At 32.6% G+C, this 1125272-nt stretch overlaps 1 protein-coding gene and 1 non-coding gene across 2 annotated transcripts; one reads left to right on the forward strand and one right to left on the reverse strand.

The window, feature by feature from the left end:
* Nucleotides 1-46164: 46164 nt before the first annotated feature.
* On the reverse strand, nucleotides 46165-46237 carry TRNAT-CGU (transfer RNA threonine (anticodon CGU)). The gene has a single exon. It is a non-coding gene; the product is annotated as a tRNA-Thr (tRNA).
* A 289647-nt stretch (nucleotides 46238-335884) lies between these two features.
* LOC118181469 (acetylcholine receptor subunit alpha-like) lies at nucleotides 335885-973043 on the forward strand. The gene is made up of 7 exons (XM_085807084.1): nucleotides 335885-336251; nucleotides 722590-722729; nucleotides 895713-895757; nucleotides 895837-895946; nucleotides 919265-919445; nucleotides 931287-932171; nucleotides 971073-973043. Exons 1-7 carry the CDS (start codon nucleotides 336182-336184, stop codon nucleotides 971262-971264), a joined length of 1623 nt encoding a protein of 540 aa, XP_085663210.1. The 5' UTR covers nucleotides 335885-336181; the 3' UTR covers nucleotides 971265-973043.
* The last annotated feature ends 152229 nt before the right edge of the window (nucleotides 973044-1125272 follow it).

Genomic DNA, 1125272 nt, shown 5'->3' on the forward strand with positions numbered 1-1125272 from the left:
TATTGAAAAGCTACTTAAAATAAATTAAGATAAAACTTTTTAAAGGTATTTCTATTTTAATAAAAGTAAACTATGCTTTATATGCATTTTCCTCTTACATTTGGCGAGTTAAGATAATTTTTAACCTCAATTTATCTCAATCTAACATTTGGCTAAATTTCTAGACTGAACAACGAATTGCCGTCCCGGCATTTGCTACAGTTTCAGAATATTAAACGAAGAAACTAAAACCTATTATGCCTTCAGTTTGAAGTATAAAACTAAAATTAACAAATGCAAATTGAATTCGCTTTTTAAGGGAATAGCATACATTACTGAGTCAAATTATTTACATTTCAACCTAGTACCCAGTACCTGGTATGTATCCTAGGACTTGTTATGGTAGTTGTAACGAACTAATGCTGAACATTCAACAATAAAAGAGAAGGTCACTAACTTAAACAAATACTGCTTACAAAGGATATCGATAGAGGAGTGTATTTAAAGACAGCTGAAGATGCTAGTTCTTCCTTTTAAAATACACTCATGTCCATAAATTAAGGATAATTCGGAATCACGCGGAAATCGAACCACCAAGAAAACACATCATTGAACGACACCGTTACGGTGGTGCAGGAGTGCTCGTTTGGGGTGGAATTATTCTGGGTTCCAGAACTGACCTGCATGTTCAAATTGGAACCATGACAAGCCAAATCTACCTGGACGTCATTCTGGAACAACATGTACGTTTGTTTCGGGGCGCCATGGGCGCACAAATTGTGTTTATGGATGACAACGCCCGTCCTCACCATGCAAACATCGTCAGCGAATGCCTTCAGTCACCGTATGGACTGGCCAGCCTTCTCACCGGATTTGAATCCAGTAGAGCACGAGTGGGACATGCTTGGCCGACGAGTTGCAGCCCGTCAACCTCCTCCTACATGTCTACGGAAAATCTCTTTCAATGCTTGCAATCTCTGTTCACATACTTTGCAAAAAGGGCACTTAAGTCTCAATAGAATAGTTTCCTAGCATTACGAAACATTCTTAGCGTCACTGAAAATTTTCTGCTGACAAAGGATTTGTCGAAAAATATTTTCTGACAAAGGTATAATATTGTGAAAGCATATCCAGAAGTTATAAAAACTGTAAAATTACATTCGTCAAACAAAAACATTTAAAATTGCCTTATGGAAAGAAATATTATTTGGAATTTTACCTCGCTCTCATTCCACATTTTGAAAATCCTTAGGAAGCTAGCAGTAAGCAAATGATAGCTTCTTTTAAAAAAAAACTATTGGTGTACAGATTTGTAAATTTTTTGTCATTTTAAAACTTAATTAGAAGCATATTTAGATTCAAGACCTTCTGTAACTCTTTCCAATGATCTCAATGATGTGAATACTTTTACGTCTGACCATTTCATTAAAAGAGTTACTCTGAATTCAACACCTGATTATGAAAGGAGAAACTTCAAAAATTTCTATTATCGAACGATAACAATTAAAGTCAATATTGTTTTCAAGATTTTGGGAAACATAGGCCTTAAAGTTATCTCTTGAAGTTACAACAAAGGTATAAAAGCTAAAATGAACTAAAAGTTGATGATTTAGTGCTAACAAAAAAAGAGTACCTGCACCCTTAAAATGGAAACTTGGCAAAATTATTGCGTTTTATCCAAGTGCCTTTGGGAATGTTCGAGAGGTAAAGCTAAAACGAAACTTCTCTCGCTACGTATAGCGCGTGGAATCGAACAGTAGTATTCTCATATTTTATCGCTTTATTAAAACCACTAGAACCGTAGCTTTTTTAAAAATTTAATTTCTACATTTACATGAATAATGCAATTCCAAATTTCATATATATTGTTTAGCATATGAATCATTCTACACAAAATTATTTGTGGCATCACTACGTGAAGAAACGGGTTGGCAGTTAGAAACCGCCGTGAGAGCCATGTGGAAATAAAAAATAAAATGGCAAAAACATTTTCTCCAACCGTAGTATGTTGAGTGCACGATAAACAATAGCTGAATGTCTAGTTAATGTGAGTATGCCAACCTCTGACTACCGCCTAAGGCCGAATTATTGATTCTAAAGATTTGCGAAAATAAAAGATTTCTTGTTTTTTCAAAATAGAGGTGTGTATAGTATTCGCACCGAAGTGATAATTGCATGTAAAATTATCGACGTAGTTCCAGTTAATGAATGTGCTGATATTCTGTTTCGAGGAGGAAGATTCAATGCATCTGAAGGAAAATTACGGAAATTTCCTGCTAAAATGACATTACTTTGTATTATTTGTTGTTTAGAGGTTACATTTATTTTATTAGAAATAATTTAATGTAGGTAGAAATTGAAAGGGAGGCAAAAATGTCTTAGAAGCTTTCAGAAGCTCGTCGGGCTACTAATAAATGAGAGCTACTGTGAGTTGATATTTGTTTCCTGTCAGTCATTTCCTCTACAGTTGCTACATTAATTTAATGTAGTGTGTGTTCATGATGCTAACATTTAACTATGACATCTTAACCCTTTTTCGCATAATGTTCCATATCCAAACAAGAGAAGTATTCCTTTCCATGTGATGTGAACTTTTATGATCATTTATGCTTGTTTATTCATGAAATGAATTTTTCTGATATTCTCTGTTCTCTTTTATTGATTCTAAAGATTTGCGAAAATAAAAGATTTCTTGTTTTTTCAAAATAGAGGTGACTCTCTCATCAAATATAATGGAACCGAACAACTCTCATCAAATATAATGGAATATACATGTAATCATGTATTTATAAAAACCCATGCACAGAGAAATTAAATTAAAATGTAATCTAATTTTTATTATGAGTAAAAAAGAATCTAGTATAGTATGTGTATAAATAGGTACAGGTAAATGTATGCGGAACACCAGCGATGTGGCGGTAAAAGTATGGTGGACACCAGCCTTCCCATACTAACCATTTAAAAAATTCAAGTTTTATTAGAATTTACAAAGAAATGTTGAGAAAATGGGCAGCTGAAGCTTTCCAAATGATCTAGAGTTTAACTATTATGGTACTTATTATCCATTCCCACCAAACGCCCTGCATCCAGTATTTACTAAAACTAATGGTTTAGGACATAGCATAGCTGAAATATATGCTATTTAAGCTTTTATGTTTCAACCAATAAAAAAAGCTGCGAAAACACAATGGACCAATTTAGTAGCTTGTGGAAAGAATATTTTATATGCCCAAGTTTGTGAGAAGTGATTTTAAAAGATTAAAAGGGTCAAAGTTTGTGTTAATAAAACAAATCGGTTTAGGAAGACTAGAAACAGGTGAATATTTAAAGACAAAGAACACGAAAGTTGTCTGCCTAAGGAAGGGATGCCCACCGAAGAACAGTTCTAAAGGAAACTGGTTCATATTTTCGTTACATAGAAGGATGTGCGTGCCAACTCTATGCAAACACCAGGATCTGCAACCAAGTCGGATTGTTAATTAGCGGTTGATTAGCGGTCTTATTGATTCAGACCTTACTTACCGAAAGAACTCGAGAGCTATGAGAGACTCAATAAAAATCCATCTTAAACGCTGAACAGCTTGCAAATTTAATATATAACGGTTTCTTTACTGTTGATTAATATAAATTAAAACGCATTGTAAAATTTAATGCAAGCATCCGATGATTTTATTTGAATTCTTTGAAAATATAATCAGATTTATTGCCTGAATAAAATTTACAGTCAAATTTACAGTCTTAATGTGGACAGATTTCAAAGGATAACAAACTGCATAAATTTGGATTCAAATATATTAAAGACACGTAATGAAATTTACAATGGTTTCTACTTCTAAAAATATTGCTTTTACGTTTTCATCTTTTTAATCTGAATGCAGAAATAAATTATTTCCTTTTCGAATATAAAGTATTTTATTAAACATTGAAAGGAAGAAATAAAAACTGCACAGCTCCAGGCGCATAAGAACAAATTCAATGTTTTCGTGCATAATGTTATTTTTAATTTTCTTTACCATTATTAATTAATGCATTGCATTTATGCAGTAAGAACCTGCATGAATGAAATAAAATATTTTTATAACGCAGATTTTTAAAGTTCCCTGAACAAGAAAACAAATGCATGAAACGCGAATATTAAAAAAAGAAAATGCTAGTTTATTCCCTTGATAAATTTTTATGAATACTAATTTTACTAAGAAGAAATTCATTCCTCTTTTAGTTTATTCTGTATGCTAGAAGCTTGCATAGCCTTAAAAATTTAAATAATGATTTTTGTTTGCATGTTATTTCATACTGTTAATATATATATTTAGATATTAATCTATATAGCAACGATTCTCAACTTTTGGGGCGTGATAACACTAAAGGGAGGGAAGCATATTGAAAAAGAAAATATTATTAAAGAAATTGATTCATTTACTGTAAGGAAAGCAAAATATATTCCGATTTAATAAAAAATAAAATACGCATTTCTTCTATACAGATAGTCGGCTTAGACAATTAATGCCTTACATCAATATTTATTTTTATTCTCAGGATTGTTTATCTTCAGAAGTGGTTGCTTTGAGAGGCGATATTATATGCATTCATTTATTAATATTCTCAGAAATACTAGATAGGAGGTGGTCGTCACAAATGTATTCATTTATGTTGTATCGGCAAAGTTTTAAATTTTACAGAAAAATAATTTTTCATTGTTTAACTATCGCCCCATTAATTAATTTTTGAGCTATAGAAAAATAATGAAATAAATACTATTTGTAACGGAATAATGAAGAAAGTTCTTCAGAATTATATTCTTTCGAGGCATTGCACAGTCTATCCGAGCAACTTGCTATTTCGTAAGATAACCATCGCAATCTTCCGCCAAAACGCTGAAATTATGTTTTGAAATAAAATTAAATTGGTTCCGCCATATGAGTTAAGGATTAGTTGTTCTGCAGATATTCTGTAATATGTAATATAAGTTCAGTTTTCGTCTTGATTTACATCGTAAGCAATCTGAATGGGAACCAAATTATGTGTTGTTATGAATTTATGTGTATGTTTCAATTATGTGTTTTGAAATATTTCATTTTCCCTGCTATCCAAGTTTTTTTTAACAAATGAGAAATACTAATTCAGAAGTCAAACAACAAAAATCAGCGTTAATTTACAAAATTTTCACAGGACTAGTTTCGATGGTTTTACCGAACCATCATCTTCAGCTGCAAAACCGCAAATGAACAAGATAGGAAATAATGTTTAGATAAGATAAGAAAGCCTGGACAAGAATAAGCAAGTGGCGCCATCTGTTGGCGAAACCAGAACTAAAACATAATTTCTCTAAAAGCCGAAGGCAAATTTGGATTGGAATTAGGATCGTTAACTAGAACAGAAAGATTTTTATGAATGTGAAATGCCTCTAGAAAATCCAGTTCTCCAATGGAAGATGTTTTTTGAATAATTTTGGCAGCAGAAAAATTGAAAGTGTGATTTTCGGACCAACAATGTTGAGCAACAGAAGACTTCTGTGTTTCCTTTTTTCTAACATATGCCTCATGTTCTTTGACGCGAAATTTTAAGGCTCTCTTAGTTTGGCCAATGTAAATTAAACCGCACTGGCAAGGAATCCTATAAATACCCCAGGAATTCATATCCGGAATGGGGTCCTTGAGTATAGAAGTTGGAATTTTATTGATGGGAGAGTAAACAACCCGAAAGTTAAATTTCTGCAAAATATGTGCAACTTTATAGCTAATTGATGGAAAGAAGGGAATGACAACAGAAATTTTATAATCTCCTAAAATAAGAGTGTGGCTTTTAGTGTGTTGAAATGAGAATTTTTTAACTGCTTGATTAATAATGTTGGGTGAAAAGCCCCTGTCAATAGCTATTGCTTTTAAATAATTTAGTTTTTCATCAAGGGCTAGTTTGGAGGAGCAAACTTGAAGAGCACGGAAAACGTAGGAATAAAATGAAGCTAACTTTTGTTTAGTCGGATGACATGATTTAAAGTGTGGTGGAAGGCAAACCGATGAAGGTTTACGGTAAACTGTAGTACTGAAGTTGGATGTGTTACGTGTGACCAGAATGTCGAGAAACGGAAGAGAATTGCAAGTCTCAAGTTCAAAAGTGAACTGAATAGCAGGATCAATAGAATTCATTGTTGAAAGAACTCTATTTAAATCATCTTTATTACCTTCAAACAGGGTAAAAGTATCGTCTACGTAGCGGAACCATGCCGGGAAGTTTAAAGTTTCAAACAATTTTGATTCATAATAATGCATGTAGATATCAGCCAGGATGGGACTGAGGGGGCTTCCCATGGCTAATCCCTCAGTTTGCTTGTAATATTTATTTTGGAAAACAAAATGTGTTTGTTTCAAACAGAGTTGAGTGAGAGAAATTAGCTCATCAACACACTAAAAGCCACACTCTTATTTTAGGAGATTATAAAATTTCTGTTGTCATTCCCTTCTTTCCATCAATTAGCTATAAAGTTGCACATATTTTGCAGAAATTTAACTTTCGGGTTGTTTACTCTCCCATCAATAAAATTCCAACTTCTATACTCAAGGACCCCATTCCGGATATGAATTCCTGGGGTATTTATAGGATTCCTTGCCAGTGCGGTTTAATTTACATTGGCCAAACTAAGAGAGCCTTAAAATTTCGCGTCAAAGAACATGAGGCATATGTTAGAAAAAAGGAAACACAGAAGTCTTCTGTTGCTCAACATTGTTGGTCCGAAAATCACACTTTCAATTTTTCTGCTGCCAAAATTATTCAAAAAACATCTTCCATTGGAGAACTGGATTTTCTAGAGGCATTTCACATTCATAAAAATCTTTCTGTTCTAGTTAACGATCCTAATTCCAATCCAAATTTGCCTTCGGCTTTTAGAGAAATTATGTTTTAGTTCTGGTTTCGCCAACAGATGGCGTCACTTGCTTATTCTTGTCCAGGCTTTCTTATCTTATCTAAACATTATTTCCTATCTTGTTCATTTGCGGTTTTGCAGCTGAAGATGATGGTTCGGTAAAACCATCGAAACTAGTCCTGTGAAAATTTTGTAAATTAACGCTGATTTTTGTTGTTTCACTTCTGAATTAGTATTTATTCGGCGTGTTATTGTGTCTTAAATGAGAAATAGTGTCTCAGATTTCTTTTTGATTTAAACTGCTGTACTGATTTTATTTATGTTTAATTTTATTGAATGTACAACTGTTCACATTTGTTTTTTTAAAATTTATGTGCAAAATACATTTAAATTAGAACTGATTTCACATTTTATTCACATATATTATTATTTATTTTCTCTCAAAATACATGTTGCAAAAATGTATTGTTCTTAAAATTCAGAACATTTTAAAAAATAATTTGTCCAGAAGGTGATGGAAAGGAACTTGCATTAACTTTTAACCGATCATGTGAACTTCTGGTGTTTGTGAGCCTGTTCCTTTTAAAACATCTAAAAAGAGAACCATTACACAGATTTTTTACAGCTGACTATAAATTGAACTTAAGCATTTATTCTTTACTTTTGATACTGTAACATATGCAAATTTTCAAGCACTGCAACAAAAGACGATGTAAAATATACTAAACGTAAGCATCGTGTTAACATTGCTAAATAAAAAACAGCACAATACTGTTTGAAACAGTTGTTATAATTTCAAAATATTTTAGAAGCAGATACAGCAATAAATTCTTTCTAAGGTAAAAATATAAGAATGCTTAAAAATATTAGCTGCTGCATGTTCTTAAATCTCTGTTTCACATACAGTTATTGCATTTAAGTTCAGAATACTGCGGGCACGTTGGCTTCCTACACAGGAAGTTTTTCATCCTGTCACACAAAAAGCTCGTTTTATATATTTGAAGGTGCTAAATCATCATCAATTGATACCAGCTCTCTGGTTTATTTAAAATCAAAGTTAGTATGATGATATGCAGTTCATGAGATTATCAATGGTTCTGTAGCTGCTATTATATATTATCCTGGACGAGCCTGAACTTTAATGATAGGTATGTTTATTTGACGCTTTGGTATGATCGCAACCACCTTGGCGCAATTTTGCGATGTTTTGAAGAAGAAACCGATTTTAAATCGAAGAAAGTTATTTACTTCATGTCATACATGCTATTAGGTACATATTTTAATTTTAGTTCGATATATGTCCCGAAAAACAATTTATAAAACTACTTACGAATGGCATTTGCATTTAGTCTGATGACTTAGTTGCAGTAAAAAAAGTATTTCTATTTCAAATACTTAAAATGCATATTGGAGGACAAGAAAATATTCATTTCTTTGGGCTAGGTTAACTGATAAGAATTAGGATATGTTTGGTTTGAAATTACCAGAAAATTTATAAATGAAACCCTCTAAGACAGCGCAGAAAAAATAAAAGGTTAATTTCTTGGATACATAAAATGCACATAGCACTGTAAAACATGATATTTCATATTTTAACAACAAGTCTGATTTTTAATAGTTTCCTTTGTATGTATTAAGTATCATTAACAAAAAGTTTCATTTAGTAACAAATTTTATTTTTCCGATATTTTATATTTTAAATCATGAATTATAAATTCATAAACTTCTCATCTCATCATTCATATATTTCTCTTTTTGTGTTTGGAGAGAGAAAAAGGGCTATAATGTTTTAATTAATCCAATAAACATAGCAGTAGCCTAATGCTTAATCAGTCGGTACTATGTGATTGCCAATGACTAAATAATGTTAAAATACAGTGCTCAAAAAGAAATTTGCTTATCTTTATGTTATTGTTCTTAAATAAAGTTTTTATTTTAACACAAGCTTAAATTTGAACTATTTTTTGAATCATCACTCAGGTTGATATTTTAATAAATTAGCATACAAATTTTCATAGAAAAGTATTTCTCTGAGTATATTATAGAGAGCTCATTTAAGCTTGTTATGTATATAAGTTGTAATGTAGCATGCATGAATTAGAGTTAAACATTTAGCAAAACCTACTCATTACCTTATAGTACAAGACAAGTTTGAACTTAAAGAGATTGTGACATTAGAGAACATAACTATCATCGATTCTCAGATTAATAATTTGTAGAGTTGCGCGCCTCCAACTTGCACGCAACCAAGAGGTGACTGTTGAAACTGGAAAATAGACAGAGTCTTGCTAAGGGTTTAAGTCCCTTTTTATTCAACTTAAGAAGTTACAATTGCGTGCTCTTGACGCTCACACACTACGCCGACACGGCGGTAAAATAAAAATAAGATCCTGAAAAGAAATAATAACAAGACTCTAACTACGAGGCTCTCTAAAAGTAACTAACCTCACCGCGTTTTACAATACCGCTGCTAATTCAGCAAACTTTGAATATCACGTTGAACAATTAACAATTCTCCGAGGCAAGCACACAGGCCGAAACGCGGGGTTCTTCAATTTCTGGCTAACTACCTCCGCGCTCGTGAAGTACGAACAGCACGCTTCGAATTCGTTTCCTTTCTATTTAACTCAGAATACTTCCGCTGATAATTTGAATCCTTGCGCGTTCTACTAAAATTTACATACTCTGGCATTGGCAGTTCCAGGGGAAAGTAAGGCTTGACAGGAAAGATAGTTTAAACTTAAAATAAATGTTAGTTAAAATAAATATAAACCCTACATTTGCCGCTGCCAGAATTTGGAAAACTTGGAAGCAGGTCCTACAAACGACCTGTTGTAAGTTTCTATAATTCTGAACTAACTCTCAAGAGCCTCGTACAAAACACAAAACACAAACACAAACAAAAACAAAAACACAAAAAACACAAAAAAAAAAACACAAAAAACACACACAAAAAAAAAAAAAATCTTATATAACAAAATTTATACTAAATTTCTGTCAATACTTATATAAATCTCTCTTCTTACAGCAACTTTTCCTGGACTTCATCAATCAATCTTGTTCTTTTCCTTCCAGCATCTGAAAGGAATAAGTATCAGTATCTTTCTAAATACATTATAATTTACACTTTCTTGACACTGAATAAATTTTTGTTTTTAAACGATTCGTTTTCCTTAGTTATTGCTTAATTCACATTCATTCAATTTTTCAAGCATTAATTTAACTTTACCCTGGCTCTCCACCATGTGTGGTGTCAAACGGGAATATTCGTGTTTTAGTCTTACAACACTTCCCCTAACCACCATGATTTGTTAGAATTCAACGACCAAATAGATACACCTTACTCGACATTCTACAACTCAATGAGCTACTTTAACATTCTTAAAAATTCAAGTGTAGGTGGAGAACCCTACAAAACACATTCATTCTAACTTCCCCCTCATTCATCTTTAAACATGCAGGCTTTCGCTCTAAAGCATGACTTTATCTACAGTTTAATACTTAAATTTTGAATTCATTCCTTTTGAGCATTTTACTTTTAGCATTTAAAATTTTATGCTTCTAAACTACATTCTACTTTTACATAACATTCAAGTATTTACGTATATTTACAAAATTTTAATACATATGATTTTTACAATTTACCATAAAATGAATAAGAGAAAATAAATTTTTACTTTACTCATTCTTCGCCAAGCTGGCGGCACTGAAACTAAAATTCTTATTAATACAAGAATACGAAGTTATTTTTATCTTCGGCCAAATTTTGGCTTTAACATAACAGAATTAGTCTTTCGACCAACAGAAAATGCTCGTTCTTAGATTTGTACTTAAAGAAAATAATACTTTTGCCTTAGCAAATAAAGTAAAACAAAACTAAGTCTCTACCGAGACATATTGACTTTCGTGAAAACATAGAACTTCGTACTTATGCATAACATTTCGGAACAAAAGAAAAAAAATTTTATAGAAGATTTTAACTTATCTTTGAGTTTTCGATGATTGAAACTCCGTCATTCTTTTCTGGCAAAATTGTTCCCACGTTATAGGTTTCATGGATGTCAATCTTCTCCTTACTGACCTCCGAGTGTCGTCCATATTAGTTTATCTTTTGCGTCCTCTGCATGCTGGCCTCTTGGCGGAGTAATCGTCGGGTTGTTGTCGTTTTCGTTTTTCCATTGGACGGCTGGTCTTGACGTCCTCCGGTCTGGAGTCCTTCTTGAATTTCTTCTGTTGTTCCTGGTATTTTCGTTCCTCCTGCTGTCTTTTCAGTTTCCGGAACGGCGGCCTTGCTTGCACCTGACTCTCTGGCCTTGGGAGCGTTCTCCTTGATGTGTAAGTTCTACTGCGATACGTTGTAGGTGGTGTTTTCCTCTTTACCAAGGTTTCTTTACGCGGTGCTTTTGCATTCTTGTTTTTCTTAAATGCTGGAGTTTGAAATTTTTCATTTTTTCTTTTTGGTACCGTCGTCTGGGTTGTAGAAGGGCTAGGTCTCTCTTCAGTTCTCTGCTTCTTGGGTGGTGGAACAGTTGTTGTTATTTCTGGACCTTCTACTTCGTTTAGGCTTGAGTCCTGCAAGAAACTTTTAAGGATTTCAAAATCATTTGGATTATAGTATTTTTTCACCTGGTCGGGACTTGCTTTACAGATCTCCCCTCTCTCGTTCTTAAGGTACAATACGACTCTTTTGATTTCCTGAATTACATAGGGGCCTTCAAATTTTGGAGCTAACTTTGCAGTAAAATTGTCTGGGGCACTTGATAAAGAAAATTTCCGCTTCAATACTTTATCCCCAACTTTAAAATCTGCTTCACGGCGTTTTCTATCGTAATACACTTTTTGCTTATTTCATGCCGTATCCGAGCTTTTAAGTGCCTGATCAATAAGTTTTTGCACATCTTTCTGTTTAAACTCTTGCTCTCTTTGTTGCACAAAGAATAATTTATCTAAAGGCGTAATTAACTTTCGGCCTAAAAATAATTCTGCTGGGGTTTTTCCCGTAGTATCGTGATTTGCCGTTCTTAAAGCGTAAGCTAATTCATTTATGTAGTCATCCCAGCGCTTGTGATGTGTGCTAACGTAACTGCGAATTATTTTTACGATGTTTTTATTCACTCTTTCTGCTATGTTTGCCTGTACGGAACCATTTTGATATGGCATATGCCAAGTCCAGTGCATATGTTTTCAAATATTTGACTAATGAATTGTTTTCCGTTATCGCTAATGACTTTTATCGTGGCACCGTATTTTAAAATGTATCTGTGTAAGAATGCATCTGCGACTGCTTTGGCTGACGCGCGTTTAAATGGAACAATTTCTGTCCATTTTGAAAAAATGATCTACTATTACTAAAAGAAAACGATTTTTATTTAACTCGCTCTGGGGGAAGGGACCAAGAAGATCTATGCCTAAAATTTCATTCGGAAATGTAGCGCGAATGCTATTTAAGTACCCGGCCGGGCTGTAATTAATATCATTTATTAACTGACATTGATTGCAGGACCTGACATACGCAGTTACTATTTTGTATAATTGCGGGAAATATACCGCCTCGCGTACCCTTTTTAAAGTCTTTCTGACCCCTAAATGACCCGATGTTTTCGCGTCGTGTAATTCCTTCAAAATGCTTAATCGAAGCGAGGCTGGGGTGACTGGTTTGTACTCGAGATTTTCGTTTGTTGTTTTCGTATAAAATAATAAATTATCTATTATTTCATAGTTTTCTGCTCTATTTCTTATCGCATCGATATCTGTGTGCTCAAAGCTTTCGGGGTCTTTCAAATATGCGTAGATATTTCCAAATTCAGGATCAGCTTTCAGTTCAGTGATAATCGTATCTCTAGAATCTAAAATTTTTGATGTCAACACAGCGCATTTAAGTTCATTTCCTTCATCATCCAGTTTTATACGAGAAAGTGCGTCAGCTACATTGTTTTCCTTACCCGGTTTATATTTTATTCTGAGATTATATTCTTGGAGTTTTTAAGCCCATCTTATTAACCTGGGCGTTAGGTTTTTCCCCGAGTAAAGTCTACCAACAGCCGCATGATCCGAAAAGACTGTTACTGGCGCTTTGCCGAAATAAACTCGAAATTTGTGTACAGCCATTAATACGGCTAATGTTTCTCTCTCTGTAGCTGTATAATTCCTTTGTGTCTGATTCAACGTTTTACTAAAAAATGCCAGAGGATGGCTATTTTGCATAAGAACCGCACCCACCGCATAGTCCGACGCATCTGCTGCAATTTCCAGGTTTTCGTCCCCCTCCGGGAATTTCAAGACAGGGGCATTGATGAGCGCTTCTTTTAATCTTTCAAATGCTGTATTTGCTTCCGCTGTCCACGTAAATTTACTTCTCTTTCTTTTAATTACTAAGAGTGGTTCAACAATATTAGCGAAATCTTTTATGAAAGACCGATAGTAAGAACATAACCCAAGGAAAGAAGAAAGTTTCTTGGCGGTGTTGGCCGGTGGAAAATTCTTGATTGCTTTTATTTTTCAATCTTGCGTTTCTATACCCTTTTGCGAAATTTTATAACCGAGATATTTAAGTTCTTTAGTTGCGAACTTGCATTTTGAGGAGTTAATTGTAAGACCGGCCTCTTTTAATAATTTAAAAACTTCTTCTAGATCTTTAATGTGTTGTTCCAACGTACTACTCGTTATAATTATATCATCTAGATAGATTAAAGTCGATTTTCCTAGGGCAGTCTTTAGAACAATGTCCATAGCTCTCTGGAATGTTGATGGGGCCCCACACAACCCAAAGGGCATGCGTAAAAATGCACGTAAGTCCCCGATTTTGTTATAAACGCGGTTTTACGTATGTCTTCGGGTCTCATAGCTATTTGATAGTAGCCAGACGTTAAGTCCAAAGTAGACATGTATCTTGTAAATTTGATCTTTCTAATAATTTCCTCTATAACCGGCAAAGGGTAAACTGGGAATTTAGTAATACTATTAAGTTTTCTGTAATCGATAGCAAACCTCCAAGCCCTTTTATCCGAAGGAGGAAACTCGTTCTTTTTCCTACATAGTACGACTGGACTCGCGTGCTCACTATTTATGGGCGTTATTATTTTATTCTTTAACATCTCCTGAATATGTTCTTCGATGATTACGTCTTTTTGTTTGTCATAACGATATGGTTTAGTCCTACAAGGTTTTTCGGCATTTAATTGTATCTGATGCGTAACTATTTGGCAACTACCAGGCTTTTCTGAAAACAAGTTAGAAAAATTACTCACCACTTGCTGGATGGCTTGACTTTCATGGTCATTCAGATGGCTAAGGTCAACTTGCGGTTTCTCCACAGGTTCCACCACCCTCTGGTCCATCTCCAGCACGACGGAACTGTCTTGAAAATTCAATTTGGCCCTCGCGGCCCTTAAAAACTCCATACTTAAAATAAGAGGATTTTGCAGATTCTTCACTACAAAAATCAATACTTTGAGGCTTTCCTCTTTTACCCGTATGTTTAATGATAATTTCACGATGCAGTGACAGGTTTTTCCTTGCGCCGCTATAATTTCGGTATTTTTGGTTTTAAATAATCGTACCCTATAAAAATTCTTTTTGAAAAATGTTTCGCTCATAAAATTTCCTCCTGCTCCTGTATCGATGAGGGCTTCTACTGGTACATCGCCAACCAGGACTTGTATAATTGGTAGATGTGAGTTTTTTACGACGATGTATTTAAATGTCTTTTTGAGGGTTTTTCTAAAACTTCCGGGATCTGGACCCTTCCTTTCACAGGCCCCTCTACTCGTTTAAAGCTTTCCTTTCAATTTGTGCCTTCTGGGTACGCGGATGTTTGTTTTCGAATTTTCTTCTTGGGCCTTGACCTTCAAGGTTCGATGAGTTAGCTTGATAGCTCTTTCCCCCATAAGAGCGGTTAGCATTTCTGGTTTGCTCATTTGAAGATTTCCTTCGGGTACTTTGAGAATACGATGCCCCTCTAGCTTTTTCCGCTATTCTGCGATTTTGAAACTTCACCGTCAATTCGAAGAGCTCCTGCAATGTGCTTGGGTTTCTAATTTCGAAGTAGTCTTGAACAGCAGGTAACAATCTTGGTAAGATTATTTCAATAATCTCCGCGTCGTGTTTCTTCCCATACAGCATATCCGTCAGCTTAATTTTTCGCAAAATAAAGTCCGTCAACTCTTCTATATCCTGTTGATAGAAACTATATAGTTCGGCTTCCAGCCTTGCTCGATCTTTCACTGTGGAGAAGGCCTTTACTAACGATTTTTTGAAATTTTCAAATGTATATGTCTGGCTTCCAAGTTCCCGTAATAAAAATTTGCCTATATTCTTCCACCATAGCGCGGCCTGTCCTTTTAGTGCAGATGTGGCAATGGCAACTTTTTGTCTTTCAGGCACAGGGTAGAGCTGAAAGTGATTTTCTAGGCCTTCTAGAAATATCGCCACCGAATTTTTTACGTCGAAATTGACGTTTGGCTTGATTGACGCTCTCAAAGTCTGTACCAGGTATCCAAATCCTTCCAATTGGCTTGCCATTTCTTGGTGTTGTCCCGCGGCTTCCATCCGATTTTCGGCCATTTTAGTTCGATAAGAGTTCGAGCGCCAATGTAGAGTTGCGCGCCTCCAACTTGCACGCAAACAAGAGGTGACTGTTGAAACTGGAAAATAGACAGAGTCTTGCTAAGGGTTTAAGTCCCTCTTTATTCAACTTAAGAAGTTACAATTGCGTGCTCTTGACGCTCACAAACTACGCCGACCCGGCGGTAAAATAAAAATAAGAACCTGAAAAGAAATAATAACAAGACTCTAACTACGAGGCTCTCTAAAAGTAACTAACCTCACCGCGTTTTACAATACCGCTGCTAATTCAGCAAACTTTGAATATCACGTTGAACAATTAACAATTCTCCGAGGCAAGCACACAGGCCGAAACGCGGGGTTCTTCAATTTCTGGCAAACTACCTCCGCGCTCGTGCAGTACGAATAGCACGCTTCGAAATCGTTTCCTTTCTATTTAACTCAGAATACTTCCGCTGATAATTTGAATCCTTGCGCGTTCTACTAAAGTTTACATACTCTGGCATTGGCAGTTCCAGCGGAAAGTAAGGCTTGACAGGAAAGATAGTTTAAACTTAAAATAAATGTTAGTTAAAATAAATATAAACCCTACAAATTTAAGTACAAAAATGCTGGGCACTTTCAAAAGTGGGCGTGTTAGGAAAATGGTTGTCTTCATAAAAAATATGCATGTTTTACAAATGTTATTTTTTTAAGATGAGAATGGTAAATGGATTTTCAGGTGTTCATATGAAGGAATTCTGACTAATTATAAAATTTGATGCTTTGAAAAACTAAACTTAATAACATGTAATTATCAATTTATTATGTATATTATTTATTATAATTTTGTTATTGCGTGGTAGTTACTTATTTCTAATGCACTATTATAAATATATGTGGTATAAAATTAAGATACTGTTATAAAATTAAGAAGTTCATGCAGTGTTATACTGTTATATTTTAGTCCATACAGTGTTAAACATCAATCTCTATAGACAATGGTCGTTGCTATATTTATTATAATATTGTTCATAATAGTGGCTGGAGTACTGAAACCATCTTGCTTTGTAAACAAAACTCAAATCGTTACCTTTGCACACCACACTACCAGTTATTAAACTACTGAAATATTGATTATGGTAGACATCTTCATCTACTTCTGTTACAACATGTAAACTGCTTAAGTGGCAAATTTCTACAGAAGTATATTGCTTATCATGAGCAGATTTCATTTTCTGTATGTGACTGCCGATTACCAATGTTACCAGATGCAATTACATTTTTTATTTGTTACTAACTCATAATCTCAATGAGACAACGAATTTGTTTTTGCTCCTGCAGGACAACTTTGTATTACAAAATAAATTCATTCTAATTTCTTTTTGGATATGCTTACACATTAGATTTTTGCGATTTTTATAAGTTTGTCTCTCTTTTTATTTTAGCAGCTTTGTATGCTGATTCTCTGCCCAGGTTGCCTACAAGTCGTTGAGTGATAAAATCCGCAAGTTTTCAATTTGAATTCAGTTCCTGATGTAAGAGTATCAACATAAAATTTTCATGATTTTTTTTCATGTATAATGTGATAATGTGAAAGTGGGCCAGTGTCTCTTAAAAAAGGCATCCCCCCATGCTTATTTTACTGTTGTTTAAATTTAATTATGAATTATAATCACATATACTAATTGCAAGTGTTTTTTTATTTTAGGTGCTGCGAAAAATAGCACTTATACAATTACCATTCAAGAGTTTATACATGTGGTCAATTTTTACATGCTTAAAAATAAATTACTTTATTATAAAGAAGTTTAAAAGAAAATGTCATAAACTGAAGTAATAAAACCTATTTCGAATTCTTAAAGTGTGTATTTTTTTCTATTTGATCATAAGGTAGCGCCTTAAATTTGAAAATGTATTTATATTTTACGCAAAATAAATAGGTTTAGAAAAAACGCGTCATATTAATTCTTGCTGGAGGTTAAGCATAAGTATTTTTATAATAGATTTAGTTAAACTGCATTTTGTAAAATATTTTTGAAGTTCAATTCACAAGGGTAATTAGCTAAATAATTGCTTTACTTCACAAAAAATAATTTTACCAAGTAAGTTAACAATATTAATATGCTAAAAGTAGAAGAATGCTTAAATTTCTTTTGGAAATACAAAATTTTTAGACGTTTAAAAAAAACTGGTATACATAATATTTCGTCAAACTATATGAAAAATTAAAAAACGTTATAAATAAAATGATTCATAAATAAAGTGTAAATATTTACATTGTACATGTCTTTACATTTTTTTATACGTAATCAAAGAAACGTAGCAGTAATACTCCCACTCAGAGGCTCATATATTTATTTTTCTTTCTCTTTTGAGGCCAAATGAATAGTGAACTAAATTTTGTCGTAGGTACTGAGAGCTGAATAGAGCTCATCTCAAACAAAAATCAATTAATACATTTATGGAAAATTTCAAGCAGCATATATTAAAAGGAAAGAATAAATAGAATACACTTAAAAGTAGAACAGTTGGTAGAATTGATTTTAGAATAAAATGCTTAATGAGATCATGGTAAAGATATAGTAGAATTTTATTCAGAGTCTTCCTGTATTGCATAAAACTCATATTTAAAATTTTATGACATTGATATTGATGACTTACAATTATTGTTTCAATTTGCTTTTAAATGAATGGCATTTTATAATAAAATTCTGGCTAAGATAACCTCTAACAGGCGCAAGATTTTACAAATTTGCGAAATCAAATTTTAATTTGGTGCTGATTTCTACTGGTAAAATTGAGTCAAATGAAATTAAATTAATAGCAATAATTAAATTAATATTAAGAGAACCAGTACAAATTATTTTCATACCGCTATATGTTTTGTCCAAAAAGACTACTAACCCATATTGGACCACTGTTCTACATATAGGACGGCCTAATTAAATTTCATTAAGTGGAAAGGGCAGGTAAACAAATATATAAACTTTGGCACATCTCCCTTGAAATAGACGTAAATTTCATATGCAGGCTAAAACAATGGCCTGTCCTAGTTAATTGCATTAAAAATTGTAGGGTTTATCTTACTTCATTTAACCTATTAATACAATTTCTGTTTTCTTTCCCAAACTCCTCAACATCCCCTCACATTTCCTCGCCAGGTTGTAAATTTAAAGTTAAGTGAAGTGAGTATTTAAACGGGTGAATCTTGGAGTTAGACAGCGCACGTTTCGTTTCTGACATTGCTATTACACTGAGTGTCTGTTACATCTTTTGGCCATTTGAATAATTCTCACTCCTGTTAGGTTGTCCAGTCAGCCTAGTTAGCCGGAACTTAAAAGTGCTAATCCAGCACTAGTCTTTTTAGACTCTAACTGATTTGTATAAAAACGTTTAAGTTCCACCGCAAGTTGTCGTTGTTATTGTAAAGGAGAAGTACGTGCCTTTCTGTTCACACTTGAAATTAATACAGGGTTATTTTCACCTTTCTTCTGTGCTAGTATTATTGCACGCCTGTAAGAGAAGTTGACAGGTTTATTAGCAGGATCTAGATTAGTTTATGTGGCCAAAGAAGGTTAGAGCCTATAAAATGACTTAACCCTTTAAAATGGTTATTTTTCATTAATTTTTGAGCCGTTATTTAGGATTAAAATCTATATTTTTTCAAAACAGATGCATATATTTCTGCTAGTAGATCTATAGTACTCTTTATAGAAATAAAAATATCCACGAAAAAGTTTATCTTTTTAAGGTATGTTGCTTGCATTTTATATGTGTTCTGTAAACAGGACAACCGCTCGATCCCCCAAATGTTTTCGCTCGTCACTTCCCACATTCTTTCAAACCAATTTTGAAAATTAGATGTTCATACAATGACATTAGAGTGACATATGGAAGGATTCAAGAAATGATTATTCTGGAAATTTCTTTGGGTATCTTTTGTATTACATTGCAAAAGTAAAATGTCACAGAATCTCCTAAATAGGTTTTTCTGCGTAAAAGAATGTTTATCTATGTGGTGTTTCCTTGGCAAGTAATAACAGGTGTTACTTTTGTATAAAATAGATAAACATTCTAAGCAGAAATTAGCCTGGAAAGTTTCTTTTTGGCCTTGGGTCCTAATGTTTCCCATGTGGGCATTCAAAGCTGTGACGTCAGATGAAACCATTCCATAGAAATGAATTTGGGCTTGTACTTTTGGGAGAAAAGATCCCATTATTTTTTCTAAAGTAGATCAGTTACTTCCCTGTTTATTACTTGAATAAAAATTTTAATTCTCTTTGAAAGATCAGTATTTTTAAAATAGAAAGAACATTTCTAACAGCTCTAGAGGCTCAGAGTATGTGAATTCTCTTTCTCAAGAAAACATTGATGAGCCTGAAATGGTTATTTTTCCTTTGAACCTGATTAAGTTGGTGATGAAGAATAGATAGATGATACTGTCACAAACTGCAACATATCTGTACTTTGTGGCTAATCTGAAATAGAAGATACCGTAGGAACTATAGAAATTTTATCAACAAACTGTGAAGAACCTAATTTTGATCTAAAGGCCTCTAAGTGGAAAAAATGTGAACTCCAATTCCTGCTTTCACCAAGCTGTATTTCTTTTCAAGACCATCAAAATATTCTAAATGTTTACCTAGAAAAACTCCAGGTAAACATTTTCACATGATGACTGAAGATATGATATCACATATAGTTGTAGAGACTAACCGGTATGCAAAACAAGGAAATATTCATTCTTTTAGTGTCACTGAAAGTGGATTCAAGTAATTCCTAGGTGTCTTGTTTTACATTGGATATCATATTTTACCACCGGCGAAATTGACCCCGACATTGGTTTCGTGTGTCAGGCTATGTCTAGGAATCGATAGAGTTATCACTGACTACCAATAAGTATTTGGACACCTATGCAAATGACGATATCTGCGGTCCCAAGGTACGCCACGGACTCTGCCGGTATATATCGTCTAGGAAACAGCATCGGCTTTAGTCGCATGCAAGATGCCTCGTAGTTCGGAGCTCTCTGATTTCGAAAAAGGTATAATTATCGGGTATCACAAATGTGGCCGATCCTTAAAGGACATATCTAGCAATCTGAAGTACCCAATATCGACAGTGGCCTATGTGATTAAGAAGTGGAAGGTGAGCGGTGATTGTCGGAATGTGCCCCTAGTCGGCAAACCAACGAAACTAGGGGATAGAGACCGACAAGTGCTGTTTAGAGAAATTCGGAAGAACCGCACTCAACCGATAGCCCTCATCCGCGAGGAGTTTCAACAGGTATCCGGGAGTATTGTTTCAATGAATACCATCCGTAAAGAAGCACATCTGCTTGGTTTTCATGGTCGTGCTGCTGCCCATAAGCCTTTGATCCCAAAGTCCAACCGTGCTGCTCAGTTAATGTGGTGCAAAGCACATCGAAATTAGACCATAGATCAGTGGAAACGGGTTCTTTGGAGTGACGAATCAAGGTTTACCCTTTACCTTTCGGATGGCAGGGTCTGGGTCTGGCGTCTACCTGGAGAGCGTCTCCTGCCCGAATGCATTGTGCCAACAGTCAAGTTCGGCGGACGTGGAATTATGGTCTGGGGGTGTTTCTCCTGGTATGGGCTGGGACTCTTGGTCCCCATTCATGGTAAGCTCAATTCCGATGCCTACTGAACTATTTTGGATGACAATGTGCTTCCTACGTTGTGGCAGTTTTACGGGTTGGACCCCTGTTACTTTCAGGACGACAATGCCAGTTGTCATGTTTCGACGTTAACCAAGGCTTGGTATGGTGCCAATGGAGTTCATCGAATGGACTGGTCTGCCCAGAGTCCAGACCTGAACCCTATCGAGAACCTCTGGGACGAGTTGCATCGCTGAATTCAGGGGTGCACTACCCGTGCAAAATCGGTGAAGGAACTTCTATGTCTTCTCCAAGCCGAGTGGAAGATAATACCACTAGCTGTCATACAAAAACTTGTGAAAAGTATACCCCGGAGGGTCCACGCTGTAATTACCTCTCGTGGAGGCTCTAGCAACTATTGATTTTGAATAAAGTTAGTTTTTCTTTTCTATCACAGGTGTCCAAATACTTATTGGTAGTCAGTGTATCAAACGTTATGTTCATTTGCTGACAACTCTAAAATTGTTAAAAATGACCGATACTACAAATTCCACTGTTAGAAAAATTGAATATTGCTTTGAAACATTTTGGAGTGTTTTCAGAAAAGCTAACATTCGATGAAAGAATGATGCCCTATTTTGGTAGGCATAGTTGTAAGATATTCATGAAGAATAATTCTACGATTATACTATTTATTATATCGAAATTGGAATCCATACTGGATACAATCTTACGATTGATATCCCTTCAATATCCCTGTCAAGGTACTCAAGAAAAATGCAAGAAACCTCTTTCTCAACGCGTTACAGAAAGTTTGCTTTCGATAGCGGAAAACCCTAACTTTCATAGGATCTACATGAAACATTTTTTCATATCTCATGGGTTACTTGTTCGTTTAAAATAAAAAGAATTTTGTGCAAATGAAACTGTACGAGATAATCGAATGGCAAAATGTCTACTCGTGCTTCCTGATGCACTGTTTGATGAAGCAAACCAAATAGCTGTAGTAAGATGGTATGATAGTCGCGTAGTCTCTTTGCTGACAAATTTCGAAGAAACAAAAGGTAAAACAAAGTGAACACGTAGTGGAAATAACTGCGTAGACATTTATTTTACTTCTATCGAAGAAAAAACGTGGTACTGGCCCATTTCCTTCAACCGCTTTGAAACAAATCTTATCGCAGCGTGGAAAATTTCCAAACTATTTTATCCTGAGGAAGCGCAAGGCATTTTAACATTTCGAAGATCTATTACCATAAGTTAATTAGGCGAGGCAGTGCCTAGGAACAACATTAGGTAACGCAGTTCACTGAAAAGTTATAGAGCTTCTCCCTCCGGCCGCGAAAACATATTGATAAAAAATCCCGAAAAACGCCAGAGACCATGCCTGTTAAAAACATGCAAGAGAAAACCTACAACCATTAACAAATTATAAAAAAATGGAATTTGTATTGGCTGTTTTCACAAATTTCGTTGTTGATTGCCTCTTGAGTAAGTAAGCAAAATTTTTGTAAAATTTAATAGTGTATTGGACCGTTGTGCTATTAATAGCACAGACTGTAGCTTAATAAAATCCAAACAATATTTGAAAATTTTCGTTTTACATGTGTTACTACCTCATATTATTGAGATCTCTAAAGTGTTACATTTTTCCGGCGGAAAAGTTTGAGAGTGGTCCAATATGGGTAAGTCTCGAAATGCGTGCCTCACTCTAAATTCGTTGTTGACTTTTCTTCCCCGTCTGTTGCCATTTTGCAAAACCTAAGGTAATTAACTTTCAAATTTAAACTACTGGTGATTAACTGGCTAAGCTATTTAAAAGCAATACATGCTGTTATTAAGAAAATTAATTTTTTACATTTTAATCTGATTGATTTGAACAAAATCGCATATAATTCACGATATATCTAACTAAAAGCATAAAATATTTCTGTATGATTACGTGATATATTTCTTCACTTTTCAAATATACAGCAGATAAAATAACTTTTCCATGTTAGTATTCTGTAGAAAGCTTTCCTATTTCCCTTGGGCCATCGCCAATGATAATCCCCACCGATAAACCTTATTAAACTTTGAGCTTCTTTGGACCATTGTTAAAGCTTGAAACTTTTCAGATTTTGTATGTGCTAGAAGAGTAAGTACCAAATAACGACGGACTTTTTAAAAGAGTTCTTGAGCTAATAATACAGAGGTTTATTAGAAACGTCAACAACATAATTTTTACAACAACATATTGAATATATAAATTAGACTGCAGTATTTTCATATAAAAAATTAGTTATATATATTTATTTATTCAATGGCTTAAAGTTACTTTAGTTTTTATAATAAAAATAGGTTTAAGAATTTTCCGATGAAGTCTCATTGAAAGACTACGAATTCTTTACGTGAATTGGAGAAAGATGATTCATCAAAAGTGTAAATATTATTAATTGGTTAATTTTATTATTTAATGTTTCATCCAAATGAACTGGAATGGGAAAATGATTTTGTAAAACAATTGAATTATTAATAAATTACAGAATTTAATTTCGGCTTACTGGATGCTTAAAGATAATCAAAAGATTTTTAGCATTTTAAAAATAAAAGCAAAATTTTCTGTAATATTTTGTAGTGATGATTAATTTTAAGTCACTTGCTCTCTTCTGAATTTATTTACAAATTATTAAATTAATTGCAACTCAGATTAAAACCAGAAGTTATATAAATCTTCTTAACCTTTATTAGTGTCTCGTAGCAGCCACGGGAATTGAATGGAATTAATAAAATAGAAAATTAAAAACCTGTTATAAAACTGTCCCTGATTTTCATTGCAAATGTTCCACGAGATTTCAGAGAAAACATATAAGGTGATGTATGATATACTTTAAAGAAAACTTTTATATGATATACTTTTATATGAGGATATAACATGAGGTGTTGAGTAGTAGGATGATAGTTTGATAAAATTGAAAATGAAAATTCAAGACCTGATTTGTATAGGTGTAAGGTACAAAAGGGCAATATGAAAATGTTGGAGTGCATAAAAACACTGATTAATTTTTAAAATTTTATTACAGAAATTAATTACTTTAAAATTTAAAAATTTAAAACGAATTTTAAATAAAATTAAAAATAAAAATTGAACCAAATTAATTTACTTCTTTAATTAATTAAATTTATTACGTATTGAATTCCTTTTCCTAAATTTGGGAATATTGCATTTAAAATATTTCACAAGTTAGACTTATAGCCTCAAATTATGTTATATTGTTTATATTCAATTTGGAAACTTTTTATTTATCAAAAATTTATATCTAAAGACTCATACTTAATTTCCTTTTAGGTAAATTACCTCCTAAAAAGCATTGTTTCGTTCCTTAAATGCCCACCAGCGGCCGAGCAATAAAGTCGCTGAACACTGGTAGTTCGGTCCGAGGTTCGAGTCTAGGGAACGGGCTTGCTGCATGGGCGCTTTCGTGGTTTTCCCCATGTGTAACGTGTATACGAGCCAGTATCCCTTAGAAAGTCTTCCACGAAGGCATCCCTCCCCTTAGGCAGATAGCCCTAGTGTGCTTTGCCATAGTTAAATAAACCAAACCGTTCCTTAAATTTTGATTTTAAAATTTAATTAGTTTTGATTTTCAATAGTTATTTAACAGTTTTGCCATTTTTTAGGTGAAACATTTAGTGAAAAATATTAATATTAATATTAATTTGCCATATTATGTTTCTAGTTTTTAATTTTGAGAATTCTAATTTTTCACTGCTTAATTTTTATGCAGTATAATTTCTTTTGGGACACGCTGGAGGAGATCACATCTTGGTGGTTAATGATTTTTTTTTTAAATTTTAAATTGAATTTTAATAGTATTCTTTATCATTATTAAGAAATTGGCCTTGCATTTTTATGTTAAATTACTTTAAATGTGTTTATATTTTGCACTTATTTTTGAATAGTTTACGAATTTATTTTAGTAATCATCCAGATATAATTCGAAGATATAATTAATATAATTAATAAGCGCGGTTCTGTTGAAAATCTTTTGGCTTCTGCTTAGAAAAGACTAAAGAATTTTCAACTATTTGTTATATTACTATAGCTTTTGTTACCATTTCAGTTCCTTCAACTGGTTTTGCTTTTGTTTCAGTTTTGATTTGTGCTTTTCCTATTAGCAAATTACCTTTCATTTTTAATTTAATTATTATTTCTTGATTATTTAATCAATTTCTCAGCATATTGATGTATTGTAAGAGGTAAATATCTTGATTTTGAAATTTCTGAACTCTTGTTTAGAAATAAATCTGTGAAATAGTTTATGAATAAAGTGAAACAAATTTACCTGTATGATGACTGAAGAATACAGCAATTTTCGAAGTAGCGTGATTAATTTACGATAGCAAACGTTTTCAAAGATGTAACGAATATATCAAATAAAGAGTGACAAATGTTTTAACTTTTCTGTAAATCTCTATGCATTTTTAATTGTTTCATTCCGTTTTATCTGAAACTTCTATGAGCTTTGTATATCTGTTAAATTTCTGTGAGAGTAAAAAAACAGTTTTATCAGCGTTTCGAGTTTCGTAAGAATTTGAAAACCCGGCTCTACTTACTGGTATTCAGCATTCGTATGCTTTTAGCTATTAGAAGATTCTAGAGTTTCCCGAATTATCTCATTAAAAAACTGATTTTTTATTTGAGAATTTTTGAAATATTTCTTATAATGTATAATATCTTAAACTTCGTATAGTTCAAATTCATGATGTATATTGCGTGTGAGCTGCAGGCGGTGTTACGTTTACGGAAATGAAGCATCACTCGCTAATATATATATGGGTAACTACAAATTCAAATATATTAAAAGTGTAATAGAGAAATTAATTTTTAAACTAAAGTATCTCTGATCAGAATATACAAACGTTTACATGCACAAATGAAGGAGTAAAATTCTGCACTTAATTCAGTCCAATTTGAGACGTGTGTTGCCACTATGGGTAGCATATTTTAAACTAATGCTTCGATATACGCCTGTCATAATAAGCACAGAAAATGTAAAGAGAAAAATTATATTTATTTAAAGTTCTCTCTGTTATGTTTGTTAGCACGAAACAAACACTTAAAGACAGATAAATGGAAATCATTTGAAAGAATGTACACATAACAATTCCAAAATTAGATTTTGAATACATTACCAGCAAAATATTTATACTCTTAAGATTTAGGATTTAAAACGTAATAAAATTTAGAGACAATACTGTTATTTTTCATAAGAAACAATAAATTCATCAATAGATAATGATCATGTGGATACTTTCTTTAAGACTTCGAGATTGTTGCCACCCAGCCAGTTTTCTTTATTGGTGTATATGGAATATCAGTAATATTCATGATTAAAATAGTGAAAGTGGGAGTTATCGAAATAAATATAAGAATACGAAATAAATATGTTATCATGCATAGTGTTCAAACTAGTTTTATGAAAACAAACAGAGAATGTCAAATAAAGAAATTTTACCTTTACTCGTAAAAGAATTAACATTTTACTGAAAATAGAACCGTCTCTATATTTCTACTTTTAGGCAATTTGCTGAAAAATATCGAGACTCTCTTTTCGGATTTTCTGAAATACGTATAGAATAAAATACCATGAGGGAAGACGCTCACTTAGAATTTGTTTAGTTTTGAGATATAAACGGTAACACTGGCGAAAAATATTCTATATGTATAAAATATTCAACATATTTTTAAACATGTATTTTCCACCAACAAATGATTTTCCCTGCGCCAGAAGAATAACTTTTGAGGAATGCAGGTCCAGAGACCATGAATTTAGTAAGGAAATTGAGAGCGAGTCAACAATTTCACATCTGAGTGAAATTCCATAAACCTACTTCTGATAATACACAGATGTTCAAATGGAGCGATTTTTACCCTCCGAGTTATAAACATAAAAATTTCAAAGTTTGCGCGCATATGTATTAAATTCAGAAGTTTATTTATGGTTTGAAATGGAGCAGCCGTTCTGTAAGATAACTCCGAGTTATATTTGAGAAATTTACAAGTGCATTTTTAAAAATAATTTCAAATTTTGAATATTTTGTTCCATCACAAAAGCCATACCGCAGAATTTCATATACATACACGATGATTAAATACATATTGCCCGATGATTATTTAATAGTATCAGTTGTAAGGTTCATATATATTAATTAACCAATTATTTTATATTTTGGATCTTTACTGTAATTTCTCACCTCAGTTTTCCCACAAGAATGCAAATTAGTTCGAGAGTATTTATAGTGAGGTTTTAGATTGCAAGACAGAACGTGCTCTACCTCTCGAGGCCTCGTTGCCAGCTAAGATAAAATTTGTAGTCTCCGAACTTGTACTATAATTGCTGATATTGAATCTCCACGCCAGTTAGATAAGAGAGGAGCTAGCTTTGCGTTAAATTGATTTGTATAGCTTTAAATTCAATTTTACATTTGACTGACTGTTATTCTAAGTTATATAGCCACAAGTGCTTGCTGATTTGTAAGCTCCAGGTGTACTTTATGTTCTTCTTAATTTTATATAAAACTCTCTTTTATACCCTTTTCAAGTTTCAGGTTTTATTTTAGATTTAATCAACTAACGTCTACCAAGAGTTTGGACACTATTTGAATAATTGTTTCACATATCAAGATTTATACAGTTAAATATTTGTAAACCGGTAGTTATTTAAAGTATTTAAAAATTGACAAAATTTTGCAAAATTTGCTTAATTTTAATGATTAAAGCATATAATAAATAAAAGTTTATTGATAATTTTAAATTACCAGTTACATTTGAAATAAAGCTAAAAACAACTAAAAGTAAAGCACATTCCAAGTTCTCTTCCTCGTAATCCACAGGACTTTTAGTCTTTCGGGAAACAAAACTCACTAAAAATGATACTTTTCCTGAGCAGTTTATAAGCTTAAATCTTCCCAAAACACAAACAAGAGTATCTGAAATGCTGCCCATTTAATTTACCATTTGTGTGCTATTTTGTTTTGGGTTTATTTAGTAAATTTGAGTTTTGCAATAGATTTTGATTTTCCTGAGAGAGGAATTAAATATTTTATGTGCGCATAACTTAGTAGGGATTGCAATATGAATATATATATAAATAGTATAAATTTTTTCAAAAGAATAAATTGAATTTAAATACAAATTTAATTAATTCTTTGCGCCATTGCGGGAAGGAATGAAATTTAAATTTTAACAAACATGTAAATACGTAAAAAGCAAATTTAAAGTTAAAATAATTAAAAAATGTCCAAACATAATAAAAGATTTAATTTTCGAACTAATCTACAATATCATTTAAATTCAGATAGCATAAGTAAATCAACTGCAAAAACAAACAATGAAAATAAATTCACCAATTTAGCGAATTAAAATTAATCTAAAAAAATTTTTAAAAATGCATAAGTGAATGACTGTTGAGCAGGCAGGAGGCTTATCAAGGGGAAGTTGCCTCCAAACCTAACTCTTCAATCACTCAATTCGTGTTTCGTCATTCATGCAGTCAAGGGTAAAAGTCAAAACCAAAAGTAAATACATAGTGAAGAATGTCCAAAACGAAATACCAATAAAGTGGTACACTGAGAAATTAGCAATTAAAAATTAAAGGTCTAAAAGGAAAATACCAATAATGAAGTATTTTGAGAAATAAGCAATGTAAAGTTTAGTAATAAATGAAACTTTTTAAAAAAATTATATTTTCAAAAAAATTAATTTAGAAACCAATGCATTTTAGTTTGTTAAAATATAAATAGAATTAAAACGCTCGTATCTTATTATTTAAGAATACTCACATAATACAGTGCTTCAACGTGAATTATGTGAAATATGGAATTTGTTGCGATATTGTTTTTTGAAGAATAGTGTATGCAATGTCCTTCTGCTTTCTCAACTCTTCAGTAATATTTTTTCTCTCTTCCATTTAAAAAATTATTAGACGTATAGCTTCTGAAGTTTAACAAGCCCGTTTCCCTTCCTCTCTTGATGCTACTGAACTCTAATCTAACTAACAAATTTGCTATAACATAAAATAAAGCATCTATTAAAATTCTATTTATTTTAAATTCATTACAACGGAAGATTGAAATGAAAAAAATTCAGATAATTTTCAGATGAAGAACAACTCATAGCATTCGCCTCTGGCAACAATGGCAGATGCTGTACGGTCAGACATTGAACCAAATAAACTTTGGATGGTAACTGCGGGTACTGCTGTTCGTGTGGCTTCAATTCTATTCCAAAATTAATAAAGGATTGTGGATGACTATACATTTTCCTTTAATAATATATCTAAAGAAAGGACAGGTTAAGGCAGGAACAGAGCACCCTGTTTATTGAGGAAACTTGAGACTGTGCAACGACTGCCCTAAGTTCGCACTATCCTATTGAAATGTGGGGTCATAGAAGCTCTGAAAATACGGGTGCAGCCATGGGCATTATAACTCAGCAATATAACAATGATTAGTTAAAACATCAGATATGCGGACTAGAGCAGAACGGAATACGTACCCATTGGCACCCGACAAAGGATGCAAACATGCAACAACTCTTTTCCCTCCGTGCCACCATGCACGGATACGGCAATAACCATTCTGTAAACGAAATACGTGATCCCTAGAAAAGGTGACAAGATGGCGTTATTCCATTGACTCATCCATGTGCATCGTTAAACTTACTAATGTAGGTTCTAAATCCTGTGCTGTACCGAAACAGGAAGCCGCTTTTTTGACGATCCGGCGGGTGGCAAACATTGTTGCACCCTTCGTGCGGATACTTGGTGCTGTGTAAAAGACCATATTTTCTGAACCATGGTACATGCAATATAGATGTACGATAGTCAAAACATCTGGTCTTCTGGGTCATTGGTGTATGGGGCTTTTTAGAACCTGCATGTTGTTTTGTGCTGTCCTTCTGGACCCAGCGAGTGGATTTCGACCAGTAGAGTAGCAACAGCAATGGTACGGTAATTCGCCGGTTTCGTAGGCTACTACTTCTCCGGCTATCGAATTCTTTGATGTGCTGTTATGAGTTCTTTCTTCTTACAAGAAACATAGCAGACTTACATGTAACTAATTTTCAAAGACAAAAACTTCAAAGAAACATTATTTCCGAAATAAAATCGGAATTTTCGCTGCACTTTTTTATACTTCATCTTGTTATCATTGCTCTTTTCTGTAATTCTTTCATCGCGCGAAATGCTCAGTGGGTAATAAATCAATAAGTAATGAACACATGCTCAATGAATACTAAAATTTGCAAAAGCATTTCATTCGATACCTATGCAATATGTTCCTAATCACAGCGCTGATTTATTTCAATATTTTATTCATCAAATACCAGAGTTCAATAAAAATGCATTTTACAAACTTTCTTCTTCATTCAGATATATATTTATTTAGAAAAGGCTTGTCATAAGCTTGATACTTCAGAGGCTTTAGTTTTTTGCTTTGCACAGTATTTTACTCATTATTTGCATGTTTCCAAATTTGGTGAAATGAAGGCAAATGTTAATCAATATAATTTGTATCTATATTTCTACAATTAAATTTAAATTTGTAGCTCCTTTCCTCCTCTTCAGCTTAGCTTTATGTTTCAATTAACGAGTGTTAGTAAAATGTAATAGATCATATGACAAATAAGCACGTAACTTTTCTAAAAAAATGTTTTTCATATTGCAATAAAGTTTAATATCAAAATTAATCACACTTAACCCCTTTAACTGGAAGAATTCACTTTAAGTAAGTGACATTAAGCTGAAAATACTTCAACATACTGATAACATTAATTCACCTTCACTACTACAAAGTTTTACATGATACCTGTGTTTCCAAACAAAGATGTTTATATTGAAAGGCAACATCCGTATAAATTAACGGTACATAAAGGAATCCTCAAGGCTAAAAATTTTTTGAGGGAGGAAGAATATAGCCATTTACAAATGGTAACGTTTATATATAATTTTTTATAATACTTTTGATTTGACGGTTAACCTAATATAATATGTCTTACTTAAACGTACTTATATCATAAAGTTTTATTTTAATTTTGACCGGCTAGTTACGGGCGTAGTGCAGTTAGGTGATTTGATAGAGCATTTTTGAGCGATTTTCGTTCTCTCTCAGAAATGAAAATTAACTTATCGTTAAATAAGTGAAAATAATTAGACACATTGCAGTTGCTCGATTGATTATATTATATTATTTGTACTAAGATTTATCGGCTTAACAGTAAGTTAAGATACCTTCAGTAACCATCCAGAGACTAATATTTAAATACTTAAATTTTAGATAACCTGCTGAAGGAATGCTCTTAGATGAATTAGTATGACTTTAAAACAGGAAAATTAACGCTTAAATAAAATTTTTGAGCGATGTTTTGGAAGCGTTAGTGTATTCAATCACCATATAGCATACACTTCTATCATTACTCTTAATTTAATGCAAGTCCTTTTTAAGAATTATGTTTGAATTAAATAAATAATAATGATCTTTCCTAAATGGTAAAAAATAAATTCATCGCAGGGAGCTCTTAAGCGAAAGCTTTGTTATCATATGACAAACAACAACAATAACAACAACAACAACAACAACAACAACAACAACAATAATAATAATAATAATAATAATAATAATAATAATAATAATAATAATAATAATAATAATAATAAAAACAATAATAATAATAATAATAATAATAATGACTCGGTTTTCTATGCCGGTATCATTTTAATTATGCTTTATACACAGATCGTAATGCAGCTTCTGTGTGCAACAACAATATTAACGACAATAAAAACAATAATAATAATAATAATAATAATAGTAATAATAGTAATAATAGTAATAATAGTAATAATAGTAATAATAGTAATAATAGTAGTAATAATAGTAATAATAGTAATAATAGTAGTAATAGTAGTAATAATAGTAGTAATAATAGTAATGATAGTAATGATGATGATGATGATGATGATGATGATGATGATGCTGATGATGCTGCTGCTGCTGATGATGATGATGATGATGATGATGATGATGATGCTGCTGCTGCTGCTGCTGCTGATGATGATGATGATGATGATGATGATGACGACGATGACGATGATGACGATGATGATGATGATGATGATGATGATGATGATGATGATGATGATGACTCGTTTTCTATGCCGGTGTCATTTTAATTATGCTTTATACACAGATCGTAATGCAGCTTCTGTGTGCAATAATTTCTTCATTTTCGAGGGCTGTATTACATAAATCAGATGAATGCTCATAACTGATAAAGTTCATAAAAAATTAACAATAAAAATATCATTGCTAAATCCTTGTACGCAAGATTTTCAGAATACCCTTTCATAGGATTCAATGCTTTTTATTGATGACAATAAAACAGAAATGCACTTTTAACCTCGTATTAATTTTGTATTCATTATTTTGTCATCAATTTGCTTAATTTCGTTTAAAAAATCTCCTTTCGTGTTAGGGGTACAGATGGCAAATGTGTAACCGCAAAATTGTATACTATTCACGTTCTTGATGGTTTTATGCAAATCGCTGATTAAATTTCATTTTTCAATGACGCCTTTATATAATTATGGAAAGTACAGCCTTAACATCCCTGTGAACATCATTTATAAATGCAATATATAGAGTTCGAATTATCTATTTTCTAGTACTTTCTAACGCTAAAATATGAAAAATCTTATATTTTTTATCCTTTCATGCTAGGAAATGTACACTTTAATTTTTTAATACGCTTATTTTCTTGAAATTTCATTTTATTTTTATGCAATTTTAAAGATAAATGCAATGCAAATGTTACTAAAATACTTATTTCGAAATAAATTATCCCACGTAATGCCGGCTCGATAAACACTGGTGATAGTTTAGTGAGAATGTTTCGCAGTCTCGGTAAAGTAATCTAATTATCAGGCTGTAACGAAAGTTTCCGTAAAAAATAAACATTAATTAACAAGCGGAAAATTTGTTGCAAAACACTGTACCTAATCATTCAGATCGTCACCGATGGGGATAGTAACCAGTTTTCCTGCCTTGTTGGCGCTCTAAAGTTTCTTCATGTCTTCTTACTGGTAAAGTCAAACAATTTTCAAGTTTCTTTCAGGATATAACAAATGAATATTTATGGGTTCCGTAGGATATTTTCGGAAAATAAATTTCTTGACGTCAAAAGAAAATCTATTGACTACCCCTTGATTATCTAATTTTCATCCATTAGTTACCTAAATATTCCATGATTTATCATCTTTTAACTCAATGAAAATTCACTACAATTGTTTTATTTCAAACGTTTTGTTTTTATTTTATTCAAAATATTCATTTCTACGCTGTTAAGAGTTAAAATGCAGTATTAGTTATACTCATTTCTCCGTTTATAGTGTTGTGAGTAAGTGTGTGTGCTTGAGCAGTTTGCTATATCGAATACCATTAATTGCGCTGCAAATGTGCTATTAATAACTGCGTGTTTTAGATAAAAAATTAGTATCTTTAAAATGCATTTATATTACTTGTGTGTTTGCCATGAAGTTCTAGCAAAAAAAACTAAATGTAATATAGGGATGAATGATGAAACGAAAAACTATGCAAAATTAATGATTTGCTTTATATGAAAATCTTAATCGTTCAAACTTCCAAGCTGTTTGTTCTGTGGCCACCGAATTTCACGGGAAGTCGAACTGCCTATGGTATAACTATTATGTGTTCGATTCATTTGAAAGAAAGAATACGAAAATGTGTTTGTCTATTAGGAAAGTAGATTTCTAGGAGTCGAAAAAATTATATTTATGCAAAAGATTTTCTACAAACAAACTTTCAGAAAAAAATATTCTGTAACCCTCTCCTTTTTACTCTTTCCTTTCCTAGAAGTTAGTATATTGCTTAAAATTTTGGAAGCCTAATTAGTGGCGCACCTTCGTTCGAAATTTGGTAACAACGAAATGATATGGAATTAATTGGAGGGGGATAAGGAATTAAATGTGTATTATCTAACTGCCCACTTTTAATAATTGTTTTTTGAGAATTTCCTCTCTTTTCTGTTTTTACGCTCAGAGGGTAAAATTTCTATATTGGGAGATTTAATAACAATTGTAGTTGTATCATATTCACTTTAACGATGAATTTGGTTCTGTTTTTATGTTAGGTTTCTGGAGGGTGTATCAACATAACACTTTAAAAACAAAGGATAACTTGAAGTGTGATTGCATTAAGCGCTAATATTGATTTAAGTTTGGTTTGGTTTATTTAATTATGGCAAAGCACACTAGGGCTATCTGCCTAAGAGAAGGGATGCCTTCGTGGAGGACTTTCTAAGGGAAACTGGCTCGTATACACGTTACACATGGAGAAAACCACGAAAACGCCCATGCAGCCAGCCCGTACGCGGGATTCGAACCTCGGAGCGAACTACCAGTGTTCAACGACGTTACCGCTCGGGCACTGGTGGGCTAATATTGATTTAAGAAACAGAAAAAATAGTGAAAAAATTGGTGAAAAAAGTGATGGATGAGGAAAGAAAAAACCCAGAGTTAAAAAAGAATGAAATAATATTAGTGTGGATGACTATCTTAATAATTTGTTTTCGTTTTGATGGCCCACAGCGGCCGAGCGGTAAAATCGCTGAACACTGGTAGTTCGGTCTGAGGTTCGAATCCCGCGAACGGGCTGGCTGCATGGGCGTTTTCGTGCTTTTCCCCATGTGTAACGTGTATACGAGCCAGTTTCCCTTAGAAAGTCCTCCACGAAGGCATCCCTCCTCTTAGGCAAATAGCCTAAGAGAGGCTTTGCCATAATCACACACACACACATTTTCATGTTGATGTTATAAAACCTGAGCTGAGTGATTTCATGGAGTACAAGATTTTGAGAGAGATGTTGGGAAGATGGAAGTGAAAGAAAAAACTAAAACTGTCCAACTCGACTACTTGTTGCAAATGGCTTGGCTGAAAACATTATCCGACTATCTTTTAAGACTATTAAACCTTCGTTTCTGATGGCTAGATTTTGTCATCTGGAAGTAAAGAAGAAATTGCGTTGCATCGAACATCTCCATTTTAATTTCCTGCCTAAGCAGTTCTATGCTGACGACTCTTCTTGAAGATGGGCTCAGAAAAATGGGAACCCGACGCTACGTGTGGTATATTATCTGAACAATACTTATGAACTTCTAAACCTTGGAGTGAGCTGCTGTGATCATATCTCCACAACTTGAAAACGACTTCCTTTCATCTGGTATTTTCATTTTAATTTCGATTCCTGTGGTTTTTCATTGGGAACTCTTGCTAACAGTTCGAAAAAAAAGAACCTTCTGCTTTGTATGGATGTCTCCTGCTGCCGGTCAGGACTATTAAACATAAAGAACTAAAGAATTTTAACAAAGGTAATTCCGAAACTTCGCCGAAAATATTGAAGACAGCAGCGTAAGTACACGTTAATTCCTCCTAGTTTGTAGGACACGGTGTTAAGCTAGACATTTTGATGCTGAAACTTGTAGGACAAGGTGTTAAGCCAGACATTTTGATGCTGAAACTTTTTATGTTAATATAAATATAATTGTATGCATTATCTGCAAACAGAAGCCATAAACTAAAGGAACTACTAAAGTTATCATTTGAATAATATGAGTTCTTGGGTCTCTAGCTGACTCCTCCAATAAAAGGAACTTCACAGTCGGTTTAATCATTAGTTTGATAGGGGGTTAGTATTCATTGCGTATCTACCTAAGCAGCAACTCAAAAATTAAAACTTGTGTACTTTGTATCAGATCATTATTCTTTTTCCAGCCTCGCAAGATAAAGCAGCTGTTAGTAAAATATTGATACAAGTTTTGAAGAGATTTTATTATCGTGTTATAAGGTTTAAAAGGTAAATAGGTTGTATGAGTAAACGTACATAAAATGAATAATACCATAAAAATTACAGATTTAAGTAACCTGTAATTTTCATGTAATTGATTTTCTGACCTTTCTTTATCCGTATTCCTCAAACAAAAGGAAAATTAGATTCAGATAAACTATACGTATAAGTCTTATTTTTGTAACTTGCACTCAGAAGGTACAACAGTGTTTAACCAGCGATTCTTGCTGTTATGCCCCGAACTTGCGTTGCAGATTTAATGAGTGAATCGCTGTTTCTCTTAAGAGTTTGTTCTAAGCCGATGAGAGAATGAAGAATGAAATAGTGTTCGAGATTCATCGCACTTAAAAGTTTTGTTCATATTCTTTAACCTTTGGCTTAACTAATCTTTAACTCTAGGAGTTAAAGATTAGTTAGTGATTATATTTACATGCGGCTCGCTTTAAATTATGAATTTAGTTTCATATCTTGAAGCAGAGGTGACCAACTTTCATTTTGAATATTTTAAGAGTGGTTACGCACGTTTCAGCTCAGGGAATTAGTAGCAACAGAGATAATTTGCTCAAACCAAATAAGACTGAGTTAATTAATTAGATGTTTCTTTAAGCCAAAGGTTAAAGAATATGAACAAAACTTTTAAGTGCGATGAATCTCGAACACTATTTCATTCTTTACACAAGGTTATTCAGAAGTTCACTAATTCAGATTTTAAAAAAGATAAACATATTTCCAAGTACTGTAGCTTGAAGTGCATGAGAATAATCTCAATGAAGGAGGCTCTTTGTGTAATAACATCACGTGAAAGCTTGTGGAAATCGGCGTGAAATAAAATCCCTTGTTTTAAGCAAAATTAAAGAATTCCACTATTTATGGAATTTCAAATATGATAATCTCTTAAGTTTTATTTTATAAAACACACACGTATTCAGGGAACAGATATTCAACATAGCTTAAGCTAGTAAATGCACTTTTTCTTCTGATCACGTAAAGATCGGATTAGCAAACGGTAGTTTTCTGGTTCTGTTCCCAACGATGGTTTCGTCTTTTTAATGGCAAATGATATTTTCATAAACTTTTGACCCCACTACCACTAGTCTCTGCTTCATCTGTTCCTAGTATGCATACTTTAAACAAATAAAATAAAGATACAACTGTGTTGAAATCAAAATTTTTTTTAAAAAAAGTAGTATAATGCTTTTGCATAATGCAATATACTGTTTATGTTTGCATTAACTATATTCGAATAACATAACCCAAGTGAATTGGCTGACTGCATGTTTGGTTTTCGTGTTCCCCCCGACTTTGAATACGAGCCAGTTTCCGTCAGAAATTCCTCCACAAAACCATCCCTTTCCTTAGGTAGATATCCTACATACACAACTTTTCCATATTTCATATAACCTAACATAGCTTTTCTTTCTTTATTTCTGAAGTGATATAATTGACGTGACAATATGATGCAGATTATAAAATTTGAATTCTTCAAGGAAATTTGGTATTTTTAAGTATGTTTTATCGAAGGGCTAAAATATTTTGAAAAATACTACAGCTATTGATTTCACTAACATTATTCAATTTTAAGGCAATAATCAGTAACTATAATGCTTTTCATAATATTAATTATTTTTCAATAAAACTGATCTGCTTCCATTGCATAAGAAATTTTATTGTTAAAGTGCTCTTTAAAAAATCCTTCAAATGCTTTTTCTACATTGAACCAACTTGAGAAACTTTAACCTCTTCTCCTGTTCCTTAAAAAATACTGAGTATATATTTTAACCTGGAATTGAAGTAATTCCAAACGTAACGCGAAAACTTTATTCCTAATCGCGAAACTTTGGTATTCTCTTTATAATGCCAATGTAAAAGGTTTTGTTTTCTTACTGTGTGGCCATGTTTCAGATTAGTCCAGCAGTTCTTGGAAGTTTTTAGTAAATCGAGAAAGAATTCTTGGTTCTATCTAAAGAGCACTTTTCCTTTTTGACTGATTTTTATAAACAAAAGTTTCCAGATGCATTATACTCGATCCAAATGAAATGTTTTATGCACCATTAAGATCTCATATCGAATACCATCATTCTTCAGCAGAATGATAGGCGAGAGAAATCGTAAGATTTATATTTTTCCTTGATATTGGTATATAGTATTTGATGATCGCTTTTTCTCAGAATAAGGCGTTATTTCCGAGATATCCATTTTGAATTCAAATGTACAAGATAATCTGTCATACAAAACCGTTTTGCAAAGATAAGACCGCTTCGCTCTAAGAATTACTTTTCCCAGAAAATTCTATGTCTTCTATATTAAAAGATGTGTCTGATTTTTCTGCTGCTGCATTGGTTATTCGTATCAAATATTCTTCAATACAATAAACATGTTCATGCTCATTTATATCGAATTTCAAAGTTCGATAGCAAAAGGTTTGGATTGTTTGACTACCGCAATGCACTCAACTATCTGCCTAAGCGATGAATTCGTAGAGGTCTTTCTAAACTGGCTCGCATGCAAGTTACACATTGGGAAAGCCCGAAAATGCCCACGTAGCTAACCCGTTCGTCGAGATTAAAACTTCAACCGAACTACCAGTGTTCAGTGACTTTACCGCTCGGGCGCTGTTGGACTCAATATGAAAAGTTAGATAACACAATGTTCTTATATACACAGTTTGCCATTTTTAAGAATGATGTGAACATCGCTTCAAAGACAAATCAGTGTGATTTAAAAATGCAGAATATTTAATAAAAAAGTTATGTTTTTAAAGTAACATCTCATAGTTGACAATTAACCATATAAATCAAACATAGATAATTTTAATAAATTTTCTGACATTTGGATCAGCCTATATATTAAAACGCAATTCCGTAATTTCAGAAAGTAAAGGTAATCGAAATCAGGGAATACTACAATATATAGAAATAAAATTAGATAACCCATTATTTTACACATTTTTATACTAATTACAATAAAGCAAATGGTCCAGTGCTTAGAAAGTCCTCCACGAAGGCATCCCTCCCTTTAGGAGGCAGATATCCCACGAGGCTTTGTCATAATCACATAAACCAAAACAAATCAAATGGTTCATTGTTCAGTGATAAAAATATTTTCTACATTGCCGTTATTGAATTTAGACCAAAGTGTATAAGAAAATTTTATACATTCTTAAATGCTTAAATTCTAAAACCCATAATACTTCAATTTTTCTTAAATGAAGACTCTAAATACAGATAATTTTAATTGTTAAATGATTAAAACCACAAATTTTATAAAGGTGAATCTGCAGTAAATGTAAAGTTTTCAAAATTAAGGTTTTGGGATCTTGGCTTAACATTTTATGCGTTTGGAAACGAAACTGTAATTAGATATAGAGGTTTTCAAAGAAACGTTCTTGAAGGCTTGAGTGACTGCAGTAAAACCCAAATACTGTGCAGAACTTACATATAAAATTTTATTAGATGAAGCCTAATTTTTATTAAATGAGCAGTCGATGAATTCTATAAATACTTTCAACACATTTATCAAAACAAATATTCAAAGCAAAAAGAACATTTTTATGATTATAAAAATTGTCTTTTTACAATAAAAACATTCTTGTGCTTAATAGCAAGGTTTACAGGTATCCCAGTACCTTTTATGTAACATTTCAATAGGTTCCTTTAGAAGGCTCATAGTTTGTGATTAAAACTATTATTTTTTTTAATTTGATAAAAGTGTACGAATAAGTAAGTGTTTTAAGAATACTCACCTGTTTTTAATGCTCACGGTTTAGGATATTGGAGTAGTTGTTACATAAAATGTATATAAACGCATAATGTGGTTCCATAGCCTTGCATATAGCAAAGAGGAAAAATATTCTTCAAGCTTAAAAGTCTTTGCGTATGAGTATAGGGGTCACGAAACAATGCATTTAATAACTTAACAACAATATAAAAAGTTGCGAAACATTGATAGGGCCGTCTTAATCTATCTTTTTCGTGACCTCGTATTTGACATTAGAAACACTATCTATCTATGACAAAAACCCAAGAGATTTAGAAGACCCTCGTAAACCCAAGAGATTTAGAAGCAATATACTCACTTCTTTTTAATTTAAACATTAATTTTATATTTCAGTAAGCTAACTGATAAACATTTATGTATACTTAATGTGCAACATTCCAAATGATTAATTTTACAAACATTTGTCGCATCATTTTAATTAATAAAACTAAACCAGAGACTCTGTACCTTGTACGAAGTTCAGTTTATCAACAAGATAAAAGCAATAATAAAAAAATGACTTTGGCTGCAGTTTTGACTTTAATTTTTAATATTATATCTCATTTCATCTTGATTTTAGTTCTTTTTTTAACTACGGCAGACTAAAAAGATTGGTTATATCATTTCGTTTTGTTCAAAGTGCTTTCATAAGTGGCAAGTTCATAAACAAATGCAAAAAACTTCCATTTCAAGCTTCGATGTGGAGAATAATGTTCTTAGTGCCTGTTAAATTTTAATATGTGGTCCGCCATTAGGCAATAACTGGAATGGGAAGGATGACCTTTGGTGGACTTTTTAAAGGAAACATGCTCCTATCTACGTTACATATAGATAAACCGCGAAAACGCCCATATAGCCATCCGTTCTTTGAGACTCGAACCTCGAACAAGCTACCAATGCTCAGGGTCTTTTAACGCTCGGCCGCTTTTTAATACAGACTGGCTGTCAAAATTGCAAAACCGTCATGGATAGATAGAAAACTAAGGTCTTAGGAAAATAACTCCTCACTAACCAATTTCGTTAAATTAAAGTTTAAATACATTTAAAAGCTTTTTTATCTTAAAAAATATACTGGCACATTTGATAAACCTATAGCAACAGAAATGTATGTTTTCAAAAGTCATTTTCAAAGTTGCAATGTATAACAAAATCTCAAAATAAAACTGGCTTTAAAGCTAATAAGGGTAGGGTAACTCTATTCTGTTCTATGAATAAATCTTGAAAATATTAAATTATCCAGCTGCTAATATCGATAAAAATAAAAGCCCGCTTGTTTATGCAAATGAACGGAAATCACTAATGTCAACTTTGTTAAACTTAGTCAAAGCTCAGTGTCAGTATTGTCAAAGCTTCTGTAAATTATTGTCAGAGTTTTAACGCATAGATGACGGGAAATTATTTCTTAATTAAATAGCTTCGTAACTCGTATTCCTGAAGTATTCTAAACAGAAAAATATGAAGGACAGATTGCTGTTAAATTTAGAACTATTTCTAAGGACATACACCTACCGAGGCATATGTTCTCAAAGATAGCAAAATCAAGATCTTTTATCTTCCAAAAAGTATACTAGTTTCGCTCGGCGTTTGTATCAAATGATAGTAATAACACTATTATTATTATTAATAACAATAATAATAATAGAGAAAATTAATTAGCTTTTCAAGTTACTACAAAAAACAGCTTCTTACAATAATTCTTAAACTTATATGCAACACAGTTTATCCTTACAAATAATGTTGAAAGAAATGGTGTACATTTTGGTTTGTGTGTGGTAATAATGTTTCCATAGAAACTCCGAGCTTCTGAAAAAGACTAGTATTTATAAAATTATAAAAGTATATTAAGAATCGATCAACAAAATAAAGTCAGGGCAATTTATTGAGAAATGTATCACAGTAAGAAATAAGATTTATACGAAAGCTTATACACGTGTCAGATTTGAAGGAAAGCCGCGTCGCTAAAAATTGGGATAAAGGGACTTTTTTATAACTTTGAGAGAAAGAGTAACCTTTGAAAAATCAATCAAAGTATCCTTAACTTTATCAAATCCATGAATGAAGAATAAAGAGATGGTAGTTTGCACCTTAACCATCAATCGTCATATTTGTGGATGCATTGATAAGACTGCCTGAAATTCGAAAAGTGAGTACCTAGTAAATACCAGAAACTGTGAAACTTACCTTTACCTGAAGCCACAATAGCAGAAATTTTAACAATTTTCAAGAAACCTTTCATTTTATGATTAAGACATTATAAAAACATTTTCTTGTGATCTATTGAAGAGAAAATTCATATATTCTCAACAAATAAAAGCAATTAAGAAACGAGAACAAGGGAAGAGAAGAATTATTGAGGAATTACATGGAATATAGTTAAGAAAAGGATCACTGAGAGATTTCTGAAAGTAATTCATGATGCAATAAAATTACATCATAAATTATTTTCATATTAATAATAAAAACAAAACATATTTTCGCTGGTATATAAAAGTATATCTGCACATATTTCTACGTATATTAAGAATAAATGTAAACTGAATATTGATATATATTGAAACCTATAATTAGTTCTTGAAAATATTTTAAACTAGGATGTAAAAATATGTGAGAAAATCTCAGTAATGTATTAAATAAGTGGAAACACTCCTTTTAAATCAATCTGCTGTTTTAAAAAAATGCTTGGTATAAAAGGGTTCAATTTATATTTCATAAATTTGCTGTAATATTTTGCAGTAAAATATTTTCTTCTGGAGAAATGTCAATTTAGTTTTTAGTTCGGCATATCTATATTTTGCAAAAGGCTTAAGTAGGTACTTTCAAAATATGATTGTAATGTTTCTCAATAGTAAAAGAAAAATTCTTTGGGAGGAAAGTAATAACACCAATATGCCTTTACATTATGCATAATATTTCAAAAACATAATCTTAGAAGCTTTAAAATAAGAGCTAAGTAGTACATTTAACTTGCAATAAGGTTTTGCGAGTGGAAAACGTGCCTTATGGTGGGGGAAAGCATTCTAAGTTAGTACCCGTGCACACAGTATGCCTAATAATCTGGGGTAAAGGAGTTTTCTCACTTATTACGGATAATCTGTGATTGATTTGTTTAAAGTTTTACTTGTACATTGAGTATATTTATGACTATATTTGAAGTGTCTTCTCTGTTATTTCCTGCTTCAGAAACATATTATGTCAGTTTTTCTTTTCTCGAGGAATTTCAGAGGAAAAAGTTTAAACTTCTTCTCCTGAAATTGCTCAAAGAGCTTTTGTACGAGTTCTATTATTAAAATTCTACCTTTTATAAACAACAAACTTTTTTGTAAACAATAAACGAGTTTATTGATGCTAAATCCAAAGAATTAAGATGTACCGACCGATGTCAAGAACGAGTTTTCTTTTTCCTTATTTGAATTTTTTATTTTTTTACATTTATCAAAGTTGGTAACCAAGTTTCGAAATCATCTGCATCCTGTACGCAGGCAATGGAAATTTGAAATAATATTCCCTCGGTTTATTATATTCTAAAAGTTAAAATTTAACGTATAATCATCTCCGATGAAAATTTTAATTTGACTCACTTATCTCACGGCTTGAAAATCTGAACTCTAAATGTCTATTCATATCGTTATGACCGTTTCTTACAAAATTAAACTGATAGAAAGAGAATATTTATGTGAATTGAATACTAGCAACCGTGCTTAATGAGCTGATTCTGTGCGTTAAACAATTAAAAAATTAGTAATTATCCACTGACAATATTTAATTTTATGCTCCAAAATTATCAAGCACATATACAAACCTTTTTTCTTCCGCTTTAAAAGGATATGCTTACAATGTCATTGAATTCTTGTCGCGATATAGATTTGGAAAATGAGAAAGGTATATGTGGAAGTTATGGAGATGCGATAAGAAGAAACTTGCACAAACGACAGATTTAAATTTTCCTTTTTATTTTAGTTTGCATTTATACCCACAAAACATGGCACACTAATTGTACCTGTTCATGAAATTTTACAGATTTGTTATAGAGTTGCGGTTTGAAGTCAGCAGTGTTATGGCGCCTTTCTAAGAAGACACTACAGACAAATTAAATTATCGTAAAATCTAATGTAACTATTACAATCATTGCGTTGTGATTTATTAGGAACCGCTGCAACCTCATGTTTATAACTGGTGATGATCATGAGTAGTGATTAAATAAAACATACAATAGTTATTCTAAGAAAAGCATAACATTTATTTATCAAGACAGTACTTTAAATCATCAAAAAAATGTTTAAAAAACTTCTATATAAAAAACATTTCTACCCGGGAGAAATCAAGAAAAACATGGGATATATATATATAATTTAATATAATTTATTTCATCCTAGTCACTATTGAGCTTAATATTTTCACCGTAATCTATTACACTTTCTTAATCAAATAATCAAATATCTTCATAAAGGGTGTTTTGTAAAAGGTTTTGTAGAACCAAATATTTATCCAAAATACTGCACATAAAAATTAAACAAAGAAAACATTAACATGGTTTCTAGAAGAACCATCTACACTCAATTTATACAAGAGGTATTTGCTTTATTTACAACTATGGCACTAATTTATTTCTTCAGTAAATATTTCTTTACAGCTGGTACGAGAAGGTATTCTCAAATCTAGGAGCATTAACTATTAAGTAACTCTAACAAGATATTTTTCTTTCCTTGAGTTATAGTTAACTTGAAACTTCCCTAACACTTCTTTAGTTATAATTAAAATTTCCTTAGCACCATTTCAATTGCAGTACCAGTAAGGTAATCACTTAACAGGATGGACTCAACTAAAAAAAAAAAAAAAAAAAAAAAAAAAAAAAAAAAAAAAACCCTCTTAATTCTCTTAGCTTAGTGAAGAATAAATGTTCATTTTTAACATTTTAGATGCTTAACTAAGCCGAAAATGCCAATCGAAAGAAAAAAATCAACTTATCTTAAGAAAAATGCAGATATACAGAAGCCCTCTGCATCCTAAGACGAGTCGCCGACCTCAGAGCACCCAGAATGGAAGAAACAGATCAGACGGTGCGGAATAAAGATCTTTTCTCTCCTAATTCCTCTTTCGCTGACATAGATAGAAATAGAAGGCTCAAACATCCAGAAGAACAGCATCAAGCTCACGGTCGCAGGAGTGTGAAAATAATCGTCGGATGGAGTTGATTCTACGATCTTGAAGTTCATTCGTCTCAGGGTTAGATGGAAAAATGAAGGTGAAACGTCCAGAGGAAAAGCAACAAGTTCGCTGTACCAGGAAGATGGATGGACTTGATTCTATTGATTCTACGATCTTGAAGTTCATCCGTTTCAGGTGTAGATGGAAAAATGAAGGTGAAACATCCAGAAGAAGAGTAACAAATTCGCTATAGCAGGAATATGGATGGAGTTAATTCTATTGATTCTACGATCTTCAAATTCATCCGTCTCAGGGTTAGATGGAAAACGGAAGGTAAAAATCTCTCTTCTGTGGAGCGCAGACTCCTATGCATTATGCCTTTACAAGTATATATAGATGAAACATTCCTGACTACGTTTAACGGGCAAACTAGCCCTGGTAATGTCGTAAAGTCTCATTTCAGTTTCTCATGGACGAAGCTAAACGGACAGCATTTTTCTTAGTCCTGATACCAAAGTGAAATCAATCGAACAGCAGCATCAAGAAAGAAGAGGCAAAATCCCAACTTGCAACACCTTTTAGATATGACGAGTCTGCCACATTGTCTAACAAACGCTAGAAATTGGGGAAAATCCAGTTTCTACTACTACCGCCTCACGCTATTTAAAATTTCTCCTTTTTCCCAGGCGTTGAGCTAAACACAAATTTAAACATCGCCCGAGGTGAAACTATCCCCGAGGTGAAACATCAGCGAAGGCCGAGCTAGCAACCACAAACTACCCCCACCAGAAATTCCCTAACTGCGTATGCAAGAGAAGTAGAAATCTTGTTAAGAACAGCATTTTACTATTTCCTCTCGCGTTACTTTCCACACAGTGCAAAATGGAAATTTTGGTTAAATAATTTATTGTATCTTAAAATCTGTTAAGGCTAGATTCTTGAACGTTATCTTAAATTAAAGAGCTAATTTTTCTGCTTCTAGTGGTATAAATTAAGAATGGGTAAACTTAAATTAAGTAATATAAAATCAAGATTATTACGTAGAAAATGCACCTGCTTCCATTGTGTGTTTCAGCACGCTTACAAGTAACGAGTGAAAAGAACGTAATTGAGGTACAAAACCTCAATTAAAAATTAAACAAACTTAGTACATATATTAAAAAATACACGTTGTGTAGCATAAATTTGGAACATTAATAAATTAATTTTTAATAAGTCATAATTTAAATAATTAAGTGAATTTGCTACACAACAGCAGCACAATAGCGTTCAACAAGCAAAAGAAATAATGTGAGATGTTGTCAATATATTGTAGAGACATTAGGTTAGTTTCAAAGCAGGAAAGATTAAAAATGAGCAATGCCTTCGCCGGGACTCGAACCACGGGCCTCTCGAATACGCGTCGAGCGTGCTGACCACTACACCACGAAGACATGCTAAGAAGGCGAGAGAAATACATTATAACATAATCTTAGTTCAGGATGGCTTAGTTTTCATTTCAGTATTATTTGAAGCAGGCAGAAAATGAATGAAATGGATGAAGTGGAAAAACATGGCAAAGAATGAATGAAGGCAACGAATGAATTTTAAACGATTGTAAAACTGTAAAAAATACTAATCAAATGCAAAAATGTATTTTAAGAGCATGATAAGAATTATCCTTTGAATGAGTTGCCTAATACTTGCGCCAAAGCCGCAAGTAATAAAATAACATTCATTTTCTAGCAATTTTTTAATATATTATCTCCCTTGTTAGAATGTTATATTACAATTCTATTGAAATGGATTTACTCTTTAGCATATTTAAAATGGAATTATTAAAATAGAATAATTGCAGGCGAAAGTGCAACCAAAAAACTAAGTAATTATCGCCAGTATCCGGAAATTAGTTTATTTTGAAAGGTAGAAAACTAATTTCATATAAATTAACTGGTTAATTATTATAAAGTAAATTAACCGGTATATATATATATATATTATTATACATATCATGATAGTTGATAATGGTAGTACACTTTAGCTTAAAAAATATCACTTTTTCCTCCTCTTATAAAAATTATTTAAGGTAAAATATAAGTTTTTGTGTGCTTTCCCTAATATATTGAAATAATAATCAACTTGACCTGTGTCATTGTTCTGTGGATAGCCATATAGTAATCTGGAATTGAAACATTATCTGTTTTGAAATTTTACAGGCTTCTTTGTTAGATAATTTTAAGACAACACTTGATATTTCTCCAAATGCTAATATTTTGTGAATGATGGACGAATTGGAAAATCGTGATTTTTGAAAAATTATAACTTTTTAAAGTTTATGACACAAGTATATTGATTAATGCACTTGACAGCTTGCGTATCAGACCCATATCACACAAATACATGAATGGATAAATTTGCATAAAATTATTTTGATTTACGCATACTTGCATAATACTTTAGTAACCATTTAAATTCTTATTGCTACGTGTTTTGAATTTAAAATTTTATCTCTTCTTTTTTACTCTTCAAATGCGTAATTTGCAATCATTTTTCACTTGCATAATTTCCAGTCTAAATCGCAAGTACTTTAAAAATTCACGAGTATATAGCTATGTGTAAAACTTTCTCTTTTATCTGGTAAATGTTCTTTTTCTTGCTCTTCCTCCTTAGGGAATCTTTCATTTTAAGTTATGCAACTGACCTCTTAAAGTGGTATGCTATTCGTTAACTTAACATTGTAATAATCACTGGAAAAACTGTATTTATCCAGAAATATAAAACTAGTAACGATATAGATGAATTACGCATCCTGTGATCGGTTTGTACTATATTTATTTCAAGGAAAATATCATATTTAAGCAATAAACTTTTAAGTACGAAAATATTGTACGTAAACTATAGTAAAGCTTTCGAATTTTGAGTAAATTAACACTGTTTTCGGAGAGAAAATACGAATTTTTTTCCTTAATTTCTCTGAATATTATGGCTGTAATGTTATAGCCACGGCGTTTTATCTAGTATGGTTTTATGTTATCATTCTTATTCGATTATTTCTTTTAGAACAAAGACATTCGTACTAACTACATCACTATTAAATTCCTTCTATACTGGTTTATATTTGGAATATTTCATGCACGGTAAGTTGTACATTTTGATAAGCTATATCTGTTGTTTATCATTCAGTTTATTTACAATTCATAACCTTATATCAGTTAGCATTAGTGAGCTTTGGAAAGCACTTTATTTACTTCGAGAAAGAAAAATATCGCTAGCAATATTCCATTATTATAACTGCGGTCTAATTCCCTCAGCATTTTGAAATTCGATGTTCATTCCATATCAATTATATTAAAATAAATAGACCAGGATATAAAGGAAATCCCAAGATTAATGATACCAGTCCCTACCGTAAATATTTCCCGATCTTTATCGTAAACAGCTCTGGAGCATTTATACGTTCTCTGAGCATTTTCTCCGAACCTCTACAATTAGTTAGCCATCTCAGAAGAAATGGGTCGCGTTTAGCCTTGCATACTACTCTCTCGTGGATACCTGAATTCCAGAGAAGAACATTTAATTCCGTGGAAAGATTTCCCAACTAATAACGATGTTTACATTATTTTTTTTTGAATTTACATTGAAGACAATTTGATGTCACAAAAAATAAGTATTCCTTATATGTGAAGTAAATATTATTTATTATCCATAGGTATGGATTTAATGATTTAATTCGCATGTACGCACACATGTATACGCATTATATTAAAATCACTGAAGACAGACGCTGCGAACTATCTCCATAGTAAGAAAAACTCCTTCCTCCTTATTTAATAGCCCACCAGCGGCTGAGCGGTAAAGTCGCTGAACACTGGTAGTTCGGTCCAAGGTTCAAATGCCGTGAAAGAGCTGACTGTACATGCGTTTTTTGTGGTTTTCTCCATGTGTAATGTGTATACGAGACAATTTACCTTATAAAGTTCTCCACCGAAGGCATCAGACCTCTTAGGCAGACAGTTCTTAGAGGCTTTGTCATAATCACATAAAACCAAAACTAAATCTTGTTTGATAAATGTTGGGCGTTGCAAATGAAATGGCTGACTTCATCGATCGCAATCGACTTAATGCCCACCCCTGATATAAACAAATTATCTGCAACTAGTGCATTCTTTAATGCATTGCCTTATTTAATTATGACAAATGTCTGAACAACGTTCGTTATCTGTTGCCCATTCAACTAAAACAAAAATTAGCGTATTTCCTCGGGTATTTTTTCCTCTCTCTGTCTATTTTTTATATTTTTATCGTTCAAAAATTAAGAAGGTAAAACTTGTGAGAATAATTAAATTTCCGAAGGACGCGGCTACAGTAAGAACATAAGAAACGAAATATAGTCATGGATAAACTATAAGTAACAATCACAATATTATTTATTTAAACGAAACCAGCATTCCGTTAGGAAAACATAATAGTACTATTATTGCAGTACCTAATCTCTTTATATAAAAAGAAGAGTCTGTCTGTGTATGTGTGTGTGTCTTTCGTTCGTTAAGCTAATAGACTCAGGGCTACGAAATTTGCATCTAGACAAGCGCCAGTGCACCTCGAAGCGGGTTTTTTTCAGAATTAGAATGAGATTGTTTTTACTTTATGTTTTTTGATGAAATCGCATAAAATCGATAATTCTCTCTCATTATATCAATAACAATGGCACGCAGCCATTGTTGCTGATATCAGCACTGTTGCCACTCGGAAAAATGAGAGCGATAATTCTGTGCAGTTTTTAAATTTAATGTTTCTCTTGGGTAGTGGACGTTTGTCGAGAAAAGGCAACGGGAAGTTGGTTAATTTATTTATTAGGATAGTTAAATTTGTATTAAGGGATATTGCTTATTTCACTGTAATTTTCTTTATATGTAATACATTTTTATTGAAATTTGTGGGTTTCCCTTTCTTTTCTTTTCTTTTTTTTTTCTTTTTTTTTTTTTTTTGATAAAGTTGTTCTGCGGAGTAAAATTCTGTGCAGTTTCTAAATTTAATGTTTGATGTCACCTTTAGGCAATTTTCTGGTACATTTAAACCAGAGGAACGCTGCCTGCGTAGCGGCTAGTAAGAAATATTCCTTTCTATGTATTTCTCTGTAACTTGTATCTCGTCACTTTTTATTGTTCTTTGTGCAACTCCTTCCTTTGTAAATAGTTTGAGAAAGCGAATGTGCGGCTGACTTATCGAAATGGCAGAGTGAAACATCAGTTCGTATTTTTTAAGTTCTCAATAGTTGGTTCTTGTACTTGACTGGCATAAAGTTTGTCATTTAGAAGGGAAAGGCTCGGCGTGATCTATGGAGATAACTTGCGAGGATTTGTCGTCGTAAATGAGACAAGAACTCTCACTACGTGAATGAATCCACATTTTTTAAAATTCAGGGGAGGTTCTTCTCTGAACGCGTTGAGGAAGTGAAATGTAGAGGAATATTTTTAAAATTTTCAGAATCTAGAGCTAAAAAAGGTATAAAGTATTATTTCACATAAACAGTTATTTTATGATTTTTATCTTTATTGCCACTTCTCCCTTCCGTTTCCTAAACAGAATGAAAACTTAATTTCTGAGTATTTAAGCTCAGATTGTTCGGGTTGCAAGTCAGAGCGTATCCTTGCCTCTCGAGGACATGGTACTAAATTTCTCTAGTTCAAATAAGATTGTAAATCTTCGGCTTCGCATTATAGTTGCGGTGGTTTAAATTATTACCCCGGTGAAAATTTTTGATCCAATCTCGTGTTAAATCATGCCTTTGCTTACAAGTCTTAGTTTTAAATTTGAATTTGACTGGTATATTAAATTTCATCGAAACAATTGTTGGCACCTTATGTGAGCACGAGAACGGCGTATTCGGAAACTAAGTACCGTTTTGAAAAAAAAAATAGTAAAACAATTTTTTCGAATCCAATTTTATTTTTACATGAAAATACATGTCTTAAACTATTTTTCAACATAGTTTCCGCCAATGATCAAACACTTGTCATAGCGGGTGACCAGTTTTTGTATACCATCGTCAAAGAAACTTCCCGCCAGTTTCGATAACCACGACTCCACACTTTTCGGTGAATGAGTGTGTCTCCACTCCATCGATTGTTGTTTCGATTCTGGTGTGAAATGACACACCCCAGTTTCATCACCTGTCACAATTTAGTTTAAAAAGTTTTCTCCCTCATCACTGTACCGCGTGAGAAATGTCAGGGCACTACCAAGTCGCTTTGTTTTGTGAACATCAGTGAGCATTTTTGGAACCCATCGGAAACACAGTTTGCGATAATTCGAGCGGTCAGACACAATTTCGAACAAAACAGTACGTGAAATTTGTGGAAATGCCTCTGAAAGAGTTGTCATTGTGAAGCATCTGTTCTCGTGAATTGCTTCATCAACTTTCCTTACCAAATCATCGGTGACAACAGAAGGCCGACCACTCCGAGCCTCGGCGTGGACATTTGTTCGACCTGCATTAAACATTCTTACCCACTTTCTCACCATTTCATCACTTATCGCGTATTCACCGTAAACCTGTGTCACTTGACGATAAATTTCGGCCGGTTTAACATTCCTCGCGTTCAAAAATTTAATCACGGCACGAATCTCACAGTCAGCGGGAGAACTAATTGTCTTAAACATTTTGAATGTGCACAGCAAACTGAAAACACAACATAGAGCAACCAAAATAGCGACAATTGAAAGTCAGTGAACAAGAAAGACTAGTGCGCATGCGCGGGACGCCTACCACGGCGCGGCGACGGCGCTAGAATGAAACGGTACTTAGTTTCCGAATACGCTACGTATGTTCAAGTTCTGATTCAATAAGAGGTCTGTTTAAGCGTTTTACAGTTCTTTTCCGATAGAGCGATAATTCGCTTAACATCTTTTAGGAGTTTGGTGCTAGTTTATTTTATCAGAGGAAACCAAACTCTAGACTGCTTTTTTTCAGCTCGATAATGCTTTTTTTCAGCAAATAAAAGATAATTTCTTTAAATTAAACCGACTTGGCATGTTAACTCAATAAAACTTTAAGTGCTTTGTTTTATACTCTAAGAAACAAATTCATAAGAATGAACCTTATAATATTCACTATCATTAAGACACAATAACACGCCGAACAAATACTAATTCAGACGTCAAACAACAACAATCAGCGTTCTATTTTCAAATTGACGTCTGGATTAGTATTCACTATCATTATAAATGAACCTGTCGTAATATATTTTAACTAAACATTTACAAAAATTTTGCCTTACATGTAGGAGTATAAATGTCTTCTAAAATGCCCTTTTTGACCTTTTACTTACTTTTAAGTTTCAAAATCTGTGTTATTGAAAGTTTGCAAACCAGAAATTTCTTTTCTTAAACTGTAACTTTTTATTATAATAAAAAGAAAAAATAAATATTAGTTCTAAAATAAACTATCATCAATATCATTCTTATATGCAAATATCGAAAGAATAGATTCATAACTACAATGTAACAGGATGCATTTTATTTATTTGCTCAGTAGTTGAGATAATCGATTACGGAATAGAAAATCTTAGTTGTAGTTTCTTGAAAAAAAGAACAGTATATACCTTACCATTTATATTTTTGACAGGAATTTTCATAATATCCTGAAGTATAAATTTTTATATCAATATGAATGAATTCATTTCGCTGGATCTATAGAAGAAAATCAAGTACAGTAACACCGAAAAAACTGATGCATATAAGAATCGTATGAGATAATATCAATGGCAGAAGCTGTTTTGCGGATATGTCAATAAAAGTCAAAACTGCCTTTCTCAAGCAAGCAAGTGCGAGTAAAATGTTTCTGCGAAATTCTTGCCTGAAGCATGATGGGAAATAATGCTGAGACTGACATTCTTCATTTTCTTCCTTACTACTCCTTCATTTTTTCTATAAATCTAAACTTTGGGTATTAACGACTAAATTCTGAGATTAAGGATTGTATAATCAAATCACTTAAAATATATTTTAAGCGTAAGTTTAAGGAATGTCTGACAAAAGAAATCTTTACATTTAACAAAAATAAGATTAATAAAAACATAGAAGTATTTAATGTACTGTGCGCAAGAAGTATTTACAGGACTGAACCTAATAACAATGCATTTTCTAAATACACACAATTTCATAATCTGCTAGAAAGAAACGTAAATATCAAGCAAAACGAACCTAAAGCAAACCAATCAAGAATAATTATTCTCTACTTTGCTAGAATTATGAAATTTTAGCAAAGTTGCAATCAGGCAAGGAAAAGGGTCAGTCGAGTGTTTAATATTAAGAATAAAAAAACAGTCATGTTATAAGGTATTTCTCCCTCCTTCTTAGCATGCCTTCGTAATTTAGTGGTCAGCACGCTCGGCGCGTATTCGAGAAGTCCGTGGTTCGATTTCCGGTGAGCGCATTGCTTTGTTTTCCCATCTTCTGCTTTTAAATAAAACCTAATGTCTCTACAGTGGCGCCCGAACTAAAAGGTGGTGAATGATGACACTTCAAGACCAGGATTTGGCGTTTGAGTCCTATAATCCCCAGTCGCCCTTTAAAAGGCGGAGTATATAAGGCATTTCTCCCGCCTTCTTAGCATGCTCTCATAGTGCAGTGGTCAGCAAACTCGGCGCGTATGCGAGAGGCCCGTGGTTCGAATCCCGGATAAGGCTTTCTCATTTTTCATCTCTCCTGCATCCAAAATACCTCGTTAGTTATGTTACGTTAGGTACTCATTAGGTTTCTACAATGTGAAGTAAGAAACTCTACACAACGCACATTTATTTAATCCTTGAAAAATGAATTGGGAATTTTGAGCGTGTCTGAAAATATTGACTAAAATAGATAAAGAAGAAAATTAAATTAAATCTCTCAAAATAGCGTCATTTTTTTAAATAATTGGGCTTTTCATTAAATTTTGCGATAATAAATGAGCGTCTGGTATTTCTTAGATATGTTTAGTTTTCTCCCAGAAACCAGAAATTTTAGAAATCGAAATGAAGTTAAGTGTCATTGCATGAACACGATATTGTTGCTATTTAATCAATAACTCCAGATGACATGGAAGAAATTAATAATTTAATTTAAATAAAAATGACACCTGAGCAAATTAAATGGTTAAAAATGTTTCGAGAAGAAGACGAATTTAAAGCGAATACTGCTTAGTGGAAGAAAAATATCGTGAACTGGCAAAAATTCTCAGTATATTCTAAAAGGCAATTCAACCGATTCTCTTTGGACCAGTTTCTAAAAGTGATACTATTGAAAACTGTAAAAACTGACTTAAACACTGTCTTGGCTTTGTTCTCGAAGTCGTATTTATACAGTGTTGCACGGCCTTTTTTCTCCTTTTCTACCGATAATGGGGCAGCCATTGACTGGGTTCACTTAGCTTTTCGGCAAAAAGCCGCATTATCCCGCTTGTGCTATATCCTCCCTTTAGCTTATGCCATATCTACCAGGCCAGTCCTTGGGATGCAAACAAAATATATGCATCTGAAGAAGGAAAAACGTTTTAGCCAGTTAATTATAAGAGGTCTAACAGGGAAAGAAGATAGGCAGTAAGTTCAGACAGCTCAATTCTGTGCATTACATTATTTGCATGTAAGGAAAGAAAAACATATTTATTTATTATTTTTTAATATTTATTATATGTATGTAAGGAAAGAAAAAAGTATTTATCTATATATATTATTGAAAAAATATTTATTTATTATATTTATTTATCATAAATATTTATATATTTATGATAATAATATAATAATATAGTAATATATATTTATGATAATAGCATAAATATTTATATATTTATGATACATTATGATAAGGATATAAATTATATAAACTATTATACAGGCAAATATGGTAGCAGAATTCTCAGTGATAAAATGTGGACATAATAATATTTGTATAAACATTCCCATAAGAATACAATCAAAAGCAAGGTAAAAAATTAAGGCAAGACAGTTACTATTATAAAGACACAAAATAGCAAATTTTAGCAGAATTCAGAGTGAGAAAATGTCCACATGGCAATATTTGCATAAACATTTCCATATAAAAACAGTTCAAAGCAAGGCATAAATTTACCTACCAATCAGTATATTTCTAAAACATAACAGTGTATTAGTATAAAAGTTATAAGATAATTATATTTAGGGAGACAAATCATAAAACAAAACATTACAACAGAGCAACAAGTATAAATACATTCCTGAATAACTGCAGAAAACATATAATTATGTTCAGTAAGTAACACAGGGATATAAAATACAAGGTCTCCATATAAAAAGAGGAAAATACATAATAAAATACAAATGTTTATATTTTAGGTTCTTTTCTTGGGGATGAAGGGGAGAGAAAAAAGGCAGCAAATGTTTCCAGGCGGTCAGCTATTCTCTTAGCAATGGGAGAACAGTGTCATAAGCGATTGAATTGATATATATTTTGGCCCATGATTGTCGAGGATTCAATGCACAGACCCTTCAAATGATAGTTTTTGGTATACGTGCGATCGACCAAATAGTGATCAGTACTGCAGTAAATGTTGAAGTCATTATTTTTGATGCCAAAATGACGCAAGTAGGAAATACTATATGAGCTACGCCCTGTTAAATATTGAACAAACTGCGGACAGTCGCTAATTAAGTTTTGATCCACATTAGGAAACATGTTGTACAGTTTTTTGCCAGTAACAGCCATGTTCCAATAGTTATGCGAATAGTTGTTTACATAATTCATCCAAGAGTGTGGCTTTGAAATACTAGACAGGAAGGAATATATTTGAGTGTACACATGAATGAATGGTTATCTCCGCTTTTATCAATTTTGTCAGCTGTTTCATTACTCAAGATCCAAGTGTGAGCCGGTACCAATTTAAGTTTAGCTTCAGATTTCCAGGAAGCAACATCAGCTGTTTTTCAATTGCGCTAACTAATGAGTATATGCTGCATCCTCTCCGAATAGACTGCAAATTTAACATAAAACCTGCGAAAATCTTCTTGTGTTTGCCATTACTAAACGTTAATTCCAGGGCTGCTTTAGCTGAAAAGCTAATCGTAGATATTCGAAAATGCTTCTTCTAGGATCTGCCGGAAAGCCGCAAATTATTGAGAAATTTCAAAATTGTCAAATACATATTTAGTAAACATACGTCCACAGCCTATTAGCCATATTACGCGATATAGTTGAGCTATTTTGTCAAATCTCATGATGTTGAACTCAGAATTTCGATTTCCAGTTCGGTATAAAAAACAAACAATTATATAAGAAACATGGGGCCATAAATTCAATTACTCCCAAAATATGTGTTAAAGTTATCACCCTGAAAAAAAAGCCAATAAATAAATAAATGTCTAAAGGGATAGAAAACGTTACACGAACACACAAAAGCAACTATGCAAGCAAATTAACTTAAATATTTATAGAACTTTACATAGAAATTCACAACATCGCTCCTTATTTAATGATGTCCTGGTCAGTGCAGTACAACAACACAGAAGAACTAACAGTCATTGACGTAATAAAGTTCCACGTCTATCGTAATGCACTAATTTAGGTTTAAAAAATGCCATTGGATATGCACCACTACATCGTTTAACCTTTTAATCACACGGAAAGCTTTTCCCGAAGTATCTGCTGCAAGGGGGAAATCCCTCGAAGACGCTAAAGGTTCTACAACTAGGCTATTAATTTTCTTATTTGAATTCTCTCACTGTAAGCTTGGCATTATACTTAATTTTTATCATCTCAGTTACTGTGTTGGTTTTTCTTCTGGCAACCAATGTACTTCTTTTAAAAGTGCCTGTGGATCTTCTAGGTACTGCTTAAGGGGATGTCCGGCGGTAGCCTAAGAGCAGGCCACACGGCAGACGAAAATCATGGTCAGAAATCAATTGGGATACCAGCGCTCTCATGAATGGCAATTCTAGATGAGATAAAGAAATAATGATCCCAGTCCTGCTGGCTCTCAGATAGGAATAGAAAATTCTAGTGAAATGTTGTTCGATTATATCTCTCCGCCAAGCCATTTAAAAAAGTCGTTTGAGTCTTCTCCATACCGAGAATCTCACATAACCCTTTAAACATGATTGACGTGAAGTTTGTTCCTTGGTCAGATTGAATAAACAGAGACACCCTAAACCGGGAAACCAGTTTTCTACCAGATCTTTGACGACGGTTGAAGCTTCTTAGTTAGGTATGGCGAACGTCTCTATTTAATTACTTAAAGTATTCCATAATAAACTAGTTGTACTTGTTTCCGGTAATTGTACGAGGTATATGACCGAAAATATCAAGTGCGATCCTTTCTTTAGAAGTTCTTCGATAAAATCCCATAAATCCCGATTTGGGCTTCTGTCGTAAGATTGGAACATTGAGCCAGAAAGCATGGTTCTTATGGATATATGTATCTTGGTATTTGGCCGGAAATGAAAAGTTCTGTTGACTTGTTCCTTTTACAGATAGATAAATCGGGTGTGCTACCTGAACATCGTGCCACTGCTTCAGAAATTCAACACGTTCAGCAGTTTCATGTACCTTAAAGATATAAAAAAAGAAGTTAATTAATAATAGGGTTTCAGGGTTTCAGTCTTTTTTTCTTTTGTTAAATGTTACTAAGATTCAATCAGAGTCATTATTCTGGGATTTCAAATATAAGCGAAAGATAGACCATTAAAAAATGTAACATTATTTTATTTTTCAAAGGAATTTCTCTTAACCTCTCTAAGCATATATATTATAACACTTAAAACAGAAATGTTGAACATTAAGCAGCAATCATATTAAAATTCTGCATTAACCTGTTGCATTCTTTGTGAATATGAAAAATAAGTTAATTGCTTTTCTGACTGTAACTGCAGATATAAAAGAAACGAAATCATGGTAGAAATATAATACACATATTAACTTTGAGAACTAATTTCCAGAACGAATTTAAAGTTTACATTAACTTTTCCTGATACATTCAACTTTTCTGTCAATGAAAATTTTGAAAATTTGCGTTTCTGTAATCTTATTTCATTAATGTAGTGGTGGGCAACTGAGGGCATGTGGCCTGCAGGTTTGTGTTTTGCAATCTGCTGAAAAGCTATAAAACGATTACTTCGGTTGTAGAATATAAGCTTTTTGATGAACGAATGGTTTTGTGCTTCACATACTGTATACAGTTAGGGATATATACAGCGTGCACATTAGCAGCATAAAGTAGGTAGACTTACAAGCTAAAAGTTGTTTTATGCTTCGAATGAGCTCGCATAGTGTTCAAATTAATTCGTATCACATTTTAAGAAAATGGGCGTTTTGCTATTAAAAATATATTCAAGATAGCATTTAAAATTTCTGATATCTAATTTTGTACTTCTAATTATACATATTGATGTTAATTTACCTTTGAACTATTTATAAAAGCTAACTTGAAGTACATACTGTCTAACCTTTTGCCTTCAAATAATCTACGTGTATTATTTCGTGAAGTGTTCCTTAATATTAGCTAAAGAAAACGGTATGTAGCCCGTTATCCCGTTATGTAGCCGTTGTTTGTTATCCAGCAGACAGAAAGGTAGTAGCTGCTAATGCAACTTTGTTCACGATTTAAAAGTTCTTCGGTGGTAAAGAAAACCCCTCTTTTTATCTGTTTATTTCAGGCATTTACTGCTTAACATCCCATAGATGCGATACATTGAATTAAAAAAAAAATGAAACGTGATGTGCGTTAAAGAACACAATAATTACAAGATAACTGCAGCAAGTAAACAGTTACAGAAAAATCTCATATGTATTTGACAACTGCTAAATCTCTACCCGATAAGAGATAAGAATCTATTAACTCTTTCGCATCGAAATCGCCCGTAGCGCCCGTTCATTCAGGCAACGGCAAACCGCCCGAACGCCTCGTTTATTTTCTACCTAGTTCTCTCCCCTCCACGTTAGTGTATGGCTCATTGGTTTCGCGAGTTGTTAAAAGACATGTCAATCATTCTTTTGAAGCAAATAAAGGAGAAATACGGAAAGCTATTGACGTTCGCAGGTGCAATCCGGCCCTAAGGTGAAACTGCGCACAATGGATGAATGGATGAAACCGCAAAAGGGGGAAAGGAAAACTATTCCAAGACAAATTCGTAAACACGGGCGTTTTCGATGTTTGTTGGAAACAGATTTGGTCGTCTCTCGATGCGAAAGAGTTAAAAGATCCTGCATTTGATGACAAATTGTTTTTACAAGACATAGTTGAGTTCATTTCTTTCATATAAAGGAAATAGTCTTTAAAATAGTTAAATATTTGATATAATTAAAGATTTCCTATTTTTCCTATTACGCATCACAATAAGTTCAGTGATTGACAACATAAATAATCCATATTTGTCACAACTGAATACACATTTTTAAGACTACTGCTCAGAATGCAAACATTTTAAAGCATATTTTGAGGAAAAGTCATATATATTATTAGATTTTAAGTTTTCGGAAATAAAGTAAAAAAAAAAAATACTATATTGTTGTTTTACTATTTAAACTAACAGATGTATGTATTATTATAAATTGAGATAAAATATTTTATGTGAACATTTTTGTATTTTATGTGAACATATGGTGTCAGAAACTTGAAGCAAAATATTAATATATGTTGGTTACCAACTGAAAGAGCAGAACAGATTTCCTTTTATGGCTGATTGAAAACAAAACAGCCATCAACAGATTGTCTCTGTGCATTCATTAAAATGCTTTCATTTGCTCCAAGAAAGCTTGGAAATCAATTCGTAAAGAAGTCACGCTTCTTCTCAAAGTGAACACTTTTTCTTCTCTTTTCGCGCGTTTCATAATTAAGTGAAAACTTTGACTTGTCACAAACTGTGTGAACTCACTAGGTGAAAAACAAAACCGTTTCAGACATCACATTCATAACCACTACAAGATCTATTTATATTGTTAACTCTGAAGCTTGTATTATAAAGTTCTTTCCTATGACACTTTAAATGGAACTAGTGCCAAGCTGGCCGAAGAGCTAATAAAAACTAATTGAGAAAATAATTTTGAAACAACTTACAGAGTTATACACTCAGCAACCAAAGCAAGAAAATATGCAAAACTGGAATGTAAATCCAAAACAAAAGTATTTTTTTGAATCTGATTTCAGTTTTGGTTATCTGTGATACTGTGGACTAATGCTAAATTGGATAACTATTATGGCTGAAATGAAAGTACTACAGAGGCTGTTCACACATTTTTTAGACGAGGTATATTGTATTCACAAAACTAAATTACACAAAATTCTTGTGTTTTAAATGCTCATTTGACATCTCTTATTCTGAACTATCTTTCGACGCTGCAATTTCCAGGATAATAATGCCTTTTGAAGTGACAGAAGAGGTATTCTATCCCATTCCTCCCGAACAGCTTTCCAGAGTCCTGTTAGGGTTTGGGGACAACGTTTGGATAATGCAGTTTTTAAAAGTCCGAAAGCACAAAAATCCATAGGTGACACATCGGGAGATTTAGTAGGGATATGAGTGAAGGGTATGGACTTGATACCAGTTTTTGTTCCATTTCTTTTCGGAAATTTACAGTGGATTTTGATGTGTGACTGCTAGCTTTGTCCTGATGGAGTCTCACAGATTGATGGCACTGTGGGTAAAGCGATGGTATTTCATTCAGAAAAATTGATGATAAAATATGTTCCTGATAGTATTTGGAGTTAATCTTGACATTTTTTTGCACTCTCTTTATTTTTAACTTGCCATTATAAGAAATACCAGCAACAATCATGAATCCCTTAGAAAAACTTTCTTTTGATTCTTTGAACCATGTACTTAAATTTGTTTCTCCCCTTTTATGATAATAAATGGCTCTTTTTTGTTACAATCATTTAAATACACCCATGCTTCATCTATTGTGACAATTGTTTTCCATTTTTCTTTGGATAAGTGTTTCTCATATAGAATTCTGCAGCATGTCCTGCGTTGAGCGATATGGTTTGGAAGAAGACGATGCCCATTGCGTTTTTTCGCATTCTTAAGATTTAAATCAACGTTTATCATTTTGCTTTACAGTGGACACCGAGCATTTTAATGTTTTTGCAACTGTCCTTTGACTAGGGGGATTTTCTTTTAACATTAAACAACGTACCTTTGCAATAGTCGAAGATGTCCGTTTATTTCTTGGATACTTGTTTGGAATTTTTGTCCCACTTGAGGGTCCAATTTGACGTATTTTTTTTTCCTTTCTTGTTGATGATATTACCTATCGACGCTTTAGATATCACAAAACCATGACTCTCACATAGTTTTTGGATAACGGAGTATGCATATTTCTCTTCGGAAAGAACGTAAATGTGGCCTTCGAACCACTGCTTCGTTAAATTCGCCATTTTGAATAAAAACAAAACTTTCAAGCCAATTTTGACTTTTAAAAACATAGTACAATTTCAATTACTTCTTTTGCAGCAAACGATTTTTTATTTCCGCTTATTAAAATCGTCTAAAAAATGTGCGAACAGCCTCTGTACATTCACTTGAAATTAAAATCTTTTCCTGGTTATAATGCATATATATATAAAACTGAAGGGTTGTTTTGGTGAATAATATATTACAGAAAAGTAAAGAAGTTATGTTTTAATACACATAATTTTGAAGAATTCTTTTTTCAATGTATCACAAAGGATGGAGAAGAAAGGAAGAAAAGTACAATGCTGTAATTGCATTGCTAAGAAATCTCCCATTGAAGATAAAATTTAAAACAGTAAACTAAATTAAATCAAATTAAATCATTTCGTAAAGGCCAAATAATTTCGTATACATTGCATTATTTTCAACTTCCTGAAAAATGTCTTTTAAAAATTTTTAAGCAAGAGTTTCGTTCTCTATTGCCATTATTCAAAGATTCCTTATTAAGGTATCAACTGATACATTACTTTCTGCTCGCTGTTCAGTTTGTATGCATGTTATTTAAATAATATCTACACGTAATACATGATAGATTATGTGCTAAAATTTTGTGTGCATGCTTTAGTTGCAGTAATATAAGATTTATGAATTACTAACTGAAAAAAACTAACTAATTCATTTTCCGAAAATGTATAACTTTTCTTAACGGCAGATATAAAGTCTTTATTAGGTCAGTTATATATGATTTTAGTAGATGTTTTTGTATAAATAATGAGCAATAAAGAATTACTTAAATAATGAAAGTAAAGAATACATTCAGAAAAAAATTAAATCAATATATGGTAATTTCTGATAAAAAGTAAGTATATATATATAGCGAAAAATAAGTATGTATAGTAACTCATCTGAGGTGACCACTTCTGAAAGTAAACAGTATTTCCGAGAGTATAAATTAACATCAAAATTTAACGTCGCCTCATTTAATTAACCACCTCCACACAAAAACCATATTAGTTGTAACAATTGGTGGCTATACAAGAGGAGGCTCGCTGCCTTAACAAAATTAGCTTAAATATGCATATGAAATCACTACATCAATACGTAAAACTTAAAAATTGCCGTAATCCAAGCAAAGAAAGAAATATTACATTACAACTGATTTATAATGATAATGTTATGGAGCCCGTATAATGGAACTTTAATCGTAGTTCAGTATAAACGCTAACTTTTCTCAGTAAGTTGTTTAATATTTAGCATTATTTTTACACTTAATAGCAAATATGAATTATATATATAAAGAGGTGAGATTTTCATCCCGGATAAATTACAGCGAAATTGTATTGTTTGTATTATAAAGAAAAATATTTTAATACATTGAAAATCTGTTGTCTGTATTGTACAATTGTACAATGTATTACAATATTATTTCTTCACGATAAACTACTAATTCCGGGATGATAATATCACCATTAAAATTGAGTCATCTTAAATGTGTTAGCGCTAGATTTTAGCTCTGAAAATTTAGTCTGGCATAACTTTTACTTTTAGTATTTTATATTTAGTTTTAGTATCTAGTGTTATATATATATATATATAATTTATTTACTAAAGAAATATTGATTATATTATCTAAGATTAAATTTTGTAGAATTATCTAAAAAGAGTGACTCCATATTTAGTAAGTTTAATTCCAAAAATTGTTTTAAAGTAACTTGAATGTAAATTGTTAAAAATGTTTAACGGGGACTTGAATTAAATCATAAATAACAAAACTTCACTTGTAAAATGAAATGAAATTAAAAGCAAGTAATCATTGTCATTGATCGGAAATTAGTTTACTTTTCAAGGGGAACAAACCAACTCCCGTTCAATGAACAATAATTAAGAAATAAATACGAAGGTGTTTCGTCCTTTACTCAAGTAATAAGGCGATGCCAACCTGGCAATTTAAGTTAGGCCAAATATTTCCATGAATTGAAGGGATCAAGAACCAATGCAGAGCACTAAAGAACTCATTCTGATTAAGCATTTTCGCTAATTCAATTTTGAGTGAAAAGCAATTTATGCAGTAAAATCGATAAATTACTTGAGTAATTGCCCCCCGACACCCTCGTGTTTCTGTATTTTAAGGTATCCGACTACGTTCGGAGCATCTTTTTTGAAAAATCATTTAAAAGAGCATTTTTTTTAATATTTTGAAACATCCTCAATAAAAACCACATAAAAATTTGTTTTTAAATGTTTCCACTCAAAATTTTTCCAAAAAAATTTAAATTTTGGTTTAAAATTTTTAAAAAATTACAGTTTTTTCAAAAAACCCTCATATTTAAAATTTTGATTTTATTGATTAGTTTGCTTTGTTTATACATTACTCTGACACTTGCTGAGGGCCTGAATTAAGAGTGTTGCTGTATTCATGTTATCAAGGAAATATTACAAATTGAAACAGTGATATAGAAATTTTCAACACATTTTTATGTTTGTTTAAGAGTTAAAAGTGGATAAATTTACTAAAAATCATTGTATTCAAAAATGCCTAATTCCGGCTCTCAAGTATATTATGAAAAATAGTTATGCAAAATTTTATATGAACTGATCAACAACTGTTTCAGTTATCACTTTCTAAATGCTGAAATATGTGCAAAAACGTAGTTTCTCAGAAATGCATTTAAAGTATAAATTTACTTACGCAAAGCATATTTCTTTATTTTACACACTTAAAACCCCCCACATTTATATGTTACACCTTCTACTCTTTCAATTTTAGAAGAATTTGACTTTCTTATACCTCTCAGTTTTTTCCTGGCATGTTTTGCTATTGGTAATGAATGTCGTTTAGAGACGACAATGCGTTCATTATCAAGAGTTTTGAATCCCTCAATAGTAAAAGGGCCAGGAGTAATATTTAATGCTCGTAACATAATCATGATTCCTTGAAATCCTTCATTAAAATGCACAACAGCAATATATGCACCTAGAGTAAATGTCAGGAGCTCGACGAAAACATCTTTCGGCACAATTTGCCATAGACATCCATTGAAACATTCATTTGCATTTTGAGTTTTCCCATGAAGGCATTTTTTCAGAAGCTTTTGGTCACAAAGTTCAAAATACAAAGGCTTTATAGAGTTAATAATATTTTGTGGAAGGCCATTAGACTTTTCAGTATATTTTTTGTCTTCAGCTACAGAACGTTGATATTTGCACCAGCTACGGGTGCCCTTCGGACACTGTCCATGCATTGTTTTATTTGCTCCCGAACAACTGTGATAAAAGGCTGCTACAACCGCAGTCTGCATTGCAAGCAAACTATTTGAATTGCTACGGATAGCAATTCCATAGTAGTTTTGCAATTTATTTATAAATTTGTCGGTCAGTTTTCCTTTACCCCCTACCCCTTTATGATTAGCTTTGAATTTACGCAGACGTGTCCCAACTCTTTTTTGTATATGCCCGATACATTCATATTTTGTAACACTGTCTTTCCCATATACATCCTTGACAGCCGAATATCTTTGAGAATCACCATCACCATAAAATTCTGTATACTTCAACTGCCTCAACTGGCTCGAGCGTTCAAATATCCTATATGCACCGACTGCCTCCATACTCGATGATGAACCAGAGTGGTTTGAAGAACACATATGGTCTTCAGTTTTGTGCATTTTAAGTAATAGATTACAAATCCTACAGCTTTTAGACATTACTTCGACATCTAAAACTTTACCTGTATCAATTGATAAAACAGCGACACAGCCATTCAAAGAAGAATGTCCTCGACGTTGCCAAGTGCCATCGCAAGAGATACCACAAACTGTTTCCGAATCATCATTTTCTTTCAATCTCTTGATTTCTGATGCAGCTTCATTCATCGAATCTTGAGCAACACCTGAGGCAATATGCAAAAGTTTTTTTTCACAATTTCTATAACCTGCCTTTGACAAGCAGGGCATATTCAATGTTGCACATAGTTTTTTGCTAGCTGAATATCCTTTTCCTATTAGCCTCATAGCAAACACAAACTTAATATTTGTGTTATTCATTTTATTTTGTTTTTTACTTGTTGCAAATGAATTACAAAAACTGCAGTATTTACATTTGATAGAGATATTTGAAGCCAAACCGAAAGTGGAATCTTTCACTAGCTCTAAACATGTGGATAAGCATAATGGGCAACACAATGTTTTAAATACATCTGTAAGTATTTCGATGTCAATTATACGGTTTCCAAAGAAATTCGATTTATTAATCATATTTTCATCTTTAATTTCCTTTATAGATTTAATTTTCATTTCCCTCGCTGTATTTATATTTTCAATAACAGTATTTGATACAGCAGTACGATGTCCATGGAATTTTCACTTCCGAGTTACACGTTTATTTTTGGCGTTACCCATGTTAAAATTAAAACAAAAATACAGAAAATAAAATAAAAGATTAAATTAATAACTTACATAAATTTTAATAAATACAACACTATAGAATCATAAATAGAACTTAAATACAAAACGATAGAATCATAAATAGAACTCAATACGAATCAACGAACTGCAAGCAAATCGAATACATACGCTAGAAATAGTAAACAACATTTGATGTTGCCAAACAGTATTTCGGAAATTATAAAAGGTTAAAGTGAGGCCAAACATAAAAATACGAGCATTATGCAAATATTACTTAATTTCGCTTAAATATAAAGAAAACACGCGTAAATTATCCAAATGACAACAACTTCCGGTTGTTTTGACAGCTACCGTTTTGCACTTAAACGGCTATAGTACGATTTCTATTTATCGTAGAATTAAAATGAAGACGGTTTTAGAAAGCCAAGATTTCAAATATTTTAATAAAAGAATAAAATAAAATTTTATATTTTCACCAAAATTCGTCATTTCAACGTAGTCGGATACCTTAATTCAAAACTATTTGTGAAAAATTAAACATTGGAAATTGGCATTATGAAATAGAACTCAAAATAATTGAAATAAATATTAGAAAATTACGAAAGATAAGAAATATAATGCAATCTTTGCAAAAACAAACAAAAAAAAATTAATTTAAAATATATATAATAAGAAAAGGGAATGTATATTAAGATATAAAAAGCCAGAAAAAGCATTAATTAACAAACGTTCTTTCCAGTGGGAAGTTCCCACTAGAAAGAATAAAGGGTAATTAACCCTTCTTAAGTTTCCGTTCTTGGACTTAAGCGATTATTCGCTTAGCAGCTCACTAGGTTCCTCTACAGTGTAGAGTCTATACGTAGTTTAACAGAATAAAAGTTAAGGTCTATATAACTGTACTATTTGACTATCGTTCTACATCAGAAATGGATCTTAACTTTTCTGAAAAGATAAGCCCTCTCGGCGGTAAAGGCAATTGCATTCTTTTTTTCTTTTGCAATATGTTGCAATATTTTAAACGGAGATGTACTGTGCGAAATCCAATGACATCAAAAAAATTGAACTCTAATATACATGCAAATACCATTCCTAATCATTATAACTGAGCCTTCAGGACGAACGACTGCCACTTCAAATCGTATTCGGCTACTACCATTCTCCACACAACCCGAAATTCATACAACCACAGCCTTCAACGTAAGAAGAGTACAACATGTGCTGAAAAAACATAGCTACCTAATAACTTTGAAGAAAAATCTCTGAAATGTATAAAACACCATGAATATCACGAAAGAACTTCAAATGTATTATAGATCAATAACCAGTAATCACTAAGTTGACAGCTTTTCACAGATTGACTCTGATATAGGAGAACAAGTTGGAAGCAACCCACCAATCATGTCCATCTCCATAGCAGCAATAGTGTATATCGAACCCAACTAACAACGAACAGAGTCTGAATCTCCTCCTAAAATTTCTGACCAGTAATATCCATATCATTACAGGCAGACAATCTTCCATGTTTACGATTAAAAACCAACATCCCAACTCTCCACTAGCAGCACAGATTCAAGATATCATAAATAATATGCCTTTAAATTAGGCGGAGCGACGGTTATTGCAGCTCAAAGCAAACTGCGTACGTGTATCGGTAAGATACTATTGCATGTACAAGTAAACGACAAGACACTCAAAGTAATTTTCTTTGTAGTTCGGAATCTTCAAGCCGCCGTAATTTTAGTATTAGACATTTTAAAAGCGGCAGGGGTTCATCATAATTTTTGTGATTCTGTCTTACAACTGCAGATGAATAAAGTGAAAAGGAAGAATCCAGCCACCGAAACAGGTTTACCATTTGGGGCCGGAAGAGAAACAGAAAATAAAAGCATTGGTAAGTAAATTTTCAAATCTTTCTGATTATAATCGATTTATACGCACATCGTTACCTATGAGATTGGTACAGAACTGCGGCTCCAGTAAGAGCGAAACCTATGCCTAAGAACCTATGAAAAAATTAAAGAAAAGATAAATGAGGATCATATTGCTGAAATGTTAAAAAATAAAATTATAACGTCAGTTTCCAGGCTTTATGCTAGCTCGATCGTGGTGTGTATAAAGAAAAGTGATCTGACACTCCCTAATCACAAAGATGGAGATTTGCTGTTCATTATAGATAAATGAAAAGTATAACCAAGTATCTTGTTTTTCCCTTGCCCATGGTTGAAGGAATCATCCGAAAAATTAAATCTACAAAATTCACAGCCTGTAAAGGGTGATTTATAAAAAAATAAAAAAAAAATTTTAAAGTCCGCTTACTTCCGGTACTGATATAGAAGAATTTAGTCTTCTTACACGTAAATGCCTTAGTTATAATCTTTAATTTAATATCATAATATATTACATTGCGAATGTTCGAAACATACTGTGAAAATTACAAGACCAGAAAATATTGCTGCTTCTTAAAATCTATTTAATGAACTTTCCTACTCGTAATTATCCCGAAATAAGTCGCCTGAACGTCGCGACGAAAAATATCGACTCGAATTTTGTTGAGCGTAAACTGATGGCCTGAAGCTTCCTTCTTACTTCAAAATAATTTTTCATCTTTGCATTTGTTGCATACCAAAAGCTCCTACTGGAACCCGTATTTAAAGTTACTTTATTAAATTAAAGAACTAAGCGAAAAATTTTGATTTCATTGATTTCATTTTAGCGTTCAGTAGAAACAAATGAATTTTGCTTTCTCAGGTCTCTCAGATGGTCATTACAAGCAGTGACAAAAAGTTACTGCTTACAGATGCAAGTGATTATCAGACGGACATATCTTTTTTTCATTTCTTTGACCTATAAAATTATTATCTCGAGTCATTGGGATAATTTAAATACCGATTTTCACATGGATCTCTAGAACTTAAATCTAAAAAAAATAATTAGCCTTCAAGTAATACTCATTTTTGGTTATTTTCTACGTATGACTTTATGTTTTTAATTCCAAAGTTTAATAAGGGAGGAATTAAGTGCAGACTATACAAATGCTGATTATTAGCGTTTAGTACTAGTAGTTTTTTTCTGTAAATATTTTTGATTTATTCACGAAATTATTCTAATTTAAAAAGAGTTCTTGATGGAAAAGATATAAGGAACTGAGTATGTAAAACTTGTTAATATATTAATTTCTTACGCATTTTGAGTTTTACAGTTTAAATTAAAATTTTCAGATCATATAGCAGATTTTGAATAGATGTACTTTCCATTCAAAAATGTTTCCAAAATCGGAAATTTATCATTGCGCCGAGCGTACAGAGAAGACTGATTCTATGCATTCTAATATCTTTGTGCCCCACCCATACCAGAATAAATTTATCCATCTGAATCGACCAAGTTATATATCTACTACTTATATATCTACTACTTATATATCTATACTTACAAGTTATATATCTACTACTAGACACTGTTCTTAATATACCTCCAAAGAAAACTGTTCGGAAAGTTTTAGTCCGAGTGACTTGGAGGCCAGAGCATGTCGGTCCATCGTCCGAGTTACCATGGCCATCATCATTCGAGTCAACGATCTGGAAGAGGGAGGTTGAATTAATTATATACATTTTAGTCCAATGTAGCTATGCATAGTTTTGCTGCAAAAATATATTGAGGAAATATTTTTTTCAACTATGGAAACAAGCACTCGACAACTCGTCGAAGTACATGAGTCCTGCATCCGTGGATTCTGCAAAAAAAAAAAGGCCAAAATACCCTGTTTATGCATAAAAAAAAGTTTATTTGCGCAGAATCTCGTTCACAGTCCAGTGCGGTTTGCCGATTTTCAGTGCCCCCAAATTTCAAATTATGATTTTCCTCTTTCTCACATATACGGAATGGAGCTTCGGCAAGGAACACGAGTCTGCAAAAACTGTATTCAGACAGGCTTGCAGATCCAAGAAGAATCTCCTTTTTGTTCTGCATATTGCCTGTATTCTGTTAAACTGGAACTGAAGATGGTGCTGTAATAGATACTACGCTGTTGTTGCAGCACTTCTACCGTATGCCAATATGTTAGCTCATAAGTTAATCTCAAGAATGTTTTCCGTAACTGATGAATAAATGTTATGTGCGTTTATCTTTGCATAAGCAACCCATACCTTCTAACTGCTCCCTCAAATTTGTGGTTTTGGAACGCTGGTGTTCTTTAGCAAATATAGTCCGAAAGTATCTTTGAATAACAGTTACCAGTGAAACAATTTCGCATGCGAATACGCAATAATAATATTTTTCACTGATACCACCATTTTTAATATCGGCAACTTCAATGAGCATTTCATAAATAGGGAAAATTTCTGTGTTGCCAGGTAAAACGTGAAGAACTGACCTTTTATATTATGCCTGTATCCTTGAAATAAACTATATAAGTATATTTTCTTTATTCAGTTTATTCTTTCTTTATTATACTTATTCACAAGTACATTTTTCTTTTACAATTCATTTTGAATTATCCTGTATGTAATTTATAATTCGCATCTGTAGAATAATAAAATGAAATAAAAATTCCTTTTTCCAGTCATTATTCGAAAAAATTTAAAATAGTAAAATTTAGTCTACTTTCACATGTGATAGCAATGAAAAATTTTAGTTTATAATTTAAAATATATTTTGAAATATTGCATCTGGAACTCCAGTAATAATAGCATCAGTTGCAGAATAAATAGTTGCAATGAACAAATGTGTATACCTTTCCGCTTATACTGAAGCGCACCGAATGTTTTTTTACCAGAGTAATAATATATTTTTTTAATTTCTTTATTTTCATCTTTTATATAGCAGATTTTACAATGTGTTTCTATACGCAAAGTCTCCAGCGTCAATTTGCCTTACAGATAACTAGGGCGTTTCGTACCACCTCATCCAGTGCATTAAATGTCATGGCGGAACTGATCCCTCTTCATCTACGTACTCTGCAGGAAGCAGCAATACAATCCGTCAAGGTTTTGAAAAAAACCTTTCATCCTATTTGATGAACTTTTCACACCATTGCACTATGAACAACCCTCACAACATTTGGATGTGCATCCAGTCCTTCAAGGAACAGAACTTCGGATTTTCCTTAAAGACGTAACACTGCCACCTATCCCAAGCATTCAATATTACACTGATGGATCTAAAATAGATCAACAGACAGGCTGTGCCCTTGTAGCCTTTCATAATGGTCAGTCAATTTATCAGTGGCTGGGTCCTCTCCATGGAAATAATAGTGTATTTCAAGCGGAGGCCCTAGCCATCCTCAAAGCAGTTCAACACTGTAAAACAAGTGGTGCTACGGAGGCAATAATTATCACTGATAGTCTTTCGTCGCTTCAAGCGATTCAAAACCCCAGACATTCTTCTTCGCTTATCTCGGACATCCAAAGTGAACTTCGTAATCAAGTGGGAAATAACAACACGTTAGCCTGGACTAGGGGCCATGCTGGGCATCACGGTAATACTAGCCAAATCAGCTGCCGAAAATACCGATGCCGAAGCTGAAGAAGTGATTCTTAAGTGGCCAACATCTCATTTAAAACGAGCTCTTCTTTTAAAAGTTATATCCCAATGGCAACTAGAATGGGATACTGATGAAACCCGTCGACGAACGTACAATCATATTACGTATGTGGATCAATGTCGTCAGATAACAAATCATCAACTAGTAAGATATATCTCGGGCCATGGTCCATTTCCAAGCTACTTTTACAAGCATGGATTGCAAATAGTGAATATTGTGTCTGCGGAACTCTAGGCATACCTGAACATTATATTACTACATGCCCGTTAACAGAGGAATTTCACATTCCTTTCCCTGTGAATAATCAGCTAGCATTTAGTAAATTTTTAATTAAGCAGAAGTACCTTATCAGAAAACTCTAAAAAATTATGGACATTCTCCACAGTTATGGATCTGATCTATGTCAGGTTGCCTAATGTTAACGGTTTTGTCTTGTTTTCATAATACAACTGTATTCTTGTACACTCCAGTTGCATTCTTGTTTGTTTACATAGTGTTTTCATAATACAATTGTATTTTTGTAAACTCCACTTCATGTCTATTTACATATTATAACTATATTTTTTAATATTCCCAGTATTGTTACAAATATTATTACAAATTGTATTGTATTTTAAATGCACTATAAGATATTGCACAATAAGTATTATACTCGCAATCTCAAACTATAGATATGGTATTAATATCTTAGTGAATTACAAGCTACATATTAAGTATTCTAATCTGGTTATATATCAAAAGTATTGTATCGAGCATTGTAATAACTATTGTATCGAACTATTAGCATTGTATTATATTTCATTATAATTACAATATACAATATTTGCACCCTAAGTACTGCATTATATTTTAACTAGTCTATTAACTTAATTTACTTATTATTTTAATTCTTGCATTAATTATTGTATTGAGTTGGTAGTTATGTAGTATTATGTTGAGTTATAAGCTCTACCCTAAGAATACGTGATGCAACATATTGAAATTATGAACATCGTATCGCTATGTATGCTTTAGTCTGGAACTGTAAATTAAATTCTTTGCAATACAGGAACTGGATTATTAGCATAACGTTATAAGTAGTCTTGATTCAACTTGGCATTAACTATTTTATTGAATTACATGCAGAATTTTAGACTTTAGATTTTGGATTTAGTTTATTGATCTTATATTGAATTATCTGTCGTGTATTACATATTGCACAGAATTATTAATATTGTTATATAGAAAATTTTTATGTTGTTGTTCTAATACCTTTAAACTTTGACTGATGGTGCCGGACAAAAATAACAAAAAATCAAGAAAACACATATCAAATAATTCAAAACATTCAAAATCTATTTCATAATAATCAAATATCATTTCGACATTCTTAAAAATATTCGTATAGTAAATCTATCAATCAATTGTATATCATATCTATCAATCAATCAATCGTATAGTGGTATAGTACAATTTACTTTTAGGTTTGCGTTGTGAGTAACCGATGTAAAAAGGAAATATCAATAACTCCAAATTCAATTAAACTCCATGTTTCTTAAAAGCCTCCCGGCTCAAACAAATGGAGGGACATGACAGACCACAGTAAATTATACGCAGCATAAATACACAAATGCAATTAAATTTTAAACACACATTTATTAAATTCTTGACTATTTTATATAATTAAATAATGGATAACTGATCAATATCCTACCACATATTTTCTAAGTCAAAATAACACATAATACTACACCAAATTACAGCTTACATTAATTAAGATTAACATTGTTTTTTTTTTTTTTTTTTTTTCAAATACATTAGGTGTAACAAAATTTAATCCTCCAAATAACAGGTTCTTATTAATTAGAAAGTTACGTTTTTCTAGCTCACAAAATTCAGTAGGTGAAACAAATTTTAATCCTCCTAAAACTGGCATTCACTTGAAATTATAAATAACTTCTCAATTTTTTTAACTGTAATATTTAATTTATATAAGTAATAACAATATACTGGTAGATAAATCACTATTAACTGTTCTGCATTCGGGAAAACTAAGAAAGAGAGAGAGAGAGAATATATACTTAAAACAAATTTCACTCACAGATGGAAAACAGTTTTTCCTGATTAGCCGGATCCTTAGTGTCCAATCCACATGGAAATGAGCCAAGCCCATTTTTCTTTACTGTTCATTAGGTGGGAACCAATAGTCCAATTTAGAAGGATCCTTTATCAATTCAATAACAGGTAGCTGAATATACACCAGTTTAAGCACAATCACGTGCATCATCGAAGCGTCGAGGCAACATTTATGCTGAATGTTTCGGAAAAAGGCTCTTGGAGATTAACCGGCGATTCAGGTGAAGAGAGAGAATCTGTGCTAAATTTTCTTGGTAGATTTTTTTTCTATGCATCTCAAGCAGCTCTCAGTAAAAAGCTCTTTGTAGCTCGCACACAGTTCTCCATACATCACGCAGGAATATGTTCCTTGCATCTCGCACAAAACTTTTAAATATCCCGCAGAAAAGAAAACGGTACCCAGTCCCTCTTGCACAGGAAGCCCGCAGCAGAGCAAAGCGCCCCACGATCTTTCTTTCTCTTTCACATCGCGGCTGCTCAAAAATTCACTCAAATCAAAATCCGCTACAACCATCACATCACCGCAGCCCACTTGTACAAGTCGCTCACCCCGCAAGGGGGGAGCCCCGCAAAACTTTCTGCTTCTCCTTTTCCTTTTCTCTCAGAAATCTGAATCAGAATGAACTCTAGCCTGGTGCAAGCACCCAGGAAAACTCGGTTTCTCCGCCTCTGTGAGTTCATAGGGTTTCAAAAAAAATCATAAAATTAAATCTTACCAATCCCGGAATTTTAAGTTATCTAAATTGAGAAAATGACACACCCATGACGAATCAAACACCAGAAAATCTGACAATGAAATCCGAAAAACATCTGCACATATAACGTGAGAAAGAAATACCCCCCCCCCAACTAACAAGCGAAACTAGCTTTTACGAGTAATCCAATTACCAGCCACCCCCACTGTCTTGAAGTAATAAAACTGCAAACTTTAACAAAGCGATTTCCGTTTCCCGCGCAAAGAAAGTTTCCAACCTAAAACTCTGTCAAAAATTCGCTGCCCCTTAGAACTATTCGCCTGTGAACGAGAAAAACACGTGTTTTCAACCCCCGCGAAAAAGGGGAAAAATGCAGCTGGACAGTGACCTCTAACCTCCAAAGAAGCCTACGCGTGAGAAACGGAAATACAACCGCGCCCTTTTAACTGTAACACATATTCTGCCAAACTTACGGGAGCTTTGCCGTAAAGTTTAACAATATTAAATATTATACATTAATTTAAAATAAGCTCAATACAAATTCATTAAACACAGTAAAATATTATAATAACTAAGAATACATTATATGCACAGTAAAATAATACGAACTAATTATATACAACAAAAAAAAAAATACATAAGAATTTTCCATAACAATTCCCCCACGGTACGGAAAAAGAAAAATTTTAAAATTTTTCTACACACGACTTAATAATTACATAAAGATTATGTACAATAGCAGAATATTATTACACACCTGGAAGTAGTCACGGAGAACAGTGATAAGTACGCACAACTATTAAAAATTTACCTACACTTAAACCAACGAAAAAGAAAATTCAACTAAAACATTTAAATACAATTCAATTTGTAACTACAAAGACAGCAAGAGTGAAGTGTCACTGAAACCTTTAATTACTAACTTGGTAACACAATGCTCATAACCAGAAACAACCAAACCACTAGTGAGTAAATAAATACAAGCTTTTAGTATCCTAATCAACAACAGAAGCAAACAACAAGAACCAGAAAAGTTTATCAGAAATAACCTCTAAACTGAAAGGAAGTACAAACACGCAGAGAGAAGCTCCAGAAACGGAATTCAGTAACTTGACCAAAATTTAAGCCAAAAAGGTCTAGCGCATAACTAGAAACAAAACGTAAAAAAATTTGAAAACTTAACTTGAAACAGGAGATGAAAGTTCGGACCAGCCGAAAAAATCCCTAATCGCAAACAACTATGGAGTCACGAACTAAAACCGAAACTAAGAAAACTCTGAACATGCGCATACCACCACCAGAGTGAAAACCAGCTAAATAAACCGGAACTTTAAAAAAAAAAAAATTCTTCAAAGCGCCAAAGAAAATTCAAGACACATGTAAGGAATCAAAATCAATAATAAATCAATTACCGAAGAAAAAAAATTCTAGACAAAAATTTGTCACCAGGACTACGTCAAGACCGAACCGAAGCAAGTTAAAGAACACATATAAAAATCTCAAAATAACAAAAAGGTGTTCAAAATACCCTTAACATTTAAACCGTATGAAACATAAAATTTGTCTACAAAAGCTGTTTAGGGAATGTGCACTGATTTGAGAAAATGCAGTATTGAGCAACATCTATACAAAAACGCCCAAAGTAAACAAACAAAATGAAACATACAAAACCCCAATTTAGAAAACGAGACAGCAGTCTGTTTAGGACAAAAGTGCATGCTCTGCAATTGTGAGATGCAGACTTTAGCATAAACACAAAAAAATCTACCAAATAGACTACCAAAAATACTTGCAAGGAATAAATATGAATATCTCAAACAAGGAGGAAGTGTTTTAAAACTCAAAATCTCCAAAATAAACACTCAAACTCAACTCAAAATCAATAACTCCACAAATGCGTACACTAAGCTCCAAGTAAAAATCCACACTGAAACCTGGCAGTGTCTCTACCCAAGTATAAAAGCAACAAGAAGTCTTGGGAGTTTAAAACAATGGCAATAAACTGAAAATGCATAGCATAATACTAATGAAAAAAAAAAACTCATAATATCAAATTCACACTAAAACTGCTCCAGCAACATGAAGTCTCCCGTATAAGTATTCATTCTCATTTCACACCAATGATCCAAACCAGCACAAAACTCAAATACCGAATTAGAATTAAAACCATAAGTTTGCAACAAATTCAATCAAGAACAGAAATCTAGTGATAAAAATTAAAAAATAATAAAAATCAAATAGATTACTCATTATCAATTTAGTTAACAGTTAAAACCAATCTACACAGCTCACTATTAATTTCCTCACCAGACTAGCATTTAAACAACCTGAACACCTACACAATGAGTATAGAAGAGTAATTATCCTAATTTCATAAATTTCACAACGCAACAATTGAACCTTTTCACACAAAATTCTCACAAAACAATTTCTCCCAAAATTCTCATAACTCACAATTCTAAAATTGTCTTAAAACACTACACTTCTACTGTTTAACCATTTCTCACCAACAGTAATCACTAATCATCAAACTACAAAACTCAGAAATTAGGTGGAATCTCAATTACTACTTGTACAACTCATTAAGCCAAACCACAACCACAGAATAATTGAACACACAAAAAGCTAAACAACTTCACTCAAGCTGATAATCTAAACATTTCCCTAAAATCTAAAAACAAATTTCAGTCAAATTTCTAAACAGACTATCACTGGTCCCTCGCAACTTTACAAAACTAACGCGCATTAAAGTTAAGAAAGCAACTCAATTACTCAAAATAAAATCCACATTTCTAATCCAAGTCTGTTGTACAAATTCCCTAATCCATTAACACAATTTACGCACTTAAAAAACTTCACTGTTAAATTAAAACAAACAATTGTTCTGACATTAAAATGATTCATTAAAAATTAGAAATCTACAAAGCAATTATTCAAAAATGCAATAAGTAAAATTAAATCATTAACACAAATGTATTCTCACCAAAACTTTAAACTAAATAATAATGGATCAAACATCTAGGTGAGCGCAAAAAAATTGCATCATTTATGATCAAAATGTAATATTCATACACATAAAAATAAAATAGAAACAAATATAAAATAATACTCAAATAATATGCACAAAATTATTCCAGTGGTCTGCCAGTCGCGAGGTCACGGCACCATTGTTATATAGAAAATTTTTATGTTGTTGTTTTATATACCTTTAAACTTTAAACTTTGCTGCAAGGTGCCGGACAAAATTAACAACAACAACAAAAAAAAAAAAAAAAAAAAAAAAAAAAAAAATCAAAAAATCAAAAAATCACATATCAAATAATCAAATAATTCAAAACATTCAAAATCTATTTCATAACATTCATATATCATTTCGACATTCTTATAAATATTCGTATAGTAAATCTAACAATCAATCAAATCAATCAATCGTATATCATATCTATCAATCAATCGTATAGTGGTATAGTACAATTTAACTTTTAGGTTTGCGTTGTGAGTAACCTATGTAAAAAGGAAATATCAATAACTCCAAATTCAATTAAACTCCATGTTTCTTAAAAGCCTCCCGGCTCAAACAAATGGAGGGATATGACAGACCACAGTAAATTATACGCAGCATAAATACACAAATGCAATTAAATTTTAAACACACATTTATTAAATTCTTGACTATTTTATATAATTAAATAATGGAAAACTGATCAGTATCCTACCACATATTTTCTAAGTCAAAATAACACATAATACTACACCAAATTACAGCTTACATTAATTAAGATTAACATTGTTTTTTTTTTTTTTTTTTTTTTTTTCAAATACATTTGGTGTAACAAAATTTAATCCTCCAAATAACAGGTTCTTATTAATTAGAAAGTTACGTTTTTCTAGCTCACAAAATTCAGTAGGTGAAACAAATTTTAATCCTCCTAAAACTGGCATTCACTTGAGATTATAAATAACTTCTCAATTTTTTTTAACTGTAATATTTAATTTATATAAGTAATAACAATATACTGGTAGATAAATCACTATTAACTGTTCTGCGTTCGGGAAAACTAAGAAAGAGAGAGAGAGAGAATATATACTTAAAACAAATTTCACTCACAGATGGAAAACAGTTTTTCCTGATTAGCCGGATCCTTAGTGTCCAATCCACATGGAAATGAAATTGTTATGGAAAATTCTTATGTATTTTTTTTGTTGTATATAATTAGTTCGTATTATTTTACTGTGCATAATGTATTCTTAGTTATTATAATATTTTACTGTGTTTAATGAATTTGTATTGAGCTTATTTTAAATTAATGTATAATATTTAATATTGTTAAACTTTAGGGCAAAGCTCCCTTAAGTTTGGCAGAATATGTGTTACAGTTAAAAGGGCGCGGTTGTATTTCCGTTTCTCACGCGTAGGCTTCTTTGGAGGTTAGAGGTCACTGTCCAGCTGCATTTTTCCCCTTTTTCGCGGGGGTTGAAAACACGTGTTTTTCTCGTTCACAGGCGAATAGTTCTAAGGGGCAGCGAATTTTTGACAGAGTTTTAGGTTGGAAACTTTCTTTGCGCGGGAAACGGAAATCGCTTTGTTAAAATTTGCAGTTTTATTACTTCAAGACAGTGGGGGTGGCTGGTAATTGGATTACTCGTAAAAGCTAGTTTCGCTTGTTAGTTGGGGGGGGTATTTCTTTCTCACGTTATATGTGCAGATGTTTTTCGGATTTCATTGTCAGATTTTCTGGTGTTTGATTTGTCATGGGTGTGTCATTTTCTCAATTTAGGTAACTTAAAATTCCGGGATCGGTAAGATTTAATTTTATGATTTTTTTTGAAAGCCTATGAACTTACAGAGGCGGAGAAACCGAGTTTTCCTGGGTGCTTGCACCAGGCTAGAGCTCATTCTGATTCAGATTTCTGAGAGAAAAGGAAAAGGAGAAGCAGAAAGTTTTGCGGGTCTCCCCCCTTGCGGGGTGAGCGACTTGTACAAGTGGGCTGCGGTGATGTGATGGTTGTAGCGGATTTTGATTTGAGTGAATTTTTGAGCAGCCGCGATGTGAAAGAGAAAGAAAGATCGTGGGGCGCTTTGCTCTGCTGCGGGCTTCCTGTGCAAGAGGGACTGGGTACCGTTTTCTTTTCTGCGGGATATTTAAAAGTTTTGTGCGAGATGCAAGGAACATATTCCTGCGTGATGTATGGAGAACTGTGTGCGAGCTACAAAGAGCTTTTTACTGAGAGCTGCTTGAGATGCATAGAAAAAAAATCTACCAAGAAAATTTAGCACAGATTCTCTCTCTTCACCTGAATCGCCGGTTAATCTCCAAGAGCCTTTTTCCGAAACATTCAGCATAAATGTTGCCTCGACGCTTCGATGATGCACGTGATTGTGCTTAAACTGGTGTATATTCAGCTACCTGTTATTGAATTGAAAAAGGATCCTTCTAAATTGGACTATTGGTTCCCACCTAATGAACAGTAAAGAAAAATGGGCTTGGCTCATTTCCATGTGGATTGGACACTAAGGATCCGGCTAATCAGGAAAAACTGTTTTCCATCTGTGAGTGAAATTTGTTTTAAGTATATATTCTCTCTCTCTTTCTTAGTTTTCCCGAATGCAGAACAGTTAATAGTGATTTATCTACCAGTATATTGTTATTACTTATATAAATTAAATATTACAGTTAAAAAAATTGAGAAGTTATTTATAATTTCAAGTGAATGCCAGTTTTAGGAGGATTAAAATTTGTTTCACCTACTGAATTTTGTGAGCTAGAAAAACGTAACTTTCTAATTAATAAGAACCTGTTATTTGGAGGATTAAATTTTGTTACACCTAATGTATTTGGAAAAAAAAAAAAAAAAAAAAAAAAAAAAAAAAAAAACAATGTTAATCTTAATTAATGTAAGCTGTAATTTGGTGTAGTATTATGTGTTATTTTGACTTAGAAAATATGTGGTAGGATATTGATCAGTTATCCATTATTTATTTATATAAAATAGTCAAGAATTTAATAAATGTGTGTTTAAAATTTAATTGCATTTGTGTATTTATGCTGCGTATAATTTACTGTGGTCTGTCATATCCCTCCATTTGTTTGAGCCGGGAGGCTTTTAAGAAACATGGAGTTTAATTGAATTTGGAGTTATTGATTTTCCCTTTACATAGGTTACTCACAACGCAAACCTAAAAGTAAATTGTACTATGCCACTATACGATTGATTGATTGATAGATATGATATACAATTGATTGATAGATTTACTATACGAATATTTTTAAGAATGTCGAAATTATATTTGATTATTATGAAATAGATTTTGAATGTTTTGAATTATTTGATATGTGTTTATTTTTATTTTTTTTGTTATTTTTGTCCGGCACCATCAGTCAAAGTTTAAAGGTATTAAAACAACAACATAAAAATTTTCTATATAACAATATTGAATTGATCATAAGTAATGTTATACATCATATTGGTATAACTATATTGTTGCATTGCATTGCATATTGCACAGAATTATTAATATTGAATTGATCATAGGTATTTTTATACATTGCATTGGTATATTTATACTGTTGCAAAATATGTTTTTTTTATCCTCAGTGTTGTGCTGAAGTGTTGCTCTTGTGTATTGTATACAAAGTATTGCATTTAATTCGCTTTAGTTATTAAGAACATTGCCTTATAGGCATCATACTATTAAGAATATATAAAATGCACTTCTCTTTATACCCTGAGATACGTACTGAATTAAATATTGTATTAAATATTTTACTGAACTAGCAATTGTGTTAAAATACTGTATGAAAGTTAAAGTAGTATTTTGGTCTCATTTTGCATTAAATATTCCATTAAATTATAAATAGTATCATAGACGTAGCTTATCGATTTTATACTGTATCATATGTCTTGTATTGCATATTGCATAGAATTTTTACCAATTACTTGACAATATGTATTTTTCTATATTGCATTTGTCTATATACTGTCGCATACTCTATTTATTTACTCTTAGTATTGTATTGTACCTATTGTTTTGTGTCTTGTATACTAAGTATTGTATTGATATTAAAAGCATTGCCCTGTAAGCATGTTAATTTAAATATTGTATCACATATCTTACGTATTTGCAGTATATCATATTATATCTATAACAGTATTGTATAATATATATAATAAATTGTGAGCTTCGTATGGATATGTATCATCTTATATGAAATTGCAATGTTGTGAGCATCGTATACATAATAAAATTGCACTATAAGTCCCCTGCAATACAGGAAATGTATAGTTGATATCGTAATATAAATAATGTATCATTAATTTTGCATTAACTTTTGTAATTGAATGATATAGCATCCATTATCTTACGTATTAGTTGTAAATCATATTGTACTGTATACTGTATTATATAATATATACATTAAATTGTGAGCATAGTATCATCTTGTATAAAATTGAATTATAAGTTCCCTGCAGTACAGTACTGTGTAATATATACTAAATTGTGAGCATCGTATAGATATGCGTCATCTTGTATAAAATTGCACTAATATAGGAAATATACAGTTGGTATAGTAATATAAATAGTGTTTTATTAACTTTGCATTAACTATTGTATTGAACAATATGGCTTATTGATCTTATATTGAATTATCTATCTTGTCTTGCATCTCGTACAGAATCATTAGTATCGTTTGTTTTACCTTGTATTCAGTGGCGTAAATAAGGGTATGCAAGGAATGCCATCGCATAGGGGCCCGAAGGCTTAGGGGGCCCTTAAATGTCCTGCTGAACTACATTTACATGTTTAAACTTAAAAGACGGATTCCATTACATATATAAAGCTTTAATTAATTTTCCCTTGATGAGTTCGGAATTAGAATTTCAATAAAAGAAGATTAATTATTATTTTTATATGTTTTATCTTGTATTTTTTTTTTTCCTTTTGCTTTTCATTTTTATTTTTAGAATTTGTACTACTATAAATTCTTATTTTAATTTTGATACGTTTTGATTTTGTGTTAAACACCTTTTACACGATTGTTAACATAGTTGAGGAATAGCCTTGATTTGACTCCAATTTACTTTTAACTTTAGAATCTTTAAGTATATGTAGATAATAGAATTCTTTTTTTTTTTTTTTTTTTTTTTTTTTTTTTAACTTCTTAAGGGCCCCCTACCTATATGGTGCAGTAACGCAATTCTCTGAATGACGCAGATAGGAGGCCCTTGGAAGCACCTGAAATAGATAAATTCAAGTGTTTGCAAAAGTTAAAATTCCAGCATTCGTCTATGAAATAATAACTTCATGACCTACCCCAGTTTAGGGACAGCAGTCAGTGAGAAGAAAATAGGAAAAGTTTCTTTGTATTCCTTAGTCTCAAACCTGAAAGTTACTAAAGGCGACCCCCTAAAGGAAAGGTTTCTCCTTTTGCAATCCCAAATCAAAAAGCGGTGGAAGTGGAAATTAATTGTAATTATTTATTATAAAGTACTTATTTTATATATTAATTTTTTTCTGTATAATTCGCATTATGATCGAATAATCAGTAGACATATTTTCTAAGTATAAATCAAAGAAGTAACTAGGCAGGATTCTGGTACTTTGGAATGAACTTTGCAAGTTAAGAGAAATCGTGGTATATTATCTGTAGTTCGTAATTTTCATAATATGTCATTCCGGTAGCGTTTAATTTTGTTCATATATTGAATCTCTTACTAGCTTTTCCATTAAACGCAAATCAAAAATCAGTCCTAATATTCAATTTGAAATTGAATTTATTAATGGGAATGATTCTTAGAATTTAATACAACATGTATTTCGTTGTTTCGCTATCAACGGCGTATAGCTTTTTAAATTGTTGCCACCAAATAACCTCACCCTGTATTATTTTTAAAGATATTAAATAAGGATGAATTTGCATGTTTGAATGTATAGTTCTCATAATGTAAAAAACGATGGTACATGCAACCTGTGCAGTCGCACAAAGGGGCAAGGTAAGGGAAAGAAACATTTTGGATTTAGAAGCACGACTGACATTACAAAATGGCAAAGTTAAAGGCGGATCGATTTTTTTCCTCTGTTTTTTACATTAATAAGCTGAAGAGGAGAATCATTCGTAAGTATCAATTGATAACTCCAGAATACATACTTTTCTTTCTTAAGGACACAAAATCATTAAAATAAGTTGAGCAGTTGAGGCATGAAAGGACTTTGCCCCACCCCCATGTCGAAATGCCGTTCTAAGGAAACGCTAAGAATTTATGACACCACATTTGGAAAGGAGAGATTTCCCTTTGGCTTTAATTTAGTTTCTTCCTAATTAGTAAAAATAAAATTGTATCAAACAAGTTTTGCGTACTTCGTAGAGAAATGCGCAAAATAACATTTATGAAAATAGGATCTTGAATGAATTCAAGGTCCGAAATAAAGGGGGGAAGTTTTACGACATTCTACGAACACACAGATGCTCAAACATTAAGAGGCAAAATATTTCAGTTAATTTCCGGTGTAAATTTAATGAAATATTATTCATTAAATTTATCGAAATTCATTACTTTTTCACTCATGAGGGTAGGAAATGGGAATGGATAAATATTTTTACTTGAAATAATGAGTAAATAAATATTTATCCAATTTTTCATATCAAAATTTTCAAAATATTCGCACATCGCAGATAAAATGCAGGTTAGGAATTATTAAAATTCCTAATCGAGAATTAAATCTGAAAGCACAGAACTCGTTTGAGGATTTACTTGACTTTCTTTAGAAAAGAGAAGAGCTGTAGTGTTTCGTAACCTGTAAATTACGCATCTACCAAAAACTCACACTTATCTGTAAAAGATAATTCTGAAGACATTAAATTTGTTTATAAAGTAATATATTAATCTCTCTTCGTTTGAAAAAAAATATAATAAATTAAAGTTTTTTAACAACATGAAACATTTAAGCGTATAATTGAGTAATGCGCAATAATTTGTACGTTATTTAAAGGAATTGGATTGAATTATTATATAATAATAAAGCATTCGAGGACTATTTGCCTAAGGGGAAGAACGCCTTCATGGAGTACTTTCTAATCGTTATTTGAAATAAAATTTTACAATTTACTTTACTTTTGCTTTTAATTTACTGTCCACAGCATTCAGTATGTGAAATCATCAATAATAAGATAATAATGAAAATAAAAATGGCATCACACAACTAAAAGTATATACTTCTTCGTAAATTTCGATAAATTAATTACTGAAAATATTAAACAGATCAATGGCAGCGTTACCCTAATAGTTTTAAGTTGCATTTCAACATCTGAAAGAACGCGAATTACATTGCTATTTTCCCTACACAAACGAATGGAATATTTCAGAAAAGAATGCTCCCTCGTTATTGTAATATTTCAATAATTTTTGCAAATTAAAAAAATTAATTAACACGTTTTAATAGTAAATGATGCGATTTTCACTCATAAAATCCCTTTGTACATTATTCTCTTTCATTTCGGCATCACTGCATAACTTTTCTAAGACATAAATAGCTTCCGTTAATATATGTTCCAATACATTATATTTATTTTTTATATTTTTGTCATTAATAAATTAATGATTAAGATAAAAAAAATTGACTGCTTAATTTATAAGCAATGTAAAGACTGGAAATCTGAGGTCATTAATTTCTGAGACATAAATAGCTTTCTAAGATGCAAATAAAACATAACAATAATCATAAATATTAATGCTTCTAAAATATATCCGCTTTTCCTAACTGATTTTTCCTTTTTAATCCACCTGGAGTATAACAAGCCTATTTTCATAAATGATATTTTGCGCATTTCTCTACGAAATACGCAAAACTTGTTTCATACAATTTTATTTTTACTAATTAGGAAGAAACTTTCTACTTGTTTCCTAAACAAATATTTATGTGTACTACTTTTAGAATCCACGCGACAGAGTGTGAGTACGCATCTTCAAATATACGTTAGTATCAATAAGCTTAACTCTAAATTATTAAACATTCCTGGGACCTTGAAACTTGGAAGGGAATCGTCATATTTTGCTACAGTGGGTATATAAATTTAGATTCCATTTCGTATTACACAGTCATTTTCAAAGCTCTTTGGATACATATCAATAAATTTTTTTTCTTCTTGTTTATGATTTCATCGTAAACTTGTGAAGAATTTCCTAAAAATATTCGAATATCCATAACTTTTACTGTTAAATATTTAATAACTATACATTAACTGAAATGCATTTACAGTACAGAGGAAATGTAGAAAGATATTGTACAGAGATATTTAATAGTATATAGATATATATAGAGAGAGATATTTAATAGTACAGAGGAAATGTAGAAAGATATTGCAGGTGATGTATTATGTATCACTTGAATATGACAATAATAATAGTACAATTTGACTGAAGGGAAAAAGGAAAAAACAGATGTTTCAGCGTCGTAAAAGGGAAATGGACAATGGACATCTTTACAGTAGAGTCTTGGATGAAAGTTTTACTGTGACGCAACTTGGGGAGACACTGGAAATTTATAGTGGAGGCGGGGTCGCTTCGTTAAACAGCTGCACTGAAGTGTGAAACGCTACCCCTCAAGTATACTTGTAAATTGGCTGATGACTCAAAACAGTAAACTGAACTTTAACTTGCTCTTATTCTAATGCCATTTCTCTAGTCTATGGCGAGAGCAAACAGAAGTTTTTCTTTAAAATTAAATTTCAAAGTGATCTCAGATATAATTCTCATTTTAAAGGTAAGTTATTGATTTGTAATATCTAAATTAATCATAAACTAAATTCTTATAATTTAAAACTTGATAAAAATTCAATTCAGCTAAACTTTAATCCATTTATCTGAAAAATCCAAAATTATCACCATTAACAATGCAAATGTCTACTAATATTAATAACATATTATCATGAAATATTTTTATGATAAATATGAAATATAAATATAATCTTATGTTTCCATACATTAAGAAACATCATAACAGGCCAAAATTAAAAACAAAATTTTTTAAACACGTCCTGCGTTAGAGTGCAGGATCGATCAAGCAATCAATCGGCTCGACAATCGAAAATCAGTCAACTTGAATGGAGTTCATCAATATCTAAAAATTATTTCTGTTAATATGCAAGGTATGAGAAACAAGTTTGAAGACATTATGAAAGAAGGTGAGTTTATTGCAAATAAATGGGGCGTAGAAACTAAATTTGAAAAATAAAAGAGAAATAAAGGACCTAAAACATTATTAACAAATACGGAATTATTAATAATGTTCCAAAAATACAGAAAACATATAAAGAAGACTTGCACTGGAAGTACAACTTTTATTAGTTATAAATACTTTCAGAACAGAAATCCACAATTTGAAATCCTTTAAGGATTTAGCTAAATTAGCAATGGTAAAATATTATGGCATGACAAGCAGTTATTCGGGAGTGTGTAATTCACTTATATTGTATTTATCATTACCTGTAATCACAGCCTCTAGAGAGAAATCATTTTCACTACTGAAACTAATAAAAACATATTTAAGAAACATATATAAGAAACAGCATGACACAAGATCGGTTGTAAAATCTTTCACTATTGAGCGTTGAAGCTGAGATGGCTGAGAAAACGGACGTCCAAGTATTGATAAATAATTTTTCGGAAATGAAGGTTAGGAGACGCAAATTTTAAAAGAAGGATTTTTTTCTTTATGATGAATTTTGGCCACCAATGTTATCATTACACTTATTGAGGGAGGAAAAAATTAGAGAAGAAGAGCAGTACGGACTGAGGAAAATTAAAAGGAAACAGTAAAAAACTTTAGCATTTTTTATAAAACCCATGTATTCAAGTAGTTTAGTGTACAAAAAGGTTTTTTGAAAAGACAGAAAAAAACTTTACCATACATATTTTCTACAAACATTGTATGTTCAAATAGTTTTCTTTATGAAGTTTATGATAAATGTGTTTTATATTTAACAAATGTATCATTTACATTATAAAAGTTCTTATTTATTACTTGTATATTATTGCATAAATCATTTTCGTAAGCTGAGTAAATCACAGAGTACTATACATTAATGTAATAGCTTTCCTGTACGTTTATCAATTATCTTGTCTGTCAATTTATAATATAACTAATTATTTTTAAGTTTGCTAACTTAAGCGAAAAAACTTAGATAAGCGCATATTTTATATAAAATTTTAAAACATTAGTATGTAAAACTTCTTGGATTTTATATAAAAATCTCCGCAAATCTAGGCTTTCTTAATGCTATACGTTGACATGTTCCTTTTTTATATAGATTTATTCATTTATTATCAGTATGCATCTCAGTGAAAGGAGAGAAAAATCTGTCTCTCGCACTCACACAAAAAGTCTTAAGTAACTGAATTAAAATCATCTGGCGTCAAATACCCAGACTAAAGCAAATTGGTCACAGTTGGTCAAGGGAAATTATTTTCCTTTTTATTCTTTCTTCATGTTACGTACCTTTCAACTGGTTTTCTAAGAACGTGCTTTTATTTTTTAACAATTAATCCAGATGTGATAAAAATCATCATGAAAACATTGGCTTTTGGAATCCTTGATTTTTTTTAAACTTTTCGCGGGTTTTTTATTTTATTTTATTTTATTTATTTTTAAGCACATTAAATTTATTGGGAAAGGGGCCCAGGAAAATTTTTTGCATAGGGGCCCAAGAGTTCTAGTTACGCCACTGCTTGTATTGGTATATATCTGTATATGTATGTATATGTGTGTGTGTGTGTGTGTGTATGTGTGTATATATATATGTATATATATATATATATATGTATATATATATGTATATATATATATTTATATATAGTTGTATAATGTATCCTTTTTACCTTGTATTGGTATTTATATAGTTGCATAATGTATTTATGTACTGTATCCTTGCTTTGTACACTAACTATTGTATTGAACCTACCATCAGTATTAAGATCATTACATCACCGACATCATACTATCAGCATTATTATCAGCCTAGTATATAGCAGCAATAGCAGTTTTGTAATATTTGACATTGTATCAGTATGTAGTACTGTTTGTAAATATTTTAGTAGTAGTTTTGTAGTATTGTAGTTATTGTAGTATGTAGCAGTAGTAGTTTTGTAGTGGTGTTTACTCCTTTGGTTTTCTATTGTTATCGCTATCTGTATGTGTTTTGTTTTAATTATGTCTATGTGATTATAGTATTTATTCAAAATTGGCACTTGCATCTTTGTAATCTTATGCTTTGTCAAAACTACAAATGTACCCTTTATTTATCTATCTATTTTATTTTTTGAGCTCTTGTCTGGCCATGTATTTGTTGAACTTTGACTCAATAAATACTAGGCCCGGGCGGTTGGTGTGAACATGCTTCTGGGGGCTTCTTTGGTCTTTTGGACTGCCACCTGGATGGCCTGGTCGCTGGGTTTCGGTGTATGGTGCGAGGCGCCTGTGTGGCCCATCTGGCTCAAGATAGAGGTGGACGTGTTGCATATGCCAATTAACCATTACGGTAAAGGGATGGTGCACACGTCCCCCGTCAACTATCAACTATATCTGTGGTAAACCAAGAAACTTATGTGTTTCAGGGTAGACTAACAGATCTTATCGTATTATATTATTCGTTATTAGACATTATCACAACTAATCATTACCCTTGAGTTTAGAACCATTACTTAGAATAAATCATTAATGTAAAATAAATGTAAATAATTTAAATCTGACTTTATGTAAATGCAAGCCTTTAGGAAGACGGAATTTATATTAGTGTGCCGGTTTTGATGAAACTTTTAACGTATTTATTTCGTAGCGTTAATTAGTAAAACCTGTTATTAAAGTGTGTGGTGTAGGTTGTGCGGTTTAACATTATTTTAACTGTAAACTCCAAGAACCATAGGCCCACCAGCGGCCGAGCGGTAAAGTCGCTGAACACTGGTAGTTCGGTCCGAGGTTCGAATCTCGCGAACGGGCTGGCTGCATGGGTGTTTTCGTGGTTTTCCCCATGTGTAACGTGTATACGAGCCAGTTTTCCTTAGAAAGTCCTCCACGAAGGCATCCCTTCCCTTAGGCAGATAGCCCTAGAGTGCTTTGCCATAATTAAATACACCACGCCACACCACCAAGAACCATAATATGCTCCTCTTTATTAACTAATTTGCATCCTAGTGGGATTCGGTGAAAACAAAAGAGGTAGTATAGGCAAAACAAATAAGGCAACTATTTTAATTAACATAAAAACCCTATAAAAATATCAAAAGTGGTAACATAATTCGTCTACAGTGCAACGTTTATATAATTTTTATTGAAACGAAAACATAATTGCACAATTTAGCAATTCATGTTGTGCTCTAAAATGCAGGAGCCAAAATACAGTTCCGCTAATCCTCTCGTTTAGTTCTAAAGATAAAATATATTGCTACCTTTAGGGAAAATGGGTAATTTATTATGGAAAATCAAAAAATAACAGAAATGGAAGAAATAAGTTAAAGTTTTTGTAAAGGAAATTAATTCATATTTAGGTTGTTCATACACATAGCGTGAAACTTTTGAAGTGCATTCCCCTCAAAAATTCACAGGAGTTTTATTTTATTAATAAATGGTATGAGCTGGCATAGCAGGTACTGCATATTTCTGAAATTTGAATTCATCAATGGGAGCGATAATCAAGAATATTAGCACGTAGAGACATTAGGTTATTTCGAAGCAGTAGACATAAAAAATGTATAATGCCATCGCCGGGACTCGAGCCTCAGTCTTCTCGAATCCGCACTGAGCGTGCTGTCCATTACACGACAAAGACATGCTAAAAAGGCGGAAGAAATACCTTATGTACTCCCCTTTTAAACAGCTACTGCTGATCAGAGGACTCAATCGCCAAATCCTGGTGGTGGAGAATCATCACCCACCACCTTTTTTAGTTCGGGTGCCACTGTAGAGACATTAGGTGTTTTTTGAAAGCAGGAGAGTTGAAAAGTGAGCAGCGCCTTCACCGGGACTCGAACCACAGGCCTCTCGAATACGCGCCGAACGTGCTGACCACTACACCACGAAGGCATGCTAAAAAGACGTGAGAAATACCTTATAAGCATAGAAGCTTACTATTATTAGCATTATTATGAATAATACATGAGCCCGAATTTAGATTTATCTAGAACTGTACAAGGGTGTATGAGCAGTCTCTTTCATTCGGAAACGAGTTATTTCATGAAGACTTGATGCCCTTAGAAAACAAAAACGCTTTTTTTACCAAGAACCTGTGGTTTGTTGCAGGCTTCAATAATATAAATCGTGCATCGAAGGAAACCAGACTTATAATAACTGATACATGGCATCAAGCTAAAAAGCGGCCCAATCAGGCGAGATCTGGACCCTGGGGAGAATGTGAGGGATAAAATATGCCTTAGGGAACAGTAAGAGTTTACACAGAACCTTTTTAGTTTTTCCGCTAGCACTTTTAGTCTCTAGGGGTTTGAGTAACCTGATTTAGTTTTTTATATTTTTTCATATTTTACTCTTGCTGACTTAAGTCACAGTCCACCAAGTTTCTCTTCGCATCGTAAAACTCTCCAGAAATAAAACTTCATTCTAAGAAGGACCGCTACTATTTCCAAATGAAGCTTTTAAAGTTACTTTTGTTTCGCTCCTGAAAAAGTATACTTCTATTAAAAAATAAAAGAATTCGTTTGTTTGTAAGAATATTAGAAAACAACTGTTGGAAAGGTCAACAACTTCATTCGAGTGAATCGGAATGGCAACGCATTTTATTTTGCTTGTTTAAAACGAGAATCTCGAACAGTACTATTTTATTCGTATGAAAGAACAAAATTTCATCACATAACATTTAAAGAACTTATAATAATTTAATACAGCCTGCAATGCTACTTTAAAATTCTTTTCATTATTTATGTTTTTTCCATTCATTCCGGTCAGCTTGAAAACATTTTTATAGCTTATATTTTATGTTGTACAATGAAACTGTAATAGACAATAAATCTCAAGTAAATGATTGAGAAGATTAAACTTAAACGTCTTAAACAGGATGAACGTCATCGTAGTTCGGATCCGTAAGTCATTAAAGTTTAAGACTAAAGTCGTTCATTACGACAAGCTAGCTCCTTACTATTTGCATTGTACGTAGTCCCCATAGTGTATAGCATGTAAATAGTATACTAAGAATATGATTCTAGTTTGTATAAAGTTGTAAATGCATGCATTTATTTATTGAATTAGTGATTTTTTTAATTGTGAAATATCTGATTAGGAATTGTGCTGCCCGGGACTTCTAGTCCATGGGAAAGGGGCAATGTTACGAATTTTGTATATATGTAAATAAAATAAGGGAAATCATATGTAAATTATCAACATGAAAGGCCTCAAAGCCTCGCCGGAAAAATAGTCTTACAGGGGTAAGTCCATTTTGCATTCAGACTGACGAGATAGCAGTAAACTGGAAATTGACTAATTTTTGTCGCCTAATTTGGCGAGAAATTGCTGGAAGTCTCCAAGCCTGGCTACCATTTGGAGACTTCAGGCCCGATCTTTTTTGTAACCGTATCTGATCAGATTCTTATGTAACTGTAACTGTATCCGGCCATATCTAACTGTAACTGCTTATATCTTCCTGCAATTTCGAGAAAACTGGAAATTTCAGGAGGGGATAAAATGTATAAGACTGGAGAGAGCAACAATTTTCAATTTAGTCTACGGCTGAGTACAGTGCTGAGCTCACAATATTGAGAGAATCACTGTGAGGATTTTCGTGTTGCCTTGCGTTCAACGTTCTTAGTAATCTGAAATGGTAATTTCTGATTGTAAATTTAATCAAGCGCTCATTGGTTGTATGTTCATTCAATCCGTAGCGCACTAGTATTCCAGTAACAATACATTTATCTCAAAAAGTGATTTTATTAAGGTATCTGAATAATTTCGAAGATACGTTTTTAAAAATTATATGAAATTAACTTTCGTTTTCAAGGATTACATTGTTTTATGCTTAACAGTTTGCAATGAAGAGGACGAAAAGTTTATTTTTTGATTTTTTGAGAAATGCTTACACTAAAAAATATTCAAAAATAACAAAACGTTTAATTCTTCTGCAAAACATGATAACTTATATTTAATCAAACTATTTTTATTCTACCAGTTATGTTACGGTGCTTGGAAACTGTTTTAGGGAGTGAACTACTTTCACTAACACAGTTCAGTCACTTAAGAAACAGTACGTGTTAAATCTGTAATAACAAGCCAAAACATTTTCATACATTACAGGATTTTGTAACGTGTGTCAGAAAATAACACATCTCTAATCTCTAAATGATACAGTTGCCTTGTCAACTGTTATTCGGGTATCATTAGTTAGATTTTGTCAGCTGAAGTGCTCCACAAAAACGAATACTGCGACTTAGATGTTTTCAGTCGATAGTTTATCTGTTCCTCTGAAGTAAATTCCTGAGTAGTAAATTCTGTGCAATTTGTTGAAACTTTCTGTGAAAGAGATGAGGCAAGAATTGATAGATCTTTCAAAATATTAAAAGTTTCGATAAAGTAATACTACTGTTTACATGTACCCATAAAATATTTTTGGTATAATCACAAGGGACACATCTTCATTTATTAAGCTTTTGTTTAGTCAAAGGATTTTAAAAAATGACTTTTCATGTATGTTCTCTTTTTTATTTATAATTAACTGTAAAATTTAGATTTATTTGTCAGTAAATGTATTTATATAAATTAACATTTCATTAAGAAATATTCGTATATTTAATAGTGATATTTTATTTAAAGATTACTAGCTCAAAACTAGGTTTCCTTCATATATTATACCACATTAAACATGTGGCGATGGTTTATGCTCTCAGACTGTACACTTCTCAGAAGGAAAGTCGAGAACTTTAGCGAAACATAAAATTAACTTTATTTAAAATTTGAAAATAAAATACGAAACTAAGTATATGATGATCGGCCGATGCCAGAAGTCGACCACGGACAAACCGGAACAGTGAAGTACACGTGCAAGAGAATCTTTTCCAGTTCCAGCTGCCACTGTCGCTGCGTCTATCTTGCTAAATATGCAAGCTGTATGTATACCGACTATCGTAACATAGGTGCTTCAAGGAGCAATGCAAGTACAGAAATGCTTGAGTGGGCCCAAAAGACAGGATGAAAGTTGGATGGGGCGTGACTCCTTTGTCCCGTGAGGGATGTGAAAAACACATTTTGCAGAATTATACAGTACATAAAACATAAAATACATATTTCCCCCAGAAAATAGAACACTATTTACATAATGTTTACGAGTATATGTCATGCTAAAATAGCAGAAAGGAGAATCTCTTCGGCGAAAAGTTCAGTTTTTATGCTGGCAACTATAGCGAGTATGAACCGCTATAGCCCAGCGAAAATGCATGCAAATGTTACAATACAAATATTCTTCTCGGAATGCAAATACTCAGCCACAAAGTCTTCTTGTTTATTTTATCTACTTAAAAAATCCACTATTCGATTACTATGGCGTTGTCGTGGTTTTTAATTTCGAAGATTTAACAGCTTTATTTGAATCAATTAGAAGTAGTATTTATAATAATTAGTTATGGATTTTAAATCTCCACTTGATATCTAATGCGTCTTAAGGCTTTATTTAATTTATATATTTATTAGGAAATTTATACTGGTTTCGTTTCCTAACTTTAGAATATTGTTTCATATTGAACATGTTGTTTCAATTAACTAAATAAATATTTTACTATAATAACTACCTAGTTATTTAAAGTAAATCCTATAGGGTTCAACTTAATTATATATATAACTAACGCATTCTTAACGCATACCATTAATTAACTCATTCTTCATAGAACATATTTTCTTCAATCATTATCAAATATGGATATTCTGGTTTCATCACCTCTCAGACAATCGATTCTGCTATTGTTTCAGATAAAAATGATTTTTAGCTTCAAGTCTGGAATTTAATCCAAATTTCTGAAGCCAGAATTCGAACAGCCATTGTACTTGCGTTTAAACTAGATTTCACGTAAATCATTTTAATTTCCTCAGATAATGTCCTTCTATCCTTCAAATTTATATTTGTAATTCTTCTATTACAGCATGCTAAAAATACTTTTTTTGCACTTCTTTCTAGGTGACTACTCAATTCTTTTTCTTTTACGGTTGTCATTCTAAATAAGTTACTCCCTCTACCTGCAGAAATTACACTTAAAAATTGCTGATCGATTTCTTTATAATCAAGCAACCAAATAAGTAGTTTCATTATGAGTTCTGATAGCTAAAGATGTGAGCTTACTCTTTCTCTCTTATTAGTGAATGCATTTGGTGGCACTGCTGCATGTCACTGGCTGTCAGTTTCAAGTTTAAGAAATCACTTATATTTACATAACAGAGCAGCAGTAATTTCCTGTCTTTAATTAGTTACAATGTTTTAAGCAATGATGATAGTTCGACACGGACAGGAAAGGACAAGAATAAGCATATGAGATACATGGACTCCACCATATGGTGACACAGGTACTGTCTCGTAATGTAACTGATCCGGTGAAGAATCATACAGAAGTTCCTACCAGAAAGCATTTTCATTCAATTATTATCGTTTAGAATGGTATATACTGTAGAGGCGTGTAGAATGTTTCGAATCAGGAAATTGAAGAAATCCGCAGTGCTCTAGTCGGGATTTGAACTCGAAGCTCTCGAATGCGCATCGAGTAAGCTTCCAATAACACCACTAAGGCATACGTGAACGAGAAAGTACCTTATCAGCGGTTCTCAACCTTTTGACTAACGCGTAGCATCTAAACAAAAACTGAAAACCTTTAATATCACCGCTACAAAGTACTACAACCACCACCACTCTTAAAGCTCAGATCGCATAAATTTACGAGTGCTAGAAAAAAAAAAACTCAATCAGTATGTTGGGGGTTTTAATTTTTAAATATATTAGTTAAAAATATTTTGCTTCTTTGTGTACCACCTATTTTTCTCTTGCGTACCACCGGTTGAGGACCCCTGCCTTATACAATCCCCATTTTAAAGAGCGACTGGGGATTAAGGAAGAAAATCACCACATCCTAGTAATGATGAATTATCGTTCATCAACCCTTAGAGTCGTGTAGAATTTTTTCGAATCAGAATATTGAAGAAATCTGCAATGCCCTCGTCGGGATTCGAACTCCGGATCTCCAGAATACGTGTTACATATGCTTCCAATTACACCCCGAAGACATGCAGAAAGAATGGAGAAAATATCTTGCACTATATTAAAGTAAAGACTCTTTAGGTATAATTATTCCTTTCAAATATCCTTGTTCCGAAAGGTATGTGATATTTTTGTTCATTTTGGGGTAATAGTTTGGGTTATTTATGATATATCTTTGCAGCTCGAGTTTTTTTGTAGTTGGTCTAACGCTATGGTGTGCTAGTGTTAGTGGGAATGATAATTAGTGTTTTGTTGTTCCCATTTCACCGCAAACATAATCGTTTCAGGAAGATATATCGTAGTTATAGGTGAAGAAGAGGCAGTATCCAAATATGAATTAATTTAAACGGCTGTTATTGAGACATCTCCCTCCGTTTATTACATTAATTAATTTATGTGTTCTTCAACCTTCGGAGTTCCATTCGTTCTTTAAGATTTAATTTATATGATTTAGCGCTTCTAATTTTTAGATATGACTTTTTCCATTTTAAGTTCATTACTTTGGAATCAGACGTAGTAGCTCCATCTTTAACAAGGTAGGTCAGCGTCTTTTTTACGCCATTTTCTGCGTGTGTTTTGACTTAAACAAACGAAATTTTAATTTGGCTGTTTTCTTGGAGATGAAATATTTTTAGTGCTTCTGGAGAACTTTGCTTGAAATTCACTATTACATTTTGCAACGAAACAGAATCTGAGGGATTTTGGATTTACTGCGTTTATTACTATATGTAATTTATATTACCGTTTTAATCGCTAAAATTTGGGGTTTAAAATCTGCATTTTTTTGTGCAAGGGTGTTTTTTTCGGTGTATGTTTTATTTTTCATTCTATGTAAAATACAAGTTGATCTCATGTTTTCATCTATTTTTATATATGCTATTTGTTATGTACGTATTGATATGTGAAGACATAAAAATGCATTTTGATGCTTGGAGAATTTGAAGAGTGCCAAGAATGCGGAGAAGTTGGAAATTCAATGTTATTCAGATGTATATTGTTTTATATAAGCAAGCTGGATTGCATGGCTGTTATGTTTGGTTTTAAAAACTTCTAGATATAATGGAGGTATTTCACAGAGAGCACACAATTCTGTGCTAGAAATGATTCTGAAAAATCTTATTATATTGAGAAAAAGGTCGTTGAGTGGCACGAAGATTCTGCTTCTTCCTTTTTGTCTTACAGCTAACTCAGAAAGCAGCTCAGTAATTAACAAATTTCTCTGTCACGATGTTGAGGAGTTGCTCCTGAATGTAATAGTTTAAGTTGCAATCATATCCTCTTATAAGAGGATTAATATAATAATATATTATTATCATGAAGATAGCTAAACTGCATAGCATGTTGTACAAATTGAGTGTCCAGTGATATATATAATATCTTTGGGTTCATGTAAAGTTATTTGAAACTTTATCGGCAATAAAACTTTAAAACTGCTCGAAAACACCATTCGGGAAGTGTTTCTCAGAGCGTTTAAATAGTTTTAGCTTACAGATATATATTGCAGCTGCAGCAGTCCCACTTACATGACCAACGTCTACGTCAAGGAACTGCAGAACGTTTAGAACATTTAATTAAAACAGAAATTCTGTGCCATTTATTCCTTTTGTAAGAAAATAATATACCGCTTTCCTCGAAGTTGTAAGATTCAATTACTAGGTATTATTAAATAACCAAGTATTACGATGGTGATCTCTAACTTCTTTTTCCCATTTTCCTTAACAGTTTGGAAACTAGATTTGAGTGTATAAAAGCAAAGGGATTTTGAGTCTTTACAAAGAGAATTTCTGGTAGTCCTTAGATTCTGCAGCTCTTTCTTAATATAATTATCTCACTTTTGTATTCTTTCACAACCGATTGTTTTAACCTTACGAACTGATAAAGTTACTTGAGACAGCTTATAGCTTAGTTTATTGCCTGTGTAGTCTTGGACTTCTTTTACCAACATTTAAATTTTAATGTAAGTTATTGTTTAAATTACATCACCAGAAGTAGAAGTTTATTTGTAGCACAAGTCTTGCCTTTGTTAAAAGTTAAGTTTCATAAAAAGGTTGCCTAAACCTTTGCAAATCACTGTCTTGCTATTTTCAGATGTAACCGAAAGTAGCGATAATTCGCTAGTTGACTAGTAGGGTTGTAGGAATCATTGCGAGAGAAAACGTCATTATAATTGCATTCACATTAAATAAAAATGAGAATGTGATGTTATTTGTGCTGATGAGGCAAATTAGATTTTTTGAGATCAAACAGAGTGGACTTAGGTCCAACTTCCTCTCTTTCTAACACGCGTGAAGATAACAAGGATTTATAACACGCAGTCAGCTATAAGGATTATTAATATTTTGCTGTTTGCTGTATTCAAAACATTGTTTGCTGACTTATGTTCAAAAGTAATTTTTTTCACTTTTATGCAACTAATGTTTTCTGCTAAAGGCTTAAAAAGTGAACATATAAAACAATAACATTTTTCATTAAAACTAGAATGACTACTAAGGATGCATTTAAAATAGTGTACGCATCAAACTAAGGAGTTAAATACTAGTTTATCTATCTCTTGGCAATGAGACAGGACCGTCTTTCTTGAAGAGTGGGGAAAAAATGGATGAACATAGAACCGGTCAATCTTCAAAATTTCGAATGGATGATAAATATGAGAAAAAGATAGTCCCTAAATGTTTTAAAGTTAAGAGATCCATTTAATTTCAGCAAAAAAATCTGTCCAGGAAATTATTAAGAGATCGAAAGAAACATTTGTTCTTTTATTGCGCCAAGTTCATCAGCTGTATAACAGAGGTAAATTTGAATTGTTTCGCGTCAACATTTGATGGAAATTTCGGACAGTAATCCCGATTTTCTTAAGTAAATTGATACTAGGCAAGAAACCTGTAATTTGATTATGACTCAGATACATAATGACAAACTTCTGAAAGGATTGCAGAAAATTCTTTTCCAGCCTCGGAAACTTTGGTTTCTAAAGTCTCGGCTTGAAGGCTGTGTTTCTGAGGTTTAGTTATTGCTATTCAACAGAAATATGTATCTGAAAATCTGATAATAAAGTCTCTATTATTCAAAGAAGTCTAAACAGACTTAAAAAATTGAAACGTTCTGAATTTTTTTTAAAAATTATATAATTTCGTTCTTTCATCTTTATTCTATGTAAAAATAGTTTTAGTAGAAAATGCTCGATCCAGTAACTGGTTTTTGTTGCATAATAAAACTTTTTCGCGCAATACAGCAATATAAGCAATTTAGTGAAGAAAAATAGCAGCTGTTCTTAATAACCCCTCTTATTCGCCAGATCTGTGGTCACTTTCTATTATATAAAGCTTTTTTTTACAGAACATGTATTTGAAAGCATTTAAGAAGTGTACAAAAGCATAAAGAGGGAATTAAAGAATATGTCGAAAGTTGGAGTTTATAAAGGTATCTAGAAGCTCTGTTAATCTAGAAAGAGATGTATAACATAAGAAAGAATGCATGTAATTTGCTAAAACGATTAAATGATTATTAAATAAATCTCTCAATTTTATGATTTTAGTTCTAAACCATTTGCATAGCACTGTGTATGTTTCAAGAAATAATTTTTTCCAAATTATTAGAAAATAAACAGAACATAATTTTTATTTTACTATTGAAATAATTAATAATTCATTACGATTGAAACTTATTTCAATAATATTACGTTCCTTATAAGTAAGTTTTTTTTTTTTTTTTAAATAAATTTCCTGTATCTTCATTACATGTTTGGGAGCTGTACTAATTTTCTAAATGCTGGTTTTTAATTTACAAATTTTTTGTGAAAGATTCGTATTTTTTAATTCTCTTAGTTGAACACTTGGAATATGAAAATTTTAAATACATTTTTTGAATGACATTTGGCAGACTTATGATTATTAGATTCGAATTATATGAGTTAGTTACGAGTAAAACGTCTGCAATGTGTGCAAGATCTATCAAACAATGTAGCTTGTAGCTGCGACAGACTGTCATTGAAGGCGTTTAGCATTAAAGATAGATGACCAGCATCAATCATCCTGACCGCGAACAGACGGAAGATCTCTTCCTAGCACACAGTATTTCACCAATTCAACAATGGCTATCGAAAAGGATTTCCTTAGATCGAAAAACTTTCTGTCAGAAAAAAGTCTTATCATTCTGCGCAAAGGAGATATTTTGCAGATCTCAGTACTCTAAAACAGCTTCAGTTTCGTGCTTTATTACTTTTGCTGAAACTTCTGAACCAGAACGAGGAGAAAAGTGAAAACTTTGTATAGTTCCTATACTATGAAAAAGTTATTTCGTAGCATAAAAGAAGTCCTTTTTTACAATATTTCATATTGATTTAAGGGTTATATTTATACTTCGGTCATTCTGATGCCGCTGGAAAGGAAACGTTTCATTACCTATTGAATTTAGTGTATATGGAAGAGTTTGGCAATGTACAGGGCTCACTAGCTTAAAAAAATAAAAAGAGAAAGGTTTCGATGGATTGGCGAGCAAAATCTTTCAGGTGTTGATTAAGAGAATTATTTTTATCTCCGACCGCTCGACATTGGTTAGAAATAAAGTCGACTTAAGTGCATGCAAATCTCCACGTTATATGTCATACAAACCAGAAAGAAAATCAGTAATAAAAACAGATTAATGATCAGACCGTTACTTTTCATATATCGAGAAAGCATTTAAACCTTAAGGAAGCATAACATTTATGAAAACTATTCAAACATATACGTAATTTTTTTTTATTATGCGGGGGGCATTATCGCTATTATTAGCAAATGAATAATTCATTGTTTTGAAAATATTTCAGAGAAAGTAAATCCTACTTCGAAATAACATTTGCAATCAGATGAGTTTAATGTATTTGTGTGGAAATGTAATTTCCTTAAATTTTTGCGGCTTCATTTTCATGATTTGATGCCGTCCAGTAACTTTACATACGAAAGCCGAAAACAAATAAACAAATAAAATAAAAATATAAAATAAAATAAAAAGGCCGATATCGTCCTTATAATATTAATCCTCTTGAAATAAATAAATTGTGAATAATTTTAACAAGGATATTTTATATCATAATTTCTGTTGAAACAATAAAGGTACGATGCAAATGTTAGCTCACAGGAAATATTTTTATGATTCCCATAAACGTAGTCTCTATAACTAACATTTGGAAAGCAGACGCACGAAACATTTTACATTATTTACAGAAGCTTGCAGACAGAAGCATTAGAATATTAATCTCAGACCTGTATTTCTTTTTACAGATCTTCTCTGTTGTGATAAGGTCGCATAAAGGTTCTTTGTCTAGGATGAGTGATTTCAGAGTGCAATAATTTTCATCAGTTGTGAAATAGCATGGCTTTGTTAATGATTCCGGTTGCAGCCTCGAGGGTCACTCCAGACGACAAAGAGGTAAAAGAAGTCTTTTCATCAGGGTCAGGAGATGGACCCTTTGTAATGTATGAGTGAAAGAATCATTCTCCCTTGGGAGTTCAGCGCGAGTAAACACAGGGAGATATATAAGGTGGTTCCTGAGAAGAAAGAAAGGCCTAACCGGACTGGTGGTTTTTTCCTCGACATTGCCAAGGCTTTTGATCGAGTTTGGCTGGATGGCCTCACTTACAAATTAAACACCCTGGGCTTCCCGGCTACATCATAAACATTATTAATTCCTACCTAACAGGTAGACACTTTGTTGTTCATGTCTCTGGCACAAATTCCACAAGCCATGTGATCATGGCTGGCGTCCCGCAAGGATCTTTGCTCGGACCTACACTTTTTAATATTTACGTGAACGACATACCATTAGTTATGTGTGCACACAACACAGCATTAGCTATGTGTGCAGACGACACAGCGGTCCTCGCACAAAGTGCATTTCCAGTTCCAGTTATACAACGACTACAAAATTACATACACACGCTAGAGACTTGGCTCTCCAGGTGGAAGATCCTCGTGAACGTGGAAAAAACAACAGCTATTATGTTTGCGAAAAATACTAACTTCAAGAAAATCTTGAAGTTCTATGGCACTGATATTCCCTGGGCCAAGCAAGTCCCTTATCTTGGGGTGATCCTCAATAAGTCACTTACGTGGTCCCCGCACATTACAGCTATTATCCAGAAGTTTCGAGTTCGTAAAGCCAAACTATTCCATTTAATTGCTCGAAACAGTATATTATCTATTGACAACAAGTTAATCATTTACAAGTCCATTCTATGTCCACTTTTGTGTTATGCAAGTCCAATTTGGGCATATACCAAGAAAACTCATAGAAAAGATTGCAAGTCTGCCAGAATACTGTCCTACGACAAATTGTAAATGTTGAATGGTATGTACGAAATAATAGAATATATGAAGGGTTAGGCATTGAGTTACTGCGCACTCATTATTATAACTTAGCCAAAAAATTTCATGAAAGTCAGCAAAATATTGTATTAAAATCTGTGATTACGACTATAACAGTTTGAAAAATATGAATAGGCTTATGGCCCAACTAAATGTATGTACTATCATGTAATATGCAACTATAATAATTTGACATATGCATTTATTTATGTATTTATTTTCATTCCTCTTATCTGCTACACTTCAAATTTTTTGTCTGCATTCTCACTTTTGTGTATGTTATAGATATATGAATATAACTATTTCAAGTCCATGTCTTAATATTTGATGCTGTGTACTTGATAATTCTTAATGGATTCAATTTGCCTATGTTTGCACTACCTCATTCTTGTCACAGTCATCAGTTTCTCGACTTTTCTGCTCTCACTAATTTAGACAACAACTCCATTGATACGTTAACAATATTCTTATCTGACTTTATCAAAATTATTAAAAAAAAAGAAAAAAAACTATTCTATTTATCTTTCGAAATGATTAAACTGTTCTACAAGGGGTAGAGCCTTGGCTCAGGCGCCCTGGTGTCTCAAACACCATTCTACAGAGAGAGAAAGAAAAGCTGGAAGAAACGGATTGTGATTCTACGATTTAGTGGTTTATTGTGATTCTACGATTTAGTGGTGTGTGTTTCTGCAATTTGTGATATTTAGTCATGGAGGGAAATGAATTTATCTCACTTATTTTTAATCCGTTGGAAAGTTCCGTGCAAAACTTAGTTATCAGTCTTACGGAGGATGTTATCGCTTACGGAAATGCAGTTCTTGATGAAAATTGGACCGACCTAATTAATAAAGAGGATTACGGATTAAATGATTTCACAAATGCAATGCATTTGTGCGAAGCGATTACTAAGGATATTAATTCGAAAGGACATTTGTGTGCTATGAACCTTCAGCTGATACAAGATGAGGATACCAGGACTATCATAGAATCGAGCTTCCAGAAAACAAAGACTATTGCAGAATGCCTCCTGAATGTTCTAAAAGGTAAGTGCGAATGTTATGGTAATTTGAATCCGAATGCTAATAATATTTCTGTTAAGGATGTTGTTTAGCAAAGATTTGATCAAAATGCTGAAGCTACTAATGATAATGTGTTAATGTTAACTCTGAAAATGCTAATATTATCAGGGTCAATGTTCCTTCTAACCTTCTTCGGGAACATACAAGGACCTGACTCGGAACAGAGAGCTTACTAAAGCTATGTTCACTAATTGTGGTAAGTAGACAGGATACAGACGAAGGGTATACAAAACCCTTTATTTTTCTCTATATACAATAACTTCCGTACTTCGGAATACACTGACCCGCCACTTGGGGTCTAACGTAAAAGTATAAAAATAAAACTAAACTCTAATTTAACTTTAGAATAATACACGTGGAAGATTGGCCTTATAATAACAGGAAGCGTATGTAGTACAGAGACTGTGAACACTACAATACGTTTAAATTTATCAAGAGGATTAAAACCTCTGGCCTGGAAGGCAAACAGCAACTGCGTAACTTCTAAGGTAAGCGGCCTGCTTCGAACTCACTGCTTCCTCTCTCTCGCTTGGCAAAAAGCCAAAACTTAAATACTTGGCGTTCGCCAGACAACTTTGCATAAAAACCTTAACGCTTATAATTCTGGCCGGAAGTAGAAAATAAGAAGTGATAGTAAAGATTTAAAATAAAATAAACGTTAGTAAAACTTAAGATCCTTACATACTTCCCGCCAGAGTTAATTAGTTTGAAACTGAGGTCTAAAACGACCTTGTTGAAAACTTTTAGCTCTAGAATCTAACGCGAGGCCAATCTTTTACAAACACACTTCGCTAGAAACTAGAAATTTAAAAGAAAGAAATTTGTTACAATAGCAGCTCCCAGGATATACAACAATCTTTTTTCATCTGTACTGCATCTAAACAGGAGCTTTTATTCAATTCTGGTTCCTTCCAGAGATCTGGAAGGAAAACTGGTTTAATGAAATGTTACACAATGAAATGGCAAGTAACATATACAATTATACTTCTCTTAACATTCTTATTTCATTCATGACTATTTTAATTATCTCTCCCCGTGCTCTCTGACATGTGTTGTAAAAGAACACCAAATACGAATGTGTTTCTGTCTACGTGTGCCACACTTCCTCCTACAATCAAAACACTAACGTGTTAAAATTCAACATAACGAGACCTCTTAACACACCCTAATTTCAACTCTAAACCCTGAGGTACTATTCTAAAAGTGGCTAACTCTAAAGTGTAGCGTCAGAGAGCCTAACTACATCATTCAACCTTTAACACATATTCGCCATGATTTAGTCTTTACAGTCACACGAATAACAAATTTTTAACATTACTTTCACTTTTACCATATCACGGTATTTCTTAACATTTAAAATAACAGAACATATCAACATGCCGTTAATTTTACACATTTGAAAACATACATTAGTAGTACATTGTTAACTTCTATTCTTTTCAAAGCAAGTGCCAATTCTTTCTACATTGAAATAATACATTTCAAAAAGTCTTTCAGACTAAAACTTCTTTCTTGCTAGAATGTTTTAAATAAAATTTATACAATAACTTTTTACAATATTTAAGTCTTTACACAACGCTATTATACCATCAACTTTAGTTTTACGCGCGAGTAATTGAAAAACATAATACCAAAATCGGTAACAACTCATTTCTCGCCCTTTTGGCGATAAAGGTAGACCTCGCATGAGGTAAAACTTCTTGAAATCTGCCACTTGCAGTAAGAATGAAAGATTAACTTAAGTTTGCAAAGTAACATAAAATTTTACTTATCTTTGTAATATTCGGACATCCTTTTCTGGGCCCAGTCTTTAAAGGTACTGCAGATAGTAGTTTGATTTATCCTCCTTCTTGTACGGGCTCGCCCTTCAGTGCTTACCTCTGGAAGCTTCCTTTTTTCACCAGTTCGGCCACTCTTGAATACCTTCTTTTTCTCCTCTTCCTGTGGTCTTGGCCGTTTGATGGCAGCTGGTCTTGGCGGAACCGGGAAACTTCTGTCGTGTTCCTGCTTGGACCTCGTTGCTGGCCGTTCAAATTTTCCTTGTAACTTTTCCTCCGCCGCTAATGGCCCTTCCGCAGTTCGGCGACTTTTGCTGCGGAGAGTTCTGTCGAATGAGTAGATCTTCCGTTTTAAAGCCGGGTTATAGTTGCCGTCATTTCTCCTGGTTCTCTTCACATACGTCGTCCTTCTCCCTTCTTCATTCTGGGGGTGTTCGTGAACTCTCTTTTCTGGACGGTGGAACGGCTTCTTTTTCTTGTTACCTTCAATTTTTCCGCGGGGAAATTTTCTTTTCACTTGCTCCTGCCTCTTAATGGCTTGCCCTTGTACTTGTCGTTTTTCCACCTCTGGAGCTTTTGCCTGCGGTGTCTGCCGTGCCGGATCCTGCAAAAGATCTGAAAAGATTTGCATTTTATTACGATCGAAGTAGGGCTTGATTTGATCAATGTTTGCGGAACAGGTTTCACCATTTCTGGCTTTTAACACTACTACAGTGTGCGTTATTTTTTCTATAACATATGGTCCTTCAAATCGTGGAAAAAATTTGGCAGTTTTATCTTCTGGCGCTGAAGAAAGTGAATGCTTAATTTTTAAAACTTCATCCCCTACTTTATAAGTTACTCCCCGTCGTTTCAAATCATAATAGAGCTTATGTTTTCTTTGTGCTACTTCCGTATTCTTTTTTGCTTCTTTTATTAGTTTTTCTATATCACCCATTTTAAATTCTGGGGCTCTTTGTTGCACATAAAATAATTTATCTAACGGTGTTATAATCTTTCTGCCTAGAAATAACTCAGCAGGAGTTTTGCCCGTTGTATCATGTTTTGCGGTCCTAAGGGCGAAAGCAAATTCATTGACATAGTTATCCCAGCTTTTATGAAAATTTTTAACATAACTGCGGATAATTTTCACTATATTTCTATTGACCCGTTCCGCTATATTTGATTGCGGCCGATACGGGACCATTTTTAAATGACGTATGCCCAGTTTTTGGCACATGTCTTCAAATATATTACTTACAAATTGAGGACCATTATCCGATATAACTTTTAAGGGCGCCCCGTATTTTAAAATATATTTATCTAAAATAGAATCAGTAACTAATTTCGCGGAGGCTCGTTTTAAGGGAACAATTTCGGACCATTTACTAAAATGATCAACCATAACAAGGAGATAGCGACTTTTATTTAACTGACTTTTTGGGAAAGGGCCCAATAAATCGATGCCAATTATTTCATTTGGAAATTCGGATTTAATACTATTTAGAAACCCGGCCATGGTTATTCTTCTTCGTTGGGCGCCACTATCAGGGTCAATGCTCCTTCTAACCTTCTTCGGGAACATACAAGGACCTGACTCGGAACAGAGAACTAAAGCTATGTTCACTAATTGTGGTAAGTAGACAGGATACAGACGAAGGGTATACAAAACCCTTTATTTTTCTCTATATACAATAACTTCCGTACTTCGGAATACACTGACCCGCCACTTGGGGTCTAACGTAAAAGTATAAAAATAAAACTAATCTCTAATTTAACTTTAGAATAATACACGTGGAAGATTGGCCTTATAATAACAGGAAGCGTATGTAGTACAGAGCCTGTGAACACTACAATACGTTTAAATTTATCAAGAGGATTAAAACCTCTGGCCTGGAAGGCAAACAGCAACTGCGTAACTTCTAAGGTAAGCGGCCTGCTTCGAACTCACTGCTTCCTCTCTCTCGCTTGGCAAAAAGCCACAACTTAAATACTTGGCGTTCGCCAGACAACTTTGCATAAAAACCTTAACGCTTATAATTCTGGCCGGAAGTAGAAAATAAGAAGTGATAGTAAAGATTTAAAATAAAATAAACGTTAGTAAAACTTAAGATCCTTACAATATGACTGATGTTGTTAATGATGAGATTAAACCAAAGGCTAAAATATCATCTAAAAAGGTAATTAAAAGATCAATCAATGATGCAAGGGATAGGGATGGCTTTATTTTGCCTAGAAATGCCTCACGCCCAATGAAAAGTGTTAAAAGTAATATTGATATCCCTCTGACTAACAAATTTGAGAAATTGTCATGCAATAATGTTAATAATAATGATTCTGATGATGTCCAAATATTAGATGATTCCATGAATACCTGAACTGGACTTAGTAATGATACTAATGTTGTTCAACCCCCAAAGGTGGGATCAAAAATGGTAAAACCTGAGGTCAAATATAGTGGCTTTCTTAAAATATTAAAAACAGAAACTAAGCGTGACTTCGTAGGCAAAGTTAATGGTGATTTTTAAAGATTTTCCCTACCACAGCAGATGACCACAGAGAAATTATCAGATGTCTGGATTCTAAAAAAAGTGACCATTATGTCATTATGACCATTATTCAACCTTGATGCCGTAATGCATGGTATTCAAAATTAGTAATTAATGATTCCGAATTAAATAAAAAAGCACTTTGTATTAAATTTGTTATTGATTCATACAAATACATTAGAGTAAAATTTAAAGTAAAAAATTATTACATAGCCATAAATTTTAAATACAATTCTATAGAATTCAAGGGCAGAAAGATATATAAGTTCGCCTCCTTCAACAGTAAAATTTTAGCAAATACGGGAGAAACAAATACCAAAATACCATATTTATATGGAAATCAGTATGCGGAGGGCAAATTGGACGTAACGACAGTTTGTCGAAGAAATTAGTAGTCAAATGGAAAAGGTAACAAAACAAAATTTGATAAGCTACACAGAACTGGATTGATATTAGAATCTTTAGCTAAGAAGATAAATATGCAATATGTATGTTTGCAAATATGTAAAGCCCAAAGTTTCTTCATCTACAGAGGCCCTGTGGTAGATTTTATAGAGTTTATGTCAAGATTCTGTTATTTTGAATTGTCTGACATAATTCATAGTGCACTGAGCAGGTATGCTATAAATTCACCAAGATTTAAAATTAGAAATTGATCTTAAACGCCAATAATAATATTGAGAATCAATGCCGAATTTCATTAATATATTTTAAATGACTTAAGAATTAAACTTGTGGAGAATTCGGAAAATTTTATAAGTGACAAATGGGTAAAATAGAATAATTGTTCTAATAGCAGAACCTCTTTTTATGATGGCAAGAGAAAAATAATTTAAAGGCTATTTATGAATCACCGTGAAGAAACTCCTTTATCAATTTGGAGTCATTGTAAAACAACTTAGTTGCTGTAAAGAAAGGAGTCTGAAGAATAAAGCTTGATAGCGCAATATGAGTAAACATAAGCATATTATATTCAGCAGTGTGTGGTATGATTTCTCATAGGTATGCAATCAAATATATATATATAAAAAAAAATTACGGCATAGAATAGGACTGAAATCAAAATCGCTGCAGAGAATTAGAATAATAAAGAAAGGATGGACCTTAATTGATTCAGTATGGCTGGCTGGATCAGCCGATTTTATAGCAGATAAATTATTGTTAAGTTTCTTCATGGACGGTATAGAGCTCAGAAATTTTATCAATCTAGTGAATCGAGAAAGAAAAACTATTTCCAAATTTCATTTATGTTTATTAGTTTTCATGCCATTTGCTGCCAAAACATTTGAGCAAATCATACGTAGAGGCTTTTTTCTTCATATTCTTCACTACTGGTAAACTCAAAGTTTAATTATTCTTGAATTTAATAATTATTTTCTTAATTTTGTTTTCGGAACCGCGCCCATCTCTGCACTTATTGATGGTACACTATCGTCTATTGCTGGCTTACGTCCACATAAAAATTTATACATGATTCTGTACTAATCTACTGCCGTGAATATTTAATAAAATGAATTCCATCTAACCACTGCACCGTTCCCCTCCGAAGAATACTAGTCGATTTGAAAATTGCCGTCAGGCGTTAGCTACGTGACACAGTTATCTGGGTTAAACGGGAACCTTGATCGTTACCGCCGAGAGACACTCGTCACTTCGTGTTCCCCAAGCAGCCTCGAGAATGCGGCGAAAATGAAAAGAGGTGATTGATAACTTTATTCGTCACGATCTCTCCACAGGTAGGTTATATCAAGATCTCGCAGAGCAAAGTTCATTAATAAAGACGGAAACAGGCATGAACTACCGTTCCTTTTCAGCTGGGATTGCAATGGATCTACTTCTCAATTAAAAGCGTGCATTTAGGGGATTATCTTCGTTCATTTTCAGATAAGAGACTAGCGAGCACAAAAAAAATTTCTCCTGGATAGGCAGACGATTAGGGGTTTTCTAAATAAGGTGTTGACAGCTAGTGAAAGGATGCTAGTGCCAATTTCATATACAAAAATTTTATCTTTGGAGTATAAGGAAATAAGTATATTTTAGGTTTCGTAGGACAGTGAAGTGGTTAACACAGAAATTACAACATACACATTCACGATAGATTCGATATCAGTAAAAGTATTGACTCAACTGGAACTGGCTGGAATTGAGCTAAGCGCAGCATTTGTACAGCTTTGCTGTCGCGCACATGTTCCAAAATGTTTGAGACAATTCAGAACTTTTCGAGAAACCGCGAGAATGCCCGATATAGTGGTAGCAATACTGGACGATATAGTGGACGATGTAGAGCAATAGAGAGGCTTCGATACTGATTTTTGCAATGCTTCAGATCGGTGTTGTCAAATATTATTAAATTTATTTATGCTTCGTAATTTATAGGTTTGCAGTTAAGATCTTAGTATAACTTTTACGTCAAAATATTCAAATTACATTATTATTATGTGAGAAGGGACAGGATGGAAACTATGATTGAAAATTGACTCGCAATTACTATCTAAATTTTTGTGAAACGTTGATGCGTTTGAAATTATTCTTCATTACTAACAATTCAAATGAAATCAGAACAGAGTGAATAGCGATAGCTTGGTTCTAGAGTTCAGGACAGATTATTAGTACATGCGTAGAAATTCAACATTGTTACTATCAAAAGACGTTGGGTCATTCCAAAGATTTTAAAAATTATATTAAAGATTGTAATCAAATTTTTAAAAAATAAAGAAAAAGACTGAAAACTATGAATAAGCAAGTGTATCTATAAAATGACCTTAGACAACACTATTTATTTTTGCTTAATTCCATCAATATATATCATAAATGAATGTCTAATGTACTATATCTCAATAAACATTAAATTACATGGAATTTATTTTTCAGATATATTCAAATATATTCCAAGATGAAACATTTTATTGCATGCGAAAATGTACTTGAATAATGCATTGGTATTCCCATAAGAAAGAGTCAGCCAGGTTTTGTATACAAAGTAAAATTTAAAGTATAGTTTAAATTCCGGTACACAGTTGGGTTTTGTAATTTAGTTTATTACTGCGAAATTTTCAACCAAATTTAGCAGTAGCCATTTGAATGCCCAAAATTGCTTATGCTGTACGTTTGTACGCATCCTTTCAATGTTTGAAACAATGTACATACGTTAAATGCAAGATGAAAATTTCTAAAAACGTTAGTATTTTGCAACATATTAAAATGCATGTGGAAATGTAAATCAGTTATTTCCATACATTTAACTCTTTTTCCAGAAGTGTACAAATATACGTAAGTGAACAAATGAGTTCCAATTATGACATAGTTAGAGATTTCCTGCGTCAGGAATGAAATGGAAAACTGAAATTTCAGGTGTAAGTTGTCTGTCCCTTCACAGGAGGTAGCGGTGGACGCGTATTAAGTGCCTCCATAACAAAATTACGAACGCTTCCAGCCTTTGCAGTGGCGAAATCCTAAAAGTGGCTACTGCCCGCCGTGAAAGAAAAAGATTACATATATTTACATAGGAATATGTTCAAAATGTTAACCGGGCATATTGAGGCTTTCAAATACCGATGTTAATGTTTTCAGTATTTTTTCCTTGCACCTTATATGACGTCATACGTTTCTTACTAATTTATCTCAAAAACTATGGGCCAGGTACAGTTCTTTGGTCATTTTTATGTATTCCAGGCAAGGAGTCGAACTATGCAAAGCTTGGACAGTTTTGATGGAACACCCTATATATTTGTACTTTTTTATGCATTACGAGTAGAACTCTGTATTTTCTTTTAGACATTCCAAAGAGAGATTTAAGATAATTAAAAATTAAGTGTCATTGAATAAATGTTTTAATAAAGGATCTCAACCGCGTATTATCATACTTGTACAAGTTACTCATAAATAACCTTGCTCCTATAAAAGTTTAATGATTTCTTGAAAATATAATCATTCAGCATATATTGCAGAGCTCTAAGAGTCGTTCTGTAAATTCAGATTGCAATAATTCTGTATTCTTACTCTTCTTAAACTATCTGTGTAACTTATAACTTCTGACTGAGAATACTGTCACAATAACTTAGTCTAAGCTTTGATCGTTTTAATTAAATTTAGAATGTATTAGACAATAGATATTGAGTCTATCACTGACGTTGCGTCACTCAATCAGTCCAAATGCGAGGTCTAATTTAGGAGTTGAAACCTTTAGCTTAATCACCGAAGGGAGACACTGAACACGATTTCGATTAGCATTTCCAGCATCACTAATATCCACGTTGAGGTTAATAGATTAAGATGTTCCCGAAATGGGAAATACCTGGCATATGTTTGTCTATGGCATTAATAAATGCATCGTACGAAGAGTAAGTAGATAATTAGGAGTTTTACATACGGTAAGCTTAAATTTCAGTATCTTCCAACAATTTTTCAGGATCACAAATCACCTTCAATATTAATTTTATTTCTTTCAAATATTGCTATAATTTGTCACAGCAAATTTCTGTAATATCTTCAGAAGTTCTAATGTGCAGAGTTTGGGTTCAGTCATGCGCTAGAAAAAATCACCATAACCTTAGGTTTTATAGTCCTAAATTTTAAAAAAGGATGCAAAACTGAACCATGAAATTTCCAAGTTAAAATTTTTAGAAAGTAATAGTAGTGTTTACAAGCTGTTTAGGGACGAATGAAATGGAAGAAAGTGAATTGATTGAATAATATATTTATTTAACCTTATTAAAATGAATTATTTAAACAAATAGCAAATGTAAAAGCATAATAATCGATATTAAGTTGCTGAATGATGTTGTAAGTTTTACATAGCTAATAGTTTTTGCATTAGTTACAATGGTATATATGGATAGAGAGAGAGAGATCTTTGGTTTGCTGATAGACTTATATGTAATAAAATTGAAAGGAAAAGAACATAAATAGCGCGCAGAGGTTAAATACGATTAGCATACGGCAAGAACAAAGAATAGATATACTCAAACGGAGATGTTGGTATTAGAGTACATTCAAATTAACATCAAACTAGAACAAATATTATATCTTTTAGTATCAGTGGTTTAACGTACAGGGAATAAGATTTTTTTGCTTCTCACTAAAGAAGGAAATAAATCATGAGGTGTGAAATGGCACACAATTAGGGTAGAGAAAACATTTTTATAAAATTTATCTGGCGTTTTTAAAATTTAAGAAACATTAAAAAAATTTATCTATTTTTATAAAATTTTATTTTTATATAATTTATTTTATAAAATTTATTATTTTTTATAAAATTGTTCTGGCGTTCATCCACTATTTTGTCCTTAAAGCACAACATTTGGATAGTAAGACGTCTGTTTGGAAAAAAAAAATGTGTTAAAAAATAAGAGGGGAAGCTCCAAAACTAGGGTACCGCTCGTTTTACCTATAGTAAATCAACTCCTCTTGCTAGGTTTTAGGATTTTCAGTATTTAATAATAATTCATTCTTATTTAAAGTCAATTAGTTTCCCATAACTTTTCTTTTTAGCTTAATTCAGAAAATTAATTCATAAAGTTTTTATTAAAGACCTATTATTATTCGAGAACAAATGATTTCATAAATATTTTTAGCCGAAAAAGAAAAGAATTTATAAAAATTTCATAAAAAGATGTGTCTTATCGAAAACCGAGAGTAGTTTCATACCTGAAGGTCTTTCTTCTCCGATAACGAAAATAGCTTTGAATGTGATAGCCTTTGCTCTTAAACTAACAGCAAAACGGATTCGGCGAAACGGAAATCAATTCGAAGAACTTGATTCGCAAAGCTTAAATTGCGTTCCTGGCTAATTAATCTTAATATTCTACCCTTACTTAAAAAAGTGAATATCCTTCACTTCGTCCTATGACTGAAATCGCAAAGTTTTATACACGTAGATCAAGATAAATTTTAAACACGAGTAGACATAAATCATTGTATTTTCCTAATGAGCAAATGGTAATGATTTATCTCCTCTGTTCCTTAAAATTCACCATTATATTGCATTAAAATTCAATTTTATCTTGCATAATTTTGAAATACAGCAGACAAAGCGTATATTTAACTCATATTCTTACGTTTCTTAATTACCGAAAGGATAAATATATACACAAACACACATTCACGCACATATACATAAACTTAAAGCATCTAAATAAATTAGTAAATTAGAATAAAATCAAGGCAGTTCCTCTATAATATAATAATTGCAACTGTGTATAAGAGGTTTAACACAATATCAAAACTAATCCAATTAAAGAGAGAATTCACAGTAGAACAATCTCGAAAAATACAATTGCGAAAGAGAAAATACACAAAATTATACAAATAAAAATTAATCTTCATTTAATGGAACTCCAATTTAGAACTAGTCAGAGGAAAATGAATTAAAGCTTCAAAAAAGTCGATTAATATGTTTCGAAAATATGTTTTGTTCTCCTGGTCCATCAAAAACCGTAAAAAAAAAAATTCCTCAAATTTTTATTCAAGACTTTAAATTCATATAAAACCGAAAACTCGAATCTCAAATGTACCAGAATTTCCTCTGCATATTTTCGAAACACTTGGAGAAAAAGAATAAAACGTTGCGTAGTGCCAAAACGACAGTTAGAACACTAAAGAACTTTACATTATGTACATTGAAATTCAGAAGAAAAAAAATTGGTCTAAAATAAATATATGCTAATCCGAAATTCAAAATCAAGTATTCAAAATCAAGTAAAGGGCAAAACTAATGGTCATTTAAACAAACCAAAAAATTGGTAGGTTCGCGATTATGCTAAACTAAACTTTCAATATCAAGAAAAGAAAAAACTGTTCTTAGAGATTTCTAGAAATAAAATATATGTACATATATAAAAAGAAAAATATTTATATATATATATTTATACATATAGTGATAATATTTGTATTTGATACTGTAATATGTTTGTAATTTTGATTTGATGTAATGTATTTGCAATTTTTGATACTGTAATATATATATATATATCCCCTTTGTAAAAATGCTTTTGTGTTTATCTATATATACATATCTATCACATTACCAAAAAATGGTTTTCAAATTTCTTTAATTCCTCCAACCTTTGGTTGATTTATTTAAGTATTTTTTTGTAATTTAATAATTTATTTTTAAATTTAATTTCTTTTGGATCTTCTTGAATTTGGTTCTAAATTTCTTACTTTTTGTCTACATATACATACACACACATAAGGTTTTTTTTTTTAAAGTAGACTTTATCTCCGTAAACATTCATCCTTCACTTGTAATAAATAATTAAAAAGATTTAAAATATTTTCAAATTTGAAATAGAGCAGATACAAACATGCATTCACATGAATTGTTTACGTTTCTTAATTACTTTTATTTTCTGAAAATGTTTCTTTCATTTTATAGATGTTATATAGAGAGGTACTACAATCGTGTGCAAAATTAAGAGAATTTGCACATTATGTTGAATTCATGAAAAGCTAATGAGCATATTTTAATAAAATTTGATATAAATATATATTTATAACAGGGAAAGACATGTACCATTTTAAAGTCATTTTGTTTGCGCATGATTATCAAAAACTCATAGTGCAGGGATGTCCGAAACCAACGTTCTGATATTAAACTCAAAATGAATATAAAAATGAAGCAAATTCCCCTTTAACAGGCAGACAGGTAGTGCAGTATGACGGCATATTGAACGCGTGGCAGTTGACGAGTGTCTGTGACGGTCATTCCCATTTCTGCAACATCTTGATATTCCGGGATACGTAATGGCAAACCACACATTGAGTTGATCAATGTTAACGAATTTCGCTTAGTGCGCATGCTCAGTGGTGTAACGTTGGCGTGACAGGAAATACTGGCAACTAAGGGGGGCAACCCTACACAAGCCTGTTAGTCATTTTGGTTTTACTGTTTTACAATTGCAGTACTACGGAAATTTGTGTGTGCTTATTGAATATGCTTCTGTTTCATTTCGTTCTGTTTTATTTTGTTCATAAACATTTAATTTAACATCAGTTATTTGACTTTAATTCAGTAATTTAAACTGGATTTATTTCTTAATTTTTGACAGTATATATGAAATGAACGTATAGTAAATGCTCAATTGCTTTTATTCCTCAGAAGTATAATCAATAAGCATTCAGCTAATATATCTTGTAATATTTCCTGTTTTGTAATCCTTCTTAAACGAAAATGTGCGTAGTTTGCAATCGATAATTATAATCAAAGTAATGAAGCAACTTACAACCTAACACATTTTAAAACCCCGAAATATTTACGCGTAGATAACACAATATCAACCATATACCTTGTTTATCGTCTTTTAAAATTGCGCCAAAGTTGTACTTGCGACAAATTCTATTCTGGGCATGCGCAGTTAGCGAAATTCGTTTAACATTGATCAACTCAATGTGCGGTTTGCCATTACGCTTCCGGGGAATGTTTCTCAGAGGGGTATGACGAGGCAAAATTGCCTTCTCAAGAGATTCCCAGGTATGCCGTGCAGGGTTGAAGTCAGACGATCTGGCTGGACAATCTATGCGGCGTATATCTTCACTTCCCAGGCAGTTATTGACCAGCTGGGCTCTATGTGGACGAGTGTAGTCGTACATTAACATGAATCTAGGAACAACTGAATTACTGAAAAGTCGAACATAAGACCTTAAGTTCTCTTCTCTGTACTTCATAGCATTTAAGCTATGAAGTACAGAGTATTCTGTATATATAGTAGCACCTTTGTCAAAACATGCAGAGGCATGCGGCTGTCTAAGGCAATACTTGCAAAAACCACAGAACATCTACCATTGTGATGATACTTTTCCTTACGAAGGAGGGATGCTATCGTGAACCAGGCTCACCTCAGATACAAGTACGCCGAGAATTAGTGTTCAGACTGAATCTCGACTGATTTGTAAAATGCACGGTGCTCCACTGAAGTCTGGTCCAAGGTGCATGTTGTCTGCACCATGTTAAACGCTCTATGTTGTGGGCTGCAGTGAGCGAAACGCAATCAGATGGCATTCTGGCACACACCTCTATCTTATGTAGCCTTTTAGCAACTGTAGACTGTGAAACTCAGGCTCCAGTGGCTGTATACAGCTCATGTAAGAGCTTTAAAACTGTAGCAGTCTTGTGTTCCCGCGCTGAAAGTGCAAGATATCGATACTTATTCGTTGTTGCGGATCTTGGTGGACTTTGTCCAGGTCCTCTCGATGAGGATATTGAGTTCTAAGCCAATTTCTACAAATTGCAGATGAGAGTGGGCGTTACTTTGAGCTATGTAGCCACTTGTGCTTGTAATTGGCCTGCCTCTAATATACCGACAATTAAGAACCTCGTTCTGTCATACATACGTTCGCGGCTACTCATTTTACCTGATACCTTATAAAATTTAACCAACTTTTGCGATAAACACGTGAAGTAAAGAAATATGAGCACAAGTCGCCGAAAACACCTCATGAGCTTATATGCTTTCAACAGTCATAGCTGTGCAGATACGCTCGTGTACGCTTAGTATTTGACTCTAAATATTTGCATAATTTTTCGGTGTGTAATTAGTATATTTTGTTCAATGCGTTTCGTAAATATAGACATAATCTGCATTTTTTTTAAATTCTGCACTAGAGTTTATATAGACATATATCTGTTGCAAATATAAAAAAAAAATTCAATCCAGTACATAATATTCAAACTGAAGCATGCTAATATAAAAATAAGAAATAAAATTGTTTGAAGTTATAAACCACTGTTAATTAATGCACTAGTGCAGAAATGAGATATGTAGTGCAATAAATGCTTGAGAATTGCAAAAACATGCAAACATTAGTACAAATAATAAAAGTAAAATATATAGTGAAGTTACAAATAATTTACATCTCTCAGCAAATCGTTGTCAGGAGCTTGGTGTGTCGAGAAGAAGCAACCTTAAACTACAATAAAGTTTCAAAACAATTTATGTCATTATCAAACCAGGTCTTACCCGCTGTATTAAGACGAGCGTTTTTCATTGAAATACAACACATATCGAGCAAACTAATTCTGAAGCCAAAAACAAACAGCATATAAAATGCTAAACATAGTACAATGTATCTAAAGTATTAACAAGCTATTCTAAATAAGCAAACAACTGTCGTGAAATCAGTCTTGAAATACTTACACACACAAATATATATATATCTATATAGATATAGATATAGATATAGATATAGGGTGCTTAAAAATGCTCTAGATATTATTTACTTAAACATTGAAAATGAATTGTGCGAAATGGTTTAGAAATGCTCAAAAAAACTTTGAAATTTTATGAGGAATCTTTTGATCCTGTGAGGGAAAGAGCTGTGTAAATGTAAAATGTAGTTATACACACAAAACGTATATATACTTATACACATACACACATATGCACATGTAAATATCCAAATATATACATATATAACTTGAAGAGCAAATATTTCCGTGAGCAAAATATTCATATTGCTTTATTAAATCAAAATGAAAAAGAAATGTACCATTAAGTGGAAATTTCACGGTGATGTTCGAGAACGAATGCAGTAATTTAGTCCTTTTTCAGAGTTAATCACAGAATAAATTCCTTATTTTTTGCCTTATTTAGGAAGCAAAGGCATAAAAAATATTTCTTTGTTAGATAATACTTTGTATTGGTAAACAAATTCTGCATTAAATTGATAAGAGGACTCAAAGCATTATTAATAACGCATAAATCTGTAAATTTTGTAGGTGTATGTAAGGAACAGTTTTATTTCTTATATTTGCTCTTATGGCGTTTTGAACAATTTCTTACCTGTATATTTTGCTGTACGGGGACAAAAAAGTGTTAAATTTTATAGTTACATGATATTTTCGTGTTAAAGCTTGAAATACAGGAATAAAATTCGCAGACCCATTTTGAGAAATTCTGTAATTGGAATCATATATTTAACATAGCCGGGACAGGAGTGAGGTAAGTCAGACACTTCCTTCAGATGAACAACTAGAAGGCTCACCAAATTGCCTATGTAACGTTAAAAACTCATTTTAAGAAAGAAGACTTAAATATCCCATGAAGTACATTTTCAAAATATAATTAAAATAATAAAACGTTTCTGGCGGTATCTTTGATAATTGGAAGCATTACGTTCTTGATATTATTTTTGTCCTCAGTGATATACACTATCTGATCCCCATTAATCACCCTTCATAGGCACCTTTTCGATGAGGATGGCATCTGTCGAGTTACGTTTGACACAACTTAATATCAATTTAATAAGCAGCAATATTATTTAAATATGAATTAACTGATTTAATATATTACAATTTTAGCAATTGAGATTTTTTAATGAGAGTTACAAGTAATTATAAGTATAATCATACTTATTATTATAATTAACTCAGCTGAACTATCAGAAGCATTAATGACAATAATTTATTCTTAGAAGCCCTGCGATTTCATAGTAGGGTATGTACAGTTTTCAAACTTTGCCTTTAGAACTAACGTTTGACATTTGTTAATATTAATGGTATGGAGTTTTTTCAAGTATAATAATGGAGTTTGCCGAGGAAACGCCTTGTTGACGGCAATATTTCTATTACAGTGTCTCCCATTAATCTGAGTTGTAACTTTAACTGCAGTTTACACTGTAAGAAATTCCATTTTAGATTAAAATAGTTTATATTCGCCATATTACATCAAGTTTCCTTAAGTCTACGAACTGAACCTGAAAGACGAGGCTTTTGCTTCAGCAGATCTAACTCACAAACAACCATTGGAATATCATCAATTACGTAAACCCAGATGGTGTGGAAAGAAATTACCATATTATTATATGGTACTATATTATTATATCAGTATCTTGCTCCATTTTGTTTTGTATTAAGATATCTGTTCTACTTTTCACTACAAATGTTGCCTCTAATTGCGATGTAGAGTTAGAATTTTTTCCCTGTTATGCTTCGTTAGAACTGTATATTTTCTTACATTCACTGTTGCTGACGGCATAGCCACAATTTTTGCTAGATCATTAAGCGAATGATTATCTTAGTTTAACTTTCTGTCATCACCGCTTTGCAAAGAGGTAATGCAAGACATAACTTATATTTACTAGAGCTTTCTTGAATTTTTATGATAAAAGAAATAAAAAAAGAATAATAGTTTGAATTTTATTTCAAAGGAGTTTCTAGTATTAGAGATAACAAAGTACTGATACTGAAAACCTCCATCCTAAAATAATTTTTTCCCTAATCTTGTTGTCCTTGCTGTTAGTTCATTGTTATAACTGTTCTGAAAACGAAACTATAGTAAAAATTCAAATTATAGTTTTTCTTTATTAACGTTTTTATCAAAACAGAAATTTAAAAATCACTCTTCAAAAGGGTCAGTAATATCCACTAATAACTAATTAATTTAGGAAATGATTGTACTCAAAAACCTTTTTCCCTCCTGTGATTGAGTGGATAAGGCCACTGAACACTGACAGTTTAAACCCGGTTCCAGTTCGGGCGAGTGCATGGGTGAATGACAATTTTCCTGAATTGTGCTCGTTTAGCATAAACACAAACTAAGTTTTCCTCAGAACATCCTCCACGAAGACATCCTTCCATTACGTAATACTATTCGTATACTTTGAAACAGCACATTACACTAACAAACATGGCAGAGCGATTATATTTTTATTTACAGAAAATGAGTAAAACTATACTTGAGATAGTATATGAAATTACAGCTTTAAGTGGAATATATCAACAGAATTTGAAGGAAACTGAAAAAAGAAAGGCTGGGCTATCAATAGTCAAGTCATAAAAAATCAAATTTTCAAAGAAATATATTTTGATATTAGAAATAAAAGAAATTGTAGTTATTTTAATCTCAGAATATAGACTTGAAAAATTAAGTGCGATAATCTCGAGTTTTAAAATTCTAACTGGTTGAAATTTAATGGGGTTTAGGTATTTTAAAAGAAGCAATTTATAATTTAACATTAAAATATGTAAACGTTGAACATGCTCCTAAATTTCACCAAAAACATCTGGTTTTAAAAACTACGTTGTTACAGTAATTCTGATCACAAAAGTAAATTAAATACTTTAAGGATGGTTCAGATATACAGAGTAATTCAAATGTATACGAATCCCAAAATCAAGTTAATAATATATTTAAATTTGTCAGTTATTACTGTAAGGGTGAAATAATAAGCTTCAAAAAACATTAAAATATGCAAAAATCTTCATAGTCTAAAAACAAATTCCCAAAGCAGCTATTTTTTCTACAGAATATTAATTACTAAGTAAAAGCATCGTTGCCGATTTTTTACTTAGTAATTAGAAGAAAATTAAATTATAAAAAACTTATAAATTAATGCAATATACACTGTTTTGCAAAAAAAAATCGAAGCACCAAGAAGGACTTTTGTGATCGTGATGAAATCTGGTATGCAAAAACATCTTGATAAAAAACATGCAAATGATCAAAGTTTTAAGGCAAATGAGCGGGAATTGCGATCATCGCGCACATTTCTAGTGCGCAATTCGCAAGGTATAAAATCGGTAAAAGAGGCGAAATATTTATCTTTTTTTTGTTGCTGCCATTGTAATTCCGTAAAGAAGGAACTAAAGATGACATTACGACGATATCTAAGACCTTATAGACAACTAAACGACTTCGAAAGTTGTCGCATTGTTGGATTGCGTGATGCTGGGTGGTCATAACGAGCAATAGGCCGCCACCTGTAGCGTACAGACACTGCTGTGCAAAGATGTTGACAGCAATGGTTGCTACAAGGAAATTGCCGACGAAATGAAGATCTATAAGGCCAAAGATCTATAAGTCCAAAGATCTATAAGGCCAAAGATCACAAATGCGATGGCAAGATAAGTCGACAAGGGTACCGTTTAGGCGTTTCGCCATCCCGAACCGCATAAACGGTATCCTTGTCGACTATTCAACGCCCTACAGCCACGTCTATACCTGCCGTGGTCCCGTCCACCATCTGACGGCGCTTGTCTGAGGCGGGGTTACGCTCACAGAGGCCTTTAAGACGTTTGCCTTTGACACCACAACATAGGCGGAGTAGTCTGGAGTGGTTTCATGGTTCATCATCATGGCTGCCATCAAGACTGGCATCTATAGTGTTTAGCGATGAATCCCACTTCACTCTTGAAGCATAGGACCACCGTTTTCGTGTATGGAGAGGATGGGGCCAGCGGTCCCAATCAGCCTTTGTTTCACAAAGGCGTACAGCCATAACCTCTGGTGTGATGATGTGGGACGCTATTTCGTATGACAGCAGGTCATCTTTAGTCATCCACCGTACATCTTTAATAACTCTCAAATACCATCCTGCGGCCGGTTGCATTACCTTCCATACCACGTCATCCTGGGGCCCTTTTCCAACAAGATAATGACAGGCTACATACTGCTCGCATATCTCTGGACTGTCTACGTGCGGTTGATACTCTTCCTTGGCCGGCAAGGTCACCAGATCTTTCAACAATCTAGCATGTCTGGGACATAATAGGTCGCCAGATTCGGTCACCACAAAATATCGCAGATCTGGAGCGACAATTGAAGAATGCCTGGCAGAATGTGTCGCAGGAACCTCTACCTATGGAACCTCTACCACTCCTTGCCTCGACGAATTCAAGCATGCATTGCCGCCAGGAGCACTTCGACCAGCTACTAATTTGAACACTTAATGGGTGATTGTGAGCCGTGAATAGGTACTATGACCTTCATTTTTTCATTACTTTATTATCTGTGTATGAGCTATACACATATTCAGTTTCATGAAAAACAACCACTTCCTTCATGGTGCTTCGATTTTTTTTTGCAAAAGAGTGCATTTTACAGTGTTTCAATATTATTGGTATTTATGAAAAGAGGAAATTTTAGACTGCAATTGTATATTAAATCGCACGGCCGTGCGATTTAATATTTCATACGAAAAATGCCATCATCGTGTTAATTCCTCGTAAGCATTCACTATTATCAGAAATAAGGATGAGCCGAACAGTATTATATATTTTACTACGCTGTGGTAACTTTGTATAGAACGATAGCAATTGCATGAAAAGATGCGTAGTGTTAGTCGCTTGCACTGTAAATGAAATTGATTGTTTTTTTCTTATTATTTTATTAATATACTTTTCTATTACTGTTTTGCTTAGGCTTTACGTTCATAATTTCCTTGCTCCTACTCTATTTCTTCTGTGATTTAGGTGATTTACGTCACATCAAAATTTCCTTAAACTGGGTATCAGCCAACCATCGGTTGATGTGTTGCATTAGAGCAAACATTTCAGTGAAGTTGCCTCTCATTAAGGACTTGGGCGTTATTTGGCTCTCTGCCAATATTTACGAATTCCGAATTGCAACCTGCCGTAGCGTAGTCATCCAAGGCACCCCGTTTTAATTTGACTTTGACAGCACAGTTCGCCCACGGCAAATACTACTCTAGAGAATTTCCGCGAATAAATGACATAAACGAGCTAACGATCGAAGTAGGTTACTTCCTATCGCCGTGCAAATTAAAACTGTTTGCCTATTTTTCGTAAAATTTATGATTTTCTAAATTTAGATTTAAAGTTCTGAATATTATAGTTTTCTTCGCTATGAGTAATTATTACCAAGAAATTCTGGAACAACGGTATATCAGAGAAAGTTGGATGAAATATTTGTATGAAAAACTGTTATAAGATGTAAACTATATAACAAAATCTCCAATAATGCCTTCAAATTGTATATAAAGAGTAATTGCCCGAATACAGAAATATTACCCAAAGACCCAGTAAAATATCATATGATACGAAAGCAAGAGCGTTACTGCATTTACTTTTCTTTTTTTTTTTATTTAAAAATTTTATTCTTTTCTTTCGGTAGCTCTATTTCTTTGCATCCTTATAAATTAAACATATAATTGTGGGGAATACAAAACTTAATCTATCGTCTAGGAATGATTGTTTACTCGCATGCATCGTTCGTCATTTATGGTCCAGAATGAAGCCTTATATAAAATAGCGTTATTTATATCTGCTTTCATTATTTCCCGAACTACCATTTTACTCCATTATTCATTTGTAAATCACGTTGCCTCGCAGCATTTCCTCAATAGATCATTTGGGGGCCAAAAGAAAATTAGAGTGAAGTACGTATTTATTATATGCGTTACATTTTGTTTGGACAATAAATCTGGCAATAGTAACACAATTAAGCTTCTCCCGTGGTACTCAGCTCTGCGTCTATTAACGTTTTTCCGAATGTTATTTCTGTTAGAAAGCTGCAATAAATTTACATTCGATGCTTTCATTAGGGTGTTTCTGTTCGTTTTTAGAGGTTTAAGGGTTATTTTTTATTTTGTATCTGTAAAGAGTATGGACAGCTAACGAGAAGAGGATAAAAATTAACAAGGAATCGTGCTAAAGTTTCAAAAGAATCGCAGAGATTTTAAAAAAAAATGTAGCATTTTTCTGTATGCAAAGATAAAACTAAACGGGGATGAAGGAACATTTTAACTCGAACTATCAGGCAAAATTCAGCCAAGAAGAAAAGATACTGTATGATTTTCTGAAGCGTAGCTTTGAATGCAGGTGTTCGAGTTAAACGCAATGTTAATTTTACTGCATGTTACTTATTTAAAATGCATAATAGCTTCCTCGCTAAATAATATTCCCTCATTCTTTCCTACCTCTTTGGCCTGGAAAACTGTTTTCAGAACGTTTGAGACGTGACATAAGATCTTCTACTGCTTTATAAAACTGACAAATGTAAGAGTAATACACGTATTTCTTAACAATTTAAAATTATTTTGTGTTGATCTACTTGATACAAAATAAAACATGCAGTTATGTTTTAACATACCCAATTGATAAACATAAAAATGTTTAGAATTATTATACTTACTATATATTTTTTCATCAAGATGATTTAGTTGTTTCATCCAAATCAGTTGCATTCTATACTGGTTGAATATACTGTTTACTGTTTGTTGCTTTGCGAAATACGCTATCTTGATTCATGGTCGAATGTTAAATTTGTGTACTAGAGTTAATCAAAATTGTATCCAAGATGAGATAGCACAGCACAGTCAGAAAACGGATAAACATAGTTTTATGAAATCATGAGTTTAACGTTTAGTAAATCAGCCGAAATATTATGTTCCAATAAACATGGGAACAGTTTTTTTGCTTTCCCTAATTGTGAACCGTAAAGGGAAATTTCTAAACTCATATATTTCAAGCGTTAGAATAAGACTATAAAATAATTAAAAGGTAGATAATAAGAACACTTAAGAACACATTATTGTTAGCTTGTTATCAGCTGTACAATGTACATTTAATACATGACAGAAATTTAATGAAATACTAATAAACTTCCATGCAGTCATAACCAATGAAATCTATAATTTAGCTAAGTGTTTATTTAATAATATTAACTCGTAATGCATATGTTAATAATTTACATTAAACGTAGAAATTTCCGTAGAATTTTTTTTCCGCAATGTGTCACTTTCTTTAATTCAAAATTTTGCTTCAGTTGGTGTTCACGACATTTCTATACAAGTAAGATTTTAAATGCTAAAATTATGTGATTCATATTCTCATCAATTTTTTATTAAAGAAGCATTATCTAATAATCATGCCCAAAATGAATTAAATTAGAAATATTATTTTTCATTTATGGAAATGTTGTTACGAATTCGCTATGAGCCATTATTGAAGCCTGCCTGTGACTTTTAGGAAACGAATTCTCTGAAATTCTGAGAATAAAATCTTTTTTTGAATATATATATATATATATATATATGTGTGTGTGTGTGTGTGTGTGTGTGTGTATGGTCAATGCGTGCCACTGCAGCATGCGCAGAAATGGTTATCATTTAATCTGGTAACATTAGACGTAGATTCTTAAACCAATATCTTATTTTTTAGGTATATACAAATGTATACATTTCTTTCTTCAATTCGTGTATGACCCCTTAATAGCATCAACTTTAAACAATCAACTTATAACGTATGTAAAATTTTCTGAAATATGATTACAGAAACTGGAAAAACGTAAAAAAATAATTTCATAATTTTTGCCAAAATATGAATATTTGTGTCATTTGAAATATATTTGTATGTGAAAGTGTATGGCTACGATCACTTGTCGTGAAACTAAAGGCCGGTTAAAGATTCTAGCGCATACGATGCATGTCTAAAGACTATAACACAATATGGGACGCAACAGTGACCGCCTATTTAGTGCCTCCACATAAAAATCGCTTTTGGCCTAAGATTGGCCAATGCTAAAAAGGCATGTGCCGCCATTGTATTTAAAAAACAGAATATATGATTGATAGGAAGACGAAAATGCAATGTTTGCTGGCTCTCTGCTTACTTTATTCGAAATTGTTTTTTATTTGATAAATTAGATTTCTTGGCGAATTTCACGTCCATCAGTATACTTCTACTTTAAGGGGACGGTGGACTTTAAAATAGCTAAGTATCAACCAAAATATTGAATTTGATTTTTTACACTTGTAATATTCCATATACGTAACTACTTCGTATGCCAAAAAAAAAAAAAAAAAAAAAAAAAAAAGAATTCAAATATTATAATTTTTAAAGAAGTTACAAGCATTTAAAATGTGTAAACAATGTAAACTTTGCCCTTTAAATTTTGGAGAAAATGTAAATAAAATGTATTTCAAAAGTTATAATTTATCTATTTGTCCAAAAGAAGTGCTTATTTCTAAAAAAAGGCTAGAAATGTCAGGATTGGCAACTATTAATGAATTTAACTTTGGTTATGTAAATGCTATACGCGTAGAGCATGGGGAAATTCGTTTTTCCTATTCGTTGCAAGAAAGCGAGATCAACGTCACTTGAACCAAAGCAAAAAGAGAAGTTTACTTGCTTGAAAAAAAAAAAAAAAAAAAAAAAAAAACAGAAATAGTAAAAAATATTGTAAAGCATTAAAAGATAATGTAAATGGGACAAATGAAGATAAAATATATGGTGCGGGTGAATTTTAAAAGTTTCATTGGATATAATGCATAAATTGTTTCTTCCTATAACTTTGAATCACATACTAATTTGAGATATGTTTATATTTGTCATATTTAATATTATGAGATTAAAAATAGTTAAATGATACGAAAATGTTATCTAGTGTTTACAAATTCATATTTAAAGTTTTCTGTTTCTCATGACCATGTATTAAAGGTAAGTTTGAAGAAAAACTTTAAATTCGGTTTTCACGGAACAAATTTTTTGGCAGTTCCTATGTCTTGAAAATGTTCCATGCGACTCATTTTTAGTTCAAAATGAATGATATTTGGAAGAAACAAACTTGTTATATGTTACAGTAGAACTGTATATGCATTTTTGGATATGAGGTTATTAAGAAGTTTAAACTTGTGATAATGTTTAACAAAATGTGATATTTTTCCGAAAACGGGGTTTAAGTTTACAAAATTCTTTTTAAAAAATTTTGATTCAACATATTCAATAACGGACGCACAAAATCTTTTGTTAAGTCTTTATAACTAACTTAAAGGAAAAATTAGGAAAAATATTAAAATTTAGAGCGCAAGGAGCATTTTTAATCTTTAATTAAAATAATTAATTATTTGTTTTAAAAATTTTTAATTTAAAATAAATTGAAATTTTGAGCAGATATTTCATAAACTGATGTTAAAGTATGGATATGTGTAAAATTTCTTGTTAAAAAGGCAAAAAAGTAAAAAACTAATTTTTAAAGTCCACCGTCCCCTTAATTAGTCATCTATATTCTAAGGCTAATTTACTCCTAATTCTTAAAGAATATGATTCTTTAGATATTCTTGTTAAACATTTTCTTCATTAAATTGCATTACGTATTCTGTTACTCATCATTCTTTCAGAACCGCTTAGAATATACTATTTCTATGTTTGTGCTTGATACATGACTTTGAGATTTATTCTTTTACTAGAGACGAAGAAGATACTGTCAGACCTCCAAAACCTTTTACATTTTATTACATTATGCAAATACTAATTACTAATTTGCGCCATCTTTGGAGTGCCGCAATGACTCCTTGTCCATACTTTTTTTTATCACCCTTTGTTATGCCTTCGTTTATAGTAGCAACTCAGTTACTAATGGTGCAATTGCTCTAAATAAAGTTCATCAGTTTAGCAACAATACGACAGCTATAAGTGGAAATAATAATGATTAGCAACAATTTATGAAGTCAAATTTACTAACGTTCTTATCTTTAGATTATATGTAAGTACATTAATAAAACAGCATTCTTTTTATTCGTATTTGGATCATTATTTTTTCTCTAAAGTTTTATGTCTTGTTTAGTTCTTTTACTTCAAAATATTAATTATATTCAATGTTTAAGGAAAAATCAGATGGATAGATGGTGTATAAATTCCAGATGCTAATAAATTACATTATTTACTTTATCTGGTTCTGTACTTCTTCTGCGAAAACTAATAAATCTCGTACAAGAAAAAAAAAAGATCCTGCTAAAGTAGATTATTCATAATCTGGCTGCCAGTGCTCTCCGCAAACAGTGGGATTGGGAGAGAATATTAAGTATCTTAGCTCTTTGTCTCTTGCTTGCTTCTAAGAGCTTTTATCCTTACATATATATAAAGCATAAATGGTATTGTTTTCATAAGCCAGTTATGTGAAAGAAATATTAATTTCACATGTCTGAAACGGATCTGCTTATATATACTAATACATTAATCGTTTCCTACATGACAAAAATCTTTAATTTCCAAAATTTAAAGTTGTGATGCATATTTATTACACGCCTATACTGGCAGAAAATTCAAATATATGCTGCAGTATATAACATAAAACTGATGCAGCAGTAAATAACTGGAATAACGTAATTACATTTAAATTAATTTTGTAAAATAATTGATAAAGATTCTTATCACAGTTAGAGTATTTGCATTACAAAAATGTCCATTCATAATAAAATTTGTCAATTCACATCAAATGTTCCTTTTAATGATCAGCTTCCTTTTCTTAATTCATCTTAGATAGCAAATTATTACATGTCTTTCTCAGACAGCAAATTATTACATGTACAACAAATATAGGTTAATTTAAACAATGCATTTTGCCTATTCTCTTGTAAAAAGCAAAGGTTACACCTGTTGCAGGAGCCAAAGAATGTAATCCTCTCTGAAAATTGCATATTTAAATTATTCAAATTAAAACGTTATTTTGGATTCTTTTACTCCCAATTTATTTAAAGAAAATGCTCAAATATCAAATAGAGTATTAAAAATAACTGAGATTTCTACTGTAAAAAATATAAATACTGGGCGTGAGATCGATGATTCAAATAATCATCTTTATTTACAGAACCTTCCTTTAGTATAAAAAAATTGCAATTTTAGCAAAATTTCTCATCGGTGAATTCATTCAAAAATTCGGGCTTGGCCAGTGAAATAAAAAGATATTCATTTTAGAAGGAAATTTTTGATGCATATTACGGATTTTAGGTTTCCAGGTGTTTCTTTGCCCACAAAAAATAAATATCATTAATAAAATAAAATGTACGGCTTTGCTTTATTTTAAAGCAATACATTTCATAAATAGTTCGGGAACAGAACACTTATGAAATATTATTTCAGTAACAGCAAAATTCAAGTGACACTAAATGCAAACTGTAAATTTCATGGATAAATGTTGGACAATTTTGTTTTAGAAAAAGAGGATGGATTCAAACTCACAAGTTAAATATTTTATTTGCTGGGAGAGAGATTGCGAATTAGCTGAAGCAATATTGAAAAGTCTTGTTGTAATTACTATAGTATTATGCTTCAGTTAGCCCATTTTTGTAGTTTTAACTGCGGTAATATCCATAATAAGCCTGTAGGGTTTATATTTATTTTAACTAACATTTATTTTAAGTTTAAACTATCTTTCCTGTCAAGCCTTACTTATCCCTGGAATTGCCAATGCCAGAGTATGTAAATTTTAGTAGAACGCGCAAGGATTCAAATTGTCAGCGGAAGTAATCTGAGTTAAATAGAAGAGAAACGAGTTCGAAAGTGTGCTTTCTTGCTTCACGAGCGTGGAGGTGGCTAGTTAGAAATTGAAGAACCATGCGTTTCGGCCTGTGTGCTTGCCTCGGCAGATTGTTAATCGTTCAACGTAATATTCAGAAGTTTGCTGAATTATCAGCGGTATCTTAGAAAGCGGTTAGGTTAGTTACGTTTAGAGAGCCCCGTAGTTAGTCACTTGTTGTTATTCTTTTTTTGAGTTTCTTATTTTTATTTTACCGCCGGGTCGGCGTAGTTTGTGAGCGTCAAGAGCACGCATTTGTAATTTCTAAAGTTGAATAAAAAGGGATTTAAACCCTTCTCAAGACTTTGTCTACTTTCCAGTTCTTAGCAGTCACCACTATTGTTGCGTGCAGTTTGGAAGCGCGCAACATTACAAGCCAATAACTTTGCTTCCAATTTTTGAGATGTAGCAATGAACAGAAGTGAACATTAAATGAGTAAATTATCTTTGTCTTGAAATGACTAATGTTCTGGAATAAAACAAATCTAGAAACAAACAGGTTTCCATCTATGAGATCTAATCTATAATAATTCCCAAAGTAACATATTATTAGACAAAACAACTGCGATTCATTTTTAAAGAGTTATTTAATCCTAGGAAAATATTAACTAATACTTTGAGCATTTATTTTTCTCAATTTTATTACTCTCTCATCCTTATATTTGTTGTGAAATCAAGCACGTTTAGCGTGACACTATTTTTTTTTCCTTCCTATTTAGTTTTAAAGCAGCAGAAACAAATAGCCGCCCAAATCTTTTCTTTTGACTCTCAGTCGGACGCAGTGCAAATAGTGCAAATAGTTCAATAGTGCACTAGGATAAAGTCAGCTTGTCAGAATGTTATTTTTCTTCTTATAATTAGCCACCTAAATAATCTAAATAAATGTTTTATGATTATATTCTGTGCTTGAAAGTAACTTGTAGGGTTCAACGCTTCTTCAAACCCTATTTTCTAGGATCATACAGATAGACAGAATGCTTATCACCCTGCCTTACTTTCTAAATTACAGTAACAGTAAACTCAGATGAAGGTTTAAAATGAACCTTTGTGTGTCAACCTGATAGTTACACAAAACGTAAAAGACGTAACGGATCTTAACTCCGCAGCTTGAGGGAAATTCAAAAGTAATGTCCAAGGTAAAATAAAATATTAGATTCAAATCAACTTGCACTTTTTGAAATTAAGATAAATTTAGATGACAAGCAATATGGGAGCAGGTAGATCTAACAGAATGTCAAGCCAGCGTTAGATACCAAGAGCGTTTTCTCCTAGATTTCTGAGCTTAAATAGGTTAACTAATATTGACCCTAGTGAGAAGTTGACGAAAGGTAAAGTGTCAGGCAAAATAATTATCTTTTCTTTATGCAATGTAAATAAATCAACTTTTTCTGAAACGTTTTTTTTTCTTTCTTTCCTTTTTTTAATGTTTTTTTAAAGTTTATGAAACCTAAGGCAACGACTTTGAATTTGAAACGTTTTTATAATCATCAGAAAGACGAACTGTTTTATGCCATCTCTTTGCGATCCCCACAGATCTTCCAAACTTTAACAATTCTAGCGTGACGAAGTACTTTGGGCGGAGTTTGCAACATATTACTCCAGGTAAATTTCATATTAAATCTCAATATGAAATTCTTGATGAAAGTTAATATGAATAATGGTACACTTTAACACATGCTTCCGAAAGTTAAGCACGCAATGCAAATTAGCAAATTTTGAAACCGTAGTTGAACTTAAGTAGCTGAAAATCACTTCGGATGAAGATGAGAGTATGTAAATATCGTCTGTTACAGACAACCACGATTAACTGTTCGAACGTCTGGTAACTAAATAGTCGTTGAAGACAGCAGCATACTGAACGGTTTAAAGACATTCATTTAAATGCTGATACGAATTGCTTATAATTTTCCTAAGAAAACTATTGGTCATGCCTGTCTTTTTATGGCTGAAAGAAGACGAAAGCAGATAGTGAGCGCTGCAGGTTTTTTCGGAATAGTTTAAGCAGCAGCGGTATTTTTTACATATATTTTACGACAAAGCACAGAAGAGCATTTCCATTTTGGTTTCTTTTATCAGATTTTAGATTAATAGAGTTTGGTTTGGTTTATTATAGCAAAGCACTTTAGGCCTATCTGCCTAACTGGAGGGACGCGTCTGTAGAGAACTTCCTAAAGAAACCTGGGTTGTACACAAGTTACACTTGGAAAAAATCCTCAAAAATGCTCATACAGCAAGCCCATTCGTCTGAAATGAAACCCTTTTCGGAACTACCAGTGTTCAACCATTTTCCCGCTCGGCCGCTGATGAGCCCAAATTTATATTAGTAATAGTTTTTCTCTCTCTGCTAATGAAATGTAAGAGTTACTGCCGCTCTAAATTCATAACTGGCTGATAATTTTCTTATGAAACGAACAGTTCATATTTATCAAGCTCTATCCATTCTTAGAAAGTGGAAAGAAAAATTCAACTCACTTCTGAGAACATACATGAAACATAATTTTTTAAATGTAAATTTTTGTTTTCTAGCATAATTCTTAATGCAAAAAAGCTAAGTTATTTGATGTTCAGCTCACACTTAAAAATAATCTTGCTTAGATTATAAAAAAGAGATTAATAAAGTGTTGCCAATTGTCAGAATCTTGTCACTTTGAAAAACAATTCGAGAGGTCAGCTCTATCTGCTTTGGTAAAATAATGCATCTGCTAAAATGAGTCAGCTTCTAAAGCACTTTGGTTTTAAACAGTTTAGGTCTTATCTTTCGTAAACTACTACCCGCAAATGCTGCCATGTTTATACAGGAAGTGTAGTTATTAATTTCCTATTAAACTAAACAAATTATAATCTTAAGAGCTTGAAGGTATAATATACTCAAAACTTTTCTCTCTGCAATAAAATATTATCTTCTCAACTAACGAAGACTCTAAATAAATTTAATAATTCATAAAATAGGTAAAATCTAACTAAAACGCTTATTAAAACTATATTATAGTGTAACTAAAATTTAATGCATACTAGTCACCTCTACTTGAGGGATTCCAGTAACTCAAATGTTGCACAGAACACAATAGCATCTGCAAAACACAGATAAATAAGCCAGATAATATGATCGTGAAATTCGTTTCCAGCAATAAGAATTCCAATAATACGCTGTAGCAGAAAAGAAATCTATTTGCAAATCCACCAGTTGGCAAAGTGGACACCTTCTCGCAGATCAAACAGCTATACTGGATGATTTTCATAACACACTTTCTAAATTAAGATTTCATTCACCATTCAAACTCAAATATGTATTCTGATGAAGGATGACAAATGAAACAGAAGGTGTAGAAAATAATAAACATTTGAACAAAACAATAAAAAATACATGTTAGTTAAAGTAATTTTTTAAATTTTTCAATGTGTACAGCATTACTAAAACAGAACTGGTTATACACACACAATGACCAATGTGGGAAGAAATATATGAAACTCTCTTTCAGAAAATAAGGTATTTGCTACATTACCTCTAGATAATAAATTTGCTTCCAGCCATGAGCTTTACAGTAGATCTTTATTTTTGCTTTTATTATAGTTGAGAAATACACTGTCAAGACGAAAGGCAGTTGCGAAATACACTTTCCATGGTTAAAACACTTTTTTTGTGAAGAACAAGACCATTTTCTAGATTCAACAAAAACATTTCGCCTTCATCCCCCTTCAAATCTCTTTCAAAGGAGATTACAATTTGAAAGATATTTCTTTCTGTGGTTCCTTTTCATAAATTTCAAATGTTGAGTCGTTCTTTAATCCTCTGCAGTTCATAGTTGTTTTCAAAATAAATTTTCAAAGATACGTTTAAGAAAAAAATTAACTACTAAAAGAAAATGACTATTCTTGCCGTATATGCAGGAACTTTAACACCAGTGGCTCTGATCGAAAAATAAAGTTCATTCGGTTGAAATTCAGAAAGGAATCAAGATGTGTTCTATAGCCACATAAAGTTTTAGAATCAATATATTCTTGGTGTATAAAGTATATCCTTTGATTCTGGTAGAAGAAACTGGTTCGAAATGGAAGCTAGAAGAAAAAGACGGCCATTTTGGATACCTTCCAAAAGGTATGTCGACAATTTTGAGATGTGCAATTGGGATAAGACATTCGCGGAAGAAGTGAATTCGTTTCAGCGTAAGAAAAGAAACATAAGGTGCTATACATTACGCTACTTTTCTGAAGTTATAAAAGACAAATATACATATTTCACGAACATTTTTAGTAAGAATAAAAATCTTTGAAAAGCATCTAGAGTTCTTACAGATCAGGACACAAGAAATTTTAAAGATATTGAAATGAGAGAGAAAAAAAGTTCTTGTGAGAATAAAAAGAAAATTTCATTTTTCTTACGATAAGGGTTTTCCGAAAATCATTCGAAAAAATATATCAGTAAACTTTTTTTCCCCGCATTGCATTGCCTGAAACAAAGTTTTGCTCATGAATCTTGTTCCCATAACTGCGTTTATTTAATTAAACTATTTGCGGCATAAATACCATATCAAAAATATCGTTTCGCACGGTAGTTGTGTTAGCAAATGTTGGCTGCACACGTCATTAACACGGATTTTCAATCATGGACAAGGCACATATATTTGCGGCTTCTACCTATGTAAAAATGGAGCCCTGAGTAGTCTATAGATTCGGATTAGAGGGGTAGCTCTGTAATTCAACACTCTTCAAAAAAAAAAAAAAAAAAAAAAAAAAAAAAAAAAAAAAAACCGGAATTGAGCTTAGGCAGATAGGTATTATATATTTTGTGTTAAGTAAATAATTCATCCCACATAATCCACAAAAAATTAAGTAATATGTTTCAATAACATGGATTTTATGTTCTGATATATTATCCTAGGTAGCTGGAAAGAAAGATGGTGATCTTATTAAAAGAAAGAAGCAAAAAATTTCTCTATTACATTCGACACAACCGATCAATTTGCCTTTCTTAAAGAAGTAGCAAATCAATAGATCTTGACCAGTATTTGATTAGGTAAAAACGTCAAATTGAATTTTTACTGCCGAAAATCGCTTACTTCGAAAGCCAAAATAATGTCAATGCTAATGTTCGTAATATATGGCCAAAATGATGTTAGTGCTAATGTTTATATGGTTGTGATTTTTATATTCTTAAGTGCAAGATATCCAATTGTTACTATTCTGTCGAAGAAGAGAGTCAAAGAACACTTTGCGTTAATTTCAATAAAACACTAACAATGCAACTGAAAAAGTAACAGGATGCGACATTTTCTTCATTGACAAGTTTATGAATAGAATATTTTTGAAAATTGTATATGCAGTTTTTAATTCTGTTCTATTGCAGTCTAAGCAGTGTTTTAATGTACTTTAGCATATATTTTGTTTATGTCTATTTTCATCTTAGAGTTATTAGTTTTGAGTTGATTTTGACTTTTGTTGAAGGATAATTCACCAAACATGATTAAGGGCTGTCAAGAGTTAATAGCATACAATCAAAACAAAGCATCTATTTAAGCTTCTTTTAGAGAGAGGGTAATAGATAAGTAATAATTGATCACTTGGTTGGTTGGTAGGTTGGTGTCGTGTACTTTGAGAAGTCAAATGGATCCATGCGTGAAAAGCACAGCTTTTGACAGTTCCACAGTCGTTTCACTATACAGGTCTCCTTAGAAAGGTAAAAAAAGAGGGCGGTGTATGACCAAGATCCGAAACCTCAGAATAATATAAATGAAATATATACATGATATATAAAAATGGAAAAACTGGCAATTGATCACTTAAAAGACTTTAAAGAAGCAATTAACAGAGTTCTCAAAATTTAACATTAATAATTTAATTTATCGTTAAGCATTACAGTCAGTTTTGAGGATAACATCTTTTAAATTACATTAATAATGTCTTTTAACTTACATTAATAATGTAATTTAAAATATGTTATCATCAAAGCAAAAGCTAATAATGTGTTTATTGTTCTATGTATCACTGGTTATTTTTCCTCAAAACGTTCAGAATCAGTTTTGCAGAATTTCAGTTTTCGCATTCGCTTCTTTGTATTTCTTACAACTGCACAACTTACTTTTTGTAATCTACGAGCAGTACTTGATATAATGCCGCATTTTCTTAGAAGATCTAGACGTGTAACATTTTTAAACTACTGTCAAAAATAACGTTTTTTTTTTTCAAGCGTCTTTTCTACAGCATGAGCATTTGTATGGACTGCTTCACATTTTCCTAATCAATTAACCAGTTAATAATTCCGATTCTTCTCATTATACCCTGGGATTTTATTTAAAGTACTTTAACATACCTACTTAGTTTCAAAGGGCCACTTACCCTGAAAGAATTGAGGTTTAATGTTGTTTTTAGTGGCTATAATATTTTAAAGAAATAGGTGGAACATGCAAGCACAGCACTTCCTTAAGGATGTCTTACTTTTGTAATAAATTCACAACATGGTTAACATTAATTTAAGACTAATAATTCCCAATGCCATTAGATCCATCAAAACCCCTCTGTATTCATTTAATTGTTATTTCAAATTATTAATAGTCAGCGTTATATTCTATAGCAATATCCTTTCTATTAGTTATTGAAGTCTTTCAATAACTTGAAATATCTCCTGTTGAATAATTCCAGATTTGTAATTATGTTACTGGCTCCATATATAACTGACATTCGGCCAAACAGATTTAATGATATCGGTGCATTCTCTGAAGTCGTTTGTATATTCAATAATGATAAACATCCTGGATATTCAATAATGATAGGCTCCCTCGTATATTCATGCCATTATTTACATTTGCTGTCTGGCATAGTTTCTTCATTCAATCCAAATAATTTATTGTTTTCTTGAAACCAATGTTCCGTAGTAAATTCACAAAGAAATGAAAATCCTTAGAGTTATAATATATGACTCTTAATGGTTAATATTATTTTTTGTTTTTTAACAAAACATGCTTAAAAAAATTCTAATTTTGGAGCTTTTCCTTTGAAACCAAGAAATGGAACATTATAAAATTTTTATCAACTCTATAGTTATTGAGAGTTTTTAAATCTTTGATCGTATGTAAGAAAATATAAACACAGTCGAAGTTCTTTATTTCAAGATTCAACTCGAAATCGCAGAAATCCCATACTTTAAAAACCTCTGATGTCGAGTTCTCTGCGAATTCGAAGTACTAACTATAATTTTAAGGTCTCTTTTTAACTTGAAACAGTAAACTAAATAGCAAATATTTTCATTAGACATTTGTTTATATATCAGGCAGACCAATGTATGGCTCTTTGAGCCCTTAAAAGAGACTGGCTTTGTAAGAAACAGTAATTTTAGTTACGAAGTATTATTCCACATTAAGAGAAAGCATGCGATAGCATGTCATTTTAAAATCCAGCAATTTTAAATTATATGATATGTGTATAGTAATTTAATAATGTATAACTCTGTAACATTATGCGATTCACTACCGTTGCCAGAAACAGATTTTCAGAACCGGACATTTCTATCAGGATAGTACCAAAACACAAATGCTTAACAAACCACTGATTTTATAATGTAGCTCATAAATGAATCGCTTTACTCAGTACCGCTGCGAATACGTTTAGCCGTAAACTTGCATTGGAAAACAAAGTTTGATGATCCCGTTTCTATTTAATGAATTGAAAGAATAATTAGACTAAATTTTACCTCCATATCTTGGTCTTCACATTAGTTGTGTAAGAAAACTGAGCTATTGTTTTCTAAGCTGTTTTTAACAAAAACAGCTTAGAAAAGCTAGTGCACACCTCAGCTAAGTGCACAGCTTTTTTTATTTAATTTTTCTACACCGAACTGCAATTTTTTCCCTTCAGAATTTTTTCCAGTCTCATGTGTTTAAGACCTTAGTTTCGTAAATTGCTTTAGCCTATCTCGGGCTTTTCAAATGTTTTTCACCCAGTGCCCGCTTCTGGGAATCTGAGATTTTATATTAAAAACTTTAATGTACTTTAATTTATTATTTGCTGATTATCCTATTAATTTATAAATTACTGCCAAATTTATTTGTAATCTAACTGTCAAGGATTCAAAAAGTACTTTTTGAATCATTGACATTTAAATTACTTACAAAGGAAACAAACCAACTATAAACGAAAATTTTAAAGTCTTTTATTGAAATTAAAAAACAGAATTGCACAGACTCAAAGAACTACATTAGTATTTAATCGTTAATGTGAGTTTTGAACATGGTATAGTACAAATATATTTTCTATATTCGGCTGTGTTTTTTATTTATCTTACTATTATTATTTATATCTTCAATCATCTCACATAGCTATTCACATCTTACTTTTTTCTATCTGTCAAAAAAAAATGCTTCTCTAAATCTCTGTTCAACTAAATAAGGTGAAAGTAATGCAATAAAGTGCTTTCTCTCCCTACCCATATTTCTTAATATACTAATGGTATTGGTTTCTGTAGTTAAAAGTCTAGGGAGCTGCATTTTGTGAATTTTACTTCATCTTGTTTTGATAAGTCGATTAAATTTTATGATAATGGAAATTCACTTTTTATTGTTTATAAACGAGCTAAAAATTCAATCAGGAATCTTCACGTTAAAAATGTTGTCACATTTATTTATAAATAAGCATAGATTACTTCCAAATTCCAGCAATAAATTACAATGGGCTGTAATTTTTTTTCTTTTTGATAGGAAATGTTTGAGAATTGTAAAAATCTCTAAGTTGTAATCTGCGATTTTAGAAATATTGTGGACACGAAACCAGAAATAATGTAATTAGTTTTCATTAAATTGAGCTCTTGCGGCTTTTATTTTATTAAATTTTGCTACGTATATATGTTAAGTGAGTTCTGTTGTCTGTCATTTTCTAATTTTAGTAAATTCTCTTTCAACATAATTTGCTTCCAAAAACTCTATAACAGAGTGAAAGAGATCATAAAATCGAGTTAGAAAGGCAATTTTGACAGCAATCATACTACTGAGTTATGTAAGCAAGCGACTGAGAGCATCGTCATTTTCAATACAAAGCTCTGAAAACTAACCAACTATTCAGGGTACTTTGCTCTGATTTCATCAACTGATGTAATTACACATTCCAATAAATCATGCAAGCAGTCACTGAAATTTTTTTGTAACCAAATCACAAAAAGAGAAATCACAAAATGCATTTCGAACACATTCTACAGCTACTTTTTAAAATAAGAAATAAACCCGAAGTGTGGCTTTGCCATCACGAGAACAACATGTACATTCACAGAGTATTTTTGTCCCAGAAACATTTAATTGTACGAGAAATATCAAACCTCCCTTAGCGCTCCTTACTAATATTTCAGGGGTTGATCCAGATTGAAACCACCTTTCCTTTCTTTCAATCTGCTCTGTAGTTTAAGTTGCCCTTCTTTTGCTTTCCAGGGCGTCAGTTCCTGAAGTTTCTGCGCTACTGGTACTAGTTTCACTACCGGTTTCCTACAGAAAATCTTTAAACATTGAAATATCATTACAATCGAAATAGGGCTTGACCTGTTCCATATTTGCCAAACTTTGTTTGCTAAACAATTTGGCCATTTTTGTCCAGAGAGTCCGTTGTCGAACTCTCTCAATCATGAATGTACTTTCAAATTTCGACTCAAATTTTATCTCCTTGAACACACGATAATGCTTGGTTTACTTTGAGAGCCTCATCACACACCTTACATTCCACATGTCTTCTTATTTGTCATAATACAACTTCTGCTTCCCGCCTGCATATCCGAGCCTTTTATCTTCTCAGTAATATTCTCCTCGGTAAACTCTATTTAATTTAATTATAGAAGGCTTTTCTTGCGTCAGGGGTAACCGCACCCTCTTGTCATCGTTCCCCCGAAATTAGCTTAAATTCTGTTTCTCAGCCCCCTCTTTTATTTTTCTTGCGGCTCCTCTGACGATCACCAAAACGTTTCCTTTCCTGACCACTAATTCTAATACCTGTCCTTTGCGGTTGCATTCAATTGCTCTAAAATTATTGCCTATCCCGGCTAACTGCGGCCTTTGTTAGGGTGGAGATTCCTAGTGTTGCTTTTGCTAGGGTGAAAAACTGTCCGGTCGGCCTCTGTCCATAGCCTACCATACGCACACATTCCGTCGCTAGCCGGCTTTCGAACTTTGCTGCTAATTACAATAAATTTTCATACGTAGTAGAATTTTTCACCTCGAAAATTTTCTCAATAGGGAAAAGCAGCCTTATTACAATAATTTGGGTCACCTCGGTGTCTGGCCTCTTGCAATACAACATGTTGAAGACTTGACATTTTAAAATAAATTCAGTCAACACCTCGGCCCTATTTTTATATTTGCTAAAAATTTCAGCCATCCTATTTAATTCGATCTTTTACCACTGGAAATGCTTTCATTAAAGCATTTTAAGGCATTTCCCAGGCGCAGGTGCCACTTCCTTCCTCACTTAATAGGAATTTGGCTATGCCTTTGTACCAGCTTAACGATTAGTGTTAGACCCAGGTTTATCCGTTTATAAAGTCTTTAAATTCATTTGCCTTATTTATATCATAGTATTTGCTTAGAAATGTTCAGTTTGGTTTACACGTACGTGTGGTTTTCAGGAAGAATTTAGAAAACACTTTTAGATCTCAAAATTGTCGTCTGCCAGTTTCAACATTTCTTACATCCGAATTCTGCTTGTTTATCAGTCCTTGAAAGTAAATATGATATTTCCTCAGGCAAAAATTAAGGACGAGACGGTTTTTTCAATATAACTTTGTACAAAAGCTTTCCAAATCAACACATTTAATACCGTAAATCCCCAATACGTAAGGACGTGAGTAATGTAAGCAACACTTACTAAAAGAGAAATCAGAGGGAAGAAAAAGAAGCTTTATTGAAAAAGTAGCATGGAGCGCAATGCGACTGAAGGCCGAAACATCCCTGTGATGGGTGTTCAGCAAGAAACATCCGGTCTTTAATAGGGGATATGATCTCCCTTACTGCTAGGCAGGTTTCTCAGCGTCTGCCCATGCTGAGAATGAGGGTGTCAATGAGTTGTTGAGGCATTGCTGTCCATTCGTCTTGCAGCGCCAATCAAAGCTACGGAATCGTTACTGGTGGTAAGGTACGAGCTGCCAAGCGTCTGCCTAGAAAATCCCATACATGCTCGATGGGATTGAGATCCGGAGATCGTGCCGGCCAATACATACGTTCAATATCCTCACTCTCTAAGAGCTGTTCGGCAGCTACTGTGCGATGACATGGTGCATTGTCGTCGATGAAAAGGAACTGCGGACCCATAGCGCCTATAAAAAGACGCACATATGGAAGAAGAATCTCGTTACAATAACGGGTCCCGTTGACTGAACCTGCGTCGAAGATGTGAAGGTCTGTACGACTACCAAGCATGATGCCTCCCCAAACGAGAACACCGCCACCTTCATACCTGTCCCTTTCAATGATGTTTGAGGGATGATTGCGGCTTCCCCGCTCTCTCCAGATGAGTATGCGATGAGAATCGCTACTCAGACTGAATCTGCTCTCATCTGTAAAGAGTACTCGTCCACATTCATTGTCTCTCCAATTCCGATGTTCCCGGCACCACAGAGAACGCCTTCTCCGATGGGCAGGCGTTAGAGGTACACACCGTACAGGGCGTAGTGCAAACAGACCACCACCGTGCAGTCTTCTGCCCACGGTAAAACGCGATATCGGTCGTCCAATCGCCTGTGTCGTGTGTCTAGCGATTTCCCCCGCTGTCTGCCGCCTGTTTCTTCTGGCCTGTAAGGCAATATACCGGTCATCTGCGGGTGTGGTTCCTCGTGGACGGCCACTACTAAACCTCCAGATAGCTGTTCCTGTAGTTTGAAATTGTCTCCAAAGTCGTGAAACGATGCTGTGAGCAATTCCGAACTCTGCAGCCACACTTGTCACACTGCGGCCTTCCTCCAACTTCCCAATGATTCGACCTCGGGTAAAAGCATCCAGATGTCGTCTAACAGATTGATTATTCTCCATTTCTCGCTGAGGCAGCAACTCGGTGTGATTTTAACTGCTATACGGCGTGCAATCTCTTTGCCAGAAATACTGATCTTACACCGACAACATGCTTTATACTACTCAGACACTCCCCCATTACGTCTAGCTGCATATCTGCGCATGTGCTACCGTACATCACCTTACTTAATCTCCTGATTGGTCTTTCTGTCCGCTCTGCCTCTTCGTTCAGCTGATATGCTAATTTTTCGACTTCGTCCTTAATTTTTGCACTTTAAATTTACTCTCAAAACTGTCTGCTTTTCAAAAATTAAGTACATAACTGTCGATTCAACGAAACTGGAAATGTTACGTTTTGATTGCCTCAAAATTTCGCATGAAGAAATGTAAATGAATAAATATTCATGATAAAGATTAAAGTAAATCTCATATATTGATACATTTGTGACCATTTATATATGTTGTAGAGTCATTAGGTTATACTGATGCAGGAACGGGAAAATTGAGCAGTGGAATAGCTTGGACTCGAACCCAGGACCTCTCGAATACTCGCCGATTGTGCTACCGTTACACTACGAAGGAGAGAAAAAATACCTTATAATGGTAATCTGATATTAGGTATTTAAAAACATTGGAAAATATAGAAATAACAAAAACTTACCTTACTAAGAGAGTAGTCAGACTCTTATTTCTATATGAGTCATGCAGCATAACTTCAGTTAAGCCGTAAGAAAAAGGTGCTAACATTTCTTTACAGAACTATTGTTTTGTATGTCAATGTATAGGTCCATAAAATACATTTCTGCTCTTCGGCCACGTTCAATGATTTATAGGACTGGAATCGCGATGAATTAGTTATATCAGAACCATCTAGGAACTGGTGGAAGTTCATGATATTTATTGAAGTTTATTTTCAACCAGTTACTGCTTTTACATCTATAAGTTTTATGTTATTACGCATTGTCAAGAGTTTGTATTCAATAAATAGAAATGGATAAATGTAGTCTCCTTCTTTCGCAATACCGTTAAACCAACTATTGAACGTCACGTGAGACGATTCTAATTTCTCATTACATTCTGTATAGTTGTCATTGCCTTCCACAGATTCAATAGTTTTTTTTTAAATGTGGAAACTGACTTAAGACCATTTTTAATTACTGGAACGTGAACGATTTAAATTGAGTTTTGATTCGTTGATTTCATCTACTAATCTAAGAAAACAATTTGCTGTTGTCTGCAATTTCGAGTCTAGATCATTTAGATGTCTAATGAAAGCAACTTAGAATAATAAACCAAATAGCCTTTCTCAGCACATAATAGCATAATAGTTGCATAAATGATTTTCCTTTATGCAGCTCACCCTTCTCTTCCATAAAATTGCAACACCGTCTTTTCTTTTCCAAAATCTACGAGAACTTTTCTTTTAGAAAGCTGACTTCCAAATGAAGGATGAGATCACCATGTCTTATGTTTAACAGTACACAGTATGTTCTGAATTTTGTTCTGTTTAAACATTCTGCTCAATTTCATTCAAGGACTCAATTTATTCAACTGCCATTATAACATACTTGAAATGTTGAAGTAGCACTTCCGTAAAAACGGCATTTCCATGATGGGTTATGAAATTTTCTAATGGGTGTGACCATCCATGAACAACTAATGTAACTAATGATACTACCACACAGCCAGTCAGAAGCAATCAGTCAGCGTATGATTATTTGTATCATTTTTAATTAACGTGCATTTCTGCTCTAATGGTTTCTCTGATTGTTGCTCGTGTTACTAAGTTTTCCAGCGTCCATTTTAAAAAAAATTGAGTAATTTGACATTAAGTGAAACATTTAAAGGGTAATAATGTGCAAGTCCCACATATTATCAATATTGGGAAATTCATATTAATACAAACTGTAATGTATGATGCTGTAATGGAAAATTGTCTAAGTTTTCTTTAACTTTGTGAGTGCTGATCATTTTCATTTTGATAAAAAGTACGCGTTAAATTTATTTCTTCGTTTTCTACCATTCATACTTGCAAATTCTTTGATGTTAATAATGCCTTTAATTGAATAATAATTATAACAAAAGGATTTTTATGCCGAAGCGCTATTATTCGCCAATTAATAATATACGAAACAATATATCTAATAAAGTATAAAATGAATATGATAGGTATCAGTTGTAAACGTGCAACGAGTAAATACATGTGTAATAAACATCGGGAATATAAATTTGTCCGAATTTCTTTGTAATAATGTAATTATCCAGGATTCACATTCCAACGTAGGCCTTTTCAAAGGTATTATTGTATTATTGTGGCAGCTTGATTCTGCCTGCAATGTATCTGTTGAAAAATATTTTTATTGTCATGCAATTTATTAGAAAATATACATTAAGAAATTGGAATCTTTAGAATTAAGCATTATGAATACAGCAACAACCACTGAAGATAAATTAAATTTTGAGTATTACAACATACCCATTGCAGAATGCAACTCCACCAGAAACAGTGTAACAAACGCTTGTGGAGTTACAACTTTAGTTTTAGTAACTACTCGAATAGAGTATTGATCAAACAAAAATAACACGGATAATTTTCCAGCAGAATACAAAATAAGTAAATCACGGACATTTATAGGAGATATTGAATCGTATATTTCATATTTTTTTCTAATTGACAGCCCATTTTATCACTCAGGATAAAATTTAAGAATTATCGAAATTGATGATGGAAACAAACTTTGAGTTCTCTAGAACCAGTAAGAAGACTTCGATCTCATTCGTCGTAATATTGGACCAATTAAAGCATGTCACCATCACGGAGATTTCAGAATACATTAATATCTACAATAAAAATATCGTTTCGGGGAACGAAGAACTGATCTTTTTATGATTTAAAGGGGTCGTGTTGAAACTTTATTCGCAACGTTCAGTTATCAGCGTATAGCAAAATGGCCAAAACTCGCTGCAATTCTGGCTGCGAGTGTTAAACTTAAAATACCTTGAACCATAAAAATTTATTTAAGAAGTTTTATTTCGGAGAGTTTACAACTATGGCATTTTAGAAGCATCCTTTTTTCTGTTGTTATCATTTTCAAGAAGAAAAGAAATTGTCTATTCAAACTTACACAACTTTATCATTTTTTCTCCGATAAAAAGAGGAAACGTACAGCCAAGGATATCGAGAGACGACAATATGCCACTCTAGCGCTCTCTGAAAGATGCAAAACTCATCATATCAATACCTTCGCGCGAGATGTAAACAACTCCGATGAAATAATCGTCACCCCAAATGTGAGACTTATCCTTACAATATCACTTCTTCTTTGCCCTATGACAGGGTGAGTTTACAAGATTTAATTTTTGCTTTTAAGAGTCTGTAATTATATAAACTGAGATAAAGTTTTAAAAATGGGTTTTAACAATAAAAAGTGTTGGGAAAAAATAAGCATTTACTTGAATACCTAGGATTATTTGATACTCAGTAATTAAGACATAAAAGAAACACGCCTCAAATAAACAATAAAAGCGAAACAACAATCTGTGTTAGGCTTAGACTTTTAGCACAGAAACTCTATCAATTTCGAGGGCGAACAAAGTCCCTCTTCCTCAGGAACAAAGAAATTTTCAGATCTCTTTGTTCCTGATGAAGAGGGACTTTGTTGGCCTCGAAATCGATAGAGTTTTTATGCTAAAAATCTACATCAAACACAAGTTGTTGCTTCATTCTCAGTAATTATTTGGAAACTCATTTTTAAACTTAGTATTTTAAACTGAAAAGCGGGAAATTTTAGGGTTGTTTCCCTTAATTGGGAAATATTAATTTTGCTGATTTTCAGATTAAGAATATGCTTAATTATTTCCTTATATATATTGTAATTATTCCGATAAAATTAAACAAGCATAACAGAATGAAATGTTTTACGATAATACGGGCACAAGATTAACTCGACTTGATATTCTATGCCTTACGAACTCTTGGCACATATTTTCATGCTTCTAAATACGCGCGTACTATTTTAGCCCTGGGTTATTATTAGTTTGATGACGAAAGTAACTAAATTTTTGTGAAATACAAGAACTGAAATTTCGGTTTTAGCTTGTTTTACTTTTATTTTTCCTTAAATAGTCCTTTTATAGAGAGTAAAAAATTAAAACATAAAACAAATACTTTACGTGTAACATTAATATGCCATCTAAGCATTCATATGCATGCTCTTCTTTCTGCTTGATTAAAAACGGGAGATACCAACTGCATAATATATGTTCTAGAAATTATTAATCACAAGAAGATTTTTTTCCCAGTTTGTTAATAGTTTGTCTTGCAAACGCAAAAATAACGTATGAAATGTACGGGAAAGTAGATTGTTTTTTTAAATAATTAAATTTCATTTAATTTTCTAAAAGCACAACGAACAAAAATGTCTCGGAATTCATTGACATCTTCATTTTCGAATTTCTGTAGTTTTCGTGAAAAATTAAAGTCTGAATAATATTACATGCATTTTCTAAACCTTGGAGCATGGAAATACCTTAAATGGTCTTTCCAGTTAAAAGTTTGCATTAATATTTAGAAAAAATCTGATGTGTACACCACATGACTCTCTTGTACGGATTATTAAATTATACGCATTTTTTACTGCATTTCATTTAAACTTATTTCCTCGAATTTCATTAGCCATATTTTCTTATTCAATTAATTCAGTTATCACTTCGCGACAAGACAAAAATACATGAAACCTCAAAATATTTTTATTAAAAATTCAAAAATATAGAAAAATATAAAACATAAATACAGTTAACACAATTTAAAGAACAATTTTTACAATCAAACTTAGAATTTCTACGCAAAAACAAGCAATTCGGCAGATTTTTCGGTGCACAAAAGTGAAGGTTTACTTTTGATCTCACTCGGCAAAAAGACACCGAAGCCGTAGAAACTGAATTTGTTGTGGACGCTACGCTGAGTCAATATTTGAGATAATTTAACAATTTAAATGATAATTCCAGAATGTATTATGAATGATTTAATTCACAATAATAAAAGAAAACGTTATTTTTGTTGATACGAAACTTAGTTTCTCTACATTGGCAACAAATCCGCTATTCTGCTAAGTTTCAAATATAAACATATATGGCTGCTACAGTAAAAAAAAATAGGCTTAGCTACACTTAAACAACTTTTAAATTATTGATAATTCTACAGCTATTGCGTGGAAGTTAACAAAGGGATTAAAAACCTTAACCCGAAGATAAGAACAACATAATTAAATAATTTTAAAGCAAAAAATGCACAATTTACCAACACAATAAAAACGCTGAGCTCAATGAGCCGAGTAACAGAGTACGTATATATATTTATATACTTTTGTTGCGGCCGATTGCCACCAAAAAGGGAGTTGCACAACTACATGTCATAGCAAGTCCTATATAAAAAAATTCAACGTTCTGAGGCTACTTGCTTTTGAGTTATGCGAGACTTTTTTTTCCAATGGCGGCCACTTGGCTATAACGGCAATAGCCACTACTAAGGCCAGAAGTGGTCGCCATTTTATTGTGAATAAGCGGCCACTGCTACTATCCTATGATGGGACAGACAATTTTACATCCATACCTCCTCCGGTATTCGAATCCTCGCCCTTCGGTATCGCAGTCAGGCTCTCCTAACCACTATACCGTCTGGGCGGTTAGGTCATGCGAGGTACATACATACATACATATGTACGTACGTGCAGACGCTAAGAAAAAAATATCATCTGAATCCATTTTAAATTAATTTTATGTTTCGTTTTGGTAAAAAAGAGTCTTTATTATGTCCTTACGTACAGATGTCACGCAAAAACATCGTTAAATTGCATTCGATATCGATCAAAATGGATATTTTCGTTAAAATACGGTACCCGGAATTTTTCCTGATTACAATACTCCCTTTACTTCGTACAAGGAAATAATAAGGGTCACAATTTTCTTATTATACAAAACTAATTTAGCGCGATAATTTTGTGGTCATGTTGTAGCAACTTTGATATTGTCAATTTGAGTTAATCTAATTCAGAAGTCAAACAACAAAAATCAGCGTTATATTTACAAAATTTTCACAGGACTAGTTTCGATGGTTTTACCGCTTTTGCGGTTTTGCAGCTGAAGATGCGCAACCGCAAGAACCGCTGAAGATGCAAACCGCAAAAGCGAGTCCTGTGAAAATTTTGTAAATATAACGCTGATTTTTGTTGTTTGACTTCTGAATTAGTATTTGTTCGGCGTGTTTTTTGTGTCTTGAGTTAATCTATCATGTATTATTCTGACCAAAAATAGTTTCAAAATATTAATCCCAAATACAAACAAGTTTTACCTGTCTAAAATCAAAGATAAGTTGAAATAGCTTATCACAAGTTTCAACAATTGATGTGGAGGAATTTAACGTATTTACAAGTATCCCCCTCGTTCCTACTAATTTTACCTCTTGAAAACCGGGAGGGAAAAATACTCGGTGTAGATTATTTTGAAGAGACGGCTTAAATGTTAATCATAGCATATTAAAAGGCACACATATAGTTAAAATTATTTACGAATTTCAACAATATTCTTTTATTTACGCAAACTATTGCCTATTCATGTTAATATTTTGCATTTTTATCAGAAATACCTAAATCATTCTGATAAAAAAACAGGGGGTAAAACACACTAGGGGAGAAATATGGGAGTAAGAACGTTTGCTTTGAGTATATATATATGTATGGAGATGCGGCTTTTTACTGCCAATTATTCGAAATTTGTTGAGCAAAAAGTTAATGCATCTAGAACTGTTGCTTTGGACAACTCGGAACTCATAGTGTCTTGAAAAGCATTTGGATAATAGCTTGCCTAAGGAAAACTGGATGACGTTTCAGACGTCTCTAGCTGAATTGGCAAACAGGACAATAGCTCATAGAATAGAACGCATAGACTTGAAATTCCCTATCTGCTAGAAGCTTTGTTAAAGATACTAGGTCAAGCACATTTCAATTAGATTAAAATGGTAAGGAAATCGTCATCGTTACAATGTAACTTCTGACTCAGTGAGACGGAACAGAGGAAACCGTCTATTTTAATTCGAATACTGAGATTCTCACTCGGTATGTCAAATTTCAATCCATGTCCACTAATACATTGCATTTTAGCCCATGTTTACATCTTATTTCAAATTAACAATCGTTAATTAAATATCATGAAATCAACACAGCTTTCTTTATGCACATTATACAACAATATGGGTTATTTGATCTAAAGAAGTTATAAGATATTTCTCCCGCCTTCTTGGCATGCATTCGGGGTGTGGTGGTCTGCACGCTGAGCGCGTAATCCAGAGGTCCGTGGTTCGATTCCCGGCGAAGGCGCTGCATATTTTTCACCTTGCCTGCATCCAAAAATTAGCTAATGTCTCTACAGTGGCGCTCGAATTAAAAGGGTGTTGGATGATGATTACCCTCACCCAGGATTTGGCGATTGGGTTCCCTAAAAACCCAAGTCGCCCTTTAAAAGGTGGAGTTTATAAGGTATTTCTCCCGCCTTCTTAGCATGCCTTCGTGGTGTGGTAGTTTACACGCTGGGCGCGTATTCCAGAGGACCGTGAATTGATTTCCGTCGTAGGCGTAGGCGTATATTTCCTCTTGCCTGCTTCCAAAAAGTACCTAATGTCTTTACAAAGTGAGATGCTACTTCTTTATCCTGCGTTCATCAAAAAACAGATCTACACATACATATGTTAAATACTCACGCTAAATAGAAAGAATCAATATTAAGGCGAAATTAACGTATTTAATTTAGTGATTCTTCCCCACTGAATCAAGCAAAGAGTAAAGATAAAATAGTGCTGATGCACTTCAGAAGGCAAATTACATTAAACATATCATTTCACAAGAGTAGAGCTTCATTAAAAAATCAAATGCCGATCGCAGAAAACTTTACATTTACAGCCCAACTAATAAAAGATTTCTATCCAGCTGTGCATTATCAAAATTTTCATAAAAACTGAGTTAAATTAAAAGTCGAACAATATTTAATAATTACCTTAAATTTAGTGACAAATTATACTTGCGAGTAAATGGAGTACACATGGGCAACGTGTAAATAAAGTACACATGGGCACTACTCAACAACAATTTGCACCTTATTTTTATTTGATGAAGAAAATAATAATTTCATACATTTTTTGGCAGAACCAAAATGCTGTATTTCAGGTGAAAAAAGATGCCATGATGATATGACTGCTGCAAAAATATTTAACTATACTGAACTACTAGACATATACTTGCGCTTATACTCACTTGCGCTATACTCACTGGCAGTTCAAACAAGGGTCTGAAGAATACTCCTGGATCGCACTGAAAGAGCCTGCTGTTGGACTAGAATCTTTTGGGCAATGCATTGAAAAGACTTTGCCCAGCCCCATCCCAAACTTGATCGAAAACACTGTGAGACCTGGAACCCAACAGTCACTTATTACTCTACATATACGACTAAACCAATAGAATAAAATCTTGGGTAGCTAACTTAAATCTTTCCTCAAAATAGATAGCCACCCGAAGTATTCGAAAACCGAAACAATTATCCCGTTCAGGATTTAATGTAAAATGAATTTCTCGTATCTCTAATGGTTGCTTAGAAAACAGAACTTTGTAAGCAAGTTCGTGCTTCAAACTGATATACTTAATAAATTTAACACATATAAATTATTAAGCCATACGTAGTATTTAACTCAATACTAAACACATAAAAAATACGAAAATTTGAATTTAATTTTACCTTATCCTACGAAGGAAATTTGACGGCGTAAACAGAGAAAGATAAAGAAATCAAAGGCGCAAAACGTTATTATTTGAAAGGAATCCATGAAATTATCAGCAAGCTGTTGTACTTCGGAGGCTTTTTTTCGCTTTCTTTTCTATTTCTCTTAACACCTCTCGCCTCTTCTTGAAAATCGCTGAGCTTTTGACCTACTAACATTTTTTCCCTTTTGATTTATTTAAAATTTACCTAAAACAAGACCAAGAATCGTTATTCCAATATTTATTCTATAGCCTACTTCTACTTTATAAGGATGATAATGTTTTAATGAGCCTTTGCATTTTATCTGATTTTGCACTAATTTAGCGGTTCATATAACTTACCTTCTGTTTTATTCCACTAAAGACCTTTCGTCCATTGAATTAACCGCGTTTTCAAGCATCTTATTCGTATTTCGTGCCATAGGTAGTTATTTAAACATTTTTTGTTTGAAAATGTTTTTCGTAAGCCGAATTTTTCTTGGTCCAAGGCGTTCGTGAACCAAGGTTCCACTGTACTGTCAACGGGGGCATACTTAGTCCAATAGTCAATACGGATATTGAGGAGCTCATGGACAAAAATTAGCCAAAATATGTGATCGGATGAACATTGTTAAACAAAGGTTTGAATATTACTTCATTTCATTATACACTGATTGAATTCCATAACGATTTTAATCTTGGTCGATATTGAATCTTGGTCGATATAAGCCGCTGCATCAGTTTTGGCACTCCTTTTGGACGTGGAGAATTTTGCTATGTTCCTAAACGTTTCACAATGAAGAAGCCATGACGACAGAATTATTTTATTGTCAATATGAGGGCATTTCAAGATAATTATAACAAATGATTTCAATTATTTGTTTTTCACTCCTCCCTTTCACTTACACATGCTATTTCCGCACACATATTTCATTATCTAGTCTGTTCATTTTGATTCCCTCTACTTTACATTTCTTTCAGTTGTTTTAAAATCATCCTGCTAATATATAAACTCTACGTGATGGTTTAAACAGTAAATTCTGGAATTTTTACTTTGTTCGTCAAGCGAATATATGTGTGAAAAATTTTTAAACATTAAATAAAAACTGAAAATATAAATCGAATTGTAAAGATACTTTTTCACTATATTGTATTAACTTCCATAAATATTATGTGTACAAAATTTGAACTCGATAGCTTATCAGGATGTACTTTGAAAATCGATGACAATCGTTTAGCCTTTTAGCCATAGTGACAAACACTATGGCTAAAAGATTGATGTAATATAACATCGAGATAATATAACATGGGAGAAATAAACAAAAGCTTATGAAATAACGAGATTTGGGGATGTAATACTTTTCAATGATTTTTACAATATTCGTAAGACAATTTTATGACTCCATCTCTTATCTATCCACGCAAAGAAAATGAATGACTATACGAAAAGCAAAATATTCACTTTCCGTTTGCAGTACACAATAACTTAAAATGAAAGGATAACTTAAACTGAAAGAAATTTAATCTTTAAAAAAAGCGAGGAATTCTGAAAATCAGCTTGCTGTAAAAAGATGTCTCAACATGCAGTCGTTTTCCCGCGATACAAAGAGAACATACTTCATATGATAATAAACAGATTGACTATGGACTGAGGCATAGCATACATGAAATGCTAAAGAATGATCAAAGAAGTAATGCGTTTTGCGCCACCTGTAGTTAGAAAAATGAAGTGAATTACAAATTTCGTAGCTGCAAATAATTACAACTGCTTTGCGAAACATAAATTGAACAATAATTTCGAACCAGTTGCATCATGCGTACCAGGAATGCTACTAAATACTTATGCAGAAAGGTGATGATGCCTGATACTGCGAAACAGCTTGTGATCTGAAACTGTTGTTCCATTGAAACAAATAACAAGAAATTGCTTATTTTATAGATCCATTAGGTTTAATTTCGAAGCATTAGAGATGAAAAAGGAGCAACGCTTTCGCTGGGAATCGAACCACGGACCTCTGGAATACGCGCCCAGCGTGATGACCAACCCATACATGCGAAAGCATGCTAATAAGGCGGGAGAAATACCTTATATACTCCCCTTTTAAAGGGCGACTGGGGTTTAGGAGACCAATCGCCAAATCCTGGGTGTGGAAAATCATCATCGACCACCCTTTTAGTTCGGGCGCCACTATAGAGCCATTAGGTTATTTTTATAAAGCAGGAGTGATGTAAAATGAGTTTTTGCTTCCATTTTATGATAGATATGTAGTTTTGAGGCAAATACTGAGACATTGAATGCTATTTTCCGTAGGTAAGAAAGTGCTACGCTTTTGATGAAATTTTTAATTAAATAGAAATCATTAGCGTGTAAGAAGTAGTGGGGATTTTTAGAATAATTTCAATTACGCCGAGAAAGAACTTCCATATTAAAGCTGGAGTGATTAGTCTTAAATATTTAATGATTAGCCAGTTGCAAATCTTCTATGAAAATTATTATTCATAAAAAGAGTTTGCTCAATATAAATATTTTCAGTGGCATTACTGCATGAAACTATCTTCATTACTTTCTTGCTCAAATGCGAAATTTGCACTTAAAGTTACTCAAACAAACTAGGGATACATTAGTAAACAACAATGAAGATTTAAAATGTGCCCAGTCATTCAAATCAGATTCATGCACATTATCTTGAGCTTTTTAAAGACAAATGACAGCATTTATGTTAATTTGTTTACGATCATTAGTCTTTTAAAACTGCTTAAACTTTAATTATGTTTTGATTGCAGATCTGGTTGAAAACTAAGGATTGCAAATATTTCTACTCATTTAGAAGTACATGATGCTTAAATGAATTAGCGTTAAATCGTTGTAAGTAGGAAACTAAAAATATGTAAAACGACAATATTTTTTCAAACAGAATTGTCGAACTCTTTTCCAAAATTCCAAGTTCCGCTGAACTTCAGCAGAAATTTCGCCCCTGGGGATCAAATTTTCTTTATTTACAGTTTTTTCCCCTTTATTACCTGTAGTTATTTAGAAGCTAATTTTGCTGCTACTCCCAAAATGCTTATTTATATATAAAGAGTTAATCTTAACAAAATCTCCCTGAGACAATCGCTACAAAAGCTGGCCCGTGTTTCTGAAAACATTAAACATATATACTCATATTTGTATTTCTTTAATATAAACGCATTCTTACTTAATTTCAAATATGTGTAGTCAAAAACAGAATGCCTTGTGTTTTGACCTCAGTTTTTCAGTTTGTCTTCCTAAATTTTACGAAAATTTACATGTTTAAAACATTACCGTTTACTCTCAATGATTTCAACCGTGCTTGAAGATTTGCCATCCCCCCAAATTCTCAATAAATATTTTTAGGTTATGCACTGTTGTATATTTGCGTCATTTATATTTTGAGTATTTAGCTCACTTCATAATTATAAATGTTGGATAAAAAATATTAAATAACGTAGTTTCATTTATTAAACTCTCGAATGTAAAATTTATTGAGATGTGTGGATTCATAAGAAGATATTTATAACGATCAGTTATAGACATTTGCTATCATATAAATAATACGTAAAATTTTGCCCAAGTGTGCAGAATAAGAGATGGTTTCTTATATAGCTTTGAGCGCTAATACGTTATTTCTATACATCATTTCGAACTTTAAACAAGAGTAATGAAATCCATTTCAGAAAAAACGTGGGAAGGAAATGAAAGAGAAAATGAAATAATTTTCTTGTACGGTATATAAAAGGTTTGATTTCAACATAATAAGTATTTAGAAATTTGAGCCATTACATAATAACCCTAAAACATTTCTTTATCTAGTGGGAGGAATATCTACATTTATAGTGGGAGGTAAGGTATTATTTTTACTGAATATGAGTATTCTTATTCCTTCTTATTTTTGCGGGTGGTGTGTTTCGTTTTTCGGTGTGTTATTATAGAAAAATCTGATAAAGGCAGTTCTTGCTATCAAAATGTTTTAACATTTACCGAAGTGATTTATGCGTCTAGTGTTATGCAAGAATATTGTTTCACAGTAAATGAGTGTATTATTTGCATTATTTATTTACAGGTAACGCATAAAAATATGAATGCATAGGATATATTGTTTATATTTTTGCTTTTTAATATAACTGGACAGAGTTCAGAATTTTCCTCCTCTTAGACAATATTTAAACTCCATATCGATAATCATGAAGTATTTTCCTGAAGTATCCGTGAAGTAAGGTTCCGTTTTATGTAGAGTCTTAGGATTTTTTTTCGGAAGTAGGAGTCTTGAAAAATGAGCAACGCTTTCACCGGGAATAGAACCACGGACCTCTGGAATATGCTCCCAGCGTGCAGATCACTACACTACAAAGGCATGCTAAGAAGGCGGGAGAAATATCTTATATACTCCCCTTTTTATAGGACGACTGGGGTTTTTAGGGGACCCAATCGCCAAATATTGAGCGTAGAGAATCATCATCCACCACCCTTTTAGTTCGGGCGCCACTGTAGAGACATTAGGTTATTTCGAAGCAAGGGCTGTGAGAAATGTGCAATGTCTTCGCCGGGAATCGAACCACAGACTTCTGGAATACGCGCCCAGCGTGCAGATTTGTACACTACGAAGGCATGCTAAGAAGGCGGGAGAAATACCTTATATTTATTTTAACGGACCAATTATTTTGATGTTACAGCTATCGTGTTTGCCCACTAATTTGTTAAGAACCGTGAGTTCTCCGGTTATATATTTAAAAAAATAAGAGCCTTATTTATATCTAAGAGACAAGGGTAGAAAGGGGCAAGATGAATCCTACTCGGAAATACAGCAGCTGTACTCCGAGGAAATACAGCTGAACCTTTGAGGAAATACAGCAGAGTCCTACCAGTTTAAAAGAATCAGAACTAAGGTACCTGGGAAGCTGTTGAATGAACAATGAGACTGAAAATGTGTTTTACTCTCTTACTGAAGTAACTTATAGGTAACCGCGTAGAATAAATGACTATGTGGAATTCCTTTCATTCAATTTATAATGTTAGTATGATATCGAACTAGATTAACATTTAATTATCTGTTTTTATCATTGCTGCATTTTGTTGTCTTTATGCGCTGTCATCAGTCAGTTATAATAAACGCTATCAGACACTAGCATATTGACTTATTGTATGTATGCATCTATAAAGTCTTTAATTAGTTTATATATGTGTCTAGTTCTTGTCGCCTGGTATAACATTTCATCCCTTGAGGGGTCTTTGTAGCTAAAATATCTGAATCAAACTCTCCTCTCTGAAATGTTATCTTAATACGTACTCGTACTATGTCACCAGCCATTACCTAAAATTTAATTTCAGTGTAAAATCAACAACAAGTAAAATATTAACTATATTTAACCTCACAACTCGTGGTTTCTAAATTAAAATTATTCAAACCAAAATAGTCTTCTTGATTTTTCAGCAAATAGCTGTCGCGTCAAAATCCATCTGGTTACATTAGCGGTGTTTTTACTCAAGGCTGCAACTTACTTGGGTCAGACAACCCAATGTCCTCAATATAATATCCTTACTCAAACCTAGTCGGTGTTTTTACCCAAATCAATCACAGTTACCAACCTGTACATGTGCGGCAATATCTCTCACTCATGCAGCGATTTCTAATGCCAGGCAAGCGTGGAAACCGAAACAAAACCGAAGCTCTTTCTACTACAAGTCATGCAGTTCTTCTTTTCAGTTTAAGCCACGTTGTTTGATTATCTTATCTGCATAAATATCTAAATTAAATGTGTATGTGGGGAAACAAGGTATAAAGGAAAGATGTAAGAATAAACTTTTAACTGTTAGTTAAATTCAATTAAAATGTCATGACGTTTAGTTGAAATTAATTTGGGCTGCAAATAATTTGCCATTTTCAGATGATAGAGTTTTCATTTGTGAGAGTTAATTTACAATCCTATAGTAGTTCCCATCAAATACGTTTGACCTATATCATGAAAAGTCGTTGTATACGTTTTTATGATTATACAGTTTAACATATGTAAATTTAATTTAGAGAAGAAAGATAATAAGGCACTCAATGGTGCTGAAACGTAATATAAATTGTGGCGTCCACACATTTATGTTTTCATTTGCCTTGATGGCTTTGAATACAACATAGACAGTGTTTAATCTGCCCTCAATAGCCTACAAGATTTCATCCGTTGTTAAAGATTAATGCCGTTAGATTTCTGAAAATTATTTAAAGGCTCTTTGCCCTTGTTACCTTGAAAACAGACTGATAAGTGCTGACATACGTGTTAAAGACTAAAACAAAACTGGGCAAAGTTTAATCTAAGTTAACATTGGTTTACTAGGGATGGGAGCGAGTCTGACAACATATCTTTCTCTCCTTCATGGAACAAAAATATTCTAAGAATCTTCAGGCAGAATACTTTTGCTTCTTATGGTACAGAAACACACGATGATTGACTCTGGTGAACTCGATACAGCTTTCTGATAAACCAACATAATGGTATATGTGAACTATTATCTAAATTTTATATAGCACGAGGCTTTTAAAATCATTTTAAAGGCAGATTATTAAATAATAACTGAAAAAAATCCTTATAAATATGTAATTTAATTCATTCTGTTATTTATCTATTAAGTATTCATTACTTTAAATAGTTATAAAATTATGACTATTCTTCTCATGGATAAATCTAGATGAAAAGCATATATTGTTTACAGAAAAAAAATGCTTCCTTATTTATGCCATTGACAGTAGTTCTCAGAATAAACTTTAAGTTTTTTTCCATGTTTTAAGTTATCAGGAACCTTTTTCGTGTGCATTGGGCAGACTGATATGAATTCTTTTTCTCGAACTCAAACAGTAAATCTTCATCCTGCTGAGTGGCGCTAAAAGCACTTTCACAAACGAGATGTTTCCAAACGCCGTATTTGGTAACCTGTGTTTGCTAACAGCGCCCTCAAGATATGTGGCAGTCGACCGAAACTTTCATGATGTAAAATTGAATTGAAAAAATAACGTTTAGGAAAACTATGGAACCATATGCCTCAAATTACACATTTTAAGTATATGCACGAATATACGATATGCCCAGTGGTGGGATTGAAGTTTAAGTTATTTTAAGAATAGATTCTGCCAAACCATAGTGAACAAATTGAATTCTACCACTGAAAGTAGAACTGTTTGCTGAACTGATTTTCCATAACCTAAATATATTCTGATAACTGAAAAAGAGAACACCATATTTTAATTTCCTTTTTCCAAGTCCTTCCTTTCTGAAAAAAAAAGAGAGTATATCCCCTTTCCGGTTTAAAAGGCATTTGACACATAATCTCGTTGTTCTTTTTCATTTCAGTGCATTTTCTGTACATTTACTTACACAGTATTCAAAACCCCTGAAAAGTTTAGCTGTGGCTCGCTCATTGAAATGCTTGTGCAACTCTGATATAAGTTCTTCACGCAATATTTGTAAAATTATTACCGTAGTTTTGGTGTTGAATGGTATGGAAAGGAAAAGGGAAAATTTAATGGAATGTTGTCATGACGCATTTAAATCAAAAAGTAATTTCCAGTAATCCATATCGTAAATTTCTTCTTTTAATAAATAAACAACTAATATTCTTTTATTATGCGTTACACATGAAAAATATACCTTTGGGGACAATTTTTTCTTATGCCTAATTAATAAGGGTTTTTAGTACTTTAATTAATCAGTTATGATTTAGAACTTTAATATAACTTGCTCATTCGGTTTCTACACATGAATGCAAATTTGCTCGCGTGTATTTAAACTGAGGATTTTAGATTGTTAGACAGAGCGTAATCTGCCTCTCGAGGCCATGCTGCTATGTTGCTGTTATCGCAGATAAGATGTATAGTCTTCGGCCTTGCATTATAATTGCCGATTTTTCAATTTCTACACCGGTTAGTTTACGAGCCAACTTGGCGTTGAAATGAATTGTATATTCTTTCACTATTAGCTTATTTTGAATTTGAACTTATTGTTATTTATGTTACCCCGCTGTAAGTGATGTCTGAGTTATAATTAAATATCAAGTGTGTCTTACGGTCTTCTTTAATTTTGAAAGAAGGGTTTTTTTTCCACCATTTGTATGTCTCAGTTGTAATTTTAGACTATCTAAAGTCAGTCTATCTAAAGTTTCGTTACAATTTATGATACTTAAAAATACTAAACTATATACATATAGAAAAACTTTGGCAAGCTACTTTTTTGAAATTATATTTCAGGCATAAAAGCAAATGATAGATTCAACACTTAACGTTTTTTTCAATCTTTTGCTCACTGAGTAGACCTAATAGAAGAAAATACCATTGCTTAATATTTCTAATGCCAGAGATCGTAGCAAAGTATTTACTAGTGTCAACAACTGCGCTTTCATACATTTAATTCTCACATTTCGATAGTAATCATTAATAATTTTAATAAGCAAATCAAATATATGTACTCTAAATTTTCTTTATAGCTTTTATTTGAATTTTCCGCATTTTATTACATATTTCACTATAATATAGCGGTAAGTAAAAACCCATACATTTTTCCACGTTTAAAAATCAAGCCAAGCTGAAATTTAAATTATTGTATGCATGTCTGAAAAATGTAGAAGTATGTCATCCCTTCATAACTATATTCATATTTCTTAAAGACCTAAGTCTCTCAGCATTATAAAAACTCATTCTAGGAGATATACATTTAATTTCCAAAGCTGCAAAAGAAAGTCATGAGAAATCTTTGCCGTCACCCGTGCGGGTTCCCTTGATGTAGCTAGTAACACGGACTGTTAGCATTGGAAGGTGCGGATTTCAAATCCTGGTTGAGGCTTAGTTGATTTCTCAAGTTTCCTGAACTAAAAAAGTTATATTACCTCTACGAATGCCTACTTAAAATGTGGTAGTTAATAGTTTGTCACCTTCTGAATTTAGCCCACTGAGGTTCGTTCGTATTTCCTAAGTCGCCATTTAAGAAACGGTATTTAATCTGTCCTTGCGAGTCACGTAACTGAATAAATAAAGGAATTTGTTTTCAATAAAATTATTCAAAGTGTGTTACGTAAAAATCAATAAAAGAACATTTTAATTAATAAATGAGCATAAAAACATATCCTGATTTCGAAAGGCTATAATTTTAAGACAGAAGGGACTATTATTCTTAAATGTTTACAATGGGTACATAAATTCAAAATGTTTCTGATGATACTAGAATGACAAAGACTCAATATGCACCCCACTTCTTACTTGGCAAGAAAGATGAAAATCTAATTCCAACTACTCGTCCTGAAACATATAACAGCTGTATGACAGCTGCAAGGTCCAGAAGATCATTCCAGGCTGGTGGAGGTACGTAGTCCTTCCCCCCAAAAAAACAAATTATAAGCGGTTAAGTCCATTGATAAAGCTAGCCACTTGCAAAAGTGCAGATCAGTGGGTCCAGCTCATCCTATTCAATGATTTGAGAGATTTGCCGTTCAGAAAGCTGATCTGAAAGGCTGTTCAGAAAGCTGATCTGTACTCTGAAAGTTCAGAGTACGGATCACAAGACTGCTTGTTTTGCAAGTTAGAGAATGCACCAGGTCCTTTGCTGCGGGATAAACGCCATTTTTGATATCACTGCCATCTAACTGCCCAAATCCGAACTAGCGCCTTTAAAAGAAAAATATGAAACTATTTTGAGTTAACTGATCTCTGAGCAAAATTTCTTCAAAGTATTCTTTATTCTTAGTTATATGGCATTTTGAAATCAGGAACTGTCTTTGTGCTTATCTTGTATTTTAAAGGAATTCAGGAATTAGTTACAATTTTATGAAGCCCAAAATATATATGCAAATAGTTTCATCATTTAAGACAGGAACATTTATTAATTTTATTATGTTAATTTCATTCGCTGAATTCACTACATATAATTTAGAAGTAATTTAGTTAAATAATACTGAGACAGAGATTCAAAACTTTTGCCGTGCTTAACTAAAAATAGCTCTTTCTGCGCCAGTTCTATTGAGAATCAGGATAATAAATGTAAATGATAGAATTTATGTTTATATAAAATTTCCAAATGGTGAGGCACACTCTCTAAGCATTTTTCTAACAAGGAAGAAGCAGTAAAAGAGAATTCTTCACAACAAATATATATTTTAAAATATACAAATAACATATATTCAGTTACCTTAAGTAGTGCATCGAAACCTCCGTGCAAGTAGCCATGGAAATCAAGTAAGTACCTTTATAGGCAGCCATGTATTTAAAATGTTTTAATAATACTGCTACTTAATAGTTGTAAATTAATCTAGAATTTAAATTTTTAATACAACTTACGATTTTTCATAACTAATAAGAGGAGAACACAAGTTTGGTATCACAGGCTTCGTAATATTCCTCAAGTTTAGTTCTCAGATTCGAACACTAAACCCTGTATCTGAAATAACCAGGTTGATGCCTACCCACCAGCAGCCCAGTGCATAAAACTACCAAGCACTAGTTGTGCAACCAGCCGTGAGTGTAACAAAGATTCAAAAACTGGTTGGCTGCATTGGAATTTTCGTAATTGCCCCCCAGTGTGTAACGTAAGTTCCTCTCAAAATCTCTTACACGAAAACGTTCCTTCCTTTAGGCCCTTAATGCGCTTTGTCATAATTAAATGAACCTATACATTACCAATAATCTATGGAAGGGGTTTCAATACCCAGATTCAAAGGTCATGTAATTTACTTAGAGAATCAGATTTAATTTTGTTTTGCCTGTTTCAGTGACTTGTGCGCCTACATTACTTTTAACTACTTATTTTTTAACTACTGTGCTATGCCTTCAGCACATATATAACTTTTAACAACCCTATAATTTTGGGGATTTCTGGCGATATCAGTGATGTCAAGATTGTTCGCTGCCTAACTTATTTTGAAATTTAAATTTATTGTCAAATCATTTTATGAACAAGAAGAGAATGGCTATGCGAACCAAGACTCGGCTAATGTGCAGAATAATCAGCTCTATTAAAATTCATATAATGCCATGCACGTATTAGCATGATAAACGATGCTTGTTAGTCAATAAAAAGAGTATGACGTTCTCAAATTGCAAACGACCTTAGTTCTGGCCTGAAATGCGAATAATTGCGTTGATCTGTATAAATGCTGGTATGGGAATTTTGGAAAGCAAATAAATTCTGTGAGAATTTGGAATAATTAATAAGCACTAAGGAATAATCGGTAAGGCAAATTAGGGAATTATTTCCTCGAATAGAATTTAAGTTAACTTCGATCCTCATTATTTGCGCATTGTGCATTGAATTGGTTGTTTGCCACTTTCAGATGCAGTGGTAATTAAAGCATTAACTATCGATAAATTTTGTAAAGGCTGTTTAATAACTCGTTTTTCATAAGGCAAATATCTCTCATCCAATAAACAAAGCTGAAGTTCCGGTTATGTCCAAGATTCTAACATTTAATAGTTCTTCAACAATTTTTTTTCATTGCTTCGCATTTCTACTCATTGTATCCGGATCAAAAAACAATCAATGAAATGAAACTAGCGTGAAAGAAATGACCTATACAAAAAAGGAATAACTGAGCTTTATTTTTCTCCGAGTTACAGGAATCGATGAAACAATTTTAATTTTTTTATCTTCTTTTTCCTAACAGAACTTATGGAAAGTGTTTTTATAACAACTACTAACCCTTGAAAGAAAGTTTTTGCAGTATTAAAAGTCTAATAAGAGCTCCTTTTGAAAGTACTATTAATACTTCTTTAGAAAATCGGTAAGAAAATATTTTTTTCAAAGCTTCTGCGATAGATGGACTAATGCATAATTGAAAAATAACTACGTTTTATGTCCTCATATAGTGCTTATCACATATCTAACAGCTTCTTTAAATGCTGTTGCAAGTATTTATTTATTTTATCTAACGACTTATTTTATGTTAAGTAGCTTTACTCTCATTCTCTCTTTCCATTTTCCTGCCAGAATGCAAGATTTTAATCATTTTTATTAATTTGTAGTATTCAAATGAAATAGAAAGAGCTAATATTAGCTCCGTTAGAAGTTGCAGTTCTAAAACAGCAATCTATCTGCTGCGTTGTTTTATTCCTGCCAATAGTGTTTGTCACTCCGATATAGGTTTGAGCAAACTTTCGCGTTATTCATTTTTTTACGTTCGGCTTTGGGCTAACGTAAGATTTAATTTTGAATTTAAATTCCTTTTCTCTTGCGTTATGCCATAAATGCTGGCTGATTTGTAAGTACAACAAGTGTTATTAATTTATTAAATTATTTAAATTATTCCGGGTTCTGAATAGAAGGGTCGTTTACACCCTTCTTACATTCTCTGTCTTAATGAACATTACATTAAATCGATTAGTATTAAGCTTCAGTCTGAATTTAGTTTATGCTTCCTAGGAAGGTGAGACTTTACAGGGCAGACAAATTCAGATATTTTCCTCTACCTAGGAAAATTCCTTTAATGTTCGTTGAAAAAAGGTAGGAATCTAGATGTATTCTTCAAATTTATTTTTTTTAAGTATTTTTCTTTTCTTTAACGCTGATGTAATATAATTAGGTTAAAAATGGACAAAAATTTTCAGTTATCTAAAATAAGTAAATTAATTAGGATGCATAATATATATCCCAAAATTTTGTGAATTTGATATTTATTTCACAGTCTAATTCTTAAAAATAACACATATTAAAAACACACACAGAAAAGGTAAATGAATATAAGATTGAATTTGAAATCAAATACAGTATGTACTCCATATTTAAGTAACATTAATAACAAGAAGTATAATGGCTGTTTCAGTATTTTCGACGTTAAATTTATATTATTCTGCGAAAAGTAACATGAATTATTTCATAAAACGTGAGTACATAAACCGGACTCTGACACTAGAAAAAACCACGTAAATTCTGTTGATAAATGTGGAGAAAATAATACAAAAGTAAAGAAATAGTGCACTTGAGATTTTTAATTTTAAGTAGGTAGAAGCATAAAATAACATTGTTATAACATGATAATATTACAAAATAAAAAGCATCCATATATATTATTTATAAAGCATAAAAGTTACTAAAAATCTCATTTTAACTACTTCATTTTTAAGGAAATATAGTCAAAACATAGTAAAATGTAACAAAATAAAAAATATAATCTTAAAATCTAATACTACTGTTCCTAAAAATGAAATATACGTTTGCAAATTTGCTTTCAAGTAAGCAGTGACGTGCATTTGTACATGGAACTAAGTTTCCAAGTTGTAGAAATGTTTTAATTTCATCTAATGTGCTTTCGTTTTTTTCCAAGTTTCACTCCACTGAAAATTCATGTTATTAAAGGAAATTATGCAAGCAAAAGTAGCCTCAAATAAGCGCACCCGAAAAATCTAAAGATTCAAAAACATTTGGCTCCTTAAATTACGGAAGTTTTCTAATTAAATTATATCTAAACCAATTAAAAATATTTGAATGCTGGACGCATTAAGATTGTAGATTTGTTTATGCAGTAAGATTAAAACAAACAAGACATAGACACTATATTAGTCAAGATAGAAAATATATACAACAATACCTTGTCTAGTCCGGGTAATCAATTCTAACAATATTCTAGTCTGTCTCAAACCAGACTAAAGAGAAAAAGCTAAATACTTACAAGAAAAGTGTTATTGAATACCATAAAAAATCTTTCGATTTCAATAAATAAAACTCGAAAAATAAATTAAATACTTTTAGTAAAATATATTTTTTTTAAATGTGTGTTTTCCATAATTCATGTTTTTTTAATTCTCTAAAAATTATAATATCTACTTCAGCAAATTTTCCTTCCTGAATTTATTTCTTCATAAATTTCTTTGTAACGATCAGTTGCATTGCTTGTCATAAGGCGAATTGCAATGTTCCATTAATACTTAAACTTCCGTAATATAGTCTGACAAGGTATAATGTGCTTCATAATATATTCTGCAGGCACTTTGGTTCAGTTGTCATTGCCTACATTGTCCTCTCCTTTTCTATATGATCTATGTTATCCTATTATATGTTCTTTCATCTGTGTTATGAAACTAATCCAGTCTCTTGTTCGTTGGCGTTCGATTTGATGGCTGGGGATGGAAGGCAAAACGAATCATGCTTCATCAGTGCTTTCTCCATCTCCTTCAACGACATCTGCCAGAGCTCAAGAATGAATGGCGTGAGCATAGGTACATATATATACAACAGGAAATCCTTCTTCCCACCAAAAATTTGAAACAAAGTTATATCATGTAACTTAAAAACCTTACAAAGCACTTGTGACTGTGCGAAGGAAGGAACTTGCCATTGATATATTAATTTTTCTGAATGTTCACACAACAACTTTTATTAACGCCTGCAGCACTATTATTATTATTATTATTTATTAGCAAAAGATATTTCTAATAAAAATTATTCTCTACTTAGCGCAGGATTGTTGGGATGTTTACTCCGAGTAGACAGTGTGGCGTACAATCTTTTCGAAGGTCAGTTCATATATCTCTCCCAATGGAAAATGAATTGAGGAAGTTCATCTCACCTTCCCTAAACTGGGTTCAGGTTGGGAAGGTTGCAAGTCAGAGTTTTATGATCTTTTCTTTTTACACTCTCGACGAACCTACTTCTTCTTCCTCATATCGAGCTGAGCTTAAAGGGTTGAACCACTGTTACTTAGTAGAAGAGAGTAAATAAATTTGATTGATTGACTATCTCATGATCTCCAACAATCAGATCCATCCAAAGTTGTTTAAACGAAACAGTATCCTCAGGAAGAGTAGCTAAAGAAGAGTAGCTGTAGGAATTTACACAAATATCTGTACCCTCTAGTGAATGCAACAATTGAATTTTTATCAGTGACGGTGTTACAGTGTGTTATGCAGTTATGCATAGGATCACCTGTAGGATCAGCTTTTCTGGCACTTCAGTGTCATTACTGTGAATACTCATTATCAAACAGGGTTAGCCTAAAAGGAGTAGACTGGTTAGATGTTTATAAATCGAAATGTGATAGTTTCTATCAAGATACTTTTAGTATTGTTTCTGATCAGGTAGAAAGAGATGTATTTGCGTTGCATATTCAAAACTTAAAATGAAATAATAAAAATAATAAATAGAAAAGTGTGTGCAGCGTCGTTTAAGAACATGATACGGACAAAAAATCGGTCTCTACGTTGGTTTATTTTATTACCACAAAGCACAAGCGGACTATATGCCTAAGGGAATAAATGCCTTTTTGGAGAACTTTTTAAGCAAATGTGACTCGTATATACATCACGCATGGGAAAAATCACGAAAACACCCATGCATCCAGCCCGTTCACCGAAATTTCAACCCCGAACTATACTACCGTTATTCAGCGACTTTACCACTCGGCCGCTGGTGGGTTTCTCGGCTTTCGATTGGCCATTTAAAGAAACAAACAAGGCTCTGTTATGTCGGCCACCAAGAAGTCTAGATTTAACGCTGTAAAACTACTACTTGCACGGATAGGTCAAAGACCAAGTTCTTCTTCCTCTCCTTTATATAATCTTAATTTTTTGACTATATCATCTGTCATTTGCATTAGAAAGAATAGTTAACCTATTGGTATATTAATTAATGCAATGTAATGTAATAAATCTTTTTATAAGATGTTTCATTAAGGCTTTCTTTAAAGCAAAAGAAATTAGTTTGGTTAAAAAAACTAAAATTTTATATTTTTAAGAAAGCAACAGAAATATTGATTAGAGCTTAAAAAGAAAATCAATATGTCTTCCTTAAATTTTGACTTATTCATAGTAAGCTGCCTTCCAATCACCATTGGATGCATGCATATTTAAGTGAAAATAAAGTAGTTTAAAGAACATAACTAACTTTTTAAAACTAATATCATATGGGCATAGTTTATTTTCCTTCTCAATTTCTCTTTCATCCCACTTTCAGGGTTCTCATTCACGCAGCAATTTAGTTTTTCTGCAATTTTGTTGGTATAGTTTCTTGTCCTGCATCATGTATCAATACATAATGAGAAAAAGAAGAGTTACGACTTTCTGGATGGTAATGCGGCTTTGAATGTTGCAAATATTGAGATTTAAAATGAATTTCGAGAGTGCTATGAAGTCAAGAATTCAAAAATGTTCAAAATGGAGTTCAGGAATTTTCAAAATTAAATTCAGAATAGTTTCTATAATATTTTCGCTTTAAGAACAGCCAAGAAGAAATTTCAGTCGGTAATGAGAACACAGCACTCTTAAACATAATTAGTCTAAGACGTTTTAACTCTAGTGAGTTCTTTGTACCTTTTATACATTTTGGTGCTCTCATAAGAGATTTAATTTTTTTAGATATTATACTTAAATACATTTTGAAGCGGATATTTTAGGGTCAATAGCGTTTATTTTAAATTAATGTTGCTGAGTTCTGTTGGAATATTATTGATTCGCAAGCAGAATGACACTCGTAGGACTTGAGCAAAGAGTTTCGTTGTAAATATTCCAACAAAAGCTTTAATATTATAGAAAGAAAACCGTAATCCGGGAATAAAGTAGGAAGAGAGAGAGAGGAAATTCTGATTACGAAAAATCATTTGTAATAAAATAATATTAGATTTATAATGCAGTTTATAATTATATGCTAGTTTTTATATAGTTTTTATATATAGATCCTGAAATTCTAGACTCTCGAGGATTTTGAAGGTAGGAAATTTTAATAACGTACAAGCTAAGGATTGTTTTCGAAATGCGTCACCAAGAACTTTATACCTTCCCTGATAGTTTTGATATTGTAAGCTAAATAAAACCAAAAGTAAGCAATATTAGGGGATTCAAACATTTTAGTATTACACTGGCAACAGAAATGTAATATTCCTGTCATTAATAACTACGATCGAAATTTACAGTTTAAAAGCTTACATTAAAATTGTCGAGCACTTGAATTACTGATTCTCACCATGAAAAGACAAATATAACAAATTTGTTAATGCTGCGTTAATATTAATGTTGTTAATTGTTTTATTATTGTAACATGTACATGAATATACATATTTTCCATAATATGCATAAGAATTTTGAAGTAAAAAAGGCAACATTAATTTAACAAAAACTGAGTAGGATTGCATGCAGTGCTTCTACAATGCCTTCGCATTTCTAAAAACAAGAAAAAAATGAAGAAAATAATTATTGGCATTATTTTTATCTATTTTCCTTTTTATTAGCTGTCAAAGATACTAGATTCACAACAACACTCAGACCAGTTTTCAATTTTTCAGTAAAAGAGGCGAAAGAAGTCTCTCTCAACAGTTGTGAAAAAGGGGACCAAATTGTATTTTTAAGATACTTCAGATTTTGATGGAATTTAGAAATTTGCCTTAAGGCATTTTTGCAAATTAAATTATTCGAAGAGACGAGATTATCTGAAATTTTTAAGGTGGGAGAATTGTCATCTGATCAGCACGAGATACTGCCGATGGTTAAAAAAAGGAAATTACAACATGATTAAAAAACGGAAACTACAACGATAAAATAGAATACTTCATAAAAAGCAACAATCACTATGGTGGTTTTTTTAAGACAGCTACAGGCAAGAAAAGACAAAAGATAATTTGAGTAGACCTAAGGGCAATTGGCAAGCAGCTACGAAGGATATTAAGTGAAATAGAGATTTTAAATGTAGGCACCGCTCACGATTTTAATTTTACCGAACTAGTTGAAAGAATAAATTAATGTGAAGAAAACGAGAAAAATTTACTTCGGAAGAGATTAAAGCGAACGTTTATTGAATTCGTGCAAGGATCTCCTCCGGGCTGGATAGATTACACAATGAATTTATAAAGGTTTTATATGACAATTATTTAAGGTTTTTTATTTACTATATAATATGCATTTTAGTTGCAGTCTTTTACTGGAATCCAGTGAACTGCTAATAATTTTATACGAAAGAAAAATAATAAATAGCTATAGACCAATATGTCTTTTAAAGGCACTCAAGAAAATTTTAGATAAAATGATTTTAAATACATTATATTTTTTATTGAAAGTTAACAATGTTTTATATGATAGACAATAAGGTTTTAGGCCTGAGTAGAGCATCGAAGATGTACTTTAGGATGCTATAAGTTACATAAGAAACAATCAAAGACAAGAACACCTTGTAATAATTTGTTTCGACTCGAGCAATGTTTTTGACTCCGTACTATGGACGTGCCTCCTTCATAAACTCCTCCATATGGGAAATTCAAAGAAGACCTCTAATATTGTAAAATATTATTTTATATAACACCAAGTAGTTTACCATTCTGGATGCAAAAATAAGTATGTCGCAAGGAAAACTTGCAAAGGTTAATATCCTAGGGCGAATAACTTACAATAGTATAAATAGCATTCGTATACATAGTGATTGCCCGTAATGAAACACAATGACTGTAGTACCGATGACACAAAAATAACAGCAGCGCTGCATGTAATGAGCAAGTGGTACTCAGAATTCTAATTTGTACTGGCTGCCACAATGAAACACAATTTTTGTAGTACTGATACATAATGAGTGTAGCACACAATTACTGTAGTACTGACAGTGAAGTAGGCACAGAGTGACTGTAGGAAGGGGATATACTGAACGCATATGTGCTGCAGATAGCATTTCCGCACAGACTGAGGTTTGGACCTTGTAATCCATGTCCTAGGTAATGCAACACTAATCCTAATTGAGTAATCTATAATATTATTCTTAATAAGATCTGTATCGTGTATAATCTTCGTCGATGTCAGCACGGTATAATACAGTGCGGTGATAAAAAAACTTTCCCATTGTATAAACACCTAGTGGTCTCTCTGCTCAACCAATTGAAATGAAATTTCAAATATTATTACTTGAAGGTTTGAAATCAACAATGGGATAATTTAAAACAAAGGAGTTGTCACACTTGCAGATAAGGTGAAAAAATTCCGAAATATTCGAATGACTCAACATACTCCTTTTTCCTTCCGCAAATGGATCACCTCATGGAAAACCAAAAATGGCACAGATATGATACAGATACTATTACAATTGTTGGCGTAAAACGTTTGCATAGAAGAGCGTTGTAAAGAGGCAGTGGGGGAAAAGCTTGTTATAGGGCGTCCAAAGTTTTGAAAGTGCGCGCTTTCGCAGAAGAAAACTCATTGCCATGTGGGAGATTGTTGACGATAATGGCAAAGTAACACCGCAGGACCAATCTGTATATCTTCCCGTTTCATGCTATCTTTCAGTTATGGTAAATCTAGGGAAGCTGATGTGTAGAAGATGCAAAAATCCATCGGAGTGAGGTTGGGAGATCACGGCAGCCACGAAACTCTAAAGACATGGGAGATGATAGCTACGACTCTATCTAGAAAGTTCGGTTGCAGGATTTGCCGAGCACATGTGGTAATATGTGTAGAAGCACAGTCTTGCATCTGTATAATATCATTAGCGAAATTCCGCTTAAACAGTTCTGGAATTACGTAAAGCTGCAATAATGTTGTATACCAAGCACTTGTTGATTGAGTACGTTTTCACACTTGTGGAAGTGATTTCTTCGAAGATGTACGAACCCCGATAACGAATGTGCTTGCAATGCCTAGCCACACAGTCACTTTGGCTTCCTGTAAAGGTGCTGATGCCACATCGTCAGGAATTTTGTCAACCAGTGCTTGAAGTTCCCAAATAAGAGAAATACGTAACATCCGTCCATAATATCTGTTGCTGTCAACTCTTTCTTCATCATATCAAATGATAAAACAATTCTCAAATTCAACACACGTTACATGTTGCAAAATCCGGACGCGTTGGAAGCGATAATTAAGCTTCCTCAGAACACAGCGCAGAAGCCTGAGGACTAGTTTTGGTACATCCAAAAAACTGCGGGAAACACTTTTTGCAATATGAAATGTAGGTGCAGTAATCGTGTTATGAAGTTCTGCAACAAGTACAAATGTATCATATTGTCGTCCAGATCGCGGTCTATCACATGTACAACCAATTTCTTCAGTCGTTTTTACCAAATCACATATAGTTTACGAAATACTGGCTTCGTCTTAGCTTATGATTTCGCCGATTAAATCTCACTTCTTCGGCTGTATTTTCTCCGTTCATTTAAAACCGCTTTATCAGTTCACTCGGCTGTTTACCCTAAGCGTTAGCTTGTTAGACCGTGATGGTGGCCGTTCAACGTGATCTTGAAAGAGTCTTGCAAGGTAGTTTTTTTACCGGAATTCGGGAGAGCTCTATGCCATTGACTTTATGCATACATAAAATGCAAAGATCTGCCGTAATCGGCGAAACATTAAGCTTTAAGGCTACTTATAAGGCTACCTTAGCATTTTACACTTCGATACCATTGCAGAAGTAGCACAGCTGTGTAGTTTAATGTGCATGACATTGTATTTCTATAATTCTATTTATAACTCAATAATGCCATTCGAATTGCATACCAAGCACTTAGGCTCTGGCTAGCTGAGAGAGTAAACTCCTGCTGAGTTGCCGGTACAATTCCGCATGGTTATTTTATATACCTGGGCCGGAAGCCAATTAATTGGCTTACGTCACTAACCACGATACCGATTGGATGGCGAAATGTTCCTACACACGTATATGAAATTTGTGGGATAAATTCTGCAGGTACGCGCTCTGCAGTCCTTGTTGACCATTGATTTCGCACAAGTTCTTAGAAGATTTATGTATGAGAGTGCAAAAGTATCTATTCTTTATTCCGACAGTGGGACACATTTCATAGGCAAGGTAAATATCCTAAACTCATTACACTGGAATACAACTGTAGCAAATAACGTAGGAATTTATTCCTCTTTCTGCCTCGTTGTGGGACGAGTGGTGTAAATAAATGATCCAGTTGCTTAAGGAATTACTGCGACGAATAATTGGTAAAGCTTTCATTAACTACAAAAAATTGTGTTTTATGTATTGTGACTGTGAAACTGTCATTAATTCTGGACTTTTGACTTAACGTATCTAATAAAACAAATGATTTAATTCCATTGGAATAATAAGTGTTTCCGCAAGACGTTTCGAACACGAAACTCCAAATTTGAATGCCACTGACAAGTGTAGATTGGCCACTGACAGATGCAGGCAGTATAGAGATGCCATTGATAGGTGATCTAAAGAGTTAAAATCGTAATCAAAATATCATAAACATTTTGTGACAAAGATGCAGAATCAATATTTGGTATAACTTGTACTCTACAGCCAGGGAAAATATAGTGATATTAAAGTCGGCGAGCTCTTGATTTAGCAAAAAAGCAGCATTTATCTAAAGTAGTGTAAACTTTACAAATGATCTACAAAGTAATATAATAATGCAAATCAAGAAATAGAAAATAAAATAGAGAAATCAATGTATAGTTATTGTTGGAAACGAAATTACTTCACCTAATGTACCAGCTGCAGATTTCATCGTAGAATCATCCTTAAATATAATTAATTAAAACAAAAAGTAGGAAAACGAATTAATTAGGAAATATCATAGTAGCTGTTGCTTATATATTAAAAAAAATGTTAAAAATTATATGTTTATACACAAGTAATAGAAGTGATTTTTTTTATTAATAGGGCACTTGTCGATTATGCAGTACTCGTAATATTCCACCTTAAAATTAAAAAAAAATATCGAGTGATTTCGTTTTGTGGTTTCATAAAGAAGGACATCATAAATGTGTCGTATTTTAAATATTAGAATTGCTTTCGTTTTTTTATTCTAAGTTGCAGGCTGTAAAATTAAAAATGGAGCGATTAAAATATATTTAACTTTGAAATAATGATAAAGTGAATTAAAATAAATAAAATCGCTGTAAAACGGAATTTGATTGCTAAAAGGTAATTCGTTGTTGCTGGTTCTTTATCTTATTAATTAGAGGCTTAGTATTCCTTGAATAAAGATGCGCCATTTATTCTTAAATTAAGTTTTCTAATATCTAAGTCAGTTGCATGTAGCTTGATCATTTTGATCTGCTGCAAAGTTTTAAGCAGAAATTCTTCTAAAACGTCTACCGAGTATTACGAATATATTTTATTAACTTCCATAAAATAATACTATATATATTAAAGATTCAAACCGAAAATTCCTGAAATTAGCCGTATTACAAAAAATAAATATTTTTACCCTCAAATTAAACACTAGTATTTGCAAAATGACAGGTCAAAGTTTGTTACAAAGAACTCAGTAAACTGTACTGAAAAAGTTATATGGATGCAGAAAACATTCAAAAATTATTAGCTGCCCTCTAAACCAAATGCAACTAATCTTGCTTAACTGAAACGTACGGAAAATATATTTACTCAAAATTCAGTTGAATCATTTACAGGAAGTTTAAATATCAGGAGTGTCATCTGTCAAATTAAATCTTAAATAATAAAATCAGGTTTTGTAACACTCATGATGGAATCGAAGCATAGATTTGAAGTAACAAATTTAATCAGTCGTACAATTCTTCTTGTTCATTTACAAATCTAAATATTTAAAACATTCACTTCTTATTAAATTCATTCAAAAGGCAGATATTGGAAACACAGAGATAAGAAACTTAAACTAAAGATATTTATCTGGAAAGAACGATAACGTATTTCTAAGGTGTACTGCCGATTTCTAGAGTAAGTTATATGAACATGAAAAAGCACGCAAAGACTCTTTGAATAAGAAGAGATTCTTTTGTAGAGGACGTTTTAAGAAGCCATAATTCGTTTTCATTTTATACATGTGGAAAACCAAGAAAGCTAGCCCTACAGCCTGCCCATTTACCTGGTTAGAAACGAGGTTGAACTGCTGGTTTTCAGCGGTATCCAGCCACCCGACAAACTGATGGTACAACTGCCGATTTGTATCTGAGATAGAATTCACCAAGAATTCAAGCAAAATTTAAAGAAGAAACTTCTATGTATATGAAAGATGAAGACTAGATTTTCTAGTGAAGAGGTTCGTTATATTTCGTGAAACTGGTATAAAATTAATACTGATAAAATTCACCTATTACAGGATTATATGTGACATATGAAAGAAAAGGGGATCATCTGCAAATGTACTTATTTCAGATTTCTATCCTTCTGGATATCAAGCTGATTTCTTTAAGACTTACTCATCGCAATCCCAAAGTGTAAGTCTAAATGAATAAAAGTATCTTCCATGATTAATCTTAAACGCCATTTAAAATGTCATCTTAAAACAATTATATAGCGAATGAATAAAATCGGTTAACATTCGTTTTCAGATTTCAGTAACCATTAATGTATAGTACCTGTTCTTTCGAAGTCCTCTGATATATTTCCAATAGATTATTATTTTTTGGACGTCTATTAAAAAGCATTTTCTAAAGCATGAGCTAAAATCCTGAATGAACGATAAAAACAGTAGAAGAGGAATTGAGTAAATCACTGCAACCTACTATATTGAACCTACTATATTTATCTAGGAAACCAAAATAAAAAAAATATAAAAAATAAATGTTTTTAAAGCATTAACTATAAATCAGAAAATTTGTTCTTAAAATGTGAAAACGTATTCTATATGTTTCTTAATTCAACTGTGGGAATGGATCTTTTAATTATTCTGTGAACTCAAGTGATTTTTTATGTAAATTAACTTGCTATATTCAAGTAAAACATTTAGTGCATATATAATATTCAGTTAAATTTGAATAGTTTTGAACTTAGTGTCAGTTCATCAAAAGCTTTCTTCTTTACAAGTACAGTTGGATATTGATAATAAAGCATATACTTGAACTAATCTCAAATTAGATTATCTTCTTTTATTTTAGAGATTATGTGTTAAAAAGCGGTCAGACTGCTCAGAACTATGTGTTCATTTAATATATCTCATAGTTTATTCATTTAATTAGGAAATTGGTTAACCCTTTAAAGTTACTCTGCATTATTTCATTCTTCTGACAATGTATGCAACTGATAATCTTACGAACATTGTTAATCAGGCTTAGAAGGGAAATAGATTTATAAAAGCAATTTAAATGGATATTAAATTCTTTCTTGTACTATTTACAGTTATTATTTCAAGTCCTGAAAATTCCAAATGCAGAGAAAAATTACTAGATGACTACTGACGATTTCAAGTGATTCAAATTATGGGAGGACGAACTCAAGTATTTTATTCTCATACATACATCATTTGCATGACCATAGAACTAACGTGCTCTCGGACAGTAGATCGATAAAGAGAATTGTTGGCTTTAAACGATCTTCGCAGAGATCTGAACTTGTTAAAATGGATGAAAGAAAGAAAGAGAGATGGAGAATAATGATGTTAATAAGCCTTCGAAAAGAGAAGGGATGATCGTGTTAATGAAGGGAAAAGATTAAGGCCCGAGGTTCTCCATTTATTTTCGCAGTTTTAGAGCTACAACTAAAAATGACAGCTCTCATCTTTGGAAAGCTGACAGAACTTAGGCAAGTTTTCCGGCAACAAATGGCAATTCATGTGATCTGGATAGCATCTGCTGGCAGCTTAATATCTTAGCCATTATTATGGAACTGAAAATTTTCTAAGGGATAATAGAGATGAAAATTTAATAAAGCGGGAAATGTAAATTTGTTGAACGTTTTGTTGAGAACATTGCATATTTCTACAGTAAATTGACAGCTCAAATAATGGTATGTCTATTAAACTATTCCTTTTTCCTTTCTTTAAATTAAAAATGCGACTAAATTTCCTTATTTATCAAGAGCCATTTGTATCCAAATACACACAAAATATACCTAACAGGCAACTTGTATTAGTTTGAATTCTTTGACATGCGTTCAGACTCGATTATATTTATTCTAAAGAAAACAATTTCTGTGCAAAATTGAATGAAGTAATGGTTTAAGTTCGCGCAATGGTACAGGAAACTTTGGTGGCCAATAGTTATCTTTCTTCTCACCGAAATTAAATAAAAGACAAATTACATCTACAAATGAATCACTATATCACTTTGATGTTCATGGAATGGGAGCATTCGTTGATGGAATGGGAGCATTCATTGATGGAATGTACAACTTTTCCTTTCTTTCCTTTTTGAAAGGTCTATCTGAATCAGAAGAGTCAATCAGAGATCCGGCACTTATTTCAAATTTAGATCCACTTGAAATTCCCATAAATGGATCATCCTTCTCTTTGACCAGAATGCTCTCTCATACTTTTTCTTCTTCTCGTTCACAAGACCTTACGTAAATAGGGTACTTCCAGAATTCATCAAGAATTCCAGAATGGAAATTAATCTAGACTATGGAAATATTTATGTTATTCAAATCTACACTTAAATGTTTCTAGAAAATTTAAAATAAACTCACCTTTACAGCGGTTATTATCAGTTCTAAAACGTTGAGTTAATATAGTGTTATACTGTTGAACTTTAAGACCCATTATTTTCCAGAAGAAACGTACAGTTAGATTTCCTAATATACGGATCTTGTAATTTTTTATTCGGTAGCTTGATTATTTTAACGAATTGTAACAATAATTTATCATTTTAAGGGTTCACATCATGGCGAAATTATAGAAAAATGATTAATTTTCTAATGAAACTAGCTAATGAAATAATATAGCAAGAAATTTCTTCAAATGTTTTTAAATTAAATAAAATAGAAACTGAAACAATATGTTCATAATTCAGACAGCAGTATAAAAATTTGTAAAAACTCGGATTCTTTTGACAAAAGAAGGTTGTTTTCTGTCTACTCCTTCAATAGTATTGGAAAATGAAATTTAATATACTCAAATGACTTATCTCAAATCCCAAAATTAATAAGATATTAGAGTAAGTGGTATTTGTAAGAGTCTGAGATTTTATCTGTGAATCAATTATGATGTTCGAAAGGCTGTTAGATAATATCAAACTATTTAGTTTTATCAGAATGAAAATAGCAAAACTGTTTAAACGTTTCGTCTTCACGCGTAAGAAAGAAATGGTTTAAAAAGATTTTAGTATTATATTTTCGTGTAATTTTTATTCTTTCTTTGTTGCTAAATACTTGACAGTTGAGAGTTGACAGAAAGCTGAGATACCATCATTCCACAAACAGGTTAGGTGGCATCATCCCACGTTCCCACATATTTAGAGTAAGAAGGTGCATCAGATAACTTTGTAAGATTTTGGTGCCCTTATGGTTCAGGAAAAATTACATAGTTTACGTACTTATTGCATTATTTCAAATCCTCAAATTACTTTACAGTACTTACAGGAGTACATATTATAAGAATGCTTATCAAAGACCACACTTAACAACTTTTACAGAATTTTGCAATGCATATTGAGGGACATCCAAATACAGTTGTAGCACACAACTACTGTATTTGTGGGTGAAACTTTTAAAAAGTTATTAGTGAATATTACATTTTTACTCTACGCATTCTTCCTATTAACAATATATATCGTAGCATTGGTCGACTCACAATATTAAAAAATCTTATTTTTTCCTTTATCTGAATATTAAATAATGCAGCACTGCAAACTGTTATGCAGGCATGGCATATTTTTATGTCAAATTGCTATTGAATAGACTCACTTTATGCACGCTATTGAAATCCTAATTGTTGCATCTTTATATTAGATTTAAGATTCATATAAGATTTAGTATATGCTTATGAAAAAATGCGCAACTACAGTTGTCTGCATAAGGTTTAATGTTTGTATGCTTAAGCAGTATGCTATAAAGTATGTCCCAAAAGGCCGCTTACCAACTTCACTTGGTGTTCTGTCAGACCATGAGGAACAATTTTTACACAGGATGTTGTATCCGAAAATAAAACCGTATCGTGCTACAGCAACGTGATCGGCACGCAAAGAAAGATAATCTATGGCGAAATTACCATGTCTTTATTAAGAAAATATAACGATACAGATGAATGAAATATACATGATTAAAGAAAATGCTCAAAATTCCTTCCATCCATCGCTTCCAGAAACCTGGCGATGAGGTCGATGACAGATGTTACGGGCTCCTTGCATAATAGGAGCTGGTTCAATCAAAAGTTCAGGCAATGAATGACTTGGCAGACCTCTATTTGGGAAATGCTCTCAGTACATGCGTCTGGCGGATTTTCCATTCTCGTGCACGGGAAATGAACTTAATACATACCGGCTTCGTTACTAAACTGATGCATCCTCTCCAGAAATGATCTCGCTTTTTCCTCTCCAACACGCTTGCGAACATTGCCCTCTACCTTCAGTTTGTCACGGTTTCAGACAAAACTTCCTATGTAAAACTTATTTGTCGTGGTCTGACAGACCAGAACGTAAAGTTTGTAAACGACCTCTTGTTTCGGGATACGCTGTATACATGACTGATAAATTAAGTTCAAGTTTCCCTCTAATTTTAGCATAATGATCCTTACAATTTAGATATCTCCCTCCTTTCTGCACGCCTTCGTGGTGTAACGGTAGTACACTCGGCGCGAATTCGAGAGATCCTGATTCGAGTCCCGGCGAAAGCATTGCTCACTTTTTCATGTGTCATACTTCAAATACCTAATGTCTCTACAGTTTCGCCTGAACTAAAAGGTTGTGGACGATGATTCTTTACCGCCAGGATTTGGCGATTTTCATGTCTCCTGCTTCAAAAATACCTAATGTCTCAACAATTTGTTACCTAATAAATTTTGAGTGAAATATTCCTGGAATATTATAAGTACTATAGAGTACTGTAACATTAAAATAAATATGTTCCACGAAATTATTTTGAGATACATTGTCATCTTGCAGTTCTGTAACCTAAAACAATGTATCAAATTTTGATACTGATGGCATTTTCAAGCAACATATAAAGAATTACAAAACGCGTATATCAGACATGTATTATGTAACTGCATATTTTCATAAAAATGTGTTTAATTTTCATTTATTTATGTATGTATATATCTCAGGAATATTTTTAACACGAATGCAAACTTTTTTAATATATTTTCAAATAAACACGTAGCAGTTCCTTTTATTCATCATTTGAAATATTAGTATTGCTTCAAGTAACAATTTGATGCAACAAATAAAGGTGCCAGGTTTTTGTATTTCATGATGTAATGGGAAAAAACTGAAAATTGAATTGTTGTTATATCTTTAGATATCCAAATGCTGTTAAAAAATCTGCGAAAAAGACAAAAAATTTTCCATATAAATGGTTTTAACATTTTTTTCTCGTTCTTTCCGGCACTTGGATAGAGGGATGATTAATTTCAAGAACTCAAATCTTTCTTGTACTTGAACTATTTCAAAATATAACTCCTTTCTCAGCACCTTCCGTTTAGTAGTCAAATAGGATATATTTTACTTTTGACTTTTATTGTATGCTAATTTCTTTATTATCATTTTTCTTTAAAAAAGAGTGCCATCTTCTTTTTAAAGGAATGTAGAAAGCAGTAAACCATAATGCACAGTATATAAAATATGTTACTGAATAATAAGCAAAAGCTCCTGAAAAAGGAATTGTGGTTTAAAATATTTAGGGCATGTAAAAAATTAAATTCTATAAATTATTATAATAATCTTTCTTTTCGTCATGTGTGTGAAAATTTTAGTTTCTTTTCTTCCTCACATTATAAAATATTAAAAAAAAGTCTTTCTTTATTACGTTACATCCAAATGTGACTTAAAATATAATTAAATATTTTCGATGATCTATAAATAAATACATCTATTGAGAGTTGTTTTATAATATGCCGGAATTTGGCATTTATATTAAAAATGCTCCTGAGAGATATTTACAAAAGTCGTATATGAATATATAAAAAAGGCAAGAGCACATTTTCTTGAAAACTTACAGTTCCATAACACATTTTAGGTGTCCTTCTTCTTTTATAGTACGTTCTTTATTTGTTACGCAGAAGTGTATTATTGTACATTATAGGATTGTTACATATTCACATATTTCAGAACATTCTTGTGTACGAGTGTTTGTTATAGAACGTTTTTTCTAGAAAATGTTGTATGGTTGTTCTTTACACGTTACACAAACTGCTATTGTCCGATTTAGAACTGTGACATATAGAGATCATTTAAAACGTTTTGGTAGAACGTTGTATAAATATTCTTATAGAAGGTTGTATGAACGTTCTTTATAAAATGTTCCTAACACGTTATATCAGAGTGTCATTAACACTGGTGCTGGACGTGCTATTGTCCGTTTTAGAACGGTAACACGTAAACGTGATTCAGAACGTTTCTAGTGAATGTTTCTGACATATTCGTGAAACACTTCCATTGAAGGTTCTGTGAGTGTCCTGGTACTAATATGCATAGTCTATAATAAGAGCATTTTTTTCAATTGTCCATGACTTAAAAATCCGTAAAGATCGAAAAGATTGCATAAAAGAGCGACAAAATCTTTCAATTCATTTGAATGCACGCCAAAAAGACTTATTCCCTAATCAAATACATAATCAACACGGTAAATAGTAATTCTCAACACATATACTAGTAATAAAATCTCTAACTCTTATCAGCAAAATAATTGTACATCAACTTCTCTGTCTCAAGGCAAAGCAGGTTTTTATATTGTCTCAAGTCTCTTATATTTTTATAACGCAGCTGGCCAAAATCCGTTTCACTTGGCAATAATGTAATTTTAAGAGTTTTATTGCAAAAATTGGAACGCAATATAAGTATAATTATTAATAACGAATTTATGTTATTGTTACAGATTATGCCATTACAGCTCCTGAGCAGCATGATTTCAAATTATTATTTCTGAATCAGAGATCAGTAAAAATGCGCTATGGGTTATTTTGCAACTCAAAGGTTCTAAGAACATGTTACAGTCTATCTTAATTAACGCGTTTTTAATACCGCTTTCCGACATATTATTGCTTCATTTTATAAGAAGTGTGATTTACATGCATTTGAGCGAATGAAAAAGAGTGATAGAATATACTCTTTCTCTTTATTCTGGACACCATCAACTTGAATGCGATTTAAGTTTATATTCAGCTATAAAATCCGATTTCAATCGAGGCACATTTCACGATGCCTTTTTCATTGATAATAAATTCTTTTGCATCGGTGGACAAAGCACTTTTATTGGAGTTAAAAGTATGATAACATCTGAGTGCATGCTTGTGAAGAATACACAGTGTTTCTTGAGCTTCGAGATATAATAAAACATTTTATTTTTTGGTATTTTATAGTATTTTGATTACAGGAAGCCGTATATCGATCATAAAGCACAAAGTGGACTTGATAGCTAAGATCCTCTCATATAAATTAATATCATCTTATCATTTGTGCACCAAAATGTGTTTAATGCAATAATTTTGTGATACATTATACCTTGTTATTTTATAATTTGGGAAGTCAACGTTTTACTCTAAACTGGTGCAGCCAAATTATATTTCGACTTTTAAAAACGTTGAAAAAAATCCATACCAACTGAACTTTATAGAACTCTAACATATATTCCATGGATGAGTCATATTTAAATATCAAAAGCAAAACTACGCGCAACTTATCATAGGATTAACTTCAGTTTTATAGCAGCACAGTCATCAGTCAATCCAAGATGGATTTTGCTTAATTTTTATATTAGCATACTTGTTTACCATCTAATAAATTTCGGGTGTATAGAATATTATTTCAAACTTTCAAATTTAAGGAAAGTATCGTAAATGACAATTAATCTACCATGAATACTTACAAATCTATTTTAAGTTCAAATGACACACCGAATAATGATTATTGGAGAAGTCAAGCAAAAAAGAATCAGCGTAATATTTGTAAATTTTGGAGAACTAGTTTCGATAGTTGAACTATAGAACCACATTCCTCAGCGGTCTAAGTACAGAACCATCTTCCTCAACTGCCTAAGCATTTTGTACTTTGGCAGCTGAAGAATATGGTTCTATAGTTAAACCATCGAAATTAGTCCAGCAAAATTTACAAATATTACGCTGATGCTTACTGTTTGACTTGCCAATAAATCTATTTTAATTATGAAAATAAGAAGATACATATCCTATGGGATCATTTTATTACATAAACCAATACCTTAAATTAGAATTATAAGCAATTAGAAGCCTAAGGAATAAGGAAGATAATGATGATCAACGCTTACAAGATGGATCTTCTGAGATAACGTACTTTCGTGTCCTGAAGCGTTAAAAATTATATACAATAAAATGTACAACTTTATGTTTCCAAACTCTACAAGCAAATAAGATTCAAAATGAAATATAGATCACAGTGCTAAAATCGTCTACTGATAGTATTAAAGAACAAATGCAATTTGTAAGCTATACAATGGAATTGTAACCTTTTACCCTTTAAAAACTTTAATTTCTACAAAATCATTAATATCATAATTACAAACTTTAGAAATTTTCTCACGATTAACGGTCATAGTCGATAAATTGTCGTATTTTTGAAAAATGAATTTAAAAGATTTTGCTTCTATTACTTTTTTATGGACTTATTTTTAAGACCATAAATTTTAATTTTGTTTCCTATATTAAAATGTCCTTGACGAAAATATATAACAGTTCAGGAAGGCAGACCTCGCGTGCTTTGCAAAGTCAGATAAGCCAATAATCGTGTTTCCGGCCAAAACTGTATTTATTCCCTTTCAGTTCTCTTTTTTTTCTTTTCCTTTTAACTTAACAGAATAAATACTGCATGTGTAATACTTTTCTGGATTAATACCATGCACACCAAGGCGTGTACTTCAGCCTACCTTTCAGCTTGCTATGTGGTGGTCAAACTGTCGTGCGGGAGTAAAATATTATTTTATAGTTTATTTTTTATAACAAGTATAGTTTCTAAATATAACTATAGGAGCCACACAGAACTGCAGAAAGTTAGACATTGCCATCATTAATATCAAGACGAGGTTTCTTCATGATTATATAATCCAATACATGTTGTAAGGATTATGTTAATTTTATTAACAGTTAAATTTTAAGTTAAAGTTCCTTTCCTGTCAAATTCTGAACTTCAACTTACTACTTCCAGCCAGAACGTAGTTTCGGAATTTTGCTGAATATTTAATGAGGAGGAGCGGTATTTAAACCACGAAGTTACTTACAGAAGCAGAGAGAGAATCAGAGTTTCTGATTTACGCGCGTCTTCCTGTTTGGCCTCTCTCTCTCTCTTAAACCTTTTATTACGCTCGGCCGTACTCAGGCCCTTGCTAAGCTTCGAAGTCAAATAAGTGAAGGTACCAACTCGATTTGAATCTTGATAGCTTCGGCTATATTTCTTTAGTTAATCGTAGTTTTAATTTAATTCTTAGTCTCTTAAATTCAAGCTCGAGTCTCGGCTTTGTTTGTACACTCCCAGGCGGAGTTTTGTTAAGTCTTATTGGGATAATAAAGGGTTAGTTACCCTCCTATCTTGTTGTTTCTTGTCTCCCGAACGTGAGCGATTATTCGCTTATCAGTTCTTAAGATTATTCACTTCCAACGTTAACTTAGAATTAAAGAGTGAGGAACTCTACATTTGGCGCCCGAAAAGTTTTTCAACGGACCATGTCGTTAGAATCCGGGAAATTTACATTGACCCCTCCGACCTTCAGCCTACCTATACAAATGTCCCTCAGACGTCCACGGTTTGCATTCCTTGTGGAAACGTTGCGTGCATCTATGAAGCCAGCAGTAACATTTGACGGCAAGGGCTCAGTTCTGACGTTTTTGGAGCAACTGGACCTACATTTCACCTTATATACCGTGAATCAGCTGCAAAAGGTGACCATCGCTACTACAGCCTTAAAAGGTCAAGCCCTCAGATGGTATAACAGCATAGGGAAATTCTTGTTGGGGGACCGAGGATCAAATGTAGAGTTCCTCACTTTGTAATTCTAAGTTAATATAGGAAGTGAAGAATCTTAAGAATTGATAAGCAAATAATCGTTCAAGTTCGGGTGACAATAAACAACAAGATAGGAGGGTAACTAACCCTTTATTATTCCAATAAGACTTACCAAAACTCCGCCTGGGAGTGTACAAACAAAGCCGACACTCGGGCGTGAATTTAAGAGACTAAGGATTAAACTAAAACTAAGATTAAGTAAAGAAATGTAGTGGAAGCTATCACGATTCAAATTGAGTTGGCCCCTTAACTTATTTGACTACGAAGCTTAGCAAGGGCCTGAGCACGGCCGAGCGTAATAACAACTTTGAGAGAGAGAGAGTGGCCAAAAAGGCAGACGCGCGTAAATCAGAAACTCTGATTCTCTCTCTGCCTCTGTAAGTAATTTCGTGGTTTAAATACCGCTCCTCCTCATTAAATACAAAGGCTGATCACACATTTTTAGACGATGTATATTGTATTCACAAAACTAAATTACATAAAATTCTTGTGTTTGAAATGTTCTATTTGACATCCCTTATTCTATCCCATTCCTCCCGAACAGCTTTCCAGAGTCCTGTTAGGGTTTGGGGACAACGTTTGGATAATGCAGTTTTTAAAAGTCCGAAAGCACAATAATCCATAGTTGACACATCAATAGGTTTAGTAGGGATATCAGTGAAGGGTATGGTTTTGATACCAGTTTTTTGTTCCATTTCTTGTAGGAAATTTACAGTGGATTTTGATGTGTGACTGCTAGCTTTGTTCTGATGGAGTCTCACAGATTGATGGCACTGTGGGTAAAGCGATGGTATTTCATTCAGAAAAATTGATGATAAAATATGTTCCTGATACTATTTGGAGTTAATCTTGACAATGTTTTGCACTCTCTTTATTTTTAACTTGCCATTATAAGAAAAACCATCAACAATCATGAATCCCTTAGAAAACTTTCTTTCGATTCTTTGAACCATGTACTTAAAATGTTTTCTCCCCTTTTATGATAATAAATGGCTCTTTTTTGTTACAATCATTTAAATACACCCATGCTTCATCTATTGTGACAATTGTTTTCCATTTTTCTTTGGATAAGTGTTTCTCATATAGAATTCTGCAGCATGTCCTGCATTGAGCGATATGCTTTGGAAGAAGACGATGCACATTGCGTTTTTTCGCTTTCTTAAGATTTAAATCAACGTTTATCATTTTGTTTACAGTGGACACCGAGCATTGCAATGATTTTGCAACTGTCCTTTGACTAGGGGGATTTTCTTTTAACATTAAACAACGTACCTTTGCAATAGTCGAAGATGTCCGTTTTTTCCTTGGATACTTGTTTGGAATTTTTGTCCCACTTGAGGCTCCAATTTCACGTTTTTTCCCTTCCTTGTTGATGATATTACCTATCGACGCTTTGGATATCACAAAACCATGACTCTCACATCGTTTTTGGATAATTGAGTATGCATATTTCTCTTCGGAAAGAGCGTAAATGTAGCCTTCGAACCACTGCTTTGTTAAATTTTGAATAAAAGCAAAACTTTCAAGCCACAGACGATAATTTTAACTTTTAAAAACATAGTACAGTTGCAATTACTTCTTTTGCAGCAAACGATTTTTTATTACCGCTTACCAAAATCGTCTAAAAAATGTGCGAACAGCCTCTGTATTCAGCAAGATTGCAAAACTACGTTCTGACCGGAAGTAGTAAGTTGAAGCTAAGAATTTGACAGGAAAGGAACTTTAACTTAAAATTTAACTGTTAATAAAATTAACATAATCCTTACAATGTAATAAAAATAAATATTTATAATAATAAAAAATTAATATTAAAAATAGAAAGTTAATTGATAATGTGATTCAAGGCTTTGCTAAATTTATTTAATTCAAAAACTCGAGTTGACTTCATTAGTGGAAAGCAGCGAAATAAACTACATTCACTGCGCATTGGTTCAGGCTCACCAATGTGCAACACGATAAAATTTAAAATCTGTTCTGTTTGTATGCTGGAAGTGCAAGGCACTGTTAACCAATTCCCTGTCATGATCCCCATATGGGGATCGCCTACATTTGTATACATTATGACGTCATGCTGCACCTGGGTGGTCCCTTACGGGTAGTCATGCTTTCCTGAAGATTACAACTAAGGGTGTAAATCTTAAACAAACACGTGGACTCAGTTAGTTGAGCTCACGAGTTTATTTTTCTTGCTCTCTCCTTACTTTTCACGAGAAAAGTAATACGGTTATTTTCAAAGCACAAAAAGTTACTTAGGAACAATTATTTTTGTAGTTCTGAATTTCCCTTTATCATGGTGAGTAATTAATGCATTTATATATTATTTATTCTCATACTGTAATTTGGATGGGTACAATGAACCTAAATATGTCGATCCCCATTTGGCGATCATGCCTGATACTGACTAAAATTGTAAAAAAAAAAAAAACTGTTTTTCCTTTTATGTAGCGTAAAAGATATCTTTCTTTAAAAGAAATTGAAGAAATTGTAAATTCTGATGATTTATTTTGCATCTGATGATGACGGAGATTATAGTCCCATAGATATTGTTGAAATTCCACCAGAGCGGGTTGATGAGATTTCAGATAATGAGGACATGGATGACAACGTAATTGATGATGAAGAACCACTTGATGTTCCCGGGTGTGTTGAAATTCACCGTGTGGCAGGATTTGGGGAAAATGTTTTAGTGAATGCAAATGAATCTTCATCAAATGAAGTAACAAAAGGTACCGGCTTACCACCTGCTAAAAAGAGAAAAGAAGTATTAACTTCCAATTGGAAAAAGAAGCAACCTAAGTACTCGAAACTATATGAAATTTCTGACATTATAGAGACAAGGCGAAATGATGTCATAAGAAAACTCGGGGGAAAATCCCCAGAAGAGTGTTTTGAAATACTTTTTGATAATGAAACTGTCACATATATTGTCCAGCAGTCTGTAATATACGCCAGAGAGAAAAACAATCATCAATTTCAGCTTTCTAATAACTGCCTAAAAATTATTGGAATACTCCTTTTCACTAGCTATCATTCACTTTCGGAAGAACAATTATATTGGTGTTAAGATGAAGACATGAACATTCTGTGTGTTAGAGCATGCATGAGTCGGAATAGGTATCTGGAAATTAAATGGTACCTACATATCAGTGACAACTCCGATTTAGAATGGATTCCACTAGGTGAACCTGATAACCTCTTCAAGATTCGCCCATTGATTGACAAGCTGAATGACAAATTTCAACAATTTGGGGTGTTTTCTGAAAGTTTGAGCATTGACGAACAAATGGTTCGTTACTATGGATATCACTACCTCAAACTAAAATATACGTGGTAAGCCAGTGCGGTTTGGGTTCAAACAATGGGCTATCTGTTGTTCACAGACTGGATATTGTTATCAGACTCAAGTGTATGAAGGCAAATCAAAGAAATTAGGAGATGATGAAAGCATCACTGGGCTTGGGACATCTGTTGTCCTTCAGATGGTATGTATTTTTCAGTCACCAAATGCTCATAAAGTTTAATTCGACAATTTTTTCACAGGATTTTCTCTGATGAAGCATTTGCAGGACATTGACGTTAGAGCAACAGGAACTATTCGATTCAACAGAATGAACAAATGCCCTATTGCAACAGACAAAGAGATAAGGAAAAAAGAAGGCGACGTATATGACTAAAGATTTGATTCCCGTAAAGAAATTTTAGCTGTCACGTGGAATGACAACAGTTGTGTAAGGCTTCTGTCTAATCATGAAACTATCGAATCAATATCAGAGGTGAAACGATGGAGTAGAACAGAGAAGAAAGATATTCAAGTACCACAGCCCAAACTGATATCAGAATATAACAAATACATGGGCGGAGCAGACAAGATGGAAAATGCAGAATCAGAGTAAGGGGGAAAAATGGCATTTTCCTTTGCTTACTAATGCCATCGACGTAACACTGGTTAACGACCACGCACTGTATTGCATTTCAAATTATAAAATTTCATTGCTAGATTTTAGGAGGATGGTTGCTAGAGGATATCTTGCTTTATCTTCAGAACTCTCAGATGCAAAAAAGGGTGGAAGGAATTCTTTCACTAAAGCATCGATTAATCGTGTTCAATATTGAACGTCCCGAAAATGGTAAACAAAGGAAATGTGCAGTGTGCAAAACAAATGCAAGAATACAATGTGGAAAATGCAACGTTGGATTACACGTAGACTGTTTTGAACGCTGGCATTAAAAGTAGATAGTATCAGCCATGATCCCCATTTGGGGATCGGCCTTAAATTTAAAATTTCTGAAAAAAAATGGACGCATATATGAGAAAAACATGTTTTTATTATTATTTAGATGTAAACTAACAGAAATAAAATAAAAATTAATGAAATAAAGTTAGTTAATGGGTTAACTCCAAGTTCAGAATAGATCCTCGCCTATTCAGTCCTTTCATGCGCTCTCTTTCTTTAATTTTTAATCCTTTTTTTTTTAGCACTTTTACTATTGTTTTGATGTTCCCCCATAACCAACACTTTCATTCCAACTTGCAACCTTCTTTCTCGGAAGTCAAGAAATGGACCTTTCCACTGACTATCATCGTGACGTAGCTTGACTGGTTTCTTGGTTTTTAAATAACACTCGGTCTCGTATATGATGTTATTTTTCATAGCAATTACGTTTGCATTAAGTTTACGATATAATATACGTAATTTAAAAACTAAATATCATTAACGTTTGTTGATTACAATTCTATACAAAAATTATTTTAATTTTTCTTGTTCAACAATTTTCAATTGTGTATTTGATGTTTTCACAGAACATTTGAAGTAAATTCTCGGCGCACCAGTGTTCTGAAGACAACGCATTGAGAATTACGGGACAATAGTTTAAACATTACGACTGTATATAGACAAGATTTATCAATACAATTGAATTAGGCAGTTTTGTATAATGTCTTATATTTTGTAATAATTTTATAATAGGTTTTTTTAATAAGTAACTCTATGTTTCATTAAAAAAAAGGACCTACTTCAGCTCCTGAGTTTCAAGCCTCAGTCTCAGCCTTTAATGAAAATTTGAATATGTAACTAAAACACTTATTAAGTTTCCTCCTTTTTCATATTTTTGAAAATGAAATACTGCCACTACGTCTTGCATTCAAAAACTGCTACATCTTCAACATCTTGAACCCTTCGAATCAATAGGCGGTAAAAATTAACATGGGTTAGACCTAGAAGCATTCAGATTGCTTCAAATTAAAGATACATTCATCTTTCCCATTCTTAAGTCATTACGTTTACCTACAAAGCCACATGAAGACAATTTTTGTTAAAGTAATATTACACTGGTGTGCAAAAATTAAGGACGAGACGATTTTTTCAATATAACTTTGTACAAAAGCTTTACAAATCAACACATTTAATACCGTAAGATCCCCAATACGTAAGGACATGAGTAATGTAAGCAACACTTACTAAAAGAGAAATCAGAGGGCTAAAAAGAAGCTTTATTGAAAAAGTAGGATAGAGCGCAATGCGACTGAAGGCCGAAACATCACTGTGATGGGTGTCCAGCAAGAAACATCCGGTCTTTAATAGGGGATATGATCTCCCCTGACTGCTAGGCAGGTTTCACAGAGTCTGCCCATGCTGAGAATGAGGGTGTTAATGAGTTGTTGAGGCATTGCTGCCCATTCGTCTTGCAGCGCCAATCGAAGCCCCCGAATCGTTACTGGTGGTAAGGTACGAGCTGCCAAGCGTCTGCCTAGAAAATCCCATACATGCTCGATGGGATTGAGATCCGGAGATCGTGCCGGCCAATCCATACGTTCAATATCCTCACTCTCTAAGAGCTGTTCGGCAGCTACTGTGCGATGACATGGTGCATTGTCGTCCATGAAAAGGAACTGCGGACCCATAGCGCCTCTAAAAAGACGCACATATGGAAGAAGAATCTCGTTACAACAACGGGTCCCGTTGACTGAACCTGCGTCGAAGATGTGAAGGTCTGTACGACTACCAAGCATGATGCCTCCTCAAACGAGAACACCGCCACCTCCATACCTGTCCCTTTCAATGATGTTCGAGGGATGATTGCGGCTTCCCCGCTCTCTCCAGATGAGTATGCGATGAGAATCGCTACTCAGACTGAATCTGCTCTCATCTATAAAGAGTACTCGTCCACATTCATTGTCTCTCCCATTCCCATGTTCCCGGCACCACAGAGAACGCCTTCTCCGATGGGCAGGCGTTAGAAGTACACACCGTACGGGGCGTCGTGCAAACAGACCACCACCGTGCAGTCTTCTGGCCACGGTAAAACGCGATATCGGTTGTCCAGTCGCCTGTGTCGTGTGTCTAGCGATTTCTCCCGCTGTCTGCCGCCTGTTTCTTCGGGCATATAATGCAATATACCGGTCATCTGCGGGTGTGGTTCCTCGTGGACGACCACTACTAAACCCCCGAATAGCTGTTCCTGTAGTTTGAAATTGTCTCCAAAGTCGTGAAACGATGCTGTGAGCAATTCCGAACTCTGCAGCCACACTTGTCACACTGCGGCCTTCCTCCAACTTCCCAATGATTCGACCTCGGGTAAAAGCATCCAGATGTCGTCTAACAGATTGATTATTCGCCATTTCTCGCTGAGGCAGCAACTCGGTGTGATTTTAACTGCTATACGGCGTGCAATCTCTTTGCCAGAAATACTGATCTTACACCGACAACATGCTTTATACTACTCAGACACACCCCCATTACGTCTAGCTGCATATCTGCGCATGTGCTACCGTACATCCCCTTACTTAATCTCCTGATTGGTCTTTCTGTCCGCTCTGCCTCTTCGTTCAGCTAATATGCTAATTTTTCGACTTCGTCCTTAAATTTTGCACACCAGTGTATATTGTTTTAATAATTATTAGTTAACAGTACTCTTACACCTAACAACATGTTAATATTAGCTTATTCCATTTCTTCGAAGGCGCATGTATTCAGTGCTTAGTCATAAGGTTGTAAATTGTTAATTTACTTTATTTAATTTACACACGTTATTAATAAATGGCACAATACTTAGTTCAATATTTTACTTCTAATTATTACACTTGTTAAGCAGAATAATTTGACTGACACAGACTCCAGATATTACTATTTTTAGTCTTGCTTAAATATTTTTACAAGAATTATTCTGCTTGACTTGATTTGTACTACATGTACATAAATCAAAAGGTGAATATTGGTACTGTTTAAACATTTTTGGATGGCAAAGGATTTTAGCTGTGTATGTATTTAGGCAATGTATATGTTTCGTCGAGCCCGTAATGAATGGACAGATGAAGACATATAGTTTTGTTAGTTAACTTTTTAAATTTAGATATTTGTGTCATTATCAGCTCAGAAACAGATTTTTAATCCATCTAATCTAATCTACATTTAATCCATTCTGAACTTTTTTAATTTCAAAACTAGACATGGTCTTTATCATTTCATGGTGGTTTATATATATACATATAATTGTTAGGTGACAAACTGATTAATTAAAAATTCCAGTTTTTGATTTCCACAGTATTATAAGTCACATTTCTTAGGAAATAAGGTTTCATTTATATAGTCTTTCTCCATATATACATACATGCATATAATAAGAGAATTAATGAAAAATGTTTTTGAATAAAAATGTACACTGGGCTAAAACAAATGGGACGGTTCTATATCTCCCGTTCTACTGGGTCGACTGAAATTCAAATTGCGTTTTTCATGTCACTTAGGATATGTATTAGATTTATATATAGTATTGTTCTGATATAGGTATTTTGACACAAAATTGATCTTTTTCTGAAATGAAATATCAATGTTTTTCCATATTTCTATTCTACTACTGAAATTATACCAAACTGCCAAATTTTGTAAAAATAGCAGTGTAGATTTTAGAAAATTAGCTCTCAAAATTTTAGCTGCTCAATGTTAATTGAATTTGGTATATATTTATTAAAATCTCTTTGTTTGTTAAACTTATTTGTTTCTTCCTTTCATATTTCGAAATTTATGTTCACTACAAATAAAATTCGCGCGTTTCTATGATTTTTTATTTTTAAAATTTGTACTTTTAATTAATTTTTATAAATTCTTCGAAAAATATTTTGAATTATAATTTATAAAACGTTTACCATCATCTTAAATTAGATGTATTTCTAAACACGTCTGCAAAAATTTAGAATATTTTATTCAAAATTTCCGAAGATATACGCGAATTTATATATTGACGCCTTTTGAAATTTGGCATATTTGTTCGAAAGCGATAATCAAATGTGGTTTACGCACTTTGTTAAAATGATTTGAAAGTAGGAACGAGTGATTCCTTTCCACTCATGCACAATGTAAAAAGTGAAAGGAAAATAGGTTGCCATATATAAAGAAGTTCGCCAAGTGTGAATTATTATTGGCGCAAATTAAAAAAAAAAGTACCAATATATATATTTTTTTTTAATTTCTCATTAAATTCCGCACCAAATTTTACAATATTTATATAGGTATAATTTGAGCCGTAAAATTGAAATACGGAAAAAAATGGCATGCCGTTTCTGAAAAAGTGCAGTTTTGTAAGAAAACACCTATATTAGAATAATGCTGTAATATAAATATAGTATACATGGTGCAGCAGCGTTCATAGCGTAATTTGACCTTGCGCAGTACAATAACGTACTGCATGAATGCGCCCCAGCTCGTGCAACATTCGTGTACTAATGAGCTGCCATTTCGAGTGGGACATTGATATGGATCGCTAGAGTGCACAGCATGGTGCCTTTGCTGTTAAAAGTTATTTCAAGAATAACTACTCTGTTATTGCTGCTCAGCGTCTATTTCGGCAAAATTTCAACTTGGGACGTCATGGGAAAGTTCCAGATGGACGGACCATTGCAACAGACATTTCCAGGTAGAGTAATTTCCCGTTTTGATGACATTTTCTGGCCGCTTCGCTCACCTGATCTTTCATGTGCAGACCTTTTCTTTTGGGGCCACCTGAAGTAAGAAGATTTTCGAACACCTTGTGCCACCATTCCTGAGTTGAAGGATAGCATCAGAACTGCCGTCGGCAATGTCCCAGGGAATACCTTACGCCGAGTTATCGCAAGCTTCCAACGCCGCCTAGATGAATGTGTTGTGCAGAGGGGGCATCATTTGACAAGCATCATATTCAAAAAGTAATCCACGCAATGGACAATGACTTACACATTAGTAATTATTAATAATATTAATTATTAACTATTACTTGACATAACTTTGACATAATAATATTAATTATTAACTATTAATTGACATAAGAGGTAAAAAATAAATTATAGTTATTGCCTTATGGTGTGTTTTTCATATCCTACTATGAACACTGCCGCACCGTGTACATCCTAAGTCTCGCTTTCGAGACATGAAAAATGCAATTTGAATTTCGTCAATCGGCGGAATCGGCGGTTCGTCAATCGTGAACAGGAGATATACAACTGTCCTATTTTTTTCGCAGTGCGCATAAGACATTTTATCATAAAATGCAATAAAGTAAGCATGTTAAAGGAAGGCAAGTGATATTATTTTTAATACAGTAAACAGTTCATTATTTACGATATAAAAAAGAATACGTTTTCCTGTTAAGCTATTCGGAGGGCTATTTGTTTTCCTAAATGAGGTGCTAAACGAAATTATCTCGTTTTCAATTAAAATAGAATAGTTGAAAAGACGCAGGGATTAGCAGTACATGAGAATTAAATGTAACATAATTCTTTCTAAGATATGAATATTACCATATGCAAGTCTATAAGATTTAAGGTTTAAAGGAAAATTCGAAATTAAATTAGGCAGAATCGAAAACTAACACTAGCAAGAAATACACAAATGAACAATTAACAATTAAAAATAATAAAAATCCCGAAATAAAGTCAGGTACTTGAAATTTATGGAGAACATAATCAAGAACTCTGCCCAAGAACGAATAAGCAACCGTCAACCAAATACTTCGTTTCTGAAAGTCAAGCTGCACAATTTTTCCCTAAATGTAAATGATTAAAAAATTGAAGCAATTAAAACTGAAAAAAATTGTGTAGGATAAATTCCAATCACATCGTGTAAAAGATTCAAATACAGAATTTACAGTCAAAAAGATAAAATATGAGTTAAAGTAAAAATATATTTAAAAGATTGGATATGGAAAGCCACTTTCCACATATAATTCACTTAATATTTAGCGACTACGTTCTACTGATCATAAAGGCCAATCAAAATAAACAAATTTCCGAACTCTATTCTAGATTGATTTAAAAACATCTTATGTTCTACATCAAAAGAGTTGCATTAGCTACTAAATTTGTGCAAATAATTCAGAAAATTGGTTAAATATGAAGTGTTGATCACCAAATGCGAAACTTCTGACTAAATTTGGCTACATTTTGTAATTCCGGAACTTATAAAAGTAGATATGACCTCTGAACACCAGTAGTTAGACCCAGATTTAACAAGGTTTCGATACTCGGTGAACCGTAGTGCCTGGCTAGTACCTCAGTCTTCGAGACTTTCCGTAGTGTTACCCTCTATTAGCATATTCTCATGTTTCTCTATGTCTTATAAGCTTGCTTTTGTCCGTGAGTAACGTGAATATGAACTAATTCCCCATAAAACGTCCTCAATGAAAGCATTTCTCCTGGTGTTGGTGTTGGTGTATTTAATTATGGCAAAGCACACTAGGGCTATCTGCCTAAGGGAAGGGATGCCTTCGTGGAGGACTTTCTAAGGGAAACTGGCTCGTATACACGTTACACATGGGGTAAACAACAAAAACACCCATGCAGCCAGCCCGTTTGCGGGATTCGAACCTCGAACCGAACTACCAGTGTTCAGCGACTTTACCGCTTGGCCGCTGTTATCTCTCCTGATATACAGAATGTTTTGCAGCACTTAAAAAACGAAAAAAAATAACACAAACATTCTGTTTGCCTGAAGAGCAGAATCTTTTGAAACTGAACCTCCAGCTTTAAAATCGCTGAACACTGGTTCGTTCTGGTTTCAGAACCTCGCGAACAGAATAGCTGCATGGAGTTTTCATAATTTTCCTCACATGTAACACAATACTAGCCGGTTACCTTAAAACGTCCTGCATAAAGGCATCTCCTCCTTAGACTGATAGATCTCATGTGCTTTTCCCCAATAGAATAAAAAAATTGATAAAGCAAATTAGAATTTAGAATAATGTCTCCAATTTACATTTTAAAGCAATTCAGTTACAAGTGATTGCTTAAGAAACGAAAATGTAATAATACTTTGTTATTTAGAACATTTAGCCAAAATAAGTGAAGAATTCTTAATGAAAACAAAGAATGCATGTAAATGTATCGAATTTATATCTAAATAATGCATAATCACCGACGTTATAGCGAACCGAATAGCGAACGAAATCAAAACTCTTTTCTAAGCGTTTTGTTCTTTCTCAGTGTATTATCACCTACAATACATAATTAAATTAATATAAAATGCAATCTTACTTCAAAAATGTTCTTTTGCTTGTTTAATGCTTAATAAATTTAATTACTCTGCTTTTGCTTACAAATATATACGACATTGAGGTAAGTATTAACATATTTTAGCAGATTTTTATTTCCCTTAAAAAAAGGAGTTTAGCTCAGCTGTACTACGCATATAAAGATATGATATTTTCGCATCCTTCGCTGAAAATCTGAGACACAGAAAGGATATGAAACCTTATCTACTTTCCTGAACACACAAGTAAAGTATTTCGAAGGCAAAGAGATCAATGTTAAAATAGCGCCTGGTTTTTCAGGAGCTTAAATGGCTAGACAAATACAACAGTAAGTGAATAACCTCGAAGCAAATGTACTTTACTCTAACATTTATATAGAAAGACACATGAACAACCTTTTCTTTTTCTGTCTCTAATATAAAATCTCTTCAAGATTTCTTACAGCTAATTTCAGAACAAGAAATCATTTTTTATATGTTGTATGAAAAGAAACAATAATGATTTCCTTTTCACTTACCGGATATTCGATAAAGAAATCTCACAGTTGATGAATGGTTTAATTTATTTAGATTGTAATAATGGAAGATGGAATGATAGAGTAGGTGCAGAATTATGTTTAACCAACCTACGAACTCACGGCGAATTTGAACGCCAAATGACCAAAATAATTTACATTACAATGAGACCAAAATAATTTATATTACAATGGAAGCGCTGAGTTCATACGAGTATTTGTCATATTATTTGAGAAAAAGGTGTCTAAAAGAATAGTAATAAGGAGGGGAGGGAGTTGAATTGAGTTTAGAAAGTTTTGGTATGTTATTCATTTTTTTAATGTTTGATTGATTATTTTATAATTACAAAGCATGTCAGTGCTATCTGCCTAAAAATAATGATACCTTTGTGGAGTCATTTTGAAGGAAAATGCCTCGCATTCATGAGGAAAATCACGTAAACCCTATTCAACTAGTTCTTTGTCTGGCATGTCGAGTTTCAGACTTTAGTCAAAGCTTTGTCAGTCGCGTTTAGTTAAACGCATTGTGGCCTCCTGTTTAATGCTTTACAAGACTAAACTCATTAAGAATCTGTTAATTATGACTGTAAATCATAAAATATAATAATGATTACGGTTCGTAAATTCTAGTTTTAGGTGCAGCAAAAATAGCATCCCAGGGCTGATTATTTGCTTGAAATAACATAATTGAAAATTTTATTAATTCACTTCTTTATTATTGTGCAACCATTTGCTCATTGTTTTTATATTTAGCTGTTAGAACGAAATTCGGCACATCAAACCTGAGACATAGTATTCTAATCAGGTACACAAAGCAATAATTAAACATTGAGACAGATTCGTTTCAAACTAACGTTGTTCGGATTAAAGGTAACTTTAATCAATTCAATATTGCAAAATTATAAAAAAATCAGCAAAGAAAAATATGTGATTTTAATTTTGTATAGTTTAAAAAATAACGTTCTAAATAAAATTAATAATCCTCTTTGGAAATATATGACATTTCAGTTATCAAAATGTTTATGTTAAAATGAGTCTGAAGCGTATAGATTGTTTAAATGATAGTGTAAAGTTGATTAATTTATAACAAAATTACTACCTGCTTTTAACAGCAATGCTCTCACCTCGAATACATTCAAGAAAGCATCTTGAAGGTCATGTACCACTTTTCAAAGCAAAAGATAAAGAAATCTCAATACTTTGAGATTTCTTTATCTTTTGCTTTGATACAATACATGCTCAATACTTCTCAATACAATGAGAATACTTTGTATGTTATGCAATGTAAACATTTAAAAAATTTAAATTACTTATTTTTATTATATTTGATAATTAATTTTAAATATAGTGCATAATTTTCAAATTCAAGGTAATTGCAGGTCTTATTTCAACAAATTTATAGAGAAAATTTAAATTTGTTTATTTATTATAAATTTAGAGTTGTGATCGCAAAGTTAAATTTGCAGCCCTGTTGCTGTACGTTTGGTCCCTGCCATTCTAAACTTGAAAACTATTATTACTAAGAATGTATATCATAGTTACTTCAGTGTAAAATATAGTGCTCCACTGGTATTTGTGTATCTTCCGGTTACACTATTTTTCTGCAACAAACAATTCAAAATGAAATTAGAAGCTAAATTATACTTAGTTCACTAGATTGCATTTAGTTTAATAGATCTTTTAGATTCACAGCATGGTTTTATAGACACAACTGGTGAAAGTATACCATAGTGGTTTCCATATTAGTAATGACAAGAAGTGCTCAATAGAGCGCGTTTTGATAAGCCATTATTTTCAGAAGCAAAAGTTTTTTTTCCTTCTAACGTCAAGAATGATCTAATTTACGAGTACATTACGTTAAGTCGCTCAACTGTGTACTCGTATGGATTTTGTATGAGATACGCCTTACTCGAATGCAGATCATACTTGGTCCTAGAAAAGTTGATTGCTAAATAATGTCATGCTTATTCTCCTCGAATTTAAGGAAAATGAGTTTCTTCTTTTCTAACAATCAAAAAGAAAAATTATTTGCTTTTATTTTCGTCTTCAGTGCATTTCATATTTATACTAGTATTGCATGAACTGACAAAAGCTCCATATTTTACTAATGTAACAGACTAAGCCTTAATTCAGGGCCATGTCTCCCTAATTTGTAAGAGATTATCGTATTTTTCCTTGCTCCTCTAGCAGAAATATTAGGTGGTCGATTAGTATATCACGATAGCAACTAGAAAATCTGTGATTCGAAACACGGCAAGGTCGCGACTGATATTCTGTTTCCTATTCTGAAAATTCTAGTCTACTAATTAATTAAATTGTTTAGAGCATCGTTTTTCAACCCAATTTTCAATCACAAATTTCTTCACGCCCCATCCCTCTCATACAATAATACAGAAACAATTATTTTTGAGTATTTTTACACTTAAATTGCACTACGACCTTAATTAAAAACTTAAAAAATTATCAATAATAAGTAATATTTTTAATATTTGGAAATACCTACCTCTGCACTGACGAAACCAGAATCGCTCCCTATTTCTCTCTCTTAACAGACTACACGGGATATTTTTACTGCTTCGCGACAAGTTTCGATGTGTCTAGAACATTCTAGAACGTATAGGCAGATTTGAATAAATCTGACGTATACTGACGTATACTTGTATAAAAGCTGCACCTGGTTCAATTCCGGCTAGTTTCGGACGAGTCAATCTTTCTGTCGCTATCGAATTTCTCTTGAATGTGTATGTTATAATTTGCAGCTCACGTTAAATTCGCGTATTAATTGCAATTCACGGCATTAAATATTCACGGAGGTAGATTTAGACAAAATTATAAAATTTTAAGCGTGGGTAAAGTGATAATTATACAATAATGAAGTATCAAAAATTACGTAGACCAGGTTCCGAAAGTAAAAATCAAGGAAATATATTTAAGATCACCTAAGTTTTGGGTTTATGTTGAAGTAAATGGGAAATAAAGGCTCATGTGTATCATTTGCTCAGCAATGTTTACAGCAGACAGCAGGAAATCTAACTTAAAGGGCATTTGGAAACTCTTTACAACGAGTACGTTAAAGAAACCTCGAGAATTTTTCTCATTAAATTTAAAATCATATGAATAGCAAGTCATTTTTAAGAAAACTTTGTCTGTTAATGAAAATGCTTCAGTTGCCTATTACAAATTTTCATATAAAATTGGCAGATATAAAAATCCTCACACCTTTGGTGAAGAGTTTGTTTTGCCAGCTGCAACTGAGATTGTAGAAATTATGTTCGGAGATAATTTTATCAAACAGTTGCAGTCCATACCTCTGTTAGATGAAATTGTGCCCTTCGAATTAATGATATAGTTGAAGGTGTACATTATCATCAACATTTCGGAAAGTTGTGGAAATAGTATATTCGATTCATCTTAATAAGGCAACAGATAATAGAAAAGACGGTCATTTCAGTGACTATGTTCGATTTTGAGACTGTATATCAACAGTCGAAGAAATATGTTTATGCAAACCAGTAGAATTCAAAGCAACAACACTCGCATTATCTGCTATCTTAGCTACCTTAAATGATTTTATAAACGAGGTAAACATAGATTGGAAAAATTGCGTCGGAATAATCACCGATGGTGCTCATTCAGTATCTGGAAGATTCCAAAGTATGCTCATACTTTGGAACAAAAATCTCCACATTGTGTCTGGATACATTACATAACTCGCAGGGAAGCTCTGATTTCTAAAGCAATGAGTCCTGGTCTGAATATTTATGTTAACAATAATAAATTATGAAAAAATGAGTCTCCTAAAAACAGAAACCTGTTGTGCTCCATGTAAAGACAAGGGAGCATTCAGAGTAACTATTTTACTGCGAGGCAAGATAGTTATCACGGGGGAAATTCTGCAATATGTTTAGGAACTAAAAGATAAGATCGCCATTTTTCTGGAAGAGGAAAACCGACTTGAAGTTGACATTTTCTACATGGTTTATTTATGGCGAAGCTGAGCTACTTGGTCGATATTTTAGAAATTTTAAATACCTTGGATTTTCATTTCCAAACACTAAATACACATGTCTTCTGGATACAAGTTACAAAGTTAAAAATTTCTGTAGAAAATTGGAATTTCGGAGCAGAAATTTAAAACAAAAAAATGCTCAAAATATTTGCAAATGTGAATGAATGTGATTAAATGTACAAGAATTAAGAAAAACATTTAAAAGTTCTTTTTAGCCCTTAAAATTCTTTATACAAGCTCGCAAAGAATTTTAAAAAGTACTTTTATATGCTGACAACAATTTGGCAGCAAGATACGATTGGGTTAGGGATCCATTTCTAAATACTCCAAAAGTCTCTCAATTACTCGACAACAAAACTTTTCATAGAATTCACCGCAGATGGCGAAATCAAACACTAGTTTAGTAATAAATCACTCTTTGAAATTTGGGTCGTAGTGGGAAATGAGTTTTCTGTACTGGAAATAAGAGCATTTCGTGTAGTATTGTTGTTTTCATCATCCAACCTTTGGAAGCCGTATATTTTGAGGAGGGATAGTTTGATGACAAAATACAGATTTCAGCTAAATATAGAAAAAGAACTGGAGGTGTATATTTCTAATATTAAATCTACCTTCAATAGACTTGTAAGATTCTCACTAGTGTATCTCAGTTACTGTAGAAAGTGACGAATCTTAAGAACTAGTTAGCGAATAATCGCTTAAGTTCGTATAACAAGACACAACAAGATGGAAGGGTAACTAACCCTTTATTATTCCAACAAGATTTAACAAAACTCCTACTTGGAGTGTACAATAAAAGCCGACACTTGTGCTTGAACTTAAGAGACTAAGAAATAAACTAAAACTAAGATTAACTAAAGAGATATAACCGAAGCTATCAAGATTCTAATCGAGTTGGCTCCTTAACTCTATTTGACTACGAAGCTTATCAATAGCCTGAGTACGGTCGAGTGTATTAACAGCTTTGAGAGAGAGAGAGAGAGTAGCCAAAAGGCAGATACAATCCTATTTGTAAATTTACAATCTCAGTGTGAATGTGTATTTTCTATTATGTCATAACACATTTTGTATTACTTTCCTTTCAGTAAATGAATTAAAATTTTTAAAAATAATTTCTTTTCGATATACTCGCCTTCCTATTTTATGTTATTAAGCCCCGTAAGAGGCGTGCCCCACAAGCTAAGAATCGCTAATTTATAGCACAATCTCTCATTCTGTACTGCACATTTCCTTTTGAGGGGGTGGGCAGAACCGCTCTTTTATGGATCAGAAGAAAGCTGTTATCCCAATGATGGAATTGGTTCCTTTTCATGACTAACCCCTCAATATATGTAGCCATTATGAATAGATTGTAAACTAGCAGTGAATCAAAAGCTGTGTGCTAGTATGCTGTGTGAAAGAGTGAAATGAATAGGTTCCTTTAATCAGTTACGACAGAATCATACATCCCTAATTCAGATGATATATTTAAGTAACTTAATTTCGGAAAATATATGTAAACCGATTTAATAGGTCTGGCTTCTAGATGTTATGTACTTCCTACTGTATAAGTGCACCTAATTTCGGTCAAAACCACTGAAAAGTTTTCCAGGTTTTTATTCCACGGGCCATTATGATTGTATTTAAATCAGCAGTAATTGCATGGCTATTTGAAATAATTCAATAAGAGTCAGGTATACATGCAATACAAATTCTAAATTAATTGCATTTTAATTATTTAGGTTTTTAGAGAAATACTGTCATAGCAATGTAAAACAGGAAAATGTTTCTTTTATGTCTTACATATTATATAGGAAAATACTATTTTCGAATAATACAGTTAGCATAATTATTTAAGCTAGAAAATCAATTCTCATTATAATTAATTTTCTCACTATATTAGAAAACTTGTCCGTAATGCGTTTAAAGAACATGTTATGCTATTTTTCACATTATAAATGAAGACTAAAACGAATGTTTGCTCAGCTTATCGCACAAAAAGATAAATATTAACCCAACATAATAAAAAAAAACAGAATAATAAATATTAAGGGAAGCAAAATCATTCCAGGAAATGCATTTATCTATGTACAACAAAAAACATACAAGAAAAGTATATTTCCAGAACTCGAACTTCGAAATTTTTGATGCTATCTGATGGTCACTATCGTGTTAATGACTTCCAAAAACGTTTTGCGGTTTAATGATTAACGAGGTTACTACTACTTTATCAGAATTTTCTTTGAATAATGGTTGCATTGATTCACTAGTCATACGCATATAAGATAAGATGTTTAAATGCACTAGCTGTATTTTTGAAGTTAGTGTGTTTTTAGCATTTTGGTTATCGATTTATAATGATGCGATATGATGGCGAATATTCTTACGCCATGATATCTCATAAAAATAACGTATTTGCAATCAAGCTGAAGTTTCCTTTATAGCTTCCAAATAATAAAACAAAAACTAAAGTTATTTCTCTTATTTTCATTTTTACGTGCATATTAACTAAAAATTAAGTTCCAAGTACATAAGGACAATCATTGCTCCTTCGAGTAAAATATGTCTCATTTCACCATTACCTTCTCGCAATAAATTTTATTAAACCCCGCTGTAAGTGTTGACGTATTCGCTTTAGCTTAATCTCCGAGAAGAATTGCATCAAAATGTGTAGGCTCACCAGCGGCCGAGTGGGAAAATCGCTGCGCACTGGTAGTTCCAACCTGGGTTCGACTCCAATCGAACGAACTGGCTGCATAGACGTTTTTGTGATTTTCTCCATGCGTAACGTGTGTGCGAAACAGTTTCTCTTACAAAGTCCTCCACGAAGGCATTGCTTCTCTTAGGAAGATAGCCCTAGTGCTCATTCCTATAGTCAGTTAAACCAGACCAATCAAAATAAATGTACTTAAAACTCTATCAACTTAAATAAAATGGTAAATTTGTTAAGATGATGTCTATTTTTAACCGAACTTGGTTTTCCAGTTCTTAAATTTGTGTTATTTAAAAAATGTGAAATAAGTTGAAAAGCTGAAAAACGCACTTAAGGGATGCTACAATTTCATACTCCCCCTTCCCATTTTAAGGATGACTGAGGATAAGCACGAAATTTATTCCGTTAAACCGAGATAGTGATAAGGTATCGTTCTCGACACTTTAGTTCAAACACAAATTTATGTTAGATTTTTAGACATTAGAAGCATGAAAAACTTACTGGGCCTCATCCGGAATCACACCATAGATCTTTCAATTGAAATAGGTTTCGTAAACCACTACACCTGAAAGGAGAGCATGGAAGAAGAGCCGATTGCTTACTGTGCTATTAAAATGCCATTCTGAAATGTTTCTTTGCTTCGCTTTCTAATCAATGTGAGATAAAGCCTCTATATAGGTAATACAATAAATGAAATAAGTAAATTTTCAGTCCTTCTTCTTTAATTTAGGAAGCCACTTTAAATGCTAATACATAACCCCTGTAAGAAATCGTACGTCAAACTACCATCCCATAAATTTTTGCAAGCCTTCTCTGTTTCTGTAAGTACTATCTCGAGAAGGTATTCGAACAATTCGAAGAATTAAATGGAGTTCTTGTTTGTTCTGGAGATATCAGTTTCTTCATGAGGGGCTTAGTCTGAGTTTTCCTGCTCCGGTGAACCGATTAAATTAACTTTATTCTCCCGTTTGTACATAATTATTCTCCGCCGTCGGCTAAAGTTAGCGAATCCTCTGATCCTGACAGTTTATTCTGTCAAGAAACATTCATTCGAGGGAAAAACTAACTTAATGGCTAATAACTGTAACCGATGAATAATTCTCTGGGTGTATTTCTTTCTGGCAAATTTCCTTAAAAATTTTATTTAGGTCTAAAGTGATAGAATATTGTTCGTTCAATACACTTTCCGATACATTTAAAAAATTAAATAGTTGTCTAAATTTTATCGTAGCAAGTTTCATAAATTGAAAATACATATCTCTCGAATAATACGTTTGATAGAAATTTCTTGCCTTTGTTCTTAAAACTAATTTTAACTGAAACCACTATCAATTTTCCTTCCAATTGGATTCAAATACGACTGATAAGCTATTACGTACGCATGCTTTGTTCTCTCGTACGCTCTCAGCCAAACAACGACTAGTTGCAGAATGTTACATTTCACAATCAAGGGGTTAGAACAAGTTGAGATAAGGAAGAAAAGAGGGAGGGAGAATAGAATCACGAAATTAGTTTTTTTAAATTTTAATTTGAACGCATACAAACTCCCTGTGCTCCACAGATGTACAACACGAGACTTACAAAAGTAAGTTAACTAAAGCGTTAAATATTACATGCATAAATCAAACGAACAAAAACAGAGAGCAACAGTCTGGACTTCATGAAAACGGATAATTTCACTGGCCATGTTACTCCGAACTTTTCCAAATCGTTCTGCAAGCATAATCTAGGGCCATCAAAGGTAGTGAATGAAAAAATTTAATGTTGGAACACTCGCATAAATTATTTGATCTCAGTTTGAAACGAAACAGGTAACTTGCAAATTTACCGTTATCAAGTAAAAAGTGAGATATTTTAAAATTACACGACTCTGAATGCAGTCTATGATAAATAGAAGGAAAAATCTTTTTGGTGCCCTCAGCATTACAAGATAAAATACCTTTCTCATTCCATTTAGTTAAGATCCTCTTATAATGAAAAGACTTCCAGTAGCTCTTTGGAGTGCTAATATTGATATCTACGGGTAAATTTAAGGCATCTTTAGCTAAGATATCAGCTCTCATTTCTATAGAATCCAAGATAAGCACGAGCATAAGCAAACCGGATATCAATTCCCCTATTAAGCGAACTAACACTTAGTAGAGTTTCGATTACTAATTTGTCGCTGCTGGTAATAGTGTTCAAAAAGGGAAAAGAAGAAAGAGAATCAAAACAAATAAGGTACACTGAAGATGCTGTCCCATTATCCTTGATCCTTTTGACGACAAGATAAATACAGTGAAGTCTGCTTGAAGAACTGTGCACTGAGTCCGTATACAGTATTCAAAATAGCAAACCTTAGGTTGGTCTTCAAAAAGAACACATGCAAGGCCAACCTTTGCTGCCATCTGTAAAGAAAACTATATGAATAGACATTTCAATAGTTTCTTTATAATCGCTAAAATTTACCGGCTCTAAAGTAGCTCGATGAGGAAGATCGGGGAAGTGGACGTTCCCATTTATGCAATCTTCCAAAGCATCAGTTGCCAAGGCCTCGAAAATATTATTTTTATGTTCAATTTCGAAATCAATAGGCGAAACTCCTGCCTATTGATTTCGAAGAAGATTGATTTTGAAGAATAAAAGTAGCCTCATAACTTAAGGTTCTATAACCACTAATAGTACTAAGAAGATTTCTTCGTTAAATTTTTCTCAGATTTCTTTTGTTAACCTTCTTTCCAAGAACATGTACCCAAGCACGAAAGCTGTGCGAAATAAAAGGTACAATACATTACTTATAAATCACTTTCTTGACACCATAGCTAGTTTTTACAATTCGATGAAAACCACTAATATTTTTTCACATTTAGTAGAGAGTAATTCGATGTGCTTTTCCAAGTTAAATGTTGGTCAAGTATGACACCAAGAGTTTTACCCCTTTCTACAAATTCCAACAGAGAATCATCGAGTATCAAAGGAACAATACGTTCTTCATCAAAGTTTTTGGAAACAATCATAGCTTTGTATTTTGAAAAATTGAAAGTGAGTTTATGAGAGGTAGCCCAATTGCAGACAAATTCCAGCTTTTACTCTCAAAAATATTATTCAACGTCTTTCCTTGGAAAATTAAATGTAATTAGTCTGAAAATTTAATTTTTAAACAACCATCAAGATGACTTAAAAGATCATCAATTATTATGCTTCAAAGACTAGGTTCGCACACAGAATCTTGAGGATTGAATAAACCTTACCTTCGGACCAAGCTGAAGCTGAGCGTTCCTGCCATTTAAGAAGCTTTTAAGCAGGTTATAGGTATTATTTTGTATACCAGCATTTTTAGAATTTTTAGGATAGATGAGCACCAAGCAGTATCAAAAGTACATTTGAAATCCAGAAAAATAATAACTGTTGTAAACTTCATTTTCTTTTCATACTGCAAAATGGGCTAAGCTTCTTCAGCAGAACTGCGGCAGATCCCTTAGCTTCTTTAGCAGAAGCTAAGGGCTTCTTCAGCAGAACTGCGAGGTGTAAACGCAAACTAAGACTCACATTTGTCTCAAATTTATTAGCTTATTCTATTAATGACGAGGGTTTCAAGACATTTTCTCAAAGTAGGTAAAAAACAAATGCATCTAATATTATCAAGATAAGGAGTTCTTCTATCTAAGGTTTTACTGGTAAAAACAACCCGATCTCTCTTCCATTGTGTTGCAAAGGCTCCTAATGATAATCCAATAATTGATAAAAGCCTGTGCAAGAAAGTGCTATGAACGGCATACAAGTGTTATATAATTTCATTGAAAGGGAGTCCAACTTAGTTGATTTGTTCTTGAGATTTTTAATAACACTGTTAGCTTCTGAAGTAGAGAGCTGACAGTCCATAAATGAAATATAGGACCCCTCTGTCTCAGTAGGTATACCTCTATGAGAATTCCTATCATTACGTACATTATCTATTGGGAAATTCTTTGTCATAATAACAACAGCTGTATCACTCAGTCTCGAAGTAGCACTGCCATCCAGAGTGTGATTCCCGAAATCTCAGTTCGTTTCGCAAAATTTGTCTTGACCTAATACTTATATATATATTTTCCGACTTATCTATTTCTTTTGTACAAATTAGTTTGCACAAATTAAAATGCGCTATTCAGTAACTTATTTTACATATGGAGACAAATGATATTGATGTCGCACTGATTCAAGAGCCGCACTTTTATAAAGAGATTCTCTCTGGCTTTCCAATAAAATATAAAGTTTAGTATAATTCTGAAGTAGAAGTTGTCACGTCTGCTGCTATTATTCGTAATCAGAATCTTCGTCCTTTATGGACTTAATTCATACAGTTTATAATACTGTTGATACTGTGAACTTTAATAGTTGAGAAAAAATATTTTCACCAGTCAAGCTTGGTTTTAGCTAATTTAGCCTTATAATTAAGTCGCCACACAAAATACTTAATTTTATATATATCTATAATAATAATAATGTTACTTTCTCTCTGCAATCTACGTCTATCAAAATTTCCATGCTTCCTATAACAATCAGTTTCCTTAGATCACCAAAGAACATCATTCTTCATATTTTCCTTCATTGAAATTGATAATGAAGCACAGTTAAAAATAACGGTGGAAAATCTATTTTTATGCAACATTTTCTAATGCAATACAATTAGAGCAATTATCAATAAGGATATGCAAGCCACACAGTTCTCTCGTACAAAGTTATATAAATGAAAAGTTCGCTCTAAGTTCTGTAAAGTTCTGTAAACTGTTAAAGTAGAGTTCTGTAACGTTCGCTCTTTTTAATTATAGAAATTTTAAGTGCTCGAATCAGAAGATACAATTGGAAGACATAAAGCAAGTTCAAAAATAATCATTTTGTGGTTCTTCTTAAGGGATATTCCAACCTTGAATTTATGGCAGCAATTTTAAGTTCAATGCAGCTTGAGCCATGCGTGGAACTGAAAGTAGATTCGCGATTTTCGTTAATTAGAAACCAATACGCAACAATAAAATCATCAAGCTTCGTTCCTCTAGCATTAATAATAGGACTATGAAAAATCGTTGAATTGCTAATCGAATCAGTACAACATAAAAAATTGCATGTCTTCTTAATCATTAAAATTCCTATAATTTTTAATAATTCTTTATCAATATTCGTTTGGTGCTCCAATATTTAAGACAGATATGTTAATTTTTATATCCAAATCAACAGTATTATAAACTGTATGAATTAAGTCCATAAAGGACGAAGATTCTGATTACGAATAATAGCAGCAGACGTGACAACTTCTACTTCAAAATTATACTAAACTTTATATTTTATTGGAAAGCCAGAGAGAATCTCTTTATAAAAGTGCGGCTCTTGTATCAGTGCGACATCAATATCATTTGTCTCCATATGTAAAATAAGTTACTGAATAGCGCATTTTAATTTGTGCAAACTAATTTGTACAAAAGAAATAGATAAATTGACGAACTTTTTCATAATAAATTTTTGAAGCTGCAAGATTCATCATAAATGCATGGCTGCGGCAAGTTCCAGGAACCTGCTTATGATTTCGATCAACTTTTGTAGCTGCATTTTTCATTTCTTTTTTAAATCTTATACAATTAGCACACACTTGTACTTAACTTAACAAACTTATTGAAGACAAAAAAAAAGAGTTCTATCCTTTTTATTAAAGTGTACAAGTCTGCTAAAATATCTGTTATTATATTTGTTATTTATTACTAACTGTATTTCAAATTCTTTTCAATGCACAATTCAATTTCAGTTTCTTTTTGTCATATACAGTTTAATTAAATTGATTTTATATTTACTAGAAAATGTAACTTTATTGGCAGTAAACAAATGTGAGTTTTTAAAAGTAATTTTTGGTAGTCTTTTGGTTATTAACTCAAAGCAGAATTAAAAAACGTGCGGCAGCTCAGAAGCGTCATAAGTTTGGCGATCACCGCTCTAAAGAATTTAGAACATCTCCTATCAACAGTTTTCATATTTACAGTTATAAGTCTCCGTTCCAGCTAAGACGTGAGGAATTAGCATTATTTCAAAATACTATGGCAACTAGGCCATCTTCTCAGCATCACTTACTTAACATTTTGACCGCTATTTTGTAGCACGTCCATCTTGTGTGCCTCCATTCTGTTCAAGTGCTCGGACACTGACTGAGAAGTACTGCCTGTCAGATGTTAATATATAACCAACAAGAAATTGGCAATCCCGCATTAGGAAAATATGCAAATTCAGATTATGCAAACTTCAATTAATTTGATAAAAGAACACAGACGAGTTAGTGTAAAACCTACATATTCTTCTTCCTAAATACGAATACTGCGGCTGCTTTCCTCTATATGAAGATGGATCAAAAACAAGATTATGTGGGAGATCCGTTCGTGATTGGAAACTACGTGCATATGGAGGGTAGAAGACTGCATGCTGCTTAATCAGTATTCCCTTCGGAGCTCACTGTTATTTTTTATGCTTTCTTATACATTTCCAAAACGTCTCAGAAAATATTTGTGATATATATTCTAAATCTGATAGCGCTTCAAAAATTTTTGAAAGCACCCAAAATCATGTTCTTGGTGAAGTGCTGAAAGTAAATATGAAGTTAAGAATTCATGGTTACCAAATTATCTGCTGTTGTTGGCACATACCACAACAAAATCTACTGTTAAGTTTTCAAGTCGTCTCCGTTCCTCTTACTGATATCTGGAAATTCATTAAACACAAAACTTTGAGCAAATGAAAGTTACTCTAGCATATACAACTCATAGTAAGTTAGAAATAATAAAACCAAACAAAATATTGGGAGTCTATAGGGAACCGGAGATATAATGTGCTTTTGTTACGCCTCAGGATTGGTCACTCTATTGTGATTTGTTAAATGCTAAATGTAAGTCTGTATGTACAAACTGGAACGATAGTTTACCTGCGCGTCACACTGTAGTGAATTGTCCATTGTTTAAGAGACTTAGTCCGAAGTGCCTTCGTGACTGTCAAGAGAATCTTGCTTGACAACTTAATTGCAGAAAATGTGAATTTTAATGTACTTAAAATTTTAAAAGAAACTGGATTTTATCATTTAGTTTGATTTGGTTTTAATTGAGCATTGTTAATTCGTTTAGTGCATGTTTTATCAGAATATTGATCCCTGTATTTTAATTCATTTCATGCATTTAGATTTTACCTGGTTTTATACCTAAATTCAACTGGAAAATCTTATTTCACCCGTTTGCTATCACATAATGTTTTCAGCACTCTATTTCATTTCTTGTGTCACTCTTAATGTGCATTTTGGCATCTATCTCCTTTACCGTGTGTTTGGTAGTGCTTTTAACATGTTGCAGCTGCGGGGATATTCATTGTTCTTTTCGTGCAGAGGCGCTTGAATTAGCGGTCCGTTTCGTGGGGCACACGAAAAAAAAATGAATATCCGCGCTACCGTCAACGTGCAGACTCAACTTCAGTACATTACGAGAAATTCAGAAAATATTCTTACTCATATAAAAAATTAATAATTATATTTAATTCATAAATTACCTTTTAAGTTATTGGCTTTATATTGAATGTTTGAGTATAATGTTGAAATGTAAATGTATACTGTTGAATAATTAAAATAAAATAAAATTTTGTACTACTTATATATTGATACACAAGCGTGACCCATCAATGAGTCATGGCGCCCCGCGGAACAGACAAGTATGACCCACTGGTGGGTCATGCCACCCCACGGAACAGACAAGTATGACCCACCGGTGGTTTTAGGCCGGCGTCAACGTGTTAAGGCAATGGGTCATTAATTCAATTAAATCTATTCCTGAAATACGTTTTTACCTTCTGAATAGGAGTTTCTTTTGAGGGGATTGGCTTATTTGATATTTTGAATTTCAAATACTATGTGGTTTATATTTTTTCTACCTTTAATGGCGAATAGTGCAGATGAACTTTATGTGTTTATTTCAAGTTCTTTCCAATAGCTGAAGATTGCGATAGTGATCACTGACTTCATCACCGTTAGTTTAACTTGAAAAAAATACTGAATTGTTTAGTGACAATTTCCTTTGCCATGCTATTTTTGGGGGGAACTGAATAACTTAACTGTTGCTGCTGCAACTGCTTATTTGTCTAATTTCGGTCCATCAGTGAAAGCAGTAGGGGTTTTCCCTTTTCATGATCTCTTCTTTTGTATCTTTTGTTGTATTACTATATTTGCAGGAATGAGAAATCGAAGAATGCCCGGAGTTTCATAAACCTTTGCATGACATGGTTGAATATGACACCTCCTTTAAGATGCAAAGATTTCTGTGACATAATTAAGTGTAGAGCAGGGATTGCAGCAAGGATACATAACGCATTATTTGCTGTCGTTTGAGATATTTTTCAAATTGAAAGCAAAATCTGTTTTTGAACAACGCATAGTTCCGCTTTTGCTACTCATTTGTCTTAGCTGCTCAAACGGCCGTACCGTAACCTACGATTCTAGTAATGAATATGTTAAGCAATATTTTCTGTAGATAATAACTCAGCCCCCTAATTATATCCCTGCATCTATTTAATATTGTTTGGAATTTTACGTGTCTTCTGCTGTATCTCTGCGAGATGAATTATAAAGTTGAGATTGCGATATCTAGTATGTTTTGCTATCAAAAAAGGGTAACTATATCTACTTAAATATCAAGCCTTGCGAGTTCTCACACAGACGTGAAGATGAATACAACAAGGAATTGGTGTAAAAAATCCTTCTATTTTTCACAAACTAGTTAACAGGTAGCACGGATTTATATGCTTCCAACCAAATCATCGTGCACTTGCGACGGTAACTCAAACGATAATTTAACAATAAATTTAAAATGTAAAGATGTAGTGCTAGACTACGCAATTCAGTTTAATCCAACAGGCTGATTAAGAAACCTAGACAGGCAGAATGCGTAACCGTTACGAAGATTAAAACAGCTGGAGAACAAACTAGTACAAGTACGTTTTCACTAGCGAAATCAAGCTCTATCTAACCTGTTTATCCAACAGTTTAAATAACCTCGTTCACCTACTTTACTTGCATTTCAAATGCCAAGGGAAATAAGATAATTCAGTAAAAGCTCACAAATTGAAATAACTATTAGTAAAACTAAATAGCACCCTATAAGGTCACTGTTAATGTAAATTCATACGAATTTCATGTCACTAGATATTTTAATTCTTTTATTGTCTGACTTAAATTGTCTTAATCACTTTCCTTGCCAACTTCTGCTCTGTATTCTGAAACAGTACCGCCTTCGATTTATCTTGTGAGATGCACCATTTGAGATTTTTATATTCTGCGTTGAGTTCCTGAAGTTGAAGTTCCTATATTATCTTCCAGTAGTTTCTTGATTTTCCCTCTATAACGAACACCGTGTCATCGGTGAGCTCCTAAATGTTAGTATGATCGAGAAGTCGTGATTTATGAAGATATTAAAGGCGTGACCAGATGTCGGAGTTTAGTTATGAACCCTGACTGCATCCTTTGCTGAATACTTTGGTAATTATTTCATTGTTGTGTACCAGAAAACTTCCCTGTTTTTCAAAGTCTTCTGTAAATGAGGAAAAAATTCCTTGGGCACCTGGGCTCTTGTTGTGCTGCATAAACACTGGCCACCATAGGGAATCGAAGGGGCTTTTAAGAACAATGCATAGTAGTGCGGTTTGCAATCCCTTTGCTTTGTTTTGTTGAATTTGTGATATCGTTGCATCAGTTGCATGAGCTGTGCTTGTATTTGCTGAATTAAATACAACTGATTCTGGTCTATTGTCTGGATTATTAGGAATTCGTGACGGAAGGTTCCCGCTATTAATCTTTCAACGACGTTCCCTATGGTGGGTAGAAGGTTGATTGGAAGATATGCCGATGAATCATCATTACATTAGTCTTATTTTCCAAATAGTATTATTTTCCCTTTTCGAGTGCATCCGAAAATGCTGTACGAAGATCTTCAAGCTTATTGTTTAAAGAATTTAAGCCTTTAAAAAGAAATCCAAAAGGCAGGAAAGAGGCTAACAAGGTGAAATTTAATAAGGTTAGTCATAAATTTCCACAAAACATTTATGGAAAGCAAAAACGAACCTATTCTGTTCTTTAATACACGATACTTAATTTGCATTCTGGTCAAAGCCGACGAAAGTAGAGGTGACATTAAGTGTAAAAATAATAAGATAATGGTGTAATGAACGTAAAATTACTTTATCATTTCTTACTGTGTTACAAACAGAACATTTTGTCAAGTGTTAAGGCAATTAAGTGTTAAGGATTAACTGCACCCCAAAATAAAACTACACAAAGAGGTTTTCCTGAACACCTAAAGGACAGGTGATATAAATTTTCAGTTTTCCATTGTGACTTCCTAGAACGGGCCACGCTGTTTTACGTGAGTTAATTTTTCATTTTATGCGTATTGCGTTATTTTTTCTTCTGTACCGTTAGTTATAGCACTATATGTCTGTTGATTGTACTGCGCAGTCTAGCATTTTAGGTATTATTTTTTAAGTAATTGCATAACCTTTACAAATGGCAAGATTTAAATTGTTTTTTGTGGAAGATGTGGGAATCTGTGAGGAAACTTAGCAGATAAGTTATCCTCTGTATGAACTGGTAATGAATCAAAAAACTATAAGGTGTGGTGTGGTGTATTTAATTATGGCAAAGCACACTAGGGCTATCTGCCTAAGGGGAGGGATGCCTTCGTGGATGACTTAAACTGGCTCTTATACACCAAAAGAGGGAACACTGGCTCTTATACACCAAAGGGAAACTGGCTCTTATACACCAAAAAACTATAAGCGAAACAGTATATATATATATATATATCAATTCTGTCAGGCTCCAGAATACTGAATGTTTTACAAAATATCACGCTCGTAAAAATATTCAACTTGTTAATAAATAACATGGTAAACTATTATAATAAATTGTGCTTACTTAATAAAACTACAAGCTATTAAAATCATACATATAAGTTATTTAAAGAGTGCATGAGAAGTGCGTGGAAACCCAGAAAGACAGAGCAGATTTGACCCATCCTTAAGTGTTAAAAGTCATGGTTGTTCAAAATGGATGTGCATCACTCTGGAATTTTTATTCGAGTTTTCCTTAGTAATCCTTGGGCGGCGCTTCCCAAAAGTCTACATTTGATATTCCCCCAAGTTTTGGTATTCTGATTCCCTCACTTCCTCTAGCGAATATCAAAGAGGTTTTAGACAACTTATTTGAGGTGCTCGATATGCGATTTGCGTCGACATCCTTTGCAAAGGGATTCGACAACCAAGTGATGTATTTTTTCTAAAGAAAAATATATTTTAATCTTGTAAATCCTTTCCTTATCCTGAAGGTTTTGAAATTTAAATTTGACTGTTGTTCTTTCCTTTATTCAATAACTTTTTCTTGCTATCATGAAGCTTCATATGGCATACATTATTAGCCTATGCGATACTTTATTTGAGTTATTTAACATTTTAGATACCTCTGATACCCACTTAAATCTGAAGATTGTACATCTGTTCTAAATGACTGGGACTGAGTTTCAGAACTTTATTTTTGATCAGGAAAATCTTTTTTCTTCTTTTCAGGTTCACTTAAATATTAATTAGCACATTAAAGGATAATAAACTTTAATGGTTATTTGTGAGAATGTGCTTTTTGGTGAGTCATTTCAATGCAGAACATTACTAAGATCTAATTCTAAATGAAATAAATATGCACCATCCGAGGATTAATTTCTTTAGATATCTAACTGATTAATTTATAAATTTCTATGAAAAGTAGGAATCGTGAAATGAAGCAATGAATAATAATATTGCATAAGATTCTAGCTAAATTAAAGTTACGTGGGAGGCTAGATCTTAACTTGAACTGTGAAGTTACTACTGATTAAGTTCAGCATGTATCGGTAACAACACATCAGAAGGGATAAAAGATCCTTTTATTTCAACTCGGGAATAATAAGAAGAGATGACACTCCTGGTGCGTACAGGGCCTCTTAATTACTTCTGATGGCAACTCAAAAATATAAAACGTTAAATTAAAACTAATCCCAAACAGTTTAATCAGCCGAAGCTGTACAGAGATAATTTAACGCGTAGTTGACTCTTGGCTACTACCGAGGTAGACTAATGGACAATTATTATGCACGTCATATTAAAATACTAAACTTAGCTAACAAAGAACCAACGTGGCCGAAAGGCAGAACACTCTCTAAACACTCTTTACTGAAGTAACGCAGACACCAGTTTAAATAGTAGCTTTCTACTCTATTTTGCATAATGCACGAAACTAAAATCTCAATCTGGCAATAACGCGTAGGTTGAAAATGAGAGTTTATAGAAAAGATTGCCTCCAAAGTAAAATTAACTGTTAGTAACATTCAAATAGAAGTCCACGATTATTAGAAAGAAAATTATAGCTGAGCAGCAGCAATGAAGTTTTGAATTTTTAGCTTCAACTTATCCAGTGCAATAGCTTTTACAAATCATAATACATTTGAAAGAAATCAAAATTTCAAATCAGTGGGACCCACATATTATGATTCATAAATAGTGGAGTGCCTGAGTTAAATTTCCTAGCAGCCAGAACTAGGTACTTACGCAGTTTAAAATAGCTAAAGCACTTTTTGAACAAGTAGAAGCTCATCAATTAAATGAACAAGGACTGTGCATTTTAATTTATGTGGTTATTTATAAATATAAATACATAATTCTCGTTGATCTTGCTGTTCTTTTATTGAATAAAGTTTCAAGTTTCTACTGAACATTTTTTATCATAGCAAACGAATACGTTTTTATGATTGAACAATATATTTCCTGATTAAAATGAAACTAGTTTTAATAACAGTACAGTTTTAAACTGAAAAAAAAAAAGATGATTGTTTTCTGCTCCTAACCTTTATGCATTCCTAAAAAAAGAATAAAAGCATGTTTAATAGAACACCCCGCTTCGAGAAGAACCTTCAATACAGATAAAATATCATTTTAAAATCAATTGTTAATGTTCAGTGGTCTTTTACATAAAACATAATTAGGTAGTTCTCCCACAGAGCATATCTAAGGCCCAAGAAATGGAAATAATCACAGATTTAACTCATTTTAAGTCATTCATTAGGTATCAGAAATCTTATTTAATGATCCATTTCGTATTTAAGGTTTCCGTTTATAAGATATCAGCTGAATTATTAATAGAACCGATAAAATTAATTTGGTGGTAAATTTATTGAAGGTCTCCTAAACAAGGCGCTCAAATTAAATAATTATCTAAGAATTAGATTTGGATTCAGATTTTATTTTCTAGCCTGGACAATATCTCTAGGCATTAGTAAACTTATAATTATAGTAAATATAACAATAGCAAACTGGACATCAGATTAAAAACATTAAGTTTGATTAAATACCTGTGATCAGAAGCAGCTGGAAAAACTGATAACTATTTTGTTTCTTACCTGTTTTTCGCGATTTTCGTCGTGTTGTTAAAAAATCTCCGTTTTACAAAGCTCGGAGATATATATAAAAACATATGGCTTTTCATGTTTAAAGTTTTCATTTCTAACAGTATTTAAGGAAGAACAAACATAACTCATCTCACAAACATATATGTAAATATTCAATACATTGCATAAAGAAAGTGAATTCAAATCATATTCATACTGGAATAATCAGCTAGTAAAAATAAATAATTGTCTATAGTTTAAAAATATATCTATACATTAAAATTTATTATTAAATTTTTAATATCCTTTGAAACAACGAAATAACAATACAATCATAAAAGGAATTTTAAAAATGATGTGCTGTAATAAATAAATTCTGATAACTATGAAATTAAATTGAAAAAAAATGTTTTGTTACGCAATACTAAAATAAATAAGGATTGCAATTAAAAATAATTTCAAAAGAATAATTAAGATTGATTCCACCAAGATCTCATCAGTAAGATGAAATATTGATCTAATAAATGTTTAGCAATATTTCGGAATTTATACAAAATAAGGATAAATTAATCATTTCTTTCCTTTTCTTATGTAAATCTATCCGATTTAGAAATACATAATTTTTTCTGTTTTTCTTATATATGTGCATGAGACAAACAGAATTCAGAAACAGAATATATATATATATATATATATATATATATATATATTCATGTAAGATAGAAAAAATATAACTGCGAGTTAAACATTAATTTAGCAGTAGCCCCTTAATTCATGTTTTTAATTCAGACAACATCTCCATCTCTGTTCTAAAAATAATAATAGCTTTTTCGAAAGTGCGTCATCTGATTATTATTTGGCATCATGCCATCTTATGTAACCATAGCATTGTGGATATTTTTTCACCAATCAGATAGAAGAACATTTTAATAATCTTCTTGAATGCTATGATTTACTGAATCTACTTTGTGCCCTTTTTTGCGTTGTCTCTGCTCTTGGTAAGATATGTTGCTCATCTCTCCTCTCTCTTGTCCATTTGCGAAAGATGTAATAAGCTATATAAAACTGTGGAAGTGTGATAAGCACCTAAAATGATATATGAAAATGGTTATGCTTATTCACGAATAAATTAATGTCTTATGTTTGTCAAATTTGTCTTCATTATGTCATCTTATGAATCTACGCATTAATGTCATTCCAGGTAAAACATCTCATCGTTAACGGCTATCTTCTAATCCCCAAATGAACCCATTACAATAGACTTATTACATATATATAAATATGTAAAATATAAAGCAAAAATATTAAACTGAAACCAACAGGGAATAGACCTTCACATTCATAAGTTTTAATTTAACACATCCTCGCTTCAATGATACGTTTTGCAGCATTTTACGTCACTCCCTGTAATTTGTTTGCACTGCAAAATCTTTATCTCAATCGCTGCTCAGGGTTCAAATAAAGAATTTTCCTGAAATACGATTGCAGTTAGTACGCAGTATTTTGTATTCGCCTACTGCTGCTTGAATAAACAATGTCTCGATCTCGTCTTTCTTTCTTTATTATCTGAAATGTAAACAGTGTATATAGAAATTGTGGGACTCTCTTAGCAATTTTATTGTGCTACTAATTTAAACAAAAGTGTATTTCTGAAGAATTATTCTTGTGCAAAATAAAAATGATGTGTTAATGATCAAGCCAGTTGTGATTTTCCCTCCAGTCATCTGCGCATCAATTTTTCTTGAGCATGACTAAAGAGAGAACTGGTTTCACCTTCCGCAAAAACTACACCACCATACACACACACACATATATGAGTGTTGAGAATATATAAACGAGTGTTGAGAAATTGCAATAAAAAATTTAACCTAAAACAGCTCGTTAAATTTTTAGCATAGCTCTTTTACTTGCTAAGTTTAGTAAAACCCAAGTAATTCGTGACAAGAGAGCAAACATGTGATATGAGTAAATGCAAGAAGAGAAAAACAAATTTAAAGAAATGGAACTTTAAAAAAATCTCCTTGTTACTAGTGCAGTCAGAAGAAAGAAAAGAATAAAAGATACTTCTCCCGCCTTCCTAGCCTGCCTTCGTGGTGTGGTGGTCCGCACACTGGGCCGGTATTCTAGAGGTCCACGGTTCGATTCCCGAGCCGTTGTTAACTTTCCATCTTTCCAGCTTCCAATTAACCTAATGACTCTACAGTTGCGCCCGAAATAAAAGGGTGGTGGATGATGATTTGCCTCCACCCAGGATTTTGCGATTAGGTCCCCTAAAAACCCCAGTCGCCCTGTAAAAGGGGGAATATATAAGGTATTTCTCCCGCCTTCCTAGCGTGCCTTTGTGGTTTAGCGATTCTGCACGCTGGGCCGGTATTCCAGAGGTCCGTGGTTCGATTCCAGACGAAGGCGTTGCTAATTTTTAATCTCTCCGACTTTCAAAAATCCTAATGTCTCTACAAAGAAAAAAAAAAAAAAAAAAAAAAAAAAATTAAGATACTTGAAGTCCGCGTAACTAAGCAAGAATTTCATACTAGTAAGCTATTATTCTGTCATATTTTTATATAGAGCGTTATAATAATCTAAGATGAAAAGAATATGAGAAGATATTCTGGAAGAGTTAGGCAGACGAAAGAATTCCACTTTTGTGGGACATACTAAGATGTCAAAGTTACTTTTATGGACAGAATTAAGTAGTATCACTTTATTATTACTTGTTATCAAATGTTTTCCTAAATACCATTGACTAACATATTTTTCTTTCTCTGTTATATAACAGAGATGTGTTATGTAGCATGAACATCAACAACAGCAATATACGTAGCGTATTCGGAAACTAAGTACTGTTTCATTCTAGCGCCGCCGCAGCGCTGTGGTAGGCATCCCGCGCATGCGCACTAGTCTTTCTTGTTCACTGACTTTCAATTGTCGCCATTTTGGTTGCTCTATGTTGTGTTTTCAGTTTGCTGTGCACATTCAAAATGTTTAAGACAATTAGTTCTCCCGCTGACTGTGAGGTTCGTGCCGTGATTAAATTTTTGAACGCGAGGAAAGTTAAACTGGCCTAAATTTATCGACAAGTGACATAAGTTTACGGTGAATACGCGATAAGTGATGGAATGGTGAGAAAGTGAGTGAGAATGTTTAATGCAGGTCGAACAAATGTCCACGCCGAGGCTCGAAGTGGTCGGCCTTCTGTTGTCACCGATGATTTGGTAAGGAAAGTTGATGAAGCAATTCATGAGAACAGACGCTTCACAATGACAACTCTTTCAGAGGCATTTCCACAAATTTCACGTACTGTTTTGTTCGAAATTGTGTCTGACCGCTTGAATTATCGCAAACTGTGTTCCCGGTGGGTTCCAAAAATGCTCACTGATGTTCACAAAACAAAGCGACTTGGTAGTGTCCTGACATTTCTCACGCGGTACAGTGATGAGGGAGAAAACATTTTAAACCAAATTGTGACAGGTGATGAAACTTGGGTGTGTCATTTCACACCAGAATCGAAACAACAATCGATGGAGTGGAGACACACTCATTCTTCGAAAAAACAAAAGTTCAAAGTGACAATGTCATCACAAAAAATCACGTGGACTGTCTTCTGGGATAGAAAAGGCGTTTTGCTTACTGAACTTCTTCCCAGAGGTGAAACCATTAATGCGGCACGATATTGTGAGACTTTAACAAAACTAAGGCGTGCCATTCAAAACAAACGAAGAGGAATGCTTAGTAAAGGAATTGTGTTGCTCCATGACAATGCTCGGCCCCATACTGCTGGTGTCACTCAATCGTTAATTCGACAGTTTCATTGGGAGCAGTTCGATCACCCGCCGTACAGCCCGGACTTGCCGCCGTCCGACTATCACTTGTTCCTGTACATGAAGCGCGAGCTTGGTGGCAAGCGCTTTGGATCTGACGATCACACGAAAAATACTGTGGAGTCGTGGTTATCGAAACTGGCGGGAAGTTTCTTTGACGATGGTATAAAAAAACTGGTCACCCGCTATGACAAGTGTTTGATCATTGGCGGAAACTATGTTGAAAAATAGTTTAAGACATGTATTTTCATGTAAAAATAAAGTTGGATTCGAAAAAATTGTATTACTATTTTTTTTTTTTTTTCAAAACGGTACTTAGTTTCCGAATACGCTACATAAAAACACATTTTTAAGAAATACTGGACTTCAGAAAGGTTAATTTAATACATTTCATATTTTATGACAGGAATGAAAATGTATCATATTAAAAGGAATATTTTTAAAGACTATTAAAAATTTTAATTTTATTTTAAATATATGTAATTTCTGTTCTAGAACCTTAAACTATACTATCATAGTTTCGGACATTAAAAAAATGCCGAGAATCTTTCGTTATATAGTTATTCCTCTTACAGAAACATTTTTGATGAGCAGAAAATTAAAACCTCTATTCAAAAATGGTTACGCATATGCAAGGAAAAAAATGATTTCTGTCTTCAATGGGTGACATAATTATCTATAAAGGAACCAATTTTTGAAGCAAATGCTGAAGAACGCAGTAATTTAAATATGAACCTGTTAGCACCGTTGTTCCCAGAAGTCATTCTCAGCAAACGAAAATAGAATAAAAAAATTTGTGATAAGCAACATAAATTAAAAGAGAAATAAAAATATATAAATAAAATAAAAAAAAAATTATTTTCATCACATATATTCGAAAGTTCTTTCAATATTATTTTTAAAAGGAAACCATTAAATTTTGTAATGTGAATAGACAGATTATAAAGACTTATTATGCCACAAGTTAAGTTAAAGATGCTTTTATTAATCACATTAACAAATGCAAATATATTATTTTCTTTAAATTACTGTAACAAAGAGATATTTCAGTTTGTTCGCAGGAAGACGTTTTAAAGAATAAAATATGTGAGACAGGTACGTGAAATTTGTAGAAGTGTTCTTAAACAAATAATTGCATGTTAATTTAAATAACAGATGAACTGTAGTGTTCCTCTCTTTTATCTATTTAGTAAATATGGAGGAACCTAGTGAACTGCTAAGCGAATAATCGCTTAAGTCCAGAAACAAAAACGTAAAACTCAAGAAGGGTTAATTACCCTTTATTGCTCAAAATAAAGATATACAGTCGGCCCCTTTCTCAGGGCTTACAGCAAATCCTCCCCTTGGCCTTAAACTTAAAAGTGTAAGAAATAAGAACTTAACTATTGACTTACTAAAGAGATTTAGCCGAAACTAATGTAATTAGTTGGCGCCTAAATATTGAAGTATCTACCTAAGCTATCAAGGGCCCGTAATACGACCGAGCGTAGTAACAGCTTAGAGAGACGTGGCCAAAAGGCAAATGCGCGCTAGTCAGAAACTCTGATTCTCTAGCTCGGAGTCAGTATAACTTCAACTTAAATGCTACTCCTTCTCATTTGCATTTAACGCGATTCTAGAAACACACTCTGGTTAGGAATTTGTAAGCTGAAATTAGGAAAAATAGTAAAGGAGCTTATAAAATAGCTGTTGTAAACTTAGGATAAACCTTACAGAACAATTTTCCAAAACTCATTTTTAATCTCTTTCTTCGCTTTTGCTATTATGAAGCCAACTGAATTATTTGGAAAATGGTGCCTAAACTTAATACCAATATATATTACTACTGTCTTCAGTGCTCTACTTTTAAGCACTGTCATACATAATTCAGTCATAAAAAGTTAAAAACAAATATTCACTCAATTATATTTGTCATTAAAACATTAATTTGTCATTCATTTTTAATTGAGACATACCTTTGACATGTCCAGTCCTTTTTTATTTTTATTTTGAGCTTATTTACACTATTTGCTGTTGACAGAAATTATCCACGTCAAATAACTATCGTAATGTTTGCAAATGGGACATAAAAAAGGTTCCGAAAACCTTCTGATCAAAGGCACTCCATTACGTATTACGAATAAATAATTGCCCACTCTTTCATAACGATTTGTTGTGATAAGTAAAGTCATTAGTCCCTTAAAGGCGTAGTCTGCGTATGATGATTAAATGAAATAAAATTATAAATGTAGGAGTGAAAGAATTAAAAGCGAACAAAACACATTTTGAAATCTGAAATTTTACAAGCTGTGAAGAGAAAATGTCCTTATGCGTAAACAGCGTCTAGAATTCTCCCGAAGAAGTTAATTCCAATTTTTTTTGCTTAGTAGTATTAGGGCGTTCTGCTTTCATTTTTTGTTTGAAACCTGATGCAGTATATCCGTCAAATCCCAGATATCTATCAAATATATTTTAGACATCCGTCAAATTAACTAATATCAATAAAGAATATTGACTTTGATTTAATCGGAAATTCGGAATCAAATTTTTAAAGAATTTTTCGAAAATCAGTGAAGATTTGTTTCTTTGCGTGTTTCAGTTACGAACAACGTCATCTTTTCTAATAAGACATGTGAATTATTTAAAATGTTAAATAACTTGAATGAAATTCTCATCCATTGACGTAAGTTAAAATAAATTTAAAAATTTAAAATTCGATCAACATTTGAAAGAAAGTAATAACGCGGATTTAAACAACTAAGCTCTGTTTATTCATAGAATCTTCTTTTCGTTAGATGTACTTAGCAATTTGTTAAAGATTTGAAGCAATTTGGAAAAATATTTTACTGACAAATCGCATAACTCGAAGGTATAAAAAAAGCATTGAAACTAAAATTTATCATAAATTCATAAAACACATGCGTTCCTTTTTGGCAGTTAACTATAATAATTTCTTTAGGCGGGATGATACTAGTTGCAGAATTTAGTTAAATGTTACAGCATGTAACTCAAAATTTATAAAAGATTGTATTTTCATTAGAGAAACTCTAGTTTTTTCTTTCTTTAAGTTAAAAAACTTCCAATGACTGAAGAATCGAAAAAAAGGTTAAGATGTTTAAATGAATAATAAGCATTCTTTCAAACATTACAGAAGCGTGAATTACTGACCTTTAAATCTAGAAGTTTGGCATTAGAGTTAACAGTATATAAAAACACTTCCAGTGTTGCTGGTTTTCTCATTATTTACACTATCCAAATCAAGATCAAAACTCCATTGCTCCTGTAAGGATGCTATGACTTCTATTACGACAGGAACTGTATGATCCAATTTTTGGCAGTTTTTTATAAAATAATTCTCGAAGTTCTTTTTTCATGTCAAATGATTTTAAAAATGAAATATGTTACTAGTTGCCTATTAGTTGATGTTTTCTTTTTCTTATGCTTATTTATTTGAAGAGATGTACGAGCTTACCTTAACGACTCAGGAACAGTTAAAAACCTCTGACTACCCCTCCCGCTTCCTTAACCGGACTCCTCTTTCCTCATAACCTCAAACAAACTCTAGATAACTGCTGGGGAATTTCAGTGCAATCTACAGTTCTTTCGCATCTGAAATCGATATAAAGTTTTAAAAAAACAAAACTCATTAAATGGCAAAGTGAGACATGTTTGCTCATCTAATAAAAGTTGTTTCATTAAATGTTTGGACAGAAATGGACCACAAGCAATTCCGCATATATTTGTCAATAATGTACAGATATTCAAAGTTCATTAGAACCTTTCCTTCGTATAATTCTTTGCCAATTCTATCTTCAGAATGTATCCTAATATGCTTGAGCATTTTCTTTACAGCAAATACTGCAACTACGTAAGCTCTAAAAAGTAGGACTGGAAATAACCTTTGCTAGAATCTAGGAGCAATTATCAAAAAACTATTTAGGAAGAGTGTATTTGCTTGATCCACGAATATTTTCCCTGATCAACGCTTCCAGAAGAGGAAGGAGGGCCAATAAGCCTAATGCCGAAGCCTCCTTTCCGGTAACCGATCGCTGGAGTAGGGTAGTACTTCGATAGTATACAGCTCTCGCACTCACAAAGATGTCTTTGGTAGTGAGGACTCTGCATAAGCTTAGTAGACAACCATAAAGCTGTCTCCCTTTCAGAGATGTTAGAGTGAGTACAATATCTGATTAACAGGTGATACACCTTAGAAGGTAGCCTAACCTTGGAGGGTGATGAGAGTGCCGCTGAGATGGCTTCTGACCACAGATAGTCAATAACTAGTGCAAGGACCGGCTAGTCAGAGATTGTTGTTTTCGTTTCGTTGAAGTATGAATAAAGACTCTCAGTTTGTAGAGTATTTTATATTAATTAACCAATTATTATGATTTATACCTTTACTATAATTTCGCCTTTTATTGTAACTCAACTTTTACATAGTCCTCAGAAGGATTCAAATTAGTTGGTTGAGTATTTAACTCAAGAGTTTTGAATGCTTTAGAGTTGGAACTCTTGATATTTTACACTATATCGACCAGCTCTGCCAGTACATAGCCGGGTTTTATCCATTTTCCTAAGAAACATTAAACACGCCATTCAGATATTTGAGCCAGCCTTTGTGTAATACCTTGAATTTGAAATTTATACGAGGCGTATTCGGAAACTAAGTACCGTTTTGAAAAAAAAAATAGTAAAACAATTTTTTCGAATCCAATTTTATTTTTACCTGAAAATACATGTCTTAAACTATTTTTCAACATAGTTTCCGCCAATGATCAAACACTTGTCATAGCGGGTGACCAGTTTTTGTATACCATCGTCAAAGAAACTTCCCGCCAGTTTCGATAACCACGACTCCACAGCATTTTTCGTGTCATCGTCAGATCCAAAGCGCTTGCCACCAAGCTCGCGCTTCATCTGCAGGAACAAGTGATAGTCGGACGGCGCACGGGCTGTACGGCGGGTGATCGAACTGCTCCGAATGAAACTGTCGAATTAACGATTGAGTGACACCAGCAGTATGGGGCCGAGCATTGTCATGGAGCAACACAATTCCTTTACTGAGCATTCGTCTTCGTTTGTTTTGAATGGCACGCCTTAGTTTTGTTAAAGTCTCACATTATTGTGCCGCATTAATGGTTTCACCTCTGGGAAGAAATTCAGTAAGCAAAACGCCTTTCCTATCCCAGAAGACAGTGCACATGATTTTTTTGTGATGACATTGTCACTTTGAACTTTTGTTTTTTCGGAGAATGAGTGTGTCTCCACTCCATCGATTGTTGTTTCGATTCTGGTGTGAAATGACACACCCAAGTTTCATCACCGGTCACAATTTGGTTTAAAAAGTTTTCTCCCTCATCACTGTACCGCGTGAGAAATGTGTCAGAGCACTACCAAGTCGCTTTGTTTTGTGAACATCAGTGAGAATTTTTGGAACCCATGGGGAACACAGTTTGCGATAATTCAAGCGGTCAGACACAATTTCGAACAAAACAGTACGTGAAATTTGTGGAAATGTCTCTGAAAGAGTTGTCATGGTGAAGCGTCTGTTCTCATGAATTGTTTCATCAACTTTCCTTACCAAATCATCGGTGACAACAGAAGGCCGACCACTCCGAGCCTCGGCGTGGACATTTGTTCGACCTGCATTAAACATTCTTACTCACTTTCTCACCATTCCATCACTTATCGCGTATTCACCGTAAACTTCTGTCACTTCACGATAAATTTCGGCCGGTTTAACATTCCTCGTGTTCAAAAATTTAATCGCGGCACGAATCTCACAGTCAGCGGGAGAACTAATTGTCTTAAACATTTTGAATGTGCACAGCAAACTGAAAACACAACATAGAGCAACCAAAATGGCGACAATTGAAAGTCAGTGAGCAAGAAAGACTAGTGCACATGCGCGGGATGCCTACCACAGCGCTGCGACGGCGCTAGAATGAAACGGTACTTATTTTCCGAATTCGCTACGTATTATTTTAAATACCCACAAGAGGAAGTGTTTTGATTGCAACCACGAGTTATGCTTTCTGATTAATTTCAAGGTTAAACAAATAAGCTGTTTATAACCTTTCCGCCTCAAGACTTTCGTCATAATATATTAGACGGAGTGATAATTCACTTGTCAGTCCCACTGGGACAGAAAGACTTTGATTTAATTTCTGCACAGTTTTCGAGTCTTACTAGGATGATTTTTAAACATTTACTAGTCTTATAGTCTTATTTTTATACTACATAGTTTTGTAGTCTTACGGTATTGTATTACTAGATTGCTTCGGCATGTCCTGGTGGGGCACATAATAAACAGAATTAGGTAGGATACCGTTCATGTATATCACGCTTTCTTAAAATGCATCTCTCAAAAGAATTTAACATGCTTACAGAATCTGAATCTCCAAGTTTGGATAACGTTAAATATGAAGATATTTTTCCCTGAGTATACATTACTTTTATCTTCCCTAAACGATGAATAAAAAATGAAAAGATAAATTAATTAAATGTATCACATGTTAATTGACCACTTATTATGGTTTTCATCTTTATTATAATTTCTATATTACGTATTCGTCACCAGAATGCAAATTAGCTTTGTGTGTTTTTAAGATCAGCATTTTGAACCTTTAAGAGAACGAGTTTCTGGCAATGCGGTCTGCTGTTACCATTTTCGACAGATTTGTCTAAAAGTAATATACCGGCTTTGGCATTCTCGCCAGCCGATGCTTTAAACTTGTGCTCCTGTAAAATACATTGAAGTGATCTAGCTACTTATTCTATCTATTCCATGTGTAGTCTTAGATTACATTATCAGTGTTTGAATTTAATTGTCTGTTATTGCTTGATTTAAATAGCCACGAATGATTTTTCTGCAGCACAGCTTGTCCTTTTAATCAATTTAGACTAAAATAAAAAGCTTCTTTTTAAACCGTCTTCAATACTTTGTGAATATTTAAGACATAGCGATAACTCGCTGTCTTGCCTAGTAGGGGTTGCAGGAATGTACTTCCAGGTTACAAGAGTAAACCTACGAAATGTTCTTCCTACAACTGATCAAGGGAAGGCACAAAAGCTAGTTTCAAAAAATGAAACTGCAGTGTATCTCCCAACTTGCATATTATTCGCATTAATTGTGGATCTATTTTCTGAGGAAATATTGGCAAAATCCTAAGTAATTCACGCCAGTTCATATGAAGGTGCTATTAGTTTACCCTTTTCATACTGATCGGTTCACAAGCCACGGCTGATAAAGAAATGTTTATTCTTAAGAAAATATCGAACAATCCAACACTTATAGCATGTAGGATTTAATATATTTAAGTCTTAATTCTCTAATAACCTTATTAATTACGAACAGTGTTACTGCGAACACCGCTTTTGATGGAAATCTGCAACAAACCAGCTTTGCACTTATCTATTAATCCCAGACCCGAAATAAGATTTCTTGTCTTCCTCAAAATAATCCTAATTTTTTAAGCACTCCCCGGTACGGAGGCTGCTTTGACATATAAAGCATGAAATGAAATACTTAACGTAAATAACATCCTCTAGATGAGAGCAGCCTCATATAATAATACCTCGGACTTAAAGTTGAAAACGTGACACATTAAAAGTAATGGTTAGAGCTATGGTCTTAGATTTAACTTCTTTTTTTTTTAAATCATTTATGGTAGGTAGTGGTTTAAGAGAGACAATTCTTTAGTGTTTAGTGTTCAAAGACAGCTCATTGGAGCTACGAGACCTTTTTTATGCGCATTTAGCTCATTTTCACTTTTATCCAAACGCAATAATTTATGATAAATTTTAAACATTTCCTACGATTTTAAACATTTATGCGTTTCATGACTCTATAACTAAGAATTAAACAACTAAGATAAATATTATTTTTCTTTCAAAAGCCAAAAGAATTTAGGACTCTCAAATTTTAAAAATTTGCTTCTCATCAGCGATGAATGAATATTTTGTTTTTTTACCAAATAGCTGCTTACCCACTTGCAGAATGCTTGAACGAGATATTAGGAACATTAATTAATCATTAAATGCTGGAATTACACTTATCTTTAAAAATATTTCTCGCATTCTATAATGAATGTGTATAACTTAAACTACACTATATTCATTGTTCTAGTATGATGAATGTATCTCCAAATTCAAAGTTAAAAAGCGTAAACGCATTCTAGCTATCTCAGAAAGATTCTTAAACTCTAAAATGTAGAGCAGCGTTTAGGAAATATAATTAGCACTAATTAAGGAAAAAATTTTGGGAAAGTTACAAAATAATACCAACTGAAAAATATTTAAAATATTTAGTTTCAACAACAATAGAGATGTTGAAGATTTTCAGCTCCTGTTAATTGGTTTTCACATATTATCAGGGCTTGTAATAAATCGCTAAGTGTCAAACATTGTTTAACATTACCATGAAAAAGTAATTTTAACTATACTCATTGTTTCTTTCGCTGTGGTCTTAAAATATACTTCATTAACAGTCTTAATATCATTTCCTACTATTATAAAAAATAGGTGTCTTAAGAAATTTTATATAATTTTGCCGTTTTTTGATGTACCAGTCAGTACCTTTCCTTTTGCAATAAATTCAAAATTATTATTAAATATATATTACAAATTTTATTCACAAAATAATTTAGCTTAATTCTTGTCTTCTAATTGAGCTGTGTTAGTGACACCGATAATCACCTTAATATTTCATTTCGAATTTGTTAAAACAGCTTTGATTGCTCGCTTTGTAGTTTTAAAGCTTTAAACGAGACTAATAGGCAAAATGGGTGAGCTCAAAATCTCCGGCTCTACAGACCAAACTTTGTGTTGCACTTTCATTGTCAATAGTATAAGAGTTTCAATTTCTTATGTCCCCATTGGTCTCCCGACGCAAAAATACACAGAGTGTCATTGATGGTATTTGTTAGACAGTAGCTTGTTCACACATGTTGAGCTCAGCCATAGAAAACAATTAAAGATTATAAAGCTAAGAGGATAAAATGAAAGAGTAATACTGTGAACAGTGTCCGCAACACTTGCAGCAAGGTTTGTTACTCTGAAATGGCACTCAGGCATCTATGTAAGCTGTTTCATTTTGCATTTGCACTCTCCTCCAGTTCTCATATAAAAATTAAATCTCAATTTGAAACCAGATTTTGTAAAAATATCCTAAATTTGCATAACGTAAGAAAGATGTACACTGCGAAAAAAAAAGACAGTTCCTACTGGGCCGATTCACGAAATTCAAATTGCGTTTTTCATGTCTCGAAAGCCCGACTTAGAATATATATTAGATTTATGTATAGCATTGTTCTAATATAGGTATTTTGACACAAAATCGGACTTTCTCGGAAATGAAATGTCAATTGTTTTCCATATTTCGATTATACGACTCAAATTATGCCTAAATTTTAAATTTTGCAAAATTTGATGCGAAATTTAAAAATTTATTTTGGCGCATTTTTTCAGTTTGCGCCAAGAATAATACTTTTTGTGAACTTCTTAATTTATAGCAACCTATTTTCCTTTCCCCTTTTTTCATCGTATACGAACGGAAAAAATGTCATCGTACACATTTTGAAATAATTTTCCTAAAGTGCGTAAAACACATTTGGCGTTATTATCGTTTATAACCTATATGCTAAATTTCAAAACGCGCCTATATGTAAATTCATGTATATCTTAGAAAAGCTTGAATAAGGAACTTTAATTTTTTGCAAGTGTGCATATTAAATACATCTACTTTAAGATGATGTTAAAATTTCTAAAGGTACAAACAAAGGTAATACAAAAATATTTTCAAACAATTTCTAAAAAAAATGTTTTAAAATACAAATTTTAAATCGTAAAAAATGTGCGAATTATATTTGGATTAAGCCTAAATTTCGAATTCTCGAAGAAGAAATCAAGTTAGTTTATTAAAAAAATAGAGATTAATAAATATGTATCAAAGTCAGTTAACATCGAGGAGCTAAAATTTTGAGAGCTAATTTTTTAAAAACTCCTCGTGCGATTTTTACAAAACTTGACAGTTTGGCATAATTTGAGTCGTAGAATTGAAATCTGAAAACAAATTGGCATGTCATGTCAGAAGAAGTCCGATTTTGTGTCAAAATACCTATATTACAACAATGCTACATATAAATCTAATACATATCCTAAGTCTAGCTTTCAAGACATGAAAAACGCAAACTGAATTTCATCAATCAGCCCAGTAGAACGGGAGATACAGAAAAGTCTCTTTTTCGCAGTGTACATGCAGTCTATTCTACAGTTCACTACACCTATTGATAAATAAGAAGTGTATTACAAAAAGTTGTAATGCATATGTGCAGGCTCACCCAAACCAGTCGTTTGTAAACTTTAGGTGATGGTGTGTCTGACTGTGATGAACCAGGTTTACCTAAGAAGCTACATCCGAAACTATAACAAGTCGCAGCTAGACGTCGTTATTCCCGGGCATACTGGAGAGCGTAAAGCGGGATCATTATAGACAGGACGCTTTAGGAGAAGGATGCGTTCGTTCAGTGACGGAGAAACGACCGATATGCATTATGTTTATGCAGTTCTGGACGGAACTGGATAAACATACTGGAACTGGAACATAATTACTCTCATTTAAGGAAAAAAATTATGAAATCGTAACTTAGAATTTAAGTTATTTAAAGTACTGAAAATAATTAAGGCTATTATTAATTACACATATTTAGTTCAAAGAGAAAAAATTGTATTATCTTCTGGTTTTCAGGAAATGATAAAATATTTAAACTTTAGATAAATACAAGGAATACAAAATTTAAAAAAAGAAGAAAAATATATTAATTATAATAAGCTTATTTTTCCGCATAAATCAATATGTAACACAAGGACATAATAACGGCATTTTCACAACTGTTGCAAAAAGGTGGAATTTTGCGAACATTTAGGTATCTTTAAGACGTCGTGATACGATGCTTTCACAACCAAAATATCATCTGCGAAAGACGCAATCACTACGTCTATGCGACAAAAACCTCATCTGCAAATACGGTTGCTAAACAGTGGATGTTCGCGGACATCTGGGTGTCTTAAAGACGACATATTGCAACGATTTCGCGACGAGTTTCCAACGTCGTTACGACGTTGCTGTGGTACTTGGGTCTCTTGAGTTGAATGATTTAACTACAAATGCATTACTTCCGTATACGAGACATGCGCAAACGATACTTACTTTCTGGATCAGCTTAGCATAATGATAAATTTGAAAAAAAAAATATTCATTGTGTAAATAAATATAATGAATTTAAGATTTAATTTCTGACATAGTATTATTAGTAAAATAATAGAAGTTTTAATAGGTCCAATGAGAGCTGTGGTACTCAGTTTAAAAAAAGGTTAATATTAGAATTATTATTTCAGCTTTGTAAACTTGAAATAATATTATAGGTTCTGTGGTGTTCTTTAACACAAAAAAATATTTCAAATAGGAAAACGTTTGATCTAGTAAAATGAAACAGGTGTCGAGTGTCACGTATAGAATCGTTTGTTTTCAGTTCAAAACAGTTGCCGTAATTTTTGAAAGCAGAAGTTCCACTCTTTTCTAACCAATGGATAACCTTTTGAAGGTTCGGAAAGATCACCTACCTAACATTGAAACGTTGGTTGCTATCTCTAGTCAGAATAAGATCGTTAATCATTGACTAATGACCAGAGCATCTTCAATGTAGAGTCGCGTGAGTAAACGCCGCGTTCAGGGGACCGATAAGGTATTGGCAATACCGATATTTAAGATTTTTTATAGATACCCAAACAAATTGCTGTCACATGGTTATATGTCCCGACTATAGCAAGTGTAATGGCTTCTTCTGAAATTACTTCAAAACAGTTTTGTTATACGGGAAGGATACTTCTCTCAACAGTTCTTGCGACGATATCAGATTCAAAAGGGGTTTTAAAAGGAAGGAGATTCTTGAAGTAATGGCGCCTTGTTCAATAACCGTGGTGGCCAACCTTATTTCCTGTCTAATAGTACACTCTAGCATATACTTTCGGACCTATGTTGATGTACAAATATGGTTTCTAAATATATGCTGGACTTGTCTACATAGAGATTTTTGAATAACTTATAAAGTATACATGGGGAAGTTTGAATAACCCTGTATATAAACGTCTTCTAAATTCATGATTAAAAATTCATGTACATTATTACTTTTCGAAATTAGTATATCGTAGCTCTTGCATTGTTATCTCATTCGAAACACGCCCTACTTCAAATACGCCTCAAATACACCCTACTTCAAAATCTATATTATTGTCTATCTTTATCAAAACAAAGTGCTTTCTTCTAAGTTCCTAATACATATTCATTAATATTAATACGAAATTTCTACTACATTTTCATTCGCACATAATAAACTTCTACCTACTTCAACTTCACCAAGTCCTTAGTTATATTTCCTCAATTTCTAATTTCGCATTTATAATGCAGACATTACATAAAACAAGTTGCTATTCTTCGCATTGCTCTAAGTATTTTAAACTGTTCACAGTCTCTTTTATATTAGAAAAATTTCAGCATCGTGGTCACAAAATTTATTCAAACACAAAAAGTAAATTTTAGAGAAGACATTAAATTTCGTGAACAAAAATCACACTACCTGCTACTTAAAATTAAGGAATCATCACATGATGTAAAAAATAGAGTAGAAACTTTAAGTACATATAAGAAAGTAAATGAAGTGTTATTTAAATTTGAAAGAAATTAATTTTCATTAATCACTCGATTGTAGTTGTTCACTTGCTCTCCTTATATTGCGACGTTCTTTGCTCGACGAATTCTTTCCATATCGGCTGCCTAGCAACAGCGATTATTATCAGCTATTGCTCAGGCTCATCGCCTTCTTCATTCTCATACTGGCTTTGAAATTAATTCGTTAATAGCGTAATCATTTAGATCTTATTGCATCATCCTAGTCATTGGTTTCACTTGCTCAATAAAACCACTCGCTGGCGCGGTTGCTCCCGTAACATCTTGGAATTCATTGACTGTTCCACTTCCTTGGGTTATTAGATTGTGATCAATCAGGACTATCGTAAAATGATTAACGCAGAAACCGGCGCAAATGCCTTCAAAAATCTGACTAGGGACTCTGAGTTACATTTCAAAAATGAGACTGGACCTGCATTTGAGAACGCTTGTCTAAAGGAACTATTTCTAACTATTTTGCAAAGCCGTTTTGAAACCGTTTTTGTAAAACTAGTTTTTTCTGGCAACAATCAACTGACTATTACTAGAATAATCGGCTTTCATCTATTTCACTTCTAGGATATGTTCCTAAGGAGATCGTTACGACTACTTCTTGGGAACCTTGCTTTTTTTCTGTTTAGATCTCCGCTCAGGCTATAATTATTATCTTCTTTTTCTTCCCATTAATGTTAAATATGATGCCCTTTATTCTCCACATTTAAGCAAAATCAATGCTTCCGTAAAAATGACATCTAGGGATGTACAATCTGTTACAACAGCCACGTCTACCTGATTGCTCACGCAAAATGAAATCCCACTGTAAACAATTCCCCTAACATTATTTCTCCATTAGCTGCCTACGATTGGATGTAAAGAATGGAATCATACACAGAATTTGAATTTAGCACCAGAAACAGTATTTAACTTAGACATTTTGGTATATGTGGCAAGAAAAATATGGAATTTCTTATTAAAAGTAATTAAAAGGGTTGTACATCAAATGTAACGCATCTCATGCCAGAGTAATATTAGCCCGGTATAAAATAATCATTTATTTATCAAACAGAGAAATCATACGCAAGAAAGTTCAGCATAACGTTGAAAGTTTTTAAAATAGTTCAAACTGTGGGTTAATGGCAACACAAAATGCCATCAAAGAAAAGAATGACAAAATAAATTTTAAAAAAACAGTGAGTTTATCAAATCAAAACAGTTCTTAATGTGTAATTAAAGAGGAGAAAAATAATGGTCCTTGAAATAAACTATCTAAATAATTATCAGATTAGGAAACTTCCAACTGTGTAATCTAAACTTAGATCATCGCATTGAAGAAAATAAGAAATACGAAAACGGATCCTAGAGGAGCTCAAATTAATATTCATCCATGTATCAGTGAGTTGCTGAAGTATTCGTCTTGCTAAACGAAGAGATAAATAACCTCAATATTGTAAGCACTATTTAAATTTATGTGAGTGGTCGGCTACGGTGCTGAACTTATCTTCTAAACTGAGTTTTTCAGTTTCGAATTTTTCTATGCACCATTTTCAATTCGTCATAATACATCACTTAGTGAGTACTGCCATGTTGCTTACACAAGTCATCGGAAAAAGAATGCAGGCATTACAGAAATACATTACAAATAAATAAGCATATATGCACGTAAAACTTTAGAGACTATATTTAGAAATGTCTAACGTTTTAGACACATTTCAGTACTTTTCGGTTTATGCACCATTAGTTTCTTGACAGCTGTCAAAACGATATTCTATCTCATTCTATGTACTTTGAAGCATCTGCGGGCAGGCATTACTTTTCGGTTTAAGTGGCTGATGGAAGCTGCATTGTTTTTCACTGGAAATAATGTTCTTAATGTTTCCGCAGAAAAAACAAAATCTCGAAGCGCAAGATCCGGGCTTCGTGGAGGTAACGAGACAGGTCCACTCTTCCAATCCATGAGTAAGGGAACTCATGGATTGAACGGGAAGCGGACTAGTGACCGGTGATAAGACTTGCATTCTTTAATTAAATTTCAACGTAAAAAATCATTAAAAGTTTAAGATTTCGTTACGAGATAAGTTTGTAAAATCACGATATTCCTTTTCAATGACCTCTAGTATTACAATTACTACAAAACCTTCTGTGATTCCAAACAATTATACGTTAACAGTTATATGAGGTAGTATGTTTAAACAGCACTATAATTTTTCTTACACGTTTCATAATAAAAGTAAATTGTTTTGTATTCCTTCAGCGTGTTTATGCTTGTTTTATTAGTTTCTAAATTAAACTTGTATTTCGACAATGACAACTTTTTCAAAAATAAATATTATTTATTAATAAATATTACTTATTTTTGCGGCGCTGCATCTTATTAAGATACCAGTCTTCCATTAGTCCCTGTACATCTCTTTCACATCTCATTCATGTTTAAAGTTGTAGAAAAGGTATCTATTTACATGGAAAAGGGAACTTCTAAAGGGGAGTTAAGAAAGTTTGAATTTCTATTCTGAAAAGCAAACAAAGCAAGAGAAAAGTTTTAATTACACCGTTTCAGAATGCTTTATATGTCGCACATTTTGCAGATAAAAATATGCCTTAAAAATTAGTGAAAAATTAAAGCTTTAATCTGCAAATGTTTTGTTTAAAGCTGGTATATCTCTAAATAACAGGAAATACTCATAATATAGTAACAGCATGAGTGCCATTGTGATTTTAATTTAATTAAACCCATTATACTTCCGGTAAGCAAGAACTATTATTTAAATATTACAAAACGAAAGTGTAATTTAAACAATGTATACTAAAATGCATTAGAATGAATATCTAAGCAAAGCGTGGTAATGTTCGATGTTCAACTTTTTTCATTGTCTCTAAATAAAATGGAAAATACATTAAAAGGGGGTATTGTGAAACTGCTTTTGCCCACTGAGCTTGTTGTAAGATATGCATACCCATAGTAAAATGCAGAGCAACCTTAGTGTGGTGAGAGGCATATATTTCTCTTCATTTAATCCAAAATGATTGAGTATTAAGCGAGTTATTTGCATGATCACCGCTTGTATTTTACTTCCTTTATATCATCTGTAAGTATTGTTCCTTACATAGCTCTAGAATTTAGTGATTAAAACTTTTAATTTATTCTGTTTCATTTTCTAAACAGAAATTCTAAAAATCTTCGCTAAAGGCTCACTGAAAATTTTAAGTCGTTGCTTTCTAGCACAAATATCCTCTTACTGCAGCCCTAGAAATTAGAATGTAAAGTTTAAAATGCGCAGAAAAGCTTAAGTCAAAAATCTGTGTATTTAACATGGTACCAACATTTATTTAAGAATTCATTTTTGTCATAAGCAAAATAAGTTCTAAAGTCAATTTATGATTAAATATAAAGTTTATTTACTCTAAACAGTTTATGAGTACATTTAAATATTAAATGTCATTGTTACAACGACATGTTTTAAAGTTGTAGACTTGCGTTATTCCCTGAAAGTTTCTCAAAACTTCATTGTAGTATTACATATTAATAGCAAATTATTTTTGGAGATTTTTATTTTAATGACTTCTAAATGTATAACAGAAGAGAAACCCGAAACATGAAGATTGTTATAAGACATTTGGGGGAGGGGTCGGGAATCTCAATTTTCTAAATTACTGTGACGGAATAAATTGGTTGAAATAGAAAGAAGTGTGCCTTCTTCAGAAAGAATATATGTGCATTTCTAGAACGCTATAAAATAAAATTCCAATTCTTCTTTTTGAGTCTCCAATTGCTCTGATGCTCATTCTACTAAGAGTAATAAGCTAATAAGGTATTTCATGCACAACTCTTTCATGCATATCGCTGAGAATTGGAAATTATTAAAAAAGTTATATTATTGTAGAAAACAGAAAGCATATATTTCTTAAATAAAACTAATCACATTTATTCATATTACAATTTTTATTTCAAGTTTCCTAGATCATTTGCTTTCACATTTTAGGAAGAATAACTTGCCAGTTGTTTTAACACATTATTTTCATACGAAATACAACAATCGTTTACCTAATGAGGACATAATGAAAATAAATTTTCCTTTAGACTCTATTATTTTGGACTTTGCTAAATATTTGGTCTTATTGATGGTTAAAAATTCATAAAATGATCCACATCAAGCACTTGCAAACAACTGCTGTTTGCAATAGTTACTGTACTGACGTTATAGAATACCTCTAAAATTACAGATACACAGATAATACAGATAATACAGAACTCTAAATTCCTTTGCACACTTCTCGCCATTACATGCGGCACTATGGACGTCAAAAGGCACCTGTAGATAATGCATGATATAGAGGTGTGATGAAATCTAGACGAAAATCTTGTTTGGCACACCGCAGTTCCTGAGCTAGGTTTTAAGATGTGGTTGTATGGTCCGAAACAGTCACGGCACTGTAGAATCATTAGTTATTTTTTGCAAGAAGGAGAGATGAAAAATGATCAATGCCTTCGCCGGGATCGAACTACCGACCTCTGGAATACGAGCCTAGTGTGCTGACCGATACGCTACAAAGGCCTGCTAAGAAGACGTGAGAAATACCTTATAGCACAAGATTAAAATCTCATTAAATGATTTTGCAAAGAAAGTTATCTTTTAACGCGGTCAGTTTATTTTATATTGCAAGAACAAAAATGCGTGTCGTTTTAATTGAGTTTTACTAACAATTTAATTTTAATTTACATCTGTCCTATATGTCATTTTCGTTTTTGTTTCCCTTATACCAGACAATGATGGAGACCGGAATGGCAAGCAGTTTATAGTTTAAAGTCAGAAAAAGAACCTATTAACCACAGTGGAGTGTTCTAGCTCGCGAGGACACTTGCTTCTTACCCCCAGCGCACTTGCCTCCGACCGACATAACTTGAAGTAATTTTCGCGATGTAACTTAGTCGGTAAGTTTAGATTTGGGAAATATGTTAGCTTAATTGACTACTTGCTTCACTGCAAAGTCAAGGTAATTGGCAACTTTGTTTTGAAATATTTTACCTTATCCCTCAAAACTGGTGTGGTAAGATAAAGTTAAGTAGATACCCGTCTTTGTGCAATTTTAAACATAACTTAAGCCAATAGTGACAATTCTCAGAATAGCTTTTAGGTAACATTTGAGTACCTAAAAATAATTAATAAGTAAAGATAGCCCCTTAAAATTGTTACACCGGCATAGATTAAGGGCGGATTCAAGAACTTCAGTGTGTGATCAGTATTTAAGATGTGACAAATTTCGCTGCAAGCAAGGCTTGCACGCTTCCAGCACTTTTTAGTTTTTGAGTGAAATCGTAATTCCAGTCAGAACGCGCCGAAGCTCCAAGCAAGACAAGCTCCGGTACTTTGTTGTGCAACTGAATCACAGTATTAATAGAAAAATCTTTTATTACTGAAAAATTGTATTTAGTATTCAGAAAACCTGATACTAGATAACGACTGAATACTTCAGTTTCGCTGGGAAAAATAAAAAGGGAATATTTAGCAGCTGATGAAATAATCCTTTATGTCAAAACATCATCCTATCAGGAAGTTTTTTAAGAAGAAATAGTTAAAGCGGCTTCACCACAATAGCTTAGAAGCCAAAGTAAAGGAGTGATTTTAAAGGTAAAGCTGGGTAAAGCTGGCAGCATTGATTTTATCTCAGTGCGAAGAATACTTCTCAAAATACTTGCCTTCTTTTCATCTTAGGCATTACATTTAGTTTCTGTTAACTGCTATACTTTTCATTTAATCTATTATTCCAGTTAATTTTTGTGGCTTTTCAAAATTTATAATTAATTTTCCTAGCTTCATTTAATTTTCATATTCTAAGACATTATTTATCTATCATTGATCTAATTCTTTATAATTTTTTGGATTCGTATTTTTTAATTTTAATTAATATTCATCTTCCTGTTTTATTTATTATTATTTTTTTCATTGTTTGTTATTCGATCCTGACTGTCTTTCACAGAACTGCAGAATTTCTCATTCTAGAAATTAAGCCATGGCTGTAATGTTAGAACAAATTTAAAGCTTTTCAATGACGAGCAATCAAGAACAGATCTTTAGTAAAATAAGTTAATGAAACCATCAGTGAAATATCATAAAGATGGGGTTACCACAGCAATAAAATTTTAAAGATATTGATAAAATATTATATAAATCCTTTTATGAAACAAAAGCTGCCATTTGGAGACCCTGATCAATCTGCTTGTTCCACAAAGAGGCAAAATTACATAATATTTATACATTTAAGAAAGGAAATTGCAGTTTAATATGAAAATAGCTTGTTCTTCAGAATTATTTTATAAGCTACAATTTGAAAGTTCTTATGTATGGTCATGAAGAGAGAAATTCCAAATTTTAATTTTATTTTAGTCAAAAATTACTATCAGCCTATACACTAGGAAACAATACCTTTTCCCAAAACGGAAAAGATACTGAAATTGCGAAATCAGTTAACTGTACTGAGATTATGTGATATGCGTAAGCAAATGTACAAAATGCCTGATTCTTTAATAATGAATTCGAATTTACAAGCTTTTTGAGTGAAGAAAACATTAATTATTCTTTCCGAAATTTAGTTAACATTTCCTGAAATTTAGTTAAATAAACACAGTAGTGTTTATTTAGCTAAATTTCAGCCTTAATCCGTAAAACCTTACGAATTATTCTGAGTTTATAATTTTTTTTTAATATTTGAATACTGTCTGTTTTTCTCTTGATATTTTAGAAAATGAACTTTAATTTGCATCTTGTATAAACGCTAACAATATTTGTAATTTGAGCGTGAAACTTAAGAATTGAATCCCTAATTGTGCCGCTATCAACATCATGTCTATCAAAGTTACTACCATTTATCACCCCAAGACGAATCGGTAATTGACTATTGATTATACATAACGTTATCTGCATAAACCAAGCAAAATGGAATTTTGACTCTCCAATATAAATTATTTGCATACTTTAACAGAAAGAATTTCCAATTCAGACCGTAAAACTTTGGTATTTTAAATTATATTGCGAGTTTTTCATTATTTTATATGCTTTACTGTATTGAATAACATGAATACTCAAATAGTATACACAACTGTAGAATACAAATATCGCTATCTTCCATTCATTGAATGAATGCTTTGAATATTTGGTATTTTGAATGAAAACCCATATTTCGTGTTTCGCAATGAAACAGACTTAGCTGCGTCAGAAGAAAAGGAATATTAATGAGGACGATAAATATACAATGATCATTGCTTTAAAGTAATTATTATAATCAACTTACCTTTAAATGAACACTAGAAAGTTTATACACTACACTAAACATGAAATTAACACTAGAAAATTTATACACAACATATATATATATATATTAAAATTTAAAGAAATAATTATGTATTATTTAAAAAAAATGCACGTTAAATTATTCACCAGCTTATGTGTTTTCGGTTTGTCTGTACCGCTGCTATAATAAACGCTGAATGTGCTTTCTGCTAGCTGGCAGCATTGATTTATTAGACTTTGGATGTTCGCTGTACCCCAATAAAGGTGAGCGCAATAACCCTCTGAGCGCTGTTACTAGACTAACACATAACTACATAATTTTGTAAAAACCATAAAGAATAACGGTGACGAAATTTCTGAAGTAAGAGCGAGGTTTCAATGAAAGAGTGAATAATGAAAGTGAGGTTTAGTGTAAGATGTTAGGTTTCTAGTTTTAATCTAAAGGAATGCACGAATTCGTAAAACTGAGAAGTAACGGATAGTTTTGATGAGAGTTTGACAAGAATTTTAAAGCATGTTGTATACGTTTGTGAGATATAAGCAAAGCACTAAACTTCTTGATCCTACACCGCTACTAGTGGTTTAAAAATTAATGTCGTCAAAATCTATTTAGCTACTTTTACAGTCTAAATTTCGGACGACAATGTTCTACCCTGGTGTTTATGCAGTTTTAATCTCACGGAGTCCTTTAAACTATTTTATATTTTATTACTTTACTTATAAACGTGAATTTTTGTAGTAAAACGAACATGATGTTGTAAGGTATTTCTCCCACTTTCCTAGCGTTATTCGTGGTGCAGTGGTTCTGCACGCTGGGCCGGCATTTATAGAGGTCCGTGGTTCGATTCCCGGCGAAGGCGGTTGCTAATTTTTTATCTGTGTGGCTTCCAAAAAAATCCTAATGTCTCTACAATGTAATGAGATGAAATATTTGTGTCGATTTCAACAGGTGTAAAATTTGCTTTCAGTTCAGAGACCATGAGATTTCTTCCACACAGGAATTAACGCAGCCCAGCGGTTCTCGAACCTTTTGCTCCATGCACCACTTTTATTATTGCTAGAAGATCATCCCACCTCCTTTCCGAAACGTGAAAATACATAGATTACTTAGCTTTAGATCATTTTTAACGTACTTTATGAATTAAACAACGAAAATCATAGAAAATATAAGTAAATACCAGAACTTAATAAAAGTAGTTTTTTATATTCATAAACTACACCAAAACTTAACAGCTAAATAAAAGGTTGAAACTACGAAATCCCCCCCCCCAGTGGGGAATTCCTCCCTGGTTGAGATCCCTAAATAGACGTAGCCATTGATTTCTAGAGCACTGACAATCCATTTAGCATCCAGACCCCGTCTAATAAGTCTGTGATATGATAGATTATACTGATATCTTATTTTACATATTTAATTATGCGTTATGACACTACATGTTTATTAAGAATTAATAAAATATTTTTGTCTTATGCATGATATAATGTAAGTAGGTTTCATTGCAAATAGCAGACGAATTTTTTTGTTATCTTTCCTATTTTGAATTTTAAATCGATTCCAAGAATTTTGAAATAGCTCTGTTTATATATCATCAGTATGCTTGACCCAGCCAAGCATACTGGAATGAAGCATACTGGAATTCTTGTCAGATAGCTTTCAATATATCACAAAACAGCTTAGTAACTTCGGACACCTAGAGCGTCAATTAATTATCTAACAGCAGAGTGCTGAAATCGATATCAATCGTGAGAAACATATTGGTGTTGGGAAGTTAGCGTCCTTTAAGCCGCAGTTGCTATGGTGACAGTTTATGCTCTTTCTGTTGAAAATGTCTCATTAAGAAAGTCAAACGGTGTTTTATAATAAAAAGCAGATATTGGAATGCCTTTCTTTTCAAGTCATATTATATTAGATTGCAAATTTACTTAAAATGCTAAAAAAAAAAAGTTTAGTTTTTGCGTCCACAAAATGTGAAATACGATTTCTTGTTTAAAACTTATACGACCAGATACACTTACAAGTGTGCAATGGGATTTACACTGTATATACTTTTAACTGCTGTGATTAGTATGTGTTAAGTCCTAATAACTTATCTACTAAATTATTTATTTTCAAAATTTTGTATGATAGTAACTCGTTTGTAAAGTGAATTTGTCCAAAAAATCTTAGTTGTAGCTTCTGCTGAGAAGCTGATATATATTACGACTTCATAGACTACTAGACTATTCATGTACACCATACCTACTATAATCCCATACAGAGCGATTTTTACGATGCCTTTCTCGAAGATATATTTTTCTTATGTAAACTAATAAAAAGTATGATATTCGCCAATTCTACGCTAAAAGAAAGTACATTTATTTTGTAACTCAAACTTGTGAATTTAGGTCATAAGATTAGTATTTCTCAGGATTAAATCCCTTATTACCTCTATAAGTATATTATTTTAATGAAAGAAATAATTATGGGCTTAAATATTTTGCTTTCTAAACTACCAGAAATATGTTCCTCAGTTGTCTTTATCGTAGCCATATGTTTGTAATGAAACAGTGTATTAAATGTAAATTTAAATACTCTTAATATCGGCACCGCAATCAGTCTATGTGCTTACCACTTTTTTAATTTGTAAGATAATTTTTAGTAACAGTTTAACTAGACCTCGTACTAATAGTTTTTCCACTTCCAGGTAATATTTAACATTACTTTCTCTAATATCCGAAACTTGATTCCTTTCAATTGTATCACGTTAATGTATTTCAATATCAACAATCAGTAACATTTTAGTGTGCTGCTAAAATTTATCGTGTTATAAATTCCAGCAACGCAGAAGCTAGAATATTATTCAAAAATTGATTAACTACTGTCATTCAAATCAGCGTTTCGCTAAATAGTACTTAAACGTAAAAGAGGCAATTCTATCTAGCTCATTTACTCAATTTCTAACCTTATAGATTTATACTAAATTTTATTTTATTTTATTCACTTGACTAACCTTTCATTTTCATGAGAACCCAGAGCTGTTATCGCCATTTTTACCACATTTCTAGAACTTTTGAATTTACCACACCTTCTTTTCTTATCATCTGTTTCCTTTAACATGTCTGTCAGATTTAAGCACATAAAGGTACTGCTACTACCGTAATTTCTTTCGCTTACCAGAACTTTTCTCTCATTTTCACGTTAGCATCCCTACCCTTAGGCAGATTCCTCTCAAGTACTCTGCGTTAATGTTTTTTTAAATTCTTGTTACTAGTCAACAACTAGTAACAAGGTAACATCATCATCCCAGTTACCTCACTAGATGGATATTCTCCGTACTAAAAGTTATAGTTCTGTTTTAAGCAGAATAAATTTGGATAAATCTTCTTTTTTCTTTAATATCTTCGCCATTTTCTTCTCATTGCTAGAAATCCAGCATTGTCTGTATGAAATAAATTAATGTGATTTTGAAACAGTACTTAAACATTGCTATGAAAGTTATAGTATAATGCATATTCTCAGAAGCGAGTAATACAGATTTTCTGTAATTTAGCTTCGGTAATAATAACTTTTATGAACTGTAATTATCAATTCATGCAAATGTGTTATGCTTTTGCATAATAAACTGTGAAAAACTGTATTAAATTTAAACTCAAATTGTTACGAGAAAAGAAAAATGCTTTTAGGAAATGCAGAAGTGTTTAAAATAAGTGTTTAACATTAATCATTGTAATGAAAAAAATTATACGACGTTTTCGCTTAATACAATTATTGAAATATATTGAAGATCTGCGATGTAAGAGAGTTATTTTAAATTTATGGCTTAAAAATCTCATAAAATGCGATTTGTCAATGGAAAAATAAGGGTGAAAGAGAACACGTTTGTATAACTAATGTAACTATATATATATATATATCTTTTTCCCTGTAATTTAGTTTCCAGATCCACGTTTTCGATCAACTGATTTTTGTTCCCATAACTATTCATTCAGTATTACAGATAAGCAGCAAATCACTAATTTGAAAACTAAGGTTGTGTTTAACTAATTTGGAAACTATGATTGTGTTGAGTTACAAAAAATTTTAATTCAAAGCGAAAAATTTCGTTATGTAACAAAGTATTCAAATTGGTGAATGTACTATTAATATAGAACTAAAACGGTTTTTCTTACAATATCAAAATAATTTAGCTCTTTTTATGGACGAAAAGCAATTAAGGAAGGGAGAAATGGAAAAGAGAAACATTGTTAAAAGCTAAACAATTAAAAATATATTTCAAGCCAAATATAATTTTTTAAAAAATATTTATGTTTAGAAAGAAGGAAAAAAAGATATTAAATTAAGAAGTACAGTTATGATTATAAGAAAAAGAGTTATTATAAATATTGTGAGTCGAAGAATTTTTTGGAAATATTTCTATTCGGAAATAGGTGGGGGGAAGGTGTTAAATTAAGAAATACAGCTAAGTTTTTAATAAGCTGTAATAAGAACTCGTATTTTTAATATAAAGCAATTAGAAATTTTGGAAACATATGAAATATCTTTAAGTATTAAATTTTAAAGAATGAAAGCAAAATTATGTAGCTTCTGAACAAATAATACTCAAAAGTATTTGCAATGTAATACGTTTAGAAAATAACCATATGACCACTTCTGCATCATATATAATACGTTCTGTATTTTCTGTACACTATGATTCACAGAGATAAGTAATAAATATAAAATGGATTACAGTTATACAACCTTAATAGAATGAGCTACATAGAACCTTAGTACCACGAGAAAATTTTACAGGATTATATTGAATATTTTTAATAATTTAAAAATTTCAAATATTGCGGATGTGTTTTAATTTTAAAGAATATAATCGCTTACTGTATCACTAAAACATTGCTGTAGTTACCTGTTCTCTAACACAGGAGTTCATCACGGTAATTTAGAAAGTAATCCTGTATTGCGCGACATCATTTTGCATCTTTAGTGATATTACATTCATGGCAATCTATGGTGTTATAGTAAAGTCGCGATGTGTTGTTATATGAATGTAGCAGTTTAAAAATGTATATGAGATATATATATATAATTATATAATTATATACATAAAATGTATCTATTCATGATAAGTTTAAATGTGCATTCGCGTATTAAACGATTACTATAATATTACGATAGAGAAATCAAGCAGCGATTAATGCCTCTGAGAAGAATGATTGAGACAATACCAAAAAAGAAGAATTTCTCGAATAACACTTTCAACAGGAAATTTTCATACTTTTAATACAACACTGATTTCAGCAGGTGTTAACTGTTGAAACAGACACTGTGTTCTAGAAAATCAGAAACCAAATTCATCTCTGTCATGCACAAGAAATATGAATTCAGTTACGGAATATCCTTTAATTTCAGTGTTTGATTGTGGAATACCCTTCGATTGTGAATCATGACAGAAAAAATGAATGTCTTTCAATTGATAGAGTTGCTTACAATACATGATTTGTGATTAAAGCTAAATTAGGATATAGCTGAGATTAGTTGAAAATGTATCGTAATTCATTATTATTCGAAGATTAGCTGAAAATGTATCTTATTTCTGTCTGAGGACAAGCCTCAGTTTTTGAACTTCGATATTTAATCACTATCGAAGCGGTTGCGATTTGTATAAAAGAAGTATTCTGACTAGTTTTCCCTGTGTTCAACGGCGAGTGAGACAGGCGAGGACGGAGGAAAAAGGAGCATCTTTCCTCTCACCTCTTGTGGCAGCCGAAGCATCGAGAGTTTTCTTCTGCGCGTTTCGTGTGCAGCAGTGCTAAAATGCTTTTCAAGTTTCGTATTTTTTGTCAAAGCAAAGACTTTTAAGGACTATTTTGTTTTCCGCTGAAATTTTTCTAATGTGTGTGATAGAAAAGACTTTTCAATTAAACTGTTTCTTCATTGAGATTTCATTCATCAAATGCCAATTAAAAATATTCGAGATGATTTAACAGGATAACCGTTTGTTTTCTAATTCTTCAGTATTACGAATCTGATCTAGAGAGCTTAAAGAGCAATCTTAATTTTGGAATAATATTGTGTTTGATTGGCAGTTTTATCTTCCGCCTTAATGATTATTGCTAAGTAGCTACAAGTAAGAAAAAAATGACCTTGCAGTAGGATTATCGGCACTATGCAGTGTAAGAAATAAGTAATAATTATGTCACCTTTATTTGACTTATTGCTGTCACATTATTATTCTTAGCTCATCATTATTTATTTTAGTTATTCCTGCATCAATAAAAAACTGACATTTAAAAGCACATTACTGCAATTTCGTCCCGTGTTTCCCCACCCATTTTTACTAATTTTGCCATCCGAAAAACGAAAGGGAAAATTATACGAATACCTTATTTTCCGAAGGATGTGGTTACAGTGTAAGAATGTAAGAAATCAAAATAAGTACATAAAAACTGCAAATAAATATCATAATAATATTTCTTTGAAAGAAACCCGCATTCCAATAAGAGGACGTAGTACAACATTACAATATCTAGCAAGATACCTTCATTTCTACTTCCCTATAACTTGAATCTCGCCCGTTTGGCTCTGCTACTCTTAAGCCTCAAGTCATCCATAAATATAGAAGGTGATTACGTATCTTACAAAGCAAAATCGTATACTGAAAGTTATTTGGTGTTTTTTCGCAGTATTTGCTTGATTCTGGTTTTACCCTGGATTAAATTCCAACATCTCAAAGGAAAAGATACGAAGTGACCTTCGCAGGTAGTTTGTGAGGTTTTTCTTGTTAGCGAGAAAGGAGCAATCATTGCTTAGACGAATCCATTCTAAAATTTAAGAAAGCTTCTTCTGCTGAGCCATTAAAAAAGATGAAAGATTACGTGAATATTTTTTTAACTTGGGGCTTGGGGGGAAATACCTTGCTCTAAAACGGCTTGGGGGGGGGGAAATACGCAAGGAACAGAATAACAGCCATTATTTCTGCGTCGAAAGCTATCAGGCTAAATCTGAGCTGTCTAAATACAGCATAAAATATTTCAGATGGGCAATACTAATAGGTTATATTCATTAATTAGCTAAATAACATATGGGAAAATCAACAAATGTTAGCGCAACCAATCATGTAAAAACTCAACATCTAATATTTCGTGGATATTTTTTAACTTAATATCTAATGTTTATAGCTAACAAAAGATTTTGCCTTTTTATAACTTTTAATTCACCATTATCATTAAGTTAATTTATATTTTGTAGACATTTTCTTCAGTAAATTATCTTTTTCAATTACCAATAGAGAGGAAACACCTCATTACATTGGTACTCGATTACTGAATAATGATGAAAAAATGTATAGCGCTTTGAAAGTAAATAAAAACTTTTCAAGATGTTTTGAAATCTCGTCTAATATATTAAGTCTTTCATTTAAGGAAATTTAAAACAGTTTAATCCTAATCCTATTTCCTTTTGAACCAAAAGAAGGGGTAAAATTCATGAAAAAATACCCAGGTATTCGATCATTGTCACAAAGGGTATGAATACATACAACTATACGTACTGATAAAATTCATACACATTGTATACCTTACAGTAAAATAGTATACAGGAAAAGTTAAACATTTTACCAAATTTAATGCATTCATAGGAGAAATCATTTTCAGACTGAGGTGTGAAAAGAAGTTCAAAATATAAATTAATAAATAAAAATAATTGATATTTTATACTAGAATACCGCAATTTCAAATTAACGTTTATCACTATGTTGCAAAACGTTTTAGTATCAATAACTACGAAAGTCTTAAGCTGCCTAAGAATACAGATCTATAATACAATGTGGGGACTTTGAATAGACGATTGGAAAAGTACCTATAAACAGAAGATGATTATAAGTGATTCATCCGGGTTTAAAGCACTGTACCTCGTATGGAAAACTCTCATCTTTGAACTTCATCATATGCCAGGCACAGTCGGGATTCTCTGAGGATACTGGCAAGAGCAGAAACGAATCATCCTTGGAAATTCTTCCCACACGTCTTTTTGATACTCAAGTTCGGTCCACACGTACACTACTTATGGCCAGAAATGCATTGGTAAAGTGATTTGTAAAGGAGATCCAAAGTTTTCGGCAGTGTGAGCATATAAACAGCTTTAAACAACCTTCCTCCAAAAAAAAAACACGAACCGTGATCCCAGTCTGTCTGTCGAAAGCATCGTGGACGAAAACATTGAGCAGAAAACAACGCAAGGCGAATACAACGTAGTTCAAAACATCCCGGGAGAAAAGAAAGGAAGGAAAAAATGTCGCAGTTCTAAAATATCATGGCATAAAACATCGTTATTATCGAAAATCAAACGATACAAAAACATCCCAGTTATAAACATTGTCGTCGAAAAAAATCGTGGCAAACATAAGGAATTACAAATCATTGCATTACAATTAATATAGCCAGACACGTGTTTTTCAGGCTTTAAAGGTGTAAACATATATTTGCCTAATGACTTGTGAGAGCAAGAAAAAATAAGGTATATTTTTACTTCTATATTTCATGTTTGTGAATTAATAATGTTGTAAGATTCTCACAGTGTATTTTTCAGTTACTGTAGAAAGTGACGAATCTTAAGAACTAGTTAGCGAATAATCTCTTAAGTTCGTGTGACAAGAAACAACAAGATGGAAGGTTAACTAACCCTTTATTATTCCAATAAGATTTAACAAAACTCCGTCTTGGAGTGTACAATAAAAGCCGACAGTTGGGCTTGAACTTAAGAGACTAAGAAATAAACTTAAACTAAGATTAACTAAAGAGATATTGCCTAAGCTATCAAATCAAGATTCAAATCGAGTTGGCCCCTTAACTTTATTTGACTACGAAGCTTATCAAGAGCCTGAGTACGGCCAAGCGTAATAATAGCTTTGAGAGAGAGTAGCCAAAAGGCGGACGCGCGTAGTTCAGAAACTCTGATTCTCTCTAACTCAGCAAGTAGACTTCGCGGTTTAAATACCGCTCCTCCTCATTAAGTATTTAGAGTAATTCCAAAACTAACGTTCTGGCCGGAAGTAGTAAGTTGAAGTTAAGAATTGGACAGGAAAGAAACTTAAAATTTAACTGTTAATAAAATTAACATTATCCTTACAATGTTTTCCTAAAAATGTAAGAACGAAACTTAAGCATTAAGAAACTGAAAATAAGTAGGAAATTAAAGCTACGTAAAGCAGTTAATATAGTTTTAAATTTATGTGCTTCACTATTAAAGGTTGCAGAGGCATTAGGTTATTTCGAAAAGCACGAGAGATGGGAAATGAACAATGCCCGCGCCGGGAGTCGAACCAAGGACCTCTTGAATAAGCGCCAAGTGTGCTGGTCGTTACACCACGAAAATATGCTAAGAGGCCGTGAGAAATAGCTTATATACTCCCCTTTTAAAGGGCGACTGGGGATTAGGGGACCAGTCGCCAAATCCTGGTGGTGAAGAATCATCATTCCCCACTCGTTTTAGTTAGGGTGCCACAGTACAGACATTAGATATTTTTTCTAAGCAGGAGAGAGGAAAAATGATCATTGCTCTCGCCGGGACTCGAACCACGAACCTCTCGAATACTCGCCGAGCGTGCTAACCACTACATCACGAAGGCATGCTAAGAAGGGAGGAGAAATACCTTATAAGGTCATTATTTAATCAATCTCTTTTATAAAATTGAAATGAAGTTTTTCGCGAAAAATATGGTCTCAAAAGATCAGAAAAGAAAGATGAGTAACTTCTTGAGGTTACTTGTGTTCAAATTATTTAATTAATTACCAAATTGTAAAATTATTTTCTTTCACTTTGTTGCACGGATATTTTTTTAGTAAAATTTAATGTCGTTTTAATTTACTGATCTTCCTATAGTGTCTATAACATTTGCATACTAACTGTTTATATCTTGATTCCTTATAGTTATGACGATACATGTTAGGGGCTATACCACACCAGGGATATCTGCTTAAGAGAAGAATGCGTTTGTGGAGCACATTATGAGGAACTGACTCCTTCCTATCCATTTCATAGATTAGGAAAACCCCAAAACAATGTCATGCATCCAGCTCATTCACCGGATCTAACTACCAGTTTTCATCGATTTTGCCCCTGGAAAATTGGTATCAACAGACACTAGTTAATACTTAAATCAGCCATTGGGCAGACTCAAATTTAAAATTATACCCAGTAAATTTAAACTAAGGATATGGTATAGTGAATGGTCACTTTAAGGATATTTTTTATATTTAGCTTTGCGTTTAGATATTTCTTATAAGTGTTTTAAAAATATTCAGTTTTTTTTCTAATATATTTTATTCGAAAGTTTTTTAGTTCTTGCATGGACATTTATAATATATGGTTACATTTAAAAAGTACGACTGTCTTCATCAAAGAATAAGTTATCTAGATCCAGAACGGTCATTTTAGAGTTAGACCATTTTACCTAACTTTCCCATTAAGCTATTGCTCTTACCTTACGTAAGAAAATATTATTTAATTTTTGGAGAATTATTATTTATGGCGGCATCCTCTGAAAATTATGAGTATAGCTTTTAACTCCTGTAAACAAAGATATTAAAAGTCAACTGTCTAAGATGACCACCTCTGCAGATGATCCAAAACATGTGGTGTTTTAGCGATGGTTTACTGTAGTTTCTTACGTTAATTAGAACTCTTAAATGTGTGAAAAAAGACATCCCCTTTTGAGTAGATAATACTGAAGTGTTAAGTAATTATGAATAAACGCATTTCCTATGAAGATGTGGTTGCAATTTTTTATCTGTACTAGACTAGTTTTTATGTGTGCTGACTGCACTTGCCTAATTTTACTTTCGCTGTTCATAATAATAAGCGAAAAATACTTGGATCGAAAGTCTGTAAGTTTAGAATCCTCTAAAATGTCAGAAATTGCCTTTAAGTCATATGTGAATTTTAAGCACTAAAGAGGAAGCTTAGGGTTTCGTTTTGGATATTGAAAATCGTTGGAATATAAATTCTGAGAAGTTTCATGACTGGCGCTAGTTGAAGCAATGGGATTGCACGACACGTGCCTTGGTATGGTTTCAGTGATTGTAAGGTCACATTCACGTCACTTCGTGACATTCGTGGGAAGAATATCCGGTGAGGGATTTTTCTTTGGGTTAAGCAGAATAATGAGCTGAAAATGTGGGTTTTTTCATCACTGGCTTCTGGTTAGGAGGAGTTTCACCCGACTGACAGGATGTATCATCGATATCCTGGTCTGGCGAAGCAAACTTGTTCACTGAAAATCCAGTGGCTGGAAACTTGACAGTAAGTGAGCTGAAAGGTGCTTTATTTCGCACTGCGTTCCATTCCGTATCTCATTGATGATTGAATTCAGGTTCGGCAGGGAGTATTTGGTTAGGTTTCAGCTGGTTTTTTTTAAAGGCCTTATTGAACTGGAAAAATTATTCGCTCATGGCTAGGAATTCCTGCAGATTGACATAATCTTTCTAGTAATTTTTTTTCCCTTGAAACGGAGCTCCACAATTCTGACAATATTAAATTCTCAACATGCCGGTAAAAAATCGAAAACAAACATGATAAATTTTAGTAAATTGACGAAAATGAAGTAATTGTAAATTACGTATAACAGCTGATAAATATATATTAGACATATGCAGGCCACTACTAGAAAAGCTTTTTTTATGTAACAAAAATCTTGTTGTCGCTAGTTTACACAATACCAAAACTGCAATAACTAAGCTTAAATCGTGCTAACGTAGCAACTAAGAACGTTGAGATGTTCTTCTATGGTTTATCAAAAGCAACGTGTGTTTTTCTTTCCTTGGCCAATACATTATAAATGCTACAAAGAACTACTAAAATTATTATTTTGTTTTATCCGCAGACTGCAGTTTTCGTACGAATTTTCGTATGAACTAAAAATTAATTGAGGGATCACTTGGAAGCGCCCTTCTGTAATACATGCAACGAGATATGGGGACTATTCTGCTTTCTTCGACCTTTCCTTTCCGCATAACCATAACTACTTATATTTCACCTTGTTGCTTCCTGTATGCAATTTCATTCTTCAAGTGATAAAATAATTAATATTGGATATGATAAAAATAGATTTCCGAAGGCTCGAATTCTTCCATATTTCTGTACGGTCTTAGAGTACTTTATGAACTATCTTAATATTTGTAATTAATTTGAGATTGATTGGAAACTTTGATGTTGACAGAAATGACCCTATTTAGCAGCTACGAGTATGGAAAATAATTCTTTGGTATTGTACACTATAATAAGTAAGTAAGCTATTTATCATTTTCCTTTATTTTGGCCATTGTATTAACACAACGCTATAATTCTTCATCGTAGTTAATAAATAAATACCATTAGCTATTCCGTCACCAACTTTACAAAATAATATCTATATTATATTTATTATAAATATACTTTTCTCGTTTGAAACTGACAAAAGAATCAAATGCATTGCAACTTTTTTTAACTAAGCTATTTGTAATGTGTCTTCTGTGAAACTATTAATGAAAGATTAAGTAAAATTTTAAATACAATGACTCCCACTCAACCATTTTAGGTTATCAGATCTAAACTCTCGGTTTATAATTTTTACTGCGGATCATCTTTTGATAGCAACAATTTTGGTTCACAAGATTTGTGCTGGATAAAATAAGTTGGCCATTTTATACACTCTGACTCGGGAGGGCAAGTAATTTTATTTCGAAACCACGTTATTTTTTTTATCTTTTTTTATTTATTATGAGTAATCGCTTGAGTGGTCAGATCAGCACACATGGCGGCAGGTTCAATGTAGCCCATTCAACGAGATAAGTAAACCCTCCGCCCTGCAGACGCCAAGAAAAGATCAAGCGTGCTAGGTTCATTTTTATCAGTTTTCTGTGGATTTGGAAAGTCTGAAAACGCGAAGAAAAATGTTTTTACTTCTATCATTTGGATCAAAGATGCTTGTAAAACGTTTCGAAATTTCATTCAATATTAAACTCGATGTACGATTTTATTGCACTAAAACAATGCACATTTTATATTTAATACATTTGGAAGTATCTACATTGTTAAAACAATGTGGAATTATATAAAATTAGAAAATATTTAAAGACGTGTTTTTTGAGCTGCTGGTAAATAATTAAAGTACTACAAAGATTAATTTAAATAAGCAATAGACGAGTTTAGTTTCAACATCTACTTGAAAACCGTATATATAGTACCAAAAGACACTATGGTTATGCATTGTAACTGTACGAATATATTTTCTTTTGTAAATTTTATACATCGTAACTGTATGAAATTCCTCCGAACTTCAATATATCATTAAGTAGTAGTATGTTTTATTATGCAAAATATTATAATAACCACTATTTATGAAACTTATAATTTTCTAGTAGCAGCTTTGCTCTAAGTGCAGATGTAATAACATCTCTAAAATGCTAATCTTTCGAACTTCTCCGATTTGCCTTAAGCTGAACGTTTGAAAATTATAGCTAATGCAGCAGATAAGTTAAAAAGTGTCTAAAACGCATAGAAACGTAAATCTAATACGTTCAAGTGCAGCTACAGCTTTAATTTACAAAAACAGAGAATACTCAATTTCGAATTTTAAATGCAATCTGAGTAAGAATAAAAGAAACCTTTATATCGAAAAGATTGAAAAACCAAACTTCAATTGCCACACATTTCTTAACAGTAGCAGTAGTTTAAACATCAGTTAAAAGTACTTCAGTGATTTTTCTTATCATTTCACACTAATAACTAAATCGGCGCTAAATAAATCGCACGTTGAAAGAACGTCACGTCAGTAGCTTTTAATAATGTTTCAATTCACTATGCTGTTAATTAAGACTTACGTTACCTAATTGACACGCGTTTTCTTCTGCAGTTAGCAAATTTGCATGCTTCTTAAGCGAGGCACTCCAAAATCGATGGTCAGAAAGAAGAAATCGAAACTTAAATTCTTATATATTAAATATATTTTAAAATGAAACTTTGCAATCTATCAGAACGCGGTTTTTTTCGCAATCATTAATCTATAGTATTATTCAATACTGATTTTAAAGAATATTCCAGTTTCATAATAGTATCGTAAGGGAGAAAAATGATAGAGCATTTTAAGAATGAGATTTACGAGCTTCGTTTTTATTGGGGGGGGGAAGTTTCTGTTATAGCTTTACAGTTATTTTAATACATTTATGAAATTACTTGAATTTTGGATCAATGGTTGATAATCTTATGATCATACCTATATCTGAACGTTTTAAATCAGCGCGCTTACCGCCAAACAATTTCTTAGATATACAGCCACAATATAAATAAACTCTCTTCTTCGCAGTAAACGGAAAACGTGATTCAATTGTAGGGAAAACACATAATTTAATAATAATAAAAAGAAGGGGAGAGAGGTTTGGATTTCTCCGGAACACTTTCTTTTTTCTGTCAAATAAGAATTATGTTCCAGTTTAAAGCTCCGTAGATTTAATTATAATTTTCACTCTCGGATATGTAAACGAATAGAGATTTTACTCCTCGATCGTTCTTCTACTAGGAATATAAAATCTTTAAATCATCATTTTTACAAACAGAGGTACTCTGCTTCGAAGCAATAAATTACTGTTTGCTAGAAGAGCAAAGTTCCATGATTTAGAAATAGTGACAATATAACGATAACGCGTTGAAGTGCACATAAAATAACTCCCCGCTTCGGAAAGAGGCGATGCTTGGATATAAAAGAAAATTTTACGTTACTTTGTTCATGAAACGGAAATAACCATAATTTCTGCATGTAGGACATTACAATAAAATAACAGTAAGGACAGACATGGCATATGCTTTTATAGATGCATCGCAGATTCTACGCATGCTAATTTCACAAGTTATAGATGAGGATTCGTGGTTATAAATCAAAGGAATTTACCTTGCCTGCGAGGAAAGTCTGCAAAATAAAACTTACCTTAAAATAATTGCTTAATGCCTTTACATCAGATATAAAGGTTATATAAATTTAGCTCGCGTGAATTATATGACTGCCAAAAGATATTTATAAGGAATCAATTCTTTGTATTTTGCGTTATAATTATAATTAATGACTTAATTAATGACAACTGTCATAACAATAATCTTAAAAAATTTTAATTATTACTAATTCGTTTTGTGTTTTATCAATTTAACTGCTATATATTGTGATCTCAGTTATAGGGAAAAGAAGTAAAATTTAATATTTTCGAATGCTTATCTCGTATTTTGCAAAGGGAGCTTTAGATTGCGTCCATGATTCTTGAAGCGGAATGCATTTATAATTATTACACTTCAGACGTCTATAAGAAACAAATGTTAAAGGAAATATATTTGAAGAAAAAATAAATATGTTTAAAGAAAAATAGGATTAATAGCAAAACATGCAACTGCATAGTTTTATCGCTCACATTAAATTTTTTCTAAAGGGAAAACGTACTATGAGTACTACGAATTGTACCTGTTATAATACTGTTTTATTGTCATGCTTTAAGATTCAAAGCTAACTGAAAATGAGTCCTGTGTTTTGGATGAAATTAAAATATTGAAAGATAAGTATAGATGCAGTTCATTTAAGGTATTTATATTTATCCTTTAAGTGCAAAATGCTGTTCCGCTTTTCTTTGTATTAAGCTAATATACTTCGATAGAGTTGATTATGAGTTTTTTTCTATATTTTGAAGCGTTTCAGAAAGAGTGTTTTGTATGGAATCGGAGCATTTTATACCAAATGCGTGCAAACATTTATTCGAAAGTGCATCACATGTAAACCATTTACACGTAAGGTTTTATTATCACCAAATTATGCAAATGGAAGGCTTCATAAATAAAAGTTTAGCGTTCTCAAAATAATCTTTTAATATTTCTTTTTTTATTACATTTTTATTACATTTTTAACGTTATTATCATCATTCCAACTAAGATTTTAAACACAGCACTCCTCTAGATCGTATAGATCAGGTGTAATTTGGCTCATTTTTCAAGAATACCTTTCAGAACAAACATTGTTTACTAAAGAAATAAAATTCTGAAAGGAGCTCATTAAAGAAAGATTAAGCAAAATCGGCTGTTTTTCTTTTAGCGGTTTTGGCAAGAATAATTTCTGGATGCCTTTCGAGACATGTTGCGTAGGTCAGCATTAGTGCTATATTGATCGAATCTGAGGCTGGAAGTATGCATTAGTACAAATTCTCTTTCAGTTGCAGGCTCTTTACAAAGGAATGAAAGAACGAAATTCTATGGGAACAATCTTTCTGTAAACATTAATTATGCCAAGAATAGGCACGCTCTAGAGAAACTAATGAATTAATCGAACCTTTAAGCAATCATATTTTGAGTAACTTTTATCTCTGGAATACTCCAAACTATTGCACCATCTTTATTTAGGAAAAATTATTTTGGTGTTAAGATAGTTAATCGGGTATCTGATTCATTTAAGCCAATTAAGGGGATTAGAGAGGTTTTATAATAATAAAGAAAAAATGATTTTTTATTACAAACGGTGAATTAGAAAATGCTTCATTTCCCTCATAATTTTCAAACTGCTCAGTTTGCAACTGAAGAACGTTCCATAATTATCCATAGTGCGTGAAAAATTGTATTCTGGTGAATTTCAAAATATTATTCATGCAAAAAATCGGTATAATTCCATATTCACTTTCCTCACAATTTTCAAACCGCTCAGTTTATAACTGAAGAACTTTCCATAACTATCCATGGTGCGTGAAAAATTGTATTCTGGTGAATTTGAAAATATTATTCATGCAAAAAATTGGTATAATTCCATATTGACTTCCCTCATAATTTTCAAACCGCTCAGAATGCAACTGAAGAACGTTCCATAACTATCCATGGTGCGCGAAAAATTGCATTCTGGTGAATTTCAAAATATTATTCAGGCAAAAAATCGGTATAATTCCATATTCATTACTCAAAATGCAATAAATATCATTTATGACAAATTACTGATTAATAATTTTGTGAAATACTTATCACATATTTTGAAAAAAAACTATTTTTGTAACAACGTCAAACTTTTTTTTTTAATTAATCTCTGATAAATTTATCATCAGTCAGGTTATTTTAGGTCGGGAAAAAATTAAAGTACATTTTTTACTGATTGATGATCTGAGTAGCAGCAAATTCTGGAATCAAATCTCGTGTGTTATATATCTACAATTCGTATGTGCATATGCATATATTATCGCTAATTTCTCTAAATATTTGACTTCATTTGTCTATATTGTTGTTTTAGTGTATAGTTATAATAACATGTATTTGTTAATTACTTATTTGCTTGTTTGTTGCACTGTAGGCAATAGCTTACGGTATATTTAAAGATAATTAAATTTGTGCTCATGAGTTTTGCATGTAAGTGCTTCTTTCTTGTACAGAACTGTACAGCTTACATTGTGGAATGCAACAACGCGCAAACAGTATATAACGCAAAATCCGAACCAAAGAAATAGGCAGAAATGCTCCTAATAGGTCTTAATGTATGCCATGACGTGATTTCTAGCCAATCGGACAGATTTCTGGAAGCGTTGTTGGGTAAGTTCTTCAAATAAAATTCAGATATTAAAGGATATTTAAAGCGCTAGCGTTTCTTTATTGCACGGATGTAAATACAGGAAATATTTAAGATGGCCGTGACGAGATATACATTGAGAAAGGTAACAGTTCATGCTTTTCATTTACTTTTGGAAGGCAACTGTGAGCTCTCCCTCCTTCTAGTGCATTGTACCAATCATTTTGCTAACTTAATAAGGCTTTCTGTTTTAGACGGGACTTAAAGACGGACACACGGTATTTCTATAAACCCCTTCCTTTAATAATTGCCGCTGTTTTGCCTGTTTTGCATTGTCGTTCCTTTCGTGTACATCATGGCCTTTGATGCCTGAGATATCAATTTTCGTACCTTGCGATGAATTTGCGAACGTGTTGCATGGATTGATGAGAAGGAGCAAATACCCTTCTTTTATATGCACTTTTAACTGCAGGTACTCTTCAGATTCATTTTATCTAGCTAACAATTTTGCAGCTGTGTCTTTTCGAGCTATATATGTTTGTTTCGAAGTTCTTATTGTGCTCTGTAAAATTAAATTTATGATTCACAGGAATGGTACTGAAGTAGAAGCCAAACGAGAAGTTAAAACAGAAACCGAACTTTATTAAGTTAAAGAACTTTAATAATAGATTAGTATGTTTGTTAGGAATCTGCAAAATTAATTCTTATTACTATGATTATAAAGTTAACTTTTATTAGACGTCATACTTTTCATATATCTCTTGGATAGCGGAAATAAAACGTCAAATTATCATTAACCCTTTCCTTTCTATATTTAAAAATAGTGATCTAAACTTAAGACCATTTTTCGAAACAACTTATATATATATATATATATATATATATATATATAAAGCATAATTCCCATTTAAATAATTATATATGAAAATCATTACATCTGCATGTATGGAGAATATTTGTTTTGCAATTTATTGAATTCTTTCTCTCTGATCAGAAAATGATTCAGTTTCCTAAAATTATAGAACAGGTTTTCTTCCAAAAAAAAAAATGCTCAGGGACCTTTTTAAGAAAAACCATAACAACTTTCAGTAACATAAAATTGAAACCTCTCTGACTATTACTGGTTAGATTTATGTGTTATGTGATTAAAACGTGAGTGTTTTAAAGCAGGATTATCAAAACTGATAAACTCCAAAAGCAGTTTTGTATTAACAATCAATTTTTGATTTATGATGCATTCTAGAAGCTGTACGATTTAATACTGCAGAATATCGTAAAATAAGAATGGAAGATTAATGCAAAAATTTTACCTGATTGATCTTTTCGTCTAAATCTGAATAAATCATATTCTCTTATTTGAGCTCCTTATATACACAATACAATCCACAGCACTGAATCAATATCTCATAGATTTACAGATGTTGCCTAATGACAGCAGTGCACGAAATCTACAACAAAAGATTCTCGCTTGGTTTGATTTGATGATTTAATATATTTAATTTTTTTTTCTGGAAATTGACAACTAGTTAAATTTAATGCAACTGGTTGTAAAATTATGCTCATACCATTTTAGGTGTTTTGTTTACTAATAAGATGGGTATTTATGTATGTTAGGAAGGAATTTGCATAAAAGTCAAATATAACATATCTAACAAAAAATCATTAAGTTATGATATCATTTAAGTGGCCATCCGGAAAAAATATGGTTTTGAGCTATTCAGCATACGGAAAAAAATTAGAATTTTGAGAAGTGGAGTTACAGATCCATTGAAAACCTTAATCTGCATTCCAAAAGTATATTTCAAAATTTCCAAACCAGTTACATGATAGCATGTTAATACATTATCACATATTACTGATGAAGTGTCGAAAACGAAAGGAAACAGTTTATAATCGTAATTGCACGAAAAACATTCCGGCTTTTCTGCTTAATATCTTGTAAATTTTTTTCGTCATAAAATAAATGTATCAAATATTAAATTATCACGTTGGTCCATTTAATTATGTGGAACTGTTATAAAAATAGTACTGGAAAGCTAGCAGTTTTGAATTTAACTTATAAACCCGAATATTATGCAACAACTGGAGGCGGCCAAATATCTTCACCACGCAGGCCGCTAACAGCCCAAAACTGGCCCTGAATGTCTGACTGAATGTAAATAATGATTAAATAAAATTCATACTATTGACCATATATGCGTGTATTTGTAAAGAATGCAATAAAGAAATATCCTATACATCATTTAAGCCCGTTGGCAACTATAGTTTAGAAAACAAAACTCGTCACGGAAAGGTTTCGATACAATTTCGATATGACTTAGCAAATATGGACAGGCCCATGGCCCAACTGAATGCATATATCATGTAATATTTATCATAATGTCTTTACGGTTTACGTTAATCTTCTCTTATTGTATCTGCTATGTATTTTTTTAGTCTTACGTTCATAGAATTTATGTCTTACTTATCGGATTCAAATTACCAGTGTTCGCCTAACCTTGCCGCATTCAATTGACATTGCTTAACATTTTAATTAGCATTTCCTAACTTCTCGCTTAAATATAAATTCTAAATTATGAATTATTCATTTTAAAAACTTTATTATAAAAAACAAATTATCTTAGATATCTTGTAGGTTATTTCATCATACCATTCGCAATTTACAAATTATTTTACGAGGGGTAGAGCCTTGTCACTCAGGTACTCTGGTGTACCAAACACCGTTCCACGGAGAGGAGCGAGGACTTTTCCAGCTGAAACTATGGGCATGTTGGCCTGTTAGAACTATCACTCCTCGTGTATAATCTTAATAGCGATAGCGTATTTTCCCGTTTACAAAAATTTGAAAATACGGGTATCGAAGTCCCACATTGTCATACACTGCGAATGTTAATGTTTTTATCTTATTAAAATTCATGTTATTGTTATAACTTGCGTTAGAATTTCATTTGAACCCTGTATCACATTTGGGGGGTTCCGGCCACTACACCATATGTTTATGAAAATCTTATTGAGTTCAGAAAATGCATCTCTGGCGAAACCTCTTACTTCCAAGAATTTTTTGTGAAATAAAAATTCGGTATCACCGTTCGGCTGCTGGTCATAATAAAATAGGGTATGGTCATGATAAATGAAATGGTTATGATAAATAAAATAGTATGGTGAAATGGTTATAAGAAATAAAACAGTATGATGAAATGGTTATGATAAATAAAATAGTATGGTGAAATGACTATGAGAATTTAAATAGTCATGATAAAAACATGATAAATATATATATTCGTTTATAGTAATCTCAGTATACTAAGACAGTTGGCATAATTCTAGAAGCTATCATCTGAAATGTATTCATTCAAATTGACTTAGATTTCTTCCCCAAATTATAGTTCAGTTTTCCTTTAAAAAATAAAATAAAAATAATTTTAAAGTATTCTCAAGTGATAATACAAATTTCATTGTTCGAATTCTCGATTTTTGTAAATTAATTAATATGTTCCGGCCTTTTTACAATTGCATGGCAAATAATTATCAAAATGTTTTCGGTAAGAACTTCAGGAAATGCAACCCAATAACACCAGAGCTCGTGCGTCCTTCAAGTTGCAGAAGATATGTAAAGATATGTTAAGCATTAAGCAAATTTGATATTTAAAGTTATTTGTACTATATTTATATTTTTATATTCTTATTCTAGATAAATTTACTTTAGTTTAATATGTTTTAATGAAATAAATCATGGGACAATTACAAGCTGATCTTATCTCTATAACTTAATTTGTTTGATTGAATACGGCAAAACACATAAAAATTATTAACTTAAGAGAATGGACGCCTTCATGGAAGACCTTCTAAGAGAAATTGGCTTCTAGTTATGTCACATGTGAAGAAAATCACAAAGGCATCCATGCCGTCAGACCGTTCTGACGGCATGGATGCCTTCGTGATCGTTCATCGAGATTCGAACCCAGTTTGAATCATCAGTGTTCAGCAATTTATCACTCGATACACCATGATATTTATTCAAATATTTGTAATTCGTTAACAGATAGCAACAGTATCAATAAACTCATCATTGGGAGAATATATATTTTTGACCAAAAACCTTCTTTAAAAACAAGTGTCTATAACTTATACTTTCTTCTGTTTCGGCAAGATGTGTTTGTTTGTGTCTGTGGATGAATTCCCGAAATTTAGTGAGATTTCGCTTTTTATTTAAAATAACAAAAAATTGTCTAAAAGTGAAGGTCAGCAGCCTCATTCAAATATGCTAAAGTAACGAAGAAACGTAAATTTCGCTCATATGTTAGCTAATAAAATACTTGCAGGTGCAGGTGTACTTTAAATTTTGATTCACGATAAAATTTAAACAATACAAGAATCGATATTTGTATGCATTTCAAAGTGGCAAGATGTTATAAAAAGCAGTTCTTTTGCAAACGTCTTCATTTAAAATTTAATATCAGTGTGGATTTACTCTTTTGAAAATGAATATATATTAAAATCACGGGAAAATCAACAGAAATGTTACTGAACGCCTTAAAAGCTTCAAGAACGGAATGCAATTTTCCCACACTGTCTAGTATTGATTAATATTCAGTATTTCAGACCTTCGGTCCTTTTAATCCGTAGAATATAGGAAAAGAGAAAAAGGGCATGTCTTCTTGTTTTCTCTTATTTGCTGACTTGTGATTTAGAATGAGTTATGGTGAAGGGTACCTTTTTGTATTTTAATGTAATTTGGTTTGACATGCCACCTACTCATACGTGCATTTAAAAGTGTACTAAAAATATTATGATTGTTCCCAAGGCATTACGAAAAAAACAAAACAGTAGTACCTCTGAGTAAAAATGTAAGAAACTTCAACATCTTCAATGCAAAGAAAAATTGTTAAATTCCGCTTGTGAGACTTTACAACGAATGTGATGTCAAAAATGGTCATATAAAGCAGTATATTATGTTACTTCCTTTATAAAAGTTTTATTGCTGTATCTCGTAATGTAGATTTTAGGCTAATTAACCTATTTTTATTTTTTTAACTTTACTTTCACTTGTTTTCGTTAGCTGTTACCAAGATGTAAATGCTACGTAAGTAGGAGCTCTTGAAAGTTTCAGAGACAGACCATTCTTGCATTCTTGGCAGCTACGCTATAGATTTAGTACTTTGCTCTCGCCCAGGTCTGCTGCAGCAGTTGTCCATTTTGTTGCATTTGCCATTTTGTTAGCCGAAGTAAATCGCGCTCTTAATAAATTGAGCCAAAGACTGGGTAGAGTGTTTGAATTGTAATCTCCAGCATCGAGTTAAACTGAAACTGAAGTTCAACTTTCTGTTTTTGATAACCCTGAAACTATTTTAATATGTAAGCAGAAGTCATATGTTTGTTTATTTTAAACGTTTTAATAAAAATTTTTATTTAAATCTTCTCAATATTTAGTTCTTGTTTCAAAAATGGAGTGATAAGTCGCTAGACTCTCTTAATAGTATAGAAGAATTGTAGTCATTTCCGATAATAACCCTACAGTCATAGTTCTGACGCCTCTACTCTTTGCTCTAAGGAAGAATGTGTAATATTAAAAGGTAATTCTAGTTAATTCAAAAAGGCAACCTTAACTAAGTATGCTTTATATATATACAGGGTGTCCTGTAAATGTCGCGACAAATTTCTGGGGGAAGTAGGGCACATCATAAGGATTAAGAATTGCATAGGAACCCGTGCCCGGAAATGTCAGAGGTAAGTGGTAACAGAGGTAGAAGAGGGAAAAGGTGTGGTGTATTTAATTATGGCAAAGCACACTAGGGCTATCTGCCTAAGGGGAGGGATGCCTTCGTGGAGGACTTACTAAGGGAAACTGGCTCGTATACACGTTACACATGGGGAAAACCACGAAAACACCCATGCAGCCAGCCCGTTCGCGGGATTCGAACCTCGGACTGAACTACCAGTGTTCAGCGACTTTACCGCTCGGCCGCTGGTGGGCCCTAGAGGGGAAAGGAAACAGGAGAGTGATTAATTTGAAACAGTTATTGGACATGAATACAAATGCTGTACGACAGCTTGAATGTCCCAACAGATGCTCGAAGTTTGCACCATCAGACGCCACACATGCCTGACACCGACAGACCATTGATTGCCGGACATGTTCAAACATACCGGGAGGAGTATCTTTGATTGTAGCAGCTGCGCAGGCGATTCTTGCCATGAGATCCATTTTAGACACAACAGGATCGTGATACACGACACTTTTAATGGCTTCCCACAAAAAGAAATCAAGGTTCGATAAATCCGGTGAGCGTGGGGACCAGGGAACTTGTCCACCACGTCCAATCCATCAATGCGGGAATAATTTGTTCAAAACTGCTACGAACATCCAGTCCAAATGAGCATCATGTTGAAACCACATGTTGCCCTTCACATTTGGTGGAACATCGTCAAGCAAGCCGAGAAGAACCTGCAGAAAGGTCAGATAATTCGCGGCATTCAATCTGGATGAAAAGAGGTACGGCCCGACTAAGCAGTCGCCAACGAAATCCGCCCACACATTAACTTTGAAGCGTTGTTGTGCCGCATATCGTGAAGGCTTTTTTGAGCTCACAAATGATGATTGTGGTGATTGAATACGCCATCCCTAATGAATGTGGCCTCATCCGTGAATAACACACAAGATGATAAATTAACATCACGCGCAATTTCTTGCAGAAGCCACTGTGCGAAACGCACACGTTCAGGATGGTCATTGGGGAGCAGTAACTGAACGATTTGGAGACGAAAGGAGTGGAATGACTCGGCGTTCAAGATACGCTAGACATTAATATGAGGCATTCTTTAATTGAGAGGTAATGGCACTTATGCTGGTCCTTGGATTACTCTCCACCGTATCCAACACACTGTCGTTCCTAATGAGCGAACGAATCAATCGTGGCCTGCACTTATTTATCCTGCTAGTTCTTAATGACTCATAGTTGCACAAATTTTGATGCAGACGTACAAACAAACTGTGGTGCGGTTGATGTCTGTCGGGAAAACGTTCCCGATAAATGCGTGCAGCGGCTAAACCATTACCATTATTCTGAGCTATTTCCATACTCTTAAGTGAATGTCTGCAAGCTATCCGTTCGTATAGCTCTTCGTATGGTGACTACCGCTCGAATGAGGCAGTCCTCCCTTTCCACTAGCACTCTGCCGTACAGCACCCCCTGGCACCCTACAATGGCGTTTTGCGGCATGGGTTCAAATGCAATTCTTAAACATTATGATGTGCCATACTTCCCCCAGAAGTTTGTGGCAACATTTACGGGACACCTTGTATATGTGTGTGTATTTTGCGAAATAAACATAACATGCAAACAACAGGCGAATTATTAGAGAGCCACCACTTAAGCACAAAATTTTGAATACTTAATCCTCTGCCATAAAGCGATTATGAAAGAAGGAAATTTCAAAACTTTATTCTAATTTGAATAAAAAATGCAGTGCCATTTTTGTTTCACATATTTTATTCAGATAGGTATATTTAGTTAAGAACTGAGTTACGAAATAAGAGTTCTTTCTGGAAGTAATTTAAAAATTGAAACACTTGAAAAAAATTAGCACAGATTTCGGAAACAAATAGAAATTGAGCCCAAAAAAATCTCTTTGAACAGATCATTCTCTTTTGCAGAAAGAAACGTCTTATTTAGTCGGCTTGTTCCTTTCTTTTGAGAAAGAATTTTAGCTTCTTTCTAGTTGGAGTAACAGCAATAGAGAGAAATTAAAGAGAAAAAAAGTAGGCAGAATACTTTCTTCTTTTTAAACTGATTCCATGAAAATCATGGCTTCTTTTAAGAAACATTGTCCAAGCTGATTGATTCTCTTGGCTTTGGATGAGAATTTAGAATTATGAAGTCTTAATCATTTTGTTTTTTTCCACCTGCTTTGAAAGAGTGCTAATCACTTTTCTTTAACTTAGTAAATTACGGGTAATTTCTTTTAGTTCTTAAAACTTCATAGTTTCTTTAAAGCATGCACTGCTTTAATTTAAATGTATTTTACAATTTATCTAATTTATGGAACATAAAAGAAGAAAACTGTGATTTTTCAAACAATTCATTTTGACATTAGAAAATATTTCTGATGCTTTCTGCTATTCTGAACTCTTGATAATATCTAAGACAAAACTAATGATGCTAGATTTACAGCATCTTTCGATGTTATTAATAATCTCCGTTATTAAATTCTTTCTTTTATTTTTAATGAAATTAATTTTTATTATTAAATGCTTTTTACTTTTCCTTAGTTAGCTCAGTGTTATCAGATTATGCCGTTATCTCATTACTCAGTTCCTTGAGTGGTATACGACGGGCGAAAAAACAATCTGAAGAGATTACAAGTTTCTTACTTCAAGCGGATCATGATTTGTTGGACAGTCTATATTTTACTATAAAAATAATTAAATCTACCTTCAAATATACCTTGAAAATAAAGAACGAACCTTCATGTTATTTACGTTTTGTGTTATAAAAGTAATACTTTGATATTTTTGAACAAGAATAATTTTCAGCTTTCCGAAAATGAGGAATGGTGCAATTTCGTAACTTTCTAACATCAACATCAATCTGATAAGTGATCTGTTTGAATTTTCTACAGAATATTCTTTATACGATTAGAGATTCTTCTCTTTCAAGAAGATTAAAAATGTTAAAAAACTGCAAATTTAAAAAAAACATATGCATGACATTGACTACTTCCCTTTTTCACAGGAAATTTTAGACATAATTCTTGTACCCCAAGCAATTTTCAAAGCAAACGTTCCGTTGAATTTTGAGCAGATATAACTAAGCAGCAGTAGTGATAAAAACATGCAAGAATTTTTTTAAGTCTAAAGTAGTTTTCCAAAACAGAGAATCTATAAATGCAATTATGTTCTGAAAATTGTTCTTAATATTCAAACGAATTCATCAAGGATTCATCACTTTTGTACAACTTTGCACACATGTATAAAACACTGTTTAAACACATTGTATGTCTTTAAATTCCTTACGTGGGATTGGTTTGGTTTATTTCATTATGGCAAAGCACTCGATGGCTATCTGCCTAAGGGAAGGGATGCGTTTGTGGAGGATTTTCTAAGGGAAATTTGCTCGTGTACACGACGTTACACCTGGGAAAATCCACGAAAACGCTCGTACAACCAGACCGTTCGCCAAGATTCAAACGCCGGAACTAACTACAAATGTTCAGCGACCATACTCGTAACTCTCTGTCGCGGGTGGGCCCATTAATCAGTGCCAAAATTGCAAAATATTTTTGAATATTTTCTTTTGCATAAAACAATGGAAGATAATGCATGCAATCTGTAATTCTGTACAGATTTACAGATCTTTTTATTTATTTCTTATATAAATATTTCTTATAACATTGTAGGCTATGAAATTATTCATTATTGTTTATAATTTAAACTTTTATTCTTCCTCATTTCTCCAAAGTAGATACAATAGTAAAATTTGTGAAAGTTTTACCTTATTCTTAGTGAGTAATGTAATATTTTCCGATATATGAGTTAAACATGCATTCATAATGGAACTGCGTAAATTCAACTGAGTGTCAAGGGCTTTTGGTAGAGAAATTTCTCTGTGAGGTGAATAACATAGCTGATTTCAAATTGATACACGTTAATCCTTCCCTTTTTAGCACACCAACAATGGTGATATTTAAAAAATAATGGAATTTTCATACGAAAGCTTTGCAAGGCATAAGTGCCGTAAGCTGAATTTGTTGGACACGACTTGCAAGTTGTGTCAGAGGACATTGGCAACGGTTACAGGAGCACTGAATGATTTGAGACCTAAGGGTTATAGGTGTTGTGTCGCAAAATTTATTTGTGCTTATTTAATTTATTTAGTCACTATTTAGGTATTTTATATTGTAGGGTTTTCCTTATTTTGCATAACAAATTTATTTAAATTTTCCTATTTTCAACTTCCCCTCACATTCTCTCGAATTTCACAGCCAGCGTGAACAATTGTTCTACAGTGCTGGGTTTTCTTACTTCAAAATAATCCTGAACTTGTAGCAATAGTCGAGGCATCATAATTTGGATTAGTTCTTCGTCGGGCTTTTTACCATATAACAAACTCGCGACTTGGACCTTGCGTAAGATGAAATTCGACAACTCTTCAATTTTAAGTTGGTACTTGCCGTACAATTCGGCTTCAAGCCTAGCCTATTTCTATCTTTCACCACGGGAAAAGCTTTTACTAGCGCGGTTTTAAAATTGTCGAACGTATAGGTGGGGCTTCCAATTTCTCCCAATCGAAATTTTCCAATGCCTTTAAACCAACTTATTGCCTGTTCTCGCAAGGTTGTCGTGGCTATAGTTTTTTTTTTTTTTTTGTACATCAGGGAGAGGATAAAGGGATTATCTAAATTTTCTAGGAAGCTAGCGACCGACGTTCTTCCGCCAAATGTCACTGACGGTTTCATGGAAGCCCTCATAGTGTCCACCCGATAACCAAAGACTTCCATCATATTTCCAGGAGCCAGTGGGGCTTGCAATGTCGATGGAGCTAACTCAGCTGCACCTTTGTTCTTAGCCATGAATTCGGAAAAATTCGGCGGCCACTTGTAAGACCTATCTCTACTTTTCCACATACACTAACTTAGATCCTACAATGAACCTGGCGAATTCTCGCACCGTGAATTAAATACCAGCACAGAAGAAGGGTGCAAAATAATCCTTTATTAAATCAAACTAATTTAACAGAAGAACACGGACTTCGTGCGTTACAAAACACCGTTCACTTGCGGCGGTAACTAAACGTAGACTGTAATACAAATCAAATCTGAAAAGTAAACGCGTACAAGAACGCATTTCAAAATTACGCCTAAGGGGGGGAACTCACAGAATTCTAACCGGCGTGATACTAAACTGATAAGGCCAAGAGGCTTACTAGCGTGCCCGTGAAACAACAACAACGAAATGTGCGCTTCGCTAGTAAAACACGCTCTGAATAAACTGAGATAATCACACGTTTAAATAGCACTTCACTTAACTTCAAATTTACATCCTGGCGAGAGAATGTGAGGGGAAGTTGAGAAGTTGAGCACAAGAAAACTTAAAATCAATGTGTTATGAAAAATAAGGAAAATCCTACAATATAATTGAAATTGTGGAGAGTGCAGTGGATATATGTATATATATTAACAATAAAAATCTTAGTCGTATTTATTTTTCAATGGTCTAACATTATAACAAAGACAGCGAGAGTTTCTTTTTGAACATCTGGACGGAAACGAGGGTGTTTGGTGTTCCTCAAGTGATTCTGAATAGCATTTACGCTAACAGAGATGTCTTCCGCGCTGTAGGGTTTTCTGTTTATTGAACTGGTAAAGGAAGTTAATTGGCGTCTTACTTCACTTTTCTTTGTAACTGCTGAAAGTGTTGAATAAATGAGTTTTCTTTCGGACGGAGGGGCGAATGTAAATTTTTTATTTTAAGGACAGTATTGAGCTTATCTCTGTTCTTTGCTTGCTAGCGGTTCTCGAATTTTGTTTCTCACCTTTTGGGTCACTCACTGGCTGCAGTTACCCAGCTGATTCTTTATGCAGCGTCTCTATTTCTATTTGTAGAAGGGAGTGAAGTTTTAACAACAAAACTAAAAGAGAAATTCTCGGGTTGATCAATTTTAATTTTATGAGTAATTTTTCGGCCTGTAGAATTTAGTGGGTGGAGAAACTGAGTTTTCATCGAGGCTTGTACGGGAGTTTAAGTATAGTTTTGACTTTTGAAGTTTTAAATTTCGAATCCAGACATCGACGGGGGCGTTTGCCCTGTTGCGGGCTGCCTGCGCAAGCGGGCTGAGGCTGCGTTTCTTTTCTTCCTATGGTTACGGATCCAGCGCTACCTCGCGGCGGCTCCTAACTGGCTAGGGAACCGCGACAACTTGCTTAGGAAGAACGGCCAATTTTTACCAAAAAAAAATTAACACAGATATTCCCTCTTCACCCAAATCCCCGGGATAATCACCCGAAAAATGGGCTTTCTAAATACAAGTACTTGTTATTAGTATCCGACACCTGTGGTTCCTGACCCATGGACTTTCCGGATACTAGTATGTTTTATTAGTATCTGGCACCTGTGGTTCCTGACACATAGACGTTCCAGAGAGAAATATGTTCCTGAAGAACGAACTTATTCTTGATCCGGGAGCTTAGTTGTAAAAAGCTCTTCAGCCCTCTTTGGCAGTTAGTGTGCAGAATGGACTTCACCCTGTGAGTGATGATTATGATAGGGCAGTATAAATTCTTGTCCCACTATATATAGAAAATGATTTCATCGGTTTATCAAGCATATTTTCCTGCAGTCGCTAACAGCTTCATGCAAGTTTTAGAACAATTTTAAGTTAGATTTAAGTACGACTCCCGTTGACGTAATCAAGTGTATCAAATCGAATACTAATTAGCTAGATGATAAAACACGTATTTAACTAGACGAACACCGACAGTTTAAAGACGGGAAGGGGGAATCCACTGCTGGTCATAAAAATCAACACTATGAAGGAAAGCAAATACAAAAAAGATATTTATTGCACGTTGACAGTATGACATGAAGACAAAACGATAAAATTTGTAAGCATTTTAGAGGTTTATAAGACTGCTAAATTAGTAGAAACAGCTGCAACCTCTGGCAGCTAAAACGGCCCTTACCCCATTAGGCATGGAGTTAAACTGTCCTTGGATGACAGAAATGGGCAAATCATTGCATGCTGCTTCAAGTCTGTGCCACACTTCATCAACCGCATAGTTAGAGTGGCGGGTCAGCCTCTCAGCAACCCATGACAAAATGTTTTCAATGGGTGATCGATCTGGAGACCGTGCCGGCCAGGGCAGCAATCGAACACCCTGTGTATGAAGGAAGATCAGAACACGACGTACAATATACGACGTACAATACGACGTCTTGCATTATCTTGTTGGAACATGGCTTTTGGGGGCCTCGAAGGTAGGGCACAACCACTAGACGTAAGATGTCAGAAATGTACTGATCTGGCTTTCAAACTACGTTCGATCCGAACTAGACATGTGCGTTTCGTGTATCCAATGGCTGCCCAAATCATCACACCATGTGCACGGCACCTATGCCGATATCGAATGCAAGCAGGCGACGTGCGATCTCCTCGGACACTCGAAACACATATACAGAAATCAGAATATTGCACGTAGAACCGGACTCGTTTGAAAAGGCAACATTTTGCCTCTCCTGTACCCATCAGTGTCGTTTAGCGTACCAAAATCGCCGTCTCTCTATGCTGCATTGTCAAGGGAAGCCAAGGTAATGGTCACCCTGCTGCAAACGTCGACGCACCTTACGAGCTGATACTGGGCGTGCTGCATGCATATTTCCTGGCTAATGGTCCTTGATGCGGTTTCCCAGGGCTGACCTCACAAAATGTCTGAGGTTACTCATGGGAGGGCGTTGAGATCCTGTATTCTGTTTAAAATGACCCTCAGCAATGCATTGATTCCATATTCGCATGACAGTGGTTAAATATCGACCAGTCCGACTGGTGATATCCCGGAACGATAATCTGAATTTTTGATAGGAAACGACCCTGCCTCTATCAAATTTCGAAACTTGATGGTAAGAATTTCCTCTTCTTATTCGAAGCATAACACGGCAATCTGAGCAAACTCCAACCTTACAAAGCACTTTCCGAATGAGAAATCCACTACACACCTTTTCTTTTATACAGTTCTTCAGATGTCGTTTCTCTCACCTGCGTCGTCTAAATGAGCTGAAATATTAATTTGCTTATCCCAATTTCTTCCTTCATGTGATTTTGATATTCTTCAGATCATTCCTTCCTGGTGTTACAATTTTAATGGCCAGCCATTTAGATAACGATGACTGTTAATCTGCTTGCACGAAATTAGCAGTTTAGCATCTAAAAATATTATTGTAATAACTGAACCCCTAACTAAACATATTATTAAAGTTGATCCCAATACTGAGCGTCGCCTTAGAATGCGGCAAATAGTGAACAATGGAAGACGTCTCTACGCAGAAATGGGTCAAAAGGAAAGGCTAAAGAAAAAAAATGCAAACATCGATATAACAATTTTTAGACAATAAAAAATTAACTATAAAGATGCATTTTTTAAAACTGTTTCTAATAAATACATTTCAATTTATTAATCACGTTTTATTTATTTTTAAAAAATGAGAAATAATTTAGAACAATCATTATTTTCTGCATGTACTAACGTTTTCGATTAATCCAATTCTAAACCTTTGAGAATACTGGACAGACAATTACTTGGAGAATGCGAGGTAATGTTGTATTAAATATCGATATTATTTTCATGAATGAAACAAATCTGAAATAAATAGATTCAAAGCAGGCTTCGCTTTCCCTTCCCAACGGACAGCTGGAGGTCAGACAGAGTGTAGTTAGAGGAGGGTGCGTCCGACCAGGCGGCGAATTTGTAGGAGTGGTATTGTTCATGTGAGACATAATAATACAGCGATTAATCTCATAATGGCAACAGAAAGAACGAGGTTTTGCATTTTGACAGTACTTGCTATGGTTATCTGCGTAGGAGGAGGGATGCTTTCGTGGAAGATTGAAATTCTCCAGAGAAAACATAGAAACTTACTCCCATTGACGTCACGAAATGTGCACTAGTTTGTAGGCATTTTACTGATACTGTGAGCAATGAAAACGCTCGCGAGAAATACTCTAAACCTGCATATCTGTTACAGCTGAGGAATTGTAAATGTAAACATGGAAAGACTATCCTTTTGATCTTTTGCAGTTTATTATAGAATACAAACTGAATATTGTAATATATTATTATTGCTGTACTTATTACCAGTTGTGAGTGGAATTTTCGCAACTAAAAATTGCTTAAGAATCATTTAAATCTAAAAATGAGTGAGTACCTTGCATTTGAAATCAATCTCTTTCTCTGCAAGAGCAACTAGAGTAACGAAATGAACTTCAGGATTTTTAAAGTAAAAATAACACCTCGAATGTTACCTAAACTCTTTAATAATTCAAGATGTCCAAAATGTTGGTAACATACACATACGCACAAAGGGAAGGGGTCAAAGAAAAAGAAAAAAAAGGTAAGAAAAAGAATAGAAACTTAAAGAATATTAAATTTAAGTGTCCTTTAATAATAACGAAACTTTTTTCAAATTCTTTTATAGATCGTTTTCAGAATTTATATATCTCGTAACGTGTCCTGAGTGGGGAGGCAAAACGACTGGCAAAGCCACTGAGCACGAGACAGCAGGCAGTTTCTAAATTAGATGACGAACTGAATAAAACGTATTTTATATAAACATTGAAATTGGCATACCTCATTATGACACTTAGAAACATATTTTCAATAGTTCTCTTATACTTATTGGTCTAACTGAATCCTGAAAGCAATTAAAGTAAGTGCACACACAATTTGTTTGTGCCGTACTTAGGTAATAAAAAATCCGTTAACTAAAAAAATACAGATATTTAAAATAATAATGAAATTATTATTAATTATCTTACTTAAAGTTCTTTCACAATCTTCTCAGTCACGTGGCCTCATGACAGTTTATGGGACACTGAGTCATCATCATTGTGTCAGGAGGTTAGGTGGTATTGTTTCGCGCCCCGGTATATCTAGTATTAGAAGATACATCAAATAACATTGAAAGATATTGTTGTTGTTGCGGCTCAAGACACGCAATTTACATAATTCTTACATTATTTCAGACACTCAATGTACTTACTGCAGAAATCAAACATACTCTTTGCAAACACACTTTACAAAGACAATACTTCACAAACATACCAGAAATTTACAAAGGTCTAATGCAGAACATTAAAATGTAATAGTAGTACAAAGAGTTGAACTTCTAGAAACAAACTGAGTGAATATTAAAGTTTTGCACTAAGCACTGTTCCTATTAAACTCCCCCAAAAGAAAGGAAGGGGAGGAAACGATATATAATGAGGCATATGTTGGCACCGAGATTTTGAAGCTTATGGATACTCTGAGCGATCCTTGCTGTCTGATTACATCCTTTTAAACTCGCAGAAGGCTCGTGTATAGTTACTGGGGATTTTAAGGTATTGGTCTCTGGTAAGAGGACAGATGGTAAGATAATGGTCTGGGATACCTCCACAACACAGGGGTCGGTCTATTAAAACACTCGAGATTACCATGTTCTGTAAAAAGTCTTGTAATTTCAGGGAGCTGATATGTGTTTGTCATTCTATTTGTCTGATGTAGTAGTATGTGCGGCAGCATTGCTCCCATTCCCAGTTTGATTGCCATTTGTGTATAATAAATAGTACATCCTAATGTTGCCCTTTTCGCTGAATGATATACTGGATAGCTTTGGAAATAGCTGCTGCTTCTGCTGAAATAGTGTGTTAATATCCTTTAGTCGCTTGTTGCACATATGTAAGGTTTCTTCATCATGCTGAAGAACTAGTGCCTTGCCAACTTTGTATTCCATTCGTGAGTTCTCGGTGTGTATAATCAGTGTTCTTGCTTGGGACTTTATGATGGTGTAGATGCCGTTTAAGTGTCCTACACCTTGCCTCTTAAATTTTGGATGAACATGTAGCTGCCTTGCTGGTATTTCATAATTGTCTGGATAATGTCACTCATTGAATAAGCTTGTGAGAGTGCGAAAATGAAATACTAATTGGATTACTGCTTCTCGCTAAACTCGAATGTGCAACTGTATTAGACCTGCCAGGACATTAACAAATGTAGTGACTATTGTGCGGAATGCCCTTGTGAGGCTTAGCGCAAATGAGCGTTAAACGATTTGTATTCTGGGAAGGAAGTGTTAGTTGTAATCAACAGCGATAGGAAAACCGCTTAAATATAATTTAAATGTTAAGTAAATTAAATACTAAATCCCCACTATTGTATAAGCCTTGTTATTAGAACATGTTGCATACTCAGTATAATATGTTTTATACCATGTTAAATCAAAACGTCATTCATATCAAATTTTTCAAACTTTTAAAAGTCTCAAACTGGATACTAATGGTAAGTTGTTTCAATGTATGGCACCCATATGCTCTTAGAATTGCGTTTCTTTTGAAGTTTCATTTGCAGTTTAAGCTGTTAACTTTAGAAACCTTTGCTTGAAGCAAGATGGAGATAAGTCTTGGGGAATGAAGTTATATTACCAAGTAGAATAAAGTTACATGATAGAGTATTACTTCGCAATGCATTGTTACGGCAAAATTGCTGAAATATTCAAAGAAAATTTTTAAATATTCGTAATATAAAAAGGCAATGAATTTCTACAATTTCTACGTGGTAATATGTTTACAAGAAGCAGCTATCGGACTCGCTCACTATCCGTAGCTGTTCGTCGAAAAACACATTTCCGGTATTAACTCTGAATACCTGTTTGTTTGACGCATTCAAAAACTTCTTTTATGACGATATTCTAAGAGACACAAAGCTACAGGCAAAGCATTTCCTCCAGCCTTGTGAAATGTCCCGCGTACCTAACCAGACCACAGCGCACAGCGAAATTTTCGTCTACGAATCCTCACGTTTAAACTAATACTGGGAGCTGGAAAAAATTTTTCTAGCGTCTCTCGTTATTAGACTTGATAACCCCATAATAAACTATTTCTGCATTTCTATGTGATAAATTTGATTAAGATGTCATTTTTCTCATACTCTTTATTGATGTATGCAACACTTTATTCATTAGTTCGTTCATTTTGTCCAAACCCATAAGATACAGGCAGCAGCTTTATTCACATGTTGAACGTTGCTAGTTTATAGAAATCATGTTACCAAGTGAAAGATCGCTGTTTTTTTACGCTACCGAATGTTTCCATGTGTTTCTTTGAATATTTTACGATTTTCAGTTCACTTTGCTTGGGGAAAGCTGACCTCTATCTTGCACTAAACAAACTGCTTTCAAAACAAAGTTCGTAAATGTCAGCTGAAGTTTCAAGTGATATATTACTAATAAACGTATAGCAGTATCATCCACTGTAACAATTTGCCATTAGTTATCCATTTCCAAATTTTCGCATATTCTGAATATCTATCTATATCTATATCTATATCTATATATCTATATATACATATATAGACATAGATCTATCTTTCTATCTATCTATGTCTATATCTATATCTATATCTATATCTATATCTATATATATATATATATATATATATAGATATATATATATATAGATATATATATATATATATATGGATAGAAAACGTCTGAAACTAAAGCTTTGAAGAACGTGGATAGTTCTATAACTAAAATGTGATTGCTGCTATTCTCTCCCCTTGAAAACAAAGTTGGCAGTGAAGCTGCTATATTTACTTTTAATGAAAAAAATCTAAGAAAAAAATATTTTTCGCGATCAATAATATGACGTGAAAAACTGTCTTCGGGATATAAACACTCCTAAAACCAAATATCGAAGAAATAGTACTTCAAATCGAGACGTTCAAATAAGCTAGAGAAAAGAAAGAAAGTTTGGAAGTTTAATAAATAGTTAAATTAAGCTTTTTTTCAGCATAGAAAGTGAGTGTCATTAATTTTATATAAAAAAATGAGATTTTGATGCAGATTTCAGATTTGAAAAGAAGTTTATTTATTTTCAGAACGTTAACCCTTTATCTTTCAAATTCAAATTAATCGAAAATTGATAAAGAAAAATTACTTTAGTAGGTCTTTACTGTTATTGTTACGACGTGTTTTTTTAAACTTAAGAATTACGTTTATAATTTGCACTCTGTTTACCCTAATAATTTTGTAACCGTGGATCTGTATGTTAGAGTCGATGCACTAAACTGCAACACAATATATTACCCACAAAACATAATTCAAGTATATATATGAATACTCTGCTTTTCATTTATCATTAGGAAAGAATAGACCGTCCTCCTAAATGCTCTACTCCCACGTCAGGATCAAATCACTCTGACTGGAACATCTTTTGCCCTCGCATGCAATATTTAAAGGCTACTAAATGACTTGGTGTTACTCGAGTAACACAGAACTTCTAAACAGAAAAGGCGTAACGTCAGTTACTTCATTTTAGTGCGTAGATCATGTGTATCTTCTTTCTTTATAATGACCTGTTAGAAGATATTGCTTTCATTTGAACTGCTATTATGCTTGCCAATAATAGCATCTATTATTACAAAGGATACAGCTATCATTTGTTCTTCCTCTTCCGGGAGTTATTTTATTCATTCTTGTACTTTTGGTTAAAATGTTATGAGATCTCTGATATTCAAAGAATGATCATTTTGGCCCAATGATTAAGAAAACAAGAAGAAAATACTAAAAGTCTATCATTGTAATCTGTCTTCTGTAAGGTTTCTAATAGTAAGACGAAAATTTAATTTGAATAAATATTTATTGAAACTGCAATAATAAATAAAATAATAGCCGTGCTTATCCGACAAATTGAAATTCATTATGAAGATATAAGTGGTTAACTTAAAAAAAGTGTCTTTAACCTCAAACAAGAATCGTTTAGAGCTAAAACTGATAAGTAAATTTTAGACAGTTAAAACAAATTGCACTTGAAATTTGCTTGAGTTAAATAATTAATAACTTTTGCTTATGTCTGGTGTCGATTTTAAATAAATATGCGCTGAATTTTCAGAAACAGTAAAACAGACGTTTCAAATGCGTTGGGATAGTTTAAAATTTGATAGTTTTCACTTTTTCTTTGGCAAGTAAATCTTACATTAATTATCCCTGCCTTTATGTGTAATAAATGCATGCCTGGGTTTTCCTAAAAAATATTAGTGTTACCTTTAAACTAGAATTCATTATAATGGCTCCACTTTTAATTAAGCAAGAAATATTATGTTAAAAAGCGGAACATAAACAGATAACTCAAATAAAGCTACACAATATTTAAAATTACAAAATCAAAATTTAAATTTAAAATATGATAAATTTTCAGCTTTAGTTTAAAGCTGAATTCGTGGAAAATCTGCGTGAACTTTGGAGCATGTAATATAATACATCTGTTTTTAATGAACAACACAAATATTCTCTTATTTTGCCAGAAAATCATCACACAAATAGGCAAAATAAAAATATGAAAAAAACATAGTAGTTGTTTATCATTTTTTCTTCATTTTCCGCTATACTTTAGGTATAATACGTTTGCTGCTGAAAAAAGATCGATGCAAGGGGGAGAATTAATGATATATTTAAACTAAGCATTAAATGGAAATAACAAATGTAATGAATGCAAGGAATCCCCTTACTCCCTTTAAGTATGCCGGTGACCTAGACAGGCGGGTTTACACAGATTTTTATTTAAAGTTACGTTTCATGGTTTTACTTTACTACTGAGCTAAACAACACAGATACATATTATGTTCATGAACAGAGTGATTCAAACCGCTTTCCGAAAATGTAAATGCAGGTAGAGAGGACCAGATTTTGCAATGGCGGATATGTAGAGTTTAAAGGAAGTTTTGATCGTTAAATAAAATCGTTCTGCTGACATAATATCCTTCCCTGCGCGAATTTCGAGTGAAATGTGTCGCTACATGAAAGAGAAGCTTATCGAAATGAATTTGATTTAATACGGCTGCTTCTGAGACGGAACAGCTACTCAAAGGACATACAAAAGTTTCTGACAAACACCTTTGAGAATCTTCTCCATTACCATCTGAACTCCATTACCGTTCCACAGATCCGAGATCCTGCAGCGAAGATTTTTGGGCTTAGGGCAAAAATGGAATGTGTGCGTAAAATGTTGAACTTCAGTTGTTATTAACGCTATACATGGTTAACAGCGTTATCGAAAATTTGAATGAAAATATGACTGTAGATGATTATTTGTAGATAAACTGATAGTTTTCATTACTAAAAAACGTTTTCAATTGCAACTATTCCGTAAGCAGGGGATTGCTGCTGGAGAAATCAATATGTCACAAAATATTTCTGGTAAATTTAAAATAATGAAAAAGCGTGCAAAAACCTTACGAAATATTGTCTTGATATTACTGGTATTTATACAATGAGTAGTTTCTCAAGATTTTAATGAGCAACTTGGGCATTGACACAGATCAGACTTCATAATATAATGTCCGATCTATTCCTAAAACGTTTGCAAATGTAGTTATTTCTTAAAGTAAAAAGAAGGAGGTAGTTGCATCAAGCCCGCTGCCTTGTTCACATTAATCTCACTCTGTTTGCCCTTTGATTTGTCCCTAGTGTTTCAGCATTTTATTCAAGTATTAGTCTAGCTCAGATGCTGGTTGAGGATAATGAATACTTTCTAATGTTGGCTCTTTCTCCTCACTACTTATTTCTTTTTGACTCACTCCAACATGCTCTAGCTCCCAAGAAAGCATGATGTTAAGGCAAGTCTCTGAATTTGTGTAACTATAGGAGACGTGTGGTTATTGTTGAGTACGAAAGAAGTACCGACAGCATATTTCACAAGTGCACATCTGTGTAGCCACCAAAGGAGTGGCTTTTAGGATGGACCAATGAGCATCCAGTAATATTTCTGTCATGTCACGTGACCTTTCGCATGCTTTTGCTTAAAGCATGGTTGAAAATATTCTGCCACGCAATTTTCTATACAAAATAGTTAAAGCATCGTCGATTGCTTCTGAAACTTTTCATTGCGAGATTAAATCAATTACAGGCAATTATGAAGATTTCACTACCTGGTTGAAATACATACAAACACATGTCGGATACTTCGCAAAAATATCGATGTGAAATGTTACTTAATAAGTGGTAAATAAAATGAAAGAAATATGTGATAAACATCTGAGCCCAAATGCAATCTATACATAAAACTATGCGTATGAGAAAAATATTTACACCAATTATATATAAAAATAGAAATCAGCACTTTTTTATTGCAATCTACATGAAAAAGATGTTCTGTAATAATAACCAATGCAGACTTTTATTCAAAGTGAACTTTACTAATTTGCATTCGTATACATTTAGTGCGTTAAATTTCACATTTAATAACTGCTCACTCTTAAATGTACTGTCTACACAAGAAATACTCATCAAGCAGAGTGAATTTATCGTATTCACAACGAGTATATTCAATTTATTCACATATAATTTTTAACGTTAACAATGGATATAATCAGATCATATGTATTCTGAATCTTACACTTTAAAGTTAAAAGAATGCAAGCACTGAAATAAGAAAACACTAGATTCATTGTAACACTTTCAGTCATTCTCAGATGAATTAAAAAGAATATACACTTGAATTATCTTAATCCATATAATATGCCGTGAACATCGATCCTAATATTAATGCGTGATAAAAATCGCGAAAGTGAAATGTCAGCGATTAAATCAAACTCAGAAAACAAAAGCACTACGAGATTTTCTACTATTACGACATAAATTTATAACTGCGAAACAAATGCAAATTAAAACGTAAACAATATACGCTCACGTGCACGAAGATTTAGCGTCACAAGAGCAATAGCAGCTCATTGGTTCATTTTCGAAACCCCTCCCTCAGTGGCTCCGCTGACGTGCACTTGTGAAATATGCGTACCGACATGCTATCTGAATGGATAGTGATGTCCTGTAGGTTTCGTAGAGTGATGTACTGGATAGCACTGGAAATAGTTACTGCTTCTACTTAAAACACGGTGTTGTTGCTTGAAACACGCTTAGTCGCTGCTTGTATAGATGTAAAGTTTCTCCTCGATGCTGAAAAACTAGTGCGCTGACAAATGTGTATTCCATACGTGAGCCATACGTGTAGATAGTCAGTGTGCAGTTGCTGGGGATGTTATGAAGGTGCAGATGTATGTTACACCTTGCCCTTTAAGTACTGGGAAAACAAGTAACGTCGTCACTGGCAATTTGGATAAATCCACTCATCGTGTGCCTGTTCTCTAGGATATAGTTTTTTACAGGCATGAGTGCATGTGTGGTAGATTCCCTTATCTAAAGCCGTATTAGTGTTTGCTAGTTTCACTGTTTTTGTGTAGGTAGTGCTTAAGGCGGTTGACTAGAAGGTTTCTCATATACTTTTTCTTGCACTGAAAGCAGGCATATTGAACGGCTGAATACGGGCTATAGGGTCTTTGTTTTGCTTAACGAAGAATATGATTTGCCCGACTTGAAGTCAGTGGAAAAGAGGCTTGTATGCGAAAGCTTGCTGAAGAAAATTAAAAAATATGATGGAAAATTTTATAAATAATTTGAATATTGCGTAATTTATACATCTTGGTCAAGCGTTTTCTTTAAAAAAAGGTTCTTGAAGATCTTTTGTACTTATACGTTTGTGAATTCTATATCATCTAAAGTGCTAGCTATTGTATTGTTTGTCTCTTATGCGCTGTTGTGTCTTCTGAAGTTTAGTCCGTGTTGGTAGCAATTTTGTGCAAAATGCCATACGTGCCTCTAGTTTTAGTGCCGAAATCTCTCTAGGGTTCTATATTAGAGCTGATAGTCATTATTTTGTAGATTGATCTTTCCTTTATAAGATATCCTTTCTCCCTCCTTGCAGCATGTCTTTGTGCTGTAACAGTAGCATACTCGGCGTGTATTCGAGAGGTCCAAGCTCGAGTCTCTGCAAGGACATTGCTTCAAAATAACCTAAAGACTTTCTAAATCATTGTAAATCAGTAGCTGGAATATTCAGTCTCTGTCTGTTTCAAATTGCGGTAAATCTGCTCTGCATTTATTTTTCTACACGCGAAGAGCCTTGGTCCAACAATTAAGAGTGTATAGTTCCTTGTTTGCTTGGAATTATTTTCTCACATGTATTCTGTAGTGTGCTTAACATTTGTGTTATAAATACGACTAGAGCTTCGCTTGTCGTGCTTGCTTGTAGATCGGGCATGACTGTGGAAAGATTTCATTGAACGTGAATGCTGAAGATGTTAATTTTGGTATCTGGAAGATTAAAGATTTCATATTTGTATTTGAAAATATTTCTGTTTCACTTGGAAGGAAGGCTTAGTTAATATTTTGTCCATGTAAATTTCAAAGGATCCACGGTAAATGTTGTGGTAAAGTGCATTTACAGGGAATTTCTCCTTTAGGGGGCATATAAAATTTAACACTGATGTTACTTCTATAATATTAAAAAGTAAATTGTGTTTAAACATGTTCGCAGTAGATTTGTAGTTATTTTAATAAATATCCTTTTTCTTCTAAGCAGGTTTATTCTTTGAATTAAAGCTGCTCGGTCTCTACAGTAAGATAAACATTTAATATTGGTTTACAATTCCGTTAATCGTATCAGAAAAGATTTTGCTCCTTCTGTAATTAAAGTAAATTACTGTAATTAAAGTTTCTTATAATATCGAGTTTAGATAATATATTCTCAGAGAACTAAACGAAAAGTTAAAATTCATAATCAATGTCTCATCTGATATACTAGTTTGATCAAAACTTTCTGAGAAGATTTCCATGCAGGTCCGACATGCCTCTCCCGCAATTTTATTCTTTTAAAAACCAGAACCTCTTTTATTCTCAAATTAATTTTTCGAATAAAGTTTCGGAAGTGATACACTAAATGAGTGGGGTGGGAAACAAATTTTGTGTGGTGCATGTCTTGCATAAGAGTTGAATGGTAAATAATAATAAAAATGCTTTTTTTCTGAACTTCTCATGTATGTAGCTTTTCAACGCGCTGTGGTAAAAAAATCAGAAATCAACGTTATGGTTTACGTCTTTTTGCGTAATATCTGTGTAAACAGCTTTAACCCTTTCCGGCATGCTACCTTTTAAAGTTGGAGTTTTGATAGAAAAAAAAAAAAAAAAAAAAAAAAGAAAAAAGTAAGCAGTCTAATTAGGCCTAGAGGAGTACACAAGTAAAATTTTATGGATAGCACTTATCGTTTTAATTCTGTAGGTGTGCCCAAAGTGGGCACACTGATTGAATAGAGCTTCGAAAAGAGTGCTGATATGAGCATTGTTGTCAATGAACTGACAGATGAGAGTTGGAGAAACAAAGAATACAGACTCTCAGTTGTTCTAGATTATCGGTGAGCCCGGTCTGGGCACACCTAGAGTTCGCCTTTTGATTTTAGGCAAGATTTCAAGGTAAACATTTAAAACTAATATAGAATAAGAAAATTAACATACAGCCAAAAAAATAACATAGAAATTTCTTTTCAAACAATTCCTTTTATACCCTAAAAAAATCTGGAAGATTTCTTTGAAAAATGAGGGTCTTAAAAAACTAAACATGGATAAAATATATGAATTGGTTTGTGTTGAGCTGCCATCTACTGTAAATAAAGAAGTTTCAGAGTAACCTATAAATCCCTTTTTCCTTCAATTTTTCTGTGCGTACAGAAGGAAATTTTTAGGTGTGTCCAGACTGGACAAACTGTGCCGAAAAGGGTTAAAGCAGTCTACGAAGGAAATGAACAAAGCCTTTCCATTCATGCCGTAACTTTTAATTTAAGACGAATTGGTAAGGGATAATATTTCCGTTTCATTAATTCTCTTTTCATTTGCGGGATGAAATAATGCACCATGTGTCACTGCTTGTAAGAATGCAACTTTAAAGGTCATTGCTTGATTTTCATAGAAAAAGTTGGAGAAAATTTAAAACGGCAAAAACCGATCATAAACGCAGTTTTTGAAAATAAAGAGACATTCGGAAGATGGAATGAGCTCTGCCTCTTTAGATACCCAAATATCATGCAATTTTCTGAGACACATTCTGGTATTACTGTGAATCATTTCATCAAATTTCAGCACCTCTTTCGCGACCCTACTGTTTTTTTTTTTCCATGTCCATCAGTTTCAATACAATATATGCGGATGGTGGATTTCAAGCTGCTAGATCCATTTAATTATATCTGGATTTGACATTACATATGCCTTCAATAAGAAATTTCTCTAATTTCTAAAATACATGAAACCACATTCGAGAAGTTTACCCACAAAACTGTTACTATGTTTCGTACTTTAACATTGGAATGTATTTTCATTTCACGAGACAAAATAAAAATTGTTTCTCGATACACCTGTATTATCACTGTGACCAATATGTTAGCAATGGAAGCCATGAATGCGACGTTTGTTCCACAAGGGCGCCACTCTTTTGGATATATCTGCAGAGTGCTGGCGATAGTTGCAGTTTGCTTGCGGAAGCTTTATATAGATGGCCAAATAGTTGGAGCTTCAAATACAATAAATGTTCGGAAAGAAAATCGTGTATTTAGATTAAGAATCTTAATTTGGAAATCATCTGAATATCGTGAAAAAAGTCACAATATATAGTCTTATAACCCCCAGTTCCAGCGTAATGAAAAGAGGGAGATCTCTGCGCGTTCGCAAATCAATAGTAGATACTTATGCTCTGTTGTTCAGTTGACCAAGACTGAAAATTACTGACGGGTAAATTTCCTCTATAAATAGCTGGGGCTGAAACGTTCAGGCTGATGAAGTTAGATAAATATTTGTAGGTTTAAAAAGACAATGTGTGGTTCTTTTGCAATTATTCATTCGTAACAGGCAAAGTTCGATAAACAGAATTAATGGTTAATTTTGTAGCAATGTTGATGATTTAAAAAAGGTAAATTTGAATCAAACACGAAAGAATCTAAAAGATAGAAATTTATACACAACTACTGCCATAGGTTTTTTTGCTGAAGGTAACCTAAATATGTTACTTCCAGCCGTTCAGTGTGATTGGGCTTCGACCCAACGTGAAGTGTTTCGGAAAAATTATATTATTTTACCAAACCGTTCTTTATCAAACATTGACACAATCTGCTGGAAATTTTTCCACTAGATCACTCTTAACAGTTTATTTGATGGGACCTCAAATCTGGAATAACATGAGAAGAAAACCTCATAATATGCTTATATCACTTCCCATCTTCCTCATTTTCGCTGCCTTTTCCACTACAATCCTCTCACATTCTCTGTCCTAGTGTGACGGTCTTCTACTTCTCTTCGATGCGTCTCTATTTTACCTTCTGCAAACATATTATTAAAATTTTCCAAATAAATCGTATGTTTTTCATTGAACCTTAAACCAACTTCCCAAGCATATCAAAAGATCCCTAGAGCACCCTCGGCAGAACCTTTTCAGAGTTCAAAAATGAAAACGGAGAAAATTTAAGAAACATCTTTATATTATCTGTAGGCACGCTATATTTATTCCTCTTCCATTACCTCATAAGAAGGAACGTCATCTTCACACGCACCACCTATTAACGCACGCACTCTCTTTGCTTTCACTCAGACCAGATTGCATCCCTGAACATTCTTTTTAGTAAACAAGAAGTAAGAGCTATCGGATTATGCATGCTAAGTGGTGACTATTTTGCCGTAATAATCAACTTTCATGTATAATTAATTTTTTCATCTACGGTAAATCAAAACAATTATATATCAGCATTTTTATTTTTCTACTGTTCTGTAAGCTTGAATTATAAATTGCCTAAAGTAAATCATTAAAATATTGTGCTTAACTACGGCTTTTCCGCTCACAGTTTCCACTTTCGTAAAAGGGAAAACAAATACTCCGAAGTTAAGCCTAGAGGCAGTTCCAGTTACTGGCACTCACAGTGATAGCTAACATATTTCAGTTTAATATTGTCTCTGGCAGTCCCGTTCTTAATTCTGTTCTTATTATCATTTAAAAGACCTCATAAAAGCTGCATATCCATAAAAGCATTTATCGGCGTATTCATTAATTTTTTAATTTGAATTTTCAGCGAAATACCTCTGCTTAGACTAATCCAGCGGTTCTCAACCTCTTGACTAACGGGTACCATCAAAAAAAAAAAAAAAAAAAAAAAAAAAAAAAAAAAAAATTGAAAACCTTTAGTACCACCACTACATTTTATGATGATTATTTTCAATTTTTCGATATAAATATTTAAAACAAATATATTTTGCCATTTGCACAACCTATTTCCTATTTGTGTTACGTACGCACACGTAAAAAATACCAGATTAAAAATTGGTTACCCTTTTAGTTATCGAAATTTAAGTTATAATACTTTCGTTCTAAAATTTAGTGTGAAATTCGGGTCAGTTTAAATAAGATTAATTTCTTTATGTCTGATCTTATTTCAACTTAGTTAACCTTAATCTTAAATTAGGATCCACTTTTAATTTTGTTCTGCATGTAATTTTCATATATAACATGAAAGAACATAAATATGCACACAAATTGGCAAAAAGGCAATAACAATTTAATAGTTTTATTTGAATTTCCTTTAAATCTTTTTTTTCTGTTTAGTCAAAAGTTAATAATTGATTTATTTTTTAAATATTCACAGTTCGATCACAGGACATTTCTATCAATTATTGTTTTTCTTCAGGTACATTTGAACAAAATGGATTTATAATCCAATTTAATTTTTCATAATCCTCGGGAAAATACATGTTGAAGGCTATTTATGAATGAAAAACAATGATTTTTAATGTCGGATACTAATTCTTCTTTTATTCTCAAAATATTTTCCGTTGCAAAACTTTCTAAAAGTGGTAAAAAGCTTAAAATATTATTATCCAATTCTTTGATTATTAGATCGCGATTTTTTATCATTGCATTTATTTTATCTCTAATGGTAAACAAATTAGCACTTTGCCCTTGTAATACTGAATTTAATTCATATAATATTCCAAAAATGTCAGCTAAATATGCTAAACGTTCCAACCATAATTCAATAAATAAAAAAAATTACAATTCAAATTTTGAATCACAGAGGAAAACGAGAATTTCTGATCGAAGGTCAAAAAGACGATTTAAAACTTTGTCTCTGGATCTTACTTCGTAATGCAGCGAAAGCATTTCAAGTTCACTGCCCATCTCTTGTCATAAAAACATAAATATTCTTGGCTTTAGAGCTCGGCTTTTAGCAACATTAACAATTTTCACAGATTGATTCAAAAAGACTTTCGAGTTTTCGAGGATTCTTTTGGTTACCAAAGCTTCACGAGGAATGGAGCAGTGAGTAAATTTAGTTTCAGGTGCGCTTTTTTTATTTAAGAAATAACACCGGAAGGTTTTCGTGTTAAAGCCCGAGCTCCATCACTGCATATGGCAATGTACATATTCCAAAGAATATCATTCTCAATCATAAAATTGTCAATTACTTTGAAAATTTCATTTGCATTTGTTCTGTTACGATTCTGTTTTGATTCGCAAAATAAATACTCTTCGGCAATTCGGTTTTCTTCTTCGAAACGTATGTAAACTAATAATTGAACAAAGTTTGTTATATCAGTACTTTCATGCAACTGCAATAGAAAATACTCACTTTGTTTTATTTTTTGGAAAAATGTCTCTTTTTTGGAATTTGCTATTTCATGAATTCGTCGGCTTAATGTATCATTTGATAAGGGAATACATTGGAACCTCGAGATACGAGCACTTCTATATAGTGCTGGAAAGAAAAAGAAACAAGCCATGGCATTTGAAGTTAAGGAAGAAATCACAGATAAACAGAAGCGGGATGTAAGAGTGACGAAATTGTGTAAGAGTGTAATTGGTGTAAGAGTGAGACTTACGGGCCTTTCGACATCGATGATCTGCACTATTCTGAAGGAAGAAATTAAGAAACTTGATGTGGGCCAAAGCAGTTAACGTTAATTCCAAGTACCATCAAAAAATCCTAAAAGATGTTGAGAAGCTGTTGTTGGTGTGGATTAACGAGAAGCACTTAAGAGGCGAATTGAAGTCGGATGCTATCATTTGCGCTAAGGCTAAGAATCTGTACTTGGACCTTCTTCGAAAATAATAAATTGTAACATCCAGTGCTTAAGGCTCCTGACCCAGAAAATCAGCTTGAAATATTTGCAGATGCGTCAGACGTTGCCGTGGGAGCCGTTTTATCCCAAAGGGGGCAGAAAGTAGCTCTTTTCAGTAAAACATTGAACCTCAGCCAAAGGACACGACGGCAGAACATGAAATTCTAGCTGTATTACGGGCCGTACAAAAATTCCGTGTGTTCCGGAAAGCAACCCGTGAGAGTCTACACTGACCATGCTCTATTCTTAAGACTTTACTCAGATAAAAACATATCACCTCGTTTGATAAGGTGGGCACTGAAACTCTCAGGAATATAATTTAGTCTTGAAACATTTACCGGGGAAAGAAAATATCGTTGCGGATACTCTGCCTCGCATTAAATTAGACGAACAGGGGAATCAAGTTAAATACAGAATGCTAACTTCAAAAATCTTGAACTCTCGAGATACCATTGTCGCTGAACTAAAAACGGATTCAGAACTTAAAAACATTTATGCGTATATACAGGATCCAAGTAACTTTGAGCATCCAGATTTAACAGCCATAAGAAACAGCGCCGCCCGTTATAAAATTATAGACAATCTTTTATTTTATTCAAAAGTTACCAATGAAAATAATGAGTTTAAGGCTGTCATCCCAACGAGTTTGAGACTAAGTGCCTTGAAGGAGTTACGTGATTCACCGAATTCCGGTCATCTCAATATTAGAAAGACAATTAAAAGTCTACGAGAGGCGGTATTCTTTCCAAAATGACAGGAAATTGTTAAGGAGTATGTCAGGTTCTGCCATAGCTGCCAAATTGTTAATGATGTTAAATACCGGCCGGCCGGATACTTAAATAGCATTAAGGCGACTTTCTCCAATGAATTGCTGCGGGTCGATTTCTTACGACCTTTTCCAAAAAGCGATAAGAATAAGCACCGTTATTTACTTGTAATCGTGGATCATTTTAGCAAATGGGTAGAAATAATTCCCCTGAAAAATGCTTCCGCCAAAATAGTCGCAGATGCCTTTCTAAATAAATTTATTTGAAAATATGGTGCACCATTAAAAATAGTATCAGATAATGGTCCCCAATTTGTTAGTCAGATATTTCATGAAATATATGCATGCTTGGCACGTAGTTCTACTTGAAGATGGTCTCTTATCGACCACATTCTAATACTTCAGAAAGAGTTAATCGAAATATCGTTAAAATAATTATGTGAATGAATGAAGAATGTGTAATGAAGTTATGTGAATAACTATCATATACTTTGGGATGATTCGGTTGATCAGCTCGCATTTGCATTTCGCACAATGATACACGATACAACTGGTAAAGCCCCTGCTGAATGATTTCTGGAAAGAAAAACCATGACACCCCTCGATAGACTGTTTTTCGTACAAAAACGTACTCCGGAGTTTCAAATGTCGGATGTTTCAAATTAGTCGATGAGGCCATTAAATCTTCTGACATGGAAAGAAGTAAACAAAAATTGTATTATGATAAAAAGAGGGAAGGAAATTTTAAAGAAGGGGAAAACTACTAAAACGGAGACATAATATATTCTGCGCTCCTGATGCAAAATATCAAAATCTTGCTCTAAATTTTAGGGGTCGTATATAATTCAAAGTAATAGAGGAACCACTGCGGTTCTTAAAAATGCCAATGGCGAAGAATGAAAAGCCAATATGAATCAGATAAAAAAAATTTACGATCGTTCTAAAATGACTCTTCTTAAGGATTTATTGCAGAGTTCCACTAATGCCGATGGTAATAAAGCTCCGAGCCAAGTACAGCCTGCAGCAGGCCAAACGCAGCTTCTAGATGTGGTTCCTAAGAGGAAAGCCAACAGAACTCCAGCTAAGCAGCATAAGAGGCATAACGCCAATGCTGGAAAGAGAAGAAAAAAAAAGGAACAAGGCAAGGGGCCAGGCGAAAGAGCTAGTGAAAAGAAAAAAAAATGGAACTGTCTTCAACGCCGCCCAGCAAACAACAAGGTTACTATAAGCGGTGCCCGGAAGGAAATTCGCAAAGCTCTAAGAAGCAACGACAGCGACCAGACTTTCACCAGCGGTTCACGGAAGGAAAGGCGCAACATGCCACGCTTCGAATCAATGACAGTGACCAGAGTTCCATCAGCGATCAGCGGGAATGACTCAACCACAGCCGGCGGAAAACACAAGAACACAAGACGTTTCTCCTGCAAACGGCAAAGAATGAACGAGGACGAACAGACAGCGAAGCGGACGGTATTCCAACGCAGTCTACGAACAACGTGTCCCCAGGAAAGGAAAAGACCCCTTGAGGAGAATAAATTGCCCTAGGAATTCAAGACGGATCGAGGAGCGTGACAACAAAAGCAAGTTCGAGCCTTCACCTGAGGAACACCGGCAATCTAGACGGCAGCGAGTAGCAACTGCAAGAACATTTCCGTCCTGTGAGGAATTTCGGCTCAAACGGATGAATGAATACGTCAAATCTTAATGATAAGTAAAATTTGACTTTATTTTCAAGTATCCAGTTCCTGTTATCGGTAAAGTGCAGAATTGCCCACTTATTTGTTTGGCGCTTTTTATAAGAGTAAGAAGAATTGGATTTTTGTCAATTTTCTTTGACGTTTTAAGTGAAAATAGGTCGATGTGTACATGTACTCGTATAAAGTCAAAGGAGTGCGAAATGCCATTTTTGTGCAATTCTGGGATGCTTTTTTAAGTGAAAATAGGTCGATGTGTACATGGATACCGAGTATGTGAAATTCTTAAAAACCCGCCAAGCAGTGGGCGATTCTGCACTCCCCCCCTGTTATGTCCAAAAATATTCCAAGTGCTTGTTAAGAATTATCTAACCGTTTTTGCTTCAAGAAAGGTTTGATTAGTTGTTGCAAACAGTAACTGAAAAATTTACTTTCTATGAAATTTTTATTCGCTTTAAGAAATTACGCCGTTTAGTCAAGAGACTGTTTTTATGCAATTTGGCGAGAGAAAGTGATTTATGCCTAAGCAAGTTTGTTAAGATTTTGGATGTAAGAAACTAAAACCTTGTATATATTGCAGTATTGCTTTCAACTGTGTTTAATGTGAATGTGTCAACCGTGTTTAACAATGTGTAACTTTCTAAAGTTAGTTGTAAAGTATTCGGCAAGTGAATTTGAAAATTTAGCGAAATGCACAAGCTAGCGGAGAAAAAGTTTAAAAGCTAGCTAAGTATTTTAAATGCTAGTTAGGCTCTCCGTCTAAACAGTAAGGTAATGCAACTGAATAAGTACACTAGGATGAGTTTGAGAATAATTGTTAGTTGAAGTATAGTGTGTTTGAGCTTTTTAACATGTAGGTTGCCGCTCAGGTTTTCAAGTTGTGTTAAAACGCACCACTTTCACGTACGTTGATAATTCAGTACATGCATATGCTAGAGAGCTAGGGGTAGAAAAGGAAAAAAGTTAAATTTGTGAGTGTGAAATTGAAAATGTATGTTTTTTCAAAATCTTCAACTAATATTAGTTTCCTTCCAGTGAGCCGCAAGTATTGTAGCTAGCCAAGATGAATATGTTCCTGGAATTTCTATTGTTAAATTTCAATACTTAATGTATTTAAGTAGCTTCTTTATAGTAAAACTGCCTCTGAAAGTTTAAAAATTAGAATTTAAATTTTTCGAACAAGTCGTTTAGAAACCCTATTTTCGTATATTTAAACTCTGGGGGAAAATATTGTAAGGTTTTATTCTAACAAGTTACTTTTAGCTGAACTTCCCTGTTTCTTCTGATTTCAGTTTCCTCCCGGAATGTAAACTTTTGTATGACGTAGATGTAAATTTTAAACATGTTTCAGAAGCAGTATTTAAGTTCCGTTTCAAGTGTTCAAAATAGAAGTAGCGGACTTAGTTTCGATGATTATGCTGCGAGATTAAGAATAGTTCTCTAGTTCAGTGTTTGACACCTTTCAGTTTTATAGTGATATTCCTCGATATTCTCATGTCGATGATGTTGTTACATCATCGACATGTGTTGTGATGCACACCATTAGGTGGTGTTGTAATGTGACAATCTATCTAAATATATATCTAGAAGTCCTTAATCAATTTACATGTGCCCGATATTTGCTGGCCTGAATTCTAAGTGGTTAGTACATTGCTTATTAGACCTTAATATCAAGAATAATAAAATATTTCACTTACCCAATACCCCACATGCATGAGACTTGCGGAGACAAATTTCTTTTTCTTAATCTCACATTTATTTTATCAAAAAAAATTTCTCTGGATTAAATATATAACACTGATCACATAGCACATAAAATTATCAGAATACAATAACTTAGAACACAAAACGTGAGAACCTAAAAATGGAACAGTAGATCGATGCCGTAAGGTGACTATTAGAAAGCAAATCACAATCTACTCGCATCGTTCATCTATGCAGTCGAATTCTTTTCTTATTAATTACGCACAGTGTTCATATCATTTTACACACGTGCAAGATCTTTTTTTTTTTCATTACATTTCGTTTAGCACACGGAAATCACCGCGTGGACACACACCGCTAACAATCCACTTTCTTGATTGAAAACACCTATTCATAATCTACTTGAGATGTTTTAAAACGCTATCACGGCAGCAAGACAGATTTATTTTCAAACTTAACATTTCCATCTATATTTTGCAATCGTTTAGCTACTGCTTCTTTTCATGCAAAACAATGATGACACTCCATGAGCGAGATATGCAGGAACGACGACACTCCATCAGCGAGATATGCAGGGGCAAAAGCCCCGCACATCGTGCACTTATCAGCCAAGCGAGAGCAGGAAGGAAAGGGCGAAGAGGAAAAAAAACAGTCTGACCCCAGTGTTTATATACGCACGTGCAGTTCCGTGATTACGATTAATGTTGCGATGATGCTGAAATGCGTGGTGTGAGATATTGCCTTTCTCACAACATGAGAACTAGAAGGCTTGCTCACTTGATTAGTTTGTTTTTCGTATTTGAACGTTGCAAGACATACGAAGAGTAAACATATAAATAAATGGGTGGGTTTGTAAATTACTCTCTAAGAGAAACTGGCTGTTATTTAAGCTACGCATTGGGATACCATTAAAACGAACGTGCAGCAATCTATTCTTCGCGATTCAAGACCAGGATGAATTACTGGTGTACAGCGGTGTTATCTATTCCAGCAATTTGCAGCCCCGCTCAGACTGAAGTCCTGAAATCCTAGTGCTTTGGAACTGGCAATGATTTGCCTGATTTTATATCGAACAAATTGTTCTTGGTGACAATTATGCAGTAGCTGACTCCTTATGACATCTAAATTTTCAAAATTCTGTCTGATGACTTATCTGTTTCTAACATAGTTTCGTATTCAGTGCGTATTTTTGTAATGTGAAACCCACTGTAGTTAAAACGAATAGCATTCAGCAGTTGTGTTTAGTTTTATATTCAGAACTTAACTAAAATATGCAGACACGTGATGTAGATGAAATTGCTTTTTTATTGTGCTTAGCATCAAGAGTGAAAGTTCGTTCGCTAGCCCAAATTTTGCAAAGTACAAAGGCAAAAAATTTTTAATTTCAATTTAATTTTGCTTATATATATTCTGGCCTTCCATTACATTTCCGACAATAAAACGCTATATATTTTCTGCTTTCAAATTATTTAAAATTCTTTTTTTGTTTTAAGGAATCCTAATATTCATCATCTCAATAGGATATTCGCAAAATTTAGTTTCATTCTGGGTCTAAAGCTAGAGAGAACTTTGAACAAGCCAAAATCATCTTGAACGTACCTAGCAGCAGTATGATGATCCGTCTTATTATCAAATATTATCCAGGGGTACACAAAGATTGTATTTTCTTCGAAATAAAGATAGATTGAATAATATATACCGCAATAGACCGGCATATGCACGTTACAATTTACTGGAAACGCTTAACAGAAATTAATGACACAAGTCATGCCCAAAATAAATAGCAAAAGGAGACAAGTATGTAAACAGCTTGTCATCGCTAAATATGATTGAAAATGCTAAACTTTGTTGACTATATCTATAAGCATTATGCGAGTATTTAATAAAACTACAGAAAAAGTATAATCCACTTCCTGAAAAGAAGTTTGCTTGAAATTTCCCGAGTTCTAGGAAAAATCTTGATTAAATATCCACGCGGAGATTCAAAGCTTAAAAATATTCTTGAGTTCTTTTGATTAATACAAAATATAATTTCGTTTTCTGAAAAAGAAATAAAGTAATTTTTGCGAACATAATTTAATATGGCTTAAAAAGTGATAGTGAACTTTGTTTTTATATTGTTACTTTTAAACATATTATTTTTTTCTTTCATATTGCAAAGAAGTTTTTCTTTTCACTCTATTTGTGTGTTGCTAGCGTACTTCACGTGTTATTTACAAGCTGTTCTTCACGATATAAACGCAAGGTTTTAATTGTAGATTTAAACGCATGATTAAATTTCAAGATTTTAATTGTAGAAAAGAAAGAAAATATCATAACTGACAGCTTCTGCTTCAGATTAGAAGAGCTATTTATTGTTATTATTATAATTTTTGTAATGAGCGATTATTCTCTTTTACGTGAAAAATATTTTCCTTCAAACTGTATGAAGGGAAAGCTTGCTTTTCTGAATGTTGTGAACTTGTGGTCGTTAAATATTGAAGACTAGATTCACAAATGCGTATAATTGTACTAAAAGATAGCAAAAAAACGTATACAAAATTTATATGACATTAAAATTTTAATAATTAAATTAAAAATTCAAATATTACTGTTTATGTTTATTGATCTGCAAAGTATCATTTTCTTCAGGCAGTTAATATTTAAATTTCTGTGCGTCAGTATTTTTGGAAGCTTATCATAATTACTTATATTTTATAGCTTTTACGAACTCTAAATTTCTACTTCAGGAAGTGAAAATAAAATATAATCATGAACCTTTCTCGAAGTATATAATTGTAAAAATTATGTAAAGAAAAGGGCATTGCGCAATTATTTGTTCACTAAGTAACCACAAACCAAAAACATAGTACAAAAAATCACTGGTAGTATTAAGACCATTTGAACGTGAAAAGACCTCAAGTAAAATGAAATTAATATTACAAATTGTTATGCTGAGAACGTAAAAGAATTTCTCACGGGGAGAGCACTGTGTGTAACATAAGTTTTAATGAACATTTACCCAAGATGCAGCAAGATAAATGATGCGTTCACATATGTAATCATGTGGTCATGGAAAGCAAGGTCAGATAGATAGTTCTGGAACTGCAGAGAAAGACTTAGTAACTTGACCATTATAATTCACCAATGTCCTTTTCACATGGAGCTGTTATCCGCCTTTAGGCACTTTTGTACTACGATTCGAGGCGCTGGTACATAGTAGATACTGGCCGGTGGTGGAATGCCACAGGCTGATCGATTCCTTCTGCAGTTCGTGCCTTTGACCACTTCAAACAAGTCTGCATCCACGTAATCACGAAAACCACGTCAGTCTGGTTTCCACTGCAGATTAAATGCAGTTTCAGTTGCTTTCCTTGTCAGCACTGCGCACGGGAAAGGGGAATCCAAATTTCCCAACACAAATTAATTTATGGATTACTGGCTATTTGATTATGGCAGAGATTACATTCAAGCAGATATCTAAGATTAGATTAATAATTCACAAATCTGTAAAGGAATAAATCTGAAAGCCAGCTATCCTGCTGATATAGTGATAAGAGAGCCGGCACCATAACTTTCTGTGCGAATTTTAATATCGGAGAAGGTATGGATACTTGTAAGTGTATAGTGCTTTTGTGGCACGGTGGCACCTAAAATACTTTCCAGAAGTTTGATAGTCAAATGAGGGGTGGGTGACTCACTGACGCGCCCTCCATAGTCGCTTGCAATCCAGGATTAGGACGGAGCTTATCTTTCCTTGAGGTTAATTCGGTCGCACTCTGAGTTCCATACTGAGTAACTTTCCTGGAGATCAGACGGCTAAATGGCTCATTTGGTCAATCCTGATTTGCATTAAATTGCAACTGTTTGGTAATTCGGAAAGCGCAAAATCTGAAGCGCTTCATTAGAGTTAGTCTGAATTTTAGACAATTATGCATTAAGCAAAAGAGGATAGAAATAGGAAACTCACAATTTAGACTACTACACGTGTAAAATATTTCATGATTCATAATGTAATAAAATTTATTTATTATGGCTCATATTAATAGTTATATCCACACATAAAATTCCAAAAAAAATGGTGATCACTAATTAAATTCGTGAAATACATTAAATAGTTATAATAATTTATCTTAGTTCTTTGATTAACTATCGGAGTTTGAATCATACTCACAAAGATTTAAATGTTATCAGTGGTATTCAAATCAAAATTTACTATCAAGGGATACGTTTCCCAATATGATGAAAGACAGCCATCTCCTATTTGAAAGAAATTTTAGGTCTTACACTTTATTAAGGCTGCCTTATTTGCATATTTAGAGTAACAGATATTATAGTTTTTAATTATAAAAACCGTATAAACAAATGATATTAATAGTTAAGAATAACCAAAATTTTCATATAGTTGCCAGCGTATAATGTACCTAAATTTAAAGGTAGTTTTTAACCCAAATAACTCAACTCAAAGTTTTATTCATTCAGTGTTCAACATTCTAGCTAATTATTGTTAACATTTTTAAATTTCGAAAATCAACAAAAAAACATTTTACTTTATTTATAAATATTTATATATATATGTACACTCAATCTATATGTAATATTTACTTTATTTATAAATACATATAATACTATATAAATATATATATTATTTACTTTCATTTTCAAACAACTAATACAATTTTAGTCAGAATTCAAATAGGAGTGACCAAAAAATTTGCCCCAAAATACTAATTTTTATGCATGTTATCGAAATGCTTGTCTCCAATTCGAGAATGGACTTGAAAATTTCCAAATTTATCTTAAATAACTAATTTGACTGGAGTCTTTTATCCAGTAGGGATACTTCTATGGAAGGAATTTCATAGTTTCAATGGGAATGCGGTTAAACTTTTACTTAACTCTTAAGTATTTCATTTTAGTTTATGAATATGAAAAATACTTTTATTCAAGTTTTAGCATTTATCAACATTTTACATAATTTTGTTACCTAACATATAAAACACATAAAATAATCTAAATATAAGTAAATGCCTATAAGTATTTTTCATGTTTTTAAGGAGGGAGATGATATAGCGATGGTGAAAGGGATGCACATTTGTCCAACTTAGATACTTTTTCTGTTTATATTTCATAAACATTACTATGATTCTTAATTTAAGATTTGAACAAAATTATTACAATAATAGTGATTTTATTATTACAGTTTTCAATACTACTTTTTATGCTAAAAAAACTACTGTGCTTGTTTTTTTACAAGATTATAAGCCCTTTTTCTCTTCATCTTTAGTTTATGAACCAACTTATAACTACTTTTATAGCTATAAATTCGGGACGTCTTCAACAACTGTGTCTTGTGTTAATGAAGGTCAGCTGCCAGAGCCTCACCTAGAGTTTTCAGCTCCAGGGGTTATCTGAAGTTATTGCCGCCCCTTCTGTGTACCAATAATAAAAACATTTCATTCTTAAATTTCGTAACATCAATTTGGTACCCTATGAATGTTGGGTTCCGGGGACAGATTTCTGACCTTGCCCACCCTAGCTCAGGCACTGTCAGCTGTTGTTCGCAAAGACAGAAATCTTCATAAAGGTGCCTTGGCAAAAGAGTGCGTGCGCCCTTTTTAAGATCAGTTTCTAACTAACAAAAAGCAATCTTTAAAAGTATGGGGACATTCCATGTTGAAGATCCTTATGAAACATCGATTTTAATTTGCATTATTGGCTAATTGAGCTGGGAATGGAATAACTATTTGGCATCTTTATGAAAAGGGATGACTTTGCATAAAAGTCCTATTCGCTATATTATTTCTTTAAAAATAATAAGTAGAGATAACATTTGGTGGCAACATGCTTTAATTTATGTTGCAATCTATTTTTTTTTATAATTTTCGCTATATTATATCTTTAAAAATAATACATAGATATAACATTTGGTGGCAACATTTGAAAAGTTGTGGACACACATCTAATACGGACAGAAAAGTGAGGTTTGAATGAAAAAAATACATTTAAATTTTTAAACCAACTGTTTTTCCGTTTCGTTTTTTGTTATATAGAATTTAATCTCTCCCATATTGCTTCGTGGTTTAAGAAAGTTCTCCCCTTCCCGTAAATGATACAACTGTTATGAAAACATAAAACATATTGATATAACGTAAAACGTATTTGCAATTTTGATTTAAGAAGGGCTCAAAATTATAAAAGAATGAATTGCAAAAATAAAATCAAAATATATTGTAGCATGTTAATAAGGCTACGAAAACGAAATTTACTTTAATATATTATCTCATCAAAATAATTAATTTTGAACAAAAAAGGGATTATTTATGAGCAAGCTATGCTACAGCGTACACTGAAAAACAATCTGAAAGATAAAAAAATAATACTACAATTTTTTTAAAATCTTACCTTCAATAAACGCACAAAAGTTTTAGTTACCGTATATACCCGCGTATAAGTCGACCCCCCCCCCCCACTTCGATATACAAAATTCGTAGAAAATAAGAAACCCTCGTATAAGTCGACCCCCCCACACACACACACACATCCGAAATCGATCGAGAAACTTCGAAAAAAAATTTTTAAGTGCTACATTTATTCCAAATCATCTGAGAAATAAAAGTAAATATACGATAAAAAATACCTTGGTAAATAAACAAAATCAAAATCCTTCAATGTCCGATTCATGGCCAGATTCGCCAAACATTTCATAGAACTCTTCTGTGGTCATTGGCTCGTCATCATACATATTTTCAGTCTCGAACTCTGTATTGTTACAATCACTACTAGAGCCTTCGTCGTCATTTTCACTTTCAAAAACAGCATCATCTTCCGTGCCGTCTATTTCGTTGCTAATACAACATTTTTTAAATGATTTTATAATCATTTCAGAGGGTATTTCATTCCAAGCATCTTTAACCCACTGAGCAATTAATGTAATATCGGGCTTTTTAATCGAAACTTACTCTAGTTAAAGTATAAATATCTGTGATTAGTTCGTTACATAATTTAAGTCATGAAATTACTTCAAGTAAGTAACTTATTTGATAAGTCGTCCAATTTGAGTGCGGGAAAAAAACAACTGCATTATATAAAGAAATTTTGGAACTTCCGATTCTTTTAATTTTTTATGGCCCCGCATATAAGTCGACCCCCCACTTTGAAGTCTTTTTTTGTCCAAAATATCTCGACTTATACGCGGGTATATACGGTAAATTGACTTGCAAAATTAACCATCAAAAAGATGTTAAAAATTTCGACCGTTAATGGTATTATCAATAATACTACAATGATATGTTTTCTATACTTGTTATGTCAATATTTATTAAGAACAAGAAAAGCTATTAGTCTCAAAACTCAATTTTTTTATCCCTATCACATTTGTTCTCGTATCACTTGTAGAGACATTAAGATTTTTGGAAACAGGCAAGATGGAAAATGAGCAATTGCCTTCTCCGGGAATCGAACCGCGAACCTCTGAAATACCGGCACAGTGTGCTGACCACTACATCGCAAAGGCACGCTAGGAAGGCGGAATAAATACCTTACACACTTTTCAAATTTTATCAACAAATGTTACTATTTATGCATTATTTTCAAAGAAATAATGGGTAGAATATAAAAAAGTAGATTGCAACACAAATTAAAAGGATTTTATCACCAAACGTTATCTCTGTGTATTATTTAAAAAAAATAATACAGGAAATAGGACTTTTATGCAATGTCCCCGTTTTCCATAAAGATGTCCATGAAGATGGTAAATTCCTTAAGTCCATAAAGATGGAAAACATTTATTGCATTCCCAGCTTAATTAATCAATAATGTAAACTAAAATCGGATTTGCTTAAAGTTGTTCAACCTAAAGTGTCCCCACACTTTTCAAGATTTCCTCTTGTGAGTTGGAAACAGCAGTTTTTTGCACTAATTTCATGAAATGTGAATTTTATGCAATGCTCTAAACGATATGTGTTTTGGTAAATCCAGTGTATTTTCATTTCTGATATTAATAATAATATCACTTCTACCAAGATCTTCAAGGGCAAGGAAGATATTTAAATTTTTCACTGATAGGTTGAGCTGAATTTCACTTTCACTTATATAGTTTTAACTGAATTTCTTTTATTTTGGTTTCTCAGCCGATAACACACAATGAAATCCGATTATTATTGCAAAAGCTTTGCCATACTTTCTCAACCTTTCTTAGTTGCAGCAAATAAAGAGTATAATAAATAGCATTCTGATTTCAATATACATACCATTAGAACAATCATCATCATAAATCAGCAAATTAAGAGCAAGGCGCACAGTAAGTGTAGTAAAATTATGATTTTTTTCTCTCTTAGTGAGAAACTAGAATACTTTGACAATTATACAGAATATATAAAAAATTGAACATTTGATAGAATAATGGCATAACATATCGTATTACATTTACGGTCTAAATTCATTCCAAGTGCAAAAAATAATGCTTTTTAAGAAACGGAAAAGAAAAAGGATGGAACTGTACATAGCTTTTTCCGTTTCTATAGCAGTTTATCCTTTGGCGAATATAGGTCTCAGTTTGTTGAAGTACACGAGAACCATTCTGAGAGGCGCAACCTAAAAAAATATTTTCTTCTGCTGCAATTCGCCAAGATCGGCGTCTTTCTGGGAAAGTAACATTTAACATAAGAGTGCGGGCACCGTTATACCAATTCTTTGTTTTTTTACAAAGTTGCGTGCACATTTATGGCAATTTAGCATTTTTTATTAAGGCATGCACACCCTTATTTAAGCTCCATTTTCATAAAGATGCCGAAGATTTATTTCATCCGATCACTAATGCAAAAGTAAATCTCACTTGCTTGAATACCTTGTTAGAGAAGTGGACACACCATTGTGAAGATTTCGGTCCTTTTGATCAGCAGCACCTGATTGAGTTTGAACACTTTTCCCGCAAATTACCCTTATAAAGCGATCTCATAAACTCGTATTTCTTTTTTTATCAACTTTTTCGTGTAAATTCGCGTTTCATACATCGATTTTTCATCCGCTTATTATTCACGTTGCGGTGAGGCTAATAGCTTCTTAACTTACATTAACTTTCTAAACTGATTATTTAAATTCATTAATCTCCTAAATCACATAAGGTTCAAGCAGTAGGCTTAGAAACTTGACCATTGCGAATGGTTGATTATCTTTTGTGCATTGTCCTCCCTCCCCTGATGGAATAGTGTATGGCAGACAATTTCTGTTATCAAAAGAGCTTTTCATTTCTTATTTATTACATCACATTCGCATTTTACTATTTAATATTTAACTCATTTGCTTCTTCATGTTCGATTAGGCAAATACCCCTTCTTGCTTTACCATTCTCAAACAATATAACATATTCATGTTCGAAAGATACAGAAATGCATTTCATGTTTCCAACAACACTGTAATCTAAATTAGTGTTGGATGTTGAGAGTGATGGTTACGTAGTAGAATTTGAGTGCTGTGGGGAACAATGAATGTAAGTGAATAACATAATATTAAATGAGTCTTTTCTTAAAAAGGACAGGGTAGACTAACTACATATGTCAACCTATGACATATGAAAAAGAACAAGTGAGCTAGGCAGATGTTAACTTGACGTGACAACTGCCACGTCAAGTCTATCGTGTCCAATTGGCATTAAATTATGTCGGCAGGCATTTAATTATGAGCCGATGCTTTGCCACATAGTAGATACTAGGCTGGATTTAAATCTCGCATTCTAATGAACTCCTACTGCCGCTCTTGCTTCAACAGTTACAACCACGTCAGCTTCTGTGCCTCGAAACACCGCTCCACAATGACGAGAGCTACAACTACGATGACAGGCACGAGGATAACCAGGATGGTAGCCACATCAGTCCGACTTCCATTTAGGGATTAAATAAAGTTGTACGTCTCTTATTTTCCAGCACTGCGCAGACGAACGTAAATTCCCCAGCAAGTAGTGCTACTTATTAACATTCTTATGCATCATACTTGTTTTATCTTAGTATAATATATTTGCATGTAGTTTATGCAAGTAAAAAGTTTTATAATAACGCTAACGAATTTGAAAGAAATAAAATTGTACACTTAAAAATGTAAACTTTAAAGTGTTCTTTCAGATGCAGTCAACCAAAATGAATTTGGAATAAAATTATTTACAATCAATTAACTTTTTCTTTATTCATAACTTATTATTGCAAAATTCTGCACATACACATATCAAATCGTAACTTTGAATTGATTAGGGCAGAACACATTAATGCTTTACTCTGCTTTTAGCTAACTTTCTTGGGTTATATTTACCTTAGCAGAAAACGTTTATCGATAGTTTAACTTTTATCTGAGGAGAAAATACCTGAAACTCTTTCAATATAGCTCATTTATTGCAGTATTCTTTAAAAAAGTGCGCTTTTTTTCCTTAAGTGATAACATAATGTTCTTTTCAAATTATCGCGTACTGTAAATAACAGATTAATGCTCAATGAATTGTAAAGGTTTTGCTCATGTCTGTCTGTAATGAATTCTGAACGAAAAAATTATTAACACTCATCCTAACATAGGTACAGAAGAAAATGAAGAGCCCAAAATCAGTTGCAATATATTTCGCGTGATTCATAAAAAATGGTGGAGGCAGCCTTCAAACCCTAATGACTGATTTTTTTGCTAAAGCTCCAGTTTCGCTTAATGTCTAACTTGGTAAAAGAAGAATAAATGCGTCTAGGAACTTGTGTTTTAGTACTTAGCTGAATCCCATTTTGGAAGAAATGTCATTCAAGGTTCAACCTAAGCTGTAAAGAAAGCCATACTCATCATATTTTCAATATATCCGATGGAAAAGTTCAAGTGAAAGTCTAGAAATATGAAGGATCCAGAGCTAATGATAAGAAACTTTAAGGTTTTAGAGTAAAAGCTATTTTCAAGCACTTCATTAAACATAAGACAAGAAATTTAGGCATATAAAATTAAATAAAATACTGACAACAAATAAATGCAATCAATTCAGATCAATTAGGTTTCGAACGATATAGTGTAGAAAAAGGTAGTAAATGAATTATAAAATAATTTAATGCAATAAATTCAAACTTATCAACTAAATATGCTCTAATAAAACATTTAAATGAAATAATTTATAAGGAAACTAAAACTAGTAAAAATAAAATCAATTTAATTTAATATACAGAAATTCTGCTTGCATAGGAATGTATTTACATTATCCAGATTTGCCTATTTCAGGTGGATTAATGTTTACCAGTAATGGTCTGTTATAAGTTAAAAACAACTAAAACGGTACGTAGCAAAATTAGACAAAATATTTTATGATGGAAGTAAGCATTTTCCACTTTGCACTTGAAAACGGAGGGAAATTTTAAAGTACCTAAATCGCTGAGGTTTAAGCAATAAATGAGTTTTGTTTGCGAATTAAAATATTTTTTGGCTTACTACCCAAAGATCTGTCACTTCAGTTTTAAGAAATTCTTCAATAAAATGAAGAAATAAGTCTTTTAACTTAGAAATTTACGCAAATAGTACAGTTTATAAATTACACCTAAATAAATAATTACAAATAATACTAATTGCAGAAGTGGATGATAAGCAAAATTTTGGAATATAAAACAAAATTTTCTATTAGACTTTTTGTTCCATTTCATAATAAAAAGAAGCAAAAAAGTGTTCCGTCAAGAATATTTTTTCTTTGTGAGAAGATTTTTGTCACAGAAATATTATTTTAATCGTAATGAATATTAATAAATATCGAATGATGGCTAGAATAAGCTGCGTTCCAGATATGCATGGTACTGAAGGAAATTTAAATCAATAAATTTGTACTTAAAGAAATCTTAATGTTGATCATCGTGAAATATCATTCTGCAGAATTTCCTTTACATAAAGAGAATAAATTACTATCCAAAGATGAACAAATAGAAAGCAAAACCGAAGTCGGGAAACTGTGGCTAAAATAAATAAAAGGGGACTTCTTAAGCCGTGACTCAGAATAATTTCTACCCTAGAAGTGAACAAGTTTAAGAGGGATTTTACTGTGTGAAGAATGTATGTTTTCTTAACTTTAAGGAACAGCTTTAATAAATGGATATGGTAATCAATATTTGAGTTAATATAACAATGCTTTGTAGAAAAAAAAATCAATCAATAAATTCAAATAAGCTGAGATAACGAACATATTAATGATAAAATGTCTTCAAGTGTAATAATGAAGAACAGAGATATCAAAATTTAGGGATCATTTTATTAATGAATCAGAAAGGTTTCTTTTTTGGCATTCAAACAAGTACATTTTAAAACCTTTTTCTTGCTACAGCATTTTGTTTTGTACAAAATGATAAACTGGCCTAAGATTAAAATGTATGATTTGTATGATGAAAATGTATTAAATGTATGATTTAAATTTTAGTCCATGACAGGTGACAAAACAGAAATTAATCGTTATGAAAAGCACGGTAGGTGTTCAGAAGTATAAAATGCATACATAAAATAGGGAGAAAGAAAATGTGATAAAGTAAAAGTTAATGATGTCACGAAATTAAAAAAGAAATGCTTATATAACTCGTAGAACAAACTCACAGAAACAAGCATTTTCTATTAAAGAAATGCACACACTACAGTCTTATAACTTGCCCACCAATAACAGAAATGTGAGACATAATAAAATGAAATGATAATAGTGATAGAATAATAATGATAATAGAAATAGATAACAGAGAAGAAATAGAGGTTATAATGATAACAGAGATAGAATAGATATAACATTAGTGTTATAGATAGACTAGAAATGAACTACTAGATTAATAATAATAATGCAAAATCATTTGCGCATTTCTCTATGTGATTTAAAGTACTGGTTCATTACAAGTTTTCAAAGGACAAAATTTATGAATTAATTACATTTTAATCTGACATGCCTCCGCTGCATTGAAGTTGCCAGCCCTATTGGCGTAAATAGATTTTAAAAAATGCATAAAATATGTAGATTTGCACATGCTTCCACTGCACGAAAGTTGGTTTCGCTTTTAGGTATACTATAGACTAAGAATAAAAAAAAATGGGAATGATGTAAATATTTTTTTAAATATCTATAATAATGCCGCCCAGACTGAAGAATGGTTAGGGAAGCCTGACTGCGATACGAAAAGGCCAGGGCTCGAATTCGAATCCCGGAGATGGCATGGATGTAAATTGTTTGTCCCTTGATAGCAGGTAGAGGTGGGCCTCCTGCTAGTTGCTTCCACAATAAAATGGTCACCACTTCTGGCCTTAGTAGTAGCCAAAACCGTTATAGGCAAGTTCCAGCCATTAAAAAATTTATTCAAAGAAAACGTTTATATGTTTTAAATTTCGGTAGAATGATAATTGAGTATAATAATTTTGTAATATTTCGGCATTTTTCATTTTACCCTTCTTTAGAATCTTCTGCCAATAATTTGATCTATTTTGTGATACTTATATCTTTCCGCACTTTTTAAATCTCCCCTAATCTAAAATTCCATTAGCGCTTTCACGATACAAAATTCAAGCGCCGATAGCTGCTTCACAATCCTTTATAGGGAGATAGTTGTGATCATCCATATTGTCTGCGGTGATGGCTACTAAATCGTGAACTTTCCGCAACAGAAGGTTCTGTTTACATTTAACTAATATCAGTACAGTAATCAATAAAATTCTGTCATTTAATCTTAAATTTACTGATTTTACAGGGTTCCAGCGCAAGAATTTCGAAACAGCGTTTTGAGATATTGATAAACATTTGGAAAAGTGGTTAATTTCCCCATATGTCGAGTTTTAAGATATTCTTCACCAACCAGCATTACATAAAAATTTAGGTTTATATTTTTGGAGAGCCCATTTATATAGAAATAAATACTAACCAAAATATATTTCAGCCGTCAACTGTCATTTTAGCATCACAAGAATAACATTCTGAATGCTACATTTTTTGTTTGCCAGATGTTTAACTTCTCTGAAAGTTTATGTAATTTCATATTAAAGCACTAACTATACATATCCAACATCTTATAAAAGGAATATTTGCGCAATATTTTGAAGTTTCTGTAAGAATTTTGTCGCACAATTATTTATGTTTGACTTAAGAAATTTCTTAATTGTGAGGACTGGTTTGGTTTATTTAGTTATGGCAAAGCACTCGAGGGCTGTGTGGCCTTCGTGGCTGACTTTCTAAGTAAAACTGACTTCAATCTTCATTACTCATTGGGAAAACTACGAAAATGGGAATGCAGTCGACCCGGTTTCCGAGATTCAAACCTCGGACCGAACAACTCGGATTCAGCGATTTTTACCGTTTGGCCGCTGGACGTACTTCATTCTGAGAAAGAGCAATGTGTTAATTCCTTTAACGCTACATGTGGGAACATTTAAATTAAAAGTAGATGTACTTTGACGCTTAGAAAAGCAAATTATTTTAAACTACAAAATCAGCAAAATGTAATTAAATTATTTTGAAATTAAGTACCTGTCTTCATTCATGTTGACGGTATTATGCAGTTGTTAATAAAGTGAGAAATCACATCCTTGCTAGAGATATCAGCTCTCGAAACCATTGATAGTTTCACTGTAATTCCCACAATGAAAAGATCTAATAATTTCTAAGACATCAGCGAATTCTTACTCCTTCATCGCATGAAATTTAATACTTTTCTGATAGATCTGAACGTTCTTCCACTGTATAAAAGTCGGTTATTCTATTTCGAAAACATTCATTGGACTGCTCTTTTACTCAAACATACCCTAAATATGGATATTCTTGTCGTTGCTTTTCGCAGATATAAATCTTCCTGTAGAAAATATGTTAATAAGTACAGTATCCTTCTTCTGGCAAAAGAATCATATTAAATCATCTTAACAAATAGTAGTTCTTTAATTATGATCTTATAACAAACTGATTAGATTTTGGTAAAATTGGACAACTGGATACTGGATGTGGTACTTTGCTAGAAGCTCATAAAGGTCTGTTTATACTAGTTGGACATAGAGACCAAGAAACGCATATGAAATTGACGGCTCCGCTAAAGAGAAAAAGGGGGCACTCACGTTTTTACGTCCCGCCAAGCACGTAATTGAGGTAATCTTTCCTATCCAAAAATTCGAAAGTCAGTTTTCAGTAAATAAACATGAATTAGAGTCCCCCACATCACGTTTTCACTATTTTCACAATGATGTGTGTCTACCTGAGTATCGGTATGTGTGTAACGTTTTTTACGTCCCCGATAACTCATATATAACTTCCAAAACTATCTATTTGCCGCATTTAAGCCTTTTACATTCTTATAAAGATTTGATTACAGTTTGAGTAAAATTGAGGGAAAAAAATTCAAAGTGGTTGTTTACAGGAAGCCTTAGTCTTTAAAATGGCAGGAAGTATTTAATGGACAATTAGAAATGGCACTTAACTTGAAGCCCATAACAGTTTTTAATGAAACATCATATTAAAGTGTATATTCAAAACCTTTGTCTTTTAGTATTTGAGACTTTTATTCCAATGAGACGCATTAGATGTTGGCTAAAACTGATAGACCGGAAGTGATACTTTACCTGGGTCTCTGAACAGATTTTTCATAAAAAATATATTTTGAGATTATCCAAAACTCCTCAAATTTGGCATTTAAAATAGGTATGTTATTTACGAACCACATAAAGCTTTTATAAGTATTCAAAGTTTTATTGGAATTAGGCTAAATGAAAGATTAAACTCTTTATGAAGACGATTTTTCGTTATGGTGCAATTAAATGTATTAGCCTCAATCTTCAATTTTGTATCCGTTTCACTTTTATGGAGAATCACTTTTCAAACAATAGGATATTGCCACCAAATTTTATGTATTTTTTCATAGAAATGATATAGCAAATATAAATAATACATAAAATATAAAAACAAATCTGTGGCAACACTTAGCACTCTGTCGGTAACGCTGTTTTTAAAAATTTGTGATTATCAAGTCCGTTTCTTTGCTAATCCGAAATACTATATGACCAGAAGCTGTAGTAAGATCATTGTGATATTTTCAAGTCAAAGTAGAATAATTGATGCGTACCATGAGAAGGCATAGTTATATTTGTTTATTGCATGGGAGAAGAGAATAATAAAAAAATGCGCAGTGTTTATAATTAAGCCATGCAATTTATAAAAAAAATTAGATTTGATATACAAACGATCAACCTTAAGTTGATAGTTTATTTAAAGTTCGCTGCTATTCCGCCAATTCCATGTCTTAACATGAAATTGATGGCAGGTCATGTGCTGGCCTCACCAGATTTTATTTTATTCAAGCTGTAACTAGTATTGTTACGTTTGTTGATATGGTATTAGTCAATTAAATATTAAGACAACCAGAAAACTTCTACTTCTAGGTTTGTTAGACTTAGAGTAATATCGAGATATAACAGTTACGTAGAGTAAAGCTTAAAATGTTTTATTTCAAACTGTTGGTTGCTATCTCTAGACATTACTGAATTACTCTAAAACTCTGAAATACCAGAAAAGTAAAGCAGCATTAATCCTTTGAATGACGGAAATTATAAATTTTCCAATTTTCGTGATTTACGAAGCTATCAACCACTTTTCTGCATTTTTAATCTTCAAAGTCATTCAAAGGGCTCCTTCAGTTTACTACGACTTAAATTTCTATGGCTATTTCCATAAAGTCTACTAAGTTTCAGATACAATTTAGGTTACAAATTTAACAACGTAAACTAAATTATTAAATTTTCTCCTCAATAGATGACTGTGTATTACTAATCTTTCAAATTTTCAGATTTTCATGTCTGGGAATTTCTTGTTTTCTATTGAATAAAACGGACCTGTTCAGTTTTCTGAAATGATGCTAACATTTTCAGAATATTTAGGCTTATCGACGCAGGAAACATGAAAAATGTCCAGTGCCATCTCAGAGATTTTAACTCCAGACATCCCGATTACGCGTTGGACGTACTTCCAGTTACTCAACAGTGGCAACGGTAAGAAGGGATACTATATCATATAACCCCTCTTTTATAGAGCGACTGGGAACGAATTATCGTCCGCCACATTTTAGTTCAGGCGCCACTTGTACAGTCATTTATAGAAGTCAGGAAACTAAATATATCCATAATGCTTTCACCTGGACTCGAAACTAGGACCTCCAGATTACTCGCCGAACGTTCTTCCCAGTTGCACCACAAAGGCACACGGAAAGGAGGAAGAATATATCTTATAATATGTTCCCCTCTCATTTGAAATTTTCTCAGTTCGTAACGCTTTATATTTTAATCGGTGCTGCATTTCTTGTCTTCAACGAATGATACTGTAATTTCAAAGTAATCATTTCATGCTTAAATTACCTCATTTTTAATGTTTATAATTTCGATCATTGTCTTATATCACTTCATGCATTACGGGATAAGCTTTGCTTGTTTTAAACTAAATAAGTGGACATATTTTTGAAATTAAATTTAAATCTCTTGTAAAAGAAATGGTATGGCAGTAGAAACCGTGTTTATTCACAGGGATGCAAGAGACAGCTTTTTCTGGTAAGAAAAAAAAATTCCCTACAGAGTCAATTTATTTGTATTGACCTGCCAAAATGGTCTAACAATAGTTTGTTTATTCTGAAGCAGACAAACTGAGATTTTCACCTTGGCTGGCTTGTTTGCTTGTTTTTGTCAGAAAACAGAATAAAGGATGAAGTAAAGAAAATATTTCCAATACCGTCTGTTGAAAATGAAACATTCCATCACTATTATTGTTCCGGCTACTTGTTGCTTGTTAACGCTTGTCAATGCTGTAATAAATTTCAGTTATTATTGAATGAAAGAATGTAATTATAATCTCGTGTGTATTAACTAAAAGACTGTAAAAACTTATGAAATGCATTTATTGAATTTTAGTAAATATATATCACATTTCCTTTGAATGCGTAGGCCAATGAATTATATTGTTTACATGCAAATCAGGCATGAATCCGAAGGAGAATTTGACTTTCAATGTGATTATTTCATAGTCCTTTTATAAAAACAGAGATTTAATTATTTAAAAAATCGAAATTAAAGTATTCAATTCCATCAGAATAGGGATGACAACTTGTTTATTGCCACGAAAAAAATTAGTTGCAAATACTTACCATATTTGCGAAATTTAATACATTGAATCCTTCTGAGCAACTTGATGAGCCAGAGTGAAAGTAAAAATAAAACATGAAACATCATTGAATATCATTAATTTAAAAACTGTACTTACTATATTGCATGGATATGATCAGAAAAATAACCTATAAAAATATTATCTGATAGTTAGTAATCGCAGTTAGTTGGTAAAAGTTAAATCAGAATTAGTTCGCATACAGAGTTTTGCTCAAGGTCAAATAAACTTTTCTTACAACTCCATGTCACTGATAAAAGGTGTATAACTAAAGACTGATTCCTTTATTAATCGATTATAGCAAAGCACATGAGGCTTTCTTCTATAGGACGGGATTCTTTCATGGAAGCTATTCTATATTAGCTGTCTGGTATTCGAATTACAGGTGGAACCAACAAGCTGGCCATACACAGCCGACTTGTTCACCATAATCCGTGCTAAGGCAAGTTTCCAATGATACCCCCTCAGCTAGTTGTGGAAGCAACTATAATAGAAAAACCAGGATCATAGAACTTATTTAAAAGCTCCTAAGAAGAATTTTCAGAGAAAGTTGTAAATTTTGCTTGACATATTGAGAGGGATTATTTATTGATTCGTATTAAAAGGGAAGAAAAGGAAAATGAAGATGCTATAAAATTTATTGCACTTAACAAAATTCGAATTGGAGATAAAAATACATTATAATAATTTAAGGAAAGCCAAACAGTTTCAGCATGAAAATCCTGATCTGTTTACATCTGTTTTATTTTCTGCATAGAATTATTGGAGTAAATTAGGAAATGTAATGGATTTTGAGTCGTTGATATATATTAACTGTGGTGATAAATTACTGCAAATTTTATACAACGGAAATCTTAACTCCTATTAAAGTGAAGAATATTCTCTAAAAAAAGGACAGTATACTTTTCAACGGTGTTCTATATGGGCCAGCGTTACCTGCTGGCCACCGTTAAATTATATGAATACACCTTTCTAAATACAGTGTTTTTGTTTTTAAGATAAGTAATGCTGATAAATTATTGGAGCTACAAACAACCGAAGTACATGGATTATTAAAAGATGTGCCAATAAATGAAAAATCATTGGCCTGGAGTTAAAATAATAGCATTTTGTAACAGATAAATTTTAAAATTTTATATATATTAACTATATAGAATTTGATGCGGTATGAAGAATAAAAAAACGAAGAAAGCCTAATCAAAAATTATATTTAACTCTTTATTGACAGAATTTTTTTGCTCTAGTGTTTTTTTGATAAATATAAAAGATTAGCTTTAGTGATAAATATATTAGTATAATCTGAACAGATAGAAAAATCGAAAATTTAATACATCAAACGGCCGAGTATCCATTGACAAGAAAAATACTTATTCATTGTAGAAATGAAATAAATGCTAAATATTCTAACATCACAAATGAAATTGAGATATGTAAAGTTAAACTATGTACCTTCCGACTTTCAGTTTCTAACTGATGAAAAATTAATGTCATTGGATTTAGGTTATTTAAAGCTCCAGCTTATAACTTAGTATTTAAATATCCTAATGATATTAATGCTGCAGTAGTAGGAAATATCTAGCTTTAAATCCTTGCTATGTCTGGAATTTCGGATATTAACGAAGCTACAAGCTTAGGTAATTTAAAAATAATTCGCAAATGCAATTTAGTGTAATAGTATCCGATTTTAAAACACTATTACATAATATTTTTTACGTTGCCAACTAATATTGCTAGTGCCGAAAGAAGCTTCAGAAAACTTAAAATATTAAAAGTTCTTTTAAGATCTTCGCTTGATAAAGAAGAGCTTTCAAACATCGCCAATCTCTGGCAACATGGTTATTTGTTCGAACAATAGTTATTTTTTTAATGCATGGCCTTTTTAAAAAAACTGTAGAATTAAATGATAAGGTAGATTTTGAATAAATTATTGATTATTCTGCTTCTTTAAAAGTAAGAAACTTTTAATTATTAAAAATGCTTGAAATATAAATGCGATATTTTTTTATTTTATATACAATACTGTTTCAGTTTTATTTGTGATTTATGAGAAAGGAATTCTTTAAAGCTTTTTATTTCAAAACTACAGATTATTATAAGTCTCGATTCTGTTGAATGCATAGAAAGATACAAATATATATTACTATAAAAGATTCGGTGTTACGATTTTAAATATAATAATGAATTAAATATGAACATAAAAATACCGTTAACTTGCACTATATATATTTCCCCCTCTAAATAAATCTACCCCCCTCTATATCTTTTTTCCCTCTCTAAAATTTTTTTCTCTAAACGTTTTTTTCTAGGTCTTGGTAACCCATGCTTCAAGTCATCTTTTATATTAGCCTTTCTGTTTTGATTTAAATTTTTCCTTTCCGTTTTGATTTAAATATAATTTTCGGTACTTTTACAAAGTATTAATTCTTTAAGCTCGCAGGTCCACCCATAAGCTCTTGTATACTTTGACTAATAGCATATCGCTATTTATTTTTTTTCTACATCGGAATTGCCTTTCCATTATTTATTCTTTATACTTTTTACACCTTAATGTGTCAAAATAAGAGGACGGGTCGGGAAATTGAAACTAAAGTTTTTGACAAAATTTTTTTTAATTCATTAAAAAATTTGTCGCACACAGTATTTTTGTAATTTATAAAATGAGAGGCGTTTAAATTTCACATATTTACATTCGCACAAAATTTCAATACAAATGCATGGAAATGTTTTGACTAATGTAAGCATGTGAGCCTCTCTATTGGTATAAGATTTGGTCATTTAAATTAGGTTCAATTAAAGAGTTTATTATCGGAACCTGCAATTTTTCATCAGGAGATATTCTAAAGTAATTAAATCCTTGCATCAAATTATAACAATTGAAAACTTTTAGAAAAGCGTGACAAAAGTTCCGTTCAGTTAAAATATTTATGCATTTTAAACTCTAGTACTTACTGTGCATTGAATTTTCTATTAAAAGATTTTTTTGGGGGTCAAAAATTATATACTGACTTTGAGTCGAATTACAATATTATTTTGATTCTTTCAGTGCATTTTTTCCAGGGCAAATTAGCTTTTTTTTCAAGGATTAAGAGTCCCATGTTAAACCATTATCTGACTAATAGTTAAGGTTTAATATATAAGGATTCTAAAATTTTAATAGATGACTTAGATGTACAACAATATAATTAAATCAATATACATTACTACACAATATTTACCCTTCCAAATATTCTTTGTTTGATTGCACGAAAATATTCTCCAAATGTTCTTTTTTTGTAGCTATTCCATTATATCTGTGTCTGTTCTGTATCAAACCACAGCATTAATACTTTTCATGAGGATGAATTTGCTATTTATTTTAACATCCTTAACATATATTCCAACTTTAATGTGTTCTGTAAGTGTTTATATCAAAATGCTCTTTAAATGTAATTTCTTTATCATTGTCATTTTCCTACATCTCCGTTTTGACACTGCACCAGCCCAGTTGTTAATGTAACTTCTTACTTATAATTTCTAAATAATGAATATCACACATAAGTAATTTACATTTTGATTATGTAATGTACATTGTATCGGTAGAATTTGCAGTAACTTGTCGTTAAGTTGCATTTGCATTTTGATATGTTCAGCCACATAGAATTATAGTCCACATTACTTTCATATGACTTCTACCTAACCGTTACTTAAAGGAATAGTTCATTGTACTAGAAGCTGAATCGAATGTTCTGCCAAACATGTGAAATTAGATTATGACAACACTTCTGCAATAAAATATAAACTTTTGATATAATTAGCAGTTTATAGCTACAAATTACATGAATTGAATCAAACCGAGTTCAGTAGCATTTTAGCTAAGTCACTTTTTATAAACATGATTTGTTAGTAAAATATTTTGAACATAGTAATGACAATTTATTAATAGAATTCATGAAGCAATTTACAAATTTCTGTTTCTGAGATCATTTAAATTTTATTAGCTAAGTATTACATTCTTTGGTTTACTTAAGAATTACTCGATCGATCGCTTCGTATTAGAGAATAAAATTCAGTTTTTCCTCGCCATTTGTATATAATAAATTATCTAATAATTAAACTTTGTCTTTATGCTTTGCTCTGTTTAAGTCATAGTTTTAAGGTTTATTTGCAAACTTTTCTTTGTAACTTTCATTTTTTTTTATCAAACTTAAAAAAGCATTAATTTTGCTGTCTTTAAAATAATTCATCGTTGTCCATTAATTTCTTGTAAGCAATATTGCATAAATATTCCTTTCTCAATTAAATATCATTAAGAGTTTATATCTAATTATTTCATCGTGCTACATTATGACAGAAAGTAATAAAATCATACTGACTTTCGTATTAGGATTGTAAAGTTTTTACCTTCCGTGAGTCTACCTGAAATACACTCGAAGAACGTGCGTTTGTTTAAAGTACATTGATACTGATTATTGGTGAAAACTTCCCTTTGTATATTTTAATAAGCCTGTAGTACTGAATGAAGAATGTATACCACTAAGAACATCACTAATCGAGAACACTTTTCGCATAAATTTACAGTCTAAATTAAATGCATTAATTTATGATCATAGTAAAAGCCGAAAACAGTAACAAAATCTTCCTACAATAAAAAAATACGGATATTTTGTTATAATAATAACGAATTTTCTTTACGCCCTCCATGACGATACTTCAAGTCATATTTCTTTGAAATGCTGTGTTTTTACACAACTTTCTATATATATTTAGCAAAAAACTGACCGAGGAAATAACATTTGTAAGAGATTTGTTTAAAAAATAATGTAACTTTTTCCTTTCCATTATTTTATCAAAAGCTTTTCGAAGTGAATGCATAGAATGGATATATTTTCATGAGCAAAATGTAAATTCATTCATTTCATTACAAAATGATTACTTAAAGAAACTGTAAATAGCATCATTCATTTTTGGGGGATCCTTTACTATCCTTTGAACAATATTATCTCTTCAAGGAAGATGCGTATTACTCAATCTTTTATTGATTTCTCTGACAGTGTAAATAAAAATATTATGTCAAACTAGTATTTTCTAATGAAGTTCCTTATCTAGCCATTGTAATATATATTTTTTGTTATTTTAGCCGTATCCTTAATGTGCCACGGTAACTGACTATTTTGGCCTTCAGTGTCAAAAAGATCGTGGGAGAAGACGCTTCTTGCGCCCGTTAGGAGGACGGCCTCGCTTTCCAAGTGATCCTTCTCAGCTGTTTTGCTCCCACTTCAGTTTGTTAGGGGATCAATGGCAAAATGCACTTAGCAAAAGTATGATGATTTGCATTACACTGCAGTATTTTAATGAATTACTGCATGCATCATTTAAAATATGCTTCCTGTAATTTAATTTATTTATGACTGATATTGCAAACTCTTAATTCGTTGCATAAAATCGAAAATTAATACATTGGTTAAGAGAATTAATAGATTTTGTTAGTATATGTTACTCAATCGTAGTAGCAATTTTAATCATAATAGTGCACAACGTTTTGTTTCTAACAAAAAAATAGGAATTGTTTCTTCTATAAAAGTAATTTATTGCTGCAACCCATTCTGTAGACAAGAAAAATCGAAAACTGTGCACTCGTAATATTTATAATATAATAGTGTAACGAATTAGCTATGGGATATGGTTTCAAGTAAATTCCGTAAAAATTGGTTACTGAAAATACTTACAAAATATGTAAATAACTTTAGTAAGTTTCGTTTAAAAGTTTCTGTTTATACATGAGTATTGGAATAGAATAGGATAATCTTGCAAACTCCTTTGTTAAAAAAAGTAACCTGTTTTGTTAAAAAATAAAGTAATTTAAAAACAAGGATATTTCTTCATTTGTAAATCTCAAAATAAAAAAAGTGAAATTTAATTATGCTCAATTTTGTGGCATTTCGTATCGTGCAAAAAAAAGGTTTTTCCCTTTACATAATTTATTTCGAATTATATTACACATTTACGTAGCAAAATTATACGATATTATGTTTTTTAGGCAATTTACTAAAGATATTATTTTCTTCTAAATACTGGTAATGAGAACTTTACGAAAGCTCAAGATGAGTTCGCACTTTGCTAAAGAATACATTTCTTAAGGTATTTAGTTTATTTACTGTAACACTTATATTTTCTTGCAAACTTCTGTTTCCTTTAGGTGCCATCAACAACTAAGCATCAGCGCTTAAAATAAAATGAAAATTAACATCTCTGATAAATTAATATTATAAAACTATTAGCAATATTAATTACTGCCAACTCACATTTCACTGACAGCATAATTGTAACATTTAATTCCATAAGTCGCTGATTACACTATATATAATCATTTCTTACGAGGTATTAAATAGCATTTTTCATCAGAACACATCAACGACTGAGTGATCATGAACTCATCAAAGGCCGAATAAATGCGATAGCTGAAAAATTGCGCCGCGTTTTAATTCCAGAGAAGGGTTGGTTGCATTTGGCCCTTCTGATTTTACTCATATTTAATATAAATAAAATCATTTTCCCTGAATGGCCTTCATAAAGGCATTCCCCTTGGTATGATTATTAAGCACCCCTGATGCAGTTTGCCAATAATAATAAACGAATAGCGCATTTTAAAACAATGCTCAAAAAGTCATTTCCGCTTGCAAATTTTGCTTTTATAATTTATAGGGCGAATTTCGTTACGTTTTTTTAAGCATGGTTCCTAAAGCACAGTTACTAGAAACACAAGCATCTAGAGATTTTCATTTGAAGGAAAAATTTATTTACTGTATTACGTTATCTATTATACATTTTGATCAAGTGATTTTATTACTAATTAGTTTATTGTTTCTAGCATACAAGTCAAGAGCGATACCTTTTCTTTGAGATAATGCAGTCTCCACACTGAAAGTATCCTGATCCTGTTTTTCTACTTCTGTGTCACATTTCTCCAAACGACAACAAAACTGTCCTCCAGAAATGGAACTGATAAGATCTGCGACTCTTACGAAGCCTTCTTTATGATACCTATCGTATCCCGTTTCAAGTTCTGAAGTATGATTCATATTATTTTTTTGGTTACTAGTTATTAGAAAATGCTGAAATTCTTCATAGATCTTCAAGATTTTCAAGACACTGTCCTGACTATAATGTTTAATATGTCCAACTTGAAAAGAAGAACAGGCCGCAATAAAGACAAGGACAGTGTTTTTTTTTTTTTTTTTTCCTTCTCTAAAAGTGGTGATACTACCACTATACATCCTACTTGGCATAATGAAGCAAATTATCAAGGCTGTCGAAAAAGAATCAGTTGCCCCTTACACCCGTAGGATTCTAACCTAATTGACGCTAAACTATTGCTGTCTAAACTATCTCTAAAGAAGGTCAAAGTATTAGTTTAACTACAGGTAAAATATTTAAAATCCCTCATCATGAACTTCACTTTAAGCCGATGCGGCCTTAAGAGAGCTTTTTTGCAGTAGTTGGTAGTTACCTAGATAATCACCAGATCAAAGATCGCTGGATATATCTGAAAACTGTGTTTAAATCTTAAGTAAAATAATCTGCAAAATCTCTCTAAACACCTGTATTTGGCACCTTTCTTAAAAAATGAAAAAAATATTATTATTTTTTTTTTTCTTAAAGAACATATAAATTCACAAACGTAACGTCTAAAGAGTGATTACGCATGAGGTTTGGTTTGATATATTTGAATATTGCAAAGGACGGAAAGGATTTCCGCTTAAAGGGATGGATTCCTGGTTGGAGAACTTTCTAAGGGAATCTGGCTTATATACGCTAACACACAAACACACATACATATGTATATAATAACTTTTCCTTCTAATACTACAATTCGAAGTGAACAAGCTGTTGTTAGTTTTATAGTGTATCTAAAGCATTGTTTTGATATCCGCAGCAGTATTTGGTCAATCTGATCCCTTTTACATCGCATGAAATTTAATCACTGCAATATATTTAATAGAGAAGTCATTGTACCCTGAAAGTAAATAATCTTAGTTTGCATATAATGACAGATTATGCAATTTCTCGTTAGAAATAAATATATTGTTTTTTGAAAATGCGCTTTGTGTACTATTGCAAAGTTTCATTTCTGAAAATATATCAGAATGGATAAAATCTATAGGAAAAAATAAGTGAGTGTTTGTAAATGTAGATAAATTAATAATATCTGACTTAACAGCTAAGAATTTCAATTAAAGATTTTCTGAGCGTCTGTTTTCAAAAAAGCGTTCCTCGGGGATAAATAAAGCCATACATTCTGATAAAACGAAAAGTTAACTGATTGTGTGAATCTAGGTGTAACTGGAATAAGACACCAGCTAGGGATAGAAATACAAAAAATATGAGATACAGACTGCAACTGAGTAATTAATGATGCTATGGTGCTCATAATGTGGATGATTAGCTCATTATACTCCTTATAATTAAGTCATAGCTACAGAGGTTTATAAAAGAAGCATTCCCAAGGTGTCAGCATTTCTGGAGTTCATCAGAGAATTAGTGTTAAAATTAGGTAGATGATTTAACAGTTAGGTGCGAAATCCAGACAGGTTGTGACATCTGTATTCACGTTTTACAAACGAAATGTTATTTTAATTTCCTTCTTTCCTTTTTTTCACTTTCCGCTACGAGATTCTCTCATTCCAGAATTCATGTGGATTTGAATGTCAAGTGGATTTACTATAAAGTTTAGAGATTTGAGAATAAGCGTGTGAACATTTGGCTTGTGCCGATTATATAAAATTCTTTTGGAAGAGTTAAATATAGTCTTGTCGAGGCATTAGGTTATTTTGAAACAAGAGATGTGGAAAATCTGGATTGCTTTCGCTGAGACTCGAACCCTGGACCTCTCGAATACCAGTCCAGTATGCTTCCAGTTACACCATGAAGACCTATGGAAAGGAGAGAGTAAATACCTTTTACTATTGCTGCGAATACGGTATACGGATGCTAGAATATGCTTTAGTAAGTGTGCGTTTGAATTTCTGTCGTGGTATTGGTAAGCTTTTAGTTCCTACCCAAGATAGATTAAAATTGTTGAATTGATTGAAATTGTAACTGTTGTGGAATTAAGATGTTTTGGTGCTGAAAGACGTGAAAATTGAGTTGACTAGCTAAGTTATTTGATATCTACAGCAGAAGTTACAAGTCTTTTTGAGTGTCTGTGTGTCTGTGCGTGAGTTATATCGCTCATTTTTAAGCTTTGGAGAGGTGCATAGCATTCTTTGCAAAAATGGCTAATTATATGTCACTCAAAACATACGAGCTTTAAAATCTTTCAAGAAAATGCTGGATAAAAGAAGCTCAAAAGTCGTTCTTTCTTCGGATTTTCAGATTTGTTGGTATAGCAAACAAAGTTTTAAATTTTCGTCTGTCAAATTTGTGAAAAAACGTTTTTATCTTCCTCCCATTCTCAAAAAAGCTCAACGGGATTTCGTTTAAGCTTAGCACACCCATGAAAATATTTTTTTTATATTAGAGATTTATTTCTGAACAGTTTTGTTCCCCTCTGTCTTCGAAAAGCTTACGATGTGATTTGTTTCTCCTCCTTTCTTATTAATCAGTGACATTAGATGTTTATTTTCCCTTCGCTGTTCATGGTGACTGGCATAATGCTTTTTTAAACTTTCTTTTCAATGCGTTTTTCGGATGCCTTGTGTCCCTGTTAACTGCCGAGCTAGGTATACTTTAAATCACTAAACACTAGTTCTGTCTTTTATCACATTACCTCACTATTTAAGTGTTGCTAAATTATTTGTAAAGCTGTTATGGTATTTATTTCAAAAAGAAAACACAAAAATACTTCCTCGCCAGGACTCAACTCCCGATTTTCTGACTGCTAGCTGACCGAACTACAAATTACATAACAAGAGCATGCAGAGAGCAAGGCGAAAATTTCTTACATCCCTTCTCTACACACACATTTAATGGGCGGCTGGGTAGAGAGGAACGAGACCTAGTCAGTGAAACTGAGATAGCGAAGAATTTTGCTAACCTGTTCACACACACTATTTGGAGAAAGAACCAGCGCAATTAGCTTGGCCTTCGCTGGGTTTCGAGCTCCGGATCTTCCAATCGCTGTCAAGACGTGCTACCATATTCATCCCGAGAGCACTTACATGGGAATGCGATAACTCCGTAGATAGTTGCCTCCATTTTATATTTATCGCAAGATAAAAAAATTACTAAGCATATCCTTCACAATTTTTTTACTATGATTAAAAATAATCATTGCTCTTAATTATTTAAAGAATTCTTTAAAGAGTTTCCTACTCTTCCATGAGTAATTACCATTGTAACACTTACTCTCACGAAAGTGCCACTCCTCCAAGAAAGTATCACTCCTCTTAGGCAGACAGCCTCGTGTACTTTTCCATTTAAATGTGATCTAACCTGTTAATCAAGCATAAAGTTATAATACATTGATTAAATACCTTATAATTACTGAGCAGACGTAGACTTTTAAGTAAAAGAACAATATTTAAAATATATATAAAATGGTGAATTATATAGAATTCTTTAATATTTTAAATATTTTAAAATTAAAATAAAGCTTCAAAACCTCGTCGTTTATACCAGCTTTCTTCAAGATCAGAAAACTGCAAACACCGTTACTTACAATGTTTTTCCGCAATGCCTTTTGTCGTAGGGAATCATTAGTTTCTTATCAGTTACTGAAAATTAGAAATTCATGAGCCTCTTCCCTTTTTCTCACTTATTTCATTGCTTAATGCTATAATGGACGAAACATTCTGCTGTATATAAAATAAACATCACTTTTACCGGACGTAAACAACAACGCCCTGATGAAAATGAGAAAAAGTATTTGCTTTGTCTTTCATTATCTTAGCACTAAGTGTTATAAATTAAAAAGTCCCTTTTAAACTTATTCCTTTCGTATAATCTCTCCTAACTTCACTTCTCTAATTGTTCGATTTCTAGTCCCTAATACAATTCCTCCCACTTATCAAGAATTTTGATTAATTTAAAAATTTGTGGTATTTGTTAAATGTTAGATAATATAAAAGAAACAATTTGCAAATATCCTTTTAATCGACATATACGTAGAATCTTAAACACAGCGTATTTTGAAAGTCTTTTGGTTCTATTAGCTATTTAAATTAATAAAAAATTTGTTTATCTTACTGTTCTGTTTTAACATTTAGCTCCATACTACAATGACTGAAAATATAGTATATTATGCAGAATATATAATATGCAAAATATTTTTTTCATATGAAATAAATCAGTAGGGAGGAATTATTATGGGATTTTGTGTCTGACGTAATAAAAACCTTTATAATTGGGAAAATATGTTTCTTTAATATCAAATTAGTAAGTATTAAGAAATTAAGAGGGACAAGTAAGCGGAATATCTTATGTATCTTCCTTGGTGCTCTATTTTTGACCTTGTCCATTAATGTTAAAAATTGTATAATGTAATTTGAATAAAAAATTTTAAAATATGAATATATGTTAACAATGTGTTAAATGTAATTTTGAGTCTGACACACTAAGTAATCTTTGTAATATACAAAATATGTTCCTTTAATATGAAATTAATTAGTAGCAAATAATTAGGGGCGCAGAGTAAGGTGAATGTGTTACCTATCTTTCTCTTACTTTGTTCATAATTGTTTAATGCATAATGTAATTTGCAATTTCAATAAGAAATTGCATATATATTCATATTTTGCAATTTCAATAAGAAATTGCAAAATATGAATATATATTTGCAATGTGTAAAATATGATTATTACGCAAACTTTGTGTTATGCAAAGTATATTTCTTTAAATACGATGTTTATTAGTAGCAAGCGTTTAGTAAAGCTTAGTAAGAGGAATGTCTCATGTATCTTTTTATATGGCTATGTTTAGAAATTGTATTATATCAGCAACAATGTATAATATGAAAACGAGGTATTAAGATTTTGAATATGTATTTACCATGTGTAAAGTATGATTTTGTGTTTAACGTATTGTAGTAATCTGTTAAAATGTGTTATGTAATCTACTTTTCCACGGGATAGGTAATAAAAGCTGATATTTCTCAATGTAAGAGCTGCCCTATCCTCTAGTTACTGAAGTGAAGAATTTCTTTATTCTTCATAAAAAAATAAAGAAGCATGTTGTAAAAAAGAATTCATTTTAATTTTGAAAAGTGGTCCAGGCATTTCTTTTGTTTTAAAAGCAGAATAAAAATGCATCAATGTTTTTATAAATATTAGTTAAGCATGCCTTACAAACAGAAAGGGAAAATTAAACCTCTGAGCAGAAAAGCATAAAGAAGTGTGATTCTCGTATCGATTTATCGATAACAAATGAAAAGAGAGAAATTTGCTGCATAAAATTAATTCATCAAGCAATGAATAATTAGCCAATAATTAATATAGAAGTCTGGTAGTGTAAATGCACCATAAGAAGTGAGATTCATTTAACTTAAACAACTAATTAAAGTCTGTTTCGAACTGTATGATAATTAGTGTTTTCTCTATTTCTGCTGCATAATTCTTACAATTTATATTTAAAATATAAATACGAAATGAAAATGTAACCATAAAAAGATATGTGTATTGCATAACTACATATAATTAAATTCTGTACTTTTACTGCTGATTAGCATGAGCATAATAAAGGTAAGAAAGAGCGTTAAAGTAAAGTAAAAAATAATTGCTCGGTGCATCTTCCTATAAAATATGAGCGTTTCAAATGGAAAGCTTTTACTAAATTAAATTTACTTCGACCACTTTAATTATACGTTACGCAAACAACAGAGCCCTGAAGAAAATGTGGACAATCACTCTATAGAATTGATTTTTCGTCCCAAAAAATAAATAAACTCCTTATATTAGGGAATTTCATCATACAAGTAATTTAATTAAGAATGACGCTTGATTTAACAGTACAGCTTTACAATAATGTTCTGTGAATGGGGCAAATAAAGGCAAAACTCAAGCATTGCGAAACGCAAAAATAAAGTCAGATTCATACTTTAAGTTAATTTTTGGTTTATTTAATACATCGAAACTGAAATTATGATCACCGAAACTGAAAATGAGGCGAATTATGTTAGACATATAGAATTAGGTGGTTCTTAATTTCTAACTGCATTTTTTTGTAGTTCCATTGTATAGAAATGTTTCTTTCACAAAAAGCATTTAAGCAGCTTGCCTTAGCAATTCAGTATCAATAAGGGAAAATGCTTCCCTTTTACAGGACCTGTGCAGAAGAAAGTTCCTTTTGCCAAAAGATTATTTAATATTCAACTTAAAATGAGTTTTGTGTAATTAATTCGCAGTTTATGTTTTTATGTTCTTTTAATTAAACAAAATATTATAAATATTTAGGGTTTAGAAACTTTACATTAAATTTGTTTTCTTTGTTGACTTGAAATTTAAACCGTAACTGGGAACAATCCTATTTTAAAAGGAAAGGAAGTGTAGATTACAACTTTAATTCGTACAATTAGAAGAACTCAATTTATTTTCATTTTTTTATAAATAAATGCTTTCTTACTTGAAGTCTTAAAGCATTAATCTGAACACATTAGTTTGTAATACCTACCGTAGATATGTACCAAAACAGTAGTTTTGCTTGGCAGATCTAAGTAAATTTTATTTGTTATTGCTTGTTCATACTGCATATATCACTCGCTTCCATTAAAAGCTTTTCAAAATTTGGATGCTTCAATGCAAGGGTTTTGTTTTGCAGATAGCCCTCAAGTGCTTTGCCATAACTGAGTAAACCAAACCAAACCATCTAATGAGTTGTAAATTATACATCAGTCAAATTTCCTATTTTTACTTATCTTATTCGTATTTAATACTATCAGAAGCTAAGTAATGTAACATGTGTACTATATAACTTTTACTCGGATTTTTTTTGGAAGCAGGAGAGATGAAAAATTAGCAATGCCTTCGCGGGGAATGGAACCGCGAACCTCTCAATTACGAGCTGAGCATGCAAACCACTACACCACGAAGGCTCGCTAAGAAGGCGGGAGAAATACCTTATATACTCCCCCTTTTAAAGGGCGACTGAGGTTTTTAGGGGACCCAGTCGCATAATCCTGAGTGAGAAGAATCATCATCCAACACCCTTTTTTTTAGTTCGGGTGCCACTGTAGAGACATTAGGTATTTTTTCTAAGCAGGCAAGATAACAAATTAGCAACGCCTTTGCCGGGAATCGAACCTCGGGCCTCTCAAACGCGCTGAGCGTGCAGACCACCACACCACGAAGGCATGCCAAAAAGGCGGGATAAATACCTTATAAACTTATGTTTTATATAAACCGTAGGAAGTTTTGAGGCAAACAGTCGAGACTGCCGAATCCATTTGTCTTCCTACCGTTACTTCACCGAAAGCGGTATACAGCTTGCTCTACCGTGGGTAGGCCGATATCACCCACTTGAGGAGAAGAACTCGACACACACGCAGAGATTCAAACTTGCACACTATTCGAAACTGCAACCTGAAATTCGCAACCAGCGGTCAACCGTCGCTAACCAGTAGAACGTCCAAGATGATCTACCAAAATATCTGACCCTACTTTAAACTGGTAATGTTAATGCTTAATAAAAATAAATTGTATCAATTATATTAATAAAAAATTCAAAATAAAGATTTCGATATTCAAGATTTTTAGAAAGAGATAAAATTTATTTAAAAAAGTCTGAAATAATTCAGACTTTAATGGTTGCCTAAAAGGGTTCTTTTAAGTTTCATGTAGTTATCATTAGGGATTATGAAAAGAGATGGCCCAGGTGGAACAGCAAAACATCTTACAGGATACTTAGATGAACATGAATTTAGACTATAGTGGGAACGCTATATATCATGTGTATATCTGAAAAATGAAAAAAATACGTATAGTGTAATTGTATGAAAGCATTTTATGCTTTTAATTGGATATATCATGAATTAAATGCAATTTTATTGCACATGAAATATTTTGGTTTAAAAACGTTAAAAATATTTTAAGAACTGCATGTATTATTTTAAATAACTTAGTTTATTAATAAAAACTTACAGAATAAGTTCATTAGACTGTGGCATTTATGTTTGAATTTTTCTAATAAAATTTTATTTAACTTGTTACTTTCCTTGTGCCCTTTTTTCGTCAGGAGATTCACTCATTCCAGAATTATGTAAATTTGAGAAGCAATAATTTAGAGAATTACGAATAAGAGTATAAGAGTTTAGACCTGCTTTTCCACTGTTGCCTTACGGATCGAAGTGTTGCGTTGTTCCCGACAACTACGCTGGTGTGGATGTTGATATTGCAGGTAGAGATTACATTCAGATTTATTAAATTATGTGTTTGGATTTCTATTGCAATCTAGGCATAGTTTATAGTCTCTCTTCAGATAGATTAAATTATTGAATTGTTAGAAATTGTGAAAATTGGTTATGTTTAAACAAGGTCCATTTGGCTTGTAAATTTGTGTTTGCATATTTTAATTTAATCACTCGCAGGTGATGAGGTAGAATGAATTTGAAGTGATTTTGCTCTTGTGTCTATTTGTTTAGAATGGGAAATTCTGGTGGTATTTTACCTCTCAGAACAAGCTTAACATCTAAATTTGATTGAAATTGCTCTAGTTATTTTCAGATATTGCATGTGCTAAAACATAAATATCTTACACTTCGCATAATGTCAATGGATTAAAATTAAAAGGGAAATAGAGCATTTACGGTGGACGACATTTAAAGGGAATCAACGCAAAATCGTGTTTCAAGATAATAGCATTTTTGGTTAAAAACTGAAGAATGTAAACTATTGTACTGTAAATCAATATATTGCACCTTTTAAATTGTCTAATAAGAACTTTATAAATTACATTAGAAGAGGAAGAATAATTTTTAAAAATATAAGATTTTCCTAATCTGTAATTTTTAAAATTTCGTTAATTTTCATGTAAACTTTTAACACATTTTTGGTTAACGCAGTAATCGTTTTTTACAATATGCATACTTTACATGCATTTATAAAGCATGTCTTCCTTTCTAACATCAGAAGGGCTATTAGTCTGAAGACTCACTCTTGAGTCTATATTGCTTTTCAATTAAAAGTATGTTGCTGCCACATGCTATTTTTAAAGAAATAATTTGTAGAGTATAAAACATGTATGGCAGTGCTTAATACTCTATACGGAATTCTAAAGATATGATTTTCTGATTTGCTTGTTGAATCTTACGTGGCTTAAGCGTGAAAGAACTCTTATATTATAAAGCTTAAAAGACAAAAAAGTACTGTAGACCATCATATTAAAAAAATAATTCTGAAAAGATGAAATGAGAAAAGCCTTTAAAAACAGAAAAAGTATGCATCGCTTAACACTCTACTGAAATTCTAAAAAGAAGCTGCTTTTAAAAAATTATGATTTTGCTGTTAAATTTATGTGGCTTGTGCGAAGAAAGTGGTGTTTAATATTAAAGTTAAAAATGGTTATGCTGAGTGTGTTCAGTAGCAAAATGGTAATCTGCTAGCTCAACGAAAGCATAAAAATCCTTAACAAACCCACCGGTACAGAATTAAAATCTAAATCCTTTCAGATTTGTTTTTTTTTTTACTTAAAAACAACATTTTACTTTCTTTAATTTCGATATTTTTGGGTGTAAAACGTTCGGTATAAAATAAGAATTTTTTCCCCTTAAATATAAAGTATTACAGATTTTAATATATTTCCGCTACATAATATAATATATATGCAAAATGCATACTTTGTATATTTATATGTTGAAGAACTCAAGGCATGTGAAGAATGTTTTATGCAGTCTATTTTCTTAATATCATTCCGTTGCTTTCAAGCCTTAACTAAAGCAACAAAGAAAGTAAACAGCAAAACATTCCGTGATTTTTTCCTTTCTGATCTTATATTAAATTCAACTAATCCGCGAGCAGAATTCCGTAATGCAATTATACTCTTATACATGATAAATAATAGATCATTTATTTTAAAGATGAGCACGTCCTGAGATTTCAAAGCACCTTTAAACTTAACTTCGCAGAAACTTGCTTTATTACTAAAATACAATTTCATCATTTGTTCTAGGTGTATCCATATCTATTCAATATTCATGCGTAGATCTCTTTCTTAGCTTGCATTGTAATACATTACGTATGATTTTCTGATTTAAAATATAGCAACTGCATTTCATATCATTAAATCTCAACTTTGGAAGTTACTCAAATGGCGTAAAAACATAAATTTCAATATTTCTTGTAATAATGTGATTATGTAATACAGCTCTCCTTCTAAGCTCACACTGTATTTGAATTTATAAATGCATATGTATGGCAGTCACTTAAATTCTCTCTTCTTCTCAAGCTGCTTGATTCTTTTGCTTAGTGGCCGAATGTTAAAACTCCTAAACACTGGGAGTTGAACGCGAGTTCGATCCCATCTGAACGGGTTGGCTATACATCTGGTTTTCGAAGTTTTTCCTAAATGCAAAGTGAATGCGAGCTAATTTGCCTTAGAAAGGTCTCCACGAAGTTATTTTTCCCCTAAGCAGATAGCCCTGGTGTTTGTTTGGGTTATTTAATTAACCTAATGTCATCTAATTTTTTTTCGCTCTCAATACTTCTTCGATTATGAAATTTTTTCCTTAAATATCATAATTTTTAATTAATTGCTAATATATTATCTAATTTTCAGAAAGAAATAGCTAAAATTATATTTCAGAACAAAAAAAGCTTTTGTTTATCATATGGTACACTGATTTATATCTGAGAGTTGTCAGATTTTTTTTAAATAAACATAAAATAATCTCTCATTCATATTGTATTACGACAACCATTATTAATTTAATAGCTTAGTATCTCATTGAGAGTTTTTTTAGTGAGCGTATTCGCCATTTGAAATAAAACACATGAAATAATGATTGCAATAATTGTACTAACTAAATATCCTACTGTTTGATTTCAAGTGTTTTAAACTTACGGATTCTATGTAAGTATGAAAAAGGATGAATCAAAATGAAATTTTCTCATTGGAATTCATGTAAAACATTGCATATGCATCTAGTATATAATGTTAATTCTTTGCCAAAGCTACTGAAAGTTTTTAATGTTTGGTGTTATGAGCATATAGTTTAAATGGATTCCAGATTTGAGTTTTTAAGTTAAATAACAGCATCAATTTTTTCACATAGGGTATAAAAATATTTTGTTCTTTAAAATTCATACTAAGAAAATAATTTTGCAACATACGTATTCAAAATTTAGTTTTTTGAAGAATAAGATAGAGTTATTTGCCGAAATATATTTACACACAATGTCAAAATGTATAATCTACATTTGTTATGGTTTTTGTTGTTTATCCCCAAAATCAACTTCGCATATATAATCTGTATTCAAGTAAAGTATGTAGTACCTTCAGGTTCAAAATTTCAATATTTTACACTTATAAATTAAGTTTAAACAGAATTCCGCATGAAAGCAGGTAATTTGTAATAGTTCATTGCCATAGCAGTTAAGTGTTTTGGAATATACATAATAACAGATGATATGTACATAGAATTATTTATGATAGATTATTTAAGCATTAAACTTTTGTTTTAAATAAAAATTCTTTACATTGCGTATCAGAATTACATTTTGTGCAATGCACATATAAGCACATAGATGGGTAAATTAATTTCCTTAAATATATGCATCATAACACGTATTTATTTGTATATATGTGTAAAACTTTTATTTATTCGTCTCCCTTTTACTACATTCTTTTCAACTGAAATCTGTTCTTTGGAGATAAAGGGGAAAAAGAATATAAAGAAAATCAGAATCACCCATCATATCAAATCGAATCGCCAGAATAAACTAAAGCGATAAAATTGACATTCTGAAGATATTCGGGTGTTAAAACTCTCCTTCTGGTTGCTTCAGAATGAGAAATATTTTGAATGTTCGGTGAATATGACTGGAGAATGTGACTAGACATTCACATTATTACTTTTTTGCTTGATAAGTAGAAAAAGTGCTATATCGTAAAAAAATGTGCCACGGCCCCATCTTCTAAAGATGACTTTGAAACAAACTGTATTTTCTAGCTTAGAAAAGACTCTAAATAAAAGTACTTTCATTTAGAGCAACAGGTTAAGATATTTTGTTAGGTAAAAATAAGCAGCAGCTTTAATAACGGTGCTGTAAAAATCAATAAAGTCTGGGAGAACAAATCATACTCTTGAAATTGCGACAGGGCCACAATTTCTCGGACATTAAAAGTTATTCTCATAAAGTGCAAAATAGTGCAATCATTTTGTGCAATATCCAGAAATATGGGCAATAATTCCATTCATGTGCAGCACTAGTGAAATCATGCATTAAATTTTTTCCTGCTAGGTAGTTAAATTTGTGAGTTCTCTAAATACGAAATAAACCAATATTATAAAAGTTATATTGAGAAGTATAGATCTATTTTTTAGCTTCTATTTTATGATGTTGATAAAAGAAACAAGTTTAATTTATAATTACTGTTTAACATGCAATACAAAACTTTAGAAATTCCGTAAATATTTGACTTCGAATAAAATCTTCTATATGCAATAAATGGTTAAGTATTAGTTAAAAATTATTGTTTTTCATTACGTTTTAATACTCATTTCAAAATTAGGAAATGGTAAAGTGAATGAATTAAAGTTTTCATCTCAAACGACCGTTTCTTTCAGAATAAAAGTTATTTCAAAATATCTAAGGTAAGTAATCCTACAGCACAGCGCATCGAAACTCATCTTTTCAAAGTAATAAAAACTCATTTCTCAATACAGGCAATTTCTAGAACATCTTTTAATCATTATTTCAGGTGTTAAGGCAATAAGAAGCGGCGTAATATTAGTAAATTTGCAGGACTAATTTCGAAGTTTTGAACATAGAACTTTCTTCTTCAGTTGCAGAAGCGCAAATCAAGTTCGGAAATTTAGTCCTGCAAATTTATAACTATTACGTGGTTCATATTGTCTTATCACATCCTATAATCGTTGTTCGTAGCGTTATTTTAGCTCATATCTTTTAAACAGCAAACAATTCAGAACTTAAACGAGCGTTAGAGCAGAATTAATTTTCTTCCGAAACAATTTTTTGATACGTCTACACAATTTTAGCTTTTTACACAATTTTCGTTTCACAAACATGTTTACACAATTTACACGTTCACACAATTTTCTCACAAAAATTATATGTATTAAACGTATTATATCCAAATGAATTAGTTTAATCAGAAAATAATGATACTTCAACAAAATAATCAGAGGTAAAATACGCTGGTTTCCAAAAATTAAGAAAAAATTCACAAAAATAGCTATAACTCATTCAAAAATTAGCCATTTCGTATAAAGTTTAAATATGTTCCCAAATAAGAGCTGCTGAGTAAAACTACTATATGCAAGTTAGTGGCGCTGCAATCAGGATACGTCATCTGAGAGGAGCGAGCATAAAATTTCATGTTTCAGAGCAAACCTGGAAATTTCGATGTGATACGGAGATAAGAAATCTGGGATAGCCAATTCGTAACAATGATCTCCAGGTATCATTCGCTCGAAGAATTCCGATGAAGAAGTATTGGAAGACTAGATGCAGGACAAAGTCAGACCGAAATATCGAAATAGCAAAATGTGAATCCTTCTTCGGTTCATAACATTGGCGACAATTTTTAACCACTGACTCGGCCTCCAAGAGGTTCAGCCAAGGACGACCAACCGCTTCTGAAAGCACCGATGACCGATATTTGTTGTTATGCGCGCATTGTGAGTTAATAGAACGGCAACTCAACTCAGATCCTCCCTTATTGCAACCCCAGAAAGGTTGGTGCGCACCAGTCATTTGCGTGCAGCTCACATCCATAGAAAAAGGAGCGTTTGACATGGGCGCGAAATATGTCTACTTAAGAGCTGATCTATGGAGGGCTGTTCTCTTTAGCAATGAGTCCTGTTTTAGCCTCCAAAGCGACAGCAGGCGTTATTTGGTTTAGACAGAACCTGGAACCCGTTATCATCCATGAAACATCCGTGAAAGTAATGCCTACGTAGGACGCAATGTCTGTGTATATAGGATAGTATCTCTTCAGTTGGACGTACAGACCTCCATGTCTTTTTACACTGAACTGTGAATGTTCAGACTTGTACAGATGACATCCTTGATGCTTATGTGCACCCTTATGTTGGAAGAATAGGAGATGATTTTCTGCTACAACACGACAACGCTAGATCTCACAAGGTTCGCATTGTGAATAATAATTTTCATAAACAAATAGTTCAACGCATAGAGTGGCCAAGTCGATCACCGGACCTGAATCCTATCCAGCGTATCTGGGTACATTAGGAAGACGTACAGATGGTCTCAGTCCTCCGCTTCAGACATTGGCCATGTTTGCAAGTTTGCTTTGTACGAACAGTACAAAATTCTTACGAAACTGAGAGATCGCATAACTGGTAGCATTACATATGTGTCAATGTGTGACGTATTTCTTCTACGGGTGATCATACTCCAAACTGAAGGTACTTTCCCATACCAGACACATTCGATTTGTTCCTTTTATTTATATGCTAATTTCTATAACACCATAACTGTCTGGTAATTGTTTCATGTTATTTTATACTTTACCATGTATTGTATATTTTGGGCCAATTTCATTAAATTCTACAAGTAATGTTTTGAGTAATCACCATTTTTCTAATTTTTCCTTAATTAATGCTAACCATTGTATAGTTACTGTACTCTGAGGAGTAGATAATCTACTCACTCACGCTTAAATTATCTGAAATGCAAAGCAGTGCAGTACCATTTGATAGAAATTTAAAAATAATTTTCTGTTATCAACCGAAAGAGAAACCGAGTAGAATAACAAATTCAAAAGTCAAAATAAAAGTCGCAGTGATAAAGAAAGATAATCTAATAAATAGCTTCTTAAAATCATGATACAAAGATTAACGAGAATTTCAATCAAATTGACATGGAATGAATTTGCTGTTACTGAGATAGAAATTACATCGAATGAATCAATATCCTCTCGTAATTTTTTTAATCCTATTTACTTCGAATTCATGCTAAATCTCGAGAACGTAATGCAATTTTAACCACTTTCAATGATTACAAACCTAATTTGCCTAAATAACTATAAAACATATGATGGAACAGTTTAAGAATTTACCTTCTCCCTTACTTCACACTTCACAAAGCACTTGTTGCTTGCACCGTTGTTCCTAAAAAGGATATATGATTTATTTAATTCTTGCCCATCAAAGTGGTAAGAGTTCAAATTTATTCAAGGAGTTTGGAGAAGCTAACCAGTAGTACATAATAAATGAATGGTGTGTTCTGTATTTTATAATTAAATCCGAGTTTAATAAGGAAATGAATGATTGGAAATGCCGCAAAATATTGACTGTGAAGCATGACTTTTGCGGGAATGGTGAATTATGAGCATAAACACCAACCGCCATTCATCCATCACCATTCATTCATTTATTCAAAATTATTTAATTGTATAATTTTAGCGCGAAGTGCTTGGGTACTTGTTGAAATATTTCGTTTAATAATTATTGTCTATTGCAGAAGAGTGCATCATTTGGCCGTTAGGTTTCATACACAGATGGGTAAAATTTATATTAATAATGTTGTTCTTCAATATGGCCTGCTTGAAACTATTAATTAGATGACAGTTTAAAATAATTTAATTGTAAAATTTCTAGCTAACCTTAGTGAATGTAAAATAAATGGATCTTAAAAAATATTTAATTACGCACTTAAACACATTTTTCTGTTTTCAAGGCGATGCAGAATCCCCAAAAGAATATACAGTTCTTCAATTGATAGCCAGCGTGAAAATGTTCAGTTCAATGTACTAGATAATGCATAAACAATTTGAATCAAAAACGACGCTTCGTATAAAAAATGTTATAGGCAAGTATTAAATAATTGCTTAAATAATTGCATCGACACTGTGTTTGTGCTGGAGTACAGACAAGAAATTTGCAGAATTTGTAAATAAAAACTTTAAAAAAATCCTAGTTTTACAAGACAAATTACAAATTCTCCTTTTAGTTCAGTTACTTTTTAATACTTTTCTTATAGAGAATGCTATTTGGTCTAATAATAAAGATATCTAAGATTTATATCAAATAATTTTTGTATTTAATTTCAATAAAAATGAATGTATTACTGATTCACCAGTTTCTATTCACCAGGCATAACTTACCAAGCTAAGTAGCCACATTTCTGTCTTTACTGCCTTAGGCTTTAATTTTCCTTTGTGTACTGTATTTTCCATGCAGACAATTGCATTGTTGTTTCACATCATTTATTTCTACATTGAGCTTTTTCTTTCCATTCCAATCCCGAACAAAGTTTTAATTTAATAGCGGAAGGGCTCAGTTTTAGAGCAGTTATTAGCTTATGATGTAAATATTTTAATTTCCATTTGTAAGCATCTATAATATCGTTAAAAGAAATGATTCATACTTTTTTATTACGTTATAAGATATTTCTCCCGTCTTCTTAGCATGCCTTCGTGGTGTAATGGTCAGCACGCTCGACACGTATTCGGGGGGGGGGGGTTCCGTGGTTCGAGTCAGGGCGAGGGGATTGATAATTTTTCATCTTCCCTGCTTCGAAATAACCTAATGTCTCTACAGTGGCGCCCGAACTAAAAGGTGGTGAATGGTGATTCTTCACCACCAGGATTTGGCGATTGGGTTCCCTATACCCCAGTCGCCCTTTAAAAGGGGGGAATATATAGGGTATTTATCCCACCTTCTTAGCATGCTCTCGTAGTGTAGTGGTCAATACTCTCGATGCGAATTCAAGAGGTCTATGGTTCGAGATGCGGTGAGGGCATTGTTAATTTTTCATCTCTGTTGCTTCGAAATAACCTAATGTCTCTACAATGTAATAGATTGCAAAAATAATCGGGTTATTATTTCACGAACTAATTTAGGTTATTTACTTATGAGCATGCAGTTACTTCTTATTTGCATTATAACATTTATTCGCATTTACATGTTATATAAATATGCAAAATATCTAACGTTAACTACACTATATATCTGTATATTCTTATTTAAACGAAAATATCAAACACCAATTTCCAGTTACTTAGTACAGTTATTTGATTTGCAAGAAACAAATCAGAAACTACGGAAATTTGTTACGTACGACGTGCTAATATACACAATGCACTTTGTGTATATTAGCACGTCGGAAGTGTCGGAATTAATAAGCAAATATATGCTATATTATGAACGCATATAAGAATAAGAGAAGACAATTGATAAAAAAATGCAAGTTTAAACACATTTGTCATGACAGCAGAAATCTAAAGTTTTAGGTGAAAATCAACGATCTCTGTCAATGGTACGACTGAGCAACGAATTTGTCATTTGCCATCTTCAAAGAAAGAACATGAAAGATTTTACCGTTCCTTAAAATTAGTATTTAATTTATTTCTTTATAAAATTACGTTGAATGATTATTTTATTATTTAGATGCTTAAATAATTAGGTATCCAAATTATTCTTTTAAAATACAGTACAGTTATCTGATCGAATCTATCCCAAAGCAATTTAAAAATATCTTGAAATTTCGCCTAAAATAATTATTTGATAATTTTTAAGTATCGTTAACATCAAAGGTATATTAAACGCTAGTTTTGGTTAGGTTCTTTACACCAAAACTATTGTTACACTTTCTTTACACATCAAATACTGTGCAGGCTCACATTTATAGTTAAAATAATTCACAACTGAAACTGAAAGAGACTAAAGAATGAACAAAAGCTTCTATATATATAGGTAAGCCAAATGAAAACATTAAAAACGTAATAAACATTTGATTTCCCTTGAGGCTGTTTTTAAAGTAGGCAGTATAATTACCAATGATTTAAAGAATAAACAACAGGGGGCACCACACAGGAGACTAGCTAAAAGCTGCCGCGATACCAGTCTAAAATGGCTGCCCCGCTTGCGGCATGACAATGGAAGAACAATGCTCTGTCATACGTTTTCTGAGAGTGAAGGTATAAAAACGTATTGAATCCATCGGCAAATGAATGTCCAATATGGTGAGGCATGTGTATTACAGTAGCAAGTGAGTGGGAAGTTCAAAAACTGCCTGACTTCTGCGGTTGATATCCCCCCCCCAGGTCAGGCACACGCGTTGTGATACTAGAGCCTGCTGCAACAACCCGTTATGATGGACAATCGCTGTGAAAGAGTCGCACATCTGAAAATTACTCATGGCTCGGAACATCACATCGTTCAAGACGTACTTAAGTTTCGCAAAGTCCCTGCAAGGTATGTGGCACGGCATCTCTTACGCCTTTGAAGCAGAAGGTGATGGTTTCCTTACAAGAATCGTTATAAAACACAAAACCAAGGTGAAACGAAGAGAGCAAGCAAGTACTGGCTCCATTCCTCGTCATCAAAACCAAGACATTGAGCATAAGCCATCTGCAAGATAAGTTGTGCTAACTCTTTTTGGGGATGAATTAGACGTTATTTGCGAACATCTAGGGAATGCATACGCTACATCTACTATCACTACATCAACTTCATTACAAGTGCATCATATCCTGATAGGTTAGAAATCATCTTCGGCCTGTAATCCAAACCAAGCGACGTTCCGACTACAATTGACATTCTGCAAAATGACAATGCTCGACCTTATACGCTTCGTGTAATAGATCCAACCATCACTGATCTTCACTTCTCTTCCACATTTGTCATACTTGGAGTGTCCTGATCCGTAGTCAGGCGCGTTATCCTTTGCGCCACTGGCCCCACACATTTGTCATACTTACTAGATTTCGCCTGAAGTGCTTACCAAATGTTTGTATCACTGAAAGAGGCAATGGGAGGAAAGAAATTTCTGTTCTGTAGAGAGGGGCACCAGACAGCGCACAAATGGCTGCGCGTACGATCACTAGACTTTGTTTCTTTCTTAGGGTAATCCGTGCACTTGCTATGCGTTAGAGGAAGTGTGCTGAATATCAGGGACATTACGTCGAAAAATGTCCCACTTTTATTCAATGAATCACATACAAAAGATATTTAAGATGTTAATTTGACTCTCCTTCGCAATACAAGCTGTTGAACGAAGGCATTTAACTTAGTTATATTAATATAATCCGAAATATTTCAATATTAATATATAAAAGCATTGCTTTTAAAATAAATCCAGCTACAAATAACAGATAGCTATAAAGTTGCAGCTTTATACACTACGATTGTGTCTTGATGTTCTTTTGCCTTTGCCCTTCTTTTTTATATACTATATTGATTGATTGTGTTAGAATAGGGTTCGCCTGAGCGGCAAAATTAGAAAATTTTTTTCTAAGCTTTCATTTAAATGCATTTGTTTTATATTAATTCCGCTTGAAATGCTTTTTGAGCATAGCTTTCTTTCAGTCATATGCTTAGAATGATTTTTAATTCAAAAAATAAACTAAAACTTCGATGCGTTAAGTATTTGCTGAAATTCATTTTGATTATTCAAATGAACTTAGTTCTAGCTCTTGTATATCTCTCAAATATTCTAAGAAATTATATGCGCGGGCATACACAAAAAGAAAAGAAAAAAAAAAGAGGAAAATCTAAAAAAAAAAGAAAATCGAATGAAACAGAATAAAAGAAAATAGAAAACAGAATGCCCAAATTTCTTTAATTTTAGAAAGAAAAAAAATATCAAAAGAAAAATTAATTAAAGAAAAGGTTGGATTATACTATGACATCGCACATATTAGGGTGCGGCGTTAAATACTTACTTTAATATAAATAACTTTCAATCTTTTTGATTCCTTTATATCCCTGCAAGTTTAAGAATGTTTTAATGTCAACCACGTATTATATATTTTTACACATTTTATGAATTTTTCGGCTTTCACTTTTGTTTTGTTTTAAGCATCCTGGATGTATTTGCTGGTATGTTTATGAATACAGGAAATGCCTTTATTAAACAATTCCTTTCCATGCCTCTTCTTTCAATGAACGTACAGTGAAATTAATCATTAATCAAGACATGAATTAATAGAAGGCAGAACCGAAATGAAGAGGTCGCTTCTACAGGGAAATTAATTTCCTAACCTCTGAAGGAATCCTCCTTTTGAAGAATTTAAAATCTTTAAATCCCTAAGCGTCATTCATGCTGAAAATTTATAAGGAATGCCGACATACTATAGATATTTGTAATATATAAGCAATAAATATTTCGAACGTTATTTTATCTAATACGCCCAAAATAATGGCTGGTGAAAGTGAAATTCGAAATTTATGAACGTTTCTTCCTTTTCTTAGAAATTATTTCATCTAAAATAGCTCTTAACTTGTCTTTCAGTTTTGATTAAACTGAAGTAACTAATATATATTGAATACTAATTTTTACTTTCAAATAAAGCTAAATTTTAACACTGATAACATATTATTTTAGCATGGTGAAACATGAAGTATATTACTCATAAATACAGCCTTCATCTTTTTTCTTCCTGACTAATAGCTCTATACTATTCCGTAGATAAACATTTATGTCGAATCCCAGTTTCTCTTCTTAATCAGCGTATAGCTTAAAGGTTGGGGGAGAGATTATTTTCAAATATCTCCTGTACGTATCTTCAATCAGTTTTCTTAAACACTGAAACAGGAAAAAAATGTTCAGATAAAATTAAAAAAAAAAAAAAAAAAAAAAAAAAAATTCGAATATCCATCACTTTTGACTACTTGTCTGTCGCGTGAGCGATCGTTAGCGTATAGACTAAGCGGCAAAAACTAATGATGACGATTTTTCTTTTTCTCGTGGTACCTATTTATTGTGCATCCTATATTCTGAAGCCCTCATCTAATGTTGTGGGAAAGGATGCGACTCACCCCCGCCGCTTTTACTGTCAGACAAGCCGCCACAGCGCCGTCTGCCGGTTCTCCGGTTTGCTAGTGCCATTGAAGCTCAGAGTTTAGTAGGGAGCGGGGTTATAGTGAGTGTCTTGAACCGAGAGCGCAAATTTGCGACTTCTCTGAAGAGTTAGTTTGTAAAAGGCAAGGGTCCGGAAAAGGGAAATTTCTTTAAGGCATGACACAAAAGCCCCAGCTCTTGTAAGTTTTTGATTTTTAATATCTAGAGATGAGTTGACATTTTTGTTTACGTCTGTCGAACCTCGTGTTCGTAGAATAAAATCAAAGATTAAGAGCGTTGAATAGCGTGGTGCCTTTTGTAAAGCTCTTCCTTATGCGCGAACTTTGAGAATGCACCGCAGGAAACACTATGGATGTTGTCGTCTGTTTCGAATCTATTGGATCATCGCCCTCATCACAAGTAAGTCACAGAACTCAGTTCTTTTCGACAGCACACTGTGCAAGAAATCGCAATCTTATCACAGACACTGAAGCCCATGACAGCTCTGACAACGAACTTGCTTTTTCAGATGCCAATGAATTTAAATTTGACTTTGTTTATCCAAATAATCGTATTGAAGCTATTACTTAAGCTAATAATTTCATGGGTAGCAATTAAACACTTTACATCAACTAACGATTGCGAAAATAATTTGTGAATGAGTTCTTAAACAGCATTCCATACGCTGAAATGAAACTTCTTGAGTTTAAAATGCAATTCTTCAGCAAAAATTGGACATGAGTTTAATATAGGATTTCTGGTTTTCTAATACTCGGCATATATTTTCTGAAACATATTGATCGTAAAATTATTGTAAAGGACGCAGCTTTATTATATTTGTTTTAAGAATTATACACTTGTTGTAGGTACAGTTCTACATGAAACATTAATAAGTATTTCAAACTTCACTCTAACAATGACAATGGTGTGAGTCCATATTTCGATTTCTTGCACAAGTTAAGGCTTTTATTTTCAATTGCTATTTATTTTAAACGAATTAAATTAATGATGATATTATAATCCTGAAAAAAATATAACGGAGGCTCTTACAAACAACTGCTTTTTATTATCTAATTATTTACCCACAAGGTTTGAAATCAACATTTTCCACTAAATATTAGCTGGTGCGTAACATCAAAAGCACAAAATTAATAACCTCGTGGTATCATATGCTTTACATGCATGATACATCAAGCAGAAGCATCTAATGTATTCATAAATGTCCTTATGTTTAAAAAAATTTTCTGCGGGAGAGAAATCTATTTCTATTAATTTTTTTTATTATTATTCTTTATAATAAGAAAAATTAAATATACCTGAGTTACACTTCTTGGGTATCTACGTATTTGAAGACTTTGAGTAAAATTCTCTACTTTAAACAAACCAGTTATAAAAGTATTTCTGTTAAGTAGTAAACAAATACAATTCAACTTTGCTGTAAAGTAAAATTTTATAAATACTTATGACTGAATAATCTATTCTATGGGAGAAAACTGTGGTGCTGTATTATTTCTTGAAGCAGAAAAATCAACAAAAAATTCTAACCTGATGAAGAGTTTACGAATTTGCAACTAACGTAACTAACTGCGTGCTTTAATAAATCATAGTCATACTTAATCATATATTTATGTTATGGATGATTTAATTTCTCAAAGAAATAAAAATGAAGTTTTGAAAATACTTTTTGAATGTTAATGCTGCACACAGTTAATAGACGAGCAAAGCTAATTATCTTTTATGTCATTCACGTAATAACGCATTTAAAAATAATCAGAAAACAATGCTGAAATTTTCATTCGTTGCGTATTTTTTAAAAATAAGTAATGATGAAAGAAGACGCATAGTTCTTGTTATTTCCATTTTTTCATTCAAAGACAAGAAGGAATAACACGGAGAAAACACTCTAAGCGCAGTGTCCGTTTAAATACGCTGCGGCGACTGTGCATGTAACTTAAAACTGACAGTATATTGCAAAAAGCATACATCATTTAAACCAGTATTATTTAACTTTCGTAGGAGTTACAATCAGGAGTAAATTTAATTCAGAAATCAGATATTTATTCTTAAACCTAAATAATTGCAATAAATTTGAAACTAAGGAAGTTTATCTAACTGAAATCTGACATTATTTGGAATTTAACAGACTGAAAGCTGCCGGGCTTTTAATGCCAATGATAATATAATAGTTTCTTTACTAGTAAAAATAATAATAATGTAATAAAAGATGATTTCTCCTTACTAAACCAATATATGAGTGATTATGAAAACATGAGCTTGAAACCTGTTAATGCATCCAATATTTTACTAGTTGTGTTTTTCCAAGGCAATTCTAATGGCTTTCGGAATAGTTTATAGTTTGCATAAAAATTTGTTAAAATACTTAATGGCCTCATTTGCACTGTTAAGCTATATCATATGATCTATAAGTATACATTGTGGAATTTAAGAATAAAAAAATTTTGACATTATTTTATTGTTGCCATGTAAAAAGCTGAATTATTGCTGTGAGTGCATCGCTAAATTTAAATTGTGAAAAAGCGGAAAACTCTGCGGTGAAGTAGGTTGTCTTGTATGCTATATCTAAGAGCATTTTAGGAATTGAGAAGCATTGTATAGTCCAAGGGACTTACTTTTAAAGTGTTTTCAAAGAAACTTTATAATTATTTCTTTTGTCTAATCGTTTTTAAATATTTCGATCTTTTTGGGGGGATTTTAGATATTTACGGCAATTGAAAATGATGTGGCTATAGCATTTACGTCACAGAATAAATAAGCTATCCACTTATTAATGACGATACTACAATTCTGAATTTAGAATAGAATGAACTTAGAAAGCGTTAATTTTATATTTTGATAAGAGAGCATCTTTCTCATGATGATTTATATTCGATTAAATCGAAATATTATGTGGTAAATAAATGAGATTGTGGTTTAGAAGTAAAACGAAAATATGAATGAATATCGTGCAGTACATTTTCTTAAAATAAAATGTGCGCGTGTATGTTTATTTATATTATATTTTCGTTTAGTTGAACCTTTCTTATGAAAATTTAGTGAATGCTTATATACATGCAAATATATAGATATAGATATAGATATAGATATAGATATAAATATAACTACATAAAGGTAAGTTAGCGGAAACTGAATGCATTAAATTTAATGATACTTCGTCACAAGCACACATGCACCAGATATATGTGTACTTAGGTTATAAGGTATTTCTCCCACTTCTCTAGCGTGCCTTCGTGGTGTAACGGTAGTACGCTTGGCCGGTATTCCAGAGGTCCGTGGTTCGATTCCTGGCGAAGGCGGTTGTTAATTTTTCATCACTCCGGCTTCCAAGAAAAACTATTGACTCTACAAGTGGAGCCCGAACTAAAAGGGCTGTGGATGATGATTCTCCGCACCCAGGATTTGGCAACTAGGTCCCCTAAAACCATAGTAGCCCTTTAAAAAGGGGAGTATATAAGGTATTTCTCCCACTTCTCTAGCGGGCCTTCGTGGTGTAACGGTAGCACGCTGGGCCGGTATTCCAGAGGTCCATGGTTCGATTCCTGGCGAAGGCGGTTGTTAATTTTTCATCTATTCGGCTTCCAAAAAAAACCTAATAACTCTACAAGGTGCATATATGAAAATAAAGAGACTAAGTTTTTCAGAAAGAATAAATTAAACAATCTACTTACATAAGCAACACGGTACTAAACGGGCATTTCTATTATGTTGCCTGCTTATGCTGTTTATCATTTTATAATTTTGTCTCCTTATACAGTTAATAGATTTTACAGATCATTTTAATTTTGCTGTATGAAAAAATTAGCGACCTAGGTTTACTCCAATTGTTTTCGCATCGCTAATTATCCATAATCCTTGTATTACCAATAGAAGTTTTACAAACAGACATCAATACGTGTTTTTAGCAATTTAATATCAAGATGAAATAGCTAGAAGTTATTCTCTGCAAATATTTATTATTTAGTTGGATAACTGTAGATAAATTTTCATTGGAGTAATATTGGGAAATATTCGCTCAAAGATTCATTAAAAAACTAGGTATTTCAAATTAGTAATTTCTTTTAGAAACTGTAATTGTTTTTTATGTTATTGATTATTTCGTCTAGTAAGTTGTAAATTTGGACCTTGCAAATCACACCGTATCTTTTACACATATATTGCAATATGATAAAATGTTAGAAATTCTCTGTATTTTCTGAAACCGAATCCTTACCATTATCCACAAATGTAACTACCCTGCTTCTTGATGAAAAATTATGAAAAATAAGGAACGAAACATGAATCCCTGACTATTGAAGGTAAATGTTTGTACTGCTTTTATTTATCTAAACATTTCATAATCAACGCTCAAATTTTGTCGCCCAAATAAAGTACTTGACTAAAGAAAATTACAGATTACGATGTGAGTTTCATGTATCCAATAAAAATGTATTATGGAAGAAAAAAGAGAATTTTAGACATATAAACAGTAATATTAAAATTCCGATAAAATGAGCAAAAATTAAAATTTGGAAGTAAACGTTTTCACGTACAAAATTAGGTAAACGAAAGACAATGGATTGACAAAGATTTTAAATAAAAAGTTTAGTAGTATGATAATAGGTGCTAGTTGAAACTCGACACCAGCCTTATGTTGATTTTTTCGGAATTTTACATTTCACATCTACGTGTTCTCTTCAATGCAGAACTTTCGTATACTTAAGATAATATGGTTCTGAATCTGTAAAATAGTGGTTAAAAGTAATAGTAAAGTCACTGTAATTTAATTGTATCTGCACACTAAAACGATTAAATAGCAATGCGTTAAATATCAAAGTAATGATGAAAAGTAAAGTTTTGATTATTATTTTGATTTTAAAATGAAATAGTTAAAAAAATTAGTTAAAAAGGCCTACAGTTAAATGTAATAAATTTCTGTCACATTTTCCTTTAATTACGCTTTTTACTCGGGGGGGGGGAAAGACCATTTCAATACTTTAATTTAGTTCAAAATTTGTGTATTCATAATTAATTGGTGCAAAAGTACTTTTTAGTATTATCCTCTGAAATACACACTTTTATCTAACATTTATAGATCAAGCTAAATAAATGCATTTTTGCAAAGTCCTGGAATTAAAAATGACATTACTCCAGTTGGCGTTTGATTTACAAGATCAAAGCAAATAGTGCAGTTTTTCTTCTTCTCAAACATCTACCGTATTTTTTGAGAAACTAATTAAGTTACACAGTAACATACCAAACCGAATGAATTGCTCTCTTATTCGGCTAAATGTGTGTCAAGTAATTTCAATGTTAGTAAGTTTTAATACCAAGGCGAATGCAAAGTTCTAGAACAGATGAAGAAAGTAGTTTTACATGAATGTGCCCTAACTGAATTGGATGCGTTCATCACTGTCGAAGTTAGTCTATCTACAAAGTATCATAAAAACAGTTATATAGCGTATATTATCATGTAAGCCACAGAAAATAGAGTCGAGAGAAAGTAGTAGTAGTTTATGAGCTGATTTCTGTTGGTAATTATATTGTTTCAAATATATCAATAAACGTGTAATCCTTTAAGAGCCTAAATTTTCCGATATTGCTGTCGCTAAGATATATTATTTCGTGTTAGCTTCAAATGCAAATGAAATGTCATCCGATCTAAGTCAGAAATTTATCAGTTAAATAGAGGTTACATTTCTATACTTGGGAAATTTATAGAAACGTGTTCTAAGCTGGTTAAGCTATGACCAGCACATACGCTTAAGTCTGCAAAATGAATGGATCAAAACGCAGAATAGATTGCTGTAGTCTAGTCGCACCGTTTAAAATAAATCAGGCCTTAAAGATTTTGCGAAAGTTAATGCAGTCGAGTTGGGTTTGGGAGATGATTACTTCGCATTTTTTGCCATATTCCCAATGAACAAATCATATTGAGAAAGACCGAGAGTATTTCCATTCTGTAAGGAAAATGATTGATGGTCATTACTCTTATGTTCTTTCAGGGAACGTACTGGCAGAATAATGATTTTCATTCCATGAATGGAGAGCTTAGGAATTTATTAATAACATTTAATTAAAAAGTAGAACACGTTATGTGATTGATGTTCCAAATTTCTGTCAAAGAACATTAATTGCAGTAACTAAATCTCTATCAAAACATAAGTGAAAAACAACATTATTTATATTACTAGACATTACGGTTATGTTCTGTTTATTTTATGGCACTTTAAGTTATCTAGGTGTTTATTTGATAGGAAGAAAATATTTAGATTTAATATGCTACTCTTTCGTTTTGAAAATATCCACATGATCTTAAATTATTACATGTATTAAGTATGCCATTTTAAACTATTAGATTGCAATAATTATTTGTTTCATAAACCAGGTCTTTTGCTATTGAGCCCATATTATGAATTTTGATGCAGTTGAAACATTTATTCAGTAATAAATGCCCGAAAGCAGAGTAAAAATTATTTTTGAAATACAATAAGCAAGTCCAGTATACTTTGGTCTATGGTAATTATTTACATAAGAATCGAAATTCTTAGCTTTCTATGAAATGATTACTTCAGTCTACCGGAATTATTTACACTTTCAAACTTAAAAGTATTTGAAATAATACTGCGATATCCATGCTACTGAATTACACTTGTTACCTTAAAATGTTGATCATATAGCGGCTCATATTTCCTTCTTTCAAATTTATTTTATTCAGGCCTTGAACTAGCTCTACAAGCATTTAAAAGAAGGCTTTTTTATGTATTCTCATTTTCCCACAACTGCAATAAAGCAGCTCTATATTTCACAAATTTTCAATTCTGTATCGCTTGGCATTTCAAAGATATCTATATGATGGATAAATTTGCACTCTTAAGAGACAGTTTGAAACGGTAAAAATATAATAGATTTTATTCAAATGAAATGTTTGTTATAAAGTACTTAGAAGTGAAAAAGAGGAATGCTTTAAAATGCTGTATAATTTTACAATCCTTTTTATTTACGTCAATGAAAGTTAATTATATTCTGAATATTCTAGAATTTCCTGCTTTAATTCTAATATTGTAATTGGTTATCGAAAACCATTTATTGAAATTACTGGTCCTTCTCGTCCTTTCAAAAATACAATGCAGAAAGAGTCTTAAGCTAACGCATAAGCTTTGATAAGTTACTGGGAATTTCATTTCATTCCAGTGCCAAACATTCCTTAGGCAACCTGAAGAATGCAACTGTTTGTTATTCACTATTAGTACACTGATATCAGATTTTCATATTTATAACGTCAAACTACATACGTATCTTTACTAGTAATCGATTTGAACTTTGCGAATGTTTGACTTCTGCGAAAACAAATTTGAAATTTGAATTCAAGTTTTAAGCTTACATACGAACTAAATAAAATGACCATTTTTACTTTACGGTACACATTTGATAACTTCATGTGATTTACATTGCAAGGATTATGTTATTTTTATTAACAGTTAAATTTTAAGTTAAAGTTCCTTTCCTGTCAAATTCTTAATTTCAACTTACTACTTCCGGCCAGAACGTAGTTTTGGAATTTGCTGACTATTTAATGAGAAGGAGCGGTATTTAAACCACGAAGTTACTTACTGAGACAGAGAGAGAAACAGAGTTACTGAAATTTGAGGCTTGACCACTGATTTAATAAAATCAGTGGTCAAGCCTCAAATTTCCAAATATTCAGTGCCTACTACACTAATAGTGGAAGCTGTCTAAATTCTGTCAGCCAAATATTTGATGGAATAGCTTAATTCTTATATTATATACACAATATTCTTTCTACTACACATTTTCATTATGGGTGCGCTATGCACCCACAATTTTTGTATAATCGCAATTTATTTCTTAACAGTGAAACAAAGCCCTGCGGAACAAATTTACTAGCATCAGAAAACCAAGGAAAACTGGGATGCCCAGTTAATCGCTGTAGTATTTATGATAAAAATTTATTTAATGTCTATGGCTGAAATTTCATGGCATTAACAAGTATGAATACATAAGCGGATGAATTTTGAAAAACGTACTTCAGAAAATTTTATTATTTTTTTAGTGGATTTCCGAATTCAAGAGAAGATAGCACATCGATATCATAGAACGTAGAATGTAATAAAGCAAGAATTTTGATTACGTAGAAGCGTTTGATTGCAGCCGAGGCAAATTCGATCTTCATTTTTATTTGAGTAAATATGTTGCGGTCACAAACATCTTAGCACTACTTGTCCCTATTTCAAAATTACATTTTTGAAATAGTAATTAGAAATTCAAATTTACATTTTTGGTAGCTTTTCAATAAGAAGAGAGTAGCAGCTAACAGTCTAGCTAAGCCGAAGATTAGAAAGGAAGTGTGTTGTGTTCAAGATGAAATCTAAATTCAGACTGAGTTAGTTTTGGTTTTCAAAGCATTTTAATTGGATAATTAAAATTTTTGTAAACCTATTATTGGATGTTTGAGTTTCAGTTCCATTTACATTATCAGTATTATGTATGAATCATATGACACTTATTAGTCTCGAAATGATGCAGTAGGGAAAGAGATTACTATTTTTTAAAATAGAGAAGGGAAATCAATTTAAGCATTAAAAGGCTAGTGCTAATTTAAATTATGATTTATCCTTTTTTATTAAATTATGATTTATCATATTTTTATCTTATATACTCGTATATATATATATATATATAGCATATCCGCGCACGAGTCCCGAGTATATCCCGCATGAGTATATCCGCGCAAACATTAACTTGAGTTTTAAAGTCATTATATATCTGTAAACCTGTAAGAATTCACAAATTCAAATTTTTCACAGATCACTTGACTTGCTTTTTACATTATGAAAAATCCCGTCGTTTTTCTGGCTGTTCTAAGAATTTATTTCTTCCGTATTAATGCCTAGTTCTCTCAATAAATCGAATTTCTTCTCAAAAGCTATTCTGTAGGCAATAATATGATTTTAGGAGAAATATTTGAATTTATAGCTAGACTAAATATGTAATCACTTTTTGGAATAGCGGTTCAGTTTACATTATAATAGTTAGATAATTGGTATCCTGTTGCTAAAATATGTCACATTCAGAACTTTTATATCATGTTGCTGCGTTCTACGGGTTCGTGGATTTGGTATTTTTGCTGATAACACTTGATGAAAACCAAAACACAGTTTATACGACTTCTATCTTACCGCAGCTGGGCATTTCGCCACAAAATTATATAACTTAGTTATATTAAATAAATATCTAATTATGTGGAACTGATGTTTAAAGATCAACCACATTTGCTTATCTTCCCCTCAAATAAAATCCATTTCACAGTTTTTCATATTCTCTGTTTCATATAGAGATTTACAGGATTATAAAGTGTTTCTCTCGCCTTTTTAGCATGCCTTCGTGGTGTAATAGTCAGCCTACTCTGCGCGTATTTGAGAGGTCCGAGGTTCGGGTCCTGGCAAGGTCACTGCTCATTTTTCACGTCTTCTGCTTCAAAATAATCCTAATGACTCTACATGGCATTTCATATATAATATAAAAGATCTGTCAATTGCTTAGTGATCAAATTCACCAATAAGTATGAAACTCGGATCACTAATTATGAGTCATGCGTAACAAGGCAATTTTTGTGTAGACCCAAGTGGTATTCACAGAATTATCCGTATTAGTCCCTACTAGGTAGGTGGCCATGTTAGGCACGACTAACGTGGCAAAAATGGAACGACTAACATGGAAAATCGAAAATAGGGACTTTTGTGCAATGTAGGTATCATACTGCATGTATGTAATACAGCACATATGCTAGCGATTTGCTTCAATAACAAAACATTTTCTGGCATTTTATTCCATTTTTATTTGAAGCATGTTTGACAATGTCTGAAAATATAGCCACACAGATTTAGGTTTGGTTTGGTTTATTCAATTATGCAAAGCACTCGAGGGCTATCTGCATAAGGGAAAGGATGCCGTCGTGGGAAACGTTTTAGGGAAAAAACGTTACACATAGGGGAAAAACCTCGAAGTCGCTCATGCAGCTAGCCGGTTCTCCGAGAATCGAACCTCGGACCGAACTACAACCGTTCAGCGAATTTACAGCTTAACCGCTTGTTGTTGTCATAGATTTGGATCAAGAATGGCAAGAAAGACGCTCTCGTTCAAGTTTTTAGAGTATAAATTTTACATATAGGAATGCTGCCAATTACAACACTAGAATACTCTAAAGCGTATTCTAGTGTTGTATATGGCAGCATTCCCGACTAGCAGTCAGAAGATCCGTGGCTCGATTCCAGGTAACAGTGTAATTTATTTCGGCGTGTGTGTGTTTTCTGCTTTTAGGTAAGAATAATTTCTACACTAGCCTCGACCTCGACTAAAATAGGTGATTATTCATTTTAACTTGCATTTGAATGACTGCGTGTCGCTGCTCTCTCCCTAACTGCCTTTAACTGGAATGGAATACTATCAGCTTTCCCTGAGGGCAATCTCGCGGTGTAACTGGTACCGCGCCCGACTTGCAGTCGGAAGATCCGTGGTTGGATTCTGGCGAAGGCCATAAACTTTTTCTTTTATATTTTTTTGTGTGTGCCCGTATGTCTGTGCGTGTATGTTTTCTGCTTCTAAGTAAAACCTTATAGTTTCTACAAAGGTCAAAATGTACCTAAATAATTCATTGTTTTTGCGGTAATGAGTCTATTACTAAATTATATTTCGGGCCAGTAGAGATTTCAGTGTTGTGTAGGAATAGATGAAATATCGGCGCCTCCTTGACACTCTTTGTACCTTGACATTTTTTGCCATTCCTGCTGCATAAAAGCCATTTGTATTGAAGACAGTTATATTGCCGTTAAGAGAACTTATCTTAACTAGAGGATTTTTGGAAGGAACCTCTAATTATTGACACTTAAAGTTTCATTGAAATAAAATAGATTATAGCATATGGAGGAATTAAACACAATTTGAAATTTGGGAACTATTTAATGAAAGATGAGATTAAGAGATGATCAAATTTTCATTTTTCATTTCGTCACTAAATGTTTTGGTGCTTTACAAAATTTTCTGTACAAATATTTCCGAATTACATTCGTTTTTAATACACTTCACTTCTGTTCATTAATCAGTAGCATTAGTACCTCTATAGAAGGCTTGAATAAAAATTTAAAATCTTGTATAAGGACTTAAGTTAAAAACACTTAGATATATATACATTTGTAGTAAAATCAAATAGAAATTTCGGAAAGATAAACAATTATGGATTAACCTACAATTTCATAATTAAACTTTACATGTGCCGAAAAAACGTATTCTCATTTCCGTGCTCTGGTTATGGACTAAACTTTGACCGTTGGAGTAAAAATACAATAAGCATTTCAATGCTCAAAGATTTGCTTAGTTTATATGATTCAGAGCCAAATCCTATTCTCAGTTATTATGTCATAAATGCATGTGAAATTACACATGTACATAGATTTTTTAAAACGGTATAGCTGATCCTATATATATAATGCAGATTTATTAAACTAATAAATATATAAAGTTTGAGAAATTAAGTAAGTAGTTAAGTAAATATATTAATGCCAGTTTGCATCTAGGTTTTCAAATGAATACATTTAGATAATTATGTTGATAAATAACATGTTATAAAGTTTATTAGTTAGACAGTTTGTCATATAAATGCGATACGTAGAGACGTGTTGAAGTGATTTTTCATGTATATTGCTAACACATATGAGAAATTCTAGAATACAGCACCTTTTACCTTTTATGAAGACATGCATACCGTCGTAGTTTTTTTTTTTTTTTTTTTTTTTTCATTTTTTAAGGAAAGGTTTCATTTTATGCAGTAGAAGAAACAAATGAAGAATTATATACGCTCATAAGATAGTGTATGACAATTTTAGTAAATATCTTAGATTAATAGATATCTTAGATAAATAGTATGTAATAATGATATATTCAGTTTTACCTTGGGATAATGCTGCAAAATAATTAACAGATAATATTTGATCTTAAGCAAAAGTGTAGAAAAGTAAGAAGAATATTTATATCATCCAACAAAAAAAGCAATTCGTATGTTTTTTTTCCGTATGTTTGTTGGTCGTACGTAAGAAATTTCAAGATAAACAGTTTCTTTCATTAGATATTTCATTTAAGCGCATTGTTGTTTTGTGATCTGGCAAATAGCTGATTGCGGTTACCCAAGAAAAAATAATGGGCTTTGTTTACTTCTCTGTTCACTGTCTGCTTGCCCATCAATCTCTCGCAAGAGCTTAAACAAGAATCCACGTAGCTCTAATATCATGGGTTAAAAGTTTTCCTACACGTAAGTTATTCATGACTTGATTCCTTAGAGGTCTAATAAATTTCCTTAAATTTGACCCATTTTTCTTAGGACTACGCCCCTGGAAAATCCTAATTTTATTTTCAGAACAAAAGTGCTGATTCTTCAAAATACAGGAGCCAGATGGGAGCATATTTTATTTAACCGACGAAGGTCTTCTTCATTGCAAATCCTATTTTTTTAGAATCCTCATACGGACTTATGAGAGCATATATCTAATGTATGGATTGTGTATATAATCTCCTGAGCTTAATCATGTTTATCACGAACTGCCTACTCTGGGAAACTTCCGGTAGGTTATCATTAGAGGTAGTATTTCAGTGTCAAGAACTCTTACCATGACGAGATATTTCACCTAATATACTTCAGCTGCTTTCCCATAAGCGAAAAAATGACTGTACTTAACGGCCTGTAATTACTTACAGTAGTCTAGTCCACAGTAAAGATAAGACTAATAGCCACAAGAGACTATTTCAGAAATTCATACTAATACCTCTTCCTTTGTTTTGCGAAAACGAGTTATCAGCTTAAATTATTAGCCGATAGTTATCTAGAAAATGGGAGAAACAAATAATAATTAGTTAGCAATGTAGTTTAGATCTTTCTGCTTCTTTTGTAAAGCCTTTTGTATATTTTGTTTTACTTATATATAGATATACATTGTATATGTGTGTGTATACACTGCAATACGGGAGCAGTCACTCCCAAGTTAAAAGATTTTATTTCAAAGAAAAGGCATTAAGGCAATAAGAAAATGATTTTTAACTGCAGTATTCTTTATTTTTATGTACAAGAGGAAAATACATCTTCTTGAAGCGTTCATGTTACCCTGGTCATCAACATTGTTTTTTAATCATCGAAAACCAAACTAAATTTTCTTCATTTTATATTTCCTCCCTAATTCAAAATGTTTGTAAATTTCCATATCATGTACAGTTTTATTGCTACGAATCATATTAATATCTTCACAATATATTTATCAGTCATGTTCATAATTACGTTATTAGGTTTACCTATAATCATGTTAATATACCTTCAATGAATAGCGTAGCTGGCAAGCAAAGGAAGATTTATCTTGAGTATAGTGTTATATTAGAAAAGACCAAGAGAAAAGAATGTGCATAGAGTGGACGCCGTGGGCTTGATCTTACAGGATCAAAGTAAAAATTTCCTTTCTTCTTGTGTTTCGCAACGTAAAAGAGCGGCCAAATTTTTCCCTGTCTGCATGTAGTACGTGGTGTATATACATACTATCTGCATCAGGTTGAAATAAATTCTTTGGTATTAAATTTGTGCAGTTTATTATCATGTTTTAGGTATCCTTATTAACGTTTAACAATGTTTAAAAACGATTTTACCTGAAACGTTGTGTACAGTGAGATTTTTGATTAATTTCATGAGTTGATTTATTTTGCTATATTTACTATTCCTTCTTGCGAAGTGTTCGAGTTACGTAGTAAAATAAAGCAGTAAAATAATTGAGCTAACTTCGTTTAATCTTTATTTAATATTTTTATTTATTTTTATTTAATCTTATTCCCAAGATTCAAAATGCATATACAACTTTAGAGTTGGTTTTATTCTCTACATTTTAATTCTCTCATTTTCATTACGATGCAATTCATATCGTAGCGAGTTTCACGCGTTCGCTTAATCGATTCTTGTGAAAAACTGGGCTTTGCTAGTAAATTACAGAACGTTCAACTTTGTGGAGTATACTTTTATGAGAATTAAAAGTGTAATTTGAGGGCTTTTTCTGTCACGTATTTGTTCCAGTGCCTGGATATTATTTACTATGTTTCATTAATAGGGTAATAGGGGAAATTTAAACGGTACTTCAACAAGCGTATTTTTAGGAACATAATACGAATAATCTCTTTTGCTTTAATCCTCTTAATCTCAATCATTTAATGGGTTCCAAAGCAAATTAAGTAAGTGTTTTCTTAAATCTATTGTAACTATACATCGCTGTGAGTTAGGTACGAAAGCCCCCTATATCACTTTTGTTTATTTTTATACGTTAATTACGCATAGTAATGGTTTATACAGCGTTACCCTTTATGGAACTAAATGGATTATATATGTTCTTACTCCAAGAAAGCTAACGATAATTGACGTAGATTCTGTTTAGCTGAAGCGCCATTGTCGTTTTTAGTTGCATGTCTAAGCTGAAGAAAGCAATAATATCGAATCCATTATAATATATTCTCCGCTGAAACATAATCTACGGCACTCATCTTTAGTTGTTCTTACAGTCAGATTTCCCTCACGTGTAATTATTTCCCAGTTATATACACATTTTGAAAATCACTTGGAAAATATAATTTTAAGACAATTGCTTCCAGAAAAGAAATAGCATAATAAACGTAATAGTATTATTAAAAAATAAGAGTCTTAAAAGTTTTTAAAAGTTACATAATTAAGCATAAATAATACAATATATAAACGCATAAAATGCAGAATATAAAAGCATTGCATTTCAATTTAAACAAAATCTTTATATCATGAAAATGAAACAAAAGTAGTTCATTAAGATAAATACATTAATATGCTTAATTTTAGAAACGTGACAGAACAGCGAGAAATTCGTTGAGTGCTCGAAATCAATCGTCAAATCTATGAGGACTTGAAATCAATCGTCACTTTCATATACTTCCTTTTCTGATGATTTTTGACTGTTAACATCAGCTTTATTCGTACCCACAGGCAGAGTGATTATTCTCACACTGATTTCCTTATTATCAAAAGACGTCGGTTGTTTTTCCCGCAAACACCTTTGTTCCCTTCTCCTTTTATCTCAGCTTTAAATGTGAATGCTGTATCCTAGTAAAAGAGCAACGTTTCGCAGTTTACAATAATTTAAAATGCATAAATTATAATAATAAATATATGCTATTTAGTTTTGAATTTGGTTACACAAGGAATTCTTAGTTGTGAAGCAGATTTAATTTAAATACGTGAATAGTAAAGCTGGGAATTGCACGGCTTTGATTGACTTATCATGGAACTCAACATACTGCAGTGCGAATAGATCTGAATTCGTCGACTGATCGTTTAATTTCGTAAATTGCATGAATACGGCTTTTCGAAATGTTAGTTAATTAATTATGAGAAATAACTTGATGGAAGTCTGACTTAAGAGGGATATCTTATATCCATACTACGTGTAAGGACACCAGCGAGCACTCAGCGTGCTTGGGGTCAAACCGGAATCCAGCTAATCCTTTTCAGTTGTCTTATCCATTTGGTCTCTGGCGGATAAGGCTGAAATGGTAATCTTACAGGATTTTAATTTAATAACGCAGTTACCTTATTATTTTGGCTTCCCTATAGCTTAATAATAGCTATAGCTTGATAAATTTACTATAGCTTAGTAAATTAGCTTAATGTATTCATAGTTTTTAGTTTTTTCAGAAAGTTTTTGGCAATGTTAAATTGCAACTCTACTAAGATTTTCTCCTGTTGCATGTCAGTTTACCGCTAAACGTTTTTGCTAGCTGCGATTTCTTCTTGAAAAATTAGTCAAGAATGAGCTAAGATTTAGATTAGGCTTCTGAATTTTGAAAACTGCATTTGATTTATTTTAAAATCCGTTACTTACTCGCAAGTTAGCGGAACTGTTTTTCTGGTTTCAATTTGTATACTATCATCTTGACGCGTTATAAAATAGTTTTATTTCAGCTTTTGCCTTGTTTCGTTTTACTTCTAAAACTAACAGACAGAACGAACGAAAAGCGGTATAGCAATCTCTTACAGTTAGTATTTTTAGTTAATAACATTACCGTATAACCTGCTTGTAAGGTGTTTCCAGATCTTAGGATAATTCAAAAGAATATTAATTCCTAGAAGCTTCCGCTTGCTCGGAATGCATGCGCGATATAAAGTATATGAGTAATAGGAAGTCTCCCTGCATTACTTGCAACAAGATATTTCTTAAATTATTTGTTCCCTGAACCAAGCAGTGTCTTGTTTATGTAGCAAGTGGAAGAGCTATCACTGCAAAGAAATACATGTATGCAATACAGATGAATGACTATTTGCAGTTCGAAATTTTATTAGGTAGTCTTGACATTGACATTAACAATGCTAAAAGTTAAGATATAACAACAGGATTATAGAATTCTAGTTGTGTATTCATAGACCTCTTAGCAACTCCGTTTTCCAAAAGGCAGTGACGTTTTTAAGCTCGAACTTCATATTTTGGAGATATTATACTAAGATATTTTGCATAAGCCATCTTTAGCAATTGGCAATTGAACGTCTAATGAAGCTTTAAACAAGTTGCAATGTTTGATGTTACAATCTTTTTATGTATATGTGTGTGTATGTGTGGTAATAAAATATAAATATTTTGTACTTCTCAATTTTTGAACTTTGTTTCAGGTAAACTAATTGTTCTTTGTACGGGTCAGAAGAAATTTTATTTGACCTTTACGTAAATTTATCTAAGCTGGTAAAGCCATGAAGAATGTTTAAATATTTGCCACAGGTAAATGCAACATTCTTGCTAATTATTTCATAGTGTGAAGGATGGGATATTTTAAACTAAATACAGTGATTACATTTAGCGTGTTTAAGCTTAGAGGGACTGATCAGATCATGGTAGAAATTAAATTTGCTAATAAAACAATTTGTAACATTTTAATATATTAATTTATAAATATAAACAGAATTGAAAATATTTTAGTTAAGAAAAATAATTATAATTATTTTAACTTTGGCATTCTTTTAAAACTCGCCATTACGTTTCTTGAACAAGTTCTGTCTTATAATTACACTTTTAATGCAGTAACTTATAAGGAATGTATGCAAATCTCTATTGCAAACAAGATTCAAACTTGTTACTCCCATTTAGCTGATTTAATGTATGCACTCCAAATTTCTTTTCTAACGTCTTTACTTTCTTTAATTTTGTTGTTTATAATCGTGTGAATATTATTGAAATAACGCTGATTGTTAAGTAATAGATGTTCACTGTAATTAAAATATTAATGAACAAGGAAACCAAAAATATGTTATACTTTTTAAAACAGATACACTAACTATTAATTGAAAAGATAAATCCTTATTTTTCCATCCTAAAGAGCATGCATTTTTCTTCTTTACTTTAGTTACGAGGTATTTTCGAAGTAGAATTCAAAATTAGTTGTAAAATACATATAACGTATTTTTGATTAATTTATTACTTTTTATCTTTTATAGAAAAATATTGGTGTCATGTCACGTATGTCATTTTCTTTAGCTGTAACCAAAATGTTCTAAGATAATTGACTAATTACGTGACTCTTCCTAACTTGTGGAAAATTCTAAAAGCTCCAGAATTAGTAAATTATCTTTCTTGAAATGAAGCAAAAAGAAAAACTAAAAAGGCTCTTTTAAATCGAATCATTCTTGTACTCTGATATTACTGCTTTCAGACTTGCACTTGAAAATCTTTTGATTAAGTATGCAGGCAAATTGATTCATTCAATGATGAGAAATTTATTCAAGTGTATTTAAGGAGATCAAATTACTGCTAATTTAAGGAATTGAGATTTTGTGTCTTCACATCACGTTAATGCTTGTTCAAGCATATACATCATTAGACGAGGTTGCGGAATTTTAATTCAATCATTCGACATCTAAAATATTCTAATGAAATGTCATTACTACAAATATTTCACCGTCCGTTTGCCTTTCCAGAAATAAAGATTATTACTTGAGAGATTAAATCAAGGTATTTTTAAACCTTACTAGTAATCTCATGTATTTTATACCCTACGTTAACCTCATACTAACGAAGAAAACGACGATACTAACGAAATGCAAATCGAGCAGTTTTTCACTTGATTCTAACCATGGTGTACAACAGATTGTCAAATAAAATTTAATGCAGAAAGTCAAACATATACTTCAAATACGCAACCGTGCCGCATAATCATAAATCAGACCATAAATCAGCTTTTAATACGAAATGGTGTTAACTTAGGTTGGCTTCGTGTACAGGTAAAAAACGTGTTCATTTCGTAGAATATTAAAAATGTAATTACTCCGATATAAAAATTTTAACGTACGTTGTATCGGCATTTATGATCTGTGTGAAAGTATTTATAACTGAAATTGGAAGAGAAACATGCAAGTGTAAAATTTAAACTACGCAAAAGAGCAATCATAGTTTGTAGTAGATTCTGAATAAAATTGGGCAGATATATTTTCCCTCCTGAACAAGAATCATCTGTCTCTGATCGCTCTCGAAATCTATAGAATTTAACTCAAAATCTACCTCGAACTAAGGTTGCTATTTTTTAAAAATTTTAATTGCATTTAAACTGTTACTAAGTTACACATATATAAAATCCTGAGAAATACGTAAGCTCCGTGAGTTTGAAAATGTAAAAAACAAACGAACTATCAAATAATACAGTGGCACTTATTTGATGCCTTCTCGAAATGAGAGATTAATTTTGCCGAACTGTTGCAGGATCTATTACTAAATACAGCTTGGTCGAAATAAAACTGGTCCAAAAAGGTGCTTTCGGTGTACTAAACAGCAAAGAGATTATTAGAAATTGGGACAGACAGAATTAGGCATGAGAGGAACATACTTTTATTTTCAAACACGTGGCAGCAACCATTTATTTGAATAAGTGATGCAGCCAAAGTGAAAGGTGTAGACATGTTAGTGATCAACTGAATGCAAGACAAAATGCTGTTAACAATAAGGCAGCGCATGTTCATTGTTTAGTATTAGTATTATGCGAAGCACAACACTTGGAAAAAGCGTACTGAAATAGTTGTACAAGAGTTTAAGAATGGAAGTGTACTGACAAAACCTTCAGCAAAATAGTTGTAAATTGGTCGGAAATGGGCTCGGTAACAAAGGACAGTTGTGTTCATTAACATGGGTAAATTTAGTGTCAGAAATATATGCATTTTCTAGGCCAGTTTCATTTCAGTCACCCTGCAGTTTATTTGGTTCTGGAGCTACTTAACAGATTACATGTTTAACGCAGTTTATCATTAGATAATATAATAAGAAAATACTTTTTAAATATTTCTGTCTAAAATATTTCTGAATGTAAATTTGCGATGAGACCGCAATAGTTAAATTAGTACGAAAATAATTTTGTCTCTAAATAATTTACTATAACTATTTAGCTGGATTTTAAAATTTAAAAAAATTAATTAAAGGTGATAAAAACCATATGTAACTCGAGTTAGAGGAGAAGTCTTTTATATATAATACTTATAATATCATTAAATTGCTAATCTCAATATCACTTAGCTTATACATATTAACTTAGTAATCATTGATATATTACAGTTCACAATGTTAATTTGTTATTTGTTGTAAATAAACCTATGATACTAGAGGTTAAAACAATAAATTGTTGAAACTGTATCATGCTGTGCTGATTTGTAGCGTTGAATGATAAATTACCGTACCCTAATTTCATATTTGTGACACGTTGTCTTCCCCTTCATTTGAATCTCTGCATTCCGTCTCTCGAATCGGCGTTTTAATCACTAGACCATAGAGGCATTCACTTTCTCTCAATCACGAATCGATTTTAGAGACTGGATTATTGATTTTCTAACCCGAATAAATTAAGATTAGACATTAAGAGAGATAGAAATCTCCTGACCTGCATACTTGAAAACAGGTTTTTCCTTTTTGACGGTTGATATGTTAGGATTGGAAATTATATTTCGAAGTATTTGCATTTTAGTTAATCAAAACAAAGCTGTTTTGAATCATTTATCATTCCAAAACATAAGTAACAAGAATTCTATTATTTTTCGCGATTTTTGTCTTTTACAAATTTGTGATAAAATTGTATGTTTTTAACAGGTCTGCTTTTTCTTCTAAGCCTATATTTTAGATTAGGTTTAGAATACTTGAAATTGTAAATTTTTTAAATCCGCAATTTGTGCAAGCTGAACTACATGAAATGAGACGCTCTATTTTTGTTAATTAATAACTTAAATACAATACTGTCTTTTAATTTTCTCTTTTCAGTTCCTTGTTTAGTTTTCAAATATTCTATCGTATGTTTTCTCTTTATTTTTTCCTCATTAGTTTCAGTTTTTGGGCCCACCAGCGGCTGAGCGGTAAAAGCCGCTGAACACTGGTAGTTCGGTCCGGGGTTAAAGTCCTGGCGAACGGGCTGACTGCATGGGCGTTTTCCCCCATGTGAAAAGTGAATACGAGCCAGTTTCTCTTAAAAAGACCTTCATGGGGCATCCCTCCCTTTCCGTGTAGTGCCTAACGGCAGAGCACGTAATAAGAAAAAACATCAGTTTAGAATGACTGAATAGAAATAAAATTTTAGAATTTCTGTTATTTTATATAAAAAAAATCTTAGAAAGAATTAATTAAATCTGATATTCTAATTTGCTCTTTTAGAAGTAAATCATAAATGGCTATTCATTTCTACATCTATAGTTATTGCAGTTAGGCTAAAAGTCTTAAATTCTCTAAAATCTATATGTCATAAGAAAGGATTTTCAAGGAGCTTTCTTAGATAATCTTACAAACGAAATTAATGCTTAAATAAAATTAAGTGGTATCAGCAACCCCTATACCGACAATATTAAATTAGCCATTTCCAATGTACTTTTTCTCAAATTCTGCTGTAGATACGCGCTTGAAATTTTTTGTTTAATTAAAGTGTACCTATCTGATTATATTGAAATGAGAGTTTGAAACGTTTTGAATTTTAGAGTAATTTACAGAATATTTTGTTAGGCATAGTAAAATTTAGCACTTTTTTCACACAAAAATTAATTTTTTTTCTTAGTTTATAGCAAAAAGCTCATCTCAGTAAATATTAGAATACCTAATAAATAAGCCATAAAATTTTAGATACCTGTGAGCGGTAGTTCTTGAGAAAAGGTACATCGAGTATAAAAAAATCACGTTTGGAGAAAAACGCGTTTTTATGTAAAAATCCTCATTTATCAAAGCATTCGATGACAAATTTAAACTAGATTTTTTTACAGTTCTAATTTTCAAAGAGATTAAAGAATGGTATTGTAATAAAATGTGTTGTGTCAAATATAATGATGGAATGTGTGATCTATAAAGGAATATAAAATTGAAGTAACTTACCCCCAAACGATGAAACTTCAAATAGCTTGAACTAAGTAATATTTATTATAACTTGACATCATAAAATTTTGAATTAACAGCATAAATTAAGTAAGCATCGCCAGACAGAAGATTATTAACCGAGATCATACAGCGGCAGAAAGAAACAGTCCGACCATTTTAGAAATGTAACCTTTCGTACAAGAAATGCGTAATATTCCAATCAAAGTAAATCTCAGTTCATCTTCTTTAAACAAAGTTTCATGACAAAAAATATCAAATTTTATAACGGAGGAAATTGAGTTGACTGGTTATTCCAATATATTTTTGAAGAAACACAAGGCAAATATTCTTATCATCAGGAAAGTGTAACACGTGCACATGAAGTCCGTTCGAGATTATTTCAAGTCGTAGAACATCATTAATTTACTGCAGAAGTCAGCATCTAGATAATTTTAGTTGAATCTTCAGTACCATTATCTATTTTCTAGGAGAAATTCATTACAATATGGACATGGCAGTCAAAACAGGAACGAAAAGAACAAAATGGCATACAAGCGTCATCCGGGGTGAGAACAGCTAGAAGAGCGTCCTACACCTTCGAAACCCAGCAGCAGAAGGAGGAGAAACCGGTTGTAGCCGTCAATTTCGCTCTGTCATTGAGCGGTCACAGTAAACAGACTTGATGTTGAATAAATGTGGAGGCTTGCCTGTACAGTAAAATTTTAGAAAGATAAAAGTGTAGAAAATTTGAAGATGCAAAAATCCGAAATCACCATTTTTTGAAGATTTTTTGGGTCCCAATACCCCTTAGATTTATGTATCTCATGCATATTGATGTGATATGGGTAATATAGTTGCGATATAATATGTTCAGTGACTTTATATCAAATCATTCGTGTTAAATTTGGCTTGAGACTTAAAGTTTTGAATCAAAAATTAACTGCTCAAGGAATTAAAACATAATCTGAAAAATTATATCTCGTTGCCCTATGAGATCCAGCTCATTATTTATTTTGTTTATCGCTCAGGAAGAAAATTACATTGATGTGGCCTTGATTTAACACCCCTCATGTTTAAAATGAGGCAAAATTCATCGCAAGATGTTATTTTTCATACGTATTAGTGCATTATTAAAAGCATTAATTTATTTTATCTTAATTATTCCAATGAAATATATTTTCTGCTAAGCTCGATATATAAAAATGACATTTTTTTTATTACTTTTGTTTTCATGCAGTCATCTTTCTCCCAAAGACCTTTTGTTTTCTTAATTTTTCGATGTTCTTTTTCAGTAATTTATTCCTGAGGGGTCTGAAGAATCCGAAAGAAACATCAATATTGGTTTAGAACTTAATTAATGTTTATTTCGTCTAATGTAGGCATTTCTAGATTTGAAACATATTCTCTCGCCACAATTGAACTAATTGTAACTCTAGTTGTGAAAACGAATTTAAAAATTTATAAATATGTATAGAATGCGAGAATAATTTTTATTGGTATAAATTCTTAACTAATGCATTAAATTAATTCTCATGTGCGTAATTTGGCATTAATAGACTGGAAGTCTATGCATGAAAAAAAGCTCATTCACAGCTTTTAAACAGCTAAATTTACAAGAGCATAAAATTCCACTGATTACAGGAAACAATATTTTATTACAAAAAGTACATTTAATCAATTCATATCAACAGAATCGAAGCGCACATTGTTTCTTAATTTGTAATTCCAGCAAGCATTATAAATTAAACTCTGTTTATTATGATACTGAATAGTGTTACGACATTTGATGTTTTCAGGTTTAATAAAATTACCATTTCGGTTTAAATGTAATATCGCGAATCTCGTATTCACTTATCATGTATAAAATGTAGTCTATGTTTACTGTTAACAAATAATTCTCAGAAGTGCTATTAATGCAGTGAGTAGGGCATTACAGTAGTTCCAGCGGACATAAAATTTACGCTATTCTCTACTTAACAAGCGTTTCAGTAGTTATCAGTTGCCTTATTACTACCATAAAAAAGTCACAATGGATTTTGCAGGAGAAACTGCGAATAAAACCCTTTGAGTATGTCATAATATAGTGCATTTATTCATTAATACTTCTTAGTGATTACATTTCAGTAACTGTTAATTTCATTCTTTGACTATGAATTCGTTTATTTGCTTTGAATACCAACTATATACCATTAGCAGTATGTAGCAGGAAAATACTTAAAAGCGATATGTGTTTAACATGCAAAATGATTAATTTTACGTACGGTTTAAAGAAAATAATCTATAATATCTTTCAGGTATGTGGATTCCATAATTTAAACTTTATCGATTTAAGAGTCATTTCATTTCTCTTGTTTTCATACGAGAATGCATAGAAACAACTACGTTTGAAGAATATGCGTTACACTCAATGATAATAAATCTCATTAAAATATGCACTTATGTAAATATTATGGTTCAAATGGGGGATTAAAAGTTAAAAGATAGATAGGGAAAAACAATTTTAGATCTGCAACAATGTACATGTTATTAAAGTGAATGATCCGATTTCGAATGATTTTATTTAGATTCAATTTCTTACCTGTTTCAATTTCTTATCCCAAGTTACTTTTAAGTTAACGTTATCTGCCCAAGGAAATGGATGCCTTCGGGGGAGCTTTCTAAGGTAACTAAATCTTATTCAGGCACATCCTGAGAAAATCACGAAACCAACCCTGTAGCAACCCTGTAGCCAACCAGTATCTAATGAGCGTCGAACTCCCAGTAATCAGCTGACATAATAAATTGGCCACTCGGGGGCTATTCCAAGTTACGTTCATTTATTATTATAAAGCCGAAGTGAAAAGTATATCATAAAATGAGAGGAAACCTGTCCGAGGCTTATAGGAAGTTTTGATTTATGTGACTTTTTAATTACATAAAAATGTTAAGGGAAAGTCCCATTGACACATAAACCCACCAGCGGCCGAGCGGTGAAAGTCGCTGAACACTGGTAGTTCGGTCCTAGATTCGAATCTTACGGACAGGCTGGCTGCATGGGTGTTTTCGTGGTCTTCCCCATGTGTAAACGTGTATACGAGCCAGTTTCCCTTAGAACGTCCTCCATGAAGGCATCTCTCCCTTTAGGCAGATAGCCCTGGTGTGCTTTGCCATAATTAAATATACTACCACCACCACCACCATCACCCATTGACACATAAAACATTTGATCGAACGAATGATATAATTCCTGTTTTACTTGCTAGAGCATTACTTTTGTTTCTGTCTGAACAGCAGTTATAATTTTTTTTGAGTATCTCTAGGTCTCCAATTATTTTTAAAGCAGCCATCGTATTTTGTTATATCTTTATATAAGATATTTTGAAATTGGCGACCTCAAAATGAACTGTTCTAGATTTGGTGTTCTTCCTCTAAATTCATCTGTTCTCCTAAATTCGAGATCTTTCCATGTTATATAACACTGCTTGAAAAAGGTAATTAAAACTACAATTAACCAATCATAGCTTGTCTCTACAATTGCATCTACTTCGGTATAAATAAATCCATCTGTTCTCCTGAATTCGAGATCTTTCCATGTTATATAACATTGTTTGAAAAAGGTAATTAAAACTAAAATTAACCAATCATAGCTTGTCTCTACAATTGCATCTACTTCGGTATAAATAATGCTCGCAACTTAATCACGTCATTCATTTCCCTAGCTTCTACTTTGCTAACATCTTCGCTCAGCTTAGCTTCTCAGTCTAAGATGCCTATGTCTTACTTTAAAATCAGTCTACATAAAAATTATCGTATTGAAATATAATTGGATAAAGCCATTGTCTGCAAAATGATCTGATGGGAATTATAATCGAATAAAATTAAGGTTTAAAATGGCTACATCTGGAAGTTTGTGGTTGATGTCTTCATCTCTCTAACTACGTAGACGTCAAGCTACAGCGCATCAAAATATCTATCTCCGGCCATGACGACTACAAGCACTTAAAGTATCGGATTCCTCCTACGCATTAAATTATCACACACACACACACTCATATATATATGTAAAGAAAGAATATAATCATGAAAATAAATCTTTTATACAATATTTCTGAAACCATCACTTAAAAAATCTGATGCACTATTCGCAGTTTTCGTGTTTCATAATTTCACTTTGCCGTAAATTCAAATTTGCGTCGAAGTGAAATGCTTAACTTCTCAGAACCGGTTACTGAAAAGACAGCCCCTTAAGGAGATTCTGCCACTTAAGTCTTATGCCAACTGACAAAGATAACATTTCACACTTTCCTTATCTGTCTTAACGGGGTATTTTAAAGCCCTCTAAATGACTTCCATATTAAGCATAACCTTTGCGTCACAGGTTAGTTACAATTCTGCGTTGAGCATTTTCTCGCAGAATTAATAATTGTGAAAGCAGAAAGCCATTTCTGATTTCAATTTTTAGAGCTCCTGAATACGCTTTCAAAGCTAATTCTACACGTATGCGATATTTTTCTCTAAACGTTAATATTTTATCAAACTAAACTCAGATTTGATATTGTGAGAAAAATATAGAGAACAGGAATGAAATTTAATGAAAGTTTGCTGTTCGGGTTGGATGAGAAAGAAGTGGTAGTTAATTTAAATGGCATTTATCCTGAAATACAATCAAATATCTGATCTTAACTTCGACAAAATATTCAGTATTAAATTCTAGATATTCAAGAACAGGTTGTAACATCTCATATATTCTACGTATCATCTTGTTTATACGAATAGAACGATTAAATGGAGATCCTTTCAGATCTCAGTGTTTGTAGATAGGATTATTGGCATTCATGAATTATGAAATATGGGTTTACGAAGTACCGTGTTACTGTGAAAAGGCCTATATCGCACTCAACAAAAATACTGTAAATGATTATTTGGATAACGATACAGTCTACGTCCATTTTTGTGGAGCAAAATAATTAAATTTTCTTTGTGCAGATTCTACTTTTTAAATTTAGAATATCTTATTAATTGCTCGTATTTTACTTTAAAATACCGTTTTATCGTAAAGCCCGTAAAGTATTTGATAACTTTTATATAAATTTAAGTTCTTATTTTATAATGATGTAACAAGGAAAAGATTTAATATGAATAATTCAACATCAATGTAGATTAAATTAACGAGCTTATGAAAATGCATGTTAAGGAAAAATTATAATAATAAATCAAAATTCATGGTGTACATTTTAAAGAATATTTTTAGTTCACATTCTTTCATACAAGATGTTAATTATCATTACGTTGATGAATATTCAGCAACCGCGTATTACCTGCAGTTTATAAATTTTTAAAAGCTAAGAGAATGTTTCAATCTTTGGACACATCATGCCTGCAGCCAGAGGTGAACGAGTGACACTATTTCTCTGTCAAGTATCTTCAAGATTAATGACAAAAGTATTATCTACTGGAGTAGTTGCTGTCACTTTACTAATCATATTCCGTGCTTTATATATTTTCAGAGAACGACACATCTGCTATGGAATTACGGGAATATCTTACAAGAGCTTAATTTTGAGAATATTCAATGGAAATATTTATTTTATTTTAATTTCTCATTCGTGAAACAAGCTGAGGAAAAAATTCTATTTTTTTCTGAATTATAATAATTGAATCGCATTCTCTGCAATCAGTTCATTTTTAAACTCCGTTTTAGGTTTCCAGGCAAAACATTACGCTAAGAGTTAATTCAAATCCGAGTAGCATTAAGTTATCAATTTCTAATATCGTATTTTGTATAATGATAATTCATTGTAATAAAGTTTCATCTTGATTTACTTCATTTCGCTTTTTGATTTCTAATTTTAAATAGATTTCTCTTCTAAATAAAAATTCCAATGCATATATGTATTACGATTAAATATAATTAACTGTGACTATATCTTTCGATTCTGCTTGCAAATCTAAAATCACTTCTTCTTAACATTGAAAATTTCTGTTTTCCTCACAGAAACAAAAAAAGCAAACTGAAGTTTTCCATGTTAACATGCGAAACTCCACTGAAGTCTCAGAGTCTGATTGATTTTAGCACATTGTATTCTTCATTTTTGGCTTTCATATAAGGCTCAAGTTTACAAATATTTTATGTGAAACTATGTGATATTTTTATCTAACTATTAGTCACGTATAATATAGTAAACGAAGTAAGAGTTTCCCTGAGTTTTTGCTTTGTTTCTACACTTCTCACAAAATTTTACCCTGTAGTATTTTGTTTTATAAAAATACGTAAATTTTTGCATAGTGTGCATATTAAAAGCATTTCACAATCTCTAAATTGTATGTCATATTTAACAAGGTTACAAAAGTTATATTAACAACAATTTGTTTCAGAAATATAAATTTATTTTAAAATGAAGCGAAATATTTACATTTAAGTAATTCGCTCCACTTTAAAATTTAATTTCGTTTGATTCTCAAATATATGTCATGTCTGACAAAAGAGAAAAGAATAGATTATTATTTTTCACCTTAAACTTCCCAGTTTTCATTATTGTTTGTCTACATTTTACGAAGTGCGTATCATGTATGTCCCATTTAATAACGAGGCGAGTATTTGCTTATGAAGTGTTCAAATTAGCATGAAATAGAACGAATGATTCTCGATTTAAGAACACAGATTATCAGTAAAATTTTGCAACACTTTTTATTCTTTTATTTTATGGAAACTGGAAAAAAATATGTTAGAATTACATATAAGTACCAATTATGTTTTAAATAATGGCGGTGTTCTTTTGTCAACACAGAAAGTTATATAATTTAACTAGTTTGATATTCTGAAATTTCAGTTCGAAAAATCGTCAATATTTTGAAATTTCAGTTTTTCGAATGAACCGATCTCAGAGTTTTATCATAAAACTAAAAGGGCCACTAGGTTGGATTATATAATACCTTTGTTTGTTAGAAGTTTAAAACATGTTTGTTTCCTTACGAAGAAGTATTATTATTATATTTTATCTGTTTATTGAGAAGGCACATTTCGTAACAATATAATTGTCTCAAAGTCACTAAGTTTCACGTCTAGTAAAAGGCACCAATACTATGAGGTCTCATAGCAAACGCACCGTCTAGTAGGATGAATATGATATTGTAATATTTAATTTAATTGGTAAGTTAAGATACTTTTTGGAGTGCTTGATAGTGCTTGGAGTAAGTTGAGATACTTTTTTATACAATAATTCGAAATTAATGTTGAATTTAAGGACCGATATAATGATCAGTCATGTACGATAACTTATACAGAATGACGAAGAGGTTATCAAGATGTATCTCTCTTGGTATAATCATTTAATCACATTTTATAGGATACATTTTTATCTATATTCATCTTCAGAAGTGATAAAAACTGTAAATATATAGCATCGGCTTCCTAAATATACATTAATTTTTACTTTAATCCTACTTATATAAAATTGTCTCCAGAGAAGAAGTATTTAAAGCTTCTCTATAATTTGCTGTACATATATTATGAATACCTCCTCCTATTAAAATTAGATGTTCTAATTGGAAGTTTCATCTAGTTCTAGTTGCGAAAATGTGAAATGGCCTTTTTTTCCGACTATTTTTATCGATTTCTAATTGCATTTTCTAAAATTTTTCTAATTTTTTTTTCTTCACTAAAAATTTTTTGATTTCTTTTACAATTTCATATTCGGAGTGCAAGCATTTTCTATTTCAAATTCCTGATTCTACAGCCCATGATATGTGTTCTATCGTTAAGGTAACATCACATTAATTTCATTTTGTTTTATGTAACATTACGCAAAATTTTCGGTGAATTATTTTTATCATCCTGCATATTGGAAAGAAAATTCTACATTTTATACGTTTATTTTGTTAATACTTTAAAGGAAATAATCATTCCATATGCAGTTTATAATTTACTAAGCAACTTTAAATAAGAAGCATTGCATCAAACATGACAAAAACTTTACATTAGCAGAATCATCGTATCAGCGTTACTAGTTACACAGATTTAACTAGATCCGTAAAGTGGGTGCACGTTCCCAATCGTGTTTAGTACATTACTAAGAGTATTACGCAAATGTTTTGGGGATTACGATTACTAAAAGCTGCTTCTCGTATGTATTTTTCCTTTTGTGTTGGAATACCGGAAATAATATACTCCGAGTTTGCAAGTCTACTTAAACGTGTCTATTATTTTAAGTTTGCACAACGCAATTTTATTATGACATACTATTAAATTCTTTCTCTCCCTGACTAAAGCTACATTTGAGGAAAAAGAGGGAACAACTGAAAATCTAGAAATCTTGCAACTAACTGTATTTGAATGTCTATCGATAAACACAAGTCTTGAAAAACGTATTACTTAATTAAAATGAAAGTAAAACAGAAGTGCAGCGTGAAGTAATTGTACAATAAGCTTAGGTTGTTAGGAAAAGGAACATGAAAAGAGTGTTAAAAGAGGTAGCAAAAAGAAAATTAACAGGCCATTTTGAGAGTTGTGTGTTCCCTGTGGGTAAGGTAAGAATAAAAGCAGTAAGCAAGATTCAGCGTTCATCTGGTTCGTTTGTGCAAAGGAATGGTAATCACCGCCCCAAAACACAATAATTTTTTATTTTATAAAAAGAGGCTTTTAAAGGGCAGAAACGTAAATGTTATTGCTTAAATTTTGCTTCATTCATTAACCACAAATTCTTTGTAATTATCAGACCAATCATAATCCTTAAAAACTTTAGAGCTGCAATGCATCCAGAGATATCTGAGGCCCAAGGTATAACCTTTATAAGGCATTTCTCCCGTCTTCCTAGACTGCCTTCGTGGTGTAGTGGTCTGCACGCTGGGAGCGTATTCCAGAGGTCCGTGGTTCAATTCCCGGCGCAGGCGTTGCTCATTTTTCATCACTAATGCTTCCTAAATACCTAATGTCTCGGCACCTTGAGGTATAACCTTTAACTCTCTCAAATTGCGCAGGTTTGTATTATAGCATTTTCGTGGTTGTCCTTGTGTATATAATGTGAATATGACGCTCTACGAAGACATCCTATCTTTTAACCAGACAGTAGCCACGCGCTTTGCCCTGATCAACTAAACAAGCTTGATTTCTGTTTTGATAAAAATCAGCTGAATTTCTCATAATGGTCCCACTGAGTTATGAATACGGGTTTAGGAAAGAAAGAAAAACACGTCACTAGACAGACGTCTTGGATATTTTTTTTGCTCGAAGTATTGCTATTTTTCGCTGAGAAATATAGTAGATTAGGCCTATAGTATATGTATAGAACGAAACCTATTGCCTTACTAGTGTATTCCGGAATTGCAATAACCCAAAAGTGATGATTTTTGGTACTTTAAAGCTACTTTTAATAAATCGACATTTCTTAGCTGGAAACAAAAAGAAATAAACAACATGCAATTAATCATAATATCGCAACTGAAATACACATGTTTAAGTATATTAACTTTTTAATTCAAAGTCATTCAGTTTAGCTTAGATGTCATGGAGTTTCCTTCAGTGCCCGGAGTTGAATGTTAACGATTTTTTTATCTAGACTCTGTTTGCGATTTCTGCTGCATGCATGCACGTGCAACCTTGTCCTAATAAAATATACTACAGTATTTGAACATAAATTTTTGACCGATAATGAGCACACATAGACCCTTAAAATTCCGGATGAGATAAAAAGAAACATGTGTCCTCTACCGGATTCGGACCGCGGATCTTCCAGCTGCAAAATGGACATGATAACCACTTACAACACGAAAACACGCTCGGGGAAATGGGTAGTTCCTTACATCTACAGCACGCTTTCCCCACTGAGAGGCTAGGAAGTCAATCACGCAAATCATGTAGTGAAAAGAATCTTCCTGCACCCAATTTTAATTTGGGCGTTAATGTACAGATCATCAAACGTTTTGACAGAGGAAACATTAAAAATCTACTATGCTGTTGTCGGGATTTCAACACGGTATCTTTCATGATCTTGCTACTAGATGGACCCCTTATAACAGAAGAGAATACACGGGAGAATTCAGTATTCCTTACAAGGTGATTACTCTGATTAGACGTATTTAGTTTAAATTTACTAATAATAAAAAAGTCAAAATTATGTTGTTACTTACATTACGATCTTATACTGTAAAGTAACGTATGGTTGAATAATTCCTGTATTGTTAAGGGGACTCATACACCTTAAACCCCTTATGATCTTCGAATATGTGACTGTTGCAAGAATTGGGATATTTTATTCATTTTAAAAGCAATTACTTCCAACGTTTTACAGCTGACTACATAATATAGCTGCTTTGGAAACTAGTAACCAGAAAGTTTGTGTTGCCACAAATATTTTTGTAATTTAATCCTCTTTGTAACAAAATATTTCGCCATGTTTCCACCTTGCGCGCATGATATTTTAAAAATGGATAATGGTACACACTTGAAATTTGATGGAATTCTTTATATGGGCACTATTTTCTAACTGAACCAACAATCTGATGAATATTTTAATACTGAAAAATTTTATGGAGGAAAACATTAAAAATTTTGTTAATAAAATACATTTTATAAACTTAACTCAAAATAAAACAAAAATTTAACATGAAATTTTTAGAATTTTAGGTTCACAGTAGTTTCCAAATGTTATAAAAGCTATATATTAAATATGGAATTAAATTATGAAACATAATGTTTTAAACCGTGCGCGCAAGTTGGAAACATGACGAAAAATGTTGTCACAAAGCGGATTAAATTATAAAATTATTTGTGGCAACACAAACTTTCTGATGTCTATTTCAGAAAGCAGCTATATAGCTATTAATTTCAGAAAGCAGCTATATAGCTGCTTTCTGAAATAGACATCAGAATTATGTATTCAGCTGTAAAAAGTTGGTAGTAATTGTTTTTAAAATAAATAAGATATTCCAATTCTTCTAATAGTCACCTATTCGAACATCTTATGGGTTTTAAGGTGTATGAGTCCTCTTAAATGTCTACTATTAACAAACAAAACGTGCAAAAAGTTGGCGATGGGAATTATAAAAGTCGCTAGCCTTACAAAAATGTACAGTAATTCGCAATAAATTAATATAAATAGTAAGCAAATAATAATCTCAGCTTATTAGTGGAACGCCTAAGTGACACAAATTACACATAACTTTTACAAATTACGAGAACCACACTAAGTAATCTTAAATTCCAGTAATACAAATATCTGACTTTTGAACTAAATATTTCAGTTATTAGCGAAAAATGCACAGGAATTTGGCTGCCCGAAATTAAAGAAATCATGAATCAAACGAAGTTAGTTAGTAAAATATGCAATTAAATCTTCTACAGTAATAATCGAAATGCGTTACTAATATTACAATTTTGGTTATCTAAATCTACCTTACCGATCAAATTTTTCTCTATTTGCAAGTGAAAACAAATATATAAATAACATAAAATGTTCTTAAGCCATAATAATATTCCAGCAGAGTTTCAAAATATTTCCCATTGAAGAAAAATAATTTCGTCTTGAAATATGCTTACACGGCCGTTGCTTATTACATGTGCAGAGCTCTGCTTTTTCTCCCCTTAAAAGTAAAAACAATTAAACAAATATATTAATAAATGCACGAATTAAAAGAAAATATCTGCAGTTCGAATCAGGTTGCCTTTCTAATCTTTAAACCAACCATTTTTTAATTTTAAAAAATCATATTTTATTAAATATATAAAATATGAGTAAAATACTTCCTTTTTATTTTTAAAAGGCGAAATTATAAAACTAAATCTTTAGTTCTGAACAAAAGAAAGACTCAATTCGAAAAAACAGTATCAATGTTAGAATCTCCTGCACCTGTACCGAGAGAAACATAAAAAAGTATTAAATATGTGAATTACTTTTTAAACAAAATTAAAAAAAGAAGTCAGGAACGTTATGTTCTGTTTTGAGTCCAGACAATAGAGTTCACAAACAATAGAGTAACAAATTTTGCAGTCGACCAATTTCAGAACGATAAAAACCTATTTTTTATGACATTTGGGGTATACATAATGTTGATAAGATGTCCAGAATAAATAACTTTGAAAAACTAACTTACTTTTATATGTTCAATGACAAATGAAAGTTACCTATCTTCCACTTAAAACAATGCCGATTCAAGACGTATGATTATATTGCAAAAGGAAAACAGTAACATGCCTTCCATGTATTATTGTATTCTTACAGTTAAGAGTATAATATAACAGCTGAATATTTCTGCACTTAATTAATATATTTCTCTTCGTCAGAGTGAGACTATTCCAATATAATATGTGCAAAACGAGTACCTTAACATAACAGCAGAATATTAGTTTTCAAACAGAAGTAATTTAATTCGTATTATTAAATGTATACTCTTGACCATGATTTTAAATGGCTTAGGCATCCATTGGGAGAAATCTTTATATTCTAATTAAACTTACGTAAGACGAGAAGGAGCTCCAAAGAGAAAAAAGTATATGAAAAGAAAAATGGTCCTTTCTCTCAAGAGAAAGAGTGTACTGACTTTTGTTCCAAGCCTGCGCCTCATTTCAAGTGATGCTTAAGTAATTAAGATAACAAGAATTTTAAAAATGGTTTTAAAAAGAGATTTTTACTAAGAAAGAAGATTATTTCAATAAATTATAAATTATTTTAATGGATATTTAATTAGTATTCTTAGAAAGCAAATTAAATTATTTAAGGTTCACCTAAATTTTTTGTTAATTCACTGTTAAAACGAAATCATTTTTGAATATTTGTTTCAAAACTGAGGCATCGTAAAAAGTTTCAAATAACCTAATTGAAAGTAATTTTAGACAACAGATTTGGAGGATTCATTTATGTTAAAAAGGCTTAAATTTTAGTCTCGTCATTCAATGTTACAAAAGCTACATGGAAGAATGGGAATGACACTGGTTTGGAGAAGAGTGGAGCGACTGAGTATTTATCGGAGCAGGAAACTTCAAACATAACTTCGTTAGAATGAACCACCCGACTGTTAGCCGGACGTACTTGCCACGGAGGATGAAATAGATGGAGATACTTCCCTTCTACTACGGTTGACGCAGTGTGATCAAGCTTTGGTAGTCTATGGGAATGTGGCAATTTGGTTTACATCTAGCTCACGTTACTTTGAGAGCGGTTTAGTGTCACTTCCGTATACTACATTTTCGCACAAATTCGAAAGCAAGGACACTTCCGCACAAAGACACATTTATTGCCGGATGAGCAAAAGTAGTTTGTAGTTTAGAGGCACTTTCGCGCAAAATCATATAACGGTTATCTTTCTATAACTTGCAACAGAATTTTGATTATTAATTTGTTTCACAAAATTCTAAGCTACTGGACTACACAAATATAGATTTTAATAACATGCTTATATGATGTGCAAAGAATAATAAATACATGAAGTAGCTTTAAAATGTCAAAGTGCTCCAAAAATATAACGCAGTTTAAGTTCAGTACATTAAAAATTAACGGGTTTTTAAGAGTGAAATTTTGTGTACGTATTTTTATGTCCTTGGTAGTGTATTTGTTAATTTATTTTACAAATACACTTTTTGTCATCCATATAATATAATTATATTAAAATACACTTTTTGTCATCCATATAATATAATTATATTAAAATACACTTTTTGTCATCCATATAATATAATTATATTAAAATACACTTTTTGTCATCCATATAATATTGTAATAAAATTATTTCATAAACTATTGTCTTCGGTAACATTCACTAACTAACATTCAGGCTTATTAAGCTTGAAACTACTAGAGCAGTTCAAAGTATTAGCAAGAACAGTTTTAATGGACCAAAGGATATCGATGCGTGCAATTAAAAAGTATGATATCCAACAATTTACAGGTCTTATAATTATTTGTTTCTCTTTCAGTAATGAATCAGTTGTTCATTCGTCTCAATGCTGACATAAGTATATTTATTTTATCGTTATAATTTCTCAGTTTCTGTTTTAATTACAGAATTACTGATTTGTTCTTTCCCTTGAAATTTGTGATATATGTATTGTTGCATACTACATGCATTGCATTAAATATATTTAAAGTAAGATGAAGAGAGAACCAAACAAGGCTTACGTTAATTAAGTCAAATTATTCTGTTCACTGTGAAAGATGGAACGTGAAATCAGTTATCAATGGCGATTTTGATATCTTGTGTAAGTGCTCTCTCAAACCATCTGTAGAAATTGAATCTGATAATCATTACATGCCACAACGGAGAAAATCCTCGAGTACATCATGGGATAGAAAGGCTTAATTTTGAAGTATTGTCAGGATTGTTTTAGACAGGTATGCGATTCTTTGATCCCACTTGGAATTCATTAAAATATGTTTGCTGATTTTCTACTGGACGCCGAAACGCCTGAACGACTTAAAAATTATTACCGCGTTATTCCAATCGGTTCATTATTTATCAGTGTTTCACTAAGCCTTATAGCAGATTTAAACAATATTGATATTCATTAAAAAATAAAATCAGAAGTACATTTCATGCCTTTAAAATGTAGAGTCATTAAGTTTATCAATGCACGAGACATGAAAAGTGTACAGTGCTCTCACCGAGATTCGAATACTGGACCTCCAGATTGCTAGCCAGATGCGCTACCCAGTTACATCCCGAAGGCATGCGGAAAGGACGGAGTAAATGCCTTATACTCGTTACAATGTTATGCTTCTGTTGCAATTCCAGCCGTATGAAAAATTAGACTTGGAACTAAACTCAAACATTTGTAAAAACGTTGAAATAAAATTCTAAGAGTATACTTTATTTAATCTTAAAATAAATAATTTATAATGCATTATTTCTTATCAAATTGAAAAGCATCCTATTTGCAGAGAGGAATTAAAGGATGAAATTTTGAATGCTTTCTTTAAATTATATTTGCCAGGTGTTACATCTTTTCAGAGCCTCAATACAAGTCAGCATCTTTTAGATGTCTGAATTTGAGTCATAAATTGCATGGACATCTTCTGGATGCCAGGTGTTTTTTAATTATAAATTTAACTAATAAATCGTAGATATCATAATAGTTTTGTGTGATAAATTAAGTTGACATATTCCAGATATCCGGGTTTTCGAGCCATGAGTGTCATTCATGTCCCTCTTCCGTCATATTTCTAAGATCCTAAGTGACGGCTTATGGATGCAGGATATTTTGCTAGCTATAAGTGTCACAACATTAGAGCTATCTGCAAGAAAATGTCCTTGTTAATGTAGTGGCAGTTCATAACATTCCATTTAAGATATCAATAAAATCTGCCTAGAAAATGTCTCTCTGTCATTCGATATATCTACTAGGGTTGAATGTAGTTTACCGTTCTGTTATGAAAGGTGCACGAACATCAAGAAATATTTATTACTTCGTTTCTACACTGAAGTGTAGATTAAGTTCAACTGATGATACTGACGGATGAATTAGTAGATTAGAAAGGGTGCATACAGATTTGCTTCTTTCACAATAAATATAATTTATATTCCTTTGCGTCAACATCTTTAAGCAAAACTGAAGCTTATTTAGTAAAAGCTTCTTCTAATAGAATGTACGAGTATGTCTACGACGTCTTTTGATTTAATTACAGAGCAAATGACTAATACCTTTCAGTCCTTACAATGAAGTTAAAATACTGTCAAATGTTCTTTATCAACGCTGATTTCAAAGATATTGATGTAACAAGTTCTCTTTTCAAGTTCGTTTTGAAAGAACTTGAAAGTTTCCCGAGCTTTTTAATGTAACAGCTTCCCTTCCGGGCTCAAAGTGGTTCGCAGCAACATTCAGTTTTCAATTTATGGAGAAACCTTTATTAACTTAATCAATTCATCTGTATAAAAGTTACCTGAAAATATTATTTCTGCAGCAAACTTAATTTTCTATATGCTTTTAATATTATATTAACGTAAATTGAGGATAATATAAGAAAATTGCATCAATAACTAATCGCTTTATAACCAGACATCAAAATTTCAAAAAGTAACCAATGAACCTCAGGAATTATATTAAGTAATCCTGAGTAAATGATTGTTTCAAAATGTTTTATGAGAATTTTATTACTAATGTATGAATGGTTGCTACGTTATATACAAGCTGTCTTACATTTTAGAATTTACAGAATAAAAATTTTACCCGAGATTCCTCTCACTTCTAAACTTGACAAAATGCTTTTACATTCCAGAAAGGAAGGTCATAAGTACGAGGATTTATTCTGGACAGATGTCCATATTTTCTGGGGATCAAGGGATCGTTAGACTCAGTTTAAGGAAAAATGTATACCTGATCTCGATTCTCATGTTTTCAGTTTAGAATTGAGTATACCAATCAATTTTCTGTTTGCCGTAAGTTATTGTGACATTTATATTTTATAAACATTCCATCCATTAATTTTCATCGAGTTTTGTAATAATAATTCTTCATATATGTTTGAACTTTGGAAGATAGCTCAGGATTTATGCGGAAATTGTGATAATACACTGGTGTGCAAAAATTAAGGACGAGACGGTTTTTTCAATATAACTTTGTACAAAAGCTTTCCATATCAACACATTTAATACCGTAAGATCCCCAATACGTAAGGACGTGAGTAATGTAAGCAACACTTACTAAAAGAGAAATCAGAAGGATAAAAAGAAGCTTTATTGAAAAAGTAGCATGGAGCGCAATGCGACTGAAGACCGAAACATCCCTGTGATGGGTGTCCAGCAAGAAACATCCGGTCTTTAATAGGGGATATGATCTCCCCTGACTGCTAGGCAGGTTTCACAGAGTCTGCCCATGCTGAGAATGAGGGTGTCAATGAGTTGTTGAGGCATTGCTGCCCATTCGTCTTTCAGCGCCAATCGAAGCTCCGGAATCGTTACTGGTGGTAAGGTACGAGCAGCCAAGCGTCTGCCTAGAAAATCCCATACATGCTCGATGGAATTAAGATCCGGAGATCGTGCTGGCCAATCCATACGTTCAATATCCTCACTCTCTAAGAGCTGTTCGGCAGCTACTTTGTGATGACATGGTGCATTGTCGTCCATGGAAAGGAATTGCGGACCCATAGCGCCTCTAAAAAGACGCACATATGGAAGAAGAATCTCGTTACAATAACGGGTTCCGTTGACTGAACCTGCGTCGAAGATGTGAAGGTCTGTACGACTACCAAGCATGATGCCTCCCCAAACGAGAACACCGCCACCTTCATACCTGTCCCTTTCAATGATGTTCGAGGGATGATTGCGGCTTCCCCGCTCTTTTTATCCCTCTGATTTCTCTTTCAGTAAGTGTTGCTTACATTACTCATGTTCTTACGTATTGGATATCTTACGGTATTAAATGTATTGATTTGGAAAGCTTTTGTACAAAGTTATATTGAAAAAACCGTCTCGTCCTTAGTTTTTGCACACCAGTGTAGTTCAACATTATTTTTTAGTTTAATCATTAATTGTACAGCCTACCAGTGACCGAGCTGGAAAGTTGTTTAACACTGGTAATTCGACTTAGATTTGAATAGCAGGGAATGGGTTGGCTGCACGAGCAGCATATTTCAGAAGTGCACGTCAGCGTAGCCTCTGAGGGAGGTATTTCGTAAAGAGACCAATGAGATTCTATTGAGCTAATTTAAGACACTAAATCTTCGTGCATGTGAGAGTGTATGTTGCTTATTTTAATTTACATTTGTTTCGCAGTTATAAATATATTGTGTAATAGTAGAAAATCTCGTAGTGCTTTCATTTTCTGAGTTTAATGAATCGCTGACATTTCACTTTCGCGATTTTATCACGCATTAATATTTGGATTAAATTTCACGGCATATTATCGCTCTTTACATCGAGAAAATGACTCAAGCTACAATTAATCTCGAGTATTACAGATTTACTAACACCTGTGGATTAAGAGTATTCAAATGTATATATTTATTATTAAGCTGAGTATTAATTGAGCTGAGAAGGACTGGAAGTGTTACAATGAATATAGTGTTTTCTTAATTCAGCGCTTGCATTCTTTTGAATTTTAAAGTGTAAGATTCAGAATGCATATTGTGTATGATCTGATTATATCCATTATTAACACTAAACGTTATATGTAAATAAATTAAATATATTCGTTGTGGATAAGATAAATTCATTCTGTTTGATGAGTATTTCTTGTTTAGACAGTGCATTTAAGAGTAACAATTATTAAATGTGGAATTTAACACAATAAATATATACGAATGCGAATGAGTAATGGTCACTTTGAATAAAATTCTGCATTGGCTATTATTATAAAACATCTTTTTCATACCAACTGCAATAAAATGCGCTGACTTCTATTTAAGTATATAATTGGTGTATATGTTTTTCTCGTATGCATAGTTTTAACTAAAGATAGCATTTGGGCTCAGATGTTTATCACATATTTCATCTTATTTGCCACTTATTAAGTAATATATCACATGGATATTTTTGAGGAGTATCCAACATGTGTTTGTATTGATTTCAAATTATTTCAACCAGGTAATGAAATCCTCAAAATTGCTTATATTTGATCTAATTTCGCAATGAAATTTTCATAAGAAATCGGCGATGCTTTAATTATTTTGTACAGAAAATTGCGTGGCAAAATATTTTCAACCGTCTTGCTTAAATTTTTAAGCACGCGAAAGGTCATGTTGACATGACAGAAATATAACTGGATGCCCATTGGTCCAACCTAGAAGCCACTCCCTCGGTGGCTACTCAGATGTACACTTGTGAAATATGCGCACGGGCAGCTTCATAGTTTTCCAATGTGTTATATGAATATAAACCGACTTCCCCTTAGAAATTCCTTCACGAAAGCACCCTTCCTAAGAAAATAGGCCTTTTAGCTTTTCCATATTTAAACAACCTAACCATCTACATTGTCTGACTCTGGATTTTCTGTTTCCATCATTTGACAGAGCCGAAAAGTTTTCCAATTCGTTACATTCGTCACTTGTTTTAGTTATCCCAGTATCACTAGAAGTCTTTCATATCTCGAATTTCTAATTTTTTTTATATATTCCTTCATACGTCAATTCGCTATTTTTAAAAGAAATTTTTTTCAATTACAGCCGAATAGGAAACAAATGCCGAATCCTTCTTGTCATTCTAAAAGCGAACGCATTCCTTTCTAAGAGTATCTGAAACTATAAAAAAGTAAAAATTCTGAATCCTAGTTATAAGACAGTAAGTTTTATATTTGAATTCCTGTTACCTGAAATTATGATGAATGAAATAATTATTTAAATAAAATACTAATTATCTCTACAGTTTAGTAACTTTAAGTGAAATTATCTGATAACCGGAGGGAGAAAACACCACTCTAGCAAAATTTCACTATTTAATTTGATTGAAATAAAAAGATAAACAAATAACAAGTTCTATTTTAAATTATAGAATCCTCCTTCTTGGCATGTACACAGTTTCACTGCTTGGGTAATGAACCTCAGCGCTTTAAACATGTGCCTTTAATTAGGTAAATTGTGTTATGTAGAGAAATTATCTGATAGCGTTATAAAAAAATTAGGTGAATGATTTTATGATTTATGGAAATTTAAATTTTATTTTGATTCTGAATTATTTAATTTAAGGCTTTAATTTTGGGGAAAAACAGATGCTTCTGGAAATATTATTTAGTTTAAAAGAGTATTATTTATTTTCCTCTATTTGTAAATCTTGTACAAACTTTTATTCATTGTGAAAGAAGCAGGGAAAGGGAGGCAATTTTCGCCAAGTCATGATTTCGCGCGCTTTAGAATGTTCGAGAAAGAATTTTCATTGTTAGTTGACCTTAAGGGAGGAAAGTACGTGACGGAAAGGTCAAAGGTTGCAACTTGTCTTTCAATGTAAGTCATTCAAGTTTTTGGCGATTGAGGGTCCGGTTGTTGGCTAAGTGAAGAAGGGCGCGCATGCGCGATCACCCTTATTTCCGCATTCTGGAGTTGAAAACGAAGATTTTGCCATAATTAAGGGGGCGATAAGTGAAGCCATAGTGGGAGCCCGTTTTGTGAAGGAGACGAAGGGAATTCGAGTTGGATACAGACTTACTTTTTCACTCACTCTCGGACTGACTCGCTGATTTTCGGGCTTGCTGGACAAAATGTAATTACGAAGCGGGATGTTATCCGGCGGGGAGCGGCAAAATATGCTCCCCGGCCGCGTTTGGTTAAGAGGCGAGACACACTTACTCTTGACTCGCTTAGGCACCCACTGCTTGGATTCGCTGACTTTCGGGCTTGACGGACTTGTTGACGGAGACTGAGAAAAAAAAAACTTGTGGGTGTTGCGAAGGAGAAAGGAAAAGATTTAGTCGGCATCGAGCTGTGCTTCCGGCGGGAAGCGGCAATTATGCTCCCCGGCCGCGGGTTTTCTCAAAAATGCGAAGAAAAAAAAAAAAAACTGTTGAGCGAATAACAAAAAAATTAACAGAGACTTGGGTCTCTATCTGTATCGGCAAAAGTCAGGACGATGTCCTCTGAACTCCGACTTGAAAACAGAAGGAATTATGTCACCTTAGTCAACTGGAAGCCTGCGTTAGCCGTTCTCTAAAATGCCTAGCTTAATTGTCTACGTTTTCCTTGGTGGAGCTGAGAGTCTGGGCAGACAGCCGTGCGGTGTAAGCTGTTCTCTTGCTTCCCGTGGGTAAATTGCTTAAGTTCACGCCGGGAAATAATGTTATGAATCTTACTTCACGGCACCAATGTTATATAGAAGAAAGTTTCGCCACCAAGGTTAAATAGTTTACTTCTAGGTACCAGTTATATCTGAAATTCCTATATTGTTAAATGTTAAATATGAAACTACTTGCCGTTAAAGGAAGTGATCGTATAGTGAAACGTGTACAGCATTTTTGCGTTGTGAAAAAAATGCATTCCGGGACCGCGCCGTGAGAGGATCGAAAACATAAAACATATACAAGATATAAAGGAAAAGTTCATATTAAATATATAAAGAAAACATACTGTAAGAGGTAACAGATTAAATATCAGTTTATTCAATTACAACACAATAAGAAAAGTCTTAACCTCATCTGAGAGTCTGTTCATTTAAATTCATAAAAAACTTAAGGTTTGTCTGGTGATTTAAAAGAAAGGAAAGGGAAACAATTTATGGCCTGAGAGTTAAATTTTAAATTCGACGTTGTTTTTACTGCTAAGGACGTTTTTGGAAAAACTTGCCTAAAGTTCCAACACACCAAAAAAAAAATAATACTTATCTTGAGTGGACATCTTGAAGTGGAGGAGAGCTCATATCTTAGCTCTATCCTTACGTCACTTGGCAAATCCGCAAGACAGAGACTTCAAGAGGCCCACACCAGATAAGTTATATATTTTTTTTTTTTTTTTTTTGTGTATCAGATCCTCTCACGAAACTTTCATCATAACATTGGTGCCGTGACCTCTGCTTAGTGAAGGATCGAATCAGTAATTGATTTTGAATTTACCTATTTTTAGTAATTTACTGTTTTAATGAAGTTGTTAATACAAGAGGATAAATTTTGAGAATCTTTGTGAATTTCAGGAATTTAGGACTTTAACGTTAGGCAATCAGAATTGAACTTTAAAGTTAGGAAAAATATATATTTTTAATGTAGGAGAATAGGTACTGTACATTCTTACTGTTGAAAATCCTTGAGTGTTTTCTAGATGTGTATTTTTGATTTTCGACGTACTGATTTATGATACAAGATGGAAAATGAATTATTTCACGATAATCCTATGCTATTTGTGTATCCTTGTATAAAGTTTCGAGTGCTTGTCTTTAAAAACTGGACTCATTTTTTGAGCACTTCTAAGAGAAAGAGATTAAAGACTCTAATTATTTTACTGAATGAGACAAGCCATAGCTATGCGTAGCTAGACATTTTTTTTTGTCTGTGTGTTTTTGCTAATTATTTAACCTAGAATCTTGTGAAATGTGTAATTGTGAGGGGTTAACGTTAGAGAAATTCTGATATTTTTTTTTTTAATTGATTGAATAATATTTTGTGAAATGTATGTAATGTTTTCATGATTCTCTAGCGTAGTATATTATTGCTTTTTGATTTACAATGTTTTGATATAATCCCAGTATATTGTGTAATTATTAGTAATTTAATTTAGTATTGAGCAATGAATTTTATAAGTTCTTAAGGCATAATGATACAAATGAATGAGTTAGAAAAATTGAAGATTGTTTTTCAATTGCAAAATTCTGTTTTAAAATTAACATGGGTTAGATTTGGATTTTTGCCTGAGATCAGCAATAGTGATGTTTGCATATTTAATTTTTTTTTTTGGATTGATTTCTTCAGCTTGAGTGAAGTTCTAATTAGTTTAATGAGTCAGAGTAATTGAGATTAGTTATCTTCTGAGTTTAAGTTTGTGAAGAGTTGTCATGTGAGAATTGTTTAAACAGTAGAAATTTAGTCTTGTGAATTGTAGAAAGTGAATTTTAATGAGAATTTTGGTGACAACGGGAATTTGGTTTGTGGAAATTTTTAGATAAGTTTGAGAAGATTAGTTACTTTTGCTCTGTACTCATGAGCGGGAATTTTCTGTTGATTACAAGTAGTTTGTCTTGAATTTGCTAGTTAATCGTAATAGATGTGATTTGAGGTACTGAATTTTCTTTCTTGGTTGGACTGGTTGCTGAATTTGGGGTTAATTCTTCTTTTGGCTTAAGTTTTGTATTTGAATTGGTAGTATCAAGATAGTTGTATCAGGTTTTTGTTTTGTTTTGGTGGTTTCTGCCAAGGTCCGTAAAATGTAAGTTCTCTGATGTTTAGTTTCTGTGGAAGAATTGAGATTTCTGTGGTCATAGGAAAATAGTAGAATTTGAGTTATGGATTTCATTTGTGTGATTTTTAGGGATTTTTGAGTTACGAGTTATGAGTATTTTTTTTTAGTTTAGCACTTTTGAGAACTTTGCATTTGTTGCTTGCAGTTAGGTCTTGCGTGAAGTTGTAATGTCCTGAAAGCTCGTTTCCTTGTAAATACTTGCACTTCATGGTGGCACTTGACCTCTTACACCGGGGGCAAACAGGAACTTGTTATCTGAGAAAACTATTGTTGTATCTTTTTTCATTGTGTTGGTTCAGGATTGTAACGTTTCAGTCAGCGCACTTTCCTTTCCGAGATAAGAGATCTTATGTTCTCTTTCAACGTGTCTGGGGATTTGCTTGATACGTAAAGTTTGGGTCTGTCATTCATAATACAGCGCTTTTCTCAGCTTACATGGACGCGGTAAAGAGTTACTTTGTTTCTTTTGTTTGGGTGGAGGTGTTGTTGAAAGCTGCTACTTAGATTACTATACAACGTTTTGGAAGTCTGATGCAGAATAGATCTCAGTTTTTGCCTAAAATTGGGGGGTTTCTTTTGAACACTTTTTTTTTTTGATTTGTGATATTTTATTTAGTGTTCTAGTAACGTGCTTCAGTCCAGCTTTGATTGATTTCTTTGACTAGGTTGAATTTTTTTTCTCGTAGACTTAAGGGATTTTTAGAATTACTGGATTTTTTTTTGGTGTTGTCTTACTAAGGGGACTTAAGTTTGGTGTTGTTACTCACTAGTGTTTACCGTGAGGTTTGAAATTTTTAGCGGCACTTCACTCTTGCTGGTTGATTTTTTTTGGCTTGATTTGAATTACAGTGAAATATTTTTGACTTGATATGGTTTGACGTAATGATTAGGTGTGTATTGGTTTAGGTATTGCAGTTTAAAATTTTTTTTAAGTATCACTGATCTCATTGCTCATTTGAATTATGTACGAAATTTTTACAGTTTAATTGTATTTTCATTTTATGTGTATATGTGTATCTTGGTAGTATTTGTAAATTTTTGGCCAAACGTTATTTTGTATATGCATTAGGTTGTATTGTTACTATTATTTTTGTGTGTCTTGGATAAAATTCTAATTGGTATTTGCACAGCGTATTCTGGATGCTATTTTCGGAATTGATTTTGGTTGGATTGAATTTTTGGACAATCACGTTTTCTTTCTTTCTGATTTTTTTTGTGTGGGGTATTTTCGGCTGGTTCCGAGGTTCCTTGTGTTGTAACGTTCTTTTCTTTTCTAATGCTTGGCCCTGATCAGGCCGCTTATGTTCTTAGACGTGATTGTTTGGGATTCATTCCTGGAAGTTATTCAATTTCGTAGTACTTAAGGGGATCTTTACTCTTTTTTTTGAATACGTTCATGTGACATATTTTATCTGGAAGTGTTTGAATTATTAGTGTGTTTATCTTCTCAGGAATGTATTTTATGTATTTGCGGCGAGTTAATTATCTTATTTTTATTTATTTCATTTTTTTTTGTGGTGTGAGCAATTGGATTAGATTATCTCTTTCTTCAGGTGTGTGTATTCGAACACATTCAGTGGCTTATCTATCGTAAGGGAAAAATTGAAAGATAAAGTCTTCTTCAACTTTGAAAGAGTGATTGTTCTTCCTTGGTCGAAGGTGAGACGTAGGAGGGTGAAATCTGGTTTCTTTTAAGGTCAAGTTCCTCTACTAAGGAGTATTGTGGTGCTGAGTTCACATTCCGGGGTTGGTTGCTTTCATTTTCTCGCGTTGAAGGCTGCAGGGGGGAGTTGTTAACACAATGATTTCCAACGACAGGGTTTTCCCTCGCTTGCATTGACAACTCCGTACTCATTTAATGTACTCCATGATTGTGCTCAGCAGAAATTGTCGCAATAGTAGAATGTGTTCGACCTCAGGTGAAATTGTTTACATTAATGGACTGAAAAGGAATGAATAGATAAATAAACGTTCAGAAATGTGGCCACACAGAGACTGCAACACTAATGTGATGCAATGAACTGAAAAAAAAAAAAAAAGAGAAATTCTTTTTGTCATTATTGATTGATCTTAGACATATTTTGTTTGTGATTAGCGCCTTATTTTTATTTTTATTTTTGTATGTGTTCTGAATATTTCTATGTAATTAATTAAGTGAATTAATTGATGTTTTTGATTAATTATTTTTGATGATTTTCTTTGAGTATTTTAATTAGTAATCGCTTTGATTAATCTTGTTGTTTTACTTGCACATTTTGGACTTGAAATTTAATGTGTCAGTAACGTCACTGTACCAAGGAGTCGTGTGAAATTTTGTTACATTATGTTATCTTATAGCCTTATTGCACAGTATGAGTCATGGTATTTCAAGAAGTGTCTGTCTGCTAAATTTTGGTAAACCAAAATTTAATTCCTTAGGGGAAAGGAATGTTATGTAGAGAAATTATCTGATAGCGTTATAAAAAAATTAGGTGAATGATTTTATGATTTATGGAAATTTAAATTTTATTTTGATTCTGAATTATTTAATTTAAGGCTTTAATTTTGGGGAAAAACAGATGCTTCTGGAAATATTATTTAGTTTAAAAGAGTATTATTTATTTTCCTCTATTTGTAAATCTTGTACAAACTTTTATTCATTGTAAAAGAAGCAGGGAAAGGGAGGCAATTTTCGCCAAGTCATGATTTCGCGCGCTTTAGAATGTTCGAGAAAGAATTTTCATTGTTAGTTGACCTTAAGAGAGGAAAGTACGTGACGGAAAGTTCAAAGGTTGCTACTTGTCTTTCAATGTAAGTCATTCAGGTTTTTGGCGATTGAGGGTCCGGTTGTTGGCTAAGTGAAGAAGGGCGCGCATGCGCGATCACCCTTATTTCCGCATTCTGGAGTTGAAAACGAAGATTTTGCCATAATTAAGGGGGCGATAAGTGAAGCCATAGTGGGAGCCCGTTTTGTGAAGAAGACGAAGGGAATTCGAGTTGGATACAGACTTACTTTTTCACTCACTCTCGGACTGACTCGCTGATTTTCGGGCTTGCTGGACAAAATGTAATTACGAAGCGGGATGTTTTCCGGCGGGGAGCGGCAAAATATGCTCCCCGGCCGCGTTTGGTTAAGAGGCGAGACACACTTACTCTTGACTCGCTTAGGCACCCACTGCTTGGATTCGCTGACTTTCGGGCTTGACGGACTTGTTGACGGAGACTGAGAAAAAAAACTTGTGGGTGTTGCGAAGGAGAAAGGAAAAGATTTAGTCGGCATCGAGCTGTGCTTCCGGCGGGGAGCGGCATTTATGCTCCCCGGCCGCGGGTTTTCTCAAAAATGCGAAGAAAAAAAAAAACTGTTGAGCGAATAACAAAAAAATTAACAGAGACTTGGGTCTCTATCTGTATCGGCAAAAGTCAGGACGATGTCCTCTGAACTCCGACTTGAAAACAGAAGGAATTATGTCACCTTAGTCAACTGGAAGACTGCGTTAGCCGTTCTCTAAAATGCCTAGCTTAATTGTCTACGTTTTCCTTGGTGGAGCTGAGAGTCTGGGCAGACAGCCGTGCGGTGTAAGCTGTTCTCTTGCTTCCAGTGGGAATAATTTTCTTCTATGGAAAACAGTAGCAGGCGTAAGATTTGACGGTATAGCTGATGTAATTTATTGTCGTGCCGTTCGAGTCTCTGTCTTGCGGATTTGCCAAGTGACGTAAGGATAGAGCTAAGATATGAGCTCTCCTCCACTTCAAGATGTCCACTCAAGATAAGTATTATTTTTTTTTTGGTGTGTTGGAACTTTAGGCAAGTTTTTCCAAAAACGTCCTTAGCAGTAAAAACAACGTCGAATTTAAAATTTAACTCTCAGGCCATAAATTGTTTCCCTTTCCTTTCTTTTAAATCACCAGACAAACCTTAAGTTTTTTATGAATTTAAATGAACAGACTCTCAGATGAGGTTAAGACTTTTCTTATTGTGTTGTAATTGAATAAATTGATATTTAATCTGGAACCTCTTACAGTATGTTTTCTTTATATATTTAATATGAACTTTTCCTTTATATCTTGTATATGTTTTATGTTTTCGATCCTCTCACGGCGCGGTCCCGGAATGCATTTTTTTCACAACGCAAAAATGCTGTACACATTTCACTATACGATCACTTCCTTTAACGGCAAGTAGTTTCATATTTAACATTTAACAATATAGGAATTTCAGATATAACTGGTACCTAGAAGTAAACTATTTAACCTTGGTGGCGAAACTTTCTTCTATATAACATTGGTGCCGTGAAGTAAGATTCATAACATTATTTCCCGGCGTGAACTTAAGCAATTTAACACTGGTGTCGTGACCAGGATTCGAACCTGGGTTATTGCGGCCACAACGCAATGTACTAACCACTATACGATTGCTTAAGTTCACGCCGGGAAATAATGTTATGAATCTTACTTCACGGCACCAATGTTATATAGAAGAAAGTTTCGCCACCAAGGTTAAATAGTTTACTTCTAGGTACCAGTTATATCTGAAATTCCTATATTGTTAAATGTTAAATATGAAACTACTTGCCGTTAAAGGAAGTGATCGTATAGTGAAACGTGTACAGCATTTTTGCGTTGTGAAAAAAATGCATTCCGGGACCGCGCCGTGAGAGGATCGAAAACATAAAACATATACAAGATATAAAGGAAAAGTTCATATTAAATATATAAAGAAAACATACTGTAAGAGGTTCCAGATTAAATATCAGTTTATTCAATTACAACACAATAAGAAAAGTCTTAACCTCATCTGAGAGTCTGTTCATTTAAATTCATAAAAAATTTAAGGTTTGTCTGGTGATTTAAAAGAAAGGAAAGGGAAACAATTTATGGCCTGAGAGTTAAATTTTAGATTCGACGTTGGTTTTACTGCTAAGGACGTTTTTGGAAAAACTTGCCTAAAGTTCCAACACACCAAAAAAAAATAATACTTATCTTGAGTGGACATATTGAAGTGGAGGAGAGCTCATATCTTAGCTCTATCCTTACGTCACTTGGCAAATCCGCAAGACAGAGACTCGAACGGCACGACAATAAATTACATCAGCTATACCGTCAAATCTTACGCCTGCTACTGTTTTCCATAGAAGAAAATTATTCCCACTGGAAGCAAGAGAACAGCTTACACCGCACGGCTGTCTGCCCAGACTCTCAGCTCCACCAAGGAAAACGTAGACAATTAAGCTAGGCATTTTAGAGAACGGCTAACGCAGGCTTCCAGTTGACTAAGGTGACATAATTCCTTCTGTTTTCAAGTCGGAGTTCAGAGGACATCGTCCTGACTTTTGCCGATACAGATAGAGACCCAAGTCTCTGTTAATTTTTTTGTTATTCGCTCAATAGTTTTTTTTTTTTCTTCGCATTTTTGAGAAAACCCGCGGCCGGGGAGCATAATTGCCGCTCCCCGCCGGAAGCACAGCTCGATGCCGACTAAATCTTTTCCTTTCTCCATCGCAACACCCACAAGTTTTTTTTTTCTCAGTCTCCGTCAACAAGTCCGTCAAGCCCGAAAGTCAGCGAATCCAAGCAGTGGGTGCCTAAGCGAGTCAAGAGTAAGTGTGTCTCGCCTCTTAACCAAACGCGGCCGGGGAGCATATTTTGCCGCTCCCCGCCGGAAAACATCCCGCTTCGTAATTACATTTTGTCCAGCAAGCCCGAAAATCAGCGAGTCAGTCCGAGAGTGAGTGAAAAAGTAAGTCTGTATCCAACTCGAATTCCCTTCGTCTCCTTCACAAAACGGGCTCCCACTATGGCTTCACTTATCGCCTCCTTAATTATGGCAAAATCTTCGTTTTCAACTCCAGAATGCGGAAATAAGGGTGATCGCGCATGCGCGCCCTTCTTCACTTAGCCAACAACCGGACCCTCAATCGCCAAAAACCTGAATGACTTACATTGAAAGACAAGTAGCAACCTTTGACCTTTCCGTCACGTATTTTCCTCTCTTAAGGTCAACTAACAATGAAAATTCTTTCTCGAACATTCTAAAGCGCGCGAAATCATGACTTGGCGAAAATTGCCTCCCTTTCCCTGCTTCTTTCACAATGAATAAAAGTTTGTACAAGATTTACAAATAGAGGAAAATAAATAATACTCTTTTAAACTAAATAATATTTCCAGAAGCATCTGTTTTTCTCCAAAATTAAAGCCTTAAATTAAATAATTCAGAATCAAAATAAAATTTAAATTTCCATAAATCATAAAATCATTCACCTAATTTTTTTATAACGCTATCAGATAATTTCTCTACATAACAATTGCACAGGAAAGGGTGCTAGGCTCATTAAGACATTGCTTCTTCTATTTTGATAAGAAAGGTAGAAAGGGCTTTTATGCTATATTAAAATCTAAGATTAGGAAATGCACACTAAATGCTTTACTGATGTTACATAATTTCAGGAATAATGAAAACTTGCTTGAGGGCTAGTTATTTTCCTTTTAATACAATTACACTAAAACATTAAATGAAAAAAGACGATATCTATCCTAAATGTAAATGAGTTTCAGTCAAAAGATTTACTTCATAGAACTAAATAGTAAATCAAGAGTTTATACAGGGTGATTCAGAATTCATCATCAAAATTTGGTGGGGAGGTAAAGAATAGGAAAAGAACGCGATTTCACATAGGATGCATAGTCCCATATGCCATGTAGTACGGGAAAATGACCCCAGTTCAATAATGGAAAGAAAAGAACACATAAGTGGTAAGGAGAAAACCATTTATTATCTTACATGTAACATTTCTTTGCATTGGTTTTACTGACTTACAAGAGGTGCTCGAACTGCATCTTTCGATATATGGTACTTAGGTGTGCCACGGCTTGTGCATTGCCTAAATAATTAAAAATTTAAATAATAATTGGCAAGAGATGCATATTCAGGACTGTGAAACACAAATATCTATAATAACTACACTTAACTGAAAATAATTTAAAAATATCGATTTTCCTGCTGAAATTCAAGTGAAGTAATTCACAAAGCCTTATTCTGTCTTCATAGTTCTGACAGTAAAAATGTAGCAGGAACCTCCAAAAAATAACGTAGGTATTGACTCTACACAAAACTGTTGCAAAATTGTTCCAAACGTATACTCTCTCTGCTGCATTAACTTTAAACTAACCATTTATTTATCGATAAACTCGTAACTAAGGTAACGCGAAATGTTTTAGATAGAGATTAATATTCTCAAATTAACTTAATGTGTTCCTGAACGTAAGTGAAGAATCTCCTCATTAACATATCTTCGTGGTAAGAAGTTTTATAAAAATGTCTGCCTATCGTTTCGGAGAAAGAAAAAAAAAAAAAAAAAAAACATATTTTAAGCAAAATTCATTGGCTTTACTAAAATTTACTACACATTTTAAAATGTTATATTAAAAAAATGTGATTACAAGTGCTAGTTCAAATATGTAAGTTTAAAGTATAATATTACTTACATTATTGTTACATGCAGTAACCACCAATTCACGAAAATGATGATAATTGCATCAGACGAGGGAATTATTGTACTTAATTTCTGTGAAATGAAACCAATGATTTTTTTTTAAAAGAAGGTTACAGAGTGCTTTCGGAAAATAACTATGCACCTACACGATTACAAGTGGACACGATTATAGGGTGAGATATTCCTCCAAACAAATGTGATTTGAGGGAATGTTTTATGTGGCAGTCGGTTACATTGGACGATATACTGGACTATGTTTTTTTACTGATGAGGCATGGTTCTATTTATAAGGTACGTCTATGCACAAAACTCACGTTTATGGTCAAATTAAAATCCACGAGCACTTCGTGAAACTCCGCTACATGACCAAAAACTTCGCATATGGATTGCAATAGCCAGGAGAATAGTAGGCTCAATATTCTTCCGAGAAATAATGGTCTTATCGTTATTGTGGATTTATTTACAAGTTCTTGGGAGAACTAATGGAGGACGAAATTACAATGACTGGATTCAACAAGATGGCGCTACCCGTCGTAAGTTACTGGAAGATGTTTTTGAAGATAGAACCATTTTAAAGGATTTGTGGCCGCCTCATTTCCAGACTAGGCCTGTTTTCGAATTTTTACAACTTGAATTATGCAAAAGTTAATGTTTATTGACAAAATCCTCACACGCTCCTAGAAACTCTTATTCTTGACTTCACCAAGAACATTCCACCGGCACAAATTACCAGAGTCTTCTAGAACATGAAGAGACGTATGCACACATGTCTGAAGGTTCGTGGTGGACATTTCCAACAATTACTGTGAGGTAAGTGAAAGTTATTCATTTTTTTTTTCTACTGCATGACAGGTGCATGGTTACTTTCCGAAAACATTGTATATGATTTTTTACTAGCAAGTCTTAACAAGGTCATTAGCAACAAACGTTTGAGAAGACCTTTAAAATGGACATTAATATGTTTAGAATTAGGCGCAGAGAAACTAAAATGCGATATTATTAATTTTGTGAATACAAATCGCAAATTATTCATCGAAAGCACGTTTAACAATATAAATAACAGTAACCGTTAACACTCTCGTAATGACATTATCGAAACACAAACATCTGCCCTTAATGAAGGGTACTGGAATAAGAATGATATAATTTTGAAATTAAATGGTAACAATGTTAAAAATGTTACAACTGTTTGTATTTAGTATGCTCTGACAGCTCATCATGGCTAAATACAAGCTTCAAAAAACGTTAATTTTGCTCAAAAATCATCTCGGATGAAGCTCATTTTTGCTTGACTAGATATGTTAACATCTTTCGCCAACACTAACAACGGCACTAACACTTTCGCCAACACTAACTCTCTCGCTAACAACGACAACAAAATTGCCGTTTTTGATGTAAAGTCAATCCACAAGCGATACACGAAAAGCCGTAGTATTCGAAAAGGTTTATGGCATATAGTCAATATCGGACCATTTTTTTTTTCTAAATCAAGGAGCTACACTTAGGTGAATTATGAGAGATACCGACTGAAGATAAGAGTTGGGGGGGATTTGCAAGACAGTGGCTTGAGAACATGTGGTTTAAGTAAGACGCATATCACAATGCGCCCTTGTCGACGTATCTCGAAAAACGTTTGTTGAAAAGATAATTTCAGGAAATTGCACTGTTAGTTGGCCTCCCGGAAGTTAGAATTTTACTTATTCAGATTGCTTTCTGTGGGTTATTTGAAATCAACGATCGGTGCGAAGAAACCACGAACACATGAAACATTAAAAATAAACATCGAACGTTCTATTCGTGACAACAGATAAGAGTTAAAGCATACAGTCATCGAAAACTGAGTTCAAATTCGCTCATGCCCACTAAGTCGAGGGAAACATAGATGTTCTTTTATTCAGAACATAAATTTCACTCTAAAATAATATAAAAAGTTTGGTTGTGTGTGAAACAGATTTTATTTTATTTCATTTTAAAATCATATCATTCTCGTTGGAACACCCTTTATTAATACCAGTAGCGAAGGAGACTAGATTTCAGAATGCTGATATTCCGTGTTCTGTTTTATGAAAATGGGTTGGGTATTTGTATTTTTCGTTGTTCAACTCTCGTGTAACACTAACACAAGCAAGTATCCCTTATAGAGTCTCACTCGAAGATTTACAGTAGACAGCTCTTTCGGGTTTTCTCATAACCTGCAATCTTAGCCTATCTAAATCAAAATATGGTGAAAAAATAATTGCCTCACATGATATCATCGTCAATGTACCTTTTATGTATGCGGACTTTATTCTGTTAAAATACCGAAAATTTTAATTCCTCCTAAAATAGCCTCATGTACAAACGACAAATATGTAGAAATATACATATATTAAATGCATTTTGATAAACTGAAAATATATATTTCAAATATTTAAGATAAAACGGTGCCTGTTGTTTCCAAGCATAGCTGTTAAACATGAAGTTTTGAACATATTAACTGAAACTCTTGAAATATTTAAATAGTTTTGAAACTAAGTTTCAAAGTATTATATGATGACATATTATTGTTTACAACTGAAAACCCTCTTTAAATATCAAAACAAGAATCGTAAATTTTTAAATATACAAGTAAATCATATAAAAATTATGTAAATATTACATTTAACTAATAAGGTATTTTCTCCCTCCTTTCTGCATGCCTTCGTGGTGTAACTGGAAGCACACTCGGCACGTGTTCGAGAGGTCCAGCTTCGAGTCCCGGCGAGGGCATTGCTCATTTTTCACGTCTCCACCTGCAAAATAACTTAATGTTTCTACAGTGGCGCCCGAACTAAAAGGTGGGGAATGATGATTCTGCATCACCGGGATTTGGCGATTGGGTCCTCTAATCTCCAGTCGCCCTTTAGAAAGAAGAGTATGTAAGGTATTTTCTCCTTCTTTTCTGCATGATTTCATGGTGTAAAGGTTAGTACACTGGGTGCGTATTCGAGAGGTACAGGTTCGAGACCCGGTGAGACATTGCTTATTTTTCATGTCGCCACAAACTTATTAAAACTTAAAAATGTAAGGATGTTTCTGTAATAATTGTTTCAGTCCAAGAGAATTTATTAAATGCACTGAGGAAGAAATTAATTACATATATAATCAAAGAATAGTGTCACTAGTATGTATATCAAATGCATGCCCGTAGAAAAACCAAAAATTCATTTTGTATATAATATTTTAGAAAACGAATGTAGTTTTATACTCAAATGAGAATGAATGTTAATTTATTTTAAAAAAAAAAAACTGTCCTTATTTTTTAAATAGCACTGTTTCATTATTGGCCTAAGGAAAATAAATAAGAAGTACGTATAAAAACATTAGAAAACTTTTCGTGTGCTTCATTTCAAAAATCCCTTTTTTATTATACTTTCAATTCCGATATCTTTCAAAAAATGAAACAGTTGATTTTTCAAGTAACCTCAGAGAATTTATAAAAAATTAAAATGTTCATGTTAGAAACATGGCACATTTGCTAAAAAGAGATAAAATCGTTTTCTGAAGATGATCAAAACAGTTTCCTTGAGTAGCAAAATTTCAAATTCGTATCAAGTCGTCCTGAATGATTTTATTTTACCTCCCGCTAAATTCAGAAGATGTTGCGAACTTCTTAAAGCTCTCACATAAGGAAGTAAAGAAATTCCAGAACTATGCTTTTGCATTTCTGGCACGTGCTCTTTCGTATTTTTAATAATGCTCTTCGCCACGGGGTTCACGACATTGTTGTCACCTTAATAAAATGCACCCTGCCAAGTATTCAGTGACGACAACTGAATTGTAGTTGCAATGTAATGCATTACGTATGCGGCTAATGCAGCTTACAAATATTTTTGCTAACTATTCAAGATAGAATATTAAACTTCCATTAAAATTTGAAGTGTTCAAAGAATGATCATTACATATGAACCTCCTTTGCAACCGAAGGAATTTTTAACAGAGCCACGTTTCTGGGTTATATCTGGTTGTGAATTAAGACTATTTCAAAAAATGAATCAGTAATTGAAATAAAGTAATTAAGTAAATTAAAATAAATAAAAAATAAAGTAGAATAAAAGAAAAAAAATAATTTAAAATGACCTTTTTTCTTTTAAATTTCAATTTCTTATTGGCCTTCTACTCTATTTTATTATGTATTTATTTTAATTTTTAATATCTGTTTTAATTTAAATTTGTAAAATTCAAATTATTTTTATTGTTGGCAATACATTAATTTTTTTTTATTTTCACAATTTAAATCAACTTCAATTCGAAAAAAACATTTAATAATACCATATTAATAAACAGCATTACATTCTTCAACTTGTCCGGATAATTGATTACCGCCAGTCATAATTCATTTATTTTGCATATTTCCCTTTAAAAATGTGTCTTTATAGAAGTGAATTTAATTCACTATTTCGCTTTCATTTTAATTTAATCTAACTTACTTTTACTTCAATCACATTTTCATTTTATTAGCATTAACTAAATCACTTCGGTATGAAGCACTCGCACAAATAAAGTCATTTCTTCTCATTTTATAACATCTCGCCATGCACAAAAGATTCATATGTTTGTTTTGATATGTAATTTTCATTTCCCTATACTACCTTCATTTAATAATTTGACTATGTTAATTAGAAATTATGCTTTTGTTTGTGCCTGTACCCTTAATCAATATAAATAATTTTTTTTTATTTTTATTCATCAGTTTAAACATTTTCGAATTTTAGGCTTATCGCCTGTTCTCTTGTTTTCGAATTAAAAATATTGTCTTAATGGGAACTTGCAGGCTATACGAACAAGTTATTACAGCTTTTTTTTTAATTTGGGGTATATAACTTTTAAATCTACTTTTCGGATTCCATATCATAACCATTGCATTTGTTTCTCAATAATTTCCATCTTACTAAACCTGTCTGATTCCCCTGTTAAAAGGAATCTTTTATGGCATACCTTAGTGGTTTTGCATTTGAAACGTTGCTTTCACAAGCTACTAATTTGACAATTTCGTCTTGATTTAAAAAAAATTTGACTTTTTATTCCTGATATTATACTCTTCAATAAACTCGAGTTACGTCGGAGCAGTATCTTGATGAAAGAATTCAAATTAAAGTACTTTCATTCTAAATTTTAACTACTTCTTGGCTTTCCATTTTATTTTATTTTGACATATTTAATTTACTTTAATATACTATTTAATGACTTAAGTTCTTTTTCCGCTACTAAGATTTCTTCTCACTGTTGATACTTTTCGAATTAATTTTAATTCACATCCAGATATAATTCAGAAGCATGGCTCTGATAAAAAATCTTTTGGCTGCTCCTTAAAACAGGATCAAGGACATTTTAACTATTACTTTTTGTTATTTCCATTTATTATTTAATATTGTATGAATATTGTTTTATTCGTGTTTTTCTGTTCCTGTTAATAAGTTTGCCAGTATGAAAAATTTAATTTATGTTTATTATAGCTTAATTATATGCATATATTTATATACACATACAAATCTATACACACATACATGTATGCGTGCATAAACACACATATGGAAAGAAAAAGGTAAACATAAATTACAAAACATTTCATTAATAAACAATACTTCCTAATTTATGCATCATGTTAGCTAGATCTCTTTCATAGATTTGATTAAAATGCAATTTTTTTTATTTGAATCACTTTTCTTCTATTTTGTCATCCCTGTGAAAATGAACGGAAACAAGACAATACATTTCCGTGCTAAGATTTTTGCTTATTAGCTTGTCATTGTTAATTTGTTTATTCCACCTTACTATTTTAGTACTTGCAGTTATTTCTTAAATTAAATTGTATTAAGGCATTTTCTATATTCATTCATAATTTTCGAATTCATTGAATATATATGTATATATTTTACAAAATTCGAAAATAACATGTAGCAGGAATGGAATTATTGGAATTCCCATGGCACCCAATTATTCAACTAATATCGGTATTTATCTTTTACACAAAGAATTTGAATTTCTGAATCAATTAAATGATAGAACCAAAGATAGACTTAAACTCAATTTCAGATGCATAGATGATATTATTTCCATTTGTAAGAGATACTTTTAAAAAATACATCACCTACCCACTTTGTCTTAAACTAGGACAAAACGTCTATTGACTGTTCGGTTAATAACATCATTAACTTCCGACAAATCACAGTTTTGGATAAAAATATGACATTTTGAATTTAATTCCAGCAAACTCATACATTAATATTGTCACATTTATCATAATTTGGAAATTTCGCATTTTAAAAATGAATTACACATTCTTTGCAAGAAAGAAAATAACGAAGTTGAATATTATTTTATTAAACAACATTTTCTAAAACTTGGCTTTAATTACATAAAATTAATCTATAAGTTTATTGTAGACCTTATTAGATCTTACTTTATTTCCTTATCTTTGTGCAGATAACTTGTGGTAGGAAATCCCTTGTACAAAATATGATAGCAGAATATACGATGACTGCAGTTAGCAATTTATTTCTACAAAAAAATGGAATTGTAACGAAGCATAGGATTCTTTAAATAGTTTTGAACTTTAAATAGAAATTGAAACGAATGGGCTTACATGTAAAGATAACCCAATATAATGCTGTTACCCTTTTTGAGGGGGGGGGGAATTGGAAAAACCACAAACATTTCGGAATCATTTCAAATCTATGCGTGCTACAGCTCCTTGTTTCAATAGGTTGTGCGGTTATCGTAATACAAATAAAACAAAAACTATACCCAAGCGTTGTTTTAGATGGCAGTCCTCTTATAAATACATAGATGAGTATAATTATATAGTATTCTAAAAATATAAATGATGAGTATAATTATATAGTATTCTAAAAATATAAATGATGAGTATAATTATATAGTATTCTAAAAATAAAGTATATAGTATTCTAAAAATGACATTATAGTGTGTGTCCTCATTTTGTACATGGTGTAACTATAATAGTGCATCTGGCAAGCTGTCAAATAGTACCAAAGTACTAAAACTTAAAATGCGTTAATGCCCTTCTTAAATAATTCTAGACTTCTTTATAAGTGGAAGAATGTTGCATTACTGTTCCAGTGATGGCTTCTGCTCCAAACAATTCCTATTTTCGTTTCTTTTCGAATGATCTATCTGAAAAAAAGTTACAATGTTTTCTAACTCACGTTTGTTCCAGAAATTTCATCAAAGTATTTTTATTGTAAATATATCAAGTGTGATATTAAAATTCTTTTAATTTACGTACAAGCAGTTTATCAAACCTGCACTTAAAGTTTATTTTGTTTTAATCAATGTAAAATTTGCATTTCGTTTTCAACCAATGATCGATCTTTTATAAACTTCGTAGCATTGGATATAGAAGTTCTAGTTTTTCTGACATTCCTTATTCTAGATAGAACATTTACTTGAAAATGTACACTACTTATTTTATTCTAAAGTATATACGAAATACATTAAAAATACAAAAACTGCGTACGTTTTTAACAAATTTACGAAAATTTATTGTTTAGTTAAAACCTTTTAATTCTTATATCTAAAAATGGTATGATTGCTTGCAGAAACCAAACGATTTATATTAGAAAGAGAAAAATGGAACATTTTCATTCTCCTTAAACACCCATAAATTTTACCTACCGTACTAAGATATTTCAGGGAAAAGGAAAATACGAGTATTATTAAATATAAGTTGTGATATTTTAAATTTTTACTTAAACATCTATAAATTTTACCTACCGTACAAAGATGTTTCAGAAAGAAAATATGAAGAAGAAATGTAAGAAAATATAAAAGAAAATATGAGTATTATTACATATAAGTTAAGATTTTCTAAATTTTTACCTAATACTTCTTAGGAAAAGAAGATTTTGCAGCCTAGGAGGAAGACATTACAAATTAGTACAAAGGAAAAGGAGTTTTTCTCTCCACTGGCATGTAATCCAGAAAAGAGATTTCTTCTTGCATCTCGAAACATACGCTCCGTTGCCTTCATTGCATTTCCAGGAAAAGGAAATCAAAAGATATGCAAAAGGTAAAACAAAAATCGCTCCGGTTGTCAAGGAAACGATATTGTCAGGTTAATGCGGCTTTTCTCTCTTAGTACGAAGTTTGAAGAGAAGGCGCTGAAACTGGCAGTCATTCTTTGCTTTCGACTATGTCACCCCTAATAACTAGGAGAGAAGAAATTCTCTTTTGCTTACAAATTCATACTCGTTTGCGCCAATCAAAACTTAGATGAATGACCAAATTATTTTATCAAAAACCTGGCTACACACTCCACTCTTTCATTCGCAACTGAATTTTTCTAAAGACTGATGATGCTTCACGTCCACAGTGACTTTCTTGTGGTAATGGGATTTGAGAATATCGGCGCCGAAATGAAGAATTTCTTATTTTAACCTGACAAGCTACGGTTTATAATTTTACAGTTGAAGTTTTATCTTTTGAGAGAGATGCCAAAGAATTCGAAGTTATGTTTGATATTTTTAGGCAGTAAGAGAAAAATTGCTAGATTCCGTTAATTAAACAGTTGTAATAAAACTATGAAATGAAAATCGTTTCATTATTCATAATATATTTTTACATATTTACCACGTTTGCAAATAAACTATTCAGTATAAGATATTTAACACGTATTACTTTATCTGTACATTTAATCCACTTTTTTTTAATTTAAAATAATAGTAGTAGAAAGCATCTTTATTTTAGCTCCTATTTAGCGTTTTTACTTGATTTTTTAAGTCATTTTGTAATATTTTATTGTGCTGTTGCAAATATGATAACAGAATTATTGAATGTTTCAAGGAGAAAACAGAAAGCTTGATGCATTTTTAATTAAAGCAATCACTAACAGTATCAGTTTACAGGTTATTTTGAAAGTTTTAATTGATGTGAAGTCTTAAAATTCTAAGAAATAGGAAGTTATTAATGAAGATTGTTTAGCTCAAACTGTCTCTTCAACGGTCCAGGTGAATGATATCCTTTAGCGAAAGATCGGGCGATAGAATAGAATGAGGTACAGACACGTAATACAGATTATGCACGGATGCATAGTTTTCAGTGCAGTGTGGCAACTGCCACTGTCCTACAGCAAGACACCATGCCTCATGACCAGTTTCCGCTGTTGAAAGTGTAGATTACTTTTAAAACATGATCTTTGTCCTGTGGGGAGACTCATGGGTGAACTGAATGATAGGTTGTACTCTAAGAGTCTCACCACACAACACAGGGAGCATTAGCTTGATTTGGATCTGATCAGAATCGACAGTAAATGGTAAAGGTCAACAAAGGAAGAAGCATGGAACCATATTCACGTCTTATATTTTGATAGAGTTAATAAAGAAGACCGATTGTCATGAGAAGTTACTGATGTATCATTGTTTAATTTGTAAATATAAGGCTACTTTTTCTTATCAGCTCCACTACGAAAGCGTCCATCCTCTTGGACAGGTAGCTTTCGTGTGTTTCGTCCTAATCAGTTAAAGAAACAAACGAATTCTGTGAGGAGTTTGCGAATTAAAATTAATGAGTTTATTCTGATAGGACTCTTCTCCACAGAGACGAGTCATATCAGAACGTAATAAAATATTTTTCGTGGTTATATTAAATCTCTCAATTTAAACTTCCAAAGAAAAATTGCCATCTGTTGCTGGCTTTTGGTGTAAATGACATTTTTAAACAGTTTTCCATTATCATACATTTACGGAAATCAATGTTTCAATAATATTACATCACTAATGCTTACATGCCTAGTCAGATAGTTTCATAAACCTACACATTGGAAGAAAATTATGTTTTGATATTTAGAATAATTCCAGTTTTCAATAGCTATTTAAGAATAAATTATGTCAATTAAAGCTGATGCAATATTCGAAATTTTAAATGGCATAGACATTGCATTGCTAAGTAATTGCTAAAGACACACTGAAAGAAATCCTACCTCCTGTACAAGTGATGAAGATTATTAAGTGAATAGAATCTTTTTAGATGTCCAGAAAATAAATTAATACAGTAATAGTTTAAAACATGAAAAAAAGTCAAGAAAATTAACCACATTCGCTTGTTGATATGAGTATAGAAACCCCTACCTAACAGCTTCGTGTAATCCACCTTTATTTTCAAATCAGACTTCCGTATTCTTAGATTTTAAATTGAAATAAACAATTGGCAGAAAAGTTTCGTTCATTTATCGTGAAAATGAAGGAGCTGTTATTCTAATTAGAGTAATTAAGCTAATAATGACGCCAAGGATAATTTTCGTTGATTTCACTAATTCGTCCAACTGCGCTGCAGTTATGTGCGAGTACTTTTGGATTCTCTAAGGTGCTGCTGAATACTAAAGGCTTTGCACTCACTCTCAAAAGCTAAGCATGCTAGAAATGTAAGCTATTTGTCTGTTTATTGTGATTTCGAATGGTTGCAGTAGTTGCTGTTTCGAGTAAGGAAATCTGTAATTTGATGTCAAATGCAGATACAAACAGAAGTCTCCTGAAATGAATATTGTGATATAACTCGATTACGTTGAAAAGCCGATCTGAACTATTTGCTATCTTCGAACATTTACTAACTCTTAGGTATGCTTATCACCATGAAGAAAGTCGAACAATTTTAATTCTTTGCTTCATTTTAAAAGTAATGGGTTTATACTTTTAAACATTTGGATGGATTCATTTATAACACGCTTTTCATTAGATAATCATGTGTTTTGGTAATTTCTATATTGAGAACAGGAATACTTCAGGAACAAGAAATACTGTAGAGTAAACTGTAATAATATCATGTTTTAAATGCTGGATCTGAGATTAGCTAGCTTGTTGCGCCACCTGCTGCAAAACAAGAACTGATGGAAAGAATTCCTTAATTTAATGTTCAACAAAAGCATCTCATCGTAAGTTAGTAATATATGTTGACGCAAAATACTCTGCAGTTCGTTTGAGATTTTTTTCCTTTCAAATAATTCGAAAACCGTTATAATAAATTACAGTTAACTGAAAAGTTCAAATCACAATTCTTAAATAATGTAGGGCATAAAACTATAGCAAAAACTATTCAACTGTATCAAAGAAAATTTTGAAAAGGGGCATGTCATAAGAAAACATTAATTTAATTAAAAGAGAATTTCTGAGTGATGTTTCGCAGAAAAATACTCTTTTATTTGCAGAAACTGTTTGTCAATAATCTCATGTTTCCAAATTCAGTTTAATTCAACGCACACATAAAACCAACTTCTTATACGTAGATTTTGAGAACTGCCGATGGGCATAACAAAATACTCACAAGAAATTGAAACGAAAAATTAATGCTACTTTTGTTACTGCCTAAGCTTCCTACTTTTCTAAAATTATTCATGATAATATTTTACCTATGCAAATAAAAATTTAAGTAAAAAGATTTTACATTTTATTGTAAGTTCTAATTAATTTTACATCCATGCACTATCCATCTTTACGTATTGTAATCCTAGTAAATGATAATATGAAAACCCATTAAAAATAATAAATGCACATGACAATACTAACGATTAATCTAAGTTCAGAACACTTGATATGCTAAAAACTCTGTGCTTAGTCTTTAAAAAAAACTTACTCCTATTAATTCCAGCAGCTTTAATTTAGAACTTTGTAAGGTTCTTATGTTAAAGTAACCAGTTATTAAGATTTTGATCTTTACTTTAACTGTTTCTTTCCATATTCCTCACCGGAACGCAAATTAACTTGCAGTGCATTTAAGCTGAAGTTTTTGGATCTAGGAAAAGAGAAAGAGTACTTCGTACTCACTTAGCGTTGTTAGAACTTTGACAACTCTAGCTAATTGTAATTTGAGCCAGCCTATAGCTTAAGTTGATTGTCTCTATGTAGTCTTAAACTACTTATAACCTTTGCATTTTATATTTGACTTTTATCGTTTAACTGACCTGGTTACAAGTAGTGGTTATTTGTAACACTAAGTCATTATGTTCCTTATGCTTGCAATTTCATTCAATAAAAAGGTTGTTTAAAACCTTTCTAAGCGTTGTCATGCTATTTTAGACGTAGCGATAACTCGTTACCTATCTAGTAAGGTTTTAAGACTAACGTTCCAGTATCAGACAAAGTATGACCTTATAAATTAAGGAATTACATATGATATTATTTAAATAGGAAGACTGATCAGAAAGACTTAGGAAAAGAATATTTCATCTCCAAATTTTTATTTTAAAATGAAACTGTGTGCATGTCAGTCGTTTGATGACCAAAAGATAAACTTTCTGTTTGTGGCATATTTGTAATTTTTTTAATTGTAAGCTTTTTTAATTGTATTTCATATTTAAAACAATTTCTTCTGGGGAAGGTTTTTCGTTTCTCTTTTCCCAAATCCGGTCCTGAAAACAGTAGTAGCATCTTGAAAGATAATTATGGCCCTGGCCGCATGATGCAATGAAAAGGCCCTTTTGGCCAGCGGTTAAAAGTATGTTTCCAACCCTGATGTGTATAGAATAGTAGGTGTATAGTGTATAGTGTATAGAATTGTTTATGAACTATAGATAAACTGCAAATTTTCATAAAAATTATTAACTGGATTTACTGTAAAGTAAATACCTTTCAATTTGTATCATTTAGATATATTACTAAAAGATGAGAAAAATATGGAGAATTGAAAAGATGAAAAAGAATTGAAAGGTGAAAAGCTGATTAAAGAGAAATATAGTTAATAATCTTATACATTGTTGAATGGCCACTTCTTTAGAATTGGCTATGCATGAGATCGCGTTTAGGATAAATTAAAGATGTTACTTTTCATATAGGGGTAGTACCTTCCAAACGCATGTATGATCAATACATTGTAGTGTCGTAGACGCTGTTAAATTTTTAGAAGTGTGAATACTAAAGTGTGCTGTCAGCAAGATTCGAACCATGGTTCATCCATTTACTAGATGGATATGTTAACCATTCTGACCACAAAAATACGTTTGGATAAACACGTACGACAGATTTCTTATATTGTGACGGAACATAATTATCTAAAAAGTTGTAGTTGGAAATACATTTGGAAATAAGTTTCCTCTAAAGATGTTCTAATGTTAAATAAAGGAGAAAGAAAGAAAAAAGGAAAAACCAAAAGAAAAGAGAAAGCATATATTAGCTAAACATGGAAAAAATGGAATAAACTCACATTGTACTTAAACAACAGTGCTTTGGAGTTAAATAAACATAAATAATATAATATTCAGATACTCCCATTGCGTGAGAGACTTTCTATTCAAATAATTTTTTTTCAGCAGTCGCTAGCTACTTCTTACAGGCAGAAGAATTTATAAAGATATGTTACTGATGTTTTCATGGCATGCACAAAACGTTTGCCAATTTCCCTTTTCTGGAGCTATAAATGGTATCATTGAATATTTTTTCCACAGTGAGATTTGTTGCTTTTATAGAAGACAGAGTTGAATACCAACGCTTAATCAAGACATAGTCTCATCTGTATGTATGTTACTCAGTTATCACGATTTTAGAATAAAATTTTAGGTTACATTTGATTAAATATATTAGATAATTCTTTATGATAAGCATACTGTTATGAAGGTTTGAATTTAATGAAACATAAATAGTTATGTAGTGTCCATAGTCGAGTTGTCTTTTGCACCAATTAATGATATTCAAAGTAAGCTTTTCGATTTATTCACAAAACAACATTTGCAAAATGAGCATACTCGCTTTATAGACAATTATTATAGTAACTAGCAAACCAAAGCGGGATTTTTTTTTAAGCACACCATAAACAAATGGTCGGCCTCTCTCGCCAAAAATAAACTTCCAAATAAGTTTTCATTTAGATAGACAGCGCTACTTACTTTTCAATAAACACTTACAAAGACCAGACTCTACTTTCTTCCTAATCTTGTGACTGGGTAGAATGTCCAAACACATTCTGAAAAAATAGCCCTTGGTGCTTACTCTATACCATCATTTATTAATACAAATCTTTCAGCTAAAACTAAAAAAAGTATTAAAATTTCCAAAATGTTCATAACAAAACATTTAACTCTTTTCAATAAATGTTCTTAAAGTAAAATAACCAATATCTTAAATATTACGGTACAAAATAAAAGAAACGGATTGAAATTCGTAAGGCTTGAAAGAAAAAAAAAAGATCCATTCATAAAATTAAAAGTCTTTACAGATTGTACATGTCATCAATAAGTAACAATTAACTCAGCTTTTGAATCACTGATTGTAGTTATGAAAACGTGAGAAGAATGAAATTAATTTAATAAACCATATTTTGTGCTTAACATTTTAATGGATTTTAATATAATTAGAGAAATAAGGGAATGTCTAACTGTTTGTAAATATCAGAACTCCATTCCCTTGTAACGAGTTTTATTTTCGACTAATTTATTTCCAAACTCCAGTTTCGCTCATCCAAAAGTTTAAATGGGCTTAAAAGTCTGTTTATGCCGTGCAGTTTTATGATTACCAAAAAGAAAAGTAAATAAGTGTTAACGTGCTAGTGCGAATGAAGGAATAATAGCTTTAGAAGCACGCTTCTTGCGTCCCCGCAGTTGTTTCCATTTACCGCTCATTTGCGGACTAAACACGGAAATTTGATAAGGATAGTTGCTCTGAAAAGTTTCGTTTTTCTCCAAAATAAATGAATCAAATGTTAGATATGGAAAACTATGTGTAGAGTTGAGAAAGATAAAGTGTGAGACTTTTGTATTAATTCAACTTTTGCTTTACGCCAGTTAATTCTAACTGTCATGAACTTTCAGAGGAAAGAAATTTATGTATAGTTCGCAGCAGCTAATAAAAATAACAGCTAAATTCTGCAATTTAAGTTACCAATGGAGAAAGACTATTTTTATCAGTATACGATTATTCAATTTTACTATAAATAAGGAATAACATTTTATTAGGTGACGCATCGATGTATGTTTAGCCTCTTATCGGTAAACCTAAGCAAGAGGGATTTGCTAAAAAAATTACGATAGAAAGATTTGCAAATTTTAATGCTTTTAGTAGTTAAGTAGTATTTAATTAACAACTGCAAGGGGAAATTACTGTAATCAGCACTAACGACATCCGGAAAGATTAACATTACTAGTGTAGCTTTGATACATATTCTAACTGCAATCCATATTATTTTAAGAAAATGAAAACTAGATTACATAATAGAGCAATTCTAATAAGAATAAACAATGTGAGCTTTCTAGTTTTCTCTGTAATGCTTCAACCACACAATGATAAATTAATAATTAAGTTATCCCCCTCACTATTCACATAAGCTTATCCATTCTTCTAGTTGATTAGAACTAAGGCAAGAATTTGGAAACTAAACGGTTGATTATTTATCGATTATACCTGGCAGCATTTAGATGACATGTCTTAAATGTACGCTGTGGGAAAAATTGTATGGGACAGTTCTATATCTCCCGTCCTGCTGGCCCGATTGACGAAATTCAAATTGCGATTTTCATATCTCGAAAGCGCGACTTAGGATATATACCAGATTGATTGTTCTAATATACGTATTTTGACACAAAATCGGATTTTTTCTGAAACGACATGCCAATTGTTTTCCATATTTCGATTCTAGATATTAAATTATGCCTAGATATTAAATTTTGTAATTTTTGGTTAAACATTTATGGGGAAATTTAAAAATTTATCTTGGCGCATTTTTTTCAATTTGGATTAAGAATAATTCACTTGGCGAACATCTTAATTTATAGCAACCTATTTTCCTTTCCTTATTATCTTTGTACAACGAGCGGGAAAATGGTCATCGTTCATAATATCAAGTATTTTTTGACAAAGTGCGGAAACCCCATTTGGCGTTATTATCGTTTATAACAAATATGCCACATTTCAAAACGCACCAATATGTAAATTCACGTATACCTTAGGAAATTTTGAATAAGAAACTCTAATTTTTTGCAGGTATGCTTAGAAATACATTTTTCTTTAAGATGATGGTAAAAATTTTGTACGTTATAATTCAAAATTTTTTTCGAAAATGTATTAAAAAAATAGTAAAAATGCAAATTAAAAAATAAATCTTAAAAAATGTGCGAAATATATTTGGATTAAGCCTAAATTTTGAATTCTGGAAGAAGGTATCAAGTAAGTTTAATAAAAAGAGAGATACTAAGGGTTTCGAGAGCCACTTTTTTAAAAACTACTCGTGCGATTTTCACATAATTTGGCAATTTGGCATAATTTGAGTAGTAGAATCGAAATTTGGCAAACTATTGGCATGTCATTTCAGAAAACGTCCGATTTTCAGTCAAAATACCTATAGAACAATGCTATATATAAATCTATTACATATCCTAAGTCGCGCTTTCCAGACATGAAAAACGTTAAGTTGAATTTCGTTTGTCGGCCCAGTAGAACAGTAAATATAGAACTGTCCTTTTTCTTTTTAAACCAACTGAAACAAGACATCTGATGTTATCTCAGTTAATCACTATAGAAGAAGGGTTACTTACCAACATCTGATGCAAAGGCCTCGAATCGATCTCTAACAAATATTGAAACTCTTTAAAAGGTAATCGCCTCTAATAAGTATGAAGAGGAAAGTGCCTTTTGGGGCAACAAGGCATGAGTTTTCATTCCACTTTAATTTGCATAATCTTGTGATCTGAGTGAATGCCTGACGTGAATCAAACATAACATAAAAATTATTAAAATTAAGTTTAACTCTCATTAAAACTTCAAATATTGCCATGAGGTGAGTAACCTCACTTTAAAAAAAAACATATTAATTAAAGAAAATGCAGACTGTGCAGGAAGACATTTCGTGAGGAAGGAAGTAACGTATCTTTAATTTTAAATGTGCAAAAATATTTATTCAAATCACAGATACAAAAATGCTATAAATAAAAAATAGCGCATGCCCAGTTGAAATCCCAAATGATAAAAAGAAATCTTTCTACACTGTTGGATTAGTTAGAATAATGAAAAAGAATATTTTTCTTATAAGCAAGTTGTTTACTGATTTTACTCTAGAATGAGTCATTAAAATTTGATTTTATAGGTTCTTTGCTTCTATAGATATATGAAGTTCAACGTCATTTTATGGAAGAAAATCAATGTTATTCGTGTTTTTACAAAATTTATGATATTTCTTTCAAGGTGTGGGCTCTAAATACACAATTGTAGCTTTGATGGCATTAAATTCGTTCCTGCGAATGGAAATAAATATACATCGTACTTCAGAAATAAATATATATCTAAAGTCATGTATATGAAAGCAAAAATGACATATTTAAATTACTTCGAATTTACGAAGATATTATTTAAAATGTATTAGTATTTCTGTCCAAAGGAAATGTAAGTTCTTATTATGTTGGAGTAGAAAACCCTCTAAATATATATAAAATGTTAGTATTCTAATTCTTTGAATATTTTTATCTGTGCGTATTATTATTAGGGAGGATATAAGATTATGTCTGTCCTAAATATTCGTGAAAATAAAAATAGAATTACAGACAAATGCGATTTTAAGAGAATATGCTAGGTCACCAGATTTTAAAATAATATATTTTAGATGCATCTTATTGCTAACTACAGAAGGCCGGGTACGGTATAACTGGGTTCGAGACTGGAATGACGATTTTACGAATTAATGGTTTTCAAAGAATTGAGGCGTACATTGCACTGAAAAACTTAGTAAAGGTGAGTGTATGTTAGAAGACATAATAATGCTTCCTATGTACTTCACTGATTGCTTCCGTCGATGCGTGAAAGAAATCTGTGAAAACTTCTACGGTTTCTGTCCTCAGAATGGCAAGTTATGCAATTCTCGACGCAGTAAATTACTGGGAGCTTTTGGGACTAGTCACAGTAATTCGAGAGAAGTTCGGAAATTCACTTTTAACCAATAATGCGATACAAGCATTTCAAAAAACCCTGAAGTTATGACTGCAAATGGACTCTAGATGAACATGATCAGCATAGGAAGGCAAAGTTTATTTCATGCTATAAGCGGACAGTTCTCGTTTGAGATACGTTATATTCATTATCTGAGCCCTCAATATGCTTAAACATTAAAACATATTACAGAGCTTTTGCTTCTTTGAAGTATTTTAGTGTAGAATGTTTTATCAGTGCATATATTTAGGTGAAAATCTTAACACTTTTCAAAAGTATTTAGATCTCAACATTGTAAATATTTCTTTGTAGGTCTTATATCGGTATACCGATTTTTTCTGGCACATCAGTGTACAGCGTTTCGAATTATGACAGAATTTGAAAAAAACGTTTACAAATGTATCGAATTTGAGGAATATATTTAATAATTTTCTTAAAAGAGGAAAAAAAGAGGACTTGTATTTTTGTATGTGCTCGCGTTAAACGATTTTGAGATGTCCCCTAAATAATGCTGTTTTATTATTTTTTTTTAAATTAAGATTTCGTTCATCTTCTTCTTGTTCCTAATAGTTGTAAGAAGATTTTATTTTACCAGGGTATGAAGGGCATCCTTGTCGATCTCTACAAAATTTTCAGGCATAGGTTCTCCTCTCCTTCTGGGGTCAAATTTCTGACTCAAAATTTCTGGAAGTACCCATGACACTAGCTTATGCTTATTGTTTGATTCCCATATACTGCATCAATATACTTATTAATAAGTATTTAATTAAAACCATAAAGCAAAATATGCTGACTATACGGCTTTGTAACTTCCATATGACTTTGAAAAAATAACTGTAAAAATCGAACTTTAGTATTCAAAACTTCCGTTAAGAATAAGAGCAAGGTAAAATTACTATTTGCTTTTATAGCCAATTCCCGTAGGCAAATTTTTTCGTCCCCGTCCGACATTTAGTTCGATTGAAAACACCGCATTCTTTATGGAATGATCCGTTATCTATAGGATGTAAATGTAACATGTGAAATTCACCATCCAAGACCTCCTACGAGGGACACATTTCATACAACATTCATTCTAAGGCACCGTAATTGCTCTGGGGAGTACTACCTAGGCAGTAGAGCCTCAGCATAACACTGAAGTATAGCAGCATGTGAAATTTTAAAATCTAAGGAAACTCGTATATCTAGCTATCTATTATATAAATATATCACGTAATATAAATGCTCACGTATGCTCACTTATATCACGCACTTATATGCTCACGTACAAAGTCTGAATAGGACCGCTGCACACGAGGATGTTCCTCATTCTTCATACATATAGTAGGCATTATAAGATGCGTATGTCTCAGTCATTTAACTCATAGATTCAGGTGCTTTTATGACAGTTTGAACGCAGCGATAGATTTTAAGGATGCTCCTCGGAAGCAAAAAAAGGAGATAATATGGTAGATAAGAAACGGTGAGAAAACTGAAAGTAGAATTAAAGAAAACGATCGCGATATGCTTAGTTAAAAATTTTGATCAACAAAGGGTGCATAATTGCATTAATCTGATTACTTTAAGATTATGTCTTTATGAAAGAACCTGAGGCGAATTTAACGAGTTTTGTACCTTAGACCTTTAGTAAAATTCATTTTTCTTCCACAATTTTTTTCCATTTTATCTATAATATAAATATTTGGACAGAAAAGTAGTTGCTTTTAAAAGGGCGAAAGGGCGATTTGTACCTTACTTGCAAATGCAAAGCAAAGATATAGCAGGAATCCTTTTTGAAAAAAGAGGAATACCTCTTCAGACAACTTACTCAGGGGATCATCTTTACATGAACTGGCCTTTTTCTCCTATTTTGTTTCGCTGCATATTTTGATTTGATAACATTTATAATTTTCTGTTAGTTGCTGTACAGTTATTTTTAATTAATCCGGAATACCGATTTTATTAACGTGTATTTTCTAGGGCAATTTATTCCTAAAAAACAGGGTTTCATCAGGCCTTCCATTAGAGCTTGTATAATTGCATTTTGATTTATAAACAAGAAATATGAATAGAAAAGACCTTCGTCAAACTTTCACCACTCCTTTCCTTAATTAAAATGCAAAATATTCAGAAGTATTTTAATTAACTGAGGAGTAATTTAATACGTCCATTGTTAGCTGGAAATGTAAGACGCCTTTTATTTTATTCATTGATATTTACGTTTGCTGCTAAATAATATAACTGATATTGACAAATTTATGGGACAATTATGGCATTTTAACATTTCAGAAGTTAACATTCTTCTACTGCTAGAAATTAATTTAATCATAGTTTTTCTGCTTAACGCTGATGTGATATAACTGAGCTATAATAGAAAACATTAACAGGATTAGTCGAAATTTCTTTAGTTTAAATTGTAATGATACATCTTTGAAAGTATCCATTATTTTGAAAATTTTTTTAGTTTGCCTAGTTAAAGAAAAATTATATTTCCACTTATAGTTGCATTAGTGGTGTGTTTTTCTGTTAAAATTGAAGATCTTTAAAATTTTATGATATGAAGAAGAGATTAAGAAAACACACTACGTAAGCAAATTATTTTATTTTACAATTGCCCTCGCATACTTCTAAAAAATATGATCGATAATAGGTTGGTATATATGTTTCAGGAATTATTCTTTAAGTATAGGCTATTCTTAATTGATTCGTGTGCTTTGAATATGTAGTATTTATCAGCAAAATTTGTATACGGCATTAAAATTATAAACAGGTTATTCACAGAATACCTCCTATACTCTACAGTTTCAGGTCCCTTTCCTAAATGGAACGTTATTCAATGTATGAAGTGGAGACTGCAAATTAAAATTATTAAAACTAAAAGGGAGAGCCTCGTAATTAAAATTTACTAATCAGCTTCTTTAAATAAACTGAATTAATTTGACTATTTAACTTATAAGGATTATGCTAATTTTATTAACAGTTAAATTTTAAGTTAAAGTTCCTTTCTTGTCGATTCTTAATTTCACTTACTACTTCCGACCAGAACGTAGTTTTAGAATCCCGTCTGAATACATAATGAGAAAGAGCGGTATTTAACCGCGAAGTTCTTCGTTCGCCTTTTTAGGCTACTCTCTCGTAAGCTATTATTACGCTCGCCCGCACTTTAGGCCCTTGATAGTTTAGCAGTCATTAAGCGTTAAGGGGCCAACTCAGTTAGAATCTTGATAGTTTCGGCTATATCTCTTTAGTTTACTTCTTATCCTCTTAAGTTCAAGCCCAAGTGTCGGCTTTTATTGTACACTCCAAGACGGAGTTCTGTTAAATCTTATTTGAATAATAAAGGGTTATTTACACTTCCATCTTGTTGTTTCCTGTCACACGAACTCAAGCGGTTATTCGCTTATCAGTCCTTCACGGTCAGTCAGATTCTTCATGTTCAACTGTAACTTAGCATTTACAAAGTGAGGAACTCTACAAGCTTAAATTAAGTAATTTGAATTAATTTGACTAATCAGCGTTTCAAATAAGTTGCATTAATTTCACTAATAAACTTCTTTAAATAAATTGATCTTCAATGAAGTTGAAACATTGTATTTTGTGTTTTTTTCATTAAAACCTTTTTAATGCTGCATTACAACTTGCTATGTTATATCTGTAACAAAAACGAGAAGTATTGCTCTTGTAGCTAAGCACACAAAAATGCACGTATACCTTTTTAGAGTACCTCTTCACTGAATTTTATAGTTTGTTTAAAATGGCCTCCATAAGTCGGGCTCAATGACGGCAAAGGTGGGACTTATCGAAACTCTGTCTTTCGGTAGTGGTGCCTTAAGTTTTTGGACTATTTGCGGTATAATTTTAATACAGATAATACAGTTATGTACTATGTTAATGGTAGTTTTTGCCATAATGGTCAGAATTCCTGTCTAATAAAATGGAAAAATGTCTGAACACCAACATGTAAATATTTTAAATGAAAGTGCGATTGAAGTAGTTAATTAATGCAGGATTTGGCAGCAGGATTGGGTGGTTTTAGTATAGGACAAAGATGACTTATTTAGCCTGCTACCAACCTAATTAGTCCCTTTTTGTCAAGGAGAGGATTAAATTACTGAAGTTTCCTTTCGAATACTACTAACGTTCTTAACTAATACTTTCCTTTTGAATACTAACCTTACAATGGATAATTTGGCAAGCGCAAATTAATCTCCAGCTCTAGTTTTTAATAGCTCGTTAAGTCTTCTTTTTAAATTGGTCATTTGCATTTTCTGTTTCAAATGAAGTTAGATGCTTGTAAAAATCTTTTTTGTAAATATGACACTTTAAAATTAATCTCTGTCATATGGCATATATAAAAGGCAAATAACGCATGCAGTTAACTAATTACGAAAATGAACTCAAGTATTTTCACAGTAGTATTAAAATGTATTTAAATTAAAACTTTTAATTACGAATACCCTTTAATGAGAAATACTGTAACTTCACCAGTTTCTGTCTAACTTTAACTGCATAACTTCAATTTTCTCAGGCTTACTTCTTTCTACACACTATCTACACACATTTTAAGAACACAGACAATTTTATGCCGGTATAATTTAAGATTATTTTTGAAAAATCTCTTAACTGATTTTCTGTTCCAAAAGTAATGTTAATGAGCGGCACCCAGCCGAATGTCCAGGAGTGCAGAGAAATGCTGCTTTCACTTGTCACCACATACTTTTATATTCTCACCATATATTCTACGCCTGGTGAAGTTTTTGAAGTTACATAGCCTGTGGTTTGTAGCCGTTTAACCAATTTTAAGATAGGTTTGCTTACTGAAAATGCTCAGTGCCGTCCTACTTTGAAGTATTGTCGGAATACCTCTGAACTGCAAATTACTGAATCGGTATTTCTACCACAGGCATTGGACACGAGCGCGCGTTGTCCCATCGGCTACGACTATAACTGGAATAAATGTAAATTAAATGGTGTTTAAGTCAAATAAATTTTTAAAACAACTATAATACAATTTGATCTTATATCAACTACGGAATGTTCATTCAAAGATGGGTGTACTCACTTGTGTCATCCTGCATGTGTGTGTGCGTGTTAATGTAAACTAAACATTTAATTTAATTTTAGAGTCCTTAGCCTGATCTGTTAACACAAAGGTTTAATTTTTAATACACACTCTCTAATGTAATTAATAAATTGAAATTTCATTCCGCTTATTTTCGTTTTAACTTAAAATAATTAATTTTAGATGCTTTAATATCATTTTTAATTATGAAACCTTTTCTATCATGTATCATTTGTCTTCACATTTTGTATGCGTTCTTTATTTAAAAAAATTAACATATCGTAATTAACGGGACTTTGTATCCTACGATTAGTGAAAGCCGTTCAAAATATCGACTGTCAAACATTTTTGCTAAAACGTTGCCTTAATATCTTTTGCTTTAATAACTTTACTAAACAAAAAATAAAATTCGAAACGATTTGACGATAATAAATGGCATAAATACCCTTTAACCATTTTGACAAACCTTTAAATGTCACGCCTATTTTACTGTTTATTTTCATTCATTTTTTACTTGCTTTATTTATTTGTTAAAAACCGATGTAGAAGAAGAAGAAGAGGAACGTAATTATCTGTAACCGTTACTAGCAGTAAATTCTGTTTACAACTGCAGTTTCTTTGATTTTGAATACTAAGTGAAGTTGGAATCAATTTTGATATGCCTTGCAAAAAAACGTAAATTACTTTTGATAGACATGAACAGAAAGTGGTGGTGCGTGGAAAATGAACATTTCATCATTTATGAACGTCCTGCTGGAAAAATACTACAATTTCAATTCATTAAAAGGCTCTTAAAATAATTACGAAAGCAGTTTATAGACCAGAATAAATGGCTGAAAAATAGAAGAAATCTTTTTACACTGCTCAGCAGTTTTGAATGAAAAAATTCCATTCTTGTTCAGATTTCAAATTATAATTTTTAGTAAATTTAATTAAACAAGTTAATATTATCGATATTCGTTATAAATATTTTAGTAGAAATACTATAATTGACTGATACATTAGTATTGTTTCAAGCGCTTTTTACAAAATAAAAATAAATAAGGGAGTAAAATATTTACATTTTATGATTTTTATTTTTTGCAACAGGTCAGATAAGGTTTTTAAATAAAAGTTTATAGTTTCTGTAGATACACACAAATAGAATGGTAATAGGTTTAATTATATATACATGTGTGTGTATATATATATATAAGATATAACAAAATATGATAGCTGTTTCAAAAAAATAATTGGCAACCTCAAAATTAACATTCTAAATTTGGTGATCTGCCGCTAAATTCATCTTTTCTCACAGGTTCCAGATTTTTCTATCTTACGTAACGTTTTAATGCGGATGCCTCTTCTCCAATAAAATTAATTGTAAACAAAAACTCTGAATTGAAACTTTTCCGACTCCCACCCTTCTTCCTCTGAAGTGCTATGATACTTGCCTTTATTTCGCGTAAGTTCTCCTGCCGATGAATATGAAATATAACTTTTTAAACGTTCCTTCGATCCTTATGTTTAAAAGAATTTTGCTCTCGGGATATAAAATAAAACACAAAAATTCTGACTCCCATACGGAAGGAACTGATCGAGATATTTGATATAGAAATCATAATTTGGGAATCATATGAAGAGGCCTTATACAAATTGACGACAGAAATGTTTGCATTTGTACGCAAATAAACAAAGAGTAGCTTAGAAGAAAATTTTTGATGCTAAACGATTTCGTGATGAAAATTTCTATGCAGATCATTATGACATTTTTGTTTACAAAAACAAGATCTTATGCACGCATTCTTATAGATTCCGTGCTCAAGGTATCACTGGCAGGTTTCAATATTGGCACGTAGCCAATTCGAAATACTATTTGCATTAATTAAAAATTAAAAATAGTTGTACTTTTTATAATTTTTTTTACAAATACCAGATTATGATTTTAAAGTAATAAAATTTCATGAGACTATTAGTAACATAATTTTAGGTTTCGGAAATATAAATTACTTGAGTAGAAATTCTTTCGGCATGACAAATATAACAAAATTATAATTAAAGACGCAAGTAAATCAAAAAAGTCATTAAATGGCATTTAAGGGGAAAACCATCGACGTCCGATTTATTCTAATTTATTTACTAACCGCCTCTGAATACAGAGTGGCCTCAAATATTCCAAATTTTGAAATTAACTATATCGGTCAATTTTAATACTTTCCTAAATATGAGTATAGGAACTGGAGGAAAATGTCAAAGGTTAGATTTCCTTTTTTGTACAAAATTAATGTTTGAAATTTAAAAATACGAAAGCACGCATCTTTGCTTCACTTAAGGCATTTTTATTACTGGAAGTACACGTCTGCAACCGACGGTTGCGAAAATAAAGGCCAGGTAAGGACGCTCTCTATCACATATATATATATATGACATAATAAAAGCAAGGGAAAGACAGACCACTGTTGATGCGTAGTAGCTATATAAGATAGGATAGATTGTCGATCCATATTGAACAGGAAGACTTCTGATTGCGTAATACGCTAATATGTTGACTTAGTAATATCTAAGAAATTCTGCAATCGAGGCAGTTTTAATTCCATTTTTATTTGCAATTGGTATTTGGGGCCACAATCTCTTGGTAATCTAATTGTGCCTATTCACAGAACATTTACATTTTTGACGTTATTGCGGTAGCAAGCAAGACAGCGAAATTAAATCCTAGCAGGGTAGAGAGCGAAGCTGTAGTTATCCAAGATGGAAGCACACAAAGAGAAAAGTTTTGGTTTGAGTTAAAAAGTTTCACTTTACAATTATTACGTCATCAGCGTGCGTTGCGCAGGTCGTGCAAAATGGAATGATCTGGAAATGATGTAATCCAAGGAAGTTATTAGGACTTTTTAGAACAGAGAGGGAGAATTAAAGTTTTACCATTAGCTTAAATTGCAATTTTGATTTACATATTTTGATTTTACATATTTTGATTTTACATATATATATATATATATATATATATATATATATATATATATACACATATAGCTTTTGTTATTTTTCCTCAACTAATTCATTGATTGAATCGGTGAATGGAAAGACAGTACTAGTCCAAAACACTCAATGTGAGATATTTGCGAAAACATTTTTGTTTTCAAATGTAACAAATATAGTAGATATTATGGTAATAGAATCTTTTTTTAAATTGTGTGCTTGACCAGTAAGAATGTTCCTATTTGCCTAATTGTTTTTCACATTTGTTAAAATTTTTAAATAAAATATTAATTATTTCTGGACATGTATTCTTTTTCCACTCAAGTTTGCTCAATTATCTTTTCACTTTTAACAATAAGAAACTGTTCACTACAATATAAACACAATATTTCTGAAAATACATTAAACGTCCTTGATATTAAACAAATAGGAACATATAGAAAAAATATTTAATAAGCAAATCAGTACCGGGGCACTCAAGTATGTGAAAACTTGAAAAATTTAATAATAACAAAATATTACAAATTTAGACTTATTTCATCTCATCCTTCTAGGTAGCTTTCCAAATAGATATTCCATTGTAGAATGCCAATGCTTCGTTAGGCATTTATTTCATCAACTTGACCGATGTCTTGAATTTTTGTTTTCGTTTATAGCAACAGGTTCTGTGTAGACTTGGTTTACCGGTAAAGTTTGGTTGGCTTTGTTTTGGACCCTCTTGAATATTCTAGTTTTGAACCCATCAATGAAATCGTATGTTTTAACATAACCTGGCATGCACCTATCGTATACAAACATTCTGTACACAGATACAGTAAATATCTACTTATCGGTCTTATCTATTCATTTACTTGTTTTCTTGTAAAGACCATTCTTACCAACCAATTCTTAAAACAATTCTAGGCAACCAATTCTTAAAGTTTACTATGAGTTACCGTTTTCACTATAAAAGGTTTGTTTTTTTCTACTAGTAGTGATCATGTTTCCATACTCCTGAGGGAGATTCACTCTATCATATTTCCTTATGTTCCTTTTAATCGTTCCAAAATCCCTGTCATGTGATAGGTAGGAATGTCCCTTTTGCTTTTCGCGCTCATTTTAGCAGTAGCATCTATATTCTTATCCTTAAATCTCGTTCCTAAATGCTCACACTCCGAACAAATATCCACTTGAGGTTTTCCAAATTTTAGATAGTAATTTTCATTAAAATACTTCAAATAAAACTCATATTTAATAGTATATTTCAAACCAGGATGTTTTTCGACAACAAGTTGCGCATAGACTTAACATTTAAACCACTATGTAAATATTTCACGGCTCTAGACAAGTAGCGCGATGTTTCCTTTGAAATATATCAATGTGTTCTTTGATTTTTATTCTAACCAGATACTCATCTCTAATGATATGAGGTCTATTATTGTGTTTCCCACTGGCATCAATCGGAGATTTTTCCGTTAAAAGGATGGTAGTTAAACGTTAAACCTGGATTTGAGAAGCAGCATGTAAGCTCATAAATGCTTGTTTGCAAACATAAACGCTGTCACTTGCTTTTATTGCAAAATGAGAAAAAATATCTCACTGTCGGTTTCGTCTTCTTCATTTTTTGATTGTCCTTCATACAATCTATTAAAGATTATAAATTTTTCGTCAGCAGAAAACGTTTTCATGCAGAGATGCTTACAAGAACCGTCTGGCCCTGTAACATTTGCCAGAGCATGCTTACCTTTTATGTTGACGTGAGCAGCACATTTAAGACTGGTTTTCTTCATCCTTTGTTTCTTAAGTGAGTGAGGATCATTTTACGTTTTTTCCCCTCTTTTATGGAACAGATCTCCTACGTCTCTCAACGAATAAGTGCTTATATCACTCATTCTTCATAACTTAATCTTTCAAACCGTAAAAAATGTAATAACACTACTTTAGTAATCTTAAAACGAAATAAAATGTATCAATCACAGGAGAAAAGATAATGGACTGCGAAAATCGCGGAATAAGTATAAAAAAAGTGTACTGTGTTTTGGTTTAGTTTTCAACAGGAAGCGCTGCTCAACTAGCGCCATCTAGAAGTCGGATTGTAAATCTATAGTCCAGGACAAGATACTGTTTTTTCACTCCTTCAACGCCATACCGAGCTGCTATAACGTGAGAGGTCCTGAAAATTGTACTGTACTTCATTCCTGTGTGTAGTTCTACTTTTTTTTGTGTTACTCTTTGTAGTTATCTTAAAATGGCAGATTTTGGACTAATACTGTTTTTCTATTCACCAATTCAATTGCAAAACGTGTGAAGAACATTCTAATAAACATAATAAGATATGGAGTATAAAAATTCCTGGGAAAGACTGGCTTTATGCGGATTTTAATGGTTTTCTCCGTGAACAATATAAATATGTGCCATTTTCATCCTTCTAGATGAAAACCCTTCCCTTAAGCTGATAGCACTGCTTGCTTACCGGAGGAAATAATGAGGTCGGAAACGTTGCGAAGAAAACAACGCAAAAGGAAATCATATTTTTAAAACGTCGTGGGAGAAAATAAAGCCGGGAGAAAACATCGCGATCCTAAAACTTCTTGGTATAAAACATCATGGTAGAAAAAAAAAACAGTTCAAGCAATTTCATAATATTAAAACACTGTAGTACAAAATATCGTAATAAAAAATAAAGCGCATACAAACCATGGCAGGGTTGCATTATCTACTATGCGTAGCATTAATTTTTTACTAATTTCCGGATGTTCAATGCTTCAGTGTCCTTGCGTTTTCAGTAAAAATTTACTGGTTAATATATATATATATATATATAGAGAGAGAGAGAGAGAGAGGTAAAAGTATTATTTATGTCATCTTACTCTCAGAATTCATTATGCAAAAATGGATTTAAAATTTTTATAATCCGAAAATTCATGTCTGTGTTGTTATAGGAATTATTCTGTAAATGCTTTATTATTTTATTATAATATTTTTTAGACAATGTTTTAACACCCCTAAGTTTATGCATCGCTTTTTTTTACCACGATGTTTTAGAAATTCCATGCATTCTCTTTCCTCTTATTTGTCGCACGATGTTTTGTACAACGACGCTATCCCCTTTGCGCAATTTTTTCCACGAGGTGATTCTCCTCGATGTTTTCGGTTGACGTCACATGTTTTGTCTTAATATATGTAATCCAATGATTCAAACAAACAAAATTTGAAAGGACAACAGTTGCCTCTTCATCTGAAAACATTAACCAGCACCAAATATATATCAACATTTAGACTACATATATATTTGCATATTTATAAATAATTATTTAATTAAATTTCAATTGTTTTTCCAAAGAAAGTTTAATATTTCTGCATATTAATTTTATTAGTTAATTATTAGTTAATACGAGCGGCATGATCTTCTCCTCGCGGAGTGAATAAGATCACTGAATACTGGTAGTTCGACTTGGTTTCGAATTTAGGCTACCGGGCAGTTTTGCATGAAATCTTTTTACTGTGTGTAACGTAAGTACAAGTCAGTTTTCTTTATAATACGTGAAAGTTCGTTTTCGAAGGCATCCATCGTAAGACAGGTAATCGTTGCGTGTTTTCTCATAATCACTCAATCATATCCAGCCGCAATCTGACTATGCTGAAGAATTAACTACTCTACAAAATATAATTTAACGTGCAAATTTCCTGATGATACCTGGTGTACAGATAGATTATACTAGGATATAAAACAATTTAGTTCTTTTTCACATGCCTACGCGTGCGAGAGTTAGATATGCATAAATGTATTTACTAAATGCATTTCAATGCAAAGTGCAGCATAGCATTTACAAATATTCAAGTTGATATGCCTACTAATATTGCAAATGCATGCAGCTTTTAAACAAGAAGTCCTTCAGGAAAGCTTACTGCTCCTTAGGCAGATAGCGTTTGTGTGTTTTGCCATATTCAGTTAAACAAACGTACATAGTTGGTCTCTGAATCTTAAAGGATGTAAGTATACGCAAAAAAATCTGTTCTGTTTTCTTAAAAATTATATTTAGCAAAAAGATGCTTTCAAAATATCATTTGTTGGATTGCTGAATTTATTTTAACCTTTAGTCTTAAACTGAGCAATATATACAAGTTTATAACGGCGAGTAATTCAATTAACATCAGACAATTTAGAAAAATTCATTCGCATAAATTATTTGTACTCTGCAATTTAATTTATTTAGTATCTTTTTAAAGACACATGATTTTGTATACTCTTAACATCTGGAATTTAGCTAGGGAAATGTTTTGCATCCTGCGTACCACATTATAATGCACACTAGAATTGAAATCGATATGTGTTTATCATAAGTAGAATCGAATGACTGAAAAAGTAGATGTCCAAAAGCATTGTAAACAGAGGTGAGTAAGTTGGTGATAAGCTCCGAAAAAAAATGACGCAGAAATAAAGTCATGCAGAGGATGAAAAAAACTCCCATCTTTACGAGCACATCTGTGGAGTGTTAACACTTGGCTACATTTTTATGCTTTGCATGCTTCAAAACTTAAGCGACTCCCTTGGGTACCACTTGGGGGAAGACGCTACAAAATAGCATATTCCAAGCCGAGTGAAGGATGCCGAAACGGGTCGCTGGAGAAATAGGAAAATTTCTGCCAGCTCTCAAAATCCCAGCAGATTTATACAGCAAAGTATAGCAAGCTTGTAACCTTCCATGAAATGCATCTAAAGAAGTAGGAACATTGCAGTCAAGAAAAATACGATAAAGAAAAAAGGGATTCTTTTTAACACTTGTCATTTGGTTTTAACATACACGTTTGCTGCGAATCAACAATTTTTTAAACAGAGATTGTGCTCATACTGTTTAGAGTTCTGAAGGTGACTGTTTGCGGCTGATACAGATTAAATTTATTAAAGGACTCTGTTAGTTTAAGATAAATTTTAGCGAGACTTTATTCAAATTGAGATATTTTTCGAATGCATATTTATTTTTTCATATAGCGCAAATTTAAAATATCTAGTATAAAATTAACATTTTACTTCTAGCTTTAGAGGCAATTTTTAATATAAGCATACTTTTTGAGTGTTACGTAAACGTTCAGAAATCAATATATATATATATATATATGTAAGCAAATTTACTCATCTGTAATATGCTAAATCAAAGAACGTTTCAAAATACTCAAAATGAGAATATTAATTACCTTAGGTTAAAAGCGGGTTAAAACTTATTTAAATGTTATATTTTTAGCTCAAAATATTAATAACACCGTCCGGTGTTACCTTTCTTAGAGTGTTGTTCTTACATGAGCAATGCAATTTAAGTATGAAAATCTAGTCAGTTAGCATGATACCTTATTAGAAGGTATGTATCAATATCAGTATAATGCTAGAAACCCTTCATTCCAGTAGTGCTAAAACGTGTGTATAAAAGGACGTAGAAAAATTACAACCTATTGTACATATTGACATTTCTCCACTCCCATGGAGAAAATAAACGTTCTTTTGCTAAGATATCCATTAGTAATTAAGACACAAAGAACTCTGTTTGAAACTCTCAACTCTGTTTCAACTCTGTTTGAAACAAACACATTTTGTTTTCCAAAATAAATATTACAAGCAAACTGAGGGATTAGCCATGGGAAGCCCCCTCAGTCCCATCCTGGCTGATATCTACATGCATTATTATGAATCAAAATTGTTTGAAACTTTAAACTTCCCGGCATGGTTCCGCTACGTAGACGATACTTTTACCCTGTTTGAAGGTAATAAAGATGATTTAAATAGAGTTCTTTCAACAATGAATTCTATTGATCCTGCTATTCAGTTCACTTTTGAACTTGAGACTTGCAATTCTCTTCCGTTTCTCGACATTCTGGTCACACGTAACACATCCAACTTCAGTACTACAGTTTACCGTAAACTTTCATCGGTTTGCCTTCCACCACACTTTAAATCATGTCATCCGACTAAACAAAAGTTAGCTTCATTTTATTCCTATGTTTTCCGTGCTCTTCAAGTTTGCTCCTCCAAACTAGCCCTTGATGAAGAACTAAATTATTTAAAAGCAATAGCTATTGACAGGGGCTTTTCACCCAACATTATTAATCAAGCAGTTAAAAAATTCTCATCTCAACACACTAAAAGCCACACTCTTATTTTAGGAGATTATAAAAATTCTGTTGTCATTCCCTTCTTTCCATCAATTAGCTATAAAGTTGCACGTATTTTGCAGAAATTTAACTTTCGGGTTGTTTACTCTCCCATCAATAAAATTCCAACTTCTATACTCAAGGACCCCATTCCGGATATGAATTCCTGGGGTATTTATAGGATTCCTTGCCAGTGCGGTTTAATTTACATTGGCCAAACTAAGAGAGCCTTAAAATTTCGCGTCAAAGAACATGAGGCATATGTTAGAAAAAAGGAAACACAGAAGTCTTCTGTTGCTCAACATTGTTGGTCCGAAAATCACACTTTCAATTTTTCTGCTGCCAAAATTATTCAAAAAACATCTTCCATTGGAGAACTGGATTTTTTAGAGGCATTTCACATTCATAAAAATCTTTCTGTTCTAGTTAACGATCCTAATTCCAATCCAAATTTGCCTTCGGCTTTTAGAGAAATTATGTTTTAGTTCTGGTTTCGCCAACAGATGGCGCCACTTGCTTATTCTTGTCCAGGCTTTCTTATCTTATCTAAACATTATTTCCTATCTTGTTCATTTGCGGTTTTGCAGCTGAAGATGATGGTTCGGTAAAACCATCGAAACTAGTCCTGTGAAAATTTTGTGAATTAACGCTGATTTTTGTTGTTTGACTTCTGAATAAATATCCATTAGTAGCAACTGGATAAACCATGAAAAATTGAAGAATCTCTCTGGGATTGGTTGTCTCATTAACTGTATTGGAATTACCGTTACTGTCTTAAAGCCTAAGATATGCATGATATTCTTCATATTAAAAGACTTAATGGAGGAAAAAGGTATACAGTGCAGATAGCCAATGGTAGATAAATTGAAATGAATTACCTACGAGAATACCGTTTGCTAGGTATGTGTTTTACCACAAGAGTCTATCCATCATTAAAGGATCAGTCTGTTACAGAAATATCAATGCTTCATTTCAACCCTATTAGTATTATATTACGAAAGCTGGCTCGTGAAATCAAACTGTAACGGAACCATCTAAAAACGAATAGTTATGACGACCATTTTTAATATAAGAATTCATATCATGAAAATGTAAAAGAAATGGATTGCGTAAAACGTACAAAATATTTACGGCACTGGTCAGCGATTGAATTGTCGTTAGTCAGAGCTTCTGAAGCATCAAGTAACTTAACAGCAAGAACAGGTTACCGCTGAAAAAGTAAGTATTTGTACCAAGTCAAGAGCACAAAAAAAAAAAAAAAAAAAAAAAAAGTCTTGAAGAAAGAAGGGAAACCATATGACAGGTAAATACTATAAGAATTAAAGCTGATTAACTGAAGACGTGGAACGGTACACATTTGAATATGACACCTGTACACTGTTTCTTTTCTACTTTCAGCCTCTTAATGCCAACAAAATTCTACAGTTTCATCTGGCTCTGAAGGGTAAAATCTACTCAAGTAAGCGCATTCTCCATAATTAATGATTTGTACACTATTTTTGTTGTTGACTAATGCTCACTTCAGGCGCCCTCGTCCTCCGTCACCTGTCACCTGTCTAACGTATAGTCAACCCAAGCCACTAAATTCCTCGTGGCAAGAAGCGCAAGATTACGCCTGTCGTTGGAAACAGCCTTGACCACCTTACAGGTCACAGTGAGGTTTAGCTCAATTCCGCCCCCCCCCCCAATTTTAATGGAAACCATCTCAGAAGGACGGGTCCGAGGGTGTCCCACTCCTCTTCCCCTACCATCAACCTCTTGAGAGGAGTTTCGGCTCACCGTGTATTTAGAGAACCCCCATGCCGCACGGACACTATACATTTACAAACACCCATGCCTTCTCCGGGATCCGATTCCGGCCCCTTCGGCACGGCAGTCAACACTTGTATGGCTGATTTGTTATTCAAACTATTAATTAGTGTGGTCTTACATCAGAGAGGATTGTTTATTCTTCATAGGATTTTACAGTCCTGTCTATTGGCTTTGAGCCTTGTTTACTTAATCTAAGCACTGGTATCGTTAATCGTTAGCCATTCTTAGGCTGGTATCGTTAATCGTGTTTAACTCTCATCTGGATATAATTTTTTTTTAATTCGTAGCTCTTCAGTGCGTGCAGGAGAATTACAGTAATTTACGGATGCATTATTACTTGATAATCCATGAGAATTTCGTTAAACAAGTAAGTAGTAAGGCATAACATTCCAGAAAGTGATTTAAATTGAGACACTGTAAGTTATTAAATCCTTTAATGGCATATGTTCCTTAATTTCCATCATTTTCTATTTAGAGAATTTAGCTATGCTTTAATCGTACTTTACAGGCAAAATTAATTCATCAAAAATCATTTATAATTACCAACATATAAGTTTAAAAATATGAATTCAAATTAGATGATGCAGAAACTTTCAGAAAATTTGCAGAGGACATCTATACCAAATTTCAGTTTTGTAGTATAATTTTGAAGTTGAGAAGGACACTGATGCAACTGATATCGTTATACTTGCATATATTGCAGCAAATATTTCTCCCAGAATGTTTCAGATAAAAACATGAAATACATTTTGAAATTACATAAGCTGTAAATTATTGGGATAGCTTTATTGTATTAATTTTTAATTTTTTTTTTTTTTTTTTTTTTTTTAACTTTTTAGGTTTTATTATTGTTAGGTTTCTAAGCTTAATCCAGTTGTTAGAATTTTAAGCTTAAATAATTAATGATTAAAATATTTATATGGGAATTTCATTTTAAATTACTTTAAAATTTACTTTTGAAATTTTTACTACTATTGTGACTTTTAAATTATTATATTTAAAATTGCTTATGCCGAATATTGTAAAGTTTATCCCAAATTTAAGATAAATGAAAGTCCATTCAATAACATTTTGTATTACTACCCAGATGCATTTGTAAAGTCCATTATTTAAATTTCTACTTTACAGCATATGAAGAAAACATGAATATATAAGAACAGAATGCGTGATGATTCCTTCTGTAGATACAAAAAACAAAAAGCAACAAAAAAAAAAAAAAAAAAAAAAAAAAAAAAAAAAAAAAAAAAAGAGATTTTCAGCAACACTTGTAATTTTTCAGGGCATTACTGCTATTAGTTTACTGTACTGAAAAAGTATAATGTGGCTGTGGTTCATGTTCCCATTCTTAGGCTTAATCCAAATTAGCTAAAGAAAATGAAATTTACTTTTCAGATGTAACTAATATGTTATTTCAAAATCACTAAAGGTAATACTGATTAAGTAATTAATCTTACACCAGTTACGTGTTTAAATATAAAAACATGTTATTCATAAAACGATGCTTATGCCACTATCATATCATTAACTGTCTCTAGTCTTGTCTCTTCAGTAATATTTTGTCGAAAAAAGGCAATTAAATCCTACTGATAAATCAGATTTATTCATTACATTTGTTTGTTTTACTGTACTAGTAAGAGTGAATATAAAAGAAAATATTCCTAAACAGCCCTTATATTTTAAAAACAACTTGCTTAACATTTCCTGAACACAATTAAACAATAAAATGGTTGCTAAATTTTACGAAGAAATGTATTTGCCATCAAGATTTCCAGTTTTATGTCATTCATATTTTTCTTAACTACAAAAATGATAAATTTCCCCTTTCAATATTAAAGTTACATTTCTTTTACTATACCTGCAAGGTCACGTGATAGAGAAAGATCACTGAAAATGCAGCTGTCATGTAGTTTGATGTATAGCCGCTTATAACAGGTCCACTACGTATTATAATGCAAATTTCTTTCTTCCAGCTTCGTCCCCTGGCCTCGAAAACAGAGAACATCGATTATGTTTCTCATTTTAATATATTTCTGAGAAAACATTATTCTCTTGTTATATGTCATTTTTTCTTATCAAATATAACTACCATTGCTAGATTATTTCAGTGTTTTTCTATATATATCAGAACAACTTCCATTTTCTGCATTTTTAATAAGAATGTTTAATTTATGCTTATCTATTAAACATGTATTTAATTTGGTTAATTCGTATGAGCGTATTTTAAATTCATTTATTCTTTAAAATATGTAATGCGTTACAAAAAAGAAAACACAGTACGTACTCAACACTTAATTTTTTTTATTTATTTATTTATTTTTTTTTATTATTTAATTGAAGTACCAAGCGAGAGAATACATTCATTTTGAAATGCATTTCTCTTTTTTTTCTTTTAATTTATCAAAGGATAGAAGAACTCTATAGATACAGAAGGTTATAATAACTGTTTTCTATGCATTAAAAGAATTCAAAACCAGCGCTATATCAAATAAAATCGGAATACACTAATGTAAAATTAAAAACCTGGGCTGAGGGAATGGGGGGATTCCAAACCTGATCTGATTGCCCTCGAAATCGATACAGTTTTATAGAAAATCTATGTCAAATTAAAGCCCTTTTCGCCTAATTTTAAAGAGGCTCTTTTTTAGATAAAAATATCTCTTTGTTTTACTTTGAAAAATATTACTTACAATCGATTACTCAAGAGAATTTTATTAGCCCTCAACATTTTGAGTGTCGTAATGTGAAAGGATTTTTCTCTGTTAAGAAAACAATTTTTATCGTAATTTTCTAAATTTTATTTTTCTAAAGTTCCTATTTCAGAAGCTTAACTATGGCATACTTGCATAATACATTCGGAAAGATCATAACAGACCCTTTAATTTAAAGTCAAATCATCTAGAACATGCGTGAGCAAACGCATTCTTCCTACTGTCGCCATTCTTGCATTAACATTGTTTCCAGCATTATTTGAGGACTAGATCTTCAAAATCAAATTGAAATCCATTTATTTTAACTTCTACAAGCGATAATAATGAAAAATTTAAAAGCTACTTTTTCAAAATTTGAAAACTAACAAAGTTTATTTGTTTTGTTCAATATATGAGTAAAAAAAAATTCAAGACAAACATTTTTCTGTTAACATTTCGGAAGTCATATAATGACAAGAGGATTGTAGCAAACTTGTATATTTAATATATATACAAATTCCATATTTTTAACCTGATAAGGAATTTTCCAAATATACCTTACTTGAACAGACAATCTTAGAATTTATTTGAATACATCAGTTGAACTCCGCTGCTTTAGAGCAGCAGTTTTCAAATTAGTATTTGAGTAAAAATTAATAAGTATAGAGAAGAAATTTAAAAACTTTATTTACATGAATATTCCTGATTTTGATATCAGAAATCTCTTTTGCAGAGACTTCCAAATTTTTCTGAAAAGTTACTCTCCGATATCTTCGGCTACGACAACTACTCAACTCAGGAAGTGATGCCACCAAGAAAAACATATTGTTTATTTTTTCTGGTATGCGCTTCCCGCATAATCAGCTGTTTAGTGTGTTGCTATTCTGCGCATAGAAAGAATTTTATTTTATCTTTCGAATTTAGTCAGTCTATATGTATTTAATCAATTAAACGACTTAAAAGCAACAAATGCATATATTTATTCTTTTTAATTTTCTTTTTATTTTTAATAACATGTGTATTAATATTAATTTTAAAATATTAAAATACATTCTATTTGGTGCAAAAGCGTCTGAGCTCTTTATTTCAATTTTTATTAGAAATATATTGGGACTTTTTTTATGTCTGCATAATGTAAAATACCTCGAATCAAAGTACTCATTATTTTATTAATTAGTTATTATTTATTAATGTACTTATTAGTTTATTAATTATTATTTTATTTACTTAAATTAGCTTTGATTACGAGAAAGTTACGTGAAAGTAATTAATTTTTAAAATCTGCTTCAGTATTTTGAAAAAAAAATCAAAAAAACATCAAAAAATTTATTGCAGTTATCCTGCAGTTCTTGGCAATTTACATCTTTAGTCTAATGAGAGATATTGAAAGAGATTGAAAGATTAAGAAAATGTTCTTGCAGATTATAAAAGGATTCGAAGATGAAAACTTTTGAAATTTAGTTCACATACATGAAAAGGAAGAAATGAATGCTGTGTAAAGCAAAAACTCGAAATCCCGTGAAATCTGTTCATTCACACATTTATTTAATATTTAGAGTGTACACTAAATTTATGGCAGCTATTTAAATTATTAAAATATTAAATAATTTTAATTTCGAAGGCTTTTCTATAGATCTCAATGGGAAATTCGGTATCAATAATGTCAATTCATATTACACTCCATTCGCAAAATGTCTGATAATATATTATGTTTCAAATACAAGTTAACTGTTCCAGTTTACAAAAAATGTAAGTAACTAATACTGAATATATTGAAATTTGACTTGCAAGAAAGTATCGTAAAGCTCTGGTGGTAGACTCTAATTGAAGTATAATAATATTTCTTTGTAGATATCATTAGACATTTTATTTCGAAAATGAGACGTAAAAAATAGGCAGTGCCCTCGGTAAGAAGCAGGGAAAATCTCGTACCTTAATAGAAACCCTAAAACTTTCAGGCAAAAGGAAAATGATAAGGAACTCTTCCGATTCACTATACCAATTAATTTTAAACAATTTTTTAAATTCTGATATTAATTTTATTTCTTTCATCACTTGACTCCTGGTAAATCAAGATAAATGCTTTTCAGCTCTTAAGATGGACAGACTTTGGGACAAAACAGCAGATTTTAAGATATGCTTAATTAGCAGCAATAAAATAGCCGAAATAACCTTATTAGTCCTGCAAATTTTGCATTATTGATATACGTATCAAGAAAGAAAATTTCGATATAATAGAAGTTACGTTTCTCTTATCAATATGAAGAAAGGAATAGTGGTAAAAAAATTATATACATTTGAGCTTTTTTTCACAGCATTAAAATCATATCGGATGAATTGAAAGTAGAAGTGGATAATTTACGACAGTTGTTTGTATCAATAACATTTAGCTATGAAGAAAACTACTCAGTTTCGAAGTACATGCAACGATTTCTCAAAACCTAAGTGAAGAAAGCACATGATGTAAAGAAAAATTCATTAAAAGAAACTATTTTACTTCGCCATTAATTTTTCCAAGTGTGCTTTTAACATAAACATTTTAGACGTTTATTAATTGTTACTACATTAAGTTGCTTGGATTCTTTTAAATGTAGCTGTTTTACATTTTTATGTTATATTTTGATTAAATAAATCCGTGACAATATCGCGTCATTAATACTGCTTTGTAATGTTTATTTGAAAGCTCCAAAGTAATTTTTAGTTACCACTAATGAAAGTTCTGAATATATATACAAATTGCATAACAACATACTAACACAGATAAACTGCATACATTATGGAGATAAGACATAGCAGTAATCATCTTGTCATTTCCAAGCAGCCCGGCACTTGCAACTGTGTGCATTCTCTTGGAATGGTCAGTACCAATCGGACGTTTTGCCGTTTCGTAATTGAGAAAACTGCCCAAACGAATGACAGGGGGACGACCAGATTACACACTTGAGCAAGTCCCACTCAAGTTCTGAAAGAGGATTCTCCTGGAGGATTCGCATCTCTTTCACTCCTCTTCCTCTACAATCAAACCTCTCGATAGGATTTTTGCAAGCCACTATTTTAAGTAACCCTATGTCACACAGACATTATAATAAACAGCCAAATCTTCTTCAGCTCTCGAATCCGGAATCAGGACAGCTAACCACTTTACCGATCAAGGCAGCAGCTGTCAGTCATTATATTGTGTTAAATGTAACTTAATGCTTTAAGGAGATTCCCAGAATCGCAAGAACTAAAAACAGAAGTCATTAACTCTGACGTAAAAGCAGGATACTGACAAATACATCTGAATTCAACCAGTTCACATGTTGCTTTGAGATTAGAAACATTCCTTTTTTAGTATTCCTTTTAAACAAAATAAGTAATAACTTCTTCATTATAGAACCGTGCTTCGGTTGATACTGAACGTCATCATCTGTACAAGGCACATTACGTTTTTTATCGTCTCCAAAGTCGCTCATCCATTCCAGTAGTTACTCTCCTAGCAATCGCTTGGATGCTGCACTGAGCGTTCATGTATTGTATTTTGAACTTCAGAACATTATAGTCATAATTATAGTTTATTTAAATGAACAAATGTAAAAATATTAACGTTTTAACATTTTATATAATTCTGAACTTTCTCTGCAGTCAGGCAATACAAACAAGTGGATAGATTTCAGATGTACAGATGGCAAATTAACCATGCAAACCTTGGTTCCTTTGAGGTTATTAAAGATAATTTTTAGTTACTAAAATTACCGTTTGTTCACGAATAGGAAGGTTTATTGGATAATTTTAACCTGAAAAATCGAGATGCGCAACTTACGCGAAGCAAAGCAATATAGGCCAGGTAAACACAACTTGATCGGCATAAATTTATTTCTTTTTGAAGCTACGGTATCCCCAGAAAATATAATGTTATATGATACTTCTCAAATAATATATCTCAAATAATACATCTTGGCCAGGGATTATTTGTAGATGATATACCGGTACTTTCACCATACCATTATTCTCTGGGTGGTTTTTGCCGAACTGAGCTTCTTAGTCATAACATTGACAGCAGCACTGGAGCTCAGCTGATAAGGAAGAAGGAATTCCGATACACAAACCAGTTAGAAAAAAAGCGGGGAAGGGGTTTACTTTTGTCATTTCAGAGCTACTGTCTGCTTGCAGGTGGCTGAAGTTGCAGCGCTTGGAAAAAAAAAACTGATATCGCGAGGAAAAGTAAAACATGTGTTTCTTCATTGTATATATCGCTACAATGGAAGAATGTACGATAGTTTGATTGGAAACTGCAAATAAAGAAACACAAAACGAGACTTGTTCTTAAGTGATCAGGAAGATAAGTTGAACATTTTCCATTTTTTTCTGAATTGTGATGCCATCTTCCCCGACTTTGAATCAACGTTCGACTTAAAAAGTGTACATGTTAAAAAACGTAAATAAGCACGAGGTTCTTAATGTATTTTTAACGGATATTTTGCTTAATGTAGCCTTATTGCTACCTCAGTCTCGCTAGAAAACAGTAATAAATATTAGTTTCTCTGCTTCCCTTGTCAACGTATGTTAGTGGCTTGTTTTCCCCTCTAGTCCTGGCTACTGAACTGAATAAGCAGTTACCAAAATGGCTGTGTTGCCACTAAACTCTTCAGAAAATCTACACCTTAAAATTATGTACATGTTAACATTGTTACACAAAAGACGGAACAAAATGAGGCAACCTACTAATCACATGAAACTAAAAACCATCCCTCAAGGAAGTTGTATGGCAAGACAACCAGACCAGAGATAGGTCAGTAAATTCTTCATACCAAAACGCTAATTGAAATGTGCTGAAACAAAATTCCAGCCTTTCTTTTCTGCTCATAAGCTGCAGTTCGGGGAATTTCTTAGACAGAAGTCGCAGTTCTCCCATCCCCTGCCACTAGCTTTCATTTAAAGAGAAAACATGCCGTATTGCTCCCCTTACACTGTCTCACAAAACGGTCTTGGAGCCAGCTTTAAAAACTGGTGTAATTACAGCTTTGTCAATGTAGCTCAAAACTTGCTTTAAAAAAAGGGAAAGGCAACTGGATGAGGGTAACATTAGCACTTCTCGTCCCCCAATTACAAAGATGCACACAAACCTTAACATTTCACCCAGCCTTCCTTGATCTTTGTGTCAATATGAATCATTTCATCTCTGCACTGAGATGTCTTGTTGAACCATTTCGTGATAGCCCTGCTGCGATACGAATACTTGATAAAGCAATCATTCCGAAAAGAAACTCCAGAAATTTGTCATTAGTAAATACGTGTTGGTCAGAGAAGAGTTCTTAATATGAGTGGCAAGCGTTTGCGTTCGTTCACCGTCAGAATTCTGGGTGAAGCGTAATTGATAGGAAATCGAGCTGCGGGGAGAAAATACGACGTTAGTGAATCATGTATTCGAGATTGGCGAAAGAAAAAAAGAATTGCTTCAACGCAACAGTGGTGCTCGCAGTGCTTTCCAGGGCCAACATGCCAAACACTCTGATATTAAACAAAACCGAATACGTGATTGAAAAACGGGCGAGTGGATATGGGGTGTTTCATACTGAAACATGTCAGTTAAAGGCCATCCAAATTGCTACGGAGGTACAAAGGAAAGGTTTTAAGGCAAGCAGAGGCTTGAGTTCACAAATGTTTTAGGAAAAACTGTTTATGCGTTTGGAGGAGAACACAACACACAACGCGTCCCATCGCATACGAGGAGAAATTGATTTCATTTCAGCGCCACGTGATAGAACTGTGAAAAAAAAAGAAACAGCATTCAATCAGAAATTGGTAACTCTGATCAGACATCTGTATATTTTGAGATGCCTCTGGATACGACCGTAGATGTAAAGGGCAAAACGGCAGTCAGCATAAGAACGAAAGCTATGGAAAAGCAGCGCATTACTGTAATGCTTTCTGTTCTAGCTGACGGAACAAAGTTGGCTCCTTATGTTATACGGAAGCGCAAAACTTTGCCAAAGGAAGCATTGCCACGTAGGATCGCCGTAAGGACATAAGAGGCTGGGTGGATGGATACTTCTCATTTTGAGATTGGATGAAGAGCGTAATTGGATGGCCGCGCGGGGGCTCTGTCGAAAATGGCGAGTATATTAATGCAGGACAGTCCTCGTGCACATAGGACTGATGCAATGCAAACGATGTGCTAGGAAAAAAGGGCTGAGCTTGTGATTATTCCAGATGGGATGACATCTATGTTGCAACCACTAGATATATGCATTAATCACACTGTAGAGACATTAGGTTATTTGGAAAAGCCGTACTAATGAAAAATGAGCAATCGCCTTCGCCGAGAAACGAACCACGGACCTCTGGAATACCGGTCCAGCATGCAGAATCACTACACCACGAAGGCACGCTAGGAAAGCGGGAGAAATACCTTATAACCCATTTAAAGCAGCACTGAAAAGAATGTGAACGGAATGAATTGCCGCTGGAAATCACGCACTGACACCAACTGGTTGCATCAAGAAGCTTGCAATATCTCGAATCTGTGGAGGAATCAAAGCCGCCTGTGATGGAATTTCACAAGAACTTGTTGTTAAGAGCTTCAAAATATGCGGAATATTAAATAGGATATACGGAAGTGAGGATTGTGCAGTGTGGAATGATGAGGAAGAACAGAGAATACCGGCAGTTTGGAAAGCATCAGTGATGACAGCAGCGCAGAAGGCGAGGAAGTTTGGCAATCTACATTGTGTTTCGGGACTGAAAAAGTGGGAAGAAGTGCCATTGTGTGGTAAGTTATCTGCTTTTGTTAGATTACCGGTAGATTTTAAAAGACCTTTCGGGACGTTTAAATCCACATTTAGTGCAGTGTTTGTTGCCGACAGAAGCTGTTGTTTAACGAATAACATACTTAGATTAGCATTTTTTTCTTTCTGGCGTAGTATTAAATTCTGCTAAGCGATATATTCTTTCCCATTAAAATGTAACTGGACATGTGTTGCTACGTACTTAGGTAGCAGCTGCAAAAGCTGCAGGTGGTAGCTCAGATTTCCTTTTTCTATAACCGTATATCGGTATCATATTTCGTTGTTTCTTTATGCCCGTAATATAGAAAAAAGATTTATTCTGTAAATTAGGCTTTCAGTGGGCTTGATGAAAATATGCGCGCTATATTCACGGGCATTTTTTCGTTTTTGGCCCATCAAAAATATAGGGGGTGCGTCTTAAAGGGTGTCGCGTGATATTCGTGAACATACGGTAGGCCTTTAGTTATCTATTAGCTGAAATGAGTGGAATCCGCCTATGAAACACTTGAGGATATTTTGAGTTGTATTACACTTATCCGGCACATACTGTGTCTCAGGCAGAAATGCTGATGTAATTGTTAGATATTAGTAGGATGTACCTGCCGAATTTAGTGGCCCAATGGTTGGCGCACAGACTATGAGGTTTTAGATTCGAGAGAAAAATGGAACTGAGAAAGGAACTTTTACACTCTATTAAAAATGGAACTTTTACACTCTATTAACAGAACAGCTTTTCGTATGGAAAGGATGATCTTGGCTGGAATCTCTCATTTACAGGCATTTAATTCCCAAATTATTTACTAAATCTTAGTTAGCAGCGTTAGCTTTGTTACAAAACTAGCTCCTTAAAGTTCTGTCCCATTAGTGGAGATTATTTTATTATCCTACTAAGAGATATTTCTATCTTATATTAAACGGATATTTACGTTGAATTAACAATTTTCATTTGCATCACAGTAAAGTAAAATAAATTGCAAAAACATAATTCAGTTATACATTACATGATATCATTTTACGAGGAGTAATTTATACTTAATCTAATGCCTTAAAAAGGTAACTTCTTTAATAATTATTTGATTAAATATTTCTCTCCGAAAATTGCTTTATTACAGTCATAAATTTAGTTTACAGATTTTCAAGTACATCGCTGTTTCACATTAAACAATGCATTTTTTATAAATAAATTTTTATGAACTGTTTCTTTGGTCATGTTTCTTCTATTAGTCATATCCTTAAAAACGTTCCTGTTTACATTTAACGTGTAACTAAGAAATTTCCTATCATTTCCTTGTAAAGCTAACATTAAAAAATTACTTTAAATTTAAAATCGTTTTCAGTGTTATATGTACTTAAACACATATTGTTTAAATGCGTAACTTTACAAATATTAACATTGGCATTAAAAGAGGTAAGGAACAAAACCTGTTTCGAAGAAATTTGTCTATAAAAGTATTTTTCAGGATTAGATTATTTCTTAATGAAAGATAGTTCAATTTTCTCTTCTTCCCTTTAGTCTCTGTTTCTTTTTTTATGCATACTACACACACTGACCAATGAATTAGAAACCTTTGAGATTTTCATTTCAATGCATGCTAGGGATAAATTATGTAAATTTTTTATGTCGTTGGTTACGCATTGTTAAAATGTTAGTAAAAGTAAGGTGTAAGAGTTCTTTTTATGGTGAATGAAGTAAAGTGGGTAAAACGAATGTTCTTTCAACATTTGATAAAAAGGAAAAGCCTTTTGTTTGTCCCCGTTTAGCGGGGGACTTGATTTCGAAGATAGCAAATCTCACTGGGTTCTCAAAAGAAGCCATATCGAAGGTTTTTAAAAGCTAGAATCATAACCCACAGTCCTCCTCTAGAAGACGTAACTGCGGTTCCAGCAAAGTTTTTCAAGAGAGTGAACGGCGTCGTCTCCGACAAACGCCTCCGCAGAATAGGAACTCTACTGTGCTTCAACTAACACAGATCGTAAACCAAGCCTCTCCGCAACGGATTTCAGCTCGAACCATGAGCAGGGAATTCCAGAGGATAAGAATGCATAGTCGGTTACCTGTGAGAAAACAACTCATTTATGCCCGACCTGCAAGAATTCGTTTGCAGTGGTGTCAGGAAAGAGGACACTGGACATATGAGGAGTAGAAACGGGTATTGTAGTCGGATGAATCACGTTACACCTTATTTTGTACTGTTGGAAGACGTCGAATTTGGCGAGAACCTACTGAAGCCATGACTTCATCTTGCCTTACTCAGACTGTGCAAGGGCCTGGTGGAAGCATCATGATATGGCGCATGCTCTGCTGGCATGGAAGTGGTGTCCTGGTGTTCCTCTAGAGTAAACAAATAGTTATGAGATATCTAGATTTACTGGCAGATCAAGTGCACCTTCCAATGTTTAATTTTTACCCTGATGGCGACGGATATTTCATGAACGATAATGCCACTATCCATCGTGCCAGAAGGGTTCAAAATTGGTTCGCTGAACATCAGTATGACTTCCATCGCCTTCTCTGGCCACCGCATAGCCCAGATCTTAACTCTATAGATAATATGCGGGATAAAGTTGAAAGACGTTGAATCCGAGAGTACTGTCCTCTTCCATCTAATTTACAAGCTCTAAAAAGCTGCATAGCCAATGCATGGTCTTCTGTGGAAGTAAATGCACTCCAGAAACAAGTAGACTCGATGTCCAAATGAATCAGAGCAGTTATCCATGCAAACGGTGGTCTAGTAAAGTACTGATCTTGGGTTTTTAACTCATTGTGTATATAAATTACTTACTGTGGCTATCTAATATTATACATCCGAATCGTATCGCAAAAACTATTGGGTATTTCGTGGCTTGTATATACAAATTTATGCCAGCTGTTTCTTTTATATATTTAGGCTGAACTTCATAATAAGGAAAAAATGTATTCTTTTAACCTGTCCATTAAAAATATTATTTTATATTTGTCACCTATTCGATACCTTAACTTTAACGCTTGTTTACGTAAGTCAAGAAAATTATTTTTCTTAAAACATTTTAACACAAATTACCCCGTAACAGAAAAATATTTCTCTGCTTATTATATTCGTGTTCGAACGAAAAAAAAAGTATTTACTTTTATGCGTGTAACTGTAATTTTATTGTTTTATAGAACCATTTCTCAGCAGTGAGGGAGCCCTAATGCAAATGATTCATTCAATTATTTTTTTATGTTATACCAAGCTAAATAATGAAAACAAATACGCAGATTGAAATAAACTCAATCGTAAAACGCAAAGACGGAGATAAATGCGTTGTTTATTATTATGAAGAAAAAATGAAATATTTTTTGTTGTTGTTAACAAGGAACTGCAATTAGTTTTACTCTTCTACAAAAGTGAAATGGGATCTCTTTATATGCAATAAACAGTACGTTAATTGTTTTCAAAATGCCTCTTTCTTCTAAAGAGGATATTAACTCGAAAATTCCAGCACGTTAATAATTGCTAATAGACTTTTGAATTCCATCCCCTGAGATGCAGAGCAAGAGGGCAGTAATTTAATTTTCATTTATTAGGCTTTATGGATGCTTTTGGCAATGTCAATTATTGACTCTCATATTTCAAAATTAGCCGATAATTAAATAATTATTGGTGAGAGCACGACTCTCATAAGCATTTGTGTTAGTAATATAATCATAAATCCAATCAGTTTTCAATTAAAGTCTATGAGCATTCCTATGCGTGAAAATGGTTTCATTTCCATGCTGTTTGAAATTATCTATTTTTTACGAAATCAATAATTAAAAACATTTTCAGAATTTCTTCCCAATCCCTCTTTATATGCATTGTTTCTATTAAATGTGTTTTAGTGCATTAATTGCAAACTGTTCGAAATCGTTTCTAATGAATATATCTTTCTTATTTACTTATTTCATTTAAGTAAAGCCTTGAATAATTTTCCTATGCAGCAGTTAAGATGTTTTTAATACCGTTTAATTTGACACTAAAACCTGACTAAAATATGTATAATACATATGAAACAGTAATAATTTATGCCGTAAAACTTTACATTGACTCAACTTGTACCCTTCTACACTATTCTAAATGCCAACGCGTTAACCCTTAAATACAGACAATTCACTTATTCTCCCTACTGACTTTTAAAATACAGTAAATAAAAGCTCAGATGAAGATTAAATAGTTGTGTATTAGGATCACCCAAACTGTACAATAAAAAAAAGAAAATTTGGAAGGTTGCTATTGTAACTGGAAGCTGAAGTTCTGTAGACACTGCTAAGCAAATTACCGCTAAAACTTAAATATTCACAAAACACTGAAAAAATCTTAAAATAAAACTTTTTTAAACTTCGGTTAATCATAAATGAAAACTTGTGCTTGCAGACGAAACATCACTTTTTGCTATTTAAATTAAGCAATAATAGGTTATTAAATTCGAACACTGATAACATAGGCCAGCGATTCTCAATCGGTGGCACGCAAGAGAAAAATAGGCGGTACGCAAAGAAACAAGTATTTTTAACTATTAAATTCAAAAATAAAATACTTCCAGTTTAAGTTTGTCTAAAAGTCGTAAATTTATGCGATTTGTTAAAGATCAATAACCGCTCATAGAAAAATAATTCGTTTTCATTTTCACAAATATTCTTTTAGCCATAGACATGAAAAAATTTGTCATAAATAAAGGTGTTATAGAAATGGATGCTGTATTCTATAGAAAATAAAAAATACGTTCCTCTAGAAAGATAATAGTATCTCATTAATTCTTTTAGAGTTGATCGATTTATTAGCATGTGTACACTTTATGTCGCCACCATTTCCGGGCTCATATTGCGAAATTTTCAATTAGAATCATTTTTAACGTTGATTGGCTGTCTCTTAACTGCAGGTTTTTTTCATCTTCTTACTTTGTGTTCCTTACTTTTTTACGTGATTTAATAGCGTCGTTTGTTTTGAAGAACTCGTAATGCAGTGTGCATTTAAATATTTATGAAAAAATAATAAACAATCCTAGATTTTCAAAGCGGAAAAATGGTTAGGATTGACTAAGCTGAAAAATAATGATTCACAGATTATAGACCCTGGAGAATCTATTCTACACTAAGAACACTGCATAAAATTCTACACTAACAATATTGAAAATAAAAGAAAATTTGCTGGTAGAAAATATAATGAAAGTTATTTATTATTCGGGTTGGAGATGAAATGGACCTTCAAACTCAATGTGTTGTTTGCGGTAAACTATTATCCAATCAAAGTATGAAACCATCGTTTCTTACAAAAACATCTTGAATCTAAGCATGCCAATTTAAAGGATAAATCTGAAGAATATTTTAAGAGGAAGTTATCGGAATTCAAAAATAGTATACGAGTAATGAAAGTGTTTATTACTTCAAGTGAAAGTGCTTTGGAAGCTGGTTACCTAGAGAGCTTAACAATCGCCAAGAGTGCACAGGCTAATACTATTGGAGAAAATCAGTAGCTAAAGATATCGTTTTAAAATTATTCAAAGAAACAGGCCTCTAATGAACTTAAAACTATGATGTTGTCAAATGATACAGTAAGTCGACGAATTCATAAAATGGCAAATTCCATATTTTTATTCAAAAAATAAAACACAGTGAGTATTTCGCATTGCAGTTGGATGAAATTCCTGATGTAACGAACGTTTTTCAATTATTAGTTAACATACGTTTCGAAGAACATAAACGAATAGCCGACGAGAATTTATTTCGTAAATATTCCATGATAGAGCAACTGCAAATGAAATTTTCAAAGTAATTGACCATTTTATTTCTGGGAATGCTATTCCTTGGAATAAGTGCATTGTCGTATGCAGTGAAGGAGATCGGGCTTTAACAGAAAAACATTCCGGTGTTATATGTATCCCAAATAAGGAAAGTCGCATCTGAAACTAAATTTACTCACTTCTTCTCCATTCATCCTGACGCTTTAAAACCTAAAAGATCCCCGAAAACCTAAAAATCGTTTCCAATAAAGCTGTGAAAATTGTTAATTTTATTAAAAGTTGAGCTTTAAAATTCTAGAATATTTACGATCTTATGCCAAGAGATGGACAGTGTTACTTTTGCTAAATTCCAAAGTAAGATGGGTTATAAAGGCAAAAGATTTAAATCGTCTTTTTGATCAGATATTCAAAAATAAGTAAGTAAAGTAAGTGAGTGTAAATAAAAGTAAGTGAAATAAGACCAGACTTAACGAAATTGATCTCTCTTAATTTTATGTTCAATTATAGATTCCTCAACAATTTCACGTCTTTTATAAATTTCTATTTAACAGAGAAATGGAAAATTTCATGTAGATTAATTAAATAATATAAATTCATTACCTATATCAACTTATCAGAAACCTTCCTTTCTGCGTTCTTTGATGGCACATCCAGCTGACAGTAGGAAGACCAGTGATGTGCTTCATGACGAGCGTACTTAACAGATGATTTTCCGCGTTTTCTGTTTTTTTTCCCTCCCTCCCGGGAAAAAACTCTAATTTCTCTACAAATGTATTATTTTTTGCAAACATAATCTTTGACTATGCGTCTACAAACTTTTAGAAGATAATATTTTCATTCAGACCCACAGAAACTGTTAAAAGATAACGAAGACAACGATTCCCAGCATACCCCGCTTTTCTTTAAAATATCGTCGATTTACACATAGTCTTTAAAAACGATTTTCTTTTTCTTCTATGAAACCAGCATATGATGATTTGATTCAAAGTTAAAACAGCAAGGGGGAACATAGTGATCTTTGTACACCTTTTGTACCTAACTTTAATTTTATGTGGAAGCATTTTGGAATGAATTCAGTTATTCAGCCAAACGTAACGAGGGAATTCATTATTCTGACAACTTATTTGTAAAAAGCCTTCAGACTCAAAAGATATTCTCTCTCTCTCTGTATATATATATAAACAGATAGAAAGAGCTTAAGAGCTTTCAGTTCTGAAATACTGAAGACATGTATGTATATTTTATGCCAATAATATATATAAATTACCTTCCTATACAATATATATTTGAAATTAAGTTATTATTAGAGATGCAAATAAAGCCCTTGCAAAATGAAGACGATAAACTGTTGTAAGTATACTACTTAATGGAAGATGATCCTCTGGAAATGAACAGTTTAAACTATTGAAATTATAAAACTTTGTAATTAATGTCATTTAATCCAGTATAAAACTCATTTAATAAATAAAATAAAAACATATTTAATTATTTCTGATTCCATGGAAAAAGTCAGACTTTTCAAGGGGCATAATCCCTTCTCGATAAAGTCAGCAACAATTATTGAGATCTGTTCGTGCTTCGTCTCTCTTGAAACTAAATGAAATTAAATCCAATATAGTCCAAATAAATATTTCTGTTTAATTAATTGTGTTAATTCAATTTATTTTTAAATATACTAAAGAAATTACACATGATCGGATTTTAAAGAAAAATAAAAACAAAAACCTGAATGCTTAGCAAACTATTGAACAAACCGAATGCCGGTATGAACACTCGAACCAAAAAATAGGCAATAATTAAACACAAATTAATCTTCTAAAAAACTACAAATTAAAAAAAACCTAAATATTTACAATAGAAAATAATAAAAATAGTTCGTCCTAGAAATGAAAAGGATTACGAAATTAAGGCCAAATATTAAATTTACTTACAAATACGAGTTACTTGTTAATCTCCAGCAATGGCGCTGTTCAGTTAGTCATTTTTCTAAATCAAAGCAGAACAACAGTAGTAACATTGTAATAATATACTAGATGGCGTGAAATTGTAACAATATACTAGATGAAAAACTATGGATACTAGGTGGAAAAAATTGTAATAATATACTAGATAGCGTAATAACTAATAATACTAGATGGCGTGAACAATTTCATATGGCATACAAATTCTAGGCTAGCTATAAATCGATTCAAGTTTCGAAATTTTGAAAAGGATGCTGCTGACAATGAGAAATTAACTGTTATGTAGAGGGATGTAACTGGTAAGAAACGTTGTAAGAACCACGAGGCAAAAAATTGGAAAATGGTGAAATAAGTATTGGAGTTCAACAAATGCTTCAAAATATTTTACCTGGCTAAAAGCCAAGGAAGCAGAAAATGGATTTAAGTAAATTAAAAAATCTTCACTTAATATTAGCTGCTATGAGATGTTTGAAACGAAATTGGCGAAGTTAATAACAATAAAGTTACCGGAAATATATACAGTAACAGAATTTTTAAATACTGCCTATAAAATATAGTACAAATCTCCAATTTTGTTATATCTGAAAATTTTATGTTTTTAATACCTCTTTTAAAACTTTATCTTTGATTCATGGTGCCGGACAAAATTAACAAAAAAAATCAAATATCAAATAATTCACATTCAAATCTAATTCATAATATTCATATATCATTTCGACATTCTTATAAACATCCGTATATCAAATCTATAATTAATCAATCAATCGTATATCATATCTATCATTCAATCGTATAGTGGTAGTACAATTTAACTTTAGGTTTGCGTTGTGAGTAACCTATGCAAAAGGAAATAATCAATAACGCCAAATTCAATTAAACTCCATGTTTCTTAAAAGCCTCCCGGCTCAAACAAATGGAGGGACATGACAGACCACAGTAAAATATACACAACATAAATACACAAATACAATTAAATTTTAAACACACATTTATTAAATTCTTGAATATATTATATAATTAAATAATGGATAACTGATCAGTAATCCTACCACATATTTTTCTAAGCCAAAATAACACATAATACTAAACCAAATTACAGCTTACATTAAATAAGATTAACATTAATTTTTTTTTTCAAATTAAGTAGGTGTAACAAAATTTAATCCTCCTAAAACTCGCATTCACTTGAAATTACAAATAACTTCTCAATTTTACTAACTGTAATATTTAATTTATATAAGTAATAACGATATACAGGTAGATAAATCACGATTAACTGTTCTGCATTCGGGAAAACTAAGAGAGAGAGAGAGAGAGAAAATATACTTAAAAATTTCACTCATAGATGGAAAACAGTTTTTCCTGATTAGCAGGATCCTTAGTGTCCAATCCACATGGAAATGAGCCAAGCCCATTTTTCTTTCTGTGACAACCCTTTCTGAAGCGTCTAAAAATCATTAGGGATCAAGAGTGGAAATTACAGTCTAATAATTCTTCAAACAGCCGGGAATCGCTTTAACTGTCCATTAGGTGGGAACCAATAGTCCAATTTATAAGGATCTTTTATCTGCCCATTAGGTGGGAACCAATAGTCCAATTCAGAAGGATCTTTTTTCAATTCAATAACAGGTAGCTGTATATACACCAGTTTTTTAGCACAATCACGTGCATCTTCGAAGCGGCGAGGCAACATTTTATGCTGAATGTTTCGGAAAAAGGCTGTTGGAGATTAACCGGCGATTCAGGTGAAGAGAGAAAATCTGTGATAAATTTTCTTGGTAGATTTTTCTCTATACATCTCAATCAGCTCTCAGTAAAAATGCTCTTTGCAGCTCGCGCACATTTTTTTAGACATCTCGCAGGAAAATGTTCCTTGCATCTCTCGAAAAGAAGAATCCACTAGAGCAAAGAAAAACGGTACCCAGTCCCTCTGGCTCAGGAAGCACGCAGCAGAGCAAAGCGCCCCACGATTTTTCTTTCTCTTTCACATCGCGGCTGCTCAAAATTCACTCAAATCCGACGACGCTACAACCATCACCGCAGCCCGCTTGTACAAGTCGCTCGCCCCACAAAGGGGGAGTCCCGCAAAATTTTCTGCCTCTCCTTTTCCTTTTCGCTCTAAAATCTGAATCAGAATGATCTCTAGCCTGGTGCAAGCACCCAGAAAATCTCGGTTTCTCCGCCTCTGTGAGTTCATAGGCTTTCAAAAAAATCATAAAATTAAATCTTACCAATCCCGGAATTTTATGTTATCTAAATTGAGAAAATGACACACCCATGACGAATCAAACACCAGAAAATCTGACAGTGCAATCCGAAAAACATCTGTACTCACAACGTGAGAAAAAAAATAGACCCCCCAACTAACAAGCGAAACTAACTTTATGAGCATCCAATTACCTAATCCCCACTGTCTTGAAGTACGCAAAACTGCAAACTTTACAAAGCGACGGGATGACAATTTCCGTTTCACACGCCATGAGTTAGAAGGACCCTACTGCCTCCACTGTTAGTAAAAGGCTATAACCAATAAACCAGATGGCTCTTACAACCGTTTCCCGCCTTAGTTACAATTCCTACTCAAGAATAACAAGTTAAATAACACCTTAAGATCTTAAGAATACTTTTTTTCCAGATTAAAATATACATGAATACAAATAAAAATATTAGAATAATAATAACTTGAAACACATATTAATAATTGAAATTCGCGACATAACAATTTTAATAAAGACGTCCTACTTTACCCTTCTTTCGGTTTGCGTTAATACGATTTATCAGCTGAAGATTAAATCTGATAGTTCACGCCTAGGGGAAAAAAATAATAAATGTTATATGAATTTAATTGCTCAATACATTTTGAGTAAACAAAATTATTTTTGTTATTCATATTGCAAATATTTGGGATTTAATCCGTTGGTTTTAGAAAACTAATTTACGTCTAATTTTTGAACACTTTTTGGTTCAAATTCTTACACATACTTTCAGGTTTTTCAATATTTTAAACGAAGTTGGAATTTTTCTCTTTATTATTTCATAAATATTATTTTCATAAAATCAGAATTTCTTTCGTATGGTTGAAATAAACTAAATTAATTAATTAAACTGAAATATTTCTTCGGATTATATATGTCATTGAATGTCATTCAATTATACGAGAGCGGCGAAACTCGATCAGATCTCAATAGTTGTTGGTGATTTTATCGAAAAGGGTTAATTTCCTTTGAAAAGTTAGCCTTTACTTAGGAATCAGCCATAATTAAATATGTTTTCATTTTAACATGAGTTTTTATACTATATTAAACGAAACTAATCACAAAGATTTGTAATTGCAAAGGTTCTTCGTTTTCCGAGGGAATTATCTTTAGTACCTTTCATAATTACAACACTTTATATGCTTTATTTTCTAGGAGTATTAATAATCTATTAATAATTTAATAATTAATATTCTTTGTTGCAAAATCGCTGGATTTCAGCTTTTGCTAGTTCATTTTTACTCTTTGTACTTAATGCGCAAATAATATATGATTTAAAGTTATATTTGCATATCAAAGGAATGACGCAGTTTGTCATAATAAAGATGCGTTGGCCTTTTCATTGCTGAAGGAGGTAATTCTGCCTAGTTTGAGAATGTCTTTAATCATAAATTTTGAAAGTAGATAGTTTATTAAAATCCGTATTGGTTCATTTATAAAGCACAATCAGAATTTTGTTTTTTTTTTATTTTTTCTGTTTTAGCTAAAACAAAGTAAATAGTTTTTAAATGCAGCAGAACTCTGATTATCCTGAGCTTCGTTAAGGTGAAGTTTTCGTTAAGTTGATCTGAAAGCCGAAATGTATAGTTTGAAATTAGATTTAACTTTTTTTCGACAGGTCGAATTTTCGATTGCTCGCTTTTCCCTCCGCTTCCTGCACTATCAGCAGATCGAAGATGGACCGCATTAGTGTCAGACTTGTATTAATACGTGACTCTAAACGCATTGAAATTGAAACAGAAATGCTAACTGAAAGTTAAAACAATTACTTCTGCCATTGATGTAATTTTTTCTGCACTCGTAGACGCTGCTTTCTGTACATTTGTTGATATTTCTCTTCAACTTCCAATAGTGCAGTAAATTATACTTTCTTTTTATAAAATGCTGTAAAATATATTGTAAAAAGGTGAAATATACATAAGAATATAAATAGTCCAAATAACTGATTCTAAATCATTTCTACATTATTCTTTGATTTAAGAATATAAATATTCCAAATAACTGATTCTAAATCATTTCTACATTATTCGTTGATTTAAGAATATAAATATTCCAAATAACTGATTCTATATCATTTCTACATTATTCTTTGATTTTTCATCATTCATAGCCTTCAAAATCTTTTTCTATATCTGATATATTCACATATGCCTTCGACTAATACCGTGAATTTTTAATGCAAGTATTTGAAAGTATAGATTCTTATAAAGGATATACATTTTTTTCGTTCTCTAAAAATAACAAGTGTATGTGAATTTTTTATTCGATAGTGTAACTAGATTTTAAATACTCTAATTTATTCATTAATTATGTATATCTCATTACGTGGGTATGACGATAATGGGAAGTTCATTTTGTTTAAACGAGGAATGATATTTGACTGTCTTATTCAGTCCACGATTACATAATTGGGAATCATATTTATAATGTATGACAAATATCTGTCAATCCAAAAAGCATAAAAATATACAAAATAAAGCATAATAAGCGCAATAAAATAAAGCATAGGATGACTCACAACAACTGAAAGAGTTTTCTATGACCGCTACGGGTTGCCGGTTCATTGGCTTTGAACCATTGAATCGAAAGTATTACATTACGCTATGAGAACAATGAAAGGCGTTGAGCTTCTAACAACGAAGGCTTATTTTCATATTTGGATACAAAAAAACTCAAAATCGTTTTAATGCTATTGTAGAAACAGTATTACAGAATATAACCTATTCCAATCAGAGGTTAAAATTAATGAAGTAATCATCGATTCTGTAACACTGAGGAAGGTTAAAATTCCTTCCTGTGGATTCGAGAATTTGCCTTTGATGAGGGAATAGAATTAGCAGATACTGGTTACGTCTAGTAATATTTAAGAGTTAATAGGTTCGAATTATGTTTGGACAATTTTAGGAGAATGAAATATGACAATTTGTGAAAAATTAGTTGCAAAAGAAAGTATTTTTGGGTCCAATATGACCTTACATTACAACATGAAAGCGCCGCCAACATGAACTAGCGTTATATGACTTATCGAACTTCCTTGAACTGAATGAATTATGGAGACTTGAGAAAGTTGGCTGCAGTGAGACATCTGAAGACTCTATGATACCGTTAAACATTTTAGGTCTTATCTAGGACAATGTCAATTACAGCATGAATATAAGGTGCCTCAATTTGAGAATTACAAAATCTTAAATTAAATAAACGGATCATTTTAGCTGCATATGACATGCTGTCTGCTCCCTTGAGCATTATGAACGTCTTTAAGGTTCCAGTGGAATGAGTATTTTTTCCTTCATACAGAATTCATATGTCAGAAATAATACAAAGGAGCTGAAAAAAATGAATGTTGCCGAAATTACCAGACAATACTTCAGTGATATGTACTGAAAGTTATTACAAACTCACATATTTTCAGATACTAGTCCCAAGTGTTATAGCGCAGTGGCATATATTCGAGAAGAATCACAAATGTAAAACATGTTTCATAATGTCAAAATCTGGTTTAGCTCCATTAGAAAAGGCAATGCTCCTAGGATAATTACTGAGAACATTAATTTCTGCAAGGTACGATTCGTATTTACAGTTATCTGATGTTGGATAAGGGAAATATATTTTACTGGACTAATTTCCAAATTTGCCTTCACTGGGTCAAGGGATCTGCCAAAGAATGGAAACAATGTTAGAAATCGCGTGGTTGAGATAAAGGGAAAAAAAAACAAATTTTTTTTTTGTTTTTTTGAAACAAAAAAACATTTGTTTCTGCAATGGAAAAGGCAACTTCGCTGATAAATTAATGAGGAGGATGAGCAATGAAACTCTTATAAAAATAGAGTATGATTTCCGGGACCATATTGACTTTTCATAGGTAGATATCCTACGATACATAACGAAACTGAATACTGAAGTTGACTTGCAAAAGATTAGTGAGAAACGAAAATATGTTACTTTGAAAACATGTGTGGAATTTACAGAAACGTTACTAAATCTTCAACTGTAGAGCAATTCAACAAGTTGAGCGCGGCGTCGGTTCATAAAGACCAACAGTGAAACTTTCGTTTTCAAGGCGTTGGTTCCTAGGGACCGACAATATGAGAATTAAAAAATAAATGCAGTAATTTCAATAAAATTTACTCAGACTTACTTAAGAATCATTTATTTCAATTTATTAAATAACATTTAGCTTTTATTAGTTGTTTTGACAACGTAGGCACTCGCAAAAGGCACAATATTTGGCTGATTGCCTTTTGGATCAAACCTTTCAATTTAGTCACTGCTTTCGCCTAGCACTTATGCCCCAACTGTCATTGTCAAGTTCCGTTGCCTGGTCTAATAAATTATCATCTTCCACGGATGACAACCTTAATACTCGGCAATATCGACATTTGGATGACAAAAATAATTCGCTCGTCGTTTTGCTATCCTTCTCTGCGAAAACTTTCAGTCTTATGAGCAACAAATGCTTTAAAAAAAAAAACCAAAATTTTCTATTCTCAAATCGTATTTAAATTCTGTGGCTTTTTCTAACTAATCGTCTCTAGAGGTAGCCCTTTTTGCCGTCCGTATACGTGTGGCCTAGTTGCACCATTGTCCCAGTCCGGAAGAAAAATAAGGTGAAACAAAGTAATACTCTGCTCATTCTCTCCAGTGCTCACTCGCTGCCGACTGAACGGAAAGAACGGCAATACCAGAGCCGCGCTCAAGGTGTTAAACAAGTTTTTTGGAATAGCGACATAGGTCCTACGTTTCGTGAACAATTCTAAATCGGCTCTTGATAGGAAATATGGTGGGCTTACCGCCTGTGTCTTAAGGAAGGCTTCAGAATTTATTATAAAAAATGTTCAAGTTAACGAATTCACAGATAAAATAATGGTCTTAAAAAAAACAGGACAACCGAGTAAAAGAAAGCACATTTATTTAACTTAATCTATTTCAAGATGAGATCGAAATTTTAAGAGTAGGATGTTGGTTAAGAAACACTGAAATTGCCATAGAAAGCAAACATCCTATTATACTGCCAAAGAATAAATACTTTACGAACCTGATAATACCGCATTAATCACGAGAAACATCTACACGGAGGATTATCATTGCTATTAGCCGCAATAAGGCAAAAATGCTAGATAATAAGTGCAAAGAATGACATTAAAATGCATTTAGAAATGCGTAAAGTGCTGCAGAGTACGAGCAGAAACATCAACCCGATTAATGGAAGAATTGCCTGCAAGTAAAGTGATTTCAAAGAGAACCTTCTCGAAAGTCGGCGTTGATTATACCAGTCCATTTGCTGTGGAGATGAAAAGGGGAAGAGGAATAAGGCTGATTAAATGTTACAGCTGTACTTTCGTTTGCTTAGCTACACTGGACATCCATTTAGAGATTGTCAGCGAATTATCAAGTGAAGCATTCCTAGTTGCTCTGAAACGATTTGCTTTGAGGAAAGGAAATCCTCAGGAAATAAGAAGCGACTGAGGAACTAGTTTTATTGGTTCAAATAAAATCCTAAAAGAAGCAGTTTTTTATAACCGGTCAGATTGAGAATTTCAAAGGTGGTTATCGAAAGAACACAATACGGACATTCAGTACGTCAGAATCTCTACATCATAGGGGTATATCAAAGACAGCTCTTAAATCCGTGAATATGCATTTAAGGAAATGTGTTGGAATTAAAATTTTAATTTACAAATCTTTTTCAACTTTAATCAAATTGAGGCATGTTATAAAGGTATTTTCTATCTCCTTTCCGCATGCCTTCGCGGTGTAATTGGAAGCATATTCAAAGCTTATTCAAGAGGTCCAAGGATCGAGTCTCGGGGAGGGCATTGCACATATTTCACATGTCCTGCTTCAAAAAAAAATCCTAATGACTCTACAATATAGCTGCAAGTAATAACACTGATCTTCAGTGATACTAGTGATCTGACAGCTCTGACTCCAATAGACACTTTATTATAGGAACTCCTTTAACAGCTAATTAATAAACTGATTTAACAAGATTGACTTCATTGGAGAGATGGCAAATAACAGATATTTCAAGTGTTTTGGAAACGGTGGTCTAAAGACCTGAGAGCTCTGACTGTCTCTCAACTATCTCTGTCAACCAAAGCAGTGCAACAAATGAGGCCAACCTAGCAGAAACATTCATGTAAAAGACTTAGTTCTTATTACAGGCGATAGTACACCTTCGCTACGTTGGAAACTCAGACGAATAATAGAAGTATTTCCTGGAACAGACAATAAAGTCTGAGTGGTAAGACTAAAAACTGTGCGTAATTTAAACGTCCTATTACCAAGCAGGGTCTTTTGCCAATCAATGAAGAACATGAAGTTAAATGCGCCAGATTTATGTTTAAACGTGTTTTATTACTTTTTATTGCTTACTGTGGAAATATTTTACTTTTTTGTTTTAGTTCAAAATTTAGAGGTAATATTTGAATACAGTAACCTATAGGCTCTTTTACTAGAAGATTCATAAGTGAAAAATGTAATTTTGCATTTTTTGAAGTATTTGTATGTTATTCCATTTCCATATTTTTCAGTTAATTGTTTGTATATGTTCAAGATTGTATTGACATTAATGTAATTCATCGGAAAGGAGAAGGATGTTTAATAGTCTCAGACTGCGGCGGTTTTCGCTAAATGGAACACAGCGCACATATGTGGTTTACTTGCTTTATTGAACTTGGAGGGAGCGGACATGCCAAGATCTCGGACGTCTCACTGCTGACGATATTAGAAGCAAACGTCAAATAATACTGATTAATGGAATATATCTGCAGAGTGGCAGAAAAGCTGTAAGTTAAGATATGTATCTACCAGGTGAAAGAACAATGGTAAATTTTGATATAAATAAATATAGTATAAAAGAAACTGGAGAAATCTACATTGAGAGTTCAACACGCATCCATCACCATTCCTATTTATTTTTCATTTTCAGCTCCTAATGTTATACAAACAAAAGACTCCTCAATTTCTTAAAAACAAGAGTTAGGACAAATCATCATTAACTGAGTGATGCGTTCTTGCATTAGAGGGTAAGGATTGCTAGCGCAGTTACTTTAAAACGCACCCGTTCCTTATATAAGATAATTGGCTTTTTGTGAACTGCATCAAAACATTCCAAACTATATACATACACACTATATATATAGAGGTATACCTTAGATAAGAAATATGAAAGCAGACTTTTAAATTTAATTGGCTATAACATATTTTATTTCTTATTTAATTTGGGGACTTCCTCTCATCGTCTTGGAAGTAGCCCCGTAAGTCTAAATTGCGTCATTAAAATTAATCATAGGATCTCACGTAGCGCTTAATGCAGATATCTCTTGCCCGGTCAAAGTAAATGTAAACCAAAACCTTTTGACTTCCTTTGCATTACTACTGCGACACTCTCATTTCGCATGTGCTCTCCGCGTGGCCAGACGCTTTGCTGCAATCATCTATGTGATGCTATGATCGCTCCTATCAACCTAGTATCAATATTGAAAATGTTTTCTGGAAATAGGAAACGATTGGAGAGCCAAGTGAATTGTGCCCACAAATGAATATTTAAATAAATATGGAATTTAATCTGGCTCGAATGCTTCTTCTTCAAAATGGATGGACGTTCTAAGCATCAAGTATCTTCAAAATCAGTATTGCTATACTTTTGCGTCTCAGTGTTCTTAACGTCAGTGCTTCCAAAATTGTGTTATTATTCCATATATATAATTTAGATTATATAAAAACACATCATATTTATTTCTAAAAATAATTAGTCTTCAATTAATCTTGTGTGAAAGGATAAATGAAACAGTTAATAAGAATTAAAAACCATTCTGTGTGATTCTGGACCAATATTCCCTGCAATATTAAATCCATTGTAAAATTTTAACATCACCATAATTTGAGATTACGTTTTTGTACATTTCACTTTTAAATTACATTAAGGCTTATGTTTCCCCTTTTAATTATATTCAGTATTTCTATATTATTCTGTTCTATAAATTCATTGAAAGTTAGCAATCATTGCGATAATATTCAGTATCCCAACATTTATATTTTCCATATTAATATGAAAAATTTTTGTAAAATTTTCGGAACAAATATTGAAAATTTCATACATTTCCATTTCATTCAATAATTCATAAAATATTTCAAAATTCTTAAAAATAATACACAACTTTTAAACAATAATCTAAAATTACAGTTGATATATTGATATATTGACTTTTAATAACATAACTGAGCTGTCTGAAATAATTTAAAGTTCGTTACTGAATTTATTTAAAGTTAATAATAAAATTTAAATTTCTAACGCCATAAAATTTTAATTTTATATTTTCAGAAAAATAGCATTACGCATTTATATTACAAAATCGGATTAATTATTAGCACTTTCTTTGTGATGATTACAAAAGATTTCTATCTGCACTAATGCGTGAAAAATTTTGAGCCTACACTATTATCGAGATAAGAGCATAAAATGTGCTCGAAATGTTTAAACCCGAAACCGCTCAAAGAAAATAATTAATTTCTTTTTTTGACAATAAAAACAAATGCAGAAATTTTAAGCAATTTAAAGAAGCTTATATTCAATTTTTTACAGCACTTGCTGTAAAAAGCTAAAATCTATTGCACATATTTCAGTTTCTCCTTTTTTTCCTCCACTGATAATAAATTAAATATATTCACTCTAAGATAAATGTAATTTCGGGTTTGGGTATGGCGAGAGCAACGCGAAAGCGAAAAGGGGAAAAAATAATTCGTCGGCAGTGGAATATACTTCTTGTAAACACAGACTAATGATCGCTCGGATATCTAGAGGGAGGAAGAATAAGAGGTTACGAATGAGGGAAAAACAATAGTTTAAGGTTATTAGCTACCTTCACTGCCCAACAATTCCACACGAGAATTGCCTTAGTTTATAATTTTCCAAAAAATTATTAACTTGAATACACTCATCAACTCCCTCTTCATTTTCCATACAAGAAAGAGCGAGTCTCTACTCAACTGATCCGCTACAAACCCTTCAACCTCTCTAATCGACCATCCCTTGCGAAGATGGGCCAGGCGTTTCCAGCAAGAAAGGACCCGTCGCCAAGTCCTCGTGCCCTGTTTCCGTAATTCAACTATATTCATTTCGTTCTCAGATAGACCTTTTTATCAATTTCACTAATACTTTCTGCTTCTATATCCCCCAAAAAAAATCAACGATAATCTTTTGACATCTAATTTCCCAAAATTCTTCTTACAACTAATCTCAGTCACTTCTATAACCCTTCCAAAGTTTTTTGGCATCTATGCTTAAGAAACCGTTGTTACAGAACGAAATCTCAGCAATAACAAATGCAAAGCGCTAAAATGTAATTTCACCTAAGTAACATCTCAGTAAGTTCTGCTTTTTATCAGTCAAACAGATTCTTATCCAAAATCAACTCGGTAAAGTAGTTATTTGACCGAGAACAATAAAAACCTTTCTTAGCCATAAAACGTTTAACATTATGCATATGATGCTGAATCTATGTAGATTCAACCCCCAAGCAGCTAGGCGGTAGAGTCGCAGAACACTGGTAGTTTAACCAGGCTTCGATTCCGAGCAAACGGGGTAACCTCATGAGTATTTTCGTGTTTTTCTCTGTGTGTAATGTTTAAAAGAATGTATGAATGTAGAAATGTATGAATACCAATATGTCTTAATCTTGAAAATGGTTTCCGAAAAATATGAAAATGAGTAAAACTAGTCTTAAATATGCTTAATATCTCTAGTGTCCATTTGTTAATATGTGACATTATAATTAGTGAAAACTTGGACTTCAAAAAGGTGCTCAAAAAAGCTCATAAGGCCAAACTGAAATACGGAACAGGATTTATTGATAGAAATAGTTAGAGCAAAAAATATGTGAAACCCATTTTTAGTTTGGGATACTTTTGAGATAGAAACGTTTCAAATCTTTTTAATTTATTTATAATTTCCATTTGCTATTTATCCAATATAATTTAGACATGTGGCTTTGTTAATATTTTTTTCTGACGCACTTTGGCAAAGAATAAATAATTTTTAATTTGTAATAATTTACTTTTATTTCAATTTTATTTCACAGATTTTTGGAATATATTACATTATTCTGTGTTTTGTTAGTAAGTTTACTTATATAAGGGCATTATTTCTAAGTAAGATATATCTTTCTTATATATGTTTTAAAGTACTTTTTGCGCATAATGCTGCTAAGCTAAATTATTTATATTTTAACTCTCTCTCTCTATATATAAATATATATATAATATATATAATATATATATGAGAGTAGAAACTAGTAAACTAAAAATAGAGAGAACAAGATTGTTAAAAATATTGCGCATTGAGCTGCAAATATTAAAATAGGTTTGGTATTAAAATTGCAATATCAAATGTGCTTTAAAGCTTTAGCTCAGGTTGACTGTACTCTTCTTTGCGACCTATATAATATATATATATAATATATATATACATATCATATATATATGTAATATATGTTGTATATATAGATGTATACATAAACATAGTTGTATGTAATTTATTATTTTAGTAAATTTGAGGCAACTGAACGCATGTCGGTAAGCTAGGAAAATTTATTTGCAAGATACATATCTGAATGCATTGTTCTAATCATTAATTTTTGAGGCTGGAGGAATTATGATTCTCCAATTTCAAGGAAACTGTTAAGCGTTCCATTACAGTGTTACAAGTTCGTAATTAATAAAGCACAGCTAAATTGGGTTTTCAGTGGTCTTTGACACTATTTGGTGTCTATAAAGCTGCAGTCACTATTGGTTTTAACCAGATTTTCAATAAAAGATTTGACGATAATTACTTATAGTCTATTAAATTGTAGTATTATATATTCACCCAAACAGATTTATTATTTATGAAGTTATAATGTTGCGCGCTCCCAACCCCCACGCAACAATAGTGGTGACTGCTAAGAACTGGAAAGTAGACCAAAGTCTTGAGAAGGGTTTAAATCCCTTTTTATTCAACTTTAGAAATTACAAATGCGTGCTCTTGACGCTCACAAACTACGCCGACCCGGCGGTAAAATAAAAATAAGAAATTGAAAAGAGATAATAACAAGTGACTAACTACGAGGCTCTCTAAACGTAACTAACCTCACCGCATTCTAAAATACCGCTGATAATTCAGCAAACTTCTGAATATTACGTTGAAAGATTAACAAACTGCCGAGGCAAGCACACAGGCCAAAACGCGTGGTTCTTCAATTTCTAACTAGCCACCTCCACGCTCGTGAAGTAAGAAAGCACACTTTTGAACTCGTTTCCTTTCTATTTAACTCAGATACTTCCGCTGACAATTTAAATCCTACTAAAATTTATATACTCTGGCATTGGCAATTCCAGGGGAAAGTAAGGCTTGACAGGAAAGATAGTTTAAACTTAAAATAAGTGTTAGTTAAAATAAATATAAACCCTACAAAGTGATTTTCATGTTACTTATTTAGACCTGACAACATCATAAGATTATTTGTGCTTTCAAATAATGTTTGAAATTTATGCATTTCTAAAGTACACTGCTTAAAAACATTATCTTTTTTTGGTCAGCATCATTTTAAGTGTTATTAATGTTTTATCGCTCACTTGAGTTTTGTATTGAACAATCGATGCCTTTAGAAATAAGGTTTATTTTTTTTGGGGGTGGGTGGGCCTGATATCGAATTACTCTTTTGTTATTTAAGCTGAAGGGCTGTAGTAAAGAGCTGTCATTTTAAGAGAGATAATGCAAAAAAAAAATAGTTTTGGAATCCAAATATATTAAAAGTTTCTTATATGTAATTGTGAATGACGTGCAATATTATTGCATACTTTGCAGAACTTTAAGAAAAATACCTAGGTTACGGGCAGGAATTTTTCTATGTGTTAAATTAGAATTTCTCAAATAGCACCGCTAAAGTCGAAATTTCAGATAAATAACGCATTATACCATTAAGGAATAAAATTTAAAATCCAGTAATTATAAAAGTATACTCAATATAAAATTATTTACATTTTCTAAAAGGTCTAGAATCACCAAGTTATACTTAGGCATTTTAAGCAAGGCCCGTAAAATTAAATGTGATAAAGAATATTTTTATAAATTCTGTTAAAATCGCATGCTGAAAAAAGTTTAAATTCGCTCCAGTGAATTCAGTTGTTTATTTATTTTTTATAATGCATTTTCATTTGTTCTTAGAAAGGTAAAGAAAGTCTTGCAAGATTTGATTAATGTAATATGTACAACTCGAAAGTGTATTTTTTAATAAATATATTAAAAATAATATACTTGCCAGATTTTATTACATGTTATTTTGAATGGCAATGGAATTTGAAACTTATCTTTGCTGTTGAACATTCACTGTTATTCATTACAACAAAAGAACAGAAAGCTAAACCAAGAGATTTCCAATATAAAGTATGATAAAAAACGGAAAAGTTCTGGTCTTTGTCATGGGAACCACTGCAGCTGTCTGAAAGCCGAATATAATCCTTTAAGCTAGCAGAATTCATTAGGTACAATAGTTAATAAATATAGACAAAAATAAATCCATATATGATAACAGAAATGTTTTAAAATACCGTAATGATTGTAGAAAATAAAAGCTTAGATGCAATTAAACTGATACATCAGTAGCAAAAGTTGCTATAAATGAGTGCACGTATTGTACCCATACATAAAAAAGTAAGCAAATATATATAAACTGAGAAGAAATATTGGTACATGTTTTTTCATGTTAGATATAGATATACTAATACTCAGAAATATTAGGAAATATAAGTCTCTCCTCTTTATAGCAATTCTAGCTGTCTATATGTACACACAATATGTACAGATAAATAAGTAGATACTTAAAAAAGTGATAGAGACATGCATATATATATATATATATATAAGCTGCCATTTTTAAAGACGTAAAGTAAGAAATTTAACATTTATTAAATTCTTTTTTGCATTTATAGGATTATTTGAAATTTATTACTGATGAATTTGAATTCTTGGTCTTTGTGAAAAATTGGTTCTAAATTTTTTACTTTATGTCTTTACTAATAATTTTTCAGCAGCTTAATGCGCGAAAATACTAGATATTTATATAAATGTATGTGTAATAAAATGTTTTAAATTTGTTTTAGAAGATGACGATGCTCTCATAATATTATTGAGTATGTTGTAGATGTTGATACCTAAGGTACTGATGCTAGAAACAGTTTTTAAGGCATTTGACACGTATCTTTATAACAAATTCAAAATTGTTTATCTTATATATATATGATAAAAATATTGTTATATATTACATTCAAAAGAAGTACGAATATGAGCAAAAACGTTATGTGTGAATAAGCAGTTTTGAGTTTAAATATCAGTTCTTTGGAAACGGGGCTGCTTTGATATATATAGAGAGTCCATAACCAGTGAAATTAAATCTTTTATTTAGAAAATAAAGTATGGTCACAGTCAAGTGAAAATAAAATTCATTGTTAAATGAGCTAAAATAAAGCTTGAGTTTTAAGCAAAGGAGAGGAGAAATACTGGTCAAGTTTGCCGCATGTTATTTATGTTTACTAACTTTGGCATACTTGCAATAAGCATTATGTTCATTTATTTTGAAACTTTTATAATAATATAAATGTAACTATATCAGTCAATAGAAGTATCACTTAGAGCACTACAAATAAAGTATAAAATATAGATAAATAATTATTAACACATAGTATACGACAGTCCGTAGAAGATTCTGTAAATGCTTTAATAGTCTTTTAATGTAAATGATAATTTATCCCACATACTTCTCTGAAATGTTCCCCGGAGTTTTGACACAGCCATTTAACTTTCAGCCTTTTCTCGAAGATACTAGATGACGTTCCAGTCTTGCTTCTAGTGATGGTTTTGGGATTATTCTGGATTTCGGGAGGAAATTAACTGAATTACCGCGGAAAGCGCCTTACGCTTAAGAGGAGTATGGATATATTATTGGAGTTTCAGAACAATTATTCGTATACTCGCTTATAACATTTTTGGTAGGAAAATTATACTGAAATTTCTTGAAGTGCTACACTTCTATAAAGTAAGATAATTTTTCTTATTAAAATATTCTTTTCGGGGTCCATATCGACGACATATAAAATAATAAATAAATTTAAGGAAGATGAATATTTCTCAGGGCAATGAAATCTTGCTGGTGTAAAAGAGCATATTTTGGAAATTATGTACTTGATAACAAATTATATAATATAGTCTATGGGTGCCGAACTACTACAGTGGTATTTTTAACTCTAAAAAATCATTTTTTCTCGTACATTATTGCTTGTTTCAGCATATGCTGCAAATGCTGCTTTTTATATATTTTATTCAGTTTTTGTCTCAAATGAAATTCATTTTTCATTCATTCCCTTCATTTCGATATTCATTAGTCGGATTTGGAACTGCACACGTCTTATATAATCCATTAAATTACAGATCTGTTCGCGCAGTTTCTAGCATGACTGAAATACCTGAATATTTGCAAAATAAATCAATTTGAGCGCATTCACTTTATATTTTGAAAATTTTATCCACATCTTCTACATAATTAGAAATGTTGTAGCATATTCTAAGCACATTTCGGACAATTAAATTAAAAATTTGAGAGACATAATTATTAATAATATAATAGAAATGCTCATGCACTTGCATCACTGATCGATTTGTTTGTAAATTTAACCTTTGAATATGCATAAAATGTTGCATGCTTTACACCAATATGATTATAAACATTTAGAGCATATTAACAAATATTTAGTTTACAGGAATTCTTGAAAGTTCTGCGTAAATAGAAGAAACACCAATATTTTTAACATCCAGCAGTCGTAAAAGCTGAGTGTAGAGGCATAAAGACGAAACAGACCAAATTGAATTCTAAGGCTCACAATATTTATTTTTCTAGATCATATTTAGCTACAATAATTTTTGTGTACACGGGTCAAGAAACAATACTACGCTATCTTAGGTAAAGAGCAAAGAAGGACAGTAGCAGCGCATAGATATTTTGAAGTTGAGAAAAAGTGACGTAATTGCTCGCTAACTAGGCAGGTGCATATGTACAGCTAAGCTGCGATTAGTTAATTTTATGTTTTAGTTCTCTTTGCAAGCAACATTATGTAAGAGACATATGATTTCGGAGAGATCTCAAATTTGGGAGAAAAGATGAACTTAGAAGGAGAACATAAAATTTAGAATAGTCAATTTTGAGGTTGCCAATTATTTCCTGGCGTAGCCATTATATTTTATTATATCTTACATAGATATATATCTGCGTGTGTGTGAATCAAAGAAGATGTAGAAATTTCATATTGAATAATGGTTTCTTTTTCGACAAAAGTGATTCAGTTTCTCAAACACACAAAGCTGTTAGTCGTAGGTTTAATGTTATAGGGCTTTGGTGTGTAAATTCAAGGAATAATATATCTTGACTACAATCAAAAAATTTATTTAGTATCGTTTATTTAACAATTGTTTTTCATTTGAGAGCCTGATAAATTATTTTCCAGTAATTACTTTCACTCGCCGCAGAGATTAGGCTCAGAAAATTTTAGAATATTGGAACTGTCAGAGACTTCCTGTAACGTTCCAGTTTGGTCATATTATCAAAATGACTTACGCTTAGTTTCCTTGGAAGTATTTTGCTAATTATGTTTGATGGATATTAACTTGTATGTTTCCTGGGATCCAACATATTTTATCTCTGTGTTGCTAGCATTAAATGTCCTCCTTGAAATGCTTACATTAAAAATCTAGAATGGGCCTCTTTCGATCAGAGTTTATGAAGCAGCAGTTTGAAAATTCATTTTGGTAAGATTATTTCAAAACGTGCATTCAGGAAATAACACGAAAATCTGCTTCTCCCATGCAAGCTGAGATACTATTGCTTTCTAGCAAAGGATTATGAGTGTCACTCACGTGTTAAAATAGAAATCAGCAATTTTTTACAACCTAGCGCTATGTCAGACTGAGTAAAATATTAATAGCACAACTGGCTCGCGAATTACTGCTAACAAAAAATTGATTTTCTACTTGAAAATATGTTTATTTCTTAGACTCGTTTTCAGTCCTCTTCCGCACCTCAAAAAATACAGACTCATCTGGAAATACAGTGAATCCTATCACAGCTACTGTCTTCCTAAGATGAGAAAATCTGTAAATGAACGCTACGCCGAAAAATATTCGGACTCAACGTGACTTCTCTAAGACGATAACTTCCGCATAAGACCAAAGTCGGTTGCAACCGCGGATGATGGTTTTAAGGAAGATTCACTAAATTGATGTAGTTTGGTTTAATAAAGTATTCAGCAAAGAATGGATATGGAAATGTAACGTTACACTAAGGGAAATATTGTTGCTTCTATTCAGATATAGCATAAACGAAAGACTTTTGAAAAAAATCATCTCCCTGTATTTGTAAATACTTCACTGAACATTGTATATTTACTCTATTTAAAGTTTAAACAGAGGCGAAATTAACCATAAAATATACGCTGTTAAGTAGGTGTTAAGATCCTTATTTTGATTTGTAAAATATTTTAAGTTGCAATTACTTTAAGAACATTTGTTAGCTACGCAACAGGACACATTTGTTACATTTTCTTAAACAACAAATGACTAAAACGCCTTGTTAAATACTTGTATTTATGATAAAATTGTTCCAACCTCTCTATTTATTTTATACCATCTACAAGTTTTCTGAACTATCTTATTTAAAATTCTACATACAAATGCATATCAAGTAGCATATAAAATAAATAAAACGACTACTGATTATAAATTTATTATATTCGTTTCCTGCCTGCACGTGGAATAAAAGTTAAAATTCAACATCATAAACATACTATTTAAGATTACTGTTAACAACGTACTTTTAGTTTTGGCAGAGAAGCTCTCCTTTTCTAAGAATTACTGAATAAAATATAAGGAAGGAACATTTTAACGGATCATACGTACTAAATATTCCTCAAAGGAAACGTTACCCTCTCACTTTTATTTGGTGACTTAGTACGAAAGCTGGGCACATGCACACACATAGACGCACCCCAAAGGGAAAAAAAAGGAGGTTAAGTAAATCTTAGTGTAATTTCTTTAAACCCCAGGAAAGATTATTCAATTCAACACATGGTTTTGAACAATTAAATATTTAAAAATAATGACATTCTTTCAAGTAGCGAAAGGAAAACGATGAAAATAGCAGTTGCTACATAATTTAGACAGCTACAATACTAACCTAAGAAAGTGATATATACTAGTTTTATTGCAAAGTCTTTATATTTTCTTTAGCCTTAATGCTGTTTTGTGAAAAATTGTCCAAATTTATAACAAAAATGTGAGAAATAAAAATTTTTATAATTTAGCATGTTGTGATTTTCTAAACACCATATTGGAAATAAGCAGCAATTAATGCAACATTAATGGTTTTGACATAATGCAAGTAATTAATATTTAACTTTGTCAATCAAAATACTTATATTTTCCTGAGGAGAAAATCTTGATAAATATAAATGCCATAGCATTAGATTTAATACATAGCAAATATATGGTATCGGTAATATTCAGTTATAATTTTCCCTTAAAAATAGTCTGAATAATACAGTATAACACGTAAAGAAATTGAATATTAAATTTTCAAAATGTTCATTAAAATCACACTGTGTGGAATCATGTGAGGATGTGCTGAATCTATTATACGGCAGTTATGGAATTTTACGCATTTTTTTAAGCAGAAAAGATCTTTTTCTGTCAATTGTTTATAAATTAGCACTCGTGTCGAGAAACGCAAATCTAAATCGAGGAGTTGAGGTGGATCTTGTGGTTTTTACTGTTGAATTGTTCGAACCTTCCAGTGTAGGACTTTAAATGTATCTGAAAATATATGCTTTGTTGACCAAAGTACAGGCATTTGCAGTGTCACTATTCAAGCACTTCGAATAACTGATGCATCTGGAACAAAATCAGTCTTTTGTTTTAAATTTTTTTCTTAACTGCAATAGTATATTTGTTCATCACTTTTCCCTTAATTGAACGTCATCCCCTTGGCGAGATCACTGCTTACATCGACTTTTTAATCATGTATCGCGATGGTTTGTCGCCATTAGACTCCATCAGAAGGTCAGCAGAAAAGCGCAAATTTAACTAACATTTAAAACCAACTTTATTCAACATTTAAAAAGGAAGATATCACAACTTGTAAGAGATTTAAACTTTTAACATTAACACACACGAAATGAAGCCTAACATCAACAACATACAGGCAAAATAAGCTTGAGAATGAGGTAGTCAGTCTTTTCAAAAAAGTTCCAAGTTTTTATACTTGCGCGATGGAGAGCATGTACATACTATGCAGCAAAGATGAACGTTGTCCCCGACTGCAAAGAAGATTTCCGCCGTACATATTCATAACTGATGACATTCACATGGTTCGTTCTGGAAAACTTCATACAAAGATATAGCCTGAATGAGACTACAACTACATCGTATTACCAATTCTTAAGTTTCTTAATATTAGAGGATTTTGTGAGAACAGTTTGACTACTGGATGTAAAACAGTTTCGAAAATAAAAATTTAACTTTTTATATAGCTCCCGTAAATCGAAGTGTCTGTCATTATGCTTTAAGTTTTTCGTCAAAGTTTTCTGCTGATGCTTCTTTTGGAGTAAAATTCTAAAGATGGTCCATACGGCCGATTGTGAGTGGAAAATGCTTTTATGTTCGTCGAACAAGTTTAAGAGAATTGCCTCTGTGTGGGGCCTTGCTATCTCTTTATCCAACATCCCTAGTATAGGTGCAAAACACTACGTCTCATAGACATTTTGTTTCGTAAAAATGGATGGCGGACAAGATAAAGAGCAAACGACAGTTATAATTATCCCGCAATACCCTAAGAGAAATTGGAGACTTCATGGTAAAATTATAGACACACAGCAGCACTCGCTTAAAATATTTTCCAAAAAGACCCAGGTATAAAAAGAACTTAAACGGAACACTTGTCCAAAATTATAGATATTCACAAAACAGCTTCCTAAAAATATAATACTAAATTTATAGCTTTATCAGGTTCAATGTTCCTTCTTACCTTCTTCGGGAACATACAAGGACCTGACTCGGAACAGAGAGCTTACTAAAGCTATGTTCACTAATTGTGGTAAGTAGACAGGATACAGACGAAGGGTATACAAAACCCTTTATTTTTCTCTATATACAATAACTTCCGTACTTCGGAATACACTGACCCGCTACTTGGGGTCTAACGTAAAAGTATAAAAATAAAACTAAACTCTAATTTAACTTTAGAATAATAAACGTGGAAGATTGGCCTTATAATAACAGGAAGCGTATGTAGTACAGAGACTGTGAACACTACAATACGTTTAAATTTATCAAGAGGATTAAAACCTCTGGCCTGGAAGGGCAAACAGCAACTAAGTAACTTCTAAGGTAAGCGTCCTGCTTTGACTCACTGCTTCCTCTCTCTCGCTTGGCAAAAAGCCACAACTTAAATACTTGGCGTTCGCCAGACAACTTTGCATAAAAACCTTAACGCTTATAATTCTGGCCGGAAGTAGAAAATAAGAAGTGATAGTAAAGATTTAAAATAAAATAAACGTTAGTAAAACTTAAGATACTTACAGCTTTACCAACATTTTTCAAATTAAATCTATTTTTAATCTTTTTATTTAAATTTAAATTATTAACACTGATTTTACTTTCAATTTAATTTTCATTTCGTAGTTTCATTCTTTTAATATTTAATTTCAACTAAATTATTATGGAACTTTATTTACAATATTGTATTTAAATAGGAAAAATTCATTGATTTTTTTATTTCTTTTTTTAAATATTCCATTAATTAAAAATTTTATTACCTAATTATAAGCATTCCTTAAGTGATTTTATAAAAATTATCTAATGGCTAAGAAATAAAAGGCGTAATTTTAAATATGCTCAGAAATGTGAATTAGAATTGTATTTTTTCCTTTGTAGAGACATTAAGTATTTTTTGGAAGCAGGCAAGATGTAAAATGAGCAATCGTCTTCGCCGGGAGTCGAACCACGGACCTCTGGATTACCGGTCCAGCCTGCAGAACCACTGCACCACGAAGGCACGCTAGGAAGGCGGGAGAAATATCTTATACCTTTATCATGCTGTCCCCTTTTCCTTTTTACACATTGTAAAATCATCTTTATTTTACATATTGCAAAATAAAGATGAATGAAATTAACCGAAATTTAGAAACTTTGTCACCATCTCAAATGGCTAATTCGCTTAGAAATGTTAACTATCACGATTAGTGGTATGCAGTGGTAGAAGTTGTCTTAGAGACTGGAAATCCTGTGCTAGTGTTCATGTTTTAAGAAATATTGGTCACTTTTTCAGAAGCGATTATCATAAGAAGATGATTTTCACGACAGGGTTTATTGCATTTTTTTATTACGACGGCTAATGGTATGATTTGAAGTCTAATGAGTCCAATAGCGGTTAATATGTTTTGATAAATTTCTGATAAATCGAAAAAAATAGATGATGTACCATAATAAATAAATAAATAAATACTTTTTTAGTCTGATAGATTTCATAAAAAATACATAACTATTTAAAACCATATTTCAAACAGCGTGCAAATCCAGTAAAACAGATTACTTCGCAGTTTGCATGCCATTAATCATTTTGAAATTACGTACTATTCCACACTGGAATAGCGCGTGTAATGTACGAATATAAACTTGTGGATTAGATCTACCTTTTGCCATTATTTTTGCACCTTTGAAAAAAAAAATAGCCAAAAATCATGACTAACAAATTATCGAGATCATAGAGTTGTGATACTGATAGCTGATCAGTGAGCGCATTGTTTCAGAACGGCTTCTAAAGTTTCTTACGTATGCTTCATAAGGATATTCTGAGGAATATATTTTTATACCGCTTCCCTGTCCATGGTTTAAACCTGGTATAACTGCATCAATACATTTTACTTCGAATTCTTTTTTCGCATACTATAAGAATGTTTTCATAAAAAAGTGCTAAAATACAGTAAAGTACGGATTACAGTATACTACTCTATAGTACGGAAGTTAAATTAATTTCGCTTAAAAGAATTATAATAAAATTAAAATTTCTTACGACCTACTACCAGTAAAATGCATGTCAGAGGCAGTTAAGGGAACAGGTGAAAGCGAGCTGTTCTTCCTCTCGTACAGCCGATGCAACTCGAGCTCCTCCCATCCGCTCAAAAATCCTGCGACTCGAATGGCGTGAGGTTCCAAAAGAAGTAAACTGATGCTCCTTTTACTGTTTTTGAATTCTAGGCAAAAATATTCTTAAAAATGTTAACGCATGAAAAGTTAGAAAGCTGGTCTAGTCCCTCTAGCCCATTGACAGCGCATCAATGATTACAGTGATAGCAAGTGGCATGCGGTCATTTGAAAACAATAGAAAAAAAGCCATCACTCATCAAAAAAACAAAGCTTGATTACATTTTTTCTAATTCACACTGATGAAATAAGTGCATTCACTTAGATTTGCTTTTAAAAAATAAAGGGAAAAAATTATTTTCCTCAAGAAGTATGTAAAAGCTTCTTGGAAGATTAGTTCGAACTTCTTAAACAGGAAGAACATTTTAAGATAAGTCATTTTACTTCGAGAATATTTAACATCATTGAAATAGAAAATGTATTTTTAACTTTAATGAATAAAAATCTTAAGCAGAAAAAAACCTTTCACGGTCTCCACATGCGAGTAGAAGTTGTAATAGCGCCGGGGGACTCGGACTCGAGGGACAACCTCCATCGAAACTGATTGATTATTATAAATACGGTATGGTCCGAATAATTGTTGATAGTAAGGATTCACTTGAGAATTAAAACGAAATATAAGGATATTGTCCCGCGCATAAAACGTAACAGGTGGTGAAAAGCTGATGACATGACGTTATTGCTAAAAGTTCTTTAAGCACAAATAAAAACCCCTAGTCACGCAAGCAATTGAAACAATTTTAGGCAATATTCACAATACATTAGCAAATAATACAAATAAAAATTACAAAATTTGTATGGTGCAGGAAACAAAATACAGAAACATGATGAATTATTTACAAATTATTACTGATTATTTTAAAGATGGCCATTGGCCGCTTCACCTAATTACGAGAATTGTAATCATAATTATATATAGGAATGATATTATTATTTCCTTTCCTAATATTTGAATGGAAATTGTGTGCCATGTAATAGAAGTAGCCTCGAAATTGGCTATACCCAATTTTTCATGAATTACATCGTGTCTGACAAAATACGGGCAGCAGACGATCTGTCTGAATATGCATTTCTGCAAAGTCTAAAGTTGCTTCCGGTTAGTTTTGCAAGAGTATACCCAAACAGGTCAGGCATAACTGAGCACGATAGGCAGTATGTTTTTTTTGAAATGTGTAATTATTGTGTAAATATAAAACGCCATTCTAGGCAGTTAAATGGAAAGTTTAGCTTTACGGAAAATTGTCTTATAAATAAAAAGAAACTTTACAAACTGAGTAGTCTATAAAAAGTTTCAGATTTCTTTATCAGTTTAATGGGAAATGGGAAAGAAAATACTAGCTATCTCAAACCAAATTTAACGTAATATCGTATTTGACTGCTCAGGTTTGTAAAGAGCTTAATATTTAATGGGTTAATAAATTAGATGCAGAATTTTCGCTTTTGCATTTTAAAATTTAATGAGGAATCTGAATTTATACTTTTTCGAGGCTGGTTTGAAAGCTATAATAACTTTGCTCTTTTATCTAATACGAAACCATTAACAACCAAACAAACCATTTTTTATTTATAATTAGTTGCTCCTAAGAAAACTTTATTTCAGATCGCTTAGAAATTGTTAGTGAAAAGTTATCTCAGATAGTAAATTATTTTTCGAATATCTGCACGAGCTTTGAATTTAAAGTTATAGAATCTTTTGCTTGCAGTTTATGAGCATGATGAATATTTTACCATGTGGCCATTTTGAACTATATAAAAAGTTCAATTTTATACTTGTAAATTTCTTCCACTCCCAAAACTTAAACTGTTTTCATTAAATTTTCTATCATATTCAGGAAGTTTTCCAGTGAACGTACAAATTTAGGATCGGTTATTATAGAAACAAGAGTCTGTAACTACATCTTTCAGTTATCCTACGCCACTACATTAATAGAATGTTTTCATTCTTCTGTTTTGGTAGCGTTTAGACACGTACTGTTACGCGCAGATGGGCAGCCGTATGTAATCTCAGTTTAAAAATCACGCTCCTCCACTAAGGAACAGTTTTGTTTGTAAAAAGCAGTTTTTTTAAAAAACTTTAAATAAAGAAGGGCAGAAGAAATCCTTTCTTACCATACAAAACAAAATGCACTATGCTGATAAGATTACTACAAGATATTTCGATAAAAATTTGCGCTCTATCGAAAAGGCTTCTTTTCTGAGGAAACAGAAACAAAAGCTTGAAGATCAGCTTTGGACGCAATAGATGAATAGAAATCTCCAAGCGAAAAGAAAGTAAAAATGAGATTTCGTTACTGAAACTCTCAGCCAGATGGAATGTACAGACTTCCTATGAGAAAAAGGCTTTTATAAATTCTGTTGCTAAATAAGTTAAGGATAATTTGTACACCTCTATTGCAAAGCTAGTCATTTACTCTTTAACATACACTCATATTATATTTTCTAGCTTTAACATATAATAAAATATAATAATATAGAAAATATATCATCCTAGGAAACGTGAAGTTCCCTGAAGTGTTGATCTTCCTTGCCACCTTTTGTGAAAAAGGAAACCATTTCAAAGATTTTATAATCATAATTTAAATCGTAAAGAAATCTTCAAAGAGGATGGAAACGAGACCTAAGGTGATAACCAATATGAATCCGGCTCCGTTTGATTATTCAAAACAAGAAAAAAATGCAGATATATTTATCAGATTAGTTAAAAATATTAATAAACTAAGAAAAAGAAATCAGCATGTTAAAAAACAAATATTGAAGTATAGAACATTATAGTAAACATCATGTTTAATTAGAATATAAGAAAAGGGGAAAACGTACTTAAAATAAGAGAAATACCATATTTACTCGATTAATTTCTTCCTTCGTTTTACTGTTTCTATCAAGCGAAAATCAAGAGAGAAAAATTTCGCGAAAAATTTAATTTAATGAAAGAATTAAATTAAATTCGGAAGGACGCGGTTGCAGCAAGAACATAACAAATGAAAGGCGTCCATAGATAAACTGTTGGTAACTATCACAATATTTTTACTTTAAAAGACACCTACATTCCACGAAGATCACCTAGTAATCTAATAAGATATCTTCATTTCTACTCCCTGTGTTTTGAATGTCGCCCTGTCTTATTGTACTCCTGTGCTACCCTCCAGGCCTCTATTTATTTAATGCTGCCGGAGCTTCTGTCTATAAGGCCTGCTGCAGCTGGCAAAATCGTCGCCATTGTAGCTGTTGTCATCGTTTACATCACTGATTAGTATGTCTTCCCGCGTGTAATGATCTTCAGAACCATCATGAGCATTAGATACCCCCGTTTCCTTTAGGTTCTTCGCCACTTTTTGCTTCTTCAGTCACATCCCAACTGTTAAATATTTTGCATAATTGCCTGTAGTAACGGCAACCGCCGTCAATAAAAGGAGGTGCTTTCCTTGGTAGCGGTGCAGTTCATTTTCAGTTCGAGCCAGAGTAGACCTGCCCGGGGAAGAAGCCAGGGGATGATAGTTCCGGTTGCCGTCCTGTTCCGTTTCCCGTCTTGTTCCGGTTCCAATCTTCTTCCGGTTCCCGTCTTGTTCCGGTTCTAGTCCTGTTCCGGTCCTGTTCCAGTTCCAGTCCGGCCGTTTAAGTCCAAAACACGTAGGAGCTGAAGTCTGAATCCAGCGAAGCTAAAATGGAGATGTATGCCGAAAGGGCTAGATGGATTTTGTCCTTTTAAAGAAAGTGTTCTTCACCGTGCCGGAATAGCTGCCAGTTAAAGCATTTTTGAATGTTTCCACCTAAAATGTTAAGTTTCCACCTAAGATGTTAAGTTTTCGCCTACGATGTTAAGTTTTCGTTTATGATGTTAAGTTTTTCATCATTTTTGAAGTTCCAGTTCAATAACCCTTTAAGTTTTAGACAAGGTTTTTGTGTTCTTCAGAAATTTTAGATTCGAAGTCAGATATCTCATACGATTTAACGGGAAAATCAACACAACACTCAAAATCTATCAGTATGTCAGTTAGAAAAAAGAAAACAACCACTACGTGGAGGAACCCATTTTAAAATTTAGGAAAGTTTGTTATCTGAACACCTCAAGGAAGGGGAAAATTACATGAATCCTTAAAACGTTTCAGAATCTTGTGATAAAAAATCTAAGGGGAAAAATACGCGAGTAAATATAGTATATGGATTAGTTATTGCAGGGTTATATTTAATGAAACGAAATGTACATAAATTTAAATTTTTAGATTGAAGATCTCTAAATTACTTTTTTACACCTGCAGTTTTAAAAACATTAGTGAGTTCTGAGTACTACATTTACGTCATTGACATCTACCATAAGAGAAAACGTAGTTTTAAGAGAAAGATTTCAGTGCTTACAAATGCCCCATCAAACGTCATCAAAATCACTAATTTCGATATGATATTTGGCTAATAAATTTCCAGCATATTCTTAACATATTACTTAAAATTTTTGAAGCTGAGGGATTTCGATATTAAGAGAAAAACTCGAAAGCTTAAATTCTCAATAAAGTTTCATTATTGTGTTCTGAGTGTTTCAGAATTTTTGGAATTGACTGAAATAATATGCGTTTCGTTATAGCCTGAAAATATAAATGTTCAAACTTTTATCTGCGTCGCTTTTTTGCTTGCAATTATTTTCACATTGTCTGATTATTATTATTTTTTTTGAATTCATTTTGAAACTTTCAGCCTTTAGTATGCATTCCAGTGAATATTTCAAACGAATAATACTTTTTTGAAGAGAGTAACTTATGTAAAAAGCAACTTAGAAATTTATTAGTTGTTTTAATATTTTCCTTTTATTTCATATTGAACACAATATTTTAATTCTTCATTTTTTATTAGCTGAATCTAATTAATTTAAGGCTAAATTTGCTCCCTAAATATGTACTTATCCCCTGTATACACTTTAAATAGAAGATTACTTATAATTGCTTTTGAAAACAAGATAATGATTATGTTAATGACGCTACCTAATTATTAAAAAAGCGCAGCCAGAATATCCATATTTACATTTAATCTTCAGAAGACGATTAGATGATTGCTGCTGATCATTAATAAAATTTCGAATCTTGTTTAAATTAATCAAAACGCATTCAAAGTGCAAGGAAACTTCAGATAAATTAATGTTAGAGAGTAAATGAAAGTGATTTAGTAATTTTTGCAACCATTGTTAAACAGAATTATTTATCCTAATTTACTTTTGTTTGCAAGTGAACACTTAGGATTTTGGATATGACTTTTTAGCTTACTTTAAAATATTAGGCAGAATAGAGATCCGAGTTCATAAGACACCTATAATATGCTGAAGTTTTTCTAAATAAAATTTTAATCTTTTCCGTAGCATCTATAATGGCGCGCAGTGATATGAAATACATTTTAATAAATCTCATAAACCAAACATATATGTGAAAAATTAAAATTTCAATGCAGAAAAGTATTCAAGAGAAATGAAGTTCCAAGTTAATTCTCACTATATATTGACCTTAGACGAATAAATATGCGAATACGATTTTACAGGCATTCCTGCATCATTTGAACATCATTTGAAGGATTTCATGTAGGAGATAATTATTAATAACTGCAACCATAAGGTGTAAAATGCATGTGCCAAACCAAACATATATGTGCAAACAAGAATTTTTCAAGAGAAATGGAGTTCCAAATTCATTCTCACTATTTATTGACCTTAGATGAATAAAACAGCGAATGTAATTTTACCCGCATTCTACAGACAACGTTTGAAAAATTTCATTTAGGAAATAACTATTAAGTACTACACCCAAGAAGATGTTAGCTTGTTGTGCCACGTAGGTTCAATAATTTATGCTTATATGTAGTTTGATGTTCATGTTCTTGGCAGTATTTCAGATCAACCGAATTTACTCCAGTTGCAAGTATGCAGCATAAAATCAGTTTATTTGCAGAACAATGCATCACGGGTAGCAAGAGATTACGAGTTCCTTACATTTTTATATAAGGATCATCTCACAGTAGGCTATCCTATATTTCGATGGCCTACGTCAAGACGGTCACTATTTTTGAGATTCTGGGCCAGCAGACTTAAGGGGACTCATACACCTTAAAACCAATAAGATGTTCGAATAGGTGACTGTTGCAAGAATTGGGATAACTTATTTATTTTAAAAGCAATTACTACCAACTTTTTACAACTGACTACATAATATAGCTTCTTTCTGAAATAGTCATCAGAAAGTTTGTGTTGCCACAAATATTTTTATAATTTAATCCGCTTTGTGACAACATTATTCGTCATGTTTCCAACTTGCGCGCACGGTTTAAAACATTATGTTTCATAATTTAATTCCATATTTAATATATAGCTTTTATAACGTCTGGAAACTACTGTGAACCTAAAATTCTAAAAATTTCATGTTAACTTTTTATTTTATTTTGAGTTGAGTTTATAAAATGTATTTTATTAAAAAAATTTGTAATGTTTTCGTCCATAAAATTTTTCAATAGTAAAATATTCATCAGATTGTTAGTTCAGTTAGAAAATAGTGCCCATATAAAGAATTCCATCCAATTTCAAGTATTTACCATTAGCCTTTTTAAAATATCATGCGCGCAAGGTGGAAATATGGCGAAATATTTTGTCACAAAGAGGATTAAATTACAAAAATATTTGTGGCAACACAAACTTTCTGGTTACTAGTTTTCAAAGCAGCTATATCATGAAGTCAGCTGTAAAAAGTTGGAAGTAATTGCCTTTAAAATAAATAAAATATCCCAATTCTTGCAATAGTCACATATTCGAAGATCATGAGGGGTTTAAGGTGTATGAGTCCCCTTAAGGTCCCAAGGCTTAGCCGTGGTACAAATTCGAAAGCTCAGCTGTGATAAATCACATAATTCTTTAGTAACGTTTAGGAGGATTGGTTAACATGACATATTTTATCCATAATGACATGTGATCAATAACATTTAACCTTTACTTCATAAGAATCATTCACTATCCTATAGCGTATTTATTTTGAGAAGCGACGAGTTAACATTTTAATTAATTGCAAAGTAAGCATGTCTGTTCAATTGTTACATTGGAGAAAAGGAATTTATTTTATAACTGCCTTTACTACCTACGCTTCCAAATAGATAACTTCTTGCCTACAAAATTTCTACAGTGATCCTTTCTGTCTAAAGAGTTTTAAAGAAATATATATTTCAAACTTTTTATCAAATTTTCAAAATTTTAAAATGCCAGTTATATCTCTGCTCGGTTTTAAACACAGCTCGTGATTTTAAATAATTTTATTCATCACTTAAAACTGGATATTTATCAAAAGTCTTTAATTTATTCTAACTTATTGTGATGCTAAACTGAAAATTTCAACTATCGCATTCCATGGAACTATATTAACAGTGGCTGTGGATTAACAAATCAATCTCATATGCGTTACTTGAAATGTCCAAAGAGTACAATCATACAGAATTTAAATTTTTGGACCATTTTAAATGAGACGTTTTCGATGTCTATTTAATAAGTTCCGAATTTATATGAATCTCAAAGCTTGCCTGGATACCTGAGAAATTCAAATGAAATTAATGTGAAAGCCTTGAAAACTTCAGTATAAGTACGTACATAACCTGAGTTATTTTAAGTCATATCATTCTTTGCATCAATAACAACGTTGCATTTGAATAATTTGCTCCGATGTCTGTATAAATGATAAATAATCGTGTGCTATCTTGCTATCGTTTAGACAAGCCGCCCAGCCGGAATAGTGTTAATGGCTTTGACTGCCATACGGATATGCTTGGGTTCGAATCCGGGAGAAGGCGTATGTAATTGTAAGCACATAGGGCTGTGCTGACACTCAAAATACACGGCGAGTCGAAAGTTCCCTGAAGAGGGTATTGGTAGGAGAAGAGGGGTGGGAGACCCACGGACCGCCTCCGAGGTGCTCTTTCTAAAAACTGGGACGGAGTTGTACAGTCCGTGCTTCGGGACTGTACCTGTACAACCCAGTGGTGAAATTCCGCTTTCCAGTTCTCTTCTAACTCTTCCTGTTGCTTGGACAGTTTTAAATTTCTTCAAGTTTAAAACACTTAAATACGAGATTTCTGGATTTTGGATCAAACAAATGCAAGGCAACATCTTAGCTGAAAATATTATATAAAAATTGCTCAGAAGTGTAATTAGGATCAGGTTCTGAGATCTGTTATAGTTAGTTAATTATATTTATTGATTTATTATTTTGGGGAAGGCCTTAAGCCATTAATTGTTAAAAAAGATTTTCTCTTCAAAACTGAAACCTCAATAGGGGACTGAAAGAATTTACGAAGCTTTCAAACTTACAACTCGCATGAATAAGTTCAAATTAACTTTAGTATAATGATTAGAACGTCCCGCCTAAAGAATGTAATGAACTTCCTAAGGAATAATAGGCGGCTGAAACTTTGTTGCCCCGGGAATATCTGGTTTCTTTCCCTCAAGATCTATGAAGGGTTGTTCTACTTCCCAAACCTAATGTATTACAATGAAAATGCAATGAATTCGTATAATTGGAAGGGGAGACTCAAAGCAATTCAGTATCAGCATCTGATACGGAGACTTCTGGACTGCAGGTAACGCATCTTATCGATCAAGCACTATTTCTTGTGGTTTTATTTTCAGTGACACGCAGTTAGCTGGAAAAGATAACCAATTCAGACAAAAATCTCTTCCATTACCGGACTTCGGCAAATCTCAAGTCGGTAGGTTTACTTAACGTAAAGAACAATTTTTGTTTCTGAAAGAAGACTCTTTAGTCACAGGTGTCTTCATTTAATTTGAAAGTTTTGTGAAAGAATTGAGTATAATGGAGACTTCCTAGAACTGGAAAGGGAAGGTTGAGGAATTGCTAATGAAATTAAAATACTAAGTGGGATAAAATATTTCATCATGCAGAGAAAGTTAAAACTATGTAACTTGTAATGAGACGACTCAAAAGTTCTGGCAGTCGTAAAATGTACAAATAAAATAAGAAGTCGTAAAATGTACGTATAAAAATACCAAAATATGAAATAAATTGAGTATCACTCTTTACTTAAGGCTGTAGAGACATTAGGTATTTTTGGAAGCAGGAGTCATGAAAAATGAGCAAAGCCTTCGCCGGCAATCAAACCACGAACCTTTGGAATACGCGCCCTGCATGCAGACCACTGCACTATGAAAGCACGCTAAGAAGGCGGGAGAAATACCTTATATACCTCCCCTTTTAAAGGACGACTGGGGTTTTAGGGGACCCAATCGCCAAATCCTGGGTTTAGTTCGGGCACCACTGTAGAGAACCTAGGTATTTTGAAAGCAGAAAATATGAAAAATGAGCAAAACCTGCGCTAGGAATCGAACCACGGACTTCTGGAATACGCGCCCAGGATGCAGACCACTACACCGCGAAGGCATGCTAAGAAGGCGGGAGAAATGCCTTATAAGGTTAAAATGTTATTTTTCTTTCTTTTTTGAAATGAAAAATTAATACAATGGTTATTTTCGTAAGATGAGTTTGTGTAATATACAGAAACGTAAACGACCATGCGAAACATTTTATATCCGTATACGAAGAGACTTTTTATGTTCTGGATATAAAATACGTGAATTTGCTAATATTCTTTTAGATTATAGTCTTTCAGAATATTTACCCATTCTGTAATTATAATGTGGCATTAATAACTAACAAATAACTAATTATTATTTCAAATTGCTACAATGTTAATTCGAAAATCAAAACACATGTCTAGCATCTAAATGAGCACAAGTGCAAAAGTGTTACTTACTAATTTCATAGTGAACAATTTTGATATTATACCCTGTGCATGTGTAAAAATTAAATTGATACTAACTTAAATACATTGATATCTGACAATGGAATTCAGGGTCTTTCGGTCTGCAAAGAATGATAAAGAATCAGATAATACAGGGTTATCATAAATGATTCATTTGTTTTTAAAAGGCTATATTTTCAAAAGTATATTACGTGCATACATGAAAGATACATATGAAAAGAACCACAAACTCACCAAGTTTATACACCTTCTACAAGTATTCAGTATGTGCCTCTTTGGTGACACGACACACGTCTGGACGATAATCGAGCTCATTCCATACATTTTGTAGAATTCTTGTCCAGATGTTCGTTCTGTCAATTGACGAGCTGTTCAGAATACCACAAAAAACTGTGTGGAAGATTTTGCGTCAACGGTTGCATTTCAAACCCTACCATGTGTAGCTCCTATAGCAATTAAACTCGGAGGATTGCCTCCGCTTACTAGATTTTTGCGTCAACATTGGAGGACTAAGATTTCGCCACTAATACGATATTCAGCGATAAGCAACGTTCCGCTTATTCGAGAAGCTTGGTGAAATAGTGAGAAACACTTGGTGAGCTTGTGGTTCTTTTCATATATTTTTCATGTGCGTACCTGTAAAACTTTTGAAAATATAGCCTTTTAAAAATGAATGAATCACTTATGATAACCCTGTATATTAGATCGACAGAAATTTATTTGTTCATATTTTCTAACTTCAAGAGATCGGTTACATAAAAAAAAAGGCTTTAGCTGGAAAATCATCTATAATACTCCAACCTACATTTTCGAGTATTCTATTTCATACAGAAGCTTTTGAAAGAGCTCTTAATTTCATCCATAGTCGCAATAGAAACCTCTCATTTGCAGACAAATGTTTTCGTTTTTCAAACGGGTATTACAACAGTTACGGGAAAACTCTATGCTAACTTAAGCAACATTTTGAAATTTATTTGTAATCTCTAACATAAGCTTATGAAACATAAACTGAAAGTGTACGAGCAGATTTCACTTTTTCACTGTAGTAAGTAAATAAAATATTTTATGTGGGTAGTAATAAAAGTAAACTTTACAGTACACTTTTTTTCGATTTCTTTTCATTGTATAAGAACTGACAGTACCACACTGCGCCCCGGGGTCGTACTAAAGATGCAGCGTTCTGGTGTTTAGTTAACTGTTTCTAATATTAAGTACTCAAAACTGTGTGAACCCTTAAAGTTTTCTTTTTCATACAGTTAATTGATCGACTCATTAATTCAATACCTGTTAATGATTAATTTTGTATATTTTGCCGTATTAAAAAAGTTTAAAAGAATTTCCAATTTCTTTTCGCCAGTAAACTGGGAAAATCAGGAAAGCTATAACGTTTCCTAAGAGAGACATATATATGATTACTCTATCTTTAAACATTATACATAGTAACTACAATAGGTATTTTAAGTTAAGGGGATATCTGTGGATGTTTTGATTCATTGCTGCGTGGTATACGTTTTTAGTTCATCATTCACGCATTTGCGATTTCTTTGTAATTTCTTCGAATATGATATGTACAATACATTTTATTCAAGTTTTAAGACATTATTAATGCTTTCTAACACTAGCATTACAGTATTTTTGGTTTACTTCTAAATACGATGTGCGGTCATTTTATCAACAATTTAATTTATGGGAGTAAAATCGTACATTTTTTAAATAATTTTAAATAAAACATATTACAGTTTAGTTCATTATATTAAATTTTATTAAGGCATTAAAATCTTCAAAAATGTTTTAATATTTTTATTATTTTACAGAATTACATGGCAAAGTTTTCTCTTGTACAATATAATATGGATCTTACACGCTACACAAAACGTTTTCCATCTATATTCTTAGCATAAAATATTATCTTTTAATTTTGTAAATGAGCTACGAATATGTAGATTATTAAAAATGAAATAATTATGTATTATATTTTATATTCTTATATTTTTCGTCTTTGTTATTTGCAAAAATGCTTAATATACACTGGTGTGCAAAAATTAAGGATTAATTAAAATTAAGTCGAAAAATTAGCATATCAGCTGAACGAAGAGGCAGAGCGGACAGAAAGACCAATCAGGAGATTAAGTAAGGTGATGTACGGTAGCACATGCGCAGATATGCAGGTAGACGTAATGGGGGAGTGTCTGAGTAGTATAAAGCATGTTGTCGGTGTAAGATCAGTATTTCTGGCAAAGAGATTGCACGCCGTATAGCAGTTAAAATCACACCGAGTTGCTGCCTCAGCGAGAAATGGCGAATAATCAATCTGTTAGTCGACATCTGGATACTTTTACCCGAGGTCGAATCATTGGGAAGTTGGAGGAAGGCCGCAGTGTGACAAGCGTGGCTGCAGAGTTCGGAATTGCTCACAGCATCGTTTCACGACTTTGGAGGCAATTTCAAACTACAGGAACAGCTATCCGGGGGTTTAGTAATGGTCGTCCACGAGGAACCACACCCGCAGATGACCGGTATATTGCCTTACAGGCCAGAAGAAACAGGCGGCAGACAGCGGGAGAAATCGCTAGACACACGACACAGGTGACTGGACGAACGATATCGCGTTTTACCGTGGCCAGAAGACTGCACGGTGGTGGTATGTTTGCACGACGCCCTGTGCGGTGTGTACCTCTAACGCCTGCCCATCGGAGAAGGCGTTCTCTGTGGTGCCGGGAACACCGGAATTGGAGAGACAATGAATGGGGACGAGTACTCTTTACAGATGAGAGCAGATTCAGTCTGAGTAGCGATTCTCATCGCATACTCATCTGGAGAGAGCGGGGAAGTCGCAATCATCCCTCGAACATCATTGAAAGGGACAGGTATGGAGGTGGCGGTGTTCTCGTTTGGGAAGGCATCATGCTTGGTAGTCGTACAGACCTTCACATCTTCGACGCAGCTTCAGTCAACGGGATCCGTTATTGTAACGAGATTCTTCTTCCATATGTGCGTCTTTTTACAGGCGCTATGGGTCCGCAGTTCCTTTTCATGGACGACAATGCACCATGGCATCGCACAGTAATTGCCGAACAGCTCTTAGAGAGTGAGGATATTGAACGTATGGATTGGCCGGCACGATCTCCGGATCTCAATCCCATCGAGCACGTATGGGATTTTCTAGGCAGACGCTTGGCAGCTCGTACCTTACCACCAGTAACGATTCCAGAGCTTCAATTGGCGCTGTAAGACGAATGGACAGCAATGCCTCAACAACTCATTGACACCCTCATTCTCAGCATGGTCAGACGCTGTGAAACCTGCCTAGCAGTCAGGGGAGATCATATCCCCTATTACAGACCGGATTTTTCTTGCTGGACACCCATCACAGGGATGTTTCGGCCTTCCGTCGCATTGCGCTCCATGCTACTTTTTCAATAAAGCTTCTTTTTATCCCTCTGATTTCTCTTTTAGTAAGTGTTGCTTACATTACTCATGTCCTTACGTATTGGGGATCTTACGGTATTAAATGTGTTGATTTGGAAAGCTTTTGTACAAAGTTATATTGAAAAAAACCGTCTCGTCCTTAATTTTTGCACTCCAGTGTATGTAGTAATTCTGTCTATGTCTGGCCCATGGACATATTTATTGTACCTTCCTCAATCAACTACAGTTTTAATTTCATACATTGGTAAATTTGACACTGTGGAAGCTTATTTGCAAAAGGAAGATCTTTTAGAATTCTCATGGGAGGCAGAACGACTCCTTGGAGAAATGGAACTCGGTCATATCTAAAATAAAGTCCCGATGACTAGTTTTCGCATTGCCAATTGCCTAATGATCCATATATTTATCATACACAAATGAAGGATATTAAGATACACATGTAGTGACAATTCCGAATATTTTCATGTCATTTGATCTATTACATATTTTGTTGCATTTTAAAATCTCATAAACATGGGTGTGTGTTTCCTCATTGGATCCAACTTCCAGAGTTACCTGACGTCAATTCATGGGATAGACATTTTTGTTTCATTTCCTTGATACAACGTGAGATATGCATTATTATTACGCTTGACAACGTTACTAGAATTTAATTTATCTGTCAGAATTTTGATCGCTAGAGGAATCTGTTTTTATGCACAATTAAGTATGCTAATATCACTAGTTTCTTTATTTCTGATTTGCTTTTACTAAATTGAAAAAAGAGAAGAAATTGCATGTAGTACTATTTCTTCCGGTGTTATAAAAAAGCTCAATTACCTGAAAAATGCATACTTCCCAAACGTTTCTTCAACTAGTCTGCTTTCATCTTTTTCCAAATAAGGATGTCCATGTACAAAGCAGTTTTTTTTTCTTTACATCAGCTAAAAGACTAATGTTTATGCAGAATTCATCTGGCCTTTCAGCATATAGTGAATAAAGTGGCATATCGCCTTTGTAAGAACAACATCTTATCAAGTGAGATATTTTCATTAGCTCTGTAAATGCAATAAAGAGTTCTTAATAAAAATATTCCCTACCTCTGAAGCAAGAACAAATGGAACAGTTTGTAATCTTTACGATTTAGTTAACATAAAGTCCGCAAATATTTCATCGTTTCCAAGACTCTGAGCCCAGATATTGTTTCTTCAACGGATTCGCGAAATTAAAGAAAGTCGTTAGGCAGGCAAAGTGCCATGTACGTATAATACAGCAGTAAAAGTGTCTAGCTCATCAAGTGACACGTTTAAGCTCAGATTCATCACTTTAGACAGTATTCGCCTCGTGTGTATATGACGCTGTAATACTTCGCCTTCTGTGGATATGATGCTATAGATGACGTCAATATTTTTTCCCTCTGACCGGCAAGACCATATATATACGGCCTAGATTAATTTTTCTGACATCTTTAGGAAAGTGAATATACCTGCATCTTGAAATTTTTCCAAAAATTAAAAAAAATACATAAAAAATTTAAAAAAGTGTGAAAGGTTTCATATTTTATGTTACTCCCAAACGGGCGTGTTTTTCATTTACAGACACATACAAGCTTATAGAGCATTTGGATAATTCCAAAATGCGCTAAAATATTTAAAAACAGCATATCATTAGAATTCCCAATAGACAGTCTCGTGCGCTGGAGATAAAAATGATTTATTCCTTACAGTGTCGCCACTGATCGCTTTGAAAGTGTTGAGATTTTTTTATTCAAAAATTCATTAAAGTTTTACAAAATATGAAATAGACAATAAAGCAAAATCGAAATTCCAACTTCGGGATTTCAAGTGCCCATGCTCGGGTAGAGGACTATGGTATTCAAATTTTGATGATTCTAACTATCATTGTGTTTCCACAGCGAGCGAAACATACATACATTCATGTAGATTCCACATTATTTAGTTTTTTTTATAATATAATGCAGGGGGATAATATTTAGTGACAACAATTTAAAAAGCGATTCGGATATTTAAAGTGATTCGACACAAATGCCGTTTCAAGATTAATAGCCTTTTTGGGCTGCACCCAATTGGGCTAAAAATATTTAAATCTAGGTATAAAATACCAGGCCATTTTGGCATCAAAATAAAAAAATACCTTTTTCTCTAGGTAGTTTTTGGAAATTTGGTTTTTCTTAGCCAAACTCCAGTGGCTTAGTGAAAGGTCTCCATACGCTACTTGTGCTCCCAACAATTTACTTTTCTCTAAAAAAACGTAGTTGACTCACCTGCTTCTCACAAAAAAATTGGAAAAGGAAATCTTTCAAGTGAATTTTCTGAACTAATTTCCTTTCTCTGCACTGTACTATCATTTGCTTTCTTTATCTTTTGATTGATTTTCCTCATTTTCAAACATCTAAGTTACCTTCGTTTCCCTATTGGACTACGGCTGGTCCACGCTTTTTGTGGCCTTTTTAGACGATGAGTATATCTTTGCCCTCGACTAAATTGTCGTTCAAAGTTAAATCCTCTGCAACTTCCTTTTCCTAGAATTTTATTTCTGAAATCCATACAACATGAAAATGATGAAGGAATGTCTTTTTCTTCTTTGGCACTTAGATGGTGAAATATTACGGCAATTTTCTTTAAAAGAAATAATAGAACCGTCACGTGATGAATGGAATTCATTTGTTGTGGTTGGAATAACGCATTTCTTATCAGGTAAAAAGGAATACATTCCTGTGTTAGATTCTTGTTGGGATATAATTTCTGAACCATTGGTACCGGATAATTCTCGTAAAAGTTTACCAAATCTTCTCTTGATATATATTTTTTCCAGAGGTTCTATGGGGCAGGAGGAAATGTACAGACAGATAGGAAAAAGTGTACAGACAAAAGATGTGGTCAGAGACCTCAAACATTTTGAGCGAGATGAAGGTGTGGCAGAAAAAAGGCGAATAACTTATTAAAATATTCAAGCAAGAAACGCGAAACCCGTTTCTAACATCTAGACTTTGAGAAACGGGAGACTCACTTTTGTTCCAGCCAGGTGTCGAGTAACATTTGGCGTGACAATAAAAATAAAACCCTAAAAATGTCGTCAACATGTTGCTCGACCGAAGAGTTAGTCTGCTACTAAACAGGGAAGAAGAACAGTCAAAATGACCGCTAGCCGTAATTTAAGGTGTATACAGTTATATTGTAAAACAAAAAAAGTCATTTAGAAAAGGCCAAATCAATTCTTTTGTCATCTTGGTATATATTTAGGCAAGTGGCTCTAGAATACAATTATTGAAAGTAACAATAATATATTTAGGAAAAGATAGCGATTAAATTAAGAATATGAACAAAAGTTTTGAAAAAAATGGTTTATTATATTTACGTTTCATTGCATTTTTGTATTATTATTATTTTTCATGTTATGAATACAAATAAATTTTCACAAGCAAATTTCCAGGTTCAAAGTTGTTCAGGTTCAGTTGATGTGACAGCTGCGCTTGAGATATTAATGAAATTTGTTTAATGTTTCGCATACAATTTCTTAATTCTTAAACTATTTCGTTCAAAAATATGCAGGGGTTTCTTGTTTTCCATAGTAATTAAAGGCTTGTGTTGTATATTGCCCTAATTGCATAAAGATTTGTATAATTAAAAATTCTAATTGATTTAAAAATATATTTAATAAATTTTGTGTATTTTTTCGTATATATATTTTATGATTTCTTCCTTATTACATGATATGGCGTTAAACCAACAAACAGTTATCAGTTTTTTAATGAATTTTTAGAATCAATGTAATTTTATGCCGTTAAATTGCCGGCATAATCAGTGTATATTTATGATTATAAAATTTTCCGAATTATAAATATCAGGATCGAGAGAATGTATAAAATTTAAATTTTGTAGTTTTTACAAAGTTGGCTTTTTTAAATTTTAAAGTGCTAAAACATGAATTTTTGTGTCAGTTTAAACGTTTTCCTATTTACGACCAACGGTTTCTGAAGTAAAGGTCCGGTAACAACTTTCGTGGATACAGCGTACACACATATATATGTATATAATTACAAAAATATTCTTTTGAAAACAAAACACAAACATGCCTAGTATTTTCACATATATGATATCACAGTGTATGTATATATATATATATATCCGAAACTTGAAACTTGAAATATCGGAAACAATTATTATTAATGCATCGCAAGCAAAATGTTTATATTATAATATTTTTGTTTTCCTATTAATACGTTTACTTTTATACAGGGATTACGATTTTGCGTAATTTACCTCTTTCTTGATTTTATACATATATAACGTTCTTCAATTGCTAGTAAACATAAAGTAAAGTTTAAACACAAAGTAAGCAAAACTTCATGAATTTGCTTAAAGGCAACATAGTACCTTTAAAAGATTTTTACCATTTTTTCACTTAAAATTCTCTTTTTTTTAAACGATACGCTGTAAATTAGTAGAAATGTGTAGCGACTATTTACTAATTTCTTGTACGTAAATAATAGCTTCGAAGAAGAGTTAAAATACCCTTTTACTTGAACTCATATAGATTTACATATGGTCCCTTCCGTGCGTACAAGAAGCCAAAACTTTGGCTTGAATTTCAAATAGAAAATGCAAAATTAAACTAAAGCTAATTAGAATAAACAGACTAAGCTGTACAGAGTTATTTATCGCGTAGTTGGCTCCTAACTAAAATCACGAGTGTAGACTTACAGACACGTAATAAGCACGGCCGTAAACGAAGAAGCTCTAACTCATAGGAACAAGATGGTCGAACACGCTGTTCCTCTGACTGAAGTATCTCAGACCTCAACCATAATAGTAGTTTCTCCCCTACTTTCCATAAAGCGTGAAGCTGAAAACTCGTTCTGGCAAAACAGTATAGATAGGAAAATAAGAACATATAGGAAAGTCAGCCTTCATACAATAATAACATTTAGAAAAATAAAAGTAAAACCCATTTAATATATAAAGAGAGAGAGATTTTTTTCATTAATTTTTGGATTTTTTTGCTTATGAAAAAGTTATAATTTTGGTAATATTTATTATTATTTTAATCATGTATTTATTTTAATATATGATAAATATTAATTTAAATAATTAAGATAAATTTAGGGATTTATTTAGGGATTTATTCAACTTTTTATGTTTGCAGTTATTGCATGACATTGGGAAGCAGAAAATTGGAATCCCTTTGTTTGGAATAGAGACTGAAAAATTGAGAAACCAAAATAAAAAAAATGAGTGCAATGATGTGACAGTGAAAAGGAAATCTGTTATCATCCGACGTACTATCAGAATTTTTATTGTAGTTGACCATCGAAAGAGGTGATCGATAAACTCCATCCAGTTACTGACAGATCCTATTATAATGGCCTTTTTTTTTCTTGAAAGAAAATTACATTTCTCGCTTCAGTCAAATGCGTAACTTTAGAAAATTAAAATAACTTCATCATACATTCACTTAATGTTAACTATTAACGTAAAACATTGTGAAGTAAAATTTGGTAATAATTGGAACATCTTTGTTCTCACAAAGTAATTAAATATTCTTATCTTTAACTTGACTATCTAAAATATTCTTATCTGACTTGACTCATTAATAATACTTCCGGCATGATCACTATTTTCGCGAAGTAACATGCCCATTATAAGACGAATGCATTCACCACATTGTTGATTTAAAATGATGATGAATGAGAGATTTAATAAAACACAAAGTAAGCAAAACTTCATGAATTTGCTTAAAGGCAAAATAGTGCCTTTAAAAGATTTTTACCATTTTTTCACTTAAAATTCTCTTTTTTTTAAACGATACGCTGTAAATTACCTGTTGGTAGGATAAAAGAAGTCCTACAAATTGTCTGTCATTTAAAATACTAGATACCTTAATCAGAAGCGATACTGTTAAAACACAAGTAAAATTTATAACATTTCTTAAAGTAGCTGAGCAGACAATGAGGCATGTTTGATGAGAACTATATTCTTGCATTTGACCATCTAAAAACAAGTAATTTTTAATAGTGTTTCACATAAAGACCTGGAGGATCAAGTTCCATGAACTTGCAAGTTGTATGGTTAATAATCAGCCTGCTGAATATATATTTAAAAACCTGTATAAAATTGAGAAATATGGATAAAAGATTCATGCACAAAAGTTAGCTCTCATTCAATGATCATAATGCAATATGTGTAAAGGTATATGTACGCATGCACCAAGCAAATGAAATTTTGGGGACTGTCACTTACTGAATATGATGGTCCTTTGATTGGATAAGACCACTTGTATTGTATGACATGAGGTCAGGGATCCAGTTAAAAGGCTATCTTTTCGTCTCCTTGCTAGTGGCTGTCACTAGTTTACAACGAACCAATGAATTTGCCTGATTTTCTTTATTACAATATATCTTGCCGAATTCATCGCAGGCATATTTGGCATTAGTCAACAGAAAAGTATCGCCACTCCATGTAATTCTTGATTCTTTTTCCTTAAATGCACAGTGACGTACGAAAGCTATGAATTGCACGTTTGCACCCAGCTCAAGTGAATCTGTTAAAAGATAATTTGTGGGAATGGTTACTAAAATACATCTCATGTTGCTTGAGCTGAATATTACTTGTTTTACAGAAAATTTCGTTACGTAAGTCTCTTTTTTGATTTTATGCATCTGCCGTTATGAATTCCATCACTAAAGGAAAAAAAATTAGAAAGCTTGCTTTGTCGTCAAATACCTCACTTCCAAATAAAATGTAAATTAGCTGAATCATCATCCTCACTCAATTGATGTGAACTTTGTGACAGTTTTCTGTTCCCTAAGAAAGTCCCTATCTTAAAAGACATAATTCTCAAAGTGTTTCATGAAACCTAGCGACGCGCTGTAAGACTTTTCCAAATCTTTAATTTTACAAAGCAATTCAGAAATTTTACGGACTTGTCAAGAGATATCTAACATCAAAAGGAATAGAAAGTTGAACAGCTATCAGATTAATTTATGCAAGTCCCATCTATTCTGAGCTGATATACTATAAATACGAAATTCACAGGCGTGCAGACAGGGTAAACGATCCAAAGAAATGAAAATATTTGCTAATAGTTAGGCAACCGATTAAAACATTTCATCCGTACACCTCAAGACTACTATAAAGCCTTTTCTAATATTATGTAGATTTATACTTCGACCTAAACCTACAAAGAGCAAGATTTCCGCTTTGAACTGAAGTTTCTTTCTCGAAAGTTAAGCTACTCATTTACATTCCGTCAAGAATTCATGACTAGTTAGCCGCTGGATGAATCTCAATTCTCAGATTGGTTAGTTCCCAGTCACAATATGTCGCCAGTTAATTTCTAGAGACTGCCCATCTGGTGCAGTTAAAGAGACCTGTATCATTGCCATACGTGCATAACGATGAATTGCCTTAAAGATCTGTTTCCATTGCTATTCTACTCCAGGAATTCTCTTTGAACCTCGATTATAAAAGTAGATAACTTGTTTGGTAGATATATAGCGGTTGATCCTTTTTATAGTAGCTCTTAATGTTACCCTCTCTGGCGCAATTAGAGTTGAGTACTACTTTTGTTTTACAAACTCAGCTCGCTAAAAATTCATGTAATACTTCATAATTTTACATATTCTGCAGACAACCTATATTCTTTACTTTCAAAGCTTAGCTTTCATATATAACATACGTATTTTCATTTAGGGAAAAAAGTGTTTTCTGCTTATTTCTCTGTCTAATTAATTTAACGACATTTTATTTCAATCAAAAGCTCATCTATTAAAGGAATACTTTTTGTAGTATAATAAACTGTTAAACAAATATCTGGCATTTATGTTTTCACCATTTAAATTAATATCTGGGATATACTGATGATCTGTAGCTGGCTTTAAAGGATGGAGAAATCTGCAATTTTTTGCAAGTAATAGTGAAAGATATGTGCAGAATAAGTTGAAAATTGTATTTATAAACTCTAAAATTAGAAACATAAAGCCTTCTATCAAAATCAGTAATATCCACGGAGTACATAGAAATTTCGGTAAAACCTGCTGTTTCTATAACTATTTATTAAAGAACTATATTAAAGAAAGATAATGCTTTAGAGATGGCTACATATGTTTTTGCTACTATACCCTTTAAATAATTTTAAATAATGACACAATTCCTTAGATGGGACAGAAATGAAGTATTAATACTGTTAGAGAATAACAGATATAGTGGCAGAAATCATACCTATATTCTATTAAATTTCTGAAGCTCTTTGTAGCATCAGTATGCTTAGTAGCATCAGGAAGGAACATTGCTCTCCGAATAATTAATTTAATGAAAAGCACAGTTTATAAGAAAGCCATGTCAACAGATTTTAATACCAAAGATAAACTTCAAAATTGAGCCCTTAAGTGTTTTTATCACTTTCAAATTAATATTTGATTTAGTATACATATTTCAGTGTTCAGCTCTCTCTAATTTTTAATCACATGTAAATGCTTCATTCATCCTCCTTTCAACATGGTTGTGGGTAGAAAACACCAAGTGAGCATTTAAAAAATTCTGTTTTAGCAAACAGATGTTAAAAAGAAAATTTGTAGCTCTTTTGTATGCCACGGAAAATAATTTTTTAAAAGTCCCGCCCCCTCGAATTAAAGAATCTCGAGTTGAGATTGTATGCTATTATTTTGGTCCTAACGAGAAGTTTGCTGAGTATTAACATGTGACTAAGAAACACGCACGATTTTCTTTTCATCCATGCATAATAATAATAAAAATCTGTATCTCAAAACCCAAACTCAGAAATAATTTTCCAGTTTTAATGGACAAAAAGTGGTACAAATACCAACAAAGATCTCACTGTGACCTGCATTTCACTAAATGATCAGTAATCTGAGACTGAATTTTGAAGTAGATAAAATATTTTATCAAATCTGTAAAACAACTGCTGTTTACTGCTTTTTGTTTTCAAGAATAGGTTTCTCTTTGTTATTTATAGAATAAATGGATTACAGCTCTCGGTGAAAATGTGTTACTCAACTTGCATAAATCCGAATTCACACGTATTACAAACGCGATTGTGATTCTTAAATGTCACTGCCATGTATTTTCACAGTGCGAAGATATATAAAATGCATTTTAATCATTTCTCCTGGGAAGAACCGTCTTTTGATACTGCTGCTTTTAAATGCAGAAATCCTTGAGCGGAAAATAACATCTTTCGTTCACAAATTCAGTCGAGGAGACGTTCAATATCGCTTAGAGTCATTTTAGTGGGGAAGTATTTTCAAATTTTTCATAAATTGAAATAACCTTTGGGTTTAAAAATACTTTTCAAATGCGCAAAATAGCTTTCGAAGTAGTATAAGAGGTAAGAAAACCCTCAGTGATACAATATGGTTGATCAATGTAACATGGTGTGAATAACAGCAAATAAGGTCACAGATTTTTCCTTATGTCATATAGCCAGGCATTCTTCTAATTCTTCTAATTAATATTATTACAATAATGGAGCTCCAGTCACCTCCGAACATGCAGCTTACGGAGTGGTTAGAATAATTTCTTCTGCTTGCATTTAACTAAATTTACATATTTGTCAATGTTAATCGATAAAGTTTATTCTTTCAACAACTTTCTCATTAGATGTCAGTTCATGACTTCAAATCCTTGTCGCCCTGCTTGATCTGAGGCTATTATTCGTCAAAATTTAGACTGTACCTCTCTTTTTTAGCCAATTAGCGAAATTCAATCATATAGTTCAAGATCAGGAACTAAAAACTACCTAAATATCAAAACTGTCATAAATTTATAAATATTCAAAATATTTTTCCTACCAGACAAAGTTTAATTTTTTTACGAAATAATCAAATGTCATTAATGTTCACTCACAGAGAAAACAAAAAACTGAAACTTCAGTTGGAAATGCAATTATTAGAAATGTACGTTTTTATTTATTATATATTATATTACATATTATATTGTATGTATATATATGTTCATACATATGCGTGTATTTATTAAAAAGCTTTCTTGCTGGAGTAAGCTCGAGTAAGCTTTTCGTACTATGTATAATAAAACTACCGAATGTGTTTTAATGCAGTTGACAGCCACGGAGATGTAGGACCTAAAGAATAAATATGATAAATTTCAGTATTAAGGAAATAAGTAAATTTGATAAACCTAAGCGTGGCAGGGAAGGTAGTTTAGAAAATACCAAGAATATTACTGTAGCGATGTGAAAAAAGTTATTTCAAAAATTAACTTAATGCAGAATATAGTGTTAATAGCATGTTCTGCTTCAAATTACCATTTTGCATTTCATTTCTTTAAAAAAAGAACAAAAGAAAAATTCCTGTTTTTGTCTAGATAAACACTCAAGATTTTCAAAATTAAAAAATTTGAAATATTTTGAGTTGTTTCCTTGTTTGCTATTAAAGAGTGATGCTTAAGGAACAATGTTTTATAAAGTTCTTATATTCGAAATCATTTCAGAAATATCGCTGATCTTTATACTAAAAATGTCTCTATAGTTAATTTATTTTTTTTTTTTTCATTTTCTTAATAACAGCAATTTTTAACAGCTAAAATCATTAAATTTGCTTTTATATCACTACAATTTATAAAACTGCCTTTTAATATATACTGTTATTTATAAATGAAAGGAGGACTGGTATTTTATTCTTTCGCAATTTTTTCTCAAGTTAAGTTTCTTTATTCCAAGTTATATTTAAAAAATAGCAATATTTTTATTTATTAAATAGCAATGATATTTTTCGTGTTAGATTAATATTTGCTTGTGTTTTCTTTACTGTAATAAATTAAACGTATTAAATAAGTTCTCTCTGCTACCGTTTATAGTTTGTCTAACAGTTCTAACAGGAAAATATTTCTCTAAATTTAGTAAATTATACAATTTAATTCCTAACTTTACAAATGTGTATAAAAGTTCCTAAATTGGCTTATAAAGCATTTTCTGTCTCCTTGCCTCATGCCTTCATGGTATAATTGGAAGCATACTCAAAGCGTATTCAAGAGGTCCAGGGTTCGAGTCTCGGCAAATGCACTGCTCACTTTCCACGTCCCCTGCTCTTTTTATTTAAAAAAAACACCTAATAACTGTACAAGTTTCAATTGAAGTTTATATCCATTGTATATGTATTCCTTTCCATTGTATATTGTATATGTATTCCTTTCCATTGTATATTGTACATGTATTCCTTTTCATTGTATATTGTATATGTATTCCTTTCCATTGTATATTGTATATGTATTCCTTTCCGCCGCTAAACATCTTTACTCATAAATTTCTGATTGATTCTTAAGAACAAATTTGCAACTAAGTAATTACCACCTCATAAATTCATTCTTAATATACAAAACGTGACTATTTCACCAACAGTAAATCTTGATATTCTTGCTTTACTTTTAAAGTCTTCCTTAAACTTTTCTTCTTTAATCAAAATGCATCTTATGTTTTCTTGTACATAATTTTTTATAGCTTCTTAATATTTTTTCAATGTCTGTAATGATTTTTAGGGAGTTTGAACATCTTTCGTCACTGCGTATTTTAGTTGCATAAAATTAAAAAAAATTGTGAAATTCTACTTTTTAGTTCTTGATCTTTGCGATGGACATATGGACATATGCGTTCGACACATGGAATTTCTTTGAATGACGAAAAAATATTTCAGAAAAGAGTTACACAGCGTACTTGAATTTTAAATCTTTCTTAGAAGAAGATAATGAGTCTAATAAAATTATTTAAGAATTTACATAATTGTCTGTTACGCATCAGTATTATATCCTTAGATAGTATTTATTTCTTCAAATGGAATAATTCTTCGAATATTGTAAAAACACCGAATTGTAATGTTCTCTTCATGCATGTACGCAGTTAAGCTTAGATTTGGTTAAAGACAGACCAGGTAGCGGATGCTTCAGGAATTTCAGCCAAGCTTGCTCATGTCCAACTTCGAAACGAATCAATTCGTCTGGTGTAATGTCGCAGCTTCAGATTTGCACATTCTATTGCGCTACGAGAATAAAAGGTGAGCGCGCCAAACAATGGGAGATTTTTCGTATCTGCAGAAAACTGTTCGCCTCGTAGAAACAAGTTCCGTTTTACTTGCGTAAGACGGAGAGTGTGTTAATGATGTTTCTTTGACGATACGGATCGGTAATCGTTTTTTGTATGTAATTTAGTCCAGAAATTAAGGTTTTCATGCCTTTAACTTCGCAATCCTGATTTTATTGACAGTCTGTGATATTACGGACTTATATAAATGGTGACAGCGGTAGGATTATTCCTCTCGCTAACCACCTAAGATCGTGTAAATATGTTCAGATACGACAGTGCCAGCACTTCGACAGAGCCACTTGATGAAAAGCCTGTACTGACGACATCACCAGAGCTTCGAGACAGCAGCTAGTCGTTTGCCATTGGAAATACAACCGCAGGAGAAAGTATTCAAAACTGAAGTTACGCCAGTGACAGAAGAATCGCTAGATAAGAGCTGCTTAGTTTCGTGCTTATGTGGTTGACGGAAAACGACGTAGATTCCTGCAGTGAAGTGAGATACCCGTATCAGAGCAGACAGCGGCTCACGTGTGTTCCTTTGGTGAATCTTAATAATTTTCAGGCTTAATTAGAATGTAGAGTCTTTTAAAGAAATGGAGTAAAAATTAATTGTGTACGAATCAAACTGAAAAAGTTGCTCTGTCGTTATCTGTGATATAGGCTGCCTGTTGATTAATTAGTAATTATTTATTAACCGTTATATATATGTGTGTATAAATACTGTAGAATTTCAGTGAAATGCCAAAGTGCATTAATTTAGTAAGACACGGCAAAATCTCTATTTAAATTAAGTGTGAACAGAATACATTTCTCTTACGAACAGAATACATTTCTCAATTTACGTGAAGTATTTGAATGATATTTCATATTAACGTCGAATTACATTGAAGCTCAATAATAATTGGATAAGTAGTTAAATTTCTTATCTATACTGTTAATGCATTATATCTGTTGTTATCGCTTTTCTCGTGTCCATATTACGTGGAAGAAAACGCATTATATCTTACAGTGTGAATTGATGAAGTGTTCCAAATAAAAATATAGTAAACTAGGTACTTTGTAGTATAATTTTGAGTGGTTATGATGTATTAATACTACTTATTAATCCTTAAATTAATTAAAGCAGCTTTATATATACTCTAAATATTCTATTTTAATTTAATAGTTGAGAGAAAACCTAGATATCAATAGAAACAGGAAAATGGCGTATTTACTGAGAGCTAGATGCGAGGAACGATTGGAATTAACTGAGAATTTTTTTCTTGATGTAGAACCGGGAATTAGAAAAACGCAATTAAGCGTTATAATTCTAAATACTGAATGATATGAAGAAGAAAAATTTAAGGCCATTCCTGATTGTTACCCCAAAAAAAATGAGAGAGAGGAAACGAGAGAGAGGCAAGAGAAAGACAGTTTGAACTATAGAAGTTAAGAATTATGAAAATGAATATCATTATAGAATCTACTTCCAGTTTGTCAGATGTTCTATTTGAGCGACGCATACATGAAATGGAAAGACTCATCCCAAAATTCCATGCTGACGTAAACGGTATTACTTCTATTTAAACCTTTGAGTGCAAGCCGAATCTATGGCTTTATCAGAAACCGAATGGTTAACCTCACTCCTGAATATTTTGCCGTTAAAAGTACCCGAAATAATAATTCGCGAAACGACGAGAGAAAGATGAGACTATGCTCAAACGAACAGGATTTTGTTGAATCGTTACCGTTTAAGCCTAGAAACATTTAGGAAAATGTTTTAAGCCATACAAAGAAACGTAACAATAAGTGGAAAGGTTGGTTTAGTTTGGTTTATGTGATTGCGCCAACGCATACGAGGGATATCTGCTTAGGGGAAGGGATGCCTTCGTGGAACATTTTCAAAGGGAAACTGGCTCGTATGCACATCACACAAGGGGTAAAACACCGGAAACGACCATACAGTTTGAACCTTCGTCGGGATTTGAACCCCGGACCAAACTACGGGGTTCAACGACTTAACCTTTCGGCCACTGATTGTCCCAATAAGCTGAAAGAATTTATGCATACATTTCAGACGTATTTTAATGGATGAGTAAAAGGGTTAGAAATTTATGGCTTTGTTGACCTGAAAGAAATAACATTTGTTTTACCAGATATTTGTTTTACCAGATGAAAAGACGAGCGAGTACCAAAGCTAAAGGGAAACATATAGATGAAAGGGGGAACTTTTAATGGCTGCTCGTGTTGGCGGAGAAGCCATAAGGTAGGATTTCAAAAAAAATGCATGCGCTCTAAAAGAGATTTTCAGGTTGAGAGATCCAATGAAGCTAGAAATCGGGAGAAGAAAAGAGAAAACTAGCGGTCTCCCCAGAAACTACTCAATAACCAGCATAAAGTAGATAAGACGGAAGATTCCGAGAAGAGGAAAAACTGCTTCAAAGTTTTGACTGTGATTGTCTTCAGTTTTGCAACGTTCGTGTCTGCAATGGAGAAAGAAACAGGTAGAGAAACTAACACGCTTAACCTTTCACGGCAGTATATAAAAATATATTGGTAGGCAATTTCTAAGGACGGATGACAGTAGCATCGACAACAATCAGAGAACGGAACGTAAGGAAATGTGGAAATTAGCATAAAATGCGGGATACAGTAAGACGTGTTGTGCGTATGCAAATCCTTCTGTACGCACAGAAAAATTGAATGAAAAAGGATTTGTTGGTTACTATAGGTTACTCTGAACCTTCTTTATTTATAGTAGATGGCAGCTCAACACAAACCAGTCCATATATTTTAGCCATGTTTAGTTTTTTAAGACCCTAATTTTTCAAAGAAAACTTCCAGATTTTTTAGGGTATAAAATTAATTGTTTGAAAAGAAATGTCTATGATATTTTTGACTGTATGCTAATACCTTATTCTATATTAGTTTTAAATTTTTACCTTGAAATCTTGCCTAAAATCAAACGACGAACCCTAGGTGTGCCCAGACCGGGCTCGCCGATAATCTAAGACAACTGAGAGTCTGTATTTTTTGTTTCTCCGCCTCTCATCGGTCAGTTCATTGACAACAATGCTCGTTTCAGCACTCTTTTCGAAGCTCTATTCAATCAGTGTGCCCACTTTGGGCACACCCACAGAATTAAAACGATAAGTGCTGTCTTCACAAAATTTTACTTGTGTAGTCCTCTAGGCCTAATTAGACTGCCTACCTTTTTTTTTCTTTTTTAGCTAAACTCCAACTTTAAAAGCTAAAGTGCCGGAAAGAGTTATCATGTCCTAGTATTCTAGCATCATTTTATTTCACTTGACATCCAACCACACTTAATTTTTATAAGCTATATAGCCGTTTGTGATCCGTCCTTAGAAATTGCCATCAGTGTAATTGTAGTCGCATATCAATAAGGCGAATGGATTAGAAATGTTAGTTCTGTTGGATCTTGGCGATTTTATCCATGTGATAATGAATTCCTATGCCCCTAATGAAACTTTGACTGGTGCAGTAGAGGAGATACATCAACCATCGAATCACGTGTCTGTCTGCAAACCGCTCGCTTAAGTAAAGAGGTGATTTAGGAGGCGCCCTATCGAAAACCACAATACTAGATTAGTGCCTTGATCCAGGACACTACATTCTATGAAACAATAAGTTTAAGCTCAGAAATACTTTCGAAAATAATAAATTTTTTTCCGTGCAGAATAAATGTCATTACACGATCTCAGACAAGGAAAGATTTTCCTCAACCCGAGACAGAATCAGAAAAAGAATTCGGAAGAGAAACAAATGGGTCGGTTTTTTGTAAGACATAAGATAAACCGTCTTTTTAATGCTATGGGAGAGAAGAGGAAATTGTAAAATAGGTCTTGAGTTAAACATTAAAGAAACAACAAGTTAAAATTTATACAACAGGTTAAACAATCAGAAAACAACAGGTAACTAACTATAAGAAAATTTGACAAACAACTTGAATCTAACTAAACATCTAAAGAACCAAAAATTCAGATAGAGCGCTGATTCAGTATTCATTAGAAGTTTAAAAAACCGCTCAACAAGCATGTGAGATGTTAAATCCTATTAAGGAAAAGTTAGGAAAAGGAGATGACGGTATAACAAGAGCGTAGAGTATTCAAAAGTGTGTTATAATTATGAGGCATAAGGATCATAATGGAGAATTTCTCAGCTTATTTTATTCACGAATGAAACCATGTGTGCATGGTTTTAGTTTTCGTGCAATTAATTTCCCACACGATTTAAATCAGCTGAAAATTTCCCCATCGGATTTGTTCTAATTCTGTGATGACTTGGAGGACTGAACATCGAATTGAATGCTAGATTTTAGTTAAGACAAGTGGCAGTTTTAATCATTTCGTCATGCTTTTCATAGATTCATGATTACTGTTTAGAGTAATGGACTAGAATCTTCAAATAACTCGTTAAAATAGACATCCTAGAATGTTACAGGATATTACAATATTTTATTAATTAGATCATCAGATGCATTGCTAAATGTTGAAGAGGTTGTCTTCCTTTCATAAACCGTAATCCAATTTAAGTTCAGATATATGTTATTTCATCCTGTCAAGCTTTGCCAACATTCACTTCCAAGAAATTCCTTCTGGCTCTTATTAGGTACATAGAACTAAATGAATTGCTGGAATAACGTGTTATGTAGCGTCGTCTTGATGTATAAATTTTATCAAAATCAATCGTTAGCTATACTTTCTGTAGACTGTACACCAACATTCCTTTCTCTCCAGGCTAGAGTCTTAATGAGGAAAATGAGATTGCGTTCAAATCTAATGCACTCAAGCTATGCTTTAAATTTATGATCGACAATCGAAAATTTAGGTTCCAGTCGCAAGTTTGGAATTAAATTTATGCGGTTTTCTCACAGTTGCTTTAGATTTACTTCAAATAACAATTAAACTGTGCAACGTGAGAGACTAATCTAAAGCAGCAATTTGTGCTTTATATTATAATTAATTATAAAATATTTTACATTTTAACTAATTATATTATAATTTTTATTCATCAGTTGTTGATTAATTGTATTTTTGGCCTTTAATATTATTCAGCAATTAAACATTGCTTAAATTAATAATGGAGCTTGTTTATATCGCTAATTTTCTGATTTTTTTAAAAAAAATTTCTTTGAGTGAATTTATTTATTGAAATTCGATTGCTGAGCGTTTTACGGTCCATAATATTTTAATGCTCGGCGATTTATCTAACGTTATGAACGTTTCTTTTTGTATTAAGAAATCCCAGTGTAAACTATCAATACTAAGATTTTTGTTTAATTTTGCGCTAAAACTTTTCCTATTCTTTCATGTGATATTTATGCAACGTATAAAGAAAGCGAAGACTATAATTATTTATTACAGCTCTTTCCTTGCCAAAATAAATACAGGTATACATTGAAAAGGATATACACTGTTATTTTACGATGTTACGGCAAGTTTTTGAGAAGATTCCTCGTATTTGTTTACGTGTAGAATATCTAGTCAAAACTTAAAACCTGTATGGAAAAACGGCTCTGTAAGCAAACATTTAGCGTTTCGTAGTTTTTATTTATTTGCAAATACGTTACCTAAAGCACACAAAATAACACTTGCTCTTGATATGTTAAATATGTTTTGACAGAAAGATGTTCAATGGTAACTAATAGATTCCCAAGTTCCAAGACACCAATTCGATAAGTTTATTATATTCCTTTTTGTAGAAGCAATACAGTCATAATCATAGCAGAATTAAATTACCGTGGCATTAAGTGTTCAAGAAAAAGGAAATTTGCTTATTCAGAATAAGGAGTTATTGTAGTCAAACAGCATTTTACTTTTATTTCCTGAAAATTAGAAAGGAAAAACTAATTTCCGCTGCAGTTTTTATATTATAAAAGAATTAGGATGAAAACTATGCAATTTATTTATACAGGTTAATTAAATTACTTAATTATGACATAAGGTATTTAAACAACATTTGTGTAATCATATTACTATATTTAATCAACATCTGTGTTCTACTTACTGAAAATTATAAAAGGAAAGTAATTTTCATTCCCATTTTGATATTATAAAATTAGATAAAAGTTATTCCTCTTATTTAAATTTTACAGCGTTGACACAATAGGTGGTATATAGTATAAATTACTCCCGTGTTAATGAAATTACATGAGACGTGAAATTCGTTTACAGGAAAGGACGTATATAGTTGTTGAAATAAACAAAATAATAACAAAATTTGACAAACAACTTGCATTTTAATATCTAAACAACCTAAAATTTAACTATTGAGATATTAGACTATCAATGTTTACAATTATTACAATACAAAGATTTTTAAAGTAAACAATCAGAATGGAAGTGATGAAAATATTTCTAATACATTTTAAAGGATTTCTTTTTTAAGCTGGCATTATTTTTATTAGTATATACATTGTTGCGTTTCTACGTGTTCGTGGATTTGGCATGATTGATGACTACGCTTAATGAAGAATCAAAACACACTTTATTTAGGCAGTATTACTCAGGATAGCTCCAAAAACACGTTTACAGTTGTCGAAAAAAACTACAACAAACACGCTGAAACAATCAGAAACGTAGCTTTCAGCTACAACGGTGAAGACACGGCAAAGTACAGCTCCCGACTTGGTTCGGTAGCTTTCGGAGCTAACACACTACTACCTATATAGCTTTTGTCTTGCCTTCAAGAACCTTCTGGGCCAAACCAGTAAGAATTCGTTCTAGAATGTTCTCCATCCGTCTATGGCATATCTCCGATTTTGTCGTCAAATGTCGCCAAATGGGCGTGGCAACCTTGCCTAACCTTGCCATTTCTGGAAACCTTAAACCTGCCTTGCGGGAAAGCTATCTTACCGCTGTCGGGTGTTTCGTAACAAGATATATATATAATATTTCATAATTCACATTCAAGTTACTTTAAAACACAATTTTCGGAATTAACCTTCCTGCATACGGGTTCCCTCTTTTCTGATATTTCTACTAAATTTAAATTAGGAGATAATATAATTAATATTTCTTTAATATATTTATATATATAGATGTTTGTGTGTGTATGTATGTATAAATAAATATATATGTATGTATGTATATATATAGAGAGTGAGAGAGAAATAGATAGATTATAGAAATTTCAGAAAATTTGATGTCAATTTAACATGTAACGATGTGGAATGAAATTTTATTTTTAATATTCACTCATTTTAAATGCATTTTTACTTCATGTACTACGAGTAAAATTTAATTACATTTAATACACGTGAATGTTTACTTTTTGTCCAGAGATAGTTTAAATTTGCAAAAATGTTATCTTAAAGTATTTGAATTTAATTTGCTATTCCTTATGTTCAGTTTCAAGTAATATTATAGGTTTTTCTTTAAAAAATTTGGAGGTATAAACTCATGAATTTCATTTTTTCTTCAGACTCTAATTTGTTTTCTTACTAGAATATCTAAAAGAGTTTTTTTCGAATTTTTATTACATGAAATAATTTTCTCATTTTTAAATGCACTTGTCTTGATGAATGGAAAATCAAAATTAATTCTAAAGCATAAATTGATCTTTCATGTCTGTCATGGATATTAAGAATCATTTGATAGCTTCATAACAGATCCCTTTCATTAATACATCATCATACATCAATCACGACGTTATCTCATCATGCGTTGTATTCTTGAGGTCATCACGCATGACTCTGGCTACAGCGAATGATGCTTAAAATTTTACAAGTCGTGCAGGTGCTCACTTGTAGTAAAATTATAAAACAGCATCAGAAGACAAGACGATATTTTCATCAGATACCACCGTCATCTAACGTTGTTTATTTTGAGCTATATATTGAAAGTAGTAATTTATATTGAAAGTAGTGAAATGCATGCGTGTCATCCCTGGCTTATGAAAAATGCAAGAAAAAATTTAAAAGCTTATACATAGGGAAAAGGAGACTCATTTCATTTATATTCTATAGGGTCGTATCTTTTGATCAACTGGAAAAATACTGAGTTGGAATACATTATAATTAAATAAATTCTGTTAGGTCTAAAAGATACAAATAAACTAAAAGTTTCTTTATAAACATTTAGTGTATTGAAAGAACTATGAAATCCATTGGTATATTAAATGATTTATAAAAAATACTCTGGCTTCTAATAAATGAATAAAAATTTTGTTATTCCTGTATGTAAGAGTTCGAATGAATGTCCTTCACAATGTCACATATTTCTTTATAAAAGAAAGCTTAAATTACGCCTAATATTTCACTTTCCAAAGGCAAGATATACTGCAGGAAATATCGTTTGTCTATGACATTTATATTGAAATAAATTTTTAAAGAGAGTGCAGTAGTTTTATTAAATGAAATTTAAAAATACAATGCTTTATTAGATTATAAGCAATAAATGGTGACTGAAATTAGATTCCATCTAAGCATGTTTTCGTAAATGTTTTTTTTTTTTTTTTTTTTTTTTTTTGCCACTGCTAAGGCCAGAAGTGGTGACCATTTTGTTATGGAGGCTGATTTGGCTTATTGATATTACGGCAAAGCACACTAGGTATCCCTGTCTAAGGAGAGGGATACTTTCATGGAGGACTTTCTAAGGGAAACGTTAAATATGGGGAAAACCACGAAAATGCCCATGCAGTCAGCACGTTCGCGGGATTCGAACCTCGGTCCGAACTATCAGTGTTCAGCGACTATTAGTGTTCAGACCATCAACTTGGCCGCTCGTGGTCTCTCATTATGAAGGCACCTGATAGGCAGCCACGGTTACCTCTTATGATGGGACAGACAATTTACATCTATGCCTTCTCCGGGATTCGAACTGGTTCCTTCGGTATCGCAGTTGGTTCCCCTAACTACTATACCGTCTGGGTGGCGCTTTCTTAAAAGTAGAATGTAAGAAACACAGGCTATTACTATTGTTCATGTCATTTACTATATTATCCTGAGATCCGCAAAACTGGTATTCTGAAATAAAAAAACAGATCTTCACGCATTAATGAGAATAACATTAAATCACAAGACGTCCTTAAACTAGATGCAAGCATTTCGAATAAGCAAAAATAAACCCTTATTCTAACATTCCCATTGGGTACACCTATTACTCTGAGACAAAAGCGAAGGGTATTTTTTCCGTCTAATGGAGTCATTAAATATCTGCTGATTCGGTGTGTCGTCGAACAGTGTTTTGTTCGAATCTCCGTCCTTCTGTTGATCTTTTCTTCACGCCTCCCATAAGGATTAGGTTTGCTCGTGAAGATGATGATACTTGTAAACTCCGCTATCTAGCACAAGCCTAGATTAAGGCCAGTGTTTCTTCAACGTTCTACTTCATCTTGCTATAAAAACAACAGCCTGTCTTTCAGCATAAAACATTTCCCTCTTTATGCATCGGTATACCAAATGAATTACGTTATCGCGCTTGGGTTATTACAACAAACATCTCCAATACAATGGCTGGGTTGTTCATTTATGTTTTTCCTCAAAATATCATATTTTGATAGAAACTTTTAGCAAATAGAATGAGTACATTTCATATACCGCTATTATTTCAGCTTATAATCTTAGAGTTGCTTCTACGATAGTTACGAATAAAAGGAGTGATGCAGCTTTTCTGTTAAAAAAGTGCATGTTGAAATTTTAAGCTACCACTTTCAGATCATAAATGCAGAGATATTCGAAAAATAATTCTTACGAGAAATTTAATTTTGAAAATAATTTCAATTCAGCTTCCCAAAAATCAAAATGAAGAGAACATTTATATACAGACATTTCCAAATAAATAAATTTGGAAGTTAGTAACCGTTATATGCATTCTAATGAGAGATATGACAAATGACTTGTTAGTTATTGCTATTTGCACGTTAGAGTGACTCAAAGCGAATTAACTGGTAGATTCTAACAGAAAATTAAAAACTGAATATATCTCTAAATCAATTATCTTGTATATAGTATGAAGCATGATCTAAGGCTATGTTCTTTTGTGTAAATTTACAGTTATCACCTTCGAAATGCAACACTTTTTTTAAGACTTACCAGTGGATTGATGGATAAACTCGTTGAAAGTTGTTAGTTCAACACTTCGAAATGCGGTATACAAGCTGCCCGCATAGGTTGTTTGCTTTGAGTGCAATGCGATTACAAACGAGTTTCTTTTGACTTCCGTGATCTCATCCGTAAGCGGATGGATGAAGTGGGCAAATAGGACCTATAGGCAGATGGACTTAATGTCTGTTGACCCACAGGTGTTTTGCTTTAATTAAAATTTAACCAATAATATTTGTTTTTTAAGAAATGGTAGCAGAATATTTTATGTATAGAAACCTGTTTACAGAAAAGTTAATTTTGGAAAAGTAGATATAATATGCTCATGTGAGTACCAATGTTAAGGACTGGGTAAGTGTGAAGTGTGTTTTTGCGTGTGCACAGAGCGAGAGAAAGTGATGAAATTCTGAGCATTAATCCTGGCTTACGTTCCACCGAAGGGCTCTATTAAACGATTAAATGGATTATACTTTAGATATCGAAAATTAACCGCTCACCGATTTTAAGCAAAACATCGACATTTTATTTCATATAAGCCTCTCATTTTATATCACACTTATACAATGCAAGAACAAGTGGGAAAATGTCTACGAAATAATCTTTTCTTTTAATAGATACAGCAAGTTATCAGGCTCAATGTTATGATTTCGGAATATCTATTTGCAACAGTTTTTCTCATCTTCTAAACACGGGTTTATATTTCAACAACTCATTTTTCTGAATGTTGCCCGTTTCTCTTGAAATTAGCGTTTTATATCGTCATACACACAGGAAACCGTTGCGCAAGTGCATTTGAATTAGATTAGAACTGACTGACCAGTGGGGCGTAAAAAGGTATGAGTGTTATTTGATTAAAACTGACTCACCAACATTCATAAATATGGTATGAATGTTATTTCGCAATTGTTGCTCTCTCTCTTAGTTTTTACAAGTTTCGTATGGCTAAGCTTAGAGCATTCCAAGCAATATCATTCGGCGCATGGTACTTTCTAGTTGGCATACGTTTCTTCTGCGGTTCAGCCACACTCCGGTCAGAGAGATTATACAGACATTTCTGAGATCTCTTGTATGTAAAGTACGCATGCTAAGGAAATTTAGAAAATATTGAATTGAAAATCTACCACCAAATGCTCGCTCTTACTCAACAAGAAACGAATATTTTTAAAAAACAGAAAGAAAATCTCAAAATTCGAAGCAGAAAATTTCACTGCTGGCTTCAAATGCAGTTTCTTTCCATGCCAAAATACTTTCGCATGCAATTAGTGGTTCTAACTAATGGCTAAAACTTAAATAAAATTTCGCCATACAAACATTAATATTTCTATTTTGAGATTACATAAGCGTCATATATTCGGTATTAAAATGTAGATTAGCTTCCATAAATAATGAAAATACCTATTCATTTTCCATAATGTAAATGTTTATTCGTTATAGAATAAAATATTTAGAGCATGTATTATGGAATAAAAAAGCATCAAAAACTTAACTAACGTATGAGTACATACATTAAAAGATTACTTTTGAGTCTGAACTTTAATCTCTTTTAGGTGCTATGGTACTTTACCAAACACAGTACTGAAATGTGTAGTGTGACTGCAGTATGATGATCTTCCTGCTTACTGTTTCTTCCTAAAGGACATAGCTCTTCCAAACTAAAACTAAATTATATGCTTAGGCTTACAATTCCTATTTTAAAAATTTAAAACTTATTCCTTAAATTTGGGCAGAAACATTTTCACCAGAGAGAAAGTTAAGAAAAATCTTTCTAGTATTCTCCGAAGATTTTGGTTCCCTCAAATACTACTGAAAATAATTTATTTCAGCTACTGATAGAGCTCAGATCTATTGCCTGTGTTGGGGGTTTATTAATGATGTTTCAGGAATTTGGTTGCCTTCCTTCAGTTTCTATTTAATTCAAGAGGATGAGAAACTATTAAAATTGATAAATGACGTGATATTTTTATATATATGTAATATTTTTAGGGCTTGACTTAGATAAGTATTCCAGATAAATTTGAATCTCGTTTTATGTAAATGTCATATAATCTTTCAGAAAATGTAATACTCGATTCTGCATAAAAAATTTTACTTTAAAATATCGGAAAATAGAAACCTTTTTGTAATTTTGGCAAAGAATTTTCACCCTCTAATATTCTTGTGAGTTTATTTTCCTTCAGTCGTATCCATTAAACAATTAAAATCTTCCTATATTCGAAATAAATCTAAGTATAGATATTGCTCATATAGTTCTTTAAATTAATACCAACTTAGTACTAACTTAACACAAACTTAAATACGAGATACTAATGAATAAGAAATATCTATTGAATAAGTAATAAACGGAGTAATTGATACATAAATTTATGGTAGAAAGACTAGTTTAAAATTTTTATCAGCAGAGTAATTGATGTCCTGTTTTATTAGTAAAATAACTGATGTCATTACCCAACACTTATAAATATTTAAAATTTAAGAAAACATATCACTCGACTGCATCTTATTTTTCTATGTTCATCAATATTTTATACGAACCATAAAGAGTAATCTAAAGCAGCTGCTGCATATGCAAACAAGAACCAGAATTACGAATGAAAATTTAACCTAAATTTGTTCTTCCATAACATAAGACATGTAAACGTTTTCTAAGGTTTATAAAGGTAAGAAAATATTAAAAAATCTATTAGTGAATTTTTAAAGCTATAAAATGATAATCATATTACGGCGTTAAACATTTTTAAGTATATATCAAAGAAATTTTTATTCAGCATTACTATGAAAAAAGCAATGCTTGAAATGCCATTCTAACAGAGAGTACATTCACATCTGTCGATATTTGGCAGTAACTGTCTCTCTCGGAATCATAACAATCCTTAAATTTTAAGAATTCTTAAAGTCCTTTATTGATATAAATCAAAAGATACTAAAGAATATTATTCTGAAAATCGTTTCCATCTTCTTCTCTTCAATAAATTATAAGGTTAAACAAGTTAGCAATGACTGCTAAATCGAGCAGATTGAAGGATTATGTATTCGCAATTTAATCTTTTAAAAAATCAGGCTGTTGTGAAATAATGTAAGCAAAATAACGGTTTGAGCGATAACTATGTCACTAAAGCTCATGGCTTCTTGCTATCGTTTTGCAAGGCGACAGTTCAATAGAACCTGAAAAGAAATTTTGAGTACAACTACAGCATAAACTACTGATATCATAGTCGACATAAATAATCTCTACTTCTCATAGGCTTAGTTTGCACTAGTATAATCATCTTGAAGAAGCAAGTTTTTCACCATTACGCCAACATTATGGAAAGCCTCTCTATGTATATTGGTATGATACCTGAAAATTGCATTTTCGAACACAGCTTATTCTTAAAATCGTTAAAAGTAAAATTAGTTTATGGAGACATTTGTAACGCTTATCAAATTCCATAACTAAAATTAGCCGCTCTAAAGAAATTTAAATTGGCAGATATTATTGATTACAAATTTGATTACAAACAGGTAACTTAAAATAAAGTAATAGTTATCAAAACAGGCTCACAATGTCAATTGATAATATTGTATTATACTTCCGCATATTAATATTGCAGCCGGAAAGTGATTAAATTATTTATGTTAGGTGAATACGTGTTATATCAACTTGTATAGCTCTTTCATTCGTAAAAGAGACCTTTCTTCTAATTACTGTTCTTATGCTAGCATATCTGGATTTCTTTTTATAGCGCTATAGGCTTTCTTATTTTACACTATCGTACTTTTTTTACCGAATATTTAATTTCTAGAGTTATAGCTATTTATAAATTTTTATTATTGCTGTTCGATCTTTGATTTCATTATGCTTAACAAACTCCTTAAATGCTATTTCACATTTTGTAGAAAATTTCATCTCTTGTAGTCCTTTGATACTAAGTATCAGAGCAACTAAGATCATAGAATTTATCCCAAAGAAATTCATATGTGAAACTTTCCCCTGTAAACTGCAGATCTTAGCACTGACTTTTCTCAAATTGCCTACTTACATTTCTCCATGTTTTCGACTGCAGGATACCAACATTCTGAAATTTCATTGCAATTTAAAATTATGTGTTAGTTGTTTCAAAAACTGAAGCAACATTAACCAAGAGATTTCTAAATCAATCACTTGGGGTATTATGCATAAATATGGAAGACATTTTGAAAATATTTGTATTAACACCAGAATCATACATTTGTAAAATTAATACGTGAAGCAGAATGCAAATGCATCATTTGAAAGGTTATAATGTATATTTTTGAACATAGTTTTCAAAATCCTCCTTCCTTTCTTTTTTTGGAGCTTAGAGTATTTAACCAGAGGAAATATTTAATTTCATATTTTTTATTATTTTTGTAGTTACTATTTAAAAAACACTTGTTCATGGCGCCCTAAATGGAAAAGTGAACGTGCAAAACTGGTGTAACATAATAGTTCTTTCGAAGCAAGCACGCATTTCACTTAAGACCAGCATCATATTTTGATTTGAAGTTCCTTTTATATCCTGCGCCCATTGTCAGGATACTGCTGTTTTGATTATTTCTGCAGCATTGAAAGAAAATATATTTAGCTCACCAATGGAGGATGAAACATGAAAAACTTTTCAGAGCAACGTTTTCAACTGCATTTTTAGTGAGAAAGATATAGGAGAAAACTTCCAGAAAGCTAGCTGTCGAAGGAGGATAAAATGTTTTCGCTTAAATGGGTTCAATTCAAACCGGTGACTGATTTAAAAGAAAATTGGTATATAACAGGAAAAAGGAAACCTCACAGATTTCTCCTTTAAACTTGCAAATTGCTCTATCACCTCTTTGAAAAATGGGACAAGCACTGAAAGGCGGATATTAGAAAGGCTTCCTTGACAAATAAGTCACTTGAAAAAATATTGATTGAAATCCATTTTCGGTCGAAAGCTCAACAGCAAATTTTAGATGACATATAAAGCTGTTATCAGTTGCTTTATTTGTACTGACGACAGATATTTCTGTACATTGTGATATTTTATGAGACGCCTACCAATAGGTATTGCACAAGTGCAATAAAGTGAAAGTGTGAATAAAATAAAGAAGTAAAATGCATAAGATTTAATTCTGAAACTTCAGCGTATCTGTTGCTAATGCTTGTAAACTGTGAGAGAGTACGTCATTCCTATTTAACCTTAAAATTTGCTTTTTCTGAGATTATTATACAGTTTTAACATTCTAAAGCTTTGTAAAAATAACCAACATTGTATTTTATTTTATAAAACGATTAAAATTTCAGAGAGATTAAAACACTTTTAAGAAATGTAAAATGCATCATATTTAAAACATATTTCATTCTTGTTGTTGCTTATCACTTGTCCGACGTTGTCAGCTCAAGCCCACGAAATTCCTCGTGGCAAGGAGCGCCAGATTATGCCTGCCGTTGGCAACAGCCTTTAGCCTTGAACATTTTCTGCCGGACGAGAGCGTTGGTATTTTCAGTACCAGGTGTAATTTTATTCAGTACCCTTTTATTTGCCAGTTCAAGCTGTAATCAACCTTCATTTAGCAGTATATACCTCTAGCGTATCCAAGTATTATTGTATTATTATATGCTCTGATGTATCTAACATTATTAACTGCGCATGCTTAGTTGCATTCTGGAAAGTTCTTTGACTTATAAAAATTGCTTCAACTTTTATGAAAAGTGCTTCAGAATTAATTTTCAAAATATGTTAAACCTAGAAGCCAATCCACATTCTCTAAAAGAATCTTGAGCGTTTATATATGATATTGTGAATTTTTTTTTTAAATTTCAGCGCACTTTAAATAGCCCTGAATATTGAAGCGTTTCAATAAGAAGACTTTCATACATTGCTAGACCTAGCTGAAGTAAGAAAAAAAAGCTGCGCATGGAGTGACGTTTCAAAGAGAAAAACTTATTATTACTGAAAATATTTTGAAAATAACTGTTTTAATTATGATGCTTTCAATGCAATTAGCTCTAATTTATTGGAGGACCACTTAGACAATTCCATGTAGAATAGTTTAAAATTCTTTTTATTCTGGAAAATGTTAAAGGGTTCCATTTAAACTATTACGTTAGGCACAGGCAAAATTCCTTTATACAAGTACAGATATTTTAAGTAAAATCTGAATGTCAAGTCACACTAAACTGTTATGCATAATTTCTCACAATACTACTGCTTCAATAAATTACGAAATGCTTCCAAGTTGTTGCAAATGCCTAAAAAGAACAAAATTGTCTTTTATTAATTTAGGGTACATTTAATTCTGTGTATTCAGATATGTCTTAATTTGTGTTAGGTGCTTATATATTCATTCTCAAGGAATAAGGTGCATATTTCTCTTTCATTTCTTTTCATATATTTTTATTCCTTTTGCTCTGAAACACATTTTCATTTATTAGGGAACAGATTATACAAATGCTTTGCGATGAGTGTTGAAAAGGTTTCGCTATCTTAGGAGCCATTTCACACTGAAAAACATTTTAAATATAGAACCACGTAAAAAAGAGCTCCCATTAAAATCTTTTCGGAGTTGAAGTACTGCCGTTTTCTTTTTATTACTATCCTATATTTGAAATAAACTCGTTTTCCCACATTTATTGATTGCGGGTTTTGTCCCAGCAATACATTTTCCGAATACTGGCTGCAATTAATAGCAAAAATTCAATCCGTTGAATCAAAAAGTCAGTGAGTTCGCTTATAAATACGCCCATTACAGTTCGAAGAGCTTTGAGAGTTTTTTTCTCTTTTTTACATTAACCTTGAACTGCTAATGTTAGCTCAAGAAGAGAAGCAATTTTTATGAGTGCTTTAGGAAAGAATCATTACCAATTTCTAAGAGTACGTGAGACCAAACTCCTTGGACAATTTTCCAATTACCTGTTTGGACCAGACACTTTCTCTTCTTCCATTTCTATAGCAATGTTTTGAAATTTATCTAATGGTTAATATAAAATTTTACATTGGCTTTTTTCGTCTTTTAAGACAGATCAACTGAAATAAGTTTTTGTACATGCACAATATTAAGCTAGGAAATGTGTTCTACTGTGTGATGGGTACATGTAACTGCACTCATTATTCTTCTTAAAAATCAACTTTTTTGTGGAAACAATAGCATATTTAATAGATTTTACGAGATATCCTAAGCAAAATTTTACAGAAATAATATGGATTTTGTGCTTATTAGCTTTTGCAATAAATATTATCAGTATTCAATTTACTTCTCTTACTCGTATTTCGTTGCTGTTGTATGGCTGATGATTGATTTCAGTTACAATATGGTAACATGTAAAAATGTTTACTAAGAATTTTAACTTCTTGTACTCCACAAAGTATCGTGAGTAAACTTTACGTTTCGTTTTCAGATATTTGTTTCATTTATGAAACGAAGAACTGCCAAATAAAGGTTCAAATATAAATATCATACCTTTGGTAATTCTTAGAAAATTACTTTTCTGCATTCAATACATATCAGTAGTAATAACGTTTTCATAATGTAGTGGAATATTGCAAAATCGTACCATGATTAGCCGGAATAACATTCAAACTTTAGCTTGTCAATTTACACTACTAGATATCCAAAATAATACAACGTGAAGCAAGAGATATATCAAAGCTATATTTAAGAATTTGTGCTTGGAATCACTTCATAAGCAATCTGTAAACTAGAATTCCTCCGTTGTCAAAGGCGAAAGCTTTCTCGAATTAATGCACCCTTTATTGGGCATATTGAAGTTTCCTAGGAAAAAAAAACAGTGAAAACAAAACTTCAGTGTTTAACATACTTTTTTCTCTTTTTATAGTATCTCTAGACTGTGTTTTTGACGCACATTATTTGCACATGCTGTGCAGTATCAATCACTTCTATGTCGTATCAAGATCCATGTAAAATACAAATATATATACAATTTGTAATTAGTTAAAACTGTAATCAATGTAAAGATTAGCAGAAGTTTCTCTTATAATTAGCTTCATTGTTACAAAAGTATATGATTTCCAATCCGTTAAATTTCTCTAAACAGCCATATGTTTGGTTCCGAAAACCCAAATTTCCGAAGTTGTCATGATAAAAATGTTTTCTCGATTATAATATCGGCATTCCGCTGGAGATTTATACATGGATTTTTTCTTTTAATATGCTCCCCTAATTATTTGGACACATTTTAAAACCAACTATATATCCTTACTTAAGGGTATTACAGTAGTATTCCTGATTGTATATATATATATATAAATGCAGCCTGAAGAGCTTTAGGCTTGAATGTGCTCTAACATCCTTTAAGTAAGTTCTTCAATTTATTAACATCAGAACAAAATGAATAAATATGTGTTACTCTTTAATGTCTCAGGGAGCTGTTTGCAAGGGAAAGGGGTTACCCGCATTTGGTCTACTGGTGTGCTTTAGATCAAAGCTGGGATGGAGCTTATGCAGTTAAACCTTAGGTGCTTCGTCTGAAATCCATAGTGTTATCAACAAGAAAGTCTGCTCAGTTTATTTATTTATTTATTTAAAAATTTAGGAAATGAGATATGTCTTTTTTATCTAGGAAGAAAACTGATATTGGAGAACAATTATTTGTACAACTGGTACAAGCCAACAGAAGCAAAAACAGAATAAGCCTCATACATAAAAATATTCCTTTTTAGATTAATGATCAAAGAGTTATTAAAATAATTTCAGAAGATATATGACAAACACCGTTCAGAATGTTTTTAATTTTTGCAATATTTAGTGAAACTATTTGAGAAGGAGTATAATAAAGTATTAACAGTATAACGTTATTTGATTTCATTTGTATTAATCGAAATAAAATACGTGTATGTATACGTCAATGATTAAAGCGAACAATTAAATTATCTTGTATAGCTGAAACGGTATTCTATAAAATATATTCAATACATTATATTATGAACACATGAATAAAATGCATATTTGTGCATTTATTAGCATTTTGCTCTCAAAATTGGAATATTGACATTTATTGAAATATCCCATTTAGTGTTTACTACCTTCAGGAAAATTTTAAGTACAATATAATCCTACCTAAATTCCCCGTTTCTTCAGAACCTGTTTTATAGTTTGCTAAATGTGCAAAAACGTTGTTTTGATAACATTTAAATTATTTAGTTGGCAGCTAGAAAATGTTCCTGAAATCAATATTCAGGATCGAAAGGTCTGTCTGTCTTCTCATATTATTCACTTAAAACATCTTCTTTAAGCTTTCTATTTTCTCGCTCATCCGATAACTGATTTAATTAAAACTTCTTTTAATTCACGGTTTTTCTTCGGCAAGGTAAATTCACATTATGTGATGCTTCCAACGCTAAATCAAATTATAAAGCCAAAAGATTTATTATTATCTATTACACTGACTTTCACTTAATTCTCTTGTGATGTTTTGGATTCTCATGCGTTTTAATTGAATTAACTACGCCGCATAATTCTAGACAAAGTGCAGTAGTAAACTTGAGATAATAGTTTCACCGAGATAGCGCTTTTGCTCCCATCCACGTATTCACGCAACTATTAAATATTTATCACATGAATTCATTCTAAAAATAGCTTGCCTAATGTAACTTTGAAATGAGCTGTTAGCAACTAAAAAATAACAAAATTGTATTTTGCATTAAGTTATTTTCCTAAGTAAATCTATTTAAATTTTCTTTTAAGGGAAGGACTTATAAGACTAAAAATGTAACCCGTGTGTAGATATGCAATAGAAAATTCCAGAGAAGTCATATATTACAAAGATACGAACCTTTTTTGTACAATTTTAGATATTGATTTAGAAGCGCTAAAATATGTATACGTATTACACAAAACTACATTTTAGGGTAGTGCAAATAAGGTTTTAGTAGAGTAATTTAAGGAATTAATTATATGTATGTTATACTAATGAGTCTTTCAACTTGTTTTCGTAATTTAAGAAAAATGTCATTTTATATTTGCATTTCGTGTATAATAATATACATATTTAAGTGGAAATAATACTTTATGCTTGAGGAACTTATTTCAACTCTTAAGCATCTGAATTCCCGTTTTTTATTTATTTCTGCTCTTGAAAAAAATCAATGGCATTTACTCTTTCTTAATAAGAATGAGGAGAATCGCTTATTTGTATATTTGGATCACGAAGAATAAGGGTACCATCATTAGAACAATCTTCTTTGTGTATGTCCTATTTCAATATTGTTATTTTTTTAAGATTATTATTTTGTAATATTAAAGAGATTTATAAATTTTAATGTTTACTAAGGGAATAAATTTGATCATCCCCATCCTTGAGGTCTTCACTCTAAAGAACTAGAAATGAGTCTGTCTATTTCATTGCTAGAAAATGTTTATGCAGCTGTATTAATAAATATTCTCTAAAGGCAGCCATAAGCAAAGCGAAGACAGTTTCATTGAAAAGGTATATTTAACAGTGTTCTCTTAACTTTTCTTTTAAAAACAGTTATTGATATGTAAAAAATTAATCTGAAAATGAGAAACGTTAGAGTTTTCTAGATTAATATTAATAGTACATTTCAGAGTGTAGTATAGATGGAGAATTATATTAAAAATTTTCTAGAAATCTTCGGAATGAAGCAGCATAATCTGAAACTGGGAAGTAATACTTATTTTTTCAAAATAAGAATTTATTTCATCAAGGTTTAAGTACTTTTGTTAAACTTTTGTTGTTGCCTTCTACTATCAAATTTCGAGCATAAAATCAGCATACAGTTTTCTTTGACTTCGCAATTTATGTGTCTTTAAATTTCGGAATTGTAATTGTAAGGCGAGTATTTTACATGAATTGGAGAACGGACTCTAACATTGTCATATATAGTTTGCTTGGAAATATATGTTGAATAAAAATATACTGCTTCTTTTATATGGTATTTCTCTCGTCTTCTTCGCATGCTTTCGTGGTGTAGTAGTCTGCACGCTGAGCGCGTAATTGAGAGGTGCTTGGTTCGATTCCCGGCGAAGGCGCTGCATATTTTTCATCTTGCCTGCTTCCAAAATATACCTAATGTCTCTACATTTTACTGTAATACGTTTTCAATGAATAGCATTTCTTCCGAGATTTTATTCTGTATTCTTAGAAGTTTAATGATGATTACTACCTAACTAATCTTAGAATAATTCTAAGAATAATACTATGTCTCTAATATAATATCCCTTTTTAATGCATTTTAAAACTATTACTGGTTGTATATCATTATTTATTTATTACATTACTCGTTTATTATTACATTTATTTAATCATGGTTACATGTTTATCTTCTTTTATTTTTTCACGCATTTCTCAGTTATAGCATGCAAATAGAAGGGTCAAGCTATAATAATAGGTAAAGTATTTATTCAAACTTATGCATTATTCTTATTAGGGTGAATCCGTAGATCTCATAATATTCATTTACTTTATTTTCATTTTCCAAGCAGTGTCATCATAATCGCTCTTTGTCTACTTACGTTGACGCTTGGATTAAGATCCTGCAACGTTCCCATTAAAAATATTGATTTTGGAGCATAATTTAGAATAACAGATGTAATTCTGAAAATTAAAAGAATGTAGTTCATTTAATAATTTGAAAAATTCTTTATTTCATTTAAGTATGTTTACACCAATTGTTGCTGCATTTTCCTGAAGTAGTAGATTTTAAATAACTATGCGATGTCGAAAAACTGAAAGTAAAGAAGTAGTTGCTCCTGACGTGGTGAATGTTATTCATCAAATATCGCTTTAGAGAGGCGCCACGATGACCTTTCTTACGGAAGACGAGTGGCACCGTTTTCTGGTCTCTAGGTCTGAGAAACAGGACAATTTATCGATCTTCTCAAATAAGATCTACACCGTCCTTTTTCATTCAATGCTACAAAATGTTTGTATAGCAAACTTATATGAATGTCCTTTTTCTCAGATTGGAGCAACCATAGCAGTGCCACAATGAGGCAATTCAACCGAGGTTGTAGAATGTGCTTCACTCATCTTTGTACCAGTAAAAATGTATGGAGAGTATGTATATTTTTTGGGGAGCTTTGGAAACTAAATATTTTAGAAAACTTCTGCCATTATATTACCGTTTTAAGGAACAGCTTTAAAAAGGATGACCTGTTTGAAAACCGACAACCGATAACTCGATTAAAATTTTCATGAACTATTATAACAGAAGACAATATGTTCAATGATTTTATAATAAAATAACAAAATGTTTTCTTTTAACGTGCTTCCTTCAATATTTATCATTTCTAGATTTATATTTAAATCTTTTGATTTCCCCCCCCTTCTTCAATACTGAAAGTATTATTTGCTGTATCCATGGCATAAATTCTCATTATTTTGATTCTTATACTATTAAGTGAATAAAATTGTAATTACAGGAAAGCACATTGTTTAAATATACGTCGAAAACAGCTTAATTATTTTTATAGATTTTGCTGTTCCCGTTAACAACATTAAAATAATGCTCGAAGATGACGGAAGACTATTAATAAAGTAAGGCGTTAAAGAAGTTGTTGAAACATCATTTGTCACACAAATAAGATTCTGCATGGCCCATTATATCAAATTCATTTTCATCTGCTTCATAAAACTATTTAATAATCAATAGCCTTATTTCTGCATGCACAATAATAAAAGTAACTGCCGTGTAAGATGAATTGTTAACTTTAATTTGACCTTCAGTTCAATGTTTTGATTCCGTTGTTTTCTTTACCTGTGTTAAAAATAATGATATCTTTATAATTAATTTTTCTGAAATACGTTATTACAGAATTTATAGTTTTCTGTGGTACCAAATGCGCTGCGCCTTACATATCAATGGAAAATGAAACTTAAATTCTACGCGCAAATATATTTAACTAAAACTTTATTAAACAGCAATATTACTGTGATACTACATTCCTTGGAGAAAAATAATGTAACTTCGCATTTTCAGTCCACCCTTTTCGTATGGTAAGAAATGGGTTTCTCACAATATCACCTGAGGATTACTAAATGCATCCTAACTAAGAAACTTTAATGAAAAGTAACAAGTTCCGCACAAATTGTTAAATGTTTTAAAATTTTAAATCGTTTCCATACGCATTTAACTTCCAATTAGCCGACTAATAAATACACAGTATTTTCTGGGTAACTGAAAACCACGGATAACCCAAAACTCCTTGTAAAACTGTAATTAATGCATGGATACTGAAAATTAATTCCTTCAGAAATTTCAAACGCGCAATGTACAGTGCGTTGAATTAAATATGATCGGATCATTAAATTCGCACATGTTTCAGTTTTTTCCTCGTGTAGAGCGGTTTTAAAATTTTTTTTCAGACAGTATCATAAGTATTGAGCACGGCTATGATTTTCTTAGATTTGAACTCATTTTATGCTTCCATAATCTAAGCCCTTTCCAAGTATCCAGTATTGCAGTATCTCTCCAAGTATCCAGTATCCAAGTATTGCAGTATCTCAACGTAACAGTTCTTATCATCTTCTTTGGCTACTTTTGAGGCACCGCATGAAGAATGCCTTTGTCAGATAAAATGCAACAGGTTATTGCTTTTTTCCGTATGTGTTTGTGTTTGTTTGAGGTATATTTTCAAACTTCTTCGGGGTCTTGTGCTGTTACCTTTCCCTTTGTAGAACCTTCCATAAGACCTCAGAGATAGATTTTTCAGTCATCAGTTAGCTTCAGAACTTTGTCAGCGAGATTCACCGCATCAAAAATTACCAAATATCGCCCCAAAAACTTCTTAGGAAAGTACCGGTATAATGTTTATGTCAATGTAATGCACGTAAACATTCCAGTTTAACAGCTGATATTTTAATTGGTTCAATGCATTAGTAAAAAGTAGTTTATTAAAGTAACATATAAGGCATGTCTCCTGCCTTCCTAGTGTTGTGGTCTGCACGCTGGACGTGTATTCTTTCAATTCCTTATGCCTACATCTTAAGAAGTGATAATATTATAAAACAGATTTGAGTTTTAGTTTTATTTTGATCATGGCCCATGAAATATATATTAACTAGAAACATGGAATTGTACGTGACGAAAACTGTACTTCAGCCATGTGATAATGGGGGTATTCAATGCACTAATAACATGTTTTTCTTTCAAAACTGGGATAGACAACAATTAGCAAAAAGATTATTTCTGTGATTTTATAAGAGGCAAAAAAGAGAAAGCATCTTGAATTGTAAAGTCATTAAAATCAATGCTTTTTTTATAAATATTTTATCTAATCACATTAGTTTCATGTCACAGATTAAAATTTTATAAATTTCATTTGTAATTGAACAGATTTTGGGTTTGAGATTACTTCATTGCAATACATGCTGTGAAACGTTCTTAAGTTGTGCAGTATTTTACTTGAGATATTCTGCTAGATCTCAGTTTCCCATTCTGGCATAATAAGGTGTAGTGGTTTTACCATGCACATTTTAATACACTAGTCCGCATTAATTTTTCTTGCGTTAAAATTCAACGAAAATTTCTTGTTTGTTGCCACAGAAAATATATACTCCGCATATTTCTCAAACGAAATCTTACTAAGAATTTATCAATATTTAAAAAGATTACTATTCCATTATTCAAAACGCTTATGCATTTTTAAAAATACACCTGTTGATGTGCTAAGTAACTTTTAATTACTAGTTATAAATTCATTAAGCATTCTTGCCATTCACTTTTATCGCAGTTAAGAATACTTAATGAATTAGACGGCTCCTGAAATTTTTCTTTCATTTCAAAATATACCAAAAGAATTACGAATTCGTAGTAACCATCGCTACTGAAACACGAAAAATGATAATGACTTCCTGAAATGCTTTTATTAAGGCTTGTTTTCGGAATTAGTCATTACTTCAAATACTTTTGCTTCGTTAGGTTTACTGAAGTTTCTTGAAAAAATGTTCTTAAAGAATTCTCAGTAATTGATCATGGAGATTAGAAAACTTTCAAAACATTTTAATGTTTTCTAAATCAAAGTTTCTTAATTAAGACATAATAGACTGATAAATTTTCACACAAAATATTAAAAGCTCTTGATTCAAGGAAGGCTGAGTTGTTCCGCGCCAGAGAAAACGGAAAGAAGATTTTTTAAAACATTAGGCAATTCTTTACTCATACATTTCTGGCTATTGAAATCGTTAATAGAGAGAAAGCAAATAACAGAATCTTATTTATAAAACATGTAGCGGGTAAAGGCTGTCCTGCATTATCTTGCTGAAAGACAGCATCACACAACGCTCTCAGATAGGACGCAGTTATAGCCGTGAGATATGAGAAATATAGCCGCATCTGTCCGCATTACCGTATATGCGATCAAGCGGTGACAAAGATGTGTACAAAAAATGGCAACCCTGATCAGCATTCAAGGTGTTTCATCCGTATGATAATGATTAAAGCGATGATGAATACAGGTTGGTAACGTTCGTTCTCCTCGGCTCTTCCACACATGGGTATTAATTAATTAAGTTTTACTCCCCACTCCTGCATTTTAATGTAATTGTAAGTAACCTAAGTCCTCCTTGTTAGGCGGGAGGAATAGGTTTGGGCGGACTGGTCGTTATGGCTCGTAAGTGGTATTTGAATCCACTTGGGCACATCGATAGGTCGCTGTCCATATTACGCAGGAGGCAACTAGTCTGGTTCTGCAAATTGATCTGCGTTAAACTGAACAATCCAACGGCACAAACAAAAGTATAGATGAGACCAGCTGCGAAAATAAACTCTAAACTAAAAACAAAAATCTGTTAAAAACAAACTCCATACTGTGCTCTCTCTGACTGGAAAATTTGTCTGCATCTCCTCAACAAGTCGCTTTATTTTGGTAATGCAATCTAGATCGTGTTAATTTTACTTTAATTAATTATTTATTAAAACAAAGAGCATAAAGAATTCACAAAGCATAAGAGGAGATGTCATGGCTTGGCCCTGCATTTATAGACGTCTTACTTTTATTCTGTTACATATCCGTTGCAAATTTAGCTTCCACGTCAGTGACTGTTTTGACGATCGTTTTAATCCCTTGAACTCTCACTGGGAACGTTTTTAGATTATCTTTTGTTAGTGCAGAGAAATTACGAAATACTGTATTTCTCTCTTTATCTAATTAAAGGACAACTCTTTATGTAGTATGTTGCGTCAGCAAGGGCACGGCTCGTGCCACATATACACTTTACTTGGCGTCTATGGAACTTTGCGAAGTAGCTAGAAAGTTTACTATGGTTGGTAAGAGCCTGATTCTCACAGAAGTCGCATTTTAATCTGTTTGTGGAGACTTTTTGGAAGACTTTAAAGGTCACTCTTCATCTGTTTATTTCATCTCATCTATTTTGCCATTGTGACAGTATTTCTTTGTGCACCTTTGTTTTCAATTCCTCTTCTGAAGAGCGGCACTTCTATTTCTGTGTTCTCTTTTTGAGTGGCTGCTTTAGCTTCTTAATCAGCTTTCTCATTATTTGCTGTACCATCATGCGCTTTTACCCAATTTATTTCGAAACTATGCATGTCTTTGCGGGGTTAATTAATTCTTTTAGGACTTGGAATCATTAGGCGCTTTGAAATCATTAGGCAGTTGAGACTGTGAAAGGCACTTTGGCTGTCAGTATAAATCTTGACTGTAATGTTATGCCTTACATTCTGTCCTAGCCAGAAGATTGCTTTCTTCAAAACTACTCCTTCTGCCTGATAGACTGTTTCATCATCATTTAGGCGTTAATCAAATGCATTTTTATTTCTTTTGATGTCTACATTGAGATTTCCCATCATAATAACAGGAATATCTGTATATACAGTAAACTCGTCATCGATCAATAAAGTAGTATCAAAATACTTCATAAATGATCTAAACAATAACATCTTCAAATGTCCTGAATTAACAGTTGGATGGATATATATATATACAGATGACAGAATAAATCTTGACTCTCCATTAGCAATTATATCGAACATGTACATATCACTTTCTTCTGAATCATATATTCTCTTACTCACCTTAACAGTAAATACTGTTGGTACACAACCTGCAATATCTATAAATCGCCAGCACCACTATCTTGGCGAAATAAAATACAATACAGCAAAAACTAAGTGAACACACTGACTGTTGTCACGCGACTCTCTACTAGACGACTTTGCCACTCACACGCGGTCGCTCATTCACACCGATCTTTGAATTCCCCAAAATTACGCTGTTTTTTGACGCGTCATTTTGCGTATACCCTTTGCTCAATTTTTTTTTTCTTTTTTGTGTGTGTTTGTTAATATACTCTTTCATCTGCCTAATGACGTATTTAGATTGATTGTAATATTTCTATTTTCGAAGATATAAGGATTCGCGTACACCTTAAATAGCGTCTTTATTTTTGCTTTTCCACCAAACCATTAAGAAGGAAAGTAATCTTACGTTTAAAACAGTATTTTCTTTTTCTTCTTAATACCTTCATGATGCTTTGAATTTTTCTACTTAATACCTTATAGTTTCAAGAAGACCTCAATGCCTTCATGATTTTCTTGAGGCATTCTGCAGATACATTTGCAATCATCCAGCCATTTTTTTATTCACTGTATACCATAAATGCTTTTGATACAGCTTGGTTTTTGTGACAGTCAGAGCAGAGGTATCGCATTTCGGTTCATTTGTTCAGAGTAAAATATGATTATTTTAAATCTTACGTTTATATAAAAATATACTGCGCTTACGGGAAAAAATGTAGTTCTTGATGATAGTAATTTGCGGCCTTTCAGATATAAAAAAGTATTTGTTTAAAAATGTATTATGCAGTTAATGTCGCAGAATATCTATGAACATAAAACGTCTTCAGAAAGATTTTTGTATTTGCGATAAACAATCTCCATATTAATTCCCTTATAAATAACATGAAGTTACGTAAACTGGCAGATAGTAAAATAGCGAAGGTAAAGATTGACAGTTATTAAAAAAGGCTTTAAATTTGTATTAATATTTTTTATAAATTAAAAAAATTGAATTTAAATTCAAGATTAAAGATAACCGTTGAAGTTCACTAAAGATTGTAGGAAAGTGCGTAAGTCACATTTATCGTTATTATCGCTTACGACAAGTATGATAAATTTCAAAACTTGCACATATATATAAATTCAAGTGTGTCCTGATGAAATTTTAAACAGAAATCTCTATTTTTTAGCACGTGTGCCTAGAAATACATTTACTTTAAGACAATGGTAGAGTTTTTATAGTTCGTAACATAAAACTTTTCTTGAAAAATTTATAAAAGTTGCTTAAAAATATATATTTTAAAAATAAATCAAAACTATGCCTGGATTTTTAATTAGATTAAACTTAAATTACAAATGATGAAAGAAGTAATCAAGTAAGTTTAATTTAAAAAGCGATATTATATAATATATATACACCAAATTTAATTAATAATGCGAGGTGCATAGCTTGACCTCTAAAAAAATGCTACTGAGCTTATTACGAAACTTGGCACTTTGGCTTAATTTTAGTGGTAAAATTGAAAACAAATTGGCGTAGCATTTCAAAAAAAGTCAAATTTTATGTCAAAATACGTTATGTTAGAACAATGCTTTATAAAAATCATATATATATATATATATATATATGTGTGTGTGTGTGTGTGTGTGTGTGTGTATAAGCGCATAAATATATATTCTAAGTCTCACTTTTCAGGCGTGACAAACGCAAGTTGAATTTTGTTGAGCGGCCGACTAAAAAATGAGCTAGAAAACCAAGATTTTTTTTTCTTTAGGCGTGCCCTGGTGTATTTTTAAAAAGTAATATCCGTAAAGGATAGTTTGTCGAAAGACACAGAGTATTTCGGAATTTGCAGAAAGTATAAATTGGAGTTCTGGAATAATTTTAAATTTATATGTTTCATGTGCATTTTAAGTAGTTAGCGTTTCCTAGCTTGTATTGCACGGTTATAAAAAGTTCCGAAATCTCATTAATGTCTTTTACACTTAAACTAGAATTACAAAAAAAGTCGTTTTTAACACACATGAAATTAAATCGTATTTTTTAATTTTCCTTTTTAACATTTTGATATTTTTACTTTTTCTAAATGTATACCGAGAGGACAAAATCATTCATTTAACCTCTTTTAAATGGTTACCATTTTAAATACAAGTACAATTGTATATAACTAAAAGTACGCTTGCGGTCATTTTGATTGTTCTTCTTCCCTGTTTATCAAAATTATAATGCGGCTTCATGTAGTACCATCGTAAGACAAGTTTCTTGGGTTTTCTTTTTAATTGCATGTCAGATGTTGTTTCACAGCTGGTTGGGAGAAAAGAAAAGTTTGCCTTCTCAAAGTGATAAAGTTCCAAACGAATTTCATATTTTTTATCTGAAGGTTTCAGTAAGTTCTTCGCCTTCCCTTATATCACACAGCACTCTTAATTTCACTTGCAATTGTTAAAGGGCTTCTTACCACTTTCCCTAATCTGTATGTTTTTACCTATTAACCATGCAGCGTAAAACCGTTGTAAGAAAACATCTATCAGAATTAAAGATTTAAGAGAATTATCTTATGACCATTCTATTTCATAAATTACTTCTTAAAATGAATCTAATGGATGTTTTTTCCTATAACCAATCCTACACAGAAAACACCAGCGGCTCTTTAAACTAAAAGAGAGAGCCTATCGCCATTTTTTTATTTCTTTATTTTATCTTTTTCTATTTGCTTTTTATGATTTAAAGAAGTAAGAATTTGCAATTATTCAGAAATAATGAAGATCTTTTAACAGATTAAAAGTAGGGTGATAAAACCGTGTAAATTAATAGCGCAAGGGATAAGAAACTGTGTAAAGCAATTAAAAATTGCGTGTGTATGCGTAAGAATTAAAACATCGATTGTACATCTTTGTCATTTATGTAGCCTTTCTGAATGGTTCACTAAAAGACACATTAACCGTGGCTTACTGTACTTTCTCTGTTAATATATGCATTTTGCGAATGCATCGTGGCGTATAATGGACCACGAAGTATTCTTTTAAAAGAATAACAGTTCAACTAAATAAAAACTTTTTAAATATTTACATGAACAAATATGTTTAAAGTACAACTCCGAATAAAAAATAGAAATTTTTAAGATAATTAGTTGAAGAAATATAATTTAACCAAGCAACTCATAATAAAAATAAAATTCTAAAAAGTAAATAAAAACTAAAAATAACAACCGTGATTAAAATATAATGTAAAATAAAAATATTTGCAAGAAAGAGTATATGATGACCGTTTTCACCATAAATGCAATATAAAAGTGAAAGTGAACATAAATTGAGAAGTTCGTTAAATGAATTACTTTTGAAAGAAAGTGAAGAAATATGAGTTAAGCTGAATTCTCGAATTTCTTCCCGAATTTCAGAAAATTTGGTTTTTAGGAGTTATCTGAGTACTAGAATTAAAATATGAACGAAATCAGCCTGCCATTTTAGAAAAGTTCGATTTTTTGTCAAACTCCTCATCTGAAAACAATGCTATATATAAATCTACTGTATATACTGAAACATAATTCTACTGTATATCCCATGTTGCGCTTTCGAGATATGAAAAAAACAAGTTGAACTTATTCAATCGGCTGAGTAGAATGGAAAATAGAGAACCAAATTCTCTCCTCCCTTTTTCTAGCTCGGTGTACATTTTACTACTATTGTAATCTTCTTTTAAAATTAAAGGTAATATCAAACAATTAACGGTAAGATGACTGATTTTTCCATAGCTTTTAAAGCTACTTTAAATTGATTTAAAAACTAAGTAAAAGAAACCTAGTTAAACAAAACTGCAATAAGTATTTCAAACGGTATAATAATCTAAGTATGCTTTAGATGGATTGTTTAAGGTAACCAATTTCGGCTTTCTAAGATCTAGCTAGAACTCGTTAACGTCATGTAAGTCAATAAAACCGAAAGTTTCAAGAAAGCTTTAATTTCTAATACTTTAGTTTGTCTCGTCGTTTGGTGACTTATTTATTTCAAGAACCTGCATCAGTAATAAGCGCACATAAATAATTATTCATGAAAATAATTTATATTTCAAGTATATTAAAATAAAAAAGTTGTTTGCATTTTATATATAAGCATTTTCTTTAATAAGTGAGAAGAAGGGTACATATAGCTAATTTTATAAATTTTTTAACTCAGACGAATTTCTAATATTTAACTAAGGGACTATAAACTGACAACGAATTTCCGCATATATATTTTTAACAACCCTGAGTATTTCATGTACCAAGAAATGTCCAGCTACGGGTTTAGAAATAGAAATGAAATAGAAATGAAATAGAAAATAGAAAGTGAATATATATTCTACGTATATGTTCCTAACTAAAACCAAAAAAGCACACTAAAACATTGCTTTTGAATCTCTACTATTGATAGAAGATAAAACCATCTTCTTCATAATATCTTCTTTTCGTTTGAGCAGAAGATAAAAAAAGGCATCTTCAAATGATACTTACTTTCAATTTGTTTCTTATTTTAAAGTATAGAAAATCAGGAAGTTGACAAGATTCAAGTTATTTTATTGAATATCTCAAGCCGCAGAATATGATGCAGAGCATAACATTTAAATTAACTGTAACAGCCAATACGCTCAATACTCGGAATATGCAAAATATTCGCATATTTCTGTAGCAAGCAAAGGATACTAGTTTAAAAAAGATTTCGGGTAATAACGCCCACTAAAATATGCAGTTGAATTTGCACAGACACGGATTTTTTAAAATAAATAATCAGGGTTCATTGCTTTAAAATTTTCAAAGATTTGTGAAAACAAAAAGAAAGATTACATAGCAAACAGACAGCAAAATATTTAAGAAAAGGCATGTATGAATGAAATTTGTGTAAACCCTTAAACATATTATCATTTATTGCCACAAAAATAAAATAAAATTCAAGAACTATTAAAAAAATCACTTATTTGTTTAAAGAAAAATATTTCATTTATTGGTATTCCGTGATTTCAGTGTTTCTGACAAATTATAAAATTTCTGATTTTAGGTGAATTTTTCTTCTATGCCTTCAGTTTTGTTTTAAGTGGTATAAGTTGGTTTTAGGTAGCTATAATTTTCGTTGTTTAAATGACGTTAATGAAACAAATAATTTCATAAGAAATTAATGTTTTATCATAAACAATAATTTACATTCTCTGCATGAAAAAATATGCAGATTTCAAGCAAATATGGTTTAATATAACTATTTTCTTTTAACTTTTGAACGAACCAGCTGACGAAATATCAAAGGCATAAAACAAGAAATTCTAGTTTAAATTATGGGCAATTCAGAAATACTTTCCCTTAATTTTTTTAAATCGTATACACTCATGTAGTGGATACAAGTTAAAAATTCAGAAAAATCAATCTTTGTTTCCGAACAAAAGTAAAACGAAATAATGAACCCAACATATCAGTTCATTAAAATTAATTATATCCAATGCTTACTAATTAGTATGCAAAAGCAGTGTGATATGGACTTCTTATTCAAATCCCTGAGGCTGAAAGTAACGTAAATTATTCGAACATACAATTTAAATCCCCCAGATCAGAGAAACTCGCATCCAGATTTCCTTCAATGTTTCTGTTACAGATTAGCTTTTATTTTAATCAGCCCTCGGAAAATAATGAATAATCACTTTTGTAAATGAAGTCACAAAATTAGCATAATTTGTATACCCTCCAGTCTATTAGCTTAATAAAAATTCAAACTAGGAAAAGTAAGAGAGAATTCATGGGGAAAACGCGTCGTTACCCTTTATATCATCGTATAAGCTTCATGAGACTGGGTATCTAAATTAGCTATGTGAGAAAAGGGTAATTTTTATAAAGTTTTTAATCAGTATTTTTAAGGTGACTATTACAAAAATTAATCAAAAATGCCTGCATTCATTGTTTCACATTTATTGAAAAACAAAGCCACAAATTCATGTTTTAAATAATTAAAATACTTCTATTAAAAATTATTTCACATTATTGTGCGTATTATCATGCAGTTACTAAATTTGCTTTCACTGAAATGAAAGCAGAATATGAGATTTCCAGAAATACCAAAATGGTTGCTTTTTTTTAAATTTGTCATACGTTCTCAAAGCATTAGTTTGTTATAAAACTGATTTAAGCAGTAACAAGTAAACTACAATTTGTAAAATATTTTGTTGTTTGGTTAGAAATACAAACGCAAAACTGAGATATGAAATCATGTACTTGTTGAAACAATTTCCCTCTTTCTTATCAAAACTTGTTCCATACTTATATGAAAATTTCATACTATTTGCTAAAAAAATTATAATTATATAGCAAATTAGTTTTTTACTTAAAAACACACTTCGTAATGAAAACGATACCCTAAATGCGGTGCGTAAAGTAAAGGTATGATTTCGTCTCACGCTAATTATATTTCACTCACTATTGATTCTTGTATTAGTAATTAGGCTGCAAATAATATAATTTCTTATTACTTCCGAGTAATGCACTTTAACAGTCAACAAAACAAAAAAATCATGACTTGCTTTTGCAAAGACGTCATGATTTTTTTTTTACTTGTTTTTGCAAAAATGCTTGCAAGAACGTAGGATGTTACCAAACTAGTATACCACTTTAATGTTTCATAAAAAAGTCTCTGGATATCGCAGTGAAACTTGCAGAGGTATGTGGATGCTGATATGAATCCTTGGCACCGGCAGCATTCCGTATGAGAACATACATAGCATATCAGATGACTCAGTAGGCAGAATAGTTGTAGTATATACATAGGGAAAAGCGTTTCGTTTTTAAAATTTCGCAAATGGAATGTGTTAAGCTCATTCAATGCAATTTTAAACCAATTTTCAGGAAATTACTTCAAAGCGGAAGGCCTTCCAACTAGTATAGAATGTATAAATATATGTGGTGTTTCTGAAAACGTAAAGGATTTGGATGAACTCGAGAATCTTATGAATAAATTGAATGTTTTCTCGGCTTTTTTTCAGAAACCTCCATGGAAATCAACAATCAGGATTAATCGTTTTTCTGATTCTTAGTATTCCACAGCCTACACTTTGGACAATTTTCGGAAGGGACTGAAACTTATGCCATGCAAATCACAACTGCACATATAATTTACCAAAACAAAATAACCTTGCTCCATTTCCGGCATGAACATTTTGTCTACTGAATCCTATGATAAATTGTAACAACATACATCAATGGAATGGTGGAAAAGTACATATTTATTGCATTTCCCTTCAGATTTATCACGATATCTTACCCTGGAGTTTTCTCCGAATTGTTAAAACTGTATACTTCTTTTCATATAACACTGTATTCTGGCAGCGAAACAGTGCAGTATTTATGAACTATGGATACATTAGCTGAAGCAAAACTTAGCGCAAGTTTTTTATAATGATAATGGATGAAGACGGTATAGAGGGTGATTCAGAATTCATCATCAATATTTGGTGGGGAGGTAGGGAATAGTAAAAGAAGGAGATGTCACATAAGAATGCATGGGCGCATATGCCCCATGTAGTAGGGCAAAATGACCCCAGTTCAATGATAGAAAGAACACACAAAAAGGAAGCAGTAAGGGAAAAAAATTTATTATTTTACATGTATCTTTTCTTTGCATTGGTTTTACAGATTTACAAGAGGTGCTCGAACTGCTGACCATTTGCTAGAATACATGACCCACAACGGCGTTGCATGGACAACCGGACCTTCTGGAATATGCCTGGCATTTACATGCATATCTGCAAGTTCATTCCACGTATACCGGTTCATGTTACTTTTGCAAAATCACCTAATCGAATGACGACTGGCTGTACATGTCAAACAGCTGTGCTTATGTATGGAAGTTGTGTACACACAGCGCCCTCTACACCACCATGCGTTCGTCTGCGCCCATACTTTCCTATGTGAAATCTTCTTCTTTTCCTATTCTCTACCTCCCCACAAAATATTGAAGATGAATTCTGAATCACCTTATAGAATATTATGCTGCAAATATCGATGGTTCGATTGGAAAGATAGAAGGAACAATATAAAATAAATCACTTAGCAAACGAGCACTTTTTCAACCACTCCAACAAACGATCACTGAACTCATTTGGATTACCGCATAAGAATCAAAGATAATTTCAGTGTGTAATATAGAAAGAAGCTAATTGCATTTGAAATCGTGAGCAAAAGTTAGTTATAAACGATATTTTTTAACTTCTGAGCATAAGCAGGAAATAATGCAATACCACCACTTTAGGGTTTAGTAATGACAAGGAAAGAGTGTTTTAGATGTTTAAATATATTAGTAGCTTGCTGAAGACACTATGATAATGTTTTCGTGGACATAAAACGTAGAAAGCAGAAGCCACAGAAAGCGAGGAAGCGGACAGTTTCGGTATAATCCTTCATGAATTTCTTTCAACAGAGTCCACAAATGCGACATACTATGGATAAGTAGTTGTGTATTTCTATGACAAAATCAGAAGCAATGACAAAAAAGTAGATGACCGAATGGATTTTACACCATGACGATAACCATAATCTAACTCAAGTACATTCTGTGTGCAGAAATGGCTAACTAAATTTCTACATCTCCCTCTCTGAGACTTCTAGTGATTCACTTTTATCAAGATGTGGCTGCAGGTCCAATGTTTTCAGATAATATAAGCTGTTCATGCCAACACGATACCAGTCTTTGAGAGACAATAAAAGGACATTCTTCCTATGTTTTTAGGAATGGAAGGAAGGCTGAAGGAAGAGAGTGCGTATCCATGAATTTTATGTCGAAAATGACAAAGAAATAAATTTTTTCATTTCAAGTAAAACAGCCTGACAAGCATTTTCCTCGATCGTTTCGAGCATAATTATAAATTGTTTACACTAGCGTTTTCACTTCTTGTTTCAGTACCTTCTATTGACACCGATCGCATTCATTTCAAAACAGATAGTTTGATTCATCTAGGTATGTGTTTTCGTTATTTTGAATTTTTTGTCATAAGTTATTAGCTTTGGATTAAGATGGCTGCAAAATAAAATATGAAGCCATTAGATTAAGTAAAACAAATAAAATTTCTTGAAGATGCTGATGGTTGCCTTTCACGGAGAGCTTGACGGATTTCGTTGAATGAATATTTTAATAAAGATTGAACATCTTTAAAATTTCTGAACGAAATATATAATTTATACGTTCTGTAAAATTTTGCAATATCTTTCCTTGGTTTATAAGAAGAATCGTTTTTTAGACTATTTTCCGAAAACTTTATGAAATATTTTTTATTTTCTTACTGATTGATATATTTTTTCTACATTATTCATTGCGTACCTTGGTAATTATAATTTATTAACGTCATTATTCCTTAATATAAGTGCGTTAATAGATATACTTATTTGGTACATATAGTTATTTAATAGACTGTAAATAAATGCTTTTGTAGGGTACCGCTCCTAATTTAACTTAAAATTAGTTTTTAGTTAATGCCTCGTGTGTTGAAGTACCTACAACTTAGAACAATTTTTTATTAAAAGCTTTAAACATTATAAAATAACTCTCGGTTCTGGGCGAGAAAATATCACAATGGTCAGCGTTACTACTAAAGTTCTTTCCTTAACAATCAAAACTTTGTTCTTATACACACTTAGCTAATATGCATCTTGGTTAGAACCGTCAAAAGTACAAAAGATAGCATAGATAAAATAATAAGATAGTGATTTAATTAACATAAACCGTACACATTCTGCAACTGATAATAATTAATTAATAATCCTCTTTTTAGAGCATTAATAATCCTCTTTTTTAGAGCGGCTATAGTCATAGAAAATCGAAATCCTCCCATACTGTAAGTAGCCCATTTAGAGAGGGTTCATTGTATTGTTTTTTCTCAAACCTACGCTTTTATTTTAATTTGTAGAGTTTGAAAGATATTTCTCCCGCTTCCCTAGCGTGCCTTCGTGGTGTAGTGGTTAGCACACTGAGCCGGTATTCCAGAGGTCCGCGGTTCGATTCCCGGCGAAGGCGTTCGCTAATTTTTCATCTCTCTTGCTTCCAAAAAAATACCTAATGTCTCTACAAGTTTTAATTCGTCATTTCTAAATTGTGTATCAGAGTTACATATATTTCTTTACCTAGTGGTTTCATCAATAAATCAGAAACTGTGAGACCAGACTTTCCAACTGCAACCATTGACACAGAACTGTTCCTTTTATATTTAATACGTAGTTCATAGGTTCATAACATATCCCCTCCTTTTAACTTTTTTTATTAATGTAAATGCAAGTAAGATTGAACAGGCAGCTTATGAATTCATTGCGAGTTAGAAAGTATTTGAAAAGGGTATACACAAAGACTTATTTTCATTTGATAGTTAAAAGCTATATCTGACCTCAATAAATGAAATTCATGGAACCTCGCATTATTTATACAGCATCTGCTGTTGGTCGTTAAATATGTAGAAAGTCTGAAGAAAGCAATAGAATATTTCATAAGAATGTGACTGATGAGTCAGAATTCTTCGAACATATATCAAAAAGAACACAGGCGCAAACCCGAAACAAACAAAGGAAAATAAATGAGCTGTCGCCGAAAAATCTTGTGGCATTTTCTTGACTATAAATGTTTCACTTTCACCATAGTCATCGCCTTTAGATGAAGGTTTGGGAGGGATTTATCTGCGACTATAGAGCATAGACGAAGATCATTTCTATTTTTATGACAAGAAAGTTGAAGTATTGAAAGAACGTTATATTAGGTACTTAGTGCATCGGAAAGAGGAATTTAACCTGCCCAGAAATCGAAGAATGCTTTCCTTGCATTGTTTGAATGTTAGTTCCAGTTGATTGCTCAAGGCAGAAATTTCTTAAAAGCTCTTTTATGACGAAATCTAGTTTAGAGATGTATGCATACTACCGCTGTAACCTCTTCAAAAGTATTTAAAAGTCTAAAATTAAATTTCACTTTGTTTTAAATCTTTTTTAATATTTATTGCACGTAGTTCTTTTCCTTACTTTGAACTTTAAACGCTATTACTGTAGTATATGGATTTTATATTGTTTTTATTTATGACTTATAATTAATTCAGGTAAGAAAGTGTACAACGTTTTAAGTAATTTTAATTCACCAAATATTTTGAGCAGTCACTGAACTTTATTAATAAATTCAAAAATGAATGCTAAGAAATTGTTTTAAAGGTTTTATATGCACCCATACCATATTAAAAGAAGAGGAACATATACCAAGTAGTTTATCTCATCCATTTTCTAAAGTAAAAATCACTATGTGTTTAACGTATAGGTCTTCAGATATTCAGAGCTTCATTTATCCGGATCATTTTTTTCCTATTTCTAGGCTTAGTAAAATTAAACTCGTTATTAAATTTTTCTAATTTTTTCGCAGATTTATGTGTTATTAAAGAAGGGAATATATGAATATATGTTTTATGAGTTCGATAATTTGTTTAGATGAATGTGTATGATATGTAGATTAGAATATTTCGCAAATGCGTAGAAACAGGTTATGCATTTTGGTCTAGGCTATTAAAAATCATTTTTGTGTAAACTTTAGATTATTAAAATTAAAACGAAGATTTTTAGGTTGGCAAATATTGCAGTAAAGTTTGTGCGCAGAAATAATTTTATTTCTATAAAACAGAATATTAAACATTTTGTTTGCTTAACATAAAAACCAATTTCTATTTTAACTAAAAAACAAAGAGCAATTCAAATGGACATAAAATATATTAAACGAAAAATAGAAGACCTCCTTTTTCGAATTTCAGTAAATAAGTATTGACACACAAATAAAGCGTAGTCCAGTTAGTTAACTGGGCATTTCAAGTATAACAGATGTTAACCGAAGCACTGCTAGTTAGTCTATCCATTTGATTTCTACGTTATCTGCCCTTAATATATCACTCGTTAGACAGTATCTTGCAAAACTGTTGTTTTAGACAACATTTAACATCATATCTATAAATCAAACCAATTTTATTGCTTTTAAGTACAATGTACTTAACAGTAATACAAAATAGCTTGAACGTAAACTTTTAGACTTAAATTCTCCCTTTTTTTGGACAATTTTTTCCGAAAACGTTTCGTCTGTCACTGAGACTGTGTTTATCAGTGTTTCAAGAGCCATATTATAATAATAAAGCACGATTTCAGCTGCGATTATTTAAGGAAAATAAGGAGACATGAAACAAAATATAATCAATTTAAGGGTTTCAATATTCTTTAATGAAGTGAAAGCTTGCTAGAGGTTATTAACTATCACTTTTGACAATGAATTTTCATTTAGAGATTTATTTCTAAGCATTCCTAAGTTTACTTCTAGAAATTAAAGGAAAGAAATTTCAAATTTTTGTCCTGAGCAAAGACAAGCAGACGAATGGGCAAGGAACGTTCGAAAGAAAGCATATTTAAAGTAGCATCGCCAACACACAGATGGCGGAATTAGAAAATTTCTATCCTTCTAGAATTGGTAAAGCCTTAAGAAACGAGCATCAGAATTTGAACTATGAAAGAAGAACTATGAAAGAAAATTATACTCATAGCACAGAAAATGCTTTCCCTGTGAGGAATATAAAGTATGTGCATAGATTTGATAAAACATACATTGCCTACAATACTAAGACCATGGGAAAAATTACTATACGACGTTAATAAACTTAAAAAGGACTTAACTTGCCCTAAATGCATTACAAAAGTGTTTACCAGCTAATAGATTCTGGTAGTTACAGAGCTGCCAGATTTGTCATTGGTTTATTGCTATTGAATGCATATAATCTGCCCTTTTGTTCGATTTTCTTGAAATTGATTCCATTGTTATGATTATATAAAATATTACGATAAATATTAACAATTTACAGCATAAAAATGCAGTTTCATTTAGCATTCCTTAATATTTAATAGCATGAAATATTATTTATTAAAGAGTGGGTCGAAAGCCAGGTATAAAAGAAAAATAATAATTTCACAAACATGCGATGATCATTATAAGAATTGCATGATAATGATGATGCATAATTTCCCAATGATCGTTTAAACGTGAAGCCTAAGATTTATGGATTTGCAGTAGGAAACATAAAACGTTTGCTTCATGTAAGCAGTATGAGTATCAAAATTTGGACACACTTTCAGAAAGCGTTTATTTCCTTTACGAATGTCTGTTTCTGAAGAATAATAAAAAATTTTGCCAAAGGTACTTTAATATTACAATGATTATTTAACAGCTAGACAAGAAATTGAAATTGCTCAATAAATAGTGACATACACCTGAGATATTCTCTGCATTCTATGCTTAACTCTCCGTAATGTTCAAGTAAAATTGTGCACGATTTATTGAACTAATGTACATTTTAATTGTGACATATTTTGTATTTACTACTGAAGCCAAATCAATGACTCGAATCTCTCTATTTTCATATTATCAATAGAATAATTGGGTTTTTTTACAGGCTTCATTTAGGCACTACTTATTTATTCGAATAAAGCAAAGAATGGCCGACTGTTATAGATTCACTAATCCGTTCATTTTATTTCTAAATTACCATAGCTATTATATTACATCTCTTCTTTTAAACCTCTAATCACTAATATCATATTCTTCACGTAAAATTGTCCTGTGCAAATGTCATTTGGACCTGGGCACACGCATACTCAGCAAAAATATACACATTAAGACTGATGAAGACGTGCTTATTTAAGTTTTTAATTCTAAAATGGCAAAAATTAACTGCAGCAAACCAATTCTGTTAAAACAGAAGATAAACGTGCCAAAGTCACACATGAAATGAATTTTACTATTCTATTAAATTAAAAAATAACATATTTTGTTATTTATACTGACTGAAGTAAGATTCATTTTCAAAGGAGAGATAAAAATGCTGAATAAACGAGTAGTTTAAAGCTTGTAATTATTGTATAACTACATCATTTTACTTCCTTCTTAACCCATTAGCCGCTGGTGTTGCGTTGACGCAACGGTCAAAATAAATGCGTATATAAATATAACTACCTAAGATATTTTATACAAGCAGATGATTTTGTGTAGGGAATATTATGAAGATTATTTCTATAAAAAATATTTTCCATTAACAATCATTTTGTTTATAATAATGAATCTCATACTTTAAGCAAAATTTAAGCAAAATTTTCGACCGGGTATTTTTGCTGAAAATATTTAACGAAAGAATCGCCGTCTTTATGAGTGATCTATTTTTAGTTAAGGTCACCGTTTATCAGAACATTACATTAGTCAGATGTTTATATTTGTGTTGGGAAGCAAGGGAAAACAGGTGTTGCGCTGACGCAACGTCAGCAGGAAACGGGTAGTCAATCTCCTTCTTCACTCATTCCTTTCGATGTTCTGGTTCATGTTCTGGTTGTTTAAAAATGCCTAGAACGAGGTATCTTACATTAAAAGAAGCCCTTCAAAGATTTTTTGATGAAGAAACAGATGATGATAATGTTAATAATGACCAGAATGAAACTGATATTGTTGTTGTTCCCCCAGGAATTGCAGAAACTAGTGACGAAGAAGAAAGGAATGGCAATGTTTTAAATAATGATAATGATATTTTACAAAATGATACTGCTGGGGAAGTTGAAATTCAGGTAAGAAGTAAGTTTCAGCATTCTAAAAGCAGTTACAGTCATACTAAAACGTTTAAAAAGCAGAAGATTGAAATCTTGAAGTGGATAAGAAAAGGAACTGTTAGTTATGTCTCAGGAAGAACATGAAGAAAGAGATAGAAGAGAAATAATAAAAGACAAAATACAATGTAAAACTAGTGCACAGATTTTCGATTTTCGTTTTGGTTTAGACATTTACTCTCTTCTCGTTGAACAGACAAATATGTACGCTCAGCAAAAAAAAAAAAAAAAAAAAAAAAAAAAAAAAAAAAAAGCCCAGAATTTATTGCATCTGAAGCCTGTATGAGAAGATTTATTGGAATATTATTGCTTACAGGATAATATTCTTTACCTCAAGAAAAATTGTATTGGTCTTTTGATAAGGACATTTCTGTTCCTGTTGTACGAAAATCGATATCACGTTTGCAGTACAGGAATATGAAGCAGAATTTGCATTTGACAATAGTCAAATTGACAATACTGATAAATTGTATGAGGTGAGACCGTATCTAAACTTGCTAAATATCACCACTTTTTGTTACTGGAAATATAAAGTCTCTTTTAGATTTCAGACGCGAGAATGCATTATTCCTTTTGCAAACTACTATTGAGAGTGTAGAATTAGCCAGAAATAGATCAGCAACAGGAAGACCTAGTAAATTCAGCATTCAAAAACCATTGCATGAAGATGGTAGACATTTTATCGTAAAGTCCGTTGATAACAAAAGACTTTGTTGTAAAGAGTACCATAGCCAGACTGTTTACAGATGCAAAGTATGTAATCTAGCTTTACATCATGGTTGTAATCAAGTTTTTTATGCTTGAATCTTTCAATTGAAATAATCTGTATTTGTAAAAGAAGTAGAATGTATATTTTAATATTAAATTAATTACAAGTAAAGTGATTTGTAGATTTATAAAACGTTATACAGCTAAAAAGTAATCCTGCGCTCCACTCAAACATCACACGAATACAATCCTACTCACTCTAAACATCCGTAATCTTATTCCGCTGACGTTGCGCGAAAGCAGCACTCCCGTTTTTCACAGGTAAGAACATTTTTTTTATTTTCAAGGTAAATTTATGTTGTAAATGCTTAATTTAATATTTGTTATTATTTTCATGAGAAAAGAAACATTCTTTGTAGTTTTGGCGGTTAATGGGTTAAATTAGAAAACGATAGATATTTTATTTTATGAAAATCGGCTTCAGCCATTCAACAGTATCACTTTCTTTACTTCCAATTAAAAGTATAAGAAAGAGAAAAAGAGAACTCTAACTACACTGCTCAAAACAATTAAGGGATATTGTAAGTTTTATATAAAATAAAGATCTAAGCGAATTTTTTTTTGCCGAAAATGGAAGAAGAGAATCACAAATGCAAATTTTTCTGGTTTTCAAACTGTGAAGTATGCTAATTTTGAGTTCGACGTCAGAAACGTCGCTTCAGAGCCAGCGAACGAAATTTGACTTTCAACTGAATAAAAAAGATAATGAAGACAAGGATGATCGGCACTCAGTGACTGCTTTGTTTCGATGAGTACGATGTCTCAGCGAAGTCATTTAACCGATTCAGAAGCTTGGAGAATTGTTGGTAGGTTAGAAGGGGGCCAAACTCAAGCCGAAGTAGCGCAAGCCATTGGAGTGTCACAAAGTGTGATTTCCAGGGTCTGGAACCGTTTTTTGGAAACTTGAAGTGCAGGCCGAAGACCAGGGCAAGGTCGTCGACGGGCAACAACGCCCAATGAAGATTGTTATTTAGTGTTAATGGCTCGGAGACACCGAAATATGAATGCTACTCTTCTCCAACAACACTTGCGCTCGGCTACTGGCACCACGGTTTCAACTCAGACTGTCCGAAACCGGCTCCATGGTGTAGGTCTGTATGCTCGCCGACCGATGGTATGTGTTAGACTAACATCAAGGCATCGTCGCGACCGCAGGGAGTGGGCAACAGAGCATGTGAACTGGAGGAGAAATGAATGGAGCAATGTTCTTTTGTCTGACGAGTCCCTTTTTTCTGTTCATCCTGATAATAGGCGTATTTTCATCTGGAGGGACCGTGGCAGTAGGAATAATCCTGCGTTCGTGCACGAAAGTGTCAGATTTGGCGGTGGGCGAGTGTTGGTGTATGGTGGCATCTCCATTGTCGGGCGCACAGACCTCTACATCATTCGAGATGGGCCTCTGACTGGTCGCCAATATAGGGATGGGATCCTCAGACCTATTGTAGTCCCTTACGCTGCACCAATCGGAGATGACTTCATTTTAATGGACGATAACTGCAGGCCACATCGTGCTAACCTGGTGGAGGATTTCCTTTTCGAGGAAGGAATCGTACGAATGGAATGGCCAGCGTGTTCTCCAGACATGAATCCAATAGAGGACATTTGGGACGCTCTAGGAAGACGAGTTGCTGGCCGCCAACCACCCCCACAAACTCTCCAAGAACTGGAAAGAGCTCTTCTGGAAGAGTGGGACAGAATACCCCAACTTGTCATTAATAGCCTCATTGACTCCATGCCTCAGAGGTGTTCAACGTTGCTGGCCGTCCGTGGAAACCATACCCGCTACTGAAAATGAATTCCTCTGAAGAAAACACCTTTTCTTATTCTTTTTTTCTCATATGCACAAATTGTGTTTTTTTTCCTTTCGTACACAAATGCGCAATAAAGTGCATTTTTTTCTGCCAAACATGTGTAATTTATTCTCATATAACCTACTACGTCTGTCGACCCTGTATCAATCAGCTAAAACGTTTCCCAGCTACGAGATCCACCTAAAACCTCAATATCCTTTAATTGTTTTGAGCAGTGTATAATTAAGGGAAATTGTTCTTGAAGGAAAAATAAAATCAACAAAAACGTTTGAACGTCTTAGATGGCAATTTGAGGTGGTTCATCGTTTAATTTATCAATGAATATCACTAAATTTACCTCATCAATTATTATTTTATGATCTTTTTTATTTACTTATAAATTTCATTTGGGACAACAGCCAACAGTGTCTCTTAATGGCTCGTTTAATCTTCAGAGTTCAAGTGACGATGCATTTTTATTAGAACGCTCGGTCTAAAAATCTCGAAAAATTGGCTTTTGTCTAAATAAAAGTTCTTAGGTTCTAAATCCATATCATTTTATCAGTTTAAAGATGGGTAATGCGTTAGCTGTCCCTGTTAAACTCAGACATTTACGTTAAGAAAGGTATTTTCTATTGCGCATTTTGATAGTTTCCCACATTCTTGTGGCCTAAACCTATAACTTGTTTGACAGGGAATAAAACCGTAGATCTGCCCGTCTGCAAGTGTATGCAATGATTTCTAATCTGCTGATGCAATTTAAAATCTTAGTTTCTGCTTATTCTCTTAGTTCTTATAGATAGGCTTTCATTAAGGTTATTTATAGACTTTCGAGTGTTACATTAATTTAACACAGTTTCCTGAGAACTTTTAAACAAATCGAGAGATAGGATTGGATTATTTGAATTACAACAAAGCACACGATGGCTATCTGCCTAAGAAACAGTATGCCTTCATGGAGTACTGCTCAAGAGAAACTGGCTCATATTAATGTTACACACTGAGAACATCACGCACTCTCATGCATCCTGTTTGTTTTCCAGAATTTGAATCCGGATAGAACTACCTGTGATCAGCAATTTTAGCTGGCAGGTCTGAAATAAAAATAAAACCCATGTTTAATTATCAGAAAGTTTTAAAGCATATTATTTTTCAGCTTCTAAGAACATAATTTCTACAATCATAAATTGCATGGTGAATACATAATCCGAAATGATAGGTTGAGTAAGGTTGTAAAATAATTTTGTATATTTTGTCTGTAATATCAATCATACCAATCGTCCTAAGAAATATAGCTATTTGAAATGCTACCCAACACGTTTCTTAATTATTCGAATTGAGTTTTCGGTTGACATTCTTAACAATAAATACGACTTTTTGTGAATTCAAAACTCACTTTTGGAAAATTTAGCAGATTTATATGAAAACATTTTCTTCAGTGAAACGGTTTTTTTAGTTAAATTAATGCATATAATGTAATTTAATTACTACCTAATTGGGAAGCTTTGTATTAGTTGAATTAATGTATTTAATACAATTTTAATTATTAAACTTACACCAAACACTGTATGAAAGGTATTCATCAATTTTAGCTGAAAGCATTTGGAATCCTAAGAAATATTTTGCTTATAGCTATCAGAAACGGTATATCGATGTAACAAAAAAATTGTAACCAGTTTCAGGAAAAATAAATCTATATAAACATAAAAGTGACTTTAAAAAATTGCTGTTCTCATGTAGTCCATAATAAAATTTGAGACAGATGACGTGCATGGAAATCTGTAACTAGTTCTTAAATTAACCGCAAAAAAAATGGAACCAAATTCTTATAATCTCAACAAAACTGATGAAAACAACTGCTTTTCTTTTTATACGTGAGCACTAACGAATGTCAATAATAACGTGTAATAAAAAGAGTAGTCATATCTAGGTATATTGCTCTTTAGATACGGAAAACCTCAAAGTTCAGAGCGTGGAATTCAGAGAATAGCATGTTTGTCTTGGCAACATCAATACTTAAAACAAAAATATTTATTTCTGGTAGATTTTAACTTTGGTAAAATCCGAAGACTATTTTAGGTTAACTGTATATAAGAATTCAAATTGAAAGAATTACGAATAGGTGCTGCATTTTTATATTTTTTTCCAAAGCATTTAGTTACAAGCATTAAACTTTATTTCCAATAGTTTGCATATAAAATTTTAACATCATGCAGGTGATATTTCATTTCATTTTTAAGTGAATACTTTAGCTTTCCACAAAAATATTTTCCTTTAAACTACATAATAAAAATTCAGGAAAGGAGATTTCATTCCGAATAACATACACAAACTTCCGAAAATGTGTCGTCCTCTCAAAATTCCAAATTTGATCTTGTTCAGAAAAAAAAGAAGTTTCAAAAAAGCAATAACATTCCAGCCAACTCACATGAAAAAAAATAACCGAAGAGTTTATTTTTCCAGGAATATAGACCTAAAATATTCAAAAACTGCTTACAATTCAGAATGATGCGGGGAAAAAAGAGCGCTTACATTCCCTAGTTTTAAAAATGAACTCGCACTTTGTAGAAGCTTACGCAGTGAAAGTAGCATTCCTGAGTATTATCTCTCACCCAACCACTTGTTTGGTTCTCTGTATAATCAAATCTTACCTCATCCCCAAGATCGATGTCAAAATAAACCAAACATTCCTCACGAGATTGAAATCTATCTGGTTTTTCTCGAAAAAGAAACTCGAAGAAACACGCAGAAGGGTTCCTTGAGATTAAAATCAGTTTTAATAATACTATGGACAAACGTTCGGGAAGCATTAATTACATGTTAAGACATTTGCAGTTTCTAAAGTAATACCGAAAATGTGTTTATTACATTAGTATATACTTTATTATTTACTACATTAGAATATTAAAATTCAGTTTTTACTCTGTTCTCAGATTTTAAAATATTTTCTTCTTCTCATGCGCTTGCTAGCTTCAAAATATTTAATTATAATTTTACTACTTCAGGTTTCTCATATTTTTAACTACTTTTATAACTTTTATAAAATAATTAGCAGGTATCACTATTCGAAGCTCCCATAATTAATGCAGGTATCATGAAAAAAATTTTGTTCTATTTGAACTCATTCAGGTTAGAAGTAAAAATAATTTAGAAGGAAATATTTTATAGAAGATTATTTAATATAAGCTAATTAGTATTTAAAATCATTTTGCCTAAACTATGTAACAATAAACTGTAGAAACGTAATAAATGCTTATTGTCCAATACGAATATAATCTCTACTAAGATTTAAAAATGTATTTTCTTATATCTATTTTCATTTTGAAATAATACATTTTTAAGTGTCAAAAATGTTAATCAGATTTTAACGATAAATGATTTTTTTAAATGCCTGCAACACTTTTACATAGCTTTTTGTCACCGAATTTAATATTCTTTACTAAAGATGCAGTACTGCATTAGTCTTCATGTTGCGGTGGTTAGAAGAAATTAGTCAAAAATGTATAGTTCAAGCAATGTTCATTCAGTTATTTTTTCTTGTGATCTTGTTAATAGCAGCACTTTTGAATCCATCAATAACGTAATAATAAACGAGCTGTTAACTAAATGCACTTGCAGAAGCTCAGTTTCTTAAGCTATTCATTATCCCCTTACCTTATTACATTATCATCCCTTAAGAACTTATTAAAATTAATGCAATTATGCTTCTCTAAGCGTACGAAAATTATTGCGAATACGAGTAATTACGCAGTCTTGTTTAACATTTACTAATGAGACACAAATATTTTCTTTACAGCCCTTTTTAAATTATTTCAAGGATTGATTCTTCCTTCAAATAGAAATCTGCTTGATTCGTTATTTTTTTGAACATTGTCCATGGATTGGCTATTACAGTAGAAACAGATTTCTAGCAATTAACTGTGTACATTATCTATCACTACCTTTCCCTATATATTGTTTTACTATGATTATTGAGCTCACTCATTTAATTGCGTTATTATTTTCAGGGAGGAATTTCTGAATTTTTGTACTGTATTTGAATACAGTGTTAATATGTGAGAAAATCTGTGAAAGTAAATCAAATTCAAATTTAAGAATAGTTATTTATGTACTGTACTACCTTCAAATACTTAAGATAAGTCTGACATAATATCTTATTTTTTGTGTCAGCTTCAATATGAAAATGATTAATGTATTTCAACATAGAAGCAAGAAAATCATTTGATTGTGTGATCATTACAAACGCATGTCTAATTCCTCAAAATACTAATAATAATCCAACAGCTATTATGTTACTCCAGCATGTGTCGAAGACTAACAACTGACGCAGAAATTATGTTTTCTCTCTGTTTACCCGAATAGAAATCTACTAAGAGCTAAGATTATTAATATCGTAGTGTCCTTAAAATCTATTATATTTTATTATAAGAGAATTTCAAAATGCGTATCATCTCACATAAATTCTGCTGAAAGATATTAAGTTTTATGTTATCCAAAAATCTGTTAACATTTAGAATGTTGATATAACCCATAATGCTGACATTATTCTTTCGCATCTTAATAATCGTTATTATTACCTGAAATGGTGGAATAACGATGGCAAAGTTTCAGAATCCAAAACATAATGCACTGAAGTTTGTTGCGAGACAGACAAAAAATATAGATATTAATGGTAATACTCATAAATTTATGATGCAACTCTACCACATTTAAATTTAAAAAAAAACACTAAAACTAAATTAGAAACTAACTAAATTAGAAAAAGTTATATTTATCACGGTTGCTCAGGCTATACTACGTAACAATGGGTAAGTAAAATAAAATAATCATAATTAATAGAATATAAGTATTTTCCTTTTATTGGAGTACAAATCTAGAGTTCTTGAATTATCAGCGTCATAAAATGCTTTACATTTTAGCCTTTGACTTCTCGATAATTTATTTTTCCGCATATCAGGCGAGATTCTAGTTTAAACTTAATTTGCACCAAATTTCATGACTCGAATATTTCAGTATTTCTTAATTAGACCGAGGGTTACCTGTGTGTTTATGACGCATAAGCTTATTTGACCTATTTTCAGAAAATTATTGGAATTCTTATTTCAGTTCTACAAAAAATGCAGACGAAACATTTATATTTATTACCACCTATTCATTCGTATTACTTAAACGATCAGGTCAGAAAAATGTAAGACATTTATGTACATTTTTTCATCTGCTTTATGGCATAACATAAGCATAACTTTTTCCGTAAATTCTATGCTTTTCCATCATTTATGTCTCTCATTATTTTCTAAGAGCCACTTATTGTGATAGATGTGTGCTATTGTTGGTCATTATTTCATTTGACATTAAAGCCATATTTGTAGATTAAACTGATAGAAAAACTGCAAAGCCTTGCGGTCGAATCCGTTATAAATTGAAGCTTAAAAGATTAATTAATATGTCGCTGTCTGTTGAAGAATTTTGTATTTCACATATAAATGCACCATAGCAGAGCTTAAATCCGTATGAAGTGTATACGTGTTACTATTTTAACACATTATTCTTCGACAGTTAATACAAATTCGTATTCCAAATTTTGCAATTTATAGCTCTTTTCTCCCTTTTATGCACTAATTAATACAAGATGCATATATATGGATAATGCTACACTAATTAAAAACGTTTACAATTAAAATGAAATGTTTAACTTTTGAATATTTATCTAATTTTCAGTTTCTACTTCATATTAATTAATTTTACGAACGTTTACAATTAATTTGTAGCATTTCATGTGATTTTTTTAAATTAAAACACTATATTAGTCGTATACTATGCTAAATCAGGCCATTTTTCTCCTTATATAAATTTAGGTTGTTAGAAAAAATCCCATCTGTGCATTAAATAATGAATTTGACACCTTCAAAGCATTCCCCCTTATTCTTTACGCAGTAGCAGTAGAATAAACTTGGTAACGGGCTATTTATTTTATGAAGGAATTCAGAAAGAGAATAATTAGAACTGAACAAAGCCCTTGGTAAAGTTTATAAAAGCTAGTTTATGAATTACTGAAACATGTCATGACCTTTTAATTATTTTAAAAAAGGTATAGAGTCATTAGGTTATATCAATGCGGGAACGGGAAAAATGTACAGTGCGCTCGACGAGATCCGAATGCCGGACCTTCCGAACACGAGTCGAGTGTGCTTGCAGTTACACCACTAAGGCATTCGGAAAGAAGAGAGAAAATAGCTTATACACTTTCCCTTTTAAAATGTGGAGATGCAATGACAAAGCCCATTGGTGAAGAATTTTCGTCCGTCTTCGAACTGCACTGTAGAGACATTAGGTTCTATCGATGCTGGAACGTGAAGAATGTTCAATGCGCTCGCCGGGATTCGAACACCATATATACATGAGTTACATATCTAATGGCTTTGTGAACCTCTCGAATACGCGTCGTGTGTGCTTCTAGTTACACCACGACGTTATGCGGAAAGGAGGGGGAAAATATAAAGGAAGTAACGTATAATGCTTGTAAAGGGATAATGTATATGCTAATACTATTTTTAATTTTAATAATGATTTGAATTTTTTCCATTGCAGTATTTTGATTCTGATTACATTTTATACGGTACTGCCTTTTGTAGTATTTTGTTTGTTTCTTTATTACTTTATTTCTTTGTGAAAAGCATAAAAAATATTTCTTATATTGACACTTATTAGAAATGTCAGAAAGAAAAAAATCTGAATTAGTAGCAGGCTAATTAAGATGAACTTCTTAAATATATTATTGAGTGTAATTATCCAGATGATAGTGGTATATCACTTTTTTTGATTACGTTATTTATGAATATTACTGTTTTAAATTCTGCAACGGGAGTGTCCACTCTACTGTAGTCTCTTAAAACCCACTAATACGCCCTGCCTCTCACAGGAAGTAAACTAAGCAGTGAGACTATGCGACATTAAATTTATGAAGGAAATTTCGTCGGATGATTTTTTGGGAAATTAAAATATTACTTAAATGATTGGAGTATGCATATTTAAACCAAAAGCATCTAATAAATGTTATAGCTGTTAATTCGAACTTTCGAAATTTATATATTGGAGGAATCTCGCGTTAACAACAGCTGCCCTGCGAACGAAATGCGAAATATTCAGCAATGTAAGGTGAAGAATATCTATTTAAAGTGATTTTTGTAAGTTAATTAAAGAAGACTTTCCCAGCTCTTTACAAGCATTCCTCATTCATGACGTCTCATTTCGGAAACATACACATTGCAAGCAGCTGTTGTTTCATATCAAGCCATATAAAAAATTAAATAAAAATACATATTTCATATGAACATCTTGAATATTACCTTTTCACTCATTACCATTTCTGTCAACTACTCTCCAAGCTAAACAATGTATATCAGACTAAATATTATATTTCGTAGATATGTTTTAGGAAGAAATTATCTGTCATAAGAATCCTTTAATAAATGTTACAGAAGAACGAATAAGACTATAAACATATTGAATTTCGTATTTACTCGTTGTTACTATTAATGTTTTATTAACTCGCATTTTGACATAAAACAGAGTTCGCCAATAAACGTTTTCTATCTTTAATTGTCTCATTTGGCAGTTAATTTGTTAAAGAACCGCTCCACCAAAATTTTTCCAGTCGATACACATTTTCAGTGTGAAATTACATTTTAATTTTTGCAAATTTTGTATAAAATTAGAATCTAAACTCTACTGCTAACAATGCCTTTGCATATTTTACTTCTTCTTCAAACTAAAACAACGTACAAAAGTAAAGAAAGATAATTGCATGCAGATTACCTACATTTGCCTTTCGTCTATCTTACACTTAAAAGGCTTTTACCCAGTTTATCAAATATTATTAATTTTTAATGTTTAAAGCGCATACATCAGCATCTATCCCGTTGATCCCCAAAAGAACATTTGATCCTAAAGCGATAAGCAAATGGGATAGGAAGTTTTATTTTGAAGGAAATGAAACTGCAACAAATACCCATGTGGTGGCACGTCGATTTCTAAAACCAAAACCATACTCAGTGTGAAGAGAAACATGCAAAAGGGGTTATCCCCAGATCGGTCTCCCCAGGTTTCCCTACTATTCTGAAGTTAAATTTTTTCCGGGCTAAAGATACAGATGCATTAACATTTAAACACCAGATTCAATGTTTTTATTGAACACGCATATTATACTCATATTTTTCTCTCTTCTAAATATTTTTTTTGTTTCCAAAATCAACAGTTTAATCAGACTCAGTAGTACTTTAAGTTATATTCCAATCGTAAAAATTCTGCCGAACCTTTAGTCCACAGCTCATCTTCGTTAGGACATAAGAGCCAGAATTTTTAGAAAAATGGGCATTTAAGATTTTTATAGTCGATATCACAAGGTAAGTTATTGTTATTACAAAAGTACCACTGCAAAAGCCGTAAATGAAAAAGCTTATTTTAAAAGAAACAGCAAGTAAAATAATAAATAACAAATAAAATTCTTAAGTTATTTTTGGCGAATAAAACACGGTACTGGTTGCCATTATTTCAAAGCATTCAATTTCATTAAGATTAAGAAAAGTTTCCAACGTCACTTCTATTCTATAAAATGTGAAATCAAGAGAGTATAAGCTTTACGCAGGCTGATCAAATCATGTTGTTCATTTTAATTTTTCATTCTTAATTTCACTTTATTTACATTAAGCAGCATGTTTGCTTTTTTTCTTCATTTTCCTAACTCAAATCGAAATGCTCTCTGACTAACCCAAAAAAGTATTAACGTCATTCTTCAACTTCAAAAGATTGCGAATTTGAAGGTGCTGCTGCTAAAGCCCCATTTTTGAAGTTGGCCGCTCCTAAAACACTTTGACCAGAAAAACAAATGGACACATCTTTATCTACCACAGTTTTCAAATGCATTTCCCAGTGAAGGTACGAACGCTTTATGATCTGAATAGCAGCAAACGTGTTTCTCTTGCCTTAGTGTCTTCTAAATTAGAGTTGACTATGTTCCGCATAAATTTGATGAAAAGGTAAAATTCCGTTCTGCTGAGTTTTTTTTTTTTTTTTTTTTTTTTTTAATGGAAGCCATTATAAAGTCTCTTGCTTCAGAAACTGGAACTGTGACTGACATCCGTTTTGAAACGAGGATTAAAATTTGTGAAAATTTTATTTTCCGAAAAGTCAGTTGAAGCAACCTAATTTGGTTTACCACTGCTTCTTAATATCTTTTACTGAATACTTCCCTAACGTTTGAGAATTTAAGAAACTGGTTATATTGAGATTATTTAAAAAATATTTAAATTTATGTTTTAAATGTTTATGGTTAAGACCATTGAACATACGAGTATATAACTTCCAAACCACTCTCTTTTTACATAAAATGATACAAAATCAGCAATCATTGACATCAGTAAAACTTCGAAAACTTCCATTATTAATTCAGCTATTAAATGCCTCGAAATGAAGTCAGTTGACTAATAAATAGTTAGAATTAATTCAATAAATGATTAAGTGAAATTGACTTAAATTACTCAACAGTATCTTATCTTTTACTGTCTGATAAGAATAAAGCATGTTTAAATCATGATTAAACTAAAGAGCTAAGGGTAATAAAACTGGCTTTTCAACTTTTAATTTACAAACTAAATAAGAAAACAATTAAATAAAAGCGCTTGAATTTTTTTTTAAATAGGTTTGATCGAAGTTGGATACCTAAGTAAATTCGTACTTTTTCGAAACAGTAAGAAAACAAATCTGCGAGTTTCGAAAATACAAATTAAAGCCCTCTAACGAAACAGAACAACGCTTAATTCAGCTAATATTCAAGAGCTTACATTGACAGAAGGCGAATGATGATGTTATTCGTTAGTACAAAGGAACAAGAGGAAACATAGAGGTACCAAATGCTGCAAAAGGAAGCTTCAAAACTATTGCTGATGCAATGATTGGAATTTCTTTTTTAACCTCTTCTTTCGCTTGCAATAGATATGATTTTGTTTTACTTATTATGCAATATAATAAATAAAACAAAATCATTATTATAATGCAATGGATCTTTAATATTATTTCGGTTTTTTTTTTTTTTTTTATTTTAGTCATTTACATTTTTGCATTCTCATGAAATTCTATGCTTCTGAAATATCAGTCATGAAGTTAAAGAATCGTACGAGTAATCAGAACAAAGAAATTTTTACGCTTTGCTTGCATAGATAAACATACAGCAGAATTTTTAGAACTACACTACAAATCGCTTATAACGATCCCTGATTTAACGAGAAGCCGTACTTAACTAAGAAATCGAAAACACGTGCTTGGTACTATGTTCAGTCTATAAAACCCCGGTTATAGCCAACAATATTTTTGTGATTCATAACAATTCTATTGACTTCCAGCTCTCCAGTTCAGCATCTCTAGTTGGAAAAATTTTTTTGACAATTTTATAATATTGAAAGTTAGTGACAAGTCAATTGAAAGTTAGTGATGAGTCATAAATGCTGCAAACACATGACAGTGACCTTTTTGATCTTAGGAAGTGAGCACTATTGAATTTTTACCGCCGAATTCTACAAGCGTTATCCAGCCTTTGGACCAAGGGATAATCAGAAGTTTTAAATCAAACTTTCTTAAGAACTGATTCTTAAGCACTGATCAAGCTAAAGCAAATAAACATTTTTTAAAGCCAGGAGTGCAAATGACGATGTTTTTTGGGCCATGAGTCTTCTCCGAAAATTAACACTAGAAAGAAACAATAAAGCAGTTCAAAGCAAATTAACTAACTTGTTTTGTAATGTACAGAAATAAAAAAGTAAATAAAGTATATATAATATAGTAAGTATGTACGAATTTTCATCATTTTTTCGCGAACCTGTTTTTTACGAGCACTCGGTTATAACGAGCAAATATCGCGGTCATTTCACGCTCGTTATAAGCGAGTTTAATGTTATTAATGTTCTGCTGCTTTTTGTTTTTACTAAACATCAAGCTTATATCAGTTTCATACTTATTTCAGTTTCTTATATTCATACTGTGTCCAGGATTTTAAATTAAGAAAAATTGCTGAATATAAATTCCAGATAATTTCAAGTTTAAATTCAATTTAAATGTTTAAATATTTGTCTTAAATTATTAGCTTATTGGTTAAGTGCTTTCCTTTTGAATTATATTTTTTTACTCTCTAATATATTTATTTCATTTCTAAGGTATTCTGCTTGATGAGTAATTATGTGGGCGTAGATTATGTTCACATTAGGCAAGCATTATTGGCATATTCCCATTTAGCTTTCAGAAGTCATTAATTGAGTGAAACATATTTTGTATTTTCTCTTCTGCTTACTTGATTTGGCAGAAGGAAATATGGTTTCAGAAAAGCTTATTATTTATTTACTAGTTGCTTAATAAATTATAACATATTAAAGTGTTTTACAGACAAGTTTATTCATTGATGTCTATTGCAGTGCGTGACTAACTACGGTTGAAAAGAAACTGAAACAGAAGGAGGTTACCGGCTCCAATATCTTCCACTCACTGTAAAAGGAAGTTATCCTGAGTTCTTTCTCAGTCTTGGAAAAAGGCTTTTTAAGGCTTCTATAGTGACTTTGAAATTATCGCAAAATAACCAACGCCGAAACATTTTTCGTTTTTTAGAAAATTATGGTTACTTTGAAAAATTATGGTTTGAACATATTACGGCAATGAAGCATCTTTATTTTCGCTGAATTGGGGTTGCCTTCTTAGACTCTGATTCAAAAGTAACTGGAATCTACGTCTGAATTCCAGAAAATAATCATGATATATTTTCAAGATTCTGATTGATCTAGCTAAGTTATTCTCAGTCGTTTAGGATTAGTCACTAACAGAAGCAAATGTTCTATAATATTACGGTAAAAATGAAAAGCAGATCGTGATATCGCATATAAATCCCGAATAATAGAGCTAAAGTAGCTAAATATTTTGTTTACTAATAGCATAATTCTCTTTACTGTCAAAAAGAGGGGGAAGTAAGTATTATGCCCACCAGCAACTGAGTGGTAAAGCCAAGGAACACTAATACATTGACCGGATTCAAATCCGGCAAACCGGTTGGCTTAATTAGAAATTTCTTGGCTTTTCCTACGTGTAACATGGATAAGTCTCAGTTTCTTTCAAAACGTCTTCCAGAAGGATTCTCTTTCTTAGGTGGGTGCCCTTGTATGCGTTACCATAATCCGAAAACTAAACAAATGTCAACTGTTATGCATGGCTGCAGGTACTGATCATTTTAAATCATCCCATCTATCGTCAAGCTTAGAAAGCAGTCGAAGACTTAGAGCTGAAGTTGTCAGTTTGGTAATCCTTCTAAATGAAGCGTGCATAATTATTATGTTTCGTTGTACCTCCATTTTTTTAATCCCATGTAAATGGTTTTCAAATGGTATAGTAGGCTGTGTACAGAACTTTCTTGAATGGCTTAAAGCATACACCAAAATTCAAAAATCTTGAGAGTCACACTTAATATACACAAATTATGAGCAAGTAATATGATATTTCTCTAGGATGAAATACTAATCAAGGATAGATCATATTTTCAATGTGATCCTTACAATTGCGTTAGAATTACATTTTTACTATTGTTACACTAATTATTAATTTTACTTACTAAGTTACTATTATGATGCTAAAAATTACAATATAGTCATCTACTGACTACAAATCATTAATCAAGTGATAAGGGAATATACATAACGCATTTGTACACAAAATGTACTTTGTTACTAACATAATTGTCTGTTTAACTAAATACTATCATATCGTCATTTTACACCTATGTTTGACGATTTGACTCCAAACAAGTTTACTATTGATGTTCTTTCATTATTCAAATTGATTTAATTGCATTTTAATTATGAAACTTATTTTGTTACGTCTGTCTCACTGCAAAGCTAAATACACTTCTACATATATTTATAAAGCATAATATAATTTGTTTAAAAGCTTTAGATACGAATCGTAGCATTCAACATAAGCTTAGCATTTCATTTCAAAGTTGAAATATTTTCATTTATTACGCAATAAATGGCCGTATATGTACAGTTCCTTCTGTCAATATTTATACAGCAAATTTAAATGCGATTTTATCCAATTTTGATAATAGTACTCTCTTGCGATTATTTGATACGCAGATAGTCAAATAACTATGAGGTTGCTTTGTATTTTCATTTTTTTCAAAAGCGTATCCTAGTTAATGTTTTAATAAATATTTTGATGGTTGTTTCACCTGTGTATTTTACTTGTATTTCCAAACTCTTCATGCAAGCTTTCAGATGTGTAATGTATAATTTATTATATTTTTAGGTGATGCACGGTATTGGAGTAGAGCACAGCAAAAGTATTCTCAAAACATAATCTAAGCAATTCCGTTGTATCCTCGGAGGATATGTATTAGCGTGAGAGAATTATTCAATATAACGGGTAAATTTTAAATCATGAATAGTTTTTGTACTAAGAGCATGAAACAAACAAGGAAAGCTAATCTTTAATAGCATTTTAATTACACAACTATAATTTTTAATTCTCCAGCAAAGCTAAAATAATTCCTAAGAGCAACTCATTGGCATCGAAAATTCTCTGCATTCGAATTAAAATTTTTATATAACTGATAGTTAAACATATGAGATTTATGTTTATATCTCTATAGTTGGATGAAATAATACGTTTAACTGCAAATGCTTTTAATTGAGATTAAATCTAACTGCTTAACTGAGTTTAATTTTAAAGCTTATCTTCTGATCGTACAGCAAAGTGTCCAAATAGCCAAAATGATGAAAGCTAATGAAAAATGTGAATTGCATTCCTGAGGCAATTATTGAAATTCTCATTTTAAGTAGTAACAAAAATTAATGCAGTAAAATAAGTAACAGAAAAATTTATGAAACACGCTATTATTTAAAACTCTGAAAATCTGAAAATGATCAACGAACTGAAAAAATTATATAATTTTACGGTAACAAAAGATTAAATAATCCTATTTACAAATTTCATCTATCTTTATATCCTAAATAATAAAGCGTGAAGACCCTTGATAAATTTATAAAAATAATGCAGTTCAATTAAAAGATTTCTTTACTTAGACACTGATGGCTTTATTACTCGTGATCTAAAACTTTAGATGAATATTGCGAGTAGAATTATGAAATTTTGTTTGCTGAGAAACAATCTTGTTTCTTTGTATTTTAGCTAAAACCTCATATATAAGAATGGAAATCCATGTTTCAAAGTATTTGGTTTAAGTGTCTTCTACAACACACTGCATTTTTAACTCCATACTTTATTAAATATATATATGAGAATAATATATATATATATTATTATTCTCAAATTGGAACAGACACTTATTTGTTCGGTCTTTTTTTAATTCTTTTGTTGCTGGGATTCTGGGGCTTTGTAAAAGCACAAACATGACATATGGTATAACCGGTGTTCATGAATTCAATGTTCATGCTTACCCTTTAGCAGCATTAAAAATTTCGGTCGCTTGAAATAATTCTTAAAAGATGAAGTATTTCTTCTTAATCAGTTTAAATTTGATAACTTTCCAAAGATATGATAAGCTATCAATGTTATGTAGTCAAGTGCGAAATTGAGATTTGATTGCATTATTCATGTTACAGCATTTGGACATTTTTTCTTTCAATGTGTCTTAAGAAGGACGGAATCCAAAATTAATGCTTATTAGTTTTACGGCTTTCAAATTTAAGCTTCGTTCAGATTTTTAAAATAAAGATAAGTAAATGTTTGCTTCTTTTATTCGGGTTGTTTGCGAATAGATTAAAAGCTTTCCCAGTGGTTGCTAGATGTGTTAAGCACTGCATAATGCTTCGATGACTCTAACGAAATTTCTTCTGTTACGCATTTTATATGCAATAATAATGACTTAAACAATTTCTTTCAATATTGCCTTTCAAATCAAATCAAAATAATTTAAAAAATTCGACTTATATTTTAATTAAAAAGGGTATTATAAATTACATTTTATCTTACACAGGGGATCTATGAGCTATAAAATTCTGATTTAAGCGGTGACATTTTAACAGAAAAATATAAAATATGTTTATGAATTAAGCCGCTTGTTACTATGAATACGAATTCAATAAATTATTTGGCAACATTATTAATTTACATATAAATGTAATTTGTAAAAGTTGGTTTTGAAAAACCATGTCATATTTATTACTATAACCTGTTATAAAGCATAATATAAAATATACTTAATTCTCGAACTTCTTCAAACATCTGCAAGCAGAAATAAAGAAAACTTCAAGGAAAGAACTCGAAAGTAGAGTTTGGAACGACCTTAGGCTCGAGCTTGATACTCGATAATTTTTGGTCATTTTCGAGAACTCGATACTGGAATCAAAGCACGACGGGCTTTCGAGCTCTGTACATACAGAATGCTTTTCCTTCTGCATTTTATTTTTAATTTATTTGTCAAAATATTTCTTAAGAATCCTAAAAGATATTTTATTGGTGTCATAAAACTGCTTCTTTTTAAGTTCATAAAAACTAAAACTTTTGCAATTGTATTACGGATAAGAAAAGTTAAACAATAAAAGGATTATAAATATATGCAGTAAAATAATGTTTTTACTTTTACAAGTACTTTTACCTGAATAGTGTTGAAACGTATTTTGGTAAAGAGATGAATTTGTTGCCGCTTACAGTACATACAGTACAGTACATAGAAATGCAAGGATTTTCAATCTTTACCGATAGGAATAATATACTTATTTTAAGTAGTAACATGTATGTAATATTAAATAATGATTTTCTTAGTATCAGTAAAAAAAACAAAATTACAAATTGTTAAACATTGAAAATGCCGTGTTTCGCAAAACAAACATTTATTACAGAGTAATACGCAGAGAAATACACGCAGAGATACAAGCAGAAATACTTGACGTGTGCCGAATGGAAAGAGAGTGACAGCGCGCTTTTACTCTGCATCAGATAAAAGAATGTCTGGAACAACAAAAGGATGATAAGAAGAATCGAGATGGTAGAATGGGATATTTCACTTAGCCGCCATCAGTCGGCGAAGAAAGATGTAATGAATGAAAATAGACAAGCAATGTGAAAAAAAGTTGGATCAGTAAGGTAGTAAGTACTTCACATAATTAAGAAAATGTTAGGTAAGAAGAATATCCAAAGGATATCTGTGTTATTCTCTAGGAAAAGGTTAGCATCGCAAAGAACTGATGCAGTTGTTTGGTTGTAATAGTACAGAAAGAAAAAAAAATTTGTTGCAAGTCTTTTGATATAATTTTTTATAGTATCAATTTGAAGATCTCTGTGAATATATGAATTTGGGATGAACCAGGATGCATTAATAATTTCACCAAAGGCTTTATTTTGAATAACTTGGATCTTTTTTATGCGGGTTTAGCGGCGTGTCCCCGTACCGGACTGGCGTAAAGTAAAGTAGGTCTAAGGATGGACTTTTATATAACAAGTTGATTGTTGATAGTCAGATTGCTATGTCTGCCGAGGAGAGCACGGATAGTAGCTATTAAGATATTGAATTTCCTGACAGTTTCGTGTAAATGTTGCCGAAAAGTGAGTTTTTTGTCAAGTCTGACTCCGAGATACTTCACTTGATCCGTCCACTGAATATCGTCGTCAAAGAAGATGGGATTAGGCGGAAGGAAGTTTGTTTATCCTTTTCTGATAATAATGGCTTTGGTTTTGTCAGTGTTAACGGCAATTCTCCACAGCGTCATCCAGTTGTCAAGAAGCTCCAAATAGATTTGTAGAAAAAATTGTACAATATTGATGGTTGAAGCTTGAGTTAGGATAGCGGTATCGTCGGAAAATAAGGCGATAGTAATATGAGATTCTTTTGTAACGTCTTGAGTATAGATATTGTAAAGAAAGGGAGAGCGAACGGAACTTGAACAGAGCCCTGAGGGACACCTGCAGTAATATTTCTTGTAGTTGAGAGGGTATTTCCAATTTTGACAGCAAAAGTTCGATTTCTGAAGTAAGTCGAATAAAGTGGTTCGGAAAATTGAGCTGAGTTAGTTTGAATATAAGTCATTGGTGCCACGCTCTGTCAAAGGCTTTGGCAATATCTAAGAAAATTGCGCCGGTAGAAAATTTGCAATTGAATCCATCAGTAATGTAATTGATAACGCGGAGAAGCTTATGATTGGTGCTGTGCAGATGTCTCAATCCAAATTGTTCATCAGGAGTATAAGAGCTAGAAGACATTATTCCATTAATATAAAACACAATAATTTTTTCAGCAATTTTATATATTTGACTAAGTAGACTGATATGTCGATAATTTTTCTGAAAAGCAGAACTTTGCTTAGGGAAGACAATAACAACTGCCTGTTTCCATACTTTTGGGAAGTAAGAGAGCTTGATAACTGAGTTAATTATTTTAGTTAAGCACGTAATGGCATTAATTGGAAGATGCTTGGGTGCTTTGGAAGAAATGCCATCACATCCAGCAGCTTTTTTAGTTTTTAAAGAGCTAATAAAATCCGCAAGAATTCTCGGAGAAGCGAGAAAGGTGAAATTAAGTGATCCAGGGCTATTAAGGAAAGAAGATACTGTGCTATTGACTTTGGTGATATGATCATTATCATATGGGGGAAGCATTGAGAGAAAAGGTATCTTCAAGAATGTCAGCGAAAGTATTGGCCTTTATCTTCATCAGAATAAACAAGTCCATTGCAACCATGAAGTGGAGGAATCAACTTGAAAGGCTTTTTGAATTTACGAGCAATGTTATAGATGTAATTGTCTTCAGTAGCAAGAGCGTTTAAGAAGTTGCTCCACCGTTGAAATTTAAATTCCCTGATATCTTTTTAATGGTCCTTTGAAGAGCATTAAGCAGAAATACAAACAAAGATACAAGCAGATCATATTTTAACAAATCATAAACAAATAGAATGGGATTAAGTTTCGGAATACTTCGGACCTGACAGAAAGTTAATGCATCGGACGTGACAGAAAGCTATACTTCCTTTTAACCAATAAGAATTAGATTACTAAAATCTCAACACAAATTTAGTCGAAATTTTAGCAGTATTTTGGTAAAAATGGTTAAGATTATTGGAGTTAGAGCCGTGAATACACGCATATTCTAGAATAGTATTTTCTATATTTTTCTAGAATAGTAATCATGCCGAAAAACAAAAGATCAACCGTTTGGAGCCATTTCGCCAAGGCAGACCAAAATTATGCATGTTGCAATGAATGCAATAAAAAATTTCCATTTTAAATAGAAATGCGTCGTCATCTAAGCAGCGTTCATAACATTGACGTTGACAAAGCAGAGGCAGAAACGACAGCTAGAAAAACAAAAACGTTGGATAATTTCGTAATCAAAATATCAATTGAAGAGATTGATGCTAAAATGGCTGCAGTAGATGGTTTTTCAGTTCGTTTCATTATTTCCAAATTCGTTCAAAATTAGCATAACTAATAGAGAAATAGCTAGACGCATTTAGAGGGTGTAAACTGTAATATAATCGAGTAGAAATTCGAAAATAGAAATTCCGAAGACATAAAGGCGCCTTAATTATGTCAAAAAAATAACAATTCTTCAGCGTTTTCTTTCAACTTATTTATCTACTGCATTGTTTCATAGAAGTATTGTGCAGTTTGGAATTAACATTTAAATATTCAAAATGTCAAACATTTAGAACTACTTGTGCTTACAACACAAGTAGTTTATTTGTCTACTATTGTTTACAACTGTTCTTTTAACTGTTTTTGGAGTGTAATACATTATATATTTTCAGATTATTAGGATATAAAAGCAGAGTTGTATAGAAAGCATTGAAAATATTTTAGAGAAGCATTTTGTTTGTAGTACCATTTGTGTTTCAAATTAAAAAAAATCACCCTTAATTTCTCTGTTAATAATAAGCCATTTCGTGTTTTATGTAATCCCATAAAAGATTTATTAATCTATGTTAAACTTTATTTGAATAAGATGAAAATATTTTCTGCTTTAATATATTTTTTCGAGTAGAAAAATATTCATTAAATAATAAAAATTAAATTAAATATTAATGTGAAGAATTTGAGCATATCCGTTAATGAAAATGTTTCTTATAATTATTTTACATCTTAACGTTAAAAAGTTACTGTCCTTAGTATGCGAATTTAACTTTCAGAAACAAGTATTCAAAATGTTTCCTTAACAAGACAAAGGATATGTTAAATTAGAATTTATATTTTAAATTATTCTATAAAGCGTATTTTGGACAATAAAATTTTTTGGGTTTGCATTTGTATTTATTTATATAAAAGTTTCCCGTTTCCATTGGTTAAGTAATTAATAGTTCTTAAATGTTGAACTACATTTAACATTAAGGAGTTCAATCTCCTTAGATCTTAGATAAATTAAAAACTTGATTCAGGTTTTTACAGTTAGATCAAGAATATCCCGAAATAAAATTTTCTTGTAAAACATTGTGCTATAGTACTAAGCTACTCACATAAAAATTGCTATTTATCTTTTTCAACTCAAAGGCAAGTGATGTATGATATACCAAATTACACTTTGTTTCCTATTCTTTTCAATAACACATTTTATCATCTATGCACGTTTTTTCATTGTCTCCGTTTTCGGTATTATGCAGAGATAATAAATATTTTATTCATTTATGCCAGGAAAAGGAAACTGGCTTTCATCATGAAAGAACTTTTGTTGCGTAACATGAATATTGCAATAGAAGGAGTAAACGTAAATTTATAACATTTTGAATCAACATAACAGATAAACATAACTTGGGAATTTAAAACATTCTGATTTTGAAAAATTGTACATTCGATTACATAACTTTTTAATGCATTACCACCAGTATTCTCCCTTTTTTACATTTCTCTCGATTCACATTTTTCCATTGGTAATTTCGATCTAGATTTAAAATATGCTTGCCAAACTAGCCATTTCTCACCGCCTTTTGCTATTTGTAGATTTTTAACTTCAACCAGCCTGTGGTGGTAAACGTTGAAATCTGAAACCTTGTGGGGAATTTCAATAAATTTATCGAGCCTTTATGAACGTCAAAATTTTATTTTAAGCCAAAAAGTTTCTAAACACATTTAATACCGTCCAGATTTGGAACAAGTCATTAATGAACTTCTTGCATTTCTCTGTTTCCTCAGAATAAGTAAGCAGTGTTGTTATACGGATTTGTTGCAATGTAGATAATTAAGTGACTGCTAAAAAATGACTACGTTAATATGTGACATCGATTTATTACTTTTCAATTGCTATTGTATTTTGAAAATTATTTTTCAAAATGCACTTCCTTGCGCTTGTGTTTTTTATTATCATACAGCTCATTGTGCTTGTGCTTACATTTTAAGATAATGAAAAGAAAATCGAATTTAAAAAATATAATATTTTGAATTTTAATATACGACTATATCTGAAAGTAATTTTAATTTGAAATTCACACTGCAAATATTTTAGCAAATAAAACATTTTTGTATAGTTCAACAATAAAATAATTATTTTTGCATCTATTGTCTAAGACAAAAGAATTTCAAATAATGGATTGCACATATCTGCCTGTTAAGCAAAACACTTAAGATGCATTTACACAGCTAATAGTAATCAATTTACATTTAAAACGTTCTTAAGATAGGATTTCTAGGCACCATAATGTATACCAATAAATTTCATTTTGCGCAATATAGTCAACTGTATTTTATTCCGGTAATATTTTCCAAACATTTCACTATTTATAACTGTCAAAGCAAGGAGGTTTATATTAAATTGAATCTGAGATATTTTTAAATAGTTTTATGTAAACGCATTTTTCCCTGAGTAGCTTTGCTATGAAACATTTTAGCTGAATAAAGTTTAAAAGAAAAATCAGTTTTTTTGTCAGCTAGTCGTTTGAGAAAAAAAGGAGAAAAACTATACATTTGTACACGAAATCTTTACTACATTCCGTTTACTGGATTTACCGAATACGTTACAGCATTTTTTTTCAATGACCGAGCTTATAAGCAAATTTTAAACAAACTAATATGTTTTCAACAACATTTTTTCCTTTGTAAGCCCCTAACACAATTAATCGTCTTGTGACTACTTACAAATAACAATAGTTGAAAACATTGGCTTGGATTTTTCTTAACTATTAATAATGAATATTTATCTTAAGCAATTCATCATAACAGTTTCGCTACATTTGTAGACTTGTAGTACTTTATGAAACGTAATTATGAAAAAAGAAATACTCTTCCAAGAATATCTGATAATATTTTTGAAAGATGGAAAACACAGAATTTGAGAAAATAAAATTTAGAAAAATCTAATTAAGGACACATGCCCTTGGTGATATGTAGCATTATTATTATTATTATTATTATTATTATTATTATTATTTTACACAGCAAATCTAATTTAAAACATCAGTTCCATTATTGAAACCTTCATTTGAGTTATGCGATTATTTTCATTTCTTACAGAATTGTTGTTTCTTCTTTCTTTATATATAAATTCTTGATAGCATATTTAACAAATTCACGCACTTTATTTTTGAAATGCAACAAGCTGCCGGTTACCTTTTCACTTCTCACTTGTACACCAGATGTAAAAATCGAAATTTCTCTCTGAAACAGTCTGAATCTTTCCAAAAATGTACATTTCGACCTTGAGTTTATTTATTGAAATTAATTTCGAAATGGGGAATTCCCATTTTCGAGTGTAATTATAAAAGCACTTTTGAAAATTTAACATTCGAACTGTCTTAAAATGCTTTTAAGTAGTAAGTAAAATAGTATATCAACGAGATCTAAATTATTTGTTAACACGTTAAAGACAAATGGTTGTTACGTACTTATCAGTTTTCTGGAAGGTCATAAAAGGTCAGTGATCTAAGATTAGATTTGGTTTTAAAAGAACTAATTTGCAATAGCTATACTTTTGTATATTTACCGTAAAAGTGAATCAGAGAAGATTAAATTTTGCAAAAGTTTCCTCTATCCATTTCTGGACGTTTTCAAAGCATGATATTGAAAGTATTTAGAATTTTCAATCCGTAATAAGAACATATTCAAGCATCTGTATCATCATTAATTCTTTCGCCGGTAAGTGCATGAAGATCATTTTGTATTTCCTAAAAAATGTTTGTTCAAAATTTAAGATTTTGGAAAAATATAAAAATTTCTTCTAGATCCTTTCATTTCTTCATATTTATATTAAAAAAAAACGAAACAGTAACTGCATTTTCAGTATTCTAATCGTTTCCCACACATGTTTTTCTTTTCTTTCAAGGTAATATTTAATATTAAAGAACAAAGAAGTCTGAAATCCATGGCATAATGTTATTAGCAGCAATGCAATAATTTAAAGAAATTCGTTTAAAATTTCAGTTAGAAATCAGTAAACCAAAAGTATGCATATTTCAAGAACTAAGAAAATGTTAATTATATAGTGCGTATTCTCAGATATTTTATAGCTGAGGATAAACACTTTTCTAAAAAAGAGAAATAATTAAGCTTAATAGTTAATAAATGATAAATTTGCTTGTTTGAGCTGTTAAACGCACAGACGAGTAAGGTTATAAAATAGTGAGTTGTTAAATGGAATGTGCTGTTCTTTAGAATGAATTGCGCGAAGATCTTGTTTCTTATTACAGTTCCGCAACAGGTAAGTGACAATAGCACAGACACACTTGCTGCGAGAACTAGAGGTAAGTAAATTTTTAGTTAATACGACTGTAATAAGAAGAGAATTTGCGAACGATGATTTCAAGATCATTAGTAAAGTGCTTTTGATCAAAAGTGCTTAAATGAACTGTAAATTACTTAGAACGGCGAGAGTTTATTGGGATAGGTTACACACAGGGTGTTTACAAATTCGACTCGCACATTCAGAGGGGTCGTAGTGTTCATCAAGAGGATGAAAAATTGCCATAGAAATATGGGGTCGCAAACCACGTTTAACAGGGAAACATCACAAAAATAATTATGAAAGGTGTGAAGTCGAATAGAACATAAGAGACCAATGATAAGTAGAAAAACATTTATTTGAAGCACAGCAGATTACAGTGAATAACAGTTTGACGTCAGAAAGGATAATTTTATAGGGATTGTTCAAATTTGCAGGCGCAAAGGTCACTGCACAGTCGACACCGACGGACGAAGGATTGCCGGACGTGTTCAAACATGCGCGGTGTGCTGGCGATGTCTGCTGAAATGGCGATCCGCGCTGGCAAAACATCCAATGTATCCCCATGTGTCTGATATGCAACCGATTTCAGTGTATAATGTATTTCTCCTGCCTTCTTAACAGTGCCTTCGTAGTGTAGTGATCTGCACGCTGGGCGCTTATTCCAGAGGCCTGTGGTTCGATTCCTAGCGACGGCGTTGCTCATTTTACATCTCTCTTGCTTCGAAATTGCCTAATGTCTCTATAAGTGGCTCCGAATTAAAAGGGTGGTGGATGATATTTCTCCACACCCAGGATTTGGCGACTGGGTCTCCTAAAACCAGTCGCCCTATAAAAGGGGGGAGTATATAAGATAATTCTCCCGCCTGCTTAGCATGCCTTCGTAATGTGGTGGTCTGCACGCTGGGCGCGTATTCCAGAGGTACGGGGCTCGATTCTCGGCGAAGGTGTTGCTCATTTTTCAAGTCTCCTGCTTCCAAAAAAATTCTAATGTCTCTAGAAGTGTAGTTGCAAAATATGCCGGTGAACCATTATGCATAAACCACACGTTTTGGCACACAATAGCTGGTGTTCACTGCATCAAATCCGGGAGGACGGCATTGAGGCATTATGGCAAAAAGTGCGGTCCCAACAGATGATCTCCGAGAATCTCTGTCCAGATGTTAATACCGAACTTGTATATGAACTACCGAGAATTTTAACAAGACGGAACTACGGTGATGTTCGGATGACCGCATTGAGCATTGTGTCAATCATTCTGTGCAGCAACAAGCATCCAGCGTAGGAACTCTACCCAAAGGAATTAGTCGGCATTGCTTACGAGTTGGACCTTCTGCACGTGGAAGGGGTGCATATTTTCCGCATGCAAAACCTTCAACACCATTTTATGACGAGTACACAGTTCAGCTGCAAACGATTACATACTCGTCGACGGGGAAATTGCAGACCGTTGCAATACTCAGTTTGTGCGCACACTGCGTTCCTGTCCTGCATTACGCCCCGTTATTTGCAGAGATCTCGTGTGCCTGATGTCGCTCTCGGTACATTCTCTGTACTGGGCGTCCATTTTCACCTCCGCCGTAAATCAGATGCATATTCGCACATTCCTCGTTCGTGTAATTTGACATGATGCTTCCGAATGACGTTTAACAGCCGCGAATTCTGCAATGCCTGTTAAGAATACATGCTCGCTGCTTTTATAGTCCCTATACATACAGGAATTTGCATACGAGAAAGTTTCTTCTCCTCGACTGCTGCTTTTGTCCCTCCCCGCACGCACTGAAAATTTGCATACGATTCCTCCCGAAAGCAGTTTTCCTAATCCTCGCATTTGTTTGACGACTCTCTTCCTCAGGTTCACTGTCCACTCGAGGTCTATTTTTGCGACCCCATGCTTTATGGTGACTTTTCATCCTTTTGATGGCTAATATCATGCCTCTGAATTTGTCGGTGGAAATCGGAAACACCAGGTATATATATATATATATATATATGTCTATGTAGATGAGCATTAAATTAAATTCTTTGTATTTATTAAAAAAAGAGGGTCATTTTGTGCTGGAAAATTTCATATCGTTTTTAATCTACAAAAACTATTCTTGCTATATTTATATTGACATGATATTTAGTGCCATCAGTTCGCTTCAGGAAAATTATTTTTCTCCCTCAGTTAATATTCTATCTTGTTATTCAAATAATGAGCTGAATTACAGATAATAAAATAATCATAGTTTCGCAAAACATTCTTGAAAAAATTTTAACCTTCAAGAGAGAGGTTGATATAATTTTAGTATAAAAAATTCCCTCATTTAATAAATTATTACAAAGTTTTACAAATTCGAATATTAAGCAATAGATATGAAATTTGTATGAATTAATTTTCATCCAAGAATAATTTCACCAATTATTTAACAGATTGTATTTATTTAATTAAAATTATCTGTTTTGTAGGCACGAGTACATCAAAGCTCCTAGTTCTTTATGCCGATTTCCCTTATTTGCATTACTTCCTCATTGTAAAATCATACTGCTTTCAGTCAAAAGGGCAACCGGAAATTTCTATAACGTGAAAATGATTCGCTCTATCAAACCCTACAGTAGTGAATTTTCCTAGCAATCCCAACGATTTATCTTTATATTTCCCAAACAGAACCATACGCCTTGTCCTTAGACACTTCTGTCGACGCGGACTTGAATGTCCATCGTTTATCTTGCTTCTTTCATCTTGAGGATATATTTTTTCTTTTTCTCCCTCGATCCTCATCCAATCCCTTGTCAGTAGAGTGAGGAATTTATTTTGATTTTCGAGATAGCTACATCGACGCTTATATGCCAAGTACCTTTTTCTTGAGGATTTTCTCTCAAAATATCACCTCGGTCTTCAGTCAGCCAAAATTGAAAAGCCGGATAAATAAGAATCATTCTAGGAGGGAAAAATCAGTATAAAAATCAGAACTCGTTCCGTTTCCATTTTTTTTGATGAAGTACTCCTAGTCAAAAATAACCCACGTGTATGAAACCTCTTGTGTAATCTTAAAATTCCCTCTAAAGTATTTATTATTAATTCATTTCTAAGTTTTATGTATAGTTTCATATATTGCTCTGAAACTGATAATATTAGAAGTGTGACAAGAGTAAAGAAAAACGAAAATAAAAAAGTGATGCAATTAGACAATTCATTTTAATATGAAATACGCGTATTAGTCTTTGAGGAAACATAAGCTCTTCTTCATTATGGGGTAGCTATAATTTTCAATTAAAAGGTAATAACTACTAATTTTTTTGCTCTCACCTGGAACTGAAAGTTTGATGGTATAACTAATGTCTCATAGTCCGCATGATCCAAAATTCTCAGTTCAAGATGTGTATAATAGAATAAGTTTCAGAATAATAATTATTTTTAAGCATTGTTAATAGCTATTTTAGCTTGCAAAAAGGTTCACGTTTGTTTACAAATAGCAGTGCTTATACAATTTTTGCTTCATTTTATGTATTTATTATTACACTTGTTCACCTCATTAAATAATCGCAGGTTTGCTGCTGTTATGCTGTATATTGACCTACAGAATCTAACATGATGAACTGAAAAGGTAAATACTATTATTAGTTAAACAAAAGCAACTGTTCCGACAAAAATTACTTTGAATACTTTACAACAGATAGTTCTATTTTTCAAACTCTTTTGTAATATTTGCACTGTTTTTACCAAAATGATAAAACTTTATTATTCTGTTAGAAAACATCCAGCTTGTAAAGTAAACTTCTGTTTAATATAACATGGTACTTTCTGCTGGAGTTCAGATTTCACTGATTCATTGCTGTTATCTAAAGTGAGTCAATAATTTTAGCAGAGAAAGTATATTTGAACAAATGCTAGCAAAGATTTATTTCTCAGTAATTTAAAAAAACAGTTTTGAAACCTCGAGAATTTGATAAAATGGCAATCGGTTTGCTGAATATAGTAGTTAAGAGTTGCTAATAAATTTCAGCTGAAGACTTGAATGTCTCCAGTCAGCCATTTTAAAGAAAATATTACAAATTGATTAGAATTATTACAAATGTCTTCTTGCTATTGTTATCCTAATACCATAGCTTTCTTCGAATTAAAAGCATAAAAAGTTAAACTATGTCATTACAGACTACAGAGAATGTGAATTTAACATCTGTAGTACCAACATGTAGGCACGTGTACCAACATCTGTAAACATAGTGAAGATATATTAAAGAGAAAACAAACACATTCTTTTTTTGTTAATAATGCTTAGTTTGTTTCCAGAAGTGTTTTCCTATCGTCTCTTTTTTTCGTTATTTTTTACTTTCCTTAGTCTTTTGTCTTGTTTAACATTTATTCATGTTTTTTGTTTTCCAATGTTCAGCGTTTAGAAAGATTTTTGTTTTCTCTCTCTCTGTATATATATATATATAATCTTAAATTCACTTAGTTCGATAAAAAGTTATTCTTATACTTGTGCAATAGCTGCAAAGTAGGATAATAATAATTTATTTACTAAAGAAATATTGATTATATTATCTCCTAAATATTAATTTTAGTAGAAGTATCTAAAAAGAGTAACCCCATAGGTAGGAAGTTTAATTCCGAAAATTGTATTAAAGTAACTTGAATGTAATTTGTTAAAAATGTTTTACGGGGACTTGAAGTATATTATGAATAACAAAATTTCAAACTTTGAAAAAGAAATCACCGTTTATTTTCACCATTATTACTTGAGTAAAGAACGAAACACCTTCGTATTTATTAATTATTGTTCACTGAACGGGATTTGGTTTGTTCCTCTCTAAAGGTCAACTAATTTCCAATCAATAGCAATAATTACTTGCTTTTAATTTAATTTCTTTTTCAAAGTTTGAAATTTTGTTATTCATAATTTACTTCAAGTTCACGTAAAACATTTTTAACAAATTACATGCAAGTTACTTTAATACAATTTTCGAAATTAAACTTCCTACCTATGGGTTCACTCTTTTCAGATACTTCTCCTAAAATTAATATTTAGGAGATAATATAATCAATATTTCTTTAGTAAATAAATTATAATATATATATATGCACACATTTATTTTTATTTTTATTTTGATATAATTCTTCCCATTTTAATTTCCCTAATTTTATATATATCCCAAATGAATAAATGGTTTGATATATTCAAATATAACATTTTAAAATTATTTTAAGACAGATAAATGACAACGCTTTCAAACAAGTGCTGCTTACGTGTATATTGTGCGTCCCCCTTTACCTCTAAATCTCTTACCATGGATATTAATTAATTAGATATCATAAACACAAGTTCTATCGATCATTTTAAAGAATATTTAGAGTATATTCCCTAAGTAAGTAAAAAAAAAAGTTTAACAAATACATAAAGAAAAATCTTTTTACTAAGTGAATCTTAGTGTTTATTTATTTTTTACATTTATTGTCAGTCAAGGATTCTTATTTGAGTACCGTTTTCTTCTATCTGCCCTCTAGAATTAGGATAAATGTCAGATTACGTTTTGAGTGGAGTTTAGTTGGAGACAGTAATTGGACGTCACCTTTCTTCCTCAGTTTGAGGGAAAGTTTCATTTGGAACAGCTCTATTCAAATGCAATTTATCCATTTCGCCATTCCAGATTGAAGAGGTTTTCTTCATTTTTCTACATTTTATTTATTTCCTTGTCACTCCTGAAAATAAATTAAATGGATATCTTCAAGTTAAGGTTTCTGAATTTTTTAATAAATCCATCTTAACAGCCTCTGCTTATGCTCTAATTACTGTTACAGTTTTTCTTTGCATAGGCCTTCTACAAAACACTCGGCTGTTAAGGAAATTACTGAAGGTTGGAAAATTAAGCATATTTATGTAATTTATTTACGTATGTATTAAGAATTTTTCAAACTGAAATATACGTTGTTACCACATCATAATGCAGCATATTTGTATTCATTGCATTCAACGAATATTATCCTTAAAAGTTTAAAATGACACGATATTTGAAATTTTGAAAGTACTGTTTAGGAAATAGATGATAATTAATTCAAAATGAATGATTTTTGCGAATGCATAAAATACATTAACGTCTTTTCAAAGCTTTAATCAACTAAGCTGATTAAATTCTTTTAATTAATTTATCCGGGGATTAAAGAGCATTAATTGTATACATATATCAATGTATATATATGTGTGTGTTATATATTCAGGAGCAGGAATTTTGATGGCGTAGAAGTGTTGATCCATAATGACTAGGAAATTAGAGGAGAAAGGCAGATTAAATCTTCAGTTTTATTTTCAACAACATGTTGCGGCTACGCACGACTCGGCACATTAAATGTGCCTGTTCCAAAAGGCCTACATGTTTGATAGATTAGCAGCAAAAATGAAAAAGCTGACAGACTGCAGTCCAGCTAAGGCAAAGCGTGGAAAGCAAGTGCATTATGTTCAGAATGATATTTTAAGTCAAACTGAGTTAGTTTTGGTTCCCAAAGCATTTTGATTGGATAGTTAATATTGCTTTAAAATTATTATTGGCTGCTTGAGTTTTAGTTCAATTTACATCACCAGAATTACGTAAGAATGATATGACATAGACTTTTCTCGAAATGACGCAGTGCAAATAGAGGTTACTATTTTTAGAATAGAGAAGGGAAATTAATTTACGCTGCTAATTTAATCCTTTATTATATATAGGTCAAAAATCACTATTCTTTTAAATGCCGTAATCATTGATTAGTATCATAGTTTGCCACAACACTGTTGAAACTAACATGGCATCTGCGATATTTCAGAAAAGGTTGGCTACATATCGCTGGTAATTTAGACGTTTCGTCAGATGGAATTAATAATTTAAAAAGATACATACTTTATTTGTTTTGTATTTAACCTGTTAATTGTTTTGTAATACGGAACAAAAAGAAACCAAATTTGAAATTCCAAATTCCGGATTTAAGATACGCGTGTTCAGGTGGAGGACTTCATGTACTCAAATTTTATGACTGTACGTACTGTTTTTTTCCGAAATGCCAGGAATATACAAAAATTCATACATTCATTTAAACATTCATAAATTCTTCTGTACTTAGTAGTATAAAAAAGAAAGCTTTTTTTAATCAAAATAAAATTACCTTAAGCAAAATTATTTTTTTAAAAAAAATATGCTTCAGAATATACATAAAGTGTAATAATATTAACTTACGGAAATCATTCAAATATGTGCTTACTTTCTGTCTGAAATCCACTGCAAGGTATTTTGTTGGTTACACTTTGTAGTTCAAACATATTCACAACTAAATATAAATTTTCAGTCTGACATTTATTACAAATAATTCTAATATAACGTATAAACCATTAATTAACTTACATCTAATTTAAGCTGAAAATAAACAAATTACAAATAGTTCCCAAATGGTATAAAACTTGAGAATAAATAATATCAAGCTATTCAATCGTTTTTACATATTAAATTTTTCTTCGACGCATACAGAAAACTTAATTTGTACATGTATTTGTGTGTAATAATTATAAACATATGTAAATAGTTTAAAGCATATACTAATATATTAAAATGCTAATTTACTAGTATTATAACAATATGTTTTATATACTATATTACAGTACTAATATCATATGCGCTGTGTTCCAAAAGTTAAGCACGTAATGCCAGTTAGCAATATTTGAAAAATATGAGTGAATTTGATTAGCTGAAAATCGCTATGATTGCTGATGGCAACATGAAAATATTCTGTGTTACAGTCAATCATGAAAGTTTTTCCGAATGTATGATAATTAGACAGTGATTAAAGACGCCAGAATTCTGAAGAAACCCTTCAAGGTTCATGTAAATGCTGATACAAAGCGTTTATACCTTTCGCAGCAATATTTTTATCACATTCGTGTTTCTATGTTTCTATGACTAAAAACAAATGATTCATCGGGAGCGGTGACATGTTGTTGGGCGCATCGAGGTAGGATAATAAATCAGTATATCGCTCGTTTCTTTGATCATTCGTTAATTTCTCTAAAGTGTAAACAATTTCAAACAATTGAGATTTGTGTCCGGAGAACTGTACCCTGTTATCCAAGGGTTATCACCTCATCTGAAGTTCGGTATATTGCTGGAGTGCCTAACGGAATCTATGAGCTATACCCCAATAATTACATCCATGATAATGGTTCTGTGACAGTTGCACGGTGTTAGAATGAAGTTTTTATGCTCTGCTAACAGCTTAATCCCAAAAGGCGAGATTAAGGTGATGTCGTCAACATCTCAGTTGGACTGTCTCAGACTGGTACAGCGTCCTGTTGACGAACGAATTAAAAAAAAATGATTAAAGTGCTGTCGTCAACATCTCAGTTCGACTTTCTCAGGTTGGCACAGCGTTCTATAGACCAAAGAATTCAGATTTGCTCTAGAATTAGATGGTAAGTTAGTAAGGGTCTAGATAGAGAGAATGGAGCGCACGGAAAAACTCTGAAAGATTATCGAGCATCAGGTATTCATAGGGGGAATCACGGTGTGCGCAAGAAATTCAATGGGATATCGCACCCAGCTGCACATCTTTAAGGACGGTTTGGAGATGAAGTTCTATGTCCCCTTGTAAGACTCCACGCTGCAGCAGTTGATCTTGACTTCCTCATTGTGGAATATAACGTCCATCCCCATCCAACCAGCACCGCTAAAGAGTACCCGAAAGGTGACAGAATAGGAAAGAGTGGCAGTCGTATTCGACCCTGCCTTAATTCTTTGAATATCTCTGGGATGCACTTATACTGTCTCTGCCTATGTACCCCCTAGCCAGTGTCAGGCAATTGGAATTTTTCCTAATATAAGAATGGCTATTATTATTATATGCGATGGTTTATTGTTAAGAATGGAAAATAGATGCAAAATTTGCGTAAACGTCTGGGATGGTCACATACCTTATAAATATAAGTTTCTTCGTTTGATTTTAGCGTTAAAACAACAATATGATAATGATCCGAAAGTGACGTCATCACATAATTTTCGAAAATTAAATATTGTATACAATGTTTCTTTCTTTCATGCATAAACACATTTGCTGCCTTCATGTGCAATTTGGTGTTACTCAAAGCTTTAATTTTCCATTTTTGTTTATTTTACCTTTAAACTTGATAAACTTCTCTAAGCCAATGTGTAATATAAGCAAATAGTTATGAAGTTATTTATTTCTTACAACAAGTTGCAATATTTCATAGCGTTTTGAGTTTGAAGAAGAGATGAAAAAAAAGAGCAATGGAGAAAAATTACTTACTGGAAACTATTTTCGTTACATATTATAGATACGCAACGGCCAAACTTGCTCTTTCTTTTTAGAATTCCTTGATTTTCAACGAAAGAAAAAAATGTACTCCGAAACAAATCGATTATTCGTATTGCAGAAATTCGTAATTGAAGGTATTTTACCTTTCGACAAATACGAATAAAATTAATCTGTATCTTCAGATCTTTGCATAAGATTTAGATCACAATACAAATTAAGTAAATGCATTTGTAAATATTCTGGGGCGTTACTCATACTTGTTTTGGGTAAGGAAATGATGCAAAATGGACTCTAGTCCATTAAATCTTAAATGTTTTATTTAAATTATTTTCATAATAATTAATCCCATAACAAAGCTAATGAATTCGCAGAAATTGTATTCGCGGGCCGTGTAAAATTACTTCGAGGGCTACACGTGGCTACACGCAGTTTGTGACCACTGATTTATACTCTTTGTAAACTATATTCAAGGTTTAAATGCAGAAGTATCACCAGTTCTAGACTATTTCTGTTTTGTAAAATTGAGATTAAAAGAAAAGGGGCAAAAAGAAAAAAAAAAAAAAAAGAATTTAATGTTTTATTTTTTAAAGCATCTTCCTCTATGATACATTTAAATAAAGCAATCCATAACGTTGCTTTCTTCTTTTCATATCAGTAATGCTTTTCGTTATGTTGAAGCACAGATGTTTACTTCACTTGCATCGTAGTTGCAAAAATATTTTGGGTAATATTATTAAAACCCATTGAACTCGGTTACTTTTGTGGCAGAAAAATGTGGTTCTTTTGGAATAATATTTTAATATTTTTTCTTTTCTACTTGGACCTTGTTAGAACCATTATCCTTCTGATATCGTTCTAGAGCATTCACATTGAATACAAAATTCCTTAGTAAATGTATCACATGAATTTCTTTTTACTAGTATGATTCAAGTTTTCCAGACACGTTACCAGACATGTTACCATAGAGGCTATTGAAATAATATGTTGCAAGATAAAACGGACGAGGTTATCATTATTCTTCGTTCATTTTGTCAAAGATATTAAAGACGCCAGCATTCTGAAGTACTTTTATATAAATAATAATGCATACGCGTATATGTCTTCAATAAAAGAAATACCATCAATTGTTTTAGCAAAGGCATAATTTTCGAGAATAATTAATAATTTTGTAAATTATGATTAATAATTTTGTAAATTATTATTAATTTTGTTAAATTCAATGCTGGCTACCACTCCAGAAACAAAAAAAGTTTGAAAATAATTTTACATTTGTTCAAAGTTGCAAGATCTGTTTTCTGTGAAACATTAGTTCATATATACTGTAGAGATATTAGGTATTTTTTGGAAGCAGGAAAGATGAAAAATTAACAAAGCCTTCGCCGGGAATCGAACCGCGAACCTCTCGAATACCGGCCTAGTGTGCAGACCACCACACCACGAAGGCATGCCAAGAAGGTGGGAGAAATACCTTATATACTCCACCTTTTAAAGGGCGACTAGGGGTTTTTAGGGGACCCAGTCGTCAAATCATGGATGGGAGAATCATCATCCACCTCCCTTTTAGTTCGGGCGCCACTGTATAGACATGATGTTTTTTTGGCAGCAGGAAAGATAAAAAATTAACAAAGCCATCGCCTGGAATCGAACCGATGACTTCTGGAATACCAGCCCAGCGTGCAGACCACCACACCACGAAGGCATGCCAAGAAGATGGGAGAAATAGCTTATAATACAAAAACACTTTTAACAATGAATGCTTTTAGTAAACTTTGACAACTATATAGGTAATTCTGGTCTTTGCATTACAAGTAAAAATTCGGACTTAACGTTCGCTGATTTTCTAGTGTAAAGACTATTTTTGAAACTGTAAGGAAGAAGTCTTTGTTTCCTTTATCTGTTAACTAAATGGTTGAAATGTCCGTGCATCCGCCCAACCAATACAGTGGTTAGTGAAGCTGACTGCCGTACGAACTGGCCCGTGTTCAAATCAAGGATAAGGCATGGATGTTTGAAGCGTAAAATGTCTGTGCGGCAAGGGAACCTTCAAAGTATAGGGGAACCTGAAAGTGCTCTCCCGAGTTTGCTTGCAGGAAGAGAGGGATGGAGACCTTTGGACAACTTCCCTGGTTTTTCCCCAAACTGAGAAAAAACTCCCCAGTAATTGCGGCAGAACTATGCACGTATGACCATGTATAGGTACAGGCAGAAGTAGGCAGGACATCAAAAATATACACATGCATAGTCATACACACATGCATTATGCATGTGTAACTGTAAATTTATACATTTAACTGTAAAAATACACACATGCATAACTATGCATGTGTGTATTTTTTGATGTCCTGCCTACTTCTGCCTGTACCTAAAATGTTTGAGTAATAAAAACTGGCCCAGATTTTCAATACAGACTATCATGGTTGCAAAAACAATTTATAGTTTTAGGCAATGTGTAATTAAATTCTGAGCTAATTTCGTTTCGTAAATTTTCAAGAAAGGCAGATCCTTGCGTGTCTTGTGCAACGTCTTTCTTACTAATTAAAGCTTAATGAAGGTATATTTTAAATTAGACAGAAATATTTAGAGAAGAAATGCTTATATTCGAACTTTTTAAGAAAAATATTCATGTAAATAATATGATAATAGTATATAATCAAATTGTATCATACTGTGTTCTGTTAGATACAGTTTGAAAACTGCACACACATATATAAATATACACTGATGTCCAAATATATCTTTACATGAATGAAATCGCGGATTTCTCAGAAACTCTGAATTGTAATTTTAGGAATTTATCTGTGATGACCCATAACATCATAACATTTAAATACAAAGGAAAAAATTAAGAGCACGGCATATGATATACAACTGTAACATGAAAAAAAAACCAAACTGGTAGTAATATGTTACAAGGAGAATTCAGACAAAAAAAAAAAAAAAAAAAAAAACTAAGAAAAAGTTAAGACTTAATAATTTAACACAAAATGGAATGTCCTCTGACTTGTATCACAACGAGTCCCCCCCTCTTCCCCTATCACCAACCTCTCGAGAGGACTTTCGGTTCGCTGCATATTTAGAGTGCCCCCATGCTACACGGACACTATACATTTACAAACATCCATGCCTTCTGCGGGATTTGATCCCGGGCTCCTCTGCGTGGCAATCAGCGACGCTAACGACTATACCGGCAGAGGAACTTTAATTATAGACACCCAGTATAAGCACATAGACATACAGCCTCTCATATATATAATGGTAATGAGTTTGAATGTTTTCTTGAATTTTATACATTTAACTGTACATTCTATAATACAAGGAATATGTCATTGTTCGTTTAAGTAATATATTTTAATGGCTGGACAAGACTTTCACACAGCACACAAACATGTCGCAGGCCTGGACAGACAGTGGCGGTTAATGTCAGCAGTGAAATCTAAAAAAAAAAAAAAAAAATGATATATCTTTAATACTGCTTGAGCTTAAATATGAAATATTGTTTTTTCAAGAAAAGACAATTTTTTATTTTTTTTAAGTATTCTCAGAGTAACTGTTGCTACATGAAAGTTTACTTCCATTTCCTGTGAAACATAAGCAGAAGATATATAATCTCAGTTTACTGAGAACTTTTATATGAAATTTGAGAACATGAATATAAAATTCGCAGAAATGAAAAATTTAAATGAAAAGATTCTGAATATTTCGGAGCTGATAACTTTCAGAAAAGTTCTTAGCCCGGTTATACATTTTATACCTTCAAATAGTAAGAATTTCTTACATTTTCTAGAGTACAATTTATCCTATACAAAAGACTGTAACGTTTCCACCTCAAATAGAGAAGAGCGCATGCTTGAGAATTGGAGCAAACTAAGTATGCAAAAATATACGTAACAGCTGCCCATTATCGAAAAAGAAGACTAGAGAATGTAGGTTTGGAGCACATAAAAAGAAAACAGCGAAACTCAGCGGAAGAAGGTAAAATCTCTTGCGAAAAGCGATATGGAATTTTGTGGTCTATTTGAGAAGCGCAGTAAATTTTTTACCAATAATTTTTGGGCTATATTTTTCTTTTCTTACACTTCTTGACTTACAGATAATAAAATTTTAAAAAGCAGAATTTATAAAAATATATTATAACTTTTATTTACTTTTTATTTAACAAATGCTGAACACTGATATTTTGCTTTCAAATTTCCTTTGTGCGTATATCGTATGCCTGTAAGTGTCATAACTTACAACTGCAACAAAAGAAAAGGAACAAAAACTTCTGATTTTTAAACAATTTAAACATTTTTCAGGGGAGGTTTTCTACTATTTAAAATTTACTTTGTAAAGGAAAGTTAAAGTATGAAAGAAATATAAATAATCCTTTAACTGTGAATAAATACAGAAACCAGGAAGTGAAACTTACGAAATAAGTGTGATACATTTATAGGAGAAGAAATTACGTCGTCGGAATTGCTTGTTGCAGATGACGTTTGATTAACTAAAATAAACTATAGTTCATAAAAGGAGTATTAACTAACAAAACTTGCAAGCTAATTTCTGAAAAAATAGATACTCATTCTTTTAAACTAGAACAAATACTGGAGATTACTTAATCCGAAAAATATTTTAAGAACTTTAAAATCTAAGGCGAAAGAAATAAAATCATTTGTAATAATCAAAAATGTGTTTAGACAGAGCTAAAAATTTTGATTTAGACTCTTTCCTAATAATATGATATGAACAATCAATCTCGATAAAGCAATTATAAAATTAAAAAATAAAAATAATTTGCATATGTAAAAAGCACTGTGAAAATGAAATAAAACAGCATTGAAATCAATAGTCAGAAAATGTATAAATAGAGCAAAGAATCATTTCTTAATTGAATTTCTAAAGTTTTGTTGCGAAATTGGTGCCCTTTGTAATAATTCACCTGAGGCCTTGCTTTGCGTGTGACAACCGTTTTGTTTCAAGGCTTGCTATAAAGCCTTAAACTTTTTTATCATCTTCATCTTCACCTCTTTTTTTAATACAAGATTATGTTAATACTTTTAAAATAATAAATCTCAACAAGATCGGAGATTTGACTTCCTTTCATCAATTTGAAATAATCCCGTAACAACATAATATTTAGAGTTAGAAGTAGCTTTTTTTAAATTCAATAATTTATTTTCATATACATTAATAATATATATTTTGTTTAAAATTAAAATAATGGTTAAAATTGTTAAGAAATATTTTTTTCAAATCTCTTCGTTTGCTGAGCAATTTCATGATCATTAAATTTCAAAAATAGATTTAAAATCTTACTTTCTACTTAATGACAGCATTTTAAGGATTGGTTATGCGCAACTTAGGTTAGGTTAGGTTATTTAATTGCGGCAAAGCCTCGAGGGCTATCTGCCTAAGGGGAGGGATGCCTTCGTGGAGGACTTTCTAAGGGAAACTGGCTCGTATACACGTTACACATGAGGAAAACCACTGGTTATGCGCAAGTAGCGTGGAAGATAAATTAAGCAGTTTAGATTTGGGGCAATTGCGATTCTTACCAGCAAAAGAAGATAGCGTGTATATGATATAGCAATAGTAACGTATAGGAGGTAATGTAAAGATCCAAAACATTTTGGGAAGACTTCAGTAAGGAAATTTCTAACATGGAAATATAATCTTCAAGCCTTGTAATTTCAGAAGTGTTACATGAAATAAACATATTTCAGTGGTCTGTCAACGAGAGTATTGGTAGTTCCAGACAAGTCAATATAGTTGAAAATAATTCATTATGATTTCATTATAATTCTTGTGGAAACGTTAAACCTTATTTTGACTTATAGGCATTAATATAAATTACTAAGCTAGTATAAATTATTAAGCTCTGAAATCTTTCAAACTATAGAAAAAATGCAATAAATCCGTTTTAGTTAGGATAAAGGGAAAAAATGCTTGATTGCACGTTTTCCTCCAAGCAAAATTTGGAACTTGCTAAAGAAGGCTTAAACGGTATTAATTGGGAAAGCGTTTTTCCTCGCATTTAACTTCAGCAGCATGGATATATGACTTTGGAGATCTAGTTGTTAAGGTAATATATTCTGTGGCAAAATAGAATCCCTAAAAAAGATTTTCCTATTTCAAAACGCGTTCATAATTATTTGATTCCTTATACTTTCTTCACTACTAAATGTTTCAGATTGCAGTTATAATAATTTGTTCTTTTTGTAAGTCTTACGTAAGTCGTTCTGTGTGAAATCATATTAAGAGAAATATCTGAAAAACATTTTGAAAGATTTCATTTTGAAAAAGGGAAGATCTAAATTTAAATCACGAAACGCGGAATTAAATATTCCAACTTAAAATGTGGATGTTATTTCCTTTTCGTAACAGGAAAATGGATGAGTAGCATTTTGTTTCCAAGTATCTATAAAGAATAAGTGCATAATATCCGTGTTTAAGATACGCGTAGATTTATCCTCTGGTACATTAAAGGCGTAAAAATATCTACCACCATTTAAAGGAAAACAGACAGTGGTAGAGGAACTGCTGGAAAAATGTGTCTTCAAACATAAAATTCCATCGGTATGTTATGACTTTGAAAGCCCTTTATTTACCTCGATTTCTCAGAGGACAAGGAAGTTGAAGAGAGGAAATCCCCGCAGACTCATATTTTTCGAAAGAAATGGAATACTACTGAAAATATTTCAGAAAATCGTAAATCTTAAATCTGGGAGTCTATGTTTCTCACGTATATTTTCTCTTTGAAATATATGTAATGCTGGAAATAATAGCTTGAACAATTACCGATATGGATGTACCCCGCAGTAAATTGTTTGCAATGATCTCTTCCGAAGATATTTTCAATAGAAACTGAATTTTCAAATTCATCACTATCTGCAGAGGAATCCGAGAAATTTTCATCAGTTTCGCTATAACTATCTTCAGTATACTTTGATTTTGAAAGCATATTGAAGAATATTGTAACTGATAGATAGTAAAGTATATTGATACTGATAGAGTCAGAACTACTATCAGTGTCGGAAATATCGTCAGGAATATAGGTTATATCACTCGCGAAACGCTTCCTGCCAGCTTCTTTGAGCTCTGAAAAGCGGGCGCAAAATGCTGCATTACGTATTCTTGTATATTTAGCAGAAATGTGGACAACTAACGCCATCTCTTAGCCTACATCTAAATAAACAATTAAATATCACAGAAAAGCCGATAGGAAACCTTGAACTGGGAAAGAGCGGGATGCACAGTTAAACAGACGGCAAAAATTCATCCGCGAGGAAATCACGGGTTGCGCAAATTTTGCTGCTTTTACGTTGCCCGTGGAAATCGCGGGATGCGCAGCGAGAGGGTTAAGAAGAGAAATTCGTTTTGCAGGACTATAGCTGAGGAAGAGATATTATTCTCTTGTCAGAACGTGGTACTATTTATATAGGACATGTAACCCCGGATTCTGGATCCAGTGCAAATACTACACAAAACATCATCAACATTGTTTACACAGAAAAGGATTGAACTTTCCATACTGGCTGCTATTGGGTGTGATGGAACGAGCGTCAACACTAGGAAGAAAAATTGTGTAATTAGATATCTTGAGAACTTTGTTGGTCATAAACTGCATTGGTCGTATGCTTGTTGCACACCAATGGAATGCCTCTTCGTCATCTATTCCAGAGTATTAATGGAAATACGTGAGGGACACTACTGTTTTCTGGAACAATAGGAAATTCCCTGAAAGCACGTAAAACCCTTCTTGTGATAGGAGTCCATATTCCAGTTAATCTATCTCAAACTAACAGAAAAGATCTCAGTACTGACCCAAACAACCTCCCTGATATTTCTAAGGCAGTATCCTCGAGGAAGTGCCCTTCAGACCTAGCAAACAGGTGTCCTGGGAAGATGGCGTACTACATCCAACAGATTTCTTCGCCTTTATGTATCAACTGCAGAAACAACAGACGTCTTGAAGCTACTAGTCGAATGTGTTATAAAAGTTTATGTGCCATCCTGGTTTGAAATAAAGAAAATCCTGAGAGCAACACATGACATGGAGCATATTTCAAAAACGTCCTATGATTTGGATCTCTCAATACACACACCAACGACCTCGAAAGGTTAGGGCAAATAATTCACCCTACAGACCTCTCTCAAATTTTGCTTGTCCTTGGATGCATGCTTGTCATGTCTTACAATGAGGTGCCGAAATTCTCTCATTATTGGTCATCTAATCCTTCTTTGGGAAACGTAGCAATAAAAAATGCTATTTCAAGAGACATATGTAAAACGTTGTTGTCGAAACTATAGTTTACTGAACCAGACAAGCCAGAAAATGCGAGTAAAACATATTACATTGACGAGGTTGTTTCGTGCCTGAAACAAATTTTCAAACAGTGCCGAAGCGAAAGCTCATATCAATCTATTGATGAATCAATGACGAAATTCAAGGGACGTTCATCCCTCAAACAATATATGCCAATAAAACCTGTGAAAAGAGGGATAAAAATTTGACAGTGATGTGATTCAAAAACAGGATATATATATATGGCATGAACATTTATTCCGGGAAAGAAACGGGTGAAGTTTAAGGCACACTCGGGGAACGAGTAGTCACGAAGCTTACTCAATGTTGGTGACCATATGCCAGTAATAAAAAAACACGATGGCGGTGCTGTAAATGTGCGCAACAAAAGAAGGAATCGCACACTAAATAATGTGCACGATGTGAAATGTTCCCTTGTTTCAAACTATACCATTAATAATTAAATTTTCATGACTAGAAAATCATTGGGTTTCTTCACAAAATTACTCATTGAAGACTACTGGGACACATGTCCAAGTGGTCAGGACTAATGGGACATATATCCCGGTCCTAAATCAATGTTTAAAAGTTTCCTAAAAATATAACATCTTAGATTTAGCATTCTAGTGTACCCTGCTCATAGTTTATGCTACCAAAATTGTTCTGTTCAAAAAAAAAATGCGAAAGGGATAAGTGCACTCAAATATCTGACGAAAACAATTCTTTTTTTCTATTCAGTCCGTCTGTAAAACGCAACAATGGCAGCTTAGTAAATGCAGTTAACAGCTTGAAATATTTTGGAACATAAAGATTGACAAGCTACTTATTTGCCTGATTAACTGAAACATTTGTCCGTTGATAATATGAAAAAGAATATGTCATTTAAATTTTAAAGTTTTTATTAGTGATTTAGAAAATACCCTAAAATTATACCTGCAAGAAAAGACTATTTATTTACGGCCGGATAGTTATTTATAGCTTTATTACTCATGAAACTTTTTAAAATCTATTAAATAAATGAGTGTAATTAATTATAATCACAAAAGATGTTTGCATAGAAATAGATTTTATATCAGAATAGACGTATCAAATATGGACGTCTCTTTGCGGCATAAAAACAAATATGTATATATACCGAATCACAGTAGTGATAAATGATAAATAATGATTGCTTAATATAACTGGTACTTTAAAGTAATTGATTTGATACTTTTGTTTCCTTAAACTATTTGTTTATATGTAATTTACCGAATTCTTATTTGTAAAAACATTCAGGATTTTTACATTCGTTTGTTCAGTTTTATTTCCTATCTCTCAGGCTTAACAAAATTTTCTTTCCATACAGTAAAAATGTCATTGCACTGATCATTTCAGATTATGAGATTACTGAAATCATAAAGTTACGTTTCTCACTGCTGCTTCATATTTTTCTCTTTCGTTTTATACGAGTAAGTTATTTTGAGTTGAGTATAACTTGCATTTTGTAGAGTGGTTAAAGGGATAAGGATTTCTAGTTTCATGCAATCATTGATTGCGCTTTTATGGCTAGGCGAATCTTAACCATAAATATTAAATACTGCATCGTAAAACAAAATCGTAATCAATTTCTGTACACATAAATAAAATAAGCATATTTAATGTCAGGGAAGTTTCTAGAAGGGTAAATAAAATGTGTCTTATGAGATGTAAATAAATATCCTTTTGCTTTTATTTAAATAAAAAATATCTTTTCTGCAATAACAGAAGTAATGTAAAGTATCTTCTGTATCTCATGTTTGAAACGCGTACCAAATTATTAAAAACCTACATTCGTTAAATTCGACTGCTCAAAACAAAGTAAAAATTTATTTCAATTTATGCTTAAATAATCAAAAGAAAACAGGGGAAAAATTTAGTACATTTTTTGCAAATATTCGAGTGTACTGAATTATTTTTCTGCTTTACAAAATGGTCTGAATATACGTTTTTCTGTTTTTTTTTTTTTTTTTTTTTTTTTTTTTTAAGCTTGGTAACATGCCATCAATTCATCTATCTAGACTGCGAATCCTTTCGGGTTGGAAATGCATTCTTGTTTCAAATTCTATCCCTCCTCCCGAAACCCTCTTTTCAGATACATTTACTCCGTTAACCATTTAACCCACACACAAATTGTCCCTCTTATTGCTTGGCAGTTCGGTGTACCATTGTTCAGTAGGCTGGGACAAATCTTTGCATAATTTACCTCAAACGATAAGGGCTTTGCACATATATCTTTTAGGTTTCTTCGTAAAGAATTGGGTGCGCGTTATACGGCGAATATACTTAAAAATTAAAAAGTATATATAGCTCAAAATTATAGATACACGTTACACACCGATGCCCGTTATACTCCGTAAAATACAGTACTTACGATTTTGAAGCTCTTTGATAAATTATAATGTACTGTTTGTAAGGAGAACATGTTCATTCCAAATTTTCAAATTTTCTTTTTATTTATTTAACGAAATCATGATCAAAACGTTTCCAAAAAGAAAGAATGCTTTGAGGAACATTATGAAATTTTATTAGGTTTTGTCGAAACAGAAGATTTTTTATCACAAAACAGACTATCATATTTCACCAAAAATGAATATTTTCAGTACATAATAATGCCTTTGTCGTAATCAATCATAATCCATTCATCATAACATTAATTTTTCATTTATCTAACTACCACAAAAATCTACAAGATAACAAATTTAATCCGATTATCAAAATGCTGGTCAGGTCCCTTAATAAATTTTATTTAATACAAAATTAGCTCCACATACTAATAGCTCAGTGGATACCTACATGCTCACCAAAATGGTGAACGCTCAGTGAAAGATCTTCTATGAGCCGGTTTATTTTAACAGCACTGCGCCATTTATATTTGTTCCAAGATAATTTTCACGTTTCTGGAGTAAGTAATGTGTTTCCGAAAATAAAAAGGAGAAAATAATGTAACTGACAAACGTACACGTTAATGTTAAAATTACATAATTTTCTTGGCTAATCTTACCATATTTGAGCAGAACCACAACATACATATGTACTAACAAATGACTTTAAACGATAGAAACGCTTAATATTATCAAATGGAGAAAGAGACTATTGAATGTAAGTCGGCATTATTGCAACAGTCTTAAATAATTGAGCTATAATAAGAAAGGAATGTCCTATATTATCGATTGAAAACGCAACCTAGAAATATTCAATTTGATTGTACGAATTTGCTTACCTTTCCTATGGACGTATACCCATATGTATTGAAATCTACTTATTTCATGTTGACATGACTGAAAACAAAATAAGCAGACAAGAAAGCAAACGCCAAAAAATACCCTCACTGTAAAAATGATATGGAGTTCACGATAATAATACTAGTACATCCAGACTTCCATCTAGAATAAAATGATTCTGAAGATGGTTCCTTTGAGAAAATGATAAGGAATTACCAAGAGCAAAAGAGAAAGCCGGGAGAATTGCTTCTGCTGTAGAAGCCAGTTTTAGAGAAACAACGCCTCCTTTTCTTCTAGGTAGAAACCTCAAGTGTGTGTTATTCCTCCCCCTGAGAGGATATCGTAAATAAGATGGATTTGCCTCTCTCTTCACTCTGAATAAATATTGTATGAAAATATTTTCATATACAGTACAGCTGCGATGAAATTTCTATCTCTAATCATAGTCGTTTCTTTGCGTGGATTTTCTGTTTTCCTTAAGTGTTGGTGCACTTTCTCGTTAAGAATATCGTCACTTCATACATCATTTTCTTCTTCCTAAGGATATCTTTTTGTGGTTATATTGTCGATCATACTTTATCTTCAGCTTATTTGCGTATCTTTTACTTGCACTACTAGGACTGATGTCCATTAATAATGGCAGAGTTCGGTTATGGTATCTCTGAAGTAGTGTTCTCCGAAGGAAAAATGAATTATATGCTATGATTGAACGGTATTTCTTAACCCTTGATTTTTTTAATTAAATGAGCCGCACAGTGTTCGATCAATCATGAAGAAAATTATACTTGTTTTTGAAACCTCAATTTCAATGAACTGTTCAGTTTTTATCAATATCTTTGAGAATATAATATTCCTAGAAGTGATGCAAATACACTGTTGAGATGAAACTCACTTCGATAGTTTATAGTCATATTTGTAAAGAAATATATGTAGAAAATAGCAAGACTATTATACCCAGAAACAAAATATTAAACTAGAAACCTTCAAAAAATGTAATAATAAAAATACCAAACTAAAGCACTTACGAAATGCCGTTTAAAGAAACTCTTCTTGTACATTATATTAAATATTTTTACTACGTAAATGGCCGAAGACTGTATACAATCCTCTAAAATTTAAATAGCTGTATTTTCATTGGGATAGTTATTATGGATTTAGTAGTATATATCAATAATAAGATAAAATATAAATATGCTGTTGTTAAACTATTTAATAATCCAATTAATCGGCAAAAGTTAAATTTACGTTTCACCTTCCATATAACCAAAATTAACACAGTAAGTTTTACTTTTAATAAAAGAAATTATTGTTACAGCTTTGTTAGTAGCATCAGAAATGCTCTTTTATGTTTCGTCTTCTAATTTCCTTCCATGAAGAAAGATCGTAATCTTACTTTTCCGGAATCGAGAATACTAACGTATCTACACTAACTTCCACGCAGTTATGCACGCAATACAAGTCAAGCACGCAATGCAGATTAGCGCTATCGGAAGCTTAGTTGAATTTAAGTGGCTGAACATCGCTGCAGATGCAGGTTGAGTGCAAGGTTGAGTGGCAAGTTTAAGTGCTGCCGCCAGCTTCTCAATTTATTGCTACGTGCTCTTCTTGGGTGGATAATCCAGAATTGCTCTAGAATCAGAAAACACGCGTGTAAGCGTCTGTAGAGAGAGAACGCCCAGACCATCATCAATCATCACGTATTCAGAGGTGGCAGTATCATAACGTGGCTTGGGATTTTAATAGAATAACGCACACATCTTTAAAAACTGCTTTGTTACGACTACACGGTGTCAAAATATGAAGTCCATCACCTCATTGTGAGACTCTACACTGGAGCTGTTGGTCCTGATTTCCACTTTATTGATGATAATCCCCGTATAATCGCAGATATCGATTACAAGTACATGTAGAGTGAAGGCATTTTGCATATGGATCTCGTAGTTTTCCGACCTTAATCCCAATGCAACTTTTGAGATAGCTTAAGACGTGTTGTCTATGTAAGCGAACTTCCTCCGACCATTCTCATACAGTTTGAAACTACTTCAATGGATGAGTAACCATTGATAGGATTTACGATTGTTAATAATCTGATTGAAATCACTGTCAATTGCTGTAAAGTTTGTGCGAAGGTCCAAAGTAGTCATATAACTTGTTAATGTAAGTTTTGTTTGTTTTCTAGATTCAAATACCGATTTGTTGATGAACCAAATGTGACGTCATCATACAATATTGTATGCATCTTTCTAGATAATGCTTGATTTCTTTCATAGAAACATTTGCTAGATTCCTGTGAATTTTGCTGCTAATTAAAGCTTTACTTTCCTATTTTCGTCTGATTTTAGAGTCCAATGCTTAAGTTTTGGAAGCCAGTGTAAACATAACCACTAACCTGAGTATCAAACTGTTACTTTCACTAGTAATGAAATTACAGTTTTCATTGCCTCTTTTCATTTTTTTCTTCTAAACAGCAACTAAGACATTTCGGAAAAGTGATCAATGTTTTTCAGATTGGATAAGACCACTAAACACGGGTAGTTCAATCCGGGTTTAAATACAAGAGAACGGGTAGTTGCATTGACGTTCATTGGATTAATAGTGGAGAAAAGCTAATATGGTTTGTTATCCAAGTCAAAATCTGAACTCTTCAACTACGACAGAGAGTGAGACAAAGTGTTTCAGTAATTATATCAATCAGTGTTGGAGAATGACATGTTGTGCTTCCGAAAATTTAGATATCTCTTTGATTCTGCGATTTATAGTTGAAATAAATTGAGGGTAAATTGATTTTCTTAAGGATTTCTGGGCAGGAATAGTCATCCCTATAACGCTGCACGCACTTAAAAGACTAAACGTCTCAGTTTTGACATTTAGTCTTTTAAGTCAGAGTCAGTTTGAAACACAGAGGGAAAATAAAGGCAAGAATATATTCGAGAGCTAGCATAGCCATTAGTCAAAAGAACAAAATGTATATTAAAAAAAATGAAGTTAAAAGTTTTCAAATGTTATATTACAAACAGAGGGGATATTTTTCATTTACATACACATACACGTTTCGAGAGCATTTTGGCTAACGCCCCTTTGGGCTACAACTATTTAAAAACAACATATCTTTGGAGTTTCCGATAGACAGTCTAGCACGATGGAGATAAAAATGTTTTATTCCGTACAGTTCGTTTTGAAATTTTTGAGTTCTTTAACTAAAAATTTGTTAAAGATTTACAAAATATGAAATAGATAATTAAACAAAGTCGAAATTCAAAATTCGGCTTCCAGGTGTCTATATTCTAATGGAGGATCCCCGTTATTCAAAATTTGATCGCTCAAGGTACCTTTGCGTTTTCGCAGTGCTAGAAACATACATACATTCATACAGATTCTTCATTATTTAATTTCTTTAAATAAAATACATTGTGATACTATTTGGTGGCAACAATCTGAAAAGTGATTAAACACATTCAGTGATTTGACGCAAAATGCCATTTCGAGACTAATAGCCCTTCGGTGCCCCTTCAGGCCCCCTAATGTTCCTTCAGGGTAAAAATCTACTGCTTTTACCTTTTTTTAGGTATGAATGAAATTCAGCTTAAGAGGTTGTTATCATTCCTGATATCTTAATGATTAAACTGCAATTTTTTTTGTTCTTGCCCGATATTAATCTTTTGACCTCTAACCACCTCAGACTCCGAAAATGAGTCACCCGTGTTCGTCCAGCAATCGCTGGATCATTGAGGCTCCATCAGTATAATGCGTCAAACCACACCGCCTTAGCTGTCATGGAGTTATTGACCAAACATTTCATCACACAACTTTCCTAGCCACCCTACAGCCCGGATGTCGTTCCTTCAGACGTTTTCTTCTTACCCTGACTGGAAAAGGTCATGAAAGGGCGGCACCACGGCTTTATCTAGGCAATTCAAGTGGCCGTAACATGGAAGCTAAAGAGTAATCCAGTTTCTGCGTTCCAGGGAGTCTTTAGTGATTGGCAGAGTCGCTGTAAAAGCTTGATGCAGAAGGGACATATCTTAAGACCTATTAATTCGATAAGTTCGAATTGTGAATAAATGGTTTTAAAAAAAATTCAGTCGTACTACTTTCCGGACAAATCCTGTACATATACTCATCTGGATTACAGCCATTCTGGGTCAGTTCTGCCAGTATAAACTGAAAAGCGTCAACTCGAAAATAAAATAAATAAATTCATAAAGACAATTTTAACATTAGTTGACTCCGAATAACCTAATTTATAGGCAAGTTTCAGATTTTTACTTCATAGATAGAACAAATGTGAGTAATCTTAGATTAATACGGATTTAAATTAATACAAGCTTAACAACAGACACCAATGATATATTTATTTAAGCAATAACAAAATGTCTTGGCTTCTTAAAAGAAATTATTTGCTTTGCAAATTAAATATGTTGTGTAAATGGAGACATAAATTACACGAGACTGTTCTGTAGCTGAAGTATACTAGGTTACCAGCCTGTATTCAAGTCCTTGTTGACTTTCACAGTGGTAAACAAAACAGTGGTAATTTGTCATTCAAAAAATGTAACAAATTAAACCAGAAGATTTCATTTCTACTGTAAGCTTTAAAACACCAATCGGATGTGCTGAATGACGTAAATTAATTAAAGCTACATATTATAGCTTAACTTATTCTTGCCAAACATACTGTGTTTATACATACATTTCGGAGTTTAAAACGTATACCTCTTTGTAACTGGTAATTTCTTAATTCAACGCATAGCGATTCCCTACACAATAGTAGTTATTGAAGCGTCGAATGAGGACACATGTAAGGAAATTATGAAAAATTCACTTTTCAGTAAGTACTGAGAGATAAATTAATTAAATACATGTTTTCAAAATTATAAAAAAAAATAACTATATAAATGATTATTAGATATTCACCTTGGAATATAGTCTACTTGTTATGAATGTGCACAATTCTGTTTGAATTGAGGTAGAATATATTCTATGCCATAAGCACAACACTATTACCGGCCAATTTCATTCCTATTACCTACTAAAGTAGCAGCGTATTATTCATTTAAAATAAACACATAAATTATTCCAAGAGGAAAAACAGCTTTGTAAGATTTAATCAATAAAAAATGCACAGTTTAATTACACTATTTTGTTTTCAAGATACCACACTTCTATTATTACCTACATTTGCATCTAAACTAATCCTGTGAAAATTTTGTTAGCGTGTTATATTAACGTAATCTATTGCTTATGCAAAGGATCAATATTGCAAAGTTTATGGAAATAATGTGCATCAGTGACAGCACCCAAAATCTCTGTAAAAAGAAAGGATAATAGTTTGTTTTATGAACTCGAATTGTGTGGTTTCCTGCTGTTTAATGAGGTAAAGTTTAAAACGTATAGACAAAAATAGCAGCAGTTACTAGTGCAGTCTAGAGTCTGACTATGCAGTCTGAGTATGACAGAAGAGTAATTGGAGCTTATAGAAACTGCAAATTATCCTCTAACGAAATCGCTGTTCGTGTTGGAGAAATGAAGCCACAGTATATTCCTATAAAAAGTACCAAATTGTTTATTTCTCGGTTTATACAGATTTTATTTCATATGTTATGTCGTTTTTAGTTTTTATTGTATATAATTTTAAACAGAAATGAGAAAATATTCATCTGAACAGTGCAAAATTTATTCACACGCATTAATAAAATTTTATTGGCAAAGTTATTGGCATAGAAAGTTGCCTCTGTAATATATTAAAGATGCATGCAGATTTTTTTCTTTCTCATGGAGATTATTGTAAATCATTTTCTGTACGTTGGATTAAAGCAGAGAGAAGCCAAATTTAAAAAGTAGCGCAAGTTCAAAAACGTATGCCGTCGATATCTCCTGCACATTTACGCGCTAAAACATACAGCGTGTAATGATGAAAGCTATCTTCAATTTTGTTTTATTATTCTACGTGTATTCCTTGGGCACACAGCCAGGCAATCAAACTTCGCTTTGATCTAATATTTTTTTTATCTCCCAAGAGACGCTGTCTGATCGCGTCAATATTGGTCCTTGATAGTCTGCTATTTGAGATAGAAGTTTACTCTTGATCCGATTTGTGAACGGGAGTTTACTCTGTAGAAAGGATTTTGGCGGGGAAGAGGGAATTTTAATTTCTCAAACAATTTTGCATGTATTTATGCATCACGCTTACTATTGAGTAGAAGACTTCGACTTCTGTAGTAAATTCTTTTCAATATACGAATTATTTTAAATTCACACCACCCTTTCCACCCTTTCATCTAGATGAAAGAAACTATTATATTTAGAGATTAAAAAAATGTTCGATAGGCCATCTATTTATTTCGAATCTGTTGCTTTTATCTCAAGTAAAGTATATGTGCTTCATCGAATAAAAGTGCTTGTCGCTCGCCTTAGTGATCAATTAAGGAATTTTTCTAATATAATTCTGAAGCGAAGCGAAATAGAAGAAAATTAAAAATTATAACGTTCTGCAGCATAAACTGATTACTTTAAATCGGGAAATTATAACAGCCAGAAATCGTCTAACGTCTAATCGTCCAGTAATTACCAACTGTACGTCATCGAAAAGAGAAATCCAGTAGAGAGCCACTGTCTTTTTATATAAACTGGGTTTCAAATAAATTTTTCTGTTGCCTGAAGTTGTTTCTAAATATGTTGAATTGTATTCTTATTCAAAATTTGCCACGATGGCTGATATGTTAACAAATATCCCTCTCTTATCAGTTCTGTGCTCAGGCATGGATATGATATAACCTACGAAATGGCAATGATATATCCTAAGAAAAAGCATCTAGAATTCCTCGAAAATCTAAATATATAAGAAAACCGATTTGTGAGCACGGTTTAAAATCACTCGTCTCATTAAGGATTGGAAGTGAGCTGGAATAGTTTCTCTCAGGTAGGATAACACTGTCCATACATTCTAGAATTCGGCTCTAACACTACAGTTACACTCAAAATGTGTAGAACGCCATTAAAACTTTCGAGATGATTTTTGTACAGCATACCGAAAATACTATGATTTATTAAATGTATTTTAACAATGGGTTTGAGCACCACTTTCAAATATTCGAGTGATTCCGGAAACTGTGTTTTGGAATATATCTCTATCATTTCAAAGTCGGAGAACAGATACGAGAAGCTAGACTCGTAGATTACCCTACTATATAAGTAGGAAAGGGGTTAGTCTATTTATGGATGTCGATTTATAGTATTTAAATAATGTTGTAAATATTCAAGACCTATCATTTAACCTACCTGAAAAGCTAGAAATGATGATGTTTTTAAATTCTAATTGTAAATGACTTCTATTTGTTTGAGCATGCCCATTTTAATCCGGACAGATATGACTTTCCAGTGTGGGACCATTCATTTCAGAATCAAATGGGTGCATATGAATAAAAGGGCTTCCATTGATCGTGAATATGAAATAATATAGTAATATGAGCGCTGAAATTATAATTAAAAAACTTCTTTTCATTAGAAATGCTTTTCAATGTTCTGCAATAAAGTAAATAACATAATTGCTAAAAAAGTCGATAAAAAGTTTCTAATGCCAACAAAAATTTACTGTATTCATTGGTTTATTTGTTTATTGCCAAAGTATGTTAAGTAATTAATGTATGCTAAGCAAGTTTACAGAATGCAGTATCTGTACAGTATGTTAAGTTGTTTTAGTCTGTTATAAAACATATAATTTTAAACAGAAGATTCAAAAATAGATTTTAATGAAAAAATTATTACAAATTCTAGCATAACTAAACCAATCGCTTGTGTACCAGACCATGCAATAATGGTACAGATAATAAGAACAAGAACAGTCTTGATACACAGGTAAATTACACATTATGCAAAGGTATGTTCGAGACAAATATTAATGTTACTCTTGAAATTAGATACAAAAAAATTCAGACCATTTTCTTAAATTTCTTAAAACGTCTTTATATATAACAATCAATATATTGAGTATACTAATTTATTTTGCTTTATTTGTTTTCAAATTTGTCTGGGAAGATAGCATTTGAAAATGAAATAACAATAATCTGTCTATTATAAATGTAACAGTAAATAAACTATTTACCATCCAAAAGGCAATCATGAAGGCATTTTCGAAAAAAATATTGGAATTTAATCTATGTGCAGACATCAATAGCTTATATTAATTTAGAAATCAAACAACAAAAACCAGCCTTATATTTTCAAATTTTCGGTAAAACCATCTAAACTAATCCTGTTAAAATTTTGTTTAGCGTGCTATATTAACCTAATCTATAGCTTATGCAAAGGATCAATATTGCAAAGTTTATGGAAATAATGTGCATCAGTGACAGCACCCAAAAGCTCTGTAAAAATAAAGGATAATAGTTTGTTTTATGAACTCGAATTCTATGTTTTAATGCTGTTTAATGAGGTAAAGTTTAAAATGAATAGACGAAAATAGCAGCAGTTACTAGTGCAGATGTCTGAGTATGACAATTGAGTAATTGGAGCTTATAGAAACTGCAGATTATCCTCTAAAGAAATCGCTGTCCGTGTTGGAGAAATGAAGCCACAGTATATGGAATCGGAAGGTACAGAAGGGACGCGCTGACCAACGAAGTCGATTGCACCAACTTCGTCATACCACTGAACAAAATGACAGATATGTCGCGTACATTGCAATAACGTATAGCACAGCAATATCTGACCCTCGCACAAGAATTTATGTTGAAGGATATGCTGCACAACATTTTTTATCAGCACATACCATTGCATGTTGTCCCCAGGAGAGGGTAATCGTTGTTAGGTGTTCATTGCTGCAAACTCTTCATCACAGACGTATGCAGCTGCAATTTTACTTTGAACCCTAGATAAGGGCACTGGCACGATAGTGCCTTCCTAGATGAATTTCGAACTTGTTCCCAACACCATGACGATCGTACCCGAGTTTGATGCCACCACGCTGGCACAAGTCATGAACTTACTTTATCCATCGCCATACTTTATCCATGCGTCCCCGAAAGACATATTATGGAGTGCAATCGCGTTTTACTCCTGCACTCGTTTAATATGCATTTCAGGTATACTAAATAACTACCGCTATATCACATAAGTTATAAATTCTATTGTCCTCGTTTACATTCAAGGTTTGCACATTTCAAAACGCAACATGCGACTACACATGGCATGCAAGGTTCAACAAGTCTTCAACTGCCCGCCAGGTCTCACTGTTGTTTTATTCTACCCAGTCCAATCCAGTCTATTGAACATCGTCAGTAATAGTCCGTCGTCAGCAAACGCGTCGCCCATCATAAACTCCAGCTACTACATCAGATGAAATCTGGCAACGTGTGGAAAAGACGCAAACTACCATACCCCAAAAATACATCCAAAGCTTTCTAAGAGCTAAGGCGCGTCACATCATTTATTACCGTCTATAACGGCTATACCAAATACTACTTCCTTCTTGTTCAGTATGTCTAATGGGGCTGTGATATTAATCATTTCATCCTTACAACTTTATTGTTGGTCCAGTAAACATGACTTCGATTTCTCTTGTTTTTCATAGTGCTACATTTTGATGTTCTGCGGGTTATTTAAAAGCGAAATATGTTAAACATTCGGATCTCTTTGTTATGAATTCAGAGATGTCATCCAGTCTGCACGGAATAGGCAGCTAGCCTTGACTACTCACTGATGCTCACCGTCTCGCAATTTGTAAACCATAAGTTTACTGCTACAAGTTCATAGGACACGTTTTACTTATCTTTTAATACATTGAGAGAGCTGCCGCCGTTTCCCTGCTTTAGTTTGGGAAATATATACATACGGATTCATTAGAACAGAACATATACATAATCACTACATATTTCGTGCTATTTCGTTATGACATCTGCTTTGATGTCAAATGTTTAAAGCAAAGGGTTTGAAATAAAAGAAGGGGATAATAGATATACTAAATATACGTTTTTATGAAATCATGCTATGAAGAAGTACACGTGAAGAAATTCTCAGATTAATGACATTTTGTAAATGGGATAAATTGGGTATCCAAACTGTTAATTTATTATGAAAAAATTATTCTTGGAGTACACTTATAATCTATTGCACAGCTTGCTATATATGGTCATAAACACATTCTTTCTTTTGGATAAGTTAATATAAAATCTAAATATTGCTTTGTGACAAATATAAACACTGGAGATTCACAAAATGTTAAGTGACAATTTTAAAGGCATGTAACTTTTGCATTTGAGCAACAATTCCTCAATAATTAAAATTTCCGTTTTAGAGAACAATAAGTTTTATTTATTCCGTGATAGAAGAAAATGTCAGTTTATGTAAAAAAAATATCGAAAAATATTTAACTTCTAGACAGAATAATTTTAGAGCTTGAACGAGTGAATTGTGAAATGTAAATAGGAAAGCAATTCTTATACATTTGCCCAGAAATGCGAAAGGAAAATAAAATTAAATTTTATGACTTTTCTAGCTAAAGCACCAATTCAGTTTACCTTCAAATACTGTAAAAATGAAAATTTTACAAATGTCAGATAAGGCAAAATAACTGAGACAGAATAGCCCGTTCACCAAGAAACTTTTACCACTGGATCATTTATGAAGACCTGAAATAAGAAAGGGCCCTAGTTATTGCATGAGTTATTTCTTTTTATTGCATTGCATTTTAGTGTCCTTTCCGATTTAGACTTAAATTTTAAAAAGTTTTAAAATAAAACTTTTACTGCTTCCGATGAAGACAACAGTTCCACCAACAATGGTAAAGTCGTCGCGCTCTTTGCCTTTTGTGTATATGTAGAGAAAAATAACGTAGAAATATAAAGAAAATAATACGGAAATATTAAGGCTGTATTTCGAGGAACTTTACTTCTCTTTTCATTTTCTTGTTTCCTGAAAAACTCTGGCATTATGAAGCACTATAACATTTTCTTCTGTAAGTTTTCAAAGTGCATTCTTTGGCTGAATTAAAATAATTTTACGAGCGTGTATTCGCTTACGTATTAATTCCCCAAAATATTTAAATAGGGGAATTAATACGCAATATATTTTAAATTAAAATATAATAAATATTTTAAAAAGATTTAAATATATTATAAAATGATATTATTTAAATATTTTTAAAATATTTAAATATATTATAAAATGATAGTATTTAAATATTTTAAAATATTTAAAACAAAAATAATACGATTAATTTATTTTGTTATAAGAAACGTAATAATAATGCTTTTAAATAATAACAAACAATAATTTTAAAATAATAACAGAACATAATAACAAACAATAAAAAATAATAACATAATAATGCTTTTAAATAATAACAAACTGTATGTTATTATTTAAAAACGCATTATTGCATTACTCGACATATTTATTTCCTTTTTCAATATCTGACATGACCACCTGCTGCCCAAATATCTGCCAGTTAATTATAACCACAAAATGGCTCATTCTGACTATAGGTGCAATTTCGATCATATTAAAGCTTTCGTTTCATTAACCTTCAAAATGTGTCAAATATTTAACAAAAATTGGTATTTAGATTTTATTTAAAAGTGTTATTTGATTTACGTACAGTGCCTGATATTGCTTTGTTTCTTATAATTAGCTAGGGATACGAATCTATGCGTGGTAATCAGAAAGCCGAAATGTTCGTTCAAACCTAGCTAAACATCACAGTAAAGCTCTCTCACTAGTGTCAACTTTATTCAAACCTATGCATTCACAGCATCTATTGATAAATATTATTCAGAATGCATTCCTTTATTTAATTATTCATGCATATAATTCATTAACTAAATGTTACTAAAACTTCATTTGTCAAAATTTATCTTTGGAATTTACTCATAACAGAACTCGGAATTATTTTTGGTTCTTCTGTATTTTGTTTCCTTCAATGTCATTGTCAGGCCAGTTTTAAATCATTATTTATTTCTGACCCTTACAAAGGACTTATTAGTTAATTTATTAATCCGTAAATTAGACAGATCTCATCAAGGCTAATTGGTTTTGAGATAAATGTCTTCTACGGAAATTTTTAAGCAAGCAGCCTTATATTTATGTTTAACAAGGATACATTATAAAAGCCTACTACTATCTTACTTTACCACAGTGGAAACAAAATCTTAATGAAATTATGTATATTAAGTTTTAATAAGCAGTCGCATAACAGGGGTACCGGCGAAAGTCTCATAAAATGAAATACGAAAGGATAAATCTTACCCACTAATTAATAACGCAGGAAGGAAGAAAATTAATTTAAATGCGCTTTGAAGCATGTATGCATTCTAATTAATAATACATAAGAGAAACAAAAGGATACTTTTCGTAATAACGATAAGTGGTTGAGTACCACAAAACTACTTAATTGTACGAATGCCAAGTAGTTGAGGATAGCATGGATAGTTATTTCACTAATGGTAGATAATTGCAGGTTACAGGGATACTAATTGATTAAGCTCCAAAATAAATAAAATATGAATGTTCTTGCATTGATAATAGCTAGTTAAGGAAAATTTGGGCACTTCTTCCTAAACAAAGGAATATATTCTAGTTGCCTTTGTAGTGATTCATAAGTTACAAAAGTGATCTTAATATCAGTATGAACAAAAGACAATTTAATGTTAGCATCTCGCATTCAGACGAGCATGTCCATGATTATGTCGTTTTGAAATGTTTAATTTTAACAAATTCAGGAGCAGTCACAGGAAAAAATGTGTTTGTAATAAAAATAATAATGCCTCATTAATTATTACGATGCTAGGAGAAAAAATCCTAGTGAAACATGAATTTTAAACTACATTAAACGTACCTTAGTATTAAAAATGCAATTTTATCACGAACACAAAATAAAGGTAATCGACAGAATTTGTTGAACTTCAGTATTTTCTCTCACTGACTGAAATGGATATAATCACGACATCATTTTAGGTTTTTGCGTCAGGTTGATTAATTTTGCTGCAATTAATTATACAGAATCATGTCAAAGAGATTGATATAAATCAGGTTTTCTTAAAATTTTTTCAGCCGCGACCCCTTTTAACACTGAGATTTTTTTCGCGACCTCCAGGACCCCATAATATTTACAAAAAATTTGTGGACTACATACGTATTTGCAAATAATCCGACACACACATGAATGAAACTGTCAATTTTTCCACTTGTACTGTAATATACTATTGAAGTTTTAGGTAATTAAATTTAATTTCTAATTTTAAGACATAGAAAAATGTGAAATTTTTAAATAAGTAATAGACGAAATAACAGTGTCACATGCAAAACAAGGAAAATGAGTTTTATATTATAAAAAGAAATGCGTCGAAACGTTTTCGGTTTTTTTCTTTGTCTGTATTGCCCTATCATTGACTATTTTCAGATACATTGTGTAAAAATGATTGGTAATTGTAAAATTATTATAATAAGTTAAAGAAATATCAAAATTGCCAAAATTTTTGGCGAACCCCTGCTGCAGGTCCCGCGAACCCAGTTTAAGAAACCCTGATATAAATGAATGTAACACTGGAATTCAGAATTTCTTTGAGGTGAAAAGAATGCTATACTGTATAGTTATTATATATACATGTACAACCAAACCGCATTTGACTGTAGACTTAATCATTATAAAAACAAATCTACCAATACTTGTTTCTTTTTTAATTCAAAGTGTATAATAGCTTCATTCATGCAGGACTTTTTCTGTGCTATAATTTGGATATCACTCTACAAATCTAGCAAAACGACAATTAAAATTCAGACTTATTCAGACTTAATTAATTCAGACTAGACTGAGTAAAATAGGGAATTTTTTCTGTACGTAATCCCTAAAGGATTAGACATGTTTAGAAAGGAACAAAAAGTACATGCAGAGTAGCGAATGAATGGGAAATGGATGGAGAAAATAAAAATATGATAAAACTGTTCTGTGTAGTATAAGAATGATTTTCTTCGTGATAAAAGATAAAACATAAACGACTGTAAACAATAAACTCTAAAATTCTGCTCTAATTTTCATTTCCAGTAAATTCACTCTTGCTTAAAGACAGAATTGTTGTTATACTGATATTGTCCGGAATACCTTGACCGGAATTCTTGTTACACTAATATTTCTGCTATTAGCAGAATTAAATAATGCTATATTTATATTAATTTTTATATAATTTTTATACTATACAGCATTTCTCTATTATACTGTACTGTGTAACTTTCTCATTACTTAAAACTAAGGTAGTAAAATGATTATGAAATCTAATTCTGCAAAAGTATGTACTGAGGCTTTATTAAAACAAAGATTTTGAATGATATGTATGATCGCAGAGCGAAGTTCATTATTTGCGTATAAAGAATTGAACGCTTTGTTTCGTCACGTTTAATGCTCTAGTTCCGCAGTTCTCAACTTTTTATCCAACCTGTACCATGTAAGCAAAAATTAAAAATCTTTGGTACCACCACTATGTTTTATAATGACTATTTTTCAAATTTTCGATACAAATATTTAAAAATATATATTTTTTGCCGTTTGCACAACCTATCGGCTATTTGTATTGAATTTGCACACATAAAATAAAATATTAGATTAAAAAGTGGTTATCATTTTAATTATTAAAATTCAAGTATTTTAATTCTAAAATTTATTGCGAAATTTGGGTCTGTTTAAGTGAGATCAATTTCTTTATGTCTGGTCTTATTTCCCTTAGTTTTAATCATAAATTAGGATCCACTTTAAATTTTGTTTTGTATTTATTTTTCAAATATAACAGGGAAGAAAATCCTTGTTCAAACAAATAGGTGTTCAAAAAGGCAATAAAAATTTAATGGATTTATTTTAAACACCTTTAAATTCCATTTTCCAGCTCAGGCAAAGGTTAAAAAGTGAACTATTTTTGAAATCTTGAGTTAAAGATCGATCACAGGAACTTCCTAGTAATTGTTCTTTTGTTCACGAGATAAAATTTCAGGTACACTTGAACAAAATTAATTTCTAATCCAATTTTCGTTTTCATAAAAGGAAATGCATGCTGAAATTATTAATGAAAAACAATGATTTTTATTGTCAGATTCTAATCTTTCTTTTATTTTCAAATTATTTTCCGTTAGAAATCATTCTAAAGTGGTAAAAAGCTTAAAATATTATCATCCAATTTTTTGATTTATAAGCTCGACTTTTTTGTCATTGCATTTATTTTATCTCAAATGGTAAAAAAATAACACTTTGCCCTTGTAGTCCTAAATTTAATTCCTTTAACCTTCCAAAATATCAGCTAAATATTCTAAATTCGCCAACTGTAATTCACTAAATAAACAGTTTTATAATTCAAATTTTGAATTACAGAGGAAAATTTGAATTTCTGATCGAAGTTCAAAAATACCTTTGCCACCGGATAACCACTACCTTACTTCGGAATGTAACGAAAGCGTTTCATGTTCACTGCCGGTCTCTTGGTATAAATCCGTAAACATTCATAAATTTAAAGCGGGGCCTTTAATAAAATTAACCGTTTTTACAACTTCAGTCAAAACGATTTCCAGGTTTTCGGGGATTGTTTTGGCTATGAAGGGAGCAGTGAGTAAATTTAGTTTTAGGTGCAACTTCCTTTATTTGAGAAATAGAAGCTGAATGTTTTCCTTCTAAAGCTCGAGCTTCCTTATTGCATGCAGTAATGCACTTATTCCAGTAATATCGTTCTCAGACATAAAATAGTCAATTACTTCGAAAATTTCCTTTGCGGTTGCTCTACCATGAAGAGATTCAAAAAATAAATACTCTTCGGTATTTAGTTTATTTCTTCGAAACGTATGTAAACTAACAATTTAATATTGAGATCGTTATATCAATACTTTCATCCAATTGTAATGCGAAATACTACGAGCTATGTTTTATACTCGTAGCTATGTTTTATTTTTTGAATAAGTGTCTCTTTTATAGAATTTGCTATATCATGAATTCGTCGGCTTACTGTTTCATTTAATAACGGAATATTATCAAGTTCATTAGCCACTTTTTCGTTGAATGATGTTAAAATGTTATCTTTAGCTGCTGTTAGTAGAAAGTTTTTCTCCAATAATCTGAGCTTCCCAGTCTTGGCAATTCTTAGGTTTACTAGGCCTATTCTTAGACCTATTTTTTAAATCCGATAATTTCTTCTTAAAATATTCTTCAGATTTATCCTTCAAGATTCAAGACATCTTTCAAGAAATGACGGTTTCATACTTTTAGTGGATAATTCTTCACCGCAAATAATACATTGAGGTTTATCGTCCATCTCATCTCCATTCCAAGTAAACAAAAATGATAAATAACTTCCATGATATTTTCTGTAAATAATTCATTTTTTCTTTTCAGTATTCTTAGTGCTGGAAGATTGCCCTGGATCCAGCACTTGTGAATCATTGTTTTCCCACTTAGTCAATCCTAGACATTTTTCCATTTTGAAAATCTAGGTTTGTTTCATTATTTTTGCTCTATTTAAAACCACAATATATTATGAGTTCTTCAAAAACAAACGACGATGTTCGCAAATCACGTAGAAAGGTAAGAAATACGAAACAACAGCCGCCCAACTGGTATAGTGGTTAGCGTCACTGACTGCCGTGCCAAGGGGGGCGAGTTCGCATCCCGGTGAAGGCATGGATGTTTGTAAATATATAGTGTCCTTATATTAAATATATAGTGTTGTAAATATATACTGTTGTAAATATATAGTGTTGTAAATATATAGTGTACTCTAAGTATGTGGCTAGCCGAAAGTTCTCTCGAGAGATTGTTGGTAGGGAAAGAGGGGTGTACGACCCTCGGACCTGTCCTCCCGGGGTGCTCTTCACAAAATTCGGGGCGGAACTGAGCTAAATCGCACTGTCACCTGTAAGGTGCTGAAGACTGTTGCCAACGACAAGCGTAAACTTGCTCTCCTTGCCAGGAGGAATTTTGTGGGCTTGGGCTGACTATAAGTCAGACGACTAAGCATTAGCAACAACAAAAGCAGCAAAGCAACAAGAAGACAAAATACGTGCTGTTAGAGACAGCAAATCGACGTAAAAAATATTCTCATTGAAAACAGAGCAATGTGAGCTCAGATCAGTATGGCATAAAGTGTAGATATACTAATAAATCAATCGACTCTAAAAGAATTAATGAGATACTGTTATCTTTCTATAGGAATTTATTTTGGTTTCCTAAACGCAACATCCATTCCTATTACTCCTTTTAAAATAATCATTTCTGACAAATTTTGTTATGTTTACGGCTAAAAGAATATTTGTGAAAATAAAAACGCATTATTATGTTTAAGTCTATGAGCGGCGATTAATCTCGAAGAAAGTTCAGATCGCATAAATTTAAGAGAGTTATTAGAGACAAACTTAAACATGATGTTGGGGTACTTAATTTTTTAACTTAATAATTGAAAATACTTTGTTTCTTTACGTACCACATATTTTCCTCTTGCGTACCACCGGTTGAGAATCACTGTTCTAGTTATTTCCACCCGACTGCAATGATACTGTTAGGAGCAAATTAGTGAAACAAACTGCGATGATAAGTGTATTCAAATCTCTGTACAATGATATTTGTGATAAGATTTCTCCAGAACTGAAGAAAATGAGCATATATATCTCCAAGAGAAAAAATATATCTATATAGCATACTTGGTCCGACTTTATGCTAGTTCTAAAAGGGGAGAAAGGAACTTATTTTTAAAACATTGAAGGAAAATTTTCAAGCCATCAAACTTAATGATTAACAATAAAGCAATGCACACTCTTTTTTGAAGCTTTTTGATGCACAGAAATAAAGATTTGAAGTAATATATTTCAAAACACTTTTGTAGTGCTTAAAGAATTGTGAATGCATGCTACTTTCATAATTACAGAACAAAGCGTGGAACGTCACTTAATCTGTTTAATATAAAGAACAAAATTTATGAACTATTTTTGATTGTATATACGTAGCGTTAATAAATTTTCTACCTCATATATTAAAGTATTTCATATATTAAATAAAATCTCGATACTACAAGGCAATTTATTAGCTTGAGAAATTTCAGGCACCGTATCTAAAAATCAATTCCTAGTTTATCCGTAAAGGGACTGTTGCTCGAAAGTTTGTAAAAGGTTACTTGAATAATGAATCAAGCAGGAAGGTTCGCATAATGAAACACACCGAATATTCTTGTAGTTAAATATTCAATACCCTACATGATATTTTGAAACATATTGAAAATTTAAAGTTCGGCTGTAAGAGTGCAGTGTTATTTTTTCTAAAACGAAATCTCCAGAAGTCATTTTACTTTGGCCTGCTTAATGCTAGAGAGGCAGACTTCTCTGAAAATCAAGACCAATATAGTAGACAAGATTCTTGATTAAAGAAAATATATAGTGCCCACTCTCTGGCCTGCGAAAATCAATGGAAAGATTTCTCATTACCTAAGACTTCCTAGCCCTCTACTTTTTCGTATGCTTCATTCAGTACAGAAGAAAAGAAGCACTTCCATGGGCGTTGAATTGAAAAGATCTTTCGTTCAGGTTCATTGAAGTACCTTCGTCCCTTGAAAAGACTCTGAGTGATTTTTCGATTTACTACTTTTATTGTCTTGAAGAAGCTACACTGAAATAATAAACTGGACTATGTCAGAGACACAGAGTGACGTACCCAGTAAGTCTATTTATTTTTATTATCTTAAAGGCAGAACTAAAGTAATTTTTTCTTCAGTTTATTCTTTCTTTAGTGTGCATAAAATGAATGATTTGACCATATCGTCCTATCTGTTAGTCATCATGGTTATGCTGTATCTTCCGTATTGAAATAACATAGTCTTGTTTGCTTATTGCGTATTTATGCATGCACATAAGAAAGCAATAAATTGTTATGAAAAGAAATTCAGATGATGTCGGATGAAGCATTAACATGGTTCATCATTTTTCTATTAGTACTTTGTATTTAAAAAAAATGACATATATTTACACAAGACTCTTCAAATAATGCTACCTAAGTAGTATACCAGTGCCGTATGAACATAATATTAATCTTTTAAAATAATATTCTCTTTCCTAGAAGTGATATTTCATAAAACTGGAAACAATTGAGAAACAAATTTGAAAAACAAAGCATGTGAATAATTTCTGATGAATGTCCTAGCACTCTGCTCATGCATTCTGAAAACGCCCATGCATTCGACGTGGTTAAATTATTAGCGCCCACTTATGAATTTGAAGTACGTTAGGTACAGCATATTGTAATTAATAATTATTAGTAAAGAGCGAAGAGACTAAAAATCTTAAGTGGAAATGATTAAATGAATCAATAAAAATGTGTAATCTTCAAAATAAATATGTTTTAAATGTATTAATACATTAAAATATATATTTAAATAAAAAATATTTTTACATGTTAAAATGTCTGCGGATATATGGATGATTCATAATACAGACAAAGAAACAAACAAAAAATGCGTAAGAAGTTCAACAAAATATCAACTTAACACAATTTAAAATGTATAAAATGTAATATTAAAGTACACAAAGCAGTTATAAAATAAGTGAAGCAATATTAAAGCAATATTCAATACTGAAATGAAGACGTTTATGAAACGTTTCGGCTGAGCATATATTAATTTTACGCCTAAAAAAACCATGCAACTGACAGTTGTAATATAAAATTTGTGTAAAATGTCAGTGTTCAACTCAAAGAAATGTACAATTCGCACTGTACTCTTTTCCCAGGCATGCATATCTGAATAACTGGAGGTTTTTAGAAGTGTTTAATTACTATTAATATTATTTTAGTTTTACTGTTCCAAATTTTTATTGCAATAGTACAACTTTGAAATCTTGTAAATGTCACACTTACAATAACAGGTATTTGAAACTTTCATTAAAAGGGCACATTTTGATTCTAAGGAAACAAAAAAGGATTAGAAGGTTTATTAATAGATCACCGCCTCTCGCGTCTTTGTGGAGGAACATCTAAGGAAAATCGTAGTTTCGGTCATATGGAACTTGGATACGAGCCACTTTCCCTCGAAAAGTCGTCTGCGAATCCATATTTTCCGTTAGGCAGACGACACTTGCGAATTGTGACAAATTCGAAATAGTAATAACTGTATTCTGCCAAACATTTCAATAACTAAGATTATTTCTGGAATTTCGATCTATGAAAGAAATATTAAAATTAGTAACACGTAGGCAGAAATCTCGTATAATGCACAGTAAAGAGAAGTCATTTAAACTGCTATTGTAAAATGTAGCTGTAGTACTTTCAGTTGAAGAACTACATGTTTACATACCGGCAAATGAACGGTATCAACATAGTAGTGTTCATGTCATACCTTACTGAATCTCTTAAACATGATATTCAAAAGCTGAGTTTCTCTTCATATTTGCAAATACATCAAATTTCCTCAAAAGGGATTTAATCATTGGTGGACAAAGTTGATAAATTAAGGAATTAAAAGATACTTGTTGCTTATAAATATAAGTAAAATTAGTAGTACGATGCACATAAAATGACAGTTAGGTTATTTTAATAATGTTTCCATGCACTTAAAACAGAACTCGCATTTAATCTCTTAGTCATAATTATCCTTTGAGAAAGGTTTCTTGGGTTCCGTTAATTTTCAGTTTTTTCCCAGACATAAACTGATGTGTTTTACGTTGATGCATACATAAAGAATGATTGTAGTATCCTTTTCTTTGATTTATTTTGGTTTAGACTGTTTTGAAATAGCAATATAATAATTCTATTTTTAAACTTGATATTTTAGGTTTCATTTAAAGAAGTGGATATTATAAAGTTTCTGAACAGTTTCAGAATTTAAACATATGCTATGTCTTTTAATAAAATGGCATTTGTCGTTTCGCAAAGTTAGCGATTAGTTTCAAACGTGAATTGGCAGCGAATGACAGATTTTATTACTTACATTTCTTGCTATAAATGAGACCAATACACAGATCATAAAAGCTAGTCCATAAAATCAGCTGTTTTAATAAAAGAGGGCCCATATTCATAGAAATTCATATTCATAGAAATTAATCTTAAGCAAAAGAACTGAAATTTTAAAGAAAATTTGACTTTTTATGTTATTATTTTTGTATTTAGCATTTTTAAGGAGATTTGAGCATACTTTTCTAAAATATTATTACTTCAAAAAATTATTTCTTTATTTTCCAGTAAACAATTTAAGCGTCCTACAAATGATATCTTAATAAAATATATTAATACATTTTTTAATTAATATTTCTTTTTTTCCCTAAAAGTGACATTTTACAAAACCGAAAAGTAACTGAAATTCCTGAAGATATAAATAACTTAAAAAGAAAATCCTAAAACTCATAATTTTCTTCCATAGCCGCACATGCATTTCGAAAAGAGTCATGCATTCAGCAAAGTTCGAACTACCTATAAATGAGATATGAGCATAATGCTAACATATTTAAAGAACTAGTTCTCCCTCTCCCCTAAAAGTGGCATTTTATAAAACTGATAACGATTGCGAAATAAACAATTAATGCGAATAAAACAATTAATGCGAATAATTTCTAATGAAAATTTGAGCACTATTAACTGTTTCTGATGGCTTCCCATTCATTTACTCGGTTCAAACAACTGCTGTACATTTGGCTTTATCCGTTTTATCTGTGGGCATTACCTAAATTAGACATCAAGCGTCACCACCAGTGGGCATTAAGTAATATTTAGCGAAAAACAAATTTATTGTGCATATACAAACGAACGCTTTGAAAATAAGAATGCTATTATGATTCTATAGCTAATGTGCTACTTTATACAGCAAAAAGTAACTTATCTTTCAAACACATTTTTAAGCACACCGTAAAATGGAACCTTCAGAATATTTACTGAAGATATAGAATTATGAGAAGTTTAAGGAAGATGCATTTAAAAATCGTACTTTAGTTAAACTAATTTCTGAGATAACGTTGACTCAAAGAAAAAGTAAAGATTACAGATTTTAACTTAATAAACTTCTGTTTAGTGATCTCTATTCACCTGACATGTTAAATAAATAATGTTTGTTTTCGTCTTCGACAAATGGTTTAAAGTAAACAAAACGACCTATCTGGTAATGAGTAGAGTAGAAATGGAAAAGTGATATGTTATTTATTCTGATTTATTTTATTTAAAGATGGAATGTTATAATTAGAATGGAATTCTCATTTTGATATGAAGTTTTGCCAATTAAAAAAAGTACTCTTATAAATAAGAGTTTAAAGGCGCAAAATGATTTTAAATACTGAATGAATATTTGTAACAACATTTCACGAGTTTGTCGACAGTTTGAAATTAATTTCAGAATCAATATATTGGGAAACTACTTAGATTGCAGAAAGAAACAAAGTTCAGGTTTAAACATCTATTGCAACAAATTGAGCTTTTTAGTATTCAAATGAGTGTTCCCATTGGTTATTTTAAAGATTAGAGAAAATTTAGAGACAATATGGCAGTCAAATTCTTAACGCATCTCTAATGGAAATACGAAGAAAGTAGAGGTGATTTAGATATCTGAACTGATGAAGCAGACATTTCCCTAGACTTAATACCCTAAAGCAACTTTCTTAATTATTCCCATTCGCTACAATTACGATGTTTAGCTAAACCACTTGCTTGTTAAAGTAACTGCTTCTTCTTATTAGTCAATCACTGCTAATTTCTTTTCCTAGCAGCACATGACTATTCTAGTAGTCATTTGGTTAAATCCTGAAAGACATAAAATGCGATCGTTATTTTTAGGGTTGGATCGCACAACTTCATCTTAGTCACGTGGCTTACCTCTAAAAGATGAGCAAAACAAATATTTAATTGCTACTTGTAGGTGACGAGAGGACTGAAAGGTAGTTCAATAAGATCAAATAACAATGCCCCTTTTTTACTAAGTGGTTCTGCCAATCCCGAATGTGTCTTTAGAGATTTAAGGTTACCAGTGCTTAATTTCGAATGTATTATTTCAATGAGGAAGAGGGTATTCGTTTAAAAGTAGAACAACGACAAGATATGGAGAGTTTTAGAATGTAAAATAATATCAAAGTGGTACAGAGACAATAAAGCGTAATCCAAAATCCAGTTCAATTCTTTAAAGAAATGAAAATAAAGTACTGAAAGTGACAGACAAAAATATACAATATGACAAAACGAAATAAAAAAAAATTTAACGCAGTTAATATTTGGAAACTTCCTATTCTGAAATTAGCATATAATAAGGAAATTACCTTTGTTGAGAAACAGGATTAATAAAGAAATCGATGCATAATGATAAGAAAAATACGGCAGTTCATTTGTTGTGTCAGCTATTTTACATAATACAGAGACAGACGAAAATATTCGGTATGATAACATGGAATAAAAGGTGGATTTTAATGCAGTTAATATTTGAAAAGTGCCTGAAGTTAGCATGTACTAAAGAAATTACCTTTGTTGAGAAACACGATTAATAAAGAAATCATTGCGCTCGTTGCATTATTATACGTTACGATGAGACAAATCCGACAGTTCATTTGTTGTTTCAGTTAATTTACATAATACTGATCTTTTCCAGAAATCAGATTCAGCTGAAATAAGTTGCGAATATATATTTTTATTATTATCATCATTATTATTGGTGCGTTTGCTATTTGAAAATCTTAATGAGATTTCTTATGCACAGCTTTAATAACTTTTGTAGTATGAATTTGCTAAACTATTTTTTTTTCCTGAATTATTTCCATAATGTCAATGTAGACAATTTGTGTAACTTCTTTTTTATTAAACAATTTGTATTACTTTTATATAATTTTATCTGAAACGGTAAAAAAGTACTAGGACAAGAAATATTTCAATGAGTAATTTAAGGTGCACATTACGAAACGCTCTGTGACATCCAACTCACGCTATTTAATCTTTAAGAATCTGACTAGCTATTCAATTAATTTTAGCTACTATTTTTTTCTTAACAGTTTAAGGAAAGTTAGTGATAGATGTTAGTTATGTAACTAATTTTTAATGTTAGTTAATTGATGTATTTGATTCTCCGAAACAAATTGATTCTTGCTTTTGAAATGGATTTTATTCCTCCTAAATGAATGGTTCACTTTGTTTCATTCGTGTTGAAATCGAAATCCTACTAATGTAATTACCCAAGAGGCTGTATACATCATTGATTAATTTCCTGCGTCTTAGTGACAGTTATTTGCTCAACCGGAGTTTAAGTACTCTGGCAGTGTTAATGCAATCGAGTGGAATCTCCTTTGTAAATCACTATCTAACATTCCTGACGTATGAGGAAGATTTACCAACACCCCATTGATTCTGGATTTCGACATGCTTACAGTTAGACAATGCAGATGAATCTAAAACAATTTGAATGTAAAAAATGAGAAGCAAATTGAAAAAAATTAACTGTAGATAAAATGCACATAAGTAAACACAACGTGAGTTTGTACGTATCGAAAATATTTTGGTATAAGTAAAATCCGTAACGTTGTTCTTGATATTAAATTAAAAGAGAAGAAAGAAAGGTACTCAGCATTCCTGAAAAAACATTACGTCAAAAATAGGAGTAAAGCCTTTGAAAGTGTTTAAGTAAAACTGTAGAAATATTACATAGTTTTTAATTTGTAAAGAATTATCTTCAAAACAGAAAACCTGGAATGATAATTAAAATATATTTAGATTAGAATAGATAAAGTATCTTGAGTTTCAGCTTTGGATTATTCCGATAACAACTATACAAGACGTCCACAAAGCAATCCTCTGGTAACTTCACCCTGTTATTGTGAGCACTCTGTAAGAGGCACTGCTGTAAATTTGTGTAGTGTTATTACATCAATATCAAAGTTTTTTCTTAATAATTTGTTTTTGTTTAATACACATATAATTTGAGGATCTGGGGATCCGAAGATCCTCATGTCAAAAGGGAGTTGATACGGAAAAGCCCGACAGTCAATGTTTGGTATGGAATGTTTGCATGGTTAAATATCATTGGTTTCGACCATTTGTTTTTTTCCCATGAACAAACAACGGCAACCAGAGTTTACCTCCATATATTATGATTAATTCGTTTGTCTACTGTTAAAAGATTGTCAACCAGAGGTCATTTTTGAGCAAAATGGCGAGCCACTGCAGAAAATCTTAGTCATGAAAACCTTGAAAACTTTCTTCTGAAAGTGTGATCAATACTAAAGTCCTATTCCCAAACAACAAGCTGTCAAATTTTTCAGGGACTTTCTGGACAACTTTCATATTCTATGGATTAACCGGCCTATTATAGACAGAGAGAGAGATGTCAAGAGCTTGTGTTACATTAGCTAAAAAGTAAAAACATTACTTCAAGAATTTTACACAACCTTATATGTTCTTAAACTTTTATGAAATATAATTCATATCGAAAAATCTACTGCATTTGCTTTAATGTGTATGCTATGTGTATGTTACGTACGTAAGCATGCATGTATGTATATAAAATTGTGTATATATACGTGTATAGCAAAAACACCTTGGAAGATGAAAATATTTTTGTCAGTGGCAACACATTTCTTTTAAATAGATAAGTCTGTTCATAGACAAATATCTTATGAATTTCTGAATGACAATATATTAATTTTAATTGCCAGGTTTGTTAATAAAAATGTTATTAATTTCATATGAAATACATAACTATGCTCTTACACCATTTCAGGAAACTACTATCATCTTTTGAGGGAGGTAGACCATAAAAATGTTTCCTACGAAATTCTGACTCCGGTAAAATTTCACCAGCTTTAAAGATTATTAAATAAGGTTCATAAAGTCGAAAACGAAACAACTACGCAATTAAATTCTTAAACAATAAAATCTGTACACGCACTTCTGTCATTTTTCGTCTAATTTCAAGCACTATCACTACAAGAATGGCGACAAGTATGAGTACAGTAAGTGTCATTTTTGTGAAAGTTTAGTAGTTACTGTGTTATGGCCTAATAAAAATTAGTAATCACATATTACCAGTAAAACGTTTATCATTTGATAAAATATGCCGTATTATCTTTAGTATGAGTAGAGATTTAAAAACAGTAACTCAAAGCTGTATGAGATATATATATGACAAATAAAAAATTTTTGATATTCCAATAGAAAATTGCATGATGTTTTTATTGACTAAAATGTTTTATAACGTTTTTTCTTTTATTCCTTTTTTGCTTGTTTTTTCTTTTCTTTTCTTAAAGTGGTTTTTGCAAATTTGAAATAAAAATTCAATGGGATTGCAACTTTTACATTTTAAAATTTAGGATGGCATTATTTTCATTCTTCATATTTTCGGGTAGTGATAGGTTCTGAAATTAGACGAAAAAGGACAATATTGCGTGTACAGATTTTATTGCGTACGAAATATATGTATATACATAGTGTGAGAAGGTATAGCATTATTAAAATTCCAGGGAAGGCAGGGAATCTGAAAACAATTAAACCAAAAGAAGCTGATGCCACATCATCAGGATTTTCATAAGCCCAGTGAACTCAGTTTACTTTCGCAGTTAAGGAGAAATGCACTTCACCCGTCCTTAATGTCCACAGCGACCACTTTCTGTGTTCCAGGGCCATAGACCTGCAGCGAATCAGAAATAAATTAGATACAATACGACACAGGCTGCTACTTCTGACCAGATGCTACAAAACAGTCTCCATGAAAGACGTTTGCATTATTAGCCGGTATGCCGCCCCTCTCGATATTTTCTTCTTTTTTTATGATAAATTTAAATTACGTTCACAAAATGTTTATTTAATTATTGACGGAGGTTTTATTGCATATAATACATGTTTTTCTGTCTTTAATATTAACAATACACATTATTCATTACGAAAAGCAGTGGAATATCAGAGACCAAATGTTTGCGTAGGAGAACTGGATATATTTACTGACGGTTATGGTTATGACAATATAATTAGTGCAAGATATCCGGTTTACTTGTTTGGTACAGAAATAGACTGTGGGAAAGTTAGACTTGAACATAAAAATTCGGTTTTTCAAGCCGAATTGGATGCTATCACATTTGCTCTTAAATTGAATTGATGAAAACTTGACTGTAAAAATATATATTAATGTATATTCAGACTCATTATCTGGTTTGGAAGCACTAGAAGATGCTGATTACACTAATATTTTGGTCTCATATATAAAAGATCTCCTTGTAAAAGTTGAGAAAATACATGACGTGAAAATGAACTGTGTAAAAGCCCATACTGTTGTTATAGGCAATGAAAGGTCCGACATGCTGGCCAAAGAGGCTGCTATGAGTAATGCCGGGGATGCGTTCGTTATTCAGGCATCAAAAACAATTGCTGTTGGTAAAATCAAGGATTTCTGTTATGATTGCTATAAAGAGATATGGAACATTTCTGGAAAAAAGGAAAGATTATTTGTTAAACTTTGAACTTTTAAAAGTGACGAGAATGATTATGATTTTAATTACAATCATATAATTATTGGACACAGGCGCTTCCCGGGGTACTTGAAAAATGCAATTTGAAATACATATAGTCTTTGTAGTTTTTATAGTGCTGAAATCAGTTCACATTTCGCCAAAGACTGAGAATTATTGCTACATGTTAGGGAAAAACATGGTAACATAAAGGAATTCTATTGCCGCAGGAAAAAGTTTAGATTTGCAAAGAATTTGATCAACTTTATAAATGGAAATAGAACAATACTGGGAATTCTGGTTTGATTTTTTTAACTGTATATTTGTTTTAATCTATATGGGGTGGTCTGGGTTAATCATGAAGCTGATTATTATCGGCCAGAAGCGTTGCAGCACACTCGTATATTACATTAAATTGTCTGCTGTGTTCATTACGATGACAAAAAAATCCGAAATTCGACACATTGTTGCTCGTCTCCAGATTGCAACTTCTGCACGCACTAAAGTCGATAAAGAAACAACCGCGGAACAGAGCGTAGAAAACTTGAGGACAATGGTTTTCGGTATATCCAAACTGGGGGCAACACATCTTGCAGTATGCAATGGACCTGCAGTAATGGTATTACGCAACTTCCGCAACAACTTCATCATGAGCATATGGTCGTCTGGATTGCGATAAATGACACGCGCATCCAGTTTCTTCATTTTGGTTTTACCACATCACAGACATTTAGAGCTCGACTTAGCTTATGAATTCGCTGATAAATTCGCACTGCTTCGACAGCATTTTCCCCATTCGGATAAAACAGCTTTATCAAATCACCCCGTTGTTTCCTTGTAAGTGTCATCTTGTCACCTGATTGCAGAAACAATCTTTCCACACTGCTTCTTAAACATTTTGCTTAAGGAATGCTTTGCACGTGGTATTATGTGATTTGTGCTTCTGCTGCCTCTCCCGGTAGTACCTCCTCTCTGTGTTATCATTGGTCTTTAACAATGCTCTGCTCTGCAGATTTTTTACGCCTATAAATTTTTGCCTTGCGTGTATCATTCCAACGCCATTTATTATTTTTTAGTGCGGTGATTAATTTGCAAAGCAAACATGCAGGATATGGGTTGCCAGTTGAAAATGTAGAAATTACTTTTTACTGCAACAGTAACTGTGAGAGCTATTGTATTTTAAATCATCACAGTCTCGATCTTGTATTTTAATCACCACAGTCTTTAAATAGCAATACCTGAAATTGCATTCGATTATTTGAGCGAATACTCCATATGACACTCTGTATTTTGCTCCCATCATTTATTTAACTTTAATCTTACTCTTAAAATTTTGCACTAAAATCTTTTCGTGGCGCAAAACCTCTTAATATTAATTATGGATTTTGCTCGCAATTTGATGTGAACAAATTGATTTCGTTTGCACAGAAGAAGGCCTTTTTATGACACGATGATCCAAATATGCTTATTTGCTTAATTAATAAAAGTAATAATTCGCACTAGTAACTAAGCTTAACTTCATAAAAAAGCAATAAAGAAGCTAGATCCAGTACGAGAATTTATTTTAGCATTTAATTAATCCCCGGACCACGGAAGTACCGTCCTCTAGAAAGACGTAATATATTCTAAGTATCCAGTTTGATTTCCCAGCAACTAACATTTTTGTCATTTGTTCTTGTCTTACGCCACGAAAGAAAAAAGAAAACCAGTAAGCTCAAGCGTGCAAAATTTTCCATCCTTTTGAAACAGTTCCTCTCCATCAGCTCACAAACACAGAGAAGGTGGAGTCGACGCTACTAATACAATAGCATAGGAGACGCTTTCGGCTTGAAAGAAAGCATCGGTACGTTAAAAAAAGTACTCTGTGAGTTAAGTTAGCATACTCGAGAGAATGTTTTCAAAAAAAAAAAAAAAAAATAGCATACTTGAAAAATCTGAAGTATTTTTAGCCTTGAATATTTTTTTTGTCATTTTTTTATTGACTGACTCTATTTCCAAGTAGACCGTAACGCACTGCGTCGGCACCTATTGCGATACTTCTTTCATTCAATTTATATAATTTTCTTAAATGATTAAAATTTTATGTATTTATAAAAAGAAATGATTCGGAGACTATTTAGTACAAAATTTATTTAAACTATTAAAATAGCTTCTCTACTGATGCAAGTAATAAGCTTTACTTCTTCAAAATTATTCATTCTTAGTCCAAATGGGCAATTTGCCCTGAAGGACTATTAATTTCGTTTTGTCATTTTGCGTCGAAGACTTTAAAAGACTGTATCACTTTTCAAATCGTTGCCACCATATATTGTCGCCCTGTCTTATATTTAAAGAAATAAAATAATGAAGAATATGCATAAATGTATCTTTCTCGCCTAAGCAACGGTACCTAGAGCCATCAAAATTTGAATTACGTAATCTTCCATAGAATATGGGCATGTGGAAGGCCCTAATTTGAATTTGAAATTTGTTTTATTATCAATTTCAGATTTTGTAACACATCAACGAATATTTTATTAAAAAACTAAACGATTTCAAAGCGAGCAATGGCAACACTGTACAATATATATATATATATATATATATATCCAGCGCGCAAGACTGTACCAAAAGTTCTGAAGATATGCTCATTTTAAAAATAATTTGCGATATTGCAGTTTAACTGAATTTTATAGTTTGAGTACGTAGAACATGATATTTAGTAAATAAATGTAACACAGAAAACGTTTAAAAACGCCCCTTTGGATGTAACTTAAAATCCGAAACCTTTATGATCTTTTTTTTCTAAATTTTATTTATAGCATTTGAAAATTTTGAATGCTTAAAAAGTATAATCTTTTAATAATTGGTGGAAATTTGCTCCCGCTTAGTAGCAGCGTTATCACTTATATTCAGAGCTACTAGAATCTGCACAAAAGGCAATTTTTCGTACAGAATGAAATCCTAAGAATGAAAGGTTATAGTTTACTGTTTAAATTAATTTCTTAAAAATGACAGTCAAAAATCATTCATTAAAAATAATAGGTGTTCAGTTTTAGGATGTTGGAATTTACTGAAATCCAGACATGTTATTTGTTTTTTAATTTTCTCAAGATTTCAATTTTTTGTTATTTTCGGGTTAAATTAATGTGAACAAAATTTCTTAAATTAAGTAACAATCTGAACTTTATATTTATCATGCGTTACTGCAGGAAAGACGGTTGTCAATATCAACCTTCTTCTCTCTTTAAGTCCACGATTTAAAAGCATTTATAAAGAAAAGAATATCATAAATAGTATTTTGTGAAGCATGAAAGAGTTAGCTTTAGAAATGCTTCCTTATTTACTTAGTGATTGCATGTTATGGTTCAAAATCCTATAAATCTTCGATAAAAATATTTAAGTATACTGGATTGCAAACATTTTTCTATAATGCAATTTCGTATATTATATCTGCAGGCGGAGGTATTTTGAATGTGTAGGGCTATACGTTAGTATTAGTTTCACATATAAACAGAAGCATATTTTCTAAAATACTCACAACTGGATTGTTATCTCGCTTGCGCTGGAAAAAAGGAAGGATCCTTAGATTGTAGCAACTGACAATTTTTAAGTTCAAAATCTTTCCACTTTTTGAAATGTGTTTCAAATAAAAACGGTGCATTTCTTTTCATGAATTAATTTCTAGAAAAATAAATATGTATGAAACATCATTTATTTGGTCGAAATTTTAAGTAAAATTAAGTATTCTCAGGAAAATGCTTATATCTCTTTTGTAAATAACCTGGTATTTTTTTTCTTATGCTAACGCTTCAAATATTAAGCAAATTCTTTAATAAAATTCTGTGTATTTTATTCATGCTGAAAGTAAGTTCAGGAGATACAAAATAAGCACAGACAGACTCTTTTAGTGCAATATGCATAACATTAATCTCACGAATCTATATGATGCAATTTTCAGCAACTGAAATTTATAATTATCATTGGAAACGGAAGTATATATTAACATGCAATACTATAGGTACCTATAGGGCACTTATCAGTAATACATATAAATATTTAATAATACTGCTAGTTGTACTAGTGCAAAGATTGATATAAAGTGATGAGCAGACTAGAAAATTACAAAATGAAACAAATTTCATCATTTTGTTTAATTTAAATTTAAGCAGGCTACAGAATAGCATCTGATACCTCTATATTCTAATGAATAAAGTGTGATTACTGTTACGCTAATGGTGTTCATTTTGTTCACTTAGGATAAGGTAATTCGAGAAATATAAAATCACTATGAAGAATTCCAGTGGAAAAAACTTGTAAAAATAGAAAAATTTACAATCTACATGGGACAGCCAAATTCAATGCGGCCAGCTTCTGAAATATTCAGAGTGCTAAACGTACTCCAAACTCTGAAGGCACTTCACAGAAAGTTAAAAAATATTCATCTCTGAGCAATTAAGGAGAGCAAAGCAACAACTGTTCACTGGACAAACTTTAGTGATCTTAATATTCCTATAGATCTCTCCTGAGCAAGTAGGAGCCGCAGAGAAGGTAATTTCAGAGGTATAATGTTAGCAAAACGTTTCTGAAAAGAGTTTACCCCAACAAACAGATTGCTGGACACTAGCTTGTTAAGCATGAGTCGAGAATAGCTGGACCCATTTGTTATTTAACCGTCTCAACAATAACGTTATTTAACAAATGGCGACCGATATTACCACTGCAAGAAGAAAAAGAAGGAAGACTAAGCAACTACTTATGTGATCCGAACATCAAATGGTTTATCCTGTTTTCTTACCCTTTCTCTTCGCCAGGCTATACGTTCCTAGTAAGAAATAGGTTTAAACCGGCTAAGCATCCAAATCATGACTATCACCGGTATTATTGCGTGCGTACGGGTTTGTAATAGATTGAATGCACACAGGTTCGATTAAAAATTTATTTTTACCAAAAGAAATATTTCAGAGCTCTGGAATTTTCCACACAAATATTCGTATAAGAATTCACAGTATCACACAGTGTAATCAATAGTTACACTTCAAACTACTAAAAACATTAAACACAGAACAATTCAAAGTGCATCTAACGAGAAAGCTAATCCAATCTCAAGCTGAATTAACAAATGGCAACAATAACAACAACTAACAGCAGATGCTCTCTCTCTCTCCGGCCATAGCTTTCACTCTACCGCCGAGATATTTCTAGTACGTTCTGCTTCTCGAAAGTACTGGAAAGCATAATGAAGGTTTAATACGGTTACAGCTAACATAGTGATCAATTAAAATTTTCAATTACAATACCTATTACGGTGATATAGGGACGGGACACAAATGCTGGCAAATAGTGGCAAAATTTGGCGCCTTTTGGCGATTTCTGCGTAAGTTTGGCTGAAAAATAAGTCGCCAAAACCATTTACAGCTTGACGATATTTCACCAATTTACCAAAATACCTATTTACTCGATGTTAAATGCAGTTGCCCCTGTATTCTTACTTTTCCGGCATAACTCGTATCTTTAGATTTTTCATGTTACATTACGCAGCAAAATACAACCAATTCACAAATGATTGCACTAAAATCATCTATCTATGTAAAATGTCGTAACGAAGGAAAAGACGTATGGAACCTGTATCATTTCATATGACATAAAGAATTCTATCTCGGTGATAAGGGGATCGTTTGAGCAGGTGCCCTGACAAAAGAACGAACTGCATGGTCAATTTTCAAAGGTGTCTGTTGATTACTCAGAGCTACAGAGTTTGTACATTACAACCATTTGCGATACCACTGTAAAACTCTGTTATCCCTGTGGACAACGGGAAGAAGCTCGTTTACAGGATCAGTAAAAGTGAAGATATTCTTCTGAAGGAAATTCTCTTGATATTTTCAGAATAAATATTCTGATTAAGTATGGGTGAAATGCTTTAGGAAAAAAGTTTCAGTTTACCAGATAAAATTGTCCAGGAGCTAGAAAAATAATTGTTGGAAGTAGTATTTACTTACGTGCAGTTTTTGCAAACAGTAGACAGATTTACTATAGGAACTCTAGAGTTGAAAATGTTTATTCGCACGGCCACAAAATATCAGAAAGCTCCATGGGTTTGTCTGCAGTTTCTGTTTTCTCTGCTTTAAAGTCATTTATTTATATTTTGGCCTTACTGATTTAATTTGAGATTATGCATTAATATATTATCTAATTGGAAAAATTAGGCCAACATAAAATTTTAAACTAGACAGAAAAGCAACAATAGATTGGTTTAGATTTTGAATAAAACTTTACCAATTTCCAAGACAAAAAGATACGGTCTTCTTTCCTCAGGGGCAAAGAAAGGGTTTTTTTCCTTAAATTTAGATAATATTTACTCAAAACAATGCAGGTGAAGGAAAAGAAAAGCGAACAGAAACAAAGCAAAAGCTAGAGAATTTGAGAAAAATCCCTTTGTACTCTTGAAGAAATTCTAACTGCATCCGATCGCTCTCGAAATCGGCAAAGTTTTATTCAATATCTAAGCCAAAATAGTGTTTATTTTTTGACTATTTTGACTTTAACATTAATCTTTACTATATAAGGTATTTCTCCCGCCTGCCTAGCGTGCCTTCGTGGTGTAGTGGTTCTGCACGCTGGGCCGGTATTCCAGAGGTCCGTGGCTCGATACCTGGCGAAGGCAATTGCTCATTTTACATCTTGCCTGCTTCTAAAAAAATACCTAATGACTCTACAACTAAATTAAAACCCATGGCTGTAATTTGGAATGAATATTATACGAAAAGAATTAAAACAATCCCTCTGTGTTGAAGAGTCTAAAACATTTCGCAGCAATAAAGAAATTGAAGTCGTTTATTATATTTACAACTAAAATTTTTTGTTTGACTTACAACTGAAACTCTTTATCTAAATGTTTGCTAAAATTTAACTTTGTTATCCGACTGAGCTTCATTATCAATATTTTCATCTGGTTAATAAATTTAAAATAGTCTTTCTAACCTCTTTAATTACTAATTGTTATTATTTTACATCTGAGTTAGTTTAAAATGCATTTTACGATTGTAAAGGTATCTCAAGGAACAGAATTACTCCTACTAGTGCATTCATATTCGTACTTTCATTTTGACAGTTAATGTAGGAAAAGTGTCAAATCTTTTTTTTATTTATAGGCTCAAAATTTTCAGCGTAAAATTTCTTAATTTTCTCCTTAAGTAATAGATAGGAAAATGACAGATAGCTAATAAACAAATTCAATTCATTCCAGATGAGAAACAGAAACCTTGTTAGATTCTAGCTAAATTATCTTTACGTTGTTGGCTAAATCCTTACGTAAACTGTAAAGCGACTATTTGCTGAATTCAAACTGTATGAATAAAAACACGTGAAAAGGGTGAACAGACCCTTTTAGTCAACTCAAGAAAAGTATTTACAGTCGGCACGCCTGATGTTTACAATCTGAGCCAATACTTTTGGCTATCACTCAATATAGAAATACAAAACTAAAACTAAGCCCACATCAAATAATCAGCAGAAACTGAACAGAGATATTTAACGCAGAGCTGGCTTTGAGTCCTATCACCGACGCAGACAAGCCGACCAATAAAATGCACGATCGTAGCATTGCAAACTTAAATAGCATCGAAATAATGTAGTCGAAAGGCAGAACACGCTCTGTCTGAAGTAACTCAGACATCAGCTTAAATATTATCTTTCTACCCTACTTTGCATGACGAGCGAAATTTAAATAACATTCAGGCAAGAAGGTGCAGCTTTAAACAAGAGTAACATGGAAGGTTAAAATAAAATTAACTGTTAAGTAAATTAAATAAATCTCCACAACCTAAATCCCGAACAAAGGGCACTGCAAAAGGAAACTGCTTATATTTTAAATTTCCATGTATGAAATCAAGCAACAACGCATAGAATTATCCAAGTACATAATTAAAAGGAAATAATAAATAGATCGAAAAGAATATTCACCACTGGTATTAAAATCACATGAATCCGAAAAAAAAAAAAAAAAAAAAAAAAAACGACAGAATGATTAGCATAACATTCCTAGAGTGCTATCACTTAAAGTAATTAAACAGTAATATTTTGCTTTGTTTTTCTTTCTTTGAGCAATTCTCACAGAATTCCATCAGGAAGTGCTATAATAAATCAACAAACTTTTCATACATATATATGAATTTTTTTACACAATATCAATTTCCAGACTGTAAGATTTGATTATAACATACAGTAATGCTTTACATAAACCTGTAAATTTATTACGCAGCACTCAATTTTAGCACTTTACTCGAGTTATGCGACATATTAAATTGTAGAGTTCCTCACTGTGTAACTCTAAGTTACTGTTGGATGTGAAGAATCTTAAGAACTGATAAGCGAATAATCGCTTGAGTTCGTGTGACAGGAAACAACAAGATAGAAGGGTAAACTAACCCTTTATTATTCCAACTAAGGTTTAACAAAACTCCGTCTTGGAGTGTACAATAAAGCCGACACTTGGGATTTGAACTTAAGAGACTAAGAATAATACTAAACTAATCTAAACTAAAGAGGTATAGCCGAAGATATCAAAATTCTAACAGAGTTGGTCCCTTAACGTTTAATAGACTGCGAAGGTATCAAGGGCCTAAAGTACGGCAGAGCGTGATAAGAGCTTACGGAAGAGTAGCCTAAAAAAGGCGGACGAGTGCAAACAGAATACCTGGTATCTCTCTTACTAAGACCGAAGAACGTCGCGGTTAAATACCGCTATTCCTCATTATGTACTCAGACGTGATTCTAAAACTACGTTTTGGCAGGAAGTGGTAAGTTGAAGGTACGAATTGATAGGAAAGGAACTTTGACTCAAAATTTAACTGTTAATAAAATTAATATAATCAGTACAAAATACAACAATGGATGAGCATCCACTTGAGCAAACTTTATTTTTATTGTTCCTCATATTTAAGAGAAGGCATTACTTAAAAGTCGAGTAAACTCATTCGTTTTTAATGTCTGTGTTTCGCAATGCATTTAGTACATTCGTAGCCGTAAATTTTCTGCATTAATGAAGTATTCTAATAACACTTAAACTGCTGGTTAATTATTTATTGCATTGCTCTGGAAAAATTCATATAACGTTTTCAATAATAATTTGTTTCATATAAAACAATTAATTTCCCTGGTCTATCCAATATACCGGTCTGCAGTTTTACCTCTGATACTTTCTCTTAAGTTCAAATTTGCATATTTAAAAAAGCAATTTGAATATTTTTCCATGTGTTTTATTATACGAGTAGTACAGAAAAATTTAGTAGAGATTGTTTTGCACATTGTAAAACAAAGTAACAAATCCTTCTTTCAGTATTCATCACTTAACATAGTCAATTCCCGGAGGACACTAAGCTCTAAACGTAATTAATTCCGGGAAGAAAACAATACTAAGCTCTTTATTTTTTTATTCGATCGACGGGATCCAACAGGCTGATAAGCACCTAACCCAGTTGGTCAGCTGTTTTGTCTATGGCATAAAGTAACGTTTAGCCCAGTGCTTAAATGCTATTGAAATTAAACGCAAGTAAGAAAATTAGAAAAACTAATAATCAAGAAAGATGAGTGTAAAGCAGCTGCTGAAGAGAAAGAAAATTTTCGGGAATAATGTAAAGAAGTTGCCAAAATCTTAACAGTTCTGAATCTAAATAAAGATTTTGTTTATCTTTCCTAGAACAAATTTCTGAAGCTTGCGTTTCGAACTAAACAGAAAGTTAAGTTCTAGCAGACCTACTGAAATTCGTATTAGTCATAGCGTAAAATAATTCAGAGAATGAATTTTTATCTATTGTAGAACAAAATATACTTGTAAAATGGGAAACGGATAAATTATATACCCATTGAATCTTTAATTTTGCCTTTCGAAAACCCAGTCATTAATTAAATTATCTGTGCCATGAACAAAACCATTTCACTCAGAATGGTTATGAAATCTTGTAAACATCGCCACAAAGCAAAAAAACCCAACTATTAGATGATACCTTCTCAATTTCTGGACTGCATCAGTATCACTATACAGATCAATGCAGCAACCAAGACACTCCAATATTTATGAACAGAATTCGTTACATAAAGCGATATAATTCCGAGAAAAAGCAAAAATTCACAAACTCCAGCTGTCACTACATGTTTAATTCTCATGGAACCACTAACCTTGATTTGGCTCTAAAAGCATTTCATGATATCACAGTGAAAGACTACTTAGCTCTCGATCAGTACCTCATTATCATCCACTACCAAAGAAAAAGCTCTCTATACTTAACCAGAAAGATTTTATCTTGAACAGAGCTCTAGTGTTAGTTCTTCTCAGCTTGGAATTTCGCTCCATTTTTAGAGTTCTTTAAAGGGAACCATGGAGGTATTTAAAAGGTTTATTATTTTCTAGTGGGCTATATGCAAGGCATCATTAATTTCAAACCATGCCTTGACTTCATGAGTGACCTATGAACCAGATGAAACTCTCGGTCGGCTTCGCTCTTGTCTAAAATTTTGACAAAGTGATCCTTCAAGGAAAAGCCGTACCTTAAAAGCTTCATGTGATAATAGATGTTATAGAAGAAATAGAACTGACTGTCCCGATATATACGTACATATAAATGTTGACAAACATTTAACCCTCAGCTCCGCGTGGAAGCTTCAGTTGAATTGCTGAAATAAACTGATTTGTCCATCATCATGTCAGATATTACAGCGAAAACGTGGGTGAAAGGGGTATTAATATTTGCGTAAATCTACGAGATCGATCCCCAATCGTTCAGTGTTTTACTAATTCATTTAAGGTTAAATCAAGGAGCAGAACTAATGAACGATTTCTAGATATAAGAATAAATGAACAAGCTTTCAGATATTTAGGAGCTGATACACTTTATGATAGAAAATGTATAATGTGATGCAGATTTACGTAATTCCACATATTCAGTGGAACTCCTTTAACTAATTGGTTAAGATTCGTAATGCACCAAAGCCGTTTAATTAAAATATTTTAAACTATTCATAAAAACGTCTATTTTAATTGCTTATAGCTACTAGATTTAACAACCATTTCCCTACTTTCCTTTGCTTAAACGTTCTTCGACAGAAGAAAAGAGCAGTCGGACGATTTTAATATTCTAAATTTCAGTTATAAAATGCATGCACGGCTTTTCGCATGCGCAGTTTTATTTACTGCATTTTTGTGAGCTAGTGTGCAAGCATAAAAACTAATACGACTCTAAAAATTAAGAGGAGCTTTTCAAAAGGATATGTAATATTTTTTAAAAACACTGAGGTATTATTTTCTCTTAGATGCACACTGTTAACGATATGATAGAATGCATTCTAAAAGCGCGTTTTTAAAAGTCTTATTTTAACGCTTACAAGATGGATTGAAAACTTAAATGACAGCCTTTTTCTACTAGCAAAGTTTTCAAGAAATTCAATTAGAAAAAAAAGCGTCTGAAAAATTTCTAAAATATAAATGTTCTGCCTTCTTCAAATCAACAGTATCTTTTATAATTGAATTATGGTATCAAATATCATGTTTTTCGTACGAGTAAGCGAACCCAGTGTAAAAATAAAATGTTAATAGATTGTAAATTTACATTAATGTAGGCTATAAAAATAAATTTTAATGCATTTAATTAATTAATTATTAATATTAACTAGTTAAGAAACCTGGGTTTTTACTCACAACGTAACCTGTGTGTAAAATCTGTAGTACATCATGGTGAACTTAAAAACAAATAATATAATCAGTGCAAAGAATACGCAGTTGATATTAACCATTCTTGCAATGAAATAAAGAAAAATGCAATACATATACTTTTAGATTGTAGGTTCTTAATTAAGTAATTAATTAAGAAAATTTCAAAACAACCTAAAATTTATTCAGATGAAAAGCTAGGAATTGCTTCGAAAGTAGACCTTAAAATTCCACTTTTGTTTTGCATATTCAGAATATTTTAATAGTTCCTTTCGAACTGTAGAAAAATGCGGTAATTAATCGAATATCATCTCATTTTTATGTGCTTCAAATACTCTCCTTTTTACTCTGCCTCTCAAGTGAAAAATGTGATCTTTTAAATCTTCCTTATAATTAATTCTATTCTATAATTATTCTGTGTATTATTTTATATATTTCTTCGGATATTGTTTATCGTGACAGTCTACCGTCGCATGTCATATTTCTGATAACCTCGTGTCATCAGGTTCCAAACTTCAGCAGTGAGTGATTGTTTTGGCTACAAATGAGTGTTCCCGCTCATGCACGAACAGTATCAGAATCTTAGGAATACTTATGAATTTACGTAGGTTCTGAATTTGTGATTCTAGTCTAGTTGTCAGACAGAACAAATTTCATCAACAAAGAGTTGTTATTGAAAGGTTGAGCTTCGTTCGATGATGGATGATTCAAAGAATTCATTTCTAGATGAGCAGAAAATTAGACTTATTTCAGAAATTTCGAATTCTTTTCTTTCACGTTTGATTAATGAATGTTTCCAATAAGTGACTGGAGTATATTTATTAATAAAAATTTCGAATTCTTTTCTTTCACGTTTGATTAATGAATGTTTCCAATAAGTGACTGGAGTATATTTATTAATAAAAGCTAAAAATTTAAGTTCAGAAGGAAGTAGATATTCATTATTTAAAAAATTCGTTTTCTTAAGGCCAGTGTGAATAATAGAATTCTTTCACAAATATATGAACTCATTTAATGTAAGAGATTATTCCCAACATTAAATGAAAAAAAAAAAAAGGTTTCCATTATATTTTCTTCTTCAGAGCTTCCTCCGGTTTATCACTGTGAATCACATTTTTTAATATTAAACTATTATTTTTAACGTAACATGTCCGTTTTCTTCAGTAGAGTCGTAGCACATTTATACATTATATTTTTCTTAAAAGCTGCTATTCATTTCTTATCATCATGAATCATATTATCGCTGCAAAATTAGCTGCATGTTCAATTCAAGTAAAGAACAAACTTCTTTATTTAAAATATTTCAAAATTTTGAATTGAATGTAGACCATGGAAACATGTATTTACCAATTTATATTTATTTCAAATCGAAAGAAATAATAAAGCAGCTGCAATATCCGTACCTCAGTTTGCGTAATAAATGACCCATGTAGCATAAACTTAAATATTTGAATATTTAAATGGGAAAATAATTATTATTGGCAAGTAGGTGTCAATCTTAACTGCAATTACTCTGTATAAATATCATGGACTGTAAATTAAATTCTATAAGTCTGCATGAGACCTTTAACTTACCTGCTATAGTCAAATTCGCTTATTATGGTATTCAGTAGCTAGTCATTTAGTGAAAAAGGCTGAAATTCCGTATTACCTGAGCTATCGAGAGGATAGAAAGACTTGCTTTTAATTTTGTTCGCCAATTTAATGCAGTAGTTTCAACATTCATTGAATCTGCTTTTGAAAACAGAAATATTTTCTTATGGCAGGTAATTATTTATCTGAACTCAGCATAAATAAATATACAAAAGTTAAAAAAAAAAGAAATTTGCTAAGTTGTAAAGACAAGAGGTCTTTAGGTGTGAAATGCAAAAAATGATTAAATTTCTTGCACTCCGTAGGCCCTATAGAACGACAAGAAGCACAGGATCTCCAGAAAATAAATTTCATATTCGAAACGAATTACTACTATTTTTAGATGCAGAGCTAAGATGGCTTCCGAAGTGAGAGATCTTAAAAAATTCACTACGCAATCATTTAAAGTCAAATGTCGGATGCACAAATAGCCGACTTGGTATATTCTCCGTTGCATAATGAAAGCATGCAAAAATAAAAATAATTTAATTCTAACAAAGTAATACAATGTGATAGCTAATTCTGGTAGTTAGGTAAAGTAAATTGGCTAATTTGTCTTAACAATATACAATAATTTGACACTTAACTTACAATCTGGATTCAATTATCGATTGTGAACTATAATTTGTCATTCATGATTGTTATTAATAACTCATAACGAAACTGTATTATTTTTAATCTTTTGCATCATATGAACATCACTTCTGCTTATCTGAATAAGTCAAGGTCAAACGTACAAGAATATGAACCGAGCCCCATTTATTGTATTAAGTATTGAGTAGATTAAACCAGTATTTAGACGAAACAACGTATTCGATTTACCTTGGCATTTTTTAATTTTAGCTAAACATGTGCGCAATTCTGAACCGAAAGAGTGAAACAGGAAAGATAATTGCTTAGAGAAGAAACAAAATATTTAACTATTAGCAAAACAACATTTGTCTTATGCAGTGTTATACATATAGAATAGATTATGTGACCCAAACTATAATATTTTGAAGTTTACCAAGAATTATGTTTGAATGACATTCCCTGTTAAATATGATCATGAAATTGCAATAATTGACATATTTTACGAAAGCAATGCATGCCGCCCACCAACCTTATTCTATCAAATTAAATAAAAAGGAACTTTAATATGATGTTAAGCAAAACAAAACTTTTATGACTAATTAATGCATTCGTCTATTCAATTGTACTTCCTTTATTAAGATTTTCAGTATACCTTTCAGTGTTGAAGATACAATATGATGCGGGAATGAAAATATTTGCAAGGTGTCTAATTTCCTTTTTCTCGACTGATTGGGACATTTTAAAAAAGGTGATAAGGGAACACTCTACTCATTAGCGCACTTACTAAAATTAAATTTTCGTTTAAAATATCAGTGCTTGTATATCAGTGCTCCGTTTAAAATATCAGTTTCAACAATCAGGTCATATGAAACCTAAATGTTGTATTTGCAATTTGCATTTGTTATATAAATGAAAAAAGGAAAATTTTTTAATTGTGATACACTACTAAGATTCAATAGATACTATTTGCGCTAGCCATGATGATTATGATAACATTATGGTAAATTTAGCAAAGCAAATTTGCTTCGAATGCTTGGTAAACACCATACTATTGAATTGATCCATAGCAGTTTACATAAAATTTCGGGCTCTCATCTTGTCTCCTTTGAATCAAGCTACGATTTATACAGTAAGTTGATGATTAATATGCAAATAGCGGTGAAATTCTTATGTAAATATTTCGAAATCTCATTGAAGCTTTATGGAGGATTTTGAAACAGCTCTGCATAGTTTTGCCCCTTTTAGTAGAAGAAGAATTTCCCGAAGAAACGAATAATAAAAGTTTATAGTTACAGTAAAATTTCAGTTTATATCATCAATTTAACTATTATTAATTTATTTGTTAAAGAGTAATATGTATGTAATGATAGCGAATCATATAGTCATTAATATATTTAGAATACTTAACGTCACATGTAAATAACCATAAAAATTAATGACATCTTCAGAATGTGATAAGCTTTAAATGTTTATCAAGAATCAGTCGTGATCTTTTTATTATTTTTACTTATCTCAGTACTTTTTGACTAATGAATAGATCTCGTCATTAATAAATAAGAAGTAAATATCATATGCTACAATGAAGATTAATGCATAGAAAACTGGATCTTACCTTCCCTGCAATATAATGGAACATTATTAGTTTTTATTTTTGACACTGATATTTCTTGTCTTTTTTCAAACATTATCTCATTTCAAAAAATCGTTACTGACAAAAATTTCGATGCATCGATGATATTTGTCATTAGCAAACTTTAAGGCTAATGCTCCATCTGAAGATAAAAAGAACTGCGCCGTAGATGAAAACTGATTAAGCACCATTTATTAAAAGCAACCAATCGTCAGAAATACATTAATTAAATCGGTTTTACTCTCACAACTATCTATTAATGACGCCTTGTATCCGAATACACATGTTGTCTGAAATCGTGTTTATATTGTGACATGTATTTTTACAACGTACATAAAGTAAGTATTTAATAAGTTTATAAATTTTAAGGGAGTCTAGAATTTAGTTTTGGATATTAGAATAAAAAGCAGTCAGCTAAATAAAACTAGCGCTTTCATGTTTAATTAATGACAGTTACCAATATCTAAAATCTATAGCAAAGAACAAGCAAAAAATAATAAAATTTGTAGCAATGATAAGTAGAAGGATTTTGCAACAAGAAAATATAATAAAAAACTATATTGTAAGAATTACTGGAATAAGGGACCCAAACTGTGATAATAACTCTCAATATGATAAGGAAAGTAGTACGAATAGCACTCAGTAAGTGAGGAGAAACAATTAGTATGAAACTTAAATTAGAAGAACTAGTAAGGAAGGAGTTTGTGTATTAAAATTTAGAATACTACCTAGAAATAAGAATCAAACTCTTAGAATCAACATCAAGTTCTGTAGCAGAAGTTCACAAACATTATGACTCTGCTGCTGCCTTTTATCACAAAAATTCTCCTTACCCACTTATAAAAACTTCCTTTCTGCCATGCATCTAAAAAGTTTGGCAAATGAAAAGAAACCTTAATTTATATTCCAACAAGTGTTAGGATATCTCTAAACAGAATCGTAGTGCTTCTAGAATCATGTCTTCGTAATCAATGATTAGGAAACTTCTTCAGTTTCTCAGTTTATGAATTTCTGAAGTTCTTACAGAATTACGCAGTTAAAGTGCATTTTCACGTTACATATAACATGTTAGATCAGATAAAAGCCAAAGCTGCATAACAAAAATGCTAATTAGTTACCCATTCCTTTATAGTAACAGCAAGCACATATTGTGAAGAAAAAATGCATAGCTTATTTTTTGTTCAGGTTTTGAATACTTAACAGCAGATAGGAACTACATGAAATAAAACAAAATTTTCTTCTTAAAGTGTCCTTTTTTTTAAACGAAGTCTTTTACGAAAACATGAAGATGATTCGCAATTTGTATTTGTCTATTTAGTAAAGATTGACTGTAAAATGTAGTTATCATTTTTTAATAATATTAGGCAAGTTTTAATGAACATTATGCCCTATCAATACGTAATAATTATACCTAAAAGTAGTTTACATAAAGAAATGTTATAGTAAGCAATGTTTTATTAACTATAAAACATTACTCTTACGCGAGATATGTGTTTTATTTCTCAGCAGTAATTGATCAGAGGTATAACAGCATTCTTATAAAATACTTTTGATCAGTTATTGGCATTTGTAATAAATATATCTCTGGTAATTTCTAATGCCTGTCTTGTAGATTAGGTACCGCATTTATGGTGTTGGAAACTTCTTTACTGAATTTTACTGGAGGATTATAAAAATACTCTTTATGCAATTTACATGAACCTTTTATAAAGAAAACTATCTATTAGATAAATCAGTTCTTTCCAATCTTTTATTGCATCACGAAATATATGCAAATAGCTGGGAACTGTCGCGACTCACCTGCATTTAGTTGCCCTGAACAAGAAAGAGGTAGAGAAAAGAATCTCTTAGAATAAAATAATGCAATAATGAAACAATAATAATTAAACATGCACGCTTATTATCAATTAGTTAATATTTAAAAAATTAGATAACAACTATAAATGTATTCACATTTATGCAATAAACCAAAAGAAAAACTTCAGAGTTAACGACCTACTGAAAATTGTCCCGTGGTAATCATTGAGATAATATGCATTGTATTATACGCGATATTGTAATACTGCATACGTTGTATGAATACATGCATAATATTGCATGTGCTTTATCTCAAATGCTCAACAAAAGCCTAATGATTAAATAATGCTAGTTATTATAAAAATGTATTTAGTAATACTTATATAAGTTATTTAACATTTATATTAAGCATCGTGTTGTATTTTGAAACAGAAAAAGAGAAACAAAGTAGAATGTAAAATATTTTAAATCATTCAATTTCACTGAAAAATAATATGCAGTTGTAATTTGAAAAATGAATTAAAGTTGGGATGCTGCGTAGAACGGCAGCAGCTTTAAGAATGCACAATTTGCCAGGCTTCATGGATAGTTATAAAAGATGTTATATAGAATGAAATAGAAAAATTTTGAGATTTGAGGATATGAGGAGATGCATGGTTTATTAATGCGACGATGATGTAACATAAGGTAAAGATATGAAAATTTTAAAGACTAAAATAATTTTTTTAACACTAAAGTATTACTGAAATTTTATATTTTCCCATAAGTCAACAGCTGTGTATATCAAGGTGAGATAATGCTGTTGTATTGTAAATTTCTTTAGATTTTCTTGTCCAAGATTTGAGATACTTAATATGGGCTTGAAACAATAAATTTAAATTTAAAATGCATGTAAATAATAACAAGAATTTTATGACTTTACAAATTTTAATCGCTATTCACATGTAGAAAACTATGAAAACGCGTACAGCCAAACCACTTGTCTTTAATGAGAAAGGCTTTGAATCATGTAGTGTTCCTTAATGCTAAGAAAATTCAATCTTAAGCCCTTTTTGTAAGATACTATTCTTCATTGCGTGACATCATTTAAAATGTTATACCACTGAGCAGTATCTTTATGTTTTGACAGCATTCTTTAAGTAATAATAATTTCTTTAGAAATCAAAAATGAAAGGAATCCATTTGCATATGCAATACGTCACGCAGCTTCAAGAAGAGACCTTGGCAATAATATTTCTTAATAATGTTTACTATCTCAAGAACAGGAATGAAATATTTATAGAACTCAGACACGGAACATTTCTGCTAATTATTAATGATCTGAAGTGTTCATTTTAATAACATATGTTTCCTATTGTGTTTATGTTGCACCTGCTTATAAAGTGGCGTTATTTTAGAACATTAGTTACTAAAAAACCCTCAGACGTATAAAATAAACAATATAAATACAATAAAACAATTTTAAATATAAATAATTTCTGACGTGAAAAAAAATTTTAAAAATGTTTTTCCTGGTCTGTTATCACATATGTGTAAATACATAAAATTATCACTTGAATATGAATGGTTATGTATTGCCTCTTCAGCTATAAAGCAAGCAGAATTATAAAAGATAATGAAATTTAAATAACAAAAATTCTCTTTTAAGGTATTATGATTTTTTAATCTCATTTATTTCTAATTAAGTGACATTTTTATTTAATCAAATCAATGATTGCTTGTTAAATCAAATCACTGATTAGCAGCCACGCCAATGATAAATAAAGGCAAGGTAATGTGAAATAAGAAAAACATATTTTTTTTCAAACGAAGCTTCTGATTAGTTTTTAGTTTTACATAAATACTTCTTGCATATTAAAAGCTTGCTTGATTAAAAAACACATTAAAGTAAAAATTAAAATAAATCTTTAGAAATGTCATTGTATTAAAATTCTTTCAGTAAATACAATCAACCTCGAACCTAGCTCCTCTAAACGTCGATAGTTTTATAGAAATATTCATCTGTCTCCATTATTCAGGTTGGAAAGATATATTCAAAGAGAGGCAGATATTTCAGGGAAATGACATCTTCAAATTCCGTAACTAATAAAACTGCAAACTAAAGGGAAATGGTATGCGGAGCCGTATGCAAATATTTATAAGATGTGGCATTTAAAAGTACAGAGTTTTATCTTATCGCGAAATTCTATTCCCACTAAGAATTCAATTTGCAAAGTTTCTAGCTTCAATATCTTAGGTAAAATAACTAGCCAGTATAAACAGGAATAGCCCGATATGTTATCTTCCTACTCTAATTAAATTTTGATTTCTGAATTTATGATCATATCTCATGTTTTGAAGCATCCGAAATGTTTCGAAAAATTAAGCGAGAAATAACACATGTTTTGCTTTTCTAATGCTTATGCCAATACAGTAAAATAATTAATTCACTCAGTTTTTGAAAGAATTCAGTGATTTGGCTGTCATAAAAGAACAAATATTTCCTTAAAAATTCTATTCTATTTCCTTAAATTTTATACAGAGTTATGTTATAATGCATTTTAACATCATAACATAAGTTTTAAAGTGTAAATAAGCACATATAAAACATAAGTAAAAATTGTAAATTTAAACCCGTTTTCTTTCGATTCCGATTCAAGTAACTACAACAAAAATACAGTAAAACTCGGCAACTTAGGAAGGTTCAGTGACATGATTTTGATGCCAGATCTTGATTCATTAGTCAATTACACTTACATGAAACAGTTTAGTTATTTTCGTCTTTTAACTATTTATGAATGATTAATTTACAATAAAAGTAAAGTTTTTCCAACATACAAAATTTTAACGTAGTACACAAATTTCGGGAAATTTAGCATCTATAGTTTATTTAAAATCATTAAAATGCTAAAATTAATTTTAATAATGAAGCTAGCATCTCGTAACCTCCATATAATTCCTACGGATTAATACCTCATAATATTTTGTGACTTTTCTAAAACGTAAAAAAATTAATTACTTTCTTACTCCTATTCGCAGTGGAAATTCTTCAGAGATAAATGGATGTTTTCACGTCTTTCCACAGCCTGTTTTCGTATAAAACGTTCTTCATCAAGGAAACATTCCCCTTAGCAAGACAACCTTGCAGTATTCTGCTATATTCACTGAAACAAAAGTGAATGATGTGCACGGTGATTAAAAAATGTCTGACAAAATTATGAAGACAGGCAGAAAGTACATAAATAAGCAGATTTTGTTAAGGAATGTGTATGCGAACATTGCGCATTTAAGTTGTCCAGACACGTTGAACTGTACATAAAAACGTTCTGCTAGTGTGAATCGCCAATTCGTGTGCGATTTCAAACGGTATAACATCGCTACATGAAAGCAAAATTCTCCGGTATACATTATACCTATGGGGCTGCTGAGGAAAATGGATCAGTGCTCAAAGAAGGTAATCGGGAATCATCATTTGTATATTATAAAAATTTCTTATTTCTCTCCTCTTTCCCTGTCTTTATATTTTTGCTACCTGTTTTAAAATAACCTTGCATATGATTCAATATTGCTTCAGTGAAAAAGGCAGGGCATAGTAGGTTTACCTGGTTAAAGGAAGTACGGTCTTTGTGAAGAATTAGCTCTCAAACATTTAGAGCTTTAGCTTCTCAATTTAATTTGATGAAGATTTAGCTTCTCAATTTAATTTGATGAAGATTTAGCTTCTCAATTTAATTTGATATATCTTTTTTTTATTAAACTGACTTGAATCCTTCTTCCAGAATTAAAAAATTAGTCTTAATCCAAACATAATTCGCACATTTTTATGATTTATTTCTTAAGTTTTTATTTAAAAAGACTTTTCATAAATTTTTCGAAAAAATTTGTATTATAACCTATCAAATTTTTAACATCATCATTAAGTAGATGTGCTTCTAGGCCCATCTGCAAAAAAAAAATGGAATTTTTTATTCAAAATTTTCTAAGATATACATGAATTTACAGACTGGCTCGTTTTGAAATTTGGCATTTTTGTTATAAGCGATAATAATGCCAAATGTTGTTTGCGCACTATGTTAAAAATTATTTGAAAGAATGAATGATGAAATTTTCAGGCTCGTCTACGATGAAAAAAGGAAAGGAAAATAGGTTGCTATAAATTAAGAAGTTCGCCAAGTAAATTATTCTTGGCGCAAACGGAAAAATTGCGCCAAGATAAATTTTTGAATTTCTCCATAAATTTCTCACCACATTTTACAAAATTTAATATTTAGGCATAATTTGAGTCGTAGAACCTAAATAAGGAAAAACATGGCATGTCATTTCAGAAAACGTCCGATTTTGTGTTAAAATACCTATACTAAAATAACGCTGTATATAAATGTAATATATATCCTAAGTCGCGCTTTCGAGACATGAAAAACGCAATTTTAATTTTTGAATTTCGCTAAAAAGGGAGATATAGAACTGTCACTTTGTTTTTGAGAGGTGTGCGTTATATACCGCGGTAGAAACATTATTATTAATCAAAATAATATATTTAATCAAAATAATATATTTCATTGCATTTTAATTTGTAACAATTATATGTATTAATAGAACCTAAAACGAAATTTTAAAACTGTTAAGAAATATGCTTGTTTCTTTTAAATCCCTTCGTAGGTTAAACAATTATTGATTCATTAAATTGGAACCATAAATTAAGCATCTTAATGTTCTCCCAAATGACGATACTCTGAGAAATGATTCGTCAGATCCGTGGAAAATAAATATCTTATGTTTTCCTAAGTGGCAACACTATGAGATTTATTTATAAGACAGGCGCTTGGAAAATGAATTCAATACTTTATGCTTCGTTCAGTGGCAATACTCCCCACGGCAAATAGTTGACAAGTACTTGTAGCTTAAAATAACTTAATACTGATGGAAATTTTGGATATACACCATTAAGATGTTTTCAACATCAAAAGTTATTATTCGAAACTAAAATAGTCGTTTAATATAAGCAGCCTAATTGCTGTAACCACCTTAACTGCTGTTAAATATTTACAATTACAATTATGTAAGTTTTGATGTTCTGCATTTGCAGTTATATTACGATTATTATTTGCAATTGCAATTACTTTGGGATTGTTGTTATAAAGTAATTACAATTCCATCGTAATTGTTAACTATAATTACAATTCCATCGAAATTCTTAACTATAATTACAATTACATCGTAATTTTTAACTATAATTACATCATAATTATAATGTAATTGCAGTTACTATGCAATTTGGATTGAAATTAATAATTTTGTTGTTTGACTTCTAAATTAATTGCAGTAAGTTTGTAATTACTAGTTGCAATTACAATTACACCCTGGAATTGTAAATGGAAAACATAATCCAAATACAATTGCATATAATTTTAATTCTGATTGAATTATATTTTTTCCAACTATGTTGTTTAGGAACATACTCTTCGATAAGAACACAATTTTTCTTAATTACTTAAGATCTAAGCTGCATAGAAACAAACAGAGAACGTTCCTTCATCAAAGCCCATAATCGATTGTGTAGGATGAGATCATCGGCTAGAAGTTGTTACTTTATTTTTTTCAATTTGGTTTTCCCTTTTTAGAGAGCACTTTTAAAGAAACCGAAATAAACGTATAATGAACCTCCTCTTCACATTCTTCATTTAATGTAACAATTTTAAGACTGAAAGTTAAATTTTTCTCATTATTTCCGTAAGCATTATTTTTACTCATTTTTCCTTAAAATTTTCATAAAAATGAACTATCATCGAAGGCTTCCTTTTATTAAAAGCAATAATTAAAAACAGTTATCGAAAAGAAAATTAAATATTTATTTAGAAAATGACACGAATATTATTTATCTTTGTGCAGGTTTTAGGCAATTTTCTCAATTAAAATTTGCTTCTTTTTTGAGCCTTTCATGGCAATAACAGTAAAAATCTTATAGTGCAATAAAACTAAAAGCAAACATGACCAAAGCATTCTAAATGAAAATAGTTGAAGAAGCTCATTCATTAGAGGAATGACAAATGGTAATTTTTTTGTATCAAGCTTGAGGCTACATCTCATAAATTATCTCAATCAAAAATAAAATGCTCTTTTGGTGATTTTATTCGATTCACAAGCAATAAAGTAAATTTTAATATTCTTCCTTTTGTCTGAAACTTTTGCAACATGTATTGAAAAAAACTTTAAATGCTTCAAGAGGCGCTACACTTTTGTGTTAAAACTGTTTGAAATCATTAAAACTATTGAAACCTTTAAGCGGAATGTTTCTCAGCAGAACATTTTAAACAAAACTGTTACTGGAATAAATATATAAAAATTTTACACTTATACAATTAACAAATTTATGTGTATGAATGTTGTTAGCAACCTTCCGGCCAATTATTCCTGTGAAAAAGGCCCCTCAGTTTCTGATCTTGCGTAAGGGCATCTGAAAAGCTACTTAATAAATACAAAATTGCGGACAGTAGTTAGTATATTTCTCCAAATTACAATATTCGTTCACTTTGAAAACGTATTAACTCATACATTAAATTCCGATAAACCATGCCAAATTTTGTACCTTAAACATACATATGTTGAGCTTTTATATCTTATATTCTTTACAGTTATTCTCAAATATGTTTAGTAATCTTAAATTTGTATTTCATATTTTAGTTTGGCTCATGATCTTGAACTGACTCTTGTTAAATGCATTCTATTTATTCCAAACTACGTTTCTTGAGACAAAATGGTTATTTAGCCATTAGAGTGGCAGATATAAAAAACTAAGTTTCCCTCCTGGGATATCGATCACTCCATTCATCAGTTTTTTTATTGCTAGAGAAAATGTTTCTTTCGTAAAAAGAATTAGGCACATTATTTTATCCTCAATGCATGTTTTCTATCTGAATGCCTAAAATGTATTCTGTGGAATTATCAGCAAACCTGATGTATCTGATCTCTTCAATCTTTAAGCATGCAGATGACTTGAAATAACTTCTACAATTTTCTTCGCTAATAAAACTTCCTCCGTTATGACATAGATCACAGCGAAACTTAATTTTAGTTCTTATTTGGAATTTTGAAATTTTATTTATAATAAGTCTTGTCTCTACAGTAGTAGTTTCATAAGGTCTACAATAAGTGAGTCCATAAGTGAGTGAATACAATCCGTAAAAGAATCCTATCAACTCTTTGTAACATTTATGACTGCCTCTCAAAGAATAAATACACTTTTAAGATACATTTAGAAAGGTATAGAAGATAAATTACACCTTTTTGATTGCTCATTCCTTGCTAAGTGCAACCACATATCTTTCGCTAAAGGAAATAAGCATCTATAAGAAAAACGTATTTTGCTTTTAGTATTCTTCATTATGCATAAATGCATTAGTAAACCGTTTGTAGAAATATTTTTCTTTTACCTTAGCCTTTCGTAAGCACTCTTTAGGCTTACTTTATGTAAAAAAACTTTAAAATACTGTTGCCAAACTGCAGTTGCATGCACTGGATGTATTAAGGGTATTCCGTTAACATCGCTGCAAATTTTGCTATACATTCTCAAGCGTTTCGTGCGTTGCTGAGTCAGGCTTGCTGTAGCAAAGGACTCAAAGGTTTCATTCTTGCTGGCAAATTAACATCCTCGCGAAAGAGATCATTAATTATTGGGAGTTCGACTCAATTGAATTCCCGACAAAAGAAATGGCTGCATAAGCGTGTCATGCGTTATGTGACTATGAGACAGATTTCTTTAACATAATTATTACAACTAAAAACGTTTTTACTTTCGTCTGCAGGTTTCCTCAGCCCCTTTAATGGATAACCCTAATATGCTTTATCGTAATCTAGTAAGTCAAATTCAGGCTTTTTGGAGTTGGACAGCTTAAATAAATTACATTCACTAAAATAAATTGATTCATTTACCAATTTATGTGGATGTAAACATTTGGGCGAATAATCTTGCCGCAAGGTTAAATAATAAGGTTGATGGTTTTTTTCACTTATTTTAAGGCAGGTCTTAATCAGTATCTTTTGTTTCTGATTTTATTATCTTTCATTTTAAAATTGCAGTTTTTCTTCTTGTATCCTTTGGTATTTCGCGTTCATCTGATGGTTATTAGTTTTTCAGAGACTTTTAGCGTTCAGTTTCATTAAACATTACTAGTTTTAATTATGAAAAATGGTTCCTGCAGAGAAAAAATAGCTTATTTTCTTATAAACACCTTAAATGAGGTGCTCTCTTCAATACACGTTTATCGTTTCCACTTCATTTGAAAGAAGCATTGGTTTTAAGCCTATACGGGACCGACGAAAAAGGCAAATTTACATATCGCATAATTAGATATTTTTAAAAATCATAATTTTTTTTACATATTTACTATATTATACATATATATATATTATTTTTTTATTTATGCTCAGTAGACAAGAAGTTGGTTAATTTCCTTTGAATTATTATATCTTTCTGTTGTTGCTGTTCTTCGGAGAAGACTCATGGCCCGAAAACATCGTCATTTACACACCTGTCTTCGAAAAATGTTCGAAGTTTTCCTGCTCACTCTTAAGCCATTGAGTATGTTGGGTGCAGTTCAGCTTGAAATTCTTCACATTCATCATTACCATTGTCGCTTTCATTATTTTTTTCATCTGTTTTAGTTTGAATTTCAGCTACAATATCCTCGCTAATTGGTATCTCGGAAGTGATAACATTTTAGTCAAAAGATAACATAATTTTCAAATCTTTCTTGAATCATTTCCAAATTTTCCAAGATGTCTATTTCTTCTTGTTCTTCCTCAGTCCCTCTTGAGAAATATCCGAGCATCAAAATCAAGTGCTAAGGAAGGCCGCCGTCACGTGTTCGCAAGATTTATGAGTCATCACTAACTTTCGGTTGACTTCGGAATATTAAAGAAATTTTTCTTACGAAGGATTAGCTGAGTAGGAGAGGTGGAATTCAAGAGTCACAAAACTATTGCTCGCTATAACCTGGGTTTACTCGTTAAAAGCGAGTTACGCTGCCATAAACTTAGCATTGTACCAACCAAGTAGTTTCTATTTCCTCGTTAAATCCGAGTTCTCGTTAAATCAGGGCTCGTTTCCAAAGAGCCATTATATTATGACCACCCTCTATCTATAAAATGGGCTTGTTACCGAAGAGCCATTATATTATGACCACCCTCTATCTATAAAAATGGGCTCGCCCCGGAACAAAACCACTGAGCGTGCGCGGCTGATGTTGGAGTATATAAAGCGGCTATGCATTGTGCTTTTATCCTGAAAAGCATTCAGAACTTTCCTACGTAATTGCTATCTACTTCATCTAGTGACTATTGGAACTCTAGTCCAAAACGAAGCAGCATTCATCAGAGCCAGCACTTGGGAAGGTGGCGTCCCACGTGACCTGTGCACACCGCTATTCAGATATACTTTTCCTGCAATCAAACTTTCCCGAAACTATGTACATATGTACATAATCTTTATTTAACCAAGAATATTGTTTTTCGACTATTTATTCTGCATTTAATTTTATATTTTTCTTGTATTCTATATATGTTACTTTAATACGAATACTTCAACACCAATCAGATGTGATCTCAGATGATGATTTAAAACGAATACTTCAACACCAATCAGATGTGATATCAGAGCTCACGTGACTTTGGTCACACCCCTTTCTACATCCCAGCTTCCTGCATCGGACAGCTCAAGCATTTCTCTAACTTCAGCGCTCTTAGTAGCATCTAAATCAAGACAGCCGGAACACAGCACGTAATCACTGCGTGCTAATCGCGGCTTAGAGAGGAATTTGGAATCTTTACATACCCTGCATAGACCTCTGCTACAAAAAATTATGTCCTGAAATTACAGAACATTCAAAATTGTTTCCTTCGCATTATCATTAATGCACATTACTATGTCAGAAATGTCACACTTCATGAAGTTTTCAGACTTGACACCATTGAAACCTATCTTAACAAGACAAACACAGAATTCTTCGATTAAGCACTTGGATGTCAATACTTAAATGCATTTAATCTCTTCAACTATAAAATACTTTAAGGGGACTCTGATCTAAGGCTATTTGCCGCACACCACAAAAAGACTGATCTTCCTATACCTAGTCATTTTTCCCATTTTCCATCCACACTGATTTTGCATTTGTTTTGTCTTTCATTATACTTGTTTTGCATTGTATTTTTTTACACTATGAGAAGATTGTATTACTTTAAACAACTGCCAGGTTAATTTTACTAAACTTATTGACTTGCTTTTTCATCCACTCCAGCCCTTCCTTATTCGCGATGTTGGGACATTTTTTAAACTTCCTGCCCTCCTTTACCTCCACTCACTGCTATTCTCTTTCAGGTCCTACTTATCATGACTGCCTTCATGACACATATTGCCTTTATGGCAATATGTGCCATTGATCCGTACTGCGGAATATTAAGGTCCGATTCGATTCTTTCCAAATATAGCGCGATTAGCGACATAATGGGAAAAGCAGTTGATTTATCAAACTTCGATCGTTATGACTCGGCGACTGGGAATATCAATCTCAGAAACGGCGAGGTTCAGTGGGCTGTTCAAGTGCAGTTGTGAGCACATATCGAAAGTGGTGTATGGATGGTGAAACGACAAGTCGCCGGCCAGCAGTGTGTCGTCGACGGCGCATTGAATTCTAGACAAGAGGGAAGATTGCTACGGACGTTCACCGTGACTGAAGAGCTACAGCAGCCGAAATCACCAGCATCTACAACAGTGGTGACCCAGACAGTGTTTTTCAACACACTGTGCAGCGTACATTTCTGTGCATGGACCTACTCAGCCGGAGGCTGAAACAAGTCGCTGCACTAACGGCATATCATCGCCACCTGCCTCTGCAATGGGCCAAGAAACATCGAAATTGGACATTAGAAGAATGGAAGAAGGTTGCATGGTCCGATGAATCATGTTTTTTATTCCGTCACATTGACGGGCTTGTGCTAATACGCCCAAATACGTGCATCCAGGAGCTAGAGTTTCAAAATGAAACCCTGGCTCGTGGATATACCGTTGGACAGAGACGAGCCGATGGCTGGGGTATTTGGTGTGGGTAATGTTTTTATGGAGCACATTAGGACCCATAATCCCCATAGAACAATCCCTGACGTCTATGCTCTAAGTGAACGTCGTTGCAGACCAGGCTCACCCATTCATGACAACAGTATTTCCGTCGGTGGATGGTGTTTACCAACAGCATAACGCACCGTGTCATAAATGTCGAATCGTCAGAACGTGGGTCAAAGGACATTCCAGGAACTTTCAAGTCATGCCTTGTCCTCCAAATTCACCTGACATTAATCCAATAGAGCATTTGCGGTCCTACCTGGAAAACCAAATTCGTGCTTCCACGCTCCCCCCTCGTAATGTTCGGGTATTGCAGGACCAGTTCCTGAGCGCTTGGTACCAGATACCTCAGCACCTTGTGCAATCAATGCCACGGCCGGGTGTTGGCAGTTTTGAGGGCTAAAAGTAGTCATAATGTAATGGCTCTTCGATTGTTTATATATATATATATATATGTATAGGCATTTTTGGAAGAAATGCAGTTTTAGCACGTTTTATTAAACAGAAAAATTTCACCAATTTTTAAGAAGAAATGCAAGATGACCGCCATTAGCTATGTAGTTAAACATCTTATTAGAAGTACTATAATTACAGTAGAAGTAAGAATAATAAATGTAGGAGGAAAGTGTAGTAAGTATAGTAATAATTTAACAGTCCATAATATCCTTATAACTAATGCATATGCATATGTATTATGCACAGTTCTACTCGATTTTATTAGACAGCTGAATTCCGAGTATCTTTAAGAAAAAATTTTTATCTTCTAAGATTTAAAATCTTTCAAGCCAGCATATAAATCAGGTAATATAACTGGAATATAACTTAATGAAATACCCAATAATTTTCACCCTGAATGAACAATGTAGTATTGTGAAATTTGACGTTATGTTTCTGAAAAGATTTCCTAATCTAAGATAATATACAGGAAACTGCATAGCAAGCTTTATTCAATGGGTACGAGAGCACTATATCTGTAATATGTACTAATTTCACTGTTAACATACGTGATATGCCGCCCAATCGGGATAGTTGTTAGTGACGCTGACTATCGTTCAAATCCCGGAGAAGGCATGGATGTTTGTAAATGCATAGTCTCTGTGCGGCATGGGGGCCATCTAAATATGCGGCAAGACGAAAGTCCTCTTAAGAGGTTGGTGGTAGGAAAATGGGTAACCTCGAACCCGTGCCCCGGGGTGCTCGCCAGTAAAACTAGGGGCGGAACTGAGCAAAGTCGTACTGTCACCTCAATTGTGCTTAAAGATATTGCCAACGACAGGCACAATCTTGCACTACTTGCCATGATGAATTTCGTGGGCTTGTTTTTATACTGCTGTAAAACAAGTGAAATAAGTCAAAAAATACTAACACATGCGTGGTATTACGCATGATAATGTAAGCCTCTCTTTTTCCTTTTCCCGGTTTATTTCCATGAAAACATACTATTTTTTTAAAAAATGAAGTGAAGATTCTTAATTACTTAATTAACACCTGTCATCACATCTTCACCTTTCAGCAAAAAAAGTATTATCTCCTCATTACCCCAAAAAGGAAAAAAATATGCCAAACCAAATTTTTGTGTAATTGTTTTTTTTTTTTTTTTTCTTCAGGCGACTTCCTTTAATAGATCACATTTAACAGCAAATTCTTGTTTCTGCTGTGTTGGACCATTTTCTAATCTCAGTTCGTGCTACTTATGCATTATCTACTTAGAAAGGAAAAGTTTAATTATGTTTCTGCGCAGTATAAAAAAGAAGTTTATAGCTTAAACTAGTGATTAGTAGTTTGTAGGCAATCATTTTTAAAAGGCTAAAGTGGGATCTGCTCGAGTGGAGTATATTCAATGACTTAATTTCCGAGTAACTTGCTCCGAGTTAATCAGATTCTGTTTACATAAGAAGAAAAGCAAACAGATCCGTGGCTTTAAAGCTTATATTTTCCTTTCCACAACGACAGCGAAAAAAAAAAAAAGAATTCACATAAAAATCAGCGATCGCTGATTTCAAATTGCATATAATTTCCTAAGTTAGGAAAGCTGTTAACCTGGCATCCGGTTGAAACCATTTTCTAGGCAATATTCTAGACCCATGAAATCTGGTGGGAAGGGCATTAGCTACTCTCTATTGGCTAATTGAGTGTCGATTTTATAGAGGTAGCTGTCATAAACTGAAGCCATAAAACTGTGATTTACGCCTAAACCCCTACTCTTGTAGTTGCTTAATGTCGTCAGCCGGATATTGCGATCGAAACTTAGAAGCAAAACCATATATTACATCACTCTTTATTTCCCTTATTGTCACCGAAGTCATCCATTGTCAAATCTCGTTCACCTGAATGATGGCTTGCGCAAGATTCTGAGCCTAAATCCATTTGGGAAAAGTGCATGATATCGTAAAGCACGTGCTAGAACAAATTCGTGGCTGTAAAATGTAAAATGTTTCATCCTGCTGGGACATGATAGTCACAAGAGACACATTTCTCCTTTCTTTTAAATTTTAAGATCAAACCGGATATTTTATGCATCTGAAAGGATCTTGTCTGGGAAGTTTTTGAAGTGGTTTCTGCGGCTGCGGTTTTTCAATCCTTAACTTCCATCAAAATTGCGATCAAATGTTTTAGGCCAAAAACCATAACGCGCTGTATAGAACTGGCAAAAATATGTTGTTTTCCATAATTATAAAACTTAAATCTGTCCTCTGTTTTCTAGAAATAGCATGCATTCCTTGTGTAACAGAAATGTAGACAAGAATACTCACTAATCAATTATGGCACAATTAAAATATAGTTTGTTTTTAAAAATAAATTTTCCCATTTAAAATTATGAGTTTTTTCAGTCAGACCTATTTTCGGAGGCTACGTAATTTGCGTTTGAAGAGCCACTACTTGAAATTATTTGTAGATTTCTGATATACGATTTATAAAATTTGATTTAATGTTGCCATTTTGAGATTAAATTGTTATTTTAAATCTCAGTGTTCCTTTTAGCCTATTTAACTTCTTCGATGTCTCTTTTAGTCGCATTTATCTCCAAACGATATAATAGTGCTGTACGCTATCCCAGCGATCATAAAGTTCTCTTGCAAATAAAAAATTCACGAATTCAGTTACCACGTAATGGAAGTCTGTCCTAAAATTCAAATGCGCAAAAATATTCTTCTAAACGTAAAAACTAATTTAATATATCAAACAACATACAGTCTTATTTTTTGCCTTTTGTATGTTCGTGTTAATTAACCGAAATCTCTTTAAGACCTGAATTTGCAGATTAAATTATTTGTACCTTCTGTACAAGAAATGAAACAAATTACATTTACTAACGGAGTACTGTACACTCCATTACATTCAAATGCTGAAATATTTACTGTTGAAACCTGTGAATTATACTGGCATTTCAAACCATGTGTCTTCCTTTAACAAGCAAATCTAGATTATAAAAACATAAATAAGTTTCGATTTTGTAAAGTAAAGCTATGATTACTGAAAATATTTAAGCCCAAAAATTTTGAAATTGTACAATTAAAAGGGTTTATTTCCACACGCTTTGTTATAATGTTATCAAAAATTTTATTAATACTCTTTTAATGAAAACGTATGTCGGTTGTAAAAAGGAATTTTAGAAAAAAATGTTTTGATTATCTTCTGATTGAAAAATAACATTTTATTTATCCGAGAAATTTTGTGCAAAGTTAAAAAAACATTTTAGAATAACAGTATATATGAATCCTTCCTCATCCTTTCTTTACTACAATTTAAATGCTTTTAAATTTTCTGGTCATTAAATGAAATTAAGCTTTCAATTCTGGATGAATTTTGTAAATTTATCAAATTTAATAAATGATGAGGGCCATCTATATTTCACGTTTCTTTTAACATAAGTTATGTGTGAAAAATATCGATCTTACCTCTGGTTACAACTTCATTACTTTTGGAGCTCAGATTTTGTGTTTAAGCATTTAAAGTACATTATAATGAACTTTTAGGGACCATTGCGCATTTTGTGACAGATCGCAAGACGTGAAAAACGCGTAGTGTCCTCGCCTGGATTCGAGCTCTTCACCTTCCGATGCTAGCAGGTAGTGCTCTCTAAATGCATCACAGGAAGGAAGGAGAATATAGCTTACATTGCTTCTCACTTAAAGGGTGACTGCGGATGAGTTGACCAACTAGCCAAACACTGGCAGTGCGGCGGCGATTAGCCATGCCTTCTTCGAAATGCGAACTCCGGAACAGCCGACTACTAGATGGGCCTCTTTCAAAAAAAACGCCACGAAAGCAGAAAGAAAGGAGAACGAAAGAGAGGGGAGAGAAGTTACTTTGTTAACTTCAAAAATCCCACATATAGGTACATCGGTAAAGATTTTGCGAGTTGGAGTCGGAATAAAAACTTAAAAAATTCGTTGAAAATATTTATAAGAAATACCTAAAACTGTGCAAAATCAGTTTATTTCCTGATATATATATATATATACTTCGTATGCTGTCTGGTATAGGAATGTTTCCATACTTATGCCACTATTTTTTAAATCGTTGGCGAATATTTCTTTGAACGTACCTAGAACGCAGTCATCATTCTAGCAAATACGAACACTAAAACTCGTAAATATGTTTTGTTTGGTTTTTTTAATTATGGCAAAGCAATCTAAAGTTAAGGAAAGAGATGCCTTCGTGGAGGACTTTCAAATGGAAACTAGAGCATATATTTATTAGACATGCGAAAACATACGAAGACTCCCATGGAGCCAGCCCCTTCACCGGGATACGAGTCCCGGAATGAACTACCAATGTTCAGCCCGACTTTACCGCTCGACCGCTGGTAGATTACTCGTAAGCAAAATTTTTATTTCAGTAATGCGTTAATTTTCGATCCATGTTCGTCTTCGTATAAAAACTTTCCTCTTTGTAGTCATAACGAAATAATATCAAGAAATATTTTCATTTACAGCAAACTAGTACTTTGCATTCTTCAAATATTCTCCCCTCAAATTCTGAAAGAAATATGGTAGAGATTTTACTCATCCTTTCATGCATACCGGAATTGTGTCTTCAAATACGTCCCTCTAGGTCTTTATTTGGTTGTTAAATACGCCTTTCATTTTCTGCAGTTCTTCCATTTTCCAGTGTTAATACAATTTTTGCAGCTAATGGCTTCGATTTTGACAAGTTCTTTGAATCATGCAGCAGAATTACAATTCTTTCAGGTAATGCATTTCATTATTATAAAATTTGAGTATAATCAGACGTGTTTCATTTTATTAAGGCTAAATCTTCTACAGTTTGACCCATTCATCTGGTTTTCATTTTTCTTCTTTTAAGCATTTAACTCAGTACGAAAATCAGCTTTATGTTTCCAAACTCAATTTAGCAATAGCACAATAGAAATAATATTTATTTTATTTCATTTTTTGATTTGCGAAGGCTTTATCATATTCCTGAATGTGGGAAGATAGTATGCCTTTATTTTATGTAAAATATCTTAAATTTATGCAATATTTTACTTTTATTGCTTATATTTAATTAATTTAGTTACTATTTTAAATTATTTTATGATAAAATTTCGTTTGAGATAGTACATAAAAAATATTTCGTAATGATAGATTTATTTAACGCATTTATTTGTTTATTTTAATAAATGCAGTTCTTAAATTTTCCAAGCTGTCTAACTCATGTTTAGAATATTTAAGCTAATTGAAGTATTTAATTAAGAATTTTCAATGCAGATAGTTTCTATATTTGTTTTGGCCTATCAGGGCCTATCTAAATCTGAGTATTGAAAAAGCAAATACCAAGTGAACCGTAATTGTTTTCGGTCTAACCAAAAAATATAAAAAAGGATGGTGAAACCGTAATTGAAACAGCAACGATTTGACCAGACGTAATATCTTGCGGCATTATAGGTTACTTAGAATATTAAATAAAATTAATGCTTGAAGTTTTAACAGTTACGATTTTTTTTCCTGTTCAGCTTAATTTCTTCTGGATATCTTGAAGCATCTATCTGAAACGCAGAAGGGATGTGTTTTTTTATGCTCAAAATTCACATAAACTGTTATGGTAAAAAAAGAGCAAATTAAGTTGAAATACTGCGAAATCCATATTGAAGTACACGTAAATTACCTATTCATTTTTATATTCAAAATAACAACTACAATATTTTTAGAACAGACGTAGGTAAGAACATTTACAATATGAAATTACTAACAGTCAAAATACTCACTTCTTTGAAAATCACTTGACTGCTAAGTTTTTTTTTTACCTTGGGCTCTACTAACGCTCTGACTGATGTCAGCAGTCTACCCTCTCTGAATGATCTGAATGCTTTTTACAGTTTCACAATATCCTCATCATCTCCTGAGAAATGATTACAACTCCGTACATAATACTTATTTTACATTGTGTTGTGTAACATCTCGAGATGTAAGGTATTTCACGAAATTAGGCAGGTTCATCCTTCATAGAATTCAGTGGAACTCGGTACCGCCAATCCAAATTTTATACTCCTATGTGCCCCTTTGTAACGATCTTAGCTGTATGATTTAATGCATTGTTTTGCTTGTTACAGAATAAGCCTGCACAAGGTATTGCCACAAATTCCAGAAGTGACCAACTGAAAAATATATTAAGATATTCGATAACATTCATAATTTTGCTAATAATAAATAATTAGTGGACCACATATGCATCAGAAATAGTAGCTCCATACCATGAATATTTTTCATCAAACTCAATTACCTTATAATCAGGAAAAATCTACTTTCCTGGTGTTCATGTTACCGAGATATAGTCATCTGATTGGTAATTCTTGATTCTTGACTCTCTTAACATGACTACTCTACGTTTGCGAAGAATCTATGAATTTTTGTTTGAGAATGAAAATGTCAGCGGGAACAGGTTAAATTTTCTAAAATTTCGCTTCCGCCAAATCCGTTTTAATTCACATCTTCGCATGCAACATTTACTTGGAGATTTAAAATGTTGCTCCAAACGCCGTGTTCCGACTAGATTATCTAATCAGGGAGGAGTTAAGGTTCCACCTCGGAAGGATCGTATAAAAAAGATGTGCATCTTTATACATTGCCAAATATAATGGATTTCTGTTACCTAACTGAGCCAAGTTACACATGAAGACGGTAACCTATCTGCGTGAGAAAATTTCTTGAAAATACTTAATATGACTCGGAATTGTGCGCCAGTGTGATAGTCTGTTAGGAACAACTGTCATGGTGATTATTGACTTATAAATACAGTAAACGCCGCTCAGTGTTATTACGATTAATGTTATCTATCGGATATTGCCAACGATTTGCCATTCAAAACCGTTTGTACACGAAACCACGGAAATTACATTCTTTATTTTGATGAATTATTCGGTAATATTATCAAACTATTACAGAAAAAAAATTTTAATCTATAATAAGCTTGCCAAATAAATTATTAATTCGCCAAATTAGGATAAAATATCGATTATAAGAATTGCCAAGAGACAGAGAAATGTCGCCCAGAGCAGGGTTAAGTCGCGAACCATCTTGGTTTCGATTTCAGTCAAACATTTAAAATTAGGCGGAAAAGCAACCTTAATGAAACGTAGAGTTTGAATAGCGCTATTGATTTTGAATACGGTCTGACAGAAGTATTTTTTCCCTCAGCAACAGAAAGAAATCAGCAGACTTTTTGTTGGACCATGAAAAAAATCATGGAAACATCTACGACGAACTAAGCTTGTTTTTCCACTTAGTTTAAAATTTTACATTGTCCTGTCCTCTTCCAGTAAAGAATGCCTTCCGAATATTGAGATTAGGGGTAGAGAAGTGGTCAAACAATTTCCAGAAATGTTATCAACAGTTCTTAAATGAAGTTTTCTATCAATAATAATTTGAAAGGTTCTTAAACAAACCTTTGCGTTTTCTTGATTAAAATGCTGAAAACATACCTATTTATACGTTTCATGACATTGTATATGAAATTAGTTAAGTTTCATTGCTATTTTGAATGTCATTTTTTCTCGTTGTTTAATGTTATCAAAATAACCATGGATAAACGCAATCACATAAAGCGGCGGCTGCTGTAGCTACAACTCATAGTACAGTACTTCTTTAACAGCCTATAAATTATGAAACACCTTCCGTTACATGAGTACTTTCGTCATTAGCAGCTCTGTTATTAGGCTTGCGTGTAAGTTGCATGTAATATGAGAAAACTGCAAATTTATGTTTGCCTTCAATGTTCAGAGCAAAAATGTTTTATCTTCCTTTCGTTGTTAACGATTTCTCTTCCTTCTCTTATCTCCTTCTCACCCGAGTCATCTGATTTCTTCTTCCGTTTACGAATACTATTATCTAAATGCCTATTCTCTTAGAGATCACAGATTTATTGAAATCTTTCGCAAACCTGGTGAGAAAGCATCTTACCTAAATTCAAATTATCTATTAAACTACGGCTGACGTGCCATCTTGAATATTCATTTTTTAAAATATATATTAAATTTTTGGCATATGTATATACAGCTTAACTGTTTTAACAATGAATTGCACATTAAAAATACTGTCCGGATATTAATGTTTGAATAGTGTATAGGTGTAAGTTCACCAGGTTCTATTAAGTCATTTTTGGGATGGTTTTTCATAACATGCAATCGGGATGTAAGTTATACTTTCTTAGAAAATCTTTCACGAAGGCGAATCTTCAATAATATACAATTGCTTTCCCATGGTGAACTTGCTGTCATAGGATAACCTGTTTACTCATCTATCTGTTTATCTGTATGTTATTAGATGCGTATAAGCTACACATTTTACAACTGTTAGACAAGTTAGAGGCATATTTTAAAGGTTATTTTAACTATGTAATTCGACATAAACATCACGAAAATTCATAATGCAAGACTGTTGTTGATTTTGTCACATTTCTAAATTTTACTATTTCCTCACTTTTTCCACTAACTTAATATTGCTCTTTCATTTTAAAAACAGAAACTGTGTCATAATTCTTCAACCATTAAGCAAAGCTCCGAAGACATTACTTCCTCTCTTTTGTCTTCCACATTTACAAAGAAAAGCCTGCCATCTCTTGACACTCTAGTTTAAAATAATTGTGATCAATGTCTATGAAACTCCATATGGAAGAGTATTTTCAGGTACATTAGATTGCCATACGTAGTTTTAGGATTTAAGCACAAAGTGACTAACTTTATTTCTGATGCATGTAATCTAGATTATTTCTATTTTACTCTAGTTTGTAATCGATAACAAAAAATTACAAACATGGTTAGTTATGTTTAATTGATTTCAATAAGTTGCAATCACATTATTGAGTAGCAGGAAAAGTTGATAAGTTACTAATTTGACACTGGAGATGTGTCATTTATTTAGAATGGAAAGGTTCCAAAAATTTGCTGCGCATTTTTAGCAATATAGGTCAATAAATATCTTAACTGAGAACACATAGAATAATGCAATATTCATTATTTTGAAGACTCGTCAGCATTTCATTATGTATTCAAACCATAGCATGCATTCATTTATGTGTTTAAATGATTACAATAATTATACATCGCAAAGTCATTTCGGGGATCGGTTAAACTTTTCAGCCTATCAAAGTCTAAATTAACAAACAAAAAAAAAGCGTTTGGATATTTTAAAAATTGGTTTGGTTTCCTTCAGATCGTTATCTTCTAATTCCCGTAATATTACTGTTTTAACTGAAATAAAATATGCGTGTTTTACTGATAATAAGAAATGTGGAAAAACAACTTAACCTACATTCTTAAAATTATGATCTCTAAAGTGTTAATAATGTAGTGCATGTTTCCAAGCAGTTACAAGAAGAAAGCCTTGAAACTTTGGAAAAGGAAACACAGTAGTGGGTTATATTAAAAGAACGTAAAAACTTTCACATATCCTGAATCCCGATTAATCACAAGGGTTAATGCTGTATCACCAACGTCACCACCTTTTTATATTCAAAATAGTATGCTTAATAATAAACAGCAGTAATGATATTTCATTCAATCATAGTGGAATGAACCAATCAGACACAGAAAAGTGCTGAAAGCCACAGAAAGAATGATTGCCGAATACAGGGTGCCGGTGTCTTTTAATAGTTTTGAAATAAATAAAGTTATCTCTGTTTTGTAATGAGCTTAGGGAGTTAGAGTCATAACTTTAAAAAATATTTATATACATGCAAAACTATAACCGCCACAATGTACTCCAATTTGTTCCATAACTATATTCCTTGACGCTCTGTCGGGCATATAATTCAAGTTAAGGAATTTCTGTATTGCTATCCTGCTAGAAATGTTCGTGCCTGATAAGAATCATCATGCATTCCTACTGTGCTTAATAATTGGATGGTTTCAAAAATCTTTGAAATCAATAGCTCGTTGTTTAATGTATTTTACAACATGAATCAGCTGTATAAGTCATATTTCGCTACTGAATATTTATTGCAAAAACTCATTACCATTAGGTCGTGTCTTATGAGATTTTGTCTGACTGAATAATATTTGGATATGCATCTGTTTATTCTTAACCACGTGTGCCTATACACGTTATTTCAATTTTCAAAGGCACAATATTATACCAAGATATAAGATAGAGCATAAATATCTGCAAAACTAGACATGCCTATGAAAGATGGTTATGGATATCAAACTGCACTTGTAGATGTTGTAATCTTGTGAAAGATAAATATTTTAAGTAGATTTGGCGAAAAGCATAAAACTTGCAAATTTGGGGGATGCAAGATAATTCATTTTAATCTGTTACTATTACTATTAATATTATGTAAAAGGAAACGTTGAAACACAAATCGCTTCATACAGTTCTCTATTATTTTATGCTGAACTGCTAGTACCCAAGTTTTGTTATTATGTATCACGAGCTGATTTGTCATACTTGCGTAAATAACACAATATTGCAATAAATAATATTTGTGATTTCCAATAAGAAATTAAATAATATAACGTATGTTTTCTATCTTAGTTCAAACTTTATTCCTTGGAGTTATTTGTAATTCACATTGCACAAATACCCGCAGTTTTATTTGGGCTGTGTCAAAACAGCACCCAAACTATGCCAAAGTGTTAGGCATATCAAACCCACAGCCCTATAGGGCCATGACGTTGCTCGTGTCTTTGATAGCACTTCATGATCTCTGCCAAAGAGACACATATAACATTTTTTTGGCATTCTCGTGTAAGGAAATGTCACCTGGAGACGTAATATTTGAAACTTGTAAGCGGGAACATATTAAGATCTTGGGATATTTATAACCCTAAAAACCTGTTAAAACGTTCTGTGATAGTATATGTTATTACTAAATTAAATTCCAAATTCTAATTCAGTAAGCCATTTCCCAGATTTCGAAGAAAGGTGAATTATTTAAATTATTTCCAAACAACTATCTGACTTTCAACTTGAAGAAACTAGAAATTTAACTCTCACAAATCTGTCCTTCGCATGCTTTTATGATTGAAATACCGATGCTCTAAAACAATTAATTATAGCAAGAAGTATACCTGTAAGAATACAGCATTATCATAATGAAAATATTGAACTTGAAACGTTAAGCAGGTAAAGTTGCTCGAGACGTTAAGTAGGTAAACTACCTGTCAGCGTTTCCCAAAGACTCCAAAGCTATCATAATGCGTAACACTTCAAATTCTTTTCTACCTGAATGCCGTCAGCATAACTAGTCTTCTGAGATGTATCATGCTGTTTCAGTTATCTCGTAATTAGAGGCATTAAATTAGAAGAACATTGAGACAATTAAGCGGTGCTCCTTCATAATTATCATTATTTGACACATCGTTTGTTTTATTTGACTCTTCTGTTGTCAAATATAGTACTAGCTGGTTAACAAAACGTTTTGAGAGAACAGCAAAATTTGATACACTGCTATCGTAATATGATTTAACTCCAAATACGTCCGTAAATAATATTTATTAATATGTACAGGTTTAATGATCTCTTTGCGTATGATCCGAGCACTAACTTATCTATATAAATTTATATTTTTTGAATTATTTTTTAAAAAATATAAGCTATAGGTTTATTTAAACGAAGTTCTTTTGTTAGCACAAAAGAGAGATCTTCAAAAAACTCAATTTTTAATGAAAATAGAAGATTCTGCAAAATTGATCCATGATGTGACGTTATAGAGTTCAATAAAAATACATCATACTCCGGCTGGGAATAATCGTATCGTATATTAAATGGAAGAATAAAAGAAAAGCATACTCAAATCTTTTTAGATGATTACGAGCTTCGAATACCCTGCAGCTGTCCGCAATTCGGCTGAAAATTTCTTTTCGTTTCACTGGGTCAATTGATATTTTCTTTGTTATTAGACTTGCCTTCAAGTGACAGGTTAATGGCAACTACTAGTCAAGCAAAATAACATACTTTAGACCAGTTAGGCAATTACTTTTTGAAAGATTTCCTTTGCCTCCATCTTTACAAGAGCTACTATGCGGTGAGTCTCTTTCAAAAAAGGACTCCTTCAGGTTTATATTTAGCTTTGCATGGCATCCATTTGCAAATCAAAAACTGTCATATCACCCAACTATTATGTACGTAAAAGATTATTCCGCTTCTTCGTGCACTACTGTATTTCATAAACTAACCGTATTTAAGAATATTTCCCTTTCCATCATTTTCTATTTCTGTTTTGCTCGATAGCGCGGAAATTTAAGAAAAACTCGAAACACTTGCTTAGACTTCATATTATCATACAACATAGATTCTCCTTGTTAAGATGAAAACAAGCTTTAAAATCATCAAAATTAGTATAAATACATTAAATCTAAAAAATAATAAGTAAATAAATAAATTTCCATGAATAATGATAATTTAATTAAAATTAATGAATAAGGTGGCAGACTGAAGCAAATGGAAACCAATGCAATTATTATGCACTTCATTTTATGATCAACCCTGGTGAAAATTCAATCAGAACAACAACCAGTCAGACAACAAAAGAAATGCATTGTAATGACTTCACTGAAAATGTCAGCCATGATATGAGGCAAAACTCAGATTTTTTGAAGTGCAAAAGGAAAGCGTTTGACATGAACGTAATTAGGAAAAGAAATTTTGTTGATTAATTCGTAATTGGGTTTGACATGTCTTCGCTTGAACCATATTAATTCTCTCGCGCCATTTAATCAGCTACTTCGTTTTTAATATTTAAATCATACCAGGATCCCAGCTTTCAATGCTACTATGAGGCGGAAATATTTTAGACTTTCTAAGATAAATTGTTGACAGCAGCTGTGAAGTTAATTATTTTTCTATTTATAAAACTGAAAAGCTTGCAAAATATAATTCTTCAGATTTAGTTTGGTCGAACTGGGTTTTATTAGCTCTTTCACATTTTACCTATGTTCATTCCGATTTTAGTTCAACGTAAACGAAGAGGCATAAATTGGTAAAACAACGTTATTAAATTCATTAAATAATCACTAAGTTAAGCGAATCCAAAACACATATGCTGTACCACGAAATATTGTAACAATCGTTCAGAGCAAAATCATTTCTCAATGCCCAAGTATTTAAAATTACGATAGCGAAAAAAATACTTTTTTTCGGCTGCTTATAAAAGGAATTTTGAATCAGAGTTCAGAAAAGATAACAATACTTAGTTTTCGACATAGATATGGAATTCAATTATTTATATCCTTAGCTATTTTTCAAATATATATATTTCAGATCAAGACTTTTTATTTGCAAGAGGAGATTTGTGGTGTTGCGTGAAATTTTACTTTCATATATTTAAAGAAAATTTGCATTAAATCATGCGCTTACATTCAGATCTAAAATTATCCTGCTATATTCAGAAAATGCTTAAAGCTTCAGAGTTCAAAAATGATAACAATACTTAGTTCTCGACATAGATATGGAATTCAATTATTTACATCCTTAGCTATTTTCGAAATATATTTATTTCAGATCAAGATTTTTTATTTAGTAATATTTGCAAGAGGAGATTTGTGGTGTTGCGTGAAGTTTTACTTTCATATATTTAAAGAAAATTTGCATCAAATCATGCGCTTACATTCAGATCTAAAATTAGTCCGCTATATTTAGAAAATGCTTAAAGGTCATATTTAACCGCACGTGAAGATCTATAAGGAAGATTCTCATCTATTGCAGCTTCATAAAGTTATATGAGTCAATATTTTAATTTTTGAAAGATAATCTTAATAGTATGCATGATTAAATATGTAAAAATTGTTTTAAAATAAAGTTATATCTTGGATTTTAATTTTGATATTACAATAGTTCCTTTGGTTCAATTGTTTATTTCTTGTAATCCACGAAGGAAGGGGAAGGCACTTTAAAACTTTCCCAGAAGTAATTACATTTATTTTTCACGCAATAGGATCGACATAAAGAATTATTATTTACGAACGTATTTACAGTTAATATTAATATGCCTGTCTTTAAAGGACCAAAGTGCACTACAGCTATAGTGTATATTCGTGAGAGCGCCTGCGGATATCTCGCAGTTACTTCTCTACCGTATATGCCCTAATTGAATCATTGCTTGCAGCAATAAATCTCGAGAGGTAGCTACTAATATTTATTTCTTGAACTTGATAGAGTATCAGACACTTTACCCCCCCCCCCACACACACACCTAAGATTATGACTGAGGTACAAATCCAAGATCTCGTATTTCGCAACAGCCTGATACATTGAAATACTTGTATACATTACTTCATACAAATTTCATGTCAATTGCTACACAATACAAAGTTTCATCTTAATCATTACAGTAATTAATATTGATCTAATCGCTATTATCAGTGCAAAATACATGAAAAAAGTGTTTCTAATGACTGGCAGAAAATATTGCAAATAATATAACATCAGTCTAAAGCATATCAGTGTAAAATATCAAAAGATAAAAAAATCAAATCAATAAAATTCCTAAATGCTTAGAACAATTAGTATCGACGAGAAGTTTTCTCTCCCTTAACTAGGGCGTACTAGCGGCCGAGCGGTACAATCGTTGAATACTGGTAGTTCACTCTGGGGTTAGAAATCCCGCGAACGGGCTGGCTGTGTAGATGCTTTCGTGGTTTTCCCAAAGTGCAATGTGTATACGAGCCAGTTTATCTTAGAAAGTCCCCGATGAAGGCATCATTTCCCTAAGGCAGATAGACCTCGAGTGCTTTGCCGTAATCAAATAAACCAAATATCTCCCTCAAATAACTAACTTCTAAAATTTAAATAAAAGCATGTTAATTCATTACAAAAAAAATGGGACAGTTCTATATCTCCTGTTCTACTGGGCCGATTGACGAAATGCAACTTGCGAATTTTATGTCTCGAAAGCTCGACTTAGGATATGTATTAGATGTATATATAGCATTGTTCTAATATAGGTATTTTGACACAAAATCGGACTTTTTCTGAAATGACATGCCAATTTTATTTTCCACATTTCGAGTCAATGACTCGAATTATGCCAAAGTGTCAAGATTTGTAAAAATCGAACGAGTAGTGTTTAAGAAATTAGTAATCAAAATTTTAGGTCCCCACTGTTAATTGAGTTTGATATATATTTATTAATATATCTTTTTTTGTTAAACTTACCTGATTTCTTCTTCCAGAATTCGAAATTTAGGCTTAATCGAAAAAAAAATTCGCCAATTTTTATGATTTGTTTTAAAATAATTTTTATAAATTTTTCGAAAATAGTTTTGAATTATAACATATAAACGTTTTATCATCCTCTTAAAATGAATATATTTCTAAGAATACCTGCAAAAAATCAGAGTTTTTCTTCAAAATTTCCTAAGATATACGTGAATTTACATATTGGCGCGTTTTGAAATTAGGCATATTTGTTATAAGCGATAATAACGCCAAATAAAGTTTGCCCACTTTATTAGATTTATTTGAAAATACGAACGATAACTTTTCCGCTCGTGTAGAATGAAAAAAACGAAAGCAAAATATGTTGCTATAAATTAAATAGTTTGCAAAGTGAATAATTCTTGGAGCAAACTGAAAAATATATGCAAAGATAAATTTTTAAATTTCTCACTGCATTTAACAGAATTTAATATTGAAGCATAATTTGAGTCCTAGAATCGAAATATGGAAAAAACGGTGCATGCCATTTCAGAGAAAGTCCGATTTTGTGTCAAAATACCTATATATCCCCATATCTTTAGTAGTATGTTCAACAATTTTGGGACGTTTACACTCAGTAGTTCGATGTATAGAGAGCTCAGAGTAGGGGTGTTTTAATTTTAACTACCTTGTATATTCACAATTAACATATTTTGGAAACTTTGACATTTCAAAATCGTCTGCTTGCCCTTTGAAATTTTTAATCCTTTACAGAAAGAAACAGTAATTATTATGAAGAACATAAAGAAATAACTCTTGAAAGTTTCAGTACCTAACACAATAAAACTCTTGTTTATTTTCGAAATTATGATTTGTAATGAAAATACTCTTCCATATCATTCAAGTGAATTCTGCTGTGATTCGGATCCTTTAGAGGAGACTTTCATTGCAACCTTGAATATAAAGTTCTGAAGTATGAAGTATTTGATAAGTATGTAAACCTAAATGACTATGCAAAATTACTTCATTTGCAACATGGGTCACAGAAAGCTTTCTTGCTCAGAAACGTATCTCTTATTGTAAATTAGCACTTTCATATACGATGTAAGGAAACATTAAATCGAGATTATGTTGTTCTTATTGCTTCTTTTCGTTATCTGAATCGAAACAGAACTAGGAATTTTTCAAGGACTAGATCTCTATGCGTGAGAATGAAAAATATTAATATGAAGGACTTGGTATTTGCCTTATAAATGTATTTACAATTTTTATTGGAGTTTTAGGACATATTTTAACCATATTTCATATAGCCGAGTAGAATGTGTATTTTTGAGACTACTATAAATGTTGAGCGGTCGAAGAGGTAAAGTCGTCCGGCCCCTGCTTGGCGGATTCCATCCAAGATGTAGCAGTACAGGAGCAAAGTGCTTCTTTTTCTCTTTTTCTCTCTCCAGCACACTTCTACCCACGAGAGAAAATTTCTTTCAGGTTTCTACTCTGTCAGGCTCCACATGGGATCACATCAGGAACTGGCAAGAGCAGGACTTTAATTTCCTGCTGAAAGCCAGTATAACCGCAAAGTTCCAAAGTTCCAAGGTAAAGTCGCTGAACACTGGTAGTTCGGTCCGACGTTCGAACCCCGCGAACGGGGTGCTGCATGGGCGTTTTCTTGGTTTTCCCCATGTGTAACGTGTATACGGGCCAGTTTCCCTTAGAAATACCTCCCCGAAGGCATCCCTCCCCTTGGGCAGATAGCCTTCGAGGCTTTGCGATAATCACACACACACACCATAAATTTTGCACTTTTACTATCCAAAAATATGCTAACGAGAAGGAATAATATATATAGTACATTTAGTCGTTAGTTCTATGCCGCATGTTCCAAGTTCCTCACTCAACAATAAATTGTTTTGTGATTTCTTTTCAGTTTCGAAGTCGAAACGGAACATCTTTCAAAAACTTCCGAGCATGGTGAAGCATAGAAATAATGCCATGAGATGCTTCTTAAAATATCTCATATTTTGTTGGCAGTTAATTGCTTTAAAATCTAGAGATTTATGCTTCATTTAAAAAGCTCAAAGAATTGTTATGTTAAACATTATTTATTATGTATTTCCACTTTATATGCTGCCATGTGTCATAAAATATACTCATTTTAACAGTTACATTTCTTATTTATTATGCTCTTATATGTTCTAATAAAAAGTTTTAAAAGAAATACGTCATTGCAAAGGTTTTCGAGGAATATTTTCTATTTTTTTCCCTTAGTATGTTTATGTCATGCTAAATGAACTCCTATAATAGAATTTAATGCTTGAGGTGTTAGCATGTTGTTTGAAACATTTTCTGTTTCTTACTTAGTGTATTTTTAATGGCAATTTACATTTACTACATTAATAATCGAAAAATTCTACTCGAGATTTTACAGTGTTGGCTTTGTGAATGAAAATGTTTTAGTTCTAATAGATTATAATATGGGAATGAAAATTATGTAAAATTTTCTGAAATTATGAGAATTAAATCCAAATGAATTTAAATTTATTTCAATCTAATATGCCTTTCTACGAGGCCATTTATCATTCAGTTATTTTTCTCCTCATATTGCAAAGTGGCTTTAATAAATAAAAGTAATATTTAATATGCCTTGGGTTATGCTTTTAATTCTTTTCCATAATAACTATTAAAAACTAATTTATGTTGCTGCTTTAATTATTTACTTATTACTTAACTCTCTATATATTTATATCTTCTAAGTAGATACATTTTTCTATTTATACGTTGAAGTTCTTCTCTGATATTTAATCCGTATGCGATCACATGCTTTTCAGCGAAATATTCTTTAAACTTTTCTGAGTACTTAACAGAAGAATTCTATCTCAAGGGGTGTGATGTCAAACTTTTGGAATTTTTCCATCTTCTGATAAGAAAGCTGGCAGAAATGTTAGCTAAATTTGCTTTATCACTAAGAATTGTCAAACCATTTGACAGCTACGTTCCGAGATAATTTTAATCGAAATGAAGTGTTTAAAGCACATTTGTGATCTTATTCTTAACATTAGAAATTTGGGAATTCTGCAATAAATAAATATTATAGTAACTGATTTTAGGCGAGAACACTAACATTAATATTTCGCCCTCTTCATAAGAATTAAAAATTAGAATTCTTCTGTTGCCAATAACTTTATCAAAAGAGAAAGAATTTATTTTTCAAATGCTTATAATGATTTAATGAATCCGTTGTATGAAAAGGAAGCATTCTATAAGATGTGCCTCCTTTCTTAAGTTTTTAAACGCCACATAATTAATCATCGTATAAAAACAGCTAAAGTTTTCTGCAGTTTTTGTCTTTAATTAAAGTCGTCTTGAAAGAAATACGTGAAATCTAACTGAAAAATTTTTTTGTCTGAGTTAATCCTTTGCTGTTAAGGAAATGCACCTGTTCCTTACTTGATTGATGTTCATAAATTTAGATCCATCTACCTAAGAACCCAATACTTTTAATTAAAGAAATTATTAGGACTTTTGAAGTTAGAAACGGAAAAAAAATCTCTCATCCTTGTCGGGATTCGAACCACGGATATTCCACTTGATATTTAGATGTACGACAGACTGCGTTAAGCTCCTTATATACTATTTAAAGTAACTGTGACAAATAGAAGTTATGTGTGCAAGCTGCAACGTCTGGCGTTTCTTTTCTATAAAGATAAATAGATAAAAATACAGATATACAAATATACAAAGGTAAAAGTAAATTAAAAAGTCAGTTTATACATGCAACTTCTAGAGCAACAGGTAGAGCAATCAGTTATGTATGCTTTTGTTTATTTCTGCTGTTGTTTTCATGTTAATATTTATTCTCTTGATCTCATGGTAAACCTTTACAAAATTCTATGGCTATTTTTTGTTAGCTGTCAAACAATTTTGACATTTCATAGAAATACTGTTAAGTAAAATTCTTACACCATTTGGGCTTTTAGGCCAAATACATCAGTTACAAGGTTTATAAAAATAATTCCAGAAAAAAATACTATCCATTTTTCCCTCGTTATGTAACAGGTATAGATGAAATGTATAGTAGATGAATAACAGTAAAGAAATGTTATAAGGTTGAATTGAACTTGGCTTAATCTAAAATGCTAGTCCAAACTTCTAGCATGTCAGAGACATTTTCGTCCCAGCTTTAGGTGACAGTGACAGAACACTAAATGAATATAGTTGATATTAAAACGTCTAAATATTTAACTTAAGCATGAAGCACTAAATTAGTTAAAACAAATTACTTCCTCTTTTCGCTGAAACAAACGAACAGCACGGAGTAAAATTCTTTATAATTCTCACATTCATCTATATCCTAGTACCTGGCTCAACTAAGTTTACGAACAAATTACTTACTTAAGTTACTAAATATTCAAAACAAAGGGTAATTCACCAACTTATAAAAGTCCCTGTAATTTTGGACACAACTACAGGAGTATTCTTACTCCTATTTAAAATTCCTCTCATTTACATATTTGGGTAGAGCAGAAGAAACAGATGGAGTATAGGGCAGATTTTTAACATAAGCCAAAAAACAGTGAATTAAAATACACTTTACAGTGTTAATTATATATGTGTGTGTGTTCATACACATTTAGCTAAACATGATATTTATATTCACGTTTGGTCGCAATTTCTTGATTGCTGAAAATGATTATCATTCATAAAGGGAGGATATTTCAAAAAGATCACAAAGCTAGATATCTTATAAGGTATTTTGTCCGTCCTTCGCGTATGTCTTCATGGTGTTGTAATGTTACGCGGCTCCAACCTGCACGCAACAATAGTGGTGACTGCTATGAACTGGAAAGTACACAAAGTTTTGAGAAGGGTTTAAAACCCTTTTTATTCAACTTTAGAAATTAGAGATGCGTGCTCTTGACGCTCACAAACTACGCCGACCCGGCGGTAAAATAAAAATAAGAAACTAAAAATGAATAATAACAAGTTACTACCTACGAGGCTCTCTAAACGTAACTAACCTAACCGCGTTCTAAGATACCGCTGATATTTCAGCAAACTTCTGAATATTAAGTTGAAAGATTCAACTATCTGCCGAGGCAAGCACACAGGCCGAAACGCGTGGTTCTTCAATTTCTACCTAGTCACCTCCACGCTCGTGAAGCAAGAAAGCACAATATCGAACTCGTTTCCCTTCTATTTAACTCAGATTACTTCCGCTGACAATTTGAATACTTTGCGCGTTCTACTAAAATTTACATACTCTGGCATTGGCGATTCCAGGGCAAAGTAAGGCTTGACAGGAAAGATAGTTTAAACTTAAAATAAATGTTAGTTAAAATAAATATAAATCCTACAGTGTAACTGGAAGCAAACTCGGTGAGTATCCAAGAAGTCGAGGGTTTGAGGCTCAGCAAGAGCACTACACAATTTATACGTCTCCAGCTTCAAGAAAACCTAATTATTCTACAGTGACGCCAAAATTAAAAAAAAGTTAGAGAACGATAATTCGTCACCACCACGATTTGGTGAATGGGACCCGTTAACAGCAGTCGCCCTTCAAAAAGGGTAGTCTACAAAGTATTTTGTCCCCCCTTTGTGCATGTCTTCGTGGTGTAACTGGGAGCATACTCGGAGAGCATTCGAGAGGTCCAGGGTTCGAGTCCCGGGGAGGCCGTTGCATATTTTTCATGTCTCCAGCTTTAAGAAAACCTAACTACTCAATAATCTTTCGAATTATTTCGCAGATGTATAGTCCGCTTTAATAAAGGAATCAAATAAGGTGACCTTCCGATTGTGACAATTTTAGTCACACGATACATTTTAGTAAAAATATACGAAGATTAAATTTTTGATTAGAACCGTAGAAAAAGATGACAATTATAAAAGCCTTATATCTATATTAGTTAAAGGAAAAAGTATCCATCCTTTTATCGGCATCCACCTGAGATGTATATAATTAATTTTTTTGAGACTATGCAAATATTGCTAAAGATGGATGCACATGTTATGCTTCAGATAGTAGATCTCCAAAAGAACATTTAACCTTAGAAACATTAATTAAGAATTACTAGTATCAAATTAGTGTTCATATATTAATAGATCAAGTAATTAGATAGCTTGCCGCTGAAAGAATTTTGTTCCGTTGTTCTATTTAAAATTTTAGTTCTTTTATATTCATTTCTAAATGGTTTTTTATATGTGCCAAATATTTAGCTCATTTTATGCTCTAAGCACCTAGACGTCTAATTTTCCCCTGATGTTTTATTCTGTGTACAGTTAAAAGCTACTTAAACATTTAAGTAGTTTAAGGCTACTTGATAATTTTAGTCTAAAAAACAGGAAATTAACAATGGATTTACACTTCATAGGAAATCCTTGTTAAGCTTTCCATATTCCGGTTCAAAAAATGCAATTTGTATCGTTTGTACCATGAAAACATATATCAAGATTATGCTAGGTGTGCCAATTCGTCATATTATAACGAAACTCATAAACAGCAGGCAATATTAAACTATAATATGACGAAACAGTGGCTAGACATTTCATCAAATGAGCATTTGGAAGGGAAAGGGCTACCAATGCAGGCAACTGAAATTGATGCCATGTTTATGTATTCCTAATCCTAACAATAAAAGAATAACTGGAAGAAAATTATTTAAAAACCTTTTCCTAAATTGTGCGTAACAGCATCTTAAAGAACGAGCAAAATTCATTGCATTGACTTCAGGCATAAGAACACTACCAAAATACATACCAGTATAAGCAAAGAAAACATTCAACGTCTCAAGAAAGAAAAGTAGACGATATTATTTGTGGACGTGCTGGAAACGTATAGACCAGAGTTAAATATAAAAACACGCGGACACTTTGCTTGTAAAATTCATACTATGTTTACTGTCAAATGCAGGGAATGTTCATCTTAAAGAGAAGAACTATTTTTTAACATTTATGTAATGTATTTCCTTACTTTCTTTATTAAAAACATCCAGAAAATTTATTTTCTTTAGAAATCTTATTGTAAAATTATATATTTACATTTATTAAAATAATGTCCCAATGTATTTGAATTAACATTAATAAGAATTGTAATAATAAATGCAATTTTAAAAATATTCTAATCGAAACATTTTAATATTATGTTACTCACCTTGAAGTCATTCGTGTAATATTTGTAGTGCAGCAACTGAAGGCTTAATAGAAAAAGCGCAATTTAGTATCTGTAATATTCTTTGTAAAGGGTCCCTATGAACACTTAATTTGGTATATTTTTATTAAAATGAGTCAGATGAACAAAGCATGCCTTAGTAGGTTCAGTTCTTCAACTGGAAACAAGGTACACGATCAGCCGTTCAAGAAGTCTTTAGCCACACATTTTAGAAATAATCTACATATAAAATTAGTAATAAGGTTTGAAAATATTATTCTCAGCTAATTATAGTGGAAGTGAACGCATTCAATGGTACAGCAATATAACTGCAATATTTCCATATTGCCATGTGTTATGTAGATGAAAACATTATTTTATGCAACGATATTCAAGTGGAGGTTTACCAGTAATAAAAAAAAATTATTCAAAAATATAATTAGAAGTTGTCTAAAACGCACGCTATATCATAAAAAGGGGGGAACAACATTATATTTTTAATATGGTCTCCCCTTTTTCTGCTATAGCATCATTTAGAGAATAACTTAAACCTATTTTTTTTTACAATTTAGTAATAATGAAGCCTAACTGTTCACTATTTGGGGAATTCAACAAGAGTAATGTATTTAATGTGAAGAATTTCATAAATACTTTTGTTTTCAGAATAGTATAAGTATATATTAAAAAGTAATAATTTGCATTTGTCTGAAATTTAAGTTGTTCCTCCTTCATGATGCAAAACTTCAGAGATAGAGAAGATCAAATTTGATAATGCATTGGCTTCTGTAGTAAGTATTGTAAAATGGATGCACGTTCTTAGTGTCACAAAGGAAACCTATTTAAAAAACATTATTTTGTTATGAACACGATTTGACTATTTTATTTGCAGTATATAAGAACTAGCATTTTGTTAGACGTGCATGATATGTTGAACCATGTGACCATGTGAACCTTTTTAAAATTATGAGTTTTCATAAATATTTTATATCAAGAAAAAACTAAATATCCAAAGAAACATATTTTAATCGAACAGAACGTGTAATTAATGAATGTTTTGGATCTTTTTAGTTAAAATATATCAGAAAACGTAAACGTATATGATAAATATTCAAGTTTTGAAACTGAGTGAAATGTTTTGACACTTCCTGTTTCTCTTTTTCGATACTGGGCGAGACATACCTCTACATTGACGTTTTTGAGCCTGTGGTTAGAGACATATTGTTGGATTGTCTGTAAATAGAGACATGTTCCCTGCTTTTGGATTATTTAGATTATAGTAAAGAATTTGAGGGCTTTCTGTCTAAGGCAAAGGATGCCTACATGGAGAACTTTCTAAGGAACTCATATCCATATTATACATGAGGAACATCACGAAAAGCCCTATAAATCCAGCCCTATCACCAGTACTTGAACCTTGCTGTCAAGTGGTTTTACAGCTGGACCGCTGGTGGATCTGTTGGGCGAAGAAGATGTGACTGAAATTTGCTTTTAAGAAAACGCTTAACGAAGCACTTAACATATTACAATGTTCACATGTGGACCACATGGAACGTTTCAGCTATACTTCAGTATTTCAATATAGGGGATACTTCAGTATTTCAATATAGGGAAGGAGGTAACACTTAAGTAATTTCAAAAGTACACTCTGGGAGGAGCACCCGTACTTACAAGTGCCAACATTGCATGGACAACACCCATGGACAGTTATTGAACGATGACTATTATAGTAAACAAATGAAAATTTCAGCCTAATGATTATCGAAGCAAGAAAATATTTGCCATTAACTAAATGTTTTCTCTTGCTTAGTGCAGTTTTATCAATTTCCTTTCGTTACGATGGTGAACGCAATTGACGTTTTAGTGCTTGACAAATGAAGTTATAATGAGCGGTCGAAAGAGAAATGGAGCTTGGAATGGGTTTTAACAAGAAAGGGATTTTTGTGCAGGCAAATGTCAAAAACTTCTATGAAATCAAAACTTAGGAAAGAATATGTATGGAAAATATTTTTGGGCTCCAAAATGTTTAAATTTATATTAAGCTAGACTAGAAGAGAAACACGCTAATGTGACAATCAAAATCGTAAAAAACAACCTTATACCTACGCTAAATATAAGGTTGTTTTTTACGATTTTGATTATATTAAGCTATTGAAGATTTCCTAATATTACCGCATTATTACTCTGACTGAGAGTGAACATGAAGTAGGATTTCTTAGAATCGTGTGAAATATTCGTGCCTAGCAATTTTGTAAATTTAATCTATTCATCTCTTTTCTATTGAGATGTAGAGTCATTAGATTTATTTTGAAGCAATCTACTTGAAAAATGTGCAGTGCCCTCGCCGGGACTCGAGCCGTGGATCTCTCGACTACGTGTCGAGTATAATTACAATTCCACCACAAAGGCATGTGGAAGAAAGGGAGAATGACGTTATAGAGGAGTACAAAAATATATGAATATGTTATGAACTCCATCTTCTTTCGACTAAACACTACAGCTTCTGCAGCATATTTCATTGTTAACGCAACGCTTTGATAAAGCTGAACTGAGCTCTAACGAAAGTGTTGTCAGAGACATAGTTTTGTTTATTAGAGCTAATTATTGTGTTGATCGTCTTCATATGCTTACAGCTAAACTGCGCAATTTATTTTCTTCAAATAACCATCGTAGACTTCTTGAAAAAAATTTTCTGAAAACCATGCTGAAACGTAATTTAATTTGCTCAGTAAAACTTGGTTTCGCTCCAGGAAAAATGCCTGGCCGTATTTGCTGTTGTGGCATTAGAAGCTCTTTCTGAAATCTACCTGTCAACACTAGGATAACGTGATTTCTGGGAATTCTTAAGATTTTAAAAGCAGTTACTCAAGAAATGGTTCTCTTCAGATGAAGAAAAGAAAAATGTTACGTCCGCACTGTTAAAAACGATATCACAAACAATTTATTTCATTGTTTTGAATCATTTATAAGCTTTTGTGAAAAGCGCGATTCAGTATGAAATTTGAAAAAGAAAATATTTCAGGGCGCATAGAATCATCTGATTCGGAAGAAGAAATTCACTTTTAGAATTTTCAATCTGCTTAACTAGATATAAACCTTTTAAATTATTTAACTATGGCGAATATTATTTCTTTCGAATGAAGTGACAAAAAATAAATATCTTACTATCTTTCAGTTTTACAAAATAAGTTATTTAGGATCGTGCTATCATGTTTTTCATATTTTCCAGGCATTCTAAAAATATTTCACATTATTCACCAACTTCATTTTTATGAGTTTGAATCATTTCTACATTAGACGAAATTGTAATCTTTACGTTTTTATACAGATAGAATATAATGCTCTGTTAGCTATTAAATTGAGCTTTAAAATCTGTTACGCATTTATTATGTTCTAGGCTTTTACCATACCATTACTTGTTTTTCCTTTGGTGTACAGAATTTCAGTGAAAAAACGAATTAATTATATATTGCAGGGAGCATTATATTATCACCAGGGCAGAATGTCATAGAGTAGTTTTCTTTCACTAATTAAGGTAATTTCTTATATTTAAATTTCAACTCATTTAAAATGGACGTCCATTTGTTTCAATTAACAGAAGGAACATATCCTTAAACTGGTTGGAAAATTACGATTCCTAATTATAAATTGTTTTTTTTTTGGGAGGGGATAAAGATGTGTTTGTTACGTATGATTATATAAGACAGAAATTTCTTGGCATCTAACTGATTACAAAATTCAAAATCGCATTATTACCACCTGTAAATAAAAGATAATTGAGAAATATACTCGACAATGCGTAGATACAAATTTAGGTACTATTCCGTTTTGAGAACCGTCAAAAATTGCAGCGAAAATGTATGCACAAAAGCGCCAAATCTAGCAAATGCGCCCATTTAACAGCGCGCCAAATCTAGCGTTTATATAGTACTGTATTTCTTAAGACTCCATTGAAATACTAGTTTAATTTTTAAATCATTTTTAGATTTTAAATTCTTTTTTGATATCCTATGGATTCAACAATTTGGGAATTGTCCATGACGAAAAGTGTGAAATAGAATTTTGGGTAAAGGGCAGAATCACTCACTGCTTGACGCGTTTTTAAGAATTGCACATACTCGGTATCCATGCACATATTGACCTATTTTCACTTAAAAAGTAAAAGAAAATTGTCAAAAATCCAATTGTTTTTAAACTTGTAAAATGCGGCAAACAAATATAAATATATTCTGCACTTTAAAACCGAGAATTGTTTCAAAGAAAAGGCATCATTCATTATAGAAAATTATGTTTGAACAAGCAACAAGATGAAACTATGCTTTAGCGATAACTCGGTAGTGAAATAGTGATGCAGGTATCCATTCAGTTATGTTTAGCAATTTTTATATAAATTATAATAATGATCTGAAATAGTTATTTACTCTTATACTTCCATTCAGTCATGTTTAGCACTTTTTATATAAATTATAATAATAAAAATGTATTATATGAAATTAAATCTTCATATAAATTAAAACATCAATCTTAGATAGTTATGTACTATTATACTTCCTTTCTTGCGTTAGGGTTGCCGCAATTATTTTTGGCAGTACTGGCATCAACAATTAGTTGGCGACTTTTTACGTCCCTCAAAACCGAAAAGTACCTAAATTTAAACTATGCTTGAGTTTAGATACATAAGCTTAATAAAAGGAGAAATTAGCCCTTTAAAACTAAATCTGTGCTTCAAATACAAACCTTCTTTATTTCTACAAGTAAGATTGACTACAGTTGATTGATGAACGTTTAGTAGTAGATTTATTTCTGGAGAATGAAGATGACCATTTCACGCAGAAAGATTATTTGCAAACTCCATTTCATTTCACTGGAATATAGAATATGTGTAATGCGTCCAAACCATTTCTGCATTTTTATGTGCAAGTCACAAATTAGAACTTGAAATCACTTTAAGAGTTTGAATTCAGTTTGGCAAAGTTCCAGAAACCATACTAAAGTTGATACTGCAGTGCCTTATACTCTACCGTTAAACTGTAAGTTAAGGAAATACGGAAACTTTAATAAACAGTGTCATTTATTTTTTCCTCTCTAACATCTACATTTTAATTTTAGTCTAGCTCTTCACTCAGCCTTAAAAACTGCGTAAGATTAAATTACGGATCAGAACTTTATATTTCTTCACAAAGCGTCAAGCGTTAAATTGCCTCTTAGTTTTCTCGAATAGCTGCTGCAGCTATATTAAAACTAAAGTATAAACTTGAGTTACTCTTTCTTTACGAATACAAAATTAAAATTAAGTTTAGAAAATTCAGTTGTTTTTCCTCCCAGCGAAATATACTAAATATAAGAGAAAATTTTGCCAGAAGTTGCATGTAATGAATATAAAAGTTATTTTGCAGTTACACTTTGTAAACATTAAGACATTTTTAATCTTATTCAGAATAAGTTCTAAATTCTTTTAAAGCATCACCGATATTGTTTAATTTACTTCTTATTTTTCTGTCTCTAAAATTCGACATGATCTAGAGCAATCTAATTCTATAGACCTCTATTAAACCACTTTTAAAAAGTTGCAAACCTTAACTAAATTTAGTAAATAAGATTTCATCAATCCATTTTTAATTCATTGTTTCAAAAGGACAATGATGCGATAATAAATGACTTTCTACGAATAACTTATTTCAAGCGAAGGCTCAGTGTCTCTCTGTTAAAGATTCTAGTTAGATACATGCTAATAATTATAGACTGAGTAAAAAGGAAACACTACGTTTTTCTATTTGCACATGTGCTTCTATCTTATTTCACATATTAATGTTTTCGATGCATGATAGTGAATTGAAAACTAAGACTTTTATGTTGAATATCTTATTTTCAAAGCATAGTCATAAAATTTCGCAGAGAAAGAGAGAAATTTTATCAGAATCTGTTGGAAAGACAGATTAAGAAATTTCCTTTACCAAGTTTTAGATTATGAAAAATAGTAATGTGCACAAACAAAAAAAAAAAAAATAAATATAAATTATTTATTTTGAGAAATGGAGGGAAACAAATTAAAAACTTCACGAAATCCTCTATCAAAATTATTTCGTTCAGGAATATTTCCCATTTTACAAAAACGCGAGTATCAGAATCAAGTATATATTTTCATTTAAAAGCACTTTTTTGTTCGTGATTGCTTTGTTTATTTTTAACTGAAACATAATAATTTGGAAACTGGTTTGGAAAATTCTGAAGTAATATGGGCTTATATGTAATATGTTTCATACGTTAATGATGTGGAATTTATAATAACATTACTGCTGCTTCTAATCTAAGTGTTGCAAATATTTTGGAAAGTATAAGGAAAAATAAGAGATATATTGCAATTAAGGAGGATAAAATTACTAGGAAAGTCCACCCCAGGCTTCATTATACATTTTAGTCTGTTCTTTTTATTTCATGATTTTCAAGTTTTGTGCATTTGCCTAAACTAAAGCTCTCAAATATTTAAAAACTGTGGTTTGTAACAAAGATTATTTTTTCTGTTTACTTCAGTATCTTTGCATAGATATAGGCCTAAATTTGGTAAAATTTTATCTTTGTTCTTTCATAATTAATCTGAGCTTCCATATCAAGCACACTCCAGATTTCTTCTCTGAACGATCACATTACTTCTTGCACAATGTCGTACTGATACATCCTTTCTTCGAAAGTCTCTAAGAAGTGCTTCGTTATTCTGAATCACAGCTCCGTGTCCGAATTTCCTCGCTTTGTTAGTTGGATCACCGGTTGGAAAGGAAAGTATTACCTTCCTAAAAGTCTAAACTGTGAAATACTTGTATCACTTTTCAGAACACAGTTTCTGGAAGCCATGTTAGTATTTCTCTACTAGTTGGTCCTTTCCCCATAAGTTATGATACTTCGCCCTATTAAGGTAGATTACTTCTTTTTTTTTAGCCTTTATCTTCGTCTGCGCATTTATCTTTGATAGGTTAGAAATTAATGGATGTTGGTACCATATTCTGGTGAATGTAACAAGTGAGTTTCTATTCGTAATTTTGCTTTCTTCTCTGACTATTTGTAGCTTCTTGCTTCAATTCAGTTAGCTAGCTTACAACACTGTAACAAGTAATGAAAAAGTATTCTTTTTGGAATATTAGTGAGTCTTCTCTAACGAATCGAATAAGAGAACGCATGGAACTCGTTACGGCATGAATTGCATGGAAATGAGAATGGGAAATATAAAGTTGAGAATAAATCAACTTTACAGTTGTATATAAATTCTGAGACTTCATGATAAATTAAACGTAGATTAAGCGAAATTAAATAATAAATAAATAATATTAAATAAAGATTAATCGAAGATGAACAATTATTTTACAACATAACGCAAAATTTGCGCAACAATGAACAGTAAATTTAGCAAAATAAACCGTAACATTAATCAAAAACTTCACTGTTTACACTATTTCTTGTAAAAAAGAATGTTAAATATTGCTGCACATTAATGAACATTGATCAGCTGAATGCATTCATGCCTCGCACAATTTTTTTTCCTCTTCACCTACCCCAACATAAATTGTTACTTACATATTAAGGCAGCCACCTTAACAAAATTTGGAAATTTTCGCAACATATTAAAATATTATTCACAAGCTGTTGATATCTATTGTAAGTCGGCAAACATTACCAGCATACCAAAATAAAACCCAGTTTAGTATATATTTGCATTTAAAAGCATATTTTATATATGTTTTTTTTTTTATTTTGACCTGAAACATTATTATTTGAAAACTGCTTTGTAAAAGGCTGAAGTAATAAGGATTTGTATTAATAAGTAATAATTATTGGGCAAGTATATTTTATGTTCTTAAGAAAGGGAACCTATACGTTTGACCGCTCACGAAACCTCTAGAACCTAAAAAAAAATTTAATCATTAAATATGTAGAACAGTGCTTATATATTTAGACCAGTGTTCTGTTGTTCTTCTTCCACAGTGACTGTGCACAGTGATCTGTTTTCACATAAAAAGTACCGAAGAATTTCCCAACGACATTGAGCGCAACCTCGGCACTACGTGCTTTATTTTTACTAATGCATCTCATCACTGTTCTAGTTAGTCATTTTGCGGTAAAGCACTGTATATCTGAAGATATTCTTATCAATTTTTTTTTCTCAAATTTTCCTGAAAAATTCCAGGAATACCTATTTTAAGATTGAGTTAAAGTAAAATTTATCCCGATTCGATTCTAAAAACCGTATTTGGACTACAGCAAAAGGAACACATACGAAAATGACAGCATTGCATTTACTGAAGAAGTGTTATGCGCATGGTTGCTTGAAGAATGGTTATTTTGCATGGTTGTCAGAGTTTTGGAACATTCTGAAAATTTGGCGATTTCTACTTAGATAGTTGCGATAATACATAAGTAACGATAATTCTACATAAACGGTAAATCTTGGACTAAACCTATGCAGAACTTTAAAAACACTTAACTATGCAGTTAAGTGCTTTTAAAACGGCAATGTAAAATTTCGTTTTAAAAAATTGTTGTTAATAAATATTTTTCTAGGTTACATTTGTCTGTTAGTGAAAAGGAAAAATTCACAAGGTGAAGACATTGAATCACCAGCGAAAGAGCAGGGTTTATATAAAGGGAGTTACATTTTCTCTATTTTTAAAACTTGGGATGTGTAGTCCTCAATAAGAGAATATATATTTTGCTAAAAATTATAAAATATGAGCTCTAATGAAGTAAAATATTTTCATCCTCATGACGGATAAAGTTAGCTGCTTCTTAATGGAAAAATTAAACTAATGGCTTTTTATATTCTTCAGGCTAAAATAATTGAAAATTATGCAAGCTTAGTTTGGCGTAGATTTTAAATAAAAGCCTTTATACTTCAAAGGAGATAATCTTGAGCAATGTTTTCAATTTATTTTATTTTCTGAAGAAAGTTTTTTGACGTTTGACAGCCCACGAAATCGGCAGATTTTTATTCAAAATCAACCCTTAACTGAGACTCATTTATGAACTAATTTTAATTTTTACGTTTTTTGTATCTTTGAGTAAATGAGTTCTGCTAAGAAATTGAGTAATAAATGCCCACTATAGAAATAAAATTGTATACTTTACTGGTACATATTTTTCTTCAGTAAGAAAGTTTTAAATTTGCATAAAGTTTTAGAGATCAAGTTTTAAAGTTTTGTTTTGAAATTTTATATGTTTATTATTTGCGAACTTTTTCTGAGTGCATGGGATATTCTGTGCAGTACAGGACTGGTTTCAGTGTTTAAAGTTAACTTTCTTTAATAAACATGGCTCATTGTAAGCTGTGATAAATGCTGCGAATAGATAAGCGTCTCTTAGCCGTAGTTAATTAAGCGAAAGAAAATTCAATAGCATATAGCAAATGAAAGCTCTGTTAGTGTTTTGCTAGCTTCATCTCTTAAAGATATTCCCCGAAAATTTTGTAAGCAATGTCTTTAAAAATTAAGATCATCATTTATCACTTGACAAGACAAAAGACGATTTTTCAGCTAAACCTTCTTGATGCTTCCAACTTTCAATTCATATGAAACTGCAAAGAGCAACCGCTTTTGGGTTATCATCAGCATCTTCACGTCCGTCAGAAAATCATTTGAATGAAAAACATTGTATGGTGTTAAAGATCTTTTGCTATTTTCCCCGCTCTGTAACAAGATTTTATCGCTAATCTTTATTCAGCTTTCGAATCCATGACAGCAGACTTTCATTGGATGAAAGTACGCGATTAACTTCATATAAAATGCTGTCCATCAGTTATTATAGGTAAAGCAAGTTGAGAAGCCATATCAATAAATAGTGTCAATCATCGTTTGCCGACTTGCTGGAATTTGTCTAAATAATAAGTTTCAGAGCATTGAGATGCTGTATAATTGCTGTTTCGAATGTCATTTTAAGTAACCGATTTATAATTCTGTAAGATTCAATGTAATTTAAGTTTTCTATCTTACTCCGTATAGTTGCTATATATGGATCTAAAATTTACTTACGTTGTTATTTAGTATGGGTAAAAAAGGTTCACATCTGTGATGCATACCTATATATTTATCAGTACTTGTTGTGCACGTTTTCGTATGGAAAAATAATGTATAATAGGTGAAGACAAGAAAAACAACTTTGCTTACATTTTGTTCATGGATCCGGCAGCGCAGGTTAAATCTTCGAAATAAAATCTTTTAGTGAGGGATGTTTCATCAGGTGTCCATTAATAACAGGAATGTTTATACAGAAATCCCATTTATTCAAAGTGTGACTGTAATAAGAAGCGACGTATACATCAAAAGTATACATCAGAAAACAGCAGAGATTTAAAAAAATATTGAGAATAGAGAAAAAGGATACTGTGATATCATTTCTGGCCGTGGTCAGCGCGTGCCTTGGCTTTGTAGGGTTACTAGAAGTGAGCTACAAAAGATATTTTACAAAATGCTTGATTCATTTACAACGACAAAAATTCAAACTTCCCTAAAGTAACCCAGAGAAGTCAAAAGCACTCTAAAACTAAAAAAAAAATGAAGAATTTAAAATAGCTTTATAACTGCAAAATTAGTAACAAAGTTGCATCTTAATTAATGTAAAGAAATACGATTACGATAAATGTGATTAAAACTACATTTCAAGACTTTATTCCTAGTTACTGATCAAAAAGGACCATCATTGGCAGAAGGAATAAGACCACTGAACACTAATTTTTCTTCGAAATTTCTCCACGAAGCCATCGTTTTCTTAAAATGATAACACTAACATGCTTCTCAATAATCGATTAAATAAAAGAAATATTGTTGGAATCATTGACAAATTTCCAAGTTATTATTAGTTAACCAATATTTACTAGACACATATGCAATATTCCGCCCGAGATAAGCCTAAAAAGAAATCCTTTTGTTATTATATAATCATTTCTATGGCTTACAGTACTTTATTCAGTTCCTGTACATAAAGGAAAATGCTTAAACTATATATAACATTGTGACAGTTTGATGGTTACATTTATGTTCTTAATTTATGCACTCTCGTTTTAAGCAAATTCCGTAGTATTTAGATTATTTTGTCATTACTTCTAGTTTAGATATCACGTCATCCGCTGAAGTTGTTTTACGTTTGATCAGACAAAGTTTATATAACTTTGTAGAGACATTAGGTATTTTTGAAAGCAGGCAAGATGAAAAATATGCAAAGCTTTTTCCGGGAATCGAATCGCGGACTTCTCAATTACGCTCTGATCGTGCAGTCCACTATACCACGAAGGCTCTCTAATAAGGCAGGAGAAATACCGTATAACTTTATCAAGAAAATTAAACAACTCTCCCTTTTATTTCTAACATATGAAGTCTTTGTATCTTCCCCAAAATCCCAACTTCTATAATTTCTTAAGAAATATCATAGAATTTCTAAAACTTAATTATTGTTTGACAAAATGTTTGGAAACTTGATTTGCATCTTTTCATCTCACTAATGATTGTCTCGATAAACATCCTTTTTCAATAGTTTTTAAATATAGTATTATGTTGTCTCAGCTTCTTTTACATAATTTTTCTCTGAATTATTTTATACAAATCCTCTCAATAAGGATGCTAAACTTTGTCATAATTTAATCCTTAATTCACCTCTATTTAAATTAATAAATTACGTTCCTTAATTAATATCACGGAAAGCTCAGCTTATTCGTATTCCAAAATATTTTCTTCTCTAAACTTTTCAGTTACATTTTCCCCTTGGTTTAAGCTTATAGCTAATTTTTAATAAATCGAAATTCAGTTATGTTCAGCTTTTTAAAAAAAAAATTCGGTATTTGCAGAATTTAGTTTTATTACTCAGTTAAACTCAAGAACGTGCGTATTGTTTTTTACACAATCAACACTTACATCAATCGATTTTCTTCACCAAAGTAGAATAAAACAATGGCAGATTTATTTTGATTGCAATCATTCTGCCATACGTTTTCTTACAAGTCTTATTACATAAAAACATTCCACTGTTTGTTTTACTTCTTTATGCTTTTGTTGTTTACTCTCACTCGAAAGAATCTACCCAGAAATATCTTAAGTACTTCATAGTGGCACAAAAATATCTCTTCCATCTCGCGTTAAAATCCATATGAAGTATCTTTCACATTAGTAGGCTCACCAGCGTAAAGTCGCTGAGCACTGATAGCTCGGTCCCGGGGCTCTACTCCCGCCGAACGGGTTGAATGTGTGGGTGATTTCGTGGTTTAACTCATGTGCAACCTGTATACGAGCCAGTTTTTCTTGGAAAGACTTCCACGAAGGCATCGCCCTTCTTACGCAGGTAGCTCTCGAGAGCTTTGTCATAATCAAATAAACCAAACCAAACTTCTAATATTAGTTCTAGCTGCTAGAAAAGAAGTAGTAGTTTTGTTCCTATTACATTCCTTTAAATTTATCAGAAGTACACATATATCTTTGCAGGTTTTTCTCATACATTTGTTGTTTATACGAGTAAGCTTAACACATTCTTTGTAAAATCTCTGGGTCAGGAACGCTTACTTTTAAAACAAAATAATCCTATATACAATAATTTTGTGTTGCAAGCATGCGAATAAGTCACTAAGGTTCTGCAGAAACGACAATTAGAATGAATTGGGAAGTCAAGTATTAAAACAGTTCTCACTTCATGAAAACTAAAACAAATTGTTTACGTTTTAAGAAACTGAGGATTTTTTTTTCAATGTTAAATAATCAAGCATTAAAAGGAAATTCCTTTGACATATCAACAGCAAATTATATAAAATATAAATTTTGCTCTCAGATTGAGCTTGTTCTTTCAGGTCTGATATACATCTAATTTCAGAAGTAAATTCATGTTCTAACTTGTGAAAAGCTCCTTAAAATTGATTTGCTATATCATTTTCGGCTGATACTAAAACAGAGTTTCTAAGGACCGTGCCATTTTATTATTTCCTTTAACACTGATTTTACATTTAATTACATTTCTTTGGCATTACTTCTGATTTTTTCTCCTGGAATCACGTGGGAAAACGTCCATGTGTGTCATAATGACAGTTACAGCAACTTCAGATTAATATTTTAAATTATGTATGTTTCATCATCCATCTATATATATATGCATTGAAAAATGCAAAATACAAAATTGATACAGCTTTAGCAAATAATAAGTAATAAACTATGAGCTACGTGGAGATGAAAGTTATATATACTGGATCCCATTATAGACATTTTCTAATTAATCTAAGCAAAGCGCAAAATGATAAAAGCGCATTGCTTAAATACATACATTGCGCATATTAAAATTTTGCATTCGATCATAATAGCATAATTACATTTGATTATAAGAAATAATGACAAAAGCTTCCCATTATAATTGTTATTTATTATATGACAATAATGCATTACATTTTCTTTCTATTGCTTCTTAAAAATAATTTTAAAAAATGTACATGTTGTTTTTAGATCTATCAAAGTTTTCTTCATAGATTAAACACGCTAAAAACACAATTATTTTATCTCAGATACTGAATTAATAAATAAATAAAAATAAAAGTGTAATCATAGTAGTGAGCCACTATTTTTCCCCCTTTTGTCTCCTTCTAGCAATAAGATTATCGGTTACCATAGTTATTTTTAATTTTATTATTTGAACGGAATTAATAACTATGGGAATGATTACTGTAAGTACTTGTATAGCGAGCTCATTTTATAAAGAATTCATTTCAAGGCTTAACGATAGTTTACAATTATTATAACTTTTACCCGAACATTAGTTATCTTATTCATTTCACTGTTATTATGACCTAACTCGATTTCATGCATTATTCCAATTCCGTTAAGTGACGTTAAAATAAAATTATTAAATTGATTAAGAAAAATACCTAAATATATTCCTGTCTTACATGAACAGTTTTTTCCTTTTTTCTTAGAAAAAGTTAAAAAAAAAACTACCTATTATCAAGAATCATCCAATCATCTAAGTCCATCGTGGAATTTTGAACACAAGTCGAATTATCCCAAGAGATGGTATTAAAACTCATGCACTGATCACACTGCTTCTACCTGAAACTTAATCGTTTGCTTCCGTTATTATCTCAATCATCCCGTAATCCTCAGTCTCTGATAAAGTCAATACCCTAGAGCGGTAGAAAATTTTATTATCGCGCTCAGTTTACTTCTCAGCGAACCGCGATCTAGGGAACTTCATTTCATTTAAACTTGAGTTCTGTCGATGATGCAGTGCATGCGCTAAATTCGGTTTTAGTTATCGAATAGAATAAGATGGCACGAATTAAAAAAGTTTTCATTAAACCTCCCATTCACGCACAGTCAAGTGCTCCGTGGTTTGCTTTCACAATCTGTACAATAACGTTAAATGTATTTTTTGATTCCGACCTGTTAATTCCAGTGTGCTTTCTACTTGCTTTCCGTAAAGAAAATGAGAATTTACAGTTCATAAGTTATGCTTAGGTTTCAGATAAGAAGACCGAGGAGGTAAATAAGTGGAAATTGCTAAAAGATGTACAAATGCTCTGTATATTAATTTTATAGGAAGAATAATATCTAGTTACTTAAACCTATATTAATACTGATGTCTGAAACATATTTCTCTTCTTAGAACATTCATTCGTGTAAGGGAACATGTTTTACTTCCTAAAATGAATTTCCTAAAGTTTTCTTTTTCAAGTTTTCAATTTATAAAATTACAAACTTCACATCGTTGCATCATAAAAACCGTGTAAAATTTAAGATTTAATCTAATATCAAACAAAGTTTGTATGTAGCCACTTTCATCTTGGTATATAACATTTAATTTGCTTCCCAAACGTACTATGAAATTCATGACAACTGCTAAATATATAATTCATGTCGGTATAATTATCAATCATCAAATTTTCTAATCCATTTGTGAAGAGTTATGTAAAAATAATGTAATGAAAAGCATAATTTTATTCCTACTAAGAAATGATGCAGATACCAAAAATTTTGGGAAACTAAATGGAGTTAAATATCCTGAAGAACCTGCTAGACTAATAGCGAGTTGAGATGATAGTCGTAGAGACTAAACGTGCCAACAACTAACTAGTACAGAAATAGGTGTACAAAAACTTTTTATTTCGGTCTAAAATTGAACATAAAGGCACAACTAATGCTACAGACGAACCACTACTTGTGGCTATTTAAACTAAGCACTAATAGGCGATTAAATTCAAACGCAGGTAACGTAGCTTAAGACTACACATTAAATAAAATAAGAAATAAGATGCCTAAGTTATTTCACCAGCCCTTAAGCATTACGGCGTTTTCCGTACACTTATAACTATAATCAGCGGTCATTTTGACCGCTTGTTCCGAATAGAAAACAAAGACTGACGTTTTGCTAATATTATGTAAAGTTAATGCTTATAACGATACATTTTGGTTGTTTAATAAGTAGATAAAGTAAACTGATTAAATACGTGCAACAAAAAGATAATTTAATATAACAAAGAGCTAAAACAGGAAAAAAAAACCCACTCTAGATACTTTTAAACATCTTATCATTTAATAAATTGTCTTATAAAAATTATAAATAGGAAATAAATATATTAAAAGTTGCACCAAAAAAAAAAAACTTTATAACACAAGCGATTTGCGCAGTCACGTGGCTCGCAAAATTTCCAAACAGGCGTATTTATTCTCTCCTTCTCACCTCCTCTCTCATTACTGTGAAGTATGCAATCTTCCTTACCAAAAATGCACTTCTTTATCTATCAGGAAACTGAAAATAGCTAGAAACGGTCATAAGAATATTGAGAAATCTATAATTTTTTGGATACGTCAAAATGGCCGATGGCCATAATTCTAGGTATAAACAAGAATATTGTCTAAAATAATTACTTAAAATGAAAAACAAATATCATGTAGTATTCGTAAGTTTTTAGAAAACGTAAAAAAATAACAAAGTTGAAGAATTAAAAACGTTATGTCCAATTAAAAAGGCAATGCGTCAAAGTGACCGTTCCCGCGATTCTAGTGTTAAAGCATCGGCTAAAGAGAATACCAAAGCTGGAAAATCACTTTTGAGTACAGCTGGCGAAAAATCTTAACAGACATCCTGATTGCCAGAAACCTTTGCCACTAAAGATTCAAAACCCTCAGCTTAAATATAGTCGAAGCTAGCTTGCATTCTGGTGAGAAATACGGAAATAAAAAGCTATAGTAAAGATCAAAATCATAATAACTGGCTAAATAACATACGATAGGTTACAAAACCATGAATGTAACTCTATTTTAAGTAGTGCATATTTTTTTACATTTATAATACCAATAATAATAATGAGTAAAAAAAACTCTAAGTTAATTTTTAGAGACATTAGGTATTTTTTGGAAGCAGGCAAGTTGAAAAATGAGCGGTCGCCTTCGCCGGGAATCAAACCACGGACCTCCGGATTATCCTCCCAGCGCGCAGAACTACTACTACACGAAGGCACGCTAGGAAGGCGGGAGGAAAACCTTATAAATTTTTGTATGAACTAGTTTACTGCAGAAATTGCGATAAACTTTAAAGAAATTAGTTTGATTAGAATTTTAATTAGTTGCATTGATTTAAACATGGTTGTAAGCTATAAATACAAAAAAGCATCGAACCTAGATAATGTGTAGCGACTTAAATATTGATGTCCATGAAACCCGCTGTTTCGAGTTAATAAAAAAGGCCTGGAAATTCTTTTCAGAAAAGAAATGCTGAGAACTGGAATGAAGTTTTGTTAGAAAATTTTATGTTATATCATAAGTTACAGATAATTTCAATGTCAAATAATCACAGCTGCTTTTTTTTCTTTTTTAGAATTTAACACGTAATATTCAGTGTTTTGGGGGAATTGTAAATTAATGTATGTTGCGTATGAATAAGGAATAAAATTGTTCTTTATACAGGCGTGGATGGTTGACTGCAGTATTTCATGCTGCTGATAAATGACGTTTCTTAAGCCAGATACAACTGTTTTGGAGGATTATCGAAACTCATTTACGAGTTGAAGGGAAATTAAGAACAACTGCGTTCCGCAAATTATCGCGAGGCTTAAGCGTTTGTCTGACCATCACTTAACGCGTACGTCTGATGCGCTATCGTATGTATGATATTCGTTTAATTCGCGTAATATGCATAGTATGACAGTTCCATACTAAAGCTATTTTTCGAACGGCCTATCTATCAGAAAATGTGATTCACAGCATGAATTAAAAAATAAATTAAATTTCTTAGTTTTACGTGAATCAAGTGTTGTTTAGTAAAAAACATAAATTACGTATAAAATGTCTACTTTCGAATACCATCATTATATTACTATACAAACTAATTTATTTAAAGAAAACTAAGTGCTGTTTAAATTTTCATCTGTAGCCACTAGAGATTAAATTCACATTTGTTTTTGTTCTCGAAGCTTGTTCTTAAGAGTTTTCTCTTTATCAGCACTCGTAGCTTTATTGAAAATTAATGTTATTTTCGTTTAAGGTGTGTTGTGAAACAAAAAGCATTATCATAAAGAAGGAAAAATTAATTTCCTGCTTTACCTTAAACTGGAAAAAAAGAAAACAGTATCTCATTCCTATATCAGTCAGCATTTACACTGTAGAGACATAAGGTATATTTTTTAAAGCGGGAAAGAGGGAAAATGAGCAACGGGAATCGAACCACGGACCTCTGGAATACGCGTCTAGCGTGAAGACCACTACACTACGAAGGCATGCTACGAAGGTGGGTGATATACCTTATATACTCCTCCTTTTAAGGGGCTACTTGGTTTTTTTAGGGAACCCAATCGCCAAATCCTAGGTGGGGAGAATAATCATCCACCAGCCTTTTAGTTCGGGCGCCATTGTAGAGATATTAGGATTTTTTGGAAGCAGGAGCGATGAAAAATGAGCAACACCCTCACCAGGAATCGAACCAAGAACCTCTGGAATACTCGCCCAGTCTGCAGATCACTACACCACGAAGGAACGCTAAGAATGCAGGAGAAATACCATATAACCTATTCATTAGGAAGTCCTCGTCTGAGTGACCTAATGAGAAGTGACACCAAGCAATAGCATGACGTATAGTGCTTGTCCCGTTGTAAAAGCTATGCTAATTTTCCAAATATTTCGGTGTGTCCTCTGCCAATGTTTCAACTTTATTTCGCGCTCCGAGTTACAGCTGCACAGTGTCCCACATAACAGTAATTTTCAGGATTCCTTCGGTAACACGCGCAAGCAAAGTCAAGTTCTTTAAAGACACTTTCTTTCTTAAGCATTACACATGTATAAAACCACGGAAAACATTCATGCCAGCCCGTTCGCCGGGGTTTCACGCTCAGGTTAAACTATCAGTAGTTAGCGTTCTTAACCGCTCGAACAATGGTGGGTCGCAATCGAAGTTGAGCGCAAAATAATTGTGGTATTTTAACTAGAGAAATACGCGCATTAATTAAATAACTGAAGAATTTAAGTTTTCAAATTCAGTTGGCTTTTGTAAGATAGATCAGAAACAAAAGATAGAGAGAGAGAAGATGTTCTAAGCTTAACTAAAGTTTCTAAGCTTAAGCTTAAGCAGAAGACGTACGAAGTTATTAAATTTTTAGTGAAGCAAAGAATAGTTAGACACATCAAGTCCACAGAAGGGCAGCTTAACGTCAGATTATGAAGAACTGATATCACGCATAAATGCAGATCGCCTGTAAATGGACATTAAGCCTCAAGTTATCAGTGTGTTACAGCATAATTTGCCATACAAGCAGACAATTTACAGGCACAATATTTAGAAGGTAGGATGGAAATACTAGAAGGCAATAGCACGGAAGCATGGATCGTCTAATCAGGGGTTCTCAACCGGTGGTACGCAAGAGAAACATAGGTAGTACGCAAACAAGCAAAGTATTTTTAACTGTTAAATTCAAAAATTAAAACCCCAACATCCTGATTGAGTTTTTTGTCTAATACTCGTAAATTTATGCGATCTGAGCTTTGTTCAAGAGTGGTGGTGGTAATAGTACTTTGTAGTGGTGGTATTAAAGGTTTTCAATTATGTTTAGATGGAACGCGTTAGTTAAAAGGTTGAGAACCGCTAGTCTAGGGTTGAGCAAGGCGGGTCAAAAGGTTGATGACCGCTATAGTCTAGGATTGAGAACCGCGAGTCAAAGGGTTGAGAACCGCTGTTGTAATGTCATCACTAAAAATGACAGTATAAGCCTATTAGTTTCATTCTCTAACTTTATTATATACTTACCTATATAATATTTAATTTTCTCATACTGTACTGCGTGTTTAATTTTCAGATGCAAATTGCTTAGCGTCAATGTTTAATTAGTGTTTTCCCTTTAGTACTTAGTACAAACAGGCATTTTTCTCCTATGTTAACTATGTGTTTTTTTTTATTTTAATTTTGACTATATTTGCCTCTTAACTTTTTGATTTTGCATATCATAAGAGAGATCTTTCGAACTGAATACTGTTATATTTTAGTTCTTTTACGTGGGTCAAATTAAAATTACAGTTTGCTACATAATAAAAGCTCATTGAGATTTTTTTCAAGATGTATTCTTTCTGTTAAACGCAGTTCTTTCTTAGTTACAATTTCCTGACATACTAAAGACTAGCTTCAAAACTTCTTTTAATCTCTGTGTAAAATATATATGATAAAAGGTTGGTCTCTGAAAAGTGAACATTTAACCTGAGCTAGGACAAATTTATCAACAAAAACTAACCGGCAGGGGAAAACGTCTGAGCAGCAATCCGTGATATTAAAAGAGCGGCATGGCAATTTGATTCACGTAGCTGCGTAGATCCCTTCTTCCTGATGGCTTTAGAAGAGGATCATTTTGGGAAGCTCACAAATTTTGTTGGTTGTCCTTTATTCAACAATGAAGAAGCTTAAGCTTCCTTTTCGCGAAGTTCCCAAGTACTTTTTACAGTCGCAGTATCATAAAATTCCGCGAAACAAGGAAACAGTTCGTTCTGCTAGGCCATAAATTCCGGTCTATCTACCGCTTAGTGAGATATCGATCGAAAACTACGTGTAAAATGGCACCTTGGGGATTTGCAAGCTTTAGATATCAATATTAAAAATTTAATTAAGATCTAGCTTTCCTTAAGATTATTTAATGGAGGAATAAAAGTAAAGTGAAAACTTCTACGTCTGGTAGGTGAGGAAAAAAACATTTGGTTTTGCGTTGTCTACAGGCACTGTACATCCTTTTTACGACTCTCATTAGGATGGAAATGATCAACGATAAACAGTTTAGTGCCTAAGAAACAGTATTTCTTGGCTTTACTCATTGCTAGGATAAGAAAATGAAGAAGTTGGTATAGATCTCGTTTCTCTCTTAAAATGATTCTCTCTTAAAAACAAATTAATTGTTGTAAGAAAAGTTTGATATTTTTGATTTTGTAGTGTTTGACTGCGAAATTATGAAAAGAAATTCGATGAATAAACACTTTAAAATGTAATTCATGAAATGCATATATATATATATATAAATATATATATATATAAATAAATATATAAATACACACAGTATTACCTGTTCAGCTACGATATGAAAGTCTAATGCATAAAGTTGAAACAGTGATGACCTTTCGGAATTCATTTTCACTCGTTTAATGACACTTTTCAACTTTATAAATCTAACAGGTAAAATAAGCCTAATATAATGTTATCTAAGTGTTGGGTTTGGAAACTGCTGTGAAAAAATACTTTTTAGCGATTTAAACTTTTTTTTTTCAGAATGTGAAATATATTGTAGCACTCAAACAGTGAATAAAACAAATTAAAACGAGAAAGGTGTTTTAATTTAGATTAATTCAAGAATAGGCTAATTAATGAGTTTAAATATAATTTTTAAATTTGATATTATTATGTGTTCAAAAAGACATGTGGAATTATTTATCTATTTTTTAAATATTATTTACGATTTGGAATATTTTTAGAGTAGATTATGTATAATTTTCTTGCATTTTAATTCTCATAGCGAAGCGGAAGCTCGATTGCACTTTATTTAATGAATGCTAACGTTTAATTAAATTAAGTTCAGAGATTTTTCATTTATCTAAATTTCATTTCTGCGTTGTAACTTTTCATTATGTGGAAATTCAATATGGCGTAGTTATATAAATGTTAATACACTGAGGACACAGGTTAAATAAATGTTTTTGACGATTGCAATAACCTCACATTTATCATTTTTATGAACAGATCCTATCTCTGATGTGACAGAATGAAACATATGCGTTAGTTAGTGTTTAATAATGATAGCCAATAACCGTGTGCAGAGACTGATCCTTAAGCTAAACATCGCAGGAAAATGGACAATACATTTGTTCGAACACAAACTCAGGATTTTAAAATTTATTGAATCAATGAGCAGACCAGCTACAGAACACACAGAAGGATAAGGCGTTAATTCCTTACAGTCTGTATAAACTTGCGATGGCTTTTAGTAAAAATGTGAAGATTTCTTAGTGAGTGTACTAAGTTGTGCCAGCAGAAGTGCGTAACTTCACAGAGCTACATAAACAGAATTTGTGCTTATTTAATTTCCACCATGAAGTTACATTATTGGCCACGGTAGCTAAAATGAAACACAGCATCATTAGGTTTTATACAATATATGTAATAAAAAATGTAATTCACTTAACACACTCTAATAAAATTCATATTAATAATTCAATTTTCAACACCTTTAAAAACATTATACCAAAGCTACATATTAAAATGCAGCATCTGAAGCTCGCTTTCAGTGAAATGCCGCTTTTATTAGATAAAAAGTTCTTCCTGATCAAATATTAAGCGGAATTGGGAAAATGAGCTCTTAAAGGAAGCAGCGAATATGAAAATGCTTAATTAAGACAAACAACCCTTTAAAGTTTCAGCAAAGTAAGAGTAGTTTGTCTTTGCATAGCAGCTCTACTTAAGCGAAATTGTTTTCCTAGTTAAGTGCATTTAACTACTTCAACATAATTTTATTTAAGAGGGCGCACAAGAAGGCTATTGTAGAATCAATTTCTTGGATTTTTGTTCTTATGAAACTGTAATCATAGGTGCTTTGAATTCCTTTTTTATTTCATGTTATTTTAAATTATCGGGTTTTTCTTTCAGTACGGCTATTATCGTGTATAATTTTATATAAAGCTGCTTTTTTTCTATTTTATGTGTAATATTTATTATAGTTATAATTATCGAAAAATACATAAACAACAAATAAAAGGAAAACTAGATTTATGCGTGAATTTTTAAACATTAAATTTCACGTCGTATGACATCTATTTATTATCTATATAAAATAAACTGTATTAAAAGAAAAGTGAGCTAAAAGCATGCGACATGCTAAAGTGCATGAAATGGATTAAACATCTCAACTTTTGCATTTCTCTTACGTTCCTTTTGCAGGTATAATTTCCAATAAATCTTTTTTAATGATATTTTACTGTGACCAAGCTACCTAACGGGTTTTAATAGACTAAACCTCGAAAATTTAATTTAGCTTGCTATAAACTTATGAATACTGTAGGCGAATCATCACCGCCAGCCAAAATTATTTCACTAAGATTTATGTTAATGAAGAAAACAGAAAACAATGGCAAAGAACTAATGATATTTATTAGGATATTCTAAGCCGAAAATATAATGTATCTTTATAACTGCATTACGTACAATGAAGAAATAACAACCTAGCGCATTTCTATCATCTGCTATTATAAGAAGAGATTCTGAACTGTAACATCTAAAAACCTATGTAGTAACTGCCTATATATGTATGAAATAAACGCGATTTAACACTTTCATCTGTTTACTAGGCTGCTGCCCCCAGGCACACCATTCTCTGCTAGGTGAAATGATTTGATGAGCGTAAACACAATTCCGGTCTGGCTTGGCTCTCAGATTCTCAAAGTCCTTAGCTTACTAATTTCAATTGTTCTCTTCTACTACTATGCGCATTACTTACATTCCCAGCTCAAGAGCTGACAGACAATAATAAATAAGACAACAAGTAGAGCAGTGTTAGAATCACAATAATTGCTTGCAATTAAACAAAATTTTCATGATTAAATTCTAACAAAATTTCTACTGAGCAATAAAATATATCGGCTTCTAATATGTTTATCAGTTTTAATTTGGTTTCTTTGTTTATGGCATAGTCATCGAAAACAATCTGCCTGTAGGGAGGGATGCCTTCGTGGACGACTCTATAAGGGAAACTGTCTCATATACACGTTACACATGGCAAAAAAACCATGAAAACGCCAATGCAGTGAGCCCATTCATCAATTTTCTTACCTATTTAAAAAAAACATTGATGACTGTCCTGATGAACTTATTAAATTCACTATATTCTCTTCTAATTTATGAAACATTTTAAAATCTGAACTGCATCGATCTTCCAAAAAACCTCTGAGCCTTTAGTAATTAATTTTAACTTGCATATATTCATTACCACATAAAAAGTTAAAGACTTCCTAACCGTTATCAAAGTTTATAAAAATCTGGAAAATTGTTTCGTTTTATTTTATCTGATGATAGATAAAATGCAATAGGATTTATTATTTCTTTTTATAAACATTGCATAAACAGCAAATAATTTTTAAGATTCCAGCACAAATAAAATGACTCTAAATTAGCCCATGAGAACTGCAAATCATGAATGTAAAACGTGAGTGATAGAAGAAAATTCCTGCGTTGAACATTTTTTGAAAATTTATTTTTTTAAACGAATCGTGAATAAAAGCGCTTTTGACAAGGATTTACTTTCCCTAATCTTCTAAAACCTTCAGTAGAATTTATCCAAAATAGCTGGAATACCTAAATTGTTCATTCGCTAAAATTACTACTCTATTAATTGGAGTTGCATTGATGGATAATATTATATTAAACTGGATTTTTATAGAAATAAATTATTGTGTTTTCGGGCATGCAAACGTATTATGTAGAAAATTCCATTTGAACCGATATTAGACTCAGCCGCTGCAGTTGTACTAATTACTGAACACTTTATACTCCTTCTAATAGTCATCTTGGATTCTCAACGTCTTTCCTTTTTCTATTAACAACAGTTTTAGTTTAATCTGAAATGTTAGAAATTCAGGGAATTTTGAAATATTTCTTGATAATGTTGTTTTGATACCTGTCGGACAAAATATTTTCTCTCAGATTTGAAATTTAAACACGAAACTGAGTTCCTAGCAATTAATCAAAGCAAAGAACGCTTATTAAATATTCTTTTAAATTTAACCTAGTGATAATATGACTTTGGAAAATACAATGATTCGCCTCTCGAAAGAAAATAGAAGTTTCTAAACGGATAATGAGCTTAGGCATTTAAGAAATATGAATTTATTTTAAAAATAGGTAAGTTTTTGATTTAACACGTTCTTGAAATCCTTCACCTTTTTTAATTTAATGTCAAATAAAACATTTTTTATTCGATTTGTAGGCATTCGTCGTTTATTTTGCTTCGAACTTCCAAAGCCCTTCAGGAACGAAAAGTCATATATACGAAAAATAAGTCCATTTTAAAATGGAAAAAAGCTATGTCTAAGTAAGCTCTTGATAGCGTATAAAGTATTTATTCTAATAAATCAGATTCTGCAATCGCAACTACAGAACAAGCACACATTTTTCACTCAGCGAAAATATAGTGCTGATATACTTTACAAGGATAAGGGGTAAGGGAAATTAATTAAATTAAACGCAATTAATTTAGGATTTGTATTGCAAATGCTCCACAAAGGTAATAAAAATATCAGTTTATAGATTAATTAATGCTAATTTCTAATTATTAGTTCATTTTTATTAGCCAAATTTTTATTTCTAATAGCTTTGTATATTCCTCATTTATGAATATTATCTTCACTTCTGTGATAGATTGGTAAGATAGCAAGGGTAGCTTCACACCTCTTATAAATGCTTAATCTTTTCCTAAGATCTTAATTGACAAATGTACAGCATGTTTGTCTATACTCAAAAAACGATTTTTTAGAGTATGTTAGCATTGCTAATGTTTTGATTTCTTGTATATAAATGGAATCGGTAGATTTGAAATATTTGTATTCTAGTGGGAGTCTTTTAATGCCTTTTGTCGGATTAATTCAGTCGTAAATCTTTTCCAAAGATTTTTTAATTAAAATGTTATTTTTAAAATTATTATATTTGTTTATATAAGCTTTTAAAACATGTCATGTTTTTACTTATTATGAGCTCCACCCTTAGGCACTACACGGAAAGGGAGGGATGCCCCGTGGATGTCAACATGTCATATTTGGATATGCCATTTAAGCGACGTTAGAAACAAATCTTACAAAGAAAAAAAAATTATTTGTATTGCAACAATATTTTCAACGTCTAGACATAATTTAGACGAATTTTCAGCAATAAAGCAATGCACAATTAGTTTCATATCTCTGAAAGAGAATGAGAATTATAGAAATGCAACACACAAAATGAACTGAAACTCCATCTAACTAAAAGGACATAAATGTGTTTAAACTAAAAAGTATTCACTTCTACTATTAAAACATACAAGTACTTCTTATGAAAATTAAAACTATAGTAAATATAAGATTATCATAGAAGCATGCGAAGAAATTTAACGTTGTTCTTCCTTTCTAAAATTGATAAGTTATCATTCGGCACAAATCTATTTACGCAACATTGAATTTAGGTATCCCAGATACACATTTTAATTTGAAAGAAAAAGTTGTATTTATTAAACATGTCGCTAAGCATTTAAATATCGAAACTTTATTATGTCACAAATTCTTTTAAAGGAATGAAGAAAACGTGTAGAAAGAGAAGAAAGGAGAACAACTTTTAACTAGCATACATTCGGTTATGGGCCTAATAATGGAATATTATTAGGATATTCTCAAGCAGGAGACGAGAAAAATGTGCAATGTCTCCGCCAAAATTCGAAACCCGGACCCCGCGAACACGCGGTCGAGTATGCCTCCAATCACACCACGAAGTCATGCGGAAAGGAAAGAGAGCATACCTTATATACTCCTCCTTTTAAATGGCGACTGGGGATAAGGGGTCCAAATCGCAAAATCTTGGCGGTTAGGAAACATCCTCCACCACCATCCAGTTCGGGCGCCACTTGTAGAGTCACGCCAGGATTCGACCCGCTGAACCACCGAACCCCAAACGCACTTCGAGTATGCCTCCAATTACGCCACGAAGGTATGCGGAAAGAGCGAGAAAAGTCTGGTTTTTCTTCATCATACGAGCTAATCTTTCGCCTTTATTTTGTACATGAAAATGCTAATTTGCAACTGCTGTTATTCATTCTATTCTCGTACGTTGTCGCCCATATAAAAACTAAATTTCTTACTAATTTTTTGGTAATCTATAAGTTAAACATAAATGTGTGAAAAAGAGACAGAGAGAGGGAGAGAAATTATTAGAGGAAACTCCCTAAACAGGAAATTTGGCTCACGAAATAGAATTAGCTATACTAAGTATTAAATATACTGAATGTTAGGCAATAATTGTAAGAAATTTCTATTAGCTAAGAATTAAATATACTGCCCTTTAGGTATTAATTTTAAGATATTTCTAAATAATCTTTGATAATTACTTTATTTAGAGCCCACCAGCGGACGAGCGGTTAAGTCGCTGAAGATGGGTAGTTCTGTCCGAGGTTCGAATACCGCGAACGGGTTGTCTGCATGGGTGTTTTCGTGGTTTTCCCCAAGTGTAACGTGTATACGAGCCAGTTTCCCTTAGAAAGTCCTCCATGAAATCATTCCTCCCCTTAGACAGATAGCCCTCGAGGCTTTGCCATAATCACACACACACACTTTATTTAAAATTACTTTATCCTTAAATTGCTTGAACGCTCAAATCGTAAAAATTGCAATGTAAGGTAAAAACCATTTATTTACAAATACAGAAGACAAATATTCGTTCAAATTTTTTAACAAGATAACAGAATATGAATTTAAATATACATACTTTTGAGCTTTTATACTTTCAAAATGTGTTTATATCAAAAATATATGATTTTATTTTAAACTCATGAAATAGCGTTATGTTCTTAAACCACTTTGGCTTAACTGTCTGAAATACTTCTGCAGAAAAGTACTTAGTACTAATAACGATTATTAATTAGTATAAAGGGTAATTAACCTTTTCAAAATGCTCAAAGCACTTCCATTTCCTTAATTGCCCAGTTTTGGTATCTATTTTAGATTAAAAGCTCATTTCAAAAATCATTCACATAGCTGGTATCTGGCTGATACAAAATATAGAAACGTATTTATAGGTGTGTGTAAAAACATATACTGATGTACGTATGTGTATCTAATTGAATATAAATCTATATTCATACTGGCTAGGGAAAATGTAAGATAACTTCAATCAACAGCAGATAATAATTATACGAATAAAACTGCTTTAGTCTAACCTTATCGCTTACTATTTCCATAGATTAGACGAGAGTACGTTTCCTTCCATCGCACCATAAATAACCCCAGAGACTCCAAATTTTAAACGCCATTAATTCTTTAGGTCATTAAAATGTCATTTAATGTGTTTTAAGGAAATAATTTAAATAAATGTAAAAACTTTAGAAAGTATAAGTCAATGGAAAAAAACGCAACGGCTTTGATTAATAGTTTAGTAGCTGCTTTAAAGCTCATGCAGAGTAGTTGTAAATACCTTTCAGAATATCTTTGTTAACGCATGTAAGATTAAATCTTTAAAAAGCTTTTAATACGTCTACGATTGTAAGATCTATTACGCTGTCTGCTTAACGGTAAACTTAAGGGATGAAAACAACTCTTGTAGAGTCATCATGTTATATCGATGAATATGTTATATCATGTTATATCGATGATAAAAGTGCAGTGCCTTCGCGAAGATTCGACTTCTCACCTCCCGAATACGCGTCGTGTGTGCTCCAGCTACACCAAAAAGGCATCGGAAAGAAGAAATCAGGGAGAAAATACCTTGTACATTTCCCCTTCTAAAGGGCGACTGAGGATAAGGGGATCCAGTCGCTAAGTCGTAGTGGGGACGAATTATCGTCCACCATCTTTCTAGTTCGAGCGCCACTGTAGAGTCATTAGAACTTTTTTATGCCAAGAAAACTGCAATGCCTTCCCCAAGATTCGAACTCTAGACCTTCCAAATACGTTGAACGGGCTTCCAGTTACATCACGAAAGGAAAGAGAGAATACCTTATAACCTTTCAGAAGAAAATGCATAAAACTCTCATAATCTGAAATGATGTGCTTTTTATAATATTTTTTGTAATATGCAAAAGTATTTGATTTATTGTATATCAAATCGTTGCGTTTTAAAGGAATTCACAATAAAAATTAATTAATTTCAATGAACTATATTCTTATAATTGTAAATTAATTCAAGCACAAGAAAAGCTTTTTTTTCTTATCGAGTAAGTCAGTTTTCCTCGCTCTCAGATATTAAATTTGATAGGTTCATTTAGTCATGACTATAAAATAATTTGTCTGAATTTAGTGCCCCTGCCACTTGATGGTTTAGATAATAAGCTAAAATTAAAATCGATAATGTAGCCGCTTACTAATATATTCCATCGTGGTAATTCATGTTCTATCACCCCGAGTTTCATCTATCACCACCTATACTTTAGGTGAGATAGATCTCCCTCTTCATAAATACATTTTCACTTGTCTTTCATCCGCGACGTGCATATCAGTATTTCAATTAGGCATTGATTTTAAACAGGGATGACAACTTTTATTTGTGAAAAGGATTTCTTTCGTTTTTTCCTTCCTCCCTACTGAACACTTCACTTCATCAGTTGGGTAGATATCGATGCAATATGGAAGCCAGTTCCCAGTATGTACTGTTTCAAAGAAACCGAGCGAAGGAATGATGCAGTTAAAGAAAAGAGGATGAGATCTTTTTGAAACATCATGCTCCAACAAGATGTTTCAACTTCATGAAGGCGGGCCTTGTATGCCGTGAAAGTGCTTGTAATGTGCTAAAATAAATTGGACACTATCGTGCAAAATAAAATCTCTAATGAATGAGAAGCTATAACATCCTGGTACATAAGGGAAAACAAATAGACAAATTCTCGCGTGGAATCAACTAAAGACTACGCCAAATGAGCTTTCGTTAGCTTTCGTCTACGTCAAATGAGTCTGATTCCTGCAAAACCATTTCTTTCACTGAACAGCCGCCAATATATGTTTTTGCGTATTCCTGGTTTGATCGTAGTCCATGTTAAGTCATTTATTTCAAGCCAATTAGTCTAAATATTAATCCGTCTTTGTGTTCGTTCTATAGTTCTGAATCTCCAACGAATGAACAAGTTCGTTTAAAGTTCATGATTTCTCACAAAATTCACGCAAAATAGACCTTTCTGTAACAGTAGTTCTTAGCGGCTTACCTTTCTTTCGCGGGGGTGCCATAAGGCTGTTTTTCTTGCAGTATCAATCAAAGAAAATCACTACAGACAGGCTGACATTTATCATCTTGTCGCAGAAGGTGGGATAACTGACAACTGATCAGAGAAAAACAACAGCATCACAGATACCGGAAGAACTCAGTATGTGCCTTCTTTCTTGAATGTAGTTTGAATTCTGTTTCGCATTTTTTGACTGCCATCATGTTTCGCAAAGAGAGAGGAAATTTTGCATTTTAGCAGTGCCGTGTTAGTTAAAACAATAAGCCTTGTAGTGTCTTTTTAATGTCCTATTTTGATTTCAGGAATTTTATAGAGATGCATAGTTATGATGTTTCTTTCTACAAATCTCAACTAATGTGCGTTATCTTGTTTGTTGAATAATTCTCTTAGTGAAGCAAAAACAAATCTACTTTTATTGCCATACAAAGCAACTATACTTACATGTATCCATGCACATTTTGCATACGTTAAGAATTACATAATATTCATATAATTTTGTCATTATTTCTGCAATTTGTTATTACTATTCCATCACACAATGATCAAATGCTATATTAAACAAATATTTTAACGGATTAAAATTTTCAGAATACTTACTTCAATATTCTTAAATAAACATTCATAAGAAGAATTTAGTATTTATATTACATAATTTAGTGACTGCATCTGATTTTGGGCAGTGAATTTGAAGTTAGGTAGTATGAAATCCTAATACTTATCCTTATTAAATTTGTAATAATAGATAGTATTTTGTGAAAAGCTTTTGAAACAGTTACTGACAAAAAAATATGTGTGTCATGCTATAAGTCAGACTTTTAAATCATAAAATAAGTGTTATTGAACACGATTAATAAGAACTTGATTAACATAAGATATTAATAAGAGTCTTATTGAAATAATAAGGATTAGATTCTATTTCGCATTTTAAACTACGTTCGCAGTGATTTGGTTTGCTGATATGAATGAGCTATAATTGGTAAATCTTCTCAGAATATCATACTTTTATTTAATCACATAAGCAGGTACCAAAATTATACTTATATTTTGTACGTTTTACATCACAATGTTTAATTAATTTACTTTAATTTTATACTCAATTAAATTATTTGCTTTGAGATAGTGGAATTGATTGTATGCATCATTTATTACCGCTTGGATTTTTTTAACTTATGTAATTAAAACTCACTTGAACGAATAGATGCTTTTTTAGAAATTCCGTTTTTGCAATACCTTATTTTATCGGATATATTATTGTCGGAGGGAAACAAAGAAACCTGAAGTGTCTGAACGAATAAAAAATATTTATTTAGGAGACAAGTCATCATAGAATTTTAGTAAATTTAACTTGTTTGAGTATATCCTTCGGAGCACATCAAATCATTTAATAACAGATTACAGGCTAGAAGATATTATAAAAATTCCCTATCTCAGTAAAATTAATGCATTGTTATTAAGAAAACAACGGGGTGAAAAATACTATAGATAAATTGTCGTATTGTTGAGCATATTATTTTATATCTGTGAATAGAACATCGCCACTAATTTGGGAAAAGTCTTGATTTAGGCAGTTACTAAAAATCTGTAAATAACAAAAGGAATATCTTTTGTGAAGGCCAGAAGCTGAATGCTTAAATCTCTACGTAATCTTTGTTTTAAGTAAAACAACAATAAGCTATAACTGAGTGCTTCATTCATGCAAAGAGTTATATTAATAACTTTTTCCTTCATACTGCCGTAGAGTAAATGTCATAAATATCACTGCTTAGATGTTACGTTAGTATAAATCACGTTATTTCAGATGAAGACCCTGACAGAACTGCTGTCATCGGATAGATCCCAAACTGAACCTGGATGGAAGCAGTCAGAAAATATTACAACTTAATATAAAACGGAGGCAGTTTCATTTAGTGTTTAGGATGAACGGTGACAACTATCTTTCTAAAAAAACTGAGCTTACTTTTACAATATTATTTGGAATCCAAATTAACTTTTAAATACTAAAATGCTTAAGATGTTCTCAACAAATACTTCAAGATACTAACCATTCAATAACATTTTCTGAAAATATATAGGAATGATAGAGTTTATTGGGAAATAAAATGCCTACGTTCTGTCATACGCAATATAATATTGTGGTTTTAGTACGTGCTTTGGCAACCCGTTAATAACCCTTGTGTGCATAACGATATACATTGTATTAATTTAGAAGTCAAACAACAAAAATCAACTTTATATTTTCAAATTTTCACAGGACTAGTTTCGATGGTTTTACCGAACCATCATCCTCAGCTGCAAAAGCGCAAATGAACCGGATAAGATATAATTATTAGATAAGATAAGAAAGCCTGGACAGGAGATAAGCTCCTGGCGCCATCTGTTGATGAAACCAGAACTAAAACATAATTTTTTTAAAGGCTGAAGGCAAAGATGGATTGGAAGGAGGGTCGTTAACTAGAACAGAAAGACTTTTTTTGAATGTGAAATGCCTCTAGAAAATCCAGTTCACCAAAAGAAAATGTTTTTTGAATAATTTTGGCAGCAGAAAAATTGAAAGTGTGATTTTCGGACCAACAATGTTGGGCAATAGAAGACTTCTGTGTTTTCTTTTTTTTTACATATGCCTTATGTTCCTTAACGCGTAATTTTAATGCTCTCTTAGTTTGGCCAATGTAAATTAAGCCAAACTGGCAAGGAATCCTGTAAATACCCCAGGAATTGATATCTGGAATGGGATTCTTGAGTATAGAACTCGGAATTTTATTCATGGGAGAATAAACGACCCGAAAGTTAAATTTCTGCAAAATTCGTGCAACTTTATAGCTAATTCAGGCAAAGAAGGGAATGACAACAGAATTTTTATAATCTCCTAAAATAAGAGTGTACCTTTTGGTGTGTTGAGATGAGAATTAATAATGTTGGGTGAAAAGCCCCTGTCAATAGCTATTGCTTTAACTTAATTTAGTTTTTGATCAAGGGATAGTTTGGAGGGACAAACTTGACAAACACGGAAAACGTAGGAATAAAATGAAGCTAACTTGAAGTAACTTTAGTACTACGGTTTACCATAAACCTTCATCGGTTTGACTTCCACCACACTTTAAATCATGTCATCCGACTAAACAAAAGTTAGCTTCATTTTATTCCTATGTTTTCAGTGCTCTTCAAGTTTGTTCCTCCAAACTATCCCTTGATCATATAGTAATATTTGTGTTGAAAAAACTTAAGACTATTTACACATGAGAATTTTATGCTAGAAAATCCTTTACGGAAGGAAAATTTGTATAATAAATGCAATGTGTTGTCGTAGGGTTCTATGTCTTTCTCTTGAATTTCACCAAATACTCTTGAGAACAGATATAGGGTGAAATATTTCTGCCTAAAAATCTTGTACATATAAACTGTTTCCCTAGAAATTTAAATTTGTTTCACAGAAATTTGTTGATTAATTTAAACTTGTTTCACGGATTTGTTGAATATCTGCATTTTCATTTGAACAGCAGTATTAATGATACTTTACAAGTTTAATTCCATTGTAAATTTAAGATTGTTTCGTATACCATTTCTTGCAGAAGTATGATTATTATATCAGGTTAAAAAACCATGCAAAACTGAAAGATTTTTAAAACATATACACTATATGTAATTATTTTGAGACAAACTTAACTTACATACTACAAGAAATTACAAGAATTCAAATTTAATCTCGCAAAATATTCAAATGTAAAAAATAGAAACAGTTGTGAGAGTTTTGAAATATGATGCATTTTGTGATACTGCTTTCGCTTGTTAATATTAGCTGATAAAATATGAAAAGTAAGTCAACATTTGCAGATTATCATATGATAAATTAGTAATTCTGTAAGGATATAGTACTTTCACGTTTAAAACTAATTAGAACATAGGAAAATTACACTGTTCTAAATCTTTCTTTTTATCTCCTGCTTTGGAAATGAAACCTAAGTTTTATTTTCAATTCTAATGCTTTTTTTCTTAAAGAAGTGGCATCAATATGTCCATTTATCTGCTTTAAACCCCAAACAGGTTACTCTAAGAAGAATTTTAAAGGAAGGTTGTGATACGGTGGCAACAAATTAGGTTCATTCCAATTAGTAATTGTATGACTATAAAATAAATGTATGGCACAATTAACTTACTCCTCGAAAAGATAAAATTTCAAAAATATCAATGCCTTATTTGGTACGTAAAACAATTACAAGCTTACACCCTGGTCAACAAAATAAACACAAGAAATAGTCATGCTTCCTTTACTTTTGGGATAGCAGAGTAAAAAATGACCAATAAATTTGGAAAGAGAAAGTTTGTAATAGTAAGAAAATAAAATATGATTATGCAGTATTTACTTGATAGGCATAAAATCATCAAGCCACCATTGCATGCCAAATTAGGTCTAGTGAAACAATTCACTGTAAATATAGTAGAAAATTTTAAAGACCTCAAAAAACGTAGTTCCTCCTTTCATTTCAAATAGAAGTTAAGCGATTATTCTCAATTAATAATGAAAATGTTCTCCAATTTCAGGAAGCGCGGCTATAATATAAATATCAAGGCTCATTGATTAAGTGTAATATAAGGAGAAATATTTTACGAAGACATGAAAATTGGCCAAGGCGGTTATTAAAGAATGCGAAAATCTGCATGAGGAAGAATATCTTAGTAAATTTAAATACATTAAATTTGTCTTTTGTAACATATTTCTAATATTGTATTAAACTGTAACAAATATCAGTGCATGATACTTATTACAGTAGCAATACAGATTGTTACAGTTAGAAGTACAATTTGTTACAGTTTGCAATACGTGTGTGCTTTAGCGTTATATAAATTTATAATGACCACATCTAATATTTTAATTATTTATAAAAATGCATATTAACAAAAAGGTAGTAAGTAAGCATGAATAAGTTACATAAGCAACGGCCTCAATGATTGTAACGGGAAAATTCTTTACAATAACCCTTAAGAAAATTTATTCCCCTTGAACGTTTCTGCTGTCATAGATTGCAGAGAAAGTTAGAGCATTTCGTTTGAAAAATTTGAGATAGTAATTTGATGCTGGTATTTTAAGAAGATATACCACATCAAGCAATGGAAATAAATTAATGTCTTTTCCATACATCCTTGAAACTTATATCCTGACAGTATCTCCATATGAAACATATGGATAAATAACCGTTATATATGAATTATTATGTACAGTGGAATATGATTATCGAATTATGGACCGTAAAATATTTCAGGAAGAGTTCGATATGATATATACCTGATATAATATATAATTTCCTCTTTGAAATTTCATTTAATCGTTAACAGCAAAGAATAGTTTATAAAGAATATAGAAGACAGAAAAGAATAATTTTTATGAAAGAAGGGAAATTCTTGAGAGTCTAAACTCTGATAAACTAGAATTTAGATAGTCTCTTATTTTTTATGAGAAGTAATATGATATTAAACAGCTGTGAGTTTTCTGCTATCTCTAGGACAATGATGATGGAACCTAGAGGTGAATCTATGAATAATGGTTCAGCCATCATTCACGCAATCATTATTCAGCAACTTCAGACTCTGTTCTAAAAACTTTCATCTTAGGTACTCAGACTGAAAGAATGAGAACTATTATCGGTTACCATGGCATATGAGATCATTATTTAAAAAAATTGTTTCGCCCAATGGAATGATTTCCAACTGCACTTCTGGTTGGAAATATATATACATCACCCCATTATAAAAAAAAATCTGGCATAAAATACATGGACAATTTATGAGTGAAATTTCTTCACATGAACGGTAGTGGCAAAAGATAATTTATGGGGGCACATAGGCACACTCAATATTTTTCAGATTTTAGGTACTGTAATTGTCATGATAATTTGCACAGAATTATTTTTCATTTTAACGATTGATAGTAACGTAATTCCTAACATGCAATTAAAGATCCGAAATTTTCAGACCAAATAACAAATTTTACAAATTAAAAATTATCATCTGTAAACCATAAACCCTTTAAAAAGGAATTTACAAGTAATTATAATTGCATGGTTATTTATTAGAAACTTCAATGGATATGACTTAAAAATTACTGCTACTAAAATGAAGTGAATAGATTTAAGATTCAAACATTTGTATAGCATTGTAAGAGAAAATATCTGAAGAAAGTTATACGTTCAGTGAAAATGGTGTAAAAGTACGTTAGCCATACATCATGAAGTACATGTCATCCGTAACAGTGACTAATTCTGGACTGCAAGCTAAGTTTTGCAAATACACTACTAATTACCCATATTTAATGCAAATTAGCCACGCGTATTAAACTCAGTTAAACTGTTTAAAATTACTTTATTTTAGAGCAAGCAATTAGAAGCATTCCCAAGAAAAATTCGTTATTGTAAATTAATTACATAATGTTTTCTTAACCAATATTTTCATTGAATCTCATAATATTATAGTAAAAATATAACGACTGTACAAGGATTTTCTTGAAACCCGAAGAACATATAAAGCTGTCGGGAATTTTAGCTGGGCGTAAAAGATTTCCTCGGCGTAAAGAAACACTGGGGGTCCTGCGACAAGCTGACCACTTGCCCAGGGCATATGCGGATGCATCCCGATGCCCAAAGGTCAAGAAAGCAGAAAAAGGGGACTGCAGGCAGTGGCTCACTAGGGATGTTGCGTCACTGAGTTTAGTAGTAAAAGATTTCATGCGAAAAAAAAATTTTCGTAAAAACTTTACTGTATTTCTTTGCGTCCTTTCCGCTTTCTTAATTAATTTTTTCATCCGAAATACGTGAGGGAAAAGTTATGCGAATAATTTAATTTCCAAAGACGCGGTTGCAATAAGAGCATAGCAAGTGAAAAGCAGTCATAGATAAACTTCAGGTAATTATCACAATATTATTTCTTTAAAAGAAACCTATATTCCTGTAAAAATACATAGTAATATTAACATTTCAAATAATATTTCATAAAGTAGTAACTGTTAACACCTGTAACTCCTTTACCTAATCCCTATACGGAGTAATATTAGCGTTGCAATATTACCTCATCTTCATTTCTTCTTCCCTGTAACTTGAATCTCTCTCGTTCTCATTGTTGCCTATGCTACTCCTCATATCTCAAGTCATCCATAAATATTTAAAGAATGTGCGTACGCAGCTGTCTTAGCAAAATCGTAGACTAAATGTTTGCCTCGATGTGATCAATCGGTTCCTATATTAGGCTTGCATAAAATATAACAGTTAGAAGAGGAAGGTTCGACATGATCTTCGCAAGCGAGGGTTTTTCGTTGTTATTAAGACGCAAACTATCACTAGATGGACACGAATCCCTATAGTCACCCGCGCTTACATAATTACTTTGTATATTGCCGGAGAAAATAACTACAGTGAGAATATATCATCACTACTATTGATCCTTCAGTACAAATCATAAATTTAAGAAACAACTATTGTTGAGCGAAAATGTTAAATATTCTTAAAAATCCAATACATGAAATGTCACAATGTTGAGCTATTACAAACGTTTTCTAATTAACGTTCTATAACTCAAATGCGATATGTAAACAACGTGAAGCTTACTAATTACAGAAGTCAAACAACAAAAATCAGCGTTATATTTACAAAATTTTCACAGGACTAGTTTTGATGGTTTTACCGAATCAACATCTTCAGCTGCAAAACCGCAAATGAACAAGATAGGAAATAATGATTAGATAAGATAAGAAAGCCTGGACAAGAATAAGCAAGTGGCGCCATCTGTTGGTGAAACAGAACTAAAACATAACTTCTTTAAAGGCCGAAGGCAAATTTGGATTGGAATTAGGATCGTTAACTAGAACAGAAAGATTTTTATGAATGTGAAATGCCTCTAGAAAATCCAGTTCTCCAATGGAAGATGTTTTTTGAATAATTTTGGCAGCAGAAAAACTGAAAGTGTGGTTTTCGGACCAACAGTGTTGAGCAACAGAAGACTTCTGTGTTTCCTTTTTCTTAACATATGCCTCATGTTCCTTGACGCGAAATTTTTAAGGCTCTCTTAGTTTGGCCTATGTAAATTAAACCACACTGGCAAGGAATCCTATAAATATCCCATGAATTCATATCCCTATTCCGGATATGAATTCCTGTTCAAAGTAATTTTTGCTACACATATACTTATTCTAAAACTTAAATGAAGCTTTAGTTTTGCTTATTATTTATTTATTTATTTGCCAAGCATACTGAATTTTAGATTTTTTATCTTACCTTATATAACATAACTAGCATCTTCGATATCATAATCTACTGATGAGTTTTGTTTTGAGACGTAAAATGACTATCAGACACCTTCAACCAAAATAAGAAGAACGCTGGTTTATATTCTCTTGCAGAATATGAGTTCTTTCAAAATTTACTATTAACGGCTGAAATAATATACTTTATAACTAACTATAAAAGTATGCTATTTGTCAATTTGTTAATCAGTTTACAAGTTATTCTCTTCCTCCTTCCCGCATGCCTTCATGGTGTAACGGCAGCTCTCTTGGCGCGTGTTCCAGAAGTCTAGAGTTCGAGTCCTGAGGAAGGCATTGCGCATTTTTCATGTCTCCTGCTTCCAAAAGAAACCCTAATGACTCTACAAACTAGACAATTTGAGATCTTTTAAATTGTCATTATGTAACGAAAATTAAAAATTTAGTGGCTTCGTTTTACAAGTTTTCTCTTTTCTTTAGCACTCCTATTTCTCTTTAACCATTCCTTATGACACAAGACACTTTAATGTTGGAAAAAGTATTTAATATTTTTGCATTTGCTTAGCTTTGATATTTTTTTTTGGTTTCTATAAATAAATCTTAATTTTTTATGAAAATATGTTTATTGTTTATCCTAGAAAAGTGTAGATGCTTAAAGCGAAATACGACGTGAGTTGATGGCACACTGTGAAATTTTAATGGAAAATTTCATATATCCAGTGTGCACATTCGGAAACAATTTTGAAAAATGTACCTCTTCTGTGCAGCCAATTTACGCATAAGTATAAAAATATGTCTTTTCTGAATTTCCCTTTTAGAGGGTTTGTGAGAAAGAGAAGCTGTTCCTAGTTCCCGTCATTCTTTCACTCTGAGACTCAATGTACTTCGTACTTAGAAAGATTTTTCAAATATCTGTGAAGAATTCTTCTTTACATGAGTCTAAAGAAAGAGGTACTGCTAACAACAGGTGTTTCCCTTCAGGAAAACGTCTTATTTTTTAAACAGACGAAAAGGTATCTAAAGCTTCTAGAAATCAGATTTGCGATCGATATTGTTAGGAAAAGTATTCCTTTCTCTAGAACTGAATAAAACATCGCCAGCGAAAAAGAATTAAGGGTAACACACTAAAAAAGGAAAGCAGATTTCGTGTAAATATTTGCCTTGCAGTTCTTGAATAAAAAAATTTAACCGACAAAAGTAAGCATAGGGGGCCACACGAGTGCTTTTATTCTAGCCCTGTATAAGTTAGAAAGAGTGCAAAATATGCCTACCTTGAATTTAATAAAAACTGATTTTGCACATACTTACAGGAACATATACAGCTAAGATTAAATAGAAGGAATGGAATTTACATCATGAACATTTGCATTTTGCGTAAAATAATCTACGGAAAGACAGTAATGGAAATTGACAGTGAGCTCTGAATTCAAAATTTAGAAAGACATATGGTAGTATTTTACTACAAACAAAATTATAAATAAAAAAATGGCATTATTATTCAATTATAAAATAACATAAGCAAAAAAGATTTTCGAAGGAGTAGTGCTGTTGTCAGCAATTTTCAGAATTACTGTTTGGAGAAAAACCATCCAAATTAATATGTTAATAGCCCTCCTAAAAATTTTAACTAAATTAGAGAAACCATAAATTGAATGATTATATTAGATTGCTCAACAGATTTTTGCTAAACGTAAACAAAAAATGGTCCAGAAAATTTAACTGAAATAAGGAACAAACCAGAAACCCGATCTTATATAGTCTATTCATATACTTCAGACAGCTAGAAAATAGACAATGTCATCATTAACTTGGACACTTTTATAACTGTGTCTCGATTTCTCTTTAACAAAATAATTAATTCTGCGAGTTTCTATAAATTCGTCCTATAATAGTTATTTTGTTATTTATATTGAACTACTGAAATATATTTCAAATATAAAGTTTTATAATTTTATCCTGGGATGAGTTCGAAGTTATTATTTATTTCTATGCATAATCAGTATAACTTTTAATATAGAACTTGAAACGTTTTCTCATTTATTTTCACTATTTGTATTCTTGAGAAACAGAACTACCCTTAATTCCCTTTCCATCCTTAGGAAACTTGAAAAAGTTCTGTTTACGCGGAATGTGTCATCGCAGATAACCATTCATAATAAATCATTTAACTAAATTACTGTTGCTCTTTCATTAAATATTTTTCAAACAAAAATAAAATTCAGAATTTCTTGGTTTCAGTATCATAACATAAGCACATCAGAGTATCTTGACGCTGAAGAGCAAATCAGGGCAATGTGACCCATTAATGCTGCAAAATCGAAAGTTGAAATGTTCACTAGTTGTAAATAATCTTAAAAATACTACTCCGTAGTTCAAAGGAATATCCTTACATGCCCTAGACCAGTATCTGAATATTACTCAACCAACATGTTATGTTTTGGTTTCTTAAAACATTTATATGCATTTCTTTATATCTTTATATCCGTAATATGCGTCATTACCCAAACACCTTTAAAATGTATATATAATTTTCAGAAAGATACATTACATTATTTTGAAAATGAAGTATAATATTTCTAACATTATGTTAAAAGCAGAGTGTATCATTCGTATTCTTAGAACACCTCAGACAAAGAGTAAAGTTACAATTTGTATCATAAATTATCATTTTAATATTGATTTGTAAATATGTCTTATTGTAGCGTGCCCTTCACAGTACAGCAAAATAAATGCTATACACGTGCAACTAACGCGGAAAGTGTATATCGAAACTATATGTGTCTATTACTAAACATATAAGTGCATTAATTGAAATCAATGCTGATTAGATCTGATTGAGAATGAGAAGTAAGGAAAATGATATAATACTTATAATTTGTTCTTCCGTAAACGATATAAACATATTACTAATTAATGCTGATATCGTTTACAAAAGAATAGAACTATACATTTGTGCAGGGTGCACCTGTTCAAATCATGCTCCATCTATCAGTTAATCTAAACCAGGTTTTCTGAAATGTTCTTCAATCGCGACTCCTTTTTATCACTGAGATTTTTTTCGCAGCTCCTGATATTAAATATAAAATAAAGTTATAGAATAAATATCTTCCGTAAATAATTTACTTCTTCAGTAAACAATACACATATAAAATGAAGTAGCTTTAGAATTTATCTTAAGCAAACAAAAATTAAATAAACTTCTAATGAGATAGGTATTCTTGTTTTCTGCTGCACAACAAACTAAATATTGGTGCGATATTTGACACTGTTGGACATAAAGCATCTTCAACAGATTTCACCTTTGAACGACATTTCAACAATTGTTTTTGAAAGTGTTATGAATTGTTTCACGGTTTGTTTGCAGTTTATTTATGGAACTAGCATTGTATCTCAAGAATTTATTTGCATATATTTGAACATAGAATTTTATCTCAAGAATTTGGTTTTAAGTAGCGTTAAAGCTGAAAATTTATATATATTAAAAATATGTAGTGATGAATGAGAGAAGCCCATGTAATGACATTTTGGAAATAGTGAGAAATCTAGTTCTAACTCTGATCCAGAATTCATCAAGGATTTACGTGAAAATTCAAGTTTTAAGTTTGAATCGCTATATAGCTTTACAAATTCATTTTGCCTTTATATAACAGGGAATTAATCTCATTAATGTCAATTAATGTAAATTCTTTTAAAAGTCTTATGAATGCAGATTCTTTAAATTCAAAAACTGAATTTACGCAACAACTGAACAAAAATTCAACAACTGAATTGAATTTTCGCGACCCCGAAATTTCAATTTGCGACTCCTTTAGGGGTATGTTTAAGACATTGTTTAAGAAACTTTGATCTAAACTATCGGAATGTTTAGGTCAAGAATATATCTTGAAGTGGTTGCAGATCCGAATAGATTGCAGGTATAAAATATATATGTAAAGAAAATGGAAGCCCTAAACTCAAGTTTCAGAAATTGCCTTGGTACTTAGTTTATCTAATAATACACCAAAACATTTATCAGATTAATCATTAATGCAAAATACTATACCAATTTTCAAAACCTTTTACAGCTTTTTTTAATTATCATCTATTAAAGATTTAATGTTATGAATAAGAAATAAATACTGTTTAAGACGCTGCCTGCTAGTGGAGATAATAGAGAACGTAACAATAATTCCGAGAGTTTTATCTTTCTTAAATTTGTTTGATATTAAACTAAGAAATTGTGTTAAAATAGATTAAGATCATTGCTGCCGTTCATGTAAAATAATCAACAGAAAATCGAATTTCATAAAGTAATTCTGTAAATCAATAATTTGCAGAACGAGATTCAATACGTATATACATTTAAACACACAAATCTTTTGACGCTACTCACTTGACTATTAAGTTAAAACATGCATTGCAAATAATTTAATCTAACTTGTACAGCTACTTTTTATGCTTATAAAAATAACAGATATGTCAAAATAGTTCATGTTTCTTTTGATTACTGACAATTATTCTTTATTTTGTACGATATTTTTATTTTGTACAGTATTTATAAATTTAAATTAATGTAATCTACTTTAAAATACTGTTGTGTAACCGATATAAAATGTAAAATATATTATTATATACAAAACAATACTTAAATCCTAAAATATGTTGTCTATCTAAACAAGGTACTTAATCGTATACCTAGGAAATTTTTCCTAGTGCTTGAAATGGGTAACGTTTCAAATGCGTTTTACATAATCTTCTTACTGCCAGTCATGTAGTGCACAGCATTCCAAATTAGGATTTATTTTCCTCACTATAATAAAAGCAGGGAAAGTTTTCTCTTGTTAAGCCAAAAAAATTCCTTTTGTGTATTATGCACTTCTAAAAACAAAACATTCTCATCTTTTATTTATTATTTCTGCTTTCGTTATTTTTATTGCATCAAAAATTGCAAAAATAGCACTTCAATGAAGCAATGTTATTTTTTCCTTATCTTCAACCTGTAAAGAAAAATAATCCTGTATTGCTGGGCAGCTAGTTATGCATTTAGAATATAAATCAGTTCATTTAACTAAGCTACATGAAAGAAATCAATCAAGTCCAAGCCATACAGAAAAATGCAACTATGCTTCTGGCCTTTCATTTTACAATAATTTATTAAATGTACTATAAAACGCCAGTTATCTGGACTAAATGGTACCAAAACCAACCCGGATGGCAAAATTTTCATTTTTCCTGTACACCAAACAATACTCGATATAATGCAAGAGAGATAATTTTATTTTTAATTAATTTTTATTAATTTGTTTATTTTATATATTTTACTTCAATTACGTCTAAATTGTTTAACAATTAATTACGTTTATTCCTACTAAATAAAGTATATATGACTTTTTTCTATAAATTAAGCAGCTAATTCCATTCATTTGCTTAAATGCGTAACTTGTTTCTAGTTCAGATAAAGCAGAATCATGAAATTTATTTGTATTTCATGCTTCCGTTTTAACTCATGTTCTGTTTTTAGCTTATGTTTCAGTTAAAACGTATAACTTGTTTCTGCTTCAATTAAAACAGAAGCATGAAATTCGTTTGTACATAAGGCAAATTCTAACAGTAAATACATAAATCTGGATTTTAAGTTTCTTGCACTAAACTTAAATGAGAATATTATTTTTTGTTTCCTTGAAATAATCGCGTTACCTATATTATTTTTACTAAAACTATTAAACTCATAAAATTTATTTGGGAAACAAACACAGCAGCCATATACACATTATGTAGTTTCTTTGCTGCTATATTTGCAATCTGTATTCTTGCTGAACACCAAAGGCCTGTCCGCAGGTTTTACACATTTAGCTAAACTATTTTTTTAATATCTATTTGATGTTTTACCTATTTATACGCAAGAAAATAAATAAAAGCATACAAGTAAATTCACAGTAAACTTAATATATTTAACCAGTAAAGAGAAATAAATGATCCGTCTAATTGGAGTTACAAATATCTAGAGCTCAGGTGGACTCTTGCTTTATTTACATTGGAACAGAAAGAATAATCAGTGGAAGAGGAAAAACGTCGAAGCCAATCTTCAGCACGTAACTAATTTTTAGTTTCTTTAGTGGATAAATACTTTAAATTTATTGTGCAGATATCATGGGATCTGTGAGGAGTCATGGCTAACAGAAATGCCCAAAATGTGTAAGTCGGCATTTTAAGTATTTTGCTGACAAAATATGTTGATCAGAGGTAATGATTATTTGTTTTTGAAAGTGTTATGAATTGTTCCGCAGTTCTTTTGTATTCTATTTATGGCACTAGCATTTTATCTCAAGAATTTGTTTACGTTTTCATGTATTCACTGATGCAAACGGAAAATCCACATTTTAGACATAAGAATAATTCAATCATTTTTGTACTTTGGACCTTTTTTGTGCAAGAATGCCAAAAAATGCAGTTGTCATGTACAGTTTTATAATTGCTGTACAATTAAACGAAATTTCACTTACCATTCTGAGTGAGATTCAGATAGATGGTCTTGACATAGTTAATTAACTAAAGCTGAATGCATGTGGGCAGCTCCAAAGTGAAAACTCTTCTAATGTTCCATATGCTGATTTGATAACAGCCAAGTAAACATTTTGAAGGAAGTATGATAAATTTCAATCCATGTACATTTGGGAAACTTGCTCAAGACAGGCTACACATGACAGAGCCCATGAAAATTCAGATATTGTCTACCTCGTTTTGCCTGGAAATCAAACCCAGGTCGAACAACCAACCTTCAGCGACTTTACTGCTCGGCCGCTGGTGTGCTTTCTTGACGTAGAATGAATCGCGCTTTTTCAGCTTTACACATAATGTCGAATGTCATTCATTGGCTTAAAGTTTTCATCTAAAATTCTCATCTGGTAGGAAATATCAAAATGCAAATTTATTTGAAGATAGGCGAGTTGCTGCGAATGTTTTCATCAGTTGGACAAGGATTTATTCTTTTAGTTCGAATGATAATTATAAAAATATCATCATTGTGTAATCATTAGAGTTCATAATTTTAATGCTACACCTAAGTCAATTTAATGTTGGAAGCTTGCGTATACTGCATATTTCGTGTCATATATCACTATTCATACTTTTTACAACTCGGTTATTTTCCTCTGTTTTGCACATAAATTACCCTAACAGGCCTACACAGGAATATGTTTTCCTTATTCTTTTTAGCTTACACCCATTTACCGTTGAAATGTTATTTATATCCTGTTTTTGATATACTGCATTTAACTTAAACCGGCCTAAACCGGCTTAGCTGTTGTCTTATCAAAGCAAAACAGAAAAGTTTTGCTATGATAATTTATTGCATTCGCATAGGTAATGTGCATATAAATTTTAACAATAATATTGAGGAGGATGTTGAGCTGCAGCAAGGAAGCTAAACGAACTTATGTCACTTAGATACTTATGAAATTAACTTTTAGAAAATTTGCTTTTTATATGCAATAATGTAAGGTACAAATTGATGACATTGAGAAATTTTATTAAATTTTGAAGACAAAATAAAACTTTTTAAAGTTCGAAGTAGTTGTAGCTGTATACCCTGAAAATATATACCCTGATAATGAAAATACCTAAATTTCTCACTACCCTTAATGAGCTACATATTATCTGACATTTTCTCACACGAAGTTTTACCTGATATGTGAAACAGCTGTTTTATTATAATTTCATATCTTCTCAGTTATATTTATTATAAAATATCTTGCGTAAAATGCTTTTTAAGATTTTTTTGCATAATTTAACAATAGTGAAATGTGATAAAATGATAGTTCAGAAACATGCGAGACTTTTATTCACCTGACTTCCATCTTTATAGGCAGTAGAAATTAAATTATATTCCTCAAAAGCTTCTTGCCTTAAAATTCTTTAAATTTTCAGGAAACGGAAAATTTGAAAATCGTAAATCAGGGAGTTCTTCTATCATAAGACAAAGCCTCAAACAAAAAATAATAATGTTCCTGAGTAAAATCAAAAGTTATTTCATCAAGAGTTTTCTTTATATGAATTCCTACATTAGACATATATTACAAGTCATTCACAAAGATGTTCTGTAAAAAGGGGGCGTTATAGATGCAAACAATATCTTGTTGTTACGTAAGCTTTTATCGTTTTCTTGTTACCGTTGTAATTCTGATAACATATTAGGTAAGAAATTGTGAAGACAGCTGTACTTATTTTTAAAGCATAAATTCAGAAGGTCATTTAATAGCACTGAATTAGAAACTCATATGAAAGCAAACAGAATGTTTGTTAATAAGCAAAATTGAACAAAACTGAAAAACGGAATTGTATTAATCGTATTACAAGTATGCTCTAAAAAGATTAGACGCATATTATGTCATATTTAAATCAAAGACTGTTACTTTTTTTGGGGATGCAATAAGGACATACATGCAAAGCAATCTAAATAACTTTGAGATGAATATCGAACAAATCTAAAATAAATAAATAAGAAAGAGAGGAAAATGAAAAACAAATATCCTGCTACTTCGGGAAGTGGGAAATGTAGTATTTCGGTTTACGATTTTATACCTATGGTCGTGAGATGATAGGTCATTAGCTGTATACGGCAAAGTGCGTGCATGTGCAAACAAGCTAGTTTTGCGGCCAGTGATACCAAGTAATAATATTGCGATGTAAAATAATGGCATTATTAGCGTTTTAATACACAATTGACAAATTCAAAAACCTATTTATAATGATTACTGGTGCATCAGAATGTGACTTATTAATTAAGGTACGTCAGATTGCTTCATCAGTATAGTACATTTTGTTTTTCAGAGTTTAGTATTAATTTGTATTATCAAAATATTTGACATTCTAGAGACCATATTCTTCAAACTTGTAATAAAAGTCACACATATCAACCGCAGTATTAAAACGCACCATTTGATGAATTTTACTTACGCGTCTCTTGTATGCATGTTAAAACTTTTAATTTATAAACTATCTATATACTGTTCGGCATATAACGCGTATCGGTGTATGATGCACACCGGGGACATTATTTGAGGTAGAAACGCATTTCAGACTCGAACGAATTCACGAAATTAGCAATCAGATGTTTTCTTTTTCTGTAGACATTTGAAGTCATGATATGAACATGAAAAGCAAGAAAGGAAAAGGAGGCCAAATGCGCCATGCCAATCTAGAAATAGTGTGTGAGTGGATAATAAAAGCATGAAATGAAATTAAACATAATATAATTTAAAAGTCATTAAAATGAAGTCTACACTTAAAATTTAAATGATTCTAGATTTAAGAATTAATTAATAAAATTAATCTCGATAGAATGGAAGATGATTATTTATTTATGGATCAGATGATAACAGTGATGGTGAAGATGAAACACAATTCGATGATGAATATGACAAATTTTTCATGTTATCAGATAAGGAATTTTTTTTAAGTTATACGGAATGCATTTCTTTTAAACAAAAAGCATTTAGGTACATGCCGAAATATAATTTTTATATGCTCATCTTTTAATTATTTTTAATTCTATCTCTTTTTATCCAACGTATAACCCGCACTCGTAAATTTTGATCTTATATTTTGTATTAAAAGTGTGCGTCATACGCGGGAATATACGATATTTACAAATTTCATTTCATGTAAACTATAATAAGATATTTCTATTTAAGGTATAAAGTAGAAGAAATAGTACTTTTTTATTTATATGATATGAGTATTTGTGTTCCGAGTTTGATCATGTATTATAGTTTCGACGAGCTCAGAGGTCCTGTGACCGCTTAACATTTCATGAAATAAATAAAACACATTTGAACGATATACCTTACAAAAATATCCCCTCTTCGTCTTGGAATTTTCAAATATTATGATTTGTCTTTGTTTGCACATCGTTATTTTTCTTCAATTTATTTCATTATTTATGTTTTTGCATAGGAATTTTTGCTGTTGGGATTATATACCTGTGAGTTCTATTTCTCCGTTTTAAAATGATAAATAATATAATTTATTTATTGAAGTTTAAGAATATTCCATAACTTTGAAAGTATAAAATATATTTTCCAAATATTTTTCACGACGTTGAACATTATTATGGGTGTCCATAAAAGTAAACTAAAATTTTGACTTAAAACCAAGATTTATATTGCTCTTAAAGTCTATGAGAGAAATAGATATTCTTAAATCTCCATTTATTCTATGCTTATAAATTTATGATTCTAATAAATGCTGAAACCATCTTTCTACGGTAAATAGAAACTGATGTCAAGATGCGGTGTATAAAAAGATGTGTAAAATATCTTAAAAGGGTTTCAGATATTCTATGTTGCCCTGCAGACAGCCCAAATGGCCATCTTGCATAGTAGTTTCTTCCTCACTCTTCTTTTCGTCGTCAACTTTTGCGCAGAAAGCTATTTTGGCCGATAACCTCGTTGGCGCAGAAATGCACTTCTTTATTCGTTGGTTATTTCTAACTGCAACGAAGAAGCATCAGCCAGTTAAACTTTGAATAGTAGATTCTGATACTAGGGTGAATAAGAAGCTAGTAACTCGTAGATCCATTTTAATGCATACTTTCTTACAAGCTGTAAGTATATGAAAATACTTATGTCATAGCTAACACAATACATCAAATAGACACATTTATTTTATTCATAACGGATTGATTACAACTAGGTTAAACTACATTTTAAGAAATACTTATTAATTTATTCCCCTTTTAGAAGCTGCGATAGGTGTACTATTTTCCTTCAGACATCTTGTTATTTATAACAGCTAAACTAGTTTGGAATCAGCATTGACCCACATTTAAAAACTAATTATTAAGATACTTACTTTCGTGTTTTTAAGCTATAAAATTAACTCTGAATTTTATACATAATTTTTTAATCAGATTCTTCAGTACTATTCCATTTTGAGGACCGTAAAAAATTGCAGCGAAAATGTATTTGCAAAAGCGCCAAATCTAGCAAACGCGCCTATTTAACAGCGCTCCAAATCTAACGTACGCGCGGATTTCAAATTTCATAAGTTTAGATAGTCCTATATTTCTTAAGACGCCATTGAAATACTAGTTTAATTTTTAAATCCTTTTTTTAAATTCTATGGCTTTAACAATTTGGGAATTGTCCATGGCGAAAAGTCTGCAATATAATTTTTTCAAAGAAAAGGCATAATTTATTATAGAAAATTATGTTTGAACAACCAACGAGATGAAATTATGCTTTAGCGATAACTGCGTAACAAAATAGCGATGCAGGAATCCATTCAGTTATGTTTAGCCTTTTTTTTATATAAATTGTAATAATAAAAAAGTATTATATGAAATTAACCTTTCATATAAATTAAAAGAATAATCTTCATATAGTTATTTACTATTATATTTCCTTTCTTACGTTAGGGCTGCCGCAATTATTTTTGGCAGCACTGGCATCAACAATAGTTTGGCGATTTTTTACGGTCCTCAAAACGGAATAGTACCAATTCTTCTCACTTTATGTAGCATGTTTGCTGCAATGGCTTGAAAAGCTTGCATTTTCTAATTACAGTATCCTTGATGGACGTTAGCAGTGATGGCATATAAATGTTTTCTTTAACGAACTCCCAAAGAATGAAAACGCATATTATACGGTCAGAAGAAATGGGTAACTAACAGATTTATCTTCATCCTGCCGTACTTCACATTCAGAATTGTGACATACTTAGAAGCTTTTTTTCCTTTCTGGGAAATGGAGGAAGCTCCGTCCATTTGTAGGATTTAATCGTCATAACTGGTAACCAAACAGCATGGTTCCTTAAACACATATAGTTGTGGGCCTTATAATCGTATTATACGCCCCTAAGAATGTGCATATATTTTGCAGCTACGCAGCCTAGGTATTCGATTGGGATAACAACCAGTTTTCATATATATTCAGAAATTAAGTCAGGAAACGAAATCATTTTCTCACAAAACATTGTATACATATCATTTTGACATATGGGAATGACTCGGATGCAGTTTTAAGCTTGCGTGAAATTCTCTGTGGGAATTGTTCCACTTCCTTAGGGCCCCTGTAAGCATTAGGAGAGCGTTACAAGAATTACATGAGAAAATTCGAGATTTGTCGCTGCTGACATTGTGAGATGTGTCTATGCTAAGTGAGAAATAAATTAGTTATTAGCTTTGAAACAGACACTTTTGGGGCATGTGTCTTGTAAGTAGGAGCAATTAAAGTTCGTAACTAAACAATAATTTTTAAATATTTCGTGAACATTCGTAATATATTCATCACAATATTTATAATTGGCTATATTAAAGGATTCTTTTAGCATTAGTTTTAGTTTAAGTTTGACTTTAAACATACTTTTTTTTCACTAAGCATTTACATTCTGCGCAAGAATATTGGGTACACAACGAGCCAATATTGCTATGGAGATTCGTATCTGTTTTTGATTGTATAGTGCTGGAAGTCTGAGAAAGTTCTAGAGTCAGAGAAATATCATACCAGTGATATAATATCTAGCTGTGACATCAATGATATACTAACTGTATAAGGTATTTCGCCCACTTACCTAGCGTGCCTTCGTGGTGTTACGGTAGCACGCTGGGCCGGTATTCCAGAGGTCCGTGGTTCGATTCCCGGAGAAGGCGGTTGCATAATTTGATCTTTTCTGCTTCCAATTAACCTAATGACTCTATAACTGTACACTTCTGCTGTGTTGTATTTGTGTAAATCAGCAATCTCATATGCTTAGAATAAGAAAATATTGATTAAAATATCATAAATCAATCAAAATTTAGTAAAACGAATATTTGAATTGTACTGAAAATTATATAGACTTATAGTTTTTAAATTTGAACAGCTTGGTTTGGTTAGTTCGTTGCTATGTTGTCATTGTGATACTTTTATGTTGAAGTTTCGTTATTTAAACCTCCAGAATCAAACTTATGCTTAGTGTGTTAAGCCATAAGAGCTAAAGGCCATATAAATTTGGGGTTTGAGTTATAAAATCTGTATGTCGATTCTATAAAAGCAGAAGTAAAAATTAATATTTTAAAACTGATAGAAAAACTTTATGACATCACTTAACTTTTTCTCTTGAATAATAATTAATATTTCTTATTGCAGAAGGGGATTTTCCAATAAAGTTTATGCCGAATTCAGAATTACCTTATTAGTGTTTCGTATTATTAAATTGGTTTAATTTTCATTTTCCCTAAACATAAATTAAATAAAATTTAATTTTGGAAAAATGCCAAAAACTTTAACAAACTCTAGTGCTGTTTGTAATGTGTAAGAGCAAGTAATGTGTAATTCTCACAAACTTGAAGGTTTCTTTTAATTTGAGATTACTCCAGAATCAGAATCTAAGGTTTCACTGAACTGACATTTTTCTTAAATTTTTACCATGTTTATTTAATTTAGGTTTAAGATTAGGCCGACTACAGGCTTACTGAATTAAAGAAAGAAAAACTGTCTGCATCTACGCTTTGATGATCAGTGCAATAAATAGACAGGCTAACATCATTTTTAAGATTTTATTTCTCAGGTATAACGTAAATGCGAAAATGCGAAGCAAGGTCTCTCCGAGAATCTTCCAAGAAGACAATCCAGCTTAAACAGATATACTCTTCTAAACTCTTATAACTAGTTAGCTTACTTTTCGCTCATAAACCATAAACCGGATACATTAATAAATCCCACTGGCAGACCTCACCTGTAACATTGTAAATGGAAAATAATTTTAGCTACGCCCAAAATATGTAATTTAATATAATTAGAAATTTTCCCTTGAATTCTGTTTCATACATTTTTTTTTAATTGTAGCATGTCAGAGAAGACATAAAAACGTACATTTCGTCTTATTTTTAGAATTCAAATCATGAATTATTCCCAGTATGTTTCTGATTAGATCTCTTTTGGTGAGATTCGGTTTCAATTAAGCGTCGTTTTAAGCTTCTACTAGCAAAAATATAGTTTTATATTTTCAACTGTTCAGTAAAGCTGACAAAATTTTTTATGTTATCTGAAATATGTCACTTTTTACTAAATAAACTGAAATATTTCGGTGAATACCTGAAATATGTCACCTTTTACTAAATAAACTGAAATATTTCGGTGAATACCTGAAATATGTCGCTCTTTAAGCGAACAAGCACCAAGAGTACGATAAATCACAGTTTCCTATACAGCAGTTAGTGGATTACTTTGAGAAAAGGAAGGCGGCAACTTATCGACTCTAATTTACGGGTATATATAATACGTCGACTCTAACATATGGATTAATCGATCTACCCTATGCTCGATTGAAATGAAATGTACTTTTAATTGTCTTCTTAAGTACTGATTTCGCAATTTTAGAGATAAGTGCACGTACGTATAGTGCTTTGAAGCGTACCTAGTTCTGAAGACTCTTGTCTTATCATATGGCTTTGTCCTATCTGAATTCAGAATTATAATGAAATTAAAAAGAGTTTCATTATATAAGCATTTAAGTGTTATCGTATGATTTTTACATCATAGTTTATAAACATTTTCCTCACGCCTAGTTTCATATGTCTAATTTCACATGGACAGTGATCCGTTGAAAATTCTTTAAACGTAAGAAGTTTAGTTCGCTAAGAAATGTCATATCATTTTGTTTAACTCATTTCTTGACGTTTTAGTTTTCTATGTGCGTTTTGTCAAATGGACTTTTAAAATATTAAAAAATCTTTAAATATTAGCAATGATTATAGTTTATTATGCAGTTCTAACTAGACTTTCATTTGGTATAGAAATGCCAGTAAAACTTAATTATCTGCATGCCATGATAATTAACTTAATTATAATTTTAAATATGCATTAATACTTAAAAATTAATTTTAATTGTTATTTATGAACAAACAATTTATTTTATTTGTTTGGTGATAAACTATTCAGAATTTTGTTATGTTTTTTTAAAAACGCAATAAAAAACTTTTCGATAAGAAATTTAAGGAATAAAATACCTGACAAATAGAATGAAGCAGTTAAATGAATTCTTACATTTGATGAAATATGTTTTTAAATAGTTTAACACAAGTTAATTTTTATTACATATTAAATGAAGTTATTCATTAATTTCTTAATTTAATATCGTCTAATTTTAGTAATATCATTAATAAACTTTTATTTATAGTTAACGTCTGAAGTTAATAGATATTTCAATACTTTCGTAAATTTTGAAGAAGAAAACCAAAACATATGTCATCATAGTCATAGAATTACTGATTAAATACCACAGGTAATCTTTACGTAAACGCTTCAATTTTGAAATATGTTGTCATGAATAATACACACTATAAATTTAGCATTCTTTATTTGCCTTTAAAATCGACTTGCTTACAGAGATCTGTTTATTTTATTTACAAGAATTACGAACAAGGTAATAATATAGATTTCTAACTAACAAAGTACCAAATTTAAGACTAATAGCAATGGTAATATTTTAAATACAGCACGATACAAATATGAAAGATATATCATATTTTCTCCCTTAGTTTTTCCTTATATTTAACTAATTTTATTATTCAAAAAGCGAGAGAGAAAATATACGAGAGTAATTTAATTTCCGAAGAACACGGTTACAGTAAGACCCTAACAAATAAAAAGGTAGTCATGTGTAAAATACTGTCAACTATCACAGTATCATTTCTTTAAAGAAGCCTACCTTCAAATAAACAAAATATTAATATTAATATTACAACATTTGATAGTAAGTGAGCCGTATATTGCTCGGAGGCCGGCTAAGTTACCGTCAGATATTGTTGTGTATAATCCGAGAAAATAACTTGTACAGATAATGTAATCAGAGGAATAAAGAAGAACGGTTGAGGGCAGCAAGTGAACCAGGTGTATCGAAAAATCGAACTCATTAGCAGTAGATAAGGCTACAATGAGATGGAACATAAATAACAGAAGTAAGGAGACACTACATGCTTGGAAAGTTTCTTAAGTGTGAGAAAATCTGCCACATCCGGGTAGTTTAAAGAAGAATCTGCACAAAATGCATTTAAATAATAAATGGAAGTTAATAAAATAGATGATATGCTAATACAGAAATGCATATAAAATTTGAATACACTGAATAAAAATAAAAATAATCATGGGAATACAATTTACTACTAAACTAGCTCTCAAAGGAAAACAAAAACTATGTACAAGATAGAAAGGCGAAAATCAATCGAATATTTTTTTTACAATTTTCAGAAACTGGGGCTAAAAAGCTAGGGAAAAGCATACGCAAGGAAATGCGGTAGGAAAGGGCAATTGTGATCACATTACATCTATTAGAGAACGCATCTTCTAAAGATTTTCTGATTCTACATTTTTAATTATAAAAACTACCTTAGTTCTAATCATTCATTAAAGAGTTATGATACAGCATTTTAGAAGGAAAAGGTCTAGTTCTATATTATATTAGACACATTTTGATTCGTTTCTGTGGACTAATATCAGTCTCATTCGAAAGGCATAAAGATTTTTTATGCTTTTCGAATGAGACTGATATGAGAATTTTCTTTTTTTTTTTCTTTTTTTTTCTGTTGCGACTTAAGAATTTTCTTTTGCCCTATTTTCATTTTGTAGTTATAATCTAAAAGATTTTAATTAAATTCTGTAACTAAAACATATGTCATCATAGTATGTCTTGTATGTTAGAAGAATAGTAAGTGTCTTGTATGTTAAAAGCATAATCTAAACTGTCAGTGATATGCACACTTAGCATATTTTTTAGATTTTTGTCGCATTAAAAAAAATGGAAAGGAGAATGAAAGGATATTAAATGCGCTTATGCAAAGGAACATAATGACTCTGTATTTAGAGCAATTCTGAATGAATAATGGATGCGTGTAAATAATTCTACCTGTATAACAGCATCTTAGACTTCATTGCTATTGCTAAGATATGACAGATTTAAAGGGATAATATCTATTTCTGTCTGCGATATATTTGCTTAATTATATTCTATCAGAAGATGCATTCTGTCTTGTGAACATGAATATAAATATACGGTTGGCTCAGGAAATAAGGATTTCTGTGTAAGATTAAACTAATCACTTTACGTTAAGAGTAGGAAAATAATCCGAGAAAATAACTATAGGCTTTATGGAAAGGAGTGTACTCATATCAAAACAAATTTACGATGCCAGGTAATAAATAACCTCCCTCTGCAGCTGTCTAATTACCGCTCGTAAAGCGAAGTTGCGTATTTGGGGTTGTCAAAACGAGTCATAATTGGTTTATTTTTTAGCCTTTAGCCTAGCCATATTAATTCTAAGAAATGCAAATCTTTTCTAGCGTGATGTGTTGTACATCTTATACTCACTGTGATTAATGAGCATTTAATACTCACATGCAATATTTCTATACTTTATTTATTTAAATCTTAATGTTGTGAGAAGAACGGTTCATAAATCAAAATTCTGTTATCGATAACAGCAAAATTTTCCGCTAGTTTAGAGCTTATTAAAATTTCCTTGTGGCCTTAAAACAATTTTTTCTTGGTGTTTAACATTAATACTATTAAAAAAGAGTTGAAATAAAGCACCATCTACCTGTAATATTAATAAAGTCTTTTAAATTGAGTAATAATTTTGGAAAATAAAGACGTATACTCGATTCATATACAGTCTACGTGTTGCGAAATTAAATGTTAGCATTTTAGCATTAAGAGAGGCCTTCTGCATTTAGACAATTTTGTACTTATTTTTGTTTCGTTCAACGTTTCAAAGTAAGAAAAGATGGCGCCTAAATCTACAATGGGCGTATCTGATATTTAATTTAATTATTTGCTCTTTTTATTTTGAATGAATAAAGATACGATTTACATCAAAGGTTCTCAAACTGTTGTAAGTATACCTGCAACAAAAATGATATTAATATGCAAATGACAGAAAGTTATTATTGTCAAAGATAAGTAAAATTAATTTCATAGACACCAAAACAATCAATTTTATATTTTTGACGATCTGAGTAGAAATGGATAAAGAAGCGAAAACATATTGCCTTCCACGTCTAGGAACAGTGACTTTGTAAATGAAACTGATTTTCTCAATCACAGCGGGATAAGAGTGGGCGTCCAAGAGCGTCACCAAGCTAGCTGGAAAATTTGAGAAACGCGTTTAAAAGATAAATTTTGACTGTTAATTTTCTGTTTTAAAATTTGTCGAGAAACACTGTCTTGAAATTGCACATTTCTAGCAGTAAAAAAACGCTATATTCTCAAGCATGCACCCTGTGCACACACGCACTTTTTCTTAATCGTAACCAAACTAAATCAAAAACTTGTGTAACTGTTAACAATTAAATATTTAAAGAGGAACAGGAAAATCATTATCATATATTTTATATAATTTTAAAATCATTAATGTATTAAAACTGCTAATCTCTTCAAGCTATTTAGTTCAAAATTTTACATATATCTTCTCAGAACTTAATATTAAAAAAAAGAAAAAAGTGAATAAGACATTTCAATAAAAATTCTAAAGATGCAAAAATTACAGACCTTGACAGAGCAATTTATACAAATTAAACCTTGAGAACGGGTTAGCTGCATGCGTGTTTTCGTGGTTTATTCCTGTGTGCAACGTAAATACGCGCTTCCCCAAAGATATCCCTCATATATTTTGCATATTGAATTAAACAAACAAACATAATAGAAATAAAACCTTTTTCTTTGCAGAAAACGAGAGAAAATAATCTTAAAAAATGTCAGCATTTAGCTTTAAAAATGAATATATCAACAGAATGTAATCGAAAAGTGAGGTTAGTTTTCACTTCTGAAATTTAATAAATCAGATTTTCAAGAATCAATTTATAAAAAACTAAATTTTCCAGAAAATATTTTTTCACTGTAGAAATGAAAGAAATGACAGGTATTTTTTAATCTCATAACTAAAAAGGAGATATCAAAATTTAAAACAGATGGCTTCTGATTTTCAATTTTTACCTGATGAAAAATTAATGTTATTGGATTTAAGTATTTTTAAAAGGAGCAACTTTTACTTAGCATTTAAATATCCAAATGATATAAATGCGTCAATTATTCCATCAGAAATACCTAGTTCTGAAAACAATGTTATATGAATGAAGCAAAATCAGATCTTTTAAAAAGAGTTCTGAAATGCGGTTTAGTTTGATGATATCTGAACGCGGAAATTGTGTTAAGAATATTTTTAATGTTTCCACTTACTAATGTTAGGGTGAAAAATGCATCTAAAAACTTAAAATTGGAAAAAAGTTTAAATTGAAAAATAAAAAAATACATGCAAAATCTTCTCTTGGCCCAAAATCTTTCAAATTTACTTTAAACAAATTTTCTGACTGAAACAAGAAATAAATAAACAGGTAAATTTTTACAAAAATTACTGTCGATTTTATTTATAAAATAAAGGAAAATTAAAATAAAAGAAGCTTGAACATTAATATAATAATTTTTATGTTAACTGCAGCACTATTTGTATTATTTCAGCGTCATTTGCTGTTTTCAAAAAGTTGCATTTTTTATAAAATAATAAATTATTATATGATTAATTTCCTCAATGTAAGTTATAATTAAAAATATTATAAGATTCATGGTTTTAAATAATTTCCTTTGTTGCATGGAGACATATACATATTTAATTTAACTACTATATATAGGGGGCGCGTATTTTTCCCTTTGCCTCTGGTGAAAATATATCTAGGTATGGCTTTGTTCTTAACTGTAGAACTGAGACAATATTTTACTTTTCTTTGACCAAGTGTGAATCCAGGAATGGATTTGCAGATGACAAGTGATTTCGCGACTAATATATCTTCTAACGAATGAATGAATTAGGTAAATATCTTTAGAACACACATATTCATATTACGTTTAAAGTAAAAGCATTAAGAAAGATATTTTAATTCCTAGTAAAGGGAGTTGTGAATAAAGAACGACAATTATTTTCTTCTTTAGAAAATTTTACTGGCGAAATAAACATAAGCTTTCATAACTCGATTGTCAGCAACATAAAATAAATAGAACTGTCTGTAACTGGGCTGAAGCATATCGTGAATATATATATATATTTAATGTATATTTAAATGTGGACAAAGTTCTAGGTGGAAATATGTTTTTCTTATCGTTAAAGCTCTATTCATCTAGACTTCGTTTTAATCAAAGAAAAGTTTAGATTAACTTCTATATAAGCTTATGTTGTTTATAATGACAAAACTTGAAAGGACTGCATAAGTTAAATGAGTTCTCTTCGAAAAGGAATTTCTAAAAAAACTCTAAGTAAATTCAGAGAGAGATGACGAGAACCTGATGAGTTTACATTTCCAGTATCCTAAAACCAAACGTCAAATAAACTGTAAGTGTTCAAAGATCTTAACCACAGGTGGGCTTGAAAGAAACAAAAGAAATTCAATAATGTTCTATGATTGAATCCTCAAATCCAATTTGAAGGAAACATCTTTAACAGGTTTTCTGTTACAGAGATTGAACGAGTTTCCTTTAATCATTGATCGTGCCATCAAATTCATGATGCCTTTCTCAAAGACGCAACTACGTGAGAAAAGCTTTTTATCCAAAAGAAGCTAAATTTGGAGCCGAATTTTTCAGTTACGAAACTAGATTTAGAAATCAGTATCAAACTATGAACATGCATTCTTAGCAATTTGCCGTGTGTATATTCCATGATCAATATATGAATTAGGGATAAAACTTTTATTTACAAATAAAGAATAGAAATAAATGTTTACGTTTTCTCAATTTCAAATTTTCTTGAAAATTTTTTAAATCGTTTCGTTGGATTCTCAATTAAAAATTTGTGGTTTTACTTTTATTTTCAATTTATCTTAACGTCTCTTATTAAGAAATAATACTAAGGTAGTAGAAGAAAACTTCTTTAAATAACTTTACAATATGCGAAATACGTTCATCAAATATATGTCTTTTCCAATATCTTACAAATTACCTCAAAATTGTGAGCATGCTTGAAAATGGTTTGAAATTTTAATTTTATTTAGATTCTACTAAGCCTAAATTTTATTGTATGGCATTCGATTTTTTCCCTTGACAAAGGGAATAAATTCAAAAAATATTATTGAGTTTCACTGGCTGCAAAATTTAGGTAAATTTGTAAAAGAATAGTCTCCCAAAAGTTTTACGTGATTTATTTCTTGAAGCATTATTCATGTAGACTTACCAAAACGAATTATGCTCGATATTTAAGTATAAATATCCTCAAAACAATTTTCAATCATTGAAAATTTTGCTAGAAAAGAACACGAAATATTGCTTTCTTTGAATGATACCGTTTTTACAGTTTAATATTAGCCATACTGATAATATTTGTACAAAAATGTAATCATCATAATATGTGATATTATAGAATTGTCAGAAAAATCTTACATGTTACCAAACTGTACTTCATTTCAGCTGCTGAAATATGTCTCTAAAATTATTATATTCTATCTGCAAAGGGAAAATTTTATGTTATTTTAAAGATATTTAAATACATGAAGCTTTAACAGTTTATTTCAAAAGGAGATTACACTGGCATCATATCTGAGTACTGAGATTTTTACCGACTGAATTAACGGAATTTCTACCTTCATCTTTCTGGCAATTCGACGGTGGCCTTATATATCTCTAACCACATTTTTCTGTATTAATTTTTGTAAATCCTTATGTGGTGCAAATATAAACAGATAATGGTAATAAATCTGTGAAGTAAGAAAAAAATGTCACAGCATTGCGTACGTGATTTGAACAAAATTAAATTCATTATGTACTGTATAATAAAAAAAATCTGATAATAATTTAAAATTTCAAACAAAACGTGTGTTTGTTTCTACTTCTAATTTGAGCGTATACCATCATAAGGAAGTGTTTTAATAATTTCATTTTCTGATAAAAAATGTCAATTTAGTTGAAACTTCATAGGAATATGTTTTAATTCTTATGGAGTAAATATTTTCAGTAACCGATTATTTTCAATTTTAAATAATTAAAAATATTTAGATATGCTCATAATCTTTGAATTCTCTAGATGTTTATAAATTCTGCACAGTTTTTAATATTACTTCCAAAGCAAACACGAAAATAAAAGTCTAAAGAAATAATCTACTTTCTGTCTTCAAATTGAGGCGAAATAGAGCAATGCATGTTGGAATTACCAGCAATGAAGCAAAATGCTTTTGTATGGTACAAGAAGGAAACCAAATTTTTTCCATAAATATGCTTTTCATTTAATTAATTTTTCATAAAACTCATTCATCCTTGCTAAAGTCTCCATATAACTTAGCTTTTCATTAAGCAGAACAATGTAACTTTCACGACTGGTTCACTAAATCCCTGTCACCATTAATATTCCTGTAGCCTTTCTTATAAATAAGTTTTGTGTTTATTTAACACACATTTCTTTTCCAAAACTATTTAGGAATCGATACTAAGTTAGGGAAAACAGTTAAAAAAAGCAGCAATATATTATATGACTGACACATATTTCCTTTGAATGGCATGTGAATACGGTAAGGAATATCGCATTGAAAGCACATAACCTGGAATTTGAGGGTATAGTCCTCATGCCTTAATTTCGACTGATTTTTTAAAAGAACTTTTTCTGAAGTAGATAACAAAGGAATTATACAGGCCGAAGAGAGAGTGAACAAAACTTTAGGACATTATGGAACCAGAACTGCTCATTCATTTTGATGGATCATTCATGAAAGAAAGAAATCAATTTTTTCTTCTTCTTGATCCCTCCGTTGTTCTCCAGAATTCATCAATAATCGGGATTTTTCAGTGTGCTTATAGCTACCGTTACGACGTCATCATGTTTGCGTTACGATGGAATCAAAAGCAAGCTGCAAATTACTGGAATTATAAGTTATAAAAAAGCTATGAATTCAAAAAAGGTTAACGTAAATTTAATTTTCTCAAATCGTGACGAGTAATTTCAGTAGCTCATTTAGTTAAGGTTATGTGAAACAAATTAAAACGCTTCATAGAAATTTTAGAAGGATTGGTGTGATTCCAAAATATTAATTTTAAAATTTCAGGTTTTGAAATTCCGATCTGGTTTGAAATATAAATATATTGTCCATCCTACTAGGAATTAATGTCTTTATGTCTTTCTTATTCATACTTTCTTTCTTTTCGCCATCGACAAAACAGCTGGCACACTGGGTTAGGTACTTTTCAGCCTGTTGGATCCCGTCGATGGAATTAATAAAAAAAAAAAGAACTTAGTAGTGTGTCCTCCGGGAATTGACCACGCTAAACGAGGAACATCGCAAGAAGGACCAGAATATGGAAAGAAGGTGCATGACGGGGACTGTTGAGACTAAGGGGAACATTTTTCACTATTATGGTATATGTCAGGCATACAGATATATTAAGGATATGGTATAGACACAGGTATAGATGTAAAGATGACATCTGAACAAACACATTACAAATCATGAAATACATTAAATGAGTTCTGGATGAATCAAAATATTAAACATAATTAAAAACAAAACACAAGACATTAAGCAAATTAATACATATACAGAGCGGGCTGCTGACGTCACGGTGTCCAAGAAGTTACTCCAGGCTGTCAGCAATGCTCTTGGCAATGATAATGCGCTCTCTAATGCGGCTGAGCGCATATTTATTCTTAATTGTGTTCTTGAACCATGCCGGCATATTGATTGCAGCTGGTCGTTTTAAATCTGAATTAGCTGTATGCGGGCAGTCGTATAGATAGTGGTCTGGGTCACCAGTACTGCCACATATACATTAATCTCTGTATCGTAGGCTAAATCTATGAAGAAAGGACATATATGGGTAGTGCCCTGTCAGATATTATGCGAGTTGCGAAGAGTTATACAGTCTTCTGCCTGTGGTGCCTGGGATTTCCCAGTAGTTTTGCCATTGTTTCATTCACCGTTTACAGTGGCTTTCAGATTTGAGTGCGGAAGGGGCACTCTAATGCTACTCATATGTGGTTCGTTAGCTGCACTTTTCGCAATCACATCTACTGTTTCATTTCCTTTAATCCTCGTATGGGCTGGAACTCATTGAAGCTTGGGCCTCAGACTTATAGCAATCGAAATTAATAGTTTTTTATGTCTCTGACTGAAATTAATAGTTTTTGTATGTCTACTACAATCGCCCAGGATGGCCTGCAAGCTTGACATTGAGTCTCACCTTTATACTTTCTATTTTAACAGTAAAGTCCAGAGCTGCTTTTAGGGCTGAAGTTCTGCCTGAAAAATTGAGTTACTGGTATGAAGCTTTTTAACCCAGGAATATATTATGAGATCAATGTCCGTTGTACACCAGGCACTGCCAGTCCCGAGCTTTCCTTTCGCGCTATCAGTATAGACGGCTGAGGATTGCAGTGCAAGTGGAGGAGTACAGCTTGCTTCTATATCGAGATCTGCAGGATGGCAAGAAGAATGGGCATGGAAGTTAATTTTGCGATCTTATTCGAACAATGACACCTCTTGTCAGGTTGACTGAGTAATAAATTCCGTGACTGAATGATAACCATTCTTTACGAATAGCTGTTTCAATCACGAAGTCAATGCTGCTTTAATAATTCAGGTAAAAAGTATTCATTTTCTTAACTTCTATCACCCCATACACAACGCCTATTATTTATATGCAGATTGCTATTTGAAATCTTCTTACATTTGGAATCATGTAACAGTTTCAAAAATACTCTTAAAATATATTGATTTCAATCATCATCAACATAGCAAGGATATAATAGAAAAATTCATTTGATCATTATTTTAACTGCATCAGATTCTGTTAAAAGAAATTGATTTTAATCATTAGTATTATTATAAATATATAATAGAAAAATTTATTTAATCATTATTTCATCTGCATCAGATTCTATGACAACTCATGAAAGGAAATTTTAAAAATAAGGCGGAACCTTAGCATTTAAGACAAGACTTCATCTTTAATTTAGTTAAAATCTGAGATTATGAAACATTTTCTTTTATCCATTTTATAATCACTGTCATCTATTTCACAAAATTTAGTTGGTTGAATATATCCTATAAATAATACCCTATATGAGAATTCAAAATATTAAACTGATTATTTGACAAAAGTGCTTACTGTAAAGATACTGTCTTCCATTGTTAAAGGTCTGGAAACATTAAGACAGGAAACATGCGTAACACATTTTAATAACCAAAAACAGTTACAAAACCGGTTACCGGGGATTAAGCTAGAATTTTGAAAGGAACCTATATGGGATCAATTTTGCATAAATAATAATGGGCTTAGCCCATCGATCTTAATAAGCGAATAATTAATATAACGAATTATGACTGATTTTTAATTAACTAAGATTATTTTTCCGTGCTCTTCATATTATTAGATTTTTATAATAGAAATAAGCACAATCTTATATACAGGTTCAACCTTTGGTTTTCAATTAGTAAAAGTTTTACCATTTTTCTTATAATCTCACAGCCTTCCATACGAAACAAGGTTTTAAAATGGGGCAATATTAAAATTTTGACAATCATTGCGAAACATAAAACATCTGATTTTTTTGAGAATCTATAAAAATGTTTCGAGGCATGTTTTCATCGTCAAGCGCAGTATCAACAGAATAGCAAATCTGCTAATTTTATGCGGGATCACCACAAAATAAATATCAAACCGAATGAAATTAAATTGTTGTCAGAAAAACGTAATTAAATTAAACTGCAGCAGATGAAAATAAAAAGTAGTTTTTATACGACTATCGTTTACTCGTTTTATATCAATTTGAATCAAATAAAAGCTAGTCATGCTGTTTACAGAGTTTACAAACTTTGCGCAATATTTTAGTTTAAAGCATATTCACCAATTAAAACCTGTCATGAAAATCATTCATGGGAAAATTGTTGTGGGGTGTGCTCTGGTAAATTTAAATTATCTATTCCAAAGAGATCCATTCTACCATAAATTGCTTTTGTTTCTTGGAAACTCATTAAGTAAATATACTATAAGAAAAGGGCTCAGAGGACTCTCATAAAAAGCAGCAACATTTCTTCTGGTGCTTCTTAAGAAATATAGCAAAAATAACATGTAAAATAAAAACAAATGAAGAAAGATAAAGACTTGAGTTAATTACTGAAACCTAAGAAAAGAGAGTAGTTAAGAACTTTCTAAAAAAAATTAAATTCTTCTGCCATGAGCTGATTAGAGACTACGTGATGTTTTCGCTTACACATTTTTTAATGTACGTATCATTTAACCAAGCACAAAAATGTTTTTCTTTTAATTTCTACGATTATCCCGAGGATTTTATTTATTAAATAATAGACACATTTCCTTTTTTAAAATATTGCAAGCCAATGAATTTACGATTATTTCAATCTGTGATTCTATAAACTTATATCAGTTTCATTATGTTCTAGAAAATCTGTGGCGTTCTATATTCTTAAATTTTAACAATTATGAAAAAGGTAAACGTCATCAATTAAGTTTCTAAGATGTACTGAAGACATACAAGCCAGTGTGAAGTATGAAATTAGAAAAATGGCAACTTTAGATTAATGAAGATTTTATATTAAACTCCATGGTTATATGACGATATCGAGATCGACATACGTCAGTGCTTCTTCTTTGAGGAAACGAATCTGTGTCAATGGCCCACATAGACAATAGAGTTTTATATAAAACCTTTATCAATATAATGTGTTGCTCGTTTCTTAATTTTAAATTAATAAATTTTCGTCTAATAACTTTTCAAACTTTTATTAATATATTTTAAATGATGAGAAGTAGCCATTGTAATTGTATTATAAACCAGCTATAACGTATTTAAAACATTTCAACATAGAAACCGATTGCTCGGTTTTTTTTTCAAGGAGGCGGATACTCGTTTCTTAGTTTTAAATTAATAAATTTTCGTCTAATAACTTTATAAACTTTTATTAATATATTTTAAATGATGAGAAGTAGCCACTGTAATTGTATTATAAACCAGCTATAACGTATTTAAAACATTTCAACATAGAAACCGATTGCTCGGTTTTTTTTTCAAGGAGGTGGACAGTTCTACGTTTCATTCTTGAGCACAAATTTCATCGAATATTACTCAGACCAACTATTAAGTTGATCATGACATACCATAATTCAATGAACATGTATAGGTTAAAATAATTAACTGAACTAAATTTTCAAATTTATTTTTTGCACATGCCTGTAAAACATATATGCATAAAAATGACAACGTGTATCTTTTGATGCATGCAAAAATCGCATTTAGAAGGCTTAGTCTTTATATTAAATTGATTGCTTTTAGATATGAACCTGGATCATGAATCGACCCCATAATCTTCACGATCCTGCTCTGCCTGCTAGTAGTTGTAATAAAACTGAATAAGGGTTACATCTTTCTAGTTTTGAATAAACATCGGCCGCTAGTTGATGTTTACAGAATCTCTTTCAAATGATTCGGTTGCATTGGTTTTAGAAATATATATTACAAATTAATTTGTTAATTTTAATATAAATGGATACCTGTCTTCACTTGCACTGACACTGGCTATTCTTATTTAAGGGAAAATATGTTTTAATTTCAGGAGCTTTCAGTTTTTGACCATCACTAATAATAATAATAATAAATAATAATGGTTATAACAGCAATAATAATAATAATAATAATAATAATAATAAATAGGATTTTACAACTAAATTTAGTAGTTTTCAGAATAAGCTATTTATAGTGTAGGAAAAATCAGTAGCTAAACCGACAGAAATATATTTAATAATTACAGATATAAATTCTAGTCCACTTACAAGAATAAAATAGATCAGACCTCACATTTAAAATTGATATTTTTTTTTTCAAATAAGAATTGATCCCCTATCGAATTTAAATGTGGTCTCTTCCATTAGTCTATGTATTTAGAGTAGCATTACTCGAGACTTATCATTTCTGTTTCATTCAAAAAGATAACACAGCTTGAAAATAATCAATATCGGTGTTTCAAAGCACATCACGCAATTGTAATTCTTTTCTGCGCTCATTTTGGCAAGCTTTCGATGGTGTTCTTAGAAACGAAAGTACAGCAGGAAAATATCGGTGATTGCATTTATTTAACATAATGCTATAGCTTAACCATGGGTTATGCCTGCTAGTGTGTACATTTTTGACATTCCAGTAATCAATGCATTAGTATATAGAATAATCTCTTACCGCTTAAGAAACAGTTTCAGAAATTTGTTGTCTAGCGCATTAAGAACTCGAGTACCCAAGTTAAATAAATAATAAAGAAAGATTTTGTTCCTAATATGTAAATTTTCATCATTCTGTGATTGCATTTCGCGACGTAATTTTAAACTATTATATGTCGTCTGCAATGTATGCTTATATTCATATTTAACGCGATTATTAATATATTTATTTCTTCTGATTTTAACAAGCTACCTTCTATGACTACAGTTAATGAGACAAATGGCTAAGCAGAACAAATAATAAAAATAAGACTGTAATAATAAATAAACGGCAATTGTTTTTAAAAAATTATATACAATGCACAAATGTTTAAACTAAGCAAGTGCACGAATGTTTTAACTAAGTAAATACACAAAATGCTTTATTCTGCTTGTTTATAATAATCCATTAAGTATTCATTTTATTTTCAATACGCAAATGAGTATTCATTTAATTTCACATTTTTACTAACAAACTGCTACGAGTGAAAAGGCTTTAATTAAGTTCACTATCACTAAAAAAGGGACTGTTAAAATCATATTTTAAATCCAGTATCAGTTCCCTAATTCATACCTAAATAAAAGAAGCAACCAAGACCTATTACTTGCACTGTCTCATGTGTCAGAAAATAAATTATGTTTCTCTCTGAAGATGTATTTCTCAAGGCATAAAACCTGTATTCAATATTTAGCATTTTAGTCAATCATATTTAGTGATACGCTAATACATAATTCTGTTATTTTACATTTGTAATAACTCTTTTGCTATTTCAGTCTATTTGTCCCGTTTTCTTGAATTAAGCAAAATTGAAGCAAACTTAACAAACAACTCATTCAATGAATGATAATAGTTAAAATAACAAAGAATTCCTCTGTAACACATTTCTTAAAGCAAACAAAACTCAGTGACTCAACAACCCTAAAAGATCATAACCTGCAGTGAATCGTTATCTGTTTTCCTGACCATGGAGCCTAGGATGCCCTGGAGCAGTGGTTAGCTTCTCACAGGTCCCACGGTGTTTAGTCCCCAAGCGAACTTCGTACTCATTTTATTGATCCACTCAAGGAATGAAAGCCTGAGTTAACCTTTCCCAGCGCGAGGATCGAGCCCCCGGACCTAACTGATTGTTTCTCCGCGAGGCGTTAGCCACTGCGCCACCGGGCCTGTAACATATTTCAGAAATGTAACACGATTCGGATCCTTTTAAAATTTTGAACTCAGAAGAAAAAACGATTCTTTTAAAATATTCAAACACGCTCTTCTTCAGTAGCTTCATGGCACAAAATATAGGAATCCCAAGTCTTAAATCACTAACATGAATTATTTTGATTATTTCCAATATATATTATCGATAATGACTTGATTATTACCGATTATATATATATATATATTCAGTATATTTGCTATGAATGGGAAGGGTCATTGAATTGTATATTATAAAATTCTGCTTTTAATATACTATTTACATTCTAAAAATTTGAACTTAATATTTATATTTTTCTTTATAGTATACATAGATCTAAGATCTAGTACACCTTAAGGTTATCTAAAAATTAGAAAATATTTAAGAAATTTTCATCACAGTGAACACACAATTTACATTAAACTTTAAATTTCTGAATGAATCTGAGAAACTGCAAATCAAAAATGCATAAAATTTCGAAAACTAAAAATAATTATTAAATTTCTTTGGTAATAGTTACATTATATTTTGCCTGGAAAAATCCTTAAGTAAGTTCATTTTACCTGGCTTTGTACTTGAAATCATGATTCGGTGTGGTGTAGTTATGTTTCAGTTTGGTTTATTTGACTATGTCAAAGCACACAAAGGCTATATGCCTAAAAAGGAATGGGATGCCTTCGTGCAGGAATTTCTAAGGGACTCGTTACGCATGCGAAAACTATGAAAGCGTCTATGCAGCCAGCCTGTTCACCGGGATTCAAACCCCGAACCGAGATAACAGTATTCAGCGACTTTACCGCTCAGCCGCTGGTGGTCCCTAGTTAGGGGAGACAAAACTTCTTGTCGGTACTAATTGTTCTAAGTATTGAATATTGTTATGTGCCAACGTTATGATTATTGTTATGTTAATAACGTTACACTAATTCGTAATGGATCTAATTCTTACCCTAAAAACGAGCATGTGATTTTTAACACATCAATATTACTTCTCCCGTAAACTATTACTTTTCGGTTTTAAAGCGAATCGAGAAATAAGGTACTACTTGAAATGCGATTGGAATCCAGGTCCCCGAAAATAAAATCTTTTTCATTTTGTCCCTAGAGATTTAGTCCCTAAATTCAATGTCATATAGACATTGCCCAATATTACTGTAAATATTGAAAGATGAATGTATCAGTGATCTCTTGGGAACTGTTATTTTATGCTACCAAATAACATTTTAGCAGTGTTCGATAGTGACGGTCTCCAAAATGAGCATTCATTAAACGTGTGCAGCCATTAGGGTTTTAGATGTCAGGAAACTGAAAAAATCCTTAGTGCTGTCGCCGAGATCGTAACTGCGGGCCTCCAGATAACACATCATACATTCTTCTAGTTACACCACAAAAGCACGCGGAAAGAAAGGAAGAAATACCTTACAAAAAACTCCCTCTTGTAAAGGTAGATTAGAAGTTCCCATTGCCAAATCCTAGTTGTGACGAATTATCATCTTATTAGTTCGGGCGCCATTGTAGAGACTTTTAGAATTTTTCCAAGCACGAAAATGGAAGAAATCCGCCATGTCCTCACCGGAATTTAAACTCTGAGCCTCCCGATAATGCGCCGGACGTGTTTCCAATCACACCATGAAGGCACGCTGAAAGGATGGAGAAAGTATCTTATAAACTGAAGTACGCAGTGTTCCAGATGGATCATGTTCTAATAAAATTAGAAAATTTTCACAGTAATGCTTTTTAAAAGTATAATTTTATGGATATCTATGTTAATTTTGTTACTGTATGTTACAAACTCATTGAAATACACTTATTTTAAAATTTAGCTTATATTTGGATTACCTAAAGCAGTCAAATTTGCAATTTTGCATTTAATATGTATATTTATTCTCTATAAACTGAAAGCATAGCTGAAATGCACGCTATATAAGTGCGATGCACATTATGTGCAATATACAATATGAAATACACATATATACTAATGAAATATAATAAATATTATATGTGCATTCTGTACAAATGAAATTTATTCTTATGCTTTCTCAAATGTTTCTTATAATTTATTAATTGATATTACTGTTAATTTGAAACTTTCCTATTTCTCGCAGGTAGTGATGGAAACCCAGACGCTAGAAGGTTGTATGATGATTTGATATCACGATATAACAAGCTGGTAAGACCTGTGATGAACGTTACAGACCCATTAACTGTTCACATAAAACTGAAATTGTCCCAGCTGATAGAAGTGGTAAGTCAATATAATTAATTTCGATGTTTCTCTTTAGAAATAAATCTTATTTTTAATAAAGTAAAAATTAAAGTGTAATTCACATGCTTACATAATGTTTGTACCTAAAGAGTTTGGACGTTTGAGAATTAGTAATAAAACAATGCAGGAAAGTTTGCTGAAGCAAAATTGTTAAAAAAATAATAACAACTATGATGGCAAAAATGTAGTTTACCACTAATCATAAGAATAATTTGATGAAATTTCACGTCTTAACTAAGGATCTAAGTACGTTTGCAGTTCAATTTCGAATTATCAGCAATGAGCTGAAATAATTTACATGGCATCGCTTGTACAAAAACTCAAATTACTGTATTTCAGACCATACTAGACTGAGAAGCGACTTATCGCTATAGTCTGAAGTAATGATGTGGCAAAATTACAATAACCATTTTATTGAACTCCTTAAATGAATAGAAGGTACTTATGGGTACTTATGCCGCTACTTATGGAAATTTAAAATAATATAAAAGTTGAAATTTTAAGTAACGTAGGCTGAGACTACACACAGCCAGTCAAGTTAAGCTTGCTCAGGATATTAAAGGCGCTTATTTATAAACGTCGGATAGCAAGACGGCTAAAGCCGAAATACCACTTTGACCGAGTTGGAAATAGTTCGTAAATGCAATGCAAGGCTGCCAGAAACTCTAACCTTTAAATACTTAAACTTTGACTTGCAACTAATTTCCGTTTTTGTGAAGTCCAACACACCACACTAAACAGAGAATGAGTTATCGATATGTCTGAAATACTTACAAAATACTGAAAAAGGTTTTAAAATAAACATTTCCTTTTATTTTTTAATTGAACCTGAAGCACAACTTGCGCTTGCAGATGTAATCACTTATGGCTATTTAACTTGACAGCTGAGAACGCGTCAGAACATATTTAACTTTACAATGACAAACTATTAAACTCAAACGCAGATCTAAGACTACACATTCAATAGAATAAGCTGCTTCAACGTATTTTACCTGCGCATAAAGACATCGACTAGCGAGAAAACTAAAGCTGGAATATCATCTTTAATTAGAGCTGGAGGGAAATACTGAAAACGAGGCGCGATTGCCAAAAGCTCTCTCTGTACTGAAGATTCATAGCTCTCAGTGCACTCAAAGCTAATTTGCATTCTGGGGAGGAATTTCAAAAGGAAAAGTCACAGCAAAGATCATAATCGTAATAATTTTGTCGATCAAATCATAGTAACGCGTAAAAGTATAACAAAAGTAGAGGTTCATATCACAATAACTCGTTAACTAATTTAAAATCCTATAAACTGAAGGATCGGTTAATAGAAACAAATAATTCAAAGTGTATATTTGAAGCATTAATTGCCTCTCAGGTGTTATTGAACCATGGGCTAAATACTTCTGAATAGACATTATATTTCTAACGAAATAGAATGTGTAAGGGCTACCGTTTGCTAAACTCTTGATTGTTGACGATATATGTTAATAATAATAATAATAAATATTTAATGGGAACTGTCATTCACCTGAATTTTGAGTTCACAAAGGCTATAGGGCATTTGGCTAAATATAATCTATTTGCAACATTCATCGAAATAAAAACTATCTGCTAGCTTCCTAGGACACAAAAAAAATTGTTATTCGCAAATACATTATCCCTTTTTTTTTTTGTTTTGTTTTGTTTTTTTCTTAATACACCAAGAGGCTTGCAAAAGTAAATTATTGTGCTGCCAAAAAAAAAAAAAAAAAAAAAAAAAAAAAAAAAAAAAAAAAACCGAATATACAACCGCATTGCAAATAGAGAAAAAGTTATAAGACATAATATGTAAGAGAAAAAATAAAAATGTAATAAAATAAAGAGAACTCAGTAATCTAAATTGATAATTCAATTCTGAAAAGCAGAAATTGTCCTTTTAATGGAAAAAATTCAAGAAGTATGAAACCTGTAATTAATATTCACACATTTTAAGATTTGAGCATATAATTAGTCTTTAAATTTTCGAAACAGTAGTAAAATATAGTAATCTGCAGCTCTGCATATGTTATTATGACATCAGAAAGTAGTTAAGTCTACCTACAGGAGGAGAAAGTACGTTCTTAATCCTCTCTTTCTTTGGTATAACTTAACAATCCTTACTTCGTCATTGAAATACTATTTTTTTATTTTAAGTAAAATAAATTTCTGTATACCAGTTAATTAAATATGATAACTTAGCCCCAGCTCTCTGTCATACAAATGCCAGTTTTGGTAATTTATGTAGAACTATTTTTGTTTATGCTACTGAAAACTAATAAACTCAGTTTTCTCCTTACATAACACGAATATAGTAAACATTTTCCATCTGTAAAACTCCCATGAATGCATCTTGACTTTGCATTCTTCGACGTAATCGCTTAACAAAAAAAAAAAATGCTTTTCCTACTTTGAAATTAATTCATATAATGCACCATGTTCTACACACATAAATACTTTAATCTTGTACATAAAGATAAAGAGACAGTCTTAACAATCTTATTTTTAAGGTCCTTAATATGTTAATTTACACATTTATTAGCATAAAATTGCAAATTAATGTCTTTTATTTTCCCAGTCTACTTCATTTTATTAAGAATACAAATTCTAAGTCTGCCGTTGTATAGCACAAATTTCCAAACTGTAATTGTATACATTCCTTTTCTCTTTTACCATAAATTCAACTGTTTTATCTAACATTATAATTATACAGGGTTGGCCAAATAAGACCTACCAATGTTAAACACAAATAACTGTTTTTATTTTTTGATATAATTATTTTTTATTTTTGTAAGTAATAATTGAATTCTTGGAAATTTAGTATGAAACCATACACTAAAAATCAACGCGTTAAAATTATCGAGTTTTTCTATACTTGTCAACGATCAATTGTTATGACGCAGCGTAAATGTCGGCAATATTTTAATTCAAGTGTACTGTTTGGTGTGGTGTTATGGCCAATAGAGGTATCGGACTATATTTCTTCGAGAATGAGGATGGAACGCCGAAAACAATTTCCCTAGCTTCTTTCAGAACAATGATTGAAAACTTTTGCAGCCAATGGCGAAGCAGAATCCTTTTTTATGGGTATATTTAAAAGGCAAAGTGTATGTTAATAAACCAAAGACTATTAGACAGCTGAAGCAGACTATTCGAGACAAAATACTGAACTTTCAACCAGAAAAATTACGTGGTGTAATGGAAAAAGCGTTAAAAAGAGCCAATATCTGTATCGAGAAAAATGGTAAACATTTGTCTGACGTCATATCTCGTACATATTTCCGTAAAATATATTTAATGTGTAAAAGAATTAATGAAAATAATTGATTATTACAAGAGTTATCCGTGTTTAACATTAGTAGGACTATATTTTGTAAATATAACGCTGATTTTTGTTGTTTGACTTCTGAATTAGTAGGTCTTATTTGGCCCACCCTGTAGAAATGGTCATTTTGAACGCAAACAAAATTAAATTGTTCGTACATTTTTAATTCCTTTTTTTATTCACTTTGGTATTTTTTATTTTTCTTAAATATATATACCAAGATGAAAACATAATTGATTTGTCTTATTTTAAATGATTATTCTTTTTATAAAACGGCATATACCTTGAATTACGGTGAGCGGTCATTTTGACTGCTGTTCTTCCCTATTTAATAAAAAGCTAACTTGGCTGGGTTTAGACAGAATCTCGACTCCATTTATTTATTATTTATTTATTAAGTGCTTCGCTATTTGGCACTACACGGAATGGGAGATAAGCCCCGTGGAGGATATTTTAGGGGGCATTGGCTCATATTCACGTTACACATGGGAAAGGTCAACTCAGTTTCTTTGGGTTTTCTTCTTATTTTCGTAGCAGATGTTATTCGACAGCTGGGTTGGAACAGAAGTAAGTCTTACCTTCCCAAAATAGGAATGCCACAAATGGGTTTCGTCTTTCATGTCTAAATGCTTAAATTCTTCGCCTTGGTCTACGTCACACCTTCATTTCGCTTGCAACTGTTGGAGGTTTTCTTTTTTTATCAGTAATTTTTTTCCGTTAATCATGTCTCGTAGAACTGTTGAAAGAAATTATCTATCAGAAGAAGACTTAGTAAAAGTTTACAAGATTTATCCGATGGCAATTCTGGTTGAGAAATTACTTTCCATGAAGAGTCTAATTTCTATTTCATCTTATGAAGATGTTATCCAAATATAACAAATGAAACCGACATCAAATGATGGCTCCGGTATTCCCCCAAAAAGCAGTCTTCCATAATATTTCACCATCTGTTCCCGCAGAAGAACAATATATTCCTTCATTTTTCCATATTGTATAGAATCTAAAAATAAAATTCTTAGCAAAGAGAAATTACGGAGATAAAGATTTAGTTTTGAAAGAGAATTTAGTAGAGGTCAAGGATTTAGTTATTTTACAAAAAACGACAAAGACGTGGAACGAGTTATAGGCCAGTAAGAAAATAAAGGCGTATTAGATGTTTGAAAATGAAGAAAATTAATGAAAAGTTTAGAAATAGCAAATAATGGTACAGTATTAAAAAAAGGAAATTATTTTAACAAATTCACTTAAAAGATTTTGTTTTCAAAATGTTTTGCGAGAAGTAGTTGGGCTAACTGCTTTTGAGAGAAAAATGATTTATAGGAATGCAAGTAGGGCATAGAGCATTTTTGTTAACAAAAAGAAATATATCATCATATCAGCAATCCACTGAAATAGGGGAACGTCAAAAATCAAGAAATCAAAACTGGAACTTCTCATTTGATGAGTTAAGACACTTTTATTTTCCTGTTGTGTCGCTTTTGCTGCCCGGGGACTTTCTGTTTCGATTTAATTGTTCAAATCTTTTTCTCAAAATCCTTTAGTGAGAGAATGCCTGGAGATAGATTCTTCAAAAGAATGAAATGTCTAGCCTTTAGATTAAAGTCAACTAGCTTACAAAGGTCTAGTAAAAATACTGTTGCTGATCGTATACTGATCCATTTGCTCTTGCGTCAGGGGAACGGAAGAACTTTAACGAGCACTGTTTATTGTATTACAAAGCTGATGAAAATATCACAGTTGCTGAAAAATTGTTACTACAACGGCGACATGCCGGTTTTTTTTTTTTTTTTTCAGTATACGTCAAAAGGCCCATAAACAAGGCATAAAATTTTGGCTTTTAGCTGATGTAAATACAAAATACTTTGTAAATGAATGTCCTAATTTGGAAGTAGAAGAAAGCAGAAGAATGTTAAGGAGCGTGCCGTTTATCGGTTGAGCCTTTATATAACTACTTAAGAAATGTTGCTGAGGAAAGTTTCTTTACTTCTTTGAATTAATAAAACATAAGATATAAAGGTATTAGTTATATAGACAGAGTTAATCGTGAAAAGTTTTGTATAGGGGTATAACTTTAATATTAATGGTTTAGACAGAGTTAATCGGGAAAAGTTTTGTATAGGAGTATAACTTTAATATTAATGGTTTATGTTGTAAAAGAGAAATTGTTGCTATGCAATTCTGTAAAATAAAAAAATTAATTAAAGCATTTTTGAAAAAAATGTTAGTTTTTTAACCAAAATTAATTTAATAAAATAAGTTATAATACATTTTATTAAAAAAACTTAAAATGCAAGATTTCTTACATTCACTAAGATACGGTCGAAATGCCTGCACATTGTAAACAAATGTAAACTAAAAGTACCATAATGCTAGTGCTAAGGCGTTAGGAGAAAAGGGGAAAAAGAGAAACCATCTCCAGATAAAAAAATATTATTTATTCCTCAAAGATACACAAACGGGGATTTTCCTTGCTATTCCTTGTCTTATATAAAATTTATAATAATCCCTACACTGGATCTGAGTGCCGGATATTCGATTCCGAAACTCCTGACATGAATTTTTGATTATATAGAACTATTCAATTCGCTTGTTTCACAGTTCAGGTTCAGTATATGAAAGTAACGTCGTGTTCTTTCGATTTTTATTCTATTTAGGGTCAATTAGGGTCAAATATAATATTTTTAATTCCAATTCAGATTTTGTAACTCTTGTACAAATTTGCATTTAAAGTACGATTTTGTTGGCAACAGTAAAACAGGATTTGTTGTAGAATTGCAGAACCTAAACTAATGAAGGAAAGAATCAATTATAATTCTGAAAATAAAATCTTGGAAAGCGAATGACTAACCATTCTTTACATTATCTGTCAAACAGATTTAATTCACTATATCAAACCAAACAGTGACACATTGTGGATGCATTTGTTTCTCAGCAATCACTTGCGGAGTTTCTGAACCCCAAATGTAACAATTTTGTCAGTTAGCTAATCAATCAAGATAAAAACAAGCTTGATCGCTGAAGATCAGTTTGTTTAAAAAATCAACACCCACTCGTTGTTGTTCCATAATCCATTCAACACGCTCTCTTCTCTGTGAGCAGTAGGTTTCAGTTCTTGAGTCAATTAAGCATTGGATACAAGAAGATACAAATCTTTCTTGAAAATAACGCTGCAGAAAGCTTCTCGAAATGTCCAGTTCTTGACCACAATGCCGATTTCATATCCCTAGACTCTCAGCAATATTCTCATGAACTGCTTCGATTTTTTGTGTCGAACGACTTGTTGAAGGACAGCCAGAGTTTAAACAACATTAGTTGATCCAATATCCCTAAATTTTTTAATTAATCTTTCCACAGTTGATGAAGTTAAATCACCATTCCACCCATATTTGTACAAAAATTGTAAACTGTAGCTGCCAAACCTTCTTTTTTAAAAATATTGCTCAACAATGAAAACGTGTTGTTTTTTCTGGTAGCTCTCCATTTTTAATAACTCTGAACTGTCAGCTGTCAGGTTTTCTTTTGTTTCCGTTGACAATATTTTATTGTACAAAACTTCGACACTCTTTATTAAAAAATTATTTACCGTATTTACATTGTATGAAAGACCACGCATTTAGCAACACTAACACGATAAGTATAATTAAGATGCATAGTCGCCCTTCAATTCTAGAAGAATTTAAATAATATTAATTTTCTCAAAATTTACTCTGACAATCTTCCTGCCATCTATATTAAAATCCTTTATGTACATCAGTATCACTTTTCTCATAACCGTTTACTGACGAGGGTTCTTTAAGTGGTTGTTATATAAAATCTCAGACATATTCAGAAGGAATTGTGAGAAATAAAGAATGCAAAATTTTCTAAGCCAGTGTGACCTAATAGTTTTTACCTTGATACTTTAATTATGCACTCGCTTGCTCTTTTGACACTGTGTTTTTGACTATTCATTTTTGCCTTTGTTCTCTCGAATTTAAAGCAAATTCGTTCTCCATTCTTTCAAAAAAATTTACCTCGACTCCTGATTTGTCAATTTCAAGATTTGTTTTAACACTAGTTCAGAAAATTCCATTAATCCCGTGAATCCATTCAAACTAGTTTAGCGTTACTTCTTCACTCAGCAACTTAAAAAGTGTTAGAGAATTTTTTAAATGTTTTGGTTACAGTTTTCTCTCAATAAGCAATAAAGTTGCTTTATTCATTTATCTAATTCAATAACACTTATTAACATATTCTAAATAATATCATATTGCAATGAACTACTTTTCATTTTTCCTCTTAGCTTAACTGCTATACTTGTCCTTTCATTTGAAATTTATTGCCATTACAGAAAATTAAAGCCAGTTAATTGCTTCGAAAGAATACAACGCAGAAAGGACTATTAAGTAAAGAATTTATTACATACTAAAATCAGTAATTACTGCTAAAGATGTAAGGGTAAATAAAATTCATTTGCTTTTGGAAAGCAACTTGTGTTCAAACAAAGTAGTTGCAAAACCAGAACTTAAAATAATCTTGGACTGAATAAGGGAAAAATTTAATTACTGCCACTAAGTATGAAAACAACAGAATCTTTTCAGAACTTCACCTGCCGCTTAAGTCTGCGATATTTCTTAGTAAATAATAACTGAAAATATTTTCTTTTTCCTGCCACGGAAGACCATATCACCGTTAGACAATGGCCTTAGTTATGAACAGTTATTTTACCGTTTTACCAGTGACAAATTCCAGAATGCACAGCAAAGTTTAAACATTTGTCATCTTCAAAGTGTTACATTCACAACGTGCACTTTCATTAACTGTCATATGAGACAACCGTTGAGTTACTGTTATAATGTATTTTCCACCTTTCCCCTATTCGCATGCCTTCGTGGTCTAATTGGAAGCATACTTAATACATATTCGAGAAGTCCAGGGTTTGAGTCCCAGCAAGCGCACTGCTCAATTTTCAAGTCTTTTTAAGAAAAAAAAAGACTGATGACTCTACAAGTGGCGTGTCCGGACTAAAAACAAGGTGGAGGACGATAGCTTTTCACCACCAGGGTTTGACGATTGGGTTCCGTAATCTCCAGTCGCCTTTGAAAGTGGGAGTATATAAGGTATTTACTCTATCCTTTCTGCATGTCTTCGTAAATGGAAGCATGTTCGACGCGTATTTGAGAGGTACAATGCTTGAGTCTCGGGGAGGGCATTGCACATTTTTTATGTCCCCTTCTTATAAAAAGCACCTTATGACACTACACTGTGACCCATAAATCTAAGAACATTCTTATTGTATTTACATATAAGTAAAAGTTAGTGAAACAAAAATGCGCACCGGTTAAATATATTTATTTACATTTTAATCTAATTATATTCTCATTTTATTAGAGTTAGTTTATTCAGCAAATTATTCTGAAACATAAATTTCCCAGTTTCAATTTCATTCGCAATATCGGTTCACTAAATAAAAATTCTAAATTATGTTTGCTTGAAAATCTTTCTAATTTTAAACCCTCTAAATTACCTTTTGCAGTTACAAAAAAATGCAATTAAAAATTCAGATTTGCTTATCAGTATTTTAATTATACTAAGTACTGAAACTTCAGTTATCCTAAAGTTTTAGATTCAGCCACTAAATATATTTGTTCACACGTGTTTTTTAATGATTCATTTAACTATAAACCAAATTTTCTTAAAACACACACAAAAAAAAAGCTTGAAAATAGATTCCCAGAAGTGTACATAATCTTACATTTATAATTTACAGACCTTAGTTCAATGAAAGCAAATTTATCATCTAGTGCAATTGTTATGTAGCTAATCCTATTAAACATCCCTGCATATGCGCTTTTTCAAGATTGCTCGCAATGATTGCATAAGATCAAATAAATTTCCGAAACTCTTTTATTTGCAGGCTAACGTCTAGAAAAATACATGAAATGTTGAAAGATGCTTTTAGGAACGAGTAATACATTTTGCAGTAAATGAAGCTAATTCACGAAGGACTGCTTCAAAATGAAAATTATTTTCTGAGATAAAATAAAATACTTATTGTTTAAGAATTCGCTTTAACGACTTGAGACACATTTTGTTGAGCGATTAGATGCATCCGAATTCTTTATTCTACTGTTGTCACATTACGTATTGGGATCAATATCAACAGCCTCGTAGATAATTGAGACTGCTTTTCTTTCAGCTTGGTAGTAGCATTCTACTAGAGTAAGAGTGTCTGTAAGAAGATTTAGGACTTACAAATAAATGAGCCACAAGCATATGATATATCCCCATAAAAAGAATAATATTAAAAATGAAATACAGGAAAAAAGGAAATTAAGGCTTAGTCAGTGTTTTGAAGGAGTTTGAAATTCGTGTTTAAAAAAGAAACCGCATGCCAAGGGATTTATGACAAAGCTCTAAAATTGATGTCTGTTTAGATTCTCCCTTCTTCCAGCCCACCTTAACGGTAACGGTAAGTAATGGTAATTTAACGATAGCCCACTCAGCGCGTATTGGAGAGATCCATGTTCGAATCCCGGCAATTCACACAATTTTCACTTCTAATCGCGAAGCTCATTCCGCTTTCTGTATAGATTCACAAGACGATAGCCACCATGGAAGCATTCAAAGCATAGAATCATTTGGCATCGAGCAGGTTGAATAATTATGGTCTGCTGCAATTTAAATTGTTTACAGGAAATATTTTCCGTAAAATCTGAAGAGGAAAACACACTGTTTTGAAAAAATCAAAAGGCTTTCACTACGTTTTTATAATTTCTATACCATCATCTCTTATTTCAAGATGGACAGAAAAGGTACTGTTTTCGGCGCGCTTCGATGTTGCTTTAGTAAAAATTATTTATTTAAATTCACTAATAGTAATAATAATGATTAGAAAATATTTTAAAAGTATGAATAAATGTTTGTGAAAAATAAAGCAAATGTAAAAATAACATTGGAGAAGAAAGAGTTATATGCTGCAGATTTCCGTTTCTAGTGTGTTAACATTAAGAAATGATTCAATACTTAGCTGATATTTGAAGGATAGTTTAGCCTACTTACATCTTTAAACTCTAGTTTATTGTTTATTTCTAAACACTTTAAATAAATTTCTTTTAAGGTACCAAATAAATCTCCATGGTCTTCGCAAAACAGGTACAAATCCGCGGCCATAAACCTTAATCTACCTCTTATAGCAATTCCATTTACACAGTTCAAATACTACATGAAAAATTATATTAGTTATTATATTGTTTAGGGAAAATGGTACATTTACGTTGAGCTGAACATGAATACTAATGATAGGAACAACCACCACAGGCTTAGCAAATCACATTGAGGAAAACTAAGCATCCCCTTTATTTTTCGCTCAGTCTTTACTAAACCCTTTATTAATGACATTCTAAGAGTGTAAAACTTTCAGTGAATTGGTGAATTGGTTTACTAAATCTTTGCTAGACCTTTCTAACTTCACGATGCAGACAATGCAATATTTTCATTTTTTTCAGTCTCTATTGAACGCCTGCACCTACACCCCAGAAGTCTGTATGAAAATAACATACAAAATGTAAAATTACTATACACTCATTTTGAATGTTTGTATCTTATTTGAATGTCATACGTTGAAACATGCGTATATTTTGGAATATGCTTTAACCACTGGGAGATTTCACTCATTTTGCGGTTTCAGAATTAAAATCTAGTTACAGCAGAATAGGATGCGTGAGGGTGTTTATTCAATATAGTGCATATCTGGGCCTCTAATATATGACATAAAATCTTAAGCGGGTTTTTTTCTTTATCCAGTTTAAGTGAGAAACATTATTTAGTATATCACTTTGTGCAAGCGACATACATTTTGTATGGCTAAACATCCACTTTCGAATTACCGCTATTTATACAGATCTTCGTTTTTTTAATGTAAGGAATATAAGTAAATTCGCATTTACTTATATTCCTCACATTAACGAAACAAAGCCATTGCTTTGTTTCGTTTTTTTTAAATAAATTCTGCAGATGTTGTGATTTTTAACAAATCGAAAGTTTGAAGTAACCCTACATGAAAGAGTTCTCTTTTCTGGCCAACCACATTGCTAACCCGTGTCTCTATGTCATATTCTGAAAATTCTTACAGACTTGTTCAATATTTTCATCAATATTACATTTCTACCTTCCAGTTATGGTCGAACTGGGCATAATTATCAGTAATCATAACTTATTAGTCCAAAGGGGCTTTGTCCCTGAAGGGCTTATTGTTTTCGTTTTGCGATTTTGCGTTGGTTCACTATAAATGTCCGTTTAAATTTTCTAACTGTTGTTAAAAATGTTAGAGACCTGCATTATATTTGAAGAACTTAAATAATGAATAATCTGCATAAATGTATGTATACTTCTTGCATTGTGATAAAGCAGCGGTACATAGAGCCAATGAATTTTGAATGACGTAATTCTACTGAGAATATGGACATGTGGAAGCCCAAATTCGAAATTTGGAATTTGTTTTATTATCGATTTCATATTTTGAAAAACTTTAACAAATGTTTGATTAACAAACTCAAGGATTTCAAAGCGAACAATGGCAATGTTGTACAGAAAAAAAAAATTATCTCCAGCGCGCGAGACTCTGTATCGGAAATTCTAAAGATATGCTCAGTTTAAAACTATTTTGCGATATTGCTCTTGAACTGAATTTTATGGTTTAAGTGCGAAGAACGTGATATTTAATAATAAAGGTAGCAGACAAAATGTTTAAAAAAAGGCCCCTTTGGTCGCAATTTAGAATCTTAGAATCTGAAACCTTTCAGATTTTCTTTTTTTTTAATATTTATAATTTAAAAAGATTTCTATTTAACCCTGCTTACTGTTAAAACTGCTCATCTTATGAATTTTTCTATCGAGGATGATGTTAGAGAAAATTTATGAATTTCCTATATGTAATACTGTTAATTTTCCAGTGTTTCATATCTTTACACTTCCATAATATATTGAAATCAGTTCAATTAATGTGAATAGTACTAAATATATTATAATATTAGTAGAACGATTTAAAACGTTTCTCAATTTAAAGCAAAGACTAAAAGTAAGATATGTAGCAAGCTCATATAAACTGAAGATTTCATGCTTCTAGCATTTACCCAATTTGTGAAAGCAAAGAAGGTTCTCCAGAGAAAGTGAAATATAATTTCTGTGAAGTTATAAGAAATGAGAAAGCGAAACTACGTTATCTTTTCAAAATACGTAGCTTGTATTACATAAATATAGCTTTTATAGTCACAGAAAAGCTGAAAATTCCATTTCGTTCATTTTGCTGAGATATTCACTTAAGTGTGAGGATTAGAACTTAATATAGCTTGAGGTTCACAAATATATTTCGATATTAATTAAATTAAATACTCTTCCATATAATATAATATAATAGTTCCCAAATTTTCATATAATATAATAGTTCATAATAATATAATATTTCCCAAATTTTCATATAATATAATAGTTCATAATAATATAATAGTTGCCAAATTTTCATATAATATAATAGTTCATAATAACATACTTATTCCCAAATTCTTAAATGTCCCCTAATATATACCACTCATTTGCTTTTAGTCCAGAATAATCACTTTCTAGTAATTAGGCACATCATTAATAATCGCGAGCCCTAAAATTAAGTTCTGAAGTTTTAAAGAATTTTCTTTTGAATCGTTTTTCATTGAAATTATAAGACATAATATTTTAGATATGTTACAGTTATTTTAATAATACAGGAGTCAGTGAAGAGAATTTTAACCGAAAAACATCACTACATCACGCTTCAGTCCTTGTCTGCTCCCGCATGACATTTAGACAGCCCTCCCCATTCATTCCACAGCGATCGAAATCTGCGGTAAAATGAAGCCTTGGGAAATATCCCTCCCTGCTGTAAGACGAATAAGATTGTATTCAAGAAACAGAGTATTTAAACTTAAGCATTTTTCGCTTACTTTTCAGTAATTAATGTTTCATTATGCAAGGACCAAAATATTAAATTTACATATCCCCTTTAATATTTCTATGTAAGAGAAACTTCTCTTCTTTTCACTGTACATCTGAATATTTCTTCAGATTATTTTTAGTTTTCTTACGCATTAACAGGAAACAAAAACAGCTAATAACGAAGTTCATTAGTTGTTTTTATTGCCAAACTACATTTACATTCGATAAAAAAAGTGTACATACAATTTGATGAATTTTGAATTTCGACCAAGCTGTGGTCTCAAAACTATCCAGTAATAAAGAAATGCTTAGATTTTGAAACTCAGCTGAGTAATTATTGTGATGGCAAATTACCACTACTTGTTTATTTGAAACTGTAATTGTCTAAAATGAAGGAAATTTATTCCATATATTACTGATAGTGGTACAAATAAACGATCCGATATATATGACAAAAAACAAAATGAAATTCGCAAATTACTACGTTGTGTGTCCGCTATGCTGAGCAGTGATAGCCTGTTCAAGTCGTGGCATTGAATCATGCAGCTTCTGAATATAATCAATCCATGGCTTCGACCTGACGCCAAAGTTCAGTCTTAGTGTGTGCCCATCAGCTGTACGAGCGGAGCTCCCCACCGATGAAGTTCCAGACTTGCTGAGTGGACGACATATACTCGAAATAAGCAGGCCATGGAAGAAGCGAAACCTGTTGTACTATAAAGAGGGCTTATGTAGTCTGGCATGTGCAAGAGCATTATCCTGCTAAAATAAAGCGCCCGGAATGCGTTAAAAAGTGGGGAGAATCTCTGGCTCCACAACTTCCGATCACTGTTGAGGTTGCCCACAATCTGTACTAAATGGGATCGACAATTGTACCCAAAACTCCCCACACCATGATACCAGGCGTTTGTTCGGTATGAAGCTGGATAATAGACTGTGGAAGATCACGTTCCAGTTAGTTTTGGTTTACAATAATTTTAATTGGGTAAGAGACATCTGCATTAAGCACTACGTAAGATCGCATGATTACTTTGAATGACGCACGCCGTTTAGACTCATGGCGTTATTTTTAGACAGAGAAAGGAAGACCCCAAATTAAATAAAACTAAAAGGGGTTATAGACAATTAAATTTAGAAGTTTTCTTTCAAATTTTTATCTTACATATATATATATATATATACATGTAGAGAGATAGATGAATAGATAGACAGTTAAGATATAAATATACATAGATAGTTAGACAGATAGATTATATACACGGTGAAAAGTTATATCGCTGAAAATATTCTTGCAGGTTATTCATTATCTATCTAATTGCTTATATATGTATATACATATAATGTAAAAAAAACATATGTAAAATGGAATTCAAAACCTAATCCCATTATGCATTGATAGCTCTAACAACTGCTGGTAGTACTGAAAAGTAAAAGTAAACAATTAAATCCATTACATTTTAAATGCAGAGCAAACCTTAAAAAATAATAAATAAATAATTGCAGGAATGCACATTAAACATGGTGAAAAACATTAAATAATATTGAGATTCATAGTATAAAAATATGTAAAAATGTGCGGAAACAGGGTAAACCAAAAATGAAATAAAGTTTACATTTCTCACCATATAATTGTCAGAGATCTGGGTCAGGTGAAACGAAAGAAGTAAATGTATCAGGCCGTTTTGTTTCGGAACTGACAGTGATATAAATTTTACAACTGAATACTTTACATTTCAATTAACTACAAAACAATTTCTACAAAAAAGTTCTATCTTTATCAGTCTAACCTCTACAGGTGGAATTAGGAAAGGCAAGACTGCCCAACTTTCCAAGAATCTCTCCCACAAGAAAAATCAGCAAAAACAGCGTTAAACCCTTTCATTTAATGATATTTTTTAAATGTAGAGCAGATGGAGTATAAATTTAGAAAGCAATATATTTAACGACACATAAAGACACTGGAAATACTAAATGTAATATTTAACAGAGAAGAGAGCAAATGTCATTTCTAAGACTGTAACATTCTAGTAAAGTTTAGGAAGCAGCTGTTGTTTTGAATATTAAAAATAAATTAAATTCTAATAAATAATAAATTAATTAATTCTAAAATGGTAAATTCAATTCGAAAAAACCAGCTAGATATGCAACATAAAATAAAACATTGCATCATAAACTACTGTGTTGTATTAACCCTAGACTGTGATTTGATGTAAAACGAAAGCAACATCTTAATGTGGTGAAATCGTTTTCGCATTACAAAGCAAAGAACTTCAAACACTTGACTAATGTTTAATTTACAACTCCAACTATAAAGTTATATACTGATTTAGCTAAGCATCTTTTTAAATACAAAACTTCTAAAACTGAAACTAAAAATATAAACTACTGTAAAGTTGATACTATGCATCCTAAGCCTGACATTATAGAATTTGACAAAATGCTCAAGCAAAACACCAAAATATTTTCTGTCAATGATTCCAACATCAAAATTTGCTTCAAGTACAACAATAAATTAGGTAGTATCATTTTCAACCACAAGAGTGATCTAATTATAGACCCACATTTTTTCTGTCATGAATTGTGCTTTGAAACATTAACCAGAAGCACAAATACATTATTACTAAAGATCTTAATGTTATTGAAACGAAATAAAAAAACTAATTCATGAAATTTGGTTTTAAATTCAGAATTAACTACAAGCAAAACATTTGTCTTCAAAAGATTTAGCACAACCTTGACAGGTTTAATAGCATGAGCTCCAATTACAGCTTCCAATCAACACATGTGAAAAATGTAAGCATCAGGTTATCAGCAACATTCAAAAGAAGTCCAATAAACTTGTATTTAGTTATAATAATAGCAGTAATTTTAACCAAAATGAACTAAATAAAACGGTTGAAGAGCTTAAAAACCAGTTATCAAGACGAATATAGAGAAACCTAGCAAGAAGTTTTGCATTACTTCCTAAAAAATGCTATCAAGAAATTGTTAACAATGAACTAAACAATAAACTTAATTAACAGATCTCTAAAAATCAAGAAAAGACAATTTTGTGGAAAGCTTTTCACAAAAAGTTTAAAATTCTCAGTAGTCCTCAGTACAATAAATTCTCCAGTCTCTATGCATTACAAAATTTCAGAAGAATTCAGTCAAATTCAGATTTATAGCTTGATATTGTGATAAAAAGGAATTGCTATTAATTTCACCAAAATTCTTTAAAATCTTTGTGCAAAGCACAATAATACCAGAAGCATACTAGTACTAATTTACATAACATTTGAATAATCACCAATATGCAGAAATTTATAAACCTGTTAACAAACAACAGATCACAATATTAACTGTTATGATTTTGAAAATTTATACATCACCTTGACACTTAATCAAATTTGCAATAGATTAATAGAACTTAACAACCCTTTTCTCAGTATTAAGAATGCACTGCTTGCCATTAAAATTGCAACACCAGGAAGAAATGATCTGACGAATGTCAGAATTAATGAAAGGAAGAAGATGTTGGAATATACAAATAATTAGTGTCTCAGCACATTTCGACGACACAGGAGAGAAAAACGACATCCAAAGATAAGCATAAATGAAAAGTTGTGTAGTGGATACCTTATTAGGAAAGCGCTTTGTAAGGTCGGAGTTTGCTCAGAATATCATGTTTTGTCTCGTATAATAAGAAGAAATCCTTACCAGTAAGTATCGCAATATGGTAGAGGAAGGACCGTTGCTATTGTGTGTGTGGATTATCGTTTCGTGATATTGCTCGTCGCACTGGTCGACACCCAACCGTCATGTGAATATGGAATTAATGGGTTGCTGAGGGTCATATTGAACGGCATGCAGGATCTCAACGCCCTCTCATGACTAACGCTCGAGATGACAGACATATTGTAATGTAAGACTGGCAAAATCGTACAACCACATCACAGACCATTAATCAGGAAATGGCATGTTTGCAGCAAGCGCAGTATGAGCTCGTACGGTGAGTCGACGTTTGCAGCCGATTGGACTATCAACACGGCGACGATTACTTCGGCTTTCCTTGACCATGCAGCATAGAGAAAAACGGCAAATCTGGTGCGCCGAGCGACAAAGCTGGGTACAAGAACTGCACCATGTCGTCTTTTCAAACGAATTTCTGTTCTTCGTGCAGTTTACTGTTTAGTAAGTACTGTCAATTAACGAATTGGCACATTATTGCACGCAGGAAAATAAATGGAAAACACGCTAAGCCAAGCCAGTCCGTTAGAAATCAGAGATGAAGTGAAATTATCATTGATTAAAACTGATATCTTTCTGTCACTGTTAAGGTTCAAGTAAGGTAGCGTGCATTTGGTAATTATATGCATAAATGTTCATATGTAACATTTCTTGATGTGGCTGCATATATCACAAAGTACTGAAAACTAGGTATCAGGTAGATCAAATATGTGAAATTTTTAAATTCTTACATTTTACGTCAGTATAATTGACAGTAAATGCTCCATACGTAAAACTAAAACTAATCTTTCAGAATCTGCGGTGTTTAAAGTTGCTCTTTATTTTATATTCAGTGAAAACCTTTTAAAGTAATTGCTTGTGGTACTGAATATTGCGCAGCTCATGAATGATGGATGATAGAACAAAGAAGTAGAAAATAGGTAAACATCTTAGATTTTATGAAATAATATAACTTGAACGTACATTTATAAAATGAATTTCAAATTGTATAATTTTGTTATTAATCGCATCAACTAAAACAAACAGCAGGTATTTCAGATATTTTAATTTCCCCGTAATAATTATCAAGAACTTCATGAAAAACGTAGCAGAGCATAAAGTGTTAGAAAATAATTCGAATGAGAAAGCTACGAAGTAGGATTATCTGATATTTTTAGTTTTATAGTGAACACCAAACAACATTTCTATATTAGACGGGTGTTTTGTCGATTTAGAAAAAGAAAAAAAAATTATACCACTATTTTATGGTATGCATGAGCATGCTAAACATACTGAAATGTGTTCGAGTTCATGAAGGAAATCAATAATTTTCAGGATAAAGTAAACATTTTTGTTAAATCATACTATAATATATAAAACTTATACGGTGCTTCTGATTGCTTTAAAACTTTCGAATTGTTTGTTTACATCTGAATCAACGTAAAATATACTCAATAACGTTATCCCTCTTTTTAGACTTAGAAACATAGTATGTTTTTATAATTTCCAAAAACAAAACTTACCATTTTTAATGAAACTCAACCAAGTCTTTCAGTTTTTACACAATTGGTGTAGTGATTTAAAACAAATATATTATAAGTTAAAATGACTGATAATCCGCCTGTATTTGATGAGTTTTGGATAGGAAGCGTTCACTATGTCAGACCTCAGCATATATTACATTGAAGTTACATCAATGATTTTAAGTTATTTTTGCATTGGAATAATTGTGAAAGGTTCAACATAGCTCTATTAATACATACATGTAGGATAAATAATATGTAAAGCAAAAGTCTAAATTTTACAATAGCTCCTTAACAAGCTTTCATTTGCTAAACTTAATTTGAATTTAGCTATTCCCCTTTCTGCCCTAAAAATAGTAACTGCTTATACTAAACCTCTCTAAACTGCATCATTTACAAATTAAAAAATATATAATTTGATTCTTACATAACAATAAAGACGCAGATAATTTTTCAAGTCGAAACTAAACTTCCAATTAAGACGAAGAGAAAAACGCTCTTTATCAAACTTTGATCTCAGACACGTCGCATTCACTTTCTTGTTTCCGTCGTGTTAACTTGCTGCTATTAAACGTTTGTTTAAAAAAAGTAAAATATTTCTAAAACAGGTGCTTTTTTCTCCAATTTAATCTGTATTTGCTTCAAAATGTTTGTCGACGAGAATAAAATGGAGTACTAAAATTGGCCACTTCGCCTATTTTTTATTATGTACCTAGCTCTCTCGCTCTTTAAATGATGTTCATCGTTGTGTCGTCAGTTTTAAATCATCACATGTATATCCTAAAATAGATGATTCGAGCAGAAGCAGAAGTTGTGCGTGTTTACACAGATAGGGCTCGACTTTTGCTATGTTAAAGTAGCAATATTTTGAAACACCTACCTCTAAATGCAGAAGAAAAACTGAAATAGTCCTAAATTCTCACAGTCTTCATTTTAACAGCAGTTTTCAAAATGTCTATCCACAATCAATATAAATTCATTTTACACCTAGAGCAAGTTTGCTATTTCTGCTCTCTTTATCATTGAATAAGATAAACATTTGAAAGAAAGAGGATTTGGTGCATCTCACAAAGGCACTAAATTTAATTAAACACATTTCAGAGTTCTTTCACTAAAGCCAAATATTTTCGCTATACGCAGATATTTCACAACAATTGCAATCATTTTAATTTGCTAAATCTTAATTTCACAAGTGATAGACAAAAGTGCTCATTCATGGTCGAATTCATGGTCATATTTAATTTCAATAATGATTTGCGATTACTAATGTTCAAACACACACTGGGGACAGTTTTGGGGTGACGACGGTGCGCTGTGGTTATGGCACGACTTCCCCATCTAAGTATTGGTAACAGAGTAGTTGCGTTTAGTTAGGTTGAGTATTACTTGCTACATGTAGAACTAAAACACATTTATTATAAATCTATGAAAATCTCTATTAACAGTACATAACAACAACTGACAATTCTTATTAAATACATAGGTAAGATATAAATATTGTTCTCATTATGTGAGGAAGTTGTTAGCTGCAGATGTCTCTCTAGTCAAAAGTTTCAGGGCATTCTGGGTTCTTAATTTGTTTGAAACAACCTGCAGACTGAATTAGTTATGCCCCCCTAATTTTTCTGCTGTAATTTACGTCCTCTGATTCGTTATAGTTAAAGGTGATATAAGAGTAGCTAAAGAGTTTTTAGTTCTTCTCCCCCTTGGGATTTGAGAGCCCTAAATGACAGATACGCACAGCAAATCGCTAAAATCTCTTGACCCTGGTCGTGTAGTTGACTCTTGTAATGTCAAGTGGAGGTGTTACTGAACCCATTAATTGCATCTGGAATGTCAGAACATGTCGTCTGACGCCTCGTAAAGCCCGGAGACTGCAACTTGTCAAGGCGCGTATACATGAATTTCTTATCGTTGTATGATTCACCCCAGTTATTTACTAGTTCGACGTACCAGCTATGGATATCATATATGCGCTGAAAAGGGGTCTTGGTTCCGAATATAAGTACGTTACGAAGCTATAAATTTATTTATACAAGTTCAAGAACTATGAAAGCTGCAAAAATATTTTTATGAAATTCAGAATTTAATATTCTTGATGAATGGAATTAATTATCATATATATTTGCTTGTAATGAAAATTAATTCATAAAACACTTTTTATTGATACGCTATGTTATAGCTTATAAGAAATACTTTTAATACTGCTATTAAAATTTTATTATTTTGCTTAAAAATATTTCGCTTCAATGGCACTTAACTATGAAGTCATTAGTTTTAATACTATTATTTACGTATTCCGCCCTAAGTCACTACACGGAAGGGTGGGATACCTTCGGGGACCACTGTCTCGTCTTAACACGTTACACATGGGGAAAACAGCTAAAACGGATAAGTTATTAGACTATTTATCAGGCATTACTTATGTGTATTTTCTGATGTCTGCATTCTAATGAAAATTTGATGGCTCACTGGAAAATTTGTGACCTGGTGAAAGCATTTTCTTGACTAACTTTATGGCTCATAATTACTGTCCATAAATATAAATAATCAAACAGACGCCCCCCCCCGAAAAAAACAAGATTTTTTTATGACAAAAATCTATATAGCTAATATTTACATCCTCACAGTCAGCAGATACTATTCAGAAAAATGAAGATTAAATAAAGCATATGATTTACATGAGCAATCAAACATGTGCGAGTTGTTTACTGTCCCATAGAACACTCGGTAATATACCTAAAACATATTAATTATACCAATACCAAAAATTAGGAGGTGCACATCATGAGTTCGTTTTATGTGATTACGGCAAAGCCTCGAGGGATATCTGCCTAACAGGAGGCATCCCTTTGTAGAAGATTTTTTAAAACTGGCTCGTATACAAGTTACAAATGGGGAAAACCAAGAAAACGCCCATGTAGCCAGCCCGTTCGCGGCATTCTAACCTCAGACAGAACTACCAGTGTTCAACGACACTTCGGTCACTAGTAGGCCCGTGCACATAATTGTAAAGTACAATTCATTATGTAAACACACATGAAGGTGATAATCAGTTGTGCACTGTTTTAAGTAATCAAATGTTATAAATGCACAGCTGTTACATATCTTATTATTTATTAGTCATGTTTATATTACGTAGATCATACATATGATATAATTATGAATTAACCCAAAAACAAAATGTGTACACTCTTTAGTACTCAAATGTTCATCAATTATTTTTCAACTGATTATTACATATCCATAATAAGTTGCAAAGAACTAATAACTACAGTTGCGTTGCTGCCAATTACATAATCGTTAAATGAATTAGAAGTAACTTCAAATAAACATTTTGGCAATGTTCATTTTTGTATTCATACATACATATATATATATATACACATCTAATAAGTCATATATTTACATACAGATAGAGAGATGCGATGGTTTAGAAGTTGTTGATATATATTTATTAGTATTAATGTAATGAATAAGATTTATATTAATGAATGTATATACAAATGTTTTTCATCATGCATAATAATAAATCAATAAATTTCCAATGTTTCAATATGTAGCATTTACAATAAAAGTATAGTTTCTAATGTATTTATAATTTAAAAAGTATTTCATTAATAACATGAAAATAATAGACAAATTTAATGAGTATTCTCATTATTACATAAACTATGTTCTTTTTTATGCATCTTTTATGCTGTTTAAAATGTGTCACTGATTATGCAATTAACAATTTAAAAGATAAGTAATTAGGAGAAAAGCCGCGCATATACAAACGGATTTTAAAAAATTACTTAACTTAAATTTAAGAAATAAAATTATATTATATAACAGTGATAATACACGAGCAGCGACACATTTGGCTTTGGCGACGAACAATTTGTAAACAAATCCGAACTGCAAGAACGTCGTAAAATACTGCCAACTATGAAATTTCCACGATTATATATTTAATGAATATATAAATATTTTTAAAGTGACTCAGGAAGTTATATTACAACAAAACAGCAATAATTAAATCGGCCTCTATTTCCAACGTCCATGACTTCACAGTGAGAGCCATCGCCATATTGAAAGTTACCCGTGATCCTTCAGAAGCAAAACTTTAGTCTGATTGGTTGAACGTACGAGGAACACGTCTCCAGACGGAACATTTTCGGGAAAGTATTAAAATATTGCTCGTAGACGGGACATGTTCCTCCTAGCTAGACGAAACATTTCTCGGAAGCCTCCCGCTTAAAGCAGTGCTACTACTAGAATCTCGTTTCTCGGAATTGTCCCGCGTAGCCGCGCGCGTCCCTAGAAGTGATAGCCTCTTAACTGTGCAGAAAAGTTTATATATATAAATAATTTTGAAAGAGATGCCTTCTTCCTCGACCGCTCTCAACCCCCTGCTGTTTTCTCCCCTCAAGCGGGACAATACCATTGGCTTCTACAAAAATACGTTAACTTGCTTCTGTGTCATACTCCTCCAATAGGAGGAATTGACTGAATTTTAATTCTGGTAGCACTTATTAGGTCTTCGTCACTTTCTGGCAACCTTTTCCCACGTTTCAAGCTCAGTTTAATTTTAAAAAGAAATCGTATCGGACGCAGATATGTTAGCTTTTTTGTTAATTACATTTTTTCATGAATTACTCTGCCTTTTGGTCTTAACAGGACCCCTCTTTGTCAAGATATTTTCATTAGGACAAAGTTTTTATTTTTCACACTAAGGTGCATGCCCTTTGAAATGATGTATATTAAAACTTTCAGGATTAATACTGGATAATTTGATTGTACATTTTCCTAACCAGGCTACTCTGTATAGGATTTTTCTTACATTTTTTAGATGATTTTTTAAGATCATAACTTATCTTTTTTGTTTAAAATTTATAGCTTTGATCTTTTTTAGTTTTACTTTAATGTTTTAAAACAGTCAAGCACGTCAGGAAAAGGGACAAATCTAGTGAAACATCGTTAGTAATAGATGAATAAAAAATTAATAACAAGGAAAGCGGTTTTCAGTCTCAATATATTTGTTTGACGAAAGTGCTTGTTTGTTTTTGTGGGTCATCAACTAGGTTGGGGGCTTCAAGCGCTTTTCCCTTGATAAGTTCTCTTTGAAGCCTTGAACAGAGAAGATTGACCATGTTTTTTATATGTACAATAGTTCTGTTTTATGTTAATTGCAAATTTTTTTTCGCTTACAAATTTTGATTTTCTTGTACAGGTTTTCTATTTTTTGTATAACAGATAGGTTATTTTTCGCGTACAGTTTACTTTAGATTTATTTGTTTTGACTTTGTTTTACATGCAATATCAGGAATTAGGAAGTTCAAATGTTCTTTACGGATCTAGCTAGTTTTTACCTCTCCTTTTCTTATAAATATATATATATATATATAATTATTATTATTGGTAGTATTACATTAAGAGTAAAATTATCTACCTCGAGCCAAAAAATTTCAGAGCTCTGTATAAAACGCCTTTCAGGAAAGAGGTTTGGAGCAGAAAACTAGTATACAGATAAAAAAAATTACCATTTTTGCCCTTAAACATTTCACAAACACTTAGCGAGTAGAAATTATTAAACATTCACTAAACCAGTCAATCAGTTACAACGATTAAGATCTCTTGAATCAACTCCCACTAATTCCCAGAAACAGAAATTTGCACCCTTTGGCAGTATTGCGTGCTTTGTCGTAATCAATTACCCAAATAACTGTCGGCAGTTAAATATCCATCCCATGTTTATGCAGGGTTCTGTTACATGCTCATACATTTCAGTGACCGTATCTCTTAATGAAAGCACAATACAGAAGCCCTATTATTTATTACAGGGTTAATATTTCTACATAATCTCATAGAAATTATCGTAAAATATAACAAGAAAACAGTACATGGAAAAAAAATGTTTGATTATATCTGTACAATTTATACCTGCAAGAGAAACGAAACGATTAATCTCTCTTGCATTCATGAGAACTTCTCTAATTTTCGGGATGACCAATTTACAGACTGCGGAAGAGCAACATTATTAATTTTTGTATGAATAAAATTTCTGAATAAAATTTTGTTTTCAACAGTCTTTCATCTGCCGTATAACTCCAAATAGAAATTAAAATATACATAGCAAATTAATTGAGTCTATCAATAGATTCTAAGAAAACTTTATACTATAAATAAAAGAATATTAAAAAAAATTACAAAATATGCATATAGCACATACTATCTGATTGAAAGCTTTAAACTTATAATTATTACAAATCAGTTATATTTAAAGATTAAGATAAGGTTACTTGAATATGCAAAGCCATGAGGGTATCTGCCTAAAAGGAGCGATACCTTCCTGGATGACTTTCTATGGGAACCTTGCTCATATTCATGTTACGCATGGGAAATACAACAAACACCATGCAGCCAGCTTCTTCGTCTGGGATCGAACCTAGACCCAGTATTCAGCGTTTTTAATCATTCCGACACTTGGGGAGGCTGCATAGAAACATGTAAATTTAATGTCTCGTGAACTGAATCAAGAGAACCGATAAATTTATTTTGTAGTTCAAAGTTGTCTTCGAATAAAAATAATTAAAGTTTAAATCATTAAACTCATTTCATATTTTTCCTTATCCTTGTACTTTCGCTTCCAAATAATTGAAACAAATTTTATCTTTTTCCCGTATAACTAGACTGAAATTTGAGCGTCCTAGAGTCTTAATTGCCTCGTGAAACACAAGGTTCCCACAAAATTTACTTGAGCAATTCGGCAAATTCCTTTTAAAGATAAACGTTTCTCAGAGACTTAATTTTAGAATGCTAATAAACATTCCGTGTGACTTTTAAGTTTAAGTTCTTATTATCATGAAAAAAGGAGATAAATATCCAGATTAATTTCTAATTCTAACGAAAGCTACTTGTAGGTACTGGTTATTTGATACCGTTTAACATAATTTTTTTCTTGCAAAATTTGAGCAATTCGACGAATTTCTTGAAAACGTAAATGTTTCTTAGATAAGTAATTTTAGAATGCTTATAAACATCTCGTGCGATGATTAAAATTCCAGTTTCTCATTAACATGAAAAAAGTAATAAATACTCAGAATAATTTATAATTCTAATGAAAGGTACTCGGACGCACCGGCGAGATATTTGATACCGTGTACGTAACTTTTAGCTGGGATAATTACCGGTTATCAAAATATCGATTCCAAGAAAGCGTTTATTTTAAGAAATCCATTATAAATCCCAGTTAATTTCTGCAGCTGGTAGAATAAAATCATACAGTGAAGCAAAATGATATATATACATATATGATTAAACGAAACAATATGCTATTCTTTTACCTGCTGAATGAACCTGAGAGCAAATTTTATTGGTAACTTATCTGCTTTACTTTCAATTAAGGCAGTTAATAGTGTAAGGTTTTATTTTGCATTAATTTAACAATAAGTATGGTTTTATGAATTTTTTCTAATTCTGTGACTTAGATGCCCCTCAAGTCTAATGTGCATAAGAATCTGCATAAATCTATGTTTCTCGCATTGTGATAAAACAACGGTACCTAGAAACTATCAAATTTTGAATGACGTAATCCTACTGCGAATATGGTCATTTAGAAAACAAAACTTGAAATCTGGAATTCGTTTTATTATCAATATCATATTTTGTAAAGCTTTAACGAATTTTTGATTAACAAACTCAAAGCTTTCAAAGCGAGCAATGGCAACGTTGTACAGAGAAAACAATTTTATCTCCAGCACGTGAGACTGTGTATCGAAAATTCTAAAGGCAAGCTCAATTAAAAATTATTTTGCGATATTGCTCTTGAAGGGAATTTTATGGTTTAAGTGCTAAGAACATGATATTCAATAAATAAAAGTAACACACAAAATGTTAAAAAACGCCCTTTTGGACGTAATTTAAAATTTGAAACCTTTCAGATTTTCTTTTTAATTTAATTTAATTTATTTATTTATGCATATGCCAACACACACATATATATATGTTAAATCTCTTGCCTTGCTCTGACCCCAATTTATTTTTAACTTTAGATGCTTTAAGTTTATATATAACTTAAAGCATCTAAAGTTAAAAACACATATCCAAGAGTGGAACAGAAATAAGAAAGGAAGGCATCCACATCATTTGCACAGCAGACATATTTCCACAGAGAGAGGGAGATATTAGTTATATCGAGAGGCATGTCGTTTACTTTTTAATACTACTACTACAGTTTTATTTTATTTTGTAATGATTTACTGTTATTGTTATTTCGGTTTTGTTTTACAAATTTCCAGATTACATTTTTTCAGTTTGTTCTTTTCTGTTAGTAAGCTTGCCAAAATAGGGCAATATTCTATGTAATTTACCTCTTTCTTGATTATACGTATATATATATACACACACACAGATATGCATATATATATATATATATATATATATAACTATTAAATGAATAGGAAATAGTCAGAGCTTAAATGCAAGTTTGCAGTTTCTTTCCTCTGAAGGTCCTAACCATTTTGTATCTCGAAGATAGTCATACCCAAAGTAAACAAGGGTTGTACAAGTAAAAATTACAAATATTGATACTTGTATATAGAGATAGATAGATAGATATACACACAATATATATATATAGAGAGAGAGAGAAAAGTAGATTACACACATAAATGTATAGGTGTATACTATAAGCTTCTTTTTAACCATTTTGGTTATCCACCTAATAATTATTACCGAATATTTTAATAGATTAAATTATTAATGCGACAAAGTACTAAAGCGCTATATTTCCTAAGAAAAAGGCTTTCGCGGAAACATTTCTAAATAAACCTGACTTTAATCGAGTTAAGCAAGGGAAAATCCATAAAAATAAATAGTGCAGCTGCCTGTTTTAACTAGGTACCGAAACTAGGATCGAAATATCAACTGCTTATACTTTAAATCTGCTTCGCAGTTAATTATAAAAAAGAGCTGTTAACATAACGCTATTGACCATATTCATTAATTTGTTTAATGAAGCTACAGGATCCTGCAAAAAGTAAAATAGAAAAATAAATTGAGAACCACCGGCTAGAGAACGTTTATAATGTTCCGAGTACACAAGCTGACGCTCTTGCATGAGTTTCACTTTTTAAAACAGTGGTTACAACTTAAACCCTTAAACAATATATTCATTCAGAAAACCTCATGACGAAATACGTTCACCTAGTCAACATTACGTGCTTCATCATTTATAATCCAGTTATGCTTCCATCTTGACCTGAAATCCACGCACGTCATCTCAAAGATACGCACGCAAGATAAGGCACTTACCTCGGTTATTCTAATTCACTAATTTGCAGCATTGCTCCAAAGTTCGGTTATTACGCTAGTTCGTTTCACTTATAAACGCAATCACTGTGAACTGTTAGTTATCGTATGGATTATTATTTTGCGATTCTTGGGAAGTCCTCTTTCGCGCATTTGAACTGTAATCGGTATCCATTAAAAGCCTTAAGAAGTAGTAAAACTTTAATGTTTGATGTTAAGAAATGTATTTCGTTTACAAGATTAAACGCTGGAAATACGGAATTAGGGGAATTGTTAAACAGTTTCGGTTTATAGCTGTTGCTGTGCCTCTACTATGAAAATTTTAAATGCTAAAGTATTTTTGCTAAAACAAACATATTCTCTTCGTGTCTCCAATGAATAACATAATAACTAATGCGAAGTGAAATCAGTGCATGTTTTCTGCCAGTGGTCATTATCAATGCTTTAAAGCATTAAATACACATATGCTACTACAGTGATACTATCGTACGTAAATCAGAATTTCTCTGGAATGTAACATATGATAGACACTACTGAAAAATAAAAAGTGCCTTTTACCAAGACTGTAAGTTTACTGAGTCTGGTAAAAGGTACTGAGTTTGCTTGCTATATTAAGAGCTTTACTAATCGCATGATGATATTTACCTAACTGATTGATCTCATAATGACTATTTAATCATGAAATGCATAAGTAATTCCTTCGGTACTCCCAATTAATTTCTCTAGGTCTGTGTCAAGGTTATTAAAACTAAATACAAAGAACATAGAATTGTCGACGTTCAATGCGTGGAGTAGTTTATCGTTATATTATAATTAATTGAATTTCTTTTCCTTTGAGGAACTTCTGTGTGTGGAAAATGATTCTGTTAGAAATGAGAAAAAAAAAAGGTTATTAATTATTCGTCTTCAAAGTAGCATCCATCAGACACACATACGCTGGTTGCAGCACTCCTGACATTTTAGAAGCAGTAGTAGATTGTCTGTCTTCATATCGTCCGTAACGTGAATTGTCTGAGAATTTTGACGTCTGCAGATATCTTGATAACAGAGAACAGTAGGCTAAGAGGTTACAAAATGTGGAAAAGTATTATACTGATATTACACGGATCTGTTTCTGATCAATGAAATACAACGTTCTTTGCTCAAAATGTAACATCACGCCGAGTGGTCGAAACATGCTGTAACTCCGTTTGTATCGGGTTTTGACAAACGTTTATCACCACCGCAAATATCGACTGCGCTAACAGTTCGTGTTGTCGTATTTAATCATATACTGTCAAACGATATTTGACATTTTAAAGAAAGAGACTTGCTTTAGAACATTGAGATGTGAAATATTTAAAAAAATATTGTTATTATAAGTACAAGGTGTCTGAAATGGAACTATTACGCTACCAGATTAGAACCAGCATTTACTTCCAGCTCTGTTGCAAATGGTCAGCTACAGAATGTCCACTAAATGATATGTTTAACTTTTGGTACTAATGTTTTATCATATGTCACTGTGAAGGTTTGGTACTGAAAATTCGAAAATAAGGACTATGGCATTCAATAACCTAAGCGCTCTCGCCGGTCTACTGATGCTGATGAGGCCTGCCTACGAGAACTTGTGAAAAAGGATCAGTATGCAACCACTCAAGGGCTCTCTAATATTACACGTTAATGCCATGTGCATTAGTCGCGCTATGCATTGTGTAAACTTGACGTTCAAGTTCAGTCGCTGGGTGCCTCATACGCTGGCTCAGGCAGATAAGGACAGACATGCTCGCGCCACCACTAATCTGCTCGAATATCAATGTAAGAACAAAATTCTGGACCGGATCGTCACTTGTGATGAAAAGTGGATTTACTTCAACAACACAGGCTGAAAAGGAGAATAGTCTATGCCAGTGAACCCGTCACAATTCGCAATTTGACTAACAAAACGATCATGCTTTATATCCGGTAGGATTGCCGTGGTATTATCCACAAAGAGTATCTGGAGAAAAGTAAAACCCTCGAGATTACGGTCTACGCCGAGATGCTGGTACGCGTTGACTCTACTGTCAAGGAAAAACGAACTGAGTGCCGGCGCAAAAAGGTAATGTTCCATCAAGATAATGCAAGGCCACATGTCTCTTCATTCACCGGCTGGACTCTGTGCAGATTCGAATAGAATCTTTTGCTACACTCACCATATAGCCCCGACATCACTCTTTCGGTCATCTACCTTTTTTTTCCCCTGCAGTTCCATCTTGCTTGTGCTATCTTCCATTCTGTACAAGATGTCCGAAATTAGGCTGATCTGTTTTTGGACTCGTAGCCACAAAGTTTCTGAGCTGAAGGTTTTGAGAAACTAATAAAACGTTGGTAGAAAATCATAGATTTCGGTGGTGATTACTACATTCACTAAAGGTACTATTTTCATGTTTTTTCCCTAGCTTTAATGAGAACTTTTTTTGGCGGAAAACTATGAGATATTACTACGCGATTTACGCTATCTTGGATTCTGTCACTTGAAATATTTTTCTACAGGTATTACTCTAACGCTCTCTGATAGCTAAATTGAATTCATGAAAGTTTTAAGTACCTGACATGATTTTTCTGCAAATGTTTTGAACAAAGGATTATTATACAGAGCAAAAAGAACTATTTGAACTGTTTAGTAGCAAACCCATTACACATATTCGTATTACACACATATATCTATTATACTATATCTTAGTAAACACGAATGCATCCATATTTTCATTCTCTATGCATTATTTGAATAAGAAATCATTTTAAATGCAAACTTGACTTTATCGGATGTTACGGAACAGAAACAGGTTCCTGCTCACACATACAGGAGCAACCTGCCATATTTAGGGTGTCTGAGAATTAATATTAGGATTTCGTGGACTCTTTACGAAGCATATTTTATGTCAAAGATATTGAAAGTTCTTTTATTTAATTCAGTTACTCCAGATGATCAAGAAGAAAATTGATAAGAAGTCCACAATTAACAGCAAGACAGACGCCTGCAGCAATACGCAATTTCAGTCAACATCCTGTCAAAAACGTCTGGTATAACGTTTGCAATGCATGGTAATTCTCTCACTGATGTGGTTAAAGAAATATATATTCCTTCGTGCTACGCCTTGCTTTTGACAAAGGCCTTAGAGGGCGAAATCTGATGACGTAAGATCAAAATATCTTGCTGGTTATAATATAGGTTCATTTCTGACACTCTATTATCTTGATAATAGACTATTTGAATACTCACACGGTTCAGTTAGTTCCGCACATGATTTGCAAAGTTAGTTGATGTTCCATTTTTATGAAAGAGCATCTGCAGCTCAATATCTTCCATGCCCAGTTCTTAGATTTGAGAGAAGAAAATGTTCTGTAGTGTACTCGTCCTTTGGCACCTCAACCTCATATAATCAATGAAAATCCATGTATGTAATCGATTTTAATGAGTTATTTAAATATAAGCCTTTTCAATCGATTTTATATAAGATGTACTTCTCATATATCCCTTGAAACTCCAACATTCATTCTTTAAGAGACTGTATAATAATGCAGTGCGTAGCATAAGATTGTAGATGTGTATTATAATGTGCGATAATAAATAAAATAATAAAAAGAAACGAAAAGAGTAAAGTAAAGGAATTCCGTAGCAACTAATACGACGAAATATGAAACTTTAGTAATTCCTTGGAAAATATAGAGTAGATAATTATCTGTTTTTAATAAAATAATAAATTAAATGTAGAGCAGTTCTTCTATTTTAATTGGAAATAGTTCGGCAATACATATCAGTTAAGAAACATTAGAGGTTGTTCCTAAGAGGTTTTTGAAATACATTAATTAGTTATTTTAATAAGCCACCGCATCCATCGCAATAAATTCTATGTTAGGTTGGAAAAGGAATGAAATTACAGTAATGTACCGTCAGTGGAGCTTTATTCTAATATGTAAGCATAGTGGCTCTTCTAATAGGTAAGTACGTATAGTAGAGAAAAAGCAAAAATAATTTTTGTAGAACTATTAATTCCTTTTAATTGTCGAATTTCCTTTTCCCTTTAAGGAGTCTTCATAAGAGACAACGAAAATTAGCTGGCTTTCGATTACTATACATATGCATTTCTCATCTTTTTCTCCTTCTAACGACCACATTCTATTTTTCTTTCCACTTAAACATAGTCTAATGATTTAAAATTAATTAATCGAAAAGTACATTATTTTTCAGTAAGATTTGAATAAAACTCTATCCATTTCGAGAGCCTAATCGCCCTCTAATCTTCTTAAGAATCCAAAAATTATTTTCAAAATGGGACCATTGGAACTTTAGTAGCAAACGCTTCATTTTTTTAAATGCATACTACTATTTTACAAATGTTTTCTTAACCTTGTTTTATCTCAAAACTAATGCAACTGGGATAACAAATATCCATAGAAAATGAACTGGAATCAAGGGCTAAAAAAGGAGTCTCTCTTGGGAATTAGAAAGAGCTCTAATTTGAAAAACTAAGTAAGCATCAGCGCCTATCCGATGCTTCGTTAAATGAAAAAGCTAGTAGTCGTCTTTTCCTTTGAGAAATTACGTCTGAACAGAGATGCTTCCAATTACGTTGATCTTCACTCCCTTTGATGCTAACAAAAGAGTTCTGACTAAAAGACTACAAGGTACCGTAACATAACGCAGTTAAATGTCTTAGTTTTTGTAGGAACTAGGTGGGTTTAAGCTCACACGTTATTTCCTCAGCGTCTGTTTCTTTACATGTTTGCTGCAAACTTTTACTTACTTTTACTTACTAAACTTTGTGAAACTACTTGTATTATGTTCTTTGTTAGTCATATGATTGTGAATAGTCCTTTCGAAAGACTATCCTCTTCAAGATATTCTTTCAAAGACCTTCTAAGTCTCTTAAATCGAATGTCTATTGTAACACAATTCCCTTGGGCTCATCCCTTCTCTTTCATTAACGATCCAATCTCTTAAATGTTTTAACGAAATATCGTGCCTTATAGAAGTATCCGAAGGTGAATTATCCTTTTTTGTCAAAATTCTAGTGTGATACTGAAATTATAGTAATGTCTTACAATCTGCATTAATATATGCAACTTCTATACCATTTTGAAAAAAAAAATATCGGAGGACAAACTAAAATAAAAGTATTTTTCATCTATTGTAAATACTACAGAAATTCTTGTTTACAATGAAAAATATCAATAAAGAGAGCCTGGATACAAAGATTTCATGAACGATGTTAATGAGTTATTAATCAGTTTGGAAGTTGAGATTCCTTCAGTGAACACTATATAACTTAACTCATAATTAAATTTAATTCAAGGACTACCAATCATGCTAAGAGCAAGTGTAACGAAGATATAAATTTTGAGGATGCAAAACATAGCAACATCACCGAAACATGTAGTGCAGAAATTTTCGGAAATATAGTTAAAGAAAATTTAGTTTAGATAAAGCTTTTCTACATATATTGTTTTGATGAATTTTTATGTTATACTAAAAACTTTCGTTTTTAAGGTAACAGTTATAAATTTAAAAACACAAATATATGAAGCAAGTATTCTAAAATTTGATTCTTAATTAAAGAGTTTAGTTCCAAGATTCGGGTAAAGTTATTATTCGTATGTTTATTGCAGATTAGTATGTTAATATGGTACTTAGTGACTAACATAAAAAATTAATATTTATGTAGCTATAGTTATGAGTTTATCTGTCTTTTATAACCCAATTTTAGAACTAATGTTTTCTCTTTGAACCTGGGTTAGTTATTTGCTGTTGTACGTGAGTGGCAAATACTTCATTTGGAAGGAAGATTAAAATTTATATCTTGTCATCTTATAAGGTATTTCTCCCACCTTCCTAGCGTGCCTTCGTGGTGTAGTTGTTCTGCACGCTGGGCCGGTATTTCAGAGGGCCGTGGTTCGATTCTCGGCGAAGGCGTTTGCTATTTTTCCTCTTTCCTACTTCCAAAAATAACCTAATGTATCTGAAGTGGCTCCCGAACTAAAAGGGTGTTGGATGAGAATTCTCCACACCCAGGATTTGGTGATTGAGTCCCCTAAAAACCCAGTCGTCCATTGAAAGGGGAGTATATAAGGTATTTCTCCGCCTTCCTAGCGTGCCTTCGTGGTGTAGTGGTCAGCACACTGAGCCGGTATTTCTGAGGTCCGTAGTTCGATTCCCGTCGAAGGCGATTGCTCATTTTTTATCTCTCCGGCTTTTCCAGTTAACCTAATGTCTCTACAATCTTTAGCACATGATTCTTCAGACCACCCAACACTCTGTTCTATACAATACAACTGGTTACGTGCAGACTGGCAGCTGCAACCATTTTAAATAGGTTATAGAGATCGATTTTTTTATCGTACAGAATCTTTTTCCATCAGTAAGGCGATGGTGGCCCACCCATTAGGTGCCTCCATAATAAAAAGACCACCACATCCGGCCTTGTATAGATTAATGGACTGAGTTACATTTATAATTGTCCACAATCTGCCATTGGAAAAAAAAATCTTTTACCTCAGTTTTGCCGTAATATGTTTTCATAGTCTTAGGATTCCTTTTCCATGGCACTGAATGTTAGTATGCTTTTTAATTCTTATTTTTAATAGGCCGCTTTCCTGTCACTTCCTTTCTGTTCATGTTTCACTTATTTATAAAGGTATTTTATTATTTAAGTAGCTTAAAGCTGTATTACTAATATTTATTATTAAAACTAACCGCTTTATAGTGTTTCTATAAGATACTTCTATTGATTTTATCACTGATTTTATGATAAAATTGTTGTGTAAAATATTTAATTAATGCACTCACATATATTCTGCAAAGATGAGCTCTAAAATACCGTTATTGTACAAATAATACTTAAAATGCCTGTTGAATTAAGACAAAATATTATTAGTAGTATCAATGGATTCTCAAATTTCCTACGTATCAAGTGAAGTATATCAAAAACCAAAATTTGAGATTGAAAATTTTGTTATTTTTGTTGTATTTATAATACTTTATCATAATGGTATTTTACTTAGCTGTTAATTAGCATCCTTTGCTTCAAAATATCATTCAGTTTTAAGGCAAAATACTTTTATATAAGAGCAATACAATTTATTCTGAGAAATCAGTTAAAGTATTAACTTGAATAATAATGAGTTACCTAAGAAAATTTGAAATTATAGAAATATTTATTAGTTGTTTAATTTAATATAACTACATTTTTACTCTTTTAATAATTTTACGACAATAAGTATGTGTATTTTGGCATTTCAAAGGCATAGTTTTTAAATTTAGAAAATAAAAGGTAGTTAATGATAAGCACTTGTCCTTGGTGGCAGAAAATGTAATCACTAAAACATTTTGAATTATTTCTGAAAACAGAACATAAGAAATCACAGGAATCATTTACCCTTCAAAACATCTGTAAATTTATACTTAAAGGAAGCTTTAAGTTTCTGTTTTGAAAAACTTCGTCATTATTTAAATTAAATTTTACTTCAAGTCATGCTTATTTCTAAGAAATGTAATTCTTAGTTGTTCATGCCTAGTAATAAGCAAGTGACCATACTCTTTTCTATATAAGGTTTATAGCTGTGTTCAATCTAAAATTAATTTCAGTTGCCAAATATTACCCGCTTATAGACAGAACGGTAAAGATTTATCTCATCGCCATATTTATCCAGGAAATTAATACTCACATGGAATCACGTGGCTCAAGTACCGCAAGATCATCATAATAATTTTAACCCCGCCAGTAACGTTGCTTATTGCTGAGAAGAGTTAATAAATGATTGGTAGCCCTCATTAATAATTAAAATATGTGAATACCAAGAATATTTCAATTTTAGAATTTGTTCAGAAAATTTCAAAGCAAAATTTTGCTTATAGATGGTTGAATTTGATCTTTCTATATTAATAACATATTTACGGCAAAAATGTAAGTCGCCTCTCTACGAAAATAGACCACCTTAGAATAAAATAGTAACATCTTACGATATTTAGAATGTCTACGTATGGTTTATAAAAAGCAAAACTGTATGCAAAAAAAGGTTTTTACTAGTTAGAGACATAATCCAACTTACAAGACTGTTTCCATTAGAAAATCCTCCATGCAAATGTATTTCTTCACGAAAATATCCTACATAACTGAAAATATACTACACTCTCCATTTGAAAATAACCCAAGTAAATATATATTTAAAGGAGACACCTTTGAGAGATATACAGGGAAAATAACTAAACTAAATTGGATACTTGATGGGCTGTTGCAAATTAAGGAAAGATAGAGTTTTATCTCGCACCCACGTTGCATGCATAGAATAGATATATATATCAAGAAATTAAATCATTACTCACCAGGACATAAAATTTTTAAAAAATGAACTTAGATCATTCTTATTCATTCAAGATTAGGTAACTTATTATCAAAACAAATTAATAAACCTACAGTATCTGAAAATAACTTGTAGGCTAAAAGAAAGGAATACATAATGGCAAAATGCTGAAAAGTTGAAAGTAAATTCATGAAACAATTTTGAATCATTTTAAATCCACATCTACAGGAGGTAAAGAGTAAAATTTTTCCAACCATTAAGATCATGAAATCCGAGGATGCACCTCAGTTTCCTTTGATAGTCAAAAGTCACCTTGAAGTTTAATTATAATCAAGGAGTTTTCCAAAAATAAAAATATCCCCTTACATATGTCGGAGATCAATAAATTGATGGAAAATGGAAGAACCAAAATTTAAAAAATAAGATATTAAATTAAGTAAAGCAGATAATAATCACGAAATAGAAATAGACAATTAATATACCAGAAAACAATAATAACACTATAAAAATATGAAAATGCAAAAATAAAATTAAAACTATGCAGGACATAATTTTATAGTAAAATGACAAAATATAACGACTTTCCGATAGGTTAGAACGACTAATCAGCAGAATAAATTCTCCTCTGATCATTTTAATCTATCTTAAAACAGTTTATGAATGATATGAAAAGCATCCATCCAAGTTTTTGACATGTATTTGAAACTATCATTCAGATGGAAAGATATTAATGAGTGTATCTGAGATACAAATTCAATAATATCTAAAGTTTTCAATAATAAAGTAAATTTCACATTTTCAAAGACAAATCACCCTCAACCAGCTGTTGGATACAGATATTTTAATGTCTTAATTAATATTATATTCTAAGATACGTCATTTTAAAATATCTTCTTTCAGAAGAACATAAAGCATAATAACGCTTAAAAATTTTTCAACTACTCAGAAATCCATTTTACGTCGTTATTTGGGGAAAACACACACAACTGAAAAAACAGCAAAATCATCTAATTCTGCGAAGAGGTTTAGTCTGTAGCGAAAGCTTTCAGTTTAATTAAAGTGTCACTGAATAGAATATTTTTATATTTAATAAGGAAATTTCTAGAAAACTTCTGCCTAGGCATATATCAGATGAAACTTGACAACACTAATGAAATTGAGAAAGTTTTAGGAATTCAGGCTTCTGGAAAGCATCACTTTCAGAGATTCTATTTTTAACTTGGAAGTATATGCATTTAAACTAAATGAAATATGGTACATCAAGAAAAGTGTTCTAAGAAATTTTCCATTGTTAAATCATAAGTTTCCAGTGACTTCTGCAACTACAGCAATGAGTAACACTTGATGCAATAGTAATCTATATTCCCAGCAAACCTATTTACACAAAATAATTTCATTAGATAAAGCATTTCTGAGGCAGCACTGCGAATTTGAAAATCAAGGTTTAGAGCTTTACAACGACAGTGAATTTTAAAGCATCGTGTACAATATTTGCACCTAGAAGCTCTTGTTGTTGTACTTGTATGAATCACAGATTACGAAATACGAACATAGCAGCTTAACAGATATATTTGGGGCACTATGAAAAGGAGATCAATTTTGTAATAAAAACTAATCATAAGGTATTCATCTTTTACTAACGATTCCGATACACGATTTCATATAAAATATTCTGAGTATCTTTGTAACACCTGCTGTGGGTCCTAATATTTTAGCTTTGTCAAATACCTTAGAAATAAGGTGTTACGTCTGATCTGTGTCGTGAATTATCTCCACCTTAGTACCGAAGCATAAAACAAACCGACAAAAAATTAAGATTCTTCAAGTTCATTCTGTCTAACCACTTGTGAGTGTTTAAATTAAAAACGATCAAACGTAAAATTACCAGCCAATCTGGACGTAGTTTGAGCACAAGTTTCCTTCACAAAAGAAATAAATTCAACAAATTAAAGCTAACCTTGCCAGAGGCTGCAAGACTTTCTAGACGGTTATAGAATTTCGAACGCACACTTACAGGATCTAATCTTAGTCTAAAAGTATTCCTGACAAGAACAGTCTTTCCTCCTATCGTCAAGGCAGCGGGAACAGGCTGAAACTACAACAATACTATACTGATAGAGACAAGGATTATGAAATTGTTTATGTGGTCTCAGAAGGGTCTCTAATAGGTTAGATAAGAAAGCAAGCTAACATAGAGTAATTGTTCACTTTTATCTCTGGGAAAGTGGATGAAGTAAAACAGATAGAGAATAGGTGCAAGGCAGGAACCCTGGAGCACTCTTACAGTGATGTTTTTGAAGAATGAATAGACAATACCTTGACTGAGTCTAAAAGTTCGGTTGGTAAGGAAGGAATCGAGGAGAAGAATAATTTCCCGACTAAAGCTCATCTAGAAAAAAAATTGTAGATCAACCACTTATACCAGACGTGGACGAACGCTTTCTCCATGTCTAGCATAAGGAGTGCCATGCATTTCTTATTGTGCATAGCTCTCACGATACATTTAACTATCCTGACTAGTTGCTTTGAATTAGACAATTCCTGAATCCGCACTAATAGGAGGCAAGTAGTCACACCTATAGTCGTAAAATTGTACACGTTATAATAAATTGCTTGTCACTTAAAATCTACATAAATTCTGGGATGCGCGAACGTTGTGGAGAAAAGAGCCTGAAATAAAAGAATTAAATAACATTTCGTTAGAAAACTTAAACATAAATGCCACATCTTGAGCTCGTAAACATTATTATAATTATTAATATTTAATCAAGATATCACTGCTAGGTATAGCATAGCATCATTCAGGTCATTTTCTAAAGAGAATGATATGTACTATCTTTTGTATTTTCAAGTAAAATGCATTGTTCCAAAAATAGTAAGTTTTAGATATTACAGTATATATTAAAGCTATATTTTAAATACCTAACTTTAATTCTGATGTTTAAAATGCAAATATTTCTCTCAAACATTGCAACTTTGAAGAAGCCCTTTTTAAAAAAAATAAGACCAAGTCACAAGCTTTACGAAAGCGCCCTAAGGGATGGCATACGATTTTTAATTAAAAGAAGGTGTTCTTGCGCTTCAAAGTTTTGATTAAAGTTTAATACTTTTTTTAAATAAGGCTAATTACATAATTAAAATATTTTGCCAAATGTCAGAAAGTTTAATAATATTCACAGCAAAGTGGTGTACTGAGAAAAGTCTTCCCTCTTAGATAATATAGCTCCTTAATAGTTACAATGAGTTCTGATAACAGTCTGATTTGATAAAAATTTAATTTAGTAAGAGACAGGGAAGCTATTCGAAATATTAGGTGGCGCTAAGGCAATTAATTTCTCCTTTTTCTACTATAAAGTTCTCCCTACCAATTAACTGACACTCCGCTGACAAATTTTCTCTAACGTTAACTTCTAATTTTCTCCAGACATTACGTTTCTTTCATTCTTTCTATAGTCTTCTAACATTTTCTGCGCCACGCCTCCGTTTTAGATCCTCCTTTTTATTACTTTTAGCTGCTTCCCGCCCCCTTATCCTGTCATTACTCTTTTCTCCATCCACTTCAGGAATTTTACATAAATATTTTTGCTCAAAGCAAGAAGTCGACTAAGTTCACAATAGGAGGAAACTGCAAATTGCTTTAGTGGTAGATAGAAAGACGGAATTTTTTTTTATTATTTAAGCCTCTAATATATCGTTAAATTAAGATAATTATAGCCGAATAATTATCAAGAATTGTTACTGAATTTTTCCGATATTTTACGACAAATGCCTAGTAAAGTTATGCAGATATTAGTTTTTTATGTGTATTTAACAGATCATCTATTAACTTTTAGTAATTAACAGTTTTTGAAGATGCAGATACAAAACCTCACACCTTCTTTTGCCATATCATTCATCCTTTTTCAATATGAGAGCTAATAAGCGTTACTAACTCTATACATATTAGTTTTTGAAGTGTCCTCTTTAAGAAAAAACACTTCTTTTTCAGTCTCTCCAAACTTTTCATTGAAGAGGAATTTAAAATTACTTTAAGAACGCAAATATTCACCGCATTATATTCTCATAAATTTAAAACTTATTTAATTTATGTGATACATGTAAATTATAGTTTAGTTTATCAGCAAAATAAGTTGATTTTATGATAAAAGATTAACATTAAACAATTAATTAGCTTCAAAATTTTAGTTTGGGCACCAAATTTTCTTCGTCTAAGTAGTTCCCAGATATTCTACGCATAGAAAAGTAAAACAAACTGTCTTTCTTAGATTTAAAGATTTCTTAGATTCTTAGATTATAACATCGTTCTCCCTGTTGTATATTCTTATTTTCTAAGACATACAATTAAACTAAATTCTTTCTTATTCTATTGCAATGCTATAAAATATTCTCAAAGAATGACTGCATGCTTTTCAGATTAAAAACTGACTAGGATTTTTATCCAGGTTGCTGAGTCATTTAAAAATCCACTGTGTGATTGTGTCCATTTCTTGGGTCCCTCAGTTCCATCTAATTCTTTAAAAGCTGATGAAAATATCAAACTTTACATTTCCGAGGAAACCGGGACATTTCATTTATAAGGGATTTAATATTTCATCTCCTTTTATTACTGTTCCAGACAGTCACGTTCATTCTGTTGGAAGTTTACCATCTATTTTCTTACCACTCAGTTATCCATCTATTTTTTAAAACCATAGAGTTTTTAAGTTAATAAAACTTTAGATATACTGAATCCCAGACACCAGTTAATAGATTAACGTCAGAGATTTGTCAGAAACAGAGATTTCTTGAGTTTTTCTTCGTATTTTCATTTTATACTTAACTCTAAAGAATGTCTTTCTATATTGAAAAATATCTATTACTCTACTGAAAAAATATTAAACATTAAAATGTCTAGATAACAGTAAGCCGAAATACTCCTCAACAGTATTTAATACATTACATTAGGAGATATCTACTTTAATTGATTTTTTGTTATAAAATGTCTTTTAAATGAAGTTCCAAAATTTATAATTCAAATTTCCTCTCTCATTTGTAACAAACAACGTTTCAACTGAAACAAATAGCAATTCCTTTTTCTCGAAACCTGAATAAATGTGAAAATTGTCCGCGGAATTGATTAGAAGCACACAGAAGCATCACAAGGGATTTGCAAAACTCTAGATAAAATTAGTTAGTTTAGCCTTATTGCCACTTTTTGCCTAAAACATATTTGTTTAGATAATCTTCTCATATTATTCCCCTCCTTTCCTTTTGTTATATTCGTATACGGAAGTTTTGTCTCTTTCCGACATTGGCGACTGTTAAAGCCGAAAATGGTGGTCATTTTATTGTGGAGGCACCTAATGGGCGGTCACACTTACCTCCCATGATGAGGAGTAATAAGTGCGGCCACACTTACCTCCCACTGAACACTTACAACCATGCCTTCTCCGGGATTTGAGACCAGGCCCTTCGGTATCGTAGTCGGCTCCCCTAACCACTATATCATCTGGGCGGCAGTTCAAAAAATGGTATAGTTCAAATAGTATAATTCAAAATCAACAACATGTTTAGTTAAATAAGAAGTTAAGTACTGGGCAGCTGAATTTTATAATAATTCGGGGGCATTTAAATAATGTTACCTTTCAGTATGCTTTCTTAATTTGTACCTACTTAAGTTTTCTCTTAAGAATTTCTTGTTTGCATAGTTTAATGTATGTTCAAAGCACTAAATTCCATTTAATAAAAGCTAGTGTAAACTCAGATTAACTACTTTCCTATGTATTGCTTCAGACTAAATCAGCACGAGGCATTATGTTGTAACGCCAGTATCGTCTGCAATTTGTGGAAATAGTTTCAAGAAACTGGTTTCATAACGAGAAGACCTGGATAAGGTCAATCAAGACGCACAATGACGAATGAGGAGCGTTATTTGGCATTTTCAGCGTGGCGACGCAGGACTGCTTACAGCTTCACAGCTTTCACCTGAGCTGTATGCTGAACTGGAACCCAAGATTCACTGTCTATAATGGGCTGATGGCTACATGAGACAGGGCTATATGCCAGAAGACCCGTTCAAGCATCCCTGTCACTGCAGCACACAAGAGAGTTCGTTTAGCAGGGTACAGCTAACATGCTCTTTGAGCCAGATTTCAATGGAGTACCGTGCTTTTTACAGATGAATCGAGATTCAGTTTGGATACTGATTCTCGGTGTGTGTTTAGGGAAGAGTCTGGAACACGATATCGTATCTCCCTCATTAGGTAGAAAGGATCATTACGGTGATGGAGGTGTAATCATTTGGGAAGGCATTATTTTGAAAGTCCGCACATCCCTGGATATGTTTAACAAAGGCTTCCTCACTGCTATGAGGTATAGAGAGGAAATCTTGGAAAACTATGCTCGACTTTTCAGGGGCGCAGTTGGTCCTGAGTTCCTGTTAATTGACGACAACACTAACCCGCATAAGGCTAAGCTGGTCGGCGATTACCTGGAAAGTAAGGATATATGCCGCATGGATTGGCCAGCCACATATCCTGACCTTAATCCTACAAAGCATATATGAGACGCTCTTGGGAAGGCAACTTCATCTCGACGTTTTCCTCCGAGAACCATCTGCGTTGAGAATTCCTTGCTACAGGCGTGGGATCGGGGTGTTCTCAACTGCTTCCTGTCCAGTATGGCGCCACCTGGCGCAACCTGCAGGATTTGTGAGTGAGGACCATTTTCTATATTAGACTCATTTCGATTTCGATATCACAACAAGGATTTTGGAATCCTCTGCATCTTTAGTGATAATTATGCTTAAGTAAAATGACGTTTGAGTGGTACACCTCTTTGTCCCTTATAAATGTATATTCATGTCAAATTTCATTATATTCTGTATATTAGTTTTTCAGAAATTCGGCCATACTCTTAATGAGAAAATTCTAATGTTGCACAATAGTGTACCTCAAGACACACATTAGAGTTGTTACGCCATCCATTGCTCGCCAAAAGAGCGCGCTCCTGCTATTCGTAAACAGCTAAAAATAATTTATTTCTACTTTTAAATGAATGAAGTTTTCTGTGATTGTGTTTCAGAGATGTAGCAACACGCGATTATTTTTATTGTAATTGTTTTCTAAAGATATAAGTGTGTTGTGTTTCCAGTTTGTACGTTGGAACAAAAGTAAAATATCTGTTGTGTAGTGTTTTGATTTCCAGCCCATTCCACAAAGAGGTGAACATAACAAGAGTCATAAGTCATATTATCTTTTCTATCTCAAATGGCTGTTGCATTATGATTATTTGTACAAAATATATATTTGTATGATGTTGAACCATTTCTTCTAGCATATTCACGGTTTCTCAATAACGTTGGCAAAAAACATAACTTATTTTAAAAAATATGACTTCATACATATATTTTAATTCTTTGTCTTATTTATGAGTGTTAAATATGTATTAAAGTACATGTTCTGCTCCTCATAAGCATGTAAATATTTTACTTCAGATAAACAATTCAAAATAAACATGCAGAGAAATTTGGGTTAAAAGCATCATATATGTTTCAGTGAATGAAGGAACAGCTTTTGGTCGTTGGTATTAAGCGCAAAATTTATCAAAATATTATTTACACATTTTTAGCGATATATGCATTACAATTTAGTGATACATAACTGACAATATTTTCATTACAATTACACCCAAATGTCAGACACCGCCCCCACAAAAAAAATAGCAAGCGAAGACCTCAATGGTGCTAAATTAGTAAGACTAAATATATGCTTGTTGGACTGCTGCTTGTAGCAAATAGAAACTCTTAGTAGAAGATGACACACAGGTACTAATATAATTTATACGTCAAATATAGTTCAACAAGTAGGGTATAATTTTCCTCTATGTATCTGATTCCTTTCTTTTTTGTTTCATGCAAAATGTATTAAATCTTTGTAAAAACTAAGAATTTAAGTTGATAAATTTTCTTAAGAAATTAACATATTTTCTAAATGCGTATTTTATAAATATCAATTTTAAAATTTTATACTTTTCGAAATCCAAAGTTAGTGAAAAGGCTTTAAATGTACTATCTATAATTGAAAACAAAAGTTGTCTTGAATTCAAGCCGATAAAATCGTTTAATATTCTGTTATGCACACTTGTCACACAGAATAATTCGAAGTTATGCTAACTTTAGAAATATTGCTTGATAAATGAATAATTAGATAGTTTTATTTTATTTTTCTCTCAGCATAATCGGCCTGCATTTTAGCACAATCTACTTTTCGTTAAGCACTTTGTTGTATTTTTCTCCTTTCAAAAATTAATATGTCCAGTAATTCTTTAATTCAAGATACACTTTTTGGTGCACAACATGATATGCATTTATTGCGTACTGAAAGAATAGATACAAAACAGGCAAAATGTTTTACATGCCTAAATGAATAGATAACAATTTATCAAGATTTAAAAGTAAATAAAAATAATTTGCATGTGATTAATCAGAATCTTGTAAAAATATTTATTGAGGTATTTATGTCAAATAAAGGGACCACAAAATAGGAAAAGTATTAAAAACTGCCACTACTGTTTAAAATTCGAATTTAAACTCAAATTGTTTATCAGGATTTGGAAACAGTTACAGTACTTGTGCAAATATTGCTATTGGTTTATTTAAAATTGAAATAACATACATTAGTATGAAGATTAGTAAAAATATATTGATGTAAGAACGTTTTTTAAGATTAACAAATAAAGGGAAATCTATTCCTCAACGTGCGAATATTGGAGAACTAAGTAATTTTTATGTTCGAAAAACGAGCAGGAAGAGGAGGAAGAACGGACTATTGAAAGTAAAGGTGAGAGAGCAAGGAAGGTAACTTGACTGCAGCTGCGAAACAGAAAGATTATGAAGAAGATCAAATTACTTACAAAAGTAAAGGCAAATACTTCTATAAAAGACCTGCCATCATACATAAGAGTTCTTGTGCATAAATCATTTGCGATATATTTGAAAGCAATTGAACTATTCATCAGCGTACAGAATGAAACCATAAATTATAGAAGTTATTAGCATTCAATCAAAAAAGACCGTGTAATACTGAAATAGAGCAATCTTTAGCCATTGAGATTATATTTACCTATTTTAGTAGTTCAGACGTCGCATTGTTTGGAGAAAACTGACACAGTGAGCTATCAATCTCCAGCGTAAAAATCTGAGATGGTGTTGTAATATAGAGTTCCCCAGCAGCCGAGAAAGCTGATACTTATTAACATAGTCATAAATCGTACAGCTTATTTATATATGCTGAAAAAAAATTACAAACATCTACTAAATTGGGTATCGATGGTATTTTCAGGAAATTGGGTCCAACAAGAAGAATTAGCCCAAGCATATACGATATATGTTATAAAAAATGTAAATGTTGTACTTTCTTGTATTCGCCAGTTATACAACAGTATATTTTTCCTAGATTTCATTGAAAATTTATTGTCTAGAATTGAAATAGACATTCAGAGTACCAAACAACAAAAAGCAAAAATCACGTGAAACATGTCGTATAATGAGAATGTTACAAGTTACCCACAAATGCAATCTGAGAAATTTGGCGGAGATTGTTGACATCATACTTCGAGACTCTTTAGAAAGGAAACTTTATAAATATTAATGTAGTGGGCGTATTGTATTATAGTGTATGACAAAGGTAAATTATTTAAAATCATTCTTATACTGTAATCAATCATATTCAACAATTATGTGTGAAATAATTTATCATTATATGGAAGAAAATAAGAAAGTTTTTTAAGCAATATTACAACAGGATATGTGTTTCTAAGCCATCCATTCATCCAGACGTAAAATACTGCGTAGACATTCTAAAATAATAAAACGTTTCCACTAATGATCAAGCAGATAAAATCATTGAACTCTGGTAGTTAAACATAGATTTATTTTCCGGCAAACAGGCTGGCTGCATAAGTTTCTTGTTTTCCTTTGCATACTTCAACAAGGAAAGATTCCTTATTTAATAGTATAGATACGTAAAATTTCAAATGTCCTAAATTAATTTTAAATTTTCTAACAAGTAGACTCGAAAATATAATGAAACGTCGCGAACTTTTAATTTTCCTGAGTATAAAAGCAATTTGTCAGGATTATATATGCTTAACATTCATTTATCCTCTATTATATGTACAATCAGAATCCATGTCTTCACCCATAGGAGGTTTAAAAATGTAATTTTTCACGATTTCAAGTTTTCAAGTTTACAGGATGCATGTCTGAGAAGATAATATCGAATCTGAAATTTTTATTTTGTGGTAGCTCAATATCAAAAAGTATTTTTGCTTCGGGAATTTCTAAATAAAGTTTCCTATTTTATTTTTCTGAAGCAAATATCTGTGTTATTAAATTTGCTGAAATTAGTGGCGCCTAGCATTTTCGTTAAATAGCCCATTGAATTTCTTCTGAAGAAATACTTCAATTCTAATATTTAACAAAGGTAAGAAAATATTGATCAGATAAATGCTGAATGTTTGATCAGTTTGATTAGTTAGAGTTTTGAAAACTTTTGAGCTGCATAAACTTCTAATGTTAGATATGATTAATAGCATGTACTGAAAGTTTCTCCTTTATGATAAAATCCACAGAATCAATTTTGGGTTCTTCCGTTTAATTAAATCTATCAACTGTCTAGAACAAAAGAACGAATTTTATTTTACGCACTTGGTTCCAAGATCAAAACGTTTTTAATTTCAGAGAGCATATTTTCGTTTTATTGTTTTTCTATCTGCAAGGGCTCATGTGAGTGGAACAAATGGCCATGTTTTCGCTCTTTCAACATCCTTACCCCCCTTATCTCCCATATTATTAACAAACCGTTTCCTGAATCTTCATCTCTTATTTTCAGACTCCTACTTTTAACAGGTACATGATAGAAAATTCTCCGTATTTGTAAACAGTCATTCAGTCATCCTTTACTTTTGACCTAAGTAAATTTAACTTAAAATTATTCTTAAAAAAATGCACTTTAAATAATTACTTTTCTTTTGATGGGGGTGTAAGATTTGGTGTCTTAAAACATTAAACAATTTAATAGATATCATTCACTTCACAAATAGTTTTGTTTATTTACATTAATTAAATGCATAATTTAAAAACAACGTTTAATCTCCTTCAGGTGGAGAAAGTAAAAGCTGTACTTAATCTTTTTAATTGCACTATCGCTGCCTGCATTTTGAAAAGAGTAGAATAAAAGAGTTTAGACTTGATTTTCTGTAATGTTCGTTTCTTAATTGTTTTCATGTCTTTTTTAATAAACGTAAAGTTAAGAGAAAAAACATATGCATGCACGTGCTCAAATCGTCAAAAGAAAAGAAAACCTCTAGGCTTAAAATTTCTCTGAAAAATGGAGCTTAAGCTTCAGTTTCTTCTGTAATGGAGAAGGAAAGCATATGCTTTGACTTTTTAGACAAGGTAAGGTAATCCTTTTGAGCCAATTAGATTTCCATGAAAATAGTTCTGGTTTTATGTATTTTAATTTATCTATTATTATTTTAATTAAATTCCGTTCTTTCTGAAAAAGAAAGTGAAGATTTACTTAAAGTTTGAAATTTTTTCTTAAAGTTCCTTTAACATTTATTTTATCTCTATTCTATTTAATGGTGCCTTTTACTGAAATAAAACTATGAAATGATACTATGATTTGATACGAAATTTAAATTTTTCTATGCAATATAAATTATATATTTTGCCTGTGATGTTCCAGCATACTAATTGCCTGTACTTTCTAAATAAATTAAATTTGAAATTCAAAATGATACATATAATTCTGAGAGTTTTTAATGAATACTCAAGCTAGTAGTTAATCATTTTGTTTCCTTATTAATATAAGCCAACAAATCTACCCAATTAGTTTCACTTTTGGCAGCCATAAAGAAAGCCATTTATAAAGAATTGCCTTTTAAATCTTCATGCAAATTTTTGGCTTTCAGTTGAAGGTTTACAGATTTGAAGAAACAGTATGTTTCGAAATGAAAGCGATTATACGCATCTCATTCAAAATGTTTGCCTTGTGTTAGGAGGGAAATTGAATAAGACTTCCTGTTTTAGAAATGGTGTGGATCAGGCAAAATTTATGAAGAACTCTCATTTATGAAGTTTCATTCTTCATTCTTAAGAAAATAGGTGTCAAACGTATCTAAACCAGTTTTTTATTGCTTTGTAAATAAGACGATAGCATTGTATGGCATCCTTTGCAGCAGACTTTAGTTTAGTAAACTTCTCAGAATCTGGGTCTGTGTTTTCCAGAATAGTGAGGCCTTTTTCAAACTCCAAAAGCGCTACTGCTATTATTTTAGCTGGGTCAAGCTCATCTTTCTCTACCATCTGTTGCTCTTCGAGATGTATCAGGTCTATTGATTGCATCAGCACGCATCTATGACTGGTAATAGTTGACTGCATCGGCTGTGTACCTTTGACATGTTCAAGTACGCGATTTTTGTTCTTGTCGAACACTTCATAGAAGACACGCAATACTACTATTAGAAAGCATGACGTTCACCATATTCTTACCACTTTAAAACTTATTATTACTTGTATATTAGTTTTAAAAAAAAAAACTTATTTTCGGCTTTTTTGCATTATCCGGATTAGCATTCAATTTTCTCTTTTCGCCAATCATTTTTAACGTTATTTTCTTTTCGACCCTAAAAGATTTCCTGAGAACAGGTTTGTTCGTATTTTCAAACGTTTGCAAAGTGAAATTTTGTAAAGTGGGGAGCGTCTGCATATATGCAATAAGGAGATTAATAATTAAACTATATGTTTAAAGCAAAGTAATTCATTTTAAGCCGTTAAAACACATCTCGTTATCTGTGCGTTTGCAAGTCCAAAAGTTTAAAATATGAGAGGTTTTTTTTAAAATGTGGATATATCGCCAGAACTGCAATATTAATTTTCACAAAAATGACATACATCTCTTCATATAATAAAAGTTTGTATCTGTTAAAACAAATTCTGCCTATAAGCCTTTAAAAAACTGTAACTCAAAACGATACTCGGGACATGTATTAATAGTGTACTAATGCATGAAACTTAGAATGTGATAATGTTTTTTAAGTACGCTGATTTTGGAAGTAAAATTTCAACTCATCTTCCAGAGGTTTCATAATACATGTATTTTTAAACTTGGAGCACTGGAAATTCTTGCAGCTAGTTAAAATATGTCTCACTGTGTCATCTGTGCAGTAATCAAAAACTGCAGCATACCTATGAGACTACTCTTATACACATTTCAAGGTAACCAGAAATACTTCAAATTAATTCTAGTGAATACTGGAAATGAGTTTCGTTCCTATTCGAATGTTTTTTTTAAAATACAGTCTTTTACACAAAATTGAATTTAACTGTGTATTATGAATGATTTAAAAACACAGAATAGCTTAGTTTTGTTAGAGTCCCCTTAGCTCTTTAGCTCTAATGCTTTTTACTTCTTCATCTGAAGACAAACCCTCTTTTCATGCAGAGATTTTCCCTATCTTAAAAACATCCAGAACATTGATGGTGCTATATACGTGCTATATGGAAGTACTATCCTTTAGTATTTAGCTCTGTTATACAGGCATTGTTATCAATGCTATGTTAGCAACAAGCGGTCAAACATTGTCTTGGATCCAATACAATTCCTTTCGCAAATCCATTCTTTCCTTTTCATAGTTTCAAGGCAAATGGGCTTTCCAAACGTCGGTGAAATAATCATATCCGTAACCGCAGTAGATAGTGCATTCTGACGTGCTTTTTCTAACGCTCGCATGTTACAGTTTTCGAAGAGTCTCCACCACTCATGATTAAGTAATTCACCATATTATCCCGTAATATTTCCAGAGCATCATTACCGGTATTCCCAAGTTTGATATAAAATTCAGTCACATTTCTGCTCTGTTTTAACAGAATGGTCTCTTTCTCGAACACACACCCACAACAAAACCTATTCTTGTTATGACCAAGTTCTGTTAAGCAACTGCAAGTTCTGAAACATGGCTATATGCTCTTCACAAAAATAACACGGAATATTACGTTTAATACACTGAGGAAGAAAAATAAAGAAAATCTTAGAAATTTCCACTAAGGCATATACTCTGGTTTCATTTAGTATTCTTGTGGAGTCAAAAATCTGGATCCAGAAGATTACTAAACTGAAACGTAAACGGAATTAAATTTCTAAATCCACGAACGACAGCCGAAACATTCTGCAGCAATTCCGGTAGCACCTCTTGCAGAAAAATATGATAACATAAGCCATTTGTACGTGAAATATATGATAACATAAGCCAGAAAAGAGGTATGGGCCTATGAGGTAGTCGTTAACAATACCCGCCCACACATTCACGGAGAAGCGAATTTGGAATACATGTGGACGTGTGCCGTGTGGAGAGTTGCCCACACTTGCATGTTGTCGCTATTGAAGATACCGTCCTGTGAGAAAGTTGCCTCGTCCGTGAATAGCACATCCGATGGGAAATCCGCCTGCGCCGCACACTCCTGCAAGAACCAATGACACAAATGAACTCGAAGAGGGTAATTTGTCTCTTGCAAGGCTTGGACTCTGCAAATGATATGGGTGCAAATCATTTTCATGCAATACTCTCCAAACAGTGGAATGACTCAGCTGCAGACGACATGCAATAGCTCTTGTACTTGTCTGAGGTGATTCATGCACAATGTTCAAGATGGGTTCTTCAGTGCGAGGTTGTCGTGCACTTCTTTTTCCACTTCTAGTGTCAGAGGTGGCTTCAGATCACCCGTTTTCACACAGAGACCGATGCAACCTTTCGAACATTGTGTGCTTCGGCATACGCCTGTTCGGAAACCGTTCCTGGTGCAACAATAGCGCTGCTCTGCCTTTCCCATTAGCAGCATCATACATGAGATGCATGCAACGTTTTCCCTGTGTGTAAACTCACCCATCACGATCGATATCAGAGTTGCGAATGATCATCTGATGCATCGGATCGTGGTTTGTCCGGCTCACAGCTCACTACCGCCTTCTACCGCTGTATTGCCAGCCAATCATAGCTGTAGTTCCTATTACTGTTAGTGTTCCCTTTTTTGAACATTTGTAGTGAATACTGTATTGCTGCAAAGAAGCACTTTGCGTTCATTTTGTACATAAATACATTTTCCTCTCGTGTCGGTTTTTTTTTTCCGTTCCTGCGTTAACCCGTCACTTTCAACCCTACATTCCTATACAAAAAGTGCATGTTTTAGTACGCTCCACCACCCCTCCAAGTTTGTCCCGTGATCTATGAAACACCCTGTAGAAGTCCGCGCTTCGATTCCCGGCAAAGACGTTGCTTATTTTTCATCTTACCTGCTTCAAAAATACCTAATGTCTCTACAAGGCAAAGCAAGTTGAGGTCTCATAGGAATAAAGGCTGTTAATTATAGTTTAACCGATTAAATGAAAGTTGTTGGGAAAATTAGCTCGTAAATTTTGTAGGCACTCTGTGTATTATTTTAGTATGAATGTATTATTGTTCGTATCAGAAAGACAGTTATAAAATAATTTTGTTGGAAAATAATGTTAAATGTTGATTGAAATGGGAAAACTAATTGACTTCAGCTCAATTGCTTAGATGTGTTTGTAAGCTTGCAAAATTATGCGTATTTTTTGTTACTTGATAGATATTTCTCTCATAATAATTATGCTGATTCAAACAGATGCCCTGCTTTTTAAAATTATGCTAAATCTAAATTTTTATTCAGTAACTATATAGTTTTTATGAAATTTTATCCATGAACTGCGTTATATACAAACAGTGAAGAAGAGGAAAACGTACACTGCGAAAAAAAAAGGGAGGACAGTTCTATATCTCTCGTCCTACTGGGCCGACTGACAAAATTCGATTTCTGTTTTTCATGTCTCGAAAGCGCTACATAGGATATATATTATAATTATTCATAGCATTGTTTTAACGTAGGTATTGTGACACAAAATCAGACTTTTTCGGAAATAACATAGCAGTTTTTTTATATTTCGATTCTACGACTCAAATTATGCCTAGATATTAAATTTTGTAAAATTTGGTGCGACAGTGCGACATTTAGGCAGAAATTCAAAAATTTTACTTGGCACAATTTTTTTCAGTTTGCGCCAAGAAAAATTCACTTGGCGATCTTCTTAATATGTGACAACCAATTTTCCTTTCCCTTTCATTATGCTGGAGCGGGAAAAAAGACAAATATGCCGTATTTTTAAAAGCGCCAAAACACAAACTCACGTATATCTTCGGAAATTTTGAATAAAAAAACTGTAATTTTTGCAGGTATACATAGAAATATATCTTATTTAAGATGATGATAAAAATTTTATAGATTATAATTCAAAAGTCTTTTTGAAAAATTTATAAAAGTTATTATAAAATTCAAATTTTAAAAATAAATCATAAAAATTGAGTGAATTTTATTTGGAATGAACCTAAATTTCGAATTGTGAAAGGAAGAACCAAATAAGTCTAATAAAAAAAGAGAGCTTAATGAATATATATATGTGGGTTCTTTAGTTTCGAAATCACAATTCATACTCAAACAAAACACATTTAATAAAACATTAATACATCTATAAGATCTTTGATCTATTAATACAGCATCTATATCATCTTACATCTCCTCTCATAAAATAAAGTGGCGAGAGTTTTATCAATTTCACTCGTGCAGTCAACAGCTAAAATGTAGACAGTGCGCGAGGAAATATATTAAGCTATGGATTTAAAATCCCACATTCGGCCTTCCTGCTATGCGTCGACCTCGACAACATTATTCTACTCTTGACAACATAAATCATTGGTCATCCTACACCATCGTTGTCTTCAGTAAAAGAACCATCATCAAGTATAAGCCGAAACCTGAAAATAAGTACGAAGGGAAAGGGAAAGATTGTGTGCTAAGGACAAAATTAAAAGGAAACATCTTAATTGTCCTTCATCTTTGCAACAATAACATCGTCAACAGTCCCTTCTATTTTTCAGAAATCTTCATCTAAATCGAAAAATATCTTAAGTCTTTAACATTTTTGGAAACGTTCATTTCATCTTAAAAACAGCATTAACTGAAATAAAATCATTATTAGGTGAAAAATCACAGTTCGGTTATCAGTTGTATCACTCCTGGTTAAAACCTCATAATCAGTATTATTTTATACATCTTCTGCTTGAGTCCATTGTTTTATGTATTCAACGCATGTACTTGTTTTAGTGCTAATCATTAATTTCATAACGTTTTGGAGAACGTTTTCGAAAGTTATATGCCTTCTTGTTTTCTTTCTCTACCTTAAATATTTGTTTCTTCGCATCTTTTCGGAGTTCTTCTTGGTAAGTTTGAAAACTATTTTGAATTTCTGAGTCAATTATTTCTCTAATGTTTTCTTTTTTAGAAGTATAATCAGTATCTGCTTGAAAATTAGAAGCATTCTATTTGCTTACTTCAGATATAAAATTAACAGCTAATATTGCTTTAGGAAATCTTGTTTCGGGGACAGAAGGCTCTTCAAAAAAAGATTTAAGCCTCTTATATGACGTCTTATGTTTAGTTGATTTGTAAGTTGAGTTGAAGTCGCGCTAGATTGTGTTGGAACAGCATCAGCACCGCATAGGTCTCCATAATGTTCCCAATCATCAGCATTAAGAATTTCTCGCAACTGACAAAATTCTTCATGAGAGATACCCATTTTTCTTTCCAATTCTGCTTGTTTAGCAAATAATCTCTTCTCCATAATTTTTCTCATGCGATTCTTTTCAAAAGGTAGTTTTTCTTTCATTTTCAGTTTAATATCTTGAACTACTTTTTCTTTCTCAGAGAGGATTTTATCTTTGATGCTCATCTGAAATTTTGTAGTTTCTACTTCATTCTTTTCTTCTGATAGTTGTTTCTGTAATATTTCTACAGTCTGTTCTGATTCGGAAACGTTTCTTTCCAAAAATCTAACTTGTTGTTCAGGAGCTTTCAAATCCATTTGTAAAATAGTTTTTTCTTGTTTTAGTTGTTCTTTACCTATAATTGGTAAACGTCTGGGTCTCAAAGAAATAGGTTGGTCATCTTTTAAAATAACATGCATTTCGGTATTAGTAGATTTTATTTTGGCTTGTGTTCTTTTAGGTTTTTCAGGCATACCAGGATCCAGTTCTTTGGCTGGAAATTTCACTTGCTGTTTACTCTTTCTTACTGTTGATATTCCTGTTTCACCAGAATTATATTCAACTAGTTTCTCAGATTCTAAATTCTTTCTTTTTATAGAACTCTTTGGCCCTGAAGTGGGTTTTTTGGATTCATTAATTCTTTCATTACTCTTTTTGACTTGCTGAACATTCTTAGGTGGGTTTTTCTTCTTCCTTTAGGATTGGAGTTCTTGTCTTCCTCTACATTTTGCAATTTTCTTTTTCTACGTTTAACATCACATTTTTCTTCCTGAGACTCCTCTTCCTTTAATTCAACAGCATCTGTTTCCTCTAGAGAGTTATCAGTTCTATTATAAATATGATTTTCAATTAAGTGTTTTAATTCAGAGCTATGCGCTTTATTAATATCCGAACAATTATCTAACTCATCTTCTTGATCTACATTTACATTCATTACATTCGATTCAGTTTCGTCTTCCTTTTCATCTTCAATAAAGTCAAGTTCATCAAGAGACATATCTTCAAGTTTCTTTTTACCATTCTCTATTTGTTGTTTGTAATTTGATCCCGATTCTGACACCAATTTTGTGGGTTCTTTTGTTTCGAAATCACAATTCATACTCAAACAAAACACATTTAATACGAGGGTAAGTTGCAAAATAAGTTTTCCCTGTCGACTGTGGTCAGAGTTGTGTATGAAAGTCAAAAAATAGAATGAGACATTAAAGATATGACATACCTTTATTTTTCCACATAGGTACCAAGTACATTGAGACATTTGTCATATCGCTTGATAAGCTTCAAATAGCCCTCCGGGAAAAAATCAGGGCTTTGCATATGGAAGAAGCGATGAACGGCTTGTTTCACTTCAGTATTGCTTCCAAACCGCCTTCCCCCGAGATTTTTCTTCAAAGCCGGAAACAGATGGAAGTCGCTTGGTGCGAGATCAGGACTGTATGGCGGATGGTGTAGGCGCTCCCAACCAAGAGTTGCATTATGGTTTTGCGTTGCCGTCGCCGAATGTGGTCTGGCATTGTCATCCAACAGCAGAACGCCAGATGTGAGAAGGCCAGGACGCTTTTTCCGAATCGCCTCTTTCAATTTCGACAGGCTGTCACAGTAGCGCGTAGCATTGATGGTTCCAACCTCCAAAAAGTCCAGCAAAAAACTCCTTGGGCGTCCCAGAAAACTGTGAGTTGTCTTGAACTTCTTTCGGATAGGTGATGACGGATGTTTCCACTGCATAGATGCGGCCTTCGATTCTGGCGTGAAATGGTGGACCCACGTTTCATCCCCCGTCACAATCCGAAACAGAAAGTCGTTGCCATCTTCATGGTAACGCACGAGATGTTCCAGGCTGACCCCCATGCGTTGTTCCTTGTATGTCGAGGTCAATTGTCGGGGCACCCATCGTGCTGACACTTTTCTGTATCGAAGAATGTCGTGGATGATGTTTTGAGCTCGCTCACGTGCGATTCTATGTTCTTCCGCTACTTCATCGATGGTGACACGCCGGTTCGCTCTAATCATGTCATCCACCTTCCTGACATTTGCATCTGTAGTGGCCGTGCGCGTCCGTCCAGCTCTCGGTATGCCTCCACTTGCTGACGTCCATCACTGAATGTGCGACACCATCTCCCCACCATTTGTTTCGACATCACCACCTGGCCCATAGACTTCCACGAGGCGGTTATGAATTTCTGTTCCTCCACGTGCCCATTCATAGCGGATAACGGCTCAAATGAGAGGCTGGTCTCCGCTTTGCGCAGGCACTGCTACAGCGCCATCTGCTTGATTTGCAGCGACCTCTACCCAATGGTGTATCGGTGACTTGCGCGTTTTCCTGCTGTGTCGCCTTTCGCCCATAGCGGTTCAACGATTCTTCCATATGCAAAGCGTGAATTTTTCTTGGAGGACTTTTTGAAGCTTGTCAAGCGATATGACAAATGTCTCAACGTACTAGTACGAGAATAATAAAATAGAGGTATGTCATATCTTTAATGTCTCATTCTATTTTTTTACTTTCATACACAACTCTGACCACAGTCGACAGGGGAAACTTATTTTTCAACTTACCTACGTAAAACATTAATACATCTATAAGATCGTTCATCTATTAATATATCTCACATCTCCTCTCATAAATAAATAAATAAAAATAAAGGCCGAGGGGTAAAGTCGCTGAACATTGGTATTTCGGTTCGAGGTTCGAATCCCGCGAACGGGCTGGCTGCATGGGTGTTTTCGTGGTTTTCCCCATGTGTAACGTGTATACGAGCCAGTTTCCCTTAGAAAGTCCTCCACGAAGGCATCCTCCCCTTAGACAGATAGCCCTAGTGTGCTTTGCCATAATTAAATACACACACACATAAAATAAAGTGGCGAGAGTTCTACCAATTTCACTCGTGCAGTCAACAGCTAAAATGCAGACAGTGCGAGAGGAAAAATATTAAGCTATGGATTTAAAATCCCACATATATATATATATATAAAACATTTTTAGACCAAATTGGTCTTTTTATATAGTACTTACTACCTAGCTTTTTAATTATATATATATATATATATATATATATATATATATATATATTATATATATATATATATATATATATATATATATCAGCTCAGTAGAACGGGAGATATAGAACTGCCCCGCCTTTTTTTTATATTTATATATATATATAATATATATATATATATATATATATATATATACCAAACTCAATTAACATTGAGGAGCTAAACGTTTGAGAGCTAAAAAACTACTCGTACGATTTTTACAAAACTTAGTAGTTTGGCGTACTTTGAATCGTAGAATCGAAATATGGAAAAAGAATTGGTATGTTATTTCAGAAAAGTCCGATTTTGTGTCAAAATACCTATATTAGAACAATGCTATGTATAAATCTGATACATATCCTAAGTCGCGCTTTCGAGACATGAAAAACGCAAATTTAATTTCATCAATCAGCTCAGTAGAACGGGAGATATAGAACTGCCCCGCCTTTTTTTTTTTTTTTTTTTTTTCTTTTTGCAGTGTACACCATTTTTTTTATTTGAATAGCAATATCCTCAACAAAACTAGCAATTTCGCTTCAGAATAAAATATGAATATAATTGAATAGAAATTTATTCAGTTATGTTTAATTTGAAATCAAGTATGACTACAGAACCAAATTTTTCTATTGTGATCTGTAGGTAATACTTTTATTCGCTCAAGTGCAGTCTCTGTCTGTTGATTTCTAGGCTGTTTGAACACTTCAACTGTCCACGGTCTGGTCATAAAACTTCAAAGTCTACAATTCCAAACTGCAAATGCTACTTTATACGGATTCATTTTTCTTTTAATACGTCACCTTAGTTATTTGAATACATTTTAAAATGCATGTAAATATTCTTGATTTTAAAACTAAACTCAGCGGCGGCACATCCCTAGTGGGTCACGGCCTGCAATGTCCTTTCTCTGCTTGGGTCCTGGAGTACAGTTCTTACTATAAGGTGTTAGCAATAAAGTTATTGGACGTATACCTACGACCTGCAGGTTAGAATTGTTTGGAGGGTACGTGTAAGCCTCAAATCTAGCTTCATGCAATCAAAGCAACCTAGTACAATCAAAGCATTATGTTCTTGTATTAAGTGCAGTCTTTTTTTATTAGATTAAACTGTTAAAATGCAATCGGCACTAACCTAATATAATAACTATTATTCCATTGTTATTCGAACACACTGCGCATGTTATTATATTGTGATTTAGGATATTATACCGATTTTCTATTCCTGTAATTGGTCGATAGAATAGTTAATTAACACAGCTGCAAACCCTTGTGGTGATCGCTAGTTTTAAACTACACTGTATTATCAGAATTTGATGCAACTACATTTAACGCAAATGAAGTCCCGTCAAATTCGTTCTTCCTCAAAATTTTTGTGCAACGAGAACATAGAAAAATATAAAGACCAAATATAATTATCCTATAAATTTTAAAGAAATATTTATATTATCTAACGCAATAATACTTTTATTTTTCTGCAACAAATTTCATATATTCAAAAATTTTCGTTTTTAAATTATTTTTAATATTACTTCGAGAAATGATAATTCAGTGGTGTTAAACTTAATTCATATCTTTTGATTCCTGACAGCTTAATGTAACAACTGACTGAGTAAATGAAAGTATTAGAGAGTAGTATATAACATAATTATAGTTGTACATATTTATTTTGTATAATGTGATTATACGAAATTCAATAATTATTAAAAATGATTATAGTTATTTACACGTAATATTAGGCAATATTTATATCCTTTTCAATTTAAACTTATTCGTTGTAGTTTATTTATGTATAACTAAAGAAAAGGATTTATAAGAAGTGTTACATATTTTATCCGTTTTATTTGCAAAAATTTTAAATAATGTATATTTTAAAATTTGTACTTGCATATTTTCGAATTTACCCGTGCTACACTTAACCATCTACTTCTACTGCATTGACTCAAAGCGTTAGAAATATTATAGAATTTTTAACGTTTCTTTTAAGAACTAAATATGAAAGGAATGCTAGCAACTCGTTTATCTTATTTTTGCCTATTATACGGAATGCAGTTTTTAAAAAAAGTTAAAAATGTTAAAAATGTGGCATATTTTCATTATTGCGAATCTGTGAACTATGCTCATTATGAAAGTGAGCATTTTATGAGAATTCGTGGAAAGTAAAATTATTAGCTTTTTTACTCTTTAGGGCTGTTATCCCGTGTTCTCTTTCTTTTATAAAAGCATTTTACTGTGCTTTTATTTGAGAAATTCGGTTATATTATACTTGCTTGGGCAACTGACGTTTCTACTTTCAAAACAGTCGTATAACTGTTCTTTCAATTTCCATCACACTGAACAGTAGGGTATGCCCATATGTCCTTCCCACTCTTTCTCAAGTGCATCTGAATTTGTTCGTCAATGATTCCCAGATTTAATATCAGAAGCATACATTAAAGTTATTTACTTGCTTTACAATCTTTTAAGTATAGCCACAGTTATCAGTTCAATATCTGTTCTAAATGACATGACCGATACTGATATTCCAATTTAATGAATATAATCGTTTATTTTTTATACAGAAGATTTTATGTTTTATTTAAATAATCAAAGGCTTGAGGGGGTAATTGCATTTTGACAGCATTCTAAGGAACTATTAAGTAAAAACTGGTGAAACTACTATTTTTTTTTTCAAATAGAATTCATTTAATTAAAACTGAAGTAGTTCAGTGAGCAAAAACGATTTTAACAATTTGCCTAAACTTGCTTTGAAGTATTGGCCGCCTTCTGTCTTTGAAACTTCTGAAACTAAAGTCGATTAAAATTGTTTAGTTTGTTATTACTTTACTTTATTTTACAATTTAAAAATGCAATACATTTTAAATTTAATTTAAACTTTATCGTGCGTTGATACACATACTATTCTTGCAGATTCACATTTATATTCTTATTAGAATTAAGTGAATTATCAGAATGTAAGTTGCCGAACATTTTTTCCTAATGGCTTTACATGCTTGTTAGTAACCTACATTAACTAGAAATTAAAACAATGAAATAGCAAGATGATAAAACATATACCAACTCACTAAATAAGCAAAAATAATGAAATACAGAAAATATTTTAATCGGAAAAATTAAAGTAAATCACTAAAGCAAAGTCATATTTGAATCCTTGCCAAGCAGAATGTTAAACATTCGCTTCTTTATCGTTTCAGAAATTCGTTTCTTCATTTTACTAGATTTAAAAGAAAATAGGGGGTTATTGTTGCCACATGTTGGATAAAATAAAATTTTAAAATATTAGCAATGATTAAAATAATTAAATTATTTTATTTGTTATTTAATAAGTGGGGGATGAACTAGAATTTATGATTAAATTGAATACTTGCGCTCATTGCCATGAAAACTACTCGAGGTGCAACCTGCTATGTTGGCGTTATATGTGAATATCCAAACAAGCACGTCTAGAGATTGAAAATATTTCACACTTGAAAGATTTTTACTGGTCTATAGGCTAATTTGAGTTTTGTTGTAGAATCCATTAAAAATACAGACGGAAATTTTCGTTGCAAAGAGCATCTCATTAATACAAGGAACAACGCAACCAGGAAACTAATGCCCGCAAAATGTCTGCTTATGCAGACAATTAAGGAATTAAGATTTTTGTGCTTTCAACTGTTATTATGTATTAGATTGAATTCTGGACTTTCTGAAATCATTATTGAGAACATGTGTTGCATTCGGAAATTTGTATTCTATTACAAACCCAATGATGTCATTACTTTCTTGTGGAATATAAATTAAGGTTAATATCGGCTTTGTTCATTCCTTTTCTTTCGTTGATTTCTATGTTTATTCCATGGTTCTGTTGTGTTGGATCCTCCTGGAATAAGTTTAAGAATATAATGCTTTAAGATTTCTGCTAAGTATTACTTAATTTGTAAGTTTAATAACACATATTACTGCCAGATTTGTTTTTTGATCAACAACATAAAATAATTATTGCTTACATAACAGTGTAATATTTTCCTTTAGATTATTGTAAGAATTTTTTACCTGCTAATGTTCTTTAAATTGATTAAAAAGTTTCCTTTTCTATGTTTTACAACTTACAAGCTAAATGCTCTGTAATCTTTTGAATGATGTAATTGGTACTGACATTAATAGTTAAATAATTCGGTTAAGGCTTCAAGTAAACTTTTTTATTAGAAATTGCCCTTAACAACTTTCGCTATTCGTGTATTTAAGAGAACAAATTACTGCTTCTTACGAGACTTGACAGAATATAAAAGCTAACATAAAATATGAGCAATTGAATATAGGCAATTCAAATGCCTAAGTCCTGTTTCAAGTCTTGGTCTTGGTCCAGGTCTTGTAATCAATTGAGCAAACACTGCTAGCAAAAGACTAAAGTTGATTCCAGTTAATCTAATTCCGGGCTTCAAAGCACCTTAAATCTTTATGCCCTCTAGCTAGTAATAAGTGAACAGGCGTGTATCTTTCTGTTATGCATAAACAATGCTACAGGACAGAAATTGAAATTTTCGTTCTTTATAGAAAAAGGGATCTAATGAAATTGCGGTTTTGCAGTTGATCCTTCTTTTAGGGAATGACAAAATTTTTATCCTAATCGATATGTTTGAGCATAAATGCTGTCTAAGCTCTGCCCACCAAATAGAAATTTTTTATTCTTTAGGTCTTTTATAAGACATAAGATATCCTTTATAAAAAGGTATTGAATGTGAGTGTTGTAACTACGTATATCTTATGGAAACGGATTATGCTGTCACTTTACATTGGAGAAAACACGTAAGTTGAGAAAGCTGAGTGTGAGAAAATTCATTTTTTAAATTATGTTGGGTATCGCGAACTACTTGGCAAGGTCCTTATTGATCTGGAAATAAGTCCCGCAAACTTTGCTAGACAGGTTAGAGAGTTATAGTTATAAAATAACTCACAAACTGCTGAAGAAGGTTTTAAAACAATCTTTCAATTTAATCTAAACTTTTAACATAAAGCAGGATTTGGGCTACAGACAAACCTCTTCTGAATCCGATGTAAATTAAGAAATAACTGTCAAATATACTAATTTAACGTTGAGAAAATAATCTAAGACTGCATAATAAATTAAATAAGCTGGGTCAATTAATTTTACAGCGCTTAAGTTTAAAGTATCGGCTGTGAGAGAATTCAAAAGCCAGAACAATGACTTTATAGATACAGTTGGCGAAATTCTAACAACGCAAAGGATGCGCCAGAAACTCTCTTTCTCACTCTATGATCAAAACTCTCATCTTATATATTCTAAACATTAGTTTGCCTTCTGATGAGGAATACTCAAGGAAAAATTTATAGTAAAAATCAAAGTCATAATGACTGGATGATTAGTATAACCTTGCAACTGAATATAGCCAAACTAAACTTCCAAGTCCTTTGAACTTCGTTATAGCGGGTTCCGACTGAATTAAATAATTATGTACAGTGAAAACATTGAAACCTACCGCTTTTCAAATGACTCTGAGTACTAACATAAAAACACGGGTGTGAGTAAAGCACTTCCGGCTTTCCCTTATTTTAAATAAGCGTAAACTTTCACTGAAATTACAGATGCATAGAGCTGTAACGTATCGATTTCACCTTTTAAATAACGGCTTTTGGCAGGTGGAAGTAATATGAAAGTAAATTATTTCGTTGTCGTATCGCGTCCATACCCATTCACTTCGATTCATGGAGTTCTCTTGGCATGAAAAATTTGAATGAGATTCTGATATGAGATTCAAGTATTCTCTCTCATTGTAATATAGTATTTTACTTGATTATTTGATCAAATATCAAATTATACGTCCTTTGTTTCAGATATGTTTAATACATACGAAGGTCTACATTCATTAACACGCACTAATTGTATTCTCAGTATTATTTAACAAGACAATACGCGAATTCAGTTTGGAAGTCATGACTGAAGACGTTTTTCAAGTGCAGCCAAATAATTGAATTACTGCGTATAGTTCTTATAATAATTGACTTACTGCGCATAGATAAGAATAATAAATCATTATTCTTAAATAATAATTCTTAAATAATTGACTTACTGCGCATAAATAAGAAGTTCTCTAATTTATCATGAAACTGCCCATAAATTCTGCAAGTTGATTGTTTTATTTCTTCTAGTATTAAAGCATTAATGAAAAATTGAAATGAACGCAGTGAATCATTTACGTTTTAGTTATTCTACATGTGTTTTCATTAAAGTTTTTAAACATTTTATTACTTTTCAATTTGTCTTTTTAGTTTTCTTATTTTATTTAATTGCGCATTAAAAAGTTTAAAATCCAAATAGTCACGAGTAATTACTTAATTTTCTACCTTATAAACTAATGTACTTAAACAAACTCAAAATATGCACTTTTAAACTAAATATTATGTAAAGAAACTACATAAAAAGACACCTGATACATTACGCATTACTTCATTATTTTCTGTGGCATAAACGACAATGATACCCATTAGCATGAACCAAATTAGGTTCTCTATGTAGAAGATAATATTTATGCGATTATACTTCTTCAACTGAAATTTTATTCCATTGAAATTCAGGAAGTGAAAACTTCGAAAGATTTTTTCCTAATTTAGCAACACGTGAACTGTTAATCTTGAAGACAGCGCTAATTCCGTAAAATTATGAAATGTTTAATTTTCCTTTTATGTGGAAATGTTCATAAAAACTGATAAATTCCAGAGTTCTTACGGTATTTGTTGCATAAGCATGTAACTTAAATGGCAGTGGTGTCCGTTTTGTATCTGATTAAATGATCCATAAAACAATACAAATAATATGTGGTGATTCTGTTCCTTTAATATATTGTTTTTTGGCTAGTGTTTTCAGGTGTAATTACGAGACAAGGCGCATTAGCACAAAATTCATGTTCTTAGTCTTTAATATCTGATTTGTAATCAATCGAGCCGTTGTTATAATATCAAGCCGCAACCAGGGAAAATAAAGTTTCATTACTCTCCTTAAGAGTACCTTCGAACTAAAAAATACCAAAAAAATAGTTCAAATGCTTGATGCTTTCATTTATGTGTGATTATAAGTTTGAATTTTAGGATTCTTAAGTCAAAACGGGACGGAAATGCAGTCTAGTCTTCTGAGTGGTTGAGAATTCCAATCTGCTCATGAAGACCTGTATTTAAACGGCTTCTACCAGCTAAATTTAGATATTTCTTAGTTTGTAGAGACACTAGGTATTTTTTGGAAGCAGGCAAGATGAAAAATTAGCAAACGCCTTCGCCGGGAATCGAACTACGGACCTCTGGAATACCGGCCCAGCGTGCAGAACCACTACACCACGAAGGCTAGCTAGAAGGCGGGAGAAATACCTTATAAATATAGTATCTGTTTTCATAAATTTCTATTCATAAAGATTATATGTGCACCATTAAAGAGATCAAGAAAGCAAAGTATTTTAATAATAAGCTTATGTACGCCAGTGACAAAGAAATTAAACTAACGGATAAGTATAAACGAACGGCAGTATTGAAACTCAGGTGACTAGTAAACTCCTCCGTATTTAGCTTAATCGCAGTTTGAGTATAACATTATATTTAAAATTGAGCAATCTGTTTTGAGGTAACCTTATAGTTATGGGGTAAAAGTACATATCTCATGCAATTTTTCAAACAAACTGTCTTTTTCAAAATAATAATTTATTAATACACTTCGCTAAAGTTATTCAAACTCATATGAAAATCTATCAGTCGCAGCTAAATGGACATGTCTTCAGATCCTGGTGAACTGGCTGGCTGCATTCATTTTGTTGTGGTTTTTCTCCATAGATAACGTCAATAAAAGCCAATTTATTTTTCATTTCAATGATGAGTCCCTCCTGTAAGTCAATTTATCTTAGTTTGGTTTACCATTGTCAATTTACGAGCTATTAATATAGAAATCTGAAAGATTAACTGGATTCGAACAAAGCAATCGTGTCCCTTTTCTCTATGAATTATTTTCGACATTTAAGTCATTAACCAATTTTTACGGATTTATTTACATTCTTTCCATCTTTTCTTGTTCTATACTTGCATTAGAATTTCAACTCATTACTTTATTAATAATATTTTGCTTGAACTAACATAGTTCTCTATTTTCTACATATTTCATTAGCTTCTATGATACAATAATTACTAAAATATCATGTTTTACTTGAAAATAACTTTATGAACATATTCTCATCTATTCAGTTAGTTTAAGCAAATTAAGACACTTAACGAAAATTAATTACGGCATTGAAGTGTAACTCAAAACGTGTTAGCAGAGCAATATATGCAAAATAGTATTTCATAATAATATAACATAGAAAAAAACCATATCTAAAGAACAATTTGTAATCACATATTTGTCCCTTTTAGGGAAGAATGTATTTGCATCTTACTATAAAAGTACATCTATGCATTTGCGTCAAGTCCATTTTTAGCAGAAAATTTTATGAAATGTTTTTAAAACCATTTATTGTAAAATTTTATGTAATTAGAATTTTACTGTTGGGAAAACGGGCCCACCAGCGGCCGAGCGGTAAAATCGCTGAACACTGGTAGTTCGGTCCGAGGTTCGAATCCCGCGAACGGGCTGGCTGCATGGGCGTTTTCGTGGTTTTCTCCATGTGTAACGTGTATACGAGCCAGTTTCCCTTAGAAAGTCCTCCACGAAGGCATCCCTCCCCTTAGGCAGATAGCCCTAGTGTGCTTTGCCGTATTCTCAATACACCAACACCAACTGTTGGGAAAACGAATATCTAGTCCATGGAAAGTATTGGACTTTTCTGCGTTCCTTACACAACAGATTAGTTGAAGTAAATCACTTTAAAGTTTTAACTTAACCTTGTTCATTAATAACTTTTAACAAGTAGGAGTATTGTTTTAATTAAATGATATAATAAATTGCAGTTACTTTCCATAAAATGGTTTCGCTTTTCTACTGTATTATTATTTGTTTAACTAAAATAAAAACGTCTGATTTAGTCTAAATATCGCAAGGCACATTGCTAATTCATCAACGTTATAAAGCTACCTAGCATTAACATACAAATAACAATTTGTGTAATCATAACAAGCAAAATAAACTCTTTCTCATTATAATGCGGTATGCAGACATTTAAATATACATTCTGATTTAACTGAAAGGGAAGTTAAAGAGAACGCAGCAGTTTTGCGAGAATACCTCTTAAATGATCCACTGATTGGATCTTAATCATCTCGAAATATCATGAGAAGTAGTTCTATGTGAGGCGAATTGCTTATATCGCTCGTATACATTTCGATAATCATAGCAAGGATATATATACCCTCAAATATAACACCCTTTAAATACCCCTAATTCTCCAGAGTTAATGCAGTTAATATTCATCTAATTAATGCAATATTCACAAATCTTTGGCCGCACCTAACATTTATCAGCTTTGTGAGCAACATCTGCAGCTTCATATCCTTATAACCATGTACTACACTGATTAAATCTTATTCTGGAAATGGTCACATTACTGTTGCGTAAATGCAATAATGCTGTATCTATTAATGCAATTGTTTTTAATTGCGTATTCATTTATTTTTAACGGTATCACTAATTCGATACGTGGTTTTAGGCAAAACTTCAAATTAGGTATATATATATATATATATATATATATATATATATATATATATATATATAATTTTATTTGTTTTAGGTATAATATTTGTTTTTGTTTTCCTAAATTCTGTTGAGAGTTGTCAGTAAAATTAATTCAACGAGTAATTTTATACATATTTTAATTTAAATGTTAATTCTGATTAAATGCAAAATTGATATAAAGCTTTCGCCTAAGATTTTCTAAAATAGTTTGCTAATAATAAGTTATTATTATAGAGTATGTGCTTTATATGCATGCTGATATGTTGTAATTCACGAGAACTCTAAAAGCAAAATTTAAAAACTACTTGTGAATAAGAATATGCTTGCGCATCATATAACATTACTCAAATAAAAATGAGTAAAAAGTACTCGTTACATTAAATAAATGTGCTGGATACTTTTTATTATTATTTAAGAAGCTATACGAATCTCATTATTTAAGATACAAGTTAAACTTATAAATAAGCAAATATGTGCTGAATTCTATCGCACTTCTTGACTTCCCTTTCTTCATTGTAAATGTATGAATAGTTATGTATGAATGGTTTCTATGAAAGAAATGTAAAGATCATTTAAATTTATATTCAGATTTATACCGTAACATAAATCAACCCTAAATACATGTATACGTAATAATTGCAAAAAGCATTGCAACATTATAGCGAAATAATAAAACTGATTATTTATACGTAAAAAGCTTTTTATGGTCTGATTTAAGAGTAACTGTGTGAAAGTTTTATAACCCTTTCTTGATTTATTACGTCAAAAAAGGACATTTTTTGCGAAAGGTATTTTGATTTCAACTAAGTTACAAGGTAATTTCTTCCTCTTTCCACCATGACCTCGTCGTGTATTTGATAACGCATTCGACACGTGTTCGAGAGATCCAGGTTCAAGTCACGGCGAGTACATTCCTAATTTTTCATGTACTGCTACAAAAAAAAATCTAATCAATCTATGATGTATTTAATGTTTTCTTATCCCCAGGTCAAAATAATTCTTGTTTACTGATTTAATGTTTGCTAGGTTTTTTTTTTTTTTTTCATTCATTGTTTTTAAATTCCTTGATCTCTAGCAGTCTTCGAATGTAAACTTAAAGACTAGACTTAAATGACTTAAATTAGTAGTTAATAAACATTTTTCTCCTTTCAGATTGAATTTCAGGTTTTCAAAGTTTTAAATTTGCTTTTATATTATTTCACTTAATTCCATGCTATCTGAATTCTAGATATTTATATATTATTATCTGCTTAAAGCATTCACTGAAAGCGACCTTTCTTTGATCATTTCTGTTTCTTTGTTTCTTTCTTCTTATTCAAAACCTTTATGAAACCACCACCCGAACAGCATGTTTTCAATATCTAGGTCAAAATAAAAGGTATTCACTATACGAAGAATGCTTCTTATTATTTCTTTAAGGAAGCCGAAAATTAAAATTTAACGAAGAGCATAGGAATTAGATATTTGACCATTCAGCCTATTCATATCAGCTTTATTTCAATGTAAAGTGGATTTAGGGGTTTCATTTGAATAAAAGAACGCACCAGCAACCGTGTGATATAGTTGCTGAAGAGTGGTAGTTCAATCTGGGCTCAATTCTAAAGGAACGAACTGGCTGCATACGAGTTTTCGTGGTTTTCCTGATGTATAACGTAGAAAAAGACAGTTTCTCTCAGAAAGTCCTCCAAGAAGGGATAACTCCCCTTAAGTAGACAGCTCTCCCGTGCTTTGGCACAAGCATATAAACCAAACTATATTTGAAGAAAAGTTTCAAAGGCGTGAAAAGACATGTTATTGGAGGAAAAATTACATTTTGTGCAAGCTTATGGTGTTTATTTGTTCACTTTTGCCTCAAGACCCTACAAAAATCATTTGCGCAAGTATACTGTTATATATAAATAAGAAATTTAACTCCTCTTTTTCGAACTGAATTAAGCAGAAGCAAAATGCTGAAAACAGTTAACCTAAAGGAAACAATTATAATTATCTTTTTTCTCTCTAGAAACTAGAATATGAAAAATAAAATAGATTTCGAAACAATGTGGGCGATAAATTTTATAAAAAAAAACTATGATAAATTTTATATCTACTATGTATATATGCAAGGTATTGCTGCATTTAAGTGCCAGCACTTAAAGCAGTGTGAATTACAGGAAACTGAAAAGACAAGTAAAGAAAAAAAAATATTAACAGTTTACAATAGGTACTTGAAAGAGCGGCCACAATCAGTGATACAAGATTCACAGTGGCGGCGCATGGATTGGCGTACATTAAAAAAAGACATCAGGCATGTCGAACACATGTCCAGCAGCAACAGACGAGGGGGGAACAAGATTTTCTGTGGATGTGAGGGGACCCTCAGGTACACTAGGCCTTTAATATGACCCCAAAAGAAGAAATCCCAGCAGGTTATATCAGGAGAACGTGGTGGCCAGGGAAATGGCCTCCCCGTCCTATCCAACGCTGGTCGTAGACAGCGCCCAGATGATTCCTGACGTTCCGGTTGAAGTGAGCTGGGGCTCCATCTTGCTGGAACCACATTCGTCTGCGAACAGCTGGAGGAACAGGTAAGGTTCAGGTAATTACATAACAATTTATCCTTTACCTGCTCCACCTTAGGTATTACAGGTCTGTTCGAATTACTCCGGTCGTTGTGCCAGCAATCGACAGTATGTGGACATTCGTCTTTTATTTAACACTTAATACAAAATACATTTACACGATACAATATTTACAATATATACATGGGCGAGCGTGCCCGACATGGACAAAGATGGACTGTGTTATTGGCGTATTACAATGCCTGGTGTGTGATTTACATATTTCATGATGTTGTGGATTCCCTTTAAACAGTAGTACTCAGTGAACAAGTCCGTGCGGTCCTTGGACCTGTAGTTGTGTGGGAAATGATGTTCATGTAATGTAGAATCTCTCCCTATAAATTATTTGAGCAGCTAGTCCATTTCCTTGTGCAGCCTCATACGTAAAATGTATGTCGGCAAGGTCCGCATTAGTGGAACGATGCATGGTGCTCGAAATCCGTGAGGAAAATGAAGAATCCAGCTAGCCCAGCGCTTTTATACGTCGTACTCATCAGCTCGCTCTACCGGTTTAACGCGGCATTACCACACACACATTTTTATACGAAATCTCTGCTCATGTAGGTCCCCCCTCTACCTGCCTTTATATTTTTTGACATATAGTTTTGAGCCTCCTGTATACATATACATATATATATATATATATATATATATATATATATATATAATAAATTATAAATTATTTGTGCCATTCATATATTTTAAACTGTGTCCTTCAAAAGCAAGCCCACCAGCGGCCGAGCGGTAAAGTCGCTAAACACTGGTAGTTCGGTCCGAGGTTCGAATCCCGCGAACGGGCTGGCTGCATGGGTGTTTTCGTGGTTTTCCCCATGTGTAACGTGTATACGAGCCAGTTTCCCTTAGAAATTCCTCCACGAAGGCATCCCTCCCCTTAGGCAGATAGCCCTAGTGTGCTTTGCCATAATTAAATACACCACAACACCACACCACACATTTAAAAAGAAAACAAAGACAATGCTTAAACTGCTACGTTATGCTTAACCTTTTTAATAAAGTTGTATTTAGCAAAGTTATGTTTGCTTAATAAAGTTAAGCTTAAGTTATTTAAAGAAGTTTCTCATTGGTGTTGATTTGTCAAACTGGAACTGTGGCTTTTATGATTAAATTTAATTTTCGATCCTCGTTTCATATATTTAATAACATAGACTTAAACGTAGAATCTGGAAATAGAGTTTGAATAAATTTTCATGAACTCCATTATTTCTACATTTATTTCTATGAAAATATGCAGGCACTTATTTGGCACTTGTGCCTTGGTTTGTAATGGCCGATTTGAAGTAAGTTACTAATTTCGATTTTTCCTCTAAGGCTCAAATATGATCATATTTTAAAAGAAATTTTTATATATAAATCTTCAGCAGTAATCAGAATTTTAAGTTTTATTTTTTCATGCTGCGGAAGAAAATCACGATCAGACTTTGCGCAGCGATTATTTAAACACTATATTCGAATTTTGTGTTTTAGAGAGACCACAGAGCTCATGTCATTTCTTTAATTTCTTCCATTTGAAATGAGGTAATAGAGAAGAACGAAATTTTTATGTGATAAAAGTGTGTTTGAAACCTGTACCTTGCCTACAGCAGTTGGTGGACACTTTTCTGGTGGTAGTAAACATCGCATTAATTTCTTTTGTCTTACTTCCTGTTCAAGAAATATTTTTCCATAAGCTGAATGTATCCTGGCATTATATTTTCCGTATTCATTATGCCTATCAATCTACTCTCATTATCTATTTAAATTCACCTTGCGATCAATGGAATGATTGTCGCTATTTCATTGTTTGATTCAGTAATTGTCAAATGATGAATGATTCAATGATTGAATCAATGATAGTCACTGTCACCCAAATTACTCTCTCCTCTGTCATGACTCTCTATTAAATATGACTCTCTAAAACATTAATCCAAGTGAGCTGCAAAATACTTATGATTCCTTGAAGAATATTTTCAACGCTTCTGCTCTCTTAATGTATAACACAAACACTATAAGTGCCATATTAAGTTGCAAATCGCTTTGTTATCGTCATAAGATGAACGATGCTGCTTGAATGGTTCGTTTGTCCTTAACTTTAATTATGAATCCCTAACTTTGATAACGGGGAATGTTTGACACAAAACATTTCCCATTATTAAGGTTACGAATTCAGGTCCAGAAATGTCAGATAACCTGAATCCTTCTCAGTAATGAGCGGCATAGTCTTAATTTATATAAATGCAGGTTCATTTTCTAGACTTTCATCTCGAAGAGATGAAACCTTCTCTGATTACAAGCAAACGAAGATGTCAAACCTTTTGAAACAATTCAAGTTTGTCATGGCGAATGAAAGCAGAAACAGATTTGTTTAAAATTATTTTTTTATTCTGAATACCTTTATTATATCAGCGTACCAAATACAAAACTTGTTATTTGTCAGCAGTGCACGTTTTATGACAAAGTTTATTTCACTAATTATTGTTTATAGTATAGTTTTAGTAAAATAACATGAAACATTTATTCGCTTGAGTTCGCAGTAATTTAACTGCGCTGTTTCAGAAATAGTTCTTCAAGAGTAAATTCATTTTGCCTAATAATTGCGAATCAGAAAGAAACTTAAAATTATATGAAATATAAATCTATACAAATCGCGTAAAAGACTAATAACACTAACCATAATAAGCCTAAACGAAAAAAATATGAAGTAAAATATCAAAATTATTTACAACATTCTAGTTTTTTAACAAGGAAGAGGACAGAAAATATTCTGTAATTGAACAGAAAGTAAAGAACAAAAAATTAATTATTTGTCTAAATTATACATAGTAAAGATTATACGTGCAAATGTAATTTTATTAGTTTAATGAATCTAATAATACATTGATCATAATGGTTGAATTCACGTAAAAACAGGGTAATTGTATAATTTCACCTTTTCTTTTTTCTCAAACATTCAAGTTTGTTTGAAACTTTTCTATTATTCTTTAGTAAACTCATGTTTCTTCTGCAGTTTAGTTTGAATAAAAATGGTAAAAACATTTGTTTTTCAAATTCATATTTTCTAATTTTAATATAAGACGTTCAGGGTACTGCTGATGAAATTTGATATTACCAGGGATGAAATAATTAAAATGAAATAACAACCAATCTATTTAATCAGCAAGCACAGACTCAGAGCCTTAGCATATTAGTATGATGCACATTGTACAAGCTGCTTCTGGCGGCAAATGCATGAGGATATACTTGCACTTGATCTGGCATTAGAGTCACATAAATGCCGAATGCTGTACCTGTAAGATTTGCTGCTCAAATTGCATTATTGCAGAGAACTCTTACGTTGAGAGATGACTGTACTCTCCATCTCCTTTATAGTTTAGATATGTATGAGCTTAAGGAAGGTGGGAGGAAAATCAGCTAGGCAAAAGATGGTCGTGATACTACGCTGAGACAAGCGTTCGCTGTTTGCAGCATTACGCTCCTGAAAGGCCGCCTGTAAAAGATGCGATAATATTGGAAATGCAAATGGTCTCAGGATTCCGTCGCCGTACGTCAGGCTGTTAAAATGTTCTGAAGAATCACTTCCAAAGCTAGTGATGTGACCTGAGTCAAATCCACTTTGGCGATTTCAAGTCGTAGGATGAGTCTTCTTTTCCATTGCCATTAGCTAATGCAAGCAACATTACAACATAGGTAAGCCGGAATAACCCAAGTGTCAAGCAATGTATATTTTTTGAGAAATTTTGGCTGCGCGCTACCCATGCCTTTTAACGAAATGCTCGGTGCAGTCATTGCCCGTGAATTTTCCGTCATTTGTAAGTCGGGCTAGAAGGGTATAATTTCGGAATTGTCGGATGGTTTTTCTAAATTCCTAGATTTTTTTAACAGTATGCACATTTACAGAATATCCCCACATGGGAGAATGAGCATTAAAATCTCCTAAAAAATAGAATGTTTTAAATGATTAGCATAGGAAAAGTCAGGATTGTTACAAGGAGGGCTGTATATAGCTAGAATTTTAAATTTGGAAAAATATTTAAACATTTTAAAAAAATTACTTTCCTGAAAGCTAAGAGAGACAGGCTTAGGAGAAAGGCAGAGTTCACCTCCCGGCACTGCGATATTCAGGCTTGGAAAAAACAATCTACATATTTTAGAAAGGCCCTTATTGCCAGTAAACAATTCTCGTTTAATGAATTTATTTTAAAAAAATTACCAAACTGGTAGTAAAAGAACGTTTAAATTTGCAGGCAACCTAATGAAGGATCCTGTTGGCTTATCAGGTTCAATGTTCCGTCTTACTTTCTTTGGGAACATGCAAGGACCTGACTGGAAACAGGGAGCTTACTAAAGCTATGTTCAATAACTGTGGGAAGTAGACAAGATACACAGGAAGGGTATACAAAACCCTTTATTTTTCACTCTTTACAATAATTTCCGTACTTCGGAATACAGACACCAACTACTTGTGGTCTGAACGTAAGAATATAAAATATAACTAAACTCTAACTTAAATTTGGAATAATCAACAAGGGCCTACGTGTAAGATTGGCCGGATATTAACAGGAAGCCGTATGTAGTACAGAGAACTGTTAACACTACAATACGTTTAAAATTATCACGAGGATTAAAACTCTGGCCTGGAAGGCAAACAGCAACCGAGTAAAACTTCTAAGGCAAGCGGCCTGCTTCGACTAACTCCTTCCTCTCTCTCGCTTGGCAAAAAGCCACAACTTAAGTACTTGGCGTTCGCCAGACAAATTTTGCATAAATAAGTTAACGCTTTTAATTCTGGCCGGAAGTAGAAAATAAGAATTGATAGTAAAGATTTAAAATAAAATAAACGTTAGTAAAACTTAAGATCCTTACATACTTCCCGCCAGAGTTAATTAGTTTGAAACTGAGGTCTAAAACGACCTTGTTGAAAACTTTTAGCTCTAGAATCTAACGCGAGGCCAATCTTTTACAAAAATTTCTCACTAGAAACTAGAAATTAAAAAAAAAAATTGTTTTTACAATAGCAGCTCCATGGACAACCAATATTTCATCTGTATTGCATCTAAACAGGAGATTTTATTCAAATCTGGTTCCTTCCAGAGATCTGGAAGGAAAACTAGTTTAATGAAATGTTACACAATGAAATGGCAAGTAACATGCATATTTATATTTCTCTTAACATTCTTATTTCATTCATGACTATTTTAATTATTTATCCCCGTGCTCTCTGACCTGTGTTGTAAAAGAAAACACCGAACACGAATGTGTTTATGTATACGTGTTCAACACTGCCTCCTACAATCAAAACATTAACGTGTTAAAATTCAACATGACAAGACCTCGTAACACACCCTATCTTCAACTCTAAACCCTGAGGTACTATTCTGAAAGTGGCTAACTCTGAAGTGTAGCGTCAGAGAGCCTAACTACATTCATTCAACCTTTAACACATATTCACCATAATTTGGTCTTTTTACAGTCACACGAATAAAAAAAATTTTTTGGCATTACTTTCACTTTTACCATATCACAGTATTTCTTAACATTTAAAATAACAGTTCACCTTGTATATAAGAACATATTAACATGCCGTTAATTTTACGCATTTTAAAACATACATTAGTAGTACATTGTTAACTTCTATTCTTTTCCAAGCAAGTGCCAGTTCTTCTACATTGAAATACTACATTTCAAAAAGTCTTTCAGACTAAAACTTCTTTCTTGCCAGAATCTTTTAAATAAAATTTATACAATAACTTTTACAATATTTAAGTATTTACACATTCCTATTATACATCAACTTTAGTTTTACGCGCGAGTAATTGAAAAACATAATACCAAAATAGGTAACAACTCATTTCTCGCCTTTTTGGCGATAAAGGTAGACCTCACATGAGGTAAAACTTCTTGTAATCTGCCACTTGCAGTAAGAATGAAAGATTAACTTAAGTTTGCAAAGTAACATAAAATTTTACTTATCTTTGTGATATTCGGACATTCTTTTCTGAGCCCAGTCCTGGAAGGTAGCGAAGATTCTCGTTTGATTTATCATCCTTCTTGTGCGGGCTCGCCCCTCAGTTTCTTCCTCTAGAAGCTTTCTTTTTCCTCCAGTTCGGTCACCCTTGAATACCTTCTTTTTCGCCTCTGCCTGTAGTCTTGGCCGTTTGATGGCAGCTGGTCTTGGCGGAACCGGGACACTTCTTTCTCGTTCCTGCTTGGACCTCGTTGCTGGCCGTTCAAATTTTCCTTGTAACTTTTCCTCCGCCGCTGGTGGCCCTTCCGCAGTTCGGTGACATTTGCTACGGAGAGTCCTGTCCGATGAGTAGATCTTCCGTTTGGAAGCCGGGTTATAGTTGCCGTTATTTCTCCTGGCTTTCTCTGCATTCGTCGTACTTCTCCCTTCTTCATTCTGGGGGTGTTCGTGAGCTCTCTTTTCTGGACGGTGGAACGGCTTCTTTTTCTTGTTACCTTCAATTTTACAACGGGGAAATTTTCTTTTCAATTGCTCCTGCCTCCTAATGGCTTGTCCTTGTGCTTGACGTTGTTCCACCTCTGGAGCTTGTGCCTGCCGTGTCTGCCGTGCCGGATCCTGCAAAAGATCTTTGAAAATTGCATTTTATTACGATCATAGTAGGGTTTTATTTGATCAATGTTTGCGGAGCATGTTTCACCATTCCTGGCTTTTAACACCACTACAGCGTGAGTTATTTTTTCTGTGACATATGGTCCTTCAAATCGTGGAAAAAATTTGGCAGTTTTATCTTCTGGTGCTGAAGAAAGTGAATGCTTAATTTTTAACACTTCATCCCCTACTTTTTAAGTTACTCCCCCTCGTTTCATATCATAATAAAGCTTCTGTTTTCTCTGTGCTATTTCAGTATTCTTTTTGCTTCTTTAATTAATTTTTCTATATCACCCATTTTAAATTCTGGGGCTCTTTGTTGCACATAAAATAATTTATCTAACGGCGTTATAATCTTTCTGCCTAAAAATAACTCAGCAGGAGTTTTGCCCGTTGTATCATGTTTTGCGGTCCTAAGGGCGAAAGCAAATTCATTGACATAGTTATCCCAGCTTTTATGAAAATTTTTAACATAACTACGGATAATTTTCACTATATTTCTATTGACCCGTTCCGCTATATTTGATTGCGGCCGATACGGGACCATTTTTAAATGACGTATGCCCAGTTTTTGGCACATGTCTTCAAATACATTACTTACAAATTGAGGACCATTATCCGATAAAACTTTTAGGGGCGCCCCGTATTTTAAAATATATTTATTTAAAATAGAATCAGTAACTAATTTTTCGGAGGCTCGTTTTAAGGGAACAATTTCGATCCACTTACTAAAATGATCAACCATAACAAGGAGATAGCGACTTTTATTTCACTGACTTTTTGGGAAAGGGCCCAATAAATCGATGCCAATTATTTCATTTGGAAATTCGGATTTAATACTATTTAGAAAACTGGCCGGGCGGAAATTAATATAATTAACTGCTTGACATGTTGGACAGGACTGGACATACGCCCTTGTTAACTTTTGCAGTTCAGGAAAATAGACTGCTTCGCGTACGCGTTGGATAGTAGGGCAGTCTTGAAATTCTCGTAAGTATAGGTGGGACTTCCTGCTTGACCCAAGACACTTTTGCCTATACATTTGAACCAGTTAAGCGCTTGGCCCCTCAAAGCGCTGGTAGCTAAGGTAACTTTTTAAAACTCGTGCACGGGGTAGAGCATGAAATGGTCATCCAATTTTTCCAAAAAACTGGTTACTGGTGAGTTTCCATTAAATGTTACTTCTGGTTTCATCAAAGCGCGCATGGTCTGGACGATGTAACCAAATCCTTCCAGGGCGGCAGCTGGCATTTCTGGATTCTGAGCCGCTTCTGCAGGCAGCACAGGTTCTTCTTGAAACTCGGCCATGGTTATTCTTCTTCGTTGGGCGCCACTATCAGGTTGAATGTTCCGTCTTACTTTCTTTGGGAACATGCAAGGACCTGACTCGGAACAGGGAGCTTACTAAAGCTATGTTCAATAACTGTGGGAAGTAGACAAGATACACAGGAAGCGTATACAAAACCCTTTATTTGTCACTCTTTACAATAATTTCCGTACTTCGGAATAGAGAAACCAACTACTTGTGGTCTGAACGTAAGAATATAAAATATAACTAAACTCTAACTTAAATTTGGAATAATCAACAAGGGCCTACGTGTAAGATTGACCGGATATTAACAGGAAGCTAGTACAGAGAACTGTTAACACTACAATACGTTTAAATTATCACGAGGATTAAATCTCTGGCCTGGAAGGCAAACAGCAACCGAGTAAAACTTCTAAGGCAAGTGGCCTGCTTCGACTAACTCCTCCCTCTCTCTCGCTTGGCAAAAAGCCACAACTTAAGTACTTGGCGTTCGCCAGACAAATTTTGCATAAATAAGTTAACGCTTTTAATTCTGGCCGGAAGTAGAAAATAAGAAGTGATAGTAAAGATTTAAAATAAAATAAACGTTAGTAAAACTTAAGATCCTTACAGGCTCACCTAAACAAACCTTATTAGTTAAAGATAAACAACTTTCTTCGGATTCTTCTGTAGCGAATGCTTTTGCACAGCATTTCTGTAGAGCTAATAACAAAAAACACTTACGCAAAAATACATTCGTCCAGAATTAAGCAAAAAACTACACTCCTGCAATCGGAATTTAAATCTTCTTCTGATTCAGTTTTTGAGGCACATATTACTCGAGACGAATTGACCTATGCTTTAAGAAGCCTTCCTTGTGGAAAATCACCTGGTGGAAATAGAATTCATTCTGAGTTTCTGCACCATCTCGGTCCTAAAATATTTGATACTGTTTGGATCTTTTCAATCTAATTTGGAACACTGGTTTGTACCAGCTGAACGGCGAACATCTACCATTATTCCGTACCTAAGAAAGAAAAAGATCGAGATAGTCTCCGTAACTATAGACCAATATCGCTTACTAGTATTATGGGAAAGGCTATAAAGAAAATAATTGTGAGAAGACATTGTAAGGATCCTAAGTTTTACTAACGTCTATTTTATTTTAAAACTGTACTATCACTTTTTATTTTCTACTTCCGGCCAGAATTAAATGCTTTAACTTGTTTATGCAAATTGTCTTGCTAACGCCCAAGTATTTAAGTTGTGGCTTTTTTCCAAGAGTTTGAGAGAGAAGGAGATTTAGGAAGTGAGCCGCTTGCCACTGGAGTCTTACACGAGTTTTCACTCGGTTGCTGTTTGCCTTTAAGGCTAGAGGTTTAGCCCTCTTGTTATTTGACAAACGTATTGTAGTTTCCGCAGCTCGGCGTACTACATACGTACCCTTTTAAATAAAGGCCAGTCTTAGTGATAGGCATTTGTATACTAATTCAAAGATAGCTTTTAGTTAGAGTTTTTGTTAGTAGTTTTATATTTTTACGTTCAGACCACAAGTGGTTGGTCTCTGTATCCCGAAGTACGGGAGTACCTGTAAAGTAATAGAGAATAAATGGTTTAGTATACCCCTCCTGCTTGTGTCGTCTATTCCACACAATCTGGAACAGAACTTTAGTAAGTTCCCTGTTCTTATTCAGGATATAGTATGTTCTCGAAGCAAATGAAAAGACATACATCCCCTGACAACTTAAGTATTTACCTAGAAACTTGCGGACTTCTTGCCGAGGAGCAGGCGGAGTTTAGAAGCTCTAGATCTACTAACTAACATGTTGCCCTCCTGAGTCAATGTGTCAAGGACGCCCTGGATAATAGACAGGTCCTGACCGCTGTTTTTATTGACCTCAAGTCTGCCTACGACAAAGTATGGCGGGAATGCCTCCTGCTGAAACAGTCGGGGCTAGTCATTGGAGCAAATCTTTTAATTGGATTAGAGGTTTCCTATGCCAGCACTCTTTTAGAGTCAGGTACGGCAACGCTCTATCGAAATCTGAGATCTTAAAAACAGGTCTCCCACAGGGAGCTCTTAGTTGTTGCTCCCTTTTTAACATCTATATTAATGATTTGATTTATAAAATACAAGATATTTCTGGCGTCAAGTGCCTCTTATACGCTGATGATTTGGTTTTATGGAAAGTTTCTAAAAAATAAAATGCAGTGAGAAACATAGAGACTAAACTCTCTGCTGCCTTGAATGCTTTGGAACTTTGGTGTGATACTACCCTCTTTTGAAAAATAAGTTATCAAGATCATTATTTCAAAGTCAGTCATACTGCCTGACTTTCTCAATTATGCACCAATCTTTGGATCTTCAGCTAACGTATAAGTGTACCCAAATCCTCTTGTGCTATAAATTTAAATATTTGGGTGTGACGTTTGATTGCAAATTAACAAGAAAGCCACATGTAGAGGACTTGTCCAACCGTGCTACGAAGGGACTCAGTGTCCTTAAACGCTTTGCTGGGGCAAGGTGGCGTTGCAGTAGACAAATCCTGCTCAAAACTTATCATTCATTTATCCTCTCCCTTCTGACTTACTGCTGTAACCCACTTGTTGTGGCCGTGGAAAATGTACTCTAGAAAAAAATCCAAAATCAGTGCTTACGTATTTTTTCTGGAACCGTGAAGACCACCCCAATTGACGCCATGTTTATGTTAACTGGTGATAAACCCTTAAGAACCGTAATTCAAGAGAAGGCCTTAATTCTCTGGGAAAAGATCATTAGAGTTCCTGGAGGTCTTTCACTCTGGAATGAAGTCAATCAAGATCTGACTAGAAATCTAAAGACCCAGATGGGCTTTCTACAGAGAGTTTTTCAGTTCGAAAATTCACTTGGTTTAATGAATGAACCAGAATTATTTGTTCCACTTTAAAATCCAATAAGTTTGAAATCTTTTTGGATTAATCTTGATCTGGTTCAAAAAGTAACCAAACGTAATACGGATTCCTCTATTCTAAGAGCCCTCACTTTCGAAGAATTAGACTCCGAAATTTTCTCTTTCTGCAACCCTGTGGGCCGAGGTTCTGCGTTTCACGGTGAAATTGCTACAATTCGCACAGCTCTGTACCAGCTATCATGCCACTTGGAAAAATTCACAAGAGCTGTTATACTCAGGGATTCCCTAGCATCTCTGTTGGCTATCGTTTCAGATAAAAATCCCATATCACAGGACATATTGGACTGTTGACATTACCTGCAAAACCTGGCTGCACTTGAGAAAACTATAGTCCTCCAGTGAAGTCCTGCCCACTGTGGGATTCCAGGTAACGAGAAAGCCGACTCCTTGGTAAAAATTGTGCTTAAATCATGCAGAATATTTCTCGTCCTTCGCCTTTCCATACTGTTAGGGATCTTATTAAAAGATCTTTCAAAGTACGTGCTCAGAAATATCTCTATCATCGTGTTCCTCTTTAGTCTTGGAAGAATGCTATCCCGAATTTGTGTAATGGCCCAAGGCGCAGAGCGGTCGCTGAATTCCGCCTTGCCACCGGACAGGACTGCCTATAATATCTTCTTCATAGATTCAAAACTGTTCCTTCTCCGATGTGCACTCTGTGCAGCTCTGGAGAGGTGATGGATGCCGCACAACTACCCCACTGTCCTGCTCTGCTCAAGCCTTTTCTTGCCGAGGGTTACTAGGAGGCAAGTGATATGTTAGATTAATGGACTCTGTTACAGCTGGTTTTTTTCATTGTGTTGCTGTATTCTATGTCCTTTGTTCTTGTTGTTTGATGTAACTGTTCATAATCTGCCATTAGAAATTAAAGAAAGTATGTACATTTACATAATTTACTGCAACTCATAGAGGGACTGTAATAAATGTCATTTTATTTCCAAATATTTTATATTTATCCATTACATTACAGATTACTTTTAATAGTTAGATTGCATTATACATTGCATCTATAATGCAATCTACTATTAAAAGTAATCTGCAGTATCGTCATGTAATAGCATCTTACAATATTGAAAATAATTCTAAAATATCAAATATTACCTGAATCATCTAGCATTACAGAAAAACAAAGTTTCGTTTTCAAAAGTTATTAACTGGTAGTTTTGTTGCAGTCACAATATTACTTACTTCACATTTTCACATACTATTTGAAACAGTGTTAGCTTTAGTACTACATAAATTAGCGCAACTTTAAACGCCCTATTATAGTAAGAGAACTGGCATACTTGTAAGATCAGTGATAGCTTCCTTCATATCAACCCGATTCTTAGGTTCTATTAAGATAATACGTAAATTATTTAACCATTTGCGAAAACCATTTGTGAAGTATAAAATAAAATATTACAAACCAGAACTAGTCGCTTTGACGTCGGAATAAAATGCCCTTTAACGGTCGTTGAATTTACAATTCTAAATGCGTTTTTAGCAAGGCTACAAGCTAATGAGGCAACTAAAAGTTAGCTCAAAATATTAACTTACCAATGAAGCCATTTTGTCCTGAGATTATAATTTCTTTTCTAACAGTAGCTTTTGCAAAGAAGCAAGAACGGTGGGTTCAGGTAAACGTTGATATAAATACGCATAAGGCTATTCGCTCTTTTTCTAAATTTATACTAAATTAGTTGCCACCCATATCTGCGTAATACTCTAGAATGAGTGAGATAAAATTAGTGACAAAATAAGGCATACATGAGAGATGCAAATTTAATTCAGATTTATTAGTTAAACTCAAACGTAATGTCACCAATTAAGCGTTTTAATTTGTAATTAAAGACAACGGCTGTAACAAATTCTTTAAAAATCAAAAACTCAAACAGCACAAATTTTCATTTATCGCTGTGATATATTACTGAAACGAATAGTTGCAAACAACCTACATTGATGAAAACGACAATTTTCTCTTGTAATTACCTAGTTTAGTTTAATTAAAGACAATCCGGGTTACATCGAAAAAAAAATTGTCTTTCTTTAATTTCTCATAAGTATTGTGGAATATCTTAAACAAAGGGAATTTAATGATTCTCGTGTCATGTAATTATCTCTTTATCGCCTATAATGAGAAGGTGAAATGGGGTTTATTTGTATATTAAGCTTCACATTTTTCTAGTCATAGAAATCATTGTTATCATTTAAATAAAGCATGAAGCTGGTGTTAATGACATAAAATATGGAGCATTACATGGAAACTCTTTTAGTTATTTCAGTTTATATATTTGAACCACCAGGGTGTTTTTAGAAAATAACAACAGGCGTATTTATGTTTCCTTTCTTGTAGTTTCTTTACTCTGTGACATTACGAAATATTTTAAAAGCTGAAAATTATTTAAACATTGGTGTTCAAAATATACAAACTTGCGATATTATCTTATTACTTCTTAATCAGCTTTGATAACTCAGGAAAAATAACATCTTTATTAAGGGTTATGGACTGTTATTTAAACTGTTACGTTAGCCTAAAGAAAGCATTAAAACCAAAACTTATTTGTTATGTATCTAGAATTTTAAATGTAAAATTCTTTTATATTCAGTTTTAAAATGTTTCTAGGAATTACATATAATATGTTTGAAATGCGCTTAATCCCCTACCCTGAGCTTTGCCGAGAAGCATTCGCAGCGTAATTAAATCTTTTTGGAATTGCAGTAAGCAATTATGCATTGGAAATTATGGAATGATATCAGTTTGAATTTAAGCATTTTCTGAAATCGGCTTAATTTTCTAAATGCTTTAGTTTTCTTATCTTTACTAAATAAACAGAATTAAAATTTTATCCATAAATATTTTCAAGTTTTTAATTCTTAGTTGATATCAGTTATACCGTTTTACCACTAAAGTGGTCGTAAGAAGTACATGATATCATTTTACTTGCAATGCGACGATACTGCATATAACGTAAAGTTATATCTGATTCAGATTACAAAATTTTCTGTAAGAGAAATTTCAGTGTTTAGCACATTAAGATAGACTTCGTATGCTAATGTCAAAAATAATAGTCCTTTAAAAGAACGTTTTCCATACTGTTCGCCAAATAAAGTGAAACCAAATAATCGACTGAGTTGAAAAAAACTAAGGGAGATCCCCCGACTGATAAAAGCTAATTGTGTTTGCAAATGCTTCTTTGTGAAAATATAAAAATTAGGTGCTTCTGTAAATAGAAAAACAAAATTAATTAAATGATGGTAAACGCAGTGTACATTATAGCAATTCAAATTTATTTGGCTTTATAAAGTTGTGCAGATTTTAATTTTAATACTTTAATATTATACCCTAACTGACTTTATTTCTGTAGATTTGATTTCTAATCAGTTATGGAAACTGACGAAAATTTTACTGTTCTGTATCTCATCATTTTCTTCATATTCCATAGCTTTGGTTTTTAAAGTTAGTAAAATATTTAGTTTAATTTATAACTGTAGGAACGTCTTGTTAAATAAATGCTAGTTGTGTGCATTTGGAGTGAAATTGAGAAATTGTGCAAATCTGATGTATAGTAATTGCATCTTACATTCTTGTGGAAAAGGTATCACCAGTCACTCCTTTTGTTCACATCCCACGATTTTGAAGTTAATAATTGCAAATTTACTTATCGTTTATGATATCTGATAGTTATTTTATCTGATAAATAGCTATTTACTATTCGAAGAAAATAATATTTGTATGTATGCAATAGTTAAGTTCTGCACTTTGGGTTCAAAGCTCGAACAAGAAACATAACTCCCTTTCTCGCACTACGCACCATAAGACAAAATAAGAAATAAATAAAATGAAGCAAAGAAATTTCCAATTGATTAATTTGCCATTTTTGTTGTATGATAAGAATAAATGCGTAACATATAAGATATGAAATTAGGTGGGATTATAGGAAATAATCCTCACGTTCACAAGGATTTATTTTCCTACAAAAGAGCATTTATAATGTTCGTAACATTATACCAGCAATATTCGTTTTACTTCATAATACTGCATCTTCAGTTTCTTCAGTCTATTCAGCATTTAGTAGCACTGTGCGGTCGTATTAAATTAAAACAAGCAATTAAATTCAAAATTCTTAAAAATTTTTCTATATGTAAATATGCATCTAATGTTTTCTCCTTTAAGAATATGCTCACATTAAAGTAACTTGAGCTGATGTTATTGAATTAACGGAACTGGAGTTGGAAATGTTTAGACATTTTTCAGTTCTTTTCGTTGTTTATTGTAATGCATCGTCATAAACATTGATGGATCTGTTAAAAGCAAAACGTCTGCTTGTCTCTCACTCCTGTGGGCAGCTGTGATACCAGCTAGGATTGGCATCAACTAGGACACGTGTATTACAGTACTTTTTATTCACACTTTGTTTTCTCCATCACGAAGATGTTTTCGTCTTTGCGTGTTTATTTAGCTTGTATTTTGTATAAGATTCATTATAATAAACCAGTTATTATAATGATTGTAGTAACCAATTATATAAGACGCATCGTGGAGAAATAAAATCTTTGGAAAATCAAATAGTAAGACCTTCCAGGGAAACCAAATATTACATTTACAACCTAACTCATGGCGTATTAAGAGAAACACTACGTTACTCATACGCACCAAGTTATCCTGAGAATTGCTCTATTTCTAAAATATTTAAGACATAACATTTAGAATTTAATACCAAGAGAGAAAATGCATAATTAACATTTCTTCCTTAATAATTAACATTCAATTTCATTAGAAAAATTTCTAGTGCCAATTTCAAACGTTCTTACTATTTATCTTTCTAAACGTCGCTCTTATCTGCTATTTATTATTCAATGATATTTCATGTTTGAATAAACTGCCAACTTTATCATGCCATTATTTTTACAATTTACAATTTTGAACTCAGTTTTATAATACTGAGAGAGATACTGTGAGATAAATTCTATAAATTTTACTACATTGTTCGATTATTTCTTTATTTCGTGTGTATGTACTCTTGTTTATGAAAGATACTTTTATCTTAACATCCTAGCTTATCCGTTAATTTGTTTTCATGTTGTAGCATATCAAACTGTGAAGCCTTATAAATAATTATCTACTTTCACCGCAACTTTTAAATCTCGAATTAGGAAAACCAGGAAATTTTAATTGCTATCATCAAGAAAATATAAGCAAGAGATCATTAGAGAGGAATATAAGTCGTGATGAAGATATGGATTCCAGTTTTTATGTATAATGATATCAGAGTGCTAATTACTGAATGTTAATGTTAAGTAAATATGGTTTGAATCCATGCCTCGTTCAAACATTTAAGTTTAGCCGAAGACAATTTTCTGTTCTTGTATGTTTATAGCCTTATGGAGCTGTGCAGTCCTATAATTTTTAGTTGGTCAGTTTAAAGTAATATTATAATTACTACACGAAAGGTACAGAAATGTTTTACATCGGATGCATAAACTTTCAAAACATTACTTTTTTATTTGTAAGTTTAAAGTTTTAAAATTTCATTTGACTTGGTATTATGCTGCCACTGGAAACACATCAAATAGTTCATCAGTTGACATTTGGAATTTAGTCTACTGTAGGAATAAAAAGAAATTCTCAGATTCAAAAGAAATTTCGTATTTACTTCTATTCTAAAAAGTAAATAATCAAAGTACAGAAGTAAAAGAACTCATCTTTCTTTCCCTTGTGTTTTCAAATCAACAACGAATTCATCAATTATACATGCACCGCAGAAAGTCTGATTTCCTTCAAAGTATTTTTTTAGGAAATACATTTGCTTGCCTTAATTAAACATGCTTTAATAAATAACATACTTCAGAGTATTTAGGGATAAACTTTAATCATTTTAACAAAAACTTAGATTGTTTGATGTTTTGTGTTTTGGTGAAATTAAATTTAAAAAATAGCTTAGAAATTAATGGCAATTCTTTTCTTAGAATTTTTTCCATTAAATTTTATCAGCAGATGCTTCAGCTGTCGATGCTGCAGCTCATCTTTGCCGACAAAGAGATTTGAACTGCATGTTATCGTATATAACTGCTTTCTCAGCTTTAAAATAAGTTAATGGTAACTGTATAATAATATATTACATAGTCAATATTTTCATTTCAATTTAAGGTACATACACAGAATTATTTTAAATCTTCTGGGGACATGTAGATAGCCTTTTAAAATTGTTTCAAACAGAAGCTAAGTGCAAATTTCACCTTATGTATGTGTGTGTGATTATGGCAAAGCCTCGAGGGCTATCTGCCTAAGGGGAGGGATGCCTTCGTGGAGGACTTTCTAATTGAAACTGGCTCGTATACTCGTTACACATGGGGAAAAACACGAAAACGCCCATGCAGCCAGCCCGTTTGCATGCAGCCAGCCCATGCAGCCAGTCCTCGCGGGATTCGAACCTCGGACCGAGCTACCAGTGTTCAGCGACTTTACCATTCGGCCGCTGGTGGGCCCTACTTCACGTTATGAATCAAATAAGCAAGAATGTTACACTTGGCGTTCGATTTATACGTGTACATGTTCTCAAGTTCTTACGACATCGAAGGACCGATAAATTAAGCATTGCTACGAAAACGATTATTTAAATACATGTGCTTTTAACTTAACTTAAAATATTTTATCGGCCAGGTCACAGTTCGTAAGGCTAGGCCTTGTTGTCAAATGCCCATTAAGGAAAAGATCTTCAAAAAGCACTTATTGTAAACTTATAAAGTATCTAATTCTTGACTTACAAAATTTTTATTTTATAAATCACGTTCATAACTGGTTAGTAAGAAGTTCATAACTGAAACTAACAAGAGAAGAAAGTAATATTTGAACCCCTCAAAGTGTGTTCATTTTTCCTTTCAGTAGCATAATGATCTCTGTAAAGCTTCACTTTCAATTTTAACTTTACGTTAATGAGTTGATTGTTCATAGCAACAGAAACCTAAAGAAGTGCACCTACGAAAGAGAGAAAACTAATGTTCAAATAAGACTACAATAATATCGTAATACATCAATGCAATTCGTGACGCCCTTATTTTTTCCATCTTCTGTTCTTATGCACGTGTAGTGCGATCTAGAACTATTTCACAATTTATGAAAGTCAAAATAAAACTTGTTGATTGTAGGAAAAGGCTTAATGTTGTTTTCTTAGGCGCATGTCACCTGAAATAAAATCTTTCAGCCTGAAATTTTGTTTTTTAATTTTGATAAAGTTATAAGAATTTCATAAAAACCAGTTGATCGAACCAAAATTATTTATAAGTGAGAAATAAAACAAATACTAAAATCACTCACAAGACATTATACGATATATTTCTTTTGTATTTCAGTTAGTTTATTTGCATTTTTATGTTCAGTATTAATTTCCATTTGTATTTTAATGTTCAATAAAGAAAGATTTAGTTTCTGAAATTGTTTTGCCAATTTTTACTTTGACATGGCTATAATTTTCAATGTTATTCTATTTAGTATTAGTTATTTAGTTTTCAGTTTCGTGGGAATGGTGTGAATAATTATATTGAGGTTTTATTAAACATATTTGCACACTATTTCTGCATTCAACTTTGCTGATAAAGCAACATGCTTAAATAACCAAAACGCGGAAGAACAGAAAAGAAATTCGAAAAGTATAAATCAATAAACTAGTCATTGTCTAGTCTAATACTAATCTACAGTCTGCTGTCCCTGTAAGTGCAGAATCACAAAGTAATAGTTTTATAAATAAACTTATAAAGTTAGGTATTTTCAGAAGATTTAGAAATTTTATGTTTATACAGACAATTTTTCACTGTTGTAATCTTTATTTAAAATGGTAACTTTTGACGTGTAAATTTATTTTTCGTTTTAAGTTGCTAACCCCTTTTAAAAATTTGCCTTTGTTCTCGTTCCTGTGATTTTCAAATTCCACGTACTTGCTTCTTAAATACATACAAAGTGGATGTAGTAGAAAAGAAACTGCTGGCGCGGTTATTATATAACTACAGAATGAACTGTAAACAACAACTGCAATTTCCAACAGGCAGTCAGAAATCGCTGCATTGTTGAAAACTTAGCATTTAGACCCCTTAGACCCAGGCGACGATTTATCTGTCTAGCAGATGAACTGTTTTTTGCTGCAAAGTGAGGATTTCGTTGAAGGAACCATTCTTCTATCAGTGGATATAAGGCAGTTATGAAAGTTCCAGAATTTAAAACAATTTAATAAAAATTTGAAAAATCCTAGAAAGCACCTGCTTCATTCTACATTGCACAACTGACTGAAAACAAATTTGCATTGATTTACATTTATTTAAAGGGAACTTTTGCCTGTATACAAGCTTGAGCAGATTTTATTGAACTCGTGATGGCTCAAAAAAAAAAAAAAAAAAAGAAAAGAAATCGAAATTACCTACGAATACGTGCACAATAATATTTAAAGAACGGCGTTATTATGCAGTTAAATAAGAACTACAAAGTTATTTCCCTTTGATCCCTACACAAGTATTCAAATGAATTGGAAGCGGTTTTCTCTTATAACCAAGATTCACGCTTAATTTCTATCTCAAGCTAGATCTGATAAAATTCTGGTAAATAAATTAGTCTAATTTATTTTCCTTAAACCAAGTCTAATAGTACCGTGCTATAAGAAAATCTATAATGCATGGAAAATCAGTAGCTGAATCGTCACAATCCTGGAAAACAATTTTATTCTCTTAATTATCAAAAACTGTCATTATGAATTCAAGTAGCTCATTAGAACTTTTGCAATAGTTTAAAGCATTTAACTTCTGCATTTTAAATTAGATTATTATTCACTCACAAAGTCATTTAAATTAAACGTGGAGAACAGCACTGAACCCACGAAATATTTTCTTGGTTTCCGAATCTCTTGGGGCCGAATAGGAGAGTTTGTATGTGTTTTAACAAAACTTACTTTGTAATACAAATGTGCACACACGGTTTCCATTAGACCTTTAAAGTTATTATCAGACGAGAACACGCAACTTCCGACCCACTCTGTCAAAAGCAACATTTCGAGAAATCTTCACTTCTAAGAATTTTACGTAGTTAAAGTACAAGACTATATTAAACTCCTTCCTTCTGATTGTTGGTCAGCGCGCATCATAATATCGAAAGCAAATTTTTCATTATGGAAGAAAAACAAATTTGGTACTGAAAACTTACCATTAAAATTGGTTCTGGGAGAATGCAATTCTAGAAAGAATGGTCTGTTGCATTTCGCGTTTTTTTTGTGTGATAGTAGCATGAGAAAGCAGGCGTCTCCCTCTTTTTTGCAGGAGAAATTTAACATTTTCTTTTAGCACATATTCATCTCTATTCAATATCTGGAAATTTTAGTGCCTCTTTAACAAGATTATTTTAAATTATTGTTAAATTTTGCTTCGAATTAAAGTCAATTTTTGAAAAAACTTGCAATTTTCGAAATTTAAAATGGTCTGAAAATTATGCTTGAAAAACTAGCTACCAACCGTTGATAAACTTTCCTGTTTGTATAATTTATATTATCCAAAATGCGTGAAAGACATGGACAGGGCACGAAACTCCATCCATGATTTTTCTTTTCCGTCTTGAAAGTACGGGACTGACTACCTTTCTCACTACGAGATGAATTTAATTTCTTTATCATACTTTTCGTTACTTTGTTTTTTCTTCAATTAAAATTAATAAATGGTAACCGGTCTGCCTAGCACCGGTTTGCCCTCCGAAGGTGTCCCAAACCTGGTCCTCAACCATCAACCTTTGGACAGGAGCTGCCCCTTGCCGCACAGAGATTATATGCTTAAATCTTGCATTCCTTCTCCGGAATTCGAAACTGACCGTTCGGTGCGACAGTCAGACTGACCACTACCCCGTCTGGGCGGCTAATGTCTCTACAGAAGCGCACGAACAGAAAGCGTGGCGGATGATAATTTTTCACCACTAATATTTGGTAGACTGAGTCTCTTGCATCTTTCCAATTTGCCTTTAATTGGGTACGGATGTAAGGAATCATCGCATTCCGCTGTGAGTTCTTTTGTTATCAAGTCCAGCTAGCAATTAACAAAAACCACAATTAGAATCCTAGCCGAGAGTATAGCTGATTTTTTGTATTTGCTGCTTCAAAGCACCTACTGTCTCTACAAGGCGAATAAGTCATTAAAAGATCTTTATTCTTCTTTTTGGTGATAATGCTGATGTCACCTCAGTACCTAGCCTCTTTTGAGAAGATTTGCTTCTGATCAAGAGGCACTGCATTTGAATCTTTTGAAGCTCGTATAAAAATTTTAAAACATATTTGATTTTTTATTTATGTTATTATTTTTTAATTCAAAATTATACATGAAAATTTCCTTAGAAAATGTATCTTACTTTTCACAATTCTTCGCTAAACTTAGATGAAAATGCTAAATAATTTTTCTCCAGTTTGCGTTTTTACTCGATTTGATTTTCAACTAATAATCGTTGGTTTTCAACTAATAAAAATTTTACATCGCATTTGCAATCTATAAACATTTAAATATAATTACCACCGGTGAAATTCACGATTTGCTTGTAATTCAAAATTTTAATTTAATTTAGGTTTTCAAATTTGAGTGTTTCAAGCTTTTCAGGATAAACTCATGATTAAGCTTTCAATGGAATTCTTTTATTTTAATACAAATGTTAGGTTAAATATTGACCGCATTTGAAACTTTCTGTGAAAGAAAGTATTGCATATTTTTTATATGTTTCCAAAATAACTCTTTAGTTTTTAAAGAATATTAAATAATGATTCCTTTTATGTTTTTCCTAGCGTCAAAATATTGTTCCACATGAACTTCAATCTTTTCAACTGTGAATATATAGAAAGAATGTCATTTGAATGCGATTAGTATTCCAGGAGATATTTTATCGGCATATCGACCAAGTAACACTTGACAACTTCCTATAATTTAGTTACAGATACTTTTTAAAAGAAACTGTTCTTCGCTTTTGTTAACGTTTTTCAATCTTAGCAAAAAACTGTTAAGCGCGTTTATTCTAGAACGTAAGAAGAGAGAGAAAGAAAATAAACAAGAAAACGAAAGTGTCTAGAAGAGTGAATGACTGAAAATCAGCAAAAATGGAGGCAAAGAACGACCTCTATGAAATTAAGTTTAGGTTGCAATTGTGGATCGATTTTTCACCGCTGCTCAGAGACAAACAGGCATCTGAAGAAGTGAGTAATAACTAAGACCGGCTCATTAATAATTCAAGAGAAGTAAATGAAGTTTCGAAGCGGCTGGTAAATCCATAACCAAAATTAGCGGATAAGTATAAACCATTTTGATATGAGATCTGCTCAGTTTATTCCTTTCAAATACTAGTAAAAGTATTTCATCTCGGGGTAAGGAATATTTCGCAAGAATAAAAAATAACAATAAAAAATACTACTTTCTTCACCCTACACTTTTTATACATTTAATAATAAAATTAAATTCAAAAGTTTTATCCACTTAAGTACAACTCTGTGCCAGACACTTTAATTTAAAAAGCATAGGCAATCCTCTTAAATATAAAAAATATATCACTTTAAAAATTCAGGATAAACTTTTCTTGGGCATCTTTAATTATTTTCCGCCGTTATTTTTTCACTCTTTTTAATAAGCAGAAGCAGGAAATTAAATTTTTCTTTACCACACATACCATTCTCACTCTACTTTTTCTTAGCTGGCATTTTACTATATTTCATAAACGTGAAACGTAAAAGCAAAAATTTTAAATGTTATTTTTCGTATTTGTTAAACTAAACAAAAATGAAAGTGCATTTGATTATACCGTTTCCAGGTATTATTCCTTTCTAAACATTAGATAAAAATTAGTAGAAAAGGTTAAGTTTCATATATGATTAGGATAGAAAACGTATAATTCAGGGTTATGAAAAGGAGTTAATATCACAAAAGTCAAATATCAAAATTTCGATAATAAAAATGGAAAATGTAAACGTTAATTAAAAGCAAAAAAAAATCTGTTTTCATGAAAAATATTCATTTATAATTCCTACAAATTTTCAGGAAAAAAGGTACACTAGTTCAACCGAAATTTAACAGCGAATTTCAAATCCATTTAACTTTGAGTGCGAGATGAAATAATATTGTCCTTTTAATTCCTTTCATTATAATTTTATTTTAATTTTTCACTCGGTTGGCTCATGCATACTTTGTTTTCCAAAATGTATTATTGTTTAGTTAGAGATCAAATGAGAACTGAGTATAGTAAAATTTTAATTTAAAATTCATGTTAGTAATACTAACGTAAGCTCATTTTCTCATCTTCACTGCAAAAAATCGAAACAAAGCAACTTCTATACTTCTAATGATATTTTATAGGAAATAATATAGCATTATTTGCGAATGTATAGTACCTTAATTTTAAAAAATTACCATTTTTTACATATAACATAATAAATTAAAGGTGATGATATTTATCTGAAGTTAATAATTATTTTTAATGTAGTTTAGTACAATTAATTTAACGCTAACTCTAGCTGAATTTCAGGGCTAAAAAATTTTATTTCAAAGTTTTTAATTAATTGTTTGGATCTCAAACCTTCGGAGTTTCTGATGAATTCAAATGTTTAGCGCAAAATTTATTATAATGTTAATTCAGCAAGTAAAAAAAGTTTCAATACTTAAATAGTCATTCGGACCTCTTCAACAGTATTGATTTTGTTATATATTCGATATTTTTGTTGCTTTATTCAATTTTTTGTATTGATTGAACTCTAAGATTATGAATTAATACCTTTTTTTCTCGAAATATGACAGCCACTTAAGTACGAAGCGTAAACGCCCATGCAGCCAAACTCCTTCACCAGAAATTGAAGCCAGAATCTCAAGTAGAAAGCAGTTAATATTTTACTAGCACCAGATTTACCAAGGATTTGACGTTAGTATCCGGTTCTAACCCGCGATAACTCTCAAAATACGGAAGTTTAAATACAGCATCTGAATAGAAGACACAAGGTTAAACCTTTCTTATAACAAAAGATTCAGTTTTAGCACAAATTACTAAATTAATAATTTTGTATTTTGTATTAAATTTTTTTTCAGCAGTTTTCTAGTTACAAACAAATATATAACTATATAAACCATGTTCAAAAAAGCATTTACCCTGTCTTTATTCTCTCAACCGTCGATTGCAGACATATACTTCGAATCGCAAAAATGCTTTAAATGATGCATACATTCATGATTACATTCATGTTACATACAAAAAACTGTCATTTTTTGCAGGTATGCTTAGAAATACGTCTGCTCTAAAATGATGGTAAAAATTGTATAGATTATAATTCAAAATTTCTTTTGAAAAATTTATAAAATTTATATACAAATTTTTAAAATAAATCATAAAAAATGGGTGAATTTTATTTGGAATGAACCTGAATTTCGAAATGTGAAAGGAAGAAGTTTAATAAAAAAGAGAGATTAATAGATATGTATACCAAACTCAATATTAAGGAGCTAAACTTTTGAACGCTAATGTCTTAAAAACTACTCGTGTGATTTTTATGAAACTTAGTAGTTTGGCGTAATTTTGAGTCCTAGAATGGAAATATGGAAAAAATAGGTATATTATTTCAGAAAAAGAGCTATTTTGTGTCAAAATACTGTATTAGAACAATGCTATAAATAAATCTAATACATATCCTAAGTCGCTCTTTCGAGACATGTAAAACGCGAGTTTAATTTCGTCAATCGGCCCAGTAAAACGGGGAGATTTAGAACTGTTTCTTTTTTTTTTCGTAGTTTACGTGCGCGTGTACTGCATGGGCACCTTCCAAACCTTTTCGTAAACTTCTAGAAAAGCACAAAAATTTGATATTTTGGTTTATAAATAATGAAATATTCATTTTTTTAACCTCTATTCTAAAAAGATAGTTATCCTGGACTGGTTTCTACTAATTTAAACAATAGTTTTTTAAGACATGTGAAATTAAATGTAAGGATTTAAGACTGTAATCCATTAGATTACTGTTACTGAATTTCCGCAGCTCTTCACCATATTTCCATCAGCCTGTTAAAAAACATATGTATCTGTTTCGTTTGCATTAAGGGTTCTGTAAGATCTTCAGGAAGAATTCAGATTTGTTTGTAATCTGTCGCAAATGAAGATACTAGATGCTATAGCTGCTATATATGGGCACAATAAAAATGAAAACATTTATAAAATTCAGAAAACTTTGGTAGCCGACAGCAAGGTCGAATCTAATCCATTTCTTACTGCATTATGTTATTGAAACTGCTTTACATGAAATGTCCATTCATGAACCACCATTTTAAGCTGCTAAAAGAGTTCTTACATTTCTTTCGATACTTTTTCTCTTCGCATACTATTAAACAATCACAGATCTGGACTTAGTTTCGTTCCCATTACATTCTTCCTAATTATACATTCATTATTTAATGAAGTACAATAAATGTACAATTTTAGGAATGGCACAGCAATCAATATTAAAACACTTTTTCTTTTCTTTCTATTTTTTATGTTCAATAACTGTTAAACTCAATATTTAACTATTTATTTAGTAATTATCTCTTTTATATTTTACATGTAAGCTAAAAACTAGAGTTAGAAACTAAGTAATTCGTTACGGTAAATTCACCGGGTGTGTTAGACTTTAGGAGGGAATTTTTCGTGAATTAATTTCTAAGCGAAGGTGATCCATTTAAGTGTTATACATAGGGAAAAACATAAAACCTCTAGAGACCAGAACACATTCCCAGGATTTAAAGCTCGTATCCATTAAGCTGCTGATCCTCTAAGCATCCCTTTTAAGATTTTCTTAATGGTGCAATGTTAATACAGGTATAATTATGAATACAGCCAGATTCTGTTCAACTATGAAATGACTTTACAGCTTTGCTTTAACTCAAACAATTCAGCCATTTTAATATACTCATACTACATTCTAATTACTATTAGTACACAGAAACAACAAAAATAAACAGAAAAGTGGTAAAAAATCAAGAAAAGTGAGTTCAACTTCTAGCCTTAATGAAATATTATATTGCATGCATTCTGTATGCAATATAATATTTCATTATATTATAGCAATTAGATCTATGCTTAAAGCTTTAAATGAATTTATGCAGGAACGAATGCTTTATGCAGGAACATAAGCTTTATACAGGAGCGAGTGAGCTTTCATTAAAATATTTTTGTTAAACCTTTCGTACGAGATGTAAATAACCTCCCACTGGAATTATCAAGTTATGCATTTTGTTAACTGCATTTACCCTGCATTGAGCAATAAATAGCTAAACATATTTCACTAAGAAATATTGACCTTTGGTTTAGAAATTAGAAGAATAAAATGACATTCAACTTATTCATCTACAGTAAAAAATATTCATATACTTCAGAAAGTCATTAGTTATAATAAAATGAACTACGTTAAGCAGGAAAACAAATGTGTAAACAGTTTAGCACACAATAAAAAATTTTCTGCATTTTTTTCTTATTATTATTTCTTATTATTCTATTACTAAAAATTGCGTTAAAGTAGTAGCTTTTCCCCATCGTGTTTCTTACAGCAGTTTAGAATAATATCAGAAAATGGTGAAAATGCCACTACAGACAAATAAATAAAAAGAGGTTACATTTTTTACTCCGTAGCTCTCAGTCTCTTAACTGCTCGAGCAAATTATCGCATCAGAAAATAAACAAAGGTGAATTCAAAGCTACTTAAATTTATTTTAAACTTTATTTGCATTTCAGAGCTAAACTCAAACATATACTAACTTTCTGTGGCGCAGACAGTGTATTCTTTCAAATAAATCAGTTTACAATGAAAATTAATAAACTAAATGCACACTTAATTTAATAAACCTGCCTGATTAGCTCTCATCTCTTGCTATAATTTTCACATAAAAAAGCTCAAAATTTAATACACTTCTGCCAGGTCGGCGTTTCTCTCTCTCTAAGTTTAAAATTTTCTTAACGTCTTACAAGTCGATCAGACAGCAACTAAAATAGTATAAATGATAAAGTTGAAATTAATCTGCTAAAACGAATTACTCAACCATTTAAAATAAGTTATTAAATACTTTCTTTGCATATTGAGAAAATGTATGAGAATGAATGGGAGAAAACGTTATGGAAGAATGTAGGAGAGCAAACTAGAAACGCTTTCAGTAAAGTTAGTTTATTAATAAAATAAAATATCACGTAAGATTTAATCCAAAGAGAGATGATAGCGATTCATTTGCCGTTCAGAAAGAAATCCAGCCAAACACTTCGTAGCATGCATATGTAAGTTTTTTTTTTATCAGATTTCACTTTCAATTTGAGTATGAGGTGTGAAATCTTAAATTTTTCTATACTTGATAAACCTGTGTTGATAATGGATCCTGAATCTGAATGTATAGTATATCCATGGCATTTTATTCTTGTTATAAATACTATTGTTTTGATAAATGTTTTAGGTATTCTAACATCACTGTCTACAGTAAACTCTCTTGCAAATTAATAATTTATTATTTTAAATACATTGCATTCGAGTGTAAAAGAAATCTCGTAAAGGCTGTATAAGTAGATTACCAAACTCTTCCAATACCCTAAATTTAACACTTCCAATAAATTTCAGGAAACTATGCACTAAATAAAAATTCAAAGATATAAGGGCTGCTCTTGATCATTTCATTTCTTCGCAAGACGTACATATACAATTTTGCATGTAGGTTATCCTACGTCTATGAAAGGAAAACACCCAGTTACTTTTGTTCATATAATCGAGTAAGTAATCTAAACTTAATCTAATAAGCAAATTAACTTTCTATGCCTAAAGCTGTAAAATGTAGAAAAACATCAATTTTGACGTTTATAAATGTGTATGGATTTATATTTATTTTAATTAATAATTTAGAGTTTTATTTGAAACTTTCCTATAAGCCTTCATTCCCCTAATTGTCAATGCCAGAATAGTTAAATGTTGTAGCGCGCGTGAACGCATGCAAATTTTCTATGTTGAAGGAAGTAGTTAAAAGCCGAGTTTCGGTATGAGAAAGGGAGAGTTAGGCTCTAGCTGCCGTCTCTGCCGTAGGTACGTTTGCTTATTGCTGGTTCAAGTGGCTTAATTGCATTGTTTTGCTACCACTAGCTTAGAAGGGGATTGAAGTTTGGGATGTCGCCGAGCCCTGTAGGCTAGTTTATACCTTGTTGAACATTTCAACTTTTAATTTCAAATATCTGACATTCAGTTGCCGCCCAGGTAGAGGCGAAGTTTGTTAGCCTCGAGTTGAGGCATTGTAAATTTTAAAGAGTTAATAAAGGATTTGAACCCTTCTTCTGTGTAGTTTCCTGCTACTCCAATATACTGATAGAAGTTAACCCACCTGCACTCTACAAATGTCTAATGCCTTACAAATATTCATGTACATTTATAAACATGGAATACTTTATATACTATATTTATATACTTTTAAAAACATAAAATATTTTGTACACATTTATATACTTTTAAAAACATAAAATATTTTGTACACATTTATATACCCTTGTAAAAATGAAGGAAGAATAATATGAACATTTGTTTATATTTTGTAATTTAAAGCGTACTGCATTTTAACTTAAAAAAGCCGCGTACTAAATTATTATCAGTTTCCTAACCTTTTATGTTATTACCAAACATGAATTAAATTACAATAAATCAACAACATTTTTCTCTATACTTTTAAACGTTTTAATATTTTTAAGTTATCCCTTATGATTTGTGAAGTTCAATTTTCTTTCCTGTTTGGATAAATAAAGAAGTAACTACAAGTATAAAATCTGGATGCTGAATTTAAGAGAAGATTTTAAAGTTAAAAGATAAATTTTTCTGAAATGAATTTTGAAGATACGACCGAAATAAGTACTGTCAATTTAAACAAAATTAAGCGCATAGGATGAAAGGCAGAAGTTTTTCTGCTTTTTCCTTCAGGTAGGATGTAGCACAGCGCATTAATTATAAATCATGCCCATACATTTATAATGTTTATAATGGATTAATATACGTTATCAAATAATAATGAATATATGTTTATTTGTTTTATCTTAAGTATTTCCTTAAAATAATTTTATTTTCTTTTTCCCAAGCTTTGATGAAAGTTCCATAAACATTATTAGTAAAAATGGAAGAGAAACAAATGTTTCCAACGTATAATTAAAGAAAAATATTAATTAAAATTTCATTACATATATAACTGTGTATACAGGATGAGAACAATATATTCTTTGCTGACATCTGAAGATAGGTAACGTCCGGGCCTTCAGTTCAGTAAAATGATATCTTTTAAAACGAAATATTTATAACAACCGCAGATGTTCATAGATAAAAACACTCAAAATAAAGTATATGCTATATGCGTAATAAAATAAGCAGTGCAATTTAAAACATATTATGTAAAGTAACGCTTGTCGACAAGTCAGTGGAATAATTAATTGAGAAACCGTCACAATTTAGCGGTGAGGAGGGCAGAAACATTTATAAATTTTGTTATTAATTATTTTTTTGAAAAGTGACGTAGCTCAACATTTAAAATCACACAGTTTAAATCACTTTTAAATAAAATCATTTTATCAGTTTTATTTTAAATAGAAATAACTTTCTTAAAATCCCTTTTAAGTGTTTAGCTACAGTAACGTAGTTAAACATTTAAAATAATTCTTTAGTTTGAAATACCATATCATATTTGAGACAAATGTATATTTTCTTCTCTGTTAGTTTCTGGTTATAGATTCACAATTCAATTTAGGCTCGAAAACTAGTTATAAGAATTTTCGCTCATCCTCCATTTTTTGAAAAATAAATTATTTTAATGGAAAATGTAAATTTTTAAGCCGAAATATACTATTATTGAATTAAACATTTTGACTAAACACCAGCTGAAACCTGATCTAATAATCAATATTCAATAACACAAAAATAAAATACACTCAATTAGAGTTTAAGAAAAAAAGAAAAATTTTAGAAATTGTGCACATTTTTTTTTTTTTTTTTTTTTTTTTTTTTTTTTTTTGTGTGTGTGTGAGTGTTTAAGGATTGATGACGAAGCTTAAACTACATTATAATTCCAAAACGTGTTCATTGAGAAATCGAAAATAAATTTAAAGCCAGTTTTTGATTTCTAATGGCTTTCCTTTTACTCCAGTTGGCGATCACCAGTGGCCGGGTGATTAAGATCGCTAAATAGGTAATTCCAGCTGACTTGTATTCGATCTTAGGCGAACGAAATGGCTGCTTGCTTGGTTTTGTTTTCCTCCCTTATGTAGCGTGAATACGAGCCAATTTTCCGAAGTCCTCTACGAAGACATCCCTCCTCTTAGGCTAATAACCCTCGTAGCATATTCATATAACCTTAACCTAACCTTTCTTTACTCCAACTGTTTTTGTGGTAAAGATGAGACTGAGTAATGACAAATTCGAGCATTACTTAAAAATAAATACTACGATAAATTTTAATTGATTCTCTGTGCTGATCTAAATGGTAATAATATTACTAATAAATCTCCAAAAACGCTTTCCAATCCATCCTTATTTAAAAGGAATAGTTTAAAAGCACAGCAGCCACCACACATCATTGAAAATTGCCCCCGCTTGTAAACAGTGTGCCTGGTGAAATCAATATGGCCTATGACAGCTTAGAGGACAAGAAAAAGATTTATTGATTTGACATAAAAAGGGTCTTGTGAAACTGTTTATTAAAGAAAATAAAAGTGTGTATTCTAAGAGAACCTTCCCAACACCGTTAGATAGTTTCCTCAACATTTTGAAAGAGAGAGGGATTGTGAAAAATAAATATATAATTTCGGTTCATTAGCAATGTAAAATCTATGACACCCCAAGAAATATTTGCGGGAGGAAAGCAAATACTAGACAATATAACTATAATTCTATTTGCTTCGAATAAAATTTCAGCATACGACCCTATTGAAAAATATATTCCTGTGCGGTGTAAAAAAATTTCGCAATGGCTCTCTACCAGATTTGAAAATACAGTCACGTATTTTAAACAGTATTCTTCCGAAGTAAAGAATTAAGAGCAATTCTTCCGTGTATTCTAGCAGTACAATGTTTTGCGCCTGTCCATAAAATTAAAGACCTGAATAAGACCTGAGTTTCACTTCGCGCAAGAGCACGATTTATCTCAAAAAGTTTCTAAATCCTGAGTACCTCTTGATTTCCTAAGTGTATTATTTCAACTTTTAGTTATAGTTACAGCTTTCGTTACATAGTAACATTATTTTAGTAGCAACGTTCTGCTGTATCTAAAAGCCTTGTGTCAATGTCCTACACACGCTATTAGACTTGAAGTCAGTTATCTCTCAGTCGGAAACAAAGCATCAAGTCCAAAAGAAGGATTAAAATAACCGTTTATTAATTAAGTCTTAATTAAACTGAGAGATACAACTTGTGCTACAAACGAACTTCGGCTATCTTTCGGGTTTTTAAACTAACATAACAATAAGTTAAATTCAAATTCAGGTACCGTAGTCGGATACTAGGCATAAAAGAGGCTAATTAAAATGGCTCAGATATTTAATGGTGTGTAATTTGAACATCGGCTAGCAAGGCGCTGAAGCTGTAATACAATTTACACAAAGCTAGCTATAGTAAGAGCAAGCCGAGGTTGACAGAAGCTCTAATCTAAACATACAAAACCCAAAGATGAAATATGAAAATGACTAATTTACATTCTGGTGAGAACTACGGAAAGGAGAAGTTGTAATAAAGTCATAAATAATAATAACTGGTTAATTAACATCAAATATCATGTATAGTTATAATATACCATATATAGTTTTACTATGTATAGTTTTTATCCTATCATTTTTTACCATATATAGTTTCGTGGTAAGACTATCATATATAGTACATTACCATATATATATACATATACATATACATATAGATGTAGATATACTTTACCATATATAGTTTCATTTATGTTTTACACTAAAACGTAGCATAAAATCGGATGTTCATTGTTATCATACTAAATTCTAAAGTTGTAGAGTACATGCAATCTGCATGTAGTGTAAATAGATAAGATTTTGAGAGCGTTTTAGGAAATAAAGACAAAATTTCTTCTCCAACTTGTCTTAATATTTTTCAGTGGCCAAATACTTCCAACTGAACGTTTGCTTTATTAAACTAAATTGACATTAATTAAAGATAGAGCTTATTTCATATCATTAGTTGCTTTAAACATCGTTTTCAAACAGGTTTTAAAACACTTTAATACTGTACTATAAAAAGGCGCAGACCCCAGCCCACCTGACTGAGAGTATCTCAGTCGTATGACTGAAAAGGAGCTCACCCGTCCAATAACAAACGATGGTAGTCAGCGGCCCAGGCGTGCTCAGTACTAATAAGCAAAATAATCTTTAAAAGTAAAACAAGTTTAGAGTTAAGAAATTTAAATTAAAGCTCCGGAAAACCAAAACCCCGAGAATCGACTAACTAAAGAGGTTAGTATAATGACCTTAATACTGTAAGACCTTAATATTGTATCTTATTATTTAGTATAAATGAAGTGAACAGGTAAGAGCAGATCCGGGCACCCGCGGGGCTTATATAGACTGACAGCGTGTTGTCCGGATCCCGCAACTGTCTGGAGCAGCACTCCTAAAAGTGACCTAAAGGACCTAAAAGTTTGTCGAATTTATTTATACTCTACAGGTCCATTAACATTAGTACTTAATAAATTCAAATGTACATCTAATACACATAATGCATTAATTACAATAAAATCGATTTGAACACATAATACAGATTATACGAAATTGCTGAACATTATACGAAGCAAAACACAGATTACTTTATAATTACTTTGTAGGGTTCTTCACTCCGTTTGGCTGAAGAAAATGTTGAGGAACCTAGTGAACCGTTAAGCGACTTATCGCTGAGTTCAAATAACTAAAGTCGTAGAATCAAGAAGGGTTAACGACTCTTTATTTCACTCAAAATAACATGAACAGTTGGCATTTTTCTCGGGTTTAAACAAAGCCTCCACTTAGGCACTCAGAATAAGAAATGAGAACTAAATTATAACTAACTAAGAGACTTAATCGAACTAACGGAGATGGCCCTTAATTTAAGCTAGCCGGAAAAAATGAAAAGTCATGTAACCTACGGACGAGCTTAACAGCTTCAAGAGAGATTTAGCCCGAAGGCAAACACACACTACTCAGGATTCCTAGCTCTCTCTCCCGAAGTAAATTGAACCTGTCTTAAATACTACTTCTAACTCATTTGCATTCAACACGATTCTAAAAACGTAGTCTGGTAGGGAGTTGTAAGTGGAAACAGGAATTGAATGGAAAGTACACTGAAATTAAAATAACTGTTATAAAATTAAAATATACCTTACAACTTATAGTGACATTAGGTATTTTTTGGAAGCAGGGAGATGAAAAATGAACAATCGCCTTCGCCGGGAATCGAACCACAGATCTCCGGAATACCGGCCCAGCGTGCAGAACCACTACACCACGAAGACACGCTAGGAAGGCAGGATAAATACCTTATATACTCCCCCTTTTTAAGGGCGACTGGGATTTTTAGGGGACCTAATCGCCAAATCCTGGGTGAGGAGAATCATCATTCAACACCCTTTTAGTTCGGGCGCCACTGTAGCGACATTAGCTAATTTTTTTGGAGCAGCCAAGAAGAAAAGTGAGCAATCGCCGTGAATCGAACTATGGACCTCTGGAATACCGGCCCAGCGTGTAGAACCACTGCACCACGAAGGCGCGCTAGGAAGGCAGGAAAAATACCTTATAAAGTAATGTGAGAAATATTATTTGCCCGTTATCATTTATTCCAAAAGTTGTTTTCCCCACCTAAAACAACTGAATGTTGCCAAGTGAATTTTATATAAATGCGTTAGTAATATACTTGGTTCTACTAACGGATTTTAAGGAATGCTAATGGAAGTCTTTCGTTTTTCCACACCAAATTTAATAGATATTTTTAAAATAACAAAATATGAAGATTTAACTGAACAATCTAGTGAGATTTCTCCGCTGCTTCCTTCATTGCCTCAACCAAAACTATTACCAAACTCATTACGATTTTTTTCTTGAAGAAAGAATCTGGTATTAGCCTTTTGCGAAAATTGGGTCATTTACTAAAATAATTGTTCATAAAAACATCCTGATTTTTTTCCTTTTTAAAAAGAAATGCACTAAGACATACGAAAATCGTTCAAAACACCTGTCTTGCCTATCCAAAAGGTTCCCATAAACGAATTAATGTGTACTCTACCGCCAAACGAGCTTCTATTTTGTTCCTGACGGTCGCAACATATTTTTAGGGGATTTTATTCTATGTGAAAACTTTTCTCCAAGTGAGGCAACAAGCGGAACAATTTAGCCTGTTCACCACCCGAGATACATAATTCTGCTTCTTTTGTAGTACGATGATGGTCATATGATGGTACGATGATAGTCATATTTGTAGAACGATGATGGTCATCGTACTTTATTTGTAGTGCGATGAGCCTAAGCGGTTGACGATATTTATTGAAAGCTTCGAGCATTAAATATTCACTTATGTGCAAATCTCATGCTCATAAATAGAAAGAAATGATAACTGCAATCAATTAAGCAATGTAACTATGTGAAAATCAATGTTCAACATCCTGTTATGTTTGCGTTCAATTGTTACTCGACTGAATAAACTAAATTAATTTTCTACTTTCATTGATTTGTGTTAAAAAAATTAAGAAATATCCAGACGTTACAGTTAACATCAGCGTTATAATATTGATAATTGTTATAAAAAAAACAAAATGTCTTGTCGTAAAGTGTTTCCTACAAACGTGTCTTGAATCTGCGACTTCGTTTATGAGGTGATTAGTATTTGTTTACCTAAGCTACAGCTGCAGAGCTGTTTTATACTCAAAGGCCTTAGTAAATCTGATGTCCTTACACTACTCCTTTTTATCTTGATGTGAGCAGTCCTTGATCAATATGCGATGTCGATAAAGGACGAGCTAAAAGTGTATTTTCCATCGTATGGAGAAAATAAATTTCAATTCATTCTGCTTTAGACTACAAACTTAAGTAATTAAATGCTTCCTGAACTTCGTGGCTTATTTTTGTCTTGGCTTTGAATGTGATTATCATTGCCAACATATTAGTAGTGTTTGGAATTGATACCAACAAAGTGTTTTTCCAAAGGTCTATTCATATTAACACGCGCTGAAGTTATAAAAGAGGGGGAATTAGAGAGCTATTGGAGATGTCGGTGAGAAAAGCCAATACGTCACTCCAAGTTCTTATCTTAAATTGGATTACACGTACTTTTTTTGCAAAATTAATAATATGTCATCTCGAGATTCTAAGAAGCATCTTTGCGTTTTGAAAGCCAATATATTTCTCTCAATAAAAGCAATATTTTATATTGCGCTTATTTATTGATTTTAATTTTTAAAATGGCGGTAGTTCAATCCTTAAGATTTCAAGCGTTTTCCTAGCTATTGATTTACCTCTGAATATATGACCATTCTCAAATGAGAACCACAAAAGCATCTCTACAAAACATTAATTAATAGATAAATCAATAAATAAAATAAAATTTAAACTTTTCTTTTCTGAAAAGGAATTAATTCTGCTTATTCAGTCAGAAGTATTAATTAAATTATCTCTGAATACTCACGGCTCAGGAATCAGAGCAAAACTGCCGCATGAGCAACCGTCCTGTTCAGGTTCACGTTTCTTTAATATATTCTAGATTCCCAAGGTTAGTTTCTTTTCACTTGAGTTCTGCTTAAGATGCTTATAAAACCATATTTCAAATTTTAATTATATTATTAATTATCAAAATATTTTTGTAGGGTAAGTTCTAAATAGGTTTCTTGTGGTCTGTGTGTGTGTGATTATGGCAAAGCCTCGAGGGCTATCTGCCTAAGAGGAGGGATGCCTTCGTGGAGGACTTTCTAAGGGAAACTGGCTCGTATACACGTTACACATGGGGAAAACCACGAAAACGCCCATGCACCCAGCCCGTTCGCGGGATTCGAACCTCGAACCGAACTACCAGTGTTCAGCGATTTTACCGCTCGGCCGCTGGTGGGCCCTTCTTGTGGTCTGAACTTACCTTAATGGAAAAGATCATTTAAAACTATTCTATTAACTGTAACTCATGAGGTTCTATGCTATTTTATTTTTCTGTACTTGAATTCGTATACGTTTTGGAAAATAATGTATTTTCAGTTTACATATGTGCAACGCAAAATGTGTATAAGCATATAGAACAATATCATGAATACCAAAACTGATGCTCTCAGTACTTAGTGTATTTGAATCAAACATAGTATATTTTACTCGCCAGTAACACATTCACGGCAGAAACCTTTATTTGTAGTTTTTATTTTATACTAGCTTATGTGCCATTTCTTAACCCTCTAACACGTGAAAAGGAAGAAAAATACACTTTTTTCACGCTTCTAATTACTTCTAATTACGCTAAAATTACAGTAGCGCAAATATCCATTTTGATCAGCAAAGAATTGTAACTTAAACAATCAACAGTTTATTTCTGAACAAAACCCAACACAGTCTCATTTCACTCATGCAGTATGATGTATATATATAGTACATATACATCACACATACATGTATATATATATAACGAGAAAATAAAACTTATTCAAAAATCGAACAACCTCTTGACAGAAGCCTACTAGTAGGAAGTAGGAATATAGGAACTATCTTCATTTTGATTTGTCAGTTCAAATATCATTATGAATGACAAATAAAAAAGTTATGACATGAAATATTCAAAATTAAGGTTTCATGTTCGTTATATTTTCTCTGTATAATCTTTTATCGTTTTGTATCGATTGAATGTTTTCTTTCTAACTTAAAGTTATTTAAATTATCTGAACTCTATTTATAAATTATAAAGTATTTTCTCCTCCCTTGCAGCATGCCTTCGTAGTGTTACGGTAGCACACTCGGTGCATATTTGATTGGTTCAGGTTCGAGGGCAATCATACTTGTCAAGCCTCCTGCTCCAAAATAATCTAATGACCGTAGGAAGAAATAACTAAGTCATAAGGTCATTAAGGATACTAACTACTTAAATGCATTACTAATTAAATAATTGAATACTTTATTAATTAAATAATTAAGTGCTGTATTAACAAGGAATCTTAAACAATAGTCGTATTTTTATTTCCTGAAATTTTTTACTTATAAGTTAAACCCAATATTACTTGAATTTGATACATATATATGACGAAACAAAATGAGCTTTAAAAGATATGTTTGAAAAAAATCCTTTGAATTAAAATCATTGGTTTTAACGTTTTAATAACACACCATTATACAAAAAAGATCTCTAATACCTTAAGTACGTAACTTGTGTGACTCGTATCGCAATGAAGGGAACATTGTTCAGATATAAGTCAAAAGATTCGTAGAAACATAGACTAAAACTGTATTTCACTGAGCCCCTTAATGGATAGCGCACTGGCAGTTTAAAAGGGTAAGAACATTCTACTACCCATAAATAGTTAAAAAGATCTATCTTTAAAATGCTTCCAGCTTGCTTTCGAGTTTCAAAATTTTGCTTTAAATTACGAGAGACATTAGGGCTTTCTTCAAAGAAGCTTCCACTTTCCATGTTGCAACTAAAAGCTTCAATAAATAGAATATTTAACTTCGTTTACCGCTCGCTTAAATGGTTTCAATAAACTACTTTCTTTGAATGTAATGATTATGGCTTTGCACATTTGTCCTAAACTTTAGAATTGCTTTTGATCACAGTTAACTTTGATATGGTGCTCATTGCATTAAAGAAATTAACTTAGCCACTGGTAATAAGCATTAGAAACAATACTTAGAGAAGTTCAGATGATTTGATAAAGCTGTAATAGAAAGCTTTTTTTTTAATGAATTATGTTAAAAATAATGTGACTGCAGAATCTTGCAGTTTAAGATTTATTTCAAGTAACAGAATAAACTCTCCTTGTTTATTAAAGGAACCGTTATATCATGTGAGGAATATGCAATAAAATAATAAAAGTTCACTCTCAGCGTGGAGCGTCATTTGCTAATACAGAGTAACCTATAACTATGGTACTCCTGAACAATGGTATTTCTTTTGACCATGTTGTAGCTTATTGAGATTCTCCATTTTTTAATTTCAACAGTTTACTGAAACGTTTACTGACCTACTCTATACTGAACGCCTTTTAGTTTATTTTCATAAACTAGCCATCTCGTTCGGTATACCTCTAAATCATAGAACAGGTTTGTAATTAAATTGAGCAATTTGTTTGACTTACTAGTCCACCTTTAGAGAGTTATGGATGAGCTCTCCAAAGGGAACGCTTGCAATATGATTGATATTATTTTGTCCAAATTAGGATAGGCTTATTTAACAGATATAAAAATAATTTGGGTCGTCAAAATAAGCCACTGTCAAATGCAAGTTAACATTTATATGAACTGTAATAAAGGAATTACTGATTTTTCCCTGAATTTTGAATGCCAATATTAGGCATAAATTTTTATTATGAAGGGAAATATGTAGATTTGGCAATTCATAAAAACTACAGCGAAACACATCCCTGAAACCGGAATGTACGAACTTTAAATAAGCGAAACGACCATCCTAGATGTATTTAATTAGCATTTCAGTGAGGCAATTTGCATCACTTTCCATTGATTTTCAAAACTACTCCAAGATTTTCATTCGTAGAGTTTTTTATATTTCTTACTGTCTTCATATAAGTCTTTTATATTCAACATGATTCCGATGAGAATCTTCATTCAGAATATTTTTTTACCTACAGCTGCTCTTACTTTTTCAGAATGGTATTCTCTCGGCCATTTCTTCTTGTGCGAGAAGATATTGCAAATAGTAAACTTGCGACTAGAATCTGCAGATTATAATCGCAGTTTCATGCAGCACACTTTAATTATGATATCTCATCGTAAAATCATGCAATCATGCAACAGGAAACATTTTACGTAAAATAACTATATGTTTAAACCATTTTCTCTTAAATTCTGTATTTAATAGTTCGTCAATTCCATTTCTTCTAGTTTCTTAAATTTGGAAATCTATGTCTTATGACACCTAGTCACATTATTGACTAATACTGTGATGGAAATTTCCATTTCACCACAGAAATATGCATACAGATTTCACCAGTTTTGAGAATCTTTTGCCATATGAACAAATTATTTATAACTGACTAGAGCAAATTCAATTTTGTTTTGGTTTCTTGATTATCCTTCTTTAAAATATAAGAATTTATGAATCTCTAACATTATCTAAATTTATATTTTATCAGTATAACAGAATGTTTTGAATTTAAAGTAACTGATGATGAGAAAACGCGCCCATGGTAAAGTTGTAAGGATTATGTTAATTTTATTAGCAGTTCAATTTTAAGTTCCTTTCCTGTCAAATTCTTAACTTCAGCTTACTACTTCCGGCCAGAACGTAGTTTTGGAATCTTTCTGAATACTTAATGAGGAGGAGCGGTATTTAAACCGCGAAGTTACTTACAGAGTCAGAGAGAATCAGAGTTTCTGATTTACGCGCGTCTGTCTTTTGGCCTCTTTCTCTCAAAGCTGTTATTACGCTCGGCCGTACTCAGGCCCTTGATAAGCTTCGTAGTCAAATAAAGTTAAGGGGCCAGCTCGATTTGAATCTTGATAGCTTCGGCTATATTTCTTTAGTTAATCTTAGTTTTAGTTTAATTTTTAGTCCCTTAAGTTCAAGCCCAAGTGTCGGCTTTGATTGTACACTCCAAGACGGAGTTTTATTAAATCTTTTTGGAATAATAAAGGGTTAGTTACCCTTCCATCTTGTTGTTTCTTGTCACACGAACTTAAGCGATTATTCGCTAACTAGTTCTTAAGATTCGTCACCTTCTACAGTAACTGAGAATTACACTAATGAAAATCTTACAAAGTGTTTTTCGTTTTGTTTCACCACTGATAGAACTCCTTCACTGGGTAATGCGCTCAACAATTGCTTCACTCGGTATTGTACTCATTAACTTGTTTGGCTCCGTCGATGGTCTAAACAAAAAAGAGCTTTGCACTCTGTGTCTTCCAGGATATGACAGTGTGAAAGGAAGAACACTGAATACCGAAATAAGCCGCTGAAGAATTATAGAAATATTCCCAGTCGAATACTAAGCGTACACTTGCGTATATGCAGAGGTAAGATTTATTAGTATGATTTATTACTCTGCTTAATAGTAGAACAACTTAGTAAGTGTCTCCTCGCTTAAAACTGTACCTTCTTCAAGAGCCTTATTTGCCCCTGTTATTACTTTTCTTTAAAAACACAATAATGCTGTCTGTACTCTCATCCTAGCCCTTGGCTGGGGTTTGGCCGGAAGTAGATCAACTTCGATGAGTAGGTAAAAATCTCGTGTGGTACCTTGGTCGGGAGCCTGTTCAGCGGCGAGTAGTAGTAACAGTGTATTAGTTACATGTTCCGAGTATCTTCCGCGTAGTGTTACGGCGGGATTGATCGGCCGAAATATGACGTGGAGTTTCATTATGTATTTGGTAGTATATCATTGCTTACTGTTTAGTGATATAAGCTTTTGGTGTAAAATGTTCAACAATTAGATCAGTTTATTTTAAATTTGTTTAAAAAACTACAGCGGGTTCCTTAATTCATAATTATATGAATATGTGCAATATTTAAATTATTTTCTTATCGCATTTTATTTTAGAGCATTTTTTGTTCAATATTACATACTTTAATGTGACCGTACATTATATCTTAAAAGTACTTTTAGTTAGCTGCCTTTTTAGCTTTAGAAATAACTGAAGGTATAAGAACGTGTAAACACGAATTTAACGTGTAAGTCAATATAAGAACTTATTTATTAACCAGTTATTTTATATTAATCATGTTCTGTTCATATATCCTATCGTCAGCCTTCACTATAATACAAATTAGGTAACGAATAAGAATGAAAGTATTATTTATTTAACTTGCATTGGCAACGGTGTCTGATGCTAATCAGCAATTAACTTTTATCCTGAGGCTTGGAAGCTCACTTGTAAAGCTGGAACTGAAGACAGATTGGTGATTTCGAAATTTTATTTGTTACATTTAATTAGTGTTAATTATATTTAGTAAGAATTTATTTGGAACCCAGTTTTGATTAAATTCATTATGCGGGTTCAGTTTGTTTTGATTTTATTCCCACGAATAAAGATAAACGTATTATTTGTAACTTAAATTTATAACCATCTGCTGGTTGTAGAAAAGCTTTTTAAGCATTATCTTTCCTTCTGAATTGTATACTGTTAATAGAGACTTTTACGATGAAAACGAGGCAACTATTCACTGCCTGAATTAGCATCTCGCCCAAGAAACCCTATTATCAGAACTCTTTTATAACATCAGCTGCATAATTTTCCCCCGGGTCTGTCCTTTAACGTCGATACAAAGATGACATGTCTATTCAATGGCGAGAAAGTCAACTTGTTAAAAGATCAAGAATCGTGAATTGAAATAAAGGACGAATTGTTTAGTATGTAGAAATTTGTAACTTATTTCTGCTATCTGCAAAGACAGAGGGTGCATGTATTTTCATGAGTCATGACAGAATAGTTCTGGTGCTGAATGAATTTATGTTGCGGAAAAAAGATGGGTAGCAGTAAGAAAACAGGAAAAAAAATACAGCTTTGTAACACAGTACAATGCATCAAATACTAAAATACCATTATGAATGAAACGTGAATGCAAATTGGTGCTCAGAGTAGTACATTAACATAGATAATGTCATGTAATGTTATGTTAAATGCCATAAATGCAATAAAATTTGGTTAAAAATTCATTTATGGAACACATTATCAGTACAAATAATACCAATTTGGATACAATTATCATCCAATATTCAGTATTAAGCCATAAGTGATAAAACTTTAAATACATATTAGCGCTCAAAGCAAACGTTTAATTAATATGAAGCCATCTAAGTTTATACCCTCGGAACAAAATGGAATAATCAGACATAGATCATAAAATTAAACTGCGAGTAAGTATACAGAACAATGCACTCTGTATTGATCATAAAAATTAAATATTATCAAAGAGTATAAATATTATACAGAAAGAGCACGAAAAAAACTGTTAATTAATTAATATAAATACAGAGCTAATACTGACTGCACTGTGTCAAAGAAAAGCAGCTATTAAGTTATTCTAGGGTGTATCGTTTCCTGTTAGTTAACGAGTGAATTACGAAAAGCCTCAGTTTGACTTAATGTCCACTCTTGGCTAAAATGTAGAGTCTTTCGCCCGTAGTGCTTGGCTCCCAGTAGTTCTGCCATTGTTTCATTAGTTCGCTTCTGAAAGAAATTTTCATACATGAGTCGAAAAGGTGTCCGCCGATAACATCGCGGCAAAAACATCGCGGACGAGAACGTCGCGGAGAAAACAACGCAAGGCGAAAACGTCGTGCTACAAAACATCGTGGGAGAAAACATCGCAAAGAGAAAACATCGCAGTTCTAAAACATCGTGGTACAAAACATCGTCGTCGAAAATAAAGCGGTCCAAAAACTTCGCAGTTTAAAAACATCGTCGTCGAAAATATCGTGGTAAAAAATAAAGTATCTACAAATCATCGCATGACGATAACATCGCAGACATGCTTTTTTCAGGCTTTAATAACTGTAAATGGATATTCCCATAATGATTTGTGAGCGCAAGATGTAAAGAAGGATAATTTTTACTTTCATATTTTTTATTAAATATTAAATTTTTGCTGAGAAAATAAGAAGGAAACTTAAGCATAGAAAATTAATGCAACTTATAGCACTTAATAGAATTTTAAATCGACATAGTTAACTAACAAAGACCATTAATAAATCATTTTTATAAAGATTTTACAGGTAATTTTTCATAAAAAGTATAATCTATTAAGTTGCATTTAATTTTCTATGCTTAAGTTTCCTTCTTATTTAAAGCCTGAAAAAAGCATGTCTGCGATGTTATCGTAATGCGATGATTTGTAGATACTTTATTTTTACCACGATATTTTCGACGGCGATGTTTTTAAACTGCGAAGTTTTTGAACCGCTTTATTTTCGACGACGATGTTTTGTACCACGATGTTTTAGAACTGCGATGTTTTCTCTTTGCGATGTTTTCTCTTTGCGATGTTTTCTCCCACGATGTTTTGTAGCACGACGTTTTCGCTTTGCGTTGTTTTCTCCGCGACGTTTTCGTCCGCGATGTTTTCGGCTGTAACCGTCGAAAAGGAGCATAATGACGCTACTCACTTCTGGCTCGTTAACTCCGGTCTTCGCAATCACGTCTGATGCTTCGTTTCCTGTAATCCCAGCATGACCTGGTACACCCTAGAGCATGACCTGGTACACCCTTGACCTTCATCCTTTCAGAAATCGAAATTAATTATTTCTGTATTGCCTTGACCATGGGACTTCTACTATAGAAGCTGTAGGAGGCCTGCAAGCTTAACACTGAATATGTACTTATTACTTTGCACTTATCATTGCTAACAGTAACGTCTAGAGCCGCTTTTTGAGATATACATTCTGCCTTTAACACTAAATTGTTAGGATGAAGTTTCGCGCACAGAAATGGATTGCGAGGGCACCATCCATTGCATACCAGAAATTGAATGTACGACATGTCGTTTGGAGGTGTAGACGGCTTTTGATTGTAATATAAACGGAGGATTAATCTTTTTGTTGTTATAGTGACATCAGCCGGATAGAAAGGTGAGGTGACAATGTGACTCACATATATGTCTAATTCTAAATACTAACGTTTTTTCTCAATCTGACCACACTTTCTGTAGTACTTTCTCTGTGATACCATTTGTAGGTGCGAAAGCCCTGCCAATGAATTTAATGTAGGGATTAGGGTAGTTTTGAATCCTCTGAAGGTACCAACAGGAATGGTCTTTCTACAGAATTTTCAGCCAGTTGCATTACATTAACGACATTGACGCCTCACATGAAGACCCCATGCGCTCAGCAAAAGAGACATACCATGCCTTGAGTATTTACAAGGAGATACCTCACCTAGGAGCTGCTTTCTCCAAGTCACGTTGAACAGTTTATGCAGCCTTTCTTTAATGTGCTGTTTGTGAAAGAACCGGGAGAATCTGTCATTTGTAATCAAATCCAACTCAGAGAAATGTCTTACGAACTGTATATTCTTGTCATATAAGTTTATGCACGGGTAAGCTCATGCTTTTTGATTGGGTAAATCGTTTTCTTTTTGTTTTTGATTTTGAAACTCTGAGGTTGTGTTCACTGGCCCAGCGGGTTTCTTGTCTAACACTTTCGGGCATTTATCCCATAGCTGTTAAGAAGTCATTGCATAAGTAATTATTTCTAATTTTTCGTCGTAATTAGACAGGCTGAAGGTGCTATCCCCTACCAAGATTCACAGATGTAGACCTTGGTAGGGGATTTGCGGGCAGACTTTCGTGAAATTTTGCATTACATTCGCCCGAAAGCATTTGTGGCTCAAATTCGTCTTTCCCTGTCTTAAAGATGTCCAGCTATGTCCAACTGTTCCAGTTGGACATCTTTAAGACATTTTTATACTTCATGCCATTATCGAACTAATCGAAGGCTCTCTGAATATTCGTGTGATGAAAGTAATATGATATTTATCCTGATTGTTTCTATTACTATGTTTCGTAAATGATGTAGGGCGTAATTCACTGCTACAAATCCATGTAGCCTATTAATTATGAATATATTAGCATGACTGTACCGATATAAGGTGCATGGAATTGCAAATGGTTTAAGAAACTTTATAAATATAACTGGGATTATACCAACTTAAGATCTTAGAGAAGGACATAAAAACTGTAAGTTATAAAAAATTAAACTGCTCCACCATATGACCTGCTATTAGCAAATTCGAAGATATTTTATATATCTAGGTTAAGGCAAAATGAATTTTTCACAATTTCCCGCTATTTAAGGCTTTCTTATCTTTATGAACTGGTTGTCTAATCAATCTAATTTTACTTTTAAATTTATCAATGGGATGTATTATACTAGTTTTTGATGATAATTTTGGCATTACTTTGAAAATAAATGTGTATTTTTATTTCTGGTTAACAATTGGAATGTGATGAGTATCTATAGTTGAAATTGCTTTAAATATATACCTCTTCGGATCTAAGAGCAAATCTACTTCCAAAGGAATATCGAAATTTTTGTTTGATATCCACTCTTGCAAGAGCTACCTTTCCAAATATTAACACTTGTTTTATAATTTATGTGTGTATTTTAATTTAATACCTAAGTATGAATTATTTCCGATTTTTTGCATGCTCTATTCTAAAACTATCAATTCATTACATTACGTCTACGTAAATTAATATTTCCAGCAAGTCAGAACAAATAACTTCAAACGCGTTTTCTGCCGAGAGAAGAACACAACGGAAAGTAATAAGAGTAATTCATGAAACTGATGTCTAATCATTTTGTTTTGTGTACAAGTATATTCACTTAATATTCACTTACTTATTATCATGGCTCAAGAATAACCACAATATTTTGTTTTTTTTTGTTGATTTTATATAAGGTTTTTCTGGAATGCAGAATTGTATTCAAAATCAGTTCTTTTTGAGAGATTTTTTCATCCAAAATCTGGCATTATCATGACTGATTTATGATCAAACGCACACTCGACACTTACGTGATTTGCATATTTTGCTTGGAGTTAAAACTGATTCGGCTATCAATAATGCAATATCAGCAAACGTGCCCAATTCTCTATGGCTTTTATTGCACATTTAAAAGAGAAGCGTTTCAAAAGAGCGCTACGAAGTTCGCTATTCAGTGATTTAAGGAATTGTCCTTCGTTAATGGAGTTTAACTGTTAACTAAACGTATTCTTCTTTAATTAAACGAGAAATTTAAAAGCCTTTTAAAGCTAAAAGTTTTACAGAGAAAATGTATAACAATACTCCGAGTAAATAACGAGTACATTCTGTGTAATAAACTATTTAGATTTATCTCAAAAATTTCATTTAGCTGAACGTAACTCTTTATACTGGTGGATTAAGCTTGTCTGTTTTATCTGTTTACTTTTATGGTGGAATTTAGACTGATTGTCCTACAGGTTTCATAGAGGAGCAAATGACATTTTTGCGTCATAGCCCAAATATAAGAATATAAAATGTCTCATTGAAATATAGAAATATATATTACGATGAATTGAAATACGGAAACACATGCTGAAATATATAAATGCATTGAACCCGGTATTTAACATGTGTTCACTTATAACATACAATGTAAATAGTAATAGCAGACTATTATGTAGAATACTTTTTATTATGCAAAAACGTTTTTGGATCGGGGGGGAGTAATTTCTAGATTATGTTTTTTTTTTTTTTTTTTTTTTTTCCATAAAGCTTTATTATGTGTCTATTCTATGCTTCTGTATCAACAAAATTTTCAGTATAACAAAAGCTTGATTTAAAAATCACCCAGAGGTTTCAATGAAATCCATTATGATATATTTCAGGTATATTAAAAGTATTGCTTCTTTCGAAAATTTTAAATATTCAAACAGTCTTAAGATTTTATTTGTCATGACGTCCTTAAATAACTCAAACTTTTTAAGGTGTCTTCAACAGTAAGAATATTTTCTGTGCTTCCTATGAACTGCGGCGATATTATTCCTAAAATATTAAGAATTCCCAGTTGAAATAGAAAACAATGTCTATATGTGTTTTACAAATATTTAGGAAATTTTCACTTTAATATTTCTTTCTTCAATATAATTTTATTACATAGGAAGTATATAAAAATTATCTGACGCTATTCTATATGAAAATATTATTAAAACTGTAAAAATATCCACACTTTTACATTATTTTAATATCTACATTTGAAAATACTACTAAAATGGAAATGAATCCTTACACATTTTTTCAGGGAATATAGAAACATTTTCACGACTACAGTTGAAAAATAACAGCTATGGAAATCAGCAATTTTCAGTTCTGTATTGGAACTTTATTTAACTTCAAGATTTCGTTATGCATCTTCAGTATAAAAAGATATTTCTTCAGTATTAAAAATCAATTTATCAAACGAGGTTCATTTTTGAAATTACAGACATATTAGAAGTAAAATATTTGTAAGAATACTTCATTGCAAGAAACATTTCTAGCAACGTCATATCTCCTAAAGCTGTTCTATGAAATAAGTAATAATAATTATGACTAATGATCTTATAATTCTTTCGTTTTAAAACTAGTGAGCTAAAACCAAAGTTCACTTCTCCGACTTGTTAAAATTTTCAGGTGTAACCAACAGTGGTAAATGAAATAAATACAATGCTTGAAAGTATAGTGCAATATTTCATTTCGTGAATCTTTTCGAAAATTAGTTTAATTTGTATTTTGATCCTTACATTTCCAATAACAAATCAAATTTGTGTGATACATGCGATCAATGAATCTCACAAAAAATGAAAATAATTCTTTGGCATTACGTGGATGTGGAAGTTTTCAGGAGTATAACATTAAATATTGCTGTAATACAAAATTATATTGAAATTCTTCGTACTTTATTTTGGTAAGTATGTGCAATGAAAAAAAAATGTTTTCATGCGATACCTTAGGTATTTACTGTTATTTGGAAAAGTGTTCTATTTTTCTTCTTATTTTTTTTATTAGGCATAAATATCTTCATTAAAATTGACATTTTGAAGCAATTAAAAACTGATGCACCATCTTATTCTACTTATCTAAATAAGAAATAAATTATTTCTTAAGCTTCCAATAGATAAAAAAAGCCTGTAAGTATCAACGGTTTTTCTTTTGTTTTCCTCAGCAAATACTGCTTCATTAATTTTTTGCTACTTAGAGGCATTATATGGTTTAACATTTCATTACTGATTGTGATTTTTTCGGCATCTGTTTCAAATTGAAGATAACAACAGAATATTTGTTTCAAAAAAACTAGCAGAAAATATTAAACAATTCACTCAAGTCCCTATCTGTCTATTGTTTATGACATACTGTATTTAATGCATAACATTATTTTTTTATATTAGGGTGTTATTAATCACGTTATTATTCTTATTCTGTGTCCTATTTTATCACAATTATTTCACATTATTTATTTTATATTATATGCATCAGCAGTAAAGTTTGATAAATATAAATTTGCGTCGGCTTGCAAGTATTTATTTAAATGTAATAAAGAAATTCGTTATGCTTCAATAAATGAGTTAAGATTATTTGCTAAATTTTTAAATCGTTATTTTTCAGCTACTGGGGAACATATATCCGAGAAAAGTGTTTCAGTATTTCATTTCAACGTTAGTTCGTTAGTCTTCGTCCAACCAACTGTTATTATTATGAGAGAATATTTGACAAATTTTGAGATAAAAAGTACTCAAGAAACAAATTTCCTTACAACTGTCATGTCCGTGGTATTATTTAATTATTTGTTTTCATTACATGATATCATGCACGGTTATGTGGAGCAGAAGCATAAATTTTCCCCAGTGACTTTCATGTTACACGCAAAGCTAGTAATGAGATACGAAAAGAAATTAAAATCTTCGACAAAAAGCTTACGATGCTTCTTTCTGTCTTTCACATATGATGCCTGGTGGTCTTGTGTTTCAAGTCAAATTCATCACGAGTGAAAACATTAATTATCTTGCATTAATGGGTTTAAGACGTTTATGTTCATCGATCTTATAAACATATTTTAACGGCAAGATTTATTTATTTTTATTTGATGTATTACTGTTGTGTAAAGAAAGGCCAGTGGGAAATAATACATAAATATTAATTTTACATTTAAAACAGAAATTACTATTAAAATTAGCCTCTTCGAATGACATTTTATTTGCGAATTACATATCAACAACATTTGTTTCGATATAGAAATTTCAAATACTATATTGCATTAATAATTACATTAATACTTCAGACCAAGATTTTATATTTGCAAATTTTAGGTAATTTAATGCTTTTTCGATATTTCATTGCATCTTGAACACTATTTTTTTCATTCAAATCCCAAGTAAAGCAAATGGACTCTATACATACACTGAGTTAGCCCTTTCCCTTACCCATTTGTCGAGACTTTATAAAGAACAAGTTATTTCTGATTGCTGTTAGGTAATATTTCCTTCCAGTTAGTTTTTGTAAATAATTTCGCGTATAGCATAAAATCAAAATCAAGTGCAAGTTTACATACATGAGATATTCTAAATTACTTTTTATATGTTCATAAAATGTGATACAAGTTAATGGATAGTACACGGAGAGCTTACGTTTAATTATAACTATCTGCAATTAATTCAATGTGTAAATCTTTTCTGGAACTTGTCATAGCAGACGTTCTTTGATTTATCATCCACATCAAAAACAGTACATTGTTTAATGAACTTATCAGTTGAGATATAATATACATTGACCATTTACAATTTATTACATTTTTAATAATATGAGTGCAAGAACAACATTGATATAAATGATTAAACATGTTTTTATTATTGTTTATAATATTTACAGAATAAATATTTATGCGGCATTTAATGACTAATTTGAAGTTTGCGTTCTTTATGTATTTAGTTATTAGTTTCCGCATAGCTGCAATTTACCTCCAAATCTCTGAATCAAATTCAATTTTATGATAGAACAGAATAGAATATGAACAGATAGCTGGGCCTAGAAGCAAATACCGCTATTTCAGAAACAGGCGCTGTCTTTGGCTGTGTCTGGAATGAATACAATGTCAGAGGTATACCGGGACTGAATTAAGAGAAAACAATGAGCAGAACAGCTCAGCGACTGATCCAAAATATACGCATTGAATATCACGACGTGTATCGCAATAAATATTCACAATAATCACGCATTTTACACGATAATAAAACTATAATCTGGCGTAATTTGCTGTAATAATAAGTAATTTGAGTCATGTAATCTTCCTGAGTCATAAACTGACAAGGATAGAACTGATCACGACCAAGTGCATCCTTTATTGTAGTGATGAATAGGTACACATATAGTTTAAACAGTAGTTCCTGGTTTGATTTCTTCCTGTTTCCACAGCTGGAGTCCCGTAAACCAGTAAAGATGATATTATAGCGCGGAAAACACATTTTGGTTCACCCTACGCCTGTTTGGGTTCGTAGTGCTTTGAGTGATTAGAAGAATAAAACAAGGCATTTGCCGTATTGGCTTGTCTTTATATTCCTCTAAACTAATCTCATTGTATATTTATTTGATCAATTAAAAGAATCACAAAATGCCAAAACTCTCTCTCAAGATCCAAAAGTGAGGTTAAATACGCAGAACTAATTTTTAATCTGGTGAGAAATACGAAAAGAAGAAGGTATAGTGAAAACTGAAATCATTAAGAACCGGTTAATTAACGTAAGATTTTCTACATATTCTATTCCTGCTTTTCTCCCTGTAAAAAAATTAATGTGTTAATACTTTAAAAACAATAAAGTTTCAGAATAAATTTTGAACCATTTTTTAAATATAGAAATCTGAAGATCGAGAAATTTATTTTCGAAAAATTAAAATGTAGGTTATACTTAGTCTGTTATTGGGAATTCAGTCCTGCAAACTTACTAGACAAGTAGCGAGTTATAGCTACGTCTAAAACAGCATGACAAGTCTTACAAAGGTTGTAAACAACCGTTTATTAAACTGAACTTATAACAATAGAGTGCGCGGATTATGCTTTAGGTTGCCACTGTTTGTGATGATGCAAAATAAATAAGAATAGACGAGTCAAATTAACGCTGATCAGTAGTCTAAGACTATACAGTTAAACATTATGCTGGCACATAATTATTTACACCACACAAGTTTAAAATATTGGCTGTGGGAGAACGCAAAACCGCGATAGTTACATTTAGCTAGAACTGGCAGAAATTTCAATCACGCCACAAGAGAGCCAGGAACTTTATCTCTCTCACTAAATTCAAAAACCTCAGCTTAAATACACTACAAGCTAACGTTCATTGCGGTGATGAATACGGAAAGAAAAATTTAAAGTTATGATCAAAATCATCATAACTGGTTAGTTTAGCATCAGAACCTCATAAATAAAATGCACTTTATAAATCATATTTGTCGATATGTGGAGGGATAAGAAGAGCAACTACATTAGTAGTATTCAGTCAGACTTTTAACTTTAAGTATCAAATCGAATATTAATTTAACAATTTCTTTTAAATATATAATAATTTACTAGACTTCATGCTGTGGTTGGGCATAAACAATCGAGCATTTGAAACAGTAAAATAATATGAAAAGGGTAATACGTTTGTATTGCGGCCCACCAGCGGCCGAGCGGTAAAGTCCCTGAACACTGGTAGTTCGGTCCGAGGTTCGAATCCTGCGAACGGGCTGGCTGCATGGGCGTTTTCGTGGTTTTCCCCATGTGTAACGTGTATACGAACCAGTTTCCCTTAGAAAGTCCTCCACGAAGGCATCCCTACTCTTAGGCAGATAGCCCTCGAGGCTTTGCCATAATCTCACACACACACGTTTGTATTGCATGGCAAAGATGTGCAAACTGAGTAAATGCTGATAACTTCTGTCAAAACGGAGAAAAATATGCGTATTTTATTTAAGATTATTATAATATTTTTATCTTAAATCTTTTACATTATATAAAAATTAATGTATTTTTTGCTGTACTTTTAAACCTTCCATAGACAAGTCGAGTCAAAATTTTGACATTCCACATAAAGTCAAGAAAGAAGTGATTGTCCTTTAAAATGATTCCTAAGGAAAATTAATAAACCTTATTATTCAAATGTAAATTTCAATAATACACATTTTTTTTGTGCTAATTTGTAGTTATAAGTTTTAGTTCACAGTCTCTAATGTTAATAGTATGTTTAATTCTTTTTACCTCAACCAATTTTCCGGCGTGTACATATTCTTTGAAAATAACCATAGGAAGCATTAATATTTTCTTAACAACTTCTTTAAAACGATTTGCTGCAAAAAAGCAAGAATGTTATAATATTTTGTATTGTATTTTAAACACTGCTTAAAGTAATCGTTCTTGATGTTTCATTTACTCTTTTTGTTTAATGAATGACGGCGTGCGTATAATAAAGTGCCTCTTGTAAAAGTGAGAAACTGTGACATGCGTCTACGATATAAACTATGGTGCCGCGTTTCGTCGTATAGTTCTTGTAATTTAATCTATAGTAGTGTTGCTAACGTAATACTCCAAAAATACTTAATTTTTACTGTTTATATCCTAAGCTTGTCACAATTTTGATCCATTTTATAAGGTTGCAAGCGTTACTTAATTTACTTTAGATCATACTGATATTCTCAGGTGATTTATTGCCCCATCTAATTAAAATAACTTAGTCAAGAAAATGTTTAAACAAATCTTTTTTTATTTAACTATGCACGGTTTGTGCTTAGGATTCAATCTCTGCTTCTTGCAGGATTTCCAGATAGCATAAAATGGATGCTTAAAATTCAAAGTAATTTAGAGCTTCACAAATATGTGGCCTAACAAACGTTGGCTCAGTTTTAGCTAAATACGGAAGTAATTCGTCTATCAAAAAGGCTAAACCCTAGTTGAAAGTTTCTGCAAAATAAAATGGCAGTCGGCTTCCATTTTCCAGGAATAACAACAGGTAACTTCATTTTAATCAAGCACGCAGCATAACTCACCATAACAGTCAACATGATATGTGGAAATTACTTCCGCAAGAATCGTTTCACTTCCTTTCTGCTCTATATTTAGACATTTTTGCATTTACGATAACATTCTGCTCCTCTCCCCATCTCATTTCATCAAAAATCGGAAGCATATTAAGCAAATATTCTCTGGATTAAACATCAGGAAAGGAAGTAGACTTCACATCATTCAAATAACAAAGCTGTTATCATGATTAAATGACACATGAAACCGTTTAAGAAAGAAATATTACTATTGCCAGCCGTTGACATTTGACTGACCACTGACACTTGAATAATGCTATAATATGTTGATATTTTTTCTAATTTTACTTTTACTAGTTTTTACTTTAAAAATAAGCTTGAAATTTATTTCCAATTTTGTTAAAACTCGTTAAGTTCTCATTGAATTTCAGCAAGAAACAAATCAATTTCATATTGTACATCACATAGCCTTTAGTTTGTCTTCGGTCTTCAAGACGGCTTATATTTTACTGACTGGTTCAGTTTACGATATATTGTATATAACTTCTTTGTATTTATATGAACCTTTAACTTACTTAACTGAAGTTTCACATTATTTAACACTTTACTTAATTTTCATAACATGGTCTGTGATGCTTGAGGTATTTATGCAACTTAGAATAATTTCAAACTCGTCGACTTACGTTGTGTATTAGCTAAATCCATTTAGCTCTTTATTGGCCAACCAGCTGTCCAGTGGTTAAAGACAGCCGAGTGCTAGAAGTGTGACCCGAGATCAGGAGAACAGTCTGGATGCATGGTTGGTTTTTGTGCTTGCTCTATGCGTAATATGAATAAGAGCAGTTTCTCATAGAACGTCCTTCACAAAGGCATCTCCCAGTTTAGGCACATAGATTTCTTGCTCCTTGTTACATTCGAGTAACCTTATTTAATACTCAAAATATTTACTTAAAAACTTAAAATAGAACTTAAAAATTTTAAACAAAGTACAAATAGTACAAATTTACAAGTATAAATAGTACAAATTTACAAGTACAAATAGTACAAATAGTACTTAAAAACTTTAAACCTAATTTATTATTACTTCAGACGAGATTATAACACATTGTAAAAAAGGAAATGTTAATGCATATTAAACATCATCATGCTAAACTGAACTATCAAAGACAGAACTACAGCTGCTAGCTCTTAACTTACTTCACTACTGCTAATATAAAGCGGAGCAAATTACGTTATGTTACATATTAAATTAAAACTACGGAAAGTAAAATTATAAGCCCAATGAATTAAGAATTTGAAGTAATTATCATTAGATTAAAATACAGTTTAATATTTAACTTAATTACACTTATTTCTTAAAATCGAAAATAAATTTCTTTGGCATATCTCTAGTGGGTTTATATGGTTCATATATTGTGATGACATAATGCCATATTTCCAGATCACAGTTATGGCTCCAGTTGCTTATCTTCGATCCTGAAATTTGTCTTGACTGATTTTTGAGATTCGTTTCTAAATTTTAATATTCAAAAGCTTTGAAGACTAGTGAAGTTTCTTTCTATATTTCCATTTAAACGTCAGCCACCATCTTTGACCGATAGCCTATTTTTCAAATATAATAGTGTTTACATTGACTTGAAGCAAAAAGAAATTGATTATCAGATTACTACTGAACTTTTACCCAGGTAGGTTGAACTATCGAGGAAAGAAAATGTAATGTGCCAAGAAAAATGAGAGATTTTAGCACAAACCTGACATTCGTTTCTTCACCCTATCATCTTCAGCTGTTTCCAATAAAATCAATAACATTTTTAATATCTTTTTTACAAATATAGATACAGTCTAAATAACTATTTCTTTCAAGTGTAAAAGATTACTTATAAACCTCAAAGATATATTTTTCTACCTTATCAACAATACCATGATGTGTAATGAATAAATATAAACGAATTTTCAATATAAAATTATCAAAATAAAAAAACGGTAAACTGACAAAAATTTTATGCAAACCTCTAACGATTTCAAAGGCGACAGAATATAGGTCCTTCTTTTTGAATAACTAAACGAATTCTAATAAGGGAATTATATCAGTAGCCTTTGAAATTAACAAAATTATATGTAAAATCTAAACCAATCTAAGTTCTTGTCTTGTTTTTTCTCGGGGGGGGGGCGAAATTCATAATGTTGCGACGTAATTCGAGTAATGATTATTTTATTTAGCTGCACGATTTAATGGGTTATGGGTTATCCAATTATGGCAAAGTACACGAGGGCTATCTGCCTAAAGGGAGGGATGCCTTTGTGAAGGACTTTCTAATTGAAACTGGACCGTATACACGTTACACATGGTGAAAACCACGAAAACGCCCATGCAGCCAGCCCGTTCGCGGGATTCGAACCTCGGACCGAACTACCAGTGTTCAGCGTCTTTACCGCTCGGCCGCTGATGGGGGCCTGCACAATTTAAATGCAAATATTTACTAACCTTATTAAAACGTAACAGCAGTTTCTATCTCAAACCAGACTGAACACGAGTAATTGATAACATGTTTCTGCATATGTTGGTAGTCCGAAACGCTTTTGCTTTCAACGCTTCGATTTTATGACATTTAGAAAATGTTTCAGCAAGTTTATCTTTGTTTTTCATTATTAGTTATAACGCTAAAAAATATACCATACTATTTTAAACAACAGGATTGCCCAGTATGTAGCTTGTGGCCAGCAGTGCAATCTATCATTGACATTATCGCCTATTAAATGACTTTAAAACAATTTGGAATTCCATTATGTGTTTATTTATCAACTGTAATATGCTTCACTAAATTCAAAAATTTCAATAAAGAAAACATTAACGCAGCAGATATTTAAATATTATATTTAATGATGGCGTGAGATTTGCATTTTTCACGCAATCCGTACTGAAAAAATTTATTTTCACGATCAGTTTCTATTGGATTCAAAGAGAATAATCAAAGGCAGGTAAACCTTTTCTTAAAAACCCAAAGAACATTTATTACTAATGTAATTTTCTTTAACCATGTTCATTACTTCAGCAGGACTCTGATACTAGCCAGATTCTGGACTGTGCACTAAAACCTAAAGATCTTCCTTGAAATAAAACAAAAATGTGCAATCTTTTTCAATAATAATTAGTGACTGAAATATTTAGCATTCTCATTAGCATTATTAAATATCGTGCAACGAAAGGTGAAAACATCAAACAGAAATCAATTTATCAAAGACTGTGTAATCATATCAAAGAGCTCAAGCGTATTTTAAGATTGTTTTAAAAACAGTTCGCAGTGAATAACATTTTACAAAGCTCTAAAAAATCTACTGAACCGTAAAAGTGTATTGAAAACTGTGGAAAAATTTTGAAAATGAACTTACGAAAAGAAATCTGGCTTTTAGTGCCAGTTTCCTATATTATTTTCATATACTACATTTGATTCCGATGTTGCTCTTGCTTCTGTAAAAACAAATCTAGATACTGATAGCCCTGATATAAAATGACAGCATATGTTTGCATTTCATAAAAGGTATATTCCATCAAACGCTCAAATATATAAATCGTGTTCAACAATCTCAAAACGTGCTCATCGATATATTTCTGTGTGTTGTAGCACATGTTGCTGTATTAAGAGCGAATACTTCAAAAAAAGGTAATTCTTTACTGTGAAGTTAAACAATTTGTCGTCAGTTAAACTCTGCGCAGGAATACGTCAATTTATTATCTGCTTACGTAAGTAAAAATAATAAAGTCGATTTCGCATTAACTTACCTAACACTCTATTTGCACTTAACGATGAAAATGTATGTATAATAATGATTTTTGCATTATACTAATATTATTAAATAAGTTTGCATTGCCTCTTTTATCATAGATTTGCAATATTTCCACTTAGATTTTTAAGAAACACCTGGTAGTATTGGTCTCACGAGTTGTGCTCAAAGTAAAAACCTTGAGCCTAACAGTCTAACTAAAACAACCTGGCTGTACGGGCATTTCATAGTTTTTCTCTTGCGTAACATGAATTAAAAGACCTCTTCCCTTAGAATATCCTCCTTTTTTCCTTCCTCATCCTCATTTAAACAATGACTTTAAAATTTTAAGAAGCAATCTTCGCTTCAACTTTCTTTCATTTTTTTCTGCTCTCTACACAGAGCTAAAACAGGAATGGAAGTGAAATGCATTTGATTATCTTTAGACAGTCAAATGAATCCCTTATTTTAAATAACTACACTTTAATCCAAAATATAAGTTACGTAGAAAGTTCTACTAGAAAAATGCTGTTATGTTACTCTTAAATTCATAAAATTATTCTGTAAACATTTGATTATTCAATGTCATTCCGTGTTCAAACACCCTAACATGAATATCATGAATTAGTATACTTTTTATACTTTTGCCCGTATGTTTGAAGTCAAAATTCTAGAAATATACAGACATTAACAAATATCGTGGGTGTAATTTTTTCTTGCATGGTTGAATTAAGAGGCATTTATAAAGGTTGTTACAATATAATACAAATTGGAAAAATTGATTAAAAAGATAAAAGTTCCTACTGTGTTATATTTATGACACAATTCTGCTATCATCGTCAGCATCTTTTTGTTTATTTTAATTTCATTAACTGTTTCTGTACATTTCTGAATTTATGAGGCTTACAGAGTATTGAAACACAGGAATTGCAATATCTTTCAGCTTTTGATTTATGGGGTTGATGAAAACGTATCTGTAACCTACACTTAATGGATTTAAAAGAATATTACAGTTACTGAAAAGTAAAAAGCAAAAAAGTAGAATTTTTGTATTTGATAGGAGAAATATATGTTGCATTAATTGTGAAACTACCAATAATTGTGCATATTTAATTATTGATTGGAGTTTTATAATGCATTACATTGAAAAACAAATTAGTAATAATTAAAATACCTAATCTGAACACTCATATTTGTTTGCATTGTTTGGTAAAAACTTGTGAGTGATAAATCATCTGTCAGAAGTATAATATAGCGATTGTGCGCATAAATATTTTGCCTTAGAGAAAGGCAGTAAATCACTTGCAGCTCCGACCCGAAGCATCGATCAAACATTTTATGGAACTGCTTTGATGGGTGCCTACGGAAATCCATTTCATGTGAAAAATAACCAAGGAAAATTCTTCGTCAAAAACGCTGAAAAATCAGTCTGTTCTACAATTATTAGAAATACTTTGTGCACTTTAAAAGTACGTTTTGCAATTATTATTCTGAATTTATTAAATTTTAAATATTTCTTTTTTAAATTCAATTTTCGACAGAAATTTGCTGCAGTGAGCAAAGCTATTATTTTTCAATGAAATGAAAAGATACATTTGTAAAATATGAATTAACTTACATAAAATTTAGACGACATTAAAATGCAGTAGTTTTAATTATTCTTCATCATTTATAGCAGGTTATAAAAAGTATGAAGAGATTTTCAAGATACATTTCTCACGAATAAAATATATTAAAGCCGAATGAAAAAGTTCTCCACCTGTTCATAGTTCAGTTAAAGAAGCGTCGTCACTCAAATCCCATTTGATCAGAAAAAATCAGCGTTTTCGAATTTATCTTTCCTAAATGGTTGCAAAACGTGGTATTCCTAATGTACAATCAATTGGGAATAATTTTCATAAAACATAGTATTTCATTTAAAGAAAATAACACATTTTTCATAAACTGGATATTCTTTTGTACATCATTTATCTCAAGTACAACAACTGAACATTAATATTTAAACAGAATACCTGCTGTTGTCCCCTAAAAGCTATTTATTTTATTATTTTTTGTATTATTTATAACAATAAATAAACAGAGAAAATGGTTGTATTATGCGAGAATTTTTTAAATCATCATTCCGTTAAGGCCAAATAAATTTAAAATAGAATTAGCCATACAGTTCATGTTTGCAGACTTACGCTACAATCAAATCTTCTAATTTTATTATTTAACTTTGTTTAATTTTAATATTAAAATATAAACACGCACTGCTTTAAAATTTTTTATATAACTGATGCACATTGTTTTCATGTTATTTTGACTTCTCTGTTTCCTGTTAGAGGGTTACCTACATTTCGTAATCTACTTTTGATTTAATTATTATCTTTTGCTTATATATATATATACTATATTGCCGGACAGCAGTGTGTCGTCGACGGCGCATTGATTCCAGAGGAGAGCGAAGATTGCTGCTCATTATTCTCCGTCACCAAAGAGTTACAACAGCCGAAATCATCACTAACTACAAGAGTGGCGACCCAGACAGTGTTTCTCAACTCACTGCGCAGAGAACATTGCTGCCTATGGGCCTACGCAGCCGGAGGCCGAAGCATGTACCTGCACTGACGGCACGTCATCGCCAGCTGCGTCTGCAATGGGCAACGAAATATCGGAATTGGACATTAGAAGAATGGAAAAATTTGCATGGCCCGAAAACTCACGTTTTCTGGTCCATCACATCGACGAGCATGTGCCAATACGCGAATTTCCAAACGAAACCCTGCCTTCCGGATGCACAGTTGGACGGAGACCAACCGGTGACGGGGGTATTATGGTGCAGGCAATGTTTCCATGGAGCAAATTAGAACCCATAATCCCCACAAAACAATCCCTGACATCTATGCCCTACGTGAACATCGTTGCAGACCGGGTTCACCTATTTATGACAACAGTATTTCCTGCAGGGGATGATGTATACCAACAGAGTAATGCACCATGTCATAACGGTCGAATAGTCAGATATTTGTTCGAAGAACAATCCAGTGACTTTCATGTCTTGGCCTCCAAATTCACCTGATATTAATCCATTATAGAGCATTTGTGGTCCCACCTGGAAAATCAAATTCTTGCTGCAACGCTGCCCCCTCGCAATGTTAGGGAATTAAAAGATCAGTTGGTGAGCGCTTAGCATCAGATATCTCAGATCTCACAAGGTGCATATCAGCAGCTTGTGGAGTCAATGCCACGCCGGGTGTTGCAGTTCTGAGGGCTGAAAGTGGTCCTACATGTTATTAACACAGTAATCATAATGTAATGGCACTTTGAAATATATGTCCTGATGTTGCATATGGAAGCATACAGATCCCGCTGGGTAACCTGCGTCATCTCATTACGCATTTGCTATGAGCTTGCATCATGTCCAACCAAACTCCTAGAATATCCATTTTGCATCCGAAGTGATGGCAGATACTCTCTATTGGTGACAAATCTGAGGATAAGGTACGCCATTGAAGGGTGGTAATATGACGGGCATGTTCCTCAGACACCCTTTCTATGTGTGGCAGAATATTATCCTTTTGAATAATGCCTTCTGGAAGCCGTGACATGAGTGCATTACACATGGGGGGGGAATGTAGCGAACGTACACTGCGAAAAAAAAATGGAACAGATATCTTCCATTCTACTGGGCCTATTGACAAAGTTCAAATTGCGTTTTCCATGTCTCGATGTAGATATATATTAGATTTTTACATATACCATTGTTTTAATATAGGTATTTTGACACAAAATCGGACTTTTTCTGAAATAACATACCAATTTTTTCCATATTTCGACTCAACAACTCAAATTAAGCATAGATATTAAATTTTGGAAAATCTGGTGCGAAATTTACAGAGAAATTCAAAAATTTATCTTGGCGCAATTTTTTCAGTTTGCGCCAAGAATAATTCCACTTGGAGAACTTCTTAACATATGGAAACCAATTTTCCTTTCCCTACCATTACGCCGGAACGGAAAAAAAAGCACCTCATTCCCACCTTTTTACATTGTTGCATGAGCGGAAAAAGTCACATCGTTCCTACTTTCAAATAATTTTAGCAAAATTTCTAACCGCATTTGATGTTTTATCGCTTTCCAAAAATATGTCAAATTTCAAAATGCGCCATTATATAAATTCATATATATTTTCGGAAAATTTTAATAAAAAAAATGTAATTTTTTGCAGGTATGCTTAGAAATACGTCTACTTTAAGACGCTGGTAAAAAATGTATAGATTATAATTCAAAATTTCTTTTGAAAAATATATAAAATTTACTTACAAATACAAATTTTTAAAATAAATCATCAAAAATGGGTGAATTTTATTTAGAATGAACCTGAATTTCGAAATGTGAAAGGAAAAATCAAATAAGTTTAATAAAAAAAGAGAGATTAATAGATATATATATCAAACTCAATTAATATTAAGAAGCTAAACTTTTGAGAGCTAATGTTTTAAAAACTACTCGTGCGATTTTTACGAAATTTGGTAGTTTGGCGTAATTTGAGTCCTAGAATGGAAATATGGAAACAAATTGGTATGTTATTTCAGAAAAAAGGTCCGATTTTGTGTCAAAATACCTATATTAGAACAATGCTATATATAAATCTAATACACGTCCTAAGTTGCGCTTTCGAGACCTGAAAAACGCAAGTTGAATTTCGTGAATCGGCTCAGTAGAACGGGAAATATAGAACTGTCCCCCCCCTTTTTTTTTTTTTTTTTTTGTGCAGTGTACAATTCAGTTGCCAAGAGGACCTGGATTAATATTAGAGATGACCAGGTGGCGTGAACAGTGACACCCCTACCATGATAGCAGCTTTCGAAGTGAAGGTAGGATGGAGGCGTTCACAACGAAGCATCCATATACCTACACCGTTGACAGGAACTGTCCAAATTCAATCGTGATTCGTCACAGAAGAAGACATGGTTTCCATCCGGTTGCGGTCTAATTCCATCGAACGGGACACCACTCGAAATAGAGGCGACGATGTGCGAGTGTCTTTGGGTCACATAATGGGCTCTGCAATCCGTTAGACAGGCACCTCACGATAGACCAGTAATGTAGGTTCTGCATCTGTCTGTGTAGTGGATAATAATGCAGATGGCGTTGTATATGCGCATCCGGGTAGTGCGATAGTCCTCTCGGCTGTTGTTCTGCCAACAGCGGCGTCCTCTCTGTCATCCATTAATCTCAATATCTCCTCACAGCACAGTCCAAACGGCTAGATGGTGGGCTACTCGAGAAGATGACCAGCCGGCTTTAATCCTCCTTTTGATTCTGCTTCCCTTAAACTTTGGCAACTGATTATATTGTCTTCAACGACTGTGTAAAGGCATCCATGGAAGCTCTGCAACACATTAACTGCAGGCAAAATGACTCTTTACCTTTTTCATGAGCCAGGTGCAACTGTTGACATTATGGAATGCATTATCTACTATTTAGATTGTACATTGCCTGAAAATATACAATAATGTGTTCCTAATCATTTACATATCTGCGTTTCACAAACCTTAACGGCAACTTTCGTCACGATTCAGCGATTAATTCTTGGGGCATAAATTTCTATGGCAATGAGTGTATTTGAAGAAGGAGCAGCAAACGTTGGCAGTTGGCAGCAGAGAAGCGAAAGAGAGAATGAAACATTTCCAAATGAAAGCTAGGTGAAGAATAATTTAATTTTATTTCAGTTTTGTTCCCATTGATAGTTTTGAATCTTCGTTTCCAAATCTGAAATTACTATTTGCCAAATTATTATGTCACTATCTGCGTCATTAGCGTTATGCAAGAATCATATAATACATATTAATTTAGAAATGACACAGTTTAGACACATTTATTTCAAAGAATTACTAATTTAAACAAGATAAGAAAAGAAAAGAGAAAAGAAAAGAAATACCAATTCAAAATGGTGAGTTTAGTCGCTATTGCAAACTAAAGTTAAAATTTTGGTTTGCGCCTTTTTTATTTTGCGTACATATATATATATATACTATATTCTAATCTTTCAGAAATATGTTTTTATTTGGAATTAAATTAAACTGGGATGTTCGATTTTTCATACTTTTATTCTGTTTTAAAGTTTTTAATGTTCTTTACACAAGAAATCAAGTGACAAAATGCGAAACTTGCAGTTAATCAATCCATAATAAATCCACAGTAAATCACTGTCACTTCAAATAAGAACATTCCATGTGATTTCGAAAGGAAAATATTTCAACTGATGATTAAGGATTTCACATTAAACTAAAAATTTTAAATGGAGAAAGTTAGCAATATATTATATACTCAAAACCCGTTTTACTTATTTTAAATGCAGTTTAGATTCGACTTTGGTTACAAGTAATGCTTCTTATTCAAAAATTAGAACTTTGAGAAATTTTGTTTGCTTAAAATCCGTATTAATAACGCTTTTATTTCGTCACCGATCTGACCACCGACGGTTGAGCAATCGCTGAATAGTGGTAGTTCCGACTTCAGTTCGATTCCGAGCAAAGATGTTGGCTGCATGGGTGTTTTCGTGATTTTCTCCATGTGCAATGTTTCCCGAGCCACTTTACCTTAGAAACTCCTTTACGAAGGCATCCCTCCCCTTAGGTAGATAGTCCTTATACACTTAGCCGTAATCACCTTAATCACTCATCAGAGATTGACGTGAGATTTATGTTCTTCTTCCCGTTATACACTGAATTTACACGTTTAGAGAACGTCCTTTGAGAAATGAAAGTAGTTACTTTTGTAAATACACTGCGGAAAAAAAATGGGACAGTTCTATATCGCGCGTTCTACTGGGCCGATTGACAAAATTCAAATTGCGTTCTTCATTTCTCGAAAGCGTGACTTTGAATATAAGATATATATATATATTAGATTTATATATAGCTCTAATCTAACATAGTTATTTTGACACGAAATCGAAAATTTTCTGAAATAACATACCGTTTTATTTTCCATATTTCGATTCTACGGCTCAAATTATGCCTAAATATGAAATTTTTTGAAATTTGGTGCGAAATTTACGGAGAAATTCACAAATTTATGTTGGCGCTTTTTTTTTTTTTTCAGTTTGTGCCAAGAATAGTTCACTTGGCCAACTTCTTAATATAATATATGGCAACCTATTTTCCTTTAAAGTGAGAGGAAAAAAAAAATAAAAAATAAAAAAAATAACACAACGTTCTTTCTTGCCCACCAGCGGCCGAGCGGTTAAAGCCGCTGACCACTGGTTGTTCGGTCCGGTTTTCGAGTCCCGGCGAACGGGCTGGCTGCATGGGCATTTTCGCGGTTTTTCCCATGTGTAACCTAGATACGAGACAGTTTCCCTTCAAACGTCCTCCACGGGGCACCCTCCCTTTCAGTGTAGTGCCTAAGGGCGGAGCACGTAATAAGTAACATTCTTTCTTTCAAGTAATGTTCTTTAAATTATATTTTTATGTTATTATTTTAAATATTTTTTTTTTCTTTTTTCGAATTTCATTTTAATTGGTTAAGTTGCATGGTTTCTTTCGAATAACTGTTTTAAAATTTTCTATTTACCCATTCGAACTGCGTAGTTTAAATATAAGGTCCATCGTTTATTTTTCTTAAATAGTTTTCTTCATAATTTTTTTTTGTCACAGTTATTAGTTTAGGTAATTTTTAAATTGTTAGACTTTTATTTTAATTGTTTGTGTTGCATTGTATCTTCAAATTTTCTATTTATTCATTCGAACTGAGCATTTTAAATATATTTATTAATATAATTTTTCCAGGATTTTATTTTATTTATTTGAATTGCGTTTCTTTCGGAAGAATACTTTGTGTCCCAGACTACGATGCATCTGAAAACTGAATATATTAAAAGAGAAAATACAGTAAAGCACAGTTAACACGCCTTTCAATGTTCCATTCAGAAAAGATATATAAATGAGAAAGATGTATAACCGACATTTTAACTTAGGATGGCTTGTATATATTGCTTTTAATAGCTTTGACATTGTGCTCATTGCTTTACATAATTTTATCATCCTACATTTAGTTTCTTAAAATGTTATTCATTTTTAGTCAAATATTTTATTTTTGAAGTAGCAAGAATCAAATATCATAAGATTAAAAAGTTTTAAATTTTAAAAAATACTAAATTTTATGCACATTTTTTTTCCTTCTTAATGGCTTGCTCTTTTTCTTCAGGCATACTGCAAGTATATTAAAAAGCATCCAACTTTTCGAAACATCTTGGTATTTCTGACATTCATTTTAAATAAAGTTATCGCCTTCTATTTCATAAAGGCCCACAAACGGCCGAGCGGTAAAGTCGCTGAACACTGGTAGTTCGCTCCGGAGTTCGAATCCCGGCCAACGGGCTGGTTGCATTCGCGTTTTTATGGTTTTTCACATTGTAACGTGTATGCCAACTGGTTTCCTTTAGAAAGTTCTTCACGAAGGCATCCCTCATTTTAGGGCAGTTAGCCCTGCTTTGCCGTAACTTAATAATCCAATTCAATCCATTTCAGCAGTACTCGGTCTGAGCCCTTATCAGTCTTTAGAGGCTAAGCATTTTAAGGCATGAGATGAAAGGAAAGACAGGTTTCATCAAGAGGGAAAACGTCTTTTATCCACATAAATCACTGGATAAATTCCTGAATATTCAAATAATTTGACTAAGAAATCATGGGATTCTCCGTTTATGATGATATGATGTTAATTTAAATTTATACAAACATATAGTCGAAAAGCAGTCACTCTTCACTTTAATCTGCAATGATATCATTTTTGTCTTTTCCGTTAGCACAAGCTCAATTGATGGTATTTGCTGGTGTACACGTCCAAGTGTTTTCTCTTTGAACACTCAAATTCCTTGAAATATTCTGAAAGTATATTCAAAAGCATTCAACTTCTCGAAACAACTTGGTATATATGACAGCCAAATTCCCCTTCAAGTTTATGCTTACTTTTCTCCCTAATTTTCTTCTTTCCTTCTACATTTATTTTCAGTGCTCACCACAAGAAAATTAAGATTTTGTCGATTGTTACACTTCTATAAATTTTGCATTCTTGTCATTTTTTTAAAATATCAACTATGTTAAATAGCTACTGCACCAATGTTCTGTTTCTATACTTTGCCGTAAAAATCATGGGCACCAATGCAGTGTTACTACTTCCTCTTAGGGAGGAAACTAATGCAGAAACAGACAAGTGAATCCGTAACTAGCTAAATATCAACTGAGAAACTAAACTCTTAAGAGTTTGCTAATTACCAAACTTTTAGTGATCGTATAAGTGAATTTTTAATGCATTGCGTTGTGAAAATGCATCCGGGACCGCGCCGTGAGAGGATTGAATAAACAACATGTAAAATCAATATATATATATAAGAAAAACACATAACAGATATAAAGAAAACATAAGTAATACGTTTCCAGATTAAATATCAGTTTATTCAAATTCCTCACAATAAAAATTAAATCTTATCCTCCTCAGAGAGTCTAATTTCTTATTTGTGTTACCTTTTAATTTACTTATTTTAGACACAGGGGAATTCTTCAATTTGTCATTTACTTTTTGTTACATTTAAATTCATGATTTGCAAATCTATTACATGACTCTTTTAATTTAACGGGTACCCGTTCTATAATTTCTAAGAGGTTAAGGAAAACATATTATTTGCAATTCACATCTGTTCTAAGGAAGATTACACAAACAACTTAAATTATTACATCCTAATTCATATAAAAACCTTAAGGTTTGTCTCGGTAATTTAGAAGGGGAAAGGGAAACAATTGAAGGCCTGAGAATTAATTTAAGATTCGACGTTGTTATTTTACATTCCAAGGAAGTCTTTGAAACCTTACTTAAAGTTCAAACACAAAAAAAAAAAAAAATAGAACTTATCTTGTAAGGACGTCTTGAAGTGGAGGACTCGTATCCTAATAAGCGTGGACGTCGGCGTGGCTGATTTTTACGGTCACAAATGGAAGTTTCAGAAGACATGGTCCTGTCCTGGCACTATTGGCGAAACACAGACGCAGGTAACTGGTTTTCATAACGACGAAGCTATTTTTACACTGGAAAACAGAAACAGGATCACTGCTGCCCAGCACGGCTGTCCGCCTGGTCTTGAAAGTCTTAAGTCACTCGCCGGTTCAATTTCGCCTTTTAACCAGAACGCGGCAGGGGAGCATGTTTGCAGCTCCCGGCCGGAAACGTCTCTCTAGGCAATTACAGCTCGCCTTTTCTCGCTCATCCCAAGAGCAAGCTCGAAGTTACAGTCTTAGCCCAAAAGTAAGCAAGTCCACCCAGTAAGTAATTCCAAGAGTAAGAAGAGTAAGTGAGTAAAGTCTCTCGCCTCTTAGTCAAAACGCGGCCGGGGAGCATCTCTCTTCGTAAATTACATCGTTTAGAACGCTCAATCCCAGAGCAAGCTTCAAGAGTAACGTCCAAAGTAAGTTCCGCAAGCAAGTCTCGCCAAGTCTCGCACGAAAAGTAGTTAAAACTCGAATTTTCTTCCTCTCCTTCACAAACGCGGGCTCTCACTATGGCTTCAATTATCGCCCCCTTAATTTTTGGCAAAATTTGCGTTTTCAACCCCTGAATGCGGAAATAAGGGTGATCGCGCACGCGCGCCCATCTTCACTTAGCCAACAACCGGACCCTCAATAGCCAAAACCTGAATGACTTACATCAAGTGGCAACCTCTGACCCTTCTGTCACGTACTTCCTGTCCTAAGGTCAACTGCACAATGAAATTTCTTCTAGAACATTCTAAAGGACAAAAGCGCGCAAAATCATGACTTAGCAAAATTGCCTCCCTTTCCCTGCTTCTTTTCACTATGAATCAAAGCTTGGACAAAAATTGCAAATAAAGGAAAATAAATAATATTCTTTAAACTAAAAAATATTTCCAGAAGCATCTGTTTTTCCCCAAAATTAAAGCATTAAAATAAATATTCAGAATGAAATAAAATTAAGATTTCCATAAATCAGAAAATCATTCACCTAGTGTTTATAACGCTATGAGACAATTTCTCTACACAACAACTACATCAACTTCGTTTCAGTTGAAGACAGCTTTTCATTTTCTAGGCATTTTAACTATAAATAAAGTTTAAAGCAAAGTCCAAAGGATTAATTTTTTAATTAAAAGATTTTTTGCTAAATGATAAAGAAATAACACAGTCCAGCAGTGTTTATTCTGTACCACTGAGTGATCCGATTATTATATCGACTACAAATAATCTGAATCATATTAAAGATCATGTTTTTTATACAATCTGTAACACCAGAGAAAATTAGCTACTTAAAATATTCTTTCGAAGAGAATTAATGTAAAAATTTATACTTATAGCTATATATAATTTTTAAAGCTGGGACATGACTCAAACTGTCAACGTCCTGTTTGCTTAGAAACATTGTGGAAATAAATATCAAACGAACTTTCTCAGTTTTAGACAATTCAATTTAAATGCAGTCAAAGTAAAGTACCAGACGATAACACGGCGAAGGTAAAAATTTACTTTTACAAATGTTAAAAAAAAAGGAAAGAAGAAAGAAATTTTTAAAAAGTTAAAAATTTGAATAATATGATCTATAATTTAAAAAAATAGCTTTTCATATAGTATTAATAGATATTTATTGCGCATCATTGAGGGAAAACATTTCATATAATTAATTCTTCGTAAAAATTTATTTGAAATTGAAGGTTAAAAATACCTATGGCAATTCACTGTAATAAGTCCATAAAACCACATTTAGCGTTATTATCGCTCAAAAAAAGAATGCCAAATTTCAGAACTCGAAAATGTGTAAATCTTAGAAAATTTTGAATTAAAACTTTAATTTTTTGCAGGTATGCTTAGAACTACACCTACTTTATGATGATGGTAAAAATATTATAGGCTATAATACAAAATTTTTTTCGGAAAATTTAGAAAAATTATTTAAAAATAGAAATTTAAAAAATAAAACATAAAAAATGGATTAGTTTTATTTGGAGTGAACCTAAATTTCGAAATGTGAAAGGAAAAATCAAAAAAATTAACAAAAAAGGATATTAATAAATATATGCCAAATTCAATTAACATTGAGGAGCTAAAATTTTAAGAGCTAATTTTTTAAAAACTACTCGAGCGAATTTTACAAAACTTGGCAGTCTGGCATAGATTGAATCATAGAATCGGAATATGTAAAAAAAATTGGTATGTTATTTCAGAAAAAGTCCGATTTTGCTTCAAAATTCCTATGTTAGAATAGTGCTATATATAAATCTAATATATATCTTCCCAATAGAACGGGAGATATAGAACTGTCACTTTTTTGTTTGCTCAGGGTATCTGAGATTAATATGTTCTTTGTAAAGGTTACATTTTAAAAAGGTTTGATTGTATTATTTTTATATTGTTACATTAAATGACTTTTATACAATAATTTTGCTGCTGAAAAGAAATAAATATCTTTCTAAAATGAAAAAAAAAAAAATCATTTTATGAACTTTCATTATTATTTTCAGATGAAATACGCCGTAAGGTTCTCCAATAAAACGCAGTACGATTTCCTACGTTATCACATTTTAAAAAATTGCTTTTGTCGTTTTCACTCTCTGTAACATCATTGTATAAATTTATGATAGGCTGTTCCTTTATTTTATTATCTTTCAACATATTTTATGTACCAAAGTAATTTTCTTCGTTAACGTACGCAATAATTATAATTTATGTGCTTATCTAAAAAAAGCTAGACGTTTTTAGTGCATTTTGCCCAAAATCGCATTAATTCGTATTTTAGCTTGGTCGAATTTTTCTCCTGCATGTTCAGCTTCAGCTTATCGAACTTCGATTACATATTTCCGTCCAAAAGAAGCCAGCAGCAACAAGGCACTTGTCGCAAAAGCTAAACCGGTGGACTATTTTATTGATCCAAGGAGTTAAAACCGCTGAACCGAGGTAGTTTCTTTTCGCATGCGATTTTTTGATACTTTCGCATATTGCAGTAACGACATCGGAGAAGTTCTTATTGATTACATTCATTTCGCAGTCATACCGTTAATGAAATATGAGGGAATAGTATAATTTGTAAGTTTTTGTTATCCTATCTTACACCCTGTTATGTATTTGCTCTCCGTTTCTTTTAAACGTTATGCTAATTTACTGAATATGGCAAAGCAACGAGAGTTATCTACCTAAGAGAATGGATGTCTTCCTGGTGGACTATTTAAGAGAAATTGGTCTGTATTCACATAAAGGCGTGAAAGAAACGACAAAAACAAGCATGCAGCCAACTTGTTCGCCTGGGATCGAATTCTGATCAACCCCCAATATTCAGCGGTATTAAACATTTTGCCCCTGGTGCGGCCTCTAAACATTAGATGCTCATCATTAGCTATGAAAAAGTACTGCAATCTAATTATTTTAAATAATTGTTTATTGTATTTTCCATAAATAAATTTATTCCAGTTTCTGTTAAACAGCAACCTGTTATGTGTAGCTAAAATAAGGTTTAAATACTAGGCTTTCTTCTTTAAACATAATTAAAATACTAAAGTATGTATGTGTGTGTATTGAGATTACGATAAAGCACACTAGAGCTATCTGCCTAGGGGGAGGGATGCCTTCGTGGAGGACTTTCTAAGGGAAACTGGCTCGTATACAAGTTACACATGGGGGAAAACACGAAAACGCCCATGCAGCCAGCCCGTTCGCGGGATTCGAACCTCGGACCGAACTACCAGTGTTCAGCGACTTTACCGCTCGGCCGCTGGTGGGCCCTAAAACTACTAAAGTAAGCACAGCTGTTTGCTCACATAATCTCCGTTTATAATCAAAGCAGTTTAAGTTCTATAATAGACACTTTCAGTAATTTAACCGTTTTATTTTATTTTTTAACTGCATTTTTAGTTACTTTTTTAATGAACAAGTAGCAGAAATATGTCCCTTACTTAAGTTTATATTCTTTTAGCCTCAAGTGTTCCTTTTCTCTAACATTTGTGGTGAATAATTACTAATATATGAAGAAATACTTTTGTTTAGTAAAACATTGTGTTGACCTCTATCACTTTGTTTTTTGCAAAGTTCAACAGAAATTAATATTTTGTTGCAAATTAAGAAAATTTGCATTAAACAGCATTTTGCTTCAGCCCCTTTTCTAGCTGCTTGATTTCCACAACTATACGTGGGCTTATGTACTTGTATAGCAGAGAATTATCTGCAAACAATAGATCATTTTGTACACGTTGCATAGCATCAGCCTTAATTATTTCCGCAAACATTACTTAATCTACGTTACAACAGTAAAATATCACAGTTTCGTTCTACACTCGCCAATCTTGCTCTTTCATCTCCCCATTAGCGAACTCCAAATACATTACCTTTTGTGGGTTAGTGTGGACAGTATTACTTACGACTATTAATTCTCTACAATCCTAGGCATTAGTAGTCAACAAAGGGATGTGAATGCTGCAAAAGGTTTTATTTTGAGACGGTTTTCTAATGGGCTTAGTTTAGAGGTTGCTTAATAAATCCGTTCAGAATATAACCTGGGGATTTGTCAACAAGGTTAGCATTGATATATCTTCGTAATTTATTAAACGCGCAATAACATACCTATAACTTTACCTAATAAACTGCGTCTAGTTTTATGTAATATAGACTACCTGTAGTCTTAACACGCGTGAAATACATGTAACGAAACTGTCTGTTGTGTATGTAAAAATAAAAATAATCAGGTAAATATAATTAGAAAGACTTTGCACATTCTTAAAAGAAATTCAGGTCTGTCTTGAAACATTAAACACTACTTAGGTTTTAAAATTGCTGTCCCTTTCAATTCATAAACCGCTGAACATTGCGGGGAGGGGGAATGATTAGACAAACACAGGACCAAATGAAAGTTATTTGATATATCTCTCATGTTAGCGGGAAATGAAAGCGAATAGACCATCAAATTAATTTGCCTATTTTTTTATGGCCCAAAGTTTAGTATAAGTTAATAAAATATATTCTTCAAACTTCGAGGAAATGTTTTATCCTTTTCATTGTTACAAATCGAAAACTAGCAATGTTTCTTGACAAAATAGTTTTGCTTTTTAATGAAAAGCTTCAATATTTTTCTCGCCTGCACATTTACCCAAAAATGATGCTTTGCCAGCAATAGGGACCTGATGTTTTACTGAACCTACCAGGGCACGAAATATCGTTAATGACATTGTATGAAAGCAAAGTGATGCTCCTCCGCACGTCGCTACATGTGTCCGGTAGGTTCTGTAACAGTACTTTGGGAATTTTAATAAAATGTTACAGGATTCATCTCCTGTACACTTGAAAAAAGAAGTTATACAAATTCCTCCTGCGATGTTACATTCGTCCCATTGTTGTTACTAGTGCCAGTGAGGAGCGTATATGCTCATTTTCGAATTCGTTTTGAGCTATTTCTACAATTAAAACTTTGTTGCGCTTCGAATTGAAAGATACAGTTCTGTGTAAGAAATAAACACTTATATGTAAAACATGTGGCCGCAAAGAAAATCCTAAAATTATCTTCCTTAGAACAATAAATAAATAAATAATACATAAAAAGAACAATTCAGTCAAATAAATTTAAATAGATACAGTAATTTTCAACGATAGTTTACAAAACAGAGAGAGAAATGTGTTTTCCTCTTTTTGAAACACGGGTTCGCAGTAAATTAGTTCTCTAAATAAATGGCACTAGAGTTCTTTCTATTCGTCATCTATGTGAAAATTAAGGAAGCAAAATGTTTTCATACCCAATACATAAATGTAACACATCTTAAGGCCTTTTTCTTATTTTGATCTGGTATAAATTGATATAAGTAACTATACAAGATCGCGAGGTGAATAAAATGTGAGCGAAAAACGCAACGCCGTTTTAGGAGGTGCGTTTTAGCTGATGCAAGATAATTTTCTTTCCTACATTTTTAAAATGCCTATTTCTTATACTTTAAAAGCTGAGCCTATATATTCCCTACATGCCTAACTGTTTGTTACATATGAGGGTAAATATTAAAACTAATGCTGTAATGCCTAAATAGTACTGAAAGTTCTTCTCAGAAAATATTCCAAATATTTAAGTAAACTGCATGGATTAGTAAACTGCAATTTGAGTTGTAGAGACATTAGGCATTTTTTGGAAGCAGGCAAGATGAAAAATGAGCAAACGCCTTCGCCGGGAATCGAACCACGGACCTCTGGAATACCGCCCCAGCGTGCAGAGCCATTACACCACGAAGGCGCGCTAGGAAGGTGGGAGAATTACCTTATAAAGTATAAGAAAGTTGTTTCGTGATGTATCATAGTTTCTTATTGCAATTCTCACCATATAGGAGTATCATATAAATTTTCTTGTAGCATTAATAAGTCATGGGATTTTAAAATTTTTTTCACTACCAGATTCCTTTGAAGAGAAAAAACTAATAATTTTCTACGAACACTCATATCTCTTGAAAAAAGACTCAATCTTTTAAAAAAGAAATAAAACTATTTCAAAATTCAATTATATTCATACAATATTATCTGATCTTTCTCAAATATATTACCTTGTGATAGTTTACACTATACAAGCACCGTAAAAATTATATAATATGAATTACATAGAAAAAGCTTCTAGGTATTTACTTCTTTATTTTAAAAACACATAAATTTTAAAACATTTTTACTAATCTAAAATTTACTATCCAAAGCCTTTTATTTTGCAAACTTCTGAAATAAATTATCTTTATAAATTTGTGAATATTAGAGAAAGAGCACAGATAAAAAGTACAAAAGTTGGATAATATAATAATTTTTATGAAATTTACAGTTCTATAAATTAAAAGTAATCACGGACTAAGAGAAGAAAGCTCTTAAATTTGAATAAATCTGAAGATTAAATTATAAGATTTTTAACCTTTCAGATTTCAGATAATCAACGGAAAAAAAATTTAATTTAACTAACTTTCTTATACTCTTTTCTGGACAAACTATTTTATTTATATGTGTGGTACATACTATTTATCAGTTTTAAAATTTCATATTGCTAATTATAAATTAATATTGCTAATTATAATTAAATGTACCATAATGTAAATTAAAGGCTGTATAGCCTTTTAATTCAAAAGTTAAGAATACGCGATTTAACTTAAGCTCGCTCTCTAATACTTTTGCGCTTTAACATCACTAGCTCTAATATATGAAATTTCACGTGAAATCAGCCATAGTTATTCAGAATAATTAATAGTTGATTATGAATTTTTCTAAGCGTGATTTCTATGTGTTTCATAAGATAATATGTTTATCATACTAATTTTGTGAATCGAGTGAACAGGTTGTTTCCAACGGCTAATATATAGGATTTTGATGCGAATTTTAAATTTCGTAATATTCGACTTCCCGAAACATTTTTCTTTCTGATACAGATATGTATAAACAAAGTACCTTTTTAAAGAATACACATGCTTTTATGTTTCGTCTTTTCCATAATGAGAACTTTTCGATAAGAAATTTGAATCTTTTTGAATGTCTTGAGAAAACTGAATCAAGTGAAAAAACGAATCTTGTCGTAACTAGCTTCATTGGTTCTTTAAATCAGTTATGCTTTAAATTTTAGAGCAGCTCTAGCTAGTTGCACCAAAAAGAAAGAAAGTAATTGCTGCCGTATCATTACTTTATTAAATATTTTAAATCTGTTATCAATTTACAAAATTCTCTATTTTAGATCGCGTATTATAAAAGCTAAGGTATTCGCTGCGACTATGGTGAAATGTTGCTGGTTTAAAAGAACCTTCTGAATAAATTAATTAAAAAAATATTAGTCATTGAATATGTATCTGAAATATGATGGGCATTAAGCCTAATCTGTTATCCTTAATTTCATTCTGTGTCAAATGGTGGAAAATTTCTCGATGAGTTAAGACTATTCTACTTGCCATGTAAAGAAATTATATATCACTAAAAAAGATGTAGGGAAAGTGTAAATTCAAGCGAATAGACATGCGGCAACAAAGAGGGCAAAAAGTTCGTTTGAAAGAATCCTGATCAGATTTTCAGCATTCGTATAATTCGTTTCTTACTGCTACAAAGAATTATCATCGTCCACAATTTTAGTAAGAAAAACTGTGCTCTGCCACGTATTTGTCTTACAGTGAAACAATTACCTTCAAGAAATATACATAACTAAAATAAAGGAAGAATGAAAGTCACTGGTGTCTAAGTCTCTGGTATCCACACTGCTTCCAGAGTTAGCTTGGCGTCAAAGTTCATGCTAGTGGACAAGTACTGTATAATATTCTCAATTTAGGTAAGCGGTTGCTCGTCATTGTTAGGGTTATTAAGACCACAGAACGTTGGTAGTTTTCCTAGGGTTCGAATCTAGGCGAATGGGCGGGGTATATGGGTCTTTCAAGGTTTTCTCTATTTATAACTTCAATATGAGTTAGCTTTGCGCAGAAAACTCTCCATGGGGGCATCTGCTTTCTGATACAGATACTCTTCCATGTTTCTTTGTTATTAATTAATAATTGCCCGCTATTTGAACAATAGGGACCATGAAGATGGACAGGTAATAAAATGTGGGAACAAACGGAATTTAAACACGAATGGCATAGTAATTTTTATACATAATATTTATATATTAAAATACCTATTTCAATTTTCTCACTTTTTTAAGTGCCTAAAAGAAACAGAAAATACACTGAAGAAATTTATCCAAGATAAATCACCATCTTTTGAAGTGAAGCTACTGTATATTTGCTGATTATTAGTCCAAAAGGGCTTTGTCCCTGAAGGACTATTGTTTTCGTTTTTCGATTTTGCGTTGAATCGCTATAAATGTCCGTTTCACTTTTCAAATTGTTGCCACCAAATGTTAGAGTCCTGCATTATATTTCAAGAAATTAAATAATGAAAAATCTGCATTGTAGTATGTATATTTCTCTCATTGTGATAAAAAAAAACTTTACATAGAGCCATCGAATTTTGAATGACGTAATCTTCCTACGAACATGGGCATGTGGAAGATCAAATTTGAAATTTGGAATTTGTTTTATTATCGATTTCATATTTTGTAAAACTTTAACGAATTTTTGAGTAACAAACTCAACGATTTAAAAGCGAGCAATGGCAACACTGTACGGCGGGGAAAAAAGCCTTTTTATCTCCAGCGGGCGCGGAACTGTGCATCGGAAATTCTAAAGATATGCTCATTTTAAAATTATTTTGCGACATTGCTACTGAACTGAATTTTATGGTTTAAGTGCAAAGAACATGATATTTAATAGATAAAGGTAACACACAAAACGTTAAAAAAAACGCCCCTTTGGACGTAATTTAAAATCTGAAACATTTCATTTTTTTTAAATTAGATTATTATTTATTTTATTGAATACGTATCCTTTTATGTTAAAACAGTGCTTTCATTATTTTAAATTATTAGATTTTCGTAACACAGTATTAACAAAAGTTGCGAGATATTAATAGGGAGAAATTGATGAAAGTCAGTTACTTTCTAACAGATAAAATCATCTGAGCACCTTGAAATAAGAATCCAAGGAAAATAATTTATTGTTAATCTCTGAAACAGACTTTATTGAAAGTAAATACTCACATCATAAGATCTAAAACAGGTTTGGTTTTCTTTATAATTACAACAGGTTAGAAGAGTATCACGTTTCTAAACATATGCATGTCTTTAAAGTAAATACGTTTGCAAATGATGCTTATGTTTTAAAAAATAAAATTTTATTTATGTATTCCTTAAATACTCATGCAATATTTATTCTAATCCTCAATGATTTGAACGATATTAACATGCGATTTTATTTTTAAAACTTATTTTATTGAAAATTGTGTGTTAACAGTAGAACCTCAGTTACTTTAATAATAGTAGAACTGGAAAGAATCCAAATGGTCACGCGAGTATAAATTTTCTAAGAGAAATAATGAGACACTGATTACCTGCGTCAGTAGCACATTGATACCATTCCTGATTAGGAATTGATAATAGATATCCTGATAAGGAGATCTCAGTTTCTGTTCGTAATAGACGACCCCATCTTACAGGTACCCAATTTCAATATCCACTTACATTTCATAATACCATTCAAACAGAATTTCATTTGATTCTATATATATATATGTACATAAAACTTTTTTCTCTCGTTTTAAATATTCCTTTCATTGCACTTTCATTGCATTTCATCTTGGTGTATTTCTATATAAAAGAATTTAATATGAGCCTTTCTTAAATCTTAAGAGACCTATCTTTTGAAACCAAACGTAAATCTCTAGGCACTCTTGTTGAATTCTCACGCGCACACTTTCCATTCAGCCAAAGGTAAAACTTTCGCAGAACTGAAGGAAAAGCCTAAATCACCGCCTTCTGTGCGATTGAAGCTTTCTTTTTCACAAAAAATCTCTAGAAATCTTCATCCGAGGTGAGTAAGAGGTATCGATATTTGCCAAAAACGAATACACTTTGAAAAGATTACTTTGGGTATAGCTCGATTTGTCTGCCTCTTCACCGGCCCCCTGAGGAATTCCTCTCACGTTTTTCTCATACAAAGATATTTTCTAGTGCATTGGTGGGTAATAAATGCCAGCAGCGTTCCGTGAATATGACCATAAAACGCACCGAATTCATCCATCTTCTGAGGAAAATGAGAACTCCTGAGTGTATAAGACTAAAAGCAGTTCATTTTGACATGGTTTCTTTGTGTTTTGCTAGGATAATAGTTTTAATAATGATATATTCAGAGGATATTTTCAAGAATACCATAAATTACGTAATTTGTAAATGAACGTGTAAAACACACAATCTGTGTTTAACATTGAGGAAAATCATAGTAAAACAACAAGAAATCTGGTTCAAACTAAGACTGCTAGTAGATTTTCAAATACACGAAATGCTGACTTATGAATCATTCAACATTCATTGTTAGTGTATACGCTATCTAAGAAACTACAATAATCACAATATATAATTATTTTTTTCATTTCAGAGTGAAATAAGGCTTAATTTTTGAACTTGGAAGTATAATTAAAGCTTAAAACTTTCAAGCAGTATTCTGGCTTCCTATGTACGCCAATATATAATATTATTCTCTATTTATTAGAATAAAAGTTATTAACTTGAAATTCACAAAAGAAATAAGCACAATTTTAATTCCATGAATTTACTATTTTATTCACATTAATGTGCTTAGAATATATTACGTTTACAACAGTTTCTACTTCTGCTTATATTTTGAGTAACATTTGTTTTTTTTTATTAATTAAAAAAATTTTTAATAAAGACAAAGTGCAGTTACAAATCTTGAATATATTTGATTAAACATTAAATAGCGTATAAATAGATCTAAGAAAAATAAACGCTATTATTGACGTATAAAGTACATTGACATTAACTGAGAGTAGCTACTCTACGCGTCACCCTATAGACACAGGCAGTTGATGAGATTTACCGATGAGAATTAATAAAAGCAAGTTTCTTTTATTATTATTTATTTTAAGGAAAAGAAATCCTCGTGCATCACAAAGTATCACACGAGAAATAAAAGCTTGAAACAAATTTCAAACTATTCGCGGTATTTACGTCTTTCTCGAATTATGATTTTTGACATTCGTAGTAGTCCTTCATCCTCTTTTCTGCCCACCGTGAGGAGTGATCATTTGAGTAAGAACATTCTATGAACTTTTAATGAAATAAATAATAAAATGAACACCAGGTTGCAAACTCCCGCCCACGTTGAGCTGAAGTGGTGCGGAGATACCTAGAGAATGTAATCATTCCCGATTTGCCTTGGACTGCTAGATCACCAGACTTGAATCCCATAGAGCATGTTTGGTACATGTTGGCATGACGGATAGCAGATCACAGGCGCTCTATACAAGTTCCGACATGCATTACTACAGGAATGAGCGCTACTGCCGCAACATGCGGTTAACGACGCTATTTGCCAGCTTACCTCGCCGTTGTCAAGCATGCGTTTATTTTATCTAGAGCAGAGATTGAAATACTTTAGTACCACCACTACATTTTACAATGGTTATTCTTAAATTTCTCAGTAGAAATATTAAATTTGGCTATTTGTATTAAATATGCATATATGAAAAATATTAGATTAGAAGTTGGTTACTATTTTAATTACCAAAATTTAAGTTATAATACTTTAATTCTAAAATTTAATGTGCAATTTAGGCATGTTTAAGAGAAATAAATTTTCTTTGTGCCTGGTCTTATTTCGCTTTGTTTTAACCGTAAATTAAAATCCCCTTTTAATTTTGTTCTGTATTTATTTTTCAAATAGAACTTGGAAGAAAATGCTTGTTCACACAAATAGGTTGTGCAAAAAGACAAGAAAAATGTAATAGCTTTATTTGAAATGCTTTTAAATTTTTTCTTACGGTTCAGCCAAATGTTAGCAAGTGTGTTATTTTTTAAATCTTCAGTTAGAGTTTGATCAGAGGAAATTTCTACTAATTGTTCTTATTCTTCACGAGATAAAATTTCAGGTACATTTGAACAAAACGGATTTCTAATCCAATTTTCGTTTTCATAATCCTCTAGAAAATGCATGCTGAAATTAATTATCATTGAAAAAAATGATTTTAATGTCGGGAGCCAATTATTCTATTATTTTCAAATTATTTTCCGTTAGAAATCCTAAATTGGGTAAAAAGCTTTAAATATTATTACCCAATTCTTTAATTACTAGCTAGAGATTTTTTTATCATTGCATTTATTTTATCTCTAATAGTAAACAAATTAACACTTTGTCCTTGGAATTCTAAATTTAATTCATTTAACTTTCTGAAAATGTCAATTAAATATGTTAACCATAATTCCATAATTCACTAAATAAACATTTTTGCAATTCAAATTTTGAATTAAGGAGGAAATTTTGAGTTTTTGATCGTAGTTCAAAAAGACGATTTAAAACTTACTTCGGAATGTAACAAAAGCGTTTCTTGTTCATTGCCATCTCTTGGCACAAAATTGTAAATATTCTTGAATTTGAAGCTCAGTTTTTAATAAAATAACGATTTTCAGGTTTTCGGGGATTGTTTTGGATACTAAAGCTTCACGGTGAATAGAGCAGTGAGTAAATTTAGTTTCAGGCGAGACTTTCTTTTTTTTTTTTTTTTTTTTTTTTTTTTGAGATATAACACCGGAATGTTTTCCTGTTAAAATCAACGCTCCGTCATTGCATACAGCAGTGCACTTATTTCAAGTAATATTATTCTCGGACATAAAATTGTCAGTTACTTTGAAAATTTCCTTTAAAGTTGCTCTATCATGAAGAAATTCACAAAATAAATACGCTTCGTCAATTCGTTTATTTTCTTCGAAACGAATGTAAACTAATAATTGAACAAAGTTCGTAATATCAGCACTTTCAACCAATTGTAATGCGAAATACCCACTGTGTTTTATTTTTTGAATAAGTGTCTCTTTTATGGAATTTGTGATTTCATGATTCGTCGACTTACTATATCATTTGATAGCAGAATATTATTAAGTTCATATGATTTTGTTTCGTTGAATAAAGTTAAAACGATATCTTTAGCTGCTGCTAATATAAGGTTTTCTCCAATAGTATGAGCCTTCCCAGGCTAGACAATTCTTAGGCTTTCTAGATAACTGGCTTCCAAAGCTTTTTCACTTGAAGTAACAAAACCTCTCATTCCTTGTGTACTATTTTGAACTGCGATAATTTTCTCTCAAAATATTCTTCAGATTTGTCTTTTAAATTGGCTTAGTTAAATTCAAGATGTCTCTCAAGAAACGATGGTTTCGTACTTTGATTGGATAACAGTTCACTGTAAACAGCACATTGAGTTTGAGGGTCCATTTCATATCCATTCCATGTAAACCCAAATGATAAATAACTTTCATTATATTTCCTATAAACAATATTTCTTTCTTTTCAATATTCTTAGTGCTAGTAGATTGTCCTGGATCCATCACATGTGAATCATCACTTTTCCGCTTAGTCATTTCTAGCCATTTTCCATTTTAAAACTCTAGGTTTGTTTTATTATTTCTTCACAAATATTTAAATGCACAATATTAAGTCTAATTCAAAATATAGCAATATGAACTCGGAAATAGTGGCGATATAAATCTAGACATGCTAATAAATCGATCAACTCTAAAAGAATGAATGAGATGCCAATATCGTTTTATGGGAACTTATTTTTATTTCCTATTAAATACAACATACATTTCTATTACTCCTTTTAACAACATCATTTATGACAAAGTTTGTTATGTCTATGTTTGAAAGAATATTTGTGAAAATAAAAACAGATTATTTTGCTAAAGTCTATGAGCGGCTCTGGACCTTGAGCAAAGTTGAGATCGCATACATTTAGGAATGTTAGAAATAAAACTTAAATAGGATGTTGGGGTATTTAATTTTTGATTCTAATAGTTAAAAATACTTTGTTTCTTTGCGTACCACCTACATTTCTCTTGCGTATCACCAGTGGTACACGTACCACTGATTGAGAATCGCTGATCTAGAGGTTATCATACCCGTTATTAGCCACTCGTTATTATACCACAATCTTCCGACCCATTTGGACGTTTGCTATGTCATAGTCGTAATACATGTGTTTTTGGTATGTCTTTGCTTTTTTTGTTTGGTATGTGGTCTCGTAATGCTACATCAACCGCTTCGATCAATTTCACGCATATCCATAAAACAGCTATTGTTTAATTCTGTGTTTTGCCATTGTTGCTTATTTTCTGAGCCGGTGTGTATGTTGTAAAGACGTGGTTTAATGTTACATCTGTAGAATTTAAGACCTTAAACGTTAGTAAAAAGTATTGTATGCATTTCAGATTTTGGCTTGGAACTACAATTTCATTTGCTTACTGTGATGTGCTCGATTTCTTGATCACCTGGAACTTTTTTGCATTACGTTATATTATATAAGAAAAAGATCAAACGTAAGATCATATTTTATTCAAAGGCACCATATTCGTATCAAATCCACTCATTCATTACAAAACTAGAATAATGTTGAGATTACTTTTTCACTTTTCTTAGGAAAAGTTCCCATTTATTTTTTTCAGAAAATTTTATTTATAAATACTATCAAGTTTTTAATCAAAGAGCTCTTATTACAAAACTGGTAGGATACTTCCGTGAGGAAAAAACTAAAATATAAAGCTCCGAAAGAGCCACTCTTTTTGCAGGATTTTCGTATACACGTTAGTTTTTAGTCAGTGTTCTTTACTTAGAATTTTTTTTTGTGTGTGTTTTTTTTTCTCTGTTTGGATGGATCTTTTTACAATTCAGTTACATATTTCTTAAATGCTTTACATAAAATCGTTTAACAGAAATTTTTTGTTGACAACTATATCAACATAATATTGCCGTATTGGTTTGGTTTATTTAATTATGGCTATCTGCCTAAGGGAAGGAATGCCTTCGTGGAGGACTTTCTAAGGAAACCTGGCTCGTATACTCGTTACACATGGGCTCGTACACTCGTTACACAAACCACGAAAACATCAGCCAGCCCGTTCTCGGGATTCGAACAGAACTACCAGTATTCAGCGACTTTACCGCTCGGCCGCTATTGCCGTATTGAATCAGGTTATAATAGCTACGTCTTAAAATTATCACAGCTTCTATCCTGTTCGTGATAGATCTCTAAATTAACTGAAAAGCTTAATCGCATCTTATTGACACAGCTAATGAATGTCTAGGAAAGAAATTTAGGCATTTTTTATTCATTTTGTGAACTTACATTTGTAATATGTGTTAAAAGTCGCTTCTTGCAAACAATTTTTATTAACGTATTAAATTAAATTGTACTAAATAATTTTAAATGACAAAAAAGGGTAAAAATCTTATAAGCAAATTTTGATGTAAAGCGAAGTACATGACCATCTCCCATCTTTCCATAATATATAAAACTGGTACGCATGCTATGATATTTAAGAATTTTATTTCTAATTCTAATTGCCTTAACTTAAACGCAAAATGTATGAACTCTAGTTTAGGGTATTTTTGATTTCATACATGTGAAATCAGGCAAAATTCTTTCTTGAAATAATAGGTTAAATAATTTTAATAACTTTTATGTCTGTACGAGATTAATTTACAAAAAAAAATTACATTTTTACCCGTCTCCATTTTTATGTACTAAATTCCAAAGCACTGTATTTTAAGTGCAAGGATAGTTAACGCAGAATAATTTTCTGATTTAAATCTGAGGAATTACCTCACATCTGTACTTACTCGAGCTAATTAAATGATTAAAGCAATAAATCTTGTTGATCTTCATCTAAGTAACGGATATTCGGAGGAAAGGAATTTAAATGTGCCGCAAAATTAAGATTAACTTTGAAATTAATTCAGTGTATTCCGTCTGCGTTTCTGTAAGTATTAATCACGGTATATGTCTTTTATATTTCCTTCTCCAAACCTCAACACTTACCGTTCTTAGGCTGCTACGGCACATTCACTTTCCACGCTGAGATTATCCCTTATGAATGCTTTACTGGAGTTCAAAAGTGAATTCAGCAAGTGTATACTTTATAAAATGTTTAATGTTTGACAAGATATTTTATGTAATTAACCATAAATCTTTGAAATTTTATTAATAATCCTCTTATACTCTATAGTCTTATGTGCACGAATTTGCTGATAAGTACCACTGTTTTTAAATCCCCATTCTAGAGGATTCTAATTTGTCTGCAAAATAATTTTAAAATGTACAAACATAAGAAAAAGTTAAGTAAATATTTCCAGGCAGCTGGGGATTTGATCAAAGTGGAATAAAATTTCAGTTATAGATACATTAATAATTGGGACAGCTTCTATGCATTTCTATCTTTATTCTATCTTGCATCTTAGTGATCTTTTTATCAATCTTTCGTATTTTATATTCTAAAACTTTCGAACAACAGTTCGTATACATTGCAATTTATGTGTACTTCCAAGAAATTATCATTTCACAAATTCCATGTTATCTGTGCAAATCATTTTAATTAATTTGAGAACGATTACTATTACCTATTTTATGATTAATATCCTTTTTGCACTCATGAACCATATTTTAAACATTAATAATCACTTAAATATATAATTATTTGTAAATTTTGTAAACATTAATAAACACATCACTATTTAAGTGATGTGTGGACAAAAGATTTAATTAAAAAAAATAAAATCTGTATGGACAAAGTGCGGAATAATCTCACGTTATTGAATTTTTTACTTTAGATTGAAATAATAATAGGTTTTTTCCTATTTTTTTCTGCATTTAATTTGTGTTTGAATTTATTAGGACTTAACAAAATGATGTCAAGTTTATAAAAAATGACATGTCGTCATTTGAATTCGAAAATCATGGCTTTGGTTTAGCTGAAATATTAACTTATTCGCTTTACAAAAAGAAAAGTGCAATGTTAAATTCAGAATTGACAACCGGCAGATAAAAATGAATTTGAGCACAATAAGGATCAAGTACTTGAAAAAAAAATTATTGGTAAATAAAGCAAAAATCAGGCATCTAATTCTGTTATAAGTTAACAATGAAATGCATTTTTGACAAGTAGTCTCGATCGATATATGTACCTAAAGAGAAGAAAGAAATGAATCTCTATTTGTGTTGAGGCTCTATTTTAGACAGAATGCGACACTTAAAGGAAATGTGTCACTTGCAGTTCGATAAAGTATCTTGGTTTTTAAATCTTAATATTTTTAAATCAGTTTAGAGGACAAGAAAAGAAAAGAGTTTTCAATGCACCCCAAAACTAAAGTGTAGTTCTTATCACAGAAATATGGAAACAAAGTAAATTTAATTAATAAGACTAAAATTACTCGTCCTGAACATTATGAGCCTGATTGTACACGCTGATAACGAAGGATCTAAAAAAATATAGTCTAAAACGGCAAAGCAATACTACTATTTGATTATCAAGCATGCCCTGATCTATAGATTGCATAGCTTACCTATATAGTATGTTGTTTCAATTTCTTTACTCTCTGTTCGGCTTGTAGTTACTGTTGCAGTCTTAGAAGAGTGATGATCTCCATTTCTGCTTCTCATTTAAAACACTATTCCACCATTTTAGTTGCTTATAAATTTACTAGAGTTAAATGTCGATTTCCTTTACCATATGAAAGCGAACCATCTGAAATTTTCTGAAATTTTTCTGAAAATTTCTGAATTTGTCTGAAAATTTTCAGGTTTTTATTTTTTCCTCATTTCTAAATAATTTTATTTATTATTAGCTTTTCGTTTTAGGCAAACGTGTCTAATAAGTGAGGTACAATGGCATCAAACGAGTTCAATTAATATACACTTAGTTTTTCGCGACCACCATTGGAATTGATTTTTAAGCAATCATTTTCTGTAAAAAAGGCTATTCTTAAAAGAATATATTTGTTCTGTAGTTATTATAATTAAATTTTGTGTAAATTATGGTATCAAATCCTTAATTGATTTCAGTGTGCAGTAAAAAATCCCATTATACATTCTTTATATTTTAGCTTTAATACTGTAATTTTAAAGAGATAACAGCCAAATTAAATCTCTTTGCTTATATATGGAAGTATGTGTTAAACAACATACGCTTTCATTTCAATAAAATAAAAAAAAACAATTATTCTCTGGCAAATCATATATTTTAAGAGCAAACCTTTCGTCAAGTTTCCTTCCTTATCTTAAATCTTTGACTCTTGCAAACTTCCCGACAATCATTTTGGCTTTTAGTCTTCGTGTATTATCGTTATTAAAATATCGAGTATCATATTGCTACCAATATAAAATTTTAAATTTCAGTTCTGATACAGAAATGTAATATAGAACGTTTCAATCAGCATGTACTAGTTCAAAATCGCTCTGGTTCAGGTAACAACGTTGACTAAAAGTTTGTCAGATAAATTATTATACTATTGTGATTAAATTTCAAGCTAAATCCATTCCCAAAAAGAACTTAAAATATTTATAACAGTAAAGAAATGAAGATATAGAATTATACTTGAAAATAATCATATCATGCGCTGTCTAATTTTTTTCCAAATTTAAAGACTAAAATCCTGTCCTGAAATTAAACCTATTACATATATATATATGACTTCGGCAGTCTGCAGCTGCTTAGTAATAATATTCTAATCTAACAGAATTTTGCACTACTTAGAGATCATTGTGTAATCATTGATAGTTTATGTCACGTAGTTTAAACAGAAAGCCTACCATGTCAGCAAATTCTACATTAAAAGACACTTTCAACAACAAAGGAAATTTTTGGTTTGCTTTCTCGTAATTTTCAAGTTGAATGAACTATGCTTTTTAAATCAAATACCAAGCATCTATTTTGAGTAACTCGTACATTTTATTTATTATTTTTGCATTTAGTAATTAAATATTTCTAAAGAAAATTAATAACAAAATACTGAATACACAGACAAAAATAGCGAATGAACATAATTCGTAATAGCATTAAAAAACATGTATGTCTGTTATAGTACACGAAATTGAAATTTATATTTGTTGTTCATTTCGAAAGAAAGGTTTTAAGCTTTTTCGCAGATATTAGATGTTTGGCACAAATCACTGCGATTGCGTAGAACTCTTTACTTGCATAAAACTATTTGTTCCTGAACTGTTTCAACTCGGTTCAAGAAATCTTGAACTGTACTGAAATTTAGCAATTTGTTTTCATATTGTTACGAATTTGGTATTTAAAAAGCTAATGTTAGTTCAATTATAAATTAAATGGTTTTATTTCTCGGGCAGGGCAGCGCGTGACGAATATTAAAAGAAAGCTAAGCCGGAAAAATTAAAAATACTAGAGCGCGTGCGTTAAATAAATAAATATCTCTTTTTGATTTCGAGAAAGTACTGGAAAATTCTAGCGCGTGATTTTAAAAGCTTATAAAAGGAGGAAAACATCTCAGTTCGTAGTAGTAGTTGCTTAGTTGTTGTTGTTTAGAAACCTACTGTTGTTGATTGTAGCGAATTCGCGGATTAGCGTTCTTTAGCTGTTTTGAATTACGTTCTATTGGATATTTGAGTAGTTAAAAGATAACTACTGTGAGATATTGTAATACTGCATGATAATTCGAGAAAATTTAAGCATTTTTGTTGTGATAATAATAAATTTTTGTTCATTTTTCATCGGACTTGTGCATTCATTTCGTAACGAACCCGTACGCACGCAACAATTTTTGGTGGCAGCGGTGGGATTTGAATGCCAATAACAAGAGCGATGGAAGAACAATTCAGGCAAATGATGACTGCATTTGCTGCTTTCCAAGAAAAGATGGAAGGAGCCGTCAACTCCGTTAAAGAAGAAATTAAAGGCGAGATGAAATTGGGCCAAGAATCCGTTAAGGAAGAAATGAAGGCCATTCAAACTGGTCAATTAACTTTTAAAGACGAAATAAAAGTTGTTAAGGAATCTGTTAAAGAAGAAATAAAAGCTGTTCAAGTCAAGATTGAAGAAAGTCAATGCGAAATGAAAAGAGAAATTGCCTGCATAATAGAAACCAAATTCGATGCTATGGAAGGCAGAATAGATGTGGTTGAGAATAAAGTGGGACAAATTGAGGAAAATGTTTCTTCTGTTAAAGAAGAAATAGAAGAAAGAGTTTGTTCCGTTCAGAAACAAATCGAACAACAAATTGATGACCGGGTTTGTGCGCTTGCCAAAGAACTGGAAACTTTAAAGAAATTCGTAGCGACGGCTGGGAGTAAGAGTGATGATTTTAAATTCTTACCGATGCCTGCTCGTCCATCTCTGAAGCTATCCACATATGATGGGAAGACATCCTGGCAAGTGTATAAGACCCAGTTTTCTATCGTGGCGGATGCGAATGGATGGGATTCCCAAGCTAAGGCCTGTCATCTCGCCGCTTCTCTGAGAGCAGACGCAGCGGATATCCTGCAGACTCTTCCCGAAAACCAGAGACTAGACTTTGAAGCTCTATCCAGCGCATTGGAGCTGCGCTTTGGGGAGAAGTGTTTAAAAGACTACAGCAGGCTCCAATTAAAATCTCGTCAACAGAAGCTCACCGAAACGCTTCAGGAGCTCGCCACGGATGTTGAAAGGCTGTCACATCACGCCTTTTCGGAATGCCCGACAGAAACAAGGGAAATCCTGTCCCTGCAATATTTCATCGATGGCATCCGGGACCCTGAAATACAGAAAGCACTGCGAATGGCGGATGTAAAAGATTTGAAAAGCGCTCTGTTGTACGCCATGAAGTTCGAGGCAGCCCAGGAAGCAACTAATAGAGATCGCTACCCAGTTAGAGCTGTGCGAGTCCATGAGCCAGTGGATCAACTGATGGCTCGTTTAGATGATTTAGCCAGACAAGTCGAAGCTTTGATACGAAGTAGGAGCGAGAAGAAAGTGGCTCCAAGGTGTTGGAGATGTGGTAGTGAAGGTCACCTAAGACGGAATTGCAGAACGCCCCAGGGTACGGAATATAAAGCAGATGATTTTACCAGACAAGTCAGTGGCTTGAGACGGAACAGAAGTGAAAAGAAACTAGTTCTAAAGTGCTGGAACTGCGGAGTTGAAGGCCACATACGAAGAAACTGCAAAACACCCCGAGGTACGGAAAATAAGACCATTTCCCAGCAACGACGCAGTAAACAAATCAGTGACCATATCGAGGAACGGAGGTTGCCAGATAATGAAAAACCTTGTTTTAAAGCGCTTAAAATTTATACAGTGAGTGGCAACAGTAACGGAATGTCCATTAATGGGAATATCGATGGAGTTCCTTGCGATATGATCATTGACACAGGAGCTAATGTTACCATCATTAGGAAAGACTTAGCTGAACAGTTTAAAGATAAACTTATTTGGACGCCATCCTGTGTTACCCTTCAGACTGCGTCTGGTGATAAGATCGACATAGCTGGGAAGTTAAACGTGAAAATCACATTTGGAATTGCCGCCTACCATCACACGGCATATGTGGCAGATATTACAGATCCATGCATACTCGGATTGGACTTTTTAAGGAAATACAATTTTTCCTTAGACTTGAAAAACAACAAACTGCTTTCAGGATCTGAAGACATGACTATCCATCCTAAGAAGGGATCCTCACCTGGAAATGCCGACGCTTTGTCCGAAAGAACCAGCTCGAGAAACAGCCGAAATCATGCTAGGGTCGAAAAGAAACACCAGACTACCAGCTATTCTCCATCTCAGATGCTCTTCGGTCGAGACCTTCGTCTGCCTTGTGACCGCCTGTTTCATCGCCGTACGGATGCGCCTTCATCGCCTGAGGAACACATCCAAGATGTCAAGGCCCGTTTTGAAGTAATGCACCGTTCCGCACGAAAGCGAGTGAACTTGGCGACGGAGAAAGTGAAGACCAGATACAACGCGAGAGCTACTGGACATAGATTCAACAAAAGAGACAAGGTGTGGTTGTGGAACCCGATTCGGCGAAAAGGAGTCAGGCCTGAATTACAGTCACCTTCGGATGGTCCATATACAGTCCTGAAGAGACTGAATGACGCCATGATTCGTAAGTCTTCAAACTCTAAACCTAAAGTCGTTCATTACGACAGGTTAGCTCATTACTATGGCCATAGTACGTAATGTAAATAATTGTAAATAGTATCAGACCATGGTCCTTTTTGTTTATAAATGTGTATTTAGTATTTGATTTGCATTTAGTATTTGATTTGTATTTAGTATTTGTTTTGTATTTAGTATTTGATAGCATTTGATTTGTTTAAGTTAGTTATTGCATTTATTGTTTATATTGTTTGATATTGTAATGTAATGTTTATGCCTCAGTTGCATTTATGCCACAGTTGTAAGTTTAGCTTCCTGTCCAGGGATTGTACTGCCCGGGACGTGCAGTCCTTGGGAAGGGGGCAGTGTTACGAATTTGGTATTTAAAAAGCTAATGTTAGTTCAATTATAAATTAAATGGTTTTATTTCTCGCGCAGTGCAGCGCGTGACGAATATTAAAAGAAAGCTAAGCCGGAAAAATTAAAAATACTAGAGCGCGTGCGTTAAATAAATAAATATCTCTTTTTGATTTCGAGAAAGTACTGGAAAATTCTAGCGCGTGATTTTAAAAGCTTATAAAAGGAGGAAAACATCTCAGTTCGTAGTAGTAGTTGCTTAGTTGTTGTTGTTTAGAAACCTACTGTTGTTGATTGTAGCGAATTCGCGGATTAGCGTTCTTTAGCTGTTTTGAATTACGTTCTATTGGATATTTGAGTAGTTAAAAGATAACTACTGTGAGATATTGTAATACTGCATGATAATTCGAGAAAATTTAAGCATTTTTGTTGTGATAATAATAAATTTTTGTTCATTTTTCATCGGACTTGTGCATTCATTTCGTAACGAACCCGTACGCACGCAACAATATTAATATCAAATAAAGACTGAGTTTTTCCAATATCAAATGAATCATGCACAGTATGCTATGCTAATAAATAAATGTAAAAAAAAATATTTTAAACCCTTAGCTATCTTTTAATGGAAGCTTTGAAACCGCATTTTATATGTTAAATACGCCTCTAGAAATAGAATATATACATAATTATTTTCTTACACCATAAAAACCCTTACTTTATTCACAGGAATTCCGTTCCCATGAATGCAAATGAAAGCTGCTTTTAGGCCACCTTCTCTTGAGAACATGTCCACCCATTTCCCTCAAAACTTCTCTCTTCGATAAAAAAGAAATGCCAGCAACACATTCCTCAATCGACCGCACAAGCACTCTCAAGGAATCATTGGCAGTCAGAAGAATGGCGGTTCAGTGGGACAGGGAGCATTAAAAAAATCAATTAGTTTTTATCGCGATAAACGCTGAACTCTTTAAACCGTGTTTTTCTTCTAAACCACCTTCTTTTCTATAAAGTTTTCCTTCTCTTTTTCTGTGCTCTCATGAATGTAAATCGTACTTAGAAAGTTGATGGTTTGCATTCTATTAAAAAATAAAAGTTTCGGAAGCAACCGTTTGGACGAATTGGAGAAGAATAATGCTTAATATGTTGGTTTCCAATGAGTAAAGTAAGGGAAGTGGGATTTTAACAAAAAGTAAAATAAAAATGGTAATACAGGTCATTTTCTACTTTGTATAATGATGAATAGATTTTCCGGAAATACAAAAGGAACAAGAGCATTTTATTTGAAAGCTATGGCTTTCTGAGTATATATATATATATATGTATGTATGTATGTATAAGTATATCCTAGCTTTCTCAGTAAAGCTTTGATAAAGTATTTCCCTTTGACAATATAACTAAATGCACTATGCCCTAAAATTTCCGAAAGCTCTGAGTTTTTTTCAAATTTGTTGATTTAAATGAATTTATTGTGTTCAGTGCTTCACGGTCAAGACACGGCATATACTATGACAATTTTGCAATGTCAAGCAGACTTTTAAGTTCAAACATAACAAGTTTTAACATATTAAAACGTGATTTCATTCATAGAATTAAGAAAATATTTTCTTTGTCAGGACAGCTTTTCTTTCTGTAAGTCATTACACCCAGGCAAGGTTTGGATATACAAAAATATTTCATCTGCGACAAAAACTTACAATGTAAAGAAATTGGAAGGAAAACCTAAAGTGAAAAGATTTACCAAATTTTTATAAGTTGTGGAGTCATTAGGTTATTTTGATTCTGAAGACGTGAAAAATTAGCAATACCCTCTTAAGGGGCAGAACCTGGATCTCTTGAATACGCGCCGAGTGTGCTAACCGTTACACCACAAAGGTATGCAGAAAGGAGGGAGAAAATACCTTATATACTTTCCTTTAAAGGGCGTCTCGGGATTAAGGGAGCCAGTCGCCAAATCGTGGTGGTGAAGAATCATCATCCACCACCTTTCAGTTCGGTGGCCACTGTAGAGTCATTAGGTTTATCTTAGAGCAGGGGACAGAAAAAATGAGCAATGCCCTCCCCGGAACTCAAATCTGTACCTCTCGAATACGCACAGAACGTGCTACCGTTACACCACGTAGGCATGCAGAAATGAGGAGGAAATACATTATAAGGTATTTACGCTTAATTTTCAGAACTCGTTAAGATCATCTGTAATGGAGACCAATTATCGTCACTGTATTCAAAATTTAAGGATGAATTAAACATAATTTGCAAAGATAAGGTGGAATTCTGATTTTAAATATTACAATTACAAGTATTTCAAAAGTTTACGTATTATTGTAAGAATGTAGGCCGCAGACTTATGTCCTCCATTTTACACCAAACGGAAAGAAATAACTGATAACAGCATAAACTAATAAACAACACTCTTTTTTTTTTCGGGTTAGAAAATTATTTCTTTTCCTGCGTCGCAAATTAAAAATCAATAATAGTGAAAATCTTCATCTGGTTATTTTTATGTTGCTCTTCATGTTCGAAGCAACTACCATGCAGAGAGTTTCTACAGTATTACCAGCAGTTATTACTTAAAAAGAAAGTTATATATAAAAAGATGGCCAGATTAGAAGAAAAATTCTGACAAAACCAGATGTTTTGTACCTTCGTAAGTGTACAACCATATTAATAGACAATCTGAAAATTATGTGCAAAGCTTATTGGTATCAATGTAGTTATATACCTTTAAACTATTTGTATGTATATTCCACTGAAAGACAATTCCAGAAATGAGCTAAGGATAATTTATGATACAAGCTTACCACTTCGATTTTACTTGGTTGTAACAAAAGCTCTTGTTCTAAAAACTTTATATTACTAATAATTGTCTCTTATCCTGAGAAGTGAAATAAGAAATTTAAAAGGGTATGTTAATCATTCATTCAAACGTCAAATGACTGAATCAGGAGAATAAGAACCAAATTTTATCCTGACACTATACAAGGTATTTTAGCCCTATTTCTCTTTTGCCTTTGTGGTATAACTAAAATTAGGTCAGGTTACCAAGCGGGAGGCCCGAAGTTCGAATCCCGGGAAAGGCACTACGCATTTTTCACATTTGTTTTCCAAAATTAAAATACCTAAATCTTAACGTTTACATCAGGTTTTCTTAAATTTAAGTTTGGATAAGTGGCGAGTTATATAATGCGTATTTCTATTCTAAAATATAAACTGATATCATTATTTTGTAGAAACTTTCTTGAATGAGTTGGCATCATGTGAAAGATTTCTAATGCTTTAAAATTGGAAAGAAAACTATGTGTATTTCATCCCACAACAATTTAATTAACCAGTACTATAATATTCATTCTTTTAAATACATTTTTCTTCCATTACTTATGATACGCTTTAGTCCATCTGTCAAATTGTAAGAGCTATTTTTGTAAAAATCTTTGGTTTTTCTTGAACGAATTCTGAGAAATAAGTGTGTATTTCTGTATAAATACTTTTACTTTTAAATTATTCTTAAATTACTAAGACTGATAACCTTCTTAAGGGGCAATATCCGAAGAATGCGCAAGATGAATTAGGATTTTTCCAACAAATTCTAATTCCTGTATTTCATTTTCACACAAAACATGATATATTCCTAGTACAAGAATGCATGTTTCTCTGCTTTACGAAATTAGGATGTCTCTAAAATTTTCTTTAAACCCAAAGGATGTAAATAGAATTCCTTGCAATAATCATTGCATTGTAGAGGAAAAACTTTTGTAAATGCCCAGGCCTGTAATAGCACTTCTCAAGTTAAAGTTGATAAATGCTAATCCTAACATGATATGATAAATAATGCAAATGCTATGATAAATTGTCAGCCCAAAATAAATGGAAATAATACATGTAATATAATTTCACCTTCGACCTTCCACAAACAGGTAGGTAATAATCATACCGGTAAGCTTTCACGTGGAATAAGTAACTATGATGCATTACGCTGAATTGTCAGGCATTCAGTATTGTGTGCCTCCTCCATTATCGAAAGTCGATATCAAACACCTACTCCAGTTGATGCCTTGTATCATAATAGGCTAAAACACTCACTTTATTCATATTAACACTTCTTAGTGTAGGCAATTAAAAGCCTTCTCCAAAACTTACCTAAACTTCAACTCTCTTTCATAATTTAAGTCATACTTTCGTCATATAAAGCATTACAGGAATGGTGAATGATGTTTTCACGCTTAGATTTATCCTCTATAGTTTTAGAGTTCTTCATCAGATTTATTTCATAAACGGGAAAAGAGGCTAAATTATGTCTTCCGTAGAAGTGAAATGAAGTAAATCGAGTTTTCGTAAAGCGGGAGTACCTGAATTTCTTTCCGATTCGACAGTGCTGCTAGTTTCGGTCGTGGTGTCTTCTTCAGCTATCTTTTTCATTGAAAATAATTGGTTGAATTATGGGCTTGGCTGTTTGAAATATTTCGTAATAAACTATCTTTTTGGAACTCCGCTAGCAAAACATGGTACTACTGTTATCTATAAATATCTGCGTTTGCGGCTTAAAAAGAGGCTTCATTCTTAATACCTTTTTCTCACTACTTATCTATAAGTAACCCATTTGCTAACGCCCGATTCAAAATTTCAGTTTAAAAGATTGTTTTTTCACAGTAGGTAAACAAGGCAGCGCAGGTAGTAACCTGGAAGTTAAATTATTTTTGCTGACTTCATGAGGGGTGGAATTTTCCAGTTCTGAAACCAGGTTTAATTTGAGCAAATGATTCAAAGTAACTGTTTAAACGAAAGCAACCAAATTTACCCGATTATCTCAAGAGTTTAAGTGTGCCTTTTCTTCAGCTCGTTGCCTACAACTATGTTATAAAATTTAAGTAGGCTGCTACACAGAAGTTTAATTATCAAGTCAAAATCTCTAAAAGTAAATTTTCGAAGCCAAATTTTGATACAGATGCTATATTATCACATTAGTATCAAATACTCCATCATTGTAGAGTGCTGCAGTATCCATAGCATATTTGTAAAATCCTACTACAATCAAACTTCTATTTAACGATCATCCTATTTTATCAATTATTCTATTTAGCGAAATTTTCTCGGGATTATTCCCAAGGTGGTTATTTCTTTGCATAGAAAAAAGCTCCAAATTGCAAAGTACACTCTCTATTTAATGAAGTTTCTTAATAGATGATTTTTCGAGACTTTTTTTTCTACTTTAAAATTATCTATTCATTTGCTGTGACCCGTATGTTCGTCTGTTGTGGTCTAAAGAAAAGCAGGTGACTCGCTATCTGTTATCACATTTCATTCTACATGAGAGATAAAGTAAAGGGGAAGAAAATTATCGAATGAGAAAAAATTTCCCGCCCTGTTTTTCCAAATTCTCCAACCAGTCCTATTTTGCAAACCAGTTTAATGTTAAGCAACAGATGCACGTTATTTCCATTTCTGCTTTTAGCGGTTTTATACTGCAAATCCTTTTTACGTTAGCTGTGTACCGAATGATAAAAATATCGAAACTAAAGTATCTATCCCTTAAAGAAAAAGTGCTAATTCTTGAAGCAAAAGACAAAGGTGTAAACAAGAAAGATGTTGCCGTAAAATTCGGTATTTTGAAAAATAGTTTGTTGACTATTCTCAAAAAATGGGAAAAAAATTTCTTCAAGGTTTCATCCCACCTGTCAAAGTGCCAAATATAAGAAAACGTGCGTTTACGAAGACGTTGATGAAGCAACGTTAAAATGGGGTTTTACGATGAAAGAAAACAATGAATCAGGGCCTTGATGCTGGGAGGGGCTAAAGCGTTAAGATAAAGTCAAGCAACAAGTGGTGGGAGAAATTAAAGAAAAAGGCATGGACTATATGCAAAAATCGTGTATATCAAAAGTAAAGATGTTAATGAAGATGACTGTATTATGGAAAGATCGAAAACTACGAGAATCTTTTACGTAGAATCATGCAAATGCACAAGCCAAAAGATGTCTTCAATGTCGATAAACCAAGCTACTTTATTAATGCTTACTACAGACAGCATTAACATTCAAAAAAGAAAATATTTTGGAGGCAAGTACAGAAACGTCAGAGTTACTATCTCTGTTAATCTGTGTAAATAGTAGTTATATTTTGAATCAATGGTAGCTAATCTATGGCAGATAGCAGTTTATGTAAATAGTAGTTAATAATCTAAATCAAATAATAGTTGCAGGTAAGTCCTTTATCAATCAGTGTTTGAATATGATCTATGTGAAATGACAAACGCGTTGCTTCACATATTATTTCAAGCGGCGCTGAAGCTGTCCTTTATTTGCGGTAAAACATTGTCAATGACATTAATGATAATAATTATGGATGAAGATGAGTTTGGATCACTTATGGATTTAATAACACGGGGCAATCACCCACATAGCCAGAGTATGCATTGATAGTTTGCCACAGACATTTCTTCATCGATTAATTTCTCGTTTTGGTGACATCCTTGGCTTTCCTTAAAAGGTACATCAATGAAGACGCTCTCCGAACACGTGACACAGTGCTGAAATTGAAGGCTAAAATCCGAGTTGTCGTCACCGATGGCACAGGTGATGAAGTAGGGAACAGCATCCAGCGTCACTTGAAACAATATATGATGGAGCATGACGACCATTTAAAAGAGGCCGGCCATATTTAAACAGTGACTGTTAATTGAATTCTTGTAACTACTGTTGATAATAGAGGTCAATAAGTAAACAGCTTTTATTCTTTTATCCTTATAACGCGCTAAGAATTGTTCTCCCGCCTCTTCTTCTTGTGCATTTTGAAGCAGCTTTTTCAAATTCATTTGCGGCATTGAACTTTAGCGCGTTTTCTCGCATTTCCACTTTCTGCATTTGCTTTACCTCCGATTTCAAATAAAAGAAAAATTATGTAAAATTTACGTATATGGAAAACAAAACTATATTTATGTAAGACCGATAATGCTGAACTATCTACATGCAAGACCCTTTCATTTATGCTGCCAGTCCAACTGTATATATTTAATATACTATGAATGGTTTCAGACAATAACATAAAATATTCTAAGTTTAAAAAATAGTTAACATTAAAGAATATATTTAATGTTAAGTAAATTAGATTTTCTAATATCAAAAAAATAATTCGTCTGATAAATTAAGAAATCTGATTGACCAATTAAAACGTAATGAATAACATCAGTCTGTTACAGCAGTGATTTTTTTTAAAATTTATCTAAAGAATTCTGTGTTTTGTTTCACAGCGAATAATATAAAATCAGACTAACAATCTTACGTTATTTATATTCTTAAATCTATCATAGATAAGAAATGCAAATAATTATTCCTTTTGAAAAAATCATTATCAGCTTAGATTCAAGTACACCAAACACATTCAGAGTATATTAATAACACGAAAATGCTTGACTGATTAAAATACCACTTTAGCTTGTAGCAGAATCCCTTATGTGTCAACTCTCAACCTAGAAAATAGCTAATTTATAAGCATGTTTTATTCTATATGTAATACAGATAAGAAATGTTCTTTAAGAAATCGTCCACAAAATTATCTTTCCTCAAGGCCGTTAACTCTCAAATACTTTTATTTCAAATCACCATACTTAATATGAACGATATTCAGTCTTGAAATAATATGATCATCTGCAAATGAAACGTGTTAAATTTTATTGCAAATATCGCATCTTTCAAAAGGACATTTAAATTCTTATATAAGCATAACATATTTTTTTCCTCTTTCATACCTTCTATATATTTTACCACAACATAAACACCTTAAAGGAAATAGATCGGCAAATGTATTTTGGAATTAATGATGCGCAAATACTGTTAACGGGATTTTGTTTTTTTAAGAAAGGAAAAAAGGCGCATTTCGTGAGTTTAGTGCAGCATCTCATGAGCACCATTTAGTAAAAAAAAGAAAAAAACTTAATTTTTTGATCAATAAATGTTCAAGAGCACGATTTACATACCAAGTGCTGCTCGATGTAATGGAGTGTACGGTACCTCAACCACGATTGTTTGCCACATCGTTGAACTTTTCACACCATTAAAGGCAGATTGCAGATGGCATCGATTTACAATTCATCATCGTTATATTAGCAGGTCATCCATTAATTGGAAGAAATGATGCGAAGGTTTATCAGCTTTTATTCTCCTCGCTTAAACTCGCTATTAGAATTTATTTTATTTAGGTTAATTATAAACGAAAAGTATACTCTGAAATAATGTAAAAAAGGGAGAATATTATAATTTTTAAAATACGTTTTATGTAAAAAAGTTTAAATACCATATTTAAGATTCCCTGTCTTAGTCTTTTTTTTATTCATCTAAATTTAATACTCACGAGGACTAAAGTTAATGAATAATCAACTCAATTTGAGAGTAACTATTATAAGGTATTTCTCCCACTTTCCTAGCGTCCTTCGTGGTGTAACAGTACTACGCTGGGCCGGTATTCCAAAGGTCCGTGGTTCGATTCCCGGAGAAGGCGGTTGCATATTTTTTATCTTTTCTGCTTCCAAACAACCTAATGACTCTACAGTGGCGCCCGAACTAAAAGGGTTGTGAATGATGATTCTCCACACCCAGGATTTGGCGACTAGGTCCCCTAAAACCCTAGTCTGCCTTTAAAAAGGGGAGTATATAAGGTATTTCTCCCACTTTCCTTCGTGGTGTAACGGTAGCACGCTGGGCCGGTATTCCAGAGGTCCGTGGTTCGATTCCCGGCGAAGGAGGTTGCATATTTTTCATCTTTTCTGCTTCCAAACAACCTAATGACTCTACACTATGACTGTTACATTTAGTTATAAAACTACTTTCGCTCTTTCGATTCGTTAAAGAATCGGAGGCTTAATAAACTACATCACACACACACATATATATATATATATACACTTCTCAAAAATTTCTTCTTTGATATCTTTAATTTTACTGACAAAACTATATATTAACTTTCTCTTAGCATTACATAAATTTATAATCATTAAACAAATTTTTAGAGATACTTTTGTAAAGAATACGTCATTATAATATTTTGCATATCATTCCAATTTTTGTGGAAGTTTAAAAAGAAGACGCTGAATAACTCGCGGTATTTTAAATTAAAGTCTGCCTTACGTCTCCGTACTTTTCTTCTTCCTTTCAAAGTATCGATAAAGAGAAATATTGGGTTTTGTTGGAAAACAATACTCTTTACAAGTCTCTTGTCTTCCTTCCCAGAATCCTTGACTGCTAAATCACTGGAATAAGAAGTAAGCAGTATCAGAAAGAAAATAGTTTTCTTATAAAAAGAAACAAAGTACACGAACACATTGCAAAAATCAATTTCAAGTATACTGCTGTTGTTTCGACATAGCTCCAGGGTGACATTAATTTTGTTGAAGTTACAAAGTAAAAGTAATGCGTTCTATTTTCGATGTCACTGCATTTCATAAGATTATCGGTAAAATTTCTCCTAAAAACGTCACAACACCTTTCTCAAGATCTTAATACATTGCGAAAGACATAATTTATAATTACACTAATAGTTTAGGAATGAGTTATTCAGCTAATATTTAGTTAATACTAGTAGTTTTGATGTAAGGATTCAAACCTTATTTCGCTGATTTTTAATACAAATGTTTAAAACGTTTATAATGATATATTATAAATATACAATGAATTTTAAAATTATGAAATATTAAAGGATTGTGAGCGAAACATGTTACTGTTATAAATGCATTATAAATGCTTAATATATGCATTAAATTTCTCGTGATTAATTTAATAAATTGTTTTTGCCAGAACAACCCATGGGTAGGGGACAAAAAATTATGAAGATAGTCATAATTCTCGAACAAAAATATGCAGAAAGTCATTTTAAATCCAACTGTAAAAGTTAAAGCACAAAAAGTTTATAAATAGATTTACAAACTACCCATTTTCGAGTACGTGATATTAACATAAGCATAGAAAATCAATAAATTTATATACTTCTGAAAAATCTTCAAATAATTTCTATAATATTTCGACATTACTTAAACAAATTACACATTAGCTAAATGTATTAATATCCATTGTGATTTGTTTGAATTACCTAAAATAAAAGTCCTGTTACTGCTATAAACTAACGTTTATATGAACGGCTAAAAGTTACTCTAAAATAGTTTCTGATTCAGAAATGATCTTTCCTGAAAACATGGATAAAACAATGACAACTCTCTTTCTCAAAACAACGACAAAAGCCTCTAATTTATTAAATATTCTAGCAATTAGCAGCCATTAGATTTTTACTGAATTACAAAGAAAGACTGCTTTATCATAAGACTGCTTCTTTTACCTGCATTTCTCTGAAAGCGTTCATCAACAGAGTAGAGAATCTGATGTGTCTACATAATTAAGAAGGTAAGGTGCATAATCATATTAAGAAAATGTACATATTTCTAAAGTAAATGCATGACTGGTATCCAGATATATTGTGAACTGTGAAATGTATAAATCAGTTTGAACCAAATGCAGATTAAATTGTTTTTTAAAGCGTTAAAAAATCACTGGAAAGCATTTATGAGATATCGAGTTTAAAATAACAAAATGTTCTCTTTAAGCGATATATCAATTATCGAACGAGTAAAACGTAATTATAATGTAGAAAGGGAAAACTGATCTAAGACAATAGATGAACTGACAAAATAAAAAAGGTATCGGATTTTAAATCGAATAATGTAAATATATATTTGTGTTAATATGTGAAAACAATAATGCTAAAAGTGCTAACCTTAGCATTTAATATATAAGACACCGTTAAGCATTTCCTTTTTCTTTGGTATTTAAATTAAATGCAATGAAAGTCAAAGTGTCTGGTGTTCGTTTGTGCTTATGTATCCTTAAATATCCCATGTTTATTTAAAAAGTGTGTTCCTTGTTTCAGATCATACTACTTTAGAATAATGATCTAATAAAATACTCTTCCGAATATAAATCTTTAAATATTTGAATACTTGAACTAAAGCAATAAATTTATTATCTGTTTTATGAGACTGTCCCTAAGTTTATCTGTTTAGTACTGCATATAAATCACCCATGGTAGGCAAAATTAATCTTCGGTTACTCTTTTTTTTAAGTCCTATAAGACATAATTCCTGGATTTGAATAAGCTTAAATAGGTGAACCAGCAAAGGTTTCGGATAATTTTAAAGACAGTTAAACAAGATACATTCATATGTCTTACTACGCAGTCTGTGCCTCAAATCATCAAAGTTATTGGTTGCATCACATTTATTTGTACTCTTATTTTTCAATTAAATTACCAATTACAACTTCGAATTTTTCTACTTGTTTTAAGCTTACAAAATAGGAAATATTTATTTGTTCGATAGGGGTAGGGCGTTCGGCCCAGGTGCTCAGGTGCAAGCACCATCCCCCCCCCTTGAAACCTCTGTGCCTGGAAGAATCAGTTGGATTACTCATTGAATACTCCACTGGAGAAATGATAATTTCATTCACGTAGTGTGAATATACCTGCTTTAGACTTTTGTTCGGCTTAATTTTTCCGAATGGTCCTGCTTTGTGAAATTACTGATCATTCTTGTTCCACAACATCAAATGGAATTAGTAGTACTTGTCAACATATATTCAAGCTCTTGGGTGTTGCGCTTGCCTGCAGTGTTTTGTGAACTTTGATATCTGCAGATGCTCCAGAAAGCCTTAAGCCTTCGCAACTGATTAATATGTGGCATAATAAACTAACATCAGTATTTCTATAAATCATTATTTGATTATAAATTTTTTAATGTAACATTCTTAAATATAATTACAAGAATTAGAATTAAACAACAGTTAATGATAATTAATAAATTCAAAATTTTCTTTCTGAATGTAAAGTTCTCTAAGAGTTTGATACAGAATTCAGTACTTCTTTTTTAATATTTTTGGTGAATTCATTAAATTCATTTAGGAATTAGGGTTTTATGATTTTCCTAAAGTGTTCTGCTAATCTAATCAGTAAATTTAATACATAATATTCTTTAGAGTGACTGATGTCATACCATATCAACAACTCAGAAAGTGCAAATGAGTCCTGCTCTGTTTCCGCCCCCAGGCCATAGATAAAGTGCATGTAGGCGAGCTCCACGTTCGTGTAGCAAGTCATATCACTCAATTCCTCACAGGGAAGAATGATTTACTCCAGCAGAACGCTTATATTCATCCCTTCGGCAATTTTCTTTTATACCTCAACGCAACATTTCCACACATACATTACTTTGCAAAATATACTTCACGCATGCCCACCTAATTGCCTGCCTGCCTACTTACCTACCTACCTATATGCCTACCTTCCTACCTATCTATCTGTTTATATCAGTCTCTCTCTTATTATATATATATATATATATACAATTCAAATGAAAACAATATCCAACAAAGCTCTGGAAACTACAGCAGCTGGTGGTAATATTGAAAAGTAAAAACTTTTAAATCCAATACATAATTTACCTGGAGCAAATTTATATAAAAAAATAAAAGTTTTTTAGTAATAAATTAAGCAATAAACTAAGCAATTATGTGCAAATAAAATAATCCAGCAATGAGATCAATGTTTCATAAATGGAAAAACGTATAGCAAAAAATAAAAATGTGCAAACAATAATGCAAACAAAAAGGTAGAGCAAATAAAGAAAATGAATTTACATCTCTCTCCGTATCGTCTTCGCTGCTTGAGTTCGAAAGAAGCAAGTAGAATTATTGTTCCTGAACTAATAATGACCCAAAGTTACCAAATTTAAAACTTCATTAACAGAAAAACAGTCTGTACCTTTTAGTCCATGTCTTACAAGCTGGAATAAGAAGAGCATTTTGCCCAATTTTTCACGAATATCAAATCCATTAAGATCCAGACCATTGCATAAACCAAAATCAAAACCTTCCATTTGATTTAAATACAAATCACACACAGCAGACTAATTCCGTTGCCTAATGTACAAACAATGCATAAAGTATTAAATGTATAAGAAAGATATAAATTGTAGCCTGTAACAAACTAGTCGATATATGAAAACAGTCATTGTGTCGAATATTAATCAAAAAAATTTTTAATGTGGTGAAATACAAAATAAATGCAAACGAAAAAGAAAACAGGGCTTACCTTTAATTTGCTGTAGCTTAGATGTCAAATTGTATACCATCCAGTGCTCAAATCTGCCAAACGATCTCTTGTCATTCTTTAAGCAATAGTAATTTTGAATGAAAAAATTGGTAGTACTTAATCTTCAAGAACAGTTTTTCGTAAGCAAGAAACAACTCTGAAATATGGTGTGGTATGCAAGTTAATTGCTTTGTGAAAAAAACTGAGTGAAGTAAGTAAATTTAATACTATAACAGAAAAGCGAATTAATTTTTAAACAACTTTGATAGGCAAACAATTTATATTTTTTATTTTTTACATTAGCTTGCTCCAGGTTTAATATGTATTGGATTTAAATGTTTTTAAGGTATTCCTCCCTCTGAGTGATTGAAAAGTGGCCAAAAAACTACTTTTCTATCACCCGTAGTTTAACAAAAAAAAAAATAATAATAATAATTCGTCCCAATGCAAGCGAAAAAGAACTTTAAGACCGATAAAGCATGTAATGTATTAAAATAAAGCGTTAAATTTTTTAATGGTAGTAAGTTTCCTAAGGACTATTTTAATGTTTCACGTAATATACGACGTGTCGGTTTAATGATATGCAAATTAACAGCTTTCGTTTTACTGGCTATAAAAAAGAAGTCATATTCAATCTGCTAGATATCAGCATAGGTGTTAATCATATCAGCACAGGTGTTAATTAACTAAAAATGTATTGATATATAAACGCGTAAAATAAAATTTGTTTTTCTTGCATTGGATGTAACATCTTAATCTCTCACTCACATATAACCTAAAAACGTTGGATGGTCACAGATAGGGCTTTTAGCCATTCTTCGTTCACTCGGAAGGAGGAATATCACTACTAAAAACTTATGCCAGACATATGGCCATATATATATATATATATATATATATGTATATGTATATAATTATATATATATATATGTATATGTATATAATTATATATATATATGTATATGTATATAATTATATATATATAGCATGATGATGTTTTACAAGTAAGTTTTCATAAACAAATTTGGCCATTCTTTAAAAAATAATTAATAATGAGCAAATGTATCAATAATTAAATGGGTAAATATATAAAATAGTAATTATATTACTTTACTTTCGAAAAACACGAAAGAATCGAATGATTGAATTCCAGTATCGCAATGGTAAGCGATACTGTAAATGATTAAGAACATAATACAGTAATTTTAAATAATTTTTAAAATACAAATGGAGAACATGAGATTTGAAAAAAAAAAATGAAACGATAAGCTAAAATGTTAAAACATTTGGAATAGATTATGGATTGTTTTAATTTTGTTCAATTTCAAGGTGATGGATAAAATGTTTTAACCACTTCCAGTATCGCTTACCATTGCTTAGTCATGTCTTTCATGTTTTGGAAGAGTTAAATAACTTAAGTTATTATTTTAAATTGCATGTATAGTGGGTGTCCCAATGATAGCAAAAATATAAGAACTTTTAAAAGCCTAGCCAGGAAAACACTTACATTATCTATTACATGATTAAACTTCAAGAAAACAGGTTTCTAAATTTAAAAGAAAAATCAAGCATGAAGCATTGCATTTTTTCAATAAAACACTGCTCATAAATGTTTCACGATATTTTGTCAATATGTTTTTAATTCTGATTTTCTTTTCAGAACTTGAAAAATCAAATCATGACAACAAACTTGTGGGTCGAACAGGTAAATAGACATATTTTTAAATCATTTTTTACTTTATATGCCTATTCATTAATATATTGTCATTTCTCGTTTAATTTAGTATTGGCATGATTACAAACTTACTTGGGAACCAAGGGAATATGGAGGAGTAGATATGCTTCATGTTCCTTCAGATCATATATGGAGACCTGATATTGTCCTGTATAACAAGTTAGTTCATTCAAAATTTTTCATTTGAGCAAGCACACCAAATGTCTTATGAGTGTGATACTGATGGAATAAACATGTATTTTTGAACTTACTTCTAATATAATTATTTTCGAAGTTGTATATATGCATTAGAGTTTCGATGTACTTTGAATGGAACTAAAATATATGATTGATGTAAAGCATTTGTTTTAAAATATTAAAATGGTACACTTATATCAAATCAAACGTTATTCTTATCCGGTGTTTCATGTAGTCTAAATCAACAGAAAGGAAGATGCACACGAGCAAGTGGCTTAGATTAAAGTAAAATCCATGTAGTGAGCAGATGTGTTAAAACGTTATTGATGCTGGTGGGAAAATATTGTTATTTCCCTCATCTGACATCAAGGGAACCGATTCCCTTTCCGCGAAAGGTATAACCTAAATTCACAATGACGCGAAAAGTGACAAAGCGGGAAAAGACGCTCTCTGCGAACGTCGATTCATACTGGAGCGAGAAATTTCAATTAAAACGTTGTTACCTACCGATTCTCTAGCAATCTCTTTGCGTGGGGAATTAGGGTAAAACCGAATCCCTATTTCTTGTTCTTAATTTTCCAGCGTACTGTCCATTGTATTTTAGCTTCCTGCACATTTATTTTTTGGTCAAAAGAGATCCCATCTGGTACTGATGCTACATGTATGCTTGATTGAATAAGAAAACCTTCATGTTATTTCAATTACCTCAACTTTAATTAAAAATCTAAATAAATCAGAAAAAGTTATCAATATTTGATTAGATTTAATTAGAATTTCAGATCATATTAAGAAAGCTATGTAGCTTTAGAGGAAGCCGAAAGTACTCTCGAGAGTTTGTGGTAGTGGTAGAAGGATGTATGACCGTCGGATCGCCCTCCAGAGTATTCTTCAAAACTGAGTTGAAGCTGAACAGTTAGCTAAGTTCTGCAATTCATCAATTACTACAGAGGTATAATTACTACTACTGTGGTACTAGAGAGAGGTTCTGGCCTAGCTTCTACCTGTAGCTGTACGCACGAACAAAAGAAAGAACTTTCTTTTTCAAAAATGGATTGTAAAATGGATTAAAAATGGACTCAAAAGGGATTTTTTGTGTCGTCTACATTTCGTCAAGATACATACTTACATACATACTTAGTATGTAACTCACACAACTCAAAAACGGTTTTGAAAATTTGTACTGTATGGAACTGCTATAGCATCTAGTTGTGCACCTTGCTTTATTATTGCAGTTGGTAATAGCAAGCGGATATATATATATACCCACACTCTTACCCGGCTTAAAAGTCCTTACCCAGGCAAGCGGTAGTGGTAGTCATATACTTCCAACTACAGAAGTGTTTCATTAAATTCATGTTTTGACAATGTCAAATAAAAAAATAATTTTCGACAAAATGCGAAATCTAACTAATTAATCTTTAACTAACTAATCTAATGCGATCTCCTGTTGCGGCACCTATATTTGAGAAACATTTATACTCGTTAAGAAAACATAAAATTATAAGAAATTTGACTCCCTTACAGTAGTTGACCGGGATATTTGTAGGGTTATTTTTATTGTAAGTAACTAGATATTTGTAACTTCAGCTTTACTATCACTTCACCGTTTCGTACCCTCACCAGAATGCAAATCAGTTTGAGAGTATTTAAGTCAAGGTTTCGGATTTTAAGTCAGAACGTGTCTTTGCCTCTGGAGGCCACTTTACTAAGTTTATGATAAGATTGTAATTCTTCGGCTGTGCGTTATTGCTGCCAACATTTAAATTTATACGCCGGTATGATGTTTTGAACCAACTTCTCGTTAAAAATCACTTTGACTACTTGGCTAGGATTAAATTCGAATTTGACTATTACTTTGCTGCAGCGCCACAAATGGTGGTTGATTTGGAAGCACAAGAAGGGCATTTTATTTTCAAATTCAGATTTGAGACAAAGGTTTTTATAAGCCTTTTTAAATGAAAACTCTGGTATTACTTTAGCGATAATTTGCTCCAAATCTGTTAGGGCTTTGACGCTAGTTCATGCTACCAATGAAGGTAGTATCAATGCGACTAAAGAATTTTGTACATTTCATTTCAAAATTTTCATATCATATTCAACATATCTTGAGACATCGGTTAATTAAGCTAGAATAATTTGAGGAAATAAGTTTAAATGAAGTACAGTAAAAAGTGTTTACGATTTAATAAACCGTATAAATAAGTCATGTGGTGTCTACATCAGATAGTTTATAATTGTTGATGGATTTAGCAGATATAAACAGAAATAGAGAAATGTTCTCTATGAGTACAACAATGTAAAAATCTTTTTATTTAAATAACAATAACTAAACTAATTCGAAAAGTAGATCCAAAGGTAAAAAATTAGTTTTATTTCCCATGCAATTAATTTGACTACCATAAAATCCATGCAAGTAACATGACGATATATATATAAGGATCAAATGTAACATTAAATAATTTATCAATAATTAGTCAATTCTTTACCTTCACGGCATTCGTGAACTGCATTTGAGAAACCAAAGAACCGCATGTGGCTAGTAAGCCTTAGTTTGGCTATGCTTGATATGTATATTACCAGAGATTACAATTGCTTCACCAGGAAGAAAAACAATTTGTAAGCTCTTATTTACTGCACATGTGCAGTATAATGAGAGAAAGACGTGATTAAATTTGCGGGTGGTTTGGGTAAACAGCGTACAGAATTGAGTACGCAGAGCTGCCACTTCTGGCAACAACAACCATTGGACAATGGCTGGTTATCGCGCCAACCTGTGTGTGGATTACAAATAAGAGTACTTCACGCCATGCACCTTCAACTTAGTTCATCAATCATAGTGGCTGCCGAGTGGTGGTGTACTAGTTTCTCTATAAACCCATAAACAGATGTTTTTAGTGGGTGATAAATTTTGAGAATTAGCTGCCTAGGGCAGTAATCTCCCTCTGAATTGAGGACAGTCACGACACCACTGGTAACATCCATACGCGCATTTCATTGTTGTTGTTGAAAGATCGCGTCACGCAGACCTCGACGATAGGGCCCAACCAGGAACCTTAGCACGTCAAAAATGTAATGGCAGCTGTCAACATTACCCGCTATTGGAACAAGAGATGCCACTGGGTACCGGGATGTGCGCGCAATGGCAATCCATACCAGAACGCCACGTGCTGAGTCGGATGAATCTTCACTTAATGCTGATGAACGTAACGTGACAATATTCGTTGTTTTTAGTGCCTTCACACACGAATGCACTCATCACAATTTTGACGCAGAACCGGGTTTCGTCAGAAAAGAAGGAATGTCGCCATTCCTATCTCCAGTATCGTCGTTCTTCTCACCAATGTATGCGCGCCTGTCTCAGCTGCAGCATTAAGGGAAGCTGCAACAATGGCCACCGTTCTGGTAGACCTTGGTGCTGCAAATGTCTTCGCATTGTCCATGCGGACACTTGTTGTTCTGCACACCAGCCAAGTCCTTGACCCAAGGTACGTGGCGTGGCTGTAGTATCCCGCAAAGCTGGCAGGACGAAATGTCTGTTGCCTCGGATGTTAGTGACCAGGACCACTGAGATCTTACATGGTGTTCAGTACGGTCCTCTTTGGCCCATCGATTCTATAATTGTTTTATCCCGACTAACACAAGCAGCGACATCGCGCAACGATAACTGCAGTCCCGCCAGGCCACAGTCCTGCCGCTGTCGAATTCCAACACGCGCTAGTAGGAATTTTTACGTCTTAGACACGAGGCATAATACGACATTTACGCAAACAATGAAAGTTCAAATGCGATTTCGAAATGAGAAACCCTCTGTGCAATCTTCCCATTTATACATTTATACACAAAGCAGGTAAGAGTAGATAGTGTTACTCTTACCTGCTTTGTGCGCAAACGCTGGCCTGTTAATCATTTGCATATCTTATCATGCAGAACCTTACGTTTGTTGCATCACGCCTTCATGGTGTAGCAGTTTTAATCACCAGCAGTGTATTTCATACAATCAGTTTATTTTTGGAGGGCGGGGACATTATTTCTTCGCGTTTAGTCGAACGAATCCAACATTTTTTTTCTGATTTCAAAATATATTTAACAGTCTTAAGAAATAAAATTCTGTGTCGATATAGAAATATTTATGTCTCCAGAAGTTAAAAACTGATCTGTATTTGTATATCAGTTGCTCATTCATATAGTATTTTCTAATGAAAAAAAATTAAAACAAAGTTATATTGTTTTACTACTAAATATTAAACTCGCATTTTATGTGAAAGGATAAAAACACTATCTAGAATTTATTTTGATATCATAGCTGTTCTGTTAGAAATTTTAGCTGTATCATTTAGCAATTCGCGTAATATAGTATATGCTTGTGTGAACTCTACATTAATTCAGTATGCATTGAACATTCGTATTTTCTATTACATGAAATATTTTGTGAAAAAATCCAGAAAATTCTAGTTTGGTTATTTGAACATGTACTTATTAAAATTAACAATATTAAGGCTGCAACGAAACTGTTAATACATATGTATTAAAATGATACAAATAATTCAAACTTGAGAAATAAAAATATGTGCATGAAATTTCATCATAAGTTTTGCGATTCAGAATAATAAATAAGTATTAGGATTTCTATAAATAATACAAATACGAAGACAGCTCGCCTCTCATAAATGGAAAATACCCTTGGTTCAAATGTGTTTCAATTCAGACACTTTACAGTTAAAATGATAGGAATCGTATTATGTTTTTTGCGTCATGTAGAACGTTTTAGGCAAAATTCGACATACCTTCTATTAAGTACTAACTCAATAATTACAGTAAATGCCTTTTCTTAACATTAAATTCGATTTTTCAGAAGATATGAATGCTCGAATTCCAACAAACAGGTTTAGGATACTTTTCCTTAATGTATTTTCACTATTCACATCGTTTAAATATATTGCGGAAACGAATCATAAATCTCTTCATTGTATTTTCTTTACAAGCGCGCATTTAAAATCGGATGAACGTATTTGAATCCTATTTAGGCTAGATATATTGTTATTTGGAAAGAATAATTTTAAATATTTAGAAAATGAATACGCATTTTTTATTTCGCTGGCTGAAAAGTAGGAGGAAAATGCAACAGATTTATTGAGATGTTCTAAAGCTAAGTATTTAATTTACATCTGAAAGGTATTTAAATGTAGCTATATATGCGGAGCAAATTGGATTTATTTTCTCATGCAGATGCATTCAAAATCCGCAATGAGAGTTCAAAGAACAACTTTTTTACAGACTTTCTGTGCACACAACGGGGCCAATTAATACTTCACATAAATTTCGATGTTACTTTTTATCAGGTATCTGTAAACCTTAGTATTATGTAAAAGTGTCATGGCTGTTACAATCCATCTTCCATTTTAAGAAAATTTTATACATTCCTGAAACAGAATTATGTAACTAAAAGCTGAGCTGCAAAACCTCAGATAATTAAAGCCTACTCAACTTATGGTATATTTCATTGCTTGTAATTCTCGTATTAAGACTTATCAGTTCTTATCAGTTAGCATGAAAAATTAATAACCAGCAAATATTCGAATAGTTCCTTATTCAAAACCTCATTATTAAATGTTTAAAATATGCAAACAGTTCTTCTTTACGCCTTGTGATAAATTAATATGACTTAGCGGGATCTTCATGGAAATTGCTGATTAGTAATTTTAAGTGCAGTAATAGAAATGACATATTGTTATTTGTCTGAGTTGAGAAGTGAAAGGAAGCTACATATTATAAGAAATTAAACGCACATAAATTTTAATAAATTTCTGATATGATTGCAAAGAGAATAAATATCAATGGTGGAAATCAAATGGTGACATAGAAGCATAATGAGCCATAAATAAAAATATTTTCTTCTCTTTAGTTCCATATCAGTATGTTTCTTTCTTGATTCCTTATGAAAGAGCTAATATTTTAAAAGGTATTTTCACCCTCCTTCCGGCATGCCTTTGTGGTCCAACGATAGCATACTCGGCGCGTATTCGAGAGGTCCATGTTCGAGTCCTGACGAGGGCATTGCTCATGTTTCACGTCTCCTGCTTAAAAAATAAACTAATGACTCAACAAATTTTAATTTTTTTGAGTAAATGTCAAAAGATTTACTGCACGATTCATGTAACACCTAGTACAAGTTTTGAGACTGCCTAGTCTGTCTCAATACTTAAAGAGATATACTTCATAGACTTAACGATACCATGACTTGATCCTTCTCTTGCGTCAGCAACAAAAAGGAAGGAAGAAGTACAGAATAGTTCAAGAATGCAAAAGATGTCTCTATTAACAATCCGAAAATATATCTTATCCATAGACAGTGAGTTTGAATTCACTTCATTTTAAATTATTTCTGCATATTTTTGTCGGTAACAATTTTTTAGTAATAAACGTAAAAATTACACTCTGAAATATATCTTCAATAAGCACGCAGTTTACTTAAACACGGCAAAGAACACAAAATCTATCTTTCTTAAGAGAGACAGACATTCATAGAGGATTTTCAAAGCAGCATTCCTACAGCTAGCTTATTTGACGGGATTGTAGTTTAATCGAACTATAAATATCCAGCAAACTTTGCCCCTGCTGAGTTCAAAAGCGAAGGAAGATCTTAAAATAAAAATCATGTTTTAGTGCTATCTTCCAATGGCAATGATACAGAATTCAGGGTGCCCATAATTCATTGAGCCTAAAATGATATATTTTAAATAATACAGAATAAGAGATAGGAAAAAAGACTGACTGAATTTTATTTAGCAATTCAAATAATATGATATTAATACACTTCAGCATGAGAACCATTAGTTGCTCAGACCATATCAAGTCTTTTCTCGATTTCCCTCCCGACATTATTAAGTTCATTTGCGGAGTCACGGTAGTAGTTGCCGTTGTTGCGGTTCGATTTTTTCATTTTTTGATATCGTGAATCTCTGCAGCATAAACTCAGTTCTTCAGATGTCCCCAGAGTTCGAGTAGCGTGACATCTGGAAAACGGAGTGGCCATGAAGTTAGTCCACTCCTACCAAAACCATCAGTCGGGGAATGCTTAATTGTCTGTTCTCATACCATGTGTCAAATCTATGCAAAGACTGCATTAAACCAGACAAACATATAACTTAAGAGCATGATTGATTAGTTTGGCATGAATGGTCCTGGAGGAAAGATTTGCATATTATAATTAATATCACAGTACAGTCATATTCATAGGTGGCAGAAAGAATATCAAGCTTCATAATTTTTTTTCGTTTATGATTCAAATGTCCGGTGCAGTTAATGCTTTGGTCCCCAGAGATTTACCGTGGCACACCGTAGGTTCTCTGCTTACTATTCCATTGACACTAAATGCTGAATGTTACACAAATTTATCAATTTACATTCTCTCTCCCTATCTTCAGGAGCAATTTTTAGCAAGAAAACACAATTTACTATCAGGCTTTTATTAGGACTACCAACTAATTATGGACACTAACAATGGATTTGTACACTGGAGCTACATTTACAGATAACCCGATTAAACATTAAAGGGAGATACTAGAACGGGACGCAAGAGCTATTAATTCTCTTGTTAAGAAACATAGATGCTGCTGTAGACATAGATTACACTACATATAAAAGATATCTTAAAGCATAACTAATCTGTTCTAGGCTTATTTTAGCATCGCTTCCACAGAAAAGGTGGACAAACACATTGTTTCTCAATTCAGAATTTTTAAAGCTCCTGTGCTGTATTGTTGTATATGTATTGTATATACTATGTAGCATTTGCGTAAGAATTACTTGGGTTAGGGAACTTAAGTTTTCGATTCAATAAAACATTCAGTTACGAACAATATGTTAAATATTTTTTTCCTTTAAGTGCAGTAGTTTTCTTAAACAACTTTCAAATAGAATGAACATATATTTTCAATATTTTATGCTTCATCAATCATTTCAGAACTTGATTTTAGAAAATGCATCATCGATCACTTTAATGTGAAAAAACTGGGTTTATATGCCATAGATAGGCTTTAATCCGGAGCAGTACTTCATCATTAAACAAAATAAAAAACCTGAATCTAAAGTGCCTAAAATATGCAAAAAGTAAAAAGTTAACGAGTCTTTCATCACGTATCTTACGAAGTGACTTAAGGCAAAGAATATTTTTATTTAAGATATACGAAGAAAGGTAAGTATCTAAGCTTTGAAACGATTTGGGAAACTAATACATATGACGTTATATCCTTTAGTTAAAAATATATTTTAAAAACAACTTTATGTATATTATTTAAAGAGTGAGAAGGCGATGGCGGACATGTTTGTTTACATTTCAAACTTGGCAAAATAGCGGATTTATTGCCAATCTAGAGAAACTAAGCTTCGCAACAACAAAGATAAAGCCTTCTTTTATTATTGCGAATTAAAGCATGTTTAATCTATTCTGGAATTTATTCGAGGAAATAAGCGTTTAAGATTTACTTCGTAACTTTTAATATAGATATTTTGAGTTTTTATGTATTTTTGCCTTGTCGGGAAGTGAGAACTGAATTAATTGAATAAGAAATACTGAATCGTCTGTGAAAAACTGTTTCTTTTTTGTTTTGTTTGCCTGATTTCTTTTATACATCGTTTTAGATTTATTATAGTATTTGAATAGAACATGTGGCAATGATTAGATAATTCTTCAAATGATATAGATTTATATGCATTCTGAGTTATAATATGAACGAAATGTTACGTTCTTAAGGGAGCCTAGCGCCAAAGTGTCGCTATGGTAAACAAATACTAGAGTGAATTTTAAAAAATGCATTTATTCTATTGTGGTTTATGCGCTGTCGGCGAAGTAGATTTAATTCAATCCAATAAGTTTAAATGAAATGCAAGAAAAATGCGTGTAATTTAATATTCCGTACAAGGAAGTCATGTGGTGTACACATCAGATTTTTTAGTCCAAAGGGCTTTGTCCCTAAAGGACTGCTGTTTTCGATTTGCGATTTTGCGTTGGTTCACTTTAAATGTCCGTTCACTTTTCAAACTGTTGCCACTAAATGTTAGAGTCCTGCATTTTATTTGAAGAAATTAAATGAAAAATCTGCATAAACGTATGTATGTTTCTGGCATCGAATTTTTGATTAACAAACTCAAGGATTTCAAAGCGAGCAATGGCAACGTTGTACAGAAAAAATATTTTTACCTCCAGCGCGCAAGTCTCTATATTGGAAATTCTAAAGATATGCTCATTTTAAAACTACTTTGCGATATTGCCGTTGAACTGAATTTTATGGTTTAAGGGCGAAGATCATGATTTAATAAATAAATATAACACACAAATTATTAAAGAAACGCCTCCTTGGACATAATTTAAAATCTGAAACCTTTCAGTTTTTTTTCCAGTGTATATTGTGTTGATGGACATCTGCAGAAAATAGGAACATTGCCCTTTCGGGAAAACTAAACACTGCTTAGCTAGTGGCAAATGAACGTCTTGTTGCTACAGGATAGCAGATCTCCCGAAAATCTGTAGTCAGACGTTTAGGAGAAGGACTACTATACACCGGAGATCTATTATGTGTTTTCCATTGTTTAGCCAGCACACTACCGAACGTTGCAATGGTGTCGTGACCATCACGATAGGATTGAACAGGATGGGCTCTCAGATTAGAGTAGCTTCAGTCTGTCATCTTCTTATAGACTCCAACTGATATGGGGTGAGAGTGGTTCTGCTTATCGTTCAGAAAATATCCAGGAAAAGGACCGATATCCGAGATGCAGTAGCATGGTGTGGGACGGCATCATGGTTAATGACCGCACGTCCTTGTATGTGCTTGCAACTGGGACTCTGACCAGCCAATAATACATTGATGCAGTTTTATTACCTCATGTTCTCCTTTCACGTGGTGCTTTTAGTGATAAATTTGCTATTTTAGTGTAGTGTTTGCACTTGCGCTACACTATCTGGATCGTTTTCGGTATTTATTCCTGAGCGAATTAAAAACTTTTCAAGGACTGTTGGGTTGTCTACTGACAACCATAATTCTTCTGAATTAGAATCATCCGAATCCCGGCTTCAATCAGAACTGCTTGAAATTCTGTGTCAGAAAAACATCCTAGGGCGTCACATAATTTCTTCGTCATTACAATCATCATCTGTAAGCGTGTTTTCGTAGGAATAATTCGACAAACTATCTACATACAGTTCTTCATCGTCAGTTTCTATTCTATCGTGGTCTATTTTTAGGAATTTAATCTTAAGTTATTGTATAAAAAATCCGTTTGTCACTAAAAAATTCACTAACGATAATAATCCACCGATAATTCGTACAAAATGAGCTCTGTTGTTTCTCGCGCTTAAATAACAATCTGCACAAAAAGAGTTTAGTCGTCTCCCGCACTTTAATAACAATATTCAGAAAACATGTTTAGTCGTTTCCCGCTCAAGATGTGTTAAAACAGCTCATTTATTTTGCAATAATATTAAGTTAAAGCGGACTTCCGCTGTAAAAGTTAATATTTATAATAGTAAAATAAAATCAGAATTATATGGTTAGTCCCAAATTATAATTAGAATAATTTTCTAAATTTTGATAAAATTATTAATAAAGAAGATTCTTAGGTCAAAATGTAGGCGAACAATTCATCTTCCTTCAATAGTATTGCCTAAATCATAAGAAATATTTATGAAGTGAACTAAGTTAACTGTTGTATAGAAGAAAAGTAAGTGATACCTTGACTTATTCTATAGAGACTATACAGGCTTGGTGACTTCACAAAACAAAAATATATTAAAAATAATCTGAAACTTTAATCCTAAGCTGTATAGAGGAGGGGAGGAACTGTTTGATTAGTCTAACCCACTTTACATTTAATAAATATTCCTTGAATCAATTAACTCAATCAAATCCAAATTCACACTTAATACTACTTAACCTGAAAAAATTAAGAATGTAAGTCTTCGCTTGTGCTCGGTTGGAAAAAGAATGATATTTCTCTAACAAATAACCATCATTTAAAGTTCAGAAACCATCATTCAGAAACCTCACAAATACCAGACAAGAAATATTCATACTGCCATCAAATCAGTTCCTAAAAAAAATCAAGAGTTTAAGTACAATCCTGGCACCTAAATTCATTTTTAACACTATTTTTTAACATTCCGTAGCTCACAAATTAAGCTGGTGAAACAAATCTTTAATCCTTCATTCACAGACCTTAAAATAACTGGTCATTATTTAAAATTTTCTAATCACTTCTTAGTTTACATATATAAAATAAATTATTATTACTTTTATTGAATTAGAGAAGGCAGAGAAGAAAAATTAAATAATCCCTCACAGATTTTTCGGAATATGCAATCTTGAGGAGAGTGCCCAAATTTCCTACTCACGGAGGAAGTCTATTTCGTTGAACCAACACCTTAAAAAACGTTAAACTATCACTCGCACGTTGAAGTTATATACGAATTGCTAGAAAAAGGGTGAAGAACTTTTTATACTATCAACTGCTGGAAGGAGTGAATACCATTCATCTAAACTCTGTTGCTGAAGTTTGTCAATATCGCAGATCATTCACGGGTGGGAGACAAATTGAAAGATCTTTAGTGTCCAATCCAATATTCTGGAAAAGGGACGGAGACCATTTTTCTGGTAAAATACTTTCGGAAGCGTCCATTATTTTCAGAAACAATAGATGCCGGATACTAATGACCAATACTTCTAAATGTAACGTCCGTAGTTCAGGAACCGCTTCGAGAATTTCCAGGAAGACATCTGTGCCAGGAACCGCATGTACTGGATACTAACGACAAATACTTGTATCTGGAACGCTTCTGTAAGTCGGGACCCGCTTCGAAAAAGTCCATTTATCGTGTTCGAAAGAAACTATCCGGAAATTTAGGTGCAGAGATAAAATCCGTTTGTAATCATCTCGCGGGACAAAAAAAGCTCCTTAACCCATGGTAAAGAAACACGCAGCTCCTGCCCTCAGGCGCAGGCAGCCAGCAGCAGGTCAAATGCCCTCCGATCTCTTTAAACGAAACTTTACATCTTAAAAACTCAAAAATTTCTCACCTAAACACCCATACAAGCCCCGACGAAAACTCAGTTTCTCCACCCACTGAAAACTACAAGCCGAAAAATTAAACATAAAATTAAACTTGATCACCCGAGAATTTCTCTTCGTTATTTTTATTTTTGTTGAAAGAACTTTACTCCCCCTCGACAAGTCGAAATAGAGGTGCTGCACAAAGACCTGCTGACCAGCTGGAGTCAGTGAGTCACTCTCTGAGTGACCAAATTGTGAACCCAGCGCTTATCGTCTTCTCTGAGTGAGAAACCAAATTTCGATTCCCAGCTAACAAGCAGAAAAACAAGAGATACGAATCAATGCTTCCCCTTAAAATGAAATCTACAGACGCCCATCCGTCCGAAAGAAACTCATTTATTCAACAGTTGCAGCATTCACAAAGAAAGTGAAGAAAGAGACGCCTATTAAATCTTCCTTTGACCACCCAGTAAACAAACCCCCGCAGAGCGAAAGTCCTCTTGGGTATCTTAAAATGCTATTCACAAAGCAGTCGCTTCCGTCCAGAAGAAGTGCTCCTTAGCTTTGTTAGAAGAACCCAACCAATGAAAGAAATAGAGGTAAAGATTTTAGCTGTCAAAAATATATTAATCAACTACGCTCTTTGCAAGTTCAATTTAAGTAAAATACCTAAATAGTGATTAATTAAATAACATAAGCACAGTTAAAAATTCACGGCATAACATAACTGTGATACTAATGATCTTTATATAGAAGTAGTTATTTGAAAGGCGATCAACGTATAATTTTGTATAATTTTTTAATCTGTCTTCGTTTATGTTAGCTGTATGACAACCAATAAAAGAGAAGAAATTTTATGATACAGAGTGAAAGAAAAGGAATTACAGTCATTGAACAGAGCATCTTCTAGCAATATTTTTAAGCAGCTAAGCGCAAGATGAGTAAAGAGAAGTGCATTCATATTACTCAAGAATACCTCATAGAAATAGCAACAGCGAATGTTTGCTAATAACTCTCTCATGGAAAACTTTGCCATCGAATTTCTTTGTTTATTTTTCGTGGTAGTTGTATGAGATACCTGATTAAAACATATAACTGCAACTTTAAAATACGATATTCTAACGCCTTTAGAACTGATAGATAAATATCATGTTTCTTCTAATTTGAAAAGAACACGCATAGAAGGTACGATTTCTTCCTCCTAAATTTCTTCCTCCAAGAAGTCTATCTATCCTCTTGACTCATACGCAAAAATAAAAAAAAAGAAACTTTACTGTATACGGAAGGGGGGAGAGATACGGTGGTGTATTTAATTATGGCAAAGCACACTAGGGCTATCTGCCTATGGGGAGGGATGCCTTTCGTGGAGGACTTTCTAAGGGAAACTAGCTCGTATATACGTTACACATGGGGAAAACCACGAAAACGCCCATGCAGCCAGCCCGTTCGCGGGATTCAAACCTCGGACCGAACTACCAGTGTTCAGCGTCTTTACCGCTCGGCCGCTGGTGGGCGGGGGAGAGATACGATAATTGAATATAAAATTTAAACTGAATTCTGTTCCCAGCACTTTCACCTACCAATAGTCATAGAAGAACATTTGATCAAATTTCAGCTAAGTGTAATAGACGTAAAAGTAAATTTTAATTTTTACTTCTGTGGTAGAAATAATTGGACTATGCTCAATATTTCCACTAAAGTGTTGTGGGCACTTGTTACATCAAGAAACGGTAAATTATTTTGTTGGTTATATTCGATACTAAAATATTATTCGATTAAATTAAAAAAATATAATTTAATTGATGGCAAATTTTATGAATTAGGCAATCTAGATCACATTTTCCTTTGGGGGCTTTAAGCATAATGCACAGGGTATTTTTATTATTTTTTAAATTAATTAATGGTCCGAAGGTTGTATAGAATATGGAGCCACTCGTGGTTATAACTTATGAGACTTACTAAATCCGACGCTTATCAATTCAGATCGCCGCCGCCGATCTGAATTAAATGTAGAAAAATAAGCTAAGAATGCTTCAAAGTGAAAATAACAGTTTAACAGCAGAAGTGAACTTAAAAAAGACCATTTATTTTCAAAATATTTTACAAAAGTCTCAAAAATTGTTTTGAAATGTTTCATTCTCTTGTCCTGTTGTCAGCGTTTTCTGAAGAACTGATCGCATACCCTTTGAAAATTGCGCTTCTATCTTGGGGCAACACATACCGGAGTTAGAGAACTGCTTGTTAGTGCTTTCGGTGAGAGCAGCAACTCAACAACCATAAGTGAGGGGACTTTGAGCATATTTAGCATAAAATAAGCATGAAAGGAGAAATAAGTTATTTAACATAAAAATAGCAATTAATCCCTTCATATCAGATGTATAACCGCAGGAAATTTTAATAAGTAAGAGCATATACAGGAAAATATTCTGTGCAAGTCGCGAATTCAAAATGAATAATTGCATCTGTTGTTTTTGCTAACTGGTTGATTACTTGTTTAATTTAAACAAAGCCTTCAAAAGATGACTGTCTAGGAAAAGATACTTTTGTAACTTTTTTGGGGGGGCAGGGGGGGGGGTTAAAAATCGTCTCACGATGACTAATATATACCTACTCTGATTTACTTGCCGTTTTAATTAGTTGATTATTTTAAAGCACCCGAAGGTTATAAGCTTAAAGAAAGGAACGTGCTGATCTCTAAAATAATGTTTGATTATAAAGATGTTATAAAACACTTCTTCGCAAATAACTATACTGAATTAGATACACATTTAAGCAATAAATGTCTCATTTACTCATGCTATTAACTGAGAAATTAAATCTTCTTGCACGAATAGGAGAAGCTTCTTTCAAAAAATATGAAATTAAAATACAATAAATTAATACTTTTGAAAAAGTAATAGTAAATATATAACAGTTGATAATACAGTTGACAGGCCGATTATTAATTTACAAAAGACGCGAATGTTGCTGGGCTAGGAAAAGACAGGTTTGTATGAGATAATTTAGTGAAATGCCCCACATTTGCCATACGATCAAGAAAGTTTCAAACCTCCCATGGTGTTGGTGTATTTAATTATGGCAAAGCACACTAGGGCTATCTGCCAAAGGGGAGGGATGCCTTCGTGGAGGATTTTCTAAGGGAAACTGGCTCGTATACACGATACACATGGGGAAAACCACGAAAACACCCATGCAGCCAGCCCGTTCGCGGGATTCGAAACTCGGACCGAACTACCAGTGTTCAGGGACTTTACCGCTCGGCCGCTGGTGGGCCCTCAAACTTCCCATGAAGTCTATTCTGTCTCTCGGAATTTACTCTGAAACCAACTAACTATCTTATAGATTTAGCCACTCGGATATAGGTGAACCTTAATAGAAACACGGAAATGTTTCATATTGTAATTATACTAGTGTTAGGTAATGTTAGCTAGTGACGCTGTAATGATTTAAATATTATATTTAATGGAAAACTGAGACAAATTTGGGATTAACATTTATAAGGTATTTGTATTTCTCCCAGCTTCTTAACATGCCTTCGTGGCGTAACGGTCAGCACGCTCGACGCGTATTCGAGAGGTCCGTGCTCGAGTCCCGGCGAGGGCATTGCTCTTTTTTCATCTCTCCTGCTGTCAAAAAATACCTAATACCTCTACATACTACACACTAATAGAATCGAAAAAAATTTAGACGTCGTTTTAATATGTTAACGACAGCTAGCTAACAAAATCCCCAAAGTATTTAAAAAGTGATACATTGTATTAAATTAGCTTAAATTGTAAGCGTTTTAGCTGTAAGCGCGTTTTTACATGAATGATAAGAGAAGTGCTTTCGTTAACAAGCAAATATATTTTATAAATGTTAAAGTTTCTTATCATTTGGCTGTTGCAGAGCTCATTTAATGTGTCGCTAACAATTATCTGAACTTATTAATGCAGTGTTATTAAAAAGTATGCAAAAGATTTATTTGCGTAAAGTAATATCGCGAAACTCCTTATTTAAACACCATTTATTTACTCTTGTATAAAATTGGCGGCAAATGCAAGAAAGTATTTCACTTAGCCTAAGAACACCTTAAACATTCGAGTTTCTATTTAGTAGTATTCGTAAGTTTATTCCTTTGTGTTAGTTGTTCATGATGCTTTTATCCAAATCAATTCCATTGTTCACAGTTTCAGCAGTAACAACTGATATTGCAGATACTTTAGTTAATCGTGCCCCCTTACCCCGAATTACCGTAAAAAAGTTATCCTTAGCTGCACTGCAAGATAGTACTAACCTCAGTCAAATGGAGCTCTTTTCAAGCTTGCAAGGAAGCTTAGAAAAGCTGTAAATTAATTGCCTAGCCTCTGAGGAATTACTATATAACGAATACGAAGTTGTTTATTAAGTAGTGCAAAGGGTATTAGATGAGTGTTCTCCTGTCAATATTCTCACTGTCATGCAAAGCAGTCCCAGTTTGAATAAAATTCTAAAGGCAATTGATTAAGCCTAATTACAGGCATACTCGAATTTAGAAAAAGTTTATGTAGATTTTTCCATTTTACTAAATAAGTTTCTTTTGCTATTTGTAGCTCATATCGCTACTGTTGTTATATGGGTGTTTGAACCTGTTTTAATTTGTATGGCAATTTCATCGAGAAGTAACAGAATGTAAATTCAAATGAATTTAATATTTATGTAATTTTAAACTGTGTCTTACTTTAGGCAAAATTTTTAGATCAATTTTTCAAATCATCAATCAATCATAGATCATAATCATAGATCAAAATTTTAGATTTAAAATTTTTAGATTTATGTATCAGTTTTATTTAATTTACGCGTTATTCACTATGTTTATATGATCAACGTTTGGCACACCCACATTACAAAGATACACAAAAATTTTAATTTGCATAAGAGCAAAAAATTCCATTCTTATTATTAAAACTATGCAAAGTTAACATTCATTAATCCCCCCCAAAAAAACATTAAATTATTTTGAATATTTTTCTCGCAAACATGAAGTAAACAAACACAGTTTTACAAGTATGCGATTTTAATTATATTAAATAGAAATGAACTGAAATTAATTTCTTCGCTGACAAAATGTAATGTGAACAAGGTTGTATAAAAATGTCCTTTCACAACTAAAAAAATTATTTTTAAAGTTTCATTATTTTAAATCTTAAGCTTTAAAGGATTGGGCGTATTAAATTATACGATGAAATTGTTGAGGTATGCGAGCCATAGATTACACATATACTCTTTGCAATCAGTTATAAGCTTCCTGGTCCAAAAAAAATTAAATTTGCCTAATATTTAAAGCAGCCAATGTCTTTCGCGTTACGATCAAAATTATAAAGATTCTATACTGCCTTTATAATCTGTCATAAGAGCCCCGTTAACTAGTCTGGAGGCCACAAACAAGGTATTCTTTCCAAAGCCTTTTACGCACAAATTCTTAATTCCTTTATTTGGGAAGAAAGATATCATGAGAAATTAAAGGCTAATTTTAGAAAGACCTTTAAAAATCTAAGACCGAATATTTTGGGCCAAAGTGACAAGTAGGACATTTGCATGAGAATTATTATTGCATATTTTATGTTGCAGAATTATATTATTTAGCGTTTTGTTATGAAATTGTCTAATAAATGTCAGTGTTAATTATTTGGATAAATGTAGACATTTGTTCTACCAAATAGGAAAGGAAAACTAAAAAAGAAATGGACAGAAATCTTCCTACGCAGCCTTAATGAAGCCTCAAATCCCTTTGTAATTTAAGCAAAAAAGCAACATTTGCCTTAAATATTATTGCTAGCAAATTAGTTGTGGTTTGCTTAAAAAAATAAAGATAAGTTTGTGTGTGACAAACAATAGCTGAGAATTTCTGAACTAAAGAACTATCCATTTTAATTATTATGCACGAAACTATTAATCAAATTTAACCGCTTCATTTCTTCTCTACCATTTCTTCATTCATAATGACTGTTTAATTTTCTCATCACGACTAGAAGAACGAGTAATAAAATACTGCTCTGTTAATCGATCGATTATATTGTATTATCGCTTCTCTGTGCTTTATTTTATTTTCATTCAGTCAGTTTTTTATAAATCAAAGAAAAGGAAAACTGACAGATAATTTCTTTTTCCGTTTTCATTTTTTCTCTGGCAGTCATCCAATAGTTAATAATTTCCTTTATATGTCTTGTCTTCCCAATTTTCCTCCTGCATTTTTTAAGAATGTATTCATTGTGCTTGGGAGCTTTCCTCCGGATATAAATAAAATTCTTACTAAAACTTATTTTGAATTACATGTTCAAATATTAATTTTTTATATAAAATTATTCATCATATATTTATTATTTCGCATCAATTCTTGATCTATTTATGTATCTATAGAGATAAATAATGATCAACGTAATTAAATAGTTAAATCAAAATGCTGATATTTAACAGTTTACCAGGAAGAAAATGATGATAATAATTATAAAAGTGGCGCAACATATACTGCAATAATATTGCGAATTTAATAATTTAAAAATTTAATTTTCAAATTTGTAAACAATTGCCTATTTTACAGACAGATTTGCAGCTTTTAGCGTGTTTGCTGCATTTATTAATTTTAATTTATATCTTAATTGTATCATTAGAGGGTGATTGACTATCTAGTTTTAGTTTTGTTTCTATGATATCCATTAAATTTCCAATTGTTTGACCTGTGTAAACAGTAGCACTTCTCATAATACAAACATTAATTTATCACTTTGAATAACATTTAACTGCATTTTCTTATTATCTGCAAACCATGAAATTTACATACATTGAACAATGCAATACATTATACAATTACAATACAATTGGACAAATCAAACGCAGTCTTAACCTCAGAATTAATAATCACCAATTGAATGAAAATTCTCTAATAATAACTTTAATAGTAAAAAACATATTATAACGCCGAACTTAAACTTTTAAACAACATAGTTTTGAAAATATCAGCACTGTTTCTCACACCTAAAAAGTAATTTTCAAAAGTCCTTTACATTCTTAAATTCAAAACACTTTATCCTGTAGAGACATTAGGTATTTTTGGAAGCAGGAAACTTGAAAAATTAGCAACGCCCTCGCCCGGAATCGAACCACGGACCTCAGGATTACGAGCCCAGCGAGCAGTATTTCAGAGGCAAGCTCTGAACACCACGAAAGCATACTAAGAAGGGGGATAAATACCTTATATACTCCCCCTTTTAAAGGGTGACTGGGTCCCGCCTAATCCTGGGTGCGGAGAATTATCATCCACCATCCTTTTAGTTCGAGCACCACTGTAGAGAGATTAGGATTCTTTGGATGCATGAAAGATGAAAATGAGCAACGCTTTGGCCGGGAATCGAACCACGGACCTCTGGAATATGCGCTCAGTGTGCAGACCACCACACCACGAAGGCACGCTAAGAAATACCTCATAATCCTTTTTAGATTAAATTCTGTTAACTGCGAATATCACAGTAAAGAACAAGACAACAATAGCATCTATTGCAACTTTTAAATTTATGAAAACAAAACTAAAAAGGATACTTCTAGCCAAAGTTAAAAACAGTAATTATTATCGAACTAATATCTGCAATATTAAGTCTATAGAAATTGATTTTAGCCAAAATAATGTTTTTCAAAGTACTAAAACCTAATTTTCTCACTTCCGAAAAAATCCTGTAAAATTCTAGGAAAACGACTTATCAAGACACTTAAAAGTTTTCTATCATTAAAAACATTAATGTTATCAATTTAAAATATAAACTACTCTCTTAAACTATTACCAACAACTTTTGCATCATTAATTTTTTTGCACCGAATTTTTTATCAAGTCAAAAGATCTTCCACAATGATAAAATCCTATTGTCTGTTTCAAATATCACTACTAGAATTTGTAGCTTCCAATATACTAAAAACTTAGGTTCCATGATTAAAAACCGTAACCAAATTTATGACAATAGTGCGTGACAGTATATTTTCTTCCTGTTAGACTGCTTTTGATTTCGTTATTTTATTTCTACATTTTAATAATTTAATTACCTTCGTAGCATTCTGCGTGACTTTAATAATTTATAATCTTAACTTTCAAATTTCTAAACTCTTGTTTACACAGCTATATAAATACAGATATAAATATATTAAATATATGCATTTAGATATGTATATATGTTACGGTGAAACACCGAAATCTGGAGAATGTCGACTTTCACCGGTGAATGTCAACATTCACCTAGTCGCTTGGTGTATGTCCGAAATATTTTCCAAATACTCTTATTTCTGATTTACACCGGTGAATGTCGACATTCACCATGTACTAATGGTGAATGTTGAACATATAAGAATATTATATTTCCTTCTCCGTAATTCATTCGCAAAAAAAATCTGATGTGTACACCACATGACTTCCTTGTATGGAATATTAAATTATACGCATTTCTTCCTGCATTTCATTTAAACTTATTAGATTGAATTAAACCTACTTCGCCGACAGCGCAAAAACCACAATTGAATAAATGCATTCTTTAAAATTCACTTTGTTTACCATAGCGACACTCTGGCGCTAGGTTTACTTAACAGTATTATATTTCGTTCATATTATAACTCAAAATGCAGAAAAATTTATATCATTTAAAGAATTATCTAATCGTTGCCACATGTTATATTCAATTACTATAATAAAGTTAGAACTGTGTATAAAAGAAATTACGCAAACAAAACAAAAAACAAACAGTTCTTCACAGACGATTGAGTATTTCTCATTCAATTAATTCAGTTTTCACTTCGCGACAAGGCAAAAATACATAAAAACTCAAAATATCTGTATTAAAAATTACGAAGTAAATCTTAAACACTTATTTCCTCGAAAAAATTCCAGAAAGGATTAAGCATGATTTAATTCGCAATAATAAATGAAGGCGTTATTTTTGTGTTGCGAAGCTTAGTCTCTCTAGATTGGCAACAAATCTACAATTCTGCTGTTTCAAATGTAAACAAATATGTCCGCCATTTTATTTAAAACTTAACCGCACTTAAACAGCTTTTAAATTGTTGATAATTGTACAAATATTTTTCCAGAATTACGAAAGGCATAAAAACCTTAACCGGAAGATAAAAACAACATAATTCAATCATTTTTAAAGCAAAAATGTACAATTTACAAACACATAAGAGTAAAGAAACTGATATCACCGAGCCGGGTAACAGAGTGGATATATTTATAAATATATTTATATACGTTTGGCGCGGCCGATGGAAACCAAAATACGAGGTGCACATCTACATGTTATAGTAGTCTTATATACAAAATTTCAACGTTATGAGACTACTCGTTTTTGAGTTATGCGAGATACGTACGTACGTACATACGTTCGTACAGACGCCACGAAAAATTCTCTTCAGAATTAATTTTAAAGCAGTTTTTTAGTTTTTTTTGGAGGAAAAGAGTCTTTTATTCTGTCCTTACGTACAGATATCTTGCAAAAACATCGTTAAATTGCATTCGAAAGCGGTCAAAGTGGATATTTTCGTTGAAATATACTGCCTGAAGCTTTTCGCGATTACAATACTTCCTTTTTTGTTCGTACAAGGAAGTAAAAACGCACTTGAGACTCAGAATAAGAACTTAAGAATATATGAACTTAAAACACACACTACATTCAAAATGAGAAAGGAAAATAATAGAAGTTATAAACTTACCAAATTACGTGATTCAAATCTTATTTATTGCAACAACTTAAACTATTATGACACTTTGAATTGCACAAGAGGCCCTTGCTTTTACAACTGCATTTATTTGTGGAACACTTTCTTTTGGAATGGCAGCGTGTACATATACTCCTCTCTTTTCGACCTACACCAGAGCATATCTGTGATTGTCGACATACACCGGTGAGGATCCGAATGTACAAGAATGTAAAGAAATATTCGATCTTTCACCGACGTATTTGGTGAATGTTGACATTCTCCGGTGAAAGTCGACATTCTTCAATTTCGGTCTTTCGCGGTAACATATATATATAGAGAGAGAGAGAAAGAGTTACGTAGGTTTAAGTTTGGTTTACAGGAACAAACTGCAAGCATTTAATAAGAGTTTTTCGAACCCAGAATAAGTTGATAAGTCATTAAAGCTAATAATGTATTAAAGTTATTCTTTCATAATGATTACTGTATATATGTATGTATATCTTTCTCTTTTAAATTTCTGAATTCTTTTTTTAGGCTTAATGAATTATTACTTATAGTATACTTGTTCTAAACTTAACGCACACTTACTGATTGTTCTTGAAACTTCAGACAAATTAATTCTTTGCTGATTATTAAATTATGTGCCATAAACCAAATGTAAATTTGTATTAGGAGCAAGTGTTATTTCATGTACGTAAACTTAAGCAAACGTAGACTGCTTCAGATTACTTTCCTTAAGTTTATAGTAGATTTTAAAGCCGCTTAGTAATCTTTATAGTAATAAAATAATAAAACTGATTCATTGCAAGAAAATAATATAGGCTTTCCTGTTGTCCAAAGACATAAGGACTAGAGCACTGTTCAAAACTAAAAATCGACTACATGCTTACTTTTAAGGATATAAAACATGCCAAAGTAAGTAGAAAACGGTTCTAAATGAAAAGTTTCGAAATATGTAGTTGATATAATTCTGAAATAAGGAGAACTATAAGAGTAAGGTACCCTATACTAAGTAAAATATCATTCATCAGTATTTATAAATGAACTAATATGGAAGATACTTTTTTATTCATAGTTTTATGAAAGCAAAATTGTCCTTATCTTGTAAGGTGAAATGGAAGCAAAAAATAACGTACTAAATAAAAAGGGTGAAATAAGTTATTCTAATAATTGTCACTGAAGTTAAAATTATCACAGGTAATTTGATATTTAAAAACTGTAAGTCTTGTGACACAGCCAAATTTTGAAGTTGGTTGCTATTCTAATGCATAATTTTATCAAAAATATTTCCCTTGCATAACAGTACTTGTGATTACAGACAACAGCAAAGGAAATCTGTAACAAAAATTATATAAGTACACGTATAAGAAAGAATTATAAGCCTTCAATAGGACAAATTGGAGATTAAATAAGTTTTTAAAAAAATAAATATAAAATATTCGGAAGAAAGTGTGCCACAGTAGCTTAAAGCAATTAGTAACTATTCATTTTAACTAGAGTAATTGTGAATGTTATTTGCTGCTTAGTTGTTGTTTTTAATATTTGCTTTTATCTATCTCTAGCGCTGATGGAAATTTTGAAGTAACTTTAGAAACAAAAGCCCAGCTCAATAACAGAGGAATGATCCAATGGAAACCTCCAGCCATATATAAGAGCTCATGCGAGATAGACGTCGAGTTTTTTCCTTTTGATGTACAGACATGCCTGATGAAGTTTGGATCTTGGACTTACGATGGATTCAAGGTCAAATATATAGTCTTATATTTAAATATTTCCATACATAACTAAAACAAAAGCTAAATGTGTCATTATTTTGAAATCAAGGAGTTAAACTTTGGAATACTTTGTGAATCGACTTTTAAGGTAATCTATGTGTAAATAAATGAGATAATTTACGAAATAGTTTGATTTTCATCATTCTGTAACTCTCCAAACAATTTGATCATAAACAGTTATCGCAATTAGCATTTCAGTAAATGTGATTCGTTCAGGTTCAATCAATGGATGAATAAATGCTATTTAAATATGCTTAATTATCTGTTTAGTTTCCAGTTCAGTAACTAGCATGCTGATCGGTAATATAATATATAATATAAAGTAATAATAATATAAAGTCCTGTAACTGATATTCTCAACTTTCCCAATATATATTTGCCCCGATTATAGCAATGTAGGATGACTCATTGAAACATAATATAGAGAGTGTTTATGAAGTCAAAATACCCTCCAAAAATCATATTTTTATATTCCTTCTTTTTCTACTTATATATGTTGCATTTCCATATGTTAAAAAGTAGTGTTTGCTTCACATCGAAGTATTTCCTGGTTGGTTGATTATTTGATCATAACAAACATTCCAGACCTATCTGCCTAAGCGGAAGGCTACCTTCGTCAAGGACTTCTAAGAGAAACTGGCTCATAGTCATGTTACAATTGGGAACAATCACGAAAACCCCAAGTTGCCAGTTAGCTGATTAACTGACTTGAATACGAATTATCAGATTTCAGCATATTATCCACTCGGCTGCTGGTGAGCCAGTGTTTTCGTCAGTCATTATTTATGTTATGATACTGCATGACGTACTATAAATATTATCCATGTTGTTGAATTCTAAGAAGTGTAACGTGGACCTTGTTGCAGGTTAATTTGACATTTTGAAACTTAGTTGAAGTGTATGTTGTAATTCTAATCTTGCTCTTGCTCTCAGTTTTTATTGTCAAGTGAATGTTCTAAGCCACCGGTTCTCAACCTTTTGACTGAAGCGTATCATCTAAACAAAAATTCAAAACCTTTAGTACCACCACTAAGAAAATACTACTACACCTCCACTCTTGAACAAAGCTCAGCTCGCATAAATTTACGAGTGTTAGAGAAAAAACTCAATCAGAATGTTGGGGGTTTAATTTTTGAATTTAATAGTTAAAAATGCTTTGCTTCTTTGTACACTTTCTAGTTTTCTCTTGCGTACCACTATTGGTACGCGTACTACTGGTTGAGAACCCCTGTTCTAAGTTATTCTAAGCGTAAGCGATTATGCAAATAATTAATTAAATTTCTCGTGTCTTGACTTTATGAATGCCGTAGAGAGGACTTAAAGCATTCAGCCATTTGCCATGTTACTCTTCACTGCTTAGAAATTAGTTCAATATTTTCAGCTATGTAATTGATTACTTTAGAACATGAATACAGATTATTTTCAATCTTAATTATTGTTTATTTTTAAAATTATTATATATTTTGAAGAACTTGGATTTGAGCTTCCATCTGGGATATTTTAAAATTTTCATAAAATCATGTTTAGAATAACGATTAGGTTGATCACTGAGTCGAATTAGAAGGCATTTTACATAAGCTTCCTTTTATGCTGTAATTTGTTTTATTTAAAAAGCATATTTAGAATCATATAAGAAAATAGATTTAAACTTCTGCATTTACAAAGTATACTTCTTACATTTAAAAATTTCTATATTTATTTTTGTTTATTACTTCTACATTATTTTTATGTTTTATTGCATCTTCGATACATTTATTTTATTAAGCACATGCATGTTCATCGTCGCCTGAAGAAACACTGTCATTATTGAAATACTTAATGAACATTACTACTTCCTATTTTATTATTTATCTGTTATTTGTTATAAATATTGTTTCTCCTACCTTTCGTAATAAAGCAGCCTCATAAATAAAGCTAAGGTTTCTATGTTCTAAAATGCTGTTAATTAGGTCTGAGTAAACAAGGAGACCAATTTTAAAGTTGGAAAACTATTCAGCTTTCATAAAAATGTTGTGTTATTATTAAAACAATTATTTTTAAGTTAAACCAAAAACAATTATCTTTTTTCCTGTTTAAAAAAGTTGCGGACATTCACAAAACACGTTTGAGATTAAATTTACATGATGGTCATAAAAAACATTTTCGATATAGGAACCTCAAGCGCCCTATCCGCTCGACCAATCGAAATGAAATTTCAGATGTTGTTATTTGAAGGCATGCGTTTGAGATTGTGATAATTTAAAACAATAGAGTTCTTACGGTAATGGTCACAGTGAAAACATTTCAAAATTTTCGAATGGCAATTCATTTCTGCACGTTTCCTGCGCAAATTGATCAGCGCGCTGAAAAACCATAAATTGGGTTGAAATGATATACCTTTGGCGAAAATTACCGGAATAAAAATATATGATTTCGGAGTAAATATTTAGCACTTTTTGTGCTGAAATACACATGACAAATACATTAAACACATCTTTTTGCAATACAGTTAAAAAAACGACTGAAAAAACTTTAATTGATATATAGAAAAAAATGAAAGTAGTTAACATATTTCTACTTTAAAACAGAAACCATAATAGTTGTCTGATGACTGCTTCAGACACAACAAAGAATTAAAGGCACTTTTTGAAAAATTTAAAGCTTTTTGTAACTTAAATTTTATCCTGTTTCGTAATGTGAATGTCTGTCGTGATAGATTCTGTACATTAACTATTACGAAGTTTAACTATTACAGGATGGCGCGTGTTGTATGTGCCAGGTGTAGTTGGCAAGCCTGCCAGAATTCACGTGTGTATGCATACATATCTACATCCGTTGAGACCTTGGAGACATGCAATAAGTAAACCACAGAACTTGGGTAGTACCGTTAGATACGGAGTGCGTGTATCTTACATGATCCCTATTCAGACCAACACTCCTCCACAACCATAACGGTCCTTTTCCATGATGGAATCGGGTCCTAGGTTCTTCCCATATCAATAATCCCCAAGAATCAGATTGTAGACTGAATATGGACTCATTCATGAAGGGAACATTAGCCCTTTGAAGCTGTGTTCAATTTTGGTGTTTTATGCACAATTGTAAACCCTCTCTTTTGTGGAAAGGAGTGAGTGGGACGCAAATAGCGGTTTTCTGGCATACAGTCCAGTCTATTGGAGCCTTCTGGCCAGTCTGCCTTTAAACTGATGTTCTTGTGGCAGTAGACGTCTTCTGGCGCCCGGCTGAAAGTACCAAATAACGGTCGTCATTGGGGCTCTCAGGCGACCTTGTCCTGGTCATTTGGACACTGACCCGTTGATTTTAAAATTTAATGCTTCTACACATTAGAGATGACACTTGGTGTTACCTCCAGTTCTCTTGCAACCTGAGCTTGGGATTGCCCTGCCTGTAGCCTACCCAAGATTCCACAGCTAGTACCTTTGTCTAAGCGATCATTTCACTTAAAAATAGCAAAAAAAAAAAAAAAAAAAAACCAGCAATATTATTTAAGACAGATAACAAAAAATCACTACTGTATTCCAGAGTGGAATGAGCTGAGCAGCTGAACGCGAACTTTAATACCTCCTGGCTGGCGTAGCGACGGCCACAGGAACGCGTAAACTCATCTCAGTGACACCAGCACCACAGTGATATTATATGGCAAACAACTGTCGCGGTTTTGTCTGGTGTTTTACGAGGAATGTGGGAAAATATTTTCCATCTCTTAATTTTGTCCATCAGTATATATAAATATTCCATATATTTCGAGAAGTTTATAATTACTTTTCCCATCGATATTTTAATGCACATTATTATAAACAGCTTATAACTTTCAATAAAATCTTCGCAAGTGATATGAAATTTTACAACTAATTTATCGAACTTTCTGTATACCTGTTTGTATTTTAACCCTCCGGCAGTTGTAAGATTGAGCAATTGTTCCTTCCCAAATACGCTCGATATCTGTCAGTTGTGAATTTGTAATGCGAGCTGTGTTCGTTTGCGCTCACTGCAGTGCGTAACTAGAATGCGAGCTGAGCTCGATGATAACAATCAAAAGTTTAAAAAATAGCTAATTGTATCAAAGTTCTGAACATAAATTGAAGGAAATCGATTATAATTCTTTTTGGCAGAAGCAGTTTAAAACTAATTGCCATAACATTTGAACAAATTCTTGTAATTTAGGTTAAAATAATTGTTTATTTGCACTTAGGCAGCTGAAGAGGTTGGTTCCACGAAACTCATCCTACAAAAATTTACAAACATTATGCTTATTCTTGTTGTTTAACTTCTCCAGTAAACTCTTGTGAATTTAACCAAAATTTTATTAAATTTATTTACTTTTGATTAAAATATCCTCTTTTAATTCTTTTGAAGCTTTAAGTTTTTTTTCCAAAACAAAGACTGCAAATATAATCCTTCTATAATTTTATGTCTATAATGATCCAAACATTTGCAACTGTGAAATTTCTTTTTCTATCATATTTTGTTTGTGCTTGCAAGAACACTGAAGCCTAGTAAAAACAGCTAATAAGAGTAGTATAAAAACATATATGGTATAGTATATGTTTTTTTATAGTATGCAACGTTTTCGTATGAAATAAACTTTCAGACTCAATATTTTGCAGAGAATTTTCTGAAGGTAATCAGTTGAAATATATAGATTTGATTTCCAGTTTCCTTCATGTGCTGTACATTTTAAAGCTGATCATATTTAATTTCATAATAGCTTTTCTACAAACGTAGGATTCGTATAAAAATTATTAGATAGTTTTAAGAGCAAATTTTTGTAACTAATCATAAAAAAGTTTAACAAAGTGAAATTTCTATGGTCTTTGACTCACAAATTAACATTATATTTGCAACAAATTTAAGGAAGCTTGTTATTAACTGAGTCGTTCATTATTTCTAATTTTGCTTTGTAAAATATTTTCGATGCACTCAGTGTAATTAATGACAGGTGTAGAATCTTATTATGTACGATTCAGCTAAATCTTCCTACATCCGAGCTAGGACGTTTCTTATTTTCCAAGTTTCCTAATGTAGCAGACTTTTAAAATTCGCTTACTTGTCTTCGATTGCTTTATCCAAATCCTTTTTCAGAAGAACTGAAGACGTTAGATCTTTGCCTTGTTTCATTCACTGTATAAGTTTTGATAAGAATGTTTGGTACAGTAGTCCAGATGTCAATCTTTTTATACAAATTTCTTAGCAATTTTTACTCAGCATATTAAAATGATATCTCTTGCGGTTTTTTAAAACTACTTCAGTAACGATTTCATCCCAATTATCTGGAATTCTTGCTTTTATCCAATCTGAAATGTTAAAAGCGAAGAAAGTGAAAAAATGACTCTATCCTTTTCTTTCTAAAACGGAAAATAATCATTATTTTCTCTTTAAATTAAAAAAACTCATTCTAGTGTTGAATAATAAAACAGCGCAATTAGATTAAAGCATTCAGTTAACAATACCAGACCCCAATAATCAGTGTTTTCGAAGGTAGTAGCTTGTGCTAGCAGTTTATCGAAAGGCGTAAGAATAGCAAAAATCATTCTTGTACCTTAGCAACAGTTAAAAGTCTTTCCTGCATTTTCGAGGAAAGATATAATCGATAGCCGCAATTAAGGAAAGAGCAAAGTCGCAAACGGAGGCTTTTCAGTTCGGTTCAGTTTTGAGAATAGAGTGCCAGTAAAAAATGCAAAGAGGCAAATGAGAGAGTAGGAGAGAACCTCTTTCATCAAAGTGTCGTTTAAATTACATTTTCTTTTAACTTCGATAACATTACGAGTTTTTGATTGCTTTGATAATTAGAGAATTCCACTTTCTCTTTAACAGAGGTTCAGAAATAGTTTTCAGCTGAAAGAAAATATCTTAAGAGAATATTGCGCTTAGCGTACGGACACTGTAAAGAAGTTGGCTGTGTAAGCTTTTGCTCCATTAACCGCAACTAATGTGTTTACGTCTCGCTAATATGAGGAAATTGTTAGTGATACATAAATTATAAACACTTCTCTATGTAGGTGGTTATAGTGCTTTCAGCTGGAAATAGTTGAGCAACAGGTTTATGAACACAAAATGCAATTACCTTGCATGCTGAAAAATGTAAAAATGTAAAAACAGAGTTAGAAGGAAAAACACGAAAATATTTATAAAGAGTTATATTTATAAAAAAAGGATAAAGAATATTTTTCTCAATTACCAGAAAATTATCTTCATTTTCAGTTGCATGTAGATCAGATTTTTTCCAAATTGCTGAATTTCTTTTTGATACTGCAGTTAATTTACTAGTGAGGTAATTTAACCGTAGAATATGTATAGATGTTGGGCCACAAACCCTACGCTTTTTTAACTTTGGCACTTGTTTAATTACCATTTGATAGTTGGTAACTTTGAGTTCTTTGTTCTTCTTTTAAGAGGTTATGTGTTTTCACTTGGGTTAGTATTTTTCCATTATTATGCTATTGCTGTTTTTATAAAGGAGTAGCTGTTTTCAAATTGGTGTTTTGGTTAGTGATGGTTAATTCTTAACCCGAAATCAGCAATGTATCCCATATCTTTGCCCCCCACTCTCAAGGGTTGCATATCGAACACTTCTAGATGGAAACCCTGGGAAACTGTCGATGATCCAGATAGCTAAATCACCGATAAGTTCAGCAATTTCCGACAAATGCATTAGTTGTAATTATCCGGCCATTTGGTAAAATATTATCTCCATCTGTCCTTTAAACTAATCAATCGCGTGTTTGTATTATTATATCAAAAACTTCGATTGAAATGTATTTAAAAGCAGAATTCTTTACTGGGGATTAGGAGGACATACGTTTTCCTTAAATCTTTTTTTTTCTTTTTTTGCTTTACTTCCAAACTTTATTCAAAACTAAAAATAGCTCGCATAGATTTTTGGGGGCAAAGTATAATTTCATTAAGCAATTATGTTGGATATAAAGGAACATTATGCATTTAAAGCTTGAGCCTGTGCCATACCTAGGCCATATAAAGGGTTAATGTTTGACATGTATTTTTTTGTTGTACGAAATAGAATAGAAATAAAATTTTGTACTTCTGTATGAAGGATTTGGGGAGAAAAAATATGTACTAAATATTTTTAAAATATACACTATAAAAAGTATATCCATTATTGTAAATGTCTGCAATCTATTAGAACTGAGCGAGAAAACCCAGAGCTCAGATTAATTAGTAAATTCCGATTTTGACTACTAACATCTAAAATGCATTATCCAATAAAAATTTTAATATTTCGCTTTTTTTTAATTGTGCTGGACACAGCGTTAACACACTTATTCTGCCTCACGGTTCCATATTTTTGTGGTGGTAGCAATTTCGCTACTATTTCTCTTGCCTTGAAAGTGTTAAATGACCTGTCGGGGATTGACGTCTGCAGTCTAAAAGCCAAATATTACGCCTCAAAGACTGAAAGGACATTTTCCTTCTGTAGCTGATATTTGGACCAGTTTTTATGTTGAAAGCTGAATAATTACACCGAGTCGCTCCAAATTTCTGAGTCAACACTGGTTCTTTCTGTGGATATCTAAATCCAAATAGTCACATGTTACGCTAAAAAAAGAATAAAAGTAATTTTAAATAAAGTACAGTTTAAATAATATAAGATTTTAAAGAATTTTATTTTCAAAAAAAGTAAAATTCTATCTCAGACAAAGTAATTTCTTTATTTTAATTTCAGAAAATAAGAGTAGCAAAATATGCCTTTTATTACATAGCCTATAGTCTTTTTGAATTGTAGAAAAGCTTATTTTTGTCATCTGCATTATTTAGCCCATTTACATAGAGAAACATAAGCGGCTTTATATTTTTATATGGTATCTTTCGTAAAATATTAAGGACACTTAGATAGTGATAATAAGAATTCGAATTAGCGAATGCTCATGGAAAATTCGCATTTTTACTTGTAAGTTTGTGTATTAATGGACTTCGTGTATTTATTGTAACATATTCATTACGATTCTAATCTACACTTAATTTACTTTAGATAATTTCACTGGAAAACTTTTCCCTGACACTCCTGAAACCTAAGTGGCACATTAGCGACAAAAAGTTTATTTCGTAACTTCAGTTAAACTTTTGTAAATAGTTCACAAATAGAAATTAACAGACTACTTTCAAAAATAAAAGATTGAACCAAATTTCACTCTTAGTTGAGTTTTACAGTCAGATCAGCCAGAAAGCAAAAGGAATGATAGATATTCTGTACACTCATTGGATGTTTACCTTTATATTAAAATAAAAGCGCCAAATAATTTCAGAATGTTTTTTCGAGAAAATGACTTTACAGACTTTACTTAATACCGTTGCCTACTGGTTATTTAAAATTTAATGTGCCGTTCTTATTTCCGGTGCACCGGTGACCTTGTTTACAAAGAATTGTCAAGAGAAAACATTTAAACATTTTCACTTTGTTTATAAGAATAATTAATCAAAGGAAAATAGCTCTTATGGTTTTAAAAAACTTATCTCTATCTTATCTTACGGAAAAGATCTCAGTTATTGATACAATTGAACAAAAGGTAAGTTTTGAACTAAATGCTTATGAGCAGTGTCACAATCTTAATTTAAATTAAACACTCACTAATGCTTAACTTATATTCGATATTAACTCCTAAAACTGGCCAGAATTTACTCACTTGGCCTACAGCTACCCAAAATTCCCGATTCATGAGCATTTAAACTAAACTCTTCTTCCTAAATATTTTCAAAGACTAAGCTATTTTTATTCTGATTTCATTAAGTGGTGTACTATGTGCTTAATCTAATGTGAAGTATATTTCTGACGTGATTATGTTTCCCTCCAGTTGCAAAGAAGCAAATGAAAAAGCATAGAAGAGCCTATTATACATCGAAATTGTCGTTTAAATTATATTTTTTGTTTGTTTTGATAATTAGATGATCTCGATTTCTACAAAGCAGGGGTTCATAAGTAGCTTTCTGCTTAAAGAAAGTCACTTAAAAGAATATTCCCCTCAGCGTAGAGGCACTGTACAAAACTTGGCATTTAATTAGAAATTTCAGACTTTTTATGGATGGAATGGGGTTTACTAAATTTTTAAAAAAATCAGTTATCACATAAATTGACCAATTTAATCATCAGATTAAAGTCATCTTTGACTAGACAATGTACGGGTAAATATATCTGCTGCACATTTCAAAACTCCAAACATTAACATTATAAATTAGTTTTCGATTGTCACAAAAGCATAAAATATATCTTTTAGATTTTCGGTAAAGAAATCGTCCAAAATCATAGATCAGCAAAACTACTAAATGCTCTATTAGAAGGAGGAGCATTTTGAAGTCAAAAGTTGATGACAAGAAGATGAAACAGCCATGGAAAAAGCTGACGCTATTAGTATCATTCTTTAATAGTACTAGTAGCAAATAGTCTGGGTGAAAGGAAACCGGAACTCAATTTTCAACTGTATTTTTCTTATATTTTCTCTTAAACCTTTTTTTTTTTCTGATTATACTAAATTTACCACAGCAGTTTGTCTTAGCGTATTTTTTTTTAATTTTAGATATTATCCACTTAACCCAGCGGTAACCAAATGTTTTTGGAGTTTAGCTTAATATAATTAATTTAAATTTTAAATGTTAACCGGTTAACCTAGCGGTACATCGATGTTTTCAGTTCTTAACCCCCCTTGGTACATCAAAAACTTCTCATGGCAACCACAGTCAGAACATAAACCTTCCTAACAACTACAATGCATAATTAATGCAGTTATATTCGTTACATAAAAAGTACAGGTTCGTTCAGCAAATGGAACCCCAGTTTGAGAGAAAGAGAACTATTTCTTCATTGCGCACATCGTTTGAAAAAGAGGCGGCTATAGCCCTTAGCTCTCCTTTTATTGTTGTTTCTTGTTATCTATTATTACTGTTTATTCCTTATCTATTAGCACAGGTAGAAATGCGGCGGTATTTGGACTCAGTGTCCTTGAAAGTGGTAAAGGACTTTGGATATTGAATGAGGAGTCCACTGCCTTGAAACCGGGCGTCGTAAACCAGGCAAAAGCGGCCTTTGGCTTCTCTTACCGATATTCAAATACCTTTCTTGGTGATAATAATAAGCAATACTCAAGTATTTTGGTAGAATTAATTAATAGAATCAAGTATTATTCCTTACACAAATAATAAAGTTTGATACGTTAAGTCAGACAATTCCTAATTCGAGCTTCTGAGTCAGGAAGTATTTGTATAACCGTCGATGTTGCTGATCACTTGAGTTTTGTCAGTTAAAATGGATATACCATTTCCCTCACGGTTTTCAACTGAAATTTAAATCTTACTGAGTTAATTCTAGATTACCTTGTAACGTTTGAAATTTAAAAGTTTTCTGACTTTTCTTTCTGTTGCATTTTTAAAGCAATAAATTAAAAACATTTAATATGAAACTGTAGCAGCATTTCTAAAGCAAACTATTCAATATATAAAATTATCAAAGAAATTATAAATAATTAGAAAAATTTTAAAGGCTCAATTAGTGATTGAATTTCTTATTATACTTCATTTCTTGTGAGTCACTATGTTATTTCTGAATAAAAAATTTTAAAGTTTCTGTGAGACAGAATAACTAGCAACTGCTCATAACATGACTGCAATGAATATGCAATTAGGATAAATACAACTTTGTCTTAACAAGGCAAACAGGGTAGTTGACGTTATCTGAGAATTGTCAAACATAATTATAATCAGCGATAAGCATTACTATATTGATAAGTATAATATGAAATTGTTATTAAATAATTAAAAAATAATATAAAATTGTCATAAAATAATCAACAAACTCTAGTATGAATTTGTAACCAAATAATTAATGATTGGTTAAATTTTCATCATTCGTACTTAAAAAGCTTGTAAATATTCAAAACGTAACTTTACAGTTGTAAAAGTACGCAGTTACTTAACGCTAAACGTAGTCTATATTATGCAGTACATTTACTACAGCAGCAAAAGAAATTACTGTATGGAAAACATATTAGATAAAATTCTGCAAATTCTTTCTTAGTTGCTTTTGTTTCTTGCTTAATTGATTTCGGCAAAGCACTCAAAAATTGTGTACCTGAATGTAGAGATTTTTTCGGGCTTTCAAAAAGGACTTCAAAACTGCCTCGTATTAATGTTGCCCTATTTTTTGTCTCTTTATTTGACCACGAGAAAGGAAGCGCGAGCTATCTGTTTGAAGGACAGAATGCCTTTCTGACAGATTTTCGTTTCAAATTAGCTCGCATTCGCTTTACACGTGGAGAAAAGCACAAAAACATAAATTCAGGCAATCTGCTTGCTCAGACTCGAACCCAGGCTGAACTACGAAAGTTCACTAACCTTACCAGTTAGTATGCAGTTGGTAGGTAGCTGCGTATGGGGAAAAGCACGAAAACACCCATAAGAAATAAGAGACATCTTTCCTTAAATTCGCACCTGGTTCTAAATATCAGAGTTCAGCATTTTTATCTCTTCAGCTTCTGATAGAGCCTCATTCTTAGTATCTAAGTAAACAGATTACCAATTTCTTGCGCACTGAGTATACGATAAAAAACTTTTATGATCTCTAGTTGTTCAGCGTCTTCACGTGAACATTTCTTGGGATCGGGTTATTTATTTATTTAGCTTAAAATGAAATGCAATAGCTACATTTTTCCAGCTTTTATGAAATGAGAAAAGAAATGTTTTTCAAATAACATATTTTAACTCTAAGGGGTTCTTTGGTTAAAATAGCTATGCTTAAATTTCATAATTGATTATCAAATTTTCAGAGAAAATATAAGTATCCTAATTATTTGGTGAAATGTTTCAGGTTGATCTTCGTCACAAAGATGAAGTAAAAGGGACCAACCTAGTCGAAATTGGAATAGACCTTACAGAATTCTACCTCAGCGTCGAATGGGACATTCTAGAAGTTCCTGCCGTTCGCCATGAGAAATATTACACCTGCTGCGAAGAACCATACGTGGACATAACATTCAATATTAGTATGCGCAGGAAAACCCTCTTCTATACAGTGAACCTCATAATTCCATGTATGGGCATATCTTTCCTCACTGTCCTTGTCTTCTACTTGCCATCAGACAGCGGAGAGAAAGTGACACTTAGCATTTCTATACTACTCTCCCTCACTGTTTTCTTCCTGCTTCTAGCTGAAATCATTCCCCCTACATCTTTGGTGGTGCCTCTGCTCGGAAAATACCTACTTTTTACTATGATCCTGGTTACACTGTCCATCTGTGTGACCGTTGTGGTGCTCAACGTTCACTTCCGGACATCATCTACTCACAAAATGGCGCCCTGGGTTAAACGTGTCTTCCTGCAGATCTTGCCCCGCCTCCTCTTGATGCGCCGGCCTTTATATTCTGCCGATCCCAGGAAATTTATGACTCGGCCTTGCAGCGGAGGAGAAAGTCAGTCCATGCCCCGCAGAACCAGTTACGACGTAGAATTTGCAGAGCAAGTGCCCCAGTCCTCTCAGTACGGTGCATGTCGTATCCATGGTTATTCTGGTAAAGGGCCGAGTGATGTGCCTACAACGGATGACGATGGTAGTTCTTCGTCGATGCATAATGCAGACACAAGTCCACCCCCTGGGATCACAATGCGCTTGCATTTTTGTCCAGAATTTCAGAGAGCTATGGAATCCGTGCATTTTATTGCAGACCATACAAGAAGATATGAAGAACACATAAGTGTAAGTATATACGTGTTTATTTATATACATTTAGCAAGTAACTCTTGCTTAAAGGTGAGAAGAAAATAGAATACTAGTTGTCAGCTCATCACGAACAAACTTATTATAATTCATTTCTATTTAACTTAAAACATTTTTTTACCTGCAATCGTTAATATGTACCCTTGTCTCCCAAAACTCTTCCTGCATATGCGCAATGCTGCTAAATCTTGCCATAGTGAGCAGGTGTATAACTCAGTTTACATTATTTTTACATGTTGAACTTACATCGGAAGGCAAATAAATGAAACTTTCCATATGTCTAAAGGCCCACCAGCGGCCGAGCGGTAAAGATGCTGAACATTGGTAGTTCGGTCCGCGGTTCGAATCCCGCGAACTGGCTGGCTGTATGAGCGTTTTCGTGGTTTTCTCCATGTGTAACGTGTATACGAGCCAGTTTCCCTTAGAAAGACCTCCACGAAGGCATCCCTCCCTTTAGGCAGATAGCCCTTGTGTGCTTTGCCATAATTAAATAATCCAATCCAATCCATATGTCTAAAATACATAAATGTAACCGAAATGTTAATTAAGGCATCTCAAATATAAGGGGAAATTTTTAATTCATTACTGCTTATTGCTCTCCTGGAAAATACGTTCTAAAAGTGCTTTGAAACCCATCATATCAATAAACAATAATATGTTTGAAAATTGATTTTCAGATTTCTATATCTTTCCTGATTGAAACATTAACGCAAAATATGACTAAGGACTACATAGGAAAGATATCCCACGAATCTAGAAAATTATTTCCTAACTAATATATGTGTTATAGCAAAAGTGATTAATCTGGGGATTATGCATAATCATCAATTATCTAGGTCAGTTTAATTTATTTTATTTAGATTTTTCAATTTTGCCAGAGTTTTTAAACAATTCCAAAATTAAGTTTATAAATTTGATAACTATGACAAAATTTACCACGTGTATCGGAAGTTAAAGATCGTATTAATAACTTTTACTGCAATATACACGCATTAAGTAACATCTTCATATTGTAAAGAAATAACCCAATCATTCTTCTAGTAAAAACGGAGAATTAAAAAAAATTATAATAACTTCCAATGAACGTAAATCTTAATATATGAGAAAATGAACTGTACCGATTCAGTTTCCTTATATTGCATATTAAAAATTCTACATTTTTGAAATTAATGAAACTGCATTTACATTAAACATCATTTATTAAAATTTTTGAAGTTATTCGATGCAATTAGAATACAGAAAGGACAAACTTATAAAATCAATGACCAGACAAGTGCATGTTAAATTATGCTTTTTGAAGGCTATGGCATAATGGAAATATTTTTATCAAAACTAGACGTCATAATTCAAGAGTTTTGTTTCAGTTATATTAACAAATGGTTTTTAAATTTACAGTTGCTTATTTAGCTGGTTTCTCCATTTGTACTAAATGTATTTGATCGAATTTGAGAAATCATCCATTTTTTATCGTTCAGGGCATGGAATAACTGCTAGCTGTTAAAGCTTCTTCTCTATGAAGGAATTAATGAACCTAGCAGAATCATATTTATTTTTTAAATATATTAAATGGGAAGATGAAATATTAAAATTTTCATTATTAATTAAAATTATTACAATTAGAACTAACTTTGAGACACAGAATCTACATACATACTGTTAGCTGAATCCTCAGTTTCTGGAAACAGTAGAAACTATTTCTTATAGTATGGGTATGGAGTCAAAGATCTTCGGATGGCAATTATGGATTTGTATCAGAGTGTATTAGACACACTGGTGTACCGTGTATGTTGCCATACCAGTCCGTACGTGTTGCTGTACCAGTCCCTCTGCAGCATTTAACACCGGTTTCAGTTGGTCACAAATCTTGAGAATGCATGATAAAAGGCAGGAGTTGAACACCCTGTATCCTGAGAAAACCTAAGATAACGTGGTCTCGTACTGTCCTGTTGAAATATAAGGCAACTGAGATCTCAAAGGTATGAACCAATCACAGGCATTAATACGATATCAGTAATATGACACTTTCTTTTCACCATCGACAGAACAGCTGGCGCACTGGGTTAGGTACTTTTCAGCCTGTTGGATCCCGTTGATGGAATTTTAAAAATACATGAATAAATATAAATAAAGAGCTTAGTACTGTGTCCTCCGGGGATTGGCCACGAAACGAGGAACATTGAAGTGAAGACCAGAACATGGAAAGAAGGTGCATGGTGGGGACTGCTGAGACTAAGCGGAACACATTTCACTATTATCGTACATGTTAGACATACAGTTATATTAAGGATGTGCTATAAAAATCAGGTACAGATGTAAAGATGACCAAATACATTACAAATTGTGGAATACATTAAATGAGTTCTGGATTAGTCATAATATTAAATATAATTAAAAACAGCCAAACAAACAAAAAAAACACAAGACATTAAGTAAATTAATATATGTACAGAGCAGGATGCTGATGGCATGGTGTCCAAAGAAAGAAGTCACTCCAGATTGTCAGCAATGCTTTTAGCAATGGTAGTGCAGTCTCTAATGCGGCTGAGCGCATATTTATTCTTAATTGTGTTCTTGTACCATGCTGGCATATTGATTGCAGATGGTCTTTTCAAATGTGAATTTCCCGTGTGCGAGCAGTCAAATAGATAGTGATCTGGGTCACTAGTATTGCCACAAATACATTGGTCACTCTCTCTTAGGCGAAATCTGTGAAGATAGGACATATATGGGCCATGCCCTGTCAAATACTGTGTGAGGTGCGAAGAACTGCTATTTAAATTGTGGTTAACTTTTGGTTGGAAATCATACAGTCTTCTGTCTGTGGTGCTTGTCTCCCAGTAGTTTTACCACTGCTTCATTAGTTCACATTTGAGAGTAGTTTTCAGATACGAGTGCGGAAGGGGCACACCAATGCTACTCACGTGGGGTTCATTGGCTGCGCCCTTCGCAATCATATCCGCTGCTTCATTTCCTTTAATCCCCGTATGGGCTGGAACCCATTGTAGCTGGGACCTCAGACTTGCAGGAATCGAAATTAATAGTTTTTGTATGTCTCTGACAATGGGATGTCTACTGCGGCCGCCTTCGGTGGCCTGCAAGCTTGACATTGAGTCTGTGTAAATTACTTTATACCTGCTATTGTTAGCAGTAAAGTCCAGAGCTGCCTTTAGGGCTGTAAGTTCTGCCTGAAACACCGAGTTACTGGGATGGAGCTTCTTAGCCCAGGAATGGATTATGTGGTCACCCTCCATTGCACACCAGGCACTGCCAGTCCCGAGTTCTCCTTTGGAGCCATCAGTATATACGGCTAAGGATTGTAATGCACTTGGAGGATTACAGTTTGCTTCTATACTAGCTAGTCAAAATATTGGATATCTGGAGTAGAGTTGAAGGGGATGTGAACCTAGTGGCTACCCGTACTATCAATCCAAGTGCTGAGCGGGTATGACGATGAAGAATGGAAGCTTCGAAGATTCGTTCCCTTGGGTGCCTCCGCACAAGGATATAGCCATCATGAGATATGCATGAGAGAGGGGGATAGCGTGAAGAGAAGCCAAACAATAGCCGCCAAGTTATAATCCGAGCATTTCAGATATCGTCCCACTAAACATGCTAATACTTGTTCGTATACAGCAGCATTCTTAATTTCTTGATACAGGCTACGTGATGTTGCTGTACGGTCCTAACAGCGATGAGAGCAATTTGTTGGTGTCTTAGGTATTGGGGAATGAAAGCCGTCGAAATCCGTAGCCTTCCTTGACTCATCGACTGCAAATCTCATAAAAGTCATCGAATCTCGATCAACGCGAGAAGCATTTGCGAAGTACGCCAGTGGTAGAATATGATTCTCCTAAAACGTAAATCTGAGATTTTTTTATATGAGTTCCTTTTTATATAGGAAGAATAATACGATTTCCAACGCAAAACACAATGAGTGAACGCGAATTATGAACGAAAAATCATCATTTCAATCTTAAATTTTTGCAGTTTCTAGGTGTAATTACTCTTGCTTATACTATGTTCATGTCTTGACATTCAAGTAGTTTGTATATCTCAGCATATTTCACTTTTCATGCTTAGGTTTCTTTTGCGCTCCTTTCATGGTGCTACAATTTTAATGGCAGCAATGTCCAATACGTTATAGCCTATGATATTTTTTAACTGCTAACTTATTTGCGGTTTAATAAAAATATGAAACAAACAGCTTAAGGATAAGAAGGCAGATTAATTTTCTAGGTTTGTCTAATATTGCATGGTACCATAATATCGCATGGTAACATAATATCGCATGGTACCATTGTAAGGATCTTAAGTTTTACTAACGTTTATTTTATTTTAAATCTTTACTATCACTTCTTATTTTCTACTTCCGGCCAGAATTATAAGCGTTAACGTAATTATGCAAAGTTTGTCTGGCGAGCGTCAAGAATTTAAGTTGTGGCTTTTTGCCAAGAAAGAGAAAGGAAGCAGTTAGTCGAAGCAGGCCGCTTACCTTAAAAGTTTTACTCAGTTGCTGGTTGCCTTTTAGGCCAGAGGTTTTAATCCTCTTGATAATTGTAAACGTATTGTAGTGTTCACAGTTCTCTGTACTACATACGGCTTCCTGTTAATATAAGGCCAATCTTCCACGTTTATTATTTTAAAGTTAAATTAGAGTTTAGTTTTATTTTTATATTCTTACGTTCAGACCACGAGTAGTGGGTCTTTGTATTCCGAAGTACGGAAGTTATTATAAATAAAGAAAAAATAAAGGGTTTTGTATACCCTTCTTGTGTATCCTGTCTACTTCCCACAGTTATTGAACATAGCTTTAGTAAGCTCTCTGTTCCGAGTCAGGTCCTTCCATGTTCCCGAAGAAAGTAAGACGGAACATTGAACCTGATAGTGGCGCCCAACGAAGAGGAATAACCATGGCCGAGTTTCGAGAAGAACCTGTGCTGCCTGCAGAAGAGGCTCAGAATCCAGAAATGCCAGCTGCCGCCCTGGAAGGATTTGGTTACATCGTCCAGACCATGCGCGCTTCGATGAAACCAGAAGCAACATTTAATGGAAACTCACCGGTAAACAGTGTTTTGGAAAAATTGGATGACCACTTCATGCTCTATCCCGTGCACGAGTTTCAAAAAGTTACCTTAGCTACCAGCGCTTTGAGGGGACAACTGGTTCAAGCGCTTAACTGGTTCAAGTGTATAGGCAGAAGTCTCTTGGGTCAAGCAGGAAGTCCCACCTATACTTACGAGAATTTCAAGACTGCCCTAGTAAAAGCCTTCCCTGTTGTAAGGGATCGTGCGAAATTAGAAACGGAACTTTTCAGCATATATTAACAAAGAATCGAAAATCTTTCAAGCTTTATTTTAAGAAAAATTCACGTCTTCAAACTCTTGTATGGAAACCGTCTGATCCTGAGATAATTCAAGTGATTTTGCCGAGGTTACTGTCCCAAGTGCAAGACTTTATTGAATTAAGAAATCCGACTACACTGGAAAAGTTATTTGAGCTAGCAATCCAGTTTGAAAGTAGAAGAACGGCGACATTGAAAGAAGACGCCAATATCAACAGCGAAACCAATTTGGTGCGCCAAGACTACAGCAAACTCAAGCACACGGCAACGGAAGCAAAGCGAATCAGTGGGCAAGGAAACCCGAGCATTCAAAAACAGCCGGCGAACGTCGACAGTTCAATAGCAATCCAGGAAAAAAGTCTCAAGGCCAGCGGAAAAAGAAGGAAAGCACGGAAATGAAAAATAAGTTAAACTAAAACGGATTTCTGCTGACGGGAGGGTGCGGAAATCCGAAGGCCAAGAAAACCCCTCTTCCTTCAAGTTAAATACAGTAATGGTGAAAAATTTGACTCTTCCGAAGATTGAAGTGTTGGTGAATAATATCCCAGCCACCGCACTACTGGATACAGGCGCGCAGTGTTCCTGTGTGGCAGAAGATTTTTTTAGGAAGTATTTTCGGAAATACCGCATATATAATTCGGATAATACGACAGTGTTAGCGGCGCAAGGAGAAAAATGTAAGTGCGTAGGTAAAGTACCTTTGTATATCCGTATCAAGGACGAACAAGTAAAGGTGATGTTTTTTATAGTAAAGAATCTGCAAGCACATATTATTTTAGGAATAGATTTTCTTTGAGAGGCACAAGCAACGCTGGATTTTAATGAAGCGTCCGTTAAGCTGACGATGAAACCAGTTCGTGCAGAAAAGGCTGAACCGCCGATGTTAAATCTTGACCACCTGCCTAATGACGAGCAAGGAAGAATCCGACAAGTGGTAAGTGAATTTGCTTCCTTATTTAGTGATATTCCAGGATTTACTCAGTTACTTTGACACCGGAGATTCAATGCCAGTTCGCCACAAAGCATACCGGTATGATAAGAATAAGGAAAAAATTATAGAATGGCATATCACCGATATGCTACGTAAAAAGATCATAACGCCCATCTCAAGTAGTTATGCTAGCCCGGTGGTTTTATGTAAGAAAAATAATGACTATGCTTTGACACATCCAAAAAGGTGGAGATTCGCAATTGACTACCGTAAATTAAACTCTATAACTAAATATCCGGTATATCCGTTACCTATTATTGAAGAAATTCTAAGGAACATAACATCCACCAAATATATGACGACTTTAGACTTAAGGACTGGTTATTTTCAAATAGGGGTTAGGCCTGAGGACGTGCCTAAGACTGCTTTTATAACCAAGTCTGGCACTTATGCATTTTTGCGTATGCCGTTTTGCCTTTCAGGGGCGCCGGAAACATTTCAGCGATGTATGGACATTGTGTTAAGACCTGTTCTTGGAAAGTCCACATTTATCTATTTAGACGATATCATTATTACTAGTGATAATCTCGACCAACATGTACAGGATTTAAGACAGGTGTTTTCTTTATTAAATGAGGCCGGTCTAAACGTTAATGTCGAAAAGTGCAAATTTGCAGCCCCTGAATTAAAATATTTAGGTTACAAAATATCTCAAAAAGGGATCGAGACAGATGAATCAAAAATAATCGCTGTACAAAAGTATCCGACTCCAAACACGGCAAAGAAGCTCTCTTCTTTTCTAGGACTTTGTTCATATTATAGGTCCTTTATAAAAAATTTTGCAGCTATTGCTGAGCCATTGTTAAAATTAAAAAGGAAAAAGGCAAGATTCTCGTGGACGGCCGAAGCCAATAGTGCTTTCGAAAAATTAAAACAAGCATTAACGCAAGCCCCTGTGTTGAAATTTCCTGAAAAGGATGAGAATTTAAAAATTTCAGCGGATGCTTCGGATTATGCGGTAGGAGCGGTACTTTCGCAAAATCAGCAGCCCGTGGCATTTTTTAGCCGAACTTTAAATCAAACACAAAGAAACTATTCCGCGACAGAGAGAGAGGCACTTGCAGTTCTGTTAGCAGTGCAAAAGTTCCGAGTCTATTTTGGAAAGGCGCCGATAACAGTGTACTCTGATCATGCGGCGGTAACTAGATTGTACTCAGGGAAAAATTTATCCCCAAGGTTAATAAGATGGGCACTCAAGCTGCAAGAATATAATCTGGTAATTAAGCATACCCCTGGAAAGGAAAATATCGTAGCAGATGCCCTATCAAGAATTAAAATAGACGAACAAGGAAATACCGTAAAGGTGGCAATGCTTACACCATGTACAATAAATTCCCGAGAAACTGCAATAACCGAACTGGGTAAGGATCCTGAGTTTGTAAGCATTTATGAGTATTTGAAGAATCCTGAAAATTTTAGCCACCAAGGTATTGTGGCGATAAGAAATAGGGCGGCCCATTACGAACTAATAGATGGTCTATTATTCTATACAAAAACTACGAATTCCAATAACGAATTTCGACCTGTTATCCTAGCTAGTCTTAGATTAAATATTCTGTAGGAGCTCCATGACGGCCCTTTAGCATCTCATGCTGGTATTCGAAAAACTATCCAACGCGTACGCGAGGCAGTCTACTTTCCTGAACTGCAAAAGTTAACAAGGGCATATGTCCAGTCCTGCCCAACATGTCAAGCAGTTAATTATATTAATTTCCGCCTGGCCGGGTTTCTAAATAGTATTAAATCCGAATTTCCAAATGAAATAATTGGCATCGATTTATTGGGCCCTTTCCCAAAAAGTCAGTTAAATAAAAGTCGCTATCTCCTTGTTATGGTTGATCATTTTAGTAAATGGACCGAAATTGTTCCCTTAAAACGAGCCTCCGCGAAATTAGTTACTGATTCTATTTTAAATAAATATATTTTAAAATACGGGGCGCCCCTAAAAGTTATATCGGATAATGGTCCTCAATTTGTAAGTAATATATTTGAAGACATGTGCCAAAAACTGGGCATACGTCATTTAAAAATGGTCCCGTATCGGCCGCAATCAAATATAGCGGAACGGGTCAACAGAAATATAGTGAATATTATCCGTAGTTATGTTAAAAATTTTCATAAAAGCTGGGATAACTATGTCAATGAATTTGCTTTCGCCCTTAGAACCGCAAAACATGATACAACGGCAAAACTCCTGCTGAGTTATTTCTAGGCAGAAAGATTATAACACCGTTAGATAAATTATTTTATGTGCAACAAAGAGCCCCAGAATTGAAAATGGGTGATATAGAAAAACTAATAAAAGAAGCAAAAAAGAATACGGAAGTAGCACAAAGAAAACAGAAGCTCTATTATGATTTGAAACGACGGGGAGTAACTTATAAGGTAGGGGATGAAGTTTTAAAAATGAAGCATTCACTTTCTTCAGCACCAGAAGATAAAACTGCCAAATTTTTTCCACCATTTGAAGGATCATATGTTATAGAAAAAATAACTCACGCTGTAGTAGTGTTAAAAGCCAGAAATGGTGAAACCTGTTCCGCAAACATTGATCAAATCAAGCCCTACTTCGATCGTAATAAAATGCAAATATTTTCAGATCTTTTGCAGGATCCGGCACGGCAGACACCGCAGGCACAAGCTCCAGAGGTGGAGAAACGACAATACAAGGGCAAGCCAATAACAGGCAGGAGCAAGTGAAAAGAAAATTTCCCCGCGGAAAAATTGAAGGTAGCAAGAAAAAGAAGCCGTTCCACCGTCCAGAAAAGAGAGTTCACGAACACCCCCAGAATGAAGAAGGGAGAAGGACGACGTATGTGAAGAGAACCAGGAGAAATGACGGCACTATAATCCGTCCCAAAAACGGAAGACCTACTCATCCGACAGGACTCTCCGCAGTAAATGTAGCCGAACTGCGGAAGGGACATCAGTGGCGGAGGAAACGTTACAAGGAAAATTTGAACGGCCAACAACGAGGTCCAAGCAGGAACACGACAGAAGTTTCCCGGTTCCGCCAAGACCAGCTGCCATCAAACGGCCAAGACCACAAGCAGAGGAGAAAAAGAAGGTATTCAAGGGTGGCCGAACTGGTGAAAAAAGGAAGCTTCCAGAGGAAAGCACTGAAGGGCGAGCCCGTACAAGAAGGAGGATAAATCACACTACTATCTGCAATACCTTTAAAGACTGGGCCCAGAAAAGGATGTCCGAATATCACAAAGATAAGTAAAATTTTATGTTACTTTGCAAACTTAAGTTAATCTTTCATTCTTACTGCAAGTGGCAGATTTCAAGATGTTTTACCTCATGCGATGTCTACCTTTATCGCCAAAAGGGCGAGAAATGAGTTGTTACCGATTTTCGTATTATGTTTTTAAATTACTCGCGCGTAAAACTAAAGTTGATGTATAATAGCGTTGTGTAAAGACTTAAATATGGAAAAAAGTTATTGTATAAATTTTATTTAAAACATTCTAGCAAGAGAGAAGTTTTAGTCTGAAAGACTTTTTGAAATGTAGTATTTCAATATAGAAAGAATTGGCACTTGCTTTGAAAAGAATAGAAGTTAACAATGTACTACTAATGTATGTTTTCAAATGTGTAAAATTAACGGCATGTTAATATGTTCTTATATACAATGTGAACTGTTATTTTAAATGTTAAGAAATACCGTGATATGGTAAAAGTGAATGTTAAAATTTTTTTTATTCGTGTGACTGTAAAAAGACTAAAGCATGGCGAATATGTGTTAAAGGTTGAATGATGTAGTTAGGCTCTCTGACGCTACACTTTAGAGTTAGCCACTTTTAGAATAGTACCTCAGGGTTTAGAGTTGAATTTAGGGTGTGTTAAGAGGTCTTGTTATGTTGAATTTTAACACGTTAGTGTTTTTATTGTAGGAGGAAGTGTGGAACACGTAGACAGAAACACATTCGTGTTTGGTGTTCTTTTACAACACATGTCAGAGAGCACGCGGAAAGATAATTAAAATAGTCATGAATGAAATAAGAATGTTAAGAGAAGTATAATTGTATATGTTACTTGCCATTTCATTGTGTAACATTTCATTAAACTAGTTTTCCTTCCAGATCTCTGGAAGGAACCAGAATTGAATAAAAGCTCCTGTTTAGATGCAGTACAGATGAAAAAAAAATTGTTGTATATCCTGGGAGCTGCTATTGTAAAAAAAAAAAAAAAAATTTCTTTCTTTTAAATTTCTAGTTTCTAGCGAAAAATGTTTGTAAAAGTTTGGCCTCGCGTTAGATTCTAGAGCTAAAAGTTTTCAACAAGGTCGTTTTAGACCTCAGTTTCAAACTAATTAACTCTGGCGGGAAGTATGTAATGATCTTAAGTTTTACTAACGTTTATTTTATTTTAAATCTTTACTATCACTTCTTATTTTCTACTTCCGGCCAGAATTATAAGCGTTAACGTAATTATGCAAAGTTTGTCTGGCGAGCGTCAAGTATTTAAGTTGTGGCTTTTTGCCAAGAAAGAGAAAGGAAGCAGTTAGTCGAAGCAGGCCGCTTACCTTAAAAGTTTTACTCAGTTGCTGGTTGCCTTTTAGGCCAGAGGTTTTAATCCTCTTGATAATTGTAAACGTATTGTAGTGTTCACAGTTCTCTGTACTACATACGACTTCCTGTTAATATAAGGCCAATCTTCCACGTTTATTATTTTAAAGTTAAATTAGAGTTTAGTTTTATTTTTATATTCTTCCACGAGTAGTATATTCAGACCACGAGTAGTGGGTCTTTGTATTCCGAAGTACGGAAGTTATTGTAAATAGAGAAAAAATAAAGGGTTTTGTATACCCTTCTTGTGTATCCTGTCTACTTCCCACAGTTATTGAACATAGCTTTAGTAAGCTCTCTGTTCCGAGTAAGGTCCTTCCATGTTCCCGAAGAAAGTAAGACGGAACATTGAACCTGATACCATAAACGGTGCATATAATAGTAACTCTTCTATGCTCTAATGTTAAACAGTACCATGTAAAACAAATTTACTCATTCAATTTCGTTGAAACAAAGAAGCGTTCATTTAGTACATTATATGAAATGCTTTAAAATTCATATTTCATTTATGTTGCTAAGAATGAATCAACATCTTTTCAAGCCTCATTATTTAAAGCAGCATTACATATAGAAACTTCAAATAAAATTTCTTTGTTGAAGGAGAACACAGAACCTTTACAAATAGGAAAGCATATTGAATATACAAGCTAGCATTTTTGTGATTTAATGCCGTACAGAAATTTCCGTGTTCAGATTTCTGTTTAAAATAAATTTAAATTTTAATCTCAGAGTTTAAATATTAATCTTCAGCATTTTTTTATATCGTATGATATCGTACTTAAACGTTTTACTTTATTTTCTGCAACTGAGGAATGACCAAATACTTTAACCTCAAACATTATAGTCAGTACCTTTTAACTTACCCCTTCATAGTCAAAGAAAAGTTTTGTGGAAGCAATACGAACTATAACATAAAGAGTGATGCAAAAAGAAGGAAGAATTATCTAAATGGTATGAAAGTTGGTAGATGAGATGTAAATGTATTGTAAGTGAAAAACTAACGGTATCATAGGGATTTAGTATTTTATTCAGGAAATGCAGCTACAAGAGCAAAGAATGCAATAAGGCGTTGGCCCACCTCTGGCCTTGATGACAGCCAGAATTTGGAAGAAGTCCTCTGCGAAATTGCTTGGCATACTTGCTCCAAGGCGCAATTCAGAGATGGTCAGAGAAGCCTGCTCCTCCGAGCTCAAACGTGCTCTGTTGGGGAGAGATCTGGCAATCGTGCTGGCCAGGGAAATGTTAAAGAAGCACGAAAACAAGCAGTAGAAAGAAGGCGTACCGGGTGCGGCTTGGCATTATCCTGTTGAATTGTAAGCCATGTAGGGGCGTGAAAGGAAGGGAAACGCTACGGGGCGTAGAATATCGTCGACGTCATGCTGAGTCACGGATTACAAACAAAGGGATCTGGCTATGAAATGAAATGGCACCTGTACCATTACTCTTGGTTGTTGGACTGTGAGGGACGACAGTTAGGTGAATATCACAGCGCTGTCCTAGACATCTGCAGACACATCTTCGCTATTCATAGGGGCTCAATATGAAGCTTGACTAATAGTTGAAAACAATTCTACCTCAGTCCGTAAGATCCCAGGTAGAATGCGTCCGGCACCAGTGCTAACAAACAGGTTGCAAACTGAAAGACAGAAGAAACTGAAGCAATGGCTCCGCGACCTCAACCTCCGTTCGCTGAGTCTTCTAGAAATGGTCACTGGTGTCCCGGTTACATATCCGATCATTGAAAAGGATGCATCAGGGGATCTAAGCGTCGATCGAACAATCAGTCTGTTCTCGAGTTCTGTCTTGGCTCTAGGTCAGCAGTTATCTTCTTAACGTTCTGCACAGCTACGATTCAACCATTCCTACCAACATCGTCGAACGGTAGTATTTGGGTCGTAGTGATCCAAATGTTTAGGGATCCTGCATCTCCTCCACCCTACTTCCTTTATCCCAATTGCACGTCTCATATCAAATGGTGACATCTTCTCATAGTGTTCGCGAACCCATTTGCAAGGCATTGGTATACTAAACAGGAATTGACAGAACATTATTTGCTTGGAAGTTATGCCTTAACAAAGCAAATGTCTAAGCAAATGTTCCTTTGTCTTGAACACCATCTAGGTGATTCGCTTCAATGTGCGGGAGCTCTAGTCAGCCAGTTAATGGCCGCCGAAAGTTAATTTGCAAATTTTATCTTAAAGTATGAGCATATGCAATTTCGCCACATTCCGGTGACTCCTTCTTGGTGCATCGCTTTTTATGTTATAGAGTACATTTTGTTTAGTTTTAAGCGGTCTTACTTTCTCGCTAACATAAACATCACTCAGAAATGTTTCCCTTGAAACGCTGCAAATAGATATGGATTATTTTACCTAGAATTTTTACTTATTATACAATTATTTGTGACATAGAAAGTAGAATTTTTGTTTCATTTTTTTACCATCTCGCCATTTATTTTCCTATATATTTACTAACAAGCAAACGCGGAGAAAAATATGCATGAAAATATATTATAATAAAATCCGGATTGTATATCCAGGATACATGTTCAAGTTCCTTTCGGATAATACGGAGTCATATTGCTTGGAACCATCTGAGCAGTTGTTCTCTGTACTATAGGAAATACCCGAAGTTAGAAGGAATAAACTCTTTCTTAGGCAGGAGGCTTGGTAAACAATTTGCGTGTCCTTTAAGAAGTCTCGGTATTAATACGTCCATCCTAACGGCGGGTAAAAGATATCGTCTTTAATGTACCGTCATATTCTACATCCTCATGAATGTGCAGTCATTGAAAGAAAGCTGGAATAGTTCTTTTCCAATAGATCTAATTTCTAAGTAAGTACAATATATAGCCACTTTCTAAAATATTTTTAGGATAGAATTAATAATTCTGAAATGTTTAGGCGATTCTAGTCCCCCGCCCCAAAGTTTGTTTTATAGCTAAAATTTTACTTAAACTCCAAGTTTTGTAAAATGAGCGTTAACATTTACTCAAAACTGCATTTAGTAAAGTAACTGAACTTGATTTGTATAGATATTATATCTTTACTAAATTAATTTATCTTTCGTATAAATTATAATTTGGATTTCAATAAAAGTAGGTCATTATTTTAAATGATTGCACAAAAATTAAATTTTAAATATCTTTTTTAAATAGTTCTGAAAACCTTTTGCATTAATAAGGTATAAAAACGTGCATATACATCATTTTAAAGAAGATTGTAGTAAGATCAAAGTCTTAGGGGAATTCTTATAATCACAGTACTCTCCTGAAGATAACACATATGAAAATTAGAACTTAGTCTCTATCTCCGAAATGTTAGACCATATTCACAAGCTCCAACTATTAGACAGAATCAAAAATATCTTAAATATTGAAAACTTACCATTCTCGGGACGAAAACAAATTCCAGAAATTTCAATGTATATCTGTCTGCCACTTGATTCATGCATTGGTGAATACAGCTAGTGATGCGCATAGGTAGCTTTACTATGCAGCTTGCATAGGCTTAGCTAGACCAGTTCTTTTCATTTTTTTCTGGGGGAAGGGGGTTTTACGTATGTATCTTTCCAGTGACTATATACAAAGTCAAAATGGGTTAATTAGCACATGCAACATTGCATATACATATATATGCAATGTTGCATGTGCTAAAAGTCAACTCATTTTGAATTTGTATATATATATATACAGGCCTACTGTATCTAACTAGAGTAATATAAAAACGGCCTGACGTTTTTAAATTCTTATATTGATTCCCTTTCTGGTCCTACAAATGGCCAGTAAAATATTAATAATTATATTACGGTTTCCTACTCATACATAAAGTAGGATCGGTATAATTACCTTTAGTTATAAGGTATTTCTCCCGCCTTCTTAGCATGCCTTCGTAGTGTAGTGGTCAGCACACTGACCCGGTATTTCAGAGGTCCGTGGCTCGATTCCCGGTGAAGGCAAGTGCTCGTATTTCATCTTGCCTTCTTCCCAAAAATCCTAATGTCTGTATACAGTAAATTCTAATTTTTGCAAAATATAAGCATTTGCTGAATAAATTAAACTTAACTTTACCAATACATCTCTACGAATGGCTTATCGACGTTTTATATAAGTAGAAATAAAGAAACTTTAATTTATTCAGAATTGATTGTAATCAAATCTAAATTATTTTTATATGTGGTTTAAATGCAACTTTCTACCACAAAAAGATAAATACTGCATGTAAATGATGAATAACTTTAGAGAGTTCAATCGAAATGCAAATATTTTCCTTACACATTTCTGCTCGATTCGCAAAATCAATGAATTTTGTCGCTTTCATTGTTCACCTCTGACAAAAGCATTTGCACAAGCAAATTCCAAACAACATCCCTGTCATGCGCCTGCCAAATATACATCTCAGCTCTTTTGCTTATCACTTAGTACGTTAAAGAACACGAAAAACAATTTCTGGACAACAATCGATAGAATTTGGAATCTGACTTTCGACTGTCGCCTCGAATCACTTCAACAAGAAAGGAAAGGAATGAAAACAAAAGCATTAAAAAGAGCAAATATAAAACACAGAGTTGCTGAGCTTCGGGCTATTGAACAAATTATTATCCCAGAAAGGACGATATGATTCCCATTCTGAACTCTTACGGGTCAACTTCTGAACAAATGACAGAAACTAGTGTTTGAAAGAAGAAAGAATTCTAGTCAGGCTATCATTCCTTTCGCACATTTCCTCCAAACTAGAGCACAAAGTAACCAAGGAAACATCTCGGAATCCTTGTATATTTGCTATTACATTCTTATCGATTTATCTTCATCACCTACAACCATCGCTCTTCAGGAAAATTTTGACATTCACCATGGATAACAGTTTTCAGACATTTTCTGTCCGCAGATTTATATTTACATAAAAAGAAATTAAGATTAGTTCTGAATTATTTTAATTCTTTGATAATTACTTTTCAGTTTGCTAGGAATGCACAAGTATTTTAAAATTTACGATTTACATAAAATCATAATTAGTCCTTAAACAGACTAAATTCTAATTCTTGTTTCTTAGGACATGTGCAGTTTTTGAGCATGTATGATATTTTATAGTACTACTTATAAAATAGTCTCTAACTTAAAAAAAGAAGAAACAAAAACGGGGAAAAAGCTTTGAATCTAAAACTTTCCTATTACAATCTACCTCTTCGAAGAAGATTTAAAGTTTGGTCTTCTTAGCTATTATAAGCTGGATCCAAATTCTAGGTAGACTGATAGCGACTTATCGCCAAGTCTAAAGTAACAACTGAGACTTGGGATGGGTGTAAAGAACACTTTAATTATAACTGAAATAGAACAGAATGCACACCTGGTGCCACCATATACTCAGGCAACACTTAGGGCGAGAAACCAGTGTGTATATTCAAATATCGGCAGAAATAATGCTGAGCCGAGGAATTCAGGCAGGCAGAACTGGAGAAACGTAAACTGCGAGTACACAGGCAGAAACACGCTCTGTCTTACCATCTAACATCTGCTTAAATACTCATTCGGGGAAGGAAATAGTAAACAGAAATGACAGTAAAGATCCAAAACATAAAATAACTAATTAATGAAAAATAATAGCAACCCTACAAGGCGTTTACCTAAAAAATCTAGAATCTAATCTAAAATTAATCTAATTTAATATATTTTAATCTAAAAAAGGCATAAACCATTAAAATATAAAATTCTTCTTTTTAGTATTTCTTATCTGAAAATAAAATGGTATGAACGAAAAAAATGAAAACAAAGTATGTATCTACTATTTAAGCTAAACCAAAAAATGTAATATATTAAGAGGTAGGCAGTCTATATAGTCAGAAATTTTGTAGCAACATATAATAGGGCTTTAGAAGCTTATTTTATTCTGACACTTATGGTCCACAAAATATCACTTGTCACAAAATGTGTTGGAAAACTTCAGATAAAGTGATATTTTTTTTTAATTTTTTTCATTTTGTCGCTCTGAGGGATAACGTATTTTTACAATATGGATTGTAAATGAAAGATCTTACATATTATCTATTGGTAACAATATCATCGCCTGTTTCTTATCTTCATTTGCAATGGGCAGGATTTTATTGCGAAATGAAAGCAATAATTGTCCTCCGAGGAGTTAAAAATATTTCATAATTATTTATTTTATGGCGATATATTATTTCATTCAGGCTGCTTGGATACTTCAGATGTAAATAAATTTGAAAACTGCATGACCAAAAGAGTAAAATGCTAAACAGTCTTACAATTTTATAAAAAAGTTAACCATACTTTATGCTATATTATTCCATATTCTCATTATGATGTGGAAGAAAACGAAATTATTTAAGCAAATTATTTTCTTTAATTGGAAGTATGTTGCGATTTATATTCATGAATTTTTATTATATCTGTTTCATTTACAGAAATCCTACCCATAGGCATTTCCTTTATTTTTTTTAATTTTATATTATTGTGTACAGTGAGGACAAACGCTAATTCAGTAAAATATACTATGAATTCATTTGCATTCCATCTTGCTAGTTCATGTAATTGATGGGTACCGAAATTGTATAATGTGAATTTTGCACAGATTTCTTTTATAGGCTTAAAAGAAAGTGAAAAGTTTATAAGGTATCCAAGATTATCATATATATCCATATATTATATATACATATATATATATATATATATATATATATATATGTATGTATATATATATATATATAAATCTAATTAATATTTCTTATCATTTTCTGAGAGATAATAATACTGAAATTAATTATTAAAATTATGTAATATTTTAGAAGTCGGGCGTTCGAATCCTGTTGACTAAATAATAAACTGTAATATTTTGGCAGTCGGGGCACGTGATTGAAATTTCGCATGAAACTCGGTACTGGAGACATACCGGATGAAGTTAGCTGTTTTGATTCCACATCTTTATTCAATTCAAATGGCAAATCATTATTCTTTTAGATTCTCCAAGATTACATACACGATAGTAATTTACACTAAATAGGATTCACTTTAAATTTACTGTGTCATACTATTCAAACAAAGAAAGACAGTCGGGAAGAGCGGCAGCAAGATTCTTATAGCGGCAGGAGGAGAAAAGCTATCTGATGAAAAACGGTGCGAACTCTACATTTATAGTAGCGATTACATAACATGCCAGAATGTTCTCGAAAGTACTGGTCTAGGGAGAAGATCCTGAAATTGCGGAAAGTTAATTAAAGGTTGCCTGTTCGCGTAGAGCAAAGCCAATGTATTTTTTATGGTATTTTAAATATATACATATTTGTGTGTAGCAGTGTAAAGTACTATGTTAAATAACCATTTATTATGATTTTGATATTTATTATAACTGCTTCTTTTTGTATTCCTGATCAGAATTCAAATTACCTTTTAGAGCTTATAAACTGAGGGTTTTTAATCTTAAACAGAGAGACAGAGTTTCTGGCACTAATGCGACGCTGTTAGAGTTTCGATAGCTATGCCTAAAAGGAATTATTCCAGCTTTTGCATTCTCTTGCAGTAATTATTTTAAACTTAACCACCTGTAAAATAATTGAGGTAGCTTATAACTTATGTCATTGAATATATAGTCTTCGACTACGTTATCAACGTTAAACTGAATTGTCTCTTATTTCTTCATTTAACTTGGCCACGAGTAGTGTTTTTTGTCTGCATTACAACTCGTGCCTTATGTGTTAAAAGTTCAGATTAAATAAAAATTTCATTTAAACGTCTCGGGCATTGGTCATATTATTTCCTATGAGAAATAACTCGCTAAATTGCTTAGTAATGTCTGCAGGTCTTAACTTCAGCTTCCAGATAAATATCAATCTTACACACGTATATACACTGTTACAGATGCACGCAGAAAGCAACTGCTTTCCAAGCGTGTCCCAAACGTGTTCTATTGGCGAGAGGTCTGGTGACCTGGCAGGCTACGAGAATACGTCATACCCTAGAAGGCATTGTTGAGAGAGTTGCGCAGTATGTGGACGAGCATTGTCTTGCTGAGAAATGGCTCCTGGGCGACTTTATAGCATAGGCAGCACAACCGGCGTTAGAATGTCCTCCACATAACTCCGAGCTGTCATAGTGTCTTGAAGGACGACTAGAGGTGATCGTGTGTCCCAACTAATCGCTTCCCACACTGTCACACCTTGTGTAATCGCCGTATGCCACTAGATAGCAAATGCCGGATCGAGACCGCTGGCCAGTCCGCCTCCAGACATGTGTGCGGTGGTCATCAGCTCAGTGTATCGGGATTCATCTCTGAAAATCACACGCCTCCAGTCGGTCACATTTCAGCTTGCCCGAGTTCGGCAAAAATCCAATTGACACTGCCTATTATATGGGGTCAGTGGTAGGGGTCTTAATAAACGTAGGCAGCATATACCAGCGTGGACCTGTTGCCTGCGAATGGTTTCCCTTGATACACACCAAATGCCTGGAAGGTGGTAAATGGCGTCGAAGCGATGCTAACGACGTTGTTGGTGCGGTAATGGCCACTCGTATGTTTGCGCGATCCTCGCCCTCATTTCTGTTCTCTGGACCTCCTGACCCTCCGCTACGGTAGACTATCCCTTCTGTAATCCATTGTCTCCAATACCGAGCAACTACCATATCAATTCGACCGAGGTGGCGGCCAATGCGCCTGTTCGACCAATCGGTTTCTCTGAGGCCTATTATACGTCCCGATAACTGTACGCACTGCCACCGGTTACCTTTGAGAAGCATCTTTAAGCACAATACCGTCCATCTAAGTAGACAGATTCGTTTGAATAGCCCTACGGCACCAGCAGTCGTGCTCTAAACTCTCCCAGGTGAGCATTTCATATGCGCATATCGCGCTTACCCTTGTCTCATTGGCATCGAAATTTAAATCATTTGCATATCTCTTATCAGACTACATTCCTGGCCAGTTTCGCGATTGTGGCTTGATTTCTTCTGGGTGCATATATTTGTTTAGGACAGAATGTTAAACATATGTTACGGTGAAACACCGAAATCTGGAGAATGTCGACTTTCACCGGTGAATGTCAACATTCACATAGTCTCTTGGTGTATGTCCGAAATATTTTCCAAATACTCTTATTTCTGACTTACACCGATCAATGTCGACATTCACCATGTACTAATGGTGAATGTTAAACATATAACAATATTATATATAACAATATATATTCCTTCCTCCGTAATTCAGTCGCGAATAAACGCACTTGAGACTTGAAATGAGAACTTAAGAACATGAGAACCTAAAACACGCAATACATTCAAAATGAGAAAGGAAAATAATAGAAGTTAAAAACTTACTTAATTATACAGTACGTTCTAAATGAGAAAATAAAATAAAGTAATAAAAAACTTACTAAATTATGTGATTAAAATCTTATTTATTGCAACAACTTAAACTATTATGGCACTTTATAACCTCTCTTTTCGACTTTCACCAGAGCATATCTGTGATTGTCGACATACACCGGTGAGGGTACGAATATACAAGAATGTAGTGCAATATTCGATCTTTCACCGACGTATTTGGTGAATGTTGACATTCTCCGGTGAAAGTCGACATTCTCCAATTTCGGTCTTTCACGGTAACATACACTCAAGAGCCAAAACATTATGACCACCTGTCAATAACGAGTTGGGCCACCTTTGGCGCGCAACACAGCTTGAACCCGCTTTGGCATGGATGCCACAAGTCCTTGATAGATGGCCGGAAGCAGATTGTACCAGATGTTGTAGCAACGGTCACGCAAATCCGAGATATTGCGAGTTGGTGGTCTTTGACCTCTGAGCTGCAGTCCCATGACATCCCAAATGTGTTCTATCGGATTGAGATCAGGTGAGTTAGGCGGCCAGGACATTAACTGGAAATCAGCATCATGTTCCTGGAATCACTCCAACACATTTGTAGCCTTGTGACACGGAGCGTTGTCCTGTTGGAACATTCCATTTCCAGCTGGAAAAACAGAAGCCATGTAAGGGTGCAACTGGTCCGCAATGATTTCAGATACCCTGTAGCATTCATGTTCTGCTCTACCACAACCACGGGGCCTAGAGACGCTCAAGAGAACGTCCCCCAGAGCATAATACCGCCACCACCGGCCTGTGTATGACCTACTGTGCATTGAGGGAGCAACTGTTCGCCTGGAAGACGGCGTATCCTGACACGGCCATCGGCGTGATGAATGACAAACCGTGATTCATCTGAGCACGCAACTCTCTCCCACTGATCCATGGACCAGTCACGATGTTCCCGGGCCCAGCGCAGGCGCAGTTGGTGATGACGCTTGGTCAGCACACGAGTGGGACGTTTGCTGCGTAGCCCCATATCCAACAGTGTCTGCTGAACAGTGTGCTACGACATATTTCTACTTGGCCCTGCATTGTATTTGGCTGTCAGCTGAGCCACTGTCTGGCTCCAGTTTTGCTTCACCATACGAGACAGCCTCCGACGACCTTTTTCTTTGATAGCGTGTGGACGTCCAACACCATGTCGTCTACTGCTGGTTTCACCGTCAAGAATCCATTTTTCATACGTACTAACAACTGTAGATCGCGAACAACCCACGAGTCGTGCAGTTTCGGAAATATTTGTTCCAAGCCTTCGAGCCATTACAATCTGCCCTCTATCAAAGTCGCTTAGATCCGCAGCCTTTCCTATCACACACAGAAGTAAGTGAAAGAATGATTCTTCAGACTCTCCAGCAGCAGTTAAATACCACTTACACCTGATCACGTGCCTTCCACGTCATCCAGGCACGTTTCATCGCAAAATGTAGGGCTGGTCATAATGTTTTGGCTCTTGAGTGTACGTTTATATTAAATATTTCTTTTATTGCACACCAGTGTTTTTTAATATAGACACAGACAGCTTGTTGGCGCTATCTGTACATTCAAACTTGCAGGTTCGAGCTTAACAATGGTACTTCTTACATTTTTGCAATATATTTGGAGGACGAAAAGTAGCAACGAAGAGAAAACGAGGAGGACAAAGAAGCGGAAAAGAAATGCAAGGTTTCTTATATGAATTTCTGGTTAAGAGTGATTCCATTTCGATTTAGCTGTGACTTGTTGCTAAAGTTTTTAACTCGCAAATTTTTAAAATTCCCTGCGAACTTCCAAAATTCAAGATTAAGTTTTGGTGTTTATTCAATTAAAACTATTATCCAACCGGTATGCTGTTAAACAGCATTTAGACTGTTGTCGATGTGGAATGAGAGTTTAATGCTTGAAAGCAGATAGTCTCTGCTCTTTGAAAAGCTCTGAAACTATCGCTATGAAGCCAGTCCAATGTCGTAGAAGACAAACTTTTTCTCAAAATATCGGTTTCTTTTCGAAATTCTTAGAACAGCCATTGGAAATTTTATATTGCTACAAACTTTACGTATAAGGTTTACTTAAGAAATACCCTCATACCAGAAAGCTGAGGTTTCATTGACCTCACAACGAAAAAGAGCCTGCCTGAATTAGCACAGAGAATATCGGAGCGAGAGTCTACAATACGAGAGCAGTTTGGTTTCTTCGGGAAGTGCAGAGGCTCAGTTTAACATTTGATTCTAAAAGTATTTACATGTGGAAGGAGACGAGAATGTGAAGTATTTTCATGAATATTACAGAATGTCACTGTTCATGTGGTGCAGGCGGGATGAGAGAAAATTACAATCAATGAACATTCTTCCCTACACATGTTCGATAACCGATTTGGCTCTTCCAAACATATCGTGATGAAGTCTTACAACTCTACTTGAGACATTTTAAAGATGTATGCATATTTGACTTTTTTGTGGAGAAACAGCGTGCATCCACATCGAGCAAAATCGGTTGATGAATTTCTTTAAACCAAATCCTTTGAAAGAATAAGCAGGACAGGTAACTTTCCTGATCTGAACCGAATACTGAACTTAGCAGCAGCCTTGAAAAAGATGCACGGTTAAATTCTTCTTTTAGAGATCTCACCGTTTTGAAAACCTACTGGTGAAGCAGTGGAACTTACTCGCTTAAAATCTAATCAACTACATTATTGAAATATGAAATCGGCATGAAATCGATATATCATAAGATAGATACGAGTTGAGTGATATCATATTCCCTACTAATGACAAAAATCTGAATTTGTTTCTTTCTTAGCATTTCTAAATTTTCTTTGTCGCCTAATATTATTTCAGTTTTATTTGTTCTGTAATGTAATTTCGTGTCGTATGCAATTATAATCACATCATAATCAGCTTTATTATCACCTTATGAAAATTCATTTCAGTTCCTTCTACAGCTTTTTACGAAATCATTGTCTTCGTGGATTTTGGATCCAGCGTGTTAAGATTAGTTTAGTTGGTTATTAAGCAAAACTCTTTTCTTCATTAGGAAAAATACCTTCAAGCAAGACATTCTAAAAAACCTCTGGTAAAACTAAAAACATCCATGCATAACTATCCTTTACCGAAAATCAAACGCAAGAGGAACTCGCAACTCTCATCGATGCTACTGACTCGGCCACTAACATGCGGTATTTTTCCAAAGTATTTTCATTTAAAATAACAGCTCTACTAAATTCTTTTATAAAGTTTGCAGCGATCAACACAATTCAAATATTTTTAACTGTAACAACACATTATTACCTTCTTAAAACGTTAGTAGCTTTAACTAACATCTTGCAGTTGAAACTATAGAAAACTTATGTGCATAAATATCTGGAATTATGAGATCAATACTTTAAACAATTTATCGCGAGTTCTTTATTTGCATTATATTTAACGAAAAAAACTTTCGAGTAATAATTCATAAAATATTAATTCAAATTTTTTTTACTCATCCGTATTTTTCAAAGGACTGTTTCTTTCTTTAATATTTACAGTTATTTGACAGATGCGTACAAAAGACTGGTGAGTCATTTTCGAGTAACTAATGTAGGGAAATGAAAAATGAATCTGAATGAATTTCACAGATATAACTGGAATTATTTCTTCTTTGAAACTAAATTTCGTTTGAAAATATGTTTTCTCTAAAGAATAATAAATTATGAGCTGTATGGAAAAGCACAATATGCACGAATGCTTAGTTAAGTAAACATCAGAAAGCAAAGAGTGAACTCCCAATGCCCTAAACGCAATTCTCCAAATAATACGTAACTCACAATATTATCCAGTAAAAGAAAACTTTACTTTCGTTTTGTTGAATAGTACAGCTGTAACTCATTGTTCAAATGAAATCTGAAATAATAAAAATTGTTCATTGTGCCAAAAGCAGTATTTTAATGCCCCCCGAAAAGAAAGGTAATCATAATTCTGGACTCTTCCCACTTTTAATCATTTGCCCTCAGTTTTCTCCCTGATTTAATATTTTTCTTCTGCGTAACTGTATTCAAACTAACGACATTTAAATAGCGGTATCAAAATTATTCAAGCACGAAACAACGGAATCGCTTAGCTAGAGAGAGTTACTCGATCTTTTGTGAAAAGATCAGCTTTTTCTTCTTGATTTCGTTAAAAAAGACTGGCCTAATGAAATCAGAAACACTTAAACATTTAGGTAGTGTCTAAAGATTTTTAAATGAGAGTAGCCTTCAGAACGACTGCAAGAGAAGAAAAAAATGCAGCTCTGTCCGAACGGAAAAAAGATCGATGTTCTTCCGTCAGATTTCCATGAACTAACAAAGACCTGTCAAAGATTGTCAAGTTAAGCGATGAAGAGTGAGAACAGCTTGTCTGACGCAAGTGGAAGAACGCTATTTTGGTGTCGACTTTTACAAACAGAAAAAAGTACTGTATTTATTTGAGTCATAAAATATTCGCATAAAGCTGAAACCATCTTTTCTTCTCCGCCGCCTTTTAGCGTCACCATTTGTGATGTTTTTAGAGTCTAGTTACCTTGCCTGTGTGTAAAAATGAAATACTGACACCATCTAAAAGCTAAAAGAGTAAATAAAAGATTTCGGAACGTCATATAAAATTCTCCTATAAAACTCTAATATACAATCTTCCTAAAACGTCCAGAACGGCAATTTCCATTGCCATACACAGAATGTTTGATTTAGAATACAAAATTTAAAAAAAATATTTTCATTTTATAAAAAATATTAATCACATGCATAAGAATCATTAGAATTCTGATAATATAGTTTTGCAAATATTCATGCTTTCAGACAGATATCGATTTATAATTGGATTTCAATTTTAAATTTATTCCTGAAACATAAACATGAAGCGCGTTTCTTTTCCCGTAGACTGTTCATTGTATCTATAAATATAATTTTAGGAATTAAAAACTAAAATCACTGAAATCACAAAATTTATTTTTTTAAAATTCTCAGCCTGAAAATTGGTTTATTTTATTTAATTATGCTAAAGGCCACAAGGCCTATCTATCTAAGAATAGGGATGCCTTCGCGGAGAATTTTTTAAGAGAAACTGCCTCGTATACACATGAGGAAAATCACGAAAATGCCCCCGATACCCAGGATTTTTTTTTTCGAACCCCAAACCGAACTACCTTATATTCATCGTCTTTACTGCTTGGCTGCTGATGGGCTTTTCTAAGACTCTCTCTAATTTTTATACTATAGTCTCTCTAAGAATGTAGTATAAAAACTTATATATAATTATATATATAATTCTCCTATAAAACTCTAATATACGTTACATATAATTCTCCTATAAAACTCTAATATACAATCTTCCTAAAACGTCCAGCACGGCAATTGCCATTGCCATACACAGAATGTTTAATTTAAAATACAAATTAAGAAAAAATATTTTCATTTTATAAAAAAATATTAATTACATGCATAAGAATCATTAGAATTCTGATAATATAGTTTCGTAAATATTCATGCTTTCAGACAGATATCGGGTTATAATTGGATTTCAATTTTAAATTTATTCCTGAAACATGAACATGAAGCACGTTTCGTTTTCGGTAGACTGTTCATTGTATCTAAAAATATAATTTTAGGAATTAAAAACGTTTTCTTTGTTAGTAAAACATAGTTTAAATTATCGTAAACCTATAATTAAACTATTTAAGATAAATCGCAAACTAAACTCTGGACAAAATAACAAAAATTTATGTTAATAAATATATTTTTAAATCCCTTTCTATAGCAATTTAATATAAAACGATAAGAAATTTCAGGATAAAATATTTAATATCTCTTAAAGCAAAATGTTATTTACTGAGCCTTTATTCTTAGTTTTAAATGAATACTTTTAAGTTTCAAAAAGCAAATATAATCAAAAGAAACTGTCATTCTCCCAAATATCTCCCTCAATTTTTCATATCCGATATGCCACCAATTCCGAGTGTAGTTCTTATGAGATCTCTTGGAATAAAATCGTTATGCCGTTTGATTTTGAAGGTGAGAAGAAATGCGGAGTAAAACGGAACTTTCTCTCAGTCATAGAGATTGAGAGAAGATTTGATTGCCAAGGTACCTGGCCAAAAGATCAATAAAGAGAGCGTGAAAACGCTTGAAGGGCGCCAGACCTTCAACCAAGAACTATGATGGATGAACGACTTTATTAAGTGGGAGTATTTTACGTTTTTTTATCTGCTTCAGCAATTATCGCTCTGACAATAGAATTTGGTGGTTAGTTTATTCGTGATGAATTGTGCCGATACTCCTGTCTTTCAGTGAGGGTTAACAAGGCATTGCCTGTTTAGTAAACTTTATTTTAACTTAAATCTGTTCTGGATGAAAACTGTAAAATGTCTTAGATTCCTTTTAGATTTATTCTGATTGGATATCCATTTTATGGTATCTTCTGACATAATGTCATTTTCTGGCACATACACGAATTATATGTACTCAGGCCATTTTATTGGCAACTGCAAAGAAAGTAATTACATTTGCAAATGCAATGTAAACACTAAAATCACAAAATTATTTTTTTTTAAATTCTCAGCCTGAAAATTGGTTTATTTTATTTAATTATGCCAAAGGCCACAAGGTCTATTTACCTAAGAATAGGCATGCCTTCGCGGAGGATTTTTTAAGAGAAACTGCCTCGTATACACATGAGGAAAATCACGAAAATGCCTCCGTTACCCAGGATTTTTTTTTCGAACCCCAAACCGAACTACCTATATTCAGCGTCTTTACTGCTTGGCTGCTGATGGGCTTTTCTAAGACTCTCTCTAATTTTTATACTAATTTTTAGTCTCTCTAAGAATGTAGTATAAAAACTTATACTAAGTTCTAAACAAATATTAGAATTTCTTCTGACCATTAAAAATATTTTTATAGATAAGAGAGTATTGATAGTTTAGCAGTATAAACGTGAAAGTGTTCTTACATGCTGGGTATCAAAATTTGAGCCTGCATAAAATAACCCCACACTTACTGAGAAATGTTCTGAAAATTTAACATATATATATATATATATATAATATATATGAGTGTGTGTGTATATATATATATGTATGTATGTATATAACCTCTAACATATATCAATCTAATAAGCTGAAACTTAGATTTTGTAATTCAGATACTCTGAGATAAAACGAATTCATATATTTCGCAATAAAATCCATATGTTTCCAAGTTACGTGGAGATTATTTCTTCTGAAACTTCTTTATTTGAATCTAGTGGGATTGGCTACGACAGCCCTGAAATATTCTAAGCAATATTAGCAAATATTTCTAGGGCCCACCAGCAGCCGAGCGGTAACGTCGCTGAACACTGGTAGTTCGGTCCAAGGTTCGAATCCCGTGAACGGGCTGGCTACGTGGGTGTTTTCGTGGTTTTTCCCATGTGTAACGTATATACGAGCCAGTTTCCCTTAAAACGTCTTCCACGAAGGCATCCTCCCCTTAAGGCAGATAGCCCTCGAGTGCTTTTGCCGTAATCTAATAAACTAAACCAAACCAAATATTTCTAGAAACATTCTGAAAGTTCATATTAAAATTTGGCATTTCTTCATTGTTATGCTCCACTTTGAAACGAAATGCATGCTGCTGATGATATTATGCTATGTTGCTAATTATTCAGTTTGCGTTTTAGCGGATGATCCGAAGAGTTTTGCGAAAATACCAAGAACTAATTATAATTGTCATAATACCAAGAACTAATTATAATTCAGACTGGTCCACACGTGATATTTTGTTTTCTGACCCTGCAGTGTAAGTGAAATGTAATTCATTATTGCTTCTCCATAGCGCACTTCGAATCCTGAAATATTTTTCAAGATACTGTTCGAAGATGAATCTGCAGGAGTGCTCAGAGAATATGTTAGTCATTAATATACTACATGTTCATAATTTTGAAATTTCTGTAAAATGATATGAGAAATTTATAAACCAACAAAGGGCAAATACTTAAATTTTCAATATTTGGTAAAACGTGTGCATACACATGTGCAACATAGAGTTGCTTATACCTATTCAGATTAAAATTTTTCGATATCCCTTTCTTTTTTCTTTAATTTGCAGACTTTTACTAACTGTAAGTGAATAAATAACAGTTTGGATCTCTCAAGGTCTCATCAGAAAATTTATGAAATATTTCTCCTGTCAAATCTCAAAATCAAAAGTCTTTCCAACCTTATTCACACTCATCATTTACTTTGTAAAAGTTTTTCTTGCGTAAATTTCTTTCGTCTTTTCCTGAAGCTCAGAAAACACTCTGATATCTAAAAAGTGTCAATGCATATTTAAAAACTTTTAAATCTTTCCCCTTCTTTTCGGTTCTTCACTTGGCATTAGTCAAGGTAAAATTAAAGTTTCTAATGGTTTCTTATGCTTGATATTTCTTTCTTTATTAACTAGGTATGAACAGTTTACTTTGCAGAAAGAACAGTGTATACGTCTTAATGTCACCTTATTTTTGATGCATTTGTCTACACACCAGGAAATTCTTTCAGAGTGATTAAAACCCGCAAATTAGCCAATGCGATTTCTTCAGGAAGAAAACAATTGGAACCTACTTTTTGTCAATCCTCTCAGCAATATTTCTCTCTTTTTAACAAACATTTATCATCTAATCTTTTATCTGGATTTCTTTCATTCGTAAAGGCCCACCAGCGGCTGAGCGGTAAAGTCACTGAACACTGGTAGTTCGGTCCGAGGTTCGAATCCCGCGAACGAGCTGGCTGCATGGGCGATTTCGTGGTTTTCCCCGTGTGTAACGTGTATACAAGCCAGTTTCCATTAGAAAGTTCTCCACGAAGGCATCCCTCCCCTTAGGTAGATAGCCCTCGTGTGGTTTGCCATAACTCAACACCACCACCACTTTCATTCGTAAATTCAACATAGGCATACTTTATAGTTTTAAAAATTACGGCAATTTGCTTCAGACATTGCAGCGTAAGAGGCATTACACAAACGCAATGTGAACATTGCTGTCTTAAGTCCATAAGTAAATGATTTAAACCTGGGGTTCTGAGGCGTAAATTTATTGAATTCAAGAAAGATTTCTGATTTTATTTTTTAATAACTACTTAATACTTTCTGCATTCAGGTTTCAATTTGCAATTTTCAATAGTTTATAATTTTTCCTAAGCTGCAAACAAGTAACAAGCACAAAAATTATAAACATAGTTTGAGAACATTTTCCAAAACTTAGTTCAAAATATTTTCTGGCCTGTAAATCGGTTTCTTAATCTGTAAGCCATTCTAAGATATTTTTGTTTAACTTTCATGTATCGGCAAGAGTAATTTTGATGTTAAATTTCTCATTAGCCTAATTTTAAAAATAAAATTCTATATGTTGAAATATTCTGTATTATTGTTGTATTTTTAATCTGAACTGCCATTTTAAATTTTATTATTGTAGTGCCTTTCTAAAGTCTGTTCAGACAAGCGATAAGACTATTCCAAAACCTTTTCCGAAGTGATCCAGAATGAAATTACAACAAATGAATTTACTCTGCTCCAAGAAACTTTAAGTGAAACTAATTATCTCGAAGAATAATTTAACTGCGCTTTTAGTGACTTTTTCAATTAAGGTTTATTTCTATGTTTCTATGTCTTTAGATTAATCACTTTACTTATTTAACGTTTACTTTTTCATTGATGTTGTTCCAATTAATTCGTTTCCACGAAGCAATGCATCAAAGTTCTAATCAGAGATTTTAATTAAAAATTTAATGTGAAAATGGCTTTGCTAGACCTCAAGTACTTTTAATTTTGAAAAAGGAACTTTATTTTTTTTATTTATTTTAAAGGCCAAATATATACTGATTGCTATAGATTAAAAAAGTTTAAAAAGTTTTGGTACCGAATTTACTATTACGATAGATTCCGCTTTTCAAAAGTTGTGAGAAGGTAATTCAACTTGCTTACTAATTTCAATTAGAAAACAGAATTCAAAATCTGAATTTTAACAAATGACATGCATAATCCCATAAACTGGTCATAATTTTCTTTCTGTGTGAAAACTGATGTAAGAGAGCCTTTTATTGTGAACAACAGAAATAAAAAAACAAGAAATAATTAAATATAATATAAGCCGGTTTGAAATATTTGAAAAATATTCAGGATGCTAAAATCTAAAAATACCTAACACACCCAACATGTAAGTCATGTTGACGTATTTAACATGGGTAACCATTATCCAGAAAGTTTAATCTCCAAGAATTTGCTAATATTTTTATTTTAGAAAAAACATTTATGTGCAAAAACCTCTTTCACTGAGGCACAGAAAATAGAATTTCGAAAAAATTTAAAATGAGATTTAATTATTGAATTTTATACGTATGAAATATAGTTTCACTTTCTATTGATTCCTTCTATCTGGATGGTTTCAAAGTCTCATCTCAAAAGAGGAATTCTGACCACTGCTTTCGCAGGATGAATGATATGGAATTCCCCAGGGTAGAAAATCTCATGTCTTTTACTAGGTTTCCAGAAACCGCTTAAATTCAGCATTATTTATAACCCACTTGGTCACAGGCCATGATCCCTTTCTGGAATACTTTTGGAAAAGGGGATTTGTTTCCTTTAACCTCTGTTTGTGCGGTGAGAATGGATCTCTGATCATTATATAACAATGTGCTCATTCAAAGAAAGATGGCACAAGCTGTTACCAGACATTGACGTCCCATTTAAGCGATTCTTCATCAAGAAGCCGGCCACCCTTAAAAAATTAATAGATATAATGAAAAAACTAGACGCACTATTGCAGTATCTATGTTATTCTGATTAGTGTGACCCAGTGTAATAAAAAAGGCATATAGTGACTATCATATGCATTGTATATAGCTTAACTGCACACAATGACTGGAGTAATGTCCATAATGAATCACAATGACTATAATATTGATGACACTGACAGAGGTACTGACACTAGCAAGCAAGTAGTACTGAGACCTATAAGTGATACTGACTTCCACGGTGAAACACAATGACTGCAGTACTGAGAACTATAACTAATACTGAATTCCATAATGGAACAAAATGACTGCCGTACTGATACACAACGGCTATAGTACTAACTATATTAAAGGCATATAATAACTGTAATGAATGGTAAATGTACTGTAGATGAGATTTCTGCATACACTGAATGCAGCGCCTTATAATCCATATCCTAGGTAAGGCTACAGATCTACTGCCCCTAGGTAACGCTACAGTCTACTGCCCTAGGTAATGCGACAGTATCCTAATTGAGTACACTTATTTTTCTTAATGTATCCTGCATCATGTATAATCTGCATCACGTTCAGTACAGTAAAATATGCAAAAAAACTACTGGCCTTATTATAATAAGTGAAGGACATTGTAAAATGTATTTAATGAACAGTACGTATTGAAATTAGCATATTGTACCCAATGAATATAGCATTCTGTTTCTATGTTTAAAGTTTTGAGACAGTAATTTTTGTTATAAAGTTTATAGGGTATTTCTCCCGTCTTCCTAACGTGCCGTCGTGGTGTAGTGGTTCTGCACGCTGGGCCGGTATTCCAGAGGTCCGTGGTTCGATTCCCGGCGAAGTCGATTGCTCATTTTCCATCTCTCCGGCTTTTCCAGTTAACCTAATATCTCTTACAGTAGCGCCCGAAAAGGGACCAGCGAAGGCGTTACTAATTTTTCATCTTGCCTGCTTCCAAAAAATACGTAATGTCTCTACAGTGAAGGTCGAACTAAAAGGGTGTTGGGTGATGATTCTCCTCACCCAGGATTTGGCGATTGGGTCCCCTAAGAAACCCCAGTCGCCCTTTAAAAGGGGGTATATATAAGGTATTTCTCCCGCTTTGCTAGCGTGCCTTCGTGGTGTAGTGGTTCTGCACGCTGGGCCGGTATATAAGAGGTCTGTGGTTCGACTCCCGGTGAAGGCGATTGCTCATTTTTCATCTCTCCGGCTTTTCCAATTAACCTATTGTCTCTACAAGTTGTAAGATATATTTTAATTTTATAACAGTTATTTTAATTTCGGTGTACTTTCCTATCAATTCCTATTTCCACTTACAACTCCCTACCAAACTAAGTTTTTAGAATCGTGCTGAATGCAAATGACTTAGAAGCAGTATTTAAGGCAGGTTCAACTTAGTTCGGGAAAGAGAGTTAGGAATCCTGAGTAGTGCGTGTTTGCCTTCGGGATAAATCATGGGTTACATGACTTTTCATATTCCCCGGCTAGCTTAAATTAAGGGCCATCTGCGTTAGAGATTTGTGTTAGCTTCGACTAAGTCTCTTAGTTAGTTATAATTTAGTTCTCATTTCTTATTCTGAGTTTAAGCCTAAGTGGAGGCTTTGTTGTAAGCTCGAGAAAAATGCCAACTGTTCATGATATTTTGAGTGAAATAAAGAGTCGTTAATCCTTCTTGATCCTACGACTTTAGTTATTTGAACTTAGCGATAAGTCGCTTAACAGTTCTTTAGGTTCCTCGACATTTCCTTCAGCCAAAAAGAGTGAGGAACCCTACAAAGTAATTATAAAGAAATTTGTGTTTTGCTCTGTATAATGTTCAGCAATTTCGTATAATCTGTATTATGTGTTCAAATCGGTTTTATTGTAATTAATGCATTATGTATATTAGATGTCCATTTGAATTTATTAAGTACTAATGTTAATGGCCCTGTAGAGTGTAAATAAATTCGACAGACTCCCGATGCGGTCCTTTTAGGTCATCGAGGAGTGCTGCTCCAGACAGTTGCGGGATCCGGACAACATCCTCACAGTTTATATAAGCCCCCCGGGTGCCCGAACCTGCTCTTACCTGTTCACTTCATTTTTACTAAATAATAAGATACAGTATTAAGGTTGGTGGCTGGGTTACTGGCTGCCCTCGTTTGTGGAGATACGGGGCCCCTTCTTTTGAACTATGGAGGCACTCGTGTCCTGGTGGGCTGAAGGGAGCCTCCAATTCTTGCAGTATTAAGGTCATTATACTAACCTTTTTAGTTACTCGGTTCTCGGGGTTTTGGTTTTCCGGAGCTTTAATTTAAATTTCTTAACTCTAAACTTGTTTCACTTTTAAAGATTATTTTGCTTATTAGTACTGAGCACGGCTGGGCCGCTGGCTGCCGTCGTTTGCTGTTGGATGGGTGAGCTCCTTTTCAAAGTCATACGACTGAGGTACTCTCAGTCAGGTGGGCTGGGGGCTGCGCCCCTTTGTAATAGAGTATTAAAGTTTTTTAAAACCTGTTTGGAAACGAAGTTTAAAGCAACTCATAATATGAAATAAGCCCTATCTTTAATTAATAAGAATTTAGTTTAATAAAGCAAACGTTAAGTTCAGTTGGAAGTATTTGGCCACTGAAAAAGATTAAGACAAGCTGGAGAAGAAATTTTGTCTTTCCTAAAACGCTCTCAAAAGTCTTATCTAGTTACACTAAATGCAGATTGCATAAGAAACATCCAGATGAATATTTTAAGAAATTTTAATGTTTCGAGAAAGTGAAGTACCATAGAAATCATTTAGTAGATAGAGGTCATTGAATCGTATCTAGTGATTATGCAAAGTAACTTTATTTCTGTTAATACCACAAGGCAGGAAGTTTTGTCGGTGAAGACTATGTCGAAGTGACCGTTACCGATTAATTAGTGTATTTAATTTCCCAGCAAATCGTTTGTTTATTCCTGCAAGAAACTGTATTCTTTATTTATTTGTAGCTGTCGATAAGGAATTCCTTCGAAAATTTAAATTTTGAGAGCACAATGAAGTCGTTCCGACAAATGTTCGACAGAAAGTCACTTAAAAAGTGCTGTGATACAGGTGAATTTTTCAGATGCTATTGAGGATTCCTTTCTTACATCATCTCTAACTACATAGATCTTGACAGAGCTGAAAGTAACAGCCATTGGTATCACCATAAGCATCGAGTTAACTTAATGTGTTAACTGTTTCAAATAAACAAATGAAGTCATAGAAACTTTATCTATCTTTGGCAATTGAGTACTTCCTGCCTAAAATAAGAAATAACTTTGTACAGACCTTTCTATGGAAAAGATCTCGTAATTTTGTTATGTATATGGAAGCGACAAAATTTTCATACATTTAGATCTTTCAACCATCGAAAATCGAACTCGAGACAAACTACCAATATTCCATGGCTTGAACCATTGGAGAACCTTATTCATAGTTACGGAATTTATAAATTACTTCTTATCAGATTCTAATTTCCCTAATGTAATAATACCACTTGTTATGTTCTTACCAACAACACTCTTAGACCTGGTACCTAGTTCTTAGTAGTAAATTCTCTTCTCAAGTTTTCTAATAAATTTGAAGTTTCCACTCTCTTCAGACATAATATTGATCAAATCATCTGCTCTTTTGTTTCGAGCATATGAGAAATACGAGTCTTTGAGTCGCTTCATTCAAGTTTAAAATCAATATATCACATGGCTGACAAAAAAACACCTACTTAGTTATGCTCAGAAAATACATTATATAACTAAAACAACTCACCAAAGTATAAATGATTGCTCAAGATATGTAATACTTAGCAGAAACGTAAAAAAAAGGAAACCCAAATGGGATAAAATAGGGTTGGGTGCTTAACAATCAGTACAATGGCTAAGATGTAATCAACACTCATTTTTGTCTTCGGATAAAGTGGAATTGGCATCCGGATTTTTCTTACTCGAGTGCGGTTTTTTAAACAAAATTCTGTATATAATAGTAACCATATACGTTACAGTATGTAAGCTAATGTATACATAATTGCATTTAGAAAATTTCTTAATTCAGAAAAATTGATTTGTCACTAATCTGTTACAAAGAATTACTTTTGAAACTGATCCTTATTCATACATTTCAATGACCATTTTTGTTATAGATGTACATTGAAGAGCAAAACATTATAACCACTTAACTCAATAACGTATAGCGCGACATTTGCCTTCAAAACAGCTGCAACTGAGCTTGGCAAAGATGCTGATGACTAAAGACAGGTTGTACCAAATGTCTAAGCAACGGTTACTGGTGGTGTTGGAGCTCTGAGCTGCCGCTCCATGACATCCCGAATGTGCTCTATCGGGCTAAGATCCGGCGAGTTAGATGGCTGGAACATTAATTGTAATCCATCCTTATGCTCCTCAAACCACTCTAACACAATTCGAGCCTTGTGATATGGGGTATTATCCTGCTAGAAGTTGCATTTCCAGTTGGGAAGGCAGACGCCACGTAAGGGTACAACTGACCCGCAATTAAGTTCAGATAGTTCGCAGCTTTCAGAATTTGTTCTACCACAACCAAGGGTCCCAGAGCCGCGCATGAGAACGTGCTTTAAAGCATAATACCGCTACCACTAGCCTGTGTATGACCTGCTGCACAGGGGTGTGCAACTGTTCACCTGGAAGATGCCGTACCATGACACAACCATAGTCGTGATGAATGAGAAATCGTGATTCAGCCGACCAGGCAACTGTCTTCCACTAACCATGGTCTACTATCGATGCTCCAGGGTTCACTGTAAGCGTAGTTGACTATGACGCTTGGTCAACAGAGGCACACGAGGTGGCACGTCTGCTGCACAATCCCATATCCAGCAATGTCTGCTGAACTGTGTGTTTCGAAACTCCTGCACTTGGACCTTCATTGTATTGTGTTGTCAGCTGAGCCACTTTCTGGCGCCGATTTTGATGTACCAAGCGGAACACTCTCCGAAGTCCTTATTCTTTGATGACTCGTCGACTTCCAGCACCTTGGTGTCCACTAATGGTTTCACAGTCATTTTATCCAGTTTTTATAAATACTAACAACGGCAGATAGTGAACAACTAACAAGTGTGCAGTTGCGGAGGTGCTCGTTTCGTATCTTCGGGCCACTACAATTTACCCTCTATCAAATTGTCATAGATCAGCAGCCTTTCGCATCACTCACAAAACTAAATATGTATGATTCCTTACCTTCTCAAGCCACAGTTAAATACAATTACCATTTAATCACGTGCCCAGATGAGTTCATTAAAAGTGTGGGTATGTTTTAAAAAAGTGGGGGGATAATGTTTTGGTTCTTCAGTCTATTTTACATTAAACATAACCGAAACATTTATACAATGGCAAACCTATTCTGCATTGGCCAATCCTAAGGCCAAATGTTAAGACTATTTTATTGTCGAGGCACCTAATACGCGGTCGCCGTTGCCTCCTATAAAGGGACTCACAGTTACAACCGTGCCTTGTCCGGGATTCGAACTCGAATCCTAACCACTATACCATCTAGTCAGCGATAATATTAGGAAATAAAAATTCTATTATTTAAAGATTAAGATTCAATTATGTATAAATCATATTTGATTTGAATGGATACTTTTCATTCAAATCAAATGCGAAAAAGTAATTAAATTCTGCCATATGCTTTTTACGCTATATATTTTTTCTTAGAATTAGCATTTTATTATGATAGGCATGTTTTAAAGCCTGACATAAATGATAATCATATTGTTTATCATTAATAAACAAGTTTTTTTATTTGCTTCAATTAACTGATTTTAAACCAGGTAATCAATACTGCTTTTACAACAAATTATATTAAATTATGTAATGCAGAGTAAAATATAAGCCCGTTTCTACTGCATACTAAGACAAACATTTGAGGCAGTTATGTCTTATTAAACCTCCAGATAAAAGAAACTGCAAAAATGCAGTATCAATTATTCAAAAATAATTTCTGCTCTGTTTCCTTTTAAATGAAACGTCGCTTTAACTATGCTAAGCGTTTCCCTTCCCGGAATAAATATTTTTAAAAATAAATAATAAAGTTTAAAAATTAAAAGATCTTTAGCATGAGATTTCTTGTGAACATCTCTAGAAAATAAGCTTTGTTAAAAAAAAATCGCAAGTTTGAACTGCATTCGCAGACAGCAGCATTCATTCGCTCTTCCTCTATCCCCATAAGCCCTTTTCTCGTGGGAACGTTGTTGAATTCAGCATTTACTCAAACAAAAAGGGACGCATAAAAAAATTAATGATTTCTAAAGTTTTTTTTTCACTGTAAGATACAAGACAAATAAGATTAGTATATTATGTCGAAAACATTGTTATTCCAATGCTGTATTTTTTGTTTCTGCGTCCATGCATGTCCCTTGAGAAAATAATTGCAATTTCGACTACATGGAGTATCAAATTAATCACTTTCAAATACAATTTAGAACAGCAGAACGTCTAACGCAAACTATGTACACCAATAAAAAAGTTTAAAAAAAAATCTCAACGGTTTCAGATTTTAAATTACGTCCAGAGGGACTTTTTTTTAACGTTTTGTATGTTACCTTTATTTATTAAATATCATGTTCTTTGCACTTAAACCATAAAATTCAGTTCAATAGCAATGTCGCAAAATAATTTTAAAATGAGCATATCTTTAGAATTTCCGATACACAGTTCCGCCATTGCTCGCTTTGAAATCCTTGAGTTTGTTAATAAAAAATTCGTTAAAGTTTTACAAAATATGAAATCGATAATATAACAAATTCCAAATTTCAAATTTGGTCTTCCACATGCCCATGTTCGTAGGAAGATTACGTCATTCAAAATTCGATGGCTCTATGTAAAGTTGTTTTATCACAATGAGAGAAATATACATACTACAAATGAAGATTTTTCATTATTTAATTTCTTCAAATATATAATGCAGGACTCTAACATTTGGTGGCAACAATTTGAAAATTATTGAATGAAACGGAAATTTATAGTGATTCAACGCAAAACGAAAACACTAGTCCTTCAGAAACAAAGCCACTTTGGACTAACAATTCTCAAAAAACAATATTCTAGAGCGCGGTTCGTGAAGCATTTGAAAGCTGACCATTCTTATTTTCTCCAGTAAACAACAACAACAAACTCAAAAATACTGCCACTGTTCTTCATAGTATCAGTCACTCGATTAGCTCATGAGTAACGCAACCGAATGTGAAAAATCTCAGCAAACTGTATTCAATGAAATCAAACTCAGAGTTCTTAACGTAAACACTTCCAACGTTGCAAATTTCATGTTTGTAATGAGATGAATGAGCTTACAAGTAATATAGGTTATTGTTTACTAGAGGGCGGAGATGAAGTAAAAAATCATGCAAGGTATCTGCATGATATTATTGTAGATGCAACAGATATGGTATTTAAATAAATCATATACAATATGAAAGCCATTCTAATTATACATAATGTTTTAATCTTACAGATCTTGGCTCTTCTTGCCATATGACAGTCCAAACTATTCCAAACTTTACAGCATTCTTTTGGCTATCATATTTTCAGCTAAAAATGCAAATGTCCGTCATAATAAAATTATTTCTCTTAGTCTGGTGTTTTGAGCTCTTTGACTTAAAATAACTAATATTATAACGGTTTTGATGCTATCTGGAACTTATTCTGAAATTCAAAATAGCGCTAAAACTACATTTTCCTGATTGTAAATGTAAACCTTAATGTAGCAACTAGATTAATAAATATCATAATAGAAATAATAAATAGTCAGAACTATAGGCAATGTGTTGTCATAAAACATTTGTTACGCTACCTATTTGAATAATTTGTATGGTATATTAGATTTGTATATTAACTAAAATCTCTATTCCAGGTAAAGGAAGACTGGAAATATGTAGCAATGGTACTGGATCGTCTTTTCCTTTGGATCTTCACTGTTGCTGTTCTTGTAGGAACTTGTGGTATCATTCTCCATGCTCCAACGCTGTATGACACCAGGGAACCAATTGATGTTAAACTGTCTGAGGTAGCCATGGCTACGATGCATCATCACCGAAGAACATGAGGCCACGGATATTTTTAACTTACATTAGGAGAACTACTAACATTTTAGGGGAGTGGTTCCTAAATCTTTTGTCTCTGATAACAATATTTGATACAAAATATGGTATTCGGAATATCTAAGATATTACAAGATATCAAGAAGGCGCTGCTATGGTGGTCGTCTTCCGACCTGCTGATATTTTGTCTAGTATACATTTCATAAGGTACTGAAGAAATCTCAGCACTTTAGTGTATATCATCTTCTACAAAGAAATTGGTCCAGCAAATTTAGTTGTTTTACACTTTAGGAGCAATATTTTCCATATTTAAATTTTTTATTTTCAGAAAAATGCCAACTATTTGGTGGCTTTAATTAATAAATAATATATTTCTGATTGAATAGTTCAAGCAAATGTTTTACAAGTTTATCATGCATCTTAGACTGAAGAATGCGATAATAGATTAAAAGATGTAGAATTTCTTAAAGACAGAGTTACGTACACTAAGGCAGACAGCTTTGAAATTGTTGAATCGTTTTTATACGTGAATGACAGCAATGAGCATTTGATATATCTTTATTTCATCCTTGAATATATACTAACTTATATGAAGATTGGTTTAAAAGAAAGTGTTATTCTAGTTCTTTAATATACAGTGTTTCAGTAGCTATCTAATTTGCATATATCAGTAATACGTGTAACTTACTGCAAAGAAGAGCAGCATGTTATTCTAAAGATAAAATAGATTTGATATATACATATATATATATTATATATATATACATACATGCATATATATTACAATTTCATAGTTATTCATATGTAGCAATGTACATTACTTCAAACAAGCTGTTGCCTATAAGATAGATCTTTTTAAATGAAGGGAAATCAACAGCCATGAGGAAAAGGATTATTTTATAATGTGCTATTCCTCCCGTTCTGAGTTCAAGTGATTCCCTTCCAAATTCTCAGAATATTAAAAGAGTAATAACTTAAATTTCTCATACTTAGCATTTTGTTTGAATTTTACCTTGAAAAATGTTCGTGTTTCGTGTAAAATTTTATTGTGACATTTAAACATGCTCTTTTAAACGTGTCATTAATGCCTACTTTCATCAGGCCTTTTAGCAATGATTTGGGCCAATTAACCATAATGTATTTACATTAGTCTAAGTAACTCCAACCAGGAGCTTAAAAATAAATCTTGAGCTTAAATGTTACATTTTGTGAGCAAATCTTTCACTCTAGCAAATTGTGGTGCGCGTGAAAGAGGAATAAAATGATTTTATACTATCAAATTATAGTGTGGATTTGAAAATCGTGAATTGGATGTCCTAACTAGAATTGTTGCTTAGGATTTTTTTAATATTATTTAGTGACATGTTGCATTATCATTTTACACCTAGTTATTCAGTGAGTCTCTAAAAAAATGGTTATGTTTATGATGCTAAAGTGGGTTAGCTTTTAAAGTTTTGTGTTGTACTCGACGCGCACACTGCCGTTTTGAAAGTGGTTTCATTGAATAAATCTGATGATTTCCCGTTCAAGGACAAACAGCACGAAACTGTGTACTTTATTCATATCCTATTAATGTAAGGTTGCTGAAATAAATGAAAAAATATTTGCATTTCACACCAATGAGCCACAAACAATGCTGAAAGTTTACAGGACCCATTTGAAACAATTATGTACTAGTAAACAGAATGATGATAAAAGAACATCCAGAATGCTGATATGTTAAATGTAATGTAATTTCAAGAAGTAATGTTGAACGATTTTATTAAATAAAGTTGAGAACGAAATAACTACCTATGTGTCGATTTAAATTATTTTTCTTAATTCTCACGCAAACTCATGCATGAAGTTTCCATCTAGAAAATTATTATATTACTTAACACTAAGTCAAATATTTTCCCTTGTTACTTTTTTTTATTAATACCATTAATTATTTTTTTATTAAAATGCCTTTATTCATATTAAATTATAGTTTAAATTGCACAGAAGTACAGTCAATGAGAACCTAGGGCACATAATTTTATTTAATAACAGACATTAAGGACAACGTATTTTATTTCCCTTTGCTTATGGTTAAAATTTGTTTTCTGATAAAAGGTTATATGAGAAATAGTTAAACTCTAATCATCTCACTTCTAAATCATAACGTTACTTTAAATGGATACGAAATAGCAAGAGGTGAAATCTAAACACTGTTTCCATAGTATGATAGCTCACATTGAACTCTGAAATACTTCATTATGCACATTTATATAGTTTAAAGCATAATTTTTTAGATTATAATGAAACTCATATTACGCTGATTTACCATTTGATAACTATTTTCGTATCAAGTAAACTGCTCAAAACAATTAAAGGATATTGTAAGTTTTATATAAAATAAAGATATAAGCGAAATTTTTTTTGCCGAAAATAGAAGAAGAGAATTAGAAATGCAAATGTTTCTGATTTTTAAACTGTGGAGTATGCTAATTTTGAGTTCGACTTCAAAAACGTCGCTTCAGCGGCAGCGAATGAAATTTGACTTTCAACTGAATAAAAGACAATGAAGACAAGGGTAATCGGCATTCAGTGCCTGCTTTGTTTCGATGAGTACGATGTCTCAGCGAAGTCATATAACCGATTCAGAAGCTTAGAGAGTTGTTGGTAGGTTAGAAGGGGGCCAAACTCAAGCCGAAATAGCGCAAGCCATTGGAGTGTCACAAAGTGTGATTTCCAGGATCTGGAACCATTTTTTGGAAACTGGAAGTGCAGGCCGAAGACCAAGGCAAGGTCGTAGATGGGCAACAACGCCCAATGAAGATCGTTATTTAGTGTTAACGGATCGGAGACACCGAAATATGAATGCTACTCTTCTACAACGACACCTTCGCTCGGCTACTGGCACCACGGTTTCAACTCAAACTGTCCGAAACCGGCTCCATGGTGTAGGTCTGTATGCTCGCTGACCGATGGTATGTGTTAGACTAACATTAAGGCATCGTCGCGACCGCAGGGAGTGGGCAATAGAGCATGTGAACTGGAGGAGAAATGAATGAAGCAATGTTCTTTTTTCTGACGAGTCCCGTTTTTCTGTTCATCCTGATAATAGGCGTATTTTCATCTGGAGGGACCGTGGCAGTAGGAATAACCCTGCGTTCGTGCACGAAAGTGTCAGATTTGGCGGTGGGGGAGTGTTGGTGTATGGTGGCATCTCCATTGACCTGCGCACAGACCTCTACATCATTCGAGAGGGACGTCTGACTGGTCGCCGATATAGGGATGAGATCCTCAGACCTATTGTAGTCCCTTACGCTGCAGCAGTCGGAGATGACTTCATTTTAATGGAAGATAACTGCAGGCCACATCGTGCTAACCTGGTGGAGGATTTCCTTCTTGAGGAAGGAATCGTACTAATGGAATGGCCAGCGTGTTCTCTAGACATGAATCCAATACAGCACGTTTGAGACGCTCTAGGAAGACGAGTTGCTGGCCGCCAACCACCCCCACAAACTCTCCAAGAACTGGAAAGAGCTCTTCTGGAAGAGTGGGACAGAATACCCCAACTCGTGATTAATAGCCTCATTGACTCCATGCCTCAAAGGTGTTCAACGTTGCTGGCCGTCCGTGGAAACCATACCCCCTACTGAAAATGATTTCCTTTTAAGAAAACACCTTTTCTTATTCTTTTTTTCTCATATGCACAAATTGTGTTTTTTTTTTTTCCTTTTGTACACAAATGCGCAATAACATGCATTTTTTTCTGCCAAACATGTGTAATTTATTCTCATATAACCTAACTACGTCCGTCGACCATGTATCAATCAGCTAAAAAGTTTCCCAGCCACAAGATCCACCTAAAACCGCAATATCCTTTAATTGTTTTGAGCAGTGTATTACGCTACTGGGATTCTACATAAAGAAACTAGAGATTTATATTCCTAGTCTTTTTATATTTTAAAAGAGCATTTAGCATACTGCTTTCAAACTGTTTTCTGCATTCTTAGAAAGCAACGCTCTAATTAAATTGGAATTCATTTTCTTCTTTATTTTAAGCATTCAATGATCCACTGGAGCATAAGGTGATATATTTTATTCGCTAGAACCATTAAGATTGAAGGTATTCTTCCTAAATGTTTTTAAGGAGTAATGGTTAGCATACCTAAGTAGTAGTTAGAATCAATGGTAGTTACATCAGACTCGATTTCCAATAAGAACACTGTTGATTTTTTAGGCTTTTGCTCACAAGAAAACTAATGAATCCTAAGTATTTTGTCTTCGCAAGATAATATGGTTGACTCATTAACATCTCCAATTTTTATTATTTACAGCTTCATCAACTATACATATAGATTTCATAAATGCAATTTTTTGCAACATGTTTTATTTATTGTTAAGTATTATACGCTGAGTCTTTTTCAAAGAGGTGTTGTTAATTCTTAGGAGACCGTATTAAATCAGTGAAGATGCAATAAAGTAGGCATTAACTTAAAATTTAAAACATGCTTCTGCAAAAATTGGGGTCAGTTTCCTTGATTTTTCCTTAAGGTTGAAGATGCTTTCGTTGGGCTACAGAAATTCCTTTAAGAGAATTTGAATAACTATTGAAACCGATGGGCATGGAAAATGTATAATCCTTTTCAGAGATCCAAGGAATCTTTCCCTTCTCTACTTATTTCAAAAATACGCTCAGAAACTTTATTATGCACAAAATGAACAAAAACATTCGTGTTTTTACTTCAACTTTGCACAAATCTGACCCAAGGTTTATTTCTTCAAACGTAAAAGAAAATTGCCTTCTTTGTGCTTTGAATTGGAATATTTTGCATTACCCATTTCATTTCAAAAAATGAGTTTCTGTATGGTAAAGAAAATATAAATTCGTAAATCTGGAAAGAAAAATTTATTAACTGCACTACAGTGAATGTAAATTCGATCACCAATTTTTGGAGACATAGCATCTGAAATGATTCCACCGTAGTAAAAGACTTTGTCTACTTTTACTGAATTTCATTTCCTGTTGATCCTGAATTTGGGTGCCTTGACTGATATGTTTTTACGTATTTAAAAAAACTATTATGTATTCAAAACTCTATAATATGAAAAGCAAACGTTTTATTTCATTTTATCGCGTATTCAATAGGCTATTGAAAATTATTAGAAAGAAAATTTCCTAATATTTGTCAAACCAGGAACCGTAATATTCATTCATCGAACAAATTTAAATAACGATTCTTGTAGTTATTCCATTGAATAAATTCAAACAGCTAGTGATACATTTTATTTATTTAGCCCTGAACTTCCTGCGTACTGTTTCTCTCTAAAAAATATACAACTTTGTTTTTACCCTCTATTTTAAGACTGATGCACGGTTTACTTGATTGAGATGAATACCTGTACTTCAGGAAAAATCATCAATTAAGTTTTAAAATTTATTTTTTAAATTATAATAATTTTTCTCACAGGTAACTTAAAATTAAGGCACAAATTTTTAATAACACTGGCCTTAAAGTAGATTAGATAGAGGTGAAATTAAATTTGTATTTTCTAAGAATTGAAAATATTAATGAAATTTTCCGTAGCTATTAACATGAAATAGTTGGGACTTCAATACTTTACAAACTTACCTTCGTAAACATGCTAAATTTCTCAAATTAATCATGCCTTCAAAGCATCATTACACAATTAATAAACAATAAGAATTGTTGACACATTTAAAACGAACAACGAGAATAACTGTTTTCAGTTTAGCATAGATTAAATCATTGTCTTTAGAAGAGGAGTTATTTTTGAAGTTCAATTTCATTTCCAAACTCTGGGAAAATAATCAAAAAATCCTATTCTTTTCTTCGCCTGAATTTTGTACCTTAAAATTATATTAAAATATCTTTAAACTAAAAAACCTCTTATGAAGAAAATGAACAGATACTTCTGTGGAAGTTTACTTTCTCATGCAAGGCATTTAAAACATATCGTTTTATACATCCTCCAGCGATTTATGAAAAAAAATTAATTTTAATTTATTTGTCGTTTAAACGTATCAAACAAATTTAGATTTTTTATTTTCAAAGTAAAGTTTATTAAAGGATAAAGTGTATTTTGCTAAAGCGTATGCTGGAAAATATCAGAAATAGTATAAGTAATATAAATAGCAGTAAGAAATAACTAATATTAAGAAAATATCGGTACGTGTGTGCAATAAAAGAGATCATAAAACAAAAGCTTGGCTTTCATTTAAGATCTCTTGTACTTAACTTTTAAGAATAAAGTGATAATGAGAAAACATGCTTTTCAGCGTAATAATTACTGCTATTGAAAAGTATTTAGATATGATTCTTGGCACTAGGCACTTTCAGAATGATGTGAAGTAAGCTATCGTTAAGTATATAATAACAAAGCTCCAATAAGATAAAATAAATTGCGATAAGAAAAGAGAACGTTTGCGTTTTGAAAAATAATTGCTTGCATTAAATGCATAAATAGAATTTATTTCTAACGCGATATTGCTAAAATTGTTTAATGTACATCCAAGAGAAGTGTGATTTGATAAAGATACTTCAAAAATATAAATTTTATATTCGTGCAGTATTAAAGTGTGTTTAAAAACACTTTTAAAGGATAAAATAGAATAATAATTCTTATTGAACAGTTACAAAAATTTTATCTTAATTTCTTGCCAATGATTAAAACTTATTTAATTTACATAATAATGCAGCTAATATAACATCTAAAATTAAATAACTGAGTAATTAAATATATATAAATTAGGTTTTTTAAAGGTAAAATTCTACTAACTTTCCTTCAAGTAATTTTGTTGTAAAGAATAATAAATGAAAAATATTAACATGCACAGTTACAAACTTAGATAAATAGAGTATTAAGATGCGTTATACAATTTAGGTGTATGAATTCCTAATGCAAGAAAATTAAATTGCATTAGAAATAGCAAGACACGTGATTTAAAAAAATAATCAAGAATTTTCATTCAGCATCCTAAAATCAAATGATTTACAAAGTATAAAGCAGTACTAATCATGTTTGCTCACAATAGTTTCGGACAGTGTTTACTTTTTTAATTTGAAAAATAAAACTGAAAATGAATCAATTTATAAAATCATAAATTAGTAATGAAATTAATATGACTTTTACAAGGTAATTTTAAAATAGTGCCTTTTACCTGAGAATGATTGCTTAAGGTTTCATTTGAAAATCAGTTTGCCTATACGGATTTTTTCTTTCCTTATTATAATCAAAAGAAAAAAAATAGAATTTCTCCCAAGTATCTTTCTGTGCTTAGTACTTTGTCATGAGTTTCATCAAAGAATATTTAATAATGTTAGTGCTCCTCATTCATAAAAAAGAAACCAAAAGGAGAGTAAAGTGAAAATGAAAGTTTTTCATTTCTAATAGCTAATGAATTCGCTATCACCATAATTATCAAAGCCAAACTGTTGCAAGTTATTTCAAAATTCATAAAATTATTCTTATAAAAAGTTTGGAAAAACTTTTTAATGAAAACTGATTACTTATCAATTATTAAGCAGTTAATACTTAGATCTTATAAATATTCTATGGCAATTTTTCTGGAAAATTTTAACCTCGCAAGTCACATGAGAGTTTTCGCGATCCTTGCGCGTAAAATTGCTATGAAGGGAAGAAGAATGGAAAATGAGATTCCCATAAGAAAATTGCATAAAGAAACAATAAGACATAAATATACGTAAATATTAACAATGAATACAATTAATTAATATAATTAGTAATAATAATTAATTTAATTAACTACACAGTTAATTAATAATTGTTACAAAACTAACAACTTCAGGTAAATATATGCAATTACGCAAGCAAATGATTACTTCAAAACTTTTTGCGACCCACCAAAAAATATATCCCGACCCACATTTTGAGAAACACTGCTCTGAAGTTTGCTTAGGAAGACTATAAGATAATTAAATTAAAATTCCTTGCCTTCTTTTTTGCACAAAAAGAAAACGACTATGTAAAATTTGTTAGTAAACTGAAGTAATGTTGACTTTTCTGCGTTTGTTCCGTCAAAAATATATTAATAGATTAACTAAATTGCTAACAACTAGATTCTTTAAATTATCAAGTAAACTGAGTGATAATATTTAGGTTTATTTAATTAGGGCTAAGCACTCGAATGCTAGCTGCCTAAGGAGAGGGATGCTTTCGTGGAGGACTTTATAAAGACAGCTGGCTCATATACAGTTTACACCTGGGGAAAACCCGTGCAGCCAGCTCCTTCCCCTGGGTTTGAACCACGAACTTTACAGCTCGGTGGCTGGTGGGCCACACAGAGTGATAAAAGTCGCTAATTCTTACTGAATTCCCTATGTATGTTACGAAACCACATTTTGATCAACTTAATATTTAGAAAGAATATCGCCCATCTGAGAATATTATTCGGATAAACTGTAGAGACATTAGGTTTTTTTGGAGCAGGCAAGATGAAAAATTAGCAACGCCTTCGCCGGTAATCGAACCACGAACCTCTGGAATACCGGCCCAGCGTGCAGAGCCACTACACCACGAAGGCACGCCAAGAAAGAGGGAGAAATACCTTAAAAAATAAACAAACAAAAAAGACATGTATATGTATTTTTGATGTTAACATGAATAGTGACGTTAAAAAACGTTTAATTTAATGTATAGAATTTACCTGAAATATTCTTCCTCAGACTTTTTATTATTGTCAATGAAACATATAAAACACGTTTACAAGTTGTTAGCATTATTTTTATTAAGTAAACCTTCGTTCATTACTTTCTTTTAAACTATATCTGGGCATTTCATGATACCCCGGTAAAAGCATCCAGATATTTTATAACAGTCAATTCAGTTTCTTATTTATTGTTTTTGGTGGGAGGATTTCATCAAAACTTATTTCAAAGAATCCGTTCTAAATCCCTTGTCAAATTTTAAGAGATATTTATTTGTCAAAGGAAAAGGTTTTTCTTCTTTTTCAACATGAATGCGCCGTTATTTCGGAAGGCTTTGAATTTCATACACTTTACCTGACGATATGAATGGAACATACGTGTCCCATAAAGCAATTAGAAACAGTCTATCTAAAACAAAAAGAAAACCAATTAAATGGATGAATGGGTAGTTATTTTCTTTTCACCAGCGGACAAGGCATTTTAATGAAACAAACCTATTTAAAACAATAATATTAATAGTCATACAATCGAAATAATTTATAAAGCTATAACTAAGAATGTAGTAAGTTAACAATTATCCGTAACCCAGTTATGAAGAACTCCAATTAATCAGATTATTTACTTGAGCCCAGCAAAACTAAACTTTATACTAGGATTTGAATTCTTTCCTTTGATTTAAGCAATGTAAAAAGGTAAGCAGCCCATTTGAAGCTATTACATTACTTCAGGTGAACACATACCATATAGGAATAAGCCTAGACTCGGTCAATAATTATCATATGGAAAGATCTTCCTATATGTATGTAATCTTAGCTCTGCATGCACAATTAGGCCAAATCTTTCCTCATATCGGAGTATATTTTAAAAGAACTGCATCGATTTCAGCAGCAACTGACATTGGTCAATCGTCTTCAGAAGCAGAAAACATGTTAGCAGTATTTTCAAATCTAGTAAACTCTAGAAAGGCCAAAGTTTTGAAAGAACGGTATACAGAAGACTAAAGTCGTGATTTCAATAGCTCATAATTAATATATACTCTCTATGGTATAAATCAACTATTGCATGTAAAACTGTTACATGTCTAATCAAACTTTTATAACAAAAATAGTGAATAACAACGAGCATTAGCTTCATTCTGGTACCTTTGTACTATAATTGATGTAGTAACACATAAAATCCTAAGCATTATTACAAAACTAATCCATTGTTTGAGAGAAACTGCATTTTCTCAAAGTTAATCCTGCATGTTTTATCAGGTTCAATGTTCCGCCTTACTTGCTTTGGGAACATGCAAAGACCTGACTCGGAACAGGGAGCTTACTAAAGCTATGTTCAGTAAATGTGGGAAGTAGACAAGATACACAGGAAGGGTATACGAAACCCTTTATTTTTCACTCTTTACAATAATTTCCGGACTTCGGAATACAGAGACCAACCACTTGTGGTCTGAACGTAAGAATATAAAAATATTAACTAAACTCTAACTTAACTTTGGAATAATAAACAAGGGCCTACGTGGAAGATTGGCCGTATATTAACAGGAAGCCGTATGTAGTACAGAGAACTGTTAACACTACAATACGTTTAAAATTATTAAGAGGATTAAACCTCTGTCCTGGAAGGCAACCCGCAACCGAGTAAAACTGCTAAGGCAAGCGGCCTGCTTCTACTAACTCCTTCCTCTCTCTCGCTTGGCAAAAAGCCACAACTTAAGTACTTGGCGTTCGCCAGACAAATTTTGCATAAATAAGTTAACGCTTTTAATTCTGGCCGGAAGTAGAAAATAAGAAGTGATAGTAAAGATTTAAAATAAAATAAACGTTAGTAAAACTTAAGATCCTTACATACTTCCCGCCAGAGTTAATTAGTTTGAAACTGAGGTCTAAAACGACCTTGTTGAAAACTTTTAGCTCTAGAATCTAACGCGAGGCCAATCTTTTACAAACATTTCTCACTAGAAACTAGAAATTTAAAAAAAAATTGTTTTTACATTATCAGCTCCATGGACAATTACTTTTCATCTGTACTGCATCTAAACAGGAGCTTTTAGTTGAAATCTGGTTCCTTCCAGAGATCTGGAAGGAAAACTAGTTTAATGAAATGTTACACAATTAAATGCCAAGTCACATGCATATTTATATTTCTCCTAACATTCTTATTTCATTCATGACTTTTATTTAATTATCTCTCCCCGTGCTCTTTGACATGTGTTGTAAAAGAAAACACCGAACACGAATGTGTTTATGTACCAGTGTTCAACACTGCCGCCTACAATCAAAACACTAACGTGTTAAAATTCAACATAACAAGACCTCGTAACACACCTTATCTTCATCTCTAAACCCTGAGGTACTATTCTGAAAGTGGCTAACTCTGAAGTGTAGCGTCAGAGAGCCTAACTACATTCATTCAACCTTTAACACATATTCACCATAATTTGGTCTTTTTACAGTCACACGAATAAAAAAATTTTTTTGGCATTACTTTCACTTTTACCATATCACAGTATTTCTTAACATTTAAAATAACAGTTCACCTTGTATATAAGAACATATTAACATGCCGTTAATTTTACGCAATTTAAAACATACATTAGTAGTACATTGTTAACTTCTATTCTTTTCCAAGCAAGTGCAATTCTTCTACATTGAAATACTACATTTCAAAAGTCTTTCAGACTAAAACTTCTTTCTTGCCAGAATCTTTTAAATAAAATTTTATAAAATAACTTTTATAATATTCAAGTATTTACACATTCCTATTATACATCAACTTTAGTTTTACGCGCGAGTAATTGAAAAACATAATACCAAAATAGGTAACAACTCATTTCTCGCCTTTTTGGCGATAAAGGTAGACCTCACATGAGGTAAAACATCTTGAAATCTGCCACTTGCAGTAAGAATGAAAGATTAACTTAAGTTTGCAAAGTAACATAAAATTTTACTTATCTTTGTGATATTCGGACATTCTTTTCTCTGCCCAGTCCTGGAAGGTAGCGAAGATTCGTGTTTGATTTATCCTCCTTCTTGTGCGGGCTCGCCCTTCAGTTCCTCCCTCTAGGAGCTTTCTTTTCCCTCCAGTTCGGTCACCCTTGAATACCTTCTTTTTCGCGTCTGCCTGTGGTCTTGGCCGTTTGATGGCCGCTGGTCTTGGCGGAACCGGGACACTTCTCTCTCGTTCCTGCTTGGATCTCGTTGCTGGCCATTCAAATTTTCCTTGTATCTTTTCCTCCGCCGCTGGTGGTCCTTCCGCAATTCGGCGACATTTGCTGCGTAGAGTCCTGTCCGATGAGTAGATCTTCCGTTTGGGAGCCGGGTTATTGTTGCCGTTATTTCTCCTGGCTTTCTTTGCATTCGTCGTACTTGTCCCTTCTTCATTCTGGGGGTAGTCGTGCGTTCTCTTTTGTGGTCGGTGGAACGGCTTCTTTTTCTTGTTACCTTCAATTTTCCAACGGGGAAACTTTCTTTTCAATTGCTCCTGCCTCCTAATGGCTTGCCCTTTTGCTTGTCGTTGTTCCACCTCTGGAGCTTGTGCCTGCCGTGCCTGCCGTGCCGAATCCTGCAAAAGATCTGTAAATATTTGCATTTTATTACGGTCATAGTATGGTTTTATTGGGTCAATGTTTGCGGAGCATGTTTCACCATTTCTGGCTTTTAACACCACTACAGCGTGAGTTATTTTTTATATGACATATGGTCCTTCAAATCGTGGAAAAAATTTGGCGGTTTTATCTTCTGGTGCTGAAGAAAGTGAATGCTTAATTTTTAATACTTCATCTCCTACTTTATAAGTTACTCCCCGTCGTTTCATATCATAATAGAGCTTCTGTTTTCTTTGTGCTACTCCAGTGTTCTTTTTTGCTTCTTTAATTAATTTTTCTATATCACCCATTTTAAATTCTGGGGCTCTTTGTTGAACATAAAATAATTTATCTAACGGCGTTATAATCTTTCTGCCTAAAAATAACTCAGCAGGAGTTTTGCCCGTTGTATCATGTTTTGCGGTCCTAAGGGCGAAAGCAAATTCATTGACATAGTTATCCCAGCTTTTATGAAACTTTTTAACATAACTACGGATAATTTTCACTATATTTCTATTGACCCGTTCGTCTATATTTGATTGCGGCCGATACGGGACCATTTTTAAATGACATATGCCCAGTTTTTGGCACATGTCTTCAAATATATTACTTACAAATTGAGGACCATTATCCGATATAACTTTTAGGGGCGCCCCGTATTTTAAAATATATTTATTTAAAATAGAATCAGTAACTAATTTCGCGGAGGCTCGTTTTAAGGGAACAATTTCGGTCCACTTACTAAAATGATCAACCATAACAAGGAGATAGCGACTTTTATTTAACTGACTTTGGGAAAGGGCCCAATAAATCGATGCCAATTATCTCATTTGGAAAATCGGATTTAATACTATTTAGAAACCCGGCCGGGCGGAAATTAATATAATTAACTGCTTGACATGTTGGGCAGGACTGGACATACGCCCTTGTTAACTTTTGCAGTTCAGGAAAATAGACTGCCTCCCGTACGCGTTGGATAGTTTTTCGAATACCAGCATGAGAAGATAAAGGGCTGTCATGTAACTCCTGCGGGATATTTAATCTAAGACTAGCTGGGATAACAGGTCGAAATTCGTTGTTGGAATTTCTAGTTTTTGTATAAAATAATAGACCATCTATTAGTTCGTAATGGGCCGCCCTATTTCTTATCGCCACAATATCTTGGTGGCTAAAATTTTCAGGATCCTTTAAATACTCATAAATGCTTCCAAACTCAGGATCCTTACCCAGTTCGGTTATTACAGTTTCTCGGGAATTTATTGTACATGCTGTGAGCATTGCCACCTTTACAGTCTTACCATCATCTATTTTTATTCTGGATAGGGCATCTGCTACGATATTTACCTTTCCGGGGGTATGCTTTGTAGGGTTCATATTTATTTTAACTAACATTTATTTTAAGTTTAAACTATCTTTCCTGTCAAGCCTTACTATCCCCTGGAACTGCCAATGCCAGAGTATGTAAATTTTAGTAGAACGCGCAAGGATTCAAATTATCAGCGGAAGTATTCTGAGTTAAATAGAAAGGAAACGAGTTCGAGGTGTGCTGTTCTTACTTCACGAGCGCGGAGGTAGTTAGCCCGAAATTGAAGAACCCCGCGTTTCGGCCTGTGTGCTTGCCTGGAAGTATTGTTAATCGTTCAACGTGATCTTCAAGTTTGCTGAATTAGCAGCGGTATTGTAAAACGCAGTGAGGGTAGTTACTTTTAGAGAGCCTCGTAGTTAGAGTCTTGTCTTTAGTTTCTTTTCAGGTTATTATTTTTATTTGACCTCCGAGTTGGCGCAGTTTGTGAGCGTCAAGAGCACGCACTTGTAATTTATTACATTGAATAAAAAGGGACTTAAACCCTTAACAAGACTCTGTCTTTTATCCAGTTTTCGCAGTCACCTCTTGGTTGCGTGCAAGTTGGAGGCGCGCAACGCTACATTGGCGCCCGAACACTTATCGAACTGAAATGGCCGAAAATTGGATGGAAGCCGCTGGACAACACCAAGAAATGACAAGCCAATTGGAAGGATTTGGATACCTGGTCCAGACTTTGAGAGCGTCAATCAAGCCAAACGTCCATTTCGACGGAAAAAATTCGGTAGCGGTATTTCTAGAAGGTCTAGAAAACCACTTTCAGCTCTACCCTGTTCCTGAAAGACAAAAAGTTGCCATCGCCACATCCGCACTAAGAGGACAGGCCGCGTTATGGTGGAAAAATATAGTCAAATTTTTATTAGGGGAATTTGGAAGCCAGACATATACATTTGAAAATTTCAAAAAATCGTTAGTAAAGGCCTTCCCCATAGTGAAAGATCGAGCAAGGCTGGAAGCCGAACTATATAGTTTCTATCAACGGGATATAGAAGATTTGACGGACTTTATTCTACGAAAAATTAAGCTGACGGATATGCTGTATGGGAAGAAACCCGATGCGGAGATTATTGAAATAATCTTACCAAGATTGTTACCCGCTGTTCAAGACTACTTCGAAATTAGAAACTCAAGCACATTGCAGGAGCATTTCAAATTGGCGGTGAAGTTTCAAAATCGCAGAATAGCGGAAAAAGCTAGAGAGGCAACGTATTCTCAAAGTACCTGAAGGAAATCTTCAAATGAGGAAACCAGAAATGGAAATCGCTCTTATGGGGGAAAGAGCTATCAAGCTAACTCATCGAAACTCGAAGGTCAAGGCCCAAAAAGAAAATTCGAAGTAAACATCCGCGTACCCAGAAGGCACAACTTGAAAGGAAAGCTTTAAACGAGTAGAGGGGCCTGTGAAAGGGAGGGTACAGACCCCGGAAGTTTTAAAAAAACCCTCAAAAAGACATTTTAATACGGTCATCGTAAAAAACTCACATCTACCAATTCTACAAGTACTGGTTGGCGATGTACCAGTAGAAGCCCTCATCGATACAGGAGCAGAAGGGAATTTTATGAGCGAAAATTTCTTCAAAAAGAATTTTTATAGGGTACGATTATTTAAAACCAAAAATACGGAAATTATAGCGGCGCAAGGAAAAACATGTCACTGCATCGGGAAATTATCATTAAACATACGGGTAAAAGAGGAAAGCCTCAAAGTATTAATTTTTGTAGTGAAAAATCTGCAAAATTCTCTTATTTTAGGTATGGAGTTTTTAAGGGCCGCGAGGGCCAAATTGAATTTTCAAGACAGTTCCGTGGTACTGGAGATGGACCAGAGGGTGGTGGCACCTGTGGAGACATCGCAAGTGGACCTTAACCATCTGAATGAACATGAAAGGCAAGCCATCCAGCAAGTGGTGAGTAATTTTGCTAAATTGGTTTCAGAAAAACCGGGAAATTGTCAGATAGTTACGCATAAGATACAAGTAACTGCCGAAAAACCTTGTAGGACTAAACCTTATCGGTACGACAAACAAAAAGACGTAATCATCGAAGAACATATTCAGATATTAAAGAATAAAATAATAACGCCCATAAATAGTGAGTACGCGAGTCCAGTCGTACTATGTAGGAAAAAGAACGAGTTTCTTCCTTCGGATAAAAGGGCTTGGAGGTTTCCTATCGATTACAGAAAACTAAATAGTATTACTAAATTTCCAGTTTACCCTTTGCCGGTTATAGAGGAAATCATTAGACAGATCAAATCGACAAGATACATGTCTACCTTGGACTTAACGTCTGGCTACTATCAAATAGCTATGAGATCCGAAGACGTTCATAAAACCGCATTTATAACAAAATCGGGCACTTATGCATTTTTACGCATGCCCTTTGGGTTGTGTGGGGCACCATCAACATTCCAGAGAGCTATGGACATTGTTCTAAAGCCTGTTCTAGGAAAATCAACTTTAATTTATCTAGATGATATAATTATAACGAGTAGTACGTTGGAACAACACATTAATGATCTAGAACAAGTTTTTAAATTATTAAAAGAGGCCGGTCTTACAATTAACGCCTCAAAATGCAAATTCGCAACTAAAGAAATTAAATATCTCTGTTATAAAATTTCGCAAAAGGGTATAGAAACGCAAGATTCAAAAATAAAAGCTATCAAGAATTTCCCACCGCCCAACACCGCCAAGAAACTTTCTTCTTTCCTTGGGTTATGTTCTTACTATCGGTCTTTCATAAAAGATATCGCTAATATTGTTGAACCACTATTAGTAATCAAAAGAAAGAAAGGTAAATTTACGTGGACAGCGGAAGCAAACACAGCTTTTGAAAGATTAAAAGAAGCGCTCATCAATGCCCCCATTTTAAAATTCCCGGAGGGGGACGAAAACCTGGAAATTGCAGCAGATGAATCAGACTATGCGGTGGGTGCGGTTCTTATGAAAAATAGCCATCCTCTGGCATTTTTTAGTAAAACATTGAATCAGACACAAAGGAGTTATACAGCTACAGAAAGAGAAACATTAGCCGTATTAATGGCTGTACACAAATTTCGAGTTTATTTCGGCAAAGCGCCAGTAACAGTCTTTTCGGATCATGCGGCTGTTGGTAGACTTTACTCGGGGAAAAACCTAACGCCCAGGTTAATAAGATGGGCTTTAAAACTCCAAGAATATAATATCAGAATAAAATATAAACCGGGTAAGGGAAACAATGTAGCTGACGCACTTTCTCGTATAAAACTGGACGATGAAGGAAATGAACTTAAATGCGCTGTGTTGACTTCAAAAATTTTAGATTCTAGAGATACGATTATTACTGAACTGAAAGCTGATCCTGAATTTGGAAATATCTATGCATATTTGAAAGACCCCGAAAGCTTTGAGCACACACATATCGATGCGATAAGAAATAGAGCAGAAAACTATGAAATAATAGATAATTTATTATTCTATACGAAAACAACAAACGAAAATCTCGAGTACAAAACAGTCATCCCAGCCTCGCTTCGATTAAGCATTTTGAAGGAATTACACAACGCGAAAACAGCGGGTCATTTAGGGATCAGAAAGACTTTAAAAAGGGTACGCGAGGCGGTATATTTCCCGCAATTATACAAAATAGTAACGGCGTATGTCAGGTCCTGCAATCAATGTCAATTAATAAATGATATTAATTACAGCCCGGCCGGGTACTTAAATAGAATTCGCGCTACATTTCCGAATGAAATTTTAAGCTTAGATCTCCTTGGTCCCTTCCCCCAGAGCGAGTTAAATAAAAATCGTTTTCTTTTAGTAATAGTAGATCATTTTTCAAAATGGACAGAAATTGTTCCACTTAAACGCGCGTCAGCCAAAACAGTCGCAGATGCATTCTTACACAGATACATTTTAAAATACGGTGCACCGATAAAAGTTATTAGCGATAACGGAAAACAATTCATTAGTCAAATATTTGAAAACATATGCAATGGACTTGGCATACGCCATATCAAAATGGTTCCGTATAGACCACAGGCAAACTTAGCAGAAAGAGTGAATAAAAACATGGTAAAATAATTCGCAGTTACGTGAGCACACATCACAAGCGCTGGGATGGCTACATAAATGAATTAGCTTATGCTTTAAGAACGGCAAATCACGATACTACGGGAAAAACCCCAGCAGAATTATTTTTAGGCAGAAAGTTAATTACGCCTTTAGATAAATTATTCTTTGTGCAACAAAGAGAGCAAGAGTTTAAACAGAAAGATGTGCAAAAACTGATTGATCAGGCGCTTAAAAGCTCGGATACGGCAAGAAATAAGCAAAAAACATATTATGATAGAAAACGCCGTGAAGCAGATTTTAAAGTAGGGGATAAAGTATTGAAGCGGAAATTTTCTTTATCAAGTGCCCCAGACAATTTTACGGCAAAGCTAGCTCCAAAATTTGAAGGCCCATATGTAATTCAGGAAATCAAAGGTGTCGTATTATATCTTAGAACGAGAGAGGGGAGGTCTGTAAAGCAAGTCCCGACCAGGTGAAAAAATACTATAATCCAAATGATTTTGAAATCCTTAAAAGTTTCTTGCAGGACTCAAGTCTAAACGAAATAGAAGGGCCAGAGACTACAACAACTATTCCACCACCCAAGAAACAGAGAACTGAAGAGAGACCTAGCACTTCTACAACCCGGACGACGGTATCAAAAAGAAAAAAGAAAAACGTTCAAGCTCCAGCATTTAAGAAAAACAAGAATACAGATGCACCGCGTAAAGAAACCGTGGTAAAGAGCAAAACACCACCTACAACGGATCGCAGGAGAAATTATACATCAAGGAGAACGCGCCCAGGGCCAGAGAGTCAAGTGCCAGCAAGGCCGCCGTTCCGGAAACTGAAACGGCAACAGGAGGAACAAAAATACCAGGAACAGAAGAAATTGAAGAAGGACTCCAGGCCGGAGGACGTCAAGACCAGCCGTCCCATGGAAAAACGGAAACGACAACAGCCCGACGATTACTCCGCCAAGAGGCCAGCATGCAGAGGACGCAAAAGAAAAACTAATGTGGACGACACTCGGAGGTCAGTAAGGAGAAGATTGACGTCCATGAAACCTATAACTTGGGAACAATATTGCCACAAAAGAATGACGGAGTTTCAAGCATCGAAAACTCAAAGATAAGTTCAAATCTTCTATAAAATTTTTTCTCTTTTCTTCCGAAATGTTATGCATAAGTACGAAGTTCTATGTTTTGACGAAAGTCAACATGTCTCGGTTGAGACTTAGTTTTGTTTTACTTTATTTAGCTACGGCGAAAGTATTATTTTCTTTAAGTATAAAAGCTAAGAACAAGCATTTTCTGTTGGTCGAAAGACTAATTCTGTTATGTTAAAGCCGAAATTTGGCCGAAGATAAAAATAACTTCGTATTCTTGTATTAATAAGAATTTTAGTTTCAGTGCCGCCAGCTTGGCGAAGAATGAGTAAAGTAAAAATTTATTTTCTCTTATTCATTTTATGGTAAATTGTAAAAATCATATGTATTAAAATTTTGTAAATGTACGTAAATACTTGAATGTTATGTAAAAGTAGAATTTAGTCTAGAAGCATAAAATTTTAGATGCTAAAAGTAAAATGCTCAAAAGGAATGAATTCAAAACTCAAACAAAAGGAATTAAGTATTAAACTGTAGATAAAGTCATGCTTTAGAGCAAAAGCCTGCATGTTTAAAGATGAATGAGGGGGAAGTTAGAATGAATGTGTTTTGTAGGGTTCTCCACCTACACTTGAATTTTTAAGAATGTTAAAGTAGCTCATTGAGTTGTAGAATGTCGAGTAAGGTGTGTCTTTTTGGTCGTTGAATTCTAACAAATCATGGTGGTTAGGGGAAGTGTTGTAAGACTAAAACACGAATATTCCCGTTTGACACCACACATGGCGGAGAGCCAGGGTGAAATTAAATTAATGCTTGAAAAATTGAATGAATGTGAATTAAGCAATAACTAAGGAAAACGAATCGTTTAAAAACAAAAATTTATTGTGTCAAGAAAGTATAAATTATAATGTATTTAGAAAGATACTGATACTTATTCCTTCCAGATGCTGGAAGGAAAAGACCAAGATTGATTGATGAAGTCCAGGAAAAGTTGCTGTAAGAAGAGAGAGTTATAAGTATACACAGAATTTTAGTATACAATTTGTTACATAAGATTTTTTTTGTGTAAACGAGGTTCTCGAGAGTTAGTTCAGAATTATAGAAACTTACAACAGGTCGTTTGTAGGACCTGCTTACAAGTTTCCCAAATTCTGGCAGCGGCAAATGTAGGGTTTATATTTATTTTAACTAACATTTATTTTAAGTTTAAACTATCTTTCCTGTCAAGCCTTACTTTTCCCTGGAACTGCCAATGCCAGAGTATGTAAATTTTAGTAGAACGCGCAAGGATTCAAATTATCAGCGGAAGTATTCTGAGTTAAATAGAAAGGAAACGAGTTCGAGGTGTGCAGTTCTTACTTCACGAGCGCGGAGGTAGTTAGCCCGAAATTGAAGAACCCCGCGTTTCGGCCTGTGTGCTTGCCTGGAAGTATTGTTAATCGTTCAACGTGATCTTCAAGTTTGCTGAATTAGCAGCGGTATTGTAAAACGCGGTGAGTTAGTTACTTTTAGAGAGCCTCGTAGTTAGAGTCTTGTCTTTAGTTTCTTTTCAGGTTATTATTTTTATTTGACCGCCGAGTTGGCGCAGTTTGTGAGCGTCAAGAGCACGCACTTGTAATTTATTACGTTGAATAAAAAGGGACTTAAACCCTTAACAAGACTCTGTCTTTTATCCAGTTTTCGCAGTCACCTCTTGGTTGCGTGCAAGTTGGAGGCGCGCAACGCTACAGCTTGATTACCAGATTATATTCTTATAGCTTGAGCGCCCATTGTGGTGTTACGGGCGTGATCGCCAAAAGTGTCGATACTAAGAATATCAAGTACAAATTAATTTTGCGTAAAAACTTAAACTAAAATTTGGTGTTTAGTACATTGCATAATCATTACTAAATAGATTAACAAGACTTACCCACTGATGCTTGCATGAGCCGAATATTTTCTTTTTCCAATCTCATATTTATTTTAATACACATACTTTCTGGATTAAATAAGACACATTTGTCACACACATATAAATACTAAAATATCATAACTTAGATACACGCAATGCGATAACTCAAATGGAATGTCCGTGGAGTGCCGAAACGTTACTATTCGCGCAATCCTGTCCCATCGAATAATTTTGCGGTTGAAACGTGGTCAATTTTATCTTCGTATTATCGCGCTGTCTGGTTACACACTTATAAGCTCTTCTTTTTTTCTTTTTACCTTCATATTATTTTTACACACGTCATCACGTGGTAACACATTGCTGGTCAAGCACATCTTGAAGTCGAACAGTTACTTGTATTCTGCTTGCGCGTTTATTTTAGGTTATTCTCGTCAGCCGGACTTAGTAAGTCCCAAATCAAACATCTACTTTAAGTACTGGATTTCTTCATTCTGCTTCTTTCTCGGCAAAATTAGACAGGAACAAAATGGCGACTGCTGAGTGTGTGTGGCCCGAAGGCCCACACACTCGCTAACACGACGTCAGGCAGCGAGAGGGGAAAGACGAAAAAGAGAGAGAGACAAACCAGTCCTTCCAGTATTTATACCTTTCGACGCACGTGCTCGCGCGTGATAACGATACAAGAATCGATGTAGCCACAATGTTCTCACATTCCCTCCGGCCGAAGAAAAAACATTTTGTCCCATCACTGGACAAATGAAATCCCTCTCTGCTGGACACACTTGAACCTTCGTCTGCATTAGATACACATTGCACACCAATCTTTACATCATTTGCAAAGGCACTGCACTTTATCATTTCGTTGGCACTCCATACATTCCTCATTCTATGAACACAGTTGAGCCTTCGTATGCACTATCACACATATTTCACGTTAATATTTCACATTGCTTGAAAAAAAAAACAGCATTTTAAACATTTTGTGATATATATTTTTTACATTAGTATTATTCTTTTACGTACTCATGCATGTCTACTCTTTCCTAAAATATCACCACAGATGCGATTCCAGGCAATGAAAATTTGGCACTTAAGACACATAATTTACAATTCACATATGATTAAATATCCAATCAATCACTTAAACTAAGAACATTTGCATTATCAATTTTGATGGAACTCCTCTTAACCATTGTTTACCTTATTTCATTCTTTACATTTTAGAATCACATTCACTATTTCATTACATAGCTACTTTTATCATTTGATCATATTCATTTTACATATACATTTCATATACCAATATGTCATGACATTGTTACAAGCTACATTTGTATTAGATCCACTACTAAATTACATACCTTCAATTTGATTCAGCAGTAAGACAAGGAGATTTGAACCACACTCCTTTTTTTTTTTTTTTTTTTTTGAATCTGCTACCTAGTAATCAGTGAGACCCTGCATAGTACAATTCAATTCTTCTGGTATATGGACCAGCCAACTCTACCAAAAATCGTGCAATTAGCGCTTTATTACACTAAATTGACCCATACCACACATGATCATCATTCATTATCTAGCTTGTACATCTGCTACATTCTTATCATAATCACTTCTTTACACATTTTTTTTTTTGATTTGCTGATCTACAATTTACAATTGTGTTACACTCCTAATCCTCATTTTGTGTTGAATCTATTCTTGAAGGCTTTTGTAAAAACAATTTACTTACGTGAACTTTAGTGGTTTTATTCTCTAATTGTATTATATAATTATCATTTCGTAGCTTTTTAATGATCTCATATGGCCCCTTGTATTTTGGATGTAGCACCCTTCGATCAGTAAATTCCTGCATAAAAACTTTATCCCCTGATTTCAATTCTGGAATTTTTCTCCCTTTCAAATATTTTTTTGCACAATTAAATTATTCATCCTCATTTAATTTTACTTGTTGCTTATCTCTACTCAATTGTTCCTTTATTCTTTTGGAATATTCCTGGAAATCTTCTGCTAATTTAAGAGGATCATTGCTATCTATGGGAGTATTTAATGTTCTACCGAAAAATAGTTCTGCTGGTGAAAATTGAGTTACAGCATTATTATAATACAGTTTAAACATCAGTACTTTTTGTGGCCATTCAAATATTTTGTTTGATATTGCTGCAACTGATTCTTTCATTACCCTGTGAACTCTTTCAATCAACCCATTGGACTGTGGATAATAAATTGAACTTTTTCTGTGTTCTATTTTAAGCGATTTTAAAAACTGAGTAAATTCTGTGGAACAAAAATAGGAACCGTTGTCTGATAACAAAATTTTTGGAATGGCAAATCTGGCAAAATAATCATTTAAAGATTTTATGATGGATTGAGAAGTGCAGTTGTTTATCGGAACTGTTTCCAAATATCTGGAATAATGATCAATGATAGTGAGCACATAAAACTTATTATCTATGGATCTTGGCAGTTTACCAACTATGTCTATAGCTATCATCTCTCCAGGAGCAAGATCTTTCTTAGGAATTAGACGTGGCAGAGTGTTGTGAGGTCTAGACTTATTTTGTAAGCAATCTGAACAATTTTCTACAAAACATTTCGTATCGCTATACATACCTTTCCAATAATACTTTGCCTTTACAAACTCATATGTCTTTTGAATACCAAAGTGAGGCGCATGAACTGTCTGTAATACATCTTTAATTACTGCCTTAGGAATTAGAATTTTATTCTGGATACTTCTGTCTTTCTTTCTCATATTTACAGGTTTTAATTTTATCATTACTACATCTGTATGACTATCAATAAAATATTGTTCTATACTTTCTTTGTGGTTATCCTGTAATTTTTTTATAATTGATTTTATGTCTGGATCACTTTGCTGTTTAGTAATTATATTTTGAAAAGACAAATTATCATTGGTCTTAAATATATTTACATTGTTTACCACTACATCCTCTGAAACTCTTGACAAGTAGTCTGCTGGGTTTTTTAAACCAGGAATATGCTCCATCGTGTATTGAAATTCCTGTAAATATAACAACCAACGTGCTACAATATCTGGCTTTTTGTCAAGACTAATATGGAAAGTCAGAGGTTTAGCATCTGTTAATATTATAAATTTTTTCCCATACAGATGTTCGTGAAATTGCTTTACTGATCTGAAGATTGCATAAAGTTCTCTCCTAATTGAAGGATATCTAGCCTCAGCAGGTGTTAAAATTTTTGAGTAAAATTGTACTGGGAAAAACTTTTCATCAGTTTTTTGCATTAATATGCCACAAATGGCTGATCTAGAAGCATCGGTTACTAAATATAAAGGTTTATCATTTTCTATGTTTTTTATTGTGGGTTTTTCTAAAATTAATTCTTGTATTTTATCTAATGCATTTTGGCATCTCTCGTTCCACACGAATGGTATATTCTTTCTTGTTAAATTTACTATTGGCTTAACAATTTCTGCATAATTAAAAATTAAGTGTCGAAAATAATTTACCATGCCTATGAATGTTTGAACCTCTTTCACATTTCTTGGCCTAGGAAATTTGGCTACTTTCTGAATATTCTCCTCTGAAGGAGCAAAACCATTCTTATTAACCGAAAAACCTAAATACGTAATCTCTTGTTTACATAACTGCAATTTGGCTGGGTCTAATGTTAAATTAAATTTTTTTAACTTGTCAAACACCTTTTGTAAAATAATTACTAGTTCATTTATACTTTTAGCTGCAACAATTATGTCATCTAGAAAATATTGTAAATTTGGACCCTGCAATTCACCTAAACATTTTGATTAGAGTATGGAAATAAGCAGATAAATTTTTTGCACCAAAAGGTAACCGAGTTGGTTGAAAATTGCCAAGTTCCGTGCAAAAGGCTAATTTTTCTTTATCTTTCTGATCTAACTTTATTTAAAAAAATGCTGACTTAAGATCTAGCACACAATAATAACTTTTAAATGCTATATTATGCAAAATATCTGAAATCTTAGGTAGACATATTTGATATGATTCAGTTATGCAATTTAACAATCTATAATCTACTGCCATTCTAAATTTTAATTTGCTAGGATCAGTATTAGGTGGTGCTTTCTTTTTGACAAAAATTACTGGAAAACTGTAACTCGATGTCGATGGCTCTATAATACCTGCTTCTAACAATTTGGCTATCTCCTCTTGGGCATATTTTTTAGCAATGCGAGGAATAGTGTATGGTCTAGTTTGAATTGGAAAGTTATGTAATAAATTAAATTGTGGCACGACAGCATCAGTCTCACCCAGAGTGGTGTAAGATTTTGAAAACACAGCTGAATTTTTCATGAGCATTTCAATCATCTTATTTTTTTGTTCTGCTTCTAAATGACTTAAATCAAAATCATCTGGGCTTAATTCCTCCTTTCTTAATTGTTTAATTTCTTTTAAAGTTATATGGTTAATCTGCAAATTTTGTTGCTCTCTAGGTTTTTCAAATTGTTTTTCTTAGACTTTATATACCTTACCAATCTTTCACCCTTTCTTAGAATAATTGCGGCATTGGAATTGTTTTCAATTATGGTGAATATATATTGCCTGTCACTTATCTCATGAATTGAATCAGTCACACCTATCTTGCCCACTTTTCGCCTGTCTGGTGAGAACATTATTTGCTTTTCTTTCTGCATATTTATTGGAATGCTTAACTTTACTATCTCTGCTGTATTTGGCGCAATTCTGGTATTCAATACTACTCTTACAATACCCGACTCCTCTGGTCTACTATTCTTGTCTACCTTTTTTGCATTAATATTAGTACAGTTTTTTCTTTTGTCCAAAAGATCAAAATATGTGTTATCAATGATTAACTGACTTTTATCTGCATCTATAAGTATCTTATTTTTTTGAATGAAATCATACCCTAAAATCATTTGATAATTTGTGTTCCAATTATGTTGTGTAACAAAAAAAAAATTGGTTGGCAAGCCATTTATTTCCTAAACGAAATTTTAAGTTTACAGCAGATACATATGGGATAGTAGCATTATTTAGCGTATGTATTCTTACAGATCTGCTTAAGTAATGAATCTTTGTGTAATTTTTTATTACTTGCAAGGTGTCTGGCTGTATTAAGCTTAAATTTGCACCTGTATCAAGTAATGCTTCTACCACAAAGTCGCCAAATTTGATTTCTATTACTGGTAATTCTGTGATACTATTAGTCTGGCAAGAAGCTACCAATTTTTGTTCATTACTTTCTTTAATTTTGTGTCGGAATCTTTCCTGTGTATTTGGCCTATTTGAGTTCCTTATTTTTTTAATTTTGTCTTGTTTCCCCCAAATTCTTTTATGGGCACTTGAGTAATACTTTGTGTATCTGGGAGATCTGCAAGTACCCTTCATTAGTTTAAATTATTTGTACGAGTATTGTATCTTCTGTATTGTGGCCTATTTCTATTACTGTTCTGTAGTCTATTACCTTGCGTGAAAGCATACCGACTATTATATCTATTCCTTCTATTGATAAAGTTACCCCTATAAAAATTTCTTCTCTGGTTGTTTCTAGCCTGTCTATAATATTGAAAATTATTGTTTGAAGGAAAATAAGGACACTCTGTAGTCCAATGATTCTGTTGGCAAATATGACAAGACTCTCTATTACTACTACTTTGTGTAGCATTATTTTCTAGGCTAGTTACATTGTTTACACTACCATTAGGTAAAATTTCATTGAATTTTTTTGACAAATCCTCAATGGCTCTATTATTTTGCATTTGTTGCATAATTAATGTATTTAATTCAGGTGAAAAATCATGTGTCTGTGAGCTATTACCAGAATCCTCCAATGCTTTTTCTATGTTCTTTGCCTGTTTAACAGCAGTAGCAAAATCAATAGGTCCTAGTTTTTTAACCTCCAGTCTTATATCTGGTCTGAGAGCTTCTAAGAATTTTGAAAGCATTGCTTTTTGAGTGAGGTTATGTATCTCTTCACTCGAACTAGGATAGCACCCAAAATATTTTGTGGCATAAGTATTCACTTTTTCCTCTAAGTCCTCGACTGACTGATCTGGGGTCTGTCTAATTGAGTTAAAGTTATTTTGAATTGTGTCAAATGACTGAGATTTTGCAAATTGTTTACTTAGTAATGCTTTTAAATCATCAAATGACATATCTTTACACGATTCATTATCAATTACAAATTTTAATGCTTTACCCCTCAATTGAATTTTTAACACCAAACTTTTTCTGTTCTCATTCCAGTTCTCTAAATTTGCCATTTGGCATAACTGATCTAAAAAAAACGTTATATTTTCGTCATGCTCCCCTGAAAAAGTAGGCAGAGCAGTAGCCAGACTCATATTCATTACATTATTTTTCTTAGCCATTCTGAATCAATTTACTATACTTTAGTACCACTCTAAATTACTATTATTATTACTTCTAATGTATAGTACATTCATAAATACACTATTGTAACTTATCGAAATTTTTCACATGGATACAAGTTATTACATATTCCTTACCACACAATATGATATACATTCAGGAATAATTTCTTAAATACTGACCAATTTTCACTTGATATTACCATTTTCACATATCTATTTTTTATCATTAAATTATTTCACATTAGCAGGAAACAGTCATATGGAATTCTATATATATATATTTTTTTTTACATATGCAATTTTCAACTTTTTCTTAATGATTCATATCAGATAAACACAAAATTAAATATTTTATCCAATCATTACTAATATTCACCTATTTGATATCAGACATCATCACAAAATTCAAAATATTTAAGCAATTATCAAACTGGAATCACATGTGTAGTTATATTTTTAGGCATAAGCATAAAATGGTTCTCTACCTGAAATGAAACAGTTAAAACTTAATTTCCCATTTTTTTTTTTTTTTTTTTTTTTTTTTTTTTTTTTTTGTCACGGCACCATAATGTGCCTTTATTATTATAATCCTGGTCACGGCACCATAAATGTGGTGTTACGGGCGTGATCGCCAAAAGTGTCGATACTAAGAATATCAAGTACAAATTAATTTTGCGTAAAAACTTAAACTAAAATTTGGTGTTTAGTACATTGCATAATCATTACTAAATACATTAACAAGACTTACCCACTGATGCATGCATGAGCCGAATATTTTCTTTTTCCAATCTCATATTTATTTTAATACACATACTTTCTGGATTAAATAAGACACATTTGTCACACACATATAAATACTAAAATATCATAACTTAGATACACGCAATGCGATAACTCAAATGGAATGTCCGTGGAGTGCCGAAACGTGACTATTCGCGCAATCCTGTCCCATCGAATAATTTTGCGGTTGAAACGTGGTCAATTTTATCTTCGTATTATCGCGCTGTCTGGTTACACACTTATAAGCTCTTCTTTTTTTCTTTTTACCTTCATATTATTTTTACACACGTCATCACGTGGTAACACACTGCAGGTCAAGTACATCTTGAAGTCGAACGGTTACTTGTATTCTGCTTGCGCGTTTATTTTAGGTTATTCTCGTCAGCCGGACTTAGTGAGTCTCAAATCAAACATCTACTTTAAGTACTGGATTTCTTCATTCTGCTTCTTTCTCGGCAAAATTAGACAGGAACAAAATGGCGACTGCTGAGTGTGTGTGGCCCGAAGGCCCACACACTCGCTAACACGACGTCAGGCAGCGAGAGGGGAAAGACGAAAAAGAGAGAGAGACAAACCAGTCCTTCCAGTATTTATACCTTTCGACGCACGTGCTCGCGCGTGATAACGATACAAGAATCGATGTAGCCACAATGTTCTCACACCCATCTCATTAACCTTGGGGATAAGTTTTTCCCTGAGTACAATCTAGTTACCGCCGCATGATCAGAGTACACTGTTATCGGCGCCTTTCCAAAATAGACTCGGAACTTTTGCACTGCTAACAGAACTGCAAGTGCCTCTCTCTCTGTCGCGGAATAGTTTCTTTGTGTTTGATTTAAAGTTCGACTAAAAAATGCCACGGGCTGCTGATTTTGCGAAAGTACCGTTCCTACCGCATAATCCGAAGCATCCGCTGAAATTTCTAACTTCTCATTTTTTTCAGGAAATTTCAACACAGGGGCTTGCGTTAATGCTTGCTTTAATTTTTCGAAAGCACTATTGGCTTCTGCCGTCCACGAGAATCTTTCCTTTTTCCTTTTTAATTTTAACAATGGTTCAGCAATAGCTGCAAAATCTTTTATAAAGGACCTATAATATGAACAAAGTCCTAGAAAAGAAGAGAGCTTCTTCGCCGTATTTGGCGGTGGATACTTTTGTACAGCGATTACTTTTGATTCGTCTGTCTCGATTCCTTTCTGAGATATTTTGTAACCTAAGTATTTTAATTCAGGGGCTGCAAATTTGCACTTTTCGACATTAACTTTTAGACCGGCCTCATTTAATAATGAAAACACCTGTCTTAAATCCTGTACATGTTGGTCCAGATTATCACTAGTAATAATGATATTGTCTAAATAGATAAATGTGGACTTTCCAAGAACAGGCCTTAGCACAATGTCCATACATCGCTGAAATGTTGCCGGTGCCCCTGAAAGGCCAAACGGCATACGCAGGAATGCATAAGTGCCAGACTTGATTATAAAAGCAGTCTTAGGCACGTCCTCCGGTCTAACCCCTATTTGAAAATAACCAGTCGTTAAGTGTAAAGTCGTCATGTATTTGGTAGACGTTATGTTCCTTAGAATTTCTTCAATAAGAGGTAACGGATATACCGGATATTTAGTTATTTAGTTTAATTTACGATAGTCAATTGCGAATCTCCACCTTTTTGGATGTGTTAATGGATAGTCATTGTTTTTCTTACATAAAACCACCGGGCTAGCATAACTACTTGAGATGGGTGTATGATCTTTTTCCGTAACATATCTCTAATGTGCCATTCTATAATTTTTTCTTTATTCTTATCATACCGGTATGCTTTGTGGCGAACTGGCATTGAATCTCCGGTGTCGATACTATGGTTAGTAACTTGAGTAAATCCTGGAATATCACTAAATAACGAAGCAAATTCACTTACCACTTGTCGGATTCTTTGTTGCTCTTCCTTAGGCAGGTGGTCAAGGTTTAACATTGGCGGTTCCGTTTTTTCTTCTCGAACTGGTTTAATCGTCAGCTTAAGGGACGCTTCATTAAATTCCAGCGTTGCTTCTGCCTCTGAAAGAAAATCTATCTCTAAGATAATATGTGCTTGCAGATTCTTTACTATAAAAAACATAACCTTTACTTGTTCGTCCTTGATACGAACGTATAGCGGTAATTTACCTATGCACTTGCATCTTTCTCCTTGCGCAGCTAATACTGTCGTATTATCCGAATTATATATGCGGTATTTCTGAAAATACTTCCTAAAAAAATCTTCTGCCACACAGCAACACTGCGCGCCTGTATCCAGGAGTGCGGTGGCTGGGATGTTATTCACCAACACTTCAATCTTTGGAAGAGTCAAATTTTTCACCATCACTGTATTTAACTTGAAGGAAGAGGGGTTTTCTTGGCCTTCGGATTTCCGCACCCTCCCGTCAGCAGAAATCCGTTTTAGTTTAAATCTTTTTTTCTTTCCATGCTTTCCTTCTTTTTCCACTGGCCTTGATACTTTTTTCCTGGATTGTTATTGAACTGTCGACGTTCGCCGGCTGTTTTTGGATGCTCAGGTTTCCTTGCCCACTGATTCGCTTTGCTTCCGTAGCCGTGTGATTGACTTTGCTGTGGTCTTGGCTCACCAAATTGGTTTCGTTGTTGATATTGGCGTCTTCTTTCAATGTCCGCCGTTCTTCTACTTTCAACTGGATTGCTAGCTCAAATAACTTTTCCACTGTAGTCGGATCCTTAATTCAATAAAGTCTTGTACTTGGGGAAGTAACCTCGGCAAAATCACTTGAATTATCTCAGGATCCGGACGTTTTCCATACAAGAGTTTGAAGACGTGAATTTTTCTTAAAATAAAGCTTGAGAGATTTTCAATTGGTTTCTGGTATATGCTGAAAAGTTCCGCTTCTAATTTCGCACGATCCCTTACGACAGGGAAGGCTTTTACTAAGGCAGTCTTGAAATTTTCGTAAGTATAGGTGGGACTTCCCGCTTGACCCAAGAGACTTCTGCCTATGCATTTGAACCAATTAAGCGCTTGGCCCCTTAAAGCGCTGGTAGCTGAGTTTCTGGAACTCATGCACGGGATACATCATGAAGTGGTCATCTAGTTTTTCCAAAAAACTGGTAACCGGTGAGTTTCCATTAAATGTTGCTTCTGGTTTCATCGAAGCGCGCATGGTCTGGACGATGTAACCAAATCCTTCCAGGGCGGCAGCTGGCATTTCTGGATTCTGAGACGCTTCTGCAGGCAGCACGGGTTCTTCTTGAAACTCGGCCATGGTTATTCTTCTTCGTCGGGCGCCACTATCAGGTTCAATGTTCCGCCTTACTTGCTTTGGGAACATGCAAAGACCTGACTCGGAACAGGGAGCTTACTAAAGCTATGTTCAATAAATGTGGGAAGTAGACAAGATACACAGGAAGGGTATACGAAACCCTTTATTTTTCACTCTTTACAATAATTTCCGGACTTCGGAATACAGAGACCAACCACTTGTGGTCTGAACGTAAGAATATAAAAATATTAACTAAACTCTAACTTAACTTTGGAATAATAAAGAAGAACCTACGTGGAAGATTGGCCGTTAATTAACAGGAAGCCGTATGTAGTACAGAGAACTGTTAACACTACAATACGTTTAAAATTATTAAGAGGATTAAACCTCTGGCCTGGAAGGCAACCAGCAACCGAGTAAAACTGCTAAGGCAAGCGGCCTGCTTCTACTAACTCCTTCCTCTCTCTCGCTTGGCAAAAAAGCCACAACTTAAGTACTTGGCGTTAGCCAGACAGAAGTAGAAAATAAGAAGTGATAGTAAAGATTTAAAATAAAATAAACGTTAGTAAAACTTAAGATCCTTACAGTTTATTAACAGTAATCAGAATTCTTCAGAATGAATTTGATGTAGCTGAAGATTAACTTTAATGGAGACAGAGAAAGAAGAAACGTATACAAAGAATTTTCTTAGGATCTTGAGTGTTGCTATCATCATATACAACTCCACTGATTGAGTACATTTCACGTGTAATTATGATTTCTAGTTATTTATTTATCTACAAATTACAAATGGTTTAAATAATATCAAAACTGCATTGGGATTATCTGCTTATGATAAATAGCAAAATAAACGCTTCAGATAATCAAATATTCCGTTTTGAGATAAGTGTAACATATTCAGTGAGAATTCTAAAGATAGCCCTCTGAAAAAAAAATCACGTAAAATTGTAAAGAATGCAGATTTTGAAAAATAATTTAAGTGTTTTAATAAGAAACCTAATGAAATATTTTTTACCGCGTAGTTAAAGGTATGTTCCATAAAATACATTAGATCTGAAAAACATCAGTATATTACTTAAAATATCAGATGCAGAAAATGCCATTGGAAAAGATCAGAAAAAACAAGAAAATTAAAGAAACATAATTTTTGGATTTCTTTCTTACCATCACAAATTACCATTCTATTCCACACCAAATCATGAATAAATTTCTAAATAAAATTAGATTTTAAGATTAATTTTTCTGAAAAATGCTTCACATCCTGTAAAAAGATCACAGAAATGCAAAGGAACGAAAAAGCACAAATTAGTGAAACCTTTGTAGAGACTATGATTTGCTCAAAGCTATGCTTACACTGCATGCCGCCACAGTTTTCTCAATTTTTCATTATTCATGACAGGCAATATTTAGCAGAAATATGGAAAACAAATCAAATTTGTAGAGAAAATCGATTTTATGGAGGCTGCTTCTTTGTTTTAAAAGTATTCCTCTGCCTATTTTTCCTCCTTCATAGCAAAGAAACTAAGAAATTTATTTGCATTTATTTAAGAGAGAGAGTAGCAATTTTTCCCTGTGCAGCCCGTTATTTTTTAGAACGTCGGTTTAAGAACGTTTGCTAGTTCCAGAGTCAACAAAAGAGTTTTTTCCCTAAGGAAAGAGAAATAACAGTCAGGTGTGTGAGAAGACTAGTCTTCTTACCCAGTCTTTTCTATATTTCTCTATTCTATTCAATAAAGTTCTCAATCTTTTCTCTGAAAGTTTATCTGCATTATTAGAATCAAGAAAACTCAGAAATGTATCTTAATAGTAATTATTGAAAATATTGCCTGCAGTTATTAACCAGAAACTTAACCCTGGCATACTTCTTAGCCGTCGTATTTCATAAGCCACTTTAGACGGGTTTAAGGATATCTTCGTCACGTGCATAGCGTATTAGTTGCTGAATTAAAGAAAACTAGTTTGAAAAACCATCAGAATTTAATGTTAAATTTTAACTTGGCGTATGTACAAAGTTATCTAGAATATTTCTGCTTCATATTTTAATCAAATGAAATCATGCACTTACACTGATTCATAGAAATCATATAGTAATAAGGGACTTGAATTGTTTAATATATAACCATATATTTAATGACCACTAACGAAGTCTAAGTTTTCTATTGGATCACATTCGCTTCTATGCTTTATACAAAGGATAGCCAAATTCTATACACGAAAGAGCCATTTTAAGATATCTGTTAGAGCCAAAGGGCAGCAGAGTATATTTTGCTCAGCAGACAAGTACAGATTTATCCTAGAATGATAAATACGATTTATTTAATTCAATTAATTAATCCTTTTTGAAAACAATAAAACCGGGATTATATCTAAACTTCCACATATAAGAATTCTAATGTAATGTTTAAGTGCCCTTTTCCATAAAATACATCTTTAAATTTTAAGGTTTAAAATGCAATATAAATTACGTAGAATATTGTAAACTTACATATGAAGAACCAGGCTGATACAAATCAGTTTTCAAACATACGCTGTCAAAAATTCACGCATAAATTATTCGTTTACGAGCTATGCAAAACGTAAGGTTCATAATAATTAACACAATATTCCTTATGCTGAATCTTTTCTGCATTTCCAAGTTTTTCGTCATCTCCAACAAATATATATATATATATATATATATATATATATAAGTAAGTTTAAATTACGAGGGAGAACTTAAATTTAGAGAGAGACTAAGGCGAACTCAGCCGTTGATGCTTAACCCCAAAAGTTCCCTCATGTCGTTTAAATAGCAGTTCTGCTCTTCAGATGAGTTCCAGGCTTTGCGACTAGTTTTACAAAGATATATTTGTTCTCCTCCGGTTATAAGCTCTTTACATTGTAAATACTTAAAGTTTTGTTGTATTCTCAAGTGCGAAGTGAAATTTTAGTTCTGTTCATGTTTTAATATGTATGTTTCAGATAAACTTCAGTGCTTTTGCAATTGTACTAAATTCGGTTTCTTGAATTCTAAAATAAGAAAGATATTAATTCATCTCCAGTCTAGGAAGGTTAAACAAATAGGGTAAGCTTACGCAAATCGTACCACCGCTTAAGTCGTACTGTTTAAATATTAGGCGTAATATCACGTCAACTGAGCTTCTTCCGGCAAAAAGAGTTATCTCCGTGTAAACCATATTGTATCTCATATTGTTCATCTCGCTATAATATTTGGGACAAAGGAATATGATTCAGTGCCTAAAATGCTAATGATGGGTACAGGCCTTATGTGCTGGAGTTGACAAGAATGTGAAAACATATCTTTGCGATCACTGTTATAACTATATAAATATAATAATTGAAAAAAAGAAAGTTTTATTATAATTGTTCCAATTTTAAACGCAGTACAACTTAAATCATAAGTGGTACAATTCAGAATACTAGCATTTATCTAACTCTTATTACGCTTGTGCTCGTAAATTTTATTAATTTAATTCAAATGCGTATGGAAAGAGTGTGTGGATTTCGTGTATGGAATTTTGTTATAACAAACATCAGCAACGACAACACAAGATGTTATTACTACAGATAACTTTTATTTTTTCCATAGATCTTACGGTTTATACTTATTTTTATCTTAGGGGGTACAACTTACGCAACCTTACCCTATTGCAATAAATGAAATTAAATTTAATCTTGCACATTATCGGGAAACATATAAAGTACACAGAAATCAGGAGCTTCAGAGTCAGTAATAAAATTAATTTTGTATGTCACTCCACGAAATACCATTTGGCAGCACTTGACAGATATCAACCAGTCTAAAGGAAAAAAAATATATCCGGAAGAAGATATCTTCTGTTCATAGTTCTGAGTCACAGCGGGACATTAAAAGCCATTCAAATTCAAGAGACTACTTGCTACACTTAATGCTTAAAACGTATTCTTGAAATTAAACAATGAGCTATAAATTATTGAATTGAAAACTTAAAAACCGTAATACGAAATATTATCAGCAAAAGATTGGAACGTAATTGCTTGGTCATTTGAACTCGTGTTATTTAAGGAGAAATTGTTTTTTAATTTTCCAGATATGTAGACATTCGAAACTCGCAAAATATCATATCAACAGAGGATATTCTATGAAATTAGAGTTCAAACCTAAAGTAAACAATAATCAGTTACTCATTTTTGACATCCCTTAACACTGATCCTTTTCAGTGCTATAAAAACATAATGACTTTCTTATTTTTCACAATGCTTATTTTATTTAAGATAAGCTGTTTATTATGCAAATATTCAGAAGAGGGGGAAAAATGGTTACTTCTGTTCCTGTTGGTTAAGTTAAGTGTTTTACTATAGTAAAAAGGCATTTATTATTTTATGTGTATGTACATATGTGTGTTTGTCTGTGGATCTGTGTGAACAACAAAGATTTAAGCCTGCTTCTTTTTTGTGTTAATTATTTTCAGGGAAATGGTTTTCATACTCACTTTATTGTTGCGCATATGGGCTTAACCATATTTCTCATTTACGAAATGTGCATATTTCAAATGCATATGATGAAGAGCAGAATTTACTCAAAGATGAAAAACCTGATTTTATATTCATTTTATATTTGTGAATACATGGAATAACCATTTTTCTCTTTTAAAGAATGTGAAGGCATGTCAGATACATATGATGAACAAACAGAATTTACTTAAAGATGAAAAATCTCTTCAGTGCAAAATATATTTCACTGTGATATTCAGTAAAATAAATTGCTTCAGTTTAGGTGGTCTTAAAATATAAATGCAAGAAGACACAGATCAGTTTACAGAAAGATAAAGATTCAAAGTATCCTTATGAGGCAATTGAAAAGAAATTTCATTAAAGTACACAAACATTTAGAAACAGGAATCATTAACTGAACAAATGACATGAATATATAGATTAAAACAATAAAACGAAGATAATATAAGTGATATGAAAACAAGACATTTCGAATCAAGTAATAAACTTAAATGTTTTAACTCTGTAGAATTCTAATTTTCCGAAATTTCGATATCCGAAACTTCAGTTGTCCATATCACTTGTTCTTCGCTTTAGTCCAAGTAAAATTAAGCTCAATGCAAATGTATTCATCTGCTATTTCGATTCTTTCACTGGTTTGAATAGCATCCGATATAATACTCCACGATGCATATCCAGAAATTACTAAATTTTCAAGACCCTTTTAAAAATGTTCACTAAAATATTAAATTTATTATAAACTTTAAAGGAACATTTTTAATAATTATATTCCTAATTTTCTCACTTTGTTATTTACTTCAATAAAATATAGCTGCTCAGTTTAATTTTACTTCAACACAAATAATGTGTTTCAAATGAATAAAACGTAACGTAATTTGTAAAATTTTAACACAGAACCAACAAACTTAAGTTTGTGTGTGTGTGTGTGTTTTTTTTTTGGGGGGGAGATTTTTAAACGTAATTTCCTTGTTTTATTTTACTTAAAATAGAAATGTTTTGCCTGTGTGGACAAGTTATTGTGTGACATCAACAACTCATTAATTAACTATTTCAATTTTATTTTGTCTTTATTGTTTAATTTTGCCTAGAAAACCATTATTTGTAGGTTGCTTTCCGTGTTTCATTAAAAGTGTTTCATTATTTTAATCATCTTCATCATAATCTTCATCAGTTTTATAATCTTCACTGAACTGAATTTTTTTAAAAAAATGCAAATAAATGAAATTCTGCGTTTGCATTGCAATAGTTTGTATTTGGCCAAGGGAATTGCATGTATACTACAATTATTCGGATTTTTTTACTACGCAAACTACCTGTGGTCACCAGTTAGTTCAGGTATTAAAAATTCTAATATAGAGTAGCATTCTAATATATTGTATATTTTGGCGAATTACGCGCACCGGTGTATAACGCTCACCTATAATTTCAAGCTATATTCCTAAATTTTTAGGTATATTCGCCGTATAATGCGCATCCTTTTTAAACCTAAAAGATGCATGTGCGATGCTCTTATCTTTTGAAGTCATTCATCTAAGATTTTTCTCAGGCCCTTGAGCAATGGTTCACTGAATTGGCAAGCGATAAACGGAACAACACATGTGTGAAAGTAAATTCTTGAAGGAGTAAATAATTCTGTATAAAAGGAGGGGTTATATTCAATGCAAATGTGCACAAGAATATTATTCTAGAGTTTAGAGGAAACGATGATAGAATTTGGGGTAAGAATGTTCTTCCAACCTGAATGAATTCGGGACAGATGTTTTCTTTTTCTGTAATCATTGGAAGCAACGATTTTGAAGTGAACATCGGAGGTTTTAGGAAATGGCATTTGCTTTAATTGAAATACAGTTTATCTAGAGTTTCTTTTAGTAGTAAATATGGCTCCTTCCAAACGATGCAATCAGTGCTGGTTTCAAATGTAACTTCATCCAATTTGCAAAAGAAAACGGAAATCGTGCTGCAGCAAGAATGTTTGTTGTTGGTGAAAGATGGAATGAATAATAATTATTTATTTTTGGATTAGTATAACAATGTTGGTGAAAATAAAACGGAATTCTATGATGTGCCTGAAGATACAACCGAAGACGAACATCACAAATTTTTTTATATCATCAGATAATGAAAACTTTTAAGTTCATAAGGTGTGTCATTTCTTTTAAATAAGCAGTTGAGAGCAGAGAATGAATACTCGTGCGGCTTACTTAGACTTTTTGGGTCTAGTTCAGACTGCGTAACTATCCAGGGCAACACCTCGTGGGCCCCACAAGGGCATACATTGATCCTGTTTCATAATACACGCGTACATAGTTCATAATAATTCATTGTCCATAATACATAAATATTTCATAATAAATACAGTTCATACACAATGCTGATATCTACTAAAATTACAGGAAAAAAAGAGGAGAGAGAATGAGGGGCTGTAGGGGTTTATGAGATGCTTATGTACTAACTTATTTTGGAAGTTTAATCCTTTTGTATAGTTTTCTTAATTGACTGGGATATATTCCGCACTGCACAAGTCTGTTCCCAGTTCCTCCAGTTTCTGCATTTTCTTGCATATTTTGCTGCGAAATTCTGGGTGTTTGATCAGATAACGCTTATGAGATACTGCCTGTTCCGGAAGCTGCACATGCCACCGTGCGGTTAAAGGGCATTGGGTAAAGTAATGACCTGGCTTGCTCATGGCTCCACAGACACATCTATCGGTAATTGCAATTCCTCGTTCGTAGTAATAGGAAGGGAAGGGTCTGTGCCCCGTCACAAATCTCGTTATTTGTGGGGATGACTCAAGACGATCGGGGCGCGACTTTATGATAATATTCATAGGTCCTTCTGCTTTATTGGGTAGTGTCCCACTCCCATTGAAACTGGTGCTGAGCTGCTGTCCTTGTCAGCTTTCTAAGGTGAGGCCACAGGAGTTTGGTTATAACGCTTTGAGCATCGATATTGTGAGCTGCTTCTTTTGCTGTTTTGTCTGCTTCCTCATTACCTTGAATGCCAGCATGAGCCTTTATCCAAGAAATAAGGGTATTCGTTGTCGACGAATGCTACTTCAGCATCTCTTGAATCTCCGCTATGATGGGAGAAGGATGGCTAGGATTTCGTATGACCGACACGCTGTCTCTAAGAATAATGTTAGTGGATCCTGCTGGGGGATAAACAGCATTACAGTACTTTTAAATCAACAGGTATATTAAAATTCTAATTTTTGTATGCTGATTTTTTTCCTTATTTTTAATCTATCATTTTTATATCCGGCGTACAACAAGCACCCGTAGATTTTGATCTTGTTTCTTGTATTAAAAGTGGACGTTATACGCCGGAATATACAGTACTTCCTTTTCATGAATTAAAAAAAATTAGTAAAGGTTTTTTAAAAAAAATTCTTAATAAATCGTTCCTATACTTTACGTAAAATTAATTTTTCTTCCACCGATATTAACAAATGTATTTCTGACTATTTCCCAACCCAGAAAACTTTTTTCTAAAGTTTATTTTTCACACACACAGTTAGAAATAAGATAAAGCACATAAGATAATTACATAATGTACACACAAACATGCTATACTAATTACTAGTATATAGATATAGTCTGTAGGAAACGAGCACAATATGCTAGATAACGGTATTCATAAAAGCAAATATGGATTCACTGTTTTCGTCTGACGTGTTTATTTTAGGCAAAGATTTTCATTTCAAGCCGGACATTTGTAATTTTTCTTGTGCACAACTTGTCCATTATACAGAGTGGCCAAAGATAAACCGGACCAAAAGCAAGAGAAGAGCACATGAACTGTAATACGATATTATACAAATACATACAGATATCAATACTTCACCCGTAGCATTAAAAATGTTATTGCTTGCTGCTACATCGAATACACTAAGCCTTTTCGTTTCACCTCTTCCGTGTCTGGTTCGGTTTATCTTTAGCTGTTTTGTACTTACAGCCAATCTAGGGTTTTCTTAACAAAACTCATGATAAAAATATGTGGTAAAAACTGACTGAAAACTAATAAATTTGTGTTTTCAGATTGGACTGCGATACGCTGTGAGTTTACCAATTTATTATTAACTAATAGTTAATTTTAAGCCGAAAGACCTTTCCTATCACTTTCTTTTCACTCACGTTTTTCATCGCAGAATGTAAATGAGATAGCGAGCGTTTATTGCGATTGAGATAGAAATAAATGCTACTTAAGCAAGAGTTTCAGAAGTGAGTGTTAGAGAGTGTCTGCGTAGTCCAGGCCACGTTGTGCCGTGATTATTAGCGATTTCATTCTGTGGAGTTGAGTGCTTCTAGCCATTCGGCTTGTCTCGCCGATTTCTACAAACCAGAGCCTTTAATGTGCGTTAAAATATTCTGTAAGCCATTAGGCTAATCTACCATATTTAAATTTAGTTTAACATTACGTATTTCTGTTAAGACGAAAGTGCTTGGCATGTATAAACCCAAGTTGGGTCATTTTTTTAAATCTTTTGTTCAAATAAAAGGGCTAGTAATACCCTTCTGACTTTGTCTATCTACGTTTAAGACAAGAGGATTATTCCTCTGCAGTCTTTCAAAGCCCCGTTCACAAGAGCAGATTCGACCGGTAGCGAAAACCGGTTCTTCCAACGTGTCCCATTCACATGGGAACAAGCATTAACTGCCTCGCCGAATCGGAGGTAGAACTTGGTTGAATGTTCCTTACCTCTCGGGAGCAGGGCAAATGGGGAGATTTCCCGTACTATACTGCGCGGTTCACTTAATTTTAGTTACTGCTCGCTGGACTGTCAGCGAAACAATCGTGCTGATAGATGTCTGGGGATGTGACAGCATCCCCCCCAAAATTAAATAGAACTGTACAAGATACGGAAATTATAGACAAGGTTATCTGATGCTAGGTATTCCAGGAATATAGTCCAAATTAAAACTAAAGTTAAGACAAGTGCATATCGGCTTGAACGCGACAAGGGACTCGGTACCTTTTGAATGTTTTTTTTAAAAAATATTTAAGCAATTTCATCTACTTTTTATGAATATTATTAAATGGTTTTGTGAGACAAAATAATTTTAAGCTAAAAAAAAGTTTTTTCTAGTAATTTTTTAATTTAAATTTTTGAAAAAAAATTTTATAATTAAAATGTCTTTCTTCGCCTATAATTTTCAATGTCTCCCCTCTCCCCCCAGTTTTTTATTGTATTTATTAGAGTGTTCTTAATAACTTCAAGGAATGATTTTGCAGTTAATGAATTAGTTTCTGAGGAAAAAAAAATAATAAAAATACACTTTTATCTAAAATCTTTAAAACAAATATGATCTCAGTCACATTTTCATTTCAAATAATTTTTCTTTTCAGTATTTTTCAAAACCCATCCTTGTTTCTATAAAGTATACAATTTTAAATAAGCAGTAAAAATAATAAATAATTTAGTCCATACCTGTATATGTTTTAGGACTTTAAGTGAAAGGATTTATCGAAAAAAATGCAAAAGGTTTCTCAGTTTGCATTTGCAGGTTAAAGAATACAAACTGTCTAAATAGACATTTGATTATTTCAAATCTTTAAAAATTTGTTACTGAATTTCAATACTCACACATATATATAAATCAAACCTAGTGCTATTTATTCAATTGGTAAATATAAACATAAATTACAAACCTTTTTTTCCCAACGAAATGAATTTAATTTTTTACTAATAGCAAGTCTGGATAATTTTAGAAATATATAACTTAAGTGAGGGACAAGAATTTATTTAATTTGACCTAAATATGCAGACGTTTATAACACATGTCTAACAAAATTAAAAGTGGTCTTCAAATAAATTTCCTTGAATAATTTTTCTATTGCAATTAGATGCATTTTTCTGGTATTAAAACCAGTAAATAAATAAATAAGTACGTAAGTTTACACTAAGTAAAGTTTCTCCTTTAAGGAAAAAAACATGAAAGTAAACTCAAATGAAAACGTTAGACACAGCTTTCACTTTAAGATTTTAAATGCCATTGCGCGTTTTACCAACCCTACTTTATTGCGAGTTTTATAGAAATGTAACGCAGGCAGTATTTATCAGCCATTAATAGCAGACAGATTGCAGGATACGTAATTGATATGTTAAATCGTGTATGCTCTTAAATTAGCATATATAAGAGCATACTTGGATTATAACATTTTTCTCAATAAACCTCAGAGACGCAAGAAAGCGGTCGCAGGTAGTACAAGAGGCGGGACCGACGGAATTTCAGAACAATTGTACTTTTCTTAAAGAAGGTGAACTGCCTTACGCTGCATCCCAGTTCAATGGTGATGGCATTCAAACCATTACTGATTCATCATACAGAATAAAGTACATTTCATGGGATATGGTAAATGCCGATCATTGTAGATACGCTGTTAAGGCTTCAGGTAAATACATCTGATTTCGGCCCAGAGCATCATTTTCGATTCGTGGATACGTGAACCGCTATAGCCTGATATGCCTGATAATGACTTGAGTCTTGAAGCGTCCATAGTGGAATAAATCACAATTTTAACTCTTTCAAACAGTTAGGTATTTGGGTGTGTGTGTATATAATCGTATGAGGCTATGCATCATTCATGTGAGCAAGGTGTAAGCAGGTTGGTGGGGTTGCCATCGTGTGGAATGTGTTCTAAGTAATATCCTAGTATAATAATAGTAATCATAAAAGCTATTGCTACTTGAAAATTGTCAGTTTTGACTAGTTAATGAATTTCAGCAAATTCGTATCGTTTCTGAGATGCTTTAAATAATTTGCGCTTCTATTCGTATTTCTAAACAGAAGAATTTGTGAACATCTGGTATGCTATTCAATAGGGAATTTGCATAACTTCTACGTCACATAATTTATTAACGCGATGTAGTTTTGTAATAACTAATGAAATTCTTATTTCTTCAAATTTTACTGCAGAAACAGTTATTTTTTATTGTTTGTATTTTCTTTTATAGAGTAATTTTTCAATTTAATGCCTTTGATTGATGTTTGATTTCGGTTCAATGCCTCAGTCTGTCCTTCGATTCCCCCACTATTTTCATAGACTCTTTCAAAACTTCATTGGATTTCATGTCAGCGGTTCTCAACCTTTTGACTAACGCGTACCATCTAAACAAAAATTGAAAACATTTAAGTACCACCACTAAAAAGTACTACTACCACCACCACTCTTGAACAAAGCTCAAATCGCATAAATTTACGAGTGTTAGAGAAAAACCTCAATTAGGATGTTGCGGCTTTAATTTTTCAATTTAATAGTTAAAAATACTTTGCTTCTTTGCGTACCACCTACTTTTCTCTTGCATACCACCAGCGGTACGCGTACCACCGGTTGAGAACCCCTGCTTTAAGTCATCTATGGGTAAATATGTTTCCTTTTTATTGTTCTTCAGAAACACATTGAATTGGAAATACTCAAAATACCCATACAAGCAATATTAATAACTTTATTTAGGTATTATGTTTCTATGTTTAGTGATCTTAGTAAATCCTAGATAAGATATGTTTTTAAACACAATAATTCTTCAACAGACAAAATATTTTCACCTTGATTAATAATAATCACATTAATTGAATTTTCGTTATCAAGTTGTTTGGAAAACATGCAGGATTTTGGCATTCAAAAGAAGTGCAGAGAACATTCTAAAGCTAAATTGATTGCTAAAATAATTCTGGAGCCAATTTTTTTAAATTATTTTAATCTTCACGTTCTGGCCTTTATCTTCAAGGTTCATTCAATTAATATTTCATTAACCTCTTAAGTGGAAATGACGAGTTTCGCTCGCGTAATTTTCTGTGCAAGCCTCATATTTGACGAGTGACACTCACCACATATTTAAACGTTTAAAAGTCATATAAATACCTTCTAATGAAAACTAAAATATTTTAATTCCATTAGGTGATCACTTCGTGCACAGAGATGCGCTACATTAAATTTTCCGAATACGCACACTACTTTGAAAGTAAATCAGAAAGTAAAGAGTTAATTTTATTCATGATAAAAGATATCATATGATAAGCTGCATATTCTCAACTTATGAGTTTCGCCTGCATGGAAATATTGTAGAAGTCAATCTGAAGATTTTATCAGTACACGATGTGCTATCAGTACACGATGTGTCAAAAATAAGAGAGGTTAATGAAGTTCTAAAGTGGTAATTTTAATCTTTTTAACAAAAAATTTTATGTCTCCTAATTTTAATCTTAAGCCTAAAAGTGGAGACAAAGAGAGGTGTAAAATGATGAACTGATAATGCTGATAAAGTCATAGCCATCTCTCAGCACTAAAGAAATAGCAGAAAAAATTCGCTGTACGCAGTGAACAGCAATAAATTGCTTGAACTGAATATGAAAAAAGTTTTCTCGTCCTGGTACACTTATTGCATTCACAGCTAAAAACCTTCAACAAAGGTGTATCGATTTGTTCTTCTATGCACCCAAGAAATGAATAGAAATTTCATTAATATGTTTGTGACGATTACCGGAAAAATGCCCACAGGAAAAAATGCCACAGAAAAAATGCTCACCGAATAATGCTCACAGGTATAAATTCTCACAGTAAAATAGCCCACACAGAAATATGCCCACATAAGAAAAAAAGCTGACATGGAAAAATGCTCACTTAGAAATATACTCACACGAAAAAAAACTCACATAGATATATGCTCACATGGAAATAAGCCCACTGATAAATAAAATACATAGAAATATCCTTAGATTAATCAATCAATAATTAATCGATTTCAACATCGTACACCTACTTGAATTGTTCAAAGAAAAATTACTTGAATTACCAAAACATCTATGGTACACATATATATATCAAAAACTGTATAACTTATGTGTAGATTCAATTACTATATAAGATTAACAAATGGGACGTTTATGAATTAGGAAAAGGAGAGAAAGAAAGAAGAAAAATGAAACAGAATATACAGTGAAAAGTATTACAATTTTAATTGTTAAAAAAAAATAATAGTAAACATTTACACATTTTATAATATAAACATTTAGAAGAATAAGCAAACATAAATAATTATTTTATTTAAATTACGTAAAATACCTTATTATATATAAATCATAAATATATATTTCAAAAAGTTATAAATACATGAACATGCTGAATGTTAGCTAATATATCTAAATATCTAATTTTATCATCGATTTCATCATAGTTTCTTACATGATTCGTGATTACCAAATGCAAGTTTTCATATTTTCTTTTTTTTACTTCAGTAAGCCATGTATTTACAAATAGCTAATAGTAAACACTGATAGGCTAAATCTTTTTTGAGTCCGTCAAATAAAAGCTTTTGTAACAATTTGTGATTTTAGGAAATTTTTCGAAAGCTGTTTCATAATAATTCCACACTTCGATTGGAAACTGAGCGTCTTCTAGAACTTTTTTGACTCCAAACTTAAATAACTACATTCAAACATCAATTTGTAAAGATACACATCAAGAGTATGCAAAAATAGAGTAAAAAAATTAACTATTGGCAGTTACAGGAATAAAAATGTCGTACAGAGGCAGTGGTATAAAATATTATAGTGCATGCAAAATTTCACTATAGTTTTCATTCTTTTATATACCGCCCTTGAAAAGGTTTATGTGAGCATTTGTCCAATATTTTTTTCAAAGGATCAAATAATTTTTCTTTTAAAATTTAAGTATGCGTACGATGTTCAAATCGATTAATTACCGATTTATTAATGTAAGGATATTTCTACGTATTTTATTTATCAGTGGGCTTATTTCCATGTGAGCATATATTCATGTAAGCTTTTTTCTGTGTGAGAAAATTTCTAAGTGAGCATTTTTCTATGTGAGCTTTTTTTTTTATGTGGGTAAATTTCTGTCTGGGCTTTTTTCTTGTGAGCATTTATACCTGTGAGCAGTATTCTGTAAGCATTTTTCCTGTGGGTTTTTTTCCTGAGGTTTTTTTTTTTCCTAGAATAAAAATGTCATTAATACGTTTGGGACCAGAGTTGGAAAAATTAATTTTTATTATAATGCTGCTCGTAAAACACAGTGTTTAAACTCAAAAGAGGGACCAGGTTTCACCAAAAAATAGGACTGCAACCAAAGCATATTTTGCTTTGGAAGTCACAGCTTTTTTGAACTGTGAAAAAAGGAACAAACCATTAAAATCAGACATATATTTTTATCATAGATACCTTAAAATAGTTTTTAACAACCAAGAGATTTGTATTAACCAACAAATCTGATGTTATTCATCAGATGGTTAACGCAAAATAATATATTGCAAAAGTGGAACGTCAAATGCTTGATAATGTGTTATTCTAACCAGCACGTTTTAATAGTTCAAATAGTGCATCTTCCAGTTTTTATCAATTTACGCCACTACAGTATTTCTCGCTGGCAAGGACTTCCACAGTAAGCAGGAAGAGGAAAAGGTAACAATTGAATATTTTTCTACAATATTAAACAAATTCTTTAAAAACCGATTCAGAAGGTTGCCTGAAAGATGGGCAGAAGTCATCGAGAACAATGGACAGTATACTAACAATTAAATTTAAAAGAAAATATTTTTTCCATTTTAAGCAGTCTCAATTTCGCATTATTTATCGATCAGTCTGGTACATCAAGTTTATGTCATAAACTTGATTATTTCACTTCGTTCAGCTCGCCATACATGTAATCGCCATATCACTTTATCAAATATCTGATCATGATATCGTTGTATAAAATGAAGTCGTTTTTTAAATTTTTTCAAACTACCTAGGAATAAGAACTTTACCTATTTGCTTTGCTGTAAATATTCCAAATATTTATTGATAAACGAATATGTATTTTTTCTCCATTCTCTAAATCTAAAATGATTGAATTTTGCTATTTATTAAAGGGATGCAGAAATAATTTCATGATACACGTTAAATACTAAATTTAAAGAGTTTTCGAATGGGACATGCAGTATTAAATTTAGCTTGAAAATGGATGATTTCCTCTAAATCTCATTAAATAAATAAAGGTACCAACGTAGAAGGGAAAAATTATCTATGTTAAAGCAAACTAGTCTTTCTTCAATTAAACGTCAAAACTTCTTTAATAAAAGACTTCTACTCTTTCTGCTATACGTCTGCCTAGATAATATGCAATGGGCTAATTCTTATGTTCAGTTAAAGAAATTTATTTAAATAACGGAGTATTAATCACGTACATTTTGATTTAAAGGATTTCAACCTATATTGTAATGATATGAAATTTTGCTTACAAACCACCGTATTTCTCTACTATTTTTCATATAGGCCTTATCGAATCAAATATTCCTTTGAGGAAAACCAAAGCAGTTTGTACTGCACTATCGTCTGTCATTATGCTATAATTTAAACATAACCCGAGTTAGACCAAAGGTGTTAATGTGATGTTAATTAATTGGTGTTGATTTTCTTCCGTTATTATCATGTAATTAATTAAATATGACTTAAATCTGTAATAGGTGACCATATCACTGGAACCTTCTTTAAGACGTCCTTTTCATATAAGAGGTATTTGCTCCCAAAACGGTGAATGACAAGAAAAAGCTCGTGTAAAGTACCAAAGCACTTCCCTGAAAAATTAGCCAAATAAATATACTTTACAAGTGCAGTCAACATGATTAAATGTTAAATTACAGTTTTCGTATGGTTAAATTAAAAATAAATTTTAGTTCCTGAGGCTAATACAGCTATAAACCATTACTTTTATGTTTCTTAAACAAATACTATACGCTGATTAGTTCATTTTTAAGTAACCAGTGACCTAATTATTTTAAACACGTGTATAATCCATATAATGGATTTAATTACTATGGTAATGAAGGTAAATGGAATTCTGGGCTAGAAGGATTTTCTGCTAATTTTAATGTTCTCTTATTATTCTTATTAAAACTATAATACCACTGATCAAAAGCGTAAAAAGTGTACTATCTAACATAGATTTAGTCACACTTTATAAAAGCATCAGAGATATCTGTTAGCAAACAAAACTGTGTTTAAGAATTGTAACAAAATAACGGCCCAGGTTCTAAATAATTCAGCCCGCATGAAATTATTTTATATAATATAAATTTTTTTGCCGAGTGGTGCTCTAATATGAATAAATTTAATCATCGCAATAGTTTGCTTTGTGGTTTGCTTTTACAAGCTTTGTGGTAAACAATCCTTGAATAAGGATTTTTCGTTTTTCAAGATTCGATCTTTATTTCTTAGTTTCAAAAGAATCACCAATTTGCTAACTATTTGGTTTTCAGAGAACCACATGCTTAATTAGAGACATGAATATTTTTAAAATTTGGTTCAAAAGTAAGTTATCCATATTTATACTTTGTAAGGATTATGTTAATTTTATTAACAGTTAAATTTTAAGTTAAAGTTCCTTTCCTGTCAAATTCTTAACTTCAACTTACTACTTCCGGCCAGAACGTAGTTTTGGAATTTGCTGAATATTTAATGAGAAGGAGCGGTATTTAAACCACGAAGTTACTTACCGAGACAGAGAGAGAAACAGTTTCTGAACTACGCGCGTCTGCCTTTTTGGCCGCTCTCTCTCTCTCTCTCAAAGCTGTTATCCGCTCGGCCGTACTCAGGCCCTTGCTAAGCTTGGTAGTAAAATAGATTAAGGGGCCAACTCTCATTGTACCTTGATAGCTTTGGCTATACTTAATTAGTTAATCTTAGTTTTAGTTTAATTCTTAGTCTTTTAAGTTCAAGTCCAAAGTGCGGACTTTATTTGTTCACTCCCAGGCGGAGTCTTGTTAAATCTTATAGAAATAATAAAGGGTTATTTACCCTTCTCTCTTGTTGTTTCCTGTCTTCGAACTCTAGCGATTATTCGCTTATCAGTTCCTAGGTTCCTCACTTCCAACATTAACTTAGAATTTCAAGTGAGGGACCTTACAACTTAGTTAGAAATAGTGACATTAAAAATTTTGTGTTTCAATAAATCTCATAAAATCGTTAATGTATCTGAAATTGAAAAGCAACTTTTTTATATTCATTAATCTTTACGAGGAAAAATATGAAAATATTTATAAACACATGATATACCGAAATATAGCAATGTATATAACGCATAATAATATAACAGTCTCTATTCAGAACATCTTGGGAATTAAACTAGTATTTAGAAATCAAAGTCTTTAATTTTTTAATATGCTCGGTTGAAGTATGCATTTGGTGATATTTTATTAATTGAAATTTCAAGAAACTTCTCAGTGCTTTTGCATAGTTTTCAAACTTTTCCAACATAAATGAGAATTTTAAAACAAAAACCTTTCAGACTTTCTTCAGATATTATGATTAGATCCGATATGCAGAGGAAAAATAGGGCAAATTTTCAAGTCTTAAACACTTTCTCTTTTCCGTCTAATTAAATGAAGTGCAGCCGAAAATGTTATAAAATTTCCTGCAAAGCGAAATGGCTTTCTTTTTATGACCACAAATTCTCGTCAGTTTTATCGTTGTTTATAGCTATCTAGTTTTAACCTAGTTTAAACCTTTTACCCCATCTCATTACTGAACACCTCAATTCTTAATTAAGTATCCCATTTTCAAGGCGGAAACATCTCTGCTTCAGCAAACGTATGCGAACTGTCAGCAACGAGAATGTTTATTTGCGTCGACCTCCGGGTCATTTTAACGCAGTATGTGGTTCTTAAGTAGCTCAATAAATTTCCTCTAAGTTGAGAAGTCTACAGCTTAATGAGAAATCTAGTCCACAGGATCGGTGCTTGTGTCAAGGAGGAATTGTATACTTCCCTCTTTATAACGGAAGATAAGTTGACTAAAGTCAAATTCATAACGCACAAAATGTAGTAATTCCTCAGATGGTGAAAGAGAAAAATATTGCACAATTAATTATCGGATTTGTAACAAACATTTCGTGCAGTACTTGAAATACGAAGTGAAAATGTTTTAATGAATAACGTACTCATGAATAATTAGTATTCCCTGGCTCCAAAATAAGTATACTATTTCCATGGTTTTGTTCCAAAATGCAATAGTTCAGTTTTGAAGCGAATTGCAATAACTACATTTATTAAGGCTTAATGGTTAATAGTTGTTATTTAAGCAATTTAGTAATACCACTCAATCTTCTGTTCTTGATTTTAGATAAAGGTTGGTAAGAAACATAAAAGAAATCACTCTTTGAAAATCCCTCAGGCTGTAATTTTAAAATCAGTAAAATTTTAAAAAGGAGAGTGAGTCGCAGAGTAACTGCAAATCTCAAATGACAAAGATAATTCCGATTTACAAATTTGTTACGGCGTAGCGATAATGAAAACAATTGGAGCCGAAAATATTCAAAAAGGATGTTTAAAGGAATATTAATTACAATCCTAAAGCCACATTAAAAGCAAACGTTGTTCTCATATGTAATGCTTAACTAGATTAAAAAATATGTTATGAATAATCATTCATTACAGTTCCAGCTTTTTAACAGGCTTGACGATTATTTCAGGATAATGTAAAATGGACTCTTATTTAGTACGCAAATATGATACAAACACATCACAAAATGAAAATGAATTGGTTTGAAAATGTAAACAATAATGTTGAAAAGCAAAAGTTACATCCATGTTAGTTTCCTTAAGAGGTAGATAAAATCTAAATTTAACTAAATTAGACATTAAATCGCTCAACGCATTCTGTGCGTGATATACTAAACCCTTTTGTCATTAATTTTCATAAAACCGAAAATAAATTTTAGACTTCATTTAGTTTTTAAATTACAGGGTTAAAGTGTGATGTTAGACACTCTCATCTTACTTAATAATTTTTATCATGCTTGATTATAATCTAGCACTCGCTAGAAATTGGGAGGAAATAATAAATAAAATTAATTTTTTTTTCTTATTATTCGCCTTAGTGAAATGAGAGTCTCTATTTGGGACTTAAATAATAATTAAGGCTTCTAGAAACCTGTTACTGTCTTCCAGTAAAATTAATGAACAAGTGGAAGAGGGTTACATGCATAAGCACTGCTTTACAAAAAACAGCTGGAAACATTTCTTGATTTATGAGAATCATAATGCTCAATACCATTTTCATAAATCATATTTATGGTTAAGATTTATTAATCAGATTTCAGTTTTCATATTTAAATTTTTCACTTTGAATAACTGAAGAAGGAGAGATTGCAATAATAAGGGTCGTATTATAATGCTCTGACACAAAATCAAGCACATATAATTTCTAATTTTGCATTATTTGGACCGTATTCTGAAAATGGCCTCAAAACTGTTGCATCACTCATAATGTTTCAGAAAAAAAATTTTAACAGGCAAATGATCTTTTTTATGCCGAAAAAGGCATTTTTATTAAGACAAAAGGTTTTTACCGTTGGACAGTTACAAATTAATATTGTAGTTAGTTATACGAGCACCATAAAATATAGTATAAACATCACGGGAAAAAACACAGTAATTGTGAGCGAAAGTATTATTGTCATGATAATCTAGCACTGATGAATGAACTTAAGCTGCCATAATAAAACACGGGACGTTGGAAACATTCCCATCAACTCATCTAAAACGCCATTAAGCGCAGTTTTACATTCTAGATATTAATGGAATTCCTTCCGTTTCTGTAATTTATGTTGTAAATATGGAAGAGCTTATGTCAAATTTCAGCGTTACTTCTAAATATGCACTACAAAGACCATTAGGGCAACCTGTGTATTGATGAAAATGCTTCTGTTAGCACAGCAAGTAGACTTTACCCGATATTGATATTTTTATGCATATGTATTGATGAAAATGCTTCTGTTAGCACAGCAAGTAGACTTTACCCGATATTGATATTTTTATGCTCTATCTTAATAAAAAAAAATTAACAATAAGACTTCAGAAATCGAGTGATAATACGTCTGACTTCTGGCAATTCTGCTTAGGCCTGTATCCAGGAGATTGGATTCGCTACATGGCCGATTCCGTGGTTTTCCTTGCATATAACGGAACAGAATCCTGTTTTCTTTAAAATGCCTCCATAAAAGCATACATCTACGGTAGATAACCTTTGTGGGATTTACTTTAATGCATTAGAAAAGTAAAGGAACAAAAGTAAAAAATATCTCTACATGGAAATTCATAAATTAAGGATAGTTCAGAATCACCCGGAAATCGAACTCTAAATTAAAACTTTCACCTGTAGAATTATCGAACAAATCTTCAAAAATAATATGCAAAGTACAGGAATCTATCAGATGATGCCGATAGTACATCACAATGACAAAAGTGTAAGAGAAGTGCATATAAGGAATGGAAACAAAGAAGTAAAATTGCTCACAAGCGTTCTATCAACCGCTCAGTTCCACAACAGAATAGTTATGACATACGGAGGATGTTTTATTTGGTAGAATTATCGGCCGCCTGCAATGTGGGCGTACTCAGATGGGAAGTATCCGAGGTACTCGGGATAGCCCAAAGTATCATATCTAGGCTTTGGCAACGATTTCAAAATGATGAAAATGTCAGTAGACGTTACAGTACAGGGCGCACCCGAGTTACAAAGTCGAATGACGACCGTATTTGGCAGTACCTGCCAAAAGAAACACATGTAGCACAGCATCATACCTGTCTCCTCACTTATCTTTAGCCACGGGTGCGACAGTTTCAAGGCAAACCGTGTACTGACGTTTGGGAGAGATTTCCAATATGCTGGCAGGCCTGTTAGATGTGTTCCGTTCACGCAAACTCACTGTCGCTAGTGGTTAGGCTGAAGTAGATAATAAGCAATGTGGACAGTGGTTAATAAGCAATGTGGACAGTGGTTAATAAGCAATGTGGACAGTAGTCACAGTGGGTTAGTCAACAAGTCAATATGTGATACGACATTTTAGGTGCACAAGTACTAAAATCTTTCTAATGTCCGGCGATCACTTTATAATCGAATAGCAGCTTCCACGACAAAGCAGGACGGCGGTAGTAGCAATAGACAAGAGTTCTACGACGAGTCAATGCAGGCTACGATTCTTTGCCTGTTAAAACTACGCCTTTTGACATAAAATACGCATAAACCTTTGGACTCAACAATAAACGGAGCATAAAGGAAATCCTCAGAAATATATATCATAGCTGTTGTAGTCTTATAAAATGTCCTAGTCTTAGCTGCTCCTGTACCGCAATGTCTGGTGAATATCAAAAGAGTAAAAGTGTCTTTCGTCTTAGTACTTAACATTCTTGAAAATAAATTTCGTTAAAATGAAAAGGAAACGCATACGGTTGTATTTTTTTAGAATTTGATTAAATTATACTTGGCATTGTAAATCAGGTTGGAAATAATCTATGAAAGAAGGTAGAGAATACTCGTAACTGCAAACCATCTTCCTTACCCACCCATAATTTTAGATCTTTGAACTATGAACGCTTGCACAGGTTTTAAGAAAATAATTATATATCATTATTTATAAAGATTATATATTAAAAATTAACAAAAGAGATGAGTGAGAAATACATTTCAAGAAAGTCAAAAAGTATACTTTCGACAAAAATAGCTGCGTAATTTCCAAACTAGGATAAACACTGTGACGTCGAAGATAACAAAACTACCGAAGTGATAAATGTATAACATTTGTGACGAACTGTGGGCAATTCAAAAGCAGATGACAGCCATGTCGTTCTGCATGAAGTGCTGACACAGAAACTGCATTGGCAAGTAATGACATTTTTATAACTTTATCTGTAATTATGTTATTTCTATTCTGAAAATATGTTTTTTCCGAATTATACATAACATTATAACAATATTTAAATGATAAACTCAATATAACTGTCGGAGGATGACAGCTAGATTTCATAGCAATATGGGACAAGATAACCCTTCATTATGCAATACAATAAATTTAGCAGAAGTGGTTAATTTGTTTACAAACAACACTTATAAACTTGTAGAGTCATTAGGTTAATTGGAAGCAGAAAAGATGAAAAATATGCAACCGCCTTCGCCGGGAACCACGGACCTCTGAAATACCGGCCCAGAGTGCTACCGTTACACCACGAAGGCACGCTAGGAAAGTGGGAAAATACCTTATAAACTAATATAAAACATATTCAAAATTATAACAGAAAGTTTTCAACTCAATAGCTATAGAGACAAATACAGTGGACTAAGAAAGAACTTTTAATATTCCATTGGTTAATTGTGCTTTTTATGAGGCATTCTTGGTTTCATAACTATTCAAATAATAATGCTATTTTAATTGCGCTTTTTATAAACCATTCTTTCTTCAATAACTTTCCAAAAAATGCTGCTTTTTGAAACGGTAAAACATATTGAATTCTATAGAAAATATAATCTAATCTTTGGAATATGGTATCAGGTAGTTTGGCGACGTTTTGGTAAGGCGATAAAGGTTACTAGCTAGGACTTTAGCAGTGTACATGGATAAAGTCAAGAGTGTGCGCAATGCCATTTTTGGTCAATTCTGGGATTTTTTTTAAGTGAAAATAGGTCGACGTGTACATGAATACCGTGTATGTGCAATTCTTAAAAACGCGGCAAGCAGTGGGCGATTCTGCACTTTCTCCCAATTTCGCACCTAATCTTCTTCATGATTAAGCACTTTTGTTTCATAAAAGTTCTAGCATAAGCGTAATTCGGCTAGCAGATTGTTGGAAAAAAATTTTGAGTTAAAAAAAAAAAAAAGAAAAAAAAAAAAAGAAAGAAAGAAAGAAAACCATGCCCTTTACTTCGTGAAAACAAAATGGCATCAAAAAAAAAAACTAGCACGTTGCTGTAGCAGGGTTGATCGCCAAATTTTCGCCAAATAATCGCCAAGTTACCATAATCCGAAGATTAACCAAAATATATTTTAAACTATATATAATTTTTAAAACCTGGAATTGAAATTAATTTTAAAGCATGATTATATATTCATAATGCATGTTTTCAAATAGTGTTGCAGAACCTTTGCACTAAGCTATAATACACATTTAATTTTATATTACTTACAAGCAAATAATGCAAAATTTTACTATTTATTGTTGCAAAATAAAGTCGTTTCACTTCTTAATGATGTATACAATATCAACTTTCATTTTCATAACTATGTTTATTATGCATTGTATCACGTGCAGCGTGGAAATAATATCATTAAAACCAGTGGATCAATTTTGACTCCCCACAGTAATTCTGGATTTGAGATTGAAATGAAAAAAAAAATCTACTAAGAAAGTGAGAAAATGTTTTCAATCTGTAGTTTGCTTTGTAGAGAAGTTTTCCTACGGAGTCAATAACCCTAATTAAAAGTATAGCTTTTGTAGACCTTTCCTATTTGAGTCAATGTGAAAGTGTACTTTCATTTTTGAAATTAAAGGAGTTAATTATCGTGCTGCGTTCCTTAACTGAATGTACTCGTAATTAGCTTGGTAAGTGTGCCTGCAAAACGCTAAATAAGCAATTTAGGATTTTTTTCTAATTTCAGATTATTTCTAATTTCTGATTTTATCTGGAAATTATTTCAAATACCGCAAGAAAACGTGTGGAAAATTTGAAATTTAGAATATAAACAAAATATTTTGTACTTATAGAAGGAAGAAAAACTTACTAGTGCAAAAGTGTATAGAATGCATAGAGTATGTAATCGAACTGAAAACAAAATATATAAGGAGTGGCGGTGGTACCTAAAAAAAGTAAGAGTAGCTACAAGTGCGCCTAGGCTGAAGTAAGGAATATGACGTACCTTAACAACAGCAGTTGCGTTGACCGTCTTTCAACACTCAGCGCCGTACGATCGAACAATTCTTGAGGTAAAAATGTCCATTCCTCAATGAGCATTTATTTGGTTAAGTTGTTGGGTGTTCGCCGGAGGATAAAGTCATGCGTAAACTCTTCCCTCAAAAGTATTTCTTTGATTTTTTGTAGGTACAGGAATCAAAGTAGCATACAGTCCATTCGAATATTATCCTCCACTTTCTAACTTCGCCTTCCCAGCATGATTCCGATATCATCTGACGTTATCATCCGTAAAAACCAGGTCCGCGCCAACGGCACCTAGGACCAGAAGCATATGGAGAAGGGTCAGTTTTTGAAAATACTCATCTACTATATTGATAGTATATGTGGAGGTCTCTTTAGTACATCAGGACTATCGCAACGATCTCTTTCTCTGATGTTACTGGAATGAAACCATATTTAAGTTTCTCCATTTCAGCTGGCACCAAGAATCGTTCGTGACACTGAAAAGATTCTCATTCTTTAAAGAGGAAATAACTTCATTTATGATGTGTCGACTCTTTAGGCTCTTTACACCAATCTAAATGGTGCTTATGCTGGACGGTCGTCAACGGGATACAACGTTCAAGACGATAGGCAAATAGACTACTTTAATGAAAGTGTTTGGCCACAATAAATCGTGACACTTGTGTCCTGTTACCTTGGCCCCCAGATAGGATAGTATTTAGTGTCGCTGAGTAATCCCAGGTTCGAATCCCTAAGAAGATGTGGATGTTTATGTGCGACAATGAGGAAAGAAAAATAGCTTTTTGAAAACCTTTTATGAAAACTGTTTTAATTGTATGGATTAAGGTTTCTGTAAGTATAAAATCTTATTTTTTTGTATAATACACATGGAGAAAATTTCCAATTAATAAAATACAAAAAGTTTCATATCTTTAAATTTGCAGAATTCAAAAACATATTCGGTGACGAATTTATATCAACTTTCAGTGCTTATTAACTATAGAAATTCAATATTTTTGACTAAATTTAGGATGTAAATGTGAAATACTCGTGTTTGAAATTAATAGCTTCATACTGAGTGAAACAGCACTTGATAAATATAGCAATTTCCGCTTTGGTACAACTCTGATATACGCCCTAATTTCACCAAATGTGGCGATATATGTTCTGCGCTGGTTATTGGCGCGATTGCGTTTTCTATGGCAATCCTGTTGACTTTGAACAATCTTTCGCTGAAGCTCGTTGATTCGCGTCTGTATCTGAGAAGATGGGAGAGAAAGATAAAATGGTAGAAGTTATTGAATTGAAGTTCGGCAAAAGGAAATATCATTGTGGTCATCCTGTTGAGGGGTAGTGGGTATTTGGAGGTGTGGAAAGAGGGTCTGGGAGATTATTTTTAATAGCTGTGCATGATAGAAGTAGGGATTTGTGATTTTATTTATTTGTGAACCATAGTATGAATTTTCTGGAGTGTGTCTGGCTGTCATGTAAATACGATAGTGATTACGTGGCGGCATGTTAAAGGCAGTATGAAATTAGTATATCTGCTGTTTGAAGAAGCATTAATTCATGGTAAGTGCATTTTATTTTATTCTTGTTCTTATTTTGTAGAATGTTATGTTCATTGGTTATTTAGTATGAATTTCTGTCGTTATTGTTGTTTCTGAAACAGAACGCTGTGTACATGGTATTATTTGAAATTTATTGTTATTATGTTATTTTATTAAAGCGAGGTGTGCGTAGATCGTAAATTCGTTCGTTGCCTAAATTGCGCAATTCGTAGATTTTTTTTAAGTTTAAACAGGATGCTGTGTACATGGTATTCTTTGAAATTCATTGTTGTTATGTTAATTTATTAAAGCGAGGTGTGCGAGTTCGTAGATTCGTTCGTTGCCTACATTGCGCCATTCATAGATGTTTTTTTAAGTTAAAACATGTCGCTGTGTACATGGATTCTTGTCAAATATTTTTGGTTAGAAACTTTACGTTTTTGCTATCTAAATTTTTTGTTTTTGTTTCGGATTTTTAGCTTAAATCGTGTGTTCAAAACGTAGTTTTTGCATGTACGAAATCCGCGTTTTTGGAGACATTTTAGGCTTAAAGTTCGAAATATAGACAAAAAATTTAGATAGTTATATGGCAGCGTGAAGTTTCTCGGCAAACATTTTTGGCGAGAAATTTGGCGGAATCCAAATTGGAATTTTGGAAAAATCTATTATCTGCGAGGATTATTTCAGAAACTACAGCACTTCCACTTACTAGGTTATAAAATTTACTAACTTTTCTAGAAAACTTGCCTTTGGAAATACATGACCAAGATCAATATTTAAAGTAATAAACTCGCAGATGCTTTTTATCAAATACCTTGTTGTATATAAATTGCATGTAATAAAAAATAAAGGTTGATCTTTGGATTATGGTAACTTGGCGATTTTTTGGCGACCAACTCTGCTACAGCAACCCTCTATTTTTTTTTCGCCGCCATTTTGTCTTCACGAAGTAAAGACATGTTTCTTTTCTTTTTATTTACTCAACACTTTTTCCAACAATCTACTAGCCGAATTACACTTATGCTAGAAATTTTATGGAACAAAACTGCTTAATCATGAGAAATATTAACTGCAAAATAGGGAAAAAGTGCAGAATCGCAAACTCCTTGCCGCGTTTTTCAAAATCGCACATACACAGTAACCATGTACACGTAGACTTATTTTTACTTAAAAAAAAAAATCCCAGAATTGCACAAAAATGGCATTGCACACACTCTTAACTTTATCCATCTACAATGCTATTTTCTCATAAATTACAAAAATTTGCACGAAAATGCAAAAAAATTCTGTGAATCTTTAAACTCGGTAAAAAGCACATATATGAAATTACCTGATCGCGAAAAAGTATATACCCTATCCAAGGATGAAAATTTCCACGTATAATATAAATAAAATATCCCAAAACTTTTACCTCTAAATTATCTATTATAAACGTCACCAACGAATTCATAACAAAACATTAAAAATGGTTACAAATACTTAGTGTCAAATATTTAAATTATTTCCATACACGTTTACTTCAACTGAAACGTATACCAAATTCCTACAAACATAAAATTCACAAAATAACTATCATTTAATTAAAATATCACTAAACCATGTACACGTCGACTTATTTTTACTTAAAAAAACATCCCAGAATTGCACAAAAATGGCATTGCGCACCATCTTCACTATATCCATGTACACTGCTTTTTTCTCATAAATTAGAAAAATTTCACGAAAATGCATAAAAATTTTGTGAATCTTTAAATCCGGTAAAAAGAACATATATGAAATTACCTGATCGCGAAAAAGTATATACCCTTTCCAAAGATGAACATTTCCACTTATAAAATATCCAAAAACTTTTACCTCTAAATTATCTATTATATTATAAACGTCACCAACGAATTCATACCGCAAACATTATAAATGGTTACAAATACTTAGTGTCAAATATTTAAGTTATTTCCATGCACGTTTACTTCCACTGAAACATATACCGAATTCCTACAAGCATATAATTCACAAAATAACTATCATTTAATTAAAATATAATTAAATTCAAAAACACTACTTAAAATATAAATAAGCACATACATTAAATTAATAAAAATTAGCTTACAATCCTAACTACTTTAAACTAAATCATTGCTAATAACAATTTTCCTATAATACCATATTACTTTATTTACTCCTTACATTTAGAACAATGCATAAAAATAATATCCTCAAATAATTAAAAATACTAACTTAAATAATCTTCTTCAGAATCTTGATTACGTGGCGAATACACTTTTCTAATTCATTCAATAAAATTATTGAAAGATTTTTTCTGCGAATTTTTCCTCCATTCCTTCCTCCGCTAAATAAAAAGCAAAATTCTCTTTATCACAATGCCTAAATACCCATTTCGAATTCACTTTAGTTAGGGCCATGGGATCAAAAAATTAACCAACACTGTTTCACACAACACAGAATAAAGCTAAATACAAAATTTCCAGATTTTTTTCCAGATTTCCCCCCTTTTCCGATTAAAGAACTGTAATTCGTCCATTAATGTCACATGACATATCTCATGATCTCTCATTTCCCTCACACAAAATAATGCGTAATCGGAAATGAGTACTTCTCACATTATTACCAAAGTCCTTTATCGCTTCCAAAATGTAGCCATACTACCAGTTACCCTATTCCAAAGATCAGCCAAAATAAATTATATAATTTCTACTAAATTCTACGAACTGTAGATAGCTCTTACCAAGAAAGGATTTCAATCAGTTTCGAGAAATTTTGAGAAAACTACGAACCTTCATTTATAATCGAACATAAAAAGTGAACCGATAATCAAAATATTGCTTTCCATTCAGCAGGTCTCGATGAATTTAATGTGGATCTCATTTTCATTTTCTGTGCAGTTCTTATTCTAGTTCCTTAACATTGCTGATAAGGTAAAATATAAAAAAGTAGTTGTTTTATCCGGTAAAGAATGGCGTTCATCACAAAAAACCTGAAATACCTAAAATATGAAAAAATACTAGAGCAGTATTAGATAGAGAAGGAAGTAAAATACTCAAAAAATGCAAGGAATTAGAAGCATTTGTCCTAAATTCGCTTGTGATATAGTAAGTGTATCTGTCTGATAATCTGAAGATTCAAATTCGATTCCCGCCTAAGACACCTCAATTTCTCATTCTTCCTTCACCAAAAAAAGGCCTAATATCTCTGCAGTTATTGTGGAAGTAAACGTCTGATGAATGTTATCTCTTCAACATAGATTCATCGATTGTAAGACACCTGTACCACTCAGTTACCCTTTAGATTACTGGAGGCATGTAAAGAAATAAATACATTTCTCCTATGGTCTCATTTGTAGTAGTTAGCGTATCAATCAGTAATCTGAAAACTCGGGTTGGATTCTTTACGAAAAGTACTTTGTAGCAATTACGAAACAACTTGGAAAAAACATTACTTATTTAACATATTACCTATATGCTCCTATTATGCTTTTGTTCCAATTAATGCAGCATTCTTTCATATCAGAAGTTTAAAATTAACATAAAACATCAGTGCATAAATTCATCTACTCTAAACTCAGGTTTAGAGTACAAAAGTACAAAAATGTGAAGAAGGGATCCAGAATTAACCTCTGTGTATGTAAGAAAATATTACGAAGCACAACCTGAGTTAAATACATAGTTCAGATATATTACCTTACCTTCCACTGTCTCTTTGAACTGAATGCATAAAATACATTTTGCAAAACAAATGGTATACTAGAAAACTTCCTTTCTTATCAGTCTGCAATTGAAAATAGCTTGAAATAAATGCTTACGCGAACCTTTTCACTATAACATATATCATTGAAGCGAAATTATTTGCTATTCCTTATTCTTTCAAAAGAAAGCCTATTCACAATTTCTATTCAAACCATTGTTCCCAATTTTCACATTCACGCTTACGCCTTTCTCTCTTTTCTTTATACAAAGTGATTTGGGCTCTCTCTAAATCGAGATTACGAGATCGGACTGCGCAATCTGTTCTGTCAAAGTGGTGAGGCAGAGGCCGCCTTAACATTTGCAAGCGATGAAGCTCTTCCCATATCACGTTCGAACTGACTTCACGTTCTTGCGTTTCCAGCAATAGTTACAATGTTTCTCTTAAACAATTTATGTTAGGTAATAGATTGCGCGCAACAGTTGAGACCGTTGGTATTACGTGACCTTCTACATGTTACACAGCAATGAGTTTCGCTATGTTATTATTGCCTCAAGTAATAAATACTGAATATGTAATCTGTACAGATGCTTCAGGTCCTTTACTGCCTTTATGGGATAAGAATTATTGAATAGGAATATTTAACTAGAAATCGCCTAAGTCTTCTCGTCTATTTTTCATTATCTTCAAGAAGATGATGAGCCAAGAAATAAGATGTACAACTTTCCTATTTGCCTGTTTTTCTAAAGAGATAAAAATGTATTTTATAAGTGTCAGAAGTAGCATATAATGCACATGATGGATGACAAATGTGTTCATTAATTTAACTTCAACTAAGCAAAATTTTGAAGCCTTCTTATCAATTAATCTTCCTAAAACGAAAATATTTCAGACATAAAAGAGCAGGTTCAGCTACGTTTCATCAGAAGTTGCTATAATAAAAATGGAATCGTGTATTTTTTGTATGTGTATTAGTACGAGTGAATTTCTTTGATGAACGTGCTATAGTATCAAAATTATTTTTTCTTTCGTAGCTTACTAAACGAATGCTAATTTGCGGTAGGTCTGTCCTAACATGCATTTGGTATAAGATATAAAAACTTATTCAATCCCCTTATAACGCATAAAACGAAATAATACATTTTTTAGTGCAATGGAAATTTTTTTCTACATTGCGATATGTCTGCATATCAGAACTTCATTCTTTCTAAAATAAATAGCCCGCATCGAAAACCTGCGAAGTACTATGTGCAATAATTTACTGAGACCTTCAAGGAATTACAATTAAATCACTTAGAAAGAAATGATGATTTCTTCAAAAGTTAATTTATGTTTTTCTGCTGATTTTAGACCGAATAAATATCAAAGACTGAATTTTCGTTACTTCTCAAGCAAAGGGATGAGATACGCTGGTTTCTCAAACTAAATCCCCTGTTTGTGGTCAGTCACCATGTTTGGCGGTGCTGTTCGAATTTTTTTACTATAAGGACTATGAATTAATATGTATATTTTCTGCAATACTAGATATATTTCAGCAAAGTTGTTTATATTTTATTTTAACATGACATAATTTTTTTAGTGTAAAGAAGTGTAGCCTTTCGTGTATCAGTTTTTTAAGATCACGTAGGTTATTATTATCTCTAGTCATTTTTGATACATTGTGTATATTTTTTTTTGTTAAGCATTTTTTGGTAATATTTTAGAATTATTTTAATTCATTTAAGATGCTTTTATATTTTTTTAATTAACATAAGAAAGAGTGACAATAATAAAGCAATGCAAACATCTTTAAAAAATGCTTTCTTTAAATGAGTGCAAAGAGATAGGAGCATATATTTTATTTACTAAAAGCTGGAGTTAAATTCTAAGAAAATAGCCGAAACAGTTTCGCAATGAAATTTAAGAAACAAAAAACGCGATTCGGGATTTCATAAAATAAATAATCATTTTAAATTAATACTTATGTAAGTATTAAGTAGTGCAATTTATTTTAAGATATTTCCTACAAATTTTAAATAGCCAAGCAATAAGATACAAACAAGTAACAGATTTCGCAATGATATTTAATGCTCACAAGTAAAAATGAAGAAAAGATCTTTAGCTGCTATCGTGCACAAAGTAAGTGTGTAATTTTATCATTAATTCTCCCACTGAATGTTCGTGAAGAATGAGTAAATGTGTTGTAAATGCATGTACATTTAGATTTTCCGAAAATAATTGTATAAATTTAGATACTATTCTGAGACTCAGCTCAAAATTGCTAAATGGCAAACGTTTTTCCTATGAACGTTTTTCCTACGTTGATTACTAAAGAGGAAAAACATATCTCATGCTATACAGTCTTTCTAGTTCTTCAATTAATATTGCTGCAAGGAGAACATATGAAAAGAAAGAATAAACGAAAAAGATGCCAACAATATTAAGTGAGTTCGAATTTTTCACGCAATACGTTTATTGCGTGAAAGATTAACTGTGTGCTGAATTAATAGTTTCTCGTCATCATTCTGATTCAAAAATTTTGTTTGATTTATTCTCTCAGCTTGTCAAGCCACATTTTCCCCCCTGAAGCTAAATATTTTTAAATATTTTTCTTTATACCTAGATCTATATTAATGTTCCTTTTTCCCGTAGGAATGAATATTTTTCTTTCCGAGAGTATATGCTTTCATTCATTTTTAAATATCTGCCATTCCAGGATGATTTTTTAAATACTTTACTTTTTTTGATTTATACTTACATACTTTAATATAAATGTTTCTTGAATGTCTTCCCCGTGAATAAAATAACTTCCGAGAATGACGAAATAGTTATTTTTTAATTTTTATCAGACTGTAGGGAACGTTTTATTGATTTTAACACTACTATTGCAGAACACTAGGCACATAGATTTTCTAATGGATTCAAATTAACTTTCAGAAAGCAGTATAAGGGATTAAAGGAGTAATTATTTATATTTATGATGCTATCTTAGCCAATTTCATGGTAAAGAATAAGCAACAGGTATTAATTAGTTGAGAAATGATGCATGTATATTTAGATTTTCCGCAAATAATTGCACAAATTTAAATATTGTAATAATTTCAACTTTACTAAAATAATATTTATAGAAGCTCGATAGCTTTTCTCGCACGTTCTGTTAAAGGCCCAAATCTGTTCTTGGTATAAACTGTACGTATACTACATTCTTACATTTCTAAGTGTTACATTCTTATTTATCTCTCATTCATATAAACAAAGCTTTAATACCGGTAAAAATATTTTTTATATTCGTCCTTTGTCTTATTGAATAATTTTATGTAATTAATAATTTAATGAATAATTATATTGCTATAACAGTTATATAACTGTTATAGAAAGTAATCGAAAATTTGTGGAACTTATGCAAGTACTACCTTACTTGTGAAATTTCCCCCAAAAGTTTAAACCGCTAGCTATGAAACCTTTGAACCCAAAATGTTCGTTTGACCTTAAAACAAAATAACTACTTTTACACATTCAGAAATAACAATATCAGTAAGAACTGGTTGCTGAATGTCTGGAATATTGCATAAAATGCAGTGAATATAAATGTACATGACGCCCATATCTAATTTCAATGTTGGCAAAATTTGGCTCGAATCGTTTCGTGTGGTTAGGTTGTTTGAATTTGGAAAAGTTCAAGAATCCTATTTTCCTAAGCGAAAGAAATGCCACGCTGGAAAATATTTTAACGGAATTTGGCTCGTATACACGCTACACACGAAAGAAACCGCGTTTAAAGTCTATTTACCAATTCTTTTGGGCTACGTCAGAACGCTGTTCAAACTCCAATTATTCATCGGTGATTAAACGCAGTCATTGAGCAGTAAACTCAGTCACTGTGAACCGGTTTCGGCTTAAAATGTATTAGTTCATTGCTGTACCTCATCTTTTCTGCGTCCCTAATTATCGTACTTCTTTTCATATGAAATATGTACTGAATGTATCACTAGAATATGTTTGCAATATGAGGTGTACCTGTAGAATGTTACAGGTACAGGTAAAAGTGAACGGGACACCAGAAATTCACCATTATTCATACAGGTATTCAAACTTCCTGCATTCTTGCTGCAATTTTCAAATATCGCTCTTCCTATTGCGTATTACTTTATTCGCTTTGAATATCGTAAACCACTAGGAAGTACCTGCTAAATGTTACTTTCATGGAGGGGATTCTAAGAAAAATTGACTCCTATTCAGTTTACACATGAGGCAAACCACTTAAATGCTCATACAGTCGCATGTTCATTGAGCCACAAATTTTGGTTGAATCATTAGTGTAGTCGAACTTCTCATGTATGGAGTTAAACAATTGGCCGCTGGGAGAACTACTTGTTTGCTCGTGAAAGTGCAGTTTTGAAAAATCGCATCTAGCACTGTATTGACAAATATTGTATTGAGCACTGTATATTATGTTTTTTTTTTCCTCTGTCTATGTTCAGTGGTTTAGTAGATGTTTTTTTAATCTTTGTGCGTTTATAGATAAGCAGAATGACATATATTTTGTTCAGGAACGTTGAACATTCTGCCTTCAGTGTCTTCCTTACAAGCTACTAATTTGATTTTCAGAAAAGAATAAGAAATATTGTATCACTAGGATCTTTAAATGCTTATCACAAAATGTAACTAAAATACATACTTTTTAAAATTAAGTCTGAAAGGAAATACTGACCTCAGTATTTATAAGAATGGAGAAATTTTTGGTTTTTTGTCGTTACATGACAAGTTGCACCAAGCAAGTTCCTCTAGAGTAAGTGACTTCTAGTGATCAGATCACTTTCGTCATCAGATCATCTCGGCTGTTGTAAAAGTTTTCCTGTGATAAGATAGGTTTGTTTTGCCCCTATGTGATTATGGCAAAGCCTCGAGGATTATCAGCCTAAGGTGAGGGATGCCTTCGTGGAGGACTTTCTATGACAGGGGGGAAAACCACGAAAATACCCATGCAGCCACCTGTTCGCGGGATTTGAAAATTGGACCAAACTACCAGTGTTCAACGTCTTTACCGCTCGACCACTGGTGGGCCCTCGTATGATAAGAAATATCTAATTATTTCAACAAACTAAAAACGTAATAATACTGACTGAAAAAATTTTGTTGACAATGCTTACTTTAGAAAAATGAATATTGTTATAAGAAGTAAGAATGACTTTTTAATTTAACTGTGGCCAGCAAGCAATATCGTCTTAGATTTCTTTTAGAAGAAAATTGTTTAGCGCATGTTTTCCCGTAATGGAAAAAAATTAATTGTTCATTCTGAATCCTGTAAATTCTGTAGAAAGTCTTCATTATTCACCGGGATTTATTAAAAATTCAAAAGGCATTAAAAAGCAAAAAAAGAGTTTTTAAGCCAATCTCTGAGAGAGTTTTCAACTCTAATATTTTCAAATCTTCGAGTTCGGCGTTTTGAAACATTTAACTGAAATCTGCTCTCAGTTGTTTGAAAGAATTTTCCGAATTTTTTATGTATCATCTATCAAAACATTGAACTTCAAATAATAAGAGATTGAACTTCAAATAATATATAACTTATTTATGCTTATATGTTTCTTTTATAAAGAAATTGGCTCATAAACGGGCCCCCAGTGGCGAGTGATTAAGACCATTGAATGTTATGAGTTTGACCGGGTTTAATCTCAGACGAACAAGCTGACTTCACGATTGGTTTTCGTGTTTTTTTCCATGTAAAACGTGAGTACTAGCCAGTCTCCCTTAGAACGACATCCATGAAGGCATTCCTCCCCTTAAGCAGGTAACATTCGTGTGCTTTGCCATATTCAATTAACCTAACCTAACCTGGCTTATGAATGAATGTTAATAAATAAACATACAACTAGACAATATTCTTCTGTTATTATTATGAAATTCCTTAAAAGGTATCTACTCACCTACGACCGAGGGACAAAGTCGGAGAACACTGGTTGTTCGACCTTGGGATCGAATTCTTGTGAACGGGCGGCTGCATGGTTGGTTAGTATTCGTGGTGTTTCCTATGTGTAAGATGGGTGCGAGCTAGTTACCCTTAAAAAGTCATCCAGGAACACATAGATATAGAAAGAAAAATAATAAAATAGATACATAAAAGAGTATAAAAGATTTACATTCGTAGATTTTGTTGTGCTTCACAACAAAGGTATTACAAACTGAACACATAATCATCATTATCAATATTATTAAGTTTTTTGTCTACATGCGCAGTGCCGGCACCCATCATTAAGCATATTTTTAAGTAGAGCACTATCATGCTTGTTATAGATAGTTACCTAGCAACAAGATATATATATACTATAAATGCATTAGAACCCAAATCAAAGGATATTTAAGAACAAATTTGAACGTGCAGACTATATATGCAACAATACATGTGATAAATAAAGGGGGAAAATTATATGAAATGCGTGAATATCCAAAATACATAATAATACACAAAAACACAAAACATACAAATTGCATAAAATTACATAGTAATTAATACAAAAAACAACTTGCATAATTCTACGTAACATAAAAGTAATGATACAAAACGCATGAAGTTGGATAAATTGTACGTTAAGATATGTACATTTCTTAAAGATCACGGATTGTACTGACGATGAAAAATTCTGATATAATGAAGAAGCATAGTAATTAATACTTCTTTTAGTCCTAAGCTATGCATCTTGATTTCAAAGTGCATTCTCTACCCAACCTATCCAGTTCTTAGGAGCCGGTAATTTGAGATGGTGGTAGAGTGAAGAGACATTGAAATATGTAGTGATCGAGGTCGCAAAGCCCGTCAGTTTCACAATGTTCCTGTCACTATATCCAGATCGCCTTAGAATACAAAGAGGCCGTGGCCGGTTAGAAACTAAGAATTGCTTTATCAGTTTGCAGTTCTGTTCTAACTTTTAGCATCAGCCGATGGGTAAGTCTGCTACTGCAGCTGAATTCTAGCGTTCCTATGACTTTGCAAGAAAATATTTGCGGGTAGACTGTGACTGCAAGTGAAACGGGATGCTCCAGAAGCGATGGGTAATTGACCGCATTCTTCGCAATGATATTTGCCTTACTGTAATAGGCAGTGTCTATTATTAAAACTTGCTAAAATATTTTAACACGATGTAGAGACATTAGGTATTTTTTGGAGGCAGGCAAGATGACAAATTAGCAACCGTCTTCGCCGGGAATCGAACCCCGCATCTCTGGAATACCGGCTCAGCGTGCTGACCACTACACCACGAAGGCACGCTAGAAAGGCGGGAGAAACCCCTTATAACGCAATATTCATGTGAATCACAATAATTATAATAATATGATTCATTATGCGTAATTTTTTTCTCTAATTCAATGATAAATATTTATCTATTCAAATAAACACAAACGCATTTATTAGAAAAGTAAGCCTTAAATGACTTGATGTTATTTCAGAAAATACCTTCCTGTCGTTATTGTTATTGTTTACTTATGTTCAGTTTCAAGTTAAGATATCTTGAAAGCATATTTGGCCATACTTAAAGTCTGAACATGAGCTTCGATTATGAATGAGTTTAAATTTGCCAGTTCACTAATACTCGTTGGATTAATCAAAGGCTAACTCTGTCCTGGCCTAGGCTTTCAAAGACACATTCTAAGGGTCATTTATCAATTTTTTATTAAAAATATTCTTAGTGAAAAGGGTTGCAAAGGCCGACCAACGGAGGAGCGGTAAAAGCCACTGAACACTGGTAGTTTGGGCAGGGGTTAGAGTCCCGGGGAATAGGCTGGCTGCACGTGTATTTTCGTGCTTTTCACTGTATTAAAATATCCGTCATGGGTCATCTCCCCCTTTCGGTGGAGTGCCAAATGGAGGAGCATGTAATAAATATATATAAAAGGGGTTTTAAAATTTTAACTTGAAAGTAATAATGGAAATAATAAATAAAATTATATTATAAATTGGTAATGAAGAATTTCAGTTTATTTAATTGTGCATATATTAACCAAAAGAGTTATATTTTTAGTTTATATCACTAATAATATCAAAGAAATATGTTTTGTCCTGACACTAGAGAGCCAACAATTGGCCGAGTGCAAAGGTTTGTTGTTGTTGTCGTTGTGACTAATCCCACCTGATTCACAATAACATCGGGTCAGGTCTCTGAAATCAAAGCAAGCCCCACAAAATTCCTCGTAGCAAGGAGTCAGATTGCGCCTTCAGATTTCGCAAGATCCTTGGGTACCATACAGGGGACAGTACAACTTTGCTCAGTTCCACACCGAATTTCGATGCAGAGCATCCCGGGGGAACGGGTCAGAGGTTCTCTTGGCTAAGCTCTCGACAGGATTCGGCTCGCCACATGTTTAGGGTGCCCCCATGCCGCACAGGCACTATACAATTACAAACATCCATGCCTTCTGCGAAATTCGAACCTGGTCCCTTCGATACGCAAGTCAGTTTTCCTAACTATTATCTAGATTGGACAATGTGTAAAGGTTCGGTTTGGCTTATTTGAGTATGTCAAACCACTCGAGAGGTATCTGCCTAACAGGAAGGATGTCTTTGTGGAGGACAATCTTAGGAAACCTGGCTCGTATAGCTCATATACACGTTACACATGAGGAAACCACGAAAACGCCCATCCAACCAACCCGTTTGCAGAGATTTGTGTCCCGGACCGAACTACCAGTGTTAAGCGACTTCACCGCTTGGCTGCCGGTGGGCTCACGGAGTGTATAAGGCCGCCGTTGAACACTGGTATTCTGGTCAAGACAAATGTGTTCGCTGAGAAGGCGTTTTGGTGGATTTCCTCATGTGTAGCGTGAATGCGACCTGATTTCATTTAGAAATTTCTCCACGAAAGTAACCTCTAGTAATTTAGGCAGATAGTTCCAGTGCGCTTTTCAATAATCTGGTCAAATCACTTGACTGTTAAGTTCACTAATTCGTTCTTGAAGTGTGTATTCTAATGTTTGCAGATCTATAAAGTTTCCCCGTCTCTTGCTTAGAAAATGCATATTACTAGAAAAAATATCTAGTGTTTCGCCATTTTAAAATATGAATAAAAATGAAATTTCAAAATACAAATACAACAATCCATACAATGATTTCTGATCGTTTGGGAAAGGTATCTGTAGCGAAGAATTTTCAAATTTTTTCAATGTCACTCGAAAATTATTCTGCTGATTTTGGCATATTTGGCTACAAATATAGAGAAGTTAGAGGACATCTTCACTCTAAAATCACATTTCAAAACCCAAGAAAAACTCATTTACAATAATCAAAACATTCCTTTCATTAAATCATCTCCCACATATTCAGGCAGAGAGTTGAAACAAGTTACGAAACTGTCAATAAATCCTATACTACGAGTCTATAAAAGAGTAAGTACTACAGAGCTTATCTATTTAAAGTAAGCTTTGTTAATGTTTGTTTTAACTTTTAATGAAAGCTTAAAAATGCGCCATTCTATTTCTTTCTTTATTGAAATAACTAACCTAAGAGATAAATTTCTTATGATTCGAAAACTTTTAACATAGACGAAATAAGCGGGTAACGGCAGTATGAAATTCAGAGCTGGAAGTATGAAATTCGCTGTAAGTATGAAATTCAGAGATGGAAGTATGAAATTCAGAGCTGGAAGTATGAAATTCAGAGCATATTTATCCTGTTATAGTAGGGGTAGGCAAAAGCTGGCCCGAAAGCCGAATGCAGTCCTATTAACTTCTTAATCCGCCCCGTTGGTGAAATCATGTGCAATGATATTTTTATCTCTTTCTGACCCAACTACCGAAATTAGCAATACAAGTGCGCATCTATTGTCGCAATGTTTATATACGCATGACTATACTAGCGATTAATCTAAGTTGGTTGGTTTGGTGCATTTAATTATGGTAAAGCACTCGAGAGCTATCTGCCTTTTTTTTAAGGGGAAAGGGATTCCTTTATGGAGGATTTTTTTAAGGGAAACTGGCTTGTATTTGTATACACGCCACAAATGGGTAAAATTACGAAAACACCCATGCAGACAGACCATTCACACAATTCGAAGCCCGGACTGAACTATCAGTTTCAGAGACTTTACCGATCGGCCGCTGGTGTTCGGTTCTAAGTTAAGAACACTAAATATTCTAGAAAGTGTGTTCATCCTCTGAAGAATATTGCATATCATTTCTAAAAGCTTTATTTAGAAATTAAACAATGACATATGGATATTGTTGAGATAATTAGACTGATGAGAAAAAGGAAACGCTTATTTAATGAACATTTCACCTCTTAATTTTTGCTTCAGGATGAAACTGTACATATGTCAAATATTTAATGTTAGAAAGGAACAAATTCCATTTTGGGCACATGTGTAATTTTTTTTAATCTCCACGAGGGAGGGATTTTGTTTTTCTGTCCCTCAATCACATCTACAAACAATAGGGACACTCCAAGATATCATTAAGACCCACATTGTGCACTAAAATGATCTTTTCGGTCCCTCGGTTAAAAATGTTTGCCCTTCCCTGTTTTAGAGGAAAATGTTTGGCGCGTTTTGTCTTATAACGAGAAAAATTTCTGAGTCATTACTTCATCAAACAGACATTTTTAATAATGAATTAATTTAATTAATTTTAATAATTTTCATATGTTTGAAAAGTTAGATTTGCAATAAGGCTAATTTGTTCTGAGGAAGACAGAAAAATAAATCAACACAATGTAAGCATGTATAAGTTAATGTACGTTGCAACGTTTACTCTTAATGAGAAAAAATCCTTTTTCCTGTTTCATTTACTCTTTCCACAATATTTTAGAATGGTTAGGCTACATTACTATGTAAACTCTTCCATTTAGACACATTCAAACATACACACAGTAAATTCTATTTCATCATTTAAAGCTACAATGTATTTAAAAATTTCCTCGGAAAGTAATAAATAAATATTCTTATCCTTTTAGTGAAATTATGTTTGTAATTTGCATTTAAAATCCGTTAATTTGTTTAAATTATTTTTTAAATGATTAAATAAAATGTGTTTCTATTTGAGAGTTTGTGTTATGTCCTAGAACATCAAAGTAAGCAACTCATTTACCTCCTTCCATATGATTTTCACTTTTTGATCTTATACTGCCATCTGTCGGCAGAAGAATGTATTAGAATGAAGCTTTACCTTTCACAGTATACCTCTCTGGCAATCCACAGCTGTTATTACATCTCTTTCTATATACAAGTATATGTATATAAAGATATAAGTGTAGCGAAAAGAACTTTACAAAAAAATTTATTTTACACTTAGATTTTCTAAGATACTGCAACTGAGTAAATACTTTTAAAAGCGGAAAAGATCTTTTGTACCAAAATCTCAGATCAAAAGATATAAAACCTTCCATTTCAGATACTGTTCAGGAATTTAAAAAATGCACTCTTTCCATTAAAATTTTCCCCCAATAAAATCTACCTACTTGATTTTTCTCATTGTTTAAATTTCGCAAAGTAAATTAATAAATAATCTTCAAACTGTCAATCATCTATCGTTATTTTGTCACTCCTTTATTTAAATCGACAGCAGCACTTCCAGTTATTTTTTAATCGTGTTTCTAAAATTAATGATTTTACGTGTGTTTGGCAGTTTCTCCGATCTAAGAATACTGAAATGTTTAATCCCTTTAGAATTATGAAATTTCAAATAAAAAAGACGATCTTGTACTTGCACTTAACTTCAACTTCGAAATAAACGTATCCTATTTCAGTTACGTTAAAAACGGAAATGAACTTTCTTGAGGCAACTTGAACAATGATTGTTATACGTCGGCAGCTCATAAATATGAAATGGATCTTTTAAACAGTGTGCTTAGTAACAACAACTAAATCAAGGCTGTGTAACAAAGCACAACAACAATGAGCAATGTTAAAATTAAGGATTCTGAAATGATTAGCTACTGTTTTTTTTTTGTTTTTTTTTTTTTTTTTTTTCCTGTAATACTTTTGCTACCGGAGCTAGAAAGTGAAAGCATTTGAATTTGCTTAGCCTTAAAATTACATTAATTTGATAACAAAGACAAACATTTCGATGATCATCCTCATACCTATTTGATGATATTGGTCGGATTAAAGAAAGATTGCCTTAGAGAACAATATTTAAAATATCTTTTGATTTTTATTTATATTTTCAGAACACCGGTTACTTTTAGCTTCATTGTACTTAGTTAAGTACCTTCATTCCCAAATAGAAATGAAATAGCAAATGTTGTATTTGATGCTGATTGATTTGTAAGGTTTCACTATATTATTGGAGGAAAAATAAATTAGAGTTGCTCAATATGTTGATGAAATTTTTTAAAAAGGCACTGAAAACGAACATTTTGGATACAGTTTATATAAACATAAATAATGCATAAATTTACGGCTAATCTCACTAGTTCTATCTACCTAAGAGGCGGCATGTTTCCATGACACACTTTCTAAGAAATGCTGTCTCGTATTCACAAATCACACGAGGAAAACCGCAAGAAACTTTAATACAGTCAGCCCTTTAGCCAAGAACTGGACCTGGGTAGTACTACCACTGTCCAAAGGTTTTAATATTCGGCTGTTGGGTGGTGCTTACACATAGAGAAAACACCGAAAAATTCCATACTGCCAGTCAATTTACTGATATTTAAAGCCGGATCCATCTACCTGGATTCATATTCTTCAGTGCGTTCTTCAGTGTTCATATTCTTCATAATTGTGTTTTTGCCTCAACCATGCTGTAGGATATTTTTCTCGTTTATTGCTTCATATGATTTACTTAATTGCGGCTTCTTCTTTGCTTCTAATGGGCATAATATGAAAGGAGTCTGACTATTAAAATGTAAAATGTAACTGACTTGCACTGTAAAAATGCACATTTTTAATATATATTTCGAAATAGGAACATAATTTTCTTGCATTTTAAATCATTCTTGAAATTTCTGTTACATGACCGTCTAATGCCTAATATTGTTAACCAGTTAATAATTACTTCGCAATCTATTACAGGAAAGTTACATAGTGCTTAAATTGGGCACTTTAGCAAATACGAATGCCAAAAATTTAATTCTGTAACGAATACAAAGAAATGTAATGAAACTAAGAACTTTCGGAAATACAAATGTATGGACTTCATGAAAATGGAATGAAATGTCCATGGAAATCAGTAAACCTGCATTTCATAAAACTAGGAAATATATATTCCATCATACACTGCATTAAAATGCTGCAAGTAAATATCATTGCATCAAAAAAAAAAGAGAGAGAAAGAAAGGAATTGAAAACGTTTCCATAAAGCCCTCTAGATTTTCTTCTCTACGCCATGTGAAATTCTTAGTGACTGCAGTTTATATCCGTAAGCTTTAAAGAAAGTCAATTTACTTTAAGAAAAGGAAATTGACCAGAGGATTTCCTGTTGGAATCCGCAACTTCTACGGCAAATAAGACGAAAGTATTGCTAGTTGAAGTTTCCAGATATTTATTCACATATTCTGCAGACATATATGGCCTACTAATGCCGTGTAAGGAGATAGGATGTAAGGATAAAAAACCTGTTGAAAGTTTTCAGACTGAGTTATATAGCTGATAGTTTTTTTTTTTTTTCAATTGACGTATTATTTTTATACTCTCCTTTTATTCTTACTACCTGAATTCCGATTTCTTGCTTTCGCGTATCCCGCTGAGGCTTCCTTTAGTTTATTTATTGATTTTTATTAGATTAGTCGTTTTTTCGCAGCTTTGGCTTATCACGCTGCAGCGGTCTGTTTTTCTGTTTCATTACATATATTGATTTTTATTTGCTTGGTTCTTAATTCTTGTGTTTTTGCCTCAACATACTGTAGGTTATTTTTCTCGTTTATTGTTTCATATGATTTATTTAATTGTGGCTTTAATCAAATGATCACTTAATTCTCGTCGATTAATTAATAAATTATGGCTCAGATTAGTTTCTTTGCATATTGTTGTTCCACCTAAGTAATACTCTAGTCAATTATTTTAAGATTTTGTCATTACATGTTTAATTCAGAAACACGCACAGAGGCTCTCAAATAAGGTGTGTCTTCATTTGATTAACGAATAAAATAAAAATGAAAGTTTACTTGTTTTTACTTTTTTTCAAGTTTTTTATAAAGTAGTTTTTAGAATATTGGCGTAGAATCTTGTCGTGAGATCTTTAACATCCAGACTAGCTCCCACCAGTGGCCGAGAGATGAAATAGCTGAACGGTGGTAGTTCCAACCAGGGTTCGATTCCAGGTGAACGGGCTGGCTGCATGGGGATTTTCATGGCTTTCCCCATGCGTAACATTTATGCGAATCAGTTTTCCTTAGAATGTTCTCTACGATGACATCCTTCCCCTTAGGCAGTTAGCCCTAGTGTGCTATATCATAATCAACTGAACGGAAACCAGAACTGCGACTAGAACAAAAGGGCCTGTTGATGTACGCTGCAGCTTTAACTAAGGGCAGAACTGTAAAAAAGAAATTTTAACTAAACCTAGCTCGAACTTTATACTTCATATTTACCAGAGAGGTGTTAATCCTTATAGCGGTAAAATAACTTTTAAAGAGGTTAAGCTCTAATTTCTAGAAGTTTCTCATATAAGAGCTATGTTTACACAGCGTATCCTTAAAAATTCTTTCGTGGTCTTTATCTTCCACACCGTTACCCGTGAAATGTATTTCTAGTTATAGAAATCTTTCAAATGACACAAATACTCAGAATGTGGCATTTATAAATTTAAAAAAAAAAATGAGTTTTAAAGTTTACCTCTTTAAATGTTATTTTACCACTATAAGGATTCTTTAAAAAATGAGTTTTTTAAAAATTACGAAATCTAGTTCTATGGTTCTCGGGTCTTACAATAATTTTTAGTAATGGTTTATACTTATTCTAAAAGGTACAAAACAAAAGATTTGACTATACCGTACGACAAAAATTGGCCGAAATATGTAATTTTAATACTTCGCAGTTATCTAGACTTTTCAGTTCAAAAAAAAAATTTACCACGCAGCTTCACGCAACCCTACAATGCGACCACGTTTGAAGTCGTTCAGTTGTCTGTAAGGTCTTCGATATCGTCGTAAAGACATTTTTAGTTGCCTCTTTACGGAATTACAATGGCAGCAACAAAAAAGATAAATTTTCCACCTCTGTTACTGGTTTTATACTTTGTGAATTGCGCACTAGAAATGCGCGCTATGTTCGCAATTCTTGTTCATTTGTGTTGAAACTTTAATCATTTGCATGTTCGATCATGTTTTGCATACCAAATTTCGTCACGATTCCAAAAGTACTTCTTGGTGCTTCAATTATTTTGCAAAAGAGTGTATAAAAAATCCTCTTTAAAGCAATCATTACGGTTTCATACCATTTTGGTTTTCTGTCGATGTGGTCATCTTTGTTTACATTTTCTTAATACAATTTAAAATTTGAGTCTTTTTAATAAATTATTTAAAAAAGAATCAGTTTCGGTTAACATACCCTTCTTGAAATAGCCACCAGTGGCCTAGGGGTAAAGTACATTACAGCTTTTCGAGGAACCATGTAATGATAACATTACGAAAATGGGTTCTAATAAGAAATGTGTCCATTCCTATCTTCAATAAATTAGTGGCAGTGACGTCTCATGATGTCAATTACAATTTTGGTCAGTAAACTAGGAAGCAACGACCAGACACTGAGTAGTCCTTGTTCAAGCTCAACTAACAACCTTGGAAGAAAACTCAAAGCAAAAGCTTGTCTCCCAAGATAGTCCCAAAGATGCTGTGTCGGATTCTGGTCTGGGAATTGAGCTTGTCATTTCATCCTCTCCGTACCATGACCCTCAAGCTATTCTTCAGCAACCCGAGCTCTGTGCAGTCGCGCATTGTCGTCCATCAGAAGAAATCGAGGAATCTGTAACTGCATCATTTCGCAATGTGGGAATGGTTGTATCTGGTCCGTTATTCCCTCCAGATTAGCTGACGACCTGAATTACTCTCCCATGAGAACCTGGACTCTTCTGTGAAGAGAGTAGCAGCCCATTGTTGAATGGTTCAGGAGACGTGTTCTCTTGCCCAACATAAATGGGCAGCTCTGTGTCCTCGGGGCAAGGAGACAGAAACAACTGGTTGTCTAACATGCAGGCCAGGCCTGTATGGTGCAGGCGTTTGCACACTGTATTGGCTGAGATTCGTGTTCCTGTAAACACTAAATGATCTGTCATGAGCTCAGGCGCAGTAATGCCGCTCCTCCTTCGGGCCGAAAGAGGTAAATAACGTTCACCCGCATTTGTTGTAACTCATGAAACGTGTTTTCTAGACACAGAATCCTTGGATTCAAACTGATTCCATAGTCTCTGGACTACACTGCGAAAGACATTGAGACATCTAGGAGAATCAGCTTGTGACACCCCCATTTCCATCCGTCCGATTGCCCGCTACCACAACAAATCGGGCAAACGCAAACGACCTCCTGTACATTCATAGACTCTCCTGGATATTGTTAACGAAGTTGCTAATAACAATTAAATATCAAAACTCATGAACAAAACTTGCAATTTTTTTCTCCAACTCTTACAGAAGTATTAATTTCTGTGAAATAAAAGTGGTAGCTATTGTTGTATATATTTTGTTACTATCGTGCATATAAATTGTGAATTTAAATGTTGCTGACATTTTTGTAATGGTGAGCTTTGGAAAATAAATTGTTCCTTAACTTTTGAGGAGCAGTGTGTAACGTGGATACGAAGCAGTTCCTGAGAAAGTCCTCAACAAAGGCATCCCTCTGTTAGGCAGATAGCTCTAATTTGCTTTGCAATAGTACAATAAATTCAGATCCCCTTCTGAAATATTACTTCTGAAAAAATTTTAAGCTCCTAACTTTTTACTGCGATATTTTTTATGACGGTGTTCGCTTTATTTTCGACGAAGGTGAACCACGATGTTACAGAATTGCGGTGTTCTTTCTTTTCGTTTTTCCCTCCCATGCTGTTTTGTAAGACAATGTTTTTTCCTCGGGATGTTTTCCCCGTGACGTTTTCATCCACGATGTTTTCGGTGGACACCTTGAGAAGTCTTGATCATGAATTGTGTGTATCTGCAGTGACGAAACCGCGATAATTAACCATGCACCCAGTCCGTTCACGTACGATCAAACCCGGCTCAAACTCCTTGCATTCAGACGTCTTAATCGCTCAGCCACTGGTGAGGCGATAAAACTTAAAACTCGAAAATAATTTAAAATCAATACAGCTGCAAATACGGTTAGTCCGATTTTGCTACTGAATGTGTTCAATTTTAGATTGCCTTGAAAGTAAGTTTGTCTTATTCTGTGCCGAGTTGTTGTTGTAAAGGACAAAGTTCCGCTTTGAAACTTTTTTTAAATCCCTAGCGAAAAGAAAAAAAACTTTGTTAATCAGTGCAATAAATATTAAATCTCCCTTTAAATGTTAGTTGCAGGTTTAAACGAGTTCAAGAAATGATACTAATAGCTTAATCCTTGTTTTCGTGTTACATGTTTAGATATTTAGGACAGATGTTGTATTTGTGAGGTGGAAAGTAATCAATAAAAGATCTGTTTCAGAGGAATTTAACTTCTTTATTTAGAATTTCCAAAACATATGAGAAAAGGAATTGCTTTTGTCCAACGTTTCGTTCGAAATGGTTAGGCAAGTTTTTTGCTCGTGTTCTGCCATTTGTTTCGGGATTTACGAGTCAGTTGCTTTATCCCATTTATTACTGCAATGTCTGTTGCACATGTTACTGACACAGTTAGTTCCGAAATATGTACGTAAAGCCTAGAACACTTGAGCACTACTATTTGAAGGTTAAATATCGCCGTATATAACCCCTTCTCTCATACCTTATATACAGTGATTAAAAAAATTTCAGAACTATAGGAGAAAATGTCTAGAAAGCTGTATTAGCTTTTTAAAGCTCTTTGCTACAAATACTAACTTGATGCAGCTAATACAGAATTACACAGATGACAGTTGATTTATGAGGACTGATAATTACATAGGCAACCTACAAATTTAAATCCTTTTCCCTATTTTGAAGAAGTAATAATGAGATGAATTGATGGAAAACACTACAAAATTGCATATGTGCCATTAATAAATGTCCTTGCAAAAGTAAATACTTTACTAATGTTCCAGAAGTTTAGTGTTATTTGCTCAATTTAGTTATTTGCTAATTATTAAAAGCTATGTAGATATAATATGCATGAGTACAAATACTCAATTAAAGCTGCCCAAAAACTATTATTGTCCATATTTTTATGCTTAAATCTAAATGTCTTGCAAAACAATATTTCTTAGAATGATAACAAAATTCTTTTATTATTGAGTACAAGTTACACAATTTCAGTCATTATAAAAATTTTCACGATAATTAAGATAATTGATTATAATAATTTTACTAAAAGAGATTTGCAATGAACAGAAATCTATAAATACCATAGATAGTAAAATATAAGCTACATCAAACTATCCTTAATTTGAGTCATAAAGATGAGTTTTAATAACTAGTATTTGTAAGTGATTAATCGTGTCATATATAGCAAACTTTGTATTTAATTAAATCCAACGTGCATTGTTCCTAAGGTTAGGCAGTCTAACTTCTGTGCTTAATACACTGGAGAAACATGGAAGATAATTAAAACGGTCTAAATGATATATTTTACAGTAAACGTAAATCATTATGCTATTCTTTTATATGAGAAATAAGGGCTAAGTAAAATATTACCTTAATATACTTTCAATCGAACCACGGACCTCTGAAATACCGGCTCAGTGTGCTGACACTACACCACGAAGGCACGTTAGCGTCATTAGGGAAGTGGTAGAAATACCTTATATACGCCCCTTTTTAAAAGGCGACTATGGTTTTAGGGGACCTAGTCGCCAAATCCTGGGTGCGGAGAATCATCATCCACAACCCTTTTAGTTCGGGCGCCACTTGTAGAGTCATTAGGTTAATTGGAAGCAGAAAAGATGAAAAACATGCAACCGCCTTCCCTGGGAATCGAACCACGGACATCTGAAATACCGGCTCAGTGTACCACTACACCGAGAAGGCACGTTAGGAAAGCGGAAGAAATACCTTATACTTTTACCAAAAAAATTAAATGGGCGATTTTCGAAGTGCATTTTATTAGAACTTGTTGTGGATATGAATTTGAACAAGTTTCTGCAAGCGAAGTGAATTTGTTATACTACACTGAATTCTACTTTTATGAAATTTCAGTTCCATAATTTTCTAAAACTTTTAATAATTTTTAAAAAAATTTTAATAATAAAATTGATCTAAAAAACGGCTTAAAAATATTTTAATTAAAAAAGAATGCCTTTAAAAAATAAATATATAAATTATTCCTTCTCTTCTTTCTCCATGCCTTCGTGGTGTAATTGAAAGCACGCTCGACGTGTATTTGTGAAATCTGGAGTTTGAATCCCAGCGAGGTTCATTGCGGATTTCTTCAGTTGCCTAACACTGCGAAATTCTAGAAGACTTGTAGAGCTATTAGGATTTCTTTTTGAAGCAGTAGATATGGAAAATGAGCAACACCCTCGCCGGGAATCGATCTACGGACCTCTGGAATACGCGCACAGCGTACAGACCACTACACTACGAAGGCATTCTAAGAAAGCAGGAGAATTATCTTATATACTCCCCCCTTTTAAAGTGCAACTGGGGTTTTTAGGCGACCCAATCAACACCTTTTTAGTTCGGGCGCTACTGTAGAGGCGTTAGGGTTTTTACGCTAAGAAGGCGGGAGAAATACCGTATTGACTCTACGAGGACACCCGAACTAAAAAGATGGTTGACAATAATTCGTCACCACCAAGATCTGACGACTGGGTCCCGTCATTCGCTGTCGCCCTTTAGAAGGGGGAGTATATAAGGTACGTTTTCGATCCTTTACCGCATGCCTTTGTGGTATACCCGAAAGCATGCTCATCTCGTATTCGGAAGGTCCGCAGTTCAAATTCCAGGCAAAGACAGTGGACATTTTTTCATGTTCTATCACCAATATAACCTAATGACTCTACAAATATCATGACCATTTATAATCCACACAAAACTTAATAGAGACCTATATTATTTTAGAACAGGTACATCAAAACATACATTTTGAGAAAAGCACACATTTTTGTTACTTCACGTGGGTCGGGCCCAGTACAGAGACGTTTTGTTAAACAGGATTTCCGATGCTTCCGACTTTGGTAGAAATACGTTTTTGTTTTGAAAAACAATGAATAAAATGCGGATTCTTAAAATGCAAAATTTCCAAGTTAATTTTAGTTGAAGATTGTTGGTTCTGGATAAACATTACGAAAATGGAAACAAATTTTAAAAACTGCTTTAAAAAATTAGTAATAAATTGCTGTAGTTTGATTTCTTTAGAAATGTGTTTGTTTTAACTTTATCTAGAATGAAATATGATAAATACTTTAAAAGTATAATTTATAAAGAACGATCGAATAAAATCTTTGTAACTTCAGAGAAGGATATATGTTCATTTTACTCGATGAAGATCAAAAACTCACAAAATTAATCTTCAAAAATATAATTCTTTGTAGACTTTAAGAAAAACAAATTTATGACCATCTAATTTTATGCCTCTTCCATTGCTAACACATTTAAGTTATCAACGGTATTATCCCATTAAAGAAGCAACAGCCGCTTAGCATCAAGTATCAATTAACAGTCCTTATCTAAGGTTATTTACCAATTATTACGGAACGCTTGTCTCTGACGTTTATAATGAGCCGCTTAAAAATTTTTAAGGAAGAAAGAGTCAAAATTGTTTTATTTAATACTCCGTGAACGGCAATTTTTTTGTGCATTTTCCTTAATCGATGAAGTTTTTTTGTTTATGCGTTAATTAAATTCTAAATAGAAAAGAATGTATAAGAAGCAACATATCTTTTTTTGTTGTTGTTGATTTAAATATAAAAATATAAAGTTTAACGCAAAACTAAATTAAAAACCTTTTATTCTCAGCGAGGAAAATGTCAGTGCCATCACTTTACTAAGATATTCGTGAGATTTAAGGAGACTGGACTTCAGTAAGTTCTTAAATCCTTGTTAATAGATAATCGTCTGAGAAAAATAAATAATAGTTAAAAAAAGTTGACAGCGTAGAATAATAATGAATTAAAAAACGTAAAATGGGAAAGCGGTAGGAAAATAATTAAATTAATTTGCCTAAACGAAGACAATGCGGTGCATTTAGATTAGTTAAAAGCGATTAGAGCTTTATTATCCATGCTTCGCTGCTCTTGGTGTATGCGAATTTCTCTTTTCTACACAAAGAAGGTACTTCTACAGATTAAACAAACCGCTTCACGAAATATGATTTCTGTCAGGATTTCCTCTTATATTTTGTGCGATTATAAAACAACTGAACTTTTTACGGATAAATATTGTATGTTATACGCTTAGACGAATAGTAAAATATTTTATATGCAGCTAAAATGTCGTAGGACCTTTTTTACACCTCATCCCGATGTTACAAAGAAATTTTTCCTTCATTATCGCATACTTTCGTGGTGTAACTGGAAGTAGGTCCACCTAGTAAGCAGGAATAGCCGCGGGGAAGCCAGAACTCAAATTCCGTCAAGGCTACTGCTCATTTTTCACAATTCCTGTACCAAAAAGTACCTAATTACTCTACAGAGTAGATGTTGTAGCTCCTTTAAAAATTCTTGGATGCATTTTTCAGACATGTGGTTTCAAATAAGCACCTTCAAGTGAAAATTTAAAAAATAATCCAGAACCTAGCAACCAAAGGACAATAATTATTTTCCCACATATATTATACGTACCCTCACCCACAACTAGCCATACTAAAGCTAACGAAGAGTATGATAGTGCATATTGTTCACAGAAATTTGTATATAATTATTGAGTACTTGTGAAATCCCAATATATAAGAAATTACAAATTAACGTATAATCATTGTTGTACTTATAACAATGATTTATAAAACTGAATTAACTAAAGTATAACTGTAATAACGTAGACTTTACTAAATTATGTCAATACATATTACGTGTATTATAAAGTACCTTAAGATAAACGTATGTCAAAACGGACTGCTTAAATGAACGGTATGTAAAAATGTGCTATATGTGAAAACGATTACTTACACGAAATGTATATAAAAAGAACTGACTGGAAGAACTGTAGAATAAAATATTGTTTTAAACAAAAATGTGGAAACAATCGTAATTGAAGAGACATAATAATATATAACAAAGATGTGACAACTATATAATAACTGTTGTACCACTATGTAAACGTAATATTAATGCATCACCATGCATATGTGATAACGCAACTGCTCACAACTATTAAATAAAGCACTCGGACAAGCGGATGAGCTCTCAGATGGGCTACTTGCAGTGGTACTGCCTGCGGTGTGGTGTAAGCAAGAAATATTCTACCTTTGAGCCGACCTACGGGCCTTGCAGGGTGCAGATTTTTCGGCATAGTTTTAGTAGGAAAGGATAACACCTTAATCACTTGTTGGTTAAATATCTGGTTTTGTAACCTCTACTTGTACTTATACCTGTAACAATTTAATAATATTTAAAATGTCAAAGTCCAATAATTTTCTACCAAGATCCAAAACTTTGCTTTTCTGAGACATGAAGTACAGAAACACACTAACAATTTATATTGTGGAAGACGACCTTTGTCTCTCATGTGTTCCCTTAAATGTACTCTAATATACTTGCCAAAAATGCATTTTACACCAGCGATGAACTTAGATATGATAGAATTTTATTATATAAATTCCCAGCTTGCAGTAGAAGACAAGTTCATGGCAGGTTCATGGTTTTCCTATGCGCAATGTGAATACGAGCGATTTGTTTTCTTAGGAAATCCTCCTTGAAGGCATACCTTCCCTCAGGTAGTTTGCCGTGATGCAGTTAATCCATTTATTACCTCAGGCTTCATAAGAGTTGACCTTCGAGCACATTAAAAGTGTCATTAAAGCTAATGAGTACTGTGCAACTATACAACCATATGAAATAGTAACTGAATTGTAATAGAATATTCAAAAGACATTTTCTTCAAAATATGCTTCAAATAAGGAAATTTACTGTTTTGGTAAATCGTATTCCAAAATGTGCTTTAAATGAATTAAATTTCTATCTCTATAAAAACGCATACCTAGCTCTCTCTCTTTATTTTCTGGTGTTACATCAGATCATCAGATTTAATATGTATATATTTCAAATCAACTGTAAAGACACTTACTCGTGTCTAGACTGTAGTATATTACGCTCGAGCACAATATGACCTAGAAAATTTGCCTAATCGTGCTGCTTTATAATTTTGGAAAAGTCTATCCGTTTACGAAGCGAAAGAAAATAATGCATTTTTCGAACGTAATTGAAAGTTAAAGATTAGGAAACCTTATTCTAGGTTTTGTGTCCCATGTCGCATGGAAGTAGCAGGAAAGAGACTATTCAAAATTTCTAAGTCTTAGAATACGACATTATGTACTATTATTTGTTAAAAAAATTCAATTACATAGCTTTCATTAGAACCGGCGGAGATGAAAACTTCAAACATGTATAAAATTTTATTATGAGGATTTCGAGTTTTGAGAGATTTACTTCTAGTAAATTCATATAAATACTAGGAAACTCCGTTTTTATTCACAAGTAAACTACTGCGATCTTCTAGAATAATAGTTGCATTATACTTGATAGAAGCACCTTAAAACACTTACAGCCAATTCGATTAACTATACTGTACTAAATATTTCGTATTATTGTTTAAATGTTAAAATGATAACTAATTCGTGATCTCAGTTATTGCTTATTATCAGTATAATATGTCGGGAGGATCATGTGTTCTGACCTGCATTTTTGCTCGCTTGTAAAGCTTTGAATAGCAAAAATAACCGAAAAGAAGATATAAGAAAATGAATAAACTGAAGATCAGGTATGTACTTAGATGGCGATCCATATTTGTAGGATCAGAAAATGAGAAATGTAGTGCTATCAAACAGATAATTTTGTATCCATTGCTTTTCCTGCTTTGTAATTAATCATATATTCCTGATGCCTATATAAAACGTAATTATTATAAACAAAAGTGTATTTCGCCGAAATAAAGTATGATGCCTTTCCATGAAACTGAAAATATTATACAGAACGCTATGTTAAGATTTACGCCGCCCAGCCGGTACAGTGGTCAGGGAAACTAACTACGATGCCGAAGGGCCTGAGTTCGAATCCCGGAGAAGGCATGGTTGTAACTGTCCGTCCCTTCATAGGAAAGACGTTGGTGACCCACCTATTAGGTGCCTGCATAATAAAGAGACCACCACAGCCGGCCTTGTATAAGATTTACCTGTAAAGTAGTCCAAAATGTATTCAGATAACACTGCTTAATATAAAAAAATGCCACACAATGAAAATGTAAATAGACCAACTACTTACATATATAGATAATTAAGCACTTAAATATTATTTAATTTTTAAAGATGTAGAAAGATTAAGAGAAAGGTAGACAGGATTTCAACAAGATTGAAGCCCATTTTGGAGAATACATTCTTAAACACGTCGTTGCATCAAAACCAGTGAGTACCTGAATCATGCCTTGTGGTAGCGTCGCCACACATTGTGCATACCATCTCACAGTTCTTCGTTTCGGGGAAGGAGGGCAGGTATTTACCGGCACCCAATCATCTTCCGTAAATGTTCAGCTGGCGAAAGCTCGAGTAATCGGGCTGCTGAAGCAAACACTTGCATACTTTGCAATGTATTCAGCGTGAGCAAAGCAGTGTATGGGGGACAACTCTCGTTAAAAAATAGCATTTGGAATGCTCTAAAGATATGGACGAAGGTGGAGATGCAGCACGTTACAAATATAGTGGCATCCCATCCATGTGTCTATTAATGTTCAAATGAAATATATTGCTGTGAGCACAAATGGCATTTCAAACCATTATTCCACTTTGACATGGCTTGTGTTGCTCGCAAATTGTGCAAGCATCATCCCGGTGACGACGTCACCTCCACACCTTCACACGTCGACCACCATTTGTGAGACAGAAGCATCCATTTTGATGACTAAATTGTTATATTTGGCACTGCACGCAACTCGGATGCGACGACATTCTTCACAGTGATTTCTCGCTGAGCATGGAAGCCTTCTTAAAAGACAGCTGTCCCCAACATTTTCATCAAGTGATCGTCGCCAGTGGTACTGAGAACTAATTTGAAACCATCTGCGAATTCATACGTTGGTTGATACTGAATGAAATGCCTTTATAAAAACATTGCCTTGTCTTTGTCGTTCAACCAGACTTGTAAACAGCATAAAACCTTCGTATTATAGCTGTAAAGACTCCAAAACTTATGGTTTCCCGTATTGTTTGGATGATTATATTACTCTTGCTAAGCGTCTGCAAATGCAATCACTACATACCATTTTTGCGCACATTTCCACAGTAATTTGTTTGGGAATGAGTTTGCTTCTTCATGGCGTGACGTTTTCTTTGTTATGTATGAAAATCTAACGAAAATTTTAAGTTCTTCTTTAAATTATTTATTTACTTTTTCACATCTGACGTTAATTTTTGTTTCTGTTTCATGTTCTGTTCAATTATGGATAAGTATGCATGGTTCTCATTTAAGCAGGAATATCGTAATAGAAATTAACTCGTTTCATCCAAGTTACACATAGGGAAAAGCAGCAATTCTCGAAATCAGTCCATTCTGTTGCGGAATAACGAAGCCAGGACGAAAGTATCAAAGCTTAGCAACTTTAATCTCTGAGCCATATCTTCAGATTTGATGCTAACTGCAAATTTATTTCTTTAGGTATTAAAAGGGTGACTTTGCAGTAGAATTTACTTGCTTTATAAATGATCAAAAATAGCAATTATTGTGAGTTGAAGGGGAATCCATTGATATTAATCCTAATAAGATATTAAAGAAAGCATATATTTATTATTAAACTTTCTCTGGTTCTAGGTAGTGGGAGAGAGAAATTCAGAGACCTTGTTTCATCACATAGCCGTATTTCAATATGGGTATGTGTTGAAATGTCGCTGTAGCGTCTAAAATGGTATTAAAGAAATATTATAGCAGTATTAATGATAAAAAAAACAGGTTTCTATATTATTTCTCTTATAAAATATTTGCATTAAATTTAATATAAATAAAATATAAAGCATGAATATTTAAGTTTTTAATTCTTCATGTGCAATATCAGTGAAACTGAGTATCAGCAGTTCCCATACTATGGAATTTGATTCCGTAACTTTACTTAATTTTTTAATTTTGTTATGCTTGAAGACATTCAAATAATTCAGAAATTGATTTTATAGCAATATGAATTAATAATTGCTTATGTAAAAACCTTTCCTCAGTAGCATCTGTTTGAGTTTAACTTGATGGAAGTTGATATGCTGTTTCAAAGATAATAAAGAATAGTTGCATTCCTTTTATCATATGAGGTAATAACCCTTACAGTTAGTGGGAAATATGTTCATAATATCTTTAAAATGTGCAATTCTTAAATTACATTCAGATTAATAAAAGCAATATAAAGTCAGGTAAATAATCTGCTGAATTTAAGAAAAATAATATTTAAAAATAAAAAAATGATAGAATACATTTTTATCATTAAATTATAGAACCTAATATTAATTTTGCTTTTCTTGTTAGTTCCAGATATTCTTTTATTTTCTATAATCCATGAAGGTTTTGCTTGACATCAGACGACCCATAAAAAGTAAACTAATAAACAAATGAAAACAATAAACAAACAAACTAAATTTAACATTCAAACTTTATTTTCATTTGGAGATATTTTTGGACAGATGATTTACATTTTAACGGTGTTAAATAATGCGTAATAATTACTGTTTCAATTAACCAGTTATTTATAATTTCAATATTATTTATGATTTCAATATCAATTTTATAACTCTTTTTGTTTAGCTTTTCTCTAATCATCATAATTTAATCAATTTAATTATTTTTGCATTGTGTTTTTAGTAGCAATTCATGTCACGTTTTCACTTGCTGGAGTATTTTATGGCACTTATAAACTAAAAAGTACTTTTTTTGGTTAAGCAAGCAATGAGTTAGGAAACTTTTAAGCATCTTTAAAACTTACTAACTTTTATAAACTTTTATAAGTATGAAATTCTTTTTTAGTATTTTATTAACTTATGTTTAATATAAATGCATAAATATAATTAAATATGCATAATATGGTGCAAAAAGCCCAGATTTAAAGGAAAAAGAATTTTTACAGTGATTTACATATAATTGTTTAATAATATTTACCATCAAACAGAAACAAATCAATTTTAATGTTTATACATCTATGTCGCCCATGTCGAAAACCACTGCAGTAAACAATTAGTTTCATATCTTAAATTGTATAGATGAGAGATGATATCCAAATCGCTTAATCTAGTGTACTAAAGAAAGTTCTTGCTTTAAGAGCTATTGTTCGACTCATTTTAGCGTTGTTAGAATTTTGATAATATATTTTTATACTTTATTATGCATCAGCTAAAATTTTACTTCGTGCATGAATAGTAAATAATACGCTTTGATGATAAAGTAGTTTTTATTGCTTATTATATATATAAACAAAAAATTTAATTATACATCAGCACTTACTTTTAATGACTCTGAATAAGGTCGTTCTGATTATACTTGTACTGAGTGAAATTTTCCTCATAAAGTGCTTAAATAAGGTATCCGAAAAAATATCACAAATCAAGCAAGCAGAACAGACAGAAGCAATCGAAGGCATATGAGTTTTATACATAAAATGCTTTTAATAACTTCACTACCGAAGCTTTTATCACTACTAGCCGAATTCCTCAGAATTTCTGTTTTTGAAAAATACTGCTATCTGAAGGAATCAAAATGCAATCACAAACAGCTATTTTTCAACAACGCAATCTAGAATTTTGTGCATATGTCTATATCTAGATATTATTAGATATTATTTAAAGCTATTTCAACACATTTTCACCTCTTAACGACAGCGTAATCAGCAGAAATAAATAAAATGTAGTACTTCGATAATGCAATTAAATATTTAAGAGTTATTTTCGTACGTATTTTATCAACTAGTGTCACATATATATACATAAATATATGCATATACATATATACATAAATATATAGATATATATGCACACATTTGATATATATACATAATTTCACTGTTGCGAATTGCCCACAAAAGTATTTCAAAGACAGAATGCGATTCTATTAAATCATATTAATTTAATAAAGAAAAGCACCGCAATAAATTGAATAAATAAGCAACCTTAGATTTTAAATAAAACTTAGATTAAACAAATTTAAAATGAAATTATTTCGATAGCGAGCTGGAATAGATTCCTATTCTTCAGGAACGGACAATAGAAATCGTATGGTAGCGTAGGAAAGAATCTTATAAAGTCATATATAGAACACAGCGTAAATCAGCATAGCATTATTTATCAAGTAAAAATATAATCAAAATTAAAAAATCTAACGCACTTGAATTTTGAAGACCTGAGGAAAAATGGATTGAAATTAATGGAACTGATTGGAACTCTCTAAAGACTTATCCCTTAAAAAGAGGGAAAATCGTATTAGTTAATAACAGGTTACCTTAAGCTACTAGAATTTTATTTTTAAAACTTTAACATGTTGCTTATTTCTTAAATCTACTTTGGAAACTACAGTCATGTCCATAAATTAAGGATAATTCGGAGTCACGCGGAAATTGAACTCTAAAATAAATATATCACCTGTAAAATCACTACACACATCTTCAAGAATCATATGCAAATTTCAGGAAGTAACCAGATGACACCGATGGTACGTCACAATGACGACAGTGTAAGAGAGTGATATTTAAGGAATACTGGCAAAGAAGTAAAATTGTTCGCAGGCGCTTTATAAGCATTTCAGTGCAATAACCGAATAGTTATGACACAAAGGACGCATTTGGATGATTTTTTACGTGGTAGAATTATCGGCCGTCTGGTATGTGGGCGTACTCAACCGGAAGTATCAGACGAACTTGGGATTGCCCAGAGTGTCATCTCCGGGCTTTGGCAACGATTCCAAGATGATGGTAATGTGAGTAGACGTTACAGCACAGGTCGCCCAGAGTTACAACGCGGAATGAGGACCGGTATTTGGCCGTTACTGCCAAAAAAACAGGCGGAGCACAGCCTCAGACCTGTCTCGTCAGCTCTCTTCAGCCACTGGTACGACAATTTCAAGACAGACCGTGTACAGACGCTTAGGGCAGATTGGTCTATATGCTCGTAGACCTGTCAGATGCGTTCCACTTATTGCAACTCACTGTCGCCTGCGGTTAGCCTGGAGTAGAGAGCATGCATTGTGGACACAGCAACAGTGGCTTTGTGTGATGTTTTCCGACGAGTCCAGGTTTAGTTTGCAGTCTGATTCTCGCCGGACTTTCATATGGAGAGCTCCAGGTACCCGTTACCACCAAGAAAACATCATTGAACGACACCGTTACGGTGGTGCAGGAGTGCTCGTTTGGGGTGGAATTATTCTGGGTTCCAGAACTGACCTGCATGTTCAAATTGGAACCATGACAAGCCAAATCTATCGGGACGTCATTCTGGAACAACATGTACGGTTGTTTCAGGGCACCATGGGCGCACAATTTGTTTTTATGGATGACAACGCCCGTCCTCACCGTGCAAACATCGTAAGCGAATGCCTTCAATCGGAGGATATCACCCGTATGGACTAGCCAGCATTCTCACCGGACTTGAATCCAGTAGAGCACGTGTGGCACATTCTTGGCCGACGAGTTGCAGCCTGTCAACCTCCTCCTATATGTCTACCGGAACTTCGGGGAGCATTGCTTTTTGAGTGGTGTAATATCCCCCAAGATCAGATCGATAATTTGATACTCAGCCCGCCTAGGCGTTGTACGGACTGTATTGCATCGTGTGGGAGACATACAATGTATTAACAATCATACCAACCATGTAATATTGGTTTTTTGTAAATAGGTTTTTTGTAAATAGGTTTATTTTTGTAATTTGCTCCAGGGAGAAAAAATCGCTAATTTTTTTAATAATATCAAACATATAGCATCTTTTTTTTTCTCTTTACCTTTTGTTTAATAAATAAGCTTTACAACTAAGTCAGATTTGTTTTGCTTCTAACTCTTCCTTTGCCTGATTTTGCATTATCCTTAATTTATGGACATGAGTGTAAATATATAATTTCAAATTAACATCGGTAATGTTTTATTTTATACATTTATGCAATTTACTGCGAGGATTATCGAAAGTATTTCTCATGATGTTTTGATTTGTCTCTCTCTTCCACTTTCCTTCTTTATATATATATAACATTTTTATGTTACTTTTTTAATTAAAATTTTATATTATTTTTTTAATTTTTAAAAATAATTCATTCTTTGAGTTTTGTATGTATAGAGAGAGATAGAGAATTGAATAATTGAATCAACTGAATAATTTCCTTAAAACATTTGGTTAACTGCCTAGAAATGAGCAACAACAATAATGTTTCAACCAAAAGCAATCAAATTTAATGATAATTTATAAATGAGATAGATCAGGAAAGGCACCCGTGTCTCGTACATGGTTCACGAATGTCCCTCATTTGTCGAATAAGAATTTGACTTCTGTATTAAAAGTTCGAACTCTCGTGTATTTTTGCCTCTGTAGTTCCGTGATAGTATCTATGCCGTTTAGTTTGAATATACATCTATAAGTATTTAATTAAACAAATGCTACAGCTGAAAAAAAGAAAAAGTTTTATTTGTTTAAAATAACCATAAATCCATTTACGATGTAAAATGGTGAGAGTAAGAATATGATGCTAATAAGTGTAACTACTTTGAAGTTTTAATTCTTTAAAACATCTTAAAATTTATTAATTTTCGTTCATTTATCTTGGTTCTACTTAACCGTTTCCACAAAGAGCAAACTCTTAGTAAGTAAAAGAATGAAAGAATTACATAAGAAATGTGAGTGAAGTTATTTTCAAGCCGTTGACTTTGAAATAATGGAAATTTGTCCCTCCTTTGGTGAGATTAGATTATAACTTAGGATTTTAAGAATATTTGAAACAATCAATACTTTTCTTGGCTTCGTCATATTAGAGGTCGAAGTAAGGGAAATTTGCCCCTCCTATAGTGAGATTAGATTATAGTTTAAGTCGGTAAGAACATTTAAAAAAAAAGCAATGCTTTTCTTGACTCCGTTATATAGTAAGTTCAAACATTTATGTTGCAAGTATTTAACCTAATTTATCTTATCTTTGATTCGCAGTAGACTATTGACTTGTAACTTCTGTTTAATTTATAATTCTACGAGTAGATACTGATAAATACCCCACACTTTTAGTCAAACTTTCTGTTTTTATTTCATTAGTGTCTACCCTTCTGATAGTGTTTTAAGGCTTCACTTTCAGAGTGAATGAAACTCTACAACATTTCAAAATAATTTGCAACTTAGGTTTATAAGGTATTTCTCCCACTTCCCTAGCGTGCCTTCGTGGTGTAGTGGCTCAGCACGCTGGGTCGGTATTCCATAGGTCCGTGGTTCGATTCCCGGCGAAGGCGGTCGCATATTTTTCATCTTTTCTGCCTCAAAAAATTCCTAATGACTGTACAAGTGGCGCCCGAACTAAAAGGGTTGTGGATGATGATTCTGCACACCCAGGATTTGGCGACTAGCTCCCCTAAAACCCTAGTCGCCCTTTAAGAAGGGGAGTATATAAGGTATTTCTCCCACTTCCCTAGCGTGCCTTCGTGGTGTAGTGGTTCAGCACGCTGGGTCGGTATTCCAGAGGTCCGTGGTTCGATTCCCGGCGAAGGCAGTTGCATATTTTTCATCTTTCTGCCTCAAAAAAATCCTAATGACTCTACAGGTTAATATGAGAGAATAACAGATGGTAAAGGAACGCCTCACAAGGAAGTATGTTTTATCAGAATTTCTGAGTTGACAGAGAAAAACATGGAATTGGGAAATGCTATGAGTATATAGTGAGAAAAGAAAATAGAATTTTTAATAGGGGGAAAATAATAGTGAAATAAATAGGTCTAAAATAAGGTAGTCTAACTGTATAGAATGATGCGAATGAAGAAAGTAATATTTAGCATAAAAACAAAAACGTTTATTCAAAATGCTTTCCGTGATCCAACATTAAAGATGAAACGATTACATAAAATGAACCTACATTATTTTAATACAGAAATTGAAAAGGTGTTTTAGTAAGATATACATGTAGATCAGCGAATGAACTAAAGTAGCTATCTCAAGACAAACACTTTTGTCAAAATATCTGTTAGGGAAAAGTTCGAAAGTCCTCTTTAAAAAACCGTTATATTAGATGAGCACTAAATATTATAGCTATAAAATGAACGACTAAAGAATAAAACTGTCTAAGCGTAGAAGATTTGAATAAGTATATGATAGAAGACATCAGTCAGTTTTGTATAGTACAGAAGAGTTAAATTTCTGCCACGTTTCTGCAATAGGAATCGTGCTTAACAAGCTTTTCTCTCTGCTGAAGTCGGCAGAATCCAGAAACTACTGCGATTCATAAAAACAAATGGAATTTTCAAGTACCAAGTAGATTCTGACATGGAGGAAGCTCCAGATGCTGATTTGTACTAATTTGATTGCATGTTAGATCTCCGAAATTTTTGGTAAAAACCGTTTAAACTCAGTATTTGCAATTGAATAAAATCCAGAATTCTGATTTATAAAATGTGAAATTTATATCGGAATACTAAATTGATATTGGCGTGTTTGTTTCAGAGTTAATAATCTGATATTTTAACGTATCTTATTTATTACTCAAAACAATATTTATTTGGAAAGGGAACTAGGAAGAACATTCTTAAAATCATATGCAACGATAAGTGACGTTGAGTCACTAAATTGTTCATTTTAAATTACTTCTTCAACATATACATTTATACAAAATTAGCTAAGTAAATTAAATAAACTTAAAGCACGAAATATGGGGCGGAATAAGAAGAAATGTTGTTTCGTCAACTTAACGACATTCATCTGCTTTATACCTTTCGAATTCAAAAGCCACACACAACTAAAAAACATGAAACAGAAAAAGATTTTCTGGCATAAGAAAAATCGCATACCAGAAGTTTCTCCTTAATAAAATACACAAGTAGTTTAGTGTTATGACATTTCGCTTAATCAATAAATAACTAGGTGCTTTTATTTAAGAACTTATCCGGCTGCCACCATCAATTTTCTCAAATTTATTCGCATAGTCTGAACGAATATTATAAAGTTAAGAAGGGTAACATCTTGCTACATAAATGCTAGCAGAAAATACATGACCATGATTAAGACATTTATACCGCTGAAAAGAAGGCATAAACTGTTATAAGTAGTAATAACAGTAAAGTAAGGTAAATAATAGGAAGGCCAGATGATCTGAAAGAAAGAATGTTAAATAATAAACTGAAATCATTACTTAATTTTAAGTTTTGAATATGTCATAATTTCCAAGAAAGAAATAACGCTGCTTGAAAACGGTCTGGAAACGAATGTCAAATTTAGAATTACTTCAGAACGCACGGCACACTGGTTCTAAAATCATCAAAACAAGAGTCAGTATGATTTAAAGATGTTTAAAACGAATCTCCAAGAATTGAATTTATGAACGAAATTGCTGTTGGTGCAAGATTTGATTTAAAGGGTGCATTTTCACTTATCTAGAAATGGAAAACCATGGAACAGAACACGTGAAGAGACCTGGAATATCTTTTATCGTTCCATGTAGAATATTCAAACTTATAAAAGTTATTAAACTGCCATTCATACTGTCAGGTTACAATTGCTCTGAAAACTGAATTTAAGTCCTACAATCCTACTACATAAGTTAGAGAATTACCACTACGTCTGAAACAAAATGACAAAAACCTTAAGAAAATTTTAAATAACCTTTACTTTAACAGTAACTTTTTTAGACACGATTTGTGCTACAGAAAAAAAACCGCTACTCCTGGCTAAATTAAATTACGCTATAAAAGTTCGATTTAACGATGATAACGTAGTTGAAGGATACACATTTAATTACATAAGTTGGCTCAATTACTTTGACTGGCAAGTCTCGGCTGTGAGAGAATGCAAAAGCAGACGTAATCACTTTTACATAGAGCTAGTGAAATTCTAACAGCACGGCGGGAGTGCTAGGAGTTCAGCGTCTCTAAGTGTCAAACCCTTCAGCTTACAAGTTCTTAAAGCTAATTTGCATTCTCGTAACTAATGCGAAAGGAAGAAGTCATATTAAAATTAAAAACCGTAATAATTAGTTAATAAAGAACGTTATAATACTATTTGAAGCGCACATCAAAAGATATTCGTTCATTTTAAGCCTCCATTTTGGCATATCTCTTGAACATAAAAATCCCTCTAATTAACTGAGTATGACATTTTTATGAGATTACCTTAAAGACAATGTACTTTCCAAAGAATAATTGGGAAGATGAGAAATAATATTTCGAGCGGAAATAACGACAGTCAAGATATCAAATCAATTTCTTTCAACAATTCTGATGGTCATCTGTTAAAGAAATGAAATCTGTTCAAAAGAGGACTTTCAAACATCACTTGTTCGACTGTACAGGCTGTTTCTTATTGAATGCGACAAAAAAAATAGCACAATACAAATTCTGTAATTGATTTATTAATCCGACACAAATGAATTCTGGAACAAAAATAACACAAGTTTTATTTGGCAGCGTCGAAACATTTCCGGTTATGAAATCGCCGCTAGAAGCACTGTTAATGAAAATGGCGCCATCCATATAAGAGAAAGTGTATTGTGTTTTGAATCACGCCAAAACCTCATTCTTTATCGTCTTTTATAGACTTTTCTGCTCGAAATGTGGAGATCAAAGGAAAACGTTTCTTGCGCCATTTCCAACAGGTGTGTTTTGGTCCTTTTTTCTTCCCGGAAAAAAATCGGTTAACCGGTGCATTTACTAAGGCATGCCATCAAAGAGGTTTTTCTCTCAGTTGGATTAAGCGATTCTTGACTTCATTCTGCAGCAAGACGGTGGACCACACATAGAACAGCTATAGAAACTCGGATAACAATGATTTCACTGATTTATTAAAATTAAGTTATTACAGCGTTCGTAGGTATGCTTTCATTTTGTCCCATTCAATACTAAACACCCCGCATTTTGACCAGATTTTCATAGCAAATGTCCACTGGAAAATATCCTTAAGTTTCATTTTTAATTTCATTTTAATTTGGTTATTTTCGATTTCTATCCTAAAAATAGTAAAATGCTTAGAACAAATCTCTCTGAACTGCACCATTTCGAAAGTAGCCCTGGTTACATGATTCATTATATGCTCATTACGCATGCACTTTCACAAAGCAAAATATCTTTTAATCAACTGTAGCGCTAAATATTGCAAAGGAAAACTTTAAATAACTAATTGAAATAAAGGGGAGTTGCAATTTCACAAAACTTCACACTGTAATATATGATCTTCTTCACAGCTTCTGTCCTGCTAGCATGCTATCTTCTTTCTTATTTCAAATATATTATAAAAATAAAAATACGAATGTTATCGTTGAAGAATATAAATGCATTTAAGCCAATGAAGTTGCGCATTTTATATTCAAGTACGTATTCTCAAGGATTAAGAAGTGTTTAATTACCATGTATGCTACTGCATCTTTATGCACAAGCTCCATCATCCTGTTATACGTCATCACATCAAAATTAGTTTTAGGTACATACTTATTAATGTATTATTAGCACAGTGTCTAAATGAAAAAGTTATGGTAAGTAACAAACACCTTCATTGGTTAACAATAAAAAATGTTAATTATATCATGCATGAGTAATTTTATCAGCAATATCAATAACATAAATGATAATTAATCATTTGTACTATAAAAGGCGTCCATGAAGTAGTAGGACAACCTAAAAAACCAAACGATAAAACTAAAAAGTGAAAGAATAAATGTATGTTTAGAAAGAGTGCCATCTCAACTCTTGTTAAAGCGAGTTTAAACTGGTTATTTTTTCGTTTGCATATGATACGCAATTTTCATTTACCAAGAAAACATTGTTAAAATTTTGCTTAGAGAAGAAATAAGGTTATAACATTAAATTTAGTTACAAATTAGGCAAACCTTCTACCGACGTATAATAACTCATCAATTTCCGGGCATACTTGGGATAAGCAAAGAAAGCTGTAGGTTCAGCTTAACTGAAAAAGATGAAAATGGAGAAAGTTTGTGCTCGATTTTTGCCTTGTAATTCAACAAAACAGCAAGAAGAAGACAGAAAAACTTCCTGTGAAGGTTTGATGACTACTGCGAGAACAAGAAAACAGTTTATGAAAATGCATTTTAGCTGGAGATGAAATCTGGTGTAGACAATACGACTCAGAAATAAAACAAAGTGCTCAGTGGAAAGGACTGCCTTCTCCTCCCCCCCAAAAAAATACACAAATGCCAAAACCAAAGGTGATGTTGATTGCATTATTTTACTGCAAATGACTTATTCACCATGAATTGGTCCCTGAAAATCAATCAATTAATCAATATTTTTACAATTTTACAAGGAGTTGCTTTGTCTATTAAGAAACAGGCTAAGGCGATTTACGCAGAAGATTTTTGATTCTGGGCATGTGTTTGTTTTGCACGATAATGCTAGGCCCCATGCAGCATTTTCGGTACAGCATTTAGCTTTCTAATGATTCCGTTGCAGTGATAAACAATTTACTACTTTCTCTTGCTGCTAATTGTTTCAGTTTCCGAAGCTTAAAATGGTGACGTCAAGAAAGGGCAGAGATTTGAAAATGCCCCTGATATCAAATCAAATGTTACGCATATTTTGTTAACAGTTCATTCCAACGCCTATAAATAGTGTTTAGATGAGCTGAAGTAACGTCAGAAAAATTATATAGACTCCTATAACGATTATTTCAAAGATGATAAATCTATTTGAAGGTTAATAGTTTTTTTTTCTTATTTGTAATAAATTATCCTGTTACTTTATGGGCACATATTTCATGTAGTGAAATGGTAAATTTTATATATCAAATAATGTAAGAAATATGTATTTTGTATTCTGCAGTGATGGAATGAATATGTCGAATAATTTAAAAAGGAAACAATAATATTCCCAGATTTGCAGTAATAATGTGTATGTTTCAGATAATATCATGATGATTGTATATTTAAAAAATTGCAACTGAAATAACAGGAAGCCATATGGCAAATTCCTGGTGTAAGATATGAAGTTCTAAGCGAATTTCCTTTCTCACCACCATGTCGTGAGGCTACACGAAAGTTTTGCAATCAAAGACAGGCAGCATGGACAAACAATATCCGCTTGCCCATAATAAAGTTCAAATGCCAGTTCTACTTATTTCCTGTCTTGTAGACGTATTGCTTGCGATTTACTAAACCATGATGGAAAATATTGCACAAAATGCAAAGATTTGAGCCATGATATGGTACTGGCAACCCTTTATCAAATATCACTTTTCATCAGAGTCTCAGTAAAGGATTTAAAGTAAAAAGGAGAAATAGTAATTTTATCTTATTTAAAAAATTTTGAAAATTTAGTCTTAAGTACCGATCATCCTGCTCTCTTAGATTATAAAATCAGATGGAGGAAAGAAAGCAACCGCAATGTAAACTTTCTGATTACAGAGAATTAAAAATTATTAAGTTTACCTGAGTTTTAATAGGATATTTAAAGAATTTCCAATGAAAATGAGCTACTTCTAAAAAGAACATTCTATTAGAATTCCATTAGATCCCAGAACTGAACAGTTAATAGCCATTAAATCTATTCATTTGTCAGAAATGATTCGCCTGCGGGAAGAGTTCGAAAAGCGAAACTAATGAGTGATTAAAGATATATTTAAAAAATCTAAAGTATCCAAGCGTCTTCGCTTGCGCTACTAAAAAGCTATGAAATATAACTCTTAATCAACTAAAATGCAGTTGACAATAACTCTTCACCAATTTGGATTGGCCGACTGAGAGTAGCTTTGCCTCTACCAATAGACAGTAGTCTACTAGCTGCGCGAAACCAATGAACACTAGCCAGATTTCCAAAATGAGATGCTAGAGATGATGGGAAGTGCATGACTACCCCCCCTCTTTTTTAGGTGTTTGAATTCCCAAAACGAACATGGCTATATCAAAATTCATTTATCCTTATAAATAAGACATTTCATTTAGACAACAAACCCCCTTTTTCCTTTTTGACATATTTTAAAAACTGTACATATTAAACAAATAATAAATAAAAACTTGGTATGCGCTGAAGTAAAAATGAATTCTGTGAAATTTATATTACATTTTTATAATGCATAATCGATAATGAGCCAGACTACAACAGCTTTCAAGTCGTAGCTTTCAGCTGCTAATACTATATACATCAGTTTTGACATAGTATATAAAATTGATAGATTAATCATGTTAATATATGCAGTACAACTCATTTATAACGAGCTCTGATTTGATGAGAACTTGGATTTATCGGGGAAATCGGAAGTACTTGGTTAGTACTTGGTTAGTTAAGTCTATGGAAGCATTTTAACGAGCAAACCCCGGTTATAGTGACCAATATTTTTGTGATTAATAAAATGACTTCCACCACTACGGCTCAGCTAACCCTATCTTGGAAAAATTCTTTTAACATTCCGAAGTCAACTGCAGAAAGTTAATAATGAGTTATAAATTCTACGAACACGTGATGGTGGCTTTTTTACTTTGTGTAGTGCACGTACGAGAATATCCCATGACCATCTCGTGGAGACGAGCGGATATAACAGAGATTGCTGATTGAACAGAAGTTTTCTCTGCGCAGGAGTGGCAGTATAGGGCACTTTTGTGGAGGCCATTCTTTGATCTGCATTCATACAGTACGCTCGTCAAATTTATCTTGCGATGTCGAAACGTAAAATTTTCTCAGCTGACAAAAAAGTAAGGATTTTACAGCAAGTTAGAGGATGGCATAAAAAATTTCGAAAACTGCACAACGTATCATTTATCTTTTACTGTTTAAGCACGGTTAAAGAATAAGGGAAAATTAATGCCTGCTTTCGATCAAAATAAGAATGACTGTAAACGTTTGAAGACATATGCTAAAGAGGATATGGTTGATGCTCATTAAAATGGATGAAGGTGCAACTCAATGCAAATTTTCATTAAGTGGTCCGCTTTTAAATGTTCAAGCAGAAAAATTGCTGAACAGTTTGGCTATTCTGGATCTGTATGTTCGCATGGACAGCTTGATCAATTCAAGAATAGGCATGGGATAAACTTTGACAAAATTTGGGGTGAAGCAAAGTCGCCAAGCATGGCGGATATCTCAACATGGATGAGATAAAAGCGGCGAGTCATTGGAGAAGGCTATAAAAAAGATGACGTTTTTAATGCTGAAGAAAGGGGCATTTTCTACAACGTAACTGCAAAGAAGACTTTTAAGTTCAAAGGTGAAACGTACGTGGAAGGCCACCTTTCGAAAAATCGGTTGCCAGCTTCCTTATTGTGTTCTAATATGTCTGGCACTGATAAGAAGAACGTGTTAGCTATTGTTAAGTCCAAAAACACTAGGTGTTTTAAGCTGTAGAGTCATTAGGATTTTTTTGAAGCAGGAGTCATGAAAAATGACCAATGCCCTCGCCAGGGCTCGAACCACGAACCTCTCGAATACGCGCCGAGTGTGCTGACCACTACACCCAGAAGGCATGCTAAGAAGGCGGGAGAAATACTCCCCCTTTTAAAGCGCGACTGGGGATAAGGCCACACATTCACAAAATTCTGATGGGGGAAGAACCACCTTTTTTTATTTCGAGCGCCACTGTAGAGACATTAGGTACTTTTTGACAGCAGGAGAGATGAAAAATGAGCAATGCCCTAACCGGGTCTCTAACCACGGACCTCTCGAATACACGTCGAGCGTGCTGAAAGCTACACCACGAAGGCATGCTAGCAAGGCTGGAAAATACCTTAATAAAGCATGTAAGAAAGCCTTCTGGTTGATAATGACCACAGCAAGAAAGCTTTAATGATTTCGGATATTTTCAGAGAATTAATTTCAAAATGGGAGAAGCAACTGAGGAAAGAAAAGCGCAAAATTCTCCTTTTAATTAATAACTGCAAACTTCATTAAAAATTCGCTGGGCTTTCATGCGTTAGGATTGAAATTTTACCACTGAATTCTACAAGGGTTACCCAGCTTATGGGCCAAGGGGTTATCAGAAGTTTTAAATGAAACTTTCGTAAACACTTGATTTTTATGCTTCTCGACAGAACAAACAAAACAAAAATAGGAACACCCTCAAATGCTAATGCAAGCATACTTGAAGCGATATGTTTAAGGAACGATGATGGGAAAACTTTACGTTAACATGCATTACCAACTGTTTCCGTAAGGCTGGATTGGATATTTCTCAAAAGGGGCTAATCATTGAGAAAGAAGAAGAAGTAGACAGCTGGGGAAAATATGGAAATGAATAGAGAAGAATTTGAAAATTATGTATCTGTTGATGCCAATGATATCACTTCCGAGATATCTGCTCCCCAGTATACTACAGTTGAAAATCAAACAAAAGCAGATCAAAAAATTAATGAAAGTGACGACAACGACAAATGTGAACAATTTCAACTGAAATGCCCCCAACATACTCAATGGCATTGGAGTGCGCAGAAAACTTCAATTTTTTTCGAAGCTTGGACTGCAAATGACGATGTTTTTCGGGCCATGAGTCTTCTCTGAAAACCGATAACACAAGAAAGAGACAATAAGACAGTTCAAAGCAAATTAACAAACTTTTCTTGTACAGTACAGAAATAAACAAAAATTAAAATAAGTGTATATAATATAGTAAGTTAGTAAATGCGTATGAATTTTTAAGATTTTTACTCGAACCAGTTTCTACGAGCACTTGGTTATAACGTGTCCTTCGTGCTCGTTATAAGCGAGTTCGACTGTATAATCCATTTATCAAATATTGGATTTAAGAGAAGATATTAATATTTTTTTGTAGAGCAGTTTGTATCAGTTTTCTTTCCAAGATAAATATTCATAAATCTCCTTAAAACTGCTTCAACATTTTTCAAATTTACCATTTTAGTTTAATAGTTATACTTTAATTAAAAAAATTATCTTCATTAAATTTAAAATTTCGGACTGTTAAACAGTTCTAAATTCACACCTATATTGTGTGTCTTATTAAGCTATTATGTACCTTTCCATTTTTTTATAATTGAAGCTGTTTTAAAGTTATTTTTTTTACAGATTTTATATGTTTATATTCGAAGCGTTTAAATATTTATTTTGCTTTCTAATCACTTTACTAACCAATATGTTTTGAAAAATTTGTAATACACATTTAAATAGTAATATTTAATAATTATGAGCATCTGCAGCATTTTCATAATTAATAAAAAATATCCGATTCCTTCATATTCAGATCTTGAGAATTTTAATTTTTTGTTCATTTATTTCTTTTAAACCCAGATATTTGTTTTTATTGCATAAATTGTTGTGTAATAGAATTTGTATATTATTCTACTTATTTACCATGACGAGCCAAAACATTATGAACATTTCCACATTTTTTAATGAATTCGTCTGCATGATGTGGAGGTCACGTGATTAAATGAGAACTGTATTCAACTGGTGCTGGAGAAGGTAAGGAATCATACTTGCACTTACTTTGGTTTTGAACATCCACGTGTCATCAAAGAAATGACGTCGGAGACTGTCCCGCTTGGTACAGCAAAACTGGCGCCAGACAGTGGCTCACTTGACAGCCTAATACAGTGAACATGCAAGTACAAACGTTTCGGAGCACACAAGTTCAGTGGACACTGCTGGCTATAAGGCTGAGCAGCAGACATCCCACTCACGTGCCTCTGTTGACGAAGCGTCATTGTGAACTACGCCTACAGTGAACCGGGGAACATCGAGACTGGACCATGGATAAGTGGAAGACAGTTGCCTGGTCGGATAAATCACGATTTCTCAGTCATCACAACGATGGTCGTGTCAGAGTGCACCGTTGCTCCCCTGTACTGCAGGTCATACACAGGCTGGTAGTGGCGATATTATGCTTTGAGGAACGTTCTCATGGGCGGCTCTGGGAACCTTAGTTGCGGTAGAACAAATAATGAAAGCTGTGAACTATCTGAACTTTATTGAGGATTAGTTGCATCCTTACATGTAGTCTATCTTCCCATCTGGAAATGGAATCTTCCGACAGAACAACGCCCCATATTATGAGGCTCGTGTGTTGGAGTAGTTCGAGGGGCACATGGATAAATTCTAGTTAACGTCCTGACCACCTAACTCGCTAGATCTTAGCCCGATAGAGTACATTTGGGATGTCATGGAGCAGCAGCTCAGAGCTCAAACACCACCATGTCAGAATATCTCGACTTTGCTTGCCCGCTGCTCAGACATTTGATACAACCTGTCTCCAGTCAGCTATCGAGAACTTGCGACATCCATGTCAAGGCGAGTTGCAGTTGTTTTGCTGGTCAAAGGTTTCACTACGCGTTAATGAGGACTGTAATAATATTTCTAACTCTTGCAATTTATAATCCAGCAAGTGAATGTGATTTTTAGTATACCACATTTATAATATTTATAAACATTTTCAGCAGTACTGGAATTAATAGTAGAGGCTCTTAATGCTTTATATTAAGTTATTGTTTTATATTACATTTTCTTCTTCTTTGATATGTTTATGATATGATATTTCAAAATGTCATTGAGATAAATATAACTCGTTTAGCAAATATTTAAATCTATCATTCAGCACACTTTTGTGTTTACTAGTAACTTTGCAGACGTTTGTGTGTTACTTTTGTGTTTTCTAGTACTTTTGTGTCTACTCTAACATGCTCTGAATATTGCAGAAGCTCTTGAACATATGCGGGTTACTTTTCTTACAAAGTATGCTGATTAGAAAGCTGCCCTTTGCGCGAAAGAAACGTATGCTGACAGTACCTGCCATGTTTTATTGAAATTTATCAACAACCTCAGACCTCTTAATTTTTTCACATCAGCTTTCACCATTTTACAATGAAAATTTTTTAATTGTCCCACATATAGTTGGCCAAGACTACAGAAACTTGCGCAGATAGATACTTGCAAGTATATACATTCTTATAAGCATAACATATGACACACGAAGCACAATAAGTTGTTATAGCACAAATTATCGAACTATTGAGGAATTTTCAGTGTATTTTTGGTACGAATTCTGACTTAAATTATAATGAAAATATTCATCAAAATTCTGCCAAATTCTAATGAATATTTTCATCGTTACTAAATACCTTTCTACCAGAAAGATAGTCAATGCAAACAAGACTGTATAATTATGGTCGGATACTAAGGTATATGGATGTTACTTTGAGGTACAGTAGTTTTTTCCAAAAGATTTTTGTCAACTAATAGAGCTTTGTATTCCAGATGAAAATTTATCTAAGAATATTGTTAAGTAGATTGTGGTACGATAGTATCTTAAAACAAGAAAATCGTATTTAAATCCCATGTGACAACTCTATGAAAGAATTTAACCACTATTATTATAAATCACATTTAAAATTCTTTTTTTATGTTTGTTTCAAATAATGCAGAATAATTGCAGACTTAAGAGCAAGATTTAAGAACATGTCTTAAGAATTTAGACTTAAGAACAAGTCATAAAAATTCAGATTTTTATTTGAAAAACTCGCAGAAAGTAGATAAACGTCTGCAAACAGGTGATCTTGAGCAGAAAATATTTCTGAACTTTCTTATGAGTGAACATTAGTTCTATCTCTTAGTTCTCCCTCACTTAAAAGTGTTATCCTTATAAAAAAACAAAACATGCTCGTAAACCTTAACGTACGAGCACCACCAAATGGCTAGTCATCTAATACAACCATATCTCCAGATTAATGAGCTCAGTGTCGTTTCAACAACACTGCTTGCTGTTCCAAATAATCTGAAACTTAGGAGCAAAGCTTTTCCTCATTATTCTGTAGGCTTACCACAAAATGGTGAAACTAGAAAGAGACGTTGGACTTAACCCTGTGATCTCGTGGATATTTCATAAAGTTGCGTCAGTAGACGCAGAAAGCCAAAGTAAGTTTAGTTTTATTTGTGATTGTCATTTAATTTCTCCTGAACGAATCTGGACATCTTATCTTTGTTTCTATCTGCTTCAACGCACATTAGACGTACTTATTTATTTATGTTTCATCTAGGTGAGCTTTTCCCCTTTCTCAATCACGTATTACGAGCTTAGACAAAATGAATTAAATATTTGTGTTGAGATGAAACAAACCATTAAATAAAAACTCGTTTCTAACGATCTTTCTTCAAACATGAAATACAATATATATTATGCAGTATACAGTTAGAATGCCTAGCAAAGCAATCATACTTCTTTGTTTAATAAAAATTAATTCAACATCTATTATAAATCATTATTAAATATAAAATATCGCTGCATTCCTAGAAATGCATCTGTTTCCTAAAACTAATGCTTCTGTATTTTAATATCATGATTTTGCTTTGGAAATCATCACAACCCTTGACTAACTTAAATTACACTAACGAATGTATTCTTTTCACTCGACAACTTGATTAATACTAAATTTTATGGTTTGATTTTTAAAAGTTCGCTTTAAATGAAGCACAGAAATTTGAAATCTTGTTCTCTAAACATATGCCAAAAGAAAACGACTAACTAACAATTATTTATAATTTTATCTATAATATTTGTAATTTTACCTATATTGAGACATAATACTTTATCTATAGTATGTCTTAATGCCTTTAATGTATGGTAGATTTAATTATTTAATCTTTTAATAAAAAAGTTAAACTTTAGAATATTAAATTCTAAATCCAGTATTAATAGCAAATGAAATCCTCATACTTTTAAACGAAAATCTGTATTGCTATTTTATATTTGTATAAATTGGAATTAACTGAAACAGATTTTCAAAATATGAAATTGCTCTTTTTAGTCTTTCGTCAATTAAATATTAATAATAAAATCCTTTACTTCAGTTATCTGCAAGCAGATGTTTTATTTTGTAGCTGATATCCTTTTGTAATGTTTCTTTTTTATCATCACCAAAAGATATCATAGCAATAAATAAGGATACAATTATCATCAGCATAAAATAATATTACGGTAATAAACTACAAAAAATGAGTAATTGAGCTTTATTACAAGTGCAATTGCATTTAGAGTACATTTAAAGTACATACTGCCTGTCTCATCTCATGCACAGAAAGCAAGATTCTGAGCTACTCATCTTCTTGAAGCAGCAATCCTTGCGAACTCCTAGAGTTAAAATTGAGTTCAAGAAACTTAGTGCTTATTGATTTTAGTTTCTATAGTTTCTATAGTCTTCAAATTTTCAATATATAATTTTAAAATTAGTCTCATCTGAGATTAAAAACGAATTTAAATTATACATCTTTTTAATGACTATGATATCCTAAGTTTTGCTTTTTGTATCAAAATAAAAAGCTAAGCAAAGCAATATTCTTTCATATTTTCAACAGGTGTTTTTTCATATAAAAAATTTAACAACGATATGAAATTTTAAAAAACGAATTTAAATTGTAATTCTTTTCATGCAAGTACTGCTCAGTAACTTTGCAACTGTATCAAAAGTGCAAATGATTCCATCCAAACTTTTTTGACCAGTTCGTTTGAAAAATGAGCAATTTAATTATTCACATAAGTGTACCTTATTTCTTGATTATTTTTTTGATTAAAATGTTAACACTTAGTGTTTCATATTTGTACATATTTTATAACAAAATTAATATGCTTTTGTTGTAGTTAACCTCATTTATCTGATCTAATCAGAACAAGCCCGTGAATTTTATCGTGGTAGGGCCCCACCTGTTGGTAGTGATTAACCCTCCAGGCGGCAAGGCCGTATATATGCGTTCGAAAATAATGGCTCTCATAGCGGCAAGGCAGCATATATGCGTCCAAATATTTTGGTCCTCATGGCGGCAAGACAGCATATATACGTAAACTTAAATTTGGGCACGAAACGGCAAAGCAGCATATATACGGCCTGTCTCAGAATGCCCTCCCCTCACTGCTCTTAATGTAAACTGACAGGTGATAATTTTTCTCTGCGGGAGGTAATTGAGGAGAGGAAACTATCTATTCGCTAGGGGCAAATGGGTTTTATCGTTAGGTTTTGAATAACAGTTCGAAATAAATAGCTCGTTCAAAACTTCCAGCTGTTCCAGCTGTTCTGTGCTTATACCAGCTATAGTAAACTTAAATGTTTATATATATATGTAAAGAGAATTTTCATTTTCCAGCCTAATTATTCTCCAAATTTTAGATGCAGTTTGGCAAAATGTAATTGGAATTAAAATTAAAATTGCAAGAAACTGCAACAATATTTTGAAATATGTGATTTCAATTATATTACAATTGTAATTAGCTTCGCAATTACAATTAGAAAGTAAGTACTTTTTAAATGCAACAATAATGTATGTAATTGCATTTTAATTCTTAAGTCTTACAATTACAATGCAATGATAATCACAAACATTATAATTATATAATCTAATTACAATTAAAAATTTTATTGCATCTAATCACAACTACGGTAATATAGCTAATTACAACGTAATTTTAACTCCAATTGCAGTTGGTAATTATAACTACGTAATTAGGAAAGTAATTGTTTCTGATAATTAGAATTACTTAACATAGTGAAATTATGATCATAATTGTAATTCTAAGTGTAGTATGTAATTGTAATAAAATTATGCAATTACTAAGTAGTTATAGTTACAGAGTAGCTGTTTTTTTAATTACAATTACAATTTACGTAATTTCATTTAAATTACAATTACTCTATATTTGTGAAATCCAATTTCATATTCAATGCAACTGCAATCATATAATCTAATTAGACTGTCATTGTAACTCCAGTAAGTAATTATAATAATGTAATTAGGATAGCAATTATTTCTGATAAAAGCACTTACGTAGCCCAGGAAAATCATGATCTTAATTGCAAATGTAATTGCAGAATGCAATTGAAAACACATAGTAATTGGAATAATATTATGCAATTAACTTGCAATTACAATGTAACAATTTTTAATTACATATACAATTTACTCAAATGCATTTTAATTATAATTGCATTATAATTGTGAAATCTAATTGAATAAACAGTTAACTGTAATTATATAATCTAATAAAAATTATAATGCAATTGTAATGACCTCTTAATTAAAATTGCGCAGCAGATGATTGTAACTATTTAATCAGAAAAACAACTGCCCCTTATAATTTCAGTGACATAGGCTAAGGAAATCGTGATAATTTTTGAAAATTACAGTCAATAATATTATGTTCGAAATGTTTCTGCATTTTGGATAATGATTTTTTAAATAATACAACGGGATAATCACCTATAAGAAAAATATTAATATTTTCTGTTATGTCTTCTGAATCATCTTACATATATTGTAGTTTGTGGTACCAGCATAAATAGGAGTTTATTTAAAGGAAATATTTTATATAGACCGAAATGCACATAACGTTAGTAAGCAAATATGTATATTTATGATCTTCGATATACATGTGAACTTAAATTACAAGATTAAGGGAAAGCAAGCAAAGAGTTTATGCCAGTGCAAAGGGATGTTTTCGCAAAGGATTTGTTACAGGACGCTTGTCTTGTTTACATTACACAAGAAATAAATGATAAAAATTACATTTATCCTTTTCTTTTCAGAAAGGTTTGGTTTGGTTTATTTAATTATGGCAAAGCACACTAGGGCTATTTGCCTATGAGGAGGGATGCCTTCGTGGAGGACTTTCTAAGAAAAACTGGCTCGTATACACGTTACACATGGGGAAAACCACGAAAACACCCATGCAGCCAGCCCGTTCGCGAGATTCGAACCTCGGACCGAACTACCAGTGTTCAGCGACTTTACCGCTCGGCCGCTGGTGGGTCTCTTTTCAGAAAGGAGATCATCAAGGACTAAACTAAGCCTCATAATTTTATCCAACCTATTGCTTTAGCTGGTAAAAAAGGATTCTGATCAGCAATCAGTATGCTTAATTGCTGTGTGTATTAGACATTTTACTAAATTCATTTATTATGAATTACCTCCCAGACAGTAAAGCGGTTTGTGACTCTGGTTGCCGTACCGAAGAGCCTGGGTTCGAATCTCGGATAGGGCATGAATGTAATTTCTTCGTCCTCTTCATAGGTGGCAACGGTGGTCCACGTATTAGTTCCCTCCTTAATAACATGACCGGCCTTAGTAGTGATCAATGTCTATAAACGGCTACTACTTGCCATTGAAAAAAAAAAATTACGAATTGATCTTTTATTCAACATAACACACATTTTCCATAAATAGTTAAAATGCATTATTCAGTTACAAGTGAAAGTACTTGCATGAACTATTTTCCATCATTGTTTCACGTAAGAACAAATAAAAGTACAATTTTCTTATGCACCTGTGATTGTCATATTATTTGGATTACGGTAAAGACTGCAAAGATGCTTTTGTGGAGGACTTTCTAAGGGAAACTGGCTGATGTTCACATCCCCCGTTAATAAAAGCAGAAAAAGATCTTTACTTAATTGAATGCAACGAAACGTTTAAGAAGAATGATGTACTCATAGAGAACTTTCTAAAATAAAATGATTTGTATTCATGTTACACATAAGGAAATCCACGGAGCTATCTAAACATTTAGATTGTTTGCCAAAATGGGCATCCGATTTGAACTAGTAGTATTCAAAAGACGACTTATTACTCTGCTGAGCGAAAAATCTAATTGCTTTTGAAGTTATATTGTAATTCGAACAATCATTGTATTACAATTATTATTATTTTTTTTGTCCCCAATGGCAGATTGTGAACAGTTACAGTGCAACACAGTCCATTAGTCTATACAAGGCCAGAAGTTGCAGTCACTTTATTATGGAGGCATCTAATTTGTGGGATCATCGCCTCCTATGAAAAGACGAACAGTTAAAGCCATGCCTTCTCCGGGATTCGAACCCAGGCCCTTCGGTATCGCAGTCAGGCTTCCCTAACCACTATACCATCTGGGCGGCACAATTACAATTATAACTGCATTAGTTGTAGTTTTAACTACAATGAATTACCAGCTTTTCTCAGTCAATAACAGATAGCTTAAACTTTAAAGATAAATGGAAGGTCTTATAATTTGTCGAATGGCAATATTCTAAGAAAGTGTAGTCTCCAGGATGGTCGAAGTTTAATTACAGTCTTACATTTCGCATACTCGCAGCACTTGCCCAAAGGCTGTTCCAAGATTATTTCTGTTCACCTCATCCATTAATTTTGGAGACAGAATCATGTCTAGAGACATTTTTTTCTGAGGACAGTATTTTATATAATAGAAAAAAATAATAATAATGCGTCTCCCTCAAGGTGCAGGAAACAACAAGTACTGATAAATTTAATTGAAATTACAATTACAATTGTAGTTAATACAAATACAATGTTACTTTAAAGGTTAGAATTACATTATAGTTCTAATGGCAAAAATATCAGAGTGTTATAGATTAGTATACTTTTACTTATCACAATATTAAACTTTTAATGCCGTTTTATTTTATTTAGCTTATCACAATATTGAGCTTTTTAATACCGTCGGTACTGAAAAAATGTTTTACTACTGTCATGAAATGTATATTCGATAATAGTTTCTCATTGATGTTTTCCTTATATATTTTTCTGCATAATTCATAAATGTTTGCAATGGAAATAATTCTGAGGCTTTTATAATACTTCTAAATTTTCATGAAATAAAGTTCCATTAAAGTTTACTTGAAGGAGACTCTCAGTGCAAGCACTCGAAAAGAAGTTATGCTACATTTACATATTATGAAACGGTTGAATGTACAGTATTTACTTGTAACAGCGGTGCTCAATATATCGCGTTTTCTGAAAGAATGCATATGTTGCCTAAAATCGAATTTAAATCACTATAATCAGAATAATTGGCTAAAGTATTAAATTGTAATTTTTACAGCATCAATCGAATTAGTGGATTTTATTGAAGATAAAAATGTGTTGATATTGACAAGCTATATTAGTTTTTGTACTATAATGAATGCTAGCTAGTAGCTATATGAATATAATGAATGTACTATAATGAATGCTACCTAGTAGATACTCTAGTTAATAGCTAGAGTAAAACTCAGGATATGGTAACATTAAATAAATAAATAAATAAAATTTTTAAAAAAAGAAGCAGAAAACGAAAGCGAAAAGGAACTGAATACATTCGGAAAGAGAAGGCTTACTATGGTGAAACATTAGAAACGTGTAGACAAAGTGTTAATACTATATATGAGAAAATACTAAGGACAAATTGAAATACATCATAGCTACGTTTGGTGCTTTCTATATTATTTGTATCAATATTAATATAAGTACCGAAAAATACTTAAAAAATAGGTATTTTCGAAACTTTAAAGGAACAAAATTGCAGTCTGAAAATTTATAGCAGCGGAACTTTTGAAGTAATTTCATGTCTTCTGAAGGTCGCCATGAACATAAAAATTTATATCTGTTAGCTTTTACAACTAGGAATAAGATAAACCCTATTGTCTGGTAAACCGGACTGTCTAGTAATGTTTTCGGTACTGTCTAGTTTCTGGGAATGGCGATGTATGCAAGCTTTTTCCTCTTTCTGCCCTAAGAATAAACAGCTCATAGGGGAATTCTGAAAAATATATAACCTTTTCATATATGTACTCATACCCTGATATTCACAATAGCGTTTCTTTATTTAGATAGCTTTGAGCATGCAAATTCAGTAAAAATCAGAAAACAAGTACCATACTTTTAACAAAGCAGGTTATCTCAGTAAATGAAGGGAATTAAGTACCGGCGATGGCAAGATTTTTCCATGGTTTGAAGACTAAGTAATTTATTCCTTTCAGAAAATTTTCTCGGAAAGCAAATCATCACTTACGGATAGAAGAATGTTCTAAGAACTACGGGACAAATTTATAATGGGAATAAAAGAATGAAACAAATCGGAAACTCTTTTCTAGTAATCATTTTACTCCTTGAAAGTTGGTTTCAGTATCACCTTTTTAAGGAAATGACACATGAAATGGATTTCAGAAACTGAATCTCGAAATCATCAATAACTATCCAATATTCTGCATTTGTAAATATTTATTTAATTTGCATTTCAACCAAATGTTGAAAACAAAGCGGAAAAAAATCTCCTTACAAAAGGGGAAAAAAAAAAAAAGATTCCCATTTTTTTACAGTGATATTCCATTAAATTATATCAGAAAATCATATCACTGATGGATGCAATAAATACTAATTTCAGACATGTTGCCTGTTTATGTTGTTAACTCTCTTTTGCAACTGAACACTGGTAGTTTTGCCTAAGTTTGAATTCCGGCGAATGCGTTCGTTGCTTGGTATTTTGGTGAATTTTAGGTTGAATATATCAAACCAGTTTCCCTGAAAAAGTCATCTACAAACACATCCTTTTCCTCAAGCATCGTATGCTGCCTGACGAATGTGCAAGAATTTTTCTTCTTTTACACAGCTTTCATAATCATATATTACCCACCAGCGGCCGAGCGGTAAAGACGCTGAACACTGGTAGTTCGGTCCGAGGTTCGGATCCCGCGAACGGGCTGGCTGCATGGTCGTTTTCGTGGTTTTCCCCATGTGTAACGTGTATACGAACCAGTTTCCCTTAGAAAGTCCTCCACGAAAGCATCTCTCCATTTAGGCAGATAACCCTCGTGTGCTTTGCCTTGAATAGCACCATACCAATAATACCATAATCACGTATTATATTATTGAACATTTTTAATTTGCAAAACTATAAGTTATGGAAAACTCAATGACATATTTATTTAGATAAATAAAAAGATAAAAATTAAATGCGTCATCGACATCATTTTGTTAGTAATATCATTATATAATCTATTGTACTTTTTTTTTTTTTTTTTTTTTTTTTTTTTTTTTTTTTTTAGTGTACTGGGGAATTAAAGAAAATTTCTCAAAAGTATCATCATGTTTTCGTAAACTGATATATAGTGTTAAATTATTATATTAAATTTCAGTTTATTATAGCAGAAATCGTAAATAGCTGCATTATGTATAGCTCTTGCTTCGCTGAGCTTTCAGAAGTTAATCTGCGTCCATCCACATAATCGAGGAGCAGGTCGATTTGTTTCTCAGTGCAATCGCTGTGGGATCTTAATTCTACTGACCGATGTTCTATAAATTTAAAATATTTTGCCCTGCCTAAATTCTGTAGCTCTCTACATTCTAAAACTTTTGCCGTTGTCAAGTGCCAAATTCTTAGAATTTCGCCATCCCTAAATTTTCTTGTTCGATGCCTCTTTAAATTCTAAGAATTTTTCAGCCATTAATCTGCCTCCTGGCCAGACGTGTTTTTCGATGCCACATATGTCACTGAAAAAGTTGAAAAATCGGAATTTTAAAAGCAAACTTCCTACTTTTCATCAAATAAATTTTATCGATTAGCAGTGCTATGGAAGCATTAAAACATTTATGTAATAAATACACAAATACTTCAGAAACATTTTTTCTCTCTACTGAAGAAAGGCCTGTCTCTGACTACCTGCGAATTTGATTAAGTTTTATCCAAAATCTACGTCAAAGCGTTTCTTTTTGGCCTAATATTAAATTTTACATTGGCATGTTCCTGTCCCTGCTTGATGTTGACAAGATTTATTCAAAACTTACTGTTCTTATTTTTTATTTTAAAACAAACAATTTAAATGGAAATTTTCAGCTTGCTTTTATTTATTTAAATAATAACATTTGATAATGTGAATTGAGATCAAAACGTAATTTGCGTATTTGAACCCAAAAAAAATGTTAAACACCAATTTTAAAGCTTTTGTTTTGGTTTGCTTTATTTTTCCTTCAAAGCACGCGAGAGCTATCTGCCTAAAGGGAGGAATGCCTCCGTGGAGGACATTCTAAGAAAAACTTACTCGCGCCCACACTATGCACAGAGAAAACCACAAAAATTCCACTTTGAAAGGTAAAAGTGTCTAATTTTTTAGAGCGAGATTTTCCTAACAATGAATTTTAGCAATTTAATACAAGTGCTATATTTAATTAAGAATTAAAACAATGTTCTTTTGTGATTAACGTAAGGTAACTCTTTCTGTCAAAAATAATCATATGAAAATGCACCGAATTTCAGTACCATGTAATTTAGTTCGGAAACTGAGAGGTATCTGTGACTTCTTGTCTATATGTAGAAAATTTTTAATAAGGTTATTATAACTGAAATTTGTTTCAAAATATTCAATATTTCATAAATTCTATCAACCAATAAGTGCGATAAAGGTAAACTCACCTTTTATAAATATGAAACAAGATAAACGAAATAAATTTGTGGTAAAATGAATTACAAACATTATGTCGAAATGACTGACACTGAACATGTGTTTGTTATTTTAATAGTAATTTAATTATCAATTACATGTAGCTTTCAAAAGGAATTAGGTATTTTAAGCCTCTTATAAATTTTTTCTTAGCGTTAAAGCTCGATAACATGAATCAAAAGCAGAAAATTAGTTAAACTACACTGTCTCACTAGTCGTAAGATTATATTACTGAAATATGCATATAAAAACAAATTAACATTTTATAAATGTACATTAAAATACCGAAACGCAATAAAAATCAATAACATTTATACTTAAAAAGCAACAAATCCGGGGTCATGTGAATCACTAGAAGAGGCGCCAAATTGGCTATACGAATTCGAAAATTACTTTAATTATTAGAGGAAATAGGCTTCGTCAAACTTAAATCAATAAAACTAACCAAAAAAAAATTGCAAGAAAACCTGAAAATTAATGCAATATGCATTTCAGTGTTATTTCTTATTTATCAAAAACGAAATTTTTAACGTTTTCATTTGAAAATTATAAATAATTGGCTATATTATTTCTCTGAATTTATAAAACTACGATTAAAAAATACTTTAAGAATTATGGTATAATTATGCTATAAGAGTTATGACATTTTGATTTAATACAATTACTTTTGCTTAATACAAGTGTAGCTATTTTTATATTTATATGGACGCGCATTGACCTTTCTGCCTCAGGTGAAATCTTGGCACGGCTCTGATAAGCAATTAAGATTAGAAATATGCACAAAATTAGTAACAAAGCAATACAAAACTTCCTTTTCTGTTTTGGATTTCCAGAAAAAAATATCTTTTTTCGTCTAACCAAAGCATGGACACAAAACGTGTTCCTTCCTCCGTAAGGGCAAAAGCAGCCCATCTGCTTACTCGCCTCTAGGCGGTAATCAAAGGACAGTAGGAAACCATCACTTAAGTGAAACGACTTGTTGATCGCCCTACAAGAAGGGGGGAAGAAAATCTAACAAAGGCCGTTTTCAGGACAATTTTGGTTCACACTAAATGAAAAAAAAATTGTAAACATGGTTAATTTTTACTGCAGTTTTCGAGACGTAAATAGATTTGAATGCGAGCCGCCCGGTGGGTTAAGACCGCTGAATACGGGTAGTTCGACCTTGTGTGGGTTCGTTCCCAGGCGAATGGGGTTGCTGCATGATTGTTTTCGTAGTTCTCCTCATGTGTAACGACAGTATAAGCCAGTGGTCCTCAGAAACTTCTCCACGAAGGCATCTCTCCTCTCAGCAAGATATAGCCCTCATGATTTTGCCATATTAAAATAATCTAAACTTTATAGTGGAAGAAGTGAAAGATTGCGTCTCTCGTTGGCATGAGCCTTGAGCACCATATAGGTGACAAAACGACTTTGCGTTCTTCCGCCCCAGTTTCGGAGGACAGCATCCCGGGGGATTGGTCCAAAGGTCTTCCCCAACTCTTTTCCTACCACCAAGACGCTCCAGGGAACTTTTGGCTCGCCGTCTGTTTTGAGTCTTCCGCCCCAGTTTCGAAGGACAGCATCCCGGAGGATTGGTCCAAAGGTCTCCCACAACTCTTTTCCTACCACCAAGTCGCTCGAGGGTACTTTTGGCTAGCCGCATGTTTTGAGTCTCTCCATGCCGCCCAGACCCTGTACATTTACAAACATCTATCCGTGCTTTCTCTGGGATACGAGCCCTGTTCCTTCGGGAAGTCACCGTCACTAAATACTTTTCTCATTTGGGTCGCATGTTTAAATATAAAGCTTCTAATAAAGAATGTTCCTAATTTAGGACTCAAAACATAATCAAAGATATAAACAAGAATTGCAGAAGTATATATAATTTTCTTTACATTTGAGAGCATGTTAGTTATTAAATATCCTCATTAAATGACAGAAGATTAAAAATGGAAAATATTTCAAATTGGTTTATTATTTATCTTAGTCTTAGAATTCAAGAAATTGAATCTTCATTGTCTTTTTAATACATTGTTGTTTAAGCAATATGTACCATTTTTAAACTACACTCATGTCCATAAATTAAGGATAATTCGGAGTCACGCGGAAATCGAACTCTAAAATAAATATATCACTTGTAAAATCACTACACACATCTTTAAGAATCATATGCAAATTTCAGGAAGTAACCAGATGACACTGATGGTACGTCACAATGACGAGAGTGTAAGAGAGTGACATATAAGAAATACAGGCAAAGAGGTAAAATTGTTCGCAGGAGCTTTATAAGCATTTCAGTGCAATAACCGAATAGTTATGACACAAAGGACGCATTTAGATGATTTTTTACGTGGTAGAATTATCGGCCGTCTGGAATGTGGGCGTACCCAACTGGAAGTATCAGACGAACTTGGAATTGCCCAGAGTGTCATCTCCAGGCTTTGGCCACGATTCCAAGATGATGGTAATGTGAGTAGACGTTACAACACAGGTCGGCCCCGAGTTACAACACCGAATGAGGACCGGTATTTGGCAGTTACTGCCAAAAGAAACAGGCGGAGCACAGCCTCAGACCTGTCTCGTCAGCTCTATTCAGCCACTGGTACGACAATTTCAAGGCAGACCGTGTACAGACGCTTAGGGCTGATTGGTCTATATGCTCGTAGACCTGTCAGATGCATTCCACTTACTGCAACTCACTGTCGCCTGCGGTTAGCCTGGAGAAGAAGCATGCATTGTGGACACCGCAACAGTGGGCTTGTGTGATGTTTTCCGACGAGTCCAGGTTTAGCTTGCAGTCTGATTCTCGCGGGACTTTCATATGGAGAGCTCCAGGTACCCGTTACCACCAAGAAAACATCATTGAACGACACCGTTACGGTGGTGCAGGAGTGCTCGTTTGGGGTGGAATTATTCTGGGTTCCAGAACTGACCTGCATGTTCAAATTGGAACCATGACAAGCCAAATCTATCGGGACGTCATTATGAAACAACATGTACGTTTGTTTCGGGGCGCGATGGGCGCACAATTTGTGTTTATGCATGACAACGCCCGTCCTCACCGTGCAAACATCGTAAGCGAATGCCTTCAATCGGAGGATATCACCCGTATGGACTTGCCAGCATTTTGACCGGACTTGAATCCAGTAGAGGACGTGTGGGACATGCTTGGCCGACGAGTTGCAGCCTGTCAACCTCCTCCTACATGTCTACCGGAACTTCGGAGAGCATTGCTTTTTGAGTGGTGTAATGTCCCCCAAGATCAGATCGATAGTTTGATACTCAGCATGCCTAGGCGTTGCACGAACTGTATTGCATCCTCTGGGAGACATACAATGTATTAACAATCCTACCAACCATGTAATATTGGTTTTTTGTAAATAGTTTTTTTTTTTTTTTTTTTTTTTTTTTTTTTGTAATTTGCTCCAGGGAGACAAAATCACTAATTTTTTTAATAATATCATACATATAGCATCTTTTTTTGCTCTTTACCTTTTGTTTAATAAATAAGCTTTACAAATAAGTCAAATTTGTTTTGCTTCTAACTCTTCCTTTGCCTGATTTTGCATTATCCTTAATTTATTGACATGAGTGTATATTCTAATATGCAGTCGTTTACACAAACATTTTATGCTTCAAACAATATATGTGTTGACATTCAAATTATATCAACAGTCCTTCATGCTACAGTCACAAAGCATTCTGCGTACAGAAGGACACCGCTGTAAGTGTAAAAATATTCCGCATGGTTTGCCATATCCGTATTTAATTTGGGAATACTGGTTGCCATCTTCCTCTGCAGTGCAGTGGCATTATTAAAATTCTCAGAGAAACATTTCACCCGATCACTGCTTACAGTCCTAAATTTTCTAAATCACTTAGTTAAAAATATTCACTGTTATTAATAACTGTTATATTTTTACTACAGAAGAAAAGCATTAAGAAGAGTAGCTTTTTGTTAGTTTCCTTGCTCTTAACTGTGCTGGACGCTTAAACTACTGCCAGGCATTTAAATGGACCATATGCAAATGCAACAACTAACTGTAAATACTTTGTAATGATTGTCTTTATTAATTTTAAATTCCTTTTTTCCTCATAGAAGTTTCCATTTTAATTATTAGATCACGAAAGCATACTTTTCCTTACCTTACTGTGAGAACACGTCAAACATTTTTCGCATCTAATCGCATTCAGAATTTGCTTTCCCAGACAGGCATAAATTTATCTTTTTTTTTTTTTTTTTTTTTTTTTTTTTTTTTTTTTTTTAACGAAAGATCAGTTATCCGTTATTTTTAATAATTCGCCTAAACCAGCAGAGAGGAAGACAGATACGTTATGCAAGCCATCTTTAAAGTTATTTAAAGTAATTTTTAAATAATAATTTAATGTTTGGAAGACTTACTCATTCAACTTAGTAACGCACTTAATCCTTTGCGGCACAGTGTTTCCGGTCTGGACACACACCTAAAAATTTCCTTCTGTACGCACAGAAAAATTGAATGAAAAAGGATTTATAGGTTACTATAGGTTACTCTGAACCTTCTTTATTTATAGTAGATGGCAGCTCAACACAAACCAGTACATATATTTTAGCCATGTTAATTTTCTAAGACCCTCATTTTTAAAAGAAATCTTCGAGATTTTTTTAGGGTATAAAAAGAATTGTTTGAAAAGAAATTTCTATGTAATTTTTTGGCTGTATGCTAATCTCCTTATTCTCTATTAGTTTCAAATTTTTACTTTGAAATCTTGCCTAAAATCAAACGGCGAACCCTAGGTGTGCCCAGACCGGGCTCACCGATAATCTAGGACAACTGAGCGTCTGTATTCTTTGTTTCTTCGCATCTCATCGATCAGTTCATTGACAGCAATGCTCGTTTCAGCACTCTTTTCGAAGCTATATTCAATCAGTGTGCCACTTTGGACACACCCACATAATTAAAACGATAAGTGCTATCTTCACAAAATCTTACTTGTGTACTCCTCTAGGCCTAATTAGAGTGCCTACCTTTTTTTTTTATCAAAACTCTGACTTTAAAAGGTAGCATGCCGGAAAGTGTTTTAAAAAAATAACTCTCATATTACAACTTACCTAGTTACACTTCTGAACCGATAGCAACAGAGCTAACTAACTACAACGATTATAGTATCTTTACCTAAAATTTCATAAATGAGACTTTAGAAAAACTGGGAATAGTACTCTTATCGTAAAACATTTTATTTTGCGCTGTATGCCATGCACGCTTTAGAGTTTTCCATAGAGTAGCAACAGCACTATCGTTTATTACACTGCTGGCCACTAAAATTGCGATACCATAAATTTATGATTTGACGAAAGTTAAAATCACATGAAAGGAAGAAGAGGTTGGGATATGCAAATGATCAGTATTTCAACGCATTAGACAACGCATGACGGAGAAACAACATCTGAAGCACTGCATAAAAGAAAAGTTGTGTAGTAGATTTCTTATTCGGAAAGCGCTTTGTAAGGTCGGAGTGTGATCAGAATATCGTGTTATGCCTCGAATAATAAGGAACAATGCTTACCAGCAGATGTCGGAATACGATAGAGGCAGGATCGTTGTCTATCGAGAGTGTGGATTATCGTTCCGTGATATCGCCCGTCGCACTGGTCAACATCCAAATACAGTCATGCGAGTATGGAATCAATGGGTTGCTGAGGCTCATACTGAACGGCATGCAGGATCTCAACGCCCTCCCATGACTAGCCCGTCGTATTGTAAGGTCAGCCCTGGAAAATCGTATAACCATATCATTGATCATTAGTCAGGAAATGGGCATGTTTGCAGCACACCCAATATCCGCTCGTACAGCATGTCGACGTTTGCAGCAACGTGGGCTACCCAGAATGGCGACCATTACTTCGACTTTTCTGGACAATGCAGCATAGAGATAAAGACGACAACTCTGGTGCGCCAAACGACAAAGCTGGGTACAGGAGTCATTTTTGTGGAAAAATGGAGTGCAAGGTGTGTGGTGTATTTAATTATGGCAAAGCACACTAGGGCTATCTGCCTAAGGGGAGGGATGCCTTCGTGGAGGACTTTCTAAGGGAAATTGGTTCATATACACGTTACACATGGGGAAAACAAAATGGAGTGCAAGGAATTTGTGTTTTATTGAACTATAGGAGTGTAGTCTTGATCGCTTTCCAAACAGCCAGTTTCCTTGCAATTTTGCCTTTTTATATTTATTATTTTTATTTGTTAATTTTTTCATGTTTGCGTAATTTCTTCTAATTGTCATACTTGTTTTGGATAAATCTCTGTTCATGCTTATATAGCAGACTTGCATTTACGTATATATATATATATATGTGTGTGTGTGTGTGTGTGTGTGTGCGCATATATACACATTGAACTACGTTATTTGTTTCTGTTTAGCATTACATGATAAGAAAATTATTCAGCAAACTGATACTTATAAGCGATGAATATTTGTTTAAAAGTAGTTCATTTCTCAAATAGAAATCTCAGTTTAAGGTTCTCGGAAAGACTATTTCTGCGGAAAATTTATTTACCTCCGACATCATTTGCAAATACGAAATCATCAAAATTTACTGGAGGAAAAATAACTGGTTTTGAAGTAAGCTGAAGGCATTTTTACTGCAAAGAATGTACATTAAGATTTGTATACATCCGGGAATTCAACCAATTTCTTTTGCATCATTTCGAAAACTGAAATAAGCGTTTACAAAAGAAAAATTACAGAAAATGTTTTCAGAAAACGAAGCCTTACTTGTTGTGAATTTAAGAAGCCTTCATTTTAACGGTTAAGGAACATTTATTTACTGTAGAAAACATGGTCATATTTTTTCGATGTGGTTTGTTTTCCGACGTTTATCCCCCCCCCCAAAAAAAAAGTTTTCAAAACCATTATTTTCATCTTTTTTCTTCAGAGTTCCCGGAACACATTTTCGGAAAGGTTCTTTTGTCGCAATGGAAACATCAAGAGAAACGGCGTGCAAAGTTTTTCCCAAATAGCAGAGATTATTCTCTTCAGTGATGAGAAATGTTATTGCATATATCTTTGGGACACTTTTACGGCATTCGGCGAAGAAAAAAGTCTCATTTCTTTTTCACTCTTTCGAGAACTTTTTCTTTTGTTTTTTTTCCTTGGTTTACTGCAGTGAATGCGCTGAATTGCTTATAGTTTAATCTTTTTCCGCCGATTTCTTTTTCCTTTCGTTGAATTTGAATTCCTAGAGAACCCTGAAGATCGGTTGAAATCCAATTTTGGAATGCCCTTAAGTTGTAAAACTTTTCACATTTTTAATTTTATTTTGTCCCGCATTAGCTGCTCCTTTAGAACTTTTAAAAAAGTAATTTTCAATATCGTTTTCTCAGTCCTACCTGCAATTTAAGGAAAAAAAGTATCGTTGTGATTTCAGGTGGATTAGTTATTGGAAATTAAATTTTAAAAAAGAATAGCCTATTACAATAAAATATCTCTTTCACGCAGTACAAAAAAAATATTTTAATCTGAAATTCTCATCAAATACACATTACATCACATATATTACTTATTCCGATTAAAAATATATTAATCTAGTAACATGAAATGTGTTCAATGTTTATTTACCCTGTCAAAATATTAACAATTCGCTAATAGGTATATTTTAATTGGTTAGAAAAATGTTTTTCATAAGATGTATGCAATAAAAATATTTTAAAAATAAGCAGGCACCTAAATGCTGCTACCAGAATATAAGTAAAACTCCTTGTATAATAGCTTTCACTGCTATACTTCCTTTAATAAAAATATGATCTAAATGGAACACTTCTCAGACTGAGATTGTGTTGTATAAAAAAAACATCTTGAAACGGGCATACCTTGTGACCACAGTACGGCGATCAATTCGTCAAGGACACGTTATGTAAATCTTAATGGTGTCTGCTCATTTTATTATTAATTAAATTTTCACATGCCGGTATATATATATGCAATGGTTACAAAAAAAAATTTCAAGTAGGCAAGTAAATAATAAGTATGCATAATGCTATACATATGTAAAAAGTTTTGCTGCGAAATCAGAATTTGGATAAAAAAATAGCAACTCCAATGTTGACTAGCGCTGTTAAATTAAAGACAATGGTACCTCACATTCACACATGACGGCTTTCCTAATATTAACATAGATTTAAAAAGAATATCAGGATATTATAAAATTAAGCAAAGCAACAACCTTGTGTTTTCCGTAGATTGTAGTCAAAAGTCTGTCGATTTCAGAGGCAAACAGCCACAGGTCCCTCTTTCTCAGAAGCAAAGAAATCTACAATAAAAGGAAGGTTGTATTTACATCCAAAAGGAATAAAGCGCAGGAATAGGCAGCACCATCTGCCGGCAGAAATAGTAGCGAAAATTGAAAAATTAAGTTAATAGAATTTTAAATGCGTTAGGAAAAACTAGATTGGAATTAAATCCGTTAACATGGTAAATTTTTTTAAATGTGAAAAGCTTCATGAAAATACATTTCACCGATGGAAGAGGCTTTTGAATATTTTTTTTACGCCTTGTTGAAGGCAAAATTGTGATTTAATTTACAACTGTGATTAACTTTTGCAGACTTGTTAATTTCGCCTTTTTGACATAAGGTTCATGTTCCTTGATGCGACAGTTTAACGTTGTTTTAGTTTGGCCGATATATCTGAAACCATACTGAGAGAATATGCTATAAGTTCCTCAAGAATTAAGGTCAGAAACAGAATCTTTAAGAATCGAACCATAAATTTTAATGATTGGTGAGAAAATGATTTGAAAACTGAACTTCTGGAAAATCTGTGCAATTTTGTAACTGATGGAAGAATGAAATATAAGCACGGCTAGGTTATTAATCATAAAATTAAAAAAGAAACAATCTTGTGTTTGGCGTAGATTTAGTTAATAACTCAACCGATTTCGAGGGCAAACAGGTAAGGTCCCTCTTCTTCAGAAGCAAGAGGGACCTGTATTTGTTTGCCCTCGAAATCGATTGAGTTATTGACTAAATTTCCGTCAAACATAAGGTTGTTGTTTTCCTAATTTTCTGTTTCACTTTGGCTTGTTTTGATTCTGTTTTGTAGGTTTTTAATGTTATTTCTAACAGCGGAATGTCTTCATTGATGGCAAGATGTAAATTTATTAAAGGCTTTATCAATGACTATGGAAGAAAATCCTCAGTCATTAGCATCTGATCTCAAATACTTGAATTCAATAGCAAGCAAAGTTTCTGAGGAACAAACTTTAACAGTTCAAAATACCAAAACGCCATTTTTTTGCTTAGGCGGATGACATGACTTGGCATGGGGATGCATACAAAAAGGAAAGATTTTACGATAAACAATGCTGAAATCAGATTCATTGCGCATTATAAGAATATCAAGAAAGGGAAGATTTAGTTTCAAAAGTGAACTGGAAGGCTGAATCAATCAAATTCATAACAGATAAACTCTGAGATAAATCTTCTTTGTTACCATTAATAAACTCGAAAATCTAATCTATGTAGTCAATCCAGAGCCGAACAGGTAGTTTCTCAAATAATTTGACCTGAAATTAATGCACGTAGAGCAATTACAGGACCGAGAGGATTGATTACCCATAAATAATCCTTAAATTTGGAGAAAATATTCATTTTGGAAAACAAAGAGACTTTAGTAAGAGAAATTAACTCTTTAATTTCAGTATGTGTTAGATGGAATTCTCGAGGCCTAGTTTCAATGTATTTAGTGCTCTTTCTTCTGGAACATTAGTAAATAGTGATTTAAAATCAAAAGAAATCATAATGAAGAACAGGGGCGAAATATATTTAAGTTTATAGATGACTTTGAAAGAATTTTTACCGTCTGAATATCCTCAGAAAGTAAAGGAGAAAATATAGAAACTAAATATTTTTTCGAAGGACATAATGCCACTCTTAATCTGAAACCTACAGGTCGAAAACGAGTTCCAATTTTGTAGACTTTCGGGTGAGCATAAAACCTACTATTGTTGGCAGTAGGTGGAATATTGCCAACTGTGGCTAGGCCTTCCCCTTATATTTTTATTATCCGCAATGAATCTGAGTTCCGCACTACTGTTTACAGTAAACCTTTTGCTGTTTGTTTGCCTTGCCATATTAAATCATGTCACCCGGCTAAGCAAAAAATGGCTTCATTTTACAGTTATGTATTTCGCGCTCTCAAAGTTTGCTGCTCAGAGCCTTAGCTTGCTAATGAACTTAATTATTTGAGATTAATTTCCATTGACCGAGGCTTTTCTCCCGTGGTCATTCATAAAATTTTTAAATGTTTTCTTTGATGGCAAAATAAATTCATTCATGAAATATTTTCATTTTGCCATCAAAGAAAACATTCTGCTGTTAGAAATAGCATTAATATTTTTTTGTGCTTCCGTTTCATTCTTCTATCAATTGCAAAATTGCACGGACTCTCCTGAAGTTCAATTTTCAAGTAATTTGCTAGTCATTTTTTACCTTAATTCTTTAGGAATTTATAGAATATCTTGTTAGTGCGGTTTTAGGTATGTTAGCCAATTTAAAAGAGCGAATCCTAAACCTGAAAGGGAGAAGTTAACAAGTCTTCGATAGTTGATTAAAGTTGGAAATTTAATCGATTTTGGCTTTAGGTCTGCAAGAATTGTTCAGAAAACTTCTTTCATTGATGAATTGGATTTTCTTAAAGCCTTTCACATTCACAAAAATTTACCTTGTTTAGTTATTGTTTTAAGTCCAAACGAGTCCTTCCTAACGCATTTAAAATTCTACTAACTTAATATTTGCGTTGTCGTTACTATTTCTGCCAACAGATGGCACTACTTCTCGTTTGCTTTACTCTGTAGAGTTCCTCACTTTGTAAATGCTACGTGAAGAATCTTAAGAACTAGTTAGCGAATAATCGCTTGAGTTCGTGCAACATGAGACAATAAGATGGAAGGGTAAATAACCCTTTATTATTCAGATAATATTTAACAGAACTCGATCTTGGAGTGTACAATAAAAGCCGACACTTGGGCTTGAACTTAAGAGGCTAAGAAGTAAACTAAAGAGGCTATCAAGATTCTAACCGAGTTGGTTCCTTAACGCTAACTGACTGCGAAGCTATCAAGGGCGTAAGTACGGCCGAGCGTAATAATAGCTTACGATAGAGAAGCCTAAAAAAGCGGACGCGTGCAAACAGAATACCTGGTAACTCTCTCGCTAAGACCGAAGAACTTCGCGGTTTAAATACCGCTCCTCCTCATTATGTATTCAGACGTGATTCTAAAACTACGTTCTGGCCGGAAGTCGTAAGTTGAAGTTAGGAATTTGACAGGAAAGAAGTTAACTCAAAAATTAACATAATCCTTACAACTCCTTTTCGGTATAAATACAAGCGTGGCTTTCCCTTCGTTGCACATTTCTTTGCTCCTGATGAAGGAGGTCTTGTACCTGTTTGCCCTCGAAATCGATAGTGTCTTGACTAAATTGATAGTGTCTTGTCTTGCGCCAAACACAAGGTTGTTACTTTGCGTAATTCTATGTTTTATTCTGACGTGTTTCTGCTCTGTCTTGATCAGGAAATTATCCAGATTTTGCTGACGTTTCCAAAAAACTCGGTTGGGCGTCTATGGGAAGGAAGACTTTGATTCAATTCTCAGGCAGGACATAGATTTCGACAACTTAAAATTTTCCGATTTGCGCTCTTTTGACTTCAGCTTCCTCTACAGAAATTGAAACTTTGTTATTTTTATTAATGTATAAGAGAAATAATTTAATCTTAGAAATAGGGGAAAAGTAACAGAGTACCTCGAGGTTAGACATTGTTATCAAATGTAACAAATAGCTCAATGACGTTCATACGACAGCATCATCTTTATACAGCCTATCGAATAAACCGAACGGTTTCAGAAGACTCTTTTACTTCATTTCAAGTGTTACATCTGTGGAAGACATTAGTAGTTGGATTTTAAAACCCTGACATAATGAGAATTTTAGAATAGAGACATTCGCTTCAGACTTATTTGTCCCACAAGATCAAATGTCTTTCCACGATACGTACAAGGAGATCGGCAATTTATGTTCTGTCACTATCAAGGGATTAATTGAGTTAAAATGATGATAATTGGACTAAAACGTGGAAGAAAATGTGTTTTAACTGATAAGCTTCAATCAGAGTCTGTAAAGGATCCACATATAGTGAAGTGGAGAGAACTTAGAATTCGGTACTATCCTTAGCAATCAATGAAAAGACAATTATCTTGAAGGTTAGTTTACACTATGGCCTGCAAAATTAATCATCAGTTATGCGAACAATATATATCTTTTAAGCATCATTTTGTCAGTCTTAAGTGATGCAACGAAGTCCCGAACCTGTAAATCAGTACCTTTGCACAAATGGTTTATCTCGCAGTGATGAATTCTTGATTCGGATGTTGTGAATGAAAATGCTTGTTAATAGACTAATCGATGATCATCACTTATATAAGAAAACAATTATTTATAATTGTCGTCTCTTATATAGAAAAACAATTATTTAAGGGCAAAGCATCGATTTCATTCGACTTCATTCCGACGCATGATATTTCTGACATTTTAAAACTATAACTTACCGGAAAATCAAGTTTGCTAGAAGTGACATTAATATCACAGTTTCTTATAAACTCAAGGTCATTAAATCATCTAATCCACATTTCAGCTAGGTGAAATCAAAACCCATAAAGTCACACATAATTAAACAATGATATCACCAGCATAATACTGTCAACCACAAATAAAATTACCTGCCATTATGCAAAACTTATATTTATGATATTAAGTCCACGTTTTGTGATGTATTTGTATAAGAAATATTGCTTTTAATATACAAAATTTTCATTTAAAGTCATAGATCTATCATGTATTTTTCACTGATTCTTGAATGGCATTTTGTTTTATTCTTAATTTTAGCCTTCTGTCTTAAAACTTAAAGATTTTTCATGTTTAATGTAAATTTATGCATAAAATATCTTCAAAAAAGCATACTGTTAAAGGCAAACCGAATCTTGTTTCACCTTGATAAATGACCATAAGCCCATAATGAAATTTTCATGTACTTTAAGAAGTCCTTTTGAAAGTGTTAGACTAGATACGAAATTAGCCCCAAAACAACATGCATATAATTTTACGTAGTTCGCCTGAACTTTATTTTAAGTGTCAGAGTGTAAATTTCCATTGTAAAATTTCCTTAATAGATGAGGATATAAAATAACAACATTCTATTCTAATATTTAATTATATTTTGTGCAAGATATTCTAGTGTAGATAATAACTAAATAATTAAAAACGTACGTTACAGATTTAAGAAAGAATTATTAGCAATTTGGAAAATGATTATAGAATAGAAAACTATTTCGTAAAACCAGAAAAGAATAAGAGAGATTTCTAATCAAGTCTAACAGAAGTCTATCAGATCACTAATAAATGATCTATCATTGATTTGTAAGGAACCGCAGGAATACCGGTTAGCCGGCCAACTTTCTTTGTTTCAAGTTATGATCAAAACAAAACTTTTATTTGATTGTTTCTAGATCTTTGATAGATGGTAACCTAAATCTCAAAACATTTCGTTAGCAATAATCATTTTTCGTTTTAGATTCAAGGATGCAAAAACTCTATTAATCTTGCTTTAATAAATTCGTTATGAGAACTGCATTTGTCTCTTGAAAAATATTGCAACAACATTTCTCGAAAAATAAAATTGAATTTAAATTGCATTTTTATTTGAGTATTAAATGATTATAAAAATAAACGATCACTTCCTGGGAAGAAATACTTCAAATATGAATTTGCTGCCGTTTGCTAATACGTTTTTATTATACAAAATTAGGAAATATTTTCAAACTCAACATGAATTGCTTGTTGATAGAGAATAAAGTAAAAAATACGTTTAACCAATACTTATCACATAAATCCAAATTTCAATTAATGATTTTCTTCATTACTCTTTCAGCTGACATTAACTTGACCACGTTTTACTTCAAGGAATGAAAAGAAGCTACCGAACATTTAGTTTCCTTGCAATCACGCAGTGTAAGCCATTCTTCTGTATAATGAAGTTCCTTTTTTATGCATTTTTAACGTTTTACAGACTTTTGGGTTACCCGTTTCCTAATACATAAATGTGAAATATGCATAGGGCCAGTAATATGCATCAAATATAAATAACATTTTACACGTTTTCAAATTAGACTTAATTTAAATTTTCTGACATGACGTAAAAATCATTCAAATTCTCAATAAAAAATACATATGTAGGGCAAGATATTTAACTTTAATATTCTCTTCAAAAATCTGAATACTTATTAAAGAATAATAATTATCATCACATTCCATACAAAAAATTAACTTTGTAAGGACTTATATCAATAGACATCAGCAGCAGTTTCGAAAATCATGTTCAATTGGATAAAAAATTATATGTATCTTAGATAAAATGTATCTATCTCCTAAACTCTAGACTTTTGAAGTTTATACTCGAGCAATGGGAGTCTAACAACGGAAAGTTAATCAGTTATGCGCAGAATGCAGGTTAAAAAAGCAGTTAGCTCATTAATGCGGTGTTAATAAAACTGTAAGATATATACGCTTATCAATTCTTTATCTTTTCTGTCCCTTCTACTATCGTCAGCTTTCACCAAGATGCAACTTTGTTAACGTATGTAAGTACAGTGTTACTAAAGTTAGCGGAATGTTTTTGGCGGTCGTCGCTGACCTCCGTACTATTTTCGCCCGGAAGATTTTCTGAATTTGCCTTAGCCTTTGCTAACCACGTTTCTCTCGCGTCATTAGAGGACTTGAGGCAAAGATTATAATAGAGCTTGTGAATTTCCTTATGTTAATTACTTGAGTTTTAAGTTAACATTTTATTTTAGCTTAAATTCCGCAATCAGCGGTAATTTGTGCTGTAATCAAAGAGCTGAGGAGTTTATACAGTGAGAAATTCAAATAAAAGGTTTGTTTTAAACCCTATTTTTGAGTTCGCAGTTATCTTCTTGAGAAATCTACGACTAGATATGCGTGATGATTCATACACGGAGCCAGAATTTTGCTTTTACATATACCAGTTCCGTACGAAACGTATTACTCTAACTTTCTAGAAATATTTAAATCTCTTTGACTTATTTGCATTTTTTCTGTTATAATATTGCGTACTACTTTACTTATTTATTTACTCATATTTATTTATTACTTTTAGGGTGATGATTTTAGGTTTTATTTTGTGTGTGTTGAATTTCTGATTACATGTTTTTTAATTAAGTGTTTATGTTTTATATAGGATATTATAGATATTTCAGTTCTGAGTCTAACAGCGTTCAAATTTTGAAAACAGCTCTAAAAGAAAAGAAAATATGTTCAAAATGGCTTCCGTCGCCTTTAAGGAAATTTTTCTTCAAATTTTCAACTTTCAGGCAGATTTGCAAAAACGCATTTTCGTATCTCTAGAAATGATTTTTCCCGAAGCTTCAAAAGGCCTGTGCAGCACCATACAAATGCATTTTTGAGAGCCAGGACGAGTCAGCTTTGAAACTCTGAGGTTCAATGAAAGTCAGCTGAATTGCCCTTTAGAGTTTATTCTGTGAGTAATTTAGGAATTTGCGATATTTCTCTTGCTTGAGAAATAGCTTAATATTCGCGTTCTCTTCGAGTTATTTACATATATTTATTTTCCTGTGTCATTATTACTTATAATAAATCGTCAGTTTCTTCCTCCTCTTCCGAAATTATTATTAAAAAAGATAGCCACAAACCCATGGTCCGCAATAAATGGTGTCAGATTTCTGTGTCGTTTTGAATGGCGATATACAAAAAGATGGAAGAGCAGCTGAAAGCCATCATGGAAATGACTTCCACAAGAACCGTCGAAATGAAAATCACGCTTGCACCGAATGTCGCTTAAATTAAACGAAGAAAGGTATAAAAGCAAGTGCCACTGAAATGAAAGAAAGTGTCAGCTTTCTTCGAGATAAGAAAGAAAGCCACTGAAATGAAATAAAACATTGCCTTTGACAAAGGAAAGATTGTGAATACTATTAATGAGAAAGTAGTTACAATAGAAAAACAATCTGAAAGCTGGCTAGATCAAGTTAATCGTTAAATTTCTGCTGTTAACGAAATACTTAAGAAACAATTGAATGATTAAGAAAGAATTCTTTAATCATATTGTCTATAAATAACACCCGGCTAAATTATCTCCTCCCGTAATCAAGCCTTCGTCATATGACAGTAAATCATTATGGAATGTCTACAAAACACAACTTAAAATAATTTCTCAGGCAAATCACTGAGACCACGTCACGAAAGCCTTAAACTTCGCTGCATGTTTAAGACGAGAGATTGAAAACATATTACATATGCTTCCAAACAAAAAACGTTCAGATGCTGGCGCCTTAGGTTATATTTTAGAATTTAGGTTTGAGCGGGGAAATTTCTTAAGATGCATTACTAAGTGCGTTTAAGACCTGACTACAAAAAGCAGAAAAGACTCTACAAGAGCTCACAAATGACATCGAAAAATTAGCTTAGCTGATATTTCCGGATTGTGGTCAGAAAAATGAAGATACATTCATTACGTCACCAATGTATTGTTGACGCTATTAAATAAATGAAAACTCAGTTAAAAGATTAGAAAGTGTTGGCCTGTATTACCTGTGTGTAAAATAAAGAATGCAATTAAATTCAATATAAAGTATTGTCGACCATCTTTATTACTGAATTCATGGTCTGGTGCAAAGGTTCTCAGTGGACCCTTGGGGGTCAATTTTAAATGGAATCAATAATGATCAAGGGGTGATAGCTAAATATATAACAACAATTGATTGCCATAATCAAGATCTCCGTGACTGCAAAACCTTTTATCAATAAATTAATAATTAACGGTTTATTGATAAAACGTTATATCATATAAAATCAAGTTTTATTCAAAGCACGTGTAGGCGCTAAGTTTTGAAATGTAAAAGTGGTCTGAGAGAAACGTAACGAAATAAAAATTGTTATCGAACGAATATTATTGGCTCTTCTTTCTTCTTGCGGAATGGAAGCAGACTTCAGTCAAGTCAATAGTTTACTTCGTAAAAGAAAAAACAGGTCGAATAGTTTTGAACGAAATGATTTAAGAGTTAAGTAATTTTATGCCAAATATAAAAAAAATTGCATCAAGTGCAGTAATCACATTAATTAAAATAGAAATTTTGTGCAATTAGAGAGTCCTTGATTTTTTTGTTTCTAAAACCTTATTTATACTTTATAAGATATTTCTCCCGCTTTTCTTCGCGGTGTAGTGGTTCTGCACATTGGGCCAGTATTCCAGAGATCCATGGTTCGTTTCCCGCCGAAGGCGGTAGCTAATTTTTCATCTCTTCGGCTTTTCCAGTTAACCTAATGTCTCTACAACTTGTAAAATTAAAAATGATAGTAATACTAAAGTTAATAATACATTAAGCTGAAAACTGCTTTTTTTCATACTCTTGTTCATGTTCTTAGTTTAATTGCTATCTGTATGTTATTTTATGTGCAGTTATTTGTATTATATTACGATTACGTTGTATGTTATATACTATAAAGAAAATTGTAAGGAGATCGATGAAAAAAAAACATTCTTTAAAAAGTCGTCGATGCAAGAAAAGAATTAGTAATCCTTAGTATGGTGTATTTATGTCATTTTCAACACTCGCGCTTTTTCATCACATCTCCGGTCTCCAAGTAAATCGCCGAATCTTTCGATTTTTTTAATTTTTAGCATTTACTAAAGAAAACTATTATGTATAATGTTTCCCAGCAATGAAATAAATTTATTGAATCAAAGAGTCGTTCTAATTCCATTCAGTAACTGTTTGTGTTTAGTTTCGCTTTGAAATATAAATGGTACTATTAACGGTACCATTTATATAAATGGGTAAAATGGTAAAATAATAAAATAAAGTACATATGACTTATGTACTTTAATTTATTTTTATGAGTATTTTGATAAATAAAAGCTCTGCTTCTCTGCTCAGGATTCGCTCAGTATGAGAATTGCAGTGTTATTCCGTGCATAAAGTTCTGTAAACCCTACTTAGGCTAACAAGCGATTATCGTTCCATCTGTGAAATTATAACAGAAGAATTGGAAGGTTTTAAATAACCATGCTTTTATTAAAACTTTGAGCTTAATAAATTGCATAACTTGTGCGTGCAAATTAAAACGTCACCACATGCAGGTATTAGATAACAGAGAGTTGAATTCACAAATTAAAGTCATTCGTGGCAGGCTACTAAAATATAAATGTTCTAACTAAGCGTTGGCTCAAATTCTAACTGCGTGATTTAAATTCAGCTAGCACAATGGCTAATGCCGGCTAACCAACGTAGCAAAGCTGGGCGAAAGAAAAGTTCAACTTCGAGTGTAGTTCTCAAAAACTCTGTATCTACAACTTTAAAGAAATCCGCCGTAAATATGAATAACTCATTTAAGCTAATGAAAAGGAGAAGGGATTGTATAGATCTATATCGCAAGAAAGTTTTTAATTAGTATAAACCGTACAAAGTGTAAGAAAACTCCAAAATGAACTTAGCCAAAGAACATAAAATTTACATTATCTAATTAAACATTTAAATATTTTACATCAGAATCACATTACAAATAGTTCAATAATACGAATCATGCATTATAACGTTAATTTAAATCAGTTCAGAGTTCATTTTGATATTACTTGATTGCACACTACAAAAATCTCCTAATTGTCATATTTCGAGGTTGGCAGCTATATTGGTCATGTAAATGGGGTTTGGAGGTACACTTTGTCATCCATTAAAACACAGAAATCATCAATTAGGTAGGTTTCCTCTTGGTTAAAGGTCAAGAATATCACCCCTATATATTTAGTTGCGTCCCTATATATCTAGCTATAGAAACACAGAGGTCAGAGTAAACAACTAAATTGACTTTTTTCGAGCGAGGATATTGTCCTCTCTTGTCGCAATCAACAGTGGTTAGCTGACTATACCACGCTCCTTGTTTTCTCCAGATCATAACATAATGTGAAAGTCGCATTATATAGAGTATTCTACACATCTATCTATCTATAAGTCATTTGGCATTTCCCTCTGCTTCAAATGGCATGTTTTCTTGCCTTTCTCAGTCACTGTCTGACCATGTGACTGGAATACTAACAGCAGGCTTTCTGGCAAACAGTCAATACATATGCCATCCTCTTTCTATAGTAAAAGTAGATTTTGTTTTTGTAATTACAAAATTAACTGTAGCATACCAAGGTACTGCTGTGCTTTATTATTTTCTAACCATAAGAGCCAAATAGTGGACTTCAGAAGTACTGGTCTTTGAATGACAGCTTAGAACTGGTCATCTCGATACTGTGCATTTGCTGAGAAAAGTTTACAACTGCCACTGTAGCTAGCATTTAATTTGGTTTCTTTAGTCTGTGATAGGTTCATTTCCATCCAGCTTTTTGCTCCCATCTCAGTGAAACCATAAAGCGATTTCTCAGAGCCATCGTTTGAAATATTCACGAAGAAATAATTACCAAAACGGTACTTTTGCTTTCTGCCGGTGCAGATGATAAAGTCGCCAATAATGGTACAATTGATGCCAAACGGAATATCCTCGTTAGTAGTCTTTTAAGCCTCGTTTTCAAAACAAGTCGAAGCCATTTCTTATCAGATTGATTGTTTCTTTCAATACTGGCACACCGTTACATAGAGTTTTTTAAAAGATAGTTCAATTTTACGCCCAAAGGCCATTCGTGGTAATTAATCAATAAGGATGTAATCACACCGCTTACCCGAAGGCCAAAAAATAGAAAAGGCAAAATCAAGGGTTAAATTCATTAATTCTAACGAGAATGCACTAGCGAAGTAAAGCACTGCGGTTTTACATAATTTCTGAGTAAGCTATTCGTACGAATTGAAATAATTCTTGCATTTAAACTTGTATTCCAAATTAAGATTTAACTTGAAATTAATGTAGATAATTACTGAGAGAATTAGATTTTTGTAGCGTAGTTTACGTGAGATGAGATCACTTGGGATCACGTGATACGAACCGGCGAATCAGGATGTTGAACCATGAAAGCATAGTAAATTTTTAAATTGATGTCTTTTTACAAATTTATTGTCTTTATTTATTGGCTTTTTACAAAATTTTAAACGATATTAAAATGTTTATGCCTTCAAAATAAAAAATTCTTAGAACTAACATTTGTTAACATTTTTTATGTGTATACTGTATATTGTCGCCAATAAAGTCTGCTTGGCGAGATTTGCGCCGGCGAATCGGAAAAGTACCAAAAAAACATAAACTATTTTCCAAAATTAATCGGTTTATATATGTAAAGCCCATTAGCACATACCAGCATTTAGACTTAAGTATCGACATTTTCTAAACAAATAGTGTTAATTTTCTGCTGCACGTAGTTTTTTTTTTTTTTTTTTTTTTTTTTTTTTTTTTTTTTTAACTTTAAGCATTTAGCTGTTGTTCATACTTTCATTTATTTAGTATTATAGCGCGAAAATAATTTATTCTTGAACTTATGAAAAGCTATAGGACATATTTCAGAAAAAAAATAGAAAACATAATTAAGAGGAAACTTAATTTAAAAAAGCCTCGAAAAAAAAGAACAAAGGACCTGGATTGGAATCTAGGTAGCTTGAGTACCATTGTTCTCAATTATTTATTTCTTTAATTTCTACGGCTTCTCATAATTACTAATTCTGCGCTCATGTAGAATCTGGATAGCTTGAGTACCATTATTCTCAATGATTTTTTTTTTCTCTTTTAATCACTATGACGTCCATTTCCGCATTCACTTAACTTGCCACTCCTTTATCTGTTTTCGCTGTCCACATTTTTTACTTCTTTCATTTGGTCTGCGAAGTCACTTAAAAACTGCATTTTATCATTATATATTTACGTCAGTTAAAACTCAGAACTATAATCTTTTTAATAAACAAGAAGTTAACACTTATCATCAATCTCGGAAAGGGGAAAAAGTATGATCTGGAGATTCCTTTTGTTGAGAATAATAATTAAATGCCAAAATAAAATAGATTTCTCTGTAGCTAAATAACTGTTTAGCTAATTCTGCATATGATGAACATTTCCTCATCTGCAGAATCAATTATTTATCAAAGAATTAGTTTCATGTAAAGGCGAATAAATTTGTTAAATTATGATTAAAACAGACGGAGAAGCTGCTTTTAGGAGGATAAGAAAATTGTGCTTGCTGAAAGTTAAATTTCAATACCTCCAATTTAACAGGAGAGTAAAAGTGCATCTGAGCCACGATGTTTTTAAGTTTCTCCTTCTATACTAGATGGCGCCTCATTAGTTGCTGAATGTAAGTTTCCATTTTTGTGGTATTACTAGCGAAACTGTAGATAGATAATTGTTTTAACACACTTCCTATTAAAGATGAAAAATTATAGTAAGCAAATAAAATTATATTAAGCAGATTAGGTTAGGATTTTCTGCTTTAATACGATTTGTCATTGCTGTGTTAATGACGAAATTTCGTGAAATTTTCGGAGCTCGCCAAAAAATAGCGGCTCAAAACCTAGAGAAATTAAAATCTTTCCAGATTACGCAGCAGCTCACATACTTAGCTCGTAGCTAAGTAGTAATCAATTGTGTTAAATGATATATAAATCTTTTGTTCATTAAATGCTTTTAAAATTGACACCAACTGAAACTCAGGTAAATGTTGTAACTTTGAAACCAAAACAGCGAATCGGCAGAACTGATGCTTCAGAAAAAACGCATTTGGAAGTTTGAGAGGAAACTTGAATTGACACGTTCATCTCAAATAATATGCATATATTGGCAGCTTTTTGACGTAGGGAAAACTATCGAAAAATAGCATAGAAAACGGACTTTAATTGGACTTAATTTAGCGTTAATTAATGCATATTTGTGGTGCCAACTACTTTACCTGCTTAATTATGGCAAATGTACTCAGCACCATTACATGAAATTAAAATTTATCTTCAACAGGCAGTTTGATTCATTATATTGAATATACAGAGATTATTTTGTTCATTTCCTTGCATGTTTGAAAAAAGAAATATTCTGCATGGAAACTATTTATATTGGCACTCAAGTGTGGATAAATCAGCTGAAAGCCCCTGCGTTAAGATTTTGGGCCTCCTAAAAGGAAAAAAGGGAAGTATTTTCGTAACTAAATGCCCTAAACGCATTTAGAGCTGAAGTCTGATACATAATTAAATACACACATATATTTAATATTTTAATACAATTTCAATTAAATGCTTGCATTTCTAAATATTCGTATATTATTTTCTCTGCATTTCAAGACAAAAATATATAAAAATTAAAATTATACCCGCGTCAAGAAAATAAAGTAAAACATTCATTTAATAAAACATTTTATGGAATATTTTAAAATAAAACTAATTCATTATTAAATTAGATAATTATTAAGTAGAAGGTTTAATAAATTTTTCCTCAACATATTTCAAGCAACTCGTCAGTTTTTTTCGAAGTGTCAATGTTGTTCCATATACGGGTCACACATTTTAAATTTCTCCTGACACCGTTCTTCATAAAGAGTGGTTCACCCCATTTGAAACAAAGATCTCTCTCCGGATGTACTGGAAATTGGAATAGTAAAAAAAGTTAAATAATTTCTGCATTAGGAAAAGTTGATGACATTTCTCTGGCAGCATGATATATTTGTGAATAAAACGGTCTTAATATTATTTTTCAAATAATAAAAAGCGTCGCACTTCATCATCAAAATGCACAATATTTATATAATTTTTATAGATCTGTTTTAACTTTTTACATGGACATTTTTCTTAAATTCAACAAATTTAAATTGAAAGAAATTTTAAAATTGTCTATCTTATTTTCATTTACTTCATTTATACTAACACGTTCTGCTATTATATTCTCACAATTAATATTTTAAGAATTAAAAATAAGTTTTGCGCGTTAAAAGTGATTTAAATCATGCAATATTTCACCAAAAGAATTCCTATTTTGTGGCCTGTAATTTTGTTCTTCAAATACCAAAGATGTCATAGCAATTCCCACTTTTTCTGTTATAAAAAATTCATGATAAAATCGAGGAAAGAAATTTTCCACATATTTTATTAAATCAGTATCTTTAAATATGGTGAAATCATGATGATGTAAGGATTGTAGGGATTTTCTGATGGTATTCATTCTCAGTAAAATAGTTTTCCAAATTATTGTCATGAATATCATTTCATATCTGAATATTTTTTAATAAAATTGTAGCCTCCATCTACTTTCGTTTCCGAACTTGAAGTACAGTCATCAGAGAAGGCTTGTTTTATGCAATGATTGTAACCAATTTTTAATACAGGTACAGCAAATGCTCTCCCCGATAATCTAGTGTCAGAATTTGTTTTATTTTCGCACTTTTTCAGCTTCCTGCTCAAAATGTGCCAACAACGAGTGGATGCAGAAAACACACAAATGACTTTAGCCCAAACGTTAAATCTTGAATGGCGGCATTCAAAGAATGATTAGCGCAAGTGATGCAGAACGGGAGATATAGAACTGTCTCTTTTTCTTTCCGCAGTGTACCTTGTCTCTAATGTCATTTGTTCAGCATGCGAAATGTAAGGTATAGAGTTGAGTATACGGCTGCTGATTTAGGATTTTCTGTTATATACACAACTAACTAATCGCTTTTGTTGACGATGATGAGGAATTCCTCACAAATATCATATAACAAATAACTTATATTTCTTCGTTCTCCATTACCGTATTTTTCTAAATGCAGTTTCAAAACATTTTCTTATTCACTGAGATATTCTAAGCGTATGAAATAGATTGCTTCCTTGCTTGATTTCTGGTTCTCATCACAACCTCTAAATGCTAACCCTAATCAACTTAATAAAACATCATAGTTGATAATACTTCTTTTCAACATTTCTTTCCAATAATTTTCTTCGTGTTCTGTCTGTGGCAATAGATCAGAGCCAGTTCTATTTAAATTCGAAAATATTCCACACAAACTATGTATTTAAAACAACGTATCTAAAGTTAAAGAAAGGCTGAATATATTCGTTCAAAGAAACTTCAATTTTATGTTAATTTTCCTGTTCTAAATTCAAAACAATTTGTTGAAAATCAATTAGTATTGAAAGAATAATTGTATATTTTGTTGCTTTATTCAGAAATATTCAAGCAGAATTTTCATAATTGAAATGTTACTATTAATATGCTACTTTTACAATAATAATAGTAATAATAATCCATGGGATCAAAATGTACGTTACGGCAATAACGTAATACCAGTTTAAACTCGTTTTGCAAGTGAAGGAATTTTGCAACAGAATGATGCGATTTTAACTCATCCTCTATTTAATAAATTAAACCCATATTTCATAAATTAAAATCGAATTTTATGACGGTGGCGACACTGTGATGAGAGTTTCCGATTATAGCTATAATTTATTTTCTCCGTCTTTCTGCGTTTCTTCGTAGTGTACCTGAACAGCTCGTTCGGCTAAGCAGCAGTCGGGAAGTCAGGTGTTCGAGTCCTGGCGCAGCATTCCATATTTTTCGCATCTTCTGCGCCAATAAAGCTAATGACTCGAAATAGCTCATTAAGATGCTTATAAATGTGCCGAACACTTTATGCCGGAGTACCACAAGGAAGATTTTTGCTTTGGTGTTTTTTTTTTTTTCTGTGGGCAACCTACACAGAAACGAGATTACCTTTATGAAAGACAATCAAGTGACGGGCTACTAGACTACTAACAAGAGAAAGAAAAGGAGTAACGTATTTACGTCATGCACCTTTTTAGGAGACATTTAAAAATACCTTACCAGAGTGGAGACAAATCATAGTACCTCACTACACTGTAATAGAATCAATTAAAGAACTTGAGCTTCACAGTTTTGCTGCTGCTTCAAAGGTTGAATGTCTCTGAAACCGGCGAAGTTACAGTGACTTTGCTTTGCATCAAATCTCTAGTATCACCTCTTACAGTAAAACAACTCCTCGTCTGGGGTTGTGCGCCGCAGAGCTCCTTTCCAAACTTGTGTGGAAGGTAACGACATTTTGAGTTTAGATATTGACAACGTTATTCTGTAAACAGATTCAACAATAGTGTTAGCCTGAATTGATACATTCCTCATCTTATAAAGATATTCGTGTCAAATAGAGTAGCATGTATACAACAGCTAACTAAAGATTCTCCTGGCAACATGTCAGAGCAGGGTACTCCTGTTAACCTAATTTCTCAACAAACTACAAAATATATAAGGGGATGCATTTTAAAGGCTTTTAAATACTAGATTTGTACTTAAATAAATTATATTTCTGCATTTAATGGCTTTTTTAAAATCATAATTTGATTTTTGACCGGACTTTTTCTATTTGTTTATTCAATGTATCTTGAAAATTTGTGGTTATAATATGCAATCATATATTATATGTGGTAAAAATGTATTTTGATAAATGAACAGATTTTAAAAATTGTTTCCAAAAATACCGTTGGGGAGTTTTCAGTAAAAGACTGAAAACAATTAGGTGACTAAATTATATTTTATGCATGTATTTTTGATGATTTCGTTTGTTTGCATTGTTATAAATGTAACTTGCAAAAAAATGAAAGACTCAGTGAAATTTTAGATAACTATCTTTAATTTTGCGTCCGTATGCAATTCGTTTAGATGTTAAAATTATAACGTGTAAAAATTTATTTCTAAATTGATCTATGATATATTCTGGAATTTATTTTAAGAGAAAATTTTGTATGATGCATTTTTCGAATTTATTGTCTTACTTACTGAATGTATTTCAGGTGTTCCAGAAAGGAAGAAAGAGACCCGCCAAAAAAAATCTGTTGCTCCAATGACGGACATTACAATACGTGAGCAGCTCACTGCAATGAGTGCTCTTTCTGACGAAGTTTACTGCTATCTTCTTTTCATGTTTAGCCTCCCTCAACGAACTTTTTATTTTACTGTACGAACTCTGCCATTTATCTGACGAAATGCTATTCTTACGTTACGCTTTACAATATCTTGTTAAGTCTGGGATAGGGCTTCGGCCCAAGTACCCATGCCTCCTGTCCTTTGGCCACCTAAGAAGACAGATATTATAATGTTATCAAAACTCTGAAAGGATCTTCGGCATCCACCACTATTGCACTGAGTGTGAAAAGCACTAATAGATGCCAGAAAATCAACGATGTACCAATTCTTGTTTTATATGTCTTAATGGATCGACTGCAAACCAGGTTAGCTCGAGCGATGTCAGAATTTTGATTTTCGATGTCAGAACCACCTTTGCCGATCGAATGCCTGTTACACACCACAAATCCATCACTGGAAACTAAGAGTTTTCACATTACGATTACGATGGTATGTGTGTTTCGAAAATTCGTACCTTTGTTATCTAAATGTAAATACAAAATATCACAGTTATTTATCACACATGTGCAATTTTTGAGGAAAGCATTTTCCTTTAGGTTTTCTGTCAACATATATTTTTTTTTAATTTTCATTATATATGTATAAGAGTAGGGAATGTTGCTGAGTTATTCGATGATGACATAACCCTAGAGACTGCACATAATAAGTGCGGAACTACTGAGTGTCTTTCTTGTGGGCAGTTCGTGATGGCCCCTGAGCACTTTTGTTGTATACGGCATGTTGCCCCGAAGAAGTCCAAAGAAAAGCTCGTTTTTTTTTTTTTTTTTTTTTTTTTTTTTTTTTTTTTTTATTATTTTTATTTTGAAGTGGACCAGTCTTCGGGGAAGCATTTAGTGAATTTCGCAGTGGCTCAGTATTCCGACGTAAAGGAGAAAATGTTTCCGGGCTATGAAGCATGCCAAGATTTCTTTTCCTGGTTCTTTACATCGTAGCGCGAAGGCTACACTGCCGAACTGAAAACGTGAATTTTATTCAAGACAAATTTTCATAGGTCAAGAGCTTAATCTTATCATGGTGGCATGTCTTGATATTGATGCCTTTAACGGAAACTAAACTTCTTAAATCTAATTTTGACAGAAATCATTTTATACGAGCTTACCAGAATTTATTTATGAATACAGACAAAAGACGACTTTACCTTTCAAGATCATAATTTTTCAAAGGGATATTCCTTACTTCTCTTGGATTTATCACTTGACCTTTGTAATGGCTCTCATTTGAATCTGGTTCGATATAGCAACTTAAAGATTAAAAAATGAAATTTGGTACTCCTTAAAACAAACTGGTTCATTATTAGTTTCATTATTAGCTGAATATGAAAGTTGGATAGAAATCAGTAAAGCTCAAAATTTTCTGCATGACTCTGGATGCTGATGAATCCATCAAATATTCATCAAAATTTTATCTCTAGATACTATTTCTTCGAGACATTTTTTGGGTGTTTCTTTTCTGACGAAATACCTATAATTCAAAATTTTTCCTGTGCTATTGTGATCAATATTGATAAAGGAAAGGAACTCATTATCTAATTGTCGACATTTCAGACACACAGTCGCTTGAATGTTTGACACTTATAGACTTCGGTCAGAAATATATGGAAAAGATATTTCATCATTTATCAAACAATATCTGCCTATTCATTGGAACAAGATTTCGCTTCGTAGTTTAACTTATCATGTGTGAATATAATAATATATTTATTTTATTATTAAACGATATCAAGAACTCTGTATGGAAGTCATTGCATCGCCTTAGCTCGAAGGAGTAATATATTCCGAATTTGTCAAGAAAAGATGCAGTGTAAACATGGTTTTCAAATTATAAAGTTGTTTCAGTTTGAAAAAAAAATTTTTTCTTTTTGTTGTATTTAATTGTACTGTTTATGCACCACATTTTTAAACAAAATAGGTTTCATTAAAGTACCCATATTTTTTAAATAAGGTTTGGTGATCACACATTTTTGGGTATGGAAGGTCTCTGCATAAATAGTGTGAGCACAGTTTGTAAAGAATCGTAAAAGTGAACGTGAACCCAAGACGGCAAACGATTGTTGCTATTTTTTTTACAAGAAACAAGAAATTTTCACCACATTAGTTGAAATGATGGTGTACTTTACACTCATCTTTGTATTATTTTCAATACGTGTCATCTATTTATTCTGCCGTATATGTGGAAGGGTTAGAAAAGAAGCTATTATCAGAAAATCTATTATCTAGAGATATAAATTTGGACTCTTCTAAGACAGAGAATTTGAAATAGAAATGTTCTTTAACATATTCCTTTCATTGATTGCTGTGTTTTAACCAAAGCAGCTAGATTTTCCGCTTATATGAAAGGAAGCGTACAGAAGGAAATTCTTATTTATATTCAGAACTTTCCATCAAAACGATGTGCATAACTGTTAGGAAAAAGTGGGACCAAAAGCAGCTATAATGAAAAAGGTGCCCGAATCACCTCATCAAATCAGTTTGTGAAGGTGTTTCAAATATTCTAAAAGGAAACGTACCCATTGCACAACTCCCTTTTAAAAGAACTTTTAAAGAACTTATATTTGATGAAAAAAGTACTGCATTTTAAGAAAAGACGTCGTTTGATTCAAAAGGGTGACCGTTTCTTATCTTTTCTCATTCCTACAGCAGTAAATGTCTTATCATACTTAATCCTCGGAACACAGTATGAAATTTGCTCTTGTATCCCTGTATTCCACGCAGCAATTTATAGATGAAAATTTGAGTGATTTAGATACATAAATTCAGCATATCTTACAAAAAAGAAATGGACAATGAAGAAAATTCCAAATCGTACATCCAAATTCTGCCAAAGTACGGTACTTTTCTTCGTGTTAATACCTCGGAAGAACAACCATTTGAGAAAGATTTAGAAAATGAAATTTGCAAACATTTCCTGTCAAACAGAGAAGAAAGGCACAAAAAATAATGGATTTCTTAAAAATGCGTCATATTACCCAGACACAGAATAAAGAAGTAATTCTGGACAGTAATGTGTCCTCTGCCTGGGCATTCTTCAAATGATAAACTATCTGTTGAGTAATAGGACTCAAAGACCTTGCAACTAAACAGTTTAAAAATGTACAGAACGTTAACATCTTTCAAGACTTTGAGAAAGATAAGTAAAAATGCTAGACTATAAAAAAAATAAAAATAAAAAGCTGAAAATGCTAGACCTTGTAGGGATTTATATTTATTTTAACTAATAATTTAAATTTTAGTTCAGACTTTCCTATAGCCTTCATTCCCCTAATTGTCAGTGCCAGAATAATTAAATTTGGTAGCGCGCGTGATTTAAATGCAAATTCTACTTTGAGGAGGAAAGTTTAAATATCGAGGTTTTAGAAGGGAAGAGAGAGAGTTAAGCTCTAGCAGTCGTCTCTGCGGTAGGTACAATTGCTAATTGCTGATTGCTAGTTCAAGTGGCTTAAATGCATTTATCTGCTGCCATTAGTTATAGAGGGAATCGAAGTCGGTATCTCGCTAAGCCCTGTATGTTAGTTTAGCACTTGTTAAACATTTCATCTTTTGATTTTCAATTACCTGCATTTTCAGTTACCTCACAAGTAGAGGCGAAGTTTGTTAGCGTCGAGTTGACGCAGTGTAAATTTTAAAGATTTAGTAAAGGGTTTGAACCCTTCTTCTGTGTAGTTTCCTGCTTCTTCTGTATCCAGATAGAGGTTAAACCGCCTGGACACTACAACCTAAAAGAAAATCATTTTCGAAACTGTGGCAGAAATTGTAATGAAGCGTGAAATACTCTGCGATATGAATAAAAATTATGGCTGATCATTTGTTTTGAATTTTTTCTGGTTATGCTAACATATGAAATAATTTTTAAAAATATATCATATAGCAATTATTTTCTAGAAAATATAATAAAAAAACTTTCGTTACATGAAATCTTTTCCTAGAGGGAGGGAAACAAGAAAACTTCTACTATTTTTGCATTCAAACTTTTTTTGGCTTAATGATAAGTTTTACGCAGTTGCCTTTTTTATTCATACAATACATTATTTTGTATATCATTCATAATCTTTTTTCGTAAACAAAATGTTACAGTTTCACAGGCCTTTTTCATAAAAAATATATCGCAGTATTTATTCACCTGTAAACGAAACAAAATTCAGAAAACACATCATACAAACATATAGATAAGTTTTTGAAATAATAATAAAGAAAAGAAGAGTCATAGATATAGTGACGTGTAATTCACGTATTTCGCGTCTCCCAAATGATACAATTCGAGGGCATTCATTCCGCCTTCCAAAGAACAACTCACGAGGGTTGAGTCTATCACTCAGGTGGTGTTCATTCAGAAAATTTTCAAGATCGGGATTTTTGTGTTTGGAACTCGTGCTCCCATTCTTCATTGACGTTCAGGCCCTCGGCGCAAAGCTTTTTTTTGGTCTGTTTAGTCTTCTTCTTCATATTTGTAACGGAATGTCCGGTGTCCGGCCAATGCCCTGTGCCATGGAAATTTCTTTCAGAGGGTGAATCACATCACTCTCGTCGTATGAACTACATCCATGAAAGACACGAGCTTAAAAAATAACACGATTATGTCAACAGTATTCAGCATGCTAATAATCAATCAATAAAGAAAACACTGAATTGTTACTTTTCGTCTCTGAAACTGGTAGACAGTTTGTGTATTATTTCAGGAACTATCTACAGATATTATTGCTAATTTATGCTCTCCGGTGTCGTTAAAAGCATACTGAATGTGAAAGCCATAAAAAGCAGCCATAAAATTTAACTAACATAAAATTAAAATAACTAGCCATAAAATTAAAATAACTACCGTACAGAATCAAGGTTGCAATTTGTCGAATTAATGTAGCCGTGTGCGGGTACCACAGCAGTAGTGCCGGCTTGAGTGTGGTTACTCTGATATGTTGCTATGCAGGCTGCCGAAGTGGTCACATACCTAAAACATTTAGAGAGACTTACACATAATGAGCCTGTAAATATAATTAGAAAAGAAAGGAATCAGAAAATTATTCACTGCATTGGATCCACACTGGCAACATCCAGAAATTGAGCTCATCTGATCTATCAATAAAAGGAAATGTTAAAAAATACGAAACATAAAATACAAGAATAAAGCAAGATGAAACAAACGTATTCATATACTTCCAATAGCTGAACATCTCTTCTTGGAAGTGGAGCACGCCCCCGTTGTGCTCTTCGTGCCAGGATAGAAATGTCTTTCAAGCTGAAACAGGCTGTAATAGTGGGTTCGGGCTTCTTGTGTGGTCCCCAGCAGCAGGCTCAATAGATTCTGTTTTTGCAGTTTTGCTGTGTATAACACTGTACTTGGCAGCTGAACCAATGCTTGGCACCGAAATGTTCAGTGATTCTGTATGCATACCATCCAATGAAAAGCTTCTTTGTTCGTATGAGTATCTGGATTGCTTGTCGAAAGCATTCAATGGCACATTTCTCATTGTAGAATAAGTTATTAGACGATAAAGGGCTTTGTAATGGGTGAGGTTGATTTCTGAGGCTAGAATGCGCTGTTGTTCTTTCTTTATCGCAGCTTGCATATTATGTATTGCTTGTATATTATGTATTTCGTCGGATTGCGTTTTTGTATTCACTCGTTGTGCAGCTTGATCCTGTTTTAAAACATTTTCTAATTTTGCAATGTCCTCCTTTTTATGAAACTCAAATGCAATGCTTTCATCCTGAAATGGGCGAACGGTTGATATTTTAACCTCGAGGTCCTGCAGTAGTGCAACTTGTGATAGTTCTTGTCGTAGTTGATCTCTTGCTTGGTCGTTTTTTAGATATAGCAGCAAAGCTGACTTGAGATATTTTAGCGCCTCAGAATGCGTTTTCTTTTTATTGTTATCTTGCATTTGGTGGCAGTGTTAGAAATTTTATGGTTCTTGTATTTATGTCTGTGTTGTACACAGACTGGCGAAAGCAAGTCTCTTCAGCACATTCAGTACTTGCAGCAGTTCTTCTTGCTCTGCATGTCGCACGAGAAAGCATCCTTTGCATTTCCTCTTGAAAATTTTGCTATTTTTTATAAATCCAGTATTTTCGGCTCCTGAGTATTTATAGACGAATATGTGAGGTTCCCCTGAAATGGGCGCGTCTGCAGTTACGGCTTCTTGAGATGACATTTGGCTTTAATCACAATTGTTGATGTTAGATAATACTAATGCATGTTAAGTAAATTTGAAGCTACTTTATTTCAGTTCACTTATAAATAGTGATGAATATTTTGTAATTAACTAGCTCCTATTATATCTGATCATTTGAATGCAATACACTTCATAATTGGTAAATCAAAATTACCAATACAAGCATAAATGGTGAAACACATTAGAAATAAAAAAGCAAAATAATAGGAATAATGAACCAAGATGTTCTAACAAAAGTGCTATAAGGACGGTAATTAAGAATACGACAGAACAAATTCAAGATGTATATTTTACAGACAAAATACTGCGGAATCATTTGGGGGGGAATATTATTATGCATAAACATGTGTTAAGATTGTAGATGAAATAATGTAATAAAATCTTGATGAAAACAGCAACTGACATACGGCATAGCTTTTATATATTTCCCCCCGTGCCGTCGGAAATATTAAGCCACTGCGAAACTCACTAAATGTTCCTCCGAAAACAGGTCCGTTTTAGAGTAAAAGCATTTGCCCCTTCATCAGAATTCTTCTTGGCAACGTAAAGAACAATGGGGCTCAGCAGCCACGACGAACTACACACAAAAAGGATACTCGGAAGTTCCGATCTTATGCAGCTCTTTAAAGCAGTCTCATCTTCGAATCATTGTGCAACATTCCCTGCACTGGTGTACCTATAATGGAAATTTTAGAAATATACTCATACAAAGCCTAAAAAACATGCTTTGCTCATAAATTGCAAGCATTTTATAGATATCTATGCAAATTTAAATTTACATTTAGGTAACAAAAGAACAATTTTCGAAAAGCTCACACTATCGCAAAGCCAAAACTCCTAGTTTTCAGTTAGTGCTTTGTGTGCTGCGTAACAGGCATCCGATTGGCAAAGGTGGTCGCAATTCCGACATCGCTGGTGCTATCCCGGATCGCAGTCGGTCCTCGACATATAAAACAAGCGTTGGCACATAAGTGGTTTTCTGGCTTGATGATGAGATTTTTCTGTCAACACAATCGCTTTATCCAACTGAAAAAATAATAATAGATTAGTTTAAGTTACAGCATTTTTGTATCAAATATTTCAAGAAAAGATTGTTATAAAGTCATGAAAGAAACTAAATTTCCCACCGAACGTTCATCGTAATCTACAATAAATAGAGGCCTGATGACGAAAAAGTCTAAAATATAAATAAAATAAATAAAGCATTAATTTTTCATGCCACTCTTCGAAAAATATTCTAACAGAATCTAAAAATAACTAAATTGCGACCGATTTACCTGAAATTCTGAACCCAATTGGAAAACAAGAGTAAAATTAAAGAAGTTTTGAAACAAATCTGAACGACTTCACCCAATAACTATCAAAATAAAATACGTTCAAAATAAAAAAAAAAAATTCAAAATTACGTATAAAAAATACAAATAATCTTACATCGTCGTCAAAGACTCGCGTAGAGAAATCGGAGTCATCAAACAGCATCTAACAATTACAAATTTGCATAAAAAACGTTCAAAAAAGAAGAAATGGCAAATTCTTTTCCAAAAATCGTATTATAAAAATAGAATAGAACTAAAAAATACGTATATTTCATGCACATGCAGAATGAGTTTGCTTAATGGACTTCGTGTAAAAAAAAAAAAAAAAAAAAAAAAAAAAAAAAACGAAATGGCTAAGAAAATCACGCGAAGGAAAAATTATGTCCTCTCTGCAACAACCAGAATAGAAATGACTGCAGTCCTTGTTCCACTTGTATGCCGCGATTATCTTGCGAAAACACACGACGTGTTCCGGCTCTCTAATGTAATGTCGATGCGACACATGACGATGGACGCTTCGAAGTAATGAGTCTTGGCTGAGATAACATAAGAATTGTGATACGTACCTCGTCCTTGACACGTCTGGTACCTATTGTGGAACCACCATATTAGGCAAAGGGCTGGATGCCAGAATTTAGTCTCCCAAGAGCTATATACGCTAGTCATGCTACCACCCCGGGGTCCCAATCTTGGGTGGCAGACTTTAAAAATGATCTCTATAACCACGGCTACCTCCTGGGCCCGCGGGGTCACCACTCCCAGTTCTCAGGTTTCATTGTGACGGGAAACTGTCACCTTGGAGATCTGACTGGTCGTTTCAAAAGCTACTTACCAGTACTACGCGGGCTGCAGTTCACAACAGGTCATTACCTAGCAAACTCGGTACCGTCCCACACCGAGATGTCGTCATCACACCGAGCTACAGAGTCTACTGCTCCGTGAATTATTCCGACCCAACCAGGCAGGCCAACAGAGTTAGTCCTGAGGTGTCTCCTCCTGGGCACGTGGAACCGCCAAGTTCAATGATATTATACCCCCGTGGCCGAGACTTCCTAGGTACAAATTTTAGTCAGTAACCTCACAGAATTCTCTGCGTCGACCCCCGGGGGGGGACATGGCTGGGCGTAGAGGCGAAGGTAGGCAAGAGGACGTGACCATTGTCACGTGATAAGTAGCAGCTCTGTTGCATTTTATTGGATTGGTCCGTGAAGCTTGCAGATTGGTGTGCACTGTCACGTGATGAGGAGAGTCATTTGATAGGATCTTGCATACTTCTTGAATTGCTAAAGCAAAATACATGAAATTGATTATATAGAAAGACGAAAAAGATGACACAAAGACAGACGAAAAAGATGGCTTAGAGAAAGTTAAGCTATGTTACAATATTTGCATTATTAAAAAATCTTATAAAGTTTCAGAAAAGTCCGTTAGCAACTACAGTATCCATACCAGATGGGAAAGTTCTGGTTCTGCATATGAGCTGCAAAAGGTCGAAGGTAGCTGTCTTCGTTAAGTTACTCATAATGAAACGTACCGAAATAGTTAAGAGTTTCAAAGTTATGGATTTAGAGAAGAACCGCTCGTTAGCCTTTCTCAGGAATCTGTCTATATAATCAATTTTTAAGTCAGAGTGAAGTTGATCATTTCTCACATAAAAGTGCGCATTTGTCATTATTCTGAGGAATCTGGACTGCACAATTTGTAGCATATATCCTTCTCTGTGCAGTCGTCCAGGCAGGAGAAGCATATGTTAGAATGGGTCGGATGGTAGACGTATAAATCAATTTCTTCTTAGCCAGATCTAATATAGATTATCTGCCAATGTCTGGTTGTAGGTAGTTCATGACGCAGAGTGCCTTTTTTTCTAACGTAATTAATATGATCATTCCATGTGAGATGTTCATTTAGTAGAATTCCGGGATATTTTGCCTGTCTCACAATAGGTACCGGCTCTCTAAAGAAAAACAGGTTGTTCTTGAGAGCAGCACTTCGTTTTTTCCTTCTAATAATCAGAAGCTGAGATTTTTGCGGATTAAAGGCTATCTTCCAGCAGCGGCACCAATCTTCGATCAAAGGAATCTGGTCTTGCAGTTTACGAATTGCATGATTAATGTTAGCCGATTTTACAGCTAAAGCTGTGTCGTCAGCGTAATACGCTAGCATCTATGCACTGTTTGGAGGCTTGGTGAAGTCTGCCACGTAATATAAATACAAAATTGGCCCAACTGTTGAACTTTGCGGGACTCAGGTTTAAATGGGAAATTCACCTGAAGTGGCTTTTCCAATTGCAATTGCATCAAGAAAAGTTCGATCCGATAGAAAGGAGTGCAGGAGCAGAACAAGTTCTCAGTCGAATTGCAAGTCAATCAGTTTGCAGATGAGCCCATCATGCCAGACACGGTCAAAAGTTTTGGCCACATCAAGCATGAGGAATACAACATGAGCTCTGAGTGAAACGCATCCCCGGCAAATTCTGTGATTCTTATGAGCTGCTTGGCTGTCGATAGCTGGTGGCGGAATCCAAATTGTTCAGGCGGAAGTAAATGAAACTATTTCTGCATTCTATGCAGGCTAACTCTTTTGAAGACTTTTCTTAGCCCCGGCAAAAGACTGATAGGACGGTAAACTTCAGTTTTACTGTAATCTTTGCCGGGTTTCGGAATCATGACTGTTTTTGCTTGCTTCCGATCCTTAGGAAAATACGAATTGAAGAGGCAAGTGATGATGGAGGAAACGTGATTGTGCTGATTGGAAAATTTTTGATAGCTGAGTTGGAGATTCAGTCTTTACCAGGAGCTTTGTAATTTTAAGGCTTTTGATTAATTCTTTCATCAGCAGGCCAGGAGTTAGGAGAGCACTGCTGTTGTAGAAATTCTGCAAAAACTTTAGATTTTCTTCGTTAGTGATGAAAATTTGAACATTACTGTAGATAGGTCTGTTGCAGGAATATTTCTGTTTGATTTTTTTAATCGTGCTCGAAGGATCCATAAGTGACACATAAACTTTCCATGCTCGATTCCCAGATATACTGCTTATGGCTTTTCATTAGCTTATTAATTTCCCTGTTACTTGTTATTTCTTCATATGATGGCAGGGTCCCATGTCAGGATGTATTTCTTACGAAGCCAGTTTCTTTCTCGAATCGCATTTCTGATGTGACTGCAATCGTTTAAAAGCGAACTAATATACAGGTGAATTGCATTCTTCAGCAGGAAACAAATACGTTGATTGGTTGACATAGGAAAGATATTGTTAGCGAGACGTGGATTGGTCCTTAAGAATGTACTTGTTAGCCGTCGCGGAAACAGAAATGCGTGAAGTGGTTTGGGTACATCGGAACAGGTTTGTGCATGTACAGTCCTTCACCCTAATGACATCACCGTTCTTTTCGTTGATAAACAAGATCAAATAACAATATTCAAGGGACAAACCGTGATTTTGTAATATCGTGCGAGTCTCGTATGCAAGAAGCAGCCCAACTTTTAAAATTCATGGTATTGTTATTAAAATAAATAATGGAATCAATTAAAAATAATTACGGATTAAATAATTAAAAATAATTTCATATTAAATAATTAAAAATTAATTGAAACTGATGTAATAACAAACACGTGGTTCGAGAAGTCGTTGCCACAAAAAAAGCTCGTCATTATCATAAAAATAAAACTGAAAAAATATTGTTGTTGTCACAAAAAACTAGGATGCGTGACGTCACTCAAATACGTCTACGTCATTTCCGATCAAGCTCAAGTTGTCGATGTTATATTTGGTTGATCCGTGATCCAAGATTGTGGCTGCGGCAAATCAAAGGCCTGGACCAATTGTCTTCTTGCGTTATCTATTGTTCTGTTATGTAATCACTTCCGGGGAGGCATCCTTTGGCCTCGCGGTTTCCTGCACTCATTACTTCTTATTGTTGATCGCACAAATTATTCCTTTTTCCGGTCCTTAGAGATCAGTTTTCATGACCGAGCATTTTTCATGACTAATTATCAACAATTCACAAGAGCTGATAATTAAAAGGTCAAAATTCTGCAATGGATAAAGATTAAAGAAGAGATGTTTAAATTAATTAAATAGAATTACTTATTGTATAAAACATCTCCTGTAAATAATGTTCACCAGTGAATGGCTTTCACAGAACGAAAGTACACACACCATATTTCTGTAAAATTTATTACTAACTGTCTGCTTCATTTGTTCCTTGTTTTAAATCTTGTGATACTTTCTATTTAAAGAAGATTGCATTCAAGAAGCGCACATTTACGTTACTTTTCGTTTTGAAAACGTGCCTGATTTTGTTCGTGTGTAACTGTGTGTGTTTAATTTTACATTAGAAAGTTCTCCACAAAGATATCTTTTCGCTTAAGCTATGGGTGCTTCACTACATTAAATTACAGTAGGCAAACTAGTCTGACTTGTGCCTCTTTTATACAGTTATTTTCTTCTCGAGAATAAACGCTCATACGCAAAATAGATAAATTCAATGATATTATGTGTCGGCAGTTTACGCGTTTAGTTATAATCTACAGCAATACTTTTCTCTTTTTGTAGCAACTTTTGAACATTTGGGTAAAAATGATTTGTAGTTAGAGACTTTCTGAATTTTATTGGAAGGCCGAGTAGAAGAACTTAATTATAAATATCAAGTACAAGATGTTCTTCAAGAGTCAAAAACGAACATTCACCGTCATGCGGACAATCCCGAACTGCCTCCCATTCTTCGATTTAAAAAAATTTCGAAATATATAATTAATCGAACAACCTGCAAACCTCACAAATGTTTACACGTACCTGGCCTCTTTCGAAACCTCGTATTTTACATAAAATGAATGTGAATTTGGAGCCCATTTGTGAAATGAACTTATCAATTGCAGACATAAAATATGCTTTTCTCTGGCATTTGGAGATTCTATTTGGTATTTTTCATCGCCATTTATTGATAATTCAGGAGCACTGCATATTTTAAATGGCAAAACGAGATAGAGATAGGCTCACCAGCGGCCGAGCGGTAAAGTCGCTGAACACTGGTAGTTCGGTCCGAGGTTCGAATCCCGCGAACGGGCTGGCTGCATGGGCGTTTTCGTGGTTTTCCCCATGTGTAACGTGTATACGAGCCAGTTTCCCTTAGAAAGTCCTCCACGAAGGCATCCCTCCTCTTAGGCAGATAGCCCTCGAGGCTTTGCCATAATTACACACACACACACACGAGATAGAGATAATTTATTAAAAACGATAAGCACTATATTGTCTTGTTTAAAATAACCGCACATATGCTTCCAGTTTACTCGAAATCGGATTCCAATATGGTTTCTCAGGGAGCTAACCCCGGGCCATTTGAAAAAAAATAAAAGAGCTTAGGAAATAACTGAAATAAGCAGGTTTACATCTAGCGTCTATGGTAAGAAAACATATACGTTGTGCTAGTTTAAAATGCATTCAAAATTAGGGAAACTTCTATGAGAAAATGGCTCATATCCACGTTATACAAGGAGGAAAACAACAAAAATGTCCATCAGCCAGCCCGTTCACATGGTGTCGAATCCTGGTCAAACTACCAGTGTCAGAGATTTTACCGCTCGGCTGCTAATGGGTTCGGCCCGCTTACAGAGGTTCAAATCCGGGTAGAACTGCAAGTGTTCAGTTGGTTAATCATTCTCCACTTATAGGTGTTGAAGGAATGAATTTCAGAAACAAAGGATAGAGTTTTTAAAGGGGAAATTCTTTTGAAGCTAGGTTTTTAAATTTACTCTACGCTAAAAATTTAATTTCATAAGTTTGAAGCAGTAATTTTGTTTTTGGTCAACACACTTATCATTTAACAGTTTCATTTATTTTAAACTTAATAAATTGTAATTATTGTATTATATTCCTTCTTTATTGCTTTATTAGAAAGTACGATTAAACCTAACTTACGTTTTTAATATCGTAATATAATCCCATCCTCAATCCACCACAGCCTTCTACGCCTTATTTTCTAGTACTTCCTATGTTAGACAGGAATAGCTTGCGCTAGTTCTCCATTGTAGTTACAAAGACAGTACAAAACATGTGACGTAAAAGCAACACGGCTATAGTATTATCTCGCTCGTTAAAAACCAATAATTACATTCTTAGTCCAAAGGGGCTTTGGCCCTGAAGGACTAGGATTTTCGTTTTGCGATTTTGCGTTGAATCACTATAAATGTCCGTTTCACTTTTCAAACTGTTGCCGCCAAATGTTCGAGTCCTGCATTATATTTGAAGAAATTAAATAATGAAAAATCTGCATAAATGTATGTATATTTCTCGCATTGTGATAAAACAACGGTACATAGAGCCATTGAATTTCGAATGACGTAATCCTCCTACGAATATGGACATGTAGAACCCATATTTGAAATTTGGAATTTGTTTTATTATCGATTTCATATTTTGTAAAACTTTAACGAATTTTTTATTAACAAACTCAAGGATTTCAAAGCGAGCCATGGCAACAATGTACAGAAAAAAAACATTTTTATCTCCAACGAGTAAGTTTCTGTATAGGAAATTCTAAAGGGATATGCTGAACTTAAAACTATTTTGTGATGTTGCCGTTGAACTGAATTTTATCGTTTAAGTGCGAAGAACGTGATATTTAATAAATAAATATAACAGATAAAATGTTAAAAAAAACACCGCTTTGGACGTAATTTAAAATCTGAAACCTTGC

This window comes from Stegodyphus dumicola, chromosome X1, assembly GCF_044657685.1.
Source record: "Stegodyphus dumicola isolate Sdum_Otavi_A_Nest chromosome X1, ASM4465768v1".
Classification (NCBI taxonomy): domain Eukaryota; kingdom Metazoa; phylum Arthropoda; class Arachnida; order Araneae; family Eresidae; genus Stegodyphus; species Stegodyphus dumicola.

Bases quoted from the DNA above. Each gene is read 5' to 3' on its own strand.
- LOC118181469 (XM_085807084.1), top strand. From the start codon at position 336,182: ATGCACCGCAGGAAACACTATGGATGTTGTCGTCTGTTTCGAATCTAT. The intron at 722,730-895,712 runs GTAAGTCAATAT...TTTTCTTTTCAG, and splicing joins TGTCCCAGCTGATAGAAGTG to AACTTGAAAAATCAAATCAT. The intron at 895,947-919,264 runs GTTAGTTCATTC...ATCTATCTCTAG, and splicing joins GATATTGTCCTGTATAACAA to CGCTGATGGAAATTTTGAAG.